General features: G+C 33.9%; 1 protein-coding gene, 2 non-coding genes and 1 pseudogene across 7 annotated transcripts; 3 read left to right on the top strand and 1 right to left on the bottom strand.

Annotated features, from left to right (window-relative positions):
- The first annotated feature begins 38,145 nt into the window (after positions 1-38,145).
- Positions 38,146-925,299, top strand: NAALADL2 (N-acetylated alpha-linked acidic dipeptidase like 2). Of its 5 annotated transcripts, none has more exons than XM_045539692.1 (14): positions 38,146-38,316; positions 255,024-255,525; positions 386,572-386,845; positions 407,392-407,511; positions 469,717-469,867; positions 593,399-593,542; positions 613,836-613,928; positions 616,574-616,779; positions 621,598-621,717; positions 703,306-703,452; positions 753,393-753,488; positions 866,325-866,418; positions 882,890-883,088; positions 922,654-925,299. In XM_045539692.1, the coding sequence occupies exons 1-14, from the start codon at positions 38,274-38,276 to the stop codon at positions 922,850-922,852; spliced, it is 2,388 nt and encodes a 795-aa protein (XP_045395648.1). In that variant the 5' UTR covers positions 38,146-38,273; the 3' UTR covers positions 922,853-925,299. The 5 variants fall into 5 exon arrangements, with proteins under 5 accessions (XP_045395648.1, XP_045395651.1, XP_045395652.1 ...); XM_045539693.1 differs by lacking the exon at positions 38,146-38,316 and adding an exon at positions 42,925-42,979 and having other exon boundaries at positions 922,654-923,122; XM_045539695.1 differs by lacking the exon at positions 703,306-703,452 and having other exon boundaries at positions 38,171-38,316; positions 922,654-923,122.
- On the bottom strand, positions 744,157-744,260 carry LOC123630928. The gene has a single exon (XR_006732858.1). It is a non-coding gene; the product is annotated as a small nucleolar RNA U13 (small nucleolar RNA).
- Positions 837,539-844,078, top strand: LOC123643234 (annotated as a pseudogene).
- LOC123630966 lies at positions 868,657-868,758 on the top strand. The gene has a single exon (XR_006732889.1). It is a non-coding gene; the product is annotated as a small nucleolar RNA U13 (small nucleolar RNA).
- Positions 925,300-1,153,433: the final 228,134 nt, after the last annotated feature.

A 1,153,433-nucleotide genomic window follows, 5' to 3' on the forward strand; every position in this document is an offset into this window, starting at 1 on the left:
TATGTTTTCCAAGAATTTTAGGATTTTTAATGAAGTTGGCATTGGATTATATTATAGCTTTACTTGATACCTCAAATCAGTTATCTTTATTTGCAGTACATTCTTCTTGAGGGAAAAAACAGTTAAAATTTTAAAGTCAGAAACAAAATCTGACAATATAAAGCATAAGATGCTATCAAGTCTGGGTTCATAACTTCTAAAGGGAAGTAGCAAGCATAGATAGAATATTCATTTTGAGCTGCCCTTCCTAAAATAAGTCCTCTATGTCTAGAATATAAATATGTTTCATTGCCAGTTTTAAAGAGTTTGGCAATGTACTTTTTTTTTAAACTTAGAAAAGTTTTGAATTGATCTATGTAAGATAAAAAATAGTCACTTTATCTTTCTAGAAAATGTGTCATAAGCACTGAAATATGAAGCTTCATTTTGAGTCAATGGAACCACTACACTTACAAGGTATATGTAAGGATAACAATGTCCGTAAGTACGTAAGCACTTGGTGCATTGTGATGGGATATAATATTTTAGAAAAATCAGTAATATCCCAATTTGTTTTGTCTTGCCATGTTCTTTTCTTTTATGAAATGGGATAATTTATTTGTACTAAGATTATTTATCATAATAACCATATATATTATATGGTAATTTGAGTTTGGTTTTGGTTAAATCCTCTCTATTGGTCTTTGTATATTAAAGAACTCAATTAAAATGGCTTTTATTTTTCAACAACAGAAGTCAGCTATAGACCAGTCATGGTTGATAACCTCTAGCCAGAGTTAGGTTATTTCAGGGTATCTAATGATATATTATTAAGTTATGTTCCATTGATTACTTCATTCATTCTGATTCAGAAAGAGTTGTTTACTGGGCAATATTATATGGTGGGCACGAGGATAGGTGTTTAGGAAATCCTTTAAATAACACACAAATCACCACCAAAACTAGGATCAAATCACTTGTACGCTGGTAGTTCTGAGTAGCAATAAGTCATATGGTATTCCTGAATGAGGCTGTCCAAAAATCCTTGGCTGTTTTACCAATAAGTATAGATAGTCCTTCTCTCCATTACAGAAGGAAACAAAACAAAACACAAATATAAGTATCATTGAAAATTGGTTGTCTTACAATTAATTTATTCCTATACCTGGCTCTTCAATAAAGAGAATGTCATTTAAATAATTATATCAACTAAATGCTGTTTACTGTTTTTGAAAAAGGATTTATATTAGTCCTGAGTTTTTTCAGATCCTATCACGTACGACACAAAAATACACAATCTAACTGTATGCTTTTATGTCTGCATAGAAGTGATTTGAATTATGCAGGTTGGAAGATACCCTTGAGCCTATTTAGATTCAAAATACTGTTACTTTTGTCCTCAAAGAAATAATTTGGTTTAACAATAGCTTTCCTTTTATAAAAAAGAAAAATAAAGCTTGTGTCTAATGTCTACTATAAATTATTAATACAATTGCAGTTGCTGAGCAACTGGGGAGAATGTGAGAAGTCCAAGCTCTAGAGTAGGACAAAACCCAGTTTTTAGTAGCTGTGGATTTATTCTTTTTCTTCAAAGTACAGTGTATGGAAAAGCTTAGTTTTATGAGTCCTTTAAATATATTTAATGTCTGATGCAAATAGGTTAGATTCAGAGTGACAGTTTTCTACCCAATATGATTACTCTAATATTTACTCAATAAATTGTGTTAAATAGCTGTAACTATTTTACTTTATTCTTTCCTTGGTTTTAGAAGTACTAGATAAACTTATGGTTTCACAAAATAGAATTATTGGTTATATAAATCCAAACCAATATAGGATTGTAATATTCTCTCATATAAATGCTTTATATTCTAATCTAGCCCTATCAGTGAAGAATGGGGAAATGAGAGAGCACAGAGAAGAATTAAGAATAAAACAAAGAAAAATGAATAGTTTTCTTCATCCATTGATACCCAGTTGCCAGAGGCTGGTTACAATTACTTTTTAGTGTAATTAGTTAGTTGCTAACCCAGGCTATCTTTTTCTGTACTTAAGTTTAACCATCACAGAAAATGTGCATAGAAGTTATCAAATGTTAGACATTATGGTCCTTCTCCTTTGGAGTTTACCATTCCAATTTAAAAATTTTGTTTTAAAAACATTTTTATTTTTTATTATTTTTATTAACAAAAAATTGAATATATATCTGAGTTGTTGAAAAATAAGTTACTGTGAATATCTTAGTCTTAGCATGATAATTAAAATATTGCTGATCCTTTACCATTTTATTCTATCTCCATGTGATGATTTATTACTTATTGTTATAAAAAAACAAAATTATGATCTATAGAATACCATATTTCTCATGAGAAAATATGCATCATGGAAAAATTAAATAATATACCAGCAAAAGAAAAAATAATAGATTTTTTATAACACTGGGGAAGTTTTATTTAATTTAAAAGTTGAAATTTCTAGTCTAGCATTTTAATATAATTATTTGAATGTGATATAATAGTATAGCTAACTGGGAATAACTGCATAATTTCCTGAAATATTTTTATATGCTAAGAGTAGTCTAATGCCCCAAACATTTTATTTATCCATTCATATCATCCATCAGACAGATATTCTATTTTTTGGCTGTTATGAATAATGCTAATATGAACATTAAGTAAAGATTTTTGTATGGACATATGTTTTTATCTCTTTTAAATATAAGACTAGGAATGGAATGTGTGGTCACTTAGTAATTCTATGTTTAACGTTTTATGTAGCTGCGAAAATGTTTTCAAAAGTGGTTGTAATATTTTATATTGCCACCAGCAATGGTCTAATTTCTTCACATCCTCACCAATACTAGCTATTGTAAGACCTGGATATTATAGCTATCCTAGTGAATATGAAGTGACATAATGATTTTGACTTGCATTTTCCTAGTAACTATTGATATTTGAGCATATTTTTATGTACTCATTGGTCATCTGTATATCTTCTTGGAGAAATACTTATTCAGATCCTTTGCCTATTTTTCAAATTGGGTTGTTATTTTTATTGAATTGTAAATGTTTTTTATATATCTACATACACATTCCTTGTTATGGACTGAATTGTGTCTCCCCCAAATTTATGTGCTGAAGTCCTAATCCCTAGTACACCTCAGCATATGAATTATTTAGAGATAGAGTCTTTAAAGAGATAATTTGGGTTAAATCAGACCATATAGATGGACCCTAATCCAATATGACTAGTGTCCAAATAAGAAGAGAGAGATATGAGAGATGCATGTGCACTTAGAAGAGGCCATGTGAGGACCATGAGAGAAACAGATATCTACACACTAAGGAGAGAAGGCTCAGGAAAAACCAACCCTTTTGGATTTTATCGTGGGCTTCCAGCCTTGAGAACTGTGAGAAATAAGTTTTTATTGTTTAAGCCACTCAGTTTGTGGTATTTTGTTAAGGCAATGCTAGCAAACTAATGTATCCTTGATCAGATAACATTTGCAAATGGTTTTTCCCTGTTTTATGGATTGTAATACATTTTCATGTATTGTTTAAAGCTTAAGAATTTTTAATTTTGATGTAGTCCAATTTTCTTTCTTTCTTTTTTTTTGTCATCTGTCCCTTTGGTATCATATCTAAGAAACTATTGCTTAATCCAAAAACATGAAGATTTACTTCTATGTTTTCATCTAAGAGTTTCATAGTGTTAGCTCTTACAGTTAGGTCTATAATCCAAATGAGTTAAAAATATACTTTTTATACGTCATATATTGTGTGAAGCAGGGGTCCAACAACTTTTTGTTGTCTGTGGCTATTCAGTTGTCCCAGGATAATTTGTTGAAAATATCATTTCCCCCCATTTATCTGACTCCCTCATCAAAAATTAATTGACCATAAATGTATGGGAGTATTTCTGCACTTTCAATTCCATTCTATTGATCTGTTAACTATCTTTATGCCAGTACCACACAGTCTGGATTATTGTAGCTTTGTAGTAAGTTTTAAAATTGGGAAGTGTAAGTTCTACAACCTTGATCTTCCTTTTCGAGATTGTTTTGGCTCATCTGGATCGCTTGAATTTCCACGTGAAGTTTAGGATCAGCTTGTCAGCTTTTGCAAAAAATAAAGGCAGCTGAGATTTTGATAGAAATTAAGTAAAATCTGTAGATCAATTTGGGGAGTATTGCCATCCTAACAGTATTAGTACTTGTTATCAATAAACATGGGATGTCTTTCTATGTACTTATACCTTTTTAAAGGTTTTCAATGATATTTTACAGTTTTCTGTACATAAATCTTTTACTTTTTTTGAAAAAAATATTCCTAAGTATTTAATTCTTTTTGATGCTATTTTAAATGGAGTAGTTTCTTTAATTTCATTTTCTCAGAGTTGATTTCTAGTTATGTTAGAAATATAATTGATTTTTCTACATTTGGTCTTGTATCCTACCATCTTGCTGAATTCATATATTTTATTAGTTCTGATGATAGTTCTTTAGTGGATTCCTAAGGATTTTCAATAGGTAAGATAATGTCATCTGTGAATAGGAATAGTTTTACTTCTTCCTTTTCTATGTGGATATACTTTTTTTCTTGCCTAATTGTTGTGGCTAGAACCTCCAGTACAATGTTGAACATAAATGAAAAGAGTGAACATCCTTGCCTTGTTCCTGATTGTTGGGGGGAAACATTTAGTGTTTTTTTTTTTTTTTTTTTTTTTTTACCATTAAGTATGACATTACCTTTGCTTTATTCATAGATGATATTAGCTGTGTTTTATTCATAACTGCCCTTTACTGGTTTCAGGAAGTTTTCTTTTATTCCTAGTGTTTTGAGCATTTTTATTACATTGTGAAAGGTTGCTGAATTTTTTTCAAATATGTTTTCTATGTTTATTAATATCATATTATTTTAGTTTTTATCCTACTAATGTGGCATATTACATAATTCATTTTTGGAATTGATATAATTTTTGAGGTATGTATTTAATGAGATTCTTATATAGATGGCTTAAGAGGCCACCAAAAAATTGCACCTCTACTATGACATCTCTAATTTGGTTAATGGATTATGATTTGTGTTTCAGAAGTTAATGCTAAAATTAGTTCTGTAAGCTCATATCTTTGCTACCAATGAATAATTTAATCTGTGAATATTTTTGCCCACATTTAAAAAATATTTAATTGGCATTTTCAAAAATGAGATTATACTTTTCTTAAAAAATGTCTTTTAAGTTTTCAATATAAAAATCTATATCCATACCTGTTAGATTTGATATATTCTTTTAAAATATGTCATAATATATACTGATCTTTATTATGTACAAAATGAATTCTCAGTTGTGCAGGCACCAATTTTAACAAAAGTTCTTCTCTGACTTTTACTCTAACATTCAGCAAATAATTATTATTCCTTTACTTCATACAAACCCGTGCCAAGTGTTGAGGATATAGTGTAAACAAAACCAGCAGGATTTCTGATTTCATGAAGTTTACACAATAGTGTGGGGACAAACATTAAATAAATGGTACAAAAGTAAATGTTTAAATACCGTTTGTAATAAGTACCTTAAATAAAATACAGGATAGGCAACAGTGGGATTAAGTCTAATGGAATATAGGAGAGGAAATGAAATATGCTTACCATCCATAATTACCTTTGAAAATCTAATAAATGGCCTGCAAAATATGATATACGTGACTTTTGTATATAACGTACAGAAATCTTATGACATAGACATGGAATTTGACTAAATAAAGGAATAAGGTGGAAATGTATATGTGAATGCAGGACCATTTTAAAGAAAGGATTCTAAAATCCATAGGGTAAAAAGAATATGGTTAGAGAATTCTAAAATAATCCTGATTTCCTGAAAAATTTACTCTTTTAAAAATTAAATATTTAAACTAGCTCATGTTAACATACTTAGTAGATTTATATATTATAGAAATTAAACATGATATTATGCTCTTCTATAATTTGGCTTAAATTCCAAATTCTTTAATTATAGAAAAGAGAGGTTCAGATTCTGGCTGTGCCATTTGGGCAAGTAGTTATTTATTTCCATTTTTTCCAGTTTTTCCTCCTGTAAAACAGGAGTAAGCAGAGTTCTTGCATCATAGTATATTTGTTAGTGTTAAAATGAGATAATCTAAATAATTATGTAGCAAAATAAGTAGCACACATATTAGGACTCAATAAATGTTAGCTTCTTCAACTACTAATTATTAATAGTTTGGGTATCATTTTGCTGTCAAATAGGAAAATTTAGAAAAGGTAAAAAACTAAGTGACTGTTTCCTACCCATTAATGAATATAGGATTGTCCAAAATGAGATTTAAGGAATGTCATGAATTTCATAGATTTATTAATATATGTTTTCTATCTCCCCTTTTACTGTTTTGGATAGTAGTAAGAAAAAAGATATACCTCAGAGAATAGGTTGCTGTAAAAATTAAGGTGATTAGCTGTTTTTGCTTGTTTGTTTGAGAGTAGCATATCTAAATATGACTTATTGATTGATGTACAGTATTTCCTGGAAGAGCTTGGCATAAAAATATAAACCTTTAGCACTATTAAATGTTATCTTATTAACTACTGATACCTATCAAGTCTTTTCTTGTTTCAGTAGTAAGATGTCATGTTAACATTTTAGGAATTAATATGGATTAGCTTGAATCTATTTTGTGAAATCTCATTGTACCATTTTAAAAAAATCATTACTCACTAATTTTCCTTAAGCATTTTGTTATAAAAGCATAATCAACTCTCTGTGAAATAGAGACCACTTAGAGAAGACCATCAGAGAACCCAATGACCTGTTTCATCAAAATTTGCCATCTTCGCTGGACATGGTGGCTCACACCTGTAATCCTAGCACTCTCAGAGGCTGAGGCGGGAGGATCGCTTGAGGTCAGGAGTTCAGGATCAGCCTGAGCAAGAGTAAGACCCTGCCCGTCTCTACTAAAAACAGAAAAAATTAGCCAGACGACAAAATTTTCCATCTTAGATTACATTCACAATTTGAAAACAAATGAAAATATGAGAAAATTCATAAATATACAAGAAAAAATTTTGTCTTAATTATGTAGGCATTTTATGTGAGAGTATATTTTAGTCTAAATTATCCGTGAGGCTTCCATAGTTCTCCATTAATCTACATTGGGCCAAAATTATTCTATAATAAAATGATCAAACTAACTTTGTTCTTGACTATGTGCTAGTATCTTCTCTGCCTCTGTAGCAGCTACTGTTATTATTAATAACTGTTGTGGAACTTTATAGTTTAAAATGATTGTGGTTAGTTATAGATGCCTTCACTTACTGGATGATGAATTAATTATTAGACCCTTTCTATATATTATCATTAATCCTTTGTCACAGATTTGGACCCCTCATGAAACCGATTTTAACATGAAGTTTAGGATGTTTGTGAAGGAGTGCCCTTAGGATCAATACTTACAGAAGGAGAAAAAGATGTAGAGTAGACTAAGGGAAAAGCCAAACTGCGCCACAATCCCAATGACAGCCTCAGCTAACAACGCAGGGAGATCCAGAATTTGAATGGCCCTTGAGAGTTGGGCCAACAGAGGCAAGCCTTCTTATTTCTGTGTAAGTCACTCAATGGGTGTGAACACCCAAGACATCACCTTAATAAATCAGTTGTTCAATTGCTTGCAAACTCATATCAAAACCCCATGAATGAGTGGCAAGTGACAATGTAATAATAATAGAAATAAAGTGCATAGTAAATGTAATGTGCTTGAATCATCCAAAACCATTCTCCTACCCCCCATCTGTGGAAAAATTGTCTTCTATGAAACCAGACCCTGGTGCCAAAAAGGTTGGAAACCACTGCTTTAGAGGATTTGAAATTTTATTAGCTCATGTACTAGCACTTTAGGAAGTGCTACTTTAATTGAATAAGAATCTATCTCTTACATCAGCATTTTTACTGCCAGGCTTTTTTTTTTTTCTTCATGAATACTATAATAGTTAGCTTTTGATATTTTCAACTTCTACTTCTAGTTAACAAAAATGTGTACAGCACTTGCACAGTGAAGTGAAAAAAACACCGATAACTCCATTGGATAGGACTTACATTTCTTAGTAATAGGTTCTGGTTCATGCTCATACAGTGCGCTCAGCTGTGTCCAAGTTGAAGCATAAGGATAATAGCTAATCCATTTTATCAGATATGACATTCACTGGATGCAAAATTTAATTTCTGTTAAACTATTCTTTTTCTGTTTTGCTTTTTCCCTGTACATATTTTCCTTTTGTAATTTGCTTGTTTGACACGTAACCATGCTAACAGCTTCACCAAGTCTTTCTTCCATGAATTTGTAGTTTACAAGTTTATATAAATTTTGCAAATACTAGAAGTAGAAATGAGCAGAACAGGCTTGAATGATAAATATATTTATTTCTTTATTTCCCTTGTTCTCATATGTTGGGGTTTTCATATGTTGCTTTTTAATATTAGTCTTATTTTTTGCTTCATTTTTAGCTGGGATATAAGTAATTAGTGATATTCAATCTACATAAAGATACTTTCTATTTTAAAAAAATTCAAAAAGTGAATTATTTCTATATAGCCTTAAAGTTAAAAAAATTATCACTTGCTTATCACTTTTATTTTCATTGTTTTATGTGTATGTTGTGTATGTACATACATAAAATATGCAGTGGCAGCAGTAGAATCTATCTTTAGTAGAAGGCCCAAATTAATATATGATCTCCTTTAAGGCACTGAATGTTATATTTTGTTCACTAAAGGTATGTGGCTTTTGAATTTTTATATTGCTGCATTGTTCATAAAAATAAATATGATTTACTTAAAATTTGCAGCGTTTTCAGAATTGTGGAAATTTATCAGTGACAAATGAATAATTTGGTATTTTAAATCTCTTAAGTATTTAAAAATATACACACAAATTAAAATGCCCACATATATATCATTTGCCATTAAAAAATCACTATGAAGAGTTAACAATTATGAAATAAGAAAGTAGAATGTAAATTCCTTCTCTACAATGTGAAAATTAAAGTTGAAAAAATTATTAAGGAAGGCCTCCCTGTATCTGATGCAACACTTCCTCACATTGTATTATGTGGCTATTCAGTTCTACTAATGCAATATGCCCAGATGCAAATGGTCAAATGAAGAAAAGAGAACAAGGAGGCAAAACTTGGAAGTCTACTCTCCAGTGGACTTGAAAGTACAATTTAAAAATTCTAGAATATTCCCATTTATCAAGCTATATGAGCTAGATATCACGTTTAATGTATAATACATCATAGAAGTGATAAAATGCTGCAGAAACAAAGTCAGACAAGAAACTACCTTTATTTCACAGGCATAATAAATTGAGCATGCTGAAATTTCTATCTTTTCAGGAACCTGGCTACTATTTTTATTACCCTTATCATTACATATTTTGACATGGTGGGTTATTTTCCCCTAGACAGAAAGCATCTCTGATTGTTTAATGGAAGATGATAGGAAAATAAGATTTGTTTTAGAGAAAGTTTTTACAGTCAACTTTGTATTTATCAAATAAAAAGTAAAAAAAAATAGGGTGTGTGTGTATGTTGGGGTGATGGAATGTGTATATATGTGTGTATACTTATCTATGTTTATGTAATCTATTTAAACTTTGAAATTTTCAGCTTATGTAATATGAAATACCTTTCAAAAGTCACATTTAAAAGTATAATTTATAGAACCACAGCTTTCCGTAAACATTTTCTCATCTATATTGTCTAATTATATAATCAATTTTGTTTTGTCTCAATTGCACTTTTTACCTAATGGGATCCCAGTAATTTTGAAAAGCTGAATGATTAATAAATAAATATTGGTGTGTAGAAATGAACTGAAAAAGAAAACCCTGATGAAACCTATGTTGTAAACCTGAAGCAGATAGGAAATAAAATAGGCAACATGCAATAAAATATAGAAAAAGTACTGGGGATGTATATTCAGTTTCTGTATGCATAGTTCTGTATAGTTCTGTATAGTCTAGTGTCCTAGACTATATTTTTCTTTTTGGTTGTTAGAATACAGTAACAGCAGCTTTTGTTAAAATGGACCACGTTATGTTAAAGTAACAGGAAGAAATACAGACAATTAAATTTCCATACATACAGACAATTAAATTTCCATACAGCATACTAGGATGTAACCTCAAGTAACATAGGCCAGAATCTAGGGCTCTATCTTCTTAGAAGTATTAATATGTTCAAATTTCACCAATTTCACTTTGTCATGGCGCAATAAAAAGCTTTGATGAGCAATTGACTTTTCTACGGTGACCAAATGCTTGTAAAGCTGCCAAGATTTTTGGGCAGGCATTTATATTGACTCAAAATTTTTGTATTTATAAAAAATTTTTTCATGGCATCATACTCAAGGAGGTGGTATGATATACAACTTTAAAAAAATACTCCAGGAAATAGATTGACCTTTTTATTATATAATAATTGCTTCATGGTAAATAGATAATATGGTAAATGGTACTATTTAAGTTAGTTGACACTTTTTGAGCCTCTCTACTAACTTTATAAAATTGCTTATGTTCCTGAATCATATTTTCATGAGTCTGTTTGTATGGATCTTACTTCTAGCTAGGTATAGTCATGCACCACATGACATTTGGTCAATGATGGACTACATATACCACGGTGGTCCCATAAGATTATAATGGAGCTAAAAAATTCCTATCGCCTAGTGACATCGTAGCTATCATAATATTATAGTGCAACATATTACTCATGTGCTTGTGGTGATGCTCATGTAAACAAACCTACTGTGCTGCCAGTTGTATAAAAGTATAGCATATACAAATATACATGATACTTGGTAATGATAGTAAATGACCATGTTACCTGTTTATGTATAGTATACTATATTTTTTAATGCTATTTTAGAGTGTATGCCTTCTACTTTAAAAAAAAAAAAAAGCTTACTGTAAAACAGCCTCGGGCAGGTCCTTCAGTAGGTATTCCAGAAGAAAACACTATTATCACAGGAGATGACAGCTTCATAAATGTTACTGTCCCTGAAGACCTTCCAATGAGACAAGATGTGGAGGTAGAAGACAGTGATACTGACCTTGTATAGGCCTGGGCTAATGTATCTGTTTGTGTATGTTAGTTAAGGTTAATTTATTATTGAAGAAAAATATGTTTTATAAATTTAGTATGGCCTAAGTATGTAGTATTTAATAAAGTCTATACTAGTATGGTCTAGGTATACAGTATTTATAAAGTGTACAGTAGTGTACAGTAATATCCTTCACATTCATTTACTCCTCACTCACGGACTCACCCAGACAACTTTCAGTCCTGCAAGATTCATTCATGGTAAGTGCCCTATAATTGTACAATTTTTTATCTGTTATATCACATTTTACTGTATCTTTTCTGTGTTTAGATATGTTTAGATACACAAATATTTGCCATTGTGTTACATGCACCTACAGTATTCAGTGCAGTAACATGCTATACAAGTTTGTAGCCTAGGAGCAGTAGTCTATACCATATAGCTTAGGTGTGTAATAGGTTATACCATCTAGGTTTGTGTAAGTACACTCTATGATGTTTATACAATAATGAAATCACCCAATGATACATTTATCAGAACATATTCTTGTTATTAAGCCATGCATAACTGTAACTTAAATATACCTATAGTTACTACCCCTTACATTTTGTTGTTGATGGTGGTGGTGGTCTTTAGAGATGGGGTCTCACTATGTTGCCCGGGCTGGAGTGCAGTGGCTATTCATGACATGATCATAGCGCACTGTAGCCTCGAACTTTTGGGCTGGGGGATCCGCCTGCCAAGTACGTGAGACTATAGGAATGTGCCACCATGCCTGGCTTCCCTTATTTTTTGAAAAGTACAGTTAAAAAAGAAATAATAAATACTTAAGCTCTCAAACTTTTATGTAAGTGTATAATATTGGATATCTCTGCAATGAATATTTAATGTCTAATATATGTAAGGAATTACATATGCACCCAATTCCACAGACAAATGCTTCTTCATCCCATTATACTGTGTTATACTGCATTATAATGATGGGTATTTCTTGTGGAAGTTTAATGAAAATATGTTTGGTATAGGCAAATTTAGATGGCATTTTCAGTTCAAAGTGAACCATATTAAGATAAAAGTATTTTCATCTGCCATAAATAAATGAAAATTTTTCTATACTCTGGTGATATGCTTTATTTTTCTTTTTGTCTAGGAGTTGCCCAAATAATAATGTTTGATTAAATACTACTATCAGAAATAATTATTTCATATCAACTACCATGAAACAAAAGTTATTATTTTTGGCAGATATCTTCCAAAATGTAATTGGTTTACATATAATTATTCCACTTAGCAGGCCAACTCTTTTCATTACTTAGAGGTATATTTTGAAATTAGTTCATTCTGGCACTTTGACTACAAAACTGTATTGTTCACAAAGAGGTGGTCTGTGGGTACATTATCCAGAATTTTTTATGCCTTAGATAAATTACTGGTTCCACTTCAATAATTATCCAGGCCAAAACAATGTCAGGCATGCTCTATGATATTTCATAACATGTATTTCTATCATATGTTGGATGTTTATGTAATTTGTTATTAGTAGGTAAAAAATACAAAACTGAGTTTTCTTTAGCTCATGTGCTAGAGGGGAAACAAACTATTTTAAGAGTCCTGGTGCTAGTTTTACAGCATCCTTGGGCTCACTTCTTTACAGAAGTAAATGACCATCCATTTAGCAAGGATGTAGTTTAGATGATGCATTAGTTTGCTAAAGCTGCCGTAGCAAATTACCACGGACTGCGTGACTTAAACAACAGAAATTTATTTTCTCACAGTTCTGGAGTGAGAATTCTAAGATCAAGGTTTTGGCAGGGTTGGTTCCTTCTGAGAGGACTGTGAGGGAAGAATCTGTTCTAAGCCTCTCTCCTTGACTTGTGGATGGCTGTATTCTGTCTGTATCTTCACATCATCTTCCTTCTGTACATGTCTGTGTCCAAATTTATTCTTCCTATTGGATTAGTGATCACCATAATGACCTCATTTTAACCTTGGTAAATACCTTATTTCCAAATGAAGTCACATTCTGAGTTACTGGGGGTTAGGACTTTACACATTAATTTTGGGGGATACATAATTCAGCATGCAGCCTGTAACAGAAACTTAGACCCTTAAATTATTTAGAACAACAACAACATTGGGCCTATTAATTATTGACTTATTGGAAAAATATATGCCCATAGATTATGATTATATATGCCTTCAGATTGCATAGCATATATGTACCTCATTGATATGTATAAATGGGGATAGATTTATTCTGTCCCTTTCTCTCCCCTCCCCTATCCTTTTGCTGCCTCTTCCTTCTCCTCCTCCTCGTCCTTCTTCTTCTCTGTCTCTTAAAAGAGAGATATGTACGTGTGTGTGTATATACGAGAGAGGGAGAGAGATACATGTGGATAGATAGAATATAAAGTTTCTCTTTAGATGTAGAATATGTTGTTAATGCCCTGTCAAAGAATTTTATGTGGTCTTGTGCTATTGTGGGAGCTTTGGAATCAATATATAATATATAGACAATATATATATACTCTGAATATATATGTATATAATTTGTATATATATATATACACACATATAACATATTCTCTCTATATATACATATATGTGTATATATATAATTTTTTTCTCTTATTCTTAACTAGTCTTTTTTTTTTTTTTTGAGTTGAGGTCTCACTCTGTCACCCAGGATACAGTGTAGTAGCATCTTCATAGCTCACTGCAACCTCAAACTTCTGGACTTAAGCAATCCTCCTGCCTCGGCCTCCTGAGTAGCTGGGACTACAGGCTCTCACCACCACACCTGGCTAATTTCTCCATTTTTTGTAGAGATGAGGGTCTCACTCTTGCTCAGGCTGGTCCTGAACTCCTGGCCTCAAGCAATCCTCAGGACTCTCAAAGTGCTAGGATTACAGGCATGAGTCACCCTCCAGGCCTCTTAACTACTTTTTATCAGGTCCTTGATTTTATCTCATTCAAGCTTCTTTTTTCCTAGCCCTGACAGCCCTTTCCTTACATTTTATAATATTTGTTGTTGCAAGACAGCACTGGAATTTCTAAACCAGCACAGTGACTGGAAGTACCTTGGTGTGCCTATGCCACAGATCTCGTAGTATTAACTGATCTGGTAGCAAATCATATATTGGCATATCTGAAGCTTCTTCATATTTGAGGAGAAAACTATCATGGATAATACAAAATGTGGTGGTATTATTTTATTCTATACCTTTGGTCACTAGGCATTTTACAAGAGACAGAACCTTAAAGCAGCTAAATTGACTTTAGCTCTTTTTTATTTCCTTTGGTGGAAGTGTTAGAGTGTTTGGATATGGCAAACAGATATCCAAAAGAAAGGGAAACAAATCAAGTGACTAGATAACCCACGGGAATCAAATAACATGTCAAAATCACCCACAGTCTTAATGTCTTCAAAGTACTAAGTTGGTTATTTTGTTATAGGGTACTCAGCAAAGTATCCCTGCAAATACCTTATGTAAAAATATGATAATGTGATTCTTATCAAAAGCTCTTTAAAGTAAAAATTGACAGGACTGCATGGTAATAAAATTAAAAACAAATACTTTCTAAACAGGATTAAAAATATTTTTATCACTCTCCTTAGAGTAATGCATTTAGAGTTTTAGTTTTATAAGCATAGCTTTTAACTTCTTATAAGCCCTCAGTTTATCAGTTTACCTCCATTGTCAATCAGCATTTCAGAATTATTTTCTAGCTCTCATCCATGTTTCTATTTTTAAAAATAGTCTTATCAGAAAACTTGTTTGTTTTCAGATTGTGGATAGCTACATGCTCACTGTCAATAATAAAAATAGCTCTATATATTTCTATGATAAATTTATTCCACAGAAAATTTATGATTGCATTTTGTTCTTCAAAGTGCAACCCCCTGGGCTTCCTTCATCAGATAACCATTTCAGATTAGTCATTGATTTGTCTCTGTTGTCAGTACCAGGTTTGCAGGCTCTTAAAGGACACAGACCGTGCGCTCTGTTATACATCTTTACCCCATTGTGTCCTTTGAAATGCCAAGAACTCTGAAGTTGTTTAATAAAAATCACTTTGATTGATTTTCAGCTTTGCAGCCAGGGATGGTGGTGGGGAAGAGGGGACAGGTGCCATTTCCTCTGACTTTAAGATAGTCAGACACTCCTGGAGCTGAGATTAGGAACCATATCTCTAGCTTCCAAGCCCAATTCTGAACCTATTAACTTGATGCAGGGCTTCTCCCGAAATATCCCTAACTGCTGAGATGAATGAAATACATACCTTTGTGTGGGGCCTGGGCTCCTAACAGCAACTGTCTTAGGGCTACCTGAATTTTTAAAAAATATATATTTTATCTTAAAAAAACTGTAAATATTACATTGTATTTATTGTATTTACTTGAATATAAAAATAATATTGCATATATATAATTGGCATCAAGTAAAACAGATGTACCAGGAAGCTGTGCTACCTTTGTCTTTCAGTTCCTATTATCCCCTTCCTCTACCTGTCACACTGACTACACCCTGGAATTTGCATGCCCCAGTTTAAGAAGCCCTGGTGAGAACTTTCACAAAAGTCTCTTTGCTTTAAGGTTGACTGTAAAAAGGCTTAGATATAGAAGTTCACATAGACAAACTCAAGAGGAGGCCTTGGTTTATGGGACAGAGCAATGAGTTTCATGGGACCTCAAATTCCTGTTGAAGTCTGTCAGGGTTATTGCAGGGTGAAGGGGAAGGGGGAGGGACTTAGCCAGGCTCTTGGTCTTCTATCTTGCTTCAAGCTGAGTAGCTTTATTCCATTTGCTTCTATTTTAAGATTTTGTTTTTAATTTATGCTTGCTATTTTTGTTTCTTTTTTTAAAAGCACCACTAAGTTAGAGAGAGGAAGTAATGCAGTTTGACATACGATTTTGGATTCCTTTGAATAAAATAAATTTCTTTATTTTATTGGATATTTATTATTGATATTGACTTTGTTTTTTCTATCAAAATTCTTGTAAATGACCAGCAAAAAGGAACCAATGCATTAAAAGAAAATATCATAGTGATTTAGAGCTATGAAACAGTCATGCATGGACTCTAGGTCTGACTTCTCATACGCAATTGTAACCTTACCGGATGTCATAGAGATTTTCTGTTCAACTACCATCAATAATAGAAGTTCACAGCTTTTTGACACAGCCCATTATATCATTGGACACCTCTCCTTGTTAGCAAGTTCTTCCTAAAACTGAACCAGAAAACTCTTTCCTCTAATTTTTGCACCAAACTGTATAGTCCCACATTATACAGAAAAGCACAGAACTCAGTATTCCTTATCTATAAAATAATCCTCCAACAGAGGTGGATTTACTGTGAAATTAATAAAGCTTAAACTTCAACATACTCGTGTACATGAGCCATTTCCAAGGCTCTGTGAGGGACCCCAGCAACAGTTCTGCAGTTGTTTTTTGTTTTTTTTTTTCCAAATTATCAAAAATAAGATATTTTTTTCATAATCAATTAGGACAACTCTCTCTTCCCACCTCAACTTCTCCATTACAATCCTCTTCATATTATGTGGTGTTGAAGAGATGGGTAAATCTAGTTATGGGGAGACTCAGTTGAGAATTAACTTAGTTTGGATTTAGTGGGGTATGTTTATGTGGCTCACAGTAACTTTAGTGTATTTTTAAGTTATTGTTACCCATTCTGATATATAGAAATAGATTCCAGAGAATTGCTACTGCTCACTCTGCCATACATAGGTATGTGGCTAGAGGTCATATCATAATATGAACACATCCTAAGATGTCTCACACCAGAAGTATACAGGTAGTGGAGGTTTTAATGTATGCAGTTAGAAATTAGTTTATCAAAATTTGTCTAATCATCAAATGTATAAAATTAAGTGGAAATTCCTCTAGCCAATGTTTTCTGTTCTCAGGAATGTACTAGGTAATAGAGCATATATAATTATAAACACACCATATATATTATTCTGTTTTTGAGAGCAATTGCACAAAGTGTAATTCATCAGAATTCCTGATACTATAATAGTACTATACACACTAAATTCATCTGTGACAGCTCATTAATGAAAGAAACTTGATAGAAGATTTTCCTAATTTGCTAATAGTCCTAAAAATCTATATGGCATTTGCAATGATGAGTTGTAAAACTGAATGAAAATTTTCTAGTATATAATTAATAAAAAACAAATTTCAGTCATGATTAAAAAAACTCATTATCTCTCTATTCTCTCTGTAGAAAATATTACAAAATCATTGTCACAAGATGAGTAAAGGGGAAATTAAAAAATATGCAACCAAAAATGTAGGGAAAAGAATGCTATAAAGGTATACCAGTTGGTTAATTAATGTAATTTTTCAGGATTTTTTGATGCATGTAGTATATGTCAGCTTTCTAAAAACTTGACATTTACTGTTTCTTACTCACTTTCATGGCTGATTTTGCAATTGTGATGTTATTTATTTATTTTATTTTTTTTTTGAGACAGAGTCTTGCTTTGTTCCCCAGGCTAGAGTGAGCACCATGGCATCAGCCTAGCTCACAGCAACCTCAAACTCCTGGGCTTAAGCGATCCTACTGCCTCAGCCTCCTGAGTAGCTGGGACTACAAGCATGGGCCACCATTCCCGGCTGATTTTTTCTATATATATTTTAGTTGGCCAGATCATTTCTTTCTATTTTTAGTAGAGATGGAGTCTTACTCTTGCTCAGGCTGGTCTTGAACTCCTGACCTCGAGTGATCCGCCCACCTCGGCCTCCCAGAGTGCTAGGATTACAGGCGTGAGCCACCACGCCTGGCCTTTGTGATGTTATTTTTCATAGAAAGCCCTTCTCTCATAAATTTCATGAACTTTAGGTCTTCAAACAACTAGATTCACCCTCCAAATAATCAAAAACAGTGATTAGCTCTTTGTCTTCTCTTCCCCAGTTAAACATCCTCAGGTGCTTTCAGTATGATTATGCTTTTCAGATTTGTCATCAACCACTGATTCGTGGCTGTTTTACTCATTAGCTAAGTCCCCACTCCCCTATAGAGAATAGGAATAAGCAGACTTGAATACTTCGTAGAAGGCACAGCATGGCTTAGTAAAATCGGTACACGGTTGACATCAGACCTATATAGGTTTGCATCCCAGAATTTCAGTTATTAATTCTATTATATTAGGCAATATATTTCCCCTGTAATTTAAGATTCAGCTCCCTTACCTACAAAACTATGAATGACAAAACCTGGCTTGAAACTGAGTGGTACAGTGCAACATAAAAGGTGTACATGTCACCTAGCTCAGTCCTTGACGTACAGTAGATGATCTGATAATGTTTGCTATTGTTTTTATTAGTGTTTAAACAGAAATACATGCTCCCTTCTGGACATTTTATAGAGACTGGAAAAAAGTTTGATTACATTTTTTTAAAATGCAATGTTTCTCATTTTACAAGTGATGAAAAGCCTGTATTCCCCTGGTGAGCTATCAGACAGATTGAGTAAATGAACCACTAGTCACTGAAATCAAGCCTAGTTAGGCCTGGAGGAGTTTCAGGCAATTACACAGACTTCTGACTTCCCAGAGGACTTTGTGGTTGTCAGCTGACTCCGGAAGCTTATGGTAGAACTTCTGGTGCTTCTCTGGGCCTTCTGTTTTTAATCCTGGGCAGGGAGCCAATTATCTGGAAGGAAGATAAGAACATAGGACATTGTTTAAACTAATTTATTTATTTGTGGGTTAATTATCCAGATTGAGAATTATCAATAGCTTTATTTCTGACAGTCTCTTTTTCAGTCATTACATGTTTAACACATTAAACAGAAGAAGAACAGCAGGGAGGGGATTTTTGAAGATTAATAGGTATTTTTAGAAGCATTGAAAGTGAGTTTTAATAGAGGAAGAAGCCATGGTTAAAATTGCCTGCAATAATAAAGATAATGGTAATAATAAATGATATATGCATTTAAATTATCGGTGTTTATGTTCCCACAGGCTAGAGATATTGAAGCCAAGTAATACACAGGCTAGGATGACAAAAATAATTCAGGAGAGTGGGCTAGGTACAGAGAAATAGACCTCTGTGATAAACACACACACACACACACACACACGTACAGAATGCATATATAACACTATGTCAGAGCAGACAGACCCAGAATGGAGTAAACAAGAAGGAGGGTGGAGAACCCAACAGTTCCTGCCTATTGCATAGGAGTTGTTCCATGCTCAGGGATTTTTGCCATGTAAAAATGCCAGATCATTTTTTTCTCCTCCAGCAAATCTGAAAATCTGGAATTTTATGGCAAATCAGATAATAAAAATATTGGACCAGTTTGAAAAAAAATCACCTCTGGTCCAAATACAAAGTTTGACAGGGCTGATCTGACACATGCATATAGACATTTGTAACCTCTACCCACAAATGAGCTGCATAAACCTTAGAGGAACACATAGCCAGAGACAGGCACTGGGCTCGGAATGAGGGAGAATGCCAGAGAAAACCAGCTCTGAGGAGCGATCTATTAGCTGAGCTGGGTGTATGTGGATATATTACCTGTAGTATGTGTAGGTGCATCTTTGGTACAGGGAAATGTATATGCAAAGGCAGGGAGGTGTGGAAGGTATGATTTGTTCTCAGATATTCAACCCAGAATGTCACTGTGGGAACACTGAGGATCTGGGAAGAGGATTGGTGGCCTAAATTGTTGGAGAATGTACCGTGTGGACTCTTGTATTTTGTTTTGCCTTACACTCTCAATTCTTGTTCCTAACCCCTTGTCAAAAGTACTTAATATTTTTTCTTGATCTATTTGCAGTGGAAAGACATAATTTTTCACACATAAATAAATAGGAAAAAAAAGCGTGAAAAACACCATACAGAATTCCTCTGTTGCTGTCTTTTCACTTGATTATAATATTTAGGTACACTGTATGAAAATAATTCATACTAATGCTGTTAAATACATGTAAAACATTGAAGTAACTTATATCTTTGTATATGCATCCTTTTGGAAGAATTTTCTGTCATCAAAGTGTATATAATTTAAAACCAGGTTTGCCCTCTCTCCAAAGTGTCTGGATTTTCCTTTTTTTGTTTCTTGGTTGGTTTTTTTTTCTTCTTCATTTTATTTTTCTTTACAAAAAAAAAAATACAAGTCCTTCTTTTCCTTAAAAAAAATCTTTTAGCTTTTTCTTATTGTGAGATCCTAATTAAAATGTTCCATTTGAAGGATTTTTTGCCAACCCAAATTCTTGTTAGACAAATGCTTTATATTTCTTGCTGAAGCATAAGGCTACAGTATTCCTGGAGGACAAATTTGTAAAAGACCACTGAACCCAAATATACAGCAACATATATTATTCTGGTATCTTAAAATATAGATTCTTCCAGAAATTTTTAATAACTAGGAATGCATTGGTCAACAGATTTTATGGATATCACTTTGGAAAAATGAAATTGTACTTCAACATCATCTTTAACCAACAGTGCACTCTTCTAGTAGATATAAGAACAATTCCATTCTTATATGGTCCTGTTCCTCTTTAATATAAGGAAAGAAAACTTAATATTCTTTGTAACACAAATTATTCTTTTTGCAATATCACTTTAGGATCTGCCTTTTTGTTTTTGTTTTAAATCTCAGTGATTTCTATAAAATAAATTTGAAGAATAGTTATTTTTTAAAATATGTTAAATTCTTAATATCCTGTATGAACCAGATGGATTAAGTCTTCCACTTTTAATACCTCGTATTATTTTGGGGAATCAGGGTTAGAGGGGTGTAGTCATCACATTAATTTAAATGGATTACTCTTAAGTAAAATTGAGTTTCATAAACTTATTTATTGCTTATACTTTATTAGGATAATGATTGCTTATAATTTTATTTAGTTGTATGTCATTTGTAATACCTGCTACAAATTATTATAACAATGGAAAAAGTTGCATATAATTTAATATTTTGATTTATTTTATATTAGTAGATATGAGGAATTATTTTATTTTATTTATAATAATTCATAGAAAGACATTCTAAGTGTAAATGTGCACAATTGCCCATGTTAACAATAGACTACTACTGATAATTCATTTCCTTTCCCAAAATTTGTGAGAAATGTTCTAATTTTGATTATGAATTATGTATCATGTTTAAATATAATCAAATAAAGAAAGTTTATAAAATATGCAAAAATATTAAATTCCAAATGGATTAAGACGATATGACTGGTTACTTTGTGAAATTTTGAGTTATACACATCCACCTATATTTAAAAGCATTTATAAATCATGTATCAACACAATTGATTTAACTCATAACCAACAATGAAAATGACAAGGTTAGTTTAGTTTGTTAACCATGAACTAAACCTGACCAGATGAATGAGTACATTAGGAGTGAATTCATTAAGTGAACCACCTAATGATTATTTATGCCAAGGAGGCCTTTAGTTCTGCAACTGGAATAGTTGCCATTATGGCTGTCCTTTGGTCACTTATGGGACAAAATAGCCATGCTGTTCTTCCAAATAAATAAATGGAGGACACTGGAAATGATTTGTTTTATAATATACACAATTCATTGTGAAAATAAGACTTTTTGATTGATGATTCTTATTAATTTTGTGGAGAAATTTTATTTCAAGCAACAATTAAAGAAATATAAACCAAATTTTAAATCTGCCCATTTAGTCTGCAGTTATCGTTGTTTAATTCTGTTCAACTAAAGCTTTGCTTCAGACCACTGGCCTTTTTTCGATTTCAAGCAAGGGCCAAGTTCTTTTCTACCTCTAGGCTTTCTCTCATGTTGCCCAGTATTTTAGTCAGGGTCCTCCAGAGAAACAGAACCAATAGGATATGTATAGACATTTAGGAGAGAAGAATTATTATGAGAATTGGCTCACATGATTATGGAGGTCGAGAAGTCCCATAATATACTGTCTGCAATCTGGAGACCCAGGAAAGCTCGTAGTGTAATTCAGTTTGAATCTGAAGTCCTGAGAGTCAGGGGAGTCAATGGAGTAATTCCCAGTCTGAGGCCTGAGGCCTGATAACTTGAGGGGTGGAGAGATTGGTTTAAGTCCTAAGTCTGAAGACCCAAGAACCTGGAGCTCCAGTGTCTAAGGGCAGAAGATGGATGTCTCAGCCTGAGGAGACAGAGAGAATTTGCCCTTCCTATGGCCTTTTGTTCTACCCACTCATTCAATAGAATGGATGATTCCTGCCCACATTGGTGAGGGAGGATCTTCTTTACTCTGTCTACTGATTCAAAAATTGGGCTCTTCCATAAACACTCTCACTGATACACCTAGAAATAATGTTTTGCCAGCTATCTGGTCATCCTTTAACCCAGTCAAGTTTCTTTTATGAAAGCCTGGAGGAAAATCTGTTTTCTTGCCTTTTCCAGCTTCTAGAGCCTGCCTACATTCATTGGTTTGTGGCCTCTTCCTCCATCCTCAAAACAAACCATAGCAGATCAAGTCTGCTTCATATCACATCTCTCTGACCCTCCTTCTGTCTGTTCCTCTTCCACTCTTAAGGACTAAGGTCATGATTGGGTCCACTAGGATAAACCATGGTAATTTCTTCATCTCAAGAGCACCTGATTATTAACCTTAATTGCATCTACAACCTTAATTCTCTTTTGTCAAGTAACATAATAAGCACACAAGTTTGAGGGATTAGGGTGTGGACATCTTTGGGCAGTGGGGAGGAGGTCATTATACCACTTACCATATCTAGCCAAACATTAAAAAATCTACACTTCTAGATTTGATGTATATTAAGCTTTATCAGACATAAGCTAAGAACCTTCCTTTTTATCTTCCAATGGTTTCAAACAAATTTTGTCTTCCAAGGCTTTTCATACGGTCCCCTTGAAGTCCCCCTCTCCAGAATTAGAGCTCTAAGTTCCTCTTCTCCCAGTCTTCCTCACAAAAGATAGATTAATGTTACAACACAGCATGGCTATCTACAAAGAAAGCTGTTCTTCAATTCCATCATCAAATGTTTTCTTACACAATCCCTGATCACTGTCAGTATCATTGGTCAGGGTAAGGAATCTGAGAGTAACAGAACAGGTTCTAAAAATATTTCCTTATGAATTTAATTGATATAGCATCAAAGAGATGTTCTCATCTTCATTGAGGGAAGAGTCAGTGTATTGTGATATGTACAGTTAAGCTGCTGTATCATGGAATATAAATGACAGGCCTTGGAAAGACTGGAACTAAAAAAAAAGCCATCAGTAATCCAAACTAATTTCACTTTTAATTTTTTATCTCTGTTTCTTTCTACAGGTGAGTTCCATTACTAACTCTTCTTTGAGTAGCTATTCTCTGGTCCCTGGTCTCATAGATGAACATGGCTATGCACACAGCACCTGAGTTTACATGCTATAAGCCTCACCTTAATTAGTCTCAGTCCAAAATCAAAATTCCAGAGGGCAAAAATTCTGATTTCCTTGGTTGTAGCTGCATGTACGTATCCCACTTATAACCTGTGGGATGAGCTATTAATATATTACATAGAACAAAATGCTTCACCCTCATGGATTTGTAGATCAGGGAGGATCATTGTGACTTAGGAAAACACTACAAAAACTGTGAATCATAGTAGTTTGTAATCTTGAAAGCAATAAAACAAAATAATCATTATAATAGTGAAAGTTTATTGAGAGCCTATTATGATTAGGCCTTGCATTATATTGAACTATCACCTCAACCATGCAAAGAGGTTCAGGTGTAACTTTAAAAAAAAATTATTGAGATGAAATAAGCATATTAATATAATTATGATATTTACCACTTTCAAGTATACAGTATAGTGATAATAAATACATTTTTATTGTTTTTTGCTATTCATCCTCACCACCCTCTCCCCTTTCTGGCCTCTGGTAACCACAAATCTACTCTTAGTCTTCATGAGATCTGGTTTTTTAGCTCCAACATGTGAGAAAATGTGATATTTGTCTTTCTGTGCTTTGACTTATTTCACTTAACATAATAGTCTCCAGTTCCATCCATGTTGCTGCAAAAGAAAGAATTTCATTGTTTTTATGGCTGAATAATCTTCCGTTGTGTATATACCACATTTTCTTTATTCATTCATTCATTGATGGACATTTAGCTTGATTCTATATTTTCACTATTGTGAATAGTGCTGAAATAAACATGGGAGTGCAGATATTTCTTTGATATATTGATTTCTTTTCTTTTGGATACATACCCAGTAGTAGAATTTCTAGATCATATGGTAGTTCTATTTTTAGTTTTTTGAGGAACCACCATACTATTCTCCATAGTGGCTTTACTAATTTATATTCTCATCAACAATGTGAGAAAGTTCCTCTTTCTCCACATCCTTGTCAGCATCCGTTATTCCCTTTTTCATGAAAACCACTTTAACTTGGGTAAGATGATATTACATTGTGATTTAGATTTGCATTTCTCTGATGGTTAGTGGTGTTGAACATTTTTTCATATACCCTTTGGACATTTATATGCCATGTTTTGAGAAGTATCTTTAGATCTTTTGCCCATCTTTCAATACGATTATTAATTTTTTGCTATTAAGTTGTTTGAGTTCTTATATATATTCTTTTTATTAATCCCTTGTGAGATGGATAGTTTGCGAATATTTTCTCTCATTCTGTGGGTGGTGTCTTCACTCTGTTGATTATTTCTTTTGCTATGCAGAAGCCTTTTAGCTGGATGTGATCCCAATCGCCGGTTTTTCCTTTGGTTGCCTTTGGGGTCTTATGCATAAAATCTTTTTTCAGAGAATAATGTCTTGGAGCATTCCTCCAATGATTTTTTTTTCTAGAAGTTTCATAGTTTCAAGTCTTAGATTCAAGTGTTTGATCTATTTTGATTTGATTTTTGTGTATGGTGAGATATAGAGGTCTCGTTTCATTCTTCTGTATACAATATTCTAGTTTACTCAGCACAATTTATTGAAAAGAACGTCCTTTTCTCATTGTATATTCTTGGCACCTTTGTCAAAGATAAGTTGATTGTATATGCATGGATTTTTATCTGAGCTCTCTTCTCTGATCCATCGGTCTATGCGTCTGCTTTTATGCCAATACCATGCCGTTTAGGTTACTATAGGTTTATAAATTTTGAAGTCAGGTAGTGTGTTTCCTCCAGCTTTTTTCTTTTTCCTCAGGATTTTTTTGGCTGTTTGTGGTCTTTTGTAAATTTTAGGATTATTTTTTCTATTTCTGTAAAGAATGTCATTAGTATTTTGGTAGGGATTGCATGGAATTTGCAAATCTCTTTTAGTAGTATTATCATTTAACTATATTAATTCTTCCAATCCATGAGCATGAAATATCTTTCCATTTCTTTTGTACTCTTCAGTTTATTTCATCATTTTTATAGTTTTCTCTCTATAGGTCTTTCACTTCTTTGGTTAAGTTGATTCCTAGGTATTTTATTTTATTTATTTTATTTATTTTTTTTTTGTAGCTTTTGTAAATGGGATTGCTTCTTTGATTTATTTTTCAGATTGTTTGCTGTAGAAGTATATAAATGCTAATGATTTTTGTACATTAATTTTGTATCCTGCAACTGTACTGAATTTGTTTATCAGTTCTAACAGTTTTTGGTGGAATCTTTAGGTTTTACTAAGTATAAGATCATGTGATCGTCAAACAAAGCCAATTTGACTTCTACCTTTCTTTTAACTCCTTCTCTTGTCTAATTGCTCTGATTAGGACTTCTAGTACTGTATTGAATATTAACATTGAAAGTGGGCATCCTTGTCTTGTTCTATTCTTTAGAGGAAAGGCCTTTATTTTTTTCCCATTCAGTATAATGTTAGTCCTGGGTTTGCCATATATGGCCTTCATTATTTTGAGGTATGTTCCTTCTGTACCCATTTTGATGAGGGTTTTCATCATAAAGTGATGTTGAATTTTTTCAAATGCTTTTTTGTGTCTATTGAAATAGTCATATGTTTTTAGTGTTGATTCTGTTAATGTCATTTATCACATTATTGATTTGTGCATGTTGAACCATCCTTGCATCCCTGGGACAAATCTTATTTGATCATGGTGAATGATCTTTTAATGTGTTGTTAAATTTGGTTTGCTAGTATTTTTTTTTTTTTTTTTGAGGATTTTTGGATCTGTGTTAATCAGTGATATTAGCCTTTAATTTTCTTATTTTGTTTGTGTCCTTGTCTGGTTTTGGTATCAGGGTAATACTTGTCTCATAGAATAAGTTTGGAAGTATTTCCTCCTCTTCAATTTTTTTTTTTTAAAAGAGTTTGAGTAGAAGTGGTATTAGTTCTTCTTTAAATATTTGGTAGAATTCAGCATGAATCTGTCATGTCCTTGGCTTTTCTTTGATGGGACACTTTTTAATCACAGCTTTGAACTCATTACTCAGTATTTTTTGGCGAGTTTTTCTATTTCTTTATGGCTTAATCTTGGTAGGTTGTATGTGTACAGAAATTAATCTATTTCTTCTAGGTTTTCCAATTTTTTGGCATGTAGTTGTTCTTAATAGTCTCTAACAATTCTTTGTATTTCCGAGGTCTCAGTTGTTTTGTCTCCTTTTTTTGTTTCTGATTTTATTTGGGTCTTATCTCTTTTTTTATTAGTGTAGCAGCTAAAGGTTTGTTGATTTTGTTCATCTTTTCATTAAACCAGTTTTTCTTATTGTTGATCTTGTGTATTGTTTTTAGCCACAATTGTATTTATTTCTGCTCTGATTTTTATTTATTTATTTATTTTTTCATCCAAATTTTTGGATAGGTTTGTTCTTGCTCTTGTACTTCCTTGAGGTGCATCATTGTTTATTTGAAGTATTTCTCCTTTTTTGATATAGGTGCTTATTGCTATAAACTTCCCCCTTAGTACCCCTCTTGCTGTATCCCATGGATTTTGGTACATTATATTTCCATTTTCATTTGTTTCAAGAAATTTTTAAATTTTCTTCTTAATTCCATCATTAACCCATTGGTCATTCAGGAGTATGTTGTCTAATATCCATTTTTTTTTATTTTTTTGTATTTTTTGTGGTTCTTCTTGTTATTTATTTGTGGTTTTATTCCATTGTAGTTAGAAAAGATACTTTATATGATTTCTATATTTTTTTTTAATTTGTAAAGGCTTATGTTTTGAATTTGTAAGGACTTGTGTTTCATCCATGTGTTAATATGACAAGAATGTGTTCTGCAGCAGGGGGGTGAAATGTTCTATAAATGTCTATTAGGCTTATTAGATCTAGTGTGTAGTTTCACTCTGCTGTTTCTTTGTTGATTTTTTGTCTGGGTTATCTGTCTGTTACTGAGAGTATTTGTTAAAATTCCCTACTAGTATTGTCTTGCAGTCTATTTCTCCCTTTACATCTGTTAATGTTTATTTTATATTCTTGGGAGCTCTGGTGTTGGGTGTATAGATATTTATAATCATATCCTCTTGCTGAATCGACCCCTTTATTATTATATAGTGGCCATCCTTATCTTTTTTTACAGTTTTTGATTTATAGTCTATTTTATCTAATGTATGTACAGCTGTTCCTGCTCTTTTTTGGTTTCCAGTTACATGGAATGTTGTTTTCCACCCCTTCACATTCAGTCTTTCTGGTCAGCTGTCTTGCCCCAATCACATGCTAACTCAGAATTCTTACATTTTAACCTTAAGAGGAAAAACCATCCAGCAAACCAATTATATTAATGACCATTAAACACATGAAAAAATGCTCAAAATCACCAGATAAATGCAAATTAAATCCACAATGATATACTGCTACACATCCATTAGAATGAATCAAATTGAAAAGACTGATTATACCAACTGTTAGAAAGGATGTGGAAAAACAGGTGTTCTCATCAATTGCTGGTGGAATTCTAAAATGGTACAACCACCTTGGACAAGAGTTTGGCAGTTTCTTATAATGAGACATGTACACTTACCATATGACCCAGCAATTTCACTCCTAGGTATTTACCCAAAGGAAATGTAAGCCTATTTTTCAAAAAAAAAAAAAAAAAGAAAAACAAAAGCCCTTCTATATGAGGCTCATGTAAATAACAAATGTAATGTATGTAAATAAAGCTCATAGGAACTTTGTTCATAATAGCCCACAATTTGTGTGGTTTGTATGGTAGTTTTAAAATGTATCCACAAATTCTTTCATACCTCTTTATTAAATAGATGGAGCTTAATTCCTTTTCCCTTTCTCCAGTGTGGGCTGGACTTTGTGACTCATCCTAATGAATACATTAAAGCAGAAGTGTGTGTGTGTGTGATTTTGAAATTAGGTCATAAAAGGCATTGTGGATTCCCCCTAGCTACTTATCTGTGATAGTGCTCTCTGGAGGAAGGTACTTTCCATGTGTTAAGGACTCTTAGGCAGCTCATCAGAGAGGTCCCGGTGACTAGAAACTGGGGCATCCAATCAACAACCAACAAGGAAGTGAAACTTCCAGGCAATGTTGGAAGCATATCTTCCAGCCCTTGTCAAGCTTGAGAAAACTGCAATCCTGGCAAATATCTTGACTGCAACCTCTTGAGAGACCCTTAACCAGAATTACCCAGCTAAATCATTCTTGGATTTCTGACAAAACTATGTGAGATAAAAGAGTACATATAGTATGATTCCCTTTATACGAAATTCCAGAAAAGACAAAATAAATGCATATTGACAGAAAGGATATCAGTGTTCACTGTGGCCAGAATTGGAATAGGGGGAGGGATTAAGTGCAAAAGAACATAAGGGAACTTTTCAGGGTGGAAAATGGAAATGTTCTGTATCTTGAATGTTATGGTAGTTACAAGGGTGAATACACTTATCAAAACTCATGTAACAGTGTACTTAAAATGGGGTTATTTTTTGCATGTAAATTTAATCTCAATAAGTAAAATTACACCAATTTTTTTGCCATCAACAATCAAAGAGTATGATAAACTTTTTAAAAAATTGTTTCCTTATATTGATATAGATAAGTTTCTCTTTATATCAGAAGATTTCTGAATTTAGTTTTGAAATTGGCCACTTAATGAAATCATCTCTAGTTTATTAACAATTTGAAATTCAAATAAAGTAGTTCTAATATGCTAATTTGATGATAAAGATTTACTATTATATTTATATAATTCTGTACATTAACATTGCAAAATTTGGACACAGAAATTGGGAGGAAAGCTCTAATGAGTTGGTTATTAAAAAGCCAAGGGTCATATATTTAAATACTTAAGTGGCTAGGCAAGTAACATAAAGTAAGCAGGACTGTATAGAGAGAATTCGACCTAGTAGTGACCTAGAAAATGAATAACTCATCATTTCAGATTTACATTAAAAAAAAGTTTCCGAAAAACAAAAGTTATCTCAAGGCTAATAAATCCAGAATTTGGGATGTCATAACCATTGAATTAAAAAGTAGAAAATTCTCTTCAAATTTAACTTCAATGATTTAAATTGCCTTCTAAATTTCTTGATGTATTTTACACTTTAATCTTTGGTGAAACTTTAACTTTTTTACTTCTTTAGGGCTAATAGAAGTAGTTCAATCTCAGTTAATTTCTTCTAACTATTGTGAATTTTAAAATATTATAATTTTAGGCTGGGCATGGTAGCTCACACCTATAATCCCAACACTTTGAGAAGCTGAAGTGGGAGGATCACTTGGGGCTAGGAGTTTGAGACCAGCCTGGGCAACATAGTGAGACCCTGTCTTTGAAAAAAAATTTTTTTTTAAATTAGCAGGTACAGTGGTATGCACCTTGTAGTCCCATCTACTCAGGAGGCTGAGGTGGGAGGATTGCTTGAGCCCAGGAATTTGAGGTTGTGGTGTGCTATGATTGGACTTCTGTACTCTAGCCTGGGTGACAGAGTGAGACTCTGTCATACACACACAGAAAACTATAATGTTAAATTGGTCATCAATTCTGAGGTAAATAATGAGATATTTTAGTTTTTAGGAAAACCAAAGAAATTAATAGTTCTCTCAAACTGGTAGTTTGATAATATATAAGAGAGTGTGAAAGGGAAGCAAGAATACTAGAAACATTTTGAATTAATAATATCACTTATGCCTTTTCTTATTTTTATTATAAAGATTTTGGGAAAAAGGAATTATAATTATATTTTTCATTAATTAATCATCAAATATTTTTTAAATGCTTATGAATCTGGCAGATCTTTAAAAACAGTAACTAAGAAATGCTCTAAAGTTGTGCCTTGAAAGTTGGAAGACAGGGCCATGTTTGCCCTGCATTTTTTAAATGTTAAGGAAAAAAATTAATGGATACATTAGGATATAAGAAGACTTAAAGATTTTAGAAGAGATTTGAAGACAGTGAAATAAGTAAAGCTAACTATAGCATTGGCATTTCTGTCTCTATTATTATATTTATTCATTCTTAAAATTGCTCACATGTTGTGAACCCTTCATTGCCCAAGGGGATAAGAAATCATATTTTCTAACATCATCTTGGGTTTATTTTTCTTTCATAGTTATCTCCCCATTCAGCCTATTATCCTGAAAAGTCCATGCAGAGATGCTATGTTTATCTCTCTCTTCATTTGTTCTCTCTTTTTTTTTTTTTTCTTCTCATTTTGTAAATCTGGACACTTTAGGAAAGACAGCAGCCATTCACTTTAGAGAAAAGTCTAGCTGCTTGGGGGAAGGTTGGAGACTTTAATCCCTCATCTTTTCTTTAACAATGCTAGCTGTCAGGTAGTCAGCGGGAAAGTGGAAGTGCAGATTTCAGAAAGAAAACATTCTCAGTAGAAAGTAGTGGCCCATTATAATGTTGAACAAAAGTAGTTCTCCTGGAATCATTTTCTAGGAAAGCATGTTATGCCACTTTGACTTTATTTGGACAGAAAAAAAAAAAAGAAAAGAAAAGAAAAGAAGGAAGAGAAAAAAGAAAAAAAGAAGAGAAAGAATAATAAAAAAAAATTAAAAAAGAAAACCTAATGTGACAAAATGATAAACTGTTTTTCTCTGATTTCTTATAACTAATTTCTCATTGTTGACACTTACTTTTGTCCATACTTCATGAATTAAAACTGAGGCACTAAGTGTTAATTATACTAAGTGAATGTTATAGTTACTGTTTTTATTTTGGACATGTTCATCTGTTTTTAATATTTTAGGATGTTAAGTGAGAATAATAGAATGTGTCTAAAGATGATATGAAACCTCACCTTTTACCTCAGCTTCACCTTGATACATCTGTCTACCAGTGGTAGAGAAAGCTGTTACCTGGTGAATAGCTTTAAACATTGTTTTCATTTAGTTAGTATTTGCCAAATTCCTGTATCACAATTGGCATTCTTTTTTCTTTCCTTGTTTCTTCTTCCTTTCTTTTGCTTCCTTCCCTCCCTCCCTTCCTTCCTTTCTTCCTTCCTTCTCTCTCTCTTTCTTTTTGAAACTATCATGAAGATGCCGAAGCTTGGAAGATATTTTATCTCTCAGCATGAATGACTGGGTTCTACTTGCAAAACATTATCAAAGCTGTATTAAATCATTTTAGGTCATGGAGATGCAATTTTTATTTTCAAAGTTGGTCATTTTATTTAAAGGTATTTTGAGGACATAAATTTTTCTTCATGCCAATAACAATACCATTTAAACATTTTCATTGCACTTTTAAAAATAAGAGAGAGAAGTCATCTTATCACCATAGTGTTCCTATTAAACCTTGGTGTTCTAGGGTTTTATCTATAGATTTTTAATGTGTCCTAAAATCCCCAAAATTATAAATTTGCCATTTTATACTTGTATGAAGCAGTTAGCATGCATATTCTTTTCCTTTATTGCTTTCCTTAGCTTTCCTCTTGAGGGAGTTTTGTCAGAGTTTGCTAAACAATTAATCATTATATATAATTAGAGAATTTTTTTTTTGTGTGTGTATGAAGATTTAAATTGTACTTCATTTTTCCCCCTCTTTCAGATAATACTTAGATGGCTATCACATCTCCCTCTTTTTGGGGTGTCTTGCTGTGTCATCCAGGCTGGAGTTTGATGGCACAATCATAGCCTACCGCACCTGGGCTCAAAAAATCCTCCTGCCTCACCTACAGGCACCTGCTACAGTGCCCAGCTAATTTTCTACTACTTTTTTAGAGATGGAGTCTCATTATGTTGCCCAGGCTGGTCTTGAATTCCTGGCCTCATGTGATCTTCCCACCTTAGCCACATCCCACTCTTTTGGGGAACATTGTATTAGAAAATGAGTTTTCTGGTTGAAGAATGGTTTTTGTGTTATGGAAACAAATTTAGCCTTCCCATTATCAGAGGACTTACACAGATGAGGCGGAGATAGCTTACAAGAGTATATTGCTTTAAAATTTTCTGGCATTAAGATCTTAGATCCTGGGATTTCATGGGATCCTCCTAAAACGTTTACATCACCGTGCACTCTGATTATATGCTTGTATTTAATGTCTCATTGCATAGCTCTTCCAGAATCTGGAGTAGTGTTTTTCCCAGCAGCAAATTAGAATGCTTTGTAGTTTCACTCCTACCTGACTTCCAACTTGGCAACTCTACATGTCTGTTATTATTAGATGAATCATTTATGCCTTAATTATGTGAAGTTACTTGCAAACCATCAGTAATTGTTAAACAACTGTTTTGTGTGTATGTATGTATGTGTGTATGTTAACATGTAATTTGTAGAGCTCCTCAGCTTCTTTATTTAATAAAATTTCAGTGGAAAGAACATTAAAATGACAATACTTTCTTGCCATTAATCAACTTACATTATTTTCTTATTAATTGATGCTCATTACTACTGAGTTACTTTCTTTTTTTAATTTTTAAAAATGTTTTAATTGACACATTGTAATTATACATCTTTATGGGGTATAATTTGATGTTTTGATACATATATATGTTATATAATGATAAAATCAGGGTATTTATTGTATTCATCACCTCATACATTTATCATTTCTTTGTGGTGAGAACATTCAAAAGCCTGTCTTCTAGCTATTTTATAATATACTATACCTTAACTATAATCACCCTACTGTGTGTAACAGAACACCAACACTGTTCCTGTTATCTAATTATAACTGTGTTTGTTGACCAACCTCCCTTCTCCCCTCCCCAGTCTCTGATAACCACTGTTCTGTCTACTCTCTGCTTCTATTGATAGCAACTCCATTTTCTTTTTTTCTTTTTCTTTTTTACTTTTTGGATTCCACATAAGAATGAGAGCATGCATGCAGTATTTGTCTTTCTGTGTCTGGCTTATTTCACTTAGCGTGATGTCTTCCAGGTCTACACATGTTGCCTCAAAAGACAGAATCTCACTTTTTATGGCTGAATAGTATTCCACTGAGTATCTACATCACATTTTCTTTATCTGTTCATCTTGGGTTGATTCCATATCTTGGCTATCATAAATGGTGTTGTAATTAAAATGAAAGTGCAAATATCTCTTTGACTTATCAATTTCATTTCCTTTGGATTTATACCCAGTAATGGGATTGCTAGATAATGTGGTAGTTCTATTTTTAATTTTTTAAGGAACCTCTATACGTTTTCCTTAGTGGCTATACTAATTTACAATTCCACCAACAATGTGTAAATGTTCCCTTTTTTCCATATCCTGTTCAACACTCGTTTTCTTTTGTCTTTTGTTAATGGCCAGTCTAACTGGAATCAAGTGATATTTAATTATGGTTCAAATTATCATTTCCATTTCCCTAATGATTAGTGATGTTGAGCTTTTTTTTTAATGTACTTGTTGGCTATTTGTGTGTCTTCTTTTGGAAAATGTCTATTAAGGTCTTTTGCCAATTTTGCAATTAGGTTATTTGGCTTTTTGCTATAAAATTAAGTTCTTTATATATTCTGGATATTAACCTTTTGTAAGATGTATGTTTGCAAATATTTTCTCCCATTCTGAAGGTTGTGTCTTCACTCTGTTTCCTTTGCTGTGCAAAAGCTTTTCTATTAGATGTGATCCCATTTGTCTATTTTTGCCTTTGTTGCCTGTACTTTTGAGGTCTTATTTTAAAAATCCTTGCCCAGCCCCAATGGTGTAAAGTGTTTTCCTATGTTTTGTTTTGTAGGATTTTACATTTAAATCTTTAACCATTTTTAGTTGATTTTTGTAAATGGTGACAGGTAAGGGTCTAGTCTCATTCTGCTACATGTGGATATCCAGTTTTCCCAGCACCATGTATTGAAGAGACTATCTTTTTCCCAATGCATGCTATTGGCACCTTTGTTGAAAATCATTTGGCTATAGTTGTATGAAATTATTTATAAGCCCTCTTTTCTATTTCATTGTTCCATGTGTCTGTTCTTATGCGAGTATCATGGTGGTTTGGTTACTACAGCCTTGTAGTATATTTTGAAGTCAAGTAGTGTAATGTCTCCAGTTTTATTCTTTTTCCTCAGGATTGATTTTGTCACTGTTGCATCGCTTGGGCAGGGGGCTGGGTAAGTCCCTCTTCACAGAGGCAGGCATTGCAGGAGATTGCTCTGTCTGGGGCTCCTTGTGGCATTGGCAGTGGATGCTTGGCAGGTAACCTAGGCAGTGGCCACAGGTGTCAGGGCTGTGGGCATTCTCTCTACCCAGGTCTAGGTGTAAGGGTGGTATGCAGCAGTGGGCGGTATGTGGCTGTCAGGTCCACGGTGGAGAGCTGGATCATGGGTGTGATGTTGTGTGCGTCCGCAGGAGCATGGCCCATCAGCTGATGTGCAGGTACATAGGGGCATGGCCCGCTGTCCGGTATGCAAGACTGTAGGAATGACACCTGTGAGTGTGGACCTTTGCTAGGGTCCATGGGGGTGTGGGCTTTAGCACGGCGCACAGGGCTAGGGGACTTCTTCCACTGATTGTTGTGTGGGGCTGTGTGGGTGTCTGATCAAGTGTCTTAAATCTTTCCCATGTATGTACCATTTCCTGGCTTCTGGTTTGTCTAAGAGTCCTCGCTACGGCTTCCACGGCCCCTGCAGGCCGCAGGGAGACGAGAGGCTGCTGTGGAGCCACTTGGGGGCTCTGGGAGCAGAGGAGCCTTTTTTTTTAACTTTGTCATTTTTTCCTTCCTGGAAAAAAATCTGTCATCTTCTCTATATCTTTATTGCTAATCCTTATCCTCCTTTGAAAATCTTTGATTTTCCCTTTATGATAAAGATAATTTTATTCATTTTTACATAATTCATTGAAGGCGTAGTATGTGCTAGGAACTGTGGTAGGTAGGTGCTAGGGATGTGGCCTAGAGTATAGAAAGGGTCTCAGGAATAATAACTTGCAAGGACAGAAATAATTAAGCATTGCAATAGGCCCCCCAATCTGCAGTTTCACTTTCCCAAGTTTATTATTTGTGATCAAATGCAGTCCAAAAATAGAAAATTTCAGAAATAATTCATAAATTTTAAATTGTACACCATTCTGTGTAGTATGATGAAATTTCACTCTGTCTATCCCACCCAGGACACGAATCATCCTTTTGTCCAGTATATCCGTGCTGTATAAACCTGTTAGTCACTTAGTAGCCGTCTTAGTTATCAGATTGACAGTTGCAGTATCACAGTGCTTGTGTTAAAGTAACTATTTTTTTACTTAATAGTCTTAAAATGCAAGAGTAGGGATGCTGGCAATTTGGACATGCCAAAAAGAAGCTGTTAAATACTTCCTTTAGGTGAAAAGATGAAAGTTCTTGACTTAATAAAGAAAGAAAAAAAATTGTATGCTAAAAATGCCAAGATCTATAGTCAGAACAAATCTTCTATCTGTGAAATTGTAAAGAAAGAAAAAGAAATTTGTACTAGTTTTGCTGTCACACCTCAAACTGCAAAAGTTACAGCCACAGTGTGTGTAAAGTTCTTAGTTAAGATGGAAAAGGCACTAGATTTGTGGGTGGAAGACATGAATAGAAACATGTTCTGATGGATGGCAGTCGGGTTCAGTACTATCTGCAGTTTCAGGCATCTGGTAGGAGTTTTAGAAGTATTCCCAGCAAATAGGAGGGGACTACTAAATACTTACAATACAATGCAATAAGAGTCACATTGAAAGGAAGAGTTTAGAGTTGTTAAGGGACATCTGAGAGCCATATGAGAGAGCATAGAAGGGGTCTCAATCCAGATTGGTTTTAAGAATTTCTGCATATGATTTAGTCAGACAAAGGTGAGGTGAAGTTTTCCAGGCATGTATGAAACTTTCCAGAAATATTTTTAAAAACATCCTGGAAAAATTTCCAGACTTGTACAACGGCCCAAAAGGAAGAGATGAAATGTACTTTATTAGTATTGCAACTGGTTCAGTATTACTAAATATGTATTTCTTTCTGTGCATCTGCAAAAACTTTTTACATTTCTGGTGTCTATATTTTTACTTTTCTTTTTTTTTCTTGGCTGAAGAATGGGACTTCTTTATTTTACTTTCATTGTAACTTCCCACATGCCATAATTTGGCTCATAGATAATGAGTGTTTTATAACTGTTATTGACTAATTTTAGGTGCCTGGGGTAGGTATGCAAATACATTTCCAAGTTTTCCATAATGAGTGAGGATTGATATTTGTGTTACTTCTCTTATGGGGAAGTCAGAATGTGATGATTATAGTGTTTTATTGGCAAACATTCAATTTCAGGTTGTTTTTGGTAAAGTATGTAGCATAATATTAATATATATGTTAGAGTTTGCAGTTGTACTAGGCAAAGGATTATTCTTTTCTGGAACAAACCACAACCTGGATTTAAAATCACAGGCTCCTGGCATTATGATGATAGAATGGCCGTTCGATAATGAATAGTCTAGCTCCCTCGTATACAGATGAGAAAACTGAGAGCCAGGGAAGTAGTAAATGAAAGATACAATTCTGAATTTGATGAGGATTTTTTTAATGCCATGTTTGTTTTTATTTCTAATACTTTTGAAAATACCTGTTGTAGCTGTTTGCGGTTTCTATTGTTTACATAATTTATGTAACCAATTTTTGTGTTAATAAAATAGCAAACATAGTATATAGATTATTTTCAAATTGAAAGTACATAACTATAAAGGGAACAGTGTGAGCTTCAGATTTTTTTTTTAATAGTCTGACTAAAGCCAAAAGTTAAGGAATTCTAGAGGGAGAAAATGGAGATTGTTTTTTATTCTAGGTACCTTATGGGAGATGAAGCTTAAATAAATTACCTTAATTTTGTATCTCTTTCCTTTCTCACTTGGAAATGAATATTTAAAAATAAATCTCCAATTTGTAGCTCATCTTTGCTGGAGATTATTTTTGTTTGAGGCACAACAGTTAATCTAAGTTAATACTCACCATGTTCCTATTAAAAAGGCAATGCAAATATCAGTATTCTCCTTTTACAAATGAGGACCTTGAGGCATTCCAATATTGGATTGAACAGTTTCTTTAAGGTCTTAGTTAATAAGTAGTACAACTGATGTCAGAACATGGTCAGTTATATCAGTGCTTCAGTTCAGCATTTCCTTCCACTCGTCAGAACAAGAGGAAGGGGAAAAGGAAGAAGGAGGAAAAGAAGAAGGAGAGAGTCACTTGTTTTATGTTTATTATCTGTCACTCAACATGTTTAGCACAGTCATACATTATTGCTTTCAATTTTCATACTAACCTTCTGAAGTAGATATTATTTTGTTTTGCAGTTAAGGAAAATGAGTCTCAAAGTTGTTATATTCTTTGCTTATAGTCACACAGCAAGTATTAGAGATCTTCCAAAAACTGTCTTTATACCGCTACACAAAACTGACTCCCATGCTGTTCCTTATTTCCCTGTGTTTTTAAAAAATGGATGTTGTTTAATTTACTTTGTTTTCTTTTAGTTCTCTAAGAGAAACAGATAGGGAACACTAAGGAAGAAAGAAACAAAACTGGCTCTGAACCATGGTGTGTTGATAGTGTTGATACTCTTTCAGGGGAAAATAGAAATGCAGTTCTGGTCTAAAGGGAAAGTAGGGGTTTATAAGTTAATATCAAAACTGAAACAAAGCCATGTTTTGTGAAACACACCTTAATAGCAGTACATTGGATCAAAGGATGTGATCTCACTTCATAGTAAAACAGGTCCTGCAAGCCCAGGTAACTCAGGAAGCAGAATGGTAATTATTCACAGAAGAAAGCAGGTGGTATACTGTTACAATACTACAGTAGAAAGTCAGAAGGTCACAAAGCTTGCAGGGTAACTGACTCAACTTGAAACTGCTTGGCCCCCTTTAAAAAGAGATAATAAAATGGGAGAGAATGAAGCAACTTTACCTAACACGTCTTTGCAAGGTAAGTGCCAACAGCTTTAGAAATGTTCCCAATCAGAAATTTAAGCAGTGTTGATTACGAAATGTGTGTATGTGTACATGCATGCGTGTGCCCACGGGTGCCTGTCCTGTTTCAGGGTGTTCTTTGGGGGTGGGGAAACGAGGTGGAGATTGCTGTCGGTTTAAAAAAAGCATGTTGTCTCTGTTTCGTCCAACAATTCAACCAACAAAGAATCACAAATTTGGTGGGAAGTGTGGAAAGCCTTATCCTTACCCAATGTAATGCTGGAGAAATGGTACAACCAACTTCAAATGAATTTTCATGTTGAATATTTTCCAAAATTGACAGAATATTGATTTTTGTCTCTATCTGTGGAATTTTTATTTGTAATGAAGTTTTGCCATCTCTGGGGTTTACCTGCTAAGTGTTCTTAAAATTAATACAGCTGCTTTTTTAAAGGTAGAAAACAGGGGCTCACATGAAAGCACATCAGTTGGAGAATGCAGTTTATTTTACAGGTCTTACTTAATCAGACACCTTTGTCCTTTGAAGAGATTGGCTTTGTTGACATTGGCTTGACTAGGCATCCATGGTTAGGCTTGTTAATAGAAACAAATACAAGGTGGCTCACACATTTTATGTTTTTGAGTAGTAAAAGTTCTTTCAATAAAGAAAAACATAGAAATTAAGCCTAATGCATATTTATTGCAGTGATTTCTAGTTGTCTATTCTCTTGTGAATTATTTACCACCTTTATGAGTACAGCTTTGATTCAAGCATTTTTTTAAAAAATCCACCTGATAATTGCATTTTTGTTGGTTTATGTTCTTGTGAAGTTACCAATACTATGCCACCAAGAAAATTTCTAAACCACCTAGTTTTCCATTAAATGCACATAATCAAACACATAACTACACCTATGAAATATACATGCATGAGAATAACATAAGATGATCATAGACCTGCCTGGTCATAGAAGTATATCATCCATCTTATAGTTCAATTATTATATTTTTTCTTTAGTTTCTTTAATCTTTTCCCTACTTAACCTGCTTAAGAATCCCCAAATCTTATTTTTTATCTCTGTTTGTTTCCTTAAAAATTTTTGACATACTGTTTAAAATGCTATTATAAAGCACTTTTTAATTTCAGAGATTAATTTAGAAAGCCATTTAATTCTATTGAAGAAACACAAGGTAAAAGACTCATTTAGCATGATTCTGTGAAAATAATTTATTTGTATGTGTCTTATGGACAAAATGGCATTATGTACATGATTATAACATATACCTTAATTGTCTCTAATATTTTTCCTTAGAAAAGTATATGGGAAGCATCTAGATAGTTACAGTTGTTCATATGATAATGATCTTTTACAAAATGTCTGTGACGGGCAGCCACCTGAATATCCTATTCTAGGCTGTGTGGGTGTATTACCTGTGGAATAATCCCCAAATAAACTGCATGTTGTCAGAAAAACATGCACAGCATCTAAAATAAGTGCTATAATAAATGTCATAGCTTAAGGTAAAGAACAATGTGCCTTGATTTGTAAATCTTTTGTATTAATATTTGGGGAACACTTGTGCGATCAGTTCTATCCTAGGATATTTTCCTTTGTGCACTCTGGGAAAACTTTTCACTAAAAATACTTCTGATTTTATCAGAGTTGAAATGTACCCCTGGTATGTCTACAAAAACTTCACCTCTATGCTCTTGGAATATTGAAATGCTTCTATTCCAAGTATTTGCATTAAGAAGATTAAGGGCACCTATTAATCAGGTGAGAAACGAAAGTATTTCAGTTGGTTTTAAATTATTTCTGGGATAATTTACAACTTTATTTGTATGCATGATGGTAAGAGATATTCATAAATTTATTTACTATCTTATAAAGCAAATCAAATATATCCTGAGTCTTAATTTATGGAATGTCATAGTATTATTCTGTTCTCTGTACAATACCTTATTTTATATCTGATATTGAGTTTCAAAATGGTCAATGTAAATAAAAAAGTTATTTTGAAATGTTGTTTAATTTTGCCTTTGACTTAAGAGCTTTTATAAAAAGATTCTGAAATTCTTTGAAATAATATTAATTATTGTCAGGTGTCCTTAAAAATGGATGTTCTTTAGTAGAAATAACTATTTTCAAGTACTATGTTTTATACATTAAACATGTGGATGACTTAAGTGTCTTGGCTCTGAGGATATTAGATTATCATATAGATTATCACTGAAACTCCAACATTTACTTTGAATAATGATTTTCCTAAGGTCGTGTATGTGTATTGTCTATTCGTTGTCTGTATTCATTGGACCATCTCTAGTTACAGTTTGGAAGGCTAGGCATAAACATTGTCTAAGTTTATTCATTTTAGTGCCATTTCCTTTATGTCTGTCATCCAATTATACACTCAGGGAGCTGGCTGCATGTGCCCTGGTTAGTGGGGTCCGTATGCTATGAATATTTAATGTTTCCAGTAGTATTGGGAACCCATTTTTTGTATGAATGAAAGTGAAGTCATTCCAGTTTCACCTTCAGCTTAATGTAACTGATCTCTATTATCTTTTCAAACATAAAAGGCAATCTGTCCTTTTCAGTCCCAATGACAACATAACCCCACAGAGAATTATATAAAGATATCATATATGAAGATTCATAATATTGTCCGGATTTATAAAATAAAATATCCAGGGTAGGATAGAATGCTAGAATTTTTTTCCCTAAACTTTGAATACATGAATAAAAATACATAAATAATATGGCACAAGGAATAGGGGTAAGTGTTTTTTAAGCAACGTTATTTGCTGAGGAAGGAAAGAATCATTTCCTTGCATAATCTCTGCAAACTCACATGTAGCACCAAGTGGAACTCTGTCAGTCTGTGCAGAAGTGGAGGGACATGGCTGGGATGATGGGAGGGTCTCAGCTCCCCTCCTGACAGGCAACTACCTGGAGCATGCCTTAGACTAAGCTTTCTTCAGAGTCCACCATGGGCATAAGGTAACTCTTCTCTGCCAGGAAGGACATACATTTTCTACTTCCCCCAGATTATCAGATTATTACTGACAGGCAGAGTAAGTCCTAGTAAGAATTGTAAAAAGGGGAAAGAATCTATCACCATCCAGCTATGGACCTCACCCACTGAGTCCTTCCTACCTCAGAAACCCAGTCCCCATGAATTTTTAACATTTTCTTTCTTTTCTCTTCATCCTTGGTCTAAATGTGTCCAAGGCCGCACAACTCCTTGTAAATGGTATGATATACTAATTTATCCTTGGGATTATTTGAATAAAAGCTATGTCTGAGTTCAATGCTGGGACAACCTTTTGAGAGCAGCTCTCTTTGAGTGGGGGCCTCCCCTGGGCTTTTCAACACACCCTGTGTACTCAGGCAGCCAATTTAGCTGCTTGGATGTTTTTGAGCACTTCTAATAACAGCTCTCCTTCTTGCCTCACTTCTTCTTAGTCCTCTAGCTCTAGAAGATTACTACACTAAAGGCTACAAAAGACTATATAGCTCAGGGGGGAAAATGTTGTAAATATAGAGGAGTGGACTAGACCCTGCGGAATGCAGGGCAAGATAGGAAGCAACGAGAGGAGAGAGCTCTTCAACTCACTGAAGGAGAATATGGATGTCAGAGTTAGGGGAAAAAATCAGTAGGATATTGATATTTTCAAGCTAGAAAAGAGCTTCAAGTGTATCAAGCCCAATGTTTTCACTTTGTAGAGTAGCAGGGATCTTACAAAAGTAAAAAAAATTGTCCTTGATTTCACAGAAGCAGTTGCTGTAACTCAGGTTTTTGTCCTGCCACCCAGAACCTGTAATTTTATGGAAGAATTTGGTGCATTATTTTTTAGAGGCATTTACTTTCCTATTTTGAAAGAGGAAACCGGTCTTATAAATTCTTTCCATATTGACATCTTTTAGTTTCTATATTTATGGCTTTGAAAACATTGTTCGCTATTCAGTGAAGCTATTATTGAACTGGTCCATCCGGGCTTGGGTTTTCTCTTGACTGCATAAAAATTACAGTACCTTTTAAAAGACATTTAGTTAGTTTTCATTACTACCAGAAGGTGGCTTGAAAGTTCGTAGGCACATGCATGCAGTACTTCTCATAATGAGTCATTTTTTAGAAACTATACTAATTCTATTTAAAATAAGTAAAAGAAAAAATCTAGGCAAGAGGTGCCTGAGTGTCTGCTACTTAGTTGCAGCCCCAGGGTAGCAGTACGGTAAACTCCAACCTGTTATACTGGTTTGGTGTGCATGTTTACTTTCTGTGGTGGGAAAAATATCTCTGCATTCATCACTGTAAACCATGCCTGTGAGTGCCTTGAAATCTTTCTAAAACCGCAAAGAGGACTAACCAGTTTGTGACTCTTCCTTCCCAGCCTATGAAACTTGAACAGCATTTGTAATTAACAGAAGTGCAAGGAGCTCCTGGTTAACCTATTTGTGTTCCATGAGGAAAGCTTTTCCTAGCCCTGAGTGATAGGCTCAAAAACTTGAAGACCTGAGGAATTTTGGAGTTGAAATTTAGATATTGAGCTAATAGGACATTTTGGAAGTGAAATTTCCAGAAGCTTTGCTGGAAAGATCTTACAGTCTTAGAGCAAAATCAAGCACATTTGGAGCAAGTAAAATTGCAGAAAATGTCAAGGAATGAAGTCCCAGGTGAGTCTGACCTAAATAAGTGACTTAGGCAAAGGTGCATGTGAAGATGGGTTGGGGACATTTTGCAGGTGTAAGGCCAAATCCTTGGAGCAGGCAAATGAGATTGGGAAATGAAATATGAAGTAAAACATAAGAAATAGTTAATGAAATCAACGTAACTAAGCTGAGGATTTTTTTTTTTTTTTGGCTTTCTAGATGGAAATATAGTCTTTATTAGAAATAAAATGGTAAGCAATTTACTTGAATGGAACATGAGATAAAAGTGTTTAATAACATCGTACTTAGTTAAAATCTGCTGTTGTAGGAAAAGCCAATGTTCAAACACTTTGAAATGTAGTTTTTTCCTGGACTTTTGGATGATCTGAAAGGCATAGTTTAATCCTCTTTGATTTAAATGATATTTTATGGTGCTGAAATTCTTTCAAAGGGAAACATTTTAAGTTTCGATTAAAGTCACTGTAAAATCCTCTTGAAGAAAAGGTGATACATACCTAAGGGATGACTTGATTGTTTAAACATTATTATTAATGATGCAATTAAAAATCTTCCATCTATTTAAAAGGTTGGATCTGTCTTTTAATCTGCTTTCTTTTTCTTAAAGAAATGGAACAAAGGATGCAGTAATAATCTGATGATTATAAGTTTATAAACACCATATAATTATGACATTATATACTATTCTCTGGATTTTGGAAAGAGTTTAAACAAATTTAGCTAATTGAATAGGACAGAAAGCCAACCTTCTTTGTATCGCAGTTTTTTGGGGGTGAGGGTTATTAACCAAGCATATACTTGACTTATTATTGGAAAGCATTATACTTGATACATAAGTGAAGAAAAAACAGGTAACTGATAAGATTGCAAAGAAAATGTCATTAGGATGAAAACACATAAAAAGGCATTGAGCTTCAGTTGATCCCTTGAGCTTCTAATCTCTCTTCAGGAAAAGTATGTGTAAATAGTTTTATTTGACAGGGCTATTTTATTGCTCTGTTGATAGATATGTTTATCCATCTCCACAGTTGAACACTTTAGAAGGCACTTTCTTTAATGCTTTTGGTAATTTATATTGAAATTCAATCTACCTGCCCTCTTTAAACCCCTGCTAAGTGTAATGCAGCTTGTATTTTGTATACTAAAAAAATGAGTATGACTTGGAGACTAGGTATAAAATTCTGCCTACTAAAAAAAATTGAAAAGAGAAATGCTTTGAAAAGTCAACTACTAAAGTTAATGCAATTCATAGTAAAGATGCAAAAGGTGTGTGTGTACACCTGTTACACAATTACGATCAACTTGGCTGTGTGACTTGGGATCTTAGTGGATGATTCATTTTGAGACTGATTAAACTCTTGAAGTCCATTTGATCTCTGTGATTCTTTTGTTTTCTCAAAAGTGAGTTCCTTTGAAAACAGGGCATGAGAAGCAGGGAGAATTGAAAGATTGCAGTCCTTTATCTTCCTCTTTGTTTATGGACCTTTAAAACAATCACAGACAAGTCTATTTTCCATTAAACTATTGATAAATCTTGAAAATTTCTTCATTACATCCACATTTCTTGGTGGCAGGTTTCAGAGATGGAGAAATGCACTTTGCCATAAAAAGTGGAAGTTGCTTCCACTCTTGCTGATTCTTGGTATTGTTATAACCACAAACAGGTACCTAAAAATTATAGAGGAATCTAGGCACTTATAGGGAGCTTCATAGAGGAGATATGATTTGAGCTGACTTGGGCAGTTTTGATAAATTAGAATCAGTGGCCAGAAGGAAGAAAGTCTTTCCTGGCCAAAAGGATAGCAGAGGCAAGGCATAAAAATTGTATGTATCTAGGTATTTGCTTGCTTTATTTCCTCTCTCATTGAAAACAATGAATTTTTTTTAAATGTCTACATTTCAATAAGCTACAAATAAACAAACATAATAGAAATAAGGTTAAAATATTATGATAATTAAAATTTGTTCACAAAATATATGCCAAAACATTCTGAACAACTACCAAACAGGTCATAAAGTTGTCTTCAAGCTTCCTGGCAGCCAAAAGAAAGTAAGAAATTGGGTTTTAAGATTTATGGTGTTCAAATTATGTAGAAATACGCTAGTCATTTGAGAGATGCATAGATTTGTTGATTAAACATGGCAACAGAAATCAGAATCATTTCTATAGATGACAGGAGGTAGGCCTAACTAGAAGAGAGGTTTTTTATTAGACAACACTGAGAAATAAAGCTAAAAGAATTATAGAGAGAAGGAAAATAATGTTACTTAACTCATCTCAGAATCTTGAATGAATGATTTTCTTTCTTTCATTTTTTAGAGACAGGGTCTTTTTCTGTCACCCAGGCTGGGGTACAGTGGTGCCATCCTAGCTCATTTTAGCCTCAAACTCCTGGGCTCAGAGGATCTTCCCATCTCAGCCTCCCCAAGTAACTGGGACTACAGGCGCACACCACCATACCTGGCTAAGTTTTGTTATTTCTGTGGAGACAGGGTCTTGCTATATTGCCCAGGGTGTTCTCAAACTCCGGGCATCAAGTGATCCTCATGCCTCAGCCTCAAGAGCTGCTTGGGATTACAGGCTTGAGCCGCCGTGCCCAACTAGATGATTTCAGTTAACTGTAACATCCTACCAGATATTTGTCAGAAAAAAAAAATATATACAGAAAAATTTTGAACATGTAGTAAATCTAGAAATAAAAGGAAAGAAAAAGAAAACAAAAGAATAATTAAGAAACATAGACTTTGTAAGATCTAAGTATTTATGTAATTCACATATTAAAATTTCAGAATATAAAAATAGGTCATTTTGAAAATTGGGCTGCTATATATAGTTTATAAGCATACTAAAGTGCCTCTTCTAGAGTTCCTTTTGTATTGTATATAGGAGTTGTGCATTCATTTTGGTTAATGAAGGATTTAGTACCGTCACCGTGGCAGATATGGGGAAGAGGAGATTAGAGAGTCGGAATAAAGAAGAGAACATAGGCATTTGATAGTAAGGACTTTAATCTATGACCTTCAGATGCAATGAAGTGTAATGATGCTGCCTGAAAGTTTTTATTTTTTATGTAGGTAAATAGGAATTTGGAAAAAAAGAAGAAAATTTAATAAGCAAATACTAAGGTTTTCATTCTTCAGTCTGATTTCTCATCAGTTTTAGGATCATATTTTATGTTCTTTCCAGTTTCCCATTTGGCCTATGTAAATTTCTTTTGGGTATCATTTTTTTTTCTAGATTAGAAAACTCACAATATTGTCTGGATTTCTAGGAATTAGTAATTATCAAACAGTATTTATCAAAATACTGTTAAGTCACAAAATACATTTATGTGACTTAGTAACATAATCTGCAATAACATTGGTATGTATATAATAGAATGTTCTGGAAAAATAGTTTTCATATGAAATTTGCGTTTATCTAAATTGATTAGTTGATAAATGATATATCTTCATAATCACATAAGTAAAAAAGGAAAGAACTAGTAATTTGGGTACTAATTTAAGGAAGAAATTTACTAAGCATATTTGAATCTCACAATAATCCTGCCCTTCTCTCTTCCTCCAAGCTGATCCCTTACTAAGACTTCTATGTACTAGTTGTTGCTGCTGAACTTCCTATGGTATGATGGTCCTTCTTATCATTCAGTTATCAGATTAAATATCATCTCTGTGATACCTCTTCTAGCATCCCAAACTAAAGAAGCCAGTCTCCGTCTTAATGTGTGATTTAAATTCTTTAATATGTCACCATAAGCCCTTTTTCTTTTTTTTATATTTGTTTATTGCCTATATCTCTGCAATAAAATGTTCTCTTTCTGAGATGAAAGACCATAGCCGGCTTGTTTATTGCTGTATTTCTAGTGCCTTGATCCATAGCTAACATATACTATGTTTTCAACAAGCATAAGTTTAATATGTTCAGAAAAAAACAAACATAAAATGCATAGTATTATTCCTATGTGTCTATGCAATTTACATTTATTCTAACATGAAGATTAGTTGAGCATAATGTAGCACTTAACATGATCAATACAAAACAAAACAAAAAACCTTAACTAAAAAAAAAATATTGGCAAATGAAAATTATCTTAAATTTAAAAGAGACCTTTTCCTAGTAGAATAACAGTTGATATAGAGTCTCTTTATTCTAAGAGATTAGAAGCAGTGCATTGTTATTCAAAATTAGAGAATTTGTTCCTTCTCATTTCCTCTAGTTCTGTGTCATAGTGGCTCTGATTGGGGTTACCTAGATGAGCTCTTAAAGAATCTAAGTATGAAAAGACAAGGAAATAAATGAAACTGAAAGCAGTAGAATTTAAGAAGACAAACTGATCCAAGAATCAAAGTAGTGGTACTTGTTGGTAATGGAAGGCTAATTTGAAAGGATTTATCTGTGATGTTAAGGTACTATTTGGGTGTGCGTCTAATATAATCATCTAGATAAATTATGAAAAAAGATTATTTTGGAAGAAGGAGAAACGTGATGGTTTAACCTTTGGATATATTGTATTTGAAATAATGGTGAGGGATCTAAATACTAATGTCTTCATTTATTATAATTTATTTTACATCATTGCTTTGTTTTAGACATGGAAGGTATGGTCCCTGCCTTTGATGAATTCTCAGTTCTTTGCGAGATATAGTCACATGATTGTTTATATTTGTATATATTATACATATACTCCTTATTGGGTGGTTGTAGAGATTAAACAATAATATATGTCAAACACAGAGCAAGCAGTCTGTGGCAGTTTACACTTAGTAAGTGTTTTCCTCTATCACCACAAGCACCATAATCATTTTAATTTTCACCCTTATTCTCATCATTATCCATCATCTCATACTGATGAAGAGCTGAATTCATGCGATGATGATAGAATTTGAAGAAAAATAAATTTGAGACATAATGAGTTAAGTTGTTATTTGCTGTGTTGAATGAGTAAGTAGAAAGAGATTATGAAAACTCGTAATTTTCTTGCTTGGATGACAGAGAGAATAGTGTTCTTAACTGATTTGGAGAACATAACATTGGGAACAGTTTAGGAAAAGAAATATAATGAGACTTCTTTAAACAAATTATTTTGAACTATAATGGTATATTTTGATGAAAATATCCAAGACTTACATTATAAAAATCAGGCTAGACCTTGGGAGTGAGAGCTAAGATTATTAGAACTTTGGAAGTTATTAAGAGTTAAGTGGTAGATGCCATTGTGCATAGGTGAAATTATACAAAGATGGATGTTAGAGTAAGAAGACAAGAAGAATGATGATAGAGTCTAAAGTCTGAGCAGAAATGAAAGAAATTGAGATGAGTTCATGGGAGAGAGAGAGAAGATACAGATGACAGAGTTTTGGGGGAAATGTGTGGTAAGAATTTCTGTATAAAATATGTAAAAAATATCAAATGACAGAACGGTCAAGTAGCTAGGATTTGGTGATTCAAGCCTGGAATTAAGGTGAGAAATGAGGAAAAACACAATTTGAGAATCATTAGAAATAAGGTGAAAGGAGAAGACTTAATTGTAGAATGAAACTTTAAGGAGCTTAAAATAGTAGAAGTTCTATAATAAAACCCTGGAAACTGACCATAGTTAGGAGGGGTAGAAAGAATAGTGAAAAAAAGAGATAACTACATCAAAACAGTTCTATGAAGTAAATGTAATTTGCCGTTTCACAATGGAAACTGAATGAATTTCAATGAGGGAAAGAATGAATGAAGGTGCTGAAATAGAAGGGGCAAGGGAGATGAAGACTTGGAACGCAAGAGTAACTGTAAAGAGCAGAAGTGTAGATTTCTCTTTCTGGAAGGAAGAATAAAAGAGTGAGTATAATGACAAATTTGCTGAGTTACAGAGAAGATTGGGTGATTGAGCTCATGCCAAATGGCCTGCTTCTTTGAAGCAAAGGATGAGTTTTTCCAGCCAAGAGTTAAGGTGGAGCTGTATGTGGAGTGTTGAATTCATGAAAGATAAAAGGATTGGCCCGCAGCAGCTGCAGTGAAGTTAGACAAGAGGTAGGGTCAGTGAATCTGGGAGAGCAACAGGAAAAAAAAGATGCAAGCTGATTATTAAGCCAGTTTTCAGAGACGTGTGAGTTTGTGGGAGTGTGTGTGGGGGGGGGAGAGAGAGAGAGAGAGAGAGAGTGTATGTGTGTGTGTGTGTGTTATTGGCTTTTCTGCAATTTAGCTAGAGATTGTTATTCTGAAATATTTAGACTTCATCATGTGATGCCACCCAGAAAAGCCTACTCTAGCCAGTTATCTTCAGATTGTATGCCGCTGGACTGTTGCAGAACTAGAAGAGAAAGAGAAAGTACGTTTCATTGCAAATCTATCCAGCCTTTGGAAAAAAAAATGGAACACCCAGGTTTCACTGCCAATAACTTTTTATAGTAGTATATTCTCATCTATGTAACATTAGAAAAGCATCCGTATATACTACTGGCTAAATAGCATGAATGTGACAGACCTGTGAGACTTCAAAATGATTCAGACCCATTTTCACTTGACTTTGAAAAAGGCAAAATATGGTTGGGGTCATTGTTTATACCTTCAAATATTTGAAGACACTTGGATAATTAGTGATTCACATTGGGGATTGTATTGTTATATTATTATTACCATCATTACTTATAGTGATAAAAACAAGGAACACAATTAGGTATTATTAAGTGCCAGAAAGGGGCAGAGCTAGGATTTAAATCAAGGAATATCTGACTCAATTGCTTCTAGACCACTATAGTTTCCAAGTCTACCATTTTAAGAGAGCTATCTTTAAAAAGAATAGAATGTTCGATGAGAGCATTTCAAATATTTACCATTTATATCTACAAGGAAAAATTAGTGACTGTTTAAATTTTAGTACTAAAAAGAATAATATTTTATTCACATTCATTCTATGGCTGATGTATTTACTTTCCTATGGATACTGTATTTTACAAAAATTCACATAACTTTATACATACAATGTAGTGTTTTCTATTTTGATGCATCATGATTCCTCCTGTCTTACCTATCCTTACATCCTTATGATATTTCCATCATACCTACATTCATGACACTTTTATTGACGGTGATAAAGCTCAGAAGAAGTAGTTGGAAGTAAATGGGTTCTACTAAATTCAAGAATGTTTTGACCATTAACCTTCGGTTTGAAGTTTTAGGTGACCACAAACTAGTATAAAGAAATATAGGTTTAACTCTACAAAATATACTTTAAAGAGGTTTTTAAAGAATTGATGCTTTGCTGATGTAAAGGATATTTCCTGTTCAGTGTTTCAAACTTAACAAATTACATGTAAAAGCCATAAACTCCTTTATATTATCCATAAACATAATAAAAAATGTTACACTACATAACTTTGACTTAGTCAATAATTCTAGGCTTAGCTTTAGGGTTTGAAGAGAAAATTATTCCTGTTACACATTTTAATTATGCTATAAACTTTGGGAAATAGTTATTGATCTTCAGCATCTGGCATCAGAAAGTTGTTCTGTAGCCAGTGAAAGTTTTCCATATAGGCTAAAAATGAAGGATTTTGGAAGATTTTTTTGTGTGTGTTAAATGTTAGCGGACCTAAAGATTATCTCCTCTAAGCATTTTTCTGTTGGAAACTAGAAACATAGACATTTGCATTAAGAAATATACTCCCTTGTTTTAAGAAAAAGATATTCTCTACTGGTACCCTTGATGAGCTTTAATATTTTAATATAGAAACAGAGAGAACTAAGCAGGAAATCTTTTTTTCTAATTACATACTTTAAGGTTCCTCCAAGCTTATATAGAATGATAAACATTGTGATTATCATTTTAGAAGTGAATATTTCACAAATTTTCATCCTTAAACCAATAATATGGGTAAAAACCTCACTCTTAAGATTAAGCAGATATCTTAACATCTGTAACAATGATTATGATGATGATGAAAATAGTTACTATCTGATGAATTTTTATTAGGGAATGGGCATTATTATAAATATTTACATATATGGCCAGATTTAAGAGTCACATCCACCATTTGGAAATGGCCCTTCATTTCCCCATTTTACGGAGGGTCCATGACATTAAGTAACTTGCCTAGGATTATGTAGAGACTAGTCCTGGGATGAAAGCATTTTATAAAAGTTTACATTTTTAAAATGAGGTATGAGAAACATATGATGTGCAAGATACTGATCTTGGGACTTTATTTTGGTCACCTAATTTCATTCTCACAACAACATCTAAAGGTATCACTAGCTTTTAATTACAATATTTGTACAGGTCATTCTGCCTGGAAGCAAACAAATGGAAAGAGGGAAATTTAAGCAGAATACATGTTATCTGGTTCCTTCTCAAAGAATGAAGAGCTCTGCAGTTAAATAAATGGAAAGGATATTATAGGGATAGGAAACCAGTTGTACAAAAGCATACTGTCATGACTAGTGTGTTTGGAGAGTTTCAAACATTAGTTCATAATACATGACCAGTAAACAGGTTACTGCAGTGCTGACTTTGTTTTTTGGGGATGGCATAAAATATGTCTCCAGCTACTGATTGTAGTGCAGTAAGAAGGCTAGTTAATTTTAAACAGAATGGATGGTAGTACGCTGTTTTTAATTCATCTCAGCACATGGGTGCCTAAATAGTTAAGGCTTTGTGCCCATTCACCAGATTGTACGTGAGCACATGTTCACATTATAGATGTTAACTACATTTTGGGTGAGCTGCTTTTGTGGAAAGCGCCAGATTCTCTTCGTGAATTTTCTCCTATCTGAGAACAAAATATCAAGGCCTCTTTACTCCAGTCTCCTCTACTGATACTTAATGTGCCAACTTAAAATACTTGCATAGTGGACAAGAAGGCGGAATGGGAATTTTCTGGCCCTCTTTCCTGCCAAATTGACAGGTTGCATTGCAGCAGGTGCACAGCAAAGCGATTAAGAATGTAAGGGTTGACAAAACGTGTGATATGACTGCGGGTGTTTTATGTGAATGACATGTCATGGCAAGTATTGGCCTTATGAGATTATACCTGGGGCTCTGGGGTGTGAGGGCAATCTATATGTGTATAAAAGCATCGTTGAGAAGGTGAGTGCTCAAGGAAAAATAACCTTGACTGTGAGTTTTTACATAAATGAAGTACATTGCAATGCAAGCTATATTTTTTTTGTCACTTAAATATTTTACAAATGTTCTATTTATGAGTAGATGCAATAAGCATCTGTCTTAGATAATGTGATTTTTTGACTGCTGAACAACTTATTAAGCTGCCAAGAGGACAGTGAAAGCCTGCTTTGTTAAAATTCATGGGTGGGGGAAAAATTCCAACACCATCCAATTCATTTTAAGAACACATTTAGCCCTTGGTATCAACCTCTCCACTTCTATTAATAGAATGTCTGACTGACTTCACATTTAACAAAATAAACTTAGTATGGATATTATTGTCTTACTCACTAATTTTCAGTAATGATAAAAAAGCAGGAGTGAAAAAAATAGATTTTGGATGGTAGGTAAAATAGGCATTCACACCCCCCCCCCCCCCATACACACACACACACACACACACACACACACACACACACACACTTACATAGAAATCTGGGAGAGATACGGACTTCCAGAAACCCCTCTGTAGACAACCAGTTGACAGACCCCAAATTAAGTATTTTTGTGTTCTTGTACATTTTTAAGGGAGTTTATAGATATCATCAGATTTTTAAAATAATTCTAACACCATTAAGATGATTTCTAAAATTTTTCTATATCTAAAACTGTATAGTTCATTTTATATTTTAACATATTCCTAAGACATACTAATTTTTATCCAGAGAAACAGATGTAATGTTTTTTAAGAAAAAAATGTGTCCCTTAATTTATGATTAAAATAACTATAATTTGCACTATAAGTATTGTAATAGGAAAGAATTTTTGACATTTTTTGAACTTGTAAAAGCAATCTCAAATTAAAGCAATATATTGCCAGTGATGAATAAGGTGGAGTGTTATTTGCCTATTTTTCATTTTATATGGATCATTAAAACTAAATATGAAAGGGACATCTGTATTTCTAATATAGAGATAAATCCTTAGGAGAAATAAAAACACCTCTATACTGCTTGTGTAAATACTTTAATTCTTAAAAATTTCCTTTTACTAGTACATTTAAAAGATATGTAAAAGAGAAACTTTGAGTTCTTTTGGGAAAAATGAAATACATACTTTGAGAATTGTACAAAAACCTAACATTTTAACAAGATTTATTCCAATCATGTATATCATATTGTAGCAGCATGATACATTTTGCACAAAAATACAATGAGAATCTTGTCTCTTCATTACTATATGTGAAAAGCTAGGGAAGAATACTTAATAAGATCTGGACTCCTATTCTAAAGCTCCAGTAGAGCAGAGAGAGAGAGAGAAAGGACCCATTGAAAAAAATTGCGAAGTAGTTGAAGTTTGTTTTTGTTTTTACTATTCATCTTGTTTGCTACATTTCCTTTCTTCCATGGCTAACTACCATCTAGCTTCTTTCCCCTCTGTCCCTCCTACCACATAACCTTTTATTATATTTTGGCGTAAAATAAACCAAAAAATTCTTCACAGTAAATTCTTATAAATATTTGTAATGATTGAATTTTAAACATAAGTTGAAAATATATTTTTGCATGGTATCACCTGTTCTGTGTTCTTCAAAAATGTTATATAGATAACACTGTCAGTATTTAAAGTTTGTGAGGTTTTACTATTCCATTTCCCTAATTTTTCCTCATTCACTGGGTCATATCTGAAATTACATAGCCTGAGAATGTTTACATAGCTAAAATCATTCTATTGATCATTTTAATGATTTATTATCTCCGTCTGTTACATGGAATTTAACAGCCATTTTTTGGTGGGATAATCTGAAGGGGAAGTATTTTTCAATAGGAATCTTTCTTGTGTGTTGTCTTAGTTTGCTTGAGCTTCTATAATAAAATACCATAGATTGGGTGGTTTAAACAACAGATATTTATTTCCCACAGTTCTGGAAGCTGGGAAGGTCAAGATCAAGGTGCCAGCAGTTGCAGATCTGGTGAAGGCTCTCTTCCTGGCTTGCAGATGTCCAGCTTCTTGCTGTTTACTCACCTGGCCAGGAGAGAAAGCTCTGGTCTCTCTTATTATTATTATTAGGATACTATTCCCATCATGGGGGCTATACCCCCATGACCTCACTTAAGCCTAATTACCACCCAAAGGCCCCACCTTTAAATGCCATTACATTTAGCCTAGCCAGCTAAAACTGCTTAAAATTGCAAAATAGGAGTTTTGAGGGGACACAAACATTCAGTCCATAATGTGTGTCATTCCAGGAAGCTACTTAGTCTTACTTTTCAGCTCTATTTTCATATATTTTGCATCTATGTAGATATTTCTTTCTCCCCTTTCTTCACCAAACTTCAGATCTTGGTAGTGCAGTACAGACAGTTAACAAATAAATTTGTGAAGTTGGTCAATGTGTTCTGAGATATAATTGAATTAGTTCTTCAGTTATATTTAATTGAGGCCTTCTTTCATAAATCAGCATGTGGGGTAGATAGAGATTTCCTCAGTCTGTGCTCAATTCTCAACTCTGCCAATATCAGGCCTCTAGAAAAGACTCTCCTTTCCCTCTACCCCCGAAAATTTGAACGACAAAAGAAAAATGTCATTTTGAATACAGCCATTTAATTCTAGGACTTTTATTACCTTTCACCTTTGATTTTGTGGATTCATTTGAGTTTTATTTCTACTCAGTATTATAAATACATTTTCCTTAGGTTAAAGAACTATAACTGTTCATGTCTATAGCTATTTTTAAAGTGTTTCAAGATATGTAATGTAGAATATAGATTAGAATTAAGTAGAATTGTAAGGGAGAAGTAAGACCAATAGATAGCAGCTATAAGTCAAGAGATTTTAGCTGAATGTAAGGAAGTACTTACATGTATAATTTAAAGAAGGCGTTATTTTTCCTCATAAGAAAAATAGACATTTGCTATCAAAATATGACAGTGAATTCCTTATAAACAGAAATAGTCCAGTATAAGTTGAATAACCACTAGTTAAGGATGATATAGAAGAGACTCATGCCGGGCGCGGTGGCTCACGCCTGTAATCCTAGCTCTGGGAGGCCGAGGCGGGTGGATCGCTCGAGGTCAGGAGTTCGAGACCAGCCTGAGCAAGAGTGAGACCCCGTCTCTACTAAAAAAAAATAGAAAGAAATTATCTGGCCAACTAAAAATATATATACAAAAAAAAAAAATTAGCCGGGCATGGTGGCTCATGCCTGTAGTCCCAGCTACTCGGGAGGCTGAGGCAGTAGGATCGCTTAAGCCCAGGAGTCTGAGGTTGCTGTGAGCTAGGCTGATGCCACGGCACTCACTCTAGCCCGGGCAACAGAGTGAGACTCTGTCTCAAAAAAAAAAAAAAAAAAAAAAAAAAAAAAAGAAGAGACTCATGTAGTTAGATATGGTGATTTTTTTAGTGCCCTTCCAAAACCAGGAGTGTACTTTTCAAATATTAGCTTCTATGTATGCATTTGACATGGAATGAACTTTAATGAAGAGCACAAAGTGATATACTGGACCCCTCAAATTTTATTACTTAGTGTTTGACTTTTAAACAGCGTTGCAACTAACTCTGACTGTATAATAAAGTATACAAAATCTAACAAGATCTTTGAAAATAAGGAAATTTCGCTTTGAGAAAAAACTGTTTACATGATTATAAACAGTGCTTGAATTGAGTGTGTACCAGATTATTGATTAGAAAAGGGAGAACTCAGATGAGAAATTTTTATATATTAGTTAATGCAAGTAATTTTTCCAAGTAACTTTTTTTTCCTTCACCTTAATGGGTCTACTCACTGGGATTTGGCCAACCTGTTGAATTATTGTCCTCTGAGAAAATTTATGGGCTAGCCAGGTAAAACTGCTTAAAATTGCATGAGAGAACATGTTGCTGTGAAAATTCCAAACCATTGCAAAAATCTACATGTTTTGGATTCAGTTTTTAAAAGCATCTTAATTTATAGGTTTTGCTTCCTGGGATTAAATATCTTAAATTACTCTACACCTAGAGTCTGTCATTGTTGTTTAATCCATTTATGGAAATGAAATGACTTTCTAGCCCCCTTGAAATTTTTCTTTTTGGTAGTGAGCTCAGTATCTGTTCTGCTGCTCTTTCCTTTTTGCCTCTATACACTGCAAGAAGGAAAGGTTAATTCTGATTTTCCTTAACCCCCTCTCCTGCTATTCATTTAAAAAGTCATATGATCTCTAACTCTCTTTCCCATACTTAGTGTATCTCAGAAGACACATGAGATTTGAAAAATGGTCAGTTCAAAAGGGGTTATGTATCTTTTTTTTTTTTTTTAAAGAATGCCTAATGAGAAGATGTTTCGCCATGCTTTCTTACTTCAATACTTATATAAAATCCTGTATTACTATCTTTCTTCAATCTCGGCAAGCATATTTAGCTAGCACTATTTTACATAGCTCTGCATTAGAAAGATCTTATAGCTTTTCCATCACAGGACAAGAAAAAATAGCATTGTTTTTGTGGTTGTTGTTGTTTGTTTCTTTTTGAGTTTATACAAGCCTAAATAGCCTTCCAGCACACAAATAGAGCTTTCAAGGTATTTCTTTCTTACCCAAATCACCATCCTTCCATATTTAGTTTATTCATCTTTGTTAATGTGGAAAGGAGAATAAGCTAAATCTATTTTATTAAGGAACAACTTGACTATAGATAGTTTTAATTGTAAAGATAAAGAAGAAACCCAATTTTGCTCCCTCTTAATCTTGTCAAAGCCAGTTTTCCTAGTTAATCCCCTTCATTGTAGATCAGCACAATATTGTCTTCAATCTAGAAGTGGAAAGAATTGATTCTTATTTTCAATGACCTTGTCTTTAATGAATGTTCTTAAATGGCTTTTAGTTGTGGTCTCATAGCATGAATTTTAAAAAATTTCAATATTTTGTTTTTTCCCTCTTGAAGTAAACACTTTATTCTTATTTTGAAATAAAAATTTTCTTTTCCATATGATTTTTGAATTTCAATGCATTAGATTTTTATAAATCTAGCAATGTGTTTTTCATGACTGCTTGCTTCAAAAGAATGAAAAAAGTCAATATTTATAAATTCAAGTGAATAAGAGAATACTCATAATTTTCTTGGCCTCATTTTGGAAGTAACTTTATCTTCCAGTTGTTCAACCTAAAAAAAAAGAAACAACCACAAAAAAAAAAAAAAGAAAAAGAAAAAAAAACCCAAAATCAAAGAATCTCTATTCTTCACAGCCTAGTTTTAGTCTATTGAAAAATGCTAATATCTCTGCCTTGAGACACATCCAGATTTTGACTACTTCTCTCCACTTCTACAAACACCATCCTGGTCTCAATTGCTATCATCTGGATAGTCTCCTAACTGGTTACCCGACTTTTTCCCTTGTCCCCACACAGCTTATCCTTAACACAGACAGCCACAGTGACCATCCTAGAATGCGACTGACATGCTTCGGCTCTAGGAATTTAAACTAGCTCTTTCCTCTGTTTAGATTATCCTTTCCACATGTACCTACGTGGCTTAACTCCTTCACCTTTATTAAGTCTTATGTTGATAGGGTTGGCTCCTTATGAAAGTTCTAAGGGAGAATCTTTCTCTTGCCTTCTAGCCTAGATTCTGGTGGCTGCTGGCAATCCTTGACCTTCCTTTGCTTATAGCTGCCTAACTCCAGTCTCTTCAACTGTAAAGACAGAGCTGGCCTCTTTATCTGTATCTTAACTCTCCCTCTGCCCTTCACTTATAAGGGCACCTGTCATTGGATTTATAGCCTTCTCTCAAACCAGGATGATTTCACTCAAGATCCTTAATTGCTTCCAAAAAGAAGCCATTTCCAAATAAGGTCAAAAATCATAGGTTCCAGGTGGACATATCTTTTGAGAGGCCACCATTGAACCCACATCATTAGGCTTACTCTGGCCATCTGTTTAAAATTGCAATCTCTATTCTCCACTCTACTTTTTTCCATTAAGTCCTTAATTCTTTATTCAAAACGTTTAGCATTGTGAACTTCTTGTGTTTTGGAATTTAGAACTTTTGGGATTTTTGGAAGATTATATGGTGCATACTACATATTGTAATAGTCTCAGTGGGGTTTGGGGCATCACACCATTATCATACACATTAGTGTTTCTGTGGTGAAACATGGATATTTGCATTATGGGAAAAATGAAGTACATAAATAGGTTTACATCAGTTCAGGTCTGGGTTTGTTTCCCATCTAGGTTGTGTCAAACTTACGGGAAAACTTTCAAGACTTTATGTTTGCTGTTATTATTTACTTGTTTATTATGCCTGTCATTCATTGTTTGTCTTTGTCTATCCAGCTGATACTCCATGAGGCCAGTTTTTATCTATTTTATTCCCTGATGTATTCCAAGCTCCTAGAATACTCATTGGCATATGGCAGGTGCTCAGTGAATGCTTGGGTACCTTCTAAGGCTGCTCACCTGAGAAGTATTCTCTGGCAATCTGGGTCAGAGAAGAATGTGCAGAGAACAAGAGAAAAGAAAATTTCAAAAGAGATAGAAGGAGAAATGAAGTTTAACATATCTTGTAGATCTGCAGTTATATCTCATTTCCAATATGCCAGATTTTGGGGAAGGCCTTTGGCGAGTCAGCATTTATGAATTGAATGATTTAATCATTTATATTTATCTAGAATGCCTTTACAGTGATAGATTTTGGGCATGAAAACAAGATTTAGTTCTTTTTCTGAAAAGCTTTAATACCTTTTGGGAGTAATTGAGAAAAGAAACTGTTTTCTCCCTGTATTTAAGGTGATACAGAACACATGATATTATATTTATATTTAAGTATGACATTTGAATTTTTCAGCCTTATAATTTACCACTGACTTTCATAATCAACACACTTTTTTTCTTTGTCTCTATATGGGGGTTCCTTTATAAAAATGCAAAACTGTGCAAACACAGTTTAGGTTTTAGTCACTAATTATATGGAGGTTAGAGTTTTTTTTAGTTTGTTTTTAAGTAACAGAAGTCCATGAAACAATTATAAAAAGGCACAAAATATTTAACTTGCTATGAGGTATTCTTGCATAATTGATAATGATCTAGGGAAGAAGAATTAAGAATGATTTATTTTATCAGTATTTTTAGTGGAATGGCCATATTCTTCTGGTGCTATGCTCCATATTAATGATTTGAAATACAAATACACATTTGATTGTGCATTTTTGTATTCCTATTTTCCCCCATGCATCTGAAAGACTCTTTAGAAATGGCGACTGCTATTAGATAATGCTGATAATGGTCAAAATGAGTGGTGGAAATTTGACCCTATATTTCAAATGTAAATCTCAGTTGGGTTCCATCTAACAATGAGCAATGTCCTTCTAATTCCCCTTTTATATTAACATTTCATTTCTATTGGGTCCTTTGGCCTTGTCTTTAAAAAGTACTACACTTCCTCTCTCTTTTGTTTACATGTAAGCAAACAAACCAACCCACCAACCAAATAAAAACAAACAAACATACATTTTTGAGCTGTATTTCCACTCTAATTATCAAGCTATATGTCTGTCTTCAATTAGTACCAATACTCTGATCTCGTGGCCTATATAAAGAGCTTTTGTTTTCTCACCTGCTCTTTGCCTGAGCAATCTACAGCCTGATTTTCACTGCTACTGACTGGTATGTTGGTGCTGCCCTGGAAAAGGCCACTAATGGTAACAAGTTTCTTTCAGACATCTTCCTCTTTGGCTGCTCTACAGCACTGAACACTAAAAATGTCTAACTGATTCACTATGATTTAGATGATCTTTGTCAATCTCATGATCAGTATCATGATCACTTAACTAAATACTGAAAGGTTGCTTCTTGCATATATATGATTACTGATATATATAAATCAAAGACTTTAATATCTTTATTAGTAATCTGCCATATATATTTCTCAAATTCATCCTTAGCATTCATAGCACTATGACATAGTCATCCACTAAATATTTTTTGAGCACCATTTGTTATTTTGGTATGGATATAATGGTGAGAAATACATATCTCTCTCCTCTCATGGAGCTTTCATTTTAATGCAGTGTAATGGAAGGGAGACAGACAATTAACAAATAAAACTACACATACATGAGAATATATCAACTGGTGATCAGTGTTAAGAAAAAAACATAATAAGGGTAGAGAGGGAGAGTGTGAGGGGTGATGTTTTTAGGCAGGATCATAGAGGTGGACCTCTTGGAGGATATAGTATTTGATTTGATCCCTAAATCGTGGAAAAAAGCCAGCAATGTGAAGAACACGGGAAAAAGTATCCCAAGCAGAGAAAATTGCAATAAACAAGGCTCCAAAACCTTTTGAAGAGGAAAATTTCAAGGAGTCTGGAATGTTGTGAACAAGAAGAGAGCTATGAGATGATGAAGTGAAAGAGTAGGCAGTCACCAGGTAATAGACGGCTCTGCAGCCTTAGTTAGGACTTTGGATTGAATTCTAAGTATAATGACAAGTAATTAGGAGTTCTAAAAATTGAAATAGTGACATGAGCTGATTCACATTTTGAAAAGATCACTCTGGCTGTTGTGTGGAACATGGAAGAAAATAGGAAGTTTTTCTCATCAAAATATGCCATGTTTATAATTTGAAATACAATGTGTTGAAAACACAATGACCTACTTTAATCTATATAGTCACGGGATATAAGAGATTCAGCCCTTAGCACTAGGTCTATAACTTGGTAAGCATTTCAGTTAATATTAATATAACTAATGGTCTCTAAATGAAACAAGGAATTGACTCTTTTTTAAGAATATACACCCTGAAAGAATGCATGACCAGTTTTAACATGAATTTAAATGCAACGTTTCTTAGATTATAGACTCATCTTTGTAAAGAAGCACATGAAAATAAATTTAAATGGTTATTAAAATGAATTTCATTTAACCTCAAATATTTGAATGCTTAGCGTATATTACATATTTTGTGGTGAATTGAAAAGATTAATCAGATATGAACTTTTCCTTCAAGGAACTTATTTTTAAAATTCAAAGGCTGAAATTCAAAGGCTGCAAAAAAAAGATTTTTTATCTCTATTACTCTGGTAAAATTTATTTATTTATTTTATCAATATTAACAATGTAACTAGATGGTCACAAAAATTTGCTTTGAATAATATTTAAAGATATAAGACATTACATGTAGAATTTAGTTGTCTTGGTCCTTCTTTGACAGGTTCAGTTTTAAGTGAGAGAAGCCAGACTAGTTCTAACTTTACTCAATTCACTTGATCTCCCTTATTTTATCTTGTAACAAAATGTGAAAATATTTCTTTTTCTTCCTGTATTTTACTTCTTTGTCATTCTTTCTACGTAATTTTTTATACTTACAATTATAAAAGATTTAAAAGGATAATCTCACTTGCAATTTTGCTACATGCTATGATCATTGTTATTTTCTATGTCAAATGTATCGATTATTCCTTAAGTAAAAATTTTAAGGGTCTTTCCCTTCGTTTGTCATATTACTTTCATAATACTTTATGTTCTGTTCTGTTTCATGTAGTCTTGCTTGTTAAATCTATTTTACTTTATTAAACTATTTTTTCATTTTTACATCTATTCTTTCGGTAGTTATATTTGTTATAAACACGGGATTTATAAGTAAACTTACAATAGCTATTTGCATTTTGTTCAATATCATTTCATTACCAAACAACTTATACTTTTATTAATATATCCATGATGACAATTTTCTTAGTTTCATTCTTTTATCTCCCAAGTAGCTGGAAAATATCTTTAAGTATTATCCTGGAAAGAAATGTTTTCAACATACCTTGCATGTATTAGAAATTTACACAGTTACCTTCACATGCAAATACTTTGAGTAATACATTTTTTTGCCCCAAAACTTTAAAGACAAACTCAATTGCTTTGTAGTATTTAATAACACAGTAAAGAAATTTGAGGTAAGCCTGTTTTTTTTTAAGCATAGATAATTGGAGGGAATTTTCTTTCATATTGAAATTTTTAAAATCACTTTGATATGTCTAGGTGTTACATTCTGTTGCTTCATTTTTCTGGGAAGACAGGCATTTAAATCTACACACTTGGGTCTTTCTTTAGTTTGAAGAGGAATGATTTCATCAACTTTAGCTTTTTCATTGTTCTTCTGAATTTCTGATTTTAAGTTGATTTGATCTTATTGTATACCTTCTGAATCTCTAATCATTTCTTCATATCATTTTATCATTTTTCCTATGAGTTCTGGGAGAACTTCTTGAGTTTGTCTTTTGGTTCATTGATTTGATTTACTGTAGTATCTAAACTGTCATTCACTGCCTCTATTCCAATTTTACATTTGAAAATCATATTTTCCCCCAAGTAATTAATTCTTTGATCATGTACTGTTTTATTTCTATTACTGCTTGCTTTAATTTCTTGGGTGCAATGTTCCCTTAAATCTTACTTTAACTGTAAATCAAATTTTATTATTTTGTCTCCTATTTCTTGGTGTAAATGCTTCAGATATATCCAGTTGCCTTGATTTACCAGACTGGTCCCTGGCGGTTTTTTTTACATTGGAAAATCTTTTCAAATATTTGACTTTTTGTTAATAATTTTGGCCAAAGATTGGAGTGTTACCTGTTTGTGTTGCATTTTTTAGTTCTAACAGTGTGGAAAATGGGTACAGGGTTAAAACTGTGGGAAAATTCAGTTGATTTTCTTCTAAATTGTTCCTTTTAACCATGACAAATTTCCTATGATGCTCTTCCTTCAATTGTGTGACAAATTAGAGAAAAGATCCCATGGTGCCTCTATTCACTGCTGGTGGCACTTTAATGCACTGTGGCATGTTGCCAACCCTGTATTGGCTTCTGCTTGCTGTAGCTGTTGGCATTTGAAATAATCACTGGTAGTTTCCTGAATAGTTGCTTCCACGTGCAGCCAATCAGCAACAATGAAAGAAAGTCCATTTTGTGTGGGACCTGATTGATTCAGGTTCTATCTATTCTTACCTCCAACCCGTCGCCTCTTTGAGTGAAGTCATTTTTGCGGGAATCAACCAGAAGCTCTTCCACTCATTCTCAGGCAGAACAACTTTACTCAGAAGGGGCTCAGATGATTGATCCTCAGTGTTCTTTTTGGCTACTCCCGCTACTGGTGAAAATCCTTGACGCTTCTAGCATGGAAGTAACACCATTTCCTAGTTCCAAGCACATATCAGTTTTCTTGTATTCTTACATACCAGCATTCATTTTTAATGGAGATATGAGGTAGGGGAGAGTAGACACCTGTGCTCATATATCAACATCTGGAAGTCTCTATATGAATTAATTTTAGTGATGTAAACATTCATTTTCAAATTAAAAATCTGGCAAGAGGCACAATTGCCCAATATACCATCTTTGCATTAAAATTATCATAGAATCCAATTAGGATGTTGAAATAATACGGTAAAGTCTAGGAAGCATTGTTTCTTAATGTTCAGGAATAGTTTCCTAAAATCTAGAGGCATCATGCCTTTTTGTCTTCTAAATTGCCCGTGTGTTGATGTTTAAATGACACTAAATATGAAAGAAATAGTGATGTTTTAGGATATATTGATCATCTATGACTTCCTATTCTTCATGGAATATAATTTCAAGCAAGAGTAACTGATGTCTCAGGCACAGTCAGTGGGTACTACACTTCTACAGAGCTTGGTAATGAGGATAATGTATCTGAAATGAGTCATTCAGGAACTTGGCTTCAACGGACTGAATGCTTATGTCCTCTTAATGTTGTTGAAATTCTAATTCCCAATGTGATGGTATTATTGGTGAGGACTTTGGAAGGGAATTAGGTCATCAGGGAGAAGCCTTCATGAATGGGATTAGTGCTTTCTTAGTTCAAATTGCTATAACAAAATGCCTTTGATTGGGTAATTTATAACAAACAAAAGTTTATTGCTCACAGTTCTGGAGGCTGGGAGTCCAAGATCATGGTGCCAGCAGATTCAATATCTGATGAGGGCCTATTCCTCATAGACGGCACTTTCTGTGAGTCCTCACATGGGAGAAGGGCAAACAGGCTCCCTCAAGGCTCTTTTATAAGAGCATGAATCCCATTTAGAGGGCTCTGCCCTCATGACCTAATTATTTCCTAAAGGTACCACCACCTCTTAATACATTCACCACTGGGATTAGGTTTCAACATAAGAATTTTGAAAGGGACACAAACATTCAGATCATAAAAATACCATTGTAAAAGGACCCAGAGCACTCTCTCACTGTCTTTCTGCCATGTGACAATACAGCCAAGTTAGTGATCTATAATCCTGAAGAGGCTACTCCCCAGAACCCAAATATGCTGGCATCTTGATCTTCCAGCCTCCAGAACTGTGAGAAATAAATGTCTGTTGTTTATAAACCACCCAGTCTATGGTACTTTGTGATAACAGCCCAAACTGATTTAGATATTAGCTGATTTCGTTTTGTCCATTAGGACTCTGTATCTGTTGGCTGAAGTACTGTGGTAGTAGTTTTGCAATTTTATGGGTATTTGGAAAAAATTCCAAACCATTTTTTTCCTCTGTTGTCAAACCACAACAATCATCAACACAGAAGACTTCTGTGATCAAATGTGTGGTGGTTTTTCCCCATACACAAAGCAGCAGACTTGAGCTGCAGGTCCTCAAATTCAATTTTGGCACTTCTACCTGGAAATTGCACGAGATCCCACAGGTTAAGGACGCAGTCTCCAAAACTACACAGACCAGTCGCAAGTCCAGGCCTCCAGAGCTTCTGACCAACTGGCTTCAAGTTGGGTTCACACAACCCCCTTTTTGGGTTTGATTAATTTGCTTCAGTGGCTTACGGAACTCAGAGAAATGCTTACTTATGCTCACTAACTTATTATAAAGGATATTACAAAGGATACAGATGAAGAGATGTCTAAGGCAAGGTATGGGGGAAGGGGTGCACAGCTTCCATGCCCTCTCCAGGCATGCCACCCTTTAGAAACCTCCATGTGTTCAGCTTTCTGGAAGGTCTGTGAATCCTGTCCTTTGGGGGTTTTATGGAGGCTTCATTACATAGTCATGATTGACAATCATTCAGAAATGTGGTTGAACAAAAAGTGCATAACCTAAACCTAGCAAGGCCTATCTGTTCAGACATTTCTGGGCCTCTCTGTGCAGCATTCCTTCCTTCACAGTATGGGGCAGGACCCTTTCTGGAACAAGAGTCTTTGGACCCACAGTCCTACTTTGGACGGATGAAAGGAGGACAGGAGAAGGTCAGAGAGAGATTTTATTTTCTGAAACCTACTTCTGAGGCCTAAAGTGCCCCGACATTATAACAAAAGACTAACAAGGGTTATAGGAGTTATGACCCAGGAACTGTGGATGAAAACCAATAAACATTTATATATACACATATACATGATGTGCTATGATGATTCTAGGTATATTTTAACTTAACATTTCACAAAACTAAGTTTGTATTTGCTGATATTTTATTGGTAAACCAGCCAAGTTGATTTAAGAAAGTATGATATTATGGCATGATAATAATCAGATTGATAATTGGAGGTCTAGTTGCAAGCTGGACTGAAAAATGATAGAGTCAAAAAGAGTATAAAGATAAAATAGGAACTTGCTCACTTATTGTTGTAAAAGTAGGCTACTATTAGTGGTGAGTGCAGTAGTCTTCAGTTCAAATAGTAGACTTTCACTTCACTAAAGTTGGTCAAATACCTTCCATCTGCTTCTTCCAAAGTTGCTCTTCTGTAATTTTTATTGCAGCCAATATTTCCAATTTCCACATGAAAAAATGATGGACTTGTTTCTCTTAGGACGTGATCCTAAGAGAGAGCCTGGTATCTGTGGAATCTGAAGAAGTGACCCCTATCATTTGGGGCATTTATTTTATCAAGCTTACTAAACTTGCTCTCTGAGCATTTGTATTCTGTGCTTATGTTCTATTGTCTAGCAGTAACTAGCAAAAATATGTAATTATATGGTTTGTTTTGTTGGTAACAGATTTCAAAATACTCTATTATTATGGTGCTGTTTGAATTGTGTTTACTATATCAGCATAAACATATAAATTGAGTCAAATTATTTGCTTGGTTAACTGCAAACTGTAGGTTATTACAGTGTTTTCAGTTTCAAAATGTTGCAGGACAATAAAACCATTTGTTTCTCTTTGTTCATACTCAAATCTCAAAAACTTTGTAATTGTTTCCTATAGTATATGAGGCACACTTTTGGAGGAGGCAGGGCCCCACATAACTATTTAAACATGCCTTATAATTCCCATAATGATTTGTGGCTTATTTGTAGTTGATAACTTCTGTTAAATTCCAAAGTATTTTTTCTCTTTGCCTAAGCCTCTAACTCTTCTAATATACGCAAAGTCAAACTTACCATGAGAAAATTTTGAGGTATTTGTATTAAAAAGTCAGTAGTCCTTACAATGTTTTTTTACTTTGAGTTTTCATTATGAAACCCCATCATACCTTAAACTGTTATTAGTTTATTAGGCAATAAAATTGTTTATAGGCTTTCTTATATGATAACCTCTTTTAACTACTTCTCTTTTCTTCTTCTTCTTCAGGGTTTTAAATAAAGACAAACAGAAGGATGTGGGACTTACACCTTGCTTCCTTTAGCCATGTGATTCTATCTACTGCCTTTAGTTTCCTGCTTCCTCTCCTGCTGGCCGTCATTGCTATTTTTTCCTAGCTGTCCTGTGTACCCCGTGTGTGCCCTTATATCTCATTCTCCATCCTCGCTTCTCTGCTCCTAGTGAATGAAAAGGGCAAATCTAAAATCAGATCCAACATTGAGAGCCAGAAGACAGAGTATTTCATCTTATGATCCATGCACTAAAGAAACATATAATTTATAATTGAAAAGACATGAATGAAGTGCCTTGCATTTTCATGAAAGAAGAAAAGAAAGCTCCTAGGAATTCAACTGGTTCTTTTAATTGTTTTTCTGATCTTATGATTCTTTTCCTCCATGATATCTGTATTTAACTAACGTCAACATCTGTTGTTATTATTTGAGAACTCTCTGTCAAATGGATAAAAAGGGCATTCTTCTTAATGCTAAAGCAACTGATTTAAGTTTCTTTTCAGTTTATGGCAAATGGAAAAGCAGATTTCCCTGGGGACTGGCAGCTTAGGTGTGGTCATGTGAATTTTTTTACCCCTTAATGTTTCTGAAAAGAAGTGAGTAGAGAGGTTTACTGTAACCCTTTCCATATGAGTTCAGGTCATGGTTCCATATTATAGATGAGCTAAATCATGAATGGAATGTCCTTGAGAGATTATTAGTATCCTCACTCTCTGGAACATTATCTAAAACCACTATGACAATGACTGTAGCATTCTATAATAGTATCCTAATGAAACAGATTATATATGGGAGCAAAAAAGAATGATTTTCCTATATTTGGTATTCTTTAGTTGAAATTACAATATATTTAGAACTATGAGGAGTAGGATAAATTTGAAATGGAAAATCTCATACCACTCATTCATTGAGTGTTAGGAGTTGATGGGCTTCTACAAGTATTATATACAAAGAAGTGTGCTCTGAGAGATATAAAATAAACATGACATTGTTATCCTAGGTGAGTTCAAAATCTAGTGTCAAAGACATGTACATAATAACACAAAAGAGCTGTATGAAAAAAATATTTTGATTGAGAAAGCTGAAGAGATAACTCTTGTAGTAGATATTTAGAGATAAAAAGATGTGGCTTTCCATGTAGGAAATATAGAAAGAACACTTAAGAATGAAGGTGTGGTGTGAATAAAGGCAGAGAAATGTGAAAGGCAAAATGGTTGAGGGAATGACAAATTGCTCACTATGGCTGAAACTAATTTGCCTGGGAAGGAATGGTAAGAAAAGACCAAAATAAAGTTGTGAAAACCCTTATATTCCACCAATCAATCGTTTAAGTTAGAGCATGTGTTGTATCAGATAGTGTTCTTTTATATATCATTCAGCAGGTTATATATGATTATGTATTAACTAACTTCTCCTTTATCTTGATTCTGTGAACAATAATTAGTAAGTAAATATAAAGATTGATATTTTCATATGTGGAAATTGACCACTTGCAGAATTCAGATATTCAAAAGGTATTTTCTGGCCATTACTTAGTTGATACTATCTCTTAGACATAATAATACATAAATAAAAAATATTTTTTATTATCATAGGTATAATAAATATATCATAGATATTTAACTACTGGAGAAAAATATTAGTGAATAGAAACTAGAAATATTGTAAATGAATTCCATGATACCACTAACTAGAGTTTTATCCAGGAATGCAATGATATCGTCAATATAAATAAATCTTATTAAGTAATAGATCAGTAATGCTGTATTTCACTAGTTGGGAAAAGTCTATTAATGTTAATAACAAATTGCAATAATATTGGGAATAGTGAAATAATTTTTTGTCATATTAAGATACATACTAAATCCTCAACCAACATTAAAACTATAAAGATATTACGTACAAAGTGTAAGAACTAGGATGTTCATTATCACTATTAATAATAAAAATAGTTTTATAGATTTTGTCAGGGAAATAAAACATGAAAGAGAAATAACTAACATATTGGAAGATAAGAGGTAAAATTATGATTATTTGCATATAATGTAATTTTTCTTAGGAAAATATTTCTAGGAATTTTTTCTAGGAAGTTCAAGGTCATATGTTTAAGTGGGCAGAAAAGAACAACATCAACAAAATGTAAAATTTAAAACCTTTCCTACATCCTTGAAATCTTGATGGTAAAATAGTTCTATTAAAAAAGCTAACAATTTAGACATAACTTAGCAAGATATGTGTAGATTCTTTAAATAAAATTTTAAAAATTTATATTTTATATATTTAATTTCAGCCAAAGTGTCAATAGTTGATTAGAAGTTTGGAATAAAAACCAGATAGGAAAATTAGGGAAAATACTAAGGGGAAAAAATATTAAGGGGAGAACAAGGTCTACCAGATATTAAAACATTTACAAAGGACCAACAATTAAAATATTAGGTACCTGGCACAAGAACAATCTAAACAGTAGAATTATAAATTATAAGCTACTCAGAATTAGATGTCATAGATCAAATGGAAAAAAGTAGAATCACAAAATTGGCTAGATATTTTTGAAATGCAATTTCAATTAATATTTTTACCAAAATAAATTCACATTTATTAAGGAGTTAAGGGTACTTTAAATAAGAAATACAAACTAAAATAAAAATAAAATTAGCATATTTGCCTGTCACATTAGCAAACACAACGGATAGAATACACTGATGGTAAACAGGATAGATGAAACATGCACATGTTTCTACACGAATGTAAATTCATGCAATCATTTTGAAAGGTAGTTCCATAATATGTATCAAAAACCTTAAAATTGTATGTCAGTATTAACTAGTAACTTCTGAGATCTAACAAAAGATCCTAATTCAGAAATGAACTTTTATATGCAGGATGGCATTATTTGTACACCATAGAATTATCTGTAATATAATCTAAATATTGAATACCATATTGTATACCATATGTTTTCATACAAGTTAAAAATTCTAGACAAAAACTGAAATAAAAAACCTGAATTTTAACAAAGATTACATTGGTGATGGAGTAACTGACTTTTTAAAAATCAGTTAACATATTTTTGTATGCATGTAATTTTTTTAAATGGACATATTATTTCTGAAATCAGGAAATTTTTACTAAAACCATTGAAAAATTACAATAACAATGAACTTTGGATTTATGGACAGGGAAGGACAGCTGAAGAAATACCTTTTAAAGCCACAGCAATATGAGAAACCATAAACAAAAGAGAAGCAGACTAAAAATAAATTTTGGATTTTGATAATATTAAAGATAGAAAATAACCAAATGATCAAAAAGTTTCATATGTATGACAAAAGGTTTAATATATATGAAAAATTAACCTTTTCTCAAAAACTCAGTGAGAAACATAATAAATGTACCAACCAATAAATAAAGATCATGAAAAAGCAATTAACAAAAGGGAAAATACAATGAGTGAAAAAGCATGTGAATGTCTTCAACCTAGATGACTATCAAAGTAATGCAAATTACAACAGCAAGAATGTCACTTTTAAAGCACACAAACACATATACCTATACACATATATACATACGTATGTATATGCATGTACACATATATATGTATACACACATATACACATACATTTATACACATATAAACTTGCATATGTTAAGTGGAAACATCAGGATTCAAATAGGGTGTGCACTTTATGCTCACAATTATATGAAATATTTATGTGAAAATAAAAGACTAGTAGGAAATAAATTAGGAACTATCACTTCTTATGTACACACAATGTAATTAGAGAAGAATTTCTAATTTCTTTGTTTTTCTGCAAAATTGTGTGACTTGGTTATATTCTAATTTTTAGATAAATTTAATAAAGAACAAAGAAAGAAAGAAAGAATAACAATGTTTTACTCCTTAAACCTTTTTTTTTTTTTTTTGAGACTGGGTCTCCCTTTGTTGCCCAGGGTAGAGTGCAAAATACACAATGTTTACATTTTAGCATTAATTTTTTGAGTTGCTACATTTGGACTGATTTTTTTTCCCCGAGAATATAGTGGAAACCCTTTTATTTAATTTTTTCATAGTTGTTGGCATTTGTTGATTTATGGGAAGAATCATTTTAAGTGAGAAATCTTAAAAATGATGCATATATACCTGAATTTTATATCTATATGAATCAATGTACATTTATTCACTAATATTTTGTGTCCATTGATTTGTTTTCCACACAGTCCATCTTCCTTGTATCAGTCAAATTCGTGCAATTTACAATTTTTGTTAATTTCGTAGGACATAAGTAATTTATGAAGCAATCTGAATGAAAAATGCTTCTGGGCCCCTCCCTGCCCCATCACCACTACTGATGACCTGTTAGGAATGCTTTTCAAGTGCAGATAACCAAAAGGATCTTCCTATGGCTTATGTAAATTCCTTCCTTTCCTCCTTTCCTCCCTCTCTTCTTTCCTTCCTCCTTTCTTTCCCCTTCCCTCCCCTCCCCTTCCTTCCTTTTTTCCGTCCTTCTTTTTTGTGCCTCATAAAATAAGAAGTGTGGAGGTCAGTGGCAGGTTCCATTAGGATGGCAACATTTTCTCCCCACTTCTCTTGACCTTTCCCTTACAGACACAAATGGCTGCCACATACTCAAATATCAAATTATGTTCTTGGGACATCTTTCCTCTTTATGGGGAAAGCAAAATGTTCCTATTTGCCACCTGTTACAGACTGAATGTTTGTGTCCTCCCAAAATTCATATGTTGATGCTTAATCCTCAATGTGAATGTACATGAAGATGGGGCCTTTGAGAAGTGAGTAGGTCATAAGGGCAGAGCCATCAGGAATGGGGGAATGGGATTAATGCCCTTATAAAAGAGGCCCTGGAGATCTCCCTCACCCTTTCCACTATGTCAGGAAACAGTGAGAAGATGGTCACCTCTCTATGAACCAGGAAGCAAGCCCTCCCCAGACACTGAATCTGACGGTACTTTGATACTGAACTTTCCAGCCTCCAGAAGTGTGAGAAATGAATTTCCATTGTATATAAGCTACCCATTTTGTGGTATTTTGTTATAGCAGCCTAGACAGATTAAGACAATGTTATTTAATGAATGTTTATATCTCACTGGCCAAAACTGTGCCAGATGACCATATCAACTTGTTAATGTTTTAGCTGACCCTATCCTTATAGTGAAGGCTCAGGACAGAGAAGGGTCTGGAAATGGATGTTAGGTTAATGAACCAATATCTGTCAATCCTACCTTTTCCTCACCAGTCTTTACTGAATCATTCTAAAGGTTTTGACTTAATTTTCATAGATACAACCCTTTCTCTTTGTACTCATCTTTCATTAGTATTTGTAAAAATTAAGTTATGTAATTACCATATTAAATATAACTGGCATATGAATGTTTTGAGAATAAATACAATTGATTTTGATAAGCATACAACTCACAACAGAAGTGAGATAACAGAAGTTGATACATTCCCAAATCACTGCTAGCTGGAAGGGTGCAGTGTTCCCTGGACATCACTGAATGTATATGTTCAAGTAATCCAGGAATGAGATTAAGTGATGACTGACTAAGAAAGTTCGTTATATTTCTAGAGACATTTTTCATCATCATCACATATAATTATATTTTAATAGTCATTTTTGAGTGTGTGACTGTACTGAAATCCTTTCTGTGCCTACACTACTAACAATCTAGGATTGTTAGTAATGTGTAGAATGTGGCTAATTGCATAGAAGTCTTACTAATGCCCAAAACATTATGAACATACTAGTAATCTAATACATAATAGTAAAAATTATATAAATATTTAAGTGGGAGAAAATGTTGTATGCTTTCTCTGTTAGAGACCAGAAAACATGTCATTTCCTTTTACAAATGAAAGAGCGTCCTATTTCTGTTTATGTTAACAGCTGGAGCTGCCATTACTTTTATTTTGTTGTTTCCATACTCTTTAGAGCTTGAGGCAATAATTCACTCAATTTATGTGAAATAGTTGCATCACCAATTTTGCTGCTCTGTATGTTTTCATGGGGTTTGGTGAAGTTGTTTTAATTATTAAGCATTTTGTTTCTGCATTACATGAGATAAAGGTAGTTTCAGTTTTAAATCATCTAAATTCAGGGGAAGTCATAAACTTAACATTAAAACTTTTACCCATGTTCCTTACAGGATGGCTGTGTGGATATTTTTAAAGCTGACATAATTAGTCACTCTAAAGCAATTTTCTTATTTTAGAATGACAGAATTTAGAATTAGTGCAGTAGTAAAATTTTTATATATCTAATAGATATAAATCATAATTTTTTTATTTTAGAGTATTATGGAGGTACAAATGCTTAAATCATAATTATTGAGATGTTCCAAATTTACTGTAATATATTCAATTCTAGTTTTTCCACAAAGCCATGTAATTTTTTTCAAATTATAAAGATTTATATAACTGACAACACTAAAACCTTTTCAATTGTTATCCATATGCTATATTATTTAACTTAGTATTTATTTAAATGCTGAGTTCTCTGGGCTGCAGCACAACCAGTCAATCACCTATTCTTGGAATATAATTTGTTTAAAGGTGTAATTTTTGATTTTTGTGGATATTCTCCTAAAAAGTTAAAATTAGATAAGAATTTAGATAAATTTGAGAATAAGTTTTCCAATTCATGTATTTTCAATGGCATATTCCTGAAGTTAACTGGCATCAGTACAATGAAATGATAGCAGGTATTAAAGACTGTATTTGTGGATAAACCTTTTCTAAGACACAAAACACTATAAGCATTATGACAAGTAAAACTGACTTAACAGTTTGGAATGCCACTTCTGAGATTAGATTTCAAAAAGATTGTGGTTTTCATCTTGGGTGCTCTCTCTCACTTGCTCTGAGAAGTCAATTGCCATGTTGTAAACTGCCCTGGGGAGAGACCTCTATGGCAAAGATTTGAGGAAGACCTCTGTTTAACAAGTAGTAAGGAACTGAGATCTTCGTTCCAACAGTCTGCAAACGACTGAATCTTGCCAACAAGCATGTGCATGGGCTTGGGAGCACAATCAACCCCAGTTGTGCTTCATATTAGACCACAGCCCCTAACAATTTCCTGACTGCAACCTCATAAGAGACCTTGAGCCAGAAGCTCCCAGCTAACCCATACTCTGATTCCTGACCTACAGAAAATGTGACATAACATGTTTGATGTTTTAAGTTGCAAAGTTTTAGAGTAAGTTGTTATGTGGCAATAGATAATAATACTGAAACTGAGAGCTTCATTAAATCACTTCACCTCAGATTCTAGTATCTTAGCTTTTTTGCTTTCTATGTGGTCCATAATCTTTCTTCTTAAGTAGTTTTATTTGAGTTATCACAGGTGAGTTTTCATATTTAACTGCTTCAAATCACTTTAAAAAATATTGCTAGTAGTAAAAAAAAATCACAGATAACTCATAACTCGTTGTGCCTAATGAGTCAGCCTTCATCTAGAAATCTCGATCATTTAGTGTGAATCATAATTGCAAACTCATTTATATTTGATCTCAGAATTCATAATATTCTTTCTCAGCAGAATTACCTTTCTAGCACTTAAACCAAAATCATAGCATTACAGACTACTAGCACTGGAATAAATCTTAAATATTCTGGGGATCAGGCCTTTTGTTTTATTGATGGATAATCTTAGGTCTTAAAAAAAAGTTGAAACAAGTTACCCAAGGTGAAGCTACTGCTTGATCTGATATCTAGTGACTCTTTTCCAGTGCTCCTTTTATTCCATGACCATAAACTTACTGGATGGTGGAAGGAGATGCTAAGAGGCCTTTTGAGAGATGAGAAATATCTAGCCTGGGACTTGAACATTGTCATGTGTAGCTTCCAAAATGAGATAGCCTACTTGTGCCAATATTTTAAAATTGTTCTCAAATTTCCCATTATTCTATATACCATGGAGACATGTTACAAAAATATTGAGATTTATATAGGCCAAAACTACTTCCCTAAAAGGTAGTGTTACCTGTGAGTATTTCCGACTACTAAACAACATTTGACTGAGTCTCTAGTGTTTTCCTTTTCTACAATGACATCTATAAAGATGTTGCAGCACCAGCTTTCTAAGGCAAAACATTAATAGTGTTAATTAAGAGCACAGGTAGGATTACATTTTGGATCTATTGTCTAGGAGATACTTTGATTTATTTTTAAATAAACAAATGGAAGGAAGATTGAGACAGAGACACTAAAGTTCCCTACATAAAGTTCCAGGTCTTTAATAGTTGACTAGCTGCAAGAATCAGAAAAGTATTTTATGTCACAGTGTTATTATGAATGATTATTTAATGATACGATGTGTAAGAGAATGTTTTAAAAAGCATCAACTGCTTCCCAGCATTAAGTAGTGTATTTCTTATTTACATCAATTATTTCTTTCCAAAAGACAAAAGTTGTTTTTGGCCTGAAATAAAATAATTCCTCCATCTTTCACTTCTTTATGCAAGCATTGACCACCTCTCTTTATAGTTTTATGTAAGTGCATAGAAGGTTCCAGAATATTTCTCTAGTTGCACTTGGTAGTAGAGTTATTACACAAATAAATGCCAGGGAGTCAGGGATTTGCTTCCTATCACCATGCACTATTGTAGGCATTACTCTTGTCTCTTGTTTAAATAAATTTCACCATCTCTTCACACCCCCAGGCCTAAATTAAATCAAAGTAGTTTTAAAGCTCAAGGACAGAATAAGTCACTATGGGAAAGTGGGACAAAGGAAATCAAGCACGCCAGATGGAAAGTTCCAACTGGCTACTATCTTTAAAATGTCACTGCTGTATACAAAAGCTTTATAAGCCATCAATCAACCATGGCTCCAGAAACAGGCCAGTGGCTACAGAAATTAGTCTTTTTTTCACTGAGCCTTAGAAATTTATTTTCAAAGTGGGCTGAATTTGAGGTCACTGTATGCAAGTATATCTAAGGAAAAAAAAAAGGGTAATTGAGAAGGAATTTCTAGTAAGATTTTAGTAGTCCCTGGAAATATAACTCCTTGTTTTCATACATGGTAGGACCTGAAGTTAACTTAAACAAAATTCAACCTATTTCCTAAAACAGGCAATATTTAAGCTGGGCTTTCTTATGTTATTTATTTACTTGTTTGAAATGTGATTAAAATTAAAAATTAAAAGTTGATATGTGTCTTTTGATTATGATAACCAATTCATAATCCTATGGCAGTATCTACTCATTTAAAAATAAGAATGTAAAACACAGCCTCTGATTTTTAATAAAAGGAGAATATCAAAGAGAAATGGCTATAGCAACCTTAATGATATAGGAAAAGTTTTACAGAAAAGCCTATAGTAAACAGATTTCTGTAGAGTGCAGGCATGTGTTTAATTCATCCTGCTTTTAAGAAAAGTCTGCTTAGCCTTATAGCTATTCCATCCTAACTGAATTCACACTAGCTAGACCATACATGTAACAATATTAATATTAGTTAACATTTATAATGCATTCTCTATGCATCGGGAACTCCTGCAAAGTCATGGTCATATATTTAACTTTTAAAACAGTCTTTTGACATAGGTACTATAATTATTCCTATGAGTAAACAATGTTAAGCAAGCTGTATAAATAAATGCCTCCTTTAACACTTAATCCCTACTTCAAGAAAATTATTAACATTGCTGAAGCATGCAAATCATTCCTTGTGTGGTAGTTTAGCACTCAAACTATGGGTTTACCTATCTGGTTTCAACTACTGGTTCTGTCTCTTTCTAGCTCTGAAACTTTAGATAAATTGATCTCTCCCTACATTTGAGTTTCCTTTTGTATACAATGAAAACTATAAAAGGATTATTCTGAGGATTAAATGAGATAGGACATATAAAACTGTCTAAAACAGAACCTAGCACAGTATGAACAGAATACATGTCAGCTATTTTTATTATTTGAATTTCCTTCATGATTCACAGGCAAGATATGCACAATTGTAGAAGTCATTTGGTTAATGTCTCTCATGGAACAAATTAAGGATGTGAAGATTTTTTTAAACATATATTTCTGTCTTCAAATATCTTATAATTCAGAGATATTAAATAATCACATATACAATGAATCAATATTTCCAATTCTTTATGCAATACTGTAGCACAAATAAAATAATAGCATTTGATTAAATTGGGCTAATCAGAGAAGATTTTGATCAGAAGATGATTTTTTTTAAAGGTTGGTTTTATGAATAAATTTGTTTTTATTCTTTTATATATAAAACATGCCAATTATTAAAAGTTTAGAAAACAAAGAAGTATGAAGACTAAAATAAACATTCCCATATATTAACAACCAAGATTTTAAAAAATCTATTAATATTTTGACATATTATCTTATGGTCCTTGTGGGTGTGTATAACTTTATATATTTTCAAATAATATTTCATCACTTTTTATGTAGAGATTTGTTATATTTTTTCCATTCAACATTATTTTATAAAAAATTTCCATTTTACTAAATGTGGGTCTTATGAGTGAACTAAAGAAAAAAGAAAATTATTTCTTGGCTTTGGGACAGGAACTGAGGGACAGGCAGTAAAAATAAAAAAAAAAAAACAGCAATTGAGTTTTATTCGGTGAAGGATGGTGAGGTAATTTAAATGTTGAGGAAGAGAAAAGATTTGTGCTTCTGATTAAAACAGAATAGCAAGGACTGGATTTACCTTCCTGCCTGAAACAAATAAAAACCATATACAGTATATGAGGCAATGGCACTCAAGACATTGGCATCAGGCAATGGATGGCAGTGATCTCTGAGAGATGGGAAATGAACAAGGTGACTGGTAAGCTTGCCCCAGCTCACTGCCTGGAGAAAGACTGCAGGCCATGGTGCAGGGAGGGGGAAACTTGGGCAGAACAGGGCGTTCTCCCAGCATCAAGGAGACGGAGCTGGGAGTTTGGGGAAGCCAAGGTCATTGGAGTTTATGTTCCTTTTTATTGTTAAACTACTTCAATTTGGGATTCAGTCATTTTCAGTGACTAATATACTTTATATTTCATTTTCCTGTCCATTTCCCTTATTCCTGAGTCTCTTTTTTAGTCATTCAAACCTCAGGCATTGCTGAAGTCACGGGCTAATATATGACAAGTGCCCTTTACTATGTAGTCTCAAGTATGTAAGCTGCAAGAACCACGGCCTTTAGAGTGATTTTCGAATTAAGTTGTTAAAATGTATTTTTAACTTAGTACTTTCTGAAAAATCTGTTCTCCTGCAGACAGGCTTACAGCTATCCTCCATTAGGGCTGGAAATTGACTTTTTAGCCACTGACACTTGACAGGATGTTTATTTTCCTGTTATAACAATTGCCAATTGTCCACCAATTTCTCTTCTCCCAGAAATAATGAAGGTCAGCTGTGATGAACTACACTCTCTGTAGCCTCTGTCTGACAATTTCTTTATACTCATATTTGATATTGATAATTCTCTCAATTTCCATAAAAAGAAAAAAGGGAAAACAATCAATGCAGATTATTGGGGGTGGGGCAGCAGGAAGATATAGGTGTCTGCATGTTATTCTTAACCTGACTACTAAAGCCATCACCTCACCAGAATGGCATGTCAGCATGAACACACTTTTTTTTTAAAAAAAAAAGAGCTCTGCAGCTTCAAGATAAAATGTAACCTTGCAGTTGCTAAGGTAACTGTGTTTTTTTTTTTCCTTCTTAAGAATAGCAGAACAAATTAGGTGAAGAAAACTTCTGTAAATTGTCAATACCTGGATGCCCCAAGGCTTCAATAGCTAGATGTTTCATTGGAATCCTAGGTAACCAATATGTTTGGCAAGACACCTAAAAGATGTTTTCACTGTCAATCTGACTTGTCTCTTGAGCAATTTAATGCAAATGGATAAAATCATATTCACCCCTCCTTTTCAAGCTTTGGCAGCCTTACTTCCCATGTTAATTTTATGCAACTTAATGGCTGTCAATGTTCCTAAGAATGAGCCCCAACATAGAAAATTTTTAGATAGAATAAAATAAGACAAGGTTAATTGTTGGCAATGGTCTGTTTCATGATCAGCACAATTTTGATATTCCCTGGGGCTTCCTTGTGGTGTGGCATCATTAATCTTTCATCACTCTCCTGGAAGGATTATTTATGAAAATATTTGGCATTAGAGACTAATGGTTTGAACATGATAAATCAGTAACTGTGTTTGTTTTCAAAGTATCGGAATGCATTTTGACATTAAAATACATAGATAATATCTGTGATATTTCATGGTTTCTAAGATGTACCTATTTTCACATTCTAATATCCCAGAAATTAGGATTCATCTTCCAATTGATAGTACCTCAAAATTGCTATTGGAGACTTTTTCACATCTTAAAGTATCTTGTAGCATATTATAATCAATGGCATTATAGAATTGATAAAACAGTATTGACTTACTGGTATAAAAGAGTTTTTTCTTATAAGTTGTTTTCAACTTGTCTTACCAGCCAATACATTGCTGAATTTCTAGACCCTTATTTAATGAAACCATGTCTCAGCTGTCATGGCAGTATTGTTGACATAAATGTTACCTGCACATGTTCTAGTGACTTATTTAGGTGTCACAGGATCATTGCTCACTATCTTCCTATGCAAACAATGCTTCACTACTAAAGCAGTTAACAAAATGATACACTCTGAGTACACTATGGAGGAAAAACCATGTTTGCTATGAATTTGTCTTTCATTGTTATTGCCTTAGTCTTGTGCCCCAGAATCCGATTAACAAGTAAAATGCATTCACAAGACACTTGGCCTAGAGTAGAGGCTCTAGGTTGTGGTGGCCTTTGGAAGCAGTTGCCGCCACATCAAGATACCCATTAGCTGTGTCACCTGGCAAGTCAGTTCACCTCTCTCAAGCTTGGATTCTCATCTTAAAGAATGGATAAATAATTATTTCACTGATTTGGTTAAATTGTTGGAATATTAAACCAAGTGAGATAATATATTTCACCATGACTGGTACTCAATAAATGATATTTTTTTTCCTTTGTTCCTTCTCTATAGCTGCCAATCAAATTAATTTTTCTTTTGTACACAATTAATGAAAAATAGTTTTATGTGTTATAATTTTGAAATTATCATTACTATTCTTAATATTTTCCAATATCACAAAAATATAATTAGGAAATATTAGTCTTGTCTAATTGGAAGGTTTGAAGAACTAAAGCAGTTGATTATAAATCCCAGATTGAGGAAAGAAAATTCTAGAATTGGTTTTAAAAATAATTTTATAATCTATATAAACAAGAAATTACATATTTCACATGCAACATCCACTTTTTCTAACTTTATATTCTATTGCATTAAAAATCGAATTAGATAATGGATATGTGGTATCATATGGGGTGCAAAGGGCATGAACTTGAGAAGTTGATGGATCTGAATCTATAAGTTTGAATATCTTTAGCTGCGAAACTTTAAGTTGCTTGTTTGAGCCTCATTTTCTTATAGGTAAAATTAAACTAATAATATTAAAAGGCAGTAATGTATGTAAAATGTCAGGCATAATCTATGAGTTAGAACAGGTAGTAAATAAGTGTAAGTTCCTCTAATATCACAGAAATTTCTTTAGAAAGGAAAATTTTTAAATATAGGTAAAATTAAGTTATAAATAAACTTCAAGGGACATTTTTAATGCCATTTCATCAAAGATTGATTTATTAGAGAATCAATATCCCCAATCAGTAGTAATTTGTAGACAAAACAAATCTGATGCCCAGAGTCTTTGTAGCTGAGTGTCAAGGACTTTACACTCAATAAGGGAATAAAGGTAAAATATTATTCACACCTATCACAACCCCACAATTCTCTCTCTCCACTTTTGGATGTTTTTATGTATAAGTTTTGATGAAAAGCCTGGAATTTAGCAGAGTTTTATTTCAGTTGTTGGAATTTTTATATGGGAAATGATGAAGGGAGTTAAAGGTTAATTGCTACTTGATAGACTTGCATAATAAAAAATTACTATAAAGTTTAATTCCACAAACTATGAGCTAGGGACAAGTTCTAAGAGTTTCAGAAAATAAGACATATTGGAAACCTGGTATCTGATTGCCTGCTAATTATTACAATAGAAATATTTGTAAATTCAAATGGTCTAATGATAAAGCTTAGGAAAATTTTTAGCAATGAATCAGATGGATTATTTCATGTGAGTATGTGTGTGGGGAGGAGTGGTAATTATTTTGAGGGATGGCAGCAGAACAGGTATCATACTGTGTTCTGTGTTATCCCAGTGATAAAGCTCATTCAGGTAATGTTTGAGATTACCCATACTAAATTGTCATAGCTTAGTGGTTAAGAGCTAGGCTTTGCAATTAGACAGTTGCTGTTTCAACTCTGTCAAAGAACAAAGTTTGACACTGGAATATCAGGTAACTTTCTAAACCTAGTTTTCCCAACTTTAAAGTAAGGACAACTTCATAGAACTGTTGTGAGTGGTAGAGCCAGGTTTTGAAGCCAGACTGTGAACTGTTGTGAGTGGTAGAGCCAGGTTTTGAAGCCAGACTGTCTGGTTCTAGGACTCATGCTATTGGTGGATATGTCAGATGTTCAAGGTATATTTTGTTTAAAAAGGTTACGTTCAGATTATTTTATTAGAGAAAGAGAAAAACAAAATAAGTCAATCATTTCAATTGTTTTTAAAATTGAATTGTATCATATAACACTTTAATAAAATTAGGAAAAAAATGTAAGCTAACTTTTGACTCTATCAACTTCACAATCTTAGTTTATATTTCATAGTGTATACTATATATTATAGTTCATGAAATCAGAGAGATTGAATATGCAAAATATATCTATAGTGTCTAATACATAGCATCTAGTATTTTTACCTATGTTAGATTTCATATGTGATATTTTTAACACTGTTTCTGTTCACCATCCCTAGTACACCTGTTTCATTTGAAACTTTGTTACATGTTGGAGCTGTTTTAAAATTAAGAATTTGATTTAATTTTCTTTCAGCAATTACTTATAATTTTCAAAATGTAAATTAATATCAATCCATAAAAAGAGCAAAGAAGATTGAATTTCACAGTCTATTTAAATAAAGGTTACTTCTGTATTCTTCAAATGCTTCTCTGTTTCCAGTTCTTAAATGATCATAAATTTACTGAAGAGCCCGTTGATGAAAAGAAACAGTATCAAAGATAGCACATTTGCATTATGCTTACTGTGATTAAAATAATTATACATTTCAAGGCAAAAATGTATATTTAAAATGCTTGGTCATAACTTTAATTCAATGGCATTCAACAAAGACTTGAAACAATATAAAGGAAGTGTAACTTCAGCTTTGATATTATTTAAGATGTTTTTTTAATTGTAGTAACATGTGGTCTGGAAAATATCCTCCAGGTTTCATTTCAGAATCTCCAGAATACTATTATTTACTTGAATACCTCTAGCACAACACAACCTTGGTTAGACACAGTCTATGTAATTATCTTGTCCAATTCAAGTTGTTTATTAATTACTTGGAAAATCTTTTCTAGATCAAATGAGATTAGCTATTTGGAACCTTTTACTTTACTGTTTAATTAAAAGTAAGTTGCACTTCAGTCTCACTTTCATCTAATTTAGGTCTATTTATTACTCTTTGTCTTTTTGAACCATCAATTTTAGGAAATTAAAAATAAAGAAAAGCATCAACTGCAATTTGACCCCAAAGATATTTTTGTGTAATAGATGTATGAAATAAAGATCTTCCAGAATTATCACAATTTTCTAAGCTTCATTGATAATTTACTTTGTGTATTTAAAGATTAAAATAGGTGTCAAATATCTTTGAGAATATTTATATAATTATACTGTAAATTTCATATTAAATACTTGTGATGAAAGAAAATATGCCATTTAAAAATAAAGAGGCATATTTTGAAAGCATCCATTAAAATACTTAATAATTTTTACTCTGTAGCATATTTGATTCCATATTAGAAAAAACAACCTATCATTGGGATGCTTTGAGGATGATTAAGAAAGCATATTTGTAGTTATTCAGAATAGATTATTCATTAGTAATTGGATCTAATAATTTTATAAGTTGAGTCTAGGGAAGGTACTGAGTATGCTTACAGAAACAAAACTAAGAACACACTAGATTTTGGAAGACAGTACTACATATAAGAAGACATACATTTTGGAGTCAGACAGATGTAGGATTTCAACTTTGTGCTTACTCTCGGTGCAAACTTGGGGAATTTATTTAACTTTTCTGTACAAAATATAAATCCTTATATTAGTTACCTATTGTTGCATAAGAAACCACTCCCAAGTTGAGTAACTCCAAACAGTAAGGATTCATTACTACTTACTACCCTACACTTAGGTAGGGTCACTGATGCATCTGCAGTCAGTTGTGTGGATCAGGTAGTTGATTGAGCTAATTAAAAATCTGATGGTTGATTGGCTGAAGCTTAGTCTAAGATGGTCTCATACCATCTTCCTGGAGATAGGAAAATAATAATAATAATAATTAATTAAGCAAAAATAAGATGGCCTCAGCTGGAACAACTAAGCTCTCTTCCTTCCATCCAGTTACCCCAGGCTTTTATTCTCATGGCAGAGATAGGGGTCCATGAGAGTGGGAGGAAGCACAAAAGATGTTTTGGAACACACACACTATCAAGTCTGCTATGTTCTTTTGGTCAAAGGAAGTCATGAAACTAGGCCAGATACAAGGAGTGTGAAATAGACTCTACCTTTTGATGAGAGTAGCGATAGAGTTACATTGCAAAGTGTGTGGATCAAGGAAAGAATAAAGAATTGTGGCCATTGTTACAATATGCCACAGTCCCTATCTAGCATTTTAATATTACAGGCATAGCATACCTCAGAGATAATGCAGATTCAGTTCCAGATTATTGCAATGAAGTAAATATATCAATAAAGCAAGCCAATTTGGGGTTTCTCTGTGCATAAAAAAGTTATGTTTACACACTATACTATAAGTGTGCAATACCGTTATGTCAAAAAAACAATGTATATACTTTAATTTAAAAATACATTATTGGTGAAAAATGCAGACAATCATCGGAGTCTTCAGCAAGTTATAATATTTTGCTGGTGAAGGGTCTTGCCTTGATGTTGATGGCTGATAACTGATCAGGGTGGTAGTTGCTGAAGGTTGCAGTGGCTGTGGCAATATCTTAAAATAGGACAACAAAGTTAGCCACATCGATTGACTCTTCCTGTAACATGTGATGCTGTTGGATTGCATTTTACCCACAGTAGAACTTTCAAAATTGGAATCAGTCCTCTCAAACCCTGCAACTGCTTTACCAACCATGTTTACATCATATTCTAAATCCTTTATTGTCATTTTTACAATGTTTGAAACATCTTCACCAGGAGTAAATTTCATCTCATTAAACCACTTTCTTTGCTCATTCATAAAAAGCAACTCCTTATCCTTTCAATCATGACACTGCAGTAATTCAGTCACATCTGCAGGCTCTACTTCTAATTCTAGTTCTCTTGCTATTTCCACCACATCTGCAGTTACCTCCTCCACTGAAGTCTTGAACCCCTCAAAGTCATCCATAATGGTTACAATAAACTTCTTCCAAGCTCCTGTTAATGTCGACATTTTGACCTACTTCCATAAGTCATGAATGTTCTTAATAGTATCTAGATTTCTAAATTCTTTATAGAATTTTTTCAATTTACATTGCCAAGATCTATCCGAGGAATCACTATGTATGGCAGCTATAGCCTTACCAAATGTATTTCTTAAATAATAAGGCTTTAAAGTTGAAATTACTCTCTGATCCATGGGCTGCAGAATGGATGTTGTGTTAGTTGGCATTAAAACAACATTAACCTTCTTGTACAACTCCATCAGAACTCTTGGGTGACTAAGTGCATTGTCGATGAGCAGTAATATTTTGAAAGGAATATTTTTTTCGGAGAAGTAGATCTCAACAGTGGGCTTAAACTATTCAGTAAACCTTGCTGAAAACCGACATGCTGTCACCCAGGCCTTGTTCCATTTATAGAGCACAGGCAGGGTAGATTTAGCATCATTCTTAAGGGCCCTAGGATTTTAGGTATGGTAAATGAGCATTGGCTTCACCTTAAAGTCACCAGTTGCATTATCCCCTAACAAGAGAGTCAGCCTGTCCTTTTAAACTTTGAAGCCAGCCATTGACTTTTCCTATCTATGAAAGTGTTAGGTGGCACCATCTTCCAATTCAAGGCTGTTTTGTCTACACTGAAAATCTGTTGTTTAGTGTAGCCACCTTCATCAGTTATGGTAGTAGATCTTCTGGATAATTTGCTACAGCATCCACATCAGTACGTGGTGCTTCACCTTGCACTTTTATGTTACGGGAAGAGCCCCTTTCCTTAAACCTCATGAACCAACTTCTGCTAGATTTAAACATTTCTTCTGCAACTTCTCACCTCTCAGCCTTCACAGAATTGAAGAGGGTTAGAGCCTTGGTCTGGGTTAGACTGTGGCTTAAAGGAATGTTGTGGCTAATTTGATCTTCTGTCTAGATCACTAAAACTTTCTCCCTATCATCAATAACATTGTTTTGCTTTCTTGTCATTCATGTGTTCACTGGAGTAGTACTTTTAATTGCCTTCAAGAACTTTTCCTTTGCATTCACAACCTGGGTAATTGTTTGACACAAGAGGCCTAGCTTTTGGCCTGTCAGCTTTCAATATGCCTTCCTCACCAAGCTTAATCATTTCTAGTTTTTCATTTAAAGTGAGAGACGGGTGACTCTTCCTTTCACTTGAACACTTAGAGGCCATTGTAGGGTAATTAATTGGCCTATTGTCAATATGTTTGTGTCCTGGAGGATAAGGAGGCCTGAGGAATGGGAGAGAGATGGGGGAACAGCAAGTCAGTGGAGCAGTCAGAATACACACAGCATATAGCCATTAAGTTTGCCATCTTATATGGGTGCAATTCATGGTACCCTAAAACAATTACAATAGTAGCATCAAAGATGACTGATCACAGATCACAATAAAATATATAATAATAGTAATAGTGAAAGAGCTGGAAATATTGTGAGAATTACTAAAATGTGACACAGAGCAATGAGGTGAGTACATGCTCTTGGGAAAAAATGGCACCAATAAACTTCCTTCATGCAGGATTGCCACAAACCTTTAATTTGTAAAGAACACAGTATCTGTGAGGCACAATAAAGTGAAGTGTAATAACACAATGTATGCCTATATATCTAGAAGAATATTTGGCAGAAAATATGTGCCTAAAAAGTTAATTAAGTGAATTTTACCACTAAGCCATGTAAACTCTCATATTTTTTTTTGTTTTTATTTTCTTTTACAAGACCTTTATATGATTAATCATTTAATCATTTGCAAATTCTACTTCTAAAACTGCTTAAAGTAACCAGACTCAAATGTAAAGGTATTCAGTTATGGCAAAATTTTATAAGAATTCATGTAGAAATAGAAATATCTCCTCAGAATTTTAAAAGTGAAAGCATCCATTTGTCAGGCAAATACTTTCATTCAGAATATTGGGGCATGGTATGGAGGGCTCCACTGTTCCATTCATTTATTAGTATCTGTCCCTTCATTTCCTTTGTGGTGGAACAAAGTATGTAATAAACAAAATATAAATGGTTTGACCCTAATCATTACATAAATTGTCTTTGATTATTTAAAAACTTTTTTATTTTGTAGTAATTTTGCACTTGCTGAAAAGTTGCAAAAATAGGAGACAGGTCCCATATATTCCCCCAGCCCTACTTCCTGTAATGTTAACAACATATGTAGCCACAGTGGAATTTTCAACACCTGGAAATTAATATTACTATAACACTATTAACTAAACCATAGCTTTTATTCAAATTTCATCAGCTTTTCCCCTAATGTGATTTTTCTGTTCCAGGATCCTATTCAAGATCCCCCATCGCATATAATTGTTATTTATTCTTATTCTCTTCAGTTTGCAAAAGTTCCTCAGTCTTTCCTTAGATTTGACACTTTTGAAGAGTACTGAGCAGTTGTTTTGTACCATTTGAGTTTGTTGGATTTTCTCAATATGAGTTTGTTGGATTTTTTCTCATGATTGGAATGAAATGATGTATTTTTTCACAGTAATACCACTAAAATGATGCCGTGTGCTAAGTGTATCATATCAAAGAGTTTATGATGTCAATGTGTCTTATTGCTGGTGATAATAACCTGATTACTTGGTGAAGCAGATGTCTACAAGGATTCTCCATTACAAAGTTATTATCTTTCCCTTTTAAACTAGTAAATACCTTTGGAGAAATACTTTGAGGCTATGCAAACCCTCATTCTGCAATAAAAGGAACAAGACAAGGACTCCTTGGAAAAGTGGTTGATTCCAGATGGGGCAGGGAAAATAGAAGATGAACCTGAAACAGGTGATAGAGTGATAGAGTTTAAGGAAGTGTCAAAAAAAAGATGGGGGCTTGTTGAAAAAACACAGGAACCAACCAAAAGAAGCTGCTGATTGGTTAAAGCTGATACAATTTCAACAATAAAATAAATGTCACATTCAGATTTTAACCTATAGAATTAAATACATATCCATGAGTACATAGTGATATAAATAAGTAATCAAGTAAATTGTTTATTTCACTATAAATATGGGGAAGGGACAGATGGCAAAGGAACAGATATTGTTTTACAGTAGAATTCCAATTAATAAATGTAGAAGAAAAGAGAGAAATAGAAAATCACTATTAGCCCAATAGTATAGTAATGACTTTTGTCTACTGATAGATTTTAAAATTAATGAGCAAAAGTTTGAGGAGAAACACAGTTTTCACAGTATCTTTGATTTTTAAAATAAGTAAAAATAATTTTCTAGAATGTATCACTGTTTCCTTCACCATGTAGTTTTATTACCACACATCCAGATGCCATCACTTCTTAATATCCTATTCTAAAGAAAAAGAGGGAAAATAAATCATTTAAACTGGTAATTTTTTTTCTTTATTGTAGTCTTTGTCTAGGCACAGGGATATAGAACAAAAACATCAGATTTCTTGATGCTTCTCAATACCTTCTGTAGTTTTGAAAGCTTGACACTGTAGGAGTAGAATACAAAACCCCAAATTGTGCTATTTTTTGGAAGTTCACCTGTTTAAAAAGGCCATGCCCTGTCCTCTGGCAGAGTGATTATTAAAAGAAGACATCCTGTAATGACATTCATAAATCTCACCAGCTGTAAATGGAATTGAGGCGTATGACTAGATTTGTAAAAGTGGTGTAAAATGGAGAAAAACACTTATTTCTTCCAAAAAAGTCTATGCTCTGTTTCATATTTTTCCATAACAGAGCATAAGAATAGCATACGGGTATAGATACCTTAATACTTGATCTTAGCCAAAAGGCTTGAGAAGCCATTGGTAGAAATATCTGAAAAATTAAAGACATAGCTGTTTCTACCTTCTTCATTTTTCATGTATTTTTCTTTATGTATTTTGTAGGATTAAGGGAATGTAAATACAGTTAAGGAGGAGAAAATCAGAAAATGTAAGTCAAAAAATTGAATCACAAAATACAAATTGAAGGCTACTAGAAGTCATTCAGTTCAACATGTTTATCATGTGTGAAAACTATAGCACAGAGGTTAAGGATCTTGCAAAATTTATTATCTCACCCTTCTATGAGGTTTGTAGCTATTTAATCATGATTGAAGACATTTACTTGTTTAGAAGAAATGCACAACTTTGTTTTCAAAATCAGTTATCAGCAAACAGAAATTGCCAACAAACTAATGATAATTTTATTATAGCCTATTTTAATATTTAGCTCATTGAATTATAAGACATAAATTAAAATATTCGTACCTTATAATAAAATTGTAATTATAATAAAAAGGAGTTAAAAATAGGTATTTGTGGGAAAGACATATATTTCATTGGTGAATGCAATAGTTTGGGATAATAGTGCTTAAATCCAAATATCATTGTCTTTGTAGATTCCTTAATTCATTAGTTCACATGTACAGCGGAAAATGAAACTCATAGGATCCCCTGTCCATGTAGAACTATAAGTTCTCAGTAGTGGTGGAAAACTATTAAGAAACAGATAATTATGTGTTTAATTTTGATTTTTAAAAGCTATTATATGGGAGATATTACTTCTTTTAGGAGATGACATTTAAGCTGAGATTGACTGAAAAAATAAAGGAACCCATCAAGTGAAAGTAGAGTCAGAGAAGTAGAGTCATGGAGAGCCACAGCTTCTACGAAAGCACTAAGGCTAGAAAGAACACAAGGAGCAGAGGAGGGGGGCTTGTATGTTTGTAGAAAGCCACGACAAGGAGTTTGTATTTTATTCTAAGTATAATGGAAAATCATTGAAGGATTTTAGTGAGGAGAGTGAAATGTCTGATTTAGTAATATGTTTTAAAGAATGATTCTCACTGTTGTATCTAGAGAAATAATGATGAATGACAAAGCCAATAAAAGTGCTCCGATATTTTCTTCACCTTTTTTATTCTTCCCTCTTTATGTTCCTCCTCTAAAAGTTGTAGATTTATGCTTATAGAATTGTGGTTGAAGAATTATATGGCCTTAGATTATTTTTAAGCATTAAAATTAAGCATATTAATATTAACATTAATTAAAATTCAGCATATTAATATGTGTAAGTATGGTTGTGGGTCCATGTACATATATGATACTATAATTATATAAATATATGCTATGCTATATATATTAATATATATTCTGAAAAAAAATTATTCTATTTTTGCTATCTTTTTGATTGAAGAAATACTTTTATGCATATGGATTTAAGGATCCCTTTCAATAATTCCTGCAGTTAATATGATTGGAATATATATAGGTGTGACATTACTGTCCTTAATCTTATTTACTTCCTTGCTTTACAAAAAATTTATATATATATATATGAACCAGCTGGCCAACCTCACTTGGAATCTTGTCCCTGTTTGCTTACTAGTTGTGTGACTTTGGTCAAGGTAATTCACATTTCTTTAAGATTTCTTAGCTTTTTCTGTAAAATGGTACCTACCTCATAGAGTTTTGTAAAGAATAAATGATGTATGTAAAGAATTAACCATTATGCCTACCATATAGTATGTACCCAATAATAGTGAGATCTTTTAACTTGAATCTTCTCTGTCTTTGCTTCTATCAAAAGCCACCATAACTTCTCTCTTAGTGTACTTTGCATGGATCTTTGCATACAATTCTGAGAAAAGTCTACATATAGCATCCAGCAAGGACATAAGGAGGGAAGGCTCATGTCAATTTGAAATGTAAAATGAGATTTATTTGGAGACAAGATGGCTGACCAGAGACACCAGCTGCCAGATTGTCTCAGAAAGAAGGACAAGTTTTAGATGAAAAAGAAACAAACAAACATATATCAGGTGTAATTCTGAATGAAAAAAGAACCTACCAGAGATTCCACAGGAAGAAGTTGCAGAGCAGAATAAGAAGGAGCAAAATATCAGCAGAGACCAAACCCCCAAGAAGCTTGGAGTCCAGCAAAAAGCATAGATGGACCCAAGCTGAGATAACAGGCACCATATTGCTTTTCTATCCACTGTGCACCTTTGTCCTCCCCAGGGAGCTTCAGCCTCTCAGTTTTTGTCTCACTTGTTCCCATACAAACATTTCCCACTTCTGGCCCAGACTGTGGGAGCAACAGGTGGCTGATGGGTCCTGTAGGATCTGTGTGACCCCAGAACCTGAACATTCCAGGCAGACTGCCTTCCGGAGAGTGGGACAGAGATAACCAGAGTGCTAGCTTTCCTCCATCCAGACTCTTTTCCCCCACCCACGGCTGCTGAGAGAGAGGATGGATCCCGGGCTCTCAGGAACAGCTACTTCTCATCTGTTGGTACATCCAGCACACTGAGGCTTCCACAGAGAATGGGGCTCAAACCTTTCCTCTTAAAGAAACTAAGTCTGCAGCAGACTAAGGGGTGCTTGAACTATGACCTCCCTGTTTACCAGCCCTCCCCAGTGTTGCTTGCCCGGCTGTTCCATCAGAGCAGGGCACACCTTGAAACCTGCTTGAGTAGCCCATAGCCAACTGAGGATCAATACTCCCCAGAACTGTCAGGGATTGATCTTCAGGGACCTGGGGACAGGCCCATAGCCCAGATCTTGTATCTCCAGGACTTGATGATGTTGCTTGGGAGCACAGAAGGGAGATTTGTGAAAATACTCAGGAGGTAGGGAAGCCCATGTGGACAGAATTAAGAGTAGAGTGCAGCATGGGTCCGAGCCACAGTGTACTTGTGGAGCACACCTACCCTCACAGAAAGGCCACACTCTCAGCCCAGGGCAGGATCCTGGACAGGGAAACTCCCAGCCTGTAGCGCCATCTTGGGGGAGATCAGCTAGTTTGAGCTCCTGCCTGCCTCCAGACACCAGAGGGAGACCACAGAGCAGGGGAGGAGGAAGAAGAGGAGAAGGGCAATTCCTGACAGCCAGTTCATGAATCTCTGATGGCCCCTCCCCCACAAACAGACTTTCTGGTTGGGTGGGGCCAGATAAAGGGCTAACAACCAAAATCTACAAAGAACTCAAGCAAATCAGTGAGAAACAAACAAATAACCCCATTAAAAACTGGGCAAAAAGACATGAACAGAATCTTTTCAGAAGAACATAGACAAGTAGCCAGCCAATAAACATACAAAAATATGCTCAATGTCACTAATCATCAGGAAAATACAATTGAAAACCATGAGATATCACCTTACCCCAGTTATAATGGCTTTTATTAAAAAGTTGAAAAACAACAGATGCTGGCATGGATGCAAAGAGAAAGGAGCACTAGTACATTGTTGATAGGACTGCAAATTGGTACAGCCTCTATGGAAAACAGTACGTAGATTCCTCAAAGAACTGTTAATAGAAGTCGGTCTATCATTAGATCCAGCAATCCCACTACTAGGTATTTACCCAAAGGAAAAGAAGTCATTTTATCAAAAAAACAAACAAAAAAAAACACCTGCCCTCGATTGTTAATTGCAGTATAATTCACAATCACAAAGATGGAGAATCAACCCAAATGCCCATCAATTAATAAGTAGATTAACAGAATGTGGTATATTTATACCATGGAATACTACTCAGCCATATAAAAATGATGACTTAATGCCTTTTGCAATAATTTGAATGGAACTGGAGACCATTATCCTAAATGAAGTATTTAAAGAATGGAAAAACAAACACCATATGTAGTCGCTTAAATTATAACTAACTGATGAGTGCATATGTGCACAGAGGGGAAGTAAAACTCAGTGAAAATCAAGCAGGGGGTATGGAAGAGCAAGAGATGGGCAAAAACCTACCTAATAGGTACAATGAACACTCTTTGGGTGATAGGCACACTTATAGCCCTGACTCAAGTAATATAAAAGTGATGTAACCAAAACCATTTGTAGCTCCATAATATTTTGAAATTAAAAAAAGAAAATAAATGTAAAAGAAAATCAACTAAATAACATTATCTTCAGTGCCCAAAATAAAAAAAAAATATATTAGAATTTCTAAGTCCAAGGGCAATGCTAATTAGGGCAATTTTTGAAATTATGGAAGAATAAATGGGTAGTTTTATTTTTTAAATTTTACTCTATGTAATTTTTAAAAAAATATATTTATTTGTATAATATGTACCTAGTGTAGCCTTATTTATGTTACATATGTGGACTTTAACTTTCGGTGGTTTTCAGTAATTCTTTATAGGAGAGGTAAGAGTAGTTATTATTGTTATTTCTATTGTTTTCATTACTTGAATATTTATCAAAACTCATTGTGTGTCTTGAAGATAGCCTTAAACAAGGTTTTCTATAGACTTTTAACCAAAATGGAAAAATCAAAATATACTATGAATGAATAGCTTTGGAAAAGTATAAAGTTACATTATACCCGAAAAAGAATAATTATTTGGTGTCTCCTTTAATTAAGGTGAATATTTTACATACTCTTTGTGTATATTACATATTATTATGATTGAATTAAATAGAATCACTTATGACCTTACAAAACACTGGGCATGCCATTGGGTTCTTGATGAAAGGTAGTTCTTTCCTTATACTCTGAAGAGAACATTGGTTTTACACAAATGAAGTGTTTCTTTCACTAAACAGGTATTGTGGAGCCGAATTAATTAAAATACATTTGTTGACTATAATGCCATGTGAGTGTACCACTTAAAACCATGTAATGATCATCGTATGATTAAATGCCCATCCCGAAGTTTGGAAAATAGTATCTAGTTGGTAAAATTATAAATTCATGTAAAACAATATGAAGTTCAGTGTAGAGTAGGGATTAAGATCATGGTTCTGGAGCCAGCTGGCTAGTGTTGATTACTTGTTCTAACCACTCAGGAGCTTTGTGACCCAGAGGAAGTCACATAATATCTCTTTGTCTCACTTTTCCATACATCGAATAGGAAAGATAATGAAAGTGGCCTGTTTCGAATTATTATGAAGATTAAATGAGTTGAATAATGTAAAGCACTTAGAATAGCTATTGTTACTAAGGTAAAGGGCCTGTAACATTTACTGTCATTATTAAGGATTTATATAGTTTTTTCAAATAGAAGATATGAGTGCTTTATTATTAGAATTAAGAGGGAAGAAACAAATCATCAGGAGACATTCTCATAGCAGTACTAGAATGTTAACTACCTCTTCAAGGGTAGAAAAGATCCAAGTTTGCTGTGTTTTAAGAACAAAGATGTGGATGTGGAAATTTAGGAAATGTTTGGGATGCCATGAGATTGTTGATTAGAATAGAATGGAAAATTCTTCAAGCATTTAGTGCAAAAAGAGGTATGAAAATCAGTTGACTAGACCTTACGTTGTGAGGAATTGAGGTTTGAACAAATGGTGAGCCTGTGAGATAAGATAACTTCTATTGCATGATGGTTTGTCAACTCTTTTCACCTTGAATTTTGTAATTCAAAAGTTTAGACTTCTTTTCACATGTAGAAATGATTGAGCAGATTCAAATAACTTTAACAATTTTTATGTGTTTTTAATAGATGAAATAAATCCAGTTGTGGCAGAGTTTTGTGTTGAGATGAGTTTTCCTTTTGGTAGCACTTTCAACATGTTCACCAATGTCAAAGTTTCACAATTTATTGGAAACTTTAAAGTCATAAAATTATATTTGTAATTTTGACCCCTGATGGAGGCATGCAGTGCAGCTTACAGTGTTTCTTTCACCAGAATTGCAAAGCATAACGTTTCATTGCTTTCTCCCCAGGAGTTGCTACATTACCAGTTAGGATATCTCTAACAGCATATCATTAACCAGGCACCATCAGATCATCAAAACAAAGAAACTGCTGAAGCTGAATTAGATGTTCTTACTTTAATAATAAGTAAAGTGACACTATATAAAATCAAGACAGTAGCAACAACACAGAAAGCCTGGACTAATTTCCTGTATTTCCAAATATTAGATTGTTAACTTTATTTATCAGGGCTTCATTTCTCTATATTTTCCCACATATGGGAACCATTGGCTTCAGAAAGATATGTGCAGAGGTGATTGAAACAGAAATTAGACCTACTGAAATTTAAAAGTATTAAAATGAACAGTCATTGGGCATATTGCTTCAGTGCTCATTGGAGAATTACTGGGCTTTCCTTAGCCTCCCTCTTACTTAGTAAGTCCTGCTGGACACCAGAATATCTTAAATACTCCACTGGCATGGTCCATAAGCAACAAAATACTGTAGAGTTCTACATTTTTGACAAATTTTACACAAACCTTAACACTGCTTAAAATTCCCTGGATTTAATTTTGTGACTATGACTTACACTAATATATTTAAGATCACTTTTAATATAATGTTAGTTAGCAAGCATTACTTCAAAATTTATAATAGAAAAGTGTATCTGCCTGTTAACTTTGCTGAACATAGAAGGCCTTTGTCCCCTTCTACTTAAAGATATTCTATTGAATAATAAAGTAGCTTATCTCTGAAGATGGAGTTGACACTTTTGTTTTGTTAAAGTCAACTCTCTCCCATAGCGTAGACACATTTTCCCTTTTAAATCCTTGACAATTGAGATGTTTTTCTTCCACCTTGAGCTACTCTGTGTTTCATGAGCTGCGGTTACAGATGGGTTTTCCAGTTTCTTCTGGGAATCTTTTTATGAGCTTGGGAGCATTAAATTATTAAACCAAATCAGTTTTTTGAAAGGATGAATCATGTCTCTTCATTGTAGATCTTGATACTTAGTTAATTTTCATAGATTTTAGACCAACTGTGGTGTTCTTTTTGAAAGCTTCATCACAAAGTTTCATTCTTTAGTTAAAATTATCTATATAATTAAGCTTTAGCGATAAATAAATAACTGCTAAAATAGCTCAGTTAAAATTTGATTACTTTTTATATATCTTCTCCAAATAGGTGACCATTTTGCCCCTATTAGCTCTAGGAAAACTGATGTTATTCCAAGGTATGTTTGCTTTCAGTTATAAATATACCAAATTAATAGATATAATTCCCATTCTTATCTATACTTTAGTGAACAACATTTGGGCTTTGGGACTAGATATAAGTAGGTGCTAGATTTTAAAAGGTTTTGTAGCCTTGACTATGTATTTAACCTCCTTACTCTTCTATGACATGTGGCTTTAGGCAAGTTTCTTAACTATTCTGCATCTCAGTTTCCTAATTCTTAAAATTGTGAAAAATATACATGTTACAGATGAAATAGGAATTAAGACATTATTTTTAGATAATGTCTGTAAACTACTTAACATTGTTTCTATCACATAAGTTTGCAACAATCAATGATTCATCTAACCCATTTATTCAACAAGTATTTAGTTCTACAACTACTTCCGTTACTAGTACTACTACAACTGACAACAATGATAATGAACTATTTCCTATTTTAGCACCTAAATTAGAACTTCTCAGCTTTCCTGTGCAACAGAATCTCTTGGGACTTTATTTTTAAAAACATGTAGAGATTTCTTCACCAAGTGATTAAGATTGATTTCATGTGAAATGTGTAAACAAGTAGTCATTTTTAACTATTAACCCAGATGACTTTGTAATGGTAACCCTTAGATCTCACTTTGGGAAACTGAATCAGGAGTAATATATGAATAGTTATGAAATGTTTTCAATTCCTTGTTTAATAACATCACCAACACAAGCTTTAGATATTGTTGGCTTTATGATTTAATCATTCAAAAATATTTATTAAATGCCACCTATGTGACAGGCACTGTGTTAGGCACTATGGAAATAGTACTCAACCAAAAAATCACTATCCTTGTCCCAAAGGACACAAATATGGTGGAAAAGAAAACTAACAGTAATAAAAAATAAACTTTGAAGAATATTATGATAGAGGAAGTACAGCATATTGTTTATGATCTTAAGTCATTTTACCTGCCATCCTTTTTGGTGGAGCACTGACAGGGTTTATGAAAAAGCCTATCTGCATAAAGTCATATAATCTATGCACTGTGTAGGAATTCTAATATATTTTTTGAAATGAGTACTGCAAATGCACTATCCTGCCTAGCGTAAGATTAAGGTCTTGCTTTTCTATTTCTAGGGTATTAGCTTATTCAGCTTCAGACATTTCAAAAGTAGAAAAGGTCTACATATTCAAAGAGCTTTCTGTGAATTTAATTTAATATGATTGTTCATATAGGGGTTGGAAAATCAACTGGAAAAGATGTTCACTTTCATGTATATAATGTTGTCTTGACTGAACAAGTACCCTTCCAAAGTTGTAGCTCTATAACATTATTAATGAGGGACTATCTTGTAGTTGCTTGGGTGTTCTTTGCAGATGTTAAGAGCCATTGGCTGATGCATAAATTTTTTTATATTTAGGTGGAGTGAAAATGCAGTTAATAATAAAAATTTTGGTTCATGTATATTTGACATAAACTGTGACCAATCAAAAAGAAAAACAAAACAGACCTCAGAAATATATTGACTATTTAAATTATTTTCTGTAGAATTATTTGATCTGTCTTTTTGCCTTTTCATTCACTTATTTCAAAATTTGCACGTGATTGGTAGTGATGGAGGTTATATGGGGGCAATAGAACTAGGAAAAATTTAACTTTTATAGGTTATACAAATTCACACACCCATGTAATTTGTGGCTTGAAAACTTTTGATTATACAATAAATATAAGATTTCCAATTGTAAAGCTTTGGTATGTTGTGTTCTTTTAAGTTTTTCTAATGAATACCCTGTATAATAAAGTTCTTCTGACATACAGATTAACTAATAGGAGATAATATTTTAATAAAAGTTAGGAGATGGCATTCTACTTGAATCTCAAGTTTTATAATCACTCTTCTAATATGTATTTTTCTCCAATGTATAAGATAAATAGGGGTCCAAAAAGTATGATGACTGCAAATTAAAAAAAAATAAAGATAGGATAGTTTGGATCATTGCCATATTATTGCTCCTTTCCATTTGCTATATTTCTTTTAGCTTAATGATGTCAGGGCAGTGATTATTCATTTTGCAAAAACAGTATATAGAAAAGCAATGTTGCGTAACATAATGTTATTGTGATTAATGAATTTTGTTGTGGGGAAAACAGTGCTCTGATGGTTGAAAAGCTAATTAATACCTTGATAACTCAAATTTCTATTAAACCTAAGCACGAGTGTTTATGGTTCACAATTTCAGAGTATTTGGTGAGGAGTTGGGGAACAGAGACATTCTTATATGTGTGCTTTCCATTCCCAAAGAGATGGTACTTTGGAACTGATATTATTTTTAAAACAGGTGTCTTCTACATTCCAGGAAAATCTAAAGGATTATTTGCTTTGTACTCTACACATACACTGAAAGAGAATTATTCTTTATATAATGGTCTTGATCTTTTTAGATCTATTCCAAAAATGCCTCCTCCTAGACTTGGAATATTTTGTTGCAAAATGTTTATGGCTTGTTTCTTCTACATAAAGTCATTTATTTAACATAGCTAATTTTCAAATAAAAGTAAAAAATAAATTAATTTTGGAATCAAGCAGACATAATAAGAGCTACTTACTTGCCATGTTACTAAAGATTGCTTGATAAAATTAAACCCAAATGAAGGTTCCTAAGTGAAGGACCATCTGTTATTAGAATTGTTCTGACAATACTTTAGTCAGATTCTATATGATTTTAGCACCAAAAATCCAGTAGTTTTGTTTTTCTTTTTGTTTCTAATTCACTTAAATGTTCTTTTCAAGGTCAATGGAATTACTCTTTAAAGCCAGTGTCAGCAAATTATGGCTCACAGGCCAAATCAGCACTGATGCCTGTTTTTGTAAATAAAGTTTTATTGGAACACAGTCACAACCATTTGTTTTTTATTGCCTGTGGGGCTGGAGACAAAGATAATTTTGAAAGGGGAATAAGGAAACTTGTGGGGATGATGGAAAGGTTTATTATCTTGATTATGGTGTTGATTTCATGGGTGTACAGATATGTTGAAACATTAAATTGTTCATTTTAAATATGTGCAGTATGTTATTCGTTCTTCATGTATACCCCTAAAAATAGAAAAATTTTAAAAAGAGCCAAAGAAATAAGTATCAGATTTTAAAAATAAAGCATGCAAATTATACACCCAAAAGTATTACATCATTAGATCCAACAGACATAAAATGATTCTGGCAAATTGCCATAAAAATTTTAATACTCTTAATATTTGTACCTATTTCACAAGGGACTAGTAACAAGGCTTTCACTGACAATTAGCATTTCCCAAAACACTCATTGAGTAGTGCTGATCTAGGAAATACAAAAGAAAGCTAAGGTAGGATCTCTATTCCTATGGATATTACAATTTGGATAACAAAGAAATAGTTACATAACAGTGTAAGACAGGTATGATGTGATTCCAGTGACAGTGATTTAGGGTTTTGGAAGCTATCAGGCTGAGATTCAAACTCAATTTCTTCATTTCTCTCCTTTTAGACTACAGGCAAATTATGAAACTGCTTAGAACCAGTTTTGTCATAGGAGGAAATGATAAAAATAATATTCTATTCATAGAGCTGTTTGTGTCTTTCAGCAACGTGCATGTAGTAGATATTCAATAAATATTTGTTAGTTGAAATAAAGAGCCCTAAAATTGCAGTTCCAGAGTTGCTAAGCAACTTGCCAGAATATAGTAGTTAGTGACTACTGCTGATCTGCTGGTTTATGATTCCTTTCTGAAGGCTGGATTTAAAACATTTGCTTATATGTGAGTCATTTAATTTTAAAAAGCTAAACTAGTATTATAGGAAATATTTGCAAAATTCAAAGGTAATTTCTCTTTATACGAGTGTTATAATTTTCAGGTTATCTGTATGCCACAGACAAATATTTGTTTTGTATAGATATACCCTACTCTGTGAAATAGAAGAATATTTCTATAAAGTATATATGTATTTCTTTAGTAATTAATTGCTATATTAAGTTCACTGAATATGTATTATCTGGAATTTTCATGGTAATGTGTAAAGTAAAAAAATATCTTCTAGTTTTTAGATTTCCACAAAACAGGGATCTGGAAAGATCACACAACGCTTAACAACAATAGATAGAGATAGATGTGTGTATTTCTGCATCCGTGGGTCAAGAGGTAAACCAGAATTAATCAGACTCCATATACCAGGCTTTGAGCCAAGCACTTTTTCCAACATATTACTAATTTAATTTAATCCTTATAATTAACCTAAAAGGTTAGTACCAGATAAAGAAACTGAGGCTTACAAAAGTCTTGTGTAAAGAATGGTAAGTGGTGGAGCGGAGATTTTCACTCAGGTCTGTTTGATGCTGTTTTTTCGCCCTTTCTGCAATACTATACTGCCTAGTATCTGACGTTTTGACCAAATTTAAAATTCTAATCCTGAATCCCTGAGGAAAAATTTTGACAGCAAAATGAGTTATAACGCCTTTGAAAAGCCAAAGCCTGAGCTGCCCAAATTCCTTGGATTTACTGAGGTTTTCCAAAGATATTCTTTAATAGAATTCTCAAGTGTTTGGAGCACTAACATTGCTAGACTTCAAGACTCAGTAAATGAGAACTGAAAATGGTTTGGTTCTATAAATAATTGGAAGATCTATCCATAAAATTCCTGAAATTTATAGCCAGCAAGGATTTTGATTTTTATTAGTTAGATGAATGGAATTGGAGAGGTCCCCTGAAGACTTCCTCTTACTCTCAAACTACTTTTCAGAATGACATAGGCAAATTGAGCAGTGATCTGGTTTGGTTCTCCATGTATTTCTCTAATTCTTGTCCTGGATTCCAAAACCTAACGAGAACTGAGCTCACAGGTGGTTCCATTTTTACTTATTTTTCTTGATTGAATTCCGTGTTATAAAAATTAGTTAATTACTTTATGTTTAGCCCAATAGTGTAAATAAAATTTTTGGCAAAAATTCAGTAATAGAATCTATGGCAAAGATGTCAGATTTTGGAGTCATACTGCTTAGATTTATATCCTGTTTTCATGAAACCTAATTGTGTAATTTTGGGAAAACTGTAACATTTGTGTCCCTCTGTTTTCTTTTCTATTAAATAGGGATAATGATGGCCCTGTCTCATATAGGATTACTTTGAAAATTAAATAAGACAATACTTTTAAAATACTTAGGATAGTCTATGATATAGTATATATAGTCTGTTCTGAATATATTTGCTTTTATAATCATTTTCATTAATATGCATTTGAAACATTTTTGTGATTCTCTTTCTTTCACTTTTGTTGAACAAAAGAATAAAGAGTGAGCGAAGAAGGAAGTGTATAGGAAAGGGGGGAGAGAAAGAGGGTGGGAGGGAACAGGGGAAGGGAAGGAAGATGGAAAGGAGATAGATGTGAAGTAGGAAGGTCAATTAGGAATGCACTTAGGTCTTTTCCAGTTCTAACCTATTTTGCATACAAAGAAAACTCTGTATACTCTCTTGCAAGCTTATATTCACTCATATTGAATATATGGATATTTCTTAGGTAAGTTGCTTTGCTACTACAGCTTACAGACTTAGTAAAGGAATCTGTTACTTACTAATAAAAGCAAACATTCAAAAGTTGTGAAACTAGAACTGTCACTTACCTAACCCTTCACCTCAGCTCCCAGCCATATAAAATCCTTGATATATCACTGTGCTTAAATAGGGTAATTGCCTTGTGCTCAGTTAGAGAGCATCATAACTTATCTACAGTACATTTAGCTCCAGAAGGGTCAAATGTATAATTTCTCTGCCACAGGATGCTGATTTTTCTATATTATGGTTATTTTGGCCAGGTTGTAGGTTAAAAGCAACTCTTAGCATTGTCTTCTTTCAAATGCAACATGAGTGCTTTTTTTTACACACAATTACATGTTCAGTTAGTCCAACTCTTGCAAGGGAATATTTATAAGGCTTCCTGGAAAAGCAGAATTGAAGATTGCTATTTTATGGTTTCACTTTGATGAAATTTATAGGCATAATCTAAATATGACCTTTCTCTAAGATTAACAGTTCCTTCCTTAAATGCTGACCATGGCTAGAAATGGTAGTATTGTAATTTGATTTTTTAAAAATTCCCTGGGAGTTACTCTTCTTTCAAAGATGTAAACAGAATATGAGACTCTTAATGAAAATGGAATTTAGGAATGATGTTAAATAGTTCTTCTCTATAATTTTATTATTTTTGGAAAAAGTCAGTGGGAACTTTTAAGAAATATTGTATTTATTTTCTTTGTTCTTCTAGTTTGCAGGGAATTTTGTGTTATCATTCCAGATGATAGTGATTTATATTATATATATGATGTATATATATATATATATATATACATACACACATATATATACACATAAACTGCTACATGTATATATATTCTGCTGTCAGTTTTCACTAAATCATTTTAAAAACATGCTGAGTTCTATTTTCTAATGGCAGATATGTTCTATTTTGGTGAACTAACTGCCATTTTAGTGACTAATATTCATTTTTCCTGTATATCTATGTGGAAATATAGTTATGAAATGCTATTTTTTATATTTTATACAATTATATTTAATTAGACATCCAACATCTTTGACATGAGACCTGACATATTGTTGGTTTTTTCCAGCCAAATCCTCAACTAAATTTAATTCTTTAAAAAACAAAATATTGATTATTTTAGAGTTTCCTAAAATTTCACTGGAGTATGTTCTACATAACCATCTTCATGGATTCTCATGCAGAATTCTACTTTTTTATAAATGTTGAATTCATCAGATGTCACCGAGAATAACATTGGATAACATTTATCTCCTCCTTTACTGTTACTATTACTGCTTACCAAATCATCCCCAAACTGAGTGCCTTAAAACAAAACAACACAAATAATTAATATCTCTCACAGTTTCTGTGGGTCAGGACTTTGAATAGGGAATGGGGCTCCTCTTTCCTTCATGATGTCAGGGGCCTCTGCTGGAAAGATTTGATGGCTGTAGTGACTCAACAGCTGGGGGCTGGAATCATCTAGAGGCACCTGCACTCATATGTTTGTCCACTGATACTGGCTTTAGGCTGAGTCCTCACCTGGGCTGTCAGTTGAAACAGTTACTATTTTAGAGCTTTTGGGCTGCAATCACAAAATACCATAGACTAGGTACTTACAAACAACAGAAATTTATTTCTCACAATTCTGGAGGCTGGGAAGTTCAAGGTCAAGGTGCTACTCAACTTGGTATCTGGTGAAGGCCCACTTCCTCATAAACAGCTGTTTTCTCATGCTAACTTCACATGGCAGAAGAAGGAGGGGTCTCTCCGGGTCCTCTAGTTCTCCATTCACATGACGTAATCAACTCCCCAATGTCCCCACCTCCTAATACCATCACCTTAGGGGTGAGGATTTCTGTATGTGAATTTTGGGGGACATAAACATTCATACCATAGTATTTAACTCATGACCTCTTCATGTGAGCTTCTTTATATTATGCAAAGTTCCCTATGCAAAGTATCCCCAGGAAGCTAGTCAGTAGCTTTATTACCTATTATGAACTATCCTCATGAGTCACATAATGTCACTTCTGCCATGGTTACAAGCCTTCGCAGTTTCAAGGAGCAATGAGGGTTGTTATTGATACCACCTTTTAGTAGGTGGAATTTCAAAGTCCCATTGTAAGAAGAGCATGTGAAATGATTGATATTGTTGTAGCCATCATTCAAAACACAATCTTCTGTATTGGTAGAAAAAAGAACAAAGTCCATAATCAGCCATTATTGGTTCTTAATGTATTTTGCAGTACATTGACTACAGTTCCATATATAACCTCAGGAGTTGGACCAGGACTAACATCTCAAATGAACTGTAACATAAACGTAGAATATCATTGCTCTGTGCCCTTTGCAATGGAATAATGTAAATACGATCTTACAATTCAATGTAGACAAATGATCAGTGCTCTGTCCTTTTAGGCCTTGGCCAAAGAAAAAAAAGTCATCTTTAGCTACAGTAGCTAAACATTCAACAGAATAACATTAAATATGTCTTCATTGCTATCCAGAAGGAGAAGTATTGAGCAACAATAATACTAATTTGTGCCAAATAATAGCATATTGAGGCAATTATCCCATTCACAGGTTTCTTGTGCTCCTCCTTGTGCATTGGTGTTGAGTATCCAATCTCAGTGCTGCTCTAACAACAATGGATTATTATCCATTGACTGTTTGCATCAGAATAATCAAGGGCAGGGGTCAGCAAACTATAGGCAGCAAGCCAAATCCAGCCTGGTGTCTGATTTTTATGGCACAGTTTGCCAAGGATGGCTTTTACATTTTTAGAGGCTTATAAAAAACAAAACAGCACACACCATGACAGGGAAACAAAAACAAAAACAAAAATAATGAGACAGTGACTAGCAAAGCTTAAAATATTTGTTATCTGGCCCTTTTCAGAGAAAGTTTGGTGGGCCCCAGATCTCACATACTTTTTGAAAATGTAGATTTCTCAGTTTTACCACAGACCTAGTGAATATAAATTGAAGATGGGGGGTAGATTTTGGGAATCTATGTCTCTGGGGAGTTCCCAAAAGATTGTTTATATCTGGCAAATTTTGAGAACCACAAATTTTTCTTATCTACAAACACTTGTGGAAGCGTAACTTCATTCGACCAACTTGATGGATTAACTGATTTTTATTATTATACATTGCTGTGTAAAACATATACATGATTCTGTTCATCACAGCAGATTTTGTTGTATCATAGCCAAGAAACACTGATTTGATAATTAAATGAGCACTCTTTTCCTGAGAGCCAAGATCCCTTTTAAATTTGGGATTTGATATGTTTGACATTTTTGAAGAGGTATATATAGTATTTTTGAAGACTATAAAGCCCTTTTATAGTTAATAATATTTTCAGAAAGTAATACCCCCAAATAGTAATGTTGTGTGCAACTTTGTCACAACTTTGTTTTAATTTTCAAGATTTTGAAACAATTTTAGCATGCTACTATAAAAGATTAGTTAAACTACTTATAATATATTCATAATATGGCATATTTAGTGGCCATTAAATAGTGGTATAGAAAAATAATAAAATAGAAGGACGTTCATACTGAAAGTTAAATTTAAGTAGGTTATAAAATAATATGTAACATAGTTTCATTTGTTCCAATTAACTATGTACATCTGTATGTTTGTATCTGTCTCTTTATTCATTTATTTATCTATCCATCTATCTATTTGTCTACATTCCTTTTTACCTATCTCTTCAGATAAAGGATAGAGGGATATACCAAAGTGTTAGTAGCAGATTTGCCAATCTGCACTTTTTTGTATTTCTACTCCTGTAAGAAAAAAAGAATGCTATATAAAAAAGAAAATAATACTTCAAATTTCAAACTATATCATTTCCTAAACTGAAGACCTATAAAACTCTACTTTAATTAGAAAGTTTCAAAATAGGTAAAAATACCTTCATAGGTCACATTAAGTTGAGGTACTAATGTGGTTTACAGGAGAGATGACTAAAACATTAGCTTTTCCAATTAGAACAGCAAACTAGGGACAGCCTGGTAAATGAGATAGTAAGAATGAATCTGCAAGCTCACATTATGAACCAATATGCTGACAGGTATGACCCAATTGATATGCCCAAAAAATAAATGAGTTGATTGAATTTATTGTCTCTAAGGGTGTGGAGGAGGGAGGTTATGCTTGAAAGGATATTTTATGCTAATACTAATCTATGTTCTCTTTCCCTTCTTCTTCTAAACCTTTTTATTTTTAATTGATGGTGGATGGTGAGACAATATATCTTTACATAAAGTTAATATAAAGAGTTCAGGTAATAAAACAAGTAAAAAGTGCACTTAAGTAGCTTTTATTTTGTTTTTACTTATTGGTATAAATATACCTTCAACGTTAAATGTTTTAATTAATATAAACTTGTATTACATCATTCTTGCCTCAACATGTGTAACAAAACACTTCAAAGTATGTTATAAATAATGGTTGGTTAATTGTTATTTTTCTATTATTACTCCACACCATTTTTATTGCTAGTTTCTCCTTCCTTAAAAATCACTAGTGATGTTCTATATTATTCAAGATTGATTCATAGCCTTCTGTTATTATTCCCCTATATCAAACCCTTTATCCCGGGCAGACCAAACTATTTTCAGTTTTTTTTTTTTTAATCCAAGATAAATTTTCATTATTGTATGCTTTGGAACATGCTTTTTCTCTTTTTCTCTTGATTGCCTTTCCCCTGCCTAATTTAGTTGTCAAATGCTATATTCATTTCTAGGACCAAAGATCAAACACTTTCTCTGTAAAATTTTCTTTACTGCATCATTTAGACACAGCTTCTTAGGTACCACTAATTCTCTAGGTCCTCTAGATCCTAATTTCTGGTACCATTATTATAATTGGTTCCTCTTTCTAACATTGTTCTTATCACATTATATTGCACTAATTTTCTGTATGACACTTGAACTAGGTCTTTGTCATATATGTATTTGTATCTTTGGCACTCAGCACCTAGTAAGCACACAATAAATATTTGTCTCACGAATGCATCTATGTCCCCCTTCATAATTCTTTTAACATTAAACATTCTGAGCTAATTATACAATTCTCAGACTACAGCTCAAATCAATTGCTGCTTTTCCTTATTTTAGACAGGAATTGCATGTAACAGCAATTTCCCTATCATCTCAGAGGTAATTGAATAAAGACGAAAAGCCAGGGGTGGTGAGTCCTAAATATTGAGTTTGGTATGCCCTCCCATTGCACTTGCTTTTATTCTGAGCTACACATTACTAGAAATAATGATCTCTGCCCTCAATCTAGTGAGGAAAGCAGACTTGCACAGATAATAGAGGGGAATATTTGACTGAAACACGGTAATGGGAAGACACTTAAGGAGGTTGCTGAGGTGGTTGTATTTGTGACCCACTGAATTTAATGTTCTAAATTGGAGTCGATGGTGTTGCTTTTAAAAGTGATAACAACACAGTCTGTTCTAAAGATTTCTATCTATGTCTAGGTATAAAGAAGCCTGCCTGATATTGGATTTGGGCAATGCGTAGGGAAACCATATGTCACTGATTGCTTGGTACTGTCCAAGCTCACATTTGTTGTTGAGGATACAACACGACACAAGACTTTTAATCCTTTTAGTGCCCTCCCCTTTCACTTTTGAAAGTGTCCCAGTGAGGATGATGGATTATGCATCATATTGGTGACGAGCCATCTCCTTAAAGGAAATTAATAATAGGAAATCATAATGGTAGGTGTTAATATTCATTTGGGATAGCTAAATATATTTTCACATTTAATTCTTACAACAACTCCCTGGGAAGTTACCATTATTATAATGATCTCAGTTTTACAGAAGAAGAAATTGAGGCACAGAAAAGTCCAGAAATGTGCCCAAGTCATACAGTTAAAAGTCTAACAGGAAAGATTTAAATGAAGTCTGATTTCAGAACTTATAATTTCAACTATTATGCTATACTCCCTCCTGATTAAAACCGTTTTATTCAAGTAGCAAAAGAATGTGGAGAACTAGGTCATTAGGACCCAGATCTATCTTTCTTCTTGCCTCTCTCTCTGCCATCCTTCCTCCCTTCCTTCCTTCCTTCTTTCCTTTATCCCTTCCTCTTTTCTCTTTTTTTTCTTTCCTTCCTTCTTTTCCTTCCTTTTCCTCCCTCCTTTCCTTCCTTCCTTCCTTCCTTCCTTCCTTCCTTCCTTCCTTCCTTCCTTCCTTCCTTCCTTCCTTCCTTCCTTCCTTCTTTCCTTCCTTTCTTCCTTCCTTCCTTCAATAAATCTTTTTTTGTTTTAAGTTTGTCCTTAAATTTTGGAAAGCAATTAAAGGTTTGAGGATCTGATAGAGGAATTTACTTAAGATTGGCTAATGGGTATTAGAAGTGTGCTTAAAGATCAGCACAAATAATAATAACCCTCAGATAGAGACACTGGTGGAACAATGCTTGTCCAATAACTCATATCTTTGCCATAGAGGTTGGTGTGTAGACAAAAGGGTTAAATAGTATTAAAGTTAAATAAAGACAAATAGAAAATACATTCCACATGTGAGGCATGGTCCTAGGCACTAGGAATGCATCAGTAAACAAAATAAAATCCCTGCTCTTATGGAGTTCACATAAATCTCAGGAATTGGAAGTTTATACTATATTTTCATGGTACCCCCTTGAAGATATTTTTGATGAAAGTTAACATTGCCTCCTAAATATAATACAAAATAAATTTGGCTGGGTAGGTAGGTGGGAGGATGTACACTACACATAGTTGATTAGCAGTGTATATTACTGTGGCCTTGGCATTGAACATTCATTTAATCCAGGAAACGTTTATCAAGTGTCCGCCATGTGCCAGGCTCTGTGGCAATCTTTCCCCCAAAGCAAGCTACCATCTCACTCTCAGAACAGCAAGATGAGAGGTACATGTGTACTCTGTATTTCTATTATTTCTAAGTGGAATTAATCACTTTTTAATTACTTATTGTTTTTTTTTGACCAACAGAAAACACACAGAGAAACACATACAACATACTCTCTGTCCTCAAAGGCTAGGTTTCTGGAAAATTAAGGTACTGAAAGCTAAATTATTAACAAGGCTTTTACTTACATAATCATGTTGAAAGAAAAGCTCTCAGGTACATTTTAATGTCACTGTTCCTTGGAGTCTATTTAGATATGGCCTTGGCATATTCTACCAGGGGTTTTGACCCTATTAGCCATGGTCCATTTAGCAGAAGTCCTATTTGCAATATTCCTTCCGGCACAGGCACTGAAGGGGATCAAGCCCACTGCCCTAATCAGGCAACTTGAGTACTGACAAAGCAAATAAGTATGCACACTAGAGAATTTAACTAAACCTGACATGAAATGTTTGGGGCATTTTAATTTCCAAAAAATTAGTTATTTTGCACCCCTCTACATTTAAACCATTTGAGAAATGTTATGCAGATGTAACTGGAATGCAACCGTTTGTAGCTCCATTAAAGGTTAAATTTGCATAAAAATTAATTCATTAAATGAGAACTGTACTAGATTGAGAGTGAATTATATTGTGATTGACAAAAACCCCGTTTTGTAGATTGACAGTGAGAATTAGACACATTTAGACAACTCTAGCAAATAAATATCAGGAGATCCTGTCACAAAGAATCAAAAAGTTGAGGAGGTCGAGCCATCTGGATACTGACATTTTGGCTAAGTTTGGCTAAGAGAGTATATTGTTTGTGTCTATAGTGAGACATATTTGCTGGTGTATTTGTTCTTTTAGTCCAATGGGATATAATTTTAGTATACTCAGGACATAGTCCTCTGAATGGAATTTAAGGACCATGAAAACGCAGATCCAGGAACACAGTAGAGGATGTTAAAATGATGTGAACATAGAGAATAGCCTAGTAAAATGGAAATGGGAAAACTTGATGACCTGAGTGGTTTGCTGTTACTCTTCTGTCAGGGGAATCTGTGCTGGCTAAAAGACCTTGTAAGAGAAGTTCATAAAACATTTATATGTGTAATTAAAGGTTCTCTAACTTAAGAGTTGGGGCATGCATCTTCTGGATAATTCATTGAATTTGCAGTTTCAATTGTGGTTAGTGTAGATTTCTGAAATTTCTACATTCACTAACAATAATATACTATTTTAAGAAGGCTCCTTTTAAAAATGCTTCATGAATCTAAATGTAATTTAAAAGGTAAAATTGATTGCCTTTATGAAATGTAATTGGAAATATTTTTTCTTACTCCCAGAAAGATTGAAATGGTTATTCAAGTAATGAAAATGGTACTATGAAAAATTATGGCCTCCATAGACCATCATTGTCTTCTATTTACACATTACCTTTTCTTGAAATAAAACTACAAATATAATTCACTACACGTTTCCAAAGTTGGCAAGTGTACCATAACAGAAGATTCTACCAATTTCCACAGTTATTTTAAAAACAATCACTTTCACATTTAGTGCCAAATAAAACAAGTTCAGAGAAGGTTCCCAGACTGATTTTCTGAGGCTCCTAAGGGTGTCTCAGTGTTCTAAAATAACAGATGCCTATTTGGATAGTCTTCAGGTTTGTCCTTAAATTTTGGAAAGCAGTGAAAGATTTGAGGATCTAATAAGAGGAATTTACTTAATGATCAGCAAATGGGTATTAGGAATTTACTTAACGATCAACAAAATTGATGATATTCCTCAAATAGAGACAATTTGGAACAATGCATGTCCAGTAACCTTTGCCAGAGAGGGTGGTGTATAGACAAAAGGGTTACCTGGTATTAAAGGTAAGTAAAGACAAATAGAGATATCACAGCCTGAGGCAACTGGCTTCAGAGGCAGGGATAATAGTTCTTTTGTCCAGTGTTTCTCCAACTTTAGTGAAGATCAGAATCACCTGGGGGGCTTTCTCAAAGACCAGTGATCAATCTCTACCCACAGAGTGTCTGATTTACTAGGTCTGCCTGGGGTGGTGCACATGAATTTGGATTTTAAAGAAAAGTTCCCAGGTGATTCCAGTGATTGTGTTTCAGAGGCCACACTTTGAGTGAGAACTTGTGATTTATTTAAGGCATTCCGGGTGTTGGTACCAATCTTCTTGCATTGGTTTAAATACTCTCCTTTCTCATTTCACTTAATTCATTCAGGCTCTTGAGGAATGTTTCCTGATGATGAAATTTACAAAGTCTAATATTTAAAACAAAAGCACTGGGTGGTTAATATGATATATGGTAGCTAGGATACTTCTGTCTGATGAACTTAGCTTTCTTCCAGGGAGAGGGGACACTCACTTCTGAAGAGTTATTCTTTCTAGACCCTGTTGGGCTCACTTTCTTCAAACCTTTTAGTAGTTTAAAGGGAGTCAGTTGCAGATCAGCCTTGAGAACACTCAACAATCAGGAGAGAACTAGAATAAATTTACATATCTCATTGTCTTGCCATGATTGGAAGCAGTCTTGTCACAGTAATCTTGTAGTCTCTATGGACTAACTAGAGCAAACATAATAGATGATGTTGTCAATTTGATTTTTATTAAGCAGAATAATGTCTAAAGAATATAAAGGAATTTTTATATGGGATGCAACATATCCATTTATGAGAGGCAGACTTCCTGTCTCTGCTTCTTTCTAGTTGGACCTGGGGACATTTACTTAGCAGCCCCTATGGGCCTCACTTTTATAACAATAAAATAAAGAAAATAAAAATACATACGCTTTATAGGGCTCAGTGAGATAAAATTAATTAACTCATATAAATCACATACAGTTTAGCCATTAGGCTTTATGCATAATCCATAGATAAATGGGATAGCTGAGTCTGCCTATTGGGGGATCTAGAAACACTTCTTTGGGCCTGGCAGTTCTGGGGAAGCCTGGAGTGGGGAGGCAGACTGGGGTTAAGTCAAGGCGATTGAGCAGAGGTCCTTTCCCACTGGAGATTGTGACAAGAGTGTGGGATGAGAGGACAATCTCCGGGCACAGGTTCATAGCAGAAAAAGTTTCAAATGAGAATTATTGAGGAGAAACAGAATAGTATTTGGTAGCAATTCTCTGGAATCAAAGGAAATGGTAAAGGAGAATTTAAATCTTTTGGCTTTGACATAAGCCATTTCTCCTCCTTTTCAAGGATTTAGCATTTTTATTCTTTCCTTCTCTCTGTAGCTTCAGTCACTCTCTGCTGTGGCTCTCCCTGTTCTGTTACTTTATGTATAAGGGATGTTTAATAGTTTTTGTTTGTTTTCTTTTGTTTTTTCTGATACCATTAGCTTGGGCCACCAAACTGATAACAATATGTGAAAAGTATCCTTTCCTCATTCTAAGCATCTGGGCCTCCTAAGAGAGCTCTAAAGCAACCCTGAGGCTGCCTTAACAGCCAGGAGAGAGCTACATCATCTTGTTCTCATTCTTCTTCTCACATCTATGCTGCAGGAGCAGGAAGCAGCGCAGTGAGTCAGAAGGAGGAAAAGAGGATGGAGAGTAAAAGAACGGACCAAGCCTCTGTTCCTCACTACTGTCTATTGAGCCTAGGCCAGGCCTGAGCTACAGAAAGGCAAAAAGCTTGTTATGGTTTGTGGGATCCATGTTTTGATTTTGATTTGACTGGACATTTTATCATTTAAATAGAGACAGTTAGAAAATTTAAAAGCAACCTCAGTAATGGGTTGAAGCCCCAAATAGCATGTAGAGGCTGAGAAGGAAGAAAAAGTTTTAGGCCACAGTGGGAAAAATTTTTAAGTATTCCTTGATTGTACTTGTTGAGTCCATGCCAAGAAATATGCATTGACCAGTGTAATATTTGGTTCTCTGATTTATTTCTAGGCTTGTAATGGAATCTTTAAATGAATGGCATATTAACTTTAAGAGATGACAGATTAATAGTTCATTCTACTGGCTATTTTCAAGAGAATAAGGAAGTTCAATGACGTGAATAAAGGAGGCTTTAAGGATCAGTGTGTCTAAATTAGATCAAAGGAGGAGGATGAGTAAGACATTAGGGCCAAGATTCCGTTTCTGTCTAATTAATTCATGCCCCAACTTGTAAACTCTGTGTCATCTTTGGCAAACTAATTTTTCTCCCTGTGCCAATGTAGTTTGCTAATGTAGTTTCCTTTCTCTGGGACAGCTTTTCTCTCCCTGACAGATGAAAAACACCTATTCATCATATGTGTTGCCTCTTCCATGTAACCTTTCATCAGACCATAGTCTACTATTTAGCCTAGACAAAACTTACTGCTTCCTTTTTGTTTCAGCATTGGACAAACATCTAGACTTTTTCAAGAGTCCGTTTATTGCTTTATTGCAATTTCCTTTTTTACAAGTCTGCCTTTGTCTAATCAATCTGTGAGCTTCTTAAGGACAGGGACCTTGTCATATTTATATTTGTATTTCTAAAATTTAATATCATGCTTAGAATATACTAGATGCTCAATAACTATTTTTTGAATAAATGAATGAATATGTTTAGAGAGTGGCTTTGTACTCAAATTAAGAGGAGATCAAAGTGTCAGAAATACTAAGCACGAATAAGATCAGATACTATTGCCCAGACTAGCTAACATTTGTTACATGACTACCTTTATCAATCCCCCAGGGTTTAAAGACTCTATTACTTTATTAGTCATTGAAATTTGAATTTAAATGGAGTCATTCAGTTACTGATTACATATGTAGTTCAAATCTATTTATCTCTTAGTTTATTTTTCTTCAGTGAACCTTTTATGTGAAACAAGTGCTAGCACAAGTAGGGTTATGTAGTTTAAATAACAAAACTGCTACATCTGTACATTTCTTTTGTTCATTGTTTTCCTTTTTTCTTCTTGTATTATAAGTACACTGTTGAATCTGGTATAAATTTTAATTCTTGATGAGCTTCTTCAGTATTTAGACTGCTTACATTCGATCAGTGTGAAGTTGGTAAAGACTATCTTGTACAGTCATAGTAAATTTAATTATATCAGTTGTTGCTTTGTAGATAATACGATTGTGTATATTCAGTTTGTTTCATGAGACATTTATAAGCAGTTACCAGTATAATCAATTTACTTATGCAATAACTATCTTTCAAAAAGTAATTATTTCCAAAATGTTGGTGTGTTCTCTTGACATGTAACACATAGTCTCCTATTCACGTTTTAATGCTGGGAAAAAAAAAGTCTAATTCAAGAAATTGTGAAATGAATTTATGGACATATGCCTTGAAAGTAACTGTGACAACAGTTCTATAAAAATTGTTTCATTGTAGTATACTTAGTGACATTATAATACTGCAAGTTTAGTTTGTGAAAACCAGGCCAATTTTCAACTGCTTTTGCAGTAGCATATGTGTTGGTTCTGCACCCTCAGGGACTCAGCTGGCATGAAGTTATTGGTAAACTGTTTGATAGCTATTCACAGGGCCATGTCGGAATATAGACAACCTGAAAATAGGCATTGTAAATACCTTAAAATCAAGTAAAATTTGATCCTATTCTTGGAGCTTATTATTTTGTTGGCAAAGCAGATTCTGCTTGTGCCATTGTGCTGCCTGCTGCACACAGGCCCTAGAAATGTACAATTGGCAATTGTTCTGAGGAATTATCTCACAGAGGGCATTACTGTGGTAATTCCCCAAACTTTAACAATATTGCTGGGCATGATACATTGAAAATCAGCGAGGTTCCTGGCAGAGATACCAAAGTATGCAGTGTAAATATGTTCATTAAATGATGATCTAGGGAAAACAAAGAAATTGAAAAAGTCTACATGTTTTTCTAAAAGTATATCTGTTGCCTGGTTAGTGGTAATTTGTTATTTCCAGGCAAAGTGAAGTTGCATAAGCATTGTGAATGAAGGCTCTAAACTTCAGTGATCATATGCCCAAAGTAAGACCTTTAGTCCAAATGACTTAACAGAATGCAGGGCTTAAGTATGCATCCTCTAGTTAGATTATATCATTTTTAAAGGCAAATCAATCAGATTTTTTGAAGACATCTTGTGCTGTTTTATTTATGAGTTGATATTCACTCTCTGGACAAGATTTATTCCTATTTTTGCATCAAAATTTTAAGGTTAATTGCCCCTTAAAGGGCCTGTTCATTTTAAGTGAGTTTCCCTGCCAGTCAGCAATAGGTTTTAGGTCTACTGATAATGATGATGGAAATCTTGCAGGGTGGAGTTGGCCACTAAAGTGACACAGACTTTGCAGTTGACGATTTAGAGTAGCTAGAGCTGTTTCCACAAGGTCCTTGGCAAACAGAGTGAACTGGGCATACTACTAGACAATAAGTGGTAGAGTCTAGATTCTACATTAACTATATTATTGACTTTAATAAACTATTTAATTATTCCAGTCATCAGGGTCCCCACCTATAAAATTAGGTATTTAGAAGATCATTAAAGTCCCTTTTAGCTCTATTCTTCTATAAATCAGAACTAGCATACATAGTACCATAGTTGATGAACAACTCTGATTGATTCTTTTTCTGGGAACATTGCTAGACTATAGTTTCTAGTTTTCCTTGCATTAAATGTGATTATGTCACTGAGCTCTAGGAATGGAATCTTAATCGCCATTTGGAGAAAAAAATGCCTGTTGACCAAGAATACTCAGTTTGGACTAAATATGAATGAGAAGGAATTGAGATTTGAGTGTTTGTGATAAATTATTACCCTACCAATAATTTGGAACTATCTAATTATATGAAAATGTGAGAATAAAGTACCTTCTTTGTTTTACCCCTTTGTCTAGACTTCAGTAGCCTTTATGGAATAACATTACAGCTAGTGAATAGACTCTATAGGTTTTGGAAACAAAATCTTTGATGGTATTAAGGAATTTAATACTATATTTTTTCTAAAATATTTAACAGATTCTCTGAAAACCATCCATAGCACAGGATGTTAAAAGTATTATATTTCCAACCAACCTAAATGGAAGGGCTTGCCTTTTAAAAGAATAAAATAAAATGTTCTAGGTTACCATGTGGTTTGGTCTCATAAGTACACATTTTAATTAATTCAACTGTACATCATTAGTTTAAGCTAACTACAGAACAAAATTTCGCGCAAATTAGTTGGAAATCTTATTTATTGTATGCAGCAGAGCAGAAGGCATGAGGGAGTATTTACATGATGGAGAATCAAGTAACAGCTACAGTGGACACAGTAGAAGAGACTGAAGATTATTTACTAAGGGGAGAAGAAATCTGAAAACTATAAAAATAAATATGCAAATAATGTTTGAATATGATGCTTAGGATAAGCCTAATAGATGAAGGTAAATAAATATTCAGGAAAAGTAAGGAAATTATAATGAAAATTGCTTTCTAATGTGAAAAGTGAAAGATGTCTTAGATGGAAATCTAACTTAAAATACATTTCTCTATGCAAAATTCAGAAAATAATCTGTGGATTCTTTACTATGGTGCTTAAAAAGCATTCTTAAAAGCAGGAATTATAAGAGAGACCTTGAAAATAGTAAGTTAACAATTTGATTAAAAGTTTTGAATGAGATGGGGAAAATATATTTATCCCATTTTAATTAATTCTGGAAACACTGGGCAGGGGAAAGGAAAATGGTAGAATCATTGGATAAGCTAGAAGATTTTGTTTTAATTCAAGTACCCTACTTTTAAGATGTGGAAACTGAGGGAAAAGAGATTAAATAACAAGCCCAGGTCCCATAATCAGTGGCAGTAGGAGGATTATAGTTCTGTGTATTATTGGCCATTTGAGGGGATGAGAAGATGTCTGGAGGGATTTGCCCCATCTCACAGAGAATTACATCCCAACTCTAAATCTGATGATGATGATTATGATAAATATGTAAAACTTACATAATATTTGTTATGAGCCAGATAAGGTTCTATATATTTGACAGATATTAACTCGTCTTGTTCTCACAACAACCCTGGTGTAGCCAGCCTCCAATTAGATCCCACTGATCTTGCCTTCTAGCATTTAGACCTTTGTGTAGTCCCCTACAACACTGTAGCAGGGTTCATCTGTGTGATGTGTGATGGTATGACACTTTTGAGATTGGGCTATTAAAGATCATCATGCTTTTGTCTTGGTGCATACTCTCACACACACTCTCTCTCTTTGTGTCTCTCTTGCAACATTCACTCTGGGGGAAGCCAACTGCCACATTATGAGCAGTGCTTTGAAAGGGGCCATGGAGTGAGGAAGTGAGGCCTCTTGCCATGTGAGTAAGTTTAGAAGCAGATGTTAGGGCCAGAGTCAAGCTTTCAGGTGATGGCAGCCTTAGCCAATGGCTTGACTGCAACTTCATGTGCTATCCTGAGCCAGAACCACTTACATAAGCTGCTCAGAGGTTCCTACATTGTATTAAGGTCATTTTTTCCAGATATATTAACACTAAAGGTATTGCTGTTGTGTAATGGCATTCATTGTTTCTAGTTTTTATGATGTATATGTTTTAAAAGTCTGCAGTTTAGAGTCTGTTACAACTGTGGAAGAAAGCTGGCTATTGTGTATAATTTCAAATTAGGGCAGTCTCACAAGTAGACTAGAAATAAGAGGAGGCAGAAGAGAGTTGTAATATGTCACTGGTGCACAGAAGTTAAAGAAAGGTGAAGGAGTGGGATGCATTAGCTGAGAAGAAGGGTACTGAGGATGGACCTTAACCTCAGAAAATAATTGCCTCTGTCTGTTAAACTAGAAGCTAAAGACTGTTTCCTTGGTTACAGGGAACTCAATGCTCAGTAGTCAAAAGTAAAATTATTTGAAGGGTTTTTGTTTCATTGCTGAGTGGGCAAAGAGAAAATATCAGTTTTCTTGGGATTAATACAGTCATCCCTCGGTATCAGTGGGGGATTAGGTCCAGTACCCTTTACCAATACCCAAATCCACAAATACTCAAGTCTGTTACATAAAATGTCATAGTTTTTGCATATAATCTACGTACATCTTCCTATATAGTTAAAATCATCTCTAGATCACATATAATACCTCATACAATACAAATGCTATATGAATAGTTGTACTGTATTTTAAAATTTGTATTGTTTTTATAGTTGTGCTGTTATTTTTTATTTTTTTGAGTATTTCTGATCTGCTGTTGGTTGAATTCATGGATGTGGAGCCAGCAGATATGGAGGGCCAGCTGTGCATTGTCTTTATTTTGCTCTGGTGATGTCTAGCTTAACATATCTGGCTTTAATTACTGATACTCTACAACTGAAGATATTTGAAAACTTAGTGAATTTCATCTGGCTTAGATATAAAAATTTCAGAATGAATGACTGTGAGGATTCATGGTGAACTTTTATAGGATTAATAAAAATACATCAGTAACATTATACCTGTGGTGGTTTAAGAAAGATATTTAAAAATTTGTACCCAGGATATTGGTATGGAAAAATGTGAACTTTACAGCCTGTTGGGATATTTTATCAAAATAGAAAAAAAATAGAGTAGAAAAATTATGACAAGTTAGATGCATTTTTAATTTTCTTAGGGAAGACCTTACAGAAATTATACCATTTGAGATATGTTATACCTGTGGAAAGTCCTCCAAGATTTCCTTAGCACAGTTAGTTGATATGTCATGTTGATCTCCATGTACGTGTCCTTTAAGTTTCTCACGGCATTGTGATTTTTGGTTTCCTGTCTGCATTTGCCATGGTCTTGTGTGCTGGCAAGAATTGGTAGTATTTATCTTTATATTACACTATGTGTATAGATAGTGGTTGGCACATATTAGGAGTTCAATAAAATGTTAGACAATTGAAATACATATTAAAAAATAGTATTTAGCACTTGAATGTTTATAGAAGCACAATTCACAATTGCAAAGATGTGGAAACAACTCAAGTACCCATCAATACATGAGTGGATTAATAAAATGTGGTATATGTATACCATGGAGTACTACTTAGCCATAAAAATTGGTGAACTGATACATCTTGTATTAACCTGGATGGAATTGGAGACCATTCTTTTAAGTGAAGTATCACAAGAATGGAAAAACAAACACAGCATGTACTTACCATTAACTTGGTACTAATTGATCAACACTGATGTGAACGTATGGGAAGTAACATTCATCAGAAATCAAGCAAGTGGGAGAGGAGAGGTGGGGATGGGCAAATGCATACCTGACGGGTACAATGCACACTACCTGGGGGATGAGCACACTTACAACTTTGACTCAAACAGTACAAAAACAATTTATATAACCCAAACTTTTGTACACCTGTAATATTATGAAATTAAAAAAAATATTAATAGTATTCAGAAAAGATAGTGGTTCATACATTTTAATTTTAACTGTTAGAGACTGCTAAGTTTGGTAGAAATCTTAGCAAGGGTAGGGAAGTATCATTTGATAATATTTTCCAAAATATTTAAATGAAGAAAGAAAATAATCATTTATCGCATTTTCTGACAGTACAAATTTTAAAGGTCAAAATTATCATAAGGAACTTAAGCATGGAATGTACCATAATAATGTATTTCTTCATACTTTTTTGCATGTTATTAAATTTGTTGCAAAAAAAACTATATTAAATTTTTAAATGGGATTTTTAAATAGATATTTATTTATAGTTTTCAAGATGTTTTAAATTATTCAACCTTCCTTTATTCACATATAGTGAAATATTTATTCATTTATACAAATTTCTAGCATATACACTGTTAGAAGCATATAATTATATGCATTGTTGAAAGCATATAATCCCCAGAACCTAGTGCCTAGTATGAAAAACTTCTTTTACTCATAGAGTTTACATTTTCGTGGCAAGAGTCATAAAATGGAAGTATACAGGAAATCAACAGATCTTGCTTGAACATGCTATATTTAAGAAGTCTAATAGATTTCTACCTGGGAATGTTGAGAAGGAAATGTATACACATATGCATAAATATGTACATTAAATGTATATTTATGTACACTAAATCTATACATATACTTATAGAGCCTAGGGGAGTGATCGGGCCTAAAGATAAAGATTTCGTATGTAGAATAATAATGATATATGAAGCCCTGGTATTGAATAAAATCACCTGTGGAGATTGTATAAATAAAAAAGAGAACAGAGGACAGATCCACGGACACTTCAATATTTAAAGGTCTGGCAGAGCAGAATAATCCATGTAAAAGACTATGAGGTAGGATGATACCAAGAAGTCTAAAGGAAAAATGTATTTCAATATGAAGAGAGTAGTTGCTTATACCTGGTGCTGTGAGAGGTAGAGAGGACAAGAACAGAGAATTAACCATTGGGTTTTATAAGATGGCAATCCTCAGTGACTCATGTATTTCTGTTGTAATACCAGTTTTAATAGCAAACACATACATAGCACTTCTTGGGGCCAGACACTGTTCTATGTATCTAACAGGTAGTAAGCAATTTAATTTACACATTGTAAGAACCATATTATTAGAATGATAATTGCAAATATCTCATTGTATTGGGTGTAAAAAAATGGGAGATGGTTGTAATAGTTATGTATTGCTATGTTAAAAAAAAAAACCCTCGGCCGGGCGTGGTGGCTCACGCCTGTAATCCTAGCCCTCGGGAAGGCCGAGGCGGGTGGATCGCTCGAGGTCAGGAGTTCGAGACCAGCCTGAGCGAGACCCCATCTCTACTAAAAATAGAAATAAAAATTATCTGGATAACTAAAAATATATATAGAAAAAATTAGCCGGGCATGGTGGCACATGCCTGTAGTCCCAGCTACTCGGGAGGCTGAGGCAGTAGGATCACTTAAGCCCAGGAGTTTGAGGTTGTGTGAGCTAGGCTGATGCCACGGCACTCACTCTAGCCCAGGCAACAAAGTGAGAATCTGTCTCAAAAAAAAAAAAAAAAAAAACCCTCAAAAGTTAGTGGCTTAAAAACAACAAACATTTATTTTCTCATCATTCCTGTGGATCAGGAATTAGAAAGTGTCTAGCTGGTTGGTTCAGGCTCGAGGTCTCTCATGAAGTAGCAGTTAAGATGTTGGGTGGGGCTGCAGTCATCTGAAGGCTTGTATGGGCCCAAAAGATTCTCTTGTAATATGGTTCAGTCACAAGGCTGCAGTTGGAGATCTCAGTTCCTCACTGGCTGTTGGCAGGAGGCCACAGTTCCTTGCACCCAACCCTTTCCACAGTGCTGGTCCCAACATGGCACAAGGTTCTCCCACAACACAAGAAATCAAGGGCAAGTGAGGCAATCAAGGGCAATAGCTCTTTATGACCTATTCTCAGAAGTTGCATACTGTCACTTCTGTCCTATTCTGTTCATTAAATGTATGTCACTAAGGAGATTCCTACAAAACATTAAGCTCCGCCTTTTGAAATGAATATCAAAGAATTTGGGAAAATATTTTAATCTACTACTTCAGTGGTACAGGTATGGAGATTCCAAATATATGCAACCATTGTGAGAATTTTCTTCTGAGAAGAGCAGCAGAGATATGACAAGTTAACTGAAATGAGATGTGAAATGAAAGATTTTTTTTCTTTTTAGAGAAAATGTTATGGCCTATTTTGTGCTTGTAGGAATGAAAAATAGACATAAAAAAGAGAAAGAAGACCTTGAGGTCCTTGGATTTGTTTGGTATGGGAACCTGAGGGTTTCAGGAAACAAGAAATGAAAAATATGGGTTAGCTTAGATAGTCGATATGTTATTCCATTTTGTGTTGCTATAAAGGAATATCTGAGGCTGGGTAATTTATAAAGAAAAGAGATTTATTTGGCTTACCATTCTACAGGCTGTACGAGAAGCATGGAGCCAGCATCTGCTTCTCGTGAGGGCTTCAGGGAACTGTCAATCAAGAAAGGAAGTGAAGGGGGAGTAGGCATGTCACATGGCAAGAGAAGGAGCAAGAGAGAGGAGAAGGTGCCAGGCTCTGTTAAATAATGAGTTTTTGCATGAACTAATAGTACAAAAACTCACTCATTAAAACAGGGAGGGCACTCATGAGGGATCTGCCTCCATGACCAAAACACCACCCACGAGGCTTCACCTCCAACACTGGGGATCAAATTTTAACATGAGATTTGGAAGGGCCAAATAGCCAAAGTCTATCATTAGGACAATGAATTTACTATGGAAATTATAGTAGGATTGTCTGGCTTTTGTGAGTGCCCATTTGAAATTCATGATCATAAATATAAGTGAGTCCAGTCAGCACATTTGTGGGACTATGGCTGTCTTAGGCCAAATCATTATTACTATGTGCCTGAATTTTAACAATAGTTACCCAACTGATCTTCCTTCCCCCAGGTTTCCTCTGCTACTGCCACATCAATCTTCTGAACACTTTTTATGCATAAATTGAGCTCTAGGCCAAAACCTTTTAATGTTTCTCCTTGATTTAGAAGACCAAGTACTTAGATTTAACTCCTTAGACCTGTCATAATAGGACCATGGACTGAATCTCTAACCATGACAAACCATGAAATGTTTTCTATGGGGCAGTAACATGATATGCTTTGTATTTTGGAATTGTCATTCTGACCATTGTATGGAAACGTATTGGAATAAGACATTACCAGATTCACAAAGACCAGCAAGGAGGCTCTATTTGTGGTAAAATATGATGATGGCCTCAAAGCATTAGTAGTGGGAAGAGAAGTGAGCAGATGGGGATGAGAGATACTAGGAAGGTGAAATCTCTTGACTCAGATGTAAGGATAAAGTGTTACAGAGGCATATAGAATGACAAACAGGTTTGTCTCTTACATGATTGCATAGCCGGTGGTAACATTTATTGAGAAAGAGAGCAGAAAAGGGAGAAACAGGATGAGGAGAAAGAAAAGTCCAGTTTAATACATATTAAATTTGAGATACCTAAGTAACATGCATATGTAGATGACTAGGAAGCAGCGGGTTGTGTAAGTCTGAGGTTTAAGCATGAATTCTAAACTAGGGATCAAAATTTGGAAATCGTTAGCATTGAAATCATAGATTGGTTTGTCATCATTCACTAAGAGTGTATATATAGAATTATAGAAGTAGGCAGTATATGGATCCCTGAAAAAAAACTTCAAGGGTAGAGCAAGATGTACCCCAGGAAGGAGAATAATAAGTGACAGACAGGCAGGGTGTGGTGGCTCATGGCTGTAATCCTAGCACTCTGGGAGGCTGAGGTGGGAGGATCGTTTGAGCTCAGGAGTTCGAGACCAGGAGCGAGATCTCGTCTCTACTGAAAAATAGAAAGAAATTAACCAGACAACTAAAAATATATAGAAAAAATTAGCCGGGCATGGTGGCGCATGCCTGTAGTCCCAGCTACTCGGGAGACTGAGGCAGAAGGATCACTTGAGCCCAAGAGTTTGAGGTTGCTGTGAGCTAGGCTGCCGCCATGGCACTCTAGCCCAGGCAACAGAGTGAGACTCTGTTTAAAAAAAAAAAAAAAGTGACAGAAGGGTAAGAGAATTAAAATAGGGAGGAGTATCACAGAAAGTACAAAAAGGAAATTTTTAGGTTCACTAATGTCTATATTTTTAAACAACTGGGACAAGTTAGACACAGGAGTTCCCAGTCATAACTATTTATTAGCATCATTTGGGGACCTTCCTAAAAAGATGCCTGGGTCATCTGCCTGATAAATTAATTTTTCCCACTACTACCATTATAGTAGTATAAACAACTGATCTTCATTGAACCGACTTACTGTTTGTCAGAATCCCTCCCATGAACGTGGATTTCAGTATCTCATTTTATTCTAATGTTACAAGGTCTAGGAACTATTATATCCTCTTTTGAAGGCTCAGGGAGGATAAAGTAACTTGTTCCAATATGCACAACTACTAAATGTCTGGAAAATAATGACACAGGTTTGAATGACTCTACAGACTATTTTCCTAACTAGTTTTAGAAGTCATGCAGTTGTACATTAAAAGAACTTTCATGACATGCTCCCCAAATTTCCTTTTGTGAACTTGCTAAAGATTTTTGGACCACTTTTTTTTTTTTTTTTTAAGTAAGGAAAGAAAATTACCATTCTTTGAGGACATGCTTTTGTGCCAAGCACTTGCAGCCATCCTATATGGTGCATATAATCTCCACTTTTATGCCACATAAAACAGGGAGATTCAATAATTCCTCAAAGGTTATTACAACCTAGAACTGGTAATATTCAGAACCTAACAGGTCTGTGGGGTTCTAAGCCTAAAATTCTTTCTATTACGCCACCTGGCCTTTTTATAAAAAAAATTGTATCCACTGATCAATTCCATTTTATTTCCTTGAGCCTAGTTCTTCCTCTCAAGATGAACTTATAGCAACTATTCCATCTTCCAAGTTCTCATCTTAAATGTCATTGTGTTAGGGAGATTTTCCCTGGTCCCCAGATTAGATTGCTTTCCTCTTACATACATCTAAGGCACCTGTTCTTTCTTTTTTGTAACGCTACTCATAAAACTTTTTCTGTTTCTGTCTCCCCAACTAAACTAGAAGACCCATGAAGATGAGAATATTTTGGTTTTTGCAATGTTAAAACCCCAGTCCTAGCAAAAGTGTGGCATAGAGCTGTCTCTCAATAAATATTTTGTGAATTAATTTGTGAACTTTTAGACTATGGGCAGGCCTAGAGAAATGACGTTTGTGTATTTAAATTTATCATAACTAAGATCTTTTTTTTTTGATATAGTCTCACTCTGTTGCCTGGGCTACAGTGCCATGGTGGCAGCCTAGCTCACAGCAACCTCAAACCCCTGGGCTCAAGCAATCCTTCTGCCTCAGCCTTCTGAGTACCTGGGACTACAGGCATGTGACACCATGCCGGCTAATTTTTTCTGTATATTTTTAGTTGTACAGCCAATTTCTTTCTCTTTTTAGTAGAGACCAGGTCTCGCTCTTGCTCAGGCTGGTCTTGAACTCCTGAGCTCAAGCTATCCTGTTGCCTTAGCTTCCCAGAGTGCTAGGATTACAGGCATGAGCCACCATGCCTGGCCAAGATCTCATAATAAATTAAGAAAATCTTGATAATAAGAGCAAATATATATAGCTTTGAGATGGGACAATACTTACAGTACATAAAGCCCATGATAATGTGAAATTCTCTCTCCTTCATTAAAGCCTCTTATGGATCCCATAGAAATATAAGTCTTGACAGCTTTTACTTGTGCTGTCAAAGAGCACATCTTAGGCCACTGCACTAAAGTAATCTAGCACTGACTATAGATTTGTTTCCATGGGCACCTATCAGTAGCAGAAGACAGAAAATAAATGAGACCAAACATAAGGCATTGATATCATATTACAGCCTTAATAAAAACAGAATAAGGAAAAAAACATAATTGAAATCAAGGCTGAGAAAAATACCTCCTGTGTCTCGGATCAAGAAAGGAAGTCGGATATTGAGCTGATTAATATAAATTTGAGTTCCTCTGTCATTTCCTTTTATCCCTTCAAGCTCTTTTTGGAAATTAGTAATATTTAGATAAGTAAATAGGTGAAATATCTGTCTCCTAATGGTTAATTCTGAAGAATACAAGGATGAATAATTTCTCTTTTTGGAGGAGATAACCCTTAACCAGATGACTTAGAACCAGTTAGAGAAAAAATATGATTTATTTTATTATTAAGTTTCATATGGGGATAGTAACACTGCATAAGGCCAATCAGAAGACTGCATTTCAATGCACTTGGAAATAATTATTCCAAATAAAGAAATGTGAAAAATATAATTTATGTAAATCTATGTAAATAGATAGTTATAGTGAATTAGTATATAACATTACTGAATAGATTGCTCAAAGTTTCATTAAATAAAAAAGACTAAAGACCTGGGTTAGCAAGAAAAAGCTCCTTTGCTCTATTTCAGTTGCTTTAGGTTCTTAATCTGGTCCAAGATGATCAACTTCTCATTAATCATAATAATTAGAAGTAGATTTACTGAGCATTAATGTAATTTTCAATCATGCTAATAGTTGTGCAATCCTCTGTTCATTAATATAAATGAGGTAAATTAGAATGATGACATTATAAAGAAGAGGCAGAAGCTGCGGGAACTTTCCTGGATCCTCCTTAAACCCCATTAATTTGATTGTAATGTGTTGTTCCTCAATACTTATTTTCACTCTCCTTATTTTCTGTTGCTAATGGTTCTTCAAATTGGTTAATGAGCATACAAACCTCTTAATTTAAGTGTCTGCTATGGTGTGGTCTAAATTATACATACTTATATTGTCTAATTAGCATTAACCCTTTATTATATATTTTGTGAATGAGCATTCATGGAATAGTCACTCATGAAATTTGGAATTAGATATAACAGCATAATACAAAAGAAATAAAAGGCATCCCTGTCTTCCCAGAAATCATAGTCCAGAAGACATTATGGATTGGATTGATATAATTAAAAATACAAAACTAATTTCAAATTTTGATTTATATCTTAAAGATGCCAAAATAAATTCACTTTTTCAGCTTTTATATTTGTTTAGATATTCCTAGAAAGGATTTTCCTGAAAACACTGCGTAAATTAGGTCCTCCTTTTATGGTCTTTTTCTCAATTTTTATTTTTTTCTTCGTAGCACTTAAACATTAGAATTGATATTCACTTTTGAGATTATTTATTTAATTTCTTTTCTTCTTTTATTTATTTATTTATTTTTTGTCAGCATATTACGAGGGTACAAATATTTAGGTTATGTATATTGCCTTTGCCCCACCCGAGTCAGAGCGTCACGTGTGTCTATCCCCCAGATGGTGTGCATTGCATCCATTAGGTGTGTATATATCCATCCCCTCCTGCCCCCTCTCATCTGCCTGACATGCAATGGCTGTTATTACTTTATGTGCACTTAAGTGTTGATCAGTTAATACTAATTTGATGGTGAGTACATGTGGTGCCTGTTTTTCCATTCTTGTGATACTTCACTTAGTAGAATGGGTTCCAGCCCTACCCAGGATAATACAAGAGGTGCTAGATCACCATTGTTTTTTGTGGCTAAGTAGAACACCACGGTATACATATACCACATTTTATTAATTCACTCATGTATTGATGGGCACTTGGGTTGTTTCCATATCTTTGCAATTGTGAATTGTGCTGCTATAAACATTCTAGTGCAGATGTCTTTTTTTATAGAATTTTTTTTGTTCTTTTGGGTAGATGCCCAGTAATGGGATTGCTGGATCAAATGGTAGTTCTACTTGTAGCTCTTTGAGGTATTTCCATATTACTTTCCACAGAGGTTGTACTAGTTTGCAGTCCCACCAGCAGTGTATGAGTGTTCCTATCTCTCCACATCCATGCCATCATTTAGTGTTTTGGGACTTTTTGATAAAGGACATTCTCACTGGAGATAAGTGATATCTCATTGTGGTTTTGATTTGCATTGCCCTGATGATTAGAGATGTTGAGCATTTTTTCATATGTTTGTTGGCCGTTAGTCTATCTTCTTTTGAAAAGTTTCTGTTCATGTTCTTTGCCCCCTTTTTGATAGGGTTGTTTGATTTTTTTCTTGCTGATTTCCCTAAGTTCTATATAGATTCTAGTTATCGGCCCTTTATCAGATGTGTAGCATGTGAATATTTTCTCTCATTCTGTAGGTTGTCTGTTTGCTCTTATGATAACTTCCTTGGCTATACAGAAGCTTTTTTAATTTGATCAGGTCCCATTTATTTATTTTTGTTGTTGCTATGATTGCCTTTGGAGTCTTCTTCATAAATCTTTGCCTAGGCCAATGTCTATAAGAGTTTTTTCAACATTTTCTTCTAGTTTCATGCCTAAGGTTTAAGTCTGTTATCCACCATGAGTTTATTTTTGTGAGAGGTGAAAGGTGTGGATCCTGTTTCAATCTTCTACATGTGGCTATCCAATTTTCCCAGCACCATTTATTGAATAAGTATTCTTTTCCCCAGTGTATGTTTTTGTCTGCTTTGTCAAAGATTAGATGGCTATATGAGGATGGTTTTATATCTGGGTTCTCAGTTCTATTCCATTGGTATATGTCTCTGTTCTTGTGCCAGTACTATGCTTTTAGTTTACTTTCTTTTCTTCTAGATTGTAAGAAAATTGAGAGCAGGAGCCATAACTATATTCCTAGGTTCTATGACTTTGTTAGGTACATTGCAATGCCCAATGAATAGTTATAGGTGAATAAATGAGTGACCCACTATATTTATGATACTTAAGCAAAAAGTAAATTATAAAGAAAATTGTTTGATCTTAGAATCTAGAATCTGAGCACACTATCCTTTTGTATAAAAAATAATCTGGGATTTGGCCTTAGAAAATTTATTTTGTTTAGTTGAGAGATGTAGTCCTCCTCATTAGGAGAATTTAATTTTTCAAATCTGTTTATCAGAGGGGAAACCTCGTTAAATTGGGGGAGAGGGGAACAACTCCCTGGACCTAGGAACTTTTGGACTCCAACTTTACTAGATGCATGGACTTGCAGTGGCTTATCTTCTCGTGCATTTGTCGGGGAGGCACAATTTTATCTTTACCCTCTTAGAGTTTTTTGGGTGGGCCTGAGAATTAAATTAACATAAGAAAGATCAGTAGGAGAAAAGCATACACATTTACCTAACATTAAATTTTACATGACATGGGAGCCCTCATAAGGAAATGGAGACCCAAATATGCAGTTAGCGTTGAACCCTTATGTACTGAATTAGACAAAGAGTAGTAGATTATGAAGATGTGACAGTGTGGAGGGGCTTGGACTAAGGAAGTTAACTGGGTGGAAAGGAGACTGGGAAGATATGGTTAGAGTAACAAAGTTTGTGCAGATTTCTCTCAGCCTCACCTTCCCATCCTTCTGGCATTGGGAAGATATCTTTCCCAAGAGAATTTCATTTCCTGCTTTAAGAAATAGTATGAAGGTCAGAGTGATCTCGTACCTGTTGTTTTTCAAGTGCCTTTAACTCAAAATAGTCAAGAAGCCAGAGCAACATGTTTTGAGATGGGATATTCTTAACTCCTTCACAGTTATTAAAAAAACTTACTGCCTTCTTTGTGCTGGGCACTGAGAATCTCCCTGGGGATGTCATACATGGCAATGTCTCTTTTTAAAAAGAATTTAGTCTAATTGGAGAAACAGTAATGAGATATGCTCATGCAACTAGTGAGGGGCAGAACTGAGATTTGAACTTACTTCAAAGGACCAAAGTCTGTACTTTTCCCATTAAAACACACTGCAATTTCAAAGGCATTTGGGCTTCATTAAAGACAAGAAAAAAACAACATTATGGTTCTAGCAAAGTTTAAATGTAGGAATCATAGAATCAGCATTTTTGTTTGTTTATTGTGGCCACAAAACAGCAGATGAATTGGAAGGAGGGAGAGATGAAAGGAGGAGGAAAGAGAAAGAAGGTGAAAGAGAGAGAGATACTGAGTATAAAGGGACCAATTAGGAAGCTATTGCTCATACTGGCAAAAGGGAATAAGGATGTAGCAGCAAGGGAAGAAGAAGGGATGGATTCCAGAGATATTGAAAGGGAGAAAGACAATAGGTCTCAGTGGCAGACTAATGTGGGAGTGAGGACAGATGTGGGTAAGGGACAGAGTGTGTTTAGATAATATCTCCTAATTGTGGCTTGGTTACCTGGGTGCATGATGTTGCTATTCCTGGAAGTAAGGAACATAGGCTAAGAAGCAGGTTGAGAAACAGAAAACATTTAAGGTTTCCATTTCTTTTTGTAGCATCGGGACAGTCTGAAAGAGGCCCTAAGTGTTTCTTGAGATGTAGTAGGCATGTTCCTGTCATTATGGTTGTTATTGTTTGCTTCCACTATCACTACTACTGGTAATGCTGCTACTGCTGATCCCCCCACTTTTGAACATTTATTTGCAGCTATGTATAGGATATGTATAGGATAGGTTGCTCTGTGTCTATTTTCTTTGCAGTATTCACAACAAACCTGTAAGACAAATGTTCATCTTGATTTTATACTGAGTAAACTGAGGCCCAGTGAGATTTAAATATTGCTAAATGAGATTGCTAAAAGTCAAAAAGTTAATAAGTGTCAGAGAGAAGATTCAACCTGACTCCAATGCCTATGCTCTTTCTAGTGCCTTCCATCTACTCAATTTTCAAACCATTTGATTATAAAGCACCTATGGGACATCCAGATTTGCTTCTTTGTAATTTATAGATAATAATAACTGCCTAAATGCATATGAAAGTGTGAAACTGAGGTATGCTACCAAGTGTGGAATATTGTTAAAAAGCCCCTAATATTTCATGTCATTCAATATTAATTAATTTTTAGAAAAGGATTTGATTAAACTGTGGATTTCTAAGTTGTTTGCAATGCTAATAACATGCAAGCTAAAATTTTCTTGGGAATACTTAGTTTGTCTTCTCTTTAATGATTTCAAATGTGAAAAGATTATTACCATAGATTTTGAAAAAGTTGAAGCTGGAAAGAACTTTAGAGATTATTTAGTTAAGGGGTCTATATGAAGAAACTGAGTTCTAGGCAAAAGTTGCAACTGGCAGCCCTTAAGTCATGTCCAGAGAGGTATGTTTTCTTTCATGTACATAACATATTAAAATTGAGTAGCATTAGCATCTTTATTCTGGCCATTAATGTCCTAGTTGGCTAAAATTTCCACCACTCTTTATTTTCCTACTTGCACTTTTCACTCATTAATCTGCCCAGCCCCATAAGTCTTATGTTTGTGATGCCTAATCTAGAGATTTGTTCAGTACTATTAATGAATTAATTCTGCATGGAAAATAGAATCTGAGGTTCAAGATTCATTGACTTTCAGTGTATTAAACCTACCATTAATCTTTTCCTGTGATGAAGAGTGCATTAGGTTGCTGAGTGTGGCTTAAACAACAGAAATTTGTTTTCTCACCTTTCTGGAGGCTAGAAGTCCAAGTTCAGGTATCAGCAGTTTTTGTTTTTCCTGGGGTCTCTCTCTTTGGTTTGCAGATGATCACCTTCTTTCTGTGCTCTCACATGACCTTTTCTCTACAGAGCATCCTTGGTGTCTCCTTCATTTTAGGACACCAGTCTATCAGGTTAGAGACACTCATATGATTTTATTTAGCCTTAATTACCTCTAAAGGCCCTATGCCTAAATACAATTCTTTCTTAAGGTACTAGGGGTTAGGACTTCAACATATAAATTTCAATGGGGACACAGATCAGTCCATAACAGTGAGTTTTGGTTGAATAAATAAGAGAATGTTATTTGAAATGGTTGGGACTCCCCCTTCCCTAGAAAGCCCATGGCACGGTTTTTAACTTCCATTATGGAATTGTTTTGTAGTTCAGCAATTTACATACTAGTTTTATCTTTATTAAAAAATTATAAATATCTTTAGGACAAAAATTATAGCTCTGTGCCCTTTAAAGAATAAAATTTTAAAGAAGCAATTATTTGATAAAACAAAAACAACACTTTTAATTTCTTTCTTTCTTTTTTTTTTTTTTTTTTTGAGACAGAGTCTCACTTTGTTGCCCGGGCTAGAGTGAGTGGTATTATAATCTTGTGGAACCATTATCATATAGGTGGTCTGTTGTTGACTGAAACATAATTATGTGGCACATGACTGTATATCTGTTTTGCCTCGTTGAAAAACTTCTTTCAGGTTTAATTTTTCATTCCAGGAACCAAAATAGGAATGATCTTGCTAGTATCCAAGTAAATTGGACCACCCAGTGAATTTCTCTAAAATTACACATTTTTAAAAGTATTAAAAGTTTGTATATATTAAGATGCATTTAATTTGCCATTGACCTGACTTTGCCAGAGAGGTTTTCACAGGTTTTCTCAAATTGATTGCATCACAAAGAACAAAATTAGATATATGGAAATGTAGCTTTTCTTCATTGTCTATTTGGCTGAAGCATTACTTTAAAAGCATAGCAATAACTGTTGAATATCATGTCAACCAATTCCATAAATTTCCCTTACTGATACTTCGCAGAGTTATTTATAAAAATAACTTTACAATAGCTGAAGATATCAGCTTTTTACTATTCAGTTAAACTTGTAATATTTAAAGAATGAACATTTTATGAGTCTTTTAGCCTTTGGGAGCATGTTGTAAGGGAAATTCAATGGCCTTTAGAATAAGACCTACATTATTATTATTTTTATTTGTTAATTTAGTCATTTTCTTCAACAAACCTTTATCAAAGGTCTTCTGGGTGCAACTAATGCTTCTTATTAGCTGTGTGACTTAGTTGGTTAATTGACCTTGGTTTTATTACCTGTAAGTTGGTATGTTAATATTTTTCATGGTTACTGAGAATATCAAATTAGATATGTTTGTGAAAAGTCTTATAGCAGGGCTGGGCACGTAATAGGGACTCCATCAATTGTTATTTTTCCTTCCTTCCAGTCTGGCTTCCATAATATACACTACTACTGGTGATTGTCTGGAATTTAAATTATAGTAACAGAATTTTACAACTTTAAAGTTGGAAGATATTTTAGCAGTAATATTTTTCCTCTTCCTCTTTTTAGAGAACTTGAAAAATGGAGCTGATCTATTCAGGGGATACAGTTGTTCAACTGGGGAACATTTATTTAATTTTATCCACATACTTTTCTTGATTATTGCAGCAATTGATAGGGTGGTGGGAGAGAGAAATAGAGAGAGAGAGAGAGAGACAGAGAAGTGGAGGGGAGGGTAGAGGAGGGGAGGAGAAAGAGAAAGAGGCAAAAAGTTTGAGATTTATTGGCATTATTTTTCTTGTGACTTTTATGATGTGGTCAAATGCCTAATTATTCAGGTTTCAGGGATATTTTTTCCTCTTTGTTTAAAGAAAAGACATTTCAGTTTTCAAAATAGCTTAATTTTTGAAATTTCACTAATTTTGGAAATTATAGAAACTTTCTTTACAGTCAATTCGGTTTTAATGAATTAATTGCCCTTTAAAAGAAAACTATTTGCCAGTTTTCTTCAGAAGTGATACACTAGCATCAGGTTGCCATCTGTCTTTTCTTAATATAGGACTCATGCTATAATCCAGAGCTAGGGAAACAGACTGCATACCAGCATACTGGGTACGTTTCTGCCTGCCTTCCCTGAGTGACTTAACAGCTCTCTAAATGCTGACCTAACATCTTTCTGCTTCTGTCACTTCTTTCACAAGGTTGGGTTAATAATGATTGTTGACTATGACACTAATAATGTTATTAGGAAAAGTATTAACAATAACTTCTGTAAAGTATTTGTGGAAAGAAGTCCTAAAAGGCATCCATATTGGCTACACTATTTCCAATCATACTGCAAGTAAGACAGCATTGTTGTGGTAGGCAAAATTCTAAGATGGTCCCCAAGATTCCCATCCTCTGGTATTCATACCTTGTATAATACCCTCCCCTTGAGTGGGGTAAGACCTGCAAATATGATGGGATATTTACTCCCTGGTTTAAGTTACTGTATATAAAAAATGGAGATGGGCTAGTTGTTGTGATGATCATATGATATATGAAGAAGAATTTGCAGTCAGTGAAAGGCTTACCTGCTATGCTAGAAGAAAGCAAACATTCATGTTGTGAGTTGACTCTTAGGGCCATATGGGAAGGAACTGTATGTAGGCAGCTTCTTGCTGAGAGGAATCCCTGACCAAAAGGTGGCAAGAAATTGGAAACCTTGGTCCTATAACCACAAGGAACTAAATTTTGCTAACAAGCTGAATGAGGTTGGAAGAGAACTCCTAGCTCGAAATGTGAACTTCAGTGTGTCTAATAGCTTGATCACAACTTTATGAGACTGAGGGGAGGATAAAGCTAAGCAAACCTCAGATTTTTGACTGACTGAAACTGAGATAATAAATGTGTGCTGTTTTACACTGTTATGTTTGTGGTAATGTGTTATACAACAAGATAAAACCAATACAATTATGTGTATAAATATGATAGACATATATAAAAATAAGTAGATGTTAAGGTTTTCAGTTTCTCACTTCAGTCAAACTCCAGGATGTGGCAAGGGTCTTTGGAGGGTCCAATACATATTGTTTCAATATGTCTGGAGATTTAATCCAGTTTCCAGATATGAAAATTACGAAAATCTTGGAGCAGCCATCAAAAAATGTCTGCATTAATAATTCTATTATGGGGGTCAAGTAAGTATGCATGAGATTTGGGGCAATTTGATAGATAACATTGTAGACTATAAAACCAAACAGGATGTAAAAACCTAAAATTTTGGAGGACATAATGTTAAGTGAAATAAGCCAGGCCTAGAAGGACAAATATCTCATGATCTCACTTATAGGTAAAATCTAAAAAAGTTGAACTCATAGAAGTGGAGAGTAGAATGGTGGTTTCTAGGGGCTGGATTGAGGGGTAGGAGGAGAGATGTTGGTCAAAAGTTTCAGTTAGCCAGGAAAATTAAGTTCTGGTGAACTATTGCATAGTATAGTGACTACAGTTAATACTAATTATACTTAAAAATTATTGAGAGTAGATTTTAAATGTTCTAACCACAAAAAATAAGCATGTGAGATGATGGATATGTTAATTAGCTTAATTTAATCACTCCACAATCTATGCATACGTCAAAACATTATATTTTACCCTATAAATATATCATTTTTATATGTCAATTGAAAATAAATCAATTTTTAAAATCCCATAACTGAAGTTTTATTCAGTCCCAGGGCAAGCTTCTAAGTAGACAATTTTATTGCTCTTTGAATTAAATGGTATTACCAAATTGTGACCAACACAATAAAAGTGGAAACTTTGAATGCCAAGTGGATGGGGACCATATCAATTGTTTTCATTTTTGTATTCCCAGGGCTCAGGAAATTTCTGGAATACATAGGTGGCTAATAAATATTTATTGAGCAAAAAAACTGAATTATAGTAGTGGCTCCTCCTTCAAATGAAATAGCAGATAGAACACAATGTAAAAGTGCTGGCCTAATGGTTGTATTGTGATCATTCTTGTGTTTTGTGTCTTAATTTTATCCAAGAAGCATGTTTATGCTTCCTCTATATAAGGCATTCTGATAGGTTTGAAGGGGGATGAAAGATTATGTAAATTAAACAGATACTGTCTAAAATGCCAAGTTTTCATTTTATTCCCAGTTAATTCTTTCTAGTCTTCCAGGCTATGGAACTTCCAACTGGATGTGTTATATTCCTCCTTTAAACTTTGTTTACTCCTTTGAATTGTAAAGTATGAAGAATAAGGGTAAATGCAGAATAACCCAAGTTTTGCCAATAGGAGATCTAGGCTCTTGAAGAGAACTTATATATGATCTAGGGTTGTTTCTATGGTTCTTGTTTAATGTACCAATCCTTAAAAAAAATCTGTTACTTCTACATTACTGAATGACTTCTTTGTTTTTAGAGGAATGATTGGTTTTTCTCTGGTATTTAGTTAGCACTAGCATTTGCAAACCTAAATAAGCAGCTAGAAAAGTACATATGAGAACAACAAAGCAATCTGTGTAAAAAAAAAAAAAAAGAAGAGCAAGATGGCTGACTAGATGAACCCACTAGATAAATAACTGCACTTTGAGCAGGCTGACTTAAGGGCACACTGGAATTTAGAAAGAAAGTGACAAAAAGCCTCTGAGGCACAGAAACTCAACAGGGCAACACAGAGAGGAAGTCAAACACCTGGCTTGGGTTAAGCTTATAGCCAAGGACTACCCTTTGTGTAGAAAAGGTAAGTGTGAGATTTCTAGCAGTCCCCATTACCACCAAGGATGCCTGCAATCCTAGCTACAGGAGAGCCTCACAGTCCTTACAGCCCCTGATCCCAGAATAGGGGGTGCTGCTTAGAGTCCAGGCAGCTGAATTGCTCCAGATAAGGAACAAATGCTGAGTCCTCCCCACTCCTCAGGATGCAAGCTGTTGTGGCAGGGATCCAATTTGGGAGTGAAGCAACTGCTGGAGTGTGTCCTGCCCTGGGGGCCAATACCATCTGGGGCCCTGCCATCTTCCCAATGCACCCACACAGAAATCTGTAGTGATGTGATCCCAGCTACATTCAAAGGTACAGCCATGATCCAAGCTCCCAAACCCATGCACTGCCACATACTTCAGGGAGCACGTGGTCCAGGCTGCGGCCAGGATGGAGGCAGTCGATGCATGTGCTCCCGAGAGCCCCAGAGCAAAACACCTGGCACCTGCCACTAACTACTACCTACAACCTCACTCCCTCTAGCAGCAGAGATGCTGCTGGCTGTGCACACCTCCCCTGCAAACCAAAGACTGGCCTGAGTGCTGCCCACCACCATAAGTGACCCTGCCCTCTTCAGAGGTGAGGCTGCCACATATCCACATTTGCCCCTGGATGCCAATGAGTAGCCTGCCTTGTGACTTTGCCCCCTCTAGAGGAAGGGCTGCTACATGCCATGCACACTCCCCAGAGACCAAGGAGCAGCCCACCCGGGGCCCACTGCTGGTGCTGACCCTGCCCCATCCAGATGTGGAGCCTCTGTGCTCCATGCATACCCCAGAGACCAAGAGTTAGTTAGCTCAGTGCTCACCACTGCGGACAACCTACACCCGCAACCAGTGGAGCCACTGCAACAACAGGCATACACCCTCCTGGGGTCTGTGAACTGAGCTTTCTACAACCCCCCAATCTAGTTATTTTTTAAACAGATAAACAAAGTCCAAAACCATTAGCTAGACTAAGAAGAAAACAAAATATCCAAATGAATCAGAAATGAAAAAGGAGACAATTGATACCACAGAAATACAAAATCATTAGAGACTATTGTGAATAACTATAATAACTATATGCCAACACATCGGAAAACCTAGAGGAAATGGATAACTTCCTGGACACATACAACTGACCCATAGTGAACCAGGAAGAAATAGAAAACCTGAACAAACTAATATCTAGTAATCAGAGTGAATCAGTAATAAAAAATCTCCCAACACAGAAAAGCCCAGGGCCAAATGCTTTCATTGCTAAATTCTACCAAACATTAAAAGAAGAACTAATATCAGTACCCTTCAAAGTATTCAAAAAAATTGAAAGAGTGGGTATTTTTCCAAACTTGTTCTAAGAGGCCAGAATTACCCTGATACTAAATGAGACAAAGACATAACAACAACAAAAAAGAAAACTACAGGCCAATATCTCTAATGAACATAGATGCAAAAATCCTCAAACTAAATTCAATAGTACATCAGAAAGATTATATATCATGATTAAGTGGGATTTATCTGAGGGATAGAAGGATGATTCAATATATCCCAATCAATCCAAATGCTACATCACATCAACAGAATGAAGCACAGAAACCATAAGATCCTTTCAACAGATGCAAAAAAGCATTTGATAAAATTCAACATCCTTTTGTAATAAAAACTTTGAACAAATTAGGTATAGAAGGAATTTACCTCAACACAATAAAGGCCGTATATGACAAACTCACAGCTAACATCATACTAAATAGTGAAGAGCTGAAAGGTTTTTCTCTAAGAACTGAAACAAGACAAAGATGACCACTTTTACCACTCTAATTCAATATTGTACTGGACTTCCTTGTCAGAATATTAGGTAAGAGAAAAAAATAAAGGGCATCTAAATTGGAGAGGAGGAAGTCAAATTGTCCCTTTTTGTAGACAACCTGATCTTATATATACAAAAAGCTAAGTACTCCACCAAAAAAAAAAAAAAAACATTTCAAACTGATAAACAAATTCAATAAAATTGCAGGATACAAAATCAACATAAAAAATTAGTAGCATTTCTATATACAAATAATGAAATAGCTGAAAGAGAAATCAAGAAAGCAATTCCATTTTTATTGTAAAGAAAAGAAAATACCTAGGAATAAAGATAACCAAGGAACTGAAAAAATCTCTATAAGGAAAATTATAAAACTATGAGGAAACAAATTGTAGAGGACACATACAAATAATGGAAAGACATGCTATGTTTATGCATTCGAAGAATAAATATTGTTAAAATGACCACACTAGCAAAAGCAATCTACACACTCATTGCAATACCTGTCAAAATACCAGTGGCATTCTTCACAGAAAGAGAAAAAAAAAAATCCTAAAATTTGTGTGGAACCACAAAAGACCCTGAAGAGTCAAAGCAATTCTTAGCAAAAATAACAAAGCTAGAGGTATTACACTACCTGCCCTAAATATATATCACAAAGCTAGAATAACCAAAACAGCATGGTACTGGCATTAAAACAGACACATAGGCCAATGGAATGAAGGGAATCCATGTATTTACAGCCAAGTGATTTTTGATAAAGGTTTCAAGAATGTACACTGAAGAAAGGACACTCTCTTTAGTAAATGGTGCTGGGAAAACTGGATATGCATATGCAGAAGAATGAAACTAGACTCCTATCTCTCACCATATACAAAAAATCAAATCAAAATGGATTAAAGACTTAAATGTAAGACATGAAACTATGAAACTACCAGAAAAAAACACAGGGGAATGCTTCAAGACATTCGTCTGGGCAAAGATTTTATGAATAAAACCCCAAAAGCACAGGCAACAAAGCACAATTAGACAAATGTGATTATATCAAGCTAAAAAGCTCCTGCACAGCAAAGTAAACAGAGTGGAGAGACAACCCACAGTGTGGGAGAAAATATTTTCAAACCATTCATTTGACAAAGGATTAATATCCAGAATATATAATAACTCAAACAACTCAACAGCAAAAAAAAGAAAGAAATACAACAAAACAAAACAAAACAAAAAACCCCCAACCCCCAAATAATCCAATTATAAATGGACAAATAAACTGAAAAGACATTTCTCAAAAGAAGACATACAAATAATCAGTAAGTGTAGGTAAAAATGCTCAACATCACTCGTAATCAGGGAACACAAATCAAAACCACAATGAAATATCATCTTACCCCAGTTAGAATGTGTATTATCAAAAAGACAAAAAATAGCATGGTGATGAGGATGCAGGGAACTCTAATGTACTGTTGGTGGGAGTGTAAATTAGTACACTCATTATGGAAAACAGTATGGAGGAGCCTCAAAAAGCTAAAAATAGTACTACCATATGATCCAGCAATTCCACTACTGGGTATATATCTAAAGGAAAGGAAATCAGTATGTCAAAGAGATATCTGCACTCCAATGTTTATTGCAGCACTATTCTCAGTAGCCACAATATGGAATTAGCCTAAGTGTCTATCAGTAGATGACTGATTAAAGAAAATGTAGTATATATACACAATGGAATACTATCCAGCCATAATAAAAATAAAATCCTGTCATTTGTGGCAACATTGATGAGCCTGGAGGACATTAACGTTAAGTGAAGCAACCAGGCACAGAAAGATAAATATTCTCAATCATACATGGAAATGAAGTAACTTGATTTCATAGAAATAGACAGTAGGGTAGAGGTGACTAGAAGCTAGGAAAGGTAGGGGGAGGTGTGGATAGAGAGAGGTTAATTAATGGGTACAAAATTACACCTAGATAGGAGAAAAAAGTTCTAGTGTTCTATAGCACGATAGGGTGACTATAGTGAACATCAATTTCCTCTATATTTTCAATAGCTAGAAGAGAGGAATTTGAATGTTTCCAATATTAAGAAATGATGGTTGTTTAAGGTGATGTGTATGCCAGTTACCCTGATTTGATCACTACATATTGTATGCAGGTATTAAAATATCACACAGTAACCTATAAATATGTAGAATTATTATGTGTCAATTTAAAAAAAAAGTGTTTACACATATGCTTATGCTTCTCCCAGTGGCTATTTGAAGAACCTTAAGAGAACACTAAATGATGTGAACTATGCTCACTTGGCATTGTTAGATATATGAATAAATTATTTTTTCAGGAACATGTATATAACATAAATCTATATACAGACACAGATAACCAACACATTCACTTTCTTTTAAATCAAATTGTAATTAAAAAATATCATCCCACATTCATTGACAATTCTTGGTAACATTAAGATTTAGGAAGGAAAAACCTTCTATGTAACTAGCTGCTACCTAATAAAATATGCAATTAAAACATAAACCCTAATTTATACAGTGTCTTGCCCATGAGGTTTTACATTCAATTTTCTTTTTTTATTCCCTCTGTTTCTTTCCTTCTTTCCTTCCTTCCTTCCTTCACTTTAATCTACACTTTCCTGTGTTTTCCAAACTTTGCTTTGCCCTGTGGCTATAATAGAGAAGCAGCTGTGATTTAAGATGTCAACTTCTCTATTAACATCAACTGACTCAATAACAATTCTGAATTATGTTTTAAATAAATGTGTTACGACTATGATGAGATTATTATAGAGTGTGAATGGATACGTGTCTTAGGGAGAGTGACAAAGTTTATGAAGACATCTGAGTTTAAACATGAAACTTTCATCCTCTTCCCCTTTTGTTTCAAAGTTGGAAATATGTTATTATGAAGGATGAGAAAGGTACAAAATACTTTTCCTCATCCCTCTGTCCTCCTTTTTCCCCCTCCTTCTCCTGTCTTTACTCTTTAATTTTTCTCTGTAACAGTATGAATTTGGAGAAATATTGATCAATAAGCTTGAAGTGAACAAAATAAGAAGTAATTTCTTCTTTCTCTTACTTATTACTTTGCTTTTGGGTATAAACAAATTGAGATGTGGGTGGACTGATAATTTAGCCAACAGGAAATGCAAAGAGAAAAGAAACAGAAGGGTGGGGAAAGCGGGACAGACTCCCCTGAGACTGTGAGACTGAGCTCCAAAGTGGACACCACATTCCAAAGCCTGGATCCTTGACTGTGGGCCACAACTGAATTTAGCAATTAATTCCCAATATTCTAAAGCTACACTTTAGAATATTGTTTATAGGTGGATCATTATGCTTAGGCATATTTTTGTTGCGTTTTTATACTATCAAATTATCTTTAGATACCTTCAAATTTTTTATACACCTCTAGCATATCTTTAAAAATATGAACATATATATACCTAGTTAGTCTGAATAAAAGAATCCATTCTTTGTGCTCTAATTGGGATAATCAGTTAATAACATCAAAAGAGAATAGAACCTTATTCAATAAACATGTGGATTCCACAAAAATGTTGTAGTACATATTACTGGAGAAAATTCATAAAAGACCAAAAAAGTAGAATAAAAGTAAATTATACATATTTGTAACAGAAATAGAAGTTTTTAAAAGAATTTTTTTTCTCTAATTATACAAGTAACATATGCTTATTAAAGGAAATTTGAAAATGGTACACATACAAAGAATAAAACCATCCATAATTTCATTACCTGATTTTAACCAGTACTAACATTTATATATTTTCTATTATGTGTATATGAATGTATATATTTACATATATATTCATAATTTTAATCTTCCTTAGTATAGCTGTCCAACTTTATTTATATTCACTTATTTTTATGTTAATGTATATCACTTATCACACTAATCATGCACCGTATTTATGTGTATGTCTGTGCAAACTTTTGGTTATACTTTATCTGAAGGGAGGAGTGAGTAGCAGGTAGAAGAAAAATATATGGCAAATAAGAGCTCAAATAGGGTTTGGATCCCAGGTGAACCCTTACTAGATCTGTGACTTTTCAAGTTACTTGACCTTTTCCTGTTTCAGTTTCTTCATCTGTAAATTAGTGTGGTTGTAAAGATTAAATGAAATAATAATTTAAGTACAGAGCTCAATACCTGGCATATCTTATGTAGTCATTTAGTGCTATGAACTCTTTTTATTATTGGTAGTAATGGAATGTTGGATATTATAGTCAAATCCTTCTCTTTTAAGAAGAAACAATGCAAAAATTTTGCATTAAAGATAACTTTAGATGAGGTGATTTAACAGAAACTTCACTCTTGAATATGGCAGCTTGCCTGTGAACAGAGAAATTAAGGCAAAATAATTTATAAAATTATAAAAATATGATGTTTACTTTTTTTCAAAATTCAAGTTTTGGATTTTAGCAATATTTTCCTCAATGGAGGAGAGATAGATTATATATCCACAGCTATGAAGCTTGGATAGCCCATGTAAATGATCTCTATGTCCTTTTCATTCTGTCTGTATCTTTGGGAAACTTCTTCATCCCTCTTCATGGAAGACTAAGTAGTACTATAGGATCATAGGGAGCAGATTGCTGGTCTCAAATGCTAGTGGTATGATTTAGGATACTTACTAACCTCTTAGCTTAAACTTCAGCTTCCTCTATAGAATGGAAATGACAATGCCCTAGAAGTTTATTAGGGAAAGTAAATGAAATAATTTAATAAACAATGTAATAAAAATGAAATAGCTATCAATATTAGAGCACTTAACTACTAATTTGCTGGGCATCCCAGACATGGAGGCTTAACTTAATCACTGTGCTTAGCTGAATCACTGTTCAGCTGACAATGTTTTTTTTATTCACAGATAACTAGCTAGCTATAGCTTTAGATATTATAGTGGGCCTATGATAGAAAAATGTGAGATTGGAGGTCAGGGAATAGGAATTTAATCTTAATCAGAGTAGGAGGGCCATAGGGGTCTTGTAAAGACACTGCTGTAGAGTAGTTAACAAATTTTATACAAAATGCCTTTGCAAAGTAACTTCTAGCGCAATAAATTTCAGCTTGATTTAAGGCTGTGAGACCCCATCTTCAGATGGAGTCTTTTGTTTAACTCCAATATATAAGACAAAGATTTTTAACCTACCCCAGCTTCCTTTCCTTTCTATGTAGGTGGAACCCTGGGGGACCTAAGGAATGTAGATGAAAACACTCACCCATGATAATCCAGTTTCACTTGGAAGATAGTTACCACCTATAAAGAGGGATGATATTTAAAATATTTAACCATTAATAGAGCATGAGTACTTAGCATTCACAATATGTGCCAGCTCTAAACATCCCATAAGGCTCTCCTGGGACTCGGGGGTTAAAATTCAGCCCTGCCTATAATGAAAGATTTTACTCTGGTAATATTAGAATTATTTTATTATATATAGTCAAAATGTTAGATTTCTGTGAAACATTGAGATACCAAGAAAGTTTATTTAATAGTTACACTGTTTTAGTGTGTGCCCAAACTTGTTCTATTAATAAATATTTTACATATATCTCACCATCATGAGGAAATGAAACACAGAGAAAACTGAAGCACAAAGAGGTAAATAAACTCATGCAAGGACACATCAGTAAGTGGGGGGATCAGGATTCAAACCAGGAAGTTTGCTCTAGAGTTTGGGCTCTTATCACTGTGCTGTACTATGTTTAGCAGCAAGCTTGCCAGTCTATTTAGAAAATATGGTGGAGTTAAAAATTTTTAAGTTGAAAATTCCTCTCCTCTCTCTCCAGTTTATATAATATTTTAAATTGTTTAGTTAGTTTTAATGTCATTTTTTAATTATTTATTTGCGGTTGAAAGACTTGAAGAAAGGCCTATATGCTAGTCGGTGAATCTCAGCAGAAGCAAAATAATTTATTCAGAGCTTACTCTATCTTTTCAATAATGTAATTTATTAAAAGGGATGTTTGTTTTTAGAGATTCATTGCTAACAGAATGCCTATGACAAAGTAGGGGAAGTCACTTACTAACTGCCACTCTATAGATATACTTGGTAATGGACAGGGAAACTCTGTTAATTTTTATTAACCATGCCATGAGTACTTAAAAAATATGTTTTCCAATAATAACAAAAAAAAATCATTGTCATGTATAAACTTGAGAAGGTGAATTTATTTTTCCAAATGTGGCCAAGATAAAAGTCTTAAAAATTATCATTAGTACTTAAATTTAATTAAATGTTTAATTATAAATTGTCCTAGAATATTATTAAAACAAATTATAATTATTAATTCAAAAAGAAACCAATCGTACTTTAGATCTGAGAGAATTAAGAAGACCCCAAGAAATGATATAGTAGTTTCCCTGGAGGTACCTGTATTTAATATATTTTATGTAGTCAAATGTCTAATTTATTTTAAAAAGAAAATTAACCAGAAAATATTTGGCTATAAGTTCTTTCAGGCTATCTTCATGAGTCAGGAAGTAATTCACATGGATGATTGAAATATTTTTTCTTTTCTTTAATTTCTTTTTAGGTTAAAGGAGATAGAAAGTGGCAATTATGATCTCTCAGAAGAGATGTTGCCTATTTAATCCATAATACAAAATATATGACTTAAGACACTTTCTAAAATATTCTTCAGAATTTCTTAGTAAATTGATTTTGACTCTCTTCACCTTTTCTTGTAGTCTTATTTTCTTCAAAGAGTTTTTATCCTCTCCTCTGGAGTCCTCTCAATTTTCCTTATTTGTTTAAATCTGTATATTCTTCAACTGATCACAGCATTATAATAAAAGACTTACTAGTGTGCACTGTGATTGAAATTTTGTTTCTGTCTTATATAAGTATTTCTTCTCCAATTACATAAAATACATAACGAAATAGAAATCTATTTGTTAATTTATATATATTTACCTAAGAAAAGAAAGGAAAATGTTGCAAATTTAATGAATAGTAATGATATTACAGACTATATATATATATATATACACACACACACATATATATATATATCTATCTCATGTCATTGAAAAATATTTATTTACTATTGAATAGGTACATTTCTGGCATCTGGGATTCTATAAATCTTAATTAAGCAATGGTCTGGCTTTGACATTCAACAATATCAGTCACTTTAGATACCTGAAGAAAATGTTTCAATGACTCCCTATTACCTCCATGATGATGTCTAAACTCTACACAGTCCAAAAAGTCCTTTATTATTTGACTTCCTGTGACCTATTTAGCTTTATATACTGTCGCTATCTCACATCCCTGGGGCCAGGCTTACTCTCTCTTACCTCTGAGTCTACAGCCTAGAATGTTTTCAACTCTTACTCAGTTTAGATGCTGCCTCCTTTTGGAAGCCACCACTAATCTTTTAAGCTATCCTAACATATCCTTTTCATAGTACGTATCACTTCATATTATAATTTCTGTTTAATTACATGCTTCTTCAGCAGATCTGTAAGATTTTCTAAGTCAGAGACTATTTTATTCCTGGTTGTTTTCCCAGAATCTACTATAATTATGCCATATGGGAAGCATTTGGTATTTGTTGATTAGATGCATGAATTAAAAAATGGTGATTATAGAGCCCAGTACAGTGGCACTTTCCTGTATTCTCAGCTACTTGGGAGGCTGAGATGGGAGGATTGCTTGGGCCTAGGAGTTTGTGAGCACAATGATTATGCCTGTGAACATAGCCACTGTACTCTAATTTGGACAACATAGCAAGACACCATCTCTTAAAAAAAATGACTATAGTGAGTAACTCAAAGCATTCAGGAATCATGAAATATTTTCCAAATCAAAAAACAAAGATCAAATTATTAAAAGTATAATTATAATATGGATGTATTTCTTTAGTCTATGAATATACCAATTAATATTTAGGATAAATATAATGACTTTTGTTAATTAGAATATTTATTTAATGAAATATAGGGTTTTAAATTATGGTCTATGAGACTAGCAATCATGTATTATGTTTCTAGGGACACATTTTTCTGTATAGTAGACATGTTCTATATGTTATAAACAATTGCTCCCCAGTTGATTATTGATTTAATATGATATATGTCCTTTATTCTCAAATTAAATGTTTGCACAGTTCTAATCACATTCATTATATTTTCAAAATTGCATTTTTAAAAAGCTGTAGCTATCACAACTAGTGCAAAATATAGTGATATTAAAGTGCATTTATGACTGAAAATTTATTTATTCATTAGTTCATAAAAGAGAATTATAAAGCCCTAGAGTAAATTCTAAATTCTGTGAAAAAACTATAAATTACGAAAGCAAAGATATTACTTTTTTTCAGTTGGTTGTAGGTCTATGGGTTTATTGCTGGGTTCTCTATTCTGTTCCATTGATCTATGTGTCTACTTTTATACTAATACCATGCTGTTTTGGTTACTATAGCCTTGTAGTATAATTTGAAGTCAGGTAATGCGATACCTCCAGATTTGTTCTTTTTGCTTGAGATTGCTTTGGGTGTTTGGGCTCTTTCTTGGTTCCAAATGAAGCTTAGAATTTGTTTTTTCTAGATCTGTGAAGTAAGACATTAGTATTTTGATGGGAATTGCATTGAATCTGTAAATCACTTTGGGCAATGATGAAATTTTAATAATATTGATTCTTCTAATCCATGAGCATGGGATTTTTGTTTCCATTTGTTTGAGTCATCTATGATTTCTTTTATCAACGTTTTGTAGTTCTCCTTGCAGAGATCCATCAACTCCTTGGTTAAGTATAATCCTAGGTATTTTATTTTCTTTGCAGCTATTGTGAATGGCATTGAGTTCTTTATTTGACTCTCAGCTTGGCTGTTTTTAGTGAATAAGAAATGCTACTGATTTGTGTATGGTAATTTTTTAACCTGAGACTTAATTTATTTATCAATTACATGATTCTTTTGGAGGAGTCTTTAGGGTTTTGTAGATATAAGATCATATCACTGGCAAACAAGAATGGTTTGACCTCTTCTTTCCTTATTTTGATGCCCTATATTTCTTTCTCTTGTCATATTGCTCTGGCTAGGACTTCCAGTATTATGGTGAATAAAAGTGGTGACAGTGGGCATCCATGTCTTATTCTAGTTCTTAGCAGGGATGCTTTCAACTTTTCCCCATTCAGTATGATATTGCATGTGGATCTGTCATATATGGCTTTTGTTATTTTTAAGCACATTCCTTTGATGTCTATTTTGTTGAGGGTTTTTTTCATGAAGGGGTCTGGATTTTATCAAATGTTTTTTCCACAACTATTCAGATGATGGTATGTTTTTGTTTTTAATTCTGTATATGTGGTGAATCACATTTATTGATTTGTGTATGTTGAACCATCCTTGCATCCCTAGGATGAAACCCATTTGATCATGGTGAATTAGCTTTTTAATATGCTGTTGGATTTGGTTTTCTGGTATTTTACTGAGGATTGTTACATCTATATTTCTGAAGGATATTGGTCTCATGCTTTCTGTGTACAGCATTTACCAATTTTTTAACCCTCTGAGTGGAATTAGAGAGTTTCCTTTGATCATTCAGACTGAACACTTGGTAATCTGATTAAAAATTTGCAAACTTAATTCATTGCCAATTGACCATTTTGGCAATGAATGGGATATAGTTGTTAGAGTATTTTGACCACTACAAATGCATTCATTGATGATCTTTCATTCCAACATTGTAAATTCAGAAATGTAGGGCCTAAAAGGTTTTTGTCAACTATGATAAAAAAACCAAAAATATGTACATGCCTAATTTAAAAAAAAAAAGAATGATAAATATGGACTTTTAGAATTCACACAAAACATCAATTTTTTAATACCATAAAAATCTATAACCATCAAATAACACTATTAGGATTTTTTAGGACATAAAATTGTATTTGGTGAACTAAAATAAGTTAAGAGCATGTGAAGAATAAAAACTGTTATTATCAGTCATGGTTCAAGTTATGTGAGCTCTGAGGACATGAAAAAAAATTTTCAGTGAAGATAAGCAGTTAAAACAAGATCAAGGATATAAATTCTGATCATGAATCATAAAACTCTGAGCCAGAAGGAGCATATGCTCTCTAATATAGGTTACTTTCAGGAAATGTATTTATTTTTACCATTCTACAGTTGAAGTAGCAAAGATCCAGCAAAGCTCTAATTTGCTCAGGTACCCATAGTTCACATAAATTAGAATCAGTGAGAAATGATGAGTAAGGAACATAACTTCTATAGTCAGGCCCTGTATTACTTAACAGATAGTGTCTCATAAGCCTCATGGCAATCATGTGATACAGATTTTATAATCCCTATTTTTACCTGAAAAAAAATTGAACAAAATATATAAAATACTCGTTCAGCCAATGTATTAGTTTCTTTGGGCTGTCATGACAACATGCCACAAACTAAGTGTATTAAATGATATAAATTTATTTTCTCGGAGTTCTGGAGGCTAGACATCCAACATGAAGGTGTCAGCAAAGCTATGTTCCCTCTGAAGGCACTAGGGAAGTATGTGTTCCAAGCCTCTCTCCCTTATACCTCCTTGGCTTGTGGCAGCGTAACTCTAATCTCCACATGGTGTTCTCCCTGTGTGCATGTCTATGTCAAAATGCCCCCTTTTTTATAAGAACACTGATCACATTGTATTAGGAGCCCACCTTATGCCAGTATGCCTTCATCTTAACCAATTACATCATCAGTGACCCTATTTCCAAATAAGGTCATTGACTTAGTCCATTTGTGTTGCTATAGGGAATACCTGAGGCAGAGTAATTTATAAAGAAAAGATGTTTATTTGGATCATGGTTCTCTGGGCAGTACAAGAAGCATGACAATGGCATCTCATCTGGTAAAGGCTTCAAGCTGCTTCCTGTGGTAACAGAAAGTGAAGGGTAGCAGTATGTACAGAGATGATGGGCAAAAGAAGCCAGAGGGAAAGAAGAGGGAGTTTCCAGGTTCTTTTTAACAATCAGCTCTTATGGGATTTAATACAGTGAGAACAAATTCATTACTGTAAGGACAACACCAAGCCATTCATGAGGGATCCACCTCCATGACCCAAGCACCTCCCATTTGGCCCCACATCCCACATTGGAATTAAATTTCAACATGAAGTTTGAAGTACAGATATTCAAATTATAGTAGTCACATTCTGAGGTCCTGAGGTGTAGGATTTCAACATATGAGTTTTTAGGGGACACAACCAGTAAGTTGGTATCATAGTTAGCATTTAATTGTAAATATTTCTGTGCTCCATATTTTACATTATTTGATGGCAGAAATAAATTTACATTTTGTTTCACAAAAAGCAATTTAATGTGGTGTTACAATTTTTAATGAATTAGAAAAGAGAATTAAAGAAAGTTGTGATGAATAATTTACTGGAGAAAAACATCATGTAAGTCTTGTAATGTCTGATGCAGGATTTTGACTTTCATGTTGTTGCAGATAGGAGGAGATTTTAGTAAGACAATATATTAAGAGTGGGCTTATAAAAATTTTAATATGCAAGATGGATTAGAAGAAAGAAAAATTGATCACAAGAAGATAAGTTTAGAGGTTGTAACTAAAATCCAAGTTTGAGGATATAAGACTCAAAGGAAGTAGTGCAGTGAGATTGTGAACATGGAACAGGCAAGACTATTTTGGAAAGATGTATTTTATAAGAATTGGTTGTTAATTGCATGTGGACATAGAAGAATCAGGAATGATTCATGCCTGGACATGCCTGGACAACCAAGGAAAATAGTAATCCCCGTATACAGTAAGGAAATATTACTTTCTGTTTTAATTTTTGTTTTTAATTTTATCTCTGGATTTTCTCCCATTGTCCTAGTATAGTAAATGTCTTTGCTGCTTCACTTAGTGTTCATAAATGACATTAGGTTATATATTCCTTAGGGAAACCATAAAAACAGATTTCCTGTTGAAAAAAAATATGGTGTTATATATAAGTTAATCAATTTGCATGAGGATAGAACAGAGCATTATCCATATGATGAATCTTGGAATTCATGTCAGAGAATTGAATTTCTGCAAATGCAGTACGACATCCCTTTGATAAACACCTCCATTACATCCTCATATCCACTTTGGTCCTAAATTGAAATTATTGATTTAATGTTTCTTAAGTTATTGGAAACCTAAGGTGTTTTTTGCTGTCTTATCTGATGATGTTGGCATGACTGTTGGCTACTCTGCTGTCATATCATAACATCTGAAATATATTTTATCAGAGTTGTTATACAGTATACAATTTACATGGCATCCATTACAAATCCTGAGGAAAAAAAGAATAAGAAAATGAAGGCTTATGTCTCATAGGAAATAATATTTTCTAAATCAGTTCAGAAGATTTTAGTTCCAAGAATATTAGATATAGTTGGAGAGTTTTTATAGAAGTTCTATAAAGCAAATTAAAGTGAGGAATTGATTTTTGAAGATAGTGCTAAATAAGTATAGCTTTTTAAAAATTATATATATGGAAAGCTAAGAGGAACTTTTCAAAGCTGATAAAACAGGGAAAAGCTGAGTTGTATATAGATAGGAAAAAAATTTTAAAGATTGAGACAGATGTAGGTATATTCTACATAGACAAATATGTTTCCGCTGTTGTCCTAGATTGGTAGCTCTTAGCACCGTCTCCACATTTGAATTATTTGGGAAGATTTTAAAAATAATACTGATGGCTGGCTCTATTTCCAGTAGATTCTGATTTAAATGTTTTGGGGCACATGGGACCCAGGCATCAGTATTCTTTACATCTCTGCAAGTGATTCTATTTGCAGTCAGAAGTGAAAGGCACCCTCTAGAGCATTTGTCAACCTGGAAATTGCACTGTTGAAGCCATTATAGAATGCTGTTCAATATCAGCAATCAAAATAATATTACAGTGAATAAAAATATAAGCATTTATGTATGTACTGTATGCAAATACCAGTTTCTATGATATTTTACAAGAACCTTCTTTTCCTTGAAATGAACGGGAACTTATTTTAAAAAAGAACCTTGATAGTTAGGAAATTAGCGTTGTGGAGCCGAAAAATACAATATGTGAATATTTTCAATCACCATCTGATATATTTAGTCTTCCTTCATTTGATAAATGTTTAGCGAGTACAACTATATGCTAAGTACTATTGCAAGTGATTGGTGTAGCACAGTAAATAAAAGAGACAAAATCCCTTGCCCTCATGGAGCTTACCTTCTAGTTATGGGGATTTAAAATTCATTCGACATTTGATAGTGTTTCATTTTCTTTGTTTTTCTTTGTAGGTTACTTACTTTCCATTTTCTGTAATGATATGCAATTCCTTTTTAAAATAAACATTCAAATTTCAAAATAGTTTCTGATGAAAGTAATCAATAATCCAGGTAGTATCTTGGTACGTCAAAATTATGAAAATGTTACATGAATGACAGATATTTGGCCACATTCTTGGCACCAATATGTGGACAATGAAATAGCTTACTTGATCAAAGATGTGGGAGAAGATAGAATTGGAAATTTTACTTATATTTATGAAAGTGTATTCTTTAGAGGCATTTTAATTTTTTCATTCAGCATGTTTTATTTAAACTTTATGTAAGAACATTAACTACCATTCAGTACAATCAGATATGTCCTGCATCCTATTCTGAAACTCATTACCCTACGTGCAAAACAACCAAAAGCTGGAAGACAGATGAAGGAGAAAGAAGCCAGAAGAGAATAAGCAATTAAAATATGCTTCTGTGTGCAGATAGAAGTGATAAAGGCTATCTTTGAGAATATGTTGATTTGAAACAGTGGAGCACAAGCCTTATTGTTCACTTGAGAGAATAGGCACATAATGATCTTTACTATGAGTTAGTATTATGTTTGGAAACATTAGCATTCAGATTAAGTGCCATGTGTAAGATTACTGTGTGTGTTCACACATGACTAAATAAAACCTCTAGGAAAGGTAATGTCTGTATGAATACAATGCTTCTAGTCTTGATTTTTTTTGTAAATCTTTACCTGGAAGTAGATCTAAATCATCCAAAAACAACTAATATTAAATTGACCTTAATACATGCAAATTACAAGATAAATCATAGTTTAGTATTTTATTTTACTAAGCAATAATACCATGGTTTAAATGGCATAGTTTCCTAGTAATGATCTGGTAAAGAGTGATTAATTTTGATATCTAGTGACCCATTAAAATGTAGTTCAAGATTTAACGAAATACACCTGTGACTCTAGATATGGAAATGAATATGATGCAAATTAATTGAACAATCACGATTTAGGGTTTTATTGTTTCTATATTTAGTACTCTAAGAACTACCTCTAAACTCATTGAGTTTGATGCACAAGTCTTCATAGACACACTTGAAGATTGAATTTTTTGTTATTATAGAATAAATTCTGAAGAAAAGTGAGGGTAAGTTGTGATAAGTTCATTGTTGATTTTAAGCAGCGTAATTTTTTGATTTACTAACAATGAATCTCTCAAGAACATTTCTTGTGTATTTCCAAGTCCAATAAATATTTTAAACTCAAAAGGTAATACTTTTTTTAGTATAGATAGTATCTATTATTAGGTAATGTTTATTTACTACATTTCCATTCATACTAACTAATTTATTTCAGAGATATTTTTTCATTTTTACTTCATTTCTTTCAGAGTATTCCTTAAATTTATAAACTCCTTCATCAATTTTCTAATAGCCCTAAAATAATAATAAATTTCCTAAAAGTTTTCTTATCTTAGAAAAAATGACATTCAAAAATGGAAACTTATGATAAGTTATTATTTAGAAACTGGATGAAATGTACTGATTGAAGAGCATATTAGTTAACTTTGGAATGACAGTTAAATATAACAAATCTAATCACTCATGCATTTAAGTATCACATTACAGAGAAATATTTTTTTAAATATAGAATTGTGTAATCTTAGTGTTCTTTAATATGGGCATGTAATGAGGCAGTAAATGAACCATTCTGCCTTATTTTGTTTGACTAGAAAGTGTTGGAGCTCTGGGGTTCTTTACCATGTCTTCTGCTTTCTTCTTATCCTCTCTACCGGAGAGGAAGAAGAGAGCAGATCATATCAAGAACATGGAGAAGCTAAAAAAAAAAAAAAAAAGCAAGCACACATCTGTGTTCCTTACCCTCAGAAAATCAATCTGGGGTCATTGGGGGAGGAATTCAAACAGACTATTTTGGAAAAAACAAATGCTCTCTATCCTTTCTTGGTGAGAATCCCTGGGATGTCAAATAAGAGCTGTAAAAAAGAAATGATAAATAAGAGAAATTCAAAGAAAGAGTTTATGAAGTTTCAACGAGGATATATGATTGGAGACCCCAGAAAGATGTTAACATTCGTTCATTCCTTCACCATTTTCTCCCCTGCTATGAGCCCAGAAGTGTGGTAGATGCTGGGAACATAGGGATGAGCAAAAACAGATCCAGTACCTGTTCCCATAGAGCTTCTCTTCGAGTGAGTGGGACATTTAAATAAACAAATATAAAATTGTGTTGTAACAAATGTTAAAAAAGGAAGGTATACATGACATGAGAGACTAAGACAGTGGAATTGTCTAAGTCACAGAGATCGGGAAGGCTTCTCACAGGAGGTGATTCAAGTGGCCTTTGTGGAGAAAACTCCATTTCTGCTAAGAATTTTTGCCTGTATAGATAAGTATTAGAATATAGCCTGCATAGAAAATATGTAAGTCATTGCTGTTAAGAGATAAGAAAAATAAGGAATTTCTTATGTATATTATGTATATTAGTTTTCTAGGGCTGTCAAGTACCACAAACTGGCTAGCTTAAAACAACAGAAATTTATTCTATCATAGTTTTGTAGGCTAGAAGTCTGAAATCAGGGTGTTGGCTGGTTTGTGTTCTCTCTGAAGACTCTAGGGGAGACTGTCCTCTGTCTTTCTCTTAACTTCTGGCGTTGCTAGCAATCCTTGGCATTCCTTGTATCGCAGACAAATCACTTCCATCTCTGATCTCTGTTGTCACATGGTGGTCTTCCTATGTTTCTTTGTCCAAATTTATCTCTTCTTATAGGATATAACACATTTTAGATTAAGGGTCCGCCCTAATCCACTATGACCTTTTGCTAACTTGATTACATCTAAAAAGACCCTATTTCCAAATAATGTCACATTTGCAGATTCTGGACAGGCATGAATTTAGGAGTGGTGGTAGTAGGGACACTATTCAACTCAGTACAATGTGAAACCCAGAAAATGGCTAAAATAGCAGATCAGTATCCAATCTTTTATCTGGGTGTTGTTGTAACTGGAAATAATATTTGGATTGGTGTTTGTGAAAACTTGATCACATGTATATATTAATAAAGAGGGGCAGAGCGATGTGAGGGCTCTCAGAGGAAGAGAGAAAAAAACGTCCTGGACATAAAATTAGAAGCAGCAATTCACTTGCTACTCAGCCTTCCATGTCATTTCAAATCTTTAAACATTCTTAACACTTTAAATATAACACCCAAAAAACCAAATGTACTATTTATTTTTAGTTGATAGGATGATAATTTTTGGAATAATTACCTCATATGCATGTATACATATATTTTGCTCAATACTTAAATTTCTGAATTTTATTACCATCATATGTTTTATTTCTTCTACAAATTAAACGCTTATTCTTTTAGAGATCAACAAAACAGAATATAATAAAATTCAAATGACAAAGATCAATATGTAAGAATATAGAAAAAATGAATGATAATAGGGACCAGTTAGTTATAATTTCCTTTATAAAATGGTGGGAATCCACAAGATACGGATCTGATGAGATGTAAAATTACAGGATCTTATCTACATTGAGATCAACTAGCTGTTCTGTAATTAATACACAAGAATGTAATATGAATTTCCTTAACCAGACTGTGATTTCATTAGTCTTAGTTAATTTAAGTTTATAAATTCTCAAAATTTTAATTTGATTTAGAGACAGGTATTGTTTTTAATGTCCTTCACTTTTCAAAGAATTAAATTGACATATTGTTTAAAACATTTGTTTTATTATCTGCTTAAGTTAGTCAACCACTCTTTTCATAGTTTCATCATAATATCCATCAGCTGTCGATGCTAAGCACTGTGTCAAAGTTGCTTTTATAGTAAAGTGGAGAGATCATACTGAATGGCGATTTTTTGTCTATTTGTGCTTCAGGGTTTAGAAGGCCACGTTTACAATATCTTATACCATTTACCAATTCTGACAATTTAGAGACAGAGTGAAAAGGAAGAGGAGATAAACCAAAAACAACTAGAAAAAGAATGGCAAAAAAATGTGATGAGAAAACACAATGCCTCAGACTACATAATTTTCTTCTTAGTGAATATTTCCTAGAGAAATCATTTTAGACTAATTTACATAGCTAAAACAATTGGTTAACAAGTAAAAACATCAGTTTGATGATTATTTTTCTTTAATGCTGTAATGGAAATAATTTCCTTAATCATAAACACATTTTTTTTTATCATTTTAGAAAATTTAAAACTTATAAAAATCAAGCTTATAACTTTAAAGAATTCAGCCTTTTTCCCTCAAAATAGGAAAACTTCTGCTAACCTTTTCCCCTAATGAACAAGCAAATCATTCACTTAGGGAAAATTGTTTGGGTTGGCTTTCTGTTCTTTTGTGTTGAAGAATTGCAGGATTTTTAGACTGTATACTTCATCACATAATTTTCTGACCTCAATTATACTTCTCAGAATACAGCAGGTAATGAATAATGGAATTCTTCACAGAGCTTTTAAAGTTGCATTTAAAGAATGAGATAAAAATATATTATAGAATTTTCTACCAGAACATCTTGCATTCATCACGGTTGTCTATCAACTGGAATTTCTTAAGTCCATGCTTTAAATCTTAACCTTTAAATTGTACATATACTATTATTTTAAAAATAAAAACAGTGAAAATACAGAAATGCAGTAATTTATTTTAAAATCTAATAATAAATGCTATCTAGCTTGAGTGAGTCATCTAGACAAGAGATAATGTTATATGATTATTACTAACATATAAAAAATATTGATCTGGAGACAGTTTCAGCTTATTATACGCCCAGGAATAAGGAGAATGAGTCAGGAGGGTTGGGAAGGAAGAGGAACACGATGCAGTTGTTCATCACAGTAGAGCACATGGCAAATGATATTCTTAGCATTAGGCCCACTGAATTTTAATAAAACCAGATGTTATAGTACAGTTTTTATCCAATGTAAGTTCTGTTGAACAATCTTTCTTTAACCAATTAGCTCAATTTACCTATACTCCCTATTTTTTTCCTAAAACATGCTGAATTAAGGATTGGTCGCATTGAATGCTTTCAGAGTTCCCTACGTGGGCACTGCTGCTCCCACTTCTTGAGTTGTATGCCTACCAGCTTCCCACCTTACTGAAAACCGGTGGAAGCTTGATAATTAAGAGTTCATTCCAAAGAATATTTTATTTACTAGTTTAGATTTGTGCCCTCAAGCAATTATATGCAGTAATGGCAGACAGGTACAGACCACCAATCCTGCAAATGGATATAAAATAGCAAAAAGAGAATATGTTAAATTGTGAAAAAAAGTATAGAAGAGGGGGGTGATATAAACAAAAGTCAAAGAAGAAAAGAGTAAAACAAATGAAAAAGATGGTGAAGTTTGGTGAAAATAACAGAGCCAGTGTGTGTAATCATGTTTCCTTAGATTAAGATTTCCGTTATGGTTTTTACTCTGGCATCATTAAATTTCTGGTCAGTGTGAGTGGCATTATCCAAAGACTCCTTTTATTTTTATTTCTAATTTTCTCTAAAAGTGAATAGGCATTTAGGCATTGGAAATTACTTAATTTTGTTCTGTAATAATAATAGCTAACATTTATGTAGCACTAATTCTATGTCAGGCTTTATGTTTTCTGCATTGTATGTAAATTCATTTTATCCTCACAACAACCTATGAGTATGCTCTATTGTAATCTCATTTTATGACTGAGAAAACTAAATCAGCCAGACACTGGGGCCTATACATTGGAAACCCATATTCTCATCCCATCACACACACAAATAAGATTTTATTGTAAACTTCAAATTGCAGAGAACACATACTTTTGGATTTTATCTGTCTTCTGGGCCAAAGATCTCACTTTACACCTGAGGAAACTCAGGTTCAAAGATGAGAAAAGACTTCTTCAAGCACTGGCAGAAAATGAATGGTGGTCCTTCATAGATTTTCTGGTCTGCAGGTTAGTGCCCTCCCTCACTGAATATTGAGGCAGGTCAGTAGAACCTTAATCAAAACCCTGATATATTTTTAACTTCATATTCAAATTGATATAACAATTGCAAATTTCCAGTTTGCAAACTTTCATGTGAATCCTGGAAATAATCTGCATGTTGAAACAGATTCTTTTTACAATAGCTGGAGGCAAACCGACATTTCAACACATAAGAAACTCATCTTTGGCCTGAATTTTTCCCATGTCTGAGATAGCACAAATATTTTTTGTTAAGGACATCTGCCCCATTTCAGGCACACAACCTATATTTTACTCTGTTTGTATATATAGGTCATGGATAAAACCTAGTTTGTAGTACTAGTATCAAATAATATCTGCTTATGTTAGCAGCAGTGAAGAATAATCATCTATTAGAAGAAGTAAAGCCATTTATCAACATTAAAAATATTGAAATTTTATGAGAAAATATAATATCTATAGAGTTCATCCTACCTGAGAAAAGTAATATTAAAGACTGTAACTTTTGATGACTGTGAAAGACCCAAATATTCAATTAAATTTTTAAAATAAAAGTGTAAACACAGCTGCTATTAATAAAATTACTACAAGTTTTCTATCATTTAGGGAGCACTGTCCATATTTCTTTCCCTTAGAATTAGAGCAAAATAGCATAGCTAATAAAGCATCTATTCTATTTTGTATCTAGGAATTTAACATAAATATAAAATATTTTTCTCAAGTCTAATGGTCTGGCATTATAAAAGTTTTCCAAAATTAAATTTACTTTATTAACATTTAAAAGCAGGTGATGATAGCAGCTAATAGGGAGAAAATCATATGTTTAAAAGGTGAATATTTTTTCAGTTTTCTCTACAAAGTACAAAGATTTATTTTTTAGGATATTCTTTCTATTCTGCACATGCTTTTCTTAAGGAGACTTGGCCTTGATATTTCTTAGATTTATTTGAAATGTTTAGATTGTGTGTACTTCAGCTTACTGAAGAAAGCATGTCCCTTGCAGTGCTTCTCATAAATGTATCAGTTATTCAAAGAATAACCCCTTAATTAGTGCCACTGGCCATATTATTCTCTGTTACTAAAACAGTATGGTAGCTTTATCAAAACAGCACAAAATTTAATTGAGGCTAAAATTTATTTGTGGAATACTAAATACATTTGGAATTTAGGCTCCTGAATTGTACCTTACAAGTACTTACAGTACCATTGGATGATTAGCTACTGAAAGTGCATATGTAATGTTAACTGAGGCTATTCAAGCTTTAGATGCTGACATTTTTCAATATTAAAGTTATTATCAACTGTTATCCTTATATATAACTTTTCCTTTGTGGACTTTATTAGATTTTGCAGGAGGATGCAAAAAACACTTTCACTCCGAATGAAGAACTACTTGTTTTAGACTTAATTACCTTTCAAAATTACCTTTCAAAATTTTTAATGTTTTTCAAATATACCTATCTGGTCTGCCAGATAGGTATATTTGGAAAACATTAAAAATAGCAAGTTAGCTCCTTAGCTAAGAAGTCAGCTTTCATCAGAAGGACCTAGTACCTATTAAAAGAAATATAAATAACTCTTCCAAGTTCACCGATCTACTCTAAATCTAAAATATGAAATATATATAAACTTTAGGTTGTTGCTTAGTTCAATTCAACATGCATCTGTTGACCAAGGTCTTTGTTAGGCTTTGGAGACAAAAAAATAAGTAAGACATGATTCCTGTCTTTGAGGATCATTCAGTTCATCAAGGAAAGACTGATCAATAAGCACATAATGTCAATACAGTGTGGGGCTACAACAGAAGTATATGCAAGCTGATGCTCAGCCTGAATATGTCATGTGATCCTTTTTGAAGTTTTGCTAAGATTCTATAGATCAGGGGTTGGCAATCTTTTTCCTTGAAGGGCCAGATAGTAAATATTTTCAACTTTGCTGGTTGTATAATTTCTGTCACAACTGCTCAACTCTTGCATTGTGGCTCAAGAGCAACCATATACAATAAATAAAGGAATGAGCATGGTGAGCGATACCAACCCCTTGTATAAATAATCAGTACCTCTTGCTTAGGGCTGTACCTTAAACCTATTTACCCTTCCCTTCATGCATAGTTTCTTTGTTTTTTCTCTTCTATTCTCTATTTTCTTCTCATTCTTTTTTCATGCTGAGTTGAAGCTGGAATCCATAATCATAATTAGTCATGCTTATAACCCTAAGAACAGATGTGAGTCAATGATTTTGTAGAACTATCCATTGATAATAATAGCTATCATTTTAAAACTTTTTTATATGGAGAGCATTCTCAATTATGTTATAACTCATTTAATCCTTAAAACTACCCTGTGAAGTTGATATTTTCATTCACATATAAAGAATGTAGGCCTTGGAGAGGGGACAGGGAACAACATTATGTAGCTGAAAAAAGACAGCAACCAATATGTTAATTGCACTATATCACAGTCATGACCTTTAAAACACTGAAGCATGCACAGAAAACTCCAGTCCTGTTTATAGGATCAATAGCTAGGGTGACCAAACACCACACCTTGTCCTTGTTTTTCTGAGGGATTTCCCCACACAGGAGATTTTAGTGCTAAAACGAGAAAGGTTCCAGGCCAACCAAGAAAATCTGGTCACACTGTCAATAGTTCCAGCTCCTCAATTCCAATTTTAATGTTCTTAGGACTGACCTGCAGATCTTCTGATTCTGTGAGTGTGATTCTGATTCAGATTCAGATTGAATACATAGACGGGGCCTGAGAATTTGTCTTTTCAACAAGGTCTTGGGTGATGTTGATGCTGCTTGTCTGTTTACATTTTTTTTTAAATTTCAGCATATTACAGGGGTACAAATTTGATGGTGAGTACATGTGGTGCTTGTTTTTCCATTCTTGGGATACTTCAAATAGTAGAATGGGCTCCAGCTCTATCCAGGATAATACAAGAGGTGCTAAATCACCACTGTTTTTTATGGCTGAGTAGTATTCCATGGTATACATATACCACATTTTATTAACCCACTCATGTATTGATGGGCACTTGGGTTGTTTCCACATCTTTGTAATTGTGAATTGTGCTGCTACAAACATGCAAGTATAAATATCTTTTTTATAGAATGTCTTTTTTTTTTTCCTTTGGGTAGATGCCGAGTAATGGGATTGCTGGATCAAATGGTAGTTCTACTTGTAGCTCTTTGAGGTATCTTCAAATTACTTTCCACGGAGGTTGTACTAGTTTGCAATCTCATCAGCAGTGTATGAGTGTTCCTATCTCTCTACATCCATGCCAACATTTATTGTTTGGGGACTTTTTGATAAAAGCCATTCTCACTGCAGTTAAGTGATGTCTTCTTGTGGTTTTGATTTGCATTTCCCTGATGATTAGAGATGTTGAACATTTTTTCATATGTTTGTTGGCCATTTGTCTTCTTTTGAAAAGTTTCTGTTCATGTCCTTTGCCCACTTTTTGATGGGGCTATTTGATTTTTTCTTACTTATTTTCCTGAGTTCTATATAGATTCGAGTTATCAGCACTTTATCAGATGTGTAGCATGTGAATATTTTCTCTCATTCTGTAGTTTGTTTGCTCTTGTGATAATTTCTTTAGCTGTACAGAAGCTTTTTAGTTTGATCAGGTCCCATTTATTTATTTTTGTTGTTGCTGTGATTCCGTTTGGTGTCTTCTTCATAAATTCTTTCCCTAGGCCAATGTCAATGTGAGTTTTCCAACATTTTCTTCCAGAATTCTTAAGGTTTCATGCCTTAGGTTTAAGTCTGTTATACACCATGAGTTGATTTTTGTGAGAGGGGAGAGGTGCAGATCCTGTTTCAGTCTTCTACATGTGGCTATCCAATTTTAAATGCCTATATCCAAAAGATAAAAAGATTACAAATCAACAATCTAATGAATTGTCTCAAAGAACTGGAAGAGGATGAGCAAACCAACACCAAATTGAGCAGAAGAAAAGAAATAACAAAGATCAGAGTAGAACTAAATGAAATCAATAATACAAAAAACTATACAGAAGATTAATAAAACAAAAAGTTGGTTCTTTGAAAAAATAAACAAAATTGACATGCCTCTTGCTAGATTAAGGAGAAGCAGAAAGGAAAGGACTCTAATGAGCTGCATAGGAATGAAAAAGGAGAAATTACAACAGATACCACAGAAATACAAAATATCATCTATGAATGCTATAAAAACCTCTATGCACATAAACTTGAAAACATCCAGGAAATGGACAAATTCTTAGAAACACACCACCTGTCTAGGCTCAATCAGGAAGAAATAGAATTCCTGAACAGACCAATATGAAGTATGAAAATTGAAGCAGCAATAAAAAACCTTCCTAAAAAGAAAAGTCCCAGACCGTATGGTTTCACGCCCAAATTTTACCAGACCTACAAAGAACTGGTGCCTATCCTGCAGAAATTATTCCACAAAACTGAGAAGGAAGAAATCCTCTTCAACACTTTTATGAAGCCAACATCACCCTGATGCCAAAACCAGGAAAGATGCAACTAAAAAAGAAAACTGCAGACCAATATCCCTTGTAAATACAGGTGCGAAGATTCTCAATAAAATCTTAGCAAACCAAATCCAGATCGCTTATCAAAAAAAAAAAAATTCCATCATGACCAAGCTAGCTTCATCCCAGAGATTCAGGGATGGTTCAACATATGCAAATCTATAAATGTAATTCACCACATAAATAGAAGTAAAAATAAAAACCATATGATCCTCTCAATAAATGAAAAAAAAAGCATTCCACAAAATTCAGCACCCTTTTATGCTAAGAACACTTAACAAAATAGGCATAGACGGGACTTATATGAAAATGATAAAAGCCATATAACACAAACCTACAGCCAACATCATAGTGGACAGAGAAAAATTGAAGGCATTCTTGCTTAGAACTGGAACCAGATAATGTTGCTCTCTATCACTGCTTATATTCAACATAGTGCTGGAAGTCCTAGCCAGAGCAATCAGACAAAAGAAGGAAATCAAGGGCATCCAAATGGGGGCAGAAGAGGTCAAACTGTCTGTTTACATTTTTAGTAGCAAAGTATCCTTGCCCAATCTCAGGGCTCAGCAAAGACTTCATGAGTTAGAATCTGCATTTTAAAATGATGCTTCAGGTGATAACACATTTAAGTTTAAGGAACTCTGTTATAGTATACATCTGATTGGAGTAAAATAATCTTCACCTGTACATATATTTTTGGTTTAAGTGAGCCTCCCTGATATCTAGATAAAACTGAACAAATGCTTTCACCAATCTGCCTTATATCACCTTTCTGGGAGTTTGGATATTGCTTTTCTTGCACATTTCCCTGTGTGTTGATTCCTTATTTTTAGTAATGTGCACTGTAGTTTTCTGGAACCCAAGTCTTTAAGCTCAATGTTATGTGTTTATTGCTATGACTATTATCCTACAAAAGAAAATTTTTCCACTTGAAAAAATCAGGTGCTCAGCATTTAAAAGAGCCTAAAAGTAATTTACTTTCAACTGTAAAATTTTCCATCAGAATATAGTATAGGTTGAACTTCCCAAATCTGAAAATCTGAAATCTAAAATGATTTAAAATCCAAAACTTTTTGAGCACCAATATTCCACCACAAGTGGAAAATTTCACAGCTGAGCTCATGTGATGTGTCACAGCCAAAATGTAGGCACACAGCAGTTCATTCAGTGTTTCTGAGGGAAAAAAAAGATCTCCCCAGTTCCTTTCAGCTGTGATATATCTTTTCCATGCACATTCAAATTCCCTATACAAGCCTGCCCACAAAATATAATAAAATGGCACATGTGCACACCAGACATGCCAACAGCAAGTTCCTTATGATGCCCCACATGTGTCCAAGACCTACATTCATTACTCACTGTTTTTTTTTTCTTATTCTCTTTTCTGTGGTGCAAAGATGTTATTGAAAATGTCACAAAGGTGTGAAGATACCCCTATGGGTAACAGTGATAAGAAAAAGAGGAAGTATTTATACTTATCTATAGCACAGAAAGGCAACCTGTTGGAGAAACTGGACAGTGGTATAATTGTGAAACACCTTACAAAATAGTATGGTGTTACAATGACCATCATGTGTTACCTAAAGAAACTGAAGGTTGGACTGTTAAAGTTCTATGCTGAAAATGATAAAGGCAAGTTAATGAAAAACAGGAAAACAGTGCTTAAGGCTACAAATGAAGATCTCTATTGTGTATTGAAAGTGTCGAACCATCAGTGTTACAGTGAACAAATGCTACTTAAAGGTATGCTGACCACAAAATAAGCAAAAATCTATTATGATGAACTGACAATTGAGAGGAACAGTGATTATTCAACAGGCACATTGTGGAAATTTAAGAAAAGATATTCCATTAAATTTTTAAAGATTTGTATTGATAAAACATCTGCTAATTAGGAAGCAGCAGAGAAATTCATTGATACATTTGCCAAGGTCATCACTGATAAAAATCTGACATAAGAACAAGTCTATAATGCTGATGAAACATCACTGTTTTGTGATAGCCCCTCAGAAAGACACTGACTATACTGATGAGACATCCCCTACAGGAAATGAGGATGCCAAGGACAGAACTGTGCTGAGATATGTTGATTCAGCAGTCATGCATACTTATACACATGCTATGGGTAGGCAAAAGCTTGAATCTACACTATGTTCAAGGCATGAATTTTTTGCCAGTCCAGTACTATGCTGACAAAAAGGCACGGATCACCACAGACATCTTTTCTAATTTGTTTCACAAACTTTTGTACACCAGTGGCTCATGCTCACTGCAGGGAAGCTGGACTGGATGAGGACTGCAAGATTTTGTTATTCCTTGAAAAGTGTTCTGCTCATTCTTCAGCTGAAATTCTCATCAAAAATAATGTTTATGTCATGTACTTTACCCCAGATGTTACTTCATTAATTCTGCCATGTGATCAGGATATCCTTCGATTACCCCAAATGTTACTTCATTAATTCTGCCATGTGATCAGGATATCCTTCGATCAATGAAGAATAAATATAAAATTACTTTCTTGAACAGTATGCTAGCAGCAGTGAGCTGAGGCTTGGGTGTGGAAGATTTTCAAAAGGAGTTAGCATGAAAATGCCATATATATACTCTTGCCAACATCTGGAACACAGTAATGAAAGACACAGTTGGGCACAACCTCTGGCCTATGAGTATGACTATGTTAAAGGAGGATTGCATATGTCAAGTGACAAAAAAATGATGTGTGACCTCCTTACATATGCAAAAAATGTACTTTCCATTTCTGTCAGTAAGCTGGAAAAAGTGCTTATTGAAGAAGTAATGAGGCTTTATTTGTTCACTCATTGATCAATGGTGAAATAGCTGAAATGGTTCTGAATCAAGGCGATCATGATAATAGTGACGACGAAGATAGTATTGTTCACATTTTAGAAAGCTATGCAGCAGAATGCCTCCTCATTACTAGAGGACTCATTTCCTGGTTTCTCAACTGCCTCTAATGTTCTTTCTCACCTAAAAAAATAAAATACAGTGTACACTAACCTTGTAATCAAAATACAACACTGTAGGTCGAGACTGAAAGCCTTCCGTTGTTTGTTGTTGCTGTTGTTGAACAGCTGATACAGATAATGATGCTACTCTGCTGATAATTACCCTAAACACATTATTTTTTTGCTGTATTAATGATATGTCATATTTTTTACTTTTGAGTACTGTGTGAATAAATGTAAGAAAATGATTGCTTATTGGTAACATGTTTATTCAGAGTCAGGAATAGTGGTGATGCCAAACAACCACAGATTGTTCACTTGGGTGGCTGATAGTGACACCTTTGCTTTTTGATAGTTTAGTTTGTACAGAAACTTTGTTTCATGCACAAAATTATTAAAAATATTATATCAAATTACTTTCAAGATATGTATATGAGGTATATATGAAAAAAATAAATTTTGCGTTTAGACTTGGGTCCAATCCTGAGATATCTCATTATTTATATGCAAATGGTCCCCAAAAATCCAAAATCCAAAAACTTTTGGTCCTAAGTATTTAGGATAAGGAATACTCAATCTGTATATAAGATTGTGACAATAGTAAATTACTGTCTCAAAATTCCTCCCCTGAGGCACCAGAAAAAAAGAGTGAATAAAATGAAATTTATTTGGAATAGGTGCTTCCTCTTGCTAAGGTATTGCTTGCAATGAAATGAAAAGGTATAGAAAATATACTGTCAGTTGTTATTTCTCTGTTTTCACTACATGCTAAGCTTTGTTCTAAGTAATTTACATTTCAGATCTCTTAATGTTTGTAAAGACCTTATGAGGTAGATAGTATCTTTATACCCCATTCTCAAGTGAAGTGGCTGAGCAGATAGAGGTTAATAATTTGTTCAAGGTCAAAGAGCTAATGAGTGGTCAAGTCAGGAATATGAATGCCAGCAATTCAAGTTCACTGCAAATGCTCTTAACCACCACACTAAGAGCAGACAGAATTTCAGCTCATGTTTAATTTCTTTCATAGCACTGACCACAATTTATAGTTATTCATTTTTATTTTTACGTTCAATTTGCCTTCTTCTCAAGATTAAACCTCCTTCTGAAAAGAATCATGTTTGTCTGTCTCCCTATTGTATTTTAAGTCACTGACACATACTAAGTGCCCACTAAATATTTGTGAAAGGAATGAATAAACAAAACAAACACGATAAGGTTTGTAATCTACATACATGCAAAGTATAAGGAAGCATAGAAGAGAAAAAACATGTTAGTCTTCAGGACTTGGGTATCCCACTCCTATGTTGTGAAATGTTGTGACTTTGGATGCTGAGTTGACAGTGCCACAGCATCTATTGATCAAACCTCCATCTGAGACAATTATAAGTCACCATGTTAATAGCAAGTTAGAAAGGGCTTTTTAAGAAGTTAGAAATACATTATTTGGTGTATATATATTTCATTTTATTTTAGGTTTAAGAAATCAAAATAGTCATTTCTTGCTTTGGTTTTAAGATGTTTTGGGGCTTATTTGGAAATAATATTGCTGCCATAAGCCATCTTCTGAATGTTTAAAAATCATGCTTCCTATGATAATTTGTAAGATGTTGGAATAGCATTTGGCTAAAAGCAGTAAACTGAGTTTCCAATACAATTTGAAATATTTACTGTGGTTAAGATGTGCAGAGTAATAGCCTTAAATACTTCCTGCTGCTTTGAAACTAAATCCTGTGCTGGGAGCTTGCCAGGCTCCTTGTGATTATCACCTCTTTAGCTCTGTTCGTTATTGTTTCCACCTGGAATGCCTTTCCCTTTGACTAGGTCTGTTTGAAACCTTGAAGCTCTTTAAGGCCCACCTGAAATGCCCCAACACGATGGCATAATGGTGCTTTACAAGAGGACTCCAGCTGCCCTGACAATTGCCTCCTCTGTCCTCCAGTACTTTCACCACTGTGACAACCTCTGCTGACTCATTTTCCGGGTAGAGTGGTCTTTTCTTATTCCCTTTTGTGTTAGGAATAATTCATATTTCTGTAACTAGATCATACTTTCCTGAATGCAAGGACTGTGTTTTATATGTCTTACCAAACTCAGAACTGTACCCATATCAGATATACAGTAAATACTCATTGAATGGTTCATTTGATTTGAAATTTATCTAAATTTACCTATGTTATCTTTTCTGTGAGAGTTATGCAGAATGTTACTTATCCCAGAACTTTTGCAAGCTACTTAAACCTACTTCTAAACCCAGTTGTAGCTGGCAGAAGTCTTTTGTGTTTTTCTTTTAGTTTTTTTATTTTTTTCCCCTCACAGAATATAGTTCCTTGTAACTGGGAGTCTGAGGAAGAAGGAAAGCAGAGAGAAAGAAACCATTTCATCTTCCTCTAACTGTATAGGGCCCTTGGGGCTTTTAACAGCCACCTCTAAATCAATTGAACAGATATTTTCACTAAAAGATGGGATGTAGTTTCTGAAATATTGAAAAGTTTCTTTGTCAAATTGTTATTACTGTTTGCATTTTACATTCAGCAAAACACAAAACATATTTTTATTAAGGCTTTTCTTCTTGGAATCTGTGAGCATATGCATTATTTGTGTGTAGCTTTGTAAGGAAAGTATACAAGTTCTTTATAGGTATTTGTTTGATTTTTGGCACCATTAATTTTGTTATTATAAAATTTCTATTTAAATTTAATCACAATTATTGCAAAGATTAATCCTCTACATAGCCCATTATCTTGATAGAAAACTAGATTCTAAAGGTAAGTAAATAACCTATTAATGCAAATGAAGCATTCTGTGATGCCTCTTCCCTTTCTCAAGTCTTACACATGTTAATTAATTTCTTTTATAGAATAAAAAAAAATGTTACCCTAGGGGCCAGAAAAAGATAGAGACATCTACATAACCAATTTTTCAGTCCTAGGAAATTTTTGGTTAATTTACAAGTTAACAAGTATCAGATGGAGAGTTTAGAAGTGGGCTGTTTTTTTTTTTTTTTTCTTTTTTTTCTATGGAATCTTTCTAGCCAAGAAGTGGTCTGTTTTAAGCCAGAATAGCTGGGAGGAATGAAAAAAGTTGTGCTGAAAGTAGATATATCTACTAGACTGCAGGAGAATATGTGAAGCTAATCCAAGTAGAAAAATCTAGAAGAAAAACAACCACACAGGCTACCTTCAGGCATGTGAATACAGTTGGGGAGATGAAAAAAGAGGTATCTGGTGAATATACTACTTCAATTTTTGGTGGGGCCAAAAAATAGTATCTAGCTGATCATCAGAAAGGCTTCTGGGGGCTACAGATTTCGGAGGTCTGGGATGAGATTTGAGAAACTTCATTTAAGAAGCAGTCCTTTAGAGATTTGGAAGACTGGTTAAGCTTGAGAAGTACCGTACCACCTTCCTCCCCTTATCCAAGACCTCAGTGGATGCCTGAAACTGTGGATTAAACCAAATCCTGTGTATGTTTTTTCCTGTACATACATACCCATGATAAAGTTTAATTTATAAATTAGGCACAGTAAGAAATTAACAACAATGCCCAAAATAAAATGCAACAATTATAATACTATGCCAGCATCACTACTCTTGCACTTTGGGGCCATTATTAAGTATAATAAAATACGGGTAACTTGAATACAAGCACTGCAATGCAGGGATAGTCAGCCTGATAACCAAGAGGGCTACTAAGTGATTAACAGGCTGGGAGCTTATACAGCAAGAACACGGTGGACAAAGGAATGATTCACATCCTGGGCAGGACGCAGCAGGATGATGTGAGATTTCATCATTCTCATTAGAATGGTGCACAATTTAAAATTTATGAATTGTTTATTTTTGCACTGTTCCATTTTAATAATTTTGGACTGTGGTCAACTGTGACTAACTGTAACTGAGGAAACCGAAACTGTGAATAAAGGGGGACTACTGTAATGATTCCTAAGACTTCAAGGGGCCTAGTCCCAAGCCAACTTTGAGACCAGGCATTCAGGCAGAAGTTTCTTGGACTAAAGAAAATCAGTTAGGCTCTCAGTCTACCACTGGCCCAGTCAAAACCAGGTCTTATAACAGTGGTGGCTTTGTGTTCCATTTTGAGAAGCTCAGGCTTTATGTTGTAGAGGAAGGGAAGCCCCAGTCTAGACTGGGGTTTCAAGGTAATCAACCTTATAGGATTCCTTTCAATTTCATGCCTGGTCAAGCCATCGTTATTTTAGAGAGTTACTAGAAAATTATATTCTATATAGTGTGAGGACAGTGAGTACTCTAAGTTCATTAAGGTGCAAAGGAAATTTTTTTGTTTGTTTGTTTTAAATAAATGCTATATATTTGTATCATTCCTTAAAAATAAGTATTTTGTAAAAAAAGCCAAATCCAATTGTTACATTTTAATGATATCCATCTATTATGTAAAATCAATCTGATGATGACCAGATGCTAATGCTAAATTTTGTCTTTCTAGAGCAGTAGTTTCAAATGTTAGCTGTTTCATAACCACTTGAAGAGCTTATTAAAACACAGCTTGTTGAATCTCACTCCCAATTTTCTGATTCAGACTGGGGTAGGACATAAGAATTTTCATTTCTACCAAATTCTCAAAATGTTGATGCTGCTGCTGGTCCAAGGTACTTTGAGAACCACTGTCTAGAGAGTAGAGTGAGAACAGAGGAGGGAACAATTTTCATGAGGGTTTATTAGTATGTAGTAACTTTAGTACTTAATTATTGTGATAGTATTTCCCAAAGGGTGAAGATACCACATTCAAATTTTAATATGATAATACGCTCCTATAAAAGATAGCCAGGTTTAAGTGATAGAATTATTGAAAAATAGTAAGAGTATATGCTGATTTGACAAATTAGACATTATTACCCATGTAACTATTTTGGCCTTCCTAATTTTTTTTTTCAAATTTACTCTGCTGTCTTTGGAGGAAGTTGAAGTGATACCTGTAGACCATACACTAAAAGATTAATTAACTCTTATTTACCTCTGGACTGATGGTCAGTAAAATAAGTTCATGTCATCTTAAGTTTCCTTACTGATAAATTAAGGGGTAGGACTATCACCAGGTAGTCTCAAAATACTTTCTTTTTTAATTCACTGATGCCAACACTTCAAGAGCACTATTCATTTGCTAATATTTTACAGCAAAATCTAGGTTTGTTTACAACATACACAATATTTCTTGATTTTTATCTTTATGCCAACTCTACTTATTAGTTTCATGTCAAAATAATGTATTTATAAAATATCATATAACAGGAAGAAACAAAACAAATAAATGGTGATAAAATCATGCTTAAAATTGACTTATTTGTAAGATGTTTCTTTACTGTCTTTGAGTTTACTCATACGAGGATGAACATGTTTATTTGATGGGAATTTAATACCCTTCCCCTCAATGGTGAAGGGCAGCAATTAGAATTGGTGCCTTTAAAGTTGTGGGGTGGATCTTGATTAACCCCACACAGAATACTATTGTATGCCAATCTTACGTAGCACCTAGTTTTAACCTGGCCAATAATGTTACTTTTAATCTTTATTCCCTGAAGATGAACTAAGAGAGTGATGGAAGAATCTTGTTGACTATCTATAGTCTAACTCAAGTAAAACATTAAATAACAGTCATGTGGTCTAAAACTATTTAGCATTATTTTTATTGACTCAAAGTCGATTGTGCCACATTTTCCAAAGGGATAAGTGCACACTGAGGAATATTTTGCAGAGAATATAACTTTCTAAGGGCCTTAAACACTTGACCTTCCTTTGACATCCACAGTCTGTTCCCATAACTGGTTCTGGTATCACCATCTTTCTTCTATGTTACTACTTCAAAATATTTGTTTTGGCAACAAAGTTCTCTTAATATAACTTTGTTAAGTGGTCCTATTTTCCATCTGAACTTAAAGAATGCTTATCTCAAAAGATAAAAATGGAGAAACATAATGGCTTTTTTTGTGTGAAGTCATGGATTCACCAGCTTTCATCCAACAGTTTTTGGCTAGCTGAGGAGAAATTTGAAAAAATTTTCCTGAGGGGATCTTGCTGCTTAGTGTCTTTTAGTGAAATGATTTGTTAATTCCCTTGGCAGGCTTTATCCTAGCTGTCTATTCTAGTCTTAGTAGGACCTTGTCTACTGGTATAGTGTAATATCATAGCAGACGAGGGTGTTCTTTCAATATAGGATAGTTCATAGCTCTCAGATTCTACTAGACTGTACATCTTCTGCTAGTTTCCCACATATAACCTACATGTTCACCCACTTTTAAAATTACGCACAATCAGATTACATAATGTTTGTTGTAAAAAGATTATCATCTTTTAAAAAAACACAAGTACTAATTTCAGAATTATCAAATTTTGACTTCTATCAAAATGTCTTGCTCTTGAGATTTGCACTGATTTATGATTTACTGCATAACTCACCTCTCATTCTTCCAGGAGCTAACTTTCCCCCACCCCTTGATCCATAGTTGGGGTCATCCATATTTGTACAGGGCCCTATTCTCTTGGCCATAGTTGAGGAGCCCAGAGAAGGGCTTCTAATATAATCTTACGGATTCAGCAATTAAAGAGAGGGACTAATTTTGATCATTCCAAGTTTAATGGATGGAGGAAGCATTTTATTGGCCCAGCCTATTGGTCTTTGGACCACTTCCCATATAAAAACTAAGAAAGTTTCTTCTCTATAGAGAATTGTAATATATATTATTAGCAAGAAAGAAGAGTAAAGCCAATGTTCAGATAAGCAAAAAAGAGAGTTGGAGAAATTTAATAGTGTTCAAGTTTGTAGCTCCATTTGTATCTGAAGCCTTGTCCCATTCTGGCTTATAGATCAGCTTGGTTGTCCAACGAGATACCCCAATATCCTTCTCAAAGTTTTACCATTTTGTTTTATGAGGTCCAAGCTGGTTTGCTGCTGGTTATAGACAAGAAAGTCTTACCTAACAAATGAGGGTAGCCGAGGTCTGAAGGTGTAAAGTGTGTCAAGAGACTTGGTCCAATGCCACTTGAGTATATTACAAAGTTGTGTCTCCTCCAGCATCCTTTATGCAGATTATGCTGTTTGGATACTCCAATATTGTGTTTTGTGAATCAGTGTGTTTATTAAGGATTATTTTAATAAACTTAAGTAGTATCATAATTGGTAACATGTTAAAAGCATAAAGAACAGTAAAAAGCTATCACCATTACAGTCAATATAAAGGTTATCAGTTTCATTGTAAAAGGACTACTTTTTAGGAAAAACACAGGAAAAAGAATGTGCAGCAACATCAGTAAAATTAATGAATATATTAAGTCTGGAACACACTGACTTTGTCTAAACAAAAATCCCTATGCAGGAGAAAATTGGGAGAATATGGCCAATGTTGTAGGCTAATATTCTTTGAAACATTGTGAGTTAATTCAGAAATAAAATATTTATTTCTGAACTAACATTTTATATAGTCACTGTCTTCAGTACAATAATTTTTATGATTCATATTAATGTGTTATGGCCATTATTTTTTATCCTTTTAGAATAAGGTGGAAAAAATCACAGCCCTCAGGCCAAATCTGGCCTATTGCCTGTTTTTGTAAATAAAGTTTTTTTTGGAACACAGCCATGCCCATTCATTTAGTTCTGTCCATGGCTGCTTTCACACTACAATGGCAGTTGAGTAGTTGTGAAGGAAAGGGTTTGCCTTACAAAGCCTCAAGGCACATATACCTGGCGATTTACAGAAAAAATTTGTGGACCCATATGCTAAAAATGCCTTTTCTGTTTCATGTGAGAAAATTGATTGTGATTTAAACATATTTGTATAATCCTCAACTTTTCAGGAACAAAACCACTATGTAAATGTAGAAACAGATGTGTACATTTTGTATTCCTTTTGTCCAGTACAGCCTAGATGTACAAATTTGTGTGATAAAGCACCTCATTGAATTTGAATTACATCGCTGAATGTTTTCTAACTTTCTAGTGTCTCTGGAAGTGGCCCTTCTTACATACAACTCTCCTGGTCTCCTGAGACTCTAGCTCTCTGGGACCAGGGGAGATTTTCCTAAATTCCCTCCTCTCACTTAAGCTGATTTCCACTCCTTATATTTTCATTGGTTCTCAGAACCACCCTAAGATTAAGAATTTGCCACAAGTGTAAGGCATGCCAGGATTTAAGCCCTGATCCCATGATACTGAAGGTTCATACACTGTGTCAGCCATAGGGGACACACTCTAAAATCCCACCTCTCATCATTTACAAGGGTTGCTATTAGGCAAATCATTTAACTTTTATAGTGGGCTCAAGGCTCTACATGATTAACAACACACAGATACAAATGTGTATAATGGCGGGTGTCCATATTATACCTTTCTGGCCTCATCTCCTGTGATTCTCTCCCTTCTTATTGCTCCTTACATGGGATAGGTATGCTGCTTTTACCTCTAGATCTTTGCCCCTGATGTCACTTCTCTCTGGAATGCATTCTCTTAGATATCTGTATGATTTACTCTCTCATAGCCTTGATGCCTTCCCTGGGAACTATATTGAAAACTATACAACTCGCATCCCTGACCCTACACACAGTCCCTATCCTTATTTATTTATTTCTTCAGCACTTAATATCATTTGATTTTAAATAAATACATTTTACTGATTCATTTTATTTGTCTGACTACTGGAAATTAGCCAGTTTAACTTCAGAAATTTTTGGCTATTTTGTTCCATGATGTATTCCCTGTATTATACTTAGAACAAAAGTTTCTCATAAAATATAAGTTGAACAAATGAATAGTTGACACAAACCATCTGGAAATGAATGAATGCCATTTGAAATGGATGTGAATGGTATACATTAAATGTGGGTAAATTATAAAATAGCAGATTCCTATTCTAGTTTATTACAAATGTTTCAAAGTTACTTGCATTTTCTAGCATTAGAAAACATTTTTGCACTATTAGGGTAGCTCACAAGAATAAATGTAGCCACAATTTTATTACTCAGATTTATAATTTAAATTCTGTCTCTAACCATCTGTATATTCTTAGGGCACTGAATCCTATCCAATTAGATTTTAAATCCACAATGCTTCTAATAATCGATGTATAAAATTCATGTTGTACATTCTCTCTGTCTCTCCCTTCCTCTTTCTCCCTCTCTTCCTTCCTCTTCCTCCCTCTCTTTGTCCTTCTCTTCATTCTTCTCTTTTATTTCCTCCTTCCCTCTTCACTTTCAGAAGGGGCCTGGACCTCTTTCACATGCTTGTACCTCTTGCCTTTCACATATAGCTTAGAAATGCTACTTTAAAATTTAAAAGACTAATTTTTATGTTTTTATTAATTTAATATTAGTTATGTGCATATTAGTTTATTTTTAATAAAAAGTATATCAATCAGCTAACTCTGTGTGTGTTTACAAATAGATCAACTGTATATCATTTCACGGAAGCATTGACTTATAAAAGTCATGCTTTGGCACAAAGAAAACTGAATTTAAAAATCCTACCATTATATTTTGAGAGTAGGCTTAAAAACACACCATTTGGTAAGCTTAACACTTCAGTATAATGTTCAGCTTTACTGTTTACTATGTGAAATGGAACTATGACAACAACATTTGAAGGGATTTTTCCAGATTTTTCAATTAATCAATGTATATATGTGCATACATTTTTGAAAAGCTCTTTAAAAGAGTGTGTGAAGCATATTCAAAATACTACTGCTCGAGCATTAGGGAAAAGCCTGTCCTGCCATTAGAGCAGTGCATTAAACAGTTGCTGCTTGAGTGGTCACTCTCATGCTACACTTTAGGACTGATTTTTGTTATCTTCTTTGCCTGAAACCTGATAAGGCATAAAGATACTTAATTTTAGGAAGCACTTATGATGATATCTGTTCATCAGAGCTCAAGTACTAAGAAATGTCTGTGCCTTTTCCTGCTTTATTGAAATTATATGAAGTATGATATGTTACAGAAAACAGAAGGAAAATGATAAATACACCATTTATTTGCATAGTACAGTTAAAAATAAATTTAGATCAAGTTATTTGTTAACATAGTCAACTCTAATTTTGCTAATTAGAATAATTAACTTAGTTTGAAGAAAAACTTGCTTATATTATTGTAATAAAATCAATACCTTATATTTTGGTGGCAAAATATATAAAAATAAGTAATTTATAAGGATTAAAGGGTTTTAAAATATAACACCAATATAGTACACTATTATAACATTAAAAATGTATATGATAAATCATGTATTTAAGTTCTCAGTTTGTTGATATAAATACTAGATAATCAGTCCCCTAGTCAATTTTTCTTTTTTGGGGGTGAGAGTAGGGAAGAGGTTTTGTTTACATTATAAATTCCTGCTTCCCAGGAACTCATCTATAGTTTGGGGAGAAAAAAACTGATATTCTGAATAGTATAATATTCACCTGAAACTCCTTTAATCTTTGTGAATTAAGCAGAAACAAATATTTATATCACATATTATACATGTCAATAAATAAAAAGACCAAATTACACTATTTCACACTCATTCTTTCATTACTAAAAACATAGAGTGCTTACTGTATGTAAGTTTAATTTAGAAATATCTCCTTTTTTCATTTCAGGAATTTTTAGGGAAAACAATAAAAATTTGTTTTGCTTTGATTTTTTTTTCCCAAAATCTTATCAAGGGGACTTGATAAAGGTATTATAATTTCCATCAAAGTCAATTAAAATAACTAAAGGATGTCAGAAATTTTAAAATATTAAATTTGTAATATTTTTCTTAGGAAATATAGAAAGATGACAGGTTTTAGTTAGACATTTTCCAGACAATCTGACTTTAGCTATATATCATATATATTTGGAAATTAAAAAATTAAAGAATGCAAAGTATTAGGAATCCATAAACTGTATTTATATATATATACGTGTGTGTATATAAAAATAAAAATATAGCAAGTGTTGTGAGTTGAGTTCTGTCCCCCAAAAGATGTGTTGAAATCCTATTGCTCAGTACTTGTGACCTTGCCAACACTCAGTACCCATGAATGTGATCTTATTTGGAATAGGGTCTTCATAGATGTTAATCAAGTTAAGATGAGGTCATACTGAATTAGGATGGTCCCTAAATCCAATGACTGGTGTCCTTATAAGAAAGCCACATGGAGGCACAGAGGCACACAGGGAGAACACCATGTGGTGATGGAGACCGACACTGGAGTGATGCATCGAAAGTCAAGAAATGTCATGGGCTGCTGGCCACCACCAGAATCTAAAGAGGCATAGAACAGGTTTTCACTCAGAACTCTCGGGAGGAACCAACCCTACCAATATCTTGATTTCAGACTTTTTGCCTTCACAACTGTGAAAATAAATTTCTGTTGGTTTAAGCCACCAAGTTTGTGATAATTAGTTATAGCAGACCCAGGAAACTAATACAGCAAGTCTCTAACAAATTACAGAAAACCCCTTGTGATCAATTAAAGAAGAATCTCACTAAATTTATATTGAAAATCCCAAAAGATGTAAATATGAGACACTTTCATTTCAGGAAAAAATTAGCCATAAAATAAGTTTATAAAATTAATAGGAAATCCCAATGTAACACATAGGATAAGGATAACAGTAACCTCAACAGAAGAGAAGTTTCACTTTATGAACAAAATCCAGAGGTAGATAGGAAGGGAAGTGTTAGTGACATTCACTTTGTCTTTTCTCCCCATCATTCTCACAGGGCTTGCATTCTAAATCAAGATCACTGTTTGAGCTCCAGCTGTCGCATCTACATTTTTTCAGTTGGAAGAAAGGAGGTGAAGGTCACATTCTCTTCCTTTACAGATATTTCTCAGAAGCCACAGATAACACTTTTGTTCTTTAGGTTGGAAGTTAGTCACATGGCCACAATTTGCTTCAGGGTAGGCTGGAAACTGTAGCCTTCTTTCTCAATGGAAATGTGCCTCACTAAACATCAGGAGTTCTCTTACTAATAAAAGAGAGGAGAATGGATGTAGGGACTACCAATTGTCTATGCCACATGAACAAATCCAAAACTGAAGCAAATTCTTTTGTAGCTCAAACTTTAATAGAAAAAAATGGTTTATACCTTATGAGATAGCAGTTGAAATCAAAGTAAGCTACAAAATGTAATGAACTGCCCACAACCAGAACTCTCAATTCTGTCAACTGAGTGTCTCAAGGATCTTTCAGTTTCTATTGACTACGTCTTTTATTTATACCAATGTAATGGCCTCCTTGTAATCAGTCTTTTTGCCTCTCTACTCTTGTATCTTTCAGTGCATTTTCACCCTTTATTGATTCCATTATCCTAAAGATGATGATGTCCAAGGTTGTAAACATGGCTTACAAAGTGCTTTGTGAGCTCACTACCACTCCAGCCCGTGTTCTGCCACTTTTCATTCTTTTTCCTGTGCTTCATTCATGCTAGTTTCCTCAGTTCCTTCGTTACCTAATAGTTTCTTAAATCTTCATCGTTGTACCCATTTTTCCCACTGCCTGGAGTATTCATGTCTACCATCTTTACCTAGATGACTTCTCCTCATTCTTTAAATCCCAACTTAAAATTTGTGTTCTTGGGGACCCTTCTTCAGCTCATTTTTCTTAGTTTAGAAAGTTACCTATACTCAACATGCACCATTTAAAAAATACCGATCTCACTTATAATTTCTTGTTTAATATCTATCCTCTGCACTAGAGAAAGACCTCTTCAATTTTGTTTACTCCTTTATCTGCAATGCCTAGAATATGGTCAGGGATATAGTAAAAGCAAGAGCTTACTAATTGTTTATTTTAGATTAAAAATATTCTTAAATTTTACAAGAAAGCCACTCTTAAATTAACACTTTAAACATTTTAGTGAATTTTCTGTATATTCATTAATTCATTACAATCATACACATTGCTTTCTCAGGCTCTAGCATGTTTTTTGGCATACAGTAATGCTTTGTGACTATTTTCTGAATAAATAGAATTGCAAAAATTATTTTTTGAAAATTTTAACCAATAATAAGTGCTGCTTCTGTGTGGCAGGCATGGTGCTAGGAGCTAGACGTACACTAGTGAATAAAACAGACCTCATCTGCATTGTGCTTTCATTCTCAGATAAATTATTTATATATCTAACAATAGCAGTTTTTAATAATAAAATATAGCACATCCATATAATAGAATATTATGCAGCTCATTCAAACAACATGGCAGTAATGTATTTATTGATAAGGAAATATGCTTAGGATCTACTGATAACAGAAAAAAAAGATTATAAAACAACGTGCACTGTAATACTCTAGTTCTGTATGAGTGTATATGGAAGAACTAGGATCACAAAGCAAAAGTGGTTATCACTAAGACATTGCTAAAAGTGGTTACCTCTGAGGTTTCTTTTTGTGTTTCTGAAATGTGCTTTTTGAAAAAAATACGTAAAAATTAGAGAAACTTCATTAAATAAGAGAATTAAATATTTTTAGTATTATTAGACCATGTATTTTTAATAATTAAATGCTGCATTTGATATCCTGGAAAAGTAAAATAGCTATTTTGTATGAATGGTTGTGTGAATCATAACAGAGTTATGTTTCCTCAGAGTATTTTTTAATTTTTTATTAATACGTAATAGATGTACATATTTTCAGGATACGTGTGACATTTTAATACATTCATATAATGTGCAATAATCAAATGAGGGTAATTAGGATATCCATCACTTTAAACATTTATCTTGCTTTATGCTGAGAACATTCAAATTATTCCCTATTAGCTATTTTGAAATATACAGTAGATTGTTGTTTACTATAGTCATATTACTGATTTATAACATGCTAGGTCTCATTTATTTTATCTGTTAATAACTATATTTTTGTACCCATTAATCAACTACTTACTTTGAGTATTTTAGTTAAAGATACCTCATAACTACTTACCCCACAAAATGGGTATGGCAGAAAAATATTTATTGGATGACTTAAAATAGTTTGCTCACATTAACTTACATAGACACATAATGGAACTTATACTGTATGTCTTATAAAACAGATTTGTGCCATAGTGGAACTGAACTAAATCATATAGCCAGCCACTATTTTGAGTGCCTGCTGAATTGTAACCATTAAACTAAATACTTCATACACTCTGTAGCTAATCCTCACAACCATCCTGCAAGTAATATGCCCAAGGTAACTCACTAAGTGGCAGACCAGGGATTTGAATCTGTCCAACCTAATTCTGGCACTGTTTGGATGTGAGTAGAAATAGGAGAAAGGCCATTCAATTCTATACAAACAAGGATTCCTCCTTCCTGGAACCTTATTATATTGATAATATGTCCTAGTTGATTCTCCAAAGTTCTCAGGAGTCTTCCAGCCTATTTTCATGTGATTGATAATCTGTGTTCCTGAAAATACTTTCATCTAAATGAAATGATTTTAAAACTCTTAATGAAGACTCAAACTAAGACTAGCAACAAAGAAAATAAAATACCTAGGAATATATTTATGTAAGAAGGTGCAAGACCTCTACAGGGAGAATTATGAAACACTGAGAAAGGAAATAGCAGAGGACATAAAACAGATGGAAAAACATACCATGCTCCTGGGTCGCCAGAATCAACATTGTTAAAATGTCTATATAACCCAAAGTTATCTACGAATTCAATGCAATCCCTATTAAAATATCAACATCATTTTTCTCATATCTAGAAAAAATAATTCTACACTTTGTATGGAACCACAGAAGACTCTGTATAGTGAAAGCAACCTTAAGCAAAAAGAACAAATTGGGGGGCATTAATTTACCAGACCTCAAGCTATACTACAAGAGTATAGTAGCCAAAACAGCATAGTATTGGCACAAGAACAGAGACATAGACCAATGGATCAGAACAGAGAACCCAGATACAAAACCATCCTCATATTGCCATCTGATCTTTGACAAAGCAGACAAAAACATACGGTGGGGAAAAGAATCTCTATTGAATAAACAATGCTGGGAAAATTGGATAGCCACATGTAGAAGATTAAAACAGGATCCACACCTCGAAACTCTCACAAAAATCAACTCATGGTGGATAACAAACTTAAACCTAAGGCATGAAACTATAAGAATTCTAGAAGAAAATGTTGGAAAAACTCCTATAGCCATCAGCCTTGGAAAAGAAAATATGAAGAAAACCCCAAAAGCAATCACAGCAACAACAAAAATAAATAAATGGGACCTGATTAAATTAAAAAGCTTCTGCACAGCTAAGGAAACTATTGTTAGAGTGTGTAGACAACCTACAGAATGGGAGAAAATATTTGTATGCTATACATCCAATAGAGGGCTGATAACTAGAATCTATATAGAATTCATGAAAATCAGCAAGAAAAAATCAAACAACCCCATTAAAAAGTTGGCAAAGGACATGAACAGAAACTTTTCAAAAGAAGACAGAGGAATGGCCAACGAACATGAAAAAATGCTCAGCATCTCTAATCATCAGGGAAATGCAAATCAAAATCACAGTGAAATATCATTCAACTCCAGTGAGAATGGCCTTTATCAAAAAGTCCCAAAACAACAAATGTTGGCATGGATGCAGAGAGATAGGAATGAACATTCATACACTGCTGGCAGAACTGCAAATGAATGTAACCTCTATGGAAAGCAATATGGAGATATCTTAAAGAGATACAAGTAGAACTACCATTTGATCCAGCAATCCCATTACTGGGCATCTACCCAAAGGAAAAAAAAAGACATTCTATAAAAAAGACATCTGCACTGGAATGTTTATAGCAGCGCAATTCACAATTGCAAAAATGTGGAAACAACCCACGTACCCATCAATACATGAGTGGATTAATAAAATGTGGTATATGTATACCATGGAGTTCTACTCAGCCACAAAAAACAGTGGTGATTTAGCACCTCTTATATTATCCTGGATAGAGTTTGAGCCCATTCTACTAAGTGAAGTATCACAAGAACAGAAAAACCAACACCATATGTACTCACCATTAAATTGGTACTAATTGATCAACACTTATGTGCACATATGGAAGTAACATTCACAGGAGATCAGGCAGATGGGAGGGGGAGGAGAGGATGGATAAATTCACACCTAATGGTTACGGTGCATGCTGTGTGAGGGATGGGCACACTGGTAGCTTTGACTAGGGTGATGCTAAGGCAATTTAAGTGACCAAAGCATTTGTACCCCCGAAATATTCTGAAATTAAAAAAAAACAATTAAAGAAAAAAGAAATATGCAGGTCTCTTCCCAAAATAATATTCTCTTTTGATGTTCTTTTTTCCCCACCTGGGGTGATGTCCAATTATTAATAAATGGTATATCCAATTATTCTTTTTTTGACACTGAAGCAGTTTTCTACTTTTTTCTCTGCTTCAGAATAAAGAAAAAAAATCAGATTAGAGCATTGACCAGCCCCTTCTGACTTCTCTGGGCAGCTTTTGAGACTCAGGAGCAATGTGCATTCCTTGAGTTGCATGGCTTTTGCTACTTAGCAGAGGCCCTGAAGTTCATTACTGCAGGAAATTAGAGTGGCAAGTGTGTGAAAGGTAGTCCTGCAACACCATTCCTCACTGGTTTAGGGTCTTATAAAACCTGTCAAAAATGATATCAGCATCTAGTGCAGTCATGCCACCTTTTTGAGGAGAGGTCTCCATGTTTATATTCAAAAATATCAATCATTCTAAATACTGACTCAAGCTTGTCTTTTAGCAGCAATATTTTCATTTGCAGGAAGGATGTACCAGGTGGACGCCTCCATGTTCAGAGCTCTTATGTCAATGTCAAAATTAGTATATAAAACATCCATCAAATACATACACAAGGTGAATTGGTCATGCCTTTTACAAATTCCTGTATATTTGAGATTTTAGTAGGGTTTTTCAGGCACCTCCGGAGGCAGGCAAATTAATAGGTGCCAGGCCATTTTTCATTAAGCAAAATGCAAAAAGTAGCAGGGCATGGCCTCAAAATTCTGTTAGGATACCTATCCAGAAATTAGAGTCTTTAATTTCTGAATTACCCTGGAAATGTTTACAACTGTCATAAATAGTTTCATTTTGTTTTCAGACACAGTACTTGTAACAGGCTCTTTATAAACAGTTGTGGAATACTTATTGGTTGATGAGCAATTGAAAATGGGGAGTTAAGCAACCTTATTTCTGGTTTCCCCCAACTTACTAAGTACATAAATACCTTAATGATTATAAAAGTAATTTATCAGCTGGGGTATATTTTTACTACCATGACTTATATGGCATTTGACTTATTAAAAGTGATGGATATCACCTTGCTATGTGGTCTTCTTTGTTCATAAAAATCTGATTATTCACATTTAAGGGCCACAACACTGCCAAAGAACATGATAAATTTACATAGCACCTCCGCTCCAAATAATGTAACCAGTGTTTTATACCTATTGGTATAGTTAGCTTTACTATGACATAGAAAAGCAGCAACATGAAGGCTAGCCACTAAAACTTTAGAATCTTCATGGTGGTTTACTCTCTTTTTATGAGTGTTCTTACCAAAGAATTTAACTCTTTTTGCTGTTTTATCTTCTTGAGAGATGCCATCTCCTGCTTATTCTGTATTTTGTGAACTATCATAGTTTAATTAGTTTACTATCATACTCTCAATCATTACTGATGATATCTGTATGACATAATATTATACCACTTCTACTGACATGCATTTATATTGTGATTTATACTTTTAAAATAATTTTCTTATGAATTATGTGATCTACACTGCTGTTTATTAAATTGTTTATCGCCTCCTGAGGGTGTTCATATAAAACACCTCCAAAGTTCATCTTTGTTTCATCTACAGTGTTTAGCAGACTGCCTATACATGGTAGGCATTCAAAGTGTTGAATGAATTACTAAGAAAATTAAAATCAACTAAGAAAATAATATTTGACAACAAATCCGTGTACTAATTTTGTTTTACTTATTTGTTTTTATTGTGAGCATCTGTGTATTCATCCAGCTACTCATAATGGAACTATAACAAATATACAGTATTTTTGGTTTCATTGCTTATAAGATTAAAGACATGGCTTTGGCAGATTCTAATCAGTAATATGATACAGAACATTGAACTTTTACTTATCCTTGTTCCCAGGAAACTAATTGAATCATTAAGTTATAGCCATTAGAAAACTGACCAAATGGTATGAGCCTAAGTTATGAGTTTACCAGTGATCTAATTACACTTCATTTCCTACTTTTGGCTTCTTCCTTCCTTCCCTTTCCCCTGTGGAACTATGTAAAGCAATTTCTGAGCATAACTACATCCTACTTAAGAATGACATTAATCTGGGCTCCCTTATTCTATGCTTGAAAATGCTTGGAGTACATTCTTCAGTATCAAATATTACTCAGTATACTTATAAATATCTTTTTTTATGTGACTTCAATTAGTTGCCTCCAAAATTTACATGCCTGATAAAATTCTTCAGTGTTGGCCTGAGATATCTGTAGGTAGAAGATTCGAGGTTATGCCATTGGAAGGAAGGAGCTTGTTTTCATTTCAGGAATAATAAGTAACCTCTATGACAGCAGTGACCTGATCTCTCCCATTTCTTGACTGAATCCCAGTACCTGTCATAGTATATTACACATAATAATCACTCAGTTAACAAAGATAAGCAAATGGATGGATGAATGAGTGTTGGAAATTCATATATTCTATTGGAGATGTGCACAGTATTTAGTATTGAGGGACCTCTTTCTGCCACGGGCCAGGCACTAATCTTACCAGCTTCCCAAAGCTATGGTTTGCATTACTGTAGTAATACATGAAGGACTGGTAGTCCTGCTTCTTGCTGGTTTCAAGGAAAACCAGAAGTTACTTCTCAATTGTTCAACAGTCAGCAAAGGACACTAATGTTACTATGATGTATGATGACATTTGTGAGGAATTTTCTTAAGATGAAAAGAATACTTACACTTTATGTCTACAAGTTTCAAACTCATCTTTCTTTAAAGATTTTATAATGGATCTCCACCCAATTGCAGTGAATTACACTTGAAACTATATCATTTTTATATTCACTTACTTTCTCCTAATTCTAAATTGATTTCTTTTCCTGATGGATGTGATCCTGTGTTAGTAGCACAACCATTCCCCATCATCACCAGACTGGAGTCTTCAGTTATATTTCAGATACCACTGACACCATTGTTTACAGACATAAAAGTTCATGCTTGAACTATAGCAGTATCTTTCTTAATGACTTTGATTTTGTTATGTTTATCTCAATAACAATATAGGCTTTGTCTAACTGCTGGGTTATTATCTCAAAATATCACTTTGATTCTCCTACTTCCCAGTTCAGAAATCTCTAAAGGCTCTTCAATACCTTCAGGGTAAATAGCCAAACTACCTGCATTTACAATCCATTACAATAGACTTATTCCTGTCTGTCTCTTAAATTCTCTCTCCACAGCTCCTCTGCCTCTAGAGTTCCTTGCCAGGGCTGTCTGCCTCCAGCAAAGATACTAGCACTTCCGGAAAGTTTGGTTTGCAATAACATATTCAGTACTATAAGGCATTTTGTCTTCTAAGGAGGAGACACTATCATTTTCAGAATATGGATACTGATTACACAACATAAAACCTGACAAAATTTTCTGGACTATAGGAATAAACAGAAAAGCAGAGGACAAATTCTTCTATATGTATGTGGTTACCAGTGGGAGGATGGCGTACCAGCATCTCCAGGGAAGTGAATGAAATTTATTATGAAAAAGAGAAAAAGTTGTAAAAGATTGCTCTCCTGATTCGAAGGTCTAGTTGCTGTTCCCTGAACATGCCCATTTCATCCATTCATTCCTTCAATAGTTTCTCCCTCCACAAGATGTTAAACTCCTTAAGAGCAGCGATTGTGCCTATTCTGTTAACCATTGTGTTTCCAGTACCTGGCTCAAAGTATACATGTTAAATAAATATCTGAATGACCAAATATTTTTTGAACTAACACAGTGCCCATATAGGCTACATCTTGGGGATATAAAGATTAAAAAAAAACAAAAAAACATACAACTCAGATACTCCAGTAGCTCACAAGGTATTAGGAGCAACAAACCTATTTTGTGAAAAATTACAAATTAATGTGAGTGCTATAAAAAGGTGTGTACAGAATACAATGGCCTCACTGTCTTTCCCCCCAAGAGTTTCATATTCAGCTTGTGGACAAATAAAACTGCCAAACCTTTTCCACACACTCTCCCCCTCATTTGCCATCTTCAGACTCCAGTTCTTCTTATCTTTTATACCTTCTTGCGTGTTGCATTGCTTTTTAATAGGGGTGAGGGGAGAAGAATATTTATATTTCTGTATGTACATCCTATTTTTCAGATTGCAAAAAGTTGTAAATCTTTTGAAAGCAACAACTATTTGTCATAATTTGTTTGTATCCCTGGGGCCATGAGAAAGAAAACCTTGATCATAATAAGTATTTGATCATTGTTTCCTAATTGATAGATTAAATGCTGCAAAGTCTACATATTGCAAAATAATAAGTGATGCATTTGAAGAACTTGGATATTATAAGAGCACTAATAAGTACTTTGTAACTATTACAGGATGTTACTAGATTGGGGCTACAGGTTCTAATAGAGAAATTTCAAGGACTTTGTCTACTTTATATTAGAGAATAGAGCATTGGACAATTACCTGAAAAATGAGTTCTGATTTTGGCTCAGAGTACAAACCTACAACGTAGCATATGTCATACCATTACTATCTTTTCAAATGTGCTTTTCTTGCAAGTCCACAATATTTGGACAGTTAGAGAAAATGATGTAATTAAAGGTTATGGACATTGCTGCTCCCTAGAGCCATGGCTGGTTAAACTCAGTTAAAACACAGAGTTAGCAAGGCCAAGGTTAAGAGTTTAATCCCCTTTGTGGTCCAGTTATCTTTCATTTCTATTCCTGGCCTAAGACTAGACAACAAATCTGTGCCTACTAACTCTTAAAGGCACGCTTTCCCTGAGGAAGATTATCTTGGAATATATTGATGGATTAACCAAAATAAATCTTAACTATGTGCTTACTATATATACTACTATCTAGTATATACTATATAATACATAGTAAGCACATAGTAATATTAAGTAATCTTAAGCAAATAAGTAATTTATTATTTATTAATAAATCTCAAAGCACATATTCCACCTGTGTCATCTTAAATGACCTATTTATCCATCTGCTTGAAATTTGTGAAGTGTCTACCTTGGGTCTCACACTGTAGTAGAACCTGGGGATATAAAGACGAGTGTGACACTATCCCTGATCTGAAAAGAACCCTCTGGTTTATTTTTTTTTTAAGGACCTCAAATTTCCTGGAGTTGGTTGTTATGACTGTTAGAAGTATCGTGGGATTTTCTTTCTCTGCTTGTTTGGTTAGAAGATAGTTGTACTAAAGTCACTGTTTTTATCTGAAAGTCTTCCAATAGGATCTTTTGCTCTGCTAAAATATTTTCAAGGTGTAAATACATAAATAACATTTCATTTATTTAAAAAAATGTCTTATTATGATCTTTGTAAATTTCCTGAAGATTTTGAGAGGACTGATAAAAATATGGTAAATTTGTTACTACTTAAAACTAAGTAGAATATTTGATTACATGCTCCAAAATGAATCTCCTAAAAATAATAAAATAACCAACAAATGAGATATTGTTTTGAACTCCTTCTATGTGTAAGATACCAGTCTGGGCACTAGGGAGATATAGATTATAAATATAGTCTCTCAACTATAAGAAGGATCCAGATCAGCACTCAAGTCATAAATATGTATCCATTTGGGATAAAAATATATAAACAAAAATAAAATAGAGTTTAAAATTATCAAACACATTAGACTTTCTTTGTAGTATAACTTATTCATATTTACATTTATGCCTCATCGTTTCTGAAAATTATTTGTAGTGTCATATAATTAGCATTCATTCAACAAGACAGAAAATAAACTATTAGGAAAAAAGAGAAAGAAAATATGTCTATCTATCAAAAACTTAATATCATTTTCATGATTAAGAAACTACTCTGAGTTGAAGCTTCCTGTTAACCTTGAGAAAATAAGAAACATCATGGCTACAGGGCTTTCATTATCAGAAAGGACAAAGCTTATTAATTTCCCAGGTTTATTGGAGAAAACATTTTAATACATACTTTAGACTTTATCATACAGAGATATTGAATGACATAATAGTTATTGTCTGACAAAATAGTTTTATAACAAATGTATTTCTTGATATTGGTAATGAAAATGAAAATTTTCATATTGAAATGCAAGATAATGAAAGCGTTTTAACAAGAGACCAAGCTACTGTGGATACAGTGTGGCACTTTCTACTATTATAACTTTATTGAGAAATATAACTCAGATTTCTGAGATATGTGTTTGAGTTCCATATTCTTTTCTATATCTTCTAAATGTAATTTATCTTAGCCAGTTCATTGATAGGGTTTGGTAATAAAATGTTAGGTATATAAAGTTTACCTTGTAAAAGTAACATGGAATTTGAAGGTTATAAAACTTTGCAAGACTATGGGATAACAGTGGAAATATCCTTTAATGCCAGAAATCACTTGCTTTCACAATTTTTGGTCATATTCATGTAAACTAGTACATCCTTCTAGCCTTCAGTTTTTTCTTTTAAAAATATGAGACTAGTAATGCAAGTTCTCTCTGTCATATAAGTTTATGAAGTTGAAGGTAAATAATGCATATATATATGATTTTTATAAACCATACATTATTTTATATATTATATTTATATAATAACAGAATATTATCATTAAAGTAGATAATTTTGTATTAAAATTCTAACTGCCCAAGTACTTATGGTGACAGTCTATGTATGGTTATAAGTATGTTTGTGCTTTGTATAAAGTGACTGAAATCTCAAGTGATAGAAAAGCAGCAAAAAAAAAAAAAAAAAAAAAAAGGGATGCAATAACTGAGTAGCAGAGATGAGTGGACTGCTGAAATGCAAAATGGCCAAAATGAATACTTTTAAATCTTAACCTGAAATGGGAGATACCTGTTAGATGAGTGATATCTTAAAGAGAAAATACAAAATCATTGTCTTTCTTTATAGTGAGTAAATTTTATTATAAGTAATAGGTAAGAGGGGATGAAAAAAACCAAATGGTTTATGTGTAAAGGTGTTCACTGTTCTCAGAATATTATTGTATGCATTATAGTGAAACACGTACATCTTTAAAAAATCCAAGACATTTTATTTAGTAGTGTAGAAGAACAGGATATTAGAGTGAAAAGAACAGTAATCTTATTTTTTTTTCAGTTTTACATCTTAATAAGCTGCATACAAGTTGACAAAATTACATTACATACACTGGAGCAGAGAGTAGCAGCTCTCCCTTGTCAGAGCAACACGTACACCTCAGAGAACTGAAAAGCTGCTGAGTTTCTAAGTGACACACAACAATAAGGGAGATGAGGCTGATATTACCATGCACACCAGGCATACAAATAGCATTTCATGTATAAAAATGTTTAATAGATGTAAAAGTGAGAGAAAATAAGGGAGTCTAAAATCATCTGCTACCTTTTGAGATGATTTAAATTATTATAGATAACTAAAACACTGCATTTCAAAAATGAAATTTGAACCAAATTCTCATTTTTTTCACTTTGATTTTTAGTAAGGACTGCTTTTAATTCTAGGTATTCAAACTATAATCTGGTGATTCTCTTTTAAAATTATATTAGAGGAACTCCATTGGAGGTTAGCAGAATGTGTGAACTCAAATTAGGTTGCAATGAGCAGCAGGCACATGAAAAGATGTTTTCAAGTGTATACATTTTATGTTGTGCCAGTGATGGGTAAGATTAGCCAATACTGCCTACTGAAAAGCTGTTAAATGATAAGGCCAGGATAATGGGTGGTTGAGAGAATCAACTTTAAAGTCAATCATGCACAATTCCTTGCTCTACCATTTTCTAGCCATTTGATCAAGTTACACAAACTCTCTGATTCTATTTCCTCATCAGTGAAAAATAGACAATAACATGTACTACACACACTCACTGTGTGTAGTAAATGAAAGAAATATTTAAAGTACAAAATTTTGGCAACTGCTGTTATTATCATATAAACCTTCTAACAGCTTTGTATAATAACTATTCATTTACAAACTCTGTCATGAGGCACCCTCAAATACAGAAGATAAAGTGTCATAAATATAGAGAACATAAAATTTCAAAAAATTATTTTAATAATAACACTAGAAGTATCTTTAATGGAGAAAGTACAGAATCTGAAAAGATTTGTGAACAATACAAATCTATATTCACCATCTCTCCATCTTGGTTTTCATCTCTGTTTACAATTCTAACAAATGAATTATTAAATTAACAACAGAAGCAAATTTTCTTGTACTAAAATAGGGCTTAATTCTGTAGATTTAATGGGTATAGAAAGTTTCAAGCAATATTGATGAGAAAATACACTCATCTAGGCATATTTTGATATAATCTCATGCACTTTGGAGACCAGTGAATTGTTTGAAGAATGGAGGAGAGATAAAAATATTTGTCCATAAGTGGGCAGAAGACCAGAAAGTGTATCTAGAAATTTCAAATTTCTGACCTAGTGGGAAGCAGTACCTTGCTATTACAGATGAAAAAGCATCTCTGATTTAAAATAAGGGGAAAAGACTGTCTTGCAGAAATCCCAGTCTCTGATACCCTCAGGCACAAGGCAGCCCAAGTAACAAATGAGGCTTGATATATGGCATTAAGCAGTAGAGGCAACTGAGGTGCACTAGGGAGCACATCTAAAGAGATTCAAATGAGTTATTTTGAAAACTTATGAGCATGCTGAACAAACATTTCTGCAGGCTGAATTTGACCTGCAATCTTCCCTCTGTTGCTAGCTTATCGAGATCCTCTGCATATGGCAACAATAGCAATAACAACCTCCATATTCAGCAGTATCTGTGTCATCTGTTTTAGTAAAGGATGTGAATGGATGGATGGATGGATTTAGTGGATTTGGGTTTGTATATTTTTTGTTTCCTCAAGTGCCATCCTTGGAAATAATGCTAATGTTACACACACACATACACACACACACACACACCCCACTCCTCCAGGAAGCAAAATCTTCATTTGTTTATTTAATGTGGATTGCTATAATCCAATTATCTGGATTATAGCAGGTACAGATATATCTAGTAAAAAAATAGAATTAGTGCCAATGGATGAAAAATGGAGTTGCACACAAGTAACTTCCTAAATGCTACCAGATCCGAAGCAGCACAGGTGAAGAAATACTATATGAAGTACAAAACTGCATCCCACATTCAACTGCAAACACATCTCCCACAAATTTTATACAAATCAGAACCATCATGAAAAAGCAGTGGTTTTATTATGGTTCATATACCATGCCATATAATGGTATGGTTTTATTGTGTAATATAATCAGTTCAATTAAAAAGGTCTATGTGACCAGATACTTAAATGCCAAAAAATTAGCTCTGATAACCCAGATGATACCATTTAATTCCAAATTAGAATGGCTTGAGCATTCCATATGCTCTTCCTCAAATTCTTTGGTTTCATAATTTTCTTTCTTTATCCCATCAATAAAAGATATACACTATTCACAGTTACATAGCCTTAGTATGATATGTTTTCTAGGTTAAAAAAAAAAGAAGAAGAAGGATATGAAACAGATATAAAACATGGTAGAGAGCATTTTACTTACTCTTACCTAGAATTTTTATATTTTTGGCAGTGACCCAGGCTCATATTCAATACCTTGAAATGGGAAATGGTTGCTTTTTAAGTTTTCAGGTCAGATCAGGCATTTATTTTGAACATCTAGCTAAAGAAAAATGGCTTCTATTTGTTTGTTTTTAAACCCTTTATCTTGTATCTAGATGGAACTGACCTAAAACTATATCTGGAATTATTCACCTGTAAGAAGGCAATGCAAGTCAATACAAGCAAGGGCATTTTAGCTAGAAGCTGAAATTCACCTTCAGAAACTTTCAATGCAGACGTGAACTGCTCCATATCAGCAAGTAGAGCAGCTATCACTTAGCAGGAGTAAAAGGTTTCCTATGCCAGTCAAAAGTAAATAAGACTAGGTGATCCTAATATACTCTTTTGATGTGTTTGAGTCACTGATTCTTTTTGCTTCAACAAACCAAAGTACTTTTAAAAGCATCTTTTAATCGGAGGGGTAAGTTGGTCTGAAACATGTACCACACCAGTAGAAACACTTAAAACCAAAATAACAAATACTCAACTATGATTTAACAATTTCCCTCTTTTTCATTATATTTTTATTCTAAAATATGAAAATCTCTAAATATACGGATAAGGAAAATTGTTCTACGTATAATATAGAATCAGAGTAAGGGCTAAGATTTCTAATATGTCCCTGGAAAACTGGATTTGGAAGCTATTTTTACATAATTTTTCTCATGCCCAGAAGTAATTATGTGATGTACATTAATTCAAACCAAAACTTCATACATTTTAAATGAATTAATAAGTAAACATTATTAAAGATTTTTATGACATTTTTACCTCAGAAGTTCAATGTTTTCCCTATGATCTAAAAATGTTTATACGTTTAAAAGTTGGAATGTCGTATAAATGACCAAAGGAATATTAATGATGTTTCTTACATAATGTTAAATTCATAAGATAAATCATTAAAAAACATATAAGCATATGTTTAGTATGTAAATGAATATGATACTATGATTCTTAACTATTCTAACTCTCAACACTTTTTGTCAAAATGTAAAATTTGGAAAATAGAAATCTATTTTTAATTCTATTATTTGCAAATCAAACTAAAAATTTTAGTTGAATCTTAAATGAGTCTCTCATTTCATTGTATTTCTATGTTTTTCATTAGTAAATGGACATTTTTTTGGAATAAAAATTTCCAGAGATTGTATATTTTAGGGTTTTAAATTGTGGGGTTATATATTTCTCTAAGAATTAGATGAATATTATGTACTTTCTCCCCAGAAAACTACATATATGTATATAAAAATCAAAATTTGCATGCAATTTCAAGCTGCCCTAATTTTGTAAAGCTAATAGTCCACAAATCCATGATTGAAAATTTTTAATGGAGGACAAAAGATGTACAGTGGAAGAGCTACTAATCCAAATTTTAAAACTTGTTTTTGTAGTTCAACCTTCCTGGACCAGATCATGGATCTCTCTCATTCCCCCATGTTTCTTTTTTGCCCAGCTGTTTCACTTAACAATCTACATTCAAGTAGAACTGAAATTCTCATTAGAATGTAATCTCTTAAACATGTCCTTTTAATTTTAAAACATGAGACACTGATCTTGAGCCTGGGTGAGACTTCTAGTTTCTTGTCAAAGGTTGCACCAGACAAGTTTTACTGAAAACACACTCTGACATCTGAATAACTCTCTATGGTCCGTAATGTGGCTCATAAGTAAAAGAAAAACTCAGAAGATGGGTGTTGACAAAGCTAGCATATCAGTTTGCAAATATATACAAACAAACTGAAAAATGGAAAAAGGCATCCCAGTGAAAAGTAGGAAAAATATAATTTGACCAAATAACAATAAGCCTGTACAAGTTTGCAATTTGTAATTTAATATGATGATTATATTGAAAAATGATGTAAGCCAACTTGAAATATCCTGTGAAAAAATGTCACTGTAGGCAAGGAGAATGAATGATACTCAGGCCCCCCAAATGCCTCTGAAATTTCCATATGCCATAAATGCCACAGAAATGATCCTCATTATGAAAGAAAATGTATGTTTTGTTCACCAAGAGGCAACAGCCCAAAGGACATTATCTGTATGTGTGTGTTCCAAAGATTTTTTTAGCATCATCCAATAGGTGCTTTAAACACTTATTTTTTATAAAGTAGTTTTTGTCAGGCAATATATATGTTAGAAATTAGCAGTTCTTCCAGTTGTAAAACCTTGACATTGACTATAATTGAGGAGGTTACTGTCAGTGTGTTCATAAGTATTACCTGTCATTTGAAATATGACAGTGCTGGAACTGCAAGACCTTGGGGATGCTTGTGTGTTGGCACTGCCATCTGACTGCCTTAGAAACTGCCAGACAGTCTTCTTAATGCCTCTGACCCTGAGATAATTAACATGGCCCTAGAGGCCTCTGCCTTTTCCATTTGCACACTTGTTGTTTAATACGATGTTTGCTGGTAGTTATATAATACTTTCCTCTGATTTAACAATGTGCCTTTAAAGAGAAAGGTACTTCAGTCCCATTAAGTTTTCCATTATAGACATTACTTCTGTGTATAAATTGCTTATATAAAAAGTTTTGTTGCTTTCCTGAAAATTGAAATATATTCCTAATGTTTGTGTTTTTAATCTTGAATTTTGATTCCTGTAAATTCATTTTACAATGAGGCATATGACTTATCTGAAGTATAGAAATTTATTTTGACAGTGATGTTATATATCATGTAGATTAACAGTGATAAAATGGGAGCCAAACATAAAAGCAAATTTAAAAGTCTTTGTGGGATTTTAGTTTTTACATTTCCAAGGACATAGCCAAGAGTTAAAACAACCTGCTTCTACTTCTTTAAGATAAGAGTATTGATTTACAATTAAGACTGTGTAGAATTTGCAAAATTAGTGTGTAAATTTAGGGTTTAAGGAACTTAAGGGAAAAATGAAGTATAGTAGTACAAATCCATAACGTAAAAAGCATAAAATTTTGGAATTTACTATTAGCAAGATGTTATATTTGTTGGACATATTTAGTTTCATCAGAGAATTAAATGATTGTGTGTGGACAGTTAATGGAATTGGGAATATATATATATACATAATTGTATAAATATTTATACAAATATATACCTACTTATTTATATACAGGCATAAATTGTTTTATTGCACTTCATAGACATTGTGTTTTTTACAAATTGAAGGTTTGTGGCAACCCTGCATCTAGCAAGTCTATTGGTGCCATTTTTCCAATAGCATGTGCTCACTTTATATCTTGGTCACATTTTGATAATTCTTAAACCATTGCCAACATTTTCATTATTACTCTATCTGTCATGGTGATCTTTAATCAATGATTTCTGATGTTGCTATTATAATTGTTTTGGGGTGCCACTAACCCCTCCCCATATAAGACAGTGAACTTAACCAATAAATGATGTGTATGTTCTGATTGCTCCACCAACCAGCCATTCCCCCAGTCTCTCTCCCTTTTCTGGGGCCTCCCTGTACCCTTAGACACAGTATGTTGAAATTAGGTTAATTAATAACTCTACAATGGCCTCTAAGTGTTCAAGTGAAAAAAAAGAGTCCCAGATCTTTCACTTTAATTCAAAAGCTAGACATGATTAAAGCTTAGTGGGGAAGGCATGTTGAAAGCCGAGATAGGCAGAAAGTTAGGCCTCTTCTGCCAAATAGTTAACCAAGTTGTGAATGCAAAGAAAAAGTTCTTGAAGGAAATTAGCAGTACTCCTGTAAATATACAAATGATAAGAAAGTGATATAGCTTTATTATTGATATGCTAAAATGGAGAAAGTTTAGTAGTCTGGATAGGAGATCAAACCAGCCACAACATTCACTTAAGCCAAAGTCTGATCCAGAGCAAGGGCCTAAGTCTCTTCAATTTTGTGAAGGCTAAGAGAGGTGAGGAACCTGCAATAGAAAAGTTTGAAGCCATTAATGTGTCTCCATGACATAAAAGTGCAAGGTGAAGCAGTAAATGCTGTCATAGCAACTGCAGCAAGTTATGCAGAAGATCTAGCTAAGATAATTGATGAAGGTAGCTATACCAAAGAACAGATTTTCAATATAGATGAAATAAATAGCCTTCTATTGGAAGAAAATGCCATCTAAGACTTTCATAGCTCCAGAGGAGGAATTGATGCCTGGCTTCAAAACTTCAAAGGGCTGACTGACTCTTTTGTTAGGGGCTAATGCAGCCAGTGACTTTAAGTTGAAGCCAATGCTCATTTACCTTTCCATAAATCCCAGGGCCCTTAAGAATTATGCTAAATCTATTCTGCCTATGCACTAAAAATGAAACAACAAAGCCTGTAAAATGGCACATTTGTTTACAACATGGTTTACTGAATGTTTGAAGCCCATTATTGATACCTACTACTCAGAAAAAAAAGGATTCCTTTCAAAATATTACTGCTCATTGACAATGCACCTGGCCACCCAAAAGCTCTGATGGGTAGTACAGGAGATTAATGTCATTTTAATGACTGCTAACACAACATCCATTCTGAAACCCATGGATCAAAGAGTAATTTAGACTTTCAAGCCTTATTATTTAAGAAATGCACTTCATAAGGCTATAGCTGCCATAGATAGTGAATCCTCTGATGGACCTAAGCAAAGTAAATTGAAAACCATTTGGAAAGGATTCGCCATTTTAGATGCCATTGACAATATTCATGATTCATGGGAGGAGTTCAAAATATTAACATTAACAGGAGTTTGAAAGAAATTGATTCCAGTCCTCATGGATGACTTGGAGGGGTTCAAGATTTCAATACAGAAAGTAACTGCAGATGTGGTAGAAATAGCAATAGAACTAGCATTAGAAGTGGAGCCTAAAGTTGTGAGTGAATTGCTACAATCTCATGATTAAACTTGAACAGATGAGGAGTTGCTTTTTCAGATAAGCAAAAAAGGTAGTTTCTTGAGATGGAAACTATTTCTGTGAAGATGCTTTGAATATTGTTGAAATGACAACAAAAGATTTAGCATACTACATAAATTTAGTTCATAAAGCATGTGCAGGGTTTGAAAGGATTGACTACAATTTTAAAGAAGTTCTACTGTGGATAAAATACTATCAAACACCATCATTTGCTACAGAGGAATATTTTATCAATGGAAGAGTCAATCTATGTAGCAAACTTCATTGTTGTCTTATTTTAGGAAATTGCCACAGCCACCCCAACCTTCAGCAACCACCACTCTGATCAGTCAGCAGCCATCCCCATCGAGACAAAACCCTCCATTAGCAAAAAGATTGCAAATTGCTACAGGCTCAGATGATCTTTAGCATTTTTTAGCAATAAAATATTTTTCAATTAGGGTATATGCATTTTTAGACATAATGGTATTGCATACTTAATACACGACAATATAGTGTAAGCATAACTTTTCGATGCACTAGGAAACCAAAAAAATTTGTGTGACTCACTTTATTGTGACATTCACTTTATTACAATGGTCTGTAACCAAACTCACAATATCTCCAAGCTGAGCCTATAAATATAAACATATATTTATACTATAGGAGAGATAAAGTAATATCTTTTCCTCACCCACCACAAGGTTCGCAGTTGACACCACTATAATATAAGACAGATTAATGAGGGAAAAACTTAACAAATTTATTGAAACAAAGTTTTACGTGACATAAGACCCTTCAGAAACAAAGACCCAAAGACCCAGCAAAACTGTGCATTTTTATGCTTAAGTTTGATGAAGAATATACAATCATGGAGAGGTATGATCAGACAAAAATGGGATATGACTTGATAATAAACTGGAGGGAATTTAGAAGGTCCTATTTGTTCATATTTTTCTTGGCCTCCAAGTACAGGGCAGGATGCCTCTGGAATGAAGGTCTTATGACTTACTTTCAGGAGAGATAGGTCAGAGAATTCGCTTATGTCCATGCTTCAGGGAAGAAAGGCAGGAGAAGGGTCAGAATTATTTTCTTCTATGTTTTTTCTGTTGCCAAGATGGCATATTTTGTGGCATTATATTCTGAACTCTGACAATAGACATACAAATATATTGTGCTCTTCCCAATTATAGAAATAATATAAATTCATTGTAGTAAATTTGAAAAGTGCCAAAATATATAAAGAATTTATGTAACCACGATGTTTGTACCCACATAATATTCTGAAATAAAAAAAAAAAATACAAAATTTCCTAGGTTCCCAGATCGTGGAGGCGCTTGTTAATATTTTTCCATTCTTTTTTCTTCATTTATAAGTTTTTGTCTTAATTTCTTAATAAATATATTGTCAGTGTTTTTCCATATCAATATTCTTCAAATATGTGATATTAATAACTTCAAAATATTCTGTCAAATTGATAATTTTAAGTAGTTATAAATCATATGTCATGGTAAGACGATTAAGTACATTAGAACAAAATGTTTATTATAACTTTAAATGAAATATTTTATATTAAGGATACTATTGTGTCTCTGTAATCTTTACTATACGAGGCCTCTCTGGGAAGTATCCAGCCATGTAATAGGAAAAGTAGAGACAGTTATTGAAGAAGATATGAGATACAGGAAACATTGCACACAGGACAATGACGCCTCAGTTCCCTTCAAAGTAGGCACCTTGGGAACTCACACAGTTCTCCCAACATCTCCTCCACTGTTCAAAACACTCTGCAAAAGCCTAGGTTGCAATCGCCATCAGCCGCCTCCGCATATTTTCCTGAATCTCATCCATGGTCTAAAATCTCTTCCTTTCAAAGGTGATTTTAGTTTTTGGGAAAAGCCAGAAGTCACAGAGTACCAAATCTGGGCTGTAGGGGGGATGAGTCACATGGGTGATTGGATGTTTGACCAAAACACTCCTCACTAGACACTGCAAGAGACATGATGCATGGGGTGGGCTCATTGTTGTGATGAAGCTGCCAATCACCAGTTGCCCATAGGTGTGGCCATTTTCGTCACATTGGAGCTCTCAACCAAGAAAGACCATTGAGGTAGTACTCCTTATTGTTTGGCCTAGAGAAGCATTCCTGATGGACAACATCTTCCCTTTCAAAAAACACAGTTACCTGGCCTCATGATCCATGTAGAACTTATCTCACAGAGACACATATGATATAATTCAATCAATTAGTTATTTGACAGCCACTTTTTTAATGCTGCATCTTTGCCTTTTGCCTGGAATGTTCGTTCCCAGGTGTTTGCATGTCTTACTCCCTATGTTCAAATGTCTTTGCTCAAAGTTCTCTTCTCCAGAGGTTTTTCTGACTACAAAATTAAAACAACAGTATCCCCAACTCAACCATTCTCTAACCCTATAGTTTTCATCATAGCACTTTCACTACCAGAAGTGTTATTAAAAAGATAGTTGTTGGCCGGGTGCGGTGGCTCATGCCTGTAATACTAGCACTCTGGGAGGCCGAGGCAGGCGGATCATTTGAGCTCAGGAGTTCAAGACCAGCCTGAGCAAGAGCGAGACTCTGTCTCTACTAAAAATAGAAAGAAATTAGTTGGACAACTAAAAATATATAGAAAAAATTAGCCAGGCATGGTGGCACATGCCTGTAATCCCAGCTGCTTGGGAGGCTGAGGCAGAAGGATTGCCTGAGCTCAGGAGTTTGAGGTTGCTGTGAGCTAGGCTGATGCCACGGCACTCTAGCCAGGGCAACAGAGTGAGACCCTGTCTCAAAAAAAAAAAAATAGTTGTTTAATTGTGTCACCAAGTTACTTAGGAGGCTCAATTCATTTGGGCATAATTGGATAGGGTTTTATTTTTTCCAATCACTGATTTCAACTCTAGAATTTCCTCTAACCTTCTCTTGAAAAAGATTCCATAACTCTCCTGTCACTTTTGTTTGTTAATGCCAGCTCAATGTTTAAGACTCTCCTGTTCCTTCCTAACCAGCACAGGCTAAGACTATGGCTTACAGTTTCTTCAAAAGGAAAAGTAGTGATGTGATCATGTCATGTGTCACATCCTTTGTTCATCCAGAATTGAGAGCAGGGAGGAGGGATAAATGAGGCAGCAAGACTGATGGTGGGGAAGAGTCTTTAGATCTGGTTCCGTTGGATGGTAATGGCTCTAATGATACAGGATGTTGTCTGTGAACGTGTTGTTAGTGGTTTCACCCTAGCGCCCTCATTTTCTGAGGAGCCTACCACCATCACTTTAAAAAATCTTTAACCTTAGCAGTGATGTATGATCTTAATGCTTTCTGTTGATCGGTTTTCCCATTACTGGCCTAGAAGCCAACTGAATAGTCCCTTCATTTTTTTGTCAAAGTCATTAGTCATCCAGGTTGCCAAAGCCCTTAGTTATATCTCAGTTTTTATGTACGTCAACCTATTAGTAGCATTTGACACAACTGATCTCTCCTTTTTTCTTGCAACATTTTCTTTGCCTAACATCCTGGATACCACATTTTCACTGGCTGTTCCTTTTCTTCTTTCTGACCTATCAACACTAGAATATCTCAGAGCTCACTCCTTGGAACTCTTTTCTTCTCCCTTTACACTCACTCCTTATATGGTTTCATCCAGTTCCATGGCTTTAAGTGCTATCTAGAGTTCGACACCATCTGAATTTATATTCCAAGCCCAAGCCTCTTTGCTAATCTTTGCTAATCTTGAAACTCATATATAAAGCTGCCTATTTGACATCACCACTTGGATATCTAATAGTATCTCAGACAAAGCATTCCCAAAACAAAACTTATAATGCCTCACCACCCCACCATGTACAGCCTAACCTGTTCTTCCTGTGGTCTTCTCCATTTCAGAATATTTCATTTTTCTTGCTTCTCAGACAAAATCTGTAGAGAATTCTTAATCTTCTTTCTCCCTTACCATGTTCAATCCATGAACAAATCCTATTGGTTTTCTTTTCCAAGCATATTTAGGATCTTATTTGATCTTATCATCTATACATTTGCCACACCTAGTAAGTCTTCCATGGCTATTGAAATGATGACCTAATTTGTCTCCACTTTTGCCCTTTCTTCAGCCCTGTAGTCTATTCTCCACACAGTAGTGAGGACGTTCCTTTTAAAACTGAAGTCAGATCATATCATTTCTCAGCTACTTTTCTAATTGGGTCTTCCACTTCTCCACTACTTCATACAATGTACTCTAGCCACACCAACCTTTTATTGTACAGCATATGTGCATATTCACTGTCAAAGTCAGGTGTTTTGTTTGTCCTTCAGTTAAGTTAAATGCAGCTCAATTAGTTTGGGCTCAAGTTGAAATAAATTGTATTATGGTAAAGGGTCATGATAACAAACACAATCTATTAATAATTTGGAAACTTTGTGCCTACAAAGTTGTTATCCTCTGTAATTAGAATTATTTCCCTGTATATCTTCATTGCCAGGTTCCTCACTTTATTTCATGTTTCTGTTCAAATGACATCTTATCAAAGAGGACTTCCCTGACCACCCTTTCTCAATCACTCTCTATCCCACTTAACTATGCTTTATTTTCTTCATAGCATGTATTTTTGTTGTTGATAATAAGGCATGGTGCTGACTTAAGAGAGTGAATACTAGAGCCAGACTGTCTAGAATTAAATCTTTGTCTTCCACTGCTTACTTCATGACGTTGGACAAGTTCCTAAAACTTTCCTTGCCTGAGTTCCTTATCTATAAAATGGACATAATTATAGTATTTACTTCATAAATTGTTTTGAGTTAACACAAAGCACTTAGAACAGTACCTGGCATTAGTAAGCATTCAATAAGTATTAGTCATTGAATAACTATAATATGAATTATCATTGTCTTTTATATATTTCTTTGTTTAATGTTAGTCTCATTAAAATATAAGCTCTTTGATTGTTTTCTTTACTTCTGTGTTCACAGTGCCCAGAAACATTCCTGGCATATTGTAGGTGCCCAAGAGATATTTATTGAATAGTTAAAAGAATAAGTAATAAAGGTAGTCATAATAAATGAATGAAGGTTATGAGGAATACATAACTTGCCGCATGACCAAACCCTCCCCACAACCCCCCAGGCTCAACTAGACCCATGGATGTCTACTTGAGTATATGAATTCTGCATGACCTATGCCTATGTCAGAAGTTGCTATTAAATACAATAGAGTTCAAGTGCAGGAGAAAGACATTCGAGTTGGTAGATAAGCAAGTTTCAAGAAAAAAGCAAACATTAGAATAACTTTAAATGAGGGTAAATGTTGGTGTGTGTATGGGGAATAGAAGGATGGAAATAATTTTAAATGGAGCAACAGTGTTGTGTAAGGCCACTCCAATGTCAGTTAGTCAGCTTTCAGTAGGAGAGCAATATGGGACAAGACCAAATGTAGAGAGCCTAGGCCAGGGGATAAGGGCATCTGATTGTATGCTACGGAACTTTGTTCCTGCCTCTCTGTGCCTGAGTGGTACAATACTCTCATGTTTGTCAAAGTGGCTCAGCAGGCATCAAGACTCAAGCAAGAGGAAGGGCATGTGTGGTTGATGCTATTATTTCCCTTTGTCAAGAAAGAAAATTTAGAAATGGGTGTGTTTTAAGGTGGATATAGCAATGACTATATCAGAATGTGAAAAAACTGGAAAAGACTGTGGTTAGAAGTATATGGCTTTAAGAAGTTCAGAGATCAGACATTTTGTTAAACGAATGGCACAGAATTATATATATTTATGTTTACTTAGGGTTTTTTCTGCTAATTCAAAACCATTGCAAGTATGTTCCCCAGATCTAGACTGTCAGAATCATTTGGCAAGCTTATGGAAAATGTACAGCCCTAGCTCCCACCCCAGACTGACCAAATCTGAATATCTAGGGGTACCTGATCTGTCTGCATTTTAAGAAACACCCTCCTCTCTTCCAACATATGTTTTACTTACTAAAATTGAGAATGAATGCTATTAACTTCTTTATATAGGATAGGTAAAGCAGGTAGACACAGATAAAAGTGAAGATATTTAAAAATGAAGGGATACTCAACAATTTCACTAGCTCAGTAATTTGGAAAGCATATAAATTATTTTAATTTATTTTTTATTTAATTTGTACTAAAATGCACTAGTTAAAGTAAATGTTAAAAATCTTAATTAGAATCAAAACGTCACAAAATTACCTTTCAACATTTTACTTGTATAACTAAGTTGATCTTTCTCTTATTCCGGTGTGTCTTCAGATCATTTTTAAACAAAAAATCTCTTTTTAAATATAAAGGTAATTATGGTTATTTTAGACAGTAAAGGATATTTTTTAAATGAAAAAAAATACTGACTTCCAATCTGTGCTGTTTTTTGCTGGTTTTGTTTTACAAAATCAGGATCACACAGGACATTCTTTCAGTTTTTCATTTACTGCAGTTTTTCATTTCATTTCATTTCATTTCTGCAGTTTTTCATTTACTACTTTTTAAAATATGTCTTGTGCCATAGTAAATATTTCCCTATTGCTCCTGCTGGCCAATATCATATTTTTCAGTCTGTTCTTTAGCCTCTCACTTGCTACTCAACCGCAACAGCAACATAAATGCCCTCAAATAACTGCTGTTTTCTCCTGGCAAAAGCCGAGGTGTTCCCTTACTTCTGTTTCTGATTGGACACACACAAGTCACCCTCTGTGTACTCAGATACTCCCCAATCACTCAGAGCTACTCTGTAGTACATGAGGCAGGTAGTGCTTCCCCAGACCTGGGCAGTAGGGGCCCTGCTCTGGCCTCCTCTCGCCACACTTCTCATGCATGGGGTCCAACAAGGCTGAAAGATTCTGCAAGTTTACATACAGAACAAAAACAAGATGAATAAAGGTACCAGCTCCCTACTTTCCTTGTCCCCCAGCACAACACTGAAATGAAAGGACCTGGGCTATATGACAAAGCCACAAGGGTGTTGGGGCACTTTATTACTGACATGCTGCTTCCAGGATGCAACCAAGCAGTTTGGTAATTTGTTGCTATACCCTAAGTGGAGGAGGGCAATAGGGGGAGAAAGTTTCCTACCTCAGCAGAACCCAGGACATGAGAAATTGTCTCCTGATAGTATCCCTGGAAGATAAGGAGATGGGAGAAAAATGGCCTCGCAGGATCTCCTTATAATCCTCCCATGTCCTCATGTTTTGGGAGAATTACAGAGTGTTCTGTCAAGACTTCGACTGGATGGGGTTAAGCCTGGCCTACATGGCCTATATGAAGATGTGCAAGGTTACCACATGGCAAAGTGATTTCCTTGTGGGGATCCCACAGTTCCCCTACCCCCAGGTCAAGTTCTATAGGTACCTGGACCTGTTGGAATTCCCTGCCCAAATCGTCTCATGTCTGATTCTGTATCCTGTTTGAGCCTCTTTCCTAGGTCCATTATTCCAAGGTGCCTATATGGTGGTAAAGGCATACTAGTCCTAAGGGGCATTTGGGGTGTGGTGTTTGGGTGAGTCTACAAAGAGCTTGGATAAATAGGCCCCTCAGGGTGCTGGAGAGAGCTACTAAATCAGAATCCTACTGTGCTAATGGATAGAGGTTCTACTGCCTGGGGGGAAAACCTAAGGAAGGAGGATAAAAAAGTCAAAATAAAGATTTGTTGGCCTCCTCTCTTAACTCTGACCCAATGATTTACCCGGAATGTAGATTTTCACAGGAGATAAGAAGAAAGACAACAATGTTTTTCTGTTGTCCTGATAGTCTCAAACCTTGAATCTAGACTTTTTTTGGGGGGTAAAATCTAATAAATATTATAATAAAATTAAAAGAAGAATGCTAAATGAAACGTGTGTTTATTATCTTGGAAAACATTATAAAACACTTTAGAGTAAAAATGTTTAATAATTTTGTTTACATGGAATTGCTTTAATGATCAGCTTTATATTGAGTAAATAAATAAAATAAGAAGTGAATTCGCTGACATTTTAGATAAGACACACGTAAGTCATAAGCTTATTATTTGAACCACATCATTATGACCAAGACACCACTTATCTGCTCACACCTGAAGCAGCATACACACCTTCAGGTTGTAGACATTTGATAAAGTAAAATTGTGTATCCTCAAAGGTAAACATCCAGAAAGATACCACAAAATTTATACTTTTAGACTAGCCAGCTAGTTGTCCTTGTGACTACTGTGATTTCAGAGTATAAATGTTTTCCATTAAGTGTTTTTTAAATTTTCAATAACTCTTTATGACCTTTAGATCAGTGATTCTTAACTAGAAGTATACATCAGAAGCATTTGTGGACCTTTTAAAATAAAAAGTCATTGTTTCCAAGCTGCATGACCTTCTTATTCAGAATATCTGGGTTTAGGGATGAAAGACTGTTCTTTATTTTATGTTTTTGTAAGTTTTGCTTATATGGTGACCAAATAATATATCATGCAAACTTGACACACTTTGAAAGTGAAAGAGGGTGCTATTAATGTTGTATTGGTACAGGAGGTATAAGTTTGTACTGTCCAAAGCAGAACATATGGCTATTCTATCTAGTGGTGATTGAAATAGGCTACCTAGTCAAAACAAAAAAATAAACAAACTCTCCGGTAGTTAAATTAATCATGTAGTGACATCACTTGCTATCGTGGGCTAGAACAGCCCTTTTTCTTTGGCCAAGGAAAACACTGAACATTCTTTTAAAGAAAGAAAAATATATTTGCTTTCCTTCACACAGTTATCTGAGACTATATTTTAAAAATAAATTTTTTACAAATATTACCTAGAGCCATTAAGTCTTTAATTATATATGTAGTGTATATATACTTTTTCATAGTTGAATGTCATGAATAATTAAAAAAAGATGATATACTATTCTACTTTATATTCTTTGTGCTGGAGTGTTTCAACCTTTTCCATTTTTTGCTAGTTTTAAACTTAATAGAAATGTGAGCAAAAGAAAATAGTTCATGGTATCCTAAGTATAGGAAATTCTATCTGTGAAATGTTTTCTGATTACCAAGAGTTTAGTATAGAGCAGGAAAGCCGTGTTTCATTTTCCCATACCAATTTTAAAAACTTGGCTTATATATATCTATATCTATCTATCTATGTATCTATCTATCTATAGCTTCTTGTTCTTTCATTCATTTATTCATGCATTCTTTCATTCCTTCAGTTTTACAGTTGAATATATAAATTTGTGCAAGATTATACCTAACTTTCTGTACTGACAGTACTCAGTTTTTAGTTTTGCTTTACAAAGCTGTGTAGGTCTTACCCTTATAAAAAGATGTATACATGCATACATACATATGTAACGCATGCAGACACACACACACACACACACATACACACACACACACACACACACACACACACTTTCAACCCCACCCTACATTTCTCTTATGAGTTCTAGACTTGTGTCAGTCTAACTACTTAACATATTCGTTTGGATATTTCAGACTCCTGAATAAACATGTACTGTCCAGGCCTGAATGTGTAATCATTCCTTTTAAAATTGCTTCTCTTCCTTTGTACCACTTTTTGATAAACTGGCACCACTATCCATCAAAATACTGAGCCTTAGAAATCCTCTAATTATTAATTTTGTTATTATTTCTCTATAACCTTCATGGAATAGGGTCCATAATTTTTTCCTTCAACATTGTATCTTCAGCATTTATGATAGTGCCTGACACAAAATAGGCACTCCATATTTGTATAAAAAAGGACCTGACATGTAATTTCACCCATCCTGAAATACTTCTAGCCTTGTGGTAGAATACTTACAGGTGCCATTTCCTTAAACTGTTAGTGCAGTGTAGGGACAAATGCTCCAGATTAGTAGTCAGGAGACTTGCTTTGATCTTTACTCTGCCCCATCTCAACCCCCACTTCTCACCTGAGTGAGAACTTTGAGTATCATTTTATACCCCTGTAGCACTAATAATCTCTTTTCCATCTACCATAGTATATTACTTCAAGGATCAATTGAGATAGTAAATATGAAAGTGTTTTGTAAACTATGAAGTCCTATATAAAAGAAGTCATTTATTTGTAAAATCTTCTATCATACTTTTTATAGACAAGTCTATAACATAATATTCAGTCTCTGTGAAGGATGTTCATCCTTCAGTTTTTTGAAGATATACAATATTTATTCTACACTAAGGTATGCGGAACCCCATCTTTAAAAACATGCATCAACTCAGGGCCCAGAGTTCATGCCTGGGCACACACCAAGTAACTGTAGATACAGTGCTTGCATGCTGTTGCATATTTACAGTACATTTTCATTCATTCTCTCGTTCCTGCCTTAATTTTTCTGTCAGCCTGAAAAGTTGTTTTTTATTCATGCCATGGCCTTATTTTCTGCAACTGCTTCTTGGAATATATTATTATTGATATTTTACATATTGTGGATATAGCACTTTTCTGTCTGAAAATTCACTTTTCATGCTGATGCTGTGTTTTCTAGGACTAGTGTCTGGAATACATTATTATTAACAACATTTTAAAGTACACTGTTCTTATTTGGCGCCTTTTTATCTTCAAGGACCTTAAAAATATATTGAGTATAATTAATGCTTTCTACACCTCTAAGATGTTGGTTTATAAGAAAAACACATTTTACATGCTAAGATGGAAGAAACTATGTTCAAAGTTTGCTGATTTTAGGAACATGTGTTTGTAGAATGATTTGGAGTTTTCTCAGAGAAGCCTCTTTCTTCTTTTCTATATGTTAAGTAATCACCGACTAAACAAAGCTTTGAGATCTTTCAGATTTTGTTAAAATCACTGGAAGCCAAAGTTAAGGCCAGAGTTATACCTCGTTTGTTTAATAGGTCTTAGTAATATTTTGCTCATGCATTACACTCAGGCAAGCATCCTGCAAAAGCAAAGAGAGAGAAAGAGAGAAACAGCCTTAGAAGAATATTTCTATGCATTTCGTTAACATATTTACACAATGATATTGTAGCTTTGGCTAGATGTTCCCCTTGTTCTGTCTGAACTTTATATACACTTGGAGGCTTTAGAAGTACATATAAATTGATAATAAAGGGTATATTATCTATACCTATATCTATATTTATATATTTCAGATTTTTTGAAGTGTAATTGACAAATTGATAAATAAAATTGTAAATATTCAAGGTGTACAACATATTTTGATGTGTTGTACATTGTGAAATGATTGCCATAATCAAGCTAATTAACATCCATCACCTCACATATTACCTTGTTTTACATATGTGATGAGAATACTTAAGATCTCTCTTTGCAAATTTCAACTATATAAAACATTATTAACTGTAGTCACCATGCTATACATTAGGTTCCCAGAATTTATTCATCTTATAACTACAAATTTGTACTCTTTGACTAACATTTTCTTAAAATTTAACATATGAGATCATGCAGTATTTGTCTTTCCGTGCCTGGCTTATTTGACTTAGCATAATGTCTTCTGGGTTCATCCATGTTGTTGCAAATGGCAGGAGTTTCTTCTTTTTTAAGGGCAAATAATATTTCATTTTATATATATGTATACATATATATATGTAAACACACACATCACATTTTATTTATCTAGTCATCCATTGATGGATACTTAGGTTGTTCCCATATTTTGACTATTGTTAATAATGCTGCAATGAACATGGAAGTGCAGATACCTCTTTGAAACACTGGTCTTATTTCATTGGATATATAACCAGAACTGGGTTTGCTGGATCATATGATAGTTATATTTTTAATTTTTTGAGGAATCTCCATACTCTTTTCCATAATGGGTATACCAATTTACATTCCCACCAACAATGTATAAAGATTCCCTTTTCTCCACATCCTCATCAACTCTTGTTATCTTTTGCCATTTTGATAATAGCCATTCTAGCAGATGTGTGGTGATATTTCATTGTTGTTTTGGTTTGTACTTCCCTGAAGATTAGTGATGTTGAGCATCTTTTTATATATTTGTGCACTATTTTTATGTCTTCTTTGGAAAAATGTCTATTCAGGTTCTTTGCCATTTTTAATAGAGTTATTACTTTTTGCTATTGAGTTGTTAAAGTTCCTTGTATATTTTGGATATTAAACCCTTATTGGATATATGGTTTGCAAATATTTTCTCTCATTCTGTATGTTGCTTTTTCAATTTACTGATTATTTCCTTTTCAATGGAAAGCAAATTTTTAGTTTGATATAATCCCACTTGTTTATTTTTGTTTTTTCTTGCCTGTGCTTTTGGTGCCAAATTCACAAAATCATTGCCAAGACCAATGTTACGAAGATTTTTCCCTATGTTTCTTCTAGGAGTTTTAAGGTCTCACATTGAAATTTTTAATCCATTTTGAATTGATTTTTGTGTATGGTGTAAGATAAGGATCCAATTTCATTCTTTTGCATGTGGATGTCTGTTTTCCTAACACCATTTGTTGAAGAGGCTATCTTTTTCACATTTTTTTATTCTTGGTGCCTTTATAAAATCAGTTGATCATATATACGTAGATTTATTTCTGTATTCTTTATTCTGGTCCATGTGTCTGTTTTTATGTCAGTACCAAGCTTTTTGATTACTATAGCTTTGTAATACAATTTGAAATCAGGAAGTGTGACACTTCCAGCTTTGTTCTTCTTGCTCAAGATCTCTTTAGCTATTCAGGGTCTTTTTGCATTTCATACAAATTTCACTATTGTGTTTTCTGCTTCTTGAAAAATGCCATTGGACTTTTGATAGGTATTGCATTGAATCTGTAGATTTCTTTGGGTAATATGGACATATTGATAATATTGAGTCTTCCAATCCATGAACACAGAATATTTTTACATTTATTTATGTCTTTTCAATTATTTATGTCTTGTTTCCATTTATTTCTATATTTCATCAATGTTTTACAATTTTTATTACACTGATCTTTCACCTCTTTGGTTGAATTTATTCCTAAGTATTTTATTATTTTTGATGCTATTGTAAATGGGTTTGTTTTCTTAATTTCATTTTTGGAGAGTTTGTTGTTAGTGTGTGGAAACACACCTATATTTTGTATGTTAATTTTGTAAGGGATATACTATATTTTATAGCTGTTTTTCTATCTATTATGGTTTAATATCAGATCTTGAACTGGAATCAAATGTTAGAGATGAGAAGAATGAATGGAAAGCTTTCCCTCTTGTCTCCAGTCTGAAATCATCTCATTGTTTTGATATTTGTGTTGCCTCTGCTGTCACATCACATTTGTTGAAATATTTAGACCATAAATGTACTTATTATCTTTCTTTCTCATTATGTATCTTGCATATTGCAAGGAAGCACTGCGACTGTTATCTTGCTGGTAACTCATTAATCATAAGAGTTTTGAGTTGCTACATACAACTCAGTTAAAACATCCATGGGCATCTAGATGATTTTATATTCACTTCAGATATTTTTTATAGGTTCAATTGGTAAGCTTTGTGTTTAACTGTTTAAAACTAATTAACAGACCTTATAATACTATGTTTATATAATTATTATTTTCTTTAGGATCATGTAGGTTGATTGGATTCATAGAAAGTATGTTAGCAAGAGAATTTTAAAAGTATCAAAGTCTAACAGATTGGTTTTAATTTATTTCTAGTATTTTTCACTTCTGAGTCTTACTCATTTGGTACTGCTTCTTATTGCCCAATTCATTCTGTTCATTATATTTTATTTTTATTTTGGTGAATTTTCTCCTTCAGTAATTAAAGTCACATAGAGTCATGGGGTAAACTTTCTGATATTTTAATGCCTAAAAATTATTTTCCCTTTATGATAAGCTGATATTTTAGATGTTTATATAGATTTTTCACTTCATATTTTATTCTGCCAACCCAATAAAACCCTGAAGACATTATCTTCATACATAGCACTTTGCCAATAAGAACTCTACTAGTTGTTGGATTCTTGTTACTTTGTAGAAAAATCTGTTTTTCCATAAGGGCCTTTAGAATTTTCTCTTTTTCCGTGAACTTCTGAAGTTTCACAGGGATATAACTAAATGTGAACCTTACTTTCATACTGTGTCACATTCTGCATGCATACTCAGTCTAAAGACATGAATGTTCCTTTCATGGAAATTTCTTTCTATTAGTTCTTTTGTTTTCTTTTCTCCTTTATTGTCCTTGTTATCTCCTGGCATAGTATTCCTGTTATATCTAAGGGATCCCCAAGTCTTTTAACTTTCATTTATATAGTCTTTCTGTTATCATTTTTCTCCAAAATATGGGGCTGTCCCCTTGACCATTTATCTTCAGGGTTACTAGTTTGCTAATTACTATTGTCCATTTTATTATTGTCAAAAACTGTGAAGGGTCTAAGATTTTAACCTACTTTCAGGGTAATAAGTTAGACTGCCACAGTTCCATGGATGCTGGCAGAATACATGAGACCCTTGCATCAGAGAAAAAGTATTTATTACTCACAGTGTAGCAAGCGGCATGAGAATCAATATATTTTTGTCAGTTCTCTTGCCCCTAATTCTTTAATGGATGAGCCCAGCATATCTGCTCAAGCGTTGCAAGTAAGAAATCCCAAGTTTAGAGAACATAAATCTTTTAAAATGGGTATGAAGCATTCCTACTTTCTGCTCTAGAGGTAAACATCATCTCTATTTTCCAAGGCTATAATCAAACCTACCCTTTGCGCTGGGGGATAACATTATCACTGGTTGGGCATGATGGCTCACACCTGTAATCCCAGAACTTTGGGAGGCTGAGGTGAGAGGATCACTTGAGACCAGGAGTTCGAGACCAGCCTAAGCAATATAGTGAAATCCATCTCTACAAAAAAAAATAAGAAAAATTAGCTAGACATGGTGTCACACACCTACAGTCCCAGCTACTCAGGAGGCTGAGGTGGGAGGATTGCTTGAGTTTAGGAGTTCCAGGTTGCAGTGAGCTATGAGAAGGCTGCTGCACTCCACCCTGGGTGACAGAGCAAGATACTGGCAAAAACAAACAAACAAACAAACCAAAAAAACCAAAACAAACTACTGTCACTATTTTCCAAAGCTTCTTACTATTCAAATATCATTAGAAAGAGAATCTGAAACAAAAGGTAATCAGTACCTTGCTTCACAAGATATTCAGAAATACGAGAAATTCAAGAAGAATCTCCCAGCCATTATATCCAGCTTTTAACTTTTTCAATTTTGGAAATAATATATTTTAGTTTTTAGAATCTAATGTTTATTTTCTGCTTGGTTCCTTTTTACAAGCCTGCTTTTGATGGGAGTGGGAAAGTACAATATTATCTCTAAGGTGACTTTTGAGAGCTATTTTCTATCTTTAGGTCAGTGCTTCTTAAACTTTCTTGTGCATGTGTAACCTTGGGGATTTATTCAAATGCAGATTTTGGTTTAGTAGGTTTCAGGTGGGACTTGAGATTCGAAATTTCTAAAAAGATCCTGGCAATGCAATACTGTTGGTCTTTGGGCATAAATTTGACTATCAGGGGTTTATTGTCTTCGTTTCCTCAGGAGCCAGTTCTGTTTGTTTACCTTAATTTAACTTTTCATACTTTGTTTTCTTCATAAATCTAGTGTTGTTCATATTTTTGAATAGAGGTCTCAGATAAATAATAGGAAGACTATGGTTTATCTAAGCACTGGTGGACTCACCAAAGCCCTCTCCCTGGGAGAACTGACTTTGGATTCCTTCTCAGAAAAGAAAAACTTCACAGATGATAATGATGAAGTAAGGACCCCCAAAAATCTGTTTCTCCATAAGAGCAAAAAGCACACTGGCAAATCTATCAAATTCAGCTTTTTCAGATGAACATATTCAAAGGCCTGCAACAATCCAAGGAACATTTATTCAAGAAAAAAAGCTGCATTTCTGTAAAAAGAGCCAGCTTTGTGGCATTTTAAGTTGCCCTATTTTCATCACCTTCTTCCCTGCTCTGTGGTAACTCTGAAAACCACCATCCCTGTAAACACAATGAAAGCCAACAGTCTAGCAGTCTGTCTTGGTCTGTATGGGCTGCTACAATAAAATACTATAGACTGGGTGGCATGTAAATCATAGAAGTTTAATTTTCTCAGATCTGGATGCTGGGAAGTCTAAGATAAAGTGCCAGCAAATTCAGTGTCTTGTGAGGGCCTGATTCCTATCTCATAGATGGCCCTCTTCTCACTGTGTCCTCACATAGTGGAAGGTGATGATCTCTCCAAGGTCTCTTTTATAAGGGCAGAAATCCCATCATGATAGCAACATCCTCATGACCTAACACCTCCCTCAGGCCCCACCTCCTAACAGCATCATATGGGGGTCAGAATTTCACAAATACTCAATTTGTGGCGCAGCCACTGCAGGGAAAATAATTGCTTTAGGGTCTTCCAATAGCAACATTCTCATAGCATTGTCTTGTCATTATTTGATCTTTCCAGCTAAATGAAGTTTTTGAAAATAATAAAATACATGTATTTCTCTTAGTAGTGTGACAACGGTTATTGTTTAGTCAGGGACTTTTTTAGTAAAATTTCTTTTTTTTTTCCTCTGGTTGATAGGTCTGTGATAATTTCATTCTTCAAGTATTTATTGGGAAAGTACTTACATGAAAGATATCACACTAGGGGATTTCCTGATATTGAGAAATCACTTTCTAATAATACTATGTATTTAAAAGTTAATTGTGACACGTAAAAAAATATAAAACTTTCCCCTAAAAAAGCTAAAATAAAGCAAATATAACACAAACTTTGTATATTTACCCAAACTCACTTTCAAGTTTTAGTGAGTCAGAAAGTTTTAGATGAAATTTTAATAGAATCTTCAGCATAATTTTTCCTTTAATATTTTGATAAAGTGATATAGATCAAAGAATGAAATTAGCTGACAAAATTTTATATTATTAAACATAGGTGAAAAACTCTGGCATTTTACAGTCTATCCCAATTCCTGTATCTGATATTCGCCTTTCATATATTCACAACTGGCAAATGCCTAGTTTTAAATAACACATTTGTGTGTGACCTTTTAAGAAAATTACCAATGTCTTTGTTTAGAGTGCAGAGGGCATGGATTTCACAGAGCATTTCCTACTAAATGGAGTATATTACTCCAATATCATAGCCATGTTGTCAGGAAGTGGCACTTCATTAAGATAATGTGACCTTTAGAATATTCTTCCAACCTTTTACTATGTCTTTGGTACTGGAATTTGTACTTTAATTTCTGTAGCTTTTTGATAAGTTGAAAATAAAAAGTAATTGAAAGCTATGCTTTTTATTTCACTTCAGCTATACATTATGTGTGTTTTTTTTTTTCTCTCTAAAATGGCAAAAAATGTCAGGTAAAGGATTTTTGTTCGAACTAGGGATTATCTGACAGGAAAATGTCTCTTAGAGTTAAAATCAAATTGGCAAGTTTATGCCTATTGTGGAAAGCAAGAAGGAGAAAATGGCTATGGAGAAGAAAGTAAAAATTGTTCTTTTTTCTACTGCATTTTTTAAAAGTTCAGAAGGGCCCCCAAAGCCTTTTTTTCTTATTTTGTGATGACAGTGAGATAATGTGTTTTCAGTTAGCTTGCTGTGGTAACTTGAAATTGTTTGTTCATTCGAAGACATCCTTGAGAATAGAGATTTAACTTCCAAAACCATTTTTATGGCTGAGTCAAAGTAAGCAATTTAATGGAAAGAGGAAAGGAAATGACTGTTCTAAAGACCAGAGGTAGCATTTCTCATGAACCATTATGTATCATTTAGTTTATTTATAGGATTGAATATTATAATCAGAATTGAGTATTTCACTTGCATACATTAAAATGTATTTACAGCCAAGTATTGTTTCTATTTTAATATGTGGATACTCTTAAGTGCCAGAACATGTATTTCTTATCACATCTTTGGTGATTGTAACAGTGAGATTGTCTTTTTAATATATTTGAAATGGAACATTCATATTATACCCTCAAAGTGGCTGTATTATGTCAAATGGCAGAACCATATCATGGCAAGAAAGCTGACTAGGGAGCTTTTGATTCTTCTACTTTGATATGTGACTTTAGACAAACCATTTAGTTTCCTAAGCCTTAGTTTTTCCATTAGAAAAAGAACAATCTAAGTTAGGGATATATTCAATTGCAAGTATAATAATCCCCCTTATGCATGGTTGTACGTTCCACGAACCCCAGTACCCAGTAAGTTCCCGAAACTTCAAATAGTACTGAACCCTATATATATTGTCTTTTCCTATACATACATGCCTATGATAAAGTTCAATGTACAAATTAGGTACAGTAAGAGATTAACAATAACTATTAATAAAATAGAGCAATTATAACAATGTACTATAATAAAAAGTATGTGAATGTGGTCTCTCTGTCTCTCAAAATATCTTATTGTATTATGTTCATCTTTCTTGTGATGATGTGAGATGATAAAATGCCTAAGTGATGAGATGAACGAGGTGAATGATGTAGGCATTACGATGTGACATTAGACTACTATTGACCTTCTGACATGCTGTCAGAAGGAGGATCTTCTTCAGGTGTTCCTGGATTATTGCACCATGACGATATTGATGGTTTGATGTCAGGAGCAGAGAATAGTGATGACTAATAAGTGGGTAGCATATACAGCATGGATACCCCTGACAAAGGGATGATTCATGTCCTGGGTAGGACACAGTGGGACAAAGAGAGATTTCATCATAATACTCAGAATAATGTACAATTTAAAACTTACGAGTTGTTTATTTAAGGAATTTTCTATTTGATACTTTCAGACCATGGTTGACTGTGGGTAACTGAAACCACAGAAAACAAAACCGTGAATAAGGGGGGACTGCTGTGACAGAAAACCTGCCTATGGTGGTTTAAAAAAATACAGGTTGATTTTTCTCACATTAGCAGAAGATAGGGTATGGGCAGTGCCAGTATTCCAGCTGGCCAAGGCTGTCTTCAAGGACTCCTTTCTGTCTTATTTCTTTTTCTGGTTGTAGCAATATTGTCATAAGATAGCTGTTAAACTTCCATAACGTCTGCAGGCAGGAAGAAAGGAAAGACAAGAGTTTTCTCCTGATGGGGTTTTATTTTTTTTAATAAAAAAGGAGAATTATCCCTAGCTGATTTCTCTCTATATCTCATTAGCCAGAATTATGTCATATAACCTCTCTTAGCTGCAGGAGAGTCTGGGAAATCAAGCATTTAGCTCACTGGACTGTATAATAGAGGAAGACAAGGGAGAAAGTTGTTGATAAGGAGTGTTGATTAAGCTAACCTATAATGTGGGCCATAATTAAATACAGCCAGTCCTTGAATAATGTCATTTCATTCAATATTTTTTTATCATAATGCTGTTGAGGAAAAAAAAATTGATTCCTGGCTGGGGCAATTGTCTATGTGTAGTTTGTACATTTTCCCCATATCTGAGTGGGGTTTTTCTGGGTACTCTGATTACCTCCCAGATCCCAAAGATGTGCACATTAGGGTAATTGGCATGTCTAGATGGTCCCAGTCTGAATGAGTACAGGTGTGTGTGTGAGTGTACCCTGTGATGGAATGGTGCCCTACCCCAGGTTGGTGCCCACCTTTCCCCCTCAGTTGCCCAGAGGGGCTTTGGCCACCCATGGTCCTGCCCTGAAATAAATGAACAAATAATATTAGTTTACTTGTGTTTATTAATCTTTCTTAAATGGATGTGTACCTCACGTTTATTTCAATGTTTAATATTAGAAGAGTTTTGGGTCTTTATTTAAAGGTTTGGTGATGTTTTTGTGATGAGAAATATGCCTGAGGAACTTAAATATGGTTATGTCAATTAGCCTATGGTAAAATTGGTTTCATTATACAAGGGCTGTCCGGAAAGTATCCAGCCATTGTTACTAGTATACAATGAGAACAGTTTGTGCAACATCAATGTAACCTGGCAGCCAAGGAGAGTGGACTGGAATGCGCATGAGTGAACAATGACAACTTCACTGTGCTAGTCAGTGGGGTGCTAGACACCCTTGAGTGAGCATGTGTACCGTGTGGCCATCACAGTCAAAATGACTGAGCTAGTAGAGCAATGAATCTGCATCAAATTTTGTATTAAGCTTGAACATTCCTCCACAGAAACTGTTTAGAGGATTCAGAAGGCTTTTAGGGATGATACAAGGAGTGCCACATAAATAAAAGTGTGGCAGAAACACTTCAAAGATGGTCGAGAATCTGTTGAAAGTGATCCCTCTTCCAGAAGGCTTGCAACAAGCAGAACACCTGAGAATGTTGAACGTGTACAGGTTAAGTTAAGAGATACTGGGAGAACTGTGTGAGGTCCCAAGGTGCCTACTTTGAAGGGGAATGAGGCACCATTGCCTTATGTACAATGTTTTTTTTATCTTGTATTTTCTTTAATAAATGTCTTCATTTTTCATATTGCATGGCTGGATACTTTCTGGACAGACGTCATATGTCATTTTGTATAAAGTCACAAGAACCTACTGACAACATTAAGTTAGGACTTATTGTACTATATACATAGTTTCTATAATCTAACATACTAAGGTTTTAGAAATAGTATTAACTCAGTTGAAAGGAGTTAATATTGCCATTATATTTTATTATGGCCACGTCTAATTGAGAGTGTTATCTTTAATTCTGAATGCACATAAGAGTTAATGTACCTTCAAAATGTGTTGGGAGGATATGAGTTGTATTGAGAATGTCATGTAAGAAAGAGCTAAAAAAAATAGGACTGTTTTACTTGGAGAAGATAGCATTTAGTAGAAGTATAAGAGCTACTCAAAGATTTGAAGTGCAAAATATATTTAGTTTGGGTTAATAAAGCATCAGTAAGGAAGACCGATTTTGGTCAGAATAAAGGTACTTCCTAAGAACTAGGGCTATAAACTCCTATTTCTGTTCAATTAGAAATGGTATAACAATTTATTGGGTCCTGCAGGATTGAGAATGGGAGATTCTCATAGATGATGAGTACATTCCCCTCCAACCCTAAGATTTGAAGATTCTTTCCATTTACAAGTATAGCCACATATAGATAATTTTTTTTTATTGCTGCATGACAAACTACCACAAACTTAGTGGCTTCAAGCAATGCACATTTATTATCTCTGTTTCTGTGGGTCAGAAGTCTAGCCTTGGCTTAGAGGAGTCCCCTATCTTGGGTTTCACAAGGCTGCAATCAAGTTTGGCCAGGTTGCATTTCTCTCTGAAGCTCACAGTATTCTAGAGGTGGTTGTTGGCAGAATTTAGTTCCTTTTGATTATAGAACTGAAGCCTTAAGTTCACTGGCAGTTCCCTGTCCCATGGCCCTCTCCATAGGCAGTTAATATCTTAGCAGCTTGCTTCTTCAAGGTCAGCAGAAGAATCCCTCACTCCAGTCAGCCAAGATAGAGGCTTACCTAACATAACCTAAGCATAGGACTGACATCCTTTGTCATATTCTGTTATTTAGAAGCTAATCACACTCATGGAGAAGGGATTACAAATAAGTGTGGACTTCAGGAGGTAAAATTTCTTGGAGTTACCCTGGGATCTGTTTACCACAAATGGTACTTGGAACTGACTTTTGAAGTACAATGAAGTTGAAACTTGACTGTGGCTTTCAGATATCCATTTGACTCCAAAGCTTAATTAAGAATCAAGTGAACATTTAAAAAGGAAGCTTAACAAAAGCAGAAGAGGCATTTTCATTTCTAATTGTAGATAATGTAGGTTGCTTTGACATTGACTACTTAGAAATAGGGAGGACATGACTTGAAGGTCATAGGAGGCTGTTTCTCATCAAGATATGACTCATGCAATAATAACCTCATTAGGCGAGAACTTTCATACTCTAGATTCTATTAGGGAAAAAAATAGACAGACAGTAATAAATACCAACTACAAACATGGTAGGGTTTTCATCATGTTGTCATTTGTTTTCAGTCATTATCAACCTGACAAAAGTGCCTGCAATAATCATCCCAGCATTCAGTTTACACAGATTGGTATCCATTTGAAAAGTCAAAGCAATTCTAGATGCATTGTTATAGCTCAATGGAATAAGTTCACCCCTGTTGCCAAATCTCCAAATATCTTCATCATGGAGCTAGCATCTCAGAAAGTTCCAGTGATGTAGGAACCTTTCTGCATTTTCCCCGACTTACTTCACTACTCTTACCCTATTGACAATTTATAACCCCTGCACCATCTGGGGAACAGACTGTTGGCTGCCAAGTAGACTCATTAACATTCCCCTCCAGGAACTCTTGCTGTTTAATTAGGCTGTCGGCTGGATTCAGGCAGTGAGAGCCTTAGGTGGCTATGTAACAAATCCATGACTCCATGCATTCAGATGTCAAGGTCACTAAGATTTCTGCTTATACTCAATACAAGAAAGGGAGTCCAGATGCTTAGCTACGAAACCCAAGTTATCAATGACTTCACCTTAAAGGGGACTTTCCATAGCTAATTGAGACACTAACTTATCCCCCACCAAATTCACAGCTGTCACTACTGTATTGTTTGACAATCTTCTAACCCCTAGGCCATCAGGTCTGGCATTCAGGCTAACTTTCTTGTCAAAACCAGTCAATAGTGTTTGTAGAGTACTATCCAAACCCAATACTGAAATTACTCTATGGACTATAATTAAATGCATATAATTAATCAAATTCTCTGAGGACAGATTGCTGATTGTTTGCTCTCTAGATATATTTGATTGAAGTAGAACAATGTTCTCTTTTTCAATGTCAAATTGGTGAAATTCTATGGTAAGAAGAATGCCTCTCAATTGAATGATTTAGTTGTTACTGAATAAACATTTTCTAACTATCGCTAGTTTGAAGAAACGGGGGAAAAACATCATTAGGCAAAATGTCAACTCAGGGTTTTCCAAATCTATTAATAGAAACAGAACCATGACAAGAAGGTATCAACCAACTCTAATACTTTTTGGCTGAATTAAGTATTCTTCCATCATCTGATTCATTTATTCCATTCATTCATTTGTTAAATATTAATATTTATTGATCATTTCCCTTCAGCTAGGCCCTGGGCTAGGTGCTTTGAAAATAATGGTGACCCAAAATAGGCTTTGGGCAAGTCTCCATTCTAGTGGGGGAGGGCTGTTCAAATAACCATGAAAACAAAATACAGTCACAACAACAAATAGACATATCTACATCCCTGAGATGTCAACATTGAGCACATGGGTCAAATCTGGTGGACAGACAGGAATAATACATTGGGTAATACCTAGATGACATTTGTGGGAGAGAGACAGGAAGAGCCTTCTGAAAAGAGGAAAAGCGCATGAAGATGCTCTGAGTCTAGGAAGCAAGGCACATCAGTAAGAAGACTGGTAAGGTTCATTTTCAGAAAGGAAGGGGGATTGCAATGAAGGAAAGGTTTTCTGAGTCTACTTAGACTTGTTAATCTTAAGCTATTTTATCTATGGCAGCTTTATAATCCTTGTGAATTGAGGGAATTGTCAGTGGCATTGCTTTACAATGAGTCTTTTCTAGTGGTATATCAAAATGCATGGCTCAAGAAATAATTATTGGTATTAACCTTTAAATAAAATAACAACCCTTTATGTTAAGTCAAAGCTTTTCAAAGCTATTTAACCTGTTTCTGTATTTACTTCTTTCTTTCATTTCTTCAAACACATTTGATTAAGCCCTCTTTTTTCCCCCAATTCTGCAGAGAAAATGAAATATTCTGTTCTCTCCATATATATTTTGTTTCCTTTGGTGCTTATATATGTCAATAGTGGACTTTGGGCTGGATTTACTTAGTTTCAGTTTGATAGACACACATTCACGCATGCACACACACACTCACACAAATTTCCACTGCATTTATGAAGCACTCACAGACTCTCTGTTCAAGAGAAAGCTAAAGAATGCTTGTAGTCAGCAAGGGAAATCATGCTTGGGCTTTAATATATTAAACTTCACTTCCTTCCAAATATTTCAGTTATAAAAATATGGGGAAAGAAAGGAAGAAAACTTTGCAAGTACAAAGAGATTTAGGATTTCATCTACATGTTCCCAAAATACTGTTACATGATTTCTGTTTTATAAACTTTACTTACAAAAAAGGTTACAGAGTGTGTAAGCAATCTGTCAAGTACTCCACAAATGGCAAATGCTAAATCTGACATATGGGCATTGTTTTAAAGATTTAAAATTAATGTTTTTGCTCTGGGTAGTTCTTTAAAATTAATCTTAATTGTATTAGTAATATGCTATGCTTAATTATTGATATTTAATATTCATATTTATATGGGTAATATAACTAAAAATATACAACTCAAAATGATCTTTAAAATCTAATAGTTACACTATATTAGCTATTACATTAGCTTCAAGGTATGTATATTAGAACAAGATCTGGGAGCCAGGGTGGACCACAAGTTGCTAACTAAGAGCTTATAAAGAAATTCTTTGAAAAGGCATAATATTTCTGAAATTTTATAAATACATATTCATTTAGTCATTCATTTTTTTCTTTCATTAAAAAAAAATAGAATATGAGATGTTTAAGAAAAGAGTAGAGCAGGGCAACCACACTCATTAAAATTCCAGAAAATATTACCAATGGGAAAAGCCTAAATGAATTGGCATTAGTTCATGTGCAGATGAAAAAGCTAATGGTTTCTTCATAAGTCAATAAACATATTGAGCAGCAGGGAAAGTGTTTTCTAAGCAGGACTATCAGCTGGTTTTATTATTCTATGAAAATAAAATATGAGAAAATAAGTCTAAATTAGAATTTTAAACAGGGAAATATTCTATTACAGATGACCATTGCTGTTATATGTGGTATATGTGTTCCTGTTTAAAGTCTTTGTTCACAAGCACCTCAAATGCACACAGTCAAAAGAAGCCTTACGGTCTTCTAGGGCTGCATATCGTGAGGGCAAAAGAAATGAAGCACTGGAGACTGTTTCATGAATGGGGAGAGAATATGAGTAGAAATAAGGGTATTAGTGGTGCCCTCATTTAAGTCAAGAGACATCTAAACTTTAGACAGTTTGTCAGTCTCAGGAAAGTTAGATGATTTCTCTTGTCTTCCATTCATTTCCCAAATATAAGAAATAAAATCAGTAATTCAGTTTCATCTGGACAATTGTGCAAAAATATTTTTTTAAAAACCACAAAATTATATATTGTAGCAAATCCATGAGCTAGTGCCCATGTAATTTTGCCTGTTTTGGCCAGTCCTAAGTTGTACTAATGAAAGCCTTCCATTAAAGGAGATATATAGATGCAGTTGGGTAAATATAGAAGTCTCCAACTGGATTCAAACAGATGGGCTTTAACCACAACTTGCACTCATACATCATAGCAGAGGCACTGGATCACAGGTGCAAAGGAGGCCCAGAGTTTCTTGGTAAGTTTCAGAAAGAAAGTGGAGAAGGAGTCTTATTTTCTTTTATTTAGAATTTTTAAAAAATTAATTATTGTTAGAATAGTAAGAAGAGTTGGTGTTGTGTTAACTTTGAATGAAAAGATGATAGATGTCGAGTGCTTTGAATCTTTTCTAATTTAGCCTTACTTTTTGAATGAGGAATAATGAGAGTAACTTTATCATAAAGGACAACTGCAGGAGCTTGTTTTAGTTAAAAACTGTACTTTTGCCATCCTGACAAGATTATTGATAGAGAAAGAAACTCAAGGTCATAGGCCTTGATGTTTTTCTCATGCTATGGTAATCTTAAATTTTGGAGATTATTGGCTTAGCTAATTCTTAGCTAGATACCGGGAAGAAAAATTTGAATTTGGGCTTGTGGCATCACTTAACTTGTAGTGATTGTTATCAGTGCCTCTCCACCCTGTTTGGAAGGAAGGAAGTTTGGCTATGGGTGTGCTTTTTTTTCCAACTGTGAATGACATGTGAAATGCCCAGCTATTTCTCCCAAAGTAGTGGTTAGGAATTACTACTATCATAGAACTATAAATGCGTTTTCATTATTTAGGGAAGGAAAATGCTATTGAATTATCTGTCTCTAACTATAATGGGGCTAAATTTTCATTTGATTTCATAAGCTCAATCTTAATCAATCATTTGGCAAGAACTATTTAGCTGTCATATCTTTTTAATCTAGAAAACTTTATTTACTGGAAAACTTTTTTACTTACAAACCTTGTGATAAAAATATATTTCTTACTTTAAAATTATTTTGTTCTGCCAACATTTTTGTGAAATGGAGCTGGGTATGGTTTTTGTTTGTGGAAATAGTGTAAGTATACAGTAGGGAGAAAGTCAAGCTAGTAGCTAAGAGTTCAGGCAAAGGAGACAAAGGAATTATAACACAAAGGTAAACAGTCTGGTTTTTGAAGCATTTGTTCTCTAGCTTTTCAATGGTTTAAAATAACTCTTTAAAAAATTACCTATATTAAGCAACTAAGTACAAATTTATCTAAACTAGTAAGTTTAATTTTTAAACACATTTTAACTAATAAGTGATACAAACGTTTTTATAATCCTGAAATCTGCTGAGTTACTTTGTAACATCTCAACAGCTTAGCTGTCACTTAATAATCAAATTTCCTTGACTGTTAAAGCAGCATGAAGGTCAGAAATCCTGTGCACTCAGGAACTGGGCTCATCCCAGAATTAATCCCAGGTTTTTTCTTCAACCTGAAGTTTTTGAATCTTACATGAACTTTCTCTAGAGACAGTAATCAACAACAAATCAGGGAATAGCACTGTGTTATGAAGATGGTGTTGTTGTTGGAGTTAGGGTAGAGATTTGCCATGAAGAAAATTGTTTAAACTCGGGGTGGGGTGGAGAGCAATCAAAGCAACAAGTTCAAACAAAATATTTTCTTCTGGTCCACAAACATACTAAAACATCAAGTAATGGTGCTAGTCACACTCATTTCTCTAAAGTCCAAGTCCAGAATATGTTACTTGTTTTCAATTGTATCAATCATGAAACAAATGGCACACTCAGGTGGGGTAAAGGTGTAGGCAAGTTTAGGGAAAGTGCTCCAGGGCTAGCAACAAGTGAGCCTTGACTGCCCTGTGCCTAGAGGGCAAGTGGAGGATGAAGCCACAGTCTGAAAGTAGAGAGCTGTGTAGAAGACAATATTACAGTTGCTGTGGTCTTCAGTCAAGGGAGGAGACCAACCTGCTGTTACCTGAAGAAGATGGGGAACAAAAACTCTGGCCTCACTCTCCTGCCCAATGATCTATTGTTGCCTCCCATCGCCAAATCCAACCAAAAGCCAAAGGGATGGCGATCTTGTTGATGCAGCCCACACACATCAGCTTCTTTGGGCACAAAGCAGGCTAGAGAAGCATGGAGTGTCAATCTGGAGGGGCCAATGGAAAATATTTGCATAGAAACCCCTTCCTGGTGGAGCTTAAACTAAACTGGCTTGGGTTTAAGTGGAAGGAAGCTTTTTTTTTTTTTTTTTTTACCTTAAACATATGATTTAAATATATATATACATATATATATATATATATATAGTTTGAAAAGTACTTCAGCTAATCAGTTGTTGATTTCAAGATACCTTTTCAGCAATTAAATATATTAACAATATATATCAGAGTAAGAAGTGAGAATAAAATTAGAAATCTTCTAACCAATATTTAACAGGAAAAGAGAGCCACTGTGAAGGCAGCAAGGAGACTTGGAAATTCACGTGATTTTGATGTCAGAACTGAATTTGAATCCTGATTGGGGCATTACTACTGAGACCTTTTGCCATTTACTTAAACGATCGGGTACTGTGCTGCCTGAGGGACTCACATGTAGCAGGTGCTTAACAACCTAGTGCTTTTGTTGTTGTCAAGAACTGCTTGCTGAAGTCTTTATTATAAATCACTGGGAATGCAAATAATATCCATTTTAGTATACTATTGAGCCCTGTAATCCTGCTCTGAAACTGTTAATGCCTATTATTAGATTCTTTTCAGAGTAAAAAATGAAGTGAGTGAATTCTACATAGTATTTGCAAAAGGATATTCTTTCCTAGTTATGATCAGATTCACTGACCTTGTTAAAAACATGCCAAAAGGACATACAAAGTATGGTAACCCCAGTTCAAATGAATGATTCCCCATCAGACCCATCCCTGTCATCAGTGACGAGAACAAGCCTGTGTAAAGCAAGTCATTTTAGACACATGTTCGTGTTTGAAATAAGGAATGTAAGAGCAGGTGTCAGAATACATGTGGTATTCAACATATGGTAAGCTCTTTCTCTGCAGCTGGCTCCAATCCTTGTCAAAGGTCATGGAGACAAAAAGACATAGAGTCAGAAGTGGCTTTGTACTTGAAAAGCACATTCAGGAAACTACACTGTTATAAACCGTATTCACTGAACCAGGGAAAAGTCTACCCCTTTCATCAATAATGTAGAGTGAACTGAAAGCTGATTCTGAATTTAGTTATGTAAGTTTCCATATAGCTGTGAGTAACAGAGAAATAGAGAATTGAATCAAGATCAGAAACCCTCTACATCACAGTGTTCGGTCTTAATATTTTTATCACGCTCCTGCCCCAAATGAAGTCATATGCAACAGGGAACAGTGTAACGGAATGCTTTGGAAATTCAACCACAGTTAGCTCCTTGAGTGCCTGTATTAACTACACTCCAGAAGACAAGTGGAAATCCTGAAGTGTAGCCACCCTGTAATCACTGAAACAGGATGGTTACTCTACTACTCTCTAGGGATGGGAGTGTAGGAGAGGAGATTGATGAGAGAATATCCAAATTTCAGAGAAAGACACAAAGTTACAGTTTTTGCAAAAAGAAAATGACATCACAGCCACCACAAGGAAAGAAGCAGTTTAATTACCTGTCACCTTTTCTGGGGAGCCTATCCTGGCCCTCCAAGCCTGGGTAAGACAACTCTCCTGAGTGTTCCCAGGTCTTTTGTAGTACTACTTCACTATCATGCTGTGTTGTGTGTAGTTGCTTATCTAAATCATGCACTAGATTGAAAGTTCCACGAGGGCAGGGACTGTCTGCCTCTTCAGTGTTCTATCCAGCACCTGGCACTGAAACTGGAACAAAGTAGATGCTCAGTATGTGTTGAATAACAGGAACAACCGTAAGTGCTTATAACTGGAAAATAGAGAGAAGTCCTTGTAGCTGATATGACTGCCATTTTTACCCTGCTTGGCTTATGATGAGGTGGAATTGTTTCTTGGTTAGTTTGGACTCTTTTCCTGAAAGATATTGTTAATAAATGCTTCTTTGGAGAATAAACTTTTGCATCTAGAGTTTATTCTGACAGGAAGGAAGTATGTCCATTCTAGTTTATTATTAATTCTTGCCCCAGCAAAGACCTCACAAGGTTTTTCAATACCTGGCTGCAGTCTTCCAAGAACAGGTGAGAGAGCTCATGGGAACTCTCCTATAGGCAATCTAGTTTTTGCCCACATCAGAGCCAAAAGCTCTCCTGAGACCTATGTTGTGATTTCTCCAAAAATAAAAGAATTAAAAGGAACTTTGCAGGGATCCTATAAATCTTTGTGACTGTCAAGGCCCACCTAATACTTTTCCCTTTGATATTTAAACTTTGATAACTTAAACACTCAGCACTGAGTCCTCAGATTGATAAAAGGAGGTTGTTGAGTGCTGGTTTTGTGGGAAAAGAAAGATCCACATAGAAATGTGCTGACAATTTCCTCACCTTATAAAATGCACCCTTGCACTCTTTACTGTTCAGAGAAGTGGATGATTTTTGAAAGTTTTTCATGGACACTATCTGTAATATGTAAAAAGTTATAGAAATAAAAGAGTAATATGATGAAAGCAACTTTAGAACTTTCTCATAGATGAGTAGTATTCAAAGACTTAAGATTATTAAAAACAAAACAAAATAAAAAAGGTAGTGATAGAACACATCACAAGAAAGGCATTTGTGAAAGTTGTGAGAGATTAGGAGATTCTTCCTGCCAGTTTATTTATGCCAAACTGGGAGGAGGGCTACAGAGGGTTCTCTGTGTCTGAGGGCAAGCTCAAAGTTTAACTCAGTTCTTGTTACCAAGTCTACTTGGTAATGAATTGGAAAATTTAGCATCAAAGGATGCAAACTCTAGTACTTGATCTTAAAGTGAAAACTTATGAATAGTCCTAGAGATAAGAATTATTATTCCTTGGTTAATAAATGTAGGCCTAGTTATATTTTAACTCAATGAATAACCATCGAGAGAATACAGAAAATTTGTAATCAGAACACCTTTGGAAAAATATGCACTTGGTATCTTCCATGCAAAACTCCATTGAAAACATAGGCTCCTCTAAAATAGATCAGCCATTAAGAGAATTGTCAGCAACTTTGTGTGTTAGCTAAATTCCCCATATGCCAATTATGTTTTAATTGTTTGGGATAGGGGAGAAGAGACTTCCAAAATCTTTATTAAAAGATTTTTACATCTATAACTTTTAAAAATATTATTTTAAACATTTTATATAATTCTATTCAAATGTATACATTTTTATTATTAGGACTTGAACATAGAATTATTAAACCTCTGTAATGATTAGGTAAAATGGGCAATTTTAAAACACTATTAGGTTTGCTTTTATTGCATATAATGAGAATCTCCCAAATGATGTAGAAATCATTAAAAATTAATTTTATAACCACTGGACTTGTCTTAAAGTGTCTTGAACTGGTAAGCTTTCTTAATCTTCTAGTATTGCTCCAGTTCATTGATGAAGTAAAGTGGCTGGCTTTTTAAAATTGAGAATCCGATTATAATTATTAACATGTAGCACATTTGGTTTGCCTAAGGTGTTTAAAGTTAGTCTTTAGCTCTCAAAGAAAAATCATGCTGTAGTACAATGAATCACAAACATTTCAAATATGAAGATCCCTTTTTATAGTAGTTCTTTTAATGTTTGTGGATTGAGAAAGCACAATGAAAAAGTACTCTAAATTCAGTATTGGTTTACAGTAAATATGTATTTATTAATGTAAATACTACTATTAATTTAAAAATGAGTATACAAAAATATTAATATTACAATATGCATTTTATGCGTCTGTTTGTGTGTGTGTGTGTGTGTGTGTGTATATATGTAATTAAGCAATTCTCTTTTTTTGTCCTAGAGACAGAGACTCACCCTGTTGCCCAGTCTAGAGTACAGTGGCCCAATTGTAGCTCACTGCAACCTCAAAACACCTAGACACACTTATAACTTTGACTCAAGCAGTACAAAAGCCACCACGTAACCAAAACATTTGTATCCCCATAATATTCTGGAAAAAAAAAACTTTCACTGGGATTCCCCAAATCCTGGTCATATTATATGTATGCCATTAGGTTGATTCTCAAATCTGGCAAGTCAAGAGATACAACCATTGATAATTATGCATTATATATACAGCTAAAGATCTGAATGGCTGTAAAGAACTGCCTTCTGAGTAACATTTATTGATTAAATTCACATGAAAATGCAAAAAAAAAAAAAAAAAAAAAACAAACAAAAAAACAACTCCTAGGCTCAAGGGATCCTCCTGCCTCAAACTCCTGAGTAGCTGGAACTATAGGCATGTGCCACTATGCCTGGCTAACTATTTTTTTTTTTTTTTTGTAGAGACAGTTTCTTACTATGTTGCCCAGGCTGGTCTCAAACTCCTGGCCTCCAGCAATACTCTCACCTTGGCCCCCCAAAATGCTGGGATTAGAGGCATAAGCCACCACACCTGGTTGATTAAACAATTATTGCAGTAGTTCTGCTTCTCTGTTAGGAGTTTGCCAATTTTGTTGAACCATGGCTCTAGACCCTGTTAAAGAAGATATATATTATCAGTGTCTTAAAACAAAGGCCATCTGGGAAGATGCTGTTTCTGTGGGTCAAAAATGTGTCTAAAAACTGTAACCTGCTGGTGCTGATGACTTAGCTAGCTTTTCCTGATGTCACAGTCGTGCTAGGAAGAAGCCTCCTAGGTCACTGGGGTGCCAATTAGTTAGTGCACTGCAGGGGCAACTGCAAACATACATTTTCTCATTTTTCTAAGTAAGTGCAAGTGTCTCTTAAAGTTGCCAATCAATACCACAGACTAATTTCACAAACCAAGTATAACTTGTTTTAGTGTAAATGTTTTTCAGCTCTATTTTTAATTCTGATTTGGCTAAGATCTTTTAAACACATGCCAAAGGATCATGAATTCCCTTATATTGATTTTTGGAAACATAAACTTATCCTTTACTTTTCAAAGGCTACTTTACTAAGTTGTCTCCATCTGTTTCTGTTCTATTATTATTTAATAAGGAAGTCATTTTTTTCTCATTTTGTATCTATATCAGTTATGTGTATATAGTTTTTCATATATAAAGTATATATACTTACATAGATTACATTTACATACCTTACATTTATAACACTCCTATATAAAATATTAAAATATTTAAAGTATATCTCATGCCTAACAGACTTGACAAGTTTGGTGTGTATGTATGTGTGTGCACATGTATTAATTAATTGGTTTTATCAATTGACTATAGAATGTCAAAATGTGCATGGCCATCAGTGCCTTATAGCAATGCTGGTTAGGGCATTTGTTTGAAGGAAATGAGATTTGTAAAACAGTTAAAAGTAAAATGAGAGAAACAGAAACAAAAGAGTGATAAAGAAAAAATGGAAGGGAAGTTTGAGCAATGCAAAATATGAAAAGAGATGAAATAACAAGTTATTTGAGTCCCAGCTGGCCTCTTAAGTCTAGACCTCACTAGTGTTTCAGTATTAACTTTCTGATATCTTTTCCTATCTGCTGCTATGTTTTCAACTATATGGTGTGGCAGTCATACATTCTGTATTTTCCAGGACTATTTTCACTTCACATATTCTATCTCTTTTTCCTGAAAGTATACTTGAACTTGTCAGAATGTATGCACATTTTATGGTTCAGAAAATATGGTCACAACATAAAAGCCACAATATCAAAATGGGCTCTAGAGTTTTGCCGTGGAGAATTTACGTCAGTTGCCATTCAGGAACACCCAGAGAGCTCTACAGTCTTGTGTTATGGTGAGGAACCAGGTAGTCAGGTATCCTAAATTCCCATCCTCATCCTGCAATTTAGTAACTATGGCTGTAGGCAAGGCACCTAACGTTTTAAAATCTTGGTTTCTTCGTTTGAAAATGGGTATCATTAAAGAAGCACTTTCAAAGGGTTTTAATGAGACTAAAGGCATGGTGTAAATTCTCAATAAATGCTAGCTGTTGTTACTTTTATAGTTATTTTTATTAGATTAGGCACCAGATAATTGAATATCAACATTTGAAGCCATGCCAAATTATCTAGGCATGTCTAAAACAAAAAATCGTCATATTAAATACCTTTGGTAAGAATTCTATTACTTTTCTTGATTCTGTATTGTTGTATGAGTTAGCTCTCCAACTTAACATGGAGGATGGCCTATCCATCTTGGACAGACACTGCTACTAGATGGCTCATTGTCACATGTATCATTAAAAGATCCCCAATTGCTTTTCTTTCTACTAATTATAACTGTAGCATAGGCTAATTATTGAAAATTGAGAAAGTAAACAATGGTTTAAAGAGGCAAAAACATTGTTCCACTTCTTTATAAATAATTGCAATGACAATTTTTATGGGTGTAATTTTGTTTCTTTCCTTTTAATTCCTTAGGCTAGATTATAGAAATGGACTATTGATATAGACATTTGATACATGTAAGTGATTTTCCTAAAGTGGAGTGATTATTTATACTCAGTGTTTTGAGAAAGCTAGCCTCCTCACAAACTCATTGACACTCAGTGATTTTTTTTTAAATTGCATTAATGACTTTTTGAGGCCAAATTTATAAATTGAAGAGCACAATTATATTTTTACCCTCCTAATGCTAAAATGAGATTTTTTTTTGTTTTATATTTGAAAGGGTTAAGCAGGATCAAGGTTTATATTTTTTGTTATTAGAGTTACCTTGAAAAAGTTTTATTTGGTTCTGTAGCAAAGAAGTGATTGCAAGAGTGGAGATCTTACAACATTGAGATCAATTGTGGGTATAGAGCAGCTCTATATTTCTCTTCTAAATCATCATCCTAATTTATGTGGAAGGTAGTCATAGGGACAGTGTAATTCAATAGCTCTAAAGAGAGGTTACCACGGTTACCTGAAATATCAGACTAGAGGTTTCTTCCTAGGCTTATTGTACTAATACAATTACTTGTCTGAATTGAAGTGAAAATGTTTGAGTGTTATTTTTTTAACCTTGTTAGTTATGTCATGAATTATATTTTTATTTATTTTGAAGCATTGGGAAGAATGTATTTGAAGTCAGGTCTACAGTTTTATGTCAGATGAATCCTTTTGGCCTGCTTGACCTTCACTTAAATCTTAGTGTTTATGTTCATTGTTACTCAAGAGAAGAATTGAATAGAAGCTAATGGTTATCATAGTGCTGAGTACTCATTATTTTATTATTAGTTGATATGTTCCTTATATGGAATGGAATGATACTTACAAAAAGAGAACTTCAGTTAGGACTTCTTTCACCACCTAGCCAAAACTGAAAGACCACTCCTTTCCATTTACACTTCCATTTCTTATCTCTTTTCAGGGTTTTTTCCTCTATGCACCATCTCACACACCATATGCAATCAATTTTTTGTTTGTTTGTTAGTTTATTGTTTCTCTTGCCTCACTAGAAGTAAGTTTCACGAGAGCGGAGATTTTTGCTGTTTTTTTCACTGCTCTACCACCTGTGTCTTGAAGTGACTGGCGGCACATAGTAAGGTGCTCAATAACTGTTAAATTAATGAAAAAATTTACCAAAACTTACTCACATCTTCATTCACAGATATAGCAATCTAGCATAATGCTAATCAAAGCTATTAAAATGAAAGAGCATTTTTGGTGATATGTATTTTAGGCCAGATTTACTTTATTTATCAAAAATATTTCTAAAGCCACATTTTTAGTAGCTGGTAAATACCATCCAAGAAAGTTAGAGAAATCTAGCATTCTGCATACTGCTGGTTTTTATTTCCTCCTCCCACTCAATAATTTAGATTATTATTGAAAATGATTTTGTGAAGTATATACATTAACTTTCCAGCCTTTGCTACTGGGGTATATCAAGTATAATTTATTCAAAAATGTTGTGATTTGAACAATCCCTGGATATTTGATTATATTAGGGAATTAATTTGAAGTTGATTATTTTAAGTAGATAATGATATTGTGGTTATTTTAAAAAATAGTCCTTATCTTTAAAATGACATAATAAAATTATACATAAAATTATATGTTCAAAGGTTGTTTTTTTTTTTTCAAAATAATGAGGGGAAAGTGGTTGAGAGTATGGATGGTGGTACATTGATGAATGCTTATTGGTGCTAGGGATGATTACCAGGAGTTGGTGATTGATATATTATTCTTTCTATGCTTGTATATTAAATATTCTCCATAATGGAAAAATGAAAAAGAGTAGGAGAAAAGAAAGAGGAGGAGGAATAGGATAGAAGAGTGGAAAAAAAGACAAAGGTATTTATGAAGGGATAGAGCAGGTGTTGGGAGAGATATATAAACAATTCTGTATAAAACAATGGATAAGACAGAGGTAGTTAATATAATTGAGCTATTAATATATGCCACGCACTGTTCTAATTCCTGTAATCTTCACAGTAATCCTATGAGCTATGTTCTATCATTATCACCATTTTTTTAGATAAGGAAATTGAAATTCATAGCAGCTAAGCAACTTGTCCAAAATGTAAGTTGTGAAGCTGTCAAACTGTTTATGTCACTGAACTATTATTTTATGTGTCTCTAAGAAAGAAAACCTTAGAATTTTTTATAGTTATCATAATAACTCTTTTAGTCTTATTTACACAAAGCTTTTTTGGTTATATACTTCTCTTGTTTACACATAAAAAGGAAAATACAAACAAAATAAATTAAGCTCTTTCTAAAACGTTTCACATTCAAAGGATGACTCATTCAAATGTTTTTGACTCAACTTATTTTTCCTTTTTTTGTTTATTTTTTGCTTTTTCTTTTATATTTTTGCTTAACTAGATCCCCATTTTATTGACTTATAGTCATTAATTCCTGTGTTTCTCAATGCAATATTACCCTCTGTGCTATTAAGAGAAGTAGTGATGCAACGTTTCTTAAAAGAATGTTCCGTTATGTCTCTGGTACTTTCTTCCAACCCAGTGATACCCATTATTCATGTTTTGATGCCAGCATTTTTCTAAACTTTCTTAAAGTATGAATGGAGGGTTTTTAAGAACAACCAGAACTCCTAGTCTTTCCTAAAATGATCCTTAAATGGTTCAATAACTTGATACATAAAGGAACTGAAGTTGTCTGGTCAGGTCTAGAATAATAACCAAGTTAACACATACATAAACAACTAAAAATATGTCATAACTTCCACCTGGACTATGATGAATGTAAAGAAACGCTATGAATATAACATTAAAATGTAAGAGAATGTACATGTCTCAAAATAGATGAAATAAGATAAATTTCTTAGCTGCGTAATATATACACAGGTGTTCATTGGTGTGTATAAAATATGTCATAACAAAAGAATAGATGAGATGTGAAAAGTAGGTGGGGAGTTGTTTCTGCCAAACCTATATTGCATGCTAAAGAGATTTTCAAAAAAACTTTATCCTCTAGGAGAATGGGTATCTAAAGATGGTCTTAAAAAGATCAGAGACTAAACCAAATATGCTGAATTTTAAAAGATAACTCTGATATCCATGTGTAATATAGACTAATTCTGGCTGGAAGCAGCATTAAAAACTACGACAAGCACAAAGGGGACAGAGAACAAGGTAAATTTGGTTGACAGTCCAAAGTGGGGCAGTGGACAGGGTGAATGACAAACCGCCTAATATTTTATAAATAAATACTGGGCATATCTGGCTTGTTATTTACCTCACCTTCCTCAAAGTCAAATATTAAAATACATTACTTTGTTCTCAATGTGTTTTGATATCTACATGAAAAGATAAATCTGTTTATTTTAGAGGTTCTGATAAGTTGGAACATATCCAATTTATAATCCAGTCCCATATCTACACATAACTAGGGAACAATTGACACTGTTTCACTTAATACAATATTTAGTTTTGAAATCTATAAAGCATTTAGTCAGTATCTCAAATGCAAATACCTTAAAGGAACTGCATATGTTCAGAGATTGTTCACATGTAGGTCTATAGTACAAGTAATATGTGTGTGCAGTTGTGTAATTATTCAGTGTTAAAGTCCCATGATAATTGGCATATGGTGTTATATAATAGTACATAGTAATGTATGACTTTAATTAAGTGCATTGACTTAAGACTGTCTTTTAATGACCCTCAGTGGATACTGGATGGAAGGTAAACTGAAGGTTCATTAAGCTGTGTTCAGAAGAAAAAAAAATGTTTTCAAACGACAGATGTACTGTGAAATTAAATGGATTTTAGTAAGATCTGCTCTTCAGTGTTTTTCAAGTGACAAGTCTAGCCTGAAGTATTTGAAGTGGTTTAGGAAATTTAAAAATGAGCATTTATTTTCAGCTTATTTAATATTTTAAGCTTTAAATGTGTAAAATAATTGGGACGAGCTCTAGAAATTTGGCTTTCTCCACCAAAGTGACCTTTAGTGTGGTTTTGTTTAATGTTCTGGTGTGTGAAAGGCAAAGCAAAGCAGAAAGGAAAGCAACAATAATGTATGCAGTGGAATTAAACAAAACATTTGCACCACCCTGCATTTTTCCAGCTAGCATTTAAACTTGTAAAAAAGGAGTTATGCTTTAAAATATGTATGGGGAGTCAGAGGAAAATCACAGACAGGGAAATATTGCTAACTTTGATTCTTATTCCTAAAGGTTTCAAGAAGGCATTTAAAAATATTAAAAATGTAATGAATTTGAGATTTTCCATATACTTACTATTCCAATAGCATAATTAAACACAAGCATAAGGACAATGCTGTTTATATAGTAATATTATAAATGCAATTTCAGTGGCATATGAATATTTACTAATAGAAGTAGCTAGTCTTTCATAAAATTTGCTTGTGATTCTGACGTCATATATATGAAGAGGCTTTACTTTCCTTAAAAAAAAATCAGTGTGGGGGTGCATGGTTCTTTTATGAGCAAATGCAAGTATGTGGATGGGGATGGAAGGAATCCTTAACCTTACCTGTAGAAAAGAGATTGTGAAGGAACAATATTTTCCTACCTTAAAGTTTGCCTGGTGTTAGTCTGGAATATATAGTTTTACTTTTGTACACCTTTTTGGCTTTAGCCTATATAGACTACCTACACTCTTACTGGCAATAATTATAAAATGAATGAGCTTTGTGTCGGGGTTAGGAAAGGAAAGTGTAGCAAAAGGCAGAGAATAGCAGAAATATGTAATATTTTGTTCTTTGTAAAAAGTTTTATTTACATTTGAATTATTTCCCATACAATTCACCCATATGAAATATACAATGTAATGGTTTTTAATATATTTAAACTTGTATAATTATCACCATAATAAAATCAATTTTAGAACATTTTCATCACACTGAAAATAAAGTCTCCATTCATTAGCAGTTACAGTCACTCCCTATTTCCTCCAATACCCCTGCCCCAGTCCTGTGCAACCACTAATCTTTCTGTCTATAAAGATCTGCCTATTCTGGACTTAAACATAAATTGAGCTTTTCCATATACTTACTATTCCAATAGCATAATTAAACATAAGCATAAGGACAATGCTATTTATATAGTAATATTATAAGTGTAACTTCAGTGGCATATGGATATTTACTAATAGAAGCTGCTAGTCTTCTATTCTGGACTTACATATAAATTGAATTATACAGTGTGTGATGTTTCTTTTGTGACTTTTTCACTTAGAATGATGTTTTTGAGATCCATCCATGTTATATCATATATCAGCACTTAATACATTTTTGTTGCTGAATAATATTTTATTATATGGATATATTACATTTTATTTATCCTTGCATCGGTTGATAGATATTTGGGTTGTTTTTACTTTTTGGCTACAATGAATAATGATGCTTTGAAACATTTGTTTATAAGTCTTTGTATAGATATATGTTTCCATTTCTCCTGGGTATATACCTAGGAGTGGAATTCCTGGATCACATAGTAACTTAATATTTAACTCTTTGATCAGACTATTTTCCAAAACAGCTGAACCATTATACAGTCACACTAACAATGTATGAGGGTTCTAATTTCTCAACATCCTTGCCTACACTTATTCTCTATCTTTTGATTATTACTATCGTGTTGAGTATGAAGTGGTCTTTTCTTGTGGGTTTTACTTGTGTTTTCCTAATGACTAATGTTATTTAACATCTTTTCGTGTGCATATTAGCCATTTGTATGTGTTATTTGGAGAAATGTCTATTCAGATCATTTGTCAATTTTTAAATTGGGTTATTTGTCTTTTTATTATCAAGTTGTAAGAACTCTTTATGTATTCTGGTCACAAGTACCATATCACATATAGAATTTGAAAATATTTTCTCCCATCTTTAAGTGGCCTTTTCACTTTCTTGATAGTGTCCTCTGAACCACAAATGTGCTTTTAAGGAAGTCCAATTTATTCATCTTTTTCTTTTATTGCTTATGCTATTTGCAATAAAGTTTTGAGAGACAGAATGTTGAAACAAATATACTGGACCTTAAGTATATATATTTTTCTTAAGTTTTTAAAAAAGTGTTTTTAGATATAAGCATCCACATTACTGTGTCTAGGTATAAAGTGAGGGATGAGATGTGGAAGTCAACAACTCTACATCAAACAAAGAATGGTTTGAAACTTTTGGAACAAGATATAGGGTAGGGAAAGGGACTATAAACATATCTTCTGGAATATTGTAAAACAAATATACAGACATTTTTATGAAACTCTAGAGGAGAGATTCCTGAAGAAGCAAAGACTGGAAAAGAGAACTGATTGTGTGTGGGTGTGGGTGTGTGTGTGTGTCCATACACACACAAATTACTATTCATCTAAATCATTCAGGATGCCCTTCAATGCTCTTTTTTTAAATTTAAAAGTATTATGGGGTACAAATATTTTTTGTTATATGAATAGCTTTTATAATATTTGAGTCATGATTATATGAGTGCCCATCATTCAGATATTCTTCATTGTGCCCGTAAGGTAAATTTTCTGCCCTAATTGATCTCTGTTGAGTTTAACTTCCCTCTATGCACATGTGTGTTCATTGGTTATTCCCAATTTAGTAGTAGTGAATACATGTGGTGTTTGTTGTTCCATTCTTTGGATACTTCACTTAGGATGGTGTCCAGTTCCATCCAAATTGTTGCAAAAGACATTAAGTCATCCTTTTTTATGGCTGAGTAGTATGCCATTGTGTACATATGCCACATTCTGATAATCCACTCATGAATTGATGGACATTTGGGTTGATTCCACATCTTTGCAATTATGAACTGTGCTGTGGTAAATATTCAGGTGTACACATCCTTTTGATAAAATGACTTATTTTCCTTTGGGTAAATACCCAGTAGTGGGATTGCTGGATCAAATGGTAGGGCAATTTTTAGTTCTTTGAGGAATCTTCATACTGTTTTCCATAGAAGTTGTACTAATTTGTATTCCCACCAACAGTGTATAAACATTCCTTTCTCTCTGCATCCATGCTAGCATTTATTGTTTTTGGACTTTTTAATAAAGAACATTCTCACTGGAATTAGGTGATATCTCATTGTATTTTTAATTTGCATTTCCCTGATGATTAATGATGTTGTGCATTTTTTCATGTTTCTTGGCCATTCTTCTATCTTTTGAAAAGCTTTTGTTCATGTCTTTTGCCCCTTTTTAATGGGGTTGCTTGATTTTTTTCTTGCTGATTTTCTTGAGTTCTTTGTAGGTTCTTGTTATTAGTCCTTTACTGGATGTATACCATGTGGATATTTTCTCCCATTCTGTAGGCTGTCTATTTGCTCTGTTAATTATTTCCTTGGGACTGATCAGGGAGGGAAAATGGCAGATCAGTGGTGACCTCCTCGCTCTCTGCTCCCAGAGTAGGAGGTGAAGAATGTGGACAGCTACACAGGAGTGATTGCTCTCCCACAAGAACGGCATAGTGAATCTGCAGAGAAGCAGGGCGGGACAAGCAGTGCTGGAAAAAAAAAGAGGTGACTGGAGAATTGACCACAAAGTCTGAAGAGTATGAGATATATAATAGGGAACAGAGCATGGGACAGCTGCATCCATCGGCCAGCCAGGGCAGTGTGATCTGACCCACAAGAGGACAAGTCTTCCTCCACCGACCTCCGCATCCACTCAGGCAGGGAAGCGCCTGAAGTCAGTGCAAAGTTGTGGCATGAGATGACAGGCTATGTGGAGAAGAGACAATAGCAGGAAACATTTTGAACTCCCCGGTGCTCTGTGCTAGGTCCACACTGGGCGGGCGAGGGACTGGTCTGAGTGGACACTTCCCTGGTCCACAGGATGGAGTTTGGAGACAAGCACCTCACCTCAGGCAGTCAGCCGGACTAGAACAAAGGAAGTGAATGCTGAAAGGGAGGCTCTGCCCTTGGAAACCACCAAAGATTTGACTGGCACAGGGTAGGACAGAGAGTGCAGGACCCTCTACTGGACTGACGTGAGACAGTAGGACAGGGAAGCAGTGGGGACAGCTCGCGGCTTGTTGAGATATGCTGCCAAACCCAACACCTGCTGCCCCCCGAGCAGTTGCCTCCAGTGCTGGCTCTCCGTGGGTGGACAGCTGCCATTTTGGGGGTCCATAGCGTAGAAACACTGTGACGCATTGGGGTTCTGGGCATCATCCCTTCCCCAGCCCGGCAGGGCAGACTCAGGCAATGGTCTCAGGCAAAGCCCTGCCCCACCCAGCAGAGCAGGCCCCACCCTTGGAGGAGGGGAGTAACAAGAGTAGTGGCTTTCTGGGCTGAGACATCCAGCGGCCTCAGGTGGCTTGGATGATCTTTCCAGTTCTGTCAGGGAGGTGTTGAAGTCCCCGACAATTATAATGTTCCTGTTTATCTCTCTACTTAGGTTTAATAGGGTTTGCTTTATGAATCTGGGTGCTCTTGTGTTAGGTGCATAAATATTTAGGATTGTTATGTCTTCTTGTTGAATTTCTCTCTTTATCATTATATAATGACTTTCTTTGTCTTGCTTTACTATTGTTGATTTAAAGTCAATTTCATCTGATATGAGAATGGCTACACCTGCTTTCTTTTGGTTTCCATTTTCATGGAATATTTTTTTCCATCCCTGGACCTTGAGTCCATAAGAGTCCTTGTTGGTTAGATGTGTTTCCTGGAGATAGCAGATACTTGGTTCATTTTTTTTTCTATCCACTCAGCCAGCCATGTTTCTTGAGTGGTTAATTCAAACCATTTATGCGAATCAATAGAATTGATATGTGGGATGCTGTTCTGTTCATCCTGTTAGTATCATATTGTTTTATTTTACCTCTTGTATTATTGCTGTATTTGAGCTCTGATCCTTAGCTTTTGGGTAGTTTTACACTGAAGAATGACCACTGTGTTGTTCCGTCTATAATGTAGTTCCTAGTATTTCCTGCAAAGCAAGTTTGGTCTTGACAAATTCCCTCAGTGTTTGCTTGTCTGGAAATGTCTATTTCTTCTTTATTTGTGAAACAGTTTTGCAGGATACAAAATTCTAGGCTGGAAGTGTTCTATTTAAGACTGAAAATGGGACCTCAATCCCTTCTGGCTTGTAAGGTGTCAGTTGAGAAATCTGCAGTTTAGCTTGATGGATTTTTCTTTGTAAATTACTTGATGTTTTCACTTTACAGCTCATAGAAGCTCCTCCTTCATGTTGACTTTGGCCAGTCTGATGACTATGTGTCTTGGTGATTGCCTCTTTGTAGTGAATCTCTCAGGTGTTCTTTGAGCTTCTTATACCAGAATGTTTAAATGTCTACCAAGACTAGGGAAATTTTCCTCAATTATTCTCTGAAATAGGTTTTTCAGCCCTTTTACATTTTTTTTTCTTCACCCTCTGCCTATGATTCTTATATTTGGGTCTTTTACATAATCCCATATTTCTTTAGACTTTGTTCATTCCTCTTAATTCTCTGTTCATTATTTTTGACTGACTGATTTAATTCAAAAAATTGCCTTCAAGGTCTGAGATTCTTGCTTATGCCTAATCTAGTCTATTCATAAAATTTTCAACTGTGTTTTGTATTTCCTTAAATGAATTTTTCATTTCCAGAAGATCTTTCTGTTTTTTCTTTAATATGTTGATTTCTTTAGTGAGTTTTTCATTCGTTTCCTGAATGGTTTTCTTAGAGTTGGTTTTCCATTTTCTCTTTGATTTTGTTGAGTTTCCTTATAATCCATATTTGGAATTCTATCTCTGTCATTTCAGTATTTTCATTTTGGTTATTATCCTCTGCTAGAGGGCTGGTGGTCCCTTTTGTGGGAGATCTTTTGTTCTGATTTTTCATACTTCTGGAGTTCTATTGCTGATTCTTTCTCATCTGGAGTAGTTGTTGCTTCTTAATTTTGGATTTTATTTTGTTTAGGTGGGGCTTTTCTTCTTACTCACATGTATGAGAGTGTTTGTGACATATATTGGGTAAGAAACTTTGGCTTGGATTTTGGGTGTTTTGATAGTGATCTAGATTTCAGATAAATGCTTTAGTTATGGATAGCCTTAGTGTATTGCTCTTCTCGGTTGCTAGTTGTTTGTAGGCTGTAGCAGTGGTGAGCTATGTGTGTGGGCAGATTCCCTGTCTCTCTTTGATGAGAGAGGATGGAGGCCTTTGAAACCCCTTTTCTATCCCCAGCCCTGTGGTCTTCTTAGTGGTGTGAATTATAATGGTGTTACATGCTCTGAATTTAGCTTTCTGTCTTTAACATTTAATTTTTAGTGAATACAAGAATTTCTGTAATCTGAAAGTTGTGTTAAACATATTCCAGAAATATACTGACTTTCATTATAATAACTATTAAGGGATTATTTATGTGGATATTATAGTTGATATAACTCTGATTTTTGCTTTCAGGTGTTAAATTCTTAAACTGAAAATTTTGCTAACAAAGTGGTTTCCAGATTTCTAAATTTACCTTAATTCTAAACTAATTTTCCATGTTGGTGGGGGTCTACTGTATCAATAAGACAACTAAATTATGTGTCTTTATGAAATAGATGCTTTCCCAAAGTTAGCAGCTTTTGCTTATGTATCACAACAAAAGCTTTTCTAGGCAGAATTGCAGCTGCCTGATACTATGGTTTTTGCATACAAGGCATTGAAATCTAATATATTATTGGTTATAGGGAATGAAAATGTTTACTTTTGTAAACATTTTGCATACTGAAACATTCGGCTTATTACTTATCTGAGTGGAAAGAACAAATTAAAATGGGATTCAACACCTTGGAAATCCTGTGTTTATTTTTTTAACCAAGACCTGACTTGGTCCAGTGCCTAGTAAATCTCTTCCCTGCAATAAGTTCTGCTAACTTCTGTCATTAGAACTTTAAAAATAAATTAATTAATTAATAAAGAATCATAAAATCACTTAACATGTTGTATAATTTTCAAGAGAAAATATATAAGATTGAATTTTGCCTTTAGAGGGATCTCTTTGTAGCTAGCGTCAGTAGTGCTGAATCATTCAGGGTAGGAGATGAGGTGTGTAAGTAAAGTCAATAATAGAACCTTGAGCATATTTTATCTCCCTCAGCCCCTGCCCCAGGGCCTACAGGTGGGAAGAGGTACACCAGCCATCAGCAAGTGGTTTTCACAGCTGTCAGAACAATACCAATATAAATTTTCCTTTCTTTTCCACCAAGTTTTCAATAAACATCTTGGAAATGGATGCTTGAGGATATGAATGGAAAATGCACTATTGTCATCATTATCTCTAAGCACAAGGCAAAGTTTATATTATTATATATTACAAATATGATTATAATTCTAAATAATTATATACAAATTAGTTATACATAATTATATGTATTACATATAATTATGTTATTAAATATAACATATTATAATATAATATAGCATAATTGCAAATGATCATAAAATTATTAATCCATGTGTATACCCTTTGAGTACTATCCAATTCAACTGAAGTAAAGGGCACCAGTGTTTAATGCAAATGGTTTGAATCTTCACTGGTATCTATCTGTATATATTTCTGGGGTCATCTGGTTATCCTGGTTCACTGTGTTAATGTCCTGATGCCAGCTTCTCCTTACTCTATATCATCATTTTGTGAAACTCGATTTTCATGGTGTCTTTATGCTAGAAGAAACTGTAGTGACATATACAGACCCCTTCCTGTCCCACTCATTCTGAACTTATTTCCTAATGGCCTCTGGTATGTACCTTTTCTCCATTAAGGGAGGTCCCTTTACTAACTCCGACCTACAGATGCTCATTCCTGACTTCCTGCTTAGCTCATCTTCATTATCTCATTATTTAAGCCTTATCTGTTTTTCAAGGCTCAGCTTTAGTTCCTGTTGAAGCTCTCTTTAATCTAAACATTCCTGAATTCTCGTTTTAGATCCCACAGTTTACTTACTGATTAGGCTTTGAAGTGTATATATAAGTTGTTTTTTTTTCTTTGCTGATAGATTGTAATTTACTTGGAATAATTTTTTATGTATTTTTGGTTTACATTCTCATAGTCCCAATACTGAATATATATTCTTACTGCTTAATAAATCTTAAAGGCAATGATGATTGGGAGCCGTTTGTGGAATGCGTACTGTATCTTAACAGTTGTGCTAAGTGCTTGAAATTTATCCGTTAAGGTCTCGCAGTGACCCTGTAACTATCGTCGTTCTCTGTATATGTGTGTGTGTGTGAGCAGACTAGAAATAGGATTTTAAAAAGATTAATTCCTGGCGTAAAGTCACGCAACCAGTAAGTGGCAATACTGGGATTCATATCATTTCTGTCTTAAACCCAAGTACATGATCTTTACTATATTATGCTACAAAATTGTTATTGTTTTCTACTAATAATGACATGTTTAATCCATGTATAACAGAGGTTTTTAAAAGGGCCTGCTGGATTTAACTGAAATGGAATATTGTTTTTGGTTATTAGAATCTGCATTTTAGATATGTAGCTCATCATTTGTCTTGTTTTGTCCATAAAGTGCATTATGTAACTTAACTTGAATATCATAAAATTAGTTCTAATCCAAAAATATCTGAATTCAAGCATTATTAAAATATTCTTTGTTTTAGCTTGAAATTATTTCTCTATTTTTTTCTCCTTTGTTCCTTTCACAGAAATTATTTCTTAGTGATGATAAATGACACTTAATGAACAATGTCAGTATTACTTATGACAATTTTGATTCCAATATAGGAGGAAGTCAGAGAGGGAAAATCACTTTTTTTAAGAACAGGAGATTTAGTAAAACTTAATTTTATTGCATTAACAAAAGTCAAACGACTTAGTTTGTTCTCCTCTTCCCTATATTTAAAGAATAAATAAAAATATTTTCTTTTCTTTGGAACAATTTGTTCTTGCTTTAGGAGCCATTTAATTAAATTATTACCTGCTGGAGCACCATCTGTTTTTGTCCTAGAAATAGGAAGCATGGTTTTCTTTTACATAGGCTTGGTAAATATGTAGAAGGTGCCAAAAAGCAATAAATATCATCAGCAGATGGACTGAGGCACTTCAATCTCTACACAGTCAGTCTTGATTGTTCTGGGCATAGCTAAATGGATTTTTCTGGATAGATTCCTTTCAAAATGTATTATGTGCAGGAAAGGAGTTGGATTAATCTTCTCCCATAGATCTCTTCACATTTCCCCCCTCAAGATACATGACATGGTTTAGTTTTTAACTCCATGTTGCCCACATAACAACTACCAGTTCTGAAAGGTATATGTAAAAAACAACTTTTTAATGTGTCCAAGGAAATTGAAGTTGGTGAATTCTAGGATGTTTTCCAAGGGCTACCTCTCCAGAGGCTGCTTCCTTCTTCCTTCTGCTCCTCTGTACCTCATTCCTGTGGCAACAATCTTCACATCTGGCACTCAGTCTGAGAGTTTTCTGGTCATCTCCTCATTACAGATGTTGGTGCCCTTTCCGGAGAGAAATTTAAGCACTCATGGTACAGATTTCCTTCTGGCTTTCCCTCCCTACATCTGTAATGTTCAGGAATTGGGGTGGCTGGGTGTGTGTATCCATATGAGTGATTCATTTAAGTAGTATGAACTAATTTTTATTCATCATTTGTGATATTTCAGTAATTATGTAATACTGATAAATAGTATATAAGATATACATTTATAAAATTATCTTATTTAATTTTTACCAAGAGAATATGGTTTTTCCTATGAAGAAAAATGACTTGCCCGGAGGTTCTTAGCTAGTAATTTTGGATCCAGAATTCAAACCTAGCATGCTTGATTCCTAATAGTTTATAATTATTTTGTAATTGAAACAACAACAGTTACATAAGGTTTTACAGTTTATCAAATGCCTTTAGTTACAATATTTAACTTTATTAATTACCTCTTAGAAGTACATAGACTAGGTATTACTATCCTCTTTTGAAGGCCAAATGAACAAAAGTATTTACTACAAGATGGGTAGCTGGTAAAATGGCAATTATCTGAACCTAAATTTCATACTCTCTGTAATATACCATGCCTATTTGGAGCCTATTTTTTATTGAACAGCTACCATGTTCCAGATACTGTGCTAGGCTGCAAAGATAAAAGATAACTAAACAAATGAACTATAATCAAGAACTGAACCTGAGGGGAAATCAGGCTGAGGAAGAACAGGTACCACGTGTACCTAAAAGAGGCTTGAAAGCAAGGAGTAGAGGGACGGATCAGAATGGAAGTGTAGGCCAGGGAATAAAGACCATGTATGCTTTGGAAAAGTGTCTGTGCAATTTCCTGTTAGAACAAAAGAAAGGGCCTCATGGGATTTTAAGCTGTCAAGTGATATGATCACGTTAGTGTTTTGGAAAATTAGGTTGAGTGGTGATCTGCTTATTTATTGTTGAGTAACAAACTACTCCCAAATTTTGTAGCGTTGACCAATAACCATGTTACTATGTCTCCTTATTTGAAAGAAATATAGGCAGATATCAGCTGGCCTATTCTTTTGCTCCACAGGGCATTGACTGCTTGTCACTTGGTGGTAACCAGCTGGTGGCTAGTCTGATCTGGAGGGCCAAGATAGCTTCACTCATATGTGTGGCACTTTGGTTTGGATGCCACGCTCAGCTTCTTCTCCCTGTGGTCTTAAGGCCTCCCCACATGGTCTCTCCAACAAGGTAGTCTGACTTCTTGATACTCGCAACTCCAAGAATTCCTTCTCTGTAAAAATTATTCATGCCTTAATTGCAGTGTTCATAAGATACTTCAGCAAGTAAATATTTTAACATCATTCAATCTATTTCTTCAGGAACTGTTACCTTTAATTTTAAATGACTGGTCTTAAGGAATATATGTATTTCTTAAACAGCACAGATATAAATATGTGGCAATTGTTGAATTATTTGGGGGTTGTTAAAGTCATGGATTTATTAAAAACCTATTTATATGTCAAAGAATTATTGTAAAAGCTATGGGCAATAAAAATGTGAATAAGACCTAATTCTTAGAGGCAGACCAGAGAGGAAAAGTCTGTTAAAAAGAATTAAAAATTAATTAAAATGAAATCATGACCACAGGCAGCTAGCAGCCATGTAGATGGATGTGAAGTGTGTTTAGGGGAAACACAAGCATTGTGGTGAAGCCAGAGTATAGAGGCTACATCTGTGTGTGAATGTGTGAGTTCTTAACTTCTTCCCACTTTTTTCCTAAAAGACTCTAAGGAGGCTATGTAGTGATGGAGATTATAAGAAAAGGTCAAATTTTTTTTAGGAATTGATTGTGGGGAAATTGGGTAATGTTCTCTTATGTATTTTATTTTTGGAGGAATTGCAAATATGCCTTCATGTGATTCCTTTCTGTCATTGTGGCAGAGTGGTTAAGAACCACACTTCCTTGAGTTCAAATCTTGCATAATTGAGGGCAAATGACTTCAACTCTCTCTCTTCATAATTTTATGGTGCTGTTTTGATGTTAAATTAATTAATATAAGTAGAGGGCATACAGTGCTACATAATTATGTGGGTTTTTTTTCTATTGATACTATACTATTTAGTACAGTGAATTTAGTTAAGGTTATCTGCTGTTTACAACTTGGGTTGCAATGTTTGTTCCTATTTTTACTCTGCTCTTAATTTTCATTTTCTACATTCTTAAAGAAGATTATGCTCCTTTTTCTGCAAAAACCATAACATTTCCATTTGGGGGGCTTTCAAGTGTTTTAAATTACTCAGGAAACAAAGTCCTCAACACTTTACACAATTGAAATGATAAAAAAGAAAGAAAAAAAGAAAAGAAAATGGATACTCTGGTTACCAAGACATATGGTTAAGGTATGAGTATTTTGTTTGGGGGTAATATACAGGTTATAGTTATGGAGCGTGGTTAAATTAGGAGGTCTCACCAGACACAATAGCTCAAGGGAGTCTGTGCAGAAAAGTGTTAGGAAGAAGGACCTTCAGTATTTTATACTGAGTATAGAGACTATAACTCTAAAACAGAAGGTTAAGTTTGGTTTTACTGTTACTTTGAAGACTCAAGATTTGGTGTATTTGGAATGGTAGAGCAGAACATAATCTTTGGTTTGGTAATCATTTCAAATAAAACATCCATTGGTTCTTTAAGTTCAAGATATAATTCTGAATGTATAGAAAAGAATAAAATGATCTTTATATGGTTAGTTATTTTATTTTGAAATGGGTCCCTGAGATATCAATAGTGAAATAAGTAAGAAAGGAAAAGTAAAGATGAAATAAAATAATGGGAAAGGCTGAAGGGAGGCAAAATATATAAATTAAAAGAGGATACATTAAGGAAACAAATAAAAGAAATGGGAAAACAAGCTAAAATTTATGTTGCTAAGTAATATTTGACATTTTAAAATTGAAATGCTATGTGAATTTTTAAATTTTTGCATACAATATGACAATAAACCAGCTTTCAATGGTGTCAATTACATAAAAGTTCTATTAAATGTTTTATATTTAATGTCTTTATGACTATTGCATTTTTATGCCTTTTGCCTGATATTTAATTTCATGTCAGCATTACTTTTATGTGCCATTGGAGGTCTTTCATTTTTAATAATGTTCCTATTCATAAACAAAATATAAATGACATAAGTATTCAATATAGTTTTTGGTAAATTGTTTGTTGGCTTTAATTAACCCAAACTATTAAGAAGCATGTTTATATATTTGTAATAAAAATTAATTTTTCAATGTCAAACTGCCATACAGATGTAGTATATTGCTACAGTATTTCTCATTCTGTTTCTTCTTATTTAAACATATCTTTTTATTAAAAAGGTTAATAGTTATTAGTACATCATACTAAAGGCCACTTATAGAAAGAATGTGAATTTTGTACTATTTAAAATTAAAATTTGGCATCTTTTTCCTGATAAAATTCCATTTTTATATCAATGAGAGACCTAGAAGAAAATATTAAAGTATTAATGTAAAAATATATCTTTGTTTAGCTTCAGCTATATGTATATTTATGGATATGACATGGTAGAAGTAAGAAAGAATAGCAAAATCTTGGGAAATTTGCTTCTCTCTTTTCTTATGTTTCTTAGATAATTCTTGAAAAGCATTTTAATCTTGATTCTGTCATCAGTTGTCAATTGAAAGTGAACTTTTATATTTTCTTAGTAATGTTTAAGCTTCACAATTCTTAGTTTTCTTACCATTAATATATTCCTATTACTTAGGAAAACATAATAATTTACTTAAACTAATTTTTAGCTATAAGATTAAGTGAATTAATACACATGACCTTAGTCTTATAAGGAGCATATCATGCAGTTAATCTAGAACTAATTCCTATCATTGTAGTATCTTGGATTAAATCACCAATTTTAATTTTCTTTAGCTTGTGACCTAACAGTTTGAAAGAAGCTGAAGACTAAAATTTAATCTTATTCTTGAATCTTCAGCTAAAGAATAGATTTTTCAGAATTTACCCAGAATCATTTGGGAAGATTCATATGATGTTCATACTGACAGAATTTTAAATAAACATAAACATAAACATATGGTACAAATGTGTTTCTCTGGGCTACTCCCTTTTTTCCCACTAGTAAATCATGGTATCATGATATATTAACAGTTTCCTGAAAGAACGAGTATAAAAAAAAGCCATTTCAGAAAATTAAAAGCACAGAATCTAGGTATACTGGATCACCACTCAGGGCCTCAAATAGTCTTTGTGTGTTATGATTTTAGGAAATGTAGTAATGCAAATTTTAGAATAAAACACTTCTAGTTTGTAGACACTTGTTACTTTTTGAAAAGTAAAGATATTTAAGAAGTAAACCAATAAAATACCTTTGGAAAATGCATAAAATAGAGTGCTTAGTGGCCTTGTGTAGATATAAGCTTCATCTGTCTGTTCTTGGAAATCCAAATGCTATAGTCAAAAAGCAGCGATTTAAGATCATTTACACTGACTGAAAGGATAAAAAATTGTGGTGCATCTATCAAGCTATGAGGCACCTCCTGGCAGACAGCTCTCAAAGAGCCAAGTGGTGATTGTATTGATGTGTTAACTCTTGACACCCTCAAAGCCCTCTTAGGCTAGTGTAAACCACACATAGTAGGAAGTGGGCAGGAGGAGCCAAAGGGTTTTAATGTCTGAAAACAGGTCAGCAGCAGGTTGAATGTGAACTGTAACTGTCAAGTTCTAAGCAGAGTTGTTTTGCTCTTTGTCCCTCAGCAGCAGGGGAACAGAGAAATTTTGAAAGTGTTGCTAAGAAGAGACAATAAAATAGAGGTTGTCGTTTTTTCCTCAGTGCACTGTACTTGGAAGCGATTCTCCCTTATTCAAAACCTCAGAGCCTGGAAACATAAATGCCGACCAGGGTACTGTGGAGAACAAATAGCAGAGATCTTTTAGGTGCTGGAGTCAGTCAGAGCAGCCTCCAGAGATCTAAGGATCCAGGCAGGACCATTAAGATTGAATAGCCATGGAGACTCCTAGTGCTTATAATGACACTGGTGACATCACCAGGGATTAATAAACCAATAAGATGTATGCATTTGTTAACATATGCTAATTCTGGGGACTGGTAGAAAGCCTGAATGTTGTAATGTTTAAAAAAGTAGGTTTTAGAATTTGACAGGCCAGCTCTTCTTCTTACTAGCTGTGAGAACTTTGGGAAATGGTTCATCTCCTAAGCCTCAGACCACCTCATCTGTAAAATAGGGATCATAATAGCTCTTAACATACAGGATTATTTGACTGAATGACATAATGCAGTTCCTGATTCATTTTAAGGATTCCATAAAGTATCTATTTTCATATTATTTTGGATAACATAACATGCGGGTATTGTTACTTCCGTGTATCAGAAGTAACAATCTAAATGTAGTAACAATCTAAATATAAATGAGACTCATACGTTTCTCTAACAAAATAGAGAAGAGTATCTTCCCAGCATAGAAATCTGTAGCTGCAAAAAGAGATAACGCAGAAAAAAATAAAATTAAAACCAAACCCCTCAGCTAAGACTGACATCTTTCTATGTTAACAAGTGAGATCAGATGAGGGCTGATGGAACTCAACAAGACCCCCAAGGTCCCAGCTGTTTGGCATCAGGGACTGTTTTCATGGAAGATAATTTTTCCATGGACTGGGGGGTGGAGGGGGATGGTTTCAGGATGATTCAAGCACATTGCATTTATTGTGCACTTTATTTCTATTATTATTACATTGTAACATATAATGAAATAATTATACAGCTCACCATAGGTGGGGACCCCTGCTGTAGGGGACCCCTCTTTGCCCTGTCTGCAGTGAATCTTAGAACTATTAATGCAGTAAAACTCAATTATAGTGGCTTTCCTTAGCCAGAATATTAGAATTTTTTTCCCACTTATTTTGTAGTTTTGTGGTTATATTTATCTCATGTGCATGTGTTTCTAATGTAAACCACTTGAAATACTCTGAAGGTATAGAGGATGTAAATTCTGTAGAAGGAAGTACAATAAATACTTCTAGAGAGTTATAAGTGGAAATGATGATCAGGCATAAAACAAACTCTAGAATCTATGTGGAGCTGGACTCAAACACCAAAAACAAAAAAAAAAGGACCAGGAAAGAAGGAGCCCATGGCAGAAACAGGAACATTTCTTACACATCCGTAAGAAAAGAGCATTTTGCAATGTTAGTGAGACTTAAACTCACACGATATTTTAAGCAGTATTAAGTGCTTACACTACCCATGCAGGACACTCACAGAGTATACTTAGTATTATTTGGTTTGTTTTAATTAACTCTTCTGTTTGCCAAATCTTAATTTAATTTAATTTAATTTTTTTTTGAGCAGAGTCTCACTCTGTTCCCTGGGCTAGAGTACCATGGTGTCAGCCTAGCTCACAGCAACCTCAAACTCCTGGACTTAAGCAATCCTACTGCCTCAGCCTCCCGAGTAGCTGGGACTACAGGCATGTGCCACCATGCCCGGCTAATTTTTCCATATATATTTTTAGCTGTCCATATAATTTCTTTCTATTTTTAGTAGAGATGGGGTCTCCCTCTTGCTCAGGCTGGTCTCGAACTCCTGAGCTCAAACATTCCACCCGCCTCGGCCTCCCAGAGTGCTAGGATTACAGGCATGAGCCACCGTGCCCGGCCAGTTTGCCAAATCTTGAACTGAATTATATCATTCTGATCTTTCAAAACCTTAGCCGGGCGTGGTGGCACCCACCTGTAGTCCCAGCTACTTGGGAGGGTGAGGCAGGAGGATCACTTGAGCCCAGGAGTTTGAGGCTACAGTGAACTATGATTGAGCCACTGTACTCCAGCCTGGGTGACAGACCAAGACTCTTTCTCTAAAAAAAATAGAATAAAATAAAATAATTTTTTTTTACAAATACAGAAACTCAGGTGGGCCCAACCAACTCTCCAGTTAGGGTACATTACACAAACTGCAGCTGCACACTGGTCCCCAAAGAAAGGTTGGCCCACTCAGGGATCTGGCAGGTGGTCATGCATATGCAAGTGATTTAAAACAAATTTACACAAATTGGGCTGACTTTCATCAAATAATTTTGTTTCAAATGGTTCTGACTGCATTTTGTAATTTATAACTCATTAATTTGGCATCCTATAAGCATACCTTGTACATGTCATTTTGTGATCAAGGTAACTCAGGCTTCAGAGTAAAGGTTTAGTTCTGTAGTCTCTAACTTCATTATCTGCTTTGTTTAAATTCAGTATACTATTACTCATTTTAAAGTGGGCTTTGACTAAGATTTTTTTCCTAACAATAAAGCACAGATGATTTTTCCTTACTTTATATGTACTGTTTATTCAATTAGTGAAGCATGAACAAGAAATAATTATTGTCATTTCTTTTATGCAGTTGACATACAAAATTGTAATTAAATAGGGAATTCTTGATGCATTTACAAACACTATAGCAATTGCCAAGGCCATTTCACAAAATCACAAATGGAAAAAAAATCTCATTATACTGAAAAATTAAGTCAGGGAACAGAGTCTTCTGAATTACTCTTTTTATAGTTTTATCTTTTGCCCTGTTCTCAAGTTGAGACCATTAAAGCTTCCAACAACAAAAATTTATTCCACAAACATGGGCTTTATTTGTACAAACTAGATTCATACTGAAAAATTTATGTCAAATGTTTTTTTGCCTATAAGGAATATTCTTAAATTTAGCTTTATAAATTCCTCTGGGTACTAATATAGTTTACTGTTACAGTTCCTAAAGTCATACTGCACGGAGATGCATAATGAATGCCTTTTGATGATGCACTGACATTTCTAAGAAATGCCTTTGCCTCAAATCAATCCACTCAAACCAGCAAACGATTTGACATTCAAAGCTTCGGGAAACACTACATGAATATTATTCTCATTGTACAATAAAGATTCAATCATAGAACTGTCATAGGAAATTGAGATTCTGCCTTATGTTTTAAAGTTAATCTGCTAGAGTTATTCATTTATTTTACTTGTGAAATAACTTTTACAAGTAGGAAAGCCTTTAGATGTGTTCCTAATTTTAATGAGGTCTGCACAGTCTTTTATATTGTTTGAGTTAAAATATTAGCAATAATATCATGGTCAATGAATCAAGTCAACCATCTATGATAAACATGGTGTTCTACAACAAACGTATATAACTCATTTTCATGATTACATATTACTAATTCCTGGAACTATTAAACAGAACTTTTTAACATTATGGAAAAGCTCTGTTATTCTTTTTGCAAATAGACTAAAAAGCAGCTCAACTTTGTAATGACAAGATATAGAATTGATGGTGGTAAATAACATGTATACTGACTTTTATATGAACACTAGCCAAACTTCTCTGTTATACATCTGAACCATAGCTAATGATTAACAGGGTGCTTTCCATTCTCAAAGGTACTGGGGTGCACAACTTCATATCTCCTAATCTCCAGGTCCTTGTTATTATAACTTGAGGTCTCTGGTCATAATTTAATTAAATTAAGCCTGTATTTTAAAATTATAAGCTACAAATATTTCTATTTTCTTAGACTCTACAGAATTTCTGAAAAAAATTAGCAGATCACTATAACAACTATTATTGTTAGTGGATGACTTTCAAGGTGTTAGACCCTGTTCTGAGCACTTTAAATAATTTATCTCATTTTTTCCTCATAATAACTCTACTCATTCAGCGCTATTATTATTTATTTCTATTTTACAAACCTGTAATTTCTATTTTAAGCATAAACCTTGTAAGTAACTGGCTTAAGTTACATCACAGAGCTAGGATTTGAACCAGGTAGTCTCACTATAAAGTCCACTAATTTGGTGATTTATCAGGTCAGGACATTCATGTAATAAATTCTCTCAATGTGATTGCTATGCAAGAAAGAAATATTGCTATGATCATATTTCTAAGTGGAATTAGTAATATGTAACTTATTAAATGAAACTTTTGCCTTATTATCTAAAATATTTGTCACCCACTGTGTTAGACTAGGTCTGTAGCAGCCATAGATTATATTTCAGCCTATTTCTTTAATCTTTTATTTAGTCTTTAATAATTTACTTCATTTCAGCCAGTAAGAATACATGAAAGAAATAGCATTCAGAAGTATCAATTAATTTTAAACTAATCATATGCTCAATATGGATGCAAATTCATTTTTATTGATCTACGTCTGCCATAGTCTAGAAAAATGCCTTTCTGTTCAACTTTTATCTGCTCTATTTTCCTTATATAGGGATAAGTGTATATACATGTTTTAGTATGTTGACTTTTAAAAACAATTTGGCCCTCAGATGTAGGCCTAGGTGGGAAGAGATATCACATAAGTGAATAAGATCTATTGAAAACATGAAGGATATATTATACTTTTTATAATAATTGCATTTTATAAAACAGACCAAGTGGCACAATATAGAATCTAAGGATACTACAGATATTTCCATTTGAAGAAATGTCACAAGTTTCTGTGACCTTGTCTACACCAAAGTACATCTCTTTTAGAGAATGATTCATGTTGTAGATTCTAAAATCTACTACATGTACTTTTTGTAAATCATTCACATGGGTTAGCCTTCAAGTAATATGACAATATAAATTAACTGAATTCTGTGCATCAGGAATAGAAAATATATGAAATGTGAATGGCAAGATTATATGATCATATCTAAGACATGCCAATTTTGCTGAAGATTTCTTTTTATAATATAAAATTTTCATTTTACTAAGAAATTTAAAAAATCTGGTAAAATGAAATGTGATACATTCTCGTGTCATAGGGTATAGGTATTTTAAAGATAACTACATTCTTTGTGGGACTCATAGAATAATTTATAGTGTCTCAAAGCTGAATATGTTATTAAAGTTTTACTTGATAGTTTATTACTTCATTTTATTTTTGAAGAGTTCATTTTATATATATTTTAAGTGAAACAAAACTGTCAGAGCAGAGATTTATGTTATATTTTTGCAAAAAATACTATAATGTTTTCCTTAAGGTGAGATAATTTTAAAGAAATTGATGACTAAATTGTTTTAATAATATATATTTATATATATTATGTATGTATAATTATTTATTATACATGTAGATTTATCATATATACATACATTTAATATGTAAAATATAATATATCTAATACATATATAATTGATTTGCCAAGTAAATAATTAAATTGCTTCATTGTATATGTTGTCACATACTCATTTCATTGGTAATTTTCCTGAATATTAATACTTTGAATTTTGTCATATCAAGTTACTTCATCTACCTTTGACCCAGACACTGCTTTCCTGGAAGATAGAATTTAGTGAAAATTTGTTAATGTGTAATGAAACCAAAAGTGGTAGTAAGGGTGTCAGGCAGATATCCATCATGCTGAGGAGTTAATATCTGTATCTGCATTACATTCTAATTGATGGCTCTGTCTGATGTTTGAAAAGCGTTAAATTGCTGATGTGCGTGTGATGGAATGCCTATTGTCAGGCTAAAGATGAAAACTCTGCCTCATCATTGCAGTTGGTTTTTAAATGATTTATAGAGAAATGACTTTGAATGTTTGTATTAGAGGTCAGAATTAGAGATCTCACATTTCTGTAGTCACTTCTGTGTGCCAAGTCTTCCTCTAGCATAAACCATGCTCTACAATTTAATTGAAAAAAAAAAAAACTTTAGAGAGACATCGATTCCTTAAAATGAGAGAAAAAAATGTAGAGAACTGCATTGGGACAATATGTGAGTAAATTAATCCATAATGCATAGCTGAACAATTAAAGAAATAAATATCGTAATATCATGTCAAGTTGCAGCCAAAGAAGGGAAGAATTGACTAGTGTTAGGAAATTGCACCCTATAGTGCACATTAAAATAAATGGATTTCTGAGATATTTCACATAGTTTATCACCAACTTTTTAGTCATATTTTTTTAAAAAACATAAGTCATTTAAGGAGTATTTAAACATCCCTTTTCTCCATTCTAACAGGGTTATTCAAATTTGGACCTCAGTTTCCTCTTTTGTAATGTGACAGAATTAGAATCATGTATTTTAGAGATTCTTTACTACCTTCGATTTTTCCTTTCCTCTCATATTTTTTCTTTTTTTTTTTTTTTTTTTTTTTGAGACAGAGTGTCACTTTGTTGCCCGGGCTAGAGTGAGTGCCGTGGCATCAGCCTAGCTCACAGCAACCTCAAACTCCTGGGCTTAAGCGATCCTACTGCCTCAGCCTCCCTAGTAGCTGGGACTACAGGCATGAGCCACCATGCCCGGCTAATTTTTTTGTATATATATTTTTTAGTTGGCCAGATAATTTCTTTCTATTTTTAGTAGAGACGGGGTCTCACTCTTGCTCAGACTGGTCTCGAACTCCTGACCTCGAGCGATCCACCCGCCTCGGCCTCCCAGAGCTAGGATTACAGGCGTGAGCCACCGCGCCCGGCCCATATTTTTTCTTAACCATTTTCTTTAAGCCAAGTGTGATTCTGTTTTTTTTTTCTCTTTCAGTTCATCAGCCATCACCTAACCTATCGGAATATTTATCACTAATTTCCATATGTTACTCCATTTCTCTTGTCTTAATGTGACCAAAGATAGAATTCAAATGCTGCACTTTCTTGAACAATTTTGGAAACACAGGCAAGCTAGAAGGGAGAGAGGAAGTGAAGGAGGTTGGGAGGGAAAAAGAAATCGTATGGAGAGCCATTTCTAATGTTTTAATACAAACAAAATAACACCTGCATAATAACGTTTAGTAATTCATGGTGATTTTTATATTTTAGTCTCTATGTATAGACTAAGTATAAAGAAGCAAAAACAAACAACTATAGTGTGTGTGTGTGTGAATATTATGCAACCTCCTCACCTTCACCACAATTCTCACAGAATTATGTAATATCTTCTGCATTATTGAACTCATTTTATTTCTTCTAATAATCATTGATAGTTCTATCTCCTCTAATACCAGAAATGTCCCTTCTAACTCATACAGCCTATCCAATACATGTTTATGCAATATGTTTTAGGTTCACTGTTTCAACTAATCTTAATGACAACACTATGAGGTCTATGAGGTTTATATTAATATTATCATGCCCATTTCACATATGAAGACCCTGGGTTGCAGGGAAGTTAACTTTTTTGCCCAATGTCACCTTTTCCTAGCTTTTTCTCAGCATCTTTGGTCCATGTGCTCCATCCTCAGCCATAGCATACCACTCTAGGTTTTTCAAATGAGCCATTTTTATTCTCTCTTCCTGTTTGTAAATTTTCCTTTGCCTGGGTGCCTTCCTCTCACTTTCCTTCTCTCTTAACAGAAGTAACCCAGAGATCACTTATTTTTTAGTTTCAAACTATTACGGGGGTACAAATGTTTTTGGTTTATATGGACCACTTTTGTAATGCTCAAGTCGGGGTTAAAAGTGTTCCCGTCATGCAGATAGTGTTCATCGTACTCATTAGGTAGGTTTCGCCTATTTCCTCTTCCGCCCTCCCCCATGCATGATTTCCATTGAGTTTTACTTTTCTCTATGCACATGTGTGCTCATTGGTTAGTTCTAATTTAGTGGTGTATTTGGTATTTGTTTTTCCATACTTTAGATATTTCACCTAAGATAATGGTTTCCAGTTCCATCCATATTGCTGCAAAAGGCATTAAGTCATCCTTATTCGTGGCTGAGTAGTATTCCATGGCATACATACACCACATTTTGTTAATCCATTGGGTTAAGATCACTTTCTTGAATAATCATTTCTCACATTATCTGCTAGAATCAATCACCTCTGAATTTTCCTGGTGCTTTGCGTATTATACTTGATTTCCTTATTTGTTTATATATTAATTTTTCTGATTGAATTGTTCCCTGCTTGGGGATTAAGGAGCCATTTATCTTTGCCTTTATTGCCTATCCCATTGCCTGATATATATTAGATACTTATCTTTATTGAGTCAACTCTAGTTAAGAATCAATCCTAAAGGATATGATTAGGTAATGTATGAAAATTTTAGTCAGAATTATAATTTTTATGTGACAGAATTTAATATTTAGTTATATTTTAACTACCTTAAAAATTCAGAATAATTTTATGGGCCTCTGCTAGCCAGGATTAGACCTATGTATAGGCATAAATCTGTGCATAATTCTGCTCACTTTCATAAAGTCCTTGTTTGTATCTTTTTCATCTGAATTCACTTGTCAACCACTATCCCTAAGGCAATTAGCTAATCAATTATCAGTTGGGTTCCGTTCTTTACCCACCATAGTGGTATACAGAAAAATCGTAGAACATAGTGAAGGACCTTAGAGTCCAGCTGGGGTGACAAATCTAATACACAGAAAATTTAAATATAAATACTCTTAATCTGCTGCATAATACACCAGTGTGTTACTAAATACAGACTTAAGACCACTTGCAGTTAATTAGCCCAGTTATCCTAATACCACTCTGCAGGATACAACAAACTGCCATCCAAAACTGTGTAGGGGAGAAGAACCTCCATCTGCCACTCCTGTAGCAAGGTTATGAAGCCAAACTCTCCTAGGCTGGCAAAAGGCTTTCCTCTTTGGATTGATGCCATCTCAGACTTTTATTTAAAGTTCATTGAGCCAGGCCAATTCCTGTCACTAATTCCTTGGAACATCTTTTTTTTTTAATTTTAATTTTATTTTTTAAGAGACATAATTTTTCTCTGTCACTCAGACTGTGGCATGATCATAGCTTGCTGCAGCCTTGAACTCTTGGGCCCAAGAGATCCTCCTGTCTCAGCCTCTGGAGCAGCTAGGACTATAGGTATACAATACCATACCTGGTTAATTTATATATATTTGTTAAAACAAGGTCTCACTGTGTTGCCTAGGCTGGTCTTGAACTTCTGACCTCAAATGATCCTCTTGCTTCAGCCTCTCAAAGCACTGGGATTACTGTGGAACATCTTGATTCACTTTGATAGCCTTAAAATTTTAGTAATTTATGACTGTGTAACATAACATATTTTGATTCTTGTGTTTCTGTAGTTTTGGTACTTCATTTACTTGTTCTGTCTATTCTTATCCTTAATTTGAATTTTTGAAACTAGCTTTGGCAATGTAATCATCCCAAGGTCTTTCATTGTTTCTCTTTAACTTACCAAATCATAGCTTTATTGCTTTTGCTCTTAATTTTTTAAAGTTAGTTTGCAAATGTGTAAGTTTAATTTTGCCTTGATTGTAATACATTAATGATTCTCCAGTGCAACTATTTATTTGTAACTTTTGCTATTCTCTTGAGCTTCAGAGATTGTGTGTGTGTGTATGTATGTATGTATGTATGTGTATATAATTTTATGTTTTCTCATAGCTTTTTCACCAAGTACTTTCTACTTTTATTTTTTGTCTTCCTTTCCTATATATAGTAATATCTACAGAAAATCATAGGTTTAAATAATTAAATAAAATATAACATTCTGTAGAGAGAATATATTTCCTCTGATTATAATCACTAAAATTTTATGGGCACCCATATTGTTTTTTTTTTTAACCTTGTGAGTTTTTTTTAATTGCTTATTTTAAGAAAATATATTTCTCTATTTTCACAGGTAAGAAGATGGCCTATCAGAAGGTCAATGCAGATCAAAGAGCTCCAGGACACTCACAGTTCTTAGACAATGATGACCTTCAAGCTACTGCCCTTGACTTAGAGTGGGACATGGAGAAGGAACTGGAGGAGCCTGGTTTTGACCAGTTTCAGCTCGACAGTGCTGAGAATCAGAACCTGGGGCACTCAGAGACTGTAGACCTCAATCTTGATTCCATTCAACCAGGAATTTCACCAAAAGGAAGGTTCCAACGACTTCAAGAAGAATCTGACTACATTACCCATTATGCAAGACCTGCACCAAAGAGCAACCGCTGTAACTTATGCTACCTTTTAAAAATACTTTGCACAGCCACTATTTTATTTATTTTTGGAATTGTGATAGGTTATTATGCACATAAAAATTGCCCTTCAGATGCAACATCTTCAGGAACAGTTTATCCTCAGTTATACCAAGAAATTCTCAAGACAATCCAAGCAGAAGAGATTAAGAAGTCTTTCAGGTAGGTGTAGAAGAAATGACTGTTGTTTGGATGCATTTCTTAGGAAAGATGTCTCATAAGGGATATTGAACTGGTGATTTTGGCATGGTTTAAATCAGTTTTGCAAGCTGAGAAACATAACTTTCCAGCACACCAAGAATAGAAACTTCAAAGATGGGGTGCATATTTGTAGATTTATGGTACTGCAATACAAATTTATGATGCAGTTTTATTAATTAATAGTAAGAATCATAAATACTATAAAGACTAAAAGACTGCAGCCAATGTATTTTCTCCCTCTTGGGAAGCCCAGTTAGGCCAGATTGAGATGCAAAGATTGCCAGATTTACATGTAATAAAAACTAGGGCATTAGCCATATGATTGAAAATTTTAATGATGTCAGAATAAAATAAACCTGCTTTATGGCCTGAAGTAACTGTCTTCAGTTACTGAGATGTGCGCTGATAGTGTTTGGTCTCCTGCATCCCTGAGCTTCCCAATGAGTGCTTTCTATTTAAACATACTGGGTTTTATACCTTGGACAGTTGCAAAAGCTCATCTCTCTCTTTAAGGTGACTTTGCATGTGTCCTCTTTAACCAAAATGTGTTGATTTTTTAAGCTAAATTATAAGAAAATATTCTTATTCATGCCTTAAGCTGAGTTCCTGGGGAAATGCTTCACTGATGTCATATAATGGTGGATAACTTGTAAATGTTTGTCATATTATTAGAGTACATGTTTAGCAAAGTGAGGAAGTGGAAGAGGAAAACTGGATATTACCTTCCACATATATCTTCCATATTTGCAGAAAAAGGACAGTACTAAGTGAACCATATATGTTGTTTACAGGTAGATGGAGTAGATGTACTACTTCTCCAGGATATTTTTTAAGGTTATACTGATTTATTACAGATGAAATGTTGGTAGGTGTGCACGTCTAGGGATTTTCTCAAGAAACCGTGTTCACTGAATAGGCATCATTTAATTCAATGTACTGAAATATCAGGCGTATTGGTGTTGGTGAATTCTAATGCTTTTCCTGAAGCTCATGCCTGGGTGACTGATAGTAATGTGTTTCCTACACCCTTTTGTGTCTTATATTCAATATTGTGTAGGCATACCCAGACATATACCATGCAGGTAATAACACTTTCTATGATATTTCCCAATATAAAGTGTTTATATTTAATTGAGGTGAAAAATATACCATTGTCTTATAATGAATGATTGTATCAGTCAGGATCCAATGAAGACAACAGAAAACTCTCTGAATATTTACAGCAGAGGGCACTGAAAATAGGGAGATACTTCCATCTGTGATGAAGAACTGAGAAGCTGATCAGGGGATACTGAGGCAGCCCAGAGCTTAACAACAAAATGAAGCTATTCCCAAACCTAGGTTGGAGGCAAAGAGAGTGGGGGTAACATGGTGGGAGCTGATACTTTCTGCATACGAAAGTGCAGAGGGTGACATAGCCTTAGCTGGAGATACCACTGAAGATAGAAATATCCCAGCTTTTCAACTTTTTCCTGCCCATATTTGTCCTAACAGTTGTCCCATTGGCTGATCTCAGCAGGAGGCTGCTGACACAGAGCCTGGGAAACTCATCCTGAGTGAATTCGGTCTCTGCAATATAGGCTGGAGCAGGAAAAGGGCAAGGGGCCTGTCACAAATGGATCTAGCCGACTCAGGGATGATATTAAAAAGCAAAGAAGATAGAAGAACCCTATAAAACTATGTTTACTATAACTTCATTGTGAACATCCATACTCTTACAAAAGCATTTTCTGGAAGAGGATCCATGGCATTAATTTCTTTTTAATATTAAGGATAATTATGTTTTTCCTGAGTAATTGATGTATAGTTTTTAATTTATGGACACAATGAATCTCATAACCTAGCCTGCTCCCTTCTTTACTTTGGTTCTTAGTAAGTTTAGAGTCAAATTTGTGTCTGTAAGTTCATAAGGAACTTCACGCATGCATTTTGTGTACTAAGCCATGTATTTATTTTCTTTCCTTATATTCCTTTGGCTTTCTTTGCCTCACCTGTTTTTGTTTTTTTTCAGCAGTGTAGTCATCTTTAAAACCTGACTTATGTCTTCTTTGCAAATAGGCAAATGGTTCTAAAATTTAAAATATATAACTAAAAACGTATTCATTATTTCTCCCAGAATGGAAGTTGCATGATGGTAAGGCTTATATACCACTGTTAAACTCCAAAATCACCAAAATGAAATATATTTCATAGCTACCTACTAAAACATAACCATCAGCAATTATACTTTCAGATAGTATTCCATGGTTGGACATAGATTCAGAATTGTGCTCCATCACATAGCCATAGTGTTTTCTTTATTGAGACAGACTTTTTTTCTTAAAAAAATAGTATATTGGGTATGAATATGTTTGCAGTAACTTTGTCCAGATAACAGCTCCTCATCCAAAGACAACTTTTTGAAATCTCAATAGCCATGCTAACCACATGACTTATTATGAGTTCCTGCGTGTACTAAGTAAGTTTAGCCTAAACTCTGTACATCAAAGATTCCTACTGTTATTTTTCTTAAATTTATGAACAATCTTACTGGCCCACTATTTTGTTCATCTTTTGCTCTCTTTCTTCTTTATTGGTTCTCCATTCCTGCCCATACTTTAAGGCTATATCCATTCTTGTCAAATATACTAATAGTTGTGCAATATAGAAAATGTATTTTTAATAATATATTAGACTGCAGATTCCATGAGGGAATGGACCAAACTTGTTTGTTCACCGTTAGACTCCCATCATCTAGCAGATGTTGAATAAGTATTTTTGGATAGAAGGAATGAATGCATTAATAATTGAGAAACAGATATTTAAATTATCAGTTACATTAAATATTTTGAAAATCATTTTACCATTTAGATTTTTCATATTATGATTATATAAAAATATTATGAACATAATATTTATTTATATTACATATACTATAATTATAATATTTTAAGTTATTTTTTAATTACTCAGAGGATATACTAGCTTCTGATTTTATTTATTTATTTATTTTTATTTCAAAATATTAATTAAGTGGGTACAAGTGTTTTTGTTACATGGATACCTTATATAATGCTTAAATTGGGGCTCCTGGTATTCCTGTCACCAGAATACAATAGGTGAGTTTTATCCCACCCCTCCCCCAATCTTCCCACTTCCTGATTTCCAGTGTTCTTTAGAGTGCTTTGTGCCCATGTGTACCCATTGTTTAGCTCCCACTTATTAGTGAGAACATACAGTGTTTGGTTTTCCATTCCTGAGATACTTTACTTAGGATAATGGTCTCTAATTTCATCCATCCTAGTGTATGTTGCTGCAAATAATATCATTCCATTCCTTTTTATGGCTGAGTAGTACTCCATGTTATGTGTATCACATTTTCTTTATCCATTCATGAGTTGATGAGCGCTTAGGTTGATTACACATCTTTGTAATTGTGAATTGTGCTATGATAAACAACCAAGTATAGGTGTCATTTTTGTAAAATGACTTCATTTCTTGTGAGTAATATCCAGTAGTGATATTCACTAGAGTGAATGGTAGGTTGACATTTAGTTCTCTGAGGAATCTCCATAATGCTTTCCATAGAGGTTGTAGTAATTTTCAGTCCCACCAATAGTATATAAGCATTCCTTCTGCCTGCATCCATGCCAGCATCTATTGTGTTTTTGACTTTTTAATAATGGCCATTTGGATAGAGGTAAGGTGGCATGTTATTGTAGTTTTAATTTGCATTTCCCTGATAATTAGTGATGTTGAGCATTTTTCATATGTTTCTTGGCCATTTGTCTGTCTTCTGTTAAAAAACTTTCAAAAGTCTTTGCCTCTTTTTAATGGGGTTATTTGCATTTTCTTACTGATTAGTTTGATTTCTTTGTAGTTTCTGGATATTAGTTCTTTGTTGGATGTATAGTTTGCAAATATTTTCTCCCATTCAATAGATTATCTATTCACCCTGTTGATTATTTCCTTTGCTGTGCAGAAGGGTTTTTTTTTTATTTAATTAAGTTCTATTTATTCATTTTCTTGTTGTGTTTGCCTTTGCAGTCTTAATCATAAATTCTTTGCCTAGGCCAATGTCTAGAAGAGTTTTTTCTATGTTTTCTTCTAGAATTTTTAAGGTTTCATGCCTTACATTTAAGTCTTTTATCCATCTTGAATTAATTTTTGTATATTATGAGAGATAGGCATCCTTTTTCATTCTTCTGCATGTTGCCATTTAATTTTCCCAATACCATTTATTGAATAGGACTTCTTTTCCCTATTGTATGTTGTCTGCTCTAAGGTCAGTTGGTTGTAGGTACATGGTTTTATTTCTGGGTTCTCTATTCTGTTTCATTGGTTTATGTCCCTTCCTTTATGCCAGTACCATACTGGTTTGGTTACTGTGATCTTGTAGTATAATTTGAAGTCAGTAATGTGATGCCTCCAGATTTGTTATTTTTGCTTAAGATTGCTTTGGCTATATGGGCTCTTTTTTGGTTCCAAATGAAACTTAGGATTGTGTTTTCCAGATCTGTGAAATAAGGCAGTATTTTGATGGGGATTGCACTGAATTTATAAATCATTTTAGACAGTATGGACATTTGAATGATGTTGATTCTACCACTCCGTGAGCTAGGGATGTTTTTCTGTTAGTGTCATCTGCAATTTCTTTCATCAATGTTTTGTAGTCTACCTTGTAGAGATGTTTCACCTCCCTGGTAGAGATATTTCTAGGTATTTTATTTTCTTTGTAGCTGTTGTGAATAGTATTGAGTTCTTGATTTTATGTTCTGCTTGACTATAATTAGTATGCAGAAATGTTACTGATTTGTGTATATTGATTTTGTAACCTGAGGCTTTGCTGAATATATTTATCAATTCCAGGAGTCTTTTAGTAAAGTCTTTAAAGTTTTCTAGGTACTGGATCATATCATCAGCAAACAAGGATAGTCTGATGTCCTCTTTCCTGATATGGATGCCCTTTATTTCTTTCTCTTGCTTGATTGCTCTGGCTAGGACTTCCAGTATCATGTTGAATAGAAATGGTGACAGTGGGCACCCTTGTCTTGTTCCAGTTCGTAGGGGGGATGCTTTAAACTTTTCCCCATTCAGTGTGATGTTTGCGGTGGGTTTGCCCTATATGTCATTTATAATTTTAAGCTATGTTCCTTCTTTACCTAGTTTGTTGAGGGTTTTTATCATGAACATGTGCTGGATTTTTTAGAATGCTTTTTCTCCATCTATTGGGATGATAATATGTTCTTTGTTTTTCCTTCTGTTTGTGTGGTGAATAGCCTTTATTGATTTGCATATGCTGAATTATGCTTGTATCCCTGGGATGAAATCCACTTGATCATGGCAGATTATCTTTTTGATATACTTTTGAATTTGCTTTGTTAGTATTTTGTTGATGATTTTTGCATCTATATTCATAAGGGATATTGGTCTGTAATGTTTTGTTGTTGTTGTTGTGTCCTTTCCTGGCTTTGGAATCAGGGTGATACTGGCTTCATAGAGTGAGTTAAGGGGGATTCCCTCATTTTCGATGTTATAGAATAATTATTATAGGCTAGGTACCAGTTCTTCTTTGCAGCTCTGATAGAATTCAGCTGTGAATCCCTGTCTGGTCCAGAGTTTTTTTATGTTGGGAAATTTTTTGTCACTGTTTCAATCTTGCTGCTCATTATTGGTCTGTTCAGGTTTTCTATTTCTTCCTGATTCAGGCTTGGGAAGTTGTGTGTTTCTAGAAATTTATCTATTTCCTGCAGGTTTTCTAGTTTGTTTGTGTAGAAGTTTTTATAGTACTAACACTTTGTATTTATGTGGTCTCCATTGTAATCTCCCTTTTTTCATTTCTGATTGAGGTTATATGAGTCCTTTCTTTTCTATTTCTGGTTAATCTGTCTAGTGGTCCATCAGTTTTTTTCTTTTCATAGGACCAATTTTTTGTTTCATTGATCATTTGTATTTTTGTCCATTTGTTTGTTTCTATTTTGTTTAGTTGTACTCTGAACTTTGTTATTTCTTTTCTTCTGCTGGCCTTGGGTTTGGTTTGTTCTTCTTTTTTTAGTTCCTTGAGTTGTGACATTAGATTTTTAATTTGTGAACTTTATGTTTTTGTTTTGATGTAGACATTTAAGACTATGAACTTTCCACTTAGGACTGCCCTTACTTTATTGCATAGGTTTTGAAAATGTCCACTTTGTCATTCAGTTCAAATCTTTTGATCTCCATCCTAATTTAATTGTTGACCCAACAATCATTAAGTAGTAGTTTGTTTAATTTCCATGAGTTTGTGTAGATTTGAAACCTTCTCTTGGAATTGATTTTGACTTTTATTCCATGGCGATCTGAGAAGATACATGGTATTATAATTTGGATTTTTTTTTAATTTATGGACACTTGTTGTGTGGTCTAAGATATAATCAATCTTGGAATATGCCCCATGTGCTGATGATAAAAATATATATTTAGTAATTGTTGGGTAGAATTTTCTGTAAATGTCTGTTAGGTCCATTTGTTCTAGAGTCCCATTTAAATCCAGTGTTTATTTTCTGCTTCAATGATTTAGTAATTGTTGGGTAGAATTTTCTGTAAATGTCTGTTAGGTCCATGTGTTCTAGAGTCCCATTTAAATCCAGTGTTTATTTTCTGCTTCAATGATCTGTCCAGTTCTGTTATTGGTATATTGAAGTCCCCAGCAATTAAGATGCTACTATTTATTTCTTTGCTTAGATCTAGAAGAATTTGTTTTATGAAACTAGGAGCCCCTGTGTTAGGTGAGTATATATTAATATTTAGGATTGTTATATCTTGATGTTGAATTGCTCTCTTTACCATTATATAATTACCACTTTTGTGTGTTTTTTTTCCATTATTGATTTAAAGTCTATTTTATCTGATATGAGAATGGCTATACCTGTTCTCTTTTGGTTTCCATTTATGTGGAATATATTTTTCCATCTTTTAATCTTGAGTCTGTATAAGTTCTTGTGGTTTAGTTGTGTTTCTTAGAGTCAGCAAATGCATAGGTTTTGTTTTTTTTTTTTCATCCATTCAGCTAGTCTATGTCTTTCAAGTGAGGCATTCAGACCATTCACATTGAGTGTTAGTTTTGATATGTGGGATACTGTTCTGTTTATCATGTTGGATGATATCTTATTGGGTTTTCCCCCTCTTGTGTTATTGTATTATAAGTACTGTGGGCTATAACTTTTGAGTGTTTTTACACTGGTGGGTATCTATTGTGCTGTTACATGTATAATGCTCTTTTTGAGCATTTCCTGTAGGGTATGTTTAATAGTGACAAATCCCCTTTGTGTTTGCTTGTCTGGAAAAGTCTTTATTTGTCCATCATTTATGAAACCTAGTTTTGCAGGATAAAAACTTCTTGGCTGACAGTTGTTCTGTTTAAGAAGGTTAAGAATTGGGCCCCAATCCCTTCTGGCTTATAAGGTCTCCACTGAGAAGTCTGCTATTAGCCTGATGGGTTTTCCTTTATAGGTTAGTGGTTGCTTTCATCTCACAGCTTGTAGAAGTTTCTGCTTCATTCAGATTGGTGAGTATGTTTCTTGGATATGTCCTATTTGCTATGAGTCTTCCCAGTGTTCGATGACCATCTTGTATCTGGTTATCTGAATCTCTGGCAGTATCAGGGAAATTTCCTCAATAATTCCCTTGAATAGGTTTTCCATGCTTTTTCCTTTTTCTTCTTCTCCTTCAGGGATACCTATAATTTGTATATTGGCTTGCTTTATATAGTCCCATATTTTTATTAGTGTTGTTTATTCTTCTTTCTTTTTCTGGTTTTTTTTTTTTTTTCCTGCATCTTTGACTGACTGGATTAGTTTGAAAGCCTTGACTTCAAGCTTAGAGATTGTTTCTTCTGCTAGGTTTAGTCCTTTGTTGAAGTTTTCTGCTGTACTTTTTAATTCCCTAAATGACTCTTTAAGTTCTGTTACATTGTTTCTTAAGTTGTCTGTCTCTTTAGTGAGAATTTCATTTTTTTCATTCATGTTCTGAGAACTCTTTTTGACTTCCTTGTGTTGGTTTTCAGCTTTCTCTTCAGTGACATTTGTCTTGTTTGCCATCCCTATTCTCAGTTTAATTTCTGACATTTCAACAATATCTGTTTGGTTGGAGTCCATTGCTATGGTTCTATTGTGATCCTTTGGGGGTGTCGAACTAGCTTGTTTTTTTTTTTTTTTTTTTAAATATTGCCAGATTTTTTTCTGCTGGTTTCCTCTCATCTGAAACCTGTTCTCTCAGCTTAGTGCTGATAGATTTGCAGACCAACTGTTATCCTTTTCTGAGAAGTCTTCTATTTAGTGAGAAAGAGGAGAGAGGTTCCTAAATAATGCTTTTGTGTCCAATTCTGGAGTATTGACCCAGCAGGAAGAATTACTGGAGTTTTTATCCAGGAACAGGAAAAAAAAAAAAAAACCTAGCCCCAACGAATGAATGTAAATGGGGAAGAAAAATCATGCTTTATGATTGCATTCACTGACTCTCACTTGCTCGAATTAGAGGTTACAAATGTGTTATTTTTATGTAATATTATGAAGAAGAAAATATTTGAGTAATGTGTTGGTTCATACAAAATCATTCAGAGTTGTGCTGACTACATATCCCAGTTTAAGAACCTAGTTTCGCAATAATAAAACTCACATAGTAAGTTCACTCAAGCCAAGTACTTGACATCGTATTGACCAAATAAAGAAAACAAGTCAGAAATTTAGTTACCCTTGATGACATTTGTCAATATAGTCAAAGTTAGCATCAAGTTATGAAGACTATGTTAGTATATGGGTAAGTGTGTGTGTGTGTGTGTGTGTATATTAATCAATCATCTAGTAAGATTGTCTTGATCACTTCTTCCTATGTTTAACTCATTACTATTTGGAAAACTCACTCACTTTTCTAAGTTACTGGTTTATATTTTTCATGTATCTACTATGTAGGTGGATGTATATTCATCACCTGCACAGAAGGTATATGCATCACATTCAAAATAGGTTATTAAAAGTTGTTTAATGTATACTTTTGATGGCTTTGAGCAGGGACTACTTAAATAACGCAAGTTTATTGTAAGCATCAAAAGAGAGGGGTGGGCTCACACACTAATCTATGAATAGGAATTACTCATTTGATCAGGCCTTGCTGATGCAAAATATGGATCCAAACCATTCCAGGGACCTCAGTAGCCACAGTTCTCTGAGTTTCACTGATGTGTTGACCACCAAAGTGACTTAATTCCATTTCCATTTACACTAGTTTTTATTTTTATTCTTTCATCTTCTCTCGATACCAATTGCTACTTTCCCCGATACATTATTCCTCCACTCCTGTTCCTCAGGATGAAATGCGATTGATTATTATCCTTTCTGGGGCCAGAGACATTTATGATTGTATCAAGTGCTTCTCCTTAGTCTAATCAGCTTCTCCCAGTTGGGAGGCTGGGCACCTTCATGTGAAACATGTTTACTGAAGACTGTTGAGGGAGCTGTTTCACTTAGAAGAAGCTTGAAAGTGATAGGTACACTATTTTATTTTTATTATATAATAAAGTCACTGAGCTTTTATTATATATATTTTCAAGGGATGACATATATATACACATATATATATTCTAGAGATCATAAGCATATTGTTCAGCAGAGTAAAAAATGTTGAAAACTTCAAAATTAGTTAGCAAACATAATATTATAATAATAACATTTAAAATGAATGAACACATGAAGTTAAGCTTATTTCTGAATGCAGGAATATGTTTGCCTTTGACAGCTGTAGATGCTGTGAAATGGTGAGACATAAAAAGAGAAAATGTGTTGTATTCTAATTATGGCTAATATAGTTTCTTTTTTGTAATGGAAATAACATTATTGTTTTTCCTAATTGTAAGTGCAATGTATTCAGAAAGTTATAAGGGATAAAGTATACAATTCATCTATGTAAAAAAAAGCCACTTGTATCCCCTAAATCTATTGAAATTTCAAAAAAGAACAAAGTAAAAACCATCTGTAAGTGTCTCACCTTTAAAAAAAAATCATTTTATTTCTATGTTTCACTACCAATCAGCAAAATTGTACTATGCCATCTATATTCTTTTGACATCTGCTTTAGCTTTTTTTTTTTTTCACTTAAAATATATTTAGAATCACTTTTCAAGCCAGTAAGTATAGGCTTAAATCATTGCACTAAAATACTGACTGGTATTCTATTATATGCATGTCATGCAATTTATATTACCTGTTTTTTATAAATGGACATTTAAGTTTCCTCTATAAACATTCTTCCACATAAATCCTTGGATTCTGATTTAATTATTCCTTTCTGACAAATTCCTAGAAGCAAAATCACAGCTTCAGGGAGTTTAAATTTATGTTGGCTTTGTGTCACCAAATTGCCTTGCAGAAACACCAGCCTTTGAGGTCCTTAATTTTTATTTGTTTTTTATAGGCCAAAAATAATGTTGACAAACTTTTCATATTAATTGAGCAATCTGTTTCTTTCTGTATGTATGAACTACTTTTAAAAGCATTTTCCCTATAGCTTTTATTGGTTCTTTCCCATGGCTTTTCTAGGTTCAGAAACTAAAATTTTATAACAGAGAAATAGTCAATAACCTTATGTATGGTACCTCATCTTTCTGGATTTTACTTAGTAGACACATTTATTTATTGTTATAAGGGATTATATTTTATTATTGATTTCATTTTATTTAAGTTAAGCCTTAATGACATTAAACTAAAGGAATAGCAAATTTACTGCATGCATATTGCTACTTCCTGTTTTATGTTCCTTCTGTGCCCTTGAATCATAGCACTTTTTATCATTTGTGAACAAATAAAGTGAAATGAATAATAAAATATAACTTCCAGAGGTGTATCTATTTTTAAATGTTTCCATGATTTGAATAATATCTTTCATCATTCTATGGCTTGGTACAAGTAATTAAACATGAGTTAAGTTATACTAGCAAATACTCTTTGTAAACATAATTAGATACAATATTTTCTTAGCTGAGCATTAACTCTTCCAGAAATTTAGGAAATATTATAAATTATCTTCAATACCAAGATAAATGAGACCTTGTATGGAAACCTAGAAACAATGCTGTTTCAGATATAGGCATATTTTAGTAATTATTTAATTTAATATAATAAATTGAAGTAGATTCACAAATAGAGTTTGTTTTCTGTTCTTCTGAATGTACTTTTACAGATAACCTTCTGCTTCTCCCCCTCTTCTTTCTCATTCTTCTTTTTCTTCTTTCTTCTCTTCTGCCTCCTTTACTTCCTTTAGTCAACTAAATAGTAAATTTAGTTATCTTATGTATAGCATGAGTGGTACATTCATGAAGTACCAATTAAACTTTACCATTGACACTATTTGGTTAGGTTAGATGGCTTTAATGACATTAAACTAAAGGAATCACAAATTCGTTGTGTACATACTGCCACTTCCTGTTTTATGTTCCTTGGTGGCTTTGCCTCAGAATCCTTCTTAACCCAACATGCTCGGCAGCTCTTACTAATAGATCAGAGGTACACAAGAGAGGATTTGCCATCCTTATCCTATGGAATTCCTATGCTGGATCACAGGTAAGAATTAAGTTCATTTAAATTGTAGGTATTAATTTCTCCTTTCTGGAAAGATAAATTCTATACTTTTAGCAGGGCAACTTGCTGCAACAAGAACCACAAACTCATTGCCACTCTATAATGCCAAGGAGTCCAAAATCTTAGAACCCTGTTCTTTAACATGTGCTCTATTTTTATGATCTTTCCCATACAAAGTTGATGTCCTGAAAGGAGGAAATCTCTGTTCAGGCTCTCTGGAAACAAAATATATAATTTGCTTTTTCACCCACATCTTTGCTCACCTGTCTTAATTTGCCATCATATGGCATAAAAATGTAAATAGCTGTGTTGCTTTTTTGCCCGCTTTTAACCCAGCCATTAGGTTTGTTTATATTTTATAGTATTATTGTCTTTCTTATGCTCACATAGTTTCCTCATTCCATTCATCCCTCCCTTTCCACACCTACCACCCATGTTTACTTCCTTCTATTGAAGAACCACTAACTTCCTTTACCAAGGATTGTCTGATTGAGCTAGTTTCCTGTTCATGTAAATTGGCAGCTACACGTTAAATGAGGGAGGCAAGGTAGTCCTTGTCTAAAGGTAAGCTGGCTGTGGAGTTCATGAGACTCAGAGTGTTTTCACGGTTATCATGGCACTAGAAAGTCTGTTCCAAATTAGAGGTTTGTCTCTCCTCTGATCCTACAGGAATATATTTTTTGCTGTTATGTTTTTGTACAAATGCAAGGTTTTGCTGTTGTTTGATGCCGGTGATACCATCAGCAACTGTTCTCTTCTAGTCTCCAACATTACTTTCCAACAATTTTTCTGCTCCTCCTCATCTTATTATATTTTTCAGTCTTTCTCTTCTCTACACATCATGTTTTTTGTTCCTCTCTGATTTTGGTATTAGAGTAAATGAGAGCAGGAAAGTTGGGAGAAATGAGGAAGCCATAAAGCAACTGCTGTTTTAATTGAAGAAAACCATGTAAATGTATAATAAAGTGCACATAATTCAATATATGCAAATGATAATAGAATGAATTTAATAGTAGTAGAGTGATGACTTCTAAAGGAAGTAATTAGCTATTCTATCATTGATCTCTCCAGATAACAAATGTACATCATCTTAAATTTAATAACAAAAATAATAAATGGTATAAGATTGATTTAATTATGAATAGTTTTTCATTGCTCTGAATTTTAAATAAGGCAACTGCTTAACTCAGATATTCTCACTGTTATGCAGGATGACATTAATTCTCTTAACTGACTAGATTCAACTCACAGATGAAAGTTTATGCCCCTCACAAGTCTTGAGTATTTGTTCAGAACAGCACCAACCAATGGGATGAAGGAGGACTGTTGACAGAGGGGACTTTGACTGCAATGATCTTCTTCATCTTGACCTGCTCAAATATTGTGCTTTCTTTGAGGTCTGGCTCAGGTGCCAACTCCTTCATGGTACACTTATTGATCTTCCACCAGTCGAATTTCTCTCTTTCTCTCTTTCTTTGCAACTCTCAGTATTTTATTTCCTTTCTTTCTGTTTCATCAAGCACTTTCCACTTTGCAGTAGAGAAAGAACTATGGGTCAAGCACAGTTCCTGAGTCATAGCATTCAGGTACTCAGTAAATCTTTACTACATGAGAGAATGAACCCAGAATACAGACCTTCTTGATAAAACTTCATTTCCATGTGGAGTATCATTTTTTTTTAAAAGAAAAGAATGGATTCTTCTGGTTATCTGTATATCTTATCTAACTTTTAAATTTAGATCCCTTGTGTATGTTTAAATAGACCTTTGATTTTTTTTAATGCATTTATGTACATGCTCATAGTATATACTAAAAAATTGGTTTTGAAGGTAGAGGGTTTTTTTCTTTTATGTCATCATGTGCTGAATGTCTACTATATTCCAGGCACTCTGCTAGTCACTTTACAGTTTTTAATGACATTCTGTTTAATCTTGAGAGTATCTCTTTCTATAAAGAAGAAATGAAAGTAAAAATTTCATGAAAAATTCCATAATCACAGGTTTTAAGGAAGTACAAAGTAGATCCCCTCATGGGTCTTTTTATGCCCCACTAGTTAGTTTCAGTTTCAGGAAGGGATTGTCTCAGTCTACAGCCATTTCTGGTTAAAAGCTTGCTTTCTTCCTTCTCAAGGTAGTTCAAAGGATTTCCTCTCTCTCTCTCCCCTCCCCAGCCCCCATGCACTCACACCTGCATACAAATTATTTTATATACTTACTTACATACTGAAATTATGTTACTTACTTTTCTCATAAGCACATTTCCTTTTCTTTATCTTTCTCACTTACTCTGAAGTAAAACATCAGGACCAAGTTAGATTGTTAAAAATAAAAATGTAGGAACCCTTAATTTTTCTAATTTAATTTTTGTTGTATTCTCAATGAGAGGGATATATTTTACATAATTGTAGTGATGATGTCTAACTGTCAACGAAATGTTTCCATAGGATATATCAAGATCATATGTGCTGATGTGCTGTCAGGAAAATTGATCAACCTTAGGGCTAGTCCCTTTTTTTTTTTTTTTTGGTATCATTTTCCTGCATTGACTATACTATGCTTTTCCATCCATTCACTTTTTGATCTTATTCATTCCAAAAAAGGAACAAGATCAGTTAGTTGTAATACAAGGCAATAATAAACCTTTTACTTTGAGGATCAGATATGTCAGTTTCCTGTGGATTCACCTGACTTCCCCACACTCTTGCTACAGGAAATTTGGTAATGATCACATTTAGTAGAGTGAAGTATAAGTTAAACATGGAAAGGTTGGGAACCGATTACCAACTTCTTTCTTTCATGTTCCTCTTTAATGTCAATGAAATCAAGTTTTAAATGGCAGGCATGATTGTTTGAGATTTGCAACTTGAAAATCCTAATTCATGCTTTAGAAGTTAAACAAGATATGTGAAAACTTCACCTAAAAATACTAATTCCATAACGTCATAAGAGAGGTTTACTGGGGGAATTTAAATGAAAAAAATATTTTAAATAGATTATTTATGCAAAGTTTACTAAGTCAAATAAAGTACTTTATTATAGTTACATAAAAATGTTTCAAATGGATTTTTCTAACTGATGGGGGAGAAAGTAGATGGGTAATTCAGATCTCCAAAACAGATGATGAACACCCTCACCCACTGCCTCCATCCTGGGAACTATCACTGAATGGATAGGTGATTTTTTTTCCCAAATTGCAGATGCTTATACAACCACAATGTAATGATTAATTTTACATAGCAACCTGGCTAAGCCAGAGTACCTAGATGTTTGGTGAAATATTCTAGATGTTTCTGTGAAGGTATTTTAAAGATGAGATTAATATTTGCAAGAGTAGATTTAAGTAAAGCAGATTTATCATTCATGATGCCCGTGGGTCTCATCTAATCAATTAAGAATTTAATAGGAAAAGACTGACCTGCCTAGAAGAGGGAGTTTTACCAGCAGACTACTTTATATTTTTATTTTTTAAATTTCAGCATATTGTGGGGATACAAAAGTTTAGGTTACGTATATTGCCCTTGTCCCCCCACTGCCCCAGAGTCAGAGCTTCAAACGTGTCCATCCCCTAGACAGTGCACATCGCACTCATTATGTATGTATACACCCATCCCCTCCCCCACCCACATCTGCCTGACACCCGATTAATGTTATTCCTGAATGTGCTCTTAGGTGATGATCAGTGAAACCAATTTGATGGTGAGTACATGTGGTGCTTATTTTTCCATTCTTGGGATACTTCACTTAGTAGAATGGGTTGCAGCTCTATCCAGGAAAATATAAGAGGTGCTATATCACCATTATTTCTTATAGCTAAGTAGTACTCCATGGTATACATATACCACATTTTATTAATCCACTCATGTATTGATGGGCACTTGGGTTGTTTCCACATCTTTGCAATTGTGAATTGTGCTGCTATAAACATTCGGGTACAGATGTCTTTTTTATAGGTTGTCTTTTGGTCTTTTGGGTAGATGCACAATAATGGGATTGCTGGATCAAATGGTAGGTCTACTTGTATCTGTTTAAGCTATCTCCATATTGCTTTCCACAGAGGTTGCACTAGTTTGCAGCCCTACCAGCAGTGTATGAGTGTTCCTATCTCTCTGCAGACTACTTTTGAACTCAAACTATGCTCTTCTCTGGGTCTTCAGTCTGCCAGCCTATGCTGCAGAGTTTGGACTTGCCAAACTTTCACATTTTCATGAGCGTATTCTTTAAAATCAATCAATCTCTCTCCATACTTACACACGCATACACACACACAAATACACACACACACACACACACACACACCTATTGGTTCTGTTTCTCCAGACAACTCTGATTAGATTTAGGGAACTTAAATAAACTAATATAATTTAGCTGCATTTTAAAAATTCTAGAATAATTTAGTTAGTCCTGAGAATTAAAGTGATAATATGGAAAATGAATGCTGAAATTTTGAAAACTTGCCAAAGTTTATTATTAACTTTATTTCATTAATTAATAAACTTCATATTTTATTTTAATGTAGTAATATTAAATTTATGAAGGGGTAGAATTTGAAATTATATTTATGTATCTAACAAATATTTCAAATATTTTACTAAAGGTGCTTAATTATTTTCTTCAGTTTATTCAGTTTGTGGCATCAAAATGTTATCAACTCCCCAAGCAAAAATTCACTTTCTAAATTTTACAAAGTGTCATTCTTATTTGTAAAAAAAATATAATTATATTGAAGTTCTCTTTCCTTTCATTATAACTGAAGCAAATATATTAAATTTTATATGCCTGATTTGGGAAATCAGTTTCTGTCTTCAATAACTGATAGTGTGTTATCACTGGGTCCTTTACAAATGAAGTGCACTTCTATTGCTTAAAAATTGCTTTCCTGTGCAACATGATGTAGTAATGAATTAAATCCAAATGAGCCTTATATTCACAATGTCATAATATGTAACTTGTCCCCTGTGGAAGTTTTTTATTATCTAATACAAGGCAAGCTAATGTCTTCCTCTTATGGCTCACTTCTCTGAAGGGTATGCAGCTTTCAATATTAGAAATAAAGAAAGAAAACTACTATTTGAGATCAAATTGCCTTTTATAAACTCTCTAAATCACAGAGAGCACCTTAACATGTCCCAAAATATGCAAATCAAATTCTGATAGAACAAGAAACAAAAGAAGCAGTTCCAATTCTATGGAGTACGTTTCTATCTATGGGAGAAAAATGAACTGAACATTTTTCTTTGAACAGAAATATGTGCAGGTGGTTTTACCTTCAATAAAAATAAAACCAGTGTGGGCGTTTTCTTTCTATTTCTTCACTTGGTTTCATCATATTAACTCTATTCTGTAGGGAACAACTTGTAAGATCAGCTTGTACCAATATTATAGTTTAAGCTGCTACATAGATTTAAAAGCTCTAATTTATTAGCCTGATAATTTTTGTAATTCTATGAAACACATCAGATATTCCCTTATTATTAATATAACTACTTTAAGCATGTCTGGATGGCATATTTTAATTTAACTGGATATTTTAAAATGTGTCTTGCTATTTTGTGTGGGCAAAGAACAAAGAAAGACAAATATTTGAGTCCATTGGGGCAGCCAAGATAAATTATATCAGGTTTTCATAGGCTGTTGCTTCATGTGGCTTCCAGGAGGTTTTTCTCATGGGGGAGGCCCTTGAAGATTAACTTCTGCATTCTGTTCTTGCTCACCATAGCTGGATCTGAATCAGTTGCTGCTTGGCAATACACGTGATCTAGATCTAAGCTTTCCTTCCACCTTTCTTATTTTATGTAGAGAACCTAAATTCCTGTAAGATGTTTCTGCTGGTTTGATTTTTAAATTATATTTTAGTCAAATAATTAAAATCACACACAAACATCAGCAAATCATCTGTCTATATAGAACAATACAAGGGAATTAGAAGTAAGGTCAAAGCAATACACTGTCATAAGGAAAGAAGACACCTCAGCTTTCTAATTTAAGAATTTGTATTGTTCTTAATCAAATTTATATTCCAATTTAAAAATAGCCTGCCATCACAAGACTTATTCAAGTTGCCTCTTAATGCCAGTACATTTATTCATGTTAATGGTTATTTATTGAGGGCCTACTGAGTGCTGGGCATTGAGCTAGGTACTAGAGACAGAGTGGCAAATAAAATACACAAAATAACTGCATTCCTGGTGTTTATATGCCTATTGGCCAGACCTAGGCAATAGGAGCATACTTGTTTATATAAAGAAGGTATTATATAATGACACAACGTTACACATTTTGGTAGGAAGGAAAGAAGGAAAGAAGGGAGGGATTGATCAAGGGTCTCTAGGTGATAATTTTGAGTAAAGTGTCAGTTCAACCGGATGGACGCTTAACTGTGTTCCAAGAGGATAGACCAGCCCCCTTTGCCTAGGGATTCCTCAGCAGCTAACTAGTTCGCAGAGCCTGCCCCACCTTTCAGCTGTGTCCCCTACCATAGAGCTCTTTCCCTACTAATTTATTTGCTTTTTGCCATCACATTTGCAAACAAACAGAAAACATCAAAACAAAAACAAAGAAAATGAACCCACTTCTAAGTTCAAGAGAAAAGGCAGAAGAAGGGAGAGAAATGGTGATACTTTTCCCATTCTTTTTGAATTTCTATTCTTTCGTATTATTTGACATGGAATTTAATTCTTCCAAATAAGAACCACTACTCCATTCCTACCTCTCTTTGAAAATATTAAAGGTAGTATAACTTATTTAAAGTTCTGCTTTTGTTCTCAAAGTAGTCTCAATTCTAAGGATTGCCTCATCATTTTCAATTATTGTTTTGGGGGGTTCTTTTCCCCATAAATTTCATATTACGTACAGAACTGGTATGACATGAGTAATAAGAGAAAAATCTATCTATAGCTCCATCCTATCCTAAAAGAACCATTTTAAGGATGATATGTTAATCCTAGATTCTTCAGTTCTTAGTTTTTGTTAATTAGTTGCAATCTTTTAAAAGAGTGGCACATTGTTAATTATATGCAATTACGGTCTGACACCCATTGGTGTATGTTAACTTTGACTGTAGGCAATATTGGTGAGGAGAGTCCCTTTACAGACATGGAAATTAAACAAAGATGTTCGCATGGCTTTTCTTAACATCTAATTATTCTACAATTTCAGTTCTTTATGTGTATAGGAAGAGGGTTTTGGTAGGTGTTTTGCTGTAGCCTTTTTCAGCTGCCCTTTTGGCAAAATATGGCCAAAGAAAGAAGTTGGGAGCAAAGGATTTGAGGAAACTCAAGGAGTGTGTTCTCATAATTGAGAGATTAGTATTTCTGTGGGAATCATAAAGGCAGAGAAGATAGTGACTGCTGCTAGCAATTTTCATTCCAGAAATAAAATTATTTTCGTATTTGGGAATGGGGCAAACTAAATAACAAACAGTACTGATATTAGGTATTGCCGCAATAATCTGTAAACAAGAAAAATGTTAGGGCATTGTGGGGATTGTCACTTAGAAAATAACTTCCTGATTGGTTGGAGAAAAAAGATGTGAAAACAAGATAGGATGACAAAAGAAAAAAATTAGGAAATCTATACAACAATTTGGGGTGAAACAAGATGACAAGAGAAACAAAATGAATTGTTTTCTTTCTGCCTGGTGGTTCAAGGGAGTGTTTCAGAAATGACTACACCCGAGTCAGAAAGTAATCTAGGAAGGCAGCACTGCTGTAAGAATCTGGTTTAGAAATTCTTAGAAGGGAATAAAAAAGGCTACAGTGTAAACTAATGGGAGAAAGAGTCAACAGCAATAGTGGAAAAATGGCCATTCAGCTGTTCAGACCTGAGAGGTTCACCTTCCGTGTCCTGTGTGGAGCTATGTCCAGGCGCTGGGAAATGAAGTAATAATGTGAAATGGAATCAAAAGAAAGCTGCACAACTTAGCAGAAAACCAAACACACTTTTAGATCTCACTTGACCTTGGAAAGTTGCCCAAGCCTTTCCAGAATCTATACTTAAGCTGTACACTCAGTGTCTGATAGAGGTCATACTGTTTTTTTGTGTGTATGGATTAAACTACTTAGTATAACTCACAGGAGCATTTATGTCTGGTGTTTTTTAAAATCCCCAGAGTGCTGGGAAACAGAAATATTCACCTATAACTATTTTTGAAATACCAACTCAGGTGCTAAAATAATAATCTAGATGTCAACCTATGATCCTTTTCAGGTAGCGCTAATAGTATATTTGGGAAAATAAAATACTAAAATAAAAAAGACTTGGTTTCCATTTGCTCCTGAGTTAGTTTTACACTAAAAACTATGGCTCATGCCTCAGCTGTGATCTACACACATGACTTTAGCATGAGTTACCTCTTGGAATATTTTCTTAGTTTTCTTGCAATCCAGCGCTGCCTTCTCCAGTCAAAAGGTCAGTAAAGGGTAAGTTAGGGTCATTCCACAAATATCAGTATTCCCTACAGTTGCCAGTACTATATTTCTGTGTGGGCATTTCATGCTCTTGTGAAGATTTGAAGTCAGGGGAGTTTATATCACCGCAACACAAACAACTTAGACATGGACTTGAAATCAGTCTACCTGGGATCAAATCCCAGCTCCACTACATTCAGCTGTATGATATTGTACAATTTTCTTAAATTTGCAATGACACAGTTATCTCATTTATAAAATGCAACTAATAATAGTCCTACCCTCAGATAAATGCATAAATATATAAACCAGATTTAGATGAGGACCTGGCACATAGGAAACAATATTACCTGCTATTTATTATTGCTTTCTGTTTGTCAGTACAAGGTCTTTAGCCATTCTTCACTGGTCATTCCCTATTGACCACTGTCCTTTGTAGGCTGGCTTCTTGGAATGTTACCCAGCCCATGTCTCCTCTCTATCTCTTCCTTCTCCTTTCAATTTTACTCTTCTCTGAAATTCATGTTAGTATTTTCCTAAACAGAGTTATCTTTCTAAAAATTTTGATGGCAGCCAAGATAATACATTTTTTTTTTACCAAGTACACAATCATATTTGTAAAGTAAATCTTTATTTTGTCTTACAGTAAGTTAAGATACCTTAGGTCCCAATATATATTTAGGTAAAATTCAGCCCGCCTACTGAGTCATGCTGCTCTATCATGACATTAGCCAGATAGTCCCTATCTGGCATTAGGCAGGTAAGAAGCAGAAATCCATTCTTCTTGATTCATACTGTAAAAGCACATAAACATCCAGAAGTTACCTAGAGATGGAAATTGCCAGTTATAGAATCTTAAACAATTTGGTTTAATTAAAAAATGTATTGAATGCCTACTCTGTATATGGCTTTCTCTTAAACATAAGATTTACAAAATACAAAGTGAATAGATCGTGTAGGAACATATACTCTTACAAGAAAGAGTAAATGTGTAAATAACTGTATATAAGGTACAACAGAGTTAGTGCAAAGAGTGCAAATATTGTGTGTGTGGGGGGGGTAGGACGTGAATTCTGGTGGGGTAGAGCCTGTTAGGGCTTTCCAGAAAAGATGAGCACTGAAGGTTGGAGAGGGCTCAGATAAATTAATATATGAACATGAGATATGACTTCTAGAAAGCTTAAACAAAGGCATGGAGGTAAGAAAGCACAAAAAGATAAATTAGATTGTCTAGTGAGAGCAAATTGTTGAGAAAAGATTGGTTTGTAAAAGATCACCCTTCCAGAAATAAGTTAGAATAATTTTATGGAAAGTTTTGGAGCAAAGTTGATGGTTAGAACTTGGTTTTGAATACAATGAAAGATCATGAAAAGATTCTGAGCAGGGAAATTATGAGATCAAACATGGCTTTTCAGAGGATAACTCTCTGAAAGATTAGAGGCAGAAAGAGTCTGGAAACAAGAAGAACATTACAGAGATGGTTACCGGTGTCCCTTTCATATTATCCATTTAATAAATATTTGTCAAATGTGTGGTCAGTAAAGTATGGAGCGTCTGTGGAGAGGGGTATACATAAAGACAACTGCTAAAATGAGGGACACAGTAGACAAAATTGCTTTTAGATTTTAATTAAAATCTCCTGCCCAATTTTGATTAAAACTGAAATTCTCAGGCTTTGGGATGACAGCATCTATATCAGCTCTCACCAAGAATCTATCAAGATCAGTGAAAGGTCTGAGGGTTTACCAACCTACCAAGCAAACACGTCAGCTTGCCATAGTTTCATGAATACTTGCAAAAGACGTGAGACTCCTGGGTCAAAAGTAAGATATATTTTATTACAGCAATGCAAGCAGTATAAGCATCATGTTTGCCTGAGTGTTTTGAGCCCCATTTCCCACAAGGTAACGAAAAGAGTGCCAGTTGTCACTTAAGCACGCAGTGGTTGTGTTACGATAGAGGAACCTTGAGCTTCAGGATGCCAAATTTTTTATACAGGACAATAAGAATACCTGCCTATTGCTCTTGAGGGAGATACTGTATTCATTTTTACAAGGCTGTAAATAAACCTTACCCTTTCTCTGGGGAAAACGCTATCTTTGTCTTCTAAGGCTGTTTGTTACATCCACTTTCTTGGATAGTCCTGACTAAAGTCAGTCTATGCCTTTGATCACAAAATGTGCAGAGAAGTGAGAGAAAGCCTCATGTACAATCAAGTTTTGTCTTTGGCTCAAATTCGTCAAATCTTAGTAATTTACTTAAATATATTAAATACCTGCTTTATGCAAGTACTGTTTGTTAGATGGTAGGAATGGAGTTCTCAGAGGAGTACAATATAGTCTCTGGTTTCAAAGAACTTAAAATCTTAATGAAGGATACAGAGAAAAATATGTCCCCATAGTGGAGGCTGACTATCATAATCGAACCAATACAGATAAAGTGCAAAAAAAAAAGAGAAGGATTCTCATTGGAGGAATATTAAATCACATGGGTGCAGCAGTATTGATTTTTAACAGTTGGATTTAACATCACAGAAAAAATAACTCTGATAAATCAAACCAAACCTGAGAAAAAATCTGAGACAGTCTGTGAGGCATAAGGAATACCAATAGTTTGAAATAGGATTTTTATATAAGGTAACTTGTTTAGTCTATGGGAAACATATGATTATTGCATATTTTATATATTAATAATTATTATATTATTATATATATTATTATATTATGCCTAGGTGAATCTAATTCATCTTTTATTATTTTAAATACAAATTCATTTTCTAAATGTATACTATATATGTGTGTTATATTCTTACTTTTCTTAGAGTTACTTTGGGCATTGAAAAACTAGCTAGTGATGCCTTATGATATTCTGATAAGGCATTACTAAGCACCAGGTGGCGATTAAAACAGAAAGGCAGACTGTTAGAACTAGATAGATATTCTAGGATATGCTCTAAAACCTAAAGCTTTTAGCCATGGTTAGAATGTCACAATAATACACTGGGATTTAGAAAATCTTAGAGTGAAAAATTGTGCCTAAAATTTGAAAATATGGACATGTTATTTGTTATGTTTGTTTCATGGGGTGAGAGGCTCAGACCAATTATGGTATACAAGCAACGAAAAAATTTCTTGGTGACAAGTAGTGGCCATAGTAATTCATTTCAGCCAATTCAAATCGCAAAACTTTTAGAATTTTTTTTTTCTTTAACAATTAGTTTATTGGTTTAACTGATTTGTTTCCCTTCCCAAATTTTTATGGTAAACTAAAATGGATTTTTGAAATTGAAGCACTAATAAACTTGGTTTTAAATGAAAAATAAAGATATTAAAATATCATTGACTTAATAGTAAAATATTTCTGTTTCTATCAATCTACTTGGTCTGTCATCATATTTATTACATATTAGACTTATGTTTTCAGAAACAAATGCCTATTTCTTTATTAGTTCTTGAAATTAACTCTGACTTCTAGATATAGAATTTATGCTCTTGAGGGCAAAGCTTGCTTTGTCTCACATAGCTCTGACAACCAAGCAAAAACTTATTTATTTAGTGTTTGCATCTAAAAAATGCTTGTGATTTTTTTTCAATCAAGCTCCATCATAGATGTCACAAAGGTTAGGTATAGTTTTTTTGACATGCTGGCACCAAAATCTCTCCAAATCACATGGAAGTTAGTGTGTGTGTATATATATACACACACACACACAGATACACACGCGCGCGCACACACACACCTTTATTTTTTTAAAATAAAAAACACTAATAAAACAGTTTTACAGGTCTCATATAAAACTCTAAACATTTGCAAATAACAGATAACATGCTTGTCCTAATAATACTTTCTTACCAAATCTACAAGCATAATGTTAGCATAAAAGAGAATGCTTTTAGGCAGCAAATACAAATTTCTTCTAAATTTTGATGGGTTAAAAATGATCCACTTAGCAAGTATTTGCTTGGCATATGAGTTGTGAAACTCTCAGTGTCATTTAATGAGGAAGAATTAGTGGATGGTATTACTGCTTGGATAAGATATTTGCTTACTTTACTTCTCTCCAGTCAGATTTAAGAATTTCAACATTCTGAATAGCTCAAAATGTCCTCCTAAGTCTCTACAGTGGCTACCAGAAGATCACAGAGCTAAAATGAATCACCTAACCACTGTGTATCAATAATGAGTATGCTAGTGGGGCTTTGGATCATCAAAAAAATAATTAAATAAAGCACAAAGAATAAATAAAATAAAACTAGCCTTGGGAAAAACAATGAATTATCACTTTGTAATCACCAAATGATGTGCTTTAATGAGAACAGCAGGCAGGAGGTGGTAAACAAACCATTAAATTGTGAATAGACCAGTCAGCACATGGTATAGTGGTACCACACACAAGAGAACGATGACTTACTCTGTTGTCTCTTTTATCCAATACTTTCATAATGTCTAAATCAAAGTTTCTAATGCATTTTAAAAAATGCAAGTTATAAAAATCTGCAGTAGAGTTCTGGATCAGTGAGCACTGTCAGGATAGATTATAGTTCTGCACAATCACTGCTGTAACAATATCATGATGAATGGAGAATGACACCAGCTGCCCATTTATCTCCTAAGATTACTGCTTTGATGATATTGATTCTTCCTGTGGCTTCTTATACTCAAAATTATAGTTCAGGTACGGAGATATCAGTTTTATAAAGTATGTTCTTAATATGGTTCCATTTTTACCTCTTTGGGTAAGATATACTAGTCAATAGGTAGCAAAAAAATTACATTATTGCTTATAATGCTTGAGGATTTTTCACAATTAAAATAGATTTATTTTGTATCATTTGCAAAATAAACCCAAATTCCTAAATTGTATTTACACATTCATTCAGTGGATGTTACTGAGCAAATGTTTACAGTACAAAAAATATTGGGCATAGGAAATTTAAAAATGCAAAAATTCGGGTTCCTGGTTTCAAAAAATTCAGAAACTATTAGGAAGTATGGGGTGGGAATGTTTAATGAAATGATAAAATATGCATAAAAATGTGATATAATCAAACATGGAAACATAAGTAGGAACTAATGATAAAATTTTCATAAACAGAGGTGGATTCACAGAGGGGTAATAAAGTATTGCCTGAGTTTTAAAGGAGTTTTCAGGTAGAGAAAGGTACAAAGAGTATTCCAGGTACATGGTATAAAGGTACAGAGTTATTTGTAGTATTTGCAAATGGCCTTTATGTCTATGTGGCTGAATTGTGGGATATGTGGAGGCAAGATGATTTGATAAAGGCAGGTAGGGGTAGTGCATGTTTGTGTGTGTGTGTGTGTGTGTGTGTGTGAGAGAGAGAGAGAGAGACAGAGAGAGAGACAGAGAGAGATAGAGAGAGACAGAGAGAGAGAAGATAAGAGAAGAGCAGGTAAAGGTGAAGGAAGGGAAGGAGGAAAAGAGAGAAATAGTTATAGGTCAAAGTTAGATTATGGAAAGCCTTGTATGTCACCTTAAAATGTCTTTGGTTTGATTGTTAATTTTTATTTTTAACCTGAAGGTTGAGGAGTTATTTAATGAGATATATATTTTTAAACAAGAATAGGAAACAACACTGAGGATGGCTATATGAGGAAAAAGTTAAACCAGGGTGAGGAAGTAAGGAGACTGTTGCAAGGATTCAAATTATTGCTTGCATTGCTGTTGAAAGTTGAATCAATGCAAAGCCCATGGAAATTAAAGCAAGAGAATGGATTTTGATGGTATTTTAGAGGTAGCATGAACAGCATTTGCTGCTTTAAAAGTGCATGAAGAAGGAGCCTAGTTCTTCCTGACCCTGTTTTCATGAGAAAAAGATGATTAAGTCAGATAATATTTGCTTTCCATCTTTTCCATGTAGTCATTTAACAACCATTTTCTGGGTGCTTACATTGAGCAAAGCCTAATGATAAAGAGTATAATGTAATTAAACCCGTTTAATGTGCTATTTTTTTTCTGGCATTAAAAACAAAAATCTATTAAACAAATTCTCTGAAAAGTATGGATTTCTAAACAATGTTTGTAGAAGCATCTGGTCTTCTGTATTTAGCAGTTTATTCATTTGGGATCTGTTATTAAAGCAGAGAACTTAATCTCATAAAAAAAGGACTGTGTGTTGTTCCACTAAGCTAGTGTTCATGCAGTTCTAACTGAAATGACAAGAGTGATGGCCATTAAAAAGTAATGCTTGAAATCGATCAGAGATAATGAAATTGCATTGGCCCAAGTATTAATCAATTTTAATAATTGTGTGTTACAATGGTCTTGCAATAAAAAGGCTGTTATCTTCAATTCAGTTCACTTAAGCTATGTCTGCATGATTGTAACACAACTGGTGAAAAGTGTAGCCATTTTCAACACCTGTGCATAATTTGTTTTATAATTGACCCCTTCCTTTTTTATTTTTGCAAATTCCAAACATAACCTGAGTTGGTCAAATGGTTGATAAAGCTGTTCAAACCAACTCTTGTTTTGTTGTCATATAGATATAACTTTTAAAAGTTAGTCATCAGATACAAGACTAATGTGAACTAATTAGAAATCAATCATCCAACAAATGGTGTCTTGATTCATAAGCATTTCATAAAGCTATAAATTCATTCCCTGAAAGAATTATCAATGATGTCATGGACAGCATTTCTCACTTCTCTGATCATCTTTTTTTTGCCTCTACTTTTTAAATGGTATCCTACATTTTTGTGACAGGTTATTAAAAATTCACTCCTTCTAGTTTATGTTAATATTTTCTCTGATCCTGACTGAAGACAAGTAATAAGGTTGAACCTATTTACATAGTGCAAAGGAATAGAAATGTACCTTATGCTGATTTGAGGGTCTGGCCACGTGGCCATACAGATTTATGAGTGTGTTGGTGATATCTGAGTCACCACTCTAGTTACGTACTTGGCATGTGACTGGTCTCGGGTTCTTTAGCATCAGGCTTTAACAAAGAATGGGCATGTATGCAACTGATTAAACATTCAAGCTTACTTTACAGATGCCTCTGGCTGCCTCTTGGCTTGCAAAGTGGGGGATAAGAAGTTTCATAGCCAGAGAAGGGGCAAACTAATGGATAGGGAGAAAAGCAGAACTTACTTTGGCGACCTCTTCTGGACAGGGAAGAGACAGCACTTTCATTAGTGGCCTGTGGTTGCAGCTGTACCTGCAGAATGTCCCTCCCGATTCAAGCTGCCTGGAGTGAGAGAGCTGAGGAACATCCCCTTTCATGAAGCTAGATGGAAATAATTGTTGCCCTTGTGGGCAGGGTCCAGGAAGTTCCAATATCCAATTAAAATTCAAAACTTCATTTTCATCCACATCACAAATTTGTTTACGACTTTGGGCCAACAGGCTTCCACTATTTTAGTTACTACTCTGAGCATCCTCCCTAGGCAGGTCCTCATGAAGCTTTGAGCCAAGACACTCTCAAGATAGGCTTTTTTGTGCTTTCCTTCTGGTCACCGATTGGTATGACTTTTCAGTTTAACTAAAAAGCACTTTTTTTTCTTAGTCTTTTCCAGAATAGAGGCCAGTATTTGGGAGAGACTTGGTGTATAAAAGATAGGACAAGCTCCTGCTACCTTTCACTGATTTCATTCATTCTCTTGTCTGTGATCTCTGCATTGCTTTTTCCTTCCTGTTCTGTCCTTACTGCCACAATGGTGACACATTGAAACAGTGGAAAGGAAATAAGAATAAAAAATAATTATTCTGTCCTCAAGTGGTAGTTGATTAAACTCACCTTTGTAATGTTAGGGGATCTAGACAGTAAAGAGGTGGAACACATCTTGTGAATCCCACTTTTACAAAGGATTTTTTTTTGTCACAAATAGGCCCCTGCTTGTACTGATGTAAACTGTGTTCATGATTGCCTCAGGTTGGAAACAGATGTCCATTCTGCACCCCGGTTGATTGCCACTGGGCCACTGCAGTCAACACTGATCAGGGTATGGGATGGGTTGATTTATGCAGTAGGAAAGTTTTATTGCACCAGTTGACTCCCCTATTTCACCTGACTGTAAAGCAAGCTTTGTTTCTGTCCTAGGTCTTTTTTTTTTTTTTTTTTTTTAATGCTCCTGAAAGGTACAGTGAGACATGAAAGTATGATACTAAGTATATTCTTCTAAATGTTTATGAATAGGTATAATGAGGCATCAAATATTAAATACCAGCAAAGGTTGTTTAGAGGGCTTGAAGAAGAAAACTAATCAGTTTATCATTGGGCAAAAACAGGAACTATGAGCACTACTGCCTGAGAACTGTTAGAAAGTATAATCTAGTAATAATTTAGGTTATAAATTGGGTGTTTCCTGTTTGATTTGGCTTGCTCCCATCTGGCATTTGACTGAGCAGCTTTCTGTGTATTATCTTCTTCCTTATGCTCCCCCCACCCTCCACCTCCACCCTTCACACACACCGTACTTACCTTTTTCTTTTCTTTCTTTTTTTATTTCAGAATATTCCAGGGGTACAAATGGTTTGGCTACATGAGTTGCTTTTTACAGTTTGAGTCAAAGTTATAAGTGTGCCCATCACACAGATAGTGTGCATTAGACCTGTTAAGTGTGATTTTACGTCTCCGCTCCTCCCTCCTCCCACCTGCTTGATTTCCATTGAGTTTTACTTCCATATGTGCACGAGTGCTGATCGGTTAGTTCCAATTTAGTAGTGAGTATGTGTGGTGTTTGTTTTCCCATTCTTGCAATACTTCACTTAGGAGAATGGTCTATAGTTACATCCAGGTTGTTGCAAAAGGTATTAATTCATTTTTTATGGCTGAGTAGTACTCCATGGTGTACATATGCCACATTTTGGTTAATCCACTCATGAATTTATGGGCACTTGGGTTGATTCCACATCTTTGCAATTCATACTTACCTTTTGCATTATCCAGTTAGAGGGAAATTTTATATGAATATCACCTGAATATGTTTGTGCTGCTATAACAGAACGTCACAGACTGAGTAATTTATAAACAATAGAAATTTATTTCTCATGGTTTTCGAGGCTGGGAAGTCCAAGATGAAGGGTCTGGTATCTGGGGAGGGCCTTCTTGCTGCATCAATCCAGGCAGAAAATAGAAAGCTAAGAGAGCATGAGCAAAAGAGAGGCAAGAATGGGCCAAACTCATCCTTTTATAAGGAAGCTACTCCTGTGATAATGAATCTACTGTGGAGATAATGGTATTAACCCATGCATGAGGGCAGAGCCTCCATGGTCTAATCATGTCTTAAACGTCCCACTTCTTAATACTGTTACAATGGCAGTTACATTTTAACATGAGCTTTGGAGGGGACATTCAAATCTTAGCAGACATCTTTAAAAATTACATTGTAAATGTTTAAAATAGGAAGGACAAAAGTCATTTGGAAAAGCCTTAAAGTAAGAAGAAATTAGAAGATGGAGATTTTTGTTGATCATAAAATGCTCAGACTTTTGAATTGTGCCAATGACTAATGCAGTTCAGGACATGTATTAAAGCTTATGGATGGTGATGCTAATAGACATTAGGGCAATGGTCCCAAGTCACGACTTCTGTCATGAAACCTTTTTAGATTCCCAGTGCTTGGCATAGTTCCTATCCCCACTAGTGCTTGGATGATCTGCCCAAATAAAAATTTGACAATGTTCTTGATAACCTCATTGTCCCACATTAATTACAGAGAAATGCCCAAATTCCTAATTATGGCTTCAGGTCATTACCTGGCTCCTCTTTCTATTTCTGACAACCTGCAGTTGTCCGGATGTGCCCTACTGTTTACTCTCCCTGTGTCTGTGGCTTAAGCTTCTGCCTCTGCCTCACATGCCCTTGTCTTACTCATCTTTCAAGAATCAGCTCAAGCATTTCCTATACTATGAAACCTTTTCCAAACCCTTACCAATCTTCTATCAAACAGAATTGACCATATTGAATTTGGTGCTCTAGCAATGTATTAGATAGTGTATCAATCAGTTTAAGTACTGAGCACTTAAACATTCTTGATTATCAATTTTGTTTTCTTCAACCAGACTATAAGTTTCTTAAGAATAAGAGCTGTGTATCTTCCATTTTTTGTTTATTTGATTTTTATCTAATAGTATAATATTTTTACTCATAAAGGGATATTTTTTTCTCTCAAGGAAAATGAAAAGAACATCAGAGCTACCATCTAAGGTATTTTCTAAATCAGATTGTGGTTTCCTTTGCTGTTTTTGCCCATCTCTTGTCTTATAATGTCTTTGTCTGTGAGTTTAAATGGACTATCTAATTTGGTTCTACTCTGTTTAAATATTTGACTTCCTCTGTGTGTAGGGGTCTCTGCCACTTTCAATAAGAGTACTGAAGTGATTTGGTCACAATCAAATCTTACAATCTATATCTTAGTTAGTTCTGGTTTTAGCTTCAAGTAACAGAATTAGACAAACAAAACAAGATATTTGGAGCCAGTCGCTGTTGTTGGTTCAGCTGCTCATTATTGACATCAGAGACTCAAGCACATTGTGACATTATTTGCCAGTGTCAGCATCATGATTTTTATCCTTATGCTTTTTACCTTATGGTTACAAGAAAGCCACTGAGGAGCTAGATGTCTAGGCAGGCACAAGGGAGGAAAGGCAGCAGTAGCTGCAAGTAAGGCTTTTCCAACCTCTTTATGGAATGTGGCAAGAAGGAAGAGTTGAGAAAGAGTGATATGTTAAACAAGAGTGTCTGTCTCATATTAGTAGAGGATTAAGAATGTATTTTTATCATACATGGCAGCATAAAAATATATGTGTCATATGACAGATCCAAACAGAGCAATATGGATGTTTCAAGAATGAGAGATTACAAGCGATTGGAGAGAGTATTGTGTTCCAGGGAAGCCTTATGATATGGTATCCTCTGCTCTAGAACTTAAAGGTAAATAGAATTTCAACAGGCAGAAAATGAAATAGGCAATATATTAGAGAAGAGGAAGGAGTAGTAAAGCTTTGTATTTAGAGATTGATCTAGTGGGTAACTTGCAGACTTGGGTGAAGTAAGACAGAGAGATAATGGGGAACAGTAGATTGTGTAGAGGAGTGTTATCCAATAGAACTCTCTATGATGACAAAAATGTTCTACATCTGAATTGTTCAATATGGTAGCCACTAGCCACATGTGGCTGTAGAACACTTGAAATATGGCTATTGTGAAGGAAGAGCTGAATTTTTAATTTTACTTAATTTTAATTTAATTGAAATTAAATTGTTGGTTTAATTTCAATTAAACCATCTGGTGGCTGCTGGTACCATACTGAACAGTACAGTGTAGAACATTGTGGGCCATTGTAAATTGAGTTAGGTTTTTACTCTGAGAAAACTGTAGCTGCTACTGGAGATTAATGAGCAAAGGAGTGGCACGATCCAAATTACATCTTTACAGGATCACTCTACTAGTTTGTGGAAAATGATGTTGAGTGAGAGAGGGCAGGGAGCCTACTGCACCAATCCAGGTGTGGATGACAGTATCTTGTAGCAGGATGGTATAAATAGAGGTTATAAAAATACATTGGATCCTGTATATATTTGGAAGATCAAATCAACAGCATTCTCTGATGGATTAGATGTGGGATGTTAGAGAAAATGAACAATAGAGAATAGTGCTACCTTTGGCCTACAAAATTAAGTGACTAAAAAATGTAAATTTTATTAAATGAGATGAGAAAGGTTAAAGGAGGCAGCTATTTTATAAAGAAGTAGAAGGGGGTATCTGAAACCTAGTAAGTCTGAGCCTTCTATACGTCCAAGAATATATGTTGAGTGTATAGTTCAGCAGAATCTATTTTGGAGATAAAAATTTTAGAATGTCAGCATATTAGTGGCATTTAAAGTCATGTGAGTAGTGGAGATCACCAAGAGACTGAGTATGAATGGAAGAGAAGTGAGATATAAGGATTGACTGAGTCTTGAGGCACTCCAATAGTTTAATGAGGCGGAATCAGCAAAGAGACTTGGAAGCAACAACTAGTGAAGTAAGAAGAAAACCAGGGCAGTGAAAGTTTTGAAAGTCAAGGACTATGTAGTGTTTGACTTTGTCAAGATTCCCGGGATATGCATAAAACAATGAGATCTGGCAACTGATTATTGGATTTAGCAATGTGGGTCTGTGTGTATGGGGGTTGAGAGTAATTGGGGATTGAAGCAAGCATAGGTTCTAGGGAGTAAGGAGGGCAAGAGCCTAATTGGAGTGAATTCAAGAAGAATAGAAGAGAGGAATTGGAGATAATTAGACTAGGTAAAAGAGGTGCTTGATTTAGAAAAAAAAAACATTTAAGTTCTAATAAATTCTGATTGTACAGGATATAGACTTTAATTTGATAGAAGTAAAAGGAAAAGAGTACATTTTAAAGCAGACATAATTCCTTTTATTGGTTCTGGGATCAGCTGAGCTGTCTCACTCTCTGCACACAATACTGGCAATTACTGATTTAGAGCTATCTTGTTAACTTTATCAGCCTATCAAACTGGCATTTCAAAAGTAACTGAATAATTCCATTTTAAGATTCAATCTTAATTCAAAGGTATGTTAAAGGAAAATATTTATATTTCAAATGAAGAATGGTAGCTTATTTTTTGAGAAAATATGTAAGAATTATATATCATAATGGAAATCCTTAGTGTAACAAAAAAAAAAAGAAAAAAGCTTTTTCTTCAGCTGTTAAGCAGAGCAATTCATCAAGGAAAATGTATTTAATACATAAATTAATGATAAATGCAGTTTCCTAAAGTTGACAGGTAGATACATAAATATTCAAATAGAAATCTCAAAGATAGTCTAGATTTATCAAAACTCACAGGGATTAAACAATTTGCGCAAGGACATTCAACTTGTTCAAAGAAAACTTTTTTTCGTTTTAGTGAACATTTTGAAAATTGAATGTGAGTTGTTGGTCTTCTTAAAATATCACAGCTAATGTTGTGAGCATCTAAGGTAGAACGTTCTTCAGTTAATATGGGGCTGAGAGATAAAGAGCTTGCTTAAGTGAATTTGCTGAAAGCAGCCTGAGGAACCCCAGGCTTTGACCTCAGCCTCTCTTGAATTAGATCTCCAAAAATGTTGGTCTCTTGGCCACTGCTCTGGGACACTGTTCATAGCTAAACTCATGAACACATTCCTGGACTCACTGCATGTCATTCAGGAAAGGTAAATACAATAGATAATTTTCCTTTCACTTCATCATCTCCACACTCCCCCAAGAAACAGAAGCTTTTTGGTTTAGGTCACAGATTACATCCCAGACAGCAGACAGTGGTAACTAAGATGAGTTAGAACTGCTTTGGGAATCTGCCTTTCTCCTGTAAGGTATCCTTGTGGTAATTTCCAAAGATTCATGAAGTTTACATAGGAAATCTTTGAATAGCAGAAGGATTCACTTTGAGGACTGACATGGGACAACTTTGGACCTTACAAACTATGTTTACTTGGTTCATCAGAGGGCTTTTGCAGACATACCAAAAGCAGACTTATTCCAATTATGATGCTGACCATAGTTTTAATAGAATCTGAAGAGGAAGAAATGTCAGTTTCTTCTAGGTAAACTATAATCTTAATTGACCTTTTAATGACTCTTATCTGGAAATATTAATATTAAGCACTGTTTACATTGTTACATTTATGCTGACTACACTCATTTAAATTCACTAATTTGAATTAACATTATTTAAAACTTTTCATGGTATGTTTTCAACATAAAATATTAGCTGAGTATGGTGGTGCATGCTTGTAGTCCCAGTTACCTGAGAGGCTGAGGTGGGAGGATTGCTTGAGCTCATAAGTTTGAGAGAAGCCTGGGAAACTTAGGCACTCATCTCAAAAATAAGTAAATATTTTGAAATACATGTGATACAAAAATATGTAAATAAAAATACAAAATATTAATGGTAAAAGTTGTCTGGTGTAATCACAGGTCATCAATTTCAATTCTTTATACTTTTATGTGTTTTTCTTTGTTGTGCAGTAAGTTTGTATTTGTAATTACAAACATATGAATAGTAATAAATTTTGTGTTGGTGTACAGTACACATCTACAAATGTTATCATACCTCTGCTAAGAAATACAGGGCATTGTCAAGATTTCTCTCCTGGAAGCAAGAATTGATATTATTGAAAAATAAAACATAAACACAGGAGAATATTAGAGAACAGTTTAGAAATTAATGTTATTAACTATATTATATTTAAACGATATTTTAATTGTGAAGAAAGTGCTTGCTAGTGAAATTAATTTCAATCTTTCTTTAGAAAGAAAAACATAGGATTAGCATAAAGGTTTCTAAATTCTTAGACATATTAAGAGCACAGTTGCATAATTTTTCAACATTTGAAATAAATGAAGTAATTATCAATAATTAAAGATTAGCTACTTCAAAGAATCATAAGACCATTTGATTAGTATAATTTCTCCAATTTACCTTTTTTCCCTCTTTTATGTTTTTAGTAGGCACCATAAAGCCTGCCGAGATTTTCACTCTTACATTTTATTCTGTGTTCTCATCATTACACAGAAGATTAGAAAAATGTCATGTTTTATTGTTTCAATTCATCTGGAAATTGAACAGTAGGTATGGACGAATACAAGGAGAAATGCATTTTCAATATCAAGATTTAGACGTGAATGAATTTCAGAAAGAGAAATGTTATAATGCTCCAGTGTATTGTTTTCATTTTGGATTCCTTATTTTTATAGGATAATAGGATGTTAGTACTAGAAGAAACTTTAAAAGTTATCAGATCTAATGTTTTCACTTTATTTACTTATACTTAATTTATTATTAAATTTTTATTTAAAATATTTAATTGGCAAATAAAATTGTATATATTCAAGGTGTACAACATGATGATTTATAATTAACACATCCATCACCACCCAAAATTACCATTTTGTGTGTGTGTATGATGAGAACACTTAAAATCTTTCTCATCAAATTTCAAGTAAGCGATACATTATTAAGTATAATCACCATGCTGTACATCAGATCCCCAGAAATTACTCATCTTGTAAGTGAAAACTTTGTACCCTTTGGCCAACAGCTCCTCATTTCCCCCACCAACCAACTCTTGGCAGCCACTGTGCAACTCTCTGCTTTAATGAGTTGGGCTTTTTAATTTTATTTATTTATTTAAAAATTTTTTTAGAGATATGATCTCTTTCTGTTGCCCAGGTTGGAATGTAGTGGTGCAATCAAAGCTCACTGCAGCCTCAGTCTCCTGGGCTCCAACAATACTCCTGCCTCAGCCTCCCAGGCAGCTAAGACTACAGGAGCACATCACCATGCCTGGCTAATTTTCATTTTTCTTTTCTTTTGTGGAGATGGAGTCTTGCTGTGTTGCCCAGGCTGGTCTTGAACTCCTGGCTTTAAACCATCCTCCTACCTCAGCCTCCCAAAGTGCTGGGGTTACAGGTGTGAGTCACTGCACCTGTCAAGTTGTACTTTTTTTTTAGATCACACATATGTTAGATCATACAGTGTTTGTCTTTTCTGTGTCTGGCTTATTTCACCTAGCATAGTGTCCTTCAGATTCATCTATTTTGTTACAAGTGGCAGGATTTCCTTCTTTTTTAAGGCTGAATAATATTTCATATGCATCAATCACATTTCCTTTATCCATTCATCCATTGGCAGACATTTAGGTTATTCTCATATCTTGCCTATTGTGAGTAATGCTGCAATGAACAGGGAAGTGGAGATATCTCTTTGAGATACTCATTTTATTTTTTTTTTAATATATACCCTGAATGGAGATTGCTGAATCATATGATAGTTTTATTCTTAATTTTTTGAAGAACCTACACACTCTTTTTCATAATGGCTATACCAATTTACATTCTCACCAACAGTGTACTTTTCTCCACACCCTCTCCAACACTGTCTCTTCTTTTGATGATAATAGCCATTCTATCAGGTGTGAGATGATATCTTATTATGGTTTGGATTTGCTTTTCCCTAATTATTAGTGATGTTGTGCATCTAGTCATATACCTGTTGGCCATATTTATGTCTTCCTTAGAGAAAAGTCTGTTCAGGTCTTTTGCCCATTTTTTAATTAGGTTATACGTTTTCTTGGTATTGACTTATATGAGTTCTTTATAAATTTTGGATATTAACTTCTTATCAGATATATGGTTTGCAAATATATTTTCTCCCATTCTGTGGGTTACCTTTTCATTTTGTTGATTATTTCCTTTGCTGTGCAGAAAGTTTTTAGTTTGAGGTAGTCCACTTGTTTATTTTTGCTTTTGTGGCCTACACTTTTGGTGTCATATCTAAAAAGTCATTATTACAAAGACCAATGCCACAGAAGCCTTCTCCTGTTTTCTTCTAGGAGTTTTATGGTTTCAGGTCTTACATTGAAGTCTTTAACCCATTTCAAGTTAATTTTTGTGTATGGTGTAAGACAAGGGTCCAATTTTATTCTTTTGTGTATGGATATCCAGTTTTTCCAACACAATTTATTGAAGAAACTATCCTTTCTCCACTGTGTATTCTTAGCACCCTTTTCCCATTAGTTGACCATATATGTGTGGGTTTATATCTCGGCTGTCCTGTTTCATTGATTTATTTGTCTGTTTTTATTCCAGTACCATATTGTTTTTTTATTACAATAGCTTTGTAATATAGCTTGAAACTAGAAAGTGTGATGACTCTGGCTTGTTATTTCTCAAGATTGCGTTGGCCACTTGCTGTCTTTTGAGTTGCCATACAAATTTCAGGATAGTTTTTTTTTCTATTTCTGTGACAAATGCCATTGTAATTTTGATAGGATTACATTGAATCTGTAGACCACTTTGTGTATGTGGACATTTTGACAATATTATTTCTTCTAATTCAAGTATATGGGCTATCTTTCCATTTATTTGTTTCTTTTTCAATTTCTTTCATCAATGTCATAGTTTTCATTGAACAGATATTTCGTCTCTTTGATTAAGTTTATTTCTAAGTATTTTATTCTGTTGGATGCTATTATTAATGAGATTGTTTTTCTTAAGTTCCTTTTTGGGCAATTTGTTGTTAGTGTATAGATTTACAGCTGATTTGGGTATTTTGATCTAGAATGATTTTACTTTTAGACGATGGCAACACAGGTGAGAAAAATTAAATGATTTGCCTGGGATCAAACGACTAGTTGGCATCATCTTTAGGCAAATAATGTAAGTTGTTAATTCCCCAGATAATCATCCATCTGGAATCTGACTAGTGGTTTTCTGGGTATTTCTGTAGTTCCATGCAGAGTGAAGTTTGGATCTGTGCACACACATTATTTGCAGTGACTGTGTCTTCCATGTATGCATGATTTGTCTACAATCACAGTTTACTTCTTTTGTTCTTATCTGGTTTCTTGTCTCTGATATGTTATAAAATGAGCTAAGTGTCTTATGACATATCAATAAAGAAACTGAGCTCCCTTGGAGAATGGTCTTAGACAAATAGCTTCAGGGTAATTTGTAGCCAAAACTTAACCTGTACTTGCCACTTTAGTTTTCCAACTGAATAGTTATTTGTGATTTGTGCACACGTTTCTATTGTATCTCTTGAAAGTGATGATACTTGTCATAAATCATACATTTATTTCACCCAGTTTACTTTTGATTCCCTTTCTGACTGTTTTGTAGCTCAAAAATGGATAACAGCAGCAATGTATTAATCCTATGTGCCTGGTATTTTGTGTACATCATTTCTAGTCCTCAAATAACCCTGACACCTAAATATTATTTTTCACAATTTATAGCATTAGAAGACATGCTGAGCAAAAAATACAGGGGAGTACAAATGCTATCTCCGTTTTCAATAGTAAATAAACTGTTCTGAAGACTTAGGGTGAGGGTAGAATATTTAGTAATAGAAATAAAGTATTATGCTGAGCAAGGGATCACTTAAAATTCAATGGTATAATCATTGTTCTTAAATATTGTTCCACCACTTCTACCCTAAATGAGACACCTGTCTACCTTCTTTATACTGGTGCTAGGATAATTGATTAAAAAAAAAAACCTATAAATTTCATCAGAATAATAAGGCATAAATCAATTTAACTAAAGTAATTGTTATATAGGTTTGAACATATTATATTTCAAATTATAAGATGTAAAATATAGCCACACACAGTAAAAACATGATATCCTACATAAATTGATTAGTAAGTTTTGACCTTTTTTTTCATATCATTGAGCTAATACAGTAATTGATTCCTTATGTTGTATATAGCTTTTTATTAATGGATGGCTCTTGTTCTACTACTAATGCAAATAATCATTTTTGTTAAAAAATGATATCCTTGATAGTTTAAGCTCTTATGATTACAATCCCCATGAATGTTTCAGAGAGCAGATTTTCCCACTGGGAGGAATGAGTTAATTCTTAGTAATTGTGATGAATTCTGATAGAGCATCATCATTACCTATGAGAGGTTTATTTCAAAATCATTTAACATACTTGCCAAGAAAATTGATAATTCGTTGTGTTGGGAAGGTGAAGGGGGGGGCATATATTTTCTTTTACAGTAATGAAAAACCCTTGAATTTCTTTTTCTAACATCCCTAGGCTCCTCTCAAGGAATGATATGCATACGAACATGTATAAACAGAGATTTGTATAGTAACATTTGTAAATAACCAACACTATAAACCTTATAGTGGGATTTTTGCTGGCATATGGTAATTTTTAATAAACACCACCAAGTTAGTCAAATAAAGTGATTAATAATTGCTGATGAAAAAATTGGTCAAAAAGAAAGATGTAGATTTCAAAACCTGGATTCAAATGGTAATAAAAGACACATAAAAATGGCATTTGGAACCTGGAGACAATACTGTCTCTGAGAGCAGAGCAGGTAATCCTAGAAGGTCATATGAACTGTAACTGGAGAATAGAGAGAGCTAATGTTGGAGAAAGGTAGGCATCTTGATAAGAAATCTGAGACCAAGAAAATAAGTACATATTTAGGTAATAAACACCAGAAAATTTGGAAGTTGGTCTGAGAGCACAATATTAGGAACCAAAGAGAACATCAGTTCTCGAGCAAAATGTTAGGAATAAGCCCTGAGAATCTCTTTATAGCAGCTTATTAAATACCAGCACAAACACACTGGCATAGAAGATGACTGAAAACTGTTTGCAGACCCAAAGTTCAAGTTTTATGGGGAGAAGGAATGGGAATACTGGGCAAAAGCAAGGTGACTGGAAAGCACACCTTTTACTTTAGTAACCGTTGTGAACCAACTCCTCAGGGTGAAGAGAAGGAAGATAAGGTGAGATGGTGAGCCAGAGTACCTGAGAGGCCAAAGCGTCTGGGTTCTGAAGGAGCCAAAGTTACATCATGGCAGTCCAAGAGGACAAGAAGGCTGAAAAAACACAAACACTGAAGCTGAGGCAGGATACAAGTCAGGGTGTGGAGCCCAGAGTTTGGCATTGACTTGGAGGAGGCAGGAAACTCTGGGTACCTATCACAGTCTCACAGTCTGGTGGACACTTGGTGTCAGTGTGTCTAGCTTTAATGTCATTAGACATCTCTCAATAAGATGAATAAAGCTCTACCACTCCAGTGCTTCAAATTTTTCCCAAAGAGGACAGGCTAGGGTGGTACTGAGGCTGTGGGTGGCAGGTAAGTGGTCCCAGGTATAGGTAGAAGGACTCATTAGGGGACCAAGAGTCAGGAAGGCCAGTGAGAGGATCAGAGAGAACTATTTGTGCCTCTCTAAGCCATCTAGTATTGCAGACATTGTGATGCACATTTTTATAAGCATGCTTGAAGAGAAAAATCAAAATTCAGCATTTTTTTACCCTGAAGATGCTAAGTGGGATTTTCACAGTAATGAGGCTGTCCTTCAAAAATGACCTCATACTTTAAAATCTGCTACCAATTAAAGGCTTGATTGATGTAGGGCAACACTATTTAGCAGACTTCTACTTTCTGAAGAGTCTGGTGTGATTACCAGCTTTGGTAGTTAAAAGGTCACAGTGACCTTGTGTTTGCATAAGTCAATAAAAATTACGATATTTATTTGAAATGATTCATCAAATAAGGCTTTGGTTTAAAAATAGCTCTTGCCAAGCATAATATTCTTTTGGGGGGAAAAAAGGTAGATATATCATTGGTGGCCAAAAATAAATGTCTGTGTTACATCATTTCCTCCATAAACCCACAGTTAAGTTTTTATTCTGGGAACTTAATAATAGAATTCACTGAAATTGTCCCCTTACAAGCTGATAAATAGTACTAAAGATCTGTATTATAAAATTTAGTAGTCTTAAGCCTGTCTCTTTCTTTTATATTGAAGAAAAATATTTCTCATTACACAATAATTCCCATTATGGAAAAATTGAAAGATGCACAAATAGAAAACAAAAGATATCTTTATTAGTGCTATCACATTTAGCATATTGATGTTTCCTTTGCACAAGTATGCATACCTTTTTTTTAAAAAAGTTGCATACATACATTTTATTTTAACCAGTTTATTTAACCTAAGTTTATATCATTAGAATTTTATAACACATTGTTCCTAATTATATTTTTACTTATCCTTGTTAATTATCAATTTATAATGGTTGCATGCTATACTATACTATAAAGTGACATGTCATAATTTATTTAACCCCTCCTTATTTTTGTGCATCACCACTCTATTACCACTCTTTCCAATTTTATAAATAATACCTCTATAAAGAACCTTGTGCATAAATATATTCCATATTTAGGATTGTTTTTTAGACTAGATTCCACCAAGTAGGATTAACATGACAAAAGACTGACTTAACTTTTAAATCTCCTGATAAAAATAATATTGGCACAATCTTCCCAAAACAGCCTTTTATCACTTTATTCATTTCCCTCAATTAAAAAAAATAATTTTTTTCCTTCCCCAAATGTCTGGCCATGGATGTTAGGAACCATAACTACAGGATTTCAAGTTGATTGGGGATAGTGAAAGGAATTTCAAGGTGATGAGGGAGTGGGAAACCAATGCCCGAAAGGAAAGTAATTCTGAGAGAATACTGGGACATGAAGGTTCAAGATGTGAAAAAGAGAATCTAGCAAATTGTCATGGTGCCTGCCCTAGGTAACTGGACCCAGAGATATGGAGAATAAAAGAACCAACCAAACAGTGAATTGACACTGAACAAGAACTAATATAGGTCATAAGCAATCACCTAGAGGTACAGATCTACAGTTTTTCATCTGAAATCCTTGGGGCCGGGTATGTTTTAAATCCAGATGTTTGAGATTTTTAAGTTTTTTTTTACAGTTACATATAATAGTAATATAATACATAACACCCCAACAGGGTGTTACAAGTAATGCAATATGTTAATATTTTTATAGTCAAACATTTGACTCTTGAGATACTTTAAGGTTAATATCAGTAAAGATGAGATCTTGCTGCCAAATGAGTTTGCTGTAAACTTAGAAAAAATGGCTTTGGTTTACAGAGTATTTTTGGATTTAGGAAATAGAGATAAGAAATTTTGACTATGTGTCATTATTATTGGCAGTTTACTTTTAGAGCTGTAGTACATGAGAACTTACATTGCACTAAAGGGCTTGAAAAATATTTTTCAGCCTGTTTTCATATATAAAAAAATAGAGATTTTATTTGTTTCCTTTTGTTTATTTTTACAAATATTTTTCCAAAGGTTGTGTAAATTAGGTATTTTAAGTATATTTTGTTGAATATTTTTCTCTCTCTGAATTTTTCTATCCAATGATGTATTAAAAACAAATACAAATCTTACCCTAAGACAATCAGGGGTATTTTGTCTGAAAAGTCTCCTGGTGCAAATTAGATTTTTAAAGCAAATATTAGATTAAATATTTGGAAGGCATAACTATGATATTTAGAAAGAAGATAAGATAGTAAGATAGATTTATCATCAGATTTATTCATTTCTTTGACAATTATTACTTCTTTTTCCTGTTTAAAATTTATCTTTGTTCTGGTAATGATAAAAATTAAAATGTAGCCTTGGATATTTATACCTGAAAAAGTGACTCATTGGAAGAAAGAAGGTTGGATTCCTTTTTACTTTCTAATTTGTATAGTGGAAATGTTCTTTTTCTCCTTTTTATACATACAACTTGATCTTTCTTAGAAATGTAAAGGCCATTATTATCAGATAAAAAGGATGGGATCATAATCATAAGCCCAGAATTTATTTCCCATGTCTCTGCTATTCAAATAGATAGTTCTCTATCAATGTTATTCTCAAATGCTACATAGATGGAGATTCATATATCTTCCCTTGGTATCATGTTCTCCTATATTATTATTCATATTCAGAGAATTTTGTTCAACTTTTAACCTAACTCTTTCTTTTTATAATTTAAATTCATTACCTCTAACCCCATTTTCAGTTGAAACAAAGACTAGGGGCTTTTCATCAAATTATATCAATTCTCATAGTTTAATATAGCATTGGTCTTCAACTTTTATTTCTCTGCAGCAGCAGTCCCCAACCTTTTTGGCACCATGTGGCTGGTAGGTTTTAGCAGAGTGGAGAATTTTTCTACAGTAGGGTTTGAATTGACTATGGGATTTAGAGGGATTTCAAGATATCATGGAGGAAAAAGTCGGAGTTAGAATCTATAAATATGTGATATGGTAGATACAGAGGTATACCACATAGATTCCCCTTCAAGGAAGGATCACTGCCCAAGAGGGAGTGTGTTCAGCACATGGCCTACAGTTGTCAGCTAGGTCAGAGTCGGCTTTAGCTACAAAAAGTCACCTCTCTGATAACCATGTTGCTTCTCTTTGCTTCTGGAGAACCTGTGCTGCGAAATTTGTTATCAACCTGAGAATGTTTGTGACTTTTTTTTTTGTGTGTGTGTGTGTGTGTCAATTCTCAACAGGCCAAGTTCAGATGCAGATTAGGTAGACCACTGTTGCAATCTGGGTGGGAGGGGGTCTATCGGGCAGGTGAAGCAGAAAAACAACTGAGGATATAGGCAAGAGGCAGATTCACTTGATGGGTATGTAATCTACGTGGTCAAAGAGAAATAAAGACAGGAGGTGTCAAACAGAGAGTAGAGGGCCAGATGATTCCATGAACTAGAAGTAACAGCAGGAGTAACAAAGTTTGATTGAGATACAGGACATAAACTATGCTAAAAAGTTATACATTTATTACAATGTAGAAATCTATGCATGTCATAAAAAAGTACAGCAAAGCTGCCACAGTGGTTACAGAATATCAGTGCTCAGGTTGAGTAGCAGGCATGCTTGCACAGACTCATCGGAGACTAAAATGTTGAGGGTATTTATCCTAGTTTCTCTCTCTTCAGGATTCCCAGAGCCTAACCAATCAATTAAATAAACTAATTTTGAGCTAAGAATTTAATGGTTTCATGTGTTCTGCTTTCAGAGAATGTTTATTGTGTAACAGTGGACTTCACTTCAAATGATTAAGGTATTTTAGGCATTGGCAGAAGCAGACGAAGATGTAATTTAGGAGGTCAGGACAATCTTCAACAGACTTTAAAGAACATTTGTATGTCACTGTTTTCTCTGAAGTTGTACAAGCATAGCATCAATGAAAAACACCAAAGATGTTTGCATTCTTGTCTTCAGTATCAGTTTATGAACTCCTGAAGTCTTGTTCATTCTTAGACCCTCCCTGTTGTGCCCCTCATGCCTTAGCACAATGGATGGCACATGCTTCTATAAGCTCTTAATATATATTTGAGAAATCAATATTTTGTAGCTATGGTAATATATTTAGTCTAGTACTATTATTGTCCTCCTTGAATAAATCATTTAATCATTTCTCATTTGTGCATCTAAAAGTCTGAGAAATTTTCTTAGGTGAATTAAACAACATGGCAAATGCCATTGTTAAATTTAAAATGTTTAGATTACTATGTCATTTATAATGATGTGTGACTTTTGAATCAATCCTGGTTTACTTTTCAAATATTATGCTTTTCTTATCTACAAACATACTACCCTAACTTTCAACATTTATTGAAATCTTACTATACATGTTTCCATATATTTTGTTTTAATCTTCTCAACAACCCTGTGAAGTAGTACCATTACCTTCATTTTACACATGCGAAAACTAAAGTGCATGTCTGTGAAGTAATCTGCTTGAGGTTCCTAAGGAGCAGAACTCAGATTTGAACCTAGGAGTCTGTATCCATAGCCCACTCTTTTCTCCACCGTGCTCTATAGCCTCAATTCTTTTTTCAAAATATAGTTTAAAAAATATCTCATAGATTTACTGAACTGTAACGTATGTCAAATAAAATTTTCAGTTCTATCTCATTCAGTATTTTATAGAGACAAGTTGGTTCTATGACTGGGTCTTCACTTCATTCTATAAGGATGATAAATCTTTTGTTAATATTTGATTCTCACATGATTTGGGGCTATTTGAAATGTATTTTCACTTGTAAAACTCTATTTGAAGAGGGATATGAATACCTGTTATTAGTATATCTTTTCATCTGTGCTGTAGAATATTATTGTACTTTCTGTTATATTGTAGCTTTTTAAATAATGCATGATCACGTATATACTGAAAAGTCTTTGTTTAAAAATCTATCTTTAAACTGGATAATTTTATTCCTCCTAAAGGAAATAATATAGGACTTGGAGCCTGGGATATTTGACTATAAAATTCTGACACTTGATATCACCACAATACATTACTTGACTTTGACAAGGTACCTGCCTCATTGTCTTCAGCCATAAAAATATAATCTTTGCCTTGAAGGATCATAACAAGAATTGAATAATTATACACATGTGCACACATGCACATGCACACACACAAACACACACACACTCTCTCTCTCTCTCTCTGTCATGTATATAGTACCTAACACTCTCCATCTTGCAGTTGGTGCTCAATAAATGTTGCCCACATTTTAGTGCACTTAAATTTTCTAGCTATGTTAATTCACGCAAAGATCAATTACAATGAAATATCCTACACAGTAGTAGTGGTTATTCCCTTTGACTCTGAAAAACAATTTTGTTCTCTGAAAATTTTTTAATCAGAGTATCCTTTCTGCCATTTGTGAAAATAGGTTAGTGGCAGGACTGCTGCTAACTCTGTCCTGTGACAGCCATTAACAATTGACAAAAACAACATGACTTTGTTTGGTATCTTAATATAAAGTAATTTAATTGTTAGGAAAAAGAAAGAAAATTAACGTATCATTCACATTTAAAAGCCACCTTTATAGAGAGGCTAATGGAGACTAAAAAAGGCCTTTTAAAATTGGTAAATATACTTTATAGAAAATAATTCACTAAATCCCCAAATCACTGTAAATAGAACATTGTCTGGCACATGAAAACACTCCACAGGATTTGGGGAATAAATATATTAGCAGTTAGGATTCTTATTCTTTAATGGTGTGGAAATTGCACTCAGAATGATTATCTTCTTGCCCAGTGACATATAGTCAGTAAATAGTGGAGCCGAGATTTGACTGCAATTTATTTAACCTCAAAGGTGGTCTTCCCTCCACTTCATCATGCAAGCTTACTGTATGTAATATAATATTGTAGAACGAAGATTTTTTTTAACTTCATGAAAAATTGAATTAAATGAAGTTATCCTAAATTTTCATTAGGAGAAACTAAACAAAAACATAAAGGAGGACTTTTTAAAATAGCTTAAAATAATTTAAAAGAATAATAAAAATATTAGACCTTGGGGCTAATTTTTTCAGATAATTCTATTTCATTTCCTCTTGAGTTATTAAAGAAGCCCATAAAACACCTTGAATGGAGTAAATCAAGAATCAGCCAGCACGCCATTATATTACAAGCTAGAATTAATTCTAAATTCCAGCTTCATGAAATTTTAAAATGTACAGAGTTGAAAAGGAGAAATAGAAAAAGCCATTGAGAGTGCTTAGGTTAATTAAGTTTCATTCTTGTAATTTAAAGGTAGCAGCTTTACAAAGGCTCCAGTCTAAGACTGACTAGATAGTAGGAAGTGGTTATTATATAAAAAATAATCCATCAAAGGATATTCCTAGAAATAAAAATAAGTCAAGTTGAGCTTTTATGTGTTTATTTTTCTTCTGATTATAAAAGTAGTGCTTATTAGCTGTCAGAACTATATTGAGAAGATATAAAGAATAAGAGTGAAACTCTCTCATGATTGTGCAATCCAGAGATATAGCCACTGTTAACATTTTTGAATATTTTCTCTGTTTATTCTCAGTAAATGTATTCCACACATGCAGGATCATGCTATACACAAAATTTTGTGTGCTACTTGGTTCACTCATTTTTTTCCTTTATGTTTTTGGAGAGCTCATCAGATTTATTCTCTAAATCCCTGATTTGATTTTCCTCCAGTGCCAACTCTGGTATTTAATGCCTCCAGTGCTGAATTTAACTTTGTTGTAGTGTTTTCAGATTTCTGTAATTTTTACTCATTTGGACACATAGTCTTTAAATCTCAGCCTGTTGCCTCTTTATCTCATACAAGGTTACAAGATTTCAAAGAAACCTTGTAATCTTATCTGTTTTCAATAAAATAGTTTCAGAATTATTATTCACTTCCTGGTAACAAATCTTTTTGTTTTTGTTTTTTTTCCAAAAACACTTCCTCTCTTTATTTACCACCACATTCCTCTTCCCTTAATTTCCTATGTTACTTTTTTATACATATCAAATTTTAAATCTTTTAATTTATCCTTAAATAGGGAACGGTTTGGAAAGTTCTACCATTTCCTGATAGGCAGAGTAATTTTCCTTGGACCCCCTCTTCACTTAGGAGGTGGTAAAATTTCCTTAGTAAACATATATCATGTTTTGATGACTCAACAAAAATCAATGTCCACTCACCTCCTCTACATAGTATCAGCTGTACCCATTGACTTGGTGATAATACTTCCTTTAGTAATCTGAGCTTTTAATTTTGTAGATCGCTCTTATTCCTCCAGTAGGATTTAGAGAAATTTCTGTATCCTGGTGCACCTACTTAGCAATGGCATTCAATAAAGAGAAAGCCACAAAGAGATCTCAATGTTAAGGACTTTGAACCAGTTGCCTTCAATATTAACAGTTTTCTATATTTCTATGAGCTTGGAGAGAAATAAAACTTACCAGAAAGAACATATATTGTTTTTTCTTCTTTCATGTGAACTTTCTTGAACCTAGATTCATGAATTTAGGCTCAAAGATAAAGCCATTTAGAAGCAGTACTGAACAAAGGAACTTATGTAGTTCTTGGCTAATTTGGTGATAACCTCAGCATTAAATTGTGTACTGCTGTCTTGACACTCCTCTGCAGTTTTTCACCTGAATTATTACTACTGCAACAATCATACTTCCTACTAATTTTGCACGGAATTAATTCTTTTGGCAATGATGATTTACTGTTCCTTATAATAATTATACAATTTAAATCTTTTAAAAAAATTCAAGAACAGTTCTTTCTACCATCTCAAAGAATTTTGAAGTTGTTTGAAGTGTACTCTCTCTTTTGACAAATTGAATTAACCTCCTTTTTTAAAATCATTTCACACATATAGCTAGAATCAAATACCAAATGACTCCTGTGGATGTGGAAATTGTTTTCTATGTTTTTGTAGCATACAGATTGGATTAATATAATTTTCTGTTTTCACCTTTGTCAGAATCCTCATTGTAGAAAATGTGACACATACTGTATTTGGTAATAAGTATGATTCGTGGCTCCCATTGAATAGTGAAAAATCTCACCAGTTGAAGTCTCCCTATTGGCTTATTATTGTTAATTGTCTTGAATTTTAAATTTGGCCCATGTGTGTCTGTCGACTCAAATCATCTTCTTCATACAAAATAAATTCAGTTCCATTAAAATTTATTTTAGGCAACTACTAGATCATGAAGTGAATCTCTGGTCTACCCAGAGACAAGAGAAGAACTATGGAAAACAATGCAAAATAGTCTGAAATAAGCATAAAATATACACAGTCCCCTCTTCCACAACTTTTATAGAAAAATGAATAAATATAGTATTGTGTTTATTTGAATTTTGTAGTCTGAGCTTTCCCCTGTCTGCCCTCTGGTGGGACTACTAATAAGTAACTGGCAAGCTAAAATAATTAATAGTGAGAGAATGCAGAAGAAAAATATACACAAATCAGAGATGAAATAAGATTCAGAGTCTTGCTTATCTTACTTTGCAAAGTAAGGCATATAACATTTACTACCTAGTGTGCTAGATGAAGGAGATTTTGAAGAATAGATGGATTCAATCACATGAACTAAATAGAAAAATAATGAAAAAGACTGGAAATTACTATTTTTCTTTATCACATGTGTATGTTTTCCACTATAATTACTTGATGACAAAATAATAGTAGGAAAACCAATTACTTGACTGTTTGGCCTTCTGTATGCAAAATTTCTGGTTTGATTGTTCTCTTTTTGTAAAAGGAAAGGTGGATTTTTTTTTTACTTAATTGAATTATGCAGATACATATTATTCTTCCGGGATCTGAAATGGATCACTTATTTTAATAAGAAAAAATGCACATGCTGTAAATGGCTTTATTTTAATATACTCAAATTATCTGCATTTGTGCATTGTTTCTGGGTAAAAACTGATTGTATCTGTGACATTCTTTTAGGAAAGTTCAACTAAGAGCTTCTGAAGTAATTTTGGAGTTAAGGAAAACAAACCTGTTTTTAAATGTTAGTGAAACATAGATATTTTGCAATGAATTTCCTTAAAATTTTTTGTGATTGTCAACTTTTAATTTACTAAAGACAAGAAAGATGAAACTGTGGTACACTATCACCATTTCATATACTGAGGCATGTTTTAACATCAAAAAGGAAGGACAATCTCAAATTTTAAGAATTGCACCTAGGTTTATTAAATACTTTATTAAAACTTACATCTTCTAATCAATATTTTAATGTGCTCCTAACACTGACTTCATTACATTATATAACTAACTTGTGACAGCCTACCTAAAACATTAACTTTGTGTCTTTTTTCTAAGAAATAATATTTTCTTCCCATTCATACGAAATCATTTGGTTAGTTGCCATGACAGCAGAATTTCTGTCATATATTTGAGGAAAAATGGTAACACATTTCTAGTTTATAATTATTTTTCTTCTTTTAGTATTGATATTAAATGTTAGAGTTTTTGTTCCTTCCATTTAAAACAGCTATAAAAGTGTCTATCAGCACCAAAATAGTGACTTGAACCTGACCAAATTCAACCCATCATTAGAGAAAGCCATTTTCTCTTTATGGAACTGGTTTATTGAGGTATGGTACTTAAAATCTTGGACTCCAGAAAACCTCCTGATTCTGCCGAGGTATTCAGACAAAGACTCTTGGAAGCAGGCCAGGTTTGTGCAATGCTCAAACCCATTGCTTACGTGTCTGACAGTAACATCTGGTAGCGCAGATGCTGAATTCTAGAGAGCCATGATTATTTTGAGAGAAGGGAGAAGTTGTCTTACACAGTTATTATCATGCTCCTACCTCAGGTATTAGAAAGAGGCAATCATTTTTGTACATCGCCACCAGCATATGTTTTCTCAATTTTGCAGATGAAATTTCTAGATCATGTACAACATTGAGATTAAGAATCATTCTGTGTTTTTAAGCAACAGAAAGGTTTCAAAAAAGCATAAAGGATATGATGAAAATGTTTTGTTGTCTCCACATGCCTGCCCAAAAGCCATTGAGCTAGGTGTCAAAAATTCATAGGCTAACCTATCACAAAGAAAAGTTGATGACTATAACTTCTCTTGGTTTCACACTGTATCCTGGAGCCACTCATAAATAAGACTGTCAGATTTTTTACCAATGAAAGAATTTTGTCTTAGTTTTGTTTATCTCAGCTGTTAAGAATTCCCTTTTCCCATTTCTCTCTCTCTCAGACAGATTATTATTAAAAAGGATATGACAGGTGCCAGTGCATCTATATGTTGTTTGTCTTTTAGAGCAGTATCTTATATGCTGAGTGCAACCACAAAAATAATGGTCTAGAGTCTTTCGGTAACATTTACCTCCATGACTCAGAAACAGACATTTAAAATTTGGCAGTATAGACAGTTTAGATAACTTGCCTTAATTTGCATCCATTTGACATAGTTAATGGGAAGAAGTAACAGTCATGTTTAAGGGATATAAAGGTTATAATAGTGGGCATGTACAAATTTTATCTTTCGTTTGCTGTTCACTCTGAAAATCTGAATACAAGGCTGCCATTCACTGATTTATACATTCTTTGTTTCATCAGATATTAATGATAGCCTACAATGTATAAGGCATTCTGGTAAGTGTCAAATGCACAGTAGTGAATGAAATGGACATAACCTTTGCCCTCCTGTAGTTCACAGGTTAGTCACAGGAGTTATTAATATAAATTCAAATGTCTTCAGGGCCAAGCAGGTAAAGATGATGAGTGAAGCTGTGAATATAAGCCTATAATTAGGAGCGGAGGATGTGGTTAAAGGAGAATGAATGTTCTACTGGATAGAATTGAAATTCAAAATTTGTTTAAACAATGACTCATACCTTAAAATAAAAAGACACACCTGTGGTTTGAGCACTTTTATTTGGCTCTCCATCCATGAGTTTGAACTTCTGGTCGTGAATCAGAGAACGGACGCCCCAAGAGTGTGAGATCTGTGTGTGAATTCACAAGCTGGTTCTCTCACGTGCCATATATCACACGATCAGCAACGGGCAGGCAGGCACCATGGAGAAGTCAGTTTTGAAAACCAGGCTGAGTTTTACAGTTCCTATTTACAGAGCAACGACACTGTAACTGGTTGGACAGCCGCCTTAGGCACTGATGGCCGGCTGCTGACTGCCCATGTTGGTTAGACTGGACTCTATCTGCCCAGGTCAGATCCAGCAGCTCTGGCTGATATGCTGGTTTACTTTATTGGTAGTGGCTTTTATCCTGTTAACTTCAATTTACCATCGTATAAACTAGGAATTGTCTTTTAATTCATAGCAAGTAGTTTCATTGCTTTCTAAAGGGTGAACTGTCATGAGGTTACTTTAATGTGAATGCAGGTCAGACTATCTATAGGCCAGAATTCGCCACACTGTTTTGGTTAAGCATCTTAGCAAAATTTAAAAAAACAAAGATAAATAAACAAAAACAAAAATAACTATTTGACCATATATGTGTGTGTGTATATATGTATAATACCACTTTACTATATTTTATGTGAATTACAAAACTTATGTAAAAATAGAAATTTTTAAATGGATGGAATATCTTAATTTTTTTACACACTTTAAAATCTGGTCATCCATATGCCACACATCAAAGGCTACAAATTAAATGTAGTAATGATAAATAATAATAAACAGTAGCAAGCAACAACAATAAAATAGCAAATGCTAACATTTATTTGAGTGTTTATTACCTTCTAGACACAGTTAACATCAGAGAAATAGAACAAAGTAATTGCCAAATATATTTTCTAACTTATTATAAAATAAAACTGTTAATGTCTTCTCTATTAATGCCATTCTTTTTCATTGTTTAGCAGATTAAAAGTAATTTCTTTCTTATAGTTTGTATGTATTTTTAATAACTAATATCATTTGGGTAATGCCTGATTAGTCTCCTAGTATAAGTTTGATTTTCTTTGACCAAGGTTTGTAAGTATGGTTATATTATAGAAAGTTATCAGCAGTAATTTCCAAAACTTTGAACAGAAAATTTGGCAAAAAATAACATGATGAAGAGATCTAGGTTTCTGTAATACAAATAGCAACATTCAGCAGTGTTTCTAAGATCATAGATCTAGTTATTTGCCCTTGCTCCTAATAGGCCATGCCATGGCAAATAAGTTAACCTAATACAAATTTGTTCTATGATTTGAACCATCAAAATATTGTGAATAAAAACTTAGAAAGCTTTTGATTGTTTCTTTCTGCAATGGTACATGAGAAATTAGGACTATGGTGCTCATAGTTTGTGGGTACATAATTCTTAGGAAAGATTAAAGAAAACGGGCACATCAAAAATATATAGAAGTGAAATAAGGATTTGGTGGTCATGGTCAAAAATAACGTGGATACTCAACAGTTGCTACATTATATAAAATTCCAACACAGCAAAATAGGTTCCCAAGTCAGATCCCTTTGTGAAAAAATTATAGAAGCTACCCAGAAAAGCCATAGGATTTTATAATAAAATAGAAAAATTGTACATTCATAAGTATAACTTTCCTTCCAAGCTTCAAATGTATGTGTATCTATTTTTTCCAGTTTATTGTTTGAGTACCTGCATGCCTTAGTAAGAGGAAGTATACCACTTACCTCTTACAGATCTCCTTTCCTTTTAAAGATCCACCTTTTAAAATTCTCCTGCTGAATTTCTCCAAACTTCAAAGGTTTACACATTTCAAAAGGAGTCTAATGTTTTCACCCAAGTGGGGGGAGAAATGGGAGTCTGCTGTGCCCAGTCTCCAGTTGCTGTTGCTTTTCTATATGGCGTCATGTCACTGTTGAAGACTGGATTGCCCATCTAGCAAATGGTGTTCCCTGGTGCAATGAGGCACCTTATCAATGACCATTTAAAGGCCACCTTGATTCCACAAAAGTACACTTGTACTGTCTCAGTCTAACAAGGGAGGTTGCCTTGTGCACAGGTCCTCAGGGATGCAGCTCTTCATATGTAGTTTTTTGGTTCACCTACGGAGCCATGTCCATGGGTGTCATTCTACTTCAGGGACACTGGATCAGCACTGCTCTAACTCGTCCCATATCATACACCCAGAACTACTGTCACAGGGTGCATTTTAGTGTTCAGAGAGCTTTAAGTTTTAAACATTTAATACGGAAACAATTGTATCCTGCATTGAAAGAAGAGATCACCACTCAGTATTTCAAACCAAAAAAGTGAAGAGCTATGTTCATCAGGCACAGTACTGCTGAGCAAGGCAAACTACTTCTCTTATTCACATCATTGGCATGTGGATTACAGACGTGGGAGTGGGTCGACGCTGGCCTTAGGAGCTTTTCCTGTAGAGTGAGTCTACCGCTAATTGGCTGACTTGCAAAGGGTGAGGCTGTCACTGACTGTTTGGCTTTCAGAGGCTGTTCACTGAAAGGAGCTGTCATTGATTGATTAAAATTTTAAAACCAGCTCTGAAACTATAGTACAATTAGACTTTCCTAAAAATATGAGTACTTTTTAATTCTCATCTCTTTCCCCAACTAATGGAACTACCCACTCAATTTATACCAACTCTTCTGAGATGATTTGCTCAGAGTTTACTCAAAGCAACTCCTTACTTGAAGGAGCCTCCAACATAAATTATTATAGTTTTCTAACTAATACTTTCTAGGTAATTCCAACATGCATTTGCCTATTTTTTGAGGACCTGAAGCTGCCTTTAGTGATTTCGAGATGATATTCTGTTACCTTTATCACTCAAACAAAATCCTGTACAAACCAAATATCATTTTGGTTGCATTATCCCACTGGACTATGAAGATTGAACCCATTAATTATAATCATAATAATATGGTAAATCAACTGTCTACTCAGGAAGTTTATTCTTAATTCTCATAGAGGCAACATACCACTGTAGTTAAGAACACGGATTTTAAAGGACAGATTGTCTGCCACCTACTTGCTAGGTGACCTGGGAAACTTTATTTATTCTCTCCATGCCTCTCTTTCCTCTGTAAAACAGAGGGAAAATATTACTCTTGTTATTGTGTTGTTTTTAGGATTAAATGAATTATTATCTACAGAATGTTTTGAATAGTCCTGGTAGATAGTGCTATATAGTAATAGTGTGCATATGTGCTCACTTGCTTTTATTATTAATAATGTCATAACTTTTTTAAAAAGATTTTTTACATCTGGACAGCTGAGAAGAATACTTGTAATTTCTCTTTATATTTGCTATGTTTTTCTCACTTATTTTCTGAGGAATAATGAAGGATATCTTTGGTGCATAAGCTGTGAAGAATTGAAAATAAAGATAAATTAAACAAAATATAACTGAAAGATCAAAATCCCAAATATCTATTTACCTCTGAAGAAAGCCACTCTGTGGACTTGTACACAATCATAGTATTCTTTTACTGTAAACTTCTGCTATTTAAAAAAAAAAATAAAAGAATTTAAAAATGAATAAGAACAAACTTTGATTAAATACAAAGGGAAAAAATATCAGAGGAGAGTTGAAGGTGTGTGAAGAAGTGGGGAGGTGTCCCTCAGATTTTGTTATCATGGGAATATTACAAATTGACTACATCCATATGATCCTGAGGATTTTTTAAGCTTTTCTGAGTCGGTTGTTCTCCACTCTGGCTGAGCATAACAAACCCTGGAGGGGTTGTAATACATAAGATGCCTAAACCCCACCTCGGATCTCTAGGGCACTGGTACCTGGGTATCAGAGTTTTTCAAAGCTCCCTAGAAGAATATAAAGTGTAACTGGGGCTGAAAATCACAAAAGTGTTCCAAGTGCTCCTTGTCTAGTGGGTCCCTGGTTTTTGCAACAACTGTAGCAATTGCCTCTTTGACACTTCTCTTCTTTACCAGGTGTAATCTTATTCTGTAAACTTTGGCACCAGGTGCTGTCAGGCTTAAGTGACAGAAACAAACTTGGCTAGCAGACAGAGGCTAGAAGCCCTTCAGCATAGCAAAAGTAGTTCAGGGGGCTTCTGGTAATAAAGGAATAGGAGATTAAGATTAATTACAGTCTTTATATTGGAAGTTAGTTCGTGGTACTTGAAGTACATAATAGGGTTCTTTCTTTGTCTTTTTTTTTTTCTATTTGCTTTATGTTGTGTCTAGAAATAATTTAAAATAATTTTTAAACTGAAATCATTATTATTCATACTGATGTTTTAATAAATTTTATATTTCTGTAGATACTGAGGAGTATTGTATTTAGAATATTAGGCAGTGTTCCCAGTGGCTGTGTGTTATAATCATTGCAGAAAATTTTAAAAGATATTCACCCGAAACTAATTCAATCAGAACTTTGGAAGTGTGACACAGGCGTTGATATATATATATATATATTTTTTTTAAAAGCTCCCCACATAACGATAATCTAAACCCAAGTTTGAGAACCACTGGTTTAAGGATACAGATAAAGCACTAATTGAGAAAAACAAAAACAATGAAATGCTAAGAGAAAAAGAAAACAATGCAGATTAAAATTTAGCAAACATTTTGAGGGAAAAAAGTAGAATAAATTCTTACAGAAAAAGTCTAGATTCTCTTTGTAGGTGATTGTTTACAAAGTAGTGGGTTAAATTCAGATCTGTCAAAATTCAGAGTTAGAACAAATGACCATTTGAGGTTAGTGTTGGACTAACGTGTGTGTTTTTTTTTTTTTTTTTTGAGACACAGTCTCGCTGTGTTGCCCAGGCTAGAGTGAGTGCCGTGGTGTCAGCCTAGCTCACAGCAACCTCACACTCCTGGGCTTAAGTGATCCTACTGCCTCAGCCTCCCGAGTAGCTGGGACTACAGGCATGCGCCACCATGCCTGGCTAATTTTTTCTATATATATTTTTAGTTGGCCAGATAATTTCTTTCTATTTTTAGTAGAGACGGGGGTCTCACTCTTGCTTAGGCTGGTCTCAAACTCCTGACCTTGAGCGATCCACCTGCCTCGGCCTCCCAGAGTGCTAGGATTACAGGCATGAGCCACCACGCCCGGCAGACTAATGGTTTTTGTTTTTAGATTTAATTGATTGTCAGGAGTACTTGTTCTTCAGCATTTTGAAGCTATCCCAAAACCTGAATAAAATACTGAAGTAATCATAGATTTAAAATGAGACCATAATCCTTCTGGTGCACATTAGAATCCATCTTCTTTATTCCCAGACAAATCTTCAGATAAATAGTTCTACTACCTCAGTGAAGATAGTATTAATAATTTTCTGCATGAATGAAGTTCATTATTTGAAGATGAAATATGTGATTAGTATATATTGAATTACATACAATGTGATCAATGATTGATTAGGCTTATTATTTCTTACATTGCATTTTATTTGAACACTATGTTGAAATCATGCTCATCACTGCTTAGAAATGTTTAAAAAAAGGGAGACACTAGAATTTGGTGTAATAAATTGATGTGTCCTATGTTTTTTGTGTTACTGTAAAATGACATTCAGTGATGAGATATGGGTTAAATTACTAAATATTATTCTTTATGAAGTTACTAATTTTGTGGTAGGAAAAGTAGTACATTGTCTATCCTTCAAAAGTACTGACCAGAGGACTTCTGGAACTAGCTCTTACCTAGCATTAATAATTTAGAACTTCTTATGTGATCATAGGTATCACATACGTATTTTGGTACAGCTGACCTACAGAAACGCATGAGAAATGTACTAATACTTTCAGAGCTATTGTGTTGAAGTTAAAAAAATATATGTTTTATATTAGTTAACCTGTTATATCTCACCTGCCTGGGTTCAATAAAAAGAGCTAATCAAGTCAGGTCCAACTCATTTTCTTAACACCATAATGAAGTTTCTTTACCTAACCAAGCCACTGGCAAGAAGAGTCATATTTAGCCTCTGTCTGTCTTTCTACCTCTGAAGATATCTCTGTTTTTATCTTTGTCATTGAAAAAAAAAAAAGAAAGAAAGAAAACATAGAAATTGCCATCAAATTACTGGTTGTCTCTCAGCCTTTTATAAAATTTGAAAAATTGTTGGGATCTACTGAATTACAAAAGTCATTAAGATAATTTTTTTAAATATTAGCCTTGGGATTGCCTACCCCCAGTTTCTGCACAACATCAGTGTGTTTTATCACCGGGATGGTAAAAGATCCTCTACATCTAAGTAAAGTACAGCATGAAATACAGAAGGCAGAATTGTGTAGTAATAAAAGTGACAATCAAAGTTGAATTAAATCTGAGTTCAAACCTTGGCTCAAGTGTTTATATCCTGTATATCCTTCAATTCTCTAAGCATCAGTTTTATTATTTGTAAAATGGAAAGAATAATATTTACCAGAGTTGCTATGATTAAATAATATGATGTTTGTAAGTAACCTGACACACTAGGGATTAAGTAATAAATCTGTGTAGGTTTTATTAATGTTTTAATTGTGTGTACCTGTAAAGTTAGCAAGTAAACAAATCTGAATTAGCCTTATTATCAGGAAGGGCTAAAAGGCTCTAAACTTGACCTTGACATCTATTTTTCCCAAGCATATTTATATAGTAATGTCGCAGGATCAGCTTGCTGTCACTTAGCATGAATATATCCACAGTAAGCTAGCTTAAAATGAAGAGGAACAAGAAATCATGCCATTAACTGGAATTCTCAAATTGACTATCATCACCCTATGTTTAACTGGAAGGTTATCTCATATTGCAGCTTCTATTTTGGGGGGTAGTTGTGATTTGATGCGATTTCAGACAGTGATTAACAGTTTCCTAAATAACTAAAATAAAACTAAAATTGATCAACCTACAGAATCCATTTCATGCCAGATCATTAAATACACTGTTCATTTAATTAATCAAAATTCAATTTATTAAAAATGAAAATTGATACTTTAGCATAATACCCCACCCACAAGAGCCAAAAAGTTATACAAGTGGCTTATATAACATTGTGGAATTTTTTAAAAGTACTTTATGGGAGACAAATATTCTTCCTTTACCTAAATCTCTTAGGTTTGGAGGAGTTTTCTTTAGATATGGATCAGAATTCAGAAGAAATTGTTTATGTTCTCAGTCACCAAACATTTGTTGTGTGCCCATTATGTGTAAGGCACATTCAGCTTCTACGTGACTCATCATCTTTAATGTTCCATAGCTCAGTGCTTTAGGCACATGTTAGTGGAGTGACTGATTTTGTGATCTCATCAGGTGAGAAGAGGAACCATCCCTGTCTCAAAATAAGGACAACTTCACCTCAAGTCAAAGCAGGAACACTATGGTTTATCACACTCTGTTTAGCACAAATAGATGGCCAGGTGAAGCAACACTAGGAGCCTGAGTTGATGGCACAGTGAATTAGCTGTGGGGTATGGATGTGTGTTGTACCTGTCTGAGAACTGGGCGATAAACTGAATTCCAGGTTTACTCCAAAATTCTGGGAGGAGTAGTTTTATTTTCTTATCAGAAGAAAAAAAAATGAAGTAAAAATAGAGGTGATATATTTGTCTTTATCAAAACAAATGGTTAAAATTGAGAAAGAGTCAAATCACAAATAAGAGCAGTGAGAAAAATTAAAGGTTAGCTTTATGTGTAACATTGGTTTTTGAATCAGAAGTCCTTCAGTAAGCTCCGTGGCATTAACTCTTAGTAACTGATTTCAGAGAAATATACTATTTTTAGATATGTTTTGTTATCTATAAAATGAAAGTTTGGGGCTAGGTTACTGGTTCTCAATCCATTAGTATCACCTAGAAAACTGCTTCAAAATACTGATGTCCTCATTCCATGGCCAGAGATTCTGATTTTATTGGGCTGGTATGAGGACAGTGTCAGCATTTAACTTGATTCCTCAGTGACTCTACTTTGTAGCCGGGCTTATGAACTGCTGCTAAGGAACTGCTGGATCTTGTTTTTTGTATATGGACAGAATTAGTATTGACATGAAGTCATTACTGGAAGACAGAGATAAAATGGTACAAACTGAACTCTATTCAAATAATAATGTTTTTAAATTGATGTGTTCATTTTCTTTGTAAACTGTTAAAAGCAAGTCACAATTCTAATTTTTCTATGGCAATGTAAAAATTGTATATTTTTCATCCAAAAGAAGGAAAAACATGTATTTTGTTATGATTTAGTGAACAGTGATTTTACTATTTTGTTATTCATATTTGCCTTATACTCAGATCTTTGGCCCAAGTGAAATGGTATGGTTATATATTTACTTCTTTGGTTTTGCATTGCCTATCTCACAAATTGCTTGCTTTTTATAAATGTCATATTATTTTTCCCTTCTTTCTTGGCAACTAAAATATATATATTAAGATTATTTTATTATTTATCATTTTTTACCAAAAAACTAAGAAAAATTACATTTGCAAAATAATAATACACATAGAGCAACAACACAGTATTTATTATATTTAGCCTCCAATATAAATATAGAGAAAATTCTGATCACTATTTGAAATTTGTGAGAACAATTGAAATGTACCTCAATAATTTTTTCCAAAAGCAAATCATACTCTTTTAACACATTAACTGTCATGAGAGTTGTATTTAACTCTAGTTTTGACCCTGGGGTCACGTGAAGCATAAATAAAATCTCATTGATGTTTTTATTATTACAATTAATATTGACAATTTAATTCTAAACATGTGGATTAAATGAACTGAAGTCAATAAATTTTGGTTTTCTATTTATGTTTACCTTTAAATTACACTCAAAGTTTTTATTCTATTTTAGTAATATAATGCTGTGGCCCCAAGGCTAAGTTTCTGGATTTTTTGTGTGGCAGTAATTGTGTTGTTAAAAAAATATTTTTCCTCTGAACTCCAGTGTTTAAAATATAAATAGCAATGGGTTTGCAACGAAGATTGTTTTACCAAAAAAAAAAAAAAAAAAAAAAAAACAGAAAGAAAGAAAAAAACTTTGAAAAGAGTATTTCAAATCAGGAAAAACAAAGTTCTTGAAATGGCCAAAAAAAGGTGAATAAAGTTAAATATTTGAAATCATTGCAATTTTATAGTGAATAGCCATCTTGTAATGATGCTAGTCCGAAAAATTATTACATGCTCATTCAAAACAGGTTGTAAAAAGAAAATGTATTGAATTTTTGCTGTTAGCTATATTCTATTTTTGAAATATATGTTAATCACAATGAACATGTGATAAATTTATGTCATTGATGAATTTTTCTAAAATTTTTGAGTTTTGGAAATCTAATTAAGAGATAAAGGAAAGGATATTAATTTAAGGGTTCAATTTGACTTCCAACAAAAGAATATAAATTCAAACTTAATTTTCTAGCTTAATAAAGATGGATGCCTAAATTATTTTAGATTACTATATTCTCAATTTTATTTGCAGATATGCAATTACCTACAAGGGCAATGAAAAATCAGCCATTTATATCTGCAAGATTCTTGCAAAAGTGTAAAAAGGAATCTTAAAGGAAAGACTTAGGTTTAATTAATATTGAGAATATAAAGACAAACTTAACTAGGGCTATGGAAGTACCTTCATAGCAAAAAGTAGCTAATTAGAGTACCTTTTGTGTCTAGGCCTGTAAAGATGCCACAAACTGTAATTGAAATTTTATCAGAATTGTAGCCAAGGGTCAAGAGTTTGTTTCTCTCTCTCTCTCTCTCTCTCTCTCTCTCACACACACACACACACACACACACACACACACACTACAATATACATCTTTGATTTAGCCTTGATGAGATTTTTGACAGGAAGTGAAAGAATTTTGAAATTTCTCTAATATTTTCATCATTTTTAGGACTGAATTCATGCGATGCATCTGGGGTAACACTGGCAATTTTTCAAAATACTTATAAGTATTAATAGTTTGGAGGTATGACATAAAGGAAATTCTTTTATTTCTTGAAACTACATGAGACTATATTTGAAATCATCAGTTAGTATAGGACCTAATTAATTTCTGGAAAGTATTGAAGTAATGAAGGATGTAGCAAATGATTTTTTTGAAATCAAATTGTTATTCACTTGCACATAGGTCACTAGTACAGTGGTAGATTTGATCATATAGGGAGTAGTTATTGATATTAGCTACCAATTTTGAATTGATATTTTGTTTAAATTTGCCTTACCAATGACTAAATATTATAGGGATTCTTTGTAAAAGGCTTACAAGTAAAATTTTTAAAATTATATATGTGTGTATATATATCTTTGTTTATAAAAGTATAAGCAATGCTTAATTGCATATCATCTATAAGAAGTATTAACAATGGTTAATTTAAAATATTTGTAATGAAGAGAAAGAATTATAATCTTGAATAATCTCTAAGAGTTTTCTAAATTGAAAAACTTTTACCTTTTGAGGAGAAGAAAATTTTTGGAAAAGAACTGATGCCAATTTGGAATGTTTTTTTCCTATATTTCATCAAAATTAGTCCATGAAATTAATATTTATTTCCAAAGATTAACTCTTACACAGTAAATTCACATTCACATTTTTAAAAAAATGATTATAGTGAAATATACATTTTGGAACTGCTGTTTTGGTGGGCTACTCATTAAATTAACTGAGTCAAGTATATGCAAAAGTTTAGCAAAAATAATGGAAATAAAAGCACAGAATTTCAATTATACCATAACCACAAAATGGTTAATGTTGTCTACAATCATTTCATTTTAATGAATTTGCCTGTGTGTGTTCTCCATGGCTTTTAAAGTAATGATTAGGCATCATAGAACTGGCAAGAGTCCAGGTTCTTGTCTGTGAGCAAGAGAAACCAATTTTGGCTAACTTAAGCAAGAAAAAAAAAGGCATTTACTGGACAGATAATAAATACTTCACAGAATCAATGTGAAGAGTGGAGGAAAGGACTTAAAAGATGGATATGGAACAAAAAAAGCTAGGAAAAGGGGTAACAGGTGGCTATGCAAAACTTTTTATTAGGATATCACTCCTGGCAGTGCCAAGGAATGATGTAAAATCCTCAGGGCAAAGCTATGAAAAGTTACCTAAATATCTCCATGTCTCAAGTCTCAAATTTCCAGGCTGGAGTAGGGAAGAGTAGGATTGGGGGACAGGGAATTATCAGACCTCTTCAGCTTCAGTAGTGTAGATGGGTGTCTGTCTTCCACCAAGGCTTAATCAGAAACCGACCTCCCACCCCAAGAATGGATGTCGGACAATAACAAATGTACATTATATAGCAATTACTTTTTCTTGATTTGCCCAAACTTCTAAAGCAAGTGCAGAGCATTGATTTTATATTCTTCATATGGCCTAATCATTTATTATGTTGTCCTATCATGAGGAAAGAGAAAATTAGTGACATGGCACTCTGTGGCTATCAATCAATTATTGCAATCTTGCTGATGGTGTCTGGTGTATGTGCTGGTAATAACTATCTAACCACCGAAGCCGTTTACAACATCCTTCTCATAACCTTAATTTCTAATAATATTTTTACATTTTTACAGTCTCCTTATCTGAGTGCGACTTTTTTACAGAAAACATGCTGTCTTCTATTTTAAAGTAATTGGGATTTCACCGTATGATTTTCTAAGCATTTACTATTTGGGACTATTAGGTAGCTTTTGCTGTTGTCAAAGGACTCATATTAATTGTGAGGTAATAATATTCAAACAGGTTTAGTGTGAAGTGTAAACTTAGTTTTGGGGAAAAATCTATTAAATTTCCTTTTTTCTCTGTTTTTTAACCGGAGATTTATATCATAGTACCTGTATCCTTAAATTAAATGCCGTGACCTTGCTTTTGCCAAAGATAGCCCACATTATATTTATCCACTATATTTTGTACCCCTTCCACCTACTTCAACATATTGAAAATTTACACTGCACTAGGTCATGGTGTTTGCATAGATATCGAAAAGAATGCAACTGCAGGTTGAAATCATATCTTGGTGTTTAATGAGCAGGGTTGCAGGATGGGCTGGGGGCATATTTTTTCATGTTTATGAAAGAATATCAGAGGTTTTCATTTTCTACAGCTTTGATTGATTGCATCTCCTTCTCATACATAGCTAATTCAAATTATTGTGCCTTTTGAGTATATAATATGAGCCTAAAGTTGCACTACAGCCTCATACTGTTTGTAAACTCTCTAAGTGATTCTTGCCAGGAACCAGCACTCAAGGGGAATGTTAATATTCTAGGATATTCAAGGAGCTTGAGTTGATTTTATTTTCAGAGGAAGCTTTGTCAAAGTGAAGGTACAAAAGAAGTGTATTTTGAAATTATTTGTTCATGTTAATTTGTATGCTTGACCCTTTGCTGTCTTTTCTCTCTTTAGGCTAACTGAGATACCTGTGTGTTATTTAAATATAAATAAGTATCTGTGTTTTAAGTTTTAAAACATTTTCTGATCATATAAATATATAAGCTCTGATTCTTAAAGCATGCAAATGCTATCAAATATGAAGAAAGCCTAGATAAAGTTATATAGCCTGGAACTGATCACTTCTTTCTTTTCTCAGGGTTTGGGAACGTAGATCTTTTACAAATAATCTCTGTGGTTTGATCATCATGAAAGATATTTTTCTGAAAAGTGTCTTAGTGAATTGGTCTGGACTTAGTTCAAAGAAGCCGTGCTTTGGGTATATGTGAAATGAAACTGATGTTGCAAGACTAGAAGATATAACTGAGTAGATTTGAATGACTGAAAAAAATTGGCTGGTCTTCTACTTTAAAAAGTTTAGTCCTGATGCAAGGAAAAGTTCAGAATGACTATACATGTTCTTGTTTGTTTGTTTGTTTCAGCATATTATGGGGGTGTAAATGTTTGGGTTACATATATTGCCTTTGCCCCACCCAAGTCAGAGCTTCAAGCATGTCCATCCCACAGACAGTGCACACTGCACCCATTAGGTGTGACTTTACCCATCCCCTCCTCCCCCCTCCCATCTGTCCAACACCCGATGAATGTTTCTACTATATGTGCATATAAGTATTGATCAGTTAATACCAATTTGATCATGAGTACATGTGGTGCTTGTTTTTCCATTCTTGTGATACTTCACTTAGTAGAATGGGCTCCAGCTCTATCCGGGATAATACAAGAGGTGCTAGATCATCATTGTTTTTTGTGGCTGAGTAGAACTCCATGGTATACATATACCACATTTTATTAATCCACTCATGTATTGATGGGCACTTGGGTTGTTTCCACATCTTTGCAATTATGAATTGTGCTGCTATTAACATTCTAGTGCAGATGTCTTCTTTATAGATGTCCTTTCTACCTATAGATTGTATAAACTTTTTGGAAAAACATCTATACTCTTTTCAGATGAGGAATGGTACATTATTATGAGACATTTAGATGAAAAGTTATGAAGTAGCCATTTGCAAATGCAGTTGCTGATAGTTTTCCCCCAGAGGCTTAATTTTGTTTAACCATCTTTTAAATGGAAAGGGGGTAGGTGTAGTAAGGCTTTTGGGTAGTTTACATATATAGGCAAAATACAGAAGTTTAGCATAAACTGAAATTGGGATAGCCAAAGAAAAACAAATAAATGTGAAGATGGAGGGGAGACAGAAATAAAGCTTAGAGTACAAACCATAATATTCTACCATTTATTATTGAGAGCAGGGGAACTACATAGCTTTTTGTTCTTTTTAATTGCTTATTATCCAAACTATCCATACTTGACTAGTATAAAGAGACTCCTGGGTCCATAGCACTGATATTTTTTTATTTCCTATTATATTGTAAATTGATTTATTTTTCAATCCATCTATTTGTACCCAAGTGGGAGAGCTACATAGTTCTCTTTCTGTGCTTCATTGCACCTTTTGGTTTGTACAAGCCTTGGGTGAATACCGGAAGGGCAGCTGCTCACACACTGGGGAAGGGAATTCAATGATTCATGAACATACACAGGAAAGAGCAAAGACTGTGTTTGTTCTTGAGGATAGTCTGCAAGATCCCATTCTCAATGATGCAGAAATGTGAATGTGAAACAGGTTCTGATCTTGGTATTTTGCCAGAAATCTCTAGTTTTATTGAAGTCTGTTAAGCAAATACTATACAGATTTGTAAGCTTATGTGGGAAGTTAAAAATGTGATTGCATATCTTACCATGTGTGGTGGCATTCTCTATTTAAATCTAATCAATTTTAAGAATTAATAAGTTTAATTCTAAAACATTATTCTTTAAATAGCCATTTATTTTTTAATTAACAAATAAAGGCATGTGTATTAAAGAAAATATAAATAATATAGCCATGAAACAAAAAAAGGAAAAGAACCAGTAATCCCATTTGTTATTACACACTAAAAGATATATATGCAAATATGTATATATGCATGTGTGTATACATATAGCACATAATAAACATATAATATATGTAAACATTTTAGTTAATAATAAATGGTGGACATATTCTCATCACATATTATTCTTGTTTCATCAATGTCCTCTTCTAATTCTTTCCCTCAACTAATAGTAACAAAGAAGTAAAAGAAAAGAAGCTGGGAAACTGGACTAAAAATATAATTTAATTTCTCTAAAGAGATTTTTATTTATAACATTTTAAAAGTTCTTTCAGAAGTAAAAAATAAGTGCCTAGGAGAAAACCAAGTATATATTGAAAACAGAATTGTATAAAATAAACAATAAGATTCAATAATATCAGTTACTCTAGATAGAAAAATATTAACTGAGAAGAGTTATACACATGTTATGGAAGTAAGAGTATTTCATAAAATGTTAAAATGTGTTAATTGAATAAAAAGAAGGCACGTCAACCTGTTCTTCAATGATAACTGTAAGAGCTAACAGAATTCCTCAAAGAAATAAAAGTAGACCTTCAATTTGATCCAGCAATCCCACTACTGTGTATATACCCAAAGGAAAAAAAGTCATTTTATCAAAAAGACACCTGCATACAAATGTTTATTGCAGCACAATTCACAATTGCAAAGATGTGGAATCAACCCAAGTGCCCATCAACTCATGAGTGGCTTAACAAAATATGTATATGTATACTATAGAATCCTATGCAGCTATGAAGAAGGATGAATTAAGGCCTTTGCAGTAGTTTGGATGGAACTGGAGACCATTATCCTAAGTGAAGTATCTAAAGAATGGAAAAACAAACACCACATGTACTCACTATTAAATTGGAACTAACCAATGAGCAGGGGTGTGCACAGAGGGAAGTAAAACTCAGCAGAAATTAAGCAGGGGGGAAGAGGGAGGAGGTGGTGGGTGAAAAACTACCTAATGGGTACAGTGAACACTATCTGGGTGATAGTCACACTTATAACCCTGACTCATGCATAACAAAATTGATACATGTAACCAAAAACATTTGTACCCTGTAATATTTTGAAATAAAAAAAAAAGAGTTAATAGAATTTGGGCACATCCCTAAGGAAGGACTTTGAAAACCATGATGAGCACTCCCCCTAGGATTAACTCTTGGAACTACAATTAAATCTGACAAAAAACACAACATTAGAAGCAGATAAATAGTAGAAAAAGGCAAATGAATGTATTGTATCTTTGAATCATCTGTGTTCGCTCATTAGAATTATTTTCTGCTCCACCCCTTGCCCTATATGCCCTCAACATGTGTTTATTGCATACCACTCTGGCCCATGCAATCCTGTAGACATGGGTGATGAAGTGGTGAAAATGCAAAGTCCCTGACCTCGTGGAGCTTACATTGGACTTCTAATCTTTTATAACTCAATTCACATATTACTCTCACTATGCAGACTTTTTAACACCCACACTGAAACAGATAAGCTTTCCCCATGCTTCCATAGTACTTCACAGAATTATCAATTGTCACCATTTTAATGTGTAATGTTCTAAAATCAGTCTTGTTTACTGGACCACGAGCTCCTTGACAGCAGGTTGGCTGGATTACTCTTTGAATCTCCAGTGCATCACAGGGTGCATGGCCCCAAATAAATTCTTGATAAATGTTTACATAGTGAGTGGGTAAATCAATCAATGAATAAATGATAAGTGAATCAAGAGAGTCTCTTCAACTGAACAAACTAAAAAAATAAAAATTTATATTCTAAAATGTAAGGTTTAAAAGAATTATAATTAAAAGTTTATAAAATCATGAAGGCATACTTAATATTTCTGTATCAAACTCTGGAATTTGGAAAAAAATATAATGGTGAGACCATAATACATATTAATATAAAATTTGTCAGAAATGGTTTAGATTCCCCTCTCCAAAAATTGTCCCCGTAAATTAATGAACTTGGGATATGATGGTAAGTATGTTATGTAATCTTTTTTACATGTTGAAATGTTCATCATGAAGGCCCTGCACATCCTCTACTGTGAGATGCCCATCCCTCGCTGACTTACTTTTCCTGCATTTTTCTCTCTGGTGGATACTTTTCCCAAACAGAGATAACTCAGATTCAAGAGGTATGCTTAGTGTCTTTGTTGTTACTCAGTGCCCTTCACTCTGATCAAGCCACTCTCCTTTTCATTATTGTTTGCTGATGCCTTTCTGTTCACTCTCTTTCATTCAACAATATGCAGACTTTGGCGTAAGCCTCACAATCTTTCTTCTATTACCATTTTGTGGCTCCTTTAATATCACCATCTTCATTCAGCATGGAATGGACTCTACTTTTCCTATTTTTACTCTTCTAAAGGTAATTAAAAAAAAATTTATCTATTACAGATACACACTTGAATTGTCATAGGATGGGATTTTTAACCACCATTGTCTTCAGTCATGACTTGAATATCTTAACTCCTTAAACACAACTTTCTCAGTGTTGTTCCTCTTTTTTTTCCCCCAACTCAATTGCACATAAACCTATTGTACAAACACATAAACAACAAACAAAACTTCTTTTATCCTTTCTAATGCCTTCAGTTCTCACCTCATTTTTCCTACTTCCCCAAATTTCTTTCTCTGCTTCTATTTTATTCATTCTTCACCCTGCACAAACTGTGCTCTACCTCTATTACTAACTGCCTTCCTATTAGAAAATCCGGTGGACATTTTTCTGACTTTATCCCACTCTGTGTCTCAACAGCAGTGAAATTTGTTGGCAACTTTTTCCTTATTAAGAAGCTCTGTTCTTTTTGATTTCCAAAACACCACGCTTTTTTAGTATTTTCACCACTGTTGGCCACTTCTCAGACTTTGTTGACATCATGTCCCTTCCTTTACCACTAAGACCTGAATAGCCTTCTCTTCTCTCTCTAGATGATCTCCTGTATTTCCATGGATTTAGTTGCATGTCTCTGCTGATGACTTCAATATTTATATAATATCTGCCTTTGTTCTCCTCAGAATCAGATTCCATTGTCATAAATATAACTATATAACCTATTGATCTCTCTCTCTCACAGCATCTCAAACTTTGCACATATGAAATAGAACTCACAATTTCCCCCTCACAATGCCATAATCCTCACCCAATCTTATCTGTTTTAATATGTGACATCACCTTGCACCCAATGGATCAACACCTAACTCATATCTAATCATTCATGTAATTCATTGGTTAATTCTCCTAAATATGTCTTGAATCTGCTGCCTTACAGCCTTATTTTCTTCCACTTCTTTATTGAGGACACCCAAGTTAGTGCTAAAGCTTCGCATCAGATCTCCCTACCTCCATTCTTGCACCATTCTAATTCAAGGGTCTGTAAACTTTTCCTATAAAGAAAAAGATGGTGAACATTTTAGGCTATGTAAACCATGCAGTCTCTTTGTTGCAACTACTCAATTCTACCATTGTAGCAAAAAAGCCATCACAGACATATGTAAAAAATGGGTGTGGCTGTGTTCTGATAAAACTTCATTTATAAAACAGGTAATGAGCCCCTGCCATGCCACAGCTAGAGTGAGACCTCTAAGTACAAATATTATTATGTCACTTCTCTGTTTAATACCTACCCTCAATGACTTCTTACTACATTTAAAAGAAAATCCAAATGTTTTTGTAGCTTTCAAAGCACTGCTTGACTTGGCCCTTTCTTCCCTTTCCCTCTTTATCTGAGGTCACATCTCCTTCAATCACCATTCTGCTTTCAGCTTCTTAAGCATAGGCAGCACTTAGGACTTGTTACATAATTTGTAAGGCCCTATGAAAAATAAAAATGTGTGGGAATCCTTATGTAAAAATTACTAAGAATAGCAGGATATTAACAGACCATTAAACCAAGCACGAGACTCTTCTGAGAATTGGACCATGTGCTGCTATACAGGTTGCACTTCTATGAATCCTGAATTTCCACCCTGTGGTCTTTGAACATGCTTTCCTAGGCCTTGAACAATAGCCTCCATTCCCACTCCCCATGCTACTCTTTCTCATCTTTAAAGTTTCAGTTTAAAAACTGCACCTCCTCAGGCAGGCCTTTCTAACTACCTTGCTCCAAGTAGAGCCTCCCTCAGTATTTATATATTATTCCTTGATTTTTTTTATTATCATACTATGCTTTTCATTTCTTCTACAGTAATTGTCATTATTGGAAATCATATATTTTTATTTGACCTACAGAGTAAATTATTAGGACGTGCTAATAAACACTGACTCATGTATTAATTACCCAAAACAAATGAGCATGAATTAATGCTAGCTACTATGACAAGTGAAAATAATTCTGAGTGGTTACTTCATTTTTTCCCAAACCACATTTCTATTATAATACTTCATTGTTCTTTTTGGGTATATATGGAGGAAACATGCCCTGGGGGCTAAATAAGTCAGTTGTGCCCATTATGAGAGAACTTAGACAAGTAAATTAAATTAATAAATTCTTTGTTTTAATTATTCCTGAAAGGATCTGTGGCAGCGCTAAAATGAAAACACATATATTTAAAGATAATCCAAAACAGAGACAATCTTAAGGAATCAGAAAGTCATTGCTTAGAGAGTCCTTTTATAAGACACATGTGATTTCCTGAACGATATGATATGATATAGCAACCAGTATCTTCAGTTTTAATTTTGAAACACTTTTAAAATTATTGTTCATATCTATTATACTTGTTTTAATAATCCAAAGTCTGAAAATATAATATTAAATTCTAAAATTTTTCATACTAAATTCTAATTAAATTTTAATTAAATAAATTTTCATGTGATTTCCATGAGAGGCTGAGATACTGATCAATTGAACTATTAATGTTTTTTGTCTTTATGAGTCAATTTATTATAATACTTAAAACTGAAGATCCACAAAATGGACTCAAGTCAAATAGTTTTCTTTTCTGCAACATGAGCTTACATTATAGACATTTTGCATTACTTATTAAATTATTAAAAATGTATGCTAAGATATTAGACCCACAGACAGTCTTTGTTATTTTGCTATTAGCATTTAAGAGCTGGAATTTTATTATTATTCTGACATATGATCAAACATTTTGGTATACTCATGAAAAACAGATGTTATTAAAGAAAGAGTACAAGACGATTTTTATAGCTCTATGGATTTTTTAAAAGTGTGGATCATCCAGATTAATTCTATGATTCAAATTTCTTACCAATTAAAACCCAACCCCACTGAATTTAAAAGAGTCAAGTTGGCATTTTAGCTGATCTTAACAATTAAATTGAATCAACTAATGAAGCCTATTTTTAGAATGATATAATATTAAATACAAAAAATTGTTTTTAAGAAAATTAGAGAAATATGCTTTCTACAAATGCTTGCTTCAAACATAAATTTTTCAGTGATTTTACTACCAGTTTACTAAATACTTTTGAAGTGGTTGTACTTATATTTCTTTTTTATTTTGGAAACTGGTATACAAGAGAAAGAATTATTTCTGGAGTTTGGACAAGCTAGTTTAGGTTCTGGTTCTACTACCTCTTAGCTGTCACTATAGGCAGATAATTTAGTTTTTGTGAATCTCAGTTCTATATGTGGAACAGTCCTAGAAGTCCATGGCTGCATAAGTGAGAGGGTAGTTGTAAAAACCAAATAAGATAATATATATACAATCCCTTGACATGTATAAATGATATTGTTATTTTTGATGATAGTAAATGCTTAATTATTTTGTAAGATTCCAGAAACATGGCTGAAAAATTTTATTGCTTTTGGTTCAATGTGATATTCTTATTTTTATGTTTTTTCCACCAATTGTGGGCTTTTTGTCCTTTTTATTTTTTCTTTAATGCCTTTTATATACTGTCCATGATGTATCCCTTGTCATTTTCTGTACTGCCAGTTTGGAAATATCCCAGAGTATATCATTACATAGGTTCTACCACACTTTGATGACAGCTATTTTGTTGGATAAGGGCTCTTCCATAGATTTGTTACATGTTGCATAGGAATAGATACCTGGAGACACATATTTGTTAACTTCCTGATAGAGCTTGCACTTGCAGATGGTGTTTTACACAATTTAACGTCATTTTAAACTCTCTAGTTGAAAATATTTCAAAGCATTTCCTTGATATGAGTGAGTTTTACACATTTTATTCCCTTATGTTTAACTTTTTACAACCTAGTTGGGTTTCATTCTAATAGAAGTGTTCCGATAAGCCTACCTTGTTGACAACTTTTAACTCCATTTAGATTTCATACTGCATTGCTCTGTTTTTATTAGGTAACTGATATGCAATTTCTGTTATATAAAGCACTTGAAATGAATTCCTAATTCCCAAACTATATTTCTCTTTTCCTCTTGGACTAGAAAAAAGAATTTAGAATAACAATTGCAAAATCATATTATTTTTCCTGTTAATTTTCTTTATTTCTACTTTAGCACATGGAAATAAATTAGTGATTTGCAAAACGATTCCTTGCTGAAATTTTTAAAGATAAAATAACTTGTATTTAATAGATATGTATATATACATAAATATGATTAATATCAACCACATTATATAATAGAAATTGCCTGTCAGTTACTTCATAAAAACAGAGTAAGACAGTATGTGATCTAAATGGAGTTAAAATGTATTATATATTGTGTATATATACATAGCATTTGCCCAGAAGAGAGATGAAAGATGTCTTTAACATCTTGTTTGCCACTTCAATACTATATTATCTATAATCCTTGACTCTGTAACTATTATTCTATAAATGTATTCTAAGAAAATCAATTCTAAGGGCTTACATGGAGATTCATGTACAAGGATGATTATTAGAATATTTCTTATAATGGATAAAAATTGGAAACAAAATAAACACCCCATATTAGAAAAGAAAGAAATTACAGAAATTCATACACCGTTATGTGATGTTTCCGTTAAGACATGTATTCATTGTTACATGTGTAGAATGTAGTAAAAGGCAATATAAAAGACTAAAACATTATAAAATTGTATATTCAGTATGATGCAAATTTGAAAAAATATAATCTATATCAGAGACTAGAAAAGTATATCAAAATGCTAGTAATGGCTACCATTAGAGAGTGATAATACAAATTCTTATTTGTATTTTTTTCTTATTTTTCCAGTTTCTATCGTGAATATGGGAGTTTAAAATAGGACACATGTCATTACGTAAAATATAATTTGTAGGCAGAATAGTTTCTTTCTCGCTCACATGGTGTGATAACTTTAACTTTTTCAGAGACTTAAGAATTCTAACAACATCTCAGGGTTATAATTAGGTCAGATGCTACTATTCTGCATTTCTATTGTACTCTTTTATGATTTCATAAACATATATCACAGAGAAGCAGTGTATACTGAAAACCAAAAGACCAGGCAATTTTGAGGCTGCAATGTAGAGAAGTAACTCATCACGTTACCATGTTACTCCTTATGAATTCATACTTTGCCATACAAAACAACTGAGATGTTCCATAACACACACAAATGAGTAGCAAATTTAAGCCTCGTGACACTCAATTGGGAATGATTTCTATTTCATCCCATTGCCTTCCAAATGCAGTTGTGTATATAGTACATTAATTGTACTTCAGTTATTTTAACAGACAAAATGCATGCTTAGAAATATTGCAGTACCAATGTACCCATATAGGAGGCATTGGAAGTATGAAAAGTTGCATATTTGTTCATTTATTCATTCATTCTTCTAGGAAACATGTATTGATAATCCTCTGCTCTATGTTGCAGAATGGAAAGCAGAGTTCTCATTTTACCTTTTTAATATTTTAGTAATCTATTGTTTACTTCTTCTTGTTTTGATTTCCTTACTACTCCATATTTATTGAATATAGGTGTTATGTCATAGTTTCATTTTTAAAGCAAATAAGGTAAATTGGATAACCACATTAATTTATAAATAATTTTTTGTGATTAATTTTTTGAAGATATTTTAAAAAGGGGATCCCCGTGACCTATAAACTGTGATCTTTATAGGTAGTCAAATATTTTCACTACATCTTCACTTATTCACTCATTTAAAATGTATTTATTGTGAAAATGTTATGGGTCTGGCATGATTATAGGTGATGAATAGTGTGAAAAATGTAAGTTATTTCTCTGCGCAAGACACTTAGTGAAAGAATGGAAATTTATCTGTTAATATAATTTATCTGTGCTATATTTATTTCTCTTTGGATAATATCTTTTACAGAAATTTTATATCCACTTTAGAGAAAAATTTTTATCATCTTCTGGTCCAAAAGAAAAAGAAATATAATTTTATATATGTTTAGGAAAGAATTTTTATGTTCCAGATTTGCCTTGTGGAATACTACTACATTTCAAGACATTATGTGCTGACTGAAATATGTAAGTTTCAATTTGGAACCCAAGTAAAGGGATATCTGATATTTATAATTTCAAGCACAAGACAAAATATTATAAAGCATCCATACTTAACACTATAGTGAATATTCTGAGTCAAAGATAACATAGACAGCTTGCCTCAAGATACTATTGAATAGACCACTAAACATTGCCTGATGAAAGTTCTTTGTATTTGCTGGAAGAATGGTACAACCAGTTAGCATCCTAAGAGATCCTGACTATAGTATTTTGATAACAACACTGAGGAAATCAAATGGTTTAAATGACCTTAGAACACTAAATTCACTCTATTTTCCAGCTTTGTAGTCCTCTTTGTACAATTAAGAAATTAATAAAGGCCTTTAAGTGTATCTTTTCTGATAAGAAACAAAACAAAACCAGCATTGTAACTCAATTTATTATATATTCATACTCAGATCCTTTATACTTAGAAGGACCAAGTCCAGCAAGGAATTCAATATTTTGAAGTTCAGAAATAATAAGAAAACATGCACGCTTCCTTGTTTCTGATTTCTCTTTTAAGAACTCGGTCACTGATTAATTAAGAAATAAGAAGATACATACATGTAATAATGTCCCACAGTTTGATTATTGATAGAAAATACGTATACGTAAGTCTTGTCATTTGTACCAATAAGTTGACTCATCAAACCACTAATAAATTTAGTTCAGATCCAACAACTGCTTTGACAATTAAATTATCCTCACTGTCAATAATAGTAAAAAATGCTGTCTTACATAGACAAAATGCACATGCATCCCTGGTTAAGTACACTTGACTAACCCTCAGTCATTATCATAATGATAACCCTTAAAGTTCTTCAATACTTAATGTCCTATATCAGTTTTCAAAGGCAGTATTAATATCTGAACTTAATAATGTAACAGTTACGTACTTACTATTTGCCAGCATTTTGTAAAGAACTATTGAAATCTGACAAATTGAAAATAGTTTTCACCCTTGAGAAGTGTTCGACCTTGTAGGTAAAATAAGAAAAGCATACGTGAGTAAGACACAGAATTACTTATGACCCATAAATACTAGATGGTAAGACACTAATTACAATTATGAACACAAGAACTGGAAAATTCAGACTGGTAAAAGAATTTAGTTGAAGGAGTGAGGCAGTGAGTTCTAAATGACATTTTGTGCTTGAATTATTGAAAAGGAGGCAAAAATCATCTCCTGAGTTCTCCATGAGCTTTGATACTGTTTGTCTGATTTCACTTAAGGACCCTGTTGCTTGAGAATCAGACTTATTTTTTGATGTTTTATGTGATGCTAATTAGAATTTTTCAAGTAAAGGAGCAGAAGTTCAGTTTTTCAGTACACTGTCAAATATAGTCATTCCATGCTGTTGTCTTAAAAATATTGCCATGAGATGTTTCAAATAGTTTGTTTGAGAGACACTAGAGTGATTTTATCTTAAGTCTGAACCTTAATTTATTCACCATATGATGTTTGGTACACATTTTCCAACTTCCTGGGCTATCTAATAATCTCCTACATTAGTTGAAAAATAGTAATTAGCAACACTACTTCACTTTTATATTCTCTGTTGGCCTGTTTAGATTTCCTCTTCTTCATTGCATTCAAGTTTCAATAACAAACTTGTCAAATACATTGTACTTTTGAGAATGATTCCTCATTTCTAATTTTTTTCACCTTTGGCCCTTCAGTTGTATGTAGTTATGATTTTCTAAGGGATATTATTATATCATTGTACTCTCAGTCATCTCTAAAACACTGTTTAGAACATAATGAATTTTAGAAAGATTTATGAATTGCAGTAACACATCCCTAATCTCACAAACCTATATTACACAAAAACATGCTATACAATGTGGACACATGTTAATGTACTATTTTATTTTGTGCATGCTGCAAATTATTTACCAATTCATATAAGAAGTATTTTAAAAATCTTTCTTACTATTACAGGTTAACCAGTTTTTAATAGACGTCCCCTTTTGTTCAACCAGCACTTGTAGTCATTACCGTATACGTAGCCATCTAAACAGCTTTTTATAAGACAAGTTTGTTGTTTCAAACATTTTTAGTTACTTCATGTTAACACATCTTGCTAGACAACAATTAAGTATTTGCAGCATTTCTATCTTATTTGAAAAGCAATGTTTGTGCAATTATTATATTTGAATATCTAATTGCATTTTTTCATATTGTCATCAATATTTTATTTAAGAATATGAAAATGGAAAAATTACATTACTGAAACAAGAAATAAAAAGCATATTTTTATACTTAATAAAAGACAACAGAGATGAAAATAATTGAGCATGCCAAGGATGACATACTTTCAGGCTCAGCTGGATATTTAATAGACTTACACAAATGATGGGTATTATTAATTATGAAGGTAAATTAAAAAAATTAAAGTCTATATGTAAGATTCTAGTAATATATCAATAGAGATTATGTTTAAAAATTAAGATATAATGAAAGTTTATATAAACATATATGTTATACACATTGAAAGATATATATTATATAAGTGAATACATATATTTTTAATATAAACCTGGGAATAGAATCCCAGAGAGGTAAATCTAATGTTCCACTTTTGCCCATTACCCTTCTTGCACAATACTGGGAAGATATTATGGAGTTAAATGCATGAAAATTCAATTAAGGTAATTTTAAAAACAGTATAGAATTTTTAAAACATATAACTTTTTCTTTTTTGTTTTTTTATATATTATTGAAAATTTAGTGACTAGAGATTATAAAAATCAATTTTATGAGACTGATTTTATACCAATTCCATCCAGAGAAGACTTGGTTGTTGGGTAGGATACCATGACACACAAATGTGCAGAGCTCAACTAATCAATTACCTCCCAGACGTGAGCATTCTTTGTTAATACTTGGATATGATTTAGTGTATGGAAGAAAAAACTTCTCCACATCATTTTGACTTTTATTTTTGAGTCATGTTTTATCAAACAGGATTTTTTTAAAAAACAAATTTCTAACATAAACAAAGTAATTGACAATTAAATACATATTTTTAATACGTAAACAGATTTTTCATTGTCTCCTGTGGCCCAATGGATGACTATATCTTACTCTTTTAACTTTGGAAGATAGTCTTTTTCTTAATGACTTCATTCTTTGTATTTGCTTATATTTCTTAACAATAACTGTTGTTACTTGATGTTTGAATTACTTTGTTCTTTAAATTGTTTTGACAACATCTTAATCATCTGCATTTTTTATTTTCTGTTGTCTTTGTAAATTTTATATATTTTTATATTCTTCACATCACACCCTACTGCAGGTATACATATGTGGGTTTTAAAAATGTGTTTAGTTTTCATCCAAAGTATGCACTGCCCTTTTGCTGTTCCAACAATTAATCAAGTGGTATAGAGTACTTGAGAAGGCATTTGTCTTTCTCCTTCAGTTTTGGTATCTGAATTATCTTTTCTGATTTTTAGCCAATGATATATTTCTTTCATATGCTCACTCAATCTGTACTAGTGGTTCTAACATTAGGTTCCAAACATACAGCAATTTTCCTCTTAATATTCAGATGTCATACTAGGAAGAGATGCATACAGGCACAAAATTAGATTTGGCAGTGAGTCATAAAATATCTTCTTTATTTGTAATACATATCTTCAATTTTTATCTATGCTTGCCATCTTTTTGTATTCAGGCAGTTATTTATGTGCTAGCAAATATACATTATGATATGCTATTCATCTGGAAATTGTTTTGAAAAGACAACATTCTATTTTGATGGTATAAAAGACAATTTTTATAAAGCCCATTTTCATCAGGAACTGGTTTATTTGAATCTGTGCATTTCATACTGAATGATTTTTATGTTTGCATGGGTAAAATAATTGTAAATATATCTTTTGCGATGATAGAGCTGCAACTCTTTATTTCCTTCTGCCTTGGAAAATGCCTTTTTTTTTTTTTTTTTTTTTTTAGAATTTAGATTTCCCTTCATTGTAATGAATTATTTCTTGTCAGACATATACATAATAATCAATTATTATATGATAATAGCAACATTTGTTTTACTAAATAGACTAGAAATATTTTGCATAAGCTTGACTGATAGTCCTGTGAATCTTGGAACAGTCTCACTAGAAGACGTATTGCAGGCCCTAGTCCTTTGGTAGGTTTGTGTTTAAGTCAGGCATTGTCAGAGAAGATATTAGAATACAATTATAGTGGACAGAACAATGGCTTCCAATGATAGCCACATTTTAATCCTTGAACCTGTGAATATATTACCAAAGCCAAGTGAGACTTTGTAGATGTAATTTAATTATGGATTTTGAGAGGGAGAGATTATTCTGGATAAACTGAGTGGGTCCTTTTCTGACACTCTGCCTCCCTCTTTTCCTTGAGAAAAGAAAGGCAAAGAGTTAGGGGAATATGATACTAGAAGCAGAGGTCAGAGAGGGAGACAGTGAGAGACAGAGAGAAAATTTGAAGATGCTACATTGCTGACTTTGAGAATGGAGTAAGGCCAATCAAGAGCCAGGAAGGCAGGTGGCCTCCAGAAGCAGGAAAGTCAAGGAAATGGATTTTTCCCTAGAGCCTCCAGAAGAAACACAGCCTTGCTGACACTGTCATTTAAGTCCCGCAGAATTCATCTCAAACTTCTGACTTCCAGAACTGTGAAGATAATACATTTGTGGTGTTTTAAACCACTAAATTTGTGGTAACTTGTTACATCAGTGATAAGAAACTAATACAACCATCATTCGTATATAGGAAAATGAACTATAGATTGTGGGAAACAAAAGCCAAAGTTTAATTATAATGTAGACAAAGTTCATCCCTGAAGGGTATCCCTTTTTTTCTTGGATGTTCTCTGATGAGAAAGAACCATTTCTTCCTCCATGCCCTAACATAGGCATCTTGTCCAAATCTCCCCCTTTCTGCTCCAGCTTCCCCTGTCTAATTTTCCCCAATATCTCAGTGTTCTCCCACCATCTCCTTCATACCTGTCCCTTACCCCCACTGCCGTACACTTCATTTGTGTTTGATCTCTGTGCGTTAAATTATAAAGCTGTTATCTTTTTTGTTTCTCCATGAGAACTTTTCTGTTGCTATCAGGCTCTTCATACCTATTCTATAACTTACTATTAAGATAATTCAAATGTATAGAGAAAATTCTAATCTACACTTACTTATAAAAACAAAACTTAGAGTAACCAGACTTTACTGACCCCACCCTTATCACTCAGCTTCCTGCTAATGTGAAACTATTGGAATGGCTTTGAAGAAAGGGTTGGGAAGACTAATAGCAGTTGCTATTTGAAGCAACTAATTAAAAATTTTAAAGGAGCAATTGCAATCAAATACAAATCATTGGTGCAAACCATAAAAATGCAAAATATAAAAGGAGCATATGTTCTTTAATATATTCTGACTTTTTATTTCAGATAACAGCAAAAGCAATAGGACCTAGTATATGCCAAACACTGTTCTAAGTAGTTTTCATATACATACTTATTTAATCCTTGCAACCACTCTGTCCCCATTTAATACAAGAGTAAACTGAAGCACAAATAAGTGAGGTGATTTGCCCAGGGTATGTCACTGGCCAAGTGACAGAGCTGGGATAGAGTTTGTATTTGTGTATGCATATATGTATGTGTGTGTGTGCTATATGCACCTACAAAATACTCTAAAAGAAATAGCATTATTTACTAATAAAATAAGATACTGTCTGATAATAGACTGTTAATGAGTTAAAAACAATAATAAAATATCTCTTGTACTTGTTGCAGTATAATAAGGCAATTTGGAGCATGTACTCAGGAGCCAGATTGCCCACATTCAATTCCAGTTCTCATTGCTCAAGTTCAAAGCATTTCTCCCTTAGACGAGTCATTTAACCATGCTGTGCCACATTTGTTTGAGGTATTAGGGGAGTTAAACTATGTGAAGTACTTTGGGACATTATTTGATACAAGTAAGTGTTGTGTCAGTGTTAGCTATTATAATCATTATTTTAATAGAAGTAAAGCTATCTAATATTTACGTGGAAATAAGGGGAAAACATACAAATACTTCTAAAAAAAACATTTCTTTCATTTGTCCCAAGTGTATATTTTGATCCCCATTATCTTTAATCAATGTCAATCTTAGGCAAACTAGTCTGGTCAATTGTTTATTTATGTACAAAAAAATTGAGATTGGTTCAAAGTAGAATTAGTGCCCTGGAATGATCAAGTTAGGCTATTGTAGAGTCAACATTTCCTTCTCTCTGTAGACAGCCAGGAGACTTACACAAAAAATGAGTCTGTTAATGCTGGAAGGCACAGGGCTTTAAGTCAGTGATTCTCAAACTTTAATGTACATCAGAATGATCTGGAGGGCTAACAGATTGCTAGTCTGCATCTCCATAGTATCTGATTCAGTTGGTCTAGGAAGGGGCTTGAGAATCTGCATTTCTACAAGTTTTAGCTAATGATGCTGCTGGTTTAGGGGTTATACTTTGAGAACCACTGCTTTGAATCTTTAATCCACATCACAACCAATTGTTTGGAACAGAGAGAAATTTTTTAAAATGGTTTTCTTTAATCTATTTTTAAATAACCTTAAATTAGGCTACCTATTAATTTATCTAAACTAGGTTAGATTTAGACATATTAATACCTATTGAAATATCAAGATTATAGATTCATTAGTAGATATGCTATTGTGATTGATAAATGGCTAATTTTAAATGTCAGTTAAGTGATTGAAAATAAAAGGAGTTGTGAATTTTTACACACGTTCTTCACCAATATCCACGAGACTTTTTTTTTTTTTGCCTAGAAATGTCTACCCTCTCTACCTTGCTAACCAAGCTCACTCTCTAAGAATTATTTTTAATATTACTTGTTTCTTGGGAGCCTTCTCTGACCCACAAGAAGGTGTTTTACTTTTCTGATGTCTCCTAACACATAAAATACACTTCTGTTGATACATAGACCGAGTTATAGTTTAATTTGTTAATTTGCACATGTAGTTCCTGCTATAGAACTGTGAGCTTTTATTTGTCTTTGTAATTCCAACAATTAGCTCAGTGCCAGACACGTACCAGTCACTAAATAAATATTAGGTGAATATCTAAGTGAATAAATGATACCTGGTGACTTTGACAGTTTCTGACATTTGTTGGAGAGAGGCAGAGAGAGACAGAGACAGAAAGAGAGAGAGAGGATGGCTATCAGAGTGCTCGTTATTAAGATCACTATTGACTATTATTTACTCAAGAAATGTCATCTCACATTAATGGAGTACTCATGAAGGAACAAATAGCCTAAAGAATTTCACTGGTGCTTCTTAGAAATTCAAAATACTTGCTTATTTCCTTCCTTTGTAACATGAATATCTTTCTAGTGCTCCTGGTTGCCTAGAAACCTTCAGTTTAAAAATTGGACTTACAAAACTTTATAGTTATTTGTGGGTTTCATAGGCATGGGTTACTTCCAGAGAGAACTCAATTTTAGCTACTGTCACTATTATAAGGATTATGAGTGAGTTTCTGGCATTTTAAAGTACAGCAATTACATTTTTATTTTTATATTTATCATGGCTTATTTTGTTGCATTTCGATTACTTTATCAGCTACTTTAGCTTTATTTATACTGGTTCAGAATCACAAGCAACGCATTTTAGATTAAGCTGAGATTTGAAAAAACTATTTCTGACAATCAGCATGTCACACAGTATGGGTATGCATAGATTTTGTTTGCATTTAAGCATATTCACTGACAGCAGTAACTCAGATTTTAAGCACATTTCAATTTCTATAATTATGTCAATTATTTGGAGCAGCTTTTTGAGGCTCGTTTAGCAGGCCATAAGGTGTCGGTTTATAGGTGCTGATAGGGAACTGGGAAAAGGTAGCTGAAACAAACAAAATGAAAATATTTAGCCTGTAGTTAACATGTACTGAATATATTAGGATATATTGACTTGAATAACTGAATTTTGTTCAATTATGATTATGCTCTGAGTATGTATTGGGAATGATGATTTAGATTTATTTAAATAAAAATGTCAGAGCAAAAACACTATCAATTGTTCTTTCTCTTGACATATTAAAATGTCTAATACAATTACATACTGATTATTGTAATACCATGTAACATGGTTGGAGGGAGATAATTCTATCCTTGTTATAACTATACCCCCAAACCCACCTTTTGTATTGTTCTATGTATTATCTGTTACTATTAGAGAATCCCAATAAAAGTGGGCACAAAATTTATAAGAGAATTTCCAGGGCTTAATGATTGTTAGTGAGATAGTGAAATCAAGCCTGCAAGTGATCCCTCTGGAAAAGTTCTGAATTCGGCTCCCAAGCAGTATATCTATTGGTAAATGATTGGTTATAAGCAGGAAGAAGATAAAAATTTTAAATGTACACAATTAATTCATGGAATGAGAAAGAGGACTTACACCATTTATTCCAACCACCTTTAGTCATCATCATAAATATTATTATTTTAGCTATGATTTATAATATAATAAGGATCTATATTATTATTGTTCCCAAAATATTTATTATGTGGCAGGCACTTCTTTAAATGCTTTAAACCTTATAATGAATCTGTCAGATAGATACTGTCATTATCTTCATTTTACCAGTGAGGAATCTGAGTTGTAAGGAGATTGAATAATTTTTCCAAAGTCACATAGATAATAGGAGATTGAGCTTAGTATAAGCCCAATCCATTGAACTCTAAAGCTTTGTGAATAACTATGCCATTTAGCTGTGTGTGATTGAGGTAGCTCAATCTTAGTATATGAACAGTGGACATTTCTACTGTGTTTTACACCTCCCGGGATATTTGGAGGCACCCATGCATCTTTAAGACCTTTGTCTGTTAGCACTTTTGTGGGAGATGGGGGAAAGGCGCTGGACCTAGATCCATTGATCCTAGTTTTTTGACATGGTGTAGTACAAAACAAACAAACAAATATATATGTGAAAATGGCTAATTTCATATCCCTTGAATTTTCTTTTTCTAAATTTTTAAATATTTTTATATTGACAAATTACTGTCATATATACTTCTGGGATGCAAAGGATGTTATGATATATGTATACATTTTGGAATGATTTAATCAAGCTAGTTAACATATCAATCACCTGAAATGCTTATCATTTATTCCTCCTGTTTAACTGAAACTTTGTATCCATTGATCAACATATCCCAATTCTCCCCGACCCCTAGACTCTGGTAACTACCATTCTACTCTCTGCTTCTGAGTTTGCTTGTTTTAGATTCCACATATAAGTGAGAACATGTGGGTATTTGTCTTTCTGTACCTGGCTTATTTCACTTAGCATAATGTGCTCCTGGTTCATCCATGTTGTTGCAAATGACAGAAGTTCCTTCTTTTCTAAGGCTGAGAAGTATTGCATTGCATGTATAAACATTTTCTTTATCTCTTGATGGACACTTAAGTTGATTCCACAACTTGACTGCTGTAAATAATGTTGCAATGAACATAAGAGTGCAAATAACTCTTCAACATGCCAATTTGAAATCCTTGGAATATATACCCAGGAGCAGACTAGCTGGATCATGTGAAAATTCTGTTTTGGCTTTTTGAGGAACTTCCATACATTTTCCATATTGGCTGTATAAATTTATATTCCCAACAACAGTACACAAATGTTCGCTTTTCTCTACATCCTCACTAACACTTGTTATCTTTTACCTTTTTAATAATAATCATTCTGACAGGTATGACGGGATATCTCCTTGTGGTTTTAATTTTCATTTCTTTGATATGAGTGACGTTGACCATTTTTTCATGTATCTCTTGGCCATTTGTATGTATTCTTCAGAGAAATATCTATTCAAGTCCTTTGCCCTTTTTAAATTGGGTTGTTTCCTAGCTATTGAATTGTTTCTTATATTAATACATTTCAAATATTAACTCCTTATCAGATATATGGCTTAAAAATATTTTCTCCCAATGTGTACAATGTCTCTCAACTCTGTTAACCATTTCTTTTGCTATGTAGAGTTGATTTGTGTATATGGTGTCAGATAAGGGTCCAGTGTCCTTCTTTTACATATAGATATCTTGTTTTCCTAACACTCTTTGTTGAAGAGACTATCCTTTTTCCCATTGTATGTTTTTGGCACCTTTGTCAAAAATTAATTGACCATAATGTGTGGGTTCATTCCTGGGATTTCTATTCTGTTCTATTGTTTAATGTGTCTATTTTTATTCCAGTACTATGTGTTTTAATTAATATAGCTTTGTAATGTAGTTTGAAGTGAGGAAGTTTGATACCTCTAGCTTTGTTCTTTTTGATCAAGATTACCTTATTTAGTTTTGGTGGGGGAGTTCTATATGAATTTTAGGATTTTTTCTATTTTTGTGAAATATATCATTGGAATTTCAATAGAGATTGCATTGAATCAGTAGATTGCTTTGGGTACTATGGACATTTTAACAATATTAATTATTCTAATTCATGAACACAGAATATCATTCCATTTATTTGTAGCTTCTTCAATTTCTTTCATTAGTGTTTTATAGTTTTAATATACAGATCTTTCATCTCCTGGTTAAATCTATTCCTAAGTTTTACTTTTTGTAGCTATTGTAAATGGGATTGTTTTCTTGATTACTTTTTTAGATAGTTGGTTGTCAGTGTATAGGAACACTACTGATTTTTGTGTGTTGGTTTTGTATCTGGCACCTTTACTGTATTTGTTAATTAGTCCTAATGGTTTTTCTGGTGAAGTCTTTAGGGTTTTCTGATATAAAATCAGGTCATTAGCAAATTGCAACAATTTCACAACTTTCTTCCTTATTTGCATCCCTTTTATTTCTTGCCTAAGTGCTCTGGCAAGGACTTCCAGTACTATGTTGAATAGAAGCAGTGAAAGTTGGCATCATTGTCTTGTTCCTGACTATAGAGGAAAAGCTTTCAACTTTTCACTGATGCGTATACTTCTCATGTGTGGCCTTTATTGGGTTGAAGTATATTCCTTTTATATCTAATTTATTGAGAGTGTTTATCATGAAAAGATGTTGAATTTTGTCAAACTATTTTTATGTATCTAATAAGATGATCATATGATTTTTCTTCCTCATTCTGTTAATGTGGTGTATCATATTTATAATTTTGTGTATGTTAAATCATCCTTGCATCCCTGCAATAAGTTCTAATTAATCATAATGAATTATCCTTTTAACGTGATGTTCAATTCAGTTTGCTAGGATTTTGTTGAGGATTTTTGCCTCTATGTTCATCAGTCGCACCCCTTAAATTTTGTCTTTTCCAAGCTGAGAAGCTACTTTGATAGAATTTGAGTTATGTTTTACTTTGTTGATGGAGCATGAGTCCCAACATATTTCAAACAATTATATCCATTATATTGAAGGAAACTAACTTTGAAAGTGCTGCCTTGGTCACTGTGTGGCTACCCTCAAAATAAGAATGTATGTTTTCCATCCCTTTTCAACCCCTTCAGGTTTCTGTCTTTACACTGTTGCCATCCTACCTCTGATTATTCAATTTTCTACTATTGTTACTCCTTAAAAGTCAATGTCTCCTATGCCATGTTTTGTTCTGTCTCTTGTTGTTATTAGGAAATTCCTTTGGCCCTCTTTGCTTGTAGTTGCCTATGTGACCCGTTTCTTAAAATTCTTTTCATAGGGCACATGCAACAGATACCATCTGGCAGTTTGCAAGAGAATGACTTTAATTCTGCTAGATTCATTCTCCTTTAGAGCCATGAAATGTTTTCCCTTTAATATCAAGCAAGGCCTAAGGTGCTGATGGGAACAGTTGAGTTATCTAAGTAAGTGTGAGAGGGATATTATAAATAAGTTAAATCTACAGATAATAGCTCAAATTCATTTTGCCTAATTGTTTACCCTCTACTGCAGCTTGTAGCAGTGTTGTGAATATTTAATACAATTGATTAAGTTTTTATTTTCACTAAGTAATTTTATATTCTGGTCTCTTTTCTTCTCTGGAAATCCTGAGGAGCACTACATTTTTTCCACCTAAATAAAGCAACAACAGGAAGTTGGGAAGTCCCACAGGTGCATTCAATAATCCCCAAACAAGTGAAGTTAATTAAAGCCACCTGCTCTTTGCAGTGCTTTATAGATTGTTGGAGTAGGTGCTTCAGAGTTCTAACCTGCAGCCTGCTGCTAGGGTATAGCGGAGAAAGCCCCGGCTTTGGAGCATGACTAATTTAGTTTGCTGACTGTCATTTACTAGCTGTGTTGCCTTGGGTAAGTAACAGAACCTCTCATTCAACTTCTGAATTTTTTCTTGAACAAAGCAAGGATAATAATACCTTTATTGCCAGCCTTATTCCAAGAACTAAATAGGATAATGCAAATTAAGTAATTATGACTGTGCTTAGCAAATAATTGCCCCAAGAAAATAATGGCTATTATTGTCATTGTATTTACTGTATGATAGTTTGTATATTTTGGTTGTTGTTTACGACTGTTGTTCCTTTTAATTGCAAGCTTTTTAAGGATGAGGGATAGGAAAATTATTTGCTGGTTCCTGACTTTGGGGAGTGATGTTCAGTTCATGAAGCAAAGGGTCACATGCCATGCTGGGAAGAGGCTCTGATGTAAGGCATAATTAGAACCTATAAAACAATTGAAATATGTTAAAAATCTACTAAATGATGCATTTGGGAGACTATAGACACTTTTATCCATTCTGGTAAATTGGAGCAACTACTTGATGTTATCTATACGACAGAAGATGCATATAACCTACAACTCAGCAATTCTGCTAGTAGTTGTATGCCTGAGAGACTTGTCTACATACGTACAAGAAGATGTGTGCAAGGATGTTCTTAACAGTGCAGTTTATAAAAATTAAAAATTTCCTCTCTAGCTAAATAGATAAGTTGTAGAACAGTATATTCACACAATGACAGTGAAAATGTATGAAGTAAATTGGATGAGTCTCACAAATATAAGTTTGAATGAAAAAGAAACTATATATAGAAAGAAGCATGAAGCATCATATATTTATATAAAGTTTTAAAATATGCAAAGCAGTATTATGTGTATTTGTGTTATAGATATGGAAATATGTGTTAGATCTTAAATCCATGTGTGGGGATAATTAATATTATATTCAAGGTAGTGGTTATCTTTGGTGGAGAGGGAAGAGTATGATTGTGGCACTAGTAATGTCATATTTCTTAAGCTAAGATTTGTTATATAATTTATTTTATTTTTATATATCTAAAATATTTAATAAAGTAATGGAGTGGAATATATCAATTATAAATACATAGCCAAAATTAAGCCCTTGAAACTTGCTAGTTGTTTTTTTTCTTATTTCTATTTCACTATGTTATTCTTTTAACAATTAGTACTTCAAATATATATTACTTTTAATTTGAAAATTTAAAAAAAGTCTATTTTGTACTTACTGGGTAAGATTTCAGCATCACATTTTAGAAGAGTCATCCAATTTTCACTCCTAGTAATCTATCTTGGTACTTCTTTCAACCTAATTATTTAACAGCTGGAGGTGTCAGCCTGCAATATTGAATGGCATAACTTAGTAAGGCATGAGTTTAAATATTTGACCATTTGAGTGATGTCTGACATATTGTAAATATTGAAGAGATGAACTTAGAGAACTAAAATGAAGAAAATTACTTTAATTGTAGTGTCAGTCTTCATTATACAGTAATCTTGCATATGACCATTTTAGGTTCTGAGAGAATTCTTTTCCTCATGTGGCATTCCAGCTACAACTTTGGCCTTCTCTTTGTCACTCAAGAAGCAGTCAAGAGCTAACTATAAAACATCCATCAGATGCCTAACCTAACCCTTCCTTACACTCATCTCATATATTTCCTTTGAGTTTAAAATAATGATTTTGACCTAATATAAAAATAAAAAACATCCAGATGGTCCCTTTGTTTAAATCATTTTGAAAACAACTAATATTATAAAACATTGACTTCCTATTATTTTAAAATATTACTTTATAGAAAGAGATAAAGAGATGGACACATAGAGTATTAAACTGTTTCTTTGTTAAACATGACTTGCTTTTCCTTTATTACCTTTGAGTTTTAGCATCAAGTACAGAAAGCTTTCTGGCAAAATGGGCTGACCTTTTCCTTACCTTGAGGTCAAATTCCTTGAACTGCTTATGTCTGTCTGAAGAGCTGGTTCTGGTTCCTATCTCTCTCCCACCTCCTGTAGGTGATGCATATTACAGATTTTGCTTAAACTAATTAAAAGAGTGTCTTGACTTTGTTATTTTCTAGTACTCAAAGCCCTAGTAGTTTTATTCTATTTCTTTTAATTTAAAAAAAAGTTATTGTTCACTTAAAAAAAACCACTGATATTTATCATTGTCTTTGTTTTTAACTTCTTTGATTAAAAGGAGTTGCTATTGTTAAATAAATTAACAGATTAATATACAAATATAAGAAGAAACAAAAAAGAAACTCTCCATCATCACAAATGTCTGGTGTTGAGACTCACATGTTAAGTCCAAGTCTGAGTGAGAGCTGGTCGATTTCATACACAGAAGCCTATGTAGGAGATGTGACTTAAATTCTCAAGCTTTACACTCAGTGACCAATATAGCCTCAGAGGAGCGTGGTCTCTTAGACTGAGAACTCCTTGAGGACAGAGGAATGTCTTATTCCCTCTGTATCCCTAGCAACCTGTGTTAAAACTTAGTAGACATTTTCTTTATGTTTGTGGAGCATTATGTGACTTCCATTATCTGTACTAGATTCCAACTCTTCCATCTTCCATGGCCAGATCCCAAAATCTGTAGTGCTTGGGACAATCCAGCCTTCTTTATTTGTGGACCAAGCTGTAGCTCTGAGGGCCCAGTCTTTTGCCTGTCAGGTTAAACCGAGTTGGATTCCAAGAAAGGAAGGAAAGTTAAGTTTCCCTTCATCTCTTCTCTTTTCCCTGGGCCAGGAGGCTTCTCTGCTTGCCTCTCCTTTAAGCCCTCTTGATCCTCTGAAATCTGTGGTCAAAAGTAGAATCAACTGAACTTAACGAAACTTGACTGTGATGGCATACACACCCTTCTCAAATTAAAAATACAAACAAACAAATGAAGAAATAGCTCTAGCCTCAAGGATGCTTCCATAAGAGAACATGGTGTTCGTGAAAGCAGCAGCAGCCCTGTGAGATGCTTGTTCATCTAGAACCCTCCTATATTGTGGACTTGGAATTTGACTTACCACAAGCATAGTCCTAATTATTCTATCAACTCCTAGATGGTTTTCTTTCCTGTAATTTGCACCCCTTACATACACTCCCATTTCCAATCCATCCTCCAAGTTATTGTTGGAGATCTCTCTCCTTATTTCAAATATTGGTGAACTTCTCACAGTCCATCCTAATATACAGAACCCTATACGTGGCATAAAATACGCTTGGCAACCTGCGATTGATCTCCCTAGAAATCTCTTTTCCAGCATTTTTTTCTCTGTATGAAACCTGTACTTGCTGAACTCTCCAAATTTTTGCAATTGTCTCTGAATCTTAAGCTTTTTCACAGAATATATCTTTGCCAATGCAGTGCCCCCCAACTGGAATGTTCCTCAATGCCTGTTCCTCCAACACCTAGGCCTGCTGAGAAATGTGTACAATTCACTGTTCAAGATACAGTTCAATATTCCCTCTCCTTAGAGACCTTTCCTGAATTCTTCAGGCAAAACTTTTTGCCCATTCCTACATGCACAAGTTTATGATGGCACCTCTTGCGAGGGTTGATACTCTTCATGCTCACTACTTGTTTCTGTTCTCTCTCTCTGTTCCAGCCATCCTGGCCTTTCAGATGCCAGCTTTAGGGCTTTGCCTCTGCTGTTTACTCTATTAGTAGTGTTATTTTATGTAATAGAAAAACAATAAGAGAATTTCCCTCAAGTTGAGAAAGCAAATAATATAATGACAAAAGACCATTTTAACAGTTCTTTTTTAGTTCATTATTTTATTTTCTGACTTCTTACTTTTTAATAAATAAAATGTAAATTCACATGGCAGGTGATGTCGGAGAGCTGGTGTTCCTGGGCAGACACCTGGACGCTGCAATTGCCAAGGCCCTAATGAGCAGATCACCCGTCATCTAGGGAGTGTCTTTCTACATTTTACTGGCAGCTGTTCATTCATTTATTCACTAATTAATACATGGATTCAATCATTCATTAATTTCACACTTTTTAAAGTATCTAATGTATTTCTTATAATTGCCACCCTACACAAACTAGCAAGAATGGTAACAATCATGGATACAAACAATTTCATGACTATGGGAAGTGTTCTAATAGAAGCATTGGTGAAACGGGGTAGAGTCTCGAGGCTTATTATTGCCTATCCTTGTGGATCCCAGCATTTACAATTCATTTATTTTGCTTTTACTTTTATGATGTTTTCTAACATTTCTTTTATTCTTCCAAACATTATAAACTTTGGGTTTGAATCTGTTTTCTTCTATCTTTATTTTTCTTTCCCACAAGTCTTTGATGAGGGCCAGCACACTGTAGATTGTAGAATAGAATGCTACCAAATTATTATTTTATTAAATATTTGTATCAGCTCCATTATGTAGAGACTAACTGAATTTTTGCAAACTTCTTTTTTAAGTATGCCAGGCACCTGGAAGTAATTAATTCTGGTATGGAAATCCCATGAGGATATGTGAGAATGGTCTAAGCAGTAGGATATGCACTCACTCAACATTGATTGTCTTTCATATCATGTGCCAGGCACCATTCTGGGCTCTAAGTAGAATTGAGGGACTATAAAGATGAGTGAACATGGTCCTTGTCCTCAAGGAGCAAATAAATGCACTATTAATGTTACGTATTAGTGCTTTAATTGGACAAACCCTCTTTCAGTGCTAATTCATTGCTTCCTCATTTGTCTTTTAAATATTTTCCTCAGGTAATATGTATTTTTCCTGTGATCTGAGTGCATTCATATGATCTTAGCCAACATGGGTTAATGCAACAAATTGAACTGCTGATTCCAGGTCAGCAAAGATTACCACTCCACACATCCAGTGCTCTCTTTAATTTGCAATGCATGTTGACTCTGTTATGAACTCTCTATCATTAATTTTGACAGAGAGTTCTGGTAGACAGTTTTGACCCATAATACCTGACAGCAAGTGATGATGCTCAACTTATCATAAAGAAACAAAAAAAATTGTGCAGGATCTTAAAAGACAAATTTTATGTCACAATTTTATGCCTGCCCCCAGGAACCCACAGCCTAGGCTGAGTGGAGCAGTTGTGCCCCAACATCCCCACCCCATGCTTAGCAAATGCAGTGTCCCACTCCTCTGGGGACCCAGAACCTTGGCCAAGCAGAGCAGTTGTGACCCACAGTATCTGAGCTGATGTGATGCTCCACTCCTTGAGGAACTGGAGCCTGGGTCAGCCCATGTAGCTGCACCTTCTGGGACTGAGCTGACACAGTGCCTCACATGCCAGGGAATCAGGCCCTTGGCTGAGCTATGCCATCACATGCTCCAGGCTAAACAGCCAAAGCACTTTACTTCCCTGGAACTGGACTAGTCCCCTCAACGTCCAAGCTGCTGAGGCACCCTGGCTCTTTAGGGAGTGAGGTCAGCACTGATATGTTCACTGCCACCCAGGGCCCAAGCTACAGCTGTACCTAACCATTCCTGCCTGGGTCCTGGCTCCTGTTGCACCTGGCCTTCCAGCCTGGGCTACTGCTGTGTGCCACCATCTCAGGGTCTATTTTGTTATTAGTTTCCTGATTGTTTTATAGACCCTTTTTTTCTTTCTTCCCCTTTTGTTGACTACCTTCATGATTTGGTAATCTTCTACAGTGCTAAGCTTTTATTACTTTCCATTTATCACTTATGTATCTGCTGTAGTTTTTCTGTTAATATTTGTTATGTTAATATGAGTCTTAACATAAAACACACCTTATAGTTAAAATAGGCAGTTTTAAGCTCATGAAAACTGAACTTCAGTTACATAAAAAGACTCTAGGCTTTTATTGTTTCCCCTACAATTTCTATTTTTGATGTCACAATTTATATCTTAACTTGTGCCTTAACAGTTTATTATAGCTATCATTATTTTTGGCTGTTTGGAATTTGAGCTTTCATACTAGATATATACCTGATTTACAGAACACCTTATAGTTGGGAGTATTCTGAATTTGACTAGGTAAATACTTCTACTGGTGAGTTTTATATTTTCATGTGTATTAATGATGGCAATTCTCATCCTTTCATTTCTGCTTGAAAAACTCCTTTAAGAATTTCTTGTAAGGTAGGTATTTTTTCCCCTCTGCCTGGATAATTTCAAAAGACCTGTCTTCAAGTTCACAGATATTTTTTTTTTCTGCTTGATCTAGTCTTATGTTGAAGCTGTCTGTTATTTATTTCATTCATTGAATTCTTCAGCTCCAAAATTTGTTTGGTTATTTTCTATATCTACTTCTTTGTTGAATTTCTCATTCAACTCATGAATTCTTTTTCTGATTTCGTTGAATTGTTTCTCTGTACGTTTTTTCTTTTTTGTATCTTGTTGACTTTCTTTAATATCATTATTTTGAATTTCTTTTCAGGCAATTTTTTAATTTCCATTTCTTGGAGTCAGTTTTTGGAGAATTATTGCATTCCTTTGGTGGTATCGTCTTTCCTTGGTTTTTCGTGTTTCTTGTGCAGTGTATTGCACACATACATTGATATTTGTGCAATAGGTGGAGCAGTCAGCTCTACCAAACTTTCCCAAATGGCTTTTCATAGGGAAAAACTTTCACCTGCAGATTGGTCCAAAGGTACTGGTTGGGCAAGGTATGCAGTGGTATAGACTCTATGCAGATTCTTCAGCTGTGATCAATGTCAGCGATGACTATGGCTGCCTCAGTGGTCTAGGTTGCAAGGAGTTTGTGGCAGCAACAGTGGCAATGTAGGTGGTTAGGGTCCTCGGTTTCAAGGGCTTTAGGAGTCCTCTCGTTCTTGTTTTACTCACAAGGAGAGTCTTCGCTGAAGGGATCTCTCTCAGTGGCAGGTCTGAGACAACTCACAGATAGCTCCAGTGGTGCTGGGATACAGGGCACAGGTTCTCAGAGCAGCTATGAAGCCAGGGCGGGGCTCAGGGTCTTATAAAATTACTGTGGCACCTGAAACTTGACAAACAGGTTCACTTTCTAAGGTGTGGGTGGATGCTGATCACCCACAAAGCCAAAGTCTATGACTCTGAAGCACACTCTAGCAGCTCAGGACTAGGGTGTAGGGGTGTAGGTATGACTCTGACTTTGGGGACCAGGGTACAGAATAATCATGGCTCAGGGGGAAAAGTGTGATCTGGAATTTGGGGCTTTGGAGACCAAGGCACAACTGCAATTCTGGTCCCAGAGCTCACCAGGCACAGTGGCAACTTAAGTTCCAGGAGATTAGATACTACAGTGGTGACTCTGGACAGGTCAATAACATTGTAAGTGATAGCCTAGGATATGCTGGTCATGAGAATGTTCTGATTTGGGTGTGGAGGATAGGAAAGAACAGAGGTGTAATTGTTAAAAATGATATCAGGGATTCATCTTCATGGGGCATCCACAATAGTAAAACCAGGAAGCATCCCCCAAATTAAATGATATTAGTGTATACGGGTAAAGTATTCCATGGTAGCAAAGAAGAGAGAAGCCTAACTCTCTCAGAGATGTCAGGAAAAGCTTTGCTCAACAGTAAGGTTTGGATGAGTCTGAAAAGATAACACCTATAATGTGTACATTTTCATTTTACTTTATAGCAAGCATTATTTTGAGGACATGGTGTGTAAGGTTAAAACTGTCACGTAACAAATATTATCATTGATTTCTTGAAGAAGTAGGTGAAAAACACAAGGCTAGTTAAAGCCCACCTAAAATCTACTTGCAGTAAGACTGTTCTTATTCATTTCTAAGAAAAGAATGGATTTAAGAGCATCCCCATGGAAAACTACTTCTCCAACAGTAATTTACTTTATATAATTGAGATATTGTGCAATCGGTGGTCCCTCAAATAAATGCATTTGTTTCCACCAAGATAAAATAATTTTAAGGTCCATTTTAAAAATAAAACCTGAAAGTGCCAATTAGTTCAATAATTGATTAATTTGTTTGGTAATAAGCCTCCTTTAGCTTTTGCACATTTTAATTTTCTTTATATTATCCCTCAAATATATAAAACAAATATTGCTAACACGTTTGGATTTACTGTAGTGTTCCTGGAAATTGTTGCAAGGGGTGTACTCCATCTTGTGGTAAGATGGATTTCAGAGGAAAAATCTCAGAACTAATATATATGCATTTATAAAAAAAAATAAAACGAGTTTCCAAAATAATGGTTTATTTAACAAAACTACAGCTTTACCATAAGAACGTTAAACTTACTCTCTTAGGTTTTCAAGATTCAGAGAAGTAATTTTTAAAATAATTAAAATTAAAATTCTTGCACTATGAATAGGATTATATGCTTTACCATTTCATTCATAAATCTATTTAGTCATATTAGTTGAACAGAAGGTTGGTTTTTACCTTTTCACGTTTGAATAACTTATTACAAGTGTGTTTAATGTATTGTGTCATCATTTTCTAGGAGATTAGCAGCTAAAATTCAGTTCATAATAAATGTAGACTGTTCACTAATTTGCCTTCTGTGTTTCAAATGGATTGGCTATCAAAGACAGAAGAGAAAAAAATATTAATTATTGTTCTGAGTGGAAAAATTTGTTTCATGGATTTAAATTATGACAGTCACTACTTTTGAATTTTTTCTGAATTACCACTAACATTGATGTTAGCCAATCATTCCTGGAAGCCATCTCTGTTGGCTCCTGTCTAATGTATATTCCCCAAATCAGTAGTTTTTTTGTTTATTGAAATAATGCTTTTACTAACATATTGGTAAATTTTTAACATTATCCAAAGCAATTTGGAATGGTTTCTGACGATATTGGTGAGTTTAAGATTTTAGTTATGACCAAAATATAATAAAAAAATCTATACATTGTAGAGCTGGATGAGACCTTGGGGATTAACTCTTATGTTTTAGATAAAATGAGGCTAAAACAGACCAAAGGAATTTTTCAAAGGGATATACAGATCACTAGATTTGAAATAATAAAAGAATCCTACTCTACTTACATTTTTGATGTTTTAAAAGTCACCAAATTTTGTAATCTTTATATTTTTTGTCTAAAAAATGTCAGAGATAACGTGTTTGAACATATGTAGAACAATAGTAGGATTAAATGTCAGAAGCCTTAGGTAGATTTCAGCTCTAGCATTTATTATTTGCATGTCCCTTGTCAAATTGTTTATCCTCTCTGAGCCTGATTTCTTATTATGAAGAACTATTTCAGGCAGCAGAAGTAAGGATAGATGTGAAAGTATTAACTTTAGAGGCTTTATCTCAAGGAAAAGGCAACTATTCCTTTATATGGGCTCTTATGCATATGCCGTGGTCAAAAGAGGGGAAAAAATAGCCACTCCACCATTATCCCTCCTTTCGTGCCAGAATAGGTGGTGGTAACTATGGACATCCTACATAGACATTGACTCATTACATACTGTTACAGCCTCCTTCCTCTGACATAGGTAAGAGATAAGAAACAATCCCACCATCATCTCCCTTCTCTCTTCTCTTTCAAAATCTAGCTCCTCCTATTCTTATACCATTCCACACCACTCTACCTATAGCAAGAATTGGATTGATGGGCACTTGGGTTGTTTCCACACCTTTGCAATTGTGAATTGTGCTGCTATAAACATGCGGGTGCAGATATCTTTGTTATAGAATGTCTTTTGTTCTTTTGGGTAGATGTCCAATAATGGGATTGCTGGATCCAATGGTAGGTCTACTTGTATCTGTTTAAGGTATCTCCATATTGTTTTCCACAGAGGTTGCACTAGTTTACAGTCCCACCAGCAGTGTATGAGTGTTCCTGTCTCTCCGCATCCATGCCGACATTTGTTGTTATGGGACTTTTTGATAAAGGCCATTCTCACTGGAGTTCTCATTGTGGTTTTGATTTGCATTTAATCCATGAGTGGATTAATAAAATGTGGTATATGTATACCATGGAGTACTACTCAGCTATAAGAAACAGTGGTGATATAGCACCTCTTGTATTTTCCTGGAAAGAGTTGGAATCCATTCTACTAAGTGAAGTATCCCAAGAATGGAAAAATAAGCACCATATGTACTCACCATCAGATTGGTTTCACTGATCATCACCTAAGAGCACATTTAGGAATAGCATTGATCGGGTGTCCGACAGATATGGGTGGGAGAGGGTATGGGTGTATACAGACATAATGAGTGTGATGCGCATCATCTAGGGGATGGACATGTTTGAAGCTCTGACTCAGGGGGGTGGGGAGGCAAGGTCAATATACGTAACCCAAACTTTTGTACCCCCACAATATGCTGAAATAAGAATAATAAAAAAAAAAGGAATTGGAGGCAAAGTTTCCTAAAGTACTGAATTAAAAAAAATAAAAAATCTCTTGGCTGGGCACAGTGGCTTACTCCTGTAATCCTAGTATTTTAGGAGGCCTGGGTACGAGGCTTAAAGCCATGAGTTCAGACCAGCCTGAGCAGCATAGCAAGACCCTAGCTCTACCAAAAAAAAAAAAAAAATTACAGAAATGAACCAGACATGGCAGCTTGTGCTTGTAGTCCCAGGGCGAGGCAGGAGGATCACTTGAGTCCAGGATTTTGAGGTTGTAGTGGGTTATGATGACACCACTGTACTCCACCCTGGGCAACAGAGAAAGACTCTGTCATAAAACAAAACAAAACAAAACTCGCCATTGGTCACTGCTTGGTTTTAGAAAAGTTTTTAATTTTTTTGCTATTTTATCAATTTGCTACTTTGAATTACAAAATCAATTTGTTGTCTCCTGGCTCTATTTTATTCAGATATAACAGCACAGGACATTGAACAAGAACTTATTTAGAATATAAAAGATGTTTTTGTACAAAAGAAAAAGTTGTACAAAAATATTTATTACAATTCCATGGAGCTTAATGAGATAAATATGGTAACATTAGGACTTTTAACAGATGAAAATGCTTAATTTGTCTGTAAAATGCTAATAGCCCTTTCTTAGAGAAAGGATATTATTAATATATATATATATATATATATATATATATTTTTCATGTGACAGCAAAATATTTCCTATATATGCATAGGCTTTGGTGTGTGTAAACTGAAGTGCAGAAGACAGTCATTGTAAAGAACTTTGTTAAAGTATTGAGCCTAAAATTTGTTACCTCATATTTTAGAAGCAGATGTTATATATTTTTAAATTATATCATTTTAAAACCAAGAATTTTAATTAAATGGTTTTTACATTGAAACCAAAGTTAACAGGTTGAATGAAATTTTGCTTATGGCATCTGTTGCCATTTTTAGTAGGTGATTAGTCATTTTCTCTTTCCTGCAAGTATTTGACAGAAACTCAAACAGAGATGAATCATAGTTTCAAGCTGTTGCTCACCTTATCCCCACCAAAAAGAAGAGCCTGGAAATCATTCCAACAAATCCAAGAACTAAATTCTGAAAATGCCTTATGGGGCTTGACAGAAGTATTTAGCAATTTGAAAATTACAGCAATCTGTCATATCAACTTTTAATGAAAGGTAGGCTACAGAAACATAGACCGGATGTGGTAAGAAAAAAAATCCAAGTGAAATCTCTCTTTGAATATTTGAAAACATATTTGCTCCTATAAATATTAAGTGATGATTGGATTAACTTTTATAAAGTTGTAATTGTTTTGGAGTTGAAATTGGGTTAACTTTTAAATTAGGAATTTATTATGCAGCCCAGATGAGATTTTTTTTTAAGCCACGGCAGTAATAATTATGGTTCATTTGATGTGTAGTTAAAATATTATTGATGTGTATGCATTCAAGAATCCTATTAAGTTCAAGTTGTTAAGATACTTTTCGACTTAAGGGGCCACATCCTTATAATTCTGAAATAGTTATAATATTGAGAACATCAAATCATATTTTTAATTTATTTTTTAATTATTACAAGTACATAATCGTTATAAGTATATGGTAAATGTGATGTTTTGATACAGGCATACGATGTGAATTAATCGAAGCAAGGCAATTGGGGTATCCATCACCTAAAGCATTTATCATTTCTTGTGGTAGGAATATTCCAATTACATTCTTTTAGTTATTTTAAAGTATATGCTGACTTGTTGATTCTAGTCACTTTGTTGTGCTATCAAATATTGTTAATTCTATCTAAATATATAACTATATTTATGCACCCATTAACCATCACCACTTTATCCCCCTACTCCACCCTATACTTCCCAGCATCTGGTAACATCATTCTACTCTATCTCCATGAGATCAATTGTTTTAGTATTCAGCTACCACACATGAGTGAGGATATGCAAGATTTGTCTTTCTGTGCTTGGCTAATACCACTTAATGTTCTCCAATTCTACCATGTTGTAGCAAATGACAGAATTTCATTCCTTTTGGTAGCTGTATAATATTCTATTGTGTATATGTATTATACCATAATTTCTTTATCCATTCCTTTGTTGATGGACACTTAAGTTCATTTCAAATGTTGGCTATTGTGAATAGTGCTGCAATAAACATTCTAGTGCAGATGTCTTTTTTTATAGAATGTCTTTTGTTCCTTTGGGTAGATACCCAGTAATGGGATTGCTGGATCAAATGTTAGTTCTACTTGTAGCTCTTTGAGATATCTCCGTATTACTTTCCACAGAGGTTGTTCTAGTTTGCAGTCCCACCAGTAGTGTATGAGTGTCCCTATCTCTCCTTATCCATGCCAAAATTTGTTGTTTTGGGACTTTTTGATATCATTTATCTCTTATTGGAGATAAGTGATATCTCATTGTGGTTTTGATTTGCATTTCCCTGATGATTAGAGATGTTGAGCATTTTTTCATGTTTGTTGATCATTAGTCTATCTTCTTTTGAAAAGTTTCTGTTCATGTTTTTTGCCCACTTTGTGATAAGGTTGTTTGATTTTTTCTTGCTGATTTTCCTAAGTGCTATATGGATTCTAGTTATCGGCCATTTATTGGATATGTACCATGCGAATATTTTCTCCCATTCTGTAGTTTGTCTGTTTGCTCTCATGATAGTTTCCTTGGCTGTGCAGCAGCTTTTTAATTTGATCAGGTCCCATTTATTTATTTTTGTTTTTGCTGTGATTGCCTTTGGGGTCTTCTTCATAAATTCTTTGCCTAGGCCAATGTCTATAAGAGTTTTTCCAACATTTTCTTCTAGAATTCTTATAGTTTCATGCCTTAGGTTTAAGTCTGTTATCCACTGTGAGTTGATTTTTGTGAGAGGTGAAAGCTGTGGATCCTGTTTCAGTCTTCTACGTGTGGCTATCCAATTTTCACAGCACCATTTAAGAAAGGACTCTAATAAGCTCAATCAGGAATGAAAAAGGAGAAATTACAACTGATACCACAGAAATACAAAATATTATCTATGAATATTATAAAAACCTGTGTGCACATACACTTGAAAATGTCGAGTAAATGGACAAATTCTTAGAAACACACAAACTCCCTAGGCTCAATCCGGAAGAAATTGAATTCCTTAACAGACCAATATCAAGTACCAAAATTGAAGCATCAGTAAAAAAACCTTCCTAAAAATAAAAGTCCTGGACCAGATGGTTTCACACCCAAATTTTACCAGACCTACAAAGAAGAACTGGTGCCTATCCTGCAGATATTATTCCTCAACATCAAGAAGGAAGGAATCCTTCCCAACATGTTTTATGAAGCCAACATCACCCTGATGCCAAAACAAGGAAAGGATGCAACAAATAAAGAAAACTACAGACCAATGTCCCTTATGAGTATAGGTTAAAATTTCAAAGTATTACAGGGGTACAAGTATTTTTGGTTACATGGATCATTTTTATAATTCTTGAGTCATGGTTATAAGTGTGTCTGTCACTCATATAGTGTTCATTATACCCATTAGGTAGGTTTTTGCCCATACCCTCCATCCCCTTCCCCTGCTTGATTTCCGTTAAGTTTTATTTCCCTCTGTGCACTTGTGCTCATCGGGTAGTTCCAATTTAATAGTGAGTACAGGCAGTGTTTGTTTTTCCATTCTTTAGGTACTTCACTTAGGATAATGGTCTCCAGTTCCACCCAAATTGTTGCAAAAGGCATTCAATCATCCTTCTTCATAGCTGAGTAGTATCCCATGGTATGCATATACCACATTTTGTTAATCTACTTATTAATTGATAGACATTTGGGTTGATTCCACATCTTTGCAATTGTGAATCTAATCTGTTATAGATTATTTGATACTTTTAAAATTAGATCCAACATAAATAAAATTATCCTGTAAAATTACTATAAAAATTTTCAAAATCACTTGCTTTCAATTTTTATATTTATTTAATCATGGAGCAATAACAAACCATTCTCACGACATACTTTGAATAACACTAGTGTGGAATATGCTTTAGAGTTGTCCTCCAGCCTTCACTTCTAGCAATGATTGTGAAAAAATTTATATAAAGATAAATTTTAAATTCTAAAAATCTAATAGCTTTTTTAATTATAGAAAATTTTAATTATATTAATGGAAAAAGTGAAGAAAGTCATTTTATAATATTTAAAAGTATATTTTTACATTTCTGTATCTCACTTCATACCTATAACCTTTACCTGTCATGAAAGTCTATTGTACGCATGTGCAATATTTCACATAATATTAGTTCCCAAAATTTACAACTGAAGCATGAAATTAGACACATTAGTTTTATATATATATTATACATGCAAATCTATGAAATGTACGTGCATACTCATAGGATTTATACAGTCATATAATGTCCTAATATAATCAGTATCTTCTCCACAATGCTGGAGTTTTTTATTCACTTTACTTTGAAGTGGCAAGGTTGGAGGAGGGTCGCAATGACAAATGTGCAAATATGGTTTGGGGAATAAAGGTAAACAAATGGACTTTTTCACAGCTCTCTAGGCTGAAATGTTTGGTCACATTGATAGGAAACCTGCCTGTAAGCTAAGTACTTCCCGTATTTTCTAGCTTTAAGGGCAATATTTTTTACCAAAACTCTAGGAATTTTGTAAGGTCTCTATCATTGTTTATGTAAAATAAATACAGTGAGCTTTAGTAATTAGGTAGAATCCAGGTGCAAACCTTAGGCAAAATGATTCATACATCTCAAAAACAGGATCTATTTTCTCTATAATCAGAAGCACAGAACTGAGATTATTTGTTATTCAGTGCATATTTACATCTGGACATTCCAGACTTAAATTTAAGCACTGTTTCAACAAATACTTTTAAGTAAAATATCATTTTTTTAAATTTAATTTATTTATTTTTTTATTTCAGCATATTACGGGGGGTGCAAATCTTTAAGTTGCATATATTGCCTTTGCCCCACCTGAGTCAGAACTTCAAGTGTGTCCATCATGTTAAATGAAATACAATTGTTTTACCTTTGAAAAGGTGGTTGTATTGGCCAGCAGAATAGCCTTATATGTGTTTTTGTAAGTCTGAAGATAAAAATGGAAGTGTCTGCTGCCAGAAGAAGACAGAGCTTTCTCCAAGGCCTCTTTTGAATGACATTGAAGGTAGAATAGTTCCCAGCTCAAGTGTGGCTGTTCTGTCTGGGTTTATGCTTCATCTAGCAGGAGACAAGTGGAATTGTAGTTAGACATGTCTGAAGATAGGAAAAGCAGGTTGTATTCTCAACATCTTATTTTTATTCTGTCTTTAGAAATGACACATAACTCTTGTTGGACATTCTGATCTCAGCCTTATATTAAATATAAGTGTGAGTGAAGTATTTTGTTCTTCCTGGGGTTTGGCAGCAAAGGGAAATAAATTGCTTCTTTAGCAAGATAACTCTTAAGAAAACAATGTGTCTTAATTGGCTAACATCTTAAAAATTGAAAAGATTTTCAATAAAGTTTCTGTTTTTATGTGATTAAATTGTTCAATAGCCTTTTCCTTTTAACTTTTTTATTAAAATCATATATTGCTATTTCATGTCAACACCTACAAAATCCCATCTCTTTATATATTGTATCAGTATATTAGAATTGATTTTTCTTAAAGACTTTAGATCTTTTGTCATCTATTACCTGATATCCTTACCTAAAATGTATTTTAAAATCAAATTATTGAATGTATAATTAAATTTCCTAATATAATATTAGTGTAAGTTCATTGCTGAAAATTTAGAAATTATAAAAGATAACTAATAATAATTCATGATCCTTCAACTCAGGTTAGCCAGCCCCAAGTTAACATTTTGAATCATTTCCATTTAATCTTTTTCTATAAATTGTGTGCATATGTGATTGCATGTACACATACACACATGTAAGAGCATTAAGTACTTTTATTGAGTTTCTCTATGATATGAGAATTTTTTATAAAAATCAAAATTCCCTAATGTATGACTTCATTATTTATTTAATTACCTCCTTATTATTGGGTATTTTGTTTGCTATGTTAATTAACACAACATTACAATGAACATTTTTGCCTATTGTTATTTTTTAAAAAATGTTCGACATAGAAAGAAATGCAATAGATCTAAGGGTATATGTACTTCTATTACATTTGTGAATACAGCCAATTGTTCTCAAAATAGATTATATTAATTTATATTGTCATCTATAGCATATGAAGTTCTTAGTTCCACAAATTCTTTTAAAAAACAATTTCATAAGAGACATTTTTCCCAGGTTTTGAGTACTTTCAGTTTATTCTTACATCATTCTTGTAAGATTTATATTGTTTTCTCATACTTTATTCAAATATATATTTCCAAAAAATGTATATGATATATTAATATCTTCCAATGCCCTTAGTCTTCCTAATTATCATCTTGTACTTTGTTTTATTCTCTTTTATATACTAGGAAAAAAATTTCACACAATAATTTTTAACATATCTTTATTTTCATCCTCCATCATTTTCCTTTATTTTTCTCACAATTTAAATCCAGCAAATCTTGATGGGTGGGGGTGGGAGTATGCTGCTGGTACAGCTTGATACCATATTTTACTCCTATCTAAAATTTACACACTGTCCTAGGTTATAATGTCCGTGCCTTATCCATCACTATTGTAAATCTATCTGCTTGAACAGTTGCAAGCACATTGTAAGCATCCAGTACATATTTGTTAAGTGAATGGAAGGATGAATGAATAATTTGGTAAGGGCTACACCATGCATGCACGGATGGATCAGCATTCACAGGCTTTTAGGCTTTGCATCTCTTTTAGGCTTTAGCGTTACTCCCAGTTGCTCTATATCTCACATGCTTTCTTACTTGTTTGGCCGGGGCAATTGATTGATTCAGTGCTTTAGTACTGTAGTCTTTTAATCTCTTTGTATGTGTGGGGAAAGAAAAATCTCTTTTCTCTTTAGTCCATCTGATGCAATGTTGGTATTCTAAGGAGACTGTGGGAACAATAACATAGGTTAACCCAAAAGCAAATGCATAAGCATAGACATAGATAAGCTTCCAGACCACTGCTTCCCAAAGTCTTACCGCACATTGGGTTAGCTAGCATGGCTCTGTCCCCATCAAAGGCTCTCTATACCCTCCCTCACCCTCCCCAAATTCTATCATCATCAATTTGTTTGAAACTAGATATATTAAGCTCGTTTTACTTTTGCTGAAGCTTGGCATCTTCATTTATTATTTTAAATGACTCATTGGGCAATGAATGTTTGAAAAGGTTATGCCTCTAGTGGGCCACAATTGTGATCTTGATTGTAGCCTAAGGCATGTTGCTAGTTTCCAACTCAATTTCAGAACCATGATGATTGACATTTTATGAGACAAATAGGATGAAATCTTTTCTCACTAGGTTAACTAATTTGTCTTTATTCTTTAAGCAATCACACTCTTTCTTCAACTGAAAAAAAATGAAGAATATAATATTGGTGCAACAACAAAATAAAATATAAAACAACAGGGGGATTATTTTCCTATAATCTATAAGAGGGGGGAGTTATTCCCGTAATTTGTAAGGAGGGAATAAAAGAAAATCCACTGCCTAAAACTGTACATATTCTAAACATGTATATCATAAATATTTTCCTAAATGTTTCATGATTATCTCTAGTTAATCAATTTCTGAAATGCTGGACTCAACCTCTTCCTCCTTCTCCACTTCCTGTAGTGGTAACTAGAACAATCACCCCCCTAGTAATGGGGGCCAGGATGCTAGGTATTAAACCTAACCCACATCCCATGAGGCATGAAAGCTAATGATTTCGATAGCTTTAATATTTTCCACTGTATTTTCTCCTACCATTTTCCTTTGTTATTGTCATAATTCAGGCTTCAGCATTTCATATCCAAGTTCCTAAAGAGAGCCTCTTTCCTTCAGACTTATTTCTCCACAGTTTTTTTTCTAAAATACAAAACAGGTCTTGATTCTCAAATGCACTCATTGCCTGTAAAAGGGCAAATTTAAATTCCAGACTACACTGTACTTAGCATGACCTCTTCAACTTGATTTTCTACTATAGCCCTTTACTCCCACCCAGCTCACATCATCCTGGTATTATACTTTGCCCTTGACCTTCTCCAAGGTCTTTCCCACGCTAACTTTTACTAATGCTTTAAAACAGCACAGATAGCGCCTCCTCTAGGAAAACTCCTCAAACCTCTCTTTTATTTTCAGTCAGAATTAGGCAAACTTCTCCTGTGCTCCCATAACACTACATTTTTCTCTCTAATAATAGTGTTTCTACTTTTGAATGTCCATGTACCTCTGGAATAAAACTCCTTGAGGGCTGGCACTACATCTTTAATTTGTGGATCACTAGTGCCCACCCTCCCCCAGCCCCAGCCCTAAGAAGATCCTATGTGCTCCCTAACTTGTGTTGAAAACAACAAAAATATTAATAGATATCTGATTGAGAAAAAGACATGTCATAGTTGATGAAAATTAAATATTAGACTATGTATGCTTACCCTTTAACTTATGAAAGTCTTCTTATCAATAGCTAAAATATTAATATGTTCCAAATATTTAATAGTTTTCCACAAGTTTATTAAGTAATTTTTTCACCATGGCAAATCATGTTAAAACCCCAGATTATTTCTTATTCTGATATTATTATAATCATTCAACCTATCATGATTCCCATGGAATAATTTCACTTTTCTTTTCAGCTTCTGATTCTACCTATGAAAAACAATAAAACACTTTAATAAAGTTTTAAAGTAAATCTAAATCATTTCAAACATTACATCTTTGTTACATTATACAGTTCTCTACAAACAGAACTTGATTTAGATTTTTTTTCTAATTCTTCTTTAAATAACCATACTCTTTTAACTTTGTATTCTAATTTCTTTTGTAGCCTCCTACCATCTGTTGTGTGTCTCTCACTTAAGTGTCATTGCTTTGCCTAGCTAGCTAGTTATTTAATTGAAGGTAGTTGTTTGGGGAAAAAAAATCTCAAAACTATTGCTAAAGGGAATGACAGAGAGGAAGATTTGGAGGAGGTAAGGAGATAAATAGACCTATTAATCTGCTCTTTCTCAGAAAGGATGCACTTGATTTTGTCAATGTATTTCTTAACTTTATGTATCATTTATATGACACAATCATGTTTTAAGCACTTTACAGATATTAACTTATTCAATCTGTACCACAATTCTAACAAGGTCAGTACTGATACTATCATTTCCATTTTTTAAATAGGAAAACAGAGGCATACAAAGTTAAGGCACCTTGGCCAATGTGTCAGAGCTGAAGATTTGAACACAGCCAGTCTGGCTTCAAATTCGTATTCTTAAACACTTTTCTTTGATTTATCCTTGGGAAGTTGAATTTTTCATAAGAAAGTGACGTTTACAGCTGACCAGCTTCCTTTATCCACTCAACATTGAGCTTCATATATATGGTGGCCGTGGTCTCCAGCTCAGGCAGTCTTGTTGGCCTTGTTTCAACACCCTTCTTCTCTTCCCCATTCTCTCTGATCTATGCATCTCTTTCCCTAGTTTAAGGACGGGTCTGAGGAGTGAGATGGGGTATGCTCTGCCTGTTTAATGCTGGATGCAGGAGTGGGTTCAAGAATGCTTAACGTGCTGCGTTGGAATGAGGAAGAAATGTCCCATGCAACATTCCAATAGCTTTCTCACTGATCCAGGAAAAAGTAATTCTAGCATGCTTAGCTAAGCGGACTCGGAGGGCTTAGAGGGGACCAACACTTGGTCTTGATGCCAGAAGTCATTAGCAGCACAGTAGAAGAGTAGAGCCATTGCTACTTGTTCAAGCTAAGGTCTGCTAACCCTTTCAACCTGTTTAGAGATGGAGTGACGCAGCTCAGTCACCTCCTTTTTAGCACCCAGTAGACCTATGCAGGTCTTCAAAGATTCAGTTCATTATTAATGAGAGGATAGTGTGAGACAATGAGAAAAAAAACATCGTATGAGGAAGTGAGCCAACTGGATACTCACACTCACACACCAGAGATACATATATATACAAACACACATATATAATTATACATATATATATTTATACATTTGCATGTAATTGTTACATGAATACAAAGAGGTAGATATAGATAGGTTGAATGATAGATGTTATGTATACATTAGAGGGTATATATATGTATATATATATATGGTGTGTGTATTTTAGAGCACATAAGGAAAATATACACAGAAACAGAAAATGTTAGAAAATAAATGAGTGTGTGAGTAAATTAATAGATGCTAGATTCTCCTTAATATATACAGAAGAGAATAGCAAACGATTTATAAAAACTAATGAATAAAAACATTAAATGAAAGAAGGGCAAACTTTTGAGAAGATAATATATGGACAAGAAGACAATGAATAAATGTATGAAGAGAAGAGAAGACTGAGGAGACAGAGACAAAATGAGAAAAACAAAATCAAAGTTAGAGAAGAGAAAACCCAAAAAATAAAGAAGAAAATGTTTAACTACAAAACAAACAAAACAAGAACAAGATGAAAAATACAAGAAGCATTCAAAAGAAATAGAAAAGATCAATTATTGGGAGTGTTACTAGCATTAAACTGGCTGCATGTGAGAACACAGTGCATAGAACTGAAGTGCTCAATTAATATGTGTTGAATTAATGGTTAAATAACTAAATTAGTTGAACAAGTCAATGTTATGTCTGATTAAATTCAGGTACTTATATCAGGTGGTGCCTTAAACTGTTTCCAGAAAGTGTTAGAGACTTTGGAAGGTTAGAAATTGAAGGAAGGTAAATAATAGGTGGTAGATATACAAAGTAGATAATTTGAATTTTGATCTTAAGTGACTTTTTTATAAAAAGAAAAAAATGACAACATAGAAGTTAATGTCAAGTAGAGTATTACAAGTCAGCTTTAGTTTCCAAAGATTTAATTAATACTGGTTGTTGGAGTGCCTTACTTTCTTCTTACTACACAACGATGTTTTCCTACATCTGTTTTTCAGGATTAAACATTCATAAAGTAAAATGGCCTATTTGTATATTTTGGCTGGCAATTCAGGTAATTGCACATTAGAACACATTGTTACTAGGGGGCATCTTTTGGCTTAATTTTAATTTCTCAACATCTTCATTTCTTAGTTGCTTATCCACATATTTTCTCTCTCCGGTTTTGCCTTGTTTGATTATTTCCTTCATTTAAAGCTTCAGTGATGAGTGTTGGAGACACATTAAGCTGAGTAAAGCTTATTAAATCTTCCTTTACCTGATGTTTAGATTTAAGTGTTTAAATATATCTGAAAAAGGCGGGGAAGCTGCTCTAAAAGGATCCAGAATTAAATGCCATGACAGAGCAATGATGTCTTGTCCTTCACCTGATAAATGAAAGGAATGAGCTTGTCTCCAGAGGAAAAAGAACCTGACTGGGCCACTGAATTTGAAAACATAGACTCAATGACTTGTGGAGAAGATTTACTTAAGGAACAAGGAAGATTTACTTAACTGAACAAGGACATAAAAACTCTTATTGTAAAGAAATATAATGTACTCCAGAAGCTAAACAAAAGGGAAAGGAAGCAAAAATAGACTACATATCCCTTGAGAACAAAATGTCTGCTGTTTGTGTTGTTTGTTCATGGTCCTCCATCTGATTGTTCTTTAGAGAATCACAGGTACTCAACCCATCCTCAGCTCTCCTAAACCTAATCTTTTTATCCTCCTGATACTTCTTTCTGTTCCAAACTGCTTATATGCTTGCTTTATATCTGTTGGCATTTCACATCTTCGTTCCACCAATTAGGGTTTGTTAATTCTTTAAAAGTCTACCTGAAGTCTCATCTCTTTTGTCTAAATCTCTCTTGTTTTGCTGGCATCCCTGCCATTGGACCTGCCAGGAATCTTAAAGTTTATAATGTGGTAGTATGCACAAGCTTCTTTCTTGACTCTTTTTTTTTTGTGTGTGTATGCTTTGTTTATATTTCCATTCAGAATACAGACAGCCTCTGACAAAGGCTTTTTGTTCTCTCTGCCTTTGGTGGCCACCATTGCTCCTGTCACTTGGCAGTAGCTGATCAGTCAGCATGTGCTCAATTCATCAACTCTGTTATGAAGTGGAATGCTGACAGCCAATACCAGTGACTTGGCTGAAATGTAGACGAATATAATGATCCTGTTTCACTCCCCAGAGACACAGCGTTATATTACATTCTTACAATAATGTATTTTTTCACTAGGCACACATAAGCCTCCATAAGGTTGAACTTTAAAACTCAATTTAGATAGAGAGGAAACAAATAATATGGAAAATGGGAAGTATATTAAGGCCAGAACAAGTTTAGTAGATAATATTATTTGAAAAACAGCTATGAATCATTTTTGCTTTTGGAATACGTTTTTGTTCTTTGAGGATTATAAGGGTCAGTCCAGGCATAGATTGTACTGTCTAGGTTTCATTTTACAATGTTTTGCCTTTTCAGTTAGACACAACTTGTAATGTTGTTTTTATTTTGTTTTTAAATCTATTGCCATTGCAGTGGCTACAAAATTACTTTGTTTACAAAGGGACTTCTGACATTAAAAAGCGAAAGTGTTCTTTAATTGAAGAGCCTTTATTTTTGTTGAATGTTTAATCTCCTTTCTCTACTTTTAGTGTGTCTTAAATAGAAGGTGTAGTAGGGTAAAGACCATAAAAGAAAACATGTTGTCTATTCCTAAATCAACTTAAAATGGTAAAAAATTGGTTTTCTGACTTTTTAAGATAGCATGCATAGATGTACTGCATTTATTCAGTAGCTATAAAAGATATTGCTGAAGATAAAAACAGGAAAAAAGCATTTAGTTCAGTGCAGAGAGTCTGGAATTGATGCTATATTCTTTCTATCCAATTACTGCCAAACTAGTCAGAAAGAAGTACATTTCTTTAAAGAGCAGAAGCAGAACTAGTACATGGTTATATTACAATTGTAACAAACATTGTTGAAAAAGACAAAATTTTTTTTCTTTAAAATAGCCACTTTTAAAATGTCTGTGGTAATTGTATCATTTATATAATGAAGAATAACAGTGTTTTAGGAGAACAAATGTAACTTCAGAAGGTTAATCATGGGAAAATTGGATGATGTCTTATGCATATCACTATATCACATGATCAACAGAGGATTAAGCACACATAAATAGATTTCAAGAAGTGATATATATTGCCAATTTACAGTGACATGTTAATGAAACATGTATTAATAGTAGTTATTTTGGATATACCTCGTTGGTAGGTAGTCATAAATAGCACACGTTGCTCATAAATTAGTAATGAATATATCATAGAAAGCAAATTTTTATATTTTTTATCTAAAGACCTTGTGTACCTACAAATATTATCAATCTGGAGAACTTTCTCACTCTTTAAGTTTATTTGGTTATTTTTGTTAGACTGCTAATAGATGATGGGATTGTAGAAAATAACAAGACTCTCCCTCTCTTCTACAAGCTCAGTATGTATGTGATATGAAAGTCAGGAAAACTTTTACAATATCATGCGAAAAGTATAATCATGGAGGTTTAGACTATCTGCTATAATACCGTGACCTTTGGCTCATTGGCCTGAGACAATTCTACTTGTTTCTCTCGACCTGGCATATTGCCAAGTTTGGCATTTATCCTGAATCTTTCTACTTTTTCCTTTCTTTTTCTATTTCTTGTCCTCCTTTCTTCCTTCCTTCCTTCCTTCCTTCCTTCCTTCCTTCCTTCCTTCCTTCCTTCCTTCCTTCCTGCTTTATTTCACAAAATACTATTATTAGCAGTTACATTAAAATGAGTTTCCAACTTCATACTTGGTCATGCGAAATGGGTTAGATGGGATTACAGCTCTCTTTTCTTTGAGCCCATTTAGACATAGGTAACATGAAGTGTGCTATGAAATGAGAAGACTCGAGCAGATGGATCTTTCTGATCCCCAGTGGTAATGGGAGAAAGATTCAAAGCTGCTATCCCTACTGGTTACAGCTTATGAGATGTACACAGCCAGTAGGCTGCCAGTAAGCAGGATCGAAGGAAGGAAATGTAGGGAATTATAAATAAGGTCTACCTGTAATAAGTGGAGGTATCTGGGCTGAGCAGTTAATCTCTAGTGTGTGTAGAACAGTATGAACACTTTTCTATAAATATATAACTATTATTTTTCTTATTTTGTAATAAACTTTCAGAAGCAATAAGTTAAAAAATGAAGATTCACATTTAGTGAAAAATTTAACACTAAATGAGATGATTATGTAACTTGCACAATGCATTTGTCAACATTTACCATCAAAGCATTAGTGATATGATAGCCTTATAAAAACAACAGGACACAACTCTGCTAAAGAAACATCAGTATTTACTTCAAAAATTAGCAGTTATTTTGAGAAGAACTGTCAAAATTTTATACTTACAACTGATGAGGTGTGTTTACCTATTCACTCTGTGATGTTTCATTTCAATCATATGGTGGCTCTTGTAGATCAGATGATGCTTCTTCTAAATTAAAGGTACTCATATTCAATCCAAGTTTTTTGTGTGTATGCAACCATGAAAAATGAAGTAATAACTGTTAACTGTTGAGACTTTTACCCTCAAGAGTTAACTGCTGAATGATGTCAGTTTGATACCTTTGCTATCTGAGGTTTCAAGAGGAAGTCAGTTAATCGCAATAATGGTTCTATATGCATTCACTTCATGAAGCCAAAAGCACGTTCCTGGAGTTTGAATATGGCTAAGGTGAAACCTCAGACATTGTGAATATCATTGCATATTCAGTTAAAAAGTTGAACATTAAAGAAAATTTCGTTTGTGATGATATGAATATAAATTTTGATGGTACACACAATCATGCTAAAAACAATATTCATATAAAATAAAGAAATATTTGGAGCAGAATTATATATATATATATGTCTGAAATGGGACAGGACTCCTCAAGGAATAGAATAGTAAAATAAAATATGTAGACTAACAAAGGAAGAACATAACTGTCAAAGGAATGAGATGGTACTTTTAAATTTACAGATTAACTGTGGCATAAACCCTGTACATGATAATAATTGTAATGAGAGATTTTATTTAAAACATATGAAGTCATATAATCCTAAAATTGAGAATATACTTTTAAAACTGTCCATAGAACATTTACAAAAATCAATCATGTACTTGGCCAGCAAAGATACCTTCTGTTAGTTTTTTTAAAAAGACATTTTAATCAGCCTTATTATCTAATCATAATGTATTAAATCACCTAAAAAGTTACAACTGAATATTAGAAATTTAACCTCACCAAAAACTACATTCTTCAAGTAATATTTTCTTCAAACTGGAAATTCACACTAAAATTACAGTTATCCAGAAAAAAAATAAAAGAGGATTATCATTTATCAAAACCTCTGAGATATAGCAACAGCTTAACTCAGAGGACAATCATAGTCTCAAGCACTTTCATTATAAAACTAAAAAGAAGATAAATAAAATAATTGATTTATTCATCTTAAGTAATTAAAAGATAAATACCAAAATAAATTATAGTTTGCCAGAAGGAATAATTTAAAAAGAAAAAAAAATGAAGCCAATGAAATAGGGAAAATATAGTCAGTAAACAACTAAATTCAAATGCTGGTTCTTTGAAAAGATCAATTAAATTTGATTGAACTTCTCAGAAACCCAATTTAGGAAAAAAGATAGCAAAGAAAGCTATGATTACAAATATGAAAGGAGATATAACTACATATACAAGAAATATTAAAACACACATTAGAACGGAGCATAACACTAAGACAAGAAGCTTATAAGCCCAGAGGACATAGATGATATCTTATCAAACTAAAAATTGCCAAAGATTAAAAAAAGTTGAATGGCTCAACTTTCCTAAATGAGAATAGAAATGTGTTTTAAAATATTCCACAGAAAAAGCCCTACGAGATATGTTTACAGCTGAATTAGATAAAACATTAAAGAAATTATCATTTCAATATTGTTTACATTATTCCAGACCACAGAAAACTTTAGAAACTTTTCCATTCATTTTATGAATCCAGCATATAATACTAACATCTGATAACCTTGGTACACAAGGTAAAACTGGAATTGAATCCTACTGTAAATATAGATTTAAAAGATTCTAAATAAAATGTTACAGAAGATAACCAGCAGTGTATTAAAAGTTTAATCTATTATATCATATGGGGATTACACTAGAATCTGGAAAATTAACATCATGATTCATTGTATCAGGTAGTTGAGGAAGGTAAATCTAAGAAAAAAGGGAAAATAAAAAGAAAATTCCCACAAAATAATATGAGATGGCTAATTTTACTTGGTTATCTAAGTATATAAAATTAAATAATACAAGTAAAAAATAAAATATTAGCTCCTAAGTCTGTGGTTCCTAATCCAGTCCCGCACTACCCATGTTATTTTTAGAATATCTTACATTTCCAAATGTTGACATATTAAAACATCTATTTTGAAACATATATGCCCTTAAAATTACTCTAATTATAGAGGCCAAACAGGATTTATTTATTTATTAACTGGCATTTTCCATTATTACCATATTTGACTCGTGTTTCAATAAGACCTAATGTTTTCTATGTTGTAAAAGTTTGCTCACAGAAAATTAAATCTAACAGCCTTCTTTATATTCTAACCAGGATAGAAATTCCTTAATTAGGCCAAAGGATTAAAACTTTGAAATAGAGCAATTTATTTTAGTAAAGCTATGAGAGTGGAGGATAGTGGGGGTAATGCTTCAATATGAAGTGATACAAATTTTAATTTAATCTATTGAAACTGCCTTGGAAAAACACCAAATAAACAAGGATACTACACAATCTTTATTACATTTTGTACACATGCTCAAAAATGCTCTTGGAGAACAGGAACTTGAATAATGGGCAGAATTTGAATAGTGCAAATCTAGGAGGAAAGGCATTCCAGATGGAAATGAGTAAGAGGAATCTAAGGAGAAGTATCTTAGTGATTGTATTTGATCAAAGACTGACATTGCCTATTGAAAATAATATATTCTATTTAGATAAAATCTATTTGCCTAACTTTTGGAAACATGCCTCTCTTTTATACTAAAGTACCCCTGTATTTCAAACATTTACATACTTTACTTATTACAAAATGATATGTTGGCCATTCCTACAGATTTCTCACTATATATCATCCATGTTTATATAGAGTCATCTATTCCCTGAAATGTTGGCATCATTGAAGTAGATCTTGGATGTATTCCCTCATGCTTTCTCATGTCAATTGAACCCAGTATGTTTAACTCTATGGGAGTTGCTTAACAAACAAGAGTTAATGTAAAGATAACATTAATGTAAAGATAGTGATGTGCAACTACATTTCTTAATAGAAAAGTATGAACAAGGACCCATGCTTGAATTTTCAAGTTTTGTTCTTAAAATAACATGTCCATTTACAAAAATATTTGCCTCATCTGAGACTTTCCAGTCTTTCCATTTTGTAATGCCAGACATGCAGATGCTAAGGGGGAAATTCAATCACTCACCAAAAGATTCTGCCTAAACACAATGAAATAGCCACATACTGAAAGTATCTTATATTTTTGGTCAGGATAGTTGACATCATTCCGACACATCTTTTTTATTTTTTATTTTTATTTATTTGCTTTTGGGAGAGTAATTTAAAGGACATTTTATTACTCTCCCCTGAAAAAATATTAGCAGTAAAAATACAATGGATGAAACACATTAGGCTACAATTGAGTTGTTCCTATTGCCTTTAGTAATAAAATTCCTATATGGTGTCTATGCCCATTAAGAAAGCAAATGAATGCTAGTATATTTCAAATATGTTTTGTAGATCATCTATACACTAGGGAACTCCCAATTGACAATTACATTGCTCTACAAGAGTTAATTAATCAAGTCATAGTAAGATGAAAATATGAATCATACTCTGTTAATTCATAACATAGAAAACAAAGCTAAAAGGGTATATTAAATTTAATTGTGTTACAATTTAGTTATATGATAAAATCAAATCTCCTGAAGATATACAAAAAGAAATCATAGATGAAATCAATGTATTTTTCCAGGTATATATAATGGCATACATAAAGAATCAAGAAAGACCATGCATCATAAATTAATTCCTTTTTCCTTCCTTCCTTCCTTCCTTCATTTCCTTCCTTCCTATCTTCCTCCCTCCCTCCCTCCTTCTTTCCCTCCTTCCTTCCTTCCTTCCTTCCTTCCTTCCTTCCTTCCTTCCTTCCTTCCTTCCTTCCTTCCTTCCTTCCCTCCTTCATCTTTTCTTCCTTCCTGCTTCCCTCCCTTCATCTCTTTTTCTCCCCTGTTTTTTTATCTCTTCTTTCCTCTTTCCCTTAACTCGGAATTGATTTATCGATTGCCTACTATGAGCATAATTTTAAGTCAGCTTTCCAAGAAGTTAGCTGCTATGAAATAAATGTAAAAGTCTATGTATTTATACACTTATAGAAATAGTAAAAAACCTACAGATTCAAAAAGTTCAGGTGAAATATTTAAATAACCTTAGAAAACTATGTAATGCTTTTACAAGGCAGATGCTTGGCTGACTTGTGCCAAAATGGCTTCCTGGAGTGGGTGAAGGGAGCAAGTATGGTGGTGGCCGTGTATGTGCATGGCAGTCTCAGGTGATGGACAGACCTGGCCACAGTAAGTGTTAGCTTAAAATAGAAACTACTCGTTGAGTGATTATGCTATGCCTCCACTGTGCTAAGCAGCCTACAAACATTATTTTTTAAAAATTTTAACAGCAGCTCAGTGAAGTAGGAAACCTTATGAGACATTTCTAGCTCCAAGAGACTTACATAACTTGTCTAAGGTCTCACATCTAGACAGTAGAAGAACCTGTGCCAGGCTAGCTCCCAATACCTTTTCTTAAATACTGTGGGGAGCTGTACCTGAATCATTCAACAGGTGGGAATACTGTAGTAGATCAGATTAGAAATGAAAATGGAGACAAACTATAGCCAAACCTAAATACTGAAAAAATAGGGTGTGTTCTTTCTCTTATAGATAGTAAGTGAGATTGTATGAAGTTATGTAATCAAAACAAAATTTTTATTCCCTATGTCTGGAGTCTTTCCTTCAACCACAAGGATCACAAGTGTCAAGTCATGGAAGAGCGAGTGCTATCTGCTAGCCAGCAATTAGATATTCACAGGAACCCAGGTAATCCATACGTCATAATCAAATGAATACCCACAACTACTGAAAACATGGAGACCCATGCATGACATATATGCTCTTGACCTGGGCAAGAACAGTCTAGATAGGTAAGTGCATTTATGTAGTATAGTAGGTACAGAAGCCAGATTACAATGGAAACTGAGCAGTTATTCAGCTAAGTCCTTTATAGGAATTATCATATTTGATCATAACAACCTGATAATGTATGGACTATTCTCTCCATTTTCCAAAGAAGCAACTGAGGCTAAAGGGCTTTAACAATTTGCTCAAGGTCATTCAGCTAGTAAGTGGCAGAGTAGAGATCTGAACACATTGTCTTCAGAACCACACTTTCAATCCCCATCAATACCCTGCATCCCCCCTTCTCATATGAAATGGAATATACCATTTAATTTACAACTCTATACCTATGTGCTATAAGAGGGATCTCTTTTGATTAAATCCAAATGCAATACTCCATAATGGGTTTATAAATGTCATGGGAAGAAAACCTTTGTGAAAATTTGTGTGGTAGAATACCACACATTATTATATTTTATAAGAAATATATGAGCCAACATACCAGTATAGAAAAATAACTGAAATTGCTCATCAAAACAAACATCAAGGTATTTGAAGAAGAAATATTGACATTACTCTTATGTGTAGAGATTGTGTTTATTATTGTCATTTATCTGACAGAATTTTTGCCTAATAAATCAATGTATTGAATTTATAATTAACATGAAAATCATAAAAAATTAGACACACTTCTTGGAAACTAGTCATTGCTACTGTGTTGACTTTTACAGTAGAGCTAGAAATTCTTCTGTGTCTTTCTGATGAAACACTCCAGTAAAGGATGGCTTCCTGACAGTTATTTATCTTGAGAGGCTATAAACCTTTGGATTAATTGCATGTTTTGTACAAATGTCAGTTACTGATTTAGTTTTGATGGATCTATTCATGTCTTGTGTGAGCTTTAGGTGAATTAAAGTATTGCTTATCATCAGTCTTCTTCGGCTGACCCCTGAAAAATAAAAAATCAGATGTCATCAGAAAACCATTTTTTTTCTTCTACTAGATTGTTCGAGAGACAACAAACATATTCTAGTTTTTCTAGAACTGTGAAAGTAGTAGAGATATTAAGAATGAAATTTGAGCTAATTCTGTTCATTCTTACTAAACCAGTAACTTTAAACTATGTGGATATCATAACAAAATGTTTAATAAGGATATGATTTTATTTCCATACCTTCCTTGTTAATTCAAGCCCTAACCATTAGGACCTGCAATTCAGCAGTATAGATAGTCTTGTACATTAGATTGGATAGTTATACATAAATATTTGATTTTGTTGTGGTAGTTACTTCATAATGCTCAAATATGCAATGCATTCATGTCAATTAATGGAGTTAACTATTTAATAATTCTTTACATGTTTATGATACTTGAGACAATACAGACTGCTTTCCTGTAGATGAGCTCATTTAATGGTTCTCAGCCAATGGTTCTCTCTTGTCTCCCAGATGAAGTTACTTGATATCTACATATAGTCAAATCACCATCACAGCTTTTGAAATCAGTCACTGTTAAGGGAAGATATGAGAGACTCTAATTAACTCAATCTTCTTGAACCTCAATTTTATTATTTCTAATGTTTTGATACCACTACTTTTCAGGGTTGATGTGAACATTTATAAACCTTAATTATTATTAGTGCTAGTTCACCAATAATTGGAGAAATACCATCAAGAAAATCTTATTTTTCTCCCATGTTACTATTATGGTTCTTTTCCTTTAACAAGATCCCAGTACTTGAATCACAGTACTCATGCATCACTTGTCCCCCCCCCAATGGCACTTTCCCTTTTATTTCTTGCTATTGTATGCCCAGAAACTGAAAACTTTCCTCAGGATTATAAGTCTATGCAGGAGCTTTGCTACCTACTACTCTCTGATTACCTGAAAATTGACCATTTACCTGGATTTTTGCACATTGCTCAGTCTCAACTTTTTTATCACCAGGCTCTGCACACCTTTCAGGCCACTGTTAGGGCTTCCTTAATGTGCCTTTGAGGATCCTCGTTTCATGAATTCTGCAAGTAATGCTTCCTAGCCACTGGATCAGAAGTCATTTTAGGTGATTACCTGCCTCACTCTTGGAGGGGGAATGGCTGTCTCCATACACCTAATTCGTTAACTCACGTCTTGAATTCTTGCTATACAGGCCAGTCTACATTCATTCCTTTGAAAAATGTTAAAACAATCTATCAAGTCAAGAGATGCCTCTTTTTATAATTAACATAGTTCTTCTGGATAGTACCGGAAGTTCAACTGTAAGGATTGGTCTAGTCAGACAGGCAGGCTGGCTGGATGCTAATAAACATATTCCTGGAGAAAAATGTAGGACTAAATGGAATTATCTCTAAATAGAATGATTTCTTTTCTATTAATTTCTATGACATGATGACATGTCAGCAGATCCTTAATGGATGAATAATTTTAGTGCCAATTTGTAACCATCCTTTCCAAAGATAACTTAAATGCATTTTCTAACCTGCCAATAATCTGTCACAAGGGTACTGCCTGGATTCTTATTTGATTTGTAAAATATTCTTTTTTTGATTTTAGTATGACAAGAAATAATGTAAATGCAGACATAAGAAAAAAGGTGACCAATTTTGAATAGTACATACCCTATTTCTCCATTCCTTCATGTCTTCGAATACAACAGCCTCATTAATATTAAAACAAAATTAAATTTTCTGTAACCATTTCTTTAGCATAATTGTTGGTTCTATTAGTTTTTAGGAAATAAGTTGAATTTCCTCAGGCTTAATAAGCTTCACAAGAGAATAAAATACTTTCATTTAAAAATAGATACAGATAGTTGCATTAAATTCATGGAAAAGTATATAATTCTTTCCAGTTGCTACTTTTCTAAAGTCAGAGGTCACAAAACCAAAAGCCTATTCAGGGCAATTAGATAATGTAAATAAATAATAGATAAGTGTTATACTCTTGGGGATGGAAGTCCATAGTGAAGTACAGAGCTCTTGCTCTGTTTAAAATAGATAAGCATTCTCTTATTCCAGCAGATTGTTGACAAGCAAGAATTCCAGAACAATAATATTGTCTTTTCAAATTTAAAAATGGGACCAGAAAAAAAAAAGGGAAGGAAAGATGTGGCAGAAATTCCAAATTTTCAGAATCCCGTGATTTTAAATGTTATTAAAATGCAAGATATGGGAACATTAAATGCAGTTTGAAGAAAACAAGTTTCCAACCTCTGAAATCTATCTAAAATTTTGATTCACACACATTTTATGTCTTGCAACATAATTGAATTCAGAAGAAATCAGAACAGTTTTGTTCCCTTCATTTATCTCTAGTTTATATATGTGCTGAGTATAGCCCAGCTAGGCACATATGCCCAAAACTTGCAGGAGATATAGAAGAATATAAAAATAAGGACATTTCAGTTCTTTGAGAAAAACACGAAGGAAAGCTTGCCCCACAACAGCATGTACTCATTTCCAGTTTGCAGTTCTCACAGAAGCTTTATTTTTTCGAAAATAACAGGTAAAAGAAGCATCTCTTCTTTGCACCACTTTCTTGCTTAGGAATCAAATTAAATGTTTTTGTTGTTAATTTCACATGAACCAAAAATTAATTCAAGTATTCCCAAACATCATGATTTAATTTGGAAATGTATGCATATATTTTTAAAGGCTCTAAAAATAGTCAGCTGGCCATCCGTGATAGGAAATACTAAAGGTGGCAATTAACCAAAGTTACTTGGTTGGTACTTATTTCTCACGGTTAGCTTAACAGAGTTCAATATAATTATGCAATATTATTATGGCTGTGAAAAGAACGGTGAATGACTATAAAAAAAATCGGAGCTCTGGTTTTAATCATATACAAACTCAAGTATTATGTGGCCTTGAGCTAACCATTGAACCAAATCATGAAAATAAGCTTGAAAGCATAGTTCCAAGATCTAAAATAAGGATTTATAGTAGACTCTAACAAATTAATTCATTTTCCTTTGAAATTGGCAGTTCACATATATCCCTATTTTTAAGAGTTTTTAATAACTAAAAAGAATTTTAATGCTTTGTTTAAATTCATAGAAATAATTTTTCTCTGTTTTTCAAGTGGTGAATTTGATTGATTTTTGAATGTTAAACCAACTTTTCCTTACTATAATAAACCCCACTCAATCATAATGCACTTATCTTTTTATATAAGTACAGTTTACTAATATTTTATTTATTTTACAACTATGTTCATAAAGGAGATTCAACCATAATTTTCCTTTCTTGTAATATTGTTGACATGTTTTGATGTCAAAGCTTTGTTGGCCTCATGAAAAGTTTTGAAATTCCTATTTGTTTATTTTCAGACATAGTCTAAGTTATTTCTTTTTAAAACATGTATTATAAAAGAAATCAATTGTGAAGCCATCTGGGTTTTGAGTTTTCTTTTTTTCTGGGACGGATATAATATACTTAACTAGATACTTAAATAGATATTAGATATTTGGGTTTTCTCTTACTTTTTGTGACCGTTTTGGTAACTTGGCATTTTCAAAACATTTTTCTAATATACAATATTTTAAATGTATTGATCTAATCATTGTCAAAAAACACTCTTATCTTTTTAATGTCTGTAAGAACTATAATAATGTCTCCTTTTCTCTCCATGAAATCGATAAATTGTTTTCTGCCTCCCTCTTTTTCCTTTCTTGAATAGTATTATTAGGGGGTTGATCAAATATATAGCCAACATTTGCCTTTGTTGAGTTTTTCTTTTGTACACTTGCTTTCTATTTTATTCATTTTTGCTCTTATTTTTATTTCCTTCTTTTTAATTTCATTTGAGTTTATATCACTGTCCTTTTTCTAACTTCTTGAAATTGAAGCTAAATCATTGAATTCTTTTTGTCCTTTCTTTTCATATATTTGTTTAAGGCAATACATTTTTCTTTAAGCACTGCTTTAGCTGATTTTTATAAGTACTGTTATGTCATATATCCTTAAACTAAAAATTGTCAGCACTTGTTCTTCTTAAGAGAGAATTATGAACTACTGATTCAAGTCTTTTTAAAATTTTTCTTCTTTGAAACATAGCTCTTTAATTGCACTCTGTGCTTTCTTCTATTCATTTTCAAATTTCTAGGTTTCTGGTTTTATCACAGTTCTCTTTCTTGGGTTTTGGTGCCCTTGGGGATTTCTCTTACTTTTCTGTCAGCTCAGAAAGTAGTCTTTTAAAGTGAGTATATCATAATGTATTCATCTATGTATTTTTCAGAATATATATGTCAAAAGACTACTCAAAACAGAAATGTACTAACTTGAGAGCCTATCTCCTACGTAATACATGATTTCTTTGTATGTATTGATTGCTGGGTATTTTCTAATGTAGTCCTTATAGAAAACTGATTACTTGGGATAGATCATTTACAAAAGAAAGAGAGAAAGGACAGTTACATTTATAAAGTGCCTAGAGGTGCTAGAGACTATGCTCAACACTTTATATATGTTATCTCATTTAATGCTCTCAAAAAAATCCATAAAATGTTACTTCCAACATATTACAATGTTGAAACTGAGGATCAAAAGATATTAATATGCAGAAGGTCATCTAGTTTGTATGCCAGAACCAGAATTTAAGCCCTTTTTTGGTGAACCCCAAATCCAGAATCATTTCACACTTTATTCTGCTCTTCCCCAAGCTCCCATCTCTATCCACCTATTATCCCCTGCCAAATTTTTGTTGAAAATCAGCTCTCCAAATACCATGACTTATTTATTAGGTTCAGTAGATTAGGTTCTGGCCCACTAGGATTAATATGTGTCAGAAATACTTCAACATCAATGCTGCTCATTTCTATTCTAGCAACAAGCCTCTTTTTCTTTTCTGCATGCATACAAAAAAGATGAAGCACTTAAATGATAGCTTATTCAAATATCACAATGTGAAAAATTCTTTTCCCATCAAAATTCTTTTCATCTCTATTGTTTTAGCATTTATAGTTTTCATTTTTGTTTCCATACTATGATTATTTCCAATGGCCACCCATGTATACAGATTGATTTCAGTGCATTTCGTAAGTATGGATGGGTTAACAATTATTTGTCTCATGATTTTTGCAACTTGTTATGTAACACATATGATTTACTAAAGATGATTTTACTGCTGGGTACTATAGTAAGTTTCTCTATGAAGGAAAGTAGTTTTGGTTTAAAAAATGACAAATAATATTTGAATTTTTATCGATTTTGATTGTTGTTCTGGCATAAGCATTTATATTCATTATTATGACATAGCCTTAGCCTATTTGCATTGTCACAGAAAGATGGCATCTGAAAATTATTTTTAAAATGTATGAACCATTATATAAAATTACTATTACTGTGTTAGTTGATCTTGCAGTAATTCTCAAGATTTCATTTGCTATAGTAGAAAATAAAATAAAATAAGTATATATCATATTAAAATTATATTTTCAATATAGTCTTAAAGGTATATGTATTTAGTAAAGAATATTACTGAACATCAATTATGGTTACCATTTACTATCATTTACTAAGTGCAAGCCCACTGTAGTTGGAGTCTCAGGATATGTTGAAAAGGGTAAGATTCACTATTTGCTTTTAAAAAGCATAGTTTTCTCCCATTCTGTAGGTTGTCTATTTGCTCTAATGATAGTTTCCTTGGCTTTGCAGAAGCATTTTAATTTGATCAGGTCCCATTTATTTATTTTTGTTGTTGCTGTGATTGCTTTTGGAGTCTCCTTCATAAATTCTATGCCTAGGCCAATGTCTAAGAGAGTCTTTCCAACATTTTCTTATAGAATTCTTATAGTTTCAAGCCTCAGGTTTAAGTCTGTTATCCATTATTTGTGAGTGGTGAGAGTTGCAGATCCTGTTTCAGTCTTCTGCATGTGACTATCCAATTTTCCCAGCACCATTTATTTTGAATAGGGATTGTTTCCCCAGTGTATGTTTTTGTTTGCTTTGTCAAAGATTAGATGACAATATGAGGATGGTTGTTTATCTGGGTTCTCTGAGAAAATATTTGCATGCTATACATCCATTTAAGGGCAGATAAGACATGAACACAAACTTTTCAAAAGAAGATAGACTTATGGCCAACCAACATATGGAAAAATGCTCAACATCTCTAATCATCAGGGAAATCCAAATCAATACCACAATCACTTAACTACAGTGAGAATGGCTTTTACCAAAAAGTCCCAAAAAGCAGATGCTGGCATGGATGTGGAGAGATAGGTACACTCATACAGTGCTGGTGGGACTGCAAATTAGAACAACCTCTATGGAAAAGAGTATGGAGATACCTCAAAAAACTAAAAATAGAACTACCATTTGATCCAGGAATCCCACTATGGGTATTTACCCAAAGGAAAAAAAGGCATTCTATAAAAAAGACACCTGCACTCAAATTTTTATAGTAGCACAATTCACAATTGTAAAGATATGGAAACAGCCCAAGTGTCCATCAAAGCATGAGTGGATTAATAAAATGTGGTATATGTATTCCATGGAATACCACTCGGCCATTAAAAAATGGTGAACTAAAACCTCTTGTATTAACCTGGATGGAACTGGAGACCATTCTTCTAAGTGAAGTATCACAAGTATGGAAAAACAAACACCACATGTACTCACCATTAAATTGGAGCTAATTGATCAACACTTATGTGCATATATGGAAATAACATCCATTGGAAATGAAGCAGAAAGGGAGGGGGGAGGAAGGGATGGGCAAATTTACACCTAATGGGTACAATGCACACTATCTGGGGGATGGGCACAGTTATAACTTTGACTCAAATAGTACAAAAACAATTTATGTAACCAGAACGTTTCTACCCCTGTAATATTCTGAAATTAAAATAAATAAAATATATAATTTTTAAGATTAGCCAAATACATTAACAATCTTTGTATTAAGCACAAGAAAAAGGAATCATTGTTAGTACCTAGGTACGTTTGAAAATTCTCAGTAAATATGCTCATTCTGAAGCATGATAGAGGTCAGTCATTTCAATACAGTCTTACGGAAATGGGATAAGTTTCTCCCAATTATTTATTCAGTAATCTATTCACTTACTTGAAAGAACATTGGAATAGTGACTCTTTTAATCAAAAGTCTCTGTAAGTTTTGACACCATCCAAGTTTATGTCATTGCATTAGAGAACCAAGCAGATGAAATTGAAGACTTGTAATGTCTTACTGATAGGATTAATTTGTCCATTTTGTGAGTCTGCTTTTAGATTTATTTTAGATAAATCAAAGTAATTTAATCTGAAAAGTGACCTTTGGCAACTATACTCTCTGAAAATCAGAGAGATTCTCAGAAGCAAGATACTATTAACAGTAAGTGTAATATTCCTGTGCGGGACTGGTACATTCTGTAAAATCTTATTAGTCTCCATGCCTTGGATAGCTTTCATTTTATTCAGTAACATTGCTTCTTTCTAAGATGTATTTTTAAGTGCTTTACCATGAGATACTCTATTGCATGTTTTTCCTACAATCCAAATATACAGTCAATGTTAACCAGAGTTGAAATTATCTCTTGTACAAGTATATGCAAGGGTGAAAGATGTAGAGTTATAACACTAGAATTTTTTTTTTTCTGGCACAGGTAGAAATAGATGTGTTAACAGTTTATTTCTGCGTGCTCTTGTTTTTAAATCAAGTTTTCTCTTTTACTGTCATTTGGACCATACATTTGACATAAAAATCAAATTAATTAAACAATATTGAGTATCAGCATTATGCCTGGGACTTACCTGGAGGGCACTAAGCCCATCAACCTGCCTTCTATTACTTGTAGAGCAGACAGTTGTGCACCATGTTCTCCTTCATCACAAGGAGAGGGGGTATTAAGATCTCATATAGATAATCTACTTCTGCACTAATTTTTTAATGGAATATAATAAGGGATCGGTTTTCTTCTTTCTTGTTCAGATGGTTCCCAAACTCTGAAATTTGGTCTATTGTATTCTTAAAACAGTTACATTAATCTCCCTAAGTCTCATTTTCTCATGAGCATAAAGTTCTCTTTCTATCAACTGCACATGATCTAACTTTTAATTATTTTACCCAGATACTGTCTTTTCAAACACTCACCATTTTGATTGGTTTGGGAAACATCTAAGATTGGGAAACTACTCGTTCCTTCTAAACTACAATGTATTTAGTAGAAACCTGAGGTACAGTGTAGTATAGTAGAAATCTGACTTACTGAATCTAGGACATTTTGCATACTGGTTGCATTATCTGATTTTCAATGCCCTTATCTGTAAAATGGTAACAATAGTCGTCATATGAGGGGTTTTTGTGTGATGATTAAGCACAATATTTTAATTCTATAGAGCAGACATTCAATACATAATTTACAGTTAGTATTTTATTTTAGAAATTAAGGAGTAGTTGATCAAGGAATCATGTTTTCATTTGGCATGCCATTTATTGGCTGTGTGGCAAGAGAAGGTCATGGAATGCTACCTTTCCCTCTTAACCATTTAATTTCTTGATATTATATGTGTTAACAATTTACCATGTGTTTTTTCTCAATATATTCAAAACAAAATTAAAAATTAAAAGTTAAAAGTTATACTCTATGCTATAGATTCTTTAAATTCGTCACATATATAGTACATGACTCAGATAATTTTGCTACATTGGATACCAACTCAAAAAACAACTTTAAGGAAATTTTTGACTTTTTAATATTATATGAAAAATATCAACTTATACAGTATATGAATGTCTGCACATGTTATTTTATATACACATGAGAAAATCTCAGTGGACATTAGTAAGTGTGCTTTTTTTCCCTGTGTAATGCTAGTATCTTTCTTTAGACGTTTGCTTTTCCCGTTCAATTACAGTATACTCTTGGCACTCAACCTGGTACTAGGAATACTACATGCCTCACTTCCTCCAATTCTGACATCAGTGTTGCTCTGTGGCTCATCCAGTGGCAGGTGTTAAACATTGATATAAACAGAATTCTGTCTACCAAAGCCAAAATTCTCCCATTTCTAGTCTCTGTTGGCCAATGGAACGTTAATGCCAAAGTTACTTCCAAATTCAAGTCTCAGGCATGACAGTTCATTATGCTGCCTGCCAAAACTACTGGCCCATGGAAACCCTTATTTTTAAAATTAAAGCACAGTAAAACTTTTTGTCAAATAAATACCTTATGATTTTAGGTAACACACTCCTATTTTTGCAGCTTTCTCTGAAATTAGTAAATTGAGATTATATTGTAATTAATTCTTTAATAACATTTCTCATTTAATATAGCAAACTGCCTAATTATAGCAGAACTGTTCACCATAAATCCCAAAACATTTATCATGGGGGAAAAATATCAGAAAAACTGTTGAAGTATTTAATAAAACCTATCCATTTTCACATTCTAAATGATTTGAATTGATTAATAAATAGAATTCTTTGAACCATTTGTATCACTGAGACTTTTTTTTAATGACTATTCATTAATTTCAAACAATTTAGATTTAAAAATTACATAATTTCAAAACAATGAACTCATATAGTCTCCTTAAATCATTTTTAAAGAACAAGATAGGTATAAACAAACAACTGGATAAACTCAAAAGACAATTTTAAAATGTAGCAGAATTAAAAAGTAATCTTAGGAAGACTGAAATGGAATAGGTGTTTATTAACTCATGATTAACTGTTTGGAATGTTAGGCACTATTTATTAAGAAATGGTATTTTCTCTATCATTTTGAAAGACCAGTATTTCTATAATCATGTGCATTCAAAATCTTTGCTACAGTGTTTTAGGATGCATTTTTATATTGATATACTGATATTTTTCAGATTACTAAAAAGGTGTTTCCATATTCATTTGAATCCATTCAACAACCATATTGTAGGATATTTGAATAATTTAATCACTAAAAGGTCAGATAATATGCCAAATGATATCACATCAATTAATTTTGAACAAATATCTGCATTATAAGTTTATGGAAGCAGCAACTTAGGTCATAATTATTAACTGCTTTTCCAGAGTTTTTTCCCTTGATGTTGTGGAAATAGCAATCAATACATACAAAGAAATCATGTATTACATGGGAGATAGGCTCTCATTAGTACATTTCTATTTTGAGTAGTCTTTTGACATGTATATTCTGAAAAGTACATAGATGCTGTATACATTATGATATACTCACTTTAAAAGACTACTTTCTGAGCTGATAGAATAGTAAGAGAAATCCCCAAGGGCACCAAAACCCAAGAAAGAGAACTGTGATAAAACCAGAAACCTAGAAATTTTAAAATTAATGGAAGATAGCACAGAGTGCAATTAAAGAGCTATGATTTGAAGAAGAAACTTTTAAAACTCTTGTATTAAAGACATTGAATCAGTAGTTCATAGTTCTCTCTTAATAAGAAATTACAAACCAAAGTCAGGCAGAAATGATCCCTGAAAGGAACATTGCATACCAACTTTACTTTTCAAAATAGATGTGTAAATTATAAGCAAAATGTTGGCAAAATAAATCACATAATAGCTAAAAATTATGATGTATTCTATTAAGTAGAGTTTATCTTAGGAGTAATGTAATCTACCATATTAAAGAAAAGGATCATATGATTGTCTTAATAAAGGCATCAGAATTTCTGGTAAAATTCTTAAGAAGATGAGAATGGAGGGAACATCTTTAACCTGATATTTACAATACAACATAGATGTCTGCTATCACACTTATTACATATTTCATTAAATATTTTCTGTAAATCATAGCCTATATAGTAATACAAAATAATCTATAAATGACTAGAAAGGAAGTAATAAGCCCTCATTATTTGCATAGGATACAATATTTTACATAAAAAACAAAAATGGTAAAAAATAATTAGTAAGAGAGTTTAACAAGATTATTTTATAGAACATCTGAATAATATTCTTCTACACTGGCAATAAGCAGATAATATTTTAATTTTAAAACATTATATTATTAATAACATTGACCAGATATTTGATCATTGTCTAAATATGTTCAGGCTGCTATAACAAAATACCTTAGATGAGGTAACTTATAAACAACAGACATTTATTTCTCACAGTTCTGGAGGCTGGGAAGTCCAAGATCAAGGCACCTGTGGTACCTAGTGAGGTACCTGGTTCCTCATAGACAATGCCTTCTAGCTGTGTCTTTGCATGATGGAAAGGCAAAAAAGCTCCCTCTGGCATCTTTTATAAGGGCACTAATCCCTTAGGATTTCAACATATAAATTTGGGAGTATACAAACATTCAGACCATGGTAATAATATTAAGGACTTAACTGTTATTTTATTATAAGGATGGCATTTCTTTTCAAATTGATCTTTAGTCTCAGTGTAATTGCAATTACAATCTTGACATGGAAATTAATAAACTCATTCCAATATTAATATGGAAGAACAAAAGAAAAATATTTAAGATATTCTTGAAGAAGAATAGTGGGGTGACTTACTATTTTGGATATTGTGACATATTATAAAGTAATAATAATGAAAACAGCACATTATGATGAAGATTGATCAAAAAGACTAATGGAATTGATTTGAGCACTCAGACAAACCCATATACATATGGAAACTCATGTGACAGAGTTATCATTGTACATTAGTGGGGAGTATTTGATGAGGAATGCTAAGACAATTGTTCAGGTGGGAAAAAGAATTGGATTCCTGCCTCACACGTAAACACACACACACACACACACACACACACACACACACACACACACCCCTTATCCAGGCAAACACTGAAATGTGAAAAACAATTCTTTAAAAATTTTAGGAAAAAAAATGAAAATAACTTTATGACCTCAAATTTGAGAAGGATATCTTAAGCATGTCAGAAAATATACAAACCATTACACTATGTTAACAATTATGTACATTAAAATTATGAACTTTTGTTCATCATAAGACAAGATATTGAAAATGGAAAGAGAAGACAAAACTGGGAGTATATATTTGCTACAATATGACCTAAAAAGCATTATCCACAACATACAAAATCTTCTATAAATATGAGCAAAACACGAAAGCAGCTTATTGCACAGAAAAGGAAATATGAATAGTTAAACAATATGTGAAAAGATCCTCATTAATAATCAAAATCCAAATTAAAACTACAGTGAGATACAATTTAACATTCATTGGATAGTAAAAGTTAGATACACTGACTGTGGGTGGTACAAAAAGCTTTGGGAAACTATTAATATTTAGTGTATCCTGCAATCCAGTGATTGTACTTCTAAGTTAAACACATAATAAAATACAGTTTCACACCCACCACATTGGCAAAAGTACAAAATAAAATAAAATAAAATAATGGAAAACACCAAGTGTGGGTGAGGAATGAGGGAATAAGAACTCTCATGAAGAGCTGGCAGAAGTGTAATCAAAATCCTTTTAAAAGCTTTTTTTTTTTTGGCATTTCTTACTGAAGTTTTACAGGTACATAACCTATGGACCAATAATTGCTTGCCTAGAGAAACTCTTGCATATGTTCATTAAAAAACATGAATAATAATGTTCAATGTGACATTGTTTATGATAATGAAAAACTAGAAACCACTTTAATATCTCAGGAGAAATGATAAAAAAAAACTTAGAGGAATATTAGAAACTCAATACATTGGTTAGGATTTCAACATATAAATTTGGGGGATATACAATCATAGTGAAAAAACCAAGTCTCCAAACAATATGTAAGACATCAATCATATGAAAGTAAAACAACACAAACTTAAAGAATGAATTATTAAGGATATATATTCATATATATAAATGTATAAAAACAAGGCAATGGGAAATGAAAATTCAGATTGATGGTTAACCGGGGATCAGGTTAAGTGACAGAATAAATAAAGAGTATACAAAGGGCTTCGATAATATTAGAGATGTTCCACTTCATAAGCTGGTTGTTCCTTTTATCATCCTTCATATTTTACATATGTTATAGATTTCTATATGTTCAAATTATTTCATAATATGAAAAATGAAGTTATAATGAAGAAAGTATGTATTCATTCAATTAAAAGTTAAGAATGCATACATCCTTTCACTAAGTAATTTTAGCTTAGTACTGAATGATACTTAGAAATTCTCCAGAATTGGGACAATTTACTGATTTTTCAGTTTAGGACCTAAAGAAGTATTTGATTTGCCCTTTGAGGCTGTGTAGTATAACATATGCATCTTAAAACATTCAGTGTTTTGTTGAGTTGCTTACACCATGAAGCACTTTGGAACTGAGACCAATAAAAGGAATGGCAGATCAAATATCTTGCACATTCCCTGGTGGATTTACATCCATCAATTAACTGGATAGAAGAACAAACAAAATCTAAAGCAGTATTCACATTTTTCTTCTCTTTTTCTGTTAATGTTGACTATATATAGCTAAATTTGCATAAATAAAATGTGTATTCTGAAACTCCACTTGATATGTATTTTAAAAGAATATTACTGACTCACCTTTCTAAATGACTTTCTCATCAAATTGTGTTAAGTTTTAATTCAGTTTACCTGCCCTATCCCCAACATGAGGAGAGAATGCAGTAGCAGTAAAGAAAGTTGGTAGGCGAAGTAGGAGAAAGAGCAACAAAACAACAAGGTAGAAGGCAGACCATTCCTATTAGGAATGAAAAAGGAGATTCTTCCATCAGCTCTTCCATAAAATTTAAGTGGCACTGTTGACTGGTCCAACTAGATTTTTAAAATAAAAAAAAAAAAAAAAAAACAGGAAAAGAAAAAAAAATGTGTAAGAGTATCTTCAAAAAGATAGAAAACAACTGTGAAACTGTTTCTTATTGCATTTTAGGGCAGCAGCTTAGGCCTACAGCTTTAGGCCTACAGCTTTAGGCCTACAGCTTAGGCCAGCTTCTAAGCTGTATCAGCAGACATACTTTTTGTCTTCAGTAAACTTTCCTACATTAGTGTATCTATTTCTTGTTTCTTTTCCAGGTGTGTTTTTTGTGAGGGGTTCTTAAACAGGGTCTAAGAAGAAATAAGTATGTGGGAGAAAAATAATGTGATGGGCAAAAATAACAATAGTATCAAACACTTAGGTAATAGATTGAATAGCAATAAAATTCCTATAAGAGAGTATATTTTTGCTGAGGAAGGAAGCTGGTCCCTTTATGATTCCTTTTCATTTCAGCTCCAAAAAAAAAAAAAAAAAGTTATCTAGATTAAATTATTTTTATAATGTTCCCATGTTTGATTCTGTTCTAGATACTATACAAAAATTTTTTAAACAGATTTTTTCTGTCTTCTGGAATGTCATAAGCTAAAATAGGTAGTGTCACTGTGGCTATATATAGGAAAAATATATAAAGCACAAAATGTACAACATAAACATTAATTTCATATTGGTTTGGCAATCTGTTTTGATTTTGGTATTATTGAATATCATTGTGCTCATAGCATCATGTAATTTGACATCTAAATTGTATCTAAAGAGCTCTTGTATTATTTTAAAAAGCAATACCCGTATGTTAATCACATCATTTTATATGAAATCATATTAACTATAACACACAACTGCCTCAACCAGAATGACATCTAGTTTTGGAACTGAGTTTTAAAAGGATTATGTTGATGTTGATAGAAGGATTAGAACTAATAAAAGAACTACTGGGCATTAATCACTCTTTTCTGCAGTTCCGTAGTGCTTTATTAGTTCTTAATTTAAGAAATTAATTCATCCTGCATTTGGTTCAGTATAATTTCTGTGCAAGTCCATCATTCTATCAAACTGTAAATTTCTTGAATTGGGCCCTGTCTCATTCATCTTTCAATATCCCACAACATCTATTATTAATTGTTCACATATTGAGCAGTCATATCGCAAAAGAATATTTTCTTTTTTTGTTAAAGTATGCTTTTTAAATTTCTTTCAGAAATTTCATACAACTGTATAAAAGTGAAGATGACATGGAAATTTCAAAACAGATTAAGACTCATTGGACTTCTTTGGGCCTAGAAGATATACAGTTTGTAAATTACTCTGTGCTGCTTAATCTGCCAGGCCCTTCTCCCAGCACTGTGACTCTGAACAGCAGTGGCCAATGCTTCCTTCCTAATGGCCAGCCTTGCAGCGAAAAAGCCAGAAAAGACAGCAGCCAAGATCTCCTCTACTCATATGCAGCCTATTCTGCCAAAGGAACTCTCAAGGTAATATGACCATTTGTCTCTGTCATTTACAGTGAAATGGAATTAAAAAACAAAGGCTTTCATCTAATCTGAACTAACTGGCAAGATGCAACATACAAAAGTAACCATTAAATGCTCTCAGTGCGGAGGTGCCAGGAAAGAGAAAGAAGTTGGATTGCGTGGCCCTTTTCTTGTCATATTTTGAAAGTGAAAACATGTTAGAAGAATTTAATTTGAAGGTGTTGAATGTGTGACTGAGTTATTCACATTTTCTAAGACCATATAGGGCAAGTCTATTTCATTCTATGGTTTTGAAAAGGCAAGTTTTAATACATTGCTATGGAGAGAAAGAATGGAAATGAGAGGGTTCTGTTTTGAGATTGTGTACACACACAAGAAATGAAGTGGAAAATTGTTGTGATTATTCACACATTTAATATTTGAAATACAGTGAGTGCTTCTGCTTTCATGATGGAAATCACATGCAACAAGAAGCTAGGTGTGAATTATTTCCCCACCTTTTCTGGGTTAACTGGTTTATAATGTAGTGTTTTTTGGCATAATCACTGAATGCAAGGTTTCTAGAGCCACACGGACTACTTTTTAAATCTCAGCTCCCCAATTACTTACTGTTACTTAACCATCTTGAGCACTTTGCTCAACTCTGTAATGAGGATAATAATAGTTCCAACTTCATAAGGTTGTTGTGAGAATTAAGTTAACTAATAACATGTGAACCCTAGAGAACAGAGTGTAGCTATAGTAAGAACAATATACAAGGTAGCTGCAACAACATATATTGGTTATTGGTTTTCTTTATATGGACAAGTTTTCTTCTCAAAATAAAAGTCTAATTTTTATAAATACATTTAGTTTTTTATCAAACTATAGATTGCTTCATTTAATACAAATGAAATAATATTTCTGACTGTTAATGGCACACATTTTTAAGAATCTAACTTATTATTAGCTATGATTCATTTATAATTACTTTGCAGAAATACTCAATATAATAGTGACAATAGTGAATGCTTGTTCCTACTATGTTTCTTCTTTACTGGAACAGGGGTGGGGGGCGGTGGTGAGGAGAGGCAGCTTTTCCAATGCTTTAGCATCGTTTCTATTCTCTGTTGTGTCATACTTTGACATTTAGCAGAAGGACTGTATATAACTATTACCACCTTGGAAAGTATTACTACTAATTAAAATTTAATATAATATTAACTGCAGTATTTCTAGTGTAGGACTCAAGTAATTTGATTTGATTAATGTACACTATTTCTGGGAGGCAATAATGGAAACACACCTGTACATTAATAAAAATAGAGGAAGGCAGCCAGCACTCCTTCCTTGGCTCAGAAGCTTTGGCCTTAAGCCCTGAAATTACCCCACATATTTTCTCTCAGACTCCTAATACTACATTAGCCCCACACATTTTCAACCCACCTCTTCATCCTGATTGGTTCAAGTCAAGGTCATTTCCTCCCCTAAACAAAAGCATGTCTAAAACACAGAACAACTGCAAAGCACCACAAGCTCGAGTGGGTCATTGGAATCATTCCCATCTCCTTGCTTTTCAGTTTCCTCTGGCAAACATTGATTATTCCTTGATTGAGGTCATATGGAAGAGTCATGAAACTACAACTTCTGTACCTATTTGTTTCATGTGGCCCTTTGTAATAATCCACTGAGCCCAGTGGATTGGAGATATAAAAAGATTAAATAAATCTCATAGATCTGAGTCCACCACAAAAAAATCTCCTTCAATACCCCTACTCTTTCACATTGAGATAGTCCAGTTTCCACACAGACCAAGGAAAGAAATATATGTCTATGTAGCTTCCCCTGGACTCCAAAGTCTCTTATAAGAGTATATAGTTGTTGGTCTTGCTGTCTAAAGTAGAGATTCATTGCACCTGGAAAATTAAATTTATATCACTGTTCCTTTATACTCAAATCTTGTATAATAAGGGGGAGAAGATGAGAGAGGAACACTTCAATAATAATCTGTTTGCTTTGGTTTAAAAGAGATATTAACAGACATTGTGCGCTCCTGATTTCTGATTCATACTCACCACTCACCACCAGCAAACCCACATCCTCATGGAGATGGGGTAGGAGAAGCTAAGTCAGGGAAAAGGTAGTTTAGAAGAATCTACTTGGCTCTAGCTTTCCACTGTTCAGCAAAACCATTGTGCTATGATATTTGTGCAGATGTTGGGACAAGGAGTATTATATATAACTGTATGTTTGCTTTTTATATTCAAGTTTAGTAGTCATTGTTTATGGAGGCCAAGGTTAGCTTGCATAAATTTTAACTCTAGGCTCCATAAATTTTACTTGAGTGCCATTTTGTTTCCTCAACGGTTTCATATAATCAGAGTTTACAAACTGGAAATCTGAATTCTAACGATACTGACAATGTTCTTCAACCCTACCCTCTCACCCATTTAGAATTATAAGTTATAGAGAATAATTAGTTATATACTATCAGCATTTCAATTACATGTTTAACAGGTTCAATAGCTTTCTCTTTAGATTCCTTTACATGACATAGTTACTTTTCTTATCCAAATACAAACATGTAGTTCTTTCCCTCTTCTTTTTCTTCCCGTTTTCTTCTTTTTTCCCCTCATTTTTTTTTCTTGTCAAGAGAAGCCACAAAGCCAGGCCCAGTGGCTCCCACCTATAATCCTAGCACTTTGGGAGGCCAAGGCAGGAGGATCAGGATAGCTTGAGACCAGGAATTTGAGACTAGCCAGAGCAGCATAGCAAGACTCTGTCTCTATAATATATATTTTTTTAAATTAGCCAGGCATAGTGGTGCACACCTCCAGTCCCAGCTACTCTGGAGGCTGAGGGAGGAGGATCACTTTAGCCTAGGAGTTTGAGGCTGCAGTGAGCTATGATGATGCCACCACACTGTAGCCTGGGTGACAGAATGAGATTTTGTCTCCAAAAAAAAAAGAGGACACAAAAGGCATTTTAGTTAAATGAAACAGCCAGTTTAATTAAAAACAATATATTTTAACTTTCAAACTGGTATACATGTGTATGTGTCTATAACCATGGCCTTTTGGCCTTTTTATTTTGCCTTTTGGCACAGGTTTTATGACGATTTCTATGAAAGCCAAGATATATGGGACAAAGCAGAGTTCAGCGGGACTTTCCCTTATGTCACTGTCTTTCACAGCCATAGCAATGTCCACCTATTTCTAGGCTTTGACATTGTATTGAAACACCTAATATTAAAAATTAAAAAGTTAGAGGGCCCACCAGTGATTTTATCTATATCAAAGAAGATCCCTTTATTTTTTATAAAATTTATTATTTTTTAAATTACTTCATTAATGTAACTAGGGGTTTTTTTTAATATTCCTGTGTAACTATTATCTCTGACAGTTTTCTACATGTTTATCTTATCAGTAATAAATGTTTAAATTTCCCTTTTTTTCATGTAAAAGAAAACCAGTGTCTACCTCAGATTCATGGAATTATCCACATGTCCATGAAGTCTTAAGTCCTTATTTGGGACTCTCCATCATTTGTAAATGCATTAGAATTTCCATTTTTAATAAAGAAGAATTGCAAAAGACTTGAAAAAGCAGTTACTAAAAGGGAGAAAATAGTAAACGGTACATTTAGAAATATACTCCATTTTAGAAATATTAGGCCTAAACAAAAGGGATTGTTAAAGGAACTAAAATGCAATATGAATAAAACAAACACCTTGTATTTGAAGAACAGAATTTGAGAAATTAATCATGCAAATTAGATGAAGACATTATCTATTTTAAAATGGTATTAATAATGCAAATCTATTATACTAAGTACATAATAATTTAAATATCTATGTCAAGAAAGCATATAATAAGTTATTGATATTGATTTTCTTAAACTCAAAGTATATTAGTATTATGATTTTCAAAAGCAATTTCTAGGTGACTATTGCATATGCATATAAAATACTTGCATGTATTTCATACAAGTTTTAGATATAATATTGAAAGTCACATACTCTAACAAATAAGGCACTGATGATTTTCCTGTATCTTTTCAGACCATTCCCTAATTCAAATCAAGCTTCAGTGGTTACTGCTAATGATTTGGGTATATCTCATTTTTTATTTTGATTACATTGTGTTTGCATGAGTTTCTGTCAGGCAGAGCCATTAACAAGTTCTTAAATTATTCTACTTTGACTGCTCGCAAAGCTCCTCACAAATTTTTGCTTCTGACAAGGTCATTTATAGGAGAGGAGTGCCCCTTTTCTTTGAAGACCTGTCATGTCCATTCATCATATGACCATTTTGTATAAGCTTCTAATTTGTGCTTTCTGGTAACAGTCTAAATAGCATTTGTGATAGCTGAGATCTACTTCCAAAGCCTACTTAGTGCCAGCATGATGGATGGTGTACTTTACAACTTCTTTGTAATTCATTGTGCACTAGAAAGGTGACATTGTTTACCCCTTCATAATGACAGGTGGGTCAGTAAAAGGATCCTAAGGAGAGCTGTCCTGTCAGATGCAAAACACATATTAAAATAGATACATAAATAATTTACCATGGTAAATTTAGCTTCAGAGAATAAACAGTAATTTATATTTTTATCAAAAGGTAAATATCAACTATAATACCATCTTAAGGTTAAAGACATTGATACTGAGTGCTGAAAATGTCTAGTCAATTTTATAAATGGAAAATAGAGCTTTTATATAATTCCTGTGCAATTATTTCTCTTGTCCTTTGTGAAAGCCAGGCAGATGTAGAAAAGTAAAGCACACATTAATACTTAATAAACATTGGATAGATTGGTTCTGCTATGTTCTTTTTGAGAAGAGGATTTGTTCTTATTCTTATATATTTTATGGATTTTGGATCTTTTCCTTCTGTAAAGCACTATATTTTGTATGAAAGACAAGCCAAATAATGCAATTTTATGGAATCTTATTTTCAACAACTCACTAACTGTGCATAAGACATATTATTAACACATTTATCACTACCTTATTCTGCAGAGAGTGGAGCTCAAGAGCCCAAATTAGCACCCTCCCTGACTAGCTGTACAAATGTGGGGTGGTCACTATAATTGCTTATACTCAGGGTCCTCATCCGTATAATGGGAATATTAATAGTACCCTAAATGGTTATTGTGGGGAAGAAATGATATAAATCATGTAAAGTCCATGGCGTTTAGAAAGCACTCAATAAATGTTAGCTGTTATTATTATTTGGTAGACAGTAGACACACTTAAAAGGGAGAAATTGAGAAATTATCAGAACAATATATCAAGATTTGGAAGTACAAACTGTTATCATATTTATCATACTGTCTGAATATAATCTTTCTGTATTCTGTTTAGCATGACAAATATTAATCATCAGGGAGAAAGATGCCTTGATAAGTATGAATATGTAATAAAATGTACATAATACCCTTATCATATTTTTAATTAAAACTGAAAGCTCAAAGAAATTAGAATGAAATGTTTTATTCTTGAATACAGAATGATAAATCATGTCAAGTTGGGCCTGAAGAGCATTGCTTGTCTTTATGTGTAAAATATCAAGACATAATTGTTTAACACATGAAATCTGAACACTGTATCAAATATTTTGTCATAAAATCTTAAAGAGAAAAAATATACAACTACTGCATGGAATGCTTGGATAACTTACAATCAGATGTCTATTTTCTCATGGCTATAAAAACTTTCTCTTTCTCTTTTCTTTTTAATATTTTCAAACAAAAGCAAAGTTATCAGGGTTATGGGAAAAGGCAGAGCTATATGCGTTTGGCTCTGAATGCTTCCTGTTATAGATAAAAATATCAGAGAGCTAGGGGAGTTAGAAAGGAATTATGTTATTTAAACTTTGTTGCCTGGGTAGGAAGATTAAGCTACTGTCTCACCAACAGAGATATATGAGCTTGAAACAGCTTTTCAATGGTGAGAATGACTTTACATATTATCTATCTCCCTCCTTTTTCTCTTGTGAATCCATCTTTTGGCAACAGTATACAAATGTGAGATAAATGACCCTGAACACAGCAGTATACACCTGTTATTAATTTTTTAAAAAAATCTACATAAAGTCCTTTGGTCCAATATGACCTTCTGTTTCTGGTTTCATGAGCTGTTTTTACTAACCAGCTGAGCTAACAAAACAACTCCATAATTGCTGTTTTCTTATTTAAGTTTAGTAGCCATAGGATTAATTTTCACATATTTAAGGTGTATTTTTCACTGCCTTTAAAACTTAGTCTGAAGCATTTACAAATAAAGAAATGATCTAACACAACATATTATCCATAGTTAAATATTTTTTAAAGAGGTTACATCTTCTACCTGGGAAAGAGAACAAAAGCCTATTTTATGAAATAAAAGTTTTAAAACAAAGATAGCTAAATTCATCTAAGTGGTTAAAGTGCAATGGACTGTGTCTCCCACTCCCTTACAACAAATGTGGTATTTTTAGTGAGAAAGTGTTTGGTTACATACTTTTAATTTGCCTAAAGTTATTTCTAAAGGTTTTGCATCACCATAATTATTATTTAACAGAGAATTACAGAGTTTTTATTTTTATGTCTGATTTGATTTAAATAATACCACTTACAAAGTTAAGTGATGATGCGACTTTCTTAGAAGATTTCATTTATATTTTAATTTCTATAAAATGTTAGAATTTAAATACATAGTTTACAAATAAGGTATACCTCATTTCAGTAGGCAATACAAATTTAGTCTTTTCAGAAATAGAGAGCTCTGTGGAAAAGTTGATCCTTAGGTTTATGCATTATTTCAACACACTAATCCAACTGATTTTAGAAGAAGGAAAATTCTGTCATATTACTTTCATGGCCTCCAGGAAGATTTCTTTTGAATGAATTTCAACTTGTTCAATATACTTACCTTAGTAAGTCAAGTATCATTTATTAAATAAAGTGCCCTGTGATTATTCTTATTCCTTATGTTTTAATTTGATACTAAGAGACTAACTAATGTAGAATTTAGCCAGCTGGCTCTCACTAATATAATAAGAAATACTGAAATATTCAACATTCAGCAAATACATACTGAGTACCTTTTATATGCCAATCACAGGGACACAGTAATAAATAAGAAAGCTTCAGGCCCTGCCCCATGCAGCTGGGAATCTAATAGGAGAAACTGGCATTTAGGTAAGCAATTATAAAACTGCATGGCTTGAAACTGCTAGGAATACTATCAAGTTACTTAAATATTCTAAGTTCTAGTTTCTTCACCTATGAAATGGTCATGAATATCTACAAAATATAAATGTTCCAAAGGTAGACTGAAAACAATTGATAACAATCTGCTTAGTAAAATGTCTAACACGGGGACATAAATGATTAAGTATTGATTTTATTTTCTTTTATATCATGTCATAACAGTTCTGTATAGTTTAATCCTTCTCACAACACACACATACACACACACACACACACACACACACACACACACACACCCTATCTATATTCAATTTCTTGATAGCTATGGTCTCCTGTGAACTTCCTTTTGCCCTTATCTCTCTCTTCCTGTTATCCACCTTTGCTCTCATGTGCCTTTAGAGAGACTCTTTCCCCTCGTCCAGGGCCTAAGCACAATCTTCAACTACTATCTCTAACTCATACGTATTTTCTGTTCTCAACCACCTAGCAAAACCTTAAGCAATGTATTGTCCTATCACTTTAGAAGGCCACACACAAGTATCCCAGTGGTGTGTTAGAGCTATTTATAGCTCAAGACAGTTCACTCCAGCTAGTGAGAGTTGATTTTATGCATGTTTCCTAATTTTGATGATCTCCTCCCAGTTGCTCAGGATGCAATGCCCTATTGGTCATTTGAAATCAACTATAGTGAGAATCTTTAAACCACAGAAACTTGAAAATTCTACATATCAGGACTTTTTTCCACCATAGGGAAACATTTTACTACCATACAACCTTCCAGTACTCAGCAAGAGGCTACAGATTAGATTGCCAATTTTGGCAGGGCCACAATATTAGAGTGGGATAGACAAAGCCAAGGACTCTACCATGGGGTAGAAAGTGAGCGTGTGATTAGAGTCCACTTCAAATCCCCTACTTCTTCCATCTAGAGCCACAGAAGCCACTCAAAAGTAAAAAATAACATTGAAATAGGCAGGGAATTTCCTTCAGATTTCCCAAGGTCTCAAATGGGCAGATAAAGTTTACCTTGTTGCAGAGCTAATAGAAGATCAAGAGGTAAATTCTTTTCAAGAATTCTCTAAGATTATCTGTGAGATGTAAACCTTCCTAGGATACTTCTGGTTCCTGGAGCATTTTGCAAAACAGCAATTGATCCTCAAACAACTGGCCCACCGCCTTTCTGTGGGGACTTTCAAAGCGGCAACCATGTTTCCCTCTTGCCCTCCACCCACCCCCCCAGGACAGATGATTGAGTTTCACAACTTCATTCTGGGTTGCTTGTCTCTGAAGCAATCATCTAGCGCTGTTGTTGTTGATTATTTGTTTCATGTTGTTTTTTTAATGACAGCTTTATTCCTAGTTTACTGCAGGAAAACACAGAAATAGGTTAAGTAAGGGAAAATGATAAAGTTGCAAAACTCTCATGATGAATTTTTACTTACATTCATGGAAAATATAAATGGAGTGGAACTAACCTGTTTTATACTAATTTATTTTATTCATTCACATGTTAAGAAAATGTAGGCTAGATTCAGTTTCTCTATACCTGCTTCATTTCTAGGACTCATCAGCCAAAGCGAATCAAATCTTCTTTTTGGTCTATAAACATTCTTAGGTCTCTTTTTTGATAAATGAAGACCAACCAACCAACATACTGTCACCTTGCTCAGCTGTACATTATCTTAGATTTGCCACCTAACTGTTGTTCTCTCTTTCATTGATAAATTTCCTAAAATTCTATTCTTATCCAACCTCACACCTATAAAAATATTAATAACTATTTCAAAATCTACTAGTCATGTTTTACTCCTTAACAAGTCTGATGTCTTTGTTTTATTTGATAGAGTTCCTCATTCTCTCAATGACTTTATACTTACCACTGCCTAAAAAGTTCTTCCCTATGTCAGTGCATGGCTTCTCATCCTTTGGATGTGATCTCCTTAGCGATGTCTTCCCCGACTTCCTTATTAAAGTAATTCCTCATCACCCTCTACTATGTTACCCCTGCTTTATTGTCTTTAGGGCATATCACAATTGAAAGTTTTCTGAAATCTTAAAGTCTTTGTTTATTTATTTATTTTTTGTTGGCTTCTTAGCAAGAGCAAGTAAGTGGTATGAAATGGACTTTTTGTAACTCTTCCCTTCATACCTTCAGAAACTAGAATATAGTCTGACACATACTGTTGAAAAATAAAATAATTCTCTCTTTAATATTCTCTTCCTTGAGCTTCCAAAATTCTGTTTGCTACTGCCATTTTCTCCTACTCCTCTACATGTTTTTCATAATTTATTTTTTAAACGATATATTTTTCACTTTTAAAATGAAATGGCTAAAAGGAAAGACACTCAACCAATTTTTTTTTAATGTTGACCAAATAATACAAATGAGAAGCTAAATAATCTCTAAGGCAATATTTATTAAATTCTAGAAAACTCAAAAAAAATTTCTTCCTGATAATCTATATTTTCTTAATCTAGCATGACAGTTTATTTTAAACTTGCATTATTTTGTCTATTGACTTTGGTAAATATAGATTTAAAATATGGAAATGAAATCCTGACAGAACTGTGTTTCACTTTGGTTAAACTACATTAAAACATTTTAACTCAAATTTTTCATCTCTAAATGGCTGTGCATTATATGTTAGATTGTAAAACTGAAGACATTTTACAAATTTATAAAACAATTACTATATGCCAAGAGAAGTAGCAACTCTGGTTTATCTTTGTTATTTCTGCTACAGAAACAGTCACTGTGCCATTAAGCATTGTCTTCACTGCATCATCATGGCAAATATTTTTTTTCAGCAAGTTTATATATTACAGTAAAGAAAAAGTGATAAAATTTAGAAGCCAGCCCTTTGTTTGATCCTTTACAACAAAGACAGAAAAATAGATTGCATGTCTCAGACTTCATGTTGAATTCAGTTGGAATGCACCTAGTCTGCTAGCAAGTGTCCCTTCTAGTTGGGAGTTCATTTTAACTAATTAGTACTTGTGCTCTACTAATTATTAAATATTTAATATATTTCCCCTGTTTGTGCCAACCCTTATCTAATTGGTCTTGATTAGGTGGAATACTATTTTAAGAAGGAGTTTGAAAAAGTGGTGATTGCTTACTGGATGTCTGCCACAGGAGTGGGGGAAAGCAATGTTGGTTTTCATAATTCAATACATTGTGGTCTTCATGATGTCTGTGATGGAAAGCCCTTGAGTGAACTTGAAAAAGAAGTATTAATACTAATAAAATTCTAATAATCTCTGTATTTTGAACTCTTTATAAATACTTATATGCTTTCTAGAAATGAAGAAGGTAAACTTAGATGATCATTTTTATTTTACAAGTTTTTGATAAACATAAGTACTTTAATTTGAAGAGGATTCAAAGCTAGATTATTTAAGATAGTAGTAAATTCCTAAAGTAAAAACTTGTTTTGAGATGAACAGTACTTGTGATAATATTATATTTTGTCATTATCAGAAATGCCTGGGTTTATCATTTCTGAATTTGACTAGAAAATTGCTGTTTTAGTCAAAACAGGCTTTTCAAACATTCTGTACATTATGAATCTCTCTTAGAAAAGAACTAGGAGGGCTCAGAGTGATTGATTTGGTTGGAAATGTCAAGTCTGAAAGATTTCAAAGCATTAATCATAAGCATGAATAATTTTTACTACCTCAAGGTGGAGGAGAATCACAGTACAGGAAGGTTCCCCAATGTGGAGCCCAGCACACCCACAGGGGGATCGTCCCAGGGGCATTTCTCTGACATAGTTACTTTTAATGATTGTTCCATTTAGTTTGTTTAGCTGACTACAGAAAAATGACAATTCTTATGTTCTTTTAGTTACTCTTGTGTTGCTTCTGCTCAGGGAGGTCTCTGCATTCCTGTATAGGCAGGAATGCAACTTTCCAAAATCTTGTGTCCCTGAAGCAAACATCTAGTCTATTTGGTGATGTTTTTAAAATCTTACTGCTTATGATATTAGGAGAAAGCAGGAGAAAATTTGTTACTTTTCTAAAAGTCTCAAATTTTTAGTATTTATTGGAAAAATAACATAGGGACTCTTTTGGCCTTTGCGAAAGGTCACATGAGTCATGGGGAATGAGGAGTATGCTGAACTTTGGGGCATGGGATTCCCTAGCTGGGAATGCTGTGAACAATTTTGCTTCACTTTGACCATTTTATGTATCAGACAGTAGATTTCTTTTGGAGATAATGTTTCACCTTTATGTAAACTGTTAAAGCCATTAATAATTTAACAAATATTAATATTTATTTACTCTGTACTTTGTACTGTTCTAACTGCTTGGCATAAATCTATGAGCAGAGCAAAGATCCCAGCCCTAGTGGAACTTAAACATTATAGAGGGTAAAGACAATCAACATAATAAAGAAGTAAATTATATGTGTATACATATACACATATATATATGGCTAATTAGTTATAGTGATTTAGATATTGAAACATGCTGTTGAAAAGTAAGAGCAGAATAAAAGGGATTGATAGTGCTGTCTTGAATAGGGGAGATTGCAGCATTGAATAGAATGGTCATAGTTGGCATAATTGGACAGCTGAAAGTTTAAGGAAGACTTGAAAATGGCAGTGGAATGAATTACATAGATCTGGAGTAGAGGGTGCATTTCTAATAAAAAGGAATAGCTAAAGCTAAGACTCTATGAGACAGTATACACGGCACAGTCAGTTGCTGGTGTTGAGCCAAGGAGGAAAGTGGAGAATAGTAGGCAGGACTGAATACAGAATTTGTGGACCCAATATGAAATGAAAATATGGGATCTCATATTCAAAAATTATTAAGAATTTAAAGATAATGACAGCAGAGCATTAAACCAGGCAGGAGGCCCTTCTAAGCACAGACCCTTGTGCAGCTGCACAGGTCGCAAATCCCTGAAGCCAGCCCTTGTAGAAGAGATCAGGTCTTAGAGCAGTATGGAGAGAGGATCATGCAGGGCATAATAGGCCATGTAAGAATTTTGACTTTTTATTATCATTGATATTAGGTCCCATTGGTCTAAATCACAGCTCTGTCTCATAGTCCTCATTTCACTAATGAGGACACTGAGATCCAGAAAAGTTCATACACTAACCTAAGGTTAGACTCCTAGGCTTTTGTAGAATCAGCTTCTCATTATCCGTGTAATCCTCAAAAGGGCCACCCACCTTTCCATTCGCCTTCCATCTCCTTACAAAGATAGACAGAAATGATAATGATGTGGTCACATACTGTGTGGGAGAGTCTGGACCACAGAGTCAGACTGTCTATCTTTGAATTACTACTCTACTATTTAGTAGCTGTGTGACCCAGAGTATGCTACTTAACATTTCTTTACCTTGATTTTCTTATATGTAGAATGGGGATAATTTTAGTAATTCATCTGTTAGAGTTGTTACCATGATTGATATTTATAATTTATTTCTTTGCACCAGCTTCTAAGGAGTGTCTAGTTAATTTCAATATATTTTTTTCTCACTCCAGGACAAAATACAAATATTTTTCTTCTTTAAGTGATTTATGATCCCTCTTTTTCAGCATTAACTACTCTGGTTGGATATATTCATTCATACATTCACTCATTTATTCATTCATTCACTTATTTTAGTGAGTGCCTACATGTGCCAAGAACAGTGCTTGGTGCTGAAGATGAAGAGTGACTGTTGTCAATGTGTGAATGTGTGGATGGGTTCATATGTGTCCTTATCTGTATATGTGTGGAGATTTAAATAGATATTCAAATATATACCTATACAGTTTTATCATATGATTTTTTTCTAGTCAACAGCAATGAGAATCCACTAGAATCCTAGTTGTCTTTTTTTTTTTTACTAAACTATATAGATATCTCATTTTCAGTGAAGAGTATACCTATATGACATAAACTTTGTAGAGCTATTATATCAAACAGAATTATAAATTTCTATCCCAATTAACTTTGTGATAGCATTAATTTTGGTCTAGATTCAATGTTTGTTTCTATCTAGTGTGATTATTGTGTTTAGAGAATAAACTTGAATAGGAATTAGCAAATTATTTATCCAGTTTGGAAATAGCTACTCCTGTTTATTTTTTCTGTGCATATGTAAGCAAGTTGAGGTTGATCAGTTTTAAAAGTTTTGCTTGATCTACTTTTTTCTTTATTAATAAGGTAGATATTTTTGTTTCTTGGAATTATACTTTATGTTCTCCCAAATTTTATTTATCACTCAAAAAAATTCTTTTTTTTTCAAATTAAAATTCTAGTAAGAGATCGAATATTTCATTTGTGGAAGGTTTCATATTAAAAATAACAAAGGATTATCAGCATTAGAGAAATTAATGTGAAATAGAAATATGTACTTTTATTCCCATTGTGTCACATTTATCAGGCAATTTGACACCAGATATCTTTGAATTGTTATATTCTACCTATGTTTGTACAAAAGGTACAAATTTAATATTTGCATTTATTCTTTATCACTGATGATAGATATTTTTGTTTTTTATTTAAATAATTTTACTTTTTATGGTACTTCTCCCTCACACAGTTCACACAGATCTCAATAATAACCAAAGCCATTATGTTAGAAGTTATTTTTTATTAACTTCTAAATAACTTTGTTCTTCCCACTATATAAGTGTTATATTGAAGAGAATGAGAGCTTTTGTGTACCTAGGAAATACATATTCTAGGGCACTTTTCTGTCTCCTTCCTCAAAATTCATATGTTTGGACCAAACCCCCTGGTGTGACTGTCTTTGGAGAGAGTCTACCAGAAGAAGGTGATTAAGGTTAAATGAGGTCATAAGGGTAGGGTTCTGATCTGAGAGGATTAGTGTCCTTATAAGAAGAGACACCAGAGAGCTTTCACACTCTCTCTCTCTCTCTGCCATGTGAGGACATAGCAAAAGGCTGACTGTCTGCAAGCCAGGAAGAGGCCCTCACCACAAACCAAATCGACCAGCACCTTGGCCTTGGACTTCTTAGTCTCCAGAACTGTGAGAAACAAATTTCTATTGTTCAAGCCATCTAGTCTATGGGATTTTGTTATGGCAGCCTGAGCAGACTAAGGCCAATTCTCAGAGATTCTAGTTTGATAGATCTTGGATGGGACAAAGACTATGACATGTTAACAAGAGCCATTGCTCAGCAGGTTGATTTGCCATATTTAACCCAAGGGTGCCCTGAGGAGTTTCTTTCTCCAGAGGCTGCCAAGTGTTCATTGTCCCTCCTGATGAAATGGCTTTCTGGCAAGTGATTGGAGAAAAATCTAGCTCTACGCTTGAATTGTAGTCATGTAAGTTGGACAGATTCTTCCACCTCTCTAAGCCTCATTTTCTTTACTTATAAAATGGTAGCAATACTGGATTGCTGTCTGGCATATAGGAGGGACTCATTAAATGATTGCTTGCTCTTAGGCACAAGATCTCTTTTATAAGTCTGAAGCTTTATCTATTTAACATTACATTTCTTCATCATAAAATTGGAACCTGTAGCATGCCACTGATAAACAATGTCTTTGTCTTAATGATTTATTTATTTTGTCATATTATGGCACCCATAAAAAGAGAAGGTTAACCTTCCTAATTTGGTTTCAGAGTAGCAAGACGAGGGAAATGAGATTCCTATGATTTTATTTAATAATTTTTGTCATCTATGGCACTTACATTGAAAACCATAGAACAACTGACATATAGAATGTTATTATACTTTTGGGCCAGGTGCAGTGGCTCACACTTATAATCCTAGCACTCTAGGAGGCTGAGGTGGGAGGATATCTTGAGCTAGGGGTTCAAGACCAGCCTGAGCCCTGAGCAAAAGTGAGACCTCCATCTCTACTAAAAATAGAAAAAATTCACCTGGGTAGTGGTGCTCGCCTGTAGTCCCAGCTACTCAAGAGGCTGAGGCAGGAGGATTGCTTGAACCCAGCAGTTTGAGGTTACTGTGAGTTAGGCTTATGCCACAGCACTGTAGCCTGGATGACAGAGTGAGACTATCTCAAAAAAAAAAAAAAAAAAATGTTACTGTTTCATGTTTTGGTTTTTAGTCATTGCTAATTGGTTTATTATTTCTTCTAATCACATATGTTACTATAGATGGAAGATAATTTTATTTTAATGTTAATTTTTGAAGTGTGCCAATCTTCCTCTTAGCTGTTTCTATGTGGCTCATCACTCTTTGTTGTCATTCCAGTACTTTGATTCCTTTTTTATTAATAACATGGGATATTTCCTTTTAAATTGTTGCTGTTGTTTTAAGTTCCTTGTTCTGAGTTCAAAAATTAATGTATAAAATTTAAATGAAAAAGTAACAGGGAGACTTTTTAATATTTATGTCTGGTAAAAAATTTTAAAACAAGAAGGAATTAAGTTCCATTTCACTCTGTACCTCTCAATAACTCCTATGTTTCAAAGAAGTACTCATTGGAAAAACTGTGGTGCACCCAGAGTGAATAGCTCAACAAGTACCTAGAGTCCTCATTTGACATTTGACATTTCCCATAGAGACCAGTAAGATGTGACTTAATCCCTGGCATTTGGAGATAAATTAAACATAGTACTCCAACTGATTGAGTAGATGATTTTCTAGTGTGACAGAATAAATGAAATAAGAAGTTCACTGTAGCAACAAAAATATGTGAAGAGCAATGGCTTGGCATTTTATCATATCATTGTTTAATATATTGATTTGTACCTCAGAAAAATTCAATGTGCTTTCTTGCAGCTGTGATTTTCAGTTTGCTTAAAGGTAAATAGGAAAGACTTTTAAAGAGGTCCTGGTTTAGAGTCTTCCTTTGAAGGCAGTGGATACATTTTTATTATTGCCTGCCAAACCATCAGAACATTGGGACTTCTGTATTTATTGATTTTTAATGCATACCCTAAAAGTGCATAAGCCAAAATACATTGATATAATGATACCTGTGTTGAGAAATATGTTTATGGGATAAGTAAAAAACCCACTTACGTGCTAAAATACTTTAATCTATTGACATGTGGTATTGATAGAAGATAAATTAAAAACCTCTTTAATTAAAATTGCCATTGTTGATTCAAGCTATTGATATGTTACAATAATGTAAATGTCTTACAGAATTGGTATTTTTGTAACTGCCATACCTTCCCAGGATGCAGGCACATGTGGATTATTGTGCTTCACTTTATAGTGCTTTGCAGTTACCGTGTTTTTCAGAAATTGAAGCTTTGTGGCAACTCTATGTCTAGCGCATCTATTGGTGCCATTTTTCCAACAGCAGGTATTCACTTCATGTCTTGTGTTATAGTTTGGTAATTCTCAAAATATTTCAAACTTTTTCATTATTTTATCTGTTATGGTGATCTGTGATCACTGATCTTTGATGTTACCATTGTAATTGTTTTGGGGTGCCATGAAACGCACTCATATAAGACAGTTTGATATTTGATAAATATTGTGTTTGTTCTGACAACTCTTCCAGCCATTTCCCCCCATCTCATCCTCTCCTGGGCTTCCCTATTCCCTGAGACACAACGACATTGAAATTGGGCCTATGACCCTACTATGACCTCCAAGTGATCAAGTAAAATTAAGAGTCACACTTTTCCCACTTTAAATCAAAAGCTAGAAAGGATTGAGCTTAGTGAGGAAGGCATGATAAAAGCCAAAATGAGCTCAAAGCTAGGCCTCTTGTGCCAAACAGTTAGCCAAGTTGTGAATGCAAATGAAAAGTTCTTGAAGGCAATGAAAAGTGCTACTCCAGTGAATACATGAATGATAAGAAAGTGAAACAGCCTTATTGCTGATACAGAGTAAATTTTAGTGGTCTGGATAGAAGATCAAGTTAGCCAAAAAAATTCCTTCAAGCCAAAGCCTAATAAAGAGGAAGACCCTAGCTCTCTTCAATTCCATGAAGGCTGAAAGAGGTGAGGAAGCTACAGAATAAGTTTTCAGCTAGCAGAGGTTGGTTCATGAGGTTTAAGGAAAGAAGCTGTCTCCATAACATAAAAGTGCAAGATGAAGCAGCAAGTGCTGATGCAGAAGTTACAGCAAATTATCCTGAATATCTAGCTAGGATAATTGATGAAGGTAGCTACAGTAAACAACATATTAATATTTTCAGTGTAGGTAAAACAGCTTTATATTGGAAGAAGATGCCAGCTATGCCTTCCATAGCTACAGAGGAGATGTCAATACCTGGCTCCAAAGCTTCAAAGGACAGACTGACTCTCTTGTTAGGAGCTAATGCCCCTTAGGTTACTTTAAGTTGAAGCCGATGTTCATTTACCATTCCAAAATCCTACGATCCTTTAAGAATTATGTTAATCTACTCTGCCCGTGCTCTATAAATAGCACAACAAAGCCACGATGACACCACATCCATTTACAACATGATTTACTTAGTATTTTAAGCTCATTGTTGAGAAATACTGCTCAGAAAAAAAAAAAGATTCCTATCATAATATTAGTGCTCATTGACAAAGCACCTGGTCACCCAAGAACTCTGATGAAGATATACAAGGAGATTAATGTTGTTTTCATGACCACAGCCTATGGATTAGGGAACAATTTCAACTTTCAAGTCTTACTATTTAAAAATACATTCATAAGATTATAGCTGCCATATAGTGTGATTCTTCTGATGGATCTGGGCGAAGTAATAGAAAACACTCTGGAAAGGATTCACCATTCTGGATGTCATTAAAAACATTCAGGATTCAAAAGAGGAGGTCACAATAGCAACATTAATAGGAGTTTGGAAGAAGTTGATTCTAACCCTCATGAATGACTTGGCGGATTTTAAGACTTCTATGGAAGAAGTAACTACAGATGTGGTGGAGCTAATGAGGGAACTAAATTAGAGGTGGAGCCTGAAGATGTAACTGCATTGTTGCAATCTCAGGATCAAACTTGAACAGAAGAGTTGATTCTTATGCTTGAGAAAGTGGTTTCTTGAAATGAGATCTACTCCTGGTGCAGATGCTGTGAACGTTGTTGAAATGACAACAAAGGATTTAAAATATTACATAAACTTGCTTGATTAAAGCAGCAGCAATATTTGAGAGGATTGACTCCAATTTTGAAAAAAGTTCTATTGTGGGCAAAATGCTATCAAACAGCATTGCATGCTGCAGAGAAATCTTTCATGAAAGGAAAAGTCAATCAATATGGCAAATTCATTGTTGTCTTATTTAGGAAATCTCCACAGCCACCCCAACCTTCAGCAACTACTACCCTGATCAGTTAGTAGCCATCAGCATCTAGGTAAGACCTTCCACCAGCAAAAGGAATAGGCGTTGCTGAAGGCTCAGATGACCATTGGCATTTTTAGCAATAAAGTATTTTTAAATTAAGGTGTGCACATTTTGTTTTAGACATAATATTATACACTTTGTAGACTACAATATAATGTAAACATTAATTTTATATGTACTGGGAAACCAAAAAAAAATTGTGTAACTCACTTTATTGTGATATTCACTTTATGGCAGTGGTCTGGAACCAAACCTGCAATATGTCTGAGGTATGCCTGTACACACAGTCTGGCCTATATCCTCTCAAACCAGTGAGGTTTTTCCTCACCCTCATACTTTTCATATATGAAAAGTATGTTCAATAATATATTGAATCACAAATAATTAGTAGGTAGCTTAGAAACTTGAAATGAAAAATATGAATGATCTCCCCTTTCCAATGCAATCATTAATATTATGTGACCATTTATTTAATCAGGCTTTTAAAATCATATCAACAATTATTTGTATGGTAATAGTATCAGCAAATTAAAAAAATTGTGTTAAAGGAACTGATTTAATCACATTGTAATAGGAAGACAATTATAATAAAAACCATTCCAAGAGAAATATTTTTAACAATTAAGTTTTCTTGGCAAATCCACTTGAAAGTACAGCTTAACTTTTCAGAGATATTGTACAAGCTATAATCATTTCAGTTGAAGACCAATGAGCCAAGAGCATATGCCAGACACCTGGGTGAGAATGGGTGCATGATGGCCCCTTCACCAAGGAATTTCCTTGTACTGGAAACTGAAATTGTTAGATAAATATATTTATAAAGAGATAGGTCCAATGAGGGCCTAAAGACAGTGAGAGGCAGGTTACCCTGGGATTTCAAGCAGAGAGAGATCAAATATATTTGGGCAACAGAGAAATACAGTTCATCAAGTAGATCACATTTGAAATGGCCCTTAATGTGTTAGTAGATATTTTACAGATGCAGATGAAAGTGATGACTATAGAAATAATTCATGCCAGAAATATTTTCTCTAGCAGATTTAGTGATCTCTCAGTAGTATTCCCATGTTCTTCTAGAAACAGAATTCTTTCTTCAAATGAGTTTTCTGTGGAAGTCCTATGTATAAAACTGGCTGAAGTGCATTAGTTCCAACTGAGAAGGGCAGAAAGTTAGAGGCCTGGATTCTCCGTCTTCATTTTTTTCACTATTTGCCACCGCTAACTCTTTTTATCAACATCTCTGAGTATACATGCTATAGTTTGAAACAGCACATTTTGTATTATAATCATTGGAAAGCATAACAACTATTATTTTAATAATAGAAATTATAGAAACTAAAGCTGAAGGGAAGCATCTAGGCTCATAGGAATATATGAACCTGCAGTTCAGTATTTTTCAAGGAGAGGGAAAGGGGTAACTCCAACAGAGGATTCCTATTAGAATCTCCAGGAGGGCATGAAATTTTTATATTAACAAAAGAAGACTTTTAAAAATGAATAATATTGATGTAGAATATAAGATAACTGTAGGGGGTAGTGGGAAATGTGACAAAAATGGTAATTTGGGACCATATTCTAAAGTCCTAGAATGATAGGCTGGCACATGTAGTTGTACAGGTTGGATCCTGCACAACCCAAGGGGTTGTCACTCACAACTGGCTACATGCACAATCTGAGCAGCTGTGCATGATGACTGTGCAAGTAGAGGATATTTCACTTAATTTGGATAACAATAGAGAATCTTTGAATTTTTTTTCAAGCCTGAGAATAATATGATTGCTTTCGAACCTTATGCAAATTTATCTTGCAGTGTTTTGTAAAATGGCTCAGATTCCAGAAACAAGAATGTAGAATATTCCAAATGTGATGGTCTGTTGGAAGAATGAACTGAGTTTGTAATTTGTTTAGAAGGGAGAGGTAAAGCAAAAATGGCTCACATATTTTCCCAAGTGACCAGAGGAATTGTACCTTGCTAGAAATAAAAAAAAGGATCATGTTTATGGTAACTGGGACAGAATAAGAGATAGAATTAGTTATCTTTTGACCATTTCAAATTACTATGAATAATTCTGTCATACTAAATGGAAATAGGCTATAATTCTTCCTCCAAGGTTTTATTTTTCTTTATCTTTTCTTCTCTTTCAGGCTGAAGTCATTGATGTGAGTTATGGAACTGCAGATGATTTAAAAAGGATTAAAAAAATGAAAAATGTAACAAATCAGATTGCACTCCTGAAATTAGGAAAACTGCCACTGCTTTATAAGGTTGGTCCAATGGCTGTTATTTGGTGGTTGAGTTAATATTTTGCTTTCTTTCTTTGGAGTTATATGCCTTTGTGAGTGTCAGTGTGTGTGTGTGTGTGTGTGTGTGTGAGAGAGAGAGAGAGAGAGACAGAGAGAAAAACAGAGACACACACACACAAAGGGTGGGGGAGAGAGAGAGAGATAGTGGGGGTGGGACACAAAGAGATAAAAAAATTGATGTCCTTATTCCTTTAGACAGGAGATACATTAAGCCAGGTATTGGTGAGTTTGTGCGAACTTGATAAAATTGGCATACTCCTATAATAGTACATATCTGGAGTGCTAAAAGCAAAAACTATAGTGTCCTTAATTCATGACATATGTGAAACTTCTAATCTATTGTCAAAACATTACCATGGGCTTTATGTTAGATTTGTGTTCCTTAGTGATTGATTTTGTCAACTATATAACTTCAGAGTTACTGATTGTACTCAGGAATTTAATTCAAATATAATATGCTAAGACGAATAAGAATTTTGGTTTATTTTAATTAAATAGAAGTTTATTAACTCTCATCCACTAGATATATTTACATAATTAAAGCAGTCCAATCTGTTTCTGATAACGAACCATTGCAATAGACAGCCACTACTGGTCATTCTTTCTTCATTTTCTGTTTCTATTTTTTTTTTTTTTTTTTTTTTTACAAAAAAGGTTGATGTAGTTATGTCACCAGAACTCCCTGGTTCTGAATATATATTAGATATCTCCTCATCCAACCTTAAAAGAGCTTTGCTAATTCTCTGGTCCAAAAAAGTTTTCAGAAATCTGTGAGCACACTCAATTAGGGAAAAAGAGAACATCCCATCCCTGTTTTTTATTATCTGTCAATGATACCCGTATACTTAAATCAGTGTCTAATAGTAGATAATAGGCCAGAATTTTAAAATAGTCTTGAAAATATATGGTGATATTAATTTTTTGCCATATTTTCAATATGTATTAAATGCCTTAAAATAATATTTTGACCTAACAATTCCTGTTCAATGTATTCTAAGAGGGGTGGGAGGAAGAGATGATAAACACAGTGATAACCAATGATGCAACAAAATATTAGAAATGCTATCTATGTCCAGTGTAGTAGTGAAAATAATGCTGCCTTTATCCAGCTGAATACTATACAACAATTCAAATGAAAAGGGTTATATTTAATGGCATGTGAAAATCCTCATAAATAAATAAGTTCTAAAGAAAACATTTATAGTAATTATAATACTAATGGTTATAGTATTCAGGTCATTAAATATGAAATGTCCGATTTTGAATCCAAAGTTTAGTTTATATCTCAAACAAGAAGCAGTACAATTAACCAAAGTATGAGCCTAAACTGTCAACACAGTTTTGCCATCTTAACAGTAGCTTGCGTATGCCAGCAGCGAAGAAGGCTGGAGAGAGAGTGGCAATGAAATCGCAAAAGGCATTGTCCACAGTTTGTTGAGAATTGAATATTTTTCCTTGCAAGAAGTGGTCCAAAGCTTGGAAGAAGTGGTAGTCAGTTGGAGCAAGGTCTGGTGAATATGATATATGACAGAAAGTTTCGAAGTTCAGCCTCTGTAGTTTGAGCACCGCTGTTTGTACGACATGTGGTTGAGCATTGTCTTGCAAGAGGATCGGCCTGTCTCTGTTGACCAATCTCAGCTGCTTCATTGCGAACATCCTCATCATTTTATCCATCTGGTTGCAGTAGACATCCACTATAATCTATTGACCAGGTTTCATGAAGCTGTAGTGAATAATTCCAGCGCTAGACCACCAAACAGACACCGTTAGCTTTTTTTGATGACTCTTAGGTTTTAGACTGTGTTTTGGCACTTCATCTTTATTCAACCATTATGACAAATGCTTGCAATTATCAAAAAGAATCCATTTTCATCACATGTAACAATATGGTATAGAAATGGTTTAACTTTATGTAGTGACAGCAAAGAAAGGCAAGCTTTGAGATGATTTCTGCTCTGGCACTCATTTAATACATGCAGTACCCACCTATCCAGCTTCTTTACCTGCCAATTTGTTTCAGATGGTTCAGTATTGCTGGAATGGTAATGTCAAATCTTGCTGCTAATTCACACGTAGGTTGAGATGGATTTGCTTCCACTATAGCTTTCAGCTCAGCGTTATCTGCCTTGGTCTCAAGTCACCCACTTGGTTCATTTTCAAGATTAAAATCACCAGAATGGAACTTCTCAAACCGTCGATGTACTTACTGTATATTCATGAGCCACATAATTCCCAAACACTTTGTTGATATTTTGAGCTATCTGTGCAGCACTGGGTCCACAACGGAACTCATATTTGAAAATAACACAAATTTTTGACTTCTCCATGGTTTCACAAAAATTGCTCTAAAAAAAATTTGAAAGATAATCACAAGTGAAACCATGTGTTTGAAAGAATGAGGATGTACTGTCCCAATAAAAATAAAACAAAAAAGTGTCAAAGTGAAATGTCAGAAATATCAACTGTCAAACATAGTACTTAAGGAAATCAGGCATTTCATACTTAATAACACATGGTCAATAATGTGGACTAAACATTTTCTTAGCATTTTTATATATTATCACATTAGCCTTCACAATAACTATATTGTTGAGGTAGGGACTATTATTATTATCTTCAATTTACAAATTGAGATGAGAAGGCAGAAAAAGGATAAGTGACTGTCTCAGATACAAAAATCTCATTAAATGAAACAATCGGAATATATACCTACGCAGTCTCATCTCAGATCCTGAATCTTTTATGTGTATGTCTCTCTGTGTGTATGTGTGTAGCTAGCATAGATCAGTAGATAGATGATTAATGTTTTAAAATAGAATTTTTAACTGAGATTCTAAGATAAAAGACTGGACATTTCAAAGTGAGCTACCAAACATCAATGCTTCAAATGAAATAATTGGAAATATTGTTAAAAACCTCACTCATATCTAGGGCATAAAAGGTTTGGAGATTAGTAGGAGAAAATTTTGTGAAGAGGAATTTCGGAGAGACCTATGGTAAGTTCCACTGTATGCCTGGTGACTGGTGCTTCAGTGGAACCACGCAGAGGGCTTAATGTGCATGTCCCCTGCAATGTGGAGGACATGGTGGACTGATGTCTGATTTTAGTAGTGAATTAGTAGTTTATCTCGAATAGGACCCAATCGTCAAGACCCTGATATCATTTTGCCTGATCATTTTCCTTATAGGCCTGTGAATAAATTAACAAAAAGTTCTATGCAGAATGCCTCTTCAGGCAGTTTTGCCACAAACTTGCCATTCTTCCAGGCAGAGGAGACAGGATGTCCTCTCTTTAACCCTTTATATTCCGTAGTAGCCATCTCTGTTTTCTGTGGATTGTCCCAGAGATTTGGAGAAAGTCATTGATACTACATCTATTAATACACATTCACATGGTTAAAAAAAAAAAAAAAGAAAAGAAAAGAAAATTGTGTGTATACCACACAATTACAGCTAAGTCTGCTTCACCTGTCCATCAAATACATTCTGGGGCCGAAGTTTGAAAGTGAGGTAATACAGTAATACATTTAGGTTGAAAAAGGCAGAGAACCAATTGACTTTTTTGTGAATCACAACTGTTAATCATAATTCTAAATGAGCATTGGGTTTGGGAACATGCAGCTGAATGAGTAAAGAGAAAAGTTCATCTTATTTTAGCTGTGCAGTATTTACTAAATTGTAGTTCAAAAATAAATTTGGAAAGGAATTTGTACATCTGAGACAGGGAAGGCAAACGGGAAGCATGGTTATGATATTAAATTATTAGATAAACTCCTATGAAAAGAAAAATAATCTACAGCCAAGAAGATGATGATCTCATTAGTTTTATCATAAATACCATATATGTATTAATTTAATCTCTAGGAAGAGATTGATGAGAAAATGCCCACATTGTGCAGCAGGAACTATGAAGCACAAATGCCCTTGTGTTACATGCCTTGACATCTACACATTGTTGCTGCAGGAAAGAGTGAACCAAGTTCCCCAGAACTGTTTGTGCTAGTTTCCTTAAGCTTAAACCTTGTAGGAGAGGCTTTAGATTCATTTTAGCTATGTGTTTATAGCAATTTATGTTATGGGAGAGGGCTTTAATTCTTTAAATTTTCCAACAAAATAGTCTTTTATTTGTCATAATGGACTCAGATCTCTCTCAGTAACAATCTGAGACACAGTAAAGCAGGCCCTGAAACCCTCACAAATTCCCAAATTGCTGAATAGCACTCTAGTATAAAATTTATTATACCAAATGCAATAAAAGCATTTGACTTTCTTTTTAGAGCTATTTTCACAAAAAGCAGTAATAAAAAAATTACTGTGTACTACATGACAACTTGAAATCAACTAACTCCCACTGAAACATGGAGGCTGGGTCATTGTCTAGGTCCATACCATGTATCAGCCCATGTCCTGTAGGAGTCAATTTTGTGTGCAGTAAAATTCCAAATGAATGTACATTGTGATTAATTATGCCATTTGTGCATAATGAAATTTCACATAAAAATCTACAAATGCTAGGATTTTTTAAATAAATTCAATGATACACATCACATCCCTAGTACTCTTAGTCATGTAGTAAGATATTAATAAATATTAATTAGTTTTTTCATTATTCTTATATATTTTTTGTCCTTATAATGATAATTTTAATGATCCAGGAATCCAAATGATTTTGTAGTTTCCTACAAATAAAACATTTTCCATCCATTCATCAGATAAGATTTATATTTTAACATAAATAGGAACTATGAAAGAAGATACAGTTTGGGTATTTGTCCCCTCAAAATCTCAAGTTGAAATTTAATCCCCAGTGTTGGAGGTGGGGCCTGCTGGGACAGGACGTGTTTGGGTCATCGGGGCAGATCCCTCATGAATGGCTTGGTGCCCTGCTAGCAATAATGAGTGAGTTCTCGCTTTGTTAGCTTTGTTAATTCATGTGAGAGCTGGTTGTTTAAAGGAGCCTGGCACCACCTCCTTCCTCTCTTACTTCCTCTCTTGCCAGGTAACACTCATGCTCCCTCTTCAACTTTCCCCTTGATTTGGAAGCTCTCTGAAGCCTTCACCAGAAGAAGATGCTGGTGTGATGCTTCTTGTACAGTCTGTAGAGCCATGAGCCAAATAATCCTCTTGTCTTTATAAATTTCCCAGTCCCAGGTATTCCTTTATAGCAACACAAAACAGACTAAAACAAAAGGAAAATGGCTTTTAGATATATGTCTTGAATCCACCCGTGGTTGTACATTGTTTGGCCAGTGTATAACTTCAGCATCACTGAAGCCCATAAAACATGCTTAGACAGGAATGCCTTTGGGAAGAGACTGGAGAGAATTGAGAGGCAGCAAACAATTGTTATGTGTCTGTACAAATATCATGTGTTTGTGCTTTCAATTATATTGCTTCCTGTAAATTAGGGAGGCGTAGTCTTATTTAAAGAAAAGTAAACTTTATACTATTTGAATTTCAAACCCAACTTCACCCACCAAATAATTAAATTTAAAACATGTAGTTGGAGGTCTAGTGAGGAAATATCTGTAGATATTGGTGATTTACGATCAATGATCAATGAGTGGACAACCAGAAGATCAATAAGAAATCCTCTAGGTGGTTAAAGTTAATGCTGAGAAAACTACATTGTGAAAACTGATTTCATGGGAAGCATTTAAGACTTGTCATATTTGCTGAACTAGACTTTGTTTCTTTTTGTTCAGTCTCCTTTTTTCTCCCTGGGGACAATTGTCCAATCCATATGATAACTGCACTCAAAACAATATCGTGGTCTTTATTCTAATTAGTAGAGAGCAAGATTTACTCTACTTTTTGTGGTAGAAATTTAGAGATGGTGAAACTCAAATTTAATTTCTTATTTCCCAAAATTAAACTATGGATGCATTTAGTTAATGAGCATTAAAAATATGTGGTGCTTAGCACAACAATTTGTAAAAAAGGAAATCAGTATTTTTTTAAGACACAATACTTATGGGGGGTGTGTGTGTGCTGCATTTGTGAGCACACTGGTGTAGTCTTATGTGATGTGGCAGTGAGGTTGAGAAGATAGGAAAGAAGGGAAAGACACCTTTCCTCTTGAAACTTTTGGTGCATCATATTAATAATTTTCTATGGTATGGATGAACCAAGAAAATCTCTTTAATTGACATTCTATGAATATTTCAGATGAAAACAAATTTTAATTCAGTGTCATTGAATGATGTTTTTACGTATGATCTTCATGTAAGGCAAACTTGCCTCTTTTTCTTAAGACAATTTTTGAAGGCATTTTGTGAACAAAAATAAAAAGCAAACACTATCTGGATGCTTGAAAAGGGTATACTTGTCCACTGAATAATTTAATGAGGTGCTTTATACCCAATTCTCAGAAGTAATTACAAAAGACCAATGCCTCCATATTTTGTAATTCTAAGACTCCATTTGTCATTAAAAACATGGTCAGTACTAGAACAAAAAATTGGAAAATAATAGTTTTATGTACTTGAAAGCTAAATATGCTGCTGTTTTTTAATCACAATACTTTCCATTTCCCACTAAGTTATTTTTTGAATGGTTTAAACCAAATATTACTATATGTATAAAAAGTATTTTTGTTGAAATACAACTTGAATAATGAGTTATAATGAAAAGACGTTAGACTATGTCATTATTTTGCTATCTAGCCAGCATACATTAAAAAGTGAATTTAGAACAAGAATAATTGAGTGCTTAGATTCTATTCCTAATTTTAAAGTATTTTTTCCAAATAAAATTGTGTCTATAAATCTTTGAAGTCTGTCATGAATTAACTGCATAATTTAGACGTACATATATATTTTACCTACATGATAATATAATTTAATTATTTTTTGGACCATTTGAAAATTATGACATCATAGCAAGTGATGTCATGTATTAGAAGGGTTGATTTTTCATATATCTGATTGTAATATCGTTAGTATAAATAATTCCCATGTATTCATTCAAGGTTAGCACCATTATAAAAAGGTGCTGAACATTTTGTTTCTCCTAACTAAATGTTACAGTATAAATTTAAAAAAGCAAGAAAGCAAAGGAGAGAGAGAGAGAAAGAGGAGGGAGGGAGAGAGCAAGGAAGGAAGGAAGGAAGATAGGAAGGAAAGAGGGAGAAAGGAAGAAAGGGAGTGAGGAAGGCAAGAAGGAAGGGAGGGAAAGAACGAGCAGCTAATTCATTCTAGTTAAATCCCTAAAATTACCCATGTTTCAGAAATATTGTTGCATGTATTATATGTTACTCTAAAATTCAAAACAGTAAGCTCTGGACATATTTTGGTACATTTTTGCTTTCCCCTCTTCCCCTGTGCCTGTTCGACAATATTCATTTTTTCTTGCTGTTGATGGACTTCCCATCTCCTCCAATCTTCTGTATGTGCTCTCTGCTCAACAGGTAACTTGTTTAAAATAGTGGAACACAACATTGCAGGACACAAGAATGGGAGGGACAAACTAAAATCCAGCCATTTCTATTTGATGGTTATGTGACCTTAGAATATTACCTAACCCTTGTGAAGTCTTAGGAGATTCTTTTTTCTTTGTACAAAACCTCTACACTTATGATAAAAATAATCTCAACTTATAAGTTTGTGTGAGGATTAAATCTGAAAATGCAAGCAGGATAAATTCTTAGGTAACAATTTTTTGTAATTATTATGAAGCTCTTAATATCTGTATAGGAGGTTTTAAAGAGGAAGAGCATGAATTTAATAATGGGGAAATGTAATAGCTCACTTAAACTTGCAAAACTGAACTGAATATAATAATATAGTTATTTGATAAATCAATTACAGAAGTAGTATTTGTCTCTCAAGATTGCACTTTTGTTTTACTTAACAATAAAAATCATGTTGGTACTATGTAGCATAATTTGAATCTTTGAGTTAAAAAAACATCTAAGTCTTTAAATTATTTTTGTGGAATAAGATATAAATAAGTGAAGAAATTAATGTCAAAAATAAATATAACTTGACTTAATGGAGGATGAATATAAACAATGACCTAAGAGAATATTGCAAGCTTCAGATTTTTATATTTTTCAGTGTTTATTTTTATGCATAGACTTTTTTTATTGAAGTGGTGGAATTATATAATAGGAAAATAATATTATTTTAAGAATTAGAACTATATTACATTTATAAAATAGTGGTATACACTCCTAATACAAAATTGAAATTTATTTTGAAAGTTGGGGTATCAGAAATGGTTCTAAGAGCATAATGAGATCGCCTATATCATAAAATTATCATAGAAATTAATTTAAATAATAAAGGTAAGTACTCAACGCAGTGCCTAGCACATCCTAAGTAAGCACTCATTAAAAGTAATTTAATATTTAATTTAATCTCACTGTATTTTCTACTTGAATTTCATTTTTTGACTGGTCACCATTCTATGTGGTCAAAAATCTGAGTTTTTGTCATTTGCTAAGTGTTATAACTTCTGCCTTGTTTGTTTGTTTTAAGTAAAAGCTCAGTACTTCAGTGTTTGATTTATTTCATGAATAATTATGGTATTAAAATTTTTATGATTTTCCTATGTATTTGAATTGAGAATACCCTAAAAATGACTTTGAGTTTTAGCATAGTTTCTTTCACTTTTGCGTTGATAAATCATTGGTAAGAAGAGTGCATAAAAAACAAGCAAATAAATAAACCTTTGGTTTTTATGCTAACAAGATTTTAAAAGAATTCACTTGAAGCCTAATTGTTAGTCACTATATTTATGGTCCTAAGTTGTATCTCTCTCTTTTTGATTCTGTCTTTTGATAAAATAGATTAATTATTATTATCATGCCCAGGAACACATTGGTAAGGAGTACTAGGTAGTGATTTGTGTTTTACTAATACGTTGCTATAAAACATGTGGGGGCAGAGTTAAATTACTTTTGGAAGGAAACATTACTGAAAATTTAACATTTGCTTCAACATTTTGCTCCTTAAAATTCATGTAAATAAAATTACAGGGGCACAATGTAGTGGCTCTGGTTTTGAAATCAATAGATGTCTTGTTTTTATAATAAATTAACTTTTAATAAGCCATAAAAACTTAAATCTACATATAAAAGAATAAAATATTCTCACTTGAACTTTGAAAACAATATGCATCAAATAAAATATTATTTTAATAAGTAATTATTAACACATATGTTAATTTATTATCCTTATAAATATTCATTAACTTGCTTTTTAATTTAAAATATATATTTGCTGTTCAAAAGCTATTGGGACAGGTTTATAGCCCATATATATTATAGTGAAGAATGAAGCTTTTGTGGTTTTAATAATGAGCAGTTTGAAAAAAGCCTTTATATTATAGGAAAAAAGTTACTTTTTATTTACTAGATTTGCATTTCCAAATTTCATTAAATCTTTACCTAGTTTTATTTTGCATATTTTCTCTCAGATTGCATTTTAGATTGCATCTAGTAATCTCATGTACTAGAAATTTCTTATGAATTTTCTTAAATTAAAAAATACATAATTATTTGAATGTTATAATCATCTACTACCTAAATTTAAAAACACAATACTAATAATCCCAATAATTCTTTGAATAATTTTACATTCTAAATCAATTTTGTTTGAGAAAATGTGGAAAAATTGAAGAGTTTCTATAATCTAGATACATGTAGTATAATAACAGACTTAAATTTAGACTAATACAGTTAAAGAAATTCTTCAAAGGAAATAATTTGTATTTTTCAATTTTCAGTTATAATTTTCTTTTTGTTTTATCTAAATATCCTTACTTTATTAGGCTATTAAAATTACTATTCCTACCTTTTAATAAAGAACTAGCATGTTTGTGTTTCAAAAGTACATAAATTACCCATATCAAACTTCTTTCATAATTCTCACACAAAGACAACTTTTAAGCAAGTTGTAGGGTAAATTTCATCATGTATAAAATGAGTCATTTAATGAAATGCAGAAAGAACTCTTACAGTTCTAACATGCCATGCTTACTTGATATTGTTCTAATGCCCAAATTAATGACTGCTCTAATAAAATTTCTTTACTTTTAATAATAGCATATCTGTAATTAAATAATAGTGCAGCCTGGTAATAGCATTATGGACCTTAAGACATCTGTGATATAATTCAAAATTTTATTTCTTTTTTGTTAAAAAGGATAATTTTGACACTGCTTTGCCTTATATTTTGAGTGTAATCAAACTTTAAGCTTGGTTTTATAAATTTTAAAAGCTTAGACATTTCTTAACTTTAGTGTAAAACTGGTGGGAAAAAAACCTATTTTACTATTTGGTCAATTAAAATGCAATTGGCTCTTCTTCCAATTATATTGCAGCAAAGCAAGCATTGTTGTACCTCTTGCAAATCTTTCCTTACTGAGTTTTATATTCTATAGGATGTTTTCTAAACTTTTCACTCACACGTGTATGATGTGCCTAGATTTAATTGTTGTTTTTGTGTAGAATAGTAAACAAACTGAAACAAGTTAGCCCATATTGGCTTCTTGTAGCAATATGTGTGCTGACATATTCTGTATGTTTTAATACTTGCCATTTATTGCTTTCAACATGTTTTGATGGACAACAATCTATTTTGAAGTAAACCAAAAATATGGGTACCTACAGGACCCACATAATTCTGATTGGATCAAAATATTTCTTGATGGGATCATTAATATAATATAAAATAATGTAATTTCTAAAGTTTTAAAGATTGTATACAATATTCCAGATTTGTTATTGTCTTTCATTCTTAGACAGCAAAGCTAAATGGCAGAAAGTGCTTTATGTTAAATCGGAATAAAAGGGTTTTGGAGAAAATAGCAGAGTAACTTCTATCAGAAGCAACGAAGTGAAATATGGATACAAACACCGTTTTTTGATAATTGGCAAAACATATATAGAAACAATTTCCTGGGGATTTTTAAAAATTCCTAGTATGATTTGCTAAATATGTAGATTTTTTAATTTTGTTTTGCCTGGCCTTACAAATTGTGTGCTCTAATTCATTACAAATAAGTAGATAAATTCATTTTAAAAATAAAGACCATACTCTAATAAAGCATATGTGTAGCTGTAGCCAATCAAGTAATTACTTTACTTCTGCATTCAGCCTTATAAAAGCCCGTTCACTGTTCGCATTGCTAAAGTGGAGCTCTCTGAACTTCCTCTGGTTTTGAGTGATGCCTGATTCATCAATGCTTTAATGCTCAAATTCTCTGTTAAATTTACTTTGTCTAAAGTTTTTCTTTTAACAAAGGCAATTTATATCAGGATAATACCAATTCAGTATCCTTTGCATTGGAAAATGGATGAGAATATTATATTTGGGGTGATGGGGCTGGTGTGGGAAGAGATAACTAGAGACTTTTGAATCCTTTACAATTCTGACATGAGTGGTTGTCATGTGTACATTTGCATCAATTGCTTATTTGTACTTATTATAAATTTTCTACCTCATATCCCATGTTATAGAATCTGATTAGTTATATGGGGTTTAAGTCCCAGCTGTACCACTGAATTGCTGTGAGTCAGTAGTCAAGCCCTTGAATCTCTCTAGGACTTAATTTTCTTCCTTGTAAAACCAGTATAGTGTCTTCATATCACCTATCCTTTAGTAAATTCTCAACAAACATTCACTATCCCTATTATTTGTGTTGTAACCATGGTAAAGAACATTTCCTACTTTCACTGGATATTAAAAAAAGTTACTTGAATAATACAGTCATGTATCACTTAACAAGGAGGATATGTTGTGAGAAATGTATCATTAGGTGATTCCATCGTTATGTGAGCATCGTAGAGTGCATGTACATAAACCTAGATAGTGTTGCCTACCACACACCTAGGCTATATGGTGTGGCGTATTGCTCCCCGGCCATAAACCTGTACAGCATGTTACTGTACTGAATGCTGTAGGCAATTCTAACACAATGGTTAAGTATTTATTTTTATAAACTTATCTAAACATAGAAAAGGCATAGTAAAAATGCAGTATAAAAGATAAAAAATGATACACCTATCTATGGCACTTACCATGAATGGAGGCTGCAGGACCAGAAGTTGCTCTGGGTGAGTCCATGAGTGAGTAGTGAATGAATGTGATGGCCTAGGACATTACTGTACACTACTGTAGTCTTCACAAAACACTGTACACTTAGGCTATACTAAATTTTTTCAAAAATATTAGCTTACTGTAACACTTTTACTTGATATTTTTTTTTTTTACTTTTTGACCCTTTTGTAATAACACTTAGCTTAAAACGCAAACACATTGTACAGCTGTACAAAAATATCTTTCTTTATATAATTATATCTACAGCTTTTTAAATTCTTTTTTAATTTTTAAAAATTTGTAAAGTTTTTGTTAAAAACTAAGATACGAACATATGCATTAACCTTGGCCTACACAGGGTCAGAATAATCAATATCACTACATTCCAGCTCCACATCGTGTCCCATTGAAAGGTCTTCATGGACAATGACACCCATGGAGCTGTCATCTCCTATGATAACAATGTCTTCTTCTGGGATACTTCCTGGAAGATCTGCCTGAGGCTGTTTTATAGTTAACTTTTTTTTATAAGTAGTAGGAGTACACTCTAAAATAGCAATAAAAATTATAGCATAGTAACTACATAAACCAGTGACATAGCTGTTTATTATTAAGTATCATGTATTATACATAATTGCATATACTATACTTTTATACACTTGGCAGCACAATAGGTTTCTTTACGCCAGCATCACCACAAACATGTGAGTAATGAGTTAGGTCACTAGGCAATTTGAATTTTTCAGCTCCCTTGTAATCTTATGGGACCACCATTGTATATGCGTTCAGTCCTTGACCAAAAACATCCTTATGTGGCACCATGACTGTATCTGTGTAACATGGTAGCTTTCTTTCAGATACATAATCTCATGTAAACACTCCTAATCCTCTCAAAAATCCCTATGTAAGTAGGTATGGTCACTACTGTATGATAAGTAACTAAGACTCAGAGGGTTTGAGTGTCTTAACCAATGCTGTACGTTTATTTCACAGGAGAATGAGGGTTTTTATTCCAAACCCAGCAGTTATCTGGGTTCTGATCCTCCCAGTTTGTTAGCTTATTTGTGTTTATGAATGAAACTTTACTTTAAGATGGATTAGACGTTATTAACACCACTGTGGCCTCAATCACGGTTTGCTACTACTAAACAACGTTTCACAATTACTTTCAAACGGTTCAAAATGAGAAAGATACACAGAGAAAGATAAAGGAAATGTGAAAAGAAAATAATAAGCAATGAAGTCTGGTGATTAGTATGTGAGTGTTCATCATACTATATTTGTATTTCTCTTGACACTTTTAAAGTAAACATTTTCAAAATAAAAATATTGGGGGAAAAAACTTAACCAGGATTCTCAACAGATGCCTAAAAATGCCTGTGTTTTAGCATTAATTTCACTTATCCCCTTTCCCATGGGAGGTGATTGAGTGGTTACAATACCTGCTTTCCATCTGGACAAGATTCCTCACTTATGTGGAGAGTCTTTTCCTCAGCTCTGCACTTAGTCAATCAGGCATACTAATCAGAGGATTCAGACTTACCAATTTAGCTGTTCAAAATCCAACTTGACTTAAGGGATAAAAAATATCACTTGATATTCTCCCTGCAAAGTATGGTAAAAAATCAACCAGTGGGTTAGATATGGTCATTTGGGTTAAATCACTCTTCATCCAAATTGACCGAATTTTGATATTTTTATCAGATTACTGACAGCCAGGAAGCCATAGCCTCAGGCACCTAAACAAAAGAATGCTGAATGTGAATAGGTGTTCAATTTGTTCCCAACCAGAGTGCCTGGTGAAACCATAGGGCACTTCTAAATCTGAGCTCGTTTATTATGAGCGAAGAGTTCTCATTAACTTCTTCGGGAAAATTTTGCCATTAAATCTTATCTTGAATGAGAAGAATTTGTAACTTGAAAATGTTTATGAATATTTCATAAGGATCGTCTTAGGGTGCTTGCTTGTGTGTGATAGCCTGGCAAAGGTTGACAGATATGTGGAATATTGTAATGACTTGATGGATGCGTATGGAATGTTTAATGGAAAAGTGAAAAGTGCCTGCTGGCTGCTTTGTGAGTATCCTCCAGAATAGAACTGATTTTAGCTGGCTGTCAACAACATCCTCACAGAAAGGAATAGTTTCTAATTAATGAATTGAAACCCACAGGATTATTTTATTGCACTAAATAGACCTATAAGAAATATGATTGGGACTAAGGATCAGGGATTTATTCTGTTTCTTTTTATCAAAACACATTTTTGAAATACTTATATGAACAAAGTAGTTCTTAATGAATAGGCATGCTTTTTTTTTTTCAGCTGGGGATTCTATATAGTTGCATTTACTTACTGTTTGATGTCTCAGAATCCCAAGAGAATTTCACCAAATTTCACAGTTACAGGGGAATATGAATAGTTTGGACCAAGAGTAGCAGACAAAGTGAAGGAGATATCAGAACAATATCACTTAAAACAAACAAACAAATAAACAAACAAAAAAAAGCTTACAGAGTTCATCTTAGAGAGAGAAAGATACACAAAAGTGGAAAGATAATCTTTCCCAAGCATTGTTAATTAGTAATCATGTTTGGGGCTTTCTTTTTCTATTTTAAAATGGATAGAAGAAATAAGAATGGAAAAAATGATTGGTAGATTAGGAAAACGTGGATTATTTAATTGGAAGTTATTAAAGCTAAACAAATGAATGCTGAGGAAAAAGTAAAAAACAGTCTTCATACATGTGACAGATGCTTCATGAGTTATAAAATTAGGAGCTGTTCTAATCTTTACAAGGTTAAAGCTATAAAACATGGGCTTAAATTGTAGCAGAGTATATTAGGTTACATATAAATAATTTAATAAAATAAGACTCATTAAATACTGCAAAAGCTTCTGAAGATGGTTGTCCCCATCTGTTCCTAGAGCTTCTAGAATGCCTGACATATATATATATATATATATATATATATATATTTTTTTTTTTTTTTTTTTTTTTGACATTTTTGACCATTCACTACTAGGTATGGAGGTATGTTAGTATATGTTGTATACCAGCCATCTACTCTTCTCTTTACACCAATTTAGCCCTGGTAAGAAAACTTTCAAACAAAAAATAAGAAAGCCCAGAATGTTACCGCATACTGGTGATAATTTTTTTGACCTAAGAGACAAAGGAATTTGTCCCTTTTGGAAGCAGAAGCCTTGGCATTGATTAACTAATTCAATTTATTCCAGTAAAAGATAAGATGTTGGACCTTTTCATTCAACTTATGGCAAATTCTATGCTTTTTAAAGTCTGCTCCAGAAATGCACCAGTTTAACACATCTCTTTATTTTAAAAAATCAAAGGAAAATTTTTGTGTATTTTACTAAGACAATGACTTTATCATACTTTCAAGCAAATTATGTGAAATATTAACCTTTACTAAAAAAATAAGGGCTGTATAAAGTGGATGAATTATTTTGTTTTGTGAAGTTTATCATTGCTCTGCTACCGTGGCTAATAAAATCTCTGTTTGGGCTGTGTTGGTGTCATAGGAAGGATGCTATTGTGCCCTGACCACTGTATTCTCTTAGCATAATCTGCCAAGACAATTTCAGTAGGCCCAGATTTGATTTGTTTATTTGCTTGTTTCTGCTTAAAGTCAGGTGTGACTTTACTGGAATAAAAATTGATCATATCTCATTTTCTGATGACAGTTATTTTGATAATTTCCTGATTCTGACTATCTGAAAGGGAACTGGCCTAACGCTGTATTCCTATGTAATTCCCAAAATAGACCCTAAAAAGAAGAGAGAGCACTTAACCCTAGTCACCTCAGCCCTGTCCCTTTCACGTTTACCACAGAGGAGATGGAAGGACAAATTGTTTGAAATGTGCCACTTATACTTTATGTTATCATTCCAGTTTCAAGGAATCTTTGTGACAGAGCTAAGATTAATTGGTTTAGTGAGTCTGATTACCGTAGACCCTGATTTCTGTTAATAGCTGTGTTTATCATCTTAATGTGAAATTTGCTTCTAGCAATTTACTTGATCACATAAATGTATGATGTATTGAACATGCTGCATTTGACATCAGATAAATATTGAGGCTTGAGAGGCTTACTTCTGCTATAATATGTCACCCCTGGAACTGCCCTCTCTATCCCATGAAACAGTTTAAATTATTATTTTTTTAATGTAGAAAATATATATTGGAAGATATGAAAATCATGTCATATGCATCCCATTTCTCATATCAAATGGGATAATTCTAGGTCTACAGAAACCTGATGCTATAGGCTATTTAAATCAGTTCTCTTTGGTTATTTATCTGATTTAATGTAAAGTACTGATATTTTACTTTTAAGTATATGCTTTTATCATAGGAGGGAAAATCAAAGGTAAGAAGCTGCATGTGGGACAAGTAAATATAAATGTCAATATAGCAATAACATAGCAATAATAATATGCAGATAAGTTACAAATCAAGATGAAAAAAGGAACAACATTTGACATATTTTACATTTCATCTCTGGAGTATACATTTTTCATTGATGCACTAAACATTGCCTATTTAAAATCATAATTTATGTGACTTAATATTAGATTCTCATAATGATTTTAATATATTTTTCATTTTAATTGCAAAACATTAGGTTTCACAGGAGCAATATTGTTTACAGTTTGCCTGTAGGTTCATGAATATATATGAACATGAATGCATATTGTAGATTGTAATATAAGTGTTTGATAGAATGCTGCAGTTATTTGTGCATTTAAATTCTTATCTTAAAATTTATCTCCACAAATGTATCTGTTGACATGAAAAATTCACCTTCTTTATTTGCCAGTTTTTAATTTGGTAGCATATTTGCAGGTAAGCAAGGTAATTTATCTTTCTGTAAGCATTTCATTTTAAAATAATGAAAATATCTTACTCCAAACCAATCCCAAGGATTTTTCATTGCTACTCTAGGTTATCTTACATATTAGAATCTTCTATTTTTCATTCATTTGGGAAAGATTATCAATAAAATCTATCTAAAATAAATTATTTATTTTAAAATGGTATATAAAAAGGTTAAGAAGCTAGTATAAATAAAATTGTTGTTTTTAAGATAATAGAGAAAAATAGTTCATTTATTCTCTTTTTTAACCCTAACATAAGAGTATTTTATAGAGTGTACATGTATGTTTATGCATGTTAAAGAATTGATATTTTTATTGCATTTTGTTTTGGATGTACATCAATCATTGATTTGCACATTTTTTTTTCCTTTCGCATTTTGGTTTACTCAAAATAATTTATAAACAAGCATGTATTGCTGTTATAATTTTTAATTTTTTTCAATAAATGAAAATACTTGTTCCTTAAGTAATAGAAATGTCTTTGAATACCTTGACTATTTCAAGTACATAGGGTTTTGATTAATGCAATTTTGTTAAGTACCAATAGAAATGTTTCCCAAAATATGCAAAATAGCATATTATTACAATAAAAAACTACCTGAAAGTAAAAAGAATATATATTACATGGATAGTATTTTGAATTTCAAACCTTTACTGTTGGCCTATTACTCGGAGTTTATGTAGTCAAATTTCAAAATATTAATAAGACATGTGAACTTCTTTATTTTGTTTTAATGTGCCACAGTTTCCTTCTCTCGTTTAGAATAGTTAGCATCATAAAATTAACCAGTGAGGCAAGGAAACTTAATACTTAATGGCATAGGCTCTGGAATCAGAAATTTTGGGTCTTGAATCCTGGCTCAGCCTATGACCTTAAGAAAATTACTTCACCTACAAGTTCATTTATTCTTCTGTAAAATTAATTTAATAATACTCACCATAAAGTGTTGTTGAGTGAGTGAGCTAATTCTTCAAGATGATACAAGCCCCTTTCCTCAAGTAAAGGTAGGCTAATTGGGCCCACACTTTTCACATATTTAGAGTTATATTTTTATTGCAGTGGACGTAATTATTCTTTCCATGCTCTTGAAGATACTTCATAAAAAGTCATTATTCATTTAATTGAGAACGTGTCAGGGCGACAAATACTACAAAACAAACACTCATTAAATTGTAAGAGTTATAACATGAAACAACTACTCTTTCTGACTCTTTATTAAATGTTTCACCTTATTAGCCACACTGTTCCTTCATATTCATGTACTTTTTACTGACCAAAGTTGCCCCTACATTTTGAAATGGCAGTAGGAAAGACACACTGTAGAATTTTTTCTAGTATCAGAAAGTGGCCAAGGTACAACGGGGATAGAAATAAAATACGAAAATCAAGGCCACAGTTCAATTTCATTATATATAAACAGATATTTGCTTATTAAAGACACAAAGACAAAAAACAGATAATTTCTAAGAATTAAAATTTCTGGTAGTTTGATAAAGAATATATAATCTTATAGAATAAGTAAGTTATAAGTTATTTTTTTAATGTTTTTAGGAAGATCTTAAGATTTTCAAAAATTAAACAAGAAATTAATTTTCTTATATATTTTCAAAAAACTAAAATCTCACATGGCCTTACCATTTATACACAAGTCTGGGGTTCTTTTACCAGAACCACTTCATACAGTTGTACATACCATACATTTCATATCTTATAGAGCAACATTCATAACAGAGACATCAGAAATTTATATATTTTTTATAACCGTTTTCTAGCAGACAGCAGTGTCTCCTTCTAACAAAATCAGTATATTATGACAAATTTTAGCCAGATGGAAGTCAAGTGTCTTGAGGACACTTGTCTTATATGTACCTCTAGCCCATATGGTGTCTTTATGCATATTAGTATGAGCTCAAAGTTTAGCTGATATAAAATTGTGACATTTTCTAGCCCTAAAATACAAACATCAAATAGGGTAACACATGAAAATTCTAAGTACTATCTCTGTCTAGGCTTTCAACAAAATATATTAGTATGATTTTTATTATTATAAATAGTGATACTATAATAACAATTTTAACATTATAATCATGACAATAAAAAAACTCTGAAGACCATTACCTTTTCTAGAAATCATGATTGTAACTCTGGTAACCACCAGAAGTTAGTATGGCAATTACATGATGTAAACAATTCTAATGTTATTTTTTTCTTCAGTTGTAAATATTAAATTTTTACAAAAATGCATCCACATAAAAAACTGCTTTATTTTTATAAAAATCATACTCTTATAAATGTTAGTATTCACTAGACAAATTTATATAAGGTGGGTAAACATAAAGATCAACATAAAGAACAACATTTGTGTTAAAGTACTTTTCATCTATCATTTTAACAGAATTAAATGATTCATTGCTGAGTTTATTCAACTAACAAGGCCTCCATTTCTATTTGTAGTATAATTTAAAAAAATATTTCTTGCTCTAACAGGCTTTTGAGGATCCCTGTACAAATGTATTTTTAACCTTATAGCTTTCAGCAGCTTTTGGCAAGAAAGCAGTTTTCACAAGTCAAGTTAAAAGTACTAAATAAATGTGAAAAATTTCAAACAGAAGTTTTATAATTGGAGTAGATAGAAATAGAACTTCTATAAATAAAGATATATATTTAGGATAATGAGGAAGTTCCATTTTCCTTAAAATGAGATCCACTTCTTTCATCTTCCAAACTCAATAGTGCAATAAAACTAATTTGCCTAATCCTCTTATTTACCAACTCAACCTCCCCACCTAATCCCCATTCTCACTTCTAGTGGCTGGTTCTAATTCTAGTCAAGAGATATTGTGGACATCTTTATGGCAACTCTTAGCAAAAAACCCATTGATAATTATACGAAAGAACATTTCCAGTGTGTTCACTCAAAGACCAAGGGTACAGAGCCATTAAAGCCAATATATTTTAATATATTTACCAGGTATTGCACTAAAAATTTTCAGGACACTGAATTTTCTTTGATTTTGATAAAATTTTAGTTCTGTTGTGTCAAGTGCCCATATTTTGACTAAATTATTTCATATAGATAATAAATTATCTTATGAAATTATCATCAAGACAGAGTTCCTAATTTATTCCTCTACCTCCCATTTTTTCTGAAAGCTGTGAGGTTATGGTAAAGCTGTGGATTTCAAAACCAATACAGGCCAGGTGCTGTGGCTCATGCCTGTAATCCTAGCATTCTGGGAGGCTGAGGCGAACGAATCCTTTGAGCTCAGGAGTTCGAGACCAGCCTAAGCAAGAGCGAGACCTCGTCTCTACTAAAAAAAAAAATAGAAAGAAATTAGCTGGACAACTAAAAATATATAGAAAAAAATTAGTTGGGCATGGTGGTGCATGCCTGTAGTCCCAGCTACTGTGGAGGCTGAAGCAGAAGGATTGCTTGAGCCCAGGAGTTTGAGGTTGCTGTGAGCTGGGCTGACCCCATGGCACTCTAGCCCAGGCAAAAGAGTGAGACTGTATCTCAAACAAACAAACAAACAAACAAACAAAAAAAAAACCCAACAATATAGGAGAGTGAAGGATTGAAACCAATATGTTAATCTAGTACAACTGCCATTCTTCTAGAGATATGTGTCTTTATCCAGTCTTCCTTTTCAGTCTACCCGTCATCCAACAACCAAAGTAATCTTTTCCTAACATAAACCTGACCATATCAACCCACACTTACAATGCTCCAGTGGATTTTTATTCCCATTGACATAAAGAACAAAATGCTTAGTATCACTTACCAATCTTTTAATAAAATATCTTTAAAATTCATCTTTTACAACATCACTTGTTGGCTATCTACTCCTTAAATGAGAAGTGGAATTCAGCTTATACAACTTTACTTCTTAGCTTCTAAAATATACCTTTTACCCTCCTATCTCTGTACATTTATTCATTCTAGTGTCCTTTAATTGGGTCTTCCTGTCCCTACCCTTTTTCCTACTCAAATTCTATTTGACCTGCAGATCACATACTATTAATTTCTTAGAGAATGCTTCCCTGATGCCACTGAGTATGTCAGGCCTTCTGGGTAAATATTTCATGTTCTTTTCCTAACAAGGATAACAGTTTATAATTTAATGTATTTGTCTGATATTATTTGGTATGTGGCTTTTCTACTAGATGACAAATTCATAAAAGAAGAGATGTTATCTATTCTTCTCCACTATTCTATCTTCAGCTCATGGTACATGCTTAGTCTTTGATGCATACTAGGTGTTTCTCAAGAATTATGTGTTTAATGAGTAAATAACTTGATTGATACATCTAGTTAATATATCAGAGAGAAATGACAAACCTAACTCTATTTTAAACTATAAAACTGCTTCGTTAGCTGCCTGAGTATCTGGGTCTCACCGTCTTACATAAAGTTCAAAGGAACAAGAGGAATCTTAGCCAGTGTATGGTTAGCCAAACACTGACCAGAGTGACTTTGAAAGTAGAAATTTATCTATGGTGTAGCAACTTTTGGATGGATTTGCATCCCTTTACCTTCCCTTTTTTGCCTGAACATTGGTCCTTTTGAAAAGTCCTTTTCTGATGAGAAGGTGGCTTTGCACTCTACCAGGTGATATACTTATGTGTGACATCATATAAATTAATTTCTTTCCATAGCCCTATTTTTAAGGTAGCAGTATCTTCACTGTGCAGATCGGTAAACTGAGGCCCTCAGTGATGAATTACTTTGCAGTTATACCATTTAATAAGTGGCAGAACTTAGATTGGAGGATTGGAACCCAGGACTAGAATACTCATGCTCTTTACCTATTCTGAGGTATAGTGATACCATATATGTGTTCTGGGAAATTTATGAAATATTTATCTATGTAATTATCATCTTACAAGGCAATTTCCATAGAGATAAGATTCTGTTTTTGTTGTGCTATTGATGTAACAGGTCTACATTCCAGATGGAGTGAGTATACATTTCCTCTTTCTTGCAAGAGTTCACATGATGTATCCTTCACCTCAGAAGCATTTAACTCTTCAAACATGTACAACTCTCCTAGTGAAATTAGTGCTTTATTTTTCTCACAGAAGCAGACAGACAGGTCATCAGACCTACTCCTTGCAAGTAATGCAGTGACAAGTCAGATGCAAAAGGCATTCTCAAACTTGAATTCATTTTATGTGGAACCCTAGGGCAAGTGGATAGTTTATCTAGGGTAAACAAAGAGATTTATCCTTATCATTGCCAATGTACTCATTGAAATTGCTAAAATATTCTAGCAACAGCTCTAGGAAAAGAAAGCCCATCATACCATCTGAAAGAATTTACTGCTCATAATTCTACCTGAAAGCTGAACTACCTTAATATGGATTTTAATGTCTATTTTCATTTCAGATTCATATGTAAAGTGTGATGCTTTTGGTTAAAAATATACCTTTAATTAAAAGCATAAGAGGGTTTTCTGAAAAATATTTCCATTTGTTTTAAAACACATAGTAAATCTGTAACTTGAATGTATTCTAGGCATCAAATCATATATTATGTCTCTTCAAAATCACATACTTTAATTCCTAGTTCAAACCATCTGGGCTTTATATTTTTATGGCAGAAGATATTACATAGTATTTTATTACTTCCTGAAATTTGGAGAGGGACGGATGATCTAGAATGATAATGTCAGGAAGGCCAACAGGATAAAAAAAAAATGGCTCTGAATTTTACAACAACCTCTGAATAAGATCCTCTGCATATTAGTATATATATGTATAGTACAGATAAAGATGTATACCACAAGCTGCATTTAAATACTAAAAATATATGGTTGTGGGAATTAATCATTGAATAGATAAGCACTTTCCTAGAATTTTAGAAGCAAAGAGCCAGACAAATTTTTGTTAGGAAAATGTGGAGCTAGAAATTTTTCTTTCTTCTTTGTTGATGGAATAAATAAATAGAAAGTTGTCCTTTTCTTTCACCCCTCAATTTTAAAAACATTTTAAAATATTACCTTTGGTTTAGAGAGGATCCTGAGAAACCATACCCACTTATTCATCTATTTATTTCTTGGGAGGCATCAGACCTTCCTAGAACTGGAAAGATAAGGAAATTTTGTTTCTTATTGCCATTCCACTAGCTAGCCAACTTGCTGTTCTTTCTAATTTTTTTTTTTTTTTTTTTTTTTTTGAGACAGAGTCTCACTCTGTTGCCCAGGCTACAGTGAGTGCCGTCGCGTCAGCCTCGCTCACAGCAACCTCAATCTCCTGGGCTTAAGCGATCTTACTGCTTCAGCCTCCCGAGTAGCTGGAACTACAGGCATGCACCACCATGCCCGGCTAATTTTTTTATATATTTTTAGTTGTCCAGGTAATTTGTTTCTATTTTTCAGTAGAGATGGGGTCTTGCTCTTGCTCAGGCTGGTCTCGAACTCCTGACCTCGAGTGATCCACCCTCCTTGGCCTCCCAGAGTGCTAGGATTACAGGTGTGAGCCACCGTGCCCAGCCAATCTTTCTAATTTTTTAATTTTATTTTAATTTGAGTTTTTCTCTGACCATTGCCTTTATTTACACCCTTTATTTAAACATGTTTTCTACTTAAAAAAAAAAAAAACTTTGAAGAAAACAAGGTAGAAGGCAGTTTGCCAACTCCCATTCCCTTACTCGAAGCTATAAAACCATTTAAGATTTTATGAAAAAATTAATATACTCAGGGGAAAAATGGCTTAATGTTGTTAGTTTGTGATTAACCTCCTCGACTGCATTATGCATTCATAGTAAACTGTGTTTGGAAAAAAAATCCTATTGCACCCTGCTAGGAGATAATGAGGGAATAAGATTAGGCAGGTTGTTACATCTCAGTGAAAGCTACAGGAGATACTACTTGAACTATATATTGTTACCACTGAAAAATTATAATCATTTGTTTAGGAATCTTCCTATAAAATTGAAAAATACCCTGTGTTTGAGAGAACCAAATTGGCCTTTTCTGTTTCTGATGCACTTTAAAACACATTATGCCACATAAACACAATGTGTATCATTCAGAGGTTAACAAGAGTAAAAAAAAAAAAAAAAAAAAAGAGTACATAGTAGGCCCTTCATAAATGTTTGCTGAAAAAAATGAATAGATGTATGTCCCCAACCAAACAAGGAATTTCTGAGGGAAAGACTAGATCATACATTTCTCTGGTTACAGAGCACAGCTTACTATACATTAATTGAATAGTCAAGGAAAAAATAATTTTATGTCAGAAATGTTTTTAAGGAAATTAATTTCATGTGCTAATAGGGATATGCTCTCCTAATAATTGTTTCATAATTCCTCTCCCTGGAATATGGATAAATCTATGTCCATGCATAAAAATCTTTATAGATAAATGCTAAGGCATTTAATATTTTATAATTTTGAATCATTTACCCTTAGATTTCTCTGGAGAAAATCTTTTGGAATAAGTTTTGTAGACTGTTTTGACCATTTTATATTATTTTTATCCTGATGCCATAGCATTGTATAAATTTAAAAGAAAAGAAGAATTTTAATTTGCTTTCTTTAAATTGGTGAAGAAAAAATGCTTTCTGCTGTAATTGAAAACATAAAAACTAAAATAGGGTCAGAAAAATTTGCCATGTTTTCAAACTTGGTTAGATGTAATACTTTTTTTCGTTCTAAAAGCAGATGTTCTTAATTTAAAATATTAGTTAAACTCTGAAGACAATTGTAGAATTTAGATATACTCAGTAAATGCCAACTTCCTCTTTGACAAAATAATTAAATAAATCATTTCTTCTCAAAATGTTGTCTGTATAGCAGCAGCACCTGCATCCTGTGTGAGCGAGTGAGAAATGCTGAAGCTCAGAGCTCACTCCAGCCCTCTTCCATCTAAATTTGGATTTTAATAAGTTCCCCAAGTCATTCATATGCACATTAAAGTTTGAGATGCAGTGAAACATAGTTTTGTTTTCCTTTAGAATTAAATAATTCTAAAATAATGCAAATTAAAAAATATGTTTGACAAGAGTTAAATATATATCTTAGTGGAAAGATAATTATTATTTATTTTATTTAAATGAACTCTAATTATTTTAGAATTTCTTTTCTAAAGTTATCTTCAGTCTATAATTTTAGCATCATAAATCAATTTTAAAGGATCTTATGTGGTATATATTTTTGTGTATTTATCTTAGAAAATTCTTAGAAGTTGCTCTTAGAAATTAAGATTTAATTGCCTTTTCTAGTAGCACTTTTCATGTGTAAGCCCTTAAAGTAAGCCATAAGCAGTCTCACTTTTACATGCTATTGGTTTTGATAATAGGTTAAAAAGCCTTTGCAATGTGCATATTTTCTCAAGTTTCGACCACTTTATCTAAATTTATCGATCAATTTGATAAACCTGACATGTCTTTAAAAATATTGAAACTGATTTTTAGTAAGACAATACATGCTCAAACTGTTCGTGTATCTGTACAATTGATTGCCATCTTTGAGTTGAATATCCTGTTTGCTTTAGAAGTCTCCAACATTACGGGACTTCACGTAATACATTACATAATGTATGTGATTATTATTATTTTTTTTTTTTTAGAATTTGAGTTTGAAAATTCCTTAGAGAAGCCTTTATTTATTCCTGCGGATATTTTGATTTTGTTTAGACAAAGACTCTGTTTTTATTCTTGTTTTCCAAATATATTCTATTTCATTTTCCATCTGGGTTGCTCACCCTCTTCTCAATCACTCAACAACATACTTTATGGCGCATCTTAAGTTCCACTTCTCTTATAAAACTTTCCCTAATTATTTAAGCTCACTTGGATCTTTTATTTAAAATCTAATTTTGGTTTTTTGTTATTGTTTTATACATACTCTTTTCATCTTTACAAGACACATTAAATACAAGGATCATGTTTTATACTTCTTTATACCTTTGTTTTTAATCTCTTTGGTCTTCTACTAAAATTAATAAATAACTAGATACCTAAAATCCACTTTAAAATATTTTATGATTAAATAATTTTATAATACAACAAATACTAACACAGTGGGGATTTAATATGTTTTACAAATGTGTAAATAATGAAAAGACTGAAACAGTTTTTTCTATACTAAGTAGAAAATGCAATACCTTTTATAATAGCCTCAAAGAAAATTAAACATCTAGGAATATATTTAATGAAAGATGTGAGAGACATATAGGGAGAACTATGAAACACTAAGAAAAGAAATTGTAGAAGACGTAAACAGAGGGAAAAATCTATCTTGCTCATTGATTGGTAGAATCAATATCATTAAAATGTCCATACTACCTAAAGTGATCCACAGAATTAATGCAATCCCTATTAAAGTACCATCACCATTCTTTACAGATCTAGAATAAAATAATTCTACACTTTGTATGGAACCAGAGAAGAGCTCGTATAGCCAAAGCAATCTTAAGTAAAAAGAACAAACTGGGAGGTATCAGTCTACCAGACTTCAAGCTGTATTACAAGGTTATAGTAATTAAAACAGCATGGTACTGGCGGCATAAGAACAGAGACATAGACCTTTGGAACAGGAGTGAGAATCCAGAGATGAAACTATCTGCATATGGTAATCTAATCTTTGACAAAACAGACAAAAATACACACTGGGGAAAAGAATCTCTTTTCAATAAATGGTGCTGGGAAAACTGAATAGCTACATGCAGAAGATTGAAACTGGATTCCCCACCTCTCACCTCTCTCAAAAATCAATTCAAAATGAATAACAGACTTAAATCTAAGGCATGAAATGTTAAGAATTCTAGAAGAAGATGTTGAGAAGACCCTTTCAGACATTGGCCTCTGCAAACATATGCAAATCAATCAAGGTCATATATCATATCAACAGAAGGAAGGATAGAAACCATAATGATTATTTCAATTGATGCTGAAAAAACATTTGATAAAATTCAAGATCGCTTCATGATGAAAACTCTCAAAACACTGGGTATAGGAAGAACATGCCTCAACACAATAAAAGTCATATATGATAGGCCCACAGATAGTATAATACTGAATGGAAAAAAGCTTTCCTCTGAAAATCTTTCCTCTAAAGTCTGGAAAAAGACAAGGATGCCCACTTTTACCACTCTTATTCAACATGGTACTGGAACTTGTAGCTAGAAAGCAATCACACAAAAAAAGAAATAAATGGCATCCAAATTGGGAAGAAAGAAGTCAAATTATCCTTATATGCAGGTGATATATTCTTATATATACAGAAACCTAAAGACTCTACAAAAACACAGTGACAACTAATAAATTCAGTTAAGTTGCAGGATACAAAATCAACATACAAAAATCAATAGCATTTCTTTTTTTTTTTTTTTTTTTTGAGCCAGAGTCTCACTCTCTTGCCCAAGCTAGAGTGCTGTGGAGTCAGCTTTGCTCACAGCAACCTCAAGTGATCCTTCTGCCTCAGCCTCCCGAGTAGCTGAGACTACAAGCATGTGCCACCATGCCTGGCTAATTTTTTATATATATAGCTTTAGTTGTCCAGCTAATTTCTTTCTATTTTTTTCTTTTTTTTTTTTTTTTTTAGTAGAGGTGGGGACTTGCTATTGCTCAGGCTGGTCTCAAACTCCTGAGCTCAAATGATCTGCCCACCTCAGCCTCCCAGAATGCTAGGATTACAGGCGTGAGCCACCGCACCCAGCCAATCAATAGCATTTCCATATGCCAACAGCAAGCAATCTGAAAATTAAACCAAGAAAGTAATCCCATGTACAATAGCTGCAAAACAATAAAATACCCAGGAATAAACTTAACCAAAGAAGTGAAATATATCTGTAATGAAAACCATAAAACACTGATGAAAGCAAGTGAAGAAGACACAAAGAATTGAAAAGATATTCTATGCTCATGGATTGGACAAATAAACATCACTAAAATGTCATACTACCCAAAGGAATCTATAGATTCAATGCAATACCCATTACAATACCAATCACATTCTTCACAGAAATGCAAAAAATAATCCTAAAATTTATATGGAACCACAAAATGGCCAGAATAGCCAAAGCCAACCTAAACAAAAAGAATAAAACTGGAGGAACCACATTACCTGAGTTCAAATTATGCTACAGAGCTGTAGTAACAAAAACAGCATGGTACTAGCACAAAAACAGACACATCAACCAAGGGAACAGAATACAAAGCCCAAAAATAAACCCCCCAAAATTATAGGGAACTTATCTTTAACAAAGTTGCCAAAAATATACATTGGGGAAAGGACAGACTCCTCAATAAATGGTGCTGGGAAAACTGGATATATACACATGAAGAAGAATGAAACTTGACACTTCTTTTGCCGTATACAAAAATCACATCAAAGTGGATTAAAGACTTAAATCTAAGAGCGGAAACTATAAAACTACTAAAAGAAAACATAGGGGAAATGCTTTAGGACATTGGTCTGGGCAAGGACTTCTTGAGTAATACCCCCAAAGCACAGGCAACCGAAGCAAAATTGGACAAATGAGATCAAATCAAGCTACAAAACTTCTCCAAAGCACAGGAAACAATCAGCAAATGGAAGAGACAACCCACAGAATTAGAGAAAATATTTGCAAATTACCCATCTGACAAGGGATTAATAACTAGAATATATAAGGAACTCCAAAAACTCAACAGGAAAAAATCAAATAATCCAATTAAAAATGGGCAAAATATTTGAGTAGACATTTCTCAAAAAATGACATACAAATGGCCCACAGGTATATGAAAAAATGCTCAACATCATTAGTCATCAGAGAATTGCAAATCAAAACTACAATGAGATAACATCTCACTTCAGTTAAATGGCATCATCAAAAAAAAAAAAAAACAGGCAATAATGAATGCTGGCAAGGATGTGCAGAAAGGAGAACCCCCATACACTGTTGGTGAGAATGTAAATTAGTGCAACCACAATGAAGAACAGTATGGAGGCTCCTCAAAAAATGAAAAATTGAACTACTATTTGACCTAGTAATCTTCATTGCTAGGTATATGTCTAAAAGAGAGGAAATCAGTATATTTAATAAATATCTGCACTCTCATGTTCATTGCAGCACTATTCACAGTCACCAAGATTTAGATTCTACCTAAGTGTCCATCGACAGATAAATGGATGGTACGTATACACAATGGAGTGTTGTATAGCCATAAAAATGAATGAAATCCTGCCATTTGCAACAACGTGGATGGAACTGGAGAAAATTATGTTAAGTGAAAAAGCCAAGCACAGAAAGACAAATTTCACATATTCTTACTCATATGTGGGAGCTAAATGTTAAAACAGTTGATCTTACAGAGACAGACAGTAGAGTAATGGTTACCAGAGGCAAGGAGTGGGGGGTAAAAAAACAAAAAGGTATTACAACAAAACTTGTTGCACCATGTTACAATAGGTACATTGTACATAATACTTCCTAATGTTACAACAGGAAAATCTCAACCTTCTTAGTCTATTTTAAAATGGTATTACCAGTCCTTTTAAATTCTTTTTTAAGAACAAAAAAGCTTCTTGATAATATTGTTTATTATTTTCTTGTTTTTCAATAAGAAATAATTATGTAGCTATTTACAGTGGAACTTTTTACAAGCTTCCAAGATGAAGTAGCATATACTAATTCGTATTTAATTTGGTTGTGTGATTCACTCATGTGGCAGCCTGATGGGAAGAAATTAACTAAGAAAAGAAATAAATAATGTAATGTGCTTTTTTTCCCTATTTGTGCTTTGTCCTCAACTTCGTTTTTCCTTTTTTTTTTTAAGGTTGGCATTTGCATCTTCAACTTTATAAGTATTGCCTTTAAAGCAATTACATTCAAGTGTCATATAATATTTTATAAACCATGCTATCTATACCTATATTTATCTAAGTATCACTTATTATTTTATGTGTTTAAAATGCCAAGCAATAACATGTTATTTATATGGATCGTATTATGAGAAACATTTATTTCCCCGTATTATATCACTAACATAGATTCATCAGTCTAGTGATTTCTACCCTTAAAGATATTAAACTTGATTGAGAAAATGGGTGCTAAATATATTAGCCAAAATATATTATGCCAAAGTGAGGATTAAAACTGCATTTTTTATTTGTAATTTTACTTTTTTCCAAATATATTGTATAAAATTGTTCCAAAGAGTTTTGAGTTTTTTATTCAGAAAGAGAACTGAAGCTGAGGTTATGTGAAAACAAGTAGGTTTATGAAAGGTAATTGTAAAATACAGATTATGTATTGAGGTTAGAAGGAAAGAATAACTTTATTGTAAGCATTTTAGCTACAGCAGGTTGCTATATTAGTGATATAAATGTTAGTCCTGAATGGTGGAAAATGCTATGGCAGTAGGATAAATTTATTCTGACCAGAGGGAAAATAAAGCCTTTTGTTACGTTTCTCTGATTAGCAGTGGGAAAGTAGGAAGAGAAGGCTGGCAGGAAGACTTACCATGCATCTTCTTCATGAGCCTTGGTGGGCCACAGCTGGCAGAGGCAGTTACTTCCAGGTTGTGTTGTGAACCAAGATATTAGCACAGGCACCTATTTAAGTCCTTGATGTTTACCCAGGCAGTGAGAAAGGATTTTACAACAGAGACTCAGCAGATCTGGAGCTTTAGAGGATTTCAAGTTTCAAGATCCAAAATAGTGCTTTCGTAGCAATGTTTACTAAATTCATCCTTTCCTCAGTGTTTGTAGAGTCGCTTCTATAATGTCTGTGGGTCTACTTCTGGAGGTTCTCTTTTAATTTCATTGTTTGTTTCTGTAACAGTGCCACACCTTTTATTTTCATGGCTTTGTAATATATATTTTATATTTGATGTCAGTCTTTTTATTTTTCCAAATGATTTTAGGTATATTTTTAAAAACATTTTAAAAATTAATTTTAAAATTTATTACATGTAAAATTGCCATATTAATCGTGTTATCTTATTCTATGTAGGATATGTTTCTTCAATTATTCATGCTTTTCTTCATTTTTTTAATACAATGTTAAGTATTTCCCCATGAAAGTGTTATGAATTATTTTTCAAATTAATTCAAAGATACTTTATGGTTTGTTTTACTTTTAAGTTATATTTTTATTTTAAAAAATTAATGAATAAATATTTCAAGCGTCCAGCAATGTACAAAAGTCGCATAAATAACATCTATATATGCAGCAACAAAAAATATTTAGCTACCCCAAACAATAAAGACTGCACACACTTTTTAAGTGTTTATTTTACAGGCACTGTTATAAATACTTTTGCATGTTAAATGGAGTGGACACATTTGTCTTTGAATCCTCAGCATCTGAGGCACTATCTAGAACAGAGTACATTTGTAAAAATGGATTGAACAAACCTTTTTATGTCATGGCAAATGAATAAAGGAAGAGAAATTTGGTTCATGTCCCTAAAATTTTCCATAGAAATTGCTATTGACATTATTATATAGTCAACTGTAATTATTTGTTTCTTTCAATATTAACATTGCATGCTTATATTATCATATAAGCGTCTCATGATACATCAGATAGAATTAACCAAGTTTAATATTTAACTCACTAGAATTTAAATATGACTCAATTTTCTACTTACACAAATTTAGGGAAAAGAAGTAGGTGAGACTTTTAGAGTTTAATCAAGGTTTTCATAAGAGCTCTAGGAATTACATTACCTGCCTAAATTCTATTCTTTCTCTCACCTAGAATAATCTGTACACTGCATTAGTCAGGGTTCTCCAGAAAAATAGAACCAATAGGGTAACTATGCACACACACATATATATATACACACATATGTGTGTGTTTGTGTGTGTGTGTGTATATATCTATATATATGTAGGGACAGAGAGAGAGATTGATTTATTATAAGGAATTGGCCCATGCAATTATGGAGGCTGATAAGCTCCAAGATCTGCAGAGCAGGTTGGCAATTTAAAGACCCAGGAGAGCCAATGGTGTGCTTCCAGTCCAAGTTCAAAGGCCTGAGAACAAAGATAACTCATGGGGTAGATCCAGTTCAAAGGCCAGCAAGCTTGAGGCTCAAGAAAAGCCAGTTTGAACACAAAAACAAGAGAAAATTGGCATCCCAGACAGAAGACAGTTAAGCATGAGGAATTCTCTCTTACTCAGGGGATGGTCACGTTTTTGCTCTATTCAAGCTTTTGATAGATTGGATAAAGCCCCCTCACATGACGGAGGACAATCTGCTTTACTTACTCTACCAATTTAAATGTTAATACCATCTAAAAACACCCTCACAGAAACACACAAATATCTGAGTACCCTGTGGCCCAGTCAATTTGACATGTAAAATTACCCATCATAATACTCCAAATCAAGTATTTGAAGAAAAACTGTAAGATTCTTCAATTTATCTGTCCATCTGCCTATCTATCTGTTTATTCATTCATCCATTGTTTTTCTTGCTGCTCCTCAGTCAAGGGTGTTTCTGTAGATCGATATCCTGTTGGTTACTCAGCCAATGTACCTTAGCATTGCTGAGCCAGTTGCTTAGAGTCCATTCTGATCTGTCAGTTCCCATGGTGCATGGTAGTTAAACATTTTTTTCATATTACCCCTAGATATAACCTATATAATAGTCTAGTAGCATAGTTGCATTACTGTGGTATGCTGAGCTGTATTTTTGCCAAACTAAATCAGCTACTGACTGTTTTCATCAAACATTTGAACTCTGGATGTCTTCCAAGGAGCTTTTTCTACTATTTCATTTTGGTAAAACAAGCTACATAGGAGGTCAGGAGAAAGAAAACTGCTGATTTATAGGTCTTCTGAAAGCAAGCATGACAAAATAAGGATAACTGGAAAGCCTAGTAAAAAGTGATATGCTTAAGGATTACTGTATTTGTGACTTTCTGTAAATTGTGATTTACATAATTCTTTTGTAGGGTTTATGTGAGAATTTTTGCCATCTCAAATATTAAATATTATATTTTAAATCTATTATGCTATGTAATAATGAGCAAGAAAAATGAACATCTTTCAACATGTCTCTTTTCATAAATATAAATTATAATTTTAAAGATACAAACAGCTCTGTGTAATTTTTAGATTTTAAGTATCGAGTAGGCATTCTATTAAGGTTCAAAATAGTATATATTACAATATATACTATATTACAAGAGTATATATTACAGTTATTAAAAATAAAGTGAAATTTGGAGGATTTGTACCACCTGATTTTAAGACTTCTGTAAAGCTATGGCAATCAAGACAGTGTGGTACTAGTATAAGGATATAAATATAGGTCATTGAATAAAGTCCAGAAATGGGTATATACTTATATGGTCAGTTTATTTTCAAAAAGATGCCAAAAAGTGAACCTAGACCTTGAAATAATTTTATACTAAGAAATTAACAAAATAGATCTTGGACTTAAAAGAAAATACTAAAATTAACATATTCTAGCAGAAAACACAAGGAAAAATCTTTACAACTTTGCCTTAGTGAAGATTTATTGAATAGTACACAGATGGCTCAAAACAAAAAAGAAAACAAATCAATTCTACAAGAATTTAAAATTTCTATTTTTCAAATGACAACATTAAGAAAATGAAAAAAGAAACCACAGACTGTGAGAAAATATTCTTTATACACAACCCCAACAAAGTATTAATACTTATATCCATAATACAACCCTAGTAAGGCAAAAAAGTCAATTAAAAGACAGTTTGAATAAACACTTCATAGGTTATACAAATGACAAATAAGCCTATGAAGAGATACTCAATATGATTACTCGTCAAGGAGATACAAATAAAAACCATAATGAGGCATCACTACAAATCTGTAGAATGACTTAAATTAAAAGGTTGTTGATACCAAATGTTGATAAGAATTCAAGTGACTAGAACTCTCAAATATTACGCATGAAATGCAATATGACACAATCTCTTTGAAAAACAGTTTGGCAATTTTTAAAATATAAACATAAACTTACCATATAACCTATAATATCCAGTCCTAGGTTTTTATTCATGAAAAATGAAAACATATATCCACAAAAGGGCATGCACACAAATGGTCATAGTAGCTTTTTCATAAAAGCCCCAAACTGGAAACAATACAAATATCCATCAACAAGTGAATGGATAAACAAACTGTGGATATTCATACAATGGAATACAAGTGAAAATGAGACAAATCCAAAAGAGCACATACTATATGATTCTATTGATAGGAAACTTTAGAAAAAGCAAATGTAATATAGGAAGACAGAAAGTAGATCAGTCTGCCTAGGATTGGCAGTTGGGGAATGACAGTGAAGGGACCTATGGAAATAGGCACAAGGAAATTTTGGGAGATGAGGGAAATGTTCTATACTTTGACAGTGGTTGAGGTTACATGGGCATTTATATTTTTCAAAACTCACTGAAATATACACTAGTGAATTTTATCATATGGAAGTCCTACATATATAAAGTTTATTTAAAATATAAAGTAAAATGAAGTTTTGCAAACCTCATTGTAACCACAGATGTTAAATCACATAGGCTTTTCTAAGATCTCCATATCTGCTTGACTTCTTGGTCAAAGGAAATAAAGAAAGAAGAGGTTTCATGGGGTTTTTTCCTACGAATATGACTATTCAAAATAATAATTTTACTGGAAAAATTAACAATATAAATTTCCTTGGGCAGTACTGCTAATGTGATTTACTCTGTGTGTATGTATCACTGTATAAAAGCATTATAATAAACTATTTTACCATTTCTCCTCTGCTGTTTTCCTTTAGACTAAAAGTAACTGTGTAACTGTATCTATTTGGTTTACCGTTATGAATGTTTATTGATCAATCATTGAATAGAAAATAATTTTACATGAGTTCATTCCAGAACCAAACAAAACTGCTGGTTTGCTCTGAATCCTAAGACACATAGTCTCCTGAGCACTTAAGTGTTCACTGAATACTTGTAATTTCTTTCTAATAACAGGCACATTCTAGCGACAGTTGATTTGATCTAAATTAGACTTTTTCCACTTAGTAAGTTTTATTATTTATTTGTGTATTTTTCTAATAAGGATGATAAATGGATTTATCTTGCAATATTGATTTACTTAAAGATAAGCTTTAGGAAGTAATTAAACATCGCATATCTCATTTTGTAAGTGAATGTAAAATATTAATTAACTGATTAATTTATTCCAACTCATATATACCTAACCATGCCTGGAGTTACATATGTTATTCAAGCTGGAAATAATTAAAACAGAGCAAATTTTAAGTGTTTTACAAAGCTTTGTGTCTAATTTGAAATATCAGAGAAATATGATCATAATATTAAGCTGCTTCAGAAGTGAGATGCACAAGAACTTCATCCCAGGGAATGAAGAGTTCTGAGTACTCATACAATTTCTTGGGAAAGTATATCCATTAACACAATGACATTAATGCAATGACATAGTTCAGAGAGGAAAGAGAATCCACAAACCAAGACTGCTAAAAACAATCACATTTAAAACATCTGATGAAGTTCCAAATCTGCAATTACCCAGTGTAGTAAATGTGCTTTAATGATTAAAATGCCAAGGATAATTATTATTTACACATATTTTAAGAATATACACTAATAATGGCCCATTTACTCATATGTACAAGGCAAATACAATTTCTAAATTCTTTTCAATCTCATGTTTTATCTCCAATATAATTTATATGTTAGCTTTACTGCTAGTTTTACAAAATTATTCAGAGAATGCCATTTGAACAACAGAATTTGCATTGACTTCATTCACACATTTTGAAATGTGCCATGTCTCTCTTCCCCATCAGATGTCTTTCTTTTGATGCCTGTAGCATTTGAATAAATGAACCAAGCCTCAGTGTATCAGCTGTATATATTGAGTTTGCCAAAGGCATAAATTCTCACATTAATTTAAATGAAAATGAACAAAAATGAAAAACAAAGCTCATTAAATGCCTTTAGGCCTTACGAAGGATTCTCCCCACTTGCCTAAATTTTTTGAGGACTATCTTGATTCATAGTTTTAGGTCATGGGACTATAAGCTAGTATTTATCTTTGTGGTGGCCTTAAAATATACCTGCATTTTGAATGATAGAAATTTGGTATGTTTGTGAAGACAGTGATTTTGTGGGCTGCCATGTTTTATCTTGGTATATTCTAGCTACAAAATGCTTAAATCTTTGGTTTGGACCATGGATAATATTTTTATCTATTGTCAGTATCTGTCAATGACACATGTTAAATTGAGTCTTTGTAAATGCATGGTCAGACATCTGATTGAGAGTTGGGTCCTCAATAATCTTTTTTGACACCTGAGGGCATTCTAGGTTTACCAGATTCATTCTGGAGTCATTTTGATAACTCAGTCACCTTTCAACATATGTTTATTGATCACCAACATAGTAGGCTCTGTGTAAGGGTCTAGGGATATAACAATGAAGAAAACTTAGTTACTAATCTTAAAAATTTAGTGTAATTGCAGTTGTGTTCAGTCTAGAATGAATAGATATAGTTTTGTCGAGACCCTAACCCCAATTAATTCTCTTGCAGTGGAGCTTGTTTTTATAAGCAAGTGAGCATTTCAGCGGCAGAGCTACACGGTAGTCACCAGATAGACATGGAATTAAATTCAGGCATTGAGACTGACTAACTGCATGGCTTTAGAGTAGCCACAGCTCTGAGTTTCAGTCATGTCTTCTGAATATTGTCCATAATATACATTGCTGCAAATTTATTTTGAAGTTTAAATAACATGTTTAAAATGCATAGCCCACAATATGTCACATAGAAAGAAGTTGATATTAATACAATAATTAGTAGCAATTGTTAGCACTATTGATATAGGAAAAACTGGGGCAAACTAATTTTTACCTCTGATTATATATGAATTTTCCAGAACAGGGTATTTTCTTGAACAACTGCTATGATCTGAATGTTTGTGTCCCCCCCATCCCAATTCATGTGTTGCAGTCCCTCTCAGGGTGATGATATTAGGAGGTAAAGCATTTGGAAGGCTATTAGGTAATGGGAGTGGAGTCTTTGTCAATGAAATCAGTGCCCTTATAAAAGAGACCCCAGATAATTGCTTCACCCTTTCTGTTATGTGAGGACACAGCTAGAAGGCACCATCTATGAACCAGAAAGTAATTCTTCACTAGACACCAAATTTGCTGGCACCTTGATCTTGGACTTCCAGTGCTCCAGAACTATGAGAATTAATTTTTTCTTGTATAAAAGCAACCCAGTTTTTGATATTTTGTTATAGCAGCCCAAATGGACTAGGATAACAATCTAATTCATGACCTCTTGTGTGATAGCTCAAGCTGAAGACAGAGCTAGACTTGATTGGCCTTTAGTATTCACACCACAAAGCCCAAGGAGGTCATAAAGCAGATATCCCAGGGCAAAGCCAGACCATGCCAGGAGAGCTTCTCTAACAGTTCAGTCCAGATGCACTGAGCAGGGAGATTGCAACAGGGACCAAGCAAGAGAAGAACCCAGGGACATGAAATTCTAGCTAAGGAATTTGACAGGAAGTGTGGAAAGAGAATCCTGGAGAAGTTCTGTGAATGCCTAGAACTTAGCCTGTGGAGCAGAAGCTGCAAAGGGCACCAAGCCAATCCAGACAAAACAAAAACAAAATGGTAAATTGTTTGTTTGCTCTTTGTATTTTCCCTATGTATTGTTCTTCTGTTCCCTGCAGATTTAATACCTACTTCTTTGCTCTTAAACTTGCCTGGCCAGCTAAGGGGTGTGATATTTACTTATTAAAATGTTTTTAGCATTCATCATTATGTACAGGAAAAAAGGGACAAATGGGCAAAGTCCCCTGGTTTTCTGGAAAACAAACTAATTATAAAGTTTTTCTGGTAAACGTTTTTCGTATATTGATAATTTATATATTAACAATATGCTAAAAGTACACTACCCCTTGTAAATCTTACAACCATCCTAAAAGGGAGACATTAGGTCATCTAAAGATATGAACTGTGGCTTTGAGAGGTTGTGGCAACTTGCTCAAGATTCCATAGCTTGGAGGTTGCAGAGCCAAGATTCAAACCTGGCTAAGTCTGTGTAACGCTAAAGTTTGAAACTATCTATGGATTCAAAAACAAATGTTTCATTTTGTGGAATTAGAAGTAAGGATAATTTATGAAGAGAAGTGAGCACAGTTAAGGACAGCCGTGGCAAGAACATTAGAAGTGCTCAACGTTCTTTTCTCTTCAGCTGTCAGAAAACGTGATTTGGGGGGCTAAATATTAGGATCAGTGGAGGCCCTGCCCTGCTTGTGAGTCACTAGAGTGCAGTAGACCCTCTGCAGTTTATCTGAATCAAAACACGGTTTCCTCTTAACAGCTGTGTGACTGAATAGAAGTTAGTAAGTACTTAACCTCTCTGTGCTTCAGTTTTCCCATCTTTAAAATATGGATAGATAATAAAAGAACCTTTCTCGTAGGATTACTGTGAGGATTGCTTGTGTCAATGTATGTAGTCATGTGTCTGTGTCTGGCACAGAGTAAATGTCCGGTAAACGTTAACATTAGTATATATTTCCAGGAATTCATGAGAATAAGAAAATATTCTGTGAAAATGATCTTATCTGATCATGTACAGTCTCTGCACATTTAAATGAAGTTTCAAATGCTTCATCAAAGTCAGCCAAGTGAGGTTGTCCATCACAGTTCAACCCACTGAGTGCTGGACAGCTGCATTTAGACATTCCAGAGGCACCTTAACTCAACATGGCCAAACCTGAACTCATTTATTTCTTTTGCTGTGCCCTTTCCACTCCTGTATTTTTTCCCTCAGTGAGTGGTACAGCAATACACCTCTTTGCACAAATTAAAATCAATGTCACCCTTAATTCTTCAGCCTTCCTCTATGCCCTAGTACAAAAAATTACCAAGGCTTACAACTTTTAATGACATACCTTTAATCCTTCCTCTCCTCTCCATTTATGCTTTTGCTTTACAAGTTCAGCTTTCCCTGACCCTAGTCTTCTTTCATTCATATGTATTCTCTATGCTGCTGCCAGAGTGTTATCTAAAAACACAATATGATAATGATGTTTCACTTCTTAAAATCTGTCAATTACCTGCACACACACGCACGCGCGCACACATACACACACACACATTCTTTTATGACTCTCAAACACCTTTGGGAGAATTACCTAAAATCCTAAAGCAGTCCTACAAATACTTCCATAATCTCCCATAATCTGAGTTTTTTCTGACCTGTCCAACCTTAGCAGTCATTATTCCCTGCCTTCCAGTTCATCATCAGTTGAAATCTTACTGGTTACAATTCTCCTGGCAATTCATGCCAGTCTCACTATTATGTCTTTGCTAATGCTGTATCCTCTGTTTGGAATGCACTTTCCCAGTAACTAAAAGCTTTCAGACTTAGTTTAGATGCAGCTATCACAGAAAGCTTTCCTTAGCCTATCTGCCTGATTAGGGATCCCTTCCCTATTCTCTCATAAAAACCCTGATCATTATCTTTATCACTGTTTTGACTATGATGTTAAATCTATCATAAGCTCTCTGAAGACATAGTCCATAACTAACTTCTCTTTGTATTAATTAAATCAGTGGCCTACCACCAGTATCCCACTACAAATACATAGGAGAATTTCAATTGTCATAATGACTAGGAGGTGCTACACGTATTAAATTTAATGGCCAGAGGAAGAGATCCTACCTCCTGGGTTGGTTGGGACTGTCTCCCAGTAGTAGAGCTGTCCTACCCAAAATGCCAAGAACACTTTCTGTAAGAAATTCTTCATTAGTCTATGGACATCAAGAAGACAGTTTATCTCAAGGGCTCAAAAATAACCGGATCTCACTGCAGGCTTGCTAAACCGGATGTCAAACAATTTGGTCTTAGGCATGTGTGTGTTTAAACAGTTTCCACAGTAACTCTGATGTGCATTCCTATTTAAAAGCCATTAATATAGCCCTTTTGTTTTTCCTTTAACCCTGGCTGTCAGGAAGCTCAGATTTAATGTCTAAGAAGACCAGTATCTCTACCCACCTCTTGGGAGATTTATTTATCCCTCATGTCCCCTTAGAGTATCTTCTATGTTTCCACATTATATTTTGAATGTGCTCACAGTATAAATGCTAAATAGTAAGGATAATTGTAATAAATTGTATTATGAATTTGAGTGAGGATATAATTGGGCTCACTATTGCTTCTCAGAGGTTTACCAAGAGAAATGAAGTGATGCCATTTGCAACACTTCAGGGAAGGAAACACTTCATTTTTTTACTGGGCATTAGGCTGGTGCAATGGAAGAGGGGCAGGAGCAGATGACTCAGAACAACTGTTAGGGCTCTTGGATATTTCCCCTGTCAGGCTTGTGTAAGGGCCACAGAGTGGCTCTAAAGCAGTAGTTGGCAAACGTTGGCCCGTGAGCCAATTCTGACTCACAGCCTATTTTTGGAAATAAAGTTTTCTTGGAATACAGTCACTGGCCCATAGGTATTATGTATGCTCTGCTACAGCAGCAGAGTCAAGTAGCTGCAACAGAGACCATATGGCATGCAAAGACTAAAATATTTATTATCTGGCCCTTTACAGACAAAGTTTGCTGACTATTGCTCTAAAGCAATGATCTCCAGAAGAAAAAAAACAACAGTTTAACATAATACTCCTACTTTTTATTTAGCCATATTAGTACATTAAAACAAATTATCAGCTGCAATCATCAGAATAAAATACCAAAATAAAGGATAGTTTTTTCCAAGAATGTTGTAACCTCAAGCTGTACTTTTTTCACCATGGGGACTGCTAAAAACTTCCTTGTGTTGTGGGAACAGTTCACAAACCACTTTGTAGAACAGCATTTATGAACTAGCTATTGGATCCTAAGCAAGAGTGATTTATGTGGCGAAAATGCCTTTTTAAAATTTGTCTAAATTGAATAGTATGCCTTTTGCATTCTCTCTATTTTTCAGTCATGTTTTGCAGCATTTAAAAAAAACAAACTTATTGTTGTGGTACTACCCACTAACCACTGGTAATTCACATTTGTTAATTGCTCTATATTGCTTATAGACTGCCATATCAGCCCTTATTGCAGACTAGTTATTGAGTCTTGATAGCTGATATTAACATATCCACTTGTAGACTTGACTTTGTTGCATTTTTGTCTGTGGCACATACCCATGACAGTGCAGGTTGGGATAACTTATCTTGCGGTGAAGTAATATACATGCTTCCCATTTTAGACAATAAATATTTTAATTTCTCCTATGTAAAAATTTGTTATTACTACATATGATGGAACCTGAATATTTATTTATTTAATTTTTTAAGAGACAGGATCTTGCTCTGTCACCCAGAATGGAGTGCAGTGGCAGGATCACAGCTCACTGTAACCTCCTACTTCTGGGCTCAAGTAGTCCTCCTGGCTCAGCCTCCTAGCTAGGACTACAGGTGCGTGCCACCAATCCCAGCTAATTTTTTAAAAAACTTTTGTAGAGATGAGGTCTCACTATGTTGCCCAGGCTAGTCTTGAATGCCTGGCCTCAAACAATCCTCCCACCTCAACCTCCCAAAGTTCTGGGCTTACAGGCATGAGAGAGGGCACCTGGCTGGATTCTGAAGACTTAATGCCTATGAATACATTGTCACCTGTTGAAAAGTGACTGGGAATAGTCACTTGTTAATATTTGCTAATTGTTGTATCCCCGACCCTAGAACAGTGCCTAGCATATAGGGAGCCCCCGTAAGTACATATTGGGTGATAGATGAATTAATGAACAATGCATTCTCATTTTATAATTTTTGCAAATGTGACTTAGGGGAGGGGAATAAAGCAGCAAAATACTTATATCCAACCACTGAATTTTTCACATTCTCTTGTTGGGTTGTTTAGCTTTTTATTGAAACTGTTGCCCATTCAAAATCAACTTGTGGTAAGTACCTCTGTGTGGTTACCTGTGTGGTAACCTAGACTTGGAAGCTTGTTTAATTATTTTGCGAGCATAAATTCTTAGACATGCTATTCCTAAGCACACACTTTCATTTCACTGCTTTTGATCTCAGATTGTTGCATCTTAGTTATGGTTTTGTGGAGAAAGATGATCACTGTTCATAAATCTTATAAAATTCAATCAACAGACATATAAAAAGTAATAACTTTCTTTAACCTTTGAAGCAAGTATCTCACCAAAGGGGAGAATAAAAAAAGAAATCCGTATCATTCTTTTTGAACTTCATATTTCTTGGGTTCACATTGTTTACCTTTAAGTCTAAAAAGCCATTAAATTTTCAAATCTCTCTGTTTGCTCAAATCCCACTTGCGATTCTGTTGGGACACACTGTTTCCAGCCCAACATTTCTATTTCCTTTTCAGATGTCTGGCTTTCAGGAAAGGAGTCCCTTTCTCTCAGTTTTGTGTTGTGCATTTTTATACTGTGTTCCTTTAAGTCATTTGAATTTAACCAGAAAAACAGTTTTGGGGCTTAAAAGATCAACCTTCATTTATATGGAAAATACACTTTTGTGAAATACCTTATATCTTAATGAGGTGCAAATCTTATTTTTATCCTTTGGTAAATCTTTGTGTTTTCTTTAAACTACCTTTGGGGCTATATATGAGAATATTTTTAAGAGCAGGTAAAATGAAGCATGCCATTATGTATTTATTTTGAAGCTAAGTTTTAAGTCGATTATATCAAAGTAATGACACCAGTGTAATCATTAGCAGAGAATGTGGAACAACTTAAATACTACTACAAAAATGCATGCAGCTGTCTTTTCTATTTTGCATTCTTAAAACACTGTTAATTCCAATTTCTCTATTACACATCTCTGATTCACTGAATATGAAAACTCATAAGAAAGCACATTCAATTAGCTGTGATTTAGTCCATTGATGTAATGATGATGGGCACAGAAGAGAAATAGGAAGAAAATAATTACCGAAATACAGAATTTTGGCAGGATTGATAAATACTGATGTATACCAGAAAGAATGTGAATGATGAAATTGTACTGGACCAAAATAATTCTCCCTTTTTGTTAAGTGAAGAATGGCATCTAGCTCTAAATCATGACACCACTAGCAGTGGATATTCTCTGTGGATTACTCAATAATGTTTTCTCTTTCCTAGTCTGAGGGTGTGAAACTCTTTACTTGAAATCTGAATTGAGACAAAATGCAAGAAAGATGTGCGTATCTGATAAACTCAGTTGCCCTTCCAGTTGGGGACAGTATTGACTGATTAAATCTGCTCTTGTAACTGGCCAGCTGTTACCCAGAGGCATGAGGGATGGTTTAATTTACTTTAAGAAGATAAAGCATAGAATGAATTTGATCATGGGCATGCAGAAAGCAGTAATCAATCTTAAAGTAAGAGGGACAAAAAATAATTTCTCATTTTTTAATGTGGATAATTATTTAAGTACTCTGAGTTATCTAATCTATAATTCTCCTATAAGAAGTTTTTCTGCTAAGCCTAAGTTATTACACTATTTAAGAAATTATAGTTTGGACTATATAATATTATGGGAATTAAGTAATACTTAAGAGAGAAAGAGGAAGTAAATTAATGATTTCTTTATGGTGAATGATGGGTAAGAATAAATCAAAGGCAAACATTTGTCTTACTGGCACATGCATTTCAGTGGATTAACTTTTAGACGATGATTATTTGTCCACCTTAATTAATGATAGCCCAGCTGAGGCTTAAAGGGATTTTAGAATAATAATTATGATTCATTAACCACTCTTTAGAGTAATAAACTTTTTGGATAAACTTTTCTTACTATTTGAAATATGGAATATTCAACATATGCCTTATTTAAGAAAATGCAAATAATATGTACATTCATACCTGTATATAGGCTGAGTTGATAGAATATCCATTATAGAAAGGTAAATGTTTATTTTTAAATATATTAAATATGTTCTATTACTAAAAATATCTTATAATTTAACATGAGATTTTTTAACAGTACTGTGTTAGAGAGTACTGTGTTATGCACTAAAGAGATTTCATAAGCACTGGGTCAGTGGGTCTGGTACTTACTCAAATTAAATTTAGTCACAAATATAAATGTATCTATGTGTGTGTGTGTGTGTATATATGTGTGTGTGTGTATATATACACTTCCATAAATATTTGTGAGTAGAGTTAAAGAATGAGAGGATATAATAAGAAAATTAAAGGAGAGAAAGAGAATTTTATTTCAAAGATTAATTGAAAAGAAATATTAAAAACAATAAAAATTAATGAGAATAAAAGACATTGATAGCACGAGTAATCTGTAGACATGGCTTTGGGGGGAAATCATTTTTTTTTCTGGATATATGACATGCAAATGACATAGAGGCCCTATGTCATATGGCATGGTGGAAAAGACATGGGCTTTGAAAACAGGCAGTTCTTTTCTCAGTTCCACTACTTTGTGCTAAGTGACTAGACAAGTTATTTAAACTTTTAGCCCTAGAAACTGTTTGCAAAAAGGGAATTAAAAACACCCATCTTTTTGCATTGTTGTGTAGATCCAACTGCAAAATATATGTCAGGATATAGATGAATATTCAATAAATGGTGGCTATTTCTAAGGATAACACCTACTCACCAATAATTAAGTTGTATAAGAATAATATAATTATTATTATTTTTTTTTTGAGACAGAGTCTCACTCTGTTGCCCGGGCTAGAGTGTCCTGGCATCAGCCCAGCTCACAGCAACCTCAAACTCTTGGGCTCAAGCGATCCTTCTGCCTCAGCCTCCCGAGTAGCTGGGACTACAGGCATGCACCACCATGCCCGGCTAATTTTTTTATATATTTTTAGTTGTCCAGGTAATTTATTTCTATTTTTAGTAGAGACGGGGTCTCGCTCTTGCTCAGGCTGGTCTCTAACTCCTGAGCTAAAATGATCCATCTGCCTCGGCCTCCCAGAGTGCTAGGATTATAGGTATGAGCCACCAAGCCCAGCCAAGAATAATATAATTTTTGAACTAGCTTCATACTTTAAGAAAGCCTTTGAGATTTGTATAGTATGAAAAAGGCGAGTACCACCAAGAAAACCATTTTCCGTATTTCAGATCTTAACCTGGTTTTTCTGTTTTCTAATTTCTAAAATGTATACCAACATCTGACATCACTTTCTTTATTAGGTAATCTCATGATTATATATTGTAGTTTCTTGTTAAGATTTTGTATATAGAAATTGTTATCATATTTCTAAAGCTACCCCACACAGTGTTTCTTGCATAATGGATTCATCTCCATTTCCATTTTTAAGTTTTCCTTAGGGATCATACTACCAGAAAAGCTAGATAAAATCAAGGACTCTGATAGATATCTTTCATAATTAGACATAAAATTTATAGCAGTGAAAATATTTACAGAGCTGAGTGGTGTGTTTTCTCATTCATTTAATTTCTTGATCTAGTACATTGCTTTACTATACTCCTTTCTAGATATTAGTTCTGAAGCCAATAAGGCAGCAGTGGACAACAGGCTGTGGTTTAACACTGGGCTTTTTTTTCCATGCCTGAGTGGATGGCTTGGTAGAATTAAAATTTTTTCCTGAATTAAAACGAGAGAGAGAAAAGTGAGAGACCTGCATAACCAAATGCAGATGGTAATTTTCTTAGTTTTATTTGACTTGTAATAATTTTAAAAGTACATCTTCATGATGAGTTCAAGAATTTAAAAAATATCATTATTTGTTCAAGAAGGGAGAAAAGGGGAAGGGAAGTTAAAGAGAAATGTCACCATCTGACTTATCTGTCTGGTTCCTTTCACATTAGTGTCTGTCATAAAATTAGGAGTTAGGAGTTTTTAGATTTGAAGAAATGAAATTATGTGTGGGTAATCTTGTCTTCAACTGTCAATATATAGGAGACACTGGCCCTCCTTTCTTTTCCAGCATCTCCTATCTAGAGTGGTTACAGCTGTACAAGTATGTCCAAATGTTTATGACTTAACTACCCAACAATTGCAACCTTCTGTTAAAGTCTGATATGACTCTCCTCTTTACAGATATGGCTTTTATAATTGAGACAAAATGACACATGCCTGTACTAATTTCTATATTAATTTGGCATTGTTTCTGCCCATTACTGACTTTATTCAAAGCCCTTCCCCTTGGCATTCTCCTCTTTAGTTTCCAAGTGATGCCGGTGCTCATTTCAACTTGCAGGGTGTGCTGGGCAGCTGCCAGACCAGATGCTTCACTGCTGGATATTTTGTCTGATTTGAGTCTAGGGACATGGTCAGGCTACTTTGGAAATATTTAATTTCTCCAGATGTTGAATCTTCAACTTGCTGTCACTTGTGACAAATTTGTTACATTCTCAATGTTTGCAGATATTACAATGTGCACATACTTCTTAAGACTTATAAATATTAAAAGTAAATGCTTTTCTCCTTTTTTCTTTTCTATTTTATTATTTTTCTGGTTTTATATGAAATGATTTTCTCTTTCTACTTAATTTTGTATTTGATCTTCTAATCTTAAAATGAGAACTAAATTCCTATGTAAACTATATAAACTATACATTTTTAGCTAAATGTAAGTTCCAGTCTTTACTTTTTATTGCATTTTATTATGATTTTCATTTGCTTTGTGATCCAAAATTATTTGGTAATCAATTAATTTTGTTTGTTATTTTATTATTAGTTTCTAATTGATTGGATATAGCAAATAATATGGCCAATAAAAATATAGTTTTTGCAGTCTTTAAAGATGTTCTTTATGGTCAAATTCATAAAATATTTTCTAAAATGCTTATGTGGGGTATGTGTGTATGTGTGTTTTCTGAGTAATGTAATTATCTAACTTAAGTTTATTATTAAATTATTGAAATCCTGTATGTCCTTACATTTTTTTGACTTTCACAATTCTGTCTAATTCTGAAAGAAGTAAATCTCCCTTGTAATTCCATTTAAGAATTCTATCTTGAATTTTTAACACATTTTTATTTTGCTTTTATGCTTGTTTAGTGCATTCAGGTTTATGGCATATCCTTTATCTATTTCTTTAATGTTTAATCATTACATGACATACACCTTCAGTATTTATTGCTTTTAAGTTCAAATATTTTATATGAATTTGGCTCTCTCTCTCTCTCTCTTTCTCTCTCTCTGTCTTTAATTTGCTGGTTTCTATTTGGTTATTTTTTTCAATCTTTATTATTTTGTTTCAGGAATGTTTATTATAAAAAACATTTTGCTAAGGTTACGTTCTCTTTGATCCAATTCAAACATCTCTGATTTTAATACAATAATTCATCTGTTTTCTTTTAGTGTAAAATGTATATGCTTTTTTCTCTTCCTCCTTACTTAATGTTTATTACAGTATTTACCTTTCTTTTTCTTTTTCTTTCCTATTTTCTGATTTGATCTCTCCATCCAACTTTATTACACATACTTTTTTATTTTCTTAAACATTTTTGAGACTTTATAATAAAAAGTATATTGCAGGATTAAAGATGATAATGTTACTATTTTACATATGCCTTTTTAAAAGTATTAACCAATTTTATCTCATTTATCTTATCGTATTTACTTGACCTGTATAAGGCAGGAACTATTAGAAAAATGGACTTAGATAAAACTTCTGCCCAATGCCAAGGTGACTTCTATGAATTCCTTGACAGATGGACATTTCTCCTGCATAAACTCTACCTTCTGAAAAAGTATTCATGCTCATTTGATTGCTGGGCAACTTCAATTACCTGAATTTTGTTTTTTATATAAAAGTTCAGAGCTGCTTAGAGATACTGTCTAGAACTATCCTACAATCATTACTTCTTAATCTGAATTTGTATCCAAGACATTCTTTCTGAAAATGAAGCCATTCTATTAATATTTGAACCTGCAGATCTCAGACATGTGGTAGGCCCATGTGAGCTCAAGCTGAATCCTCGTATAAAAGAATTGGAAGCACAAAGAGAGGAAGATTTGCTCTGCTCTTTACCCAGTAGTATATTCTTCATTTATGTTCCGTTTATTCTCCCATTTTTCTTGTTAATTTAAAATGAATGTTCACATTATCAGTATTAAGAAATGCATAACCAACCATGGAAAAATCATAACTCCTCCCAGGGTGCATTTTTCTTAAATTAAAAACAAAACAAAATAAAACAATACAAATAAGAAAAATAATGAGTAATCTTAAAAATCTCCTAGAGTAGTTGTGACAATTAAATGATATAAGTCAAGCATTTGGGGAAGTACTTCTGAAAAGTACTAGTCCAATTAAAAAATAAATTATAATGAAGAATAATAATCTTTTTATATCTCTTTCAAAATAAAAAAAAGTTCATATATGTAGTGTATGGTGAAGCCCTAGTAAGTATAAATATAGGTAAAGATAAAGTTATCTGATATATTCTTGTACCCTTGACTATCTTGAAACATATATATGGGATATGCAATCAGCTGTGAACATTTGAAAATAGAATTGCAAAAGATTTGGAAGCATGCATTTATTTAACAATGTAAGCATTTTTTTGTCTTTGTCTATGAGCAATTCAATTATTTTGTTTCTGAAATAAATTAAGTAAAGCTTATTGAGTCTGATCAGCCCTTGTTTCCAGGGAATTGCAGTTCAATTTCATTTTTAATTAGAATTGAACATTGTAGATTTCTTAGCACTGGTAAGCAAGATCTAGCAATAAAGTATGTACTTAATTTGTATTAAGTTTCCTAAATTTAGTGTAGAGAGTGAGTAATATGTCTGGTTAATATTTAAACATCTCACAATGTTCTGTTGTAGAAGTTTCCATTTATAAATGTTCCTATTCTATAACAAATTACTTTCAATTTCAAATAAACCTGTTATCACAACGTGAGAAAAACTTATTCAATTAAATGAGAAAACGAAGTAATTATTTACTTCCATTTGATGTGCACAATAGCTTATAAAGTTTCTATAAATGCCTTTGAAAGGTAGACATATTGGCTGAAACATCACTATTGGTTAAATATTATTGCTTTAATCAAGTATAGATATAGTCATATGGGATAGGCATTTCTGCATAGGAAACCATTCACTCATGAGAGAAGAGAGACATATTTTCCGTTACAATAAGCCCAGAAGGAAAGAAGCTGTGAATCATAAGATTAGATGTGTTAACATTTTGTTCTCTTTCAGTTTTTCATACCCATTTCTATTTTGTATCTTGCTTGTCTCATATTACTGTAATGCTATTCATCACATTGAGCCTACTTGAGAGCTGTACATCTAAGGTATCTTTTCTTGTCATTGCTGTGCACTCAGATATTAGACTGGATGTGATCTCTGCCCAGCATCCTGTGGGCATCACTAGATGGAGAGAAAGGAGTTGGGGTGGAGGGCTTATGGTGGATGCCACAGTCACCTGGAATACAGTCCATTGACATAATACCTGGAACTGTACTCCTAGACATCTGTGAAGAGAAATATAGCAGGTTGATTTAACAGTTAATGTTGTATTCAAATTGCAAGTCAGAACCAGAATGGACCTTTGCTACTTTATCTTTTTAAATAATATCTAAAATCTGAATAGAAATATACATGTATATAATTTATTTCTTCACCCCTAAGGGAATAGTGATGCTCAAGAAAATCAAAAGCCTTTCTGGGCCAGGAAAGTGGAAACTCTTAACTGTTACCTCTGATAGGTTTGTACTGTAAAAAGAACTTGTTGATTTCTGCTAGATAGGATTGCAAAGCCAATTGGTGATCTATAAACTGTAGAGACAAGCCATACATAAGAGACATACACTCGACCTTCAACTATATATCTTTCTAATCAGTGAGATTAGAAAGTATAACAGGGATATTCTTTCTGTTCTAATTGAATTCTCTACATGAGGTATGCACCAGATTTGCTTTAAATAATTCATGTCCATGTACGTGTAATTCTTGACCTTACCCAGGAGTGGAATATCTCTTAGCTGTCCATGTCCAGTTATTCATCCTAAGTAATTATATAGTTAAATATGTTAATTTCAAGAGAGGCTGAGAAATTATGAAGTAGATTGCTTTCTTTTTTAATGGAGAAAAATAAATAATAAGATAACAAATATTGTGTTTTCCTGATTGGTAAGGGAAATGTAATAAATCATTACATTATACTAATTTAAAAAAACATAAGCTAATGTTATAGTTATAGAATTATAAAAATGTTAAAAGCATAATGGAGCTGGGGAAAAAATTATAGATGGATTGAGAGACCTTAGGACTCATGATTCTTCCAAACAAACAGCAAAAAACAAACTGAGCTGGGTAATGTATGAACAACAGTGGAAGAGTATATTTAAGTTATATGAATATTTACTTTTGGAAATAAACACATGAAATTTTATAATTTTTATATTAAGAACTTTTGTTTTTAGGGCAGCTAAGATTTTTTTTTTTCTTCTTCCCTGACATTACTCCCCACTCCAGACAAATGCAAAGCAATTACATTCCCTGAAGTATCTACCAGGTTTTCCTCGTCTTCTTCCTTATCATCAATGCCCAAATAAATAAATAAATAAATAATAAAAGACAGAGGAAAAAGACTTCACACATTATGTAGCATTTTACACTTCTCAAAATCCTTCAGACATATTATCTCCTTCGAATCTCCCAGTCATTTTGCGTAACTGGCAGGGCAAATGTCATCCCTTTTTATGAAGGAGAAAATTGAACTCTAGAGCTTTTCAGTGGTATGCCCAGCATCCATCGCCTAATGGCTTGTCCAGGGCAAGACCTTTTACTCTTAGTACAGTGCTTTTTCATCTGTCATGTTGCTTGCAAGCCAAACTCCAAAAAAACAATTAGATGAACTCAAATGTATTACTAACAGATTATAATGTTATGACACTTGCAAGCAGTGTAAGATTCAAAGTTTCTCTGATGAAATTTTAAAAGTAATTTGACATATGCCTTTAATGTTAATATTCATTTGATTTTCCCTCATATATTCTGTTTATATCCACCCACCTTGGAGAAGAGTTATATATACACATTTCAGTTTTAAAAGAATACTGCCACAAACTGACTTTATTTTTTCTTTATTTTCATAGGATGATTCATAATTACAGACATTGAACATCAAATAGGCATCTAGGAACCAAGTATTTTTCTTTTATATGTATAAAAATTGTGAGCTCTGTTTAGTATTTTAGCTATAGAGATAATTTGTAGGAAGTAGAAATATTAAATGTTGTTTCTTATAGACATTGAAAAATCAGAAATGTTTTATGTCAATAAATGTAACCAATAACGAATTTCTGAGATACCTTTAGAGATATTTCATTCTTATTAGTTATTTTCCACAGGTTTCTCCCCATTCATTATGGCTTTAGTTTTAAATATGCTTTTAGTAAACATATTGATAACATAATAAAAAATTAAAATATAGTAAATTTTTAAAGACTAAATACTAAGTAATAAAGAACTCTATATTTTTTTTGATCTCTCTTATTCCACTAAAAAAAGTTGAAGATTCTTTCCAGAACTCTGCAGCAGCCTTAACTTTCTAAATAACTTCAATTTTTTTCCTTTACAAAAGCAGTAGGTCATTGCTTCTTATTAATCTCACTAGAATTATTTGAATAACTTTGGGTACATCAAGTAAAGCAATTTGAAATCCTAATTAAAGGTGTTCAGTGAATTTGAAGAAGAGTGATGTGATTATGCCGTGGATATACTTAGTCTGATTACAGTGAATTTCCCTCACCATAATAGTCTTCTTTTTTTTAACTAACAAAGAAGGGTGAGTTTATTTCTGAAACATAACAAAGCAAACAAATCTTACAAACCTTTTTAGTGGCATCCTTACAATACAATACATAAATAAAGGGCCAAACTGCAAACCTATTAATAGGAATACAAACTGAAGAAGGAAGGATAACATTTGAGCTTCCAAAGTAAAAATATCTGCTTAAGAATTTATCATACATGTCCAATATTTTTATTTTTCACATATTCCAAAGTTATTTAATTTAAATGCACAAGAATATACTGTGAAATGTTAAATTCGTGTTTTTTAAGTTTATTTTTATTTTTATCTCACTATAAGAATCAACTTTTAACCTAAAATGTTCCAATCTATTGTTTTAATGCATTTTAATCCCCATGACAGGACTTTGTAAAAATTCCAGGTCTTTTAACAATCTAAACAAACAGGCATATAATTCTCTATTGATTTCAGTGTCTTCTCAGAAAGCAGATCACAGCAAGAAGTATCTTATGTGTTTTATAAATTCACCCTTTAGCCAGTCTGTTTGTCTCTGTGAAGGATGGACGTATAATTGGAAGGAAAGGCGTACTTTAAAAGATCACCAGACTTGAATTCAGAAAACTTGAGTTTGATCCCTGGCATTACCAGTTATTAGCTCTGACCCTGGGCCATTCCCTTAAATTTCATGAAGCACAATTTCAGCAGCTAGATAATGGAAATTGAAATGAATTATCTCAAATGGTCTGAATATAAATCAACAAATAAGAGACAGTGCCTGGCCCATAGTAGATGTACAATAAGCCCTTGATGATTTGGCTTTAAGCTGACTCAGAAGACCTAGATTCTAATCACAATTATGTTTCTGAATCTTTGTATAAAATTTGGCACACATATCCCTCATGTGAGAGTATTAGTTTGCTAGGGCTGCCATTATAAAATACCACTTCAGAGTAGATTAAACAACAGAAATTTATTTTCTCATAGTGTGGAGGCTAAAAGTCCAAGAATGTCAACAGGTTTGGTTTCTTCTGAGGCCTCTCTCCTTGTCTTGCAGAAGGCTGCCCTCTCACTGTGTCCTCCCATGGCCTTTTCTCTGGCCTGTGTATCTCTGGTGTCTCTTCCTCTTCCTATGAGTACATCAGTCACATTGGATTAGGGTACACCCATATTCATATAAGCTTATTCATTTAAGCTTAATTACCTCTTTAAAGGTCCTATTTCCAACTACAGCCACATTCTCAAGTTTACAAGGGGTTACGACTTCAATATATGCATTTGGAGGGAACACAATTCAGTCCATAACACTGGGCCCTAATTTTAATCTAACAAATGATTAATAAGGTCTTATTTTTCTGTTATAGTCACTCTTATTTTCCACATTAAGTTTCAGAGAGCTTTTGTAGGTATGGAGACCATATGAATGTTTCTAGTGCTGGACTAGTATCTTGAAGAAGCTGAAGAATGAAAAAAATACAACCTTCCTCCTTTGGTTCTTGCTATGTGACAGTTTGAGAATGCCATGCATTGTGGCTAGCAACAATAGAAAGAGCAAACATTAAAAGATAACATTTAATTGGTTCGAAAGGGTAAGTTGACAATTCTGGAGCATGTGTGAATGAATTAAAGCCTAGCTGTGGAATTCAACTGATATTCCCTTGCTAGACACTGTGAATAAGTAGATTGTCTAAATGACAATGACAGCAGCATTCTCCTGCTGGAATAGAAAAAGATGTTTTGGCTGAAAAGTAAGAATAGAAGTCAATAAGAAGATAAGTTATATAGCAGAAATCAGAAAAGGCTCCCTTCTATCTTACCCTCCCTGGTTTTAATTTTCTTTAAATGGTTTTTTCCTGAATATCTGAATACCATGCAGCCACCCAATGCCTAGATGCTGCCTGTTCAGGGCACTGGAAATGTAAACCTATGGTGGACCATTCCCAGGTCCCAGACTGCTATTCCTAAGTGAATAATTCCCAGGAAGTGTAGAGTTTTATAAGGTCTGTTTAATGATTGCTGTGTCCTGCCTGTGGACGTTTATTTCAGAGGTGATTATTTGGCAAATGATAGGACCTAGTTTTATATACTATACACAAGGAGAATGTGTCAGTATGGTTCATAGCAAGAAATATGGGATCAGTCATCTTGAGGGTGGCCAAAGACATTTTATCTATATGACCCTGTCAGTAAGACAAAATCACATGTTCAAACACCAGTGGCTAGTCTCCACCATTCTCCTCATCTCTACTACTGGATAACAAAACAAAATAAAACTATTTTTAATTATATATATTTTTACAGAAAAATAAGGGGAGAACATAACACATTTAATTAAACGTGTTGTTTATTAAATTTCAAGAACGAGTTGGCTTATACTTATACTCACTTTCTAACAATATATATAAGATGCTACAACTAAATGTATTATATAAGTTTTCCAGCCAGGGAGTATGAATAATAGAGCAAAATAATATTCATGTGATATACTTGTACCATTTACATTATGTTTTTCGTTCATTCATTCATTTATTCATTTGTTAATACAATACTAATTTATTCATCAGTTCAACAAAAATAAGAAAGTCATTTTGTGCCAGGCACTCTACTACACACTGGATAGATAAGATGAAGCTATAGCACTCCTGCTTTAAGCTGGTCACAAGCGAGTGCCACTAAAGTTACTTACGAAATGCTTTTTAATTCCTGGGAAGAAAAACAAAATAAAATTTTATTTGATAACTTGTGTCCCCTTTGTCATTTAATTTGAGGAATCTTTTGATTTCCACCTTAATTTCCTTCTTAACCCAATAATTGTTCAGCAGTAAGTTTTTTTAATTTTCATGACTTTGTTTCTGTTGGAATTGATTTTTAATTTTATTCCACTATGGTCTGAGAAGATACATGGTACAATTTCTATTTTTTTTAATTTGTTGAGACGTGTTTTGTGGCCTAAGATGTGATCAATCTTAGAGAATGTTCTATGTGTTGATGAGACAAATGTATATTCTGTAGTTCGGGGGTAGAATGTTCTGTAAATGTCTCTTAGGCCCATTTTCTCTAGGGTCCCACTTAAGTCCAGTGTTTCTTTATTTACTTTCTTCCTGGAGGATCTATCCAGTTCTGTCAGTGGGGTACTGAAGTCCATAGCAATTACGATGTTGCTATTTATCACTTTATTTAGATCTGGTATGGCTGGCTTTATGAATCTGGGTGTTCTTATGTTAGGTGCATAAGCATTTAGTATTGTTATGTCTTCTTGTTGAATTGCTCCCTTTACCATTATATAATGACCATCTTTGTCTTTCTTTACTATTATTGATTACAGTCAATTTTATATGATATGAGAATAGCTACACCTATTTTCTTTTGGTTTCCATTTACATGGAATGTTATTTCCTATCCCTTCATCTTGAATCTGAATGAGTCCTTGTATGTTGGATGTATTTCCTAGGAAGAGCAGTTACTTGTGTTTTTTTATCCATTCAGCCAGCTTATGTCTCTTGAGTGGGGAATTCAAGCCATTCACATTTATTGAAGGAATTAATAAGTGGGATGCATTTCTGTTCATCCTGTTGGGTAAAACCTTATTGCTTTGTTTTACCTCATGAGCCATTATTTTATATAGGCTCTGAACTTTTAGCCTTTCAGTGATTTTACACTGGTGGGTTTCTATTGTATTTATCTATGTATAATGTATAGTACTTCCTGCAGGGCAGGTCTTTTACACTGGTGGGTTTCTATTGTATTTATCTATGTATAATGTATAGTACTTCCTGCAGGGCAGGTCTGGTCTTGAAAAATTCCCTCAGTGTTTGCTTGTCTGAAAAAGTCTTTATTTCTCCCTCATAAAAGAAATTTAGTTTTGCAGGATATAAAATTCTAGGCTGGCCATTAGGCTATAGTAACCAAAATATCATGGTACTGGAACAAAAATAGAGACATAGACTAATGGAATAGAACAGAGAACCCAAATATATAGCTATCCACATATTACCATCTGATCTTTGATAAAGTAGACAGCAATATACAGTGGGGAAAAGAATCCTTATTCAATAAATGGCACTGGGAAAATTGGATAGCCACATGTGGAAGATTGAAACAGGATCCATATCTCTCACCATTCACAAAAATTAATTCAGGATGGATAACTGACTTAAATCTAAGACATGAAACTATAAGAATTTTAGAAGAAAATGTTGGAAAAACTCTTCTAGATATCGGCCTAGGCAAAGAATTTATGAAGAAGACCCCAACAGCAATCACAGCAACAAAAATAAACGGGACTTGATTAAGTTAAAAGGTTTCTGCACAGCCAAGGAAACAATCAATGGAGCAAATAGACAACCTACAGAATGGGAGAAAATATTTGCATGCTATAGATCCAGTAAAGGGCTAATAACCAGAATCTACAAAGAACTCAAGCAAATCGGCAAGAAAAAAATTAAACAACCTCATTAAAAAGTGTACAAAGGACATGAAAAGAAACTTTTCAAAAGAAGTTAGACTAATGGCCAATAAACATATTAAAAAAAACTCAATGTCACTAATCATCAGAGAAATGCAAATCAAGACCACAATGAAATCTCTTCTAATGCCAGTGAGAATGGCTTTTATCAAAAAGTCTTAAAACAATAGACGCTGGTGTGGATACAGAGAGAAAGGAACACTTATACACTGTCGGTGGGACTGCAAACTAGTGCAACCCCTATGGAAAATAGTTTGAAGAGTCCTCAAAGAACTAAAAGTCGACCTATCATTTGATCCAGCAATCCCACTACTGGATTACCCAAAGGAAAAAAAGTCATTATATGAAAAAGACACTTTCAGTAGAACGTTTACTATAGCACAATTCACAATTGCAAAGATGTGGAATCAACCCAAGTTCCCATCAATTCATGAGTGGACTAATAAAATGTTGTATATGTATACCATGGAGTACTATTCAGCCATAAAAAATGAATTAATACCTTTTTCAACAATCTGGATGGAACTGGAGACCATCTTCCTAAGTGAAGTATCACAGAAATGGAAAAACAAACACCACATGTACTCACTATTAAATTGGAACTAAGCAATCAGCACTTATATGCACAGATGGAAGTGAAAGTCATTGGAAATTATGCAGGTGGAAAGGGGGAGGAGGAACTAGGTGAAATCATACCTAACCAGTACAATGTACACTATCTGGTTGATGGGCACATTTATAACTTTGATGCAAGCAGTACAAAAGCAACCCACGTAGCCAAAACATTTGCATCACTGTAATATTCTGAAATTTAAAAATGAGAACTTGAAATAAGAAAAAAAAATTACTTGATGCACTGGGGGCATTATGAATGTTTCAAGTGATGTGTGCTTTTTTGTTGTTGGTGGTGGAGCTATGATGTAGTTTGAAGGGAGTTGACTGACCCTGGATATAGAACCTGAAGGGTGTCACAGGATGACTAAGGACAATTTCTCAGTTACTAGTCTAGCAGCTATATTAGGCACCTTGTCACAGTGAAATGTTAGTACCCATGAAAACTTGGGCAGTGATCATGCTGGCTCAGCACTTAGTGGTTCTTTGAGTTAAATAAAAGAGGGTAGGAGGCATATTCATAGGAGGTTGATTTAATGACACCTATATTCATTGAAAACATAATGTAAAATGAATATGTTTTAGGAGTAATCCTTAGTTATGGAAGGATTAGTAATTATCATTGATGGACATTTTGAATAAACATGTTTGGTAAATTTACACAATATTTAACTTCTCTTTTGGGAATAAAATACTGGTTGAAGTACTTATTACAGTAGAAATATTCCCAATATAAACAGAGTGCTGATTGCTGCATTAAAATAGTATTCATTTAATTCTGCATAATTATGCAATTGTTATATATATGCAGTACGTTTTAGAGTGTAAACACTGTGAAATAGCTTTAAAAGATAAAATGTGCACTTCACAGTGTAGTATTAAATTAGATCTGAAAAGGAGGAAAAAAAATAGTTCAGTTACTCAGAATTTTAATGTATATATTCTAAGTATTTCAGTTTTTTTTATATTTTGTCCGTAACAGTAGTTTAATGCAAAATTAAAATATTGATACTGTATGTTCTGATAATTCACATCATAAAACTATTTTAAAGGTCCTTTATAACCATAGAAATTGTGTTATTTTTGGAGAGTGTATTCCAGACCAGTAGTTTAAAACCAAGTTTTATATGTGACAAAATATTTTAAAATACAATAAATATATCTCTATAAATATTTTTAAATCATTGGATTAGACTATATGGTTTTTCATTTAGAGCAGAAAGGATCTTTGAGGATATTGTAATTCAGTCTTTGCATTTTATGGTTGATGAAACCAAAGCCTAGAGAGATTATATGTGTATTCACATAGCTCTTTATTGTCAAGAGTAGTACCAAAAACCCAGAACCATTTCCTATTTTAATTATTTTTCACTTTTCTTGGTTATGACTGATATATTTGCACGTAACAGAAGTCCTCTCAAAGAAAGGGAGGAAAACCTTACCCAGTTCAAGTGGAACAAGTACAACTGGACCTGGAGTCTGTGCACGGTATTCCCTCTCTTGCCCATTGTCATCTCTGTTATCTCTGCCTGCTCCCTTTTTGTCACCAGTTTTCTTTAGAAGGTTCATAGTTTCTACCTTCTGAGCAAGATGTTTACAAAATTGAGCATGGCAAAGAACCACAAGTCTGTCACATTTATATTTAAGAGGGATAATTAAGTGATAGTCAAAGTTCAAGGTCAGGAAATCTTGGTGTACAATTTGAACCCACTTTTCAGTAATTATACCCCCAGTGTAATCATCACCCTGGGTTTCAGGCTATCTCAGTCTGTGAGAGGTGCTGGGCAGGGCTAACCAATCTCACCTGTGCCAACAGAAAAAGCAAACAGCTCAGTGACAGTGGGCTTCATTCCTTTTGCATTGGCTTGCACTTGAATGCATTTTGAAAAGTACAATCTTACCAGAGTAGGAGATTTCTTGAACATTTTAACCACCCTCAACCTTAGCATGTTCAAAATGCAGTGTTAACAATGCTGAGGAATTTTTTTCATTTAATATTTAATATAGTCAGGTCAATGTCCTCTATTGCTAACTTCACTGGAAATCCAGCAATAGTTTCTGAAATTAAGAGTTATTGAATTAAGCTATTGAATTAAGAGCTCTATGATGGTTAGCAACAGATGGCACCAGGAACCAAATCTGACAACATTGAAGAGGTGTCCATCTCAGGTATACCCATTGCAGGCAGAGGATGGAGGAGGGAGCCAAACTGCATGATGACCTATCCCTTCAGGGCTGTGGGGAAGCAATCAACTCTAGCCAAAGACAGACAGTGTACCGTCTAACCCCATTGCTTCATTATAGGCCATCAGCTATAGAAAAATATCATGTTATATATTGATTATAAAAGGGGTCACAACATATTACTAAGAAAAGAGTATGTGCTAGAATATGGCAGCTCCAGTGTATTATTTTTGACTAAGATAAATCGAAAATACTAGATTTCATGAACATTAAACAGTCGAATAGTTATTGTACCGACCTTTTTAGAAGAGATTTTGGAGGATATTTTGACTGTCCTACTAAAGCAAGGTCAGCAAATAAAAAAAAAAAAGAAAGAAAGAAAGAAAAGATAAGAAAAAATTGTGTGGATCACCACTTCCCTTCCTTCTGGTCATGGCAGACATCACTCATAGAATCACTTTTGCAGTGACCTTGAACCTGAACTTAACAGTCCTTCTCTAGGCAGCCATTCTTTGCTATTTAATTGGAGTTAGCACTCAAAATGAAAACTTTTGTTCATTCCACTGGTAAACTGAACTTCCTGAGAGCAGACACCTTGTCATACTTACCTCCATATCCCAATGCCAGCATTTTACCTGCACAAAGTGACACCCAATATAAAATTGTGAATGGACAAGTAGCCCAGGAATCTTCAAAATAATTTTTAACAAGCAGGTAATTCTCAAAAGACAACATATACAAGTGGTGAAAATCATGCAGAAAGAGGTTTAATTTGACTTGTAAATAAAATATTTATTTTGAAAAATATTTTTGGCTATATTAGTAAATATATCTTAAAAAATAATAATCAATGTTGTTGAGAGTGAAGGGAAACAAATAATTGCATATGTAGCTGGTAAGAATATAACTTGTTCCTTAGCTTCCCTGGAGGGAAAACAGCTTACCAAAAAACATAAAAAAAGGAATACTTTGACCTGGAAATTCTACCTGTGGAAATATATTTCATGAAAATGGGTATTTGTGTGGGGATTTAGCTATAAGGAAGTTTTTTGCACTATAATATTTAAAAAATTTAAAATAATTTGTATGACCAACAGTTATTGGTTAAATAACATTTATGGTCTCTCTATATAGTATCACTTATATCATGTACATATACATATATATATATATATATATATATAAAACAGTATACAGCTACTAAAATGACAGAGAAGTGTACTTATCAACATGCACAGAAGTTTATCATGCACCATTGATTGAATGAAAAGTGATTGTAAAATAGCATTTATGATTATGGTCTTATTTTATAAGTGTATGTGCATAAGCCCTAGTAAAAGTGTCTGGATACTTCAACATGTTAACATTAACTATTTGTTGATTGATAGGATAATGGGACTTTTTTTCCTTTGGTTGTAACTTTTTCTCTCTAATGATTGTGAATTGCTTTAGTAATAAATAAAAAAGTTATGTTTAATATTTAAAAAATTGCTGTCTCAAGAAGTTCGTACTTTTTCTTGATATATTCTTTTACAGTAAGCAGAATATTCAAAATTATTCCATTGATCATTCTTTTTAAGAATTGCTATTTGAGGATGTAAACATTAGAAGCACTCCCTAAGGACTTCCGTGGTGAGGATTTAAAGAGTAAGCCTTATGTCTAGCAATCTTAGCTCTTTTTCCTTTTTATCGTTCCCCCTCTCTCCTTAAATTCTTCCCTTCTTTCCATTAAAACACTGAAGGGAAAATAATGACAGAATTCTGATCCGAGTGTTTTGTTACAGAAGGGAAATGTGAGTGAATTATACTTTGCTTAGGTTCTTAATGTTAGTTTTGTTTTGTTTTGTTTTTTCAATAAAGATAATACATATTGTTTATTACACCAAAAATTAGAAAGTACAGAGAATGTTTAAAGAAGTAGGAAAAGTGACATTAATGTGGCATACTTAAATTCTATATCAGTTTTTATGTTTGCACATTGTTTTCTTTATACAGTGAAAATCATGTTATATGTACATTTATATGTTTTATTTTTCCCAATAGAAGTACATCCTAAGTATTTTCTGAGAGTTCTCTTTTCTTTAAGAATAGCTACTGTTCCTTGCTTGCATCTTTCTGATTCATTCTCTCACTTAGCAATATTTTCAAATGCCTACTCTATGCCTGCTGAGTGCACGGTGTACAACTATGGAGAAGATAAGCATGACCCAAGCCCCCATGAGGTGGTGTAGCCAGGGACACATGCTGCTGTCTTGCTTAGTTTGCAAAACTCAATAACCAACATAGGAGCAACTGGGAAGTGAAATACAGGGATTAACTAGAGTCACACAATGAGCAGTAACTAGCTATATTCATTATGACCTGTAGTCATGTTCTCTTTTTTTTCTCTCAATGTTCCCTAATTACTCTCATCAGAAAAAAACAGAATTAGCAAATCATGAATATTATTTCTCATATCAGGTAATTCACACTAAGCTCTTTACCAAAAAAAAAAAAAAATCAATTTAAAAAGTTAGAAACTTAATATGTTGTCAAGTTCATCTGCCTCATATTTATCTATTGTGTTTTTATTAAAAAACAGAAAAGAATCTTTACATTAGCTGTTTCAAAGAGGTAAATGGGGACTATTTTCAGAACATTTAATGACAGGGCCAGAACGGGGGCTGATTATTCAGAAGGAGGCCCCTCATTGGGTTATGTGTAATGAAACCCCCTCAGTTGCTGTATCTGGAAGGTCTGGCTGGGGCATCCGTGGCAGAGATGAAGATGAGCAGTATACTGAGGACTCTCGGGAGGTTCAGGACAGTGGCTATTTTCCAAACAGTGTGAAAGTCTTTCAAAATTTTAGCGACTGGTATGACAGGCTCAGCCCTGGAGAAAATATTAATTTAATATATCACAATACTGTAGGTGATTTCTGCTATAAGGAAGGACATAATATTGGTCAGAAAAAACTGTTCTTTTAAAAGCAGAGCCTTGTCTGTAGTAGATCCTCTGTTAATTCCAAAAAGTAGAAAGTTCAAATCTACTTAGACAATTAAAAAACGGAGTGAAAAATTCCATGGACAGCTGAAATCAAGTATAAACATTATAGTAATGCCACTTAAATATTGTGGAGATAGAGGAAAAAAGGGTAGAGGCAAGTAGAAAAACTGTCTGACTGGACTTGGTAGTTAGAAAATCTGAAGTGTTTTTTTATTTGAAAAGAAAAAAAAAGCCATCCTATCACAGCCACATTCATGAAGCAGTACATGAACTTTTAATGTGTATGATAGTATTTTTAATAGATTGTTCCCCTCTCTTAGCTTTCCTTATTGGAAAACGCTGGATTTGGAGGTGTCCTTCTATATATTGATCCTTGTGATTTACCAAAGACTGCAAATTTTAGCCATGATACCTTCATGGTGTCACTGAATCCAGGAGGAGATCCTTCTACGCCTGGTTACCCAAGTGCTGGTAAGTTTATTTTTCATCTTTATTATTCTTGTAAGCATTACAAGGTTGCAATTTATAAGTACATACTCCCTAAATTAATCAAGGAATAGTAAAGTCATATAATTCTTAATACCCCATATTTTAAAAGGTGATTTTCTTTTTATATTCTCAAAATTACAGACTACCAATTTGTTGTAATAAAACTTTTTAAAAAATCTATGATAGATTTTTATCTCAATAAATTGCAGTGTCATGTATAGATGGCAAACATTTTATGTGTGGTTATTGATTGACTGATAAGATAAATTAATACTATGAGGGGCAGGCTCTCTATACAGATCAAAAACATGTACAAATACCCAGGAGCATGAAATGTTGCTGCTTTGGGGCAACTGTAGTAAATTTAATTTCAAAGTCTAGGGCTACCCCTGGTCAAGATAGGTGAGTAAAGTAGTAAGAGGAGATGCTAGAGAGAAATGGACTTAACATGATCAAATTTTCCAGCTCTCTAGAAGGAACCTCATTGGTTTGCCCAGTCACTGGAAGCATAGAGGTAAGTTGTGTTCATGACACTGAAGATCATGTGACAGAGAGATTTTGTGATTTTGGCAGCTGATCACTGCATCATTGAATTTCTGTCCAATATGTCATTGATGAATTTTCTGTTCATACAACTTGGCTGAGGAAAAAGTCCTTTGAAACGTCTTCCAGGGTAATACTAACCCATTAACCATGACACTTCAGTCAGTAATTAAACTAACCAAAAAAAAAAAAAAATGTAATTAGTCACGTGTTCTGCCAATATTTTTCCTTTATGCCCCCAAAATATCACAAAAGAATTTACTAGTTATCTTACTCAAGCCCTTCTGTCCATTCTGTCTATGTATTAATAGGAAGAAAATTGAATCTAAGATGATTTATAACTTATGAACTTTGTTGAGTCTACTGATTATTGCTTTGTCTTCTAGACACAACAAAAGTACTCTTTTAATAATCTGTGTAAGATTTTTCTCTGGGACTTCACTGATCTACACTGTGCACAGTCACTTGTCTTGTTATTCCAATTTTGAAATTAGAATTAGTAGGTATCTGTCTACGCTTTCTACCCATCATCGAAAACATCGATCCACCTCTCTCATTTGCAAGTGCTTTCACTGCCCTGGGTCGTAATTCCTCAACTTTAGGAGGCTGCATTTGGCAGCTGCTAACTCTTTGTGGCAGGTCAACGAGCTGTGATGCTACCAAAAGCAGACACTTTATGAGTATTCTGCTTAAGTTGGTAAGTTGTCCAGTTGGCAACACTCACCTTTACCATTTTTTCAGCCCAGGTCTTTTAATAAATGCTGAATTCAGTCATATCTAGTAAATTTTGGCCAGAGTCTTAAGCAATCTCAAAATGCTTTTTTTCTTTTACTTTTTATTTTGAAATAATTTAAACTTACAAAATAGTTGCAAGTATAGTATATATGGAATAGTATACCTTTATTAACATTAGAGGCTATTAACTTCTAACATTAACTTCTTACATAACCATAGTAGAATTATCAAAGCCATAAAATTAATATTGATACAATGCTAGTAGCTAATGATAGACATTATTCAAATTTGTTCAATAAGTCCCACTATTATTTTTCTGGTCCAGGATCCAATCCAGAATTCCATACTGCATTCAGTTGCCTTATTTCCTTAATCTGCCCCAATCTGAAACAGTTCCTCGGTCTGTTATTTTGCAGAATGTCCCTCAATTGAGGTTTCCCAATACTTTCTAGTGATTAGATTGTGGTTATACATTCTTGAAAGAATATTGCAGAGGAGTTGTGTTCTTCTCCTTGCATATCAGGAGGTACCTATTGTTGATATGTCTAATTTCTCATGATGCTAACCTTGATCCAAAGGTTATGGTTGTGTTTGCCAGTTTTCTCCATTGTAGAACTTTGTTTTTCCTTTGTAATTAACAAGTATCTTGTGGGGAGGTACTATTGTCAGATTTGCAGTCTGTTCTCCGTTCTTGGTGTTCTCTTGGCCAAAGAATGACCAAACACACTAATAGCAGAGCCAGCACAAAAGGAAGTTTATTGAGAAAGAACAAGATAGGTTTACTGAGCAAGAAAGAGCAAGATGTATTCAACACAGATGATGAACGGGTCCCTGTTATAACAAGAGGCCCTGGTTATGTTCTGGGGTCCTGTTTTGTGATGTCTGGATTGGGCCTTCCTCATGGTTCAAAGGTCACCATTGAACCACTTTGATGGACAGACAGTTAATGACATGATAATAATTAGCCTTAGGTTACTCTAGGTTTTTTCCTAGACCCTATTGTGCCTGGGCTCCCTGGCCCTCAGGCTGGAGAATTCCATTCATTCTTTTGCAGATTAACAGGGCATTCCTCCTTCCTCCAGGTGTGGTAATTGCTCAGGGCAGGGTCAAGGTGGGGCAGCACCAAGGAGAGCCAAGTTCCCTCACTACCTACCTATAACACTATGAGACAGTAAATATTCTATTTCTTGTCATAGTTTTCCCCACAAATTTTAGCAACGATCAAGATTCTTATCTGTTACAATTATTATTGTAGTGCTTCCCAAATGATGGTTTTCTATTTCCATCATTCCCCTAGAATAATACTATTTAAAGAAACATTTTCACAATATAAATACTTATACTTGCTGCCTACATTCCAAACAAAGGTGAAATGGCTACATAAACATATTGGGCAAAATTCTAAGTCAGACCTTAGTTCCAGTGACAAAATATCAATGCAATAAATTACACTATCTTCTGTGTTACTCAATGTCACTTATGTAGGTCTCACATGAAAAGTTCTTTTACAAATATACTGTTGGCAGGAATGGGGTATCTCTTTTTTACATATGAACCTCTATGCAATACCCAGAAAAGGAAAAGATAACCCTCATTGCTAAGAAGCTCTACTTAACTACAGTGATTTATATTTTTGGCTTCTGACATCAACTGTTAGGTCTGGAGCTGAAAGAGAGAGAGAGAGAGAGGGAGGAGAGAGGGGGAGAGAGAGAGAGAGACTAAGCCTCATGTGTAGCAAAATACTATTTATTTTGGGCACCTGGGTGCAGATGGGTGGAGGCCAAAGAGCATCCACGCTGAGGGAGGGGAAAGCCTTGGGTTTCACAGAGGTTTTTTTATGGGAGAGTGAGGAGTACCTGGGCCAGACAGCTGCTGCAATATTTTTTTTTCAAACAACCACTTTTTGGGAACCCTGAGTTAGTCTCATCCCGTAGAGATAAGGGAGGGGGTAGTTCCGTCCTTATCAGGGGGGATAGGAATGCTGGCTGCAGCTGTCTGTTAGCTTTACAACCTCTGGGGACTCTCCAGACTTGGGTTTTCCCGTTATCTGCATTGTGTCCCATACATACTTCTCCAGTTCTCACCTGGAACAAACAACATCAATCCATTCACAAGGGCAGAGCTCTCATGAGTCAGTGATTCCTCAAATATCCTACCTTTCAGCATTGTTACATTAAGGATCAAGTTTTCAACACATGAACTTTGGGGGACATTTTTAAAACTTATCATTTCACCCCTGGCCCCCCCAAATTTGTGTTCTTCTCCCTTGAAAAATACCTTCATTCTATCCCAGTAGCCCCAAAGTCTTAACTCTTTCCAGCACCAACTCCAAAGTCTAAAGTCCAGAGTCTGATCTAAATCTTATATGAGTGAGACTCAAGGCAGTATTTATCCTGAGACAAATTTCCTTCCAGCTGTGAGCCAATGAAATCAAAACAAGTAACTACTTCCAAAACACATGTGAGACAGGCATAAAATAAATACTCCCATTTGAAAAGGGAGAAATAGGCAAGACAAGAGTAACTACTCCCAAGTAAGTCCAAAACCCAATAGGGAAAACAACATTAAGTCTTCAAGCCAGAAAATCATCTCCTTTGACTTCATGTCCTGCATCCTGGGCACACTGGGGTGGGGATTGGGCCCCCAAGGCCTCAAGAAGCCCCTGATCTGTGGCTTTGCCAGACTGACTCCCTCCACCCAGCAGCTCTCATGGGTTGGAGTCTAGTGCCTGCAGATATCTCAAGTTGGAGTTGTATGCTGGTGGCTCTACAGTTCTCAGGTCTCAGGGGTAGTCCCACTTCCATGGCCACACTAGGCATTGCCCTTGTAGGAACTCTCTGTGGTGGCCTTAGTAGGCATTTTTGTAGCAGTAACTTCCTGCAGTGGCTTCATTCTTGTGACAATTTTCTGCCCGGGCTTCCAGATTGCCTGCAACATCCTTTGAAATCTAGGTAGAGGCCACCATAACCCCACCACTCTTGCATTCTACATGTCTTCAGAGTCAGCACCATGTGGACACCACCAACACCTGCTGCTTGTACCTTCCAGAGTAGCAGCCTAAGCTGTACCTGGGCCACCGAGCCACAGCTGGGGTGGCTGAGGGCCACTACACTGGAATTTAGGCAGCAGAGTCCCAAGGCAGCGCAGGACAGCAAGCTGTGGAGGGCACCTACAAGCCCATCCTTCAAAAGTATTCTGCCCTCAAGACCCTAGCACTCTGGACTTGTGATGGATGGGGCAGCCTGGAAGATCACTGAAATGATTAGGGGTCGTTCTCCCATTGTCTTGATGAATAGCACCTGGCTTCTATCCATACTAATCTCCTTATCAAATGGATACACCCTTGCTTTCCTCTCCTAACCACACCTTTTCTATTTTTTACATAGCCAGGCCACTGATTATCCCATTCTTTCTGTTCTGCTTCTCTTTTAATTAAAAATTCCATCTTCAAAACATTTTTGCTTTCATTTTACTGTAAACTGCCAAAAGATGCCATGCAGCACATTTAATGCTTGATGCTGAGATATTTCTTCTGCCCTATAACTTAGTTTATTGTTTTTAAATTTCACCTTATATAGAGCCCTAGGGCATGGCCATAATTCAGCCAATTTCTTTGCTACTTTATAACAAAGCTGGCCTTTACTCAGGTTTCCAACACCTTTTCCTCATTTCCATCTGAGACCTTCTCCGAATGGCCCTTACCATCCAACATATTTCTACCAACATGCTGGCCATGACCGCTTAAAGTAATCTCTATAAAGATTAGGACTTTTCCTACCACTCTTATCTTCTTCCGAGCCCTCCCCAGAATTTCCATTAATGCTCTCAGATTTGCTCATGGCAGTCTAGGCTTTGTTTAGCCTATTCCTCCAAATTCTTCCAGCCTCTACCCATTACCAACTTCCAAAGCCACTTCTACATTTCCAGGCATTCGTTATGGCAAAATGCCACTTAAGTTATCAATTTCATGTCTTAGTCTGTTTTGTGTTGCTATAACAGAGTACCTGAGACTGGGCAATTTATAAAGAATGAAGTTTATTTCTTATAGTACTGGAGGCTAGGCAGTTCAAGGTTGAGGGGCTCCCATCTGACATTACCAGACCTAGCTAACATTGGTCTCATGTTTTTCATCATACAACCTTTTAGAACTTTATAAAAATGGAAACATATAGTATATATCATATTGTGTGCAGGTTCTTTTGCTCAGAATAATGTCTGTGACATTTATTTATGGTTGCATATATCTGAAGTTCTTTCCCTTTTGTTGCTGTGAAGTATAGTACCATTTCTGTATTAATTCAAGTAGGTGTTTTGTAAACCAGAATGCCAGTGCAGTCTTCTATAACATGTAATCCAAGTGGATTGTCCAAATAAGACATAGGAACTCCGTAGATGGAAGTTCTGCTCAGTCTCATTCATATCCAAATAGCTCTTGATTATTACAGAATTAAAGAGTAAAAGGTTTCCAAATAACATTAGCCATTTAACCCAGAACAGAATGATCATTCTTTTAACAAAAACAAGCGTTTGAATTCACTGAACATGTTAACTACTCTGAGTGTTATACACAATAAAAATTAGGATTATACTTACATATATTCACAACAAGACTGTTTGTAAAGAAATCAGTAATCTTGAGCTCTACTCAAAGTTTAAAGAGGAACTCAGAAGAAGGGGCCCAATTATCTGTAGTCTAACAAGCTTTCCAGGGGATCCTGGTGCAACTGAAATTTGAGAACCATAGAGCTAGAGAAACTTTGTTATTCTTCATCTGCCACATCTAAATTGGACTGCAGGGTATACTGACCTAAACTTTGTGACCTCATGTGACTGTTCTTGTACCATCTTGTGTTACTACCTTTCATATTTGCTGCCTCTGTGTCAAGCAAGATTCTGACATATATGATCTGGATTCTCAGCCAGTTCCTTCACTCAATAGGCTATCCATAAATATTTATTAAAGGAATATCTTATTCCCTTAACATGACTGCTTGCCTTGAATAATTTTGACCCTGGGTGATACCCTGACAATTGTTAACCTAATTAAAACTGCTTTTTAAAAAAGTATAAGCATTACCCCTGGCAGTTTTGTTTTCAAAATACATGGTTTTTCCTCCTTGAATACTTTTGTCAACTTTCTCACATCTTCTGCCGCTCAAAATAGCAGAAATTCCATTGATTAAAAGTTTTGAAATTCTTTTGAAATTCTCATTTACAATATTAACAAATTAGAGATCTTATCTGTTTTCTTAAGTCCCATGATAATTTATCAAATGTTTCAAAGATTAAACCAATGTATCAAAGACATCATCATGACAGTGTAGGTAGGGGATGAAAAAAAAAAAAAACCACCTTACTTTTTCCTCTGTAGTCAAAATTGTCTGCCTAGGGCCCTGCAAATTCAAAGACAGATTAGCAAGAGAAAAACAGTTAATTAACACATGTAGCACATGTGGGAGGAATTCAGTGATGAGTAGCTTGGGCTTGTTGGACTTGAGGTTTATATAGCATCTTAGAAAGAATAATAAATTTGTAGAGAAGTAAGAAAACAAAGGAAAAGGGATTTAGGCTTTCAAATGTGGCAAACTGTGGGAAGATAAATTTATGGGGGAAAATTAATGGAAGATAAATTTTGCTTTAGTAAAGTGTGTTATGTAGATTCGTCTCCTCTGGGTTGATAAGAGTTTCTGGTGATTAAGGATCTAAGCTTGAATTTAGGTAAATGGTGGGACAGGGGTAGGGGAGAGGGCAGAGAGCTTTCTGGAGGAGGCCATCTTTTGTTTCTCAATTATCTTCAGTTCAAAATAGTCCTTATGCCAAAGTGACATATTTTGGGATGGCATATTCTGATTCTTTACAACTGCTTTCATCAACTTGCTGCAAGTGTTTCAATTACACTAAACTATGGTCCAAACAAATCTCATTTCTTAGAACCATATAATTTTAGAATTCTAAGAGACTTTATGGTTTATATAGCAAAATTCTATTCTCAATCTTGAAGCACATGAATCTTTTGTTTTAGCCAAAGGCTCAGGTAAATGGGACATAAGAACTGATATTTATAGTAATTAGTCATAATTATAGCATCAGTGATCAGTTATAATTGGAGTTGTGCTTAGCCTAAAATCGTTAATCAGCTACATAGGATAAGGCCCAAGACAAAGAGAAAATCAGAAAGATAGGAAGTAAGCATAAAAAAAGGAAAGTGAGAAATGGATATCTTTAAAGAATATTTCATCTAGTCTGTGTTGGAACATGGAAAAGAAAATGCTTTCCAAATTTCTAAGCATTAAGATTATCTGAACTCTGAAGAACTAGAAATAGTGTTGGGAGTCATAAATCCTTTTCCTCCGTATACTCCTTTAATAATTTATCTTCTGAATTCTCTATTAGCTACAGTGTTGATTTTAATTTTAACATTACCCCCAGAAAACTGCCTAATCTATTTACTACTGGTTAATTGAAATTCAAGCTATTTCTTTCATCTTGACTTAGACTTGAATTTCCTCATACTCTATTTCCTGAAATCCTTCCTGATTTAAAGCTTTGTATCTATATCTCTCTCTCTCTTTCTCTCTCTCTTTTGCTATAATCTTTTTTTTTTTTCCTTTGTTTTAAATTCTGGAGAGGAAAGTCTTTTCAGTGGTTTTACTCTAGTGAAATATATCAAATGACATAGTTTATTTAATATTCCCAGTGTTACAATTCAGTGGATCTGTGTGTTGTTTATCTACTGTCTGTTCAACATCACCCCTGCCAACCAAAACTATTCAAAGAAAAAAGAATATCACTATAATTTGTGACAAGTCTTCACCAGGTATTCTTGGTCCAGTTACCTGGACAAATGTCGAAAGACTGACTCAAGTTGGCACTAAATCAACTGAGACAGTGTTGAACTATTCCCCAACTAGAATAGCAGAAAATATAAATATGTGCCTAGTTGTCAAAGCAAAATGTTAGATATTCACAGCATGAAGTGGCTTGTCACTTGGTTGGGGAAAAATAAAAAGTGTTTGAATTTTTCCTATTTCACTGTTACTGACTGATGGTTCTTATATGTGTTCTGAAAGCTTCAGATCTACTTGAAATACCATTCAATTTGATTCTTAGAACCATTTAAAGACTGGCTCATTGTTAAGCAGACTAAACTTTTTCAGAAAGTTTAATTCACAACTTATGGAAAAGATAGATTTTTAAAATTCAACCTGCTCCTTTAAAAAGTCTAAATTTTGTTTTGAAAAATAATTTTCATAACATAAGTTTTCTTGGCCCACACAGAGAAATTTCAATTCACTGTTGAAATCTCTAGGATTATAGCCTACAGAGAGCATTTTTGAGTGGTTATAGTTCATAAGAAATCAGTGTGCCATATAGTACATTTGTCATTTAGAATGATTTTTACTTATTATTGTACCCCCAGCTCTCTACTTTAAATTAAACAAGTACTCAATCAATAGAGACGATCAGTTTGCTTCATTTAAGAGCTAAAGTTGCCACAAAAATCTATGGTGAATTCTAAGAGGATGATAAAATCCACTGCTTAAAGGCAAAAAAAGATTTACCAATAAATTGCTTTCTCAATGAATATGAGAAGCTATTGAAACAAAAATAGAATTAGTTTGAAATTCTTATAGCACTTTTCATTCTTTCCCTTATTTGGTTCCTTCAACAGGATAGCTTTAACTGGCCCAATTTACAAAAAAGTAAAACTGATCCTTAATTAAAGGGACTTGATTAATATAACCAGCACTTAAATCCCAGGTTGTCTAACTTCTAATCTAGTAGTGATTCCACTACTGTTCTTTTGCATCCACCATACAATTTAGGAATATGAGATTTATGAAAATAAGAGTTGCAGTTTGGTGTGGCATCAGACAAATAATTCAATTTAGGGCTTAAATGAAGTTTCAATTTAGTTTTATATTCAACAGGTTTAAGGGTGTTATCAAAACCACAGGGGTGTTTCCGCCTAGGTCTAGTTGCTCGCCACACAAAGAGCTAATTATTTGAGACAATGAGTATTTCCAACAAAGAGGGGAACTTTTTTTTGATCCGAAAGACATCAGTTGGGAAAACAAGGGAATCCTCAAATCTGTCTTTCCGACTAAGGGAGAGTGAAAGCTTTTTAAGGAGAGGCTACTTGCAGTTGGGGCACATTAGTGAGGGAGGGTGATTCTTGGCATCAGGAAGTCTGCCCAGGGGCCCTCAGAATTTCAACTCCTTTGTCTTGCAGAGATTCTGTCATTTCTGGGAAACAGCTCAAAAAGTTCATGTTGCTAGTTAAAAGTTACAAGGTTCTAGTCATCAAGCCCCATGGCCTGAGAATCTAAAACATGAAAGAGACAGGATTTTAAAAAACATATAGAGGTCACTGAAATTTGTTTATAGAGCTGTTTACAAAGGTAACATTGAGGATGAAATATAAAATACAATGGTCAAATTATAAACCCTGCCCATAGGTTTAAATTATGTTGATATGATATCAGAACAAATTTAGATTATACTGATTATACCATCCATATATAATTATCAATACTCCACCACTTTTTTAATCTAAAAAATAATATCTGCATATTATAAAATAAATAAATTTAGCAATTAAACAATTTAATAAATTAGACAACTAACCAAAGAATGGGAGGAATAACCAACCAAAAATCCTGAGTTTATTTTTTCAACCATAAAATTTTATGGATTATTTTGATGGAATATATTCAAAATCTGTCATTTCCCCAACTTTATTAAACTCTTTTTATTTAATAGCTTCAAACTATGTGTAAAATGCAATCATCTCTTTTGCAAAAATTCTAAATGTTATTATAATCACAGGCACAACCCACCTTTTTAAGGAACTGGGCAATAGCTGAGCAGAAAATATTAGCTAAAATAGCACAGAAGAATAGGAATGAGCCTGAAAAATAACAAATCATGCTGATCAACATACTTAGTTTCACTTTTCCCAGCCAGTTTTTATGCATTTTATCTGCCATGGACTGGACCTATAAACTATAGTAGCAGGAGATTTTTCTGTTGACAAACTAAAGCTCCCTTAGAGAAAATATTATTAGTATGACTAATGTCAGATATGAAGTTATAAAAGTATCTGTAATTTATTTTTATATTCAGTATCAAATGATAAAGGCCACATAAAGATAATAGCAATCTCTTTTTAAAAACCCCAAATTATTGTAGTAGCTGATAATATTCAATTTCATTAACAATCATTTGTTTCCAAAATATTTTTTCAAAAACTCACCTATAATTATTTTACTTTCGGTACCTGTAAGAATGTTAAAATGTATCATCATCTGTGCTGATTATGCAAATAAAAGCTTACTTTTTGTTTTATAAATATATACATATTGGATTTGACTTTTGTGTATTTTCAACCTTCTTTTGCAAAACCTATTATAGTAAAGACATGTTTGCTTTATAGCCTCACTTCAAATTCATTCTGTAAATCTAAACTTCAGAAGAAGCATAGTTAAATAAACCATGATATGAAAAAGCCTATTTGTCAGTCTTCAATATGCAAATACTGGAGTGTAATTACTGTGAGTTGTAAGATATCATTACATAAGATAACACACTTTGTAATGGAAAACTACAGAGGTGATAAAATAATATAAATTAGACATTTCTGCATTTCCCAAAGGCAGTCATAACAATAGGTATCAATATTTTTTAATTTACTTTTGTAATGTTTTAATTTTAATATAATTTAAGCTTGAAGAAAAGTTGCAAGAGTAGTACAAAGAACTTCTGCATAGCATTTACCCTGATTCACCATTTTTTTATGTTTGTCCTACTTGCTTTACAATTCTTTCTTTTGCTCCATTAAAATATATATGTAGATTTATACTTATAGAGAATATATGAATTTATGTTTAAGTATATATACAAATATATAAATGCATCTATATTTATATAATATGTATGTGTATGTATATATTTTCTGAAGTATTTGACAGTGAGTAACAAACATCTTGCCCTTTATGTCTGAATATGTTATTGTATATTTCCTAAGAAAAAGAGCATTCACTTACAAAGCTACAATATAGATATTAGTATCAGGGAATTTAACATGAGTACAAAACTATATTCTAATTCATAGTCCATATTCAAATTTCATCAATTATACCAATAATATTCTTTAGAGCTATTTTTACTCCTGGTCCAGGATCGATTTGAGAACACAAATTATATATATATATATATTTTTTAGAGATGGGGTCTTGCTCTGTTACTCAGGCTGGAGTGTAGTGGCATCATCATAGCTCACTGCAGGCTTGAATTCCTGGGCTCAAGTGATCCTCCTGCGTCAGCCTCCTGAGTAACTGGGACCATAGAGGAGTACCACCACACTTGCCTAATTTGTAAATTTTTTTGAGAGATGAGATCTCTTTGTGTTTCCCAGGCTAGTCTGAAGCTCTTGGCTTCAAGTAATCCCCCACCTCAGCATCCCAAGTAGCTAGGATTCCAAGCTCAAGACAATGTTCCTGGCTTTTACTGTTTCACCTTGATATTCCCCTTTACTATAGAACAGTTCATTGAATTTTCTGTGTCTTTTATGATCTTGATATTTTTGAAGAATACAGGCCAGTTATTCTGTGGAATCTCCCTTAGTTTGGATTTGTTTAATGTTTCTGTTGAATAAATTCTTCTTTTGTATTTTTTAGCCCACAAGTGATGCTATTTCCTTCTCAATGTATTATAACAGGAGACATGTGACATTTTCGGTCTCATTATTGATCACTTATATTAAGGTGGTATCAGAGAGGTTTCTACAGTAGTTTTTCCTCTTTATTTAATAAATAAATTATAAGAATATAATTTTAGCCTATGTAAATATCCTGTTCTTCCTCAAACTTATATCCATTAGTTTTAGCAACCATTGATGAATCTTGCCTGGATCATTTATCGCATCACTCTATGCAAGAGCTTTCCCTTCTCCATCTCTTTATTCACACATTTATTTACGTCAGTAGACTAATGGAATCTTATTTTATTTAGTGGATTATAATTTGTTACAGTCAGTATTTATTTTGATGTTAAAATTGTCCAAGATTTTGGCATCTTCCCAGATCTCTGCGAACAGGTCTATGTCCAAGATGGCATGACAAAATATTGCCATCAAGGGCTTCCAAGTTTATGTGCTTTCAAGCAGAGTCTTTTGGCAAGAGACTGATCTATTTTCCTTGGCTCAACTTTCAAAATTCCAGGAGAAGAACTCTAATTGGGTCATATGTCAATCAGCTTTGGCTAGGAAGTGGAATCAGTTTTTACTAATGTGTGGATGGGGCAAACGTATTTCCTTGAACAGCAAGAACTGTCAGCAGAGCTTAAGAGACAGCAAGAGCTGCTCCTTGCAAGGCATGTCATTCATCCTGAAATGCTGCAATTAAGACAACTATATAAGGGGCTTCAAGATGACTGACTAGAGGCATCTTATACTTGCTTCCTCCACAAAGAAGATCCAAAATAGTGAGTAGATAATCACTTTGGATCATCAAAGAGAGAACACTGGAATTCAACAGAGAAGTGACAGGAAACACCTAAAGCAAGGAAAAAGAGGGAAACAGGGCATCCTGTTCAGCCGGGATTGGATGGGAGCTGTCTCCAATACAAGGAAGGGATAAGTGAAAGACCCCCAGTGGTCCACATTTCCACCACAGACTCCTGCAGTCCTAGCCACAGGAAAGCCTCTTGACCCTCAAAGTCCCTGAGACTAATATAGGAAGCTGCCTGGAGATTGCTTGATGGCATTGCTCCTGACAAGGAGACCATGCTGGGTCCCACACACCCCCTGAGTCCTAAGTAGCTACAGCACGGTGCTACTTTAAGAGCCCAGCCCCCACTAGATGGCAACTTGCCCTGGGGTCCAATGGCCCTGCATCTTCACATTCCTGGAGTCCCATTGTCATCCCCTGCTGGCAACTGCTGCCACTGATGGCTCCTGTCACCAAGGCCAAAGCACAAGCCATTGGCAGTGACCCTGGTACCCTCAACAGTAGAGGTACCATGTGTTTTCATGCACTCTGAGGACAACCCCACCAACTTGTAAATGTATGGCAGCCCCACTGTTGGGAGCCACAGGGTAATTGCTAGTGGGTTATGCTTTGGCCCTAGCAACTGCAGCTAGACAATTCGAAACATATATGTACCCAGTACCAGAGTACCCACATATGTAAGGCAAATATTATTAGATCTAAAGGGAGAGATAGACTCTAATGCAATAATAACAAGAAAATCCAACACCCAACACTCAGTATTAGACAGATCATCTAGACAGAAAATTAACAAAGCAACATTGTATTTAAACTGGACTTTAGACCAAATAGACCTAACAGACATTTATAGAACATTTTATCCAACAGCTAGAGAATACACATTCTTCTCATCAGCACATGGAACATTCTCCAGAATAGACCACATGTTAGGCCAATGAACATGTCTCAAGAAATATTTTCAAAATTGAAATCATATTAAGTATCTTCTCAGATCACAATGGAATAAAACTAGAAATCAATAACAAGAAGAACCTTGGAAATTATACAAATATATGTAAATTAAGTACCATGCTCCTAAATGATCGCTAGGTCAAGGAAGAAATTTAAAAGGAAATAAAAAAAGTCTTGAAACATGCAAATCAAAACACAGCATACCAAAACCTATGGGATACAGTAAAAGCAGCTCTAATAAGGAAATTTATATCAGTAAATGCCTACATCAAAAAAGTAGAAAGATTTCAAATAAACAATCTAACAATGCAGCTCAAGGAACCAGAAAAGCAAAAATAAACCAAACCCAAATGAGTAAAAGCAAAGAAATAATAAAATTTAGAACAGAACTAAAAGAAATAGACACTGAAAAAACAATGCAAAGGATCAACAAAACAAAATGTTGGTTTTTTGAAAGGATAAACAAAATTGATAAACCACTCTCTAGACTAACCAAGAAAAAAAATCCAAATAAACAAAGTCAGAAATAAAAAATGAGACATTGCAAATGATAAAACAGAAATGCAAAATGTCATCAGAGATTATTATGAACAACTCTACACTACAAACTAGAAAACCTAGATGAAATGGATAAATTCCTGAAAACATACAACCTACCAAGATGGAATCATAAAAAAAATAAAATAAAATACCTGAAGAGGCAATTAATGAGTGATGAGATTGAATCCATAATAAAAAATCTACAAAGAAAAGCCCAGGACCAGATGGCTTTCCTTACAAATTCTACCAAACTTACAAAGGAGAACTAACACCAATTCTAGCTAGCACAATGTTTTAGGCTTATCTTGTATTTTTTTTTTTTCATCTTTGACTTAGAATCAGCCATTTCTCCAAAATCCCTAGTTCCTTTCAATGGAGAAAGATATTTAGAAGTCAATATCAGAGGGCTAGATCTTTTGACTGTCCCTAGGGTGTCATTGTTTTAAGTTCTCTCAATGGACAAAGCTTGGGAATATATGGATATATTGTGGGTAGATGAATATAGAGATAGATAAATACAAATAGACATTGATAGCTTCAAATCCAATCTGACACATAAAGAGTTTGTTCTAGTCTTTCCTCTTCCATATTTGTAACTCCCATCACCAATAGTGACAAACATGTCTCCCATTGTCATCAATATTTCTATTGATGACAAGCTACATATACATATTGATGACAATATGTATATTTTCTTATTTGCCCTTTGATTTTACATAAAATGTAGCATACTATAAATACTCCTTTGTACTTCAATGAAGTTTTTTTTTCCCCCCACTTAACAGTTATTCTATAAATCACTCCATATCAGTTGTTAGATATTGACGATGGTCGAGTTCTCAAAAGTAGGTACTGAGTGAGAGTTTGGTTTATAGGATTTTTATTAGAGATAAACACCTGTGGAAAACAGGGAGCAAAAGCAGGATTAGGTAGGGAGAGAAGTGGAATTGCAAAACAGTCCGATCTCACGTGAAGATATGACCTATCAGACTGGTCCATTTTGGGTCCAAATGGCCCAGTTTTTATAGCCCTTCCATAATCAGTCATTGGAGGCGTGCCTCCCCAAGAATGGCATGCCATTGAATGAAGCGGTTATCTGTGACTAAGGCAAACCTTGAAAATATTGACAGCTGGAGGCTGTCTGTTAACAGCACTAACAGCAGCTGGGGGAACAGTTCTCCCTTGACAAGATGGAGCATCACAATGGAACACCTGGATGAAACATTACTATGTTTACCACAGAAATTGAACTTTAACTCCATTCTTGGTCATAAGTTAGAAGGGCTAGAGCTGTGCTATCCTATATGGTAGCCACTAGCCATATGTGGCTATCTTTAACTTTAAATTAATTAAAATAAAATAAAATCTTAAATGTCACATACTAGCACATTTCAAGTGCTTAATAGCCGTTGTGGCCTTTACAGAGAATTTTAATCATTAAAGAAAGTTCTATTGGAATGATGAGAACCACAGGATAAATGTCTAACACAGTGTATTTTTTAAATAAAATTTGGTAGTTATCTACTATTTTAGATCATCTGTGAGATGGTTTATGTACATGACCTTGATAATTGAGGATTGTTTGAATTCTTTGAAAACTGTCTTTACTAAGCAGACTCTAAGAACCACATGTTAGGTATGCTTCATGAATTCTTTTATGGTTTAATGTTGAACCAAAACATAGTTGAGAGCTCCTAAAGTAAACATTTTCCATTTTTAGAATTCTATGAAGAGTTTTTGAATTTTAAGTATGTAAAAATAAATCTTATAATGCTGCTTTAAAGTGTTATTGCATTTGCTTCAAACTGCTGGCATTGTAAATTTCAGTTCCATACAGTTTCATTTGAGAGATGTATCCTGTATGAAAAAATGTGTTCTACTTTTGTTTGTCTGTCAATAGCTACTCAGTCCTAAATTTTTCAGTAAGAATTACAAAATTAAATCTTTGTAATATTATGTTTTTTGAGAGAAAACTAAGTGTTAGACTTGAGGAGTATAAACATGGATTATTTTTGTAACAAGTCAAAAGCTAGGCTTTGGTTGTTCTTTTGCATATGAAAATAGCTCTGTATGCTGGAAACAAGTCAAGTAATGAACTTTCTTTCCTTGACACCTAAGTAACAATAAGTGATGTCACCTATATATTTACAAAGATCGTGACTAAATACATGCATACCCCCATATGACTATTATGTGGTTATTGAATACCTTCATTGCTTTCTATTGCACACAGGGGATCCTGAAAGCCTTTATTCTCTTTTTTCCCCTCCCATTCCCATTAATTTCTCAGACTTGTGAGTTGGTAACGTTTAGGAAAGTGTATTTAGTAAATTTGTTAAGGAAATGGAGGGTCAAACTAAGCTACACGGATTTCTTTACTATAGAACTTTAGACCTATTATTATTGTACCTTTTTTTCTACCCTCTAAAAGCAGTATAGTCTGGAAGATCTCTCAAGTTTGTTTGACCATGCAGTCCATTTTTAGAGGAGCATTCAAAAGGACTATTATTTTCAAATATACTATGGGATTACTGGCCTGCAGCACCCACTCCTTCCCCTTCTTGCCACAAAGCCTTCCCCAGTTTTATGCCCCTACATAGAAATGTATGGTTTGTACCTCAGCTTTTGCAGATTTGGTAATTTAAGATATAATGCAAAAAGTAATACAGAAAGTAGGAAAGGGCAAGGCTGATTAGGTCACATGGAATGGCAAAGTTAACACCTGCAGGTGCACCTGCTTATGAGTCAGCAGGAAACAAAACACCCAGCAACAAAAAATAATCTGGTTGATTGTTTAACAATTAAAGTTGTAATTAGATTTATAATTGAATTTTTGGTGTAGTCTAGAGTCTGGAAAATCAGTGCATCCCAACTAATCTTTTCCTCAGCATGATCTGTTCCAGTTCATTGCTAACCATGTTCAAAAATCTGTTTTTTAAAACACAAATTTGAACAAAATTTTTAAACTGTGCTCTCTAATCAGTCCCTCGGGTGATTTTTCCCATTTCAGTGACAGAATATAAAATGCAATTTTATCCTGGAAAAAAATGATAAAGTGACAGTTTTAAAGATAATACAGATAGACACATTTTCAAGCAATAGGCAAAAGAGATAATGTGCTTTAGGCAATTATTTGTAGAATACATCTCATTGAAATTTTTTAATCTACTCCACAAACACACTTAAATTATAACCATGGTATCTCTTTGAAAGTCTCAGTCATTTTGATATTCCAAGAAAACTTTGGAATCCATAGTAAAAGTTACATCAGCTAAGCCCAGCCCAGTTTAATATGCAATAACCCTACTCTGAGTGAAGTCTGGATGTTTTTTGGAACAGTAGGTAAAACTGGACAAAGCCAAGAAACCTGCCTTAGATTAGAGTAGCAATAAGGTACACAGACCAATCAGGGTACTTTTGAGAATAAAAGGGGTTGCTATGAATAATTACATAAGACAACGGCATTTACTAGGTAGTGTGAGGACACTATTTAGATTCAAACTAAGATTTTCCAATATATTTGACCATGGAATCCAGGTGATATTCAGTCAAGAGGTGTTTTGGGCTGAATTGTGTATCCCCAAAATTTATATATTGAAGTAATAACCCCGAATACCTGAGAATGTCATTGCATTTGCAGATAGTCTTTAAAGAGTCAATTAAGTTAAAATGCAGGCATTAGGGTGGGCCACAATGCTATATGACTCTCGTCCTCATAAGAAAAGATTAAGACACAGACAGATACAGAAAGAGGACCATACAAAAACACAAGGAAAAGATGGTCATCCACAAGCCAAGGAGAGAGGTCTCAGAGGAAACCGACCCTGCCAACACCTAGATCTTGAACTTCTAGCCTCCAGAACTGTGAGGACATAAATTTCTGTTGTTTAAGCCACCTAGCCAGTGGTGTTTTGTTATGGCAGCCCTAGCAAACTAAAATAAAAGGCAGCTTCTTTCACTTTATTATCCGAAAAAGTACAGAGGAAAGATAAATAATTTTTCAGCATGCTTCTATTTTTACCATCTTCAAGAAGAAAAACAAAAAAATTCTGAGTGCAACAACTATTATGGCACTTTACTAGTCTCCATTCCTGATTAGTTCTGGGTAACCTGTTTTGGCTAATGATTTGACATTCACTTGGTCAAGTTAGTATAACCAGTAAGAGCCTAACCCCCTACCCCTGGGATTGGCTCTTATGAGAGAAGTGTGTGGAGCTCTGCCTAATAATTTAATTCTGATCCTTTCCTTCATAGAAGAAACTGGTCTATTGCAGCTTCTGCACTAGTAAAGCATATAGATGAGTTTTTAGAACACAGAGCTATGTCAGGAGTATGATTCTGGTGCAGAGGACTAAACTGTCATGCCTGAGGAAGTCATGGGAATTTGAGAGTTAAACCACAGAGAATGAAGTAAGCTCTTAAATAACAGAGAGGTGGAATAGTTGGTGTTTAGTTGACCCTAAGGGAGGATATGACTTGAATGAAAATCCCTGTGATGCATTTAGGAATAGCATTAATCGGGTGTCAGGCAGATGTGAGGGGGGAAGGGGATGGGTGTATACATACACAATGAGTGCGATGCTTACCGTCTAGGGGATGGACATACTTGAAGCTCTGATTGGGGGTGGGGGGTGTGGGCAAGGGCAATATATGTAACCTAAATTTTTGTGCCCCCATAATATGCTGAAATAAAAAAAATAAAATAAAATCCCCGTGATGGGAAAAATTTGATCCATTATAAGTGTAGTGACGGTTAATACTCAATTTAAGTTGTTACCCCCTTTTGTGTATGTGTGATCTCAAATCTTTAAAAACCTACTGAAGACAGCAGCTCTATATTAAGTCACTGTAGAGGCGCTAGGCTGGTTATCAATTTAGAAGGGGCAGAGAATAAGATAAGAAATAAAAACAAAATAAAACAAAACAAACAAAAAAAAAACAAGGACTGAGTTTCAGAACTGGTGTCCCAGGCAAATCCTGCTCACTAAAGTATGGACAGGAGTGCAAAAGACTTCCTTGAGTTCCCCTAAAATAAGATTAGGATAGGTCCCATCCCTTGGCTGGGGCCTGTGAAATCAAATGAGGTGAACAGGAAAGTGAACTTAAGAAAATGTGTGAGTCATCACCCCAGCTGTAGGACATGCAATGCTGCACAGAAAGGAGGGAAGAGAGAAAGGTGATCACGCTGTTGTTGTATGGAGTTGGAGAGTGCTAACTAGAAAGAGAGCACGAGTAGTTTGAAAGAGTCCTGACACATAGCCTCCAATACAGCCTCCGGTAACATAGCAGAACCCCAAGGATGTGGGGAACAACTGCAGCTAGTGTGCTGGTCTGGTATATAGTTCAAAGCTGTTCTTCAGCCAGCTTGAGTAGAATAACATTAAATCTTGGCGTCTATGTTGCAAATAGTAATGGTCACATCACACACTGACTATAATCACTAATCAAAGAATAGAGAGCCTGTGTGAAATGAGGAGGTTGGACACGATGATTCTACTTTAGGTATCTTCCAGCCTGGAATTCTAAGGTTCAGTTGGCTGAGTGCCATATGAAAAGGTCCAAAGATCCTGCATTGTTTGCTTGCTTTTTCTCTCTTTTTTAACTCCACTGCTGTGTGTGCATAGTGATTCACAATTTTAGATTTCTATTACTGCAAGGGATCTTGGAGGCCATGAATGCACTCTGTTCCATATAAAAATGAAGAATTAAAGGACTTGTCTTCTTAATTTCTTGATTAACTACCTGAGTCCATGAATGATGCCTTATGTTTGTCTTTAATTCCTTATGTCATCTAGCGTGATAGTGAGGATACACTAATACTGAACAAAAGAATTAATGCAACAATGGGCACAAAATATAAGTGGTGACCATTACCTAAGATGCTTACAGCTTTGAGAAATGTACCCTCTTCTCAGAGAACTGTACATAAAAACATAATTTTAAAAATTGCCTATAATTTTAGAATACTCACGGATCCCCTAAATAAAATATCTTTTGATAAACCCCTTATGACGACATCCATTACCTATCTAAATACATCCTATGTTCACAGGTAAAAGAAGGAGAATATAATGTAGGGGATAAATTTCTCAAAGGGCAAAAGATTCAAAACTAACAAGGAAATGTGTTAAAATCTACACATTTAGATGATACTTCAGAAATGAGATGTATCATTTTCTGAAAGAGAGGTAACCTCAGCACATCATTATTTAAAAGTCTATAGTTAAGCTACATGGATAATTATTTTCAGTCTTTTGAGAGTTTCAGGTATGTGGTGTATGATATCCACAATCCCTACTAAATTTCTAATTATTTTATTTTCTCTTGTCTAAACCAAGAACAAAAGATAGGATAAGAACCATTTTGTAAATATAACTCAAAAATTTATATTGCCATTTAGTAGGTAGTATAATATAAGAAATAGAAGAACTGTAATAAATTTTCTCTGGTCATATATAAAAAAAATACTGCAAATTTTATAAATATATGAAGGTAACTATGACATATTAATAATTGATACTGCTGTAAAATCACATTTGAATATAATGGGGTAGATGTTGATGAAATATGATGAAGTATGGCTAGGCCATACTTTTCACTGTGAGGATGGCCAGTTTATTTACATTAGGATAGTGAACATGGGCAGAGATACGTGAGCTGTGCCATATCTCTAAATTTGCACTCTGTTTACTGCTCACAGATGAGATAGCAGCCCTCAATTGCTGGGATAATGCCCACTGGTACATCCTGACAGTCCTTTTACTGGAGGAATTCCTATGGGACAGCTCCGTATACCCTTCTCAGGTCTACAGAGAGAGGGCATTTCTCAGCAGGGGGTGTTAGGAGTAGCTTTGTGTCAGCATAGCTTCTTCAAGTGGCCCTAGTGTTGTGAAAGCAATCCCCTGGTACACTATTCAAGATGCTCCTCAGGAACCTTTTGGTGTTGCTCAAGCAAAGAAGCACCAAGAAAGATAATGGCTTCTGCCCTTTCTCAGGATGTATTTATACTCCCTAAGAGTGCACTCCTTTGTTTGATCAATAAGCATTTCTCAAGTGACTATAAGTAAGCACAAGGAAACAAAGAGAGTCCCCCTATTCAAAAAGCTAAAGATCCAGAAGGGACAGAGTTATATAATGTAACAGTGAGTCCAGATTAGAAGAATAAAGTATTACAGGAATGGAATTTGGCTAGGAAAGAAACCCTCTTCAGCCTAGAAAATCAATTTCAATCAAGTTTTTGTGTGAACATATTGTGCTTTTAATTCTCTTGGGTATATAGAATTGCTAGGTCATATGGTAACTCTATATTTAACTTTTTGAAGAACTGCCAAACTATTTTCTATAGCAGCTGCAATTTTAAGTTTTAAAATTGGGACATGTGAGTCCTCTAACTTTGTTTATGTTTTGACAAATCTGGGTCCCTTGAATTTGCATATGAAGCTTCAGCTAAATTTTGAAAATTGAGTGGGAGATGGTCAGCCAGGCAAGAGATCAAAAGTTTTAGATGAAAGAAAGAGAGAGAGAGGAAGGAAGGAAGGAAGGAAGGAAGGAAGGAAGGAAGGAAGGAAGGAAGGAAGGAAGGAGAGAGAAAGAAACAAAGGAAAGAAAGGAAAGAAAGAAAGAAAGAAAGAAGGGAAGGGAAGGGAAGGGAAGAGAAGAGAAGAGAAGAGAAGAGAAGAGAAGAGAAGAGAAGAGAAGAGAAGAGAAGAGAAGAGAAGAGAAGAGAAGAGAAGAGAATATAAAAGAATATATCTAAACAGATGATGGGTTCCAGGCAGGGAACTGCACAATCACAAGCACTGAAACAAGGAAGAGTAGGTACTTTGTGATTACATGTGGGTGGAATAGAGGATAGGTAGTTGTGTGAGATGAGGATGGAATGATGAGCAGAGTCAGACCCAGAGCGTCTGATCCTCTAGGCAGTACTTTATCTTCTAAAAGTTTTGGGGCATCATTAAAGTTGATGGCATTTCTTCTTTGCTGTTCCAGTGTAAAGCTGAATACTCTCTCCTGGTATTTGTCAAACACTGAAATTCTCTACGGATATACGTGTGTGTGTGTGTGTGTGTGTATTTTCAATCTTGTCCTCACTCTCCCAAATAGTACAGAGCTGCACTTATGCAAAGTAAGTATCAGGAGGTGCTCTGGATATTTTATGGTTAATTTTCCAAGGGTGGTGTTCAACTAAGCTATAATAGTGATTCTGACTTCCATAAATTATGGTCATAGGCAAGGACAAAAGAAATAACAATAAATTAGAAGAGAATGTTTCCTGTTACTTTCATTTTTATCTTCAAACTTCCCTTTAGGTTTCTTTTGTTTTGTTTTGTTTTACTGCTTTATCAAAACTTCACAACTGGTATTGTCCTCTGATAGAACTTTTCATTATGCCCAAATCACCCAGGGTGAGGGAAGCTGTGCCTTATTCTTTAATCATTATGGAAAAGTGCAATACAATCAGTTACATGTATGTTTTTAGTGCATTGAAATTTAGCACAACATTTCTTTTTAATGCCCCAGATTGAACAATAGTTCTATAACTCCAATAACACATTTTCTGTAATATACTTGAAAAGTTCTTAGAATTGTGTTAATAATAAATAGTAAACATTATTCTTTCTATTAATATCAATTGTTTCATGGCAAATAATTCAAATTTTGAAATAGCAAAGTCTCTGGATTGTATAGAATTTCTCCACTGCACATGTGAATAAATTGAGTTTGGATGCATTAGAACACTTTTTCCCTCCTCCTACAATGCATTTTCTTCTTCTTCTTCTTTTTTTTTTTTGACAAGTTCTCTATAGTTATTAAAGTGGTTTGCTATACAAATTACAATAGCTTAAGTAACTTTCTGAAATATGTTGATGTTCAGTTTGACAGTCAAGAAACCAAGAAAAGATTAAATTATGGAAAATAAGCAGAAACACTTAGATGCTTTCATAATTTAAATTTCTATGGCGATGTTTATTTCACTGTGACACCTGGTCTTTCATGCAAGATGTGTGAATCTTCTACATTTCTACCTGGAGGCTGTATGTGTGTTTATCATGTTTTTCTTTCTTTCCCATTGATCAAACTAGGAAAGTGGGGCAGGGGAGATTGATAAAGAGGATTGACAATGAAAATATGCAGTGCATGCAGGACAGTGTTAAAAAATAAAATTTCTCTTAAAAAGTATTAAAAGTGAGAGAGGTGGTAGCAGGGCAGGAAAGAGTTAGAATAACAAACTGAATGAGAAGATAAAATGAATGAAAATGCTGTTACAGTGACCTATGTTTCATCTGTAGGAGGGAAAGAGAAGGAGGTTGAACAGTTTAGGTTAAAAAAAAAATCTTCTTTCTGTGCTACAAGATTCTGGAGCTTATTTCAGTTCTGAAATAACTCCATTTCTGTCTCCTAAACCCAGTTCTGAAAAAACACTGGTTTAATAATGACAAGCTATGTGTTATTTTCTCTACCAGGATCACCCATGATCATGAACTAATTTTGTAAAATTCATTAGAATTCTACTAGTGCTGAAGAAAGAGGTCAAAGTGTTTATGTGTTGACATCCAGGTAGATCCCATTGTAATTGGCAATTTCTTTACTAGGTGCATAAAAGTCAGTACTTCTCTTCAGCAGCACTCCATTTTAGTTAATCTATTTCAGTGTTGGCAGATTACTTCCATCTATCTTTGTAGATGCCTGGAATTCAGTTGGGCAAAGTAAGGGAAGCCATGCTGTGGTTTTCTACTTCTATACAATATGGTAGAAGTACACTACTTCTACTAATGCTATTTCTACTTCTAGTTTCTAAAACTACACAATATGATGTCTACTAGTAAAGTGTGTATACTCTGCCCAAAACAACTTTATAGATGGAGTTATAAGAAACTTGTTTTCTAAGCAGGTGTGGTGGCTTATGCCTGTAATCCTAGCACTCTAAGAGGTCAAGATGGGAGGAGGATCCCTTGAGCTTAGGAGTTTGAGACCAGCCTGAGCAAGAGTGAGACCCCCGTCTCTACTAAAAATAGAAAAATTAGCCAGGCATCCCAGTTACTTGGGAAGCTGAGGCAGGAGGATCCCTTGAGCCCAGGAGTTTGAGGTTGTTGTGAGTTAGGCTAATGCCACTGCACTTTACTCAGGGCAACAGAGTGAGACTCTGTGTCAAAAAAAAGAAACTTGTTTTCTGCCGAAGACTTTTCCCTTTCCCTCCTGCTTTAATGAATTAACTAGAATTATGGGAATAATTTGAACATAACTTTAAAATTTTGATAATGTTTATTTGTTTTTATTTCGGTGTATATTATTAACCTGACACTTATGGACTATTGACATACAAGATTATTGTGAAAATAAGTAAAAACATTCTTTTCTGGCTTATCTAGAAATATTGGAGAAGTAATTATGAATGGTATAATATTAATACTGGTAGCAAAATAAACTAGATTTATAAAATACAGCTGGATTACAACTTCCATTTTAATTTTTAATATTCACACGATTCTGAGAAACAATTATTTATTAAACAATTATTATGTACCAAGCACTTTTATAAATGTATAAGTATTTACTCTTTGAACCTCACAATAATATATAAGGTATGTATTTTTATTACTATTGCTGTTAACATTATAAATCTCTACTTTATAGATGAGGAAAACAGAACAAAAAGATTTTAGATAGTTTCCCCAAATCAAATATGGGTAATAAGTAGAAAAATTGAGATTGAATTCAAATATTTTAAGTCCAAACTGTGTGCTGTTATCCACCACATCGTGCAAAGTAAGCTTAATCATATATTATTGTCACCATTTTGCAAAAAACAATCTAAAGCTCAGGTAAGCTGAGTAACTTTCCTAAAGTACTAGTACTCCATACATTTTCTTCTTCAACTATTAGGTTGAGTCATGATTCCACAGGTGACCCCTAGGAAGTACTCAGTGGATGTTTATTGAATTAAATAACATTAAAAGGAAGTATGGAAGGGATAATATTTTTAAACTATCTTCTGATGTATCTTCCTTTCTAGGTCAGTTTCTCTCCTAATACCATCTCTACCATATTGGACCCATGGAATGAGGGTGTCTAATACCACTTCTTAGGGAATAAGCATACGATATAAGGGGAGTACTTTTAAGACAAAAGGAGCTTATATTTTGGGGAAAAGAGAGAGTAGCAATTCTAGAATGGTATGGTTGGCCTTCTGGATTCTAGAAAGAAATCACGTAGCAGGCAACAGTCCAATTTGATCCCACACGGTAATCGGTAATCATAGTGGAGAAATGGCAGTGTGCTGTGTTTGTGCTAAGACAAATCCTCGTGTGACATTGAGAAGTCTCCCATTGCATTTATGTAGCATGGACTGGAAACATGCAGTTCCAAAGCAATTGTCAGTAAGATATTTAATAACCAGATGACACAAGGGAAATTGCTGTTGAGGCTTGCAAAATGCTAAAGACTTTAACGTGATCTTCATGTGGATACCAGACCCACTTTCTGCAAGGACAATAAAAAGCTTCTCATTGAACCCAACATCATCTTTGAAAATTTACCCTACCTAAAATAGTATTTAAAAGAAACACACTGAGATTTCTTTAATTGGAAAATTTGTTCTTCCAAATGTCCAGGGACAAAGGAGGTTCGTAGGTTTGTGAGAAAGTGCATATCAGCTGCAATGAGATTAAAAATTCAAGCTGCCTTTTTTTTTGCATATTTGAATGTAGTATGTACATCTTTTTCTTATCTCAAAGATGTAATTGTATTTCATTTTTATGAATATATAAATAAAATGTATTCATTATAAAAATTCAAACAGTGTATAAAAATATGAAGGAAAAAGGACTTCTGCAATTCTACCACACTGAGATAACCTCCATGGATATTTTAACACCAATGTTTTATGCATCTTTATGCATACAAACTCTCTCTCCATATATGTATTTTTATATACGAAATACACACACACACACAAATATATGTATGCATGTATTTTACCAAAATGGAATGATATACATTCCATATGCTGTGTTTCTTCTCCCCATCTCCCCCAAGGTAAGTACCCTAAACTACTCACTCTTACCCCACCATAGACAATAGAATTTTCTCTTTTTCTTTCATTTCAATCAAAATATGCATTTGCCTAGTGAAAATTAAGTTTCTTTGGTTTCTTTAATTATCATAGTGAGGTTAACATTATATGTATATATGTGTGTGTGTGTTATATATATACATATACATGAATTTCTTTTTACACATGTGGGTGGTTAAAAAAATGTCAAAATGGTTCAATGAGTCAAAAGCAGAACAACAGAAATAAAAGTGAGATTTTTCAGTTCCTTTGTACTACGGTTAGAATTACACAATGTTACAGCCATCAAGAACCTACTTCAACCCTCTCATTTCACAGATGAAGAAACTGAGATAGAGAGGGTTAAATGATTTGAGTTTAAATGGCTTCTTAGAAGCAAAGAGCATGTTACTCTTTTTTGAATCCGTATAAGAAACTAAATATGCTTTGTGAGTTGAACAGCTACTTTCCAAAACAAAAATAACAACAATTATAGTAATCATTTATTGAGCATCTATTAAGTGTCAAAAACTGTGTTGGATCTTTATACAAATTTACTCTTGCAACATTTAACTCTATAAATTGTTAACATTTGAAAGGTGAGGGAAAATAAAGTGCATAGGAGGCAAATCATTTGCTCATGTCAAGCAACTCCTGACTCCAAAGCCTGTGCTGCCGCTGTTAGGCTGGGCTGCCTTCCAACACCAGCAGCACCCGGAACCCGCACGCTGGTGACTCAGAGCTTGTTAAGCTACCCTCAGCATTAATTTTCAGCTTTCAACTGATACTGCTGACATCTTTCCCTTTTGTTAAGTGGTGAATTTAGCCAAATAGGCCTTGGATTGTCTCATCTCTTTCCAGTTGGCTAGCCCAGGATCCAGTAGCTGGTAAAGCAAGTTTATGCTTCATATTTTATAAACAGAATTGATGCAATGTAAATTGACTATTGACTATGCATTTAAGTAGGGTATTTAAAATTAAATATACTAGCTCTACTCCATAGGCTTCATATTATGCCCAGAGCACATAGGGATAAAATAGTGATTGAATCAGCTACTTCTAGTTTTTATAAGCATATACTAGACAGTCACACAGTTGTGCTAAGGTGGGAAAGGATGAAAACAAGCAGGCACGGTCCTATAGATAAGTAACCCCTCCCCCCAACAATAATAATAATGATGATGATGATGATGATGATGATGTTTTGTTCCATGTGCCTGCTTGGTCATGGCTTTATGTCAAGATTGCCTTGACAAGGTGAAATAAATTTAAGTAGCTCACAGATCAAACACAGCAAGATTTTGATGGCTTACACAGACCAATGAAGATTTCAAAAGGTCAGTTCTATACAAAATCCATTTTCTTACTTAGCCATTTTCCTAATTTAAAGAAAGATGTTTACAAAATATTATCATAGAATTTTTTATTTGTTTTCTAGTGTTGCCATAACAAACTATCACAAACTGACTGGCTTAAAGCAACAGAAATGTATTCTCTCACAGTTCTGGAGGCTAGAAGTTCAAAATCAAGGTGTTGGCAGGGCCATGCTCCCCCTGAAGGCTCTAGGGTAGAATCCTTCCTTGCATCTTTCTAGCTTCCGGTGTTGTCAGCAGTCCTTGGTGTTCCTTGACTTGTTGCTGCATCACTACAATTTTTTCCTCCATCTGCACATGGCCATCTTCCTTCTGTGTGTGACTGTCTCTATGTCTCTTCTTTAAGGACAACAGTGATTGGACTTAGGGCCACCCTAATATATATAACTTACATCTAATTACATCTGCAAAAACTATTTCTAAAGAAGGTCATATTCACAGGTGACTTATTTTATTGACTTATTAAAGAATAACTATAAAATCTAGAAAACACAGAAGCAAAAAGAAGAAAATAAGCATCCCTCTTAAGCTTACCAAATTGATACTTGTTCTTAATATTTATATTTTTCCTATGCGTACACATAGGGAAACACACATATATAGTTGGGTTTTTGTGTTTTTTTCTTAAATTAGTTTTTTTATGCCAGACATTTTGTTGAGCTATGAATATATAGGGATGACTAAAAACGAACATGGCCCTCATCCTCACAGAGTCAAAATGAGAAAGGCAAAGACTCCTAATCACACAAATACATAAATAATTCCACGGGGCAAGTGCTACAAAAGAGATGCCTGGTGTGATCTAGCCTGTGATGGAGATGAGGGAAGCAGTTGAACCCAGACCTGAAGTATGCATAGCAATAACTGTGAATGAGAATGAGTGAGACCTACTAGGCAGGGGAAGAGCATGTACCTTTGGGCAGGAGGTAGTATGTCAAAGAATAAAATCAAAGAAAACCACAGAGACTGAAGTGTGCTGACGGAGAAAAGAGGCACAAACTTTGACCCCAGAGTAAGTGGAAAAGGGCTGTAGCACATGCTGAGAGAGAATGCGGGCTTCATCCCAAGAGGTAGGGGAAGTCTGAACTCTCCTAGAGTTTGCTCTTACAAAATATGGCTCGTTTTTTAAGAGAACAGACTCCACTTGCTTCATCCTCCTCTTCTCTTGTTCCTTTCCTTTAAGTGTGTTTGTGGGGTGTGAGGAAATAGGAACTAAAGACAGTTGGAGGAGATCAAGGAGGTTAGGTATTTATGTATTTCGGAAGGGAAAAGGATCGAAAACCAAAACCCCACTTCATTTACACCAGAGTAAGCAGTCCCCCCCCACCTCATTCTAAAAAACTGTGTCAAGAACCTGCTGAGTTCTAAAATCAAGGTTAATGACCAGGGACTATCTACTTTCTTGTTTCCTGGATAGCAAGTGCAGTGGTCTCACTGGGAGGGGAAACCCCTGGCTTAACTTCCCAGGCTCGTGAGGACGTGGATTAAATTTTGTTTTTCATCTTTGTGTTCCCAGTGCTTGGCACCGTGTCTGGCACATAATTACTTGTTGGTTGGAAAGAAGGATGACTTTTTATTCTGCTTTCAGAAAAACATAACTATCATTAATCCCTGGGTCTTTTTCTACTTTCGTGACTTCCCAGGAAGCACTCCAGGCGCACATATATTGTTTCAGAATTTATAGTTACAAATATAAGGATTGATTGAAAAAAAATGGAGACCTTTAACAATCCATTATTAGGTCTTTCTCTCAATCATGAAAGAATATACTTGGGAATACCTTTATCTCTTATTTTAGTAGGCTGGCTTGCTTTTTTCCTTTATCCTTTTCCGTTTTTCTTTTGATACTACTTGTTCTCTGTTTTGGTTTACTCATTTATTAAAATGTTAGATAAGATAAAGCAGAAAAAGCAATAAAAGTATACTTCTGTTGCAAATAAATTATTCTGGTAAACCAATTAAAAGTAAGTTCCGGCCGGGTGCGGTGGCTCATGCCTGTAATCCTAGCACTCTGGGAGGCTGAGGCGGGAGGATCGCTCGAGGTCAGGAGTTCTAGACCAGCCTGAGCAAGACAGAGACCCTGTCTCTACTAAAAATAGAAAGAAATTAGCCAGGCAACTAAAAATCTATATAGAAAAAATTAGCCGGGCATAGTGGTGCATAGCTGTAGTCCCAGCTATTCGGGAGGCTGAGGCAGGAGGATTGCTTGAGCCCAGGAGTTTGAGGTTGCTGTGAACTGGGGTGATGCCATGGCACTCACTCTAGCCTGGGCAACACAGCGAGACTCTGTCTCAAAAAAAAAAAAGTAAGTTTCAACTTAAGTCCCCTGTGTTGGGGTAGAGAAGCAGTGAGGAGCAGATAGCTGATATCTGTCTCTGACGGAAGATGATAAAACGAGATGGATCGTGGACTCTTCTCCTGCTCCTATATCCTGCTTGTTTGGATGCTGTGTTGAGAATTCACACAACCCCCTAAAACTTTGGTGAGCACACATATTTCAGAGGGCTCAGCAGCAGTCAGAGTGGCAATTTCAGAGGGGTGGGGTAGAGGATTCTAAAACAGGACGTTGCTGCTACCAGCATCTTCCTTTGTGCATTGTACCCACCTTATGGATCTCTTTTCTTCCTGATAAGGATTCATGTGAGAGTTATAGCTGATAAATGGGAAAGGAGAGGGGTTAGTAGATAAAGATGACATCATGAATTTCTTGTAGGGAGGAGAGTCTCTCAATTTAAGACATATGTGTTGGACAGCCAAGAAGTATTAGAACAGACTGTCTCCCCTCCCTTTTATCGGTCTAGTTAACTCTACAGCCTCTGGGGAAGGAGGGGACAACTTAAAATAAAATTAATTTTGTGAATTGTAAATAAAATTATCTCTGCTATGAATCCAACCCTTTTTTTAAAGATGGTTATTTTCACACACATACAAATAATCCTGGTACCCTTTTTCTTTAAAAATTGAAAAAGATGACCTTAGAATTACTAATTGCACAGAAATAGTTTTCCTGAAGAAAAAAAAAACAATGTGAAATGCACATAGTTTGATGTGTGATTTAATATGTTCAGTAAATGTTCTGCAAACCTGTAAATCATAGTGTGCCTCATAAAATGATTTCAGTGAGCCTCACTTTTCAAGGCCACATAGGTAAAATATAATAAGTGTTGGCTTCCATTTGGCAAAACTCCTTTAATTGTATTAATGTTATCTGTGATAACTTTTTGTTGTTTAAAAACAGCTGTACATTTTCTCAATAAAAGTATAAATACTTACAGTCAAATAAATTAGCAGACAGGACATGTATATGTTCATGTGTATGTAGTGAAAAATTTGAAGTGCATATATGTATGTATAATTTTAAGTTTATATATGAATTATACATACATTATATGTAATTACATTAAAATATATAGGCATACACAACATCAAAACAGGTATTTTCCATATAAAAATATTTTTTCACTCATACAATTAACTAGCACTACAGATTAAAAATGTTGAATAAATCAGAAGTCTTATCTTTTATTTTGGACAACAGAAGAGAAAAAGTTGAGTGTAAGGTATGAGGAAGGAGAATATAGAAAACATTGACTGCAGTAGATTTACCCCACACTGAACTGGCAGGAATGCTGGTGAATTTGTATATATGCAGAGATCAGGAGGTCACAACTAGAGTTGAGGCATCTTTATTTATTTATTTATTTTTTTATTTCAGCTCAACATGGGGGTACATAAGTTCAGGTCATATACATTGTCCATGTCCCGCCCATCCCCCCGAGTCAGAGTCCCAGGCGCATCCGTTCTCATTCTCCAGACAGTGCGCCTGGCACTCATCATATAGTCATACCTCCATCCCCTCCCCCCCCCCCACCTCCCCGGGTCTGCACCTTCAAACATGACCATTCCCCAGAGGGTGTGCAATGCACTCGTCATGTAGGCATACACCCATCCCCTCCCCCCACCCCCCATCCCAGTCTGATATCCAATTGGTATCCTTCCCTATGTACATTTAGGTGGTGATCAGGGAAACCAGTTTTCTGGTGAGTACATGTGATGCTTGTTTTTCCATTCTTTGGATACTTCACTTAATATAATGGGTTCCAGCTCTCTCCAGGAGAACCAAAGAGATGTCGTATCATCATTATTTCTTATAGCTGAGTAGTACTCCATGGTATACATATACCACAGTTTACTAATCCATTCGTGGATTGATGGGCACTTGGGTTGTTTCCACATCTTTGCGATTGTGAATTGTGCTGCTATAAACATTCGGGTACAGGTGTCTTTGTTAAAGAATGACTTTTGTTCTTCTGGGTATATGCCCAATAATGGGATTGCTGGATCAAATGGTAGGTCTACTTGAATCTGTTTAAGGTATCTCCATATTGCTTTCCATAGGGGTTGCACTAGTTTGCATTCCCACCAGCAGTGTATGAGTGTTCCTGTCTCTCCGCATCCACGCCAACATGTGTTGTTTTGGGATTTTTTGATAAAGGCCATTCTCACCAGAGTTAAGTGGTATCTCATTGTAGTTTTGATTTGCATTTCCCTGATGATTAGGGATGTTGAGCATTTTTTGATGCATTTTTTGGCCATTCTTATGTCTTCTTTTGAAAAATTTCTATTCATGTCCTTTGCCCATTTTTTGATAGGATTGTTTGATTTTTTCTTGCTGATTTTCCTGAGTTCTAAATAGATTCTTGTTATCAGTCTTTTATCTGATATGTAGTATGCGAAAATTTTTTCCCATTCTGTAGGCTGTCTGTTTATTTTCATGACTGTTTCTTTGGCTGTGCAGAAGCTTTTTAATTTAATCAGGTCCCATTAGTTTATTTTTGTTGTTGCTGCGATTGCCCACTGTCCCCATTAGTTTTCAACATAGTATTGGAAGTCCTTGTGAGAGCTATCAGACAAGAGAGCAGAATCAAAGGTGTCCAAATGGGGACAGAAGAGATCAAACTCTCACTCTTCGCTGATAACATGATGTTGTATCTGGAAAACCCCAAGGACTCAACCAAGAGACTCCTGGAATTAATTAACGAATTCAGTAATGTCTCAGGTTACAAAGTCAATACACACAAATCAGAAGCGTTCATATATGCCAATACCATTCAATCGGAGAACCAAATTAAGGACTCAATACCTTTCAAAATAGCAACAAAGAAAATAAAATATCTAGGAATATATTTAACTAAAGAGGTAAAGGACCTCTATAAAGAGAACTATGAAACGCTAAGGAAGGAAATTGCAGAACACGTAAATAAGTGGAAATCCATACCATGCTCATGGATTGGAAGAATTAACATCGTTAAAATGTCTATACTACCCAAAGTAATCTATAGATTCAATGCAATTCCTATTAAATTACCAACATCATTTTTCACAGATTTAGAAAAAATAATTATACACTTTGTATGGAATCAGAGAAGACCCCGTATAGCAAAAGCAATCTTAAGCAATAAAACCAAAATGGGAGGTATTGATTTGCAGACTTCAAACTATACTAAAAAGCTGTGGTTCTTAAAACTGCTTGGTATTGGCACAAGGGCAGGGACACAGACCAGTGGAACAGAACAGAAAACCCAAATATAAAACCATCCTCAGATAACCATCTAATCTTTGACAAAATAGACAAAAACATACTCTGGGGACAAGAGTCCCTATTCAATAAATGGTGCTGGGAAAACTGGATAGCCACATGTAGAAGACTGAAACAGGACCCACAGATTTCACCTCTCACAAAAATCAAATCACGGTGGATAACAGATTTAAACCTTAAACGGGAAACGATTAGAATTCTAGAAGAAAATGTAGGAAAGACTCTTACAGACATTGGTCTAGGCAAAGAATTTATGAAGAAAACCCCTTGAGGCATCTTTAGAGTGTTAATCTGATAAGTACAACTTATCCAAAGAATCAAATCTGAGGGGGGATGGCAATGAGCTAGATGGAGAGGAGGGGAGGAGAAAAGGGAGGGGAAACAACAAGGGAGGTTTTCCCAGGAAATTCCCAGTTAGCCATTTGGGGGTGGTGAATGTGTTTATCTGAACTTAAAGCCACTATAGTGTAGAAATAAAGAAGACATTCTACTAACCCTCCCTTAAGTTTATAAGAGCTGGCAGGGTGTGGTGGACACTCTGCCGTAACAGGATGGACCCCACACCCAGAATTTGGTTCAGCTGTCAATACTCAGAACACTCACAATGACATGCATGCATCAAGAGGGTATGAAGAGGCTTATTCCTCACACACTGAGGCTTTCTGGAGAAAGCAAGTAGCTCTCAAGCAGGTCGTAAAATGACTACAATGAGTAGGAAAAGAGACTGGCATGGGTTTTTATGGTGGCTAGGGCATGGAGTCAAGCTGTAGGTTCCTGCTTGTGGTTTAAACACTTGTGTCCAAAGGAGAGAGCACTTGGGCTCTCTTCTCAGCCTGCCCATATGTGCGGCTGAGGGGAAGAAGGAAGGATGAGGCTTTAAAGCTGTCAGCAGTGCAACATTGAAAAATGAAGTTGGACTCTTTATTACACAAAGGGATCCTAATGTCTAGTACACTGAGACCTCATTTGTCAAATTCACTACCCCAAAATTCCAAATTGCAGATTGTTTAGTCCAGAGTTAGAGCAGATTTTAAAGCATTGCTTCAAGTTTCTTACCTTGTTAGTTGAGCTATCAAATCCTCAAATATTTTCATTTCTGCCAGTCATAAGATATAAAGTGCTGTCATTCGATATTTATCCCAAGAGCCATCAGAGTCTTGAGAGAAGCATATTTCTCAATAAATGATACTTTAATAGAGAGCAATTTAACAAAAGACTGAAGCTCAGAATTTGTTTTTGGACTAAGATGGAGCAGGGAGAATAGGCACCAGCCTGAAAGAAAGGACACAGAGACATAATAGAAAAATTCAAAAGAAAAAAAAGTCTTATTTGTGTCAAAATTTTGCTAAATTACATTGTTAGAAAACAAAAAGACAAAGAGAAGTTTTAGTCCAATATGAGCTCTCACAGGTAACTGAGTGTTAAACCTGACACTCCTGGCCTGCTTGGACTCAAGCAGATATTCATTATTTCTTCAGCTATTGTTTTCTTGAAATCAATGAACTCAGAAAGATAGGGCATTCACAATAATTCAAAAGAATGATGTTGTGGAGTTTCTGTTATTTTCTTTTAAGACTTCGAGTACATGCATATGTGCGTGTATGTGTGTTTGGCTCTGTACTGTTATTCATCATAATCCTGATGTATTTCATTTCCAGAGGAAATAATCTGATTTTATGCTATTTATTTTTAATTTTAGAAAGCTTGAATCAGAATATTAACATTGCTGGGTGTGGTGGCATATGCCTCTAATCCCAGCTACCTGGGAGGCTGAAGCAGGAGGATTGCCTGAAGCCAGGAATTCGAGTCCAGATTGGGAAATATAGTGAGAACATGTCTATAAAAAAATTAAAATTAAAAATAGAATATTAGTATTCATTCAATATACATTCACTTTATATTTGGGTTATTTCCTGATCCCCAAATTATTTGAAATTCCCTAAAAATCTAAAAAAAAAACCAACATCATAGATTGCTATTGCTTTAAAGAATTTCAAAGGTGAGAAGACTGAGACATGTTGAATTTAAGTTATTTGCCCCAGGTCAAAATCCGCTAAGTAATGCAGCTAGTTTTTTGCTTTACAGTCCATTGTTGTTCTATTACTTGGAGTGTCACAGGCACTTAAAGTATGTCCAAAAAAATTTAGGTTTTGTTGATATGCAAGCTGGCTTAAAACAAAAAGATTTGAAATCTAACAACCACTTATTTTGAAACATCTTATCTAATTCCCTCAAATCTAGTTTCCAAATATAGAAAGTTTTTCACTCAACATATGTTGTCAAACTGTTTCAGTGTGTAAAAATAGCTTCTGTGTCTATGAGACAGCCAAATGAAAACTAAAACTACCAAAGATGCGGTAACATGATTCATGATAACCAAGAATCAAGTGGAAATTCTATCACTTGGAATTGCCCCACAGCTGGGAGGTCGACATCATATATGTAAAACTTTTGTTGTTTGCATACCTATAAATTGCTTTCAGAATTAAAATTATGGAGCTAATATTGCTCTTATAACCTTACATATCATCTCAGCTCTATCTAGACTTATGTCCAATCTTCACTCTCCAGACTTCATTTCCATTGGCTTGTTAAAAGTCTAGTAAACACTTTTAAAGAAAACTGTCCAACAAAAGGAGCAAAAGGAGCAACAGTAATGTACCTTATCAATGACACTGTGATAATGACTGATGCTCTGAAGTAGGAAAGGATTAGTGGTTATAGTTCAACCCAACTTTAAATATAAATTATGCAGAAACCATTACTTTTTAACAGACTACAGAATATTGTGAAATTTATTATAGATTGTCCAAAATTCTGGTGAAACATTAAATGTTTGAAACAGGATCCATTTATGAACTTGCAACTGATAGTAAAAAGATGATAAAATCTTAACATTATTAGTACTTTACAAGGAATAGGAGGAAAGGGAGAAGAATATATTCTTTTCAGGATCTGTTTAAATTACAAAGTAACTGACACTTTAAAAAAATGTGGACAATTCCCATTCAGGGATGATTCTATCACATATATATTTTTCCTATATTATAACTTAAGACTTGAGTTTTTAAAAAGAGGAAACTGGTTTAACTTTTTTCATTTTATTTGAACTATTTAAACTTTGCACATACTACTTTTTTTTTCCCTTTTTTTTTTTTTTTTTTTTTTTAGAAATGGGGTCTTACTTTGTTGCTCAGGCTAGAGTGAAGTGGCTATTCACAAGTGCAATCATAGCACACTATAACCTCAAACTCCTTGGCCCAGCTGATCCTCCTGTCTCAGCCTTCCTAATACCTGGGATTAAGGCATGTACCACCATCCCTGTCTGGATATACTATTTTTGTGTGCAGTTGACTTACAGGGCACAATAAAATTTTGACTGTGAAAGTGATATCTATTCAAGAAATCTACCAGCAAGTACATGAGGCTCAATATTTTAGACATTATGGAAGATAAAGAGAAAATATAATGCTGTTACAACTACCTTTACTGACTCTTCAGGCTGACTGATGTATCAAGTGAAGCAATGTATCAAAATTCTTGAGTCCCAGTTTAGACACGAGAAAGCTAGGTTTATAATCCAGTTTTGCTAGTTAGTATGAATTTAGGAACCTTAATTAAACACAGAAATTCTGGGTTTCCTCATCTGTAAAATGGTGATACTAATAATAGCAACATTACCTCCTTCAGAAAGTGCCTGGGAAGATTTAATGTGAACAACGAATTTCACACAGTGCCTTGCTTCCAGCATTGGTTCAGTAAATGGTAGTTGTTGTTGTCATCATCAGAAATGAAATAGAAAATAATTAAAAATTTAATTTTGGTGAGTACAGTAGTTACTACAAGTGTTACCTAATGTAGCAAGTGAAACTTGAAGAAGACCTTGACAAATGGGTAGAGAGCTAACTAAAAGATTGCTCCTATCTTGTGAAGTATTAGCAGAAGTGAGGGAAGTATGAGATTTTTGAGAACAGCCTGACTGCAGTGAAAACTCCATATTTAGAATAGCAACAAATAGTTTTAATAGACATATAAGGTCATTTTGATAGAGGACCTTGGAAACCAAGGAGAAGAACCTACATAGTATTTACTAAATGCCTTCTCATCACTGCACCCAGTTGGGGGTGGGAACAGTGAGTGGTAAATGTGGAGAAAAAACAAAGTCCCTTAAGGTCTTTCAGGTGACAGAAATCCTTAGAATGATGACTAGTAGATTTGTAATGAATGTCAATTGCATATATAGCCTCCTGCCCCAAAGGGAAAAGAAATCATTTGATTTATACAAAAGAGAGAAACATAGGGGACCATGAAGAAAATTCTTGAGTAGTTATAAGTGTTATGGAAGAAAAATTAGGCAGACAGTACAGGATGAAAGGAAGACAAGGAGAGAATAGATTCATGAGGAAGAATTTCCTCATGGAAAAAGTGACTTGTGGCGATGCATGATAAAGGCCTGTGACAGGTGTAGGTACTTGATCAAGCTTGTTTTTGGAACCACTAAATTCATTCCTAACAGGTCCCCTGCTGTTGAAATGGCTGTTGACATGTGAAAGAGCTCTGAACATGTTCATGTAATTATTATTACTATTGTTATTCTTCCCTTCTCAGGTGCCTCATGTTCAGTGTGGAGTCTCTTTGCTTACAGTACCTTCAAACCATGCTGCTTCCCCAGTCAATCATTTCTCTTAGCTCTCAGTGAGTGATGGAACCTTCTCTTTTTAAAGTGAAAAATCATCCTTTAAACATTTTATATCCTCTCCTCACTATTTTTTATTCCACTTGGCTTACTTTAATAGACATATTCTATCCACATGGAATCCATTTTCTTCTTACTCTGAAAAATGACAAAAGTAACATACACTAAGGAATAGGTCACAAAGATCAATGGAGGAAAAGTGACAGGCTATGCTGCTGTATTATTTAGACTTGACTCATCTTAAGTTGGTTACATTTATCATGGAAAACTAAGAAATTATTGGAGAAAGGGATTTTTTTTTCTCTATAGGAATATCAGACCTAAACTTCTGCCAACATTCTTGCTACATTTTTTTCTTTTCTATTCTCTGCTGAAGATAAAGATAATTCAGAGATAGGTTGAAAATTATTATTAAAAGAAAATTCTTTCTTACTGTAAGAAATAATTGTTCCACAGATTTTTCCCTTTTCCTTCTTGGGTATCATATTTTGATGTAAATTCAAATGCTAACAGTCACCAGCCACCCTATAAACAGGCCATCACTCATGCTAACAAGTCTGTAACACAGTATTTGCAACAAACACCCAGATATTGAATGGCATGTACTGAGCCTAACTTGAGATTCTGGCAGAGGCAAAGCAATACCCATGATGTTGCATTTTCTGTCCTCTTTGCATAAAAAATTGATAACTTTGTGGCTATATCAATCAAGATAATGGCCCACCAGGGAAGATATACTTTAACTATTCTTTAAGTATTTTAAACAATGGAACTATAATAAAGGGAATTGATTTTATAGAGATGAGTACAGAGAATGCTGAGGAAACCCAACCAGGAAGTTAGAAACTACAGGAAGCCATTAGTGCCAGAAACCAGCTGACAACATGAGGAGTTCCTGGCAAAAGTGAGGAGGTTACCTAAGGGCAAGCTGGCCCAGGGCCAGCAGAGGGGCTTAGTTCACCCAACTGTCAAATGAAGAAGAACTTTAGGAACTGAATTGTGTGCCATTGACGATGTAAACCACAAAACTCCCAAGTGATGTAAGTTTTAAAATGATCGGTTTTCAGAAAGTTTGTAGAACTAAGCAATAAAAGAAATTGATTGTTGATCTTATCTACCATAAGACTCCTATGTGTGGGCTTACTTTCTATCTCCTTTTCTAGATACATATACATACAGTTGTTTTTTTTTAGTGTTGGCATGCAATCATTTTCTTCTTTATCTTTCTAATTTTATTACATTGGCTTAGAATATCCAGTTTATCTTTGTATGCATTAATAATTATGATAGCATTTTGGATTTTTTATTCCTTTTTGTGGAAATGATTACTGCCTTGGGAATCAGATTAAATTACTAGATTAAGAAGTCATTTTATTTTATTTTATTTAGAAATCAACAAGCTAAAGTGTCCTAATAAAGCTAAAAAAGACAGCCCCAACAGGATTAATGAGGCTCAGAGCTTGAGCTATTGTCTTTTAATTGATGAAAGTGCCAGAATATTATTCTCTCTGATGTGAATTAAGACATAGCAATATTTCCAGAGGCGGGAGGCAGACGCAATTTCTGTCTATACTATAATATGCTGTCTTACTCTTGTGTGCTCCCAACGCAATGAAGTAACAGTTCATGATAAGACAAACTGATAGTCCAGCAGCCACACATTTCATTGCTGATTGCCACCAGCCTAAATCCCACATCTTGAAGTGACAAATGAAGATTTGTGCACAACACAAAACAGGTTTACCCTCCCAAATTTGGCACAATAGGTATAAAAGGTTTAGGACCCTGCCTTTGATAACTGGTCTTGAGAGAAAGTGAGCCCCACAGCTATCAAATGATAGGAGGCATGCCAAGGGCTGTCAAAATGACAACCCATGGGACTATAAAACAACCGTGCTCAGGGCCTGTGTTAGTGTTCTAAATGCTGTCTCAACACTTACTGTTGAAGGAGACAGTCATTTTTAACATATTGATGATGCAGATTTAATTTCCATCCACGAGTGCTCCCTGCAAGCAGTAAATGGACACCAGCAGTTATGGCATCATCTCTAAAGTAGCAATCTCCTACTATCAGTTAAACTCATTCTCCTTGAATATTCAGTTCTTGCCAATACACAATCGTCATTTAAAATAATTAGTTAACAATTATCTAGATTACTAAAATGACCTCCCTGAAAATGAATCACGTCAGGGAAGCATTATACATTTTTGCCAAGGGCAAATAGACACTTGAATTAACAATTTTTTCAAGACTATCTTAGAAAAATATGTCATGATTATCCATTTTAATTAAAACAACAACAACAAAAGCAACAACAAACTACTCCATAGTGCTAAGTGCAACTGGGGAAAAATATTGAGTGGTAATAACTAAAATTCAATTTCTGCCTTCCATGTACTAACTATCTAAGGAAGATAGAGAAATAATGAAATTATTAATTCAATTTGGCCAAATCATGAACTATTTGCACATGGTATATGACTTTAGTTTTTAATAACATTGAGAAAATTCACTTCTTAATATATGAGTAATAACAATTCTTTTTTTCCATTTTGTGTGATTATAATGCAATGGATAAAGCACTATGATCTTCAAAAAATTAAACATTAAATTATATGAAATAGAAATATCATTAAATTAAATGTGTGGTTTTATCTTTTATATAATTTTTCTTCTGTAAATTAATAGAGGTACATAGTTAAGAAATGAATTAGTACTATAAAACCTAGGACCAGGAAAGAAGAAAAGGAAGAAGGAAGGAAAGAAGGAAGAAAGGAAGGGAGGGAGGGAGGGAGGGAGGAAAGAATGAAAAGCAATTTATTGTCCCACCTCTTCTGAACTCCCCAGCCCACTCCCTAAAGGGAATAATTTTAAAGTCTTTTAACTATATCTTTTGTCATTTATCTGTATTTTCAATTACTATTTTCATACTTGTAGTTTGTAAATGTTAAATTGATGTTTTCTTAAGAAAGGAGATGATTGAGCATCTTTATGTCACTAACACTCAGTACACTCCGTCCTCTGCTCCCTATCGCCCCATTTTATTTCCCATGTTTTAAACAAATAAGTATTTAGTGGGTTTTTTTTGTTTTGTTTTCATAACTATGTAAGCATTGTTCTCAGATTAGTCATGTGTTATAATCTGTTTTCATTAATTTCTTGTATGACTTTTTAATTTTCCAAAAGTTAATAACTGCTTTGTTTCTCTAGTTTAGTTTTCAAGGTATCTGTCATAAATTCTTTCCCAAACTCTTTAACCTTAATGGGAAATCGCTAAATATGTACCAACATATCAGATGATCTCTCCATTCCATTCTTTTAATCTGGAGACATACTTTTGGAATATGTTACCTTCCTGCTCTCTTTGCCTTTATCATCTCCTTTTTATAAACAGCCTAATAATTCCTCCTCTTGCTTCTTTTCCTGAATTTTGTGTATTCCTCTTCATTTACTTCTTCATTTTGGAGGAACATATTCTCCAGTAACTTCTGAGAAAGAGTGGTTAGGCGATAAAAGCATTGAGATATTGCACAGTTGAAAAATGTCTTTATTCAGCCAGATACTTGGCTGGTATTTTGGCTAGGTATAAAATGTTAGGTTAGAACTAATTTTCCTTCAGAATTTTCTAATGCTTTTCAATTTACAGTGTTACAATTGGAAGGTTCAATGCTGCTGTAATTCCTGATTGTTCTTTTTATGCCAGATGACTGGCTTTGCACTTCTTACCCCAGGAAATTTTAGGATCTTTTTTCTATGTATGATGACATTCATTGGTATGGATTTTTTTTTTAATTTGTTTTCCCACCCCTCTCTGTGTGTTTCAGTATAATTACACATTTCCTTTAGTTTCAAGAAATGTTCTTAAATATTTATTTGATAAAATCCATTTCCTTAGTTTCTTTGCTCCTGCTTTCTGATACCCCTTTGAGTGTTTGATCATCTGTACTAACCTCTAAGTTTCTTGTCTTTTGTCTTCTATTATCCATCTCTTTGCTTCATTTAGTTCTACCTCTAGAATATGCCTCAATTTTGTCTCTCAACTTTCTATTTAATGTTTGTTTCTGTTGTCATATTAATTTCCAGGAGCTCTTTCTTGAACTCTGATGTATCCTTTTAAAATAATGCCATTTCTTGTTTAGTGTACGAAAATTTTCCCTATAATATTAATTACAAGTATGTTCCTCTCTATGCAATGTCTTCTTTTCTACACATTCTTTATCTCTGTTTGTGTGCTTTGTTTCTTTTGTATTGTGCCTTTTCTTCTAATGCCTGTTGACACTATACTAGCCTTTATATTAAAAATAAAATACTAAAAATATGGTTAGAGTCTATGCATGACCATAGGGAAAAAAAGCGCTTGTCAGTGGATTTTTTTTTTTTTTTCTTTTATGAGATAGGATTCTCTCTTCGGCTGTTTGTCTCTGACTCCAATTGTCTCTCTCTTTTTGTCAGGTTTCATGAGTGTTAAATATTGGTTATCTCCATGATTCAAGTGAACACACACACCTGCACATAAATATGTATGTACCTTAATATGAAATCATTTTTACATTATTGTTATATCATTCTTATTTTTATTCTAATTTATTTTATCATATGATTAAGTATTTGATACTATTCTTTAATATATCTGTTATAAGAGCACTAATAAACTAGACAATCTGTAACAAGTCTCTCAGTCTATACCTAGAATATTGCTATAATTTTAACTCAAGACATTCCCCTTAGTTATGTAATCTTTCAAATATATTTACCAAATAAAACTGGGAGTAGAAAACAGTGCATACTGAAATACCCTTTCTATTAGCAATTGGGTCCTTAGTTAAGTTAAGAAGTGGCTTTGAAGACTGATTTGACATTGAACTTGAGTCTTTTGAGAATTAACTTGTTGGCTCAAATGCCCCTCCCCCATTTCCTTTTCTTAGAAAAATATGAAGGGCTGACTCATCTCTTTTATGTTACGATCGGGAAACATACATCTTTATCCCCTGCATAAAACAAAAGCAAAAGAACAACTTCATTTTAAGAACACTGATGGTGAATATTGCAAATCAAAGCAAGCAAATATGATGGCAGGTGAGGGGAAGGCAGAAAAGAAGATGGTGGGAGAAATGTAGCAGATTTTAGGTTCTGAAAAATTGGTTAGAAGTCATATGGTACTATATGTCCCTATGGTTGTGGATTTGAGAGTGATACCACCAGTTATCCACTGTCCTTTAAATTCTTGTTCAGATTACTCAAACATTTTAATATTACCCCTGAATCAAATAACACATAGCCTAGAGTGAAGGAAGTTATTTTTGTAATGCAGCAGCTGAGACCCAAGCTCATATCCCCAGGGCACTACTACTCCCACCAGTTCCTTCTTGCCTAAGTTAGTGGAGTCCTCCATTGGTGAAGGCAAAGAGAACCTACTTTTGAGCCAAGTATAAAATGGCAGATGAGTGTAGTGCTCTACATTTGGGGCAGATTATAAATTTATGTTTGTGTCAGGATAAAGTATTTATGACAATAAAATGAGAGTGGGGTTGTATTCAAACAATAGTTCATAAGTTAGTGGAGGAAATGTAGATACATCTTAGAGGGAATGAAACTGACAATTTTTAACAGGTATTTTTTACTTACAGTCTCGATGACTTCATCTAATAACAAAGAGAAAGTACATTTCTGTTTAATATTTTCAGTGCACTAAAATAATCTTTCTCTAAAATTGCTAAAGAAGAATTATATGTCATATAACAATACTGCTATCCATATGATCTACTTCAGTCACTAATTGAAAATTTTTTCTGGGACAATTGGATGGATGATATATTTGATTCCATCATTAGCAGTGTTTTTAAAGAGAAAAGCAAAGCAAGTATGTCTGATAATTATGCAGTGAATGTTTTTAGGAATTACACTAGATTTTAGTCTAGGACATGTAGGGAAAGATATATTTGTGGGCTAACTGTAGTGATAAGTTATAATGCTAATTTGTTTTTACATATTAATATAAAATTGTTACATGGTATTCTTACAGATATGATTTCATTATTTTTGTTAAATTTTGCAAAACCCCAGTTAGTATTATTATCTTCATTTTATAGAACAGAAAACCGATCTTTATTCACAGAGTTTTAGTAAATTGCCTTAGGCCACATCACTAGTAAATGGCAGAATCATAATAGAAGTCTCTTGGCACCAAATCATATTCCTTTTTGATAAAGATTAAATCATTCATGACTTATAGTATATTTTGATAGTGTATAGTCATCCTTCTCAGTCCAGAAATCAGAATACTAGGTCTGAAAGTGTGTATGCTTCTGAGTGTGATGAGACAGAACATTTGAAATGGATGACCTAAAATAATCTGAGATATAAAGAATACAGAATATGTTTAACATTAAGGCTGAGGCCTTGATGTATTTTAAAGGGAATTTATAATTTCATGATGTATAATCTGATAAATATGATATATTTATTATTATTATCAATTTTAATGAAAATTTTTATATTTTATAAACCTGAGTCTCTAACAGGTTTTGGTGTAGTTTATACACACATACACACACACACAAACACATGCATGTGCATATATATGTAGCAGGTATACATACATATATGTAACAAATATGGTCATGCATCATTTAATGGTAGGGATACTTTCTGAGAAATGCATTGTTAGGTGATTTTGTTATTGTGTGAACGTCATAGAATGTACTCATACAAACCTAGCCTGCTACACACCTAGGTTATGTTGCACAGCCTATTGCTCCTAGGCTACAAAGCTGTATAGAGTGTTACTATACTGAATATTTGTAGGCAGTTATGATACAATGGCAAGTATTTGTATATCTAAACATATTTAAATATGGAAAAGGTATAGTAACAATATGGTATAAAAGATAAAAAATGGTATACTTCAATAGCGCACATCTTAATAGGGCATGAATGGAGCTTGATGCACCAGAAGTTGTTCTGGATGAGTCAGTGAGTAAGTGGTAAGTGAATGCGAAGCCCTAGGACATTACTGTACACTACTGTAGACTTTATAAACACTGTCAACATAGGCTAGACTAAATTTATAAAATTAAATTAAATAATTGTGCCAGAACGTTACAACAGCTATGACGTCACTAGGTTATAGGAATTTTTTAGCTTCCTTATAATCTTCTCGGACCACATCTTACATATGTGACCTGTCATTGACCAAAATGTTATGTGACACATGACTGTATATATTTGGAACAGATATATATAAAATATATAGTGGGTATATACATATATACATATACATATATGTAGCAGGCATATGTGTGTATATAGCAGATATATATACACATATATATATGTGTAGCAGGTGTGTGTGTGTGTGTGTGTGTGTGTGTGTGTGTGTGTGTGTGTGTGTAGCAAGGGTTTTGTGCTAGAACCAAGAACCTGGAACTGGTATAATGGAAACATTTGGCCTGACAGTTGTGCTAAATGAAATGATCCTCCTTTGATTAGAGGATCAAAGTGAAGAACCCAGAGTGCAATAATAGGGTATCATATTTACTTCTTTCTAAACCCTCCATCTGATTTTATGCTAAAATTTAATAAATACTAACTTATCTTTCTGCCTCCACAAAATTCTGTTGAAATAATAAAATCTTACTTCCTGGTTTTTGAAGGATGGCATTTTCCTGCAAATGTAAAAGTTTCCCTTAACCTCCAAAAAATAATTGGGTTAATCCAACTACCACAAGTGTGAAATTGAAGAGCTGCTTGCTAAGACTGAATTTAATATTGTCACATGTCATCTGAGAACTGCTTGTCTGATCATGTTGCCACTGGACAAAGTAAGCCTGACACAAAAGATAAAAGAATGATTATTCCAATATCTAGTCGTAGTTCTTTTTCAAACCCTGAATGAAATAGGAAAAAAATAAGTTTTATCTTATATGATTCTGTTCGTTTCTCTGGGGAGTCATTTATCTGGTTACTATGTAAGAGAGCAAAGATAATGGGAAAAATCTTCCATTATTCTTACCTATGATTTTAAATACAAAATTTTAATAAAATGGGTTTTTGGTGCTTATTTCTCTTTAAAGCCCCTATTTGAGAAAATGAAATATCATAAACTTGGTTTATAAAATATATTTGTGATCCATAAAACCCTATACAAAATGGACATTGTTATCATCATTAACTACTGCTCCTTCTAATCTTATTCTCTAATGGTTGAAAAAATGACTAGAATTTAGAATTACAGCCGATAAATGGAGGAATTTTATAAAAATAGCTTCATCCATTTGCATGTTAAGTAAGAGCAGGATGACTAGTAGCCCTACGAGTCACTTGCTGCTTTTAGATCTGCTCTGTTACTGACTACGTGAGTGGCTTTGAGAGGTCCTTTGTCCTCTCCAGTTTTCCTCCTAGGTAGAATGAAGGGTACTGGACTTAATGATATCCCAAACACTCTTCTGATTCTAACATTCTATGATTCTGTGACATTTCTACCCTATTTCAAAAGAGATCCAATTTAAAGTAAGGATGGGGAAACTGCGGCCTCAAGGCCACATATGGCCCTCCATACCCGCAAGTGTGGCCCAAATTTCAAGTTTGGATTCGGTCAAAAGGCCACACTCAAGGTTCCAGAAGGCCACGTGTGGCCCCTAGACCACAGGTTTAGCAGCAATAACTTTTTTTTTCCTTGCATTATTTCAGTAAAAGTAAAATGAAAGCAAACTGACAAGTTCAGGAGGCTTTCAGAACATAAAGGAGAAAGGCTGACAGCTTTTGAGAACCTCTTTGCTTTCAACTGAAAGCAAATGGAGAACTCTTGCTCTTTGGCCCTGAATGTCATAATATTATGTCCAGAGTCATTGAAATGTCTGACAAGACTGTCGATTAAAACTGAGAATCATTAGGCCGTATTTGCTGTTATAGGATGAACAGTAGTTTGAAAAATGTGGCACAAATTATCCCAAAACGAAGATTTGGCTCAGACAATATTAACAAAATTTCAAATTATACTAAGTATAGTTATTTTCAGTAATTCACTTCTTTTTTTTCTGTATTTAGCTTATCTTAAAAATACCCCTCCATTTACAATGCTTTGTAGAACTCTGGATTTAGAATTCTGAACGAACTATCAACTAATATTTTGGATGATATTATTTAGAATCCATTCTGTGTGCTATAGAAGTCCTTTGAAAAGGATTTGATAACTACTAAAATGGCTATCATTTGTCTTTCAAAATCTGTAATGCCTGGAAGTTCTGTGTGACCTTTAGAAAAACTATATCCTCAAAAGATGTTCCTTCTAGTTTCCTAATAATTTTTAGAAGAACTATTACCATACTCAGGTAAAATAGTTCTATTTCCTTAGGTCACATTTCTGTAAAAAGTGAAATAGGCAAATACAATTATTCTAAAAAAAATGTTCAGCCATAGTATCTCCACATTTAAAGAAATAACCCTTAGGAATTAGCTCACATAATTTCTTACCCACTGCGTCACAGGCAGACTTCATTTAATATGGCTGACATACTGCCCTGAAGACTCTGCTGAACTGCCGTAGTATAGAAGTCCTACATTTTTAGCAAGCCCATTCAGTTTCTGTAAAGCTCTATCATCAATTTTTACATTATATTGTGCAAATACCTGCCTATGTATCTTTACCTTGCTCACACTCTGCCTTCTGGAGTCAAAATAAATATGTCTGTGCATTCTGTATGTCTACCTAGTATCAGAGTTCTATATTTTCCTAAGTGTAACAGAAAACCCATTAACAATGGACTTGTCCTAATAAGGGATTGTTTTTCTTACAAAATGTGAGGTCTAATGGAAGGCTTCATGTTAATTCAGTCTCTCGAAGGCATTATATCGAAAGTCTGCCTTTTCCCTATGGTTGCTGGTGGAGGTTGAAACTACAGCCATCATGTTAGTATTCCAGTTGGAGGGAGAAGAAAGGCACATACCCATTAAGTCTCTCTGATCTTTTAAGGATCTTTCCTTAAAGTCCTGACCAGCACATGTCTCACTGGCCTTAGCTAAAATAGGTTTCATGAAAGAAATTTTGTGCATGGACACATTGCCTTACCCAATACAACTGAGATTCTATTAATAAGAAAGAAGGGGAAAATCCATGTAGCATTGAGCAGTCGCTGCCAGACTAACTTTCCAGTATTTTAGGAAAGCTGTAAGATCCCAACTAAGTTTTCTCTTTTCTGGGCTAAAAGAAATTCCAGTCACCTTGAACATTGTTTTTGAGATCCCTCATTATGAGCATTACCATCTTCCCAAAGTAAAGTGCCTTCTTAAAATATGATACACAGAACTGTATGTAATATTACATTTGAGGGTAGACATTGGCAATACTATCTCTTGACCTATATTTAATGTTTTTCTCAGGCAGCCTCAGACGGAGAAATATTTTTTGGTAACTACTTGACTACATTTGAATGTGCGACCAACCAAAGTCATATGAAACTTTTCACATGGAATGAAGCAAAGTTAGGATGACCTTGTCCCATATTCATTTTTTGTCAAATTTATTGAGAAATAATTTATATATGATAATATCCACCATTTAAAATGTAAAATATGTTGAGTTTGGCAAATATAAACAATTGTATAACCACTGTCACAAACAAAATAAGGAACATTTTTATCACCCCCCAAAAAAGTTCTCCTATGCTTCTTTCCTGTCAATCCACCACCACCTAATTTAAGTGCTGGTCTAACTTACATTAATATATATTTATTTTGTCTATTCTAGAACTTTATATAAATGGAATTATATACTTATATCTTCTTTTGCATCTGGCATCTTTTGCTCAGCATGATTTTAAATTCATCCATGTTCTTGTGTGTTATCATTACTTTGCTTCTGATTATTGCTAAGTATACTCCATTGTATGGATATTGCACAGTTTGCTAATCCATTCTCTTGCTGATTGACATTTGCGCTGTTTCCAGTTTGAAGCTATTATAAGTCAACCTAATATGAATGTTCATTTACAAGCCTTTCTTAAATATATAGTGGGTCTCGTTTCTTTATCTACTCTGACTTTTAATTTGTATGTTATTCTCATTGATATTTAACATTAATATTGATATGTTTGGCTTACATTTACCATATTACTATTTTCTATTTTTCTCATTTGTTTTTTTTTCTCCTTTCCCACTTTTATTATATTTTGGTGTTCATTTTTTACCTCCTCTGTTGACATATTAGCTATATGTTCCTTTTCTGCCTTACCCTCAGTATTTGCTCTGTGGTTTACAATATCCATTTTTTAATTATTTCAGTCTACATTTAAGTAAAATTATGCTATTTTATATATAATGTGAGAACTTTAGAACAATATACTTCCATTTTCTCCTGCCATCTTTTGTGCCATTATAGACTGTATCATTCAGAAACTGCTATAGATGAGATGATATATTATTATCATTCTTACACAGTGTCTTCTATACAAGTATCTTCTAACGAAACTGGAAGAGTAAAGGTATTTTTTATATACATATGTCATTATCAATGTTACTCTCTTCATTCGTTTTTTTATCTCTTGAATTTTAATCTGGTAACTTTTTCTTTCAGTCTAAAGAACTTCTTTTAACATTTCTTGTAGCATATGTCTACCGGTGACTAGTCAATTCTTTTTTTTTCCCCTCTGAAAGTTTCTTTATTTTACCTTAATTTTAAAGGATGTTTTTACTGTAGAATGTCTTCTTTTCTTAATTTTCTTTCAGCACTTTAATGACATTGTTCTTTTGACTTGTGGCTTTCATCGTTTCTGATAAATTGTTATAATCTTTGTTTTCCTGTATGAGGAATGTGTCTTTTTTACTCAGGGAACTTTCAAGAATTTTTATTTACTAATTGTTTTGAAGCAATGTGACTACAATATAGCTTAGTATTGTTATGTTTGTGTTTATCCAACTTCATGTTCCTTATGCTTTTTAGACTTGTGAACTATTATTTTTCATCAATTCTGGGTACTTTCCAGGCATTTTTATACTCAAATATTTTTCCCTTGCCCTACCACTAGAAAGTCTGGGACTCTAATTTATGTATGTTAGAGAGCTTGATATTGTCCCACATATTACTGAGGCTTTGTTCTTTTGTATCAGCTTTTCTTTCTTTTTTTCTTTTTCTTTTTAATTTTACCATGCTTCAGTTTGGATTGTTTCTATTATTATGACTTTAAATTTACTGATCTTTTATGCAGTTTTTAATCTACTGTTAAGCTCTCTCACTAATTTTTCTGTTTTGTGTTTTGTGTTTTTTGGTTTTAGGAGGCTCATTTGATCTTTGTAATGGATTCTATTTCTCTGCTCCCTGTGTTCATCTCTTCTGAAGTTGTTTATAATAGTTTTTTTTTAAAGTCTTCGTCTACTATTCATCATCCCTGTCATTGGAAGGTTTGTTTCTCCTGGTTATGTGTTACATTTTTCTACTTCATATTTCTACTATTTTTCATTGGATGCTGAACCTTGTGAATGTTACATGGTTGCATATATGGATTTTGTTTTATTTCTTTAGAGTTACATTGTGCTTTGTACTAACAGGTAGTTCATTTAGTTGTTAACACTAGTAGTCTTATCAATTTGTATTCCTTGATAGTGACTTTTTCCTCTGGCCTTGCTGAGTCTCACCCTGTGCAAGGGCATCTGCACTCTCAACGGCACCCTCATGCACATTTCTGGAGCATTTTCTATGTGAAGCTCGTACTTCCCTTTACTCTGTCCTGCAAATACCAGCAGTTGCAGCCTCTCTGAGCTCTGATATCTATCCTTCCAGCTCAGCACAACTGGAAAGTGTTTCTAGGAAGAAAGCTTGGACAATCATAAAGCTTACCATGTTTGTTGCCTTTCTTCAGGGTTCAAAATATTTCACTGTCTGAAAACAACAGCTTTCCAGTTTTCTAGTTGTTTACTATAGGAAGGCTAATCTTATAACTGTTTCTTCATTGTGGCTAGCAGTAGATATTCTTTAGGCACTTAAATGCTGGAATTGACATTTAATCTCAGTAATTTTCACCTTATAGGTTGAAATCCATCTTTTCAACAGGTCCACATTATTTTACATTTGATTACGTTTTCAGTTAACTCTCCAAACTTTTTATTGGCCACATACTTTTAAGAGTCCACCTTGTTTCTACCACTTGAGAACAGGCCCTTTTGTGAACAGTGGCTCAGCTGAGTACAAAAGTCAATGTCACCACTCTGTGATTAAGAGTGTGAATTTTGTGGACATATTGTCTGAGCCCAAATTCTGGAACCACTGTTTATTAAACTGTGGCCTTGGACAAGTTACTTAACCTGTCTATTCTCTTTTCTTATCTGTAAAATGGCCTTCTTCAATTATTTTCAGCTAGCTCATAGACATGTCGTGAAGAATAAAGGAGTTAATATATATGCAAAGTGCTTAGAACAGCATCTGCTACATACAGTTAAACTATTATCATTATTAACAATTCTTATCCAAAGTACAAACTATCTCCATATTTTGACCTCTAGCTACTGTCTATTTTTGACTTAGTTTGTTGGGGTTTTTTTAGTTTCTATTTTTTTTCTTTTTTTTTTATTTCAGCATATTATGGGGACACAAAAGTTTAGGTTACGTATATTGCCCTTGCTCCCCACCCCAATCAGAGCTTCAAGCGTGTCCATCCCCTAGACAGTGCGCATTGCACTCATTATGTATGTATACACCCATCCCCTGCCCCCCTCACATCTGCCTGACACCCGATTAATGTTATTCCTAAATGTGCTCTTAGGTGATGATCACTGAAACCAATCTAATGATAAGTACATGTGGTGCTTATTTTTCCATTCTTGGGATACTTCACTTAGTAGAATGGGTTCCAGGTCTATGCAGGAAAGTACAAGAGGTGCTATATCACCATTGTTTCTTATGGCTCAGTAGTACTCCATGGTATACATATACCACATTTTATTAATCCACTCACGTATTGATGGGCACTTGGGTTGTTTCCACATCTTTGCAATTGTGAATTATGCTGCTATAAACATTCAAGTGCAGATGTCTTTTTTTATAGAATGTCTTTTGTTCTTTTGGGTAGATGCCCAATAATGGGATTGCTGGATCAAATGGTAGGTCTAATTGTATCTGTTTAAGGTATCTTCATATTGCTTTCCACAGAGGTTGCACTAGTTTGCAGTCTCACCAGCAGTGTGTGAGTGTTCCTATCTCTCCGCATCCATGCCAACATTTATTGTTTTGGGACTTTTTGATAAAGACCATTCTCACTGGAGATAAGTGATATCTTATTGTGGTTTTGATTTGCATTTCCCTGATGATTAGAGATGTTGAGCATTTTTTCATATGTTTGTTGGCCATTCCTCTGTCTTCTTTTGAAAAGTTTCTATTCGTGTCCTTTGCCCACTTTTGACAGAGTTGTTTGATTTTTTCTTGCTGATTTTCCTGAGTTCTAAGTAGATTCTAGTTATCAGCCGTTTATCGGATGTGTAGCATGTGAAAATTTTTTCCCATTCTGTAGGTTGTCTGTTTGCTCTCGTGACAGTTTCCAGTTTGTTTTTATGCATAACTCCTGTGGCCTACAGTAACAATTGTCCAGAGTCTATGTCATAAGTCCCTCAGTTTTGTGAATCTTCCTCAAAGTTTTGTCTGACTGGGTATGGCTTGTCATCAGGGCTGTGATCCTGACAGCTTTACATTTATCATCCAAATTATTGATTAACATATGTAATCAAATAGTACCAGCAATTAAACTTTCTAGAATGCCATATTGAGTTAGCAGAGGGCTTGATGGAAGGTTGTAAGTATTTATCTAGAAAGGTATTTCAAAATACTTATGTCCATTTCCCTTTTTTCCCCTCCACCACAATCTTCCACCTTCCTATATACCCCACAAGGTTGCCCTAGAATGTGTATTTTGAAATGAATGTTTGTTGTTTTTGATATGAATTTTTCTCTCTCTTCACAATTAAGAATTACAACAGCAAAGACCTTTCTCCTATTTGATGGTTTTCCCACCAGCATTCAATAATATATAAATTTTATCATTTAGGTCTCATTTTTCCATTTTGTCTGCAAAGATATCACATGCACAAGACAAAAAAGTCAAAATTCTTGCTGGAAGCCCTATATATAATAACTGCAGCATCCTTTCAAGCTATTAACTGAATATCCTAATGAAACTGAAAGGAAAAAAAACACAGATTTATTCATAGTGAGCCCATGCTATGCAGTATTTTAGAAATCAATCCTTTTTTCTAGATATGCAGAAATCATGTATTTATTAATATATTGTAATAATAATTTCATCTTTTATATAGAGTTTTACATGTTTTAGGAAGCTGCTAAAGGCATATTGTCCATGGTTATATAGACCCCATTTAACTACATTTCTTTGCCTATAACATTTTCCATTTTATGGAGTACAGGAACTCTGGGTAAAGAAACTAAATACAATTAAATCTGAATATTACTAAATTATGAAATCTTAAGCACCTTTCTAAAAAATTTCCAGGATCTTTTTTCTATGTAGATATTTCTTATTTATGAGAAAAAATTGATGCAGAAGAATCAGTAAAGGTTACCCTTTACTGTATAAGGCATTAGGTATGAGAATGTATCTCATTTTTAATGTTATGTAAAATGCTAAAAAAAGAAGGTTTCATAATGAACAATGTGAAAATATATTTTATTGCATATTATAAATACTTCACCATCATCTTATACTTTAGATAATATTAATAAAATATAATTTCGTACCTATTTTTACAAACTTTCTATAATTACAGGGATGGAATAAATTGTTTCTTTTGGATTTTAAAGTAATTTTAGTTATGAGGTTCTTTTCCCAGGTAGTGATTTAAAATATTAATATTTATACTTATTTTCTATGTAAAACAACACTTAGTTCTATTTGACAATTCAAATTTTAAGTGGAGAGGGAAAAGGCATAAAAATGCGATATACATTTCTCCCATATAACAAAACTCATTTACAAATAAATTTAGCATTTTTTTCTAAAAATATTTTCTACCTTTAAAAGTTTCTCACATGTGTATATTTATATTTGTGTTGTGTCTCAAAAAATCTATATTTATTAGAGATGATTCATAATCTTCTAAATAGTAGAATTTACCTACTTTTTAATATTTAATAACATTTAAATGTTTTTAATAAAATATCTATTTTAATAGCTTAGTACATTTGTTTACTAAATATCTATCAGGATATTATAGAGCTACAGTGAGTATAGATAGTGTTTCAGTTCCTTTAAATAAGAGCTCACAAAAAATATAAATAGTCTGGCTTAAATGGCTGAAAATTACTTATTTATTTTTTTGTCTTGAAAGGTAACTGCTATATAGTGTTTGGTGTGAATAAGTTTCAAAGAAGAGCTGAGTGAAAGTTTTTATATGACATGTGTCTTGTCTTGAGCAACAAGTGACTGCAGGTTGGGACAGTGAGAGCAGCAGCAGGTACAGGCTGCAGCAGTCCTGATTGCTGGAATTTTGATGCCACCTGTTAGTGTGATGAGATCACTCTCTTTGAAGGATGGTCCTTGCTGCCCTAGTTTTCCTATTAACCCACTTACTACCATACTGTTCACTTGCCCTTCTCTTGGAATAACTGCTGTGTCTTGTCCTATCTTTGATTCAGAATCTTAAACGTTTTCAGTGGAAGCTCTTAATTTAGGATATCGGTACCACAGGAGGGGAGCACCTTAGAGAACTGAAGTACTCTTATATTTTCCCACCTTCCAGGATAAAAGCATGCTGTTTGGATAAGCACTGAAAATGGTTCAAGGAAAGAGTCCTAGCTAAAAATAGATAAATAAATGAAGCCAAACATGAAGAAACCTTTTCAAATGGTTCATGAAACAGTATGACATGATTTCATACTTGCTTAAAAATTGAAGAGTTTGAAGAGTAAACACATGCCTGGTGGTCTAAGGCAAAAATCGTCATGCTTGTGAAATAAATATTTGCAGACTGGAATCTTTCTGTTTGGTACTTTTTAATATGATTTTTTGAGAAAATAATGGAAATTCTTAAACACTGTATATGTCAAATTTAGAATATATAACCATTTAGTATAGAATTTTGCCATCTGTTCTTTATGGAATTCAGAAAAGATCACTAGCCAATGATATAAATTCCCCATGTTTGTAAGAAATTGTCACTCTTTGAACTAAACACTTTGTGGTATTAAGATTGATAGATTTAAAAAATTCTATTTTAAGGCCAGAAATCTAAATTGAATTTTTTCTTCGCCTTCAGTATATAACTTAATATAGTTTCTCACGGCAGATTTAAATTTCTTTTCTTATTTTGGAAACTATTTCCACTGTCTAAAATAGAGATTGGGAAAATATGGCCCACTGATTGTTTTTGAAAACAAGTATTATTCAAACATAACCATGCCCATCCATTTATTTATTGTCCATGGATACTTTCAGGATACAATGTCTAAGTAGTTGTGACAGAGACTGCATGTCCCACAAAAATATTTACTATCTGGCCCTTTAAAGAAAAAGTTTGCTGACTTCCGTTTAAGCCATAAAACCATATTTTTTAAACCCCAAATGTATTATATTCTAAAAAGAATGGGTATTGTAAAATATTTATGTTCAATATGTTTTACTTAGAAATTTTGCAAATGAATAAGAAATTGAGTTTTGTGAGAAATTTGTGTTAGTTTAAAAGAAACATAGCTGAATGGAAAATGAGATATTCTTTTTTCTTTTATTTGAGAATCATTAATATGCAAAGATAAGAAGGATTCATTCAATAAATTAACCATTTTAATTTTGTTTCATCTAATATTTTCTAAACTTCTTTGACCTCTCCTTCTCACACCATAAAACAATTTTTAATATTTTATAGGATATTACTATTCCTCAGAAAAAAGTATTAAAAAGTGGCTGTCCTAAAATATGTACATTGAAAATGTGAAGAGGTCAAAGTACCTCATTGAATCAAATTCATAGAATCACAGACTATATATTTAAAGGTGCCACACAGTTTAATCCAATTCCCAATCTTAACAGAAGATTACAAAAAAAAAATTTAATTCAAGTTTGCAAATCTCATTTTATTTATAAGAGATGGCTAATTGTGATCACCTTAAAGTTTACTGAAATGCATTTAATGGATTGGGTATGTATGTTGCTTTCCCTTTCTAGAGATGAGAGACATCATTATGCCATGATAAATGGGGACACAATTGTGGTTTTTCACATTACATTGTATTGGTTAGTGCTATAATTAATTTTCATAGGATATTTATGAGTTCCTAATTACCTCCAGATTACTTTAAAACTAAGCACTGAATATACCTTCTACATGTTTTGTTATTTTAGAGGTTATATAAGCTTAAATGTGCAGCTAATCCAAGTAGATTTTTATTTTCCCTCCAGGATATCACTATCATGTAAATGGCCTGAATGCTTCTTATCACCATTTATGAATAGGATTAACTGAATTTAGATGATGCTTTTAATACTGTTTTATGGAATAAATTTAGTGAAAGAGCTGATATGCAGGTATTGGCTGAAAATATTATTGAATTTGATAGGCATCAATGAGTGTAAAACAAAGGAGGTACTTCATTTTAATATTTTATTTTAAATGCAGCCATTCTTTTATGGATTGTCAATTGACTCTAAATTTTTTCACATTCATTCATTGATTAAACAAATATTTATTGAAAACTTACTATGTATCCTAAAAGACTGTACTAAATTCCACAAGACAGAGATCTTGTTTTATGTACTGCCATGGCATGTAGTAGCTACTCAAAACTATTGTGTTGAATCAAAGAATGATTCTAAACACTGGAGAATCAGCAGCAAAACTTCAAACAGTCCCAGTTCGCAATCACTTAGGGATTAACAAACATTTGCGCGCAGTGTAGAAAATATACAATGGAGGCAAGTATAAAGGATACTTGGGAAGAATCTAACCCACATTTTAGGAAAAGGGCCAGGGATAGCTTCCTTGCAAAGTGCAAACTCTGGCTTATGCCTAAAGGATTAGTAGATTTCCTGTTGAAAGGAAGAATTAAACCATTTTCAAGTCAGAGGAAATAAAATGTACAAAATCCCAGAAGATGAGAGTGGTAAACATTTGAGTTGTTTCCAGTTTGGGGTATTAAAAATAAAGCTGCTATGAGCACGCACGTACAAGTCTTAGTGTAGATATATGTTTTCATTTTTCTTGAGGAATACTAATAATGTAATTTTTGGGTTTAGTAGATATATTTTTAACTTTATAAGAAACTGAAATTTTTCAATGTGGTTGTACAATTTTACATTCTCACTAGCCCATTCTACATCACACATGCTTCCCCAAACTAGATATTGTCAGTTTTTTTCACTTTTGGCCTTTCTAATGAATGTGTAGTGCTATCTCATTGTGGTGATAGATTGTATTTCCGTAATGATCAGTCTGTTTTTAAGAAATTATTAACCATTCTAATATTTTTTGGAAGATGTCTGTTCAAGTCCCTAGCCCACGTTTTAAAAATTGGATAGTCTGTATTCTTATTATTAAGTTATAAAGTTCTTTCTATATTCTGGATACAAGTCTTTTGTAAGATGTATTTATTGTGAATATTCCCTCCCATTTTGTAGCATGCCTTTTTGTTTTCATAAAGTTGACTTTCAAAGACCAAAAGCTTTAAATTTTCCTTGTCCAATGTATCCATTTTTCCTTTAGGGCTTGTACTTTTTAGATCTTAATCTAAGAAATTTTTATCTAAAGTTGCAAAGATATTTTCATATATTTTCTTTGAGAAGTTTCATAGTTTTAGGTTTTACACTTAGGTCTATGATCCATTTCATGTTAGTTTTTTGATGCCATTTAATCTTAATAAATAGTTGTAATGTTGATTTGAGCATCCCTTTCCTTTATTTTTCGTTTGTGATGACTACAATAAGTTAAGTAATATAACCAAGGTCACATCTAGTATTGTATAGAGTCAGAATTAAAAACAGATGTAGCTTACTTCAAAACATTTTCTACTATCCAGCATAAACTCTCATTTAGAAAAGAGAAATGGAAGACTCTTTTAACATGAAGTTATAGATTAGAATTTAAATAGGTAAAGCAAACAATGACAAATTATCTTTTCAATTTCTGCTTAACCTACATCAAATCTGAATATAAAAATGGCTCCAAAGTTGAACAACTTTGAATTCTTTTTATGATAGTTGTAAATTTTTAAGTAGGGACTTTTTTCAGGGTACCAACTCTCAAGTTTTTATACTTATGACACATTTATGTTTACTTCTAGTAAAGAAAATCATTATCTTGAAATCTGGGTCTAGTAAACAGAAATGAAATTTTTAAATTACTAATTTAAAAATATCTTCATGGAAACATATTATTGCATTATTTTAGTTCTCATTTTTATGTCATTCATTAATTTATTCATTTGATAACTATCAAATACCTACTTATCTCTGCACAAGGCTAATGAATATACAGATACATGACATATTTTTATCTAGAATTAAATTATTCATAAGAAATTACATTTTTTACAGTGTTTAATATTTAAAAGATACACAATATTTATCTTCTTCTCTGTTTTTTTTTTGTTGTTGTTATCTCCAGGTAGATAGCTAAAAACCTACATCCTAGAAAAGTTTTATAGCTGCAACAAACAATATATATTGAAGTCCATTCAAATTTGAAAATTATAATGTACTTTGTACATTCAACAGGTTAATTGTATGTTTTGTATTGGTAAAATAAAAAGTTTTATTCCTAGAAGGTTAAGCAACCTGTCTAACATCTTACTTCTGTGGGCTGGGGCATATCTTTTCCCTTAATCTTAATATCTTTTCTCTTTCTCTGCTTGTCTTAGCTTTCAAGATTTATTTTATGTAAATCTTTTTGGAAATTATTTCAGTGATTACTCCCTCTTTTGTATTCCTGAGACACTGATTAATACTTATTTCATATTCATATTTTACCATATAGAGAGAAAAATCAGAGCATATTTACAGGTGCTGATACTGATGTCATCCTGGTGCCTTGGCAGATCCCTTCCAGTGGCATCTTTCCAACCCTGAAGGCTTAAATTATCATTAAAAAAAATTAACTATTCCAGGGTAAATTTTTTATGATCTTTATTGATACATAAGTCACATATCATAAAATTCACCACTTTAAAATGTGCAATTAAGTGTTTTAGTATATTCACAAAGTTGTACAACCAGCATCACCATCTAATTTTAAAACATTTTCATCACCCCAAAAGGAAATCTCATACGTTTAACAGTCACTCTTCATTCCTCTTTCCCCTTAGTCCCTGGCAACCACTAATCTACTTTCTGATTCTATAGATTTCTCTATTCTTGGCATTTCATATAAATTTCAAAATACAATATGTTGTCTTTTGTGACTGTCTTCTTTTACCTAGCATAATATTTTCAAGGTTCATTCATGTGGTAGCATATATTGGTACTTCATTCATTTTTTTATGGCCAAATAATTTTCCATTATATGGATATACTATATTTGGTTTATCTATTCATTAGTTGATGGACATTTTGTGTTTTTCCACTGTTCAGCTATTATGAGTAATACTGATATGAGTATTTGTGTACAAGTCTTTGTGTGGATATATGTTTTCAATTTTCTTGGATGTATAACTAGTAGTGGAATTTCTGGATCATATGTTAACTATTCTATCTTTAAACTTTTTGAAGAACTTTCATATTATTTTCCAAAGTTGGCTGCACAATTATATATTGCCACCAGCAATATGTGAGGGTTCCAATTTCTCCACATCCTTGCCATCACTTGTTATTATCTGTCTTTTTTATTATAGCCCTCTAGGGAGAGACATTGTCAGAAGCTCTGGTTAATTATATACATATTATTTTCACCTAAGGGGAAGCTCTAAAGATATATACTTTTTTTTATTATTATTACTAGAGGAATGTACATTTGACAATAGCCTTTCAATATTTGTAGTTATCCAAAGATTTACATACCTGAATTAAGAAATCACTATTATAAGTTAGTCATCTTAGAATTAAAAATCATAACATTATTAATTTATTCAAAAGATCACATTTAAATTAATACTTCATATGTTTTGGATCACATTTTTTCTTTTCTTTTTTAAATTTTATTTTATATTTAATTGGCAAATAACAATTATATATAACTATCGAGCATAATGTGATGTTTTGACATATGTATATATTATAAGTTAATTAAATCAAGCTAATTAACATATCTACCAACTCACATACTTATTTTTTTGTGGTGAGAGCATTTAAAATGTACTTTTTGAGTCATTTTGAAATGTACAATACATTATCATTAACTATAGTAAACATGCTGTGCAAAAAATCACTAAAACTTATTCTTCCTGCCTAAATAAAACTTTGGACCATTTGACCAACATATCCCCTAGAAGTACGTAATTAATTTTGGTTTCTATTTCTGCTTGTTGATGTTTCTTATCGTTTTGATTTGTGTGCCCAACCAGTGAACCTAGGAGGGTAGAAGGAAAAATGTTTCTCCTACCCTCAGCTAATTAAACCAGACAAGTTCTTTTACTCAAGGTATTATGAAGATGGTTTAGAGGATTTGTTGAGAATTACCAAATCCTCACTCTGTAATGAAGAGCGAGATACAGTTTATTACATAGTTATATGTAACAAACTATAAAAGATATGCTGTGAGTTCTACTAATATCCTCCAGTTCTTTCTCAGTAATCAACTGGTAATAACATTTACCACTGTGACTAAGGTCGTAATTCTAGTTCTGTCAGATTTGTAAGGTGTAGTTCTTATCATCCTTGTTCCATATAATCCTGTTTTCACTTGAATGCCTGCTTCTTGGCTCAAGGCCCTTATAACTAATCAGATATCCTTTGTCTATTTATTTTGGTAATAGCTTAGTAATGTTGAGTCTCTCTTCTCTCTCCTTCCTTACTGCTGTGTGTCTGTTATCCTCTGCTGGAGAGCTCATCTCTAGTGAAGGAATTATCTCTGTGGGATCACCAACTGCATTCTTCTTTTTACTATAAGGGTTTATATTCCTATTCTCTGCATTTTCTTATATATTTTAATGATAATTTCTCATTTTGAATTTGAGTTGCAAAAAGGTTTCTGTTGGTTTGCTAGACTCTCCTAGATATTGATAACACAGATTCTGTATTCATTTGAGGAATTTTCTTGGAAAGTTATATTGGAAAATATGAAAAGTGCCCACAATTTGGGAAGATGCTTGTTTTCATTATATCATCAGTATTGTCTTAAATTATCATAGTTTTGTTTCCTTGATTGATTTAACTTTATCATTATAAATTAGGTTTAGTTTCTCTTGTGACTTCGATAACAAAAGAAAGAATGTCAGGTTTTAGTCTGAAAATGTTGGTACTTAGAGCATTCATGACTGAAGAATGACCAGACGTACCAAAGTTAGGCAAGCACAAAATGAAGTTTATGGAGGAGAGAAAGATAGGATTATAGAGCAAGGTATAGGTTTAGAGAGCATGATACATACACCACAGATGATGACCAGACCCACTGTTGCAACAAAGGGAGAGCAGAAGGAAGGGTGCAAAAGGGTTATGGTCTGCGTCTTGTTTTACTGTGCCTGAATTGGGACCTCCCTTGTGGTTCAACCAGTTGGGAGTTGCATTACTACGTGTGGGTTTTTCTAGCACCCACTTTTGTCCCTAGGAGACCCAGATTCCCTTGCAGTCTACCTAACAAGAGTAGTGATATATTCTTTAGGCATATATTTCGTATAAAATAAACTTTTATATGCATGCATTGCACTTCAAATAAGAAATCTTCATACCCTGATTGCTAAATCATAATTTTTCTAAATGTGTTTGTACAAAATACTTCATTGTTATTAACAAATTCATTTTCCAGAAACTATGAATAAGTAAGAATGGGAGTGGGGAATACAATGCTTCTTTTACTATGTAGAAAGAAATAAAAGAATGAGCAGCTACTCTTAGGCCTCATTTAGGTCATGTTGAGCAGACCATAGTCAAGGACAGAGTCCTGTGTCAAGATGGGACCTCCCACCAACTCACATCTATGCATAATCAGGACACTTTGAGTGTGGGCATTGAATGACCATTTATAATCTGACTAATCTTGACATTCAAGCTCCAAACTCCTATTTCATCATTTAACTCATGTATAAATAGACCACATACAACAAAGAGAAAAGATACAACCTGTCATTACCATGAATGTCTCCCAAATTACCCCAATTTTACTAAGAAATTTCATTCTTGTCTAATCTACCTTAAAATTTAAAGAAAACCTTCTATAATGGATTACATTCTGAAATTTTATATTATTTCTATCTTACCTTACTCTTAGTTTTTTTTTCTTTTTTAAGAATATATAATCATATACATATTTACATATGGTAAGGAACTAAAAGATGTCTTCCCTCCACCCTTCTAGGTTCTTTGGCTAGGCTATGAATTAAGTTGATATAAGAGAGTTTGATTAATGAGTACAAATATACACTTAGAAGAAATAAGACCTGGTGTTCAATAGATCAGTAGAGTGACTATAGTTAACATTAATCAGCTGTACATTTCAAAGTAGCTAGAAGAAAATAATTTGAATGTTCCTAGCATAAAGAAAAGATGAATATTTAAGGTAATGGGTATCCCAAGTACCCTGATTTGGCTATATGAATGTATCAATTTATCACATGTACCTGGAAAATATATAAATCTAATATGTAGCAATTAAAAGTTAATTAAACCTTTAAAAAATTAAAAATCATTAACAGGAAAAAGTATACAAATGTATTATGGGGGGGGGCAGCACATGAAAGAAAAGTGAATACTGGAAAACCCAGTGACATCTAGGAGGTTACATAAGTTCTTCATTGGGAAGAGGGGAGGGTAGCTGTAGGCAATGTACGGGAGAGTAAAAGATTTTTGGAAAGGATGAATGGGCCCTCAGAAGAATAGGTGATAACCTGTGATAAAGTCTGTCTGAACTTGGTAAGACCTCCTATCTCCTCTCCTGAGATAAAGTGACTCTTTCCTGGGTGATGAGACTCCCTGGGGGAACATTCATGACAAATGAGTTAAAGGAATAGGACCTTGGGGATTCTGGAGGGTGGTGGCAATGCAAGTTATGGGAGGGTGAAGGGAGTAATTATACGGTGAATAATGGTTGTCTTGTTAGGCAAATAGAGTCTCCCAGGTAGTAAAAGTGATTTCAGAGCAGCCCTCTTCCTAATACAGATACTTTACTAGTGTAGATTTCCTTTATAGATTAAATTTCTTTTACAAATGGCAGCTTTTTAGAGCTACTCCTGTGTCTGCAGTTTCTCATAATAACCAGCTGAAAATATGCCACAGCAGTGTATTTTGGGATGGCATATACTGGTCTACTACAATTATATTTTGGAATGGGGTGTCCTGACCCCTAAAACTACTATAGTCACCTCTGATTTTAACCAATAAGATTTAAAGTAATCTATATCTATAATGTAAATGTATGAGTGATTATTATGCAGACTTATTTACCATATAATTTCTTTAAATAGTTAGTTCTTCATGGTTATTTATCGATTATTAAATAAGAAAAAAAGACGTACAAACATCTCCTCCTCCATAAACCAGGTAGACACAGTATTCTGAGCAAATAAAATGCAGTTGCTAAGACAGCTTTGGTAAATATTCACAAAGGAAAACAATTCCAAATCTATATCACCCCCATTAAAAAAATCTTATTTTAATGAGAAATAAACATGTAGCTTCAATATGCCATAGGAAGCTATTGACCCTATGACAGGTGTGAAATTTAGTGTTATTTCACTTTTAAAAAAATTTATTATGGAAATTTTCAAATATATAAACAAATAAAAAGAGAATAGATAGTAAAACCTCAGGTACCCATCACCCAGTTTCAAAAATTCACCAATCTATGGACATTTATTTTTTCATCTATTCGCTATCTACTTGGATTACTTTAAAGCAAATTCCAAATATTACAGTTGGCCCTTGAACAATACAGGTTTGAGCTACATGGGTCCACTTATACATGGATTCTTTTGAATAAATTTATTGGAAAACTTTTTGGAGATTTGTGAAAATTTGAAAAACATATCACATGCACCATATAGCCTAGAAATATCAACAAAAATTATGAAAATTAAAAAAATTAAGAAAAAAATTAAGGAAAATTAGGTATGTCGTGAATCCATAAAATATATGTAGATATTAGTCTATTTTATCATTTGCTACCATAACATATATACCAATCTATTATTAAAAGTTAAATTTATCAAAACTTATACAAACAATTGCAGACCATATATGGCACCATTTGCAGTCAAGAGAAATGTAAACAAACTTAAAGATACAGTATGAAATCATAATTGCATAAAATTAACTGTGGTACCTACTGTATGACTCTTTTGTAGCCACCTGCTGTTGCTACTGCAGTGAGCACAAAGGTTGCTAGTATCCACTTAAAATGCCATATGATCCTAATCATCTCTGCATGAGCAGTTCATCTCTCTAGTAAATTGTGTATTGCAATAAAAAGTGATATCTCTCTGCTCACACGGATGTTTCATCATGTTTAGTAAAATATTGTAAATCTTGAATAACACCATGGGATACACAAAGTGCCACTAGTGATTCTGAAAGTGCTCCCAAGAAGCAGAGAAGTAATGACATTACAAGAAAAAGTTGAATTGCTTGGTATGTACAGGAGAATGAGGTCTGCAACTGTGATTGCATGCCATTTCAAGATAAATGAATCCAGCTTAAGAACCATTGTCAAAAAAGATAAAGCCATCCCTGTAGCTATGTCAGAAGGTGTAAAAACCTTGGACTTTTTGAAACATACCTTTTTATTGCATACTAAAAATGTAGCTTTTATTTGAGTACAGGATTACTATGAGAAAGGTATACCTATTGGCTATAATATGATTTGAGAAAAAATAATTCAGTATATGACAACTTAAAACAAAAGGAAGGCAAAGGATCTAAATCTGGAGAATTTAATGCCAGCAAAGGATGGTCTGATAATTTCAGAAAGCTGTTTGGCTTTAAAATGTCTAGATAACAGGAGAAGCAGTTTCTGTCAACCAAGAAGCAGCAGTCGAGTTCCAGGTGCCATTAAGAAAATCATTGAGGAGAAAGGATATCTGCCTGAACAGATTTTTAATGCAGATGGAAGTTCCCTATTCTGGGGGGAAAGCCACAAAGGACATGTACTAGTGTGGAAGAAAAGCAAGCACTAGGATTTAAGGCAATAAGAAATAGGTTAATTGTACTGTTTATGCAAATGCAGTCAGGTTTATGGTCAGGACTGCCCTTCTCTATAAAGTTGCTAACCCCCAAGCCTTGAAGGGAAAAGATAAACACCAGTTGCCAGTCTTTTGATTGTAAAAGAAGGCCTGGACTACAAGAATTTTTTTTTTTTTTTTTTTTCTGGATTGGTTCCATTGATGCTTTGTCCCTAAAGTCAGGAAGGGCTTGTCAGCAAGCCACTCCACAAAGGAGTGCCTTTTACAGTTCTTTTGACATTGGACAATACTCCTGGCCACCCACAATCCCATGAGTTCAACTCTGAAGGTATGGAGTGGTCTACTTGCCCCCAAACAGGATATCTATAATTCAGCCTCTAGCTAAGGGGGTCATAAGGACCTTTATGGCTCATTACACATGGTATTCTATGGAAAGAAAACCACAACAGAGAGAACATCACGAAAGTCTGGGAGGTTTACACCACTGAAGATGCCATTGTTGTTACAGAAAAAGCCATGAAAGCCATCAAACCTGAAACAGTAAATTCCTGCTGCAGAAAACTGTGTCCAGATGTTGTGCATGACTTTACAGGATTTAAATACAGCCAATCACGGAAATCATGAAAAAGATTGTGAATATGGAAAAAAAAAAAAAAGAGGAGTAAAGGGTTTCAAGATAAAGATATTGAGAAATTCAAGAGGTAACAGATTCTACAGCAGAGGAATTAATGCTAGACTACTTGGTGAAGATGAGTGCTTCCAAACCAGTGCCAGACAATGAGGAAGAAGATGTAGAAGAAGCAATGACAGAAAAAAAAAAAAAATGACATTAGACAATCTGGCAGAAGAGTTTTGATAATTCAAGACTGCTTTTGACTACTTTTATGACATGGACCCTGAAACTAAACAGTGGAAGAAGGATTGGCACCATAAAGAAATATTTTTAGAGAAATGAAAAACCAAAAAGTCAGACAAATTTAGATATATTTCTGTAAAATTACAGCAAATGTTCCTGCCTCTCCTGCTTCCCCTTCCATCTTCTCCACCTCTTCTGCCTCTGCCATCCCTGAAACAGCAAAACCAATGCCTCCTCCTCAGCCTTCTTAATGTAGAAATGAGGATAAAGACATTTATAATGATCCATTTCCACTTAATTACTAGAAAATATATTTGCCGTTCCTTAGGAGTTTCTTGACATTTTTTCTCTTACTTTATTGTAAGAATACAATATATAATTTATGTAACATACAAAATATGTGTTAACTGTTTATGTTATTGGTAATGCTTTCACTTAACAGTAGTTAAGTTTTTGGGGAGTCAAATGTTTTACACATATTTTTGACTGTGCAGGAGGTCGGTGCCTCTAACCCCCATGTTGTTCAAAGGTCAGCTGCTTTTTATTTCAGCTGTAAATATTTCAATATATATCTTTTAATAAGGACTATTTTTCTACATTGTTTCATGAAAAATTTAAGATAATCCTTTAATATCAATTGTTTGCTTGACTGTTCATTTGATTAAATCAGAATCATACAAACAAAGTAGATTTACACCTTGCATTTGGTTGATAGGTCATCATTTGTCTCTTTTATTCTATAGGTCTCCCACCTCTTTTGTCCTCTCCTGAGATTCATTTTTGAAGAAGTTAGTCATTTCTATTGTAGAGTTTTTGACAGTATAGTTGTTGCTACTTCTAATGGTATTATTTAAAATCTTCACCTGGCCTCTGTGTTCCCCATAAACTAATAATTAAATATATAGTCCTTATAGGATTAGATTCAGATTTTTGATGACAATATTTCATCGGTGTATTGTGAACTTCTATCAAAAGCCACATAATGCCTGTCTCTCTCTCTCTCTCTCTCTCTCTCTCATTAGATTCCATTTTGTACATTACATAGAGTCATTACAATACTCCCCTCCTTATACATGGTTTTGCTTTCCACAGTTCTAGTTCAAGTCCATTTTGTTCTAAACATATTAAATGAAAAATTGCAGAAATAAATAATACATAAGTTTTAAATTGCACACAGTTCTGAGTAGTGTGACAAAATCTCATGTCATCTGTGCAGTCCAGCTGCGTCCCACCTGATATATGAATCATCCCTTTGTCCAGTGTATCCACGCTATCTACACTCCTCGCCTATTGGTTACTTAGTAGCCATCTTGGTTATCATATCAACACTTGAGTTATCCCCGTGTTTGTGTTCAAGTAACTCTTATTTTACGTAATGATAGCCCCAAAGTGTAAGAGTAATGGTGTTGGCAACTCATATATGCCAAAGAGAATCCATAGAGTACTTGCTTTAAGTGAAAAGATGAAAGTTCTTGACTTAATTAGGGGAGACAAAACATTATGTCCTTAAATTACTAAAAGTGAACTAAAAAGAAATTTGTGCTAGTGTAGCTGTTTGACCTCAAACTGCAGAAGATACAGCAGCAGTTCAGAATAAGTGCCTAGTTAAGATAGAAAAGACATTAAATTTGTGGTTGGAAGACATGAACAGAAACATATTCTGATTGATGGCAATCAGATTCAGTACTATTTGAGGTTTCAGGCATCCCCTGGGAGTCTTAGAATATATCCTCTGTGGAGAAGTGGGGAATACTATATTTCATCATGGGGTTACAAAATAATGGTAATTTATTTCTATCATTCCCTCTTCATGTATTAGTTATAATGCTTCTATAAAGAGAAAATTCCCCTGTGGTGCAGTTTTTATGAGAAAGCCAGGTTAAATATTGATTACTTTTTATTTATCCATTTTTTGATGAACTGATTCTCTAGCAATCTCCAAAAGTACCCAATGGATTTATGTTTCAGTGTCATTATAAACTCTGGAATTGTTTCACTTTTGAATATGTAAAAATCATTCACATTTAGTTGTCTTAGGGTGAATCAAAATATTAAACCAAGACCACATCTACAGTTACAAAATAAGATAAAAGAATGAAACACAAATAGTAGATTTGCCCAATATACTAAAAGAGTGATTTGTTTAACAGACTTTCTCCAGTTTTTAGAATGCTAATAGTACTAAAAAATTAGCAGTAAATACAACAGAACAATAAAATTCTACTAATAATTATATTTCTAAAAATCTACAGTGAGTTTTTTATTTATGATATGCTAAGATCTATTCCAAACACTACATGATTTACCCTCAAGAATATTCTCAACTCTATGAAGAAGGGATTATTTTCACCATTTTACATATGAGGATATCTGGTTTTCTTAGAAAAGCTAAGTGACACTTTACCCCCTGTTTAACCTTGGGCCCCTGAAGTCCTTCGGGGATCTGTGAATGGCTTCAGGAGATCCACTATCCTTCTTATCTATGTGTAGGCACATTTTTCTGGGGAGACTTTCCATAGTTTAAACCAAATTTTGAAAGGAACCTATGACCTTCTGTCCCCCCAAGAAAGTCAGCAATCAATTTAATACCTGAGCTGATCAACAAGACCATGATGAAGACATTGAGAATTGAGAATCTGGTCATTTTTATTTGCAGAAACATTCCATAGATCTACCCAATAGTAGAGGCACTAGCTAGCCACCTCCCTTTGGATATATATTTTTTAAATATACATGATTTTATATCTAAAAACTGATATAGGGTCTCAAGTATATCTCCTACCTTAGTTTAAATGTTTTTCTGGTGCCATATAAGACTTGGTCATAAATATTGCCAGACATGACATACTCTGGACATGACGTTTTAGTCAGTATACATTTGTCAATACAATGAAATAGAAAAATCTATGTTGAATGTAATTATAAAGGAAATACTTTATGATATTTCAGAAAATAAGGATTGCTAATGAAAACAAAACTATCTCAATATAAAGATTGTAAATAACCACTACCTGTTTTAATGTATGCACTTGACAAGCACACCAAGAATGAACCTCAGGCTGATTTCTCCCTCTATTTCCAATAGTGAATTTCTTTTTAAACACAGACTACCAGTGATTTTCTCACATAACTTTCTATGTTACTCATATAAATTTTAGTCAGTTTCAGCAATATTATTAATGCTATTTGAACTATTTTTCAATGGATTGGCCATATTGTAGGATAACTCTGGATCCTTTACGGTAGAGACTCTACTTTGAATTGTCAGACCTAAATCACAATATCAGATATTTGCTATTGATAAAATTTCAAAGAAACACTCCTCAACTTATCAATAGTTTGAATATTATATTCTAAATATTGTATTCTAAGCACAAATTGTTCTTTTGTGGAAAAATTATTTTTGCCCTGATGGGTATTCTATTTCATTTCTGCTTAATGGTATTTTTTATCACCCTGTTCATTAGGATAATCATTCTGGAATCATAAACACAGTCAGTGAAATGCTTTAGGGGACAGATTACCAATATTTCTAATTAAAGATACTGTTGACCATAAGCTAATTAAAGTAAGCAACATTTTAAGTACAGCACAGAAACCATAAAATTTTATAAATTACCGGGGTTAAAGATAGTGTATGTTAGAATTTTACCAGGCTACGTAGTATTTTTACGTTGAAGTCAAAATAACATTGGGTTGGATTTGTTTAAATGGAATTATTATTATTATTATTATTATTTTAATTATCCATTTACTGGCAAAGATCACACTTGGTGGAGTCTATATTTAGATCCAAGAAGGAATAAACACTGCACCCTAACTTCATCAACATTCTTTTAACTTATTTTTTATTTTTTTCCTTCTGGCTTTATAAGTTAAGTGGTGACTTGAAATATTATCTCATTAACTTAAGCAAAGTTCAAACTTTCACCTAAATAATTCAAATGGGTTTTTATTTCTGCTTGAATTAATCTACTTTGTTTTGTGATGGAGAGGTCATTGCTAATGCCCAGAGTGAGGAGAAACATTAGTAATGAATGAATTACCCTCTCTTTGCATTTGTGTAAACAAGATACTGTAAATAAATCTTCCCTATTTTATCTTGAGAACGCAATTCTAGAATGTATTAAACCTTGGGCCAGAAAGTGAGAGGTAAAATCAACCCTTTGGAAAAACATAGGATAGGGGCAGGGCCATCCTCTCTTTAGAGGTCAGGTGAAAGAGCAGTCTGTGCTTGTCAGGATCATACTCTGTGACATCAGAATGGTTCCAGAGGAGAGAACACTGTTTCTTACAAAACACTAGGATGAGTATGTTCATCTGAAGCTAAAGTCAAAGGCTTTAACTGTATTCTAAAGCAGAATAAAATCTTTAAGACCTCATGGTAAACTCAGAACTATGTGCAAAGCAGAACAGAAGTGGTTACCAATAATTCTCAAGTTAGCAGGAAATAAGGATTAAGACTCACTGGGATTAGAGTTATATATGCCCATATTTAAAATATAGGCAAAATTTAGAACTTTTTAAATTCAAGTTATAAAATTATGTAAGAAATGCTGAATAAAAAAGTATACTGTCTTCCCACTCCCAAGGAGACTGCCGAAAAAATGGACTTTACTTCATGGATTATTTTACTATTTTATATATGACTCATTAGATTTCAAGATTTCTTCAAAATTAATTCTGACTATTCTATAGGAAATCAGTCCATTGAGAAAGAAGTGGCAGTAACTGTTCAATATAACAAACAAGCCAAATGTTTGAAATAGAGTCAGGAAACTAGATTCTAATGAAACTACTACATATGTAATTCACAAAGAATTGAAATAAAAACTCAAGGAGGTGGACAGATGATTGAGGCTTATATACCTTGTTTAAGCTAAAGAAGGGGAAAAGCCTTTTGAGCTTGGGTTGGGGAAGCAAATTACAGCAAAGCAAGGGGAGAATATACATGGTAAATCAGGGTTGTCTTCTTATGCAGATAAGAGTCTCTCAGGTAAGTTGAGTAGCTTTCTTCTTGGTAATAAGACATCTTTACAAATGGAAATTTCTTTTATAAGTATAAATTTCCTTTACAAAAGGGGAAATTTACATTCTAATTTGGGAAGTTAGAGGGAGCTAAAGAGCTTTTTTTAGATCTACTGTTTCTCAATTGTTTTAGTCAAAATAATCTGTATGTTACAGAAACATATTTTGGAGTTGCATATTTTGGTACCCTTCAATCCTCACCTGGTATAAGTGGCACCTTTATTAGCAAAATTTTACTGCTCGGAGTAAGCAAAACCAGATAAATGTTACCCTTGCCAAAATTATGTCCCAATGAGGCCTATTTCTATCTGAGTGTGTTTTCTGTTGTATTACCCTTTTTAGAGCATCTGGTACATCAAATTTATGGTCTCCAATAGAGTCATAAAGATTATTAGAGTATGTTCAGCAATTCTCACTGATATAGGTAAACCCAAAAGAATATAGTGGTCTGCTTTCAGGTTCCTTTATCAGCTTGTCAGGAATCCCTAGTTTGGTATAGCCTTTATGACTCTCTTTTATCATTATCTACCTCATGTTGGGGTTATTTAGCTATATCTTTTTTTCTATTCTGGAGGGCCTCTGTTACCCAGCGTACAGTACTTGCCCCTAAGGCTGAATCAATAAGAATGAAGAATGAGGACAAGTGGTTTGAGGAAAAGGAAAGAGAAGTTTATTAATTTGCCAGCAAACATGGAGGCAGTGGACTTGCATCTCAAAGATTGCCATCCTGCCTTTACGCAGAAATATAGGGCTTTTTAAAAGGGGGATTTTCAGCAGATGGGCTGGGGTCTATATGACCAGTGTCACAGGTCATGGCTCTGGGCCAGTCCTGTTTAACTGTAACTGGTGGTTTTGGTTGACCTTATCTCCAGTATGGTGGACTTATGACCCTTGTCTGGACAATTCTGTTCAGCCATCTCTGGTGATTGAAAATATTAGCCAACAAACAGCAAAGAGCATTTTCCTGGCTCTTTGATTACTGGCCTCAGGGAAAGAACACAGGTTTTAATTACTAAAAATGGTGAGGGTGGGGGGTTAGAAAGAAAACTTGTAAAATATTTCCTTGTCCTTTTTCCAACCTCTACCTCTGTTACACCCATAATGTACTTGCCTCCCTTTGATTGTGGGCTGGACTAGTGACTCAATTCTAACAATTAGAATGTGGTAGAAGTTATGGGATGTCACTTCCAAGATTAGATTACAAAGAGACTTTACCTTTCTTCTTGTGGGCTCCCCCTTGGTCTCTTGCTTGCTCATCCTAAGAGAAGGCAGCTGCCATGTTGTGAGGTGCCCTTTGGAAAAGCTCACGTAGCAAGGAACTAAAAGGGGCCTCAAGCCAACACCCAGTGGGAAACTGAAGCCCTAAGTTCAATGGTTTGTGAGAAATTGAACATTACCAGCACAAATGAGGAAGCTTGAAAGTAGATACTCTTAGAGTCAAGCCTTCAGATGAGATTTCAGACACAGCTGACAGCTTGATTGTAGCCTTATGAGAGACTTAGAAGTGGAGACACCCAGCTAAGTCGCTGAATTCCTAACCCACAGAATCTGTCAGGTCACAGTCTGAAATGTTAGTTCTTGGTGCGCTCATGGCCAAAGAATGACCAGACATGCCAGAGTAAGGCAAGCATGAAAATGAGGTTTCTTGCGGAGAGAAAGATAGGATTATAGTGCAAGAGTAAGATATAGGTTTACAGAGTGAGATGCATACTCCATAGATGATGACTGGACCCATTGTCACAGCAAAAAGAGAGAGGAAAAGGCCTGGGTTATGGTCTGGGTCTGGTTTTATAGTGTCCAGATTGGAACCTCCCTCATGGGTTAGATGTCATTATGGAACCACTTTGATTGGACAGTTGGGAGTTATGTGATCTGAGTCTTACAACACATGCAGATCTTCCATGAACCTCTCTGAAAGCCCAATTGCGGGGTGGGGTGAACCGCAACTGCACCCACTTTCATCCCTAGGAAACCCAGAATCCCTCACTATCTACCTAACAAAACTATAAGATAATAAATGTTTATTGTTTAAGGTACTAAGTTCTGGAGTGGAGGTGGAGACTTGTTATATGCAATATTGATAACTAATGCACATACTAAGGCACAATCTTTTTCTGAATCACCTCTTTATTTCCCAATAAATTTGATACACATGACAACCGTGTAATCCCATGCTTACTATGGATTACCTGGATAATACTAGATGTTCAATAAATATTTGTCAGATTTATCCAGTGAATAATAAAAATCAAAATCTATTGAATGCTAACAATGTGCCAAGCATTATTCTAAGAGTTTTACATATATTTTTAATACATATACTTTTAATTATCCCGACATGTTCAGTCTTTATGTCCATTTTACAAATGAAGAGATTGAGGTCCATAGAGATTAAGAAACTTTCCTAGAATCACAGTTTCTAAGTGATAGAATCTGTCATTGAACCCAAATATTCTGGCTCCAGAATCCATTCTTTCAGCCATCATATTTTTATGCTTTTGTATGAATTGGTGAATATTTGCTCAATGATAGAATGAAACAGCTGATCATATATATAACACTTACACTTACATATTTAACACTTAAACCGTGTCCTTTATTTTTCCTTGATATATAGCAAATATAAAGCTGTGGTCTCTAAATTATTTTTATGAACACACCATTTGTTTAAAAATATTTGACCACACACAAAGAATCAGAGGTCAAGTAATTTTAAAATAAACCAAATCAGTCTAAATTCGGAAGATAATTCTTATATTCTAGTGAAATAAGAATTGTGGAAATATGAACTTCTAGACCTTCCTCCCTTTCTTGCCTTCTTTCCCCAAAGAACACCCATACCTTTTCAAATAAAATATCTCCTCTTTGATGTAATTCCTGAAGACATGAAAACAAATTTTATTTCCCACATGATTTTCTCAGTTCTACTCGTCTAATATTGATTTTTTTCCCTTTTCTATTTGTAATGTAGCATAAACCAATGGGGTGTCCTATTGTTTCTTTCCTAAAACTGTGCACCTGCACCATCGATCATGCCAAGAAGAGCTAGCACAACTTTGGAATGAAAACCAATAACATGCTATGAAAATAGAGATAAGACAGCTTGGAAGATTGATTCTAAATTATAGAGCTGCTTACTGATCTTCAACCACCCAAATTCTTGCAGCTTGACAGCTGGTTAGTGAGCACAGGACAAATCACAGGCTTGCCTTCGTGACCTAAATGAGGGCAATTTGCACAGTTTGTGGTATAGTTACCTCAGAAAAGACTACAAATCAAAAAAATGTTTTGAACTAAAAGCCTAGAGTTTCCAAGTTTCTCCATCTTTAAAATGGGAATAAAGACATTTAAAATCTTAAGAGTTGTTTCAAGAATAAAGTCAAATTAGCATATTTGGAAGCTTTATTAGCACTTACTTCATATACAAATACAAATTACCTTAATTATTATGATTATCCTTAAAATGTCATTTTTAATTCTGCCATTATACAAATTTGCCTTTTTAAATAATTTTTCAAGATATTTTCAATTTACAAGAGGATTGCAGAAATCATACATACTAAGATACTTAGATTTATCAATTGTTAACATTTGGTGATTCTAATTTATTTAATCATTTTGTGCTCACTCTATGCACTTCCTCAGGTACATTTTCTCTCTGAAGTATTTGAAAGTAAATTATCTCAATAATCTGACAATAAATTGGAGATACCATATTTTTATCCTAAATAATTCAGTATGTATTTTCTAAGAACAAGGACTTTTTTAATTTAACAACAGTTAAATTATCAAAATCAGGAAATTTAAATATTAATATAATGCTCTTGTCCAACCCACTGTCCATACTCAAATTTTGACAATTGTCTTAAAAAATATCCTTTTATAGCTATCTCTACAACTCTACCATTCCCCCTTTCTGGAGAAGAGTGTCAACCTTTTAAAAATGTTTTTAGTCTTTCATGATCTTGACATTTTTTAAGCACATAAGCTAATTCTTCTGTAGAATCCCCCTCAATTTGTCCCATTTATGCTATACCTTAATTTATATATCTGCATGGAAATGTATTAGGATAGAATTTCTAAAGCTATTTATGAAGATGTCCAAGAAGCATATAGCCAATATGCTCTTTGCTATTCCTGAGGAAAAGGAAAAGTAGTATATATTCCTTTGGATTTCTAACAAATCAATTTCACTTTGGTTCTTTTTGAAAGCCATTAGTATTTTTTTTTTACAAAACAACAAACAAACAAACAAAATCACTGAAGGTGGGGGGATGAAGAGAGGTAGGTTAATGGGTACAAACATATAGTTAGATAGAAGGAATAAGTTCTAACATTGGATACTTGAGTAGGATGACTATAGTTAGTGACAGTGAATTGTATATTTCAAAATAGCAGAAAGGACTTGAAATGTTCCCCACACGTAGACATGATAAGTACTCAAGGTGATGAATACGCTAAATTCCTTGAGTTGATCTTTACATGATCTATGCCTGTAACAAAACATCGCATGTACCACATAAATATGTGCAAATATTATGTATCAATAAAAACCTAAAGATAAACTTAAAAAAATGAGTCTGATATCAACTTGAGATCCATTGTTTTTTACACAACATATTAAGAAACAGAAACTAGATTTAGACATAAGTCTCTAAACTGGCAGTTTTATTATCTAATGTTTTCGATAACCTTGAGACCTAGATTGTACTGTAGTAGTCTCCCCTTATCCACAGAGGTTATCTTCCAAGACCCCCAGTGGATGCCTGAAACCACAGGTAGTACCAAACCCAATTGCAGACAATCAGAACATGTTTCTGTTCATGTGTTCCACCTGCAAATTTAAAGCCTTTTCCATCTTAGCTAAGTACATAATGTGCACTGTGGCTGTAACTTTCCCAGTTTGCAGTGTGATAGGAAAACTACCACAGATTTCTATTTCCTTCTTTACAATTTCATGGATAGAATAGAATAGAACATTCATTCTTATTATAGATCTTAACAACCTCAGCACAGGATGTTTTTTTCTTTCATCATTATGTTGAAAACTTTCACCTTTTCACTTAGAGAAAGCACGGTATGGCTTCTCTTTGGCATATCTGAATTGTTGGCATCACTACCCTCACACTTTGGAGCTGTTATTAAGTAAAATAAGGTTTACTTGAACACAAACACTGGGATATCTTGACAGTCGATTGGATAACTGAGATGGCAACTAAGTGACTAATGGGAAGAAATGTAATATATACAGTGTGGATACATGGGACAAAGAGATGATTCACATTCTGGGCAGACTGGGGTGGGATGGCTCAAGAGTTCATTATGCTGTTTAGAAGGACACGTGGTTTAAAATGTATGAGTTGTTTATTTCTGAAATTTTTCATATTTTTGGACAGCAGTTTACTGTGAGTAAGTGAAACCATGGAAAGAGAAACTGTGGATAGAGATGTTATTCATCTTTTTCATTTATTTATTTCCACAAAATGCCATACTGTAGGCAAGGGCAGCCAGATTTCTCAGTGGCTATCTTTTAACAAATTGAAATAGACTAATGGAAAGGGAAGATGATGTGTTAAGTATATGTTCCTTTAGAAATTCCAAGATCCCAAGAATAGGCCTGAGTCTCTAGGAAACTGACCCATCACTGCCAGTTAAAATTTCAAGATGACCACATGGCTGGGATGTTAATGCAGTGAAGATCAAGGAAGAACTTTAGTTGCCACTTCCACTTAATCTTGTTAAGTATAAATTGATGATTTCTGTATCATTTTTGCTTATATAAGATAATAACCACAGCTAAATCCATCTCTGAAAAAGACAAGCTACTGCTTCAAATATCATAAATCACTACAATAATAACAGCAGACAATCTCATGCTAAACTTCTCTGTATCGTTCTATATTTTATGAGCAATGAAATGGCAGTATGAACCAATTCTTGACCTTTGACTCCTAAGAAATATATGAACATATTCTTTTCTAGTTCCTTTTCTAGTTCCTCTGTTACTTTGCACACTGCCAAGCATTGGAACAAAGCAAGCATGGTTTTAATTTTCACCTGCCCAAACAGCTAAAATCAATCTTGCTGTATTCAATAAACAACTCACTGTGCCTAGATGGGTAAATTTTATTAGCTGATGAATAGCAATAGAATCTTGTCATTAAATTATAAAATAAAACCCATATATGTGACAAATATCTTTCATTCCATGACCATCTTCCTAGGTAATCATATATAATATAAAAGATGAATTTTCTTACCACCTTATGCATCCAGGGTAAAACACAATGATTTTGTAGTCATGATCTTCATACAAAGTAGTTTATTTTCAGTAAAGTGTTAGAGAATACTACCAAGACTAGGAGGCCATCTTTCAGTGTAGATTTGATCTATTAGATAATCAAGAGCACTCTCTCTTTGGTCATTTATTCAGTCAACAAACTTTTCTTTAATACCTACACTGTACAAGATGTGATCCAAGGCACTGGAAAGATAAAGCTGGATGAAGACATATTATTGCCTTCAGGGGATTCACAATTTAATTAGGGAAGAAACCATGTCAACAGACTATCATAGCAGTGTGATAAATGCAAATTATTATGGAAATGCTCTCTGAAAAGTAGAACCCAGCCCTTATTTGGAAAGAGATAAGTTTCATTCTCTTTATAACCTTCTCCTCCTCCCTAGTCAAGCAAGGTTAAGGATCCTTTCTCTATACTCCTATGTGAATATCTGTGTGTTTCTACCATGTTGTCTACCACACTATATTAAGGCTTGAGCCATTGCTAGCTGGGTGACTTTGACCAAGAAAGATCACTAAGTCCACTTTCCTCCTTTTTAAAATGAGAATAATTTATCCATTCATTATTGACTGAAAAATCTTCTCTGTGATACATATTTTAAGTATAATAATATATTTTTAATATTACTTTATTCATAGGATTAATGTGGGGATTAAATGAGATAAATCATATAAAACATTTAGCCCAGTATGTAGCACATAATAAACTCTCAGTAAATGTTGGCAATATGATCATTATGAGATTGCATAATTTTGGTAAAAACTACATTTTTAAGGTTTTTTAATCTTTTGGCAAGTATATTCTAAATATGTTTTTAAAATCTTTGTAACATTTTCCACCCTCTATCCTGAAAACTTTTTAACATTTTGAGGATGCTTGATAAAGCTCAGGTAGATGGAGAGGCCTAGTTATAGTTCAATAATACACATAGTTAGCAACTGAACCTATCACCACCCTTTTTTTCCACCAGGACCAGCCTATTACCTGATACATAGTAGGAGATAAATACATATTTGTCATATTGATTTGTCTTGACTTTATGAATTGCAGCCTGCTATGACCTCAGTCTGAATATCAGCATCATCAGCTTAAGAACTATTAAATTGTTTGTTGAACAATTGGCTTTTCTTTTGATATATGCTTCTGTCTATGTACTGCAGGAATATCCTCTTCTGAGAAGGAGGGAAAACCACAAAATCCTATGCCTTCAAAAAATTGAATGATTGGCGTTCACTTTTTTAACCCCCCAATAAGGAGTTAGGGCACAGTTTTATTTTGGAAGTTCACTTCTTTGGGCTACAGGCAAATAAGAAAAGAACATCTGAACTAAATATGCTATAGTAATGTTTTAAAACGTATTGGTTTGATGCACTTGCTTTCTGTATACCAAATTATACCTCATAATATCATTTATAAAACTGTAATTTAGCAAATATTTCAGTGTCTGATTTCTTACTCTCTTAATAGATTCATGTATCTTAGATATTACAATTTTTCCACAAAATTCTAAGATTTTAATATGATTAATATTTGATAAATAATGTTAGGTATATAAAAATACAAAGACACACATAAATTCTGAGTCTTCTTTTTGTTATGGAGGGATAGATCACTAATCTTTTGTTACATTCTTTTTTTCTGGCTAATGCTTCTCCGCTTTGAACTTCCATTGAGACCTACAGTTATTAGACCAGGTAGATTGAAGCACACATAACCAAATACATTTTTTTCCTTGCACGAAGTCCCAAACTTAGTACATGACAAAGGAACTGTCTTCATGCACTAGAAAAGCTAGAAATGTAGGTCTGTAATTACTTTTATGGACTACATTTGAGACCTGTCTTACATTTAAAAGCATACATATTAATATTATAATGCCTTGCTACCCAATGGCATTTTCATATTACTGTGCCATTAATAGTGCAGTTGCCACTTCATAGAAAGTTAAAAACCCAAATATCAATTTAGTCCACTTGAGAATTTTCATTATATTAGAGCCACTCCTGACTTGCAACCTTGTCTTTCTTACCTCCTTGACTTTGAAGTATTCACGTGAGTGTTTCTGTGCACTGCAAGAAGGAAAAGGGATGCAGCAGACTTGATGAGCAACTGTGATGGTACTGAGGTTCAAGCCGGATATGGAAATATCATAGTGGACTCCTCAAAATTCAGGAAAAAACTCCCAAGTAGCATCTGGATTTCCTATGAATTAACTGTACTTTCAATTGTTCATCTGAATTCATTGACCCAAACAGGTTGTAAATATCCAGGGAGAAAGATCTAGTTTTGCATCATTATAATATGCACTGACATGTAAGTTTTGAGTCACAAAGAGTAAATGGGCACTCTGTGTTATTTATTCTTTATCCAAGACAGTGCTAAGCTGTATTCATTGCTCATCTTAGTTTCAACCTTCTATTGGTGAAATTCTTTTATCCTTCCCACCCCCCATCATTTTTAAACAGTTCTAAATTCTTTCTTTTCTTTTGAGTTAGTATCTAGGAGAGAAGGGTAAAAATTTGCTTGCAACCCATAGCCAAACCTGGAGGGCACAATAGGGTCAGAGCTTCCTTGGGTGAGTGTGTATTTCTGATCCCATTGATTTCCCCTAGGGGCAGAAAGGCTGAGCAGTAGGGACATCCAGTCATAATTCTATTACCTTGTTGAAAGTAGATTCAGTGGGCTGCGTCAGTTTCTCCACATTCTCTAACAACAACATAAAAACATGAAGCAAGAATAATTCCTGAATAAAGAGATTCTCTTGAGAATTTTGTGGGTGCACCATGTTTCATTTATTGTAATATGTGTACTTTAAGTTTCTAGGTAAGGTACATACATACCTTCATATGACTTATGTAAGTATAATGGACAACAGTTCACAATTTACTATTTACAGTCCCACAACCCATGAGAAAGGGGAAATGCATTAATTTTATGGTGAAAGTTAGGGGCCTTTTTTCCTTTACACGGGGATTGGGCTAGGAGGGTCCCTAAATGCCCAGGTTGTAATTCCTGCCATGTTATTAACAACATAGCAAAGCCAGTTTACCTTTTTAGTCCTGTTTCTTCATTTACATAATTTAAGTTTGAATTGGATGTCCCTTAAAGTACTATCTCTGCAAAAACAAACAAACAAAACTATGACTTTGTCTTGTTAATTATTTCAGTGAGAAGGTCTGTTCCATTTGAGTGGAGGGAAGTGTGTGATCATGATGCTTTCTTAGCAGCAATATTGACAGAGCCAAGGATGACTCCTCTGTGCAGCAGACACATGCAAGTTGGAGTTCCTGGTGATGGAACAGGAGAAAGACACTAATTAATTAGAGACACAGAAAAAACTAAAAAAGACAGCCCCATATCTGACCCTCAGCAGGACTTGAAGCTAACATCCAGGAGACGTTCGTTCTTAATTCTTCATGCTCCTGCTATATTTAGTGTTTCTGTCCTTTCCAAGCACTCATTGCTCTTCTCCTCCACCATCTCCCAGTTTCCCTCCTCAGCTAGTCAGTATCCACATGAGGAAACCACCATATCATCCACATTGTATTGTTTTCAAACTCTATCACCTGCTATAGGACTAAGTTACTCTTAGAGAAACCACTACAAAAATTATAAGCGAGGATTTTGAGAAAGTTTTCTTAGGATACCTTTTTAGAAAAGGAACTGCTGGTTCAAAGTACTGTATATGACACTTAAAGGTATTGATACATACTATTAATTTAGCCTCCGGGAAGATTATACCTCTGGAGGAGCATGCCTGTTTCCCTGAATTACATCATCACTTTATTGTAAACATTTCCAAAGGTGTTTCATTTTAATTTCCATTTCTTTGATGACTAGCAAGGTGGAATGTTTAAATTTATTAGCCACGTACATTTCTGTTCCTATGGGTTGACTATTTGTGTTGGCCCATTTTCCTATTGGCTTATCCATCTTTTTTACTATTCAATCCAGCTCTTTACAGTAAGGGTCATTAAACCTGATGAATCTCTAAAGTAAAGGTGTTTATTGGTATGTTCCAGATATCAAACATGTTGGGAGAAAGATAAAAGGGCTGATTTTTCATATTTTCAGACAAATGAAATATTGTCCTCGTTCTCTGCATGAAAAGGGACTCAATAGAGCATTAAATATATGTTTAAAAGAGGAATGCATATGTAAACTTGGAAAGGAGGGAAAAAAACAATTAATCTGCATTCCTCTCACAATGTTCTTGACTATATTTCATCCTAATATAATTTGATCTGTTTTCTCCTAAGTCACAGAAACAGTGATTTTTTATGGTATTACTGTCAGTCTTTCTGAGGTGAGGAGCATAGGATCAAAGGCTAAATCAGCACTGGCCTTGTGATCCTTTTGTGTTGCAGGAACTCCTATGCAGAGCTTGCAGGAAAAGTGAACATTTCCAGCTTCCTCTAGGACCAGGGGTGTGTTTATCCATGTCCTCTTTGAGGCTGTTTCTTAATATATGTTTAAAAGTAAAAGATAAATGGAAATAAAATAAGCTAGAGATTACTTGATCAATAAGAAGATATAAAACAATAAAAATAAGCACCTACACAGAAAGCACCTACACAGACAAAAAGAACTACAACAAAGGATTACGGTAGGTATGTCAGGGAAATTATTTATAACCAAAAACAATGCAACAAACCTAGGATATAAAGCTTGGAGTTCAATTCATAAAATACTTTTAAAGAAAGGGTTGCAGAGTATATATTTTATGTTGTACAATCAACCTTACAGTCTGGGTCAGTTAATAATGCCATTCTTTCCTGCTGCACCCATGATAAATGTCATTAATCAATCCAGCATTATTTCTGACTGGGCCTGGAGAAAGCCTTAGAATGATTTCTCAACAAAACTCTCTAAGCAGCCATTATCAATCAAGCAGTCGGCATTGGAATTGAAAGTTATTGCCCTTTCAGTGCTTGACTCATCTGCTAGAGGCATGTGCAATTTTATTAACTTAAACATAGACAAGCCAGTCAGTTTCTCTGCAGCAAGTTGATCCTTCCGAAAGTCAACAGCTTTCTGGCATGGCCTTCTTTCTCAGCTCATGAGTCTTCTTTAAACTAAAGCTTCCTAACTGGAATACAAGGACACACCAGTAGGTCAAAATGGGTACATGTTTATAGAAGTAATCGATTTCCCAGCCCTGAGGACTTTATTTGGGGGTGAGGATGCCAGAAATCCTGGGCTGTCACTTCTAGCCATAGCATCCACATCTGCTTACTCCAGTGTGGCAGTATTATAATTTTCTACACATATAATGAAAGAAATGGAAAGTTTTGCTTTGAATTATGGACCAATCAATTCTGCCCTAGTCAGAGGCATTTATTCGTGCATGGGTGGCTCCTTTTTTTTTTAAAATGTTACCTTAAACAGTTAGTTTTTGAAATCACAATAACAGATATTTAATAATATTTTTAAATGGAATGTATATATGTTTATATATATACAGACACATGTCACTTAGGGGTATGTTTTGAGAAATACAAAATTAGGCAATTTCAACACTGTGTGAACATCATAGAGTGTACTTACACAAACCCAGATGGTATAGCCTACCACACACCTAGGCTGTATGGCATAGCCTATTGCTATTTGATTGCAAACCTGTATAGCACATTACCAAATACTATAGATAATTGTAACACAGTGGGAAGCATTTGTGTATCTAAACACAGAAACATAGAAAAGATACAGCAAAAATACAACATTATAGTCTTATGGAACCACTGTTGTATATGTGGCCCATTATTAACTGAAACCTTATGTAGCACAGTCATGTATATGACTATATATGTATTTTTCATTCTGAGATTCAACTGGGTCTACCTGGACTAAGAATACATTGCTCTGTGCTGCATTTTCCTAAGGCATAGCTATTGCTTGGTGTATCTCCTGGCATGCTAAGCATGGAGGTATAGTAGACAATCATTTGTATTTAAGGAGCATCATTTGATAATGTAGGTTATTTTGGTGGTAGGAGATTTTATAAACCCTAATTGAGATTAACTTCTCATGAAGTGACTTCCTAAAGCACTTGCATCTTCTCTTTCTCATTAAAATCTACCTAATATATCCTATGATCTCTGAACACTTATAATTATGGTGTTAGATGATTTGAAGTAATATATTGATGGAAAACATTTCTAAATAAATTTAAGGTTTTTAGGTACAATTAATCTTGAACCTTTAGCTGTAACATGAAGCACTGAATGGGAACCAGGTTGGAAACATAAAACTAAATATAATTTACACATTAAATACAAACAAAATTATAAAGCCAATAAGAAGCAAATTGACAAAATTAATTTGCTGTGACAGATGATTACTTTTTAAGAAAGCAAATCATGCTTACATCACAAAGATAAGCTGATTGCTACAGAGCAATTCTTCGAACCAAGCAGGCCAATGCTTCTTGCTTCATGACTAGGTCTCCTTCAATCCTTTCTAAAACTGCTTTTGGAATGATCACTGTGAATAATCTACTACTTTAGATCTTTGAATGGCTCCCACTGCTTACTAGAATGACACAGACATTTTAAGTTAGTAGACAGGATTCTTTTTATCTGAGTTCTGCTTACTTCTAGCCTAATCTGTATAATATAGTCTATAATTAAATAAGTCTGTGTAATTTGTTCCAGCTATGCTATACTAAGTATTTACAATTTCCAAAGATATCATTCTGTTTCTTTCTTCAGACCATTTCTAACATGCTCTTCCCACTGTCTCTTGAGTTTACACCTGCTAACGACCACTCTTTCAGAATTGGATTTTATTAATAGTATCTTCTGGAAAACCCATTGTGCTGATCTTCTCCCTCTCCTTCTCCACCTCTGAATGAATTGGCTCCCTCTCTCTGTCCCCCACAGAACTCTATGCATTCCTCTTTGACCAGTTTTACCACTCTGCTGTAAATGGTTGTTTTATTCTACTTGATTATGAGTTATTTGAGAGAAGAATAAGGCCATATTGGTATCCTAAGGACCTAGCAAAGAGCCTGACACTTTTAAATCCTTTATATATATTTTTGAAATAAACAAATGAATTAGATCACATTCATAAAATTATCTCACATGCTAGTTTCTGGTTTGAGCTCTAATTTTTTGTTGTTTTATTTTGTTTTGGTGTGTGTGTGTTTGTGTGCACACACATGTGTATGTACTCAACAGGGCATGCAGGAAGCAGGATAGAAGGAGGTCTGGTGTGAGTTACTTCCCTCAGGGGATTTCTGTGAGATTTTTTTTTTTCACCTTTTTCTCTTTTGCTTTGTTTTCAATTTTACTTTTGTGTATACTCCCTAGCTCACCCCCTTCTCTTTGACCTGTGTTAGGCCTTTTACAGTTTTAGAGTCTTTCTTTGAAACTGCAGTAAAGGCAGACAGAAGTGAATTGTCCCTTGGAGCTAGATGAATTATTTGTTTTTATAGAAGTCCAGGAGATACTTTTATTTGATTGCCATAAAATGTCAGGTCAGCCTGGTGTGTGGGTATGCAGTTAGTCCTTTGAGTGAGTACCAGACAGATAATGCCAAGAAAAAAACAACAGCATTAAAACTTTGGTACTAAAATATATATTTTGTCAGTAAATTAATACTGTGTAATGTTTACTATTTTTACCATTTTATTTTACTAGTCAGTAGGCTTTGTCTAAAATTCCAGAGTCGTTCATATAGTTAAAAGAAGAATAATGAAATATTTGAGTTATTTTGACAATAATAAAGAAATGTCTACTGAAATCACTAATGATGATGGATATATTTATTCTTTGCTTTAGCTTTTATTAAATTTGGAAGAGAAGAATAATTTTTAAAGAACTCATTAGACATTGTCGATATACTTAAGAAAAATCGGCTGCCATAAAGATTAGTTATGCAGAATTCCTAAACTCATACAATATTAGAACTGAATTGAAAGCCAGCATTGGATGTTATCCTATGAGTTCATTAATTTTTAAATTTCATGTATTTGTTTATGCAACAAATATTTATCAGGTGTCAAACATGTGCTCGACATTCTTTCAGGTCCTGAGTATAGTAATGTGGGAGAAGAGCACATAAGCTGACAATGTGCAGGTTCCCTCAACCTTGTTTGTAATACTTCTGTGTAGACACGCATTTTATTTTACATTCTCAAAACATTCTGGGGGAGTGGATGGCATAAATTAAAATATCTTGATTAAGTTTGTGGGTCTCAGCCTGAATCATACAAAACTACAATTCCTCACACAGTTATCTGTGATATCTGTCAATATCTGAAGTAACAGAGTGTAGTGGAAACAGCAAGCACTGGCGATGGAGCCAGAATGCTTGGGTTCTGGTCCTCATAGGTTCTCCCAGAAACTGGTTGTATGGTCCTGGATTAGTGGCTTGGCCTCCCAGCTCTTCAGGAAGTAAAGTTATATTTTCTCTAAATGTATTTCATATCTATGATTCTCTACTTATAGACTCTAATAATTTGCTAATGCAAAGCACTCTTTAATCTCTAAGTAACTGTCACCCCATCTGTATTCCCAAATATCTAATGGCCACAGCTTACAGAGGAAGATCAGTTGCAAAAGCCACATGAGTCTAAGGCTTTCTCCAAACAAGAGTGTCCCAAAAGCAATGTAATGTAGAGTCAGAGATGGTCTGTGTTGACTGACAGTACATATAATCTACTAGTAACTGTACATGTAACACAGTAACTAGATTTAAATTCTCACCAAGTGGCATGAAACCTTTAATAGAGAAATACTAGCAGTACTTATGATGAGTTAGAGAAATGTATAGTGTAAAGTCTTCTTTCTCTCCTTCTGTAAACTGCTGAGAAAAATCTAAAGTTACACTTCTAAATGAAATTTTATTCAAGCTACATCTGAACCGACTAGAAGTTGGCCTCATATATCAAGGACCATCAGCACTTCATTGCTATCCATGTTGTAGGATAAATTACTTTGACAACACGCATTTCTGGGAACATCTTATTTACTGAGAATAGCAATTAATCACTTAAAGTAATATATAAATAAAATGTTTTTCCAGGAAAATATTTTAATTTTATTATGTCTTTTAAGATTTCACTAAGCAGCTTAGATGACTTGAAATAGAAATGAATTTTCAGAAAAAGTTTTTACTTGATATTACAATCTATATAATCACCTAAATCCAGCTTTATCCTATGGGGCTTAATTAACTGTAACTCATGCATATATATATTTTGGTTCATTTTAAGCTGTACAACATGTCTACATTAGCAATATGAATAGTGTTCTTCAAGATTTAACATGCAACTTTAAGCACCTTGTAAGCATTTTGTAAAAATAAAGTTGGAGATTTCTCTTTTGATCATTTCCTGTGTTTGATTTATAATTTTATGTTTAGGACAAGTTATTTTTATAAGACCCTTTTATCATTCAATATAATAAATAATTATTAAGTGAAGTTCAAAGACATTCATGATTTTAAATTGCAAAATAAAAAATGTGTCATGTGTACTTTAGCAAGCTTATTTTGAGGAGGACATGTAACAATAGTTTAACTCTCCTGAACATTAGTAAAAATGCCAAAACTATTTAAGATACTGAGATGAACTTAAGCTTTATATACTATAACATTTTTGCAAATATGAAACTTTGCCATAAATTTTGAATATTTAAAAACTGAGGCCTTTTTCCTGATAATTTCTTATGCATATAAAATGTGTTAATGTTTTCTTTATGTTTTGCATACATTAAAATTTATCAATCCTGATGCCTTAATGATGCCTTTACGTACGCTTTGTTGGAGAAATAATAATTAATCATGATAAGAACCTTTGTTGAGCACCTTCTATATACCAGGCTGCTAGGCCTTGTGCTAAATCATTTGCTAGCATTGTCTCATTTAATCTGCCAATAATCCTATGAGGTTAAGTACTATTCTATAATAAACTTTATTTTAATATTTTCTTAGTGATTTTATGTATGACTATTATGGAGAAAATTCTGCTTTAGTTTTTTATTATAAAGATTATTTGCACATTTATTTACATTTATTTATATATTGAACACCTGTTAAAGGCCAGGCAATCCTATCCATGTTGGGAAGATAGCAAGTGCTGAGGATATAGTAATGAATAGGCCAGACAAGCTGCTTGCCCCCATGGAGCTTATATCCTAGAGTTGCAGGACAAACATTAAACACATAAATAATATGATAATTTCAGGTCATGATTACTACTATGAAGAAAATAAAGTAAAGTAATAGCTACAGAATGACAATAGGAAGTAAGGGTGAGGGGTCAGGTTACTTTGGATTGGGTGGTCAGAGATGGATGACCTGAGAAAGTAGCATTTGAGCAGACACAGTGAGGGCATCTGAGGGGAAAGCATGGGAAAACACTGAGTAGGAATGAGTTTGTTACTGCCAAAGAACAACAACAAAAAAATTGGCTACTGTGACTTGAGCCTGGTAAATGAGAAAGAGAGTGACATGAAATGTAGTCAGAGGGTGGGCAGGAAACAAATTATTCAGCAACTTGTAAATTTTAGCTTTAAACTTTAGATTTAAAATGGATAAGAACAATTATCCAGACTTGGATTTAGATACAGCTGCATGACCTCTGGGGTAGAGTATCCTTGTTTGATCACTGTCACTCTTGACTAAGGCACAGCATTTTACAACTCTGTCAAGTTAGAAATTAACTTAGGGAAAACTAATGAGTTGAAATGGTTTTCTTCTCTGTCCAGTAAAAAGGTGGGCCCACCTAGGTGGCTGCTTAAATAACTTTAGTCTTATACTAGATCTGAATAGGGTAATTTTAATAATATCTAATTTATGACTTTTTTCCTCAAAGACAGATACCGTATGATCTCACTTATACATGGAATCTAAAAAAGTTGATCTCATAGAAACAAAGAGAAGAAAGGTTGTTACCAGAGGCTCAGGCATAGGGGAAGGGATGACAGGAGGGAAGATGTTGATCAAAGAGAAGAAAGTTTGAGTTAGACCAGAGGAGTAGGAGTAAATTTTGGTGATATATTACACTGCATGGTGACCGCAGTTAATACTAAAGTACTGTATGGTTCAAAATTGCTAAAAAGGATAGATTTTTAAGTTTCTCACCACAAAAAAAAAAGTTACTGAGGCGATAGATCTGTTAATTAGCTTAATGTAATATTTCTATAATACATAATAGATGAAAATATCACATCATACCTTATAAATACAAAGTTATTATTTGTATATTAACAATAAATTTAAAATTTTATAAAAGAAATATAAAAACTAACAAATATTTTAAATCTTATAACCAGAATAGCATTTTTACTGCTTTGTGGTAATCATTTTCTTTGGCACTTGCCTTTGAAATAATAAAAGATCTAGATTACACTTGGAACCACTTCTGATAGAATTTTAAAAGACTAAAGAAACTGAGATTATATATAATGTTTTAGAATGAGCAGGGCAATTATGCCTTTTGAACAATCATAGATACTGACTTATGGTAAAAATGGATTGGTCTGGTTTATTCTGGGGGACATAAAAATGTATCTCTTCAATGACTTTGTGTTGTCTTTATCAAAATTCTAAAATGTGCTTTTATTTTGTATGTTTCTCCTCATTTGAATAAGTTATGTTAATGGATATTTTAAATTGGGCACAAATAATAATATTGTAAAACAAGTAATCAAATAGATGAAAAAATTGAGAAAATTGAGGTTAATGGATTGCGGAGTTTTTAATAGAAGCTTAGTAGATTTATTAATAAACTAGAGCCAAGCTTTGTTTTCTCAGATTTTATTTATAGGTATTTACACTATACCCATATATCTTTGTCCAATTAAACTTAGTTCTCCATGTAGTTTACATTAGCATTCTTACTTTAAAATGTATATATCTAATATTCTATTTTCTTAAATAAGAAACACATGAAGTTACTTTTCCATATGAATTCTAAGCTGTTTCCTCTTCTGTGTATTCTCAATATCAACCTTGCATATTTAATTTTAAGTGAATAATTTTATTGAACCTTAAACTCTATAGTTATAGAGGTATTAATGGGAAATTTTCTGAAAGGCATTAGAAATTGTCTTTTTCACTTGTTACTCTAAAGAAAGTAAATATGTAAATTGAGCTAAGTGTATACCTACTTCTTGCAAAAGCTGTCCAGAATGATTTGTGAATGTCTTCTATTTTTACTTCTAAAAATATTTGCAGTTATCATTTTGAATATTTTGTGTCAATAAGTTATTAGGTGAGTGAATCTTACCCAGAGATTGTTGACTCATCTGGCATGTGAAAAATTCTATGTATATGTGAAATTTAAATTCAAGTGGAATTTATTATAAATTACTTGAAAAATATATGATTATAGCAAACCTAGTGGTAATTTACTTATTTAAACAAAAGAACAATTTTTCCTTCCTTCTCCAACTTCCCTCACAGGAAACTATCACGTTGCTTAGAATGGCTTGTAAATTAATTAATTTATATAGTGTAACATTTTTCAGTTATTAAAAAGAGTAAACATGCATAAGCCACTGAGTGCATTTTAACCAATAACAGTTTTTTCCTTGTTTTTATACATATTTTAATGATGTGCAAACCTACAGAAAGAACACTATGACATAATCAGATTGTGCAATTGTTAACGTACATTTTATCAGGAAAATGCTAAATATTAGAGTAAAACCACAAATTACAAAATTTTAAATGTAAAACTTATCTCTCAAAGGGAAGGTTCGGGGGATATGGCTGAAAGGTGCAAGTTTTTGAAATAAAAGGGGCAGATATTATTTAAAAGTAGAAAGGCAAGTCATTGAAGAACTAAACATAATTGTGTAAGTGTTAAGCTTTGGAAAGGGATAGGAAAGAATAGTATAAGTTAAATTCTCATATTTTATGTATCAGAAAATCAATTTATATTATCTAAATAATTTATAAATCTAGAAATAGTTCTATGAACGTAATTAGTAGAAATACTAAATGGAGGGATAAAGAGAGTGCTTCTGAGAAGTGGGCTTGGGCTGCAAAAGCAACAGATTGGAGCCAATTACATTTCATCATAAACTCAACTGTACCATTTATTTGCTGCCATGTACATATATTATTTTGATAAGAATATTTCATGAAAGTTGGGTTTCTTTTAAAATTATATATTAAGTTCCATTTAAAAGATCCCAGATGATTGAGCTGTTTATCCACCAGAAACCAGCACAGAGAAGCCCTATGTGGAACCAAGTTTTCCAAAGAAAAATCCTAGGCACTACAGCGTCTTCTCCTATACATATTTCCTGATTTATTCAACATATGTTTATGGAAGACCTACTTATGCCAGGAATTCTGTTAAATCACTGTGAAACATGAGCAAAATTACCTAACACTCTTGCTCTCATAGAGCTTCCAGTCTAAAGAAGACGGTCAAATAATTTCACAAATAAATGTTGAGTTTTAGCATATTTACATGGCATAGTCAGAACACATAACAGGTGGCTCCAATTTAGGTTTTGACTGGGGAGGCACAGTCAGGGTGGCCTTTCCTGAGAAAAATAAGTTATCTGAAGCATAAGTAGGCCTTATCTTAGAGAACTTAGGAGGTGTTTCAGATGTAGAGTAAGTGGCATAGGTTATGATGCTCTGGACAGAAAAAACGTGGAAAAATGGATGAAATTAAAGAAACCCTCGTATCCTATTTGCTGAGAGTGAGGGACAGCATGATAGTATTGGGGGAGAAGATAACGGGACAGACTTTACGAGTCATGCTTAGGATACTAGTCTTTAACAAAGTACAATGATAAGCCATTGAAAGGTTACAGAGATGATATTTATGTTTCAAAAAGGTCATTTTGAATACAGTGTTGAAGACTGATTAGAGGGGCAAAAGAACAGATACAGAGAGGGCAATGGATGATTGTGTCAGTAGCCTGGAGGAGTGAAGATCATCCCAGAATAGAGAGGTAGCAGCAGAGATTTAAACAAGTGAATAGAATCAGCAGGTAAATATCAGGAAGAGGTAAGCAAAGTTCTCTACTAAATTGTACAGAGGAAGTGGCCTAAATGCCTTTGTTTCTGGCATACATAAGTAAGTGAATTGAAATGACATTGCATTAAGAGGAACTATAGGAAGAGCAGCACCACTGAATTATACTCTTCTTTCATTTGGTTTGTACACGTAGTGTGATACTTGCAAATATTCAGGAAGAAAGATTAAGTAGCTGTTGTATATAGTGATCTGGAATTCAAAGGAGAGTGTGGACTAGAGGTAAACATCTGGATGAACTCAATCTATGTTCAAATTGAAGGCCTGCAAAGTTAGCAGAAGAAAAGAAATAACAAAGCTCAAAACTAAACTAAGTGAAAAGAAACAATACAAATGACCAAAAAATTGAAAAGTTGGTTCTTTGAAAAGATAAACAAAATTGATAAACCACTAGCCAAACTAGCCATGAAATGAAGAGAACAGATCCAAAGAAACATAATCAGAAATGAAAAAAGAGTTACAATGATACCACAGATATACAACAGATCATCAGAAACTATTATGAACAACTATACACTCACAAGCTAGAAAACCTAGAGAAAATGGATGAATTCCTGAAAAATTACAACCTCCCAAGATTGAACCAGGAAGAAATAAAGTCCTGAATAGACCAATAATGAGCAGCAAGATTGAATCAGTAATTTAAAAACTCCCATTAAAAAAAAAAAAAACAAGCAAAAAAACCTGGCCAAGATCAGATGGATTCACAGTCAAATTCTAACAGATCTACAAAGAAGAACCAACCAGTGCCAATCCTACTGAAACTATTACAAAAGATTGAGAAGGAGGGAATCCTTCTTAACTCATGCAACAAAGCCAGTATCACCCTGATTCCAAAGCCAGGCAAGGCAAGGCAAGGCAAGGCAGAAAGAAAGAAGAGAAAGAAAGAGAAGGAAGGAAGGAAGGGAGGAAGGGAGGGAGGGAGGGAGGGAGGAAGGAAGAAAAGAAAGAAAGAAAAGGAAAGGAAAGGAAAGAAAGGAAGGAAAAAAGAAAAGAAAACTACAGACCAATATCTCTGATGAATATAGATGCAAAAATCCTCAACAAGATACTACCAACCAAATCCAACAGCACATCAAAAGGATAATTCACCACAATCAAGTAAGTTTCTTTCCAGGGATGCAAGGATAGTTCAACGTACGCAGTCAATAAACGTGCTTTCACCAGATGCAAAAAAAAGCATTTGATAAAACTCAGCATCCTTTCATGATAAAATCCTTAAAAAGCTGAGGATAGAAGGAAATATACCTTAAAATAATAAAAGCCATATATGACAACTCCACAGCCAACATCACACTGAGTGGGGAATAGTTGAAAGCATTCCCCCTAAGGGATGGAACAAGACAAGAATGCTAACTTTCACCACTTCTATTCAACATAGTACTGGAAGTTCGACCCAGCACAATCAGGAAAGACAAAAAAATAAAGGCATGCAAATTGGAAAAGATGAAGTCACATAATCTCTGCTTGCTGGTGATATGATCTTATACCTAGAAAACCCTAAGGACTCCTCCAAAGGACTCCTGAATTGACAAATAAATTCAGCAAAATCTCAGGTTATAAAATCAACATAGAAAAATCAATAGCATTTCTATACATCAACAACCAAGCTGAGAAACAAATCAAGAACTCAATCCCATTTACAATAGCTGCAAAAATAAAAAAAAAAAAAAACCTAGGAAAAATTTAACTAAGTCAGTGAAAGATCTGTACATGGAAAACTACAAATCTCTGATGGAAGAAATTATAGATGACACCACAAGCAGATGGAAAAACATCCCATGCTCATGGATCAGAAGAATTGAGAGTGTTAAAATGACTGCACTGCTCAAAACAATCTACAGATTAAATGCAATTTCTATCAAAATACCAACACCATTTTTAGTAGAATTAGAAAAAACAATTCTAAAATTTATATGAAACGAAAAAAGGAGACCAAATAGCCAAAGCAATCCTAAGCAAAAACAACAACAACAACAAAAAACAAGCTAGAGGGATCATTTTACCTGACCTCAAACTATACTACAAGGCTATAGTAACTAAAACAATGTGGTACTGACATAAAAGTAGATACATAGATCAATGGAACAAAAATAGAGAACCCAGAAATAAAACCATATACTTGCAACCAACTGATCTTTGACAAAGCAGACAAAAACTGAGGAAAGGACACACTATTCAATAAATAATGCTGAGAAAATTGTATAGCCACATGCAGGAGAATGAAACTGGATCCCTATCTCTTACCATATACATAAATTAACTCAAGATGTATTAAAGAGTTAATTGTAAGACCTGAAACAATGAAAATCCTAGAATAAAACTTAGGAAAAACTCTTCTAGAATTTTTTTTTTTTTTTGCCTTTCCAAAGGCAAGAAATCTATGACTAAGACCCCAAAAACAAATGCAAAAAAAGAAAAAAAAATAGCCAAATCAGGCTTCATTAAACTAAGAAGCTTCTGAACAATAAGAGAAATAATCAATAGTACATAGACAACCTACAGAGTGGGGGAAAATATTCACAAACTATGTGTCTGACAAAGGACTAATATCCAGAATCTATAAGGAACTCAATCAATTCAATAAGAAAAAGACAAACAACCCCATTAAAAAATGGGCAGATGACATGAACATTTTTCACAAGAAGATATGAAAATAGCTAAGAAATATGAAAAAGTGCCCAGCATCACTAATCATCAGGGAAATGCAAATTAAAACCACAATGAAAGAAATACCATCTTACTCCAATCAGAATGGTCACTATTAAAAGTCAAAAACTATAGATGTTGGCCTGGATGGGGTGAAAGGGAAAACGTATACACTGGTGGTGGGAATGTAAATTAGAACAGCCTCTGTGGAGATCAGTATGGAGATTTCCCAAAGAACTAAGAGTAGATCTACCATTTGACCCTGCAATCCCACTACTGTGCATATATGTAGAGGAAAAAAATTATATCAAAAACATACCTGCAGGCATATGTGTATGACAGCACAATTCACTATCACAAAGATATTGAATCAACCTAAGTACCCATCAACTGATGACTGGATTAAGAAAATGTGAGATACACACACACACACACACACACACACACACACACACACACACCATGGAATACTATTCATTGATAATAAAGAATGAAATAATGTCTTTTGCAGCGACTTGGATGAAACTGGAGGCCAATATCCAAAGTGAAGTAAGACAGAAACAGAAAAACAAACGTCACATGTTCTTACTTATAAATGGGAGTTAAACTGTGGCTACACAGGACACACACAGTGGTATAATGGACATCAGAGACTCACAGAGGGGGAGGATGAAAGGTGATGAGGGATTAAAAATTACCTGTGGGATACAATGTACACTACTTGGGTGATGGGTACACTAAAAGCCCAGACTCCACCACTGTACAATATATATATGTAATTCAACTTGTATCCCCTAAATCTATTAAAATTAAAGAAAAAACAAGCAAACAACCAACCAAACAGATTAAGGTCCTAGATGGGGATGAGATGTCTTAGAGGTGAAAAATGAATTACAATGTAATGTGGGCTTAAGAAGGGGAATTGGAGGATCTCCAACTTATAATAAAATTATATAAGGGAGGAGTTGAATAAGCAAACCAGAAGGAAAAATTTTCATATTCAGAGAGTATGATTCATATGAAGCAATTTCATTTGATGATAAAAGATAGGCCTGGGAGAGGGGGCTGAATATGATGCTGTTTATTTGAAATCCAGTCACAAGCTCAGATGTCCAAAATCAGAAGCAAAAGTAGTTTAATTTTCTTCAGTAATGAACTATTTTTAAAACAACTGTGTTGTATCACTGACTAATTGGTCTATGTTTTTGTTCAATAATAGGAGAGCATGTTGTCAGAGCCACTAGGAGACTGTATATTGGCTCTGAGAAGATTGTGGGCAAGAAGCCAGAACTTGGTCTACATATCCCAAGTCAAATAATGAGTTAACATAGCCAGAAATTCTGAAAGACTAGATAAATTCTGTAAACAGTGGTTTAAGATAGCAGGCTTCTGACAAATGCCCAAGGCTCTGCCCAAAGGGAGAACTTCTGTCTGAGTCAGAATCTTGATTCTGGTAGCAGTTACTTGACAGCCTGAATTCAACACTTTCCTCATATTTAAATTAGATTCAACTTGTATTTTTACTTTTATGTCTGAGCAAATGTTGGAACATCCCTTCCTAATCCTTATAGTGCTTTTTTCCCCCTTTTTATGCTAAGGATGATGCAAAAGATATTTAGAGTGTGTATATGCATATGCACATGTGTAGTGCATGTGTGTAGTTCCTATAATTTTGTTGTGTTGGAATTTATATTGCTCTAAATAAGCAAACATTGAATGAATGGATGTTGGGCTTTTTTTTTTAAGTAGGGCTTTACCATAAAATGATTTCAATGTATGTTATATGACGAAGGAAGGAAAGAAAACCAATAGTATTTGGATAGCTATTCACTACAGAAAAATTTAGTCAAGCTGAGTGGTAGTTTTGCTGTTATCATTAGGATGGGGGAAATCTCTTAGACATTAGTTATTCTTTCCAAGAAATGAGCTATTTTTAAATACCTCATTCCTTGACATTATCATTTTTAGACATCAAAATACAAAAAATAAAATCCATAGGTGGTGGTGTGAACATTCTCATTGATGAATCGATCAGCCCCATCACTACATAAGACTAAAATGAGATATCTCAAAATCAGAGAAAAAAGGTTCAAATTCACTCTTGAGAAACATACAAATTTTTTCTCTACCTTTTCTCAAATTTTTTTATAAATATCAGCCATTCCTGAAATGATCCATCAGATTATATCAAGTGTTGGGACATACTGGGTCACACTCTAATTTCTGGTAGACTCAGGAATCAGATGATTTATTTTTTACTAAAAATCCAAAACATGTAGTATATGGTAATGGTGGGGATATGTTCCCTAACTGAAATGAAATTTGTCATTTACCTTGATGCAAAGACAGTCTCCAGTTACACAACCACGTGAGCTACCCTTGAGGGCACAGAACAGAGAGGCTCATACACCAAATTAAATTTCTCAAATCACACAGTTTTTAAATAAATTTAAAACACATAGGAGGAAGCAAGGAAGAGAGAGATGAGATAGGTTAATACATTTATGATAAGGTACAAGCAGGCTGGAAATGCCCAAATACCTGAATTGTGGGGTATGCAGTGTTCATAGGCACAATCTCTCTGCCATATTTGGTTTGCTCATTGGCTATGCAGTTATGAGGTCCAGAGTTGTATTTTCAAGCACAGGAGCCAACAGAGAGGGATTTGCACTAACCAATAGCACACATTGCTTTATTGTAGCCACACAGGGAGAGTATACTAGGCTAATAGCTCTAAGCTTGCTAATTAGCCTGCTGACAGACATAGGTTTCATTTGTGTTTCTTGGACAGGGAAAACCTAGAGCCAGAATCTTTTTCAACAATGGGAAGCAGAATTAAAGCCTTATGAATATTAAATTCCCATGTAGTTGTAGTATATGAGTACTTAGTGCAAAAGTACCTTATGTATATTTAATGCCTCTTAAATATTCAGTATCTCTTTGTCCCTCCATCCTTTTCTATGTTTAACACACACAGTGTACTTATTGATTACTTATCTGTACTTAAAGCAGTTTCAAATGTTTTACTTTTGCTTTTCTGGACAACAAATTTATTCATCTTTTTTCAATAAAATCGAATATTCTCAAAATCAAATGCTTTTCCAAAACTTAAAGCCAAAGTCTTCACTTTATTATGACATGTTTAAAAAAGGGGCTAAAATTTTAGTGCAAGTTTTATTCAAAAGTACATTATTCTAACAGTGACTTTGAAATGTGCTACAGTGATGTTCCTTCAACTCTGGTAACTAAGAGTTGATAGGTACAGATATATCAAAAGAGCGAACATCAAAGTTGTCTTGATTTTAACATAGAACTATGTTCAAATTGGTTAAGGTAAAAGATCTACAACTTACAAGATAAAAAAAAATATGTGAAGTTATAGAGGAAAATGCTTACAGTTCACTTTGTTGAGAAAAAAAGGTGTGGGAAAGTTTTAGCATATTAAATATTGATGAGTTCTCCTTCTTTTACACTGAGTAGAGTAAACTCAGAATAAATGAACATTACAACTGATCAAAAGAAAACACTTTTAAGGAGAAAAGTCTTCCTATGGGATTATAACTATAAAATAAACTATTCTTTCTTTACTTCTCTTTCACTTTCCCCACTATGTATCTGTGTAAAGTAGGCCTATGTACTCATGTTTATATATACATATAATTTTAATTAAAAAATAAAAAATAACATATAACATGGCTAACAGAGTAAAACAGGTTAACCATAAATTATGCAGAAAATATAGAATATGAGAGAATATTAATAATTAACATAATGAGAAATGCAGAAGACTAAACAAACATGAAATACAAACAAGTACCCATACAAAGCATGAACTTGGATTATATCCAACCTTGAAATAACCTTTAAAAATTACTAAAGTAGCAAAACATAATAGAAAACGAAAGAGAAAACCTCAACACTAAATTATTTAATGTTGTTTTAAAATGTGCATGCTAAATTATTGTTTCAGATGTTATAAAAAAATAATTTCAGTCAGAAATATGTTTCAAATAAACACATCAATATATGCAAAACTTGGCTCAGATTTATCCTTCTGGTAGTTTTCTAAAATAGTAAAACAATTGAAACAAACTATGTTTAATGATACAGCAATGGAGTAATATGTTTAATTAGATTTTGATTAAAAGTAAAATACAAAATGGTGCAGATTTATTTTTATAAACCTAAGCACTAGTTTTTATAATTAGATACGGCAAAATTAATTTTAAAACACACTTTGCATTCTGAAAACTGCTTTTTTTTGTGATCAAATCAGCAGTTCCTTACTGGAAATAAAATTTATATGAAACCACAATAGTTTTGTTTGAGTAGCATTAGTTTTTGTTTATTATAATAGTAAATGATAACAGTTATTGGAATATAAGAAGTATTATGCTAAAGATAAGATTACTGATGTTAAAGAAAAAGAAGGCCTTTTTTTCCTTTTGAAAAAAGTTAAATATAATAAAAGGCTGGATATCTAGGTTTCAGAACTACATACAGATAGCTATTAATATAAAATTCCACAAAGTTATCATTGCTAGCATGTAAACTCATACCCCTTAAGTCTCTTTTCTCCATTCAAACAGTTTGTATTATGTAATTTTCTAATACATTTTAGTTATGCAGGAGGGAAAATATATTAAATGAGATGACTGTAAAAAAAGTGTAAAAACTGTGGTTGCAACTCTATGATACATGAATGTATGTGGATGATAATATGTGAAAACAAGGATATGAGGCTGAGCTACTTATATTGTTATGTTAAATGATTGTATAATAGTATCTTTGAAATTTAAAAGGCCTGGAAAATATAAAACTGAAGGATAAATAAGTGTTAAGTTGGACTTTATGGAGCAGTAAGCAATTTTTTCAGGATACATTAAATAATAAAAACCTTCATAAATTTGGTTAAATTGGATTAAAATGTTTTATTTAGAAAACCAGCCGCTAAAATGCAGAGAGAAAAAAAGAAAAAAGATAAATAATCCAGCCTAAAATGAAAATTGTCCAAAATATAGTAATTACTAAAATATTCAATAGATGATCCTAACTCCTTTTTATGAGACAAGACAATATAAACTAAAACACATCTACTTTAATTAATTGCTCAGAAGCAGAAAAAAGTAAATAATTATTGAATTAATTCTGAAAGTGGACATAATTAGCAGCATTAATCATCATCCATAAATTATTTAATTCAATAATAATCCTGGGAGAAAAATTAGTATTACAGTCAGTATTAAAGTATCTTGCATTTAAAATTCATCATTATAATGCTATCAACAGTGATATATGATGTCTTCAAATATTAAAAAAATTTGGTTAAATTAGTATTATTAGGATACATTAATTTCTACTGAGTAGGATAATGAGTAGGAAAATCAATCTAGTAATTATCTCAGCTCTAGAATTTCTCTTAGACATAAACTGATTAGCTCTCCACACCCCAACATAAGCTTTATCTCATTGGCACTGCAGTTTAAAAATTCTACGTAGAATACTGAAATAAAGAAGAGGGAACACATAAAATGGAATTATAATTGGGCGTTTATAAAAGCACTTTAGAGCTGTCTGACATAAAAAAAATGTTTAATCTGTAATATATCTTTTGTCAGATTATTGTCCAATGCATGGAGTTGCATTCAATGTTATCTTCCTACAAGTAATATGTAGTTGGATTGAATTTATAAAGTATATTGAATGTTCACATCCTTCACTAATGTTCCTAGAAGCAAGATCTTTATCAGATTGAATGGCAAGTACAATTGTTCCCCCTCTGAGCAATGCAACACATAAAATAAATATGTATAAAATCTGTAATGTTGCCTGGGTTGTTCACTTCTTCATACTCCTGGAAGATGACATGCAGGCCTTCATTTTGAATTTAAAAGTGATTGCTATGTAATAGCATAATTGGTGTTTGATGAAAAATGGTGGGGTCAATGGCAGTGATGGTCAAAGTGGAGAAAGCAGAAAATTGGAAAGGAAGAGAAACGTAGCTCAGAGTAGGCTATTTTTCCGCTTGGTTTGATATTGCTTTGAAAAAGAAGAGATTCTACAATAGTTCAGCGTTAGGCACTCAAATTAAATTATTATGGTTTTGTAACTTGTGTTGAGACTCAAAGATACTTGAATTTTTGCATAAGTGAGAGTAATGGCAGGTAACCACAAGGCTGTCTGCCACAGCTCACCTATATCAAATGGGATAGACCTTCCTACCTTTAGGGATCACTATTTTTCTATTTTGTTTCTTGTTTTTTTTTGGAGACACAGATGCATAGAGAGTTTAAAAAATTTACTCTAGTTCACACAGCTATCAAGTATCAGATCTCAATTGTGCAAAAATTCAAGTATCTTTGTTAAAATATCAAATATTACTATTTATTTCTAGCATATTTCCTTGCCTGTCTGCATCCACATGAAAAGGTAATTCAATTTTTTTCTCACAAAATTTAAGAGCAGAAATGTTCTGATCATAATTAAAGGTTATAAGTATTTAATCAGAAATTATCTATAATATATTTCTGGAACAGAAATGGAATATTTTGTGCTTTGTTTCTTCACTTAAGAATTTAGTTTTTATTTTAATTTTCTTTGTATAAATTATATTTTCAAAATATCAAAAATGATTTCTTAAATCATTTTATATAATACATATTGTTACTGCGTTCATCTATATGCAGTTCAGACATAGGCATCACTTCTACATAATACCCATATCCTAGGGTGGATAAAGTGGTTATAAATGCTAAATACCAAGTTGCAAGTGTTCTACCTGTATAATGGTTCTCACGCTGTAGTTCATAAAGCAGCAGCAGCAGCAACATTACCTGGGAACTTATTCAAGATGTAAATTCTCAGGCCCCCCACTCCAGACCTACGGAATCAGAAGTGGAGCCTGGAAATTTGTATTTTAATATGTCATCCGTGTAACTGTGATACACTCTTAAAATTTGAGAACCATTGTTGTATTTCACCTATCTACCTTTTATATCCTTAACTATAATGTGAGAATATAATTTTTGTCTGCTGGATTAACTCTTGGATTCCTGTTCTGTTCTATTTTATTTGAAAGAAGTCTGTTGTGTTAGGAAGGAATACATACAAAAGTGCGAAGAAATGAAAATATAGATTGCAAGCAAGCATTCAAAGTAACTTCGGGATAGCCACATATTAATGTTACAGCCTCATTGATTCATTCATTTGCAGATAAATACAAATTAGGATCATGATAAATACTATGAAAAAACTAAAGCAGAGTAAGAGAATAGAGTGTGTGGGGGGGGCAGGGTATTGTACATGCTATTTCCATTGCATTATTGAGGAAGCCTTTGATAGAGAAGATAATAACAATCAGAAAGTCAACTGAGCCGAAATAGAGAAGTAACCCCACAGTCATTTAAAGGAAAGTATTTATAGGTTTGGGATAGCAAATGCAAATATGCTGGGGCAGGAAATTGTCTGCTGTGATTGAGGAATAGCAATAAGTCAAATAAAGCTAGAGGAAAGTGAAAGAGTGGTAGAAAATAAGGTTCAGAGAGGGAAGGACATACCCCACCATAAACTATGGTGAGGATTTTGGATTTTATTTTATGTCTTTTAATCTCTCTAGGACTCTGGAGGGCTCATGTAGATGATTTTTAAGATTCCTTCTAACCCTGAAATATTTAAAGACTTGAATTTAAGTTTAGTATGCTAGGGAGATAGGAATGATTAAAAAGGCAGCAAATCATGTGTTGACCTTATGGAGTGATGAGGGCAAAAGAAAAATTTCAAAATATTTTGTAAGTAAATTAAACAAGTCCTTCCCAAGATATATGAGGCCTAGGAAGAGAGAGAGTTGAAAAAGGTTATTAACTGAGGACCAACCTTAAAATTTGTTCATGTCTCAGGAGTGTACGATGCATGGAATGGATACTCTTAAACCAGATATAATACAGATGCATTAAACTACAGTGTCCTTCCACTCCATATAATGGTCTTGCCCTTCAGTTAATTGCCTTTTTTTAAGTAGCAAAATAACCTTACATAAGGCTGTTTCTTGTTGGGGAAATATAATTAAAAACAAAATCCTCTGCCAACCTAGAAATCCTTTCCACAAAGGTAGAAGGAAAAAACCTTTTATTTATTGAATAAGCATTAAACCAGAATGTGATGTGCATCACAGTCAATCTGCTACAGAGACTGCAGAGACAGAAAAAATATATTAGCATTTTATATAGCTGAGCAGATACAAACCATTGCATACATTTGCTGAAGAGAAACAAAAACGAGTCCTAGAGTAAGAGGACTTGACAGCACCATTTGTCAAACATAGTTCATTCTAAATTTACCTGGTAATTGGGGTAGCCACCTGGTTTTGCTAATTGCCTTTATCCAGAGGAAAAATACATTTCTCCTATCTTTGTAACAGGAGATAGGTTTCCAACTTGGAGCCAGGCACCAGCAGAAGTTTAGGCTCCTACTTGTCACAGGAATTAGGAGAAGGGGGTACTATCTTCCTTGATGATTGCATTTCAAAGAGATGGCTCCCAGGTCCTTGAGAAAAATATTCCTAATCCTAGGCTGTAAAACTGGTAAGAGGTTTATTTAGCTTTCAAAAAGATTTACATGGATTTCAAAGCAAAGGAGAATGAATTCATAATTAAAAGTGTTCTAAAATAAATGTTTAGAGGAAAGGAGGGGTCTCTTTTTCTATTTACACAAGGGGGAATTTATTTTTCTTATTTTTAATTTGTATGTACCTTTACATTGTTAACTGCAGAGCAGTGTAGAAAGGCCAAGTACTGCCACTTAAATATCTGGGTGCCATATAATAGTAATCCCATCTTCCTTTACTTATGGATTTAGGAGAATGCTTGTAATTTTAAGTAGACCCTTGAGGTGATTCTTTTGCAACCTAAAATTTGGAGATTATTATACAGTATTCAGCTGATACAAAGTGGGGGACCTAACTACTCTAGGGAGCTGGGGATGGAAAGAAGTAAATAGATTCAAGAGAAATTTAGCGGGTGAAATGTATTGGACTTGGGGATTGATTGGATGTAAAGGGTGAGGAAAAATAATAGCTCAAATGATGATATAGAAGTTTCTGTCTTGGACTACTAAGAGCCTTGTAGAGCCATTCACTAATATAGGAACAGTGGAGGAAGAGAGGCAGGTTCAACATGGGGAAGAGTGAAGCAAGAAAGTAAGATGAATTCAAGTATATTGTGAGGTCCTGTAGGACTACAAGTAAATGTACAGATGTGATAATGATTTCCTGTGAATCTTCTGTGCCCAAGATGGTCTATATTAATAGGTTATCATGTTAATCTGATGCCTTTATTTCTTCTGCTGGCCACTCGCTCTCCCTTCTACCAGTAAGCAGCACTGCTTCCTGAAGTTATGAAATACAATTATAAATAAAACAGTTCATTCATCATGGCAATACCATATATTCCTATTGAGGTGAAAGAATAAATTGACTCAGGACAAACATCTGCATTTTGGTTTTTTATAACATATGTGAGCTAAATATGAACACTTATCTCATTGGTCATTAAGGGATAGTGACACATATGATTGAATGTGCAGTGAAATTTTGAATAATAAGCAAATTGGTAAGTCTTGGTAACTACATTCATCCAATAATTTTCTTTGTAACACCTTTTCAGTTTGATCTTTTGCTTGAAAGTGATGACAATAATTGTAACAGCTTTGCATACGATTCTTGTTGGTAAGTGCTATTAACTCTGGTGAAGAAATTGTTGCCAAAAATTTGGCCACTTTTCCACAAAACTGAATCAGAAGAATCCTCATTCAATCCTCAATCTCATTCAAGTGGTTTGGGGAGGAAGGAAAGACAGTTTACTCTGCAAAGGAGGAAATATGATAGACCTTCTCATCTCAAAATCCAAATTTCCTGAACATAGGCAGAAATAGAGAGCCTTTAAAGGGAGGCTTCAGGCAATTATTGTGGTTAAATATTCTAACTGTCCCATCTCCACCAAAGACAAAGCCACCCACCTGGGGGGCTGGTACCACCTGAGAATTTTAACAAAAGACTTAACCTTCTTCAAGGATGCAGGCCAGAATGTAGTTCCCAAAAAGAGTGGGAGAAGTTTTAAGGAGACAGAAAATCTCTTTTCTATTTCCTTTTTTTTTTTTTTTCAGGCCATTCCCTCTGTTATAAAATTGCGAACCCATTGCCAGAAACAAAGCCTGACTATTCATGTCATGTAAATAACTGGCCCACAGCCATGTCTGTTGCAGAGCCATACAAATGACAAGCTCCTCAAATCTGTTTTTGCTTTGACTATTTAGTTACTATGGGAAACAATAAGAAACACATTCATTATAAAAAAAAAGCATGTCACCTCATAATTATTACTTTAAAACCAAATCTAATCCACAAATGTGTCTGGTTGACTGCATGTTGTTTTGAAATTGAATTTGAATGTTTCAGTGGATCACTGAACTTGATTTGCCACAGGCCCCACCATTTCTCACAATCCTACAAAGGCCCTTATTTATACATCTTTGTTATTAGGTGATCTCATGGACATTAGAGTTTGTGACCTGTGATTTCCATTTCTGTTTGTTCTCATATTTTAGGATAAGAGATCATAATAATTTAGATAAAAATTTATAAAATTGCATCATATGACAAAGCATGACTTCTATTATATTAAGAATAATCACATTTTCCAATGTGTTTTAGATAATTTTATCCCAAACTGAAAATAATCCAAAAACCTAGTATTATCTGTGTTGTGCCTAAATATATGGAGATACTCAAAATATTTTATTTGTTAGAATAGAAATGTATTTAAGTAATCCTCTAACCTAATCTCTTATTTTGCTTCTGAGGAAATAAGAGTTCTGTGTGGTGATGAGTCCTGAGACAGATACCACTGATAAAAAAGTATTTGGGGGCTGACCACTTTAGACTTTTACTTTATTGAGTATTAGTAACATAGAGTCTGTCATAGATAACTGAAATGCTACTCTGACATTCAATGAACAGGTGAAAAATATTGCAGATCAGTAATGACTTATGTTTTGTCATCATTATGCATCAATAGGTTAGGTCTACTTAGAGACAAGGTTGTTTATGAATTCCTTTTTCTCCTGTCCTTTCTATTTCCGTATAGATTCACATCCGAACACCCACATACACACACTATAAATGAGTATGATTGCATGTCTATCTGTAAGAGTGCACACAGATATGTAGTGTTGAAATAATTATGGCAATTGGTTTATAGTGATTAACATTTGAATCTCAGTTGCCATTGCAAAATAATCCTCCTATTGCTATGGTAAAACCATATTCCAACTTAACCTTTCCCATACACAAAGCTCAGTATGCAAAATTTCTAATATAATAAACATGTATTTATTGTTTCTACTGACAAAGCCTTTCTTTTACTGAATTTCATATCTTTATATTATTTGCTATTTTAAAACTAAACGATTAGCTAATTAGCAACCAGCTATTCCTAATGGCAGCTATGTAGCTGACAATTAGGGCATCAGGGAGAATGCCACATTTGTAAAAGATTAAAGTCCATACTTGGTTTTGAGATGAGCAAAAACAGAATGTGCTAAGTGAACTGAACGATCTCATGATGACTGCTCAGACCTATGAAGAGTTTTGGTAGGTAATCGTTTCTGAAAGATTGCCAGACTGGTTTTGAGCTCTTTCAGACATTTAAGGCCCAAAACTTCACTTCTTGTAGTTTAAGGTTTATAGCTGAAGAAAAAAGGTGACCCTTTCTTGAATATATGCTACTCTCTAGTCACTTTACCACTTTCAGAACTCAGAAAGGATCAAACTGCTGAATCAATCTTGAAAATACTCTGAAAGCCTGTTTTAAAAAATTCGCAACAGATAGAAGATATAGATGAAAGAAACAGAATATTTCTAGTATTTTGGAGGGGTTGTTTCTCACATTGCATATTGCTAAGGCATTTGTCCTTCTAACAATTAAGTACTTTAAATCCCTACATTTATGGAAATAGAAACTGAAGAAACTTCCAAATATTAATGAACTTCTTTTCCTACATTCTTTCTGAAACAATTATGAACTTATTAAACAATTCACTCATTTAATAAGCAAATACAGTAGTAATTGCAAATCTAAGGCACACATAGCTCACATATGTGTTAAAAAAAATTAACTTCAAGAAAAAAAATTTAAAACATGTTGCCAAATTTCCTGGGTAACACAAATAAGATTTCACATCACTGGCAGGTAAAAATTTGCTTGTTATTTATAACTTGAAATAGTTTTGTTTCTGTCTTTGACTAGCTCATCATTCTATTTGATGTATATTTCATATCCTTAGAAATATTAGGTTTCTTGTTTTCCAGACTAAATGACTGACACTTCTTTAGCCTTTTCCAGTAGACATATCTTCTAAATTTATTTATTTTTATACATTTTTTTCTCAGGTAGGAAAACATTGAAGTAATTCAATTTAGTTTCATCCATTCCTAGATATTGCTTAATGTTCCTTGTGCTATTGGATTCATACTCTTGTATAGTATTGTATAAATTCTTAGATTTGTAGATTGGAGTTTGAAACATGGACTTGTAATACCCATTATATTCACATATTAACTATCCTTTTGTGTTAATATGGAACATTTCATTTCTAACTCAATTTTTTTTTACTGTTTTTTTTAAAACATGCATTTAATGAAGAGCATAAAGGATGCCAATCTGAAGTGTAAAGATAACTAGACGTTTCATGTTTATGCCTGTGTGATCATCCCCCAGATTTAGATAGTCAACATTTTTAGCATCCCCCAAATTTCCAAACTCTTTTTGTATCTTATGCTTAAGGAAACCACCTGATTAGTTGACAGCATGCAGCTTGACTTCAGTGTTCACTACTGTACCTTTAGCGTAAAGCTAGAATATGGGAGGTGTTCAATAAAAGATTGTTTGAAAAAAACAAAAAGAAAAATTCTTTGCTTCATAATACTGAGAGAATTGTTTAGTTATTACAGTATATTTTCTTAAAGATTTCATTGCACTTCAGAAGAAGTAAAATGTCCAGTCACTACAAGCACCCACTAGAACACTTCCTCCTGTTTGTTAGCAAGACAGAAAACCTCTTAGCTTAGGAAAGATATCTGAGGGATTGTTGGGGGTGGGGTTGAGGAGTCAGCTCAGGGTTACCTAAACATGTTGAGTATGAGGCAGATTTAACCAGCACTCTCAATCCAAAACTTTCCTAGACTCCTACCTCTCTCAACTATTGCGCCTTTTCAATCAGTCTTGTTGACCTCGTAAATAATTCTCAATTATTTCCATTTTTTTCTATCTCAACTATCTCCACTATGGTCAAAACCAACATTAATTCTCACTAGGGTAATTATAGTCTCCTCCTAACTGATCTTAGCTTCCTCTCTTACAAATTCCCAGTCCATTTTCTGATATATTATGAATAAACTTTCAAAACCCCAAATCTCATCATGATGCTCTGTGTAAAACTTGTAGTGTTTCCTGTTGTAAATTTTTAAGATTTATATAAATGATAGCATACTCTATACATCTATTTTCATCTGGCTTGTTCCCAGTCATCATGTTTTGGGATCCAAGAGTTTTGATTGCTTATGGTTACATATTAAGATAAAGAGTATGAATTAAAAGGGCTTAAGAAAACCAGATGATACTGGTTCCTTCTGGAGAGGGATGGAGAGAGGGCAGTAGTACTGAAGGTGGTAAAGAAGACTCTAACTTTATTCATATTTTGTAATTTTAAAAGCAAAAGTATATACATATTAAAATGTCAATTTCAACATAAAAGTTACTACTTCTGGACCAAAAAAATATGAAAGAGAGAGAGAGAGAGAGAGAATACAGATACATACATATTCCTTCTTTATGCACTTCTGTATTTTTAAATTTTCTCAGTTTTTCAGAAATGCCCTGGGGGACAGTGAAACCTAACTTAAACTGCTCTTAAAGATAAGATATGTCTCATGCCCTAAAAGGTCCTAAATGAATCTCTAATTTTCTTTCACACCACTCCAGTCATGCCTGACCTCTTTTGTTTCCTCAAATACACCATATTCTTTCTTAATCTACTTCCTTCATATATTCAATTCCTTTGTTTAGAAGACTCTGGGAAGCTAAAGAATATTTGTCTTATCCTATAGTGCTAATGAGAGAGAAAATAAGTACATTAACTTTGGAGTAAAATTTATTGGAATGTGTGAAAATTAAAACTTTGAGTATTTTCTGACCCCAAATCTATTTCTTCACAGCAACCTTACAGAAACCTTCACACGTTTGCAAGTGGAGTTATGTACAAGGATATTTATGGAAGTTTTGATTATAATAGCATAATTTAGAATCAACCAAATATATTAAAAAACTATAAGAATTATGGAATACTTTGCAAAATCCAAAAAGAATAAGAGATCTCTGCAAACTTAAGTGAAAAGAACTTAAGGAATCTTCGCTGAGTGAAAATGAAATGCTATAGAGTATTGTGCATATTAACATATCATTTAAGTAAAAGAAAATGAAAAAGTAATATCACACAATTATTTAAAAAATTTGGATATATGAAAAGAATATAAAGTTTAGGAAAGATTATATTAATAAGAGTGCCTCTGGGTAGTGTAGGAGACCGAAATGTGGAACATGATCAAAATAACCTTTACCTCTATTTGCAATGTTCCTGCTTTTATAGTAAAAATAGATTCATGTATTTTATTTAAATAATGAAAAATTAAGAAAATTCCCTCCAAAGAGAAATATGGATTATTCTTCTATGTATTTCTTCATCTTTAATATTCTGATTTTATATTCTTTGTTCTTTGAATTATGTTTTAAGAACCACCTAAGTTTCACCATTTTCCAGTAATTAACCTACATATTTTATAAAAATTATAAAGTTTTTTCTTCTTTGAGTTATATATGTACATGTGTATGTGTATATATGCTTATATATATATATATATGTTGACATGTATGTTTGTTAATTTGGAAACTCAAAAGCAATGAAGAATTTTTAAAAGTCTATGGCATTATTTCGAAATACACTCTAATTGAAAGTGTTCAGTACAAAACTTAAGGATTTCAATCTCACTATTAAAGGGAATATTTCATCTTTTTGTTTTAATTCTCATTCATATTTTAACTAAATTATATATAACTGTAGTTTGTGTTCCAGCTAAAATCAGTATGATAAGTCAGATGACATTATTTTAACTTGCATGTTACTTATATCTCTGTTATCTAAAGGTAGGCTCACTGAATAACTTTTTTTCTCTACACATTATTATTAGGTCATTAAATATGAAATGTCCAATTTCAAATCAAAAGTTTAGTTTTATTATGTCTCAAACAAGAAACAGTAAAATTAATCAGCATATGTGCATAAATTATTGGCAAAGTTTTGCCATCTTAACGGTAGCTTATTTATGCCAGCAGTGAAGCCCAGACAGGGAGTAGCAATGAAATCGCCAAAGGCATTTTCCACAGCTTGGTGAGAATTGAATATATTTTCTTGCAACAAGTGGTCCAAAGTCTGAAAGAACTGGTAGTCAGTTGGTGCAAGGTATGGTGAACACAGTGGATGACAGAATTTCCAAGTCTAGCTTGTGTAGTTTGAGCAGTGTTGTTTGTGCAACATGTGGTCAAGCATTGTCTTGCAAGGTGATTGGCCTGTCTCTATTGACCAATCTTGGCTGCTTAATTGCAAGCATCCTCATCATTTTGTACAATTGGTTGCAGTAGATATCTGCTGTAATTGATGGACCAGGTTTCACGAAACTATAGTGGTTAATACCAGTGCTGGACTACCAAACAGACACCATTAGCTTTTTTTGATGAATATTCAGTTTTGGACTACGTTTCAGCACTTCATCTTTATCCACCCATTGGGCTGAATGCTTGTGATTGTCAAAAATCATCTATTTTTCATCATACATACCAATACAGTGTAGAAATGGTTTGCCTTTATGTCGTGACAGCAAAGAAAGGCAAGTGGGGAGACAATTTCTCTTCTGATGCTCATTTAATTCATGTGGAACCCATCTATCCAGTTTCTTTCTCATGCCTGTTTGTTTCAAATGGTCCAATAGTGTTGGAATAGTAACGTCAAACCTTGCTGCTAATTCACGTGTAGATTGAAATGGATTCACTGCCACTACAGCTTTTGGCTCATCATTATCCACGTTGGTCTCAGGTCACCCATGTGGCTCATTTTCAAGATTGAAATCACCAGAATGGAACTTCTCAAACCATCAGTGTACTGTGCGTTCATTAGCCACATCCTTTCCAAACACTTCATTGATGTTTCCAGATGTCTGCACAGCATTGATTCCACAATAGAACTATATGTGAACATAACACAAATTTTTGACTTACCCATGGTTTCACAAAAATTGCTCTAAAAAACAATTTGAAAGATAATCACAAGCCAAACCATGCATTTGAAAGAATGAGGATGTGCCTTCACAATAAAAATAAAACAAGAAGTGTCAAAATGAAATGTCAGAAATATCAACTGTCAAACTTAGTACTTAAGGGAACTGGACATTTCATATTTAATAACCTAAATATTTCTTCACTGAATTCTTCCCACCTCATATTACATAAATTGTTCAACATGTAAGATTAGCATAGAGTTCTATTTATAAAAGTTTGTTGTAGCTATATTTAAAATTTCTGTATGTTGCTCATTGATAACTAAAATGCAGATTTAGATTGTTGAAACTTTATATAATGCTATGACATTAGTTTGACATTGGTTAATATTTTTACAATTTCTTATTGCTTATGAAGAACTATTCAGTCTTAATTTATCATTAGATCAGTATAGGCTCTCTAGATATAATGTAGGATCTTATAAATCTAGCAGATTGTTGATATTTTTATTGAAGCTTGAAATAATTTTGAAATCTTTGAAAAGTTCAAATAAATCCTGAATGCCTTCAGAAAATAGTTAATGTCTTCTTTTGTATTGAAAAATGAATTCAACTTTAACATAGCACATTCTAAAAATAACTATGCAACTTTCATATGATTTATATTTTCTTTGAAGCCACCTTGCAAGTGTGTCACTCTAGTTCATTTTATACCAAAGGTACTATGAGAAAGTGAGCATAGACTGTCTTATTATCTGTTTGATTTGTGTATCTTAGTACACGTCACAAGTTGGGCATACAGCAGAAATTTTTATTTTTTTTCAGTGAGAACTTCAAAAGAAATGAAAAGAAGTGATAGCAGGACAACATGCACTACCACAAGGAGCAAAAGAAATTGGATTTTTTTCAGTTCTATTGGGCAGTTTATGGATAGTATTTGTCACTGGAGTAATATGGCTCTTTTATGGTGTACCTGTTCTTCTGTGGAGCTCAAAGCAGTTTATGAGCATTCTCATTAGTCCTTAAGCTTTGCTATAAGCTAAGTATTAGACAGCTTTTGTTCTCACTTTATGGCCTGGGAAACTGCCGTTTAAGGAATGTCATTGTGTGGGCATTTGCAAAGTGTTTAGAAAACAGCCAACAGGGTTAACTATAATGTGTGGACTATGACCAAGCAATACAAGTCAAACCTTTGTATGCAGAAGTGTTCCGTGTGAACAAGTCAGGACTTTTTACCTTACTTATAGAGATTTTAGCAATAATTGTCTAATGAAGCCAAATACTAAATATAGTTATTTAAAATATTCTGACTCTACTTTCAGGACAGTTTTCCCACTGAATCTGTGCTATTAATAAATATGACTCTTATTCTTTCACTCAGCCAGGATTGAAACCTTAATTGCGTGTTCTGTTACCTCATTGCCACTACTCTATTCAATGAGTTGCCAAGTCTTGACAATTTTCTTTTTCCAGGCTTTTCGCTTGGATATTTACCTTTCTGCATCCAGAAACATTCTAGCTCATGGATATATTATTTCTTGTTGAGAAACTGCAATAGCTTCTAACAGTATTGACATCAGGATCTTAATTTTGGAGTCTAAAAAAAAGTAGGCTTTAAGCTCACTTCTGTTGCTTATCAGCCATATGACTGAGCATCTCAAAGTTTCTACACTTTGGAGTTATTTCTATAAAATGGAGATAATAATAATTAGTTTGAAAAGTTGTAGCATCATATGTAAAGTGTAGCAATGGAATGGGAGGAGATAATATATGCCAAATACTAAGCTCTGAGCCTGGCACAAGTAGAATCTATTTTTCATTGTATTCTCTTTCCCAGTTTTGTTCTCTCTGCAAATCAGTCAGATTGATATTTCTAAACTCCACTTTCATGGTACCAATTCTCTGCTTAAAACCTTATGAAAGTGCTCTAGTACTGATTTAATATTCTCCACACTTCTTAATCTAATATAGGAAACCCACCACAATAAGGATTCTATAATTCTAGTCTTAATCAACAACATATGTGATAATCTCCAGTTAACCTTGGCTATTTGCCACTCCCTTTTCATACCTTTATTTTTTTACCACAGCTCATTTTGATTCTTTTGCCTGGAATCATCTCTCCTACAGTCCTTTTCATTTTAGTTTGAAATATATATTATATGAAAAATCCTGTCAAAGCCAAGATCATTCTATACCAGATGTAGCTAATGAGGAGAGTTCTATTAATTGGTTTTTAGGACTCTAGCCACTACTTTAAAAGCACCTCTTATTTTTCTACAAGGAAACAAGAAAACTTGCTTCATGGAGCCAGGGTCTGACATGCTGAACACTGACCATTCATGGGACACTGTTGTGACACTTACTCATTAGCAATATATTTTTTACCTCAGTTCTCTTCAGATATCTGTTCTTGTTTATTGGGTGTTCCTAGTCCCTTCAGGCCTGCTGAAGCCTTTTTGCCTTGTGGGTGCATTTCTTTCCTTGGTCAAGGACCTTGAAGTTTCTGGCCACTCTGTGCCCTTTTCATTAATTAAATCATTCCAATCACGAAGCTGGGTGTTTTGGATTTTCATATTGTCTCTCAGCTCTTCTGCTTTGCTCCCTGATCCTTTCCCCAGTTGCCACAAAAATACAATTAAATAGAGTTGCCAGACAGATTCTGTTCTTGCTCTGGAATAATTTCTTGGGCTTTTTTTCTTTCTTTTTCTAGCTATTTAAGATCCCACTCATTTCCTACCTCTTCTAAGAAACACTCACATTAGCAACTAAGAGTGACACAAAAGGGTCTTCAAATGAGCATCGGGTGTAATAGAACATCATTGGGCTGTTAGGAGGATGAACTGAAGATGCCAAAAAGAAAATTTAGACCAATGTAAACAATCTTTCTTTTTTTCAAGCTCCATTATCATGGAAAAGCTTTTAAAATATGACTGTGCATGGTGCTGTTCGAAGTCCTACACACAGGAACTAACAAAGACACCATTCCTATCCTTTAAGAACACCGTAGCTTATTAACAGGACCATTAGTACTCTGCTCAGCATGGCCGTGTCTCACTGTGCCATCACAGCCTTTGCTGTGACTTCAAAAAAGACTTATTATTTAGCGAAATAACCTTTTAATACACTAAAAAATATTTCCTTAGTAAAGAAATAGGTAAAGCATTACCTTAGACTTTTATCCTTGGTCTTTTTTTTTTTGAGAGGGATGTGAATTTGGGTCCCCTTTCATAATGTACTTTGAGGAAATATAACCCAAAAAAAGTTACCAAATTACTTTCACCACATTATAGAGCTTTGCTTTAAGAAAATGCTCCTGTGTATAGATTCAGAGGAAGAATTAATAATATAATATTTCTGACTGAACTTCTAGGTACAGATACAGACACTTTTCAATGATGACTCTGTGGCTTATTAACTGAGGGGATTTTTTCCATGCCAAGTGTTCAAAAATATCCATTTTTTTAAGTATATCTTCTTTCAATACCTACCATTCCTACAGCAAGAACCTATAGTGGTATTTTTTAGGTCACAATTCTATGTATGATTAATAGTAAAAATAATTTTAATAATATGGCAAGAAAAATGATAAACGAGGAAGAGAATTAACTAAAGTCTTTCATATTTCCCATTCTAAACATGAGGGACATTTCTGTAACAACAGTAGGACATTCACCTTGAATTTAGATATAAGCATGTAAATATAAAATGCCTCTGTAATATCAGGATGGAAAGATGTCTACTAAATTAATGTCAAGAATACATTGTACACATGATGAGTTTAAGGCCCCAAAAGAAGTGAAAAACTATCCCAGGGTCACTTCTTAGAGGCAAAGTCCAGGTATTGATCTCTGAACTCTAGGCCAGCATCCATTTCTTGTGCCAATGTGTTCAACAGAAAATACACAGGAAACTATGAAGAGCTGAGAAATATTTCATATGTGATAGCTCATTTATTCTAACATCTATATCAAGGAAGCAAGGGTTAATTATTTTCTACTTTTATTACCTAAAAAATAAGTAAATCCAGAAATAAAGTATTGGTCTTCTGTCTGTTCATTTAATCAGTCTCATAAAATAATGCAATGTGTTCTCACTACAATCTGGTATGAAGAATTTTATTGTAAATTAATGGTTGCATACTTTTACAACAAAAACAAAAACAAAACACATCCACACAGTTTATTTGCTGTCTTTTAAAAAATGCAAGCTACATTTTTTTTAAAACTAGAAATTTTGCACATCATTCCAACGTTTATACCCTTCAAGTCTGAGATGGGAAGCTTCTCAGGGGAATGCCTCTGAAGAGGATCACTCTGCTTATATTACATGTAATGTGCAGATGGCCAATTATTCCAGTTATGAATCTAGACTACTTCCCTCGAAGTAAAAATTAAACTAGATATTTTATCTGCCTTTCTGTTTGTTTTTCCTTATGATATAGTTTATGGTTGTCTCCAAATGTTCATGTTTTTGGAATGCTTTAGGGAATGAAATAGTCCTGGAGTACAAAAATGATGAAGATAAAAGACTAGAGACTTTAGAATTATATGGAATAGGAAATCAGTTCTCATATATCCAATTATTCCTCTGAAATAGAATTAAGAAAACATTTGTCAATATCTGAATATTACCATTGCTATTATAAATCAAAATTGTCACTTAAAATGACAAATGTATTAATATAAACTCGGAGATAAAACCCTACACCAAAGAAATTTCCTGTGTCTTAAGTAGAAAGGATTAGTCTACACGACATCTTTAGAAAACGTATTGTTAATGATTACCATGCTCTACCTGAAAACACAGGATAAAGCTTTGTTTTGAAGTAACTATGTCAATATGTGCTAAACTAATGGAAACCATTTAAAGTATGTATGAAAATATATATGCTCCTAATTCTGTAAATAATATCAATAATCAGTTCAATTATAGGACAAACCAGATTTCAACTAACATGTAAAGTAAGTACTATTTTTATGTCCTGTATAATGGCCAAAATCCAGCATAGTACCTTGCTTAACTGCACATTAATCAAAACTTTTTAATGCTGGGAGGCCGAGGTGAGAGGATTGCTTAAGGTTGGGAGTTCAAGATCAGCTTGAGTAAGAGCAAGACCTCATTTCTACTAAAAACAAAAAAAATTATCTGGGCATGGTTGTGCATACCTGTAGTCCCAGCTACTTGGGAGACTGAGGCAGAAGGATTGCTTGAGCCCAGGAGTTTGAGGTTACAGTGAGCTATGATGATGCCACTGCACGCTAGTGGGGCGGCAGACCAAGACCCTGTCTCAAAAAAAAAAAAAAAAAGAAAGAAACTTTTTCATGTAACAGTAAAAATTCTTTCATTGAATGTTTATATAGTGTAGAACAAATTCCAAGGCTGCAGAGGCACAATTTTACACATATTTAAGCATATTTGGTTGCAGGAAGAGAATGATAGTAATTTATGTATTATGGTCCTTTGTCCCCAAATAATTTCACTTTACCAATATAAATCTTCAGTCTTTATCTATAAACATAAAAGAAAGATATTTTTAATCATGGGGAAAGTTGTCTAACTCTTCTGAAGCCTGTGTCATGTTCATAATCAATATCTATGAATGAATTAATTGGAAAGGGAAAGCCCAAGTTAATATTCATAAAGATTTTTCCTGTTCTACTTGTTTCAAATAAAATTATACTCTGCACATCCTTTTGATATTAGAATATACATTTATTTAGCTTTGGAAATGAGTACGTTACTTTCTACTCCCTTTAATGTAGATGTAAACATGACTTTTTTAGAACACATTAGTTAAGTACAAAAATGTTATGATATTTACTAGGGAACATGGCAGGATGCTTTTGCTTAAGAGTGGACCAATGAAATGAGAAGATGTCTTCATCTCTGTCTTCATTTTTATTATTTTGTGATTTTAAATTTTATATCATAAGTCATGGGTTTTACGCTTATGACTAGACAGAGCAAAACTATTTATTTAATCATTGGTATGTTCATTCATCAAAAAAATTTGACTGAGCCCCTACGTTTTACTCTGAGAAGAATGAACAGCACAAAGTGTGTTTAAGTGTTAAGTTTTCATTTTGAATAGTAACCTAAACAACACACTGTTGGAAGATGGTGATATTTATTAATGTAACCAATAGGCTGTAAGACACTGCAATAATAAAGGATCAGCTGCATTCACAAGGACAACAAAATGACTAGCCAATTTAGTGTACTGGTCATTTCAGGAAAATAACTGTAAATTTAGTGGACTAGCATAAAAATGAAAAAACATTTGTGCCAGTTATTTAATGGTCTGATTTCTGTCAAAGTGGCAGTCCTCTGGAGAAAGTCAAGTCAAATATTCTGGGATAATATCACTGCTATCAACTTGCTCATTTGATATTCAGGTCTTTTTCATAAAAGTGCAACACAAAATGTATTTTAAAATATCTGCTTTTTCAGCTCTCTGATTGTTTGGTTCTCCAGTAATTGGGCAGTATTTACGCTTTTAGTTTGTCAGTCTTTTATGGTAATGAGTTATAATAGTTGAAAACAAAAAAAATAAATCAATTAGCTTTTGTAATATATATTCAGGGCTGAAATAAAGTATTATACATTCAATCTTTATCTTTTAATCACAAAATTTATTTTTCAGGAAAAGAGAAAAAAACAAAACAAAATGGTCTCAGTCCATTTTATCCTTGTTATTTAAAAATAGCTTTTGAGCAGAGGGGTTACCTATTTTGAAGGGGTCTCTCTGAGAGAACTATTGATCTGAAATTTATTGATTCAGTTAAAGGTTTGTCATTTTTAATTTTGGAGAAGGTGAACAAATGCAGTTTTGATATTTTTATCCCACTTTTTATGTCTTTACTGCTGTGAAAATTATGTAAATTGTGCTGGAAAAATATACAGTCGGCCTTCCATACCCATGAATTCCATATCCATGGATTCAACTAACTGTGGATATTCAGAAAAAAATTCCACAAACTTCCATAAAGTAAAACTGGAATGTGCCTTGCAGCAAGTACTATGTTGAATCTATGCAAATGAAATGATGTGTAGGCATTATATTAGGTATTATAAGTAATCTAGAGATGATTTAAAGGATATAGGAGGATGTATGTAGATTATATGCAAATACTAGGCCATTTTATATAAGGGACACGAACCTACACATGAGTGTGTGCAGATTTTGTTATTGGTGGGAGCTCCTGGAACCAATCTCCAGCAGATACAGAGAGAGACGATTGCATAATGATTTAGGCCAGTTCTTATGTAACGTATACATGAATCACCTGGGGATCTTGTTAGACCGCAGGTGCTGATTCAGAAGGTCTGAGGTGGGGCCTACGATTCTGCATTTCTAATGAGTTCCCAGATCATGCACTTGCCACTTGTTCAAGGACTGCACGTTAAATAGGAAGGATCTATGATCTATGCTTACATTGAGTAGCAAGGGTCTCATGTTTACACACACACACACACACACACACACACACACACACACACAGAGTCAGATGTAGAGGGTTGAGTTATATGTACCCCTAAATTCGGAAGTTGTACTATTCTCCTCAACTGTGGCACATCATCATCGATCCACACAAGGCCCTTCTTTTATTTAACCTGCACATTCTTTACCTTATCTAACCTCTTAGTGCCTTAATCCTGAGGCTACCAGTATCTGAGATTTCTATTCAATGAAGGTTTCTCTTCCCCAGTACTGTTTTAGGTAATTGGCACTTGTATACACTGACTTTTCAATTGTGTTTAAAAGTATTCCGTCTTATCACAAAATAAATTAATTAAAAAGTGCTGGCAATTAATACAGCATTCATATTTTATTTATATACATGACCAGATGTGATTGAAATGAGCAACAGTTTGACAAAGCATAATGTAAAATTAAGTATGCACAATTAGAAAGGATTATCCTTATTTTTAACTTCATTTTTTCTAAATTTTATCCACTGTAATTCAGGCTCTAGGTCTCTGAGCTACTATACTATTTTTATTTCAGTAACTTAGCATAAGGAAGATCCTTTAGTGTCACCTTAGTCATTCAAAAATAGTAGAGGGAATAACAATATTATCATAGTGAAATTATTTGTTACGTTTTAAACAGTGAGTCAATGATAGAAACAGTCTTAAGACTCTGTGTATCCAATTTCCTCATTATACTGTATGTATGGGGTATTATACCTGGGATTGAACTATTGATGTAATAAATCTATTTGAGTCTTTATCTGGATTCCAAAGAGTACATAAAATGAAGAGAGAATTAGCTATCTAATAAAATAAAAGTTGGTGTCAATCAGTCTTTATTGAACATAAACAATGTACAGTACAGGATATAAATGCTGCAGCAATCTAAAAGTTAGAATGCTAAAATGTAATGTCACAGTTTTTTCTGTATGGTATTCTTTGTAATCAAGGCACATAATCCACCCGATTTCCATCTCATATCTAATAGATTCTTATAATTCATAAAGGTGTTTTAAAATATCACTGAATAAAAATGATACACATGTTTGGTTTTATTCAAAGCCTCATAATAATGTAAGAAAATGAAATTCTTTGCTCAGCTCTTTTTCAATAGATGGGTTTTAAAAAAAACAAAAAAACACCCCACTTCTGTCTATAATTAAATCTTTGTGTCCTGTAAAGTCCTGCTTTTAGTATCTGCTCTCAGAAGTGAACTGTTTGTCAAATTTCCATTAAGCTGAAGGTGAAAAATTAGTGAACCACTTACTTCAGATTTTTCAAAACTAATGCAAGTCTGTTAGTCATGCAGCACAAAAAATCAAAGATTTGGGCATGTTCAATTATGGTTTAGGGTTCACTGATATTTAACTATTAAATGCATTGTTTCACATGCTTTATAGAGCATTCTAGAGAAAAATGAAATATCATTATTGATTTTTTATTAACAGATAAATACACCTTGAAGATGATTTTATTTATTGAAATACTGTTTTTAATCTACAAAAGATAATTTTAGAGCAAGGTTAATCAGTGAATTGATGGAGATAGATGGGTTTTGAAAGTTCATTTAATATATCTTCTGGGGGAGGGTAGTAGTTAGCTGGGGAGAAGGCATAATTGTTTAGCAAACATAGAATTATAACTGACACCTCAGTTGTACCCTTGCTCCATTTTGTAGGCATTCAGAAAGCCAGTAAGACAGAGGCATTGGGAGTATTTTTCAAACAATTGTTGATTCTTTTTGTTTTTCCCTTAATTATTGAGCTCCTGTTATGTTTCTGACAATGAGCTAGGCATTGTGTAACACATAATGATATAGATGACTTGGTCCTTGTCTTTGAAGAATTTAGAGTTTAGAGGGGGAAAACAAAGTGCTTTTACATAGTGAGAATGTTAATTAAAAGTGGCAATCATTGCAAAAAGGGTGCAGGTATATCCCATAGAGCTGAGAGTGTCAGAGAAAGCTTCATGTACAAAGTGACTTATGTGTTGGGCTTTGAAGGAAGTGTATACTTTAGACATGTGATATATGAGAAGAACAAGCAAAGTGGAAGGAATGGCTTAGGCAAAAACATGGAGGATGTAAATCAGAGTATGTAAGAAGACAGCTTAAGTTTTAGCAAACAATGTATGAGGAAGAATGATAGGAAATAATGTTGGAAATTCAAGGTTTGAAAATGTGAAAGACCTTAATGACAAGCTAAAGAGTTAATTAGTTGAATTGGGAGGAGGCGAAATCATACAGCATTTTAAGAATTTTCACTTTGTACTGGAAATGTGTTAGTACCCAACATTCATGAAACCTTCAAAGTAACAGACTACACATTGCACATCAATACTATTTCATTTTCCCATGCACACTAAAAGCTCCAAAGGTAATGACTGAGGGAGAAAATACATGCTGGGAAAAACAGACGGCCATCCCATGGCTTCCCATCCAGTGTGCCCAGGCATTGTCTTGTTAGAGCCGGTTCCCCTCGGCCCCAGGAACAGAAAGACAGAGTCACTGAGGCTGCAAAAAGGCAAAGGAGTTTTATTGACTAGCTCGAGCTAGGGTCCAAGCCCCGAGCAGCAATGCAGTGGTCTCTTTCCATGGGCAGGGACCCCGCGCAGTGGGGGCGCATGTCTTTTATACTTTTCAGCAGATTACATGCATGGGGCATGCCATCCCCCCTCCCTCCCTTAATTCATTTGCTCCTTCAAAAGTGGCTGATTGTCTTGGCTCCTGATTGGTTGGTTTTCAAGCTGCGGGACTGGCTTTTGATTGGTTGGTTTTTAAGTTGCGGGACAGGCTTCTGATTATGCCTTGCCCTTCTTATCTGGTTAATTGGTTGGAGGGCCCCGGACTCTCCAGCCCTTTATCAGGAAGTAACTTGTGGTTATCTCCCCGGGGCCTGTCATGTCCTAGGCCAGCAAGCCATATTTACAGAAGCAATTAGCATCCATTAGAATCAAAGAGAGCACACTTTTTTTTTTTCTCTTTTTTTAAAACAATTCCCGTTCTTCAGTCTATGCTTTCAGACATGAATCTCTATGGTCTAAGGTGCAGCCTGGATCAGTAGGAGATAGGACTGGTCACTTTTGGCTAAGAGCAGCCCCATTGTGGTCTGCAGAAAATTTTCTTCAGTTTATACCAGCAGGCTATATGACTATTACCATCCGCTATGTGGGCATGTCTGTCACTGTGCAGTCTCACAGAGCCCCCTCTCATAAGGATCCCACACTTGATTTAATGCTGTGCTATTGCTATATTGAAATTTCATACTTTTTGAACAAGATCTTCCATGTTGTCATTTAGCTCTGTGCCCTGCAAATCATATGGCCAGTCTTGGTACCATGACATGAAAATGGTTGGGAAGCAATGAACTACATTGTATTCAGAATGCACTGTCATATATATCTATATAAAGATACAAAATTATCTCTATAATTCATTATGAAATTATGATACCAACACTGTGTTTATATAACAAAACAGATTCTGAGCTTAAATCTTTATTATTTTTTCTTCAAGGCCATGACTTCCATGGTTGCCACAGGCCTAAGCTAAATATAATTTTATAGTCTTATGGTTTTCCAGATGATAAATTAAGGAAACACTTCTATAACATATTTTCTCATTATAATCTTCCTCCTGTAGCCTGGATACTAGTATCACTGAGCTCTGCAACCCCTGAGGTCCTATCAAATTAAATTCTAAGAAAACCGTTAGCAATTATTTTCCCTAATAAAAGTTCTGAAAAATATAGCACTGCATTTGAAAACATTATTGGCTGCCTGATAGGGTCATTCCATTGTATATTTTCTTTTCTGAGTCAGTAAAAATATATAAACTGAATAAGTACCTTTTTAATTATTTCCTTAAGCACAATTTAGTGTATTCTCTCCATCCTCTTTACTCAATGAATACTTGTGTATTTTTCTTTTACTTGTTTTATCATAATTGTTTTCTCTCCTTATTCTTATTTAATTTTTGTTTTTCAAAGTTATAGATGAATGTAGTTCATTTAAATAGTCAAATATTTAAATGAGGCTTAATTTATAGAAATGTCACCTTCTCCCATCTGTCCCTATACCTCCACTTCCCTCTCTTTATCTTTCCAGGACAAACAATTGATTTTAACATCTTTAGTTGCCTACTTTTTTATATTTACCTCCCTGTCTCTCAGTAACATGTTTGAGTTTACTTCGCCATTTTTCAGTTTTATCCATTATATTGACTTACTATTCTAAAAGGTAAAGATTTAACTTTCACAAATCTCTATGTATACCACTGCCTGATTCATGCCCTTTTCTTTTTTCCTAAACAAATCAATTTTTTGTTAAGTCAGCAGTCATTATTTATATTCTTATGATTATGTAAATATTCACATTGTTTGGTGATTACATTTATCTCTTGCACAGTTTTGATCCCTTTATGCTACTAATCGTCTCACTTTATAAATTTCTGTGTATCTAGAAACTCTTCAGGTCCTAACTCTCTGATCTTACTGTAAATATTCTCTCAATATATTAGTATGCATCTGATATTCCCATGAATTTTGTCTTCCTGGAGACCACCCTCCTGAGCCTGCTGACCTCCTGCTTTCACCCTCACTAGTCTGCTGCACAGGGGCCGCCCTAGGACTGCCCTTGGCTGAGATCTGCTACTTAACAATGGCAAAATTAAGTTGATTTGAAGTTCAGTATACGGGTGGGATTTATTGATTGATGGATTTTAATGTAGGATGTCTTGAGTGAGGTGTTCTATTGATAGACCTGATTGTCAGTCATTTTAGATATTTTTCTATTGATCTCATCGTATCTGCTGCCCGTGAATCTTCAATTGCCCTACCTGGAGGGAAGGATTCTGGGCACCCAGAGGGTAAACATCTGAAGAGTGTTGGCACTCATAACACCATCCTGTTTTAAGTATGATACGTTTCTGTGCATCTGGTATCTCCCTGTTCAGTGCCTCACTTTAAGTTTTCTGCTGGAATGAGGAAGGAACAGGCACCCATGTTGTCTGGGTGTAGGGCTCAGGAGGACAGACCCCTTCACAATCAGAATTTCCTCAAATCCTCCTGTTTCCAACCTCATCTTCACCCCCACTTTAATAGGTAGTGGTATTGACAATTCCTATGCCTTTCTGGGTTCTGTCATACAAACTGTGTTGCTTTCCAACTTCTCCACTGTGGACTTAGGTTTTGGTCTCCTCAGGTCTAGTAAATCATCTGAAATTTACTTGCCTGCTTTCCAAGTTCTAGAATCTTTATTATTGTCTATCTCTTGGCCCCTGTGCATTTTTTTTTTATTCCTTTGTTGTCATTTTAGTGAAGTTTTATGGGACAATGAAGGTAAGTGGATGTGTACAATCTGCCATCTTTTACTAGGGTATACAATTGTATTTGGACTAAATTTTTATGAAGTACTTCAAATCATTTTTAATAAATAGTGTACAACTAAGGAGTAAATAAATGAATGAGTATAAACTTGCCATTCACAATTTAAATATTTATTACGGAGAACTTCTCTTCCAGTGTTTTAAATTTCTGTTTAATGATTCTCTTGCTTTCACTTTTGAATGCAGATGGAAGCTTTCGACAAAGCCGATCGAACCTCACCTCTCTGTTAGTGCAGCCCATCTCTGCATCCCTCGTGGCAACGCTGATCTCTTCAGTGAAAACTAGAACCAAAAGTGATGTCTGTAGCCCTCTAGAACTTCCAAATAATGGTAAAGTATTTAATGTCTTGCTGTATGTCTTACAGTTTTTGAAAAGACCATGATCATTTTTAATCTTTCAAATTGACATGTTTAAAATTATTCTTTTCAAAATCATTGACTTTTGATGAGGTGAACATTTATTATCTTCTATGGCTCTTTAATGACATTTTTGGAAAGAAAGTTTGATAAAGACTGAAAGATGACCAAACAAGAGATTAAAAAAAGAAAAAAAGCATTTTGAACTGCTACAAAGAAAAGTAGCTTTACAAATAAAGCATTTTGTACATTCATGAAAATCTGCTTAACATAGCTTCCTGGTTTCAGCTTCAGTAGTCTCGTTGCCTGCCAAGATTCAGTGGATAGCAGACAGCTATCTGGGGTATGAAGTCTTTTAGTATAAAGCATTAAAGCCTAATTCCTGCAATTGACTAAAAAATCCCTCTGTCTATACGCATCATCGCCCGAGAGATGCTTCTCGTACTGCAGCACAGTTTGTCAGGCCTTGTTGGACCACATAAGATCAAACTGGGGTAGTTAAGCTACCTGTGGTGGGATGAAAGCCACAGGATGCATCTTATTCCTGCCTCCAGCCTCGGCATTAGAGTTCTAAACCAGAGACTCTACATTTTGTTAAATTTGTTTCTAGTTGCTGTGAACTACAACTCAAGGGCTCTGTTTTTTTGTGTCGAGACTTGAGGGCTCAACTAGTAGTGTTTTATCTCATCTCCTTTTCTCCTGACAACAAAAGCATACTAAAAAAAAATATATTCTGAAGAAGTCTTTTAAAAAATCTGAATACATTCAGGATTGCTCTGCTAGGAACATATGTTTTTCAAAATCCTGTAGACTGGGAGCCTCCTAAACTGATTAACAATTGAACAATGTGGGAAATACAGAGAACAATGATAAGCCAGCATCCTCAAAACAGGAATGAAGAGGCCCTTGAGCAGCCTTTTGCTTTATTTTGCTTTTTTTTCTGTCATTTATTCTGAGCCCCATATATGTAAACAACATCACAGTATTACTTTAGTTATAAGAAAGCACTGGACTTGTAAAAGACCAGATTTAAGCCCAAATTTAATCAATTAATTTGTTCAATACATATTCATAGCCCCTAATGCATTCCAGTTGCTGTCCTGCCCTCAGCGAGCTGACAGTCTCCATGCTAGCTCCATAGCCACTCATATGTCACCTGCCCACTGGAAGCCTCTATTTCTGCATCTATAAAAAATAACTATCCCTCTGTCATCTCAAGAAGTTGTATCACTACTTTTGTGTACTGTACAATGTTACATGAATATTAACGAGTATCTTCCTTGTCAAATAACCATGTCAATATCCTTCCCTATATGCACAATAATGTCTTAGGAAAGCAAAATGACACTCTCTAGGTATATGTCCATAAAAAATTAACAACATGTATGAAATCTAGATGAAAAGTTGCAATATGTACTGAAACCTCTTTGCAACTCCCTTGTTAAAGAAGTAATGAAATAGGCTTGCTTTCTAAGGAATTATGCTATATCAGGATTTTCTCATGAATATAGTATTATTGTTTTAGAAAAATTCAGACAGAAACATTTAAATTACTGAAAAGACATTTCATGTTATAATGAGTATAAGTTCTTCATTTTAAAAAATGCAGGCTATTACATTTATATTTTCCACATATTAATTGTCTCAATGAGTAATCAAACAAATCTTAAATGTAGGATAATGACCCTTTACCCCAATGTTTTAGACAATAATGCTTATGATTCACTTGCAATAATTGACTTTTACGTTTTCTCAAAAACACTTGGAAACATGCATTAGTTGCTCACAATGATGTATATCAGGATAGAAAGTAAAAAGGATACTGAACGAGGTGGTGTAATTTCAATCATAAGAGCAACACTGATAGTTTATGGATTAAAAAAATTCAAAGCATATTATAATTATATCTTATTGTTGAATTTTCTTAGTCCTGAGCTTTAGTGTAGGAAAGTCTTTACCCAACAAGTTTGGACAAGAGTACATTAAGAATAAATGTGCAAATCAGTTAATTACTTATCTTACTCATTTAATGCCATATATATATATATACACTGAATCAGAATTCTCTAAAATGTAGAGGAATTTGGCTGCTAAAATTTAAGAGACTACATTTAACACCTGTAGTGTTAAAGACAGTCCTGGCTCAAAGTTCAGAAATTGAATCTTGGTAATGTTTGATCAGAGCTGAATCATCCTCGAAGCAATCATCATAGTATGGTTGATGTGATATGTCAATAGGTTTGAGCCAATCAGGATCTACTTGTAGAGCTTGGGATCTGGTCAAACCTACTCATAAAATATTGCTGAGAAATGTTAGCAACAGTTCAAAAAGGAGAAGGGACAAGTAGATGTTGTGAAAGCACATGTAGTTCAAGGATGATCCAAGTCTGGCCTAGCAGGAAAAAGACTCAAGTTTTAAACTTTGAGCAATGACTCTCTTTGGCACTAGAGGTGAACAAGAAAGCATGTGGCTCTGGGATCTTTTAATAACCATCCTGGGACCATGAGACTATTTCCTACCTGACAATGAAGCCAACACAGGAAGCGTTAGGTGAGTAAAGGGGAGAGATAGAGATAAATAGAGACAGAGAGTAAGAGAGAGAGAGACCCTTGTCCACATCATTTGAGCCCTAAATAAAGCCTTCTCTGAAGCCAGATCTATTGAACTGTCTATACATGAGCCAATATATTGGTTCTTTTGTTTCAGCCAATTTATGTTTCGTTTTCAGTTATTTGTAATCGAAAGCTATCTAACTTATAAACTTCTAAACTAAACAAGGGAATTAAATGTCTGCATTCATGAAATAGGGTCAGCAAAGTAAAGTGACAAGAAGAGCATTTATAAGGACAGCCCTGAGAAAACTAAGAAAATTGTATGAGGAAGGGAAAAAGAATCAGGAGAAGAGGACTTGTCTAAATAAATATTAATAGATTGTTCACGTTGATTCATTACTTGAATACTAACTCCATTTCATTTCTCATGGGGTCTTACCCCATTGATCCAATGTAATGTCAATCTTTGTCTTTGAGGTTCAGTCAAAACATAGAAATCTGAATTTTCAAATATCAATCTAAGCCTGTGGTTAAAATTTACAAATATATTGGGGAAAAAAGGAGAGGAGAAAATGTAAAAGCCATCAATATAATTTAGGGTAAAAAATATAAATGAATCAAATTAAGAAGAAATATTTTAATATGTCTGATGAATTACTTTGAAAAAAATGACTTTCTGTTCACAAAACTTATCATCAGTGATAAGTTCATATGTAAGTAAACTTGAAATATGTCTCTTTAAATAGATATGCTGTATATTTTTATTATATCCTTATTCAAAAATTTACATATTATTTGAATAAAATTAGTTTTATTAGAATAGTATGAGATCTAACTGATAATCTTCTTTATAATTTTCACATATTTCAACTGTATTGTGAAGATCTATCTTTCTAATTTTTAGTAGCTGCTTATAGCAATGCATTATTAGCATTTCTTGAGTAGAGATTTAAACACATGTATTGAACATATTATTCACAGTGTGGTAATATAAAATTTATTAAAAAATAGTGCATTTTAGCTTCCTAATAAATATACATTAATAAGAAATGTTAGTACAGTTGAATTCAACATTATTTTTTGTTACAGATGAAGCTATCTGTTCAGAATAGCCACAAAGTTTCTACATGTGAGAAGATCGAAGAGTACACTATGCTATTATGGTCACATAATGTCTTGAGATTATCTTATCTATCTATCTGCCTGCCTGTCTGTCTGTCTATATATCCATTTACCTCCCTATCTATCTCAGTAGACAATGGAGTGGTGTGGATCTGATATGACATAGCTTTCTTTAAGTCCCAATGTAACAAGTGATAAGCCTTTTTGGCCATAGCAAAAGAATTTTTTAGCATGCCTAAAAAACAATTAAAAACTGCAAATTTGTTTTAGAGCAAAATGGGCTTTAATAACTTTCAGCCACCAACATAGGGGAAATGTCCAGAAAAAATGAGGAAATTTTAAATTTGTGCAGACAATTTATATATGGCATGCATATAGATTTGGTAACTACTCTTTTTCTGAAAAAAATCAGTGAGCTAGAAAACTTTAGACAAGACTAACACGTGCTAACAAATGCAAGCTATGTGTTAAGAGTTACTATACTGTGCAATGATGACACCTCAATTTTATGGCTCTTCAAGCAGCCAGTTACACAGTGAACCTAGGAGTCTGAGCTGGAAGCTGATAACAGAGTAATCTGTAGAACTAAAGATCAGCATTCATGAGCTGCCAGTCTGAAGTCCTTGGACAAAAGGGAAGAGAGCTTCAGAATTCACTTTGAAGGACTGTTCATCAAGGATTTTAAGCAGAGTGAACATAGGTGGGAAATCTATTGTCCAAAGTCCACAGAAAGTAGAGTCAATTCTCTGTTTCCTGGGGAGTGCAGATTGGGCTTACAGAGGGTGACACAGATCTGTCATTCACCCAGAACTTCTCAAGTTTCCAGCTTTCTGTCTCAACAGTTTGATTTTTAGAAAAGATTCCGCTTAGATTTGGCTTAGAGGTTTTGTTTGTTTGCTAAAAGACCTAAAGGCAACCTTAGATGTACACTTTTAAGCAAAATTACTTTAACAAGTATTTTCTCATTTTTGAATGTTTCTCATCAATTTTTATAGCTTTTTATATTCTTATATTGTTTTTCAAATACCTGTCACTCCTTATAAATTACAGAAACTGCAGCTAAACTTTGGAGTTTATATGTGATAAAATCCATTAGCGCATACCCTATGTTTATATTTTTATGATCTGTTTTTCACAATGGGCCAACTTTGTCATTTACTAACCAAGAAACTGCCAGAGATTCCTCAATGCCTTTCTGGTTCTATATCCTGCTATTCCCTCCATGTATCCAGTATTTTTCCATATTATTCTATTCAGTATTATCCAACTATGTCTTACATATCTGTGTCTCGAAGTCATAAAGGCCCAGTATCATCTAAATTCTTTAAGCTCAGTGAAAATTCCTTCTCCTCCATAAAAATCCATTTAGAATTGTACTGAGGTTGGAAGGAGTCTCTCTTTGTGACTCTCTCTGCCATACTACTTGTTATTATGATGTGATATTCTTCTCAAGTAGAGCATGAGCAACTTGGATTTTCATTAGAATATGTTGTTTCCTCTATATTTCTGTGTGATTTCAATTTTTAATATCTTCCTTATGATCCAGGGTATGATCTGTGGTCCACGAGCATTTAAAAAGCATGTGTGATACATAGTTGTCCATTCTATGTATGTTCATGTAGACTAAGTTTTTTAATCAGGTTGTTCAAATGTTCTACATCATATTAGTGTTAAAATTTACCAATGTGAGTATGATTTGTCAATTTTACTTTTCAGTTCTGTTCACTTTTTTTAATTTCAAAATATCAAGGGGGTACAAATATTTTTGTTACTTGGATATCTTGTGTAATTCTGAAGCCAGGGTTTTTGTTCTGCCCGTCACCAGAATAGTGTTCATTGTATGCAGTAGGCAAGTTTTTATCCCTCAGCTCCCTTCCCACCTTCCCCTCTTTTTGGTTTCCAGTATCCTTTATATCTCTTTGTGCCCATGTGTACCCATTGTTTAGCTCCCACTTATTAGTGAGAACATATGGCGTTTGATTTTCCATTCTTGATATACTTCACTTAGGATAATGGTCTCCATTTCCATCCAAGTTCCTGCAAACAACATTATCTCATTGTTTTTTTATGACTGAATATCACTCCATGGGATATATATACACAGCACATTTTCTTTATCCACTGGTGAATTGATGGGCACTTAGGTTGATTCTGCATCTTTGCAATTGTGAATTGTGCTGCAATAAACATTAGAGTGAAGGTGTCTTTTTTTTTTGTAAAATAACTTCTTTTCCTTAGGGTAGATACCCAGCAGTGGGATTGCTGGATTGAATGGTTGGTCTATATATATTTCTTCGAGGAATCTTCATACTGTTTTCCATAGAGGTTGTACTAATTTGCAGCCCCCCCCCAACAGTGTATAAGCAGGCTGCTTCTAGTGTGCCATCGTGGTCCCCACCTCTCAGATTTTGCTTTATATATTTTCAGATCATTTTTTATGTGTTTACAAATTCAACTATATCATATCTTCCTGGTTAGCTCAACCCTGTATATGAAGTGATATTCTTTATGTCTAGTAATGCTTATTTTAACTTTCATTTGGCCTGATATTAATTTAGCTACTCTAGCTTTTTTTCCATTAGTATCTTTATGCTATATCTTCCTTGCTCTCAACCTTCCTGTATTGTTCTCTTTTATATATGTATCATTAGTAGCAAATAATTTGCATTTTAAATACAATCTGATCATCTTTTAACTAGAACATTTGGCCCATTACATTTAATGTGATCATTATGTATTTATGCTTATTTTTCATCTTAATTAGTGTTTCCTCTGGGTGCTACATATTATGTTTTCCCTATTCTTAATTTTACTCTTTAGATTTTTTGTCATTATATTTTTCTCCTCTACTCCTTAGAAGTTATAAATTTTTTGTTTGTATCATTTTGGAGTTATTCTAGATATTCCAATTTCTTAGGGATCCCCTGTTCTTGCTCTGCTTAATGCCAGGAAACTCTCTTTGCAGTCTCTTGGAAGGGAATGGGAGTGAAGTCCCTTAGAATTCCTACTTTAAAGAGGAAGAGTCCTTTTATAAAACCACATTCTTCTTTCCAATTTGGGCAGGCTGGGGACTTTGTCTTCTGACCTTTGAATTACATGAGGCCATAAAGATTAAAAGATTGTCCAACTTTGGAAAATATCCTCAGTTTGAAAACAGACTTACTGTTTTACTTATCTGGGTTCCCAGAACAACTTAAATTTTGACCTAATAATTCCTTAATTTTTTGCTACTTCTTAGACGCTGTTCACAAGATTTGTTTTGTATTAACAACTACCCCTAAAACAGATGTAGAAATTGTTACTACCTATAAACCTGAAGGGGCAAGAAGAGAGAGTAGTTATAGGAACTGGTAAGTATTTTAGCCGTGAGAGAGAAGCTATGGTTGTCAGTCAAGGACAGTCATTGTCAGGAAATAAATAGCCAGGGAGAGTGATGGAGAATAAATACTTCAATCCTTCACTTCCACAACCTGCTGGTTACTAGTTGATGCCCTCCATTGGCTAAATTTAACTTAAGGCCAAAGAATAAAAGAGCCATGTAGATGAAGTCCATAGAGGTCCTTCTGGGGCAGAGATGGGTGAAAAGTGGAAAATAGATCTGAATGGACAAATGAAAAATATGCAGCATAGATAATGTTGCAGGTGATAAGTCTTCTGACTAATTTCATGATTTGTGATTTATGGAAGAGTTTGGTAAAAAAAAAAATGGGGAAATCAATTGCCAGTTTTCACCCTTACAAATGATACAAAGAGGAAAAGTTATTTTTTTCTGGGATTCATATTCATCAAAATATCTTTCTATTTAGATAATTTTACTAATTAAAAAGAATAAAATTTAATTAAACTTTACTTGTTTTTCCAAATACATGCAAGCTCACATGAGTACATCCACATATAGATGTGAATTTGTATGTGTTTGTATTCGAGAGGCAGGGGATAGCTACTATTGCCTTAAAAGTGTGCGATTTATAATGGCATAGAATCTAGAAGCAGTTCATACTCAGATTTGCAGGCAAATAGTTGGCATTTATGAGAGGCATTAGCAGATTCCAGAGTCCCAATTATCCTAACTGTGATCCTAAAGCAGATTCTAGTCCCTATGAGGTGTAGAAAAATTAGAGGAAAAAAACTACTTAAAACAACTCTATCAAATTAACTAAGTCAAAAATGAAAAACAGAATTAAAAGGAATGAACAAAGCCTACAAGAAATGTGGGATTATGTAAAACAGCCAAATATAAGAATCATAGGTATCCCTAAGGATGAAGAAGAAAACACACAAGGGCTGGAAAACCTATTTAAGGGAGTAATTGAGGAAAACTTTTCTGGTCTTCCTGGAGATTTAGACATCCAACTACAAGAAGCTCAATGAACACATGGGAAATCCATCGCAAAGAGGCAATCACCAAGACACACAGCCATCATACTGGCCAATGTCAATAGGAAGGAGGAACTCCTGTGAGATATAAGGCTAAATCATCAAGTAATTTACAAAGGAAAACCCATCAGGCTAATAGCAGACTTCTCAAAAGAGTCCTTACAAGCCAGAAGGTGTTGGGGCCTTATCTTCAGTCTTCTTAAACAGAACAACTGCCAGCCTAGAATTGTGTACCCTGAAAAACTAAGTTTCATATATAAAGGAGAAATAAAGAATTGTCCAGACAAGCAATCACTGAGGGAATTTGTCAGGACTAAACCAGCCCTGCAAGAAATACTCAGAACTGCATTATACATGGATCAGCGTAATAGTTACCCACCAGAGTAAAACCACCCAAAAGCTAAAGCTCAGAGCTCATATAAAACAATAGTACAAGAGGTAAGCAAATCAGTATGGTACTACCCAACATGATAAACAGAACAGCATACAGCATATTAGTTCTATCAATGTAAATGTTTTGACTTCCCCACTCGAGAGACATAGCCTGGCTAAATCGATAAAAAAAATACAAAGTAATACTCAGCTATAAGAAACAATGGTGACATAGCACCTATTGTATTTTCCTGGAAAGAGTTGGAACCTATTCTACTAAGTGAAGTATCCCAAGAATGGAAAAATAAGCACCACGTGTACTCACCATCAAATTGGTTTCACTGACCATCACCTAAGAGCACATTTAGGAATAAATTGGGCAGATGTGGGTGGGGGAGGGGATGGGTGTATATATACATAATGAGTGCAATGCACACTGTCTAGAGGATGGACATGTTTGAAGCTCTGACTCAGGGGGGTGGGGGGAAAAGGGCAATATACGTAACCTAAACTTTTGTACTCCCACAATATGCTGAAATAAGAATAAAAAAAAAAAGAAAAAAAATACAAGCCAAGTATCTGTTGTCTCCAGGGAACACATCTAACCCTCAAGGAGTCACACAGACTCAAAGTGAAGGAATGGAGAAAAAGAAAATTCCATTTCAATGGGAACCAAAAGAAAGCAAGTGTAGCCATTCATACATCAGATAAAATGGACTTTAAATCGACAGTAATAAAGAAATACAAAGAGAGTCATTGTATAATGGCAAAGGGAGCAATTCAACAAGAAGATATAACAATCCTAAACATTTATCTACTTAACACAGGAGCACCCAGATTCATAATGCAAACCCTACTAGATCTAAGCAAAGAGATAAAGAACAACATTGTTCTTCAACACCCCACTGACAAAACTGGACCATCTTCCAAGCAGAAAATAAAGAAACACTGGATTTAAATGGGACTCTAGAACAAGTGGGCCCAACAGAAATTTACAGAACATTTTACCCCAAAACTACTGAATATACATTCTTCTCATCAGCACATGGAACAGTCTCCAAGATTGATCATATCTTAGACCACAAAACATGTCTCAACAAATTTAAAAAAATAGAAATCATACCATGTATCTTCTCAGACCACAGTGGAATGAAACTAAAAATCCACTCTAAGAGAAACACTCAATTCTGCACAAAGTCATAGAAATTAAGAAAACTGCTGCTGAACAATTATAGGATCAATGATGAAACTAAGATGGAAATTAAAAGATTCCCTGAGCTGAATGACAAAGGAGACACAAGCTATCAAAAATCTATGGGATAAAGCAAAAGCAGTCCTAAGGGAGAAAATTCATAGCCTTAAATGCCTACATCAAAAAGACAGAAAGATCACAAATTAACAATCTAATAACACAACTCAAGGAACTAGAAAAGGAAAAGCAAACCAAACACAAAGCCAGCAGAAGAAAAGAAATAACTAACATCAGAGTAGAACTTAACAAAATTGAAAATAAGAAAATTGTACAGATCAATGAACAAATAACTAACAAAAAGTTAGTTATTTGAAAAGATAAACAAAATTGATAGACCTGTTGATAGATTAACCAGGAATAGATGAGAAAGTTTTCAAATAAGCTCAAGCAAAAATGAAAAAAGAGATATTACAAGTGATACCACAGAAATACAAAATATCTTCTGTGAATATTATCAAAATCTCTATACACATAAACTTGAAAACATAAAGGAAATCAACAAATTTCTGTAAATACACAACCTCCTAAGACTCAATCAGGAAGAAATAGAACTCCTCAATAGTCAAATAACAAGCAATGAGATTGAAGTAGCAATCTAAAATCTTCCAGTGTAAAAACCCTCAGACCAGATGGATTCACACCCAAATTTTACCAGACCTACAGAGAAGAGTTGGTACCCATTCTGCAGAAATTATTCCATAACATTGAGAAGGAGGCATTCCTACCCAACTGATTCTATGAAGCCAAGATTACCTTGATACCAAAGCCAGGAAATGACACAACAAAAATGAAAACTATCCCTTATGAATATAGATGCAAAAATCATCAATAAAATACTAGCAAACCAAATTCAACACCATATCAAAAAAAATAATAATAATCCACTATGACCCACGTGGGCTTCATCTCAGAGATACAAGGATGGTTCAACACATGTAAATCAATAAATGTGATTCACCACATAAACAGAAGCAAAAACCAATATCATATGATTATCTCAATAGATGCATAAAAAGCATTCGACAAAATCCAGCACCCCTTTGTTGAGAATCAAATCAAAAACACAGTAACATTCACAATTGATACAAAGAAAATAAAATACCTAGGAATATACTTAACCAATCATGTGAAAGATCTCTACAAAGAGAACTACGAAACACTGAGGAAAGAAATCGCATATGATATAAACAAGTGGAAAAACATATCATGCTCATGGATTGGTAGAACCAACATTGTTGATAGAACCAATATTGTTAAAATGTCCCTACTACCCATAGTGATTTACAGATTTAATGTAATTCCCATCAAAATACCAATCAATGTCACATTTCACAGATCTAGAAAAAATAATTTTGCATGGAGCCAGAAAATAGCCCAAATAGCCAACGCAATCTTAAGCAAAAGAAATAAATTGGGAAGCATCACATTACCAGACTTCAAACTATACTATAAGGCTATAGGAACCAAAACAGCATGGTACTGGCACAAAATTAGAGATGTAGACCAAAGGAAAAGAACAGAAAACCCAGACATATAAAACCATCCACATATAGCCAACTGGTGGTCTTTGACAAAGCAGAAAACAATATACACTGGGGAGAAGAATCCTTATTCTATAAATGATGCTGGGAAATGGGATAGCCTCATGCAGAAGAATAAAACAGGATCTGTATCTGTCACCACTCACAAAAATTTATTCAAGATGGATAAAGGACTTAAATGTAAGGCATGAGGCCATAGAATTCTAGAAGAAAATGTTGGAAAAACTCTTCTGGATAGTGGCCTAGGCAAAGAATTTGTGAAAAAGACCCCAATGACAATCACATGAACAACACAAATAAATAAATGGGACTTTACTAAATTAAAAAGCTTCTGCACAGCCAAGGAAATAATTAACAGAGGAAATAAACAACCTACAGAATTGGAGAAAAATATTTGCAAGCTATACGTCTGATAAAGGACTAATAAACAGAATCTACAAAGAAGTCGAGCAAGTCAGTAAGGAAAAAAATCAATCCCATCAAAAAGTAGACAAAGACATGAACAGGAGCTTCTCAAAAGAGAATAGACAAATGACCAATAAACATATGAAAAATGCTCAATGGCATTAATCATCATGGAAATAAAAATCAAAACCACAATGAGATATCACCTTACCCATGTTGAATGGCTTTTATTAAAAAGTCCAAAAACAATAGTTGCTGGCATGGGTGCAGGGAAAAAGGTACATTTATACACTGTTGGTAGGACTGAAAATTAGTACACCCTCTATGTAAAACCGTATGGAGATTCCTCAAAGAACTAAAAGTATATCTACCATTTGATCCAGCAATCCTACTACTGTGTATTTACCTAAAGGCAAAAAGACACTTGCATGCAAATATTTATTGCAGCATAATTCACTTTGAGTGAATTGTGAAAATGTGGAATCAACTCAAATACCCATCAATTCATGAGTGGATTAACAAAATGTAGTATATGTATGCCATGGAATACTACTCAGCCATGAAGAAGGATGATTTAATGCCTTTTGCAACAATTTGGATGGAACTGGAGACCATTATCCTAAGTGAAGTATCTAAAGAACGGAAAAACAAACAACACATGTACTCAATATTAGATTGGAACTAACTAATGAGCACACATGTGCACAGAGGGAAGTAAATCTCAAAGGATATTAAATAAAGGGGAGGGGCAAAGAGGGGATGGTCAAAAACCTACCTAATGAATGCAATGAACACCATCTGTGTGATGGGCACACTTTTAATCCTGACTCAAGCATTACAAAAGTGATCCATATAACCAAAAACATTTAAACCCCCACAATAATTTGAAATTAAAAAAAAAAAAAAGCTATTTAGAACCCAGTCCTAGAAAAATTTCTTCTAGAGTCAGGTAGTCAAGAATGAGATTCAAGTGTATAGAATAAGACAATTATTCAATTAAAATTAGGGACTATAGGAAGAACTATGTGTAGCAACCCAACAAAAGCTGAATTATGGGAATTGGGACTCAGAGTTAATAGCAAGTGTTATTCCTTGAATCTCTCTGAATAAGATTGGTATTATTCCTAGATATTGGGTATACTTATTCACAATGTAGGTATAGTTATAGCTTTGTTTGCTGTCAGGAATGAGAAGACTGAGAACCAGTCAAGCCTTAATCATCACAATGAAAATGCACAATTGTTTCTGGAACATAGTATTAGTAGCAGTTATTTTTCTCTGCACATGATGAAATTAAGGAATAGTGAGAGGCGGCTCCTTTCATGTCTCTTAGCTCTGACATCCCTCACCCTATCTGAATACAAATGTTCTCTGAGTGTAACATATTTTTGTCATCTTGAAATCTTTTGAAGTTCACATGGCATATTTAAAGCTGTCATCAAATTTTCAACATGAAAGACAGAACCATTCGGTAAATGTGAGGTGGAAATGTAATTTTAAAGTAGCAATACACACACACACACACACACACACACACACACACTAGTTTTTTAAATAATAAATTATTCTCAACTGTTCTGCAGGATTTTCTAATTTCAGATTTCAACAGTGAATTTTTTTTATTTTGAATAAATTCAAACTTACAGAAAAGTTTCAAGAATAATAAAAAGAATATATTTTCCTCAACTACTCAAGAGCAAACTAAAGACACCATAAACTATCATATCTGAATTCTCCAATGACATTTTCCTACATAAATGATACAACCAGGAATGAATCTTTGCTACATTACTACCATGAACTCCACAGACCCTTTTCAGCTTTTGTCAATTGTCTCAATAATGTCCTAAATTGCAAAAAGATCCAAAGTGGAATCATGTGTTACACTGGGTTGTCAAGTTTCTCATTTCCTTCAACTTGGAATAATTTGTCTTTTCTTGACTTCCTTTGCCTTGATACCTTTGAAGACTTCACGCCAATTATCTTCAGAATGTCCCTCAATTTGGATATATTTGATGTTTTCCCATGAATAGATTGAGGCTTTGCATCTTTGTAATATCACACAATAATATAAGAAGTGAGACTATGTTTTTCCGATGGTGTCTTTATCAGGTGGTACATGATTGCAATTTGTCCCATCTCTGGTGATGCTACTACCCTTGATCATTTACTCACTACTTAAGGTGGTGTCTTCCAGGTATCCTTACTGGAGTTACTCTTTTTCATTTTTCTTCTATAATCAACAAGCATTTAAAATCATGTAAACATCTTGTTACTTCCACCTACTAGTTCCGGTGTTTGTTGATGCTTCTTGCACAATTAGTCATTATCACGATGATGCCAGTGGTGACCCTCCAATTTCATCATCCCTTCTACATTTATTAGTTGGCATTCTACTGTAAAAAAGAGATTTCTTTTTTTCCTGTTCATTTGTTTGTATGTTTCCTTACTTATATATACCATATTGATTCATTATTTGCTTACAGTTTATGTTCATAATTGATTCTATGGCATATAAACCAGTACTGTTTACATTTTGGTACCCTAATTGTCCAATGTTAGCCAGTAATAGCAACTTTACTGGGTCTTGTGTCCTTTGGCATATACTCATTATTCTTCGAGTATTTTCTTAGTTTTTGGCACTGTAAGATGTACCAAATCATCTGTTACCAATCATTTCCCCAAAGAGACCAGTTCCTTTGGGTGGAGAATAGTTTCTAGAAAACACTATTTGTATTCTAGATATGTTAATTGCTATTAAAGTGTTGCTTCTTAGTACTGCTCAGTGAACAAAGCTAGGGAAATATAGTTATATTTTGATATTATATTTTATGTAAGTATATAAAATACCCTTATCCATACACACAGATTTACATCGGTATTTACTTTTGTATCTATGTATGTATATATTAAAAACATGACAACATTTCAACTCCTAGTTACATTTTTCTTTCCATGTTTGTAAATCCCTTCTCTGACAGTCAGAAATGTGCTTCTCATTGTGCTGAATGCTTAACATTTACTTAGGTAATCAGTTTCCCTGTATGTAATCAGTTGATGTCATTACTCCCGTCTCCACAAGGATGCCCTTCTCACTCCACTATGGCTCAAACACCCATTCCAGGCACTGCCTTAAATGAGCTGTTCACCCTATGTCAAATGTTCCACCTCCCCCTACCCCAATGTAGTTTACTTCCTCACCCTACTTAGGCTCCAAAACTATCTGTTGTTCAGTTCTTAAATGTAGGTGTCCTCACTGCTTCAATGAATTCTCTCATTGCACTGTTCCCCTGGCAATTGCTTTCCTCTCCATATTCAGGCTTTCACACACATACACACACACACACACACACACACACACACACACACACACACACAGACACTGTCCTCCCCATGCTTGGGTCCTGATACCCCCTGCTGAGCCACATAAACTTCCAGACCAAAGGACCCAGATCCTGATGTCCATCTCCACCATAGCAGAAAATTAACACAACGAATGTTTATACTACCTGAAGTAACTATGTTGGAACACATAGTATATGAATTTAAAATAAGAATTACAAGTAAATTCAAAAAGAGAATGGACTGTATTAGCAACATAATACAAAAAACTAAAAAGCATTAAAAAAGAAAGGAAATAATAGGTATGGAAAATAGAATAATTGAAAGAAATATACCAAATATACCAATAAATAACATAGATAGATAGATACAGTGAAAGATAGATACAAGTGAAGAATAAATACAAGAGGCAGAAGATCAGATTAAAAATTTTTTCCAGAGAACCACAGAAAAAGATAAGGAAAGTGTGAAAGTACAACTAAATGATATAGTGGATAAAAATAGGTGTTCTAGAAAGAGCATCAGAAGAAATGGCAAAGAGAAAATAGTTGAAAAAGTAGTACTATTTCCAGGGAAAAAGAATCTATATATTTTATAGTTAAATTTAAAAGCATGAAAAAGACAAAAATTCTAAAAGTTCCCAGAGTACAAAAGGATTCAATGTTATAAGGTGCAGCACTGGGGAAAGGCGATCTCCTTAAGTTTTAATTCCACCAACCCTGGGGATCCGAAGAGAGGATAAATGCCACAGAGTGCAGGTTTGGCCAAGCTTTTGTTGTTCACAGTGCCTCATCCCAGCAGATATGGGAAGCCCTGCCTAACCCAAATTCTATACCATCTGTTAATCTCTCCTTTTTCATAGTTTGTTCATAAAAACACGTTTTTACCTAAGCTCAACCATTATGTAAATCTCTCTGTATTCTGTTTTCTTCACTTACAGTCAGTGTGTCTATGTTTCTATGTATTCTTTTCACATTTTAACAGTCATGCGTTTTATCACAATTTTCTAAGTCATTTCCTTATTTGGGTTATTTGTGTTGTTTTCTGTAATTGCTATTATAGAGGATACTGCAGAGAGTTGAATTACTCCTGTAGGATAACTTCCAAAGTACAAGATTACTATTGTTATTGCTATGAAGAGTAATACTGCCTTGCCAATGAGTTCTTCAAATTAGTAAAGCCAGCAGCAGTGGATGTGTCTTTAGTGTGCAAGTGTATCCAAGATTTTACTGATATTCATTATTAAAATGTATAGTGTTATCATGGTGCTGATTCTAATGAAGGAAAACAAACTGTGTATATATTTTTTCAGACATGAGTATGGAATAATATAAAACAATATGTATTAGGATCAACACATGTGTGGGGATGTAAATAAATAGATGAAAAGCCACTTTCTGCTATATTAATATGTCATTATTTGAACCTCATCTTTGCCTAGTGATACATATGGAAGTCCTTTTTTCAGTTGGAAGGATGCAATGTAAATACAGCATCCTTTCCAGAGCAAAAGGTTGGGTTTATTTTATCAGACCTCTGTACTTTTTTTTTTTTTTTTTTTTAAAAAGCAGTCTTAGATTCCAGTATGTAGAACAGGGCAGAATAAAACAATTTGAAATCTTTCCATGTAAATGTCTAGGAATGCTGAAGAAAAATTGTATTAAAAGAAAAATTGTTTTAAAAACTAGCTATCAAAAAAGAAAGTCAAATATAACCAAATATCCACAAGCAAAAATGAAAAAAGAATTAAAAATCAGAGAAATAAGCAAAAGATTTTCCTCTGTGGTTGCCTGACATTGAAAGGTTATGGGTCCTGGTAAATGAGAGTGGGAAGACAGCACTCACGTGGGGACAGAAGATATAGTCCTGTGCCCATGGAGGCAGCGAGTTGGAACTGTGACCTCTATATAAAACCAGGATCATGGGGGGGAAGTGGGAAGAGTAGAAAGAAACCCACCCGCTGGTAGAGGGAAGCTTTCTTCTACTTGAGCTCTGGATGATAAAAAAAAAAATCTGCTTTTAGAAATCAAAACCCCTGGCTTAGAGTTTAGCAACTCTAAGCCAAACAATCAGCATAAAAATTGTCCCCAGGCCAGGAATGCCCCTGGGATGCCTGGCAAAAGCAAATGCAATGCTGGGAAAATATATATCAGAGAAATACCTACCAAAAGAAAGATAGAGTAATTATGTTACTATCAAGTGGATGAGGGAGGAAGAGAAGAAGACTTTAGGGAAATAAAATTGGGATATAAAAGATATATATGTAATAATTAGTGAGAAAGATACAGCAATTCCCAATTTCTATAGACCTAACAAATGAGTCTAAAAATACACCAAGAAAAATTTTATAGTATTGCCATAATAAATTAACAGATTTAATATCTTTGTGACAAACTTTAACATGTTTCAATAATTAATAGAGAATACATAAAGAAACATTAGTAAGGTTATAGCCACACAATTTTCAAGTTTGATCTATTGGACATTATGTAGAATGCTATACCCATTCATTAGGAAATACATAATATTTATATGGAATATCTATTAAAAAATTTATTCTTTATTTATCAGATGCAGTAGCCTATAGGGTCACAAAACAAATCTCACCTAATATCAAGGTATTGGTAGTATAAGACCTTGTTCTCTGTCTGTGATTAAATTAAGTTGGATATCACTATCAAAACAGTAATCATACCTTGTATGTGGCTATTTAAAAATTACTTGAACTAATATATATAATATAGAAGGAATTATAATAGAAATTGTAAAAATTTAGAATCTATAAGATAATAAGACAATAAATTAAAATTAGTGTACCATAGCTAACATAGAAAATCTGTAGCCTTAAATGGATACGTATATATAGAGAGATTGAAAGGTAATGAGCAAAGCATTTAAATTAAGAAGTTAGGTAAAGAACAACAGTACATTCAGGTAAAATTTAAGAAAGAAAATAATAAACATAGAATAGAATATTGAAGTGAAAAACAAATAATGAGGATTTAAAACTTCAAAACTGGCTCTGTGAAAATATTAATAAATTAGCCAAATTCTTGCAACTGATGAAGGAAGAAAAGACATAAGTTAATGATAGAAATGGAAAATGGGACAAAATTACAGATATATGGCAGTGATTTTTTTAAGTGTAAGAGCAAAATGAACAACTAAATGCAAATAAATTTAGAAGAAATAAATAATTTTATGTTAAAAATCTGAATGAATTTATAACCACTACAAAGATTATTTTTGGAAGAGAAAATGTATTCTCTTAACACACACACACACACACACACACACACACACAAATACCAGACCTTGATAGTTTTATAATTGTCTCCTATCACAGCTCTGTAAAATAGGTAATCCCCATGCTACATAAACTCTAGGAAAAGAAGCAAAGATCCCTAAAGTATTTGTCCAGTTTTATAATCCAGGTATCAAAACCAGACTAGAACAAATGATAAGTAAAATTATCAACCAATCAACTTATATATGCAAATATCCTAAACCAAATATAGAAAACCAAATATGGTAACAAAATATAGAAAACATATCATGACCAATTAGGGCTTATTACAAAAAAACCCACAAATTTAATACTATCATTGCTTCCATTACACACTGCACTGGCAGCACTAGACAAAATGATAGGCTAAGAGCAGTAAGCAAAAGCTATAAAGATTTCAAAGCCAAACTATCCTTTTTTGGTAAGGGATTGTCTACGTTGAAAATGAAGAAAGATAAAAAGTCCCAAAACAATACATGTTGGCATGGATGCGGAGAGACAGGAACACTCATACACTGCTGGTGGGACTGTAAACTAGTGCAACCCCCTTGGAAAACAATATGGAGATACCTTAAACAGATTCAAGTAGACCTACCATTCCATCCAGCAATCCCATTATTGGGCATCTACCCAGAAGGACAAAAGTCACTCTATAAAAAAGACACCTGCACTCGAATGTTTATAGCAGCACAATTCACAACTGCAAAGATGTGGAAACAACCCAAATGCCCATCAATTCATGAATGGATTAGCAAAATGTGGTATATGTATACCGTGGAATATTACTCAGCTATAAGAAATAACGGTGATATGGCATCTCTTTGGTTCTCCTGGATAGAGCTGGAACCCATTCTATTAAGTGAAGTATCCCAAAAATGGAAAAATAAGCACCATATGAACTCACCAGCAAAATGGTTTCCCTGATCATCACCTAAGTGCACATTTGGGAATAACACCAATTGGGTATCGGACAGAGGTGGGGGGTGGGGGGACGGGATGGGTGTATACCTACTTGATGAGTGTGATGCGCACTGTCTGGGGAATGGACACGCTTGAAGTTCTGACTAGGGGGGATAGGGGAGGGGATGGGTGCATACCTACTTGATGAGTGCGATGAGCACTGTCTAGGGAATGGACACGCTTGAAGCTCAGACTCGGGGGGGATGGGGGGGTATGGGCAAGATATATATAACCTGAACTTTTGTACCCCCATAATGAGCTTAAAAAAAGTAAAAAATAAAAACCCTATAGATTAACTGTTAGAACCTGTAGGATATTAACAAGAAGGCTCATTCTTTTTCTCCTTCTTTTTTTTTTAGAGACAGAGTATTGCTTTGTCACCCAAAGGTGGAGTACAGTGGTGCCATCATAGCTCATAGCTACAGGGGTGTTCCACCAAGCTCGGCTAAATTTTTTTTTAATTATTTTTTTGTGGATATAGGATCTAGCTATTGTTCAGGCTTGTCTCAAACTCCTGGCTTCAGGTGATCTTCCCCCCTCAGCCTCCCAAAGTGCTAGGATTATAGGCGTGAGTCACTATGCCTGGCCTATTTAGTTTTTAAAGTGTTAATATAACAATGAGTCATATAGGAAAGGTTAGATTGTCTTCCACATGTTCTTTCTCGGAAGACAGGAAAGTGTTCACTATTCTTTGAAAATATTTTTATCTATTTTTTCCCCTTTTTTAAAATATGAGTTGCTCACATCTCCTATGTGCTCTCCTGTTGAACTCCCGGTGCAGCATTGAATGTGAGGTTTAGAATTGCCTATTTATGGCTCCGCAGTTCTATGCAGCTGGCAAGTGTATCTTAGTCATCATTGCATAACAATCACCTAAAATAGAGTTTGCACAAAGTATTGAATAAATATTTGTCAAAAAAGTATAATTTTGGTTATTTGGAAAAATTCCAACTGTGTGGAATTCTTTTGCTGATGATATTGGATAAATAAATTTTAATGTTTTTTTTTAAATACAACAGAATATTGAGAAACATCTTTAAATTTTTATTTTTTCAGAAATAAGAATTGTCAGCATGCAAGTTCAAACAGTCACGAAATTCAAAACAGTTACTAATGTTGTTGGTTACGTAAGGGGCTTGGCATCTCCAGGTAAGTAGGGTTAAGTATTTACAATCTACATTTTATGTGAAACTGCACAAGATATGCTGTGTAATAGTTTAATATAGTAGTTACATATCCCACTTTAGATGTAACCAGAAGTTTATCCCACTCTAAGTGTAGATAAATATGAAACTAAGAATTAGGTCTGTATTCTCCTTCCTACCACATCTCTTCAAAAAGAAATCTTAGTAGAGAGTGTGTTTGTTTGGGGGGGGTTGGGGGTGAATGAAACAAGAAAGTTTAGATTTGTTAAACTGGCATGTGCTACAAAAGCCGATTTTTTTCCTGTTTTATTTATTACAACGCCATTGGAATTTTTATCTTTATCAAGAAAAGACATTTTTTAAAGAGAAATATTTTATTTTTTAATGACTTTTTTTTTAAAAAAATAAGTTTTTGTCTCCAAATATAATTTTTCAGTGTTAATCTAGGTCCCATTCCTGACCCTTGGTCCACTGCCAATTCTGCCAAATGTTTGCATGGCTTTAGGTTTTGAAGGTGCTTATGAAAATGATCACCTGATCAGATTTTAAATAATTTTATACCTTGTTAGGGGTTTCTGATAGTCTTCAGATGATATTATATAGGCCAAAAAAAGTGAAAATAACTGACATAAATTAATAATTATTTAATAACACTTCTAAATTCATGAAAAGCTGAATCATATATTATTGTCTGATGTGTCTGTTATACAGTGTAGGTGCAACAGTTTTTCATTACACTTGTGCTACTTTTATTGATTTTGTTGGGACATTTACTCAAATTTTCCTTGGAGAATTATGCTTCTCTATCATTTTAGTAAAATTGAACTAATTGCTAACTCAGAGAATTTTGAGATCAAATTTTATAACCTCTCAGTCTCTTGCTGGCCAACTCTTACAAAATTTATGAAAGGTACTTATTCTTTCTGATTTCCTTACAGTAGCAGTGTTGATTAACCTCTTATCATAGTGTCTTTAAATATATTAAAAATTTGAAAACTATTACTATTGCATTTCAACAAATTTTCATCACAAGAATCTATAAGTGAAGTATAGAATATTTATCATCATTGCTACATTTGTAAGTTATTATTGGAAAACCCAGCAGTACAAAGTTATACTACCTTTAGGGTAAAAAAATTCAATCTATGAAAAAAACCTGGAATTTTTAAAAAATCAATTTTACCATTACTATTCAGTGTATAATATGCAAAGCTTCTCAAATTTTGTTTATTTGAATTCTATACAAAAATCTTGTTTGTTTGGATGATTTTCTTATTTACAGACTTTGAAAATTGGAAATAATCATCAATTAGTATTAAGTTTTTAAGATATGACTTATTTAGAATAAAAACAATCCCAAGCAGAACTTTCAGATATTTCTGGGAGATGAGTAAATTCCCAGGTTTTCAACATTTGCAGACCTACCATGAATACCACTAATTAAATCTTGATAAAATATTGGCAGATCAAATCCATTACTGGCTCTAAAATCAGTGTGGAAAGCTAAAATTGCTTCACATTGTGACATTTCTTGTAAGGTAGTAGTTTCTTGATGTTATAAGGGGTGATTCATTTATTCCACATGTGTGTAAGACCTACTTTGTGTCAGGCACTGTCCAAAGTACCTTACAAATAGTAACTCACATAACACTCAAAACAATTGAACAATGAATGTACTATTTGTATTCTCAGAGTTGAAAAAAATTAAGTCAGAGAGAGTTTAAATAAGCTTCCCAAGGTCATACAACTAGTGAGTTTCAAAGCCTGGATTAAAACCCAAGCAGACTGGATTCAGAATCTGAATACTTTACCATCCAATTATGGGACATCTAATAATGCAATAATACTTTTTACACAGATATATGGGGCTGTGACTACTTGGTCAAAGAAATTTAGCTCTGTTACTATTACCAATAACATTCACTGACAACAAAATCAGAAGAAACTCTTGAGATACATTTTCAACCTACCTTTTTACTGACAAGTCAGTAATGTAAATTGAACAGGCCACCTCCATGTGTCATGGAGACTTTTCTAATAGCGTATCTAATGAATTATGGGTGATTATATGAAAGAAAATCTGTTAAAAGGCAACTTTTACAGTAGTTGAATGAATTTTGATATTGGTGAATTTTATGTCTTTTCTTCAGAGAAAGGAGAGGGACTAGAAGCTGTAATTAATTCCCTAAACACTTAATTTATTGCAAAATCCATACATGACTACCACATTTTTAATATTTACAGCTACTGAATAACTGCTTCCTCAAATGTATTAATAGTTCATTAATATTTACTGAGCATACACACATTGTTTACAGGGCACTTCCCACTGTGATTCTGGAAAAATGCTAGATAAGAGTTTCATTGTGGTGTATTTGTATACTTCATTAATTAATATTCATGTTGTAAAGGACAGTAATATGGATCTAAGCTTTGTATTCATAATTGAGTTCAGCAGCTGCTTCTGCTTTGATATACACAGATGTGTGAATCAAGACAGTGGGTGAAAAATATTAAAGTAGGCTTAATTATTAGAACAATTTTGCTTAATTGTTGCTCAGTTGTACAATAGGATTATGTAAATGTCATTAAATTTATTGTTAAGGTTTACATTTTGTTCTAATGGTTCTTGTTCCCTTCTATTTCCAGACCGGTATGTTATAGTCGGCAGCCACCATCATACTGCATACAGTTATAATGGACAAGAATGGGCCAGTAGCACTGCAATAATCACAGCTTTTATCCGGGCCTTGATGTTAAGAGTTAAGAGAGGGTGGAGACCAGACCGCACTATTGTTTTCTGCTCGTGGGGAGGAACAGCTTTTGGCAATATTGGCTCATATGAATGGGGAGAGGTAAAATAAAATATACATTAATTACAATGCTTTTCTTTTTTCACCAAAGTAGACAAAATAAAATTGTTGGAGCTGAAGACAATAATGTGCCTCCCAACCAGGGTATTATATCTGCTAATTTGGTGACATCATCTATAAGAATAAGGGGGAAGGAATTAGAGTTAGACCATAGTGTATAATTTAAGTATTTTATCCCTGTTGCTACCAGATCTGCAAACCCTGCTACAATATAACCCACAATAATATTTGTCTGATTATTGTAATTTTCTCCTTAGAAGAAAAATTGACAGGCACTGGACAAGAAAGGATCAAGTGATACATACCATTACCTTATTTTGCAAAAATCTTTTTAGGAATTATCTGGAATCAGGGAAAAATCACCTATATTAAATGTTTATTACCTTAGCATTATATTTTATCTATACAATATGGAGATTGGATTTAAAATAGAAGTTACCTTTCTTCCTCCATCCCTCCACTTGTTCCTCTTTCTACTGCTCCACCCCTTCATCACTCTCTCCCTACCTTCTGTTTCCTATCTGCCTACCTACTGCCTACTTCCGTAGTAACTACCTTAGGAAGCCTGTGTCCAAATGAAATCAAGCATGCAATGAGGCACAATTAGAAAACAACTTGAGTATTGAAGTTTCAAATGCTTCTGCTAGGTTTGTGTCTCACAAATGCACTGTATTTTTAATAGAACATGAGTATGGATAATTGCATTGTTGGTATATTAACAACAATGAAAACATTGTAAAACTTTTAGATATTCTATTTCCTTTTGTTAGGTAGATAGCAAGGGATTCTGGGTCTCCTAGGGATGAAAGTGGGTGTTGCTGTGATTTACCCCCCCAAAATGGGCTTTCAGAGAGGCTCATGGGAGGGCTGCATGCACAGTAAGACTCAGGTCATGCAGCTCCCAACTGTCTATTCAAAGTGCTTCCATGGTAACATCTGAACCACAAGGGAGGTCCCAATCCAAGCACTATAAAACAAGTTGCAGACCATAATCAGGCCCATTTTTTCATCCTTCTCCTTGCTCTCTCTTTGCTGTGACAATGGTTACAGTCATCATCTGTGGCATATGTATTATGCTTTGTAAACCTATATCTTGCTCTTTTCCTATAATCCTATCTTTCTCTCCTCAATAAACCTCATTTTCATGCTTATCTTATTTTGATGCGTCTGGTCATTCTTTGGCCATGAGTGCACTAAGAACCAACATTTCAGACTAAAACCTGACACTTTTATCTTTTTTTAAAGGAGGTGATGGATACCTCAATTACCCTGATTTTATTAATACACATTGTATGCCTGTATCAAAACATCATATGTACCTTATGAATATATATGATTATTATGTACCCAAAATAATTAAAAATAAAAAGTTAAAATGAAAACAAAAGAGGTTCAATAGCAATATGCAGAACAAAAAATCTACACAAATTTACTAGGAAAGTAAAGTTATTTAATATTCTAGTTTTTCATTACTACTTTACCTTTGAGGAAAAAAATTGTATCTAACAGGAAATTCTCTTGTTACACTTTTTAGTTAAGCACTCAAAAAAACATAAAATGTCTACTGAATGTCAAAGAAAATATCAAAAAGGTATAAACAAGAAAATAGCAAGTGTCTTTTTAATTTGAAGGAAAGAAAAGTCTTAAAGATGAGAAAAATTTTCAGTGTAAAATTCATCAAGATTCACACATTGCATATTGGAATGCTTTTCCATATGTAAATTAATGGTGTGAATGTTTGATCTCTATTCAAAAGAACTACTTCAAATGAAAAAATTTCGTTGCTTAAAGAACCTTTTCAAATTGACAAATTTGTAAGTAAGATGGAAATATAATTGCTGAATCAAACCCCTATTCAAATTACTTACTTTAAAGATTGGTAAACAAGTTAAAGAACTAGTTAGGAAATATGTCCGGACTTGCTATTAGTAATTCAGAAACAATAAAACAATGTTTGTTTTCTTATAACAAAAAAAACACATATTAAGAAAATGTCTTAAAAATTCTTTTCAAATTCGAAAGATTTATTTCACTATATCATAGTTTTCCAGATACCTATCTCATAACTTTCACAATTTATGTTAGTCCTAAATTAATACATGTATTTCTGAACTGAACTATGTTCTAAAGTAGACTTGTCTAACTTTAGTAGTTCCTAACAAATACCTTGAATCCCAATGCATAAGAAATTTCATGGCAAAAAGGCCTTGAACTTATTTGAGCATCAAACATCAAAGCCTGTACTAATCAATGTGGCCCTGCATGTATGTGAGCAATTATTCTTTCAAAGTATGTGATATTTTTGTGGTTAAAATACAAATTTCTTTTTAATTTTAATTAATTAATGAATTAATTGCATCTTTCAGTGATTTTCTATTTTCTCAATCAACAGATACTAAAAGTACAATTACTACAATGTGGGAATTCACAAGAAAAACTGCTAGAAAAGGTTATTCTTACTCAAAAACATTAGGTACCACTGTCTTCAAATATTTGTATGTATATGCAGGCATACTTGGCAAGTGATTACACATTCAGTTACTTTTAGGCTTTTCATATGACTGGATGGGAAAAAGATATGAAAAATAAAAAAGGTGAATAATGTGCACTTGATTATTGGCTTATAAAATATATTTCTATATTTACTGTGTCTCAGAAGATTATTTCAATGCAGTTCTTAATACCATTTCGTAACTATCTGTTTGAAGAGAAATTTAGAAAACTGTTAGTTGTCCTGTTCTTTCTACTCTTATCAAATCTACTCCTTCTGAGAATGAAACATTTTCTTTTAGACTGAAATCAATTTGTGCTTTAAATACATTCCCTCATGAAGGTGAACAAGGAAAGCCTTTGTTGACATGTCGTGTTACCCTATTTAAATTTGCTTACATAGAAATCTCTGGAAACCCACAGTTGTAGTTAAGAGGATTAGGTGATGTTGGTCAATCAACTTAAAAATGGGATGTATAATGACAGAAGTATTAGAGAATTGACTCAATACTAATCTTGATCCTTGAAGAAAATTATAAAATTTTACTAAATAAGTTCTTTACTTTAAAAAGTACCATTTCTTCTGTGAAGTATCTTCATTTGTCGTAGGCTATTGTGGAAATACTACAGATTTGAGAGCCAAAAAAGCCAGAGTTCAAATCCTTTCTACCATAAAATATGTTTGCAAGATTAACTTCTCTAAGACTTGATTCCTTAAATGCATGCATTAATGCTACCTTGTGAGGTTCACAGGAGAATTGCATGGACTAATATATAGACAGTTTCTATGTGGCAGTGTGCAAACAGGAACTGTTTTTTCATACAACTTAAGTAAAATAAACATTTCTAAGTAATACTATGGAGAAATTACTCAAGTTTAAAATTAATCATTTATGTTCATTTGAAATATTTATTAATTTTAAGTGATTATCTTTTCACCTCTTTAACAGAGGTATAGCTGAATTTTCAACATAAAATAAGGGTAACAGTGAGAACATGCAGGATTTGTCTTTCTGTGCCGGGCCTATTACACTTAGCATAATATTGTCCAATTCTGACCAGGTTGTCACAAATGACAAAATTTCCTTCTTTTTCAAGGCTGAGTAGTATTTCATTGTGCATATATACCACATTTTCTTTATGCATTCATCTACAGCAGAGTGTAGAATGGTGCTTCCAGAGACTGAGGGGTGGGGGCAATGGGGAGATGATGGTCAAAGAGTACAAAATACAGGAGGAGTATTTTTTTTCAGTTCTATTGTACCACCTGGTGAATATATATAATAATATGATACATTTCAAAATTGCTAAGAGTAAATTTCAGATGTTTTTACCACAAAAATGTTGAATATTTGAGGTGATATAATAGATATGGTAACTAGTTTGATTTAATTACATTGTATTCATTAACTATAACATCATTTTGTACCTCATAAGTTTTTATAATTGTAAATTACAAATCTACAATAAAAAATAAAAATAAAATGGTGATAACATTATTGATTTATTAGATATAGAAGTCTTTGTAGATTTTATTTCATGGTGCTAGAAGAAGAAAGATACTATCCCAAGACATGACATAACATAATTTTTAGGCATTTCTATAGAAATACCACCATGATAATTACCCACTTAATATTTATGCAACGAATGCAGGAAAATAACAGAAGGACTTCTTAGTGGTATCTTATTAATAGGATCAGTGATCTTCATTTTTGCACGGTAGGGGTCAGCAGAGAAGTGAAAAACTATTCTACAGAATCATTTTGTGCTACTTACATGCCCTAAATATGCATCAGGTTTTATTTAAAGTAATATTTGCAAACTCACAATTGTAGTATGCCCCATTTTACTCAGAATTAAGAGTTACTTTCTGCAAAAAGTAGCTCATTGCTTCAAAGAAAAGGGCTAGTTTTATTAATCACTGAAGTAGTTTATCTATGTCTGTTCCTAATTCAGTGAGTATAAAATTAAATTCAATCACTGGAGCAAATATTCCATTTTGTACTGTATAGTTGAATCTCATACCATGTTAACTTTTTAAGAACATTTTCTCTTAAAATTTGACTTTTGTCAGGAACATGCTTTAAAATTTTTAATTATATGTTATATCTGATTCCTCACCACCTTTATTTAAAATCCTTTACAACCTTTGTGTATTCTATTAAATAATATGGGATTGGTTTTTAAAAAGTACTTATGAAATGTAATGATTTTAAGTATGAAGTGTTTTTTATTCGACATTTAACTAATGAAAGAGAATCTGTTATTTTTATTTATGTTAAAGATAGATCCTTTTTTGGATTTCAGGATTTCAAGAAGGTTCTGCAGAAAAATGTTGTGGCTTATATTAGTCTCCATAGTCCCATACGGGGTAACTCAAGTCTCCATCCTGTAGCATCACCATCTCTTCAGCAGCTAGTAGTAGAGGTAAGATGAACCACTTTTGTATAAAATGATTATAAAAACCTTCCTTTTTCTCTATAATTTGGCATTTCTTGATTTTTAATTTCTTTTTAAATGTGCATAAAATGATATGTAAATTTTTTAAAAATGATCTATTGCTGATTTTTTTTAAAAATTAAAATCTTTAAACTAGTTTTGCATATCCTGGAATTCTTCACATGCTACTCTTTTATAGTATAATGTAGGAGGTACAAATCATGCAGTTATAGAGAAGGTATGTAAAAATGTAAATTTATTTCTTAAAAGTTTCATTTAGCTCTCAAATTCCAAATTCTGCAATCTTGACATCTTGTGGTAAACATGGTAACTTCTGAATTTCTTCCCCCTCATTCATGTTTGGCATAAATTTTGGACCTATGCTATCTTTTCAACTACATTATAAGCTCCTTGAGAACAAGAATATAGTTATAATTAAATTTAAAATATTTAGAAAATATTGTTTGAAAAAATATATATGGAAAATAAAAGCATGTATTTTCCTACTAAGTAACTTGAAAAAAATCATGTAGTTTGTGGTGTTGCACTACAGTTACTTATTTAAATTTAGTCACTTCTCGCCTATTTCAAAGAATTTAGCAGAATATTTTTCCTGTTTATTAGTAGTGTTCACACTTTAATTTCTGCATTCTTTTTATGACTTTCACCACAGATAAAATATGTGCTATTTCTCAGTATGAAAATAATCATACCACCACTAGGAGGTGGTTTCATATCAGCTCCAATGTCTGTTGATGTATATTGGAAACGACCTTTCAGATGCCCACGGGGTTTCCAACAAGTGTTACAGGAACTGAACTAGAAAAAGAGAGAGATAATGAACAGTGCTTTGGATTAGCCGTAATTCTTGATTGAAATGTGATGCAAACTAACATTTTATGACTTTCATAAAGTATTTTCTAGTTTAATAGTTTTCATTGACATTTCCATATGTAGTACAATAAAGAAGACATTATGAAAGATGAAATGGATAAATCTGTACATTTAAGATCAGCCAATGTGCATGCTCTAAATTACATCCAGATCTGTAAGTTAGTGTCTCCTGCTTTGTGTAATACGTTGAATTCACTGACTCTCTTACCTGCCTAGAAAAAAACTCACAAGAACAAATCAGCTACAGATGTCTCTCTTGGGAATTTAAAATATTTCTGCATAAAGTGAATGATAAGTAAGAAGAAAGTATATGCTCAAGTATCCAGAAATTGGGGAGGGTTTGTTAAAAATGTGTCTATTCTTTCTTGTGTGTTATAATTTTTTCTATTTTGAGAATCTTGGAAGACATGGAATCATTGAAATTCATGGGTAAATATAAATAGCAAGCTATTAAAGAGCATCAAATCTATATAATGTCATTTCTGATAATATCTTTGCTTATCATATAACAGGGCCATAAAATAGTTTAGTATCTAAAGCTAATTATGTAAGAGTGTAGAATGGTTTTTTAATAATGAATGGTGATATGGCGTGACATACCTTCATATTTTTGGGGAGATGAAACTTTTTTATTCTATAATTTAAAATATTTAAAACTAACCTTAAATGTAAAAAATGAATTGGAATCTGTACAGAAACAGAATTCCTTTCAGTTGAGATTTTGTTTGTGTGTATGTGTGTTTCACAGAACAATTTGGAAGAGTAGGAATATCATAAGTTCAAACAAAGAATTGTATATGTAATTTAAAAAGAAGAAGAGTACTTACATATATATTAAATTTATGGAATAAATATATATTATAAATTAAGATATATTTGCATATAAATATTCAATATCACAGCTTTTTCTTTAAAATATATAAACACTCTTAAATATATAAAGGTTAAGAAAACTGAAGGATATAAAACCTCACAGTAATTTATATAATGTAAATAAAATAATTTAACACAGTTGCATTTAAAAGGAAGATTTAAAATGTTTCTTTCAAATAAAAAGAACTTAAATTTTAACATCAAAACAAGGTAACTTTACTTACAATGACAAAGATATTTTATCAATTATCAAGGACAAAGATATTTCATCAATTTATTTAGGTTCTGTTACTATATACAAATCACATGTCCCATATAATCCAGTACAAAACAAATAAAAAAATTCAAAATAATTTTTATACATAGAATAGTCTTTTCTACAAAGAAAGCATACTGCCTAAATTTTGGATAACACAAAGCTATATGGAGTATCTGATACTTTGTATAACAGTATGCAGTTTCCAAAAGATCTTGCCAAGTTCATGCGGTAGATTTAAATATATTAGATGAAATCTTTAAAGGATTAGTATATAATACTGCATTTTCTTTAAAAATCTGGATATGTATAGGATGTTTTAATGTCTTGATATAAAATAAAAATGTGAAATGGTTGCCCTAAATCAAATACTAGTTTTAACTTCATTAATAATATGTTATTCCAATCAAGGAATTTGGTCCATCACATTATACCTTGCTATGGTATTCCTATTATTCAAGTCAGATTTATGGGATATATTGAGATATAATTTACACTCAGTAAAATTCTCCATTCTTAAATGTACAGCTTAATGAATTTTGATTAGCGTATACAGTCATGTAAACACTATCACAATCAAGATATACAGCATTTCCACCACCCAAAAAACTTCCATCATTTCCCTTTTCATTCAGTCTCTTCCCTTCATCCCCAGTTCATGTCAACTACTAATCTCAATTTTGCTCCTATGATTTTTCCTTTCAGAATACCACAAATAATGGAATCATACAGTATGTAGCCCTTTATATATGGCTTCTTTTACTTAGCATAATGATGTTTAAGATTTACCAATGTTGTTACATATGTCAGGAGTTCTATGACCTCTTCTAGACCTGAGGGCCTGAACCCATGGGTGCTGGTACTGGTCTGTGGCCTGTTAGGAACTGGGCCGCACAGCAGGAGGTGAGCGCAGGCTAATGAGTGAAGCTTCGTCTGTATGAACGGCTGCTCCTCATCACTGGCATCACTGCCTGAGCTCCACCTCCTGTCAGTTCAGCAGCGGCATTAGATTCTCATCAGAGCTTGAACCCTACTGTAAACTGCACATGTGAGGGATCTAGGTTGTGCTCTCCTTATGAGAATCTAATGCTTGATGATCTGAGGTGGAGCTGAGGCAGTCATGCTAGCACTGCAAATACAGATTATCATTAGCAGAGAGGTTTGACTACACAGTAAATGTAATGCACTTGAATCATCCTGAAACCGTCTCCCACCCGGCCCGTGGAAAAACTGTCTTCCATGAAACCAGTCCCTGGTGCCAAAAAGGTTAGGGACTGCTGTTCTAGACCACTGAGAAGATAATTGGACAGAGACCAGTGCAATCAATACCTTTGGAGCTCTCCCTCCAGGTTAATATTCTAACTTTGATTTTGAAATGAAGAGAATTTAAATAATTAAAATAGAGAAAAAAAGTCATTTCCCTGAGGACAGTCCACTAAATTTGAACTATATCACCCTGAGTAGAGAAGATGGAAACTTTTGAAGATCCAGAGATATTTAATGATTCTGAATCTAATATTAATGATTTTAGGTTTTTCTTAGGATTCATAAAACATTGACCTTAAAAAAATTGTCTGGAATGTGTGTGGCTTCAGTGATGTACACACTGATGGCCTTAACTTTAACACAATACAATATATTAGTGTAATAAACTTGCACTTTGTACTCCATGAATAAATACAAATAAAAAATAAATGGGGAAAAAATTTAAAAATTGTCTAAAGAACGGTGAAAAATTGATGGTTACCAAAGTTGGTTAATAGGAACATGAGGGTTCATTGTATTATGCCCTTTTCTTTTGGGTTTATTTATAAATTTTTTATAACTTTTGAAAAAATACTATATTTTTCCAAGTTATAACTAATAAATTAGTTTGTCTTCTGAAAGTAGCAATAATCTATCAATGACTTTCACTTTGAGTGGCAAATAAGAGGAAGAAGTAAGGCTTTTGTACAATTGATTTTTCTGGTACATCTGTTAATATTTTGCATACACATTTCTACTCCATTTGTGCTACCAATATTTTTATGAGCATAAAAATAATTACTTCACTTAAAATTAGCTTACCAGTTTTGGAATTTAAAAACTGTTGAAAAAACTAAAATATAAATATCAATATTTTTAAAATTCCTACACATTTCTAAAATGGATATACATTTCCAAGTCATAAATCACCTCTCTTTGTGAAAATATTAACTCCATCAATGTACTGTGCAAAAAAATGGTGAAATAACTTTTGTCTTTACTTTATGATACCAATACCAATGTGTACCTTATATACATCAAACAAGTGTGTATGTCAATTATATAAAAAATTTTTTGAAAAAATCCACTAAAATATTCAAAAATTGACAATTTAGTTAAATAAAAAAAATCTCATCTAGATGGTATCATAAAGGATTCAGGTTTGAATTTCCTAATTTTAATTCTATGGTTCATAGTCCTTTGAATGTTAATGGTTGTTTCTAATTTTTAGCTATAATAAATATAGCTGCTATGATTATTCTTATGTGTTGGTAGAATGGCTACACTACTTTATCTTGAGTATTTATCTATAAATGGAATTTCTAGGTCACAGGGCCAAAGAGTTTTCCAAAGTGGTTGTGCCAATTACACTCCTACCAACAATGAATGAATATTTCAGGTGCTCCATGTCATCACCATTTGGCATTATCACGCTCTTGAGAGTAAGCTGACATCTTTTGGAGTTTTAATTTGAATTTTTTTAATGATTAATAGTGTTGAGCACCTTATCACAAATACTCATTGGCCATTTGGATATCTTCCTTTGTGAGGTGCTTGTTTAAGCCTTTTGTCTACTTTTCAAACAAAAGTTGTTTGTCTTTTTCTTGTCAATTTTTAAGAGTTTTTAAATACATTCTCAAAATAATTCTTTTGTTGAATTCTTCTCTCAGTCTGTGGCTTTAGTTTTCACTCTCTGAATAGTAGCAACACAATTTAACTATTAATATTTTTATGGAAATCTTTCCAAACTGCATTTATTGTTCAAGCACTTTATACAGAACATGGTGAACTTACTTTAACCTAGTATTGATATTTAAGGAGATTGATAAACTTCTATTATCTATTTTTTCATTCACAAATATTTAAGTATGTGTGTGTGTATGAAATATGTACATATACACATACAAATACATGCATACTTATACACACACACACACACAGACACTGGGGACTGTAGGATGTTCTGTAGAGATTAATGGAATGCTCAGCTCCTCCGATTGAGTAGAGAATAAGTGATCCTTTCTAAGATCCAATTTCTTGGGAGAAAAAGCCCATTCTTTTTTATTTCCACTGACTCCTTAAATGGACAAAAAGATGCACAGACCAATGACCTCTTAGTTAATGAAACACAACTACCTTCATGCAAAATAGTTGTGAAGTTAAAATATGAGATTTCTTCCCAAATGATAGTCTTAAAAATTGCAATGAAACACAATCACATATGTACCTCTCTCTATATATTGCTGTTTCACCCTTAGTTTTTGAAATTATTATTTCTAGATCTCAAAAGGTATTGATTTTGGCTGGGTGCAGTAGCTCATGCCTCTAATCGTAGTACTCTGGGAGGCCTAGGTGGGAGGATCCCTTGAGCTCGGGAGTTCAAGAGCAGCCTGAGCAAGAGCAAGGCCCGATCTCTACTAAAAATAGAAAAATTAGCTGGGCATGGTGGTGCATGCCTGTAGTCCCAGCTACTTGGAAGGCTGAGGCAGGAGGATCTCTTGAGCCCAGGAGTTGGAGGCTGCAGTGAGCTATGATGACACCACTACACTCTAGAGGGGGTGACAGACCAAGACTCTGTCTCAAAAAAAAAAAAAAAAAAAGGTATTGCTTTTGCCTTTAGAAAAATAATTTGATCATTCATATATTAGTCAGCGCTCTGTAAGTCTCTGATAAATAGTAATGAAATTTCTAAGAGATTATTTTGGGAAAATCTGTAGCATTCTTACATATGAAAGTGGTCAAGCTAACCATATTCTGCTTAAATGATGCTTTTGCAGCACCTGCCAGAAACTGGCAAACCTGATCCAAGCTAAACAATTGTATCAATATTGTAAAACTGTGCAGGGGAGAGACTGTTTTTTTTAAGTCTATGAAACAAAGTAGAAAAGATTTTTTTAATTTCATGTTTTTCTGTTATAACATACCAAGCATTGCCTACAAGAAAGTGCATATGCCTCAAATCACTACGTTCGTTAAAGCATTGAGCCCAGAACTGGACTATACTTCTTCATTGTGCATAATCCTGTCTGTTGCAGAGCCCAGACAGTGACAAATTGTAAAGAACTCAAATTGTTCAGGACATTGCTTTAAGTGTTGTAGAGCACACAATAAGCTGATGAAATCCGTCTATTGCCCAGGAGTTTATGATTTTACCATGAACTTAAGACATGGATAAACAGCTGAAATATAGGAATGAGTGTAATGTGTGTTAGACTAGAATTCACAGTAAAGAGTCAATGTGATGAGTTTTAATTCATAAACCAGGATTGTATGACAGTGGCAAAAAGTTTGAATAGACTGAATCTTGAAGGAATTTAGCCATCTGTCATTTCAAGTCTCAATCCTTTGATCATGTAAACAAACTCCTATTTTATTGAACCACCAATGTTTCTTTTTAAATCACACAAAATAATGTTTATTCCATTTTCTTGCTCAATTGAGTGCAATACTGTTATGCTTTTACTCTTTTCGTCTTGTGTGTGCAGGGGACAGAGTGTTGTGCGGGGGAACTGACGTACCTGTGGCTGAGGCATTTGTACATTTGCTTCTCTAACTGTCATGGTGCTATTTTTCCTTCTGCCTGACCACACAACTGTTCTTTAGGGGATAAAACAAATAGATATTCCCTCCAGGCAATATCGCTGAGCTAAGTTTGTAATATGAGAGAGGAGTTCCTAAGATGAGGCATCAGAGAAGCGGTACTATTCATCTTTCTGTGCACAAACACAAAAACCTTGGGAGCCAAGTTGAAACTTGACCAGTTTCTGAGAAACTTGAATAACACGCAGGTCACCAAATCCAGAATCCCATAAAATAGCTTGAAGCTATGCTTACGTTTCTTGGATTTCTTTAAATGTAAATCAATATATAAATAAATAATCAAGAATCTTTTAGAACAGATGTTATTACTTTTTAAAATTTTCCTCAATATAGCTATTAAAAGATTATTTTTTGTTTTATTTTATGTGGTTTCATTGTGATATAATTTAGACTTTTTTCTCATTCATTTTTCCTTTGGTTACTTGCAACATTTTTTTTTCCCATAAATATGGGAAATGAAGAGCAACAGATTACAGAAGGTATGGTGGTAGAATTAAAATAGCTGTCTTTTTTTTCTCTCTCTTTCTCTGCTCTTGATAATTTTAATGCAGAATACTGCAACAAAGCTGCATTTCATTTCTGTTTCTTGTTAAGATATAAAAGTAAAATTGACTTTGAAACATTTTTCTATTAACTTGTCTTTCATGACATATGACATAGATTTTTTTTGTTTTTATTGACCTTTGATTTTTTTTTATGGGAGAAATTTTCTTCACTTTCTTGTTCACCATGAATTTCAGCTTTTCAGTGAATTCTCCTTAATTTATCTTCCTTTCTGCTGCTGCTTCTACAAGTCAAGAGAAGTGACCATAAAGACTAATAAACTGATTTAAAACCCTTCTTTACACTAATTTACCACTTCAATAAAGTCTTACATTTAAACTTGCGATTCTATTGGCAGGTTTATCTATCTCCTAGGTTTACAAGGCTTTGCTTTGTGTTAAAACCAAACAATCCCTCCAGTTTATTACTGTTTTACAAGGTTTTCAGTTCAGTATACACTGACAATATGTAAATCTCTTTTTATTTAAATCTAGATATCAAGGAACGTCTTAGTGAGATTCTGGTTAAAACCCTGAATTTTAGAAAGAAGCTGATTTAAATATTTGGACTATGTAGCCAAAGAGAAATGCAAACAACTTGAGATATTAACAAACTCAGCTTGAATTCATTCATATAATAATTATTAGTATTACATTTTTAAAATGGCTTTAGCTGAGTTACTTTTTGTCTGTGATTTTTTGATTGTTATATTGGGCACAGGCCTCTGCGGGACTTGAAAGAATGGCTACCTGCTCTAGACAGGTATTAATGAATTACCATTGTTGGCAGATTAGATAAAATTCTTTAATCTACACACCATCATTAATGCAGCAAGTATACTTCTCAATTTTAAAAATGAAACTTACTGTTATGAATTGTTACTTTTTTCTCCACCTGGATATCAATCGGGTCTTACACATTTTTGTTAAACAACTATCATTAACATTATCAGTTAATCATTTACATAACACCACAACAGTGATGCTTTGCCCTTATGACATATGACATTTTATATAGTATTTTTATAAGGAGTGAAATAAATTTAAACAGGCATATGTTTATGCTGAAAAATGGAACAACCTTTTCAAGTATAAATACTGGGGTAATTTCAGTATCTGCCAGCATGTACTTATCTTTGACAAATTACATAAATCATGGACCCGTAGTTTTTGTTGTCACTTTGTTGCCTGGGCTAGAGTAAGTGCCGTGGCGTCAGCCTAGCTCACAGCAACCTCAAACTCCTGGGATCGAGCAATCCTCCTGCTTCAGCCTCCCAAGTAGCTGGGACTACAGGCATGCGCCACCATGCCCGGCTAATTTTTTCTATATAGATTTTTTTTTAGCTGTCCAAATCATTTCTTTCTATTTTTTTTTTTGGTAGAGATGGGGTCTCGCTGTTGCTCAGGCTGGTCTCGAACTCCTGACCTCCAGCGATCCACCCGCCTCAGCCTCCCAGAGGGCCAGGATTACAGGTGTGAGCCACGGCGCCCGGCCAGGTTTTGTTGTCTTTTAAAATGGTCTCCTGATCAAGCAGTTTTGTATCTGAATGGTTTGCTAGGTTCTTTAACAAAATAATTTGGTTCACTGAAACAAAAAGAAATCAATACACTAATAATGTTCAATAAATGGTTAAACTAATAAATATGCAAATGAACTTGCTTTAAATCAATATTTCCCAGTCTGTGTTATGAAAGGTATACAACAGTGGAACCTTCAGTAGCTTACCCTGCATTGTAAAGATCCAGATGTAAGCAGAAGAACATGCAGCCATTTCCAAACTAGTTTTATTCTTGGAACATTTTCCTTCAGGCCTCTTGTGAAAATGGCCACAGACATGCTGCTTTAAACAAACCCTATTGTATCTGAAGTTGGAATTTTTACAGACGTTTCAATTGAGTGTTCCATGCCTTCACTTTGAAAATGAATTTCTTCAAATGGCAAGAACCACAATTTGCATTTTTCAGTGCAAATACACTTTTTCAGAAACCCAATTCAATACGCAGTGCTGGTAAGACTTGAAGACACTGATTATTCCTTCCGTTTGATCTGGAATTTCACCTGCAAATTTATAGGCTTAAATGTCCTACAACCTGACACTAATCTCTTCACAGTTACTACTGCTAACCACATTTTTTGTTGCAAAAATATAATTTTAAGGTGAGGATGATAAAAGAAACTGAATAGCAGAACATTAAGCTGTTTTAACCCTGAAACAACAATCCTCCTGAGGGCCATGATAGCAATTTTATGTTTGTCTTCAAGGTGTATAGAAACAATTTCAATTCAGCCTAAGGAAGAATTCTTAAATAGGAAGAACTACCTTAGGTTACTCAAACACTGTACAGATGTTGTGAAGAGAGAGCAAACATTTTTATGGTTGAACGATTTAGCCAATATTTATTTATATGGTAATTCATTCATGAATTCATCTTTTATCTATTTGTGTTTGTTTATTTGTTTGTTTAGCTTTTATAATGTATAAGAGAGCCTGCAATTGGTTCCTAGACTCCTCTGGTTTCTAGGCTAACAGCTTTCGTGTTTATTTATCTATGTTGTGCCTTTACAAATTCTGGCTCTAAATGCATAAGCCATATAGGATAACAGTTTGTGAAATACAAGAGACCATGAAAATTTTAGGTCCAGTGTTGATGTTTACAACTCTTTTCCGAGGCTGTGTGATCACATAAACATGGTGGGTTGCTGTAGACATTTATCCATGATAACGGTTGCACTCTGACACAGCTGTAACTCATTTATCTTTGGTAATCAATGATAACTCAAAAAAAAAGTTTAAGATGACAGTAGCCAAGATTGAAACAGACATGAATCTACAAAGGTTTATAGAGAAAAATCTATTTTGGAATCACCGTGGTATCCTATTCCACAGCATCCATTTTCAAGTAAAGTAATCCAGAATTATTTACTTTTAAAATTTCAGAAACTAAATGAAGGGTATTAATTTGTCAATTATGTTTTACATGAAGTTCAGTCAGCCTTGAAATAAAATAGTATTTTTTTCTAGCTGTATATAGACTTCAAAAATATTAGGCAGGTTTCAGTAATATTCAGTAGGTAATCATAGGCTCAGAAAATAATAGGGTATTTCATGATCGCTAAATGAGGTGGGATGTTGCTTTAGTTTGGTAAAGATTCACTAGGGTGATTGGCATTTTCACTTTACCCTAGAAATAGAAATTTACGTAAAAGAACTATGTATGTTACAAAACACTTCCTTGAGAACTAATACAGCTCTTTTTATTATTTTATTATACTATTTGTAGAAAAATTATAAATGATATATGGGCAAAAAGAAAAACATAATTAATCACTTATAATTTACTATCCAGAGAGAACCACTGAGAACATTTTTCTTTGTTTAATGCATGCAGATATACTGTTACCAAAAAAAAAATGCGATCTGCAATTTTTTTCTTTCAATATACTATAAATAGCTTACTATTTCAAAAATATATATTCAAAATAGCCCAAACTGGAAACAATCCATATACTAATATCTATCAGAAGGGAAAGAGGTAAGTAAATTGTGGTTTACCCATATAATGGAATACTACCTAGCAATAAAAAGGAATAATCTATTGACACACATATCATGGATAAATCTCTAAACATTGTGATTGGCAAACACCTCCAGACACCAGAGTAAGCATTTTATAATTCATTTATATAAAGCCCTAGAATTAATCTATGGTAAAAGAAGTCAGTATTTACTTTTGGTTTGGAGTATCATTAGACATAAATTTTAATACATGTATACTCAATTTATCTCCTAAAAAAATTCATCTTCCAAAAGTTCCATCTCATGTTTAGAGATACAAAAACTTATCATTGTGCTGCGGTTGAACATAAAGTACAGTTGGGAAAAAAATCTTAAAAGTTATTCATTTTTGAAGAAGAAAAAATTAGAGAAATTAAAACATATTTATCTAAGAGACACATATTAGCCAACATTAGCCAACATCTAGAAAATCTCAGCATGAATGTTAAAGTAATCATTAGATTCTAAGCCTGCTAAAAATTACTATAATTTCATATTCAGTACATTGTTCAGTTTTCACAGGAGGCTCCTTAAATCTGAAGTTTTTCAGAGGCTGCTATTCAGTATTAAATTTCCAATGATCAAATGTATCTCAAAAGATAAAATCACAAAAATTGTTAGCTTCAAATATATACCCATAGGCTGTAGATGTGGAGTTTATTTAGCCTAAAGCTTTTTAAGTAACTAAGGAAATCTGTGCAGTTGGCAAAGAAGGCCATGGTCTATGTGGAATGGACTTTTAATCTGTCAGTGTCTTTAAAAGGATTTATTATAACAATACAACTTTCAGCTCCCTTTGAGAGAATCTTTCAGAGTGCTATGTAAGTTGTCATGTGGATGTGTTCAGAAATATCTTCTCAAAAGATCTTTTCATCATATTTAAAATTGAAGCAGGTTTTTAAAAGATAGTTGTTCTTATAGACCCACTGCTTCATTAAAAGTAATTTATTCATGTCTGTGTTTTCACTATCCTATTAATTTTATTTGAGATTATGGATTCTCTTAAGCTATAAAATAAACAGTAAATTTAGATCAGATTCATAATTTATCTGGATGATGTTCTGATGTTGGTCAGGAAATTTTATGAGGAAAGAATATATAGAAATTTAAAATAATCTCTCAAGACTGACATTTGATAGAGTTAACTTATTTTCCAGACCTTTTGTATTTTCCTTAAGCATTTTACTAGATGTAGGGAATTGAATTTTATTTGTAAGCTTTTTATCTGCTCTTCTCAATGACATCTTTTGGATAGGGACACACAAATTGCTTGAGTCCACTGCATTCAGATATTTCTCCTTAAAATAAACATACCTGAACAAACAGTCAGAATTTTACAAATGCACAAAATCATTACTTGAAAAATAAACCTACCTAGGGAATGGTACTAGTTGATCAAAATATTTATAGATCAAGTTGCTCTGCTATATTATAGTATATATTCTCATCCTCAATTCCTAATAATTGCACCTTATTCTATTAAAGATATTTATAGAAAGTTTATGGAGAAATGTTTTAAAAAACTGTAATTTAATCTTTAGAAAGAAGAGTAAGCTATATGCCTGGCATAAAACAGATTTAATTGCGGTTGACTTAACTTTTTGGCTTTTAAAAAATTTTTTTCCTTGTCTTATTTTCTTGTCTCTTTAAGCCTCTTCTTTCCAAGCTTCTTTATTAGTCTTCTTTTCTTATTTTTCTACCTTTTTTTCTTCCATTCAAGGCATTTAACAATCAAGTGCTTCTATCTAATGTGTCTTTTAATCTATCATTTAAATGTTCCCCCACTTCTATCCATTTTCCTTTATAACTGCATTTGACCTCAACTCAGCCATCCTCAGGGCTACTACTTCAGTACTCTACTTTTCGTAATCATCTCGAAGGAGTGCATTTGGTGTTTCAGGGCTAGATTGCTAAGGACCATTAATTCAAACACAGCTGTCCTATGTTGACAGCAATGGGCTACTGGTTTGAGGAAGAAATAACTGAGTGTGTGCTTGGGTGATTGGAAGTTTCAGCATTGGGTATTGAAAGCAATGCAGACTTGTTTTGCTGAGAAGAATGGAAAGGAAAATAAGTAATTATTGAGTGTGTATGTCCCAGGTCCTGTACCAAATACATGCTTATATATTAGTAATCATTTCATGTGTCCTCTAAACTCTACAAACTTGGAATTTCAGGTAATGAAGGTAGAATCTACTCAGTTTTTCAGCAAAGAGTTACTGATAATGAAAGAGATGAGATTGGACAGGCAGACGTGCAAATACACAGTCAGGCTTAACGCACAGTTTTAGAGCAACTAGTCCTGGAAGTGGAGAAAAACTATAACCAACTGGATCTCTTTGTCAAACAGATTAACTGAGGAGCAAGATAGTTTAGCAGAAGGATCACTTCCAAAGGCTGAACTTAAAAGGAAAATACCATACAGATAAATGTCCTTCACCATGAATAGCATACACCAGCTCACCAAGAGTAAAATGTTTCCTGTTATCTTAAAAGTTTATCTGTCAGGAAAACACATTTAGAAAAAAATTAACAGTTAAATTTATAAAATATACATATTTGTGAAAACTGCTCACAGTTTGAGCAATACTATAATAGTCAATAATTTCAAATCACTGAAAATATGTATTTTTGAATATGTTTCTTAAGAGATGTAATTATTTGCAAGTACTATGCAAGTAACATAAATGATGTTTACAAGATATATTTTAATCATGTTATAAAACTGCTGTCATTGCAGCTAAAATTCCACTATATTAATATTGCAGGTTCCAAATTAAGGATGTTATGTAGTCAGTTATTGTTGCTACTTATTCTAAGAAAAGAACATAAGTCAACTCAGTTTCTTTAATAAAGAAAATAAATTAGGTTTTGATAACATCAAAATCTTTCTTAAGTAAAATTATAGTAATGATGCATTTTATAATGTTCCCAATAAAAACAAAAATGTAGAGTGATATAGCTCATTTTCACAAGTAGTTTATATATATAATTGATTTGGTATTGATTAGAATTGAAGCTAATAAAGCCAATCCTTGATAACAGCTGTAGTTAGCAATTGCATTATCAACAGCAAATTATATTGCTGAAATTATCAACCTTACCCAGTAGCATAAATAGCTGAAGTTTTTTTCTTTGCTTTTCTGTCATATGGAGAGAAGGGGTAGAAAGCTTGACTTTGTGGCTCTCTGTTAATATAACATAACTGCTAATTACTGTTCTTATCAGTGTGCTCTTTGCCTGTGTAGGCCAGTTTTAAGTGGGAATACAGTTTCTAGTTGACTTAATAATTCTCGGCTTTACCAACTGTATGGGTTAACAATGGAGAACAGTAGCAATGCAAGGGATCACAAGATGCATGCGTGAGTGCATATCCAGAAAAAGGGATCCTGGCTTGACAACTTACTGGCCTTGTGATATCTGGCCAATCGCTTAACCTCTCTTAGCTCAGTTTCATTTTGTCTATTTGTAAAATAGGAATAATAATACTAATATTGTTGTTATGGACTGAATGTTTGTGTTCCATAAAGATTTATATGTTGAAATCTTAATCTTCAATGGGATGGTATTTGGAAGTGGGACCTGTGGGAGGCAATTAGGTCGTGAGGGTGGATTTCTAGTGATGGGACTAGGATCTTTATAAGAGACAGAAGAGAACTTATCTTCTCTTTCTCTGTTCTCTGCTATGTGAGGATCCAACGAGGAGACTGTCCTCATTGGACCAGGAGGAGGGCCCTCACCAAGAACTCAACTATGTTGGCACCCTGGTTTAGACTTCTAGCCTCCAGAACTGTGAGAAGTAAATGTTTGTTGCTCAATCTGCCCAGTGTATGCTATTTTGTTATAGCAACCTGAACTAAGACAACTGTCTTACCTACTTAAAAAGTTGTTGTGAGAGTCAAAAAAGATTATATCAGAACAAGTTTAAAAATTGCAAAACATGTAAACCTTATTTTCCCATTACAAGACTGCATCATATCAGAATTGAGTACAATTCAAAAGGGAATAACCATTAGTTTTACCCTGCTCCTCAGAATAGGGTTTGAAAATATCAGCCTTCCCAAATCCCTTTTTTCTTGAAGGGGACAGGCTAAGGGGAAGAGTCTCCTCTAGGACTCATGCAGCTCACATCCCCACCGTGCACTCACCTCTAGTTCTGTGCTTCCTTGCTACATATTAGTGACTTGGAGGACTTCGCTTCCCAGACAGCATCTCTTTCTATTTCTTCACCATTATTGGCCTCATTGAAGATAAGTTTGGTGTTTTCAAAGTTCGCACTCATACCTCTGTTTTTGGAAGTTTTCAGGGTGTGTGCAATTATATTCGTTACCCTGTGGAGCTACAATTCTTAAATAGCTTCTCAAACAGGGAAACCTTACTTTCTATTATTCCTTGGAACTCTTAAATGTGAAAATATTTCTCTTGAAGTTTGGTTTAAAAATGATGTGAGTGACATAACACAAACTTGTTTTTCTTGTTAATAGTCATATCACATCTCTTCCCTTACATCAGGCATCTTAAATCTTACCCAGTTGCTTAGGCCAAAACTATGGAGTCATTCTCAGGAAATCCTGTTGGCTCTCCTGTCAACATAGAGTCAGAATCCAGCTATATCTTACCACCTTCGCTGACGCCATTCTTGTTCCATGTAAGACTATTTCAGTAGCCTCCTAACCACCTCCCCCATGCAGTCCATTCTCAGCATGCTAGCCAGAGTTATCCTTAAAAACTTAAATCAGATCATGCTGTGCTCTGCTTCTCATTTTGCTCCAGGTAAAAGCCACAGTCCTTATAATGGCCTAACAGGCCCTATAGATCTGAACTTCTTACCTGACTAACCCATCTCCTACTCCCCGGCACGTGGCTCACTCTGCTGCAGTGGCCGTCCTTCACGGTGAGACCCACCCCTCTACCTTATCCAATCTGCAACTCTCATCCCACCCAAGCACTACCAAGTCCTTTACCCTGTACTACCGTAACACTTATATTCTATATCATCCACTTATTGACTATTTTTACTCTCAGTCTCTCCCCTCTAGAATGCAAGGCACAGGAAGACACTGAGGCACAGTTGTCTGTTTTGTTCACTGATGTATATTCCTGGAAACCTAAATCAGTGTCTGGTACTTAGTAGGTTCTGAAATAGTTGTTCTATGAATGAATAAAACATAATTTTTTTGCCCATCTGGAGTACTATCCATGGAATTAAGGGCAGATTTTGTCTTGTCTTCAAGTGCCTTAGTTCTGGGTTTGATCATTAGTCCTCAGTGTATCCACAGAGCTCTTACATGAAGAGAAGTCCTGGCAGCTGTCTTCTCTGATACACATAATAATAGCCTATGAAGACCATAAAGATTAAGCCCCTTTCTGGAACCCAGTCCACATGTCATTACTGATTTTCAGAATTATTAACACAGCATCTTCTTAAATAAATGTAAACAATGTCTAAATAACTTATTCTAAATATTAAGAGAATTTTAATAGAAAAGTTTACCTAACAGATTGAGTGTATGGAGCAGAAAGTGTGTCTAATCTAGATATGGTAAACAATTTTTTGACAAGGTATAGAATTTCTGGCATTCTCAGGATTGTTAAAAATGTATGTTTTTAAATTATTTTCTTTACTTCTTTTACTGTTTATCAAGATATTCTGTAAAATAACCATGTAGTCTGGGAAAGACTGGCACCAATTTAAGTGAGAGTGTTAATAGGCCAAACCAAAGCAAACACTACTGAAATGAAATGCCAAGAAGAAAAGTAACATGATAAAACTGACATTATTGAAATGGAAAACAGTGTAAAGTCTAATAGCATGAATAACTGAAATATTCACTTGTCAGAAAAACATTGCTCTTCACTGAAATACTTCAACTTTTGTTTAATTCTATATCAAAGATGTTTCTTTGAATGTTTGACATAATTAGTGATTTCTTTTGTAACTCTTTCAAATGAAATTGAACAAAGATTGTGGGCAGGCATAATGTGAATTAGAGGATAACCATGAATTAGTTTGAAGCCCTAGACCTTCATTTACACTAGTGTTAAATCTGGCTATAATTTAGGATATGTAGACACCATGAAGGCCAACAGGCAGGCTATTACTTGACCAAAGTTTGTGGAATATGCTAAATATTATGTAGAAATAATTTTCATGCCAGCTTTACCGTTTGACTGGTGGGTGTGTGCTTGTGTGTGTGCATTCATCTATGTGTAAATAAAACATTCATTAAATAAAATATCACACTCTGCATGTCTGCTCCACAGAAGTATATTTTTCTACTATGTTATTGGAAATGGGTGCAATAAAGCATAAATTTTATGACAACAATTTTGTACTTAGATCAAACTCCCTGCCAGGACATCTCTTGCTTGGTTGAAAAGAGCTGGAGGACTTAGTCATGTAGAATAACACTTCAATTTGCTCTAAGCAAGATATATAATGAAGAACCAATTTGAATAGCTGGTGACAACAGCTATTGGTGCGAGAATAAAATGACTGATGGATTTTCCTGTGTATTTCTCCATGGCAGCAGTTGATAAGGATTAACAGACCAGGATTCCATGCTAACATCTAGAAACTCTTATAATTGAGGAAGAATGAAAAATTATATTAAAGTGATTGATTTTTAATATAATTGTTTAAATTGACCCTAAAAAAATTCAAATAAAACTAAGGGTGGCATAAGAAGATGTAACACAAATATTTACAAATATATTAAAGGGATATTTGACAAGTTAAGTAAGTAATGGTGTTATATAAATAACTTCACACCTATGATCTCAAGGAAGAATGGATCATAGTTAGAGCAAAATAATGAAAATCAAGCCACATATTTTATATTTGTTTACATGGATTGATTAAATAAATAAAAGTAGTTAAATTGGTACATAGTGGTCAGACACATATGCATATGGAGCCTGTTTTTCTTACTCATCTTCCATTAGATTAGAGAGGTTGGTAGTGGGGTGGGGGAAGCAAGGAAGAACGAGTATGGCAGAAGTTACTTCAACTAATTCTTATTTAAAAGAGAAACTTAACTAAGTTGTTGGCATATTAGACTTAGGAAGCTGGACAATACTGGATAGAACTTTTCATTTCTGGATCACTGATCTGAATCCAACAGATGTCATGTCATCAGAAACCAAAACTCATTACCATAGTGTTATGTGAAATAGGGTAATTCTCACAGTTCTTTTCCAAGAGTAGAAATTATTATGTGGTTATGAATTATTAGAAGTAAGCTAGATTTGCAATTTGTTGAGGCAGAATAGTGAAGGTCTATGGGATAAAACAGTCTCTTACTCCTTTACAAAACCAAATATAGCTCTCATTTTAAAAATGGAATCATAGTCTTTATGAAACTATTATAAGTAATAGTCTCTAAATTAATATGTGATAGACGATTGCCATTTTTGCTTTTTATCCACTCCTCTTTTAGGAAAATAACACCCAGATTTTGATGGGGGGTTGACATCTTCCCCCCATTCTTGCATCTGGCAGACACCAGATGGTGTGGTTGGGTTGTCCTGCTCCTTTCTTATAAAGGTGGGTTCTAATTGACTTAACCCAACCATCACAGCCAATCTCTCTGTCAGCAATGGTCATTTCATGGATGGGCACATTACAAAAACAGAGCCAATGAGGTATGGGATGTTGACTGCCGTACAGGACATAGTTTTTTTTCTCTTTCCTTTGGGAGCAGCTGGGAAAGACCACTTTTCTTTTCTGTGATGGTGTGTGGTGAAACTGTGAGTCATTTTACTACCACAGTAGGGAAGCCTGGAGTTATAGGAGGTAACAGTATGGAGTCTGAGGCTAAGTCCAGAGTATGGAAGAAAGGTCAGGAAGACAGAGAAGAGTTAGGTCTTTGCTGATAATGTTTAAACTGCTGGATCAATTATTGCCCACCTCTAGAATTTTAGTTAAGAAAGCAATACATTCCCTTTATGGTTTTAGTTGATTCTTTTTTCTCACTTGAAAGATAAGTAATTCTTTGTTTCAAAAGTGCTATCAGAAGCAGGATGGTAATAATAATAAAAAACCCTAAATGTGGCAGTGGATGAATTGGAAAGATATGATGGAGGACAATGAAAATCCCTCCTCCTCCACCAAACAGGGAGGTAGGCAAGTCTTGTTACATCGTAGTGGAATAAATGATCATCTTAGGTGTGGAAATTCAAACCAGGACTGCACAGTTACTGTACTAGATAGAAAAAATTTTTCAGTGTGTTGGTATATAATGGTTACATCTTGTAGCCTTAAGGCTACTTTGAAAGCACAATTGAACACAAAAATGGACAGAGATTTTTTGAAAACAATTGAATTCCTTTCCAACAGCAGCATTTAGACCAATCTGTCTAAGCTCTAAGAACATTCTACATCTGCCACTTGCAGTACCCCAGCACTGCAAAAGCTTTCTTCTTTTTCTTCAGAAAGTACTTATTGTTCTATGTGCTTTTCTTTGATTTTCAATTAATTTGAACTTGTTTTTGTTTTTATTATATTTCATATGTATTTAATCCCCCATAATCTTTGTTTTGCTCCTTTTCTATTTGTCTAATGTGCTTATACATAAAGCCTGTTAAAATTTTATCCCTTTTGTATGTTATTTTTTTCTTCATTTGAAGTATGTTTTAAATTTTTATATAGTTGAGCTTTTGAACTTTTGCCATTGTAAGAGTCTAACTTTAGGGTTAAACTTTTCACAGCCCAATGTTTAAAAATTATTCCATTTATATATACATAGAGAGAGAGAGAGAGACATACACACACATATTTTATGGTTTCAAATACATGAAATTTGTTTTTTGAATAACAGAATTACTTTCCAAATTGCTATTATACTAATTAGCTGTGAATAAGGTACTCTAAATGCACTGCAATATAAAGATAGAGCAAATTTTTCTTTTTTTCTTAATTAGAGAGGGGGTCCGGCTCTGTCACCCAGGCTGGATTTGCAGTGGCCCTGTCATAGCTCACTGTAACCTCAGACTCCTGGGTTCAAGTGATCCTCCCATGTCAGCCTCCCAGATAGCTAGGACTAGAGGGTTGTGCCACTGTGCCCAGCTAATTTTTTATGTGTGTGTAGTAACAGGGCCTCATTATGTTGCTCAGGCTGGTCCCTAATTCCTGGCCTCAAGCAATTCTCCCACCTCAGCTTTCTAAAGTGCTGGGATCATAGGCATGAGCCACCACACCTGGACAGAGCAAAATTTTCTGACTGATGGGCCATGCTACCCTGCCATACTGCACATGAGGGTTACCTGAGAGGCATGGAGAATTTGCAGCTGTCAGTACCTATAATCTCATCTCCAACTATAGACGTACACCAACATTTGTGACAATGATCCAAGTGTTATCACTTTTTATGTGTGCTAAATAAAATATGGCAAAGGGTTGGGAATCACCTTTTACTAAGTTATGATCACAATAATTTGCAAATAAATCTACTATCAAAAAACTCAGAAATGATGCCTTTGATGTTTTCTGACCTTAGCAAGGTTATCCATTGCCTAGAATGGGTCCACCATGCAAGGTCACATTTGAACCTCTGAATAAAGCTATGTAGTAGTAACAAAAGTGCATTAAGTATCAGACTTACATAGCTTGTTTAATGCAGGCAGTATAATGTAAGGATTTCAAAAGAATTTCCATGGCAAAATTTTCTTTTGAGTTTTGAGATGAGAAAATGCTGCCTCTTAATGTGAAATAATACTGTTTATCTCTTACAGTTGAACTCTACATCAAAAGTTTTTCCTTCCACAACTCCTTTTAGTTCAGCATGATTGGCCTCAATTGCCCCTCATTCTTTAGTGTATGGAGTAGTCAATCAGGCGGCTCTGCAAGTGCTGAAATAAAGCCCTTGAAGTTGAATTTGTGGTTTTGAGAGACAGGATACTTTTCATCTGCATTCTCACTTTTTATCATTGTCCTTAAAGAGTCTCAGAAAGAAAAGAAAGACACTAAGACACATGGAGTGTAAAATGTTAATCAGGTAAGATGATAAATGCCATTCAAAGGGAGAGATGAAACCCACATAATAGATGATGATTGTGAGTGTCTGATAGTTGTGCCAACATACCAGTGACTTTGGCAGGGAAAGAGTACAGTGAGGGAAGCCTGTACCCATTTGTTCAGAATAATTTCAAACATTACAAGAATGTCTACATACATTTAAACATAAATGTGAATTACAAAAGCACACATGAATGTGCACACAGTCATATGGAGATGTAAATTACATATGTTCATCCATACTTAAACATCTGTATAGATATAAACATATATTGTAGCTGTATAAAGTGTTATTCTATGGCTTGTAAATAATTCCTTTAAAAATATTTACTGTATCATAATAAGACCACCTAATCCTTTTTATTTTCATAATTAAACATCTTGTTTTTCATCTACACAACTAGTATTTAGAGTATATGGATCTTTCTTCAATTAAAAACATATTCGACTTCTTTTTACTATTAAACATGTAGATATGCTTTTATTTACATGGAAGATAAGTCCGTGATCTATTTATATTTTTAAAGTGAAAAATCATGTTTCATGACATTATCATTTATGTGCTTATATATGTTAACAGATATAATTTAGGCATACATATATTTTTGTATATAGCCATACAAATATATATACATACAAATATTAATAACTAAATATTGTATGCACTTAAATGATAACAGTAGGGTCATGAAATTATTGATGTTTTACTTCCTATTTCACACTTTCCTTCCTGTATTTTTTCCTCTACTTTCTGTAGTAAACACATTAATTTTATCATAAGAAAATATATCTATTCCATTTCAGAAAAGAAAATGACAAGCTACTCCTATTCTTTCTAGCAACCTCACATTTGTATTATTTGGATTCAGCTTCTCTGAAAAACAAGACTGAAGTTAGAACTCTAATAAAATAGGGATCATTTGATGCTATCAAAGTATGTTCCACCCTTCAGGGAAACATAATATGGAAAACATTCATCCGTGGAACATGTTAACCATTCACAACCCAAAATCATCCAAGCTCAATTTCCACATTACACCAGCTCACCAGAAAGCAACACAGCATAATCATTTAACTTTGCCCTCCACAATATTTCTTTTACAAAACTCAATTTAACATTATGCCTATAAAAGCTGCATATTTTAACCAGGAGATAGCACAAAGCACTTGATTTTTGCCTGTGTAACATTTCCCTTATAAAACATTTTATCTGTCTTTTCCCAATGACCAGTATATATAATGACAAATATAACTGTTTTTCAATATTAGTACAAATGTTATCATTATGTTGCTTTGCATTTCTTTTTGGGGTGCCCCTAACCAATTAGTATCTCTTACATTAATAGAGATAGATACACACACACACACACACACACCCCGAAAGCTGTGCAATCTATTGAGCTTTCCTCATTTCCCTGGGAGCTGGGAAGCTCAGATATGACTTTTAGGTATAAGTAGGATTAGCTTGTATTTCTTGGTGTAATTTCTTCCTCTCTGTTTTTCATGTAAAAATTATTGTCTCATGTTAAAAGTATTATATATTTCTTACAGACAAATTTAAAAATGAAGAGAAACACACAATTATAAAAATTGTTTATAATTCCACCATTTTAGAAATTATTTTGCTAGTCCTTTATCTAAGTGGACATATGTATGTATATATATATATTTGCTTCCCATAAATCTTTTACATACTATATGTATTGTTCAATAACCTAAATTTTTATTTAATATATTAACTGTTTTCCCATGTTATTAACTAGTATTCCATAATTTGTAATGTATACATATTTTGAAGCATTTAAACTGTTTTAATTTTTTCTATTATACTATGGTGAGAAACGTCCATATAGCCAAGTTTAGAGGATCACTTAAGATCAGGAGTTTTAGAACAGCTTGGGAAATATAGTGAGACTTTGTCTCTACAAAAAATTTAAAAAATTAGCCAGGTGTGGTGGCTCAGTTTGTAATCCTAACAAACTACTTGGGAGGCTGAGACAGGGAGAATGCTTGAGTCCAGGAGTTGAAGGTTACAGGGAGCTATTATTGTGCCACTGTACTTCAGCATGGGTGACAGAGCAAGACCCTGTCTCTAAATAAATAAATAAATAAATAAAAATTTTTCAAAAATTAAATCCATATATATGTCTTTGTGCATACTTCAGATGATTTCCAGCAATTAGAATGGCAGAGTAACTGTGTCTGTTTATTTTTAGGAATTTAATACAATATAAACTTTAAAATAAACCTATAGCTTTAGGACATCAAGAAAATTATAAATTTCCCCCTGGTTCCTAATGAGACTCTTGCAGATTTCCAGCAGCCCAGTGACCACTCACAAGCTAGAGATTAATGGAAGGTCATTTTTGTCATTTGTAAGTACTAGCATTGCCTCAGAGTAGGGCACAGGTTCAGTATACTCCAACTCCCAAGAATCTACGCTTTTTCACTATGGAAAAAGCACAAGAAGGAAGTTCCACATTGATATTTCTAAGAGCAAGGAAGTGAGGTTAAGCCCACTCAGCCATACCCACAAGGCAATTGTAAATCAGTACCTTGGAACCCTCTTTAAATATTTATCATCTACTGGCCCTAGCAATCAGATATCACAGGCCTTCATACGTGTATCTGTGGTTTCTTCTTATCTTAGAATTTTGAGACCTTTAAGTCCAATAGATGCTTTTTAGTTGATCTGCCTTTTCTAGGGCAAGAGGCCTTTGATATGCCATATATATTATTACTGGAGATGTATAACTGACTTCTCCAAAGACTTTATTTTGTCAAGATTTGTATATTTTTCTCTCCTGAAATCTATTTTCTTGCTTCAGTCAGAACAATCGTTCGCTGAGCCCACTACATAGTTGTCATCCTGGAATTTCTCATTGCTGCTCTTCTGTTCTGAATCTTCATATGAGGATTCCCATATCTTTTTAAATTTTAGATTATTTCTGTATTATGCTGGAGCACATCTAAGAGTGGCTTCCAAAGAAAGGATGCATATGTGATAAACTTATTGAATTCTTAAGTGTCTAAACATTTTTAATTTTGCCCCATCTGTGATTATTAGTTTGATTTGGTACATAATCTAGTTCGAAAATTATGTTCTATTAAAATTCTGAAAAGGATATCAATGTTGCTGTTTAGAGTACAGTGAAATTCTGGTTGTTTTTCTGTTAAAAGTAAACTTTTTTTCTTTTGGGGTATTGTAGCATGTTTGAGGTAAGTTCCATGTGACTTCATGAGGATACTTGTGTACAAGTTAGATTACTTGTGTACAGGTTAGATCACTGGTGTGCCCTTTTAGTCATGTCCTTCATTTCTGGTGAATTTCCTTGTGATGGATTTTTGGTTTTTTTGTTTGTTTGTTTGTTTGTTTTCAGATTTTTCTCCTCCCTATTTCCTTAGTTATTTTTCTCTAAAATTCTTCAGAGTTGGCTTTAAGCAACATATATTGTCCTTCATTTTTTTCATATTTCTCATTTCTATGCCTTTTTAAAAAATGTGATTTTTTTTTCTATTTATTTTTATTTATCTAAATACCAAGTCAAACCAGGAAAAATCTGATTTCTAAGAGATAACCTCTATTTATCATTAAGAACTTCTTTTGATACTTTTCATGTTGATTTCCTCTGATTGTTTCTTTTCATAGTATGTTCCTCTCTCTTCTCTCTTTTATAATCAGACACAATATTTGTTGTTGTTTATCTCCCTGAAGATACTGATTGGTCTTTTGATATTTTCTTGTTCATGCATTATCTATGTTTTCTACAATTTTTTTCTGTTTGTGTTTGTCTTTCTTTATCATGTTGAAGTTTTTCCTCATGAGTCTGGTAACTTTTATTATCCTTTCAACTTAAGATAGGGCTCAACCCATCCTACACCATGCCTGGTGTCGAAGAGTGCTAAGCCATTGCATTGTCTCCCATTCATCCAGAGAAGAAACATGCAGTCTTTTGCAGGAAATATGGGAGCCTCCACATGAAAGGGCAACAAAGCATAGGTGGGGTATTGATTCTCGGTGTATAAACCTTCAACATATTCCCATTTTCCAAGACATATCGCACTCTCTCACTATGCTATGTGGGAATCTTCAAGTCCTGAGCCTATCTGGGTTGAATCTCTTTGCTAGTGCCCTCTACACATACTTTATTTTCATTTCCTTTTCCCAGCAAAATCATTTACTGTTCATTTCCCTACATTTTATTTCTTATATTGATGTCTCCTCTCTTTTGCTTTGTTCTTTTGAGAGTCCTCAATGGTTTATTCTTTTTATTTTAATTGTTTCTCAGGATGGAGAATAAATATGCAAATGTGTTTATCCTGACATATTTTTTCAGAAAATGGCTTTATGTTACTTTGTCACTCACATTTGTCATCCAGTGTACTAATTAATAGCCAGTCCTAGGTTTTATACCTTTCAATTATATGTTTTATTTATGAGTCATCCACTTTTTAAAATGATTTAACCTAATTCATCCCTCCATTTATTTATTCAAGTGACATCTACTGTGATGGGACAGAACATGTTTGACACTAATTTCTCCCCTTAGGAAGCTTAAGTCATATTAATATGAGATAATGCAAATAAATAAAAGATAAATTTAAAAAATAAGAACAAGATGCAATATAATTAGATGTCAAAATAAGTAGATGACAGTAAATAACAACAGAATTCAGGGTTTGTCAGAGCCTACATATTAAATGCCTTTTGTATCTATAGCTGGTTAAAGTTTTGACAACTTTAAGACCTGTTTTATAAGTTGCTATTATTTGTTTGTGATTTATCACATCTTTAACATATGTCATTTTATTATAGTTTAAAAGTTAGAAATTTTTTTTTTATTTTTTAAATTTTTGTTCTTTCTTTACTCATATAGTTTTTTATATTATTATTTTAGTCAACTAATTAACTTAATCTCCTTGCAAACCAGATGCACACCAATTTCATCTTTGGATTTTTCACTCCACAATGTCTTTAAGTTAATAACTGACACTAATTTTTGAAATTTTTTTTTTTTTTTTTTCTTGAGACAGAGTCTCACTCTGTTGCCCAGGCTAGAGTGAGTGCCCTGGAGTCAGCCTAGCTCACAGCAACCTCAAACTCCTGGGCTTAAGCGATCCTACTGCCTCAGCCTCCCGAGCAGCTGGGACCACAGGCATGTGCCACCATGCCCGGCTAATTTTTTCAATATATATATATATATATATATATATATATATATATATATATATATATGTTTTTAGCTGTCCGTATAATTTCTTTTCTATTTTTAGTAGAGACGGGGTCTTGCTCTTGCTCAGGCAGGTCTCGAACTCCTGAGCTCAAACAATCCACCCGCCTCAGACTCCCAGAGTGCTGGGATTACAGGCGTGAGCCACCACGCCTGGCCTATTTTTTGAATTTTTTGTGTATGCCAGATACAATGCTACACACTTTATATATGGATTCTTTCATTCAATTCCCCTTCACCTTTATCACATAAATATTAATATAACTTTGCTTTACAAATGGGAAATTTAAAAGTAAATATTTAAGTAACTTGCAGAAGATCACATAGCCCATATAAATGGGGTACAGAGCCAGACAGCCTGTTTTTAAAGCCCTACGCTTAATTAATATATTGTACCTCCTTGTACAAAGCATACACAAAGTAAATATCTAGTAAATAGATGAATGAAACTTTACTAATCCTTTTCATCCTAAGGAGTTCACACATTTGCTGAAATCATTTTCTACAAAATTTGTAATAATTTGATAGTTACTAAGGGTGAAAATATCTACCACAGTTTTCTGTAATTGTATTTATTTGCAGTCATTCATATAAAATTTCATCTCATATAATCTTTGGAATATTTTGAAAGTTGTAAATATTTATGAAGTAGTGTCAGAATAGAAAATGGTCACTAAATCATGGTTAGAATAACTGGCTGTCAGTGGACAGTTTTTCCAAATGCTTAATATAAATTCTCAAGATCAGTCCTCTTTTTTTTTTTTTTTTAATTTCCACTGGATTTTGTGAAAATGGCTACCACATTACAAAGATGGTGCTCAAATACTATTTTAATTAGAAAGTATAATCTTATTTTTAAAACTGCATATGCATTATAGATGTTACAATCATGGATTCTGGAGTCAGACAGCCTGAGTACAAATCATAACTAAGTTTGAATTTATTCCTCTATAAATTGGAGATAAATAATTTTGTTTTGTTAACAAATGCAATGTTGCAATGCTTGTAAATGTATACAAGAGGTATAGTGCTTCTCATGCAGAAAGTATTCAGTTAATGTTAGTGTAGAGGTAATATTCAGAAAAATGAGAGGAAGCATGTATTTTTCAAACAACTGATTGGCTATTATTCATTCCCTAGTATTTATTTGAAACTTCTGCTTAGATAAGAAAGTTTGCCACAAACTGGCAATCTGTCGTAGTCTGCATCATTTACACTAGTTATACACTTATACTCTCTGACAAACATTATTATTAAATTCTTTTGAAATACTTATAATATACAAATGATTTGCTAGATGCTAAGGACTAGAACATGAAAATCCATATGCTCCTTTCTAGTTCAAGTCTGGTGAAATTATAATGACCAACACCTGCTGAAGAGCGTGGTTAAGTGAGGAGAAATGTGATGGGAAACATTAGGCTTTATCATGACTTTATTTCCTTGCATTTATGTCAGGATCCTAAGTAAGATCTCTAGCTTCTGGAACCTTAGAGGCTTGAAAGGAAAGAAAATGGACTGAGTATTCAATGATTTGGGATCAATTTTGGATAATTGGCTATATAAATTTAAATGTAATTTTTCTGGCATTGCATTTCTTAATATTTAAAATGGAAGCTTTGAGTTGAATGGTTTCTAAGAAAATATCCTACTTTACATTATGTAGCTCATAAACATAACCTCTGCTAGGGCTGTCCTTACGTCCTTATTTTTATCTTAGTCTAAATCATTTTCACAAACTCTTCATTCAATTTCTACACACTAATGATTGGCAACTTCAAATATGCTCTTCTACCAGTATATAATATCACTTTTTTTAGATCATCAGAAGAATATTTACATTCTTCTGAATATAAATCAAGAAACTAAAACATTCATTTGTTTTTAATTAAATATTTTATCATTTATTAGTTAATCTGTGGTTGAAATTAGATGCCATTTAAAAAAAAAAAAGAAAACTAACCTGCTACTTCTTCACAAGTAAATTTCATAAGAGTTGTGGTTTGAGAAAAGAAAATATGTTTCCTGGGACATTATGATATATGTGAAAACAGATTTTTATGAGTTCTTAAAATTCAACAAAACTGATGGATTAACTTCCAAGTATGACAGTAGGCTTTATTTTTTTTCAATTTAACTTTATTATATTGAGGTTTATCCAGATCTTCAGTACTAGAAAAACATTTTTAAAAAGGGTAAAGCTGTGATCTTAGAAACTTGAAATGCTTTGAATTCAATAAATCATCTTTCACTTATTTGAACATTTTGTAGATTTTATAATGAATTCAAAATAAAAAATTATTTTAATTGCTATTAATTAGAATAGCAGAGTTTATAACAGAGGAATCGCATTCAAACATTCTAAAAATGGCCTTTCTTCCCTGAGATAGATAAATATGTTATTTTTAATGGCTAGCTAAGCCAGTTACTAGTGGCAAAAATGTTAGTTCTGAAACCAGGATACCGAATGTCAGAGTTTCATTATCCCACTAAAATAGAAATTAGAACTTGTAAATAACAGAAATTAAGGAATACAGTGCTTTGCCTTCTTCAGATTTCTTAGTAATTTATTTTTTAGTCAATTCTACATCAAGCTTGAAATTCTGTCTTTTTATATAAATATAAATAATTCCTTTACATCTCAATTTATAAGTAAATCCATTTTATTAGATGGGAATCTAAGGTGTTTCCATCTAAACTGACCTGTCTTGTCAAACACTTTCATGATTTTGCTATTTATAGTAGGTTGACACTTGAAGTACTCTTTTTTTTTATTTCAGCTTATTATGGGGGTACAAAAGCTCAGGTTATATATATAGCCCATGTCCTGTCCATCCCCCTGAGTCAGAGCCTCAAGCGTGTCCATTCCCCAGACAGTGCACCTGGTACTCACCATGTAGTCATACCTCCATCCCCTGCCCCCACCCCCTACTTCCCCGAGTCAGCACCTTCAAGCATGACCATTCCCCAGACCGTGTGCAACGCACTCATCATGTAGGCATACACCCATCCCCTCCCCCCACCCTCTGCCTCAGTCTGATATCCAGTTGGTATCGTTCCCCAATGTGCATTTAGGTGATGATCAGGGAAACCAATTTTCTGGTGAGTACATGTGATGCTTGCTTTTCCATTCCTGGGATACTTCACTTAATATAATGGGTTCCAACTCTCTCCAGGAGAACCAAAGAGGTGTCGTATCACCATTATTTCTTATAACTGAGTAATACTCCATGGTATACATATACCACAATTTACTAATCTTTAAAATGTAATTCTCCAGTATATCTCAGGTTAATTTAAATACAGGTATTTTTCGTAATATCCTTACAGTTATTGAGGGTTATTTTCTAAAAGATACCAAAACAAAACCCAGAAGAATCCCTCCTCACTACTGCACTTGACTAGGAAAAAAAAAATAAGAAAAAAACAACAACAACAGAATATCTTATTACATTACTCTGCATTAACTGCTAATGAGTTTATCTGGATTAACTTAATGAACTTTTAAAATATCTTTTTTCATTATATGGAGATGATTTAAAAACAATCTAAAAACCTACTTGAATTTTTGTGATGGTAATTATGAAATTTTATTCAATGACACATGAAAATATCAAGAATCTTAGGAATAATTTTTCCTATTGTTTTAAGTGAAGATACTAAATTTATACTGTCATTATAAGATATAGCAAGAAAAATAAGTCTGAAATACAATTAAAAGAAGCATTCCTCCTGTTTTCTAAGTGTTAATAGATCTATGAAATAAAATAAATAATGGGGGCCTCCCATGTATCAGAATGTGTTAGGCATAAATGGGCTACAAAAACAAGATAAAATCCCTGCACTCAAGCATTTTACTTTCTATAACTATTAATAAAAATTATCAAGTGCTAGGAATGCTCAATGTGCTTTACTAATATTAATTATTTTAATCCTCATAACAGCATTCTGAGATGAGTTCTATTATTATCTCCATTTTACAGATGGAGAAAGCCATGCATAGAGAAGTTAAGAAACTTGACCAATTTACATAGCTAAGAAGTGGCACATCCCAAATTTAAATTGAAGAATCTGATCCCAGAGTCTGTGCTCTTGAGCACTACATTCTGCTATATGAAATAGTGGATTAAGAGATAAATCTCTACCAATAAATACAGACAGTGAATGGCTTTGAATGACAGGCCAAGAAGTGTGACCAAATCAAAACTGTAATTTAGAAAGATAGTTGTGGTAACAGTGAGTAAGATTGATTGGAGCAGCAAAGTTTTACAAGTGGGTGGCTATTGCTTTACTCTAGATGATAGATGATGACATTTTGAGCTAGTGCAGTATCTGTGATAATACACACAAGAGAATTTCATAGGAGTAGAATCAACAGGAATCGAGTAAGAGAACAAAAGTCAAATATAATGGCAAGGGCATCATTCAGGACTCTGCAGATTATATGTGACAAGAAGCCAGTTCAAACTTGTTTAAACAAAAATGAAAATTTATTGGTTCATATATTTGAATCAAGATGTTCTGTCTCTTACTATTTCTCAGGTCTGCTTTCTTTTTATTGGCTTCATCTTCACATAGGTTCTATATATGTCATGGTGAAGGGGGCTCCTGCTACCTCCAGAATTACGTTATCCTAGAGACTAGAAGATCACTATCAAAAGGGAACATCTTTTTCATATGTTCCAGACAAAAAAGGAGAGTGTGATTCTTAATGGCTCAGCTTGGGTCAGATGTCCACACTTGGAGCTTGGTGTTGAGTCAGCCCCTTTTGAATTCCTTGGACTGAGAAACAGAGAAGAACAGTTTTCCGAAAGGAGGAGGTACGAGAGAGGCAACAAATAGGCAATTACTTCACACAATTTTTCAGCCTCAGTGATTGAGAGTCTGATGAATGCCCTTTATCTAAAATAAGGCACGTGGGAAAAAAAGCAAAAGCAAGTTTGAGAATAAAAATTAATCATTCAGAGACATGTCAAATTTGAACATTTAGATAGAAATGATAGTGAAGGGTTTGAAATTATGCAACTTCCTTCTAGAAGAAAAGTGAATGCCAAATATAAAAACTTAGGAATCAAGTGCATAGAGAGATGGTTGCTGAAACTGTGAATTTTAGTAGGATTAAGAAAAATGATAGTCACAGATATGAAAACATGATCCAAAGTCAAGTACTACCATGGAAACCAAGATATAAGCATTGCAAGAAGACAGATTGGTCACCAACATCAAAAGCTTACAGTGAGATACAGAAAGAGCTGATTAAAAATACATTAGGTATAGATGAACAGCAAGTCAGCAGTGACCTTAATAAAAACAATTTCACATAAAATAAAAGTGCATTGTGAGGAATTAAAAAGTAAATAAGGAGAATAGTATGGCCGTTAATTCCTAGTCAGTCTACTAAATAACTAGCTATATGACTATGAAGGTTAATTTTATGTTTCAACTTGACTGGGCCACAGAGTGCCCAGATGTTTGGTAAAACATTATTTTAGGTGTTTCTGTGAGAGTGTTTTTGGGTGAGATTAACATTTGATTCAACAGACTAAATAAAGCACATTGCCTTACCTAATGTGTATGGCCCACATCCAATCAGTTGAAGCCCTGAATAGAACCAAAAGGCTGACCCTGCCACAAGTAGAAGGAAATGCCTCTTGCCTGACTGCTTTCAGCTGGGACATCAGTCTTTTCTGGCTTTCAGACTTGAATTAAAACATTGGCTCTTCTTGAGTCAAGCCTTCTAGCTTTCAGCCTAGAACATACACCATTAGCTCTCTTGGTTCTGAGGCCTTTGGACTTGGACCAGAACTACATATCAGCTCTCCTGGGTCTTCAGGTTGCCCACTACATACAGATCTTGGGACTCTGCAACCACTATAATCACATACAACAATTCCTTATCTAATAAAAAATCTCTCTCTCTCTCTCTCTCGGACTATTGGGATTGGATAAATATATTTTGCATGTTATAAGGACATGAATTTTGGGGTGCCAAGGGTGAAATGCTATGAACTGAATTGTGTTGCCTCAAAATGTATATGTTGAAGCCCTAACTCCCCATGTGACTGTATCTGGAGATAGTCTTTAGGAGGTAATTAAGATGAAATGAGGTCATAAGGGTGGGGCTCTACTCTGACAGGACTGTGGCCTTATGAGAAGAGAAAGACATGGCTCTCTGTCTGTCTCTCTGTCTCTGTCTCTCTCTCTTTCATATGAAGACACAGTGAGAAGACAGTTGACTACAAACCAGGAAGAGATCCCTCACAAAAACCCAACCATATTGGCACCCTGATCTTGAACTTTCAGCCTCCAAAACTGTGACAATATAATTTTCTGTTGTTTAATCTATCTAGTTTGTGGTATTTTGTCATGGCAGTCCAAGCTGAGTAAGACAGTGACCATGGACAAGAAACTTAAAATCTTCAAAGCTTTTTTTACTCATGCTTAAAATGGAGGTAATAACAGTAATAATATCTAGCTTATGGATTTCATTTGAGGTAATGTTCAGAAAGTGGTTAACATAGTGCCTAGCAATTTACAAGCTCTCAATGAATGTTAGGTATGTGTGTGTGGATGACATAATGAGTAGGAGCAAAAAATTAGGATTATGACAAGCATATTTGAAGTGAAAGGAAGTAAAGAAACATATGTAGAAGATTATTTGACATTCTTCCTATTGAGAGATGGACCCAGTGGTTTCTACTTCCTGTCTCTCAGAATGTTTGCCCTAAGGAAAGCTAGTCACCATGTAAAAGTCTGATTACTCTGAGACTTTGATCTATGAAAGAACTCTAGCCACAAGAAAAGCCTGCCTGCCTGAAGAGAGAGATGTCACACAAGACATGTGTGTGAAGATAACTTCTCATGATGCAAGACCCAATCACCATCTGATAAAAACCATATGAGACACCTTGAGTGAAAATTTCTCACTAGAACCCCATTAACCCACAGAACCATGAGAGACAATAATAAATGATTGTTTTAATCCAGAATAGTGTTTTAACAGCAAAAGATAAAGAGAATAGACATTACTTGTGGGAATGACAAAGTCTAGGCACAATGGGGCTTATTTTTTGTTGAGTTTTCATGTGATTTATTTGGAAAGTGGACCTGAAATTCAAGGCTTAGGATTTAAATTTGGAAGAGAGAGAAATTGAAGTTACAAGAGAGACTTCAGGTAATGAATGTACCAAGGGCCTAGAAAAGACAATAGAAAATGTATTCAAGATCCTAAGGGAAGAAGTTTATCTTGGCAAGCAGGATAAATACCTCTTCCTCAGAGAAATAGTGAATGGGAAGAGAAAGAGCAAAGTTTGAGAGGGGGAGTAAGAACTATGAGAGGTATCTATGTAAGATAACAACGAATTTTCTCCATTCATTTTAGACTCAACTCCTAAAGACTTACATCATTGGATGTTTTAAAGTTTTAAAGCCTCCCTGAGGCTGCTTCCTCTTCCTGGTTTCTGGCGACTGGAAGCACTCCAAGGCCAGTGGGAGACATGCAAACCCAACATCTTAAACAGGCCTCAGCAGGCTTCAGGTCATTTACTACCAAGTTTCCTTTTGACCCAAGAATTCTGACTATGGCTATCATTACCTTCTTCTCTTACCTCGGGGCACCAGAATTATGAGCTGTAGCACTTAAAGATTTCTTTAGCACAGATATTTCATTGCTTTTTGCACAGGTGAAATGGAAAAAAAAAACCCATAGATATGGAATGGTGCTTTGGCAAATCTACCAATTTATCTTTTGCAGTGTGTGCCATGTAAACATTTCTAACTTTAATACACTGCACATGCATCATCCTTGAATGTTTAGCTTTATTGCCACAGAAGTAATTTCCGAAGGTCATCTTATAATAGATGAAAACTTGAAGGTTCATGCAATTTATGTTCATTTTAGATAATATACAACATTTAGGAGCTATCAACTTTTATTCTCTAAATGTTTGATCTAATAATTTTAAAGATAAAATATGTTACCAGCCTTTTGGGAACATATACCCTTGCTGTGAAAAATCATATTTAAATATGGGCTGAAAAATGTAAACTCTTCTACTTACTTTTACTTAACAGATTTTCATTCATTTCAGTGACACTTCATTGATTTTAAGATAGTGAAAGAAAAAAAAAGAAAACAGAACACTTCCAGGAGTACAAAAATTACAGGAAAGAATTAATCAAATTTAAAAATGTAACTTTCTCTTTAAAGGATATATAAAGTAGAAGCTTGTTACATATAACCTCTTGGGCTGCTTAAATACAGTTTACAAGTGTATGTTAAGATATAGTCACCATGCATAAATATTTTTGTCATAAAAATGCTCTGTACTTTGTCATTCACATATTTTAAATCATAGTTATAAGGTATTCCTGATACCTTTTATCCCCACTTGCTATGATGACACCTTCTGTGGTCTACTCTTCTTTAGAGGAGGGATATGCATTAGGCATGACAATCAACTCTGCCATGACTAGTCTGGCAGTGAGTAGATTTGCACTTCCTCTTCTCCCACATGTTTAGGAATTCTCTCATCACGAGGATCTTTTCTATTGGCCTGTAAGTAGACAATATTTGTTCCTGTGCTCAGAATAAAACTTCATACAAAAGTCAAATGAACCTTTGTTTCTATGCTGCCTCTTTCTGTGGATACTTCCCTGTTTCATCCTCTCTTCTCCTCTAGATACCTTGAATGAGTGTTCTACTAATGGTGTCCATTTCTAGGTCTTTGATCTAGTCCTTCCACAGTGTTCCAACTTTGACTTTTGCTACTGTGGGGAAATTGCTTCTGCATTACAAAAGGTCAACAGGGACATTTTGGCTCCCACAAGGGCCAACAGAGACATCTTGGTTCCCACATCCAAGTGTCCTTTTCAGCTCTTAACCACCCAGAGTAATGTAAATCTCTCTTATTCTTTGAATTATAAGGCATTATTAATGACATCTGTCCCAACTTCACTACTCCAGTCTCTTGTTTCTATATTTATCTCCTAAATGTTTCCCCTTTACACTTGTGCATGTACACACAGAGATTTATCTTTAGGTCTTTTCTTCTTTTTCTTCACACTCTACCTGGTGATCTCATTAATTCCTATGGTGTCAACTACCATCAACACCCCAGAGGTCACATGAACCCCTCTTCTTAATGCCTATTTGCCTACTTGAGTATTCCCAGGCACCTCAGCTCCATTTGAATTAATGTTCATCTCTCTTCCATCACTTTTCAAAGTTTATTCTCCTCCTCTGTGTACTTTCTCAGTTAATGAGTCATTCATTTATTTAACTCATTAGCTAGAAATCTGGGTATCATCCTATTAGGTTGAATCTTATTGCCAACGTACTACCATTTTGACATACAAAAACAGCAATTTTTATATTGTTCAACTTAATTATTCTTCTTTTCTTTTTATCTTCCTACCAGTCACCAAGTTCCATAAATTTTCCTTCAGAATGTCTCTAAATCCATTCATTCTTCTCAATTTTCAACTTCCACTGCCATAATTCCAGACTTCTTAATTGCTTATTTATGTTACTGCAATAGTTTCTTAACTGGTGCTTTTGGACCTATTCTCTTGTATTTTGAGAGTTTTCTAAATATTGACATTATATTGTTTTTAAGAACAGAGAACCGCAAGCAGAGCCCCTATGACTTACCTGTTTCTATAGTATAATATTTTTTTCAATGTTATGGCATTCATGTTCTAGTTCTAGGTAACTATCACAGCTTCAACATTAACCATCCCCAAGTTCCCTATCAGATCTGGTCCTATCCAGGCTTCCTGTGGTCAAACTTGTATGAGGGGTTTGCTGGCTCACAAACATACTTTGCCCTTCAATGATGTAGGTAGTACATTTGAATGTGAATGTCCCTCTCACTCTTCCGCACTTGTGGATACCCAGCTCATCCTCCAGATATCACTTGCTCCATGAGATCTTTTCTGTTGTCTTTATTACTCATTCCCCTAACAAAAGAAGAAAATGAATTGTCTCCTTTTTGTGTATATTATAAAGAGCTCTGTTGTAGTAATAGTCACATCATATTAATTATAGGTCTTTATCTATTTGAACTTCCTGCTATAGCATTGGCTCTTTTAGTACCATAGACTAAATATCAAATGAATTAATTAATAAGCAAATCAATGAATGAGTGGGAATGGGAGTTCCTTCTGTGCCTTAGTTTAGTTCATTCCCACATGCATTGGACAAGTCAGTCGGCTTTGTCATGGCTAGTGTGTCATTGATGACACTGTGAGTAGATCTGCAAATCTCCCAATAAGAACGTCACCACTTGCTGGTTCAGTTGTGCCAAGTATTTGAAAATGATAACAAAAATGCTGTCTATAATGTGTTTTACAATTTTCAAAGTCTTGCTTTATACATAGTACTAAATGACTTATTTTTGCAACAGCTGTATGGAATAGGCACTTTTACCGGGAGGCACCCAGAAGTTAAAGGACTTGTTCAAGGGCACCAGCCAGAAAGTGAAAGAACTAAGAAATTACCAAGGATTTCTGACTATGTCTTGCTATTTGCACTCTGGATTCAGATTACCCCCTTTTATCTCCCCTAAAATCAAGGTGACAGTCTTACCTGTCTCAAAGGTCTTTGTAAAGAGTAAATGGACTTAATCTACCTACAGCTTTTAACAAAGTGCCTGTCATATAGTTAATACTCTGCAAATGTTAATTAATATACTATGTTATAGATCCTCTCTGTAAAAGAGGTACTGGATTGTTATCATAACTAGAATTTCTCCCTCTCGACAATTAATTTAAGTGGCTAAATTCAAAAAAAGCATGTGAGTTTGGGAAATACCCCAGATGATAATAAAACAATAAAAGTCATATGGACACACAGTTAGAAAGCCAATCACTCCCGCATAGATGGTTCCTAGATGACCTGACCCAAGCTAATCGTAATCTAGTCTCATGAAACACTTGAGAGAAACTAGGAGCAGATGTTAAGGCTGAATTGCATCCTTGCCCCCCAATTCAAATTCATATGCTGAAGCCCTAACCCCCAGTGCCGCAGATCAGATTTGGAAATGGAACCTTTATAGAAGTGATTAAGTAAAACTGAGGCTGTTCGGGTGGGTTCTAAGCCAATCTGCCTGGTATCCTTCTAAGAAGAGGAAATTTGGGCACACAAAGAGACAGCAAGGATGCACAAACATAGAGGAAAGGTCAGGCGGGAGCTCAGCAAGAAGACAGCTGTCTGCAAGCCAAGAAGAAAGGCCTCAGAAGGAACCAAATCTGCTAACATGTTAATCTTGGACTACTAGCCTCTAGAACTGTGAGAAAATAAATTTCTGTTGCTTAAGCCACCCAGTGTGTGGTATTTATTATGGCAGCCCAAGTAAACTAGTACAGACACCCTCACTCATTCACATCCCACAGTTTAATCAGGTGGAAACTAAGGCATGAAGGGATTTAGTAACTTGCTTCAGATCACAGATTCTGACGGAGCCATACAAGTGCCAAATTCTACCTCAGGGATAGAGTTTGTGTTTCTGCATTAAATTAATTCAAATACAGTAGGAAATTGCAAATGTCAGGAACCTACTGTGAAAAGAGCTAGTCCTTGTTACAATTCTGTTTTAACCTAGGATATGTTCAATTTTGTCTAGATTAAGCTTCAGTCAGTGGGCTCCTGTCTACTAATTGGCTTAAGAAACAGTTTCCTTAAACTTTTGGAAGATTTTTATGAGCAATTAGGCCCTTTGTTAAATGTTAATGATCTTGGATCAAGCCTGAGGAAGCTACACCAGGGTCAGTGATATCACCAATTTAATAAAGGAATAACTGAACTCTTAATTATAATTATTAATACACTGCATTCATGTAGCATTGTTAACATCCCCAAATCTCTTTCATTTCTTCTGTAAAAGGTTTTATGAAGAAGAGCCAATTCTTGAAAACTAAATCCAACTTTTTAAATACTTTATAGAGAGAAAGAAATGAAAACTTCAGGTGATAACAAATCTGCCTTATCACAATTATTTTTATCATATGAAAGACAGAGACAGAAGATAAAGCAAGAATTGATGGTGGCGTCAATGTGGTGAAAAATGTTCCTGAGTAGGAGCTGAGCTACTGTACAATTTTCTTGAGAGGACCAGCAGTCTTCCAAGTGAGATATTATCTGTTGTCACTTCTATGAAAAATATAGCACCTGCTCCCGCATGTTTCTTTTTCTTTGAGCAGTTCTCCTGGGTGAGACCTGAGAGGTTGGCGAGCAGAGACAAACAATTTGCCTTTGTTTTCTTGGATCAGCAGCCCCTGAACTCACATTCTTTCAAATTCACAGTTGAAGCGCTATTGTCTGGTTTGCAGAGTTCATCTATTGTTCAGACTTCACTGTTTGCATAGCAGAGTGAAAGAACATATTCAAAAGTAACTTTACAAAAAACTACTCTAAAATATACATGCAGTTATTACTTATTGAACATGCTGTTCTGAGCTCAGTGCTCTGTCCCAGTTTCTGTATGCTTATTATTTCAGTTTTTCCAGAAGTTAGAAGTGAATCTCATAGTGCACAATCATAATTCACTCTTACTAATTTAGTAAATTTTATTAATGGAATATGTTTATCATATGTACAGGCACAATCCTGGAAATAAAGAAGGAGATAAAAGTCCTAAGAAAACCCGAACAAACGCAGTCTGACTCTGAACTGTTCGATAGTGTAGCTACTAGCCACATGTGGATTTTTAAGTTTAAATTTAAATTAATGAAAACTAAATAAAATAAAGAATTCAATTCTTCAGTCATACTAGCTATTTCTTGAGTACTCAATAACTGTATGTGCCTACAGGACAGTGTAGAAGAATATTTTCATTGTTCAAAGTTCTTTTCTGGCCCAGAGATAGAATTTTGCAATAATTTGCATATTCTGAGACAGTATAGTTTAATTCTATTCATAATGGGCAATACTATGGAGCAGTCCAACCTATTTTAGCCATTATGGGGAAAACATAATTGATGAATATATGTAAACAATAAGCTTTTAAATATATAAAATATGTAAAAGAATATATGTAAAAGATCCTTTATTAATATTGTGCTTTTCAACAATGAGAATTATGATTTACAATGGGCATCTAAAGGATGTCAATGTCATGTACAATATAGAGCAGAGTGTAGCATGCTGGATCCCAAGGGCTTCAGAGAGATGTACATTAGTGGTCAATACAGTTACAGAATAACACAAAATGTTATCAAGGTTTTTCCAAGGTCAAGGAGTACTGGCAGGGTTAGCAGAGAAATCTATAATAGGTGGTCACACGAAGATCTGCCTTTCTAAAGGGTGAGAGGATCAAAAATGCAAATTTGGAAGACAAAGCTAAGCTCAAGAACCAGATAAGAGCAGTAAATCAACCACAGGGCAATCCAGATGGATTTCATTGAACACAAAGCTTGCTTCCTCTTACAAATGTATTGATTATGAGACTTTACAAGTGACCCGCTATGTCACTCTTTTCCAGAAACAAGATGGGTAACTTTGGATTGTATGGGGTCATGATTAAGATTAACGTGGTAACTGCAGCATGATAATTGGATGTTTCTATGACACTTGTAATTCAATTAATTTCTTAATAAACACTGGTAGTTATTTTCCTCTCATACCTCTCATACTTTTCTGAGTGCACACCTATAAATCTCTTACTTGAACATTTAAGTGGTGCTCAATGACTGAACATCATCACTAATATTGGAAAATGTACAGGTTTATTAGCATTCATGAGCTATAAACTGTAACATAATGAAAGAGAAAATGATTATACTCATGCTAAAAATGTAAAGATTTTCATCATATTTTTTCATCTTTTTTTCTTTTCTTTATGAGTAAAAAGGCATTTCAGGGGATATTATATATAGTTATTATAGCATTAAATACTGCAGTGGTATTATGCCAATGATCATGAGGTTATCAGATTTTGACTTCTGATCTCGTTCCTTTACCTGGTTGGTTCTGAGTAGTCCTCTCTTCTGGTGGGAGTGCAGGGAGAGTACAGGTGGGGGCAGGAAATGAAGAAAGTGCAAGAGCCGATTTCTGTATAGGCAGTGAGGGGTGTGTTGTCTTTGAGAAAACGCTGCTGATAAAATATGAAATATGGGTCACAAAGGCACACAGAGTCTGTGACAATTATTAAGAGGCAAGACTAGAGACAAATCACAAGATGAAAATCAGATATAAATGAGAGGTAGAGTTAGTACTGAAGGAATGAAAAAAAGTTGGAAATATTAGTTCTATTTGTATAGATAGATGTCAGGAGCTAGGATTTTGATATTTTTAAAGCAGGTTTTGCCTGAGGGTGTAGAGTCTATATGAGGCAGTCATTCTTCACTAGGGATAAACATCTGAATTACCTGTGGTGCTATAAAAAATATATATGGCTAAGCTCCACCTCCAAGAAATTCTGCAATATGGTAGTTTGTATCCTATTTAGGCCTGTAGAGGTGTCTCTGTGTTAAAGCACAGACTTCTTTGCCTAACTCTTATGGAACAATCAAGGGATTCAATCCTTATCATAGGTTTTTTGATTAATTTTTTTTCCTTCTTCAAATCATATGAGTTCACTTTTTCTTTTTGTGGATTTGTAAAAAGCTAAAGTCTCATTGCCAACGACTTGTCACATTACAAAAATAGGCTATAAATTAAAGTTAAAAGGCTTTGTCACAATAGGAATAGCTAGTATCGAACAGAGCCTGGGATCTTGGCTTATAGGGGCTTCAACACACAGTCTTGCTGGTGACTCCCCTCCTTGCCATTTCTCTATAGTCATTGAGAGGCTAGCATCTTGTCCTCAGAATGCATCCATGAAGGCAGTTCAGAGGCTGGTACTTTGATGATGATTCTTATGGTTCTTGATCCTAGCAATTCTTTATTTAAATCAGCTCAATATTATTTGTGAAACTGGAAAGAAAATTGTTTTATTATACATGGTCTAGGTTGCAAGCTACAGAAGTGAATTCTGGCTAATTTAAGCAAAAAAAGGAACATACTAGATAAATATACAACTTCTAAAAGAATCTATTGGAAGGCTGGAAGACCCAGCTCTGAACTGGGCAGAAACCAAGTTGGGTGTATGCCTACATGACGAGTGTGTTGTGCACCATCTGGGGAATGGTCATGCTTGAAGGTGCTGACTCGGGGAGGTGGGGGGGGAGGGGGAGGGGATGGAGGTATGACTACATGGTGAGTGCCAGGCGTACTGTCTGGAGAATGGACACGCTTGAGGCTCTGACTCAGCGGGATGGGCGGGACATGGACAATGTATATAACCTGAACTTATGTATTCCCATGATGAGCTGAAATAAAAAAAAAAAAAGAAACCAAGTTGGGCATCAGATAAGTAGACAAATCAGATCCACTGAAACAGCCCGACTGGTTTGCTGTCACTGGCACTTGTACCCCTGGATCTCGGCAACAGCTTCTCACTACTGTTGTAAATGATTTCCCAACTGTTCCTGCATATTTTTTCTCTCCCGTGACACATAAGTGAGCCTAAGTCATATGCCTGTACCCAAGTGTGAGAGCAAGAGAGAGTATCTAGTTTTTTCAGTTTTTATAGAGGAAGATGAGGCTCTAATGAACATCTTCTACTTCAGAAATCTTTTAAAATAAGGCTGTTCAGGAGACTCATAGCCTTTAGGAAAAACATCTATGACAGACACCACTCATAATGTCCACTGGCTATTTGTTTATTGGCTGAATCAAGCATGTGATACATTTGCTCCTTTGACAATAAGGAAACTAAGTCTTAAAGCTACATGAAATGTGTGGCATTTGCTGAGGTCATTTATAACATTGATTGTTGTCACTAACATACATAAGAGTTGAGAGTAGAGAAACACCAACAAACAGAAAAGTCTCTAGAACAATCAGATATGCCTATTATTTAGTTTTTGTATTGATTTGTAATTTTGTCGGTTATTTTTAGTAAGAATTCAATCTTTAGCAATTTTAACATATGGGTTGATGACACTGTACCCAAAACAATCTCATGCCCTTTATGCTTCATCTAAAGTTTCTATGTCTTCTAAACACATAATCTTAATAAAACATAATAGGTCATATCTGCTAATACAGTTTATCGATATGTGGACAAATGTACCACAGTGACTTTTACGGTATTATAAAAGGACATGGTCCAGCTATGACTTTAAATAAATGTTTATTTTTCATGGTATCATGCATTTTTGTTATCTCTGAACAGTTCTCATTGTGTGACAAGGTCTAAATAAAGAAGAGCCAAAATATTTTTTTTCTTTATTCATGTGAATTTATAAAATATTTTTCTGACATATTTCTGATGTAATGAAAAAAACTGCAGAATTGGCCGGGTGCAGTTGCTCATGCCTGTAATCCTAGCACTCTGGAAGGCCTCTGGAGGTGGGAGGACTGCTTGAGCTCAGGAGTTCGAGTGAGACTAGCCTAAGCAACAGCGAGACCCCACCTCTACCAAAAAGAAAAGGGGAAAAAAATCCAGCTGGATATTGCAGTTCGCATCTGTAGACCCAGCTATCCTGGAAGCTGAGACAGAAGGATCGCTTAGAGGCCAGGAGTTGGAGGTTGCAGTGTGCCACAATGATGCCCCTGCACTCTACCCAGGGCGACAGAGTGAGTCTCTGTTTCAACAAAACCAAACAAGGCAACTGAACATCCTTTCTCACAGCCACTCACACCTTAAAAAAATACTGCAGAATTAAAACTAAAATCTTAGACACATATCAATGACTCATATGAATACCTTTCATTATAAATTTGCTATTTGTGTTATTTTCTCTAAATTTGAATTTGAAGATCACCACAGTGGTTTTATTTCATTAGTATAGGAAACTAGTTACTATTCTGCAATTAGAGTTGACAACAGAGCTAAGAACTGAATTCATGAGCTCCATCCTCTTCCCTGATTTATCAACCAATTAAGCTATATGACCTCCTTTTGATGAGACCCATAAGGCAGATCATAAGCGGGAAAAGCACCATTAATTCTTTGCATTTTCTCTACTCTTAGAGAATGTTAGTCAATGTGGCCACACAAGTATGTAATATACTGTCTTAATCCATTTTCTGTTTCTTAGAGTACCCGAAACTGGGTAATTTCTTTAAAAAGGAATTTATTTCTTACAGTTAGGGAGGCTGAGAAGCTCAAGGTCAAGGGGTTGCATCTAGGAAGAGCCTTCTTACTGGTAGAGACTCTGTGAGTCCTGATGTGGTATGAGGCCTCACGTGGGAAGAGGTCTGAGCATGCTCACTCAGGTCTCTCTTCCTCTTGTAAACCCACCAGTCCCATTCCCATGATAACCCATTAATCTGTTAACCCATTAATTCATTAATCCATTCGTGAGGGCAGAACCTTGATGACCCTCACCTCTTAAAATCCCCACCTCTCAATACTGCCACATTGGGAATTAAGTTTCAACATGAGTTTTGGAGGGGACATTGAAGCCATAGTATGTACACACAAATGTGTGCACACAAATACACATAGAAGCATTTCAGTTTGTAAGATGGAGACCTGAAACATGTAAGGCACTCAATATATATTTATTGAATTAATAAATGGATACATTATAGAGCTTTCTATTAAAATGTACATGATCTGACTTGTATATCAATCATGATGATGAAATCTAAATAGTTAGAAAGTCAAATAAAATCAAATCCACTGAATTTGTATTCACCAAAATGAAAGATGAGATGTGTTACTAGAACATTTGAAAACGAAAGCTACTGTATTAACTTTAAAATACCAGAATTGTAAAATACTAAAATGCAATGCTTTTAGTTATAGCTGTCTTATTATCTCTGAATCTTGACCATTTCACTAGGATATGCAATTAATGACACCAAATTCCAAATCAATTTATTTTTATACTTTTTAGTGATTCTATAGAGGTTTAGTGGTAGACAGAGTTTAGATTAATGGATAAGATATAATTGGAGAATTATCTCCAGATTTTAATTATTCTTGCCAATGCTAGTTCCCTTTATAATAGATAATTAGGGGAGACATGTCTTAGTAATAGCACATGTGGAAAAGCTCTGGAGATTCTATTTGGCAGCAAGCTAAATATGAATCAATGATGTTACATGACTGTTAAAAGGCTAACTTTACCTTAAATTACACTAATAAACTTTAGAAAAAGGAATAGGATGTTAGTCACTTTTTACTATTCTTATCATACCATTCCTGGAGAATTTGCATAAGTTCTAAAGAATGCAATTTAAGAGATACATATTACCCAGAAGAAATCAAGCAAGATAGTAAATGCATCTGAAATTGCATTATATGAAATATAATTGAAGTATTTGGGCTGGGAAGCTTAGAAAAGGAAGAATTTAGGGTAGATAAGATAGCTGCCTTCACATACAGCAAAAGAATTAGGTGTAGTCTTATAGTTTAATAAGACAAAATAAGGACCAATAGAAACATTATAAGAGAGTGTTAATTGGCCAAGAAGAGAGAAGAACTCTGCCATTTATAACTGTCCCCCCCCAAAAAGGCCCACTTTAAAAAGAGGCCTCTCATTGGAAGTAAAATGAGAATCAAGGGTTAGAATTTAAAATTTCATGATGAGTTGACCATTTTGGGGATAGAGTTGCTTGTTGTCGATCATATAAAAATTTAATACTGTCTCCTCTCAGTTCTAGATTATACAGATTTAGAATGCTTCTTCCAAAATCTAAACATATCAGTTTCATAATATTAACAATGCAAATATCTGGAAACATTATAAATTAAAAGCTAATACATCTAGAGAGATGTATTAAAGTATGATAAAAATATTTGCAGTAGCTTTATTTGTCTCAAAGGATTATGGATTTTTCCGTTCTTATGCTTTTTTCTGAATTTTTAAGTGAATATAATTTTTTTATAATCTGGATAAAATAGCAATGCTATTTTAATTTGAGTGAAAAAAGAAATTCCATTGTATCTTTGGAGTAAATCTTGTGGTTAATGTTCATTTGCATATTTCTATAATTCTCAAAACAAATGAATTTTTGTTGTTCAAAATATATACAGTTTAATTAGTTGTAGTTCTTTTTTTTTTTCAGTAAGTGAACACAATGTTTTATTTTGGTACTAAATGGTTAAGCATCTATAGAAGATGTTGTGGGTTGAAATGTGTTCCCCAGAAAGATATGTTCAAGTCTTAACTCCCATTACTGGTAAATGTGACTTTATTTGTAAGTAAGGTCTTTGCACATCTAATCAAGTTAACATGAGGTCATATTGAATCAGGGTGGGCCTAATTCAATGACTAATTTCCTGGTAAGTAGAGAGATATTGGACACAGAGATAGGGAGAAGGCCAGATGAAGACCGCAAGGCAGAGATTAGAGTGATGCATCTACAAGCCAAAGAATGCCAAGGATTGTAAGCATCCACCAGAAGATAGAAAGAGGCAAAGAAAAATCCTTGCCTAGAGCTTTCAGAGAGAAAATTTGACCTTTTAACCTTCAGAACTTCAGACAATAAATTTCTGGGTTTTTTTTAAGCCACGTGGATTGTGGTACTTTATTACACCAGCCCTAGGAAATGAATACAGAGGAAAATAGTTGGCAATAGGTTTTTTATTAAATAGGAAAATCCTCAGGATAGCAGTAGTAATGAAAACAATAATTAACATTTTTCTACTTTCTAACACTAGGCCATTATTTAATATTACTTTCCTTTAGAGCATGCTATCAAGATTGCATTGAACTTTCATGCTAGCTTAAAAAATTAAACTGTTGGTTAAATAATCAAATGTTTTAAATCATTAATAAAATGTAGAGAATTTGGAGATACACATCTCCATATCTTTCTTTATTCTGTTCTAAGCACGTATTATTATTTAAAATTATAATACTATAAGTGCCTTGGTTGTTTTAATCATAGTGGATATATAGTAAATATTAAAAATATTTGTTGAATGCTTATAATGTAGTAACAAATATGGATATCAGCAGCTTTAGGCTTAGCATACACAGCAGGAATAAAGTTGTTTTCAGTTGCCTAGCTTGACTTATTAGGGCTCAGTTGAGGTCATATATCATACCTGAAACCATCTCTGGAGCAGGGGAATGGCACGCTCTGGAATGGCATGGCCTGGGGGAGTGTGCTTTTCAGGGAACCACAAGGTCAGGGAGCCCACTCCAATCTTATGGATGAAAGTGGGAGGTAGGATATGAGCTCTCAAAGAAAATGTGGCCTGCTCTTACTAAGGTAAAGGTGAAATGCTGTCAGTCATGTAGAAACAACAAGTTTAACTACAACAGCTTTTATTAAGTAGTTGTTGTACTCAATCTTGCTTCTGATGTCTTCTCAGTACAGACTGAAAACACAACCTCTAATTTTAATATTTAGTATATGCCTATACTCTCCAGAAAAAAAGTAACACTCAAAGCCATTTTTATCTTAATTATGAAAATCACTTTTGGTGAGCTTTAGTTGAGCAGTATTTTCTCTCATTTTATTAGGTTATTAAGTATGAAATGTCCAATTTCCTTAAGTACTAAGTTTGACAGTTGATATCTCTGACATTTCACTTTGACACTTCATGTTTTATGTTTATTGTGAAGGTACATCCTCATTCTTTCAAACACATGGTTTGGCTTGTGATTATCTTTCAAAAATTTTTTTAGAGCAATTTTTGTGAAAACATGGGTAAGTCAAAAACTCGTGTTATTTTCGAATATGAGTTTCATTGAGAAACCAATGCTAAGCAGACAGTGTGAAATATCAACGAAGTGTTTGGGAAGGATGTGGCTAATAAACGCAAGTATGTCAATGGTTTGAGAAGTTCCATTCTGGTGATTTTAGTCTTGAAAATGAGCCACATGGGCAACCTGAGATTAAGGTGGATAATGATGAGCTGAAAGCTGTAGTGGAAGCAAATGCAAATCAACCTACATGTGGATTAGCAGCAAGGATTGATGTTACTGTTCCAACAATATTGGACCATTTGAAACAAATAGGCAAGGTAAAGAAGCTGGGCAGATGGGTTCTGCATGAATTAAATGAGTGTCAGAAGAGAAATCGTCTCCCCGCTTGCCTTTCTTTGCTGTCACAACATGAAGACAAATCATTTCTACAACGTATTGTTATGTGTGATCAAAAATGGATTCTTTTTGACAATTAAAACTGTTGAGCACAATAGTTGGATAAAGATGAAATGCCAAAACATGGTCCAAACACCAAATATTCATCAAAAAAACTAATGGTGTCTGTTTGGTGGTCCAGCACTGTTATTAACCATTATAGTTTCATGAAACCTGGTCCTTTAATTACAGTGGATGTCTACTGCAACCAATTGTACAAAATGATGAGGATGCTTGTGATGAAGCAGCTGAGATTGGTCCATAGAGACAGGCAAGACATTGTCTCTTGCAAGACAATGCTCAACCACATCAGACAAGCAATGCTGCTTACACTACAGAGGCTGGACTTGGAAACTCTATCATCCACCATATTCACCAGACCTTGCACCAACAGACTACCACTTATTCCAGGCTTTGGACCACTTCTTTGAAGGAAAAATATTCAATTCTAAACAAGCTGTAGGAAACGCTTTTCACAATTTCATGGCCACTTGCTCTTCAGGCTTCTTTGCTGCTGGCATAAGCAAGCTACCTTTAAGATGGCAAAACTGTGTTGATAGTTTACGCATATACTTTCATTAATTGTACTATCTCTTGTTTGAGATATAATAAACTACATTTTTTATTCAAAATCAGACATTTTATATTTAATGACCTAAGTAGTTATTTCTATGAACAATTTTCAACCATCCAAATGTGTATAAGATTCCATTGCAAGAAATAAAAATTCATGAAATTTGCTTAAAAGACACATAACCCACCATTTTTTTTAAGCGAGAGATCTTTTTTTTCTTTCTTGGTTTTTTTTTTTTTTTGAATCTGAACAATGAGTATAAATGAGAGATTCTTAACCTAAGAACACAGAGGATCCATGAGCCCTGAAAATTACATGTACATTTACCATCTTGTGAACATGTGGGTGTTTTTCTGGTTAGAGAATCCATAGCTTTCAACAGATTCTTAATGGAATTAGTGGTTCCACCAAATGATGAAAATCAATGCAGTAGTTTTCAAATGGAGATGCTTTTGTTTTCAGCAAACATTTGGAATTTTTTTCTTTTGTTTGTTATAACTAGGGTGTGGGAGGTTGTTACAATTGGGAAATGGGAGTGTTACTGGCATCTAATGGAAAGAGGCCAGGGATGCTGTTAAACATTCTACAGTGACAGGACAGTCCCCCAAAATAAAAATGTATTTTGTTTAAAATGTCATTACTAGGCCGGGCGCGGTGGCTCATGCCTGTAATCCTAGCACTCTGGGAGGCCGAGGCGGGTGGATTGCTCGAGGTCAGGAGTTCGAGACCAGCCTGAGCAAGAGCGAGACCTTGTCTCTACTAAAAATAGAAAGAAATTATCTGGCCAACTAAAAATCTATATAGAAAAAATTAGCCGGGCATGGTGGCGCATGCCTGTAGTCCCAGCTACTCGGGAGGCTGAGGCAGGAGGATGGCTTGAGCCCAGGAGTTTGAGGTTGCTGTGAGCTAGGCTGATGCCACGGCACTCACTCTAGCCTGGGCAACAGAGCGACACTCTGTCTCAAAAATAAATAAATAAATAAATAAATAAATAAATAAATAAATAAATAAAATGTCATTACTAATATCACAGTTTAGAAATCTTGCTCTAGATAATGTAATATTCTCCACCTTCCCATTCAAAATTAAGACAAATAAACACAGAGTACAAAATACTTGAACTTCATTTTTTTAATTTCTCTTTGATTTATTATACTTCTTGCTCCTTGCCATGATGCTATCACCCAGTTTCAAGGCTTATTATAAAGTTCTTTCCCTAGAAAGTCATTTTATGTGTTGTGGTCTTATGAATGGTGCATCCCACCCTGGCTGTGTTTTACATAACCACAGAGTTTCTTTCAGATTTCAGTTTTAGGAAAATCAGTGGTGGTGTGTCTTCAGAATAAGTTGAAGTAGTATTGATCTTGTTTTTTTTGTTTGTTTGTTTTCATCATTAGAAAGATATGAACTCAATTTGAAGACCATCTTTTAGTATGTTCTTTGGATAATGATCTGATTCTGGCTTCACTTTAATTTTTCTACTACCTATTTTTTCCCACGATTTTACTTACTAACTTGTAATTTTTTATTTACTTTTATCATAAATAATTTTTCATACATCTATACTTTTTCTTTGGAATGAGGTAATAAAATAGGTAAATAAAAGCCTATGGATCATAGGACTTAACACAAAAATTAATATCTAAATATTACATCATTTCTCCTCTTTCTAGAGTTTTACCACTCAGTTCTGTATCATCAATATCATTTCATATTGCTCTCCTTATTTAAATTGTAGGCTATGAATTTTCCTATATCATTTTTGTTTCTTCCATTGTTACACTTATTAATTCATTCCTTTTATTCCACCAAAAATGTTTAACTCTTACTGTGCTAAGAGACAGTGAAGATATAAAAAGGAATAAAATATTTTTTCTCAAAGAGCTTACATGTTAACAAGAGAAATAACTACATAAATCAATAATGACAGAGAAATATGTCAACTCTTATAACAGGAACATATATATATATATATGTATATACATATATATATATATATGTCAGGTACTCTTATGGCAATGACTTGATCAGTATTAATTATAATTACTTTTCCAAAAAGTTACATTAGCCTTTCTCCAAAGGGATATCAAAGCCAACCCTGATCCAGGTTCTGTTGGGAGTGGAGAAAGTATTCCAAGAACACTAGTAGACTTTAATATTTATCAGGACTGTGTGATATAGAAAAAGAATGCCTGGAGCCTTTAAAAAGAATAATCTACAATTCACAACCAGCACCTTTAAAATGTAAAGTATCAGCCTTTTTAAAAATGAGGACACTCTTGTCAAATGCTAATCTTGGAACTACTTAACTGCTGTTTTTGCAGTAGCAGCTAGTGTTAGTACAGGGGAAAAATAGCTTAAAAATGATTCATGCATTTTTTTTAGAAAGCTTCAGTTTATCAAAAAGGTATATATCACCCTTATTCATTTGAAATTGATGCAGCTGCGCTTTACAATTATCTTTGGGTGTATGCATAAATGATGGCTAGAAGTGACCCTTATTTTACGGTTTAATAATTGGAAGGAGAAATTGGCAATCCTTACTCCCTATCTTTGCTCTTTAAGCATTTTAGGCATTCCAAAAATAGTTGGGAAATTTTTACAGATTAAATCATTTAGGTTTTTTGCTTAAAATTAGAGCTAAACTTTAAAGAAATAAAACTTGTTCTACTGTTAATATTTTTTTCTTTCTATAGCATCTGTAGGCCAAAGCATGCTTATTATGTATTTCATATTATTTCAGATCATCTAAGTGCACAGATATAAAACTTATCAAAATAGGAAGTTTGATGAGGAATTTGCCAGAGAGGAGCATCATTCCTCTGCTAAGCAGAGACCTAATAAATAGGAATTTCAAATGGAGATCTCCAGGGTTAGAAAAGACCTAAAAACAACAATAACAGCAAAACCCCACCACTATTGTTCTGTCTTAATTGGTTCTTTGGCCCACCTGCAGAGATGAGGAACTTTCTTCCTGGGAAAACCAGAAGCATTACTTTCACTTGCACTCTTAAGCACTATTTGGGTGAATCCACTTTTGAAAATTAAAGCATTTAGCTAAAAACCTCTTGGCTTTTCAATTAGCATAACAAATAGGGAGTCACATCCTCTAGGCTTGGGGTCACAAAACCATTTCCAAAGTTTTGTGATTCTTTTCCCCAATGTTTGTCACTTTCCTCTTCTTTAAGATGATTAGCAGCAAAAGCCTTAAGATGAATAGAGCCTGAGGATTGTCACCTGAGCCTCCAGGTAGGGAGGATCCTGAGGAATCTGCTAATCTGAGGAAAAAAATGGTACCTACCACAGCTGATCTAGGTGACAGGAACCCTGGGTTTGGTTTGGTGTTGTAGCAGAGTAGTCACTCCTCCTCCGGTAGATATGGAAGGGAGACATTGACAGTGGGGAATATGTAACAAAGGGAATGGCCTGAAAAAATGGCAAAAATATTTTCTGTCTCTTTAAAACATCCTCCATTCCTTGCTAAGAACTAAAACCTGCATTCCTACCTCAGGCTAGTGGTTGGGAGGAGCAAGGTAAGTCTTTTGTTCTTTGTGCTACAGGAGGTGGCTCAGCTGGGACCTGGCCAGAGGGAAGTCCTGGATGGAGGTCATGGGATTGTCTTCAGTGGAGATGGGAGGGTTAGAATCTTCAACTATAGTTGAACAGCACCCTTTAAAAGCTCTGCATTTCTGCTTAATATTATGAGGATGGCATTTTTTCAGATAGAAGTCTCCATCTTCCTCCTTTGCTGGCAAAGTAACTTTTTCCTTCTCCTTGAACTATTTGTTCTCATTCTTCTGATGTGGCCTCGAGGACAAGTGCTGCGCTTTCACTAACTGTTCTTGAGTGAAATCACGGACAGAGCTTTGCTGTTACATTGACTTGAAGATGGCAGGCTGTTTTTAATGTGGCATATTTTCCTGTCTTCATTGCTGATGAGGCCCACCAATAAACATTACAGTGTCAGGTTTTAGTCTGAAACTGTCAGTTCTTGGTGCACTCATGGCCGAAGGATGACCAGACATGCCAAAGTTAGGCAAGCATGAAAATGAGGTTTATTGAGGAGAGAAAGATAGGATTATAGAACAAGAGCAGGATATAGGTTTACAGAGCCTGGTACATATGCCACAGATGATGACCAGGCCCATTGTTGCAGCAAAGTGAGAGCCAAAGGAAGGGTGCAAAAAAGAGAGCTTGGCTATGGTCTTCATCTTATTTTTTATAGTGCCCGGATAGGGACTTTCCTTGTGGTTTAGAGGTCACCGTGGAACCACTTTGGACAGTTGGGAGTCACATGACCTGAGCCTTAACTATGCATGTGGGTTCTAGGTCACTTTCCAGACTTTACGGTACCCATGCTACTTGGCTTGTGGGCTAGAGAGTCCTCTGCATTCTTTTGCAGCTGGTGCACCAAGTTCTGATTGGCAGATTCATAGGGTATTCCCTCCTCCCCTAGGTGTGGAGAATTAGGGTGGGGCAGGACCAAGATGGGGGCAGCAGCACCCACTTTCGTCCCTAGGAGACCCGGAATCTTTCACTATCTACCTAACAATAGGTATAGTTGGATAGTTAAAGTATCTATAATTATAATCTAGGCTAAAAATGGATTGTTAACACCTTCATGAATGGTCAATAACTTGTCAAAATTTTCTTATAATAAAATACCTTTAGTTACTCATTTAAGCCAAAATATACTTGAAAAATTAAATAATAGATCAGGAATATTGTTGGATTAGCTGGTCTCTAAACCCCTTATCTCCTTCTAAAATTCTGATTCCACCAATAAAAAAGATGATCCAAGATAGTACAGAAACAGAACTCACATGAGTGATAGAGTCAAGTGGTTCCAAATCACTGAGTTAGAGGAGGTATTTTAACATCCCTCTGCCACAGTACATGATATACACTAAATTCAGTAGCATTTTAAAGATAATCACTTCTTAGCTTTTTGGCTACGATCAAATACAACAGCATTTGAAAAATAAATTTTAATTTTTTGCATCCAATAGCATTTTATAACATATTAAGTTTTTATACTTCATTACATGCATTATACATGCATATTTGTTATGTTACATACACATTATGTTACACATTTGAAAAATAGTTATACACATGGTATATATTGACTTATTCTACAGACAATTCTCTGTGCTCATATTCTAGCACAACATAAAAAGATCTCATGGCCTCTTTTAGGGATTGAAGGCCCACAGGTTCAAAATCTTATTGATTCTCAAGATATAGGATATGGCATTCTGTACAGGGGTGAGTGTGTAGTTTGAACAAGTATATTCCCATGTTCATAACAAAGTATGAGGTAAAGAGAATAAAAAAAGATTCTGAATACAGTCTTCAGAACAGAGGGTGTTGAAACCCAGCAGAACATACAAGAGAAACAGTGGTCCAGACATGAGACTTCAGAAGTGGATAAGACTGGAGGGAGTTGTGATGCATGTGCAAGCTGTGTGAGAGTGTAACAGAAGATAAAGGAAAGGGAGAAGAGTAAATAGTAAAACACACTGGCTAGATGCAGCCTTTGGAGCCCAACTGTGGAGCAATTCTAGTAAGGCTTTTCCCCTTGGAATCATATTCCTCTCACACTTTCCATCTGGTAGTCATTAATTACAGAAGATAATTTATTTTTCAAAAATAGGATTATATTTTAATATTATGTATGGATTGCTCAAAAACTGTACCCACCCATTTACCTTGAAAAGTTCTGATTTTCAAAGGAAATGCTTCCTTGATAAGAATTATTGATCTCCTCTCTTTTCCTCTTTATAGTGATGAGAAAATTGAGATTCTAAGATTTAATTCTTTTCCCAAGGGCCTGGATCACATAACTAGAATTTCAAGTGGAGGCAAAAACACAAGAATCCAAAAAGTCAAGGCATACTGTACTTATTTGGGAGGTTGTAACAGAATTTTCAGAATTTCTTCAGAGGGGGGGCCGCCTATCAAATGGGGCAAACTCAAGTTGATGGCAAGATGCCGGGTATGAGGACATTTGAGTAAATGACTGAAAATGTCTATTTCATACATCAAAGCTAAGATCTTTATAAAGTAGAAAGTTAGTGCTTTGATTTCCATCTTGATTTCCTCCTTAACACAATGATAGTTCAGCAGCAGGTTGTTTAGTTTCCATGAATTTGCGTCGAGATGAGAGTTTCTGTTGGAGTTGATTTCTAATTTTCTTCCCCAGTGGTCTGAGAAGATGCATGGTATAACTTCTATTTTGTTTTTAATTTTTTGAGATATGCTTTGTGGCCTGGGATATGGTCAATCTTAGAGAATGTCCCATCAGCTGATGCGAAAACGTATATTCAGTGGTTTTTGGGTAGAATGCTCTGTAAATGTTAGCCAGGCCCATTTGTTGTAGAGTTCTATTTAAGACCATTGTTTCTTCGTTTATTTTCTGTTTGGAGTATCTGTCCTGTTCTGTCAGTGGGTTGTTGAATTCTCCGGCCATTACTGTGTTGCTGTTTATCATTTTGTTTAGATCAAGTGGGACTTGCTTTATGAATCTGGGTGAACCTGGTTTAGATGTATAAACATTTAGAATTGTTATGTCTTCATGTTGAATTGTACCCTTCACCATTATACAGTGACCATCTTTGTCTTTCATTACTTTTGTTGATTTGAAGACTAAGTTATGTGAAATCAGAACTGCCATTGCAGATTTCTTTTGGCATCCATTTGCTTGAAATATTGTTTTCCATCCCCTAACCTTGAGTCTGAATGCATCCTGGTGGGTTAGGTGTGTTTCCTGAAGACAGCAGATACTTGGCTTGCGTATATTTTTCCATTTGGCTGGCCTATGTCTCTTTAGTGGGCAGTTCAAGCCATTTACATTTATTGAGAGAATTGATAAGTGGGGGCAGATTTCTGTTCATCCCATTGAGTTCAACTTTGTTGCTTTGCATTCTCCCTCGAGCCATTGTGGTGTCTGGCCTTTGAGGTTTAGCTTTTGGATGATTTTTACATTGGTAAGTGTTTATTGTGCTGATCCATATGTAATACTGTTTTCAGTACTTCCTGGAGGGCAGCTCTTGTCTTGATGAATCCCTTCAGTCTTTGCTTGTCTGAAAAGGTCTTTATTTCTCCTTCGTATACGAAACTTAGTTTTGCAGGGTACAAGATTCTAAGCTGGGCATTATTCTGTTGAGAAGAGTGAGAATGGGTCCCCAGTCTCTTCTTGCTTGTAATATTTGACAGAGACATCCCTAAACACCTGGAGCCAGGAGGAAAATAAAAAAAAAAAAAAAAGAAGGAAAGAAAAATGAAACTACTCTCCCAGTTTTTGCATACTGGCTCTGTTTTGGGGCACTTCTTCAACACTTAGCCAGGCCATTTGCAATTCTGCATTAGCCTTCATTTCCCACTTGCAGGGAACCTAAGGTCAGCCCAAAGTGAAAGCTTAGGGTCCTCTCAGGTCTTCCGAGCATGTGTCTAGCCCTGGGCCCATCATGGCCTTCTAATTCCCTGCTGTGCACAGGAGCTTTTCCCTGCCTTTACTCCTCCATGTGTCTCCTTCCTCAGCCTCTTCCTTCCCAAAATTTCCTGTCTCTCCTTGCCCTGACTTTTATCCCTTGCCACAGGTGGCTACAGCTAGTATATTTGCTTTGAGATCCTTCTGACAAACACAGGGTGGGGAAGCTGTTTCAGTCAGGAGAAACAAAGGCCAGCCTGTCTGTGATTCTGTGTTTTCACCTGTCTGGTGGCTCACCAACAGATAGATGAAAACACAGAATCACAATTAAACACACAATCACAATGAATTCAAGTCATTAATTGAGTATTATTTAATTAATTAAATTAATTCTTTGTGTTTTTTAAATTTTTTGTTTATTTCAGCATATTACAGGGCCACAAATGTAAAGGTTATGAATATCACCTTTGCCTGACCCAAGTCAGAGCTTCAAGTGTGTCTACGCCCCAGACAGTGCACATCGTACCCATTAGCTGTGTATATACCCATCCCCTCCTCTCCTCTCCCATCTGCCTGACTCCTGATGAATGCTATTACTGTATGTGCTCTTACCTGTTGATCAGTTAATACCAACTTACTGGTGAGTACATGCCGAGCTTGTTTTTCCATGCTTGTGATACTTTGCTTAGTAGAATGGGCCCTAGCTCTATCCAGGATAATATAAGAGGTGCTAGATCATCGTTCTTTGTGGCTGATTAGAACTCCATGTCATACACACACATGCACAAACACACACACATACACCCCCCACCCCACATTTTATTAATCCACTCATGTACTAATGGGCACTTGGGTTGTTTCCACATCTTTGCAATTGTGAATTGTGCTGCTATAGACATTCTAGTGCAGATGTCTTTTTTATAGAATGTCTTTTGTTCTTTTGGGTAGATGCCCAGTAATGGGATTGCTGGATCAAATGGTAGTTCTACTTGTAGCTGTTTGAGGTATCTCCATATTACTTTCCACAGAGGTTGTAGTAGTTTGCAGTCCCACCAGCAGAGTACGAGTGTTCCTATCTCTCTGCATCCACACCAACATTTATTGTTTTGGGACTTTGTGGTAAAGGCCATTCTCACTGGAGATAAGTGATATCTCATTGTGGTTTTTATTTGCATTTTCCTGATGATTAGAAATGTTGAGCATTTTTCCATTTGGTTTGTTGGCCATTATTCTGCTTCTTTTGAAAAGTTTCTGTTCATGGCTTTTGCCCATTTATTGATGGGGTTGTTTGATTTTTCCTTGTATATTTTTTGGAGTTCTGGATAGATTCTTGTTATCAGCCCTTTATCAGATGTGTAGAAAGAAAATATTTTCTCCCATTCCGTAGGCTGTCTATTCACTCTAATGGTAGTTTCCTCAGCTGTGCAAAAGCTTTTTAATTTGATCAGGTCCCATTTATTTATTTTTGTTGCTGCTGTGATTGGTTTGGGGGTCTTCTTCATAAATTCTTTGCCTAGGCCAATGTCTGAAAGAGTCTTCCCTACATTTTCTTCTAGAATTCTTAAGGTTTCATGCCTTAGGTTTAAATCTGTTATCCACTGTGAATTGATTTTTGTAAGAGGCAAGAGGTGGGGATCCAGTTTCAATCTTCTGCATGTAGTTATCCAATTTTCCCAGCACTATTTATTGAAAGGAAATTCTTTTCCCCAGTGTATATTTTTGTCTGTTTTGTCAAAGATTAGATGACAATATGCAGATAGTTTCATCTCTGGATTCTCAGTCCTGTTCCAAAGGTCTATAGCTCTGTTCTTGTGCTAGTACCATACTATTTTAGTTATGATAGCCTTGTAGTACAGCTTGAAGTCTGGTAGACTGATACCTCCCAGTTTGTTCTTTTTGCTTAAGATTGCTTTGGCTATACGAGGTCTCTTATCTGGTTCCATACAAAGCGTAGAATTTTTTTTTCCAGATCTGTAAAGAATGGTGATGGTACTTTGATAGGGATTGCATTAATTCTTTAGATCACTTTGGGTAGTATGGACATTTTAACAATGCTGATTCTGCCAATCCATAAGCAAGGTAGATTTTTCCATCTGTTTACATCTTCTACAATTTCTTTTCTTAGTGTTTCATAGTTCTCCCTGTATATGTCTCTCACCTCTTTCCTTACATATATTCCTAGATATTTAATTTTCTTTGAAGCTATTGTAAAAGGTACTGCGTTTTTTATTTGATTTTTGGCTTGGCTGTTATTGGTGTATGTGAATGCCTCTTATTTGTGTGTATTGATTTTGTATCCTGAGACTTTACTAAATTCATTTGTCAATTCCAGGAGTCTCTTGGTTGAATCCAGGGAATTTTCTGGATATGATATCATATCATCAGCAAAGAGTGGGAGATTGATCTCTTTTGCCCCCATTTGGATGCCCTTAATCCCCCTCTCTTGTCTAATTGCTCTAGCAAGGAGTTCCAGAACTATGTTGAATAGAAGTGAATATAGTGGGCAACTTGTCTGGTTCCAGTTCTAAAAGGAAATGATTTCAATTTTTCCCCATTCAGTATGATATTGGTTGTGGGTTTATCTTATATAGCCTTAATAATTTTAAGGTATGTCCTATCTATGCCTATTTTGTTTACAGTTTTTATCATACAGGTGTGCTGGACTTTGTCAAATGCTTTTTCTGCATCTATTGAGAGAATCATATGGTCTTTGTTCTTGTTTTTATTTATGAAGTGTACTACATTTATAGATTTGCACCTATATGTTTTTAAATTCTAAGTTTTCTTTCTATTCAGTCTTACTGTGAGCTTTTATTGAAGGGAGGTTAACAGATAGACATTGACATTTTTGGCAGGTTGGTCAGAAAATATGCTATCAACATGATCTTTTAATAGTATCTGGGAGACTCTGGAAAACATAGGACTTTTAATGCAAGCTTAGTCTATGGTAATCTACTAGTCTACGGTAGTCTACTACCCTGGAGACCTGGATATGAAATGGCAAATAAACAATGGCTTTGGCCAGGTGCAGTGGCTCATGCCTGTAATACTAGCACTCAGGGAGGTGAAGGTGGGAGGATTACTTGAGGTCAGGAGTTCCAGACCAGCTTGAGCAATAATGAGACCCCTGTCTCCACAAAAAAAAAAAGAAGAAGAAAAATTAGCCAGGCATGGTGGCATGTGCCTATAGTCCCAGCTACTTGGGAGGCTGAAGGAGGAGGATTGCTTGAGCCCAGGAATTTGATGTTCCAGTGAGCTATGTTGATGCCACTGCACTCTAGCCAGGGCAAGAGAGTGAGACTATGTCTCAAAAAAAAAAAAAAAAGTGACTTTCAGAGAAGAGAGAAATATAAAAGGAAGAAGAGCATGAATTTTCTACCTTGAGATATATAGGAGAAAAGATTCTAAGACAAAATATTTAATAGTAACTCAATTAGGTTGAACCTGATTGAGGTTGAACATGAAGGCAAATACTCTATACATTTATTGCATGTAAGTCCTATAAAAAGGTAAGAACTATAGCCAAATTTCTTTACTGATAAAATAAGAATGTTGATAAGGCTATTGATTGGTATTTTAATTCCTTATTATAGGAAAGATTTGATTATAGACTTACATTGGGCAGTTTAGGACGAGTCTTAATAGTGTTCTTAATGTGTTTGGGAGTAATAAATTGCTCTGACCTCAATAAACATATTTAAAATAAACAATGGGGCAAATTATTTTACTGTTAAATCTAAAATAACAAATGTTCTAATGAGCTAACATGAGCAATTTTTATCATAATATGATAAATATTTGTTCTGATTAAAAAAACAAAGTGGGCCAAAGAAGTAAGGAGCTCCAGTTATACAGTGGATAATGAGACAGTATTTCTGGAGTGGGAACTTCAGATAAGGCAACAAATGCAAAAACTTTCTGTTTATCAGTAATCTCTAGATATGTACTGTTTGAGGGGAAGCTCACATATTTCTAAAACATTTGACTGGTTCCACTTAGTTTGGAAGAAACAAAGCACCAGGTTGGTTTAATAGCAATAGCATATTAAAACAGAAGAGAAAGAATATTAATGGACTCTAGCTTGTCCTCAAATGGATTTTTCCATTGAGGTAGAGTTTGGGATAATTAGAAATTGGGTTTGAAAAAGCATTTATGACAAGAATTTATTTAGAGATTTTGTGTGTGTGTGTGTGTGTGTGTGTGCGTGTGTGTTTGTCCTGGCCACTGAGTTCTCTCAGTGGCACATTTGGCAAGGTGGTTGTGAATTTGGTTAAATTGTAAGCAATACTTGAGAGTTTAATGATCTGAACTGGCCAATAAAGAAAAGCTAATAATGATGGAATCCTTCATCTGAGGAAGAGAAAGACCTTTCATGGATTATTGGACTTAAAACAGAGACTGCAGCAACATAGGCTTATACAGGAGTATCAGTGCTGCAGGGTGAGGAGGCTTTAGCCTAAACAACAACAATAACAACAATAGAAATACAGTATCACCTGTCATCTCTTGGTCTAATCTCTTATTTTTACGTCAATTGGGTATATGAAAGAGCTGTTGAGAGATAAAATTGACTGGCTTCACATATTGTTAATAATTCCTAGTTATTAAATCTTCAATTTAATTAAATTCTTCAATACAATTAAACTGAGATCCCATAGCATTTGAGAAGTGCCTCCCTTCTTAAAGTGAGAAGTATATTCTGCTGTACCATTTTATATATGATAAAATTTAACAAGAGGGAAATCTTTCCTAGGTTATCTCCTAGCACAATAATTCTGTTTGTGGTAAGTGTAGAATTTATACACACACACACACACACACACACACACACACATACACATATATACACACACTGTGTAAATATGTAAAATATGTAAAACTATGTATATACTGTGTATTGTAAACTGGGACTACAGGCTCATGCCACCACACCTGACTAATTATTCTTTTTTTTTTTGTTATAGACAATCATAGGGGTAATAACTATTTATAACCAAATGTTTAAGTAAGTATAAAAATGATTGTATAGAAAATATTTAAGTGGAAATATGAAGCCCATTGGCAATGCGATGGGGTAAAATGTTGCTATTCCTTTATTTGAAGTTTCTAGAAGAACAATATACTCATTAATAAATGATTTCTTCATATTTGCTCTGTTCTACTGTCTTCCAGACGGCCTCTGGTGAAAAAGAAAATAGAGTATTAAATTTTACATGCAAATTTTCAGTAGTTTGCAAATGACTAGGGGCAATTCTGCGTATTAAACTATTTTGTTCCCACTACTGGTATTTTAAGATGTTGAACATCCAGTTTATGTTGAAATACACAGCTATACTTTCATATTATTGAGATTTACCACATTATGAGCTTGTCAAAAATCTGCTTGTTTCTTTTTTATAAGTTGTAAAATAGATGTTCTATTAATATGTGTGCTCTTGTCGCACAGTCTTATAGTGCTATGTTAGCAGCTGAATATTTAATAAAAGCATAACAAGATGTGAAGCATATATTACACAATATATTAAAATTTCCTACTGGCTTATGTTGTATTTTATACCATTTTATTGACTTAGGAAAACACTCATGGACATAATCCATTACAACATTTTTCACAGGTGGGGATTTTAAGTATGCACCTATGGTACTAATTACTGGAATTAATTGCTTAATTCCATAGGGGATAGGGAGAAAGTTCAACATAATCTCATTTAATTTTAAGTGGGCACACTTTAAGAGATACTGCTAGTGACAAATTGACTGTTATACATTTTTATCTTTCTTTTCATTTGATAGACTGAATCAAATGCCACCAAATTAAATGTACTCTTAAAGATTTAGATATTCCTTTTACTTTCTTGCTTTTCAATACACTCAATGTATAAAAGGAGTTATAGGCAGCTTGTTAAATATCCATGTTTAAATCTGAATAATGATCTTCAGTTTATGCTGATAACTCAGTTTGTATTTGCTGAGCATGTCAAGGCCCCAGAAAGTAAACAGAAATAACATGTGTCATATCTAAATTATTATATCAGTTATTTCATGTAGCAGCTGCTGAATAAATTATGCTAAAAAACTAAGAACAGTCTATAAATTCTAGATATCTCCTGATCGTTTGACACTTTTAAACTTCTAAAATGAATAAATCATTATATACTGCATGAGAATTTGGAGACTTGGAATTTCCTAGTTGGCCTCTATTATCTTGGCTTTATGCCAAATGATTGAAATTAGGGTAATTTAGCATTAGCATGTCCTAAAAGAGTAAGTCATAAGGGATCAGAACATTTAAAAGTTCCCTAAAAAGTTTGTTCAACACCAAAATGTTTTTAGAATCCTTTTTATTTTCCCTGAATACAAATCCTTCAATCTGTTCTTAGATTAAGTTGTATCTTCTCCATGAAATCTTCCCGAACAGCTGTATCTTACATGAATCTTTTTTTTTTCTCTATATGGCTCTTATACTTACACATTGGACTAAATAGTTTATTTCTTAATTATATATTGCTTTGGGTTTTTGTAAATATTTGACATTATGAAATTTTGTTTGCTTCAAAAAGCACAACTCATAAAAATGATTCATTTCCTTGGGAACCCCCCCTTTTTTTGTCCAATTTCAGAAGCTGTTCCCTGATGGTAATAGTGCCTGGGTTTTATAATCTCAAAATTAGGTCTTTTATGTAATAATTTAAATATTTCCATATGGTCTTTTTAAATTATGTCTAATTTCTCTTTTAAAGGATATTTATATTTTAATATTTAAAAATGTTGTTAATATTGATTGATTCATTACCTTAAGAAATATTTATCAAGCATCTCCCATGTACCAGCTGTGTTATATGAGATCTGGGCTCTTATGGAGTATGTATCCTAGTGGAAGGAGCCAGATGATATGCAAGTTATTATAGTAAAGAAGTGAACAGGAAACTGTAAGATGACAATGAGTGCCTTGTAGAAAATTAAAGCAAGGTGACATGACAGCAACTAGTTGACTACTTCATATTGCACGGCCAAGGATTAAGAACCAAAGGCACAGGCCAAACAAATACCAAGGGGCAAGCATTCTAAGTGTTGGAATCAAGTACTCCTAAGTGTGGGTTGTTAGTGGCTGAAAGAGAGCAGAAGAGGAGAGTAAAGAAGTAACCAGGAGCCATATAAGGTTGGGCTTTGGAAGCCAGGGTCAGTATTTGGGTTTTATGCTGAATACAATGGAAAGCTCTTGGAAAGTTTAAAGTAGGAGAGAAGATCATGACAGGATTTACATTTTAAAATTTTCTATTTTATTCATTCATTCATTCATTCATTTTGAGACAGGGTCTTGTTCTGTTGCCCAGACTAGAGTGCAGTGGCATCATGATAGCTCACTGCAACCTCACATTCTTGGGCTCAAGCAATCCTCCTGCCTCAGCCTCCTGAGAAGCTGGGACTACAGGCTCATTCCACCATGCTTGGCTAATTATTCTTTTTCTTTCTTTTTTTTTTTGTAGAGACGGGGTCTCGTTCTTGCTCAGGCTGGTCTTGAACTCCTGACCTCAAGTGATCCTCCTGCCTCAGCCTCCCAGAGTACTAGGATTATAGGCATGAGCCACTGTGCCAGGCCCAGGGTTTACATTATTAAAGATTGGTCTAGCATTATTTTTTTAAAAGCATTTTTCATGCTACTAGCCTTTATAAACATTAAACATAATAGCAATATAATATACCATGAGTTGTAATTTAAGAATTTATGTTTTGAGGTATTTAGGATATTTCTAATATTCCCTACTTATATAATATGTTCAAAAAGTATAACGTATTATAATATAAATAATGACATGGTAAATATCTTTATGTAAATATATTTTCTCTTCTGTTAGGTAGACTACATGGGGTAGTTTCTCAGAAATAGGATCATTGGGTCAAAGGATAAGAATATCTTTTTGTAAACACTTAATACAGACTGCTAAATGACTTTCTAAAAGGCTAGTACTTATTTGTGGTTTCACTAGTAATTTATGAAAATATATTTTATTGTATGGTTACCAACTTTAGAAATTATTTTAAAAATTCCTTTTGGCTGGGTGCAGTGGCTCATGCCTATAATCCCAACACTTTGGGAGGCAAAGGCAGGGGGATTACTTGAGCCCAAGAGTTCACAAGGAGCCTGGACAACATAGCAAGATCCAGTCTCAAAAAAACAAAAAACAACAACAAAAAAAACCTCAACCTGTTAATTTAATAAGCACAACCCCCCAAGTGCTTACATATATTTCATATTTAGCATAAGATAAAATACTACTTAAAGTAAGAAAAATAGAAAACACCTCTATATAAACTCTAACTTATTACACCTGAAATGTATATAATTTGCCTGTTGTTGATTACTATTTACCTTATTTTAACCCTGCTATCTTGGTCTATTTTTTTTGGGGGGGGGAGGGGACAGAGTCTTGCTCTGTTGCCCCTGGTAGAGTGCAGTGTGGAGTCATGATAGTTCATTGCAACTTCAAACTTCTGGACTTAAGCAGTCCTCCTGCCTTAGCCTCCTGAGTAGCTGAGAGGCTACAGGCAGCACACAACACCCAGTTAATTTTTCTATTTTTATTAGAGACAAGTTCTTGCCCTTGCTCAGGCTGGTCTCGAGCTCCTCAGCTCAAGCAATCCTTCCGTGTCGGCCTTACCTTGGTCTAATTTAAACACACTATGCTACTTTCAGATCTGGGAAAGCAGCCTGAGTCTTCACAATGTACATCTAAGAAAGGCTTTTACAGATTTTTCTTAGAGCCTCAGGGAGCAGTATAATTTGGCATACTGCTAGTCACTTTGGGGATAGGAGTTTTCAAATACTTTCCAACTCTAGCTTCTATGAGCCAAGAGCCTATCTATTGGTGAGTCCCAAACTTTTTTTTTTTTTTTTTTTTTTTAGCCTTCCTTTAAGTTGTTCCATGTCAGAATGAAGAAATCATACAGTACTGCTTGGCTCCAATGTACTTGAGACAGAAACCCAGAAAACTCAATTGACAAAGTGATCATATTAGTAATTTGCCTATCCACCACTGTGCTCAGTAAAAAGCAAAGGATCTTTTAGCTAGCAATTCTTATTGTTGAAAACTCCTTCCTCTCTGTCAAATAGCAATAAGTACATATTATTGCATTATTTACTAACCTCTTTGCTGTTGCCAAGGATTTCTTATCAGTAGACTATATTTAACTCTATTGAATTTGTGTTAACTTTCTAAAGTAATTTTAAACCAATATACTATACCCTTTAAAGCACCCTTTAAACACAGTATTTTCTTTGCATCACTTAAGCATTTTGTATAGGTAAGCATTTCCTACCCAACCGTATCACAGGCTCCTTGAGTATATAAAATATGTATTTTGTTCATAATTTGTGTTCTCCAGACCACATCATTCTTAGCAGACGGTTAGTAAATACTTTTTGATTGTGCCGTGGTTATCAAATGTGATATTATTTATACACACATACCCATACACATATACATACGTATACAACATAAACATCTCTGATTATTTATTGGCATGCATAGCGTAGACCTCTGAGAGATTAAAAAGAATCAGTTAATATTATTTGAGAGAGGAACACCTACCTTCTTGCCTAGTTAGTTATTAGTGTTATGCTAGGTTTATGGTTCTTGAGCTCTAGGATTCTTAGTAGAAAATTTTACTTCCTCTCGAATATTTGTGATCTGAACTGAATTGAATTTCAAAAAGAAGAAAAAGTCTCTTAATTCTCTTTTAAATGAGAAGTCTCTCTTAAAGTTAAAATAGCTTTTAACTTCTGAGCAGTCACCTTTAAAAACTGTTGTGCTGAGCAGCCAGGTCAGCGGGCAGCAGACTCCAGAGCTACCGGCGCAGTCTCAGGTTAGTTACTGACTTATGTTGGCATTTATCAACGTGATCGGCACAGTGCAGTATAAGGGTAGATAATGGTAACAGCCCCTCTCCTGATTCCTCCTTGGCATACATTCTCCAAGAAAATAAATTGCAAATGGGAAATTTTGAAGCAGTAACTGGAAAAATAAACTTTTGAAAAGTCAAGAAGAAGGTAACATTAAAAAAAAAAAAAAAAAGCCAACCTGGAGTAAGAGTCAGGTTTTACTGGAGTCTCTATTACTTATTATTATATATGATTCTTGGCAATCTTTAACCGTACGTATCTCAGTTTTCTCATATCAGGTGACTCTAATACCCTAATTACCTCAAAGTGCTATGAAAGTATAAAATTATATAGGCCAAAATCCTGTATAAAGTGTAAAGCACTTAAATAATGAGATAATACACTTTTAAAAACTTAGCTCTCAAACTAATAGTTTAAAAAATAGTAAAAGATATACTTTTTATTTCAGATGATAGAAATTGTACTCCAGGTGGAATGTTATTATAGTTTTCTATATGAAATTGTTACTGTCAGTTAGTGCATTTGAAATTGGCATATTTCACTGAGTGTCAAACTTATAGCAAAAGAAATTTCAGGAAAGAAGACTCTGGACTATGGGGAATATAGTTATTATTTTTGAAAAACATCTTATTTCTCTGAACTTTAAGAACTATCTTATAAAGTTTTCTTCTATATGTTTTATCTGCTTTTAGAAGTAGTAATTCCTTTTATTTCTCTCATCTCTCATCCTATATTTATTGGTGTTGATGTTAAGGGGAATAATTTTCAGATGGTTTTAATTGTCTCATTCTTGGAAATAGTTCAGGAAAGTTCAGCCTCCTGAACTGAGTTCAGCCCTACTCTCTGCACGGCTGGAAGCACAAAACAGAATGATTTAATATTCATGTTGGACAGATCTGGAAATGGGAACAAAACTGTGTCTTAATTCAGCCCATTTTCAGTTTGTAAATACTATGGTGGAAATGTACATAAAACTAGTTAATGAGTTTCTTAGTCCATTTGGGCCACTCTAACAAATTACCATAGACTGGGTAGCTTATAAACAACAGAAATTTATTAACAGTTTTAGAGACTGGGAAGTCCAAGATCAAGGTGCTTACAGATTTAGTGTCTGATGAGGACTTATTTCCTGATTGATAGACCGCACCTTCTAGCTGTGCCCTCACATGGTGAAAGGGATGAAAGAGCTTCCTTGGGCCTATTTTATGAGGGCATTAATCTCATTCATGACCCATTTGGTCCTCATGAGCTAATCACCTCTCAAAATGCCCACTTTATAATATCATTACCTTAGAAGTTAGGATTTTACCATATGAATTTTTCAGAAGGAAGGCACAAACATTCAGACCATAGCAAAGAATTTTCCCACATAGAAGCAAGTGAAAGTAAATACGTATTATGAAAGTATGTATGACTAAATCTACATATGCAATTCTCTTAGATTTGAAAGCAAAGACTGATCTTTGATATATTTAACTCAAAATTTGCTTTGAATCACCCTTATAAAATATACTACAGAAAATGTATTCACTTTTCTATTTTTGTGTTTCACCACTAATACAAAACAGTAAACAGTAACAGTAAAATGAAGAGTTTTCCTAACTCTTTCTAATATCATTTGAATTGGGTTCTAAAAAGGAAAGTAAGGAGAGTTGACACAGCCTTTTTGCTTTCCTTAAATGATTTGAATAACTTGTTCTCCCAAGTATTGTCTTACCTTAAAATGTGGAAAACTAAGGCTTCCTATTGGGAAATAAATTTAGTTTATGAATTTATAGGAAGTTTTAAAACTGATGTAATATTACATGTGTTTTGAAATGTCATTCCCCAGTATCCTTGGGGGATTGGTTTTGGACCTCCTACGGATAGCAAAATCCACAAGTGCTCAAGTTCCTGATATAAAATAGCATAGCATTTGCATGTAGCCTATGCACATCCTCCTGTATACTTTAAATTATCTCTAGATTACTTATAATACCTAACAAAATGTGAATTCTATGGAAATAGAAGTTACATGGGGAATAATAACAAGAAAAAAAGTCTATACATGTTCAGTATACACACAATTTTTTTTCAAATATTTTGATCTGTGGTTAGTTGAATCCAGGGATGGAGAATGTGTGGATATGGAGGGCTGGCTGTGTGTATGTGTGTGTATATATGTATGTGTGTATACTTTTGTATGTATTATATATAGCATATATAAATTTTATATACATATTTATACACATATACTATTTTATGGGTAGTATATCTATAGATAGCACTATCTATGAAAGTTGTTGTTATTCCTCATCTAACATTTATAAAATAAGAAAAAAAAACCACTATGTTTTTGGATTTGGGAACCTAAATCCACTAAAAAAGTTAGTTTTGAATTTTGGACCTGAGCGACATAGGTTTATGTTCTACTCTGTCATTTTAGCAGATTTTCTGTGCTTTGGTTTCTCCATCTATCAAGTGAGGGTAATGATACCTACCCTGAGGGTTTTAGAGAGATTTAAGAAGTTAACATACGTGAAATGAACAACGTGGCATCCTGAATCCCCACAGAATTGCTCAATAAATTGCTAGGACTTCTAAAACACAATTTACTTTGTCAAACACAGCTTCTGAATTTTCCAATTGGAGTGGTACAAAGTAATACTTTTGAGGTAGCTCCCTTTTCTGGTTCTTAGAGTACCTATCAATAAAAAAGTAGTGCCTTAGGTCAGCTCCCTAGAAGCAGACCTTGAGATAGAGAGTCTAGTACGTGTGAATATTTGAGGGAATTTTCTTCCGGAAAAACCTGTATGGGCATGAGTGAAGCAGGACAGGACAGGAAAAAAAGCTGATGAAAGAATCGATGTTATTTTAGGTAAGAGTCAGGCAAGGTCATTCTGAACAGTGGATATTTGAACTGAGACCTGATGGAAATCAGAGAGGGATTAATGGAAAGAAGGAGAGGAAGGTATGCCACACAGAGGGAATGGTTATGTGCAAAGATCCTAAGGCAGGCAATGCTTGATTTATCTGAGTAACACCAAGGAGGCCAGTGAGGGAGAAAACAAGTAGGTGATACGAAATGAGGCTAAAAAAATAGTGAGAGCAGAGTTCACTTTGCGTCCTGTAAACCATGGTAGAGCCTTTATTCAAGGAGTGATAGGAAACCATTGGAGTGATTTAAGCAAAGAAATGTTATCATCTGATTAAAATTTAAAAGGATTATTCTGTTTGGAGGATAGATTGTGGGGAGAAAGTAGCCATTAGTGTCAGATTAGAAATAATTTTGGCTCAGGCAAAAGACGATGGTGACTTGGACTTTTTGGAAGTAACGTATGTAGCGAGAAGGGGTTGATTTTGGAATACATTTGAAGCCGAGCAGTCAGGATTTGTGATGGATTAGATTTGCAGTTTTCAAGGAGTGAACCCCAGTCCAGCAGCGTTAGTTTCATCTGTGTGCTTGGTAGAACTGCAGATTCTTGAGCCTCATCCCAGACCTGCTAAATCAGAAATCTGGAGATGAGCCCCAGAAACCTATGTTGTGATAAGTCATCCAGGTGATTTCTTGCATGTTAATATCTGAAAAAACATTGGATTATATGTAAGGGGAATCCAAAGTGAAAAACAAAGGATTACTACAAGGATTTCATGTGAACTGAGCAACTGGGTAACCATTTATGGAGATAGAGAACACTGGGAAAAAAGTTGATTTGAGAAGGTGAATCAATAATTTAATCTTTGATTTATTTAAATTTTTTTAATTGTGGTAAAATAAATATAATATAAAATTTACCATCTTAGCCATTTTTAAGTGTAACAGTTCAGTAGTATTAGTACATGCACATTGTTGTATAACCATCTCCAGAACTTATTCCTCTTGCAAAACTGAAACCTTATACCTATTAAAAATAACTCACTAACCCCCCACTTCACTTCCCCCTTTTCCCAGGTCCTGGTAACCACCATTCATTTTATGTCTCTATAAATTTGACTACTCCAGATACCTCACTGTATTAATCAGCTTGGGTTGCCATAACAAAATACCATAGACTGCGTGGCTTTACAAATATTTATTTCTCACAATTCTGGAGGCCAGGAAATCCAAGATGAGGGTGCTAGTTCCTCAAAGTGCTTTGAGTTCCAGATGTGGGTTAGGGAGAATTTTCAAGATGAATTTTGAAAGCTGACTTCTTTGGAATCCTGGCATGTTGTTAAAAACAGTAAAGAACACTAGACTTAGAAATGGAAATTATGGTCAAGATTTTGGTCTTTTCACTACCTGAGTGACCACAGATGATTTACTTAATCTCTCTCACCAATGATAGCTTTAAAAGAGCTTAGGGATAATTATTTATTCCCTAAAGTGTTATAAAGATAACAATATGAAAGCACCTGGCACATAGCAGGTATGCAATACATACTTGTTAAATCTAAATATATTATGTACATATTATAGATTTATGTATATTATGTTACATATGGGTTCTTAATGTTAGGTCACTATTGTTTTGCTCTATTGTTACTTTTTTATTTTTAGTTGTAATACCATTAATATTTTGATATTATTTTTCTTGTTTTACTATCACAGATTTTCCTGATCCAATCTATATTTGATTAAAACATGTAATGAGTTTATATATATTGCACCTACAATATCAACTTCTGTTATTATATAGTATTAGAAATTGTTCTTTTCTTTAAAGAATAATTTAATTAAGAAAAAGTATAATTTGATTTAGAAAATTAAAAATGCTTAATAGAAAATTTCTTGATACTGAATGAAAAATTATGTAATGATTACTATATGGTTTCTCAGGTGTAGGTAATCATCTTTTACACACACTCACTCCAATTTAAAAAAAATCTTCCTTATTCTTATATTGTCTGGAAAATAAAAGGAGAATGTATTTTACAGAATTTAATATTTATAATACATTTTAAAGGTATTCTCTTTTAATACACTTAGTAAGAGTATTTAAACAAGGAAACTATTATACTGTCCTACAAAATCCGTTATAAAAATCAAAGAGATTAACTTGAAAAGGAGTGAAAAACAAAAAGAGTTAAAACAAAAAGAGTAAAAAGAACCTCCTTTAAAACCAAAGTTCATTAGGAAAAAGTGCATTAGATAACCATGAAAAGACTTAGTTTTCTAAATATGAGCATTCCACATCTTAGAAGACAGGAAAAAATACCGTTGTACATAGATTTGGTAGAAAGGCATGGCCAAAAATGTAGGAGGAGTTGGGTGTGTGTGTGTGTGTGTGTGTGTGTGTGTGTGTGTGTGTGTGTGTGGTGTATGTTGGTTGTATAGTAGTAAATGATAATTTATGATAATTATGGTACAAGCTAAGTACTAGTACTTACATAATAGGTGCTGAGTCCTTTGCATATATTATTGAATTTACTCCTCTCACCCTTCTCCTATTATAAATATATTCCCTTTATATATTTGGAAAAGTCAAGGCTTTAAGAAGTTAAGTAACTGCCTTACGGTTATACTGCTGAAAAGAGACATCAGTGCTTTTTAAGGGAGAATGCAATATTGTCTATCTCATCTGAAATCTATTTGTGGGGCATGGCTTTGGTTACTCTTTAATATTTATCTCAAGCACCTGCTTATTACAATGTACTTTATGATGTCTGCACGTACTTATTGGCTTCCTGCAGGTGCCTAAAGGGATACATAGTTTACTTGAAAGCAGATTTTGCCCAAAAAGAAATTTTTTTCCAGAATTGTTGTGACTCATAAAATTACCTGAAGTCAACTTCAAACTCCCTGCAACATCTTTGGCACTCTGAGTCCAATTATTTTCAAATTTAAACCTTGGCTAAGCCAGATGGTGTTTGTGTAGTTACTTTCTTGTCTTCTTCTTTACCATTCCCTGCCACTGGAAAAGTAGATACCATTGGATTAACTTCAATTTTCCAAACTCTTATATTTTATTATGCTGACCAAAATAAGGGCAATAGAAAGATGGACAAAACCAATTCTCTGCCCTCAAAAAAACATGTAGGAGAGGCAGAAAAAATACAAAGAAGAACCAAGTTGAAACACTGATATGAGTGAAAGACTCCATGGTACATTCTGACCAAAATAATGGTCCTAAAATTTGGTACAAAGAAACGTAACATACTGGGATTGGCATTCAGATGTGAGCTGTGAGAAATATCTGAGTGTCTTATACACAGTGCTCCTTACATACAGCGGTGGTCTACAAAGCTCTAATGGGCACACCCCAGCAAAGCTATCCGAGGGCTAGCAGTTATTTTGGCCCAGGGTTTTAAGATGATGAGATGATGCTGTCATCTGTCAAACCTGGACATGTTACTGCTGATGGTGTTATTTCCTCTGCCCGATTTCTCACTCTCAGCACTTAACGTGCTTGAAATGGTAATGTGTGGTGATATGCCATCCACATCCTTTGCCCTTCTGCTTGCCAAGTCTGCATTTTTCAGTTTTTTTTCTCTCCTGTGCCCTCCTAAAACTAAATGAATTACCTTTAAAAACCCTGGGAGCACCCACCTGATTTACAACTGCCCTGTAACCTGGTCATAGAGAGGATAGCAATTTTTTTTTTAAATGTCTGAAAGTTTTGAAGGGAAGGTACTAAATTGTTTCATCTATAGAAAATTTTGTTTAAATATTTTATTAAACATATTTTGCAGCCTGAGACAGTGTTGATTTGAAAACCAGTTAGGATTTTCAGTTAATTTTTTTAATGCCTGGCAGCTAGACTACATAACTGAAATGCTGACACCATATTATTTAAAATAGCATTGCCTGTGAGGCTAGGAGAAGCTATTTAAGACAAACCTCAAGAAGGCTGGTGAAATAATGGCTGAAGTTATGTCATGTCAGCCAATTCCTCAGCATGGAACAGCACTGTGAGGCCAGAGTTGTTATCCTTCACTGAGACATAAAATCTATATCTTGATCCTTTTGGTCATTAAAGGTCCTATGGGAATTGTACCTAGAGGGAGCGTGCATTTACCCACTGTGTTGGTCAAAGGTCAATATGGCTGGTATTGCTGTACCTTTTCAATATGATATAATCAAAGTACACTTTTTGGAAGGACTCTGGGCTTGTCATTCTATATATAGTTTGCAGTTCATGAAGAAATGGGTTTAGCTGTTGGAGTGACTGATATCAAACCTACTAAAGAAGTGCCCAAATAGGGAAGGCATCCATGGAATCTTTTTATGTGGTAAATTATTTTTAAGTCATCATTTCTCTTAAACTGAAAAGAAAATTTTAATTTAGTTGATTAGTCAGCAGCCTAACAGCTCTTTCTGCACAAACTGTACAAACTCATTCCCTGTTTCCTTAGTTAAATGGGAGGAAAGAAAAATCATGAGGCCAGAAGTGGAGGTTGTAGGTGGGGCAACAATCTAAGCTGGAAATCCTTGCCTGCCACTCCATTTGTTGTCCTTATGTCTCTAGAGATAACAAACCTTTTAGTCTATAAAGTGGAATAATAATAAACTGTTTTCCCCATCTTGCAGGGTTGCATTATGATCTAATATGATTGTTTATAAATGGTAGGTCTGTATGTAACTGTCTCCTTGGAGTAAATGAGATAGTCCATATTTAGCATATTTTGATAATAAATGGATACTTGTCTAGAAAATACAAACATACACAAACCACGTAAACAAGAATGGTCCTGAAGGATACTATGATTGTGAAATACATGGATTTTTGCTAGCTTCTCTGTAAAACTTGGTAAGCAAAAAGTTTATCTCTTCACAAATCCTTTTCTGGAAGCTGGGATTTTTGTTTTCAGTTTTCTCTCATCGCCCTTTGGCTCTCTGTTCTTTCCCAGTAACCTCCTGGAGTAACCTCCGACTTCAGTGACCCTGGCTGCAGCAGAGGGCTCATGCTGTTGTACCATTCCCAAATCCTCTGTGAGAGAAACTGTGCTTCCCCAATAAACTAAAGTGGCAGCTGTTCTCATCTGTTCTCTCCCCAATGGTACACATTTTTAATGGTCCTAAATCTGTCCTCTCCGATTCTGTCCATGATTCTGAATCTCTAAATACCCTATGTCTCCACTCTTAGACATTTTTTAAAAGTGTTAACATTTCTGAAACTGGGGAATATTTCTTATATGTTTGTTGCTTCCTTAACAGTTAACAAAGTCTTTTTAAAATTAACAATATATCTTGCAATCAAGGGAATCTTAGGAGCACATAACAAAAAGATTTGAAAAATGTAATTTGTTTTTTGAAGAGATGATTTATTCACAGATTTAAAATTCAAAAGTAGTAAACAAGTAGACAATGAAGTTTTCCTTCTAAACCTGTTTCTCCCACCAGTATCTGTTCCCAGAGACAAACAGTATTTATATATATTTGAGCATATAGACTTTTATTGTTAATTTTTACAAATAAAAATGACAACATCTTATAGAATCTGCACATTATTTTTTGCATGTAAAATGTATTTGGAGATTGTTCATTATTGGTTCATAAACAGCTTTATTTTTCTTTTTAAAGACTACATATTATTCTATTGTACAGATATAATTTAACTAACCTTCATAGAATTTGTACCAATTTTCTTCTTTAGTAACATATGAGGCACCGGATTCCTCATATCCTTCAAAACATACTCCACAATCACACTTGCCAGAGGTTTTTTAAAAGTAAATGTAAAAGTCATTATGTATAAAAGACATTTATAATTATCTTTCTGTGAAATGCCAGTTCTGTTAGCTTTCTTTAACTCATCTTGCTGTGTTTTTTCTTTAAATATTACAGAAACTAGCCATTTGCTTGTGAAATGCGTAAATATTTTTTAAACTCAAAAATATATTTTTCACTCTAGATTTCACTTTATTAAAATTCTTCTATGGTTTCCTCTATACTTTTATGATTTAGATTTTTTACATTCAAAAGGTGGATTCATCTAGAATGTATTGTGGTATAAGATACCATAGGATAGATACTACTATTTTAGTGGAGATTTTTACTTAGACAAAACGATTTCATTGAAATGTGAATATTTTTCGAAGTTTTAAAATAACACACCTGCTTTTATTGTTACACAAGCCTTGAGTGGAGAGAGAAAAAATGAAGAAGATGTGCCTTTCCTCCCAGCTACTCAGGAGGCTGAGGCAGGAGGATCACTTGAGCCCAGGAGTGTGTGGTTGCAGTGAGCTATGATGATGCCAATGCACTCCAGCTTCAGTGACAGAGAGAGACCATTTCTCAAAAAAAGGGATTAAAAAAAAAAAGGAGAAATAGGTCTTTTTGCCATCATATGGCTATTATTGGTCAGGGACCTTCAGCTGATAATTGAAGAGGAAGGAGAAATGAAGTACAGCTGTTTAGGAGAAGGGGGAAGAAGATAGGAGTTAGAAGACAGAATAAAAAACAGGGCAAATATTTTCATTCTTCTCCATCTGTACCCCTGTAGATTGATCATTAAAACATTCATTAGTGCATACACATATTTTAAATCTAATTAAAAGTGTTTCAAATATAAAATAATATTTTTCTACATCTGATAACAAGATTAAAGTTCTAAGAATTAACAGAATGAGATGAGAGTTGGAGTGTACTTTTCAATTTGGTAATTCTACTTGTATAGATTAGAAGTATATTCTTCTAATTCTTCTAATTGAAAGCTAAAAATACTTGGTTAACCCGCAGTAAGTAGGTTTTTAAACCTTTGTAAAAATCCTGAGAAATTGGAGATTTTGAAAACTCCATTTTGTGGGTTGAAAATTTCTATTTTATAAGATAAAAACTGGTTTTGTTTTCTATTTTATTTAATCTTTAATAAAGGAATTACAAGACATATATTATTTTTCAAAATTTTTACCATTTTGAAATATATTTTATGTATGAGAAACTCATTAGATGTGTGTGTTTAGTATAACTAAGTTTCTAGTTTAAAATCTTAAAGGAAGACGGTAAACATAGCATCTTGTCTGCCATCAAAGTTTATCAGAGGACATCTGCAATGCATTATTAAGTACTGGAAATTGTATTGACATGTTGGCTTAAAAATACAAGTTAAATAAATGAAAAATACATGGCACACACAGTAACTAAATAAATGTTGAAGAAATGCCATAGATGTACAGTTTATTAAAACTAGATGCAGTGATTCAATATGGCCAAAAAAAAAAAAAAAATAGATGCAGACAATTCTGAAAAGGGCAAATGTAAGATTAGGTTATTCACATGCATTAATGTGGTCTGTATGCTGGATATATCAACATAATAGATAAGAAAGAGCATTGTAACTGGAGTAAAAGGATCTGGGATTAAATCTTAATTCTGTTGATTTGGGACCTTAATTTCCTAATTTATAAAATGCAGCTATTTTACTAGGAAAGGGCTATCCCTGTGGACAAGTTTGGCAGGCTGGTAAGTCCTATATAGACCCATTCTAAAAAATTATGTTTTAAGTGTTTAAATTAAAATACACCAGGATTGCAAAGGAAAGCAATTATATCAAACTGCAGTTACCCAAGTATTAAAACACACAAATTTGCATTTTCATAATATATAGGCTTTTTAAAGTTAGCCCATTAAACAGCGAAAGTCAGCAAAGTGTCTCAAAACTGCCATCTTTTCAGATTAGCAATGAGTTTACTATATTGGTATTGGCAACAGCTAAAATGTGATATGAAAACATCTAATTTCATTTGGTTACAAAGTTACAGGTACTGCTAATACTACAGGGTCTGTGGCCTACTTCATAATTGAATGAAATGTTAAATTTTAGTTAGAAGTGAATGAAAATAAAAATACAATTTTTTTCCTCACCAAGTTTGCACATCTCCTGAATTCTTTCTGTGGATCATAGCATAAGAATACTTGAGATTTAGGATTTGTAGGTTCTTTTCAGTTTCAAATGTAAATGATTTCTTTATGATTCCTCACTTGTTTACATATTCACATTGCTCAGGAGCATGTATATAAACTAAACTAAACTAAACAAAACTAAAAGTCTTATAACAAAATTTTGTGAAATTACCTCCAGCTAATCAAGGAAAACCATAGCTCTCCTCACTACCGTTAGTTAGGAGTTAAAGTTTAATTTTTCACTAGTTCTGATGAAAATTTCTTAAACAAAAAGTGACCTACCATCTAAGAGTGCCTGTGTTACTCAGGGTTCTCCAAAGAAGCAGAATCAACAAGGTAAAAATTGCTATAGAGTAAATGTTTATGTCTCCCCCAAAATTCATATGCTGAAGACTAAACCCCCAATGTGATGATATTTGGAGGTGGGGTCTTTAGGAAGGAATTAGGTCATGGGGATGGAGCCCTAGTGAATGGGATTAATTCCCTTATAAAAGGAGGGGTCGATGGAAGACCTCTCTCTCTTTTTCTCTCTCTCTCCCACCCTCTCTGCTCTTCACCATGTGAAGATAGAAGGAGAAAACTGCCATTTGCAAACCAGGAAGAGGGCCCTCACTAAAACCTACTGTGATGGCACTGTGATGAACTTCCCAGCCTCCAGAGCCATTAGAAATAAGTTTTTGTTCTTTAAGCCTCTAGTCTATGGCCTTCTGTTATAGCGGCCCAGACTGGCTAAGATATATCTTTACATATATTTTTATATGTAAATATATAATTGTAATATACATGTAAAGAAATTTATTTTAAGAATTTGGATCACGTGTTTATGGAGGCTGACAAGTCCCAAGATCTGCAGTCGGCTAGATGGAGAACCAGGAGTGACAACAGTGTCGTGCTAGTCTGAGTCTAAAGGTCGTAGCACCTGGAAAGCTGATGATATAAGTTCCAGTCCAAAAGCCAGCAGGCTCAAGCCTAAGCAAATGTATCAGTTCATGTCCAAATAAAGGAAAAGACCAATATTCCAGCTCAAAGAAGTCAGGCAGGAGAAATACCCCCACCACCCCTATTGTGGGAGGGTCAGACTTTTGCTCTATCTAGGCCTTCAACTGATTGGATGAGGGCCACCTACATTAGGGAGGGCAATCTGCTTTACTCAGTCTACCAATTCACATGTTAATTTCATTTAAAAACACCCTCACAGATACACCCAGAATAAAATTTGACAAAATACCTGGGCACCACATAGCCTAGCTAAGATGTCACATAAAATTAACCATCACAATGCCTATAGTGAGAAATAATTTTTTAATATCATAGGCATCATCCCAATTGGAACCTTACTATAGTGAAAAAAACAGGAAAACTAGTGAGATTAACTGTTTCTACATAATTGAAGTTACAAGAATAATATTGAAATAAAAAGAAACTGATTTAATTTTAGTACAACACATAGAATACAGTATTTTTATTTGCTGTTTGAATAAGTAATCAACTTAAATTTCCTATGCATGTAGACTGAATGCTTATGTACGCAGGGGAAAGCAGAGTGTGAAGAAATAAAACGTTTGAATTATTAAACAGATTTTTAAATACTTTTAGAAACTTGTCAATAGGTCTTGACATCGCTATTTAACTAATGCAAATATTGATTGAATTTCTTTATATTTCACTTATATAATCATTTATTATGACGTTTTGCCTTTCATCTTAAAAATATGCTCGCAAAGAGCATAGAAAATCAGGATTGAGATGGTGATTTCATTTCTGGTTTCAACAGACCAGTGCTGGGAAATTAAACAAGTGATATAACTATGGTCTTTGCCTGAACTTGCTCATTTTATGAGCTGGAATAAAAATACTTGTTATCAAACATTAAATATGAAGCCTTTTTAACTCCTTGGATGAAATTCTTAATATGAATTTACTCAGCCTTGTAAATAAATTAAAAAAATTAATTGACCTGCACAAATTTGTTACCAACCTTCCCACTCCCAGGATACTTAACTTCTAGTAAAATGAAGAAAATTAACATTTCTTGCTACTTGTCTCTCAGATATTAATTCTTATGGGGGTTGAGTAGATCAGTGTCTATTACCTGATATAGATCTATTATAATCCACTGAAGTGCTGTGTGGAAAAACAATTCACATTAGGATTGAGTATAGATTTAGGATCATGTCAGGGCTGTGAATTTGGTCTTAAATCCATTACTTTAAAGGAATGAATAATGAAGATTTAGAGAATAGTGTTTCTGTGCCATGAATATTCTCCTCTTAAGGGAAATTCCTGGATAAAATAACTTGAGGAGAAAAAAATGCTCCAATCTGCAAATTGGGTTCTTTTTCATCTGATATTTTTACTCTGAAGCTAGTTAAAAACCAAAGCACAAAAAGACAAAATGAACACAGGCTTGAGGGTAATGTGCTTCCTCTCCTCATCACTGGTTAAATCACTGAGAGTAGGAAAGAGAGAGTGAGGTAGAGAGAGAAAGAGAAGGGTGGAGAGAGAATGGAGATTAGCAAAATGAATCTTCTGCAAGACCACCAGGGAAACTCTGGGTTCGATAGTTGAGCAACAGGCCCCAGAAGAACTCTTCAGGGAACTGTTCCCTGAAGCTCCCGACCTTGGATTGACGTTCTTGAAACTTTTATCCTCCATTTGTGCTTGACTCTGACATGAAGCTCAATAGTTAAGTGCTCCCAGCTATCTGTGGGGCCACTCAACCCTCTTCTGCGTTCTATCCCCTCTTCATAAATAGTCCATATTTAGCACCAGAGATGTAGTTACTAGATCTTAACCTTCAAAACATAATTTTAAAATATTTCCAGACAATGCTCACTCTGTTGCCATTTTAGTTGGTTTACGAAAGGAGTTTATATATGTTAAAGGCAGCAATACAAACCTTTAGGGAAAAGATGGACTGTTCAATAAATCGGTGAGGCAGAGCAAACTAGAGTAGGGAAAATAATGCAGAAGTATTTTGGGGAAATGTAACCCTGAAAACTGCAATATTGCTCTTTTGATTTGCCTGAAAAATACAAAACATGTAAACAATGATGTACCAGGAAGGAACCATGGAAATGGAATGCAATGAAAATATTAAAGCTGTGTAATGAGAACAGCCATGGCAAGAACAGAGAGACTAGAAGAAAATTGGTATTGACTTCAAAAAGAATGTACTATACCAATAAAATGCTGAAGCTAAGCCAGAACTATGCTCTGTGTAACTGTTAGAAGAAAGATTGCAAGTAGCTGGGTGTGGTTGCTCATACTTGTAGTCCCAGCTACTCGAGAAGCTGAGGTGGAGGATCACTTGAGCCCAGGCTGGGCAACATAGCGAGATCCCATCTCTAATAAATAAATAAAAAAGATTGCAAGGATTGATTGGAGTGGGGTCATTTGTGTCATCTTAGGAACTTGTTTATATGAAAAGTTAACACCTTTTGTCAGAGGGCAGCTATTATATAACTGAATGATTATATAACTGACGATAACTGAATGAAAATATCAAATATGAAACTTAAGTACATTTATCTAAAAATATAATTCTTTAACATGCTCATATTGTGGAATATAGAATTATTAATTTTTGATCTATGCCATTTTTCTGTTGAGAAAAAACAATTTCTGTCTAAGGAGCATGACTGAGAGTTGGGGTGGATATTGAGAGTTATATATGCAAAACGAAATTAAAGCCAAGCCTATAATTTCACTGGGGTTGAGTAGGATGCATATGCTGTCTTGAAAAGACACAGATGTTACTTTAGTAAAGAGATAACAGACCACTTAAAAAGTGATTTTTAATTTTATTTGCTAGGCATCTGGGAAAAGTGAAAACCAGATCCTACCAAATCCTCATTAATGACCTAAAATAATGCAACAATATAGGTTTCAAAATTCAAATGCCTCTGGCACCATTCAGTGAAATCGAATGCATGGAGCAGGCTGGGTGTGAGACTCTAGTGATTGTATTTTAGTGAATGGCTGCCTGCCCTAAACATTCAAATTCAACTAGAAAAACAAACACGGAATAAAAAACCTATACTGGCTAAATAATTACCTTCAGAGGTGCCAGTTTTGGGGATCTCTCAAAAATACTTTCTGATTTTTAACATAATATAGTTTCTTTGTTTATTATTACCTAGTTAAGAGTAGTTCTTCTTTGGGAATATTCAAGACCCTCCCTACACTGTCTCAAGCTGACAAAACATGGAGTCTTAAGCCCCGAGAATGTATTAGGGAATGAAAAAAGGTTTACCTCCCTTTTCAGACAATTAGGCTTTAAGAAACAGCAAATTAATGAGGGTCACCATAAAAAGCTTTAGGTTGCTACGGATTAGACTGTATAGTAAAACATTCTTTTTCTTTCTGTTTTCAAAGTGCTTAATCACCCAAGATAGTTAGTAAATAACATTAAGCTGAAACCCTGCTTTGTTTGTAAACACTCATACTGGCTTTCTATATTAATTGATTTTTAACTTTGTTGCAAAGATCTTTCCATTAGGTCCTCAAGGAAAATTGGATAGATATTGAAACATTATATGTTTGAATAATCTAGCACTGTGGTTGAAAAAAGTTGGAATAATTTATTTTCTCAATATTAAGATACATACTCTCAAGTCTTTTGATAGGTTACATTTAAAAGTATTTTTGAAATTATATCATGCCAAAAAGCATGACAGGTTGATAAGTCAATGTCTTGATTCAACAGCAAACATGTATTGAGCTTTGTGCATGATATTAGATGTGATGTTCTTATGCTCACTGTCTCACTTTCCTCATAGCTGCCCAGGAGATTGGTATTCTTCCATGTTTCAAAGTTAAGGCAACTGCATCTCAGAAGGATTCTAGACTTTGGGAAGATTTATTAAAGAAGACATTTTAAATCAATATTAATTATAAAAATCTTTAGTTTGCTTGTTTTTAATTGTTTCAGTTTTATTTTATTTTTTATAAAGCTACTATCATTTATTTTGCCTGCTAGACAACTGTTAGTTTAGGAAATTGTAGTCTATTATCTTGTATTTCCCTAGAGGTTGTACTTAGCTGTGTGGTTCTCCATGGCCCACTGTAGTAGTTGGCATATACTCATAAGGTATCTGGGAATATGCTTTTAAGAAGAAATGGAAAGAAATCCTTCTCTAGCTTTTGATAGACATTTTAAGAAGAATGGAATTGTATCCTACCAAGTCACCCTTCAAATTTATGAGAAAACTAAAAAAAAACCAATAAAAACCTTAAACCCTTTTAGAGACTTACCAATTGTCAAATTAATGAGTCATTAGAGTTCAAAATAAATCTATGATAAAAATACTTCTGAAACAACAACAAAAAGCAAAGCTTGATTCTGGTTAGTGCTAGTCACACTTCAGTGAGCATCGGAATCAAAGGCTTTGCCCCCATATGTCCCCATCAGGGAGGGTAGGGTGGAGCCTAAGTGTTTGCATTTTGAACAAGCTCCTAGATGACTTTGATGCTGCTGATCTCTAGAGCACATTTTGAGTAGCACTGATTCAGGCATGACCCGAGAAGCATAGTGTTAACAATTTAAATTATGTTTTTCAGAAAAATAATTTCAACTGTACCAGAAGAGCTCAGTGCCCCGAAACCAATGTCAGTTCTGTACAGATACAAGGTGATGCTGATTATTTCATCAACCATCTTGGAGTTCCCACCGTGCAGTTTGCTTATGAGGACATCAAGGCATTAGAGGTGATTGTTCCTTAAAATGCAAAACACACACATAATATAGCAAACGTGTAGAATTTGATTCTATCCTGGCTATTCGTCTTTCATATCAAATAGGTCACTATAGAAAGCGGCTTCATTTAGAGAGTTATTCCTGTTGTTCAGAGGCTTTTGTAATAGTATTTGAAAACATCAGCTCTTTTCAATAGTGTTGAATTCAATTTAAAAAGATTTATACTGTCACTCACATTTTCACAGTGTGCGTCGCAACAAGAAATTTGCAGTGGTTGGATTAACATCAAAACATAATTGTAATCGTCAGTGTTCACAGAAACAGTTGACATGTGCAATAGATTCTCCTTTCCTTGCCCAAAGGAAAATGCATTTCACGTTCTGTATGTTAATGTGAGTCTGTGGATTAGCTACCCAAAGTTTGTCAATAGTTTGCCTGGCTAAAAAAAAAGATACTACTTTTTGTGAAGATAGAAGCCTTTTTCCGAAAGAATATCATGAAGGCATGATTCACCTTCATTAAGTCTGTGTTCATCATCTGTTGACTTCAATCCTTTTAATCTTTCTCAGAATTATGTCACAGGAAACTGTCTATACATCTAAACCTGCTGGAATATATTACCTTCTATAATAAATTATTCATGCATTATTTGGAGCTATTTGAAAGGCTCTGGATTGGACTGCTTGAGGTAATTGTTGCATCAACAAAATAAAACCTGGAAAATAGAGTAAAACCTGCTTAGCTCTTCAAATGTAGATATCCTTGAATAGGAGTGTTCATTAATAAATTATATTTGCATAGGCTCATCACTTCAGGTATGTGATATCTTAAATTTTAATAGCGTTTAGTAATATTTTAGTAATGTTTCTGTGTAGTACTCATAAGATATTATGACTTTTATTCAACTTTTATATAATGCATCTTGATTGAGTTTTAAACCAAGAATTTAGAGAGGCAGAATAGCCTAACCTTGGGAATGGGACTAAAGTCTTGACTCTGACCCTTACTAGACAAACTATTTAACATCTTTCAGAATTATTTTACAAATGAGGTACTTTGGTATACTTATGGAATCCATAGAGCTATGGTGAGGATTAAATGAGACTATGTAAAAGGTTTGTCTAACATTAGGCATACAAGGTGGACCTCCCCCCAACTGTAGTTGTTGTCAGATTTGGCAGTCTGAAATGTTGGTTCTTTGTGCGCTCAAGGCTGAAGAGTGACCAGACATACTAAAGAAAGGTAAGCATGAAAATGAGGTTTATTGAGGAGAGAAAGATAGGATTATGGAGCAAGAGCAAGATATGAGTTTACAAAGTGAGATTCATATGCCACAGATGACCACTGGACCCATTGTCATAGCAAAAGACAGAAAAAAAAAAAAAAGGCTTGGTTATGGTCTTACGGTCTGAGTCTTGTTTTATGGTGTCCAGATAGGTTCCTCCCCGTGGTTCAGACATCACTATGGAACCACTTTGATTGGACAGTTGGGAGTTACATAAATGAGTCTTAACTACACACGTGGATCTCCCATGAGCCTCTCTGAAAGTCCATTTGTGGGGGTGAACCGCAATGGCTCACACTTTCATCCCTAGAAGACCTGAAATCCCTCCCTATCTACCTAACACTGTCATCATAATTAGCATTGTCTGATTGTAGGTCCAACATAGTAGTGGGAGAATCTCTCAACCTTTTAGAAAAGAATACATTGGGGGGGGGGAGGAGTTCGGTAATTGTTGAGGAAAATGATCTTTTTGGGCTGAAGAGGTGGAATTTGATGAGGAGCAGCTAGAGAATATGAAGAGTCAATAGGGAGAAGCTTTGGAGACAGGACCCAGTGAAGTTCTAAGAAGGTACTGCTGTCGCTGGAAAATTCCCAAGGCTAAATCTATCTAATAGAAATGGCTTCGTCTGAAGGATCAGTTTTTCAAGTTATATCTAGAATATCTAACTCCTCTCACCAAAATCATTTTCTATTATATCTGTCTCCAAAAAAGTAATTAAAAGAGTATCCCCTATGCTTTATAATAAATGACTTTGTTTATATTGCTTTAGTGGGAGAATTTTTAAAAATAGATTTGTCCCTTACAAAGTATGAATGCTTGTGATGAGATAATTTTGTGTGAACTCTCTAAGGAACAGATATTAACCTTTGCTTTCTGGGTTAACCTATAATAAATGCTTGTATACGGCTATTAAGAAGACTTGTAAATATTGAAAGAGGCTTTATCTATGATGCAAAAAGTATTTATCCTATGTCAGTTAGTAAAGTACATAAGGAAATTAGAGCTTTATCATAAAATAGCAATTAGATTTGAAAATATAATTTTTATATATAATTTTTAGGAAAATAGCTTGGTGGATCAGGAATCAGGAGGCCTGAGTTTTTAAATTCATGCATATTATTAATAGTGGTCAAGTTACATTAGTTTCTGGGCCTCTGTTTCCTTATTCGTATCTAATTAAAAGCAAAATAAAACAAAAAATAATACCTGCTACTTACTGAGTACTTACTATGTTAAGTCTTTTATACTTTTTATCTCGTTTAATACTTACAACATCTCTATGAGTTAGCTTTTATTTTTAACTCCTTTTATGCTGAGAATGAAATAGAATTTAAAGTCAAGTAGGTTATCCAAGCTTAGAAAGATAACAAATGGCCAAGACAGAAGTTGGCCTCACATCTGTTTGACAGTAAGCCCATGTTTTCAACCATTACACTAAAGATTGCAAATTGGAAGCCCAGGGGCAAGAGCCAGTCTACCAACATATATTGTGTGTTCTGTACATTATTGAAAAATTGAATTTCTGGAAACACTGGGTTCTCTTTCTCCATGGAAACAAACAGCTAAATGGGCATTGCTCACCAACTTGCTATGTTCTTTATCAGAATCTGCCGTGTTGTTTGTCCAAAAGTGCAGTTAAGAATATTTTCTTCAACACCTGTTCTATCAAAAATTGGAAAATTAATGATCAACCTAAAGGGCCACATGTTTCACTGGACTGTGTCACTTATAATGCCTGCCTGATCCCTGTAGAAACTGAGCTCATTATCTCTGCATTCATTTTGAGTAAAAGAGGTAAATAATTTTATAGTTGCTTCCATTTTAAAAATTGTGTTTTCTAAATGAGCTACTTTTATGATTAGATTATATTCATGTTTTTGAAGAAATTATCTATTTTAAATTACTTGGGTAATTATAATGCAAATGTTAGAATTAGTCGATATTTTTTTCTTATCCAAGAAGATTGATTATGGATCTGTTATGTTCACTTTCAACAATTGAATCATGATAAAAGGGAAAAATTGAACTCTAGAAAAATAAACTAGTGCCATAGAAACCACATTTTATGGACACTTGGGACATTATTAGTTCTTTTTTTTAATGAAACATGACATTTCATAATATCTATGCTCAATATTTCCAGCTATTCACATTCCCACCAGTGACTTTTTCCTGTAATTTCTCTGGACACAAAAATACTGCATAAAATTGCTTAAGGGACCTTTCATCTTCAGCTTTGCTTGGCAATTATGCTCTAAATTTCCCATAATTAAATTTTACAAATGCAAAGCAATCTATGGATTTGCCAGATGTTAGAATGATTCCTTCTCATAAAATATTGCCCTGTTAATTGAAACATTTCTAGTTGTAAGCTTCATTTAAATAAGGTTTTAAATTTGTAAACACTGTTGCACCTGTTAGGAGAAGCATTCTGCACAGACTAAGTACAATGCAAAGATTACTGAAAAGGAAATGAAAAGACACGCTTTCTGATTAAGAGTGCAATATTTATGGCAGACTGGTGGTCCAATGCACATTTCTTCTGTCACTTAACAGCTGTTTCACATTTTTGTTCCAGATCAGTGTATCTATTCTCAGTAGGGCATGTCAGAGGGTCTGCCTTCTTAGTATATCAAAAGATCAATCCATGCCCTAGCAAGCTTTATACCACAAATTGAAGCTGGGGTTCTTCTCTCTGTTTAACCTTATATTTTTTGCTCTCCTGCTTGAAACATTCTGTTTTAAACCCAATTTACCTCTATAATGGAGCATTTAACATTTAAATAATAATGAGATAAAAGGGTATTATAGCTTTTGTATAGCAAGAGTCATGGCATAATTGTTTCAATATCATTTAATAACCCAGAGACAGAAAGCCAAGTAGCATAGGTATTTTGAAACTCTTATTCATTCTTTTAAATCTAGGTAAGTTTGATACAAATTCTGAATCTTAAACTGCTATACAGAAGCACTTATATATGTGCGTGTGTGTGTGTGTGTGTGTGTGTGTGTGTGTGTATGTGTGTGTGTGTATGCATATATATATAAACCTCAACATTGAGGTAATTCTGTGGGATAACAATAATTCATTTGTGCAGATATAGTACAGATAAAGTACTATAATACACATATCCACATTTTGGAGCAAAGTAACTTATAACTTACATGTTAAATCTTCATGTTTTATTCTAAGTGGCAGAAGAATTTGTTACTTAAATTGGAGATTATTCTTTCATTACATTTTATGTTTGGAACTTAGTCACTCTCATTGTTATTTTAACATAGTAATAGTTCAAAAGTCAATTAAAATTTCTTGACTTAAGTAACCAAAATTGTTACATTTAACTATGTACAAGTTCTACCAATGTTTTGCGGTGTCCGATAGAATCTCTTTCATACTGATAGCTATAAAACTTATATAAAGTCACTTAAAAATGAGAAAAGTCACTTTTCTACCTCAAAACGTGACAGTTGGAAATGGGATGGAAAGGGGTTTGTTGGCATTGTCTCTAGCTTATTCCCTTTCTTTGTAACGTATTTTAGAAAAAGTTCTTACAATATGGTATCAAAATATATAGTATCATTCTTTTCAGATCAGACTTGCTTCATTTAGGGCAGGAGTTTGCAAATATTTTGGTCTAAAAATCCATTTACCCTCAAAAAGTTGCAAAGGTTCCCCAAAAAGAGATTTTGTTCACATGGGTAATATACACAAATATTTACGATACTGAAAACTAAGAGTGAGAAAAAGTATATTTATTAATCCATTTAAAATATTAATAATAATCAAATTATTGCTAAATTATTATAATTACTTATCAATAATAATTAAATTAAATATAATGCAAAGTAATGACTTATTTTTATGAAAAATAATTTTATTTCCCTAGACACAAAGATAAATGAGAAGAGTGGCATTGTTTTACATTTTTGAAAATCTCTTTAATATAACTTAATATGAGACAGCTGCATTTTCTTATCTATTTCTACATTTAATTTTTGTAATATGTTTTTTGGTGGAAATGTATGAAGAAAATCTGATCTAATATTCTTTTCATATCACAGACATTTTTCTTTGATACTACACTGAAACTTGACAAATGTCAGTTTCCTAAAGATTAGTTTCACTGTGGAATCTGAATTCATATTAATTAACTTTTTGTCCCCTGTACATTTCTGAATGTAAAATGAAAAAGGCCTATAATGTCACTAGTATTATGAAAATAGTTTTGATCTTGGGGATCCTTGAAGATCTCTGGAACACACTTAAAGAAATGCTTATTTGGGGAAATGACCTTGGTTAAACTAGTCTACTTCCTTTTTTGTAATGTCTGACAAGATGTTCAACTTTGCTTCTTACTCAAGAATTTGAGCTGTGACTGTATATAAACTTGTGTGTGTCTTTTCCAGTCATCTTTGGGTATTGCCATCCCATTCATCTGACAAACAGCATGAAGCAGATAATATAATACTCTCATAAACTGTGGTTCTACAAAGATTTCTGTTTCTTAGTGGCATTCCTTTGGAAGAGAAAGTTAAACCCCAATCAACAAATCAACAGTTACAGAGCAGATTTGAAAACCTTGATTGTACAGTGTATAAAAGGCCTGTCACAGAGGGAGTACTATTATAGTTACTATATGCTTCCAAGAACCTGAGGAGTAAACATAAGAAATGGAAATATGAGACAGACAGATTTTGGGGGGGGGAGAATGGAAATACTACTGAGACTCAAATGGATCATTCAAAAGATCATACTTCAAACTGCGCAATATTTTGAAATGGCTGCAAGGAGGACAGATTTCCCAAGCAGTTGTCCTTGCTCAGAATTCTAAATAAGGATATTTATTCTAAATGACTATCATAATTGGATCAAAATGTACAACACATCCACTGTATTTTAACTTTAATGTTATTTTCAGGGATTATCTTGTGATCATCTCTGTTTTGAGGGAACAAGTTTTATAGTGAAGATTTTGATAGTTTCAATAACAATACTTGCAGATGGATTTAATGATAGACCATGTTATAAATTTGGCAACTTTCAAGTTAAGAATATAGGGCAACTCCAATGGGATTTATTTAGATATTTTTTATTTCAAACTTATTCATTTATTTAGCCAGCAGTTATTAAGCACTTTCTGTGATCCAGGCACTATGTTAGAAATACAAAGATGAATAAAACATGCCCCCTTTCCCTCAAAGTAGTCACAGTCTAGATTCAGACTCATACAATCAATAAAATAGAGTAAATACAATAGAAGTTCTCATAGCTGACTTCCAGTTAAGCAACTTGTAGGATTAACTGACAGTTTTCCTTCTATTAAAATGTAATGACTAATGATTAAGGATCCTTGAAACTCATCATAGTAAGATCCTTTCCGACTTTTGCATACTTGTGTTCTCTTAGGTTTAATAATATGCTTTCCTGGGTCAGCTATATTCCAGATCTATCTATATGCTCCTCAGCTTACGATGATGTAACGTAGTGATAAACCCATCATAAGTTGAAAGAATTGTGTCACAAATATATTTAACACACTTAACCAACCAAACATCATAGCTTAGCCTAGCCTACCTTAAACATGCTCAGAACACTTTAGTCCAGTTTTCAATAAATTACATATTTAATATTTTATTATAAAATAGGCTTTGTGTTAGATTTTGCTCAGCATTGCAAGAGGCATATCCCTAGCCTGGGAAAAAATCAAAATTCAAAATTCAAAGTACAGTTTCTACTGAATGCTTATCCTTTTTGCACCCTCGTAAAGTCCAAAATCACAAGTCGAACCATTGTAATTCGAGAACTGTCTGTATCTGCCCTTTGCATTTGTTATTCATGATTAAGTAATTTAATTGTTAAATAAACTTGTGAATCATAAGTATGAAGAAATTACCTTTAAGAAACATATTGATAACACTCTAGGAGGTGAGCTGCTAATAAAAAATTGATGCTCAGAGAACCAGGTAACTAAAAGATTGGGAGTAATTTAAAATAATCTATATGCATTCTGCAATCACTTTACTTCACAAGTATCTTTAAAAGTTCCACTTTAAATAAAAAGAAACTTGAAATACAGATAATATATAGAGCAAGAAAGAAATAGAATTTTATTCAACAGGCTAATGTTCAGAGAAAAGGCCTTGGGTTTCTATCAAAATATTGGCCAATAAATATGCACTCACCAGTTTTTAATTAAAATGTAGTATTTACATATGCTAGATTTCCTTTTCTTTAACTTATTTATCTAAACTAGCTTCTAATTCATTAACCTATTAACCAATGGAACAAATCATATTGGCTAAGAAGGCTTCTAATGTAGAGTGAAGTGATAGAGACAGGGCAGTATCAAGGAAAATTATATTTAACAAACACTCATAACATTTTTGCCAGGCATTCCTACATTAAAGATGAGAAAACTGAGGCACAAAGTGATTAAGAAACTTGGCCAAGGTCACACATCAATTAAATGGTAGAATTAAGATTCAAACCCAGCATTTCATTATCATATTTCTGGGCTCTTTTCTCTACTTCTATGCTATTTCTTAAGGTTTTCTAGATAAAATGAAGTACAGCAAATATGTCTCTTGATAATGGGAATATGTTCTGAGAAATATGTTTTTAGGTGATTTCATCATTTATATATAATGAGAAACACTTATGGTAATTTATATATTTCTTTTACAGAGTCTCTAATTAGATTCTAAGCTTCCCAAAGTTTACATTTCCAGCAAATATAAGTGAATAGATTCAAAGCATTATAGGAAAAATATGATAAAATCAAACTACTCTAAATATGAGTATTTAGTTTCCTAAGTTTTAAAAATAAAGATATGGTGATGATTTTACTTATTTTTTCTTTCCATGGTAATTGTCCATATAGTGTGATAGCTGGTAGGTTTAATATGTTGCATTTATCCCATCACTTCTCTCCTAATTTTGTTTCCGAGAAGATGAGGAGATGGACAAGTTAATTTCTTCTAATTTTGATGATATTTGAGTATAATATTTTTAGGTCTAAAAACATTCTGGGAACTAATTTAGATGAGTTTTAAAAATGTATAATTAAAATGTTTAGAACAGTTTTTGTACTGACATGCTCTAACAATAAACTCCAGAAGGAAGTGGCATATTTGGAGCTCCAACAGCTGTGGATGATGACTACGGCCATAAATGAATTTCCTTGTCCACTCCCTAATCTCCACAACTTTTCCATCTTATTTTCTTTGTATTTGGAATTGCAGGTCTTCTATGTCTATTTCACAGCTTACATATACAGAACCTTATCTTGTTTTTTAATAAGCAAATGTTTCTGTATAAAACAATGACAGATACAACAGTGGCCTTGAAGTCTCATAAATGTTAAAAAATTAAAAACAGACTGAAGCCAAGGCCACTTGGTTTATAAAGATCGATATTGCTTCCCCTTGAAAGTTCTGCTTTTATGTTAGTCTCAAGAAGGTCACAGTTGTCTTCAGTCTCCTTTCTTGAGGCTTTTGTCCCTGTGTTTTTAAATGAATGGAGATAATTCTGCTGAAAGAGAACAAAGTATTTATCAGTGTTTTGATTTTTACACTCTCTTGTCAATAGCCTTAGCCTTGAAAGTATTCTTATGCAATTTTCTCTTATTGGTAGAGAACATTTTAAGTCTAAGTAGTGTAGTGTTTATGTAGTACTGAGAAGTGGCAAAAGCAGGAAAAAATAAACTGCACCTTTATATACAAAGTCATTTTTAGTTCTTCTTTAAATCAGCATTTCGTCGCTTTACTTTTATTCACTGATAATTCTTATCAGAGCATTAGAAATTTTACATATACTGCATGCTTACAGATAATTTCTAGTTTATGACTCAGGTATATATATAGAGAGAGAGAGAGGGAAAGAGAGTGCTTACATTAAAAAGAAATTTTATATGAATAATGCTGGGACCTATGCTTAGAAACAATAAAATTGGATTAGGACATTGCTTGTGGAAAAGCAGTGAGGTTAAATTTAGGGTGCTTTGTCTCTCTGTAGCAGACCTATTGCCCAGGTTAGGAATGCAAGTCCCACTGGGTATCATTGGTTTAAAGATTCCCACTAGTTCATGGGTGATTTTGGACAATCCAATTAGTCAAAGTGAAATATGAGGCTTCTTTGGTGAGAGGATGGTCCTGAGAGTAGTGAGTCCACAGATGTCCCTGGTCCTGACTCCCTCTGATGGACTGATTGGAAAAGAAAAAAAAAAACACTCATTGATGCATTCGCTTTTAGAGTAACATTGATCATTGAACCCAGGTAGTTTAAACGATTACTCTATAGTCAAATGATATAGAAGCTTAGAGAGATTCATTAAATTGACTGAAGGTTTTAGAAAGAGTTAACTGCAGACTTAGTTTTCCCTCCTGTCAGTACTTCTATCTATAGCTCCTATCTTCTAAACTCCTATTCCATATGTTTTAGTCATTCTCTTGCTTCTTTTCTCACCTTTCTTCTATTTCTTTTTTTTTAGTCTAGCTTCAACTTTTTCTACACATGTTGTTTTAACTCTTTATATCTTTTCCTTCTTAATTAGTCCCTTGTCTTCTCTATATACTTTTCCATTCCCACTTTCTTTTCCCCTAATTCTCTCTACAGTTGACCCTTGAATAACACAGGGCATAGGGGTGCTGACCCCCTATGCAGTAAAAAAAATCTATGTATAACTTTTGACTCTTCGTAACTAAAGTACTGATAGCCTACTGTTACAAAAAGTTTAGTACTTGTCCAGGCCAAATCAGTGAGAATGAAGAACAAGGACAACCAGTTTGAGGCAAAGAAGAGAAAAGTTTATTAATGTGCTGGCAAATGAGGAGGGCTGCAGACTAGTGTCTGAAAAGATGACCATCCTGCCTTGAAACAGAAAAACAGGGCTTTTTAAAGGGGGGCAGCTGGTGGTTGGGCTCAGGTCTATGTGACTGGTGACTGGTGTCATATGTCACTAATATTGTTAAACTATAATTGGTGCTTTTGGTTGACCTTATCGCTGGTGATGATGATCTTGTGACCTTTGTCCTAAAAATTCTGTTGAGCCATCTCCTGTAGTTTAAGATGCTGGAAAACAAACAGCAAAGAACATTTTTCTGCCCCTTTGATTAGTGGCCTCAGGAAGGAATGCAGGTTTTAATTCCCAAAAGGGGTGGCGGTTTTAAAGAGACAACTTGTAAAACATTCCGTTGCCCTTTTTTAGATCTTTACCTCTGTTGTACTACTGTTGACTGGGAAGGGCAGGTTGAAATTTAATGTTCTCAGATACCTGAGAATCCCATGCCAAAATGTAGCGACAGAGGAAGAACTGGCCCCTCATCCCCTTTCTGCCCACCTTGACTCTGTCTCATACCATGAAGGATTTTGTATACACGTATGTGGACACCCCACCCTGCATTTTTAAGCAGTCCATTATCCCACAAATAGCTGCACCTTACCTACTCCCTGGGGTCGCACACTGGAGGGATAATCTTCCCTGGAGATGATGGACTTGGAGAAGAGAGCTACTCTCTCACTGGAAGCAGATATGGGGCTATCTGAGCAGGGAAGTCTAAGATTCTAGAACTTAGGGTAACTAGAACTTGATCTAGAAGGGCAGTCATGGACTCTGAGTGGATATATCTGTCTGTGTTGATTCAAGATGAAAAGGCCTTGGAATTAAAAAAATGTCTAAAATCTAGAGCCTGAAGTTTAGGTATGCCAAATGACAGATAATCCTGGTACAGAAAAGGTTTGTGTTCTTGAATAAACCTGCTCAAATGCCTTAAGTTTGTTACCTAAGATTTGTCCCTAAGAAACCTAGAGATCTGAACCAATTATGGGGTTGTTGGCAATCTCAGCTGGGTGTTGGCCTAAACTGGGTTTTAAAGATGTGACTATTCGGTGATCATGACCTCGAACCTATGAGGTATTCAATGTAGCAAATCACTTCCAGAATATGATTGAAAATACATTTCAAAATATCAAGCTTAAAGGGTAAAAAAAGAAATAAGAAATTATCTTAAAATGAATAATCTTCAGTTAAGGAGACACAGTATCTGGGAGGTGTGTTTTTAAGCAAGAGTTAATTTTAGACTTTCTAAGAAAAGGAATGCATGGTCAAACCTTGATCAAGCTCTTGGCCAGCTTCAAGTGGTAAATCAGTGCCATAAACTCCATTTTAGAGATTATGGCCACATATTATTGTGAGAAGTTAGTAGAATGGTGTGTGTTCTGAGCCACAAACAGTGTGTGTATACATACCATAATATTTTGAGCAAAGAAACATGTTGGATGTTTTTTGACAAAGGATCATTAGAATTTACGTGTTTAAGTTTTAATGAGAAAAATGTAAATTCTAAAATAAAGCAGGAGAAAGAAAGTAAAAAGCATTGGTTAAAAATTTAGTCAGAATTTATTCAGGTTTCTTATATTCTATTGGTAGCCACAGTATTTTAGGTTATATCTTGCAAAAAGAACTCTGCTATGTAGCATAATATATATAAAATATTATACCAAAAAACTAAATATTGCTACTCTTTGCTTGGATCATAGGTATTGGTAATTTTACATTTTTTAAATGAATGGATGAATCAATATATAGATATAATTTATTATTAATATTTTGATCATAGCTACTATGTTCTCACAAATCTTAATCCCTTTCTTTCTTTCCTTTTTTCTTCTTTTCCTTCCTTCCTTCCTTCCTTCTTTCTTTCTTTCTTTCCTTTTCTCGTGTTTCTCTCTCTTTATTTCTTTCTATCCTCAATCAAATTTTGGTCATGTTGTATATATGTTATTCCTATTTACTTGTGTCATAATTGGTGTAACTATTCAACTGCTATTAGATATTAAGTTTGCTTACATGGTTTTGTTATAAATAATCTTTTGTTGAATATTTTCAGAGCTGATATTTGTTCCTCTTTCTAGTTCTTCTGGAACAAATTTCTAGACATAAAGTTTGGGTCAAAGTATGAATATTTTAAGCCCCTTGACATGTTAAAAAAAGACCTTTCTAAATGGTGGTACACTTAAAAGCCTTTATGGCAGAGCATTAGAGTGCTCTTTAAAGTCACCTGTGCCAACAATGTACGTTTAAAAAAGAATCTTTATCAATCTGTTGTTTCAATTGATTTTCTCATATATTAACTTAACTTTAATTTACTGACTTGTTGAAATATTTTGTAAAGGATATTCGATATACAGTGTGTATTTGGAAATGAATACATTGGCACAGATCAAGGTATTTAAATCTTTTTCCAGATTAAAAAAATAGAAATAATATGGCATAGATATTAACTCGAGGATTCACAATAAAAATTATGAATTTGTAATTAATTTAGTAATTAGTGCCAGGATGACATTCCTAAAGGAATTCATGTTCAAGTTTACCAAGGCATGAATCTTTCTGCAAATCAACATACTTAACATTTTGAAGGCTGAACTTCAAGAAGCTTTAAAGCATTTGAAGTATCGAAGGTGGAAAATAGCAAATATGTGATGACCAGGTTGGCAGGCGTCAAAGATTGGCTTATGAAAGTCCCAATATATTGTTTCAAACTACTGCAAGAATGTAGTATACAGAACTCCTTCAACAAGGTCATAGCAGTTCCTAAGAGGGTGGGAGAGAGGGGGTGATGAAAAGAATTAGAGTTAAAAGAATACATAAATCAGGGTTTAATGATTCCAAGGACATAAGTTTAAAATTATCAGTATTTGCTTTTAGTGCTGAACAAAGGCATGTATGTGTGCTTAGGGATGAAGGGGGGTGTGGGTTGTTACGAGGCCCAGGACATGATTAATGCTTCTGTCTAGTCGGCATGCCACCCCTTCAAAATAGCTTGTGCTGTTACTACACTATGATTAACCTGTAAGGCAACAGAAAAATAGACTCATACCACACTGCACTCTATCATTGCCTGATATTTTTTAGGAGGTGCCATAGGGAAAAATGATACTTTAACTTGAGTAGGTGGCTAGATGGGGTTAGTGTGTACATGGAAGATATCGATTTCTGTACCAAAATGCTATTCATGATAGCTCTATTTTATCTTTTTTATTGTTGGATTGTAACCATTTTTTCATATAGAACAAAGCATTTTTTTTCAAAATGAGGAATTAAATTTAACTTATTTTAAACAGAAGATTTAACTCTGATGCTGAAAGCGATATCAGACTCATATGCTTAGAATTTTCCTAAAAACATTTGTTAGACTATTTTATATTTGTGAAAAATATTTTAGGGAGGGAAAAAATGGAAAGGAGCAAATATGGTTTGATAACAGGAAAAGAATTTAATTTTTCTCTTCCTCAAAAATACTAATCAGCATCATTAATTAAGTTTAATTAAACACAAACTATGTGCAGAACACTATGTTATGCATTAAGAACAGATAAAACTATGATATAATACATGGTGCTCAAGGGATTTATAATCTCTTTAGAGCCTCCAAGCATGAACATAAACAAATAAATGGCAATAAAATAAAGACAAGGCTCAGTGCCAAGTGATTTCTGCAGATAGTAAGGGTATCTGAGCCATATCAAACTGAGTGATTCATTTAAAATTTTAATCATTTTTATTTTATTAGAAATATATATATTTAATATATAATAGTTTAGCATTGCCATAGATTCTTTGACACTTCATGCAACACAGATATACTCATCATAAAGTAAATCACAAGGATAATATGGAGAAAAAATAAAATCTAAGGCTGTAGTTTTCAAATAATAAATCAGGGAGATAGTAATTTTAGCGGACAGCAAGTCTTAGATGTCTACAAACCACTGTGCCTCTCTGGATATCAAAGTGACAGCACCATAAATGCCATTTTTTCATAGTAATATTCAGGATCAGGTGCTGGAATCATCCACAGATTGGCCACTGGTAGAATTCATTTACCAAGGTGTCTGTGTATGATAACATTCTTTTAATTCAGAAGCCAGAACACCAACTACCCAAGACATAGCCATAAGTCCTTCCACCCAAGTTCTAATTCTCTAAATTGTTTTAGACTGTTTTGTTCTTCACACCCCAGTTAATTCTTCTAACTCCTATTTTTGCCAGCCACTTTGCTACTGAGTTCATTTTTTTCCCCAGTCTAATAGCTATCATTTAATCTCCAGTAATTGTTACCTCATTTGGGACATTCATTATTCCCACACCCCTGGCTTTTGGCTTTTTTACATCTATAATTTGGTCATTTTTTTACCAACCACTTCATCCTATAAACTGCTTGAAGACTTACCTCCTGGAAAGCCACCTTGACCATGTCACTCCTCCTTTTATTTTCTTGGCTTAGCAACTTTGCATGATTTCCATGAACAATTCTTAATGGTACCATAAATAACATTATCTTTCCTTTCTACACAACTATTGTCTTTATTATTCTCATGACACCCAATAAGGTAATTTCTTGAAGTTATCTGTGGTTTTTTCCCTAACAGCAAACATGCTAATTAGACTAGAGGCTTTTTTTTTTTTTCCTAACCATCTTTGCACTGTGCCTAGGGTGTAGAACCATGAAACAGTACAGTGAAATAGATTAATCCTTAATTAAACAATGTATTAATTTCTTGGAGCTTCCAAAGTACCATACAATGGGTGACTTAACAGAAATTTATCATTTCACCATTGTGGAGACTGAAAATCCAAGATCTAGATGTCAGCAGGTAAGGTTGGTTCCTTCTGAGGGATGTTGGGAGAATCTATTCCATATTTCTCTCTTAGCTTTTGGTGGTTTGCCAGCAATTTTTGGCATTCCTTGGCTTGTGGGAACATAATTCCAGTCTTCAGATGGTGTTCTCCCTTGTCTCTGTCTTTGTGTCAAATTTCCCTTTTTAAAAGGACACATTCATATTGAAGAAGGGACCACTCTCAAAACCTCATCTTAACTTGATCACCTTCAAGGACCCTATTTCCCAAAAAGGTCACATTCACAGATTTTAGGGGTTAGGGCTTCAACATCTTTTGGGGGGGGGTACAATTCAACCCATAACAAACAAATGGTAAGATATCACCTTCATGTAGACTGCGGAGGATTGTTTTTAGGAAATTGGTTTGTAGGTTCTGACTTGACTATCTCTTCTGTTCCTGAAAGTGTTCATATGGTCCTGTAAACTACACATAAAAGTGTCTAACTTTTCTGGTCCTTCCATACCTCCTTTTAATATCTTTTATTACAGATTCAGAACACTTGATGGCAAATTTCAATTCTGTTTTTTTTTAAAATAACTCTGGCAGTTTGGGTCAGGAGACCCTGAGAAAATACTGAAGTATTTCCAAGTGACATGCTGTACATTTGTTTATGTTCCAGTTAGCTGGGTTCATTGGTCTGCATGATTATCTAATCACATTACTATACAATATTGCAAAGTAGAAGTCTGTATAAGCTTCCCATGATTGGTCATCATAGAAAATAGAATCTTGATTTGCTATGGTTCCAGATGGTGGTTTGCTTATAATAGTTTAGATTTAATCATAATCATTATAAACTAAACGAAGCTAAATTATACTATTTTAGAGAGAATTTTTATGTTATTTGCAGCCATAGGCTCTCACATTTGTAGAGATAGGAATAGACTATTATTACTATGACCTTCCTTGAATGTTGCCATTCTCTTTACCACATGAAGAATATAATCCTTAAAATTAGTGTTCTCTAGTTTTGAATGTTATTTATTTGCTATTTATCTTTTGAGCATATCCACACATAATACTTTTTTCCAATGTTGAGAAGTCTGCTCTCCAGTAACATGACAGGTATGTTGAGATTATTACTAACATTATCAATTTGTTTTGAGAAAATATTTTAGTGTACATTAGTATAAAATCTCCCTAGTTTTATAAATTATTTATTGGCAGATATAAATTCAGTATGCAATATTTTATGCTAGCTGTCCAGAACTTAGCTCTGTATGGCTTACAGAACATTTATTTTTACCACCTAAGTCATAAAAGTTGTTTTCCATATCTTCAGTCAAACTTAACTACAGGCAAGAAGAAGTAGAAAAATTACCTGTCACATTATTCACAGTCCAGACCAAGATACTGTAATACCATGGCCCACTAAGCTAATTTAGAAGAAAAAATGGAAAGAGGTTTTTTAAAGATGGCATTTATATGTAATATATGTAGAAGAGTTTAGGGTTTTGACAGTTTGAGATTGTATCCTCTTTAGAGCGAATGCATAATGACTTTTATTTCTTCTGAAATATGCATAACTTCTTGAAGGTAACTTTCAACTCTTATTAGCACTTTTCAAAGCAAGTTTCGCATCTCTATGAAGAAAAGGGTATAACACACCCAAACTTGCAATAGAGTGAATGTTTACTTATCAACAATTCAGTCATTTCTCCGCTTGTTTGGTACTTCCACTCTGTTAATTTATGAAGGAAAAACTCTACTATAAATACAAAAGTTGAAATTTAACCATTATACCTATTAAGTCTCAGTAATCAATATTGCAAGAAAATGTCTAATTTTGCCCAGAATGAGGTATGCTGTTAAGAACTTTTAGTGTGAGAATTTGTGAATAAAAGTATGGTTTTTGAAGTCAGACTCTGGATTTTAATTCCAGTCTTATTTCTTACTGGCTTGTAATCTTTTATAAATTATTTAACTTCTTTAATTTGTGATCTCCTCATTTATAAAGTGAGAATTACAATGATATATGCCTTCTGGTTGAGTATCATATCAGGGTTTCTCAACCTTAGCATTATTGATATTTTGTGTCAGTTAATTCTTTGTTATAGAGGGCTGTCCTCGGCTTTGAAGGATGTTTAGTAACATTACTGGTCTCTGCCCACTAAATGCTAGTATAGTCACCCTACTCCCCAGGTTGTGACAGTCAAAATTGTCTCTAGCTATTGCTAAATCCTCTACCTGTGAAGGGCAAAATGGCCCCTGGTTGAGAATCACTGAATTATGTGAATATCTATATCTATATCTATCTACAGTTAGAGCTTTGCACAGTTTCTGGCACATAATAAATGCCCAGTAAACTTTAGCTATGATTATCTCACATAAAAAAGTATTTAGGATACCTTCTCTGAAGAGCCATACTCTTAAAGAACATAAGCATTACCTCTTTTCTCTCTATATATGTACATATGTATACATATGTGTATATATGTATTTATGTAGATATATGTATGCATTATATTATCTGTCTTCCAACTATTATTCAAAGAAATGAGATGCATAGCAAAATAGATAAAATCTATAAATAACTATCGAGTCTTATTAGTTTTATGCTCTGCCATTAAACATTTTTCAAATCATTAAAGCTTTGCAAAACAGATGGTCTTCAATTTATCTGTCCCTTCTATGTGACTCTATAGGTAAAATACATAGATAAGAAATGAAATATAATAGACTAAAAAGATTTTTATCTATTATACAACATCTTATGAGTTGTAAACCGTAAGGAATTTTCCTCTAACACCACAGTTGGATCTAAAAAATCATCCTAAGATATATTTTTAAAATTCTACTCGATCCCTAAAAGCCTAAAATGAGAAGCATTAAAAGCCTAAAATGGTCAACATAAGTGAAAATGTAAAAACAGGTTCAGGTAATTCCATTTTCTTAATGTCAATAATGACAACAACTTGGCCGGGTGTGGTGGCTCACACCTGTAATTCTAGCACTTAGGGAGGCTGCAGCAGGAGGATTGCTTGGGGTCAGGAGTTTGAGATCAACCTGAGCAAGAGTGAGATCCCATCTCTACAAAAAATAGATAAATTAGCTCTGATGTGGTGGTGTGTGTCTGTAGTACCAGCTACTTAGGAGGCTGAGGCAGGAGGATCACTTGAACCCAGGAGTTTAAGGTTGCGGTGAGCTATGATGATGCCACTGCACTCTACTTGGGGCAAGAGAGTAAGACTCTATTTCAAAACAAAAACAAAAACAAAAGCAGAAATAAAAGTAAAAACAAAATGATGACAACACCATCATTTGTTTAATTTTCTATATATGTCAAGGCCTTTTTTTCTTGTCCTGTATAATTACCTGAGCTGTGCTATTTAGGTAGGGATTATTGTCATCATTTTATAAATGAGGAGACTAAGACAGTCTTATTAAATGACAGATCTGGGATAAATATTATGACTCAAAGTGCAGAAGATTCCCCATTATTCCACAAGTCTTCTAATGTTTAAGCACAACTCCAACTGCAATAGGCAATTGCTATTTTGAGAAACCTACATGATGTTCTCACACTTGGAGCCTTTTCCATGTATTTACCTTTCTTGCTCACTGTTTCAAGTGACTTAATCCTTCACGATGCACTCAGGGTTGTTCCCTCTAACAGGCTTTGGTAATGCTTTTAGTACATTACTCCACATGAATTATGCTCTTAAATATTCCTCTGGACACTCATTCAGTTGAGTTTTGTAGTAAGAGCACACTGACATTGTTAAGGTTAATGACTCGATGTTTTATAAGTTGAAACACATTTGAAGTCCAATTGATTGTTTGGATTGTTTCATTCAAAAACATGAAGGCCTTGAGTGCAGGTGTTACTGCCTTGGAGGAACATCTTTTTTATACCCTTAATGGTGTGGTGTCAGTAGTGACAATGTCTTAGCAAACTGAGCACTACTCCAGCTGTGTTTCTGAAATGTGGGCTATAAAAATTACTGCTGATGAATTTACATTGGCATATAGGTACTGTATGGTAACAAACATTTATGAAGAATTTTATATATCATATGGTATGTTCATTTGAAATTCTGTCACATAAGAGTCATTTTTAACTGCATGGTCCCAATGACATTACTGATTATCAGAATTTCAGTCTCTTGGCCAAAGTTTCATAATTATTAAATGGCAATAGTAATAATCATAATAGCTAGCATTTATAGAGTGGGTGCTATATCCTGGGTGTTATGTTAAACTGTTTATTATATATAAATCCATTTGTTTCTGAGAAAGTTTAAGTAGCTTTTATAGCCATGTAACTATTAAGAAGGAATCTGAAGCCAGGCATCTGATTTCAGAGTGATTTCCCTTAACTTCCACCCTACACTTCGTCCCTATAGTATATTCATAGAATTTGGTCCTTGAGCCAAATCTTCCAACTTCTTCTTCTCCCTCCAAGTTATATTCCACTTGTGTTAACATTCAGCTTTCTGCATCCCCTTTATAGTTTTAACGTCACTCTTCTTTGTTGATTTGCCTGCCTGCCCGGCTTTAAGATTTTGTGTTGATTGACTACTATATCTAATAAATTATTCCTAAAATGCTTCTTTTTGTTTATTGTGATAATAATAAAATACTTTAGGAATAATTTATTAGAGTAGGACTACTAGAGAAGGGTCATCCTTACATGTTTTTAAGATAAGACAATTACCTATACCGTGAAATTCCAGAAGTGCCTAAAGGCCTGTATGCTCATCTCCCCTTGCAAAATTTTCAAGTACTGGTCTAATAGGGTATGTAAAATGCCCATAATTAAGTCACTTATTTAAAGTAAGACACAGATATTTTCAAAGGTTCCTGCAAATATATAAACTTGGAAGAATAATAGGTTAATTCATTAGTATTTTTTGAGTGCCTTAGTGCATTCAGCACTGAGTGCATTTAGCAACTAAATAAAAATATCTTTTCCAGTAAGAAGCAACTTAGAAAAATTATATGCATTAGTTTATTAATCACTCAAGACTCTGATAAATCAGGATAAATCTGTCAATCAACACAAAATCTATGAATATAGATTCAAAATAGCAGTGAATAGAAGAAATAGGAATGAACTTATGCAACTATCCAAGAAAAAAAATGGTTCAATTAGAAGCAAAAGGACCAAGGGGTATGGTAGAGTATAAAGAAGCTCAGGATATTTCAGCCCAAAATATGCCTCCATAGTGTAAAGAGTATTTTGAATTATAGATCCTTTCCATATCAAAAAGTATTGAAAGGGGCTTTCCCTGTATCTGCATAAACTGGACTGACTGATCAAAAGATCAAAAGAATAACTTTGCTTCCTCTCCCTGATCTCCATATATTGCAGAAAGAAAAAAGATAAAGAATGCAACCAGACATGGCCCAAATCATTTTAAACATAGTACGTGTCTCTCAGGTTAATTTACAAGTCAGTCTGTTTCCACAACCATTCATCCTCCCTAGCAACCATTTATTACTGCTCATCTTCCCCTCCCTTCTAAAAGACAAATGTAAAAATATTTGAACTTCACTGAAATATTTGGTATTCACCCTGTGATTCTGCCCATGCTCGTGATAAATAACCCTTTCTCTTCCTAATCTGCCTTAATTGTGAGTTGATATTTCAGCGAACTTTCTGGGTAAAGGGCAAGTTTTCCCTCTCTCCTAGAGGTACAAAGAAAAATAAAAAATCAAAAATTTTAAAAAAGTAACTGGAAACACTAGGAAAACCCAATATTTGTAAATGAAAGTTATAATTCAAATATGAAGCTTCCTATTTATTTATTTATTTATTTATTTATTTATTTTTGAGACAGAGTCTCCCTCTATTGCCCAGGCTAGAGTGCTGTGGGGTCAAGCTCACAGAAACCTCAAACTCCTGGGCTTAAGCAATCCTTCTGCCTCAGCCTCCCGAGTAGCTGGGACTACAAGCATGCGCCACCATACCTGGCTAATTTTTTCTATATGTATTTTTAGCTGTCCATATAATTTCTTTCTAGTTTTAGTAGAGACAGGATCTCCTTTTTGCTCAGGCTGGTCTCAAACTCCTGACCTCAAACAATCCGCCCGCCTCAGCCTCCCAGAGTGCTAGGATAACAGGCGTGAGCCACTGCACCCGGCCGAAGCTTCCAATTTATAAGAGTATGAAATCAGTGAACTTTGACAAGAATGGGACAGATTTCAAACAATGGATAGAGCAAGTAATAAGTTGGCAGATATTTGGGAGATGATGCAGGCAGAAAATATTTCTACTAATAAGGGGGGGAATGACACCAATCAGAAATTCTAGGGAGAAGAAACAAAGGAAGAACAACAACAACAACAAAAAACTAAACCATAATCAAAATATAAAGCTGACTAAGAGATGTCTTGATTTTGATCAATACGTAAGAAAGGAGAATGTATATGAATAACATCTTTGAGTGGAATAAGGTTATATGTCTTCCTGAGAAGAAGCCTGTGTAATCCTGACAGAAATGTTAAACATCTTGTTTATTGGTTTTCAACTTTTAGAATAAACCTGTATGTAAATTATTTAATTTTGGTTATACGATAGAATGTAAAAAATAGGAATTTTGTCAATATAAAAGTAAAAGTACTAATGTAATGAATTTGGAGGTGAAAGAATCAGAGCTACTAATCTATTAATCTCACATAGGGAGAAATTGAAATACAGTCAATAGTTGATGGAGCAATAAATAGAGATTTAAGTATATCTTATAATTTTTTTAAGCATATGGAAACTAAGAATAGTGTTTATAACTATGTTTGGAATAAGGGAGTAGGAAGTTGATAGTTATTTATGAACTAAGACATCTTTATAGCAGAAAGTTAACAGATTTTTTTAATTTATAAGTTAATAAAGAGTAGTATTAGTATATGATTCAAAAAAATGGATAAAACCATCAAAAAAAATAAACTAAAAACAGCTCTTATTTAGGTAAGTAAATAAAACTAATTACTACCCTGATGGTATAAATTGAATAAAGTATCAGAATCAGAAGGAAGAAAAGGAAAGAGGAAGGAAAGAAGGAAGAAAGGAAGGAAGCTAATTAAGTAATTGGAAGGAGAGAAAGTATTGAGACAAGTCGCAAAGCAGGAATTAGAAATCAGAGTTGTATGCTCTCAGTTGTATGCCCTAGTTAGAAAGAAAAGTTTGGAGATAGCATTATGTATATAATCATTATGTATTGTCATTATGTATCTATATATTGAAAATACACATTTTTATATTAAAATTTATATATAATAAGTATTTTAAATTTATATTTAAATATATAAATTCAAATCATTGTATCTCTATATCATTATATATTTATATAGATATCAATATATAAAATATATATATTCTTTATCTCCTAAGTCTCAAGATGCTCATTTTTAAATGTATCTATATACACATAATCTTAAATATCCTCAAGTTTCTGAAAGAATCACATCTCATTTCATGGCATATGTTTCCTCTTTTAAGGTAAAACCTATCAGTGGAAAGTATTAGATGAGCTCTTGGAGAGATTTGGAAAGCCTTAACATGTTAGCTTGTGGAAGCTTAAAATGAATTCATTTTTTCTGAACATCCCTTACTGGTGTCTGTTCTTCGTTTGCCTTTTGTCCCACAAATGCATTTTAGTCTTAACCAAGCCGGAGCCAACTAAGCAGACCATGTGCCATTGAATTATATTTTGTGACAAATGGACCTTGTTTCATTTCAAAGAATTTGAACTTGAAATCACTTCCAACAATTTTAAAGCAAATGTCTTTCCTCCTGTCAGCCATTGCCTAATTTAAACTTTCCATCTGCATTTCTAATTATGATAAAGAAAAATCTGTGCTAAACAAAGAGCTTTTGTTGTTTTTTTTTTTTTTTCCTTTCAGGAAAGACAAATTTAGGCATATGGCTAAATGAAGGACAGCATTTTCATTTCACACCTTAAAATGCCTTCTTATCATTTTGTTATTTGTTTTTTAGGTATCTGAAGTTTACTTTAAAACACATTTTAATGTTCTTATAAAAGTTCATATGACCCTTTTTTTATAATTTTCTAAAATAATTAAAATTGAAATATTAACTGTATCATTTAATATCAAAATATTATACATGTATATTCAGAGGTTATCTTTAAAGTTTTATGTACTTGGAAAAATGATTGCACTTCATCAATGCTTTCTTATAACAAACAGTAAAATGGCTTTCGTTCTTTTTAGCTCTGTAATGTTGGATACAACATGAAAACTACTACTTTATTTTAATAAAGTGATTCAATATAATGCATGTGTCAAAAGCACAGGATATCTGGTGATTTGGGGCAAGTTATAAGTTTGCTATAATATACTGACATGCAGAGTGTCAGAATCTGGCATTTTAGACTTTTTTTACTCTTAAAATACTTTGAATAGATTGAACAGAATGAATCATACCATAAAAATATTTATCATTCTAGGTAAAAGTTGAAGTCAGTTGATAAAATGGCTTGGAATACACCCACCCACACAGTGGCTGACCCAGGATAAACAGAGGGCTTTATTCCTAACACATAAATTCAATACCTTCCAGAAACACCAAAACCAAAAAACAGATTATTGACTTTGATTATGGTTTTGTAATATCTTTAGCTATAAACTATACTTTCAGTAAAGATATATGGTCATAGCTATATTGTAGAAGTATTTACCAGAGGTAATTACAGATATAGAATTTTCGCTCTAACAAAATTAAGGTCTGTATTCCTTGAAATTTGTTAGCAAATTTTTATCAATTGTAAAAACACAATAAACAGGTGTAATTTTTATAAACTAGGATTTAGATAAATATGTATATTTTTACAAATGTGTACTCAGGTAGACTTGAACTTTGTTAATATGTGTATAGGAATTTTTCTCAATGGTAATAGCCTATAAGCTTCTCTTTAGAAAATATGAATTTGAAAGTCTTCTTATCTATAAATAGTAACTATTGAGAAAAGAGTAGACAGGAAAATAAAAGACAAGTCAGAGAGGTATGATACAGTTTAATACACAAGTATATATGTTTATATTTATTTCTATATGAATCCCTTACAGAATAATAGTAACAACAATAAAAAACATTTATTGAATGCATTATATAAACATTGTGCCATATTCTGAACTCTAAAACACAGTGATAAGTATTACATATGTGTGTGACATATGTACAAGTAATATATATGTGCGTATATATATATATATTTCTATGTATATATACACCACCCAATAAAGCCCAACAAGGCCAGAGATAAGCATTTAATTCTGACTGGGAAGCTTGGAAATGATAATTGAGCTAGATGTTACAGCATCAGTAGATATTTATTGTGCAAAGGGAATAGCACAGTTAAAGGGCTTGAATGAAAATCCATGCTGTGATTCAGAAATTATCAGTACCAGCACAGTGTTGTAGGAACTGGGAAAAAGCTGGAGAGAGAAACCAAGGCCAAATTGTGAAGGTCTTTAAATTCCATATGCAGGGTTTGGAACTTGATTCTTTCTTTTTAAACATTTTATTTGGAAAGATTTTCAAGCTTTCAGAAAATTTATAAGATTAAGAGTAGAATAATACAAGTAATAATTCAAAACCTTGTATACTCTTTACCCATATTCACCTATTATTAACATTTCCCTCCCATCTATCAATCACTTGTTTTCCCTCCCTGTCTCTCTTTTGTGTGTGTGTGTGTTTGTGTGTATGTGAATACACACACACAATTTGTATATATATGTGATTTATCCTGAAATATTTCTGATTAAGTTGTATGCATCATGTCTTTTTACCTTAAATATGTCATTGTACATTATCTAAGAATAGGAATATTTTCTTATATACTTCAATAAAGTAAAAACCAATAAATTTAATATTAATACAATTTTTAAAATCTAATCTACAGTTCACATTTGAGCTTTTTCAATTGACCTAGTAATATCCTTTATAGATCTTTTTTTCTTCAGTACAAGGACCAATCTAGGATCAAGTATTACATTTAGTTATCAACCTTTTTATTTTCATTAATCTGTGACATTTGTTTTTGTTTTTTATGTTTTTTCAATTTTTTATTGTGCTAAAATACACATAATATAAAATTTATTACTCTAAACCATTTTTAAGTGTGCAGTTCAGTAATATTAAATAGATTCATACTGTTGTATAATCATCACCCCCATCCATTTCCAGAAATCATTTCATCTTGCAAAATTGAAACTTTATGCCCGTTGAACAATAACTCCTCCTCCCCTCTCTCTCAAGCTCCTGGCAACCACCCTTCTGCTTTTTGTCTCTGTAATTTTGTCTCTAGGTACCTCATATAAGTGGAATCATGCAGTGCCTATATTTTTGTGATTGGCTTATTTCACTTCATATATACAAAATAAGGTTCATACATGTTTTGACAGCTATCAGAATTTCCTTTCTGTTTAAGGCTGAATAACAATATTTCATTTTATATATATATATATGCACACACACACACCCATATTTTGATTATCTAGTCATCTGTGGATGAACACTTAGGTTATTTCCATGTTTTAGCTGTTGTAAATAATACTGTTGTGAATATGGGTATACAAGTATATCTTCAAGACTCTACTTTTAATTCTTCCGGGTATATACCTAGAAGTGGAATTTCTGGATCATGTGGTAATTCTATTAATACTTTTAATTTTTTGAGGAACCACTATATTGTTTTCTATAGCAGTTGCCTCATTTTATATTCCTATCAACAGTACATAAGGGTTTGAATTTCTCCACATCCTTGCCAACACTTATTTTTTTTTTTAATAGTAGCCATGCCAATGAGTGTGAGGTGGTATTTTGTTGTAATTTTTTTCCTCATCTTTTATGACATGAAATTTTTAAACATAAAGTCTCCTCATCTCTCTATCTCACTATTTTAATAAAATGTTCCTCATTTGGGGTTTGTCTAGTGTTTCCTCATAATTAGGTTTAGGTTATATATTCCTGTTTGAACCACTATATACAGGATGCCTGGGGTTTGATTCTTTATATCATGAGGTAAAAATTAAAAGATTTTAAATGTGAAAACATCCTTATCAGGTTTGCATTTTAGAAGGATGACTTCAGTGTTGAAATGGATGGATGGGAATTATCAAGACAAGTTAGAGGGCTACTGCAGGACCCCAGGCAAGAGAGAATGAAGGTAGATCTAAAGCATTGACAATGGGAACATGGTGTTAACGTTGATTAGCGGGAATCATAACTTTCTGGAAAATCCATGGCTTAGGCAGTCTCACAGTTTCTGCTTATGCATATTGAGTTGGAGACTAGAACAGGATCCCCAAATCAGAAAATTGTTTCTTCTCTAACTGCTTTCTTAAGGGGAAACCCTTTCCCTCTCCCTTTCATGCTTTCTAGTCCCCACACCTTCATTGGAATCAGTACCGATCTGATGTGAATCATCTAGTCTGACCTCAGTGTCACCAGACCCTTTGCTGTTTGTTTCATCCTCCCTCAGTAGAGTCTTCAGAGTCTTGCTTTCTGAATTCTGTTCAGAGATCTTGTATGAGTCGTTTGTGCATCTTGATAGCAAGTCTGTGTGAACAATTTTTTTAGTTAATGTTTACTCAAATGTGCATATATTTTCTAAGTCTTTATTTCTAGGTGTGGATAGGGAAGATTTTATTCCCATGAAAAAGATATTAAATTGCATCAGTAAGAAGTAGAGAAATTTTTAGGGGAAAATAGAATTATACATTATAATAACAGTTACAGTATATAACACATATACATATATATATATGTGTTATAATGCAGACCAAAGACCTTGTTAGGGTAACTGGGTTGTTCAGAAAAAAGATAATTCAAATCTGAGGGAAGGCAAAAGACAGGCTTATTTGTTTTCTCTTCCAGTGTCAGCATAGGTGTGACCTGTGCTTTACCCAAGCTGCTTCCTCTAACCATCATTTACTGCTCAGACTGAAGACACCTAGATGTGTATTGATCGTTTTTTTTTTCTTTACCTGTATTTAGACATTTAATTATAATTTTACAGCATAGCCTCCACTTCTAATTTTATGGAATAATGAATTGCTCCCTATCTTATCTTTGTGTTTTATAATAAATTATTGGACTGCAAAGCACGTCACTAGAACATATCCTCAGGGTGAATAAAAGAATTACTCTCTTCAGAGTGTTGCCCTGTCTCTCATTATCTTTTGGTGAGAGAAAACTCAAAGGAAAATTTTTCCACACAAGGCTGGCAAGGAAGAGTGCTAAGCCCAGAATTACATCCCTAAAGCCTACTTAGCCACCTAGACCTCTTCCCAAGTTTTATCAGCTGTTCTTTACATTTCTATCATATCTCATTCCTCTGAAGTGACAGGGAAAAGACCAAAGAGGAACAGAACAAGTAAAGCCTTGCAGCTCCAAAGGATGTTGAGCTATTTCTCTTTAAAGTTACAAAGGATTTATATCTGAAGAACTCAAAACAATGATTTCATGCCCTACCACCTTGGTTAAAAAGAGGCACTGTAACTAGAAGTTTGGTTAGGGAAGCTTCATAGAGAAGTAGAGCCACTGGAAAGAAAAAAATTCTAAGCCTAATATTTGGAGGACCAGGAAGTACTGACTTCTCTTATTTGCTGGTCTAAGTAAGGTCAGAGAAGCTAGTCCTTTTTTCTTCCTTGAAAACTTCTTTGCTATTGGGGATGTCAGTAAAGAACTGAGGGAGAAAGCAAATAAGAAAAGGAAATCATTTTGTCACCTTAAGGACAAAAATATTTTCTTTCATCTTAAATTCAGCTAAAATAGACATTGTATTTGAGGAATAGCATTGCAGACCTCCTTATTCCTCAAACCACTGGACGTTCACTAACGGATCTTTCTGGTAGGGCAAGGCTTTGTGGCACAACAGTATGGCCTCTACTCTTTTTGAATCCCAGCTGTGCATTCAGAAACTTGAATAGACTGTGATTAATTTAGTCTTAGTTCTTATTACAAATTGCCTCTACTTAAGACAAACAGATTAGTGTAAGGTAGACCTAGCATACTTCCATTCCTTCCTCCTGGTTCTCTAGCTGAAGTGTCAGAGAAGAGCAAAGCAATTTCAGGTCACCAACTGCTTTGTCTGTAAACAGCTAGTGGGTGGGCAAGAAACCTTAAATTTCAGCAGCATGTGTGGCCGTCTATGGTGATTTTGCTGGGTCAGTGCATATCCTTAACATAAAATTTAACAAGCAATTGACAATTGAGTTGTTTATGTTGTTTTTTTTTTTTGAAATGTGTTTTATGCCACACCAAATGGAGAGAAAAGAGAAAACTACAAAAGTTATTGAATTGCAGCTCATTCAATGAATATATATTTTAAAAAATTATACAGAGTAGAAAAAGCAGGTGTAATGTGAAGTTCGGCTTCTTTATTGAACATGAGCTTTAAGCCAAATGGTTTTCAGATGAGAGTTCCTCTATGTTGACTAAAGAATAAAAAGTCAAGCTTTTAAAGAATTAAAGTTAGTTTTATTCAGAAGTTTTACCAAAGACTATAGACCAAGGCCCAGAGTCCAGGAGGAGTCTTTCAGAGAGAGGTTCTGTCAGATTCCTCCAAAAAAATGTTTTAGTTTATAGCTTAAGTACAGGCAGTGAAGAGTCAGTACATACAAACTCACATCCAAGTTTGGGTGTAAGAGTATATCTGGTTATAGCACATGGGGGCATAATCGCTACCCTTGGCAGGTGTTATCTTACGTGTGAGAAAAGGCAAGGACTAGGTTCATCTACCTTTTAAGGAATATAATGACTCAGGCAAGAGATATGGGGAGCCATGTGCTACATTCTATTTTGTCTTCAAAGCATCTTTTCTGAGAGACCTGCACATTGTCACAGAGTCAACAGCTTTGTGAAATTCTGCTGGCAAACAGAAATGAGCAAACCTGGCTTCTTATGTTTGCTTCTTTGTCTTGCAACTTAGATTATATATTTTTTCAAATTGTGTTTTTTATAATATAATACATGTTGCTTAAAAGGAAAAGCAAATAATAATTTAGAGAGAAAAATCAATTTATAAACATGTATCTGTTGTTAAATTTTATTATATTTTCTCTCTCAGATGTTTTCTCAGTATTTTTCTCAGTAAGATACTGTCATCCATGTAAAACCAATAATTTATAACCATGCGTTTTCTTCTCCACTCTGGTAACTTAAAGCATTTTTATCGTTGTTGTTGAATACCTTCTTCCACTCATAATCTGAGACAGAATTACATTTGGGTAATCCTCAATAGATTCACATATACACAATAAATAGAACCTAATCTCTATTTTGTTGGCAAAAACCATAGTGTCTGCAGAAATAATGTGGCATAAAGAGTTCAACATATTATTTACTAGTTTTTGTCTTATATTTGTATCCATGAGTAGGAAAACATGGTTTAAAATGTTATAAAATCAGATAACTACCATGTAGTTCAACTTGGTTATATTAATAAATTGACATTTATTAAAAACTTTTGATAATGCTTTCTTTTCAATCACACCTGCAAAAGAGGGAAGAATTTGACTCCTAATAAAAGGCATTTTGTTAAAAGGTGTCTTTTAAGGTCAATCTTGTGACCCTAATGTAATCATTCTGTATGAAGCCCCAGCATCGGTGATTTTTGAGAGCTCTCCAGGTGATCCTATTGCGCAGCCAGGATTGAGAAACAATGGGTTTGAGTCAAAAGAGCAAGTGACGTGGAAAAATAAAACAGACAAAAAACCCATATCAAATCTAAAATCTGAGAAATTTAGAATTATATCACATTAATTGGAAACGCAAGTGCAACAATACTAAGGATTTTTGCCTAAGGTCACCATGTCAGTGGCAAAGCCTGGATTAGAATTTTATCTTCTGATTCCCGTTGCTGCCAGAATATGTAGCCACTTACATGTCATGTTCCACAGATGTTATTAGTTTTGTTTATTTTTTTCACTTAATGGAAGATACAATTTCCAACTTCAGAGTGGACTATGGGCTAATTTATGAAAAATATCCTTTTCAATTAAAATATTTTTCCCCTTTTAATCTTTTAAGTAAGGTTAGTTCCACTTTCTCCTAAATCTATGTTTTCTATACTTTAAAAAATTCCAGAATATATAATTCATTACAAGCAGTTCATCTGCAAAATGTGTCCCATATCCAATGGTTTATTGAACAGGAAATCCATTCTATAAAGAGAGAGAGCCCGTAGTGCAGAGACAAGAGGTATTTTTGTTCCGCTTTTCTTTTTATCTTCTCTCCCAGTGTTTCTTTCTCCTTCATGCTTCCACAGACTTTGGCATACTCCTTGAATGCAAAATGAGACAATCCTTTAAACAATTTTATAGCAGTTGTGGTCGGGGTGTGAAATTTGGGAAACAATGTCTTTGAAACATGGGTTGATTTAATAATATTCTAGGCTTAATAATGGATTAAATTCTCAGAAACTATAAAGATCTTTTATTTTTCCATCACAAATTTACTAATTGTCTTTTCTATGCAAAGTGTAAATTGCTTCCAGAGTGGAATTATAATAAAAGTAGCAAATGCTACCATTCTGCCACTATGCCTAGCTTAGATTTTGTTTACATCATTGACTGTTATTTCTAAAATATTTACAAAACAAAATAAATGGTGTGTGTGCCACCATGCTCTGCCATCACAATAATACATATAACCCAAAATATAATCCTATTGATCCAAGGCCCCATGTGACTTGGTTTTTCTAGTAGTGGTAATTGTTTATGCTGAGCCGTTTTCCTGTGTTGAGCCAGTTATTCTTTTGGGCCGCAGTGTATAATTTCAAGATCACTAACCAGAAAAGAAATGTTTTCAGTAACAGCCCCGTTGGTCCACATGGGGATTGAACCCTAACTTTGGTTTCACTGTCACGATTCAACTGAACTAGCCAGTAGGGAAAAAAAAAATGTGTAGTCTAAAACATTAGAAGCAATGAAAAGTGTAAAAAAAATTAGAGTTTTTAAGGATATTTTTATAAAGAAAAACCTCTCTTTAGAAATTATAATGGTTCCAATAAAGGAAGCATGGGAAAGATTTTCACTGAAGAAAGTTAAGCTATATATCGTATACATGGCATTAACTTTATTGAAGATATGGAGTATGTTCTTCTGCTTTCCTTATTTTTAATATTTGTACTTTACTTATATATGTGAATGGGTATTTGTGAGTGTGTATATGCTTCTTCTATTTTGAGTAATATTGTTACAATAAATACATTGCCAGAGCTCATATTTCTATTAATCTCAGCCTTTTTTGTTTTATTAAAGTATGTGAACAATAGGCAAAAATCTAGATGCTGCACAGCATAGCTGAGGGGAAATTGACTTACACAGTCCTCATTCTCCATTTCTCTTCCAACTGCGAGTCATTTTTTTGTTGTCAAAGACCAGTAGTTTTGATGGGCAGTTTAGGAAGTTACCCGGTGATATGAAATGGTGGTTTGGTGACTAGAACAAGCACTGCTGTCTTAACAAGGGCCTCAGAGTCTGTCCCTAGTGGTACTACTGAGTAGTTCTCCTTATACTGGATAAATCAGCCACCTTCTTTATGACACAGGATTTTTCAGATGTAAAAAATGATTCACCTAATTCCTAACAACTTTTCCAGCCCTGAAATACCAATTCTGAATTTAAGATAGGGAGCTGAAAATCAATTGCTAAAAATTGTTAATAAGCTTGTATTTGTTGAGATTTTATTCTTATGTATTTATTATGTTAGAGACTTGAACCTACATTATCTCATTTAATTAAAAAAACAGGAAAACATAGAAGATTATGCTGTGCAAGTAGATTTTTACTAGCTTTCTTAGTAAATTAGTAAGTGAGAGTTCCTCTGTAAACAATATACAATCTAATGGCATGTCATTGTAGAAAGGGATAATTATATGGGTAATGACTAAAATAATCATTGTTCAACTGGATTACATGTTTTGGAGATTACCAAATACAACTATGTAAAGAAAATTCTGCTACTGCAGTCAGGCTGATGCAGGAAAAGGGCCTTGTTTTGTAAAAAAAAAAATGATCTATGATGAATTTTGCTATAGATTTTTATACCCATATTGTGTTTGTGATAGTTTGCATTATTGAGCTGTAATGATGAAAACACGTTGACAATTTTTAAGTCAAATACAGTTTATTTCATGGCTGTAACTGCTTTGTTTAACAAGTATCTTTTCCAGCATACACTCATAAAAACTGTAAAAACTAATACTTATTTTTCATTTTGAAACCACATTGTGGCCCAGACATAATTTATACAAGTGATAAATATATATGGCTATGAGTTTCTGTTACATTTTTTGGAGTGAGTTTATATGCACAAACTATTCTGAAAAAAGTCTTTCAAGTACTATACCAATGTATAGCGCCCAAAGTTATTGAATGTTGGAACTGAGTTGGCATTGAAATACTCCAATCAAGCTTCCTTACTCCCTGTTTAAAACCTTGAAACATCTCCCAATTATCTTCAAAATAAAGTAAACCAAATCCCTTGGCATTGCATTAAGATCCTCAATGACCCTCCATTATCTCATGTCCTTGCCACTGCCCAACTCAGATATTTTAGCCAATTAACAGCAAACTCAGAGTATCCAGCTTCAGAGCAGGGTGTTCTTCATCTGTCTCCTTTTGCACATGCTTTTCATTTGCACAAATATGCTGACCACTTTTCTTCTGACTACATCTTACCTCTCAAGATCAAGTTCAGAAAATACTTCTCCAGGAAGCTCCTTCCCTGAACCCCTAACCCATCATTTGGGATTAGCAACATGAGCACGCCTCTATTTTATTACTTACTTCAAGTAAGGTTTATCTCTTCATACGTGCATAAACAAACAAGCACATATTTATATAATACATGTTTTTTAGTTGCAAAAACTAAAAATTTTGGTAATAGTAACAAATCTATTGTTATACATACACAGGTGTATGTGCTTAAGTAGATTGTGTGGCTAAGCAAATTATATCTCTCCTCTTTTTGTCACGCACATACATACATTCATACATGTTTTTGTGCACTTATATATTCATGTCTTTCTTCTTAACTTGTTTGTCTGCCTCACAATGTCAATGACTGTATTTTGTTCATCTTAGAACATGTACAAATAATTGCCTGTGGTTTAATAAGCATTTGTTGAACTGTTACAAATGAGGGAAGAAAGGATGAGAATATTTAGGAAATTTTTCCATAGTCACAAAGATGGCTATACTTTGGTCACAGGATCTTATGCCCTTGTCTTCCTGCTTACCAGTCTTACAATGAATTATTATTATTTACTATGTTGAATTTTTAATCCTCAGATAATACTATAAAAATCTTCTAAAATATTTTGGGCATCATTTTTGAGTGATAAGAAAAGCCATCTTTTTCCTTTTTGTGTGGGATTTTTAACCATGTGTGATTCTGATAAAGATTAAAAGACAGTCTATTCAAATAAACATATTTATCAATGTGTCTGAAATAATACTAAGCACTAGGAATATAGAATTTAATAAGATCCACTAATATAATAATAATAATAAGTGGTAACATTTATTGAACAGCTATGTGCCAGCTACCATTCTAAGTGTTTTGCTTTTTGTTTTATCTCATTTGATAATATTGACTAATATTATATAACTATTATTAATATAGATATTATTAAAATAGAATATTATATGAATATAATAACAATACACAATAGTACTCTGAGGACATTATATCAAGATTCCAATATTATACACGAGAAACTGAGTGTCACAGAGCTCAAGTGACCGATTAAAGTTACCAACGGTGAATAGCAGAGCCAGAATTCAAACCCAGGCCCAAAATTCTTACTTAACAATGCTGCTTGTATTGAGAGGTTGGTTAGAATTCCTGCCCTTCAGACTTGGTTATTCTATCAAATCACAATGGGATAACTTAATAATTGTATAATGTGATGTGGTACTTCAACTGGGACTCTTTTCCAAGGGCAAATTATAAATAATTTCAAATGAAATTAAACTTGAATGCTCTACTTTTCTAAAAATACCTTATAAATGTGAAATTTGCTAAATTATAAATAACTTGAAAGAGAATTGATTCATTTGTAAAATGTTGGTCATAAATTTAAAAAGAAAAAAGAACAGTTTTCTTTTTTTTTTCAACTTGAAATCCCCCTTCAATTGATTCATAAATCAATTAATTACCATTGAGAGACCTGAGGGCAGCTAGAAATTGGGTCCAAATTAAAAAAGAAAAAGGAAGCAATTTGTTTTAAGTCTGCAAGTTTAATGTTCAATTGAAGTTTAATCAGAAGTGACCCAATGTTTGAAAAGTAGAACATCAATGTCTTTTTAATTTCACTGTCATTAAATGAGAGCTGAGGAAAATCGAAATAACTGATTATTCTCAGATGAAAATTAAGGAAAGATGTTATCAGACATCAACTAAAAGCATATATTCTTTCTTTATGTTTTAATTCCCAAAGGAAATAGTCTGTTCTATGTTGGAGGTTGGATAATTCTTTGAAGTGGAGCTTAGTATAATCTTTAGAGACACTTGTTTAGAGACAAAGCTAGCCATACATATTTTATCCACTGGGACTAAAATCGTGGCTCTTTTCTTTAACACCTATTTATTCAATTAAATGGGATTTTTTCTTTAGTGAATTGCAGAATTAATTTGGTGCCTTTATTGATTTCCAAATGAATAAATGGAAAGAATGATTAAAATGAATGCATTTAGCTAAAGGAAAGCGTTGCCACAAATTAAAGATATTCCAGAAGTCTTTAATATTAAATCTATCTGTACTCCCTGGGATACATAGGGAAATAAAGACTTTTATTTAGCCTTTAGTAAGTAGTAGCAGGAAAAGAAATATTAAATACATACATAATTTGCCCAGGGACATCTGACTATATTCATGTGAAGCAACTCCTATGTTATTAAATGAAATACCAGTGGGGTGGGCTAGAAAAGGAGAAAGCGAGCAGGTGGGATGGGTTTAAACAACCAGTCATTTCCAGAATTGTGTCTCTGATTTCTCCACAATTTTTCCTACATTGGGCTTAGTATTTGACAACAAAAAAAAGGTTTTAAAAGAACGATAAGATTACTACAATGAATGGTAAAATTACATGTAGACTAATGTGCCAGGTTTAATTTCCCTAGGTGTTTTCACCCAGATTATATAATAAAACATGAGGTCATGACTATAAAAGTAATCTCTTCCTATTCCTAGCCAGAGGACTTTGAGGGGTTACAATATCTCTCCCAGGATTTGACTAATGTATTTGTTGCTTTTTAACCTGATGTTTAGATTCTTTTGCCCTTAACTTTAATACCTTTAAATCCCCCATTTCTTTCACAGTTGATTAAATGCAGCCCTGAGTAAAGCACTGACTGACTGTTCAACAGAATGCTTTTCAAGGGGCTAACAGGCTCTGACCTCAAAGAAATGCTGTTGTTAAACTGACTTGAGCCCTTACCAGAGAGACAAGGTTTTACTAAAGACCACATTAAAGTCTGGATTCCTTATTATTGAGAAAACATCTTTTCCCCCCAAGATCTAAGAATACCATTTTTTTTTTTCATTTTCTTCCTTGCAACTTATTTGTGTAAGTCCTGCATTCTCAATGATACATAAAATATTAACTTTGTTACCATGCCATTGGGTGTGGTACCTCTACCCCATGTATAGCCAGTATCCTCCAGCAGAGCTGAACCAGTTATAATGAAAGGATGAGTTTCCAGTCTAACAGAAAATCAAGGCAAGCAAAGATTTTAAATTACAGTATTACACAATCATGTATTTTATTCATATGTGAAATTTATATGAGGTGAACATGGATTTATTTTCTTCTCACCTGCAATGATTCTCAAAAATATGTGGATAAATACTATACTATATTATAATTTGTATGCTATGTATTATAGACAATGTATTTTATAATGGTTAAGAGCATGGTTACTGCCTGGGTTCATTTTCCAGCTTTACTGCTTGGGCAAGATATTTAAACCCACTGTGCATCAGTTTCTTAATCTATAAAATGGGAATAATAATATTGACTTCATAGAGATTTTATGAGGATTAAGTAAGCAATGTGTTTTATTAGCATTGGATACTATTCATAATATGTAATTTTTTTCAATGCATGTTACAGAACACAAAGATTGAAATAATCTTCTGTACATGAGGATACATCTATCTATAGATATTTTCTTTGGGGAATATCTATATAGATGTCTTTTGCACATCAGTGATATTCAAGGGATATATACAATACCCTCACATCCCTCCCAATACTATACCCACAAAAAGTAGGCATGCAAGAATCTTTTAAACAATTAAGATTTTCAATATTTATTTTTAAATGGCACTTGGCTTAAAAATGTTCAGGAACGCTGGCTTAAATTGCAAGACATCTTTCACTATCAGAATATATTTAAGTGTTGAGAAAGTTATGGCCTTCTACTAAGTAGTATTTACTATAAATATTGAAAACTCTGTTAAATCTCCTGCCAATAAGAAAATCTGTATTATCTTGACAGTTTTCTATGTAGCTATTATTTCTGTAGAAAAGTGTTTCAGATAAGTATTTTGTTTATTTTTATTGTTTTCAAGTCATGAAACTGCCTACTAAACTTCTGAGGCTGTATATTATTGAAGCAGTAGAATTGCATACTTGGATACAGTGTTGTGTGAATGCAAGTATAAGACTCAAGTGACCAAGATTGAAATTTTATTTCTGACACAAAGTATGCAATCATGGAAAATTTGCATAAGTTTACTGAAAATTAATTTTTTAAATCTCTAAAACTGGCATAATGAAAGGGCACCAGGGACTGGTTTCATGGAAGACAATTTTTCCTTAGACAGGGTTTGGGGTGGGTGTGAGGGATTGTTTCATGATAATTCAAGTGCATGACATTTACTGTACAGTCAAACCTCTCTGCTAATGATAATCTGTATTTGCAGCCTCTCCCTAGTGCTAGCATCACCCCCTCAGCTCCAGCTGAGATCATCAGGCATTAAAATTCTCATAAGGAGAGCACAACCTAGATTCCTCCCATGCACAGTTGACAGTAGGGTTCACCCTCCTATGAGAATCTAATGCCACCACTGTTTTGACAGGAGGTGGAGCTTATGTGGTGATACGAGCAATGAGGAGCAGCTGTAAATACAGATGAAGCTTGGCTTGCTGGCCCACCACTCACCTCCTCCTGGGTGGCCTGGTTCCTAACAGGCCACAGAGTGGTACTGGTCCATGGTGCAGGGGTTGGGAACCACAGGTCTCCAGCGGTCCCCAACCTCTGGTGAGTTGTATAATTATTTCCTTATACATTACAATGTAATAATAATAGAAATAAAGTGCACAATAAATGTAATGTGCTTGAATCATTCCAAAACCACCTCCCCCTGCTCCCCTAGTCCATGGAAAAATAGTCTTGCATGAAAACAGTCCCTGGTGCTGAAAAGGTTAGGGACCACTTGTCTAAAGGATTTAGTAAGTGCTTTTCAGATTTTAATTTTTTTAGGACAAACAAAATGAATCATAAAATAAAAATGCTGAGATTGACCTAGAGTGCCAACATAAAATTTACCAAGTATATTGGATAAAACAAATTAAAAAAAATTACTGCAATTAACTTCCAATTTGTTTCATAAAAGGAAAGTATTTTAATATCAATAGACAGTTGAAAACACAACTTCCAGGGAAAAAAGACAACTCTTTGATTAGAATATACTTGGTTTTATGAAAAACATTAACTTCATGCACTATTACTATTTTTCTCACTTTGTTGTGTACTGGACCACTCTATGAACTGGCATTTAATGACCATAGGATTAAATGAGAGTGAGTCCTTTATTCGGATTAAAACCCTACCAATGAGTAAATGTATTTCTTTAAGCAAATTTTTTCACTCTTCCAAGCCTGTTTCCTTCATCTGCAAATTGGGAAAAATAATACCTTTCTGACAAAATTATTATATGTATTGAAAGTTCTAGGCATTATTTTAAGAGTTTTATATATATTAACTCCTTAAATCCTTATGATGATTTTATTAATATGAGAGTTAAAATTATTATACTCATTTTATAGATGAGAAAGCTGAGCCACACAGAATTTAAGCAACTTGCAATATACTAAGTATTCATAAATATTGCAAGACATTCAATAATATTTGTATTATATGTTATTTATAAATATTCATTTTAATAGAATTATTTTCATATATTTATCATAGATAAATATGATATATATTTATTACATAATATACATTTTATGTAATATAAAAATATGTCTATATTTTATTACAAGCAAATGTTATATATTCAAAACATATAAAAATTCAATGCATATTTATGTTTTTAAATTATTATTGTATTTATTTAATACCTATTATATATTTATTATTTTTACTTATGTTAACAAGAATATTATTATTGCCATTGTTATTAGAGTATCTAGTACTGACATGTTTAAAATCTCTATATATTTATATTATTCCAAATATAAACATGAGATCAGAGTTATTATTATCTCCAGCAATAATGGCATTGGTTCCCTACATCCCATTCTTTTCCTTTTCTGGAGTAAGGCAATAAGAGCCAGATAGACAAGGTCCCGTGCTGTAATAAAGTACAGGAACCCTGGAAATATGAATCTGAGAGTTTATATACATGTCACTCCCTTCCACTCCTAAGAGAGGGAAAGAAAGTTAGCTTTCCTAAGGTAAATAAATTCCCCTTGGGGCAAAAAAGGGAAAGATCTGGGATTCTTACCCTTTGGAATGTAGTGTTATGTGTGTTATATATTGTTATGATGTAATGAAATCTCTCCAGGGTTCTGGGTTTTATCTCCCTATGAAGTATAAACATATATCTCCAAGATGGTAAATCATTCTAGGTTTCCCTCATCAGCCAAATCTTGTCCTCTAATCCAGTTGCCAGTAAAATTTCCTCAGAAAATCCTAACCATGCAAAAATACAGTTGGCCCTCCAGATCCACAGGTTCCATACCCATGGATTCAACCAAGTGCTAATTGAAAATATTAAACAACAACAACAACAATAATACAACAATAAAAATCCCACAAATAAAAAATTACAGTATAACAGCCATTTACTTAGCATTTAAATTGTATTAGGCATTATAAGTAATCTAGAGATGATTTAAAGTGTGTGGGAGGATGTGTGTAGGTTATATGCAACTACTACACCATTTCAAATAAGGGACTTGAGCATCCATGGATTTTGTTATCCTCAGGAGTCCTGGAACCAATCCCCTAAGGATAGCAATGGACAAATGCACATAAATATTCACTGCCTGAGAGTATAGTACACAGGCACTCAGTGAATGATGGCTACAAAAGTCACTATTATTGAACTCATAGTTCTCTAAATAGTAGTGTCTTGACTTTGTTTTAGTCTCCTAGTATTGCTCCTACATACCAAAGCTTTTACGGTTTTATTTTAATTTGCAGTTTCTGGAGAATTAATGGATAAAGATACTATGTATAAATATATTCATTTTATAAATCCTTGAAATTTTCTGATATGTATTAATTAACACTGTTGAATTAATAAAATGTTCTTCTTTGTTGCTACACATATCCTTTACCTCTCTTTCCTGTGGGTACAAAGAAAGACTTCATTGATTTCATTAATAAAAAGCCATTTAGATTTAATACTCAGTTAAACCTTGGAAAGTGTAGACAAACTCAAAGGGAAGTCAAAGAATTTGTCTATGGCTCTGTTCATTCAACAAGTGCTTTTTAACAGCTCAACAGTCACTTAGTGATTTATGTATGAAACTTTATCATGGACTTTTTAAATCTTAAAATGAACTCTGTTGTGTCCTATTTAGTTTTGTAGTCTTGGGCACTTGTTTTTTTGTCTTGCAATTTATATAGTGTTCTGTATATTATCTGGGACTGACTGTCAATCTGGCTTAATCTGAGCATTGAGATTCAGGCTTATGGAAAGTAAGTAGCAGTAGACTGACGATGAGGATCTGAATTGCAGTCCAGATTCTTTCACTTTCTGACAGAATCTAGTCAGATAATGTCTCTGCATCTCAGTCTATTCATCCATAAAATAAGGTTTATTAACAATACTACTGGTGTTAAATAGTTGTGACTATCAAAGTATAATGTATATTAAAGCAAAACAGGAAATTTTAAGACACTGAATAAATTTGTAAGAAATTATAAGGTTAAAAAGACAACAGCTAAGATTTTAATGATCTTAAACAGATGTGTAGGAGTGGAGGTGAAATTTATCAATATCTAGAATGAAAAGGGAGATATAACGTAGATCCTATTAAAAGGAATAATGGGATGTTATGAACAATTGTATAAAAATATGTAATAGCATATTTGACAATTTAGATGAAATAGACAAATTCTTTGAAAACAGAACTTAACTAAAACTGACATAAAAAGAAGGACAAGAAGAATCTCTAAAAGATAGAAATGTCCCATAGAAAGGTTGTTTTCTTTGAGGTATAATTTATACACAATAAAATTCACAAATGTTAAGTGATATATATTGACAATCTTAGATACGCGTTGACAATTGTATACCCAAAAACTAGAAATAAAATTGTATACCCTTCAAAAGCTAGAAATAAAATTAATTTATAGATTATCCATAGCTACTTAGAACAGCTTTTATTTGTGACTTAGCTAAAGTTTCTTTTCTGAATTTAAAATCCTCCCATTTTATAGGTATTTCTGAATAGACAAGAAGCAACAAAAATGTCTGAATTAGAATTGAAATCTGTATTTTATCTTTTCTTTTTTTTTTTTTCATGTCAGATGGGTAACATACAGATGCCGTAACAAGGTTTTAGGGCGGCACATCTCACGCATGCACCTGAAAACCCAATCCTCACTCTTATGAACTATAAAAAGATCTGGAATTGAAATCTTGAGGTCCACATTAGAAGCAAGCCTTTTTCCCCAGGCTTTAGTATAGAAAGCCCATTGAAGTCTTGGGGTTTGCAGTGTGTTGAATGGTGGTGCCAGAAAAGATATGTCCCCTGGAGCTTGTGAATGTTACCTTATTCGGTAAAGGGGTCTGTGCAGGTAAAATTAAATTAGGGATCTTGTGATAAGATCATCTTGGATTACCTGGGTGGCCTAAAATCCAAAGACAAATGTTCCTCTAACAGACAGTAGAGGAAAAGATATAGAGGGGAGAAGATCAAGTAAAGAACAAGGCAGAGACATGAGTTATGTTGCCACAACTAAGAAACACTTGGACACCAGAATCTGGAAGAGATGAGGAAGGAGTCTTCCCTAAAGCCTCCGGGGACGAAAACAAGGCTGCAGGGCCGTTGGTAATACATATGGACAGCGAAGCTCCTGCAGGCAATCAATGGTTGGTTTCAAAAAAAGGCTGCTGATTTCTCAGACATCTTTCTGTCTTAAAAGCTGATGTGATTTTGATTCTTTGGTTTTTTTGAGGCAAAAACTAAAGGATATCACAGCTTCAGAGAACTGTCTTCAGGAGTAAACAGAAAAAATATATGATTTTTTTTTCCTTACGGATATGATACCGCGCTGCATTTGTCACTTACAGTATCAGGTGCCAATATGTTGATTGACTCTCCCACTTATTTTATTGGAAATTAACCAGCAAACAACAACCAAAGCAGAGTTCTCAAGAAAGTTTAAAGGATAGAATATATATGTATATATAAAGATGAGTTATCTCTATGACTTATTTGTAGATTTAATAACTCTTTATAGAGTTAATGTCATGAGATCTTAGAAGTTGTGGGGGATGATAAATAGGACTTTGGACATGAGTTCAGTGATTTATTAAGTCAACTTATTAGTACAACCAGCCTTTCTGGAGCTACTCCTCATTTGCTTGATCTTTATGCCAGGCATTGCCAAATGTACTCTTCTATTTATAACGGCAGCACAGATATGGAAACATTAAGAAATTCTAGTCACTTGTTTTACTACACAGAATAATTAATATTTGTCAAGAAAGCTTAATAGTCTGACAACACATCTATTCATTTAATCTTAATTATTCATCATCAAGATACTAACTAAAGGCATTTATTATAAGATGCTCTCGTTTGTGAAATACTCTAAGAGCATCTTTTATTGTTTCTTTGTAGTTGTCCCTGAGCTTTCCCAGCCTTCTGATCTGTCTAGAAAGTGTGATTTCAAAAAAATGACAAACATATTTCATTTAACTAATGATACATGGTCTCTATATGGGGAGGAGAAGCACACATTTAGTGATTAAGACAAAATATATAAGCTTGAAAAAAGTCTAAAATGTGAATACTAGATCCTATGAAAGTATTTTCTTGGCATATAAGAACTTTAAGCCTGGAAATACATCTTGATTAATTGGAATGTTTCACATTTTTAAAGTTTGTATTATGATTATTAGCCTCATTTTAAAAGAAATGACAAAATGTTTAAGAAACATGAACACATGCATATGCGCACACACACACATAAAGCTGATTTCTAGTATTTCCAACAACTATTTTGTGACTTTGTAAAACCATTTATTCATTTAGATTTTTCATGTTTCACTTTGTATATTTGGGATGAACTAAGTTTTCTACTGTCTCTTCCAGGTCTAAAATTAGGACACTAAATCAATATGAATAGAACTGTAAAAGTGCCTTGATTATTTTCAATAAAGTCAATACGATGGACTCTCCTAGAACCTGAAAAAATAATTGTAATGTAAAAAGGAGTATATTCAAAAAATAATGTGCTAATATGGTTCCACATTTGACCCTTGGATGGTTATACTTCTATTTAAACTCCACATTATCTCAGGTCTTCTTTAAATAGTGATGAGAATGTTATGTTTCAAAATTATGGCTGTAATTATCTTTTTCCTCAGTCCAGCACATTATGAATGTCAGTGCCATTCAAAGCTTGCAAGTGTTTTAATTTCATATATTAAATTTAAGTAATTATGTGTATGTTCTCTGATTACAGCAAGGAGAATATTGCAATGAGGGAAGTGCACATGGGACTTTTTAGACTTAATTTTATTTAGCCTAAGCAGGGAGTCTTTGATTATATCATTTAAGCTGTGCATAGTTTTTTTGCTGCTATGGAGAATAGACTAAGGCTCAGAGGAAATTGAAGCAAAAGGTGGGGAGATGATCCTTGTTAACTTAACCATACAGAATCCTGGGCTATGAGTAACTTTGGCAGTAGGGAGGTTGCATGGTATAGGAATGAAAATGTAGGCTGTGGAGTCAGATAAAGCTTGGTTTCTACCACTATCAAGATCATTATGGTATGATCTCGATAGCTGGAATTCATTAGTTTTCATTTGTAAAGAGAGGGTAATAATAATTCCTATCTCATAGCTATTTGTGTAGATTAAATTAGGTAATAAATGTAGAGCACTTACCCTGGTGCTGGTATATATGTAAAGCACTATAATTATTCTGTTTATTCCAGGCCATGCTTTTTGAATTCAAACTATAGAAAAGGCATATTCAGGATGTTTTTCTCTAGTTCAATTTCCACTGAGGCTACATGAACTAAATAGTTCAAATGATCATTTTTGAAAAACAAGCAAAAGGGTATATTTTGGTATGGTGGTAAGTTGAAGTTTAGTCAATTCAATCTAGTCTAGAACTTAAACATGACCCTCAAATCTTTTTTTCTTTACCTCTGTGTATGTAAAAATACTATTTTCCACCATTTTACATCTCATCCTCATTTCAACGTCTTTATCCCCATTGGCTCATCTACTTATAATTCTGATTTTCTTGGTAAGGTTGTTTTGAGCTTTGAATTTCTTTTCTTTGAGACCATCACCCATTAATTTCCTCCAAATTTTCTTGTATTTTAAAAATATGTTTTCCTCTTCTGGGTACTTTTCTCTCATGTTAAAAATATGTACATGTCAATTGTGTCTTAAACACAGTAAATCAACTTTTTGTTGATTCTTTAACTCTCTTTAACTAATGACCTAGTTTTCTAACTTCTCAAGCTAATCTTAATTTCTACAAAGAATAATGTATTCCTGGTTAATGTCTTACTTTGCCTCACATTTATTTCTCAACTCATTGCATTCTGTCTCCCACTTCCACAACTTTACAGAAACCTCTCTGACAAAAGGCATCAGGGATCTCTGAAATGTCACTTCCGCTGGATAATTTTCATCTTCATCTTACTGTATTTCTTTGCAACCTTTGCTGCATTGATTTCATTCCCAGACAGTCTCTAGTTGATTTCACTTCTTGAAATCACCCAGTTCTCCATACACTTTTCTGATGATTCCCCCATAACATCTTCATGACTTTGTTTTTATCCTCCCACCTCTTAAATATTGATGCCACTCAGACATCTTGTTATCACTCAGAGATCTGTACTATACTCAATATATTTCTAAGTCTGCATGTGGTATGCATTACATTTTATCTACCATGTACATGTTTTTCAAACTATTATTAGGTCTCTAGTTTAGAATTTGGTCTTAAACTTCAACGGAGTCACTCACATTAAAGATAATTTCATTTGAATGTCCTACAAACACCTCACCTAACATGTTTAAGATTTTCTGCCCTACACCTTCATGTGTTTCCATAATTTCTAAATTAATGAAATTTTTATCTATTAATTCTACCAAAACTAGAAGTACTTGCAATCTTGACTCCTTTTTAAGACTCCAGCATCTAATTAATTCCCAAATACAACTAATTTTATCTCTTAAGCATTTATCAATTTCATCTTCTCCTATTTCTAATCCCACTGCCTTACCTTAGTCTTTTTCTCTTTCTCACTGTATTACTGAAAGAGCTTTCTGTCTAAACTGCCACTTTCCGTCATATTTCTGAAGTTCATCCCCCATGTATGTATCAGCATGTGCTATCCTCAATGTACACCTGAAAATATCACATGCTCCACATAAAACCCTCCAAAAAATTTCTGCCACCTATAACAATGATTCTCAAATTTTATTTTAAGAGTTATACATTTTAAAAGTGAAATTTCACAGAGTTCAAAATAAAAAGACATTTCTAGTAATTTCAATTTCATAATTGTAACTCTCTTATATAGAAAAGTAATTCCTGACAAGTGTGATAAAAGTCTAACACATTTATTCTTAGAGTAGTCCTTTCCTTCTGTCAGAGTATTTTTGTATGCTTTTTTGTTTGCTTGTTCTTAATATGAACTCTCTGAGGTAGGAAGGACAGGTATATCTGTATTTCAACTTTATGGATAATGAGACTAAGGTTGAAAAATTAAATGACTTATCCATGGTTGTCTGCCAATTTTAGATTATTTTAATAAGAAAATTATTCTGGGTCTTAAAAAGTTCACAATATAGTGAGAAAAACAGAAATATAATAAAAACACAATGCAGTAAGTGGTGAGTAAAAGTAAATATAAAGTGAAGAGGGCACGTTGACAAGAGAGCAATTAGTCTAATGGATTGGTGAGGATGAGAGAAAACAATTATATAAAGAAGCCTGGTAAATAGGTAGGAGTAGAACATTACAGGCAGAAAAAGAAATAGCATAAATAAAGTGAAAGAGATGTTAAATATACGTGAGATTCAAGATTTGGTAAATACTCTGCTGTGACATACCCAGAGACTATATGGAAATGGTACAGATGAGTTGATGGGAAAGAAATAATTGTTTAAAGCCCAAAGAAGAAAGAAGGATTGGGACTTTATTGTAATGTGTCGTACTAATAAGCTTGGGCTTTGGCCTTTAGACAATAGTGACTGTAGTTGGGGTAAAATTAATAAGTAAGTGGACTATGGCAACAGATAAGAACTTGTGAAGAATTACCCAACTGACTAGATTGGAAGGAAATTAGCTAGTGCATTATAGGGTACAGAGGGTGAAGGAAACTGGAGTCAAAGATGACCTAAAATTTCACAGTTAGGCAAAATATAGATATGCTACCATCCAAGATAGTAAATGAAGGCAACAATGAAGGAACACATTATCATGGTTTGGGTCATGACAAGTTGATGTGTCTGAAAGGTCTTGTAGACAAACAAAAATGGTGAACTGAGAACAGAGATCAGAACCAGAGATACAGATTTGGAAGCTATCAATCTGAAGTTGGTGGTTGAAACCAGAAAAAGCAGACAAAACCACCTAGGAAGCCTGTGAAAAGAAGGTTGAGGTTAGACCACCCAGAAACAATGTGAAAGTTCAAAAAAGAAAAAAAATCCAATTACAGGTAAATAATAATAATATGCAAATGAAGGAGGGTCAAATCATGGGTTTCAGGCAACAGAGTTAAAAGAAGAAAAGTGTAGTAAACATTGTTTAATGTCACACAAAAAACCAGTAAATTAGAAACTGTGAGAGACAAGTTGAATTTCATAACAGATTCTGGATAAACATTTATTATCAACATCCCTTCTTCGGTAATGTTCTTATTATGATCTCCAAGTGGCAGACATTTAGTGTTACATTTTCTATATCTTGGCTTATATAAGAATTGCTTAATTTTGATATATCAATAATTTTTTTGAGACAGAGTCTTGCTCTATTGCTCGGGATAGAGTGCAGTGGCATCAGCTTAGCTCACAGCAACCTAAAATACCTGGGCTCAAGTGATCTTCCTGCCTCAGCCTCCCAAGTAGCTGGGACTATAGGCATATGCCACTAGCACGGGCTATTTTTTTCTTTTTTTAGTAGGAACTTGCTCTTGCTCTTGCTCTTTCTCAGGCTGGTCTCAAACTCTGACCACAAGTGATCCTCCCGCCTTGGCCTCCCAGAGTGCTAGGATTACAGGTGTGAGCCACCGCACCTGGCCTATCAATAATTTTTTAAACAAAAGCAGTTTCTAAATGGTTAATATTGCTTTCCTTCCCTTTCGTCATCTACAGACTTAAGACATGATTAAACAGCCATCATTTATAGTCAACATAATAGCAGTAGAAAACTTTCAGAAAACAGATATCCTTTTTTAAAATATTTTCGTTATTTTTTACATTAGGCTATATAAATACCTGTTTATTAAGCATGATTGTTGTATTCATATATGTATGAAAAAGAGTGGTGTGTTGTCTTAAATTTTTGAAAGAAGTGATATTTGATCTTTATGTGTCCAAATCAAATTAGATTAAACTTTATATGCTTAAGGACCATGTCCTGCATTTAGTGAAACACCTGTCACATAGTGTTAAATGAGCATTTTTTAATGGTGAATTAAACGACACACTGAAAACAAAGACTCGTGTGTCAAGAGATACAATGAAGGAGCAAGAAAACGAAGGGGATTACATCGGAGAATAAGGAACATATTTATAATTTAATATGTTCTGCCACTAAATTATTGAAAGTTCAATAAAAATATCATTAATTATAACTTCCAACTTACATTCTTATGGGATCATTCAATTTGAAGCTGGCTGATATTTTACCTCTGCACTATTTATGAAGTTTTGTTTTTCTGAGTAAACTAATAAGGTAAAACTACTCCAAGAAGTTTATTTAAAACTACTTATGAAGCAAACTTTTAAAGACTTCAAAGATTAATTATTAAATAAAAATGAATGCAACAAATTATTCATATTATACTTTTACTAAAGTAGATTTAAAGTTATCTCTATTTGGAAAAATAAACATATCTTAGTGCAAACTGTTTATTGTTTCTTATAGAATCATCAATTGTCTCTAATTCAACATCCTACCATAATCAGAAACCTTTTGTATAATATTCTTGACAAGCCTAAATTACTTACATTACCATCACTACCATTGCCATATCATCATTTATGATATTTTTGTTTAGCAACATCAACAATGCCATTGGCATAGTGTCTCCTATGTGTCAGACATTGGAAAGTTCACTACATCTCTGTGAAGAATGTATTATCCAAGTTTCTTAGATAAAGTAACTAATCCTTTGGAGAATAATATACTTCAGATTATTAAGGGGTAAACCCAAAATTTTTACCTATGTCTATGCTGACTGCACAAAATACCTCCATAAAAACCTGATATTTTCACTTGATACGTAAAAATAAGTTTACTGGGTGTATTGCAATAAGGAAGAATACCACCTTGACAGAATGTATTAGTTTGGTAGAAACTCTATAAGAAAGCACCACAAGCTGGGTAACTTCAACAGAAATTTATCTCATCTTTCGTTGTGTTGTCAGGGTTGGTTCCTTCTAAGGGCTTTGAGAGAGAATCTGTTCCACGCCTCTTGCCTAGATTCTGGTAGTTTTCTCATAATCTCTGGTGTCCCTTGGCTTGGAGAACATTACCTTACTCTCTGACTTCATGTTCACATGGCATACTCCCTGTGTCTATGTTTATTTCCCCTTTTTATAAGGACACAAGTTGTATTGGATTAGGGACCCATGCTACTGCAGTATGACCTCACTTACCTAGTTACATCTGCTATGGCCTATTTCCAAATAAGGTCACATTCTGAAGTAGCAGGGGTTAGGATTTCAACATACTTTCAAAAATATCTTTGAAATTTTCAACTTATTTTTCAAGTCCTAACTCCCAACACCTAACATGGATACCTATGTATGACAATAACCTAACTAATTTTTGTGGGAGACAATTCAACCCACAACACCAAGTCTTAGCAAGTCCTCAAAATGAAAAAAATTAGGAAAGAGTATTTATAAGATTTTAAACCTAGGTTGTATAACTTTTATAGCAACTCTTACAAAGTGGAGTACTGGTTGGGCCAGAGCAGGGTTTCTAACAAATTAGTTTTACATTGGTTGGTAAAATGAAGAGATGTACACAAAACATGTTTTGATAAACAAATTGTTAGTCTTGGTAGGTATGCCCTTTGGTTGATTCATGGTCTTATTCAAAATTTGAGTATACGTTGAATCAAACAGCTAGGTTACTTTTGCTTGATCTCAGAATTGTTCAAAATAGGGAGTGAAGAGTATACCTTGTCACAGCATTATTTACTAGAAAGAAAATTGGAATCATGTTGGTTTCATCTTAATTTGTATAACTTCAAAGCCTTTCAACTACATCATTCTAACTTTCTTTTCTGACAAGACAAAGGAAAGAAGAAGAAAAAAAAAGAACTTTCTTTTCCATCATTGATATATCCTAAAGTAGTCTGTTATGCTTTTCAATAACTCTAATAAACAGGTTGAAATCAATTTAGATTAAATTTTTTACCCTGTTGCAATCACTGTTGGTGAAGATTGAGTTACATCTCTCTTCCCCATGAGAGTCTTCAAAAAGATTACCCATCTTTCTATAAGTCTATCTATCCACACACATATTAATATATATCCTGTTCCAAGTCTTCTGTTTTTGACACAAATAACCTAGATCCTTCAGGTTTTTGAATACAAGCTATATTTATACTGCAAACAGTAATTATTTTCTCTGATGTCAATAATGTTGATAATTCCAATAATATTGTTTTAGATAATAACATTATTAGCATCCCATGTCTTCTTGCATTCTGAAACTAGGCTACACTTGCAAGTACAAAATGAATTAATTAGAGTATCTTTGATTCATTTCGACTATCTTAACACAAGTTTTGATACGATGTGTTACCATTTTGTTGGCAGCATATAAAACCATGTGATAGTTCTATCCATAATATATCTTACTATTGTTTTGAAGTTATTTTGTCAATATCTGTAATATCATAAGCATTTTGTCTAGGGTTTTCTAGGTAATCATGTTTATCAAAAACATTCTATTCTACTAGCTGTAATAATACAATATTTAAAATACAGAAGGGAGTTCGGATACAAGTTTTATAGTCAAGGTGTCTACATTTAAGTCTGCACTTTGGGAAAAAAAGTAGGGGAAATGTCAAGAATTATCTCTTTTGGTAAGAAAACATTCTTTTGTAAATACATGTAATGTCAAATGTGTTATAGAATTCTATTCATTTGAATTGATAAATATTCTGTGATGGGTAATTAGATCAGTAGAATGAAGTCCAACAATCAACAGAACCCTTAAAGCAATTTAGAGTCCTTTTGACTCTTCAAAGAAAATTCAATAAGCACTTGAAAAACAAAATCAATAAGAAGTTTTAAATGTTTCTCTTTTGATTTGCTACAGGCTCCAAGTTTTCTCTCCGAGGCTCTTTTTCCTAGACATGCAACAAAAATTGAAGAAATGGATCCTTTTTTCAACCTTCATGAAACTATTACCAAGGTAGGGGAGAAATGCATTCATACACAGGTTGGGAAAGTTTTGTTCTTTGCACTTGGGTTGTTTCCACATCCTTGCCATAGTGAATTGTGCTGCCATAAACATTCAAGTGCAGATGTCTTTATTACAGAATGACTTTTGCTCCTTTGGGTAGATGACCAATAGTGCTATTGCTGGATCAAATGGCAGTTCCATCTGTAGCTCTTTGAGGTATCTTCAAATTCTTTCTAGTAGGCTGGTCAAACCCTGCCCTTGAAGGGGCGGAGTAATGAGAGAAGCCGCTTTCTGAACTTTCTGCCCCCAGCCACTTGCCTTTTTTCTCAACTTTAAAATAAGAGGAGCTTGAATTACATTTTGCTTAAAATTCTTCTAAGTTCAAAATATCTGAATCTTAACTATACATTTATTATTCTTGGCAAAATCATCTAACACAAAGCTTATCCCAGTTACTTGATTTAGTTTTTAATATCTCCATCATCCATTATTATTTGTATGTAGCAAGATAGAAGTGGACCCAAAATACCTTTTTAGTATTCAAAATCTTAGCTGCGTTCCTAACACCTGGAGATTATATATATGTGAATATATACAGATGAATATATATGTATGATAAATATATATTTAAATGAATATATACACACAACAAATACATATATTCATTCAAATATTCTTGATACTTAAAGTCTACATTTATTTATTTATTTTTAAACAAAGCATATCAGAGAATTTTAGAGCAATGGAATAGTAATATTTTCTCCATTTTTTCTGCTTTCCTGTGGATTGGGCAAATCAAGGATTTTTGTGGAAGGGGCAATTTGAGACCATGCTGATATCAAATATTTAATGAGATGATAGTGTCTAGCATGTGAAATCTCCAGCCAGAGAAAATTCTAGGCTTTTGATTTCAGAGGTATAAACACACATTGACTCTAGATGCCTGAGGTCTTGAACACATTTAAGAACTATAACTCCTGAGAACGTGTTGGGAAGCAGGAATGGGAAACAGGGATGGAATAAAGGAGCATAGAATACAGTGAGAACATACACAATTAAAAAAAAAATAGTATGAAGCAAACAGAAAATAAGGGACCATTAGAGAAAAGATAACAAATTCATTCGTAGATATTGGTACATATTTTACATGTGTTTTCAAATATATTTGATGCATAAGCAGATATTTAGTTAACTCATTAAGTAGATGTTGGGAAGAATTCTATGTCTGTGAAAAAATAAAAAAAATAAAAGTTGCTTAAGTGCAGAAGCAAGAGTTCTGTGAGATTTTTTATAACCCCATACACTTATATAATGTTGATTCTGTTTCCTCAATCATCATGTCTACCTGCACTCAAGCTGCAGACATAGGCCAAAGGAAGAAATTGTGCTTCATAAGTTCAGTCTTATTTCACCAATTGCAGAACTGAGGAACCATAAAACAAAGTATTTACTTCATTTTAATGTCAAATTTTCTTTTACCAACAGCAAAATAAAATCACCTATTACATATACAGGGATTGAATGCATGACTAGGAAATAAGGAGCATGGATTTTAGTTTTATCTGGGCTACCAAATTGTTATTGTATTTGGTAGAACTTTATTTTATTTTCTACATCAAAAAAGAGTACATTGATAATGCCCTTCCTCACTAGGATTCTGTGAAGTTAAAAGAGATGTATATATACATTTTCTCTAGAAACATAGTATGTATTTAATTAGGTATTATTATTGACACATTAAAAAATACTAGTGCTAAAATCTTTAAAGTAGGCCCTTACTTGCATTTTCTGAATTTTGTTTTTACTTTACATATATATTTATATATCTAACATAGATATAAAAACATTTAATGAAACTAATTAAGTGTTGAGAATACACTAAGATAGTGTGTACCGATGGAATATAACACTTAATTTGTGAAGAGTTGAGATCTTTAGAATACTTTGTTTCACTAAGGATAATAGTAGTATTATCACAGAATATCACATTTAGTACACTTCTATTCTGTATAGTAGTGTGATATTACAGAATTAACATTCAACTTTGAATAAAAAAACCTGGTTAGATATGAATTCTCAATTCTCAATTATAACAAGATGATATGAATTATGAGAGACACTTGGTAAAATTATGAAGCAAAATTATTATTACACTAATATTAAATCATTTTCAAGAAACTAGAAGTGATTTTATTTCTCCCAATAAAAGTTTGTATTTGATATACCACCATTGCACAATTGCATATTTCATATTATCTAATTAAATAAATATAATAAATACATAGCTAATATAAGTATATACATGTGATGCAATATATTATCCTTTCCAAGTCAGTCACTCTTTGCATTCTAGACCTTTGCTATGGATCACAAGTATGTCTTTATGTCAAATTAAATTGCAATTCCTATGTATTAGAAAGTTAATAATTTGTAATTGGGGCTTTGCTGAATTTAAATCATTACACAATTCATCCATGTCACAGAAAAACTTGTACTCCCTTAATATTTTGAAATAAAAAATAATAAATAAATGAACTATACTCATAGGTAGAATATGAACTGTGAGTCCTTGAAAGTAGTTTTCCAGTGTTGTCCTATAGTTCTTTTTGTTTTATTTTGCAAAGTTTGAATTTGTCTTGGCATTTGTCTTTTTGAAAGAAAGCATAGAACCTAAGAAAGTAATGAATGAGGCTCAATATTGATGTCAAAATGTGTAATTCATCATGGCTCCAATGACAGGTGATACAATATAAAGTTGCCCAAGGGTGACATATGCTGTATCAATGTTGAAGATTCTTTTTTTTTTTAGCCTCCATAATTACCTTTAAAAAGTAGCATCTGGTTTTTTTTAAAATTATTATAGAAGGCATAATAATTTCTTCAAAGACTAAACATGAATTAAATACCAATGTCAGTGCTAGCTGCTTAATCCTTTAATAAATGAATAAAAATCACCATGGATTCGTGTTCTGTAATAGGCTTATTCTCCTTCTACACCCAGGAATTTTCTGTTATGTTTTAAATCTTCAGCATTTAGCTGATAAATTGTTATTAGTTGTTTAAGCATCCTAGTATTCTAATATAAGCCAAACATGCAGCAAAACACTTGAAATACAAAAACAATTAATACACAGGAGTAGATTCAAGGGAATAAACTAAGTAAGTAAATCATTATCATATAGTATGCTAAAAGAGATGATATTAATGTGAACAAAGTGTGGGAGGGAGGAAGATGGAATTTTGCCTCTAAGAGATTTGAAGAATTCACTGGAGAGGTGACATTTGAGGAATTTAAGGAATTTCAACTTTATCTTAATGTCAATGAGTTTCTTTTGACAGTATTTGAAGATCAGGTAGTTGGTGATGGTGTGTGAAAAATAATTATATGTATTTTGGAAAACAGAAGACATTTGAGAGACCGTTTTAACACTGAATGACAGGTTATACCACATATAGGATGTGAAATACAGTGAAGAGTCAAGGATAATTTCAATAGTTCTATCTTAGGCAAAGTTGATATTATTGAATAATTATTAACTAAATTAGGGGCTGGTTTGGAGAAAGTGATACTGAATTTGACATTGGACATGTGGAGTTTTGGAGTGCTCTAGGGTATCTAAGCAGATATATTGAGGAGGCAGTGGGATATATGAGGTTGGCTCTCAGAAATAAGTAGGTTCTAGAAATGCACTGTCAAATATAGTAACCACTAGTCATGTGTGGTTTTAAATTAAAAAGAAATTTAGATTAAATAAAATTAGAAGTACAATTCCTCAGTAGCATTAGACACAATTTACACCATGTATGCTAGTGGCTATTGTATTTGACAGTATAGATTATAGAATATTTTCATCATCACTGATGGTGTAGATGACATTACCCTGGCAACAATCACGAAGAGGAAGAGAAAGAAAGAGGAGGAGAGACTCAGGATAGGGTGTTTCATGCAACCCACAAGAAAAAAACATTATAAGGAGAAAATGTTCAAAAGTATATTCACCCAATCAACTGCTCACTCACTATAACTTTTGAACCAATTACTTGGAATTCTTGAGTATTTTCCTCTTCATTTATGCCTTATCTTCAGATTTTTGCTGTACTCAATAAAAAGCTCCACATGGCTTGTTACCTATTTCTTTACTTTTAACAGATGTAACGTCCTATATTTATTTTATATTTGTTTTGTATTTAATATATTTTATTAGTATATTCTTGCTAAAATTCTGTCCATAATAGACACTCAATTAATGATGACTGATAACTTGTATTTAAGCAAACTAAACAAAATCCTATAGCTACATTTAAGAAGAAAAAGATTTTAAAATCAAATGTGAAAATAGGACATTTGGGGTGCCAGAGAAAGATTCTATCTATTATGTTGTTGGATTAATAGTACCTTTCATATGGCACCTCAAATGCTCTATATTTTATATAAAAATCTCTGAATATGAATGGTACATCCATTGAAACAAAAATGCTTTATATGTATGGTACCATGGAAACCAGCAAATGACCTAATTCTGCTTGTGAATTTCTTCAAGAAATATGTTTATTCATCCTTTCATTCCTTTTCCCACCTCGTTTAAGAAAAAAAAATTCCTTATTTTTAAATTGTATAGGACATACACTATTAATAATATAAAGCTTTCAAAAATATTGTTCTTAAATGGATATATATTTTTCCTGTCTTATATAATATGTAAACAGGATTTTTAATTAAAATTGTTTGAGTATTACAATATCACAAAGAGAAAGTAGTAGGAATACTATATATTGATTCCCATTATAGATGAGGAGAAAGTGTAACAGTGATATGAAATTTCAGAATAAGGCAATATTTATGTAAAGCCTAGGAATCAAGGTTAGTAATTCTTATATAGTTTGTATTCTAGCAAAATAGTTATATTTGCCCTTACTTTATAGCTATAAATTTTAACTCAATTTTGCAGTGGTATGAATAAAGTTTAATGATGGTGTCTTCAATGATAAAAAAATTTAAATAATTTTAATTCTTAACCATTTCAGTTAATATTAATTGCATTTGGCTGTCAATCATCCTTTAGAGTTAATTAACCTTGATCACTTTGATTAATAGAATCATATTTGCTAACCTACTATTTTAAATACATGACTTGTGAAATATAAACTTGCAATTATTTTAAAACATTATTTTAAAAAATGTTTGTACCAGTTATAATATTGTTAAGATTCATAGAAATGTGGCAAATGAAAACTTAATACAATTTACTCATTTTATAACTATAAAATAGAGAGGGAGACAAAAAAATAGAATGATTTAATTTCCCTTAAAATGCCATTCTAAGCTATAGCTTTGAAAAATATATCTCTGTGGCCTTATATAAAGTAAGAGAAAAAGGAAGAGGCCAAATATCTTTTATTTATTTTTTTGAGTTTCAAAGGCAAATTGTATTCATTACGTTAGCAGAATTTCTGGTACAGATTTTTTTTTTAATGCTTAGAAAATCTGGTTATGATTTGTAATATGAAGGAGCAAATCTGAGTGTTTTCCAAGTATCTCTAATGTTGATATATTATTTGGACAAAATATGAAAATATTGTGTTCTATTTAGGGAAGCAAGTTTAAGGGTGTTCTTTAATCTGCGTACGTGCACATTTGAGGTTATTCTGAAGCTGTGGATTTAAAGCCTTTTTTTTTTAATTTGCAATTTTTCCCACTATGTCAAATTATTGTTACTAGATGCAAAATGTCTCCATAGAGATCTATACTTTATATTTTCATGACATGAGCTAAACCAAAAAATATCCCAAATATGTATTTTCAATGCAGAGATTGTACTTTGTAATAAAGAATATTTGTTGAAGCTACTCAAGGGAGGTAATGGTATATTAAAACCAACCCCTTATGCTTTGAACAGGAAATATTATAGGTGTGTATTTTCTTCATAAATGCATAATTAAACTCAATATCTTCATTTACTGAAATTGAAGATTGTACTGACTATATTTTCTCTTGCCTAGAGAGGTTCGGTTTATTGTTTTTCATTATACTGCACAAATATTATAGTTTCTAAATGCATGCCTTATACTGTCAGTTTATCTTTGTTTTTATTACTCAAAAGTGAATCATTACCCAATAAGTAATTGTCAAAATTTGACTCTTTTTAAACTGAAGTTAATCATCAAAGTAGATATTTTGCCAAATGCTACTATATACGAAGAGTTATTAGTGCATATTAAGATAGGAAAAAGTAGAAAGGTGATTATTCTCTGAGCATACATTTTTTCTTTTATATATACATAAAGACTTATTTAAACATATATTTGTTACATAATATAAATATACTGGTTGTATAATTCAACAGAAATTTCTGTGATCGCCTATAAATAATGTGACAATCTTTTACAAATACAGTAAAACTATTTCAAAGAAATTTTCACATCTAATTCAGGGAGTATTAGTCTCAATCCATAAAGTAACATTTTTGGTGATAATTGAAGTTTATATGCTCTAAATATAAGTCCTTCCTATTTTAAGATTCTGTCAATAACTTGAAATAGAATTTTGATGTTAATTTGTGCATTATTCCATCACTTTGAAGAAAAGACCATCTTTTCATGCCATTCTTGGATAATACCATTCTCAAAGCAGTATAGAAGTACAGAGGCAAAAGGCAGAACAGTGAATGGACAACAGATTAACTCCAGGTAGGCAGGTCAAATGTCCTTCCAAAAAATGCTGTTGAAACAAACTTTTGGGATAATAAAAAATTTTAAAGCTTCAAGCAATATCTACTTCTTTTAAAAAAATCTAATATAGCAATATAACAGAAGTATATGGGAAGGCTGTTGGAGCGTGTTATAATAGACTTTGATCTTGATATTTAAGTGTCCTGGAGACAGTACCTATTGCCACCATGGTAACTGTAATAAAAGATCCCCCTACACGCATGTGCACGCACACACACGCACACACACACACACACACACACACACCTCATATGATATGAACTAATTAATGATACAGATTTTCAGTGCTAATCACTTTCAGTATTGTTCCTTGGAAAATCCTAAATTGTGTGTATGTGTGTCACATATATATGTAAAGCCAGAGAAGATGTATATCTATATCGATATCCATAGCTGTATCTACATATCTCTATATCTAGCTGTCTTCTTTTCCAAGAAATTCTGAACACCACATTGTTCTTCTTTGGTTTTCTTTACTAAACTTTGGTACTGTATATTCTCCTATTGTTGGTGTAATGCAGAAAATATTCAAAATTGCAGATTTCTTTTAGAATGTAGTAGATGCTAAATTTCAATAATGAAATGTCTCTTGAAGAGTTCACAGAAATTGGTATTTTAGGATAGATTTAATGTATTCCCAGACTATGGACATTTTATGATATTACATAGAATTTTAGGAACTGAGCAAGAATTAAATTTGAAGAAATCAAGCATATTTGTGTTTAAATGTGATAGAGAAACAATATCTATTTTGGCCCAATTAGGGTTTATTTATTAATATGTCCATTTAATTTTATAAAATTAAAGCCTTGAATTTCATTACATTTGAAATTACAGTGGCCTTACACCGCATTACATAGTGGAGGCTCAAATAGTAATATTTCTGCATTCTAAAATAAAACAGTAATGAACAGTTGTCTTTAAGCTATATTCCCAAGTCTTTAAGAAAAAGACCTATTACTGATTTCTAAGAAAGCAAAAAAGAGAGTAGTGCACTTTAGAGACATTTCCTTTAAAAATTAAAAACAATTACGTAGAATGCTTTTGTTTGCTATTAGTAAAGGTCCACATGCAATCTTGTTTAATAAAAATAGAGGAATTTTATTGACTCATGTAACCAAAAAGTCTAGAGGAAGCATGCTTCAGGAGGGTCCAAACTCAGCTCCAGATTCATATATCCGTTATCCTCTCAGTTCTGCCCTTCACTATGTTGGACATTTTTCCAGTGGAATTTCTTCATAGTAGAAGAATGCTGTCAGCAGTTCCTGGAACCACATCTGTACCTAATACTGTCAAAGCAAGAGAGAGCATCTTCTGGTGACTTTCAGAACAGCAATGATGCTGATTTCTAGAAAGCCTCAGCAAAATTGACCTCCATCTTAGTGGTCTGAATTGTCTCCTGTTCTGTTTTAAACCATTCCTTGTGACCAGGGAAATAATTATGCTAATTGAAGTAAGCCTGGTTTATATAAAGTGATCACTGTGGAAAAGGAATTAAGGTTACCCTGATTAATTTAGGACAATCATTCTTTTCTGTGTTAACCTCATTCCTTCCTAACAGGTGGCTGCTGCAAAATAGCATGAGTTGCAAAGTAGTAATAGTGTTGCAGAGACAACCACCAAATCTTCCATAAAGTATAGCAATGCTGTTGTCCACAAAGGAGTAAGAATCAGTATTTTGGAAAATGCAAAACCAGTGCTAAACAATGGAGACATTTCTAATGGGTTGCTATATACTCTGTTATATCTAGCCATCATAACCACTTGAAATGGAACAGGAGATGGAAAAAAGTGAGTAAAATACAATATGGGAAGTATTTGTAAAATGAGTTTGGTTAATTACATTTATTCCCAGCGTTTCATTGCATCCTGTGGAGTATGAAATGGGCTTAATAAGAAGGGTTAAAGAAAAACTCACCGTATTCATGAAGTAAATCTCTTTTCCTGCCTATCTGCATATAATGACAATATTCGCGCTGAGACTAAGTCATGCTCAGTGTATCACCTTACGCTGCCACTATAAATTGATTGGATTTGACAGATGAGAAAAACCTTTTGCCAACCTGGATCTAAAATGCTCATTAGTTATAACCATTTACCTTTAAAGAGGTGGATTACCCTTAGAATCTTCAAGAAATCATTAATTTAAGAGGCTCCACTAAGGTGAGGAAGCCTGCGTACTAACTGAAGTACCTAACAAATGACCGATTTTTTGGATAGCAACATATACCAAATATGAGGCACTGCTAAAAACATAAAATATTGTAAGACACAGTTCCTTCTGATCTTAAAAGGCTAGTATTCTCATCAGTGTTTGAATGTATGCCTCTGTATATAGCAGGATATTTAAAGTGAAAGATTTATATGATCTGAAGAGAAACCAGGGTATAATAGCAGGATATTTAAATGTTTCATTTCAGTGATTACCCAAGGACTTTACATTTAAAAGATTTTGTTTACAGAACAAGTGATCATTAATTCATTTTCACTTATCACTATTTCTCCATTTCAACATTGATCTATATTTTAACTAACAATCCATAATTGCCAATGTAATGAAATAAGCATACAGATATTGTGACATTATGCACTCTAAATATTCTTCAACTTGGCTGTCAGCATTTACTCATGCCCCAATTAGATTTCTCATGTCCCAATCTGAGAGATGTTTGTACTTGATACATGGCATGATCATATCAGTGATAAGTTTACCAAATGAAAGTCTAAAATTTCTTTTTTTAAATTGTTTATTTATTTTTTTATTTATTTTATTTTTTTATTTCAGAGTATTACAGGGGTACAAACACTATGGTTAAATAAATTGCCTTTGCACCACCCGAGTCAGAGCTACAAGTGTACTCATTTGTGAATTTACCCAGCCCTACTCCCTACTCCCACCTGCCCGACACCCTATGAATGTTACTTCCCATATGTGCACATTAGTGATTGAATAGTACCAATTTAATGGTACATGTGGTGTTTGTTTTTTGATTCTTGTGATACTTCACTTAGAAGAATGGGCTCCAGCTCTATCCAGGATAATACAATAGGTCACCATTTTTTATGGCTAAGTAGTACTCTGTGGTATACATATACTACATTTTATTAATCCATTCATGTATTGATGGGCACTTGGGTTGTTTCCACATCTTTGCAGCTGTGAATTGTGCTGCTATAAACATTTGAGTGCAGGTGTCTTTTTTATAGAATGTCTTTTTTTCCTCCGGGTAGATACTCAGTGGTGTGGGATTACTGGATCAAATGGTAGTTCTACTTTGGGTTCTTTGAAGTATCTTCATACTACTTTCCATAGAAGTTGTACTAGCTTGCAGTCCCACCAACAGTGTATGAGTGAGTATTCTTATCTCTCTGCATTCATGCCAGCATTTTTTCTTTTGGGACTTTTTGATAAAGCCGTTCTCATTGAAGTTAAGTGAATATCTCACTGTGGTTTTGATTTGCATTTCCCTGATGATTAGAGATGTTGGGCATTTTTTCATATGTTTGTTGGCCATAAATCTATCTTCTTTTGAAAAGTTTCTGTTCATGTCCTTTGCCCACTTTGTGTGTGTGTGTGTGTGTGTGTGTGTGTCAAGAAAAACATTTAACTATAAGACTTTAATTTATACATTATTTTATTTATGCATTTTTCTGAGGTACTAGATCTCTTATGAGAAAGCCAGGGTCTTTGTGCTTTTGAAATAATTTATGTACTTTATGTACTTTGCCCACTTTTTGATGGGATTGTTTAATTTTCTTCTTCCTGATTTTCCTGAGTTCTATATAGATTCTAGTTATCAGCCCTTTATTGGATGTATAGCATGCAAATATTTTCTTCTATTCTGTAGGATGTCTATTCATGCTAATGATAATTTCTTTGGCTGTACAGAAGCTTTTTAATTTGATTATTTATTTTCATTGTTGCTGTGATTGCTTTGGGGGTCTTCATAAATTGTTTGCCTAGGCTGATGTCTATAAGAGTTTTTCCAACATTTTTTTCTAGAATTCTTAGAATTCTAGTTTCTTGCCTTAGGTTTAAGTCTGTTATTCATCACAAGTGGATTTTTGTGAGAGGTAAGAGGTGCAGATCCTGTTTCAGTCTTCTATGTGTGGCTATCCAATTTTCCCAGCATCATTTATTGAATAGGTATTCTTTTCCCCAGTGTATATTTTTGTCTGATTTGTCAAAGATTAGATGGTTATATAAAGATGGTTTTATATCTGGATTCTCAGTCCTGTTCCATTGGTCTATGTCTCCGTTCTTGTGCCTGTATCATGCTGTTTTGGTGACTATAGCCTTGTGGTATAGCTTGAAGTCTAGTAAATTGATGCCTCCCAATTTGTCCTTTTTGTTTAAGGTTCCTTTGGCTATCTGGGGTCTTCTCTGATTCCATATGAAGCATAGAATTATTTTTTTCTAGATCTGTGAAAAATGAAGTTTGTATTTTAATAGGGATTGCATTGAATCTGTAGATCACTTTGGGTAGTATGGACATTTTAACAATGTTGATTTTGCTGATCTATGAGCATGGTATGGTTTTCCATCTGTTTACAACTGCTGCTATTTGCTTCCCCAGTGTTTTATAGTTCCCCCTGTAGAGGTCTCCCACCTCCTTAGTTAAATATATTCCTAGATATTTTTGTTGTTATTGTTGATGTTGCTGTTGTAAAGGGTTTTGAGTCTCTGATTTGGTTCTCAGTTTGATTATTGTTGGTGTATAGGAATGCTACTGATTTGTGTGTATTGATTTTGGAACCTGAGACTTTGATGAATTTATTATCAATTCCAGTAGTGTCATGGCAGAATCTTTGGGGTTTTCTAGAAATAAGATCTTAGCAATAGTTAGACCTTTTCTGCCCTTTTGGATGCCCTTGATTTCCTTCTCTTGTGTGATTGCCCTGGCTAGGACTTCCAGTACTATGTTGAAGTTTATGAGAGCTTCTATAAAGCCTAAAAGTTCTTGTCATACATAGACAAAACAAAAATGTTGACATTATATTTACCGGTTAAATACACACTTTTCGTTAGGTGCTCCAAATGTTAGTGATAATACATTTTATGGAATTAGGGATTGAAATACATAGATGCATATTTAGGGACCTATAGAGATACTACATTAGTTGCTATTTGTTTTGACTGTTAACAACAAATTTCATATATGAAGAATGGAGGAAGGGATAAGAGAAATGTGTGAAATTTAGAATAATTGAGAAGAGAAAAAATGTGTCCTAGATAAATTAAGAATATGTGGCAAACGTGAAAAAAAAATTTATAAAATACATGAATAAAAAATATTTAAACCATTAGTATATGATTATTACCTCAAATAATAAGAGATCTTATCTGAACACAATAAATTAAACATTAGTCATAACTCCTGAATGCCAGTCAATTTATATGCCATAGGGACATTTATTTGCTCCAGATAACTGACTGATTTACAAGGCAAGGGAAAGAAAAGATGGATTCTGTGATTCCTTTCCACATTTTATTAGCCATTTATTTCCTCAGCAAAGAGCTAGAAAGAGATCAGGTACAAAGAACACTATTCTGGTGATGAGCACACTAAAACCTCCAACTCAAGCATTATACAATTTATCCATGTAATAAAAATATTTGTACCCCTTTAATATTTTGAAATTTAAAAAAATTTTAAAAATAAAATAAAAAGAGCCAGAATGTAGACTTAGATGTGCTTACTGAAATGGTTCATCATCTATTTTAGTCACATCCTTCAGAGGATCCTAGGGACAATCAAGCTGCCATTTTTAGGAAATTTTCCTGATGTCAGTGAGTTATCACAAAATTAAGCTGTTTGCTTAAGTTGTGTTTAAAAAATGTGGCCACATTGCATAGATCTTGTGTGTTAAGTTTTAAGAGTTGCCATGGATGGATGGCTGTATCCTCTCAACTGGCAACATGGATTACACAGGTACAGCTTCTCTTGGTACTAGTTACAGGGATCCAAGTGAATTAGCTTTTTGAGACAGGGTTTTGCTGTCTCTGCTGGGCTAGAGTGCAGTGGTGTCATCATAGCTCACTGCAACCTCAAATTCCTGGGCTCCAGTGATCCTGCTGCCTCAGCCTCCTAAGTAGCTGGGGCTACAGGTGCACACACCATGACTGGCTAATTTTTCTATGTTTTGTAGAGATGGGGTCTTACTTTTTCTCAGGCTGGTCTTGAACTCCTGGCCTCAAGTGATCCTCCTGCCTCAGTTTCCCAAATTGCTAGGATTACTGGAGTGACCCAGCGTGCCCGGCCACTTTATCTTTTAATATTGCTACTTACACAATTAAATTCAAAATATTTTACTTTTAAAATAAATGATGTCAGTATTTTCATGAAACCTAAACAGATTAAAATCTATCATTTAGATGCCAGGCATGATGGTGGCTCATGTCTGTTTTAGGAGGCCAAAAGGGAAGGATCACTTGAGACCAGGAGTTTGAGAGGATCCTGGGCAACATAGTGATGACTCACCTCTATAAAAAATAGAAAATAAATTATCTAGGCATGGTGGCATGCACTTGTAGTCCTAGCTACTTAGGGGGCTAAAGAGGGAGGATTGCTTAGATCGAGGTTACAGTGATTGCCAACTGCACTCTAGCCTGGGCAACAGAGCAAGATCCTTTCTCTAAAAAAGTTTTTACAAAAATATCATTTGGAGAATTTGAGCCAGCACAAAAATCTGGGCATATTTATACATTCAGTTATTTTCTAAAGAGTCCATCAAAACAAATCCTCTGAGAATAATGAAAAAATATTTATTATGGCAGTCTCTAACATTTAGGCAGCTTTGTAATGAATTGTAGTTCTTGTATGTACCTTATTTCCTCTAATAGATTCAGTTTCTGGAGTGAAATTTATCCCTTCTTTACATGTCCCATAACACCTGATAGTGACTTTTACTGATCAGTCATATTAATGACTTGTTACATGTCTTACTAAATAACTAGAATCTCTTTTTCTTTGAAGGTACTTTGCCCCTATCTCAGCTACAGATCAAGCATCATGTTTGCACTCATGCAGCTGGAGTTGGGAGTCACAGTTAAGTAACAGGAATCAAGCCCTTCATAGAGCATCTCTAGCAAACAGTTAGACCTGGTAACTAACTACTTCACCTGTTCACACTGGCTGAACTATCAAACTGGCTTCTGCTCATGGCAGTTTTTCCAAAAGTGTTATTCTTAAATGTAACCTATTTTTAATTATGCAGAGAATAGTGAACATTTTTGTAGTTAATAAATTGAATTGTTTTCTCCATACCTTTACTTATTGTCTTTTTTTTTTTAATACATCAGTTCTTGGATATTTTTTAAGTCCTTTCCATTTAAAATCTTTTTACTTATTTATTTATTTTTATTTTGGAATATTATGGGGGTACAAATGTTTAGGTTACATATATTGCCTTTGCCCCACCCTATGAACATTTACTGAGGCTTACAGTGGATGTTTTAAAACTTCTTGGTTTGGAAATGAGACTAAGGCAGATCAAGTAATTATTGTTCATTAAATCTGTTCATGGTGATTAGTAATCTTGACTAATCAAGGGGAGTGATTACTCGGTGGGAGGAGGGTGTGAAGGCAGATGGATATGCCAGAATGGATACACTGAATGGCTGGGAGCATGGGACCAAGTAGTAAGTGCATGAACATGAGATTAATGAGAATCTTAGAAAGCGGAAATATTTCTGAAAAGAAAAGAAAAAAACCCATAGTTTTTATGTTATATGGCTTGAGGAAATAATAAAAGCATTTTAAGACAAAGAAAGGTTATTGCTTTTTTTGTAACAATATGGGCTTTATTAAAACTCTGTAGGTCACATTTTTTTTCAATCAAATATAGGAACCATTCTTCATCTAGATTACCCATAGATGGACAATAAAAAAACAATATATTATTATAAAGAAAAAGTGACAGACCACAAATGATGTAGAAAGGTGATTTAAGCATCAGAGAAAAATGTCAATGATATTAATTTATCAGCACCCTTAATTGTGAAAAATTGCAAATATTCAGTGGTGGTGTTTTTGCCTCATGTTAAAAATTCTAATGAGGAGAAAAGGACTAATATTTGTTGGTTACATATGTATTCTCACTTTATTCTCATAAGTCTGTGAAGAAAACATTATTATTCCCACTGTACAGAGGTGAAAACTGAGTTTCAGAGAGACTAAGTAACTTGATGAGATATGCATAGATTGTAAGTGGTTAATTCAGATTTTCAGGAAGTGTCACCATTTTACTCCACATTGCTTTTCTCATAGTTACAGTAGATAGAAAATTTTTCTCTGTTTACAGTAGCATTAACTGTCTTATCCATCATTTATTTGATGAATATATTAATTCTGTCACACATTCAATGTTTAATAAATAAATATGCATACCATATCCTAATTAATGATAATACAATACTTAAGAAGATATGTATATAGTTTTTGATATCACAAAATTTAAAATCTAATGGGAAATATAACCAGAAAAATTACAATATGGTTTACATAGTGTCGCAATAAAGGCCATGTAGTGGTGTTGCAAAGGCCTTTAAGCAGGAACAGCGAGAGCCAATCCATAGATGCATCATTGAGTTGGCCATTTCAGTGGGCAACTACTCTCTCAATTCCTTGCAACTGACTGGCAGGTCCTATAAAAGTCAGGGGAAGAAATAGGAATGTATTTATTCATTGGTTCCTGTACCTCAGTGGACAAAGTTTCAAACCCAAGGCCTTTCTAACTCTAGCTACCACTTCTCCTCTTGTTCACTCATTCTGCTCCAGCCCCACTGGACTCTTCACTGTTCTTCAGACACAGTAAATGTCCTCCTGCCTCAGGACTAGTTTTCTCTAGAACACTCCCTTCTTGAATATAGGTGGCTCACTCCTGGGCTTCTTTCAGCTCTCTATTCAATTGTTACTTTGCTCTGAGGTTTTTCCTGGAGACCCTATGTAAAGTAGTCCTATTGTCACTTAGAAAATTCTCTTTTTTCTTTATCTTCCTTCTTCCCTCTCCGCTTTCTTTCCTTTTCCTTCCTTTCGTTTCTTGTCTTCATAAGTAAGGATTTCCTGGAATAAATAGTTATGGACACAGAGGGGATCTTAGTTTTTAGTCCTGATAATTGAGCTAAAGGGATGCAGGTAGTCTTAATTTTTGAAACCCACATATGACAATTTTCTTTGGTATGATCCTCTACCAAACTTGATTTTGTTTTGTTCTTTCATTTATGTCAATCTGATATGTGTAAGGGCTGCCTAATTGTGTTTTGCATTATATATCTTTCTCTGATTGTTAATGAAGTTGAGCACCTTTACATACGTGTATTGGAAATTTGGGTTTTCTGGATGTTTCTAAGGGCCTGTTTAAATCATTGTCAATTTTTTAATTGGATTGTCATTTTTATTGATTTGTAGGAAACATTTATATATTCTGGCCATAAGCTTTTTGTCAGTTGCATGTGTTGCAAATATCTTCTCTTAGATTTTGACTTTTGTTTTTACTCTTTTTTTGTTCATCATTTTTCGTAATGAACAGTTCTTCATTTCAGTGTAATATAGTTTACCAAACTCTTCCTTTATGATTAGTTCTTAGAGTGTCTTAAATTCTTACCTACTCTGAGAAACTATTCTTATAAATCTTTATAATTTTTCTTTTCACACTTAAATATTTAATCTACCATGATTATGAAGATAATAATGATTGTGGTGATTTAGTTAGGGTTACAATTTCCACTTTTCAACATAATTTATTGAGAATAATCATACCAATGATTATACAATAAAACTGCATTATATATCAAGTTTACATGTATCTATGGGCTTGTTTCTGGGCTTTCCAGTCTATTCCTCCATCTGTCTATCTGTGTACAGCCATACTATTGTTTTAGCCTTATAATCTAAAATAAGACTTCCTATCTGATAGTTTATGGTTCCCTACCTAATTCTTTTTTAAGAGTATCTTGACTATTCTTGCTGTTTTACTTCCATATAAATGTAAAAATCAGCTTGTCAAATTCCACAAAAGCATTGCTGAGATATTGATTTGAATTAGCGTCAATATATAATTGTCCAATAAATGCTTGTTTGTTCCAGGGCTGTTGATTGTTCTCATTACTAGCATCAAATGCAGTGATTGCAGTAGCAAAGTGAATAATTGAAAATCCTAGTTTTAAAGTCATTAAGCACAAAGTATCCTTAGAAGTCATCCTTTAAACAATTCATTTTATAGATAATTAACTGATACCCACAGAAGTGAGAATCGTGATTACAGATGGTATGTAGCTGAAATGGGACTCAATAAAAATGTTTTTTCTCTAATCCCTTTTGTTTATGCAAAAAATATTTATTTAGCACCTATGTATATCCAGGGATATGACAATGAACAAGATAAGAAACCATACTTGCCCAGTGTTTCACTATCTCATACTGCCTCCATCCCCAAATTCAAAATAGCCATGAGGCAAATCTTTATTAAATACATTCTAAGTGCTTGATGCTGTGTGTTAGTTGCAGAAGATACAGCAGTAAACGAAAGAGGAATGATTGTTGTTCTCATGGAGCTGAGTGTCTACAGAAATAGCACAAAAATATATGTGTAAATACAAACTATGCTAAGGCTCTGAGGGAAAGTATAGAATACCATCGGAATATGAGCAGAGTTTTGGGAAGTTATATCAAGTCTGGGGTGTCTGGGAAATTTTTCCTTGAAAAGTGATTTTTGAGTTTTTATCTAAAGTGTACATAAAAATTATCTATTTAAAGAGGGAGAAGAAAAAGAGTCAGGCAGAGAAATCTGCATGACTGAGGTCTTTGAGGAAAGACAAAGAGTACAGTTTATTCCAGGAAATGAAAGAAGGCCATGTCACTGGAAACTAGACAGCAAGGGTAGTTGTGGTATGAGTCAGACTGAAGAGGGAGGCGAGAGTTAGGGGACAAAATAGGACCTCATGATATATCATTTTGTTTGAGAAAGAAAGGAAGTTTCCAAGACAGTATGAAAAGGTTTCCAAAACTCAATGAATTGGGTGCTTTCAAAGTCACTTTAGAATCGATGATGATGACTGATTCTATTGATTTTCATTTGGCAGTAAACAGCAGCAAACTATAGAGCTGACTTGTCTGAGTAGTAATTGGTTCAATGATCTGACAATGATTAAATTTAAAAAGTAAGAAAAGGATGTGAAGAAAGTCCGGTATAAAGTAAGTAGTATTTGTTAACTTGCAGAACCTTTAGAAGTCTAGCTTAAAATTAATTTTTATGTAATTATAAGCATAAATATAAATTGTTTAAATCTCCATATTTTTCTTTTTTTTTTTCTTTTCCATATTTTTCTTTTTCAAATTTGTTTTAATTCCTTTAACATTTGTTACATTTAGAGGCTTTAAAATGATATTTCTGTCATCAAGTATGTAACTCATAATATATGTTTTAAAGACTTATCTTTAGTATTTTGACATATTTAAAAGTGACATTTCACTTCTAAATATCAGAATTAATATTTGAATAATAAGAACATGTTCCAAAGTACTCAAAATAATATTATCACATCTAATGGAATTACTAACAATTATTCAATATTATCTAATATTAATATCTAATTCATATTAAAATTTCCCCAATTGTCTGTCTTCCATATACTTTTTGTGGCTAGTTTATCCAAACTCAGGTGCAATTTGGGCTTACATACATATTGCTTTTGGCCAAGCTTCTCTTCTTTCTGTATTTTTTTTAATGACAACTGATGTGTTTAAGAGACCAGGCTAATTGTCCTATCATTAGTTTTACCTTCTGGATTTGTGGAGTCATTTAGCTTATTCCTCTATCTCTATGATATTCTATAAACTGGAAGTTAGAGGTAAAAATCTGATTATGTTAATCTTAAGCATTTTTGGTTAGAATACAATAGACGATGTATATGTCATTTCACATTCCGTCAGAGACACGTCTTACCTGATTGCCACATCATCAGTAATTCCAAGGCTGACCCTTTGATGAAGGTGATAACATTCTGATCTCTATTATACAGTTATGTTTTCTTTCCCTTGTTACCAGAAAATCATATCTGTGGTGTTTCTCTATTACAATCAAGTGTTCAATCACCATTATAGTAGTCAGGGAAGACTAGGTTATGCTGAAGTAACTAAAAGTTTCAACATTTCAGTGGCTTAAAATAACAAAAAGTTATTTTTTATTGATTCAGAGTCTGCAAGTTTCCACTATATGATGACTCAGAATTATATCTCCATATGAACACACTCTTTATCATCACCAAACCAGGGAAAGGACAAAATGGACAAGTATGCAGTGTCTCTTAAATGTTTCTGCCTGTAAGTGGCACATATTGCTTCTATTCATATATCAAAACTAGTCATGTGGCTCTGCCTAACTTCAAAGCACAGGGAAATGCATTACTACTATGCAGTCCTGACAGAGGAGAAGCAGAAATAGTGTTGAACAGCGCAAATCACATCTATTATCCATTTCCCTGGAGATTTAATGCTAATTGATAATTCTTGCTAGAATCACTAGTTTTACTGAAGATTGTAAAATGATGATTTTCCAATTCTATCATTTATTTTGCCTTTTTTGGCTGATATTCTTCTGTAAAATCAAACTCTTTGATGATCTGAAATATAGTTTCTATGGAAAGGCAAGTTAAATGTTTTATTATTTTTCTCTAATAACAAATTTTCATGGTGTTAGTTTAACAGCTGCCACAAGTGGTAAGAAAATAAATGTTTTTGGTCTTCTTTAAGTGTTTTCATATATTTAAATTCCCAATCTGAAAGCCTATAGTTGCAGTCTCCATTTTCATAGACTTAATCTGTCTCCATCAATTAAAATCATTTGTATTAGATTCTCAGGTTGTCATAACTTTGATAAGAGAAAACTCTTTTAAATTTTGTCCTAAGATTTTTTGACCTGCCCACATTAATCATCAACAGCATCTTTGCTTTGTGACATAAGATTTTCCAGACCTACCTTGTATTTTCCCTGCCCAAAATGAATCAACCATTTTTTCAATGATCTCTGGTTCCTTTCAGTGGAGAATGGTAGTAGAGAGCAATTCCTGACCAGTTAAGGTGATCATTGCTGGTTGAGTGATGTTACTTTTAGAATTTATATGGGCAGAACCAAAAAATATGTATTTAAAAAATCCACATAGCTCAGTTTCAACATCACAATGTTTTACTTAACTTTTAAAATAATTTTATCTCTTTTACACTAAAAATTATGATTCATGTAACATTACTGTAATTATGTTTTAGATTCCCAGTCACAAAAGCCTACAGTTGCATTCTCAAAGTGGACCCTATAACACAGTAAGCATATAATCTTCTCTAGGGGGAAAAGAAGGAGAATCTAGACTCAAAATTTTTTTGAGAAAGCTGCATATCACATGTACTACTAGATAGTAACAAAGCACATTATTAAATCAGAGACTTTCAAAAGCTGTGAAGTAAAGATGCCTGTTTAACTTTGTTTAGATCAGTATTTTCCAAATCGATATGGGATATATTTTGGTAAATACAAGGCAAAATAAAGTTTAAGAATAAGGCTCTCCTTCATAATTTAGTGAATTCATTGGAGTTAAGAGTTTCTATTATTATACATAAGCTTGGATGTCTTATAAACACATAAAAATGAAATCTTAAACCTAATGATTTTTAGGAACTTTTTATATTACAGGAAAAAAAGCAATAAAAATGCTGTTAGAATGAATGAACTAATATACAATAAAGCTTTTTGAACTCCGCAGTAAAAAAAAACTATAAATAGTTGTTAGTATTATTTTCTGTATCTTTGGAAAGATCTTTTAAAAGATAGCTGAAAGTAAATAATTTGTAATTTTGTCTAGAGAAAAATTCTTGCAGTGTAATAAATTTCTAATCTATAGCTGTGGATTTAATCTCGTATGAAATAATTTGGTTTCCCATACTTCCAATAATGTGTGATTCTATTCTCTTATTAAAGAAGTACTTTCTGAAGGAGATGCAGTTGTACACATACATCCACATAAAATGAATATTTTTACTTCTACATAGAAAGAAAGTATAATAAATATTGTTGATAATATATTTTAAATATTAATCTTAGCTCTAATTATTAAATTATATATGTTAATACAATATATAATAATTTACAAAAATGCTAAGCATTTAGTTCTATAAAATATTTATTGAAAAGATTCAAAACTGATATATTGATAAGTTTTATTCTTTAAGGCAACTGGCACTTAAGTGTATTTTGAATATAAATATTAGTTTTTCATATAAATTATTGAAAATTCAAAAATGCAAACTTACCTATGTGTTATCACTAACTGTGACATAGCATGTGCAAATTGGGAATTGTTCCCATATGTCTGGCATGTGTGACATAAGAGAAAGGAGGTACCTTTCTTTAGACTATTATCTAAGCTCTCAAAAATAAACTTTATGCCAAAAGACAGGAATATAAATTAATTTAATTTTCCAGCTGAGAGTTCTTCATTAAAATATCAATGCCTATAACTTTCTTTCAGACCATAATTAGTACATTCAGATTATTCTCCCATTATTTTCTCTTGATGACAATTAAATTCAGTTTGAATATCTGATTATAGATTTCATATGCTATAATTTTCAAAGGGATCTCTTAGATAGGAAAGTACAGCCATGAATAGTTTATAAGGATTAAGATCTAATGGGCAGTTTTTGGTTGATGTATTTGCTATTTAAGGTTCAGAAGGAAGCACAATTTACTGGGAAGTGCAATGATTTCAGGTAATGCTTGTGAAGTGCTTTGCACCTGGAGCCCTGTATAAATGTAAGAACTATCTGTGTAAGACGAGCCTTTGCAGCACTTAGATTAGTGTCCACAGAGGACTTCTTTGACAGTTACTATGGCATCATGGCAAAAAGAAAGTCTCTAGCCAGCAGCTCTCATTTCTTGTACTTGTTAGTGTTCTATATTTATTGTCTGTGGATTTCCCTTAGAGCAATCAGAGGCAAAGCAATTACTTTACAAGGTTGATTTGGTCTAGATCTGGTGTACCCCCAGTAGAGCTTTGTAATAACATTCAGCACGAAGTGGTGAGCACTAAAGCCATGTTTTGTCTTTCCATTCTGTCTCGCGCTAGCTTGACATATCCCAGTTCACATGACTGGAGATTTGCTTTAGATACTTTTCTGGAAGATAACACAATTGAACCCTTGGGGTGGGGGTAATAAGAGCTGTAAACACTTATAATAGGTTCCACTGTATATTCACTTCACTTTCATTGTTTTATGACTAGAGAACAGGTGATAGTTTCTCTTATTTCACTATTTTCCCTTCGTTTTCTCATCTGTAAGAAACGGGCATAAAATACAGACATAGAAGGATTCTTTGGGGAGGATTTATTAGATAATTAAATTAAATAATATATGTGAAAGTTTACTGCATGATTGTGCCCAATATATAAAACATTGGATATGATTCATATTTAAAATACACAAACTAAATGAGAATTTAGAGCTGTTATATTCTTATTGGCAACAATTCAAATGAAGCATTCTGAAATTCAGATAATTTTCTTTATTTTTGTTTCCTTACATATTTTAATCATTATTGAATTATAAAGGATAGTTTACTTTTGAATATGTGCCAATTTCATATACGTTTTAGACTTTTATGCTTTGCCAGCAAATGCTTTCAGAGTATTTGCTTCAACTGGCTCTTTTAATTTCACTCTTAGATATCAAGTCCAATCCATGTATACTCCACAGAACTTTCCTTAGATCCAAGCACTTTCTATTTCAAAAATATTATTACTAAGCCTTATTGCATCTCGTGAAAGCAGTACAGCTTTTTATAAAAGGTGTTCTTTTTCTCTTATAAATCTCAACTGAAAAAATAATAAGGTTAAGCTTTACTTTCACAATAAGAAAAATCAAATACTTTGCCTAGGGTCATTTGTCTTCTCTCTTCATATCTTCAGTTGTCCCTTTTGGAAACTAGTTATAAGTATTTAATTCGGGAATAAAAAATAAAGTATTTTTAATGCTGGTGAATACATTTGTCCTGCCAAAGGAAGTTGCTATTGGCTACAGAGATAATTCTTTTGGCAGAACTTTAATTCTTACTGTTTGCATATAATTAGTGACTTGGATGCCTGTGAGAAAAAGATAATTTATTTACAAAATCCACAGATGGACCACAACTGCCGATAATGGCATCAGCAATTTATTTCATAGTATTTTAACTCACTTTATTCTGTTCTCCAACCTCAGGACCATCACCTCTTCAATCCAATACTGCTTGTTATTCATTACAATAAAGACAGTTTTGTGAAAGAAATATGACAAAGAAAACATAGGAAATAGTCTAGTTACTCACATTTCAGTTGAAGTTCTAGACTCCAAGCCTCCACTGGATTTATCAGAGACCCGCAATGAAGACAGACTCTTTCCTGGCCTGCTGATCCCTGCCAAGCTCTCAAGTGTTCCTTAAGTGGCTCTGAAAAAAATTTTTGGCACATGCATTAGTCTGCTTGGCCACTATAACAAAATACCACAGCCTAGGTGGCTTAAACAACAGAAATTAATTTTCTCACTGTTCAGGAGACCAAGACCAAGGTGCCAAGAGAGTTGGTATCTGATAAGGGCTCTCCCCTTGGGTCGCGGATGGCTGCCTTGGCACTGAGTACTTACATGGCCTTTACCCAGTGCATAAGGAGAGAGAGAGAGAAGGAGAGACAGAACTCTCTGGTATCTCTCCTTATAAGGACACTAATCCTATCACATCAAGGCCCCACCCTTATGACCTCATTTAACCATAATTTCTTCCTTAGTGACCCCCTCCTCCAAATACTGGCACACCAGCGGAGGGATTCAACATGTAAATTTGGGGGAACACAAACATTTAGTCCATAACAGTGTGCTTAGCACGTAAGTTTTAGATTTTTAAAGGATGTTTACCATTCATATTCACACATGAATTTTGTATATTTAATTCTAAAATAAAAATTAAAGTTCTCTCAATGTAAAATAGTACACCTACTTTGGAAAACAATTTGGCAGTTTTAAAAAAAAAAGTTAAACATAGGCTTATTTTTTTGACCCAACAATTCTACTGCTAAAAATCTACACGACGACATAAACTATGTCCACAGAAATACATGAGCTCAAATATTCATAGCAGCATCATTCAGAATAGCTTTACACTAAAAACAATCCATATTTCTATCAATTTTGCAAATGGATGAATAAAATACGGCATGTCCATACAAATAAATGCTATTCAGTAGTAAAAAGAATGAAATACTGATTGATACGTGCTTCAACATGGCTGAACCTCAAAGACATTAAGCTAAGTGAGAGGAACCAAATGCAAAACGCTTTATATTATTTGATTGTATTTGCATAAAGAGCCCAGAGAAGATAAATTTATAGAGATAGAAAGCAGCGGTTGCCTAGGGCTGGGTTTGGGAGCCTGTGAGACTCTCGCTGGATTGATTACAAATGCAATTCAAGGGAATTTTTTTTGGGGGGGTGATCAAAATATTCTAAAACTAGATTGTGCACTTAAATGCACAACTCTATAAATTTACTTAATAGAACTGCATAATTGTAATGGAAGAATTTTATGTTGTATAGTTATACCTCAATAGAGCTGTTAAAAAACTAAAGCCCCCTCATATAAAGTATGTTATCCTACATCATTTTAGTACTATCAAATGAAATTCCTGCAGTTTTCACTAAGAGTCAGTCATATTATTCCCCTGAAATGATATTTGATTTCTGGAACTCATCTCAGTGTTGTCTCTAACTCTCCTGCTTCCAGTGAAGAAGTCTCCTCTCTATTGCTTTGCCCTAAAGGATATTTTAACATGCATCAAAGCTTACATTTCTTAGCATTTCTTTCCATGAGACATTTTTTCTTTTCTTTTATTAAAGATCCTTGACATCCAGATGGCCTGACAGACACACTAGGGAAGGGAACATTTCTGAGAGTCTGGGTGTTGCAACATGACATAGCTCTAATTGCCTAGGCTGTTCCTTGGGATCAGAAAATCCTGGATTCAAATCCTGTCTCCACTTCATGCTGTGTGAAATTATCTAAGATATATAACTTCATGAGCTTATCTCCTCATCTCTAAAATAGGGATGACATCAGGAGGATTGTTGGGAATACAAATGAAAAAATATTAGTATAATTTTTTACTACAATGTCTGTAGGATTGTTTTTACAGCTTATGAGCATTAAACATATTTTCTTTTTTCATTCTTGGAAAATATTTCTTTAAGATAGTGTGTAATTCATACATTTCACTAATTCAAGTTTACATTGCCTTTAACTTAATGATATTTCTCTGCATAGTTGGAGAAAATTATTGAACCACTGACAAAAGTATAGTGACATAATCAACAACAAAACTGTTACTTTGAGCATAATGGGCACATCAAAATAACTTTTCAAGGGCAATATAAGAAGGCAGTACATGTCAAATATCTGTGGTATGATTTGTCTTTTTACTCAATGTTATGAGCTTGAAAAAACATATAGAATTTAATGATTAAATGATACAATCTAATAACATGAGCCTTTGGGAAATGACTGGTTGGTTTCACTCTAATTCATTTTAGAGAGGTTTTTTAACACAGCTAATCCTGAGGAAAAGAGAGTTCAGAGGATTCGTATTATTTAAAGATAGGACAGCCGCAGTCACTTGGGATTTATAGGAACAACATTACAGAAATAGGGTTCCAAATAGTAAGAGTTTATACAAGTCTTTCCCCACAATCCGCTAGATTTATCCATTCAATAACGTAGACTAATCTTGACATACTACTTATATTTGAAATGTTTTCAATCCATTTCTTAGCATTTTGCTAAGAATGTTTTTTAACATGTTTTTTAACATGTGCTGGGTTTTGTTTATCACAGGCTTAATTTTATATTAAATATTAAATATGAATCCTTCAGCAAGTGAAGGGTCATATGGCTCTGCACAACCAATGTGTGCTACTCATTTTCTATGAAATAGATTTTTAAATGTTTTGTACAAAGCAAAGCAAAGAAACACAGAAAACCAAAAGAGAAGCTTGCTCTTGAGAAGCAAAACTTCTGGATTTTGACTACTGTTTGTTTGCTCCTGACATAAAAGCCTTATTTCTATCAAAGTGCAGGGTTCATGAGCAGAATCAGTGAGTCACTGTACCTCAAATTTCAATGTGCTGCTGGCTTGTTTATCTTTCACCAAAATTCTAATTATAAAGTAACGAAATGGAGATAATTATATAACTTCTCTTGTACCTAAAGCATTTTGAAAACGTTAACTATTTTCAGTGAGTATCCACTATCATGAGCAGTAAAGCTTAGTTTCTCTAATATCCTTTTTAAGACATCAACATGGACTTTATTTATATGAGGAGACTGTGAAGGAAAAAGCAGATGCCAGGTTGAATGAAATGTTCAAGATGTTTTTTATTTTGTATATGAGCTTAAATTAAGAAAGATTTTTAAGATTTGTTGGCAGCAAACCCTCACCACCACATAAATACACATCCCATATAGGTAGGAGCCTTGGGCTTCACAGTTGAAATGAGCTGTTAAAGTGTGCCCTAGTAACAATATATCATTGTTCATACTATCTTTCAAAATAAGAAAAATAATCTCTAGACTATGACTGTATATGTGATTATAAAGATACAATATACAGTTGACCCTTGAACAAAGCAGGGGTTAGGGGCATTGACCACCCTGAGCAATCGAAAATTTACATAAAAGTGACTCTCCTAAAACTACTAATAGCCTACTGTTGACTGAAAGCTTTCCTGATAACATAAATAGGCAATTAGCACATATTTTGTATGCTATGCATATTATATATTCTTAGAATAAAATAAGCTAGAGAAAAGAAAATGTTATTAAGGAAAATCATAAGGAAGGGAAAGTATATTTACTATTCATTAAGTGGAAGTCATCATCATGAAGGTCTTCATCCTCATAGCCTTCACATTGAGTAGTCTGCAGAGGAGGAGGAGGGGAGGAGTTGATCTTGCTGTTTCAGGGGTGGCTGATGTGAAAGAGGTGAAGGAGGATGGAAGGGGAGGCAGAAGAGACAGGCTCACTTTGTATAACTTTACAGAAATACATTATATTTTCTGTCCAATTTTTGCTTTTTCATTTCTCTAAAAATGTTTCTATATGGTACTAACCCTTACTCCACTATTTGCTTTAGTTTCAGTTCTCATATCATAGAAGAGACCATGTCATAAAAGAAGTCAAAAGCAGACTCAAATAATTGAAACCCTTCCACCAGATTGTCTGATGGCAATTTGTTTTCTGGCACTGCTTCTATATCTTATTCCTCATCCTCTGGCACTAGTTCAGAAGCACTCGTCTCCATCAAGTCGTCTTCTGTTAATTTCTCTGGTGTGGTGTCTGTTAGCTCTTGAATTTCTCTAAGATCCATATCTTGAAATCCTTTATCCACCCCTCAACTTTCTTCTGCCATACCCACAATCTCTTTGATGATTTCCTTGACTAGCTCTGTTGTAAATCCTGTGAATTCATGTGCAACATCTGGGTACAGTTTTCTCCAGCAGGAATTTACTGTTTTGAGCTTGATGGCTTTCATGGCTTTTTCTATAACAATGATGGCATCTTTGATGGTGCAATCCTTCCAGATTATCATGATGTTCTCTCTCTCTTTTTTTTAATTTTAGTCCATTTAGGGGTTACAAGTTGAATTTCATTACCTGTATATATAATGATGGAGTCTGGGTTTTGGTGTATCCATCACCAGAGTAGTATAAGTTGTACCACATAGATAATTTTCCATCCCTCAGCCTCTCCCATCCTTACCCTTTGTGAGTCTCCAATGTCCATTATACCACTCTGTGTACACTTGTGTAGCCATAGTTTAACTCCTACTCGTAAGTGAGAACTGAAAACATGTGGCATTTACTTTTGTGTTCTTGAGTTACCCACTTAGGATAATGGCCTCCAGGTCCATCCAGGTTGCTACAAAAGGAATTTTTTCTTTCTTTCTGATCACTGAGTAGTACTTCATGGTAAATGTATACCATATTTTATTAATCCACACATCAGTTGACGGGCACTTAGATTGATTACATATTTTTGCTATTGTGAATTGTGCTGCGATAAGTATACAGATGAAGGTATCTTTTTTAAAATTAATTTATTTTTAAATTTTTAATTATTATGGGTACATAATAGTTGTATAACTTTATAAGGTTTATGTGATGTTTTGATAAAAGCATACAATGTGAATTAATCAAATCAGGATAATTGGGGAATCTAGCACCTCAGGCATTTATCATTTTTTTGTGTTAGAAATATTCCAATTCCATTCTTTTATTTTAATGTATACCCTAAATTACTGTTGACTGTAGTCACTTTGTCATGCTATCAAATATTGTTCATTCTGTCTAATATTCTAACTATATTTTTATACTCATTAACCATCCCCACTTTATTCCCCCTCCCTGCTACACTTCCCAGCCTCTAGTAACCATCATTCTACTTTCTGTCTCTATGAGAACAATTGTTTTTAATATTTAGATCCCACATATGAGTAAGAACTTGTGAGATTTGTCTTTGTGTGCTTGGCTTCTTTTACTTAACATAACGTCCCCTAGTTCTATCTATGTTGTTGCAAATGGCAGGATTTCATTACTTTGGTGGTTGTATAATAGTCCATTGTATAAATGCACCACAATTTCATTATTGATTCATCTGTTCATGGGCACTTAGGTTGATTACCAATCTTAACTATTGTGAATAGTGCTTCAAGAAACATGGGAGTGCAGATCTTTTCGATTTATTGAATTCCTCTCCTCTGCATATATACCCAGCAGTGAGATTGCTGGGTCATATGGTACTTATATTTTTAGTTTTTGAGGAACCTCCATATCATTCTCTATAGTGGATGCACTAATTTACATCCTTACCAACAGTATACAAAGATTCCCCTTTCTCCACATTCTTGCCAGCATTTGCTATTGCCTGTCTTTTTGATCAAAGCCATTTGAACTGGGGTCGGATGATATCTTACTGTACTTTTGATTTGCATTTTTTTGGTGACTAATGCTGTTGAGCATTTTGAACACACCTGTTGGCTATTTGTATGTCTTCTTTTGAGAAATGTCTATTTAAATCCTTTGTTCAATTTTTAATTAGATTATTTGATTTTTTCCTATTGAGTTGTTGGAGCTCCTTATATATTCTACTCATTAATCCCTTGTCAGATGGGTAGTTTTCAAATATTTCCTCCCATTCTATGGGTTGTCTCTTCAAATTATTCATTGTTTCTTTTGCTGTCCAGAAGATCTTTAGCTTGATGTTGTACTATTTGTCCAATTTTGCTTTGGTTGCCTGTGCTTTGGGGGTATTACTCAAGAGGTCCTTGCTCAGACCAATGTCCTGAAGCATTTTCCCAATTTTTTAGTAGGTTTATAGTTTCAGGTCTCAGATTTAAGTCTTTAATCCATTTTAATTTTTTTTGTATACGGCAAGAGAAAAATGTCTAGTTTCATTCTTCTACACATGAATGTCCAGTTTTTCCAGAACCATTTATTAACCTTTCCTCACTGTATGGTCTTGGCACCTTTGTCAAAGATAAATTCACTATAAATGAGCGGATTTATTTTTAGGTTCTCTAGTCTATTCTATTGGTCTACATGTCTGTTTTTATGCTGGTGCCATGCTCTTTTGGTTATTACAGCTCTGCAGTATAATTTGAAATGGGGTAATGTGATTCCTCCAGTTTTGTTCTTTTTGCTTAGGATGGCTTTGGCTATTTTGAGTCTTTTGTGTTTCCATATAAATATTAGGATTGTTTTTTGTATTTCTGTGAGGAATGTCATTAGTATTTTGATGAGGATTGCATTGAATATGTAGATTGCTTTGAGTAATATGGACATTTTAACAATATTGATTCTTCCAATCTATGAGCATGGAATATCCTTCCATTTTTTGTATGTCCTCTTCAATTTCTTTCATCAGTGTTTTATGGTTTTCATTACAGAGATCTTTCACTTCTTTGGTTAGTTAAAGTTCCTAAGTATTTTATTTTATTTGTAGCTATTATAAATGAGATTTATTTCTTGGTTTCTTTTTTCAGATTGTTTATTGTTGCCACAGAGAAATGTTACTAATTTTTGTATGTTGATTTTGTATCCTGCAACTTTACTGAATTTGCTTATCAGTTCTAATTTTTGTGTGCGTTCAGTCTTTAGGTTTCTCTAGATATAAAATCATATCATCTGCAAACACAGATAATTTGACTTCTTCCTTTTCAATTTTTATACCCTTTATTTCTTTCTCTTGTCTGATTACTCTAGCTAGAACTTTCAGTACTATGTTAAATAACAGTGGTGAAAGTAGGCATCCTTATTTTGTTCCAGATCTCAGAGGAAATGCTTTCAGTTTTTCCCCATTCGGTATAATACTGGCTGTGTCTGTGATACTTGGCTTTTATTGTGTTCAGGTAAGTTTCTTCTATACACAGTTTTGAATTTGTATCATTAAAGAATGTTGAATTTTATTAAATGCTTTTTCAGTGTCAATTGAAATGAACATATGGTTTTTGTCCTTTTCTGTTGATATGCTATATCACATTGATTGATTTGTGTACGTTGAAACATCCTTGTATCCCTGGGATGAATCCCAGTTGATCATGATAAATAATCTTTTTAATATGTTGTTGGATTTGGTTTGCTAGTATTTTGTCAAGGAATTTTGCATTTACGTTCATCAGAGATATTGGTCTATAGTTTTCTTTTTTTGTTGGGCCTTTGTCTGGTTTTGGTATTAGGTCTTGTAGAATGAGTTTAGTAGTATGCCCTCCTTCTGGATTTTTTGGAATAGTTTAAGTAGGATTGATAAGAGTTCTTCTCTGAATGACTGGTAGAATTCAACAGTGAAGCCATGGAGTCCTGGGCTGTTCTTTGATGGGAGACTTTATATTACTACTTCTATCTCATTGTTTGTTATTGGTTTATTCAGGTTTTGGATTTATTCCTGGTTCAATCTTGGTAGGTTGCATGTGTCTAGAAATTTATCCATTTCTTCTGGGTTTTCCAACTTGTTTGGCATATAGTTGCTCATAGTACATTCTAATGATCCATTTGATTTCTGCGGTATCAGTTGTAATATCTCCTTTTTCATCTCTGATTGATTTATTTGTGTCTTCTATCTTTTTTTCTTAGTTATTCTGGCTAAAGGTTTGTCCATTTTGTTTATCTTTTCAAAAAACCAACTTTTCATTTTGTTGATCTTTTGCACTGATTTTTTTTGGCTTTAATTTCATTTATTCTTGTTCTGATCTTTATTATTTCTTTTCTTCTACTCATTTTCGGTTTGATTTGCTCTTGTTTTTCTCGTTCTTTGTAATACATTGTTAGGTTGTTTATTTGAAGCTTTTCCATGTTTTTGATGTTGGCATTTATTGCTATAAACTTTCCTCTTCTTACTGCTTTTTCCACATCCCATAGGTTTTTATATGTTGTGTTTTCACTTTCATCTGCTTTGAGAATTTTTTTTTTTTTTTTTTTTTCTTAATCATGATTTTATTATTTACTAGAATATAGGTTATGAACATAATCCTCTCAATATTCTCTTTTAATGTCATCTTTTCTGGTATTGCTTTTTTTGTATATTTTTTCTTTTTCTTTGATGAGATTTGCCAATAGCTTCATCAAAGAGCCAGATCATGAAAACTTTATAAATTCTATTTTTTTTTTTTTTTACCTTTTATTTATTTATTTATTTTTTTTTATATATATATATTTTTTTATTTCAGCTCATCATGGGGGTACATAAGTTTAGGTTATATACATTTTCCATGTCCCACCCATCCCCCCGAGTCAGAGTCCCAAGCGCGTCCGTTCACAGAGATAGAGCAAAGAAATAAGAAAAAAGACCAGAGTCTTCAAGAAATGTGGGATTATGTGAAGAAACCTAACGTGAGAGTTATAGGCATCCCTGAAGGTGAAGAAGATAATAAGCAAGGGCTGGATAAACTATTTGAAGACATAATAGAAGAAAATTTCCCAGGCCTTGCTAAAACTTTAGATATACAGGTTCAAGAAGCTCAAAGAACCCCTGGTAGATTCATAGCAAATAGGAAAACACCACGCCACGTAGTCGTCAGACTGACCAAAATATCCACTAAAGAGACCCTTCTTCGAGCTGTAAGGAGAAAGAAACAAGTAACATACAAAGGGAGGCCCATTAGAATTACGCCAGATTTCTCAACTGAAACTTTACAAGCAAGAAGAAGTTGGGGCCCCATTCTCACTCTTCTGAAACAGAATAATGCCCAGCCTAGAATCTTGTACCCAGCTAAGCTAAGCTTTCTATATGAAGGAGAAATTAAGACATTCTCGGATAAACAAGGACTGAGGGAATTCACCAAGACAAGGCCACCCCTCCAAGAAGTACTCAAAAGAGAGTTACACATGGATCATCACAACAAAGACCCACGAATGTAAAACCACCCAAGAGCTAAAGATCAAATTCTAGCCACCACAATGGCTCAAGAGAGAAAACATAGCAATGAAGTTCTACCCAATAAGATAAACAGAAATCTATCCCAATTATCAGTTCTCTCACTAAATGTCAATGGCCTGAATTCCCCACTCAAGAGACATAGACTGGGCCAATGGATAAAAAAACACAAACCAAGTGTCTGCTGCCTTCAGGAAACTCACTTAACCGGCAAAGATGCATTTAGACTGAAAATAAAAGGATGGAACCTGATATTTCAAGCAAATGGTAGCCAAAAGAAAGCTGGTGTGGCAGTTTTAATTTCCAATAACTTAGTCTTCAAACCAACAAAAGTAATAAAAGACAAAGACGGTTACTACATACTGGTGAAAGGCACAATTTTTTTTTTTTTTTTTGAGACAGAGTCTCACTTTGTTGCCCGGGCTAGAGTGAGTGCCGTGGCGTCAGCCTAGCTCACAGCAATCTCAGACTCCTGGGCTTAAGCGATCCTACTGCCTCAGCCTCCCGAGTAGCTGGGACTACAGGCATGAGCCACCATGCCTGGCTAATTTTTTTGTATATATATTTTTAGTTGGCCAGATAATTTCTTTCTATTTTTAGTAGAGACGGGGTCTCACTCTTGCTCAGGCTGGTCTCGAACTCCTGACCTCGAGCGATCCACCCGCCTCGGCCTCCCAGAGCTAGGATTACAGGCGTGAGCCACCGCGCCCGGCCTGCTTTGAGAATTTTTAAAATTTTCTTCTTAATCTCTTCATTGACCCACTGTCATCAGGAGCATATTGTTTGATTTCCATATGTTTGTATATGTTCCAATATTCCTTTTCCTTTTGATTTCTAGTTCTATTCCATTGTGATCAGAGAAAATACTTGGGGTGATTTCATTTTTTTGGATTTTTAAAAACTTGTTTTATGGCCTGCCATATGGTCTATCTTTGAGAATGATCCATGAGCTGAGGAGAAGAATGTGTATTCTACAGCAATTGGATGAAATGTTCTGTAAATATTTATTAGGTCCACTGTGTCTATAGTACAGATTACATCCAATGTTTCTTTGTTGGTTTTCTGTCTGGGTGATCTGTCCAATGCTGAAAGTTAAGTGTTGAGGTCTTCAATGATTATTGTATTGGGGTCTATCTCTCTCTTTAGGTCTAATAATATTTGCTTTATATATCTAAGTGTTCCAGTGTTGCATATATATTTAAAATTGTTGTGTCCTCTTGCTGAATTGACCACTTTGTCATTGTATAATAACCTACTTTGTCTCTGTACAGTTTTTGCCTTGAAATCCATTTTGTCTGATAGAAGTATAGCTACCACTGCCCTATTTTAGTTTTCATTTTCATTAAATATCTTTTTCTATCCCTTTATTTTCAGTCTGTGTGTGTCTTTATAGGTGAAGTTTGTTTTTTGCAGACAACATGTAGTGTTGCTTTCAAAAGAGAGAATTTTTTCCTTAATATGTATATGTGTTTTGGGTTGTCTAGGACACTTTGACTTTGATTTTGGGTGCCTGCAGTAGTATGATCTTTATATGATTTCTTAGGTATTACCCAAAGTCAGTAGTATCTTTGATTTCCTCAGTGGTTTAGGAAACAGTTATTAGTTGAGGCTGTGGTAAAGTCTTGCTTGGGATTTGAACACCAGCTGAACCAGTCTTTGGGCTGAAGTTGTGGCAGCAGTGAGCTGGGTATCCATCATTTTAGATCCCAGAGCAGCTTATGCTGGTAGTGGTGTTAATGTATCCGGGGGATGGGGGGCAAGTCTTGGGCCTTCAGGTAGCTTGCTTACAAACTAGTTGTTGGAGCAGATATCTGGGTGGAATCTCAGGCCCTTCAGCAGCTGATGTGATGTGAGGATGGTAGTAGCCCTGGTGGAGCCACCTACAAAGACACAAGTGGTCTATGTTGATGTTACTGGTAGCTGCAATGGACTGGGAAGGCTATTCCCCAGTCCCATAGCTGCCTATAACAGGGTGATGGATATTGTCCTAAGTGTGCTTAGAAGAGCTTGTTCACCCCTGCCTCTTCCTGGCTAAGGGGTGATCGCAGCCACATCACCTTGAACTCAGCCTGAGGGTAGGGTATATCCCAGTGTTAAAATTTCAAAATGGTGCTGACCACAGCTTGTAATCAAAGAGGGCAGGGCCCCTTTTGGGCAAGTGGCATGGACAAGAAACTGTGTGGAGTGCAGTCTGTTCATGTCTCAGACTTACAGGAGCCTGTAACAGGGCTGTAGTAATTGTCCCAGGTATGCATAAGAGACCTTGGACTCTCCTGTCCTTATTCAGCTGGATAGAACTGCAGCTGCTTTAGCCTGAAGTCAGCCCAAGAGTGCAGCACCACCAAGCTTTTTTAAATTCACAAAATGTCACCTTGGGCCTGTGACCAGAGAGGATGGGGCCCCTTCAACACAAATAGCTTGGAGAAGATGCTGGGGGCAGTGCCGTCTGCTTGTGTCTTGTTCTCACTGCAGTATGGAGCAGGACAGTGGGGATTGTCCTAGGAGTATATGGGAGAGCTCCCCTGTACCTCCTCTGGGTGGGCCTCAGCTGCATCAGCCCAAACTCAGCCTGAGTGTGGGCCATCATTTAGCTCTAAACTCACAAAATGTCACCTTGGCCTGTGATCAGAGGGAGTAGGACCTTTCTCAGGTAGGGTACACTGGCAGGAAACTGTAGGGAGAACAGTTCATTCAAGCCTCAGTTCCACAGCAGCCACCTGCAGGATGGTAGGCAACACCCCAGATGTGTGCTAGAGAGTGTGGTTTCCCTGCCCCTCCCCAGCCAGTCAGGGCTTGCAGCCACATCAGCTCAAACTGAACCCAGTGGCAAATTGGACCTGCATAGAGAAGGTTGGGGCCCCACCCAGTTAAGCAGCATGGGTAAGAAACTATGGAAAATGATGTCAGTTCATGTCTCAGTCTCAACAGCAGCCTGAAGCAGGGTTCTGGGGACCTTCCCAGGGGTGCCTGGTTGCACCTGGGTTTCTCTATCCCTCCTCAGAGCTGCACAGTGGCTGCAAGGATGCCTGCAGTTCCCTGGTATCTATGCTCTCATAATGGCACCTGGCTTATGCTGCTCTAGGCTTGGATGCTGGTGGGATTCCACGTGGGTTTTCTCTCTGAAGCAACATCTCTGTGCAATCTTCAAGTAACTCCCTATGTTAGGCCCAAGACCTGCATGGGTCAGAGAGTTTTCTTGTGGTCAAGATCGTAAAAGCTTGTCTTAGAGAGTAGAGCATTGGGGGCTTCTCTCTTTCTGTTTCCCTGCATCAAGGAGCGTCTCCCTGTTGTGTTTGGTAGCAAGTAGACCATTTTGATGCCTTTGGTGCTGAACTCAGGGGGTTCAACATGGGGCTCTGGATGGCCAAGAGCATTGTCCAATGTAAAAAGAACTTTAAAAGACAATCCCTTACTGACAAGGTACTTCCTGACTTTAAAGACAAAGCACTAATGAATTAAATCCAAAAAAAGGGATCTCATCCAGGCTTTCTTGTTGTACAAGCAAAAGATTTGCAGCTGGTGTTTATCATTTCCCTTCAAGGCTAAATAAATGCTAATCTATTTATTTCAGGGTTAGCAGCTTTATAGAAAATGATAATCCTGATCATAAATCTGGCAGTATTTGCACAAAAATAGTTATCTTATTTTATCCTGCCTTAAATCCTGGTGCTCACTTTTCTTCCTTACTAATAAATATCTTTTTTGGTATTTTTTTCCAATATGGGACACTTTTGTCTACATTGAAAACCTGTTTAGGCAGATAGCTCTTTTTCCTCAATGATCTTCTTAATGACATCTGGGAACTCATCTATTGCCTATTGGTTGGCAGAAGCTGCTTCTCCTATTATCTTGACATTTTTTAAAGCCAATCCTCTTTCTAAAATTATCAAACCATCCTTTGCTGGCATTAGATTCTCTGACTTTAGATCCTTTAGCTTCCTTTCACTTTAAGTGATCATGTAATGACTTTGTTTTTTCTCAAATCATATTAGAGCCTGTAGGTAAGCCCTCCTAGTAGTGATCCTTCACCCATTTAAAAAGCTTCATTTTCAATATGAGATAAAAAAGAAAACTTCACAAAAGCACAAGGTTTTCACAACTTCTGACATAGCTGTAGTGACAGCTTCACAAATTTCCTCTTATTTTTTAAATGATGGTTGATACACAGGATTCATTTATTTTGAAATGGCAGGCAACTACAGTTGCAAACCTCACTCTATGGTGCATATCAAGTAATTCAACATTTTCTTGTAATTTCATGACTTTTTGCTGCTACTTGGGAGCACTTCTGACCTAGCATTTCTAGTGGCACTTTGAATGTGTCCCATGGTGTTAGTCAAGATTTACTGTATTGAACTAAAAACAATGAAAAGTACATGAGAATTGTGAAAGATCACTTTTTACTATGATGTACAATTTACTGGAGGGATGAACTGCTTATCTGAAGATGATTAGCATCACACTGCATTTTAAATGATACTGGCAATACCTGAGCTCACCAAAATAGGAACAAGAAATGGCTGCAAAATTATTACTATATTACAGTATGCACTAGTTAATTTTATACACTTAAGATTTAATACTGCATCTTTACATTTGTTTACATTTATTTCATCTGTGAACGGTGACATGTATGGTCTGTAAGTGTATGTGTAAGTTTTGTTAAATTTTACCTTTTTATAAAACATTTGTGTATATTTTATTTAGTAAATAATAAAATAGACTAGGATCTACATATATTTTATGCATTCTTGACATACTTTTTAATTAATTTTTTTGATATTTCTATGCCACACATTTTTTTTTCAAATTGCTGCAGATCTCCAAGAAATTTTTCAATATATTTATTGAAAAAAATCTGAGTATAAGTGAACCACTGCAGTCCAAACCTGTCTTGTTCAAAGGTCAAAAAAATATATACATATACACATAAAATGTGTATATATATGTGTTTGTATACATACATATATTTATATGCACATGCATGCATGCACGCACGCACACACACACACCCCTCTCCAAATGTCTTTGTAGCCTGGAGTTTGCCAAACAATGCAAAATTATTATAATGTGTTTGTGTATTTCTTCCTAAATAGTGAAGAACACATATGCTGCTACAGTCTTGGATTCCATAGTGTGCATTTTGTGATTGCTGAAAGAAAGTGCTTTTGAAAAATCACTAGAAAATCACTTTCATCAGAAAGAGAGATTTCCTCTTACCGCAACAATATGTAGCAATACTTTGCAGTTAAATATTATGAAACAAAGAGCACTGTAGTTGTACTTAATGAAAAAAAGCCACTTTAAAGTACTTCAAAGTGTCACATCAGGTTGCCATATTGCTTAGACTACCCCCCTTTATTTTCTATTTTCCATTTTCACAGTTTGGTAGATGCCTGCTATAGATGCTAGAATTTACAGTTGGTTTTCTGTGAAAGGAAAATTAATACAAAAAGGAAAGCAAATAATATGTCCTTTGTGCGTCTTAAATGGCTGATACTAGCATTCTTATGTCCATTGAAAGGAGCTTTAAAACTGTCCAATTCAGCCCCCTAATTTTACACATAAGGTGGCTGACTCACAAAGTTTGGAAATGGCTTGTCTAAAGTCATTTGGCTGACATCTCAAAGCTAGCCAGTACTACAACTGAACTGCAACTCCCAAAATGCTGACTTTTAGTTTATTACACTATTTACTATTCAGCATGCTATGCCTCTTTCCACTTAAATATTAGATAACAAAGCTTTCTTTAACAGTAATAACTGTCTGAGAGTTTGAGAGAAACAGTCATAGTCCCACTATTCCAAGTTATGTGAATTTCAGGTACATGTGTCTCAGAATTCAAGATTTTTAAAATATCTGTGTAGTTACTTGATATGTCAGTCCATGTAAAATTGTCTCAGTTTAAATGAATGAACATTTTTGGTAAATGGAACTTTCAATTTAACTAAGGTGTAATTCATTTATGCTTTGAAATCCTCTTAAGATAAATAGCCTTGAAAAAAAAGGTATATGCCTCTTGGGAATCCACTGTCATAAAATTTAACTTATCTCTCAAAATTATTATTTATTTTTAGACCAAAATTCATTAGCCAAAAGTATATAGTTTGATATCCAAGTGTTACTAACCGTATAGCATCATATTTAGAAAGTAATGTTTAAAAAACATCTCTCTAGAGAACTACTAAATGGAGTATACCTAGATGGAAATTTGAACTCTTTTCCCAAAGTTTTCCAGAGAAAGAAAGCTGAATGCTTAGTAGTACAGGGTAACCAAGTTCATTAATTATCACTCTTATATTAATAAAAATTGATATTGTAATAGCAAATATTTTCCTGGAACATGCCTATTACTAATTTTTGCATCAGATAAAAAGAATTGGTATTTTAAATGAATGCATCTTGTTGTTACCGTGATAATGGCCACCATAACTGAGCAGCTACTATGTGCCAGATATTGGACCAGGAAACTTCATGTATCATTTTTATTTAACCATCCCACTAACCTTGAGGAATGAGTGTTGATTTGCCATCTTGCATATAGAAAATAGAAAAAACTAAAGACTCAATAAGATTGAGTAATTTAGTCAAGTTCATCCAAACTAGTGATTCCAGGTGACTTAAGAAAATTTGTGTTACAATGCCAGTATTTTTTTTTCCTTGTGGGAGTCAAGCCCTCTCTTATTTCCTCATTCTAAGTGCTAATAGAATTCTAAGTACTTGTTTGTATGAATACACTATTCATATAATTATTTAAGTGAATAAATAATAATGGAATTCTAAAAGCTATCTAATTCAAAGGTTTAATCACTATGCATTGTGTACTAAAATCCACTGTAGGGCTCCAAAGGTAAAATAAATGTCAGAGGAATTAAAGCTAAAACCAGTATTCTATTTTTTGTAAAACCATAGAATTCTTATTTTCCTATTGTTTATTATCATATTGACCTAATTTTTATAATGAAGATATTAAAATAAAATGTGAAGATTTCAACTAAACAGAATAATATTTCTGCTTGTTTACTAATTAAGGCTTGGATAAAAAGAGAAACTGGCAAGCAAGTCAGAAAGAAATACTCATATTACTGGTTTTAGTGAGCCCTTTAGAATTTTTTTCTTTATCAGCGTTGCCAGGTTACAATCTGCCAAAGAACTCAATCTAATAGATATGTGAGATATATATGTGTGTGTGTATATATATATCCTTATATATATAACACCATATATATATATATACGCAGTATTCATTCCTTATAGGTAAAAGTTGTGATTCTATGGAAGAATGTGACTGATCATAAATATCTCAGCATTCTACAATGTGAAATTACTTTCTGTAGTTGGATAGCTATATTGAATGAAATTAAAATTTTATTATTTTAGCATGACCTCGGAGATATTTTTTGTGTATGCATTCCACACTTGCTATAGTTGCTATGGATTATGTAATCCAGATGTATTGGTTCCTATGGGTTATGCAACTCAAATGACAGGGCCCACAATGTAGTCTCCTCAGATTATCAAAGGACTCTATCAGGTGCAGCTTTATTACTCTATAGGAAAATTGTCTAGTTTGAGGAAACTTTATCTGACAGATTTATTTATTGTTCATTAAAAATGATATATTAATTTTTATCTTGATACTCTGAGGCTCCCTTGACTGGCTTTCTTTCTTGTATTAAGTAGAGGTTGTAATTTGCTGGTATTAAGGAATATGGAAACATTTAGTAGGTTAATGGATAAAATATACAATAGGGTGCAAATTGAATATGATAGCTTTGCTTCTTTCTTGAAAAACAAAGAACATACAATCAGAAGTTCTCAGAATTCAGAAATGCTTTGTATGTTTTCATAGTTGATTTGGATATACACTATTTCTAGTATGCAGAAATAAAAATATATAGCTACTAGGAAATTTATGGACACATCCAAACAACCTTGATTTTTAAAGTTCATTGTATCTTGAATCTAACAGATTTTATTATTTTTTAAAGTAAAGTTGCACATTTGCCTCCATTAACTTTACATTTGTCAAAGCAATGTTTCCCAGGGTATCTCACAAATAATTATTTTTAGTAGGTCTTATAATTTGTATTATTCTACTTGCATAGAGATACTAGGCACAATACACACACACACACACACACACACGTGTTTGTTACATTCTGCATTTACAATGCTAAGGGTGAAGAGTGTAGATCTCAATGCTCTAGACACAGATCACAGATGTGATCTTGTCCTCAGTTTATTAACCAAGTCACTTTGAGATATTTAGTTAAACTCTCAAAATATTTGCTGCTTCATCTGTAAATTAGTGATAATAATATTTACCAAATAGTGTTGGGAAGATCATATGTCTCACATATAGTAACAATACAATGAATGTCAGTATTATGTATTTCTTTATATTTATCAATAAAGCCTTTAACATTTTTTTGCCTTTCACATTTTTACTCATTCCAAATTTGACAATGAATACAAAGAGCCTATACTTCTCAGTGATTATAGGATAATTTTTATGAATGGGTCATCAGATTTTTCATAGTATTTTAAGGAAAATTCAGAATTGTGTTTAGATTTTTACAATCAAGTAATTACATCCCTGGATATTATTGCAGCATGCTATGCAAAGTGTTTATTATTCTTGGTAATTAGCAGGAACACTGCAGTCTATTTTATATTTGGCCAAATTTCTATGACTTACTATTATTTGCTTTTCTAGTTATTGAAATGTTGGATTACTATAGAGCAAACAGAATGAACATCAGTAAGTCTTTCTGATAAATTCAGTATTTTATGATTAAAAAATTCAACTTTGTATAATTGAATTGATTAAATTCAGTATTAGATTTAAAGTATCCCATTAGTAAGATCTTTCTTCTTATTAAAAATAAATTAGATGAATTCATCATTTTGTAAAGTTTAATTTGGTTTTGAGATTGCTGTATCACACCCAGCTACCTAGTCAAAAAGAAGCTGGATTTCTGTATATATCATTTGGGTTTTTTGTCTTTTAATGCTTTGTTAGTCAGCATGTTTCCAAGGAAACTGCATTCAGTTTTCAACCAGATACTGTCTGTCTTAGTCTGTTCAGACTGCTATATGAAAATACTTTGGACCCGGTAATTTACAAACAACAGAAATTTATTGCTCACAGTTATGGAGGCTGGAAAGTCCAAGATCAAGACAACAACAGATTTGGTGTCTGATAAGGCCTCACATCTCTGTTTCAAAGATGACATCTTCTTGCTGCATTCTCACATGGCAGAACAGGCAAACAAATTCCCTTGGGCCTCTTTTATAAGGACACTAATCCTATTCTTGAGGCCTCTACCTATATGACCTAATCACCTCCTAAAGATCTCACCTGTTAATATCTTACATTGGACATTAGGAGGGATATTTGCATATGCCATTTTGTGGGACAGTGAGGATTCTTTTGAGACTAGACAGTTCACCAGGGTTTAGGAATAAGGTCTATCTGGGAGAAACAAATTAGGGATATGGAAGTGTATGATTTGTTGAGCAATAACAATGAGGATAGGAAGAACATTCTTGGAGAATTTAGAATATTTTTCTACTCTTAAGTATGTTATAATATTTTTGGTATAGTATTTTCTAATTCCTTCTCCTAAATACTCATGCTCGTAAATAGTTATGTCTTTGTCTATCTAAATCAATTTGCTAGTCTTAAATAGCCTAATCTAGTGGAGGCATAGTAATACCTTTTTAGGCTGTAGGGAATACAACAATATTGCCTGGGAGTTAGTTTGGTAAAACACAAAATTATTGGCAATCAGCTGCCTTCCTTCCAAGATCATTGCTTAGTTATAGATGTGTGTGTGTGTGTGTGTGTGTGTGTGTGTGTGTTATGTCTAAAACTCTACCTCTTGAAGTCAAAATTAATTCATGTTTTTATTAAGGGGCAGAAACATGCAAGGACTATTTTGTAAAAAGTAAGTTTCATTAGGAAAGCCATTCTTGACTAAATTTCAAAAAACTCTCCTGTATCTGTAGTCTTAGAACAATGCCTAGAACAGTGCCTGACTTCAGAGCACACAGTTTGAACATCTGCTGAACAGATTCTGGGTAAACTATACATATATTCTAAAGATCCCTTTCATAGAGCAATATTTCTTTTTTTATTAAATCAAAAATAATAACAAAACATTTCTTAATTTGAATGTGTGGTCAAAATTTATTGAACTGAAATTATAAGCCTTTTACCTGCACCTTCCCACATAAAAACCCTAAATTGTTGTCATGTTCACTTTCACTTGTATTAAGTAAAACTAATTTTGGATGAACAGGAAAAAATATAATTACTTATATTTGACTAAGGAGTTTGAATTTTTTTTCTATCAAATCCTACCAAAGGTTTTTACCTCATCATATTTCCAGCTTAAGGTGATGGTTATTTTACTAATTTCTTATGACAGTGAATTTCTCCCTCTTCATTTTGATGGTCCCTTAACTTGTATTTTCATCACCTGAGTAATGCAACTGACAAGTGTGTATATGAACACTGACACATCTCATCGATATATATTGTAGTGAAAGAGAGTAATTTGCCCAAAGATCATAGCCTGCCCAGCAATTTATCTCACACCTGCCCAGACAGACACAACAGTCTAGCTCATCCATCAAAGTTCATGATGTAAGCTCAGTGGAATTTGAAACTTACATGAAGAAAATGAGATTGGTGTAATGAAGATTATATGCAAGGTGACATAGAACAAATACTTACAAAGCCATATTTTAAAACAATTATTTGTCAACATCTAACTATTAAAGTTAGACTGAAAATATTTCAGTATATTTTTTCACATTATAGCTTCAAATAAACATTTTATGGATTTTAAATATAATAATTTCTAAACATACAAATGTAAGTTAAATTAGAGGGAAACACTTAAAAAATCTTTAACTTAATAGAATGATAGGCTAGGTGGTTTTTAAGTCCTAGATACATAGAAATGTGAATTACAAATAGAAATCTCTATATTGTTTCTATATTCTCATCACATGTTCATGACCTTAAAAAATGTAAATGCTGAAATAAATTTTGATATTATTCAATCCTAATACAATAAACATTAATATCTTTCTAATTTATTATTATAGCATCTTAACATTTTAAAAGTATTTTAGTATATTATCCCAGTTTCACAATCTTACTTCCCAGAATTAGCACTGGAAGTAGACAGATGATCATATCTGTATTTTATAGATGAGATAACTGAAAATTGGAGAGATTAAGAAACTTGTTCAAAAATCACAAAACTGGCTACTGAAAATTCCAAAAGTAGAAATGTAGATCTTCTGTATCCAAGACTTTCTTCCACAATTCAACCTCCTATGATACTTACATGTTTCAGAACATACTGTTGTATAGCAAAAAGTGGAGCGTCAGATTTTCAGAGTTTAAATGGAACTTGGAAATCATCTGGCTTTATAGATAAGAACATAATGTTCATCATAAGGCAATAGAGCTAAGAAGAGAACTCAGGCTCCTAGGTTCATCGATCAAATTCTTTTCTAGAGTACCATGCTTCTCTTCAAATATTCAGTCTAATACTTGCACATGTTAGAGCATGTGAATTCATTTTCTCTATTTTATCACTCATAATATAGAGACAACATTTTTCTAAAAGAAATGTTCCACTAATGAGGATATTATGGATCTTTTTATTAAAAAGTGGGCCAGTCTCAAAATTTGTGCATATCCATGCAACAACCTAACATGAAAAATTTCTGGTTTAAAATTTAAGTGAAAAGTATCATTATTATGCTCTATGAGCACTGAAAAAGTTCAAATTTTGTTTTATTCTTTACTTTAGCTTTGCAGATAGCAGAATTAGTCTCTGGAGCATAATGATACCATCATAGCAGTATTATTACATCAGGTGAATATGAAATCCTTAAATATTGGTTTCAGCTTATATTTGGAAGTTTTAGCACCTTGGTAGTATAGATTACATTTTAAATCAAATGAGTAAGGAAATTAAAAATGAATCTTGTTTTTAGATAGGCTTAGAAAATTAAAGTTTAAGTACTACAAAGATCTTAAATATATTAGCACTTAATTCAAATAATAGAACTTGAGTAAATTGATCTATTTATTTCTACTATAGCCATCTGTAGATTTCACACATATGTAGTTGGTACACAGTACATTTTTGACTAGTGAATATGGCTTTATGTGGTAAATATCCTAAATTCCAGTTTTTCAAATGCTCCCTTTTATGTAAAAATTTGTGGAACTTAAATCTGTGCTGGCAATAAAGAAGATAGTTGAGCATCTGAACGGATTAAATTGACTAATTTCTCAAACATCTGGGTCAGATTCTTCAAACCTCAAAACTGACCCCCAGCTCAAATATTTCAGAGCGTGAAAATATAAGCAAAGAGCCAAATTGTCATATATTTTAAAATCTCAGTAGATCTCGTCATCTATTGAAACTGTTTTATTGTTTCCCTGGGTTAGAGGTTAGGAGTTGGAGAGGGTGGTGAAATTTCAGGATGGGGTTGTGTTCTGTTGCTGTGGTATCTATCAATCTCTTTGTTTCTTAGAATACTGCTTTTATTGATGCTAGCACAGAGAAAGCAGGCCACTGAGATCCAGTATCATAACTGTAGTATAAATAGCATCAGATTTAGTAACCAGAACACTAAACTGGAAGTTAGAAATTATACACCTTGGTTTTCACGTGGCCTTGAAATTGTTTGCTATCCTTAGATATTCATATAACCTCAGATATCTGTTTTTTTGTTACAAAAGGATGAAGTTAGACCCAAGGATGTATTTTTTCTTCTACCTGTGAGTTTATCATGAGGGAACACTCATGAGAACACTTATTTTAGTGTTGAATTAATACTTAGTGTTGTATTAATATTTGAAATATACCATGGTTTCTATTCAAAGATGATTCTTATTAATATAGCTCATTTATCATTTGACTAATTCATTGGGTATTCACTGCATAATGGACTGTCCAGCTTGCAATGTGGAAAGTATTCCCATCATCACACTGCACTGATAGGTTTCAAGTAATTACATTGGTTTAATACTACATTCTCCTTCAACTGGCAAGAATTACTGCACCCCTTCTTCAGAGGAGCTATTTTCATTAGGCAATATGTGACCTCTTCTTGGAGTTTATTATTCTAATAATTACTCGGAGAGATGGAGAAAACTGATTACCTTGGTATTTTTAGTACCTTTATTTTTTACAATGAATTTTGTAGCTGCTAGAGTTACTAAAATGCCATAATATCCCTTAAGTTTGGCCCATGTAGCTATCAGAAGACGAATCACTGTGGCATTTTACAAGTTTTATGCCATGGCCACAGATTCTGTTTTATAAGCTATTGTTTGCTGTATTACAATAACCTTAAGAACAGCATTGTAATTTAACTTTAGTATTGCAGATAACTCTTACTGCATTTTCAGATGTTTTCATTTTTCAAGCACAAAAATGAGACTGTCTAAAAACTGCAGCTGTATTACATGTGAATGAGTTTGGTCTTGTTTACGTGACCACAGAATAAATAACAGCAATCATATAGCACCAGGAAACAATAATGAAGGGAAAGAAAATTATACCTCAAGCCATTCTTGTTAGTTTGGGTTGTTTCTTTTTGTATCCAAATCTTAATATGATTTCTGCTTCTTTCTCGTGATTGCTGCCCCCTTTGCAACAATTACTATCTCCTAATCAGCTTTTAGATTTTGCCTTGGTGGCAATATTAGTAGTATTAGTACATATTTTTTTTTTCTTTAACAAAACTATTAGATTGCTTAGGTTTTTCACTGGACATGATAAATAGTTAAGAATCAAAAAGGTTGAATACCATAGGGAAACAGTCATACATCTTTGTGCTTTGATATTCTTTTCTCAGTTGCAAATTTTGTGACTTAAACAACATTTATTAATAGCAACTGTTACTTATTAAGCATTTACTATATGCCAGGCACTGTATCATGTGTTTTATATTCATTATTTTTTGGTAGTTGTTATCCCCATTTAACCAATGGGCAAAAAGGGCTTGAAGATTCTACCTCAAGAGGGTTAACCAACGTTGTAGAGAACAGATTATTCTATTATGGGCTATTGGTAGTGTTTAGTACCAAAGCATATTTATCGGCATATTCCCACATGCTCTTCTAACTTCCCAAAGAAAATAAACAAAAAGGAAATGTGTATCTTAAACAAAATACAAGTTATTTCAGTTTTTGATTCATTATTAATTATGATTTTCATATGCGTTAAAGGTACTGATGACTTCTGACTTTGAAATCACATGACAATCTATTTTAACCAAATAAATAATATACAAGATCCAGAGTTGTGTTCCTTTCCTAGCCCCAGTGATCATTATGACCTGAGTTGTATCATTATGAAGAACCTTTTCTGCTCTCTTGTGTTGGAATCACCCTCAAAGCTTTCATCACAGTCTTTAGAATATCCCAATGATATGCAATCTTTATTCATTAAGGATGAAAACATTTTTTTCAAACTGTTAATCAACTGAGATTATAACATAAAATCCTAGTGCTATACCCAGCAGACAAATATTTAGTAAATTTGGGTCTTGTTAATATTGTTGTTAATATTAATGTATTAAAGCCATGCCTGATAACTACATTGAATGACCAAATCGGGAAATACTGTTTGCAGCACTGATAATAATGAGACTGAGTTCCATATTTGCCTTTGGAATGACCCTAAAGGCAGCTCCAAAAGAGAAATATCCAAAATTTCTTTAATTAGTAGCAGTCTGAGGTAAGCGAATAATTTCTCTAGTGATTCAATGACAGGCACCACTCATTTGAATGATTAGGCCTAGTTCATTGTTTAAAATACCCTTGTTAGTACTTGATAATAATTTCATAATCAATATAGAAATATAATAATAGCAAATACTTTATTTAGAGCTTATTGAGTAGTATTCACTTTACATCAATTTATTTACTATCCATAACAACTTTATGAGGTAAGTTTTATTATCATCCTTTCATTTTACAGATGAAGAAGTAAAGGTGTATGGCTAAAACATAACTTGCCCAAGATAGTGGTGAGCCAGAAAGTAACAAAGCTAGGATCTGAACCGAAGCAATCTGGTTCCAGTGTCTACGTGCAGAGCCATGTCTTGGGACAGTCAACAATAACCCCTTAAAGTAAAGTAGGAAGTACATTAACTGTCTTTATAAAGATTGTGAAATAAAGTTTAAGAATAATTAAATGAACTTAATTAAATTGACTTTAAAACTATTTTTATATTTTAATCAAAATTAGTGACACAATTAGATTTTTAAATGCATATAATATTTTTTTTCCCATTAACAGGAATTTTCAGTCCTGTAAAACATACGAATTTTGTTTAAGTGAAATAATGGAGGAACATCTGGCTGTTCTTGACCCAAGGCACTTTAAAATTGCCACACAAAATTGTTCAACATTTTGGCAAATTTCATTTCTTTATAAGCTTTATTTCTTTAAAGAACAACATACATGAAGAATATTATAAATAAAAAGTGTTTCTGTACCACTTAAAAAATCAATTAGAAAGACATATTAATTTTCAGGTCACTGGTCACTCTAATTGAATTGCAATTTAATTCAGTTAGAGAAAACTTTTGAATATTCTTAGTACATATATAAATTAGCTTTTTTTGATCTTGTGAGCGGTGAGTGACCTCTAGTTGTAAAAAATTTAAAAAGCAAAAAACAAAAAGAGAAATTTTAAAACCTAACCAATAGAAGGATGTTTTAAGTGTGTCTCCCAGGGGAAATATTATTTTAATTTTGTTGTAGACAGTTTTGTTGTATGACTTATAATTTATGAATTTGAAATTTTTATTGAGGAAGTGAAAAAATAATTTGAACTTTATTTTAATTGCATGTATTCTATAAATGCCTGCAAAATGTTAATTTTTTTAAATTAAAATATCTTCTGAACTATATTCCTGGATATAACTGAAATTTAGATGTACATTATAGCCTTCTACCTTATTGGGAGAAAAAAGTTTATAGTTGCTATAGCAATGGTATTTATTTGTATGAATTTAACCCATTGCTTTTCTCTTTAAGTTGTTAGATAGCATCTGCTATCTTACCTCTTAATGATAATTTCAGATATCTTGGGATTTACTTTTTTAATATGATTGTTGTTTTATTTTTTAAATTTGTTCTTTATTTGTATATATTCATGGGGTACAACTGCATTTTGCTACATTGAAATATTGCATTGTGGTGAAGTCAGAGCCTTTAATACATCTGTCACTGGAGAAAAGTACATTGTATCCACCAATCAAACACTTATCATCGCCCCATTCAACCCCCACCTCTTTAAGTCTCCATTATCCATCATTCCACACTCTGCTCTCATGTGAACACGTTATTTAGCTCCCATTTATAAATGAGAACATGTGATATATGTCTTTCTGTGTCTGAGTTGCTTCACTTAAGATAATGGTCTTGAGTTCCATCCATGTTGCTGCAAAAGACATGATTTCTTTCATTCTTTTTTTAAAAAAATTAAATTTTGTTCATTTTCTTTATTTCAATAGACTTAGGGGGTACAAGTGGTTTTTATATTACATAGGTAAATTGTATAGTGGTAAAGTCAGGGCTTTTAGTGTACCCATTGCCCAAATACTGTACATTGTACCTGATAAGTAATATTTTTGATCCCTTACCCACCTCCCACCCTTCCCCCATTTGAGTCTCCAAAGTCTGTTATATCATTCTATATGACCATGTATACCCATCATTTAGCTCCCACTTACAAGAGTACATGAGGTATTTGTTTTTCCATTCCTTAGATACTTCACTTAGAATAATGACCTCCAGTTCTATCCAAGTTGCTACAAAAGACATTATTTCATTCTTTGTAATGGCTGAATAGTATTCCATTGTGTGTGTGTGTGTGTGTGTGTGTGTGTGTGTGTCACACACAAAATTTTCTTTATCCAATACTCTGTTAATAGACACTTAGGTTGATTCCATATCTTTACTATTGTCAATGGTGATGCAATAAACATACCAGTACAAGTATCATTTTATATATTTATTTATTTCACTTTGGATAGATACCCAATAATAGGATTGCTGAATTGTATGGTAATTCTATTTTCTATTGTATGGTAATTCTCAAAATTCTATAGTTTTTTGAGAAATCTGCATACTGTTTTCCATAGAGTTTATATTAATTTACATTTCTACCAACAGTGTATAAGAGTTCCTTTTTGTCTGCATCCTTGCCAATATGTTATTTTTTCTTTTTAATAATAGGCATTCTGATTGGCATAAGATGGTATTGCATTGTGGTTTTAATTTGCATTTCTGTGATGATTAGTGATGTTGAACATTTTTTCATATGGTTAGCCATTTGTTTATCTTCTTTTGGAAAAAATCTATTCATGTCCTTTTCCCACTTTTTAATGTGATTATTTGGGTTTTTTTGTTGAGTTGGTTGAGTTTCTTATAAATTCTTTATATCAGTCCCCTGTCTGATGTAGAGCTTGCAAACATTTTCTTCTATTCTTCAGGTTGTCTGTTCATGCTGCTGATTTTTGTTTTACAGAAGTTTTGTGGTTTGTCTGATTTGTCTATTTTCGGATTTTTTGCCTGTGCTTTTGAGGTTTTAGCCATGAATTCTTTGCCTAGGCCAAGATCCAGGAGAGATTTCCCTAAGTTTTCTTCTAGTATTATTATGGTTTTAGGTCTTACATTTACGTCTTTAACACGTTGACCTCCATGTGAGTTGTATTTAACTCAGGCTAGTTTTGAGCTGGGGCCACATGAAGCAAAACCCTGTAGTTGGTTCGTGAAAATCTTACTTGTTGATGTTCTTATTCGTACAATTAATATTGACAATTTAATTCTAAAAATGTGGATTGTGTTGCATATAACTCATGCACAGAAAACAATAAAAAATAACAAATTAGGAAGGATTGTTTTGTTTTAATAAAACACTGTGGCCCCAGGGAAAAATTTTTTTTTCCTAATGTGGCAATCAATGTGTTAATCCACCTTGAGTTGATTTTTGTATATGGTAAGAGATATGTGTCCGATTTCATTCTTCTGCAAATGACAATCCAATTTTCCCAGCACCATTTATTGAAGAGGATGTTCTTTCCTCAGTGTATATTCTTGTCAACTTTGTCAAAGATTAGTTAGGTAAACATGTGGCTTTATTTCTGGGTTCTCTATTCTGTTCCATAATCAATAATCTATGTGTCTATTTTTATACTATTATCACACTGTTTTGTTTACTATAGCCTTGTAATATAATTTTAAGTCAGGCAATATGATGCCTCCAACTTTTTTTTGCTCAAGATTGCTTTGGCTATTTGGACTCTTTTATGGTTCCATATGAACTTTAGAATTGTTTTTTCTAATTCTGTGAAAAATAATATAGATATTTTGATATGAATTACATTGATGTATAGATTGATTTGGACAATATGGTCATTTTAATGATATTAATTCTTCTATTCCATGAGTATGGGATCTTTTTCCATTTGTTTGTATCATCTACAATTTCTTTCATCAGCATTTTGTAGTTTTCCTTGTAGAGATCTTTCAACCCCTTGGTTAAATATGTTTGTTTGTTTGTTTGTTTATTTGTTTTGTAGTTATTGTTAATGGGATTGCCTTTTTGATTTGGTTCTTGGCTATATTGTTATTGGTGTATAGAAATGCTACTGATTTTTGTACATTGATTTTGTATCCTGAAACTTTACTGAATTCATTTATCAAATCTAAGAGTTTTTTGGTGCAGTCTTTAGGGTTTTCTAGATATAAGATTATCAGCAAATAGGGATAATTTGACTTCCTCTTTTCCAATTTGGGAATTTGTAGTTAAAGTATCTTAACATGTGATATCTATTGTTACATGTTGAGATAATGAAGGCAATATCTTTTATATATTTAGATTCCATTATGATTAAGGTTTAGTTGTTTCAGCTTGGTTTCTTATTTACCCAAAGTAATTAATCATTAGAAATCCAAGAGTAGCCTATCCCCTGGAAATTTGCTCCTCAATTTTTTAAACCATTTCAGAGAAAGCTCTAAAAAAGTAGACAGCTTGCTAGAAATAAATATCTAAATTCCTTTAGAATTACTTAAAAAGAAAGAGAATTTTGTATTAGAAAATTCAAATTATGTACACCAAAAATTATGTCACCAAATTTTGATTACTGTAAGATCTCATCTATAATAGGAGTAATTTTGCTATTTTTAAAAAATGTTTTTCTTTCATTTTCTTCTGGAATGAATTATTGAAAATATCAGTGATTATATAATGAGTTTAAGCTATTTCAATTCGTTACTATGTTCCAGTATTGTTATAATGCGAAAAATTTGTTCTGATGAAATTTCTTATGAAATTGTTTTATTAATTTCTAAGACAATGTTTAACAATGTTTAACAATTCTAAGTTTTTAATCCTTGATTTCTTTTATTACAGTTTTACTAAAAGAGATCATTTATTTCAAAATTTAAACATAACTTTAATTACTGAAGCCTGGGCAGGAATTGCTGAGGGAAGGAAATGTTGCTGAATTAGAACTTGAACTGGAATCAAGAGTTAATCATTTTTAGAAATTGTGCTGGCTTTTTAATGGTGCTTGGTTGAAACTGCCCGAAGCACATTTCCATCTTAACCCCATCCAGGAACATTGGTTTATGACTAAATCATAAGTGCCAGATAATGAGTAGTATGCATAAACACCAATTCTGGCTTTACTTTGCTATTCTTCTACAGAGATATCTTTCCAATAATGGGAAGTTGATCCTCTTATCCTGTGAAGTCTATGGAGGAAACTCAGCTGTTAGTGCTGGTAAATGAAAATACCGCTGATCAAAACTGCTTGCGCTTGGCAGCTGGGCAAAGGGAATAGGGTGTTTTGGTTTTTTTTGTTAGCTTTAGTAAAAGACAGGAAAAGTAAATTGCATAACCTTTTCTGGAGCTCATTACAAAATCTGAACTTCAAAAGACTGAACTAGCAATAGAAGAAAGAGCCAGTTAAGATTGATAAATCAAGAGTTTGAACGAAAACAATGAATAGGATATATAAATTCAATCATAATGGCAAAGGACAAAACACTGATATGTAAATCTGTCACTTTTATTTGTAAGATGCTTAGGAAAGATTTGTAAATCAAAATTATTTTTAATTTAGAACTTATTAGCATAATTAGTGATGCTTAGATTTTGTATATCTGATCATGGCCTTGTAAATATAGCAAAATGTTTAAAAGATTATTTTAAGCATATATATATATATACACACATATATATATAGCTATTCTAATATATATAAGCTATTTAGTTTATAGATTATTTTCCTAAAATTCTCAGATTCAAACTGGAGAGTTGTCATCTTTGATCTCCTCAACTGTATGTTATGTTGGTACCTCAAGCCATAGTTCTTTTATGAGGAATGTTAATGAGTTTTGTAGGAATATATGTAATATTCATATTGAGCATAGATCTGATCTTACAAGATTATTTACCTTTAATACCTCTTATTGTCTACTATATGCCCAACTGACTTACTTCTGTTATGACCTTCCAAGTTTATCTTACCTATACAAAGTATTCCTTTAGCAGACAGACTCATTTATATTCTTTCTTCTAAGAGTAAGACTTTTGTACAGGTCCTTAAAAAATTTATAGCATCTTCAGTTGCCAAAAACATCTTATTTTGAAGTGGATATTGCTTTGCCTGCTAAGTAAAGAGCAAGTCAGGGCATCATCTTCAAATTAAATGGAGATCGATAACTATATAGTATTATTCATGCAAAAACAATGTTTCTGCCCTTTATTAGTCATAAGAATTTATCTTTCAATTCATTTTTTTCAAATTTTTAGTTTTTGGATTTTTTATGTACTAGAAAATACAAGTAGTGTTTTCACAAAAGTACATAACATATAAAACAAGGGCTTTATGTTGATAGATCCACATATCAATAAAATCATAGTCTTTGGAGTAGAATTAGGCCTTAAATTTCAACTGGCTTTAAATATTAAGGGCAGTTTAAAATCTTTTGGTGTGTAAATTAGATAAAATCACTAAAATAATTTTAACTTAATTTGCTTTTATCAATTAGTAAGATATCACAAGCTTCAGAATTCTAAAGTCACCGACAGGAAGACTGTGAACAGATTCCTCATATTCATGTTCCCTAATCACACAGTTCCTTTCCTTATGGAAACCAGTATTCCTGATTCCTTCTGATAGATTCTTATCATAAACATTTCAATCAATACAAAGGAGTATAAAGATTAAAATTTTAAAAAGTTAATCAAAACCCCAACTTCCCAATAACCGTGATTAATATTTATGAACATTATTTTCATAATCTCTCAATGCATATATACAATTGTAAAATAGAGATAGATGAGTAGAAATTTTAATAAAATAATTACTTAAAATGTTATATCAAGAAAAGAGTTATTATTTTTTTATTTTGTTTCATTATAAGATATATCAGTTTTCAAAGATCCCTATTATGAGAAAAAAAGTCCTGTAAAAATTTGAGAGCTTGGGTTTATTATGCTCTTTTTGTTACCTGTTCCAATTTAAGATAAAATCCATTAAACCACTGTGTTGGAAGATGTTAAAGATAGCATACTTACTATATCCTCATCTGACCCCCAAACTCTGATTGCTAATATTTGCTAATTTTTGTTATTTATATTATCAATGATTAAAATCCTTACATTTTGTTTTGTAACAGTAACTTCCAACCAACTGTTTGATAGTTTGTTTTTTTTAATTGAAATGGATTCAATGCTTACCACCAGTTTTATTAGCACATTTTTGAGTGTTTTATTTTAAGTAATCTCTTATTTGTCTGGATTTTTAAAAATATTTTTTTAAAAATCACTTTAGTTTTTGTTTAAAAATGCAGATTTTTTTAAGTTTGATATGACATCATATCTATAAAATAAAATAAATTACACTTAAATCAGTCTTTAACTATTTTTTATGAGAAGGCCAGGCGTTGCACTGAATTGTTTTAGTTCAAAACACAACAAAAAGTGTATGTACTTTTGTGAAAACACTACCTGTATTTTCTAGTACAAAAAAAAAAAAACCACTAAAAATTGTTGTAAGAATTTAGAGAAATGCCCAACTTAAATAACCTAAAAGCAAACTATATTAGTGCTCTGTGTCATTATTTTTGCTTTTGCCATGTTTTCTAAATAACTATTTTGTGTGATAACACCAAATGTAAAGAGCAATTATGAAAAACAGATGTCTACATATACTACCGATGTTTCCTGAGACTATCCTGTTGGCACCAGGTACTGATCATACTTGCAGCCACAGTTAGCAGGATATGCATATGCCTGTTGGTACATATCATGTGCATATTTGGAAGACTGATTTCATACTATTAAGTGCTGTCATTACCATTCTAAGCTCTAAAACTGGTCTATTTATCAACAGACACAAAAGTGCTTTCAAAGTACCTATTGATTATATAACCATTCCAAACTTTTGCTCTCAAATCTCTCTTAAGAAGACTATTGTAACCTCTGTTATATTTTTCCCGGTCTCTAAAAGTATTAAATAATTTTTACCCTTTTGTGTGAATAACGGTACAATTAGTCATCCTTCTTCTCTCCTCTGCCTCTGGAATGATCTGAACCTCTGTCTCTGACCAACTGGAGCAAGTTGGGATTCATTGCTTGATTGGCTTCATGAAGCAGAGATAAAGCCATTGACTTGCCTTTTGTTATTAGATGTAAAGAAAGTATATGCTGTGCCTATTTTAGAATTGTGAGCAGTTCTATCAATTAGATGAATATAACCCATGAAGAATTAGGCAGTCACAACTCATGACAAATTTTACATTTCCCCATCCAGTCCTCTGAAAGCCATTATCTGAGGCAATCAGAATAAGAACTTTTCCATGTTTGAATTAATTTAAACCTCAGTCATGTTCCTGTTGACTCTTGTCACCATGAATACTGATGAAGGCTGCCTGTCTGTTTTCATTTTACTGATAAGCTCATCACATCTTTTGTTTTCAACTAAAATAACAGTTTTATTTTCTTCACTCAAGATCTCTTCTATTAAACATTTAACTTTTTCAGCTGTTCTTACCATTATACACATCCACAATTGGAGAATATTTTGGTTTTCTTTAGTTCTAGTGTACTATTGTTTATATGAATATAGTCTTTCAGAAAGTCTTCAGCAAGTTATCTTAGCTCTTCTGGCCAAGTTACACTCTACCCTAGGGTTTGCCTAGCAAGTATTATGTAATACATAATCTTATATAGGTTAAAAGCCCATGTCCATTAATCTAGATACTTCAAGGACAAAGTAGGTTGTGCTGCTCAGATTGATTTTCTCACACACTGAAAGTCCATCAGTCTTCCTGGTATTGCAATACAGATTGCCACACATTTCTCCAAATATTAATGATATTTGTGGTCTCCTGGGGGCACCAATCATAGATACAAGTAGACTACAAGTGATATGCTTTATAGCATTCAGCAGCTTTACCTGTTGACTAGTTCCTGAGTTGGTACCAATACCAAGCCGATAGGACCACCCTCCCTCTAAAAATGGCTGAGGATTAATGTAGATAATGGTAGATAGTAAATAAGACATTTTCCAGATCCAGTCTGAACTATTCCATTCATATCTAAGTAGATCTTACAGAATCAGATAGATCAGAATCAGGATAGATCTTACAGAATCAGAATCTCTAATCATTTGGAGCAACTGGCTACCCCTGAGCTTAAACAACAGTCAGTTCAGTAAAGTTCTGTTTTGCAATTATATCCATAACATTTACAGAGTATTTTGCTTCATGAAAATTTAGAACAGGCTTTAAATAGTTTTGCCCTCTATAATTTCCTTACTTTTGTGTCCTTCCATCTCTTGTGCTGCTAGCCAGTGTGTTCTTGATAAAAAATCCTTCTTAAATTGGGCATCTCATCAAGATTCCACTTTTTAAAGTTTTTTTCTTTTTTAAAATTTCAAAATACTAAGGAGCTACAAGTGTTTTTGTTACATAGGTGAATTATATAATGCTGAAGTCAGGACTTTTAGTGTGCCTGTCACTAGAAGAGTGTTCATTGTTCCCAACAGGTAAGTTTTTATCCCTCATCCTCCCCACCCTCCCTCTTTTTGGGTTTCCAATATCCTGAACACCTCTTTGTGTCTGTGTGTAGAAATGTGTTGTATATGTACATACATGCACACACATTAGGGAGTACTACTCAGCCATGAAAAGGAATGCAATAATGTCATTTGCAGCAACTTGGATGGAACCGAAGACCGTTATCCTAAGATTCCACTTCTTTTTAACCAGTTTATCTCCAGAGTTTCCAAACTTGTTTCTGGCGAGGAGCCCTTTCTGACTCCTTCCTAATCAAGGTGCATCAAAACCTATATTCTGGCCAAAATCTCACTGACAGAAGCAAACATGATGTCAATGGTTGTGGTTGCTGAGGAAAAAGCTGGAGAGAATTAAGTAATGAGTCCTTGGAAGTAGATTCAGAAATAGTGAAGTTTTAAGGGATGGAAACAGCTGAAGAATAGCAAGGACAAAACCAGACAGTGGAAATAAATGAGGTTACATTATTTTTTAAAGAAGGGTTTATAGGTACATTTGTCTTTAAATCCTTGCATGCTTAAAGAAGTCTGTTTGTTGCCTTAAAGGATAAAGGATTGCTGCCCCTTTTACTATCATTGTTATTATTATTAAATTAAAATTTGATTATAGATTTTTGGTGGCTGATATATAGTATAACGGAGTGTGTGTGTATGTGTGTGTGTGTCCATGATTCATCTATAGCTGGGCCACTTGGATAGATCTTAGAGAATCAAAAACAGCTCATCGATGACTTATCCTTCATTGCCTAATCTCCCTGACCCTCATCAAGGACTCCTTCATCTTATTCGCTGAAAACTGTAGCTCATTAAACCTGTGAACTTATTTTACAAGTAATCAATAGAATGTTTTGTAAACACACAAATAAATATTTGAGGTGCTTTGTGTGTATATTTTTAATTGCAACAAGATGTGTCTTCATAGTCAAAGTGAAGTGAAGGAGCGAGCTAATGAATTTAATTATTATAGATGGCCAATCTGAATAGTTCAAGCAAACATTATCTCTTTCTCAGTAGGAAATTTTTCTGCTTGAATTACTCTGATAATTGCCTCAGGTCTCCACTTTACTTTAGTAGGCGGTCTTCAACTGTCTCTATATGTTCATACTTAAATTAGACTTGACTGAAAGACTCAGCCTCTCAGTGACTTTATGGGGAATTTAGAAGATTTGAAGAGTTAGAGTCTTGTAGCTGGGCTACAAGAACAAAATGACAAGATTGTTGTGGTTTCAAATACAGTGTATATTCTTATCTGGGGGGTTGGGTTAGGGTGTTTTCATTTGTATTTTTCTCTTGAAGATGCACATTTTATAATTGAAAACATAAGAAGAGAATCTTTTTTAGTAGGGAGCACAGTACTCTGCCTAAACTTGATACCTGTCAAAATAAAAATGAGCTCAAGTGAAAAATAATGGCTTATTGCTTTCTCCTGTCCCCTGAACCCAGGACCCCAGGAATTGCATACTTACGACCCTGTGATATCATTTGACAGTGGGAAACACAACAGGAGCTATAGAAGGAGGCCTTCAGAGTCAGCACTAGGAGAGTTTTGTGCTAAATATCGGCTGCCATGGGTCCTAGTTATTGTTTTTGGAGGAATGCACTTAATAAAACAAAATTGCTTTTAGAAAAAGAAGTGAGATTTGCGGTATAGGCTAATGGCTGATAAATGAATGATTCTAAAGAAAGAAAATTACAGCAGTAAAATGTGATTTTTATAATCTAAAGCCCATTTTCAATCTTCTATACAGTCTTCTGAAGAATGAGCTTGAAACATTGTCTATAGTGTTGAATTATTTGTGAATTGGAGCAGAGTATCGATATCTGTGTGCCATTGCATCTCTGCTTGTTTTAACTTGAGGTTTAATTCTACAGTTCTTTTTAGCAATCTTAGAATACCATAATCCTGAGTCAAATCAATCAATATGAAATCTATTTTACCTGTGAGAAACAAATGACTCGCTTTTATTAACATCAGCAACTGCTGTGCCTGAGAAGTGAGAGAAGGTTATATTTGCTAGTGATTTTCTTACCATGAAAATTGCTTATGGCATGCATTTCAGAGACTCAATTTAGGCAAAAATTTATCAGTGAAGAGTATAACAAATAAGCAGAAATAGAATTTGGAACTTGAGCTCAGACAACCCAGGACAGTACAGTATAGAATAAGGTTGATTGATAGGAGAGAAAATGTGAGGAAAAAAAGACGACTTCACACATTTTCACCTGCCTGACGAAGAAAAAGAAAATGGTGAGGAAAAAGGATTCTCTTTGGATGGAATTATCATTACTGGTACCAAATCTCTGACAGCTTTGAATAACTTAGAGTGCCCTGAGGTTTATATTAATGGCAATTCCTCTGAGATGGTACAAGCTCAGAGGAATTTTAATCCTAACATCCCTTTTCAGGAAAGTCTTGCTTTTGGATTGTTTAGTATTTTTAAAATGCCTTTCATTGTTACACATAAAAACATCCCATGGTTATTCTGACTGCATGGGAAATGTCTAATGTTTCAGTGAATAGATTTTCTTTCCTATTTGGGAGCTCTCTAAAGGAATGTGTATATGCTTTCCATTGATTTATTTATCTGTCCTAGACACTGTGTGAGCACTGAAGATTCAAAAATGTTCTTTCCTTATGGAACTTGTGGTCTAGTGCCAATGATAAATGGGCATATACTTATTAAAACTCAGCAATGTAAATATTAGTAGAGATAAGGAGAAAAAATTATTTACTAATTTGCTTCATTTTTCAAAAAAATATTTTTTGAGCCTTCACCTAGCTTCAGGAGGTACCACGTGCTTTACATACTTGATCCCATTTAGTTCTCATGACACTCTTATGAGATAGATATCATTAGTATTTTCATATTGTCATATGCAAATTGAAGATAAAAATGGTGGCATTTCTGAGACAGAGCCATGCATGCAGCCAATGTTTGTCCAAGCCTCAATTCAGGCCTATTGGATTCCAGAGCTCAAGTTCTTAATCACTAGCTTAAATTTCTTCTTTATGCAAAAATAATATTATGTCAAATACAAGTATGAGTAAATATTCAATAAGAATATTCTTAATAATCCTCATCTAAATTTACTTTTCATTTTCAATTTGTGTCATCTGCTTTCTTACGTTTTATTAATATGGTACAATAGATTCAAGAAATGTTAATTTACAAGATTTTTAAAATAGATACAGAATATTTACAAAATAAGTGCAGTATAATTTACTCTGAGTATTTAAAGTCAGGTTCTTACAATCTCAGAAATCTTTCTTATTACATTCTTCATAGCATTTCTAATTTTAACTAAATAACTGGTTTACTTCAAACCTCCACAACATTTTCTAAATATTAGAATTTAAATGTGATAGTTTTGACACCATCATAAGCTAACAAATGATCTATAATGTTTCCTTATCTGAAACTTGTAAAAACTTTTATTATAAAGTCTTAAGACTATACACATGTATTCCTGTGCTTTCTTAGATGACTCTCAAAGAAGTGTTACAAAAATACTTCATACTTTTGTTCAAAATGGTCATTTTGATTTTTTGAAGAACACTCTTTATACCAAACATACAACACATAAACTGCAATAGAAAACTAAAAATCATGCCAATACAGGCATTGACAAGGGGGAGTTTATCTCCTGTGCAGTGTAAATGTCTGAAAACGCAGCTCTCTTCGTGGGAATCAAAATCTGACTCAGTGCTTGAAGACAGGCTGATATGGAGCTCTGCTCAAAGTAAAAGTAGGTTTAAAAAACCAAGTTCTGTTACCAATTCCCCCCTGTAGCTATAGCTTTTCATAAACTGTAAGCATAAAGAAGTTAATAAATGAACCAAACTATCTGTTGGCTGAGAGTGTGAATTTTTCTAAGAATGTCCTTTCTAATACCTTCATGGGGCAAAAGTGCCCAAATGCCATCAAACTTCAGGTCAGGGCTATGTGTCACCAATCATAATACCACTAGATGAGTCTAGAGAGTAGACAATGCAAAGAGAGAGAGAGAAAGAGAAAGAGAAAGAGAAAGAGAAAGAGAAAACGTTCACAGAAATGAACTTCCACCTGCAAACACAAATTTCAAATGAGAGGAACTCTAATTATGAGAAAGACAGATAAAAAACATTTAGAACATAAATTCTATATAGAAAAAATTGTTATGGAATTTTATAATACATGCATTTATTTTGAATTTAAGAAATAAAAATGGATTAAAAGTAGATAAAAATTTAAAAAAGAAAATACTTAAACACCTTGGAATGAAAATAGTCATTAAAATTTTAAAAATGTAGTAATTTTGCATTTGAGTAGGCACAGTTACAGAAAGAATGAATTAGAGGTTAGACTGAGAGATGAAGACATAATAAATATAAAAGAGCAGTTACAGAAGATTGTAGAATAGATTGAGGAACTCTATTATCTAACCAAAACAAGTTTCAGAAAAAAGAATGGAGACAATGGCAGAAAACATAACACAAAAATAATGTAAAAGTGACATTTTGAAATCAATGCATAGCTCCTTAAAGAATTTCTTTTAAAGACAGGATTCATTTTGTTTTCTTAAAAATTTTTATAGGCATATTTATATCTGTCTATGAACTAGAGAGGTACAAATTGGAAATGCATTGGTTCATATTACCATAATTTTCAATTGCTTGTTATAACTCTTATCCTTAAAATTCCAGAATACATTTCTTATTCTTTTATGAGAAAAAAATTCTATAGTTTATTTAGCCTATTTGATATTACTGTATGAGCTGCATTTGTAATACCCTTGGGAAAACATATAACAAAATCAAAAGGAGAGATGTCAAAGTAAATCAGTATATAAGTCAACAAGTTGAGCATAATGCCCTTGTGTTTGCTGGAACACAGCTGGATAAAATGTTGATAGGAAGACCAGAGAATTAGGAGAGGTGAATAGGTCTTTAGAAAACAGAACTGAAATCATAAGTTATAGCCAATGACTATGTCTACATAGCCAAAAATTTTCAAAGCAAACTTAATGATCCAATAATTTATCAAAAGTTTATATTGAATGCTTATTTATCAGAAGAATTTAATTTCTAAATGAATTCTTAATATTTTCTGTTAGATTGCTATTCAATAGTATTTTTCCAGAAAATTGACTACTTCAGTTCAAATTTGGCACATTGGTAAAGATATTATTTATCTTCTTTTTTTTATTTCAGCATGTTACAGGGGTACAAATGTTTAAGTTACATATATTGCCTTTGCCCCACCCAAGTCAGAGCTTCAAGCATGTCCATCTCCCAGATGGGATGTAAGACATAATCTATCCTTGGTTCTTTCAGGTTAGAACTTGCTCTGTCAAAACTAATCTCCATTCAGATTCTTATGGTTTTAATATGACAAAAACCATAAAAGACAATTACAATTCTGAGATTTATGTTGCAATCATGCTGATTAAGGGACATTTATAATACCTATTTATAAAACAAACTCTAAAATTGCATTAATAAATATTTGGAAACTTAATAGAGCTATAAATCTTTTATACCATTAATAGTCAGTAGCACAGTAACTATTCAAAGCCTTCCTATTACTTAAAGACACAGGCCATAATTTTTTAAATATTAATAAATTGTAAGGAGCATTAAGAAGCAATTAGCAAATGAGTGGGTATTTGGTAATTGGTATATACATGTGTCCATTAAAAGTATTTTTAATAAATATATAAGAATATAAAACATTCAGATCCATGCCTTATGTATAGAAAACCCACTATATATTATTTTACTAAATGAATTAAATTTTGATATTTACAAATGAGGCTTTGTTTTGGTTTCTGAATCGTTGTTATTTTATCATGTTGAAATATTCTGTTAAATTTAGAATATATAAAGTTGTAGTTTTCCCCCTCCCACTTTTTTTCAAAATTTAACAAATACTATAAAGTTTAGCATACAAATGAACAAAAATGGTGAAAAAAAAAAAAGAAAACAGAGTGGATGATAAAATGGTAGTATGCAATTTGGGTAATATAATTTTTCACATTCCCAGAGACCACAGAATTAAGATGTATAGCTGTTTATTATAATACTGGGAGCTTAGAAATCAGGATGGATCGTTTTATAGTAGTAACAATTTTATGATGAACCTTTTAACTATTCTTTAAAGTACTTTTGTAAAGGAGAGGCATTACATTGAAAGTTAAAGGGTCAGCTGACTTTTAGGAAATTATGATCACTAAAAAAGAAAAATTAAACAATAGCAAAAATAAAAAAAGGAATACTGTGTTGTAAGGGAAGGAAAACCATCTAGTTTCTTCTTTTTTGGTCATTTTTTTAAGATATCAAAATGGAGGATTTTCAGTATCATGTTACATCAGATTAATTATCAAAGCTTGTAATTCAGTCATTTAATACCCTTCACAATACAAGTATAATTATAATCCTGGTTACATTTCTGTCATTATTATTTTTATAATGACTATATGGAATCTAATCTCCAAAATTACATCATATAATATTATTTTATAAATACCAAATATATAAAAATACTATCAATAAATACTTGGAGAAGGGTCAGCCTTTTTGTTCTATGAAGGCCTTCGATTGATTGCACGAGGCCCACCCACATTAGGAAAGGCACTCTGCTTTACTCAGTCTACGTATATTAATATTTAAATCATCTCATCCAAAAACACCATGAATGATGTTTGGCTAAATATTGGGCACCCTGTGGCCCAGCCAAGTTGACACAGAAAATTAACTCTCATAATGCATAAACAATTGTCCTAATCACCATTTCTATATTCCTTGGATTTAGCTACTGTTCCTCCATAAGATTCTCCCTCATTGTTCTTAGACATTTAGTCGTTCTTCATCCATGAACCCTATTGAGGATTGATTTAAAAATATTTTTTGGTATTGTCATTCTATAATAAAGTGATAAGTAGTTATGGAGATTAGATGATGTTTACAAAAGTAACAATAAAAAAATATTTAAGTAAGGTTATGCACATTCTTTAATTGAGAAGGCTATTAACAGTTTAGCTTGAAGAATAACATTATGCCTCAATTCCAAGTTCGGCAATATAGACCATATTGTAAAATAGAAGTGAAACCCTGATCAAATTTACCTGCAGACTTCAGAAGTTTTCCATTTTCAATTGGACACTAAATATTCAAATATTTATAAGCAAACAAATAAGTAATTCAACAAGCAAGTAAAGAGATTTCTAATTAATGTATGTTTTAATGAAACCTCCCTGCTGTGAATATTAGTAAATGTTTACAATATACATATTAAATACTGTTTCAGGTAAAGTATTAAAAGTCTAACTTTGATTAAATAATATGATTACTTTCTTAGCTTTATATTATTTTGGTCATGAAGATTTATATAAAAAATGATTTCATATGGCTGCCCTGGTCATGTTTGTTCCTTAAAAATATTAAATGTCAGTGTTTCCATGATTATTTGCAAACTATGCTATTCAAACATACTAATTTGAAGGACGCTTAATGTCAGAGAGGGGTCAAAATAAAACAGAAGTGGTGGAAAATTGATTGCTACAATTCAATTTCGTGGCATTTCCTATGAGCAAGTTCTCCTTTATGTTTTCTGCACATATTGTCTTATTTAATTAATTACTTAATTATTTTGAAACAGAGTCTCACTCTGTTGCCCAGGCTAGAGTGCCCTGGTGTCAGCCCAGCTCACAGCAACCTCCAACTCCTGGGCTCAAGCAATCCTTCTGCCTCAGCCTCCCGTGTAGCTGGGACTACAGGCATGTGCCACCATGCCCGGCTAATTTCCTCTATATATTTTTAGTTGTCCAGCTAATTTCCTTCTATTTTTTAGTAGAGACGGGGTCTCGCTCTTGCTCAGGCTGGTCTTGAACTCCTGAGCTCAAATGATCCACCCGCCTTGGCCTCCCAATATTATCTTATTTAATATCACCCTATGATGTTTATCCTATTATTAATCCCATTTTCAGATGAGGAAATTAAATATTAGATGTTTAGTAACTTGTCTAAAGTACAAGTTACGAGGGGTCAGAGCCAGAATTTGTATCTAGTTCTAGACAAATGGTTTGCTCTGAGACAGAGACAATATTTCTTTAATAAAGCTGCCATAAACTCCTAAATAGTGGCAAATTGGTATCCTCGGGTAATGAGGCTGACTTTGAAATCAATAACAAATAATCCGGAATAAATTTTGATGAATAAAGCAGGCAATAAATTTGGGTATTGCAAATTAAATATTTAAGAGTGAGATGTGATTGTAAATTAATAAAAATAACTTCCTCTTACATAGATTATGATGGCATTTTCAAAGTAGTATGTTCCAAAAGTATTCTGAACAATACCAGTGTTATAGATGTAGGTATCCTGCCATTGGTGAGCCTTGCCTAGGGTGAGCAAAATGTACTATTGCTAATATCCATTATATATGTTATTGTTTATGCACAGCTTTATGAGTATAAGAAATTCTGATGAGAACATCTAGTGGTTTATATAGTAGCCCTACTTAATCTTTCTAACAATCTTTTGTTGTAGAAAAGAGTCAGTGGTGACTGGTCCCGGGTTATGTGGCTAGCAAATAGCAGAGTCACAACACTGGATCCAGAGCATGTGCTCTTTCCATGCACCACGCTGCCTTAATACTTGTATATCTGAAGAGTAGCAAATATTCTCAGAGTGCCAATTTAGTGTTCTACATATTCAGGAATCCTAAAGTTAAGATCCTATATGAAAGTTTTGTGAAGTAGAATGAAAAAATTTATCATTAGGAACCTAGGATAACAAATTAATGAATGACTTCTTGCTGGTGCTGAAAAGGGATCCAAATAATAGCTTTTCTTCATATTTATTTTATCAATATTTGATACATTTTCTAAGAGGAATTAGACATCATTTCAAGAGGTTAACTACATTTTTGTTTTGAAAAAAGGAGAAAATTATTGATTAATATTGTGGAATCTTATGACAACATATTGGCAGGAGCTCAGGTGAGCTGGGAGAGAAAGAGCTGGGCTGGCAAGTGTCAGAGTAGCCAATTATAGCCACACGACCAAAAGGAAAGATTCTGCCCTTGATCACTTACTGTGATGATGTAAGCAAGAGTAGAAAATGGAAGAAAACGTCGACTTCCCCTCTTCCTTTCTCTTTCATGGAATGGTGCACAGTCAGGGGTCAGGTGGATCAGCACAGCCATGGGGGACATGTACTGTTGAGGGAAGCCTCCAAGAAAAGGCTCGGGCAGTTTACAGACTCTGGCATGGAGAGGAGAGTGAAGGGGAGCGACTAGGGGTGGAAAATGCAGGGCATGGAGTCAGAGTGGGGAAAAGTGTCTTCAGGGTGTACCCCTTCTTCCCCATCTCCCATAAGGTGGCCTCAGCAGAGGCACCTGAAGAGGACCTCTGCCCAAGGCCCCAGATAAAGAGACCTAGGAATGAAGGCACCTGGGCTGACAATGCAGTTATGCAAAGAACTTGACCTGCTGCATGGGCCTGAGTCCTTGACTGTATTCCCTTCAGAGACTACAATGCACTGGCTGTGCACCAAGTGTGGTGCAGAGTGGGCAGTCAGCCCCCAATGTCTGCCAGGTAAAGCGTTTGTAATTGCTTATGATAAGTCCTAAAACATCACACAGATTTTTATGGGTTTTGTTTGTTCATTTTGGATGAAGTTAATTTTATTGAAATGCCTGACAAAGGCTTTAATATAAGTGTATGTTGGGTACTTCAAGAAAAGTGAAAAAATGGCTTTCATTAGAAAACAAAATAATAAACTAGCATAGGTGAATATGAAAAAATAATTAATACAAGGGTTAGATGTGAAATAGATCATTATAAAAAAAACTTATAATCCCCAATATAGAAAATGCCTTGCCAGGAATCAATTAAAAAGATTTATCATTTGAAATATAGAACTGAGAAACATACAAATTGTATCCCAGGAAGACAAAGAGATTTTTAAAAATGAAAGTAGAGTTAAGAGATGTGCTAGATAAACTAGGAAGCTCTAACCTATAGATAATTGCAATTCTATAATAACAGAAAAAAGGGAAGAAAGTGAAAATTGCTAATAATTCTTATAATTGATGAAAGATAATACACATTGGTTTTAACCAGGAGCTCGACTCCTCGCATATTATTTCAAATATAAGCTTGGTCAGACTGTGTCTATCACATAGTTTTCTGCTAAATGCAGGATTTTTCGTCCTCAGCCACTGTAAATATTCCCAGTGAACCCTGCTGTACCTTAAATAATGTAATTTTGTAAGATAAGCTGACTTAAATGTTTCCTTTCTTTTTGATGAGGAGAATTGTACTGATCCCTGATATTTAGAGAATCGTTATTTGAAAATTCATATTCTTTACTCTGGCTTTCTTTAAAATTTCCACCAGCTTCAAGTTAAAAGAACCTGCAACCTTGAAATGCTCTTTTGCCCAGTGGGCATTGTTAGCTACATTCCAATAGTATTCATAACACCCTCTTTTCCTATCACCTTTAACTCCCTTTTCTCTTTCCAACTGTAAATTCCATCTTTGGAATTATTACTAACTGAGTTTAATTACATTATTAAGCAAATATATTGAAATACCCTTAAAAAAACCTTTGAGGTTTCATAATACTTCCTGCACTGAGCATTATGCTTAGAAGGAATTTTAGTATATACACAAAACATATATATTAATAGAAAAAAATATATATATACTATATAAATATGCCTAGAAGGTTTAATTCTGTAGTCCTTCATGGCACCTGGGAGAATTTTTATTCAAGAATTCTTTCGATGACTGTGGATTACTCATATTGGGCAAAATTAAAAATGTGGTTATGAATATAAAAGGTAAAACACAGACAGAACAGGAGTAATGTGCCTTTAGGGGGATAAAGGAAGTGGAGGAGAAATATCCAGGGGCTTTGTACTGTATTCCCACATCAGTTAAGAGTGGAGGGAGATGAAATGCATGGTAAGAGGGTCAAAGGCATGTAACATCATTCTATGATAAAGCAAATGAGAAAAATCTATTGGCTTTGCCAAACATGCCAAAAATCATCACAAGTTGTTATTGTTGCTGGTTTTATATTTTGTTTCATCTGGATCATTGTAATTACATTGCTTCCTGGATTACAATAGGGCCTAAGAGATAGAATTCAATAACCCTGAGTCATAAAATCGAAAAGATTGTGAACAATAGGATAGAGAGCCAAACACAGGGATTGGGGTTGTGGTGCCGGGGGCAGTCTCCTCATGTGCACATTCTCTGAATCTGCAGAAAATGAATGTTTAAGAATCTTTTTAGACCTACAGAGGGAGGAAATTAAGAACATTTTCTAGAAATTGAGGTATGATAATTGAGAATTAATTATATTAATAATTTAAGGTGATAAAAGTGTCATTCACAGTATTTTATTTAACAAGCTGTCTTTATTGTTTTATTTTAGTGCAAAAATAGTGTTAGACTTTTTATAGATTTGTTCATCATATAAACCTCAAATTCTGTTTTCTCTGTAAAATTCTTAAATACCTCTACTGTCAGTTCTCCTATGTTAGTAATTTTTCAAGATCCTAACCCTCATATTTGGAAAAAGCATATTATTGTTCCATAAGTCGCCTGTGAAATATGATTTTATATTTGAACTTGAATCACTTTGAAATAATTACACTTATTGAGTTACTGCTATGAATTAGGTACTTTAGACACATTATTTTATTTAATCTCTAAAGCAATTCTGTAATAAATATTATTTTCCACATTTAACAAATGAGGAAATCAAGGGTCAGTAGAGTTTAGGTACTTGATCACATGTTACATATGCATAGAATAGAATTGATACTCAAGCCAAACTGACTCCAAATCTTGCTTATACCACAGTGGTACACTTTTCCTCTGTCTATTACAATTCAGAATAACTAGATAAGCAATGCGAAGCAGGTAGAAATACATATTCTAGACTAAAGTCACGTAGTTTATGTGGAAAATCTCTACCTTGTGAGAAGGTTTCAGTGGATGAATTACAAGTACTGTTTGGTTTCAATGTGTTTCTGTGTTCTCTTCTCCAGAATGGGGACTTTAATGTTACCTTTTCTCATACCAGTTGTTGCAGATAAGGACGGCAAATCTTGGGGAAATTAACTGAATAACTTTGAGGGAATCATCAAATGGAGGAGCTGAATATTTCAACTCACCGAAGAGAAACATGAGGCCATGAAATCTCTAAAACTTAAGCTGTATAATTTCAGGTCCTCTAACACACAGAATGAATTGGATCAGTGACATGGAACTCAGAAAATAAGCATTATTTTTATCTGAATTATTTAGCTGTACCTTACAGATATACAGTTCTGTTTCTGTATTCCCTTCCCCAACCCTATGAAGAATGCAGTTTCCATGGAGCGACTTTCAATTTGACTTTCTGAAACATACCTCAGACCTACTCCCAAAGTTTTGTAGGAATCTCTCTCTCTCTTTCTTTAATTTCCACATTATTCTAAAATGCTACCAGTTTTACAAACCCATGTTTATCTAGAGAAAAGAACACTAGGGAGTTTAAAAAAAAAAGACTTCCTAATTTTGCTAATAAAAGGTCAAATTTAACACACCGGATTAAGGTGCTCTCTTTATTGTTTAATAAATTCCTATTATTATGTGTGTGTCTAAAAATATGGCATTTTAAATGTTTCCCTGGCTAGTTTTAAAACACAGCACATCTAGTTGTATAAAAGCAAAAACGGAATCAACTTTTTATTAGTTTTATTGATAGCAAAAGAAATCTGTTAAGTTACCTTAGAGTGAACAGTTATTTTTGTTATTTTAATCTTCCTTTCCAAGAACATGGTCTTTCATTGTGTTCAAGTTGTCTTTTGTATCCTTCAGTAGTATTTTAAGGTTTTCTGCATATATGTTGCGTATTTCTTATTAATTTTATTCATAGCTATGTTTTCTTTGCTTTTTAATTTCTGATTAGTTTTATGTATATAAATGTGTATATATAAATATAATTTCTGTCTCTACAGAATTTCATCTTATGAAACTATTAATTTTGTACTTAAAGGTATTATTGAAATTCTTACTGTTTGTAATATGTTTTCAATTGATACTGGGTTTTTCAGGTTTAAGATTTTATCATCTATTTCCCTCTTCCTTGTCAATCTTTATATACTTAATTTATGTCTTTCTTAATTGTACAGCCTAATGGCTGTAGGAATATAAAAATAAGAGTGCTGATACTAAGCATTTTGACCTGCTTCTGACTTCAGCATGAATGCCTCCAGTGTATCTCCATTAAATATGGCACTGCTTTATAGTATGTTACTCAAGATTTTTGCAATAAGATTCATGAATTAGAGTGGTTTGCATTTTATAATTTAATCTTTTTAAGGTTTAGGATCAACGTTAAACTTGTATCATAAAAATAATTTAGAAGTTTTCTTTCTTTATCTGTGCCGACAGTTTATCAATACTGGACTTTTCTGCCATTTAAAGGATACAGTGTTTGCATTTTAAGGTGAGCTCTTACCCTTCAGCAGTTATGGGTTGCTGCTACTTTCTGAGATAAGATGCTGCTGGAGTCTTTCACTACTGTTCCTAATTCTCTTGTCTTTTGTGTGTGTGTGTGTGTGTGTGTGTGTGTGTGTGTAACTTCTGCCTGATCTTAGATTTTATGCCTCTTACATGAATTTTTAGAATCTGAAATTTTGTCTCCAGAATTCTTTTGAAAAACATTTTGCAAGTTGTTTGCTTTTCCTCACTGTTACATTTCTGTGATTTCCAGGACTTACTATCATGCTCATACGAGATTCACCTTGGTTTTTTGGTTTTTTTTTTCCATTTTTATGAAAACTATAAATCATTCTTAAATTGATTAATCTTTAATTCATAATTATTCATAAATAGTATTAAATTGCATCTTGATTGATGTACAGCTTGGGCCTAGAGGTGGAAGTTTACTAGAATAAATGCTGACCATCTCTGTGCATAAGTGAATTTCAATAAACAATGGCATTATGTAGTGAATATGTGGTTACCTCTTCAGTATTCATTATAGCCTTTACCCGTTATGTAGCAATCCTGAAGTTTCCATAGACTGATCCCACAATTAGATCCCAGTTAGATCCCATAGATCTAGTTGACCTCAACTAGTCAGGGTACAGCATTTTCCTGGCCATAGTGGTTTTTTTCCCAAAGGAAAAATATGTGACCTAAGTAGATACAATTATATTTTTACTTGTAGTTGGGAATCTAGTGGTGGAGAAGTGACTTTCTTTCTAGAATTGTTTTATGAAGTTTTCATCCATTTCACAGCCACAAGGAGAAGTCAGGCTTATAATGGAGCTAAGAACTTGGAGCAAAAGTGGAAATATGGAAAGAAAATAAGGTTTTGGTGCCAACATTGAACTGTGGGTACAAAACTGTAAGGTGTTCCTTATTTTTATTTTTTTCATCAATTTTAGCTAATAACTCTTGTTTAAGTCAGTTTATTTTTGGAGAGGGATATAAAGGTAGGGAGCTGTACACAAGACCACACTCATTCTGACAGCAATTACAAGCCTGGAGGTCCCTACGACCAACCTCATGTTCAATAATTTGCTAGAAGAACTCCCAGAACTGTTATACATAGTTACAGTTTATTACAGTGAAAGAATACATATTAAAAATCAGCCAAGGGAATAGATGCATGAAGCAAAGTCCAGGAAATTTTCAAGTCCAGAAAATTTTCAAATTTTCAAGTCTCTAGATTTTCTCTACCATCGGAATCATGTGTGTTACTATTTTTCCCCAACAATGTTGTGTGAGAACACAGGTGAAGTATTGTCAATGAGGGAAGTTCACTAAGCTTTGGTGTCCAGAGATTTTATGGGGGCTCTATCACATAGGCAGAGTGGACCTGAACCCCCTGACCCAAGTCACATTGTTAAACTATTTGATAGGGCTAAGCCCTACCCTAAATCACATTTTTAGATAATCTAATATAACCCAACACACTCAGGCAAACAAAGACCCTCTATCAGGAATGTCATTCCAAGGGCTTAGATATTACCTACCAGGACTCAAGGGCGAAGGGCAGATATCTCTTTAGGCAAAGTTAAATTTTTTACTACATGGTTGGCACAAGTGGGGTTCTAGTTCTTGAAATGTAAGAAGTTATATGCCCTTACTGAAACATGTATTAGGGAAGAGACTGATAAGATTAATTGTTATATTTGACTCTTTTTTTGGGTACTTCTATCTAGAATTGAAATATTGATTTATGAAAATGAAAAAGAAGAAACATTCTCAGGAAAGTGGCAGACTTCACTTGAATTTATTTTCTTTAAATCACCAAGAGAATGTCTAGACATATGTTTCTTATAAGTTATTAAAATTTCTACAAACCCCTATATAAAATATATTTCTTTATAGTAGAGTCATGTTTTTGTACTGCATTATTATTTTTTTTTATGGCATCGGATATTTTCTCTGTACCCAGAAGAACCTGATTAGAATATTGGTTGTTCTAAGACAGATATTAAATAATTGACATTATTATAGCTTTCCAAAACAGGTGAAATTAACATAATGTCCAGTAGACATAGCAAACATGACCCAATATAAAGTTATAAGTTAATACACTTGCATAGTTTATCAAATTTTTAAAAAACATCTGTTCCTTTTTTAATAGGGAAATTATTTTATTTCCAGCAATGGAAGCATGTCTAAGAAGTCAAAAAATAAATCACACTGAGTATATATAAGATGTGTTCTAGATGGCAGTAGTGAATTGTTGGTATGAAGATACTAACTGAAGATAGATAAAGAATACAACTATAGGCTATAGTTTTTAATTTTTGTTGCCCTCTTGGAAAAATTAATTTTGGTCAACATTCATAGCCAATGAATTATACAGAAACTCCAATGTCAAATAGACACCCTTAGTCAAAGTATTGACTAAAAAGAATGCTGTAATGGTCTCCAGGACATACATAAGGAATTAGCATTGAAAAGTGATGGGAAAGAACTTTTAAGACATCTCTATGACATGTCCATGTTAAAAACACAAAATGAAATTCTGACTTTAGGGATTCTCTTTTGGTATCATTTCTGGGTCCTTTGTTGTGAGTATTTAATAACAGTAGTGCTTTTCAATCTGCCATTTCACCTATCAGATTTTTAAGGCCATAGAAACAGAAATTCAGGTAAATAAGTTATTTTATCCTATGACAGGCCTTTGCCAGTGAAGCTTTTGTGGGTTTTCAACAATATAATTGGTAAACAGAAAATTAGATTCAGTATTCAGTTGTTAATGCTCAGTTTCAGCTTCTTTGTTGTTAGACTTTTTGTGCTTTGTGTGTTTGCATTGCCTAATTTAATGTATTTCTGGTGAGATCCATATAGGTACCTGAAAAAAATCCAGTCCCTAGGATAATTGGACATTATTGTACAATACACACTTGCAATTTTATGTAGAGTAGTTTTTTTTTCAATTGTACGTAAATCATGGTTTCCAACAAGATCCCTTCAGATTTTGAATAGGGACATTTCTGTTTTCCTACTCTTTCCATCCAAATACTCTCAAATTGTAGACTCCACATTGCAATTTTGTTGTTTACTTTCCAGCATCTGTTGAAGTGATTTTCAAAGTGATGTTTAAAAGAATACTTCTTGAAAAAATGTACTACATTCTTTATCTAGGGACATATGCTGAGCTTCTGTAGGCACAGTTATCACCCTCTTTACCTGTATAGGTGCAATTAATGCTATTTGTTCTTTTAGTATCATATCTACTGTAATGAGCAGAAACCATCTTTTTCAGGTGATAGTACTAAAAAATGGTTAAATAAGTTAAGAAAATGTTTCCTTAGAATGACATAATGCTTCCAAAAATAGATTTCAATGTATATGAGATATTTTGGGGAATATCCTTTGAGGAATAAACAATTATATGTCTCAAATTTATAATCATTAAACTTAATAATATTTAGTATCCAATACTCCATAGTTGCTGATGCACTTTATTAGTAATAATTAGCCTGGCTATTCCTACTGAAATTAAAATGGTAATACAATGTCTTACTTAACAAATAAAAAAAAATGAAGCTAATAACTGGCCATGTCAGTGAATATGAGAAAGAAAACAAATGGCATTGTACTGCTCGTGTTATTTCCTGATCTTGATCTTCCTAAATCTGTCTCTGAAAGGATCTGAAACATTTTCTAGTTTGGCCATTAATTTTTACAGCAAGAGAGACAAATATTCAGATTAATTCCAACATTGTTAGAACAGTAATTCAATTCACAGAGTTCTCAGAAAATATTTTGTATCCTAAAATATTTATTTAATACATATTAGTGAGCATCTAGAACATACAAAACACATAAAAACATTTTGCTTGATGCTATAAAGATAAAAATGACCCAGACATGGGCCATCCTTCCCTTGAGGAGGTTAGTATTCATGAGGAAAGATGAGGTATACAGAGCAAACTAGAATATAGTAAGAAGTTAATTATTATTATGAAAGAAATATAAATAAATAAAACTTCAGGAGAGAAAGTCTTTATTCCCTCTAGTTAGGGAGGGAGATCATTTGTAAGTCCACTTAGCCAATGTTAGAGAGAAAATATTTAGGGAACAATTGACATAGACACTCTAGATAGAGATAATAGAGTGAACCAAAGTCCAGAAATGTGAGCACATGAGATATGTTTGTGGGACATGAAAAGCTGTTTCATTGTATAGTAAGGGACATCAAGGGGAAAATTGGAGGTAATATTGAAAAGGTGTGTAGGCTAGGGCCAGATTATTTGCTCAATATACTCATTTAAGATGGTGACCTAGAGGTCACTCACTGTCTTAGTCCATTTTCTGCTGCTATGACAGAATACCACAGACTGGGAAATTTATAAAGAAAAGAAGTTTATTTGGCTCACAGTTCTAGTGGCTGGGAAGTCCAACAGCATAACACCAGCATCTGGCAAGGGTCATCTCATGGTGGAAGGATATGGTGAGTGTGCATGTGAGACAGAGAGGAAATAGGGCCTGAACATATCCTTTTAGCAGGTGACCATTTGCAAGATAACTAACCCACTCCCACAATAATGGCATTAATTTACTCATAAGGGTGAAGCTTTCATGACATAATAACCTCTTAAAGACACTATCTCTGGTTTTTTTATTTCAAAATATTAAGAGAGTACAAATGTTTTTGGTTACATGGATCACTTTTATAATGCTTGAGTTGTGGCAGTAAGTGTGCCCATCATCCAAATAATTTTCATTGTTCCTGTTAAGTAAGGTTTTGCCCATCCCCTCTCCCTGCTTGATTTCCACTGAGTTTTACTTCCCTCTGTGCACATGTGTGTTCATAGGTTAGTTCCAATTTAATACCAAGTACATGTGGTATTTGTTTTTCATTCTGTAGATACTTCACTTAAGATGATGGTCTCCAGTTCTATCCAAATTGTTGCAAAAGGCATTAATTCATCCTTTTATATGGCTGAATAGTATGTCATGATATACATATGTGTATACACACACACACACACACACACACCACATTTTGTTAATCTACTCATGAATCAATGGGCACTGGGGTTGATTCCACATCTTTACAATTGTGAATTGTGCTACAATAAACATTCAAGTGCAGGTGTCCTTTTGATAAAATGACTTCTTTTCCTTTGTGGGTAGATACCCAGTAGTGGGATTGTTAGATCGAATGGTAGGTCTCCTTTTAGTTCTTTGAGGAATTTCTATACTGTTTTCCATAGAGATTTTACCAATTTTCAGTCCCACCAAAAGTGTATAAGTGTTTCTCTCTGCATCCATGCCAGCATCTATTGTTTATGGACTACTTAATAAAAGCCATTCTGACAGGGGTAAGGTGATATCTCCTTGTGGTTTTAATTTGTATTTCTCTGGTGATTAGTGATGCTGAGGATTTCTTTCATGTGTTTATTGACCATATGTCTATCTTTTTTGAAAAGCTTCTGTTCTTGTCTTTTGCCAACTCTTTCATGGGGTTGTTTGTTTTTTTCTTGTTGATTTGCTTGTGTTCTTTGTAGATTCTAGTTATTCACCCTTTATTGGATATATAGTGTGCCAATATTTTCTCCCATTTTGTAGGTTATGTATTTTCTCTTCTGATTATTTCCTTATCTGTGCAGAAGCACAGAAGGGTGCTGGTCCTGAGTTGCCTATAGGGTGGTCAAGCAGGTTTGATGTCCCTCTGCTTTGGGGTGTGCCCTCCTGTGACGGAGGAGCCAGGAAAGCAGCACCAGGAGGGCCAGTGAGCAGGGAGTTAGTTCACAGTACAAGTATCCCTTAGTTTGCTGTAGGTTTTTGAGAGGAAAGATTTGAGCCTGACACTCTGTGGAAGCTTCGGTGTGGTGTATGGATCAATAGAGAGGAAGCAGCTGCTCTGCTCCTGAAAGTCCTGGCTCAGTAATCTCCTCAGCAGTGCAGGTGCGGGAGGGGAAGGGGAGGAAAAGAGTCTGAATGGAGGACAGCTAGCACTCTGATCATCTCTGTCCCTCTCTCTGAAAGGCAGCCTGCCTGGAATGTCCAGGCTCTGGGGTCACACAGATCCCCCCGGAACCCTGTGGTTCCCACAGTCTGAGCTGGAGTTGGGAAATGTTTGTGTGAGAATGAGCAAGATGTAAACAGAGAGGCTGAAGCTCACCAGGGAGGACAAAGGCACACAGTGAGTGGAGAAGCAATATGGCACCTGCCATGTGGATTCAGGTCTGTGGCTATGGGAAGTGACCGTAATGGGGCTGACAGCCTGGTGCTTTGTTCTCAAGAAGGTACCAGTCCACTGGTGGCAGCCACTTTTGGGCTCATGAGAGTAAAAAGGCTCTCCAGCAGCTTGGGAGCCTGTTGACTGCCAGAGATGTGAGGAAGGGAGAAACAACCCCCGACCTACCCTTTTCGCCAGCCTTCAAGACTCTTGCAGGTTGATCACTGCTGTTATCTTGCTCCTTCTTGTTCTGCTCTGCAATTTCTTCCCATGGACTCTCTGGTAGGTTCTGGCACTTATCCCTTGGAATTATACCCAATCTATGTTTTTCCCCCCTTTTTCATCTACAACTTTTCCTTCTTTCTGAGATGATCTGGCAGCTGATGTCTCTGGTTAGCCATCTTGTCTCTCCTCCCCTACCTCTTAATACTATTGTAATGGCATTTAAATTTCAACATGAGTTTAGAGGGGACATTTAAACTGTAGCCTTCACCAATCAATTTTAACCTGTCTAGTAGCATTTTGGATATGTCAGTCAATTTGAAGCCAATAGCATCCAGGAAAGCCTCAGAATTTAGATCTTATGGTGAGGTTTAAACTAGGTCTCAGTAGCTCGTAACTTTGCCTGCCCTCGTGAACTTCTCCAGCTAGAATGTAGGGGCAGTAGAATGCTAATAGATTTGATTCATCCCATGCCTTAAGGGAGAATACAGAGAATGCTATTTTCACACAATTTGTGTTTTATGGGTAGGGCTTACTGGCCCCTTTCTGCTGAATGACTACTTACAGTGTGCTAGTGCTAAAGTTGCACACAAAAAACTACCTGTGAGAGTATATTGTTATATTTTTTCTTTGTGGTTTTTTTTTTTTTTTTTTTGAGATGTAGTAATTGAGTTAGAGTAGTAGGATAACTTTGGAATTCAAAGTAAGATTTGACCCAAAGCTAACCTGCTAACCTGGCCACAATTCTAATTTCACAATTCCGTAAGTCATAATTGTCTGAAAGCCAAGTTCTCAACTGAATTAAAAAACAACAGGAAATTCTCACTGATAAATAAGACAATAAAACCAAGCAGAACTGCGTGCGCGTGTGCATGCACACACACACACACACACACACACACACAAACACCTATGTAAAATAAAGTGCAGGAAGATTGATTTTAATTTTAATGACTTGGGATCTGCAAAGAGGAGGAAGATTGCTAGATCCTTTAGGAGTTAAATGCAGCCCATTTTTCTGATATTATATATTAAGGGTAGACAAATCCAGTAAAGCACATGGAATTTTGAAGTCTTTGTGTCATGTACCACAGGTTCCAGTTATTTAAGATATAGACATTGTAACCATTTAGCCACATGAATATGATTCTAATCTTAGAACAGAAAATTCAGTCAAATAATATTTGATCTCAAAGACCATAAAACACTAAAATTCCATTGATTTGAATATTATTTCATATACACACTTAAAATCCTGCAGCAAGGAAGAAATTCAAACTCTAAGAAGAGTACTAAATGCATATAAAATTATCTGGCATGAGTTCAAAAATATATGACAACACATGAGGCTCAAATTTTGAATTGTTAGATTCAAAACCATCTGGTTCTGGACCCCAACACTGTCTTACAGAAAAGCATTCCCAAAAGATTCTCCCAAAGTATATTTTTTCTTAAATTTTTAATTTTTTAAAATAATGATATTTTTAAACTATGTGATTAAAAGTAGGTTATATAAACAAAGGAAAGTTGTGGCAAAGTGTACAGGTTCCAGCTGTGACAATTTTTGGTGGAAATATCTGATTTGAATCTGTTATCTTACAAGTTCAGGAAAATAAAGGATCTACCAAAACCATATTGAGGACAATAATTGTTAACATAAAGCACTACATACATAATTGTTTTAAATTGAGTCTTTTTTATTATTAATATTATCCATATAGATGACAGGCAGGAAGGGCTTAAAAATAAAGTACATTATTTTCAGGAGTAATCCTCTGTCTTAAGTTTGCTAACATACATGAAACATTCACTAGTTCTTACCTTGATCTTTCTCCAGGAGCAATGTAGGACATTAATTCTAGAACATGTCTGGAACCCCCTCTGAGATTCCATGAGGTGTTCCTATCCCACTCACCCTCTACCTTTCATGTTCCGTGATAGGCTAGAAATTCAATTCTACTGCAGTTATCTGACATGAGACTAACACTTCTAAACCTTGGTCTATCACAATAAATTCTATTCAGCAAGTATTTATTAAACACCCACTGTGTATACCCTTTATGAAATGTGACAAATTAAGAACAGGGTTATGATAGAATGCACACACAAAAAATCAGTGTTATTTATTAACTGACAATTAGAAAGATATTTTTATATGCTATAATACATATCATAGGATTTTTTTCTCAGCATAGTCATTATTGTAATAGGTCCTTTTAAATAATTGATAAATGCCAAATCCTTTAGTACTTACTTTCAAGACATTTTAAACAATGTTTTACTTGTAATGTCAGGGGACAGGAGATTCAAAGACTTGGCAGAATGTCTAAGGGCATTTTCTATAGTCCAGTTAGAATACCAGAGATAATAAACTTTTATGATTTCCAAGTTGTATTTTTGAGTTTTGCTTTTAAAGATAAAGTTTGTCATATTAATTTTCTGCATCCAGAAGGATTTACTTCCCTTATATTTGCAATCAACTGTGTGCTACAGTGCTCATTTGACAGCAGAAGTGAAAGTATGTGTGAAACTCTCATTTGATTATAAATATTATGTATTAGATTATGTTTATGCAAACTTATCTTTGTATGTAAAAATAAGTTTGGCTTTTGAAAAACGCTAAGTGCCAAGTTTTCTTCCAGCTTCAACTGAGGCAGCTGATTAGAACAAATTGACAAGGAGCAACATTGTCATCAGGCCAATAGGATAATGAGTTCAGGAAAAGCTCAGGAAACTTCTTTTTCTTGAATCAAATATGAGATCATAAAATCTTGTATGTTGAGAGAAAAACACTACTACAGCAAATTTAATTAAAAAACAGAGGTATTCCTTAGGAAGAGAGTTACCAAAGCTGTTCTAACAAAGGTAACTGGCTATTCTGAAACTCATGGAAGGGTCTGATAATAAGTGTCAAAGATCTTGTTGCTCTTTTCAATGGCTATATGATTTGCAATATATATAACATTTTTAAAGTTAGAACTTTTACTATCTAAAGTTCCTTACAGAAGGCTGTATGAAAAGCTGAAGAGAATGTATAGCATTATTGGTTTTTAGAGCAACCTTAAAAATCTCTCAATTCTCCTGACTTCCTAGATGAGGAAGTTATTATAAATGATGGAATGTCTGCTTTTTATTATTTTTTTCTAAACTTACCCTGGTTTATATTTTTATATGTAACTCCATTATGGTTTATTAATATTCTTTTATTTTTATGTGAAATGCATGTTTACCTTGGAAAAAGTGTGTAAAAGCAGTGGAGTTTTCTGAGTCTTAAATTGTGGTGTTTGCTGTATGGGTCTAACAAGCAATACTGTTTGACTTGGCAAGGGAAAGGCCAAAGGGAGCATCACAGAAGAGCTGTCATTAGACTTTTAGGGTGCTTCGTGCTCAGGAATACTGGTGATGAAAGCTTACTACTGTGGAAATAAATAAAGAGCACCCAAATTAGAACAAGCAAAGGCTATTTATTTAGAGCTTGATATAGCTAGGGAGCCACCCACCATCACTTGCATTTGGCAGAAACTCAAAGGCAGGTAGAGGAGTGGAATAGTTTTGTAGGGAAAAAAGAGAAGGTTTCAGGTCTGCCCTGATTGGAGGCTGTAGGCTGGGGGACGTTGGAGGCAGGCTAACGAAAAGTGAGGCACCCTATCTAGGTTAGGGGAGCATATTTGATTTTTTCTAGTTGGTCCTATGTTGGAAATCAGGGTGAAAATTGGAGAAGCTGTCAGTTATTAAGACTGGCTGTTTTCAGTCTTGATCAATAACTGTTTTTTCAGCCAAACCACAGAAGTTTTGGTTTGGCTTCTTGGATTGGTTGTTGCAGATTGTGGGTCAGACTTCTACTTTTATACAGGATCTGGCCATTGTCTATTTTTGTATTCAGTCTCTCACTACAGACTCATGACTCTGATGTGCCTATGTGTGCATGTAATCAGCAGCTGATTTCACACATGTATTTACCCAGAACTATCACGCTTTCTATTGTAAAATTGCACTTGTGGGCTTAGGAGGAAAAACTGCACCAACTGGCTAGTTGGCTATGATTTTACCATGTTAGATGTATCAAGCAGAATGAAACAGCAGCAGAAGCCAATACCAGTGAACTGTATAAGTAACAACGATATTAATATCATGCCTGCTTGCTTTAAAAAAGAAAAAAAAACTATTTCTTAAGCCCAATTTTTCTTGTAAGTAATATCTCCATTTGTGTTTCATATTTCTGAAAATGTATTTAACATGATGGCATTATTATAATTGAATTACGCTTTCCATTTAGGTAATATTTAACACCACATCAATTTTTCTGTCTTTTTGTTTTGAATTGCATGTTCTTCAATTTTATTATGTGCTTCTATTTTTAGAAACTAGATGAATACCACACTAATTTATCTAAATTTCAATTTCCTGAATAATGAACTTTGGCTACCATGAGAGCTAATATATTCGTCTAAATTTACCAGACCTCCCTATCTCCAATATCTATTTACAGTTTCCTCTGAGGTTCTTTTTCTTGAGAAAATAAATTACGGCTATGCCAACAATGCTAGTTCTAACATTTAATGAGATAACAAATGGCCTTATAAAATGGCACTAAAGAAAAGAAATACAAAGCTAATCTCGTAATTCTGTTCTAACAGTAGTTTACAGAGATCTAGAGCCAAAGTTTTGGTGTTCTCTCTTTGCACGTCACAAAGCACTAAGGGCGCTGTCATTCAAAAATGGCAATCTGTCCATATAGCTTTAAAAGAAATTCTCACTGATGAATCCAGAAGATGGGATTAATACTAGGGTCTCCTTCGAAGCAGCTTCCCTTAAAAATGTTGATTTTACTTTCTTTACCAAGTCACTCAGTCGAAACATCTTTTCAAAGAACTTACTATGGAAGACTTACCAGGCTTTATGGAACGCAGGAAAAAAAAAACCTAAAACAGAATCATTGCCCACAAAGTTACAGAATAACAAAGCATATTGAATAAAAGGAAAAATAGTACTATATTAAAAATGTCCAATAAACGCAACCGTTGCATATAAGTTATAGTCTATTATTAAGACACGTAATAAAATTTGTTCTCCAACCCATGCAAGATCCTGATGAAAATCATCAAAATGTTCCTAACTTTAGAACTCAAAGCTCCTAAGAACAAAGCTTTTCTAGGAATGAAACTAAGAAAAGAAAAGCAACATCTTCATCTGTATTTAAGGTACTTAAACACCAAAACGTCCTTCACCTGCTAAGCAAATTAAATTATCAGCAGAAAAGCCTCTGGAAGAAACTAGTGTATGGGTCAGCAGAGTAGATCCTTAGATCATATATTTAAATCTGAAAAGAAATACACTTTTTTCCTTTAATATAAAAGAGACATCTGCACTTGAGTGTTTATAGCAGCACAATTCACAATTGCAAAGATGTGGAAAAACACAAGTGCCCATCAATCCATGAGAGAATTAATAAAATGTGGTATATGTATACCAGGGAGTTCTACTCAGCCACAAAAAACAGTGGTGATCTAGCACCTCTTGTATTATCCTGTATAGAGCTGGAGCCCATTGTACTAAGTGAAGTATCACAAGAATGGAAAAACAAGTACCACATGTACTCACCATCAAATTGGTATTAACTGATCAGCAATTATAGTAGTAACATTCATCGGGTGTCAGGCAGGTGGGAGGGTGGAGGAGGCGATGGGTATATTCATACCTAATGGGTGCAGTGTACACTGTCTAAGGAATGGACGGTCTTAAAGCTCTGACCTGGGTGGGGCAAAGGCAATTTAATATATGTAACCTAAACATTTGTACCCCTGTAAAAATACAAAAAATAAATATAGAAATAAAGAAAGAAAAAAAAAAGAAATACACTTAAAGAAAAGAAAAGAAAATAGAAGTGGACTGAGATGTTTCTCTTAACTAGCAGAGAATGGGAATTCCACCAATGTGCTACAAAATAGCTTTACTATGTTTTACCTGCTATATAAATTATTTTAATTAAATGTAGTCCCAGCATTCACATGTCCTCTGAAAGCTTAGAAAAACATTCCCCTGGAGATCTAATCTAGGGTTAGAATAACACTTAATCAAATTGCACTAGCACTCACAGCATTTCTCTTGTAAATAACCCTAAATATAAAGCATTCTTGGACTCTTCTTTTCCCAAATCATGAACAAATTTTTCTTTTAAGTAGAGAGAAATTTCTTTTGCAAGTGAATTATTAAACATTGGGAACAAGCAGAGTAATTATAAAATACTTCAGGAGGTCCATCAAACTGTCTAGAGATTCCCTGAGGTGCTGTAAGTCTGACAGAGTTGGCATATTTTACTTGTCTGAGGAGAAACCGGACTGTCCTCAATACATGTACTACAATTAATGTTTTCTTTAAGTACCTTCTTTTCCTTATTATTTAACCTACGTTGTTAACTTTGAACCAAATAAACCAACCTACATAAATTTTCCCTTTTTCTTTTTATCTCTCTGACATGATGAATATATTTTTATTTTTATAGTAGTTTTCTCAAAATGTATCTATTCATATTGACTATTATGATATGAGTTGATCTAAAAACTTAATTGATTCCAGGAGCAAATGAGATTATGATCTTGTTATCACTGAAGACATAAAACTAAATGGGTTTGGATTCTTGGCTTAGAGAAAAAATAATTTTCTTCTATGAAGAAAAACTGCCTTTATTCTATTCTTTGTCCAAATGCCTTCTCTCTAAGACTTTCTAGAATTCCTTTGGTCTCTTCTACAATATAATTTGAGGATTAAAATAGTTAATATATGTAAAAAGCTTAGTATCGTGCTTATAATACACTAAAGACTACATAAATATTAGCTATTATGCTAGAAAGTAGGGCTGTGGGAAAAGAAGTTTCCTGTCTTCCGTCATTAGGTATAAATATTTGAAAGGCCCTGGGAGATATAATCTGTAAAGTTCATTCCTATTCTATGAATTCCAGTAACAGTTACTTCAAGGCCATACTTACAATAGTACTTCTGACCAAATCCCTTTTCTTAGGGCTATTTAACTTATCTTTGTACATAAAAATGAACTCATTATAAATTCTTTGACAGATAGTCTTTTGCCAACACAATAAAATTATAAACCAGGCAGCTAAATAAAGTTTGGTTTTTTTTGCTTTACCCTCTGTGTTCCTTTACTTGGTCCTGCCTCTTTTCTTCATCTAAATCCCAGCTATGTCCTCACTACACACTCTCAATCCAGAACCTTTCCTCATACAGCCACATGCTCTGCATTGATCTATACTTTTGTTACTCCAAATCTTTAAAATTTGATATTTTGATGACTTTTAAGATTACCAACCATGTTCACATTTCCACCTGTCTTACTTGGACAGCAATTTGAGTATAAAAATTTACGTAGATATCAAAGTATCCAAGTTGAATGAGCAGTAGAATCTGTCCTTGAAGTCTGGGGTCTGTGAGGAACTAATAATTTCATTTAACTAATGATGAAACATGTGAAGGCATTGAGCACAAATGACTACAGGAACAAAAAAAGGAAGAGCAACTCTAAACTCAGGAAATTTGTGCTAAAACCATCTTCCAGATGAGGAATATTTGCCCCCATGTAAGGAAAATGAATCAGAGCTTTCTATGCAAAGATATCCCAAATGGAGGAAATATTAATAACATTTTCAGAGACATTGGATCAGAAACCACACTAGTGGGGAACTGTGTCTGGCATGGCTGGAGAGAAGGAGGAATAGGAAAGATGCTGGAAAGGAGAAAGGAAATGGGGTCATGGCAGCAGTTCACATCAACCTGCCAGCAGTTAAGGCTGATTTTATCCTCATTTTGCAGAAGAGGAAAATGAGGCCCACTCAGTATAAATGACATAGGAAATAAACAGCAGAACCCAAATTCAAAGCCAGATCTTCTCCCAAATCCTATCTTGCACACTTTCTGTTGCAGTATATGTCTAGTTATGATTTCCTTAATGGAAATATGGAATCCCTCATTTTACAAGACATTGCCTGTAGTGCAACATACACTGAAGTAATCTTTTAGGCAGAGTTCTTTTTACAGGTGAGTCAATATTCCATTTACTAATAAAGAGGTGTTTTCCTGAGTGTATCCCAGTGCTTTTCCCACCCTAAGGCAATTGGAGGTGAGGAGAAAGGGAAGAAAGGAAAACAAACAAACAAACAAACAAAGAACAAAAACAAAAAAAACCTTTAATACTGATTGGGTGTATATTGTCAGCCACAGATTTTATACTGTTTTATATGTTATATTATTTGAATGCTCCAACAGTTTTGTGAGTTAGATATTATTATGCACTTTTAAGGATGAGGACTATGATGTTCAGATATAAATATCTTACCCAATTAATTTGTCCACAGGCATGCAGCCAGTTAAGTAGCAAGCTTACCATTAGAATCTTGGTTTGCTTGACCCAGACCAAAATCATCTCATCACCTTATCCAACTGTCATCCTCATGAGTGTGTTCATTAGGCTCAAAACAAGGCCAATCAGTAAACTAAAACATTGATGAAGGAAAGATTTTAGGATAATGTCTTTAAGAAAGGATATACATTGACAAAGAAAATAAAAATACATTTTCAATTTACTCATATAAATAACATGGCATTTTAAATAGCTTTTGGAAACCAAATTTGCAGAGAATGATGAGATCATTGGACTATATGGATGACAAAATAGGCCATGAGGCAGTATGAAGAGGAAACAATGAGTAAACTGAAAGAGATACACTACATAAGAGGGGGGATATCAAATATCTGGTTCTCAAGGGCTTCATTTACCTGCTCAAATTATTGTACCCAAAACCTACTGCTCCATATAGTAATCTCCTTTATCCATGGAGATATGTTCCAAGACCCCCAGTGGATGCCTGAAACCATGGATAGTACCTAACTTTAAATATATTTTGTTTTTCCTATATATACATAAATATGATAAAGTCTAATTTATAAATTAGACATAGTAAGATATTAACAACAATAACTAATAATAAAATAGAGAAATTATAACAATATACAGTAATAAAATTTATGTGAACATGGTCTCTCTTTCCTTTTAAAATATCTTATTGTACTGTACTCAACAATTTTCAGACTGTGGTTGACCATGGGTAACCGAAACCATGGAAAGCAAAACTACAGATTAGGGGGAACTACAGTATTTACCAAAGGATCAGTGTCCCATGTGGTCGCATTGTGTCTCAGAATCCCAAATAGCTAAACATTCAAAATTACAATTACTGATCAAGCTGAACTCTAGAACACATGGATACTTCAGCAGGGGAGGGCAATTAATTCAAGCTCCTGGGTTGGAAAACATTAGTTTTTGAGAGACTGCTCACCATCAAGAGAAGAGGGTTTCAATATCTGTCTTTCTAGCCATCTTCACAAATTTTGGATACTCAAGTTAGCTTTTCAGTGTTTAGCTACCTTTCTTGAAGATCCTGATCTTAGAGGAATATCTTTGAGCAATCAATATTTATGGATTCTTTTGAGTAGCCGTATTGTACAAAGGTGGAAAGTGAAATAAGCTAAAAAAGAAAAAGAAAAGAAAATTTAGTCCCATCTCCAGGGCACTCGTAATAATGATGATATGCAATTCTATGTATTTATATTATAAATGATTTATCTTGCTGAAGGCAAAACAGTTAAATTACTTGATTATATGTATGTAATGTGTTACTTGGAACAAGAACAAAGTTGTTATTATAGCTCCTTATTGGCCAGAAATTTTACTGGTAAATGAGCTATAGGTCGCCTAGATTGGGATGTCATCAGTGATAATTTTTATAATTAGAAACAGTAGTAAAAATTATAACTTATTGAATGCCTAAAGGCATTGTTCTAGACCTGGGCCAGATGGTAACTATTTTGGCTTTGTGGGCCACATGCTATCTGCAGCAACTACTCAACTCTGCTGACACAAAAGCAATCAGACAATAATACATCAGTGAATGAACATGGCTGTGTTCCAATAAGACTTTATTTGTGAACCATGAAATTTAGATTTCACATAATTTTCACATGTAATGAAATTTTTTTTTAATTTCAGTAGACTTAGGGGTACAAGTATTTTTTGTTACATGGGTGAATTGCATGGTGGTGAAGTCAGGGCTTTTAGTGTACCTGTCACCCAAACAGTGTACATTTTATTGATTTGTCACTGTCCTGCCACTCTCCCACCTTCTTAGTTTCCAATGTCCATTACACCACTTTATGTGACCATATATACCTATTGTTTAGCTTTTACTCGTTATTGGTCTGTTCAGAATTTCTGTTTCTTCTTGATATAAGTTTGGGAGGTAGTGTGTTTCCAAAAATGTGTCCATTTCCTCTAGATTTTATAGTTTGTGTGCACAGAGGTGTTTATATTAGTCTTACATGATCTTTTTTATTTCTGTGGTATCAGTTGTAATGTCTTCTTTTTCATTTCAGATTGAGCTTATTTGAATCCTCTCTCTTCTTGATTAGTCCAGGCAGTGGTCTATTGATACTGTTTATCTTTTCAAAGAACCAACTTATTGTTTTGTTGATCCTTTGTATTGTGTTTTTTATTTCAATTAAATTTAGTTCTGCTCTGATCTTTGTTATTTCTTTTCTTCTGGTAGCTATGGGTTTGGTTCCTTTTTACTCTAGTTCCTTGAGGTGTGACTTTAGGTTGTTAATTTACGATCTTTCTGTCTTCTTAATGTAGGTATGCTGTGTAGGCATGCTATGAACTTCCCTTTTAGCACTGATTTTACTATATTACCAGAGATTTGATAGCTTATGTTGCCACTGTCCTTCAATTCAGAAAATTTTTTATTTCCTTCTTAATTTTGTCAGTGACCCAAGGATCATTTGGCAGCAGGTTGTTTAATTTCCATGTTATCTGTGTAGTTTTGGGATGTCCTCTTCGAATTGATTTCCAATTTTATTCCACTGTGGTCTGAGAAGATACATGGTATATAACAATCCTAAACATAAATGCCCATAATACAGGAGATCCAAGATTCATAAAACAAATACTACTAGACCTAGGAAAAGAAATAAATAGGAGATAATAGTTGGGAACTTCAACATCCACTGACAGATCATTGAAGCAGAAAATCAACAAAGAAACACTAGATTTAAAAGGGACTCTAGAACAAATGGGCCTAACAGACATTTACAGAACATTCTACCCCCAAACTGCAGAAGATACATTCTTCTCATTAGTACATGGAACATACTCCAAGATAGGTCTTATGTTAGGCCATTAAATGAGTCTCAGCAAATTTTCAAAAATAAAAACCACATGTATCTTTTTTGAATTTTTTTTAACTATTTAGAAACTTTAAACCCATTCTTAACTCATAGGCCTTACAAAAACAAGAAGTGGACTAGATATACCTGTGGGCCATAATTTTCCAACCTCTGTTCTAGACATTTACCTTTTTCATCACTAACTGTCATCTATTTCAAGGTAATATTTATCATCCCTGTTGCATATGTGATGAAACTGAATACAAGGACATTAAACTGACTTGAATATCACATAGTAAGTGACTGCAAAACTTTGACTTTTTCTTGACCTCTCTGAGTCTCAGTTGCTTTATATGTCCACTGGGAAGAAATATATTTATAGAGATATTATGGAAATTAAATTAAATAATTCATTTGTTCAATTACTATTAAGTTCTTCCTAATTGCAGATTCTTCCCTCAAGTACTAACATTCAGGAAATGTGTACAAGGCAAATCTTGACCCTGCCACATGAATCTTATGATCAAGTTTGTTAAGATATTTAGTAAATAAGAAGTTATAATAAATGTGATAGAAGTTTTGATGGGAAAAATAAATGAGGCCTAAGGGAGAATACAGCACAAGTGCGTATCCCAGATTCAAGAAAAGCCTCTTGGAAAACAATGGTGTCATATGGAGCTGTGAGACAATTTGCTGCTGTGAAAAGGTGGTAAAAAAGTATTTAAAGCAAAAGCAATACTATAATTGCTGTAATTGGTAAATTACAGAGGTGAGAAATAGTTGTCCAATTAAGAAAGCCAAAGAAGTTCATAGTACTAAGACATAGAATTCAAGACATAAATAAAACAGAATTCCAGGGATAATGCTAGAGAAGTAAGATGACATACAAAGACATGTTAAGTCTAGACATGTTCTTAAGAACAAAGAAAACCTCCTGAAGAGTTTTGAGCAATGAGGACCTATTATTAGACTTGCATTTTGAAAAGGTCATTCTACTGCAATATAAAGAATGGATTAGAGAGTGACAAGTATAGTCCAGGGAGACCATTTCAAAAGTAGATGCTATGATACTGATGAATAATGATAGTGGCTCTGATTACAGTTGTGGCAGAAGAAATAAAGAGAAATAGATTAAAGATATTAAGTTATTGGATTCATTTAAAAATATTTATGGTATGTCTACTTAGCCATCCACTGTTCTGGGGATATAATAATCAACAAAACAGACCAAAATCTCTGCCCTTGTGTAAAAATGATGGACAATGTAGAGCAAAAGATTATTTCCAGGTGTTTGCTTTTAACAGCTGTTTGGATGGTGGTAACATGAACTGAAATGAGAAAAAAAACAGCAAGAGAAACATATTTGGTGTGTGTTGATTAAAAACTCTGACTAAAATTCCTTATAGCTCTTCCTTAGCACATTTCCCCTAAAACAGTTTTACTATTCTTTCAGCTGTCTTCTAGATTTTATACCTAGAGAATAAAGAAAAAAATGGAAGAGAAGGAATATATGACTGGAGCTACAGATTAAGTACAGAAATCACTGATACAAACAGATATCAAAGGAAAATTAGTCATGTATCCTGCTTCACTCAAACTTCCCATAATAGACATTTTCTTACAGGTAGAAGATTCTCTAGTTTAAAATGATGTACCTGGAACTTTATATATTATAGTAATTGAGTATATCATTGATGGTCAGTTGGTTGGGTTCTTGGGGTGACACTCTTCATCCAAGGTTATTTTTATCAAGATATCAAGATCTCTATCAGTTCTACAGGGCACCATCCTACCTCCTTTTTCTATACTCTGACCTTGAAAATGGTTAATACCACAAACAATTTTCCTCAGAAGTATATATTACTCATTGGTATAGTTCAATTTCAGAATATTTTTAGCTAATGATTATTCTGCCTTTAATTTAAATGATTTCCAAAGGTAAATATACCATGTTGTGTGTGTGTATATGTAGATGGACTAACAATTTGTATGTTATATTCTTTACTTACCATAAACCTGTATTCATAAATGGTATTTCCAGAATACTCCAGAGCAGGAGGTGAGGTCATTACAAAGTATTCTAGTAAGGTGAATGGAGAAACTTAGCAAATAGAGATCTTCATAAAAACAAAGTATAGAGAGTAAAACCATTAAGTTTAATTCTTGGCATATTAAGTTGGAAGTGTCTATGAAGCCTTCAGCCCCAGTGGACATGTTCACCAGTTGTATATATTCATCTGAACCTAAAGAAAGAGTATTGGACTGTAGATAATAGCCTTGACAATCATTCTGTTTGTATATGATATTTGAAACTGTGGTAGTGGATGGAATTACCTAGTGAAGCTGTCTTGAGAAGTGTTAGCATTTCAGAGATGTGAAGATAATACCTCAGCAAAAGAAACTAGGAAAGAGCAGCTAAGAAGTAGAAGGTAAGTCTAGAGCTGACAGTTACAGAAGCCAAGGATGAACGGTTTCACAACGGTATATTGTACCAAAAGGCTCCATAAGGGGCTAATTGGTTTAGCAAAACTGAGTTAATCATGATCTTGACCAAAATGGTGTCAGTTTGAGGTTGGAAGTCTGATGCAGTGGGTACAAGAGTAAGTGTGATGTGAGGAAATCAAGACTGTGAGTCTAAGAGCTCTTTCAAGAATTTAGGCCCACAGGGAATAGGGAAGGGACAAAGGAATTATTACTTATTTTCCTGTATTTTTTTTTGTTAGTGAAAGAGACCTGAATATGTTCCAGTAGTGACAGAAAATAGCCAGTAGAGATTCCTGTAGTGGCTGGTTCCTGGAAGGCATTGTCACATGGAACCTCAGAGCTCTGAGAAGGGAAAATTTCAAGTCAGATAGAATTATATATACACCATTTCCCTGGAAACTTCAGCCCTCAAGATTCCAACATTGTGTCCTCAGTTTCAACACAATTGCATAGTTTTCATTTCACTGCTTTCAATGCTGCCAGTTATTGAAGCAGTAGAAGCTGGAGATGCAATCGCTCTCCTGTGAGGTGTGGTTCTCAGCATTTGGCTTGCTTGGGGTGTATGCACGAAAAAGAAAGAGACAAATGTGACTATGAAAGGTCTCCTGAAGTGAAGTGTCTATGCAACCCTGAGCTCCTAGTGAGCTTCCTCTAAAAACGTTTTTGCTATTTGTAGTATGAGAAGATTTTTTACCATTCTGTAGATTGTCTGTTTATTCTCGTGACTGTTTCTTTGGCTGTGCAGAAGCTTTTTAATTTAATCAGGTCTCATTCATTTATTTTTGTTGTTGCTGTGATTGCCTTAGGGGTCTTCTTCATAAATTGTTTACCTAGGCCAATGTCTGAAAGAGTATTTCCTACATTCTCTTCTAGAATTCTAATCGTTTCACACCTAAGGTTTAAGTCTGTTATCCATTGTGAATTGATTTTTGTGAGAGGTGAAAGCTGTGGGTTCTGTTTCAATCTTCTACATGTGGCTATCCAATTTTCCCAGCACCATTTATTGAATAAGGATTCTTGTCCCCACAGTATGTTTTTGTTTGCTTTGTCAAAGATTAGATGGCTATATGAGGATGGTTTTATATTTGGATTTTCTGTTCTGTTCCACTGGGCTGTGTCCCTGCACTTGTGCCAATACCAAGCAGTTTTAAGAATCACAGTCTTGTAGTATAGTTTGAAGTCTGGCAAATTAATACCTCCCATTTTGTTTTTATTGCTTAAAATTGCTTTTGCTATACGGGGTCTTCTCTGATTCCATACAAACTGTATAGTTATTTTTTCTATATCTGTGAAAAATGATGTTTGTAGTTTAATAGGGATTGTATTGAATCTGTAGATCACTTTGGGTAGTATAGACATTTTAACAATGTTGATTCTTCCGATCCATGAGCATGGTATGGTTTTCCACCTATTTACATGCTCTGCAATTTCCTTCCTCAGTGTTTCAGATAAAGGACTGATAAGAAGAATCTATTTAGAACTCAGGAAAGTCAGTAAGAAAAAATCAAACAACCCTATCAAAAAGTGGGCAAACGACATGAATAGAAATTTTTCAAAAAAAGATATAAGAATGGCTAACAAACCTATGAAAAAATGCTCAGCATCCCTAATCATCAGGGAAATGCAAATCAAAACCACAATGAGATATCACTTAACTCCAGTGAGAATGGCCTTTATCAAAAAGTTCCAAAACAATGCATGTTGGCGTGGATGCGGAGAGACAGGAACACTCATACACTGCTGGTGGGACTGCAAACTAGTGCAACCCCTATGGAAAGCATTATGGAGATACCTTAAACAGATTCAAGTAGACCTACCATTGGATCCAGCAATCCCATTATTGGGCATCTACCCAAAAGAACAAAAGTCATTCTATAAAAAAGACACCTATACCCGAATGTTTATAACAGCACAATTCACAATTGCAAAGATGTGGAAACAACCCAAATGCCCATCAATTCATGAATGGATTAGTAAAATGTGGTATATGTATACCATGGAGTATTACTCAGCTATAAGAAATAACGGTGATATGGAGTCCCTTTTGTTCTCCTGGATAGAGTTGGAACCCATTCTATTAAGTGAAGTATCCCAAGAATGGAAAAATAAGCACCACATGTACTCACCAGCAAATTGGTTTCCCTGATCATCATCTAAATGCACATTTGGGAATAACACCAATTGGGTATCGGACTGAGGTGGGGGGTGGGGAGAGGGGATGGGTGCATAACTACATGATAAGTGCATTATGCACCATCTGGGGAATGGTCACGCTTGAATGTTCTGACTCGGGGGGATGGGGGTGGGGGGAGGGGATGGGTGTATAACTACATGATGAGTGCATTGTGCACCATCTGGGGAATGGTCACGCTTGAATGTTCTGACTCGGGGGGATGGGGGGTGGGAAGAGGGGATGGAGGTATAACTATATGATGAGTGCAATGCGCACTATCTGGGGAATGGACACGCTTGAAGTTCTGACTCAGGGGGGATGGGCAGGACATGGGCAGTGTATGTGGCCTGAATTTTTGTATCCCCCATGATGATAAGCTGAAATTAAAAAAAAAAAACTTTTGTGCTATTGAGGCTAAACCGAGCTTTGGTGTTTGAAAGTTTCTCCAAGAAACAGTAAATAAGGAAGTTTCACACTCTTAGTGGGAACAAATTGATATAAGAGTAAGAAAAAATATTTTCTTTACGACAAACAATACACTGAAAAATGTAGCCTAAAATTTTTATTCGTTGGTTAGAAAGGGGGTAAAAGAAGTAAGATGGCTGAAGTTTACAAAAATAATATTTCATAGTTTTAGAATTTTCACAGCACCTAAAATAGGAAGAAGAAAGCTCTTGCCCAGAATCCTAGGAAATTGCCACTGTTCAGTTATAATCTCTGTCTCCTGAATCATTGAGGAGTCTTTTCTTCATATTTTAGTAGGTTGTTGTTTTGTTATCTCTAAAGTTAATATTATATTTAGATAGCAAATAAGCAGCCTAAAATTGAAACTTTATGTCTGGGGAAAAAAACATTTCGAAAAATGTATTTAGTGAATGTAATATTGAAATGGAGAAAAGATTTAATGTAAAGAAAAACCCAACTTTCTATTGACATTGAAATCTCCAAGAGATTTAATGTGAAATAAAAACCTTTACATTAATTGAGTAAAATCCCATGATAAGGAGTACTATATTAAATATAAACCCATTACATTGTTTAAAAAAAGAAAAGAAAAAGAAAATAAAAGAGCCAGTAGGAAGAGATTTTGAAGATTCAGGAAGAAAAGGAAATATGATAGAGATCACTGGAAAAGCAGGAGGGGAAGAAATCTAAGAAAGAAACAGAGGGTCTATGTTAAAAACAATACCCTTTTCTTACCTTGAAACAACAGGGAAGTAGGAAAGTATGAATGCATTGTATATATACTTGTAGGCTAGATACCAGTTGAGATATTTCCCTCTGAAAATTTTTATTGTGAAGCAGCTAAAAGGTACGGTAAAGGAATAGGATAGTCAAGGTTTTAGTATTTAGATAATCATTTTGGACAATAGGATGTCAGACAGAAAAAGGCCAGTTAGACATTGGTGATCATGAATTAATAGGGGCATTAAATCTACTTGTTTCTAAGGTAATTCAGCCCCTAGCACAAGTGTCCGGCAACTACTATGTTCTCTGTAAACATTTTTACAGGATGAGTGAGTAGTTTCTATTATATATAAATGTCCATATATGTAAAAATGTATAAAAATATGTACTCAGGTGTACATATTTACACAGATACATATATAGATACATAAACATATATAGATACTTTAAAAGTATGGTGAGAGTATGCAAGAGTATGTATATTTTATTTTTTATATGTATGTATCTATGTAGAGAGATGTGTGTATATATTTAAACACATATATAAAAAATCATGAGATGTATTCATATATTTTCTTCTGTACCCTCACCATTCTTTTGAAGTATATAATTTTATTGCCCACTTTGTAGAGTTGTAATCTCTTAAAAAAAGGCTTGATCTATATATAGTTGATCAGGAAAATTATATCATGATTTGTTATTTTTGTTGTTTGAGAATGATTATAGCCCAGAATTATTCTTGGTGTTGCTATGAATTCTATGAACCTTCATAAAATTCCATCCTGATGTTGAATTTTGGTATTTACCTCTAACATATGAAGATATTACTCAAGAGATTACTGGTGTAGGTGTTAATTATTTTCATTTGTCTTTGCTCAATGCTAAAAAGAAAATATTTCCTATGCATAAGAAATAATAGAGAGACTAGAATCACTCCAGAATAATCACCAAGGGAGAAAGTCACCTAAGACTATATGCATTATTTTAATTAAGGGTGCTTGAAAATACATATGGCTTTCTTTGAATAACAAGCATCTACAGATGAGGCATGATTAGAAAATGCAATCTCTTTTACAGGTTCAATTAAATCAACTTCATTTCAATAATGGTGAATGATTAGAGAAATTTTTATCAGAATCGTACTTTGAATCATCAAAGAATCTATTTTGTCTTTTAAAAATTCTGCAATGTGGTTTACTAGATAATGACTACAGAGCTTAAAATTAATGGAAGACATTTAAGAGTGATTAAATTATATGTCTTAATCAGTCTATGGTTTAATATTACTGGTGGATTTAAAGAATTTTCATTGATTCACAAAAGACAATCATCTCTGCCAGTCAACTTTATAATTAGTGAGAAATGAGCCTTAGAAGTTAGTGTGTATCTCATAAGCAGAGAAAAACTTGCCCAAATCATCCATAACCTATTAACCTTGATCTTTCCATTTTTTATAAAATTCATTTTTAGTTTAGTTTAAGGCATTCAACTGCATGGTATTTGAATGAGATTATTGTTGTTCTTGATCTCTAGTCCAGACTAAATTGGGTGATTAGTTGTGAGGAGATATAAAGTATTACAGGATGATACTTATTCGTCATCAAGAACAAAAGGCTTCCAGTTTTTAAAAAATTGAGGTTAGCATTTATTTTTAAATCTATTTTAAATACAATTTTATTATGCATTTATCTCTAGGCAGGTAAGATATAGTATTCAACTTTATCAAAGTGTCTTTCATAATAAAGAAATTTACATTCACAAAGGGTTTACTTCTTGAGAAGTTGCACTATATGTATGTTTTTTCAGGAGAAGCGTATGATATGATCTATTTGTCATAATGATAAGGGTATTATATTACAACATCATTTGAATTTGCAGAGAAATGCTAACTTTTTTGCTAGAATAAATATAAAAATACAGTATGCCTAGATCAGAAGGTAGAGTTAAGAGATAAAAACAATATTTCCTCAATGCTATCAAATCATTACATTGTAAATATATAAAAGATAGTCAAAAGGTTTAATTTAAAATGTTTCCTTCCTTTCCTGTTGATTTACGGCTCAATGTGATCATTAAGTTACATTTGAAGCTGAGTGTAGTGTTCATGCCTATAATCCTAGAACTTTGGGAGCCTGAGGCAGGAGGATTGCTTGAGGCCAGGAGTTCAAGACCAATCTAGGCAACATAGTGAGACCTCTGTCTCTACAAAAAATAAAAGAAAATTAGCTGGGTACAGTGGCCCATGCCTGTGGTCCTAGCTATTAAATACTTGGGAGGCTGAGGCAGAAGCATCATTTGAACCCAGAAGTTTGAGGTTACAGCGAGCTATGATTGTGCAACTGCACTCCAGCTTGGATGACAGAGTAAGACCCTGTCTCAAAAAAAAAAAAAAAGGTTACATTTGTGTCATCAATCTGAAAGGCAATATGAAAACACACTTTCAATCTTCTATGTAAGCAATGTAAAAGGGATACAGAAAATATTAAACTGTAGTTCTTGTCTCTTCCTTTCTGAAGTGAAGTCAGGGTCTGAAAGCAGGAAATCCTAGCATGAGGCAAGAAGGTAAAGTTTAAAAAGAGTTGGGAAGGAAAGAATACCTCTTGTACATATAAACAAACAGAGTCAGTATGGGTTTTGCACAACTTGAAAGCCTAGTAACTGTAATAGAGACAAAAGAATCATTGATCTCTGGGCCCACCAAGACAGACTCAGGCCAAAGATGGTCATTACTTGCCTAATACAGTTTTAAAGATATGGGTGCTAGTGCCTACTATAATTCCTTTACATCATAACCAGTGTTTGCCTATCATATTATGAAGTACAAAGCTTTAAGTTCAACAAACATGTTGAAAAGTCACTATTTCAAGTACTATACTGACTTTTGAGGAAACAACATAGAGAAGACATGGTGCATACCTTTAGGCGCTCATAGTCTAGACAAAGAATCGGTCTTTCACTGATTCTCATGCAAGCATGTTTCTTGAATGCTCTTTCTATCATCTGTCTCTATCTATCTCTATTTATTTATCTAATCTATTTGTCTACTTTTTAAAATTTTAAAGAAAAATATGGTGCATTTCCCCCAAATGCTAAATAATACTAGATACAAAGATTAGATATTGTGTGTATTGTTTCATTCAAACATGTTTTACAAAACAAAAAACACACATACATTCTAGTCATCCACCACAATGTTGGAGTTCAGAGAGGTTATGTAATTTGTTGAAAGTTATCTAACTCTGGCATAGATGATAATGAACATAGCTGGAACTTAAACATAGATCTATGTTTTGGAAACACTTACAGCTGATCAAATACTTGTGTGTTCCTCAACTGCTCATAGGCCTTTGGCAATTAGTTGGAGAAACATGGCTAGTTCTAAGTAATACTAATACCTATGCCAATTCTCAGCCAAAGCACTTAAGAGTCAGTGAGTCCGGCTCTTTGCTTCACCTGTCATGGAATCATGGAAACCAACAACACTTCCAATGGTGGGCTGCTATGGTCTGAATGTTTGGGTGTCCCCAAAATGCATAGGTTGAAACCTAATTTCCAATGTGATGATATTAAGAGGGAAGGCCTTTGAGAGGTGACTAGGACATGAGGGCAGAATCCTCATGAATGTTATTAATGTCCTTGTAAAATACATCTGAGCAAAGTCGTTTGCCACTTCCACCATGAGCAGATGCATCAAGAAGGTGCTATCTATGAAGTATGGGGCCTCACCATACAGGAAATCTGTCAGTGCCTTGATCTTGGACTTCTCAGCCTCCAAGACTATGAGAAAGAGATGTTTGTCATTTGTAAGCCATCCAGTTTATGGTATTTTTGTGGCAAGTAGCCAAAATAGACTAAGACATGGACCCTAAAGTATCTTCAGACCCCAGATGACCACATGGGTTATAAACTCAGTAGACCAATATTGTGTTAGGCCACTAAGATTTAAGGATTAATTTGTTATTGCAGCAAGGATTATTTGTTATAATGCAGTTAATAACTCTAGCTCACAACCTAACTAATAAAGTCTCACAGTCTGTGCTCTTAATCTAAATGCTGTAATAGTGGCTATGGTTTAATAGGGAAAAAAATCCAGACACAATAGTGATTTCATTACTCCTACAGCCTGAAATTGGAAGTCAAACATTGACTTCATTTTCATATATAAACTTGGAAGTAGTAGATTTGACTGCAAGGTGGTAATAACAAGGTTAAGATTCATAGATAAGTAATCACAATGTTGTAGTGGATTGATATAATGTTTAGTAATTACAGTAAATACAACAATTTAAAGTCAGCTGGACTCGCCAGTTTTTACTTGCCCATCCAACACTTACTTTTCATCAACAATTCTGAATTCAATTCATTTTAAGTGTTTATACTATTTTGTTTAGGAAAAAGAATAAAATATTCATGATAGTCTGTGATGATTCATACATTTTTGTTACTGAGAGATAGCTAACTCCATTAATTCTTCAGAATGCCTTCCACTGCCCTGAAATACAAACAGTATGATAGTGTTCCTGGGGAATTGAAAGCTGAAATATATCTAAAATAATTCTGTGACTTTTAACATACAGTGCTTTGAGGAAGAGTGTAAAGTTTTAGAATATCATGTACATATGATGTTATTTAATAATTGATAAAGCAGTTGCTAAACAACTTTGACATTTTGTTCAAATCAGACTTTTAAAAAGTCAGTATTTTTTCTTTCTTAAATTCTCTATTCACATTTAAAACAACTAAAATGTTTAAGAAATATCATATTTTCCCCAACATTCTTTGCATTATTGTTAACAGGAATAATGTCTTAAATATATGTAGAACATATCTCTGGTATTATGTGAATTACTCTCACATCATTCTTCATGGAGTAAAAGAACAGAAGCCTGGAGTAGTTTTGTGTCCAAGACCACACACATTGTGACAGAGCCAAGGTTAACATACAGATACACTGGCTGCTGCTGCAATGTTCATTCTACACTATTGTCCAGTCATATATGGATCCTCTTTAGGTGATATTTAAAATGCTTGAAACTATAGTAGTGTCTTCAAAATCTCATATTCTTTCCTTGAACTATCTCTAATTGGTACATGAATATACAAAATACCAAAATTATCAATATAATATACCTTGAATATTTTTTGCATAGACATTGTGAACATTATTATTAGATGTCTTTATTAGTTTTCCAAAATCCTTATAATTGGGTGATAATTGTTCAAAGAATGTTAGGGGGTCAAAAAATTCAGCAAATGACTAAAAGATAAACACTCAAATATCTGAAGATACAGAAATGACTAGCTTTACAGATCTTTTATTTATTCATTCATTCAGTAAATGTTCATTTAATACCCACTTTGAGGCATGAACTGTGGGTAGGTGCTAGGTATGTAGCCATAAGCAAATAGACAAGACAACCACACTCAAAGACCTGATATTTAATAGATGGGAAACATATGCATACACTAAAAAACCTCTATGATAAGCATACACAACAATGAATCTGAACACAGCAACTAACTCTGGAATAAACTATGATATAATAATTTTTTGAAATTATTAAAAAATAAAAAATTAGAAACCATAATGGAATAACTGCAAAATGTTAAGGAAAAAAACTCTCAACCCGGAATTCTGTATTCATCTAAAGAATTATTCTAAAGTGAGAGAGAAATGAAGATATTTTCAGGAAAGGCTGAGAAAAGTTTGCCACTTACAGGCTTTTGCTGAAATAACTACTGAAGTTTATAGTTTAATAAGAAGGAAATTAAATCCTGAAGTAAGGTATAGTATAAAAGAAACAATGTTGTTAAAAATAATGAAGATGTGGACAAATAAAAATAACTGTCGATGATAAAGAAAACCACACTAATAAGAGTAACTAATTAGAGATAGTTCAAAAAATATCAGATAACAGTAATGTAAGAGGGAGAAGGAAGGAGGGCTTTAATGCATCCTAAGGACTTTGTGTACTGTGTAGTTGGGAGATGGAGAAACAGATTGGTTAACTTTAGACTTTGTTAGTAAACTAAGCTTCTATAAAATTTTATTTATTTATTTATTTATTGAAGATCTTAATCATGTATTTTTTAAATTTATATTTCAGTAGATTAGGGGGAAAAGTGGTTTTTGGTTACATGGGTGAATTGTATTGCAGTGATGTCTGGGTTTTTAGTGTACCTGCCACCTGAATAGCATACATTGTACCTGATAGGTAGTTTTTCTTCCCTCACCTCCCTTCCACCCTCTCCGCTCCTGAGTCTCCAATGGCCATTGTACCACTCTGTATGCCCCTGGGTACCTGTAGCTTAGGTCCCACCTATAAGTGAGAATATGTAGTATTTGGTTTTCCATTCCTGCATTACTTCACTTAGGATAATGTCCTCCAATTCCATTCAAGTTGCTGTAAAAGTGAGCTTGTCTAAAATTTAATGTACCTATAAAAACATAAAATATGTAATTCCTAAATCTATAGAGAAAGAAAAGATAGAAGAGGGAAAAATGAAACTAGTCAAGCTAATGGACTTCAAAAACGAGAAAGGAAGAAAAAAGAGAACTCATTGTCTAGAAAACACAAAATAACAGAATAAATGCAAATATGTCTACAATTATAATAACTATAAATAGTGTAAATCAGTTGAAAAAAATTTCTCAGCCTGGAGTTTTGACTTTTAAGAAATGCAGTTATGTATTAATTTGAAGTCATACTAAATATTATGAGACAGAAATCTTGAAAGTAAAGAGATAGAAAAAAATGATGTATCAGACATACACTAACCAAAGAAAGCTGATGTGCCAATCATCATCAGATAAAGCAGACTTTAAGGCAAAGTACAAACCCAGGCTTATCCAATTAGAGGATTATCTCATAAGGATAAAAGGAATAATTATTCGAGAAGATATAGCAATTCTAAACATGTAGATACCAACTAACATGTACACAAATTAAAAACTAATCAAATTATAGGAATGAATCAATACATCCACAGTCATAATGTAGGATTATTAATACACTTCTCTCATAAAGTGATAAATAGAAGATTACCCAGAGTTACAGAGAAACTAAGGATAAATTGGTTTAAGACTAGAGCTGGGATGGGAGACGGGGTAACTGCGTAAGAGAATTTACCTAGAAGAGACATGTTGGTGTCATAGAGAGGGATTGAGTTACTTCTAGAGGAGTTAGAGAGAAGATACTGGACTTAGGAAATTATTTTTAATTTATTATGATAGGTGTGGTGTGATAATGCAAGGGACAAATTTTATAGCCCCTCCATTGGTGTGTTTTTTGTGTATATGGTGTGTTTACCAAATTTTCCATTCTTACTCCATATATTCATATCTCACTCACACACACACACACACAGTCTATTTGGACTCTACTCCGAGCATTCTTTTGTCTATAAAAGCAATGTCCTGAGAGCTTGAAGACATTAATCCCAGTTCTGATTTTGCCTCTAAACAGCTATGCAAAGTTTGGAAAGTCATTTTAGTTTTCAACCCCTATTTCTTTATCTGCAAATTGAGGTAATAAGATCAGACAGGCTAGATTTCTTTTATCATTTGCTTCTCTATAAGTTTATGCAAAAATGTTTGACATTTTGGGCATCACTTATTAATATATATTTAAATTATATATTTCACAAGGGTTTATTGTCTAAGAATTAATTTGTCCACCAAGAAATGAGGATAAATAGTTATTTATTTAATGAATGGGATAATGCATATCTGAGGTAATTAAATCTAGGCACCTCCTAATCTGCCTAAATAATTGAGATGGTTCACTAGAGCCTGACCCTGGTATATATTCCCAGTCTTCTAAATAAGTTGAATAGAGGGCAATGGGCTCTCTGACACCTTTAAAAACAAAGAACACTGTTAGTAACTTACCATATATGAGGGGAAAACTAAAACATGCAAATTACTAAATATAGCCTCTTTTGGTGTTTTCCACTAAGTAAATTATATTTTAAATGAAATAAGCTATTAATTGTAATTTAGTAGACCCTTCACAGCCTGGCCTCAATCTACATTAATACCAGCATTGCTTAGCATAATCTGACAGGTTTGTTAGTAGGATTAAATGAAATCTTGTATTCACAGTTCCAGTGAAAGGTCTGGCACATAATAGATTTTCAATTGATATTTGTTTCTTTCCTCTATCCTCCTTTCAAACATACAAAAACCACAGATGTGCCATACAACCTTTTCACTGGAGTGGTGGGCTAGTTTCTTTGCAAAAAGTGTGTGAACAGCCATATGATATGATGATGGATAATGTAATATTCCTAATTTCTCTAAGATCCTAAAATTACAAAGATTACAAACTTCAGACAGCAAAGGAAAGCAGGATTCCTGAAGCTTGTGGACAGATATCCTCCTAGAGGCAGGTTCTGCTGGGCTCTGGCCTTTCGACAAGCTTCCCTGGACGTAGAGGAGACTACTCAGTTCATAGCATCTATACAAGCAAACTGCATAAGAAACATGGAATTTCTCAGGGCTTCTGCAGTTGTTTAAAATCCATGTCAGGTTCCAGAAAAGAGTCACATTAGTAAGCTCTTTAGATAGTCCTAAACTTTTCTCATTAGACTGAATCCTTCAATACTCCTAGTACCCCTCAATAACCAATCACATGCTAAACATTCAAGAGAATATTATGATTGGGTTTTAGAGAGTAAAGATTCAGGATAAGGAAACTGAGGCTCATACAGGTTCAAGGACTAAATCTACATATTCAAATTGAAGGCCATTGTGTTTTCAACAATGTACATTTAGATATACTTTTTGGTGATAGTGATAACATGGAAACATGAATTACCAATTATCAGATGAAATGAAGACATGAAAACATTCCTATCTTCACTTTTCAAGATCAGGATTTGCTTTGACATGATATATAGAATGGCTTAAACCTTTTCCCAGATTAATTTATTAATAATCACATAGTGTTACTTTACAATTTTTTTCTGACTAGTCGATACATTCCAATATAAATGAAATATCTTTATCCTTTACAAGGTTTTGTGTTTTTTTTTGGAAAGTCCTAAAGTCCAATTTAATAACAGATTTCATGAGTCATTCAAAAATTCTGCTTAAATATAATGAAATAAAATGAAAAGGGTTTTGTTGACAAGGAAAGAGATCCCTTACAATATAGTGATCTTTTCCAACTTTATTTTCTTTTTCTCCCTTAAAAGAATCCTTCTTCCATCAAAGCCAACTTACTCAATGTTGGAATCAGAATTTGCAGTTACCTGTTCCCCTTACTAAGAGTGCTGTCCTCAACTTTCCCCATCTTTCTAAATTGTATATATCCATTTTTTAATGTCCAAGAGAAGTGAAATCTCCTCCAAGAAGTGTTCTTGGTCAATTTTTATCCATAGTAACCACTGTTTCCCCACTCATTTAATTCTTTGGATGTACCATTTTATATGTTCTTTTTCTTTTTCTTTGTGAATATCTTAGCTTTCAACCTATAGGCCCCTTTACCATGGGAACAGCTTCACAGTTTTAGCATTTAATTGGGGACTCTTGAATTGTAGGTGCTTTATAAACATTTCATCAAGATAAATGTCTCTAAGATAAAGTGTTCTAATAAAAGCATAGGGTCATATGACATAGTTTACCTGGTCAACTATAATACGATCTAAAAATTCTTGTATTGCTGGTTTGTGGCGTTCTATGAGACATCCTGTGATGTTTGAGAAGCAAGGAGCCATGAGAGTCCCGTCTATCACTGGGCAACATGTTAAGAAAACAGTACATCATAGAAATTCTAGAGCTTGACAATATGCTCAGTTTGTGCAATTCTTTATTTACATATATATATTTTGGATTCACCTAAACAATAACATCTATTAATAGTTCAGAGAAAGTTGCTGTAAGAAACTTGCCATGAATGTAATCACTCATCAAAGAATCTAAAGTCCTTGTGATTCTTTTAATATTTTTAAAATGTCAAGTCTCACTCTGTAGGATGCAGTCTACAACAACATTTATTGCATTTATCGGTAGAAAAGAAACTGTATTAATACCATAATTGCATACAGAAAGGGTCACATATATTTTGACCATTATTCAAAGTCTCTCTAGGTAGAAGCAGCAAGTTTAAAAAAGAACAATATGTTTTTTTTTTCATTCCTATATCTCCACCTCCTCTATTGCCTTTATTGCCTCTGTAATATAGAAACATGATTTCATTATTTTTCAGTGTTAATATTTTTGTGAAAAAATGGAATAATATTCTGAGGAAATTCTTTTTAGAAAAATCAAATTTTACTAGCTGTCCAACTCTATAATAAAATAGAGGTGTTTTTGTTGGTTTTTCAATTAGGATGTATAGAAGGAAATAATTATATTAACAATTTATTTCAAGATGATAATATTGATCTATTAACTAAACAACTGACTCTCTATGTGATTTTATCCATTATTACCAAAAGGTCCTTTGTTTAGTGATTTGGTGTTAGGAAGAAATTACATCTTTATCCGTTACTAAAACAATGCTTTATTAAATTCCTAAAGAGCAAACTAAAACTACATTAGTTTGCATGTACAGGTACCCAGAATTATGGTCAGAAAATACAATCCTTAAAAATTGATAATACAGAGCTACATATCCTCTTTATAGCTCTTTATAAAAGGCCTTTTATGTCTTGCTGTATTATGTATACTTGATGAATGTTTCTTTAGCATTATTGCAAACTCTGCTAAATCAATTCTCTAATCTTTCCCTCTATGATTAATTGATTAATGATTTAATAAACATACAATTACCCTTTTAAAAATATAAAAACCTCTGCCGTGTTTGTCACACCATAGCTATGGTAGTATCTGCAGCTACTGAGAACTAGATTCCTGTTGCCAGTAGTGATGGGGGTGGGTTGTGGGGGTATTGAGAACAGCTAGTTCTAACTATCCGAAGACATGAATTTTCCTTTACAAGGAGCTCTCAAGAAATATATGTTAGATAAAAAGTAAAACACATTCAACTCTAAAATTTTATTGTTGTATAAAAATACATAAAATTCAATTAAGCAACCTTGTGTAAACTGATGTAAGAGGTTGTTTTTGCATTAAATCTACTTCTGATTTTTTCCTGTATGATATGCAGCCTAGCACAGCACCTTCCTCATAGAAGGAAAGTTTTCAAGGAAGGCTTTCGTGATGCTCTCAAATGAATTAGAACCCCTCTATATACTTTCATAGCACCTTGTAGAGTTTAATCATTTAATAATCATAGTCAATACCTATCACCTCTCTTGAGAAAAGCTTCAAAATCCTAGCACTTAACATAGTCCCTGACATATAGCTGTTGCCCCCAAATTATTTATTTAATACTAGAAATTCCTTCTAACAATATGGATGTAGATGAATGGGTGATTACTGATAATCATTTGGTAAGTGTTTGTGCTAGTTTTTAGAGATATTTCCCAGAACTTTGTTCAAAGAACCTAAGGTTGGAGAAGTAATTAATAACTTACAGTCTACTAAAATATATAAATATCAATTATTATGCATACCAACTTACCTCACTTGTTTATTGTCCTCACCCTTCTGGTGTATTTGATATCTATTTAATCAATGCTATTTATTGTAAGAAAAATGTGAAAAATATTCACTAGGGCAACCTTAGAGAATTGCTTTAATTCGTAAATCTCTATGTCCACTTTTGTAGGCTCAGGATCTACAAACATAAAAATTAGCAATGGCAAGTATCAAAAGTTATAACCCTGATAGGATCACTTTTTGCTCAGGTTTTTATTTTAAATAGGTGTAATCAGCCCTTGATTATTCCTTAGAATCATAATTTCACACTTGATAAATGTGGTCTAAGTGGCCATTGGTATTCCTGATTATTAAAATTAGGAAAGAGGTTGGAAAATTTTTAAAAAGTTGCTAATTAGTGTAGTAATTAAGAGTCTAGATTCTGCAGTCAGAATGCTTGGGCTCAAATCTCAAAATTACCGTGCACTAGCTAAGTGGCCTTGAGAAATTTAATTAACTGAGCAATGTTTCTGTGTTCCCATGCAAAATAGAATAAGGCTATTGTAGGAATCAAATGAATTAATTCGTGCAAGGAATTTAGAATAATGCCTGGCACATGATAAGAGCTCCATAAATGTTAGCTGCTATTATTAGTAATTATTAGTAATTTATATTAGTAATAATATCATGTTAAAGTTGGTTATTAGTGAAATACAATGAAGGTTACTTAATTTTTAATTTGTTAATCATCACATGCAAATTATCACTAAACATAGTAAAAAAGAAAAATTGGTATCTTGAAGTTTCTTTTTTCCAGAGCACTAAGAAGTAGTAACACACTGTGGTCCCTCTCTAGGAACAGTATGACTAGCAGAAGATACAGCTATTGTTACAAAGTCAAAACATGACATCACTAAAAATAATCATTAAAAAATACCAATAAACTACTTGATTATTTCCCATTTAATCTGTAAATATATTTTCTTTGCTACAATTTAATAACAGGTGATGGCAGTCACCAAAAGAGGAAAGATACCTCAAAATTGAAAAAAAAATTACACCAGTTATCTTTTCTGTGGTCTGCGAATAGGAAGTGAGCATTGCATTTTAGTAGTAGATTTCTAAAATCTACTACCAAATCCAAATATATTCAGGTGGGCTGTCTTCCCTTTCTTGTCTTTCCTTCCTATTCCACTGCCCTAACCTTTCAATGAACTGCTTGTGTTCAAATATTGTCTCAAGGTCTATTTTGAGGGGAAGCCAGACTAAGACTCATGGTAAACTCCAGGTTGTACAGTTAGAGTTTAGGTTGAGAATATAGAGAGGAAATGGGGCTTCCAGCAAAAACAGAAGCCAGAAAAAAGCAGTGGAAGCAGGGTGTTTGTATTCCTACATTAGTTTCCTGACAACAGGGATTATCTTCTTCTTCCTTAATGCCCTGGCTTTGGCAGGTATTAGTATATATTTGTAAAAAAAAAAAAAAACTATATCAGTTTAGGAGACAAATGAAGGGCCCATCTCTTTCATAATCCAAAAAACTTTTGTGGAGATATACCCTCTTTATGTCTCCTTTCTTCGTTTCACAGCCCTTGGATTTCCCACTATGACCAAAGGGTCCAGAGAGCCTGTGCATGATCTGTCAGCTGCAGCATCTCTGCACTGAAAGTATGTGCCAGCCCCCAAACCAGGCATCCCAGGGTTTTTATTCAGCCCTTGGCAACTGTTGGAGGCACAGTGGTGACTGAAACAGCATTTTCTCAGGGTGCAGGAGAGAAAAGACCTGTCTTTCCTCCAGAGGTATCCACAGCTATGGCTGTTCCCCTGCCCAAGATTGATGCGTTCCCACATTTACTACTATTTGCTTAAACAGGTCTTTAAGTTCACATGTACTTTCCTTGTGGTAGTCCCATGGCCAGACAGGCGAGGTCACAGGAGTTCCTAATAATAACCATGAGTTTGGGGAACCAGATATCCTGTATTATTTCCCTGGTTAAAACCCTTCTCCTTAAAATGAATGGCCCTCTCAGAGGCTATTGGAATTCCTCAATGATTTTTGTAATCTTTGCTACCGGGTAAGGTGGTTTTCATTGGAGATTACCTTAGTCCATCAAAAGTATTCTAATACTTTTTAAACCTTAACAAGGAAAGGTGGAGTTTTGAACCATTTCTTTCCTGGAAGTTTACAAGTTCCATAACAATTTTCCTATCTCTTTTTCCTCCTCCTACTGGCTTTTGCAAATGTAAGCAATGGAAACAAGGCCTTTGACAAGACCTTCTAAGTGTCCCAGCAAAACCTTTCTGCAGAAAGAAACCCTCAAGTCATCCATTGGCAAAGCAGGTGCTCTCTTGGGGTGACTAGATGTCTCTACTCAACTCTCACATGGCAGTTCTCTTGGGGGCTGAGGGAGCAGGTGTGGCATTTAAGATTTTTCTCACTGCTTTCTGTGATATGGGTTGTGTCTGAAGTATCCTTTTTGGTAGCTCTGGGGGTTACATAAGGTTTTGATTTTCTAAGATAGTTTTACTTTTGAGTAATTTTTCCATATATAGAATTGCCAGATTATAGGCTTTTGAGTTGAGTATTGGATGCCATCAATTTTCCTATAGGTCAAGGGAAGCAATAGAAAGGAAGTGGAACAAACAGGTCTGTCTTTGGAGGGTGCACAAGAAACATTTTGAATAAGTAACTGCATAACTCAGGCTATAATGCAGAGAATGGGTTGGACGCAGACAGTTAGATCAATTAGGGAGTTTGTGGATTATTACAAATGAGCGATAATGAGAGTTTTAACGCAAAATTTTAGCCATATTAGGGGTACATGTTTTGTGTGCTAATTTTGTGTAGCACCATTTAATTTCTCATATTGCTGAGAAAATAGATTGAGTGTGTCAGGAGTACATCCTCACTCCCTCTCCTCTATTGATGTCATCGCTTTGGAAAGGGATCATGAGTACTGGAGGCTGCTTCTTGTTCTTCTCCTCTTCAGGGAGCTGCCTCCAGTCCCCTTGCCCATGGCTGGGTGCCCTGAGGTTTGTTATCCACAGGGTGTTTGTTGCCAAATCGGGGGTTTTCTGCTATAAGGTAACATAAATCAGAGTCCAGTCATGTCGGGAAGAATATAACAGCCTGAAGGGCACCATGCACCACAAAATCCTGTTATGAAAACTCTCACCAGGCCATAATTTATCAGATAATGCCTCTGGTCTGGAAGTTAAGACAAGTGGAAAGGACTCCCTGCAGATCACTGAATTATGGCTATATGGCTTGATTGAGTTTCAGGGTTTTCTGACTTCTTGCCCCACACTCCACACACAAACTTACTTCCCGGTAAGAAGAACTGTTTCAGTCACACTGGTTTCTTCATGTTTCTCTAAAAAGTCAGTGCTTATTTCTACCCCAAGGTTTTTACTCATTATATTCCTCTACTCTAGAATACCTTTCTGCTTTTACACTGTAGATGCTTGAGCCCAACACACACACACAAATACACACACACACTATAGTGGTAAAATTTCATAGTATGTTTAAAGTAGAATAGAAAATGGTGCTTCTGGGGAAATGAAAGATTTGTGTTTACTAATTTTATACTGTTAACTTTTTTTCCAATTGTTTAAAAGTGGTATGACTTGTTTGTAACAGGAAAGTTCATTATAAGGGGAGAAACTATCTTTTACTAAATTTTAGCTCCCTTCTCTCCTTCATAGCACAGTAATGTTCGGTCATACAATGAAGGCTCAATACATACTATTAATAGGATGGCTCATGATTCATCTCCTATTTGTTGTATTACGTCACACCATGCCATCATGATCTAGTCTCTCTCAATTTCTCTCTCATGCTAACCTATGTAAGAGATCTTATGATTATCTCACAGCATCAACTTCTACAGTAGAGCTCTATTGCATTTTAAATTTGAGAACATAAAACAGTCCCACAATGATAGTATAACTTACAGCTTAAGCAAAAGGTACCAACTATGGTTACTTTAATGTATTAATAGGTTTATAAAAATGGAACAAAACACACTATGTTCAACTCTGACTGCAACTAAAGAGAAATTGCATGATAGACCCACCCATGGAATTGGTACTACTTTAGTAAGCATATATATTTATTCAAATCATTTATTACAAATACAGTCACCATACTGGGCAATGGGCTACAATAAATAAGGGGAGAAAAATCACCCTACTCTCTAGATGTTCACAGTTTAGTAAATAAATCTTTTTTGTTTTCTTTCTAAACTGATTTGGTGAGTAAGAGAAAGATTTGTGACAAAGTCAAAGAATATAAATACTCCCTTATAAGGCAATAAGGCAACAAACTATTTACTAAATTTAAGAAAAAATATATATATGTATATATCTCCCTGCACTAAGTTTAAGTTTTCTTAAAACACTCTTTTGAACCTTTAAATACAACTAAAATTATTTAAAGCCAGAACAAGAGAAACTTTTATATGGAACAATTATTATATAATTTGCCTTTATTATTCTCAAAATTTAGAAAAAGGTTTTATGTATAGTTTTTACCTTTTAACAATCTGAACTTGCCTAACACCATGAAACCACTAACTCTAGGGACATCAGTATTATTTAGTGAGGGAGGAAAGCCTTTGTAATAAGGTGTTCATAAACTCATTTTTTCAGTATAATAATCCTTTTATATTTTAAAAATATTTTTAGTTCTATACAATAAATTTTTCTTTATAATTCATTCTTTCTTTATCTTCTGATCAGGGGTAAGATGGTCAGCGAAGAGAGGAGAAGGGAGGACACAGGGGTCCTGAGGCAGATTATGTGCTTCTAAAGTTATTGTAATGGAATTTTACAGATGTTAAAACTAGATATTTGCTGATTCTATGTGCTACAGGGATCTAAATATCATAGTCATCCAGGGTTGGGATAAGATATTATAAGTACTGGTCAGTATTACAAGAAACATAAGTTTTTTCCCACCAGGAAACATGGTAATGTAGTGGAAAGAACAGTGGACTAGAAGTAAAGGATTTAGAGTCTAGCTTTTAACCAGCTAAGATACTTTTGCTAGATTCTGACATGTACCTCATGTTATAGCAAAAGAATGGCATAGGCCTTCAAATCAGTTATACTCAGGTATGTGACCTGAGCAGGTTACTAATCTCTATGAGCCTAAGTTTATTTATCTGTAACATGAACATAATGATATCTGCCTAGCTGAGCTGCTGTGAGAATGAATGAGAATGATGTTTGAAAACTTCCGAACAGCATCTGATACCTAGTAGGTGATTAAGAAATTTTGGTTATTGATATTTTAGCTTTGCCATTATTGCTAACTATGTATTCTCAGTGAGGCTGATTCTCAATGTTTTAAATACAGAATATTAATTCCCCCACAACATGTCTCTAGGGTTGTCAGATATGTAGGTTAAAGCATTTTTAAAAAAGAAAGGCCTCATACAAATTTAAGAGAAACCTTTTCCGGCATGCCTGAGGAAGACAATTTCAGAGTGGGTAAGAAGAATATGTAGTATGGCTCCTGTCTTCCCACTGTATGGCAAAGAGTATACAGATCTCACTCTTGCTTATAAAGCTGCAAATGAAGCCGATTTAGTCTAAGCATTCTATCCTGGGCCACGTGCCTTGGAAGTCCCAATCTTGGTTGCCAGGTTCTTTTTGAAATAAATAGCAAGGTAGTTGGCTTATGTTCCAGTTGTTTGAGCTGCCAACTGACTCTTTAAAAAAAACAGAACAAAACAGCTTTCTCCAGCAGTACACAGAGAAGTCGCCTTTTTCCTACCTCCCAGTTCTTTCATTTTAATCTTTTATAATGTGTGGTTTTCAGATTCCAAAAGTGTAAACAAAACATGTCTGTTCTGTAGTTTCTATTATCCAGTGCAAATTGGAAAAAGAAACCATAATGCTTCTTAATCTTCTTTCAAAATTCCTTTTTACAAATAATTTATTTCCAAATATTGGGGTTCTTTGCATGATTTGGAAGGGGTGGGAGGAAATAGAAAGAAGATTGATATCAATTTATTGCAGACAACCCTCTTTTCTTGAAGTATAGCATCATCAGGGTAGGAAGTTTCCGAGTATTTTCTGTGGTTGCTATGCTGGTGTAGGGGCAAAGGAAAAACTTCCCCCTCAGCCCTCTGAAGGTTCCCAGAAAATGAAATGACAAAAGGCAGATCAGTAAAAGAAAAAGGCATAAAAATGTCTTTTAATGTGCATAGCATGGGGGAACACCAGGAGAATTGTTACCTAATAACTCAGTGGGGTACCGAAACTTATATTGCCTTTTTCATAGGGGAGGGGGGAGATGTAGAATGTAGACAATTTTTTTTTCAGAAATGAAAAGAATTAGTAAATGATTGTTGGGGAGAATGAATGGACCTAGGAGACAGAAGTTAACTCATAAATGATTCTCTTTGTAATTTGAATTAGCCCAAGAGACAGACACTATCTGAAAAAGTCCATCCAAGTGGGATTGCATTCCTCAGTCTTCTTTTCTGTGATAGATAATGAGATTTTAGGGAGGGAGTGGAAGGCAATTGTGTTCTTCTTTGGGGATTTAGAGTTTTGGGGTAGATAATGGAACTTCAGAGGACAGCCTCTTCCTGTGCTCTGGGAAAGACAAAAGGGTTGAGGAAGGCAGAGAAAGTAAGAGAGACTTTGAGGCTGCTTCTTTAACTCAGTATATCAAAGCACCTTATTTTGGGGCTTTGTTTTCTGAGCCCCGACAATGGGGATAAAACTCTGCAAAAATACCTTAGGTATTGGAGCAGAATTGGTTGCTACATTTGGAAGAAAAATATCTCAAAGTAATAAAGGGGTATCAAAGGTTCTTCTTCCTCTTGTTTATTTCAAGGGATACATTTTCCCAAGCATATGGAAGACCAAAATGAATTATATTTTTATTATAGTACGAAGTATTCAAACAATTGGGAAATATACCTTTTAAATATTGAAGGGAATTTGGCCCTTGAATATTTATATTTGAATATTTAACACTATAATTTCCTCATTAGTTACATTGTCTCAAGTTAGTGTGCTAATTTCCCTTGTGTAGTTTCACAAGACAATGTTTTCATTCACTAACCGCATTTCATAGTGCATTAATAATATCAACACAATCACATTTTCTTGTGTGCTGGCTTCAGGGTTATAAGAGATGCAGGGACATTTGTTAAGCCTAGGTAAATATTAAATATCATCTGTGAGAGAGAGGGAGAGATAACAATGGCATTTGATACCACCATTAGAGTCCTTTGAGATGTGTGTGAATGCATGTAACTTGTTCAGCCCATTAAGCAGATGCTAGTTCAGCTGTAGTGCATATGTTGGTTTTCAGACACAGTTTTAGAGTGGAGTGGTGGGGAGATATGCATCTAAAAAAATTCCAAGTATGAGCTTTGGAGATGCCTTTTAAAATTTTATTTATTTTTTAGTTTAATTTAAGCACTGATCTCAAAGATATATAAATGATACTAGTTTTGTTAAATTTTGAATTTTGATAATTAGGAATAGAGTAAATCATTAAGAAAATAGCACATAAAATTTTAAAGAAATTTAGATTAAATTATATTTGAAATGAAATAAATCAACCATTAATTTTGTCTTGATTGATTACTTAGTCCAATAATCAGATATTGATTTTTAGTTCTCTACTGTTTCATTCATGTGATGTTCTGAACTGTAAGGGATTGTTTTAAAGTCTAAATATAACAATTCATTCAACTAGGGAACCCATTTGTTAATATTTAAATATTTAGCTCAGAAAAGGAGCAAAATATTATATTTCTTTATATTATTTTGAGATATTAAAAAGAAACTGAAGCTTTTTTCTTTATAGGAAGATAAAATGAAAAAGGGGTTTGAAAAATATTTTATAATATTATGTTTTTCCTCTTTATTTTTATTACTTTCTATGTATAAAGTGTAATAATGAAAAACAAACAAAAACCCTTAATTACTGAATTCTAGCATTTTTTTCTGTTTTCTTTCAGCTCTCAGGAGAAGTGATTTTGCAAATTGCCAACGAACCAGTTCTGCCCTATAATGCTCTCGATATAGCTTTAGAAGTTCAAAACAGCCTTAAAGGTAATTTTTCTTTGAGTTATGGTAATTTTAGCTAACAAAAAATTGTGCAACTAATTTGCACAAGGAATGGATGAAGTCATCTACTATCTTACTAGCTGTGGCAATGCCATGCCTCTCTTCCTCTAGAGCATGATTGTGAGAAGGGCCTGAAAAAATTTTAGCTGCCAGTCAACAAAAATGAGATGTACTTACATGTGAACATAAGGCAAAATATCAGATTTTGAAGGATGACCCACCTACTTTCTTTTATTAAAGAGATTTATAATTGTAAGTTTCTGTTATTATTTATAAGTTTTATATGGAATAACATAGTTCAAGGATCCCATTTCTTTTTAACATTGTACCTAATACCCAGTCAGTCCAAATAAGACTGGCCTAGAGAAGTTTCTCTTTTGGGATTGGTTTCTATGGGGTATAGGTTCCACCCTATTTGACTGAGATACTGGCTCAGATCCTAGAAGAAAGATGACAAGGAGGAAACCAGGCAATCATTTCTATAGTTTCTGTTTCAATTCCTTCAAGTTGAATATATTACTTTTGATGGAATTCTGACCCCACCCTAATAATTACCTTCATTTCCCCTTTACCTACATATCAATCTTTCAGTTAGGCTCCTAATTTGTCTTCATTAATCAAATACAAAGGGCAGTATTGTGATTAAAGATTCCACCCTCCTTCTCTTTGAGTCACTCTTTGATCTTCCTATCAGATCTTTAATGAGTCATTTGTAGACAACTACTTCTCAATACAAATGCCATTATTTTAACTATAAAGCTTAAACAGTAATCCTTCAAAAATGGATCCTTCTAAAAAGCCAAATATTTTCAGTAGCTGAAAATTTAATGCTTTTTTTTTCCCTTTAACTATCCAGATTGTTTCTTACTACCTGGATTAGAGACTACTCCACAAGTTTTTTTCCTAATTGTTTCTTATAATTTTTATTATGTGGCTGTAAAGCCATGACCTTGTGAATAATTGAGCCACATGGGGCTATTTGTTCCCACACAAAATGGCCTCATATTGCTCTGCTTATATAGTTTTCTTCTTTCCTGTTTTCATCAGACTTTCATTTCACTGTTGTCAGTGTGGCTACCTGTAGCAGTTACTCTGAGTAACCAAGCACATGACATTGTACAAAATAAGAACAGATCAGGTATAAATACAGGACTAAATAGTTCTGTGAATTATAACTATCTTTTCTTCGAAGATTTTTTAAAACATCTATTTTATTTGTTCTGTAGACTCTTTTGATTTTTCTATAGTTCTCATTTTCATCTAGAAATTCCACTGGTATTGTACACAGTACTTTAAACTTTCAGAGAACCAGAGGAGGAGGTTATTTTTTACATTATGTAAATACTTGTCAGTATGTCAGGTTTCAGTCTGAAAATGTCAGTTCTTAGTGCGCTCATGGCCAAAGAATGACCAGACACACAAAAGTAAGGCAAGCATGAAAATGAGGTTTATTGAGGATAGGATTACAGGGCAAGAGCAAGATACAGGTTTATGGAGCACGATACATACACCACAGATGACGACTGGAGAGTTGTCACAGCAAATGAAGAGCAAAAGGAAGAGTGCAAAAAGGGGTTTGGTTATGGTCTGCATCTTGTTTTATAGTGCCTGGATTGAGACCTCCCTGGTGGCTCAGACATCACCACGAAACCACTTTGATTGGATAGTTGGGACTTGCATTACTACTCATGTGGGTTGTTCTAGGTCAATTTTTGGACCCTCTGGTACCTATTTGGCTTGGCCCTTGGGCCAGAGAGTCCTCTGGATTCCTTTGCACCTGGATCACTAAGTTCTGATTAGCAGATTCATAGGGTATTTCCTCCTCTCTCAGGTATGGCAGTTGCTCCAGAGATTAAGGTAGAGCTGGACCAAGATGGAGGCAACAGCACTCACTTTGGTCCTTTGGAGACCCAGAATCCCTTGCTAACTACCTAACACATCTATAAGAGAATAACTATCATGCACAGAAAGAAGCCTCAAAGAATATGCTGCAAAATGCAAATATTGTATAATACAATTATAAATGATAGACAAGTTACTTTTCTGAGTCCAAATTTTCTATGATAAAAATATATCTTTATAATAAAGACATGAGAAGTTATATGTTAATAGATTAAACAAATAAAGCTAGCAAAAACAAAAGTGTTAGCAATATTGTCATTTAAAAGGCTAAGTTCTATTTTTCTAAACAATCAAATTTATTATTAAAAATCCATAAATATGATACTTTTGTGGTTCATAAGTGTGATTACTGGGGTTTCATGCAATATATAAGATGTTCCTCCTCAAACTTTGTTAGGATGTTGGCACATTACCTGTCTGATGTGGAAAAAAAATCCATAAATAGGCACAATATTACAGTATTATTACTGCTATATGAACATTTTAAGTAACATGGTCTACTACTGAAGCTCAAAGCTTGGGTCATTGTTAGAATTATATTATTAATATGGTTTTTGTGGGTGATTAAGGACTACTTTCAAAATCTGAAGAGAACAATGGTCTCTCTCCCCAAAAAGTTAAGTATATACAAAAAAATTTGCATGTAATCTCCATGAACTTCACAGGGTCTCCTTCTGAATCCATTTATTCATTAATTTAACAAATATTTATTAAGCATCTATGGCATGTCTGGTATAGTTCTATTACCAAAAGAAACAAAACAAAATCAAACATCAGCTAAATAAATAAAATTAAAATCCCCGCTCATAGGAAACATATGTAAATACATTCCCATAGTGAAACAAAATTGGCATAATTAAAAACAAATTTGAAATTAACATTATGCTCAAACTGTGCCCTAATATCAGTCACTTTGGAACAAATTTACATTCTCAAAACAAGTGTTAAAGCAGAACTTAGCAGTTGTATCCAGAGAATAGAGAGATCTGACCTGGGAATATAAATTTGAGAGTTGTCCTAGGTAAGATTACTAAGGGATTGAGTGTAGAGGACAGAAAAGAGCTAAGATTTCTGTGGCATGCCTATATTTGGAAATTGGGAAAGGAGGTACAATCAGAGAAGGAGACCAAGGAGTGTCCAAAGAGTAATAGAAAAACAAGTGAACGTGATATCCCAAAGCCAATTGAATATGACCTTTCAAAGAAGAGGAAGTGATCAACTGTGTCCAATGCTACAGATGGGTCTAGAAAAATGAAGACTGAGAACCAACTACTGGTTTTAGCAATGTGGAAGTCATTGGCGATCTCAGCAAAAAATAGTTTTAGTGGAGTGGTACAAGCAAAAGCTTGATTAGAAGGATTCAAAAAGAATGGGAGGTGATAAATTAGGGAAATGTGATTGTAGGTGGTAAGAAGTATGGAGTCAGGAAACTTGATCATGTTTCTATCTTGAGGATGATGACCTAGTGGAGAGGTGAAATTTGATAAGACAGTAAATGGAGAATTGCTAGACTAATTTTCTTGAGTTGAAGAAACACTAGAGTAGAGGACTCTGCCTTACTTAGAAATTGTCTTAGTCCATTCAGGCTCCTATAATAAAATGCCATAGACTGGGTGGTTTATAAACAAAGAACATTTATTTTTTATAGTCTGGAGGCTGGGAAATCCAAGATCAAGATATTGGCAGATTTCATCTCTGTTGACTTCCTAGTTCATAGATGGCCATCTTTTTGCTACAACTTCACATGGCAGAAGGGTTAAGGAAGCTGTCTTGGGCTTCCTTTAAAAGGGCACTAATTCCATTTTTTAAGGACTCTGGCCTTATGACCTAATCAATTCCCAAAGAGTCAACCTCCTAATACAATCACCCCAAGGGTAAGGATTTCAATATATGAATTTTGGGGGGACTCAAACATTCACACCAGAGTAGGAACACAGTATTCCATCCATAAAAATGTGAAGGAAGGCAGAACATACAGCAGATGCGTACATGTGATGGTAGGAGCTCTTGGCAAGTCCCTTTAGGTTGGAAAAGCAGTAAAATAATTGTTTAGGAGGGTGGGAAAGGGAAGAACTATGAAAATGTGATAAGTTTCTTGGGCAGCATTAAGAGCCCAGATGAAATGTATAATTTAAATGAGATAATTCTGCATAATTGTCTATTTCTATGCTGAGGATGCAGGTATAGGGGAAAAAGATTTCACCTGTTGCTAGGTTGATGGTTGAGGCCCCCATAATAAAAGACAGATTAATAAGATAAATGCATACAAATTTGTTTATTTAGCATACATTTTACATGACACAGGAGCCGTCAGAAAAGAACACCCAAAGAAACAGGGAAATCTGTGTATTTTTATGCTAAGTTTGATGAAGAGAACAGAAATATGATTGGAGGACAAAAAGGTATGATCTAATGTTAATAAACTGGGGCAAATTTTGTGAGGCCTCTTTGTTCAGATTATTCTCTATGTCTTAGTGTATTTGAGAATAAGATGTTCCTTTCCTGTAGGTATAGAAATTAAGGTTTTATGACATACTTCAGAGGAAGGTCAGAGAATTCTTTTATGGTTTGCTTCAGGGCAGGAGAAAGTCAGAGAGACCTTCTTGCTTCTATCAAATTTCAGTGTGGCATATTTTGGGGTAGACTGTCCTGAACATCATCATAGGCACAGTACAAGCACAGCTGGGTTCAAGTAGGGCCAGGGCTATTCTGGGAAGAGTCAATGAACTGGGTAAAATAAAGAAAACTGTGTGTATGCAAAGGAGCACTCATTATGATGGACCAAAATATCTTAACTGGGAATGGAATAAAATGAGGATATGAAGGGAAAGAGGCAAGTGAAAAGGACGTAGGACCAAAAGATTTTATTATGTCTTGGTGAGATAAAAGAATTGAGAGTGCATGAGCTGAAAAGGCAGGAGGTAGTGGTCAAGAAATGGAATTCTTGAAAGTAAGGTCATAGGAGAGTACAGATATTGGTATTGACAGTGTCCAGGCCAGTATATGATCATAGAAGTGTGGTAGGTGGTCAGTGGAGGAAAAGATGCTAATGAAAAGAGAGGCCAGAATATGTCCATGTGGGTATTAAAATTGCCAAGAACTAAGACAAGCATCGTATAAGAAGGAGTGACTATGAGATAGGAGCTAAAATCTTCAAAGAATGAGCAGTGATGGTACAAAGGATGTGGAAGAAAACAGTGCTACTGCCTTAGGGGACTACAGTGGAAGCCATATTGTTAGAGGAAAGCCAGGTTTCAGTTAAAGCAAAAAGGTGAAGAAAATATTTTGAGACCAGGACAGATTAGTAATTCTTTCTTTAATAGTTATATCTGAGTGTGTCATCACAGGAGGAAAAAACAAAACAAAACTGCACTCATTCTACAAACATTTCTACTCCAGGCCTGACACCGCTATGTCTAGATGAATATGTCCCTAAAATCCAAGGTTCTCAGTTGAGTGAGCTAGGAGCATGTTGGCTTCTTGTGACTATAACAGACTGCTTCTGCTATAAATGAAGAACCTTTTCTTTAGTTGTTGATTTTTGTGTGTGTTTTGTTTTATTTTGTTTCCATGGTTCTCCCTGTCACTTTCACAAGAAAGATGAGGCCAGATTTACTATATATACATATTAATAAAACAAAACAAAGCAAAACAAAATGTAATGAAAAATTGGCCCCCAAACCGTTTCTTTTACTATATCCTGGGTATAAATATTTGAACAAGTGATAGGACTTGTCACCTTTAAACCATATATTTTTGTCTTGTAATCATCATGACTTAAAATTACCATGGTCAAAGATTATTCAAATGTATTCTAAATGGTAAGCACCTGTTCTATTTTGACTACTTTCTAAAATAAAATAAATTGCTAATGTGTGAATAATGGATACCACTTTTCAACACTTAAATAAATATTTCAGTTTCAATTTTAGCTACAATGCTAGATGATTTCATTAGCTAAACAGAGTTCCTGTACTGTATTAAATGAAAACATATAATTTTACTGCTTAATTTAAGCTTAAATTGTTGATATATTTTCTTATTTTTTATGACAGCTAGCAGTGATTAATTCCTAAATTCTCAATTACAGTAAAAAAAAAAATTGACCTTCAAGGCTGAACTATAAAATACTGTTTCTCCTTGCTGCAAACAGTATAAGTATGAAGGTCTCTGAAACCCAATTGCATTTTCAATGGTGTAATTTTTACCACTTGACAACCGGCCATCTTGTTTATTTATTACACTAGTTTATGGTAGCAGCAGACCATTCTCTGCCATTCTCACAACCACCAGAAAGAAGGATAATTTACCAGTGAATAATTTTTTTGAGTTGATTTATTGAATAGTTCTTGAAAGCTCATTTTGACTGAGTGACCTTGGCTCTTAATATTTGGCCAATGCCAAATGCATAATAGAGAATGAATATTTATTTGTGGTGTATGGAGATACATTGTAAATAGTGACTGATAAGTTAGCTTATATACTTCAGATATAAACTTGTGACAAAGAAAAGTATAGTTGTCCCTCAGTATCCATGGGGGATTGATTCCAGGACCCCCCATAGATACTAAATGCTACAGATACTCAAGTTCCTTATATAAAACTGCCTAGTATGTGCATATAACCTACCCAGATCCTCCCTTATACTTTAAATCATCTCTAGATTACTTATAACATCTAATACTATGTAAATGCTGTGTGCATAGTTGTTATACTGTATTGTTTAGGAAATAATGGTGAGAAAAAGTCTGTACATATTAAGTACAAGTGCAACCATCAATTTTTTTTCCTGAATATTTTCCATCCATGGTTGGTTGAATCCATGGATGCAGAACCCACAGATATGGAGGGCTCACTGTATGTCCCAAAACTGCATTTATAATGGAGTTGTACTAGTTTGCAGGGGCAGAGGGAGGTATCAAAAATAAATAAAGAACGACCACACCCTTGAACCTGGAAGCAAACTAAAGAGTGAGCACTTAATAGTCTTACCAGTTTACTGTTCTCACTTTATCCACTTCTTTATGTATAAAACAGCACTTTAAAATAACTGACTATATCATTCTGATGCTTTGTGTTTTGTGTCTGCTATTTTTCTTTGTCAGAATTCTGAATGTTAATTATTTAGCATTATTGTAATGCCACATATGATCAAATAAAGTAAAAGTAATTTTCACTTGATCTAGCTATGTACATTTATTTAGTGCAAGCCAGACTCAGCAGGAAATACAATTTTGAACTATGTGGCTTGTTGCCACACACATTGTCTCACTAAATGTAAAGTAGTTGTTGGCAGCATTTCCTCCTCTTCTTTGAATAGCTGAGAATGTGGATTTGATCTTTTTTTCCTTTTTTTATTAACTCTTGATAATTCATTAGTGTCAATCACTTCATTTTAGAAGGAGGGATAGTCTTTCAAGGTGGTGATGCTACTAGGGCACTACTATTGTGTCCTGTTAGATTTGTAGTTTCAATTTTAAATGTTACTTGGTTCTTTTGTACAATCACAAGTGATTGACACTCCTCTAATGTGTGAGGTTTTTTTCTGAGAAATAAAAAATGAATTTCCCAATTACCAAAATTAAGTTATGAGCATATAAATAGCATGATTCTAGTTCTCAGCCCATCTGTCTGCAATCTTTATTTTAATTACCACCAATTTTATCTGTGGGCTGGCCCTACAGGTAGTGAAGTACAAAGGATACTCACTCAGTCCTATGCCCTCTCTGAGAAGTCCAAGGCAGCCTGTCTAAAATCTAAGCAAATCCAAGGGAAGATCTCGTTCCCATGGGAAATATGTACATGCTACATTTCTAGATGTTTGACCTGAATCGGAATTTCTGAAACTTATCTTTTTAGTGTAACGAAGACTTAAACTCAAAAGCGTTCTCTGAAAAATGCTTTACCTTGTTTGCTCAAATAGAGTACTTCGATAAGAGACTGGCCATCTACTGGGGGCAAATTCCTAAAAATATGTCTAGTCTCAATCTCCATTATATTTCTGTATGAATTCTGACTACATACCTATATTAAAGATTGTATTTCATTTATTGATTATCCATACCTTGTTTAAGAAAGGATTTGGGGTAGCTGGGTCTGTAAGAAAATCTGATTGTCCCACATTCTCAGTGTTTGCTTCGCAAAACTAGTTTTTCTTTCTCACCGTTTCTCTTTGAATTCATATTTTATCACATAATATCCCTTAATTATTGTCTTTTTTGTATTCCTCAGAATTGTATGTTTTTATTGGTTTATCTTCTGTCTCCCAGTTTGTTGCTATTCATACAGTCTCCCTTTGTGATCCTTTCCTTCCCCACTCCTAGTACTTTATTCAAATTCCTTTGAAGGTTTCTTTTCTGTTAGCTACATTTCATATGTGACACTACATTGATTGAAATCTATTAGTGACTTCTCATTTTCCTACTCTCCCATCATAGTAACAGTCTATTGTATTGTAATTTTTTTCTTGCGGTGTATTTTTAGGATAAAACCTTAGCCCATGACAGGAAGAGGCCACAATCCATTATTCTGTGAGTGTTGCTTCACTGACACACTTTCAAAGTTGTTTGTTTGAATTATAAAGATAATTTTTAATCTTGGCTTATGATAAAACATAAAGTACCCTTGACCTCATTTTTATTAAATTTAGTTAAGCCCTTTTTTTTTTCAATTTCCTGGTTTAGCCAATATATAATTAATACCGTGTGTGTCATTAAATATATAGTTCCAATTTCTGCTTTAGAGGAATGATAAAAATGAATTCCATGTGAATTTATTTCATTCAAGAATTCTTTTGCTTACCCTTCAAAGCAGCCAGTAGCCAGATCTTGTAGTTAGAAACATAATGCAGTGAGAGTATCTGCAGGTCATAAAAAGAGCCCTTGGTTCTATTTCTGCAATAGGCAGACAGACACTGTAGGGAGAACCCACTCCATGCAATGTGTTGAAAGGCCATGGCTACTTGGATTATTGGATAATCTGTAGAATGCAGAAATATGTTGCCTATTTTTTAAAAAGTGGCTAATCTAATACTTCTAAACATAGCACTTTGGCATCTTTGTAATAGGGCTTCTATTGCATTCAATTTATCCCTAATTATCCATTGTCTTCTGGCATATTTCATCTTCAAATAATATACTTTTATCTATGCATTATAAAATCAATGTTAGATTATGTGAGTATCAATAATGAACTAGCTCCCACATTTCTTTTTCTACCTGAGTTCTGTTTGTTTAATAGTTTTAAGTAGCCAGCTGAGATGAGTCGTTGTGATTTGTACTAAAGAAGGCAGCATGAAGAATAGAAAATGTAGGATCATAAAGGACTGCTGTTTCCCCTGGCTGAAATCATATTAGAAATTTCGTTTTTCTCTTTAGTGATACCACAAGATATTTTTAAGATGACATTAGGTAACATACATTTTCCCCCCAAAATAATCTTCTATTCTTCTTTTAACCATAGTATTATGCGGAACATAAATCACACTTTTTCTTGTCACCATAAATCAGTGAAGTCTAAGATGTGATTATGCAATTGTTAGCACCTTTAAAACTGTGATAAGCTCATCCATAGAAGAATAGGTTCTGTGAAATACTATTAAATAAAAATGCTATGTTTGTTTGATACAAAAATGTACTTTTAGAGTATGACCAGTACATTTCTCTTTTCATTTAAAATAAAATTGAGTGGGTCTTTAAAAATACAGCCACAAAATAGAACTAAAAGATAGACAAATGGAAATAAACCAAAAACATTTAAAAGACTTTGGAGTGTGAAACTCTGAAGAGATCACAATAGTAGGCAATAAAATCACTCTTTAAAATACGAAAGTTATAAATTTGTCCAGGAAGTTATAGAACAGACTTAATGCATAGGAGTTTATGCCAAGTTGAAACTCATTGTCTTAGTGTGTTTTGTGCTACTATAACAGAATACCTCAGACTAGCTAATTTATAAACAATGAAAATGTATTTCCCACAGTTTTGGAGGTTGGAAAGTTCAAGGTCAAGGTGTTAGGTTTGATGTCTGTTAAGGGCCCATCCTCTGCTTGCAGGATGGCTGCATCTCTGGAAGGGAGGAACACTTTTCCTCACATGGCAGAAGAACAGAAGAGCCAAGAGAGATAACCCACTCCCCAAAATCCTTTTTAAAAGGTGTTAAGCCCACTCATGAGGACAGAGCCCTCATGGTCTAAGCACCTCTTAAAGGCCTCACTTTACAATTACATTTCAATATATGAGTTTTCGACGGTGTAAACATTCAAAGCATAGCACTTATCAAGTTTTGAAGTACCTCAAGTAAAAGGTAGTTTGTGTAGATCCCAGATACTCACAGGTTACAATATGTACAGATTCAGTGGGTGCAGTCAGCACTGTAGTTAATGGTCTTACTCAGAAATCTTAGTGTCCTTAAGTAGATATGACACGTACAAAGTAATTTTGAGCTTCTGAGCTACCACTGGAAGGTGTGTGTGGATCCTACATTGAGGATTTTTAGGAGAAATACAGTTTCTGGAAGCACTTTGGCCTTTTAGAAGTCACTCCACCAAGCCCCAGTCATGGTGCTAAGTGCCTTACATTTGTTGTAATATTTTACCTTACTCTACATCCATGACCTGAGCTGGAGATTAAGTCCAATTTAGAGATTCATAAACTGAATGTCAGAGGGGTTTTGTGTCTTATCGAGGTGTATATATTTATTAAAACAGGACTTGAATCTAGATTTGTCAGATTCCAAAGCCCCCATGCTTTCTGTTACACCACACTGCCTCATGAACTGTCTTGAGGGGAGGATGATGCAGGATGATGGTTAGCTAGAAGGCAGGAAATTACCTGAGTGGTAGGGATTTGTATTCTCTGCTGTATCTTAGAATCTTTCCTGAATTGTCCTGCCTAGATTTCAATATGCATTTCAATATCCATTGACTAACAACCCTCTCTCTCTCCATTCCCTCCTTCCTTCCTTCCTCCTCTTCAATTAACATTAATGCTTAAATGTGCTCTTAGGTGATGATCAGTGAAACCAATTTGATGATGAGTACATGTGGTGCTTATTTTTCCATTCTCGGGTTACTTCACTTAGTGGAATGGGTTCCAACTCTTTCCAGGAAAATACAAGAGGTGCTATATCACCATTGTTTCTTACATCGATCGGGTGTCGGGCGGATGTGGGTGGGGAGGGGATGGGTGTATACATACATAATGAGTGCGATGAGCACCGTCTAGGGGATGGACATGTTTGAAGCTCTGACTGGGGGTGGAGGGGGCAAGGGAAACATACATAACCTAAACTTTTGTACCCCCACAATATGCTGAAATAAGAATAAAAAAATAAAAACAAACAAACAAAAAAACCATTAATGCTTCTTAGAACATCTGCCTTGATTCTTTCCATAACAATCTAGAAAAATGAAAAGGTTTGGGTTAGAAGTAGATTCATCCTCTAGAAGGGTGAGGACTGAGGGAAGAGGAAGGGAAGACATCAATATTGTTGTTTACAAATGGAATACTCTTACTCAAGTGCTTTGGGTAGATAAAGTGCCAGAATTTTTAAGAGCTCATTTGAGATGTCCTTGATTCTTAGGCAATGCCGTGATCTATCTCTAAAGTTTTACTTCTTCCATGGGTTCTACTCAGAACATTTTTATACACAATGAACTCTTAAGTCATCTTCACGAACATTTATCTCATGTGACATTTATTGTATATTTAGGTGTATTATATGCATTTCTAACTACATCAGGAACTTTTTAAGATTAGAGATTTAATTTTATATGTCTTTGCTTCTTTCTCAGTACTTTACAGAATAATGCACAAAATAGGGCTCAATAAGTACTTACTGAATAAATGCTTTTAACGTTGAAATGAAGGGAATAGAAAAAAATAAACACAAACTCTGAAATTTAGAAGTACATTTCAATTGTCTCTTAAATAATATTAAGATAATTTCAGTAGGCATTCTCAATTGTTTTGTATAATATTAAGCTTGATTTTCAATATTTATGATAAAGCAGTATGTTCTACTGTACTATAAAAAATTTATTAATGGTTGGCTTTTTACCAGGAGCAAAGATATAAAAGACTCATTTTTAAAAGTTGTCTGTTTAAAACCTTTACCCTTTATATTATACCTTTCCTTGTTCTTCAGAGGTTTGAGACACCAGCCAATAGAAAGACAAATAGCTTTAAATTCATAGGCACTGCAAAATAAAATTGAAAATCCTTATTAAAGCATATATGAGAAGGAGTGTGAAATATTTGGGGACACAGATTGGGAACATGATATGGAATGACATCTCTGAGAATAAACTCATCTGTAAACCTGCTACAATATTTTTTCCATGCCCTTTAAAAATGAGTTAGTAGTAACTTGTGTTTAGTTTGTGTACTCTAGTAATAGTAACTTGCATTTACGGTAATTTATGCACTTAGAAAGTGAAGTAACTATTTCCTCCAAAGAAGCTGAAGAACAGTAGTATTAAGTAACTTATTCAAGAATTCATTAATAGTAATTAAGTAGAACAGGCTCTTATATATCTTTTGATATCAAGTCCTTGTCTTTGGACTCCATGTATTTAACTTAAAAATAATTGTATTAACCCTATGAGAGAAGTCTCTAGTTTCCAGTTAATTATTTTGGTCAAATAGACTTATTTTTTAAACCTGAACTGTGAGCAGCCTCAATTAGTCCTCTGTTCTCTGATATTTTCTATAACTTGGGTAAAATTTTATATATCCTTATGTTTTCTGGATTATTTGTAGGGCATATTTTAACAATTTAGTTTAATTTAACTTATTACCCTACAATAACCTTTTTTCTTAATTTTTTTTGTTTGCAACTATAATTGATTTTAAGCAAGAAAGTAAAGGAAATAGTATTTGCTGATGCTCATTATGCACCAAATATCTCCCTGAATGATTTTGTAGACATTGTTTAATATAATAATGCATCTCAAAAAAGACATTATCGTATAATTCAACATTCACTCAACAATTTTTTTGGTAAATAACTGCCATAGAACAGATACTGTGCTAGTAATAGAAACTGAAGTTACAAAGACAGATAAAAACATATTTGCTGGTCTTGTGAGGTTCTTTTCAGTAAAGAAGAGAAGAGAGACAAGACAGATTTGGATAAAAATATTACAGATGCTATGAGATAAAAATACATAATTCAGTCATTCATTGATTAAATGATGATGCCTGGCACTTTTAGGTGCTAGGGAAATGGCAGTGAACAAAACAGCCAAAAATCTATTCTCTCACAAAGCTGATATTCTAGGGATCCTAAGAAGCATGAAGGATCAATCATTTGGAGTCACAAAGCTTAAGTAGAGAAGGTAGCATTTCATTCTGGGTCTTATTTAAAGGGATGAGCAAGCTCTAATTGGCAGAGAAATGGCTAATAGGAATCTTTGGAGTGTCATTTATATATCAAAATGATTGCATGAACATTGAAAATAGAGCCACTTTTCAATTTCTAACCTCATACCCTTGAAATAATGCACATGGTTTGTTGTGGGTGGCAGGTTTCCACTATCAGGGTCCTTTCTGTAACTAACCAGTTCCTAAAGCTGTCAATTCTCTACATCTGCACTACCATGAAAGATAAATTCATTTAAAGATAAATAAGGTAGAATGGTACAATTTGTCTCACTTGATTCAGTAGTAATGTGTTCAATTCTGTAGTGTACTTTAGATCAGAACAGATTTTTCTTTCTTAAATGGAAGACTCTCAAGGATGTCGAACTCGTTTTTTCTGTTGTTCAGTCTTTCAATTCTAGTGTAATCTAAATGTGCCTTATCCATCTTATTCTTTCCTTGTGTAAAGTTATTCCCTCAAAGTTCACTATATATTAACTTTGGAGAACCATCATAATTTGAGATAAACCATATTTTCATAAAATGGCATTGAATATGTTATTTAAGGGCTAGATTTTCAAAATGAACAAAAATACCTCTTCTTGTCAAGCAAGATAATTAATGAATGTGGAATGCACTTTGGAAACATCAAATGCCAAAACCTTGTGAATTCCTACAGTTGATTTTTTTCATGTTGTTAAGTTCAGGGCTGGGTCAGTGGCTCACACCTGTAATCCTAGCACTTTGGGAGGCCAAGGCAGGAAGATTGCTTGAGATCAGGAGTTCGAGGCTGTGGTGAGCTACGCTCATGCCACTCTGCACCAACCTGGGCGACCGTGAGACTCTATCTCTAAAAATATTTAAAAAACAAGAAGTTCAGTGACCAGAGAGCTACATATTAGCTTCAAGCATTATTTCTTTTTCTACCACAATCTTTAACTTGATTTGTCGATATGTGAAATCAGAAAAAATTATTATGCTTTCTAAGAACACTCTGTGTAAGCCTACCTGTGCATATCTTTGTAGCCCTCATAACGTTACTTATCACTTTACATAATTTTCTTTTGCTATTGGATTTTTTTCTCTAATCATACTTTATTAAATCTGCTTTGTTTATTTAGTAAAAATTTATTGAGCATCAGCACTGTGCTGAGATCTAATGAAATTGATATGTAAGACAGTCTTTATCAAATGAAGGTGAGAAACAATAAAGATCATTATATTATAGCTTGGTAATTTGATGACAGACACATTTAATGCGTAGGTATACATCCATGTAACCTAGTTTTTCGTTTCTTAGCATACTGTCTTTCTATAGTATTTCTTATACTTTAAAAAGTATAGAATAATCTGAGTAGCATATTGAAATAAAGATCCTTGGGCTCTACCCCTAGAGAGATTTAGCAGGTCTGGGAATCTGTATTTTCATAATGGAAAACTGAGAACTCTTGGACTTTATCCTTTGGTGATCTTTCCTTTTTGCCTAAGACTGTCCCCACTGAAGACCCCATAAGGCTGTCATTCCTCCATCTGCCTGTCTCAAGGCTAGCCTCTCAGAACTGCCAACTTAGATTTTCCAGCTCCATGTTCATTCATTACCTTGACTTGGAGTAATTTTCTGTAGTGATGTGCTGACCTTGTGGGAGCCGGTTGTACCTGGTTTCCTGAGAATGACACCACTAAATGTTGTCTCACTTAAAGACTGATTCTGGTGGTAGGGTATGTGGAAAAAGATGATGAGGGAATGCCCCCTCTCATGGTATGATGAAAGAATAGTTGTTAAGCAAGGTCTCAAATCGCATTAGCTGGGAACCACTTGCCTGTAAGGAAATACTTCACAAGTTTTTTTTTTTTTTTTTTGAGACAGAGTCTCACCCTATTGCCCAGGTTAGAGTGCCATGGCATCAGCCTCACTCACAGCAACCTCAAACTCCTGGGCTCAAGCAATCCTACTGCCTCAGCCTCCCGAGTAGCTGGGACTACAGGCATGCGCCACCATGCCTGGCTAATTTTTTCTATATATATTTTTAGTTATCCATATAATTTCTTTCTATTTTTGGTAGAGATTGGGTCTTGCTCTCTCTCGGGCTGGTCTCAAACTCCTGAGATCAAACAATCCACTCACCTCGGCCTCCCAGAGTGCTAGGGTTACAGGCATGAGCCACCGCAGCAGACTACTTTACAAGTATTAATCGTTTAATACTAATAACAAATCTATGAAGTAGGTGCCATTATTATATTCATTTTACAGATGAGGACATGGAGGCTCAGTCACTTTACCAATATCACACAGATACAAAGCAGCAGAGCAGCGATTTGAACTCAGGTGGACTAGCTCCAGGGTCTGGTGGACCACTACACTAACATTGCCTTTTTCTTAGTCAAAAAAATATCCTGTGGAACTTTTGTGACCATATCAGAATGTCTTTCAGTAAGTTATACCAAAAAATGGAAGAGAAACAAAAACAAGCAAAAATTTATTCAAAAGCAAAACAAAACAATACAAACACTACCTGGAATAGTTTTCAGCGTACTGAGTCAAAGATGTATTTCAACTTCACATTACAGGAAATTTCTAGTAAATAACAAAGAGCCCATAGACACATAACAACAAGCAGTAACATATTTCATGTTCTCAGAAGAAACAATTTAAAACTCCATTTACATTATTTTTTCTGAAATACAGGATACTCCATGGTGAGCATGAATTTTTGAATCAGAAAGACAAGTCTGCTAATTCTGGCCTGTTATTTGCTTGATGACTTATGGCAATTGGTTTACCTTACTTAATTCTCAGCTTCTATGAAATGGACATGGCAATACAAGGTTAATCATTATTATATAGTGCCTGGAACATAGCAATCTCTCAACAATAAGTATTATACATATTTAACATTTTTATTAGTAGTAGCAGTAAACTGAATTTAGTAGAATATAAAAAATAAGTTTAGACAGAATACTTTGAGCAGAATAAATGTATTATCAAAGTTTAGTTGATGTTGAATCTTTTTCCTAGTAAGATTCAAATACATATCTTGTTTTTTTCAAGTGACAGAAAGAAGAGAACTGTCAGTGAAAATCTCCTCTGTCTTCAGTGGTCTGTCTGGCTTATAATTTAGAGTCATAATTATAAAATGCTTATTTTGCTCCTTGAAGAATGTTTCTTTTGAAATGGGCTCATTTGTCTTCTCAAGGTGATCAACCCAACACTCGTCAACTGCTAGCGCTGGCCTCACGCCTGCGGGAGAGTGCTGAACTCTTTCAGTCAGATGAGATGCGACCTGCTAATGACCCCAAGGAGAGAGCTCCTGTCCGCGTCCGAATGCTGAATGACATTCTGCAAGACATGGAGAAAAGCTTCCTGGTGCAGCAGGTGCCACCAGGTTTTTATAGGTAGGATACTTTGTTCAAAATTATATTTTTGCCCTTAATTACATTTTTATGTTTAATTTTCAGAATGTGTACCTTCTGTGAACATAACACTGCTTAAAATGAAACTGTACAGAAGTTTTGTCTACAATAGTGGACCATCTCACTCCCCCAAAGAAAAATTCAACTGCATAAATATAGAATAAAGGAAACTTGGTTCAGCAGTAGCACACAGAAAATGGCTAAGCTTTTTTTACGTTAATTTCAATATGAGTCAAATGTGATTTGGCTAATGAAAAACCAAATGGAATTATAGGTTGCACTGAGAGAAATGTCTTTCTCGAATGGATCAGGAGACAGGCCCATGCTAGTTTGTCCTAGTAAGATCACATCTAGATTGTTGTGTTTAATTCACTAAATTTTATGAAAGAATTAAATAAGTTTAATATTTAAGAGAGGGTGTAATTTAGATGCATCTTGAAACAACTGAGGAATTAGAGGTATTTGGTTGAAGAGTCACAATGGAGTGCTTTCTGAAAACATTTTAGCAATTATCATATGGGGGGATTACATTTAGTAATGTAAGGGGGACTACATTTAGACTCTTGGAAGATGAGGCAAGAACAACATGGTTTTGTTTTTGAATTTCCTGATATAGTAGAAAATAAACAAAGGGAAAATAGAGTTGAAAAGAATATGACATATTTTAAATGTTTTTCTTTAACTGATTCTTCTACAAGATACAAAATATAAATACATATGCCTCTCTGTATAATATATGTATCTATAATGTCTATATGTCTGTAATAATTTAATATATAAGTGTGTATATATACATATTTTATACATATATATGTGTATATATAATTTTAATGTAATGTAAAATTCTAAATTTCTGGCCCTTTATGAATGAGAGTTGTGGGCAAAACAATTCTCTTGCTTTCACAAAACAGGAAAAAACACCTGTTTGTCCCATGCCTTTTCTCATGATAAACCCTGGACTAGACATACTATGTTTGACCAAAGAATATAACTAGGACAAACAAACTGTTGCATAAGTCTAGAAATCCTAATGGTATGAGAAAGAAGTTCTAACAAATAGCATTCTCAAAAGATTAATGTGCTTTTACAAGATAATGAAAGCACTGTCACTGCAGATATTAAAACATGGATTGAGTAACCCTAAACACCTGAATATTTGGACTACATGAGGTTAAAGGTGATTTTTACTACCAAAGTTCTGTGACCTGACAAGTCACATAATCTCTTAATGTCTACATCTATGAAATGAGATGACCCTAGTAAGAAGGCCTTTTCCACATCTGATATTTGGTGATTTTCCTTTATGATTTTAAACTCAAATTCACATTTGAAATCTAAATTTTACATATTTTTAACTCTATGATTCGGTATTATAATACTTTGAAAAATATTCATTTACTAGAGTAGATTTTTTTAAGACACTTTGTATGCTCCATGTATTTTTTTTCCACTTTTTTAAAAATTTCAAAATGTTAAGTGGATACAGATGTTTTAGGTTATATGGATTGTTTTTGTAATGTTTGAGTCATGGCTATAGGTATGCTTGTCCCCCAAATAGTTTTCATATTACCTATTAGGTCGATTTATTCCCCTCTGCTCCTCCCTTCCACTCTCCTGATTAATTTCCTTCTTTTTAAATTTCAGAATATTATGGGGGTACAAACATTTTGGTTATGTAAATTGCTTTGGTACCATTTGAGTTAAGGTTATAAATGTGACCATCCCCCAGATAGTGTGTATTGTACCAATTAGGTGTGAATTTACCCATCCCCTCCTCCTCCCTCCCACCTGCTTAGTTTCCAATGAATGTTATTTCCGTATGTGCATATAACAGCAACAACAAAAATAAATAAATGAGATCTGATCAAATTAAAAAGCTTCTGCATAGCCAAGGAAATAATCATTAGAGTGAACAGACCACCTACAGAATGGGAGAAAATATTTGCATGCTCTATATCCAATAAAGGGGTGATAACTAGAATCTATAAAGAACTCAAGCAATCAGCAAGAAAAAAATCACACAACCCCACTAAAAAGTGGGCAAAAGACATGAACAGAAAGTTTTCAAAAGAAGATAGACTAATGGCCAACAAACACATGAAAAAATGTTCAACATCTCTAATCATCAGGGAAATGAAAATCAAAACCACAATGAGATACCACTTAAGTCCAGTGAGAATGGCTTTTTCTCAAAAAGTCCCAAAGCAACAAATGTTGGCATGGATGTGGAGAGATGGGAACATTCATACACTGCTGGTGGGACTGCAAACTAGTACAACCTCTGTGGAAAGTAGTATGGAGACACCTCAGAGAACTACAAGTAGAACTACCATGTGATCCAGCAATCCCACTACTGGGTATTTACCCAAAGGAAAAAAAGACATTCTATAAAAATGACACCTGCATTCAAATGTTTATAGCAGCACAATTCACAATTGTAAAATGTGGAAACAACCCAAGTGCCCATCAATACATGAGTGGATTAATAAAATGTGGTATATGTATACTGTGGAGTATTACTCAGCCATAAAACAAAAATAGTAAATTAATACCTCTTGTACACCTGGATGGAACTGAAGCCCATTCTTCTAAGTGAAGTATCACAAGAATGGAAAAACAAACATCACATGTACTCACCATTAAATTGAAACTAATTGATCCATGTATTCTTTTAAGCATCAGAGACATAGTAGTCACCTGTAGTCACCTCACATTAAAAACATATTCTCTGATGAGGTAGATTCTAGTAATAGAAATGAGGAAACAGAATGAACAAGGTCATTAAGTAAATATAGTGATGGTAGATATAATAGCTGCTAAAGAGAATAATCAAACATTACTAAATCCAGCATTAAGTTTTAAAGTGGGTAAATCATGTTTCTAAAATATATTTAGTAAATTATTCTATTTCCTTTACTTCTGATTTAAGAAAACATCAGAAATTAATAAAAATAATTTATATATTATGATATTATAAACTTTTCCCATTTGCCTTTCTTGTCACTTGCACTAGGTATGGAAGACCCTTTATGGTCTGAGTTCTGCATCTAATAAACTTTTTATTATCCCTTCAATAATATTTATGAATTCAATTTACTTTATTATATATTTTGAGTGGAAAAGTAAGTATTTGTCTGTTCCCAACACAATGATTAAATAAATGATTCTTTTTCCTGTTAGTGATATGATCACAGGATATTTGTGTTCTTGCTGTGCAAGCTTCAAAATATTGATTACGATAATGTTCTAACTCATAATAAACTTTAGAATGAAAGCTTTTGGCTCAATATTTTGCCATTTTACTAAATTATTACTATTTTATTGAAGAGATACATGTCTGCCATTTTTTCCTTAGCTTTATTAGTTTATATATGTCAAGCAATGTAAATAGATTAAGTAATTTCATTTTGATGTATCTGAAGATTATCTCAAAATTGTTACAAATTTTTACTTCATTTATGAACTATATGACAAACCATCCCACTTTATTTCAAAACTACAATAGAATTTTACTCTCAATCCTTTGGGGGTAAGATGTTCAAAGTACAAAATTTGGGTGTGAAAAGATGATGTGCAGTTTAAGAAAATGAAAAGTGGATTGATTATTTATAACTACAATTATATATAGAAAAGATAAAATTGTTACATTGTACAAGAACATTTAGTGAACAGGGCTCAATTTTTTTATGTTGAACAGTCTTTGGAGATGTTATTCACATAAGAATCTCATTGGTGTTATGAGAGTTCTCATCAAATATATAAGAAAGAAGTCAAAAGTGATTCGCCTTTTAAGAAAGTTGGTAACAGAAATTTACTGTATAAAGCCAACTGCTGCATTTGGTATTTGAATCATGTCCCAAATGACACTGTCTCAATGAATGTGCCACTAAATATTAAATATATTATTACTTTTGGACCATGCAGAGGAATTTTCCCCACAATTTCGCACCAAATGATCCAAAGATTTTGATTCCTATGATGTTACATCTAAAGCTGACTGCAATTCTTATAAACAAACCCTCATTGAACATTGCTCTGTGCAAAACTGCTGAAAACTGCAAAATAAGATCCCTACCTACAAGGAGCTTAATCTCTAATTCAAGAGGTAAAATATATAAATCACAAATCAAATACAAGCGCAAACTACTAATGCAAAGTACCCGATAAATGCTACTGCCAAGAAGTGCTTTTGGGATTCAGTTAAGAGATAAAGAATTATCCTGTGGCAGTCAGGAAAGACTTCATAGGGAAAGAGAGAGAATTATCTGGGCTTGAGGGAGTGGTAGTGTGCCCATTAAATTAGGGACCATTTCCAGGAGGACAGCGTGAAGACAAGACACAAAGGAGTGGTTGTTGTGGGATGTGCTGCACAGTGGGGAAGAAGAAGTAGAATAATTTGAATGGTTATTGGGTTCATGGTTATGGAAAGATAGGTAGGATCAAATTGTGGAGTCCCTTAAAGGCTCTGTTGAGAGGGATAGGCTTCATTTGTCACACACAGAAAAAGCCATGTAGACATTTGTGTTTTTAGAAAGATTTATGTGGTGTTCCTGACAAGGTGCACTGGAGTCAGGAGAAAGCAGAAAACTTCAGGAAGATTCTGGGGATAAGAAAGGCATAGGATGCTAAGAACATGGTTTGACGTGTTGCTATCAGGAATGAAGAGCAAAGGGCCAATTTGGGACAGGATGTTAAGGAAGAATTGATTGATTTAGGGATTCAGTGACTGTGAGAGTCTTATTTCAGGTTGTTTTTAGGATTCCCCTGGGGTTAGGTGGGCAAAGAAAGGTTGACTATTGGAAAGAACCTCCTCTCTGTCCCATTTCTCCAGCCAGTTAGGCAAGATATGCAGTGTTTCCATGTCATTATATGAAAATCTGTTGGTAATTTCCAAAATCATTTCCATCTCTAAGACGATGATTCAATGGACACTCACTTTATTCAGCCCCATAACCTCTATCTTCAAGGAGACTTATTCTAAACCTGAGTAAGAGAGAGGGAGAGAACACAGTAATAGATTGCAACACAGTAATAGACTGTGATGGCATAAATTAAAAAGCTGCAGGTGCCCCACAAGTATACTGAGGTTGATTGGCAGGGGGGAACAAGTGAAACCACATCTATGGTCAGGGACCATGTAAATGAAAGTATGCTGAAAATTACAAAGCACCACAAAAATATCACTACTATCAGATCCAACAATGTAAAATTTGACTCGTCCCTGAGTAGGGAGGGGATTATATATTCTCTTAAGAGTTCTAAACCTTCTCTCTCACTCCTTCCTTTCCTGTGATTCCAATAGGCACAGCTCTACCACAATTGGGGACTGAGTGGGCCTGGAGAGGAGATCTCTCGGCATCTGTGTATTGTTGTTGAATTCCTTTTTACTCCTTATAGTTACTATTCTGTGAAATAAGAGGAAGGAGACTGACCTGGTGAACCATGCATTCTTTACTATAATATATTAATACATTTGTTACAATGAACAATTTTGACAAGCCAATTGATGAGCCAATATTGATACACTGTTATTAACTAAAGTCCATAGTTTATATTAGGGTTTACTCTTTAAGCTTTACATTCTATGGGCTTTGACAAATATGTAATGATGGGTATCCACCATTACAGTAGTATACAGAATAGTTTTACTTCCCTAAAATTTCTTGTGTTCCACCTATTCATCTCCCTCCCTCCCCAAAAAGCCTCTAGCAACCACTGATCTTTTTTACTGTCTCCACAGTTTTGCCTTTTCCAGAATGTCATATAATTGGAATAGTACTGCATGCAACCTTTTCAGATTGGCTTCTTTTACTTGCCAATATTCATTACATTTCCTGCATGTTCATTTCTTTTTATCACTGAATAATATTCCATTGTGTAGCTATACCAGTTTGTTTATCCATTCATCTACTGAAGGACATTTTTGTTGCTTTCAAGTTTTGGCGGTGGTGAATAAAGTTGCTATGTACATCTGTTTGCAGGATTTTATGTGGACATACATTTCAATTCAATTGGATAAATACTAAAGAGCACAATTGCTGGATCTATATATGCTAAACCTATGTTTAGCTTTATAAGAGGCTGCCAAACTGTCTTCCAAAGTGGCTGTACCATTTTTCATTCCCACCAACAGTGAATGAGACTTTCTGTTGCTCCATATCCTCACCAGCATTTATTGTTGTCAGCGTTTTGGATTTTAGCTATTCTCATAGATGTATGTTTATGTCTCATTTGAATTTGCAATTCCCTAATGGCATATGATGTTGAGCATATTTTCATATGCTTATTTTCCATCTGTATATATTCCTTGATGAGATATCTGTTCAGATATTTGGCCCATTTTTTAAATTGAGTTGTTTTCTTATTGTTGAGTTTTAAGAGTTCTTTTTATTTTTTGGATAGTAGTTCTCTATTAGATATGTGTTTTGCAAAAGATTTTCTCCCAGTCTATGGCTAGTCTTTTCATTGTCTTAACAGTGTCTTTTATAAAGCAGATGTTTTTAATTTTAATGAAATCCAGCTTACCTATTTTTCTTTTTTGTATTGTGCTTTTTGTGTTGTATTTTAAAAGTCATTGTCAAACCCAAGGTCGCCTAGATTTTCTCCTTTTATCTTCTAGGAGTTAAATAGTTTTGTGTTTTACATGTAGATCTATGATCCATTTTGAGTTAATTTTGGTGAAAAGTATAAGGTCTTTGTCTAGATTTTTTTTTTTTTTTTGCATATGGGATGTCCAGTTTTTGAAGCATTGTTTGTTAAAAAGACTATCCTTTCTCCGTTGAATTGTCTTTTCTATTTTGTCATACAATATGCTTTTAATAAAATTTCCTTTTATTATATTATCAGAATCTCACTTGCCCACAGTAGAAGAGCTTTCAGAATTAAGAAGATCATGTAACAATGATATTGCAGGAGGAGTACTGGACTCAGGATTTTTAAAAGTGGGAAAACATTGGAGTAGGAAAATTTGTCTTCTACTCCTTGGATGATCTGTAGCAAGATAATTAGCATGTCTGAACATCAGTTTCTCATCTATAAAATAGAAAATCTTAAAGGACTATTAATATTAGGATAAAATTAGAATAAATGACAGTAAAATATAAGAAGATAATTTATAAAGTCCTATACAAATATTACAAAATAATATTTTTATACTATTTTGCTGTTTTTACTTTAGCTTCTGATAGTGTTCTCATTTTCAAAGCCTCTCCCCCCATATCACTCTTAACCGATGGAGAAATATTTAAAAATTAAGTGATGCAACAAGTTCTCTTTCCTCAGGATCACTTCAGTGAGGTATTTCATTTTTAATTTCAACATATAGACTGTTTCCTCATTACACATTTGCTAATTGCTTGCCAGTTGAGAGGGTTGCAGTATCCCACAGATAATGAAGAGTTTGGGGGTGTGGAATTAAATATGCAGTTTCAAAGAGAGTAAATAAAATATCTAAATAGCACTAGTTTCCAAAATAAATCTACGCGCTCTAAATGGCAAATCTTTTCCAATAGAAAAGGCTTCCCTCAAATCACTTTCTTTAGGTGTTCAGGGAATTCTGTTATAAGCATCACTGTCTTCTGGGGCAGATTCTCCCGCATGTTTTAAGATTTGACATTTGCAACACTTTTTAGATTTTAGCACTAACCATTTTGTGACTGAAATTTATGTCTTCTTAAAATGCATTCTTCCTAGCTTGTTTTAGCAAATTTCAGCAAGATTCCCAGCCTTGTCACAAATTATTGCAATGGTTAAGGGCATGAGTTCTTGAAGCTGCTGTTGTGCTGTTGTGTCTTTATTATCTTCTTTCTTCACTCAACATATACCAGGCCACATAGTCTTAAAAATGGGCGAGCACTAATTATTGCCATCTCTTCTATTTAAGATGATTGGACTAAACTGCACAGATATAGAAAGATCTTTGTTTAAATCTTTAGTGTACAAATAGACAACCATGAGACTTCAAAATTGCTCTCATCAAAGATATAATTGGCAAAGGTTTTCTATTAATAGGCAACTCTAATATGAGTGAAAAATACATCAACATGACCTCACATTTATACATTGGGATAGACTATCTGCATAAAATCCCATGCTTAGTCTCTCTATACAATTAAAGAGATGGCAGTCAAACAGCAAATGCTAATAAGAGTTTCCCTTCCTCCCCATTTGTGTACACACACACATACACACACACACACACATTGCTGCACTACTAAATGTGGTTAGATGAGATTATATGGGAATTTTACCAAAGGATAGGAAATTTGGTGTGGCTCTGGGAAGGAGAATCAGAGATTCACACTGCATTTGTATTGATTTGAAGGGTATGGGGAATTGAGAAAGAGGCAAACATGAACCAGTGTCTAATGCCAGCTGCTAGAGAGAAATGGAACTCTCAGAATGTGAATATCCTCAAGTACCACCATTAGAGAGGAATTAAAGGCTAATTATTATCATTAAAAGAAAACTATTGATTGTACTCCAATATTGTCCTTTTAAAAAATATATGGTATTTCAGCTACATCTTGATTAAGTAGACTATAGGTGCCATCTAAGCCACTATATTTATAATATTATTTCTTTGGCAAGATACTTCTGAATTCAAAACAATGGCCATAATCAGTAGTTTAGGGAGCACAGCCCATTTGTAAGTTGAAGGACAGTATATGTATATGTACATGCCTGTATATGCATGAGTGTGTCTCTGGCTTTGTGTCCTCATGAAAGATGTATTGGCAGGTTTATGGTAAACGAAGTTCTTCCAGAGATTGCTGGAATGACCTTGTGGAAGTTCAGAAGACCATTTCAAGCTAATTGAAGCCAAGACAATTTTTTTATTAGCATCCTTGAACTCAGGAAAGTAGCAATGTAAATGTCAAGATGCTTCTGCCTCAGACCAAGAATAAACAAAACAAGCGATCCATTAAAGAGTACTTTTCAACCACATAAGCTCCCACAATTTTGATTTTCAAAGATGTTAGAAGTAGTTTACATTTAGGCAAGCAATGACATGAGACAGAACTATTAAAAAATACATTTTTCAAATAACACTATGATCAGATTTCCAGCTACATGTTCAGTACATACATTTGATTTTAAGAATTTTAAGAGAGTGAAACCCAAACCTCCCAAATCATTTCAGAATAACGGTGATCTCATTGTACAGTTTTCGTGGTGTTTTAATTAGAGTTAGTTATATAAGTACTAATAGAACCTCATGTTCAGTGTTTGATTGGGATAATGACTACTTTGTTCGGGTTGTACTTTTTCTTTTAGCGAGGTGTGGGTGGTCTGAATGGAGCTAAAATGCCACCATTGTTTCTATTGTCATTAATTCAATGAGCAATGCTTTTGATTTCTTCAGACTATGAAAAATAACTAGTGATTAAGAATTAACATAATGCTTTTAAAATATTTTTAATAATGGCCACTTGCACAAAAGAATCTATGTATGAATATAGAATTTTATAATCTACACAATGTAAAATTTCCAAAAGAGAGTTGAAGAGCTGGTTCATTAAAAAAATCTTTATAATGTTGACCATGATATACATTCCCTTTTATGCTTTGATGAATAAATGCATACATTAGCTTTATAATTATGTATCCCTTTCATATTTTTAAAGTTTCCTCCTCTAAAATGAGCCAAAAAAGGCCCTCAAATTTTAAGAGAAACCAAATAATATGCTAAAATTCAAGCCTCATTTTTTTCAATCACTCATTTTTTTAATATTACAACAAAGAGCATATCCCATTGCGTCAGATAGCATTCACATGCAATTTAATTAGACATTTAAAAACTTGTTTTAAAAATTTCAATTGACAATGAACATTTTATAAGGCTAATTAGCCTGAGATTCAATCTGCTGGTAGAAAATAGAAATCCATGTGTGCACAACTGTTTGGATTTTATAAAAATACTTCTTTCAGGTTTAAGGTTTCTTTCAATTTAAGGTGAGAAAAAATACCTTTGTCATATTTGCAAGTCAAGATACATTGCCATTCTGAGGATAAGATGTGATTTCATAGTGTATTTAATAATTAAGTCTAATAATAATATCAATATTTGCCAGAGAAGGATTTACTTTGTACTAGGCATTATGTTGCACATTTCCCATATGTTATCCATAACCCTTCTGACAGTCCTGTCACATTGGTCTTTACACAGATTAGAAAACTGAGAAAATTAATATGTGTCAAATTGGGGTTTCAATTTTTTTATTTTCTGTAAAACCACTGCTCTTTCTACTAGACAGCGCTGTATACATTCGACCCAAAGTATCTCTAGTTTGCTCAGAAGTTCCCAATAAATTTAGTTAGATTTTGGTGTTAATCTTGTTTGGTGTTACTATTATGTAGACTCAATTTTCCATATTTGCAGAATTACATGTCCTAACTCTGACGGTTGCAAAAATGCATTTGTGCATCTATCCCTACTTCTGCAAAAAATGATACTCCCTATGATCCTGAATCAATAAAATTATCTTGTCTCAAAATATTACCTTCCCTTTCATGTTTTCATAAATCTTAAATGTAATTAAAAGCAGACATACATTTGTCTGCTAAATCTTATATCTTAGAATAAAAATATTTTTACATAAATAACAGTATGGTATAGATGAGGGATCACTAGCCTGGGAAATTTAGAGATGTGAGCTTAAGACCCCAAAGGGGCACTGATTAACTCATTCTAGAACAAGTCACTTAACTTCTATAACTTTCATTCTTTTAATCAATTTAGAAATGACTAACTAGTGAATCTCTAAGATAATGGAAATATTAATTGAGAAAGTATTTATAACTAACACCAATTGACCTGATTTCTTTTAAAAACGCATTCCAGGGAAATAGTTTCAAAGAGGGAAGAAAAAATATAAAATCTAAATTCTCCATGAAATCATGTTAAACATTTTACCATTTCTCTCATCTTTATCATAACTGCTATTTTATTTTATTTTATTTTTTTATTTTTTTTTTTGAGACAGAGTCTCACTCTGTTGCCCGGGCTAGAGCGAGTGCCGTGGCGTCAGCCTAGCTCACAGCAACCTCAAACTCCTACTGCCTCAGCCTCCCGAGTAGCTGGGACTACAGACATGCGCCACCATGCCCGGCTAATTTTTTGTATGTAGATTTTTAGTTGGCCATCTTTCTATTTTTAGTAGAGACAGGGTCTCACTCTTGCTCAGGCTGGTCTCGAACTCCTGACCTCAAGCGATCCTCCCGCCTCGGCCTCCCAGAGTGCTAGGATTACAGGCGTGAGCCACCGCGCCCGGCCCGTAACTGCTATTTTATCTCTCATCAGAACCACATATTTAGCATTTTCATGTATATAAATATCTTTCCAATTTGATATGACCCAAAGAAAATCAAGAGAAGGGATCACGCTCACTCAGTATTTCCTTTGTACTAACTGAAGCTCCTAACATTTCATTTTGTTACATAATGAAACTATAGCACTTGATTGTTGTATAAATCATATGTTTAGTAGATTAAATTCTCAGAAGTCATTTTGTACTAAACAATATCTAGATTATTAGTAGCAACATTTTCTTCTTACAATAAGAAAGTAGGTCTTTCTACTGCACAAAAAATTATGGAGCAGTTACAGTGTATTAAGATGGTGCTCATGGAAAGGAACGAGAACCAATAGGCATGACTGAGTCAACACATATTTATTCCTGTACACCACCCCCAGTAGCATCCCTTGTTCCAATGAAGGCTTACATAGGCTATGCTAGTTGAGGAGCAAAGGGAAATAAATGTCTCGTTTCCTCATAGTCACCCGAAAAGCCTTCATGGTTTGCTAATGACTACTCTTGGTTGTGTTGCTTATTCAGTCTGCTAACTAAAAGCATAACACGCCAACATCTTCAACTAATGGAAAAAAAAAATGGTCCAATAATCATACTGAGATGACATTAACCTTGGAAACTTATAGAGACAATATAAGATGAAATAGGAAGTACTCGCCTATACTCTGTAATTAGAACCAAATTTAATATATAATTGATGTAGTTCTAATAAAAAATACAACAAACCCTCAAATTACATATGGTGGGGTTCTAGTTTTTCTTTCAAATTTATATTTATCAGATAAGTTTCAGTGAGAAAACTAGAAGGCAATCTGATATTCAAAGTAGGAATAGTCTTAATAGAATTGGAAGTTAGTATGCGCACTGGAACTGTTGGAAATATAAACGTCAAGGAAGCTTTGGCTAAGTTTCATGGAATCAAGTACTACTAGGACTGAAAGAAAATCTCAGTGACAATACCAGCTGCCCATAGCTCTCAAAAGGAATTTCCAGGAGCTCTCTGAGCAATTCTATGACTCTCCTTCTGCCATCTGCCTCCCTGTCTGTATGCAACCATTGCTAAAGAATACAGATTCATTTTCTCTTCTGCCTTCTAAATCTTACATGATGACTGATGCAAGCTGCGTATCCTTTTTCTGTGCTTTGAAAAACATTGGTTGACTACTTTATGCAGAAAAACTTCCTTGGTCCTTTATGCTGTTCTTCCTGGATCTGGAAAGAACTGAGTTCTGCCTCGTACTGCAGGGGTGATTGGTGGAGGAATAGCCCAGACCAGGTTTCACTGGGGATGTTCAATCTATAATACATTTCCATATCAAGCAAAGGTTAGAAATCAGGATACTACCTATAAGATTTTTTTAAAAATGAAATAATAATTATATGCCAGGTACTTAATACATGTGATGCATATCTCCAGTCTTCACAACAGCATACGTTATAATTGTTGGAGCTGGTAGTTTTACCCAGGGCTTTCCTGCTTCAAAGCTATGTTCTCTTCTTTTACCCTGCCATACTCTCTATGGGTCTTTATGGAAGTTCTGATTTATTCCCCCGAGTTTCTCTATACACCTTTTCTGATCTGTCAGATCACTCATCCAGGTAGATGTTTTCCTCATTATGTAGGTAAGAGCTCTGAAAGTCAGAAAGATTAAATTTTTTCTCCAAAGTTACCAGAGATGGTAAATGGTATAAATGGTTTAATAATAACAGCCTAGATGCAGCCATTCTGACTTTTATTTTTTAACCAAACTTGTGACTACTTTTGTAGTAACTTCACAGACAGGAGTGGGATTAAAACAGAGATGTTAAAAAAGGCGAGTGTGAATAAAATGGTCATATTTTGAACAAATAAAAAGAAGCAGAATATATTTTATCTCATAAAAACTAAATATTTAACACTTGGCCACTAATCCAACCTACACGGTAAGATTAATGCCTATGCCTTGGGTGACATTTTGTTTCTTGCATTTCCTCTGATTCTCTTTTTAATCTTATTATCTTTCTTACCTGAGTTAGAAATTGGTACCACTTTTTCAAAGTACTTATCTAGGATTACTACTGATTTCATTACATCTATTAATTCAGCAAATACTTACTGTCCCTATATGCAGAACTATCCCAGGCACTGAGAATACAATGCTCAAAAATAGAAATACCAACCCTATCCTTGTGGACTTTACCTTCTACAGGGGCTGAGATTGGATAATTAGGCAAGGGCATAGAGGCCACAGAGAGGGGGTTAGATGTCATTTTCAGTGCTTTAAATATCTGATTATAAACAGATAGTACCGTAATTTATCTATCTGTCTATTTATCTATTAATCAATCTATCTTTCCTCATGTATCCTATATATCTCTGACTACTATGTGGAGAAAGAATTTTAGGGTAATAGAAGAAATGGAGAAATTAGAAATGTGCTCTTTTAGTAATCTAAGTATATCGGTCAGGGTTCTCCAGAAAAAAATAGAGCAATAGGAGATTTTATTGTATACACACACTCACACACACATAAATATTATCTTAAGAAATTAGCTTATGTCACTGAGAAGCTTAGCTAGTCTGAAATTCATAAGGTAAAAAGGCTGGAAACTCCGAGAAGGGTTGATGTTACTATTTTGAGTCTGAAATCTACAGGGCAGGCTGCTGGCAGACCATAAATTCAGTTAGAATTTCTATATTACAATCTTAAGACAGATTCCTTTTTCTCTGGGAAACTTTGGTTTTTTTCTCTTGAGGGCTTCAACTGATTAGATGAGGCTTATTGACATTATCAAGGAAAATCTCTTTTACGTAAAGTAAACCGAATATAAATGTTAATTGCATCTATAAAATATTTTGATAGCAACATATAAACTAGTATTTGACCAAACAACTGGGAAGCATAGACTCACTAAGTTAACATATAAAATTAACCATCGCAGAGATTATGTTGGTGGGAATAGAAATGGAGAGAAGATGAATGTGTAACATTTTGGAGGTACAATCTACAAAACTTAGTGATGAACTAGATATGCATTTAAGAAGAGGGGAGAAATCAAGAATAAGAGGTCTTTCTTATGAGCAATGGATTTTAACAGCTATGATGAAGACAGAGTCTTTTTTAAAAAAGGGATTCTGCTGATTTCAGCTAAAATAATATGATTGACAATGTCAGATTACGTTTGTTAAGCACCTTAAATGGCTAAATAGTCTTGACAAGAAATTCTGTTTGTATCTGTCTGGTTATATTTGGCTAATCCTAATGTAAACTGAAAATTCACCTTGCCTTCTCTTTCTCATCCAGAAATAATTACTTGCAAATAGTTATCGACTTTTTATGCAATAATGTGAAATTGGAGGAAACATGGCCAAATATTTTTGGAAGGAATAGGCTTCAAATGTTCTAGTTAAAGTGTCTCCAATTTTTTTATTGCTAATCATAGTAGGTCTCATTTTCTAATCAAAGCTTACATATGCTGCACAAGGGAGTTGGAAGATATGCTAATTCAATCTAATTTTACACAATATCATTGAAAAGCCAATAAAAGTAACCTTGTCAGACACAAAAGTTTTAGAGGAGAGGAGGTAATTTAGGCTCCAAATGCTAAGTGTCCTCTCTGCAGGCTGTTGCACATTCCCCCTGTTTTCAATCCCTCTCAGCCAGTCTTTGATTGTCTTCTCCTCTCGTTTGTGTATATAATCTTCTCTGCCTCTCTTTTAGACGGAGATGGAGATTTGTGATTGGATTTAGGGACCATTTACATAATATAGGCTAATATCCTATAACAAGATCCTAAACTTAATCACATTTTCAAAGACACACTTTCCAAATAAGGTAATATTTCCAGATCCCAGAGATGTGGACTTATCTTTGGGACCACCATTCAGCCCCCTACACCAGTTAATGTAAGGGATTTGAGTGTGGATTAGACAAGTTTTATTTTTGTAGATGTACCAGTTATTAAGCTTTAGTCTTTCTATTGCAATTCCATCCTGTATACTATGTTGTGTGAACCCAGGACCGGGACTCCACAAACTCCATTTCTGCTTTGCCAGATGACTTGCAACCAGGCTCTTTAACAGGAAGCAATAAAGAAAACTGGAAGCCTGGAGGAGGAAAAAGGGATGCTTCCTCCTGTTTGCATTTTGTTCCTGTTTTTTGTTTCCTTTTTCTGTTACTGCCACCCTAGCAATGCTTCTTCACCCAAGAATTGACAGTTTATTGTAGTAGTAACAGTGAATTTGGTTTTGCAATCTTTTCAACATTTGCTAAATTAGACTTGTAATACTCATCAGAGATATCAGCATCGGCTAACTCGACTCTCTTCCTCATTGGTCTGGTTCCCCACTTTACAGGGCCCATCTCTGAGTTAGGAGACGTTAATTATGGCTAAACAGTGGTCTCTATTCAGAGGTCTGAGTTTTAACTGAGTAGGACACATCCTTTAAACATCTAAGTTTTAATAATTCCAAACTTTCTGTTCTCCAACTCTAGAGATAGTAGCCCCTTCCTGCTGTTGTATACCTCTGTGCTATATTAGTGTTTTCTCTGTGCCTTATAATCTAAAATGGATGTAAGATATCTTCAAAAATAACTGCCAAATAAGGTGAAAGAAACAGAGTTACAGAGAAGTGAGAGGTTTTTGTTATTGTTTTCTTCAGCTGCTAGGATTTAGGCAACCATCACCGGGGAGGTGGTACTTAAGCAGGATCTTGTACATTAGGAGACTTTGGTCTTTAAGAAACAGGAATGGAAGTGGAGAGAAGAGCATTTCTCAAAAAAAAAAAAAAAAAAATTCTAAAAAGCATCACAGTTTTTATGTTTCTCAAAATCTACTTAATCTTTAACATTCTCTTGTTGATTGAAGGTCATCAATGTTATGCATTCTCTTGTAGTACAATAAAGGCCTCAAAGTGTTGAGTGGTTTGCTCCTGTGACTAAATAACTAGTGTGCTGCTGAAGACCAGAAAAATAAGTGAATAGCTTAGTATTTTGTTGTTTCTCTTTTTCAGTTCTTTCTTTTTATTGGTTACTTCTAATTGATGTAATTGTGTCTACCTGCTAGAATCTGCTGTGATTGCCTCAATTATTCAGTATTATTTCACCTCTCTTAAAGGCTAGTCTGTTGCGCTTTGTGACAGTTATTTACCCATCCAAGTGCTATTTAAGGTTATTTTAATTTGATTGCTGTGTGCTGGCAGCATGACCTCAGAGTAAGCAAGACTGTTACTGTACGTAAATAAACTCATCTCTGTCTTAGCTCTCTTGCTGGTACAGGAGAGTGCAGTTTTAACATTTCATGTAGTTCAGGGGTATTCATCTTAGAGTGATAATCAGAAAGACCTTTGAGAACTAAATATTTTAAACTTACTAGACCAATATCTAAGGTTCTCTAAATGAGCCCACGTTACAAGATTATAAATAAGAGAACTAACAATAAATATTAACTATTTGCCACTGATTGAAAAGCAATTTGTTAACGTAAGTGAATTTTGTCAGGAAGGTTGACTGAATTTGAAACTATGAATCCAGCTAGATATCCCTCTTCCCCATCCATATAACAATTGTGGTTTATTGTGTCCACACACTCTCTTTTCAGAGATTGTAAATTATATTATTTATGGACTCTTGATGATCGAAACACAGTTGGAGCTTGAAGGTCAAGGAAGCAAACTGCATCCTAAATTTCTATTTATTGATGATGTATGGTACATTTAGCAGTACACTTTGTGCTGCTACAATTAAAGATCTGTCAGCATTTCTAACATACACTATTATTTTAGGGTTTGACAACATGGTCACTTATCCTTACTCTTTCTTGAATTATGTGACACAAGGCCTCAGCTGTGGAAGGACATCTTCAGGTTCTTTTAACAAGATTATAAGATATTTATTTGCTTTCTTTGCTATTTAAATGCTAAACAATAAGATTTAGGGTAAGCTAGTTTTCAGCATTCTCATAAACAGCACCTATGTATAGGCAACATACATTGCAGCCAAAAATGCTTGACTTATATGAATGTTAAGAAATAAACTGTTATTTCAAATTTCAGTTTTGTTACTTGTATTCATTTTAAAAGAAAAAGCTAGAAAAAATTTTTTCAAATAATATGTATTTATAAATGCCTGGCTGCTTCATACTCCGTTATCAGACGTCTGCATGGAGCCTAACAACACAGTAAAGTAGATGTAAGCTTGACTCATTGGTTTGTTGTTCATAGGAAAACAAAAATATCCTGAATGAAGTTTTTGTTTTTTTTAAGGGACTCAAACAATTAGCTGTTTAGTTTAAAAATAGCTTGTGCTATGTAATCTGAACCTCTAGCTCTGTGCTGTTTAATATGGGAGCCACGGCCAATATGTGGCTATTGATAATGTGAAATGTAGTTAGTCCAAATTTAGTAATTAAAATTATAAAATACACACTGGATTTTAAGATTTACTACAAAAGAAGAGAATGAAGTGAAAATTATAACATTAATAATTTTTATATTGATACATGTTGAACTTATAATATTGAGTTAAGTAAATACAATAAAATTACTTCACCTGTTTCTTTTTTCCTTAGTTTAATGTAGTTACTACAGCATTTAAAATTTTACATGCAACTCACATTATAGTTCCACTGTATAGGGTTACCTTAGATGTTGCTAAAAATCCTACCTCATTTTTTTAAATTTACTTTTTGTAGAGATGGGGTCTCACTGTGTTGCTCAGGCTGGTCTTGGGCTCCCGGCCTCAAGCAATCCTCCGGCCTTAGCTTCTCAAAATGCTGGAATTACGGCTATAGTGTCTGGCCTCACATCTTTTCTTATAGATAAAACACCCAACTTATTTGACTCAAAGCAGGGTGTTTTGTCTATGATATTTCTAAGATATGATCAGAGAGTAGTGAGGCCTTTTCCTTTTTTTTTTTTTTTTTTTTTTTTAGAAATTCCTCTTCCCCCCAACTATGGTAGATTATCCTGTTGTTGAGTATCTGTAATAGTGAATAGCAAATAAGGAAGAGGGGCATTTTAAAAGAAAAATTAAATATCAGAGTTCATAGGAGTGAATATGTGAGGCATTAAGCAAAACAAAGCAAAACAAAACTCATATTCAAAATATTTGTTGAATGTATAGGGAAGTGAGTGATCGCCTCTAACCCCCCATTAACTCTTAAGTAGACTTTTTGGCTGGATCTAGAAACCAAATTAGCACCAGGCAGATTAACAAGAGAAAAGTATACAAATTTTATTTTTTTACGTATACATGGGGATCGTCCCAAGAGAGTGAAGTCCAAAGTGGCCAAAGCAAGATGCTTTTATAGTTTTTAAACAAAGAATGATACACTCTTTCAAGTGTAAATTTGCTAATTATGAAAGAATATTGTGTTTGTCCTTGAATAATATAAACATATATTCAGGTCAAATTACTTGTAGTAATGTTAATAGTTAGGAAATTACTCAAAATTCATCTCATATCTCCTTAACTTCTGCAATTGTAATCTGATTTCTTTAGAACCTCACTAAAACAAACTGGCCATTTGCTTCATTAATGAATTCATTAATTCAGCATGCATTTATGTGTTTATTCTGTTCTAGGTATTATTGTTTGGAACTAGATGATCCAAAGATAAAACACTTTCACCTCTCTTTAGAAGTTCTTTCACATTCTTTTACTAATTTGCAACATCTGTTAGCCTGAATTCATCTAAGTCTGTGATCATGCATGGAATTGCTTTGGACACCCCATCAGAAGGAATCACAGAAACCTAACCTTAATGTGTTATCATACACAGATACCACAAAAGTCAATGGAGAAATAACAGTGTGTTAGCATCCCGGGAGGGCCCTGTGAGCTAGAAGACTTATAACTGTGGTTGAGCAGGACATTACCACACCCAGAGTGGTAGTGAACAAGAGGGAGTAAATGTTAAAAATGTTTTAACTGTGCTAAAACAGGAGCTGTCAAACTGTTGGTTCATTCCTTAGTCATTCTTTACTGTATGTATCCTCTTCTCCCTACCTTCTGTCTAAGATAAAAAGATAACCTTTCTACAGCTAACCTGACCACCTCTATTCTTAATTCCTTCCTCTCCTGCCTCCTGGCCTTACTCCATCGATTTTCATGAATGCTCCCACCTCCATTTCTACACATTTATAATTAGTTTTGGTTGCTGCAGTGATTTCTGCCTTCTGCTTTGTAAACATACTCCCAAGTCCTATCTTAAAACAAATCATTCTCCCTCAATTTTTCTGCACTACCAGGCTCTCCTCTATCAGACATACTTTCCCAAAGTCCTATTCACTTGCTGTCTTTTGTTCTGCATCACCATTTATTCTGTAACATTGGCTCCTTTTCCCCCATGCAACCTGCCAATTCTGTTATTGTCTCCATATTACCAATGACTACCACACAGAATGCACAATCTTTTTTTTTCCAGTCCCCATTTATTATTTATTTGGACAGATGTTGAAAATTTCTCTTTTAGAAACAATCTATTATCATCCTTAGTAAAGTGGACATAACTTTGTTTCAGTTTCCCATTCTATGTTCAATTGCTTACTTTTATTTTAGCAGATTTTCCCTTCGATTTACCTGTTGCATTCCCTTTAAATTGACAAATAGTTATCCCAAAATCTACATCCCAAAGATTGGTCTTATATCCCAATTTGCTTAAGATAAATTCTTCGAGAAATTTTATATAAAGTCTCTCAATGATAAAATTTCAGCCAGTGATTTTTTTTTTCTTCTGTCAAAAGAGACAGGCATTTATAGAGATACAATGAGTAAGAAGGGAACAGAGCCAGGGATTATGAAGCACATGACTGAAGGTTATACCCTTTATGTTTTTGTCTTGCTTTTAGAACAATGTCTTTATTTTGCTAGAAACATACCTGCTGTTTCAACCCTATATTGTTACATTAAAAGAGATACAGATTTTAAGTGTTTAGGGTGGGTGGACAAGTGCTTAATATCTGTGATAAACTGCCTCCTTTGTTAGAAAACATCCTCAAAGAAGTATCTCTAACTTGATTTTGAAAGGGAACCACTGTCATGGAGTAAGGAGGAAAATTTATTTGCTGTCTCCTTATTGATGAAGCTGTGAAAAAGTTTAGGGTTTCCTAAACTCTTACAGTTTGGAAAAGGTCTACTTTATTATTTCCTTTGGAAGCTCTTTCTGTCTGTCAGCCATGAGTTTTAAGTTTAGTACTTGTTGGAATAATGTTTTAACATAAATCCAAAAGCAGATAAAATATTGAAATTAACACCCTTTCAACCATGTACTTTTCTAAATCTTGGCTCTGCTACTCAAGAGCTGTGTGATGTTGGACAACTTACTCTCTCTGTGCCCAATTTCTTAATCTATAAAATGGATATGATAATAGTATCTATAACATTAAGTTATTTTTAGAATTATATAAGTTAAAATATGCAAAATGATTGAAATATTGCCAAGCATATACTAAATTCTCAACAAGTATCAGCAGTTATTACTATTACCATTATTAATTTATGTAATCAAATTTATTCAGTATATACTTCTTGAAGAGTTGCAATGGTATATAATCAGTGCTATGATACAACTATCAGCCGCCATGGTTGCCTGGTGGAGAAATCAGCAAACTTTGCCTAGATTTGTGGGCAAAACTTGAGTAGCTGGACTGTGAACTACATCAAATTCATACTCTAGATTATCTAGACCGCAAAAACCTTTCCCTTCATTAGTATCTCATGGTACTAATGTTAATGGTATGGTCAAATATAAAAGGGAAGGTGGTTTTATTTGTACAGACTCTTGAAGGGCATCATAGGTATCTTGGCAACCCCATAGAAGTGGTCTCTCCCTTATTCCCTGAAAGTTCCTTTTTAAATAATAACTCTTTCTTGGGTAGGAAAAGTTGTCTGATGATCTCACAGCTGAGTGATAATAAGGGCAAAATAAATTGAGAATTAAGGAGGGAAGGTGTTAGAGTTTGTGCCCTAGAAAGAAAAACCCAGAATTATCAAATAATAACAATAACAAATAATCAAGCAACATTTACAAAGCACTGTTTTGCATATGCCAGGAACTGTGCTAAGCACTTTACGTGTTTCAGCTCATTCAGTGATTATAAAAACTCCAGAATGTAAGGATTAATAGTTCCCATTTTACAGGCAAGGAAAAAGAGTTTCAGAGAGCTTAAATAACTTCAGTGTGCTCCAGATCGTGGAACGAGGAAGTGGTAATGATGAGTCAGGAAGCCTGTGCTGTGGGGAAAGAGGAGGTAAAATTTATCTTCCACCCTCTTAGGGTTTCTGGCTGGGCCTAAGAATTAAACCTACATGAGAGATTAATAAAAGAAAAACATACACATTTTACTTATAAAATTTTTTATGTACATAGAAGGCTTCAGAAGGAAAATGAAGACTTAAACAGTTAGAGCTGAATGCTTGCATATTAGGCTGTCAAAAAATAGTAAATAGTGAAAATGTGACAAGACAAAGGAACATGGGCTAGAGCAGTTAATTGTGGAAAAGTTACTAGGAAGATAAGGTTAGTGGGTTAGTTGGTTTAACAAGATTTGGTTGTATAGATTTCTTTTTTTTAAATTTCAGGATGTTATGGGGGTACAAACATTTTTGGCCTCCACTCCCTAATCTTTGGTGATAAGAATGTCTTTCTTCTTCCTCTGGCACAGGGAAGGCATCTTTCACATTGGGGTTTTATCTCCTGCTTTCAGGAAGAAAGAGGAAAGTCAGAGTGTCCTTCTTGTGTGTGGCATTTTTCAATGTCTTTAACTCAAAATAAGCAATATACCAAAACAGCGTATTTTTAGGTGGCATATTTTGATCTCCTACGTGGGAAAGAGCATGAATTTTGGTCTCAGATGGACATAATTTTGATACCAACCATTTAGTATTTCCTTCTTATTTTTCTGTCTCTCTTGTTGATATTACTTTTTAGATGTAATTCATATTTTCTTTTCATATTGTTTTTCCTTCTTTAAATTGTTCTTCCTCCCTCAATAGGAGAAAGATCATAATGGTTCCTTTACAGCATTAAGCATATAAGCTTAGGTATCCAGGTGAACTTCATATTATGCAATCAAGTAGGATGATTAGTGGCATAATTGGCATTTCTGTAAATAAAGTCCTATTTTGATAAAGCATGTATAATTAAAATTAAAGTTTGAGGCTTATTCTTCGAATGGAAAGAAGAGTATGGGTGATCTGAGAATAAATACCAAGACAGGAAATGTTCTAGAGCCTGTAAGTGGTACAAGTATTTCTATCTTCACATATTTACTTTGTGCCTATAAACAATATAATCAACCCTTTGTCTGTTGAAACATACTGCATTTGTTTGGTTTGGAATGTCTTTTATTCATATTGATTTGTATTAGTACAAATGTAGCATTTTACAGTATAATAAACAGCTTACTGTTTAGTTATATTATTTGGGGAGGGGGCCATAAAATTTAGAATTTTTTCTCGTAGTGCAGAGTGGGACCGATTATACACCTACACACACACATATACACTGTATGGGTGTATACATAATGTATTTTACATACACATTTATTTATGAATGTATAAATATATATTCATATACACATGTATATATATCACATACATACATTTATATATACAGGCATTTATGCAAACATACATGTGTACACACATGTATCTTAAAAAGGTATAGACAAGTGACAAATACTAAAATATCAAGAATGAAAAAGAAATGGTCCAAAATACTGTCAGACATAAGATTTTTCTCTGAGCTGATGCTTTATGTGTTAATAAAACCACAGGAGGGCAAAGCTGGTATGGTTTATCCTCAAAGCCTTTATTTATTCACAGCTGTTCAGTAGTAGCAATGACAATTGTTATCACAGTATCTCATCTCCATTTGGAAAGCAAAAAACAACTTTCGAATTCCATTAAAAAGGTAAAGTTAAGTTTACCTAGCTGTATGGGAGTGGGTGGAGAAATTCAATGAAATCTTTTTTAAAAAATGTAAAATGTCAGTATTTTATCAGATTAAGACTAGAAATCATTAATAGGTCGTGTGATAAATATATCTATATGACAATTATTTTATTTACTTTAAGGATTAAAATATCATTATGTTTGCTTCTTATTGGCCACGTGTTTATCTTGCCTTTGAGTTTGACTGTCCAATAATCTTTATTCTTTTCAATGGATACATGAGAGATTAGTGGTGGAGCTAATTACTTATTGCAGGTATCCAGCATGATTTGTTCTGATGAGTAATTTTTTTTTACTTTGAAATATGTAAGGTGAATTTGTAATCAACACTGATTTTTTAGAGATTAAATATCTGACAATTCAGTTAAAATGCAAACCTAAATAACATTGAATATTCACTTGTTTGAAATTTATATATTCATACCTTCAAGTTATTGCTCAAAATGGCAGAAAATATATTTTATAAAAACTATTCCCACTTGGTTTTAGTTGGATTTTTATAAGAGTTTCTAAAATAATAAAAAAAGGAAATATATGTTATAAAATCATGTGCTGCATAATGATGTTTCAGTCAACTACGAACTGCACATATAATGGTGGTCCCATAAGATTATAATGAAGCTGAAAAATTCCTATTGCCTAGTGACTTTGTAGCCACTGTAACGTCATAGTGTAATGCATAACTCGTGTATTCGTAGTGATGATAGTATAAACAAACTATTGCACAGCCATTCATTTAAAAGTCTGGCACATACAATTATGTACAGTATCTAATATTTAATGATAATACATAACTTTTTCACTGGTTTATACATTTTCCATATTACATTTTTATCATTATTTTAGAGTATACTCTTTCTATTTAAAAAAAAAAAAGTTAACTGTAAAATAGCCTCAGGCAAAAAAAAAGTTAACTGTAAAATAGCCTCAGGCAGGTCCCTCAGGAGGTATTCCAGAAGAAAGCATTGTCACCATAGGAGATGACAGGTCCATGCATGATATTGCTCCTGAAGACCTTCCAGTGAGATGAGATATGGAGGTAGAAGACAGATTGATCATCCTGACCCTGTGTAGGCCTAGGCTAATGTGTCTTTTGTATCTTAGTTTTTAACCAAAAAGTTTAAAAAGTAAAAAATAATAAAAAATGTTAACAATAAAAAAGCTCATAGGACTAGGATATAAAGAAAGAAAATATTTTTGTACAGCTCTACAATACGTGTTTTAAGCTAAGTGTTTGTTACAAAAGAGTCAAAAATTTTTAAAAATTTATAAGTAAAAATGTTACAGTAAGGTCAAGATAATTTGATCTTGAAGAAAGAAAACTGTTTTTTTAATAAATTTAATGCAGCCTAAGTGAACAGTGTTTACAAAATCTACAGTTAGTGTACAGTAATGTCCTAGATCTTCACATTCACTCATCACTCGCTGACTCACCCAGAACAACTTCCAGCCCTGAAAAATCCTCTGATAGCAAGTGCCCAATGTAAGTGTACCACTTTTTATCTTTTTATTTTTAGTGTACTTTTTCTATGTTAGATACACAGACAGTTCCCATTGTATTACAATTGCCTACAGTATGTAGTATAGCGATGTGCTGTACAGGTTTGTAACCTAGGAGCAATAGATTATACCTTATAGCCCAGGTGTGTAGTAGGTTATATTAATTAGGTTTGTGTAATTATACCTTATGTTTGCACAATGACAAAATCACGTAACAATTTTATTTCTCAGGACAAATTCCTGTCATTAAGTGACAAATGACTGTAGTTGAATTTTAAGCTATTAGTCATTAGTAGTAGTAGTCATAGCTAGTTGTTCATAGAAATATATTTCTTGGAAAAAATATTGACATCTAAAATAATTATATGAAGGCAAAGAATCATCTAATGTAATTCAGTCGTGAAAAATAGAACAATATAGAATTATCTAATAGGCTATTATGTCCATTCAAATCTTTATCAGCCTATCACTTTTCGGTATTTTTACATTGTAGACAAATGATCTGCAACATCTCTAAATTGTCTCTTTCTGAGGGGGGGAAGATAAAACATCCAAAATGATTCAAAATTTAAATTCCATTTTGAGTTCTTTGTGAGCAAGAAAAACTGGTAGAATTCTTTAACTTCAGGGTTTATTTTATTGTAAGTATATTAGCCAAATATGCAGAAGACAATAGCTCTGAAACTATCCAGTCTCTCCTACTTAAATTAACTTAAAGCTTAAAAATCCTCTTGGAAATGAGATAACTTTTCTAATTCTTTTGTTTCCTGCATAGCAGTTGATGCTTTATAAATACTTGATGAGTGACCTCTCAAGGTAATTACTTTTCCTTATTTTCTCTCAACTACTTTAAAATTCTTTCTAAATTTTCGTAGATATGAGAATAGTATGGTTGTTACCACTTTCTTCCATTTCTATAAAAATGTAGACTCTTTTGAATATGTCTTTGTGAAGTGTTAATATCAAAATTCTATCATCTAACCATCACATATGACTTAATCACCTTAATGTATTTTATAAAATTGAAGAATCATTTCACAGACTACTTGAAATTTGCATAATTTTCACTGAGAGCATATTCTACTACTGGAGGTCTTGGCTTTTGTATGGCTCAAAATTCACTGAGTGATGTTGTTTTTAGGATATTGGATTAACATGTCTGCCAGAACATTCATTAATCATGAAACAAAATGTCAAGGTGACTCGTATCAAGATGTCTAGCACAAAGAACCCATTACTTTTCTTCCTCTCTATTTAGGGCCACAGTTCCAAAGGGTAGAGTTAAGAACTGCATGTTTCATTTTTTGCATATATTAAATATTAGGCTTCAAGAGAAAAGGAGGCTATAGATTAATAGAACTGAGCCCACTTAATAAAGTCAATTACTTTAAAAACTAGCTTGTATTTCAAATAGTGACACATATCTTGCAAAAGAGTTAAACATCCATGAAACAGTTATTAATTAAAAATACATCTAAATTTTCATTGTTTTCTCTAAGTATAATTTAACTGATTAACAACAGATTGGCAATTATTTAAATAAACAGTGACCACAGAGTCTAGAGCACCCAGTAAAGGGGAAATTTAGCAATTATTCAGTTAATTCAGATTTCATAAACAGGAAAACCAGAGGATTTAGAATATAAAATTTCATAGGAATTATTGGCATTGACGATCTTCATTTTTTTTATTTCAGCATATTACGGGGGTACAGATGTTTAGTAGGTTACATATATTGCCTTTGCCCCACCTGAGTCAGAGCTTCAAGCGTGTCTATCCCCCAGATGGTGCACACAGCACCCATTAGGTGTGAATATACCCATCCCCTCTTCCCCACTCCCACCTGTCTGACACCTGATGAATGTTACTAGTATATGTGCACAGAGTGTTAATCATTTAAAACCAGTTTGATGGTGAGTACATGTGGTGCTTGTTTTTCCAGTCTTGTGATACTTCACTTAGTAGAATGAGTTCCAGCTCTATCCAGGATAACACAAGAGGTGCTAGATCACCACTGTTTTTTATAATTGAGAATTATTCCATTGTATACATATACCACATTTTATTAATCCACTCATGTATTAATGGGTACTTAGGTTGTTTCCACATCTTTGCCATTGTGAATTGTGCTGCTATAAACATTCTAGTGCAGATGTCTTTTTTATAGAATGTCTTTTTTTCCTTTGGGTAGATGCCCAGTAGTGAAACTGCTGGATCAAATGGTAGTTCTACTTGTAGCTCTTTGAGGTATCTCCATATTACTTTCCACAGAGGTTGCACTAGTTTGCAGTCCCACCAGCAGCATATGGGTGTTCGTATATCTCCTCATCCATGCCAACATTTATTGTTTTGACTACCTTCATTATCAAAACCAAATAATTATGACTTTCTCCATTCATTCTGATAATTTGGTTTATACATTTATTGATTACTTCAAGAAACCTATGCATTATAACCATGAAAATTGGCTAGGCAATCTTAAATGAAACAAGGATCTGTAAATAGTAGCCTAAGTAGTACAGACCTCTTTTCTTTTGGGCCCCCTAACAGCCCCAGATCCAGTGTCCACCGAGTACTTTAAGCTACCATCACCAGTCCATGAGAGTTAGAACTCAAGATGATACCCGTTTACCTTTCCAGTTTTGAGGAGTGAAGCCTTGACTAAATATTGCCTGAAGGGTAAATACCCTTTTATATGGCACATGCAGAGCCAGTAGATATTGAGATGGCTGAAAAAGCAGTTTATTTTAACTGAAACATTCATCACCAACTTTTTGATATAGGACAAAGGATTTTTCTTTGAGTATTATTTTGGAAATTGGAGTTCTGGATTTACTTTCTTGTTTAAACCACACATATGATGAATCACCTAAGATTTCCAATTTCAGTTTCCTCCCCTTGGAGCAAGACTTTTAAAACAATCTGAGTGCAGATTTTTTTCTACATTGTCACTATACTCCTCCCTCCCCTTGCTAATAATCTTTTCCGTTATCTCTCCACATATAATTCAACAACCCTTTCATTTTATCGATTAATCTTTATGAGTCTTTCTGAAGCATTCAGATTCATTTTCACAGAAATAATTCTTTCTTTCACACTTAATATGTTCTTATTTACCTAATGTTAATTAAATCATGTAATTTTTGTATTTAATTACACATGTCACTGGAAACTAGTTTGGGAACAAAACAAGACCTCTTGGTAAATGTAAAGCTCATTGGAGGAATTACTGAGTGTATGTGGGTGTTACCCATTAGGTTTAAGTTAGGGAACAGGGGAACAATGCAGACTCATATAAGGCATCTCAGATCCATTGCATCTGAAACTCTTAAGCAGTTTTAAAAGTTTCTCAAGTTATTCTTACGCTCATTAAATTTGATAACCACTCCTAGAATATTATAGAGAACTTACTAGCAGATAATATAAGGAGTTAATAGTGTTATGCAATAGGACAGCAACCTACAGGATAATTTTAGAAGAATGCTGTTGAAATACACTTTCCTTTCCCATTACCTGTGTAGTGGATATTGCTGTTTTCAATTTTATTCTTGAGTGCCTGATATCGGAACCTCTTTTCTCATGGGAAGTCAGTCCCCTGTCTCCTCACAGAAGGTGAATGGGTCCAGATATTTTGTACTTGAGCTAGGGTCCAGGCATGTGCCCTAAGCTTAGCCACTAGGATAGCCCCTCCCAGGACTTTAAATCTGAAAAAAGTGAAGGCAAGATGTCAGGGCAGTTCAAGATTGTGAAGCAAGACTTTGTCAGTGGCATAGCAAATGTGGAGAGACAGCAATACTGCCATGGTGGAGGAGTTTCTCAGTGCAGCTGTGACAGTGGTGGTGTCTGAAATGCCAATGCCCTACACAGGCAGTTCCTATAACAGTGTCTTGGCAGCACTCTGATACCCAGCTTCCCGTCTGGTTCTCGATGTTTTCTATCACTTCTGTAACCTAGTACATAGTTGACAGAAACTATGCATACAGTATATATAGAGAGATTTATTTTATTCTTAAATTAGACATGATTAGTTTCTGACTGGTATAACCAACTGCACATCTACTTTGTGTGGGGTACCTGAGGACCTCTTCAAACCTCTGACACTCATGGATGAGAGTGTGAATGAATGAGTGCATGAATCTCTTTTTATAGTTGAAAAGCAAAAAACTGACATTTCTACTATTTACTCACAATCTGAAATTTTTTTTTACTATTAATGTCAACATAATTGATAGAAATTTGCCTATCTGGTACTTACATTTTGAGAAAATGGCATTTCAAAATCACATGGTTTTCCTTTTTAAAATATTTGTACAGTAAACTGTTTATGCATCCATTTGCTTATAGATTAAAACCACAAAATTTCCATTTCCATATGGTAGCAAAAATAGTTACAGGTGGGATACACCAATAAATAGTGGGCGAATATACTCAGCTAAGGGAAACAATCAGAATGTTCCTTTAAAATATTATTTTTTGTCACATTTTCAACATGAATATTTATTGTGTTAACATCTGTAACAATTATTTATAATATGAAATGTAATATTTCCAGTTTTTGTGAGTAATTTTACATTAAAACATTCCTTCATTAAATACCTTCAACCTTTGTGATCAACGTTCATAGCTTCAGTAGGTCAATTGCTCCACTTTGTACTTACTTTTCCTTCTAGCTAAAATTAAGCAAACATTATAATGTTCTGTTGATTTTGAAATATTCAAATCATCTTGAATGATATACTTGCTATTCAAGAGAAACCATGAATTTTTGACCCCAAAGGAGTCATTTTTAAATGTCAACTAAATGAATTATTTAAATTCCTCAAGTCAAAGTAAAATCATATCTATAGTTATTAAAGAAAATATATGTGTTTTTAATAACTATACTAACTAATTTTGTATATCTGAATGAATTTGATTGAAAGTAACATAAAACTCTACTCAATTTGGCTTAATGGGTAAAGTACCTTGACTCACATAATTGAAAGTCAACAGAATTGAAAGTCAACAGGAAGAGCAGATTTTAGGTTGGTTTGGACAAGCATTGAAATCATATCATTAAGGCATAAGTTTCTTTCTATCTCTCAGCTCTACCTTCCATGGTATCAACTTCAACTCAGAGCTGATTTTCCTCCAGGTGGGAAAAAAAGATATAGTATCTACAGATTTCATATTCATAACCCATGCCATTCCAAAGGAGAAAAACAATTAACTTTTTCTGGTTCTTTCAGAAATTCAAGAAAGTACTGCTCTTAGAATCCTGCAGAAAACCTCCCTTCATATTTAATTGAGAAGATATTATCATGTATATATGTCTGAAATAATCCATTTGATTAAAGAATTACCTTCTGCTTAATTAGGATTGTGTTATCTGAATTAATATTGTGGCAATTGGAATATGATCTAAGTTAAATTGTTACTATCAGGAACTATCCCTGGAACTTTTATCTCAAACTATAAAGTATACAGTGAACAGTGCGTAGAATATTTATAGACTTTGTACTACATGATGATACAAAATCTATGACATAGAGAGATAAGGTATACAAAAACATTTATAACAAAGCAGTATTTTCTAGCAGTCTATATATACATAGAATAAAATTTAAAATGTATAAAATATAAAATTAAATAACTTCATACTATATAATATTTTAAATGTATTATATGGACAAGTTAAAACAATTTATTCATCACATGCTTGGCTTCCAACATAGACTGAAAACTTCTCTTTTCTATCCCTGAGTTCCTAGCACAGTGACTTACTCATATTAGATGTTTATTAAGGGCTGTTCAGTAGAATAAAAAAAATCAATATTGGCTCAATTACTCACTTTGCTTAAGTAGATACTTCCTAAATTATAAACTTTTGTCTTTAGAGTGAACTTCCAAAAGAAGTAGTTCACTTCCTTCTCATGTTTGGAATCAGAAAATAAATGAAAAAAAAATCTGAATTACCTATTTTGTTTGATCCTGTGGCCTGAGCACTATTTACCAAAGGTAATGGAGGTAACTAAAGAACAATGGAGAAAGGGAAAATGCAAATATTTGGAGTGTAGATGAAAGGGAATGCTTCCTTATATTAATTGCCAAGAGCATGTAGGGTGTTCAAATAAAATTGTCCTTGGAGAGTGACAGGTCCTACCTAATGAGTGAGAGCTGAAATACTAAGAGATAATGAGTACCTAATAAATAAAGAAAGAAAAGTAGAGTTATCTAAATATTGAATTTTAGTTTATATGTGCAGTTAGAGGTAAGATAAAAAGAAAATCATAGTGATGAAATATAAATAAGAACAGGAAACCAATTAAATGAGTGTGGAAAAAAAGTAGTCAACTATATCACTATCTTCTCCAAATTCTGGAAGGCACTAAGGATTGTATTAACCTTTGTCTGATTTCTGTCTCTCCTTTTGATTTAGTAGAAAGTTTTTGAATGCAGAAATACAAGTTTTCTTTGTTGGTAAACTATAAAGCACTGTGCAATGGAAAGGGAGTTTTCCTTGAATATCCTAAAAGATATTCTCTTACTTCTCTTGACAGACAATGTAGTTAGATGGACTGAGAAGTCTTGGCAATAACTACATAGAGCACAGCGTGTACTCTCCCTACAGTTCTCTGTTCTATTGTATATTTAATCATAATGGGAACAAAACAGAATCATTGTTGTCCATTTCTTGGGCTATACTCTAGCAAGGTGATCCATGTTTTTAAGAAAAGTATGCTGTGATGGGTTTCTTAGGTCAGGCTACCTAAAACAAAATACCATAGTGTGGGTGAATTAAACAACAGACATTTATTTCTCACAGTTCTTCTGGCTGGGATGTTCAAGATCAGGGTGCCAACTCTGGTTGGATTCTGGTGAGGACAATTCTTGGCTTGCAAATGGCTGCCTTCTTGCTGCAACTTCATATGGTGGAGAGAGGAAGCTGTGGTATCTCATCCTTTTCTTTCTTTCTTTCTTTTTTTTTTTTTTTTTGAGACAATCTTGCTCTGTCACCCAGGCTGGAGTGCCATGGCACCATCATAGCTCACTACAACCTCAAACTCCTGGACTGAAGTGATCCTCCTGCCTTAGCCTCCCAAGTAGCTGGGACTACAGGCACGTGCCACTACACCTGGCTAATTTTTTCTATTTTTAGTAGAGAGGAGGTCTTGTTCTTGCTTGGGCTGGTCTTGACCTCCTGAGCTCAAGTGATCTTCCCACCTTGGCCTCCCAGGGTGCTAGGATTACAAGCTGTGAGCCACCACACCCAGCCCTCTCATCCTTTTCTTATAAAAGCACTAATTTTATCATGGTGGCTCCAACCTCATGACCTCATCTAAATTTAATTACCCCCCCAAAGCCCTCACTTTTTAATGCTATCACATTTGGAGGGGTTAGGTTTTAACATAAGAATTTCAGGAGACACAAACATTCAGTCCATAAAAATGGTTAATTTTGTTTTTTGTGTAATGCAAAAAATCCCACCTGTCACTCTGTAAGCAGATTTAAAACATTTTAATGTATCAGCATGGATATCCTAACTTTATAGCATGGACCTCATAAGGAAGATTTGGTACAATTTACTAACAGTGTCTTCTGAATTTAGCTAATCATTTAAAGAACTGTCAAATCCAAATCATACACTGTACTTTGTCAATGTGGATATAAATACAGTAATCCACTGTTAACTGTGGAGTACAGTTAGCATAATCCCTAAAATAATTAGTAACAATTGTAAGAAATTGAGCTGGCCTTTTCTCCATGCATTCAGCATTTATACCCAGTCAGTTTTGAAAGACATGACTTATTATTAGTGTGATTTCATTTAGGAGTTTTTCAACATGGGGTATAATGAATGTTAATTCAGATTTACAATGGGTGGCATCCCTGTGTTCATTTATGACTATAAGAAGGAGCATTTGAAAGAGAGTCATCATTTCCATCATTAATTTGCTAATTAACACACATGGAAATGACTCATGAAGATTTGAGATGCTTTTATTTCAAAATTCATTTTTTTTTTTCAGTTTTCTTTTGCCTTAGTTGAGTGGGAAAGATTTGTCAGTTGAGTAAAGATACTTCATCTCCTTCACTGATACTGCCAGGAGTTATTAATTAGGTTTCTGAATTTGGCGCTGCTCTTTCCTGGTCACCGTGATGTGTCATTGAAACAGACCCATTAAAATGAGTGATGTGTGTTGTAATTTCATTAGTGTCATCAATAATATATTACACTTTCCTCTTAGTAGTCTCTTTGTGTTGTGTGTCGGTCAGGATAACTGTATGAATTACATTTATAAGATCCAAATTGTTACAGATGAGGGAAGATAGATATGAGGGTGGAATTAATGTTATTTTAAACACAATAACTACAAAAATGATTTCAATTAAATAATGTTTTAATTAGGTATGATGTCTCTACATGCCATACTAAGATACATGTTGCATGTATGCAAATAGGATGGTGATTTATTGAATTAGAGCTATGCTGACACAGTTCATTCTTTCTGTAGGGAAATTCTTCTAAATTGGACCAAACCAGGTGTGAGCAGAAATGTCTCATTAAGGAATATAAGACCTTCTGGTTGCATAGGACAGACTCTCGACATGGAAACTACTCAAATGTATTTTCTCACTTTCTTTCCTGCCAGATATATGCTTTTTGACTGGTGGATACCAGTCTTCCCTAATCTGAAAAACATGGCTCAATAATTGAAAAGGAAAGACACGTTTTGAGCACTCTGTAATAGTATATGTTGTTGAAATCCTTTAGCCCCATTTGACTAAGGTTCAATTTTGGTGACACTACATGGGAAGTCAAAGAGCTTTTGGCTTAAAAGCTTCCATCAGAAGCATTGATCTAATTGAAATATTTCAAAGGCAAGAATCATTTGCATATTAAAAATGATACAATAATAGTTTTTGCTTTCCAGAGATGACCCTGGTATACTTAGATTTAATGGTTGAATATGTAAGTAAGTTCTTAGAACTACAAAATATATGGGAATATATGTGATGAAATGTACAAACATGGGCTGGGTTTTGTTGTAGTCTTCCATTTAAATATTAAAAATAAAATAATATGTTGCCACTTTTTCAGAAAATGTTCCAAATACAGAAATTTATTTTATGTAAGCAGGAAGCTAAATGATTTTCTGTACACAAAAGAGAAATTGGAAAAGATGAGCTACTTCTAAAATTCAGTAGAAGTGATCTTTCTCATGAAAATTTAAAGAAGATATGTTTGTTATCCTCAACATATTTTTAGGGTAATGCAATTTATCAAGGTGAAAAATGTATATCTACTATTATAATAAAGATCAGCTAATTTAAGTTACACTAGCAGCTACCCAAAATGAAGGTTTTCTCTTAAATTATGATGAAAGAATCCTAGTCACCTATATTCAACTAGAATCTCAGTATTTGCAGTTTTATGCTGATTTGTATCCAATTTGAGTAGAAATGGATATGAGTGTTTATCTTCCATAATAGCTTGCCACAAGCCTACTACTTAAATCATGTAGCATATGGAAAATGTGTTTAGCTCCTTGTAGAATTTCACAAACCAAAAAAAGATCCATTTCTATTCACATGGCTTGTTTACAGTCATTATAAAAGCATGCTACTGTGTTGCTTACTAGTTAGGAGAAGCAAATGTTGGCATACTGCAGACTCCATTGCATTGGTCTTTAAGAAATACATGTATTGCTTTTCAGTTTAAGGAAATAATAATAATCACTATATTTCTTGTGCTTTAGACCTGAACATGCTTTTTAGGATGTATTTTTATTCTTTCACATTATCTCTGTTGATATTTTATAGTACTTATGGCTAAAGTTTTACATAAATATATTAAAGACTGTTCAGGCTTAAATGAATTGCCATCCAGGGATTAATCTGTAACCTTTATGAGCATGTTTTATTAATATCATCTTACCATTAAATTGAATATTAATATTTAACATTTAATAAGCATAGAATGTATACGTGGGAATGTACTTCATGCCAGTGGGTTTTGAAAACGTAGAAAAGTCACTATAACAGCCTAAGAATAATTAAACATGGTCCCCATAGTATACTAATTACAGTGATATAACTCATTTAAGAGGTAGTTCTTGGTAACGATGATTACAATATTTTTGTTTGTCAGCATACTAAGCATTATGTCCTGAAGGAACAGAAATATTTGGTATACCTTTGAGAGTATCTATTGTACTCCTAAATTCTGGAAATATATTTACCATGTAATGATTCATAATTAAACATGAAACTGATAAAGTGAAGAGAATTAAAAACTATAAACATTATAAAAATGATTAAATTTTTTATTATACTAATTTAGTTGTTCTTATTGGTAAAGCAGTATAAGTTGTCTATAAAGAAGTACTTTTTAAATGACTGAATAAATTAAAACATATTTTAATGTTTTTAGCTCTAAAATATCTTGATTATTAAACCATTTTTATTCATCATGTATCTACTTATATATATTTGTATAAATTCATAAATATTTGTGTACATATATGTGTTTGATAGATATCCTAGCAGTAAAAATCCACTCTTTCCTAAATGGCAATTAGGAAAGGTTATGTCAGCATGAAAAAACAAGCTTTCGTATAAGTTCTGTCATGTAGTAGAATACATGAGAATGTATTCTCAGGCAGTTCCATTTCCATTTTGGACAATTCTATAGTCCGGTCAAGTTTTCTCTGGATTATTTGGATTATTTTCTTTGTCTTCCCTTTAATGTCTCACTTTTATGAAACAAAACTAATATTTAGGGAAATTTCCATAAGGTATCTCATTAATTCTCCCTATTTTGTTTCAGTTATTTTGATATCAAAACACCTTTAAAACTTTTATTCATAAAATACATGTATACATATGTATATGTACATACATAAATAATTGCTTATGTGATTACTTTTGCCTGGTTGAATGGCTTCTTCTGAATATCTCTTTAATTTTGTAAATACTGTGAGAATAGCAAAAAGAAAATCTCTAAAGATTGTTCTATTTCTGGAAGTACAGCCAACATTTTGAGTAAAGGAGTCAGACATTTTCTGGTGCTCGATAGTGAATCAATTTTGTACTTTTTGAGCATGTACTTTCTCCCAAGATTGACATGTTTTTTTCATCTGGAACAGAGGCCCGGACCAGTTATGTGTATGGACACAGACTGTGCATTTCCCAGGCCAGGTGACCAAAACAGGGGCAAGCCAGTAGGCTTGGTGATGAGGCAGGTGGAGTTGTCCCCAATGCCAGGGGCAGTTTTGTCCTGTTCATTTTGTGCTTATATGGGTTACAGAGCATCTACACTCCACTAGGATCATGCTAGAGCATTGCTCAGAACCCGCTTGCTGCTCCCCTTGGAAGGTATTTTTCTCCCTCCCATATCTAGAAAATATATTTTTCTTCATACAAAGTTTAAACCTGAATTCAAGAATATTCGGAATCTATTAATAGAGAATATTATTCTTGCACTGCTCTATTTAATTAATACAAGGATATTGGATTATTAGGGATAGTTTTCAATCAAATGATCTGTTTTGAAAAAAATCATTGAAATGATCTCTCTGTTCAGGGATCTTCTCTTTCCACTGCCACTTACCATGTACTCATTGTCAACTGAAATTTCTCTCCAAAGATGCAATATCTGCTGTTCTTAAATTAATTAAGATTAAAAGGCAAAATAAACTGATGTACTAATAAATTGACACAAAATAATTTGATGTAACTTATACCAACATTATTAAGGATCTACTAAGTTCCCAGCAGTGCACTAAGCCTGATAAAAATTTAAGTAAATAATAACCATGATTGAAGACCTCCTATGTTCACAGCAGTGAATTCGACTTGATAAAGAAGTAACATATTCTTTACCATGAACAGTAAAGCAATTAGATCAGGGTACCACAACAGGAAAAATACAGACAAAATGGAGAAGTGAATATCAGAGACCAGTTGGATATGTAAGGAAAAGAGATGACTTGCAGGATTTTGGATTGAATGATTAGGTAGATTTCACTACCCATTAAGCACTACACAATATGTGCAGTGTGTAGTGTAGCACTGCATATTGAGTAGTGCTTAAGGGGCAGTGAAACAGCGAAAACAGTCATCCAGGACTGCAGAGTTGAGGTTAGTGCTAGGGAAAATTGTAAATTAATTAAATTCTGTGCTGTGGACCTCACTCCATCTTCTCAAATTCAGCTATCTTTGTGTAACATATGTCTTTGTCACTTTTCATCTGTACTAAATGGTCTTCCATTCTCCAGGCTTTATATTACAACCAAAGTGATTATTCCAAAATAAAATCTAATCACCTTTCTTTCTTGCTTAGAACCTTTCGCTGGTTTTGTATTGCCCATAAGAACAAACTTAATCTCCTTACCTTGGTTTACCAGGCCTTGTATGATATAACTATGACTTGCTCTCTCATCTCTTCTATAGTTGCCCACTCTGGCCCTACACTCTGGTCATACAGAAATGCTGGTATTGATTTCATTAAGAACATCATGCCGTTTTGTAATTTCATGTCTTTGCATATGCCATTCCTACCATGTAGGAACTGTCTTCACTTCTGCTAACTCCTTTCCTTTCCTAAATCTTTGTAACTGATACCTCCCATCATCCTTCAAAATGTAGTTCAAATATTCTCCATTATGAAACTTTTTCTGACTTTTCTCAGTAGCAATCCATCATCTGTTAACACTAGACCTTACATCTCTACTATGACAATTAGACAAATGTATTTCAATTATTTACATACATGCTTCTTTTATTAGAACATGGAATTTCAGCTATTTTGGGTTGAGAATAAGCCAAGGATGCAATAATTCATAGCTTTCATGAATTTCAAAATGCATCACTTTCTATTAATTAATAAAGGTGGTCTTAGACTTTCCCAGACTAAATTCCTTTCTCAGCAATTTGGCCAAGTTATCTTATTACATGTTCCACACTTGTAAGAAGATGGTATTCTAGATGTCAAACATACACACACAAAAAAAGAGAGAATAGTATAATGAATTCCATTATCTGGTTTTGATAATTATTAACTAATGGTCAATTTGTGTTCCATCCACACTGTCTGTAACTCCATTCTTTTTTCTTCCTTCCAAATATTTTGAAGCAAATCCCAGATATAATAACATTTCGTTTGCAAATATCACTGTATGTATTTCTAGAAGGTAAGAACACTTTTAGAAAACATATTGATGATACCATTATCACACCTAAGACTTTAACGACATCTTAATGTCACCCAATAATCAGAATTCAATTTTCCACTACTTTTAATATTTTAAATGGTTTGTTTGAATAAAGGGCCAGTAAAGTCTATATTTTGTGACTGGTTGATTTTTTTTTTGAGACAGAGTCTCACTCTGTTGCCTGGGCTAGAGTGTCATGGCATCAGCCTAGCTCACAGCAACCTCTGTTAGAACCAGTTCCCCGTTTGGCCCCAGGAACAGAGTGGCAGAGTCCAAGGCTGCAAAAGGCAAAGGAGTTTATTGGCTGCCTCGAGCCAGGGTCCAAGTACCAGAGCACCAACGCAGTGGTCTCTTCACAAACTAGGACCCCACCCTGGGGTAAAAACTGAGCTTTTATGCTTTACAGTAGGTTACATACGCTGGGCACACCATTCCCCCTCCCCCCTTAGTTCATTTGCTCCTTCAAAGGTGGCTTGATCAAGTTGTCTCCTGATTGGTTGGCTCCAAGGTGCTCCATCCCAATACTTGTCCAGCTGTTTTGCAGAGTCATTGGGCGGGAAGAGGAGGATCCGTCCGGGGAACTCGTGGCTTAGGCCCACCCGTCTTGGGGAAACCGAAACTTAGGCCTGTGTCAGGAGATTCAGCCTGTCATGGAGTCACTCCTGCTCCCCCTTCTGCCCTTCACCTCAAACTCCTGGGCTTAAGCTATCCTACTGCCTCAGCCTCCCAAGTAGCTGGGACTACAGGCATGTGCCACCATGCCTGGCTAATTTTTTCTATATAGTTTTAGTTGTCCATCTAATTTCTTTCTATTTTTTTAGTAGAAATGGGGTCTCGCTCTTGCTCAGGCTGGTCTCGAACTCCTGAGCTCGAGCAATCCACCCGCCTCGGCCTCCCAGAGTGCTAGGATTACAGGCGTGAACCATCGCGCCCTGCCTGATTTTTTTTTTTTTTTTTTTTTTTTTTAGTATAAAACAGTGGTTCTTAATTGGCGGCAATTTTGCCGTTAGGGATACTTTGTCAGTGTCTGGAGACATTTTAGATTTTACAACTACAACATAAGATGGCCACCATAATAGAAAACTCTTCTGCCCAAACTATCAATAGGGCAAGGTTGAGAAACCACGGTCTATAGGTTTTCTTCCTTCATCTATTTTTCATTCCAATTTATTTGTTGGATAAACTGAGTCATTTGTCCTATAAAATCTCCCACAGTTGGTATTTTGCTGATGATACACCATGGTATCATTTAACATATTTCTTTATATTTTGTGTTTATTAACAATTGGATCTAGAATCTTCATCAGATTCAACTTTTTTTTAGCAAAATTACTTACTCTGTTTCATAGATACTGTTGTGTACTTCCATCAGCAGTTACATAATGTGTGTTTCTCTCTCTTTTTTTCATCAAGATGGAAAACTAATGACGATCAATATGTAAATCCATTAATTCCTTAGGGATTGAAAAATAGTGATATTGCATTTTTGTAATTTCTTCTTCATTTATTGCAAATGTCACAGCTTCTTAAAAATATTCATTATGATGGTTGATATAAAAATGGCATTATGCATAAAATTTACACACTCTATATTTATTTTCAGAAATATCCTGTACCACCTTGATGAGAAGACAAGCCAATTTTCAATACTTGTGGAGGCTTGGGAGCACTGCAAGCCACTTGCATCAAATGAGACCCTTAAAGAAACCCTATCAGAAGTGTTGAACAGCATTAATTCCGCTCAGGTTTACTTCAAAGCAGGACTTAATGTGTTCGAGAGTGTCTTGGTTGGAAAGAACTGAGAAAACTCTCAGCATTTTAAAAAAATGTGTTTACAATTCCACAAGCAAAAGCTCTAATCTGACCATATTTTCTAACATTGAAGTCTTGTTTCCCCCAATGGCTTTTTGACAAGTGTAAAGATATTATTACATTGTATTTTTTAAATGTAAATATAAAAAAAGCATTTTGCACATTTAATATTTTTCTGATATCTACAATTCTGAATATATAAAAGCAAGTTACTGAAATAATACTTAAGATTTATCTATTGAAAAGAAATCTGCTGTATTTTTATATATATATATAAACTATTTTGGGGAAAAGTTGCAAGAAGTTCTGGACAATCTTTGCTCCTATGGGCAGAATACATAGGAATACAAGTTATTCCCTTTGATAGAGCTATTAATGACCTAGTTTCTGTAATAGAAATGGAGAGTTGATGTGGTTTCAGGTTAACTTCACTATTAAGTGTTCAATATGAAGAATTCAAGTATTCTGAGTGATTCATTGACCAAAGTACTTTGAATGTTTCTATTTTATGAAATGAAGTTCCTATTCTTAACACAACTAGATGTAGTAATACACTGGTTATGAAATTGTATTTTTTAAGTATTAATGAAAAAAAGAGCCATAAACATTCCAGGGAAAAATCTCAAGGTAGCTGCACAGAACAATTTAAATGCAAATTTCTTTCCTAACAACTTATAAAGTGACTAGCTTTGAAACCCCTAATTTGCCTCAGTTGATTTTGTAAGAATTTTAGAAGTGATGTATGACTTGTGAGGGAGAAAAATTTTTCACTTTTTTTTTTTGTGTTGGAACCATTGAAACAGAAGCTACTCTAAAATGAAAGCATCTCACCTTGCTTTTCCTTCTTGTATCTTTTCTGAAACTCCTTGCTATAAGGCAGTTTTCACAGAATACTGTATAATATCCACATGAAAGTAGCAAAGTTTTTCTTTGAAAACTCACAATATCTTATAAAGCATCAAACTGCTACTTCTGTCTCTGACAAAAAGGAGTTACTATGAAAGAAGTAGTTGTTTTTATCAATAAAAGTTACTTAATTCTGTGAGGAAACTTGAAATTTTTTTCTTCTTTATCCTTAATTGTGACTGATGGAAATGTAGCAAATACTCATGCTTCCAGTTTTATGCAGTGTTACCGTGAGAGAGTGTCTCTTCCACACTTCAGTTATCTCATGTGGAAAATTAAGCTTTTCATATTGACATTGTCATTGAATAGCACTAGCATCTGTTATTCCCTGAAACCCTAAAATTCTGCTTATTGGATGACAGGTTAAACTTTTATTTTACCTTTAGAAATTGATTTGAAAAATGTTCTTCTAATATTAGATAAAGCAATTCCCCTTAGGAAACACCCTCCGAATGTTTCATATAAATTTTCTCTACCTGACTCAATACTCAAACATACTTCCCCATTACACACTGCTAGAGCAACATTGCAGACAATTGCTATATGTCTAAATCTTCACTTTTTATGGATGACCACAAACCTAATCACAGTTTAAAGAAAAGCTAAAGTTGAGGGGAAAGAATTAATCAGTATTGATTAATTGATTTATAAGGGTCAACTGTTCCTACCACAAGTAATGTTTATGTGCTCAAGGCAAAATAGAGAATTGAGGCAATTAGCTAGATAATTCAAGCAGAAATCCATTTACATCTAAATTGCCCATGTGCACACATTTTTACATGAGAAATGAAACCACCTTACAATTTTATTTTTTTTAACCAATGTACTTGTTTGAAAATATCTGCCATGTTGAAGAATGTGTATAGAAAAAGTCTAAAAGGATCAGGCTCCTGCCTGCCTTGACACGAATGCTGTTTCTTGCTCTGCAGAGATGGAGCAGAGAAGAGGTGAGAACACACGTACAGGCCCATGTGGGCCCAATAGTACAATGTCTTAGACCAAAGGATCTTAAATATTCAATCAAAGGTCAATATGTTCATTCCAGTTTTTATTTGGAGTTGAATTTAAAACAAAGAAAGGCAGACAATTATCAGTTTGGTACTTTATCATTTTAGAAGAGAATCCTAAAATATATTCACCCCCTATAACCTAAAATAGCATTGAGAGCAGAAAATATTTTTCTTCTTCATTTTTGTTTAAAGATTCTGTACCCCGGTAAATCACATTGCAGAATCTTATTCTGTATTCCTCACGTCTAAATTATATGGTATTTGCTATTTGAAAACTGCTGTCGACTATGGACTAATGTGTTTGTATTAGTCTAGTTAAGGGATTATGTGAAGAAACTACATTATAATTCAAGCAGATGTCCAATCATCCTATAGATGTTGCTGTAGATCTTTGACGGCAACAAACCTCTTAACTAGCAACATTACTGCTATGGCATTATTACCTTGGGATTCCTGCAAATTTATATTATTTTACTCTTCTCCTCAATTGATCCAAGTAAATAATATCCTGAGCAAGTTAATAGCAAGTGTTGTTACAGAAATTGGTAGTAGGTTTAAATTGTTGCTGAGACATCGCGTGTCCGCTACGTCTCACAATTCTTCATATGTAGAATTTTGTCAAGAAATAATGAATCATAAATGATTATCATCCAGAGAAAATGTGGCAGATGTGGACCCATAATTTGTGTTCGGGCAGGAATACTGCAGTTCACACACAGAATACTGCCGCTTAAGGAAAAGCGTAGATCTTAGAGTCGAAAGGAAGTCTAAGAGACATTCTGGTCTAAACCTTAGGATCTTGCCTGCAGCCAGAAAAGACATTCTCACCCCTGTGAGATATAGTAACTGAACCCAAAGTGACTTAGAAACTTGGACAAAGTCATGTATTTAGTTAATAACAAAAGCTGGAACTTAAACTTCTCTGCTTTCTCGTGCAATATATCCTGCTCTCTCCCTGAGGAGACTGGTTTACAAATTATCTTTTCCAGGGCATTCTATGTAACCAACCACTCTATCAGATGTTGTATGGACTAGAAACACTGCTTTTAATTCAAGGCTAACTCATTCGTTGACTATACCTTACGAACACAACTGTCACGGGGAATCCAGACAAAGGACAAGAAGACTGGGCCCTTGGGGGGAAATGGGAAGGGTGTCTACATGACACCCCAAGTCAGGAAGAAGACACTAAGCAAAATGTTTTATAACAGGACAAGTGAGCCCAATATTAAGTCAATAATCTAAATCAATGTTTCTCAAAATATGGAATTTGGGGAAAGGCCTTCAGCAAGATTTCCAGATGATTCTTATGCATGGTGAAGTTTCAGAATTTCCCATCTACATTAATCCTAGCTCCCAATAAAACATTAGTTGACAAGATATCTAAATAAATTGAAAGGTCACAACTAAAAGAAAGACTTAAAGCTTTGCTATTAATGGAACCATTAAAAGGAAAAAAATAGGACCTATTTTATCTCTCAGAAAAGGACTCAGTTGCAGCTAATATCTATGCCTGCTACATGCCAGGCACTGTTCTAGACTTTTTCCATGTAGTTTTTTGTTTGTTTGTTTTTGTCTAATTCAATCCCCACAACAACTCATTTTAAAACTGAGGAACCTTGTTTGGGAGACTTGAGCAAAAAGTGAGGCACAGTTCTTTGCTGGGTCCTCTGGTATTCAGTTCTGTGTTCTTCACACAGTGCTGCAAAAAACATCAGAACAATTTTTTGATTCTAGAAAGTGATGTAATTGAAAATTTTCATGTATTTCTCCAAAACTGGTCAGACTGTGCAGTGTGTCACTCCTTTGGTATAATGAAGGAGTTTGAAGAAATAAATTATATCATTGTTGGTAATGGTAGCTCACTCCAGCAATGGTGTACGTATGTAGGTAAGTTTTAAAGATATCAGTAAGAGCATTAAAAGTAAGTGCACCATTGTGGAATATCATGACAACTAGATTACAAATAGTAAAAAGATACCAGAAGCCACAAGTGTCACAATTTCCTTCTCTAAATGCCTGTGTAATTTTCCTAGGGGGAGAAAAAAGCAGGTGCTGTGATTTAACTTATTCTTTTTATTATTTTTTTTTAATTTTCCTCCTAGCAACCAACAGTTCAATAGGTGCTGTGGTTTAAAACCAAAGTTTTATATTATTCTTAAAAACTCAGAATAACTAAATGACTTTTTCAATTAAATAAATATATAGCATATAGTAAGCTTCTCCACTGGAAAGGTAAGTGTTACAAAAATAAGATAAGTGATGATTTGTTACCATCTTACTAATAATGAACCAACATGTTTGTCTCAAATGAAAAACTATAATTATTTGCACAATAAAGTGGTAGACCTAGCCAAAAATGTTCTCATGAGACATTCTGTAATATGTATAATTAATTACTCCAAAAATTAAGTTTTCTCTGAGGGTAACACATTGTCATCTCGTTGGTTTAATAGGCTATTTAAATAAATGTGCCTTAGCCGCCCATTTGCTTAACAGAAAGGAATTATTTTAAACTGCCAATCCATATGTTGAGTGGAAGGGAAGTGGGTCCACATATTCCAATAAACACTTAAGCAATATGATAGTTTTATTACAGGACCATGGATGCAATGCAGGAGATAAACAAATAATGTGGTATTTGAGAAAAGAAATACTCTGCCCAGCCACATTAGTGAATTTGTATTTCTTTTATGAGTTTATATTGCCTCATTAGAAGAACCTGTTATTCTGGCAGATCTTAAAAAACTTCAGAGTCCTAAGCAGCCCATTAAGTAAAAATACTTCTCATTTAAGTGGCTTTGTTTTATGTAATTAAGAATTTTAATGTTTTATATAATTCAGAATTTTAAGTGACATGAACTTGAAGAAGAGTAGCAAACAAAATTTGTAAAATGTAACCTTTTCTGGTCATCACCATGTCTTCTCAATTTTCTGTTTTCTCTTTCTAGATACGCTCTGACATTAGAAATTTTCCCCCGAGAAGTAATTTTAAGATCTACCTGTCTCAGTACAAATATATCTGTTAATCAGCCAGAGGTTTAGCTCCATAAAACCTTTCCATTATCTTTCAAAGATGTACACTAAAGTGCCTTTAGCATACGTGAGACTGTCAAGAATCTTGATACCTTCCTTATTGCAAGATGACATATTTCTTAAAGACATTTATAATCTCATATTCAGATTGGATCTGAATTTACACAGCAAAGGGTTAAATTGAGGCAGTTTCAGGTAGCATTTAAGAAAAAAACGCTGCTTCAAATTTTAATGTTTCTGGTTAGATTATTTTGTGTTTGAATTATACAATTGTATAGTTTTCTGTAACCAAAATGGTAATTTTGATACTTTCAGCCAAAATCCAATCATCAAGGCCAAAGAAATATATGGTTACTCTAATTTCTTATGCAGGATTCCAGTCAAGGATGAACTCATAAGCAGCTGATTAAGTGCCTACATCTACACAAAGCTTTAATGAGTGTGGACAGAGCCTAACAGTATTTCATCTAATTTCTTTGATGTTTTAAGCCAATAAGCACTAAGGTAGCTTTTCTCAGAGGAAAACAGATTTTATTTTCCAGGGGCTAATTAATATGCACCACCTCAGTCCCCAAAGGACCACACAGGTGCCTGTACTATGCCATATGTCATGTGCTATATTCCTGCAAGCTCAAGAGATTAATATACAATTATTATGAATTATTATGTTGCAATGAAGTTAATGTCGGTCTTTTGTTCTAATTAAAGTACAAACTTGGCATCTGAATAGAAGCTTAGCTAGAGAAGTGGAGTTAGAGTCCCTATTTTAATGGACTATGTATATTTTTCAATCAAAATGTGTAATTATTTAATTATCTAGCCTGCTCAGTAATTATGACTCTCCAACTTCTTCAAAGAAACTTTATTCAATATGTTACCATGCAGATGGTCACTATTTGGTGTGTGTTTTATCTTTTTAATTTCTTAGATGCTTTTAATGTATGCAGTAGTATTTTTTTAATATTAATAATTTTTTGTTTACTTTTATATCAAGCTGCTGCAAATAGACTACCTTACTTTGAAAGTTAGAATAAAATGCTATCACTCTATAAAGACAATTTAGCATATCTGTTTAATGAGGAACAAACACAGATAAAAAATATTTTACTACACCATTTCAAGTTGTCTGCAGGAAGCAAAATGCCCAGATGGTTAAGTATAGCTCACATAGTTATATCCTGAAGATGTTATAAATAATTCTATTTAGAAACTGAGATAGGACTCTATTAGGTGATTTAGTGTTTACACTTCAAGCAGAAAGGTTTAGTGGTAAATACATCCCATACATTCTAACTTGCTGCTTGGAGAATATAAGTAGAAAAGTATTCATAAAAGGAAAAAAAAACCTTTCTAGAACACTTTGAAGGGCTAATTTGTTTTTATAGACATCTAGATAATCAGCATGTCATTTTGATAATAGTTTTATATGTGTTTTGAATGTTAATATACACCATGCATTTAATATTTTAATCATGTCTGCAATGTAGCAACATTTAGGTTTTAAGATTTTATAAGTAAAATTTCTCAGTGGTATAATATTAAACAATATCCCAAAATGAAGAATGGAGATGAGCAGTGGAAGATTTATAAATTGATTTGGGATAAAATTTGAAGGATAATTTCTCCAAATAAATTTGCTTTGATTAAAAAAATATATCTCAAGAAGTGTCCCAATTACTTAATTGCACTGATCTGTTTGTGTTGTTTTGTTCAAAATAATTTCATTATTATCTGTGATTCAAAAATCTTTTCATTGTACAGAGATTTTCATTGTCATTGTCTTTGCTGTAATTGATTTTTAATGGTATTGATTTAGAGGCTTGTGCCTGTTGTTTTCTAATTACTATGTATGGCTGAATGTCTCATTTCTATAATGTGTGGATGCCCATCAGAATTTTAGTACATTCTATATTTAGCTTGTGTGATCTCAATTTATTTTATAACTTTTTATGTGTTACTTACATGACTTAAAATGCAGCTTACTTATGAAAGTATGTTGTGATCTGGAATGACAAAAATGGATTGGGACACTACATTCATTAATAATATGAGTTAATATTTTATATTTCAGTTCCTTAAATATTTGCACATAATTGAAAACATTAGTACTATGAAATGAAGGCATCTTTTAAAAAACATGTTCTGATCATTAATGCAATGAGTATGTACAGTGATATAGTGATGTTTAAAATATTCATTTCAAAAATATTAAATACAGGTAAAAATCATTGTTATACTGTGTTTTTATGACAAGATGTATAATATTTTAAATATGCAAAATTAATTAGTTGTTAGTATATTTTATTAGTGGATTATCTTTATATAATGTGCACCACACTCAAACAGAATGTTTTCTTGTTTAAGGAACATTTTAAAAGGTTTTATCATCTTTTTCATCTTTGTCTTCCATTCTTTTCTTGAACATTAATCTCATATTGGGCCATTTAAGTTTGCTGTTTGTGACAAGTTCTAGCATCAAGTAATAGCATCTGTATCACCTCCAGGACGAAAAAGTTTTGTTTCCTCAAATTTGCTTTAAAAAATGCTGTCAATTATTTTTCACACAGAAAGAGATCACTATTTGCATGATATAACAGATATCATCCATTTTTTCATTTAGCAAACATTTGCTAAGAGCATTTTCTAAGCCAGGCACTGTATTAGATGCTAGAGATACAAAGATAATTAGCATTGTTTTACCTTAGGTCTTCATAGTCAACTAGGATGTAACACTTCAGTTTAACTAGTAGTAATTCCAACAGATAGTGCAATTTATTGTAAACGTGTTGACGGAGCAGAGAACTTAAAGGCACCATATGCCCAGACCACATGACTATCTCACTGGGCCTTTCTTAAGGCTCTTTAAGACTAAAGAAGAGTGTTCCTTCCCCAACTGTCCTACTGTGCAATAACCAGCATTTATTATAGGCTTACCATTGTGTCAGACTCTGGTTGCTGAGTGTCACTTGGATGATATCTTTTAATCTTTACAATAGGCTATGAGACAGGTATTATCCATCCCATTTGATGGATGAGAAAACTAAGGGTTAGGGAGATTAATAACTGTGACAGTTATTATGCTGCTGTACACATATACCCACATAGATATAAAAAAACTCCAAAAATCATTCAGAGGAAAATATATATATATATGTATAAAAAATTGTACTCAGTAAAATTAAAACAATATACAAAATTATATATTATTTATTAATGTGTAAATATGTATTCAAAATAGTAAATATACCTAATTTAATTCATGATAGTGGGATAGGAACAAGTGCTTGAGATGGGATATAGAGTACAACTTTAACTGCAATGCTTCATTTCTTTTATACATAAAAAGGAAGTATATGCAATAAAACAGCGGGCTGGTAAGATTAGTTATTGTTCATGATTATTTATATCCTCCTTTGTCAATTTGAGTGGTGGACACCTGTGTGTTTGTTATGTAATTCTCACTACTTTTCTGAATTAAAAATAAAATCCTCAAAGTAACATAAAATCCTAATAAGATGGTCTGATTCTGGAGCCCACACTTATAGCCATTAACCTAATTTCTCTTTCTAAATGACACAATTTCATAAGCATGATCCCTTTCCTCTCCCTTTCTTCAACTATGCTAATCTTATAAAGGCACTTTCTATATGGCATTTTCTGACATTCTAAATGCTTGTAGATATAATTTCAGTGTGGTTATATTTCTGGCCCAATTTGTTCCTCTTTAATTACTCTCTATCTCAGTAAATACACTGGATTCTCTGGCAAAAAATAAATATCATCCATGATCATTTTATTTACCTCACTCCCTCCATCCAATTCATTGGCTAGTTGTATTGGCTTTCTGCAAAATATAGCTCCAATCTGTACATTTCTCTATTGCCACTGCTACCCCATCCTACTCAATGCCACCATCCTCTCTCCCTCACATTACATTAGCCTTTGTAAGTATTTCAAGAAAAACAGATTTTAAAACAGGAAAATGATCACAAAATTATTGAAACTGCCAGAGTAACAAAAAGGTGAAACTGCTATTTGTCAGAGAAATAGCTACTGACCTTAGGGATGGAGAAGCATAAAGGAAGAAATCTGCAATAATCCAGGGGCTGACATTCTACTGAAACTCCTGGAAACTGTTGCTCCTGCTGGTGGACCCACTGTACACAAGGCTGAAAGAACCACCACAGGGTTTATTAGAAGTCTGAGAGTCTCTACTCCCTCAGACTCCCTTACCAGAAGTAGGGAAAACAAAACAAAACAAAAATCTTCTACACTTTTTTGCCTTTTAATTTCTCACAAGTGCCTCCTGTTGGCAGACCCAACTGGAATCCAGTTGGCATGAGAGTCTGTGAAATGTATGTTCATGTTCCCAGCCCTGGCATGATGGGGGAGGATGTATGTGGTGGACGTGGGGCTGAGTATGGCTACCACAATCTCCAAATGGGTCTCATTTTTACTATAAATGAATGAATGAATGAACATACCTAACTCTTACATCCACACATATCAAGATACCTTGAATTTTTTTCTCTATGTAGGTCACTTAACCATATAATGTATGGTAAAAAACAGCTTTAAATGGCTTTAGTGTAATTTTCCACATCACTTTCTAGCCAATGAAACAACTAGCTTCAATGCAGAGCTAAGAGAGCAAAAAGCATGTAAACACCTAGCCTTAATTAAGTCTTAGCATGGAGATCTATACAAGGTGACATAACAGTAAATGCAATTAAATAATGTAGAAGCCAAGAAAAGTTTCTCAGAGGCAAAAATATTTGAGTTGAGCCTGAAGAGTGAATAGAAGCTCTTCAGGGGAAAAAGGAGAAGAAAGGCATTCCAGAAAAAAACAAACAGCATATGTAAATCAGACAGGATAGTCAGGACAGGACAGTCCCATAGTTTTCTGTTTTGAAATTTGTTTCTTTTTTCTCAGCCTCAGCAAAGATCGTGATTTTTATGGTTTTTTGTGGGAAGAATAAGCTACAGGCTGCTTATTTTGTATTATAGTTAGACACCAGTTGATATTATAAGGGATAATACAAAATATTTAAGGTAACTATTAATAACTTAACAGAACATACAGAACAGACTTTCATCATAATGTAAAAGTCACAGCATTAGTGGTTTACCACCATTTTCAAGATAAAACCTATGTGCCTTAGAATGATTCCAAGATCTTTCATATCTGATTCCAACTGTTGCCTTTCCTCAGTGCTTACCTCTTGTCCCACTCACATCTTATATTCTAACCAAACTGAAGGGCCCTAGTTTTCCATATATGTGCCATGCTTTCTCATATTTCAATAACTTTGTGACTGTTTTCACTCTTTCAGTAGAACAACCCTCCATTACTTATATACCAAACACATCTCTTTTTTTCCAAAATAAATCTATTAATAAGGGCATTTCAAACTTTCTGTGGAAGATTATTCAAAATTATTCATAATAACACACAAGTTTGTTGCATGGGGTTCTGTATTTCCTGGGATCTGAAGAGTTAATTCTTTATTGATTCTGTGAGGCACCATAAATCATGTCTGTAAGTTTGTCTTTGATTAAGCTACTTGGGATTGTCTTTCTTTTTCTCAAAATCAAAAAGAAAACAGAAGAAAAAGTAAAATCCCACCAGATTTCTTGGAAAAATAGATAACAAGCTGAGAAAAAAAGCAAGGCAAATCAACACTGTATTGGTATCTGGGGCTTCAGCCCCAAATCCTTTTTTCATTTAAACATACCAGCTAGACTCCATGGAAATATTCTTCACTTCACATTGTTCGGCATGAATGATGGGGAGACTGAAATTTTGCTCTGCCTGTTTAACATTAAAACCCCAAATTCATTCACTATTTGAGTCTTTCTTGGTTTGCTTCATATATGTGGTAATTATTTTCCTCCTTTCTCCTTTACTCTTAGTAGATCATCTTACTTCTTCCTCCTGTAATCATAAATATATAACTGTATTTAATCCCATTTAGGAAAAGAATATCAACCACAACAGCAATAACAAAATCAATGGCCTTTCTCAATTCTACATCTCCATTTAAGCACTTATCTTTTGCCTCCCTGCATAATTAGACTTTTTTCAGATTTGCTAAATATTCAGATGTTCTTCCTTCAGCTCCCACTAAAGCCCCATTCATTCCTTGACAATCTGAATTATGCTCTCAGTATTCCATCCAATGCAATTTTAAATAATTGCAATATAACCTCTCTAAGCAAGATAAACTATAATTTATTGTACAAATTAGGATGTGTTTTTAAAGTAAAAGGAAACATTATTAATAATTATTCTGGGAAATCAGGAGTCAATATTATCCTGGCTCAGGAAGTGTGGTCACCCTTTTATCTCTAAGGTACTAAGTGTAATGAATATATTTCAATTCTCATCTTACATTACTTCAATGACATTCAAGTCTTTTGACATTTTTACTTCCTTAAAATAATATTTGTCTTGGACCCCTCTGAATAGCATTAATTGGCCTAGTTTTTCTCACCTAACGTGCTGATTGAACTGACATAGTTTGGATGCCTAGAGGCAGCTAAGAACAAAGGAAAAAGGGCAGTGTGGTTTACTGTGACTTGCATGGCTCAGTGACATTGGGAGAAGACACATAATTGAAAGCTTCTCCCAGGGAGGCAGGGAGAGAAGTGGAGTATATCAGAAAGGTCATGACTCCTGGAATAGCAGTGAAACACCAGAAGGAACAAGAGAATATAGGATCCTGAAAATGAAACAAAACAAACACAAACACTGAATCCTTCTAATTAGGAATTGACAGGCACAAAAATTAAAGAAGACACATGCAGAGAAAAAGTTTGAGAGGCTCCCAGAATCTTTAGCTGGGCAGATTGGTGAAGGCATTTTCTCATTGAATCCAGTCCATAAGGAGTGGGAAGGGTAGCTACTTCTTCAAACCAGGGCAAAGCTACAAGGAAAAAAAAGAGTTAGGGAAATATGACCTAATCAGTGGAATAAAACAAATCTCCAGTAATTAACCCTAAAAAAAGGGATATCTATGAATTACCTGACAAGGAATTAAAAATATTTGTTTTAAAGAAACTCAGTGAGTTACAACAGAACACATATAGACAACTAAACAAAATCAGGAAAATGATATATGAGCAAAAGGAAAATATCAAAAAAGGTATAGAACATATAAAAAAGAAAAAAAATTCTAGAGCTGAAAAGTGTAATAACTGAATGGAAAAATTCACTAGAGGGGTTCAACAGCAGACTTGAGGACAAAAACTGATCACTTGGGCAGTGTTCTGAAAGGCTGGCATGTTGGAAGCACGTTCTACTCTTCTCCCTATGGGAGAAACAACAGATCCTGCACCTTCCCCCAAACTTAAAGATAGGCTGGCTGCAACAAATCTCTTACCCCTTTCCTTTGTTCATGGTTGCCCTGGGGCATCAGAACTATGGTGCCATCTGTGTTCTATGTGAAGTGAGATAGAAACCAATCCCTCAGGCAGCATCTTGAGAGGATGAGTGTATTGGATACACATTCCACCTTCTCCCTTGCCCTAAGATAAAATCAGGGACCAAATAAATCACTCTCAGCACCGAGCAATGCCACTTGGGGGAAGGGCTGACATAGATAAAGTGAAATTGCTCTTCTTATCTGTTTCTTTATGGCTGTTTCTTTATGGCTGTTCTCTATTTTGTGCTCTTCTGCAGTACTGCAACTTCTTTTAGATTCTGGACTTATTTTAAAAGTATTTTGGTCTGTATATCATGGCTGACATCACTCCCAAAGTTGCTTAGTATTTTTAAAAAAATCAATTAATCAATGTAGTTCATTATGTTAACAGACCAGAAATGAAAAACATTATACCTATAGAAAAAAGTGAACCTTGGACTATATCTCACATTTTGTATAAAAATTAACTTAAATGGGTCATAGACTTGAATATAAGAGCAGTGACTATAAAAGATATAGAAGAAACATACTAAAAATCTTTATAAGCATAAGTTATGCAATGATTTATTTGATAAGAAACAGAAAGCACAAGCCATAAAACTTTGAAAATCAATTAAGTGAGCCTTACCAATATTTAAAACTTTGGTCTTTAAAATGCATTTTTAAGGGAAAGAAAAAGCAATACAAAAATTGGTAGAAATTATTTGCAAAAACTGTCTAATAAAGTTACCATATCCAAAATAAAAACAGAACTCTTACATTTCAATAATGACTCAAAGAATTCAATAAGTAAAAATTCAAATGAATACTTTATTAAAGAAGAGATATAAATGACAAAATATATCCAAATAGGCTATACTGTGTTACTACTGCACAAAGAATGACAACAACAAATTTTTGCAAGATTATGGAACAATTGAAACTCTCATACATTGGTGGAAAAGTAAAATGGTGCAGTCACTCAGCAAAGCAATTTGATAATCTCTTATAAATTGAAACATACATACAATGTGACCCAACAATCCCACCCTAAGCTAGTTACTCAAAATAAATAAAAACATATTTCTAAAGAAAAAACATATGTGTATATACTTATAACAGATTTTATAAACTGTAGACAACCCAAAAGTCCATAAACTATAGAAATGATATAACACATGGTAGTATATCCATATAATGGATTATAGGCATATCTCAGAGAAATTGTAGGTATGGTTCACACACGCCATGTTAATACTGACATAAAGTGAGTCACATAAATTCTTTTTTTGTTTCCTACTGCAAACAAAAGCTATGCTTATACTATACTGTAGTGTATTAAGTGTGCAATAACATTATGTCTAAAACAATATACATACCCTAATTAAAAATTCTTTATTGCTAAAATATGCTAACAATCATCTGAATGTTCATGGAGTCATAGTATTTTGCTGGTTAGGAATCTTGTCTCAATGTGAATGGCTACTGACTGATAAGGGTGGTGGCTACTGAAGGTTGGGGTGGCTGTGGCAATTTCTTAAAGTAAGACAACAGTGAAATTTGCTGCACTGATCGACTCTGCCTTTCACAAAAGATTTCTCTGTAGCACGTGATGCTGTTTGATACCATTTTACCCATAGTAGAACTTCTTTCAAAATTGAAGTTAATCCTCTCAAACCCTGCCACTACTTTATCAAGGAAGTGTATGTAATATTCTAAATCCTTTCTTGTCATTTCAGCAATGTTCATAGCATCTTCACCAGAAGTAGATTTCATATCAAGAAACCACTGTCTTTGCTAATTCATAAGAAACAACTCCTCATTCATTCAATTTTTATCATAAGATTGCAGCAATTAATTCACATCTTCGGGCTCCACTTCTAATTCTAGTTCTCTTGATCTACCACATCTGCAGTTACTTCCTCCACTGAAGTCTTGACCTCCTCCAAGTAATTTATGAAAGATAAAATCAACTTCTTTCAAACTCCTGTTAATGTTAATATTTTGATCTTCTCCCATGAATCACAAATGTTTCTAATGGCATCTATAATGGTGAGTCCTTTCCAGAAACTTTTCAATTTACTTTGCCCAAATCCATCAGAAGAATCACTATCTCTGGAAGCTATAGCCTATGAAATGTATTTCTTAAATAATAATACTTGAAAGTCAAAATTACTCCTTAATCCATAGGCTGCAGAATAGAAATTGTGTTAGAAGGCATGGAAACAACATTAATTTCCTTGTACATCTCCTTCAGATCTCCTGGGTGACAAGGTGCATTGTCAATGAGCAGTAATACTTCAAAAGGAATCTTTTCTTTTGAGCAGTAGGTCTCAAAAGTGGGCCTACCATGATATAAACAGATGTGGTGTCATCTAGGGCTTTGTTTTTCCATTTACAGAGCACAGACGGAGTAGATTTAGCATAATTCCCAAGGGCCCTAGGATTTTCAGGATGGTAAGTGAGCATAATACCTTCAACCTCAAGTTACCGGCTTCATTAACCACAAACAAGAGAGTCAGCCTGTCCTTTGAAGATTTAAAATCAGGAATTGACTTCTCCTCTGTGACTATGAAAGTCCTAGATGGCAACTTTGTCCAATAGACAGCTTTTTTGTCTATATAGAAAATCTGTTGGTTAGTGTAGCTACCTTCATCGATTATCTTAGCTGGATCTTCTGGATAACTTATTGCAGCTTCTACATCAGTACTTGTTGCTTCACCTTGTACTTGTATGTTGTGGAGTTGGCTCATTTCCTTAAACCTCATGAATCAACCTCAGTTAGCTTCAAACTTCTTCTGCAGTTTCCTCACTTCTCTTAGCCTTCATTGAATTGAACAGACTGTAGGACCTTTCTCTGAACTAGTCTTTGGCTTAAGGAAATGTTGTGGTTCCTGTGATCTATTCAGACTGCTAAAATTTTCTCCATTTGCACAATAAAGCTGTTTCACTCTTTTTATTCTTCATGTGTTCGCGGGAGTATCACTTTTAATTTCCTTCAAGATCTTTTCCTTTGCATTCACAATCTGGCTGAGTGGTTGACACAAGAGGACTAACTTTCAGCCTATTTTGAATTCTGACTTGCCTAAGTTTAATCATTTCTAGCTTTTTATTTAAGGTGTGAAATGTGGGACTCTTCATTTTACTTGAGCACTTAAAGGCCACTGTAGGGTTATTAATTGCCCTAATTTGAATATTGTGTCTTAGGGAATAAGGAGGTCCAGAAGAGGGAGAAAGACAGGGGTTGGCCAGTTGGGGGAGAAGTCAGACCACATACAACATTTTAGTTGGCCAGCTGCAGTGGCTCATGCCTGTAATCCTAGCACTCTGGGAGGCTGAGGCAGGAGGATTACTTGAGGTCAGGAGTTTGAAACCACCCTCAGCAACAGTGAGACCCCATCTCTACTAAAAATAGAAAGAAATTAGACAATTAAAAATAGAAAAATGTAACAGGGCGTGGTGGTGCATGCTTGTAGTCCCAGGGACTTGGGAGACTGAGGCAGGAGGATCACTTGAGCCCAGGAGTTGGAGGTTGCTGTGAGCAAGGCTGATGCCATGGCACTCTAGCCCAGGTGGCAGAGAGAAACTGTCTCAAAAAAACAAAAACAAAAAAAAATAAAAAATAAAAAACATTTACTGATTAAGTTTGCCATCTTATATGGACATGGTTCATGGCACAGCAAAATAATTTTTATAGTAGCATTAAAGATCACTGATCACAGATCACCATAACAATATAATAATCATGAAAAAGTTTGAAATACTGCAAAAATTACCAAAATATGACACAGAGACACGAAGTGAGCACATGCTGTTGGAAAAGTGGCACTCCCATAGACTCGCTTGATGCAGAGTTACCGTAAACCTTCAATTTGTAAAAAATACAAAAACAACAACAACAACAACAAAAAACAATATCTCTGGAGTTCAATAAAGAGAAGAGCAATAAAACAAGGTATGCTTGTATTATCTAGGAATAAAAAGTATGAAATTACAGATATATATGCTGAGAAGAATGAATCTCAAAAGTATACTAAGTGAAACAAGCCATATGCAAAAGTCTGGTTTGGGCAGACAATTCACACTGGCATTTCTACATACTGTGACAGCTTTTGTCGAAGACACTCTTTTCAAGGATGTTTGTTATGCACAACTCTCAAAAGGAAGAGATAGTATCTCCCGTGAAAGGAAGAGATTTGTTTACTAAGCACTGTAATAAAGATATTGTCTCACACACAGGGCAAAGGTTGGGCAGGTTTGCTAACAGCCCATTTGAAATACTAGAGGTATGCTAAGCTCAGGGTTCCTCAGCTTTACACAGAACCGCTGCTGCGTAGCACCCTCCTGGGCCTGCCTTTGTACCACCCACATGAGACTTGAGGGGAGGAGGTGAATGGACAAGAACATGAACCTTATACTACCTGCTGTACTATGTGTAATAAACTTTCAAAATTCAATTGGGACACTCTGTTAACTGGTTAAATTTATGAGCGTATGGCAAGCCAATGTAGCAGCTTCAACCAATGTAGTAGCTGTTGCTACTTAGGAACTGCTTGACAATTATATGATGTAATATTGCATTTATATTAAATTCTAGAAAAGGAAAAAATCATAGTGACAGAACCTGATCAGAATATGCTAGGGGCTGGCTGTACGGGTGAGGGACAAATGCCAGGTTCCCTACCAGGGAGGTCCCCAACCGCCAGGCTGCGGACCCGTGTACTGATCTGTAGTCTGTTAGGGATCTGCTACAGGGCTCCCCTACCCGTCCCCGTCACCCCGCCTCCAGAAAAATTGTCATCCAGGAAACTATGAAACTTAGGAAATGGAGGCAGGGGAAGAAGCACAGCAGGAGGTGAGTTGGGCGGGGAGCAAAGCTTCATCTGTATTTACAGCCTCTCCCCATCACTCACTGGTATTTCTGACTGAGCTCTGCCTACACCCCCCCACCCCCGCCCCCAACCCCCTCAGTGGAAAAACTGTCTTCCATGAAACTGGTCCCTGCTGCCAAAAAGGTTGGGGACCTCTGCACTACCACTTAACAGAAACACTGTACTAACCTGGAGTGCTCAGAAAAATTGTTACAAAGTAGACTATCAGGTAGCAAGATAACTACTGGGCCCAGAAAAAAGTGCTTACACTTTCTTGGGTGTCTTAGCAGTTTCCTGCCTTGAAAAAGCCAAATCAAACCAGCCCTGACTGCTTTAGAGCTGCTTTGCTTGTCTTATCCTGCCCTTTAGCTAACTGTAATACTAAAATCCCTGCCTAGTGGAAAACTGGAATATCAATAACATAGTAGGGGTTGTATGACAGCATGATGATGGTATTACACATGCCTGATTTGTTTCACGGTGAACAAGCAATGATACAATGTAAAAGTCCTGTGTCATTCACTGGGAAGGGATTTAAGGCAACACCACACAGGGTGGGCAGATGGGGATTTTGCATACAAGAAAGCTCCTGCAGAAGAAATTCCAGTGCTACCCAGCAGCAAGTGCCCTTATAATTAACCTCTAATAAACTCATCTAATTTACCAAGCTGGACTTATCTGAGTCATTCTTTGGTCTCCAGGATCCATCTCAGTTTGGGGAGTAGCTTTTATATACTGTCCTGGGATTTTCCCTCAACAAGGGGTAAGAGTTTTATTGCACCATGGTCAAGGGAAACTTTTGTGGTGATGTGCATGTTTTATATCTTGATTCTGGTGATGGCTACATGATTGTTTAACTTTGTCAGACCTCATTAAATTGTATATTTAAGATTGGTGAATTTTATCGCATGTAAAATTTAATTCAATACAGCTAATTAAAACCATCAACCAAGAGTTTAAAAGAAAGAACAGAAAAGCAGTGGGAAAAGAAAAATGATGGAGGATTAAATTACTATGGTGAAAAGACAGTCACTTTAAGGTCCTGCAGATTTCCCAGCCAAATGAATGAACACTTTGTCATTGCTGACATACTGTAACATTTTAAAGCACCAAGTTTAGATCATGCTAAAAATTCCAGAAAGTAAAGCAAAATAAAACAAAACTTGAAGAAGTCAAATTACACCAGGTTTTCTACAAAGGAAGGAGCACTAATGTAGCATCAAACTTATCAATGATCTCTTCCCGGTTTCAAGGAAAAATGATTTAATCTTATAATTCTATGACCCATTAACTCTTAACATGTCCCCTGTGCTGCCCAGTGTATTTTGGCCTTGCCTACATTTCTAGTTTTCTGTGTTCTAATCTCATTGGCCTTCTGTCATAATCATGAACTTTCCCAACAACTTCCTGGCACAGTGCTTTCCACCTACCATTCCCGATACTGGGGATGCAGGCTAACTAGCAAACAGAGAAGACAAGAGCTCCTGCTAACCAGCAAATAGAGAAGCTGCAATTAAATTCTCATCTTTTCATGAAATCGTGCCAGGGCATATTAACTATCCCCATTGTTTGTTCTCATAGCAACATGTACTTTTCTATCACAAATTATTTCCATTGTAGCTGTTATTTTGCACTTTTTTGTAATTAATTCCTCCACTAGAATGTAGGTTTCATAATGTGGTATCAATTTCTTATTTACTCACCATTTTATTCTACATGCCTCATGAATCTGGCACTAAGTAGGCATTCAATATATATTTGTTTGATGAACGGTCAAAAGAAACAAAAACATGTAAAAAAAAAATTTCTCGGAGCAGTCTGGGTTGCCCTACTATCTCTACCTGATTAAGGGAAGAGAAAGAGAGCAACTCACCTCTATGTACTTGAACACTAAAGGTCAAGGAAAGCTCTATCCTGTACGGTAGGTAAAGTGTCAGTTAGACTGGGCATTATAGTAGTGCTCCTCTTCATGGGAGAGGTGGAGAGAGGTAAGGGGTAAGAGAGAGGAGTATCTATATTTTCTAATCTTCACCAGTATCACTTCCATCCTTAGAGTTAGATGACTCTGCACCTTTTCCTTGGAAACCACTTCATTTTCTACTTTAAGAAACATGTGGAAAGCTCTTGTCCAGAAATGTACTGTTCCTATTCTATTTATTGCTATGAATTTTCACCTTCTTCTAACTTGTTTTCATCATTTTAATGAGGTCTTAAAATGGTAAGGAGAAAAATGTTATGTTTAATCTTCCATCCAAAATGAAAGATCTCCATGAATTCTAAGTTTCGATAGTTTTGAATTTCTTTACAAAGAAAATATCAATTTTTACTACAACTGAGAATGAATAAAAATGCTTTATTTTTTCTCATACCTGAAAATGAATGAAAAATTATGGAAGGGGAGAGATTTTACAGGGATACTAAAAAGCACACAAGTATTAGATTAGAAGAATAATATTACAAATAAGGGATTCTAAAGAAAAGACCACCTGTGCATAATTCTTGGGTAACAAAATCTGAAAAAAACATTAGAACTTGAGGCAAACATGAAGGAAATAGCTTTGAAACTATGAACTCTCTTCAAATTTTGCTAAGACAAAGTAATTATTTGCAGGAATGACAGCTAAATATATCTATTAATATCTATCTATTAACACCTATGTATCTATACCATTGCCTCAATTTCTCTAATATGAAATTATTTGGATTATCCAAGATAAAATAGTCAGCAGGTGTTTTGATCAGAATCTAAGTAAGCACAAAACATACTGGCTCTATTTGCTTAGTCAGTGCAACTCAATTTATGATGTACATAATGCCATTAGCTTATTTTCAAAGTAGAATTCCCATTTCATTCAGTTACCTAGGGGTTCCTTTGGCTCTATTTGCTTAGTCAGTGCAACTCAATTTATGATGTACATAATGCCATTAGCTTATTTTCAAAGTAGAATTCTCATTTCATTCAGTTACCTAGGGGTTCCTTTGCTAGAGATATTTGAAGAAATTTTTACCTTTGGTCACACTCGTCATAATTTATATAAAAGCAAGGAGTGATGGATAATAAGCTGAATAAGAAACAAAATTCCAAAAGACTGGAATAAAAAAGTGAAATGAGCCAAAAATTCAACTGCACAGGTAAAAGATACTAACTTAGTATTACTGTATCTACAAAAAAAAAATTACCTACTGGTGTCTATTGATTTTTTCTATAAGAGCAAATGTGATAAGTCTGTCAAAATGTGTTAATTCAATCTTATACTGTATTCATAGAAGTACAATGCAGGGTAAGGGAGATGGTGGTCCACGTATTTTTCATAACAGAGCAAATAGAATGCTTTATTCAGCACTGTGCACCAATTTAAAAAAAGAACACCAGTAAACCAGATTTTATCCAAAGAAACATGACCAGAATGTTGAGACATGAAGCAGGCATGTCATTTTCCAGCTAAAGGCAGAGATCTAAAGACACACTATAGTCTTTCATATCCATTTTGTATTCCCAAAAATGAAAGAAAAGAAATGAATAACAAAACAAAAGTAAAAGGGAAAATTACTTAGGCTGGAAGAAGATCCCTGAGTGGGCCAGAAACCATGAGAAATTCGAGAAATCCAAGAGTGCACAGAGAAGAGCAGTATCAAAAAATGTGGTCACTATAGTCCCCACCAGAGCGGGAGGAGAGTCAAGAATAACCATGGGGGTGAAAATTGGGAATCAACTGCAGTAGCCTCTAGGCAGATCATGATCTCCACACAACCACAGTTTTCCATGTAGTCCAACTGAGAGATGTGCCTCCGTGTGTAAGCAGTGCACGACGCATATTCTTTCAGAGAGACAGAAGATTGCTCTGGAGGATTGGCCATACCAGGGACACATGGGGAGTACCCAGAAAACCAAGGTGGTCTATACCTCCATACTTTGGCATTCACCATTTTTACAAGCTCATCTTTTTGTTCACCCTGCCACCCCAGTCTATATGTATTAATTATTAGAGGCAGAAGGGTTTAAAGGAAATATCAACTACCAAAAGTATTGGAGCAAGAAATATATTTTAAAACTTGTGAGTTATATGAGGATATTGCAGTCATAAAATTCAGATGTGTCCTTTAGTAGGAACATGTTAGCAGCTTAGATTTTAATAATCCCACATTTTCATCTGACCTAAAGGAAAAGAATAAAAGAAAGTATGCCCAAATTGTAGTTTAGTAAGACTTCAAGAAAGTTTAGAAGCTCCAAATTACATGTACAAAGTCAGAGGCTGGCAGGAAACCTACACAACAGGTTGAAATGATACTGTGAGGAAAAGGGGGCTGCAAAGGGAGGTAATCAATGAAAGATCTCAGAAATATCTGAAAAATATTCATACTCAAAAGAATAGGAAGACCCATTTTAAGAGGTAAGTTCTGTGAGCTCAGCCAAGATGGGACAGTTTAAGCACTAGGGAGGAAGAAAGAGTAGGTGTAGAGATGGCTCAGGGGGCCTAGAGGAGGTAGATATCAGAAAACATCAGAAAAATGTGACGAGATGTGGGTCACTTGTTGATGGCAGCCTGTGAGAAAATCAGGAAAGAAAAGCACTGGAGGGGTAAGCCCTTCTGAACCAAGCCAGGTTCTGAGAATCAAAGTGGGTATACACACATTGGTGCCATGTTATCAGAAAGAAACCGTCCATTAATACAGATGGTTAGCAGGGAGACCTTGAGCTTGAAGTCTGAAAAACTGTTCTTGTTCCTCCCTGCTTCTTTCCAGAATGTATCTGCTAAGAATTCAAGAAAGTCTAACTGATGTATTTATGAGAACAAAAAGGAATGTGCACACAAAGACACTGTAATTAAAAAGAAAAAGAAGGGAAAAGAAAAAAAACACTGCAATTTTCCAACAGATGGGCTGATCCATTGATCAATCTATCGTCCTTGTCCCAGGACCCATACCAAGAGAGGAAAAAGAGGAACAAAGATAGAGGACAGGAGACAGGAGATACCACAAAACCTCCTCCCCTCTCTCCCTCTCTCTCCTCCATGTTACTGGAACCAAATGCTTATGTTCTGGGGGAGAGGAGAAAATCTTTGAATCAAATATAAGATTGAAATTTTTAAAAGCTGAAAACAAAGTCTTGACTGAAATGAGATTGTTTTAATAAAAGTAAAAGAAATGAAGTCACACAGAGATGTTCTCTAGGAAGCCCCGAAGCCAGCTGTTGATAGGGATATGACAGAGCACAGTGACAAGAAGTAATTGCAAAAATAAATATCTTACTTTAATCAAACTGGTCACATGACCTCATTTTATTTTCACAACAGGAAGGTAGGTATTGATATCCCCACTTTATGGTTGGGATATCTTGGACTCAGAAAAATTAAGCTTGTTTATAAGTAATCTGGGTGATATACAAATGATTTCCAAGTTCAAATGTCATGCTATTTTACTGTTCATGTGCCTTGAAGAATACTTAGAATCAATATGGCCCATTCATGTCCTTTATCTACTAACATAATAAACTTCTACAATATCTCCACATTTCAAAATCCTCTCTGTACCTCAATATTGACTTTAAATATTACCTCTTTTCAGAAACCTACAGTTACCTAGTTAAAACTGATCTCCCCCTATAGAATTGATTTCTTCCTCTCCAGTTATCTCGCAGAATTTTATAAGACTTTTGTTCTAGCCTTCTTGTGTTATTGTATTTGTGTCTTCTCTGTTCCCATTAGATAGCAAGCTTCTTAGGAATGAAGTCTTAGTGCAGTAATTCTTTATATTGCTTATAGCACATAGTACATTATTTTACACCTAGTAAGCATTCAAATCTGTTTAAATTATATTATACATGCAGTATTTTAACTGTCTTGAAGAATGAGGCTATTGAATGACTAATCCTGGTTTGATCCACAGAGTCTTGTAGAGATAGTTGTTCAGTAATTTATTTATCTGAAAGAATGAATGAGTATTAAGTGTTAAGGAATATTACAATTAGTTAAAGAATATAAATATTAATATAAAAAAGCGTAGAGTAAACTATGTAGACTCGTAGACAAACTTGAGAACTGCTCACTCAGTCTCTAGCATGAGTTAGACATTGTCTTAAAGCGGATCCACTGGATGACTGCACAAAGTCATACTGTTTGTTGTTTCTTGAAAGGGTTACTTTTACACATCAACTTGACTGGACCATGGGGTGTCCAGATGTTTTATTAAATATTATTCTGTGTACCTGGAAGCATGTTTCTGGGTGAGATTAACATTTGCATCATAGACTGAGTAAAGCAGAGTGCCCTCTCCAATTTGGGTGGACCTCATTCAATCTCTTGGAGGCCTGTTAGAATAGAATTACAAAGGCCAAGAGAGGATTCTCTCCCTGTTGAACTGTCTTTGAGCTGGGACACTGGCCTTCTGTCTTAGGACTTGAACTTAGACTGGAACTTATTACTACTTGCTCTCTTTGGTGTCCAGCTTGATGACAACCAGTTTTGGGACTGCTCAGTCTCCATAACCATGTGAGCCAGTTCCTGATGATAAATCCCTTTCTCTCTTACTATACATACATAGAAAACCAGATATGTTTTCTAGAGAAATAGAACAGATATATTTTCTAGAGAAACAGAACAGATATGTGTGTATATATATATATATATATATATATGTTCACATACTGTATATAAAACTCTCACACTGACTCTCACTGCTCAGGCTCCAAAAAAGCTGTGAAAAGGCATAAACCAGTCCTGCAGTCTCATTTGAGCTTGAGGTCTTCTTTCAAGCCCTTGTAGTTGTTGGTAGAACTCACTTTCTTATACTTGAATAATTCATAGTGGCTTGCTTCTTCAAGGCAAGCAGGAAAATGTCTCTGATGTCAAGAAAATGCTCACTGATCTTTTAAAAAGGCTCATCTGATTTGGTAAGGCCCACTAAGGATAATCTTCCTTTTAATTAAATCAATATAAAACTGCTTAGGGGCCCTAATTACATCTGTAAAATCCCTTCACTTTTGCCATATCATGTAACCCAATCACTGGGGTGACTTTCATCTTGTTCCAGGTAGTGCCTACATTCAAGGAAACAAATACACACACACACACACACATACATATGTATATGTATATATATCTCAGATAGCGGTAATATTTCGGGCCATCTTAGAATTTTGCCTATGTAACCCTATTAATTGTTTTAGATCCTCTCTGATGTGTCCTGTGCATCTTCTTTGCTTTTAGTATCTGAAGACTCACTGATACTAAAATTTTGGAAAGCCTGAGAGCTTCAAAAACAAAATGGCTCTCAAAAGTTTAAGATCCTTACAAATGTTCAGAATGGAACTTGAAATATAAGAATATCAGAAATAAAATAAAATTCTGTAAAAGACTGAAATAAAAAAAATCTTTCCTTTTTACTATTTATTATAGCAAAGAGTGTTTATATGATCTATGTGAAGTGGGTGCAAGATGTTCTCCTTTAGAATGGGCTACAAATATTCCAGCGCTTTCTAATGAAGCCTCAGGGTTTCATCAAGATGACATACTCTCAAATCCCTGTGAATCTACCTTTTCCTGTTTTTTTTTTAATCCCCTTCGGATATATAGTACAGAATACATTTAATATATCCTGTCAAATTAATTCTCCTTTTAAAATGTAAAGGGGTGGTTAATACATTAAAAATAAGTATTTATTCTTTCATTCTTTATAATGTTGAATGAAAAGAAATTGTGTAGCATATGGGTTTCTATCTCACAATGAACACCGTTCACATTTCTTAAGACAGAAAGAGAGAGAGAAAAAATGACAGACAGATGATTTTACAGGGTACTCAGGTTGCCACTCATATAATAAAAACCATCACCAAGACCTCTATTTTGTTGATGACAGTAACTTTCATGGCATGTAGTATTTTCTATCATATAATAATGTTTATGAGTAACTATCGTTGTTTGAATTATGAGGAAAAGCAAAATATTTCCCATCCTAAGCCTCTGCTTCAACATATGCTGTATGACATACATTCTCAAATCCAGAGTGAAATAATCATTTCAGCAATCGACTTAATGTAGGGATAAGGCAGAAAAGGAAGGTTGAGAGAGCCTGAGCACAGCCATTTTGACAGATACCAGATTCTAAACAACCTGAACAAGGAAGTCACCAGCAAGTTGCTGGCCTGTGACCCCTCAAAGATGAATAAATTACTAAACTGAATGTCTTACAAACTGCGCTTACCTTACCGTGATAGCTGTTTATGATCAGCCTTTATTCCTTGACAACAAGACAGTGCTGATCACACAGGACTGTTTTCCAACAGGGGTTTTTCAAATTTAAAAACATTACCATTGCCCTATAAGGCACCCCTCGTACCCCTACTCTGTCTGTGGAGTGGGATCTATTGTGTGTCTGTCTCAATAAGCTTTCTGTCACTAGTTAGCTGGCACTTGAATTCTTTCACCTTGAAGCCAAGAAACCACTTGACGAGTTTGGGGGGCTTTCCTGCCTCCATTGGGACACCCCCTGCATCAATGTCCTAATTTATTCTTTTAAATAAAAATGTGAAAAACTATGCGAAAAAGATTGGGTCATAAGTGGGATCATCTCCAGAAGAGTTTAAGCTGAAAAGTGGAATTAGCTTTGCTTTCTTGGCCTGGCCTCTCCTTTCCATCCCTCCTTGCTATACCCCAAATATAAATAGATAAAAATGGCATATGAGTTCTTATTCAGAGTAAATTCAATGGTTTAGCTCTAGTGTCTCTGTTGGCATTTGTGACTATAGTGAATTTCCCCTTAGCTCACTGCTGGTCAAGGACCCTACAGAACTTTCCAGAAATTAGGGTGAGATGATTAATTAAAACTAATTGTTACTGGCCTTGCGCGGTGGCTCACACCTGTTATCCTAGCACTCTGCGAGGCCGAGGCGGGTGGATCGCTCAAGGTCAGGAGTTCGAGACCAGCCTGAGCAAGAGCAAGACCCTGTCTCTACTAAAAATAGAAAGAAATTATCTGGCCAACTAAAATATATATATAGAAAAAATTAGCCAGGCATGGTGGCGCATGCCTGTAGTCCCAGCTACTCGGGAGGCTGAGGCAGGAGGATTGCTTGTGCCCAGGAGTTTGAGGTTGCTGTGAGCTAGGCTGACGCCACGACACTCACTCTAGCCCAGGCAACAGAGTGAGACTCTGTCTCAAAAAAAAAAAAAAACTAATTGTTACTAATGGATTTTGAATTATAGGTTATTTACAGGGTCTTGGTATGACTGCTGAAGAAAAATAACAGATAAAAAGATGGACAAAAAAGAAAAGAAATGGAGGGAATAAGGAAGAAGGTATTGAAAAAATTGAAAAATATCATATTGAATTGATCATATTCAATCACTATTCTCTCATTGACTAACTCACTGGGAATAACATTTATAGTATTACACAGGACTATATCCATGGAGAAAACTCTCAGTTCTTTCTCCAATTCACAGTCACTTGTATATTATATAAATCTTTATATACAGTAATAGTCAGGAATCCAAGCAATCTATCATATTTGATCAAGACAAGCATAAGTCTTTTATTCATAATTTACCATTCTTAGCTTGAGTCACTGATTCATCTCCAGATAGGACAAGGTCAGTACCAAAATATAATGATTAAGCTTCTTGCCCTTAGGAGAGAACAGCTTAACCAACAAATTCATCTTCACATCTGACCTCATGAGTCTTGATACTGGAAGTACTATAAGAACAGAAATAGCCTTTATAGGTCACCCTTCAAATGTGAATATCTGTGTAAGAATGAAATAGAGAGTGGAAGAATTAATGATGAAACTATGATGAGTGTGTCACAGCTATCTTGATCTTCACAATGGGACAATCTTATTCACCTAACATGAAATTACTTATTCTTATTAGTATTTATTTTCAATATTTTTCCACTTTAATTCATGACTTTTGCAGCTTTATTTCTTTCTACTCCCCTATTTTGTGGCATCCTAATTTTTCACATACCTTCATCTCATTCATGTAATAATGTTTCTATGAATTAGATAAAGTGAGGGGTGAGAAAATGGTAGCATCTTTTAAATCTCCCAATATGATGCCTCAACCAACTAGAATCAGATAGGCAGTAATAATAGGCTTCCAGCCCTGACTACCAGGGTCAGGGCACTCTTTGGCTTCCTTAATTTTTTTTCCTGGTTCCCTACCTAACTTTTGCACTTATTTCAAACATGGAGATATAAACAGAGTAAACTTGAATACTATCTTAGTTAGCTTGGGCTGCTATAGCAAAATACCATAGATTGGGTGACTTTGTTGTTTACAGTCATTTATATTTTACAGCTCTGGAGGCTGGGAAGTTCAAGGTCAAGATGCTGGCCAGTTTGATTCCTGGTGAGGACCTTCTTCCTCATTTGCAGATAACAGTTTTCTCACTATGTCATCATAGGGTGGAGAGAGAGGGAACTCTGTTTTCTCTTCTTCTTCTTATAAGGATGCTAACCCTATCATGGAGGGGGGCGGGCAACTGCATGGCCTCATCAAAACCTAATTATTTCCCAAAGGTTTCACCTCTAAATGCCATCTCATCAGGGGTTATCTTTCTATAGCACATACCCACAGTCATATGGCACAGGTATTGCATTAAGTGTAGAAGATATTCCCACAAATACATCTGACAATTTGTTTTCTGTTAAAAAGTGTTGGGGACTGAATTGACTTTTCATAGAGTTCTAGAAATTTCTTAATATAAGAACACAAGATCGTTTTACTACTTGACCCTAATTTACTTAATTTTTATACTCCCTTCCCATCTATTACTCTACTCTCTAGCCACAATGTGTTTTTTTCCCTACACTCAAAATGTCTGATCTTTTCTATTCCTTTGCACATACCATTCCTTCCGCCCAAGATGTCCTTCTACCCCTTTCCATTGAGATAAACCCTTATTCATCCTTCAAGACCCAGCCCCACTGAAATTATTTCTGACTTTTCCTTTCTTTCAATGGAGTTAATTACTCCCTTCTCTAGTTCTATCCCATTCTGTTCATACTTCCATTACAACATTTAAGCCATGAGTTTTGCTGTTACTTGGTTATATACCTATCTTTCATAATTAGACTACGATTCCCTTGAGGGCAAGGGTAATTTCTGAAAAGAAACCTTTGAATTTGGCAAACTCATAAATCTTCCTGCTACACAATAATGCTCAATATAGAAAGAAAGAAAGAAAGAAAGAAAGAAAGAAAGAAAGAAAGAAAGAAAGAAAGAAAGAAAGGAAGGAAGGAAGGAAGGAAGGAAGGAAGGAAGGAAGGAAGGAAGGAAGAGAAAGAGAGAAAAGAAAGAAAGAAAGAAAGAAAGAAAGAAAGAAAGAAAGAAAGAAAGAAAGGGAAAGAAAGAAGGAAAGAGGGGGGGAGGGACAGAGGGAGGGAGGGAGGAAGGAAGGAAGGAAAGAAGAAAGGAAGGAAGGAAGGAAGGGAAAGAAAGGGAAAGGAAGGAAGGAAACCATTAACTTAGGCCACACAGGGAAGTATGAGACCAGTTGTTTCACAGTACTCCTTGGCCCTGGAAATACTTACTCCTTCTTTCAAACACCACCCGCTTCCTAGTTTGTTCTGTTTTGTCTGTGTTTATGCCACTTCAGCCTTGCAAACCTGCTAGTTAGTTATAGCCCCCTTTCTGCCTGCTGCAAGACATCCTGATGCTCTAAAGCAGTGTTTCCCAAACTTGCTTAACGATAAAGCTCAACTAGGGTGCTTATTAAAAATACAAACTCTTAAGAGCAGCCTCAAACCTATGAATATGAAAGTGCAGCAAATCAGCTCAAGTAATCTGCATTTTAAACATGTTCCTCAGATGATTCTGAAGAAGGTAAATGAGAACAACATGAATAGAGGGTAAAGCAGGGTTGTTTCACCTATTTGGGAACAACTGCTTCATACAGTGGCCACTCGTCTTAGCTTGGGACCTTGTTAAGTAATAGTTCAACTTCCTCAGATCTGGGAAGAAGCCTCTCACTTGAATGTCTTTCCTGCAGCTGTTTCCTTGGGCTTTTAGGGAAGTTAGAAATCCCTACAATGGACTCTCTGATACTCCGTACTACTTCCCCCATCCACAAGTCGCTGCACAAGCTTTATCCTGCAGATTCTCTGCCTATATGCTCTCTGAATTTCTGGCTCACAGGTGCTGCAGAAGCAGCCACTGCTAAATCCTTGAACAGCTCTGGGTATTGGCAGTCTGCAAACTGACTCTGATGAGGTGTGACAGCTCATGCTCTGTGGGTTTATCCTTAATCAGACTAGCCCCTGAGGATGTATGGATTCCCTGTGGAAGGTACAGATTGAGTGTCACTCAGGGTTTAAAATGAGAATGAAGACTCAGTGCTTATCAAAGATCCTGCCACAGAGAAGGCACTCAACAAATATTACCAATTAGTGATATTTCTGTTGTTCAATGGACAGCATATAGTATTCTTCTTCCTCCTTTTAAACTTAATTCTTGGAAATATGAAAATAAGCTAGTTAGGCTACTTAAATTAGTTTTGATTAATTACAATATTATGGATATGTAGATGTTTTATATAGAATGCTAAAACTCAATGTGCTTAATTGACAATATTAAAATTACAAGGGCCATAAACTTGCTTTGATGATCCAATAGGCATATTAATGCTTTTAAGAACACTTTTATGAATACTAAATATTACTGCTTGTATTAGTTATCTATTGTTGTGTAACAAACCACTCCATAACTGAGTGGCTTAAAATAACCACCATTTATTATTTCTCATGTATCTGTGAGTTGGCTGGATGGTGTCAGTTAGGCTGAACTTGGCTGGGCTCATTCATGTATTTGTGGTCAGCTGTAGGGTTACTGGGAGATGGTTTAGCTGCCCTAGTATTGTCTCAGCTGGCATGGCTTGTCTCACCCTATAGGAGGCTGTCACAGGTTTGTTAAAATGGTGGTCATAGGACTCCAAGGGAGAAAGGATGCACGCAAGGTCTCAACCTACGTATGGAACTAACACAATGCCATTTTTGCCACATTTTATGTGTCAAAATGAGTTACAAATTTAGCTTAAACATAAGAAATGAAAAATGTAATTCATCTTTTGATGGCAGTTGCTAAAAAGTTTTATTGCAAAGAATACCACGAGACTATTATTTCGGATTGTCAATGCAATCAATCTGCCATGTTAATCATTGTGGCAAAATACCTCACTTTTTGAGTTTTCTGGAATTTATATTAAAAAAAGTTAGATTCTGTGCTAAGGTCAAAATCATGTAGTTGGACTCTATTATCACCCAGATGGTTATAAGGAAGCCATGAAAACTTTCAGACAACCATTTGTGCATCTTTAAAATTGTGCTAGCATAAATCTCATATGGTTATTAATATTATTATATATGAGTAAGCACCCACCATTGTGCTTCTTCAGGACAGCTATTTTGAATTCTTTGTCTGAAAGGTCATCTATTTCTGCCACTCTGGGATTGGTCACTGGTACCTTATTTAGTTTACTTGATGAGATCATGCTTTCCTGGATGTTCTTGGTGCTTGTGGATGTTTGTCAATGTCTGGACATTGAAGAGTTAGGTATTTATTTTAATCTTCACAGTCTGTGCTTGTTTGAAGTCATTTTGAGAAGACTTTCCAGGTATTCAAAGGGAATTGAGTGTTGTGATCCAAGTCTTTGGGTCACTGCAGTCGTTTCAGCACTGGTGGTGCCTCAACCCCAGTGACGCTGTGACTCTTGCAGACTCCTGGTGATACAGTGTTGGTGGACTTGGGTAAGATACGGGAGAATTTCCCATATTACCAGGCATATTCTCTTACTCTCTTCCTTCACTCTCTGTGCTGGGGTGCTGGTGTTGGGGGAGGAGTGATGTGGGCACCCCCTCATTGCCACTGCAGCTAGGGCTGTGCCAGGTCACACCTGAAGCCAGCCCAGTCTCACCCAAAGCTGGTGGAGACTGCTACCTGGCTACTTCTGATGTTTATTCAAAGCCCAGGGGCTCTTTAGTTGGCAAGTGGTGAATCCTGCCAAGACTGTGCCCTTCCCTTTAGGGCAATGGATTTTCTTCTGGCCCAGGGTGGGTCTAGAAATCCCACCCAGGAAATAATTCCTGGAATCAGGGGCTTCAGGAATCTGCTTGATATGTTATTTTACTGTGACTGAGCTGGTTTCCAAGTTGCAAAACAAAGTCCTCTGAATTCTTCCCTTTCCTTTCCTTGAGAGGAAGAAGATTATTCCTGAGCTATGCTGCCTGGAGTTGGGGAAGGGGTGACACAGGCACTAGCTTGGCTACCACCATTGGTGTCTCACTGGCTCACCTGCACCCCAAGTCCACGGGGCCGGCACAGCCATATGGCCACGGGAATTGTCCAAGGAGTGTAGCCTTTGTGACTTGACTGCCTTATGAATTTATTCTAGTCCCCAGGCTGCTTTTTCTCAGCCAGTGGGGGGGCTAGCCATAATTTGGGTTTCAAGGCAGAAGATTTCCCTCTGGCTAGGCTGGTCTAAATGTTTCCTCGATGGGTGCTGGCAGAGTTCTGCCATGTGCTGTGTTTCTGTAACAGGGTAGCCCTGATTTCCAATACAAAGTCCCACAATCACTTCACTCTTTCTACCTGGGTCACGTAGATTCTCTCCACAGCAGAGCATTGGTGGTGACATTGCTAGGGGGGTGGGGGAGGGGTGGTCTGGGCAATGCAAGACTGCCTTTTCTGCCCTCTTCAGTGCCTCTTTCATTGATATAGTGTGAAAACCAGGTACTGTGATCACTCACCTGATTTTTGGTTCTTCTGAAGGTGCTTTCTTGCGTGGATAGTTTTTAAATGTGGTGTTCTTGGGGAGAAATAATCACTGAAGGTTTCTATTCAGCCATCTGCCTCTACCCCCTTCAGCACCTATCATCGTGTCTGGCAAAAGGTAAATGTGTGTGTGTATGTGTGTGTGTGTGTGTGTGTGTGTGTGTGTGTGTGTGTAAGGGGTTGTTGTATCCATTAGATTTCTTTATAACATTTAGTAACTAGTCTCTCAGATTTTTTCTTTATTTACCTCTACATATCATCATTATACTCTTTTTTCATGATATTAAAGGTATTTGGTAATCTTCTTCAATAACATTCATTCTCTAAAACATAAAATTTCCTACCAATACTTCATCCTGACTGATGAGTAAGCATCTTTGTTGTTTTTATCAATGAGATTTTGTGGTTTTAAAAAACAGAAGCTATCTCTGGCCAATTTAAACAGAAAAGAAATTTATTCAAAGAATATTGAAATACAGAACTGACAAAAATGTCGCAGAGCCAAAGTCAGAAAATAAGTAGAAAATAAAGGCAGAAATATACAGCAAAATCACATCAGAAACAATCTCTAATAACATTGATTAAACTCAAAGGCTCTTGACTGCATTGCAGATGCTTGTGAATAATTTTTAAAACTCCTCTGAGCCTCATGTCCAATGCTCAAGATTCAAAGCCCTATGCAGGAATATCTGACTGACTGACCCTAGGTCAAAAAGCCCCATTGCAGCTACCAGAGAACTGGAAGAGGGACAGTCTGCCCCTTTCTGATTTCCAGAAAGCCTGGACCTGCCTTTAAACTTTCTTAGAATCTCAACCAAATAAGAAGGATGTTTGGATGCTGGGAAGATTAAAATAAATGCCTACTGTAATATGCTTTTTTTGTTGCTCAATATCCATAATAACTTTCATCTCATATTATGGTTCAAAAAAGAATTCTATACTCCAGCATACTGTAACCATATCTTATTTATATTAATATTTATACTCTTCCCAAAGGGAGACACCTGATGGTTCATCCAGTTTAATCCCCATTCTTTCCCTACCTCTGTTGGGATCTCATCTCAATATTCTGAAGCCTGGGTGTGTGTGTCGGGGGGAGAACTGTAAAACTAACCACTACCAACCTTCTATAGTGGTAGAGAGGAAGAGAAAAGTAAAATTACCTATATAAATAAATGTAAATGTGCATATTTTAGTACGAAAGAAAATATGGTTTGGTGCTATAGTTTTATTTTATATATTCATGTCATAGTATTATTGATTATAAATCATGGTTAGTATTTATAATTTTCTTTCTGTATTACCAGTTCCATGTTCACATCATCTTGGCCAAAACCTAATCTTCTTTTCATCTGCTTGTCTCAAGTCATGTCAAACTCAAAATGGTTTTCTTTTCTCTTTTTTTTTTTTTTTTTTTTTTTTTTGAGGAGGAATGAGGGGCAAGAAGGAACAAAATGGTTTCCAATAACCATTGTTATATGCCCTGGGGAAAGCATCTCTTTTGAATATTATGAGTTATCTATTGCCACATAAAAAGTATCCTACAGGGTAGCAATTTCAAACAATAACATTTATTATCTCATATCTCACAGGAATTCATGTACAACATATCTGAGTATTTTGACTCAGAATGTCTCACAAAGCTGCAATCAAAGTATTGACTAGGTTGTGGTCTCATCTGAAGGCTCTGTGGGGGAAGACCCTTTTCAAGCTAACTTATGTGGTTGTTGGCAGAATTCAATTCTGTATGGGCTGCTGGACTGAGAGGCTCAGTTCCTTTTCACGCGGGCCCCTCAATAGAGCAGCTCAAAACATGACATCCGCCTTCCATCAGAAGCAAGTGAGAGAGCAAGAAAGGTAAACAAGATTAAAGCCAGAGTCATTTTGAAACCTAAGGTAGCAAATGGCATCTCATCACTTTCATCATATTTTATTCATTAGAAACAAGTCATTAGGTCCAGTACACACTCAAGGGAAAAGGATTATGCAAGGGTGTTGAATACTAAATTAGTTATAATTATGGCAAGCAACATCCCTACTTACATTCTTTGGTTCTGGATATAGGTATTATGGCTTTGGAAGAAACAACATGTATTATTTCTTGATTAAGAACATATGTCTTATTTGTCATGACAGTAATTCACGTAAGAATCTCAAAGCTAGTGACAGGACTTCAATAAGCTATTCTATCATTCTGTAAGTTTAGGAAATATGATGTAAGAGAAATCTAGGAAATATATAAGAAAAGAGCAGTGGCTTCCATGAGTACCAAAACAATGCTTTATTTATTTCATGGCTAAAATTTATTTCGTAGAAGAAATATTTTTCTTCATATTGGATAATGTATAAGGACATTCAATCAGTCCACATATTGCAAGGCTGCCAGAAGCATGATGGGCAGGGAAAGTAAATCTAAACCCAGTGCCTATGTCAGTAAAGAAAAAATATTTTACTGAACCATGAGTCCAGTAGGATCAAATTATCACATTATCATCACCAGGCTGTTCCTATGGGGAATGGCACTGCCTTAGAGATTCAGGGTTGTTTCCTGCTGCTTTCAGAGAACACTTGCTAGTGGGAACAATGTCATCCCTGATCTTGTCCTTGCTATCTGTGGCTATCTGTTCATGTGCCTGTTGAGTGAAGACAGAGGCCGAGCTGGAGACTGGAGAAGGAAGCCTATTGATATCCACAAACAACTTATACTATCACTCTGATTATGAACAAGATTTTCTGAGGTTTAAATATTTTTAATAAAATATTTTCATGGGACCAAATATTCTTACACTCTGGGCTTGCTCTGAAAGGTAAAGCCATGTACTTATTTCCACACATTTTTGTAAATAATCCATCTATCTTAATTCTTCCAAGTCCCTGGACTTTGGCCAGACCTTTAGCCATTGCTTATGAACTGTTCAGAATCCTTAATTCAGGCCATTCCTCCTTCTAGAAAAAAGTTGGCAAAAGCCAAAACAAAAACCGAAGCCAAAACCCAAAACTTAAAAAAAGAAAAATACTGTAAAGATTCACTTTATCCCTTATCTTTCAGAATCACACCAAAATGTTGTAGCGCTATTTCTGGGAAGACCTATACTCAGGTGATTAAGAAAGAAACACAAAATTGAGCTTAATTTACAGATGGCCTTGCAAGACATATCAACACAAGTGAGATGTAGGTTGCCACATATCCAAAGTTGGAAGCTCATAGCTAAAATATTGTAATATCATTTCTTCTAAAAAAATAGTGAAATATGCAAAGTACATAAATTGGTCCTTCCATTTTGAGGGGATTCTGATAGTCTCGGTATTTTTCCCATCACTCCACTGTTTTTGAAGGGCCCTGTGATTTCATAGAATTTCATCTCCCATCTATAGGTCACGTCAAGTTACCCAGGATACTACTTTTATGACCTGCTTTACTGTTACTACCAGAGTAATAGATTTAATGTAGGGATCATTATATTCAACTGTGAAATTATTAGAAGATGGAGCTTTCTGCAAAGTTGAGGATTTGAAACAGCATTGAGGCAGGGTGGTAAAAGGATAATGAAGCTTTTTTCCAGGCAAAAGCACAATGCTTTTAAAAATAATAGTATGTTTTACTTAATGGGATAAAAAATGAATTTCAAATAAACAGCTGGGCACAATTTATCTAAAGTTGTATTAATTAGGAAACAAACCCTGAAATAGCAACTACAGTCAGATTCACTTTCTGATAAAATAACTATAATCAAGTTTATTTTTCATGATATACTTTTGTATTCAGCCCAAAGTCTAAGTAAAGTATAATTGTGATAGAAATCATTATTTTGTGCAGTCATTTAATAATAGTGTTAAGTACTAATATAATTAACGTAATGTAACACGTAAGATTGTAGGAATGTAAAATTGCTTTTGATTTACTATACTTTTGTAAGAAGAGGGTCTCCACTTGATATTTTTTGCAAAATACTCCCATGTCATCTTTTCTACCAAATTAACCCCCATATACCACGTAGCTCAGGGAGCCAAAGTGGGGATTTTTCTAATCCCCTAAAGTATTTCCTAAAGATATCTATCTTGACTAGCTACTCTGGGGAAATATTTTTTAAAAGCGTTCAGGGTCTCGCTGAGCCACACTCCTTTCATCACTTAACTTCGTGAGCACCCACTGTGCTGGATAATCACAGTGGAATTCTATATCTCCAGGAAAATTCTGTTAGTTCACAGCTAGTGATCAGTAATCTCCAAAAAGTTTGGATAGTTTCTGTTTCCCGGTACAGAGTTTCCCTTGTAAATGATTACAGATCTTTAAAGAAAAATAGGAAAAAGATTAACCAAGCACATATTTGATATGATTTCAGAGTATTTCCCAAAGTGTTCTGGCTTCTTCTTACAGTAAGGGAGTTTGGTTTGAGTACTCATTCAGATATGGGAATGGGATGAATGTCTACAACAATCTAACATTATGCTTCAAGTCAGATTTCTCCCATTAAATCTCTCCCTTTTTTTAAACTGCTAGCTTCTCACCAAAATAGATTTACTTTTCTCCCTTGGACTGTGGCAAAGTTACAGTTCCAACCTTCTCCACAATTGCATGTGGCCACATGACTGAAGGCTAACCAACTGAATGGATCTCGAGTGATGTGTGCCGCTTCCAGGTCTGGCTCATTAAACCTCTCCAATGGCCTCCTTAATATTTTTCCCCTTCCAGAGTAATCCAGGATACCCCCTATGAAAGCTGCTTGTGCAAGTTGACAGAGACTCCATAAGCCTGGATCACTCAATGGATTTCTGGCATCTTCCATCTCTTTCCTTCAACTTCTAGCCGGGGCCATCATAGATCTCAGACTATTCCAATCATCACAATTACTTTCTTCATCCCATCGTAAACATGACCATTTTGTCTCTGATTCCTATCAGGGAACTTATTTCCAACTGCCTTTTCTCTCACTAGTTTATAGTGCTTATTTATTAAAAAGGCAGAAACAAAACAAAAACCAGCTGTGAAAGCACTTTTCAAAAATTCTGGTGTACACTTCATTGTCTTTTCTTTTCTGGGCAATCTTCACAAATGATAGTTGTTTGCTATCATTTTGAACTACTGAATCTTTTAATCTGTAATACTAAGAAAAATATCTTATTTCTACTTTATTTAGCGTGTATTACCACTGAGTTCAGGTGTTGGTAGGCAAGCTATATAATTAAAATATGTCCAGGTATTAGAATGAGCACAATTTTTCTAGAATATTATTTGTCCTATCATATTTAAAATTAAGTAGGTAAAAATCTAAAATCTTGATAATTAGAGATAAGAGGTAGGAAATAAAGACAACTTTCTTTCTTTTTTATAAAAAATAATTTATTCATCTTAGGGATGAACAGCCATAGCAGGCAAGAGAGGAAAGAAGAACTGCTTCAAATAGCAAGGGAGGTTCTGTGGGGTTTAAGGTTGAGGATTTGACATGTCCTCTGAATCTTTCCATATAGGCCCAATACCAGTTCTTGGAATCATCCTCTATTCTAATCAAAGCTTTAACTTTCCCAGAGAGATCTGATAATTAAGTGAATTCAACTGTTTTTATAATTTGACAGACTGGAGATTCAAATGCTGCATTTGCTTCTTGGCTTCTGCAGGCCTACAAATGTAGCTATAGCATGATCATAGAAAATTTGGGGATTTTAGGCTGTACACGGAGAATTTTTTAGCTTGCTATGCTCATCTTTTAAGCTGTCCATTGTTCTAAAAACTAGTCAACCATTTCCATTGTTCTGAATTCCTCTTTTCTTTCTCATTGTTCTAAAACAGAGGCAACTCAGTTTTATAACGCCTTCCTTTCAAAGGATACTTCACTCCAGGAGACCACAGTTGATAATTCAATTAAAAAATTTTTTGTTGCAAGTCACAGTGTACTAGAATCATATTTCTGAACACCAGTAGGATTTTGTTTAGCTTCAGGCCCAAACAGGCAAGATAACTGTCTTAATCTGTTTGTGTTGCTGTAAAGGAATACCTGAGGCTGGGTGATTTATAAAGAAAAGAGATTTATTTGTAGTCTGCAGGCCATACAAGAAACATGGTGTCAACACCTGCTTCTGAAGAGGGACTCAGCTGCTTCCATTCATGGTGGAAGGCAAAGGGGAGCTGGCTTGTGCAGATCACATAGTGAGAGAGGGCAAGAGAAAGAGAAAGAGGTGTCAGGCTCCTTTCAACAAACAGTTCTTGAGGGAGATAAAAGTAAGGACTCAACTCACTCTTGCAAGAATGGCACTAAGCCACTCATCTGCCCCCATGATCCAAACACCTCCCACCAGGCTCCACCTCCAACATTGGGGATCACATTTCAACATGAGACTTGGTGGGGCCAAACAAGTCCAAACCATAGCAATAGCCAATTCCAGATTTTTTTCAGAGTTCCTTGCTTGCCATGTACTTGTCAGTGTTCTTGGTTATGAGTAACAGAAAATTTCTCTGATTAACCTGAGTAAAATGTAAATATATTTAAAAGCAATGGGAGAGTAATAATATCAGTGAGAGGTAGGGAGAACCAGCTTTCAGAATGGGCAGAGACAAAAGGAAACGAGCATAGCCAAGATTACGCCGCAGGCATGTCACTCTAGGACACCAGCTGCTTCTGGCATCACTGTCACTGGGCATTTTTCCTGAGTTCCTGGACTACTTCACCTCTGGGTTCTTGTCACTGCACTATGGTACTCTGCTCACCAGTGCAAGTGCTTTAAATAATCTGATTGATCCCTGCATGCTATATAACTCCCAGATGATAAGACATGGGAATGAAGAGAAGCCCAAAATTACGAGTATCCACTACAGTAAACTGGGTAATGGACAAGTAATTAGGTTTTAGATGTTTATTCTTCTACTATCATTTTGTCTAACTGATGCAAAATGCTCTTACTCTAAGTAAGAATTCCAGCCAAATCACTTCAAATATAATTGTTGAAAACCAAACAACTGTATAGGCACCCTCACCTTACCTAAGTTCTAGCTTCTTCCGCATGGAAAAGTAGCTATTTAGATAATAGAGCCAGAGATAAGCCGTGTTTACTGAATACAAGATCGCTGTTTACTTAAAAAATCATATGTACATGGCATTTTCACTGCTTCCTCTCTTCAGGGGTTCATGCACCCTTAGGAGTGATAATTGTTGCTTTAAGGATTACCCAAAGTGATAGAACTTCAAAATCTCATTTCAGGATTAGTGGAGAGAAGTCCCATTTAGGCCTCCTGTGAATCCAAATCCTCCTTCCCAGATATACCTGAGCTCTGAATTTGGAGGTATCAAACACTTTGTATCTGGGTAAAATAGTAACTTTACCTTGTTTTTCTATGTGTAGTTAGTTCCTTTGGTGATGCTTTGTGGATGAAGAGTGATTGTTTAAATAGAATTTGGGTATTCCTGGATCCTTTAATCAAATAACAGAAAATATCGTTAAAACATCATTCACATATACACATATATATACCTGTGTATATATAAAGATTCCTACATGTATATAAAAATGGATTTTAAAGACCCCAAAATGCATTGTATTAATGTAGTAATTAAGTATAACAAAATTACAGATAATTATAATATATACCTCTATACCTACATGCGTCTATAAAATTAAAAACATAAATTAGGCGGGGTGCAGTGGCTCACGCCTGTAATCCTACCACTCTGGGAGGCCGAGGCGGGTGGATCGCTCGAGGTCAGGAGCTGGAGACCAGCCTGAGCAAGAGCGAGACTCCCGTCTCTACTAAAAAATAGAAACAAATTATCTGGCCAACCAAAAATACATATAGAAAAAATTAGCCATGCATGGTGGCACTTGCCTGTAGTCCCAGCTACTCGGGAGGCTGAGGCAGGAGGATCGCTTAAGCTCGGGAGATTGAAGTTGCTGTGAGCGAGGCTGACGCCACGGCACTCACTCTAGCCCGGGCAACAGAGCCAGACTCTGTCTCAAATAAATAAATAAATAAAATAAATAAATAAAAACATAAATTGATATGATATAGTAATATAAACTATAAGCAACATTTCACTCTACACTTAGTTGCTAGAATTGCAAAAAAAAAAAAAAAAAGCAAAGAAACTGTTTTCAAAAGCTTAAGTTTAAAATTTTACTACAGACACAGAAGTGGCAGTGAACACATCCTTAGGGGCGGAAATTTAAGTTTCTTTCTTGCCCTGTCACTTTAAGTCCAGTTCTCAATTTCCTCATCCAAAAATAAATAAATAAATAAAAGTGATAGGACAGAAGTCCACAGTCCCTCAGGCCCCCATCTGTTCTAACATTTAATCATTCACATAGATCAAGTAAATGAAGCTTATACCATGCCAAACTGACAATCTGGTTTTAGGTTAATTTAGCAGTTTTAAGTCTCCTTCTTCAGATTCCTACTCTAATAATAATGTATGTTAATGGATTAATCCAATAAAGTTCCTTAGGTTTTGGCTTACATAATACATATGAACTTAGTGAACAAGTAGATATCTTTGGAAGAACTAAAATTGTTTTCAGGGTTAAGGTATTTTATGACTTTTAACTTTTTTAAAATTTCGTCTTGTGTGTCACCTTCCCCGGCTGGCTATACTGGCTTGTGCCAGTACCATGCCCTTGAATAAGCATGGCATGGCCGTGGCTTGTCTGCTACGTGGGCAATTCCAGTTTGTAGGTGAAGACAGCTCACCACGGAGCAGTGTCACCTGCCTACAGCCATGAATCTTATTTTCAAGCAGTGATTTCTGGTTCTGTGAAATACTTTTTTCTGTTCTGTTTGTACTTGACAGCTTTGCTTCCTTGTGCCATGTAACTATTCAAGTAAATTTTTTCTTTTCTGTCTTTAGCAAGTGACCCAGGCAACAGAGCTGCCATTCCATGCTGAAAGTTTATGGCACTGAAGCCTGATCCTGTCTGGCCTTGGGGATCTTACAGGTAATTGTGGTATTAAGTGCCCTTCCCATATTCCTTTCAGAAACTGACAGCCAATAAGGAAAAGGCTTGGAGGGACATACTGACATTTTAGATATAACCAATTGAAGAGTCATAAAAGAGAGAACTTAAAAATAATTTCAAGCACAATTTTCTTTGAGGGACAACTTTCAGGAACTTTTCTTGCCAGATGCCAAGAGAGAAGTTTGGATATGGTGTCTTTCACATGCCTCATAAGACTAGTACTGAGGAAAAACCAGATGTTTTATTAGGAAAAAAAAATACTTGAAATGATATGTATGAAAATCAGTGGTGGAAAATAAACCCAGGATATGCTGCTCAGTGATACTCTTGGCAAACAGAGAGAAAAACAGAGGGACGAGTAGCAAACTAACGCTAAATCATTATACTGATGATGGTTTAATTAGGTCAAGGGCAACTTTGCTTATTTCCAACCTGAAATGTTTTCTTGTATGATTGGACTTCATAACTGAATTTCAGCTTAATGCATTTGCAAAAATATACTTCATACTGGCTTCATTATATTACTTTCCTGACATTCAAAAATTAGAGGCATTGGCATCATTTTAAATTTAAAATACATTTTACTCTTTGACTATGCAGATTTCTCTTGTACATTCTAAACCTATTATGTACAAAACTTCTGTTGACTCTATGAAAGATCCATGCTCAGTATATGCAATATAGGTCAGCACAGCTTATAATCCATTCAAGGTGCAGATCAGACAATTATACTCCTTGGGAGTACATCTGAAATGGATTTTGAAAGGTCTGGAAGTTTTGTTTGGCAAAGAATTGAGCAAGAACTCCTTTGGGTTTCCTCTCAGCAGTTTTCCTGAAGGAAATCTTTTTGTGTGTGTATATATGACATTTAGAAATGAAAGTCAAACATTAAACCTTTGGTAAGGTCCACATTCTTCTTTATCTGGATTAGTTCATATTCGGAACATCTGAAGAACGATATGGGCATAAGGTACATTTTAGAAAAAGATCAATACTAGAAGGACATTTACTTAATATAATAAAAGTATTCTTTTGGCAACATGATAGCTAAAGTTCTAATTTATTATTAATAAAAATGACTACCATTTATTGAATTTTTAGTATATTCCAACAGTCTTCTAATCTGCACCACAAATCTGAGGTCCCATTTTTGCAGCTTTGACTCCAAGAGATGAAGAAACAACAACATCAACATAAATACCCTTTACTTTTCTTGACAGCCATACAAATTTCTGTTTTTATAGGGCAAAAATGACCAAATATCATAATCTCATATGATTCAACCTAAATGATAAAGTGAGGCTATCAATAATACATTTATGGAATTTCCCTATACTTATATTTTTGCTTATGGCTTAAATGTATCATTATTTAAATGCCGGCTACTAGTCTTGTTAAGGTCACATACCATATCAAAATAGTGATTTTAATAATTTTGATAAAGAGAGAAATTGTCCCTGTATTCCTATGTTGCTTTCTTAGTTTAATTCTTTAATAATTTAAATACTACTTAGATGTGGCAACTACCATATGTGAAGATACTATTATCTGAATAAATTATGACGTGGTAAATAGAAGTATAAATAAAGATAAGATACATTACCTTATTTTCACTAATGGATAGAAAACAATCCATAAGTTTCACCTCTGTTTATTAGTAGTTGTTAATACATGGTTACATTAAAGACATTTGAGTTATAAGTAGAAACATATGCTGCACATTTATATTGAAAAAATATTTATACAGTGTCCCAAATAGAAAATACATCACTATGCATATTTAGCTTCAGATTTGATCCATGACATGAACCTATTCATCAACACAAAAAATATCTATTGAAATTCCAGCCACTGTGGCTGAAAAAACAAAACAAAGTAAGACATGGTTTCCACCCCCAGAGAGCTAAAGAGAAACTTCTTAGTAGACATTTACTTCTTGCATTATCCAATTACTGAAAATTTTGAACATTTAGAATTGTATGAACATGAAATTAAATGCTTTTTGAAGCAATGAGCTTTTTACCCCTGAAATTCTTTATTCTTTCATTCATTTTGTTCTTTCAACAAAATTCCAAATGAGTACCTGTAATTTGTTAGAGCATTATCTTAGATGCCAGTGAAACAAAGAAAAGCATAAATTGAGGTGTGATATTTGCCCATATGGTGCTCACTTTCTGGGAAAGGTAGCATAATGCTGTGGGAAGAACATGGCTTTGGAATCAAACAGATTTAAGTTTGAATTCTGGTTGCTCTATGTATTTTCCATGTGTCACTAGACAGTTTACTTCTTGAAACTTTATGTCCTTTGCAGTGTGATAGAAATAATAATACTTTATAGAGTTAGTAGTTTTGAAAGAAAATTTGAATGCTTTGTTTCTACCAATAAAACAAATGAACAAACAGGATCCTCTTGTGATGGCCAGAATATATTTTGTTTGGGGGCTACCTACCCATAACAAAACAAGTAACTAGGACTATGACTGCTTGTGCTTTCTCCTATACCCAACTCTTCTCTCTGTTTTCTACCTATGCTCCTTTTTCTCATACACACTGAGTAAATATATAATTCAAAATATTATCTTGAATTATATAGTCAAATTGAATAAATTTCTTTTTAATTTTTAACTTTTTAATCTTCCTTTTTACATTCATATGGACTCATCCTTTATGTGTTGTATGTACGACCACTTGTACTTGATGACATTCTTTTGATTTAGTGTACTTTAGTTATACTTAACACCTGTGTTTTTTATCTTGTTCTTTCTTGGTTATAAATTTGTTGGTGAACTGAATACAATTAACAACAATTCTAAATTTCAAATTAAATTTTTATGGAATCTTGAGGACCTAAGGAAAATTAGAGGTCCTTTTTACTATCATATCTGTAACATGTGCTTTTCTCCCTATCTGTGTCACTTTTCATGCACCAAATTCACATTTAAAAATACAAGTGTTAAAAGCATGACACAATGAAAGAGTACATGTCAGCTACACAGCTATTTGGATTTTGCACATAGTATCTTTAAAAACTACGAATAACTAAAAATCAACACTAATTAAGCATTTACCATGTGCTAGGCAATGTGTTCTTGGTTTTACATTTACTCTCTTCTTAATCAGCTTGTATGCATTTTATCAATCATTGCAGCAATTACATGAGATAAACCTTATTTAAAAGCCCATTATAGAGATTAGGAAACTGAAACTAACAAAGGTTAAAACAATAGAACCAGGAAGAAGTTTAAGTAGGGTAAAATAATTAAATGCAGAATCCATCTTAAAAATTGAGCAAGCTTTCTGCTTGGATCAGCTACTTCTAGACATTTTGAAAAACTTTTTATCAATCTTCTAGCTTCAATTATTGAAAAACAACATTCAGTCCTGAAGTTGTACATAAATCTGATCTAATAGAAGTATGCTGTGTTGAAGAATGCTCATGAAAGGCTCAGAATGTTTTTCTCAGCCCCTATTCCACCTAAAATTAGGACATTGGTGAACTTATTCAAAGACCTAAATTTCATATATGAAATCCACAGCCCAGTGAGAGCATTTCTGCTGCCACACCACAGAGACTCTTTGTGTCTCTTTACTGTACCTCGTGAAATTGTAACAGAGTCTTGCATGTAGCTTTTATGATAAAGCTTTCCAGGAAGGCCTCTGAGCTTAACTAAAATCAGGGAAAAGTTAGAAAGGATAGTAAGACTGTATCATAAATGTTGAAAGTGAAGGCTCTGTTAAAGAATTCTCTCCATAAAACAATTAAAACTTTCCCTGGAGAAGAAACTGCACATTGAGAAAACATATTTTGCTTCCTAGCATTTTTATATAACATCAAAACCCTCCAAATGAAATATTGCATATAATACATAGGCTAATTATTAAAGCAGATTGAAGAAATCAGATCAAGTTGCAATTTGCAACCACAATATTTAATATACTCTCAATTCAAATGCCTTGTAATGTCGGAAATATGTGTGTGTATTTACATACACAAAGGCAAAGGTATACATTGCCTTTATTGTGCTTCACAGATATTGCATTTTACTTGACTTTATTGTGCCTGAAAGATATTACATTTTTTTTTACAAATTGAGGATTTCTGGCAACCCTGTGTCGAGCAAGTCTAGCAGCACAATTTTTCTGACAGCACGTGCTCACTTTGTGTCTCTGTGTCACATTTTGGTAATTCTCACAATATTTCAAACTTTTTCACTATTGTTATATCTGCTATGGTATCTATGATCAGTAACCTCTGATGTCGCTATTGTAATTGTTTTGGGGCATCACAAACTGTGCCTGTAAAAGATGTTGAATTTAATTGATAAATGTGTGTGTTCTGCATATTTCACTTACTGACCATTCCCCTGTTTCTTTCCCTCTCCATGGATCTCCCTATTCCCCGAAACACAACAATATTGAAATTAGGCCAGTTAATAACCCCACAATGACCTCTCAATAGTCAAGTGAAAGGAAGAGTCCCATGTCTCTCAAGTTAAATCAAAAGCTAGAAATGATTAAGCTTACTGAGGAAGACGTTGAAAACTGAGAGACTGAAAAGTAGGCCTCTTGCATCAAACAGTTAACTAAGTTGTGAATGCAAAGGAAAAGCTATTGAAGGAACACATGATGCCATTCATGTGTTCACTGGAGTAGTGAAACAGCTTTATTATTGATATGGAGAAAGTCTTATGGGTCTGTATAGAAGATCAAAGGAGCCACAATAGTCCCTTAGGCCAAAGACTAATCCAGAGCGAAACCCCAACTTTTTTCAATTCTACGAAGGCTAAGAGAGGTGAGGAAACTGCAGAGAAAAAGTTAGAAGCCATAGAAGAAAAGTCTGTTGATAGCAGAGGTTGCTTCATGAGGTTTAAGGAAAGAAGCCATCTCTACAATGTAAATGTGCAAAGTTCAGCAGCAAGTGCCTATATAGAAGCTGCAGCAAGTTATCCTGAGATCCAGCTAAGACAATGAAGATGGCTACATTAAACAACAGATTTTCATTGTAGAGAAAACAGCTTTTTATTGGAAGAAAATGCCACTTAGGAATGTCTTAGATAGATGATAACACCTGGCTTCAAACTTCAAAAGACAAGCTAACTCTCTTTTTAAGGGCTTATGCAGCTGGTGACTTCTCGTTGAAACCAATGCTCAGTTACCATTTTGAAAATTCTAGGACCCTTCAGAATTATGCTAAATCTACTCTGCCTGTGCTAGATAAATGGAACAATAAAGCCTGGATGACAGCATATCTGTTTACAGGACGATTTACTGAATATTTTAAGTCCACTGTTGAGACTTACTTCTCAGAAAAAAAAAAAAAGATTACTTTCAAAATATTATACTGCTCATTGACAAAGCATCTAGTCACCCAAGATGGAGATAAATTCTGCTTTCATGCCTGCTAACGTACTATCCATTCTCCAGGATATGGATCAAGGAGTAATTGTGTCTTTCAAATCTTATTATTTAAGAAATACATTTCATAAGGCTATAGCCGTCCTAGATAATGATTGCTCTCATCTGGAAAAGTAAATTTAAAACCTTCTGCAAAGGATTTATAATTCTTGATGCCAATAAAAACATTTGTGATTGATGGGGGAAGGTCAAAATATTGATATTAATAAAAATTTGAAAGAAGTTGATTTCATCCATTATGGATGATATTGAGGGACTCAAGACTTCAGTGAAGGAAGTAACTGCAGATGTGGTAGAAATAGCAAGAGAACTAGAATTAGAAGTGGCACCTGAAGATGTCATTGAATTGCTGCAATCTCATTATAAAATTTGAATGGATGAGTAGGTGCTTCCTGGGAATGTGCAAAGAAAGTGGTTTCTTAATATGAAATCTACTCCTGGTGAAGATATCGTGAACATTGTCAAAGTGACAAGAAAGCCTTCAGAGGCTTTGAGAGGATTGACTTCAATTTTGAAAGAAGTTCTACTGTGGATAAAAAGGAATTAAGCAGCATCACATTGTACAGAGAAATCTTTCTTGTAAGGAGGAATCAATAGATGGTCCATTGTTGTCTTATTTTAAGAAATTGCCACTGCCACCCCAACTTTTAGCAACCACCAACCACCCTGATTAGTCAGCAGCCATCAACATCTAGGCAAGATTTTTAAACAGCAAAGAAATTATAACTCACTTAAGGTTCAGGTGATAGTTAGCATTTTTTAGCAATAAAATATTTTAATTAAGGTATGTACATTGTTTTTTAGACATACTGCTATTGTATGTGTAGTAGACTACAGTATAGTGTAAACATATCTTTTATATGCACTGGGAAACAAAACATTCACATGATTCACTTTGCTATGATATTTTCTTTGTTGCATTTGTCTGGATCCAAACCTGCAATGAACTGAGGCATGCCTGTATACGTGTGTTCTCATCTACCTATCTATCTCTCTGTCTCTTTATCTCTCTCTCTAATCCATCATCTATCTGGGTAATGTGTATGTATATCCAAAAAATAGTCTATAAAACAGGAAAAGCTGCCATTTTGAAAAACTGCTAGAGATAAAAAGACATGGAAATTGTTTATAAGATAAATAAAAAAAAGCAATTCCAAGAGCTGGCATATAGACTGGAGGAAACCACTACAAAATAACTAACACCAGGGAGACAGAGTAATAAAGCAATTCCAGAGAAATTACTACTCAGACTTAAGAAAGGAAGCAACCTGGACTAATGGTCAGAAGAAACAGTGGACTAACAGTGGACTAACATATATCAGAATAATTGGGCCCACCCTTTTAGCCTCCTATAAATTCTGAAGAACCAAGAGGAAATGGAGTGTGAATTGAAGAAAACACTACTCATGATACACCCAGACTATCAGCGTTGGAGACACAAGGCATTGCCCTTGATAATTTAAAACAACAAACAAGAACAAGGACCCATAACCCTAGAAAGAAAATACTCATTCTCAGTTTCATATGTTTCTCTTTCCTATAAATACTAAGAGCTTGGAATGCCAATTTGTACTATGGAATAGCATTGTTAAGTCTTCACTGTCCCAACTGCAAGTATGGTCAGGTATCCAGCAAACACCAAATAACTCAGGAAACCAGACCACTAAGAGGGCCACCCTTAGAGTTGCACCCAGGACCCTCCACTGCAAAGAGTGCCATGCGTTAGAGTGCTCACCTGTCTGCTGAGTATTACCTATCAGGTCCTAGGAAATTTCTACACATCTTTCTTCCTGTGTCCTCAAAACAAAACACAATTAACATCTGAATGCCCAAACACAATGAAATTTTGTGAGTTTTGCTGCCAATGATAGCAACAGACACTATTTTGAAGTATGGCAAGGACTGGAGCTATAGGACCACTAAGTAATAGAAAAGAAAAAATAATGACTATGCCAATCTATTCTCTCAGATATCATGAATGTAATAGAATTTTGCATAATGAAATGTATTGCCAAGTGTCCTTTTTCTTGCTTCTTTTTGTGTTTCAATATATGGTTCTGGAGTACTCACAAATTAGTGGCATATGTACAGCATTGCAGCTGAGAGGTTTTTTTTTTTTAATAATAATTGTCACATTGTCATGCCTAACTTGAAATTTTCTTGGCTCCCTCAACATGGATGTGTCCCACGTGGGTTCCAGATGCGTGATGTGCCTGTCTCAAAATTTCTAAGTCTCCTTCCAGTGTCTGGGATTGTCTGGGACTGGCAGAGCACCCAAACTTGGACTAGGCTATTCATGAGCACTAGTTCTGGTTTCTACTTTTTAGGATGATTGCCAAACCTTTACCTCATGTGTGGGGTCAAACACCTGCTTATCCTGGAGCTCATCCTGGAGCCCTGTATCTGGGCTTCTCTTCCAGAAAATTAGTCTGGTGAGCAGATAACTTCTACTGGCTGAAACAGGTGCAAGGCCTGGGGCAAGGGCCCCAGTGGCTAGGGCCTAAGTCTAGTGTTGCTTTCAGGAAAGTCTTAAAACCTTTCTGATTCCTTACACAGACCCTGAAATGGACATTTGAATCTTTGAACTCATAATTTATCATTTTCTTTCTCCAAGTTCTCCCAAATAAAACAATGAAGCTTATTTTTGATACCAATACCTATACAAATTAGGGAAGCAGAGACACTGTATTATAGGAATAAGGTATTTATTATAGGGTTAAACCTTATAGAAACGTGGGATGTGCTGGGGAGATGATAATAGTCTGGAATAGGATTTAGAAGGAGCAGAGAAATAGTTGCTGACTGGTCTTTCTTCTGCACTACCATAGGTGGAGAAATCAGAACTTTCAGGAAAAGCTAATAGCCTAAGCAGTACCAGATGCCACAGTGGAGCCATGAGGAAGTCTATGATAATCTGTTGTCTCTGGGTAGCCATCACCTCTGTGATGTGGGTTTGCAACCAAACATCTGGTGGTGTGTTTAGGGCTCCTATTAGTCAGCAGGTCCACCAGCCAAGACAACTAGCTGGACACAGAGTAGAAAGGGAGGACTAGCTAGGACTGACCAGGTACAGGTACTCCTAGGCTCTGCAGCATCATATTCAACCACAATGACCTTCTGAGAGTAAAGTTGCTGCTTCACCTTTGCCTTCCAAATGCAGTAAAAGTTACTCTTTGATCAACTTTACCCCAGAAATATAAAGTAAGAATATTTTGGAAAATGTAGTACCTGTCTTAATGAATTTAACATAGCACAATATGGCATATTTGATTCACACCTAAAAGAATACATTTATGATATATTTTCATACTCCATTTCCTCTAAATGTAATCTTTGGACAGCTATTAGCTTCTATTGTGTATTCCCACAGGAAAAGAGAGAGAGAGTTGATCTCCTTCAAAGATCTCAAGAAAAATTTCATCCTGTCTTACTGTTTTTTTTTTGTTTGTTTGTTTTTGGAGACAGAGTCTTGCTTTGTTGCCCGGCTAGAGTGAGTGCCGTGGCGTCAGCCTAGCTCACAGCAACCTCAAACTCCTGAGCTTAAGCGATGCTACTGCCTCAGCCTCCCCAGTAGCTGGGACTACAGGCATGCGCCACCATGCCCGGCTAATTTTTTCTATATATATTTTAGTTGGCCAGATAATTTCTTTCTATTTTTAGTAGAGATGGGGTCTCACTCTTGCTCAGGCTGGTCTCAAACTCCTGATCTCGAGCGATCCTCCCACCTCGGCCTCCCAGAGTGCTAGGATTACAGGCGTGAGCCACCATGCCCGGCTTACTGGTTTTTATTGATTTGCAAGTATTAAATCTCTAAACCAGTCACTGTGTCTGGTGGAATGAAATATTCTGCTTGGGTTAGGGTAATGAGTACCCACTGCTAAAGCTAGTGATGAGGTCAATCCTATGCAAACATTGGGACCACCAGCATGTTTGTACAGACAGCTGTATATTGTCTGTGTCAATGATGACTTGCCCAAATTGGCTGGGAATGGAAGAGAAGTAGTACTGGGTTTACCACACTAACAGAAGAAAAATTCTCAATGCTGATGAGAGATGTCTTCACATTTAAAGGCTGAATTTAATATAGCTTGAAAAATTAATGTAAACAAACAAAACATATATGGATACATCTTTATGAAATTTTTTGGACTCCAAGCACAGAAATATAAAGAGGCTCTGACTCAGGGGGATGGGCGGGACATGGACAATGTATATAACCTGAGGTTTTGTACCCCCATGAAGAGCTGAAATTAAAAAAAAAAAAAAAGGAAAAAAAAAAACACTGCACATATAAATATGCCAAATATATTAATGGTTCTAATCAAGGAATGATGTAATTATATGCATTTAAAATTTTTTCATTTAAATGTTCAAATTAGAATTTTCCAAATTATCCACTAAAAAAAAAAAAAAAAAAAAAAAAACTTCCACAGAGGGAAAAACAAGTTGCCTAGATAGAGAAGAGGATTAGGTTGTTATTAGAAGTCCAAACAACTGTGTTGGACATTAGGAAAAAATGAAAAACGATCTTTAAAATTTTGAGAATTTTAAACAAACTCACTAGCTAAAGTTCAATATGTAGGTAATATAAAGATGTTTTTTGAGATATAAGGGCTGTGAAAACTACCATCCATTATGTTTCCCAAAATCAATTACTCCAGCATGTGCTCATGTACTGCAACAAAATGAATGGATTAAAGGAAGAAGATGTGGGATCTATGAAATATTGCTATGAAAGGAGTTAAAAATCAATAATTGTTCATACAAAATCTAAAGAAGAATTTTTAATAACAATACAGATCCAAAATCTTAAAACTTGTGTTGGGCAAAATGCAAAGGACAGATGGATGATTATGGGCATATTATTTGATCCGAAGTGGATATGCTATTAATACTTCCAGTGTGACTTGAAAGAAGGAATAGCAGAGACATCCAGAATAGGCATTGACTATTTTTCAGTGATAACTTCTATAGATTCACCCATTTTCCCTGACAAACCAATGGCTAAAATGGAATCCCTTATTCTAGCTGTATTATGTAGTGGTTACCCACTTACTGGTTAAAAGATTATGTCAACTGAGGGTCCACAGAGTGAATATGCATGCAATTGTATGTGCAGCTCTATAGTTTACTGCTAGTGCTTTATTCCTTCTTAATTCATTAGTAATTAGCATTTTACTAGGTAGTGCCTGTTCTTTCAATTTCCTAAAGTTGAATACTGCTAAGATTTAGAGTGGAGTTAAATCAGACAGTTTTATTCCAATAAAAGACTGGCCTTCCCCCCTTTTTCTCTTTATTATTATCCAATAGAACAAGTTTACAGTTAAGTGGAAAAATATGGAATATGTACATAAAATAAGAAATAAAATTACAAAGCCAGGCATGAAAATGGTTAAGAGAGTATTACCGAATATGCTACAGAGATAGGCACTTGAAAATTGTAGTTACAGCACTCCTTTTATTCTCAATATTAACATTCATAATTTGCAAGATTCAGTAAGTGTTGACTTTAAAAGTGCAATCAGAACTTGGACAGCATAGATATTATTCACTTCACTCTTCTCCTGTCCTCTGTGAATACTTAAACAAGACACTTTCATGTGTCTAAAAGGGACAGCACTGACTTATTTCTGTATTGGTAGGTTTCACATCACCCATATCTTTTGTCTTCATTAGGTCACAATAACTTTCTACTTGTCTCCAATAAAGTCTTTGCCATGATATATTTTAGCTTCAATAAAAGCAGGAAACTCTTCTATGTCTAATTTAAGAACACGTTTTTTATGTGTGTAGTTAGTGTTCCCGATGGTATACTTAATAAAACTAGCCAAGCAACCATCTACTAAAAAAAAAAAAAAGAAAAGAAAACACACATAAATAAAAACCCATTCATTCATACAGAGTTCCTCTATAAAAATCTTTCAAATGATGGCAGAAAGAAGAATAATAATTAAATAGCTGAAATCTCTGTAAGTGTTTATAGTTAAATCTGTTATCTTGGGGGATATAGGATGTAGGTAAAGTTCTTTATTTTATTGAAAGATTACTATAGCTTTATCTCTTTTTTAATGATATATTTTTTGAAATGTGGCATTTTTCATAACTGATTCATTCCACAGCAAGTAAAGTACATCTTATCTGTTCTTTATCTTATTGTGGCAGGATATATGTAGGATTTTCTTCAATTCTGTATACTGAAATGCATGTAGTGTCACAGTCCTCACACTGTCTTGTACTTTTGATTACTGAGATTGTCTTGAAAGAAAATTAGCTGTTGGGTTATATCACAAATCACTTAGCATAAAAATAAAACAGCAAGTTTTATTTTATACATAGCAAACTACACATACACTAATTTTAATAAACAACCATAGTTTCTACTTTATAAACCTGAAATATTAAAGTTATATCGTACCATATTAAGGAATTTGGCGAACTCATCAGAAGAAAGAAATGCCTGATGTAAAACTGAGGCAAGAGGGAAATTAAAACATCCATCTCCCTGAGGGGTGGTAAACTGGCAGAGATTTGGGGAGATAACTCTGGTCATCTCAGAACTACAAAGCAGCCACTCAGACAAGTTCCTTAAAAAAATGTATTCATACAGTCCTGGTGTTTCTCTGTTTCATCTACCTATTACTGTTTAACAAACAACCCCAAACTTAGTGACTTTAGGCAATGATGATTTATTATTCATCTTAAGCCTGTGGTTTGAGTGGATGCTCAGCTGGGAGGTTCTTCTGAAGATCTCCCCTGGGGTACCCCTTCATCTAAAGACATCGGGAAGGTTACCCAGGACTGGAGGATCTAAGACAGCCATGTTCACATAGCCAAGGCCTTGCTACTGGATGTTGGCTGGCCTCTCTCTCTCTCTCCACATAGTAGCTCATCATATGTGGGGCCAGTCCAGCCATTGTGAAGAGAGCATTCTAAATGGGCAAACTAAGAAGTTGGGGAGCCTTCTTTTAAAGCCTAGAATTGAGACGTCATACAATGTCACCTGCCACATTTTATTAATCTAAACACATTGCAAGTTCATTTCAGATTTAAGGAGTGGGGAAGTAAACACCGTCTTTCATGGAAGTAGCTACAAAATATTGTGGCAATGTGTTCCAATCTACAGTGAATCCCTTTCTCTCTCCCTCTTTTTCAGTCCATTTGCATATTAATATAAGGAAGGCTGACTTCAGGCTAATGCAGGGGTCAGGAAGCATTTTGTGTAAAGGGTTAAATAGCAAATATTTGAGATTTTTAAGGAAACTTAAGCTCTCTGTCACAACTACTCACCTCTACTCTTATAGCATGAGAGCAGCCATAGATAATACATAAAATAATTGATTGGTTGTGTTACAATAAAACTTTATTTATAAAAATCGTGGCTGGGCTGGGTGTGGTATTTTATACCTGTAATTCCAGCACTTTGGGAAGCCAAGGTGGGAGGGTCTCTTAAGGCCAGGAGTTCCAGACCAGCCTAGGCAACATAGCAAGACCACTTCTCTACAAAAAAAATTTTAAAATGAGCCAGGCATGGTGGTGCACACCTGCAGTCCCAGCTACTTCAAAAGCTGAGATAGGAGGATTGAGGAGCCTAGGAGATTGAGATTACAGTGAGCTATGATTGGGCCACTGTACTCTAGCTTATCCTGTTTCTAAAAAAGCAAAAGAAAACAAAATGAACAAACGTAAAAACAGTGGCTGGATTTGGCCCACAGGTATTTTACTGAACCCTGGTGTTATGAATTGAATTATGTTCCTTTCCTCTCCAAAAAAAAAAAAAAAAACCAGAAATCCTAACCTCCAGTACATTAGAATGTTACCTTATTTGGAAATAGGATAGTTGTAGATGTAATTAGTTAAAATGAGATCACACTGAAATTTGGTGGGCTCCTAATCCAATTTGACTGATATCATTATAGAAAGATGGCCTTGTAAAGACAGAGATGAAAGGAACACAAATATGTGATAAAGGCAAGACTTGCAGTGATGTGTCTACAAGCCAAAGAATGCCAAAGATTGCCAGCAAACTACCAGAAGCTAGGAAGAGTTTTGGAAGGATTTCCTTACAGATATTGAAGTATGATCTGGTGGACGCTTTGAATTCAGACTTTCAGCCTCCAGAACTGTGAGACAATAAATTCCTGTTTTTGCAAGCCACCTGGTTAGTGGTACTTTTTGTTACAAGAGCCCAAAGAAACTAATTGACCTGGTCTTGTGTGTAATGTTTATGGATTGCGAATTTTCTTATTTTTTTATGCTTCTTTTCTCTTTTTATTTTATTTCCTGATTACTCTTGAATCTTAGGCAGTACCCACCCTCACACCCTCATGGAAATAGAGTGAATCAAAAGCTTTGAACCTTTCCTTCCTTGACATCAAAATTGACAGTTTGTGTCAGGCCTTTGTGAGTTGATGGTATCCAATCTGATCAAATTACTTCTACTAAAGGTTTCATAAGTAGTGCTTGAAAGAATATTCTGCCCATCCCACCTGACATTTGCATTTCATCAGAAATCATGAGTACATTTATTCAAAACAGTATGTCTCAAGTTACTTGATTTTTAGCAGTAGTATCTTTTTTTTTTTAATCCTAAAAAAATTTTATCTGAAACTTCAACACATCCATTAGAAGTACGCCTGGCATGATGGAAGCTGGCATGGGAAGCCTGGAGCTTTACTTCTTCACTTTCTGCCTGATTTGTGTCTTCTCATCTCCTAAGGACTCACCCATGAATCCCAGAACCTTATAGAACAGAGTTGAAAACTAGTGTTGTAAAGGAGGATTATTGTAGAGATTTCAGGCAATGGAGAGAGGATTTAGGGAGAACAGAGACAATTTAGGTTGCCAGATCTCATAAGATGCACAGTTACCAAAGTCAAGCATGAAAGATAAGAAAACTTCACCAAGTGTTTTTCTGAATATATACATCAGATTAAACAAGAAGAGTGAAAGAAAAGGGATTTCCTTCATAATTAACTAGATGTCATATATATCCATCCTTTTCTTTAATGAGAGATGGTAATTTCAACAATGGCTGTCATAGTGCCGAGAGGCAAAATTGGGACAGGTTCTCCAGCAGCAGGCATGTTCCTGTATCAGCTGCACAGCAATGTGCATGGTTGAAAACTGAGTTCATTGTTTCAACTGCTGGCAGTATGTTCCCTTGGAATGTGCTCAATTGCTAAGCTTTTTTTTTTTTTCTGTAGACATGCTATTTTTAATCAAGGTCCTAGAGAATGTCATACAGAGCCATAATGATTATGCATTCAGAATAAATAAATTTATTCTGCTTAATTATATTAGAACAAATTCAGCCAAATAAGTTAATACTAATTATCACACATTTCTATCCACAAATAGATTATCTATGAAACACAAATGTATTTAGTTATATAATAGTCTTTGTTTTTTGCCCTAAGCAAGAAGAGAATAAATGTAGGTAAGTTCAAAACAGCCTGATAATTTTCAAAAAATCTTTCTATGTTCACTTTTAGATTGAGATTATGGCTTATTTCACAGATAATGTTGCTTTCAGGTAGTCAAGTTATCCCCTGACTACCAACCTGGTTATTATTTTTTTTTTCATTCTCTAGCTTATTTCTATCCCACTTTCCATCCTTTTCCTTATATAATGTATTGTTTTGCACAGTTATTTGCCACTCTTTTATTCAGCAGGACCTTAAGAAACCATGGAAAGAGCAGTTAACATGACGTGAGGAGATGAGTTAGGCATGGTGGACATACAAACACCTACGCAATGTTGTCTTCTAAGGCATGTCAATTGACTGAAATCAACTCTGGTTTAAGCAGAATAGTTGGGCAGGAGGGCTAGGGGAAACGGAGGTAATAGACAAATCCAATTTATGGTGAGAACAAAACAAGTCAAGTTCTATAAATTGGATCTTATTAAAATCATTCTATAGATATCTACTAAAAGTGCAAAAAGTGCTTTTATATTTGTTTAGGAATATAAAAGTCAAGGAAATTGCCATCTGTTATAATAGTCTCATTTTGCTGTTTCTTAGGTGAGCTCTCCTTTTTTAGGAAAATCAGAAAAATTCCACAAAGTCCTAGCTCATTGCCCTCAAGATTACAGGCAGTCCTAGCTCTTCACCTAGTAAGCCCACTATGCATCTAGGGCTCACTGTCCCAAACTGAGGTGTGAGAGTTAGTTGGGATAATAAATCAGCAATAAATTTTATCACTCCCCAAATTGCATCATGCCCATTCCTCAGTGTACACTTAGCTCCCCACAAGACAAACATTTGTATTGATCTAGTGCAAAAGATTTTCTAGTGGGCACTGTCTGTTCCAGATGCAGTGGACTTTGACACCAATCTTAGTACTGAAGGAGCCTATATATAGCCCTTCTTTTTCTCTTCTTCCAGTTTCAGTTAATAAAACAACTTGGAGCAGGTAGAGCTAAGAATTCTCTTTTTCTCTGACTGCCCTATGAAATATTCTCCCTGTCTACCTCCCCTATAGGAATAAGGTTATTAATGTTCAGGACTGTGAGAAAAATTAACACATGTATTTTTAGAAATTCAGGACCTGGGACCACTAGGATATGAGTCTTTACTATATTGATTATCATAGTACATTATTGCTATTCAAGATTAAGTTTCTGGAATCCATATTCAATCATTCTGATATTTTCTTAAAGTTCCCTGATGTGACTTTTCCTCCCAGCAGTATGACAAATGAGACCCCCTACTCTGTGCCTTGCTCAATTTGAGAAACTCACAGATGGTTACAAGCACTCAGTTTTATTTAGGACTGGAGAATGTAATCCCACATTGTGATAGGTATAATTTGGTCTTCTTTGTTCCTGTATATTCAACAATAATATAAAAGTTTAAGATCAAATTTTTATAAAATCCTGACAATGTATGTCATGCATAAATCTATAGAATTCTCTGTTATATAGTGCCTAATGGAATGGAAATATTATGCTTGCATTGTTAAATTTCAGGAGAACATTTCTAAATAGTTTTAAATCTATTTCATCTGTTTGTCTTTACTTAAAAGTATAAACAAATTGTGTTTATACTTTTTAAATTTAAGAATGATATATTCTCTGGAATATACAAAATCCAGATTGAGTTGAAATTGGCTTTTCTTCCTTTTTTAGAATTAACAGCTGTAAAGACCATCATTAAAACTAATTTGCAATAATGTGGCACTTTGATGCCATAAATGCATGAAATACATTAAAGAAAGCTAATTGAATTTTTAAAGACCGCTTGCAATGTTCAGATCAGGTATTTTCATATCAAATATACAGGAAGCATCCAATTAGGATGAGACATAGTAATATAAATCTTACAGATTTAAAGGGCATACATTCTTCTAAAGGAGAGAGAGAATGATTTTGAAACACAGCTAATTAGAATGTACACAAATCCTATTAAAAGGAGTACTAAAAAGTTTCAAAGTCAAGATACTCACTTCTGGAACTCCAGGAAATAGGAGCACTAGGTAATGAATGTTCATATGGATTACCATAGCATTAGTGTTGTATCTCCAGTGTCAGTACTGGGGATATTCTTTTACCTTCTTAAACCTCCTTGAGTGACTTCCCTTTCTAAAGCTATAGCAAACGGATATTCTTGACAATTGTCCATTGAAAATAACCAAGAAGCCTGGATTAACAAAACAAACAAAAAACAAACAAAAAATCCTGTTACTAAATCTTCTGAAATGAACCCTTTGGAGCTATAAAGTGAGGAGGAAGTGGGACCACAGACAGATAAGATTGTGCTGTATGTGGCTTTGGGCCCATGGGCCTCAGAAATTTGGTGACCTTGAAATTCAGTTTTGATGGACACACAAGACAGCGGAAATGAGAAAAAAAAAAGGCTATGTGCAATAGAAAGACAACGAACAAGAGATCTTCTTCCAAATTTGGGATCTCAAAAGGCTATAGTCTCAGTAAAATATGAATTAGATAAAAAGTCACTCTGAAGAAAGTGAAAGCAAGGAAGCTGAAGAGAAATAAATATGTTTACTATTTAACTTCCAAACTAGTGCGGGAAATAAAATATCAATCTAAAATAAAGCAAGTAGGAAAAAAAAACAGAGAAAAAGTTAAACAAATAGAAAGCCCCAAACTTGATAGCAATAAATGTTAGGAATAAATAGATATATACATACCAGACATCATAATAAATATAAAGAAATTAAAACAATTGTCAGTAAAAATGAAAATTATCAGAAAGAATTTATAAGATTGCTGCATACTGCTTAAAAGAGCTGTACCTAAGGCATAAGGGAAAAATAAATACTAGAAATGAATGAAAAAATATGCAAGATAAAACTGACCATATGAAGCCTGCTGTAGCCATATTTAATATCAGGCAATACCTATGGGGTATACATATATTTGTGTGTAATTTCTTAACCTTATACACTGGCAACCTCATGTTTTGATGGATGGAAGATGAAGGGCCAATGTAGGCTAAGAATTTTAATGGTACTTTGTTGCTCCATAATCAGTCAGAAACAGAACATCGGTCCTCTCCTCTTAACCTACATCATGAGTTAAAGAAAACATTGTCAGGAGGGCTTTGTCTTTTTGGGTGGGCATCATTTGTTAAGTTCCTTTTTCCATGGCTTGGTGTAAATACAAATGAGGCAATGATCAGAAATTTATCGCTAGTAATAGGATCTATAGCAGATTCTACTGCAAAGTTCATGGTTGCACAATAGATTTCTTTAACCTCTTTTGTTAAAGTTGTACTAGATAATAGAATTGTTCTAAGTTACCTACTGGCTGGACAAGGAAGAATCTGTGTAGTTGCTGACACTGCTTGTTGCACATGGTTGAATACATCGGGTTATGGAGACTCAGTTGCAAGGGATTAACCAATAGACTATTTGCTTAAAATAGCTAGACTCTTCATCTGGCCCATTCTTTGATCGATATGATTATGGTTGGTTGAATTCATGGGGACCCTGGCTAAGGAGCATACTCAAAACTCTTGGTATTATCCTCCCGGTAGTCATAATAGAAGTCTCCCTGGTGAAATGTATTCTCTCAAAAGTTTTAAATGTTTTCATGTAGCCACCTGTAGAACGTCAAATTGTCTCTATAACTGGAACCACACAAACTCAAAGAAATTCATGATCATGAGAACCCTGTGCCCTATGACTGATACATTGGGACCAAAAACCCAAATGATGGTAACTGAGAGTAGTGTTAAAGCCCTAAGCTTTGGTCACACTCTCACCTAAATAAGAAGCTGAGCAAAAGGGGGGAATTGTTAAACAGAATTATGGGAGGCTATTCTTTTGGACTGAGCTCGTGTTCTAGGCCCCAAAGACCAGACCAAACCACTATGGAGTCACTCTGAACCTATTCTGGCTCTGCAGTTGCCTGATTTTTGAATCTTTCTTTGCTTAATTAAATTTAATTTTTAATTAATTTAACTCTGTTAAATTTAATGTGTCAAAAGTTTTTCTTTTGCAAAGGAAAGAAGAGTACAATTACATAATTATAAAAGCTTCAGATCATTGCAAAGATATAACTATATAAACTTAAATGAACCTTATAATGTAGCCAAACTTAAAAAAATTTAACAAGACCACAAGGAAAAAGTTGAGAAATCTACTATCGAGTAGCAGATTTTAGTTGATATATAAATATACACACAAACACATAGATATGTGTAATTTATAGTCATATATATACATGATAAATAATTATTGTATATATTATATATACAATTATATGTATATATTTTTAAAATAATTCTCATTAAATTTTAAAGGATTAGTATCATTGAAACATTCTTTGATCAAAATGCAATTAGTTTAGGAAGGGATATTTAAAAAAAAGAAAAGATTCATTCAGTAGGGGGGAAGGGAAAGGTCTTTGGACATTTTTTGAGTCACAGATAAAATCATAATCACAATTAGAAAACCATTTAGAACTGGACCATTTAAATATTGTTACACTGAAAATTACATGATTCATGTCTTCAGCTATTGTTTCTTCCAGTTACATTTTGTACAATAGTTGGTCAATTCTTCCAGGCTGCAGTTGTATAGGAGTATTTCCCTAATCCTTATGTGTCTTCTGTTTTCTATACCATTGTTTCAAATACATCTTGAGTAACTATAAAAAACATTTATACACCACAGACTTATACAGACACAAGCACAGACACACATGCACAGTGCAGTCTAATAGATCTATTACACTTCACATTTTACATATTATATATTATGCATTATTAATTATGTGATATACATCATGTATTATAATAATTTTATACTATATGCAATATATAATACACAAACATTATATCTTGCATATTAAACATATATGATAGTCTATGTTCTATATCATGTACATATATTATATATCATATGCTACATATATTTGTAGAGATTTGAAACAAATAGACTTTTAATAATAAAGCCAGCGTGTGACATTAAATAAGGCATTACATAACTTCTTAGAGCTCTTTAGTCACCTCAGTTTTTACAATAGTAATTGTGCTTTCAGTGGTTATTTGCAATCACGGTAATCATCTCTCTATTCTCTATCTTCCATAAAACATTTGTGATTTCTTATAAAAATAAGAACAACACTAAAAAATAAATAAATGAGGGATCTGAATAAGGAATGGAACATAGGTTTGTCAAAGGAAGCTGAACGTGCACAAATTTTTCATAATGCTTAACACATTGTTGGAGTTTGACCATACATTTGTAAGTTTAATTACCCAAAGCACATATTATGGAGAAGCTCAGATTTTTCTGGAGAAGCATAGTTTTTCCATGATTTGGAGAATAGAGAAAAATGTCTAATAATCCTATTACAACATATTCAAAGCATGTTAACTTATGTGCCCAACTCTGAGTTTAATGTGACATCTACTTGACATCTACTCAATTATTTTGTGCTCCTCCGCAGAAAATAGGCTATGAGAGTGGCTCTCTTAGAATCACAGACATTCTTAACAGTGAACTCCCAGAATGCCTATGGCTGTGATACAGAAAGAGAGGAATGATTCACCTTTTCTTGGGTTTTCCGTAGGGCGTTGGTCTACACAGTGTGGAATGGCGATAAAGGGCAGGAGGCAAATGTTGTTTATAAAGGTATTTCAAAAATCCACATTTAGATGAATGTTTAACTTTACTAACATTTAGGGTAAGAATTGTCAGAGGCACCCTCACATTAAATATATTTCAGATGGTCACGTGTAAAGATATTCTGAGGGAAGAGTGTGTGTGGACAGAGCTCACAATGGTGCATTCACACATTAGCCACTTTTAGCAAATAGTGAAATGACTATTTTTACATAGATGGCACTGTTTACATGGATTTATAGATTATATTATATAATTTTAATTAAAACCAGTTAAGTATTAATATATCTCACTGCATTGTAGACTAGGCCCATCCTGAACATTTGGGAAATTATTATGTGGCATAACCCAACATATAACATTCAAATTGGTTATACAAGATAGCTGTGGAGAAACAGTACAAAACTAAATATAATGATTACATGTTTAGATTGTGAGACCCTAATATCATAAAATGTGTGCTATTTTCATCAATTTTACAATGAATGAAGCCAGTTCCATGTTGCTAGAAGGTTGCTATAGGATGGCAGTGTATACCTCCCTCATTAACTCATTACCCCAAAGGATTCATTCTACAAATACTTTGGATGCTTGAAGAGAGAGTTCTCTGTGTTTTCATGGTACTACTTCCAGCTTCAGTTTCACTCACCATTCCACATTTTCTTCTGCCTCAGTTTCTTTTTCTCTTAAGCGAAGTTTTACCTTGGGTGACAGCCTTTGTTATATGTAATATGTCAAACAACCAGCTTCTGTGCATGTAGACACTGCCATAGTGCAAACCAACAAAATCACTTAACCACAAAAATAGCCATATGACTATAATAGTGAAAGGTTTAGATCTTATGAAGATAGAGCTACTATGACAATAGGAATTCCCATTTGGATCCTGTAGCAGATTGGAGGAAAGTCAGATGATCTCCTAGATTAAATTTAGGGCTTTCTGTAATATCCTGTTATCAAATACTATAATTGATTTTAACAGTTTCCACAGTAAATTTAATTATCTAATATTTATCCCTTTCCTCAATAAATTCAAACATGCATATCTTCTTATCACCAGAGTGATGCAGATACAGAATAGGTACTTCATAGAATCTTTGTTGAATGAATAAATTAATTATTTCATATTGTTTGTCATCCTCTTGCAGTGCCTGAAATCTGACAGTATTTCTATAGAATTTTGACTGCTGGTGTTTAATATAATGGTTCAGATATTTATGTTGTATAGAGGTAAGTAATATACCCTAAGTTGAACTTGCAGGCAACTGAAACCAATAAATTCTTTTTGTTTTTCTTCTCATAAATTGTTGCTACATTTTTCTCCTTAGATGCTTCTATATTTTTTAAATATAAATTACCGTGTTATTATTTTATTTTACTACTACAATATTTGACCCATTTGGAACCCAATATTGTCATTCAAAATTAAACTATCTTTCTCATCCTTGTGATATCTGAAACACCCATCACAAGATCATTATCCAAATAGAAAATATGTATTGAACAATCCAGAAGTGAGAGCAGATTCTAGAGTGTGCAGTTAAAAGTCACTTTCCAGTTAGCTGTCTGCACCTTTCTTAGCACTACTTGAATACAGGTATTAGGCCATTACAAATTTGCCTAATGGCATGCTCATTCCATCCACATTTACCCAGGTTATCCATAAGAATTTCAGAAGATAATCTGATAACTATATTTGTAGATTCTTGATTTGGAATCTTATAGACTACTTAAGGTAATTAAGTTAGGTAGGAGAGTGTAGCTTTATTAATCAGATTATTAAGAAATCTTTCAGCCTGAGCAAGAGCGAGATCCCGTCTCTACTAAAAATAGAAACAAATTATCTGGCCAACTAAAAATATATATAGAAAAAATTAGCTGGGCATGGTGGCGCATACCTGTAGTCCCAGCTACTTGGGAGGCTGAGGCAGTAGGATCGTTTAAGCCCAGGAGTTTGAGGTTACTGTGAGCTAGGCTGACGCCACGGTACTCACTCTAGCCAGGGCAACAGAGCGAGACTCTGTCTCAAAAAAAAAAAAAGAAATCTTTGACAAATAACTTGAAAACCTATGGATGACAATGGTGTAAAGAGCATCATCTTATATCAAATCAGTAATCACTATATAGGATGATATTTCTTGTTAAAGAATTAACTCTCTTCTGTCTAAAACCTATATAATATCATAAATATTTTTCTACTTATGTCTGCATAGCACCTCCTACACATATTTTATTCAATGAACATTTTTTCCTATATATCTCCATCTGTTATTGTAAAAAAATTTTTTTTATAAAAAGGAACTGATTTTGGTTGACTGATCTATACAGAACTACATTTTCTTTACACTTTTAAATGTACTCTAAGTAAACACTGTGATTCTGCCATATTAAAAAAAATATTTTTCCATTAGAGAGATCCACTGACTGAAATATGTGTATATGTCTGTGTGTTTGGTAACTTTCCAATTTTTTCCCCTTCCTGATTTTGTGTAGTCAAAATTGCATTTTTTAAAAAATTTTCCAACCCACTGACCCCATGCTCTTTTTGAAGTTTTATGCTTTGGAATCATAGAAACTTTTTTAAAGTGCCTGTTTTCCTATAGTCCAGAGCACACAGAAGCAATGTGCTATAGTTAAATGCAAATGCAGCCACTTCATTTAATCATTATTGCATTATCACATATCTTTTCTAGGGTAGTTAACTGTACCTTTCAATTGATTTCAGCATTCAACAAATCAGATTGCAAGCATAAACCTATGCCAAAGGGGGAGATATTGCTGGAACCAATTTGCTTTGCTCTGTTTTCATAACTGATATTTTAGACATCCATAAAATTGGTGTCTTTATTATACCCTCCCCATTCTGATTTTAGATCTTGATGCTACTTTGGTTTCAGTTAAAAAAAGTACACCATACATAAAATCTCTTATGTGTTGGATAAATTGCTATGTTATGCTGTGGTGAATGGATAAAGTTTGGGTAAACGTTGTATCTTTGGCATGATTTTGATATCATTTAAATAGAAGGAGATAAACCCAATAAAGTTGTTATCCTTCTCAAGTTCAGGAGCTCTTAGGGCTGAAGTCTATTTACATATCAGTTCATTTGGTAGCTTGTTTGTCTTGTAATACATGTATACTAAATACCAGAAAATGTCAGAAACCCTCAGGATATGTACTAACTAATTAAATAATAAAAGTAACAGACAAGTAAGAATCTTAGTTTGCAGTGATGAAGGGGGAAATACTAATCAAGGTAGATTAATTTGATGGATGATAATTCTCTTATGGAAAAGAATGAATTTTCATTTCCAGCAAGTGAAGATGATATGCCTACTGAGAACATAAACAAGAAAAATCAACTATTGAAAAATTGAGTGTGAGGAATATTTATTCTTATCAGATAATGAACTAGATCTCAGTGATGCGAATAATAATTATTCTATTACTGATGCAAAGAAAACAAAAGGAGTCCTGAAAATAGGCCCATCAAACGGCTTTCTTATGAAAGGAGGAATCCATAACTTCTTAAGGAGAAAAATAGGAAAATCTTCTAAGGATAAAAGAAATGAATGAAACCTATAACAATGTCTTGAGAGAAAGATTGATATTTTTAAAAGTTTTGTTATTATTGGTATCAGATATACAATTGGTATGATTAAAGAATCTCTTTATTATTTTAGCTCAAATCTGTACTACTAATCTCAAGTACAGACTATAGTAATAAATCATGAGAGTTTCAAAAAAGCTTGTTAAATGAACCAACTGCTAATATTTTATTCTTCAATGCATCTGTTAATCTTTTTGAAAAATTTGTTGGCTATATCTCTAATTTGCCTAAACTGAGAATTCTTAAATCTAAGAAAGTGTTATAAGTTAGCATACTTTTTAAAGTGAATGTGTTATTTAAAAAGAAGGCACAAATTCAAAAAATGTAATATAATCATAAATATGAATATAAGTAAATGTCAAGTGTGTGTACAGATAGAAAAGAGAAACTAAGTTTTCTTGTCTCCTTGAGGAAAACAAGGGAAAGGATTTCTATTTATATACTCTGAATCATGTATTGTTTTTGCTGTTTGATGCTTTATTTATGAAAGACAGGTAGTGAGAAAACCCTGAGAAAATAAAGCAAGGCTTTTCCTAAATTTTAAAAAGGTGAACATCAAAAAGCTCAGTAGACAGATAGCTAAGATTTCAAAGTTGATGTTATGTTCAGAATGTTGAAGAATATGGGAAGATCAAAACTAGTCTTGGCAAGGCCAAATTTTGAGACAATTTGGAACAGCTTCCAGTTCCGGGACAAATCTTAGCTTATGTTTTGCCTTAAGTAAAATCTGAAAAAGTGTTCTCTAAGTTTTTGAGGAAAAATGAGGATTTGGTATGCTATTTGGAGAGTGGGGCCAACCTACTCTTTTACTCAAAGCTAAGTCCAATGTTAACACATAAATTCCCCTATTGAAGCAAAGTTCTAAGTCAGACCACCCATTTAAGAAAGAGATAGAATTGGGGGAAACAAACGACAAACTTACCCACACAACAGGTTAGAACATCCACTATAGCTACCATTATTAAGCCTCTTAAGTCTTTTTTTAAAAGACATAAAATAGCAAAAGTGTTCAAACAGCAAAAGTTTGCTATTTGAAAGCCCACAGTACAAATGAGGATTATAATGACCAAAAGAAAAAACACAACAAAGAGTGAAGATACAGATGAAAGGAAATTTAAAAGAAAATGTTTAAGTTCATGTTGTCAGCAAGATGACACTTTTAGAAATTAAAATATTGATGAATTAAAAAAGGAAAAAATGAGGTCTACAAGATAAAATTTAGAAAATCTATTCTATTGTACATTAAAGAAAAGAGAAACTGAAAATACAATCAGTGAAAGTTTAGAGGAACAGAAGATAAATTCAGGTCTCACATCTTCTCAAAGAGTGTCAAAAGATGACCATAGAGAAAATTGAGATTTGGCAATAATCAAGGATTTACTTAAAGAAAAATTCTGAGAGCTGAGCACACTTAGTTTTCAAATTCCATGGGCCCTCAAACTCTAAGCTGGATTCATTTATATATTTATTCAACAAAACTTATGTCAACTATGTTATTTTATGCTTTTCTGAGAGCTGAGAATATACCTATACATGAAACAGACTCTCACTTGAAAGAAAAGTCCTTAATGAAAAAGAAAAAAAAAAAACTACAACTTTTAAAGTATCTTGAAGAAAAAGCAGGCTACCTACAAAGATGCAAGCATTCATACTAGCATTAGCTTTCTTATCAGCACACTGGAAGGTAGAAAAAGAATGCAGTGACTATGTTAGAGTTCTCAGCCAAAGGAGATTCTGAAAATCCAGAGACAGAGATAACAGAAGCCACAGTTGACAGTAAGGGCTATGTTCTGTATCTGGATCTAAAATTGAAGTAGGTAGAAGCCAAGCCTTTGTCACACCGATTGGCAAATCCTGTCAGGTTGTGCATGAGCTTTGCGTGGGCTCCCTGCATAAAGATTCTTATTGTACTTCCCTTCAAAATATGCTAACAGGAAAGCTTCCGGAACATACGAAAGCCTTTCTTCATTAGAAGCAACAAGAATTTTTAGTATGAGATTCAAGGTCCTTCAAGATTTGGCCTCTATTTATCATTCCAACTGATAAGTTTTTAAAACAATATTCAGCTTCCAAAGTGTGCCTCCCTCACTCTCTCCTCCATGTCTTTGTGGATAATGTTCCCTTTCCTTTCTACTCCCAGACCACTTCTCATAGTTTAATGTTCATTTAAAATGCCATCTTTCAGGCCTGGCGTGGTGGCTCACGCCTGTAATCCTAACACTCTGGGAGGCCGAGGCAGGTGGATCGCTCAAGGTCAGGAGTTCGAGACCAGCCTGAGCAAGAGCGAGACCTCGTCTCTACTAAAAATAGAAAGAAATTATCTGGCCAACTAAAGATATATGTAGAAAAAATTAGCCGGGCATGGTGGCGCACACCTGTAGTCCCAGTTACTCGGGAGGCTGAGGCAGTAGGATGGCTTAAGCCCAGGAGTTTGAGGTTGCTGTGAGCTAGGCTGACACCACAGCACTCACTCTAACCCGGGCAACAAAGCGAGACTCTGTCTCAAAAATAAATAAATAAATAAATAAAATAAAATGCCATCTTTCCTAAGAAGCTTCCTGTGATGGTTCTGGTTTAAGTCAAGTTCTCTCCTTCTTGTTTCCACAGCACTTGACGCAATTTCTGTCCTAAGACAAGAAACGCTATTTTTGGTCATTTGAGGATAAGCATGTGCCTTGTATATTTCTGCAATTACAGTAACTAGAAAAGTTCTTGGCCCTAAGAGATTCTAAATAAGTGCTTAGTGAGTGAATGAAAAAGGAAGTGGCCTGGCTGTTATTTGGGGCTGAGGAATAATTGAGAAATGTATTAAGTGTAATTTGGAACCAAAAAAGAGCCCACATAGCCAATGTAATCTTAAGCAAAAAGAACAAATCTAGAAGCAAGACATTACCTGAATTCAAATTATACTATAGGGCAATAGTAACCAAAACAGCCTGGTACTGGTATAAAAGTAGAGATGTAGACCAATGAAACAGAATAGAAAACCCAGAAATAAAAACATATAGTTACGACCAACTGATTTTTGACAAAGCAGACGAAAACATACACTGGAGAAACGATGCCCTATTCAATAAATGGTGCTGGGAAAATTGTACAGCCACATGCAGAAGAATGAAACAGGGCCCATATCCCTTGCTACATAAAAAATTAACTCAAGATGAATTAAAACTTAAATGTAATACATGAAGCCATACAAATTCTAGAATAAAAACATAGGAAAAACTCTTTTAGATATAGGCCTAGGCAAAGAATTTATGACTAAGATCCCAAAGGAAAATAAACCAGCAACAAAAATAAAGGAGCCTTAATTAAATTAAAATCTACTGCACAGAAAATAAAATAATTAACAGAATAAACACGCAACCTAAAGAATGGGAGAAAATATTTATAAACTATATATCTGACAAAGGACTAATTTCCAGACTCTACAAAGAACTCAAACAAAACAGCAAAAAAAAAAAAAAAACCGAAAAAAAAAAAACAAAAAAAAACCAGAAATACTCCCATCAAAAAGTGGGTAAAAGCCATAAACAGAATTTTTTCAAAAGAAGACAGAAAAGTATCCAACAGACATGTAAAAAAAAAAGTTCATATAATTAATCATCAGAGAAATGCAAATAAAAACCACAATAAATACTACCTTACCCCTATCAGAATGGCCATTATTAAAAAGTCAAAAACAATAGATGCTGATATAGTTGCAGAGAAAAAGGTATGCTCATACACTGTTGGTGGGACTGCAAATTAGTACAGCCTCTATGGAAAACTGCATGGATACTCCTCAAAGAACTAAAGGTATACCTACCATTTGATTCAGCAATCTCACTACTGGGTATCTACCCAAAGGAAAAGAAATCATCTTATCAAAAAGGCACTTGCACTCTAATGTTTATCACACCATATTTCACAATTGCAAGATATTGAATCAATATAAGTGTCCATAAATAAGTAAGTAGATAAAGAATATGTGATATATATATGTACGTACATATATATATATATATATATGTATAATGGGGTACTATTTAGCTATAAAAAGGAATGAAATAATGTCATTTGCAGCAGCTTGGATGAAACTGAAGACCATTATTCTAAGTGGAGTATCTCAGGGATGAAAAAAAAAAAACAGACACCACATGTTCTAAGTAGGAGCTAAACAATGGGTGCACATGGGCACAAAAAGATGTAAAGGATGTTGCAAACTAAGAAGCAGGGGAAGAGAGAGAGAAGTGAGGGATAAAAACTTACCTATTGGGTACAATGAACACTGTCCTGGTAGCAGGCACACTGAAAGCCCTGACTTCAGCATTACGAAGTGTATCCATGTAACAAAACTTTTGCATCCCTTTAGTATTTTGAAATTAAAAAAAAAAATCAGACTCTTGAGAGTGGCTCTATCTAGTTCAGATCTATCCATAGTCTATGATATTTGAAAGAAGTTTAAACTTAAGGAATTACAAAAATAAAAAAAATATTTTTAAAAATAATGGTTGAACCCTCATCACCTACCACTTAAGTTTAGCATAGAAGTATATGGCTAATTATGGCTCCTGTTCTTTGAATTCTGATACCAGCTTCTAGTTTTGCCTCAACCAGGAAATATGGAGAACAATTAATTGCTATCTCTGTTTTGATCTGATATGGATTCTCCTTCTTTCAGGTTTGATCGATCCTCTACTATGTGAACTGCATTGCTATTATTTCACCAGATCAGCTCTGGTAGTTTTAAGGCTCTTATTTTTATTTACAGATTATTATTCTCCTTTAATAATGTTATTGCTTGAAGTTTACTTTAATTACTTTGGTCTAACATTGATTGATTTCTACAAAGGTTAGAATCTTCCAATGATGCAAATTTTTGACTGAGAATCTAGGCTTAATGCAGTAATTGGCATCTTTGCTATTTCTTTGTTCTGTGAAGGATCTTTCTTGGGCAGGAGAGCCATGTGGCCCAGGTCTGGCACTCACAGGGCCTCAAATTTAGTCATTTGTTCTTATCTTTAATAAAACTTTCTAGCAGATGACAAAATTCCATTGCACTTTGCCTTGTCTATATTAAGTGCATGATTATATAAATGTAATCATTTAAAATATTACACTAGTATAGACCTCTGTTTTATTATTTCTTTTTTAAGCTACCAGAAAGCTCTAAGAATTGAGCATGTTTGCTCAATTGCGGAGAGACCTTTATGGTCCCATAGGTGTGTATTCTTCCCTAAGTTATAATATCTGCTACACTGACAAGAAGGAGAAAGTTATATTCTACCCATTTAAGTGAGAAATGTGACTTCCTATTTGGATTTCACTTTTCTGAAAAAGCTTTGCCATTAAGCAGTGTCAACTACATTCCCTGACTAATTCCCTGAGACTATTACATTTCATGAGTTACTGAAAGATTTCTTGCTTGATCAATTTATAACCACAACATGTTGGTATTGAAAGCAGAATTATTCATATCCTTTTTTGCTTACCTCTTATATCTCAAGAAAAATTACCTGTACATTAAAAAACAGAAGTTAAATATGGAAAAGAAATTTATAAAGCTCAACATAGGGATGTTTTCATTGTTCCAATTGGAGTTTTCTTTAGATTAAACAAATAAGATAGAGATAGACATATAGGTAGATGTAAATATAATCTGTGTCGTTTAACATAGAAATTCAGACAGTACCGTTAAGTAAAAAGAAAACACATATATACTTCCAATTTCAACTCAAAACTTCTATTTATTCTAGTCTTCTAGACTAGAATTCTAGACTATTTACTCTAGTCTTCCCCTTCCCATTTTGTACCTTTCTTATCTGCTTAGCCTCCTCTACAATGAAGGCCCTGACCACAGGGCCTTCTCCTTGGTTTTGCAGCCACACAGGTCAAGTTTTTCTAGCCACTTTGAAGGGCAGCCACAGAGTTGTTTTTGTTTTAATTTACTTTGATGGACTCTTAAGTACAGTTTACCCAAATTGTGGCATGCTTGAAGATGTTTGATGCTTGTTAATCAAAGGAACTTGAATAGGTGCAAGTTTCTTGAGTTATTCTTTCTTTCTCTTAAAACGTTTTAGATAATGGCCCAATGATTGTATGCTTTTTGTTTTTTTCCTCTTCCTTGTTGGATTAGGCATAATAATTTCTTGCTTTTTTCTGTTTCTTCCTATATTACACACAGGATTCTTTATTGCTAAAGTTCGGTTGAATTTCACTAAGCTACTTCTTATATTTGATTATTATGCATCAAGTTTTCCTAGAATACAGTATATCTCCCTGCCCTTCAAATTCAAGCTTTTATTTCAGGAAAATTTCTTTCATTACGTTTTTTGCATATATATTTCCATTTTATTTTTCAGAAAAACAATTATACATGTATTAAAATTTCTTTGGTCATCTTTTATATTTATCATTGTCTAATTGATTTTATATCTGCACTTTGTCTCTTAATATTTTGGTGATTTCCTCAGGGTGCTTCTTTATTTCTCTATCATTTGTATTATTTTGTGTAGTTGTCACTTATCATATTATCATCATTTTTTAAAAATTTCTTTTGTGAGCTACTGAGTCCTAGTAGCTTCTTTTTCTCTTTGCTTTGTGCTGACTTCTATGTTTTATTTAATGGCATTTTTTTCCTTATTATTTTAGTCTCCCCTGCTTTGTTGGAGAACCACTTGTATTTACTTCTGGTTTTCTATGGTAATTAGTAATCTAGATTTATAGAACTCTTGAGATGTACTAGGAATGGTTCAAATTACTTTGTATTTATTATTTAAGGAATATTTATAATAAACTTATAAGGAGAGGTACTATTATTATACTGTTTTTACAGATGAGGTAAACTGTTAATAACTTGCTCAGATCTAAGGTCCTTTCAATTTTGATCAGAAACTTGTAGAAAGAGTAGAGTGAACTAGTATAGGTCAGAGCTTTGATTCAGGCTGTATGATTCAAACATTCTGTTATTAAATATCATTTACCCTGGGAGAACATCTCTCAGTTTTGTTACTTAGCACATGAAAGTGAAAAAATAGAGGCTCTCTGTATTTCAATTTGGGGACTACCGCTTTTCTTTCTTCCTTCATCCTGTCTTTGCTGTTCACATATTGTAGTGTATGTATGATAAAAATGGTGTGTCAGCCTACATGATGCTCTATTGTCTAGTACTAGATCTGTCTCTCCTTCTCTCTGGGTAGATGTTACATGTGCTGACTTGAGTTGGAACAGCCATGCCAGACCAGGATTTGAGAGACATATATTGATGATGGCAGCACAAGATGGAATCAGTTTTCATCACTGGCCCCATGGGGCCATCAGGTCTGCTCTTGAAACTTAGGCTTAGGTGATGGAGAAAACTTTTATCTTGTCTAAGACACTGTTATCTTAGTCTTTTAAAATAACAGTGGAATTTGTACCCTGACTAATATATTTGATAAATATTCTTGTTGGTAAATTATTGTCAATATATATCATTTTCTTAAGGTGAATTAATAGCACTAGAATTTCTGGTACCAAGTCTATAAACCTTTTTATGGTTTGACAATAGTGAATTTTAGCAATTTAGACTTCCAAAAGGAGCCAACTTTTTAGATGAGTCTAAGTTACCAGAAACTTGTAAATGAAATAGTGAACCACTATGTAAGATATTTGATGGAGTATGCTGAGATATAGAAAATCTGGAGATATTTAAACTATATGCCAAGTTCTAAACTACATTAAGAGCTAGGAGAAACAAACAGATAAAGCATTAATTCATTAGCACTAGCTTGGGTTCAAGAACAATTTTTATGAGGCCAACATTATTTAGTGTACTACACTAGTTGCCTTTTCAAATAAATCACAAATATCTTGAAACTTTATTGTTCAACTTATAGCTTTTCAAGATTCTAGATGTTAATTTACATATTGTTGAACTTCAATAAAGAAATGATTGAGTTTTAAAAGAGAAATATGGTAGAGCATACTAGATTTAGTCACACAAATCATAATGACATGTAAGATATTATTCTAGACAAGATAGTACATGTTTCAGCAACTTATATGAGGATTACTTAGAGGTTTTTTTAACAGGATGTTTAATTTGAACTTACAAATTTATTTCAAGGGATAGAGGGTGTGGTGGAGGATAAAGTGGGTTGTCCAAACCCTCCTCAAGTTCAATGATTCACTACAAGAACTCACAGGACTCACCATATAGTTGTATTCATGGCTATTATTTATTACAGCAAAAATATACAAAGCTAAATCTGCAAAGAGAAAATGTACTTAGGTTAAATTCTGAATGAAATCAGGCTCAAGTTCAAAAAGTCCTCTCCCAGTAGAGTCACATGAAACATACTTAATTCCTCCAGCAATTAATGTGACAAAATGTGTGAAATATTGCCCACCAGGGAAGCTCATTAGAGACTAATTGCCCAGGGTTTTTATTGGGAACTGACCACATAAGTATTTTTGGCCCTAGCATGTAGCAAAATTCCAGATTTTCAGATGAAGAGCAGGTGATCTAAATAAACTATACTGTTTGCACAAACAGTCCAGGCACAGTGAGCTACTGCAGAGTTCTAGGAATAGTGGCAACCAAAATTCAAGTTCCTAGATGCCAGCCAAGAGCTGACCACATAATAAGGGCTTTCTAAGGATAACATTTTGCTATGTTAACCTTTTTCTTCATAAAGATAAATAGCGAATGATCATGTGTTTGACCATTTCTTTATTACAATGATCATTTACATTTGAATTACATGTATTACATCCATTTTATTTGACAAAATTGTCTTTGAGTGCATGGTTGAATCCTAGACAACATTTTTGATAGTGACTTATTTTTGGTAGGGATTCAATAAGATTTTGTTAAGTAAATATATGAATAAAAAGAATGAATTTGATTAATATTAGGTTAAAATAGATTTTCATTCTTATAGTTCAAAAGGAAATAGCAGACATGTAGTTTATAATTCAATTTTCCACTAGTTTGGAAATTATCAGATTCTTGATTATTTTAAAATTTGAAGAATTTGTATCTTTTTAAAGACTTTATACTTATTTTAAAACATTTTCTAAATCAAATTCACACAAAATGTGATAAAATGTACCTATTGGAAGGGGTAGAATATATAACTACTCTTATTTTGACTCAAATGATGCTGTCACTCTATGAGAACTTTGGGATGCAAATCAAAGAGGAATTGGATCAGTTTACCTCAATTGCCTGATCCCTGATTCCTGAGTTTCAAAGGTAAGAACTCACCCCTAGGTAACGAGGATAGCCTGACTAGAAGTCTTTAAATAATCCCATGAAGAAAGGATAGTTTAAACAAGTGGATCAGGCTAATGCATTACCCTAACATTTGACTGAAAGAAGATTAGTTCTGCCTCATCATTAGTCTGAGACTGGCAGTCCCTTTAGAGCTCAGCCCACCTAGTACTGTGTTCTGCTTTGAGGAGTAAGGAGAAGCTGATTATAAACTAAGAGAATTGCAAATGGAATCTTAAATTTCAGGAACCGTTAAGTCTAGGTATTGACATAGATCATCAGGGGCTCATTGCAGATTATAAAAATGCCCATGGGACTATGCAGTTTCAACTTTCTATAGTCACAGTAGGGAGTCTCTGCCCTCTCCTTTGGATTGCTTAAGTTCTACATTCTCAAACAATGGTGTGGGGAGGAAGGAGTGGATGAAGAGAGACAAACAAGACTTTGTTCAACTAATGCCAGTGGATTCTTAAGTAATTGGAAATATAAAAGAGACATGAGCATACTTATAATCTAAATTGATGAAGTATGTGGTTATAGTATTACATATTAACAGTATGTCAGATGATGTGATATGTAAAATATAAGAGGAACACTTAATGGGTAAGAATATCTTTCAAGCTAGAAATAAAAATCTACAGAGTATGAGTAAAATATGTCATAAAGATACTCAATTTTTGTGACTGTAGCTTAAATTATTGTTGTTAATCATGTGTTGGCCTTATTTGTATTTTAGATGAGGAAGAGATTTAACATCTGTTTTCTTCTTTATGAATACTTAAAGGTCTGCATGAGGCCTGTCATGAGGAGCTCAACGAAGGTAGTCAGTTATAATTTAAGGCTCAAGTATAATGAAGAAGAGAGAAATTACAATTAAGACAATCACTTCTAGTCACTATGGAGCCTATTCCTAATGACTATATAACTGGTGTAACTGTTGAATTTCCTACTTATTTTTTCAGGTTATTACAGGAGGTCTGCAGCATTAGGCAAAATTGCACCTGAATGAAAGTGCTGAATCAGTTGTGCTGTTTTAGTAGCACATCTAGCTAGTTGAACAACTGCCAAAATACTTTAGTTTCTCAGGAAAATCATAAATATTCATCTTAGATTCAGTCTTTGCACACAAGCTAAATTGGAGGATTTAGGGTCATTACTTGACATTTCAGGCCAGAAAAGAAAATAAAAACAGAAATTTCACCTGCAATATCAGATAATATAGACCTAAGGTAATGAAATATTTTCTCTTGAATTATCTTGGTCTTTTCTTTCATCTTCTATTTCAGGGTCAGGACAATTCAATAAAAATCTTCCTATTATACAAGACTTTTAACTGGACACTGTGGAGAATGTGGAGATAAATAAGACTCGATATTCTCCTGCAAAAAGACGGGAACAGGGATGGAGTGGAAATGGCTACTGTTTGTTGAGCAAATACTATGCATTTGTTATTGTATTAGCCACCATTCATATATTTTATCTCCTTAAAACAGATTTTTTCCCTCCATAAAAGTCTTTATTAAGTATTATTTTTCTGCTCATCCAGAACAGAAATCTAAGAACCAGAGAATTTATGTAACTGAACAAAGAAATTCTTGTTAAGTAACTACAGCAGGATTCAAATTCAAGTCACTCAAATTTCAGAACTGACAATGAGAAGTTAATTTCTACTAGTGGAAAAGTCAATTGTATGTGGATGCATCTTTAGCAGGAAATGTTCATTGGATAAATGTTCAATTAGGAATCATCATACCAGCTCTTCTAATTTATAAAACTTATGAGGAATGTGGGCAATATATAATCACTTTATGACAGTGTTGTTACTATTGTTTGTACTTCAATGATATCGTCCAGTACAAGTTACGCACAATCTCAGAGTTCTATGTAATTTCCTGATCACAATATACATTTTGTCTACATTCCCATTTTACTTACATACCATATGGATATTGAGGTACTGTAACAAATAAAATCAATCATTTTCTATAAGTACATTTTAGGAGGCTTAAAGTGAGGCTTATGAGCCAAATGACAAAGTCTGGAGACACCCCTCTGAGTTATATACAAAAATGTTTTACCCAACGAATGAATACATATGAAAGAGTGGGCCAAATGGATCTAACCACAACTATCCTCTCTCAGTGTGTTAACTGTTTCTAGCCACGGTGCTAGAAGTTGTAAATCAATTAGTTACAGTTATAGAAGCAGAATGAAAATAATGATCAAATTTATATCTCCGTAAGTTTAATTTGGATAAGATTTTATCATGAAAACGAGACTTTATAAACAACCACAGCCAGAAGAGAAAAGCGTATAAATAAGGCAGACTTCTGATTTGGATTCACAATGATCTCACTCCAAATGTGGACAATTCACTTTACCAATGAAATTATGTGTGCAACCTACACATATATGGACTTGGACATTCCTGACAGATATAATCTTTTAAATGGCTTTATTACTTTTGTCATCTCCAAAAAATCATTGAGTACATATTAAACATGTTTCTTTATTTGTATATGTGTATCTTTATTACATAAAAGAAAATAAATCACACACAATGTGACTCTCTACAAAATCAACTGTCTTTAAGATGTAGAACGGTTTTGACAGGCACATGTTTTTATTCTCAAAAATTTCAGTAGAAAACAAATAGCACCAACACAACAGCTACCCAAAATATAAGCAAAAAAATGATTGTATTGAATCAATATGGATTATAAAACATCAGTATTATGTGTTTACTCAACACAAAGTAGAGCAAATAATGATTTTGGCACTCCTGGTTTTACATTTTCCTGTGGCAGGGTGGAAGTTCCGTGTATTCATCAAAGTCCAGCTTCTGTTTCCATAGTGCTCAAACTATCTCTAGGTACATGGTCACCCACCTAGAATATATTCCATAGTCTCACTTGAAATTAGGTGTGACTGTGTAACTAAAGTCACCAAGAGAATGTGGTTGGATGTGTGATGTGCTTTTCTGGGTCTGAGTCTTTAGTTCCAGGATACATCTATCCCCTTCCTGTTGATAATGATGTGTTTGAGGCAGTGTCGGCTTCTACTGCACAGAAGATGACAATATTAGAGCTGAAATTGGAACAGCAAAGAACAGAAACCTGGCTCTCTGACAAAATGTAGCAATAGTTTCCTGATGATCTAGGCATTTCATGTTAAGGGCTCCTATAGAAAAGATTTAAAAAAAACTTTTGTTGGTCTTGTATTTTTGAATCAACATTGCGGCAGTTTATCTATCACTCTAAAGTACATGGGAAAGAGCCCTGGTTTCCTCATTGAGAAAATAATGATATTGGACTGGGTCTCTAAAGCTTTATCCATACCTAATATTCTGTGAAATTGATTATTTTAGTCTATGACAAGTTGTTGTTAGAAAGCTGGAAAATAAAATCTGAAAGAGATTCACATTAATAAAGCAATTATTATACAAATATGTTAATCCATTTTAAAAAGAAATTGCAGAATTAAAAAAAAACTCCAATATAGATAAGTATTTATATGCTCTTGATAGACTTAAGTTCATTTGTATTCCTTTAACTGAAATGAAAAAATCCTGTAGAGATTCCACAGGGAGACAGGTTTCAAATTATTACTAATCACTATCCTTCTCCATAATGCTATAGGAAATTGATAATGTGGTGCTATGCAGAACTGGTTGGATAGAAATAAGACAGAACTAAGAGTGAAGAGTTTATATAATAATTCAGGAATGAGAAGTTCCAGGGCTGTCAGGAAAGCAAAAGTAGTATCAGAAGAGATGTAACTTGTGCTTTCAGGCCAGATAATGCACTTAAGTACACTGATGATGACACATTAGTAATTATGTGATATTGTGCAAATTGTTCAACCTTTCCAAATCTCATTTCCCTCATTGGTAAAATGGCTGTGAAAACAGGATCCACCCCAAGGTATTTTAAGACTTAAAAGAGACAATCCATGTAAAACACTAAAGTGGCAATCAATAGTAAGTGCTTAACAAATGTTAGTTATTTTGTTCTGATAATAAATATTGTCATTATTATTAGTAGAAATTGTCTTATAAGTTGCTAAGGATACTGTTTGCCCAGACATTATAGAATGCAAACATCATGTAAAACAAGATAGATTGTCTTCAAAGGATATGCAATTGACTTGATGAAATAAGACTTGAATATGGAATATTAATTAATGTTTAAGTAATAGATTATATGCTACTGAATAGAATTGCAATAAGTATTCTAAGGAAGGAGAAGGCGTTGTGAAGTGGAGTAGGCTTTATGGAGAAGATGACATTGAAAGCCTGTGATAAGTGTAAAAAAGGCTTGAGGCTTCCTATTTGTTGGATGTTATTCTAAATGTTTTATGCGCTTTGCTTCTTTGCTTACCTAATCTTCACAATAATTTTGTGAGTGTGTACTTTTATTATCTCTATTTTATAGATAAGCAAATTGAGAGATAGCTCAAATAACTTGCCCAAAGTTGGTGGTACACAATAGAAGATATATGGTAACTGGCAAACTGAAACTGGGGTTAGATCACTGAAGCATGAAGTTACACTAAGCTCTTAGAAAGGATAAATCAATGAATGAAAAGGCTACATCATGTCAACCAGTGAAAAAATACACAAAGTCAAGGAAGAAGAGTTTGAGTATAGCCTATGTCTGAATTGGAGAGGAAACATTGGAGTAGTGGCTGTAATATTTATGATTACCTGTTTAGATAAATAAAATTATATTTTATTATGAGGGTATGCCATTTTTACAGAAATCTTGAAACTGTAGTGTAATCATTGACCACTGTTCTTTATTTGTTTATATAATTGTATTGATATAAGTCTAATCTTTGGCTGATGTAATATTAAGAGAAATGTAGTTCTCGCTTTAGAATTCTGCGCCTTTCTGAATGGGTAAAGAATCAGGCCAGGAAAAGGATAAGTATGCATTCTACTCTTTAATAGAAATGATGTTAAAATATTTCTCTCTTTTTGGCCAATGGCCTATTTTAAAAGAAATTTTCTACATAAATAGCATACATTTTAAAAATGCAAGAATTTTATTTGAAGAAAAATTGATAAGCTCAAAAAATATTATGCAAGTTTGATGTGAGATATCTACTGGTATAATGAAATCCTGGCCAGAAATGCCTTACTTTTAACTCAAGTTAATTTTATAAATCAAACACACTTTAAGAGAAAGAAAATAGCACCCAATGTCATTTTTCAGCAATAGTTTTACAGCTGAATATTTAAACAATGAGTCTTGTCATCCAGAAAAGAGTGTAAACATCATTTTTTTTTCTTTAAAACATTGACAAAATGACAGTTGGGCTGTGTTAATTCTGTTGACTCTCCTTGCAAGAAATATCCTTAGGTGAAAGAGGTCTATGTCCTTTGATGTCCTTTATATGCTACATTAATAATGTGAAAATTGTATCTTGTTTAAAAATTTTCTCAATTAATGGGTCATCTTGGTAGAAACAATGTAAATTGGTATTTGATACCTAGATTAAAAATATAGTCATTTTAGAAGTAATTATGGTTATGTTGGTATGCTGAATGTCTTCTTTAATTTATAAATATAAACCAGAGTACTCAATCATATTTTCAGAGTAGATTTATTATATATCAGCAGACCATAAATTTAAACAACAAAATATTGATGATGTCAAAACTAACATCGTATTCTTAGTAGATTAGCTTTCATAAATATCAAACAGATATCAACATTCATCACTTTCTTATAATTTAAACAAATGACATACTCTAGTCCATCTTTACTCTTGTTTTTGCATTTAAATTGTCAAACAAGTCTTGTTACTATCATTCTGCTGTTTACAAATAAACTTGTATTTTCAATAGAGATAAATTCATTCAGCAACTTTATTAAGCTCTAGGCCACAGAGCTGAACAAGAGAACGATGATCTCTGCTCAGATGAAGTTTATGATCTACTGTGAAGGGTTCTTTTAAACAATAGTAATTTTAAAAAATTGAATATGCCATACTGGTGTATTTTGAATGACTTTAACGGAAATTTTCCTAAGTCAGTTTTACATTTATACTTCCAAAGTTTTAATGGGAAACAATGATTAAGATTTTTTATTTGGTTATTTTTATTTATTTGATTTTTGGATCAGAGAATTAGGGTTTTGAATCTTTCCTACTCTTCCTTTTATGTGAAGTACTTGAATATAAAACTGCCTAGAGAGACACACATGTTAAGAGGGGGGCTGTTTTTGAGTTCAGTTCAGAATCCTGTAGACTTATTGAAATTTATGAAATGCACATATAAATTCCAAATTCTTATAAACAAAAGTAAGAGCTCAGAAAAATCCTTAGCACTTTGAAAAGATGTCAGTCATGTACCTTACTGCTTATAGATATGTTTCTATTTACATTATTTCAAACAATGGAGAAACATAGACAAACTAAACTTTAGCTGTGAGTAAATTTCAATAATTGTAGGTTGTCCTATTCTGAATTGATTGTGCCTTTCTTTAAAATATTCATTTTTTTAAATTTAAATTTAATTTATATGTTCAGTATTTCAAAAAGAATTTCTATTTTCTCTTCCAGATATACTGCTTAAGACAATTTATTTTTTAAAAAATTTATTGATTTGCTCTGCTTAGAAGGGAAGGGATGACTGATCTTTGTCATGACACAAGAAATGGAGGGAAGGCTTCAAGAGTGGGACAGGGAGCATATTTGCCATGGGGTCCCCTTGAATACTGTCTAAATTTTGGCAAATCTTTCAAGCAGAATTTGTTCTGCTTTCCTGCTTTTAACGGTTTCTCATTTCCTATTGTCCTGTCTTTCTATCATTCTATCTGTTATCCATATAGCCATCCTGAAATTTAATGACCTTTATCATTCTTCAATTAAGTTATGTGAGGTGAAACTCTAACTCAATTATCATATATCATGTGGAGAGCACTTTAGATATTTCAAACACTGCTAACATTCTCCTGTTCTACGTTGATTCATAACAGAGTAGTCAGCAAGTCTTAAGGAGTATGCTCCTGAGATCTATTCATCTTTTTTCTTTTTTTATGAGTTTTTCACCCAATAAAAACGACAAAACTATAGTACAGTTACTTCTAAAGATTGCTTTTCTATAATGAAGCGGGGATTTCTTTTGTTATTTGGTCTTTCTAGATTTGGATATGTTACAAAAATTTTTAAAGAATTTAATAAAGTTTTCCCCTTAGCCTGGTCATAAAAATCTTGAAAATTATTTAGAATGAGTAAAAGTGCTTCATATATGAGTAAAAATGCTAAATTTTAAATATGCTCAAATGTAAAATATTAGAAATCAGTGGGTGATTAATGAAAATGAAATAAAATAAATACTAAACATGCACAAATGCTCCTTGATTTATAATGGAGTTATGTCCAGATAAAAACCATTGAAAGTCAAAATATATAAATCAAAAATTCATTTAACCCCTGGATAAACCTATCATAAAGTCAAAAAATTGTAAGTCGAATCATAGTAAGTTGGGGACTGTTTATATTTAGTAAGGTAGATAAAAACATAGAGACTGAAACATCTAATTCAGTGGGTGGGAGAAAGTTCCAGATAGCTAAGAACTCATCCCGAAGTGGGTGGTGAGAGGTGAGTCCCTGACTTATGAGTCCATGGATGAGTCTCATTGTATCATTGGCTTCACACACACACACACACACACACACACACACACACAGACACACACACACAACCCTAAAAACCAGAAAACACAAATTCAAAGATAAAATTATTAAGAATTTGAAAACAGCAACCTCAGAAAATTAAATCCCAACAGGGAGACCCCTCTGAGCCCTATCACACTGTTTGAACACCTATGAAGCAGGTCCTGGTGACTACATACTTAATCCAAACTAGGGATATTTTGAGAATAAAAGGGGCACTTTTAATAACTTCTCTGGGACAAGAGGCATAAACCAGCTGCATCTGAAGAAAATTGTGATGAATAGTCACCCTACAGAAGATAGAACTGAAATTTGCCTTTAAAAATGAGAAATTTCCTAGGTACTCATGAGTGAAAGTCCAGCAGTGGGGATGGCTTAAATATTAATATTAATCTTATAACCCCTGTTCTATTTCTGTATGATTCTCTTTGCTGCTCATCATGTGCTTTCATCCCGATGCAGGTATTATGATAACAGTAGTTCCAAGTCTCACATCTGGTTAAAACGATGTCTACAAGAAGAGTGAAGTTCTCTACCACCCCATCTCAGGCACTGTCAGAGCAGACAAGGCCTTTCTAGAAGTCTTGGAAAACCTCTCGTTGAGTTGCATTAACCTGAATTGAATCACATGCTGATTCCTGAACCAACTACTGTCAAAAGAGACTGAATGAACTTACGCCAATCAGAACCACCCTGAAGATAGGAGTGGGTTCCATTCAAAACTATGGATCTTCAGGAAAATCAGGTTTCTATGAAGAAAATTTCTTTCAGGAAGTGGAAATATTATAGAAGCAGAATTGTCATCAAATAATGTTGACAAAATACACATACTGATTTTTCCTGAGTAAAAAAAGGAGAGCCAGTGATATGAGCCCTGACCACACCTGCAGTGATCGTATGGATCACAGCCAAGCCAGACACACAAGCATTCAGACAAGTTTGATCTTCTTCTTTTCTTTTTCAGTCCTGTGTTTCTTATTTATTTATTTATATTTAATTTTTAAATTTATAATGGACACATAATGCTTGTATAATATGGTGTACAATGTGATGTTTCAATGCATGTATACATAGTATGCTCAAACGGGGTAATTACTTATCCATCATTTTAAATATGTATCATTTCTTACCTGATCTCACTCATATGTGGTATCTCAAAAAGTTAATTTGGTAAAAGCAGTGAGGAGAATAGTGGTTACCAGAGGCTGGAGAAGGGAGTGTGAGCAGGGGGCAGGAAGGCGTGGAGAGAGTGGTCCATGTATACAAAGTTACAGTTAGACAAGAAGAACAAATACTATAGTGCACATTTCAAGATAGCTAGAAAAGATGATTTTGAATGTTGTCACCACAAAGAAAAGTTTGGTTCAAAAGTAATTGTGGTTTCAGACTGTGAATTTTAAATCATTATAACTAGGCTCAAACACACCTTTATTAATCAAAATAGGAATCATTATAATCAATGCATTTTGGCTGAAGAGAAATAAGTCTGTTTATTCCTGTAGCATAAAAATCCATGCTTTGGGATTCGATGAACTCTTGGAAAGCATTTTCTGTATCCTGCTAGTTGTGGAATCATTTACCCTGCAAAAAGTTGTTGAGATGCTTGAAGAAGTGGTAGATGATTGGCAAAGAGATCAGGTAAATATGGCAGATGAGGCAAAACTTTGTAGCCCAATTCATTCAACTTTTAAAGCATTGGTTGTGTGGTCAGGTGTTGTCATGGAGAGGAATTGGGCCCTTTCTGTTGACCAATGCCGGCTATAGGCATTGCAGTTTTCGGTGCATCTCATCAATTTGCTGAGCATACTTCTCAGATGTAATGTTTTCACCAGAATTCAGAAAGCTATTTTTTGTCTGGCATCACTTCCATAGTCTAAAATAAATATAAAATAAACAGCAAGTAATAAGTCATTAGCAAAAAAACATAAAGAGAGAACTTTGCATTAAAATGATGTATAAACCAAATTTATTTAAGAATGTATTCCAATATTAAATGACAAATTTCAACAATGCTAAAATCACAATTGCTTTTGCACTAACTTAATAAAAGTTTGATCTGATTAACATGCCTTTCAGGGTCCCTAATGACTTTATTTCTGTTAGTATCTTTCACTACACAACTAGCAAGCAAAGGAATCAGCCATCAAAAAATACTTGAAATGGTCCAAACATGTGGTGCTCTATTATTTTGTGTTGCATCCCAAGTTCCTAGCACTTACTAAACACTTAAGACATATCCATGAAATTAATAAAGGATAAAACCACGAGCGCTAGAAAGCATTACATTTTGATAAATGTTTGGAAAGATAAAAACACTTCAAACTTACTTGTATTTAATAAAATAGCTAAAAATATATAAAGAAAAACTGATACAGGTACAGAGAAATTAGTAAATTTATAAACATAGTGATCATCAAATCTCCCAAAATCTATAGATTCAATGTCATGCAAATGAAATTCTCCCAAATCTTATTCCTTCTAAAATGCATATGGGGAAGCAAAGGGTCAAGAGTAGCCAAGACACTATTGAAAAACAGCAAGGTAAAGTGACTTGCTATACCAGATATCAAGATTTACTCTTATTAGAGTAAGAAAATAATGATTTAAAAATTGACCAATGTAACTTATTAGAGTCTTTATATTTGAAAAGGGTGGTATTGAAAACTCATGGTTATAGCATGGACCTTTTTATTAAATGATGTTGGGATAACTCATTGTCCATATGGGGGAAAGGGATAAAATTGAGTGCTTATTTTATTCCATATTCAAATATCTATTCCAAGTGGAATATGGACATAAGGACAAAACTTTAAAATAGTTTAAAAAGAAAGAATATTTTTATTTTAGAATTGGAAAGTATTACCTAAACAATTTACAAAAGAATTTATAATAAAATTTTGACAAATTTGTCAAATTGAGAATTAAGAATTTCTGTTTACTAAATGATTCCACAAAGAAAATGAGAATATATTTTTAATAAAGAATTATTACTCAGAATGCATAAAGGATTCTTATAAATCAACATGAAGACAAAAAATCAATAGGAAAAGGAGGTTAAGACATGAACATATATTGTGCCAAACAGCAAAATATGAAAGGTTAGTAAACATTAAAAGAATGTCTAATCTCACTTGTTAACAGAAAGTAAAAATTAAAATGAGATGAAATATTCTTTTTCACCCAGTAGATTGACTGCTATATATAGGATGGCAATACTAACTATTGGAAAGGATGTGATTAACTGTTATATACTGTGGATTAGTGTGAAAATTGGCTTAACTATATGTAAAAGATATGTACTACTAATAAAATATTAACATTTTATACTGTCTTACAAATTAGAACATATGGATACTCTATGAGAAATAGTTTCATATGTGTAACATATGAGAATGCTCACCTCCTTGTAACATAAACACCATGAAAACTGGGAAATTTTTGGTCTGTTTTCTTTACTATTGAAACAGTGCCTGGCACCTAGATGTTTAAAACATATTTGCTAAAGGAAATAATGAGGAAAACCACCAAAACTTTTTTTCTCAGAATAGACATAATAACGTGTATTTAGAAAATCGGATAAATATCAAAATAAACTATAGCTAAATAGTACTGTGTTCAAAAAATAACCTCAGGCAAAAATAAGTCCCAGAAAATTACATAAAATATGTCACTATTGTGGAATTTGAAAGCAAAAAGAATTAACTTATTTGTTAGGGAAATAAACTTATATGATAAAACTATTTGTTAAAACTTCAAAAGAATGATAAACAGAGGGGAGGAGAGGCAGGGCAAAGAGGTGGAGAGGAACACATGTGAATACAAGAGTACTGAAAATGCTTTAGTTGTTAAGTTGAAGTGGGTATTCAAGGGCATTAATATTATTATTATGCATTTTAACTTACACATACTATATATTCCTTTGTATGTATTAATTATAAAATTAAATAAAAATTTCAACTTTAGAGAACAAGTGAAGAAAACTCTTTTTTAATGTATATAGATAATTCTGCACTTGAAACATGAAGACAAAACCTGTAAAATCTCTTTGCAATTGTATAATGAGCCAATTGTGAATCTGGCACAGGGACAAAGTTTTCCACTACCTAAATTGGTACTGTTTCAAAAATTACATACCTTACAATTTACTGGATTGATAATTAGAACTTCAAAAGATTTATTTTTTTAAAACTAAAATGAAAATTTTTAAGAGTTTAGAGCCTACTAATTTGGAATTGGCAACAATTCTGAGTGAACCAGGCTAACATTTACCTTTGCACTATTTAAAATGAATTGGTGCTCTAAATAATTTCATTGTGTTAAGATTGAAAGTTTTAAAAAGATGTTTACCTTTTTAGTTGTTTAAATTTTTCATGAATACAAAAAAATTACTGATTTACCTGTAAATAATCACTCTTCGAATCACACATGAGGCCAATCTGTTCAGTTTAGCAGGACCTGAGAACTTTGTTCAAGAAGCAATTTTCCTCTAGAAACTTAAATGTATAAAACCTTAACTATTTATAAAATTTTGATGAGCCGTATTTTCCAATAATTCCAGCTAACTTCTCACTTTGCAGTTCAAAAGTAGGAGCTTTTTATACACAATTCCCCTTCTAGAAAGATTAGTTTAGGAATTAAGAATTCTGGGATATTTGGAAGACAAACATCAAATACTCCCTTCTTCTAAATTCTACAACCCATCCTGACTGGGATTTAATATGGTTTATTTTGACCTGATCCAAAAATAGCTATAGAAAGGACAATTGGAAATGTTCCAGATGAATAAGAATGATAGTAAGAGGAGGGTAATTAGGCTAATATGTTTAATGTTCTGAGAAGAAAACACATGGAGAAAGATTTTTCCTATTCCCAAGAACAAAGTAATCTCAATGTTGAAGATTTACTGAAAGAAATGTTGAATACTCTAACTCAGTGAAAAAAATATTATTTAAATATAGGCACTTAAAGGACAAAGTATTTAAGAAAGTGTAGAGTATATTGATTATAGCCATAAATTTAAATTCTTCTTGTGTAGATAAATTCTTTACCATGATCCCTTCAAAATTACCATTTTAGATGGTATTAACTCTATATAGAATGCTAGCAAACTCAAGTGAAGCTGATTTATTCAGGAGAATTATTCATTTAATTTCCATCATTTAGTATTTATGTTCCGTTTCCATTCATTTATTCATTTCATCTTTATTCATTTATGCATTTATCAAATATTCATTTAAATGAGTTTCATTATAAGTACAGAAACTTTAGGGTGAGATTTGCAGTAAATTTATTCTTTTAATAGGTTTATTCTTGCAAAATGCTCTGAGCAGATAAAGGCTGCTTGACCGATCATATTCACATCTTAAATTTTTACAACTTATTATCTATCTCACTTCCTTTACTTGGATATTTTCCTTAAATTGCATGGAATTTCCTGAAATCACCTTAGTAATTTAATTAATATTTTGACATATTAAATATATACCTATATAATGAATAAGTTTATATGTTATATTATAGATTTTATATAGTAGTCAGTGAGGAAACTTTACCATTCAAAAGTCAAGCAAAGTTATTTCACACTAGACAGTATGATAGAGAGCTTTCCCTTGTTCCCTATTCACACATCACTAACGCTATCCATGGTCATTTATGATTTTTTTCTGCTTCATAATGCCTTTTTTGCTGTTGTTGTTGTTGCATTAAAGCTAAACTTATTATTTATAAAAAAATAAACTAATTCAAATTTACATTGCTAATGGAGTTATTCTCTGTTTGTTTAATTTTAATTGTATATCCAGTCTTGCTAGTCTGGTGGAGCTTAAAGTACTCTTTTCCTCTGAGATTTGATTGGGCCATATGGCTTCACTTTTCTGCAAATAAGCATTTTCCCACTTGGATGGAGAGAAAGAGAGAGAGACAGAGACAGTGAGAGACAGAGAATGGAACAATTTTCTCAACTGTCTGTATTTTGAATTTGATGCTCAGGATAGTCACTCAAGAGGTAACTCTTTTTTCTTGTTTTTTTCTTTTTCCCACCCTTATCATCCCTGTGCTCCCATTTTCTATATTTATTTCTGCCTGTCCCGTTTACTCTATTTCAGCTCTCTTTTGTGTGTTACTGATTTTGACTTTTTGCTTAGTTTTGGGTTTTCACCCTTTCTCTGAAAATCTGAAGTCAGAGTTCCTCAGTCAGGCAGTTGCAGTCCAATAGAATAATGATGTGAAAGCCTAATTCCAGCCCAGAATAATTCTCTCTTCCAACTCTTCTTGTTATAATTTTGGAGAATAATGTAATGAAATTTTTGTTGTATGTAATTGCTCAACATTTTTCCATGTAATTGCTTCCCAATTCAAATTGCTAGCTGCTGAGTAAGACTAAATGAGCTAGCCAGCATTCCTCAGACTAGCCTACATTTTGGACACCAGAAGGTAGGAGTGCCAATATTTACTGTTTACTTATTAAAGTATAAGGCTTCCTGTTCATATTTTTAAGTATTAGGCTTCCTGTTAAAGGGTGGGGGAAAAATATATGAGACCCAGAGGTAGCAAGCAAATGTCATTGTCTTCCTTTTGAGTTTCAATTTTTATTTAAAGTCAGAGAGCTTGAAGAGATTTGAGTCAGCCTTTTGAGAGAATGTGTTTTGCTGGTTGGGTTTTGTTCACAGGGAATAAACTTTATATATAAACTCCCTCATGTTTTATTCTTGCTTCAGTTACAATCTCTTAGATAAATTCTTGTTACCCATCTGTCACCTACCTTGGGCCATCTTCTTAATGCATCACTTCAAAAACATCTTTTCATTCTTTGTCAGTTATAAATTACATGCATAGTCCCTAGAACAATCCTTCACCAGGCACAGAACCTATCTCCAGATTTATCTTGTTTTGAAGGTATCTCCTCCACTTCAACAACTGAATCTGAAGAAAATAGCATTCTTTCAAAATATCTTTACACCTGTTGTTCCATTGCTTAAAAACGTCCACCCTCCCTTGTCTGTCATCTCTTTCATGAGGCTTGTTTATATAGTCAATTTCCAAAGTTAGTCACTCCTTTTCATTGCTCCAACATTATTTTGTTCACATCTTTAATACTGTTATTTTATAAAATGTGGGAGGGGATACACCATAGTGGCTAAGATCATGGCTACTAGAATCAGACTGAGGTCAATCCATAATTCAGCAATTCCCAAAACATGACCCAGGGTAAGTTATGTGATCTCTTCAATTTCATCAAAAGAAAGGTAATACTAGTAACTTAAAAATGATTCAATATTTCCTGCTTCAGCTGTGACACATAAAGAATTTGAAAGTCACATGCATTTTCTCACAACAACAACAAATAAAAAACTGACACTGGAAATCAGTGAATTTTCTTGGCCCCAACAGAGAACTGAGATTGCAGAGCAAACAACTACCTTGAAATCTAGAGACAGGCTCATCCAGAGTCAGCGCAGAGCTGCATACTTGGAGTTGAAAGCATGAAACAAGAAACAGGTTGGAACAATTAGAAGGTACTTTGGATGAAGATTGTGAGAAACACCTGGGGTCAGCTGTCATAGGGACCATGTAATTTTTTGGACTTTACCTAGAGGAACCCCACTTGGTTCTCACAGTGAAGATCAGCGATTTCTTCATAGCTTTGGCAGTGAGAGGAGAAGCATAATAATTGTGAAATGCCCAGAAATTATTCTACCAAAAAAGACTATGATCCAGGGTTGAAGACTTGTGGATTCATCCTATTGGAAGGGCATTTCTCCCACTCCTGCCTCTTCTAGCCTGGGGTGAGGGTAGTCAATAGAGTTTCAAAAAAAATCAGAATACTATAACCAGGGAGGGTAGCATGAAGCAGGAAGAAAAAAAACCAAGAAACAAAACCAAAAAAAACTACATCATTGAAGAACTACTTGTGAAGGTCACAATTTTAAGACATAGGACAATTAAATAATGCAACTTAATCAAAAGATTATAAAGTGCTCTCCATTCCCCACACCTTATCATCATACCCACAGGCATCCAGTTGTAATCATAGTGGATTATAACTGAAAGACCAATGAGACACAGACTCTTTAAAAGGAAAGTACTTAGGGAAGCCCAAAGTCAAGAGTGGAGACAAAAAACAGACACAAGAGGAATTTGAAGCCTCTGGCACCTACCACTGTGGTAAACATGAAACACAACCCAAACTGCATTACCATAGATCCTCACAATCAAGGCTTATTTACCTCAGTTCCTATTATCCAATGCAACATCCCCTTAGCTTTCAATAAAACATTGTAAGGCATGTCAAAATGCAAGAATAACACAGTCTGAAGACATAAATCAATCATCAGAACCAGACTCAGATATGACACAGATGTTGGAATTATCAGACAGGGATGTTAAAATGATTGTGATTAATATGTTAAGAGCTCTAATGGAAAAAGTAGACAAAATTCAATAACAGATGGTTAATTTAAGCAGAGATAGAATCAAAAGGAAATGTTAGAAATCAAAAACACTGTAACACAAATAAAAGATGCCTTTGATAGGTTTGATAGCGGACTTGACACAGCTGATGAAATAATCAGTGCACCTGAAGATAGAACAACTGACAATTTCAAGAAGAAATGCAAAGAGAAAAAAGAATGCAAAATGCAGAATAAAATATCCCCAAAATGTGAGAAAAGGTAGTAGTTGAAAGACCAGGAGAAGAAAGGGACAATGGAACAGGCAAATATTTAAAATAATAATGGCCAAAAACTTGAAAATAATGACCAAACTACAGATGCAGGAATTTCAGAGAATAGCAATCAAGGTAAATACCAAGGGGGGAGAAATTGGACCATATCTAGGAATATCATATTCAAAATGGAGTGGGGAATGGGACTCTACCTATAGATTGACAAGGATAAGAATTACAGAGAGTTTTACATCATAAAGCATGTAAGCAAAAAGAGAGTGGAAAGTAAAAGGCTAAGATGGCTGACCAAAGACATCACCTGACATATTATCTTAGAAAGTAGGAAAAGTTTTAGATGAAAAAAGAAACCCATAAACATAGATTGAGTGTAATTCTGGGGGAAAAGTGCCAGAACCTACCAGAGATTCCATGGGAAGAATTGCTTAGCAGAACAAGAAAGAGCAAGAGAGATAAACCCTGAGAAGCTTGGAGAATAGCAAGTGTGGTAAGTGGGAGGTTTTGTTTCTCCTTCCCTTATACCTATGAAAGTCTGGGGGCACCTGAACTTCTGGAGAGCCTTTCTACCCTCACAAGCCCAGAGGCTGCTGCCTCCAGTAAACTGGGAACTTCTTGAGGGCAAAGCACCAGGCTACCAGCCTCCTTGGGGTCACTTCCCATCACTGCAGAACTGAGCTGAGATGGCAGGTGCCATATTGCTTCTCCACTCACTGTGTGCCTTCTTCCTTCCCAGGGAGCTTCAGCTCCTTAATTTTTGTCTCACTTGTTCCCACACAAACAGTTCCTAACTTCAGCCGAGACTGGGGAAACCACAGGGGTAAATGGTTCCCAGAGGATCTGCAGATCCTGACCCCAGAGCTTTAACATTCCAGGTGGCCTTGTGGAGAAAGGGACAGAGATGACCAGAGTGCTAGTTAACCTCCTTTCAGACTCTTTCCTCCCCTGTCCTTCCCCACCTGCTGCTGCCAAGAGGTACAATTGAGCTGAGACTCTAAGAACTAGCTGTTTCCCCTCTGTTGATGTGCCTCAACACTGAGGTTCCCACAGAGAGTGGGGCTCACACCTTTCCCCTTAAAGGCCTGCAGTGGACCAAGGGGTGCTTGGTCTGTGAGCTGCCTGCCTGCTGGCCCTTCCAGGTGCTGCTTGCCTGGCTGCTTCAGCAGAGCAGGAAAACCCTGAAGTGCACAGACATCAAACCTACTAGAGCAATCACTGGGCAACTTGGGACTAGCATGCTTCTCCCTGGCACAGTCAGGGATTGATATTCAGGCACCTGAGAACAGGTCTGCAGGCCATATCTCATATACCCAGACCTGGATCGAGTTGCTTGGGGGTACAGAGAGGAGATTTGTGGACTAATCTCAGGAGGTAAGGGTGCCCAAGTTGGCAGAACTGAGAGGAGAGTGCAGTGTGGGTCCAAGGAACAGTGCACCCACAAGAAAGCCATGCTTGTAGCCTGGGGCTAGATCCTGTACAGTGAATCTCCCAGCCTGAAGCACCATTGCTTGTGAGCTCACCTAGTTTGAGCTCCTGCCTGCAGCCAGATACCAGAAAGAGACCACAGGGAAGAGGCAGGGGGAGAAGAGTGAAGTCCACTCCTTACAGCCAGACTGTGAATCTCAGATGGTCCTGTTCCCACATGCAGATTTTCTGGCTTGGTGGGGATGCTTCAGTCCCTCCTTGATGGCTTTCCCAGCAGTGTGGGAGCAGAACATTGACCACTACCAAGACAACTCCCTTCGTGGAGCCTGAAGGCAGATTCACCTGGCCCAGACTCACCCAGACCCCCCCAGTCCAACTCCTCCACTCACCTCTGCTGTGGTGGAGAATAAGGACCCACTTGGAAACTCAGGGCCCTGCCCACCATGTGAACCATTTGGCTGCCTCTCCTGAGGGGCCAGAGCTGGTCATATGTTCCTCAAAAAAACACTGCAGATGATTCTTTCTGGCAAGTTCTACCTACTGGCAAGGAGGACAACTCGTACATCCCTTTACAGCATTTACTCAATCATATAGGATGTGGCTGATTCTTACCCACAAACACCACTTACTCTCTCAGAGATTAATCTGGGCATCCCAATATAACTTACATCATGGTTTTTCCCAAGACCACAGGGCTTGGGAAAGAGATAGGATTTCAAAGACCTCCATCTTCCCTCATCAACAAGAGACAAGGGATCTGTCCACATACAGAACTCACCACCAATATCAATAATATCAATAATTACTTCAACAATATCAATAATTCCTTTAGATGAGAATGGTATAAATAGACCAATTAAAGATAGAAATTGGCTGAGTGGATAAAAACAAAACCAAGCTATATGTTGTTTACAACAAATCTAAAGTTGCAGATAGATTAAAAGTAAAGAAAGAGAGAAGAATACCAGAGTCTAATGCTAATACTAATCAAAAGAATACCTAAGGAACTGTATTAATTTCAGATATAGCAGACTTCAGGAAAAGAGAGAGTATCAGGGATAAAGAGCTTTATCTAATGATAAATATGTCAATTCTCCAAAAAGACATAACAATCCTAAATGTGTATTCCTCAAAACAAAAGAATGTTAAAATATATGAGGTAAAAATTGATAGAACTGAACGAATGAACTAATTAAGCCAGAAATTAAAAAATATTTTGGACTAAGTGAAAATGAAAACAAAATTTATCAATATTATGTGAGACACAGTAAAAACAGTGCTTACAGGGAAACCTGTAGCATTGAATAAACATATTGGAAAAGAAGAAAGATCTAATATCAATAATCTAAGCTGCTCCTTAGGAAACTAGGAAAAGCAGAGCAATTTAAGCCTAAAACAAGCAGAAGAAAAGAATAATAAAAATTAGAGCAGAAATCAATGACATTGAAACAGGAAATCAATAGAGAAAATTAATGAAACCAAAACTGGTTCTTTGGAAAGATCATGAAAGTGATAAACCTCTAGTGAATCTAACCAAAGATAAAAGAGAGAAGATACAAATGGCCAATATCAGAAACGAAGGAGGGGTTGTAACCAGTGATCCATGCATATTAAAAAAGGTAATAAAGGGGTACTATGAACAAATATATGCCCACAAATTTGATAACTTAAATGAAATGTACCAATTTCTTTAAAGAAACAAACTACCAAAACTCATACAAAAGGAAATAGATAATCTGAAAAAAAGTATTTGTTTATTTCTACATTATATTTGTATATAAAAATAGATTATCACAATGACCTTCCAAGGAAGAAAGCACCAGGGCCAGTGTGGCAAATACTATCAAACATTTAAGAAAATAATGATACCAAAAAGATAAAGGAATACTTTATAACTTATTCTATGAAGACAACATTAATATGAAAACTAGAAAAGACATTACAAGAAAGGAAAATTGCAATTATAATAATAAGTGCAGAAAAAGAATTTAATAAAATTCAATATCTATTCATGATAAAAACTGTTAGCAAACAAGGAATAGAGGGGATCTTCCTCAATTTGATAAAGAGCATCTACCCAAACACCTGTCGTTAACATCATACTTCATGGTAAGAGCTTAGAAGCTTCCTCTCTAAGACTGGGGACAAGACACCCTTGGTCTCTGTCACTACTCTTATAATAACATAACAAAAACAAATAAAAGATTGCAAATAAAGAAAGAAAACTTTTTTTTTCTGACAGGGACATGATTGTCTATGTAGAAAATCCCAAAGCATCTACAAAATCTCCTGGAAGTAATATGTGAGTATAGCAAGAATTGCAGGATACCAGGTTAATATACCAAAGTCAACCTGTATTCCAGAATACAAGGTTGATATACCAAAGTCAATTGTTGAGCTATACACCAGCAATAAATAATTAAAAGCTGAAATTAAAAAAAATGCCATTTATAATAGTAGTCTTGTCCCCCTCCAAAGATAAATACTTAGATGAAAATCTAATAGAATATGTACAGGATATATGTGCCTAACTACAAATCACTGCTGAAATAAATCAAAGAAAATCTCAATAAACATGAGATATTCCACAGTAATGGATTTGAAGACTCAGTTCCATGGTTAAGACATCAATTCTTCCCAACTTGATCTATAGACTTGATACAATCCAAATCAAAATCTCAGCAAGATATCTGTAGATATTGACATATTGGTTCAACTGTTTAGATGGAAAGGCAAAAAGCCTAGAATAATCAACACAATACTGAGGAAGAACAATACTAAAGGACTCATACTATTTAATTTTAAGATTTACTAAAAAGCTGTAGTGATCAAGACACATGATGATATTGGAGAAAAAAACAGATGAATAGGTTAATGGAACAAAATAGAGGGTCTAGAAATACATCCATGTGCATATAGTCATGCCCTGCATAATGACGTTTCACTCAGCAACAGACCACATATATGATAGTGCCCCCCTTTATTTTTACTACACCTTTCCTGTTTAGATAATTTTGGATACAAAAATACCACTGTGATACAATTGCATAACAGTATTCAGCACAGTAATATACTGCACAGGTTTATATCCTAGAAGAAATGGGCTATACCATTTAGCCTAGGTATGTAGTAGGTTATACCAGATAGGCATGTATAATTACACTATATGATGTTTACACAATGATGAAATCATCTAACAATGCATTTCTCAGAGCATATCCTATTATTAAGCTATGTACGGCTGTATATTTGACTGATATTTGACAAAAGAGCAAGGGAAATGCAATGGAGAAAAAAAAAGTCTTTTCAACAAATGTTACTGGAACAATTGGATGTTCGTATGTTGTAAGGAAATGGCCTAGACATAGACTACATCTTTTACAAAACTTAACTCAAAGTCATAAATTTAAACGTAAAATGCAAAACTATTAAACTTTTAGAACATAGCATGTGAACAAATTGTGTGTGGTCTTGGATTTGGTGATGAGTTTAGATGCAACATCAAATGTGTTATATCTCTTCTTATGAAATAAAAACATTGATAAATTGGGCTTTATTTAAATTAAAAACTTCTTCTCTGCAAAAACCACTGTTAAGAGAATGAAAGCACAAGCCATAGACAGGAAAACTATATTTATGGGATTCATATCTGATAAAGGACTAGTGCCCCGAATACACAAATAATTCCTAAAACTCAACAATAAGAAAACAAGTAAATTTAATGATAAGCAAAATATCTGATAAGACACCTCACTAAGGAAGATACACAGGTAACAAATGAAAATATGGAAATTGCTCAAGATTATTTGTTATTAGGAAATTGCAAATTAAACAATGATATATTACTATATACCTACCAGAATGGCTAAAACACACCAAAAAACCTTATAATGCCAATTACTAATGATGACGCTGAGTAACGGAAACTCTAATTTATTACTGATGCAAAGATAAATCTTGTAGCCACTTTGGAAGACAGTCTGGCTGTTTCTTACAAAGCTAGACACAGTCTTACCATATGACCCAGCAATCATGCTATGGGGTATTTAGTTAACTCATTTGAAATCTCATGTTCACAAAAGTCAGCTTGAAAATGTTTATAGCAGTTTTGTAAATAACCTTCAAAAACTGGAAGCAATTGATATGTTCTTCAATATGTTAATGAATAAACAAACTATGATAAATACATACAATGGGAATACTATTCAGCAATAAAAAGGAATAAGCTATTAAGGAATACATGGATAAAGACAGAGACATAGATAAAGACAGAATCATGAACAAACCTTAAATACATATTATTAAGTGGCAGAAGTCAGTCTGAAAAGGCCACATATGGTATGATTCCAATTACATGATATTCTGGAAATGGCAAAAATGCTCAGTGGTAAAGTTCTTTATTAGAGACAGAGAAAGTAAACAAGTGGTTGCAAGAGGTGTGAGACTATAGGGGAAAGAGTTGAATAGGTGAAACATAGGGGACTTTTTTGAGGATATGGAAGTATTCTGTATGATACTATAATAATGGTGTATACCTGACACTATGCATTTATTAAAAGCCATGGACATTTACAGTGTAAAAATCTTAATGTATGCAAATTTTAAAAAATCATTTAGAAAGTCAGAGAATACACAGATGCAATGCAGAATGTAACAAAACAATGTATTATAAATGTATAAAAAAAGCTCTCTGAAGGGGATGGGGGAAATGTGGTGACCTAAGTAACTTTGAAAAAGAGTGGAGTCTGGAGTCTATAAGACAAAAGGCAAAGGAACTGTACCTAGAAATTGTACTTTGGTTGATAAAGTTATTTCCCACAGTGGTGCAGGTTAACAATTTTGATAATGCATCCATATATGCTGAAATTGAACAATTAAGTGAATGGTTGGAAGATGATGAAGACAGTTTTCATTGTTGGAGTGGAAAGTTACAGATAAGCAAGAAGAGAAGGCTAGAATGATTTATGTGCTAATAAATTAGGAATTGGATATATCAATATAAACTGTTTATTTTAATACAGATACAAATGTTTACATATCGAAATATTGATAGACGTGTATACAGGCATTACTGTACACACATATATTCCTTGTTCTGTCAGCTGAGAGCATTAGAAGCAACAACATCCCAGTAGCAGCGAATACATCTAGTGTCAGATCTTGGATTCTAATATGTTTCTCCAACCAGGGCTTCTTGGACAAATGATTAATTCTAGGACTGAGACAGGAAATATACAAGATGAGCTTAAAGTACCTATTGTACCAGAAAGTAAAGAATTGCTCAAAAACCTACAATATTTGGGATATGTCAAAAGAACAAAGGAACCTACTTAATGAGCTCCAAATGCCCAAAGATGGAACAAATTGAGCAACACAATAAAGTAGCACTGGATTATAATCCAAAATAAATATACCTGGGTTCATAATGACATAAATAAATGATTGAATAAATAAATAAATGGTGGAGAATAGGCAAATCTCACCTGCATAAGAATTACAAAGAATTACAAATAATATATGTAGACATTCTGAATACAACTCCCCACTAATTAAGCATTGGCTTAATTTATGCTTCAAAAGAGTACATTATAAAAAAGGGGAGAAAAGAAACTTTACAATGAAGAAAACTGAAAACCATTATCTTAGGTGATCAAGGTTACTTTCAAGTGTGATAAGTCATTTTGATACTATGTACCTTTGATATGATGTGGTAAAAATGGTACTTTATCCCTGTTTCCCTTTCAATAGCATGTAACCCCAATCTAATCATAAGAAAAGTATCAGACCAATTCCAATATAGGACATAAAACCAAATATCTCTCTGGGAGGCCGAGGTGGGCAGATCATTTGAGCTCAGGAGTTCGAGACCAGCCTGAGCAAGAGCGAGACCTCGTCTCTACTTAAAAAAAAAAAAAAAATAGAAAAGAAATTAGCTGGACAACTAAAAATATATATGAAAAATTAGCCAGGCATGGTGGTGCATGTCTGTAGGCCCAGCTACTCAGGAGGCTGAGGCAGTAGGATTGCTTGATCCCAGGAGTTTGGAGTTGCTGTGAGCTAGACTGATGCCACGGCACTCTAGCCTGGGCAACAGAGTGAGATTCTGCCTCAAAAAAAAAAAAAAAAAAAAAAACCCAAATACTTGACCAGTATTCCTGAAAATTGTGAAGGTTGTCAAAAATAAAGAAAGTCTGAGAACAATCAAAGCAAAGAGTAACCCTAAAGAGACACGATGGCTAAATGTAATGTGGTAGCCTAGTTAAGATTTTGGAATCAAAAAAGAACATTGGGTAAAAACTAAGGAAATCTAAGAATGGACTTTTGTTAATAATAATATATAATATTGGTTCAATAATTGTGACAAATCTTCCATACTGAGATGATTAATTGTACGTGCCGGCTTGACTGGAACATAGAATGCCCAGATATTTGGTTAAACTTTATTCTGGGTATGTTTGAAAGGATACTTCTGGATGAGATTAACATCTGGATCAATAGACTGAATAAAACATATTGCCTTCCCCAATGTGGGTGAGCCTCATCCAAATCATTGAAAGTCTAAATAGAACAAGATGAGGTAAAGGACAATTTGCTCTCTTTACTTGATTGTATTCAAACTAGAACATCGGCCTTGTCCTGCACTGGGACTGATACTTACACCACAGACTTTCCTGGTTTTCAGGGCTTCGTATCTGGACTGGAATTTATACCACTGGTTCTCCTGATTCTCATATCTTTGGACTCAGTCTAGAAATGTACCACTGGCTCTCTTGGATTTCCAGCTAGCAGACTACAGATCATGGGACTTCTCAGGCTTCATGATCATGTGATCTAATTCCTTACAATCTATCTATGTATCTATCTCTATCTACTTACAGATATAGATGTAGATAAATGCAGAGGGAAATTATATATATACACACACACGTATATCTGTTTCTCTTTCCCTAATACACACACTAATAAAATGTTAATAATAGAACAAATGGTGTGGGGTATATGGAAATTGTCTATCTCCTATCTTTGCCATTTTTCTGTAAGTCTAAAACTATTCTAAAATAAAAGTTCATTTTCAAAAAATTGAATTTATTAATGATTAGTCAAATACTACATATTTTTAATATGACATGCATGTTTATTTTAGCAATTTTTCCCTAGACTGCATTTTTTTAATTGTTCTATATTTAGGAGGTACAATTACAGTTTGGTTACATGGAATATATTGAGTAGTGAACAAGTCTGAGCTTTTAGTATAGCCATCTGCCAAATAGTGTAAATTATACCCCTTAAGTAATATCTCATCCCACTCACCCTTCCTAGTCTCTGATGTCTATTATTCCATCCTCTATGTCCGTGTGTACACATTATTTAGATCCCACTTATAAGTGAAAACATGTGGCATTTGACTTTCTGTTTCTGAGTTATTTCACTTAAGATACTGGCCTCCTGTTCCAACCATGTTGCTGCAAAAGACATGATTTTATTCTTTTTGGTGGCTGGGTAGCATTTCATGGTTGTGTATGTATGTGTGTGTATGTGTGCATATATCACTCTCTCTCACATTTATTATCCAGTACTTCCTTGATGGGCACTTAGGTTGATTCCATATCTTGGTATTGTGAATAGAGCTGAAACTTTGGATACATACCCAGCAGTGAGATTGCTGGATCAAACACAAGTTATATTTTTAGTTCTTTGAGAAATCTCCATGCTATTTCTATAGAGGTTGTACTAATTTACATTCCCACCAATAGTGTATAAGCATTCCTTTTTCTCTGCATCCTCACCAGCACCTACTGCTTTTTGACTTTTTAGTAATAGCCACTCTGACGTAAGATGTTATCTTACTGCAGTTTTAATTTGCATCTCTCTGATGCTATTACCTACTTTTGGACTTTTTTTTAATTTTTTTACTCTGCCTTTCTCCAAATAGAGCTAATATCATAAATATGATTTAACTAGATAAAAAATAGAAAGATACAGAAGTAATAATGTAGTGTTCATCATGTAAATAACTCTCCCAATTACACATACAAACTCCTGGGAAGAAATGTTTAAGGACTGAGTGATCTGAAGTCACACAGGTATATATTTAATTTTCAGCCCTTGCAAGCTGTGACTTTTAGAAAGTTTCTTAACCTCTTTGTTTCAGTTTATCCTATTTATAGGTAAAGATAAATGTGTAATTGTTGTGAAAAATAGACTAAATATTAATAGATGAAAGAGCTAAAGTAACTAATGTGTGCTCAATAAACAAGCACTGACATGCAGTAATTTCAACAAGAGAAAATTCTCTATATTTATTAATCTTGAACCTTGGGCATTGAAGAAAAATTATATCACTGCATAGGCAGGATGTTATTGAACACATTCTATAATATCCAATTCTCATATTGTATTAAATGAATAGCACAAAATTGCTTTCTAATTAAGGGATTTTCAGTGGACTTTTTCCTCTATCTCTCTATTTCAAATAGAACCTTGGCTTAATATTGTACCTATAATGATTATTATGTCCCTGAAAATACCCTTCTTTAACTGTACTTGTTGCCTGAGGTTAAAAATGAGAAATTTCTGGAAATACCAGCACATTTATTATGCACATTTATTATGAAATAAATTTCACCTTCGAAATAATTTTATTTCTCATTGCTGCGTTATTCTTCTGTCATTAATTTTCTCCATCTCATTTTCGGTGTCCTATTTTTCTTGTCACTCTTATTTCCCTTTTATCTATATATGACTGTGTATATGTTAAGACTGTCATCTTTTATTGCCAATTTTGGTTATGAAGTACATTTTCTATCTGTTCAGGTTTTCCCTTACTTCTGTTTTATTTTTGTTTTCATAAACCGTATATTCTTTCCCCTCACAGGTTTAATGACATTCTGAAGCATACGAATGATTTTCTGTCTCTATTGGCCTCATTCCTAAGAGCATACAACTTTCAGATGAATCTATTTTTACTTAACCTCTTGCCCATCATTTTGTTTCTTATTCTAAACATTGATTTTTTTAAAAGTGTTCCATAAAATTTTGGTTACCACTGCACTTGTACTATCGTTTCTTCCTATATATTAAATTTTTAAGGAAATGGTCATGGAAAACACATTTAGTAATTGTATAGAATCATTTAAAAAGAAAACAACAGAAAAAAACTCTGCAATTTTATTTATAAAATTCTGATATTAAACTGGGAGTATGCACAGCAAGTTTCTATGCAGCTCAAAGAAGCAACTCTATTTTACTGTTTTATTGTTTGAATCACTGTCAAGAAATTTCTAGTTCCTAATAGCCTTGTTTCTCAGTTTGAAGATGATTGTCTATCAGGTGCAATATGTATACTAAATTGAAATCTTCTAAGCCTTTAGATTCTTTGGATGAAGTTGAAATATAAGTCAAAATCATTATTGTTTGCATGAAGTATAAAGACTCATCATACACTACCAAGCAGAAGTTATTGGTAGACTCTTTGCTGGGGCTTCTCCCGTAGCTCAGATATAAAATAGCAAAACTCAACAAAAAAATTTCTTCAGCTCACTTCTAAATGGAAGGGAGAGTGGGTGCTCTTTCACAGGCTGGAAAGGCACTTATCATGTTGAAAGGACTAATTTAGCATTAAAGATTGCTAAAGGGGGCTGCAAGATGAGTCACAATTTATAAGCATTCCTGGCAGAGGGTTGAAGGTTTTATGGCTTAGAGAACTGGGGGCCAAGGAGCTGTGTCTTAATTTAAGTGGAAATCGCAAAGCTTTAACATCATTCCTCTTTTCTTGTCAAAGAGTAAAGTTTTACATTTTTCCCCATGGAGTACTGTGTGTGTGTACAGCTCAGCGTGGTGACATAAAAAATTCCAGAGGCCTCATGGATGTCCCTGAGGTGGGTGCCTGCCCTGGGGGGGCCTGCACTGGTCTGATGTGTGTCATGGAGCTGGACCCATCCTGACATGGTGTTTCTGAGGTCCAGTCCTGCTGGTCTCACATGGCTACCCAGACTCCCAGGAAAATAAACCTAGGCTTCAGTGAAAAACTCTGAGAAAGCTTTGAAATTCTAAAGTGAAGTCTTTTCTTCTTCTGTTCTTTCTTTTATTTATAACCTCAAAGAAAAGATTATATTAGCATCAATCATTATGGCATACTGTTGATTGAGTACCTGCTATGAGTTAAGGACTCCTTTGATGTTTTACATACATTAATTGTTTATGCTAAGAGGAGATATCGTTATGCTTATTTTACGGATGGTGTAAAATAACACTTTCTGAGGTCAAGTAATGTACTTATGATCCCTCAGCTAGTAAGCAGTGGAGACTGGATTTGAACCCAGATTTCTAATTCTTAAAGCTTGTATCATTAACCAACTTTTCACTTTATTAAAATCTAAAGTCAGAACAGAAATTTCTGCTCAAGAAGTTCCTGGCCCTTAAGATTTAGTACCAAAAGCACACTATTTTTTTATTCTCTGCATGCCAAAATAGCTCTATTAAGACATAAAGGGGAGAATCTTTCTTCTTCCTAATTCTCTTTGCCTGACAGAAACATCTGCACAACCTAAGCAATTGTGATCACGGCCTCACACAGAGTTGTTCAGAGAACTAAGAACATCAGGCACATATATATATACTGGTGCTTCACAAACTGTGTCCCTGTCCTACTAAATATACTATTCTGGGGACTCTGGCCCTACATGAGTATTACTTGAAGTGGATAGTGTCATGGTTGGTTTTTTCTTGTCTCTGGTAACATTCTGCGTCTGCCCTGAGGTAGCCTCTGAAGACTAGGACAAACAAAATTAGTAGTTATTTTGAAGAAATTAAAGTCAATTTCATCCCCTCTTACCATTTTTTTTAATTTTTCTTTTTTCTTTATTTCAGCATATTATAGCCAAATCTGCTTAAGACTCAATGGTACACTCTCAAGTTATTGTTAAAAATAAAATTCCAAACTACCCATCTTTTTTAGATCCTGCTCTTAAGTTTTAAGTTCTGTTCTCTCTCTTCTTATAAGAACACTAATTCTATCTTGAAGTACCTTCCTCCATGACCTCATCTAAACCTAATTACCTTCCAAAGCCTCCATCTCCAAATACCATCCTATTGAGGGTAGGGCTTCAACATATAAAGCAGGGGGGACACAAACATTCAGTCCATAACACTTCTCTTTCATTTTCTGCTCTCTAATCCATTCTGCTCAATACACAACTTTTTTCATTAAGCCAACAATTACTAAATGTCTACTGTGTGCCTGCTACGTGTGTCAGGCACCAAGATAAGTAAGACACAGCCCATCTGTTCTCATGGGAATTCTTCATTAACTACATATAGCTATTGCTTATTTAGCATGTCACACTAAGTTAATCATTTTATGATGATTAATTCATTTAACGCTCACAATAACTTATAGGTATAGATATTGGTATTATTCTAACTTTATCAAAGAAAAAATTAAGACTTGTGGAAGTTGGATAACACATCCCAAGTCACAAAATCAGAAAGTGCAAAACTAGTTTTGAGCCCAGACTGCCTGGCTCTGAATTCAAGCCTCTCATTGACTGTGCTATAGCACTCTTGCAACATATTGTTTACATTGGCTCTTCTACATCCTGAGTGTCTTCATCTCTATTTGTGTTGTTTAGCTTCTCCACAAAACTCTTCTCTTTTATATTTTTGAAAAGATTAACAACAATAAGCTTGCCTCTCTACAATATTTCTTATTTTTTCAATTATCCAATTCTCCTTCCAGTGCTCAAGAAAATCTTCAATCTCTGTTAGTGAATATAGGAATTATTAAGAGGGAAGTTGGTTAGGATTTACTTAGAGGCAGGGAGAGTAAAGCAGGGAAGAATGATATTTCAGTCTAAAGGGAGCTAAACTGGTCAAAGTAGGGATGAGAAATGTGATTCAAAGGGCAGAAAAAATAATTGTACACTTCATGTGAAAGCAGAGAAGACCACATATAGCAAAAGCAATCTTAAGCAAAAAGAACAAATATGGAGGTATCAATTTACCTGACTTCAAACTATCCTACAAGGCTACAGTAGTAACCAAAAGAGCATGGTACTGGCACAAGAACGGAAACATAGACCAGTGGAACAGAACTGAGAACCCAGATATAAAACCATCCTCATATAGCCATCTAATCTTTGACAAAGCAGACAAAAACATACACTGGGGAAAAGGATCCTTATTCAATAAATGGTGCTGGGAATATTGGACAGCCACATGTAGAAGACTGAAACACGATCCGCATGTCTCACCTCTCACAAAAATCAACTCACAATGGATAACAAACCCAAGGCATGAAACTATAAGAACTCTAGAAGAAAATGTTGGAAACACTCTTATAGATACCAGTTTTTTTAATCTCAAGATATTATGTGGGTACAAATGTTTAGGTTACATATATTGCCTTTGCCCCACCAGAGCCAGAGCTTCAAGCGTGTCCATCCCCCAGAGTGTGCACTGCACCCAGTAGGTGTGAGTATACCCATCCCCTCCCCCCCACTCCCATATGCCCAACATCCGATGAATTTTTCTATTATGTTGACAATTAAGTGTGGATCAGTTAATAACAATTTGATGGCAAGAACATGTGGTGCTTGTTTTTCCGTTCTTGTGATACTTCACTTAGTAGAATGGGCTACAGCTCTATCCAGGATAATACAAGAGGTGCTAGATCACCATTGATTTTTGTGGCTGAGTAGAACTCCATGGTATACATATACCACATTTTATTAATCCACTCATGTATTGATGGACACTTAGGTTGTTCCCACATCTTTGCAATTATGAATTTTGCCACTATAAACCTTCTAGTGTAGATGTCTTGTTTAAAGAATGTCTTTTGTTCCTTTGGGTAGATGCCCAGTAATGGGGTTGCTGGATCACATGGTAGTTCTACCTGTAGCTCTTTGGGGTATCTCCATATTACTTTCCACAGAAGTTGTAGTAGTTTGCACTTCCACCAGCAATGTATGAGTGCTCCTATCTGTCCACATTGACACCAACATTTATTGTTTTGGGACTTTTTGATAAAAGCCATTCTCACTGGAGTTAAGTGATATATCATTGTGGTTTTGATTGGCATTTTCTTGATGATTAGAGATTTTGAGCATTTTTTCATATGTTTGTTAGCCATTAGTCTGTCTTTTTTTGAAAAGTTTCTGTCCTTTGCCCACTGTTTAATGTGGTTGTGTGGTTTTTTTCCTTGATCATTTTCTTGAGCTCTATATAGATTCTAGTTATCAGCCTTTTATCAGATGTGTAACATGTGAATATTTTGTACTATTCTGTAGGTTGTCTGTTTGCTCTTGTGATAGCTTCCTTCGCTGTGCAGAAGATTTTTAATTTGATCAGGTCCCCTTTATTTATTTTTGTTGTTACTGTGATTGCCTTTGGTATCTTCTTCATACATTCTTTCCCTAGGCCAATGTCTATAAGAGTGTTTCCAACATTTTCTTCTAGAGTTCTTATAGTTTCATGCCTTGGGTTTGTTATCCATTGTGAGTTGATTTTTGTGAGAGGTGAGACATGCGGATCGTGTTTCAGTCTTCTACATGTGGCTGTCCAATATTCCCAGCACCATTTATTGAATAAGGATCCTTTTCCCCAGTGTATGTTTTTGTCTGCTTTGTCAAAGATTAGATGGCTATATGAGGATGGTTTTATATCTGGGTTCTCAGTTCTGTTCCACTGGTCTATGTTTCCGTTCTTGTGCCAGTACCATGCTCTTTTGGTTACTACTGTAGCCTTGTAGGATAGTTTGAAGTCAGGTAAATTGATACCTCCATATTTGTTCTTTTTGCTTAAGATTGCTTTTGCTATATGTGGTCTTCTCTGCTTTCACATGAAGTGTACAATTATTTTTTCTGCCCTTTGAATCACATTTCTCATCCCTACTTTGACCAGTTTAGCTCCCTTTAGACTGAAATATCATTCTTCCCTGCTTTACTCTCCCTGCCTCTAAGTAAATCCTAACCAACTTCCCTCTTAATAATTCCTATATTCACTAACAGAGATTGAAGATTTTCTTGAGCACTGGAAGGAGAATTGGATAATTGAAAAAATAAGAAATATTGTAGAGAGGCAAGCTTATTGTTGTTAATCTTTTCAAAAATATAAAAGAGAAGAGTTTTGTGGAGAAGCTAAACAACACAAATAGAGATGAAGACACTCAGGATGTAGAAGAGCCAATGTAAACAATATGTTGCAAGAGTGCTATAGCACAGTCAATGAGAGGCTTGAATTCAGAGCCAGGCAGTCTGGGCTCAAAACTAGTTTTGCACTTTCTGATTTTGTGACTTGGGATGTGTTATCCAACTTCCACAAGTCTTAATTTTTTCTTTGATAAAGTTAGAATAATACCAATATCTATACCTATAAGTTATTGTGAGCGTTAAATGAATTAATCATCATAAAATGATTAACTTAGTGTGACATGCTAAATAAGCAATAGCTATATGTAGTTAATGAAGAATTCCCATGAGAACAGATGGGCTGTGTCTTACTTATCTTGGTGCCTGACACACGTAGCAGGCACACAGTAGACATTTAGTAAATGTTGGCTTAATGAAAAAAGTTGTGTATTGAGCAGAATGGATTAGAGAGCAGAAAATGAAAGAGAAGTGTTATGGACTGAATGTTTGTGTCCCCCCTGCTTTATATGTTGAAGCTCTACCCTCAATAGGATGGTATTTGGAGATGGAGGCTTTGGAAGGTAATTAGGTTTAGATGAGGTCATGGAGGAAGGTACTCCAAGATAGAATTAGTGTCCTTATAAGAAGAGAGAGAACAGAACTTTCTCTTTCTTTGCCATGTGAAGATACAAGGAGAGGGTGTCTGCATGCCAGGAAGAGGACCCCTTTTTAGGCATCAAATATGCTGGTACCTTGATCCTGGACTTCCTGGCCCCCAGAAATGTGAGAAATGAATGTCTGTTGCTTAAGCCAGTCCATCTATGGTAGTTTATTATAGCATCACAAGCTGACTAATACAAGAAGAAACCAAAAATAATCTGGATATAATGGACAAGTTAAAAGCAAAATAGATTTCTTGAATATTTTTTATTGAGATAAAATGGCATAGTCTCTATACATTAATTGCTAATAGTCAATGTTGCTGCCCCATACTATCTACACCTTCTTTGAGACCCTTCACTCAGTTTCTAGGAATACTTTGTTGTCAGGGTTAACTTCATGTCAGGCTTAAGGGATTTCAATGGGAACAACCAGGATTTCTCTAATTCATGGTACTATTTATGATATATTCTAAATTAGTTTGCCTTATGACATTGGACATCTACATGTTTTAAACTGTGGCTAACTTTAAAGCTATCGCATTGGGCACTTACAATATTTTGAGTAGGAATTATTATATTTGCAGGCGGAAAGAAACCGGCCAATTTCCACAGTTAGCTCAGTTTCTGATATCTGGGAGTTAAAATTCTTTGTTTAAAAAATGTTGGAGGAACATTTGGAGGAAGCACAGCCCTGCTGACACCTTGATTTTAGACTTTTGACCTCCAGAACTGTGGGAGAATAACTTTCTGTTGTTTTAAACTACCAAGCTTGTGATAATGTGTTATGTCAGCTGCAGGAAACTAATATACTGGTTACACAGGAAGGATTCAAGTCTTTCAAGGCTTTCCTAGTGGCCAAATTTCTCTCTAGGGCGTTTCTCACAGTCAGTGCTGCCTTTAAGGGAAGACAAGGTGTTTTAGTCCTTGTCTTGCTCACAGAAACAGTGAGCATTAGATTACATTAAAAGTATTACATTGATCCAACCAATAACTCCAGCATTTTACTGTAGGGTATTCACATGTAATTTCAGGTATGAATTACTGTTCTCTAATTATGACTCTAATTATCTTTTTATACTCTGGGTCAGTTCATTAAAACTGTGTAGCTCAGTGACTACTCTTTCATCTTCTTCAGTACCTCCATTGTCACAACCTTTTCTGCCAAATGCTCATCTTCACATACTAAATTGAGGTTTGCCTGCAGTCTGCAACTGGCTCTTTTATACATTTTTAGACATGTCTTTAGTCTAAGTGCATTGGCTGTACTTTGAGAAATCTTTAAAGACTTTAAGAAAATAATTGAAGCTATTACTAGCAATACTAAAGTGCATTTCAACACTATCAAAAAACAGAAATCTTTATTTCAAGGCTTAAAAGCTTTTTCCTAACAAGGAAACTACATTGCTTAGGATATTCATCTATCTTAAAATAATTTGAAAGTAAGAAATATTGTCGTGAGAAGATTTCTTTGGTCTTGACATATGTGTAAAAGGAGGTACAAGGAGAGGGAAAAGGAGCAAAACAGTAAAATAATTCTGAAAAAACAATTTCTAATTTTATCATCACTGGTTGTACTGGGTTGAATTGTGGCCTTCCAAATATGCCCTGCCCTAACCGCTAGAACCTGCAAGTGTGACCTATTAGGAAAAAGGGTCTTTCTAGACACAATTAAGTTAAGGATCTTGAGATGAGATTATTTTTGATTACCCCTGTGGGCCCTAAGTCCAATGAGGGTATCCTTATGAGACAAAAGAGGAGAACACATGGACACACAGAAGAAAATGCATGTGAAAAAGGCAGAGAGTGGTGTGATACAGTTGAGGAAGCCAAGGAATGTCCACAGCCACCAGCTGCTGAAAGAAGCTAGGCAGGATGTCCTGTAGAGCCTTTGGAGGAAGCACAGCCCTGCTAACACCTTGATTTTAGATTTTTGTCCTCCAGAACTGTGGGAGAATAACTTTCTGTTGTTTTAAACTACCGAGCTTGTGATAATGTGCTATGTCAGCTGCAGGAAACTAATACCCTGGTTACACAGGAAGTATTCAAGTCTCGCCCTGACAACACTTTTACTCTGTGATACTGGTGGAAGAATAGACACATAGACCAATAGAGCAGAATAGAGAACCCAGAAACAGACCCACACAAATATGCCTGTCTTAGTGCATTTAGTGTTGCTATAGCAAATATCTAAATAATTTATAAAGAAAAGAAATTTATTTGGCTCACAATCCTGATGGCTGGGAAGTCCAGAGCATGGCACTGGCATCTGCTTGGCTTCCAGTGAGGGCCCTGTGCTGCATCAAGACATGGCGGAGAAGTAGAAAGGCCCAGGGCATTGGAAAAAGTGAGGGGACCGTGGACGCCAACCTGTTTAGTAATGACCTGCTCTCACAGTTACTAGTCCAGTCCCAGCAAGAACGAATTCACTCACTCCTGAGAGACTCCATTAATCCCTTCATGAGGGTAGATCACTGGTGACATAAATGCCTCTTAAAGATACCAGTTCCTAATACTGTCACATTGGGGACCTAGCTTGAACATGAGTTTTGATAGGAACAAACCATATTCAAACCATAAAAATGCCTAACTGTCATTTGACAAAGGTGCAAAAACAATTCAGTGAAGGAAAACTCACCTTTTCAACAAATGATGCTGAAAAAATTGTACATCTATATGCAAAAAAAAAAAAATTCCTCAATATAGTTCTCACAACTTATGAAAAAGGTCTTGGACTTAAATATGTAATGTAAAGCTATAAAACTTCCAGAAAAAGAAAAGAAATATCTTTGAGATTTAGGACTAGACAAAGAGTTCTTGAACTAGGCACAAAAAGCATGATCCAAAAATGGAAATATTGATAAACTGCATCTCATCAAAATTTGAAAAGTTTTCGCTTCATAGACTGTGTTAATAGGATGAAAAGACAAGTTTCAGAATGGAAGAAAATGTTGGCAAACAACATATCTGACTAGGACTGATATACTGAATATATAAAAAACTCAACAGTAAAAAATTTTGTCTTATTTTTTACTTTTATTTATTTATTTTTGTTGGTTTTTTTTTAGACAGAGACTCACTCTGTTGCCTGAGCTAGAGTGCTGAGGAGTCAGCCACCGTGCTCAGCCTGATTCTATATCATGGTACACAGCCTATGGCCCGAAAGAGTCAGCCTTTAGTAAGTATTTCCTGGCTGGCTGAGATTCCTCCAGAATCCTGAGTCTGCTCGAGGTTATACCTGTGGATGCTAATTACAGCTTACAAGTTATCACACCGTTCATAGACTGGATTCAGATGCACTACAGAGAATTTTAAGACTCCAGAATGAGTGTTGCATCTATGTCTTCTTACCAGAGTCTATTATTATTTTATTTTATTATTTCATTTGTTGAGACAGGGTCTCGCTCTATCCCCCTGGCTAGAGTGCAGTGGCATCCTAGTAGTTCCTTGCAACCTCCAACTCCTGGGCTCAAGCAATGTTCTTGCTTCAGCCTCCAGAGTAGCTGGGACTGCAGAGGATGCCACTATCCGGCTAACTTTTCTATTTGTAGTAGAGACTGGGTCCCACTCTTTCTCAGGCTGATCTGGAACTCCTGAGCTCAAGCGATCCTCCTGCTTCAGCCTCCCAGGCTGCTAGGATTACAGGTGTGGCCAGTGCGCCCGGCCCATCTGCTTGCCTTGACTCTTACCACCCCGTTGGTTTCTTTTCTGTGGGTGCCTGTCGGGTCCTGTCCTCAGGTGGATGGCCTCAGCCCTGGTCGCCCCAGATCTTGTTGTGCTTGCTACTCTCTTTCCTTTGGTTAGAAAATGAAATAGCCTGAGTGCTTTACACAATTATGAAATTGGAGGATTTATTTAAAAATTCATGTGGCACAGAAAGCTAGGAAAAAGACAGTAAACCCTCATCTGAAATCATAGTCAAGGTGGCTCTCTCCTTAACATTTTGGTGAATGTTTTGGTGGATAAAGTTCTAGATGTGTGTGTTTTAATGTGTTTATACATTACACAGTTTTACATATAAAGGAACGAACATTCTGTTCCTTGCTAGTTTACTCAAGGATCTGTCCGCGGCTTATGTTTTTTTTGTTTTGTTTTTTATTTTTATTCTTTTGAGACAGTGTCTCACTCTCTTGCCTGGGCTAGAGTGCCATGGTGTCAGCCTAGTTCACAGCAACCTGAAACTCCTGGGCTCAAGCAATCCTGCTGTCTCAGACTCCCAAGTAGCTGGGACTACAGGCATGTGCCACCATGCTTGGCTAATTTTTTCTATATATTTTTAGTTGTCCAGCTAATTTATTTCTATTTTTTTAGTAGAGATGGGGTCTCACTCTTGCTCAGGCTGGTCTTGAACTCCTGAGTTCAAACAATCCTCCCTCCTCGGCCTCCCAGAGTTCTAGGATTACAGGCGTGAGCCACCGTGCCCGGCCATATTTTTATTTATTTTTCAATTTTTTTTGGGGGGGGGGAACAGAGTCTTGCTCTATTGTCTGGGCTAGAGTGCTGTGGCATCAGTCTAGCTCACAGCAACCTCAAACTCCTGGGCTCAAGCGATCCTCCTGTCTGCCTCAGCCTCCCAAGTAGCTGGGACTACAGGTGTAGACCACCACACCTAGCTAATTTTTTCTATTTTTAGTAGAGATGAGTTCTCACTCTCATTCAGGCTGGTCTTGAACTCCTGACTTCAAGTGATTCTCCTGCCTTGGCTTCCCAGAGTGCTAGGATTACAGGCATGAGCCACCACACCCAGCCAACAGTAAAAAATTGTAAAAGCCAATTATAAAATGAGCAAAAGACATGAAGAAACATTTCACTGGAGGTAGTATACAAAGAGAAAATAAGCATATAAAAATGTTCAGCATCATTAGTCATTAGGGAAATGCAAATTAAAACCACAATTGGATATCTGTCACTATATGCTTATTAAAAGACTAAAATAAAGAATAAAGTCATGTGCTATATAATGATGTTTCAGTTAAGGACGGGCTGCATATATGACAGTGGTTTCGTAAGATTACAATGGAGCTGAAAAAATCACCACTCACTCACTGACTCACCAAAAGTAACTTCCAGTATGTAAGTTCCATTCATGGTAAATGCTCTATTAAGGTATGTCTTTTTTTTTTTTTTAAATCTATTATACCACATTTTTACTGTACCTTTTCTATGTTTAGATAGGTTTAGATATACAAATATTTATCATTATGTCTCAACTTCCTACAGTATTCAGTAGAGTAACATGCTGCATAGGTTTGTAGCCTAGGAATAATAGGCTATACCATATATCCTAGATGTGAGGTAGGCTATATTTTCTAGGTTTATGAAGTACACTCTAATATGTTTGCTCAAGGACAAAATCACCTAACAATGCATTTCTCACAATATATTCTTGTTTTAAACTATACAACACTCATGTGCTTACACACACACACACACACACACACACACACACACACACACACACAAACCTGTTCAGGGATATATGTATCAGCTTTATATTTAATAGCTCCAAAATAGAAACAACCTGCATGTCATTCAATGGGTGAATGAGTTAAAAAAACAAAACAAAATAAAACAACCATGGTGTAACCATCTCATGAAATACCACCACTCAGCAGTAAAAAGATATGAAAAATTGATATGCACAATCTCAATGAGTATCCAAAGAATTATGCCAAATGAAAAAAGGCAAACTCAAGAAGTTACATACTGTATGATTCCCTTGATATAACATTCTTGAAATGATAAAATTATAGAAATAGAGTAGTGATTAGTGGCTTTCAGTTGCTAAAAAAGGAGTGAAGGAGGGAGGGAAGTGAGTATGATTATAGAAGGACAACATAAGAGATCCTTTGATATTGGAACTATTCTGTGTTTTGACTGTATCAATGTCAATATTCTGATTGTGATATTATTCTATAGTCTCTCAAGATGTTACCATTGGGAGAAACTGAGAGTACATGAGATGTTTGTTTATTACTTCTTACAACTGCATGTGAATCTATAATTATCTCAAAATAAAAGTGTAATCTAAGAATTATTGAAAAGAAGATAATTTAGGAACAAATCAGTATATGGAAAAATCAAATTGTAGTTTATGTATCTAACAAAGTTTCTTTTAGGGATATACAACAAACTCCTAGACATCAACGAGGAGAAGACTGATGACTCAGTAAAAAAAATGGGCAAGAAACTTGAATATGTGAACATGTCTTTTACAATTAGGATAGCAACACGTTTAATAAACATATAAAAAGTTCTCAACCTTATTAATAATCAGGTAAATGCAAATCAAGTTCTAATGTTTGTGCCAGCTAAAATTAAAAAGTGTGACAATGCCAAGCATTGGTGAAGATGTGGAGATAGAAGAACTTGCAACATTGTTAGTAGGAGTGGAAATAACTATTTGGTAAAGCCATTTAAGATCATTAACTGTAGTTGTAATGATTTCCCTCCTAAGCATTAATTCAAAAGGATGAATGCACATGTTTACCAGCATAAATAAATGTATGATTATTTAGGAGACCATTTTTGTAATCACTCTAAACTAGAAATAACCTAAATGTCCATCCATGTTATGATAATCTATTATGATATATTCATTCACTAAAACCTAAATATTTCAACAATTATAATGAACAAGCCATGAGAATATCTAATATAATATGGAGGGAAATAACCATCAACAAAGACATATTGTATTCTTTTTAGAAAAAGGCCAAAATGAGGCAAAACTAAATTATGGCATAAAATCCAGGTTTACAGTTACCTTTGGTGTTTATCTAGATAGAGATTGGAGTAGCATGAAAGAAATTATTATTGAATTATTGAAAATATTCTGGATTATTAAAAATATTGTATCTCACACCTGTGCACTCACTTTGTGTCAATTCATTGTGCTATATATTAATCATTTGTGTACTTTTATACTTGTCTTCTATGCTTCAATAAAAATCTGACAAAATAAAAGTCACTCATGTTGTGGATGCAAAGTACATCTTTATTAAATCATTAACCAATCTTTAAAACTATTAACCATTTATAGGCTTTATTCTCTGGTTATATTCAAATACATACAATTAAATATAATTTTTGAAACATTCAAAATTAAGAAGCATTTTGCCACATATCATTTGGATCAAATATAAATAGAAATTACAATCTTTCTGAAAGCAATAAAGAGTGGTTTATGTTGTTACTATAATTTTGGATCACAGTAAAATCATAGTACCCATAGGAAAATGTATCTCGTAAGTGCTTTAATTAGTAGCTAATATGATTAAAAATAAAATTATCCATTTAATATTTTTAAAAGTAAATCAAAGAGAATAGGAAGAAAATGTTAATAAGCATATAGCTAAAATTAATAAAGCAAGAGAGAACAAACTATACAAACTTTAGGTGAATGTAATTTTTTTCTTTTGAAAAGATGAGGAAAATAGATAAACCTCACATGATCTGAAGGAAAAAAGAAAGGGAGAGAAACAATATAGATTAGGCTTGTAAAAAAAAAAGCAATGTCACAAGTACAGTAGAAATAGTAAACTCAACTCTTTGGACATAAATTTGGAAGTCTAGAGAAAATGGATGGTTTTCTACCTGAACTTAAATTACTAAAATAAACCCAAGAAGATGAAGAAAATTTAAAAAGACATTAAAGAATGGGAAGACAATTAAAGACCAACCTTTAAATAGGCACTGGCACCTGAGAGTTTCACAACTGAGTTCTGTCTCACCCTCTATGGATTTTTAAAACTTCAAATGCTATTTAAGCTATATTTAACAATAGAAAAGATAGCAATCTCCTAATTAATTTTGTGAGGCTAAAAAAGAGATAGTATCAAAAATTATAATCTCACTTATAAATGTTGAAAGTTAAATTTTAAGCATAATTTTGCAAATTGAAAACCATAAAACTTTAACATAGAAATAATAGAAAATGTTATAATATGGCTGAATTCATAATGTGTCAAAAATCAATATATTTGCTTTATGCTAGTAATAATTTCTAGGAATGAAATTTTGAAACAAAAATCTTTTAATCAAAAAAGTAAAGAAATAATAATTAGTAATACATCTGAGAGGCAAACATATGTAGGTAGTCTATAAAAAGAAAACTATAAATGTCTTATTGAAGTATATAAAACAATATTTGAAAATGGAAAGCAAATAACTTTCTTGGGTGGGAAAAATATATAATAAACATAGAAATTGTTCCAAAGTTAACATATAAATTTAATGTAATTTCAGTTGGGAGATTAACACTTTTGTTTCATATTTTGAAGTTCAATTAAATGTTACTAAATTTTAGCTGGAAAATAAGTAGGAAAAGAGCAATAATAGCAGTTGGTATATTTTAATGAATATAGTAAATACTATATTTTAAAGTCACTGTAGTCAAAGCAATGTGGTATCAACAAAGCACTAGAAAGTTGTAGAAATAAAATTCAGAAATAAATTTCACTATATATGAGATTTTATTGATAATAAACATTGTATTAATATTTAATAGGTTAAGTTTCAATAGACCATCCCACAAATAGTCAAAGCAGGTATCTATCACATTTCATATTTAAAAATGAATTCCAGATGAAATAAGGATGTTTAATTTAAGTCAGTAAACAGCTTGACTACATCAAACATGATGACTACATGTAAAAATCTAGGGATAGAAAAATTCTTTGGGAGGAAAAATGTGTGTATACACACACAACTTTGTTATATATTTCAGCTGTTTTCAGAATCATTCTTAACTGATTAAAAATCAAATGTTAATTTGCTAAGAATTTATCAAGGACCAATAAAGAACTTTTTATCAGTGGAAACACATCTTTAGAGACAGGGACCTAGGCCTTTAAGTAACCTCATTGCAGTAAGTAGATCTCTGCCCAGACAACTATTTTGAAAGAGCATTATTACATCTTTGTTTCTTCTTGCCTTTTCTGTACTTCGTTGGCGCTGATATTATAATAGATTGCCCTCTGCACTCCGATCCTCTTGTTTGCTCTTGCTCAGACTTCACAACGTAGTTAGTTTCTGACTCTACTTTCATGCCAGACCAATCTTTGGAGATCTACTTTATAGCTCCCTTGGTGTCAAAAAATTTTCATTTGCAGCAACACTTATTTAGGAGACATCAAAATGAATGCTGGTCCTGAGCAACACCACTAAGAATTTTGAACAACTCAAATACAAGAAGAATCTTGCACACCCTAATGAAAAACTCTTTGCCAATAATAAACAATGACACTTGTTTTAAATATAGAGGTGCAGACTTGTGGGATCATTCATCCCTATCCAAGGTACTGTATCATAATGCAACAAATATTTTCTTTCCATTATGTGAAAACCCATGTTCTTTGAATACCCCTTGAGTGGATTAGTGAATTTCTTCACTAGTGTATGTTTTTGTGCCTGGCAAATACATAATTCAGTGGTCACTGACTTAATTACTACAATCTCTTTTTGTTTAGCTTTCAACATTTATACCTGTGTCAATGCTGACAGTTTGTAAGATGCTATAGAGTAGAGTTTAGGATAGATATGCAACCTATTATTTTGAGAATATTTCTATCTTTGCAAAAATACCTTGACAATACCAATATTATGTTCCTGAATAATTCTAAAACATGGATTCATTTGATAAGTCCTCAACTAAATTCAATGCCAGGACAGATACTTACTGCTTTCTTACACCAAAAAATCAGAAACATATTAACCCAAAGTGTTTTCTATTTTTATGACACCTCCTGTGATACTACTGAGTTTATTATTTATCTGTACTCAAAACTCCATTTTGTATACATGATAATATTTATTCCTCTGTGTCTTTCAAGTATTTGTGTATTGTTTTCCCGTAAATGTTGCTGTTGATAATGCTTTTAATTTGTGGGTTTACCTCATAACTTTGTGTGTAATAGAAGCAGCTTAAAATTTATGTAAGGACCCAAATATATTCCTTTTTTTTGTTTATCAATGGAAGACTGTGTCATTTTGACTGAAATTACAAGCCAAAAAATTCGCTTGATTGTGAATAGGTGGGATTTTAATATGGGGTACAAAAGAAGTATATGAGCCTGAGGTTATATAGGTTAATGCTTCTTCTAGAAGAAAATGTCCCTCGTTGTTATGGCTTCTGATAGTTAACTTTGTCTCTTCTTTTTAGGCATATAAGAGCTCATGTGGCACGGCTTGCCATTCAAATGACCATATAAAGTTGTTTGTGTGTCTGTGTTTAAATTAAAAACATATTATTTTAAATCCTCAAAAAATTTAAAGTAGCTCTAAATTTTCAAAGCTTAAAAGCAATTTTGACTCATGTATATTTATGGTGATATTTGTGCCTATCGTTTTAGAAATGGAAAGTTTCCATTGATGTGAAATCTAATTTAACATGAGATGTTTGCTTCTTAATATAGGTTCATAAATTTCTAAATTGTTACCTAATATTGGTCTATTCTATCCTTTCTTTTCTGAAAAGTCAAGTTGTTTTAGATGATCTTTAAAGTTCTTTCCTTTCTATCTTCTAATTTGTAAAGTTTTTTATTTCTAGTTTTTTTTAAATATTCAATATTGTTTGCTACATTATTTAAATATTGTGTGTGAATGAGAATTGCTTTAACCAATAGTTAACTGACATGTAATAAAAAATGGAATAACTTGTGTATTGAAAGACTAAGCTTTTAAATATTTGAATAATATTCATAGTTTAACATCTTAATTCTTATATTTGGTCACTAAATAATGCATGACTAAATACTTTATTAATACCATAATTTCAGACCCATTTTCTACTTGACAAAATACAAAATAAAACAAAAGCATTTCAAAATTAGATTTTTATTCTGTAATAGACTTAAAACTTGCCTTTTTTTCCATGGCAGTTATTGACCTTTCTTGCAAGAGATTATTAGCTAAAGGTCACCGCCTTTTTATTTTGTTACCTTAAAGCTAAAGAATTTATTATCTCATCCTTAATACCATGGCAGATCATTTTCTTCATGGGCAGTGTAGTACATAAATAATGCAAGATTTAAAGTCTTAGAATTCCTTTATCAGCAGATAGCAAAGTACTTTAAAAAATCCTTTTCTGGCTTGAGGTAACAGACTACTTTTATGCTGAATCTACTCAAGCCTTTGTGAACTGTTTCTATATGGGAGATGAGCAAGCGATATTGGGCAAGTCTGAGAGTAAACCTGCCACACATTGGATCCATCCTCCATAAAATTTGCCAGCAAAAAGAATTGGTGGAAATGCAATTTTAGAGTTTAAGATTATAATTTGGATTTTTATTTCCATTTCTGATATTCTGGGACAGAATATTCTGGCATGGGTATTAGAACAGGAAAGAAATTGGAAAATGGAAATGGAACCATGTAGTAAAAATGGATGGGGGGGCGGAGCCCTCCTGCACACCTGTGCTGCTCAGTAGAAATATTTTTGCAATTGGAAAAAGAATTACCATATTTATTTTCCTTAGTAGAGTTTAAGTAAAAAAAGGTGACAGGAAGGACCTGAGAAATATAATACGTTTCTCAAATGCTACAGGTCCTATTACCACCCAGAGGAGGAGAAATAAAAGTCAATATTGCACTTTTCCAAAATGCATGTACTGGAATACTGCCAAATAATTATGTGGCAATTTTGACCTTTAAGATGGTTATCAACAGAGGGTTCAAAAGATCAGCAGTTCTGCCTCTAGAAATTCAGAGGCTTGATTAAACTTATTTATATATTCTAAAAGTCATTTTTATTTTTAAAGCACTATTAAAAATGAGCTTACACATTTGATTTCCAGGCCTAATTTTGACAGATGTTAAACTTCTATAACCTAGATAAATTCAAAAATCTTCAATTGACCTGTATCATTTTCTGCATTAAATGCTTGATTGTCAAAATGATTCAATTAGTTGGTATTAAATAATAATGGTAAAAAGAACAAAATTTCAGTGTAAGATAGTATAAATTAAATCTCCTCCTGGTACATACTGTATAATGATTGTAGGTATTCAAGCACAAATAAAATTTTATAATAAGAAATTAAATTTTTTGCCTCACTTCTTTTTACTTCATGTCTCATTGTAGATTCAACTAATAAAGCAATAAGGAAAACTACTGACATTTTTCAAAACCTTCAACAAATGTTAAAAACAAAAATGACTCTCAGATAAGCTATTATTGAAATTAAAAAAATCAGCAAACAAATATACACTATATTATGTAATACTTTTACCTTTGTCCCTTTTCTGAAGTTTTTTAGAGTATAAGAAAAATGGAGTCACCAAAGTTCCAACTGAAGTTAGGTATAGTTTAGGTCTTTTATCTGATTTAACTAATTTAACATTCTGATTTTAAAGTAAAATAAAATAAAACCAGTATGATTTACCTCCGCATACCTATGAGTACCTTCAATAAAAATTTTAAGTAGCTCTACATTTGCTATCAGAAAGTGTCAGATGGATATGGTATTTCAAATAATTTAATATGAGAAAATTAAAATGATATTATGGGGAAAATGCTGCAAATTCTGTCAATAATTAATTTATTTGAAAGCATTTTTATTATAATAAAATATAGCAGGTTTTTATCTAGCACGTAGTATAGGAAGATGAGGGCTGGGAGATAAATAAGACAGGTATTGAGTTAAAGAAACAGTCCAATGAAGACAAACAAATAAAGAAAAGTTATGAATAAATAGGAGATAAAGATACAAATAATATGGTTAAAGGATTTTCTGAAAAAAAAGTAATCTGATGGAGGTGAAAGGGATATATATGAATGTTTAAATAGCTTTATGAATATTGATTAGCTGCACATTTTATATTTTTTGATGTATAAAAAATATACTATGATAGAATATATTGAGACAAAAATGATGTACCCAAATATGGGTTTTATGGTTTGTCAGATAGAAAAAAATATTCATTTGTGTTTATTTAAACATGGAAATATTATCCTACTAGTATATAACATCTCTACTGGGCCCATTAAATCTTACTGTGTCAATCTTTGTTTTGCACAATATTGATAAAATAGGATATAATCCTTCTGCTTTAAAGGAAATACATAATGAAGCTATTAAAAAACAAGAAAAAAAACCCATGTTTTTTCACATAAATATGCTCTTAAGCATTTTGAAGAAACAGATCATTGACTTGGTGCAAAAGCTTTTCCAGCCCATCATGTAAATATGCATTTAACTGCTTAGTAAATTTCAGGGCAGTGATCCAACAGACCAAAAAGTCTTGGAGCTGTTAGAGTGTATCCTGTAAATGTATATTTAGGGAATTTAAAAATCACAGATTATTGACTTGATTACTGATGCAAAGTACCCATTACAGTTTATCAGGTAATTAAATATTCTATCATAAAAAGTACATGTATATAATGAAGTCATAATTTACAAACAGAATTAAATGTAATTTCACTCTTACAACTATTTGATTGATTTTGATATTCTTTTCTGATACCTCTTCTTGTTTTCTTCCCCATGTTTCTTCCATGTATAAACATGATTGACTCTAACAACTCCATAGACCTGTCCAAGTTCTTGATACATTTCCAGTAAACTACATAAATGAAGACTGTCAAATATTTTCATTACATTGTGACTTTATCAACCATAATCCAGGTAGTGATTTTGGATGTATTTCTCTAATATGAAATAATTTTAAATATTTCATTTTGAATATTCCTTCAAAAAACATTCATATGTTAAAATTAAAGGACTTCAGTCTTCTCTCTTCTGTATTGCTTGAGAGTTTAGTGTGCTTACATGTTATGGCACTCATAACCTTTATTTAACTTTGCCTTGATGGATTTTTTTATATAGTTGCCATTATGCCTATTAAGATCTATTTCATTTATTTAGACAAAGATCAGCCATTTAACTGAAAACCATTTTATTTATCAGAAAGCCTATACTAGTAAAAGTAAAACTAAGGTGAGATATTTTCTACCCACCTTAGAATAACATTTGCTATCGGTGTCAGTTTTCTTTTTTAAATACTTATTTAATATTGTGGCTAGTGTGTACGAACTCTAAATTAGACCGTGTTTAATATATTAGTTTTTCAAATAATTGTAACAAAAAGCTATTTTAATCAAAGAAATTCTTACATGTGATAACTAGACAAAATTTGTATTGTTATTTAAAATAATTTCACAAAATGAAGCTATTGACATTTTCAAATCAAAGAAAATTTTAGCTAGACACAGTGGCTGACACCTGTAATCCCAGTGACTCAGGATGCTGAGGTGGGAGGATCATTTCCGCCCAGATTTCGAGGCTGCAGTGAGCTATGATCATGCTGCTTAACTCTGGCCTGGGCAGCAGAGCGAGACCCTGTCTCTAAAATCAAGAAAAAAATAGAAAATTTTACACATACCTACCAAACACCTTCTTAAGCTTTAAAATCAATATTCAATTTTCCACATGTACTACTTGGATTAATACTTGGTGGATAAGAGGCCCATATTTTCTTTCATTTCTTCCCCGCCCACCTCACACACACTTGAACTATAAAACTTTTTTTCAAAGGGTGATATTTGAATGTTTTGTTGCTTATCATTATTTTGGGGAAGAATTCCAGACTTTGTGGAGGTCATGATTACCTGAATTCCTTTAGTATCTGCTATCTAGTTTACCTTTCCTGCCTAACCTACTTATAGGCCTATCACAAAACCTATGCAGACCCAGCAGGTCCCAGAATCTAACATGACATCTCACTCAATACCTCTGTACCTGGAATAGAATTAGAATTCAGTTGTTTTTTAGGTGAAAAACTATATTTGAGTGTGCAAAACACGGATATTTCAAAATGAATGAGATGACTGTGTTTAACTCTACAAATTTGCTATGTATTTTCTATTTGTCCCAAGTATCCAATATTTCTTTTGGACTCTTTTAAAAATTTCTTTTGCATTAAGTATTATTACAACTGCTTGCTCTTATCATTGCCTTTTTAGTGAAATAATATTTTACTTTTGTTGTAGTGAAAACTCTAGATATTACAAAATGCCATGCAAATTTATTAATGACTGATAAAATTGTACTTTCATCATTTTTCAGACCATATAAAGACCATAGACTACTTTAGTTTCAATTGTTCCCACCCACTTTCATGTTAATGTTGGCATGTATCAGATAGATAGATAGACAGAAGAATAGATAGTGCAAGGGAGGAAAAAATACTCATCCTAGGTTTATGGCTGAGGCCCCTTTGACAAAAGACAAATTAATAAAAAAAATACAAATTTATTTAATATAAGCTTTATATGGCATGAGAGCCTTCATGAGGAAATGAAGACCTGAAGAAACAGTCAAATCTAAGTATTTTTATGCTAGGTTTGGTGCAGAATGGAGAGTTATGAAGTAATATGATACAGATGAGTAGCACAGTATACAAGTTGATAAGCCAGACAAAGGGATGATTCAGGAAGCATATACAAGGGTCTCCAAATCTGTGGGAGGCAGAACAAGGGATAAAATCCACATATTCTTATTCCTAGAATAATGCTTTTATCACAACACATGGGAGCAATCTCCCGAAATCTTTTCTGTTTCTGAAATGGTGTTAAAATAACTATTTCTTAGATATTCTAACAGTACCTTTTTAAAAGGTATCTATTTTCCTTTTGAATGCAAACCTACTTTTAGTTTATCTAGTTTTTACATCCTTTCTTACCTTCTTATTTTATCTTCTAGCACTGCACAAGAAAAAAATAGCTTTGGGAAAATTAAAGTGTTATCCACCGTTCTCTTTAGAAATAGTACATCTTGATTTTATGTTTGAAGATTTTAAAAAGACATATTTGAATGTACTATAAATTTAGTGACTTCTTATGTTTGATGTAAGAGATAAGAAATGTTTTTATGAATCCCAGGGTTCCTATCTTCATATAGGATATTTGGATTTTATTTGAAAAAAATCCAGGGGGAAAGGTATTGGCAGTAATGTTAGCAGCATGACTCTATTGTGACTAAAGGCTGAACACCGGTTAAAGTCTCACTACACAAAATTCCAATAATAAAATTTAGTAATTAAGGTATTTTGTATCATTTGAATAATATACTCAATGTCAGTGATTCATCACTTAATGAATTAAAATCACCTGGAAAACTTAGAACACCACCAGCTGATTGGCCTCAGGTAGGACTTAGCCATGATGTTTCAAAAATGCTTCTCAGGTGATTTTAATGTGCAGTTAAGGGTAAAAAAAACTATTCCAAATTTTGTTATTACCTATAAGTTAAAATTTTTTGATACCTCAAGAAAAACTTTGAATTTGAATATTCTGGCATTTCATAGCAGTTAGTGCTTTTGTTCACTGCTAGCTCCTCAGCACATATAATATTACCTTGTTCGTAGTGAGTACTCAATATTTACGGAGTTTTTAAAAAGTATAAATGAATGAATGTAACACACATCCTCAGTCTATAACTATGATGATTATTCTGGCAAAGATAATGTCTTATAAAACAATAACAGCACCAGGTTTCATGAGTTTGTGAATCATGCTTTTTGTGTTCTTCTTTTACTCTAACAACTCTCTCAATCTTTAATGCATACCAGAATCACCTGGAGGCTTGTTGAAACACAGGTTGCTGGGCTCCAACTCCAGAGTTTCTGAGTCTGTAAGTCTGGGGTGAAGCTAGAGAATTCGTATTTCTAACACGTTTCCCAGGGGACACTAATGCTGCAGGGCTGGATGCCACAGTTTAAGAACTTCAGCTCAAACTCATGAAATCCCCTCTTTTTGAAATTTATGCAGCTTACCCAAAGACCTTCACAAGGATCTAACATACTCTGCCTGCCTGATATGCTGGCATCATTTGGCTTTCATCATATTATTCTATCTATGAAAGCTAAAATACTAGAAACTCACAATAAGATTCTGGCTACTATTATTGCTATGAGTAATGTTGTCCTTTGTCTCTCACCCAGGAGTCTCATGTCTTCTACCAGTATTCATTAAACTGTGAATTTGCAGGGTAAAATCACTTATCAGTCATGATTCTTGACAGTAGATATTAAAATATAAAGTCAATTTCAGGACTTTACTTTTTTACAGCATAGTGAACAAATAATTCTCCTGGCATATTGTAACACTAACATTGAACAAGATCTATAGCATTTTTCACTGGTAGCCCTGAAGACTTTCTTCTCTTCAGAAATTCTCAGCTTTCAGTTTAAGTGGAATTCTTAGAGCTCATAACTCCCACAAAAAGAAAAAAGAAAAAGAAAAGAAATGTGTGATTTTGGTTTCAGTTGAGCCAGAGGAAACGTGCTATGTCTGACTTTCTTAGAGTCTAGTCTTTCATTTATTTTAGACCTGCTTCTATAAACAACAATAAAAATAGATCAAAATGGTTTAAGTAATCTTGCCAAACAGAATGGAATATCTAAGAGACTTTATGGCTTGTCTGAGATAAACGCAGCACATAACGTGGATTAGTATCTATCAAGCTTTAGAATAGAATGGTGTTATTTCCTTTTGAAGTAAACAAACCATTTGAAGCTAAAAAAAATGATCAATTCTCTTCTATTCTTATACTCTCATGGTACATTCTAATGGAAGAGAAGACAAACCTCTTAAAATTTTTTTCTTGCACTTCCATCTTCATTTTCTTATTAGTCATTCATAACAGCCAGCTTGATCAGGAGGAAGTATTGTAGCTGACAAATAAAAATGGTGACACATAGCTTCCTCATTATTCCCTCACTGATCCCACCCCATTTCCTCTTCTTCATGATAGCCAGAGAATCAAGTTGTTAACTCATGTTTAAGTATCCTTCTTGTGCTGTCTTGTTGATATTGGGAAAATTTGACAGCTGATGTTAGTTTTCCATTTCACAGTGACTCTAATGTTTTTCATCCAAGAGCATCAATTTTTTATCCTTGGAATTTTGAATATATTAGTCATAATCACAATGTTTTGTTATTCATATAAAATAAGTTCAAAAATTTGGATTTGTACCATATATTCATTTTCATTTAAAATGAATCTTTCAGAAAAAATCTATTATTCTTTAACATCTATTAATGCTCTCATAGGCAGTAGAAAATAAAAAATATAAATATATAATGTATTAGAAAGTAAATTTCTATGCTACCTAGTATAACCTACCTCCCACCTTCAATTTGACTTGATAATTTACAAATATGGGCTTTCTTTTTTTTAATTGAATTTAATCGGATTTCTCCCCTTAGCGTTGTCTCTGTTTATCCAAAAGTCAAAGGGAAATCCTTTAAAATATATAATTAAATTATAATTTCCTTGTAAAATATATAATTTTTGTTTAAATAGTAATTAAATTAAGGTGTACTTGAAGATGTTATAAAATTTGGCACATATTTCCTTATTATTTAGTAGGTTTCAAGAGGAAAGATAATCAAAATCTACTTAGCCCATATTTCTGTTTTCAAGGATAGGTCTTGAATGGATACTGTATGGCCTGAGCACCAACTAATCTTTCACCCCAGCCCCACTTAATTCCTCTTTAAATACCAATTTATCTTTTATCTTAAACTCTACTTTTTTCTTAGCATGTTACTTCTATGACTTCTTATGCAGAATTTTGAATACTTTCATTGGAGTTATCTAGGCTCATGTCTTAGAATCTGTTCTTAATTTTTTTATGAATTTTGAGTAAATAGAACAAAGAAAAGGGAGTGGCAAATAAGCTTCCATCTATAATTAATGGGGTTGGATAAAATTCTAGACTATTTATTCTCATTAATGCTATGATGCAGACCATTACAACATGTCTACCAATATGGTCATGTAAATTTGCATACTTAATGATTCTGTTGCTTCAGGTTGATGAATATTCCAGAGTAAATAGTTTGTTTGCTTTATAACAAAATTATAACCAAGCAGTATAAGAGCCACTAGGGCAATAATTGCTTCACAGTAAGAGGCATCTACATCTCATATTGCTCTGCATCTGGCCTCTAAATCATCTGTGCAGAAGATGGTATTCTCAGCCAAAATAGCAAGAAAAGTACAGCTTACTTATCAATATACAAGGCACAGTGTGTTTGGTGGATCTATAATTTATGCACACTTTTCAAACAGAAAACCAAAGGATACTATACTAGGCTTGATAGTTTAAAAATGCAATAAAATTTGTGAATCTGAGACTGTGCTAGGAAATCATGGTGCTACTGTCACCCAGAGTAAATATTACTGTTTTAAAGTTTTTCCTTAAACAATGTAGAATATTAACAAAAATGTACAAAAATAAGAGATAACCCCTATTTTTGCCTACTATATGCTAGGTACCCAGTTATGTACACTAGGTTAGATATTACCTTTTAAAATATTTTATTACTTTTTTATTGTGATAAAATACACACAACATAAAATTTACCTCTAAACCATTTTTAAGTGTACAGTTCAGTAATATTAAATATGTTCATAAGGTTGTGCAACCATCACCACCATCCATCTCCATAACTCTCTTCATCTTCTAAAACTGAAATTCTGTACCCGTCAAACAATAACTCTCCTTCCCTCTTCTCCCCCATCCCTGAGAACTACCATTCTACTTTAGGTCTTTACGATTTTTGACTACTTTTCACTACCTCACATAAGTGGAATCATACAATATTTGTCATTTTATGACTGGCTTATCTCACTTAGCACAGTGTCTTCAAGGTTAGAGTATATGCTTCATGTAGCATATGTCAGAATTCTTTTTCTTTTTAAGGGTGAAAAATATTCCATTGTGCGTATTTGCCACATTTTGTTTATCCATTCATCTGTTGAAGGACTTGGGTTACTTCCACATTTTAGCTATTGTGAGCAATGCTGCTATGAAGATGGACGTACAAGTAACTGTTTGAGGCCTTGCTTTCAATTCTTTGGGGTATATATCCAAAAGTGAAGTTTTAGTATCATATGCTAATTCTATTTTTAAATTTTTGAGGAACTCTCATACTGTTCTCCACAGCAGCCATACTGTTTTATATTCCCACCAACAGTGTGCAAGGGTTCCAATTGCTCCACATCCTTGACAGCACATTATTTCCTATTTTTTTGGTAATATCCCTTCTTACATATTACGTTTTATCCTCACTCCAAATCTACGAGATAGAAGAGAGTTCTCTAATTGTATAGATGAGGAAACCTTGGCTCCCAGAAGTAAGGAAATTTGCTCAAACTCACACTAGTATGTTGTCACTATAGAAATCAAACTTTTTTGACACTGAAGTCTGCTTTCTTAATGACTGGGGTATTTACCTATCTCTTTAGGTATGTCTGAAACTTATTTACAGAAAAAATGAGTAAAAATAAGAAATATTTCTTAAAGGAGCTATAAAGAGCTGTGCACTGCATATGGAAGTGAAGTACAATAACGAATCATTTCCAGAAACCTATTAGCTAGCATGTTACCTGTTTCTTACTGTTTGAGAAATTCCAGTACTAAGTGTTGTAAACATAAGTTGAAACAAACAAATAAACAACAAATAAAGGTAAGAGACATCAGTAAATAAATAAGAAGGTCAGCTTATTTAGAGTTGATGAGGGAATAATCCAAGGAACATGCCATTGAGAAAAAAGCTAGTCAGTAGGCTGAAAGAAACCAAATAATCAAAATTTTGGCAAAGTATAATAAAAACTCTACCAGAGGATTTCTCTCTCTAACCACTGAAACTCTATAGCACATGAATATATTTCTACCAAAAGTAAATATAAATTTTTTCTGAATCCATTTTTCACATAATAATAAAAGAATTTGAAAATTTTGCCAGATTTGAAGAATAATTATAAACAAATAAAATATGGAGATTGATGATTTCCCTTCAAGGAGCAACAGTCTCACAGCTAATCAGACAATGAGCTATATTCTTGGAAAGTGTGACTAAGATGTGAGAGAGATTCCCCTCCAGGATAGGAAACTACAAACTCATTAACCTTTTACCCAGCTGGCCTGAAACACATGAAACTAATATTAAAGCTAGAAAAAACCTAGAGTCTGTCACTATTGGTTGTCTCATATTAGGCATAAAACTGAAGGGCATGGAGTACAGGTGGTGTTTTCATTTTTCCCCGCATTTGAAGGTCATACCTTTGGAAGAGAAAAGAGGATATGATCAACGAACAGCTGGTTGCTTAAATGGCATCAAAGAACAGGATTTGGCTTTTTTGGACCATGATTATGTTAACAAGATTAGTAATGCCTACAGAGACAAAGTGCATCTCATGGGTCTAGAGATATCGTATTTTTCAGGACATTCACTGACATAATCAAGAAGATTCTTAAATCTGAAGAGAGAAGTGGATGCCACAAGGAAAGGGCAATAATAAATAATATGGTGAGTATCAAGCACAAATACAGAGAGGAAAAGCAGTGGTGCAGAAACATACTTCTCCTAAGGTCAGTGTATTTAGAAGGCAACTTTATATTTCTATGTAACAATGCTGGGATTAAGGATAATATGATTATTATGAAATTTTAATATAAAGAAGGAAAATGGGCTGAGGCATAGATCTAAATGGCTACTGGCCTCTAGTGGATAGAGGCCAGAGGGACTGCTAAACACCCTACAATGCCCAAGACTGCCAACCATGGCAAGCAATTATCTAGCACAAAATGTCAATAGAGTCAAAGTTGTGAGAAACCTTGCTTTAATTAATAACATAGTTCCATGAATATGTGAGATCATAAAAATAAAAAACTACAAATTACTGTAATGAGAAAAAAGGGGAAATATCAAAACAAACTATCTTGGCTACAGGTGAACCTCTCTATTGAATTTGGAAAGTGACTTTTATAGTTTCATGAGAGCCAGACTTCTATTCAGCAGGCCTTGTATTTAGTTCTGGTTCAGCCACATCCGTTTATATCATTGGGCTGGAAGTTACTCTGGTAATTATGAGCTACAGTTATAGAATAACAAAGTAGGATTCAAATCCTAGTTCTGACAACTACTAGCTGATGACCTGCGTAAGCTCTTTTCATGAGCCTCATTTTGTATTTTTTTACCTGTAAAATGTAGATGAAAAATCTGCCTCATAGTATTTTTTGTGGGTATTAGGTACAATAATGAAATTAATGTACTTAATAAAAAGCTTGTAATATTAAGTGTGGGGTAAATAGCTTTTATTTATCACTATTTATCTGCTTGTCTCTTACATTCTTAATTCTGTAAATTAAGGATACTTGATAGGATTATTTCCAAAATATGATTTAAGAACCAGAACTTCTCTTTGTTTCTTAAATCCTATGAAAAATCAATAACTAAATTTGAAAAGGAAAGAAAAAATATATAAAAGTGATTTATTAAAAAGGACCCATTCAAAATAGTGACATAAACTTACAATGTTTTAAATTCTAAAAAAAGGTAAATTTTAAAAATAATATTAAAAAAAGACCAAAAGAGTTTTTACATTTTGTGCTTGGGTGTGAACCCAAGAAAACACAAACTTACAATTTGGGGATGATAAAAGAGGGGAAAAAGTTGAATTACGCAATTTGTGTTCTGTTTTAACTTAAAAAAAAATCAAACATGCTTAAGAAACTCACTGAACTGGGACAAAACTAGAATCAATATTTGATTTGTTGAGCTAAAATCTGCTGACCAAGGGCATTGAAAACAAAGATGGGAGACAAGATGCTGAGCAAGAACCAGGCTTCTTTCAAATGCTTTATCTCTAGTCCTAAGCAATGAATGACTTTCAAGTTTACTAAGTAGTATCACAGAAGTATTCAGAATGCAACTATGAAAAAACATAAAAAAAAGATCTGAAAAATATCATTCTGATATTTCTAAAAGAGATCTATAGGTAGATTCTAGAAGCTCTATACTAGTATTTCCCAACTGTCAGTCCACTATATAACTGTCAGGACTTTAGTCATTTCTGCGTACTATCAATATTTGTTTTAAAAAGAATGTTTTCATTACTTCTATAAATGGAAACCAAGTATCATTGACTACTAGCAAAATATTATGATGAATATAATGAATACAAAATCATGTTTGAATATTCTCGATGCTCCTGCTGCCAAAACTTTGCGATCTCTTCTATTAAAATAGGAGTATTAGCAAGTGTTACTAAAAAAATGTTAAATAAATACCAATACCAAGCTGAGACATCCTTCTTGATGGGATGTAATTTTATAATTGAAATGGGTATCACTTAATTAATATAATTAAATTATTCAATTAATAATCATTTCAGTCAGTACACCACATAAAATAATTTGAAGTTCAGCTAAAGTTATCCTAGACCACCAGTACTATTATGATTTGCTTTGGGCAAATATGCCCTAGAAATCATAACCACCAGAATCACCTGGGGAGTTTTTAAAATATACTGATGATGCTTGGGCCCCAGGAGTAGAGATTCAGACTCAGTTGATCTGGGTGAGATCTTGGCTTTGTTATATATCCCAAACTCCCAGAGAATTCTAATGTACAGCTACAACTGAGAATCCTGCTCCAGAACAACAGACTGAATAGAAAAGATTATTTATCAAATGGTTTGGAAGCACTTAGAAGACTAATTATTTAATATGAATATCCATTTCACTTCATTTTATTTTCTGATACAATTTGTAGACTAATAATAATCAAGGCAAGATCACAAATATGCCAAATGCTGATTTCAGCAAGGCATTGAACAACTATTGATTATAATGCAAAAGATTTAAAGAAAATGAATGCTACATGATAATAAAAGTAATTCGATTTATATATGGTTAAACTAATTTCCAAAATATATCCAAAGATGTATTTGCATGTGTGTGTTTGTGTGCGTGTTGTGTGTGTGTGTCCCATATAGTCCAATGCCCTATTTTGGTAGTTGAAGAATCTTTTGGATGATGTGACTAGGAGGCTGACTTGTAAAAATTATGGTGACATGATGTTAGGCAAACCATATGAAACCTGATATGACAAAAGTCTACTTTTAAAAAGACCTTAATACTGGAGTGCTAATGGTAATATTTAATTGAGGGAGAAAAGCTGACTCCTAAGTTTTGGGTTAAATTTGGCTGTGAAAGTACAGTACAATGGTTTTGTGGCCAGCAATTTACATATTAAAAGATACAGGTTTCAGCAGTTGCCATGTACAACATGAACCATTGGAATGTTGTGGCTGTTAAAACAAATCAGAACAAAGCAATACTCTCTAATGTAAGTTTAACTGCATTAAAAGAAGAGTAGTCACCGTCACAGAATATTCAGTACTGTCATTCTGCCACAGTCATACTGATCTTGGAATTCAGTAGTCTATTTTGGATGCCATAATTTTAAGCTAATGTTAAATAAGAATTTATCCAAAGAAGAATGAATAGGATAAAAAAGGATTTTGAAGCATTATGATTTAAAAAAATGATTCAATGAGCTGGATATTTTTTAGCTTGTAAAATAAATGTATGCTAGGATTCTATGACAATTGTTATATGACATTGTCCATAACAATCATCTTTGAAGGGCTCTCATGCCAAAGAGGATATTTGATAGATTTTTGTGTGGGTATGGTGAACTAAATCTGAAAAAAAATTACTGTTGGCTAAAATCTAACCACAGGTCAAGACTCAAATTGTTCACACGTAATGATGTGTCCTTAAGGTAAGGGCCTCTCTTACAACTGGAAGGGTTCAGCCAAAGGGAAAGTGATTTCTTTAGAGAAATAGTGTAGGTTGGGTGCTGACAGTGTAGTGAACATTTGGACAAGTTTCCTATTAGCTTCCTGACAGGTATAACATTTATTTAATACAAAGTTCAGAGGGGTAAGAAATTTTTTTAAGATCATGAAACTATATGACATCAGAAATGAAATTATATATTTTCTAATTCTCTTCCAATATGAGCAGTTGTTTTTTTCTGGGAGAAATGGGTATATATGCCAATTTGTATATTTATCTCCATTCTTCTTCTATGTTCTATTTCAAATGGCCACACAGAGATTATGAAGAAGGTGGAATTGTGTTTTCTGGCTTAAAATAAAAATTTAATATATGTTATCAATTTTCAATCATAAGTGATTCAGTCTTAAGTACCAAACTCCAAATAGAAGTCATGTATGCATGCATATGAAGAGTAAAAAGTATATCTTATAACAGCCTACATTTGATAGCTGTGAGAATATCTTATATTATTAGAATATATTAGTCTGTCACAAAATTAGGTTTAGAAATCATGGCTTTAAGCAAGTTCTTCTTTCTTTGAATGAATGAAATATAAAATTGTTGAAAATAACTTCCGAATGACTTCTGTTTATTCTGAAGTCCGTAAACATGCTGGGAAAGAGAAATAAGCTTCAGCATTTCTCCTCAAAAATTCTTCAAATTATAGATAACCGTGTATAAATGTTGCCCTAGTAAACTAAGCAGGAAATAAATGTTCTTTCCATGGCTGAAGACCTCCTGACCATAATCAAATAGAATGAGTGAAAGAGCTATAACCCACATCAGAATTTAAATCATCTAGCTCTCATAAAATGCCTGAGATGTGATTATAAAATGAATTAACCATAATCTTTACTGAGGTGTCAGTTGCACATATTTAATTTTGCATGTTTTTAAAGGCTAATAAATCAGGTGAACAAAAATATATGCCAAAATCCATAATAATTTTTACACTCAGTTAGATGAGGTGTGTTTCCTGTTACTTTAATAAATACTCATTTAGCCAAAGTTTTTGCCAGTGAAACACTAAAGTTTCTGCTAACACCCTGAACAAAATGTTTACAATTATTTGTATCTCTCAGTAAATGTTCACGATATATTAAATAAATGAATGAGAAAGGATGAACGCTGAAATAAGATATTTTTATATATTCACAAAAATAAAGTCCTGCGGCTTTCTGTCTTATTATTTGTGTGATTTGGCATGCTACCTTTTGTTCATATTTTCTCATTTGTAAAATTAGAATATTAATAATAATACATACAGCATTGGATTGTTGTGATAATTAAATAGAATAATGGATATAAAGTGCTTAAAATAGTCCTGGCACATAGAAAATGCTCCATAAACCTTAGTTACTGTTGCTGTTGCTACTGCTGCTGTCATTGCTGTTAATTGCCATTCTTCTTCTTTGGTGTATATTTAAAATGTGTGGAAGATACATATTTAGTAAAAGGGTCTCTCTTTGCTTTTTACATTGAAATATAAGACATTTCACTCTCCTACCCACTTATACATGTACATACATAGTTATGCACAAAAACATGAGTATCCAAAAAACTTAATAGGCCAAGATGGAATCTTTTGTAAAAACAGCATTGATTCACACTAGTTAAGCGTGTCCTCTACTGACAACAGAGCGTGATCATTCAAGCTGTGCTCCTAAGGCATTACTTCCCACAGGCAGTATCTTAAAACATTCATTACTTTTTAAGAATGTCACATGAATGCTTTGAAAAAAAATACAAACAAACAAATAAAATACCACAAACTTTCAATGTCAAATGAATTTAGGAAACAGCACATATGAAAATATTCTTGGAAATCCTGTGTTGTAGTGACTTTCATTATATTTACAGTTATCCAGAATTTTCTTTCTTTGGAAATAACCACCTTGATCTCTGTCTTGTAGTTACTAATCCTCCATTATGTGCAGTACTGGTGGAACCGTGAATAAAAAGTGTCCTTTATATATAAAAGTGGTAGACAGGTAACTCAAACCAGCCAACTGAATGCTATCTTCTATAGGTTTGTATCCACCTGAGTAACCAAAGGGCTAAAACAATCAATCAAAAGGCAATTGGAGCTCATGCATTTCATGGTGGCCCCTGAAAGGATTTTTGCTAAGTTCTTACTACTCAGACCCAGGGTCTTATTTTCTCTGAGCTATTCTCCAACTTTCATGTCAATTCTGTGAGCTACTAGATATACTTCAATTATACCCCTCCTCTTCTTAATTTACCCAATGTCTTTCCTTTGCTTGCAATTAAAATAATCTAACTGATACACAGAAAAAAATAAACAAAAACACACATGATCTACCAAACAGCCAGGAAGGAAAAAATATATATATTTATAAATATATTTTATATTTCTCTATATATCTATACCTATCTCAACATTTCTCAACTTGATTTGATCAAAAAATGCTTCTCCACTTCACCATTTTGTCATTTTGCCCCCAAACATCTATTATCTCCAATTAAAATACCTTGAGCAACATATTGTGATGCATTAACTACAACCATGAGCAATGTCTTAAATTTGAACAACTGTGTCTGGCATTCCGCAGTCCATCACTGCTTCCATTACATTCATTTCCTCCTCTTGTGCATAATCACCAGTGCATCTAAGTGATTGAATCACATTTCTTAAGTATTGAAAAATCCACACCTATACAACAAAACGGATTTTAAGTTATATCATTTGGGCTTTTGCACAGGAATGTAAAGAAGTCCCAACTTTCAGGAGCTTAAAAAATGAGACAGAAACTTACCGGGCTTACTGGATTCTTTTTCCCGCCTGCTTTCATCTGTATTGGCTGAAGGCAATTAATCAATAAGCAAGGACAAGGGGTGAAAGCATATGGTCCTTGATATTTAATAAATGGATTAGTGGAGTCCCTTGCTTAAGCATATAAATTAATAAGCATTAGGTCCTTTACTTAATGAGGAATTTCCTTTTTAAAACCTGAATGAATTATCGAAAAGACCATGGCATAAATTCAAAGGCATTTTCTGACCTTCTTGTATTCTGGCCGGCATGAATTTTTAACAAGATGCTGTATATCTGGAAGGTCTATTAGAAATTGTTCATATGAAAACTGCACTTAAAAAAAAACCCAACCAGGGAAGCAAAGAAAGTAAGAGAATATTTAACTTATGGGAGATATAGCAAGAGAATATTTAACCTTGAAAGATGAAAATTTTGAAAAACGTATTTATGATCTCACATTTTGCTCTAAAATATTAAGTGTGATAAAGATTTTTATTTTTAATGGTGATTTTGTCTCATATTCTATTTTAAAATGTTCAACACTGTAGTATATAATAGAAATATAACTGTTAATGTATATTTTAAGGATAAAAGTTATAGGTAAAATGTTTCCTATGATCTTGTATCACATATTATTGCTTTATAAAATTTGTTCTTTGAAATATGTTTTTCAAGGTTTTTAAGTCAAAAGAAAATTCTTATACCAGAATGTATTACAAAAGATCATATTTTTATATTAAAATATATTTTAATGAAAAAAGTCAAAAAGGTTGACATGGTCTCCTAACACTTAATCTAAACTCCACAGCTTTTATCTCAGCAAAGGTATTATGGGCCTTTTATTAATTCTAGGAGAAAAGTAGCTAACAGGCAGCCAGCATTGCTATGCAATCTAGGCACTTTGATTAAGAAAGCTGGCTTAGAACTGTGAGTTAACTGTGCATGAAGGCTATTTACTCCAGCAGTTACTCAAACGTCTTTCAGGACACAGGTGTATAAATTTCCACCAGTCCCCTCCAAAAGAGAAAATAAAAACAATACAGTGAATTGCCCAAGAAGCAAAGTGTACTCAATATAGATTATAAATTATAAAAAAATGCCTTTTTTCCCAATATTTTTCCTACTAAGTTTTTGAGTTAAATAATGTTTATAGTTGATGGTGGTAGTTGTTTTCCTAATGTCCTTAACTGACAAATGTAAAAGTTGGCATCTTCAATATTTTTTAAACTATTTGTGAAATCCAGAAAACTCAAAACCATGGATTTAAAATGTTTGTCCCATAAGATCCAGAAGCTTTATACTTTTGGAATTTTAATTAAAAGTTTAACTAAATATAGGTAATATTAAACAAGATAAAATCTTAAAATATTTAAAATTAAATATTAAAACCTTTCTCTCCAACTCTTGACAGAAATAAATTTTAATGATTTGAGGCAAATGAAATCTATTAATATGAAAGATTTCTAATAAATCAATTTTATGATGGCCTATTTTACTGATTTTCAACAAGCAAACATATTCTTTTCTCAATCCTTGATCCTCACTTCATTCATTTCTAGAGATTGTTTATAACAATAAATTTGCCCATATTTTCTCCCTGATGAAGAAAAATATTGTAGAATACAACTTTTAAAATCCTACATTAAAAAATATACTGCTATACTTACAGTGTACACTTAAAGTGGTTAAAAAATAAGGTCAATTTATTGAATAGAAAACTTTTGGGAATTCCATTCAACTTTCACAGAAGCAATTAGAGTGGTTCCTTCCACTACCAGGTATTGCAAAATTCTGCTTGGGTCTCCAGTCCAGCGCTGGGAGTAGGGGATGAAATGGCGAGTGCATGAACATGATGGTTGGCAGAGGAGATGTTAAGAGGTTAGAGAACCACATAACCAACATTTCTTACACTTAGAAATAAGAGCAGACTGTTTGGAAAAGAACCCACTTTTCACTTAATCATTTTATATTTTTATTTGAATATGTATAACCTAAAATTAATTATAAGCTCATACTTACAGTTTTAAAGACTTGTATAAACAAAATAAAATTATAAAATAAATATAAAACATCTAATATTCAAAACTGAATTAAAAATAATAATGTTAATCCACCATGACAGGTGATATTGTTTTGCTGAAACCAAATAGCTGATTACACTGCAAATGTGCTGGTGAATGCTATGAACAAGGTTCTTTTAAAATTCCAGGGTTTGACTACACATTACTATGCAAAACCCAGTTTCCCATTCTACGTCATTAATTAAACTAGCGAAAACCTGTATTGGTACACTGAATTAATTGTAACCCCCTTTTCCCTTTTCTTGGAATGAAGACATTTTTTATTTATTAAGTCTATCTCAGTGCTTTTGCTGTTTGCTCTCAACAGTTACAGAAGAGCTACATTTGATATGAGTAGGATCTTAAACCTAAATCCAAAGTGTGACTGAAATCCTGTGCAGAACATTGCTTTTTGTTTTCACGATTATGAAGAAATTTTCCTTTTAAACCTGAATATATTAGATTGACATAAAAATTAAAAAATAATTAAACAACTCATAGTCAGAAAAAAACTTTGTGCATCCACCTTCAAAATCATGACTGGTCCATTCATATCTCTTGTCTTATATTAATATTATGAGGCCAGCTTTAGATGCAGGTGTCTTTGCACTGGACTTTCTTTTCTTTCTCCTTTCTCTCCTTTCTCTCTTTCTTTCTTTCTTCTTTCCTCTTTTTTGACAGAGTCTTCCTCTGTCACCCAGGCTAGAGTGCAGTAGAGTCACCATAGTTCACTGCAACCTCAAACTCCTGGGCTCAGTCGATCCTCCCGCCTCAGCTTCCCAGAGTGCTAGGATTACAGACATGAATCACTGTCTGGCCTTTTGCACTGGAATTTTCTGATAGACTTAAAGAAAAATGGGAAACTATGACAAAAAAATATTTCAGAAGTCACAAAATTAGAGTATTGGCTGGGGTTTTGCAATACCACCTAAGAAAAAAATCATTAAAAGCAAGGGAGAATAACTGAGAACATTTATATTGCTTAAAAGCTTGATATATATTTATATATATTCCAAAATATACATATATATACAAACATATATGTACATATTCACACACACATGTATAGTATACATGCATATATTTAATTATTTTAACCCTTATGCTTATCTGTTATGAATGGCATTAAGTGCCAAAATCAAAAAACGACCTACACACTTTGAGGAGTAGCAAAGTAACCGGAAACTGAAGAGACAGTACAAATCTGTAGCCAATTTTGGAGGAAAAATACATTACGTGGAGAAAAATAGGAATATGAAAATTAAAAGAGCAATAAGAAATAAAAACAAAACAAGCAAACAAACACTAACAGGTATAACAATTGGGGATATACACACACATACACACAAAGCCATGTCCTAACTTAAATTAATTCATGGTCATGCAAGATAGATTATAGAAAAGGTTTATATGGTAAATTTACAACAAAATAAAGTATATATTTGTCAACTGTTAAAGGCTGGTGCCTTTTTCAGCTATGAGAGCTACGTACATGTAGTATCATCAGTGGCCTGGCAAGTATAAAAAGAAGACATCTTTTTCCAGTCCTTCCCAATTCTGGTTACCCTACTAAATGCAATCAGTGTTAATTGTTAATTCTTTCTGAAACTTTCTGTATTCATTTACCTATGAGATAATTTCTCATGTATATATATTTTTCAATTTCTCAATGTTTGCATATATACTCTTACTGAAAACCTTTAGAAACAGCTGAATTTTTGAATTATTTCTGGCCATAATAGATAATTATAAAATATATGCTTAACATCCAGGTGAATTTCTACTTTTTCAGATCTTCTTTTTAATAAAACAATTTTTGGCATTTCATATTTTTATTACTGATTTCTTGTGCTGTCCAGGTATAATTTATAGAATTTTATGAAACATTTTCCAATCTTGTCATTTGTCATTTAACATCATTTATGCTTTCTTTTATCAGAAAAATATATTGTTATATAGTATTAGGTAGGGATAAGGAGGGGCAAAGAGGAACAGGTGGCACTAGGAAATTCTTTGTCTACAATAGAAGGAACAAACTGACCAGAGGGGACTTCCAAGAAGGAACAGATACCTTGTCAAGGGGGTTTCTAAGGACCGAACAGATGTTTGGTCTATCATAGGGGTCTCTAAGGACTGACCAACCAGAAAGAGGCAGAAAAACCAGAAAGTGGAGATATGACCAAGGCCACAAAAAGGGGTCTTTGGAGCATGCACACAGTTGAGGTGACGGTGTCCCTAAATGAAATATCTTCATTAACATAGTAAAAATCACACCCACCAAGCCATGACAGTTTACATATACCACAGCAACCCCTGGAACTTGCCTTACAAGGTTAAGAATGGGGAACATTCGCCATTTTGGGAACTCTCACTCCTTTCCCAGAAAATTCATGAATATTCCACCCCCAGCTTAACATATTATTAGGGATTAGCATAACGGACAGATCCTAACCCTGGGGTGATGCTGTTCCTAATAAGCAGTCTGTTGTCTACTGACTTTGAGAGTATGCTGTACTTTCCATACTTTAAACGCAGGGTCTTCTCCACTTTCAGAGATAGTCCCGTTCCTTCTCTGGAATGTGTTAATACTTTCGCTTGCATTCTCGTGTTGTAACAAAGTCTGCTTGTGACTGATCAGTTGCATTGGCCTGGCTTGTGATTCTTCCAAGCAAGGAACCAAAGAACCAGGGAGCACAAGAACCTGACATTTGGTTAGCACAAGAACCTGACGATAGTTAAGCTGTCAAAATTTTTCTTTTGTAGTTTAGGTTTGATATCATTGTGGAAAAGCTGGCCTAGCCTCAATAATTATTAAAAACAAAAACAAACAAACAAAAAAACTTCAATGAGCTTTTATCAAAAAGTCCCAAAACAACAGATACTGGTGTGGGTGTGGAGAGAAAGAAATACTTATACACTATTGATGGGACTATAAACTACTACAACCTCTATGGAAAGTAGTATGGGGAAACCTCAAAGAACCAAAAGCGGACCGTCCATTTGATACAGTAATTACACTATTGGTTATTTACCCAAAGGAAAAATGTCATTTTACCAAAAGACATGTGCACTCAAATGTTTATTGCAGCATAATTCACAATCGCAAAGCTGTGGAAGCAACCCAAGTGCCCATCAATACACAGTGAATTATTAAAATGTGATATATGTATACCATGGAGTACTACTTAGCCACAAAAAATAGTGAACTAATACTTTTTGTGACAACCTGGATGGAACTGGAGGCCATTCTTCTAAGTGAAATATCACAGGAATGGAAACACAAACACCACATATGCTCACTATTAAATTGGATCTAATTGATCAACACTCATGTGCACAAAGGGAAGTAAAACTAAATGGAAACAAAGCAGGTGGGAGGGGAGAGGTGGGGATGGGTAAATTCACACCTAATGGATACATTGCATACTATCTGGGTGATGGGTACACTCACTCATAATTGTGATTCAAACTGTCCAAAAGCAATTCATGTAACCAAAACATTTGTAACCTGGTAATATTCTGAAATTAAAAAATATATATATAAATTAAAAATATTTTAAAAATATAAAAAACTAAAGTTAACCTAAATTAGTGGATAGGAGTGTAGATAAAACAATATTCGCTATGATTGATAATCATTGAAGCTGGTTATTGAGTACATAGGGGTTCTTTACACTATTTTACTCTACTTTTGTGTATGTTTGGAAATTTCTGTAATAAAAATTTTAAAAGAAAAAATACCGTATATGGGAAAAATAAAATTATCACTTTATATAATTTAATTTATTGACACATTTTATTGAATTAGAATTCACTTTGTGTAACCTGAGAGGCAAGTATATAACTTTATTTCCTTTTCAACATCCCATTTTTAATATTTTTTCCAATTATTCCTAAAGCAATTTAGTAAATAGTGTACTGTTTAACTCTTTTTTTTTTTTTGAGACAGAGTCTGGCTTTGTTGCCTAGGCTAGAGTGAGTGCCATGGCATCAGCCTAGCTCACAGCAACCTCAAACTCCTGGGCTTAAGCGATCCTACTGCCTCAGCCTCCCGAGTAGCTGGGACTACAGGCATGTGCCACCATGCCCGGCTAATTTTTTCTATATATATTTTTAGTTGGCCAGATAATTTCTTTCTATTTTTAGTATAGACGGGGTCTCGCTCAGACTGGTCTCGAACTCCTGACCTCGAGCAATCCACCTGCCTCGGCCTCCCAGAGTGCTAGGATTACAGGCGTGAGCCACCGCGCCCGGCCTTCATTCTATTTTTTAACAAAATCTTTCAAAGAGCAAATGTTTTTAATTTTGATAAAGTCCAATTCATAAATTGTGTGTGTGTGTTTTGTGTGTGTTTTATATAAGAAATATTTGTCTACTCCAAGGTTACAAAGATTCTTTCCAGAAACATTATCATTTAAACTTTTACGTTCAATGTTCCATATTCAGTTAATTTTCATTTTTGATGTGAGGTAAGGATCAAACTTGATTTGGTGAAGAGAGGTAATGATCATGTCATTTCAGTTCATAGACTGTGAGCATATGAGTATGTATGTGCATTTTGTGTGTATCTTATATAAAAAATGTTTGCCTTTGGCAAGGTTGTAAAAATTTTCTTGTATATTTCCTTCTAGAAATATTCTATTTTAACTTTTACATTAAGTCAATGTTCTATCTCAGGTTAATTTTCATTTATGAGGTGAGACAAAGGTAAATCTAAATTTTCATATAAATATATAGTTTTCTAGCACCAAAATATGTCAGTTTGTGTCTGGGTTGACAATTCACTTCTATTGATCTAAATATCTAACCTTTTGACAGTATCACACTGTTGATTATAGCAGCTTTAGAGTGATTCTTGAAATCAGTTAGTTCAAGTCATTCAACATTGTTCTTTGTAAAATTCATTTGGGTATTTTAGATCATATGCATGTTCAATTTGGGGAGAATAATATTTTAACAATTTTGAGTCTTTTAAATAATAAGGATGATACATCCCTCCATTTATTTGGTCTTTAATTTTCCTGTGCAATATTTTTAAATTTCCAATATCCAAGTATTGCAGATATTTTGTTACATTTCCATTTTGCATTTGTTTATTTTTTCAGTTTCTATTTCTTTGATGAAAATTTCCACTTTTCCTCTAATTTTAAGAGTGTTTATTTTACCTCATGGAGCATAGTTACAATAGTTGCTTTAAAATTTTTGTTCAATAAATTCCAACATCTGAGACATTTCAGGAATGGCATCTGTTGCTAATCTTTTCTCTTAAGAATTTTTCTGCTCTTTATTTGTTGATTAATTTTGCATTGTGTCTCATGCATTTTTAATACACTTGGTCATCCATATCTGTGGGTTCCACAGTCCCACATCTGCAGCGTCAACCAACTTCAGAGATATTCATAAACATAGAAAACGACAATAAAAGTAATACAAATAAAAAATACAGTATAACAACTATTTACATAGCATTTATATTGCATTAGATATTTTTAATTTTTTTTATTTCAGCATATTACTGGGGTACAAATGTTTCAGTTACATATATTGCCTTTTCCCCACCCGAGTCAGAGCTTCAAGTATGTCCATCCCCCAGAAGGTGTGCACCTCACCCATTAGATGTGTATATACTCATCCCCTCCTCACCCCTCCCATTTATGATCTGATCTTTACTTAATTCCTCAGCCTCATCTGTGGCCAATTCTCAGTGTACTACAGTAATACGGCATTATTATTTTTTTTTAACTTGAACATGACATACTTCCTTCATGGGGTGCACATGCTCTTTCTTTTTCTTTGCTTAATACTTTTACCTTCACTAAATCTTGTTCATCTATCTCTTGTTATCTGCGAAGTCATTTGCTTTAGGAAGCATTCACTGATTCCCTATGAAGAGATTACATGTTTTTCCAATATGCTGTCATAACACCGTACACTTCTCTTGCCTTTGTATTTCCTGAAATTTTTTCATTTATTGTATATTACTCTGATAGTCTGTTTACTATACCACTCTGCCTTTTCTCACTACTATGAGTAATAACTGTCATTTATTTATTGAGCTCTTACTGTGTTCCTGGCTCTGTGGTAATTGCTCAACACATACTGCCTTGTTTCACAGAATGAGAGACACACCCTTATTTTACACAGATAACACTACCAAATATATTCAGAAGACATCCCTGATTATACGTTACATTCTGTTTCTAAGATGTTGAAAAGTGAGAAAAAAGGAAGCTTCTTGGAATTGGTGAAATATGCTATCACATATAATCTTCACAGCAACCATATGAGGAAGATGACAGTAAACCTAATTTATAAAAGAAGAAAGAAAAGCTTAAAGAGATTAAACAACTTTTCTGAAGATAAATGACAAATTTCTAATTTCAGCACAGGTAGGTTTTATGCAAAAGACCATTCTCTTAACAACTTTACTTATACTGTAAAATACGTGAGAACAAGAGTCAAATCTGTCTTGTTCAATATAGAAGCTCTAGTTCTTAGCACAAAATAATAATACATATTGGGATGAACACCTTAAAAATTACTTTATTAATTGGGGTAGAGATAAGACAAGAGACCAAGTTTTCTCAGTCAGAACATAGTACCTTTGTTGCTACACTGTGATGTTCAAAGTTACCCATTTGATTTTTACTAGACTGAGAATTAACTATATTCTGTACTTAATTATTTATAAAATTCAAGAGGAAATGAGATTAACACCCATGGAATACTAGTAGCTGATAAGATAGAACAAAGCCTCTGCAATTAAGCATTAAATTAAGCTGATATAATCTGGGAAGGGAGTAGTAGAAACATAAGATTTGAGAGAAACAAAGGAGGAAACAGAATTTGAGTAGACAGAGCTCCTATAAAAAGTATCTCCAGATTTGGGGGAACTAATAGAGTAGAGGTCCCGAGGGAGAGGAAAAAAAAGGGGAAAGGTCTGTTCATTAATTTATTCATTTGAAATAAATACTGGAATTGTAAAATATTAGAATAAGAATGGCTACGTGGGAAAAGGGTATAATTCAAAAGGTCTTATAAGACAGATAAATAGATTTATATCCATAAGACAGGACAAAATTATAAGAAATACTTGAAGGTTTAATTAAAGAAGGAATTCAGAGGATTAATTTGACAGGCACTTGCAACATAGGTGGGAGATATGCAAATGCTTGAGTCAGAGGTCAATTTTAAGGTTCTTGTAAAAATCAAGGTGTAGACAGCTGAAAATGGTAAAGATCTGAAACATGACAATGGTCTTAGGAATATAGTCAAGAGTCATTTCAAACCAAAAACAAACCCCAAAGCTCTAGGACTGCTGAATATGGCAGATAAAAAAGAACTGACTGAAAAAATGACTTCCACATTTTGCTTCCACGGAATAATGGTTCATAGAAATGGAGAAAGCTGAAAAAAGAAAAAAAAGGTCTGTCTTCTGAGTTGTGGTTAAACATATATGAATACTGAAGTTTAAATTCTAATATTCCAAGCTGTCCACCTACTCTATCCATTGATCTATCTATCCAGTGTTATTGTTTGAAACTTAAAAATCAATATTTCTTCAGAGTCTTCCACCACAAGCTCATTGACACCACCAGAATTATATCTATCCACATGAATAAAATAATGTGTTCTACGTCTTCTAGAATACTTTAATTTATTTATGAAAAGAAAATCATATGTGGATAGATAAGAATATGTGAATGTTGGGTAACAATAACTTGACCTTAGGATTTACTTAATCATTTTGGAGTCATGACTATGACTTCCAGTGTAAAAATATGTCAATTTGTCTTGCTCAGATTTGAAAGTCATAATGATAGCATGATTTTTGATAATATCTGACCATTAAAAATAATCAATGGGTGTAACCTGTTTGTCTGTTTCTATACCGTGTAATCCTCTTATCTAATGCATTTATTTAAAAAATTGAGTGACAACATGAAACACTGTCTAAAATATTTCTAGATTGAAATAGCTTAATTCTTTTTTGATTTTTAAAATTTTTAATTTATTCCCAGCTTTATGAAGATATAATTAAGAAAAAATTATCTGTATTTATGGTATACATGAGATTTTGAGATATATATATACCCACACAAACACATTGTGAAATAATTAAAACAAGCTAATTAACATGTCAATCACCTGACATATTTTTTTCTGGTGAGATCATTTAAGATTCTCATAGAAATTTTCAAATATACAATAAATTATTATAGACTACAGCCAATATGCTATACAACAGATCTCCAGAATGTATTAATCCTGTCTAACTGAAACTTTTTACCCTTTGACCAGTATCTCCTCATTCCCTTCCTGCCTGCCCCTAGTCCTTGGCAACCACCATTCTACTTCTGCTTGTATGAGTTTGACTTTTTTAGATTGTATATAAAAATGAGATAATGCAGTATTTGTCTTTCTGTGCCTGGCTTATTTCACTTAGCATAATGTCTTCCAGGTTCAGCTATGCAGTCACAAATGACAGGATTTCCTTCTTTTTTAGGGCTGAATAGTATTCCACTGTGTGTGTGTGTGTGTGTGTGTGTGTGTGTGTGTGTGTGTGTGTGTGTGTTTCATATTTTCTACATCCACTTATCAGTCAATGGAAATTTAGACTGACTCCATATCTTGGCTACTGGGAGTAATGCTGCCATAAATACAAGAGTATAGATATTCCTCAAACATATTTATTTAATTTCATATGGTTATGTGCCCAGATGTGGGATTGCTGGATTACACAGCAATTATGTTTTTAATTTTTAGAGAAATCTCTATGCTGTTTTCCATACCTGCTATACTAATTTACATTTCTATCAACAGTGTCTGAGATTTCTATTTTCTCCACATGCTCACTAACACTTGTTATCTTTTGTCTTTTTAATAATGGCCATTATAGCAGATGTAAGTTAATATCTTACTTTGGTTTTAATTTGCATTTCCCTGATGATTACTGATGTTGAACATTTTCGTATGTATCTGTTGGCCATTTGGATGTCTTCTTTTGAGAAATATCTATTTAGGTCCTTTGGCCATTTAAAAAATAAGGCTATTTCTTAACTCTTTCAAAAATTTGAAGAGGGAATACTTCCCAGCTCATTTGGCAGGCCAATATCACTGATAGACATAGATTTGAAATTCCTCAACAAAATTCTAGCAACCTGAAATCAATAGCACATTAAAAAGATCATACACCATGATCAAGTGGGATTTATCCCTGGGATGCAAAGATGATTCAACATCAAAACAAATCAATGAACGAGATACACCACATTAACAGAAAGAAAAATAAAAATCATATGGTCATCTCAATAGATGCAGAAAAAGCATTTGATAAGATTCAACATCCTTTCATGACTGGAAAAAAAAACCCTAACAAATTATGTATAGAAGGAATGTACCTACATAAAATAAAGGCCATGTATGAGACGGCCAAAACTAACATCATACTCAATGGTAAAAAGCTGAAAACTTTTCCTCAAAGATCAAGAACATGGCAAGGATGCACATTCTTACCACTTCTATTCAGTATAGTACTGGAAGTCCTAGCCTGAACAATTAGGCAAGAAAAAGAAGTAAAATGCTCCATATTTGAAAGGAAGAAGTAAAAATGTCTTTTTGTCAATAACATAATCTTAAAGATAGAAAACCCTAAAAAGTCCTGCAAAAAACTGTCAGAACTTAATAAATTTAGGAAAGTTGCAGTATACAAAATCAACATACTAAAATCAGTAGCATTTCTATACACTTACAAGGAACTATTTTAAAATATTTTAAATGGTCTTTTGAGTTTTCTGTTCAATAATGGCAATAGCTACAAATGGGTTCTTTCTGTTTTCATTAGCATTTTATTTATACCAAAGTGTATTATTTTTGTGTTGACTTATTGTAGTCAAAGATTACTTTAAAATGATTTTTAAGGTTAGGCACAGTGGCTTATGCCTATAATCCCAGTGCTTCAAGAGGCTGAGGCAGCAGGATTGCTTGAGGCCGAAGGTTTGAGACCAGCCTGGGCAACACAGTGAGACCCTGTCTCTATTAAAAGAAAGTTTTAAAAAATTAGCCAGACATGGTGGCACATGACTGGAGTCCCAGCTGCTTGGGAGGCCAGAGCAGTAGAATCACTTGAGCCCAGGAGTTCAAGGTTGCAGTGAGCTATGATCATGCCACTGCACTACTGCACTCTAGCCTGGGTAACAGAGTAGTGGCTCTAAAATAACAGATGGATGCTGTCATTCTTATCTTTGTCCCTTTGTATGTAATTTGTCCTTTTTTTTTCTTCGGGTACTTTCATGATTTTCTCTTTATAAATGATTTTAAGAGATTTGATTACATTGTACCTTGGTATAGTTTTCTTCACAATTCTTATATATGTTGGGTTTCTTGAATTTTTACATATGAGGGATTATAATTTTTATTAAATTTGGAAAAGGTTCAGTCCTATTTTACACATTTTTTTGTCTCTTGCCCACTTGCCTCTCCTTTGTGTGCTCTAATTATTTGTATTTTTGGTCACTTGAAGCTTTCCTACTGTTCACTCATGCTATGTATATTTTTTTACTAGTCTTTTACTCCTGTGTTTGATTTTGCACAAGTCCTATTGCTCTGTCTTCATGTTTATTATTTTTTTTGCTATGGTACCTAATCTACTATTATTTATACTGTTCGTGTGTTTTATCTAAGACACTCTTGTTTTCTGTTTTACCTAAGACACTCTTGTTTTCAAATTTGCAATGTCAACTCTAAACATATTTCATGTTTCTTCTAGCCATATTCAATAGTTTGTTTAGCTTTGTGAACATATGACATATAGTTAGTGTGACTCTTAATTTACTTGTCTACTAAATCCATAATCTGTGTCATTTCTGGGCTTTTCTCTTAATTATAGATACTATTTTCCTGTTTCTTTCCATGCTTGATGGTTTTGAATTGGACACTAAACATTGTAGATTATACCTTGTTTGGTGCTAAATATTTTGTATTTCTATAAATATTCTTGATATTTGTTGTAGGTCACAAAAAATTACTTGGAAACATTTTTATTCTTTCAGGTCTTGCTTTTAAATTTAGTTAGAATAGTATTAAAGAAGCATTTAGTCCAGGGCTTGTTTTGTCCTACTATGGAGGCAATTTTGAGTATTGTATGCATGAATTATGAGGATTTTTCACTCTGGCTGATGCGATAGGGGATACAGACACTGATCAGTTCTCAGCTGAAGACATGGGGGGGGCGGTCTCTGCAGATCTCCAGGGCTCTTGATTTGCACAGCCCTCTCTTCTTCTATACAAGCTTACCTTAACAGTGCTTTGTTCCACTTCACAGATATTATGTTTTATGCAAATTGAAGGTGTGCGGCAACCCTGCATCAAACAAGTCTATTGCTGATATTTCTCTGGCAATATGTGCTCCCTTTCTGTCTCTGTATGACATTTTGGTAGTTCTCACAATATTTCAAACTGTTTCATTATTTTCATATCTGTGTTAGTGATCTGTGATCAGTGATCTCTGACATTACTATTGTGATTATTTTGAGGCAAAAGGAACCACATTCACTCAAGAGGGCAAGCTTCACTGATGTGTGTCCTGACTGCTGCACTGACCTGCCACTCCCCTACTACCCTCTCTGCCCTCAGGCCTCCATATCCTCTGAGACACAACAATACTGAACTTACACCAATAAACAACCTTACAATGGCCTCTACATTTTCAAGAGAAAGAAAAGTTTGCATGTCTCTTGTTTTAAGTCAAAGTCTAGAAATGATTAAGCTTAGTGAGTAAGGAATGTCGAGGGCCAAGAATAGCTGAAAGCTAGAGCTGTTATGCAAAACAGCCAATTGGGAAACGCAAAGGAAAAGTTCTTGAGGGAAATAAAAATTGCTACTATAGTGAACACATTAGTGATAAGAAAGCAAAACAGCCTTATTGTTGATATGGAGAGTGTTTTATTGATATGGATAGAAGACCAAATGAGCCACTACATTCCCTTAAGCCAAAGCTTAATCCAGTTCAAGGCCTTAACTCTCTTCAATTGTATAAAACCTAAGAGAGACGAGGAAGCTGCAGAAGAAAAGTTTGAAGGTATAAGAGATCGTTTCATGAGGCTGAAGGAAAGAAGCCAGCTCCGTAACATAAAAGTACAAGGTGAAGCAGCAAGTGCTGATGTGTAGGCTGCAGCAAGTTATCCAAAGGCATGACAATTGATGAAACTGGCTACACCAAACAACAGATTTTTATGTAGACAAATAACCTCCTACTGGACAAAGATGCCATTTAGGATTTTTATAGCTAGAAAGGAGACATCAAGGCCTGTAGTCAAAGCTTCAAAGGACAGGTTGACTCTTAGGGGATGATGCAGCTGTTGACTTTAAGTTGAAGCCAGTGTTCACTGACTACTCCAAAAATCCTAGGGCCCTTAAGAATGATGGTGAATCTATTCTATGCTCCAAAAGTGGAACAGTAAGCCTGGATGAAAGCACATATGTTTACAGCACGGTTGACTAAATATTTGAAGCCCACTATTGAGATCTACTGCTCAGAATAAAATACTACTTTTAAAATATTACTGCTCATTGTCAATACACCTAGTCACCAAGAGCTCTGATAGAGATGTACAAGGAGATTAATATTTTTTTCCATGCCTGCTGACACAATGTTCATTGTGGGGCCCATGGATCAGGGAATAATTTTTACTTTCAAGTTTTACAATTTAAGAAATACATTTCGTAAGGCTATAGCTACCAAAGATAGTGACCCCTCTGATGGAGTTGAGCAAAGTAAATTGAAAATCTTTTGGAAAGGATTCAACATTCTACGTGCCATTAAGAACATTCATAATTCATGGGAGGAGGTCAAAATAGCAACATTAACAAAAGTTTGGAAGAAGTTGATTTCAACCCTCATGATAACTTTGAAGGCTCAAGACGTAAGTGGAGGAAGTAACTGCAGATGTGTTGGAAATAGCAAGGAACTAGAATTAGAAGTGGAGCCTGAGATGTGGCTGAATTGCCACAATTTCATGATAAAACTTGAACCAATGAGGAGTTGCCTCTTATGGATGAGCAAATAAACTGATTTCTTGAGATGAAATGTACACATGGTAAAGATGGTGTTAACATTATTGAAATGTCAACAGAGGATTAAAAATGTAACAATATTACATAAATTTATAAATTTACTTGGTAGAGCAGTGGCAGGGTTTGAGAGTATTGACTCCAGTTTTGAGAGAATTCTGCTGTGAATAAATGCTCTCAAATAGCATTGCATGCTACAGAGAAATGTTTTGTGAAAGGCAGAGCCAGCTGTAGCAAAATTCACTGTTGTCTTATTTTAAGAAATTACCACAGGCAACCCAACCTTCATCAACCACCACCCTCATCAGTCAGTAGCCATCAACACACTGGCAAGACCCTCTATCAAAGAAAAGCTTATGACTTGTAAAGGCTCACATGATCATTAGCTTTTTTTAACAATAAAACATTTTTAAATTAATGTATGTACATTTTTTAGACTTAATGCTATTTCAAACTTAATAAACTATATTACAGTGGAAATATGACTATTATATGCACTGGGAAGCCAAAACATTTGTGTAACTCATTTTATTGTGATGTTTGCTTTGTTGCAGTGGGCTGGAACTAAACCCACAATATCTCCGAGGTATGCCTGTAGTCTATCTTGAGAACACTAGCTACTTTAACTTCTCCAGGGTCTCATCTCTGTCTATTATCCCCAAGGAGAATGTCAAACTATGCCTGTGATTTTGCTCAGTATGCTACAGCCTGGAAATTCTCTAGGCACTAACATGTGTCAATCATAACCTCATTTATTTCCCACCCCTGTAGGATCACCACCTTTTGTTGCCTCTTGTAGTTATTTATCTTAAAGACCATCCTTTCACACATTTTATCCAACATTCTACTTGTTTGTAGCAAGAGAGTATATTTGGTGCCTGTTACTTCATCTTGGTTGGAGAGTGAAGTTCCCATTTTCAAATAATTTTACTGAAAATGGTATTTATCACTTTACTATTGTATACGAAATAATTTAACCTTGTTCTGAATGAGGAATGGCATTTATCCTGACTTCTGAGATGTAATCTCTAAGCCCTTGGAATGTCATGCCTTATAGGGGTGTCATTATTTTCCTGGTGGCCTTGCATCACCAGATAGTCTACAATATGATTTAGAGTACAGATTGGCCATGCCAGAAGGACTAATGATATGACTTAAGGATTTGGGTCATTTGGTATCAGCTGACCACAAGAGGAATTGTAGACTGAGATTAGCCTTGTGGGCAGTCAATTTTGCCTGCATGATTGAGCCCCCCCAAAATTTTGAACACTGAGGCTTAGATTAGCTTCTCTTGGTGATAATGCTTTGCGCATATTTTCATACATAAATGCTGGTGGATAATGTTTTCCCGATTCCAAAAAGCCTCATGTTTGGAACCCTCTTAGACTCTGCCCTATGCACTCTTCCCTTGGCTGATTTTAATCTGTATGCTTTCCCTGTAATAAATGGTAACCATGAGTATAACAGCTTTCAGTGAGTTCTATGAGTTCTGTTGAATTATGGACCCTGAGGGTGGTTTTTGGCAATTCCCCAAATTGTGTAGTTGGTGTCTGATCTGACAGTGATCTATGTGGACTACACTCTCTCAATTCTGCAGTTGGTTAAACTCTCCAATTGCTATAGTTTAAAATTCTTAAGAGAATTAGAACCTACTAATCACATCTTTAGAAACCAAGAATTTCCTAATTTATATTACATGTCTAGTTTATGAAATATGAGCTAGAATGAATATTTTGATTTTATTATTTCTTGGCTTTTTGTCAATTTTTTATTGATTTAATTTTTAGGTTTATCATTTATACATGCAACAGAATAATGTAAAAAGTAATACATTAAAATTATAACAAAAGATGACAAGTACAAGATAGTAAAATAAATCTTCTAGGACAATTAGCACAAAGAAATATATGGCATGAAGTAACTAAAAATTTGCCCTAACACAGTTTTTGAGCTTCCTAAAGGCTAAGGAAAATAAAGTATGATATAAGAATCAAAATGTCTATAAAATAAAAGCATGTCATTTCTCAAAAAAATTGAGATATCCAAGCAATGTGTACTATGAGTCTCCAGGAGGACAGTACTCATCATTTATACAGTTTGTCACATGTTTATATGTACCATAAAATAAATTATGATCTAGCATTTTGGCAACTTTGAAAAATAGAGCTATAGTAGTTTTAAACAAAATGTTCCACTTTCTTTAAGAAGAAAATATATACTATGACCCATGGTTTTAAAAACAATCATCAATGGTCAGAAATCATCCTGAGGGAGAAGGAGGGCATATTATAGCAAAGAAATTGCTAAAGAGACAAAATCTGAGAAGGTAAAAACAAATGTCATAAAAACAATTAATAAAGAAGGTTAAATTAAACAAATGTTTGCTTAGCATAAATACCCAAATTTTTTATTCATGCAATAAATTATCTTATATACTTGCAATCTCAAAAAGAAAGAGAACAAAAAACTAATGTTCTTACATATGGAGCAAAAATATAACACAGGGGAAAATCTTGCATGTTAAATGTAACTTTGTAGCTTCACAAAATGTAATTTGACTTTATATAGAAGATCACAGTACTGCCATAATTAGTGAGGTTTTATAAGGATAAACGTTTGACATTGCTATTCGTATTTCCAACATGGTTAATATGAACAGATGAATGGAAGGGCTTAGTGCTTGATATCTAATACATACTTCATAAATGTTTGTTGAAATAAATGCCACTTCTTCCAACTCTTCTCCCATCATTTCTTTCAGAACAATTCTAGGCTGAGCAAGAGTGAAAGTGAAAGTGAGCAAAATAGAGATTGCCGGGATGGCGAGAGAGAAAGAAATGATAGTTCTTCACTGCTCAGGACTATTTAAGAAATGTATAGATATAAATATTTGCATTCTGACCTGGGTGATAAGAAATTTTGTGTTTAGTCTGAAAAGTTGCAGGTTACTGACATACTAATTACATACAAATTATTTGCATAAGGCATTATGTTGAGAGAATAAATGAAATAAGATTCCCTCCTGTGGCCATCAGGGAGGGGTGAATGTGCTAATGGTAATATCACTGTTTATAACATTACATGACTCTACTTGCATGGCTGCTCTTTATCTGGTCCTGCCAGTACTCAGAACATATTCCTTGCATTTATTACAATGGCACATACCTTTCCTAACTTACTCATACATTGAGAACTATTTCACGTAGCAAAATACAGTGAATAGTGAAAAATGAGTTCATGGTTTGGTAAAAGTCTATCAAATTGTCAAAACACAATTGAATCACTGAGCATTCCAAACATACACTATAAAATCACACATATCAAACAAACAAACAAATAAAAAAGCCAGAGTCAGTTGACAAGTGGAGGTTAAATCCTTGCAACAAATAGCAATGCAGGCTCTATGTTTGGTGTCTGAACTTCTCAAAAACTTTCTGGAATTTCACCAAGTCTGTCTCATCAGAATTCATTCCCCCTGCCAAAGCATTCCATAAGTGTGGAAGAGATAAAACTGCAACACAGAAACATATGGGCAGAAGATAAAAGGAGATCAGTGAGCAGGAAAATATGTTTCTTAAAATCTGTGCTGCAGTCATTTTTCTTCTCAGTTTTGTTGTTTGTTATGCCTTTGAATGCCCATAGCCAACATTAAGAATGTGTCTACACAACGGCAAAAGAATAAATCAATTCAGACCAAAAAGAGTCAATTCAGTTAAGAAACTAACAACAAAGCCCAACAGCAACATCCACAAATACAAGTCAAGTTGTTTGGTATTTTATAATAAATTGTTTGATTTGTTTGGGTGTTTTGTAGACACAGCCTTAATGACAGTGATAAAGGTAAGTTCTTAACTTAGAATTTGCTTTACCTGCAATCATAAGTACTTTAAATATCCATGTTCCATTTTGCCTTATGCAATGTTTACCATCATGTGTCCTTTGCTTTCTTCAAAATATTACATGTGAAAATTGAGTGAGTTTCCATAAAGAGCAAAATGCTGTTTGAGAAATAGTCTAGTGTTTTAACTAGGTAGTCTTCCATGAATTAGTGAGATGGAAAATAAATATTTATCTTAAGTATAACTTTTCCTAAAAACGTCTATTTTCTGTAATATATGTAATGTTAAAATCATAGACTTAATCTGCTTTCATATTCAATTTTTCTCAAGAACAAACTTTTCAATTCTGTTCATCTAAGCTATTTTAGTAAGCTACAAATGGTGAGACAAATTCTCCAACCTGCTGCTTGGCATTTGGAGTAGTACTTATTGGTCTCAAGTCCAGATCTGCTAGGACAAACCTACTTAATCTATTTTGTCATATAGTGCCAATACATTCTGAAATATTCTAATCATCTACTTATAAAATAAAGAATTGAACTAAAGAATAACTGAATTGAATAACCAAGAGCATTATCAGAAATGTACACATCAAAAAAGTTGCTGGTAATAAAATATGGAGAAACTGTTTGAAAAAAGTTTCCAAAAAAAAGTAAACATGATCATCTGGATCACCTGTATTATTTTAATTCCATACCTAAACACATAATTTGCATATTAGCTGTGCTTGTCAAATCTTCAAGAAAAAATTGTAAAGAACAAAACTAACACTTCTTAAGTGAATAAAACCAGTTGGGCATGACCTTAAAATAAACTATAGTTGAGGGCACTTTTAGCTCCCAGAAACTTAGCGAAAGCATGAATGATCAGAGAGTTTTTTTTCTTTTTCTTTTTTTTTCATTTCAGCATATTATGGGGGTACAAATGTTTAGGTTACATATATTGCCTTTGCCCCCTGGAGTCAGAACTTCAAGTGTGTCCATCCGCCAGAAGGTGCGCATCACACCCATTAGGTGTGTATGTACCCATTCCCTCCTCCCCGCTCCCACCTGCCCAACACCTGATGAATGTTACTACTATATGTGCACATGAGTGTTGATCAGTTAATACCAATTTGATGGCTGAGTACATGCGGTGCTTGTTTTTCCATTCTTGTGAGTTTTTTTTAAAATGTAGCATTTCAAGAGAAGTAACAAACCAGCAATAAAAGTAATTCCATTTCTAGTATTTGGCTTTTTAATTTCAAATCCTCAGATTCAACTAGCAATCTGAAAATTTAGAATGACCTGTCTTATGCATTGCAAAAGGCACACTCTCAAGAAACATCTATTGATTGATTGAATGAATGAATGAATATGCTTAAAGCTGAATATGCAATAAACAAACTAGAAAAAAATATTGTCTTAGTCTGTTAACAAAATATCAAAAACTGGGGGGCTTATAAACTATAGAAATTTATTTCTTACAGTTCCAGAGGCTGAGAAATCCAAGACCAAGGTATTGTCAGATTCAGTGTCTGGTGAGGTCCCACTTTCTGGTTTATAGATGACTCCTTCTTATAGTCTCCTCACATGGTAGAAAGGGCAGGGCAGCTCTGTGGGACCTCTTTTATAAGGCTACTAATGCCATTCAGAAGGGCTACACCTTCCTTACCTAATCACTTCTAAAGATTCCACTTCCTAATACCTTCACATTGATAATTAGGTTTTGATGTGAATTTGTGGGAGAGGTGAACTAACATTCAGACCATTGTACTATCCAATGGGTTCTTTGGTATTAGAACTTTGAAATGTAGTTATTAATAATAGTTACTAATTAATCAATGAATGTTCATTGAGACTCTGATCCCTTGGTCCTAGAGATACTTTGATAATGACAAAGTAATGCAGAAAATGTGTTTCCTTCCCCTCCATTCCAAAAAATGGAAATACATGAAATAACATCAGAAATTATTAAGAGCTAAGCAGAGAACGAAACCACAATTATGTGTTGTAGAATAGGATGGCCTATTAAAGGTGGTGACAGTAAGCTGGAATCTGACTGATAAAGAGAAAACAGCCACACAAAAATTGGGAGAATATCATGACAGGAAAAATGAAAAGTTAATGAAAAAGCCATTAGATTATAATGTGTTAGATATGTGTAATTCCCATGTGGAATAGAAAGTAAGTCAGTATATGTATAGGTTAAGGTGATAATTCATTACAGATGGCAGAGTTCAGATCCTTTAAGGGCTTTTTAAAAAGGGGATACGTGGGATAATTTTCATTAAACAACTAGAGGAGTTTAAGAAGAAGAATGTCACTAACATGTTATGTATTATAGAATACTATTTAATATGCTATATATTATATATTTTATTTCTGAATCTGGAGTTTTTAGAGAATTTCAGGTTGGAAACAAAGAAAGTTGAGTCATTGGCATGTATAGTAGATATTTAAGCCATGAGTCTATGGAATTTGAGAGACAGAGTATAATAAAAAAGAAAAAGACCAGGTAAAGGAGTCTCTGGAGGAAATTAAGAAACTGATCACAATCAGAAAGTGTAGAAAATATTTGATGATTTGACATATATTTTCATTTTCCATTCATTCTTTTAAATAAGAAATAGAAATTATAAAATAAAATTGACATAGTGTTCTTTGACTTATCTGGTGATTGTTGCTATGGAACAATCTTTCCAGTTCCAGTTAGTAGTCTTGACATATAGGTAATTATGTAGAAATACACAATATTATTGACTTTTATTGGGCTGTGGGGTTTTGTATTTGTTTGAGCAGGATATTCAGAATGCCAAGTCATTATTTTAGTTTGATTTTTAAATCTCTGCTTAGACAAAGTCCTTATGAATAAAAAAAATTTCTGGAAAATTTTATATCCATTTATTGCTGAATTGGTTCATTTATTATGATGCAAGTTCAAATAAGTAAAATAAATGTCAGTAATATTTTCTCATTTAATTATGAAGTTTTTTTATTGATTGAGAAAATTGATTATTTGAGGTTCTATGGAGGAAGACAAGACAGTTTTCCTAATTGTTGAGGTTAGTTGTTCAGATAATCATCTAATTTAGACACATCAAATAGATTTGGTCTAGTAAAACTATTTTAAAATTTAAGCTGATGCTTAAAAGTCACTTACAAAAAATCACTTATGTGTTAAAATTGTCTTGGTAAGAAATGTTAAACAATATCATAGACAATATTTTCTAACCAAATAATTTTTAATTATTAATAAATATATTAAGAGACTTGTTAAGTATTCTTCATTAATAAAACTTCCAAATCATGTGTAAGTGGAGCCATGAAAAATGACTTTAATTGTCTGCTGTGATGGAAATTGTGTTATCATCCACATAGTCAAAGTATATTTTCTTTATGTCTAGTGGTTTGGTATAATTTAGAAACCACTCTGATATTCAAAGCATATGTTCACTTTATACAATGTAATGGACCAACTAGGAAATCAAATTAATCATTTGAATAAACATACCTGAACACATACTATATGTCAGTTTTGGTCATATTTGATCCTAGTAGTGAGTACATTAGATATTGTACAGTTGGAAATAAGATTAATAGAATATGAGAGAGATGATTAAGCATACAATATTTGGATATATACCCTATGTAAACAAACTTTGATCTTACGATATTTTTAAGTCTTCCACGGTAGTTGTAAGAGAACTTTCAAATCATCTAAATTTATATTTCAAAGCATATGGAGTTCTCATCTGCATTATCCTCGTTGTGGGTCTGCACATAGTTGTCCAGACATTGAGTATTGGTAAGTGGCCAAAAAGTTCATTTCTTGGTACTAGCCCATTCTATTTCTCGGTAACTGGACACAGCTCATGTTAATTTTATCTTTGTCTTATAAATTTGTAATAGATTTCAACTTTTTTTAACTTTGCTTGGCTTATTTTTGCATGTTAGAATTTTCTCCTTCCGAGTAATTTAGAATGTCAATTTCAAGTTGTAACTTGAAAGAAATAGTAACTACATCTTTTTGGTTTAATCATCATTTAAAAATACAAGGGAGTATACAATATTTTGTGTTTTTACAGTGTTTATTTTGTGTATAATTTTCTTTCTTACTTTCTATGTTTGCAAAAGATAAGTGCTGTTATGAATATAATTTAAAACATATTTGTATCTTTATGTCTATGTCTGTAAAGTGAGCAAATGTCTAATTCCAAGGACTTACACACAAAATATTTAAATAAAGTTCAATTGAAGAAAAAACTAGAATTTGTTCAAACTTACAAAAATCTTTTTTTTAAAACCACTTCTTCCATTAGATTTCCAGCACTTATGCATTGCAAATTTGGGATCGTGCTGACTTTTTTAAATAAGGAAACTGTATTTTCTGATTTATTGGCTACATCATTAAGGAAGTGATGAAAGTGCATATGGAACAGATTATTTTTTATTCTTAATTTTATATTTTTGAGAATTATACCAGATTTTTAAGCTCCCGAGGGTTCATGCAATCGTATGTCAATAGCCATAAAAGAAACAGCTCCTGCAACTATACATAAATGGATTTATTTACTGGTATAACATTCAGAGAATATGGGGCTATTGTGTGCCAAAAAGCTGTAGCATTTTCACAGAAAATTTAGTGTTCCTTCCTGCTGACTACTGTAATTGATGTGATAAAAATAGCAGGCCTGAACTTCAGCCTATGTGCTCGGAGAGAATTCTTCTATAGAATTACATTGAATGAGGTTGGAGCCCAGCATATTTATCACCATAATAATAGGAAGATATGATCATATTCCTGTCTATATTAGATTGCCAAAATGCAAGAGGCAGGGCATTTGCTGTATATCCATCTGTCAACCCGTTAAGTGGCTCAGAGGAGACAAACAAACACGTATGACCCAGATTTTTAGCAGCTTTTCTATTATCTACTTGACATATCTTTGAGGACGACAGGAAGAAGAAATGAATGGGATAATATAACATTTTAACTTGAGAGCATTATAATTTATTATCTACACCATGACCTCTGTATTACAATTAGCAAGACACATGATTCAGAAATGCTGATATGGACCATGTTATTTTAAGAAATATACTGGGCATTTTTATGGTCTCACTTATGACATTCCTGAGGTCAAATTCAAGAATTTTGAAAAAAGTTAGTAACATCTGAATACATTTTTCACAGTGTATATTTTTTTGCAGATAAAATTCATGAGCTTATTTAATGTAGGAACTTTAAGAAAATGTTTCTTATTGATTTTTCCACAATATTTTCACTATCTATCCTATTACTTATGGTATTTATATTTATCAGAGATATATTCTCTAAACATATTTATTTTATTATGGTGTGTGCTTGGGAAACTTTGTAAAAATAACATTTCATATGTTCTTCTAACAGCCAAATAAAATGTGAGATAGAGACAGTTTGTTGTAGTAACAAAGAAGGGTTTAAAACAAGGAGTACAAAGAAGCAATTGAAATATTCTCAAGATGAAAAAATCTCTCTGAAATTTTTAAAAAGTCAACTGCAATTGCCATCAATTCTGTTACCATCATATTGAGATGGCAGGCATCCTTAGGGGACAGTGCTGCATGCATTGCCGGCTACTGCCGTTATCCAAATGGCCTCTCTGTTTTGTCAAAAAGCCTTTGAACTTTTATCAACCGTGGCCCAGAATCTCAAATTCTTCCTTGATTATTGATCTCTTTATCATCTACATATTTTCTCTGACAGTTGTATTTTGCAACAGTGATTTCATCTTCTTATGTCAAGTATATCCTAGCCAAATGTCTTTTTGACTTCTATGATATAAAGATCATGATTCTCTAGTAGAATGTCTATCAAATATTTCATGTTTGATGACCTGTAACTTTTGGAACTCTTCTAAAATAAAAATAAAACTGATGATTTTGCAGGCTTGTCTATGCCTTTCTAAGACCAGGTTTTTGCAGTCAAAGCAATTCTCAGGGTAAGATTGACTGAAAGGCCTGTGCTATTTATTATTTATGAAAAACATTCTGACTGTTGGTATTTGTCTGTCAATCTGAGTAATGCCCTTCTAACTACAGACCTAGTAGGACGATCTCATTAGCCTTCTAATCTGCATATGAAGAAACTGAGCGTAGGTAAGATTAGGTGAATTCCCATGGGTTTACAACAAGGAAATGATGGACCTGTGATTCAGTCCAGGCTGTTCTACCTGGAGGAAGCATTCTTCTTCTCTATGCATGCTGCACTGGGTTTCACTCAAAGCATGTGAAAGCCAGGCTGTTTTGGGGGTCCTGAAATCTGACTGGCTTCTTTAGCTTTCCCATCATCATCCACCTTCTGTTTAAATGACTATTATGTTACAATAAGTTTTTTTCCCTTGAGGGGGAAAAAAAAGAATACCAATTTTGTATATAAAATTATGTGAATAATTTTAAACAAATAAACAGACCTGAAAATGTTTAAAGAACATTTAAAGTAGAGCTATTTTCAATCCCCTCCAGTCAAAACACCAGAACCACATTTGTTGTTGAGCAAGTTGAGTTTATTACTAGTTGCAGCAGATAAATGCTGATATGGAGATGGAAAGATTATGTATGTAACATAGAAAATTGCACAAGGAAAACAATGTGTTACCACAGTTCAGTTTTTTGGATTCAATCAATTGCTTAAATAATTGAAAACATATATATTATAGCCTATATTTCACATATTGAGCTGAGTCCTAGCTATCTATTTATAATAACTTTGGTTTAAAATATGAAATAACCTCCTGATAGCTTTTATGTGTAAATTTTGGCTTGTGATTAAGACAATCATAAAAGTTTTGTGTATCTTTTCCTATCACTCTGAATCATAAACACCTTGCAACTTTTGCTCCTTAACATCTGATCTCTGAGAAAGAGAAATCACTGAATTACAACCCTGCTTTCCCATTAGTAATTGTTCTCAGAGAGTATTAAATAGAAATTTAGTGGAAAATACTGATTTTAAAATGCTACTTGACTAAGAGCATCTATTAAGGATTCTAATTAGCAAAAGACTAAACAAACTGACAAAGAAAGTAATAAAAACTACAGTAGCTGGGGGTACTAAGTATTTGACACTAATTAATTTGAACATTCCTAACTCACCTCTGGGGGTATGGGTAATTAAAGATAAGCTAGGGGCAGATTTCTTTATCCTCTCACTGTAAATCATTTCTTGGTAGATCTCATTATTTCTATTGTCCATACCTCCTGGTCCAATCCCTTAGCCTTCATACCGTAATCTTTACAAACTTAAGAAAAATCATTCTTCTAGGTTTTTAAACCAATTTTTAGTTATTTGGATGTGGGGAGATTTTAAAATATCAACTAGTCTTATGAGAAAAAGGTCATTGTTCGATGATTCTAAAAAACAAACTCAACTAAGAGATTCTTAGAAAAATAGCACCATGAGAAGTGACATTTAATGTTTCAGAAATCCTGACTTAAATGATCAAAGGGCTACTATAGTAGAGGAAAACATATGTGAATATTTATAACGTATAAGAAAACATACTATCCATAAAAGAAAGATGTTGAGAATTTTGTCCATATACAGTGAAGATAGGATCAGACCCAAAGGAACAGAAGCGTCTATTCACAACTGTTCTTCCTGAGAAGATGGTTCCTTAACCACAAGATGCAAACGGAACAGAATTTGGCCCAGGTGTTCTACATCTAGCATTTTCTTTTTGGCAGGATGTATTTGGATGTTGATACTAATAGGCAAAAGGAAAAATATAGTTCACTTTCCTTGGAACAGCACACAAGCATATATAAGCAACTGCATTATTCTTTCCCCAAACAAACCTGATTATCCCTAATAGAAAGCATACTGGTGCAAAGATTTTTCCTAAAAGGGTTTGTATTATGCATAGCTGAAAATGGCTCCATGTTGTACCAAGTATGGAAATTGGACCAAAGAGAAAAAATATTCTAATTATATAATAAACGCTCTATGCTGGCACAGTGGCTTCCTTAGACCAAGGGAAAATAGAAAAGTTCCACTCCTGAGATGTGTAGAGCCCATCCCATCAGCATCACTAGTGGCCGGATCACAGAACTGATAATGGACTCTTACATTAATTAATCATCTAGTCATACAGGTCAAGGATCAAAGGCCACAAAAAAGAGGAAGGGTTATTGATATAGTGAGAAAGTTGGGTTAATATAGCCACAGTGGATTTTGAGGATATGATCAGTGAATAGAAAATAATTCCTTTTATTACCCCTGGAACATTACCAAATTTTGATTACATTATACTCATGTATCTAAAAACTCAATACATATGAATAATCAACCTTACAAGTCACATATTTTGGCCAAAATGTAATAAACTGGAAATTAATATCATAAAAATATGAAACAGTGCAACTCATACACATAAAAAATTCACTTCTAAAAATTCTTGTAAATGCTAACCTATTTAGGGTTATTAAAGTCAATAAAAATATTACATATAATAATGTATGGGATGTAGCTAAATCCATAATCAGGATAATCAGCTATAAACATTTTACTTATTAAATATGAAGGAAATGAGTACTCAGCTGAAAAAAGTATACAATTATAATAAACATAATGTTAGAGAAGAAATTAATAAATACGGTTGGACTATAAAGGATAGAATTAATAGACAAATCCAGAAGATTGAGGGATTAGAAAGGATAGAATTAATAAATACATCTAAGAGCTTTGCGATGGACAATATAAAACACACAAAAAAGTTTTGCCAAGGTTAATCAATAAAAAAGAAAAACACAACATTGAGAATAAGAAAGAGTTTAAATTCTCAAATAAAGAAACAATGGGAAAAAACACATTTTAAAAATATGATTTCTACTTCTGGTACTAAGTCAGGCCAAATATCCCCAAAGATTCTTCCTCAAAATACAACTAGATCCTGGAAAAATTACAGCAAATATACATTGGTAATACTCTCGGCTTTCTAGAAAGTAAGGGAAATGTCTCCCACCCCCAAGGAATATGAAGCTGTAAATGAAGCAAGGAGTACTAAGGGATAAGCCAATCTGAAAGATGGTTTTGTGTTTTGGGCAAATTCCTACACCTGAACTAAAATGGAATTCTATGCTTTGTACCCCCAAGAAAGAGTTTGAGTCAATCCTAGACTGCTTTATACTTGGAACTTCGAAGGTATTAGTCAATAGCAGCCTATGTCTCAAGGAATATAAAATCCTTGCTAGAAGAAGACAGGGTTTAGAGGCTCAGAATTACCACAAAATAAGCTCATAATTAAAAAAAAATGCCAAACACAATAAAAAGCCACTTAAGTGACTATCACTAATTGAAATGCTAATGTTACAACCCCTATGGAGTTAAACTGGACACTATTTATCAAAATTGCATATGCATGTACCTCATTCTACTTCTAGCAATCTATCTCTAAGATACACTAGCAAAAATACATAATGACACATGCACAAAATATTAATTATGGCTTTATTTGTAACAAAACTAAAGACTGGAAAACAACCTAAATTTCATCTATATGAACTGATGAAATAAAAACTGGTATATCTGCAAGTGTATTATTATGAATCTATAAAAAGGATTGAGAAAAATATATATTGCCATGGAATAATCTCTAAGATATTTTTTTAAGCAGGGAAAAAAGCAAAATGCAGGATTTTTATAGAATATTTCATGTAAAAACACCTGTTTTTTCTTTGAAATGGGAATATGTGTGTATGTGGTTTGTATTCATATGTGTTCGGTATTTGTACATACTTGCTGATTTGCTTATATTGCCCAAGACAAATGATGGTAGAATAAGTAATAAACTAATAAATGTTTAGCTATATGAGGAGGGAGGAAGCAGGGATGGAAGAAAGATTTCTATGAATTTAGCTTGTTCTATAATTTTGACTTTAGAAATACATTAGGATTTTACATTATTAAAAATAAATTGCAAAGGAAATAAGGCAATGCCTACATATTGAAAGTGAATAGGAAAATAAATAAATCCAAATGTATTTGAAAATAGTTGAAAATTATTTTCCTTTACAACTTTGACAAAAATTGACTGACTTCTTTCCAATTTGATTTTAAAACCTTTGTAGAACAATGTATCATCGTCTGTTTCCTTTTTTCTTTCTTTTGTATTCATTGGTGGTGAATGTCTTCATTTTTGAGAATTTTCATATGTATATGACATTCTTTCTCATTGGCTTTCTCAGTTTTTTCCCCCTGCAATTCTTAATATCCAGATATTATATTCGTCTAACAAGAAATCATTGCCAAAACTTCATTGCCAAATTCAATGTTATGAAGCTTTTCCCCCATGTTTTCTTCTGAGAGTTTCATAGTTTTATTTAATTTGAGTCTTTGATCGATTTTTAGTTAATATTCATATATGGTGTAAGGAAAGAGTCCAAGTTCATTTTTTTTTTAATTTATGGATATCCAGTTTTCTCAAAGAACTAGTTTTAAGTAAATATTTTCATTAAAATTTTGCTTCTATATTCAACACTCCATTTGCTAGAATTCATATGATAAATTCTCAGACAATAAAGATTTTCTATAATTTTTGTTTTAAAAGAGAAAACTAGCAGAATATCTTTCCCACAATTTTATCAATCATTCATTCCTCCATTCAATAAAATACTCCAATGTCCCACTGTGATCCAGTTATATATGAGAACAGGAAATAATACAAGTGCTTTGACTCTATTTAGTCAGACTCTCAGTTCAGTGCTCATTCCTCTACCTCACACTAAATTTCTTGTTATTATTTCATTGTTTCTGGTTCATGTTCTTGAAGAATAAAATATTATCTGAGCTTTGCTCCTGGAAAATGGACTAAGAATAGTGTTAATTTCATGAAGATGCCAATTTTGGGTATAAAGCAGGCAACACACTGTATCTAGGGTTTAAAAGTTTAGTGTGGGTAGATAGAAAGACAATTATGAAACTGTATATAGCTGGTACTGACATTCAGGCATTATTGGAATAGACTTCTCTTCCTTTTCAGCATTAAGATTCTAGCTAATCTTATTGATGCATGAAAATATTTTACTAGTAATATATAATCCTTAAAAATATTATATTTAGAGATTATTTGCTTACTTTTGATGCCTTTGGAATCATTAAACTATGGCCTTATTTTCTAATTACTTTCTATATTATGGTTTTTTCACCCCCAAAGATTCTCATTAGAAAAATGAATTTAGAAAATTATAGTACTTATAATTCTATCACCACCTCATTCATTAGAATTCTGTAATACAGTTATCTTACAGAATTTGGCTGATTACTTAAATATCAGATCAAGTAAATGAAAAATAAAAGCAGTAGAATCAGTTTTATTTCTTCTATATGAGCTCTCCAAATGTCATGCCATTAATGAGACCACTTTAAAGGCATCATAAGAAATTCGTGTTAAAAATGCAAAACTAACTAAAGGGTAAGGAAATCATTACTGAAAATTCTCCCTTGGAGGAAAAGGAATGGGTGGTCTTAAATAAATATATGTGGGCAGAACCAAGGCAGAAGAATAACAAAAGAAATACTCTCCAAAACTACGCATTAGCAGAGAGGCAGGTTATACCCTAGTACAAAAAGGCCTCAAAAATCTGAAAAGAGACATTTGGGAAGTTTGTGAACTACAGTTCTGCTCAAGTCTCTTAGGATGTCCATAAATGGAGTCTGAATATTGAAACGATGTCTTTATTTTCCTTGCACCTGGACTCAATGGGGAAAATCCCAGAGGTAAGAAAGAATGCTCTTCTCCCTTGTAATCCAGAATAATATAAGGGGAAAAATTGAAATGCTTATATACAAATTTTCCGTAATAAAATAATGTGCCCAGAAAAGTAGACATCTTCATTTAGGTTCTTTTAAAAACGCCATGTAGAAGGAATTCTTCATGAATAGCATTAGATGTGACTTTTGGTACCATTTTAAGATAAATCATTGTTCCCAGATGAATACCATGCTAAATTAAAAGTGGAAATTGACCAGAATTTAAAAAAGAGAGAAAAACAATGGGGTAGCACTGAAAACAATGATTCTGAAGCACTGAAAACTGATTCGGAAGAGAGATTGCACAAGTGATGTTGTTGCCTGCACCTTGAGTTCTCTAATTGTCTTGACAGTTTGGTATTTGAATATCAGGTAGTATTTCCCAAATCCTCCCAATACCTAGCCTTCATGTGTCTTATTAGTTGTTAAAGAAAGACGGCCATCTGGAAAGATTTAGATAGCAAAGAAAACCTGACAGGATCAGGTTAGACTTACATTAGTAGAAATTATTGTAATAATAATAGCTAGCATTTATTTATCATTAAATGTTCATCAAGCATTTTATACATATTAAATAAGAAATGTATTTATTCTCTCTGTTCTATAGGTGATGAAGCTGAGGATGAGTGAGGGTGTGTAACTTTCCACATTGCAAAATATCAGAGAGAGCGTTTGAACTTAAAAGGCCTGAGTCTAGAATTGAAGAGCTCACCAGCCTACCACATTACTTCTCTCCAAGCTCTGCGTTGCCTCTTACACAGAGCTCTTGAATAATGCACACTGGTCCTTACAGACATTCTCAGTGTAAAGGATACACACACCAACATAAAAATGACTTAAAAACACAATGTACCCCACAATGTCCCTCTGGGGTATATAACCAAGAGAAATGCAAGCATACGTATACCACACAGATGTATGAGCATGAGCAATAGCATTATTGTGCCACAAGCTAGAAATTACCCAAATTCTCAACAGAAGAATGAATAAATAGTGTATTTGCACAGTGGAATACTATACAATGATAAGAATGAATGAACTACAGCTATATATTAATAAAACAACAAGGATGGATATCACAAGATGCTGAGCAGAAGGACCCAGATGCAAAAGACTACATCCTGTATGATTTTGTTTTTATGTGGTGTTCAAAATAGACAAAATGATCTATAATGATAAAAATTAGGATAGTGGTTACCTTTAAAGTAAGTATTACCTGGAGAGGAGCACACAGATGCTTCTGGGGTTCTGGAAATACTGTTTCTTGATCTGAATGCTGATTACAAGACATATTTGATTTTAGAAAATTCATCAAGCTGGTCATTCTTGTTTATACGTGGTTTATATAAAGAAAATCATTGAAGTATGGTGCACTGTCAACCAAAAAAGTATGAGTATGCATAACTTATACACATTAGTTAATAGATATTTTATTTAAAATCAGCACCCCCCGAGGCCTGTCCAGTAAACAGCGTTTGTCTTTAATTACATTCCCAACTTCATTCTTAAAAATATGTCTGTATTTGCGGTCATATTTTAGAAAAAAATTTCCTTCTTAAAACATCATTTTCAGTAACAAAAATTGGAAACAAGATAAATATTCATTATTATGGGATGGTCAATGAAAATACATGCACACTAAATAGCCATTAGAAAGTGGTCATTAATAAGAATATGATACAAATGCACACTCACATGGAAAGATAATGATATGTTCTTTTTTTAGTATAAGTTATAAAATAATATGTACATGATTTCTTTTTTATAAAACGAAATGTGTACATGTGTATACATGTATGTTTGTAAGTGTGTTGTCAAAGTATAGAAAATAAATCAAATTAATATATACCAAACTCTTAACAGTATGTGGAGGAGGGCAGGTTTGGGGTGGTTTGGCTGAAGTTAGGGGATTATTGTTGAGGAATGGAAGGTCTAAAGATGGAAATTTACTCTCTTTTAAAAGTTTTTAAAAATTTTGACTTTTTATCCTTTTGTGTTTTTATTAGTTTAAAATTTTTTCTATAATGAAAAAATATATATTTGAATTTTTAACAATCTCTTAGTTTTTCAAGAGATTTTCTTTCTTAATATTTCCTATCCTGCTATCCCAATATTTTTACTTTTCTTCCCTCTTTGTTTCTGTCCCTCAGCTTAAGAAAACACATTCAGGTCTCCTCCCAAATAGAAAGAAGGAGAAAAATCCATCCATTCCAAACAACCTATTAACAAACTATCTCATATCTTTTTTCTTTCTTTTATAGTCAGATTAATAAAACATAAACTGCACTACTCTTTTTCCACCTCCTTCTTATGTTTTAACTGAAATTAGGCTCCTACCTCTGACCATTGATTACAACATTTTTGATGAAGTTCATCAGTGGGCTCTTAATTGAGCCAGTGGATTACTTCCATCTTCACTTTATTTAGATTTAACGGCCTCTGTCAGTAATGTCCCTTCCTTCCTCTGAAATACCTTCCTCAGTTTTTGAGTTAACAGTCGCCCACCAACCTCTTTCTACTTCTCTAGTGATTCCTTCTACATCACCTTCATGGACTACTTCCTTTCAGCTCCTTAAATGATGATGGATCAAAGGATCCTGTACTTGGCCTATTTCACTCTCACTTTACACAAGTCCAGGCTTGGTGTGAGGGCTTCTGTGAGGAATGACTCATTGGATATTGCTAGCTGGATGTCCCCTACGCAGGTCAGAGAGAACATATCTCAAGCTAGTCTGCTTTTCTCCTTTAGTCTCTAGCTTAGTTACTATAATAGGCTTATTATGTTTCTAAGCTAGGAATTTGGGTGTCTCTCTTGAATTTTTCCTTTTATTCGTTTTACCTCTGCATTTCATCCATGGACAAGTTCTGTGGATTGTAATCATACCATGTTTTGTGTAAGGATCTCCCCTCCACATTTCTGCTACCAGTGATTTGCTTAAAACTTGCATCACCTCTTATTGAGACTATTACTCTGACTTCCTTGACTCCCCTTATCTCCTTGTTTCCATTCCCTATTGAGCACTGCTGCTTATCTAACTGAAAACACAGATCTGATCTCATGGCTGCCATTATTGAATATTTACAATGATTCCCCTTCTCCACAGAACATCCCACCAACCATTCTTGCCTTTTATTCTGCCATGCCTTTCCTCTTCACATACCTATAACTGGTGGTAAGCTTAGCTAAACTAATTACAACTACTTTAATCCACCGTGATGTTTCATACCTCTGTGCATTTGTCCGCAGGACCACGAATGCCTACCCTTTCTACCTACTTAGTTTCCTGGCATCTTTTGAACAGGTTTTCAAAGGCTCTATTGGTAAAAATTATGTGATTGCTTTGTGTATCCCTGATATCTTAAGATATTCCAGAATCTAAATTCCCAAAGAAGCAAATATCACCATCCAAGTGCACCAGTTTGCATTTTACACAATCTGCTTCCAAGGCAACTAACTGCTTAAGATGGCAAATCTCATCTCTGTGCTGTGGTTAGACATCTTTGTTCATTTATATGCTAATTCAAATGGAAAGCAATATGTTGTAACGATGATGGTTATTTCAGAAGACTGTGCGTCTAATACCTTTTTAACACATAATTTAATATTGTAATTCAGGGACCAGCAGTAAAACTTGATTCCTTCTGTTGTTTTGCAAATCTGTTGATTATTTCCTTAAGGAAACAGTGTTAAACATTGACTTCTCAGTTGAAAGGGCAGCAAGGTCTTAAAATCTGTTCTGGCTCATTGGGCTTCTTAGTTATACACACAAATGTTGGAAAAAGTTAAATGACTGTGTAAGACAACAGCAAAAAAAAATGAATGATGGGATATAAAGTGGAATTCTGCCCACTCACCATAGAGCAAAGTATTCATAAGTGAAGAACCACTCTTTGATTATAAGGTTCACTAAAAGAGTGATTATTTTGGCTCTAGAGAATGTTTTAATAACAATCCATAATCAAAGTGGTTAATTAGTAATTATTTATAGCATTAATGGACTGATATTCTTATTAAATTACTTTATAAACATGAAATTGATTTTAAAATCCTGCCTATGCAGATAGTGAATTTCATTATTCCCATTTACTAAATAGGGACTATATATTAAAAATTGCAAGTTACTAGAAACATTAGTTGCTTTCATGTGGATGAAGGACAAAGAGTCCCTTCTTTTTTGACTCAATCTGTGTTTCATAGAGTAAGACTAAACAAATGTGCCTTTGTATTTCAACATTTCTTTACTTTCATATTTTCCAAAATTGCAGATGGTTTCAGTGGCAGCATTTTAAATTTATTTATTTATTTATTTTTCAATGAACATGTAAATTCATTTTAAATAACTTTGGTACATGATACAGATGGATTTTGTAGTTTTTAATAAACTAAAATAGAAATTTCTAAATGCAGTAGAGTCTACCTGTACAACAAATATCTATAAGGTAAAATAAGGTATTTAATAGAAGTATATCTGCATGAACAAATCAGATGAAAAATCTGAAAAGGTTTCTATATACCTTCTGGATTAACAAAAAAAAATATCAATGGCTCAAGACACTACATTGCTAAAGGAAATGGAGAAAAAATCTGAAAAGGCTGAAGCAAGTTTACACATGAGTTCTTGCAACAGAACTCAAAGTTTTGCATGGAAACACAAAAAAGTGCACAGGTAAACCTACTTTTTCCCAAAAACCTTTAAAGCTAGAGATTTTAAACAATTAAGACACTTGAAAACATTAGTTATATGTACAAATGTCCAAGAAAAACAAACTTTAACTGTGCCAGTAAGTTACAAAGAAATAGCAAATCTTCATTTTAAGAATTTGAAATGCAAAGAGTTTCAGTTTATGAAATGATCCAAAGCAATCTGTCATTTCCTATTATAAAATATTAAAAACCAAGTACTAAACTCAGCCACTATAGGCTAAAGAAACTAAAATTTAAAAAACTTGAATGACCTAGAAAAGCTAAAGCCCATTTTAAACTATTTAAAAACATTGAACTAGTCCAATGTGTTAAAAGCAAAGAAGTAACCCTCTAAAACAGAAAAAAGAAAAAAAAAACTAGTGCTTAACAAGAAAACTATGTAAATAAAACTATGTGTATATAACCAATTACATTGGTTATATCTGTTGTCTGAAAACTTAAAATGATTGGCTTAAAGTGTTAGCAAATGATTCTAAAACAACTTATTTCCTTCTTGCCTGATGAAAGAAATTACTTCCCAAGAAAGCTTGGTAGAAATCCTTTTAAGGTATAATAGTGTTAGGATACTTTTTTGAAGTATTAATATAAAGGAAAATATAATTAAATAAATTTTACCTCTACACTTTTCAGCAGCCATAAGAAATATGTTGGGAGGTTCAATATATGAAGGCTTTCGATTTTGTATAATATCCTTTAGCATAAGTTTCTCAGCTCTGAAATAAAGTAGATAAATTTTCAGTTAAATATTAAGAGCATGATATCTAAAAGCAGATTTACTACTGCTCATGTCAACAATACATCCTCAGACTAATCTTTACCTTCCTTAATGTGAAAGAACAAATCACAAACATTAAGCTACAGCTTACTTTCAGTCTGTCTTTTAAGGCACTGGTCTTTATTTTCTCAATGATATAAGGTACTTTATAAGTATGAACAATATAGGGTATACATTAATGGTTACTATCCTTTCCATTCATTTCTTTAAATCTGGAATGTAATTCTGTGGCATCTTATTTCTAATGCAGAAAAAATAACTTATTAAGCACAAAATTTTACTCTAAGGGTATAGTTTAATGCTACCAAATTTGTAAATTTATTCCAATTTTGAAATTATGGCCAAAAACCGACCTGATTCACATTCATTTGGCACACTGCTCTCAATTCTGTTCCCTAAATTACATCTTGAGTTAAGATGGAAATAACAGAAAGTTACATTTGGCATGTCAAGAAAAAAAACATAATCCCACAATAGCAGCCATTGAAAATGAAGATAGCTACAAGGATTCATGTAGAATATTTTAAATATTCTTGTTGAACAAAATGATTTAACTGATTTTGCTTCAAGGAATTAGAGGAATTAAGAAGCCTCTTCCATATTTGAGAATTCTTATGTATTGATCAGTTATGTAAGTATCATTCAGAAAAAAAACCTCAGGAGCATACAAGAAGAAGAATTTACTTCTCACTCACATGCCTGTGGATCAACTGGGGTCACTCTGCTTCATATCTTCAGGTTAGTCGGTCAACTTTGCTTTAAGATGTAGGTGTGTGAGTGTGTTGGGATGGTTCTGCTCCATGTGTCTCAGGCTGGAGGGTCAGTGCCTACCCAGGATATGCTCCTATTTTGGAAATGGTAGAAGAACAAGCAGGCAAGCTCAATTACACAAGCACATTTCAAGCTTCTATTCACAACAAGCCTCTGCTCACAACCAATAGTATTCCATCTGTCAGAGCAAGTCATATGAACAAGTCCAATGGCTGGGTGTGGGGAAATACACCCTCCTCACCATGAGGCTATGTCAAGGACACAGAAATATAAGACTACAACAGGGGAGTAAAGAATCACTAGCAATAATTCAATATCTCATACCCAGTTTATTAAAAATGCCAGAAATTCTAGAAACCTGTTATAAAATTTTAATGTTTTAAATGTTTATATTTAATAAAGTAACATCTTTAGTACACATAAAAATATAATAATGGCTTATATAAGCCCTAAAATTCAGAATGTGAGAGTTTATTTGAATGTATGATCTGGATCAAATAGGCCTCTATCTACTGCCTCTCTCTTCTGAGTTTTCATTCCAAATATAGCAACTTTGACACTTCAAACAACTTAATTGTAAGCACAGTAATGCTATGGGAAAAATTTAGTAGGAAAATGTTATTAAAAATTATTGCTTTTAAACAGACAACCTACAGAATGGGAAAAAATTTTCTCATGCTACACATCCGATAAAGGGCTGATAACTAGAATCTATTTAGAACTCAGGAAAATCAGAAAGAAAAAATCAAACAACCCTATCAAAAAGTGGGCAAAGGACATGAATAGGAATTTTTCAAAAGAAGACAGAAGTATGGCCAACAAACATATGAAAAAATGCTCAACATCTCTAATCATCAGGGAAATGCAAATCAAAACCACAATGAGATATCACTTATCTCCAGTGAGAATGGCCTTTATCAAAAAGTCCCAAAACAATAAATGTTGATGTGGATGTGGAGAGATAGGAACACTCATACACTGCTGGTGGGAATGCAAACTAGTGCAACCCCTGTGGAAAGCAATATGGAGATACCTTAAACAGATACAAATAGACCTACCGTTTGACCAAGCAATCCCATTATTGGGCATCTACCCACAAGAACAAAAGACATTCTATAAAAAAGACATCTGCACTCGAATATTTATAGCAACAAAATTCACAATTGCAAAGATGTGGAAACAATCCAAGTGCCCATCAATACATGAGTGAATTAATAAAATGTGGTATATGTATACCATGGAGTACTACTCAGCTATAAGAAACAATGGTGATTTAGCACTTCTTGTATTTTCCTGGATAGAGCTGGAACCCATTCTACTAAGTGAAGTATCCCAAGAATGGAAAAATAAGCACCACATGTACTCACCATCAAATTGGTTTCACTGATCATCACCTAAGAGCACATTTAGGAATAACATTAATAGGGTGTCGGGCAGATGTGGGGGGGGGATGGGCGTATACATACATAATGAATGAGATGCACACTGTCTAGGGGATGGACACGTTTGAAGCTCTGATTTGGTGGGGGGCAGGGGGACAAGGGCAATATATGTAACCTAAACTTTTGTACCCTCATAATATGCTGAAATAAAAAAAAAGTTCCATAGGAAACGTGAAGGGAATGCAATTTGAAGAAAAAAACAGAATTTCTCAGTCAAAACCTTGTTCATGCATATCTTAAATGTTGGATTTCAAGTCAATACTACATTAATATTTATATTCCATTGGATATATTTTAGAATGATAAAACACTTTTATTCTAAAATTTTAATAGTTCTAATCTGCTGAAACTATTTAAAAATGTTGAGAAATGTTAGTTAGATTAAAAATGAGAAAGATCATATATGGCTTTTCAAAGTTATTGTAGAGGGGGTATAGGAACAAGTTCATAAATTTCTTGGTCTAGAACACATTTCAACTTCTTGTCTCCATTTAGACTAGTGGTTCTCATCCATCCTATATTGGCGGCTTATTTCTAGCCTTTTTGTGGTGAAATGTAATAAATACAGAATTGTATATAAATGGAAAATGCCAGATCAATGACTTATCACTAAGCAAAAATCCCAGATAACAATCACCACATAAAGAAACAGAACCTACCTCATGCCTGATTTCTTCTTCTCATCCCAGGAGAGATTTCTATCTTGACCTTTGTGGAAATCACTTTCTTGCTTTTGTTTATGGTTTTGTTAGTTAAGCACACATTTCTAAATGCTGTAGTTTAATTTTGCCTTTTTTCTCCCTTGTGCTTTTTGTATAAGTGAATCTGTATAAGTGAATCCATACAGTATATATTCTTTTGGATCCAACTTCTTTCACTCAACATTACATTTGGGATATTCATTCATGTTGATTCATTTTTGTTGCTATTCAGTCATTGTTCTAAGCTTATATTCCATTTTATAACTATGCCACAATTTATTTATCCATCTTAACGTTGATAGACTTTGGGAGCGAGCTCAAATGAGAAACAACGCATGGAGTACTCCTGTGCATACCTCGCATGCACACTTGCTCACATCTCTATAGACTGTGCACTAAGGGGTGAAATTACTGGGTCAAATGGTAAGTGTGTATGATTGAGGTTTAGTAATCAATGCCAAATGTTTTTCAGAATTGTCATATTAATTTATAATTCCACTGCCCACACCTGAAAGTTCCCAACAGTTCTCCTCCATTCTAACCCTTGCTATTGTACAACTTCTTAATTTTATCCATTCTGATGAATTGTGTCATGATATTTTATGGTGGCTTTAATTTATATTTCCTTGTTTATTAAAAATATTGACATCTGTAAAAAAAATTATTGCTTTAGTGCCAGCAATGCAAACCAAATCTTAAATGTACTCATTGTATTCATGACTTGTAGGTGTATATGAAGTCTGTAGATTTGAATGTCTTATAGTGAGCTCACTTTATTTATCATGTTTACTTATGATGTGATAGATATATAAGTCATGGGGAGCCATACAGAATGTAATTAATGTAAGAACAAGGACTCTTTGAGGGCAAGAACATATCTTTCCTTTTTTTGGACTCAAAGGCTATAGAACTTTCTATAATATAAAAGCAAATGACGGTTTGCATAAAGAATGAATGAATAAATGTAGTTTTGCTTTTGTATACTTCCTGTTCACCAGGTCAATTTTTTTTTTAAACAAGATTGAATTGGACAAGGACAGTGTCAATAGTGTAATTTTCCTATTGGACTAGATGTTTGTCACCAAGGGTGGAGCTGACATTGCTCAGTTCTGGCCAGTCTTAATTACAGTCCTATTATGATGTTTTAGGATACTTAGAGGAGGTTGTAATATACATATTTTCTTATAATTTAACCCAAATGTTTTAAGGCCTCATTAATCTATGTATTCAAGAAAAATTTTTAAGGACTTAGACTGTTCCAGATAAAATTAAGGCACTTGGATGCCATAATGAAGAAAATGTCAGAGAAGATCTTTCCTTTTAGGGAGCTCCATATTTGAGGAAGATAAAGACAAGAAATTTTCAATAAAACAATATAATAAATATGTAAGTAATTTAAAGGAATGATGCTATAATTAAAAGTAAAATAGTTTGATGTGTTGGAGTGTGGTTGGACTTACTTTTGATTTCATGATTATAGAAGGTGTCTTGAAAAGCTGATGTATAAATTGAGACCCAAGAGAAGAGAGCCAACTAGACATAAGAAAAGCATTTCAAGCAAAGGGAGTAATTTGTGCAAAGGCTGTGAGGTGGAAATGAGCCTAAAGAATAGACAGAAGGCAGAGTGACTGGAGCATATTGAGAGAGAGGAAGAGTGGAAAATGGTGTGATAGGAGACCAAGAGAATTCTTTGTCATGTAGAGCTTTATAAACTAGGATAAGGAGTTGGCATTTCATTGTAAGTATGATTAGAAGACATTTGAATAGAGAAGTAACTTGGTTTCCATTTTAAAAAGGATTATTAACGATGCTCTTTGTGAAATCAATTTTAAAAGGACAGGTGTAGTCTGGAAGGATAATGACCATGACTTTGACTTGAGTCATTAGGAGTATGTGTGGAGAGAAATGTATAGCTGCAGAATGTGCTCTATAAGTTGAGCCCACAAGATTTTCTGTTAAAACTGATATGGCAGATTAGTAAAATTAAAAAATAAAGGTTAATTCTCAGATATTTGGCTTCAGCAGTAGGATATATGGTTTTCTGAGATAGAAACAACTGGAAAATGAAAATTTAAGGCAAGGTTCTGTTCTTCATTTTGAGATGCTTATCAGAAAAACTGTGAAAATACATTGCAGATGGTTTGATATTCAAGATCTGCACTTCAGAAGATGGCCAGGGCTACAGATAAAGTGTTATTAACATACAGATGTTATTAAAATATCACAAGATTGAATAATATCACGTAGGCAGGTACGTGTTTTACATTCCCTATTATGTAGGTAATAGATCTGGTCCAAGAATGAGCCATAGTGTAAGTTAATATTTTGAAGCTGAATAGATGAAAAGGACCTAGTACAGTAGACTTAGAAGAAATAAGTGAATTAGGAAGAAAAGAAACAAAGTACAGAGTCACAATAACCAAGGGAAGAAAAGGGCTCAAAAAGGAAAAACATCAAATGTTGTAAAGATGAGAAAGAAGAATAGGAAAGTGACTATATCAGTTAGGGTCTCAGCAAGAAATACATGGCATGTACAAATTAAGGTAACTTAAGAGGTTTAATAAAATGACTTTTTACAATTGTATATTCCAGAATCTTAGTTCATTTTATGCTGCTATAAACAGAATAGCACAAACTGAGTAATTTATAATAAAAAGAAATTGATTGGTTCATGGTTGTGGAGGCTGGGAAGTCCAAGGCACCAGCATCCAGTGAAGCTCTTCCTCCTGCATCATCCGTGGTGGAAGGGTGACGAGAACACAAGAAAGAAAGGCAAAAGGGGGTCAAACTCATTTCTTATAAGTAACCCACTCCCATAATAAAGAACTCACTCTTACAATAAAAGCATTAATCAATCCATAAAGACAGACCCCTCATAGGCTAATCACCTCTTAAAGGTCCCACCTCTTAATACTGTTACAATGGCAATTACATTTCAACCTGAGTTTGGGAGGAGACAAACATTCAAATCATAGCACTAGGGATAGGAAACCACAAGAAACAGTAAAAGCAAAGTTTTTTACCATCCTTAGATCCAAGGAACTAGAGAATAAAGTAGTTAATAGAAGGCAGAAGGAGTTTTCTTTCAGAGAATACTATTATTAAAAAAAAGTAGCATTGGTCAAAGAATACAATCAACTTTCAGGTCCTTGCAAAAAGAAAGATGAAGAATTAGATAGTCCCATCTAACTCTCCTCTTGGCCTCTGGTCCTCTGCTGATTCTTTATATTGGCTAAAGATAACTAAAGACTAGAAAGCAAAGAATCTGACTATAATTCACACAGATCTTCCTCCCAGGGCACAGAGCTGGTGGAAGGGGGTTGGGAAAGACCTATAGGGCCAAATGGGACTATATGGCCTACTGACCACCAGATTTGTCAATAAGTACATTGTGACTGACTTTCATTGGAAAAATATTAGTACACTAGTTGGAACAGAAACAAAGTTGAAGTAAATTGATGAAAGAAATTGAGTTGAAAGTATGAAGAAAAAGACCCTATAACTCTCAACTGAGAAATATGACTGTAAATGAGATCAAAGATGTAAAACGCATGAGAAATTGCTAAAGTTTTGGGTCTATTGAGGATTCTTTCTTGTTATTTTTTGCTTGTCATCATTGTTGCCATTGTTTTAGATTGGATATAGTGGAGAATGTATACTAAGAGGAATGACCTATCCCAAAAGGAGAAATAATTGATAGACAGGGAATGATTACAGAAGGAAGGATCTTGAGAAGATCAGACAAAGTAATCAAGAGAAAGGGAAGATTTGGTCCTAGATAGAAACAAAGTCAACTTATGTATAGTAAAAAAAAAGAAAAAAGAAATAGACAAAGACAAAAAGTATGTGAATTATGTGCAGGCTGGTTCCTTGTAGAATGAGGCAATTAGGGAAGTCCGATCTTATTTCAACTATTTTCCCGGTCATTAGATGTGAAAAAGGGATCCAGAGAATGAGTGAAGCAGAGGAAGGGGAAAATTGAAACCTCTTTTAGATAATGGGAAAATTAACATAGCAGGAAAATGCAATCAGGATGCTTAGAGATTATGAGTGCCTATTTAAAATACATGGCCCTGAATTTAAAATAAGGCAGTCAGCAAATTTGTGTGTTTTTCTCTAAAGAAGACATTCAATGTCTTAGATTCAGGTACTAAGGAGATAGAGCCTTATGTTTAACCAAGGAGATAGAGACTTATAGGCATTTGCCACTTGTGTTCAATAAAGTAAGAAAGGAAGTAAATGGCTTTGTAGGGAAAATTAAACAAACCATAGATATTCAGCTTATAAAGAGGGACATGGGGATATAAACTTGGTTATTGAGCATAAGAAAGTGAAAGGTCAATGCATGAGAGTTCTCTATGAGGTTGAATAAATGCTATAGATGGGAAATTAAAGCAGAGCTAGAGGATTAGGAGGAGGCTAGAAGGAAGGATAGTTGAAGGTTTTATATTTGATATAATTAATAAATACACCCATAATAGTGTGGCTGAAGTGATATAGAGGAGAAAAGATAAAGAAACCAAGAAAACAAGAAGATGAGCTTCTGGAAAGATCATCCATGTTGCCAAAAATGTTGATTATAAATAATGGTGGAAATGTGCCTCCTTGTAAGCCAGGCCACCGCCTTCACTCTGCTGTGGTTCTACAGCCCTGCCTTGACTTCTAGGCAGAAACGGAGAGAATGATTTCGCCTGTCCTTTCTGAAACAGCCCACTTTCCTTAGGCTTCTCAGGGTCTTTCTGCAGACTGTGCACTGTAACATCATCCTATGCTCATTGATTTTAGAAAAGCAGAAAGACCCTCTATTTTCAGGCATTTTCTTCTCCTCTTCTCCTTCTGTCTTTCTCTTGTGCATGCTCTTACTCCCTGCTCCTGTTCTCTTGAATGCCTGTTCTCTTCAATATCATCTTTGTCTTGAACATCAAACCATGAAAATATATATTTTGGAAGTCACTTGCCCAGCACATCTGTTTTTTGGTTAGATTCATGAAAGTTTATTAAGGGGCTTATTATTTGATCAAGATACCTAAAAAGAAAAATATTTGCCTCATTTGTCTAATGTTTTCTCCTAATTTATTGTACATGATGGTGGACAGAAATAAGTTATTGTGATGCATTTTTTTCTTAAAGCAACTACATAACAAAGATTTTATTAGGGTTTGGAATATATTCAACTATTTTCCCCAACATATTTTGCTATCCTGATAGTGATGCCTACTAAGAGGAATTGTTGGGGAGACAGGAATGGTAAATGAGCCCAATAAGCAATAAACAACATATCTCTTAACTAACGATCAGATCCAGATGAACCTGACTCAGTGGGAATTTTAACTCTTTATTAATTTATTGCAATTCTTAAGTAATTCATGGAAATGAGATATTTATGCAATAAGTAACACAAATGAACATCATTTTTAAATTAAATAAAATAGAATCTATTGAAAAATAATCCTCATATATCAACAAAATATGTTTTTATTATATTACACATCCAGATTTTTAAAAACAATAAAATATCTGATATAAATGTAATTTATGCTATGATCTGAAAAGATGTTCCTTAATTTTTTCTAGAACTATAATCATTATTAAATTCATATAAAATAATAAATAGAGGATATAAAAGAAGGTTAGCAGCATAATTTTGATCTAATAATTCAGTGAGTCTGTGGAGAATATAAAATCTTACATATCTGGCAAAGTTATTTAACTTGATGTGTCTTTTTTTTCCTATTTACATGTTGAGTTAATACTGTTTACATCTTCACAAGGTTATTGAAAGATATGAGTAATATAAAAATTGTAAAGTAGTTTAAATTACAAAGTGCTATATGAATGCTCAAAGATGGCTATGCTTCTGTAAAGAAAGCCCAAATTTCTCTTTATGTCATCAATAAAAAATGAAGCACTCTAATACTACATGAGTGTTATGAGAAAGAAATCAAATCCAAATATTCTACATAATGAAGAAATAGTTGATTTAAAATGAATGGTGACATGAAATTTACATATTTCAGCACTTACCTGACCTTTTCATATTATCTAAAATCTTTGCCTACAATAAATGGCTACTTAGTCATCTAGAAAATCAAATTTAGTTGGACCAAATACTTTGTAATAAAACTGTCCTATAAACTAAACTGTCCTCTGAAGAAACTATTCATGAAAAGAAATATAGGTATCAGTTGAAATATTGTCCTTGAGGGAACAATTTTAACTTATATAGAGAATTATTTTATTGATTTTTGCAAAATCTCTTCAGTCAGTTAACCCAGTTTGTGATCCTAGCTGAGTCCTTGAATGGCAAGCCTCAGCTTCCACAACAATAAAAGCAAGGAGGTTAAGAATATGTGCCTTAAACCTCAAAGGTAATTGTAAGGTAATCAGATATATTGATGTTTATTAATCATATTTCTTGCATGTTTACATATAACGATTAAGGATGCTGAAAAACTATGGTTCTTGCTTTTTTAATTTTTTTGAGTTTGACTACCTTAGGAAGAGCAAAATATGCAGTTGTGCATCTACCTTACCTGCTCCCTCTTTCCAAGGGCAAAATTTCAATAATGTCAACATTTAATAAAGAAATAATTTGAATTATTCTTTATTTATTTGAAGAGAAGAAAACCAAAAGGAATTAATTTGTAGACAGAGATTTATGTAATAAAACATTACAAACCACTGAGATTACTATAGTTTCATTGGTGGTATGTTGCAAATTGTGTAAACATTATACCTAGTTTTTAACTAGTTTGTAGAGAGTTTTAATCACACTGAGGTTTAATCACATTCATTGGCATCCCCAAGTTCTGTTTATTCTGCCACCCTACATGTAAGTGCCAGACATGGATCTTTATTAACTGATCAAGGTAAATGTAAATTTTTGGTATATATCTCAATAGCCAATATACAATTAATATATATTTCCTGAGTAAATCTTATTTAAAAATGTTAATTCAATATAATCAAACAATATCAGAGATCTAAAACAAAGAGAAGAATAATCCTGGGACTGTGGCTGTAGAAGAAACCATTGTTAAGCTTGGTGTGTGTATGCATGCTTGTGCATATGTGTAGGAAATACATAAGAAATAAAACACCATATATTTTGTTTACACAAAAATTGGACGGTATTATAGCTGTTGTTCTGTTACTTTTTTGATTTAACTGCTCATAAACTGTTCATCTATCTATATATCTATTGTCTATCTACCTATTTATCTCCATGATGACCTCCCACAATTATACTTCCCATCAAAACTTCTGCAGTGGGGAAGTTTAATATGAAACAGTAGAGCAGGGAATCTATAAATGTCAATATTCAAAGTCCAGGACAAGAAATGGGTTTCAGGAAAGTTTGTTAGCAGACAGCAAGACCCTAACAAGCAAGCTCAAGGACAGGGGAATATTGTGGTCCATTGAACACAGTATGGTAAGAATCAAAATAGCCCAGTGGTAGAGGATCTGGAGTTTTTGTTTCCTAAACACAAAAATTTGGGTAGAAACCCAATTACCAAAACTCAGGTCTGAGGTTGTAAACAAAGCAGAGCAGGGAAGAAACACATTGGGATTCTGGAACAAGGAAGAACTCTAACAAAGAATATTTGCAGTCTTCTATTTCCTCAAATATATCAAGCTCTTCCTCACTCAAAGCTTTCAAACATGCTTTTTCCTCTGTCTGAATATAAGCCTTCTGCCATTTTTTGGTTGACTTTCTCCTTCATTCATTTGATAGTTTCTTCAGAGGAGAGTTTCAGGACTCCATAAGCTATTAGGTTTTCCTATCATTCTCTATTATTAGTTAGTTTTGATACATAACAAAATATACCAAATTTAGTGGCTTAAATAAGAACTGTTTATTTCACTCACAATCTATGAGTCAGTATTTTAGGCTGGGTTCAGCTGCATGGTCATTCTGCTGGTCTCAACAGGGCTCACTCACATCTCTGTGTTCAGACACAGTTTCTGAAATTAGTTGGTGGTTGGCTTGGACCTGGCTGATCCTGAATGGCCTAATTCACATATTTAGGGGTTGGCTGTTGGGAAATGGGACATTTTAATTCTCTTCTATGATTTTTCATTTTCTAGCACGTGACCTGATGGCATCATGGTAATTTCAAATTCAAAGATGGCAAAAGAGCAAACCTCAATGTGCAAAAACTTCTTTAACTATTTGCTTGCATCATTTTCACTAAAGTCCTATTGGCCAAAGTAAGGCAAATGATCCAACTAGGTGAAAATTAGACTTCATCTCTTGATGGGAAGATCTGCAATGTCATATTACAGAGCATGAATACAGAAAGAGCAAGTATTTATGGCTGCTTTTATAAACTATTAAACACTCTCAGACTATTCTAAAATTTGTCTTCATAGCACTAATATTTATACTTATATATTTATTTGCCCAGTTATTTTTTAACTCATTTGTTGCCACTACTAGACTATAAAGCTACATGCATTATATAGATAGAAACTGTGTCTATTTTTCCAACATTCTAATTTAAGTGCCAAGCCCAGGGTCTGGCTTATAGTAAGTCCCTTGTAATTAGTAATAGAATATATGGATGAATGATTCAGAACTGGGGCATAAAATTAGGGTTTGAATTATAGCATTGGTAACCCAGCAATGGGTTTCAGCGTGCTGCATCAGAGATGCATACACGTTTCTTTCTTATGGTTACTTAGTTTATATAGCAGAAAAATTAATTCATTCTTGTTTAATCCATTTATATTTTGGTTACAGTAGAAAATGAGTCCTAATTTATTGGTACATAAAATATGTAACTGTGGTTACAAATAAATCTATAAAAATTATGATGACAAACTTCATTTTGGTGATATGACTATTTAGGCTTTAACAAAATTGTATAGATTAAAAATAATCATACAGATATAGCAGCAATAAAGTTAGATTTTTTTTTCTTAAAGTAGTTGTTATGCTTGCTTTTAAAGATGCACAATTAATCCTTTCTTAGTTCTTCATCATCAGACTGAGGAATGAAGTTTCTGCTGGATTAGAACAGTAGGCTTCACTTATTAGCTTACTGAGATTTTCTGATATGAAACTTAAAATCAGTTTGGTTTCAATAACCAGATTCTTTTAACAGTGATTTGTTTCTCACCTCAGCATATTTTTTAATAAGAAATTGATATGTGGATGCTTCCATGATATTGGTTCAGTGTCTTTTAAAAAATATTACTATTTCATTGATCCTCTCATGTATTGATGGGCACTTGAGTTATTTCCACATCTTTGTGATTGTGAATTGTGCAGCTATAAACATTCAAGTGCAAGTTTCTTCTTTTATAAAATGTCTTTTTCAAAATAACACTAGATTCTCCTATGACCTACCCAGATACAGCATCTACTCAGATGAGTGGCTGGCTTACATATGCTAACATTCTGTGGCCTTAGTTGTTCCTGAGGACAACTGGCATCCACATCACTCATATCACTTTAACTAACATGAAAATGGAAATCAGTTAAAATCTCATTTTTTAGCAGTCTTTCCTGTTGCCCTATCTCAAATACAGTTTCATAATTTGAAGATGAAAAACTGCAAGATGTAGTTGTCAATATTTGCACTAGAGGACTAAAATACAGTTAGCTTTTGCTAGTCTTAGTAAAAATATATACATTTTTAAAATTCTCTCTAGTGCTTGAGATCTTAGATTCCCCTGTTCAGTTTTATTTTGAGAATCAAGTACTTTCCATAGACTAAACTTCTCTACTTACAGTTTTATAATTATTTATAAATATAAACTTTTAGTTTTATAATTATTTCATACCTCTATTTGGATGTAAATATGACTAATCCAATTTTGTAAGTATTAAAAATGTTTTGAAAGGTCCAACTGAATTTTCAAGGTTTTCAAAACAAAATAAGATCAAAATATACAGTTCTGTCTTTATCTATTAAATTAATATGTTCTTCTATAGATGGCACTAACTTTTAATTTGCAGAATTATTGAAGGCAAAGAAAAGAGACATAAATTTAATTTTGTACAGGAGTTTTTAATACAGTTTACATTGAATGGAATTATATCAGCCAAGAACAATAAAGATAAAAGTTTGAACTTTATATTAGCCTGGCTTTTTAATTAGCCAGAAAACATGCTGATACAACATAATGTGGATGAACTCTCAACACTCCAGGATGTTAATAATATAATAGAGTCTTTAGACAATCACCCGGCACCCAATCTCTTTGCTCTGGATTTCATAAATATTTACTTGCTTATAATTCTTCAAGATTCCTTGAATAAGGGGGATATGTTTTAAAAAAAAAAAATCTAAGAATGGAGGTGGGGCTTAATCTCAGTTTGGAATAAAGGAGAGCAGACAGAGAATACTCCACAAGGAAGAGAATAGGCCCAGCGTTTGCGGAAAGGACAGTAACATTAACTATTCTAGTTAAGATAAATGCATTAGGATATTTCAATGTTTTTGCTGAGGACAAGAAAGTCAGGAAGGGGTTAGCTATGCTGCATAGAGGAGGCGAGAAGATGGGAGATAGGGAAGGTATATCTTCATTCATCAAAGAGTGGGCAAAAGCAAGCCTAGTCTGGAGTCCTTGTGGGTGTGGCAAAGTGATTAAGGCCAAGAGCAGGTGGAGAGGAGATCAGATTGAGTTTAGAGAGTAAATGGGTTGAGATGTTGCATGTCCTCTATGGTAACAAGGAGTCAGTCGTCTCTGTGAGCTGGGAAGTCACTAGAGAGTGCTTCCCAGTGATGTGATTTATCTACAATTTTAAAAGGAAAGCTCTAGCTGCTGGTATGAAAATATGTTCTTTAAAAGATAAAATTAGAGGAGCATGACTTAAGAAAATGAACAGGATTAGAATTATACCAGTTAAACTTCGCTTCATTAATCTTTTTTTAATGTTTAGGACTAATTTTACTTAAATATAGCTTACAAACTTCTATTTATTCTTATTTTAAAAAGCAACTAAGATTCAGGTAATTTTTACTTAAATTAGTATTTTGTCAAATTTAAGAATCCAATATGAGAAAGAAGTATAAAAAGAAAATAGAAATTTAGAAATATTCTCTGTTAATATATAATTTTAGTGTTTGAAATAATTACAGATACAATCCATTGAAATCTTGTAATTGATTGATAGTATAAAGACATTTTGAATTGATTGGTGAATAAAGCCGCTTCAAAGATGAAGAAGAGAAATAAAAGTAGAAGAATTAAAATTTTATGGAAGCTCACTATATTACTTCTTGTAGCCAGGTGATATTTTTGAGAAATTACTTTGCTGAAAGAGAAAGCAGCAAATAGAAAACAAAGTGAGATCATTTATGTCATATTCAGAGAAGCATCAAAGAGTTCAAATGATTTTCTGGGAATAATGAAAAATCTATTTGGACCTACCATAGAAATTCTAGTCAGGTTATATCTTTTTTACTTCCAAATCAGAAAATCTAAGATTTATTCACATATAATAAATTATGTAGTAGATGAAAATAATACTTTCAGCTACTAGATAAGCACAGCAAAAACTTCTTACGTACATTTTCATTCCTTGCTAGTAAACAAAAAAACCAGAAAAAAATAAGTTCTTGATATTCTAGTTATTAACCATTCCTTTCTGAAAATAGAAATTTTTTTTTATCAAGTGCTTTGGAATAACAAAAAATAGGTGCAAATTCAAACTCTTTAAAGCTGTATAGTTTTCTGAAAATTATCTAAGCCCTCTAAGTCTTAGTGTTTCCATCTACACAATGATGATAATAATGGTGATATCTACCACAATCATGATCTACCACATAGGATTTTTATAATGGTTAAATGAGATAATGTTTTAAAGTGCTAGTATAAAGCATAAATAATAAATATTGTTTTTTCTAGTTGCTTTGTTTATTATAAATATTTAAAGAAGAACATCAGAACAAAATGGTAATCTAAAAATTATGTCACACTTTTGGTCCTGTAAAGTTTTATTTAGGTTTTTGTAAAGGTCTAAGCATTTCATTTTATATACTCTAATTTTAAAAGATTTTTAATTCTATGTTCTTGCCACAAAAATCCATATATTCTAAGGCACTATGATTCAATATTGTCATAAAATCAAAAAATTACATTACTTATTTAAATATTAAAACAATGGCAGGAATTGTTTATCTGTATATTTGCTGCTTCTGTGTTTGATTAGGTTAGGAATATCACTGAAACTCTATAACAACAAAACTTATGGAAAACAGTAGCTCTTCACATCTGTCGTTTTCATTATATTAAAAAAGGAAGCATGTTAGGGCCAACAGATGATACAATTTTTTCCATTCTTTGTCCTTTCCACTTTTGTCCTCTTTCTCTAGAGAAAGAACCATATGTAGGCACTCATGTTCCTTCAATTATAGCACAAATACACAATCTAGGCTCACATGTTATACCCAGTGGTCTTGTCTCTCTAGTCTTAATCTAAAAATCTTCAGTCTTTCCTTGAGTTTCATGCTCTTAACGCATTTTTTAAGATTACAGAGCAGTAATATTACAGAATGTCAATCACAGGTTATATGTGGACTACTACAAAAATGATACTTCTCACTGCATCTTAACAGGTGGCACTGGATATTGACTTGTCCTGTTATTGGTAATATTAAATTTTATAATTTGATTATGTTGAGGCCTGAACATTTTCTTCATTATAAGTTTATATTTTTTTCCTTTGTAATTAAGAAATAATTTGGATAGAGATGCTTTGTGATTGTATAAATATTATTTCTCATTCTGTTTTAGCACTCATTAGTGTTTTTGCCTGAATTAATTAGTGTTATGAAGATTGTCAAAAGGTTTTTCCTGATTACATCATTCTTTCTACATGTATTTTGCTAAAAAGTGAAAAGAACTTTACTTCATCTTCCTTTTTTATTTATATATTTATGTATACCAGCATGGACTTATAATTATTTATTTTTCTCAATAGGTTGTGGTCTTTTCTTATCATTATTCATTCTGATGCTAAAATTGTACCAAATTTGGCCAGTGAAAAGCCTTTCAGGGTACACTGTCTCCTGTGTTTTTGTAGCATTTATCATTCATTGAGCACTTCCTTATCTTAATCATAACAAAATTGTTCAGGCTTATCCTACACTTTTTCTACCCCAGCCCTGGAATTAGCCAGTTTTCCAAGGAACCCTGATTCTTTTTGAGGAGAGTATATTCAGAAACTAATATCTGGGCACTAGATGTGCTCATTGCTATAAAGGTCTTACTGCTCTCATGCTAGCATGCTCATCTGTACCTATTTATTTCTATATCTATCTGTATGTATATTGTAAAACATGACTTCATACTAGTACTTCCACGTCTAGTCCAATACCACAAAATTCATTCCATATTTCTCCCTTTTTTATATTTGTACCTCCCTTCTCCATCAGTAAGAAACCTGGATTCCATTATCCTCAATATATTTAATTAAATGCTCTATCTCCTGTATTTAGCCAATCTCCTGACCATGTCAGGCTGCCCTTTCCACACAGCTTAAGAAGCCATTCTCTGTGGGCTACCACTGCTGGCTGCTCCTGTACTGCCTTGTTTGCCACTCTGAAGCCATCCTCATGTAGACTAACTATAAAGGCTGTCTCTAGGGTCTACTACATCCCTGCTCTAAAGCTGCTATTGCCTGGATCAAGCCTGCTCAATGACTGTTAGATTGAATTGGGAAAGAAGGAAGGGAGGGAGGAAAAAGAAGAAAGGAAGGAAGGAAGGAAGGAAGGAAGGAAGGAAGGAAGGAAGGAAGGAAGGAAGGAAGGAAGGAAGGATTGAACTAACAAAAAAGGAAGAAAATGGCAAAGGGAGGGAAAAGGAAAGGGCAATGTGTGATAATTATAGATTAGTTTATCAATTATAAAGAAAAAGTTATAAAAATTGAAGAAAATATAAGCATTATTTATTTTGTAACTTATTTACAATAGTTAAAATCATTTAAATTTTCTTTAAATGTACAACTCAATATTATTAGTGCATTAAAAATAAAATTTGTTTTATTTATGCTTAATGATAATCTGCAGATGGTCAAAAACATCCATTTTATTTTTAGTCAATGAAAGTTACACCTTTTATAGTGGTAGTAAATTAAGAATTGATAATGGAAGCGATTCATTTCTTTGAGAAATGAGAAACAAAAAAAAATTAGTACTCATTTTACTTAACAGCATGATTCTTCATATATTAAGCTGGGTTTTGCAGCCATAATTGATGGGGAATTCATAAAACCACAATGTGTTATTCCTATAGATACCCTGGGTAATGAAGGATTGATATCATCAACACTTAAGTGGCATTTACAACTATGTGAAAGATAGTTTCTCTGGGTGTAATATCTTTGGCTGGCAATTTCTTGGTTTGAAAATGTTGTCTTGCTCTGACCTGGTTTTGTATGTTGATTTATATTTAGAAGAGAAATCAAGCTGAACTTATGCTAGCCCAACTCCACTTGCTCTGGAATGTTCTCCAGAAGGTAAGCATGAGGTGGCCGGGATCTCAGACCTCATCTTACCTGTATAATTTACATTGTCAGGGATCTAAATATCACTTGATTTTATGAACTTATCACTTTATATAAAGATGCCTGATGTCTTATATAATATAGATGTGATTTTCTGGAATCTGTTTTAATAATGAAAATATAATGATGTTTTATATAAATGTGATTTTCTGAAATCTATTTTAATGATGAGACTATAATCTGGAGCAAAATATAATAAAGATTAACAAGACTCTTCCTCCACGTCTTTGTTTCAAGTCATTTTGCTATGTGAGTCGTTTCCTTTGAGGATTTTCTTTTTGCCCCTCTTAAAACATGGTACATAGTAATTCTGCAAATTTTAGTGAAAATTGCAGAGTGTAAATTTAGAAAAGAAGAAAGGAGAAAATAGAGGTAAGAAGAAGTAGTATGGGGAAGAAGCTGGAAGAGAATTTGAAGAGAAATCTGAATATTGGTAAATTTTGGTAAAAATGGTGTACATTATTATGTTTATTTTCTGAAGTATTTATCTGTTAAGTATACTAAGTGTATTTCTTATCCAACTATTCAGAGACAAAATGTACAACCTTGTTATTTTTTAGAGATATCTGTTTAATACATATAAGACTACTCAAATTCTTCCTATTAATAATTGGCTTAAATGCATTTCTAAAATGTATAAGTATGTATTTGACTCCATTGGCATTTACTTCAATAAAAGACTTCAGAAATCCAGATATATCAACCATTCAACTAAATTTATAGTTCTGAAAGAGCCTTTGCATTTTAAAATAGGCTTTCTTCTATTATTTCTAAGAAACTTATAATTTTTCCATTGACTATTTCACCATTTATCTATCTTGTAGAGGTGAAATCTCTGCAGACTAAAAGCTTTTAGTAAACAGCAGGAAAAGTCTCACCATGGCTCTGCTGCTATTGGAGCAAGACCTGAATAGGCTTACCTTTCAAGGTTCAGTTAGAAATCCACAATCACAAAGTACATTCATTATAGGTAATCAGCGTGTCCTTTGCTGCCACTATGCATTGCCTGTTCAATCAGAACATTGGTTGATAGCAATAGGCAGAAAAGCTACCCAGGCTTAAGCTGATAGCAAGAAAATGAAATGAAGTGCTTGTGGCAATTACCAGAAAAAGCCAGGATTAGGGAAAAAATTGCTGTGAGAATGAAAAGATAAATAACCCCCTGATTTGAAATACACAGACAATTAAAGCTAAAATTGTAGGTGGTTTTTTGTTTGTTCATTTTACTTTTTCTCTGAAATATACAGAATATTGTTGGAATATTCAAGGTCAGTTTATCAGTGAAGATGTATAAGAATTTGATAGGAAATAAAAAGTTTTGTGCTGCATTTGAGTTTGAAGGAATCTTAAAATGACCAAATGGTCAACAACATTCTATATGTAAGAGCATTATAGTAGTACAAAAAGGGAAGAAGACCATTATAAAACAGTCTGTGTTCACTACATCATATGGCAATAACATGAAGTAGAGCTAAGTCCTCAAAAGTGAAAGCAAGGAAACCTGAATTCCAATTTTGGATCTGGCACTTGCTAAACTTATATGATCACTGACAAATCATGAGCTCTCTTTCAACCCTGGTTTTCACATCTTGAAAATGGGAATTAAAAATAACTCCTCTCCTAATGCCCCATACAGTGTTGTGAAGATTGAATTTTAAAAAGTAGGTAAAAGAGGCTAATAAATTATAAAGTTCTACATACATTATTGCAATTAGTCAATGGTAACTCTAAGGTATTTAATACATTGACTGCCACACTAGAAAAAAAAATTTTCCTTGGGGCCATGGTGTTTTATTACAAAAATAGAATAAAAACTTTGAAAACAAAATGATCCTTTCTAATTTAATAAAAATTGTTATTTTTTATTGTTTTCTGTGTGTGAGTTATATGCAATTAAGTTGTCAATATTAATTGTAACAATAAGAACATCAACAAGTAATATTTTCCTGAACTAACTGCACGGTTTTGCCCAGTGGGCCATCAATCACATAACATGTATGCTACAGCATGACAGTGTGAGTTGTCTGCACACAACATGGCTCCCAAGGTAAAGAGACGTGTGAGTTACATGTGCTTCATGAAGCCCTGGGGTTAAAACTAGCATGAGTTAAATACAACTCACATGGCAGTTAATGTGTTAATGCTGAGATTTTTTTTTCAAATCTATTAGGCATAAACTCTTTCTTTTATACCATCTTTGTTATCCTCAGTGGAATTCATAAAGCAAATAGCTTACCTGAATATACAATTATAACATTGCAATTACCTAACTATAATATAAAGATCAAAGAAATAATTTGTAATTAATTAATATATATTTCAATATCTAAATGTTAGTACACAACATTTCTAGAAGACATAACAAGTGATTCATACAGTGCAACTATATGTAGAATTACTGAGAAACTTATAGCTACAAATGCAACTGACTCAGTGACTTTGAATAGACTACTCCAAAACCATAGGCAGTGCTGTTTGCATTAATGTGATTTTATGAAAAGGTGAAAGATTCTTGTAAATTTCTGAACAAAGAAAATATATCTCTCTCTCTATTTGCAAGTTTGCAGCATCCTTTGAAAATTCCACATTCATCAAATGGTACAAAAATAAGTTAAATTTATTGATAATATGGAGTAAATCTCTAGACTAAAATGGTTTTAAACAGTCTTTCATTACATGAAAATCTGGTGGGTCATTAAAAATTTGAGCAGAGTATAAGTCTGTATTGTGCAGGCCTGTTGTAAGTACTGCAAATATTGTCTAGTATCTCTGCCATCACCCAGTGACAGCCAATATTATGCTTTGAGCAATTTAGATAACCAAAAACATATACACTTTGCAAAAAGCTTCTTGGGATATAACCAGCACCATTGAAAAACATTAGTCTCTAGACCAGTAATATCCAGGTTATTTTTTTCCAACAGTAAGCCTAATTTATAGAACTCTATCATATTTTAATAATGACAGATGGTTAAATTGACTCCATAGTTGATTGAAATGCCACTCAAATACATGTGGAAACTTTGTTCAATATCATTTTAATTTTTGTCCATCAACCTCCAGATTCAATTTGTCCTACACACAATTCGTTAACTCTCTCAAATCCTTTTTGTGTAGGTACTGTATGTTCTATGTCAGTAAATGGGTTTCCCTTGACCCTGCATTCTCTTGCATTCTTGTTTCTAATTAACATCTGTTAATTCAACAACTTTACTACTGTCTACATTAGAAATATTCTCTCCATGTCCATTTAGATTACACATATTCAGGTTCTTGTTATTCTTCATATGAATTTTTGCAATAGTTTCTTCCCTAGTATTAGTCTGAGAATATTATTGTCTTGGTTAAACTTTTCCAGTTTCAAAATAGAGTTATTTATACCGTTAGGCACTCAAGACATTCCAAGATCAGGTGTTTTGTCCACAACATCAATTTCATCATTTATAGATTTCTCAGCAGGTTTCCTCTTGCATCCTAATTCTTTTTGACAGGAAAATAATAATAAAAATATATAGCTTTTTTTTATACCCTACGTTGATTTATACTTTTGTGCCTTTATTCACAATGCTTGTTCTATGTGGAAATAGCTGCCCTCAATCTCATTTCTACTGTATCCCAGATTTGCCTTCAATGAAGGTTAAATCATCTTTAACAGAATAGCTGTCTTAGTCCTTTCAGGTTGCTATGACGAAAATCATAGACTGTGTGGCTTATAAACAACAGAAATTTATGTATTACAACTCTGGATGCTGGAAAGTCCAAAAGCAAGGCAGATTCAGTGTCTTGGGGGTGTTCTGGTTCACAGATGGCCAACTTTTCAGCATCCTCACATGGCTGAAAAGATGAAGCAATTCTCTGAGGCCTCTTTTATAAGATCACTAATCTCATTCATGAAGGCTCAACCTTCATGACTTAACCACCTGTGAAAGACCCCACCTCCAATTACTGTCACAGTGGGGATTTGGTTTCAACATATAAATTTTAGGGGGACACAATGATTCAGTCTATAGCAGTACCTCAGTAGTCACATTCTCTAATTTTCTCAAGTAGAATTTTATACTTGAATCTTACTCTTTACAAATAAGCTAGTATCATAACACTTTTTATAAGTAATTGAAGTACAGGCATACATTACAAATATTGCAGGTTTGGTTCTAGACTAATGCAATAACAGTGAATATTGCTATAAAGCAAGTCACACAAAGTTTTTGGTTTCCCAAGGCATATAAAAGTTATGTTTACACTGTACTATAGTCTATTAAGTGTAAAACAGCATATCTAAAAAAATAAGGTACATACCTAGATTTAAAAATACTTTATTGCTAAAAATTGGTAAAAATCATTTGAGCCTTCAGCAAGTCTTAGTATTTTTGCTGGAATAAAGTCTTGCCTAGAAGCTGGTGGCTGCTCACTGATCAGAGTGATGGTTGCTAAAGGTTGAGGTAGCCATAGCAATTTCTTAAAATAAGACAATAATGAAGTTTTCTGCATCAATTGACTCTTTCACAAAAGATTGCTCTATAGTGTGATGTTGTTTGATAGCATTTTGTCCATAGTAGACCTTTCAAAATGGGAGTCAATATGAAAAAATGATCAATATCTGTAATCATTAGGGAAATGCAAATCGAAACCTCAATGAGATATCACTTATCTCCAGTGAGAATGGCCTTTATCAAAAAGTCCCAAAACAATAAATACTGGCGTGGATGCAGAGAGATAGGAACACTCACACACTGCTGGTGGGACTCCAAACTAGTACAACCTCTGTGGAAACTAATATGGAGATACCTCAAAGAGCTACAAACAGAACTACCATTTGATTCAGCAATCCTATTACTGGGCATCTACCCAAAAGAACAAAAGACATTCTATAAAAAAGACATCTACACTTGAATGTTTACAGCAGCACAATTCACAATTGCAAAGATGTGGAAACAACCTAAGTGCCCATCAATACATGAGTGGATTAATAAAATGTGGTATATGTATACCATGGAGTTCTACTCAGCCACAAAAAATAATGGATAGAGCTGGAACCCATTCTACTAAGTGAAGTATCACAAGAGTGAAAAAACAAGCACCACATATACTCACCATAAAATTGGTTTTAACTGATCAACAATTAAGTGCACATATAGTAGTAACATTCATTGGGTGTCAGGCAGATGGGAGGGGGGAGGAGGGGATGGGTATATATATATATATATATATATATATACACACCTAATGGGTGCGGTGCACACCGTCTGGAGGATGGACACGCTTGAGGCTCTGACTCGGGTGGGGAAAAGGCAATATACGTAACCTAGACATTTGTACCCCCATAATATGTTGAAATAAAAAAATAAAAAATAATAATAATAATAAAAACAAAATTGGAGTCAATCTTCTAGAACCATGCCACTGGTTATCAACTAAGTTTATGTAATAATCTAAATCCTTTGTTGTCATTTTAGCAATGTTCACAACATCATCAGCAGGAGTACATTTCATCTCAAGAAACGACTTTCTTTGTTTATCCATAAAAAGCAATTCTTCATCCACTCAAGTCGTATCATCAGATTCCAGTGATTCAGACACATCTTCAGGCTCCATTAGTTTTCTTTCCATTTCCACCACATCTGCAGTTACTTCCTCCACTGAAGTCTTGAACCTCTCAAAGTTATCAATGAGGGTGGGAATCAACTTCTTCCAAACTCCAGTTACTGTTGGTTTTATGACATCTTCCCATGAAGCATGCATGTTCTTAATGACATCTAGAATGGAAAATCCTTTACAGAGGGTTTTCAGTTCACTTTGTCCTGATACTTCAGAGGAATCACCCTATACAGCAGCTATAGCCTTACAAAATGTATTTTTTTAAATAATAAGTTTGATAGTTGAAATTACTCTTTGATCCATAGATTGTAGAATGGACATTGTATTAGAAAACATAAAAAATTAATCTTGTAAATTTCCATCAGAGCTCTTGGGTATCAGGTATATTGTGAATGAGCAGCAGGTCTCACAATGGGCTTAAAATACTTAGTAAACCATTCTGTAAACACATGTGCTATCACTTAGGCTTTGTCCTCCCATTTATGAAGCACAGACAGAGTAGATTTACCATAATTCTTAAAGGTTCTAGGATTTTTGGAACAGTAAATGAGCATTGGCTTCAACTTAACATTACTAGCTGCATTTGCCCCTAACAAGAGTTACCCTGTTCTTGAAGCTCTGAGGCCAGGCATTGACTTCTCTCTAGCCATGAATTGCCTACATAGCATCTTCTAATAGAAGGTTGTTTCTTTTACATTGAAAGTCTGTTCTTTAGTGTTGCCACCTTCATCAGTTATCTTAGCTTCCCCTCTGGATAACCTGCGGCACGTTCTACATCAGTACTTCTTGCTTCACCTTGCACTTTTGTGTTATGGAGACATTCTTCTAGCTTCAAACTTTTCTTCTGAAGCTTCATAATCTCTCTCAGCTTTCACATAATTGAAGAGGGTTAGGGCTTTGCTCTTGATTAGGTTTTGGCTTAAGGAAATGTTATCACTGGTTTGATCTACAATATAGACCACTAAAACTTTCTACAGAACAGCAATAAGGCTATTTTACTTTCTTATCATTCAAGCATTCACTGGAGTAGCACTTTTCATCTCTTTTAATAACTTTTTATTTGCATTCACAACTTGGCTGTTTTGTACAAGAAGTCTAGTTTTTAGTTTATCTCAGTTTTCAACATGTCTTCCTCACTAAATTTAATTATTTCCACTTTTTGATTTAAAGTGAGAGTTATATGACTCTTTCCATTGGGCACTTAGAGGACATTGTAGGGTTATTAATTGGACTAATTTCCATATTGTTGTGTCTCAGGGAATAGAAAGGCTTGAGGAGAGGGAGAGCGATGGGGCAAAGGCTGGTTGGTAAAGCAGTCAGAACACACACAACATTTACCAATTATGTTTACTATCTTATTGATAAATTTCTATCTTTTGGGGTGCTTTGTGGTGCCCCAAAACAATTACAATAGTAACATCAAAGATCTTTCATCATAGATCACCATAACAGATATAATAATAATGAAAATCTGAAATAGTGCAAGAATTACCAAAAGGTACAGAGACACGAAGTGAGCACACGTTGGCGAAATGGACCCAACAGACTGCTCCATGCAGGGTTGTCCCAAACATTCAGTTTTTAAAAAATGCAGTATTTGTGAAGTGCAATAAAGAAAAATATAAAGTATAATAAAATGAGGTATACTTACACTTTTTTTACAAGTGAATTTCCCTTTTTGGTTTAGGTTGTTAAAGAGTGACCAATGATTATTTCTTACTCATCTGAATCAATTATTTCCTATTTATTTGAACTAAATATAAAGTCTAATATATTATGCAATTAATAAATAGTTATGAAAATACATAAATGAATTGAAACTGGTATTATATAAGTTATTGTGCCTTAAGGACTAATTAGCAAAATTATTTGGTTTTTTTTTTTCCTACTGAAAAATCCAGTGAGATTCACTAAGAAGCCCCTCTGGTTTACAGAGTATGTGCAACATCTCCAGGGTTCAGAATTTGATTGATGTTAGTTGAATAATATTAACATTTCTTAAGAGTGATCTACCAGCACCAAAATCTCTAAAGAGCAAAAATCAGGTGACTTTTCAATAAAGTTTGTTAATTATGCCTTTTAAATAGCTTATGTCCTACATTTTTCTGCCTAATCTCATTAAGCCATGCTTTAGTAGTTTAGTGAAAACATTTTTTTTTCTTGGCTTTTAAAAAAACATCCAAATAATTATTGCCTGTAGATACAGCCTCAGAGAAGGCAGGTCAATGTATTTCTGATACAAAAAATGATCTTTATATTATAGTTACTGGTAGATAAAATGAGCTTTCAGGGTTTGCCAAAAGCACTGTGGAAGGGTGGTGAGTCCATCAAGTCAAGACTTCCTTAACTGTCAGTGAATTAAATTCATATCTCAGTTTATTAACTTAATATCCATGATGATAAATTATGGACACCAGAGAGCTATTTTAGCTGCAGTTTATAACTGTATCAGTTACATTACGTCTTCATTAAAAGTAATTACAATTTTTACAAATTTGAAATTAACTCTTATGGGGACAGAAAGAGGGTGCTCCCTTTCCTCCCCATCCTAAAGGGTCATGGTACACACACCTACAACAAAGTCTGATTCAAAAGAGAAAAGCATCACAAATTTATTATGTGCACACATGCATAGAAGTCATACAAAATATGAAAACTCAAAGAAAGGGTCAGATAGATGGTTGACACTCAAATAAATACCCTCTTCATTGGGGAAAGGAGTGGGCAAGGGGCTGTAAAGGAATGGACATGAGGACCAGAAATGATTTGTAAATAATTCTGTCTGGGAATTGAGTGGGACCTGAGAGCAGATAATAGTTTGAGACGAATTTTCTCTGGGTTCTAGGTGTGGTGTTTCATTTTCAGTCTCTTTCTCTTTGATATGAGTTTCAATCTTCTCTCGTTAATAAAATTTCAGGGAAGGGATCAAAGGCAATTGTGTTTCTCTTTGAAGGTCTGGTTTCTAGGCAGATAAAGGAACTTCAGAGAACAACCTCATCCTGTGCTTTGGAAGAGACAGAGGTTTGAGAGACTTAGTTGGGGAATGGCGTAAGAGAGAACTTGAGGCTGCTTTAGTTCAATATGTCAAAGCACATATACGGGGGTATGGTTTTCTGAGTCCCAACATTCAATAGACTGTTGTCAACTCAGAATGACAGAGTAACGGGATCAGTCTTTATTATAAGCTTTCTTGAATTCAGGCTGATTTTTAAATTCTCCGTTAGGGAATTAGGCCTTCGAAATGGGCAAGAACACGTCAGTCTTATTTGCTCAGACATATATGTTTAATTACATCCTAGATTATTGAATTTTATATATATATATTTATTTATTCAGATTAAAGCCCATATTATTGAATTATATATATTTTAATATATATATTTGCATGCATATATTTATTATATAATATATATTTATGTACCATACACAGGTATTATATATTATACATTTATATAATGATGTATGTTTATGTAATATCTATCTGTACATCCATAAGTTTTTAGAATTACCTGAAACCACCAAGTTTACTGCTTCTGAACACTGTACATATCATAATAAAGATATTTAATCCTTGAATATACTTATATTTAAAACCTTATTAGGATGGAGATCTTCTCTTTTTCACCTTTTAATTCCCAATGCCTTCAATATAATAAATGCCTGAAAAATATTTATCAAATGATAAATAAATCACCATGGATAACTTTGTGGGACTTAGGAGGGAAGGATTAATAATTTGCTTATTTCTTTAGCTAGACATACTGCTGTTTGAATTTTTTAAAAATGGTACATGTACTAACTTAGTAATTATAACTATTACGAAAAAGAGGAGGAAGAGTGGGAGGCAGAAGAAGAGAAAAAAATAAGGAGGACAAAGGGCAAATGGGGGAAGCAGAGTGAAAATGGAGGGTATAAGGATGGAATGGACTTGAAAGGAGAAGGGAATAGAAAATATAAAACACAAAGGAAATAGGCTTGACTTGAATGGTGGTCACCTGAGAGTTCACTGTATAACTATTCATTAAATTGTATGTATGTGTTGAAAAATAGAAACAGAAAGTATAAAAGACAAGGGAAAAACAAGGGAATTGGGAAAAGATGATCTAGTCAATAAATGGAGTTATAATAATTAGGTGTCCATATGGCAAATAAAATTAACTGCTTCTTCACACTTAATACACAAAACATAAATTCCAGATTTATTAAAGATCTAAATGACCAAAAAGATATTTTCAAACATTTAAACACACTATAGAAGAATATTTTATGGACTTGGAGTACGAAAACTTTTTTTTTTAATGCACATACACATTCATAAGGAAAAACAAATTATTTCATCAAAGTCAAACAAAAAATTAAAATCTCCATGTGACAAAACATCATTAGAAAATTGAAAATACAAGGGACCAATTGAGAAAACATATATGCAACATATGTAATAGCCAATAAATTTAGGTTGTTGATTAGCTCTAATACCTTTGCATCAATATGAAAAACAATGGTAAAAATGTACAGAGGGAAACAGGTAAGTCATAGAAGAGAAGAAAAAAAGAATAGCAAATAATGATATAAAAAGATTATATTACCAGTACTCAGAAAAATGCAAATTAAGAGGACTCTTATTAAGTACTATTTCACATCCTCAATGTTGAAAGAGATGAAAGTCTGATCATACCGAATATAGTAAGGATATAGAATAGCTAGAATTGCTCTTGGAAGTATTAACTGCAAAGCAATCTGTCAATATTAAGTAAAACTCATATGCATGCTGCAACATAACAATTCCACTTCTAGGTATATGCCCCGTTGAAATTCTTGCTTATGTGTCTGTGAGCAAGTGCACATGCACAAGATATTTAATAAAGCATTTTTAATAATAAAAGTTGAAAATGACCTAAATATCTATCAATAGAGGAAAGAATAAATGTAATGTAACAGAGTTCTTTTCTTTTTTTCTTTTTTTTTTCAAATTCAGCAAGTGTTTATTATCTATGATGTGCAAGATAGTACATTAAGCATATCACAATTCTCTCCCAGTTGATTCATTTAAGATATGTTTATTGAGTAGCTACAATCGAGTACACATTCTACTATGTCCTACACATGGAGAAATCTCAAAAAACATAATATTGATAGACAAAGTAATTGCAGAGGATGCATATGTATATATATTAATATATGTATATACATAAAAATCACATGAAAGATACACAAGTCTATGTATAGAATAAGTATAGAAATACATAAATGGGATATATAAAAATTGTAATAGAAGTTACCTTATCGTCAGAGAGGTAGAAAAGGAATTTCAATTTTATTGCTGATCTTTTTCTTATTTGCTCAAGAGGATTGATAATATCAAATTTTAATAGGATAAAAATGTTGTTATTGTTATTAGTGGTAGGTGTAAGAGTGCTTATTGTGTAGGTTTTTTTTTTTTTTAATTAAAGCTGTTTAAAAAAAAACCAAAAAACAAAAAACAAACATACTTGCCCCAAGACTACAATGCTAGTAACAATGGTAGAATTACAATCCAAAACAAGATTTTTCTGATTCTAAAACCTGCGGTCATACTATGCAATTCTGTCTCAAACTAGTTTTTTTTTTCTACTTTGCATCCAAAAATAGTTTAAAATCGTCAATGGAGTGTGTCCTATTTTTTGTTTTTTGCAATTTTTCCTCGGTCTTTAAGTGTGAAAGCTGACATTTTCCAAAACGGATGCTTTAATTTGGGCATCTGTTTTAGCAGATAGAAACAAATGTATGGCTGTATTTTTTGAAAACTCCAATGAAGATGTTGAGGCCTTTTTCATTGCTTCTACTCATAAGAGTTTTTACTTATATGAATTCACTAAATAATTATTCTTATTAATAAAAATATCCAAGCCTTATGGACTCAATGTGCCTTGTATATGCAATCCTATATCAACATTACATCCTGCAATCCTCTTAGTTACTGTATATTTTAATGTCCTAGTCTGTTTATTGTTAACTTACTATATATTCTCTACTTCTTCCTCTTAGAAAAAAAGCCCTCCAAGTTTTAGCTGGGCACAAGACCTTCCTGCTGGCAATGCTATCTCTCAGGCTCCCTTGGAGCCGCATTGGCCTGGCAACCAAGCCCTGGCCAATGGGAAGAAAGCAGGAGTGCTGATTGTATGTATGTACACTGTGTACCACATCCTCAAGATGGAAACAGTGTATCCTCGTTGTTGTTTCACTTTCCATTGGCTGGACATGATGATCACTGGTCTTGATTCCAGAGATAGAATCCATGTCTTGAGGACTACAAAGCCACCTTGTCTTCCTAGACTGCTCAAGTCTGGATTGTTTTCATGAGAAAGAATAAACTTCTTGCTTATGTAAATCATTATATATTTGCATCTTTCTGTGATAGCAAGCCAAGTTGAACTTTTCTCTAACTAAACTAATTAATATTAATGCTTATGTATCATAGAAGAGTAAACTGATACTTAGAGAAATTAAAAACCTTGCCCATGATCAAATAGAAAGTGGCAAAGTGATGTGTAAAGTGGTTTCTGACTCCAAAGCCTGTGTCCTTTACATCCCACTCCAAGGAGGAGAAAGTGTGAACCAAGGGCATAAATTCTCAAATGTAATTGTAAAGGACAGTCTCAAAGTGACTGGTGATTAAAACCTAGAGCACATGGACACTCTAATTAGGAAATATTTGGGTCTTTTATATTTGTTTAAAAGGTCTCAGACATTATTCTAGAAACAACTCTTGGGGCATGTTTGGTGATTTAATCTGCTTTGTAGGTGATGAGGAGATTACAAAATATGCGTCTCAGTCATTCCACCACATACACCCTGACAGGAACATAAAATAATTTTTTACCCTGATGGGAAGTTAGTTCTTAGAATTCACAGTTAAATTTCCTCCTTCCCAGCCAATATCACGTAAAGTATTACCAGTGTATTAGGAAAGAGACTGATAGGATCAGTTTAATTTTCTCAGTGGCCTAATGTGCAAAGTCTCAGTGAAAAAGTTCACTAGTTAATATCCCAAGCAACATTGACTGTAAAATTTTTCCACATGGAGGTAGAAATATAATAAATCTAGGTCAAAAAGAGTTATTTGGTTACTATGCAGTGACTCGGAACCAAGGCAGCAATTCTCTCAATCTAAAAAGGAAAAGCATTTTGCGCTTGCAGCTGATTCAATTAAAATAAAACACATGAAAATATTAAATTCTCTTTTCCTTGGTGCCAGAGTTGCAGAAAGTCTAAGGAGATACTTAACCTGAGCAATATTTCAGTCATAAAAACTAATCTGCCTTGTTAGTGCAGCGTTCAGGGAAAAATTCAAACCCACCAAGCACGTTAGTGTGGCCCAGATGCATGGCAGATTCAAGGAGTGCAATGCAACAGGAGCTTTCGTTAGGAGATCTCCTTAGTGTCAGAAAGACTGCCATCGATAAAGACAAAATATTTGAGAGGAAACTGGACTGTTAAGAAGGAAAATTGAATACTTCTGTTTGCCAAGAAATGTATTTACAAAGATGCTGAGCAAAACAAAAATTAATGTTAAAATTTTACTCCCTTTTATGAAAAATTAATCTGCATAATATGTGTATGTATTATAGGTATGTGTATATTTACATCTGCACATATACATACACACACATAAATACACACACATTTAAGAGAATTGGAGTTAGTTGGGAATATGGGAACTTTCTCTCACATAATGGATTCACTATATGTTTTAATAAATGTGCTTTGGTATTAATAGAATTCTGAATATTTGTATAAATTATAATTTTGAGATTGAGAATAACTAACAGAAAAAGAAGAACTGTGAACTCTTTTAACAGCTTTATTGAGGTATAATTGAAATAAAACTAACTGCACATATTTAAAATGTGCAATATAAGATGTGATGTACATACGAACCTGTGAAAACACCAGGACAATAGAAATACTGAACATATCCATAAGCCCAAAGTCTTAATCCCTTTAGTATCTTTCATTCCTGCCTCTACCTACCCTAGCCCTCAGGCAGCCACTGGCTTGTCATCTATCTATATAAATTATATTTTCTATAATTTTATATTAATGGAATTATTGATTATATGTTATTGGTGTTTAGAACCAGGGTTTTCTTCCTTAGTTTATTTTTTGAGATAAATCCATAATGTTGCATGTTTTCAATAATTTATTCCTCTGTATTGCTGAGCTATGGGCATATCACAGTTTTTTTATTTACCTTTGATGAACATTTAGATTAATCTCAGTTTCTCACTATTACACATAAAGTTGTCATGAACATCCATGCACAGGTCTTTGTTGTAGACATATGTTTTGGTTTCTTTTGCATAATTACCTAGGTGTAGAATAGCTGGGTCATATTCTAAATGTATGTTTAACTTTTTAAGAAATTGCCAAACCATTTTACAAAACAAATTGCTCCATTTTACAGTACCACCAGCAGCGTATAAGAGTTTCATTTGGGCCGGGTGGTGTGACTCATGCCTGTAATCCAAGCACTTTGGGAGGCCCAGGTAGGAGGACAGCTTGAGGCCAGGAGTTGGAGACCAGAGTGGGCTGCATAGTGAGACCCTATTTCTACTTAAAAAAATAAATAAATAACTGAGCATGATGGCACACTTCAGTAGTCCTAGCTACTCAGGAGGCTGAGGCAGGAGGAAACAGATTAGGATTTTTTTAATTTTTTTAATGTTTAGGCATTTTAATACATGGGTAGTGGTATCTCATTGTGGCTTTATTTTGCATTTCCCTAATTAATAATGATGTTGAGCAGCTTCTCATGATTTTTATTTCCTGCTCATATATCTTCTTTGATGAAGTGTTCCTCAAAAACACCATTTTAATTGAGCTGTATATTTTGTTATTATTGAGTTTTGAGGACACTTATATCCTGAATACAAAAACTTTATCAGATAAATTATTAGAAAATACTTTCTCCCAGTCTGGGACTTGTCTTTTCATTTTCTTAAGAGAATCTTTCAGAAAGCAGGCATTCTTAATTTTGATAGAGTCTGATTTATCAATATTTTCATAGAATGTGCTTTTTGTATTTTATTTAAAAAATTCTTTGCCTAATTCAAAGTCACAGTAATTTGTCTTCCAAATTTTCATCTAGAAGTTTTATAACTTCAGGTTTTCCATGTAGATTTATGATTCATTTTGAGTTAATTTTTGTATGTTGTGTGAGTTATAGAAGTCATTTTTGTCATATGCATATCAATTGTTCCAGCAATATTTGTTCAAGATGCTATGCATTCTCCACTACATTGTTTTTGCACAAAAATTAATTGATCATATATGTATGGATTTGCTTCTAGATTTTCTATTCCAGAATTGTCTATCCATCTTTATACCAGTAATATATGGGCTTTGTCAATCCTTATATCAGCAGCATATTGACTTTGTTACTATGGCTTTATAATAAAATTTAAAGTAAATAGTGTAGGTCCTTCAACTACATTCTTTTTATCAATGCTATTTTTTCATTACCATATAAATTTTACAGTCAGCTTGTCAATTTTAACAAAAAGTCTGTTCTGGGAGTTTTAGTGATATTGTTTTGAATTTATACATAAATTTGTAGACAACTGACATATTAACAATGTTGAGTTTTTGATCCAAAAACAATATATTATGCATTCATTTTGCCTTTCTTAAATTCTCTCAGAAATATTTTGTAGTTCTTGATGTATAGGTTTGCAAATCTTTGGTCAGATTTATACCTAAATATTTTTTAGTTTTAAATGTTATTTTGTATTGTCCCTTTTTATAATTTCAGTTTCCTATTATTCATTACTAGTATATAGAAATATGGTTTATTTTTGTGTGTTGATCTTGTATATCACAACCTTGATAAACTATTTCTAATTATTCTTTTGTAGATGCCATTATATTTTACATAGGCAATTATGTCTTTTGTGAATAAATAGTTTTGTTTCTATCTTTCTACTCAGGATGCCTCTCATTTTTTTCCTTGACTATTGCACTGACTGGAGCTGGCAATGCAATGCTGAATAGTAGTAGTGAAAATTGAAATCCTTGATTTTTTTTTTAATCTTAGGCAAAAACCATTTCTTTTTTCACCAGTAAGTATGATGTTAGCTGTATTTTTCATTGATGACCCTTATCAAGTTAAGAAAGTTCCTTTTTATTCTTTCTGTGCTGAAAACTTTTATTTTGAATAGATACTGAATGTTGTGAAATGCTTTTTCTGCATTTACTGAGATTATCATAAGGCTTTTATATTTACTCTATTATTTGTTGAATTAGATTCATTGATTGTCAAATGTTAAACCATGCATTCCTGAAATAAACCCTACTTGTTCCTGTGATATATTATCTTTCTCCTTATTTTTGTGTTTAATTTCTTAATATATAGTTAAAACTTTTTTGCATATATATTCATGGTGGATATCATTCTATAATTTTCTCATAATGTCTTCTGACTTTGGTATCAAAATAACATTGACCTCAGAATGATTTTCTTAAATTTCTTCTTCTTTAATTTTCTGGAAGAATGTGTGCAGAGTTGGTATTATTTCTTCCATAAATATTTAGTATAATGTCCTATCGATACCTTCTGGGACTGGAGTTTTCCTTTGTGGAAGGTTTTTAACTATAAATTCAACTTTTTCAATAGATATTTGGGTTAACTATGTCTTCTTGTGTCAACATTATTATCTTGCGATTTTCAAGGAAATTGCCCATTTCAACCTATGTTATAGAATATACTTATATAAAATTTTTCATGGTATTATCATATTTTTCTTTTAATATTCATGGAATCTGTAGTGATCTTGCCTCACTCATTTCACGTATTTCTTTTTTGTGTCTTTACCTTTTGTTCTGTTTAGTCTGCTTGGCTAGAAGTTTATCAGCTGTATTGATCTCAGAGAATTAGTATTTGGTTTTATCGATTCTCTCTCTCTCTCTCCCCCCCATTTGATCTTTGTGAACTTTTAAAATTAATTTGTATTTTAGTTGCTGTATTTTTTTCTAGTTTCTTAAGGATGAGATAATTGATTTGAGATATTTTTTTCTTTTTTAAGACAAGACATTTAGTGATATAAACCTCCCTTAAGTACTGCATTAGCTGCATGCCACTAATTTTGACATGTTTTACTTTTATTTTTATCCAATGTACTTTCCAATATTTCCTTTAGATGTATGCTATTTTGTTTCCAAATAAATATTTGAAGAATTTTAATATCTCTTTCTGTTATTGATTTCTGACTTAGTCCCATTTTTATCAGAGAAAATATATTATGTGATTTGATCCTTTTAAAGGATTTATTGATATTTATTCTGTAGCCAAGAAAATGTTTTATGTTAGTCAATGTTCCTCATGTACTAAAAAAGAATTTTAGCCTGCTTTTTGTTGGATGGAGTATTCAAGTTTATCTATAGTTAATTTCTGTTGATTAGTCCTGCCAATTTCTGATAAGATCACCCCCCCCCCCCCCGCCCTTTTCCTCCAACTAGCTGCTTTTAAGATTATCTCTTTATCATTGTCTTTGAGCAATTTGAGTTTGGTATGCCTTGGGTAGTTGTCTTCATTTTTCTTATGTTTTTAGTTCATTGAGTTTTTTTCTTCTTTTTTTTTTAAATCTGTGGTTCTATATTTTCTATCAAATTTGGAAAAATATAGGTAATTATTTATTTTAGTTTTTAGGTACAGTCTCACTTTCAGGATCTCTGATTACATACATATTTGGCTATTGAAGTTTTCCCACAGCTCATTCATGCTCTATTTCATTTTAATTACTTTTTTCTGTCTCTATTATATTTTGTATATTTTTGTTGTTATGTCTTCAAGTTTATTAATCTTTTCTTCTGCAATTATAATTTGTCATTAATACAATCAATGTATTTTTTTTATTTTAGGCATTGTATTTTTCATATCTAGGAGTTCAAATTGTATCTTTTTTTACACCTTTCATTTATTTACTTAACTTTTTAAACATATAGAATGCATTAATAAAATTCTTCTAATGTCCCTTTTTGCTAATTCTAACATCTGTGTCAGTTCTCAATCAATTCTCAAATTACTGATTAAAATATTAATTATTCTCCTGCTTTTGATCTGTGTTTTCGCTCCTTTGCGTTTTTAGTAATCTTTAACTGGATGCTTGCCATATGTTTAAGTTACTTGGACACAGTTTGATACTTCTGGATCCTTTTTAATTTTTTGTTTGGGAAGTTAGAAGCAGTGTTCTGTTTAGGGTAATTATCTCTCACTGCTGAGGCAAAGTATTCCTGAGCGTTCTACTCAATGCTTCATAAATTATGAAAATTTTCGGTCTGTCTGGTTCTATTCTTGTCATTGTATAAACCTGACTCTCTATTCCTTTTGATCCTTTCAGTTGATTCTTTTCCTGGATATGGGTACTTTTCTCACACATATGCAGTAATCAATACTCTGTCGAATACTTGAGGGAGATCCTCTGTAGATTGTCAGCATTCTTTTTGTAATTTTCTCTTCTTTGGTACTTTGTCCTTCTAAATCGAGACACCTTGTTCTCCCTGGACTTTCAGCTCTGTCTCATCAATTTACGGTGTCCATTAGGTATGCATGGACTCTCTCTCCCTGCAGCAAGGCTGGGAAATTCTCAAGGCGGTAAGCTGGGGCTATGATGGGGCTTATTATCGTCAGTAGGAGAGTCTAAAAAGCAAAACATTTCGGACAAGGTTTTGCCTACAGTTACAGTCTGTCCAGCTCTTCCTCCAGACAATAGCACTTTAAATACCTGAAGGCAAGTGTCAAGTTTCCAAAGTTTTCACTTATTAAATCATATTCCCAGTTTCTCAAATGCAACTCATAAGAGAGTTTCCAAATAAATTACCATTCTGATCTCTTTTTGCCAGGCTTTAAAGCTTTGCTGAGGTTTTTGTTACTGTTTGTTTTGTTAGTTTATTAGTTTGTTTTGTTTGTTTAACATAGATTGAAGAATGATATGATATGTCATGGATAAAGTGGTCTTGATAAAATTACCAAAGCATAACAAATGGATCATATTTATTTAGTCCTGAATCACTGTAAACTTATTAAGATTATTGACATCAATTACTGTTTAACTATTTTTCCCTAATTATTTAAACTTATAACCTATTTTAGCAATAGTTTTTAATGTAACTTGCTTTTTTATTTATGCTTTTTAAAAATGGATACCACTTGATATGTTAAAGAAAAATGTCATTTCTTGTTCTTTACAATATATATTAATTGCACGCTGACTACAATTTTTTTTCATAGGTCTCTACTATAAACACTCCCTTAGATACAGCTTCTGTGAACTGACAGAAAGATCCATATATTGAGTCTTTTTTTTTTTTTTTTTTTTTGAGACAGAGTCTCACTTTGTTGCCCAGGCTAGAATGAGTGCCGTGGCGTTAGCCTAGCTCACAGCAACCTCAGACTCCTGGGCTTAAGCGATCCTACTGCCTCAGCCTCCCGAGTAGCTGGGAATGCCCGGCTAATTTTTCTATATAGATTTTTAGTTGGCCATATAATTTCTTTCAATTTTTAGTAGAGACGGGGTCTCGCTCTTGCTCAGGCTGGTCTCGAACTCCTGACCTCGAGCGATGCACTCGCCTCGGCCTCCCAGAGTGCTAGGATTACAGGCGTGAGCCACGGCGCCCGGCTGAGTCTTATATTATCATCTAATGACAGGCTTCTTTGTATCCAAGAAGGTGTCAAATTTTAGCAAGAAGATGTCAATCTTACTAAAACATGTTGATGTGAGACCAATTTGCAGTTCTTGCTGTGAAAGCAAAAAATGTGTATTGAAACAATTTGGGATGCCTTTAGTGTGACTTCAGTAAAAGTTTTCCATAAAATAACCCTGGGTGTGAAGACAACATGCAGCAAACTGGTATGTCTCTATGTTGTGCAGTCACTCTTGCTAGCAAAATCATGGACAGAAAACAACAGTAACAGCAACAAAAATCTGATTGTGAGAGGGGTGTGAATATCCTTTAAAAGTGTTTTGTTTGGGCCAAAAAATATTTAGGGAACGTTTAGACAATATACAGCAAAGGTGCTGAAAGACACAATTGGAATTATAAAATATATTTTATGACAAATATGAATTTTCAAAAAACGTTTTATAAGATTTGATAACAATGTTAAGAAGAATAATTTCAATTGAAGAGAGCAAATGAAATGCATATAAATGGCTTTGTTTTTTGACTAGTAAGTGGAGCATTACATAATTCATCAGAAGAGCCACTTTTATAATCCACATAAATGAGTTTTATGATGATAGCAAATCATAGGTATGTGAGAAATATTATAATTTGAATCAAAATAATTTTACCATTAACATCAGGTTTAGTTTACTGATAACTTAAATTTATTGTGCTGTAGGCTTCCAGAGATGAGGAACACATGCCAGTCAATAAATATTTTGAAGACTAAAAAAAACCTTAGAAGTCATTGGAGAATAGCTCTTTGTTTTCTTGGAGTGTGTATAAAACTCAATTTAATTAATCTTATAAGGGCAGAGAAAGGATATAAATGAAAAGGCATTATTTTTACCAAATAACACCTTGATAAGTTCTAACATGAGATTTTTTAAATAACAATAAGATTATTATTGTTTTGAAAGTTTACAGTTTAGAACAGGACAGATGATAGTGAGTTATAAGAAAACTGATGAAAAATAGCTAATGAAACCAGAAGAGTGACAACAGTAATTGGGCTGCTCTCATTGGCTATAAAATTGGAAGACACTTTGAAAGGGTAATAAATATATGAATTATGTTTTGAGAGACTCATGCTAGAAGTTATAACACAAACACAGTAAGAAAAAAGACCTTGGGGTTGAAATTAATCAAAATTGATGAAAGTTATCTGGCATGGTTTTCCTTTTTATCAAAAATTTTCATTTGTACCTTAAGATTAAAGTTGATGCTAGAGTTTTAATGAGGCCAAATTATATCTATCCTTAGTTCTGATGCCTCCTATTTAGTCTCTTGAATAGGAAGGCAGAGAAAACTTAGGAGATCAACTGAAAGCCTTGATTTATATATTAAAAATTTTAATATATATCAATAATTACATTTTAAAAACTAAGACAATGTAATCATTAATTATCATAGGTTTGAGCCCAGACTGTTACAATTTACTAATTTGTTATATGAAGCTATTTGGTAATCTCTTTGTTTCTTGCTTTCTCCATCTCTGATAATGAGTTCAAATTAATATCTACTACTTATTTTTCTTTGCCTGAGTAGGTAACTCCAAGTAAAATTTAATGTAAGTTCTTGTTATTGTTCTTTTGTTGCTTATCTACACCTACCCTCCTTCATTGCCCTCAGAAAGTCATAAATATGTCTTGTACTACACTATCCAGTTAGGATCACAAAGCAGTACAGTTATTGATGAGAGACTGCTTTCAAAATCAGAACATAAACAGTTGTCACTGGGCGAGAGAGCTGCAATATGACAGCAAGTCCACAATTCTTGTAACAACATGCTTCCACCAAATCTGATGTGGTTATCCTCAAAAAACTCTAACATCTGTATGTCTTCTTCTATACACACCTCACATTCCTGATTGATAAGAGGGGAAATAAAAGAAGAGTTAATGATATTATTTTATTAGAGGATGCTATGGTTTGGATGTTTGTCCCCTCAAACCTTATGTTGAAAGTTGAACCCCACTGTTGAGGGTGGGACCTAATGGGAGTTGTTTGGGTCATGAGGGTGGATCCATCATGAATGACTTTGTGCCATCCTCAAGTTAGAGGCAAAGAATGAGTGCTTGCTCTATTAGTTCCTGTGAGAGCTGGTTGTTAAAAAGAGCCTGGCACCTACTCCCACCCCTTGCTTCCTCTCTTGCCATGTGATCTCTGCACAGGCCAGTTGCTCTGTGCCTTCCTCCATGAGTGGAAACAGCACAAGGCCATCACCAGAAGCCAAGCAGATGCTGGCACCATGTTTCTTGTACATCCTGCAGAACTGTAAGTCAAATAAACCTCTTTTCCTTTAAAATTACCTAGCCTTGGATATTCCTTTATAACAACACTAACCTTACTAGGACATACAGACAGATTGCTGACCCAGGTTAATCTCATCTTCTTGGTAGAAGATATCAAAAATATCACATCAAAAATAAACCTAAGTAAGGGTATTTAACAGACCTTTCTCTATTCAGGCCCCAGAGCAGTAGGGGTCTGAAAAACCACTGCATAATAAATAATGTAGTATAACAAATATATAGTGAAAGCCATCATAAATGGCCCCTGTGATAGCTGAAGGAACCTGATTTATCCAATTAGAACTTTCCATTGTTTATATTTTACACATGGCAATGGTACCAGCCTCGGATACTTGTGAATTCCTTAGCACTGCTTCATGCTCCTGATCCTCAAATGACCAAGGGAGATCTGCTTGCAGCTTAGCAAGACCTCCTTCATGCACGCTTATTACTATCGTGAATGAACATCTTAGAGTAACCACTACTGAATTCATCTTTATTTCCCTACAGCCTACTATGATGCCTCACACTTGCAAAATAGGAACACATTCACTGAAAGAAAGGAATAGAGAGAAAGAAGTAAGAGACTTAAACTGCCAGTATTTTAGCAGCACATGTCAATTCGCCTATCTAATTTTGAGCCTGTTCTGTGGTCCATTGGTGACAGGTTGGTTTGGTGAACTGTGGCTTTGTATAAAACTTGAGTCACAGATTTGATGAGGAGGGTTCATATGGATATTCCATTTTTATTTAATATGGGTTCAGAAATTGCAAGCAACTAAGGTTAGGGATGGAAGAATAACACTGGTCTCTGATTGAGCATTAAGTGCCAGCTCTTTTTCTTGAGTTCATAAATCTATGCTTTGGAAGGAGCAGTTATCTCAGCTGTTTTCTAGGGGAGAGAGGACAAATGCAAACAAAAATATAGCCTCTGATAGAGGTATGCATCATCATTCTTAGAGATAACTATTCCATAAATTGAAGGTGGAGGCCAAGTCCTTCGTTAAATTACTCAACAAATAACGAGCATTCCTCTAGGTGATAGGGATATGGCATCAAAAACATACAAAGTCTCAGCACTTATAGGGCTTAAATTCTACTTTTGAAGACATATATTAACTAAAATGAATTATAAAAATATAGAAAAATTTGTGTAATGATGAGTGCTTAGGAGGAAATCAAAGTTGGGAGAAGGAATAGAAATTGTTGATGTGAGAATGGAGGTTTGAAATTAAACAAGGCGGGAAGGGCAAGTCTCATTGAAAAGACCTTTTAAATAAAGAAATAAAATTAATGAAGGAATAGCCATTGCTGCTATCAGGAAGATCATTCCAGAAAGAGAGAATAGAAAATAAAATAAAATTTAAAAACCTGAGGCACTAGGGTGCCTGGTGTGGTTGTGGAACAAAAATGACTCTAGTATGGATGAAATAGAATAAACAAGTGACTGAGTAGCAGAAGATAAAATGTAGTAGGTACAAAGGGGTCAACTATATAGAAGCTTACAGACCATTGTGAACCTGGACTGTTACTATGAATAATATCAGAAGTCGTTGGCAGGTTTTGAGCAGAGGTATAACATGATCTGACCCATTTTTCCAAACAGGTTACTATGGCTGTTTAATTGAGAATAAACTCTAGGAAGCATATCAAAATCAGGGATCCCAGTTAGGGGGGTATTGTCGAAAATCCAAGCAGGAGATAAGGATAGCTTGGACTCAAGGAGCAACATGGGAAGTGATATAAAGGTGATTGGATTTTGCACATATTTTAAATATAGAGCCAACAAAATTTACTGATGGATTGGTCATGGAACATGTACAAAACAAAATAATCAACAGTGTGGCATCAAATTATTTGGCCCACACATTAAAAAATGGACTTGTCATCAACAGAGATGAGAAATATTGACAAAGAAGCAGGTTGTCGGGGAGGAAATTAGACAATATCAACAAGAACAATTTTGCAAGATTGAAGCAAATTCAGAAAGAAAGAATGGAGAGAAATTGAAACAGTGGAATAGACTACTTCTTCAAGGAGTTTGCTATAAAATAAAGGAGAGGCATGGGACTAGAACTGGAGGTGGGATGTAGTTAACATTGTGTTTTGTCATGTTTCAAGACAAGAGATGCAACTGGGTATATGTTTACAAAGGGAAAGTCTAGCAAAGAGTTAAAAATGATGATGTAGACAACAAATAGGAAAATTGCTAAAACGCCATGCCTGATTCAATCCTTGGGATAATAAAGTGATGATATATAGTCAATATGTTAACTAAATAATTAATACATATTTATAATATTATTATAATTTAGTTTAATATTTATTACAATTAAGTTCTAGTCTAATTTCTACAAAAATTTGAGTAATAATATTAATACTCATGCAATAGTCTAGAATTAAAATAAAACTGACAGTGAGCTAAGAGGTGCTAGAAAATTTTCAAATTCTACTCATTCTCCTATTAACTTTTAGAAAGCAATATAAGACAAGATAACTTTGGTGAATTATCTGCCTAAAATTTTTTCTAAGTTCTAAGTTAAAAGGTGAAAACAAAAATGAAAAAACTAAAGCAAATTTGTCAAATAAACATGTCTCCATATTTGGACTTATTGTACCAATTTAACATCAGGCCATAAATCAGTCAGGTCAAGCATGGCCTGGTTATGCTGCAGTAACAACATAAAATTTTAGGATTTTATCACAAAATTCATTTATGTTTTGCTCTCATTATCTGTCCATTGTGAGTGGACAATGGCTGTTGCTCATTGCATCTACTCAGGAAGCCAGGTTATCAGAGTCTCCATCTCAAACACGTTTCCACTCTCAGGTTGAAGAGACTGGTAGAGTGTTTCATATCAGCAATTAAGCAACTTCTTTTCTTCCAGGAAACAAAATACATTTAATTGGTTAAATTGAAATATCATCCTATTATGAGCCTCAGGAAAAGAAAAATTGAAATTGTTAACAGTCTTTTTAAGTTTTTAATTTTTTTTTTAATTTCAGCTTATTATGGGGGTACGAAAGTTCAGGTTATATATATTGCCCATGCCCCCCCATCCCCCCGAGTCTGAGCTTCAAGCATGTCCATTCCCCAGACAGTGCACATCGCACTCATCATGTAGGTATACACCCATCCCCTCCCCCCTCCCCCCACCTCTGTCTGATACCCAATTGGTGTTATTCCCAAACGTACACTTAGGCGATGATCAGGGAAACCAATTTGCTGGTGAGTACATGTGGTGCTTAATTTTCCATTCTTGGGATACTTCACTTAATAGAATGGGTTCCAACTCTCTCCAGGAGAACAAAAGATATTCTATATCACCGTTATTTCTTATAGCTGAGTAATACTCCATGGTATACAGATACCACATTTTACTAATCCTTTCATGAATTGATGGGCATTTGGGTTGTTTCCACATCTTTGCAATTGTGAATTGTGCTGCTATAAACATTAGGGTGCAGGTGTCCTTTTTATAGAATGACTTTTTTTCTTTTAGGTAGATGCCCAATAATGGGATTGCTGGATCGAATGGTAGGTCTACTTGAATCTGTTTAAGGTATCTCCATATTGCTTTACACAGGGGTTGCACTAGTTTGCATTCCCACCAGCAGTGTATGAGTGTTCCTGTGTCTCCGCATCCACGCCAACATGTATTGTTTTCTTACATTCAAATGCCACCACACCTTGTTAATTTTATTTTTTATTTTTAATTTTTTTAGAGATAATATATTACAATATTGCCTAGGCTGGTCTTGAACTCTGTTCTTAAGCAATCCTCCTGTCTCAGTCTTCAGGTAGTTGAAATTACAGCCACAAACCAACACACCCAGTTCTTGAAGTCTTTAACAGTTTTAAGTAACTACCACAGTTGGTGACTGTGAAGCAAGTATTCATTCTCCTACCACATATGTCAACTTGGGTTTTTAAAATTTAAGAACGAACAGGAACTGTAATGAATAACACTGTCCGTATTCTTATAGAATAGAGGAGTACATATTTTAATTAATGTATTGCAATAATCTATTTAAGCAGCAAGTTATTTCAGTAAGTTTTTTCTCAGTTACCTCTGTATTTCTCAATCTGCATGTGGCTAGTAATTATTTTATGGTGATAACGATTTAAAATTTGGGGTAGGATCATGAGACTTTAAAGCAATTTTGGAATTTCTCAGTTTTATGAAAATCTCTATTTTGAGCTGGATTTGATTCTGTTTAGTATCTGATATCTAGCATGGAGTATGATATAAGATTGTTATTAATTATACACATACTGCTGCATGAAACTTAACAACTTAAAAGAAAATGCATTCCTTTTTTGGCCGGGTGCGGTGGCTCACGTCTGTAATCCTAGCACTCTGGGAGGCCGAGGCGGGTGGATCGCTCGAGGTCAGGAGTTCGAGACCAGCCTGAGCAAGAGCGAGACCCCATCTCTACTAAAAATAGAAAAAAATTATCTGGCCAACTAAAAATATATATAGAAAAAAATTAGCTGGGCATGGTGGCACATGCCTGTAGTCCCAGCTACTCGGGAGGCTGAGGACTTAAGCCCAGGAGTTTGAGGTTGTTGTGAGCTAGGCTGACGCCACGGCACACACTCTAGCTGGGGCAACAGAGCGAGACTCCATCTCAAAAAAAAAAAAAGGAAAATGCATTTTTTACCTCTTACTTTCTGTGGGTCAGTGATCTGGCATGACTTACCTTCTCTGCTTGAAGTCTCTCAAAAGACTGCAATCAAGGCTCTGGCTGAAGCTGCAGTTTCATCTGAAAGCTCAACAGAGGAAGGACCCACACCTAAGCTCATCTAAGTTTTTGGTGTGATTCAATTCCATAAGGGATGTTGAATTGAAAGCCTCAATTCCCCTCTGGCAATTGGCCAGAGATCTCCCTCAATTCTTTAACATTTAGGTCTCACCAGATTGCTTCATCAGAGCAAGAAGATCAGAAGATCCAGTGAGAGAGAGACAAACAGAGAGAGAGGGAGGGCAATATAAAAATCTGTCTTTTATAACCTAATCTTGAAAATGAAACCTCATTACTTTTGCCATATTTTATTTGTTAGGAGGAAGTTACTAGGTTCAGTCCACACTCAAGGATAAAGAATTATATAAGGACATGAATACCAGGAGATAGAAATCACTGAGAGCCATTTTAGAAAGCTATCTACCACAATGACACATAAAATCTTCGAAGATTTTGTTATTCAAAGGATTTTCACTTAATTTAGAGTACTATAGTTAGCCAAAACAACTGGGGGAGTATATTGAATACTTAAATGACAAAAAGCCAGAAATAAAAATTATAATTGATTTTTAAACATTTATCAATGTATAAATTAGAAAGCCATTTTAGTTTTTGATCTGGCATAAAGACAAAATTCAATATCATATTGCATCTGAAAACCAAAATTTTCTCCTGCAAAAAATAAATGTAGGCTAATACTTAATTGTAGTAACCAGCTCCATTTCTGATTCTCTTACACTTTAATGAGACCCATAGTGATCCCAATGCAAGGCAAATTTAATTTATTGTTGATCTAAGAAACTGAAGTATGAATAATCATTATGCTTCCACATTATCAGTAATTGTGTATTCCTTTAATGAGGGTGCAAGAACTTTGTAGTTTTTTTTTTAAATGCATTTCCAATGAAAGTAAAATGTTACTAGGGGCAAGACTAGGTGTTAAGTGTTTGAAAACAGTGGTTTGATGCACTGTGACAGAGTCCTCTTTGGCAAATAGTCTGTTATTTATTGGTATATTCATTTATCTAGAAAAAAACATTTATTATGGAAAGACACTGTCATTGGATTGAGAATGTAGTAGTAACAAGGCTAAGCTTTAGTTAATAGGAATTGTATTTGTTTAGAGAAGAAACCAGAGAAACAGTGGTGGTAAAATTTGATGTATGTCGGCCAGTTGTGGTGGCTTATTCCTGTAATCCCAGCACTTTGGGAGACTGAGACAGGAGGATTGCTTGAGGTCAGAAGTTCTAGACCAGCCTGAGCAACATAGGGAGATCCTGTCTCCACAAAAAATAGAAAAATTGGTGTGGTGGCATGTGCCTAAAGTCCCACCTACTCTGGGAGGTTGAGGCAGGAGAATCACTTGAGCCCAAGAGTTTAGGTTGCACTGAGCTATGATTACGACACTGCACTTTAGCCTGAGCAATAGACAAAGACTTTGGCTCAAAGAAAAAAAAAATGATGAATATCCTGACATGGACAATCTGAAAGAAACAACAAAATCACCTTACCTCCTAACCTAATTACAGGGTCAGTACAGATGAAAGGGCTAGATAGAGATTACAAAGCCAAGGAGTACTATAGATTAGATGCTAAAGAAATAGATTTTGCCCAATGCAGCAGTCCCCTTTAATTTATATTTAGGTTTAATCATAGTATTTTATATCAAAATGAAGTACTAATATTTCATTAATCACAAAGGTGTTTCTTTGGATTTCAGTGACTAACACTCAGGAATATTACATTATTACTTTGATTAATCTCTAGTCTCATAGTGAGGCACCTGATATTTTTAAAACTATGACATAGGAAAGTGTAGACAAGCAGTGAAACTTCTGAGCATTAACTAATATTCTAATTCTAAATATTTTGTAATTTATGAGTTGCCAATACTAAAGGTATTTTATTCCTCTCACCTTTAGTCACTTCAGTTTTCATTTATTCTTTCTTAGAAAAATACCCAGAGAAGCATAATTAACAGTTGGAAATTGATACCTTTCTGTTCTCATTGAAAACATGAGTCAACAGTTCTTTCCCTGTGAAGTATAACTTTTTATTCCAAGCAGTACAAGCAGTAGTCCATAACTATTTCTGCTATTTCATTAGCATCAGCATATTGTTTAACCTTGAGGTTAGTTGTTATGAGAGACTGGATCAATATGAAAATCCTCTATTTTGTAATGCAGAGGTAACATAAAAATATCTTGCTCTAAGGATTACATTATTATTGTTTTATACCTATCCCTTGTGATCTATGTAGGATCTTACTGGATTCTATAATTTCTTGCTAAAATCAGACAATCATGAATGCAGATGGTATGGCTTTTAATCAAAGAGTCACAATACAACAAAAAACTGACCAACATCTATGCTTTTTCATGTCATGTGCAGGTTGGGAGAGAAGCAGTATCTCTGAAGTGTTTGGCACTAGGTAGCGATCAATAAATACTATGAAAATATTCAGCAAAATGAAATTATTTAGGTAATTAATATCAAAGGCACTGTCTTTCATTCTGGAAAAGAAGAGCGTACATACTTCATGGGAGGTAAAAATCACTACTATTTTACTAAAGAGATTGGAAAGCCTACAGCCTGAAGTATAGTATTTCCCCTTCATAGCACTTATCACATCTATAAATAAATGTTTCATTGCTTCAAGAAAAAAATTAAAATTGCAAGATTATTTAAATCCAGGACAGTGGTGATTCACAGTTGTTTTCTTTAACTCTTCTATCACTTCTCTTAATGTAGCCCGAAGAAGGACTCTGTACTTTGTTTCCATGGTCTTCTTATTGGTGCCTTGGCTTTGGCCCACTTTGGCCCTCCCACACCTATTTCTGGGCAACATTTTTCATTATAAAACTTTTCTCCCAACTACTTGATTCATTTGCTTTTCACTCTCTCGGCTAGTAGTATACTGCTCTCCTCATTAGCATCAAATGTGAACAGGGATTTCACTGTATCCTGAGTCACTCATGTCCAAAAACACAGCATCCCATTTCCTTCCCAATTCTGATGCTTGCAACTGACAGGAACAGCAATATTAAAACAGTAGTAGCAGCAGCACCAAGGCAACAGTAAAAAATTTATCATAAAAATAAGTCTCAATTTTTTCACCCTATCATTAGTCTTCTGAAAAAAAAACTTTTAACAAATGTAAATATTGTAAGTTTTATTTGACACTTAATTCTGCTGAGAACTACAGAAAATTTATCTACCTCAAAAACTGTTAAATCATAAATTCAGAAATGAAAGTTAATTTTAACCCTATGTTAATATAGCACTATATTATTCTTTTGATGATACTTAAATTGTATATTAACCACATCATCTTGGGGAAAAATACTATGACAGTTATATTCAAACTGACACCATGTTGGAATAATCCAGATTTTTGAGGTTAAAATAGCACAGTCTATGAGCTAAAAAGAGAAATACAAAAATGTGCAGATTTTTTTCTAAAAATATTATACTCAACCTCATTTACTTGAGCAAACTGTTTTTAATCTATGATACAGAGTTTTAAGCTCAAGTGGTTTGAGGAGATACTGGCTATAACTCATAGTAGCCACTACAATTTCTTTGTGTGTTTTTCAAGAATAACTTCATTTTCAAGCATAAGTGTAAAACCAATTTATGTTTTGAAAATGACTGAACACTCTTGAAGCAGAGATGTTACTTTTTAGCATGGTTGGACCCAAGTCAAGTAGTTTCCAGGAACTTTATGATGATCACACTTTCTTTTTAAGCAGCTCCTAATGGTTAATCAGTATATCAAGAGAGATTTCATTTCTACCTAAAGTTTGGTTATGTAAATAAGCATAATGGACATAGATCAGATGATCAAACCACCGTATGAAAATTTGAAATACAAGTAAATTAGAAGAAAGTATTTATTGCTTATTTGCATTTTCAGAGGGTATATGTTATAGTTTCTGCTGCCTCACTTATTATGAGGCTTAATTATTAGCTCCAGTGTAATTAACTGTTAAATCAAGAAAATATAGCCAGCTTTGCTGATAGGAAGTTTAAATAGTGCTGTATTCTAAAGTATGAAATATATATTTTCCTTAAATTATACTAATAATCTACCTTTCTTCATTCATACTTTCAGTAATACCTATTGTTTCAAAAAATGATATTTTACAACAAATTAAGGATCCTGTAAGTGGTGAGTATTAATAACAATACCTCTATGGCATAATATATTTTTATTGTCAAAGCTTTTTATAGAGAAAGCATTTTATTGATGAATTTTTAAGGTTAGAAATTTGCAAGAGTCCTCTTAAAAATTGTATTTATTAGTAAAATTAAAATGTGGGGCACATTTTGTCTTCTGGATACACAATAGTACTCAATATAAAAATAAATCAGGATAACTTAAAGTCATTTGTATGTAAAAGGACAATATTATTATGTGAAAAATGAAGCCATAGAGTAGGAAAAAAGTGCATGTAATACAAATACACAACAAAACAGTACTGACTTCTGTCCTAGGGCATTATGGTCACACAGCTGAACCCAGATTGCTGCCACTTTTGGGTACTGACCAAGAAACCAGGAGGTGGTCAAAAACTACTAAAAGAAGTTGATCTACGTGGATATTGAAATCACTAAGCATTATAATAAAAGCCATATTAAGAGATTAACAGTAAATAAAGTACTAAAAGTTTCAAGGAATTAGAAGCAGTGATCAGGGATTTGTAAATGACTACAATGAGGCAGGCTTACAACTACAGACTGATGGCAAAAGCTACCCTGTAGCTCTAATTGTGTCTCTTCGAATTTCTCCTTTGTTTCATTTCTCAAGTATTCAGTGAATACAATAATTTAGTATGAATAACAATAATTTTCATAATTGAAAACAATAGGAAAGAAGCTTTTTTGAGTTCAAGATTTCCTGTACTTTAACAAGAGTCGCAATAGAAGTAATTAAATCTATCAAATGAGAGAAGATGCATTTGAAATCAAGCTGACCAGTTGATCTTTCTTTAAGAAATGTTTTGATAATTAAAATTAAATTGCATAAAAATTGTTCTGATGTTAACTAAATTTTAATGACTGTAAAATAAGCATATAATCCCTGCAGATGCATAGAAATAAAAACAAAAGATTATTTGCAAGGGAGTAAAAGTATTTGCAAAGAAGTCCAATTGCCATTTGTAAACATATTGGCAATTAGACCTTGTATCTGCAAACACCAGTTCTTTGTACTCATAAGTTAAGAAATCTACCACATTTAATAATTGTGGAGCTCAGTGCAAATCCACCTGGCACAGCAACATCAACATTAAACAACATTATACAAAGAATAAATTTGGGTGGTCAGCAAAATCATACAGGAGTTAGAAAACATTATGCTATCATTTGAGGAAATGGATTCTGATTTATTATGCCTATGTTTAGTGTTTCAACACACTTAGGCTCTGTTTATGTATCACTAAGACATTAGGTCATTTTAATTGACCAAGCAGCTGGTTTGACTACATTTTGAATTGAATTGACTGAATTTCTAAATTTGCTTAGTCACAGATTTCACAACACCATAAAATGGAAAAAGGATTATTTCCATCTCTATGTACTTAAGCAGCAGAAAGCCTTAGGAAATCACGTCAATATAATAAAGCGAGCAGAAGAGGCAAATCTGAGGCTCCCTGACATTTTTAATATCATGCAAAGACAGAAAAATAAGGAATAGGACCTAGAGGGTTCAGGTCAGGAGCACAGTAAAGCCTAATTGACATAACTGAGACAGGGTGGAATTTATTAAACCAGCCATGTAAATTGGTGTATAGCCATGGCCAAAAATGGATCTGGTACAGTAAAAGGATATAACGGATTTGGCTTTGCTGTTCTGTTATATACCATGAAGCTGATGTATAATGTATTATTAAAAAAGTAAATACTGTTTTATCAAGCTGGGAACACTTTAGGACTTAAGTGTTTTTAGAATCCATCCTTTCTGTGTGTGGCTTTTCCTGGCTCCCTGACACTTGTAATAGTGTTAGCCTCTCTTTCAAAGCTTGCTTCTCTTAATAAGGAATATAGTAGTAAATCAGATAAAAATAATTAAACTCTTCCTTTAAACAGTTTTATTGATTATAACTCACCACATGGTTCATCTATTTAAAGTGTACAATTAAATGGTTTTTAGTATATCCATGGAGTTGTGCAATGATCATCACAAATTAATTTTAGAACATTTAAGTCATCCCCAAAACAAACCAGGAAAACATTTACCAGTCACCATTTATCCCACCCCCCAGACCTAGACAACCACTGATCTACACTCTGTCTCTGTAGGTTTTCCTATCCTGGCCGTATCATAGAAATGGAATCATACAAGTGTCTGGTTTCTTTAACATAGTATAATGTTTTCAAGGTTTATCCATATTGTGGCATATATTAGAACTTCATTCTAGGTTTTTTTATTTGTTTGTTTTTCTTTTGCTATGGTTTTAGTTTTTTGCTAAATAATATTCATTTTGTGGAGATTCCATATTCTTTTCCCCAGTGTATGTTTTTGTCTGCTTTGTCAGATGACCATATGAGGATGGTTCTCAGTCCCATTCCATTGGCCTTTGTCTCTGTTTTTGTGCCAGTACTATGCTGTTTTTATTACGATAGCCCTGTAGTATACCTTGAAGTCTGGTAGATTGATGCCTCCCAATTTGTTCCTTTTGTTTAAGGTTGTTTTGGCTATACAAGGTCTTTTCTGGTTCCATACAAAGCATAGAATTATTTTTTCTAGATCTCTGAAAAATGATGTTGGTATTTTAATAGGGATTGCATTGAATCTGTAGATGAGTTTGGGTAGTATAGACATTTTAACAATATTATGATAAGAATTCTCTTGTTAAGAGAGTTCTCCCTTGTTAAGAGTTCTTTTATGATATGATATAAACTCTTATCATAAAAGAACTCTTAACAAATGCTGAATTTTGTCAAAAGACTTGTCTACATCCATTGAGAGGATCATACCATCTTTGATTTTGCTTTTATTTATGTGGTGAATTCCATTTATTTAGGCCTCATTTAATCTCTTTCAACAATGTTACGGTTTTCAGTGAATAACACTTTCACTTCTTTGTTAAATTTATTCCCACATATTCTATTCTTTTTTATGATATTATAAACAGAATTTTTTTTATTTTGTTTTCAAAATGTTCATTGTTGGTATATAAAATACAATTGAGTTTTTGAAAATATTCACTATGCATGCAGAAATCTTTCTAATTCATTTATTCATTCTAATAGTTTTTTAGTGGGCTGCTTAGGACTTTCTATATACAGCATCATGCCATCTTCAAAGGAAGATCACTTTACTTCCTCCTTCCAATCTGTTGGCTTTATTTACTTTTCTTGCCTAATTGCTGTGGCTATAAGCTCTACTACAATATTGAATACAATGGCAAGACCAGAAATTCTTGTTTACTTCAAGATCTTAGGTAAGAATGTCTAATTTTTCACCATTAAATAATGTGATGTTAACTATAAGGTGTTCAAAAATGACTTTTATTAGATTGAGTAAGTTCTCTTCTATTCCTAGTTTATTGAGTGGTGTTTGTGTTTTCTGTTTTTTAATTATAAAACTTATTGGAATCTGTCACATGATATTTATGTATCTATTTATATTATCATGTAGTTTTTGTTCATTATTCTGTTTATATGGTATATTATATCAATTGATGTTTGGATGTTAAGCTAACCTTGCATCCCTGGGAAAAATCTAATTTGGTCATGATATATGATCCCTTTTAATATGTAGGTAGATTTAGTTTTGAAGGAGTTAAGCATATGCCACCCAAAATATGCTACTTTACAGATTGACTATTTTGAGTTAAAGACAGCTTGGAAAACAGCAGGTGCAAGGAGACCGCTCTGACCTTCCTTCTGTTTCTTAAAGCAAGAGATGAAATTCCCATGTGAAAGAAGCCCTTCCTATACTAAAAGTAAAGTGACATTCTTATCCTCAAGGACAGAAAGTTGAGGGTGAGAGAATTCCATACAGACCTTACTAAAATAATTCATCTTCTTTTAATCTCACTATCTAATTTTGTTATTTCTTCACAGTTTATTACTCTTTGCCTAATTCAATATATAAATGCTCAACCCTGTGTCTTTGGATCTTATTTCTTTGTGAAGTCTTCCATGCCATGTAAGGCTTATATTAAATAAGTTTCTATGTTTTCCTCCCATTCATCAATCTTATGTCAATTTAATTCTCAGGACCAGCTGAAAAACCCTGAAAGGTTAGAGGTAAAATTTTTCCTCCCCTAATTTCATCTGTGTATCATTTTAATGGAAGAAGATCTCAAACCTGGAGCTTCTACATCAACAAACAACAATCTAGGAAATAAATATTAAAAATGTTTTTCTCTTGGCTACAAACATGAAGCAAGGGTATCTTAGAAGATAGAAATAAGGTGGGTCAGGGTGAGGTTAGATAGGCCTGTGGGGATTACTAAGGAAGACAAATAGATCAAGATAAAAAAAACTAAATAAAACATTTGATGAGAAAAATCAAATAGGTTTAATTCCATTAAGTAAACCACATGAAATTGTTGACATTTGACTCTTTTTAACCTACAAAACAATAATTTCATTTAGTTTGACCTATACATTCCTGCCAAAACTCTGAACATAAAAGGGACTGATTCTTTTTATAACTGATCAGTAGATAAAAATAGAACGGATGAGATTGCTCTTCAGAGGGTGATACAACTTTTTATCTTGCTCCTTCACCCTTATTTAACCCCAAGGATAATAATCTTAACATAATCTAATTTAAAAATTACTTCAAATGGCATTTTCTTATTTTAATTTCTTTTGATGAAAATTTTTGAATTCGCTCGAACTTTCCCCATCATGGTAATCTTTTGTTCTGATTGCTATTGCCATAAGGGCTATCATTGTTAGTAGTAGTGTAAGTAGTTATTGTCATTGTTCTCATTGCTGTCAGTGTCATCATTGTCATAATAATAATATTTTTGCTTTTGTCAAAGTGAGCATCAGACAGATATGAGATTAAAACATAGTGTGAGATTTATCTTCACTATGTTTGCTTAGTTGGTGTCTGCATTATATGCTATGACTTTGACCTTTCAGTTGCTCAGTTTCTTTAACTGAAAAGTGTGGCTTGTGTCAATTTTTCAAGGTTACCAGAAAGGTTAATGTTTCCAACTTTTAAAGCTTCATTGGTTAGAAGTTTAGGAAAGGGAAAAGTATTATTCTATGTTGTTTAGTACCTTCTGTCACAAGGCTAAGCTATGAATTTAGAATCTGATTAAAACATATCATTTTTCTCTTTACCTGTCAATTGCCCTCTTATTGAATAAATAAACTGAATACTGAAGTCAGCATTTACTTAAAAATTCCATCAGATTCAGCCTCTTTTCACTGACTGTTCCAATTTCATTTGTTTAAAAAAATACATTTTAGTGTGTCTGGACTGCAAAATACTGAATAAAATTACCATGAAAAATAAGTACTGTCTGCATTAGATTGATGAGGTAATTGAATGATTACAGTGAGCTTGAAATATCTTCTGATGAGCATATATTTATGGTAATCATTAAAAAATTTGAAAAAGAACTTGCAGCTGAACTTAAAATTTAATTAACCAATTAGAAATGGAATAAACTTATAGAAGGAGTGGCACCTTGGCTTACTCTGTAGGTACTTAAAAAGAATGTTTAACTGAACCCAAGCCAGTTTCATTTTACACCTAACATTTTTTTATTTTTTGGAGTTGAAAGTATCGTTGGTTCTTTGAAGATTCTGAAGTTTTCAAAAGCACTCGTGAGTCTCCTTAAGTATTAAAACCAGATTTTTTTTCTATAAAATTGAAACTTGTGAAGTTCATTTTAATATTTATTTTTCACCTAAGTTTCCAAATATCTGAGGATGTTTAAAGAAATTATGGTATATTCATATAACTAAATTCAAGTATTAAAAATCACATTATAAAAAGTTTTACAGCTTCCTTAGACGATATCATTATAGAGTAAATGGGAAAAGAAAATTGCATATATAATATAATCCAGATTCTGTTATTGAATATATATGCCAAAAAATATATACCTATTTATAACTGAGAAAAATACAATCATCTGTTGCTGGTATTCATCAATGAGTACTAGAAAGACAAGTGGCTTAATTTATATATTTTATTTTTCTGTATTTTATACTAAACAATTAAAGTTAGAAATACTTAAAATTGATAAATTACATATGGAAATTTATAATTTATAAAATTATTAACGTGAGAATCTACAATCTTCTACACCCAACTCCTATAGAATTACACTAGAAGGAGGGAGCTAGGTTAATTCTAGTGAGAAAAGCTTATAAGCATGGAAGATAAAGTTCATTCGTTCCAAAACTGAGCAGTAGGGAGCTTCATAGGTTAGGATTATTGTTGCTATGAGTGCATAGTGTGGCCATTATTTAGGAGTTCTGGTGGAGACAAAAGTCATAAAGAAAATGAAATTGTCTTAGAAAAATCAGCAATGGCATGAATGCAAAGGTTTTTGTAGTTTGTGGAGTCAGACTCTCCAGAGAGTTCAGGGAACTGAAGAATCAAGGAAAAAAGTAATAAAGAACTTGTAAAATGTGGATTATATCTTTTGATCCCATTTTAATGGTCTTCAAAAATGAAAGCAAAGGATTTCAGTGATTTTAATATTACTTTGAAGACTGATCTATGTTTTTGTAAATTTGACCATGCTCTCCTTAATCTCTGATTTCATAGACGGAGAGATGGCTGTAGATGTATGCATACATATCTCTGTATTCCACAGTCATAAAGTTCATTTTTAAACTATGTGGTTAGTGAAGATATCTTATCCTTCAGAGACTTTTCCTAAGTCAAGCAGTTCATCAACTGCTTCATTTCAAAGCTACCACAGCCATTTCCTAATTCCCTACCTCACTCCTAGTACCCTGTTGGTCCTAATATATGGTAAGCCGCTCCTTCTCTGGTAGCAAAACAATAGAGGACATCTTAGAAAAAGGGATTTAAAGGAACATGCTTCTAGCCCAAAGGAAGGGTGATATATTTTGGTAGGAAAAAACGAATCCAACACACAATCTAGGATGAAGAAAAAACATATTCACAATCCTCATGCAATGAAAATACATGTTTAGTGAGTACTTTATAATACCATGTGAAAATCGCAATTATATGTTCTAGAGTATTGAACAATACATAAGACATGGTTGTCAAGGATTTAAAGAACGATTTGGGGTAGCAAACATATAATCTCAAAAAATAAGAGTATGGTACACTATGTACATTTTTTTTCTGAATAAGAGGCATGGTATAGTAGGTGCTAGAAGATTGTAGTGATCATCCAAATTTGTGAAACACTAATCTAGGTGATGAAGAGATAGCAAAGGAGGAACAAAGGAGTGACATGTTCAAATATAAATATTAGGAAGATAAAGTACACTGATCTGTAGGATGGTGTGGAAAGGAGTAAAATTTGGACAATTCTCTCTACCCAAACTATATTATAGTCTCATATTTTGAAACACTTCAGTATCCATTAACATGCATTAAATCCAGTTGGCTTAGGAATAAAACTTTTAGCTTTAATGTTCTTCTGCCAATTTTGGTGGGTTGGCTTTGCAACTGCATCTGTAATATAAGATGGGCAATCTCAGTAATCACTAAAATAACTTTCAGGTTCAAATTCTCTGAAATAATGAAAATAAATGGTTATGTGAACTGCTAAACATGGTTTCATAGAACACCTACTTCTTGGTTTACAAGGAAAAGAACAATTGCCTTTATTTCTGCTTACACACACACTAAACATATATTCAAAAACCTGGATGATTACTTTTGGCTTTTGTCTCATTTTTTTTCTGGTCCATAATAATGTCACATTGTATGTAATGAATACAGAGGGAAAGGAATGATAAGAATTTTGAGGCTATGCTTCTGTCTAAGGATGCTCAATACCTTAGTTGCCATAAAAGTTAATGAGGATGTTGAGTTACTTTGAGGTTCAACCCCCAAAGGACATTCTCAGTTCTGCTAAAAAACAAAAGCTATGCATGATAATGAGCATCAGTGAGGGAGATAAAACACTGATGATGGTATAAGTTTCATGGCTCAATTATGTGCAGAATAAAGATTAGCCTTGCATCCTGTATACTTTCCTAATTGGATAACAGTGCCATCCTGTGTACTACAAATAGTGTAGAGTACTCATTAAGACAGAGAGAAAAACAAAACTATCTTGTCTTAGTTATAACTCAAATATTGTGAACCGAGAAATAAGGAGAAGCATGTCTAATACAAATTGCTTTACATATTTTTTCATAAATATTTCTCTCATCTGGAGAAGCTGTTGGAACTGAAGTCAGTTTAATTAGTTCAATGTATCATGCTAAATTATAAAAAGGGATAAAACTGGTGGGGGGAGGAACAAGTGTCTTCCTTAACTTAACCATAGAAGTCTATGTAAGGCACTGTATTAAAATGCAAGAACAAAGGGGATCCTTATCTTTTCCCCAGAACCTAGAAATCTATCTATACATGAAATTGCTGGTGAAAGCATCACCCAAGTTTTCTTTCAAATATGTTTTTCTGTCTCATCTCATTTGCTGTCATCAACTTTCCTGACAATAATGGCCTTTCCAGTCAAATGGCTGTTAAGAGGAACCCCTTGCTCGTATATTTTATGACTATGAAAGAACAATGGGTACAGGAGAACTGGAATAATAAGCCATCACTATTTATACATCCTAGGAAATTCTTAGGGATTGCCTGGAAAGGGAAACTAAATATAGAAAGGAATGGGAAGAAAAAAAAGAAATTTAAAAAGCGGTAGGGAAGGAAGGAAAAGAAAGGAAAGCGTATAGAAGGGGAAGGGAAAGGAAGGAAGGAATTATGATCCACTAAGAAGAGATGATTAGTGTTGGATCTAGACTAGACACGTGACCAAAAGATAAATATTTCAAAGTTTTGAGCAAGTGTATAGGTCTTAAAACTAGGTCTTCCAAGAAGAAATCTTAGAATAATTGAAAGAGCTAACGCTCAACTGTGATCTATCAAAGGATCTTTTCCTAGTAGAAATAGACTCATTAGCATTCAGGAGCTCCTAAAAAATATAGCCTTTTCTCATTGATACATCTATTCATTTTTCAAAGATTGATACAATAGAGTTGAGAGCCATACATGTTTGTACTCCATCTTTGGTAAACCCAACTTCTACACATACATAAACTGTTAGTCACACTCTAATTACTGCCCACATGGTATAGCTAAGTGTCTCTAGATCCAGATCTGTACTATTGTTTGTTTCCTGGGTAAGAGTTTCAAGAAAAAAAGAGATATGTTCTCATTTATTCTTAAGTTTCTTACCAGAATTTTATCAGATCTTTGTCATTAAATTTTCCTAATGTAGAATAAGCATTGCCTCAAGGAGTCCCCATGATCTCTAGTAAAAGCAAAACTAGTTTTGTTGATTTATTATGGTCCAAAATTCTGAAAATTGTTTATGACAAAATATTATTTGGCACTATTGAAGTCATATGTATAGAGAAGTTATGGCTATCCCAGGTGAAGTTTTATCTTCATCACAACATAAATAGACTTTATGATGACCACTGATTTCTTTTAGAAGTAGGTTTATATCAATTCCTATAATCTTTTGTGTGGGAGTTGGAAAAGATTTCATACAATACCAAGTAACTTCAGAATTATTTCCATATCCCTGAAGCAACATAGTAGAGTGTGAAATCCTGAACTGAACATTACCATTACAGTTACTCTCTCACTGAAAAATGATCATTTCTCTCTCTTATCCAAACATACTACCAACTTTCTTCCTAACCTGCTCTTCTGCATAATTTGTCTCTTTTCAATCCACCCCATTCTTGGGCCACAGCATCAGGGAGAAGTAGACTTTATATAAACAATTGATTTCCTTTGCTCATAGGACTATGATCATGTTTCCACTTATGGTATTAACTCCTAGAAAACTCAAAGCTGAACTTGTTAACCTCTTCTAACAAAGTCTACGGAGCCTTGCAGATTTGCCTCCTGCCCCCTGAACTAATCTTAGGTGAGTTCCCATCATTTTCCCATACTATTATTTGTCTTCCCCTTTTAAACTATTCCATGTTTTTTAATATACTGATGCACTCCTAATTTTCTTCTGAGCAAGGGGCTAATATAACATAAAATTCATATGTAGGTTATAAACGATCTATTATATTCCCTTATCCAAATATTATTGGATATTTTTCACATAAAAGAAGTCCAGAGGTATATAGTACTGGTGTATAATTGTGGATCCAGTGCTTCATCAGGAATCCAGAGTCTGTCTACTTAGTGCATGACTTCTGTCTTCAAACATGCCAGATGGCTGCTATTCCACTAGAAGGCAAGAAGCAGGGGAAAAACAAAAGGCACACATTGACCTACTCTATTTTTAAAAATCATCAGTTTATCCATAATGCTTATGTTTTCATCTTATTTGCAGAATTGGTTTGCATGGTGGTCATGATTTCCAAGGTATTCTGGGAATGTATTTTTTCTGGACAATGTGTGACTGTGAAAGAATTTAGTATTTCATTAGTTGTAGAAAATTGGGAGAATGGATATTGGGGAGGCAATTAGCACTGTCTGTTCTCATAGATCTAACAAAACAAAAAATTAACATTTATGTATACACACAGGCACACACACATATGTGTTTAATTGCTGAATTCTTGCTTTTCTTCTCATGGATAATCCCACAACTGCAATTACAAGTACTTCCTCCCCCAAGAAAAACCTAACAAACTTTTAAATATGAATATGTAGTACTCAGTTTGCATCTTTGAAAGAATAAATTAAACAAAAGAAAAAGTCAGTTTCCTTTTAATCAAGTCAGCATTTTTCTGGCACTTATTATGTATAAAACAGTATGCCAGTGATAATTGAGAATTATGACATTAATTAAATAACATGCATGCCCTTTAAGGATATATAATCTGGACAGGAGATCATACTCAAAGTATTTGTATTATTTGTGATCTTTATAGAATTCTAACCTCTAAAACAGTGATTCCTAAATTTAGTTTATTCAATATCTTTTCTAAAAATATGTTTATATTTATTTTCAATTTTTATGGATACATAATAGTTGTACATATTATGGGGTACATGTGATATTTTGATACAAACATACAATGTGTAATGATCAAATCACAGTAATTGGAATATCTATCACCTTAAACATTTATCATTTCTTTATGTCAGCAACATTCCAGTTACCTTCTTCTAGTTATTTTGAAATATGCAATAAATTATTGTTAACTATAGTTGCTCTATTTTGCTACTGAACACTATATCTTTTTCCTGCTATCTGACTGTATTTTTGTACCCATTAACCAACCACTTTTTATCCACTCTCCCTTCTATTGTTCCCAGCCTCTGGTGACCATTGTTTTATCTTTATGAGATCAATGTTTTTAGCTCCTACATATGAGTGAGAACATGTGACATTTGTCTTTGTGGGTCTGGCTTATTTAACTTAACATAATATCCTCTGGTTCCAAATATGCTGTTGCAAATGACAGGATTTCATTGTTTCAATGATTGAATAATATTCCATTTTAGATATGTACCATATTTTATTTATCCATTCATCTGTTGATGGACACTCAGGTTGATTCCCTATCTTGGCTATTGTGAACGGTGCTGCAATAAACATGAGATATCCAGTTTTCCTAGCACCATTTATTACAGAGACTATCCTTTCCCCTATGTATGTTTTTGGTGCCTTTGTCATAAATGAGTTGAATGTACATGTACATGGATTTATTTCTGGGTAGTTTACCTAATACATTAAGGGATGTCTCAAAAAAAAAAGTTTCGAATGCATATAGGCTGCTGTAACTCTCAGAAGATTTCAAATGATGGCCCTGAAAATGATAAAAATACTGTGTTTCTTGGAAAATTATAAAAATCTAAACCACAGAAGTTATAAATTCTTCCACCTACCTTCTCCCTCTTCACATATACCTCTTCTCTTCTCTGAGTGAATTCAGTGATGTGAATGCATCATTCCTACACTCAGGTCAGTCAACATCACTTTGAGTAAATATGAGTAAATATGCAGGAGATGTGGATATCCTTAAGGCACTGATAAGAAAGGTATCTTAGCAGTTCTGGTTACTGTGATACACATTAAAGTGTGTCACTCCAGCACCAAGTTTTAAAATAGACCTCTTCTTTTTTTCCTCCTATTGCATTCCAACAACTATTTATTTTGACATTTTTGTATTGTAATCCTTTTTATAC

This window comes from Lemur catta, chromosome 1, assembly GCF_020740605.2.
Source record: "Lemur catta isolate mLemCat1 chromosome 1, mLemCat1.pri, whole genome shotgun sequence".
Classification (NCBI taxonomy): Eukaryota; Metazoa; Chordata; class Mammalia; order Primates; family Lemuridae; genus Lemur; species Lemur catta.

Bases quoted from the DNA above. Each gene is read 5' to 3' on its own strand.
- NAALADL2 (XM_045539692.1), top strand. From the start codon at position 38,274: ATGGGAGAGAATGAAGCAACTTTACCTAACACGTCTTTGCAAG. The intron at 407,512-469,716 runs GTTGGTCCAATG...CCCCTCTCTTAG, and splicing joins AACTGCCACTGCTTTATAAG to CTTTCCTTATTGGAAAACGC. The intron at 621,718-703,305 runs GTAAGATGAACC...TATGTTTTTCAG, and splicing joins TTCAGCAGCTAGTAGTAGAG to AAAAATAATTTCAACTGTAC.